General features: G+C 37.2%; 1 non-coding gene across 1 annotated transcript; it reads left to right on the forward strand.

The window, feature by feature from the left end:
• Positions 1 to 994,530: 994,530 nt before the first annotated feature.
• Positions 994,531 to 994,646, forward strand: LOC138990281 (U5 spliceosomal RNA). Its single transcript, XR_011466397.1, has one exon. It is a non-coding gene; the product is annotated as a U5 spliceosomal RNA (small nuclear RNA).
• Positions 994,647 to 1,153,433: the final 158,787 nt, after the last annotated feature.

Genomic DNA, 1,153,433 nt, shown 5'->3' on the forward strand with positions numbered 1-1,153,433 from the left:
GACTCATTGGAAAAGAACCTGATGCTGGGAAAGATTGAAGGCAGGAGGAGAAGGGGATGACAGAGAATGAGATGGTTGGATGGCATCACCAGCTCAATGAACATGAGTTTGAGCAAACTCCGGGAGTTGGTGATGGACAGGAAAGCCTGGCATTTTACAGTCTGTAGGGTCACGAAGAGTTGAACATGACTGAGAGACTGAACTGAACTGAACTGACCTGAGTGACCACACCATCATGGTTATCCAGGTCATTACAAGCTTCTTTGTATAGTTCTTCTGTGTTTTCTTGCCACTTCTTTGTAATATCTTCTGTTTCTTTTAGGTCTTTACTGGTTCTGTCCCTTACTGTGCCCATTTTTGCATGAAATATTTCCTTGAAGAGATCTCTAGTATTTCCCATTCCATTATTTTCCTCTATTTCTTTGCATTGTTCATTTAAGAAGGCCTTCTTATCTCTTTTCTATTTTCTGGAACTCTGCATTCAGTTGGATGTATATTTCCCTTCCTCCCTTGCCTTTTGTATCTCTTCTTTTCTCAGCTATTTATAAAGCCTCCTCAGACAACTAGTTGGCCATCTTGCATTACTTTTTCTATGGGTTGGTTTTGGTCACTGCCTCCTATATATTGTTACAAACCTCCATTCATGGTTCTTCAAGCCCTCTATCTAAAATATCTAACCCCCTGTATTTGTTCATCACCTCCACTGTATAATCATAAGGGATTTGATTTAGATCATACCTGAATGATTTAATGGCTTTCCCTACTTTCTTCAATTTAAGCCTGAATTTTGCAATAGGAGCTCATGATCTAAGCCACAGTCAGCTCCAAGTCTTATTTTTATTGACTACATAGAGCTTCTCCATCTTTGCCTGCAAAGAATATAATAAATCTGATTTCCGTGTTGATCATGTAATGATATCCATATGTAGAGTTGTCTCTTGGGTTATTGGAACACAGTGTTTTCTATGACCAGTGTATTCTCTTGACAAAACTCTGTTAGCCTTCGCCCTGCTTCATTTTGTACTCCAAAGCCAAGCTTGCCTGTTATTCTGGGTATCTCTTGATTTCCTACTTTTGCATTCCAATCCCCTATGATGTTAAGGGCATCATTTTCTGGTATTAGTTCTAGAAGCTGTTGTAAGTCTTCATAGAACCGGTAAACTTCATCTTTTTTGGCATCAGTGTTTGGGGGATAGACTTAGATTACTGTGATATTGAGTGGTTTGCCTTGGAAATGAACAGAGATCATTCAGTTGTTTTTGACATTGCACCCAAGTACTGCATTTGGACTCTTGTTGGCTGTGAGGGCTGCTCCATTTCTTGTAAGGGACTCTTGCAAACAGTAGTAGATATAATCATCATTTGAATTAAAGTCAACCATTCCTCTCCATCTTAGTTCACTGATTCCTAAGATGTCTATGTTCACTGTTACCATCCCCTGCTTGACCACATCCAATTTACCTTGATTCATGGACCTAACATTCCAGGTTTCTATGCAATATTGTTTTTATGCAATATTGCATTGGATTTTACTTTCTCCAACTGACACATCTACAACTGAGCACTATTTCTGCTTTGGCCCAGCCACTTCATCCTTTTTGGAGCTGTTAGTAATTGCCCTCTGCCTTTCCCCAATAGCATATTGGATACCTTCTGACCTGGGCATTCATCTTTCAGTGCCATAACTTTTTGCCTTTTCATACTGTCCATGGGGTTCTGCAGTCAAGAATAGTGGAACGCTGCCATTTCCTCCTCGAGTGGGCCATGTTTTATTAGTACTCTTCACTATGACCTGTCAGTTTTGCATGGCATGGTGCATGGCATGGCTCATAGCTTCAGTGAGTTACGCAGGGCCCTTAACCCTGACAAGGCTATGATCCAAGAAAAGGATATCCACAGATACAGGAAGAAATCAGATTTTTTATATAAAAAGTTCTTAAGTGTATCCAATGCTCTGCGGTTCCTTAAATGGGAAGGAATTCTAAAAGAGAGGGATATATGTATTCCTATGGCTGACTCACTTTGCTGTACACATGTAACATCTGCATAATGCATATAACACAACATTATAAAGCAATCATACTCCACTAAACACTTAAAAAACAAAAGTGCTTTAGGTAAGTTTGAAGGATAAAGAGAACTGTTACCTCTTTCATGACCAGAAACATTTTGCATGCATAAAAGACCAAAAAAAGAAAAATGACTTCTACATTCAGGCTTTTGTTCCTTCCTGGTTGTCCCAGATACCTGGAGAGTGATGACCAGGTTTTCTGAGGGTGTTATGAGTTCACAGAGTACACTTTTGAAAACAGCTGGGCACAGACTCCCAAGATTGCTGGTTAGCATTCTAAAGCCCAACCATGATTTCTCCCTTAAGCACCATGTGAAACTGGTTTATATCATACATCAAGACTTGTCTAGACATAACGAATCAAGAGGTTTCAGCTTTCTAAAAAATTGTCTACTTTCTGGTTTTCATGTAAGTCGGAAGTTGGTGCCTAGAGGAAGGATGCGTTTGAACACTGTTACACTGTGAGGGCACTGGGGCGTCTCTGAGGCTTGTGGTGTGTATGCCAAGGCAGTGGTGGGGAGGTTGTTTTCCTCTGGATCAACTCTTCTTTTTGATGGGAGTAGTTTTGGACCATCATCATTGAGTATCAGCTTGAAGAAAGACTTGACGGTGATCCCCCTTTTTAAGAGGATTGCGTTTTGTCATATAATTATATAGCTATTTGAGCCATATTGCTTCACAAATTGGTGGGGAAGGGAAATGTGTATTTGTATGAGTGGATGGAATAAATAAAACTTGCAATTTTTTTATGTTCTTCTCCTCATTCTCAAATTTTCTAATTTATTCCTAGGAATATGAATAGAATTATTTTCCCCATTTTTTCTTTTTTTTTTCCTTCCTTTTCTTTGTATAAACACCTTTTGAGCAGTTTGAAATATGATAACAAATTTGAGAGTTGAAAACTCAGCATTTAATATCTTGTCTAGTCTCAGAAACTAGGTCAGAATCCAGATCTTTTGTCTAATCCCCTCTTTTTGCTATAAGCAATCAAGGGCGTTGAGCTGTGAAGTTCATAGTCATACTGACTGAGTCACTGCTAGAGTTGGAGTCAGCTTTGAGTCTCTTGTCTTCCAGTTGGTGCTACTCAAACTTGCCAAATAATGAACTCAAATATCACGTAACAATTTAAAAATTTTCTGTTGTAATACAATCCTTGAGTGTGTGCTGAGTCACTTCAGTCATGCCTGTCTCTTTGCAACCCTATGGACTATAGCCTACCAGCCTCCTCTGACCATGTGATACTTCAGGAAAGAATACTGGAGTGAGTTGCCCTGCCCTCCTTCAGGGGATCTTCCTGACCCAGGAATCAAACCCACGTCTTCTGTGGCTCCTGCTTTACTGGTGGATTTGTTACCTCTGGGCCACAAGAGAAACCCAGTACAGTCCTTAGGATAATTAAAAGGATAACTTTTCAAAGCTTAATATTTGCAACTCACTAAATTATGCTTCTGTGCTTTATAGTATATGTGGTTGTTCCCTAGCATCAAAAGTAAATTACTTATTTTGATCATTCATCCTATAATTTACCACTTGAGTGTGGATTACTTTAAGTCAACAGGCATAGTCAATTCGTTCTTGTTTTATAGCCAAGTCTTTAGAATATAAAATTCATCGTTTTCCATGATATGACTGTTATGGCCAAGACAACCCTGTTGGTTGACACAGTGAAAATGTGGCTATGGAAAATGTCTAGGGTGCACAATTTTTTAAAATGTATACTTTGTCCCTTTATGCCATCACTGAGATTCAGCCAGATTCATGGCTCCAAGAGCAACAGATCCAGTAATTTCTTACCTTCACAGGTCACTGAGTTTTATGATGACCTCAAAAACAAAGAAAGACTGTCCTCGAGATAGTCTAGATGTATGAATATACTATGTTAGAAATTTCCATATTTTCTACTGCAGTGTCCTTCTTATTAGAGAAGAAATGAAATGAGCCTCCTTGTCATACACACATATACCTATGGATTAAATGATGCCCTAACATTTCACATTTCATACTTTTTTATGTGTGAAATGAATTTGTGTTGTGTTTTTGTGAATGCAGATAACACTCTAAATATGTATGAAAATATCCATACGCAATTTTTTTTTCATTTGTAAATCTAAACAGTCTGTTAACTTTTCAATTTTCCTGATTTATAGTAGAAAATGATTGCAGGTCTCCTTAAAATCACTTGGCTTGGCTCTTCTTTTATGAGTAGTTTTCCTAACAGCTATTGTTGCTTGAGCCACTAAAAGTTAATTTTGTGGATAAATCTTTATTTTCCTTGGTATTGCATACAAACAATCAAGTAATCATTAAAATAAAATGGATATGAATTTAGAATTTTTGACCATCTGCTAGCTATTATTCGTGATTGTGTGTGTTAGTCACTCAGTTGTACCCAATTCTTTGTGACCTCATGGACTATAGCACACCAGGCTCCTCTGTCCATGGAATTCTCCAAGAATACTGGAGTGGGTTGCCATTCCCTTCTCCACGGGATGTCCCCCACCCAGGAATTGAACCCCAGTCTTCTGCCTTGTAAGCAGAATCTTTATTATCTGAACCATCAAAGGTATGTATATCAGGTTCTAAAAAAGACCAAAAACACACAAATAAGAAGCTGGCCTGGCAGTTGATGGGTGTGGGAAGAGAGGCAACTCAGAGGAGGGGCTGTACAATGTGAAATCTTTTAAATCAGTTTCAGGTACAGATACACTCCATGGAAACCTGCAACAACATCACACAGACTGAAGCTGTCCCTGAGGAAATGAGGGGAGGATTGTACCTAGCACAAGATTTATCTCAGCCTAGGCTGAGAGATGGGAATTTCCTCCTTCTCAGGTGGTAACATGACCTGGTCTTCCCCTGTGAGTCAGTGACCTCCTGCTAGGAGACCACTGACCATTGAACCAATATCCCTAATATCTTACATTCCAAACCGAGACTTCAGAATATATTTTCTCATGGCAACAAAATTCTGATTACATATCTATGCATTTATCATCTTTCTAGTCAGCTATCTTTCCTTATTTTGTTGAAAAATGATATGCAATTATTTTCGAAGCTAAATACTTGGTCTAAAGCTACATATATGTGTGAGTGTGTATAACTTAGATTCTTGTATTAACTTTGAAAAGTGTTTGATGTAATGCAGTTACATTTTTAGCAAGACATAATGACCACCATCATTATGGGGCACTGAAATACAATAAATTGACAATTTAGGGTAATGAAAGCCCAGGGAATTTTTGATGATTGCCTTAGCTTTGGGGAGATCATTTTCACTCTTTATGTGCTGAATCATTTTCTTCAAGCTCTTTTTCCACCAACTCAAATATGTGCTTAAACTTCAGTGTAAACAGTTTATGTTGTGTACGAAGAAGAATCTGTTAGAATTCTCAACATTATATCTATAGCAATAACAACAAATGCTTAGATAGCAGTATATGCCAGACACAGATTTCTTTACCTAAATTAACCCTTTCAATTGTGACAACTCTATGAAGTAAGTAGTATTGTCATCCTCATTTTACTGGAGAGGAAACTGATGCAAAGAAAGGTGAAATCACTAGCCCGCGTCTCTACAGCTTGTAAGCATAAAGCCTGGATAAGAATTGAGGCAAGTCAATTCAGAGTCTGCTCTTAACCAATTTGTTAATGGCTAATAAAGTGCTTTGCCTTTGATTCCTGTAGCAGTTCTCTTTGACAAGTACATGTATCTTATTTCTTCAATATGTAGATAAGGGTACCAGGGCTTGGGGACATTTAACGATGTGCTCATCATCACTCTCCCAGTCAAAGGAAGAACTGAGACCCAGGTAACGCATTGCCAACAGCAGAGAGTCATTTAGCTTTGATGTAACATAAAAACACATTTACAAAAGATGGTTGAATTAATCCACTCAGCTCTGAGTCAGAATAAATAATATACTCCTTTTTTTTTATATGCTTTGTAGAGTTTGAAAAATTCATTTTTAGAAATAACAGATTCTTTTCTGTGAATCTAGTAACAAGGTTAAGGTTGGGAGATAAGTGGTGGTATGGATGAGTATTAAGTATACTTACAACCCTGGGATTATTCCTTCCAATTAGCACATTCCCACTTTCCCCTACTTTGCTCCAATATAAATAAGTGAATGACCTCCTATTTCTTGCATTCTTTCAGTTTATTTATATATTTCAGGGTCAAATTTGAAGTTAACCTCATTGCTACACTACTATTTAGTATGCTTGATCATACTATTATTATTATTATTTTGCCTTAATTGTACTTGACTAGTTCTTGACGACATGTAGTTACAGGATGTGGACATAGGACCTTGCACTGGTACTGACTGCATTCTTTCTGTGGATTTGTCTTCATTTCTAAGCTTACACCTGCTTTTTAAAATTCTGATGGAGAATTACCTTAAGAATAGCTTGAGGTTAAAACCATGCACACCAGTCATGATAAGTAAAGCATTTACTTTCAACATCAAAATCATTATTGCCCCTCACAATATAAATTTGCCATGAGCTCCATGCTTTGTTACCTGTGAAGACTACCAAGAAAGTTTAGCATGCAGTCCCTTTAGGACTAAAGTGAATAGATGTATCAGTGAATGTTTCCACATTAACCCTTTTTTTCAATAGACTAATATTCTTCAGCAGATGGTACAGTGCAGTTTATTGTATCCTTAAAAATGTAGAAAGGAAAAAGTAATAATTGATATAATGATTTTTTGTTGTCCCGTCTTTCATTATTAGCTATCCTGTACTGAGTACATGCTTATGCAGTAGAAAGTAGATCAGAAGGTCTCATTTGCAAAAACATGGAGAAGTCTTGAGGGTACCATGGTAAGCAAAATAAGTCAGAGAGAGATAAATACCGTATGATCTCACTTATGTGTAGAAACTCAAAAGCAAAGAGATTGGTAGCTCCCAGAGGCTGGTGAGTGAGGGCTTGTAAAATTGGGGAAGGTGGTTAGAAGGTAAAAGCTTCTTATAAGACAAATAAGTCCTGGTGATGTAACATACAGCATGGTTATTATTGTTAAATATATTTGACAGCACTTTACTGTATATTTGAAAGTTTCAAGAGAAAATATCTTAAAAGTTTTTATCACAAGAAGAATATTATAACTATGTGAGGTAATGCTAACTAAATTTATGATAATCATTTCACAATATATATACTTTTCAAATCATTATGGGCTTCCCCAAACTAATACAATGTCATATATCAATTATATCTCAATAAAACAATATAAAATAAAACAGTCAAAAGTATAAAAGCAGAGACTAGAATGGTGGTTGCTGGGTGCAGAGGGAGGTGCGATGGGGAGGTGTTGGTTAAAGGGCACAAAGCTTCATTTAGGCAAGATGAATGCTTTCTGGATCTAAAGTACAGCACGGTCATGAGAATTAACAGTTCTGCACTGTATACTTGAACTTTGTTAAGAAGATGGATCTTGCATTAATGAAGTGAATTCTAATCTTTTATTCTCCCTCCCTCACTTATTACTAGACAAAATGGTGACAAAACCACATTTGAACTACCTTACAGATAGTGTAGTTTTTGCAAGTGTAATGTTTCCAATGTAGATGTTTCCAATATAGATAAGTCAGAGTAGCTCTCTAAAGAGTCTTAAAAATCATCTTAGAAGAACCCATTACGATGCTTAGGTTTACTAACCAGCTATCAAAAATGCTAATGTGCAGGAAGACCAGGGAAGGCAACTTTAATTAATAAAATTTGATGCATTAAAGGAAGTGATGCCATTTTGATGAATTTTTAAAATATAGCTCACATTCAGCAGTTTTTATTATTTAAGAGTAAGCTTGCTTTCTCTTAAAATTGACACTTCTACTGAGACTTTTCAGGTTCTTTCCGGGAGAGAAAGACTAAAGAAGTTAATAAACATTAAAATGAAAGGTGGATTTTGCTATTCTATCACTGCCAGAAAGCTTCCACACAAGGAAATGCTCTGCATGTATTATAAACCTATACAGATAGGCTATATAATCACGGAAAAGTGAGAAAAGAACAGAACTCAGAAATGGGGGAATGAAATTAACGCTTTTAAACTGGGAAAATTAGTGTGATCCTTTGTTGGGTCTGCACTAAACAATTAAAAAAATTGCATTAACATAGCAGCCAACTGTATAGCTGCCTGCAAGTAAAGCAATATTGCTGGATTGACCAGGTTACCGTATCATCATTCTGTGCATAGTATCTCAGACTTAGTTTTCCAGAGAGGAAACCGTAAAAACATAACAGTAATTCAAATCAAGATGGGGATCCATTTTCACTTCACTTGTAATAAGATTTATATTAATTCAGCTCTTTGTTTGCTATCAAACTAATCTTAAAGAGGATCACTTACAGGTGTTTGAATGTAAACCCACACTCCACATACTGAGGCTTGCAATAACAAACCCGACATCTGGTCTTATCACTGGGTAAAGTAAATATGAGAGCTTTAGCTTTTGAAATGAAATGCTGTGGCTGGCTCTGAATTCATATATTGCCCACAGGTCATCACAGCTTCATTTGTGCCCCGTGGCAGCGACAGAGTGGCAGCGACAGAGTGGCAGCTCTCTAGGGAAATGGACACTTGGCTTAATGCTTTCTTTCTGGCCTTCCTGGGCTCCCAAATGCTTTAATATTATTTAAAAATTGTCAAAGCTGCCTGCTAATGGGCAAGAGATATACTTCAGACTTAAACTGACAAACTTCAGTTGTGGCCACAAGGAGTGGTTGCAGTGAGGAATGGCAAAACAATAATGTATGTAGCTGGATTCCCTAACTCTGTTGCTGTGGACTGCAGACAGTTTGAAAAGCAAACCAAAACAAAACAGGTTTTGTTTCACACACCATAAAGTAACATCCTTTGGATACCAGATAGTAGATTTTGCAGGAGTCAGATGCAGGGAAAAGTCCTTAAATACTTAACATTTCAACCTAAATCATAAAGACTGGGCAGGATACTGAGATACTTTTACACTCGTGTGTTTTTTTTTTTTTCCTTCTTACAATCCTCCTCCCCTTCTTTTGTTCATTTTTCATTCTCTTTTCTGATAAGCAAAGTCACAGTTCAGATGCAGCAGAGTCTAAATCATCTAAAGCAAATCAGACCAGAAATGGGCTGATAATGAGGGGAAAAAAAAGTGTGCTTGCTTCTTACAGGTGAATCATCAGTGCAACAACGGAGTCTGAAGATTCTATTAGCATTACAGAAGCTGTCAGGAAGCAATTTTCTCTCAAAGAGTTTTACTCTAGTAATATAGAACCTTGATTATTAATTGAGATTGGTGTAGCTGAAGCTTGGCATGATGATTTTTGCCCTTTTTTTGTTTTTTAGTCTGTTTTCTCCAAAGACCTTTTGCATTAGTTACTGTATGTACAATTTCTGTTTCCAGATCTTATATAATGGAATTCTCTTTCGTTTGATCATTCAACAAATATTTATGCAGAACCTACTATGTCAGGCACTAAACTGCTTGCTGGGAACAGATTTGATTCTAATTGCCTTCACCGAGCATGCATTCATTTTCTATATTTACTCTAAATATGCTATGTACAACTATTCAAAAACACATTTCCATTGAGTGTCCAGTGTGGCTTCCAACTTGTTAGTATGTCATTTAATAAGTGCTCAACTTTTTCTTTCTTATAAAGTACTGTTTAAAAGTAATTTGTTTGAGATTTTGATATTTAATAAATTAAATGATTTTATAAATTTTGTAGACTATTTAGATACTTAGTATGTATTTGGCGTATAATTTAACTGACATATCACATGTTTGTATTTAAATGAAGTACAAACCAATACTATTCTTCCAGTTCTATTTTTCCAGAGTGGAAAAATGAGTTTCAGCTCTCTGGAGCTACATAGAAAATCAGTTTCACAATCCCTCTGACTGTCAGCAGTTTGCAGAAGGACAAGGAGCAAGGTTGCCACTCTGAGCTCCATCCACATTGAATTGTGCATGATTGATAACTGTCTTTTTGTTAATTTAATGGAAGCGGACAGCAGGAAAGGAGGGAGGAGTGGAAAAATGAGTGTATTGACTTAGTGAAGGAAAGAAGGCAACAGGAAAATGGTTTTAAATTTCCTATTGTCTTGATCATTATGTGGTCCCTGACCGTTCTGGACACATTTTGATGAGCTTTCATTTGTACATTTCCTATGATGTGTCAACATTTAGGGAATGAATTCAGATCAAGTTTTTCTGATGCTAAATTGGACACAGCATTATTTGCTTTGAATGAAAGTGAGAGGGTATGACAGGACTGAAGTTACCCAGAGATGTCTCAGATGTCTTCTTAAGAGCTAATATAATTATTAGGAGCAAGGACCCAGTGAGAGTCTTCTCCAGCTTTTTAAATTCAGTGAGAGAAAAGGAGGAATCTCTCAAATGAAAAAAACTAGGATGAAGTAGCCTGCTGTAGACTCTTGTCACTATGAGTGTGGACACACAGCTGGATGTTCACAAACCCAACACAGAGGCACACCTTTCTTCCTTCCAAGCTAGTTATTTTTGTGGTGAGGCTCTGTGGTGAATAGCTGTTGACTCTGCCATGTCAGGTTCCATTCTTCTTTCTTAAGTCAGAACCTGACTTCCGGTTGGAAATTTCCTCCCATTTCAGTGATGCTGTATTTTCTTCTCCCAAGCCAGCACCATCTGTGGGCAAACAATTCAGGCTGAGCCAATCTATACACTCTATCCCCGCCGGAGATAATGGTTCTGGGATAAACATATGCCTCAAGTCTGGCCAATAAGACTTAATTCTGGGATTTTCTTTTGAGCTCAAAATAGACTTGTTTTTCCTAATAAAATTCTTAGGATGATATAAACAAAGAGCTACTAGGAACCCAACCATAGACAGAAGTAACAAGAGAACAAGACCCTTCAGAGAAAAGAAGAGCAGGGAAAGAGAGTAGTATTTGAACTTTGATGACACTGTTGGAGACCCTGGATCAAGCTATGCCTGAAGCCAGATACCACTGAACATTTTGTCATGTGAGCCAAATAATTCTTATTATTCTTAAAATGAGTTGAATTTTATTTTCTTGTAATAGAAATATTCTTACTCTATCCCCAGAAATCGTATTATCTTCTCTTTAGATCATTTTCCTTCCTTGTCTCCCAATTGCTTTTGGGAAATCAGTGTGGAATTCTTTTAGTTTCTTACTTACATTCAATAAGCATGTCTCCAAAATGGCCTTCATCCCTCAAGAAAATAAAGTATTGCCAAAGGAAATTAAACTTCACAGGAAGAGGAAGCTGAGTATGCAAAATATCTGACATTTTTCAATTAACTTAAGGCAAAATTACCTTTTATCTTACCTTATGTGATATATAGAGAGGGCGAAGCTCTTTGGGGGTATTTGAGGAACATCTATGCATACTTATATCTTACAGTAGCTTTTGCTCTTTCCCTCCTTTTGGTCATGCTTTCATCACCTCTTGAGTGAGTGAGTGAAAGTCACTGTCATGTCCATCTCTTTGTGACCCCATGGACTATACAGTCCATGGAATTCTCCAGGCCAGAATATTGGAATGGGTAGCCTTTCTTTTCCCCAGGGGATCCTCTCAACTCAGGGATTGAATCCAGGGCTCAACTGGTAGATTCTTTATCAGCTGAGCCACAAGGGAAGCCCAAGAGTACTGGGGTGGGTAGCCTGTCCCTTCTCCAGTGGATCTTCCCGACCCAGGAATCAAACCAGGGTCTCCTGCATTGCAGGCAGATTCTTTACCAGTTGAACTATCAGGGAAGCCCCTCATCACCTCTTATATATATGAAATTTCTTATTAGACATCCTTGCCTCAGATTCAGTATGTACACATCAAAACCAATTATCCTTCCTTCAAACATAATACTCCTCCTCTTTTCTCAATTTTAGTTTGTGCCTCCGTCATTCAGCCCTGCACACAGTGTGGGATATGGGGGAGTTGAGTTTAAGAACTTCTAATCCCATTCTCTGTCTTAATCACCTCAGGCTGCTATAAAAAAATACCAAAGGCTAACTAGCTTAGGCAACAGACATTTGTTTTTCATAGGGATCTCTCTTTTTCAGGCTTGCAGATGACCACTCTCACTGTGTCCTCATGTGATGGAGACAGAGAGGGAGGGAGAGAGAGAGAGAGAGAGCACACTCCTCTTATAATGGCACTAGCCCCAACATGGGGTACCACCTTCTTGACCTCTTCTGAACACAATTGCCTCCCAATAGCTCTATCTCCAAATACCAACACACTGAAATTTTGGGAGAACACAAACATTCAAGTGATGACACCTTCCCACACACATATCAAAAGTAATCCATGTACCATCTTATGCTTGCATGAATCGATCTGTTCAACTCCATCTCTACTACCATTTCTTTTACTCTAGTCCTCATCATCTCCTACCTCAATAATCATGATAAAGTCCAATTTGTTCTCATCATTGGTTATGTTTCATGAAAATTTGTTCCCCAGATTAAAGGCATTGTAATCTATCAAGAATGCAAATCTAACCATGTCAGTTCTCTGCATAAAATTTTCAGTGTATTTCATATATTTATTTATATAACAGACCTACATAGCTTGATCTGCATATGCCTGTGCAATTTCTTGTGGTGCCATTTCATCATTTCTATGTCATGCCCTGACAGTCATGAGGCACTTATTCAGAGGCACTTAGACAGACAGACACACACACACACATTTCTGTTTTTCATATCAGTGATTACAGAATGCAGTTCTGCTGGAACCCCATTCTTCATCACAATCATTTTGTTAATCCATTGACCTCTCAAAAATCAGGGAGAGGTTCTTTCTGGGTTTCCATAATTCTTCATGTGCACTGCATTCGCTCTACTTCTCACTCTCTGTATTAGAGTAATAGAATTTTATTTGCTGTGTAACTATTTTCACCACTAGATTCCTTGCTCCTTGAAGACAGAATTCACGTCTCACTTTAGTTTTTATCGTGTGCTTGGTATATTATCCAACACTGAGTAAGAGCTTGCTGAAAGTACCCTAATCCTTAAGTGTCTTTAAAACTCAGTAATTTATTACATAAATTAATTGCATATGTAATCACTCATTTGATGTGTTTGAACTGTGGTGTTGGAGAAGATTCTTGAGAGTCCCTCAGACTGCAAGGAGATCCAATCAGTCCATCCTAAAGGAAATCAGTCCTGAATATTCATTGGAAGGACTGATGTTGAAGCTGAAACTCCAATACTTTGGCCACCTGATGTGAAGAGCTGACTCATTGGAAAAGAGTCTGATGCTGGGAAGGATTGAGGGCAGGAGGAGAAGGGGATGGCAGAGGATGAGATGGTTAGATAGCATCACTGACTCAATGAACATGAGTTTGAGCATACTCCGGGAGTTGTTGATGGACAGGGTTGCCTGGCATGCTGCAGTCCATGGGGTCACAGAGTCGGACACAACAAAGCGACTGAACTGAATTGAACTGAATCACTCATTTAGTTTTTCTTTTTAATTGTTGAGCTTATTTGACTTTAAATGAATCTTAAGAAAACAAATATTAAGCAGAAGTATGAGGGAAGAGTGTTTGACCTTTAAACTGAAACATTACTTCAACACTTTGTAAATATGAACTGTAAACAAAATACCATAACTGCAAGGTACAAATGAGTAAAAGAAAAGAAAGAATGGAACAGATATTAAGCAGCTAAGACAAAATGTGATGGTAAAAAGCTTATTAAAGATTGTTGATATAGCCCAGAGAACTGTGCATCTAGGATAGAAAAGAACTTTTGAGTTCTATGAGATTTCTGTTTACAATGACACAACTTTGTTAAACTGCTACCAGGCTTTACCTTCAAATAGCATTTTTCACAGCAAAAGCATATTTTGAACAGGAACTTCTCTATTATCGTCATTATATTCCTTTCCCCATCAAATCTAAAATAGTTTTATAAAGTCATGCAATTATATTGGGATGGAAGAGAAAGGTGGGTACATACATGAATTCTTGAGTCAGATCAGTCCTGAGTCTTAGCACTTTTATCAATCTCAGACAATTCTAAGTTTTAGCAAAACAATATTTTCTCATGTACAAGCCTGTGTAATAATAACATATATTTCTTAGAGTGGTTACAGAATTAATGATATCATGAAGGTAAAGTGCTTAATGTGATCCATGGTGCATTCAGTTCAGTTCAGTTCAGTTGCTCCTTTGTGTCCAACTCTTTGCGACCCATGGACTGCAGCATGCAGGCTTCCCTGTCCATCACCAACTCCCAGAGCTTACTCAAGCTCATGTCCATCAAGTTGGTGATGCCATCCAACCATCTCATCCTTTGTCATCCCCTTCTCCAGCTTCAATCTTTCCCAGTATCAGGGTCTTTTCCAATGAGTCAATTCTTTGCATCAGGTGGCCAAAGTATTGGAATTTCAGCTTTAGCATCAATCCTTCTAATGAATATTCAGGACTGATTTCCTTTAGGGTGGACTGGTTGCATCTCCTTGCAGTCCAAGGGACTCTCAAGAGTCTTCTCCAACACCACAGTTCAAAAGCATCATTTTTGGCCTTCAGCTTTCTTTATAGTCCAACTCTCACATCCATACATGACTACTGGAAAAACCATAGGTTTGACTAGACAGACTTTGTTGGCAAAGTAATGTCTTTACTTTACAATATACTGTCTAGGTTGGTCATAGCTTTTCTACCAAGGAGCAAACATCTTTTATTTTCATGGTTGCAGTCACCATCTGCAGTGATTTTTGAGCCCAAGAAAATAAAGTCAGTCACTGTTTCTACTATTTCCCCATCTATTTGCCATGAAATGAGGGACCAGATGCCATGATCTTAGTTTTCTGATTGTTGAGCTTTAAGCCAAGGTTTTCATTCTCCTCTTTCACTTTCATCAAGAGGCTTTTTAGTTCTTTGCTTTCTGTAATAAGGCTGATGTCACCTGAGGTTATGGCATATCTGAGGTTACTGATATGTCTCCCAACAAACTTGATTTCAGCTTGTGCTCCCTCCAGCCCAGCGTTTCTCATGATGTACTCTGCATATAAGTTAAACAAACAGGGTGACAATATACAGCCTTAACGCACTCCTTTCCCCATGTGGAACCAGTCTGTCGTTCCATGTCCAGTTCTAACTGTTGCCTCTTGACCTGCATACAGATTTCTCAGCAGGCAGGTCAGGTGGTCTGGCATTCCCCTCTCTTTAGGAATTTTCCACAGTTTGTTGTAATCCACACAGTCAAAGGCTTTGGCGTAGACAGTAAAACAGAAGTAGATGTTTTTCTGGGACTCTCTTGCTTTTTTGATGATCCATTGGATGTTGGCATTTTGATCTCTGGTTCCTCTGCCTTTTCTAAAGCTAGCTTGAACATTGGTAGTTCACAGTTCACGTACTGTTGAAGCCTGGCTAGGAGAATTTTGAGCATTACTTACTAGAGTGTGAGATGAGTGCAGTTGTACAGTAGTTTGAGCATCTTTGGTTTTGTCCTTCTATGGGATTGGAATGAAAATTGACCTTTTCCAGTCCTCTGGCCCCTGCTGAGCTTTCCAAATTTGCTGGCATATTGAGTGCGGCACTTTCACAGCATCATCTTTTAGGATTTGAAATGGCTCAACTGGAATTCCATCACCTCCACTAGCTTTGTTCGTAGTGATGCTTCCTAAGGTCAACTTGACTTTGCATTCCAGGATGTCTGGCTCTAGGTGAGTGATCACACCATCGTGATTATCTGGGTCATGAAGATCTCTTTTTGTATAGTTCTTCTGTGTATTCTTGCCACCTCTTCTTAATATCTTCTGCTTCTGTTGGTTGCATATGATTTCTGTCCTTTATCGAGCCCATCTTTACATGAGATGTTCCCTTGGGATCTCTAATTTTCTTGACAAGATCTATAGTCTTTCCCATTCTATTGTTTTCCTCTGTTTCTTTGCACTGATCACCAAGGAAGGCTTTCTTATCTCTCCTTGCTATTCTCTGGAACTCTGCATTCAAATGGTTATATCTTTCCTTTTCTCCTTTGCCTTTAGCTTCTCTTCTTTTCACAACTATTTGTAAGGGCTCCTCAGACAACCATTTTGCCTTTTTGTATTTCTTTTTCTTGGGGATGGTCTTGCTCCCTGTCTCCTATACAATGTCATGAACCTCTGTCCATAGTTTTTCAGGCACTCTGTCTATCAGATCTAATCTCTTGAATCTATTTGTCTCTTCCACCGTATAGTCATAAGGGATCTGATTTAGGCCATACCTGAATGGTCTACTGGTTTTCCCTACTTTTTTCAATTTAAGTCTGAATTTGGCAATATGGACTTCATGATCTGAGCCACAGTCAGCTCCTGGTCTTGTTTTTGCTGACTGTATAGAGCTTCTCCATCTTTGGCTGCAAAGAATTTATCATTGGTGCATTATCAGTATAATTATCAATACAGTCAGTGGTGCATTATCAATTCTTTATTATTTCTAATAAGTCACATGGTAAATGTCAAAAAATGTTGGCAACCAAGTTAAAGAGATTTCTTTACTGTATGATTTATTGGGCCTTAATAAATCAATGTGCACATTGAATTGCTAAATGGTAACGGGTTTTGTAGTATTTTCCAGGCTTATATGACAATGGTTCCATTTTATTATAGAAGACATCATGGCACTACTCTTTCATGCCACTCACTTAAGTAAGTGTTGCTTTAGGTGAACATTATTAAACTAAAATAGAATAAAAAATTGAGAAAGCCTAAAGGAGTCCAGGCAAGGAAGGCGAAAGTAAGAAACAATGGTATAGTTACTAGCTTAGAACAAATAGATTTGTTAATAAACTTCTATACTATTCTAACACACTGGCTGTCTTTACCCTAAAGCCAACTAAAGTATTGAAGTTCTAAGGCTCACCACAAAATTCCCATCATAGTTATAGTCATTCTCTGCAGGAATTACGGATAGACATTGAATCATGAAGATATCAAAACTGGAAAATTTTTTTGAGGGAAATAGTTTTTTAAACAGTTTTTTGCAATGCAATTTTTAAGAAATACTGTTTCACTCATCTCTATTAGCTTTATCACTTTAAAATTTTAACTTTTTCTTAGGACCTATTGATGCTATAAGGAAAGGATTGATTGTCTCTAAAGTGTATTAGAATAACCTGAGAGACATAATGAAATGTTGGCACAAAATCATATACCAATGAATTGCTTTTATTTACTAGCGCTATGACTTAGATAATGCTCAACTTGCCCCTTTATTTTCTATGATTCACATAATTTATAAAGCTTTATCAAAGGACAAGACTGAAGCAGAGGATACTGGCTACTGAGTTGCAATTTAGCAATCATATAACAAAAGAGTTTGATAGGAATATATGACTAGTTATTTTTCTGAACCCCATTATTTGAGAGCAAATTATATTGTGAGAGTTCTTAAAACTAGAATTATGCAAAATTATTAATATGTGCTACAACTACTTCTTTACCCCTTTTAGGATTAAACAGGTAAGGGCTGTCTAATGGGCTGCTCAATTTCACTATTTAGCAAACATTTATGGAGCAAAGTACAGTTTTAGGGGTTGTGAGTGATGATTCATCAATCAGTAAGACTCATAAAAATAAGAAAACAGCAAAAATCTATGTTAACACAAATTATGGTAGAATATAAGAATGATATTTGTATGGTATTACATAAAAGAAAATGCCCATGTATTAAGAAGAATCATTGGGTAAGAAGAATAATGTAGAATTCAATGGGTAGTTGAAGAATGGAAAAGACCTTGAAACATGGAGCCAGTGGAGAAGCTTCTCCAAGCAGAAAGAAAATCTGGTTATGTTAAATTGTGTACTCTAGCGAGAGAAAGGTAGTTTTGTCAAAATTACAGTTTTTTGAATTTAGGTTTTAATAAAAAGATATTTTAAGAAATACCAAAAATGATAAGGGTGTGTTTCATACTATAAATCCAGCAGTAGTAGTACCAAAGAGTGGCTTGTGAGGTTTATGATCTTGGTTTCCATCACTTCTCTCAAATTAAGTGCAACTATAGCTTTCAGATAAATGCTGTAGTCCTGCTCTCAATTCATTTCCAGCCCTTTTTATACATACATTTTGAAGTAAATACTGAATACCAGTCTACTTTCTAACAGTAACATATGAAGTTTCAAGTAATGATGAGAATAGCTACTTGTAGAAATTATTTAAGTATTTCAGAAATACCCAGAATAGAAAGGAGCTGTAAGCTGTGAATCCTTCTATGGCTTCCTGTCTGCTGCTTAGAAATTCAGGTGAGCCCAGTGCCTGCTCCTTCTGTGCTCCCACACTTTCTGGTTAGTACCTGTCAGGCCATTTTGAGATGATTTGGCATTTTGTTTAATTTGAGAACAATGAGCTCCTCAAAATTAGGAGACTGTCTTATTTTTCTTTACACTTTAGGTGGCACTTTATGTTTAATGATTAGGAGTTGATCTGTAAATGCCTTATAAACAGAAGGGAGTTTATGCATGTGTGAAATTATAATATGTAAATTTAAGGATGTCTTCTCATGCTATATTTGGAAACCTACCACATTAAGGGATTTTCATCTCTTACTTCATTTAATCCTCAACAAATTCATGATGTAACTACTTTCATTATTCACAATGCTCAAGTTCACTGTCCCAGTGACAGAACAAGAATGCAAGCTCAAGACTCGGACTCTAGAACTCCAGTTTAGAAATCCTTTCTCTGAGTTCCTCCCAGACACTTAAACTTTGAATACTTCCAGAGATGGCGAGCTCTCCCCGCTACAGAACATTGTTAGGTATTATTGTTTGCGCACACACAGGCTTCCGTGTCACTGGCTCCTCATGACCACCATTCACCCCTATGTACAAAAAAGAAAGAAAGGAAAAAAAAAAGAAATAACTCTATGCTACAAAACAGCCATTCTAAGTCTATCTTCTGCAAGTTTTCTTTTCTTGAGAAGAAGCATTTCTGGTTTCATCAATGTCATTTTATGCATCATAGTCTTTAAAGGCACAGGTTGGTATTTTTTAATGATGTCGTACACTTGTGCAGGAACACATGGCTGGTTTCATACTTTTTATTAAATGCAAAGCTATCAGTCTAGAATCTTATTCCATTGTCCCCCACTGATGTCTAAGCTTATAAGAGTTTACAAATTTAATTTATTTAAAAAGTACATAATAAATTTGAGCTTAAAGAGTTGTTAAAAACAAATGACTTCACAGGTGGCTCAATGGTAAAGTATGCGCCTGCCAGTGCAGGAGAGATGAATTCCATCCCTCAGTTGGGAAAATCCCCTGGAGAAGGAAATGGCTACCCACTCCAGTATTCTTGCCTAAGAAATCCTATGGACAGAGGAGTCTGGCAGGCTACAGTTCATAGGGTTGCAGAAGAGTAGGACACAACTTAGTGACTAACCGACAACAAAAACAAATGACACAATTTATCTGAATAAATTTTGAAAATAAAATGCATATATTTGCTGAATTATTAATACTTCCTAAAATTCATTTATTACAATTTCATAAATTTATTTATGAAAGCTTCTTTGATTTATTTTTCATAGCTGTTTGCTTTTTTAGTTTGTTTACTTTAAGTTTTAACTTTTTGGTAGAGTATTTTTTTTCTAAGATTATTCTGTTTCTTTCAAAAAATGGATTAAGCTATTGAGGGCAGGACAGACCCAATAATTTGTGTTATACATCTAAATGACTTAATTATAAAATATATAACTTGGAGGATAACCAAGACTTGAAATATCGTTGCCAAGTATGACAAAACACTCAAACAAAGACACTTTTCCCACCACAACAGAGTTTTCAACTGATAGTTGGATGTATTAATTTGTTACTTATGTAGTAATAACTCAGGTATTTCCTGATCTAATGTCTAGTTAAGCCCTTGCAGACAAGACTTAATTTTTAAAAAATGTCTTTATTATTATGATGTGCATTAGACCTCTCTCTCTTTCTTTTTAAAACCACTGAGAGTTTAGTTAAGATGCGTGTGGTACTTTGTGACAATTGAAATGAATAGAGAACTTATGAGTGCATACCTTATGACAAATGTATAACCAGATTTGTCTTCCATAACCGAGTCTATTGTATTCTCTAGTAATACAATATTGCTTTCAACAGAAGTATGCATCATGGTATAAATCTAATATGGTCCATTGGTTTAGCAGCATTTGACAATCCTTGATATTTCTCTGAAAGATTCTCCATGACACTGAATTAAGACAAATGGTTTTTCTCAGATATAGCAAACTTTACCATTTTATGCTTTATTTCTGATGGAGTTAAAGATAACTCAAATAATTTGAAGCTCAAAAAGCATGCTCAGCTCTGAAGGAAGTCTTCATGTTAAGTGCTAACTTAAAATCTCTATCAACATTAGTGAGAAGTCTTTCTCAGATTACTTCCTGCTCATTTAAGTATAGGAAAAAATAATATTTTAAATAAGATAGGTTTTAATTCCTCCTACATGTTATTCATTCCTAGACTTTCCTTATGGATCACTGGAAACAGATTGCTGAAAAGAAACTTGAGATCAATGATGATATATTATAATTTTCCAGGTGATTCTAAAGCAGTTATTTTTTTTAATATATTAATTCCTGTAGGATATTTTTTCATTCTCAGAAGAAACATTTCATTTTTATGTTATTTTCAAATCTGATTTTTAAAAAAGCAATTCTTTAAAGGAAATGTCCTCTAACGTGTCATAATCATGTTTTGGAATTCATCACATTTGATGGGCAATGGTATAAACCGTGCCTCAAAGATGTTCTGCCATTAAAGTGATTTTTCTTAAAACCTATCAAAGAGGAGGCACAGCAACCCACCTTCCAGCTTGCACTGAAGTAGCAAATGCTGACAAGCTAGTTAATAATTCAAAAGTCTTTTTGGTGGATTGTGTCTATCCCTAAGTTTCAGTTTTATAGAAATGTTCAAATATATTACTTGCAGTTCTTTGCAATTTTATTTTTTTAGAATTTTGTATTCCCTCTTATCATAAAACAGACTGCTTTTGAAACTCATAGCAAACACTTCTGCTAAAGCACCTCTGTTATTTTTACTTCACTCTGCATAAATGTTTTCTCATAGCATCCAAGAAATAGACATCTTAGCTAGAATGAGATAAAGCCTATTGCCCCAAAGGAAGATATATCTTTAATATTTTTCCTTTGAGGTAAAGAACCCATGTGATTTATTTCATAACTGGAACCATAATTTCTGTCTGTGATTTTGATCAAACTATTTAGCCTCTTTATCTCAATAGTCTTCATTTTTAGTTGAAAGTGAAGTTTAGATGGAAAAAAATAAAGGCATGAAAATGAGAAAAATTTTTTATTAACACAAACACAAGAGTTAATTTTTGAACAGTGTTAACAGTCCAGGTTGGGGCTTATTCATGGAAATTATCAAAATAGAAATTTCTTCAGCTACAAAATAGAAGTAATCATAGGGTTATACAAGTATTAATTGAGACATGAATAGTTAAGCAGGTCACATTAAGTGGGTCTTCAATTTCTCTTCATCTGACTTTAGTGTTTTTTTTTTTTTTAATGTTAGCACTTTGTGGGTTTGCAAGTGTTGTTATTTTAACTCAAAGATGCTAATGAATTAAAGGTTAACATTTTTCTTCTCATTTCTTATTCCCACCCAATACATTCTAAATTTCCGGAAATCAGATTTTTGTGTTTTCAAGGCAAAAATATTAATTAAAAAGACAGTGTTTTCTTTTTTTCTTCACTTTGAGTAGGGCTGAAAAAAAGTAGTCTAAAGAACACAGTAAATATTTTATTTCAGAAACCAAAAGTAATATCCTTAGAAATGCGAGCCAGAAGCAAAAGAATATGCACACTGAGAAACACAAAGGTTTTAAATCAACTATTAGAAGGAATTCTGGGTATTCAATTGGATTATTTTAAACTGAGTATTTCAGAGAATCTGAGAAGCTTATTCTAATTAGATGTTACTTATCTTTGATTTCTTGAATCTTAAACTTTGTGATTCGGTTCTTTTCAGTTTCATGCTAAAACAATTTAAGAAATTGGTCAGTTAAGAGATAAAGGACTTATATATTGACATCAACCAGCCACAAGAGGGAAGTCTTGGCTACATTAGAAGTAGTGTACATATAGGGAGGGGTCCAGTTTTGCAGAAAAACAGGAATAAAAACAAACAAAAGAGGAAAAAGCATTTTATCTTATACTTTTTGTTTATTTATTTTTGGTATATCTAGATGCTGTACCAACAAGAGAAAAATTACTTGTATGTTTGGTACATTATTAGACTTTACAAGTACTTTTGTCATACAATGTGTTTTCCTTAAAACTTAAATCACATGTTCTCTGTGAAAGTCACTATAAATCTACTAATATATATATATATATGCATATATGATTACTCACACATCTATATTTTATTCATACAATATAATTCATAAGAGTAATTATTGCTTAGTTTTCTGAGCTGTACCCGTTAGTTCTCTCTGTTATGCATTAGTGGCATCCTTGGAATGCATTCTGACTGTATTTTATCCTTCTTGAGGATCCTATGTGTATAATTATGGGATTTAGAATCTCATGCATATGTTGGCCAAGAAATAAATGAAAAGGATAAAGCATTTCTTAATAAGATCAGCTATTAAACGATTTGGAAATTGACAGTGAAGAAAGTTCTGAAATAGATACTGGAGTCTGGAACGGTATGTTTTAACTGAAGGGTGTTTGGTTGGAAATTTTTGTTTGGATTCACTGTTGGAGTGTTTCTGTTTGAATTCATGACCACTCACCAAATAGTCAGCCTAATTACACATGGTGTAATTAGACAATACAATCATCATGTTATCTACAGAACAGAATGTTCTAGTGATTTGTGGCAGGGCATGGAAACAGAATTCTTAAATCCCAACTTCTGCTTTTAAGAATTTTAACTAATGACATACACAATAAGTATAAAATATTGTGAATGCTTCTGCTCTATTATCTTAAAAAGTTTGTGATTTTGTTCTTTAGCTTTTCATTGAAAAAAATAGTGAAGTTCTGTGAAAACTTGAAATACTTCCACTCATACAGAAAAAAAAACAAAACAACAATACTAACAAGACTTTTAAAACACATAGAATACATGCAAATTATGCTGTTTCTCTTTCTATCTGTAATCATCACTATACCCATTACAATTTGTATGCTTTGACATTGCAGCTATATATAAAAAATTAATAAGTTATTTTCTTCAGTTATTTAAGAATAATTCATTTTAGTCTAATTCTAGCAACTAGTTCAAGTTGGTTAGTGACCTGGTGGTAATGCAAATTAATAAATGCTATGTCTTTGCTTAGGTTTAACTTCATATTTAAGTGCATCTCTATACTCTTAACTGAAAATTGTAAGATTATATCATTTAATGTTGAGTAAAATCATTATATCATTTGAAATAGAAAAAATATACAACATATTGGATGTAATATAATAATCACAAATGCTGAAGTCCTGTTTTGGCTAATATGTCAATATTGACATTTTTTTCAGGTGCACAGTTTAATAAACTGTGAAGTGTGTACATTTTATTGGCATTGAGCTCATCAATTCCCACTTTGAATGGAGTCAATTCTACTCTCAGATTTTTTTTTTCTTTTTTTTGGCATACAATTAGCCATCATTCATGTTCTGAAGAACTTTTAGTGGCAGGATAGATAGAGTCTGTTATGTTTTCCTTCTATTAGGATGGATCACTTACAAATAATCCTGCTGTGATTAGGCATTTATTTTACAGTGCAAAATCTATATGGGGATCATTCTTGACATGTCTCTGGAGTTCATTTTCATCATCAATCAAGAAATACAGAGGTGAAGAAGAACATCTAGAGAGGACAAGAATGTCTAAGCATAGTCAAACAGGCCTCCCAGAGAAAAATGCTTTTATGAAAGATATGTTGTTTCTTAAACTGTATATGGAATATCAAGCCCACACATGGCATTTTCCTTTTTGTCTTAGCCCTATTAAAGTCAAGCCATATTTAATGGTGGAACAAGATTCAGTATTAATAAAAGACATATTACAGACACATTACTAATTTAGAATTTAAGGTAAGCAGTGTTTCAGCTGCCAGCATATGGTTGCATGAAGAATTAGTAAGCAGAATGAAGGCTGTTCAATTTCCAAGTCACTATTCCAATTATTGGGGATTAATACTGTCTTATTTTCACCTTGTTTTCTGAGTGTATTGAATAAATGTGCATTTGTTGAAACTTCAATAAATTATTATTCTGAGAGAGATGTATGTTTCCTTATCAAACAGAAATCAAGCCCTCTTTATTGGAGTGTTATATAATGTGTATTTTAATATTGTACACAAGTATTTTAATAATTTTATTATAAAGCAAACAATTATTAAGAGTTTAAATAGCATGAGTTTAATGATTATTTTTCCATCAACACATTTGGTATAGCACAGAACAAGTTTTTTTGTTACTATCTATGAACTGAGCTTGTTTTCCTTCCAAAGTATCATCAATGGTTTTTGATCCCTTTTACAGACTTCTATAGGAAATTAAATATTTCCATCATCTTCAATAAAGTGGTCATTAATTTATGAAAATAACATTCTGCACTTAAAAATCAAGCTGCAGCTTCACAGTCACAGACAAACATCTTTTAGCTAAGGATTACGTAAAGTTCCAAACCATAGCATTCTTCCCATTTTACAAGGTTACCACATATGCCTAATAAATGAGTGTACTAGCAACAGCATTAGGGTAATCCTCATATATTAGTGAAATGAATGTTTAATGGATAAATTAACATAAAATTTCCAGAAATATTTACTATTACATTATTCTAGTGCTTTATAGATCTGAATGATCTATCAACAAATTTAGGGTGTCTAAACTTTGCATCCTGATTAGACTTGTAAAGTAGTTTCTAGGCAACATGAGGAAGGAGAAATTTATTGGTCTCGGGTTGTTTCTCCCACTTAACTGATGTCTGTTTATGTCCTTATGAGACACATGTTGTCACATCATAATAAATTCAACACATCAGAGGTAGGTCAAAAGGAAGAGAAATTTTGATTAATTTTTAAAAAATCTATTATCCTCCTAACCCTTTTTCTGATTTGGTTAGTCTACCCACAAACTCAGATTTGGGTAAAAAGACTAAAAGAGTTGTGAGAATTGGATCATAAAGAAGGTTGAATGTCAAAGAATTGATGCTTTTGAATTGTGGTGCTCGAGAGGACTTTTGAGAGTTTCTTGAACATCGAAGAGTTTAAACCAGTCAATCCTAAAGGAAATCAATTCTGAATATTCATTGGAAGGACTGATGCTGAAGCTGAAACTCCAATACTTGGATTACCTGATGCAAAGAGCTGACTCATTGGAAGAGACTCTGATGCTGGGAAAGATTGAAGGCAGGAGGAGAAGGGGACAACAGAGAATGAGATGGTTGGATGGCATCACTGACTCAATGATCTTGAGTTTGAGGAAACTCTAGGAGACAGAGAAGGATAGAGAAGCCCAGAATGCTGCAGCCTGTGTGGTCGCAAATAGTTGGACACAACTTGGTAACTGAACATCAACAATAGCTGACTAGAAGCTTTCCCTGATTTCTGGCAGATATAGTTGAATATTTGATCTTTATTCAACCAATGATATGTTCTTGTGTTAAATTCAAATTAGCCAGTGTTGTTTCTATTATTAATATTTGAAACCATAAAACCTGGCCTATATCAATTTATTTAGATTCTATCATTGTCATCCTCTAACCCAGAATGAGAATAAATGAGGCACCATTAAATGCTGTGCCTTGACAAAGGGAGCAACCCAGGACTGTCATGGGCAAACTGTTCACCCTTCTTAAACTTAGATACTTTAACTATAAGCTACATCGATTTAAAAGACTGCCTTCCTGGAAGAATTTGGGTTTTACCTTGTGTCTTTAATTTGAAAGGCATCTGATACTTGAGGAAATTAATCTGTAATGGTGCAATTACCAGGATTATTTTAGAGCAGATCTCTTATAAACTCCCTTAAAACACATGCAGAAGAAGTCTTAAATGATGCATCAGGTTCTCTCTGGAGGAAGGGAAATTTCAAAGAGAACCCTTCTTCTCTTCAGAGATAAAGAAGCTGTGCTCTTGCTGTTAATCACCATATTTCCAGGGTGACAGAACAGTGTTTCCTGAGGGTTTCTTCATCACCTGGCTGCAAAAGTGATCATCTGATGAATAGGTAATTATGGATTGAACTAGGAATCTTGCCGGGATGTAAATGTCTAGTAACCACAGAGTGCTTGCATTGTAACTAATGAATAGTCCCATGCCTAATATAACCCAACCTAATTACCCATAAAGCTTTGGGTAATTTTCACTTGACCCTAAACTTTGTACATTTAGCTGCTTCTCTACCCAATACTGAATGATAACTCAACAAGAGAGTAGTGAGCATGAAAAGGTTGTTCCCTCTGCAATATATCATTACAGTACATAGTATTTTAATCAGAGGAAATCAGTGGTTTTAGTAAGGTCTCATTCATTACCTAATCATCAGTTGTCATTTGGAGAAGAGCCAGCCCAAGAAAGACAACTTCAAATAGTTTTGCCATTTGTCTCTTTTGCTAATGTTCATCAATTCTTTTGTGTTAGCATCCACTGTAGAGAAAAAGGGTATCGGGGCCACTGTAATGCATGAAGGAAGCTAAGAACTGAGTCTCACTGGGGTGAAATGCCTTACTCACCTCTGCATCTCCAGTGCCTGGTAGCTCACCTGAAGCATAGGATATGTCTCAATTAATATTTGCAACTTATTTACTTTTACTCAATATTTACTTATTCACAAGATTTGAGATTGTTCCAGACCAATACCAGGGGTGATATCTAAGCACTGATATATGCTGTGGAGGTTGTTTTTAAATGTTTAATTTTCTGATAGAAATGTACACATTATAGAATAGCAGATTCTGAGAGTAACTTTAATAAGCAATAATAGAAAAATTTTCAACAGAACAGCTGCTTTACAGCTGTGTTATCTAACATGCAATATAAATGAAACTTTCACAATATGCCCTCGCTCGCAATTCAGACACCATGTTAAACCCAAACCAAGATGAGAAAGGAAAAGAAGTACATCAAACTGTGATCATCAGGAATATGTAGAACATGTATGACACTAGGGATCGTTGATCTACAAAAGTGATGAAGTTAATAAGAGGGCAAGTGAGGAGTTTGAGAGGGAGGCCTCTGAGATGAGAAAGAAATCCTTTATATATACTTAGGTTTGGGGAAGAAGTAAACATATCCTTGATACACTTCTGGGGAAATTTGAGATCAGCACCTGTGATGTGGCTATCACTGAGGTCCTAGTACTTAATGTCTTTGTTAAAAACCTTCTTAAAGCACAGTTCGGAGATCTATCCTGATTATGCTGAGGATGGTGGCGTATGTGAAATTTCTACCTAAACATGTGGTCAGACCTGTGCCTGTGAAAATATTCTTCCTTTCACACACAGTGTTAGTGTTTTCTTTCTTTAATATATTGTACTTACTCCCTCCATATGCCCAGAGGAGATACGAGGACATGAATAAAGATGTCAGTAACTACATTGAGGAAATGGTCTACAGTGGAAAGTCAGATGCATTTTGTGCCAGTTTTTGGTTGGAATGGTGACAAGTTGCTGGGATCCAACCTTTAAAATGCTTGGAACAGGAATACAAAATCATCCGCACTGTTTCTGGAACTATATTGCTTTAAAAATTAGATTCTATCCTGCCACAACCTCATGCAATTTAAGAACTAATCTGCCCTTCCAGGATGACTATGAGACTGGTGCTATTGGTGCGGTAATGGGAGTCAGATTAGGATCTTCTAGGACCAGGGAGGGTAGAGCATCTTTGTTCCATTCAGTGTTAGAACTGAAGAAAAGTCTATCAGTGTGAATTTAGATTCTAAATGAAGCTCTGCATGGTAATGAGGTGGATGTCCAAGTGATTAATTGGATTCACGGTCGTGTACTGTAGTACGTGGCTGGTGGAGGGAATAACAACTCCCATGGCGGGTGCTGGCTTTAGCAGTCCTCATCCTGAACCACCCAGGCCTGACTCTTGCTGACCAGGCACCAATGCTGAACTGTTACCTCTCTCATAATGCTGGAAACTTTCTGGGATTTAAGTGGAAGACTGATCTCCATGTTGATAAAAAGATAGCATCTTTAAATCTGATGATATTGTCCTCATCAATGGGTGTCAGGCAACTTCCTGTATGTAGAGATAATCTCCAGCTAGTCTTTCTAGGATGTTTGCTAAGCTTGAGACTAACTTTAGCTTTAAGGTTTTTTTTATTTTTTTTTCTTGAAATTTATGAAAAGGCTATTGAATCTCCTCAGAAGATTCTGAAGAATGATTGCTAATTCCAAAACATGGAAAACATTTTGGGAGGAAAGGCTTTGGAGATTACTCTATTTTATGTTTATGGCTGTACACAGAAGAACTTTACAAAAAAGATCTTCATGACCCAGATAATCATGATGGTGTGATCACTCACCTAGAGCCAGACATCCTGGAATGGGAAGGCAAGTGGGCCTTAGGAAGTATTGCTATGAACAAAGCTAGTGGAGGTGATGGAATTCCAGTTGAGCTATTCCAAATCCTGAAAGATGATGCTGTGAAAGTGCTGCACTCAATATGCCAGCAAATTTGGAACACTCAGCAGTGGCCACAGGACTGGAAAAGGTCAGTTTTCATTCCAATCCCAAAGAAAGGCAATGCCAAAGAATGTTCAAACTACTGCACATTTGTACTTATCTCACATGCTAGTAAAGTAATGCTCAAAATTCTCCAAGCCAGGCTTCAGCAATTCATGAACCATGAACTTCCAGATGTTCAAGCTGGTTTTGGAAAAGGTAGAGGAACCAGACATCAAATTGCCAACATCCACTGGGTCATCAAAAAAGCAAGAGAGTTCCAGAAAAACATCTATTTCTGCTTTATTGACTATGCCAAAGCCTTTGACTCTGTGGATCGCAATAAACTGTGGAACATTCTGAAAGGGATGGGAATACCAGACCACCTGACCTGCCTCTTGAGGAACCTGTATGCAGGTCAGGAAGCAACAGTTAGAACTGGACATGGAACAACAGACCGGTTCCAAGTATGAAAAGGAGTACGTCAAGGCTGTATATTGTCACCCTGCTTATTTAACTTATTTGCAGAGTACATTATGAGAAAAGCTGGACTGGATGAAGCACAAGCTGGAATCAAGATTGCCTGGAGAAATATCAATAACGCTAACACCTCAGATATGTAGATAACACCACCTTTATGGCAGAAAGTGAAGAAGAACTAAAGAGCCTCCTCATGAAAGTAAAAGAGGAGATAGAAAAAGTTGGTTTAAAGCTCAACATTCAGCAAACTAAGATCATGGCATCCAGTTCCATCACTTCATGGGAAATAGGTGGGGAAGCAGTGTCAGACTTTATTTTTGGGGGCTCCAAAATCACTGCAGATGGTGATTGCAGCCATGAAATTAAAAGATGCTTACTCCTTGGAAGGAAAGTTATGACCAACCTAGACAGCATATTAAAAAGCAGAGACATTACTTTGTCAACCAAGGCCCATCTAGTCAAGGCTATGGTTTTTCCAGTAGTCATGTCTGAATGTGAGAGTTGCACTATAAAGAAAGCTGAGAGCAGAAGAACTGATGATTTTGAACTGTGGTGTTGGAAAAGACTCTTGAGAATCCCTTGAACTGCAAGGAGATCCAACCAGTCCATGCTAAAGGAAATCAGTCCTGAATGTTCATTGGAAGAACTGATGTTGAAGCTGAAACTCCAATATTTTGGCTACCTGATGCAAAGAGCTGACTCATTTGAAAAGACCCTGATGTTGGAAAACATTGAAGGCAGGAGGAGAAGGGGACAACAGAGGATGAGATTGTTGGATGGCATCACTGATCCAATGGACGTGAGTTTGAGCAAGCTCCAGGAGCTGGTGATGCACAGGGAGGCCTGGCGTGCTGCAGTCCATGGGGTCACACAGAGTCAGACATGACTGAGCGACTGCCCTGAACTGATGATGTGAATGACAACAACAAAAAAAAGGTTGAAGGTGTTCTGATTGTATGCTTATTTAGTAACTTTTGTATAAAGCGTTTAATATTTTCATCCACATTATAGGGAATGAAGTATAACACCACACAAGAAATATCACAAGTTGTGTTTGCTGCCACTTTTTGTAGAGAAAGTGAGCTAAAGAGACAGTGATTTAATAGCCAGGAGGCTGAATTACTCTCCTACATCTGGAGTTGCTCTCTGAGGGTCAGGGTTGTGGTCTGTGGATAAGGTAAGGAACAGGGGAAGAGAAAGAAAAACCACGTACAACTGTCTGTGTTATAAATGCTCTAATGGCAAATAGGAAACATTTGTCCCTAAGGACTTGCAATCTGACACCTGTCAAGAACACTAAAGTCTTTTTTAAGAATAAAATGGGGCTAAATTGACTGCTTGTCTTGAAGATTCCTGAAGGGAAGAAGAGAATAAAAATATGGCTTAAGTCACTTTGGTATAACTTGCTGAGTGTAGAGCCCTAGAGGCTGTTGTACCATCTTTTTAAATGAAATTAAACGGTCCCTTGAGTTTAATAGGAGTTAAAAAAATGACAAGAATGTCGGGATTTTTTGGATAGAATTCCTATGGATTATTTAAATAGTATTTAAACAGAACATTTTTTCTAGTAAAAACAGCTGAAAGCAGGAAAGCAAAAAAAAAACAACAAAACATACAAACAAACAAACATATATCAATGAAAATTGAAAGAGGAAACAGGGGAAACAGGATAAGCTTGAGATAATACAGTATGATGACTTAGGAAACAAAGAGGAAAGTGTTTTATTTATTCATATAACACATTTTAAATGAATTCCTTCAAGTGCTGACAATGCTGATAAATACGGAGAGATACTTGTGTGAGAAAAAATAAAGGCACATATAGTCAGGCAGTGGAAATGAATAGTGATTAAAGAATCACAAAAAAATGGAAAAGTCCATCTCTAACAATGGCTCCAAAAGGATAGTGACTAGGTATCACATACAAGGGAAGTGTTGGTCTGATCTGGAAGGTCAAGGGAGACATCCTTGAGGAATGATGGTGAAGAATGGGTCTAATTTCAAAGTTATGCTGAACTGGGTGAAGAACTAGAGGAAGGTGACTGAAGCTTAAACTATAAGATGTAGTAAACTCTACATACAAAATTTTTGAACCCAAGATTATGTCAACCAAGAATAGCTGATTGAAAGCTGACATTTTTGTTCATAGAACAGTTTTATTGTTTTACATATTTTTGCCAGTGCTGGAGCTGACTGAATTCTTGTGAAAAGTGAAGGTGATGTTTAATAAAGGCTCAAATGCATGAGACCTTGATCTTGGTTTTGCACTGACCTTATGGATGTGGTTGGGCAAAATGATGGAAAGCAAATAGATGAATATAGTTCTTGATCTCTGGAATTTTAAAATACAACCATTAAATGCCATTGACATAAGAAAATATGTGTCATATTTTCACCAAATAAAATGTAGAGTTACAGTTTTTTTTTTTTTTAAAGACTGCTAGTGGGGTGAAATGAAGTCATTTAGTCATGTCTGACTTTTTGTGACCCCATGGACTATAGCCCCCCCGGCTCCTCCATCCACGGGATTTTCCAGGCAATAGTACTGGAGTGGGTTGCCATTTCCATCTCTAGGGGATCTTTCTGACTCAGGAATTGAACCCGGGTCTCCCTCATTGTAGACAGACACTAAGTTTGGAATAAACAAAATGGTTCAATTACTTCCTTTGACACTGTCTTTGAAAATAACTTGAAAATTCTGATTGACTAGACTAAAACAAGGATACAATTGAAAATAAAAACTGGTAACTGAACAAAATTGAGACAGGACCACTAATTCTTCTGTGTTACATTTTACATAATAGTGCAAGCCACTATACTCTCATTTGTACAACTCAAAAATATAACATTACTCTGTACTCTTAATTTTCAGTCTTTTGGTCGTAAAAGGAAACTGCTTCTTAGTTGGTACTCTCATACTTCACCCCTCTGCTTGTAACTTTCAGTAGTTGCCTGTCTAGCTTTCTTAGTGAGGCACTTGTGCGCTACTAGAACTTGAACTTTGCCTGCCTTTTCACATTTATAGCTTCACCGCCTGGAACATATGGTTCCTCAGGTTGCTGGCAGAGGAAGAGAGGATGTGGGGAATGAGCACCTATTTCATTTTCCTAGCACCACAGGTGACATACCGCTTCCTCTCATATCCTATAGATGAAAGATAAATCACAAAACTCTTCTAGATGCACTGCTGAGATCAGCAAAACATTTCATTTTACTAGGCCCACAGCTACACTACACTTCCCAGTCTAGCAATATCTCTGGTGAGATGAAATGGGTTAGTAAAGATATATTTCTCTAGCCCAGTATCAAAGTTTTAGTTTACACTGAAAAATGACTTTCCAGGAATGGGAATATTTATGTTTGCATGATGAACATATTTTCTCCCTATTAACAAGCAATATATAATATAGTATCAAGCCTGATGTAGAAAACTCCATTATGATTAAGGAATTGAAGAAAAGGAAATGGATTAATGAAATGCTTACTAGTAGAACTAAGATAACTTGATAACTCAAATGGGGATGATTTTGCCAGTAGGGCTAGAGATCTGAAGTCTATTGGAAAAGAATCTCTGTTGAACAGAGCCTCAAGGTCTCACAAGCTATACTTTCCTTTATTCTTTATTAACTTCCTTATTCTCTGCTTTCTTACAGAACAATCCCACCCTATACAGTGCTGTGATATAGTCCTTCTTGAAATATACTAGTGCCTTTGGTTACGTTACAGCAAAATTTTCCTCATCAACTCTTTTGAAGATAATTATGTACATACATAATTATGTGTTTGTTTTAGGGGTCAAGTCTCCAAATACTGTCTACTGTTTCTCATTTCCAAAGTTTTAGAAATTCTACTCTATGGACTCCATATAGTACAAGGCCAAACAGAAAATGTTTACTGCCAAGATAAGGGCTACCATTCATTGTATGCAAATCTGTTCAGAGAATGCATGTAATATCAAAGCCTTACTGGCACCCACAAATCATGCTACCTATTTTGCTCTATTCCAGACACATGCACAGAGAACTCTTTGTCATCTATGGAAAAAGGAAACAAAAAGTAATATTGAATTCAATTAGTGTTGGAAGAGTTTTCTGCACACACACACACACACACACACAAAAGGACCGAAAAGAAAACAAAGAGAGACTAAATATATTGACAGACAGATATTACCCACAAATGCTATTAAGAAAAAAAAAAAACAACAAAAAAAAGGGCAAAGAATTATTTCTAAACAAAATACACATAAAATTGGACCACTAATTACCAAGATGGATTGTGTATTCTCAGAAGAGCTAGCAATGATCATTAGAAACCAGCATAGGTTCACTAAGAATAAGTGTTAGTCACTCAGTCATGTCCTAGTCCTTGAGACCCCATGGACTGTAGCTCACCAGGCTCCTCTGTCCATGGGATTTTCCAGGCAAGAGTACTGGACTAGGTAGCTATTCCCTTCTCCACGGGATCTACCCCACCCAGGAACCAAACCTTGGTCTCCTGAATTGTGGGCAGGTTCTTTACTGTCTTTTAAATAACTTTTTGGGGGCAGAGGGATCAAGTAAATATGATGGGGAAACATTCAATTTTATTACCATTTTTGACAGCTTCTCAGATTATTTTTGTAGACAAGACAAAGGTATACCTGTGGCGGATTCATTTCGATATTTGGCAAAACTAATACAATATTGTAAAGTTTAAAAATAAAATAAAATTTTAAAAAAAAAAAAAAAAGAATGTATGTTAGAGATAGCATATTAGATGAATTTTAAATTGACGTAGTTGGTTAAACATTCATGCTAAAGAATGATGGAAAGAAGTTTCTCTTAGACTCTGTCTTCAATTCTATTCTAATCAATGTTTTAATTAATTACTGGAAAGAAGATATGTGAGGCAGAGTTTATTCAGTTTACTGATTGAACCAAAAACTAATTCAGAGAATTAAATATTTATTAGGTACCTACTATGTTTCTGGCATTGTGCAAGAAGAAAAAAAACTAATAGTATGTGAAGACTACCAAGGAATTTTAATTTATTATAAATTCAATTTAAATATGAGTGGTTGTTAAAACCAGAAAATACAACCTGAGCTTGCTTGAATAAAATGCATTCAAAACAAAGGAAAAAAAAAATGGACTGTGGTTTCAGACTATTTGATGTTTTATATGGTCTCCACTACAACTTAGCTGTGTGACATTGTACAGGTTAATTTTCCTAAGCCTCAGTTTTCTTTCTCTAAAACGGTCAATATCTTTCTCATGTTTATTTGTAAGAAGTAGTGAAATGCACAATGTAAGGTATTAAACGTCATTGTGGAAAAAGATTATGACCCAGCTTATGTCTGCTAAGTCGACTCTGCGATTCTATGGACCGTAGCCCACCAGGGTCCTCTGTCCGTGGGATTCTTCAGGCAAGAATACTGAAATGGGTTGCCATTTCCTACTCCAGGGGATCCTCCAGGAATGAAACGGGCGTACTTAGGTCTCTTGCACCAGCAGGCGGGTTCTTTACCACTAATGCCACCTGGGAAGCCATTGCTCAGTAAATAGCTTCAATCATTCTTAGTTCACTGTACAGATCGAGAGACACACACACTGCATCAGGAGACATGAAGCTTGGGTCTCTGTCTTAAGTCTTCCTACCACTGACAATGACACTTTTAATCTATTTCTAAGTGATCATTCTTCAATTTTGGTATTTCATTTTATTAAGAGTTTTGAAAAAATGGAATCCAGTCAGAGAAGAGGAACTGAGATGGCAACAGATCTAGAAACCATGCCATGAAAGAAGGATTTTGAAATGTTCAAATTAATTAATTAACGCCTTGCTTTGTTCCACACAAAGTTATAAGTTGCTGACAAAAATGCCTACAGTGCAATAGGATAAAAATAGCTAAAGCAGTGGAGGCAAAGAAGAAAGAATATTATGAAACAGGGATTACTAAATGAATCACAGTTGCATTAAAAGATGAAGCAGGGAATATTTAAGAGCAGGACAGCACACAGTTGTCACTAGAAATTGCTTCCTTCACTCTGCCCGTTACCTCCTAACATTCCAACTCACTTACCCAAATGCCTCTGCACTGATAATCCTTTTACCCCATTGAGATATCTCATCCTTTTACCCCACAGCTTACAACCTGTCAGCCTTGTCTCTTCATTTCCTTGTTCTCTAGTTTAGATGGTGTAGTGTTAGTCTAAATATAATTGCTCACTCCTTTCGCTGTCAGTCATACTCTGAAGCCAAACGGAAACCCTGGATAAACCACAGTATTTGTCTTAGCCTACAGCCACACTGACCAGCCACACTTGAAATCAATCATCATTGAGTCTGCTATGTTTTCTTTATCAGCTTGATATTTCTGCTTAACTGTTTCATTCCTTCTCATATATTACTAAGGTCTCTCGCCCTTTCCTTACTCCTGATTTACCCTCACTTCACTGAGGGGATCTCACAGTCGCTCTCTCTCCATCACTCAGTCCATAGAGCTGTCTGCCCCTGAAGCACCATTGTCTGCTGCAGTCAAGTAAAGATGAAGGAATGAACTGACCTCTTATTAAAGTCCAATGTCTTCACATGTGCTCTTGGTTCTGTCCCTTTCCATCATCTCAAGGAATTCATGCCTGTGGCTATGATTTTTTTCTAGTATGTCATAAATCTCTTTCCTAATATTGATTATTTCCATCAAGATGAAACAAGCTTTGGTGCCTCACATTCTTTAAACATCCTCCACAGATGCGTGACACTTTCCAGGAATTTTCCTATTTCTTCTCTCCTTTTCAATAAGCTTCAATTTGCTAAAGAGAGGCACACGCACCTCTTTGACTGCAACTCATGTACTACCTTTCTTGGTCCAGATTCTTCCTTCACTGACTATTTCAAAATCTCTAAGAGTCTCTCATGTTACCAAATTTCATAAATACTATTCTTCTCTAACTCACTTGGTGTCTCAACAGCATTTGGTGGATGTGACAAATCACTCTATTTTGGAAAGACTTAATAATTCCTGTTATATCATTTTAATGCATTCACCTCTTTCTCAAAATGGATTCTTTTCAGTCCTCTTCACTGGCATTGCTCCTTACTAAATTCCTGGTGGACTGATGTTGTGCAGGGCTCAATATTGGGTTCTCACTTTCCTGTCTATATATGTTTTTGCTAAGAAATTATATTCATATCTATACCTTTAAATGGCATTTATATTGTAATAATTCACAAATTTATATTTCCAGCATGGATATTACCCTTGAACTTCAGTCATATGTCCTGTTGTCTACCTGACATCCATTTAAACATTTCAGAGCAAAACAAAAACTTATTGGGCCCAACTTTGAATTCTCCATTTCCACTCACCATAAAAAGCCTGTACTTATGCCACTCTTTCAGGAAATGGCACACCAAGGTTACTCTTTATTCTGTCCTTAATCTCAAATTTTATTCTACTCCATTGGCAATTCCAGCTGATTCCATTCTCATATTAGATTTTTCATATGGCCACAATCTTCATGGCTCTTGTCCTAGGGCACGTCCCCATATTGTTTCCCATGATTACCTCAAAGGTCTCTTAGCGCTTTCTTCTCCTTCCACCCCATAGAGTAGGCAGAGTGACCTTTCACATGTGCACACCACACCTTTGTCTACAGTCTTACAGTTGACTCATTGCTTTCAGAACTCATTGCTATTAACTGTTCAACAGTCTTCAGCTCACACTGACTTCCTTTCAATTTTTGACATACATCATGTTCTTTTTTTCCCTTTAGCTTTTTGATCATATTATCACTACACTTGATCCATTCTTACTTTATTCAAAATCTCTCATATTTTGTTAATTATCATATTTTTCAAACTTTGGTATAAATTCTGTCTCCTTACAAGAGGGCTTTTAAACACAGTATCTATTTCAGTCTCTATCTGTCCACTCCTCTTCTATCATAATATATAATCAGTTCCATCCATTGCATTTATCTCAATCTCTAATTCTTTGTTGTGTTAAAAACATTAAAAATAGGTTTCTTTTTTTAATGTAAGTTCTACACAGAACTTATATGTCTTTTTAGTGCTGTGTTCCCAGAATCTAATAATGATTGGAGATGAAAACCTATTTGATAAATGAATAAATGAGTGAATTCATTCACAGTGCTTCAGGAGAGAATAGGCTTTGCTGTAGTTACAAACAACAACCACACGTCGGTGACTAACAACGCAAAGGCTTATTTCTTGTTCATGTTGTAATTTTTCTTGATATGGTTTTTATTGCAAGAGCTTTACTAACATAGACACCCCCACAGCAAAGTGAAAGGAGACCTGGAAAAATGTGAATTACAATTGCTTCTTGAGGTTTCTGCTTACAAGCAATATATTCAATTCCATGCACATTTTATTGGCCAAACTAAGTCAAATATGTGTTTCAAAGTTAGATCCTACAGGTAAGGGGGAAGTAAGGTCAGCATCCCAGAGACAGACTGTGGATATTTTCAACAAGTATACAGTTTATTATAGGTACCACTGATCATCCACAGGCAGAAGTTGCCCACAAAACTTAGTAAAGAACTCTAAAGTGAGATCTAGATTCAACAAGAAAATTGTTTTGAATTACATGATCACGGTATGGAGGAGTGACAGCCCTATACCCCAGTGATGTGCTGACATTTTCAATCTCTGACATACATGTAATTTTATTGTTGTACACCATTGAAAGAATGTCATGTGGAAAAGGAACTGAGCTGAAATAACAGATCAGAATTGAGTTTTTAATGACAGGAAAATTTAGTTAAGCATGAATTACTTAGTTAAGGTAAAAACACTCTATATTTATATCTGTTTAAAAATGATATAACGCTTTGTAAAAAAAAAAAAAAAAAAAGTGAGCATTTTTAAAATCACAAAAAGTATTCACAAGGTAGCTGCATGTCAGGCCATCAACTAAGGTATAAATATCTACTCTGAGTGTTGAGTAACTCTTTATTTGCCTCTAAGTTCAAAAGTCTGTGAGTTCATCACCTAATACAAAGGACCCTGGGCACTTTCTGTCAGTGTGGATTCTAGTGTGATCTTGTTATGCCATCCACAAAGAAAGCATATTGAATTATATAATCATCAAGGGTCTTTTATGCTTAAAATTTGAGATTTTTCTTTTATATCAGTATCTATTGAATATCTACTCTCTACAAAATTTTGTGTCAGGTCCTAATAGTATCTAATAGGTCTTAAAAACTGTGAATAGAAATTATAACTTCAAAAACAACTGAGGGAAGAAGATATTATATATGAGCCATGAGAAAGGATGTGTTAAGAACACCAGAGCTGGTGCAGTGAATGAGAAGTTCTATTGAGGATGCAGCTAGAGATGGCACAAAATATGGCCTTTGAAAAACAGCCCTTGAAAAATTTTGTTAGACCAAGGAGGAAGAAGGGGAAGACAGAGTATTCCAGAAATTATTAAACTTTCGGTTCAAGATGATAGACTAAGTGCAAAGTTTTTTCTCATCTCCAAACTTTACTGAAAGACAACAAAGGTACTAGACACAGGTTAATTTGTAATTCTGGAAAGCACAGTGAAGGACCATAAAGCCAAAGTAATTTTAAGTTTTTTTTTGAGGATAGAAAGTAGTTGGGATATGACTGAAAAAATCCAATGAGTGAGAAATACCACCTGGAACACAGGTAGGAAAGTGTCATGGCCAAGGTGACAGCCATTCTTGTCTTTAGTTTTGTGACTCCAGTTTAGTACTTTTTTATCTTTTCCATCTCACTGTGTTCATCCATTCTTCTCCTGAGTTCCTGAAAATCCTTATGACCATTACTTTGAACTGTTTATCAGGTAAATTACTAATCTCCATTTCATTACTTTTTCCCCTTAAGACTTTATCCTTTACTTTTGTTCCAAACATATTTTCCTGTTTCATCATTTTGCTTGACTGTGTGTCAGTTTCTGTACATTAGACAAAATAGCCACTTCTCCCAGTCTTGAAGAAGCAGCTTCCTGTAGGAGATGAAACGCGTTGTTCAACCCACCCTAGGTCTTGGTTGCCTCTTAAACCTCTGTGGTTGTCCAAACAGCTTACTCTATTCTTAATGACTCCCAGTAGTTGAGTCTGTGCCAAGACCTGTGAGTGTCTCAAATGGGAGAATCTCAGGAAACATATAGATTCAGGCTAATTGGAACCTGGACCCTCAGGGAGTAGCTTTTAGAGTATGCAAATATATACCGTATGTGGGACCATGTAATCTCCACTGGCTACCAGTGCCAAGGAGATTTAGAGTGTCCCCTGGCTGGTCATCAAAATCTTGGGGCTGCTGCATAAGCTCTTGTCTGTGAGATTCTGGTGAGCTGGGGTGAGGCAGAGGGACAGTGCTTAGATGGTGTGCAGTGGCTTACAGGCCCCAAGAGCAGGTGTATAGTCCTTTGTGAAGTGAAAATGAAAGTCGCTCGGTCCTGTCCGATTCTTTGCAACCCCATGGACCGTACAGTCCATGGAATTCTCCAGGCCAGAATACTGTAGGGGGTAACCTTTCCCTTCTCCAGGGAATCTTCCCAACCCGGGGATCGAACCCAGTCTCCCACATTGCAGGTGGATTCTTTACCAGCTGAGCCACAAGAGAAGACCTTTAGATGTGATATAGATATAGGTCTTTAGATGTAAGCAAAACCTGAAGTCTGTCTCTCACGCTGAAGCTTTAGAGCAAGCAAATAGGCTTTTTCCACAGAATGACAGGGAGTGTATTTTAGTCAGCTGCGGTCTGTACAGTGCCCCGAGGTGGCTGACTGCTAAGAACTATCAATATTTTTCTGATTGCTACAGTCCCATGGGCCCCTGGTTGCCAGAGCTAGCTGATCAAGGGGCACCTGCTGGGTCGGTGCTGCAAAAACCCATGGCACCAGAAGTAAGAACCAAGACGCTAGACATGGATAAAATCTTCCTTGCAAAGGGTACTGGCACCAAGGAGCATGGCGGAAGGAGAGCACAGAAATGTCCCTGCAAGCCTCCATGTTCCAACAGCTCCCCAGCAGGCCCCCAAATATGTGTCAAACAAGATGCCTGCCCCTCAGGCTGACACGCTGAGACAAAGTCTCGGCACAGGTGCCCCTCAACAGACTGCCTCTCTACTTGGGATGGGTGATTCCAAACACGTGAACCCTAAAGAGCCGTTTCTAAGGTTGGATCGCAACAACTCCATGGACCTCATGGGCAAGAGCCCTAACAGATTTTCACATTTAGATGTATTGGCGGTTCATCGCTCAGATACAGATCTTTAAATGTGGGGATGCCCAGTGTGGTGCTCAAACCCTTCACTCCTCATGGAAAAGCTCGGGATTTTGAGTCTTCTCCTAACTGTGTTTCACTGAGCTAGGGTGGGGTTTATGGTAAAACTGGGTTCCAGCCTCTTCTACACTGTATCCATGTGGGGTTTCTATCTCTCCAAGTGCAATTTTCAGAGGAAGTTGTTATATCTGTAGCTGTGCATTCAGTGTGTTTGTGGGAGGAAGTGCAGGGTCCTCTTACATGAACATCATGAGTTGGAACCCCGTTTTTCTCATAAAGAAGCTGATCAGAAGGACTGCCTAGAGATATCTCCCAGCACTGGAAACCTTAAGTGATACGACCCTTGAATTGATTATATTTACATGTAACAAATGTTGACAGTCTACCTATGAAACTAAAAGCCATTGTTAGAATTCTGCCAACAGTAATGCAAAAGAGAATTATGATTCTGAAAGACATGAAAAAATTTTGATAAAAGATATGCTGAAGCTTTTCATAGAAGATATGCTTTTGAATATATATTTTAAAATCTAAGAGCAAGTCATACAAAGGGACAAGAAGATACATAAATTTCAAGTTAGAAAGGAAGACCAAAAAGACTAACAATAAAACTACAGTACACCATGAAAAGAGAGACTCTCAGGTTCAGGAAAGTAACTTTGTGGATGAATATTTCTTAATTAGATTTGTATGTGGAGAAGGAAATGAGAATCCACTCCATTATTCCTGCTTGGAAAAATCCCATGGATTGATGAACCTGGCAGGCCACAGTTCATGGGGTCACAAAGAGTCAGATAGGATTGAACAACTGAGCACAGATGTGTACATAAAATAAAATATACAAAAAAAAAAAGCTAAAAATAAGAGATTGACAAAGATAAATGTGTCAAGTTCAAACAAATCGACAAAAGTGTAAATTTTTATATCAAGCAAAGCAAAAATAAGACAGAGTTTTGAATGGGAAATATGCTCGCTCTCTGTCTCTATATGCATGAAAGTGAAAGTGAAAGCATTAGTTGCTCAGTCCTCTCTGATTATTTGAGACTCCGTGGTCTGACCATGGGATTCTCCAGGCAAGAATACTGGAGGGGGTTGCTATTCCCTTCTCCAGGGGATCTTCCCAACCCAAGGATCAAACCTGGGTCTCCTGCATGTAGGCAGATGCTTTACCATCTGAGCTAACAAGGAAGCCCATATATAAATACAACTATATTAATAATCTGAAGAAACTCAAAACCCAGAACTTCTCCTAAGGAACAAAGAGTTTGAACCCCACAACTGGGGTTCAACTTTTAAGACCTACACCAGACAGAAAAACCCTCAAAGCATCCAACTTTGAAAATTCAACAGGGCTCTTGCCCAGGAGAGCTTCTGGGTTGTTCTGATCTGAGGTGAAAAATGGCTGTTTAGGAGTCACATGCTTGGATTCATCCACCCAAACATCCAGCACAAAAGTAGCCTACTGAGGGGTTCCTGAGCTCTATGTTTGGTTGTCCTGGAGTATCAGTCTGAGGAGCGCGCATCTGACTTAACAGATATCTGGGGACCTGCTGGAGAGCCATCTGAAAATGAAGGCTGGTAGAGACAGAGGCACAGACTGAAACAGAGCAGGAAAGAGACAGAGAGATCAGAATAACAAATTAAATAGCGTAAGTGAATCTGCTCTGTTTCTTATCAACGAAAATATTTCCATTTCTTCTCATATCACATGTTACCAGAGTAAATATTTTTGTGTTACTTAGATGTTGTTTACTGCTACGTCATGTCTTGCTCTTTGTGATCCCATGGACTGCAACACACCAGGCTTCCTTGTCCTTCGCTATCTCTCTTTTTTTTTAATTTATTTATTTTAATTGAGGCTAATTACTTTACAATATTGTATTGGTTTTGCCATACATCAACATGAATCCACCATGGGTGTACACGTGTTCCCAATCCTGAAGCCCTCTCCCACCTACCTCCCCATATCATCCCTCTGGGTCATCCCAGCGCTATCTCTTGGAGTTTGCTCAAACTCATGTCCATTGAGTCAGTGATTCCATCCAACCATCTCATGCTCTGTTGTCCCCTTCTCCTCCTGCCTTCAATCTTACCCTGCATCTGGGTTTTTCCCAATGAGTTGGCTCTTTGCATTGGGTGGCCAAAATATTGGAGCTTCAGCTTCAGCTGTCAGTCCTTCCAATGAATATTCAGGGTTGATTTCCTTTAGGATTGACTGGTTTGATCTCCTGGCTGTCCAGGAGACGCTTAAAAGTCTTTTCCAACACCTTAATTTAAAAGCATCAATTCTTCAGCAGTCAGCCTTTTTTATGATCCAACTCTCACATCCATACATGACTATGGGAAAAATCATAGCTTTGACTATACAGCTTTCTGTCTGCAAAGTGATGCCTCTGCTTTGTAATACACTGTCTAGGTTTGGTATAGCTTTTCTTTGAATGAGCAAGCATCTTTTAATTTTGTGGCTGCAGTCACTGTTTTCAGTGATTTTGGGACCCAAGAAAATAAAATCTGCCACTGTTTACTTAGATACACATTTTAAAAAATAAAAGTTGCCCTTTAGATGCAAATCAATGACTTCATTCTGTATTGTTCAAAAGTTCCATTAGTCTGTTCCAGTAGGGTTCTACAGGTCACCAAACTAAAACATTCTTAAAGAATTTTCAAACAATACTAATTCTTATAATTTTTTGTGTTATACATTAATGCTAGATTCAAAACCATGGGTAAAATATCATATAACTATATGTGTTTATATGTGCTTTTGAACCCACACTAGAACTTTTCAAATAATTTGCAACTTAAAAAAGTGATCATTAAAAAATATAGTCACAAAGAAAACCATAAATCATAAGTTGATTTTGTAAATCACTTTTGTTACATTTTATAATCATTGTATAATAGAAAAATAAATGACTATCAAATCAATAAGAAAAGGGTAAGTGCTATCTTGACTCTGAAATATGAATGTGGGAGTTTAAATAACAATGTTTTAAGAAATAGTTAAGACAGAAAAGTAAAGCAGATACTGCTGCTGCTGCTGCTGCTAAGTCGCTTCAGTCGTGTCCGACTCTGTGCGACCCCATAGACGGCAGCCCACCAGGCTCCCCCGTCCCTGGGATTCTCCAGGCAAAAACACCGGAGTGGGTTGCCATTTCCTTCTCCAATGCATGAAACTGAAAAGTGAAAGGGAAGTCGCTCAGTCGTGTCCGACTCTAGCGACCCCATGGACTGCAGCCCACCAGGCTCCTCCATCCATGGGATTTTCCAGGCAAAAGTACTGGAGTGGGGTGCCATTGCCTTCTCCGAAATTAGAGGTTGTTAAAAATGGTTTCTGGTATATAAATTTCAAAATTAATGGAAGATGATATTTAGAGCAAACTGAAAAGTTATGACCAACCTAGATACATATTGAAAAGCAGAGACATTACTTTGCCAACAAAGGTCTGTCTAGTCAAGGCTATGGTTTTTCCAGTGGTCATGTGTGGATGTGAGAGTTAGACTGTGAAGAAAGCTGAGCGCCAAAGAATTGATGCTTTTGAACTGTGGTGTTGGAGAAGACTCCTGAGATTCCCTTGGACTGCAAGGAGACCCAACCAGTCCAATCTGAAGGAGATCAGCCCTGGGATTTCTTTGGAAGAAATGATGCTAAAGCTGAAACTCCAGTACTTTGGCCACCTCGTGTGAAGAGTTGACTCATTGGAAAAGACTCTGATGCTGGGAGGGATTGAGGGCAGGAGGAGAAGGGGACGACAGAGGATGAGATGGCTGGATGGCATCACCGACTTCATGGACGTGAGTCTTGAGTGAACTCCAGGAGCTGGTGATGGACAGGGAGGCCTGGCGTGCTATGATTCATGGGGTTGCAAAGAGTCAGACACGACTGAGTGAGTGAACTGAACTGAACTGATACTACTTAAACATATTTATGAGATAATATAAAACATTTCAAATAATATCTGCTATTTTTACTTAGCCACACATTTTTTAAAAATAAAAAATAACATTTATCTTATTAACAAAAGTGATTTACAATACTGATTTATGATTTACAGTTTTCTTCATGACTATATATTTATAAAATAAATAAAATAATTTTCAAGTTCATGAAGACAGAAAACATAATGGCAAGAAATTTATTGGAGAAAAGAGCTAGTGCAGTGGCCAAAAGGTGGCTGATGATTAAAATAAGTCAGTGCGTCTGTGGCACAGAAATCATGGAGGAAGGGAAAGTCTAAGACATAAGATTGGGGGCCAGTTGAATGAAGCCTCTTTAAGGCTAAGATATTGAGTTTGAATTTTTTCTCAGAGAACTGGTAGACATTGCAGAGTTCTAATCAGTAAAATGCTGAATTAATTCCAATGAAGCAAGAAGATCAATTGGGAGGCAACTGCAGTCTTTAAGAAGAGAAGAAATGAGGGAGGCCCTGGAGTAATGTGCCAACAGTGAAATAGAAAATAAGTGGTTAGATTCAAAGTTTATTTTGGAGCTGAAGTTAAGAGCAACTTGCAATGAATCAGATGAGGGCTGGGGGTGAGGAAGGGTTAAATTAAATAAGACTAAGGTAGGGAAGGTTTTTGGAAAGACACCTCTTTTTGGTTTTGATATCTTTATGCTACCTAGTATTTATAGAAGTTGAAATGTCAACTAGATTTTGAAAATATTAGTCTAGAATATGGTGAATTGATAAGAATAGGAGGAACATAAAGCTATAGTAGATATTTAATACATATTGATAAATGAGTTTGTAGATACATTTCTTCATAATGATCACAGATAAAGGAAAATACCTTTCAATTTCTAGGAAAACAGCTTGAAGTATGTGCTATGTGGTCTGTTGTATGATAACTGGTCTTTCAATGGTTTTGACACAAGGATTCCTCTACTCCTGGGTTTCTGTCTGACAGGATAATACTTACTAGAAGTCCAATTTGAATGCGAAACAAAGTGCTGCTGTAGCTGGGCAAATCTCTAACATTCTGAGTTAGAGCTGTGATAAAATTTAAATTGGAGAACACTGCTTAAGCCAGGAGAACAAAACAAGACTTGTGTTTCCATCTCCTTTCCTTGAATCTAAAATGAGTGGGATTGTGTCCAGGTCCTTTGCAGCTCACTGGTAAGAATCTGCCTGCAGTGTAGGAATCCCAGGAGATGCAGGTTTAATCCCTGGGTCAGGAAGATCCCCCAGAGGAGGGCATGGTAACCCACTCCAGTATTCTTTCCTGGAGAATCCCATGGACAGAGGAGCCTGGTGGGCTACAGTCCATGGAGTTGCAGAGTCAGGCACGACTGAGGCAACTTAGCATGCATGTACCCCATTGTTAGTCATAAGAAAGATGGAGAGGAAGAGGGGAAGATAGGGACAGGGGTTTAAAAAGTACAAACTGCTACATATAAAATAAGCGAGAAAAGTACATTGGACAGCTCAGGGAACACAGCTAACTTTTATAACAATTTGAAAGGAATATTATCTACTCAACTTTTGAATCACTGTGTTGTACACTTGAAACTAATATTGTAAATAACTATACCTTAATAAACTAGAAAAAAATAAAGCGTGAGAAGAAGATGGTCAAAACAGAGCCACTGTCTGGATAGAAAACTTGCTTGGATGTAATCTGAACGCTATAATCTGAAAACTGCATTTGGCTTGTGATTTCTAAAGTGTTAGTAAAACAGGCTCCCAACTAATGTCTCAGGCACTGACCACTCCCCTCAGGAATGACTCCTGCCTTGGGAGGAAAAAGGAAAGGAAGTGAGTAGACATTTGAAAATAAAGGGAGATGGGCCTGATGAGACACCTTCTCTTGCAGGTAGAATCTTAAAAAGCTGTTTTTCTGGTTCTATGATAAAAGGGCAAAGGAAGAATCAAAGGGATTAAAACACAACCAATTCCAAGTAAAATCCTAGGAAATACTTTTTAAAGCAATGTATAATTAACTTGTCAAATGCTTTACCTTACACATTATTCAAGCAAACAGCTTAGAAATATTCTATCGACAATAGAATATAAACTGTTTTATTGAATAGGACTACTTGTAACTATACTTTCAATGTTCTACCTGTATTATGCATTTTCTGTTGTGACATACAAGGAATGTGAATAGCATTTGTAGTTACATTAGCATAGATAGCATTACAAAGATTATCAATCCCTATTTTTTATGACATACATTTGTTATCATCTTTTATGAAGATAAAACTATACTTCTTGATGAAAGTGATGAAGACAATTTTATGGAACACTCATTTGGGGTAGGAGAGAGGTAGAGGAGGTAAGCAAAGGAAATATATTTCTGACCAATAAGGGATTCTTTCTCCATTCATGATTCTCATTTTTGATAATCTTAGAAGATGCTTCAAAATGAAATCCAAAGTACAAAATAACTGACATAAATCTTTTTAGGGCAAAAAGGTAGATATTGAATAGAATCTTATACATACAAACACTCTCATATAAATAATTCTCTTCATATAATGCAAATGTCTCCTTTTGACCTGCCTATTGCATTTCAGTCTCGTTTTATATTTGTTGTATACCTAATGTATCAGTCAAAGTATGCTACTTAAGGCTCTCCCAATCTAGCCACTCTGCACACAATATTTTTGAATATGCCTCTTAAGAATAGCTTGTAGAAGCTTAAAATTGCCATACTTACCCCTCTCATTACCTACATGCTGCATTTTATTTGACTGCATCCTGCTTGTTCAGGAGGATCCAAAGCTGAGATGTCATTCTCTGGGGATGTCTCCCCAGGTCTCTCTAGTCTCTGTTCTTTGCAGGCTGTATTCTCTCAATTATTCTAAGCATCACACTACAGGGCTACCTTGAGTTTGCCTGTCTTTCTCCTCCAGTCAGCTGCTTTGAGTGGGGAAGGTATGTTCTAGATCCTGATATTCCTGTGCTGGGGGAGTTTGTAATTTCCTTGGTTCTGTCTCACCGCAGCAAAAAATTGAAATGCCAGATGAACAAGTGTTACAGCTCAGTTTTATTTGACAAGCAAAGGAAAATACCTCCTTGAGGTGTGAGGGTGGGCTGACCCAAAAGATGCGAAGAGAAGAGAGGCCTGAGGCTCAATTCTGGCTCCTCCTTTTATATGCTTTTTTTCCCTCCCCCTGAGCCTGTCCTGTGTAAATTGAGCTAGCCAGGAGGGCTGTTTGTTTCACCTGAGGTCCTCACCCTGGTCCTGGGACCTTCCTTTGTTCCATTTTCATGGGCTTGTCCCTTCTTTGTCATTTAGCCACCACCATTCTGGACTCCTTTTTCCTATTGTAACTACCTAACACCTGGAAACTGACACAGTGTTGGTCGTATGGTAAGTACTCAGGAAATATTATTAAATAAATTAATATATGGATAAACAATGCTATTTTGGGAAAACTATCTTAAGGAAAGTAAATTTTTTTCTAACTTTTCTAATTTTTTCTAACTAGAAAGATGATATGCAGAAATCTGTTTGTAATAAAAAGAATTAGAGTGAAAGACAAGAAATAATATCTATTTCCATATTCAGTAAGATGTATAAAACTCTTCATATATATGAATTCAAATATTTGTAGAAAGGATTATTTTTTGATATTATCTAGATAGACAGTTTATTGTTTATTTGGAAGTGAATGTTTTTTCATATTATTTGCTTCCTAATCATATTAGGAAAAATCAAAGCATTCATTGAAAAAGGTCCACTATCCCCTAGATAAAGCAATCTTTGCATACAGCAGATGCAAATATCAAACAAAACTGTATACATCATTTCATGTCAATTACCATTCAACTTACGAAGCAACTCCTTTTGCTGTTACTTTTATTATACTGATGGTCATTTTTTCCTCACTGGGTTTCTAGAACAAGACACACAATTATTACTCTAATTGATACTCTCTGTCTCCATACACACACACACACACAAATCAGTCAAAAATTGTATATTCTGTTTACAGTTGCTTGTCCATTCTATGTAGTCTCTTTTCTATGTACACACTTTCCTATTTGCTACATCTCTACAATAGAATTGCTGTATATGGCTGTGACAGTTTCTATTGCTAGTAGTACCCTTTCGGCCAACAACTGGCCAGGCTACCTTAAGTTAGTCATCGCAACCTTCTGATATCTTCACGTTTCCGTCTATACAATAGAGTTAGAAGTAATATAGGAAGACAATTATATAAATTACATTATTGTTACATTATATAGATGTACTACATTTTAACAACATTAAAGCAGCAATGGTCATTGCCCATTGATATGTCTTCAACTATTTTGTGCAATTTGTTAGTGAGAACAGACAGCATCACCAAAAATTAGCTTCTTTCTTGCTTCTGCCTAGTATGAGATGACAGGAGTATACATATACATCTTTCCCTTCTTTTATATATTTATTTCCTTTCTATTTTTTAAATACAAAGAGTTTATTTACTATTTTTTTCTTAGCACATCTGCATTAAGCTCAAAACAAGGTCTAAAGCTATGTACTTGATTTCCCTTTTTTATTCAAGGAAAAGGATTCCTGAAATGCGAGCTACATTTATTTTCCAAATTATTCTGATTATTATGTATTCTTTCTTCTTACATAAATATATGTAAAAATAAATTTAAAATTTATTTATTTTGGCTTATTAAAAACACTAAACCTGGGAAGGAATGTTAGCCAAGATAAATGTTCAATTTGTTCTTCAGCTGATTACTGAATAACTTGAAATGACTTTGGCTTTTTATTTATTCATTTTTTTTAGGTATGCAGTGAACACATGATTTAAAAAGATTGGAAACCAAATAAATCGATGTTTTGGCAAAGACAAAAATTTTAATGGCACACTATGCACATAATTATAATTATCTTTTAACCCACTGTTTATGGGTAGGTATAATCTCAACACAAGTGTGAATGAAACAAACATCTCTGAATTGCTCTGGGCAGATTTGTTTTACTTTATTTATTTATTTATTCTATGTTTTTCTAGCTAGTAAAAATATATTGTGTCAGCAGGTGTCTGTAGGACTTACAAAGGAAGCCCTCACTTGTACCCTGTGAACCTAGGGTGGGCGTCAAGCGCTCCTGAATCTACTAGGGCTCATGGGCTAAAGAGGAAGCTTCTACTTCTAAGCTGTCTAAACCCACAGGTTCTTGGGAGACCTTTTAAAAATGACTCTGAAGTAATTAAACTGCACTTTCAGTAATCTGTAAATGCAGTTTAGATACTCATCCTTTCAATATAAGCACTGTTTGTCAGGCCTGAGAGTTGGCAGTTTTCTCTGTGAATGTCCAGTGCTAATCAATGAATTATCTGAGCTTCAGCTATGTTCTCATTATATGAACACAGACTACTTGAGTGAAATTAGTTCTTTTCACTATTTTTTATCAATAGTGTCAAGAATATTTCTAATGAGTACGTTTCCAGTCACACAAATAGTAGCACCCAAATCAATAAGCATCATGCAATTTGAATATTGAATTCACCCTTTGAAATGGCCTTAGAAACTTAGCTTATTGATGTGGGAAAGCTTTAATTGCAATTGTCATTAGAAGAACACAAAATCCAAATGTCAAAAGCTCCTTTGAAATTGGGAGAGCAATGAAGTTAAAATAGCCATGGTCATCAAAGTGATGAGTTCAGGAAATTCCAGGAAGTCATAAGAGTCCTTTGAAAAGCCAAGAGCAGTTGGGTCAACATTAGCATACACTGTGTGAATAAAGGACTGCTTTTATTCACTGTTATGTTTCATTTTTTTAAATGTAAAGATATATTTCTATTAAAGTGCCAAGATGATAATGCTTAAGAACGTTTGAATGGCTTCTCTAATATGCAAGATTAAAAACAGTTAACAGAGCTAAGTAGGCAGTTTAAGAGTCTAGATGTGAGGCTAGGAAGTCAGGGGTGAGGCTATCAAATACATACATAAATCATGAACTTCTGTGTCTGCAGGTTTCATAGCACTAAAGAGCTTAAATCTGTGATAAAAAACGGGCAATGGAATAATGGCATAATTTAAATCGCTGAGGAGTATAACTTTGCATTCAGGTGGTTAGACTGGATTTGTGTAGATGGTGGACGGGAAAGAATTAGGTGATAAAATTTCAACCTGAACTTTTAAAATTGATTGTCACTCTGAAGATTCATACATTGTTTTTATTATAATCACTTTCACATAGTGGAGGCTCAATAAATATTAAGGAAATTGTTTACAATAATGGTGTGAGGAGAGGGAGAAAATTCCTTTTATTCTTTTAGGTTCTTAACTGAGAATCCTGTGATAAAAGATAGATTAATTAGTAAAAAAAGAAATACATTAATATGTTTATATGGGAGAAACTCAGGAATAAGTAAACTCTAAGAGGTGGCTAGAACCTGAACTCAACTATAATCTTTAAAGCATAGAAAAGTGCAGAGGAGGCGAGTCCTGGGATGATTATCAAAAATAGTTCAGTAACAAGGAAAAGACTTGAGTCTATGCCTTCTCCACTGATAGAAATTGCTCATGACTTAGAGTCATCCTTCTCTTCCAGGTACAGTGAGAGTTGTTGTTTAGTCACTAAGTCGTGTCTGACTCTTTTGTGACCCCATGTTCTGTTGCCTGCCAGGCTCCTCTGTTCATGGAATTTTCCAGAGAAGAATACTTGGAGTGGGTTATCATTTCCTTCTCCCGGGGATCATTCTGACAGTAGAAATCAAACCCCCTTCTCCTGCATTAGCAGGCAGATTCTTTACCATTGAGCCACCAGGGAAGCCCAAGATGGAGAAATTCTTTATAAATGTAAATTTCCATTAGAAAAGGGTAGCTTACTGTTCCCAGAGCTTCTGTTTCTACTGTTTTTCAAAATAATAAGACCAAAACAATCCTTAAGCCAAAGAGCCACGTTTTGCAGAAGCATATAATCTCCTGCAATAGCACAATCACAATAACAAGAATACTACTAATACTTGATGAGTATTATGACAAGCTGAGGCTTTGTTCTAAAATTTCCTTGTATGCCAACCTATGTGATTTCAACAAAATTATAAAGCAGATTTATTACTTTCCATGCTTTAAAGATGAAGAATTTAGTGAATTTAAAATACAAAGTTAAAATGTGATGGAGGTCTGTATAGCTCATCCTTATTCTCCAAGATCCTCCTGTGAAATTTAAAGTAATTTTATGTATGTATTTATTTTATAATCACTACTGTAAATTACTAACTTCAGATTCAGACAATTGAGCTGTCTTTGTTTTCTATTAGTAGTTTTAATTCCAATCATTTTTACATTGCTTAATCACTATAGCTGCCAGATGCAACTGGGTAGGGTTTCTTTTTGTTTTTTTAAACTACATTTGTTAGTATAACTTCTCCTTTTTTTCTGGTCGCATCTTTTTTTTTAATTAATTTATTTTTTGTTGAAGGATAATTGCTTTACAGAATTTTGCTGTTTTCCATCAAACCTCAACATGAATCAGCCATAGGTCTCATTTTTGATGACCACTTATTCATAAAAATCATCTAGAAAACAAGGACAACTTCACCTCTCTTTTACAAATTTGGTGCATTCACAGAGGAAATTTATATAATGCTTATTTCATGTATAGCAAGAAAGGGAGAAAAAGATGAGGATTTGCCCTCAACGATAAAGCAGCACAAGTACAAGCTGTATATGTACAGCAAACAAAAGAGACATAATACATTCAAGTAGGAGCTAACCGAATTGCATTCAACTCCCAGAACGTGTTGTCAATTTTTTTAGTGATTAAAAAGTTGCTATATCAGAAGGATGATGATGTTGTAAAATAAAATTTATATTTTGTGATAAGATTAGAAAAATTAAAAATAAAATATGTTCTCTGCCATTTGGCCTCCACTGTTAACATACTGTTGAAGCTCGGCTTGGACCAGTTAGAACCACACATGGAACAATGGACTGGTTCTAAATTGGGAAAGGAGTGTGTCAAGGCAGTATATTGCACCCTGCTTATTTAACTTATATGCAGAAATCATGCTAAATGCTGGCCTGATTGAAGCACAAGCTGGAATCAAGTTTGCCAGGAGAATATCAATAACCTCAGATACGAGGATGATACCACCGTTAAGGCAGAAAGTGAAGAGGAACCAAAGAGTCCTTTGATGAAAGTGAAAGAGGAGAGTGAAAAAGCTGGCTTAAAACTCAACATTCAAAAAACTAAGATCATGGCATCTGGTCCCATCACTTCATGGCAAATAGATGGGGAAACAATGGAAACAGTGACAGACTTTATTTTCTTGAGCTCCAAAATCACTGCAGATGGTAACTGCAGTCTTGCAATTAAAAGATGCTTATTTCTTAGAAGAAAAGTTATGACCAACCTAGACAGCATATTAAAAAGTATAGACATTACTTTGCTGAAAAAGTCTGTCTAGTCAAAGCTATGGTTTTCCGGTAGTCATGTATGGATGTGCGAGTTGGACTATAAAAAAAATCTGAGCACCAAAGAATTGATGCTTTTGAACTGTGATGTTGGAGAAGACTCTTGAGAGTCCCTTGGACTGCAAGGAGATCCAATGGTCCTGAATATTCATTGGAAGGACTGATGCTGAAGCTGAAACTCCAATACTTTGGCCACCTGATGCAAAGAACTGCTGCTGCTGCTGCTAAGTTGCTTCAGTCATGTCTGACTCTGTGTGACCCCACAGATGGCAGCCCACCAGGCTCCCCCGTCCCTGGGAGTCTCCAGGCAAGAACACTGGAGTGGTTTACCATTTCCTTCTCCAATGCATGAAAGTGAAAAGTGAAAGTGAAGTCGCTCAGTTGTATCCGACTCTTCATGACCCCAGGGACTGTAGCCTACCAGGCTGCTCTGTCCATGGGATTTTCCAGGCAAGAGTACTGGAGTGGGGTGCCATTGCCTTCTCCGGATGCAAAGCACTGACTCACTGGAAAAGACCCTGGTGCTGGGAAAGATTGAAGGTGGGAGGAGAAGGGGATGACGGAGGATGATATGGTTGGATGGTATCACCAGCTTGATGGACATGAGTTTGAGCAAGCTCTGGGAGTTGGTGATGGACAGGGAAACCTGGAATGCTGCAGTCCATGGGGTTGTAATGAGTCAGACATGACTGAGAAGAAAGTGAACTGAACTGAACTCCCTCTACTGTGTATTGTGTATCTGGCATTATGCCTCAACCAAACCTCCCTGACAGCAGAAACACATGCTCAGTCATAAAAAGCCACATTCTCATAGGATCAACAAGACAATTCCTTGGAAGACGACATTCCTTCCTGCTCTTGTAAGGGGGTCACCATGGCCCACCACTTTGTACTTGCAGATCTGGATTGTATAAACTACTAAAAATATGTCATGTACAGCTGTCTGTCTCAAAAAACTTATATAACTGTGCTTTGCCTTCTAATGGCAACCCACTTCCAGTATTTTCCAGTATTCTTGCCTGGAAAAACCCATGGAGAGAGGAGGCTGGTGGTCTACAGTTCAGGGAGTCACCAAGAGTCAGATATGACTAAGTGACTGAGCACCTGTGCTGTCTTTTAATAAGTGGAACAAGTCTTAGAACTTTCTCAGATGTTGTTCCTGGGTTATAAACCTCAATTTGACTCAAATAAAAATTTTCACTTCTTTCTTAGGTTGATTATTTTGTTGACAGTGTTATACACTGGTCAAGGTACTAAGCAGTAATTAATACTCGGTTATCTAAATTGAGACTCACTTTATTTTGAGTGCAACAATAAAATCTGGACAGGTTATCAGCATTTAAAGTAAAGCAGCAACACTTGAGACTATTTACCTTCTGACATAGCCATAGTTTATACTCAACATTAATTGCTAATATTTGTCATTTCACAGTTTATTGATTGGTTGTACTTTGTTGCTTGTTAAGACATGAGTTGTCAAGTATTTGCCAATAAACTCAGCTAAAAAGAAATTCCCTCGGGAAATTGCAGAAAATGTGGCTCACAATTATAAAGCTGGGTCTCATTATCTAAAAAGTGGGTCTGTGATTTCTAATGACTTTATTCTCCTATGTTGTATTGCTTTCTAAAGAGATTCTATATGCAGTTCTTTGTAATGGAATGTAATCAGTAAGTAACTTAACCTTTCTGTTATTTTTTCACTACAAGTTATTCTTCATTGTTTAATCTGACTGTTTCCTTGTGGCATTAATTCAGTGTTTTTCCCTTCAGTGAGCATTTATTAAGGGTTCACTATGAGTGTGGAAGTGTCTGCCAGGCTTTCTATCGTTTTATTTATTTATTTTTATCAGGTGTGCAGCCCTCAGTTCAGTTCAGCCACTCAGTCCCATCTGACTCTTTGCCACACTGTGGATGGCTCCCTGTTTGTCGCCAACTCGTGGAGATTGCTCAAGCTCATGTCCACTGACCCAGTGATGCCATCCAATCATCTAATCCTCTGTTGTTCTCTTTACCTCCTCTCTTCAATATTTCTCAGTATCAGGGTCTTTTCTAATGAGTCATTTCTCATCAGGTGGCCAAAGTACCAAAGCTTCAGCTTCAGCATCAGTCCTTCCAATGAATATTTAGGACTGATTTCCTTTAGGATGGACTGGCTGGATCTCCTTGAAGTCCAAGGGTCTCTCAAGTGTCTTCTCCAACACCACAGTTCAAAGGCATCAATTCTTCAGCATCAGTTTTCTTTATGGTCTGACTCTCACATCCATACATTATTACTGGAAAAACTATAGCTTTGACTAGATGGACTTTGTTGGCAAAGTAATGTGTCTGCTTTTTAATATGCTGTCTAGGTTGGTCATAGCTTTTCTTCCAAGGAACAAGCGTCTTTTAATTTCATGGCCACAGCCACCATCTGCAATGGTTTTGGAGCCCAAGAAAATAAAGTCTCCCACTGTTTCCATTGTTTCCACATCTGTTGCCATGAAGTGATGGGACCAGATGCCATGATCTTTGTTTTTTTAATATTTTTTTAAGCCAGCTTTTTCACTCTCTTCTTTCACTTTCATCAAAAGACTCTTTAGTTCCTCTTTGCTTTCTGCCATATGGGTGGTGTCATCTATGTATTTGAGATTATTGATATTTCTTCCTGCAATCTTGATTCCAGTTTGTGCTTCGTCCATCCCAGCCTTTCCCATCATGGGAAATGCTGTATATAAGTTAAATAAGTTAAATTATTAAGTTAATTATATATAAGTTAAATAAGTTATTTAAATATAGGTTAAATAAGCAGGGTGACAGTATAGAGATTTATGTACTCTTTTCCCAATTTGGAACCAGTCCATTGTTCCATGTCTAATTTAAACTTGTTTTTGACCTGCATACATGTTTCTCAGGAGGCAGGTGAGGTTTAGTATTCTCATCTCTAAGGATTTTCCACAGTTTGTTTTGATCCACACAGTCAAAGGCTTTAGCATAGTCAATGGAGCAAAAGTAAATGTTTTTCTGGAATTCTCTTGCTTTTTCTGCAAAATATTAGTTTCTCTTTGTACCATAAATCCTTCTTTTTCTTTGTATTATGAATTAATAATTGCATGGTAATGAAAGTCCACATATCCTTAACATTTCTTGCATCTCCACTATTGACTATCTAAAATGTTACTTCTAAGATGCAAATAATTTAGATTTAAGTACGTTTCTTTCCATAAATGAACCTTGGATTTGATCCCTTTATACTGTATATTGCTTCTCTTCTGTCAGCCTAAGAAATTCAAGTCTTCCAGTTCATTCAGTATCACTAAGCCTTTTTTTTCCTGAACATCTTCTAATTTGATTCAATATCTCATCACTCTCCATCTCAACTCATCAAACTCCTTCACTATGTTCCCTGGACTAATATTGATAGCAAAATCCTCTATTGTACAGTTTGCTAGGGTTATCATAGCAAGCAACCCAGATTGGTGACTTAAACAACAGAAATGTTTTTTGTAATTCTTGAGGCTGGAACTCTGAGATCAAGGTACTGGCAAGGTTGGTTTCCTATGAAGAAAATGGCTTGTAGTTGGCCATTTTCTCACTTGTGTCTTCACATGATCTTCTATCTGTAACTCTCTGTGTCCAAATTTCCTTTTCTTATGAGGACACCAGTCACGGTCAATTAGGGCCCAGCACAATCATCATTTTAAAGTGAAGTGCCTATTTAAAACTATATCTTAAAATATGGTCACATTCTGAGGTGCTAAGTTTTAGGACATCAATCTGTAAAACTGCTGGGGAACACAGCTTATCCCATAACACCTATATATACAATTTCTTCTCTAAGCATTATATTTTGGAGAAGGCATTGGCACCCCACTCCAGCACTCTTGCCTGGAGAATCCCAGGGATGGGGGAGCCTAGCGGGCTGCTGTCTATGGGGTCGCACAGAGTCAGACACGACTGAAGTGACTTAGCAGCAGCAGCAGCAGCAGCAGCAGCAGCAGCAGCAAGCATTATATTTAGCTCTTTCTGTGGTTTGAATCAAGCTTTCTCCTAAGGTCACTGCTTCCCCACAGGCATTTCTTTATTTTTAGTAGTTTTGGTACATAGGTGTATGTGCACACAACAGCATCTGGAAGTGAAATAGTTATCTTCCTTCCCATGGTTATAGCCTATACTTTATTATTATCAAAACTGTAACACTTTTAATATTGTGATTTTGCATAGTATACTCTTTGACAGCCCACTCTAAGACTGTGGTGTGTGTGCTGTCGCTTCAGTCATGTCCAACTCTTTGCACAATTCTGAACTGTAGCCTGCAAAGCTCCTTCTGTCCCTGGGATTCTCTAGGCAAGAATACTTGAGTGGGTTGCCATGCCCTTCTCCAGGGAATCTTCCTGACCTAGGTCTCTTATGTCTCCTGCATTTGCAGGTGAGTTCTTTACCACTAGTACTACCTGGGAAGCCCACTCTAAGACTCACACCTCTGCTGTTTCTCAATCAATTCTGATTATCAGATTGACCCTATAATTTTCCCACTACCTATACACCCTGTCTTAGCTCTTCCCTTTTCAACTCAGTTTGTGATTTCCTCTCTTTCTGCTTACTAACCTGGCAAAATCCCAGTCCTATTAAACCCAAAGGTTTTCTGACTACTCATGGGTATTTGAGAAATTAATAAGCCTGGAGACATAATCTACTGTGGTAGAGGTGTTATTTAAATTAAAGGGCTTAATTTGAGGTGACGCTTGTAACAGGCTTCCGTGGTTGCTCAAATGGTAGGGAATCTGCCTGCAATGCAGGAGACCTGAGTTCAATACCTGGGTCAGGAAGATTCTCTGGAGAAGAGAATGTCAGCCCACTTCAGTATTCTTGCCTGGAGAATCCCATGGACAGAGGAGCCTGGCAGGCTATGGTCCATGGGGTAGCAAAGAGTTAGACCCGACTGAGCGACTTTCACTTTCACTTTCTTTAGAGCGTGGAGCCGTGGGATCTGGACATAGAGGATAATCTCCATCTTCTTTTATTGATTCCAACTGAACAAGCAATACAACTTATGGGAACTTTTTGTAGTGCAATTAAGATTAGATAATGGAGACTATATAGGTTGTTTTTTTTTTTTTTTGTATAACAAAGTATTAAAGATATGGAGCCTGGTGGGCTACAGTCCACGGGGTCCCAAGGAGTCGGACATGACTGAATGAGCAACTTAAGAGGCTTACCGTCTTCTTGTGTACATAGCCCAACTAGACTCTGAGCTTTCTAAATGGAATTTCCTTCCTTCCTTTACTTCTTCCCTTTCCTGTATCTAAGATCTTCCAGCTATCCAGGAAAAAACACAGATGCACAGAAAAGCAAACATACAAACAAAAAAACATGGAGATTAGAATAATTGATCATCTGTGCTTAAGTGGCTAAGTCAAGGCAAGAATGAGGAATTGGAGGAAGGCACTGCCTCATTCACTGAATATTTATGGAACTGCTACCACATTCTAGACAGCATTCTGTTGCTGGAGATACACTGGCAAACCACAGAGTATTTGCTCTATAGGAGTTAACACATGTTAGACAATTTAGAAAGTGGTAATTTCTCTGATGGGAAGTGTCTAAGTTTTGAGCCTCCCTCCCCCTCTGATCCCATCGCTCCAGGTCATCCCTAAACCCCAGGCTGGGCTCTCATTGGTATGTAACAGCTTCCCACTAGTTTTCTGTTTTACACATGATAGAGTATCTGTGTCAGTGCTACCCTCTTCTTCCCCCAATATGTCCACATGTCCATTCTCTACAGTTGCATCTCCATTCTTTCTCTGCAAATAAGTTCATCAGTAACATTTTTCTAGATTCCATTTTTATGTGTGTATATACAATATTTGTTTTTTCTCTTTCTTACTTACTTAACTCTCTGTAACAAGTTCTATGTTCATCCACCACATTAGAATTGACTCAAATTAATTCCTTTTTATGACTGAGTAACCTTTCTCACATGCTAGTAAAATAATACTCAAAGTTCTCCAAGCCACACTTCAGCAATACTGGAGAGTACCATGAACTTCCAGATGTTCAAGCTGGTTTTAGAAAAGGAGGCAAACCAAAGATCAAATTGGCAACATCTGCTGGATTATCAAAAAAGCAAGAGAGTTCCAGAAAAGCATCTATTTCTGCTTTATTGACTATGCCAAACCCTTTGACTGTGTTGATCATAATATACTGTGGAAAATTCTGAAAGAGATGGGAATACCAGACCACCTGAGCTGCCTCTTGAGAAACCTGTATGCAGGTCAGGAAGCAACAGTTAGAACTGGACATGGAACAACAGACTGGTTCCAAATAGGAAAAGGAGTACATCAAGGCTGTATATTGTCACCCTGCTTATTTAACTTCTATGCAGAGTACATCATGAGAAATGCTGGACTGGAAGAAGCACCAGCTGGAATCAAGATTGCTGGAAGAAATATGAATGACCCCAGATGACACCACCCTTATAGCAGAAAGTGAAGAGGAACTAAAAAGCCTCTTGATGAAAGTGAAAGAGGAGAGTGAAAAAGTTGGCTTAAAGCTCAACATTCAGAAAACTAAGATCATGGCATCTGGTCCCATCACTTCATGGGAAATAGATGGAGAAACAGTGGAAACAGTGTTTATTTTTTGGGGCTCCAAAATCACTGCAGATGGTGAATGCAGCCATGAAATTAAAAGACGCTTACTCCTTGGAAGGAAAGTTATGACCAACCTAGATAGCATATTCAAAAGCAGAGACATTACTTTGCCAACAAAGGTCCGTCTAGTAGAGGCTATGGTTTTTCCAGTGGTCGTGTATGGATGTGAGAGTTGGACTGTGAAGAAAGCTGAGCACCAAAGAATTGATGCTTTTGAAGTGTGGTGTTGGAGAAGACTCTTGAGAGTCCTTTGGACTGCAGTGAGGTCCAACTAGTCCATCCTAAAGAAGATCAGTCATGGGTGTTCATTGGAAGGACTGATGCTATAGTTGAAACTCCAGTACTTTGGCCACCTCGTGCGAACAGTTGACTCATTGGAAAAGAACCTGATGCTGGGAGGAGTTCTGGGCAGGAGGAGAAGGGGACGACAGAGGATGAGATGGCTGGATGACATCACCGACTTGATGGATGTGAGTTTGAGTGAACTCCGGGAGTTGGTGATGGACAGGGAGGCCTGGCATGCTGCGATTCATGGGGTCGCAGAGTCGGACACGACTGAGCAACTGAGCTGAACTGAACTGAATCTTGGTTACTTTAAGTTAATTGAAAGTTCAGTAAGCATTTTTTCTGACCATAGAGTTATAAGGTTAGATATCAAACACATGGAGTGGGGGATGGTAAAAAACATAAACACATGGAGAGTAAATAATATGCTTCTAAATAGCCAAAAGGTCATTGAAGGAATAAAAAAAATATCTTGAAACAAATGACAATTGAAACAAGATGACTCAAAACCAGTGGGATGTAGTAAAAGCGGTGGCAAGAGAGACGTTTATAGCAATACACATCTACCTCAAGAAATAAGCAAAGCATCAAATAAACAATCTTACAAATAAACTAATCTTACACCTAAAGCAACTAGGAAAAAAGAAAAAGAAAAATACCAAAGTTAGTGGATAGAAAGAAATCATAAAGATCAGAGCAGAAATAAATTTACAAAAGTGATAGAAACAATAGCAAAGATCAGTAAAACCAAAAGCTGGTTCTTTGAGAAAATAAATGAAAGTGACAAACCTTTAGCTAGACTCATCAAGAAAAAAGGGAGAAGACTGAAATCTATACAATTAGCAGTGAAAAAGAAGTTAGAGCAGACACCGCAGAAAATAAAGGATCTTAAAAGACTGCTACAAGGAACTACACGCCAATAAACTGAACAACCTGCAAGAAATGGACAAGTTCTTAGAAAAGTATAGCCTTCCAAAACTGAACCAGGAAGAAACATAAAATATGAACAGACTAATCACAAGCACCGAAATAGAAACTGCAGTCAAAAACCTTCCAGTAAGCAAAAGTCGAGTCAGATGGCTTCACAGGCAAATTCTACCAAAAGTTTAGAGACGAGCTGTCCCACTCAAACTCTTCCTATCCCGCTCAAACTCTTCCAAACTCACCTATCCCGCTCAAACTCTTCCAAAAAGTTGCAGAGGAAGGAAAACTTCCAAAATCATTTTACAAAGCCACCATCAGCCAAAACCCAAATCCTCAACAAAATCTTAGCAAACAGACACCAACAACATATTAAAATGATCATACACTTATGACTACATCGAGTTTATCCTGGGGATGCAAGGATTCTTCAATATGCTCAAATGAATCAATGTGATACATTGTATTAACAATTTGAAAGATAAAAACCATATGATTATCTCAACAGATGCAGAGAAAGCTTTCAACAAAATTAAACACCCATTTATGATGTACAAAAAAAAAAACCTCCAGAAAATTGGTATTCAAGGAACCTACCACAACATAACAAAGGCCATATTTGACAAACCCACAGCAAACACTATTCTCACTGGGAGTGTTCATTTTGATAGAGTTACTAGGATACCTTTCTGAGAAGAAGATGACTTCACAGAGACCTGAATGCTGCTGCTGCTGCCGCTAAGTCACTTCAGTCGTGTCCGACTCTGTGTGACCCCATAGACGGCAGTCCACCAGGCTCCCCCATCCCTGGGATTCTCTAGGCAAGAACACTGGAGTGGGTTGCCATTTCTTTCTCCAGTGCATGAAAGTGAAAAGTCAAAGTGAAGTCGCTCAGTCGTGTCTGACCCTCAGTGACCCCATGGACTGCAGCCTTCGAGGCTCCTCTGTCCATGGGATGAGGAGTCATCTATTTAAACTTCAGAGGAAAGAAGTTGATGAATATGAGGACCAAGCAATTTGTACTTTGTGAAGTGCCTGTGCAGTCCATTCAAGGGGCTTCCCTGGTATCTCAGCTGCAATGCATGAGATCCCAATTTGATTCCTGGGTTGGAAAGATCCCCTGGAGAGGGGATAGGCTACCCACTCCAGTATTCTTGGGCTTCCCTTGTGGCTCAAATGGTAAAGAATCTACCTGCAATATGGGAGACCTGGGTTTGATCCTTGGGTTGGAAAGATCCCCTGGAGGAGGGCATGACAACCTGCTCCAGTATTCTTGCCTGGAGAATCCCCATGGACAGAGGAGCCTGGCGGTCTACAGTCTAAGGTGTCACAAAGGGTTGGGCATGACTGAGCTACTAAGCACAGCACACACAATCCATTGAAGAGGCAAAGTGTAGGAGAGAGACTGTATCACAGATCATGGAGGCTGTTTGAGGCTTTGGCAAAGAGTTTGGAGTATGACTAGAAGCTAACAGATGGCTTTTAGAGGGGAAAAATATGATTCATATAAAAAACAATCTGGCCTCCGTGTGACAAATAAATAACAAGGAGACACTAATGATTGTAGGGAGACAAATTAGAAGGCTATCATGGCAGTTCAGTGAGAGAAGATGACAGTTTTGTTCTAAAGTGGTAATGGTTAAGTTGTATAACAAGAAGTATTTTTGGATTGACTGGATTGTAGGGGGAAAAAAAGGAAAAGAAAGAATTGAGAGAGGAAGTGCATGGAGTTTGGGGAAGTGGGTCTCCCTGAGAGCTCAATATGAGTCGCCATGTGGGCTACCATAGAAGGATCCAGTCCTACTTGTATCTTGAAAATCAGAAGCAAAGGCAGATGTTGATGTGATAAGATGAAGTAGGTACTCCTGAGTGGATTTCATAAAAAGTATAATAGTCTGAGCCCTAAATAAATACTTCCTTTACATATCCTTCTGGATTCTATGCAGGAAAGTCCTTTTTGATAACTGACTATGCAGTCTGATATTAAGGGCTTCCCTAGTGGCTCAGGCGGTAAAGAATCCACCTGCAATGTAGGAGACCTGGGTTCGGTCCCTCGGTCTGGAAGATCTCTAGAGAAGGGAATGGTTATCCACTCCGGGATTCTTGCCTGGAACATTCCATTGACAGAAGAGCCCGGTGGACTATAGTTCACTGGGTAGCAAACAGTCAAACATGACTGAGTGCCTAACACTTTTCACTTTTTCTGATATTAAAGGCCAGGGGGTTACTTTAACAGAACATTTGTTTGAATTGGTGAAATGTCAATGAGTGGGACCATGATCACTATAATATTTTAGTCATGACATGGATATCATGTCATACGTGTTCCTTTATGATATCTGTCAAGACTGCAGAAACTTGATTGAAATCAGTGAACTGATTAAGTCTTATTCCAACTTGGATGGGGATAAAGCACTGTTTAAAGTCCCCATACCGGGACTCTGGGTTAATGTACATTATCAAATAGAAGTAAGATGACATAGGTAGTCAATTTTCAATTGGTTCCACTTGTCAGGCTCATGATAGAAAAGAGATTTTTTGGAATTAAGTTTATACAACATTGACTTCTCTGATTTCCTGCATTGAAGAAATGATAGGGAAAATTGAAGTAGGGGATATATACTAGGAATCCATGGTTCTTTCTTCATCAATGGGATATGATAACAATGAGAACAGAGTGAGTGTAGCTGCTGGTATGCAAGACATTCAAGGAGGATCACTCTATCAAAGGGTTTAAGGACAAGAGACAATAAATGCTAACAAGTGAAATTATATTGAATTCTCAAGTTTACCACTATTCAGGGCACTATTCAAAAAATCTAGAAAGATTATTATGTAGTAGGAATTTCAGTCACTAAACACACAGCTGGAATCCAGATGTTCTTGCAGTCTTGTAGAGAGATAGCAGTTTTCAGTATTGGCTTTAAAGAATATTACCAGGTACCTAGTTTTAAGGATGATAACAAGATACTCTTTATCTGTCATGGACTATTTTAAAATTTTATTATTATTTTTGAAGTTTGAATACTTTTTCTTAGCCTGTCTATAAATCTCATCACCTTTCAGGGATGTTGATAGAAAAGTACTTAGGAGTGAGGAGTGCTGGGAGAAGTCGTAAGGTTGATATAATCATTTTTGAAAGGAATTTATAAGAACATGAGAAATGGCTCTTTAAAGTTTTAACCACAGTGAGAAAACAGTGCTGAGGCTCATTTCTAACTGTAGATTATGGTGTAGTTCACAAGTCTCTGAAGTAATTTATCGAACAGGAGTTAGGTAGGAGTTTTACTAAGCAGACATTCTGAATTCTTCTGAAATAACTAGCAAATGCTTCTGAATTTAATTTACTAACTCCAACAAACATTAATACCTGTCTGAAAAGACTGGAGACAGAATGATACCAGAAGGCTGGTGGGAACAAAAGAAACTCAGAATTTTCAATAGTTGTAGACAGTTTGACAGAGAGCTGGGATACACCACGCATTAAACTAGTATTGAGATGGGCTGTCCCAGACACTTTCAAGAGCTTGGTGGGTAGGATTTGAAGTGTTGACTAAGATGATTGCACTAAATGTTCCCTTATCAACCTCAGATTGGACATATTACTGGGTGGTAAATCTTGGTGACTGTCATCAGTATTTGTTGTTTTTTGGGAATGAGCAGAGAATATACATGCTATTGGCCCTGCTGTCAGTAAGTGGATACCTTTATAGGTATTGTTAGAGAACTTGAGGTATTGTTGGCTCTCTGGAAAGGCAAAGAGGATAATAGGCTAAACAAGTGACCGCAGCCCGGCTTGTGGAACCAAAGCCCTTCAGTGGCATTCTTCTATGCCTTAAGGAGACTGAGGCAAAAGAGGGGAAACAGCCCTCTGTATCAGTTTGGAGGCACAGGTAGTAGAGGGCGGGAAGAGGTAGGTCCTTCAAGTAAGGATATGACCTTTCTGAGATGCAAGACAATCGTTATGTCTTGAGAATTATAGGTTATTATCAGGAGTTAATGAGATATTGTATAAAACAGTGATTTTCGAACTGGGATGGCTTTTCCCCTGTATCACAAACTGGGCAATTGTCAATGCCTGGAGACATTTTTAGAATAATTTAACTAATGTGTATTGAAGTATAGGTGATTTAGAATGTTATATTAGTTTTGTTTTAGAGAAATCAGTTAACCATTTACATATATCCATTCTTTTTTAGATTCTTTTCCCAGGTGGGTCATTACAGAATATGGAGTAGAGTTATCTGTGCTACACAGTACGCTTTTATTAGTTACATATTTTAAGTATGCATGTGTGCGAAGTCACTTCTGTCACGTTTGACTCTGCAACACTACGAACGGTAGCCCTGCCAGGCTCCTCTGCCCTTGGGATTCTACAGGCAAGAATACTAGTGTGAGTTGCCATGCCCTTCTCCAGGGGATCTTCCTGACTCAGGAATTGAACCCACATCCCTATGTCTCCTGTATTGGCAGATAAGTCATTTACCACTAACGCCATCTGTAGAGTAGTGTACATATATCAATCCCAATCTCCCAGTTTATCCCTCCCCCACATCTCCCTTGGTAACCAAAACTTTGTTTTCTACATCTGTGACTCTATTTCTGTTTTGTAAATAAGTTCATTTGTACAATGTTTTTTTATATTACACATATAATTGATATCATGTGATATTTGACTTTGCCTGACTTCATTTCAAATGATGACTTCTAGGTTCATCCATGTCCCTGCCAACGACATTATTGTGTTCTTTTTTATGGCTGAATAATATTACATGCATCTTTTCAAATTATGCTTTTCTCTGGGTATATGCCCAAGAGTGGGATTGCAGGATCATATGGGAGCTCTATTTTTAGATTTTTAAAGAACTTCAATACTGTTCTCCACAGTGGCATATCCATTGACATTCCTACCAACAGTGTAGGAGGGTTACCTTTTCTCCACACCCTCTCCAGCATTTACTGTCTGTAGAATTTTTGATGATGATCATTCTAATTCGTGTGGTATGATATCTTTTTGTAGATTTTATTTGCATTTATCTGATGTATAATGATATTGAACATCTTTCTGTGGGCTTCTTTGTCATCTATTTGTTCTCTGGATAAATTAGAGATGTTTCTTTGTGGTCATTGGTATCTGGTAGGCAGATGTCAGAGATGCTGCTAAACATCCTATGGTGCACAGACCAGAGCCCTCCACCTCCGGGAACACGTTCAGTAGTGCCAAGGTTGAGAAGCTTTATAAATATTGCAGTGTCCTGTAAACTGGTTATGAAGACAACTGGCTCCACCTTAAACATATCTCCCAAATAAAATCCTATAATGAAATACATGGTGATGAGGTAATGGGAGCGACCATATTCTAAAGCTCTTAGAATGTCTGTCTTTTGCCTCAAATGAGAAGATTATTTCTATCTACCAATGCAGGCAGCAGAAAACACTACCTAATCAGATCAGATCAGATCAGATCAGTTGCTCAGTCATGTCCGACTCTTTGCAACCCCATGTCCATCACCAACTCCCAGAGTTCACTCAGACTCACGTCCATTGAGTCAGTGATGCCATCCAGCCATCTCATCCTCTGGTGTCCCCTTCTCCTCCTGCCCCCAATCCCTCCCAGCATCAGAATCTTTTCCAATGAGTCAACTCTTCACATGAGGTGGCCAAAGTACTGGAGTTTCAGCTTTAGCATCATTCCTTCCAAAGAAATCCCAGGGCTGATCTCCTTCAGAATGGACTGGTTGGATCTCCTTGCAGTCCAAGGGACTCTCAAGAGTCTTCTCCAACACCACAGTTCAAAAGCATCCATTCTTCGGCACTCAGCCTTCTTCACAGTCCAACTCTCACATCCATACATGACCACAGGAAAAACCATAGCCTTGACTAGACGAACCTTTGTTGGCAAAATAATGTCTCTGCTTTTGAATATGCTATCTAGGTTGGTCATAACTTTCCTTCCAAGGAGTAAGCGCCTTTTAGTTTCATGGCTGCATTCACCATCTGCAGTGATTTTGGAGCCCCCCAAAATAAAGTCTGACACTGTTTCCACTGTTTCCCCATCTATTTCCCATGAAGTGATGGGACCAGATGCCATGATCTTCGTTTTCTGAATGTTGAGTTTTAAGCCAACTTTTTCCCTGTCTTTCACTTTCATCAAGAGGCTTTTTAGTTCCTCTTCACTTTCTGCCATAAGGGTGGTGTAATCTGCATATCTGAGGGTTACTGATATTTCTCCCGGCAATCTTGATTCCAACTTGTGTTTCTTCCAGTCCAGCGTTTCTCATGATGTACTCTGCATAGAAGTTAAATAAACAGGGTGACAATATACAACCTTGACGATCTCCTTTTCCTATTTGGAACCAGTCTGTTGTTCCATGTCCAGTTCTAACTGTTGCTTCCTGACCTGCATACAAATTTCTCAAGAGGCAGATCAGGTGGTCTGGTATTCCCATCTCTTTTAGAATTTTCCACAGTTTGTTTTGATCCACACAGTCAAAGGGTTTGGCATAGTCAATAAAGCAGAAATAGATGTTTTTCTGGAACTCTCTTGCTTTTTCCATGATCCAACTTTGGCAATTTGATCTCAGGTTCCTCTGCCTTTTCTAAAACCAGCTTGAACATCAGGAAGTTCATGGTTCACATTTTGCTGAAGCCTGGCTTGGAGAATTTTGAGCATTACTTTACTAGCATGTGAGATGAGTGCAATTGTGTGGTAGTTTGAACATTCTTTGGCATTGCCTTTCTTTGGGATTGGAATGAAAACTGACCTTTTCCAGTCCTGTGGCCACTGCTGAGTTTTCCAAATGTGCTGGCATATTGAGTGCAGCACTTTAACAGCATCATCTTTCAGGATTTGAAATAGCTCAACTGGAATTCCATCACCTCCACTAGCTTTGTTCATAGTGATGCTTTCTAAGGCCCACTTGACTTCACATTCCAGGAAGTGAAGGTCAGGAAGGACGGCGGTGAGGAGATACTCCTCATCCAAGGTAAGGAGCAATGGCTGCATTTTGCTGGAGCAGCCATGAAGAGATACCCCACACCCAAGGTAAGAGAAACCCAAGTAAGATGGTAGGTGTTGCAAGAGGGCATCAGAGGGCAAACACACTGAAACCATACTCACAGAAAACTAGTCAATCTAATCACACTAGGACCACAGCCTTGTCTAACTCAATGAAACTAAGCCATGCCCGTGGGGCAACCCAAGATGGGCGGGTCATGGTGGAGAGATTTGACAGAATGTGGTCCACTGGAGAAGGGAATGGCAAACCACTTCAATATTCTTGCCTTGAGAACCCCATGAACAGTATGAAAAGGCAAAATGATAGGATACTGAAAGAGAAACTCCCCAGGTCAGTGGGTACTCAGTATGCTACTGGAGATCAGTGGAGAAATAACTCCAGAAAGAATGAAGGATGCAGCCAAAGCAAAAACACTACCTAATAGGTATAGTTAAAGGCAAGAAAGACTAGATAAACCCTGTAAATATTGTTTTAGAACTGTATAGTCAAAGTATATGCAATATCTTTGTAGCTATGGATCATTTAACTCATTATTATGCACATCTGTTTCATATTTGACAAAATAATGAATAACTTTCTCCAAGGTTGGCCTAACTTTTAAACAGAAAGCTAGCAACCATTGAGTCCTCTGTACCCTGGACATTGTGAATATTCTCTGCTAGATCTAAGGGTTGATGGTGAAGGCACATAATCATTTTCTTATTAGATCATTTCAGTCAGTTTCAAAGTCAGGTCTCTTATTTTTTAATGGCAACACTAAACAAAATCTGTCACACATTTCTCCAACAAATTCTTATACAAACTTTGTAAGCGTCACATGTTTCATTTACTTTAATTATGTGGTGTTCATCTTTCTGGGAAAGGTATACAAAGATTTTCCGGGAGTTCACTTGAGTACCAGAGTTTAATCTGATAATTTTATGTTTTCATTTCCCCCCCAAGGTACAGGAAGCAATATTAAATATATGGTGTGGGTTTAGGAGACCTTGTTCTTCAAAGCAGATTTTAGCAAAGGATTTCCTAGTCTCCCCACCTAGAATAAAAAGGCCTCTACTTTGGAGATGGCTATTGTGAGTTTTTGTGGGTTTTGTGGGTTCATGTTGGGTGCTTAAAACCATTCAGAGCAATTGAGATGTTTTGCTATATGGCCACAGAGGGTACTGTCAGTAACCTACACAATAAGGGCAGTGAGTAGCCCATGTCTTCTCTAAGAGGCTGGAGATATTTGTCAGAACCTTACTAGATAGGCTAGAAACATTCCATCCAGAATGGAACCCCCTAAAATAATATGGATAACTATGAATAGTTTTTCAAGATGGTGATGCCTGGTTTCTTAGCCCATTTGCTGAAGTTTGGGTGAAGTTCTAAATGATGCTACACTTACACTTTGAGTTAGGATAATGTCTTGGATGGGAGTGAAGTGTGGCACTCCATACGGAGCTGAACACAAGGATCATATTGGTTGGTGGATGCTTTAGCTCTGGGAAAGAATGTTAATGTGGCACCACTTAGATGCAGAGCTAGGAGCCTTAGAATTGCAAAGGCCTTCAAGTTACTGTCACTTAGCAGACTACTGGAAGAGGGTTCTGTTTTTGATAATTGTTAAGTAAGAGCCTGCCAAATGATGAAGTGCAGCTGGGTTTGGGCTGTGCTTATTAGAAGAGTGTATCACCAAAACTACTTTCTGGTGAAAGATGGGGAGAAGGTAAACTTACAGTGTTGCATTTTTCTGGTCCAAAAGGAAAACATCTCTAGCTCTTGGTGAGAATAGAGTGCTGGTGGGACAGTGAAGACAGAGGGCCCTTCAGACCAAACTATGGAGTGGTAATGGCAATTTGGAGAAGGAAATTTCTTGCCTGGAAAATTCCATGGAAGAAGGGCTACAGTCCTCAGGGTAACAAAGAGGGGGACACGACTGAGTGACTTCACTTTCTTTCTTTCTTTTGTGGAGTGGTAACATGATTTTTTTTAGCCATTAATGTCTACCTTGCTCATTATCCATTAAGGAGAAGATGAAAGGAACCAGGCAGGAAAGAAGAGCCAACCCCAACACCCTGGATCCACAGCAGCAGGGGATGAAGACTATGCATGGTTGACTTGAGGAGCTGGACCCAAAGCAAAATTGCATGTCCAAGAGGAGAGACAGCAGGAGTAATGGCAAGCAGCTTGGTTTGAAACATGTGTAGTAGATAACATTTCTTAATGCTTTGTGTTTAATTAGTTGGAGATCTGAAGGGTGGCAGGGAGGGGATCCAGAAGTGAAACTGTTCCTTCTTGCCTTCCAATGAGAGAGGACACATTTTGGAGGTAGAGATGATAAGTTTAGCTTTAATCATATATATATATTTTTTTTTTTTGATAATTGAGAAGCAATTTATTAGCATTTCACTTTTCTATCATATCTAAATAAAAATGCCTAAAAGACATTGGAAAACACACTTCTGAATATTAAGAGAAAAATCTGGGATCCATCTATGCTAAAAATGAGGATGGAAGCCTTGGGGATATATGCTTTTCTACGGAGATTGCAAGGAGTGTGGACTTAAAACAAAGTAGATGACCTGGTAACACTGGCGTTTTAAGGCTAGATAAAGGAGAGAAACCTGAACATGAACTAGGAAAAGGATTCAGATGCACAGAAACAAGAAAAACAGACTCCACAGTCATGAGCGTCCAAGAAAAAATCTAAGGCATAAGGAGCACTAGTGTCAAATGCGACTTCAAGGTCAAGTAAGGTAAAGACTATGTCCACTTGATCTAGCAAAATTAATATTAACTTTGATAAGAGAAAGTTCAGTAGATTGGTAAAGATTAAGGTCAGATTTCTGAATGTCAAGTAAGGAAGAGGGAACAGTGTGTATACATGAGTTTCAAAAGGCTGTAAAGGGCAGGGGAGAAATAAGGAATCATTGAGAAAAACATGGGGTAGATAGAGAGTAATTGAGTTTGGGAGATGAGTTTGTATGCTCAGTGTTCTTGAGGGAATGGGCAGTAAACACAGCATACTGAAGACACAAAAGAGACTATAATATTTATTAAGTTGATAAAGGATACAAATAAAATAAATCAGGTTGTCATACTTAGTAAAAAAAGTAAAACAAAATGTCAGGGTGTCCAAAAAAATTTGGATTTCAGATAAACAATAAATACAATTTTTGGTATAAGTATATATCAAATAATTCCAGAGACTTAGTTATACTAAAAGAAAAATCATCTGAAATTCAAATTTAATTGGGAATCCTATATTTTATCCAGCAACTCTTAGAGATACCAATCACAGGTGAAAGGTTAGCTATATTAAAATACATATTTTCCATTATGATGAGATGTGGATTAAGTTTAAGTCTCATAGCAGGAAGTTTTCACTGAATTCCTTTCAGCAATTTCTGTTTCCTCTGCGAAGTGAAAAATAGACCACTGGCTAGGAGAGAGGCATAGTGGCAGTATTATAGATTTGAAGGAGATGTAGAAGGTTTGAAATAACTGCTGGGGAGAATAGGAGAAGAAATTGATTAGGAAAGCAGGATTATTTTCAGGCACATTGAGAGCTTAGTTGACATCAGGGACCTTGAATTGATAAAGGTACCAATTCATGCAGGTGAGTGTCACTAATCTGCTGAGGAGAGCCAATAGGCAAATGGAGCTGTCAATACTGAGAAGAAGGTGATGGACGTGCTGGAACAGTAATCCAAGGTGGATAGTGAGGGGGCAGTTCAAAGAGTGGACAAGGAAATAGAGGAATCGAAAGATGAGGAGGGTATGAAGACAGCAAGCAAAGAAGTAAGAATCACTGAATAACTAACTGAGCTAACTGGGAGCTGTGATAGGAAATGGAATGTTAGAATCTTAGAGGTTAAAGTTCTAAGTTCTGAGTAATGATAAATTCTAGCTGGGACCATGAAAAAAAGAGACTGAAGAGGATATGAGGTGACACTTACTAGAGATGGAAAGGTAAAAACCAAAGGCATTATAAATTTTTTTTTTTTTAAGAGCATACAGAAAGCGTCTCATAGTCCTCAGGCAAATGATATGGGTAAATGAACAATGCATTCACTAGTGCCCTGCTAGTTGCTCTAACAGAAAAGCATCCAGAACTTCATGGCTTAACATAAACAAATATTTATGCATATACACGATACTAACCCAGTCATCACCTGAGTTCCTTCCAGCTATGGCTCTATTATCATCTTACCAGGCAGTTTCCAAGGCTTCCTTGGAGTGATCTCTATTGCAGTCAGAAAGAAAGGGATGGTCCTTTGGAAGAGTCAACAGGAGGTTTTGAACGGTTTGGTTTGAAGGCAACACTCAATGCTTTTCCTACATGAATTGACCTGAATGCAGCCACGTGGTCACACAACTGCAAGGGCTGTAAGGACCTGTGACCATGAACAAGACGGAAAGGTAGATGAACAGGCAGCCTGCCTCAGACAGCTTCTACCTGTGAGTGTTTCCAGGCTAGCAGTATCTTCAGAGAAGAATGCTTTTACTTAAGGAGAGATGTTAAACACATAATTCAGTGAAACCAGAGGTCTGAGGGAAAGGTGAGGGAGGGAGAAGCCCTGTGAGGCCAGGTTAAGGAAGAGGACAGACGGTGATGGGATGGCACAGGCTCCTGGAGGTACTCACATCCTGCCTGAGGATCAGCCCCTTGGATTTGCTAATGGGGCTTTTGGAGGACTCAGTCTCTGCTCCCTTGGTCCTGAGCAGTGTTTCCAGGAGCATAGAGGATGCTGGGCAGAGGGTCTGGGGTCAGACCCTTGAGGCGCTGTGGCGCTGGATCCCCAGTGTGGCGGCCTGGGTCTGTGCCTCTGAGGCACCTTCACCCACTCCACCATACAGTCCATCACCCCAAATCTTTTGTTAAGCATTCTGCTGTGCTCTGTTACATTAAACTCAATTTCACATAATGGCTTGCGGTGCTGTTCTCCTTTCTCAAGCTATATATCCTTGGAGATGAAAGTCACTCAGTCGTGTCTGACTCTTTGCAACCCCATGGGGTACAGTCCATGGAGTTCTCCAGGCAAGAATACTGGAGGGGGTAGCCTTTCCCTTCTCCAGGGGATCTTCCCAACCCAGGGATCAAACCCAGGTCTCCCACATTGCAGACGGATTCTTTACCAGCTGAGCCACAAGGGAAGCCTTATATATCCTTTAGAAACCTAAGATTATGTGGGTATATCATCTGATTAAATGTGATTAAATGTGATATTTGTGACTACTTCTATGAAAAATGGACATCCAGCCCACTTGGAGTTAGAAATGTGACTTTCTGTTATAATTTTGCTCCAATGGAAAATAAGAAGCTAGTATCATTATTCCAAATTACAATTACTTTTCTAGGAATATTTAATCTGCAATATATATTTAAGACTATCTTTAGAGGATAATATGTTAATATACTATTAAAAAGAAGATAAAATTTAACTTGATATAAAACAAGTTAGTAGTAGTAGTACTTGTTTATGTTCTTACTTGAATGAGAAAAATTTTCTCAAGTTTAAATTTTTTTGAACAGGAAACACTTCAAGACTCATGTGGTATACTCACTATATTTTGAAATTAAATAACACCATAAATTTTTTAAATAAATTAAGAAATACAACCATTTATTAATTCATATGCTTTCTCTTCAGTCACTGGGTTATTACTATGCATATGATGCTGTCCACATGCAAGGTTCTTTAAGCCTTTATTTATAATCAAGTTAAGGAAAATGAAGAACTAGAGAACAATAGCAAAGTATTAGTCAAAAACAAATCAAAAATAAAAAACAGTGTTTACTCATATCACACAGGCACACATTTTCTGAAGTTTGGATGAATAATAACCAAAAATTCATTCTAACAAACATACATTTTCAACTTCTACCTCCATTTCCTTCTCCCAATCTCTTCTCAAACTTCTATGTCTTGGTTTTACCAACTAAAATGTAATTGGCTTAAGTAGACTCAGACTGAATTTGAATCTTTCCTTCTTTGTAGCAGCTGATGGCCATAATCATCACCTATTCTGTATATTGTGGTTCCATAAATAATATTTAGAGAATGGAACTGAGATAAAGAGAAAAGGCATGCCTATGTCTCCAATAAGATCTGCACTTCCATTAAACCAATGGATATTTTTCAAAATCTAATTTTAAAAGGACTAAGAGAATAGAAATTGAAGGGAAAAGAAAGATTATATACAGTGCAAAAGAAGTAAAGTAGTGAATTATTTATATATTAAAAGAATAAAATGAATATTGTTCTTGTAAGACACAGAAAGAAAAGATCAATCTTAAAAGAAAGACAAGTTGAGACTGATCTTCTGTCTGCCTCTGTTCAATTGACTTTAAACCAGTACAAATCAGAATGATTAGAAGAAGCTAAGAAGCTAAAGCCCCTTTTTAGTTGGCTTGCAGTACACATAATACTGTCAGTGAATCATGTAAACAGCTGAGGAAGCACATCTACTATGTTAGAAGGCCACAAGAATCAGAACTGTCTGGGAACAATAAATCACTAAGCAGAGCTAAGGCAGCAAGAAGCGAACAGGATTCGGGGTGTCATTTACACGGAAACACCAATACTGCAGTTGAGGGGAGAGAGAGAGAAAGAGGCAGGGGGAGAGAGAATGTACAACAACAGTTGATTATAAGTAAACAAAATTAAATCTAGGACATTCAAAGGAATGAGGGAAACAGTGTATCATGAATGGCTTGATAAAAGAGTATGCTTTGTTTTCATACAGATTTCAGTGGTAATTTCTATTTTCATTGAGTGTATAAATGACACAGGCTAGAGCTTTGCATTTAAATATTTAAAGGAAGACTTATAATTTTTTTTTTAAATCCAAGTGCTATTACTGAATGTGAGAAAGAACCTCCTAGAAGAAAAGAAGTAGCTTCATAAGCAGCCCATGGCTAGAATTTTTTTTCAAAGCTTGTGCTTCATCTTTGAAATGCATGTGAAATGTTACAGAAACATTTAGTCTCTTTTTATAATGCACAAAGTTGTGCATTATAGCTGGTAGCTGGTAGCATCCTTTTTGGGAAGAGCCTGGACAAAGAAAGGGAAGTTGTGAATTTTATTCTTGATTCTGCTTTTAACAAAAAATTCACCTTGATAAACTCAGTTACTTCAAACTCTCTTAACTTCAGTTTCTTCATCAACAAAATGAGATCATTCATCTCTTCTCAGACAAACTACACCATGTGAGAAAGAGTTGTACCAAAGGTTGTAGGGACTTGTAGCAAGTCTCAAAATATGTCACTTTTACATGGTGATCATTTTAAGCTAAAGGCAATTGAGATCCTTCAGCTGCCCCTCCATTAACTAGCTAAAATAATTTAAACCAGGGATTTTTCCCAAGAAAGAGTTATTGCCAGAGATACATATTATCTAAGTGGTCCCATCTTTATTGCAAGTCCAAAAGCTAGTTATCAAACATTTGTTCTTCTTTTTGTCCTGTGAATGATCATTCTGTCCTTGAAAGCCCCAGGTTCCCACCCCATTGTTTGGCTTAGAATGACTTCTGTACCTCATTTTGCCCTACTGTCTTTAAACCTCTCATTTACATGAAGTTCCCAAACATGAAAAATTGTTCAATATTCTCCTGTTAATCTGTCTCATGTCAGTTTAATTCTTCAACCAGTCAGAAGGACCTTGAAGTATAGAGGAAAGTTTTCCTTGCTGACAAGGTCAAATGAGATCAACTATATTAAAGGAAGGATATTTCAGAACATGCTGCTGCTATGAAGATCCATATTTCTCCCACAGGTATGTACATATTATAAGTTGTAAATAAAATGAATGGATATACAGTTATAACCTTAATGAGTTTGGCAAAATTACTAAAGTTTACTAGACCAAGGAAGTCCATGCTGCAAAGTGGTCATCTTGTGGGGTTTTCCAGGTTAGCTAAAATACCCAAACAACAAAAACAGCAAAGTAGACCCTATACTTTAGTGCTTATTTAGAATCAGACATGCTTAATTTGAATGATAATGTAACTTCTATGAGACACGTAACTTCAGGCAAAATAATCCTCTAAACCTTGATTTTCTCATAGGTAGAACAGAATTATAAGCAGTCTATACTGGGCTCCTTCTTTGCAGTCAACACTGGTAAATTATTCAGTAAATGTAAACTTTTATTATAGCTCAGCAATTTCAGGTCGCAGTTAAGGCATGAAATGGAAAAACATACTTACTCCTGGCTAAACTGTATTTATTTGTTCTTGTGGTGTGTGTGTGAGCATTCAATTGAGTCCATCTCTTCACAATCCCGTGGACTGCAGCCTGTCAGGCTCCTCTGTCCATGGACTATTCCAGGCAAGAATATTGGAGTGTGTTGCAATTTCTTCCCCAGGGGATCTTCCCAACCAAGCAATCGAACCTGCATCTCAGATGTCACCCGAATTACAGGCAGATTCTTTACCCATGGAGTGATAACATAAAATTCACAGTCTTATCCATTTGGTTTCCCTCGTTGCTCAGATGGTAAAGAATCTGCCTGCAAGGCAGGATCCCCGGGTTCGATCCCTGGATCAGGAAGATCCCCTGGAGAAGGGCATGGTAACTCACTCCAGTATCCTTGCCTGGAGAATTCCATGGACAGAGGAGCCTGGCGGGCTACAGTCCATGGGGTGGCAAACAGTCGGACCTGACTGAGCGAGTAACACTTTCACTTCACTTTCATACCAAGAAATAGAATGGCTATATGGTAGTTTTATTTACTTATTTTTGAGCAAACTGTTTTTCATAGTGGCTTCACCATGTTACATCAAGTTCAGAAGAGTTCTAATTTCTTTACATCCTTGCCAGCATTTGTTATTTTCTGCCTTTTGTTGTTGTTGTTGTTGTTGTCTAATAGTGTTCATCTTAAGAGGTATGAGGTGATGACTTTTTTGGTTTGCATTTCCCTGATAATTTGTGTATCATTTCCTATGCCTATTGATAATTTGTATATCTTCTTCGGAAAAATGCACCTCTTTGTCCATTTAAAAATCAGGCGATTGATTGATTTTTGTTTTTAAACTGCAAAAATTCTTTAATATTCTAGCTATGAACCATTACTAAAAGTCTGTTAAATTCACACTTGTTAAGTTGAGAACAGGGTGAAAGATGGCAAGGAGTGGTTCAAAAACAGACCACAAGGTAAAATGAAATAGAGAATTTTATTACACATATGTCCTGGGGGAAGTAACTCACATTTCTTAAAGGGACACATTGAGAGGTCAAAGGAAAATGTAAACAGAAAGATAAGATTTTTGATGAGGTGTGACCAATATGGCAGAGTAGGAAGACCTAGAGCTTCCTCCTCCCATGAACACATCAAAATTTCATCTGTTTCCAGAGAAAGTACTGATGACTGATGAGAATGACCTAAATACTAGCCAAAAAGAGTCTCTACTCTAAAGAAAGAACCACAGTGAGACAGATAGGAAGGGCAAAGACATGGGAGAGTTAAGAGCCATATCCCCAGATGGACAACCTACAAAGGAGAGGATAACTACAAAGTTATAACTGCAGAGGTTCTCCTGAAGCAGTGAGGGATCCAAGTCCCATATCTAGCTTCTCAACCCAGGAGCCCTACATCAGGAAGACATCTGGCTTTGAAGGCCAGCAGGGATTGCTTACTTTCAGAGGAGACAGAAGGCTGTTGGGAAATAGAGAGTCCACCCTTAGAAGGCTCACACAAAATCTCATGAACTTTGAGACACAGGACAAAAATAGTAATTTGAAAGGAGCCTGTGTCAGATCAACTTGCTGATCTTGCAAAGCCACCCAGAAAGACAAGAAGCAGTTGGAGCTCACACTGGAGACATATGTCCTAACAGCAACCATTTCTGAGTCCTTGTCTTATTAAAAGGAAACTGGTGCAGGCAAGAACCTTTTTAAAATCCTAAAGTCTAAAATCCTCTAGCTTGTAAGCACCAGCACCTGATGCTGGACATCAGTCCTGAAAATCCAGAGGCCAAGCAGCTAGCTGGGCCGGGACTCAGCCCACTCATCAGCAAGCCAGTACTAGTTCTAGGACCACTTGGTCCCTGGCCCTGCTCACTATCAGGCTGACACCAGATCCAAGGCACTCTGTGCCCCTCAGCCAGTTGCCCCAGGATTTTGCCCAACTCACCAGCAGGCTGACAACAACTTTGGGATACCCTCAGTGTTTCAGCCATGGAAGGAACTGACCTGTTTACAGCAGGTTGACACTAGATCTAGGACCCACAGGCCTAAAACTAGGTAACTCCAAAGCTGGCCACACCCACCAGTGGCCAGCAGCCTCCACATAAAGCAGGGCCTCAGAACTAACCTGACCAGGGGCCAGCCAAGCATACCAGATCACCAAGAGTAATCAGCTCCTACAACAAAAGGACCCATGCAGCTTACACAGAGGGAAACCCTAGAGAATATAGCTCTAGGTGGCCTGAGGGCAGTGCATTGTTGGGACATAAAGGATATGTCCCAACATACAAAGACCACTTCTACTACAAAAGACCACTTTTTTCATATTGGGAAACATAGCAACCCTACCAGATATGTAGAAATTAAAAACAACAAAAATGGCAAAATGAAGTGACAGAGGAATACGTTCCAAAGGAAGGAAAAAGAAAATAAAAAAGAAGCACAAGTGAAGTGGAGAAGCTGAGAAGAGTTTAAGGTAGTGATCATAAAGATGTTTAAAGAACTGAGAAGAAGAAAGGATGAACATAGTTTAACAGAGTTAGTAACTATAACGGATAACCAAACAAAGCAGAAAAATATAATAACTGAAATTAAAAAAATATACTGGAAGAGATCAACAGTAGATTAGGTAATACAGAGGCATGGATCAGAGAACTGAAAGAAAAAGTGAGAGAAATTACTCAAGCTGAACAGAAACACATTTTAAGAATGAGGACAGTTTAAGAAATCTCCGAGACAGCATCAAATATACTAATGTTTGCATGGTAGGGATCCCAGAAGGAGAAAAGAAAGAGAAAGTGAGAGAGAACATATTTGATAACATAATATCTGAAAACATCCTTAACCTGGGAAAGGAAACAGACATGCAGTTCTAGGAAGTACAGAGAATCCAGAGCAGGATCAACTCCAACAGGCCTAAACAGACACATTGTAACTAAAATGGCAAAAATTGAAGATAAAGAAAGTATATTAAAGCCAGCAAGGGAAAAACAACAAGTTTCAAAGACAGAGGCTCCCGGAAGTCTATCACTGACTTTTCAGTAGAAACTCTACGGACCAGAAAACAGTGACATAATATATTTAATGTTATGACAGGGAAAAAGCTTACAACCAAGAATATTCTACCTGGAAGGATTTAAAGGAATAATAATCAAAAAGTTTTATGGACAAGTAAAAAATAAAAGAGTTCACTAAACCAGTTTTACAGGAAGTATTAAAGGGATTGTCCTAAGTTAAAAAGAAAAGAGACTGAAATCAGAAATATCAAAATCACAAAAGGAAAAAAAAAATCCCACTGGTAACAGCAAATAAACAGAAAAGATAGTGAATTGATCATTTATAATGCTAGTAGAAGATTAAAACAAATAAGTGGTAAAATCATTTATAAACAGAGTAAGAAGTTAAGGGATACACAAAACAAAAGATGTAAAATTCAAAGTCAAAAACAGTAAATGTGATGGGAGGTAAAAATGTAGGATTGTTCAAATGTGTTTGAATTTAAGACATCAACAACTTAAAATAATTGCATGTGTATTTACATATAGATAGTGATATACAAACTCAGGTAACCACAAACCAAGAATCTATAATAGATACACAGATACACAAAAGAAAGAAATTCAAAAATAACACTACAGTCATCAAATGACAAGGGGCAATAGCCCCAGAAGAAGGAAGTAAAAGACTAAAAAACAAAAACCTAAAAGCAATGAGCACAATGACAATAAGTACACAGTTATCAATAATCAATTTAAATGCAAGTAGACTAAATGGTCTAATCAAATGACATAGAGTGGCTGAATGGATACAAAAATAAAATTCATTTATGCTGCCTACAAAAGACTCACTTCAGATCTAAAGATACACACATACATTGAAAATGAGAGGACAAATAAAGGCATTCTGTGCAGGAAATCAAAAGAAAGCTGGGGCAGCAATACTTCCATCGTGCAAAGTCAAACAAAAACTGCAACAAGAGACATATGAACATTATGTAGTGATCAAGGGATCAACCCAAGGGGAATATGGGTTATTCTTATATGGCCGTTGTAAACTTATTGCACTATGCACCCAATATATTAGCACCTACATACATAAATAGCAACATATCTAAAGGGAGAAATTGACTGTAACACAATAATAGTAGGGAACTTTAACACTCCATTTATATAAATGGAAAGAAAATACAGACAGAAAGTCAACAAGGAAACACTGGTCTTAAAGCCATGGTCCCCAGTTTTTTGGCATCAGGGACTGGTTTCATGAAAGACAATTTTTCCATGGACCAGGATGGGGGAGAGGGGTGGTTTCAGGATGATTTAAGCGAATTGCATTTAGAGAGTGGTTGTAAATATGCTTAACTAAAGTCTTGATAATTTTTATCAGATGTATCCATTGCAATTATTTTCTCCATTTCATAGGTTGCTTTTTCACTCTGTTGAGTGTTTTCCTTCTGTGCAAGTTAAGTTTGACATAGTTTTGTTTTCGCTACCTATGTTTTTGTTGTCATATACAAGAAATATTTGCCAAATGCCGTGTAATGAAGCTTTTCTCCTGTTTTCTTCCAGAATTTTGTGTCTTTAAACTTTATATGTCTTTAATGTTGGCTTAAAACTCAACATTCAGAAAACTAAGATCATGGCATCTGGTCTCATCACTTCATGGAAAGTAGATGGGGAAACAATGGAAACAGTGACAGATTTCATTTTCTTCGGCTCCAAAATCACTGCAGATGGTGACTGCAGCCACAAAATTAAAAGACCATTACTCCTTGGAAGAGAAGTTATGACCAACGTAGACAGCATATTAAAAAGCAGAAACACTACTTTGCCAACAAAGGTCCATCTAGTCAAAGCTAAGGTTTTTCCAGTAGTCATGTATGGATGTGAGAGTTGAACTGTGAAGAAAGCTGAGCACCAAAGAATTGATGCTTTTGAACTGTGGTGTTGGAGAAGACTCTTGAGAGTCCCTTGGACTGCAAGGAGATCCAACCAATTCATCCTAAAGGAGATCAGTCCTGAATATTCATTGGAAGAACTGATGCTGAAGCTAAAACTCAAATACTTTGTCCACCTGATGCAAAGAACTCACTCGTTTGAAAAGAACCTGATGATGGGAAAGATTGAGGGCAAGAGGAGAAGGGGACAACAGAGGATGAGATAGTTGGATGGCATCACCGACTCAAGGGACGTGAGTTTGAGTAAACTCTTGGAGTTGGTGATGGACAGGGAGGCCTGGTGTGGTGCAGTCCATGGGATCACAAAGAGTCAGATATGACTGAGCGACTGAACTAAACCTATTTTGAGTTAAATTGTGTTGTAGTGTAAGGCAATGGTTCAGCTTCTTTATTTTTCATGTGGATATTCAGTTTCCCAATATCATTTGTTGAAGATATGGTTCTTTCCCCATTAAGTGGTCTTGATACCCTTGTTGAAGATTATCAGATCACATATGCAAGGATTTATTTCTGGTCTCTATTCTGCTCCATTGGTCTCTCTCTATAAATGTTTTTATTCCAAAACCATACCATTTTGATTACCATAGTTTTGTAATATGTTTTAAAAGCAGGAAGTGTTAGACTTCCATCTTTGTTTTCCTTTCTCAAGATTGTCTTGATTACATAAATCTTTCAACCTACAATATGAATTTTAGATTTTTTTCTATTTATTTAAAAATGACACAGATTTTAATAACTGCTCTATTGAATCTATTTATTGTTTTGGTGGCATTTAACAATATTAAGTTTTGCAATTCATGAACAATATTTTTTTCATTTATTCTTAATTTAAGACCCACATTACAAATGACACTTATCTACTTTGAGAGATTTCAGACCTCTTGTTTAGTGAAACAAATGTACAAATTTCATATTAAGTTTAGAGACTTTTCTTGACTTTCAAATATTATTTCAAAATATAGTTGTCACTTTATATATAGTTGTTACTTTATTCAACAAGTTCAACTGCATGATATAAGATGACTCACTCTGTCCTGAGATTTCTTTCTAGTAGATCTTTGCTTTTTTATCCAGTGGATGTTCTCAACTCCTTTCTCCCTTGTAGGTGAACTCCCATTACGAGACCAAAGAGGGTGAGTGTTCATTTCCCTAGGACCCATGACAGCAAGGCCTCTGGAAATGTACTCAGTGTTAGTTAAAAAGGTACAAAATGTGGGAATTCTAGGAAAATTTTCTTCCTGTATAAACTATTTCTTCCTAAGAGAAGAAAAGTTCCCTTCCTTCCAACTTTTACATGTTGCCATATGAAAATGTGATTCTTGGAGCTCTGAAGTCTTTCTGCAAAGAACTGGAACAGAACCTCTCATATTGCATTGATAAATTAATCATACCTAGAGTCACACAACTCTCAACTTCTTGCAGTGTGAAATATGTTGATGCATTTTTGTGTGTTTGTAAGTCCATGAGTGGAGAAGGCAATGGCACCCCACTCCAGTACTTTTGCCTGGAAAATCCCATGGATGGTGGAGCCTGGTAGGCTGCAGTTCATGGGGTTGCTAGAGTCGGACACGACTGAGCGACTTCACTTTCACTTTCCACTTTCCTGCATTGGAGAAAGAAATGGCAACCCACTCCAGTGTTCTTGCCTGGAGAATCCCAGGGACGGGGGAGCCTGGTGGGCTGCCGTCTATGGGGTCTCACAGAGTCAGACACGACTGAAGTGACTTAGCAGCAGCAGCAGCAGCAGCAGCAAGTCCACAAGACAAGCAAAACTATTTTAAATGATACAGTTCCACTACCTCATTGTTAGCGTAACATATGCTTAAGAGTGAGATCGCTGTGCTCCTAAGCAAGTTTTCTAATCTCAATGTACTTTAGTTTCTCATCCATGAAATATGGATAATAATATTTATTATATAGGTTTGTTATAGGGATTCAATTAAACAAAATTTATGAAGCATTTATCCTGGTATGCATGAAGGGTTGTACAAACCTGAGATGAGCTGGTGTTTTCTTTAATATTTATGTTGTTGACACTCCTTTTCTCCCTGAGATAATTTTTCTATTTTTGCTATCTCCTATTGCTCTTTACCAATTTCCTCTTAAACATATATCAGTCTTTCATCTCCAATACTCCATGTCAAGATCACCAGTGATGTCCACATTGTTGATCATTTCTTATTTTATTTAACATACCAGAAGCATTAAACTGTCAATCCTCTTCCCTAAAACACTTTCTTCATTTGACTTGCAGATAATTACACTCATTTTGCTTGTCTTCTACCCTTCCAGTTATTTCTTCTGCTTCTATGGTTCATTCCTCTTCATCACTTCTGAAACCTCCTTTCCGATCACTTCTATCACCGAAACAAACAAACAAAAACTTTCTCCTGTCACAGTACTCCTCATTTCAGTAAATGGAAGCTCCATAAGCCAAATTTTTAGGCAAAGATATCTGGATTTAACCTAGACTCTACTTTCTCTCAAATTCTAAACTCAATCAGCACTAATTGACTCTGCCTTCAATGAATTCCCACCAACTACAAGACTTCTCAACAAAGTGGCCAAAGTGATCTTACTAATAAGTGAAGCCATGTTCAATATTTTAACTCTTCTATTGCCAATCAGGATTAAAGTCAAAATCCCTAGACTAATCTATATTCTGCTTACCCACAGCTTCTCACTCTTACCTTTGACTCCTCACTCCACCAGTACTCTAGTCTCTGTTCCTTAGTTGTATTAGGCATGATTTCTTTTCAGAGCCGTCTTTTAAGTAGCTACAGAGGTGACTTCCCATTTCACTTAACTTTTTACTCAAATGATACACTTTGAGTGAAGTCTTCCTTATATGAAAACATCTCTCTTCCTCAAAATCTCATATTTATTTTCTATGTTGTATAGTGTGTTTTTTTCTCCATGGTACTCAACAGCATTTCATATACTAGGTAATTTGTTTATTTTCTCGGCTATGTTTTTGTATTCTTTCTTAAAAATAAGTTCTGTGAGACACAAAGTTCGTTTTGCTTTGTTCACTGTTGCATCCTTAGCAAATGAGACACTTCTTTTCCACAGTGTGTGCATGCATGCTTAGTCACTTCAGTCATGTCCAACTCTGGTGACCCTATGGATTGTGGCCCGCCAGGCTCCTCTGTCCATGGGATCCTTCAGGCAAGAATACTGGAGTGGGTTGCATGCCCTCCTCCAGGGGATCTTCCCGACTCAGGGATCAAACCCACATCTCTTATGTCTCCTGTGTTGGCAGGTGTGTTGTTTTTTTTTTTCTAAATCACTAGCACCTTGCCTGGAAAATCCCAGGGACAGGGGAGCCTGGTGGGCTGCCATCTATGGGGTCACACAGAGTCGGACATGACTGAAGTGACTTAGCAGCAGCAGCAGCAGCAGCACCACCTGGAAAGCCCTATATAGTGTATACTTAATATAAAAATATTTGTTTGGTGAATGTATTGAGGCAAGGAGAGGGGTATTTTAATCTGTTACTTGCGATGTAAATGAAATCCAATCCCCTATTTCACATAGCTATGACATTTTCAAACAACACCATTAAATGTTCTTATGGATGCAGAAATTTAGGGGGATTATTATTGAGTTATGTCATGCTCAATGTCATGTGATTTTAATTTCGATACAATAAAAATTAGAAACTTTATTACTCAGAATTCTTCAGGATAAAAACTTGGGTTTAAATGAAACAGATTGTGTATGCTAGTTTTCTATTCAGAAATAATAGCTTCATTTGGTTAATTCAGTTAGTAGAAACTATGAAGTTTCTAAACAGTATGTAATAACCAATCAATCACTAAAAGTTTATATACCCAAACAATGTGGAGAAACAGTGCTCTGTTTGGCCAACCCTACCTAGTAGAAGTACACTGCCTGATTTATGGGCTTCCCTGGTGTCTCACATGTTAAAAATATCTGCCTGCAACGAAGATCTGTGTTTGATCCCTGGGTAGGGAAGATACTATGAAGAAAGGAATGGCAACACATTCCAGTATTCTTGCCTGAAAAAGTCCCACGGACAGAGGAGCCTGGTGGGCCACAGCCATGGATTTGCAGAGTGAGGAGTGGGTGGAAAATCGGGTCCCATTTAGCCCTGCTGAAACTGGGGTTGTGGGGTGTGTGTACTAGGTATATTAGGCTACCCTTTGCCTGGAGTGAGAAGGCTTTTCATGATGCTTACTTTCGTCAAGGCCTTTTGGCAGACTTGGGATGCCAGTTTCTGTAGCGCTCTGTCAGAGATATACAAAAGGCAATAAGGTCCCCCAGGAATTCAATACCATGCCATTCTTCCAGCTCTGAGGTTCCTAGGAAGTTTGCCTTCTTCTTTCTACTTTACAGCGTTTTCCTATGCTTATTTATTGTGCTATATACAGGGATTTGGGTTTTAGTAAAAGAGAGGAATGGGTTCACTCCATCTTGGCTGGAATCTAGAGCTTTATTTTATTGTTTTGTTTATTTAGTATCTTAGTCTGAGAGAAATCAATCTGCTAAAGAGTATAATTTCAATTAAATATGAAACATTTATTTTTATCATACAATCTTACTATGAAATGTCTTTAGCAATCAAGTGAATCAGAAGTTGTTTATATGCTAATTGATATCATTTTATAAAAACAAAAAAAGTCATAGGTTTTCTGATACTCCAAAGAAATCTGCATTTCTCCTGGTAACCAGATCTCAACCCCAGCTTCCTTCCTTAGAACTCTAGGCGAATGAAATAATTCTTAATTATATCCATTATAAACCTTTGGAAAGGGCTTATATAAAGGGTTTATGAAATATATTCAAATGTTCAGCATTCATTTTATTTGTATTATATCTTCTGTCCATTTTTACAAAAGCAAATTTCTATCACTAGCCCTTTTAAGCTGAGTTGCTTCTTAGGAAAAGAGATATGTGGAAAGTAAAGGGTGGTAAGAGTTTTTAAATTGGGATTTTTTTTTTCTCCAAAGTTCTTTCCATTGGGGAAATTGAAATTTAATGATATAACTTTACATTCTCACTTTATTTTGAAATAAAAATGAATGCTCACCAAGGACATGAAGCTTTTGAACATGCTTTTTTTTCAGGATAAAAATGAGAAGAAACTTTGAGGCTATTTTATTCATAAATAAATTAGAATTACAATTCATACTTTTCATCTAACTACATGAATACTTAGTTTTTACAGTAAAGGATTAGAAACATTTCTAACTCATGTAATATCTATAGTTAAATGCTAAATGTTTGAAAGATCCATATATACATAAATATGAAAAAAGCATATTAAAATTCAGTGAGTAAGTCATGATAACATCCCATAAAATCAAAGAGTGGAGTCAGGGACTAAATTATTAAATACAGGACATGATGGTAAGAAAATTCATCAAATTACTAAGATTTGAAAGCCTAACTGAAAGCTGAAAATGTAATACTTATATGAATTACAGACTATATTGAAAAGAGCAAGTATCTTTGTGCTAATGCCCAGAGAAATACCAAATGAACTCCTTGACCTGCACATTTACATGACTTTGTATTAGCACATTTGCAGTGTCCAGAATATTAATGTACTAGAGATCAGTGTGGTGTCTTAAAACATGAATATATAATTTAAGTACTAAAGCTTTTATATGATTTTGGTAAACAGCTTATATCATTCTGGTAAACATTCTGGATTTTCTAAGGCAATTTTTATTTCAAATACTCTGTTCAATGTTGTTCCAACCAAGTGTTATGTATTTTAGCACAGAAAAATGTTCTCTCTACATTTTTATTTCCTTTAGTTTTTGTAGTATTCCTGTCTCTACAAAATCTTTGGGTGTCATTCACAAAAAAGGTATATTTTTGCAATATCTGCTTCCAGACATTGAAATTCCCTTCCCAAACACTGCATTTTAACCCCACTAGTACAAACAAAACCTGAAATTCATCAGAACCCAAACTATCACAATCTAGACTATGGTATGTATTTAAAACAAAAATCTTTTCTATGAGTATGATTATTCATTTTAGAATGCTATTTCTTTCTCTCCATTTCAGAGAGGATTATTTTAGAGGATTATGAAATCATTTTAGTGGGCCCTGCTCGGCATTAAAAAAAAAATAAAATAATAGAAGCAAGTATAGAATAGTGTGGAAAAAAATATATATACATATATACCAGAGTTCACTGCACATGGTAAGAGAAATATAATTAGACAAGAATGTATTTAGTTTATCAATGTATTTGCTTGTTATTTAATTATATTATGTACTGTGCTGTCAATTAAAAGCCGTTTTCCTATAAGACATGTTAGATATGTTAAACTAATGTCCATTAGGCACTTGATATGCGTCATATACTCCACTAAATACTTTATATGCATTTCTCTTACTTAATCCTGACCGGAATCTCATGGTCAGGATTAGTAATAATAATACCTATTACTATTTTGAAACTTTCCAAGCTAGAGCTTAGTGAAGTGAAGATAACCAAGTTTATAAGGCTAATAGATGGTAGAGACAGGTTTCAAACCCACAGGAAGACTGTAAGTTCCATGTTATGTATTACTTTGCCCTCTGTGTATCATAGCAATTTGTAAATAGGTGAATGCACACACTCATGCAGACGCATTTACCCTATGGCATAAATCATTTTGTGAGTGAATGAAAACAGTCTGGGACATAAGACTTTTACTCCCGGGGGAAACAATGAGGCTTCACTGGATTGCAGTGTGTCATAATATGGATTCAGTCAGTGTCGACCAATGGAAAGTGTCTAGAGTTGAAATTTACTAGTGTTTAATTCAATATTATTTTTTATTGATAAAAATAATATCTAGCACCTAATATGTATATAATAATTTACCAGAAACTTTGGGGCAGTGGAAAACATAAGCAAAAAATATTTCTTGTATGAGTACAATTTCTTATTTCAAAGAAGTTTGAAGAAACATAACCAGAAAAATGTGCATGAAAATATCAATAATATGATTTTCATTTTGTGTGAATTTTATTCTATAAATGTAATGAGTTATCAAAAGAAATATTAGGTACTTCACATAGACTCAGCATTACCACTGAGCTTTCAACAACTGGTAGACTCAGCATCCATAAGAGAGTGAAGGTTCAAGACTTTCTCTTTATTTCCTGGGTACCAATCAGGCCTTCTAGTTTCTCCTTCAACCTTAGTGAAAGGGATTCAGGAGCTGGAGCAATACTCTGGAGTCAGATTTAAATTGATTAAAAAACCAAAAAGAAAAAGCTTTTGGTTTTTTATAAACAATGGTATTCCATCCACATCAGAGTTTTTTTTTAATTTTTTTATTTTTTTATTTTTAAACTTTACATAATTGTATTAGTTTTGCCAAATATCAAAATGAATCCACCACAGGTCAGAGTTTTTGAACAAAAATTTTTATTTGCCATTTAAGGCAATTCAACTCAAACTGTTAAACTCCTTGGATAAGTAGAATCCTCAACACAGATTTATTTTAGCCACTGAAACTGGAGACAACTACTTTGTAAACTATTGTGAAGAAGCAAATGTAGATACTGAAGTCATCGTTGATTGGAGATTTTCTAGTGGAGTGGGGACTCTGAGTTTGAAAGATTGTACAGAATGAATAAAAGCATTATAGTGAGTCCTGTGTAGCACCTAAGCACAGTTCACCCACAGAGGCAGGCAGCACAGACAGCTCTTTGCGTACGACAGAAATGAGGATGTACCAGAAATGAGCCCTAGGTATTAAAGCAGTGTGTCAATGTTGGTCACAAAACACTGCTCAGTGATGACTTACTGGGAGTCTGAGAGCTGTGGCTTCCGGGGCTATTTGCTTTCTCAGGGCCAGGAGTCATATTTCAGTAGCTCTATATAGTAGAATGCCTTACAACAAATTCAAGCCCATACTATTACCTGACAAACACTTTCTAGACACATAGTGGAAGGAAGTGTGTGTTAATTTTGAGACTGATGACTTTAGGAAAATGGGTATTGGACCAGGTAGCTTTCGAAAGTGTAATGTGGGAGACCCATTTAGAATGGATTTCAGCAGGCATATGGGTGTGGTACTGCTACACTCAGTGGCCCTAACCTTGCAGAGGCTACCACCAACCCATGCCTCCACTTGGAGACTCCTGGACACTCACAGGCAAGTCTGGGGCAGTCTCTTGTGGGGTCACTGCTCCTTTCTCTTGGGTCCTGGTGCACACAAGGCTCTGTTTATGCCCTCCAAGAGTCTATTTCCCAGTCATGTGTAAGTTCTGGTAGCTGTATAGTGGGGTTAATGGTGACCTCCTCCAAGAGGGCTTATGCCATACCCAGGTCTGCTGCACCCTGAGCCCCTGTCCTTGTGGCAGTTCACTGTTGAGCTGTACCTCCACAAGAGATGCTCAAACACAGTTCTGTCTCAGTCTCTGTGGGGTCCCAGGGTCCTGTGGACACAAGGTTTGTTTGAGCCTTCTAGGCATCTCTGGTGGGAATGGGGTTTGATTCTAAACTTGAATTCACCCCTCCTACTGTCTTGCTGGGGCTTCTCCTTTGTCTTTGAGCATAGGGGATCTCCTCACAGCTGCTCCAGCACCTGCCATCTTAATGAGGTTTCTCTTTTGAAGGAGGTTACCATTATCTTCCTTACCTCCACCATAGTCTGGCCCCAGGTAAACAGCAGGGAGGGAACACAGATCCACCCATCAACAGAAAATTGGATTACAGATATACTGAGCATGGCCCTGCCCATCAGAACAAGACCCAGTATCCCCCTCAGTCAGTCTCTCAAATCAGGAAGCTTCCATAAGCCTCTTATCCTTCTCCATCAGAGGCAGATAGACTGAAAACCATAGTCACAGAAAACTAACCAATCTGATCACATGGCCCACAACCTTGTTTAACTCAATGAAGCTATGACCCATGCTGTGTTAGGCCACCCAAGAAGGATGGATCTTTGGTGGAGAGTTCTGACAGAATGTGGTCCACTGGAAAGGGAATGGCAAACCACTTCAGTATTCTTGCCTTGAGAACACCATGAACACTATGAAAAGGCAAAAAGATAGGACACTGAAAGATGAACTCCCCAGGTCAGTAGGTGCCCAAATATTCTACTGGAGATCAGTGGAGAAGTAACTCCAAAAAGAATGAAGAGATGGAGCCAAAGCAAAAACAACACCCAGTTATGGGTGTGACTGGTGATGGAAGCAAGGTCCGATGCTATAAAAAGCAATATTGCATAGGAATCTGGAATGTTATGTCCATGAATCAAGGCAAATTGGAAGTGGTCAAAAAGGAGATGCCAAGAATGAACGTTGACATTCTAGGAATCAGCAAACTAAAATGGACTGGAATGGATGAATTTAACTCAGATGATCATTATATCTACTACTGTGGCAAGAATCCCTTAGAAGAAATGGAGTAGCCATCATAGTCAACAAAAGAGTCCAAAATGCAGTACTTGGATACAATCTCAAAAGCAACAGAATGATCTCTGTTTGTATCCAAGGCAAGCCATTCAATATCACGGTAATCCAAGTCTATGCCCTGACCAGTAATGCTGAAGAAGCTGAAGTTGAATGGTTCTATGAAGACCTACAAGACCTTCTAGAACTAACACCCTCAAAAGATGTCCTTTTCAATATAGGGGACTGGAATGCAAAAGTAGGAACTCAAGAAACACCTGGAGGAACAGGCAAATTTGGCCTTGGAGTACAAAATGAAGCAGGGCAAAGATTAGTAGTTTGCACTGGGCATAGAAAACACCCTCTTCCAACAACACAAGAAAAGACTCTATACATGGATATCACTAGATAGTAACACCGAAATCAGATTGATTATATTCTTTGTAGCCAAAGGTGGAGAAGCTCTATACAGTCAGCAAAAATAAGACTGGGAACTGACTGTGGCTCAGATCATAAACTCCTTATTGCCAAATTCAGACTTAAATTGAAGAAAGTGGGGAAAACCACTAGACTATTCAGGTATGACCTAAATCAAATCCCTTATAATTATACAGTGGAAGTGAGAAATAGATTTAAGGGACTAGATCTGATAGAAAGACTGTCTGAAGAGCTATGGATGGAGGTTTGTGACATTGTACAGGAGACAGGGATCAAGACTATCCCCAAGAAAAAGAAATGCAAAAAGGCAAAATAGTTATCTGAGGAGGCCTTACAAATAGCTGAGAAAAGAAGAGAAGTGAAAAGTACAGAAGAAAAGGAAAGATATACCCATTTGAATGCAGAGTTCAAAAGAATAGCAAGGGGAAATAAGAAAACCTTCCTCGGTGATCAGTGCAAAGAAATAGAGGAAAATAATAGAATGGAAAAGACTAGAGATCTCTTCAAGAAAATTAGAGATACCAAGGGAAAATTTCATGCAAAGATGGGCTCAATAAAGGACAGAAATGGTATGGACCTAACAGAAGCAGAAGATATTAAGAAGAGGTGGCAAGAATACACAGAAGAACTGTGCAAAAAAGATCTTCATGACACAGATAATCACAACGGTATGATCACTGACCTAAAGCCAGACATCCTGAAATGTGAAGTCAAGTGGACCTTAGGAAGCATCACTATGAACAAAGCTAGTGGAGGTGATGATATTCCAGTTGAGCTATTTCAAATCGTAAAATATGATGTTGTAAAAGTGTTGCACTCAATATGCCAGCACATCTGGAAAACTCAGCAGTGGCCACAGGACTGGAAAAGGTCAGTTTTCATTTCAATCCCAAAGAAAGGCAATGCCAAAGAGTGCTCAAACTACTGCACAATTGCACTCATCTCACACGCTAGCAAAGTAATGCTCAAAATTCTCCAAGCCAGGCTTCAGCAATACATGAACTGTGAACTTCCAGATGTTCAAGCTGGTTTTAGAAAAGGCAGAGGAACCAGAGATCAAATTGCCAACATCCACTGGATCATGGAAAAAGCAAGAGAGAATTCCAAAAAAACATGTTTCTACTTTATTGGAAATGCCAAAGCCTTTGACTGTGTGGATCACAACAACCTGTGGAAAATTCTGAAAGAGATGGGAGTATCAGACCACCTGACCTGCCTCTTGAGAAATCTGTATGCAGGTCAGGAAGCAACAGTTAGAACTGGACACAGAATAACAGACTGATTCCAAATAGGAAAGGAGTACGTCAAGTCTGTAGATTTTCACCCTGCTTATTTAACTTATATGAAGAGTACATCATGAGAAATGCTGGACTGGATGAAACACAAGCTGGAATCAAGATTGCTGGGAGAAATATCAATAACCTCAGATATGCAGATGACAACCACCCTTATAACCTAAAGGACAGAAGAACTAAAGAGCGTCTTGATGAAAGTGAAAGAGGAGAGTGAAAAAGTTAAAAGTAAGATCATGGCATCTGGTCCCATAACTTCATGGCAAACAGATGGGAAAACAAGGAAACTTGTCAGACTTTATTTTTTTGGGTTCCAAAATCATTGCAGATGGTGATTGCAGCCATGAAATAAAAAGGCACTTACTCCTTGGAAGAAAAGTTACGACCACCTAGACAACATATTAAAGAGCAGAGACGTTACTTTGCCAACAGAGGTCCATCTAGTCAAGGTTATGGTTTTTCCAGTAGTCATGTATGTGAGAGATGTGAGAGTTCAACTATAAAGAATGCTGAGCGCCGAAGATTTGATGCTTTTGAACTGTGGTGTTGAAAAAGATTCTTGAGAGTCCCTTGGACTGCAAGGAGATCCAACCAGTCCATCCTAAAGGAAATCAGTCCTGAATATTCATTGGAAGGACTGATGCTGAAGCTGAAACTCCAGTACTTTGGCCACTTGATGAGAAGAAATGACTCATTTGAAAAGACCCTGATGCTCAGAAAGAATGAAGGCAGGAGGAGCAGGGGATGACAGAGGATAAGATGGTTGGATGATATCACCGACTCAATGAGCATGAGTTTGAGCAAGCTCTGGGAGTTGGTGATGGGAAGGGAGGTCTGGTGTGCTGCCTTCCATGGGGTTCCATGGCGGCAGACACGACTGAGCGACTGAACTGAAAGGTGTGGTTATGCTGCTACAAGCCAGACTTGACTGAACATTCTAATCTCTTCAGAATTGGTGAGACTGATGAGAGAAATGAGAGATGGAATACTGTTGGTTTTCCTATCTGAGGGAGACCAGGAAATTATTGTTTTATTATTGTATTCCAGCTAAGGTTGCAGAAAGCTCATTTCACCTGTGAAAAGTCCTGACCTAGCTACAGTCCAAGATTAATCGATACTTAGACCTTCTCAACTCTACTTTGCAAGAAAGCAGAGGATGAATGTCTACTGCAATTCTGTTCATGTTCTTACAACTTCTCCACACTTCTAGCACCAGTGCCATCACAAATCATAGTTCTCTGAAATCTCTCTTCTTTCCCATATGCGTATTAGTGGGAAAACCTTTTTTTGTTTCCAGTTCCTGACTGTCCTGGCTCCTGTGTAGTTTGCTGCTTCAGTACCATAAAAAGACCTTCTCTGCTCTGTCCATTGCTGTTTCAGGGAGTCTTTAGTGGGAGAAGCTGCCTGTGCCTTGAATCCATCCTCCGCTGGAAACCTTTTGCTTCAAATCTGGTTGTTGCCCTCTGAAAGCGCCCCAACACCTGTGCTCGGGACTGGACTTTGATTTTCCTTTGCTTCGTGTTTGTTAGGGAGCCCTGCGTCTCTGACTTGCACCTCTGCTCTGACAGAACCTCCAGCTTTCCCTTTGCCACAGGGCAAAGTAGGATTAATAAGGTCTAAGTATTTGGGGACAAACAAGGCAGAAATATTGGCAAGTTGTTTGTGAAAACCTGTGTGTGTCCAGTAACCACCATCCAAATCACTTGATTTATTATTTAACAATTTACCATAAAAGCAGAGAAGCTTGTGTAGATCCTATTTCTTTAAATTCAGAAAGTCTTAATTCCTATGAAATATTCTTCCATTCTGAAGGCTGCAGTTAGTGTTGTGATGGGACTCTGCCTTGTCAACTTTAGAGCGTAGGGAACATTTCCAGAAATAAGACAGACTTCCTGGCTGTGTCTCTTGTTTATGAAATATTTTATACATTGACATTTAGAAATTTCTATTTACTTGCTCTCAGATGGTCATATATCACGTAAAAGAAAATTAGAAACGATTACAACTTTCCCAAGTCAGGGAAAATTCAATATCTAGCACATTGTGCATTTTTCCTATGCACCATTTAAAAAATACATTTCTAAATTCCAATTGCCTTTCTAACTCTACCACTAGTAATGATGATGGACTTAGTGATTTTCCAGCATAACTTTGAGTGTAATCCAACTCAGCCATTTGCCCTTACGTTCTGACGTTTTGTAACAGAAATACAGGTGATGTAAATTGCCATACAATGGAGTCATATTGTATGGGTATCTCTTCTTTTAGGTAGATTTTTTTTAGGATTCTAATTAAGAAAAAAATTCACAGTAAGAAATTATAAAAGTAAAAATGAGCAAGTGAAAAGTATATAAAGTGCTTGAAATGGGCTAGACATTGTAGATTTTTTTTTTAAGAATGAATTAAAAGAAATTATGATCAATTCTAATGAAGCAGGGCTCTGCTAATACATCAAACACATTATATAAGGTAGACATTGAACTTCTGAAGCTTGTGTTAACATTCTGCTGTTCAGCTTTATCAAGTCAGGGAACAAAGGGAGAAATGTGCTGTAGAAGAACTGTAATACGATAAGACCGTCATCAGTGAGAGATTTCACCTGTCAACCCTCCACCAAAGTGACAGAGGTTTTAATACAGTAATTATTTGGACAAGATATGGCCCTTATTTCAAAACTCCATTTCATATTTAGTCATATACCTTTTGTGGATAGAGACAGCGGTTGGCTTGGCACTGTCTCAGTAATGTATCTTGAATCCTTTTGTTTGTGGTTTGTAGCAAGAGCCCGTTGTCATTTCTGTAGCATACTGAGACAAGGCAAAGCCTTGCCATTTTTTCCTTACTAAAGGAAGTACAGTAGTATGATGCTGGTTTAAAAAATCTTATTTGTGAGAATAGATCAAACTTTATTTAACTTTTCTGCCAGCTCCTGTAACATCATTTTTTTTTTCACTCTCAGTATATGATTTTGCCATTGTTTTCCTAGACTAATTTTTTTAAAGGTAGCTCTGTGAATATTTATGTATTTGTTCAATATATATTCACTAGTAATCTACTATGTGCCAGCCACTGGTCTTTGTATCTAATTAAATATAAATACCAGAAAAGAATCTGTTACGTGGCTCCATTAATGTTGATTAGAAAAATCCCTTTACGCTGTGGGCAAGAGTGAAACAAAGGAAAGTCACTTCTTGAGAAACAATTTAGTTTTTTGGAGAACCACTGGGAAATTTACTTTGTTTCTGATAAATAATAATTTAAATTATAGGAAGCAAAACCAACCAAATTTTACCATGTTTCTTGTAACATGTGGCATTACAAGAACTAATCATCCTAACAACCTCTAGAAAATACCCTTTCAAGGGTTTTATAGAGTTGTCAAAACTATCTTTCTGAGTTTGACTTTGGCTCACTTGTGGATACCTGTGCTCTAAGATTTATCTCACAGCCGCACAGCTCTGAAGCAGACCACGTTATGATGATCCATTATTATTGGAAGGGCGTGTGAGATTTTATATCATATAAGCATTTCATTGCTGAAACTTAATTCTATAAATTCCTCATTCATTATTTGAAGGTCATAACAAAGAAATTACAATTTTACCCTTTCTCTCTCAAAATATGAATAATTAATTTATTATATTGGAGTCATAGTCTTGAGTGCCTTTCAAGAAAGGAGTTTCCATTTTATTTTATCTATTTTTGCTTTGTTTATGCCAACAAATTCATCTGCTTGTCTATTACCGTCTCTCCAATTAAATCCTGTATGCATTAAGGGAACATAAGGACAGCCCGATTAGTAAAAAATAAAGCAAGAGTAAATAGTTTAAATATAAATACAGTAAGAACTAATATTTAAATAACAAGTAACATGCCATGAACTCCTAAGTGGTTGACTTTGATACCCAGTTAGGTTCTTAAGTCTTGACTTCTTGCTTTTTTCACTATGGATCTCCTTGATTCTAAGTTTTAAATATCAGGATCTACATGTATGTAGTTTTCTTTGTGTCGCCCTGCACATTCATCTTACTTTATTGCAATTTTTCTCGTTATGTGTCTTTTTCAATCTGTTGTGGGCTTCCCGAAGGCATGAGTATGTCTATTGTGCTACTACTGTGTCCTTTGTATTTAGCATACTGCCTGGCAGACAGGAAGCCTTAAAAATAATGTGCAGAAAGAACAAATTAATACTTAGAAATGATGGCTATTTTCTCATGGATAATAAGGATTATTATGGCAAGGATTATTATTACTCTCTCACCAACTTAAACATACATATTTCTCCCTGAAGTTTCAAGTCCCTAGGAGAAAAGATTAAAAACTTTTTTTTCCCCTTGGGGCAGAAAGTGGAAATTAACAACAACAAAAAAATGGATATATGAAGTATTATTAAATGTATTTTAAAAATATAATCATTTGGTTATGAAATCAGTGACCAAAGAAAATGTAGCCCATACTAGTTGTTCTTGAGATCATGCATGTTTAATTTAAAATTATTTGAATTAAACACTTGAATAAAATAATTAGATATTAATTTGGATAATTATCAGCAAATTATGATTGCATGTGCTCTGAAGAATTCTTCTAGGAAAAATGACAAGATATCATAAGAGACAGACACAGAGTGAGATAGAATAAAAATAAGAGAATTTTATTTTTTATGAAGCATTTTTCAGTTTATTAATCACATTCCAAACATTTTCTCATCTTATCTTCACAAAAGCTCTGTGGTGAAGTGGGACTCATTATTCTCATTTTACAGAAACTGGGTCTCAAAAAACTTAAGGACTCAATTTGTAGCAACAAAAGCTGATGAGTGGAGGAATCAGGGCTCAAGCTCATTTCTGCTATTTTCAAATTCCATTGTTTTTCTATCAAGAGGTCTTATGTTTCAGGGTAAATATTCTGCAGAGGATCTAGTAGACAGAGTCAATTGCTCATTTTCAGAAAACTGGGGGAAAAAAAGATTAAAAAATTTAGAATCTACCCTAAACATAGTACCACACTGTTTAATCTGGCTCTCTCTAAGCTATCACTAGCAGCAGTTTATACTTCTTTAATTCATCACTTTTACCATTTCCCTGCTTTAAATAGATGCCTATCTTTGACACATTTCTCTACTTTCACACAAACATTTTAAAAATTGACTTTAAGAATTTTCAAACACTGATTTCATTTCTTCACACCTTTTGTGATGTCTTCTCTTGTCTTGAACCCCACATTCAAACCTAAGTTGGGGATTCCTTCTCGTGTTGGCAGAATATCTCATATGGATTTCCAGTGTGTACTTACCAATTACACTTTAATTGTATGCATGTATTTCCACTTAACTCTGAGATCTTACAATTGAGTTTATTGAAGCATTAAACAAATAATGTGCATAGGAGGGACTGTGCTAAATATTGAAAATACAAAGTTAAGAGCAACCACTTTCTTATCTTTGATGAAATTAAACTTAGTAGGAGAAAGCATGCACACAAATTGGTTATCCAATACAATGTGTGCATGAGGATCATCAACGTACCCTGTGAACAGGGTCTAGGAATACTGGTGTCTCAATGTGAATGCCGAACTGTCAGTTACTTCCTATACTAAGAATTCTAAATCCCTGTTTAGTGAAATCAAAATACACTTTTTTTTTTTCCCATGAAAGTCAAGGTAGATGCATTGATTGGCTGTAGAAGTAGCCAGATCATGGAAGGTTATTTTATTTTATTTTTTAATTAATTTTTAATTTATTGAAGCATAATGGATTTACAATGTTGTATTAGTCTTTGCAGTAAAGTGAATAAGCTATACCTAGCTGGGATTAACATATACACACTACTGTATATAAAGTAGATAATCAACAAGGACCTACTGTATAGCACAGGGAACTCTACTCAATAAATGTCTGTAATAATCTATGTGAGAAAAGACTCTGAAAAAAAATATATATGTATATGTATAACTAAAACATTTTGCTGTATATTGGAAACTAGCAAAATATTGTAAATCAACTATACTCCAATATAAAATAAAAATTAAAACAAAATTCCATCTAGCTGGACATTCCCATTGTTGGCCAGTGTAGACCTAGCTGAACAGCAATTATAGGGAAATATTATTAGGTGTATTACATTGTATCAATACAATATTTTATATTTTTATAAAATATTGATTAAATATAAATATATTAATCTCCAAAAATGATGAATTGTTAAATGGAATGCAAGACTCATATTTTCCAAAAGAATTTGCAAAAGTGATTCTGATATAAGTCAAGTTTAAGAATCAATGCATGGGTACTCTGCAAATTACTTTCAGTTGGTAAATCACAGTTCCAATTAGATTGTAGTCATAGCCTTCTATTAAGGGAAGCTGTAAGAATACAGGAAGTTTTGAGAGCTGAAACTTTGAGAAGCCTCAGAAACGTGATGTTCCAAACCTCCATGAACAGCTGCTAGGGAGTCTCTAGTCAGCTCGCTAGGACCTTATGCCTAGCCACAGGGAAGTGCAGCTTAGAACAGCTATTATCACACATGGAGGCCCCTGAGAAAGTTGGCAGCATCCCACGAGCATGAATAAACATCACAGAGATGCCATCGCATAAACAGGCATAAGCATTTGTGAGCACAGCGGTAGGTCTGCCTGTCCACACTTATCTTGGTGATTACAATAATTATTCTCATCTTCCCTTCTTGGCCATCCCTTTTTACAGTGATAATCACTCCCACATTGCCCTGTAACATCTCTGAACTAGACCTAATCCCTATTCATTTTCCACCTCTGGAACATGAGCTCTGTGACTATACATTCTTGACTATATACTAGATGAATTCCTCCACGTTTTTTGCCTTAATTAAAACTTGAAGATATTGTTTCCTTGCAATTCTCTCAAGGAGAGGATCTTTTCTTCTTTTACAACTTCATGAATCTCTGGGTGCGAGGGTGTAGAATATTATTTCCTTTTTCATTATCACCATTTTTCTCTATTGTTTCCTCTTGTTTCTCCTTTCTTGCCCACCTAGAATATATGATATGTTATTTCAATTATCCTGTTAGAAGGAGGATATCCTTTTTTTTTCTTCTTATAGCACTAGCAAACTCAAACATGGATGAGCTCTGATATTTCAACCTCAATAACTTCACCTCAATAGCTAAACATTGACGGGGAACAGGGCAGCACTCAGCTGCTTTGTTTCAATTAAATTACTGTCCTTGGAATTTCTTTACTTCAATTTTCTAGTGAGCTTGCTTTCCAACTCTTACAGATGGTTTCATTCTTCCCCCTGCTACAACTCTAGTCTCCCGTATGCACCTCCTCTTTACCTCACAGCAGAGGACCTCATGCCAATCAAGGCATGTTTTTACCTGGATTTCTTCAACAGCCTATGGAGTAGTACCTTTGATTTCATACTCACTGCCCTCAGCTCAAGTTTCTGTTTGTTTTAAAAATGTCCTTTGGATTATGTTATTCAACTGCTTAAAATCCGTCAAGGGCTTCCCACTGTACTCAGAATACAATCTGAACTTCTTTGTATACTCTTCTAGGGGATGAATATCTGGACCTCCCTTCTTCAAAGTCATGGCTCTATGGATACTCTGGTGCTATATTCACTTTTTCGAATATGCCAAGTGTTGTCTAGCCTTGAGGGGTGTTTTTCTCTGCCTAAGATGCTTACCAACTATCAACACATGACTAGATTTTTCTCTTCCTTTACATCTCAGAAAATGTGTCCTTTTCAGCCAGGATTTCCTTAACCATACTGTACCTAAGTAATCCTTGATTCTTCAGTTCCCAATATAAGCCTTATGTTTGTTTACTTCCTACATAATATAGGAAAAAAAGGACCATACAACCATAATACAGACATAATGAAGTCATACTTATTTCCTGTTCTTTGACCAGCCCCTTTCTTGCTCCTTTACAGATATGCAAGGGGAGAGAGCTGCTAAATTCTTAGCTCCTGGTGGAGTGGCAGATTATTTATCTACATTTTGACTGTACTTATCACATTATGGCAAGGTTTTAATATATGAACTGAATTTTAGAGTCTAAATTTTATGCTTTCTTAAATTTATCTCCCCCACTATAGTGGAACAGAGCTAATAAGGACAAAGACCACTTAACTTTCTTTCAATATTTCTGCGTTGTATGTATTCAGTCACTCAGTCGTGTCCAACTCTTTGTGACCCCATGAACTCTAGCCCACCAGTCTCCTTCTTTACCAGTAAGAATGCTGGAGTGGGCTACCATTTCCATCTCCAATGTGTTCTGTACCCAGTAATAAATACATATATATATATATTCCACAGAATATCCAACTTCACTTCAAGAATATTTAAAGTAGAGCATTTATATGTATACACATACTTTTCTTGGAGAAGGCAATGGCACCCCACTCCAGTACTTTTGCCTAGAAAATCCCATGGACGGAGGAGCCTGGTAGGCTGCAGTCCATGGGGTCACTAGAGTCTGATACGACTGAGCGACTTCACTTTCACTTTTCACTTTCATGCATTGGAGAAGGACATGGCAACCCACTCCAGCGTTCTTGCCTGGAGAATCCTGGGTACGGGGGAGCCTGGTGGGCAGAGACGGACATGACTGAAGCGACTTAGCAGCAGCATATTCTTTTCTACTTGAATTCAAAAATTTTTTAATTTTTCAGAAAACTAAATTTGAAATTTTCAATGACACTTAGTCTCTTTCATCATTTTTCCTTCTTAAAGTTTCAGATTTAGAAATCAAATTCCCAAGCATCAGAGGGATGGTACGGGGAGGGAGGAGGGAGGAGGGTTCAGGATGGGGAACACGTGTATACCTGTGGAGGATTCATGTTGATATATGGCAAAACCAATACAATATTGTAAAGTTAAAAAAAAAAATCAAATTCCAAAACTTAGACTTGAACAGACTACTCTATGCCTCAATTATTCTATAAGCCAACTGTTACTTAAGTAGATTGAGCAAAACTCTGTTTCTATAACATGTTAGTATTATAGAGGAAAAAAAAAAAACTGTCCAAGTTAATGTAACAAATGCTGGTTTTAAAAAAAAGTATGCCACCACAGAAATTCACAAATTAACATAAGAAGATGTCTTGACAATTGCATTTGGTATACCTATATATCCTTGAAATCCTTATATTTTAGACTGCTGTTTCATAGTGCTAATATCTAAAATATGTGGTATTCATAATAGATTGAATATATTCATAGTAGATTAATAGATTGATATCTTTGCCAGTATTTCAAAGTATTTAATTTCTTGAAGTTTTGATGGAGAACAGCAATTACTTATTTTCTAGTTTAATTCTGGCTCTGGATATTTTCAATTGAAAAAGATTTGGTTGCTTCCATGTCCTGGCTATTATAAACAGTGCTGCAATTAACAACAACAACAAAAAGATTTGGGTTACCATTTTTAGAATATCCAGTTGCAGTAGAATAAAAGGATTCCATACCTTGATTGCTGTGGGCTATTTCTTGAACCCTTACCACCACCCTACAGAGACATATGGCTCTGTCTGTGCTAATTTCTTGTTATGGCTTGGAAGAGCCTAGCAGAGCACTCCGACCTGGTTATGTCAGCCCCATCAGTCACCCATCAGCTCCAACTTGCTTAGCTGATAGACTCTCACAAGGTACCCATCTTCACTTCCTCTACAGCTAGAATGCAAAAATAGCTAGTTCTACTGTATTATCTGCTTCATTTTCATCTTTCCAACAATTTCTATTATTCATACTAACTCTACTTTCCATCTCCAGATAAAAAGGTTAATATAAATGAAGAGAAGGCAATTTCTTCTCATTATCTCATAAACAAAAATCATGCTTTTTGAAGACAAAAGAAGATTTATAGTCTATGAGTAAGGTGTGTGTGTGTGTGTGTGTGTGTGTGCTTAGTCATTCAGTCATGTCCAGTGTTTTGCGACCCAGTGTAGCCCACGAGTGTAGCCCACTAGTGTAACCCACGAATATAGCCCACGAGTGTAGCCCATGAGTGTAGCCCACGAGTGTAGCCCACGAGGCTCCTCTGTCCATTTGTAGTATAGTGCTTATTCCTAGGATATAAGAATTTAATAATCTCACAGACAGATTGTTCTAAACAAAGTGGTATTGAATAGGTTTTATATGCATATTTGGTTGAGTAAAATTTGATTGAAAGTATACATTTGCTTCATTTTATATATTTTATAATTACATAACCTTTAAAATATTTTATAATTATATAACCTTTAAAATACTTTATAATTTATCTTATTTTGAAATTGTCTATCCTAGCTATTTTTAAATGTTCACATGTATGTATGTGTATAGTAATGTCCATATTTAATATAATTTGTGTATATATTTTTCAGTGTAGAGCAGGGGTCCCCAACTTCTGGACCACAAATCGGTACCTTCTGTTAGATCAGCAGTAGCATTAGATTAGAAGTAAAGTGTACAACAACTGTAATGCACTTGAATTACCTGGACCCCCGCTCCTGGTCCACGGAAAAATTGTCTTCCATCAAACTGGTCCCTGGTGCCAAAAAGAGTGGGGGGCCACTGGCTTAAAGGAATACAAAGTTACCAGAAAACAGACAGAAAATCACATGGTTGCTTTAATTTCAACTGCTATTAGCTCTATACCATTTGAAAACCCATCAAGAAACGGAATAGCATAGTGTAAGCATGTGGGTTTGTAATTATTGCATCCTTTTGTAAGCTATCACATTGATAAAATTATTGATGCCTTGAGTTAATTATAATTTTTATAACAAGATGATTGATGTAAAATTGTCGAGCTTAAAGAATAATAAAACAATTGAATAACATGTACACTACTGATACTGAGAAGCCTCTGTATTCTCCTTCCCAATGTATTTCTTGCACCCTTGCACCCAGGCATTCTCCAGCATAAATAGTGTTTTTATTATTTCCCAAATGCAAATCAAGCTGAGATACAACTTGCTTTTTCAAACCATTTTTAGCTTGTGTAATTTAAACATGTTAATGTGTGTCATTCTAGTTCTGTAACATTTATTCCATGAAGCTTGTTATGATTTTTACTTATCCATTTCACTGTTAATGGATTTTAGAATATTCTATGTTTTTTTCCTTTATTTTTCTTTTCTTCTGTCCCTTCCATACTGTCATCCTTTTTTCTATATTTCCTCTTTCTTTTTCCTATTTTAAGCAATATTAATACAAATATTTCTGTATCTATTTCTTGGCACATGCATGTGAGTGGAATTGTTGATTCATCAGGTATGCAGATATCTCAATGCATTTATTGCAATATTGAATTGTTTTCAAAGAATATTGTTTGCATTTATGCTACTACCAACAGAATATGAAAAATTCTAGATGAAAATTCCTGTGTTCTGCATCTTTTCTAAAGTTGGGTGTGCTTTTAAAAAAAAATTTTTTTTGCCAATATTGGGAACCTAATTATATCTCATTGTGGTTTTACTTTGTATACTCCTGTTCACAAATGAGTTGATCATATTTTCAAAAACTTGAAGGCCATTTATTTTGCTCAAAGAATGTCAAGACTACTGCCCTTTTTTCTTTTGTCTTTATCCTACTATAGGAGTTCTTTATTCTTTATAATAATCTTTCATATATATCTTGCAAAAGTATCACAGTTTGTGGCTTTTCTTTTCAGTGTCCCTTTTCTCTAATTTTTAATCAGTTGAGCTCTCAATTTAACTTAAGCTTTATCAATTTTTTTTTTGTGATTTATACTTTCAAGTCTTGGAAATAATTTTATATTCTGTTATTATATGGTTTCCTTATATCATATTTGGTAATTAAATTTTGAGAATGGTATAAGGTAGGCCAGCAATATGCCAGCAAATTTGGAAAACTCAGCAGTGGCCACAAGACTGGAAAAGGTCAGTTTTCATTCTAATTCCAAAGAAAGGCAATGCCAAAGAATGTTCAAACTACTGCACAATTGTACTCATCTCACAAGCTAGTAAAGTAATGCTCAAAATTCTCCAAGCCAGGCTTCAGCAATACATGAACTGTGAACTTCCAGATGTTCAAGCTGGTTTTAGAAAAGGCAGAGGAACCAGAGATCAAATTGCCAACATCCACTGGATCATGGAAAAAGCAAGAGAGTTCCAGAAAAACATCTATTTCTGCTTTATTGACTATGCCAAAGCCTTTGACTGTGTGGATCACAATAAACTGTGGAACATTCTGAAAGAGATGGGAATACCAGCCCACCTGAGCTGCCTCTTGAGAAACCTATATGCAGGTCAGGAAGCAACAGTTAGAACTGGACATGGAACAACAGACTGGTTCCAAATAGGAAAAGGAGTTCATCAAGGCTGTATATTGTCATCCTGCTTATTTAACTTCTATGCAGAGTACATCATGAGAAATGCTGGGCTGGAAGAAGCACAAGCTGGAATCAAGATTGCTGGGAGAAATATCAATAACCTCAGATATACAGATGACACCACCCTTATGGCAGAAAGTGAAGAGGAACTCAAAAGCCTCTTGATGAAAATGAAAGAGGAGAGTGAAAAAGCTGGCTTAAAGCTCAACATTCAGAAAACGAAGATCATGGCATCTGGTCCCATCACTTCATGGGAAATAGATGGGGAAACAGTGGAAACAGTGTCAGACTTTATTTTTTGGGCTCCAAAATCACTGCAGATGGTGACTGCAGCCGTGAAATTAAAAGATGCTTACTCCTTGGAAGAAAAATTATGACCAACCTAGATAGCATATTCAAAAGCAGAGACATTACTTTGCCAACAAAGGTCTATCTAGTCAAGGCTATGGTTTTTCCTGTGGTCATGTATGGATGTGAAAGTTGGACTGTGAAGAAAGCCTAGCGCCAAAGAAGTGATGCTTTTGAACTGTGGTGTTGGAAAAGACTCTTGAGAGTCCCTTGGACTGCAAGGAAATCCAGCCAGTCCATTCTAACGGAGATCAGCCCTGGGATTTCTTTGGAAGGAATGATGCTAAAGCTGAAACTCCAGTACTTTGGCCACCTTATGCCAAGAGTTGACTCACTGGAAAAGACTGATCCTGGGAGCGATTGCGCGCAGGAGGAAAAGGGGACAACAGAGGATGAGATGGCTGGATGGCATGAGTCTGAGTGAACTCCAGAAGTTGCTGATGGACAGGGAGGTCTGGCATGCTGTGATTCATGGGGTAGCAAAGAGTCAGACATGACTGAGTGACTGAACTGAACTGACAAGGTAGACATTATAGTTCTTCTCATGTGAATAGCCTGCTTTTCCAACAGCAGTTGGATAGCCCATTCTTCAACAGTGATCTGTAATGTATTTTGTCTACCCCATTTCTTGGTCTTTTTTGTACCAAATATGACTGGCTTTACTATGCTGACTCATATAAATCTTACTATTAATTCAAGTTTGTCCAATGTGTTTTTCTTTTTCATAGGGCTCTTGGTTATATTTGCCTTTTTTTATTTTTCTGCTATTAACATTTAGAATTAACATGTCAAGTTATCCCAAACCAAAAAATAAACCACAAAACAAATATAAATATTATTGGAATAAGAAATTCATTGAATCTATTAACATATTTGAGAAGGAGTGATATATTACCATTTATGTATTATTTAAGGTTTTTCAATAATACTTTATATCTGAATTGAAGATTTTTATAGAATCTTTATCAAATACTTAATTTTTTAATGGAATTATTCAGGGTTTATTTTTCTACTTTATTTATAAGCATAGGTTCATTTTGTTTAACTTCTGCTAAATTTGTGGTATAAAATTAAAATATTTTATTTACTGTTTGATCTCTGCTACATCTATAAATATAGATCTTTTTGCATTCTTTAATGCTCTTCTGCACTCTTTCATTCTTTCTCTCCTTCCCTTCTTTTCTCTCTCTTTGTCCCTCTCTCTTGCATGCACACACACACACACACACACACTTTTGCAATTCTCTTTCTGTATTAATCTTGGCATAGATTTGACAATTCTATTAGACTTTTACAACTCAAGTGCTTTGTTAAATTTGTTTTGTTATAATATTAAGTCATAATTTACTAATTACTTCTCACATTTTTTCATTTCTGTGTTTTTATTTTGTTGTCCTTTAATATCTGTTAGATGATTTAATTACTTGATTTGTATTTTTTCTTTTAATTACCAAAAGGTTCTAAGTGTAACATTGATTCTTAGCTGAATCTCAAAATTATGATATAGTTTTTAAAATTTTTCATTCCTAATTAAAATAAAAATCTGTAGAATGCTTTTCTTAACCCACAAATTCTTTTGAATTGTAACATAACCTGATGACTTTCTCTGTTTGTTATTTTCTCAGTCTGAATTACTTTTGAACTAAGAATATGATCTGCAGTAAACACATCTATTTAATTTTTTTTGTTTTCTGGCCAAAATATTCCATCTTTTATATCTTTGAGAAGAACGTTCATTCCCCAATATTATGCAATGTTCTATTTGCATACATTTTTTAAAGCTTCTTAATTGTGTTACTCAAATCTCTATTATTCTAACTGATTTATTTTTTGATCTGATTTATAGTTTACTGACAGAGGTTTATAAATTTGTGGATTGGATTTGTCCATTTTTCCCTATTTCATCAGTTTTTCTTCATCATTGTTAAAGCTATATTGTTCATTTTAAAGAGATTTGAAGTATTGTGTCTTTTTTATAACGAGTATTTTATGACTACTTCGTTGCAACAATATCTTCCAACCCTTATGTCTCTCTCACAGTGTGACTTTGACACTCCCTCCTTTGAAGGTATGTGTTTGTTCCCTCCTCCTGAATTTGGGAAATCTGTGGTTAAGGAGGAAGTAGTAATAATACTATGTGCCTTCCAAGACTAGTTTATAAAGGCAGTGATACTTCCTCTTGTCTGCCGTGCTGTGAGGAACACCAAGGAGACCATGTAACTGAAGAATGTGAGGAGACCACGTGGAGGTCAGGTCTAAGGTGGTAGCTGGTGAATAGCAAGTCTTGGAAGAAAGGCTCTTCCAGACGATTCTTACCCTTTACATTGGATCAGCCCCAGACTTTCAAAATTTCCAACCAGGGGCCCAGATGTTAAGACTCAGAAGCAGGCTGTCCTGTGCACTGTTTGGATTACTGACCCACAGAATATAAAAATAAAATGTTTAAGTCAATATTGAGGGAGTGATTTATTTTGCTTGAATGGAGTAGTCAGACTCATCTGATCACAATTAGTCACATCAGCACTCCTTTGATTATTATTTCTGTGATATGTCACTTAAGATTTAGTACAGTTGTATGTAACTAAAGACCCAAAGTGAACTGCAAGATTTCTTTTTTGTCCTACAAAAATGAACTCTGGAGATAAGCAACCCCAAACTGAAATGACAGAGTCACAGTTACCATGAAACTGCGCCATATCTCTTTCTCTTACTCCGTGTTTATCACGATGCTCTAATTTTCACCTTCACCTCATATCCACACCCCAGGCGGCAGAAAGGGGAAATGAGAGGAGTGCAGAATGAGTCTTCCTCCCAACTGAGGGGGTCTTGAGTCAAGAGTTTTCCTCGAAGCCACCACTTAAGCTTCATTGGTTACACTTTACTGAAAGGGAGCAGGGAAAATGCAGTTCTAAGACTGACAAACTGCCATTCGGAAGAAAATCAGCATTCAGTTAGTAAGACAAACCGAAAAAAAACTATTTAAAGTATTCCCTACTAGCATTTTCTGTTACAAGTGGCATATCTGTTACTTTTATTATAATAAAAGTAATAGCTTTACTATTCTAGATTGCCTCTCATGAATGGCACATAGCTGCAGTTTTTGCAATTGAGGGACCATTTTGGCATATTATTAATATATTAATATTTATTGTGATTAGATTCCTATCTAATAAACTTATTTTGTTTATTAATGTGAATCTCTCAAACTTTAACAAGTATAGAGATTTATTAGGGACTGATATCAGGGACTAGTAATCCATATTTTTATATTACTCTGAAAAATTGAAAAGACTCTGGAATAATTCTTGCCTGGAGAATTCAATGGACAGAGGAGCCTGGCAGGCTACTTTTTTTTTTTTTGGTCCATGGAATCAAAAAGAGCGGAACATGACTGATTGACTTAATGCTTTACTTGTTATGTGCTATTTCCCTGCATTTATTTCTCTTGTTTTAAGATCTCACAAACTATAAAATGCTAATGCTGACTTAGATTTATATCCAAGCCTATCACTTCTTTCCCCTCAGTATTCTTTCTTACGCTTCAGATTTTATTTAGAGATAATTTTTCTTATTCCTGAAACGCATCTTTTTGGAGCTTCTTCATATTGTTTCCATGTTTTGCAAACTCTGTTTTGATTAATACATATAAATAACATATCATATATATATATTTGAGAAAACATGAAATTTTGGCTAACAAATTTTCTTTCATTTTGATTCCACTTGACTAAGTATGAATAGAATGCTAGATTTCTAATTAATAGATATGCAACAAGAAGCAAAGATTTACTGTAGAGCATAGTGAACTATAATCAATATCTTGAAATAAGCTATAATGAAAAACAATTTCACAAATATTTATATGTATATGTATAACTAAATCACCTCATTGTGCTTCTGAAACATTGTAAGTCAACTATACTTCAATAGAATATATACATTAAGAAAAGTATATATATTTTTTTCATTCTTAAAATATGATTTCATGAGGTAAATAATAAAATTATTTTTCTCCTCATTTTACAGTAATTATTTCATTATTTTCTGACACCTTTTTAATGTTTATTTATGGTTTTTGTTCTTGGTGTGGTTGGCTAAAGAAATGACTGTCTTTCTACTTTTTCTTTATTCATTCAATATTTTTTTTCAGCAACCATGTACCAATTACTGTTCTAGGTTCTGAAGATATAATGGTAAACAAAACATTACTGACCTCATGAAATTTAGAGATTTGTCAAAAGAAAAGAAAAGTGATACAATTATAGAAAGAGATGTGATATGTACAATATTAAGATTTCTATAGTAGCATTTGCTGCTAAGTCACTTCAGTCGTGTCCGACTCTGTGTGACCCCATAGACGACAGCCCACCAGGCTCCCCCGTCCCTGGAATTCTCCAGGCAAGAACACTGGAGTGGGTTGCCATTTCCTTCTCCAATACATGAAAGTGAAAAGGGAAAGTGAAGCTGCTCAGTAGTGTCCGACTCTTGTGACCCCATGGACTGCAGCCCACCAGGCTCCTCCATCCATGGGATTTCCCAGGCAAGCGTACTGGAGTGGGGTGCCATTGCCTTCTCTATGCCTCTTGAGAAATTTGTATGCAGGTCAGGAAGCAACAGTTATAACTGGACATGGAACAACAGACTGGTTCCAAATAGGAAAAGGAGTTCGTCGAGGCTGTATATTGTCACCCTGTTTATTTAACTTATATGCAGAGTACATCATGAGAAAAGCTGGACTGGAAGAAACACAAGCTGGAATCAAGATTGCCGGGAGAAATATCAATAACCTCAGATATGCAGATGACACCACCCTTATGGCAGAAAGTGAAGAGGAACTAAAAAGCCTCTTGATGAAAGTGAAAGTGGAGAGTGAAAAAGTTGGCTTAAAGCTCAACATTCAGAAAATGAAGATCATGGCATCCGGTCCCATCACTTCATGGGAAATATATCGGGAAACAGTGGAAACAGTGTCAGACTTTATTTTTCTGGGCTCCAAAATCACTACGGATGGTGACTGCAGCCATGAAATTAAAAGACGCTTACTCCTTGGAAGAAAAATTATGACCAACCTAGATAGCATATTCAAAAGCAGAGACATTACTTTGCCAACAAAGGTTCGTCTAGTCAAGGCTATGGTTTTTCCTTTGGTCATGTATGGATGTGAGAGTTGGACTGTGAAGAAGGCTGAGTGCTGAAGAATTGATGCTTTTGAAGTGTGGTGTTGGAGAAGACTCTTGAGAGTCCCTTGGACTGCAAGGAGATCCAACCAGTCCATTCTGAAGGAGATCAGCCCTGGGATTTCTTTGGAAGGACTGATGCTAAAGCTGAAACTCCAGTACTTTGGCCACCTCATGTGAAGAGTTGACTCACTGGAAAAGACTCTGATGCTGGGAGGGATTGGGGGCAGGAGGAGAAGGGGACGACAGAGGATGAGATGGCTGGATGGCATCACTGACTCGATGGATGTGAGTCTGAATGAACTCCAGGAGTTGGTGATGGACAGGGAGGCCTGGCGTGCTGTGATTCATGGGGTCACAAAGAGTCGGACATGACTGAGTGACTGATCTGATCTGATCTGATTCTCTGATGATCTAGGATTTTTCTGTCTCTCAATGTCTTAGATGTAACTTATCTATATATAAGCTCAATAAACAATGATAAATAATTAGCTTCTTGATGAGGAATAACTATAAAGGCCAATGCCTTTTTAATTTTAACTTTGACACTAATATATATAGTAATGACAAAGTCATCTTTTGACAAGATTATTTAAAAATAGTTCAGAGGGTAATGTAATTTTTGAAAACTGCAATGTTACAAATTTAAACCCAAAGCTTATCTTTTTTTTTTCCTTTTTAAAAATTTTTATTTATTTTTTTAAATTTTTTAAATTTAATTTTATTTTTAAGCTTTACAATATTGTGTTAGTTTTGCCAAATATTGAAATGAATCCACCACAGGTATACATGTGTTCCCCATCCTGAACCCTCCTCCCTCCTCCCTCCCCATACCCTCCCTCTGGGTTGTCCCAGTGCACTAGCCCCAAGCATCCAGTATCGTGCATCGAACCTGGACTGGCAACTCGTTTCATACATGATATTATACATGTTTCAATGCCATTCTCCCAAATCTTCCCGCCCTCTCCCTCTCCCACAGAGTCCATAAGACTGTTCTATACATCAGTGTCTCTTTTGCTGTCTCGTACACAGGGTTATTGTTACCATCTTTCTAAATTCCATATATATGCGTTAGTATACTGTATTGGTGTTTTTCCTTCTGGCTTACTTCACTCTGTATAATAGGCTCCAGTTTCATCCACCTCATTAGAACTGATTCAATGTAATACACCACATTAACAAATTGAAAAATAAAAACCAAAGCTTATCTTAAAGGTTCTGATCAAATGCTGGCAATTTTTGTTTCTAAAAGAACCCAAAAACTGGCTGGTGATGTTGGAAATAAAGAAGTATCATAGGTAGAGAGGCACTCCAACAGGCAGGCATAGTGACTATTATAAACCTGGTGTCTGTCTTAAATGGGTTCTTTTTATGATAGTTTCAAAAGAACGACCTCTACTTAATCTAAGAAAGAGGGATATATTTTAAGCAAATGAGACAAAGACAGAAATAAAAATACAACCAGTCCTCACTACATTCAAAACAGAAGCACAGAGAGAACTGTTGGCACGGAATGCCATTCTCTCAAAGGCAGACTCTGCTTCTTATTTTATTTTTCTTCTTCTCTTTTTCTCCTCTATTCCTCATCTCCTGTGGATGTCCACATGTTTCTTGCATCTATTTTATTCACCTCTTTTTGCATTTAGGTTTTCTTGGTTGCTTTTCTCCTCTATATCCCAAGATAATCACCCAGGTTCTGCCACATTGTGACAGCTTAGGGTGCATTATTTTTGCCTCAACTGGAAGTGCAAATGTTGTCTTCACTTCATAGTCAATTATTCCTGAAAAGGGAGATCTGTTTGGCTCTGCTTACATTGTTGAACTAGGTCACTACCCTATTCATTGGGCAGAATATGGATGGATTTTCGTTGATCAGATTTCCATACCTATCTAATCATTTGAAGCCAGGGTTTCAGGAAATCCTATGATATATAACTCAACAAAGGAAATAGAGGGTCTTCCTAAAAATACATGCAATGTATTATGTGTCACATGTATGTTTCATTATCAGTTACTCTCTGAGATTAAAAGTTCAATAATAGATTTCAAAATTCTTATCCATACACCTACTACTCACTGGGAAAACAATTTCAGTGTTCTTCATTTGTAAAGAAAAATTTTGTTAAGAAGAATAGAATGAAGATTGAAAGTTGCTAGTCTGTCTCTCACCAAATATTTTTGACCTGTTAATGAGAAGACAGATAATAATGCTTTTAAATTCATGAATATAGTTTAAATAAACTTTTCACTTTAGAATAGCTATAGATTTACAAAATTATTGCAAATATAACACAGAGTTCATGTATGCGCCATATCACAGTTTCTCCATTATTAATATTTTTCTTTAGTTAGTAAGGTTAATTTCTCACAGTTGAGGCAATATTGATACATTAGTATTAACTAAAAGTCATATTCTTATTTCTTCAGCTTTTCCCTTTGTCAGTCCCAATATCTCAACAAAGATAACACATTATTTTAATAGTGATGTCTGCTTATGCTGCTCTTGGTTGTGCTTGTTTCCCCTTTTGCTGTTGTCTTCTACCTTAAAAATGTTTTCCATTTTTTTATTTGTTTCAAAATATTTACTGACAGAGCTCCAGAAAGTGATTTGTAAATATGCAACAAGACTAGAAGCTTAATTAATTCTGTAGCTTAAAGGAAGTAAGAAATCATATATAAAGTGTAATAATATCCACAAAAATAAACCATACTTTTAAAAATGATTGACATCTAAAGCCTGATGATACTAATATTCTTACTGAAATTATTTTACTTTGCACATGTATTCATGGTTTTATTTATGAAATAAATTATTGCTACATTAACAAGTACTTAAGCATTATAAAAGATACAAGTCACATTTGTTTAAAGTCCTTTCATAATTTTAAATTAATTATCTAAAAAAACTATCATTTTATTAGTCAATACTTGATATTGCAGGCATGTCAGTATAATTATTAATGCCAGCCCGTTCAACTAGCTCATTTACTTCAGTTATGCACGATTCTGTGTGACATTTAAAAAAGAACACTATTTTCATCACGATACAATCACTTTTCTGAAGATCAACAAAAGATATATTTCTTATAATTCTGTTACTTATTGTTTCCCTGATGAAATTCATAGAGCCAGATGGTAATGGAAAATATAACAGTAGAAATCTATTTAATTGGTATCTTAATTTATTTCCTTTCTACCCCACAAGAATCTATATTTTATTTCTTTCACTACTGCTGCTGCTGCTAAGTCACTTCAGTCGTGTCCGACTCTGTGTGACCCCATAGACAGCAGCCACCAGGCTCCCCCATCCCTGGGATTCTCCAGCCAAGAACACTGGAGTGGGTTGCCATTTCCTTCTCCAATGCAGGAAAGTGGAAAGGGAAAGTGAAAAGGGAAAGTGAAGTCGCTCAGTCGTGTCCACCTCTTAGCGACCCCATGGACTGCAGCCCACCAGGCTCCTCCATCCACGAAATTTTTCAGGCAAAGTACTGGAGTGGGGTGCCAGTGCCTTCTCCGTTCTTTCACTTCTAGAAGGCAGGAAATGCAATATTTTACATTTTATATTTTTATACTCATTTCTCGTTTGAATCTTGAAATATTTGGTACTGTAAGTAAAGTTAATATAAATGCAACATCAGCAGGGTTCACCCACCTTTGAATATAAGTGAGGGGGAAATAACTTCTGATACATAGATATTAATAACTCTTAACTGCATTTGCAAAACATAAGACTTGCATTTTTCTTCCTGCAAAGTCCCTCCATTCTCTTTTACTATCGGCTTTTTGATAAAGTCCAATCTTAAAATGTCATAGGGGCAGAATGCAATTTTGATGCTAACATATTAAATGTGCTCATTATTTGATTGATTTTTCTTAGCTTATACATTCCATCTGCTTTTCCATTTGCACTTTTAAAATTTAAACATATGCATATAATGCCTACTATGTGCTTGCCTTTTCTTTATATGGGATGGTTTTAGTGTTGAATCCTAAATTACTATTTTGGCTTTACAAATTTTATATCTATGTAACAACTGACAAATAATGAGCAAATAAGAAATAGACAAGATAATCTCAAAAAGTGATGGTTGCTATGATGAAAAAAAAGTATGGTTACCTGACAAAGAATAATTTGTTGCTACTTCAGGGACATGTAAGTGGAGATTCCATGATGAGAGGAAGCCAAGCATGTGAAGAACCAGGGGAGCAAAGTTCCAACTAAAATGAAAGGGAAGAGAAGAAGCTTAGTGAACTGGAGGATTTCCAAAGAAATATGTGCATGTAAGGCACTAAACGGAGAAGGCAATGGCACCCTACTCCAGTACTCTTGCCTGGAAAATCCCATGGAAGGAGGAGCCTGGAAGGCTGCAGTCCATGGGGTCGCTAAGAATCGGGCATGACTGAGCGACTTCACTTTCACTTTTCACTTTCATGCATTGGAGAAGGAAATGGCAACCCACTCCAGTGTTCTTGCCTGGAGAATCCCAGGGACAGAGAAGCCTGGTGGGCTGCCGTCTATGGGGTCGCACAGAGTCAGACACGACTGAAGTGACTTAGCAGCAGCAGCAGCAGCAAGGCACTAAAGGAAGGAAAGAGTTTCTCTTGAAGCAGTTTGAGGAAGCCTTAGTAAGGTCAAAAAGCTTCACTTTCAAAAAAATGAAGCAATAATAATTCCTATATAAAGGCAATTGTGTTGATTAATATCAAGCAACTTTTCTAAGTTCCAACCATTGTTATTGTTCAGTCACTCAGTTGTGTCCTATTCTTTGCAATCCCATGGACTGCAGCATGCCAGGTTTCCCTATTCTTCAGTATCTCCTGGAGTTATTTCAAACTGTTATCCATTGTTTCTGTGATAACATCCAACCATCTCATCTTTTGTCATTCCCTTCTCCTGCTCTCAATCTTTCCCAGCATCATGGTCTTTTCCAATGAGTCAGCTCTTCGCATTAGGTGGCCAATGTCAGCTTCAGCCATCAGTTCTTCCAATGAGTATTCAAGGTTGTTTCCTTTAGGATTGACTAGTTTGGTCTCCTTGCAGTTCAAGAGACTCTCAAGAGTCTTCTCCAACACTATAGGTCAAAAGCATCAATTCTTTGGCATTCAGTGTTCTTTATGGTCCAACTTTCACATCCATCCATGACTATTGGAAACTATATGAACGCTTGCTGGCAAAGTGATGTCTCTGCATTTTAATACACTATCTAGGTTTGTCATAGCTTTTCTTATCATTTGCAGTGATTCTGGAGTCCAAGAAAGTAAAGTCTGTCACTGTTTCCCCATCTATTTGCCATGAAGTGATGGGACTGGATGCCATGATCTTAGTTTATTGAATGTGGGTTTTCTGCCAGCTTTTTCAGTCTTCTCTTTCCCCTCTTTCAAGATGCTCTTTAGTTCTTCTTCATTTTCTGCTATTCCCATCTCTTTAAGAATTTTCTGGGTTTCCCTTGTGGTTCAGCTGGTAAAGAACCCATCTGGAATGCGGGAGACCTGGATTCTATCCCTGGGTTGGGAAGATCACCTGGGGAAAGGAAAGCTACCCACTCCAGTATTCTGGCCTGAAGAATTCCATGGACTATATAGTCTATGGGGGTCACAAAAAGTTGGACATGACTAAGCAACTTTCACTTTCACTAAGAATTTTCTTTTTTAAAAAATATAAATGCATTTATTTTAATTGGAGGCTAATTAATTTACAATATTGTAGTGGTTTTGCCATACATTGACATGAATCCAACATGGGTGTACATGTGTTCCCCATCCTGAACCCCCCCTCCCACCTTCATTAAGAATTTTCATCAACTTGTTGTGATCCACACAGTCAAAAGTTTTGGGGTAGTCAATGAAACAGAAGTAGTTGTTTTTATGGAATTCCCTTGCTTTTTCTATGATCTGAAGGATGTTGGCAATTTGATCTCTGGTTCTTCTACCTTTTCTAAATTCAGCTTGTTCCTCTGGAAGTTCTCCATTCATGTACTGTTGAAGCCTAACTCTAAGAATTTTGAGCATTGCTTTGCTAGCATGTGGAATGAGTGCTATTTATGGTAGTTTGAATGTTCTTTGGCATTGCCCTTCTTTGGGATTGGAATTAAGGCTGAACTTTTCCAGTCCTGTGACCACTGATGAGTTTTTCAAATTTGCTGGCATATTGAGTGCAGCACTTTAACAGCATCATCTTTTAAGAATTGAAACAGCTCAGCTAGAATTCCATCACTTCCATTAGTTTTGTTCATAGTAATGTTTCCCAAGGCCCTCTTGACTTAACACTCCAGGATGTCTTGCTCAAGGTGAGTGACCACACCATCATGGTCATCTAGGTCATTAAGACATTTTTTGGTACAATTCTGTGTATTCTTGCCACTTCTTAACATCTTCTGCTTCTGTACCATTTCTGTCCTTCATTGTGACCATCTTCGCACGAAATGTTCCCTTGATATCTTTAATTTTCTTCAAGAGATCTCTAGTCTTTCTCATACTATTTTGCTCCCTCAATTTCTTTGCATTGATCACTGAGGAAGGCTTTCTTATCCCTCCTCACTATTCTATGTAACTCTGCATTCAGATGGGTATATCTTTCCTTTTCTCCTTTGCCTTTCACGTCTCTTCTTTTCTCAGCTATTTGTAGGGCCTCCTCAGATAACCATTTACCTTGTTGCATTTCTTTTTCTTGGAAGTGGTTTTGATCATCACCTCCTGCACAATGTTATGGAATTCTGTCTGTAGTTCTTCAGGCACTCTGTCTATCAGAACGAATCTCTTGAATCTATTTATCACTTCCACTTTATAATCATAAGTGATTTGATTTTTTGGCGTACTTGTTCTCCCAAGTCTGAATTTTGCCATAGGGAGCTCATGATTGAGCCACAATCAGCTGCTGGTTTTATTTTTGCTCCACTGTTAGAGCTTGTTTATCTTCTGCTGCAAAGAATGTAATCAGTCTGATTTTGGTATTGACCATCTGCCTATGTTCATGTGTAAATCAATTGTAGCAATTAATATCAAGCAAATTTTCTAAGTTCCAACCGTACTTAGATTTTAGCTTTTCTCCAACCTAATGTATTCTTTTAAAGTCTTTCCTCTGAAGATCTCCTCTTTCACTTTCTTCTTCTTTCCCTCTAGGAAATTCCTACTCATCTTCCAGGGCAAACTGGTGCTCTCCCTTCTCTGGGGAAGTACTCTTGACATCCTCAGGCTATATGCTCTCAGAGCACTCTGGGAACATCCTTTTTATGGAACTCATTGCACTGTAATCTGCCTGCCCCCATTATGAGTTTGTCAATGAAGGGGACTTCCCTCATTCCTTTTTTGCATCCTTTTACTCCTCACTACAATGACCTTACAGAATTGAAAATATTTATAAATGTTCATTGAGTGGGCTTCCCAGGTAGCACCAGTGTTAAAGACATGCCTGCCAATACAAGAGTCACAAGAGATGCAGGTTAAATCCATGGATTGGGAAGATCCCTTGGAGGAGAGCATGGTAACCCACTCCAGCATTTTTGCCTGGAGAATCCCATGGACCAAGGAGCCTGGTGGGTTACAGTCCATAGGGTCACAAAGAGTCAGACATGACTGAAGTGACTCAGCACGCAGACACAAGTTGAATATATAAAGAATACACTAACAATCAAAGTAACTTAAAAAATGCTTTTAAAGAAATGTTTAATATTTATTTGAGATAAAAAAAAATGTCAAAAAAAGGCATGACATTGTACAGAAGAAATATGACTCTGAAGAAATTGATACCAATGAAGTAACAATGCATATTGGTTATATTCTGATAAGGTTTATGGAGAAAGATATAGAAAGGTGATCATCAATTACTCTTAATTGGCCACAGAGTAAACTTTGGCCAATGTATATCCAAATATTTTAGTCAATTACTGCTCATATTGCTTTGTGGGAAGAAAAGAAGAACACTGAAAAGTTTTACTAGGTATTTTTTTGAGACAAACCTGAAAACACACATTGCAAAGTAGGCACTAAGCCACTTGATGGCTAGGATTTCAGTATTTTTCCAGGTTGATACCGCTTATTGTTGTGGAGCAGTGTCAGGAGGTTGGTTGATCTTTGACATTTTGGTGACAACATTACCATCAAATGCTAATGTCAGCTTAAACTGAAGAAGCTAAAAAGAAATTCTAAAAGGAAATGAACATTGTTTCCACATGTTTAGAGACACGGCGGATATTCATAATGTTAGTGACACACGTCAGATATATATATTTAAATTTATCTTGACTATTTCCTGAAAGTAAAGGGCCCAATTGCTGATGCTCCCATGATCTCTTGATTGCTTTGAGAGATAAAACCTACTTAAATGACAAGGAATTTGTTTAAAATCACTCTATACTTTTAAACAAAGATAGATTTTGTGAATCAACAAAATACAAGTGAAACTTTCAGATAACTGTGTCTACAATTTTAGCTATCGGCCAAAACTGGAAGCTATAATTAGCTTTACAATATAAAATATTTACAAGGAAAATACCTATTGTAAATGAAATGGTAATATTTCTTGCAAACAGACACTGGAGACTATTAATATACATCCAATAGCCTTAAGCCCTATAGGAGCAAGAGCTTAAAGTTTTGAATAGTGAGCGGAGGTTATCCCATTGCCTACAAATATCCATTTTTTTTTTCAAACACAGAAACTCAAAAAATGTGTGGCCTATTCTAAAGTGCTATAATTAGCTCTTACTTCTGAAAGTAAGTGCAGGTGAATGTTGCTTTGAGAGTGATACAATGGTATTTTACACTGACTCAGTTACCTCTTTTTAGGACCTGCAGTTCAGTTCAATTCAGTTCAGTCACTCAGTCATGTCCAACTTTTTGTGACCCCATGAATCACAGCACACCAGGCCTCCCTGTCCATCACCAACTCCCGGAGTTCATCCAAACTCATGTGCATCGAGTTGGTGATGCCATCCAGCCATCTCATCCTTTGTCGTCCCCTTCTCCTCCTGCCTCCAACCCCTCCCAGCATCAGGGTCTTTTCCAATGAGTCAACTCTTTGAATGAGGTGGCCAAAGTACTAGAGTTTCGCCTCAGCATCAGTCCTTCCAATGAGCACCCAAGACTGATCTGCTTTAGGAAGGACTGGTTGGATCTTCTTGCAATCCAAGGGAATCTCAAGAGTCTTCTCCAACAGCAGAGCTCAAAACCATCAATTCTTCAGCACTCAGCTTTCTTCACAGTCCAACTCTCACATCCATACATGACCATTGGAAAAAACATAGCCTTGACTAGATGGACCTTTGTTGGCAAAGTGATTCTCTGCTTTGTAATATGCTGTCTAGGTTGGTCATAACTTTCCTTCCAAGGAGTAAGCGTCTTTTAATTTCATGGCTGCAATCACCATCTGCAGTGATTTTGGAGCCCAGGAAAATAAAGTCTGACACTGTTTCCACTGTTTCCCCATCTATTTCCCATGAAGTGATGGGACCGGGTGCCATAATCTTCGTTTTCTCAATGGTGAAGAATCTGCCTGCAATACTGGAGACCCAGGTTTGATCCCTGTGTTGAGAAGATCCCCTGGTGAATGGAATGGCTGCCAACTCCCATATTCTTGTCTGGAGAATTCCATGGACAGAGGAGCCTGGAAGGCTACAGTTTATGGGGGTGCAAAGAGTCAAACATGACTGAGTGACTAACACTAATTAGCTAACTAAAGTCAACAAAATCTTTCCATCCTATAAGGATGGAAATTAAGAGTTTTTGTAAGGTACAGAAATACAAGGAAGAAGGAAGTATTCGTATTCATTCATAATCCCACTAGGTAGAGACAATAGCTGTGTACATTTTTAAATGTGTAAAGACAGTATTTAATCAGTGCATAATATTTTATTGAATAGTTGAATCATAATATTTTAGTTTTATTTTTTATGTTGTTTCCAAATTTATATTGATTAAAATCACAATATTATCTTTATGTTTAAAATTTTAAATCATTTCTTAAAATAATTTCTAAGATGGTTTTTAAGACACAGTTTAAATTTTTTTATAAAAGGTACTACTTTGGTTTCCACAGAAATTCTCTAAAATTATACTTCACTGAATGATTACTAGTGTCATAAACTCTTATGAGACTGAATATCATGAAATTTCACTGTTCCTGCAGTATATAAATAAAAGATTCTTCATTGTTTCCATTACCATTAACAATTTTTGATCAATAGTGAGATTGAATATTTCATAATATATACATTAAGCATTTGTTTTCCCCTGTTGTGAAATGATTTTTCTTTATCTAATGGATTTTAGTGTTTTTGTTATCAATTGTATGATTGGCTTTATATTTTTGGTAAGATCTCTTGCACAATCACTAATTTCCTTGTATAGATTGATGCAAAACCTTTGTTTTGTTCTTGGAAATTTTCACCTATTCTATATGAAAATAAAAATATTTGTGATCCTTTATATAATTATTTGTGCTCCACTTCAGAGCCGCAATTTGGGGGATCACAAATATATGCGGTAGAGTCTCACCTCTCATGCAGCGTTTGAGATGTTATGTACGATCTCAACTAATATTTTTTTCAAAGATATTCCTAATTAATCACACCCCTAGTCACACTAGTCAGTCCTAAAGGAAATCAACCCTGACTATTCATTGGAAGGACTGATGTTGAAGCTGAAGATCCAGTCTTTTGGCCACCTGATGGGAAGAGCTGATTCATTCATTGGAAAAGACCCTGATGCTGGGAAAGATTGAGGGCAAGAGGAGAAGGGGACGACAGAGGATGAGATGGTTAGATGGCAACACTGACTTGATGGACATGAGTTTGAGTAAGCTCTGGGAGATAGGGAAGGGCAGAGAAGCCTGGCGTGCTGCAGTCCATGGGGTTGCAAAGAGTCAGACACAACTTAGCGACTGAACAACAGTAACTCATTTTTTTGTTTCCATTTTCAGGATCTTTTCCTTTTAATGAAATATTTCATGTTCCTGTTTTGTGCTTGTTTTTAAAGTCATATTCTTTGAATATGTAGTCTGTTTTCTGCATTGTGGACTCATCAATTTCTTCATAGGACAGTGAGAAGTTAGTTTAAGTGATTCCTTGAGTTATACATTTAAGATGTTCTGTGATTTGCCTTTTAAAGGATAAAAGCTAATTCTTTTATTATCATTCAGCATTAAGTAAAACAGTAGTATGTGCAATAAACACTTAATTATAACATAAAATAATAGCTACTGATTAATAATAGCTATTGTTGCTCATTTTATTTTTTTAGTGAATTTATTTTTAATTTAAGGATAATTGCCTTATAATATTTTGTTGATTCCTGCCATACATCATGATTCATCATGTTGATGAATCAACCACAGATATACGTATTTCTCCTCTCCCTTGGGCCTGCCTCCCACATCCCACCCTATCCTACCCCGCAAAGGTTGTCACAGAGCACCAGTGTGAACTCCCTGAGTCATACAGCAAATTCCCGTTGGCTATCTAGTCTGCTGCTGCTAAGTCACTTCAGTCGTGTCCGACTCTGTGCGACCCCATAAACGGCAGCCTACCAGGCTCCTCCATCCCCGGGATTCTCCAGGCAAGAGTACTGGAGTGGGTTGCCATTTCCTTCTCCTACATATGGTGATATATAAGTTTCTATGTAACTCTCTCAGTTTGTCCACCCTCTCCTTTCCTACTGTGTCTGTCCTGTTTCTGCATCTCCATTGCTGCCCTGCAAATAGGTTCATAAGTACCATCTTTCTAGATTCCATAAAAATATGTTAATATATATTTGTTTTTCTCTTTCTGACTTGCTTCACTGTACAATGGGTTCTAAGTTCATTCACCTCATTAGAAATGATTCAAGTGCTTTCCTTTTTATGGCTGAGCAATAGAAAGTGAAAGTGAAGTTGCTCAGTCGTGTCCAACTCTTTGCGACACTGTGGACTGTAGCCTACCAGGCTTCCCCGTCCATGGGATTGTCCAGGAAAGAATACTGGAGTGAGTTGCCATTTCCTTCTCCAGGGGATCTTCCCAACCCAGGGATCGAACCTGGGTCTCCTACATTGGAGGCAGATGCTTTAACCTCTGAGCCATAATTCCATTGTATATATGTACCATACCTTTTTTAGGCTTTCATCTGTCAATGGCCATCTAGATTGCTTCATATCCTAGCTATTGTAAATAGTCCTACAATGAACATTGGGGTACACATGTCTTTTACAATTATGCATTATATGCCTAGTAATAGGATTGTTGCATCACACGATAGGTTTATTCTTTTCTTTAAAGGAATCTCCACACTGTCCTCCCTAGTGATTGTATCAATTTACATTCCCATCAACAGTTCAAGAGGGTTCCCTCTTCTCCACACCCTCTCTGGCATTTATTATTTGTAGGTTTTTTCAATGATAGCCTTTCTGACCAGTGTGAGGTGATATCTCATGGTATTTTTGACCCACATTTCTCTAATAATGAACAATGTTGATCATCTTTTCATGTGTTTAGTAGCCATCTGTATGTATTCTTTGGAGAAATATCTGTTTAGGTCTTCTGCCCACTTTTTTACTGGGTTGTTTATTTTTCTGAAAATGAGTTGCATGAAGTGTAATATACTTTGGAAATTAACCCTTTGTCAATTGTTTCATTTGCTATTATTTTCTCCCATTCTAAGGGTTGTCTTTTCATCTTGTTTATAGTTTCCTTTGTTATACAAAAATCTTTTAAGTTTAATTAGGTCTTATTTCTTTATTCTTTGCTTTTATTTTCATTTCTAGGAGGTGGGTCATAGAGATCTTGCTGTGATTTGTGTCATAGAGCGTTTTGCCTCTCAAAAGTTTTCTTCTCAAATACTTTGTACTCAGTAGGTATTCAATAAATAGTTTTCAATTTGGTAGAATAACCAGGAAATTTATTTTGTTAGAGTGCTAATATTAAATGCAAAAGTAAAAGTTAATCTGAAATGTGAATCAGAGGTTAGGAAGAAGTACGTTTTAAAACACTGAAACTACTTACTTTAAAGGTAACTGGATTATGGAATAGTGCAAATCTAGCTTTTTTATTTGTTTTAATCTTGACTGAAAATATAAAGCATCCTTTGTTAATTTTATCTTCAGAATTTTCTGTAATTACTACATCCACAGAGGGTAGTCTCATTTAGTTTGGGAGTCTTGGGTGAAACATCTATTTAGAAATCTCAGCAGTGTTCCACATTGTGCCTTTACCTACTTATTTGTTGTTCAGTCGTTAAATCACGTCTGACTCTTTGTGGCCTCATTAACTGCAGCACACCAGGTTTCTCTGTCCTTTACTATCACACAGGGTTTGCTCAAACTCATGTCCATTGAGTCAGTGATGCCATCCAACCATCTTATCCTCTTTCATCCCCTTGTCTTGCTCTCACTCTTTCCCCAGGATCAGGGTCTTTTCCAGTGATTCAGCTCTTCACATTAGATGGCCAAAGTATTGCAGTGTCAGCTTCAGCATCAGCTTTCCAATGATTATTTGGGGTTGATTTCCTTTAGGATCTACTAATTTGATCTATTTGCTGTCTAAGGGCCTCTCAAGAGTCTTCTCCAACACCACAGTTCAAAAGCATCAATTTTTTGCACCCCAGCCTTCTTTTTTTCATACATGACTACAGGAAAAACCATAGGTTTGACTATATGGACCTTTGTCAGCAAAGTGATGTCTCTATTTTTTTAATATGCTGTCTAGGTTTGTCAGAGCTTTTCTTCAAAGGAACAAGGGTCTTTTAATTGAGTTGGAATCAACACTGCCATGAGAAATATCAACAATCTCAGATATGCAGATGATGCCACTCATTTGAGGAATGGCTCTAACTGTTATCCCAGGTACATTATGCTTTTGCTTTGCTCTGTAATGTTTCAGCCAAATTTATTTATTTAAAATCTCTGCCACTTTTTTTCCTGGCTTTCAAAATTAATATATACTGAGCTGGGGCATATAAAACATAGTCAGAAAAAGAGAAATATTTTTCAATGTGTTTTCTTTTTCTTCATATGCATTCTCTAAATCAAATTCAATGATGAAGATTTTTCTTAATGTGTAGGAGGATTCTAAGATAAACACAGAGCTTTTAAAATTGATTCATAACTTGTCAGAGTAGAAGGATATAAAATCTTCTTTAAAAATTAATGAAGTATAACTACATTTTTATTGTATTTTAAAACTAGGTAATTTGCCTTTTGTGGGTATAAATATAACTCATATTAGAAATACTTCTGAAAATACAATATTAATTGTTATCATTGGATATGATTATATCTAGATACACATATTATAAATTGCATTTTATAGACTTTATAGCTATAATTTATACACAATATTAAAAGCCTTATTGGTTTTTTAAGTTAACAGAAATTGGTTGCTTTTATTCTACAGACATATTTTAGATGGTTATAATATGTATTACATGTGTATGAATGTGGACAAATAGACACACAAAGGCATATTGTCCTACTAATAAATATAAGTACGTCTCCATTTTGAAGGTATGTAAGATATTCCTTGCTTGCCTATGAACCTATTACATACAGTTTGGCAAAAAATAATAATTGAAAACCTGGAACTAAAGATCAAGTTTCTTAAAGCTGAGATCAAGAGATTTAAAATAATCACCTTCATATAATTATTTCATTGTTTTACTTTAATAGCTCTAATCCCTGGAGAAGGGAAAGACTACCCAGTCCAGTATTCTGGCCTGGAGAATTCCATGGTCTATATAGTCCATAGCGTTGCAAAGAGTTGGACTTGACTGAGCAAATTTCACTAACTCAATGGCTGGATAGACAAGATGATGTGGATTTCTGCCTTACCTACTGCAATATCAGTGTGGCTGATCAAGCAAAGGCAGCCAATAAATATATATTGAGTGGCAAAATGAATGCATAAATATAGTATATATACATGTATCTGTACACATGAAAATCGAAGCTTGAGACTAAACTAGATTTCTAGCTGCAACAAGAAGACATTGTGTCATTGTTAATTAAGGTAACATTTGGAAAGCAAAAACACTTTACCTTTTACTGACAAACATTTATGATTGATGAAAACTAAGCAATTTACTTCAAATGATTCAGATGTAAAAATTGGAATAACAGAATTGAATGGGCTTCTCCTTTATCCTGTGAATGAGGCTTAATTCCATCTTTATCGAGTCAAGAGCAGCATATATCTCAGTTATTCTTTGTCTTTTGCTCCTACCTTAGCTGCCCCTTCTGGAGGCATCTGTCACACTCTATTCAGTTCACTCTGCATTCTGTTAGCGCTCTGAGCTAGCTGTAGGGTATCTGCTTAGGAGCAACTAGAGTACTCCCGGTAGGAACAAGTTACAAGCAGGAAAGAATAAGCAATACTACCCATGGAGGTACTGACTTCCAACAATTTTGCAGAAGTGTGAAGACTTTCAGTAGAAAATAAAACATCCCATGCTGAGTCTGGCTCCAAGCCTCCCCCAAGAACTTTCCACTTAGACAATCTTTTTTATCCTGTGAGCTTAGTGTTCTTTCTGAAGGAGTTTAAGTTTCATATTAACAAATTGTCTTAATTATTTTTAACCAAACTGTTAACTACCTGCAGTGAGTGTAGAAAAAGCTCCCAACAAGTTTTAGTTTTTCTTTCCAGAGGAAATTAAACAAAGCTGTTGACAATTGAATATGGTTTCCTCTGGGAAGGAGCCTGGATTCCTCTCCCTAAGAGAGACTGAACAGCCAGTTGGGCAGCTTACAGGAAAAACTATAAAGGATATGAGCTTGCCCATAGTGACAGGGTTTATTTATTATGAAAGACATCTGTCTGTTATTTTGCTTGAATTTCTAATGTGGTAATCATCAAACAGTGTCAACAAGGTATGTTAATTTCAGTGTGTTCCTTCGAACTCCACAGAGCATATAGATGTGAATATTTTACTACAAAGGACACAAGTCAAAGAAAATGAATCTGATGGATTTCATTTTGCCCACTGGTATGGAAGTACTCATTTAAACGGTATTCACTCTTCTAAATAGAAAAATGTTGAGAAGTTTAAAATTATAAAATATTACATCCATTGGTGTTGACTATATAAGAATCATATTCTTATTAAAATGCAAAAATACATATATTAGCACCATTCATTCCATATGATGATTTTAGGAACATGAGGCTCATTCATTTTTCATCATCATGTTGATGGTATTAAATATGATTTTGTTTTATTATACTGAGCACATTTGTACACATAACCATAATTTTCTATTATCCTATGACGTAATGGTAGTTGTTTTAGTCTGCTGTGGAAATTGATATCCTTATTTTGTTAATTGAAATCAGTTTGGAATATTTCCAGGTGCTGTCTCTCTAGGACAGATGCTTCTAGGCAGTTGAGTTAAGAGATACATATGGCTGACCAGTATGGCTTCATGCTCCTTTCAGTTTGACTTACCCTTAGACAGGTTTCTTCCTGACTCTTCCTTTTCTTAGGATATTGACCTCAGACATCTTGAAATTAGAAATTCTTTCTCTCCCCTTTGAGATATAAACTTTTTCCCAACTTCCTGACCATTTTATAGCCCAGGGTTATATTTTACAAGGACCAGGAGCCATCCTTTTGAAATGTAATCATGTAATCATTGAGGAAGATAGAGCTCATCTCTCTGTTTCTGTGGAATGGGAGTAGGGAACCTAATTTCAATAGAATAATTGAAAATCAGCTAACATGGAGAAGCTAGTCATGGATCACCTAACATTAAAAATCCTCTTGACTTTTGTTTCAGAGGGGTTATGTTCAATCTCTCTCCCTTATTGTAATAGTCTTAAATAAATTCTCCTTGGCTTTTTAACTCCATTTGGTGCATTTTTTTTCTTTTTTTTTTAGGACATGGAAATTTTAGAGAGACAAATTATGAGTATTACATAGAATGTAAAAATTATGGTGAGTGGTTTGCACATGGGAAACTAACTTACCAAATCTTTACAGTATTGGATAATAATAATGACAATACCACAGTTACATCACTTTTCTTCACTTAAGAATCCTGTATTCTTCACTAAATTTTAAAATGGGGCATTGATAAGGTTTCTATGATCTAGAGGCAAAACAAATTCAATAGATCTAGAAAGCGTAATACTTTTTTCTTTTTCTTTTTTTAAAATTTATTTTATTTTATTTTTTAACTTTACAATATTGTATTGGTTTTGCCAAATATCAGAATCCACCACAGATACACACGTGTTCCCCATCCGGAACACTCCTCCCTCCTCCCTCCCCATATCATCCCTCTGGGTCATCCCAGTGCACCAGCCCCAAGCATCCTGTATCGTGCATCAGTTCTAATGAGGTGGATGAAACTGGAGCCTATTTTACAGAATGAAGTAAGCCAGAAAGAAAAACACCAATACAGTATCTTTTTCTTTTAAAAATCAACAACATCTTAGAAATTTCATCATTAGACAAAGACAATAAGCCTTGAATGACTGCTATGATGTCACTTTAGCATCTCATGTTAAATGTGCACTCTCCTGGTCCTGATACTTAGACTAGAATACATAGTCTGCAAGCATTCTGTTGGTGGAATGCTTGTTTAAGGCTCTCCGTCTAGTCTGTATACTGCTGACTGTGTCATTCCTTGACAGAACTCTATGGTTTTGAATTTTCTAGAATTAACACAAGACGCTTTGGATCATTTCTTTATCCCCTTATTGTCCTTTCAATTTGCTCCTTTTGGAAATGATTTGTGCTTGCCAAGTTACTTTCTGATTCCCCTGGGGCTTGTTTGCAATCCTATTTTGCTTTATATTTAGATATTTTTAGCAAATAACATTATTCAGTGCTGTGGCCCGTGGTGTCATATGCATGCAGACAGCACTCAGATATTCTTTCCAGTCCCTGCAGACCTATGAAGTGGCTTGATGTTTGCATAATTGTCTGTGTGATATTCAGGCATGGATGTCTTCAAATTTCCCTGAATTTAGTACAGATAAAATTGGGTTGCTACTGGTTGGTTCTCTAGTATAAATATTTAAAATATAAACCATGCTGGTAACCTTAAAGAGGTGATTTTCTTTGCTTTAAAAATCACAGTTTTGACTTTTGGTTTACTATAAACTTGTGTGTATATTTGTGTGCATGTATGTGTGTACGCGTGTATGTGTGTTTTACTAGCCATATGATTTCATTTTTGTACCAACCAAGTACACACTTGTCACATAAAGATTTTCTGATTCTGGAAGCATTTCTGTCACAATTTACAAGCACTGACCTCTACCTGCCAGTTTGCAATCTGATTCTAATAGATCACAAGTTCTTCTACACCCTGTTCTTCAGCCAGGAAATCTATTCTTTTATGCATGAGAACTTTAAAATTACTGTTGATTTGTAAGGTTCAAAAAAAAAACTTATTTGTTTGATTTAGCCTTTTAAATATTTATTGTATCTTATTTTATATTAAGTCTGCATAGCACTGTGGATGGACACACGAAGGACACTCATAAATGTAAATTGAGTAGATTGATAGGCCATCTGAAGTGTTTGCAGGAAGTACCATTTTACAATGAGAAGGACTATTAATGAGTCCATGGTGATTCTGAGTTTTGAATAAATGTATACCTATCCTATCTTCCTACCAGGCAGTCAAGGAGTGTACAACATTTTGGATACTGCATTAAATAAATGGAGTAGAATAAAATTCCTATGAAATGGTCTCAATTCATTAATCTGGTAAAGTTTAGGTATCACTTTAACTAAAAGGGTATTTTGGATGATAACTGGTGCTTTCTTCCAGCCCTTTAAAGAAATGGGGCTTTACATTCCTGTTCGATAGCCTGAAAAAGTTGAATTAGTTGAGTCTGCATTAAATATAAAAAATTCATTTAATTGATAGACCAGAACATAGAAACATCTGAAAGTAATGCCTGCCTTGCCAAATACATTTATGAGATTTCTGAATCTGATCAAGCTTTCCTGCTATGAGTTGAGACTGTAAATACATGTGTTGGTTAGAAATGGCTACCACAACTTGTAGGAAATGGGGTCACAAATGATGTGCAGAGTTCTTATACACAGGGCATTCCAAGCTTGGCTTCTGGAGTTACTGACTCATCAAAAAAGTCTGGGCATGTCTGCTGTCTCCCAAGAGGAGCCTTCTGACCCTGGGATGCTACTATTTTAACTAAGCTAAAAGAGCAGCCTACAAAGGAAGAATGCACGCGTGCTAAGTCACTTGTGTTTGTCTCTCTGTGACCCTATGGACCGTAGACTTCCAGGCTCCTCTATCCATGGGATTCTCCAGGTGAGAATGCTGGAGTGGGCTGCCATTTCCTTCTCCAGGGAATCTTCCTAACCCAAGGACTGAACCCACATCTCTTACGTCTCCTGCATTGGTAAGTGGGTTTTTACCCCTGCTGCCACCTGGGAAACCAAAAATAAGAATATAAAATGGTAATTAACAAAGCTTTAAATTATATTTTTCATGGTGCAAAGACGACTAGACCTCAGTATAGTAGTACTTTGGGTTGCGGTCTGCATTTCCTTTGAGATAAACTAGAATACATGATCTTGCCTGGAGAATCCCAGGGACGGGGAGCCTGGTGGGCTGCCGTCTATGGGGTCGCACAGAGTCGGACATGACTGAAGCGACTTAGCAGCAGCAGCAGCAGAATACATGAACCTTAGTCCCCAAGGGGAGCATTGGTAAGGATGGTCAGAACAATCGTTACATCTCAAGTGCGCAAAGGATGCTACCTAGGAGCAGTTGTATACACTGGGTTTAAAATTTACTGAGATGTATCTTGTTGCATTATTTCCAAGTATTACATACACTGTGTGATACCCCCTGGCATTTGCTTTGTAGAAATAATACATTTCAGGGTACGTTTTTCCATTTTATCCCTCTCCTTCTTCATCCTTTAGTATTTCAAAGTGTCATTCTTTCACCCTTACCGGAGTCACCTGTGAATTGTATAATATTCTTCCCTTCCATTTATTTTCTATGGCTGCTGAATGGTTCAGAAACGAGTGAAGGGCTTTCCTGCTGGCCGGCTCACACAGACTCTGTTATCCTTGTCATGGTTTTTGCCACAGGTCAGGATTCTCTGAGAAATTCCTTTAATTGTAGCAGAACAATAATGTGCTATGGACCTTAATTATTCAGGTTGTTTTATATTCTACGGAATTGTATACTGGATGACTGAGATGTTACCAAATACATTTTTAAGTTTACAAATGAAAGGAAACTAAAATCAAGAGGAGCTAAGCTACTTGTCCAGCTGGTAGGAAGTGGGAGAAAAAAATATTTTTTTTTCCCAAGTCATGCTCTCTCCACTGAACTAGCAGTCAAACCTCTCAGTATAGGTTAGAAGGGAAACTGATACCTTGATAGCAGAATATTCATAATGCATCTCTCATACAAAGTGTGGAAATGGGATAGAGATTTGGACTCATATGATTCTGGGGACTGATAGTTTTATAAATGTCTCTCCAACTTTGATCAGTCCTCAGGTCCCCAAAACCCACATATAATTAGGTATATATGAATTTGTATATATATATATATGCTTTCCAGGTGGCACTAGTGATAAAGAATCTTCCTGCCAATGCAGAAGAAATGAGGCGTGAGTTTGATTCTTGGGTTGGAAAGATCTCCTGGAGGAGTGATCCCCTGGAGTGGCAAACCACTCCAGTATTCTTAACTGGAGAATCCCATAGGCAGAGAAGCCTGGCAGGCTACAGTCAATAGGGTTGCAAGGAGTCGGACACGACTGAAGTGACTTAGCAAGCACACGTGTATACACACACACACACACACACACACACACATTTGTTGTAGTTCAGTTGCTCAGTCTTGTCAGATTCTTTGCGACCCCATGGACTGTAGCACGCCAGGCTTCCCTGTACTTCACCAACTCTTTGAGTTTACTCAAACTCAGGTCCATTGAGTTTATGATTCCATCCAATCATCTCATCCTGTCATTCCCTTCTCCTCCCGCCTTCAATCTTTCCCAGCATCAGGGTCTTTTTAAATGAGTCAGTTCTTCACATCCGGTGGCCAAAGTATTGAAGCTTCAGCTTTAGCATCAGTCCTTCCAGTGAATACTCAGGACTGATTTCCTTCGGGATTGACTGATTTGAACTCCTTGCTGTCCAAGGGAATCTCAAAAGTCTTCTCCAACACCACAGTTTGAAAGCATGAATTCTTCAGCATTCAGCCTCCTTTATGGTCCAGGTTTCCTACCCGTACATAACTACTGGAAAAACCATAGCTACAACTATACAGAACTTTTCGTACTTAAAAATTCTCTTTATATTTATTTTCTATTGGAGTTTAATTGCTTTGCAATATTGTGTTAGTCTTGCTGTACAACAGCATGAATCAGCCATCAGTTCAGTTCAGTCGCTCAGTCGTGTCTGACTCTTCATGACCCCATGAATCGCAGCACGCCAGGCCTCCCTGTCCATCACCAACTCCCGGAGTTCACTCAGATTCACGTCCATCGAGTCAGTGATGCCATCCAGCCATCCCATCTTCTGTCGTCACCTTCTCCTCCTGCCCCCAGTCCCTCCGAGCATCAGTCTTTTCCAATGAGTCAACTCTTCTCATGAGGTGGCCAAAATATTGGAGTTTCAATTTCAGCATCATTCCCTCCAAAGATATCCCAGGGCTGATCTCCTTCAGAATGGACTGGCTGGATCTCCTTGCAGTCCAAGGGACTCTCAAGAGTCTTCTCCAACACCACAGTTCAAAAGCATCAATTGATCGGCGCTCAGCCTTCTTCACAGTCCAACTCTCACATCCACACATGACCACAGGAAAAACCATAGCCTTGACTAGATGGACCTTTGTTGGCAAAGTAATGTCTCTGCTTTTGAATATGCTATCTAGGTTGGTCATAACTTTCCTTCCAAGGAGTAAGCGTCTTTTAATTTCATGGCTGCAGTCACCATCTGCAGTGATTTTGGAGCCCAGAAAAATAAAGTCTGACACTGTTTCCATTGTTTCCCCATCTATTTCCCCTGAAGTGATGGGACCAGAGGCCATGATCTTCATTTTCCGAATGTTGAACTTTAAGCCAACTTTTTCACTCTCCACTTTTACTTTCATCAAGAGACTTTTTAGTTCATCTTCACTTTCTGCCATAAGGGTGGTGTAATCTGCATATCTGAGGTTATTGATATTTCTCCCGGCAATCTTGATTCCAGCTTGTGTTTCTTCCAGTCCAGCTTTCCTCATGATGTACTCTGCATATAAGTTAAATAAGCAGGGTGACAATATACAGCCTTGATGTACTCCTTTTCCTATTTGGAACCAGTCTGTTGTTCCATGTCCAGTTCTAACTGTTGCCTCCTGACCTGCATACAGATATCTCAAGAGGCAGGTCAGGTGGTCTGGTATTCCCATCTCTTTCAGAATTTTCCACAGTTTATTGTGATCCACACAGTCAAAGGCTTTGGCATAGTCAATAAAGCAGAAATAGATGTTTTTCTGGAACTCTCTTGCTTTTTCCTTGATCCAGCGGATGTTGGCAATTTGATCTCTGGTTCCTCTGCCTTTTCTAAAACCAGCTTGAACATCAGGAAGTTCACAGTTCACGTATTGCAGAAGCCTTCCTTGGAGAATTTTGAGCATTACTTTACTAGCGTGTGAGATGAGTGCAATTGTGCAGTAGTTTGAGCATTCTTTGGCATTGCTTTTCTTTGGGATTGGAATGAAAACTGACTTTTTCCAGTCTTGTGGCCACTGCTCAGTTTTCCAAATTTGCTGGCATATTGAGTGCAGCACTTTCACAGCATCATCTTTCAGGATTTGAAATAGCTCAACTGGAATTCCATCACCTCCACTAGCTTTGTTCATAGTGATGCTTTCTAAGGCCCATTTAACTTCACATTCCAGGATCTCTGGCTCTAGGTGAGTGATCACACCATCGTGATTATCTGAGTCATGAAGATCTTTTTTGTACAGTTCTTCTGTGTATTCTTGCCACCTCTTCTTGATATCTTCTGCTTCTGTTAGGTCCATACCATTTTTGTCCTTTATTGACCCATTTTTGCATGAAATGTTCCCTTGATACCTCTAATTTTCTTGAAGAGATCTCTAGTCTTTCCCATTCTGTTGTTTTCCTCTATTTCTTTGCACTGATCACTGAGGAAGGCTTTCTTATCTGTTCTTGCTAGTCTTTGGAACTCTGCATTCAGATGCTTATATCTTTCCTTTTCTCCTTTGCTTTTCACTTCTCTTCTTTTCACAGCTATTTGTAAGGCCTCCCCAGACAGCCATTTTGCTTTTTTGCATTTCTTTTCTATCAAGGGCCTAGATCTGATAGATAGAATGCCTGATGAACTGTGGAAGTGATAATCAGCCATATGTGTACATATATCTACTGCCTCTTAAGCCTCCCTCCCTCCCTCCAACCCACTCCTCTAGATCTGCCCCTCAATACCACCAGGATAAAGTAAATAATTGTTATTATGGTCCATGGGTCTTTCACAAACTTGTCCCTCTCTATATGCGTCTCTCAATACTGCCATCCTCATATTGTAACCTTCTACCAGTGCACTATCTGCTTCTCCTGGTTTCCATATTCTGCTTTGGAGTCTTTTTACAAGTTTCCCCAGTTTGAAGTTTCCTTATTTTCTCCTTCAACTGGATAACCCCTAATCCCACTAAATCCTAGTTTCGGTTCAGTTCAGTTGCATACTCATGGCTGACTCTCTGTGACCCCATGGACTGCAGCACACCAGACTTCCCCGTCTATCACCAACTCCCGGAGCTTGCTCAAACTCATGTCCAGGAAGTCGGTGATGCCATCCACCAATCTCATTCTCTGTTATCCTCTTCTCCTCTTGCCTTCAATCTTTTCCAGCATCAGGGCCTTTTCCAATGAGTCAGGTCTTTGCATTAGGTGGCCAAAGTATTGGAGTTTCAGCTCAGCTTAGTTTAGGCATTGCATTATCCTGAGTGGCCATTCTGATTCCCCATAGTTGGGTCAGGTTCCTGTATTTGCCACACATTATAACTGTCTTTTTACCTATTTGATTTTAAGCTTCTTGAAGAGAAAGATCCTTGTCTTTTTCACCAATGTGCCCTTAGTTACATTACAATGTACGTGTATACAACAGATGGCTCAGTGAACAGATGGCTCAGTGATAAAGAATCTGCCTGACAAGGCAGGAAATGTAGGAGACGTGGGTTTGATTCCCAGATTGGGAAGATCCCCTGGAGTAGTAAATGACAACCCACTCCAGTATTCTTGCCTGGAAAATTCCATGGACAAAGGAGCCTTGATAGGCTATCATCCATGGGAGTGCACAGTGTCAGACACTCCTGAGTGATGGAGCACTACATGTACATATAACAGATACTCATTATATGTTTTAAGGTAATTGTAAAGATAAAAATGAAAGACTCCAAACAGCAAATGTACCAATGAAATCCACAGAAACCTTTAAACTCTTAGGGATCTTATAATTTGGTCCCACCTCTGGGGAAAGTTTTCAGAATATGACCCTACTTAGTAAATAAAGCACCTCATGGAAGTTATGGTTCCCACTACGATAATACTGGCTAGGCCTTTAACTTAGAAGAACTCAACTTTCTAGGGTATAAAACAAGAGAGTGCATCATTATCTTCATTCTATAGTTACTATCCAAGGCCCATTGGACGGCAACAGGGTTCTCAGGGCTCATCTCAATGTCTACGTGCCGCAGCTACTCTGGGAGACAGTGACAGACACGGAGCCTGGAGTGCTGCAGTCCCTGGGGTCACAAAGAGTCGGACACATCTTAGTGACTGAGTGACCAAAGTAACGTGTTCACAAAGCAGGTCACGAGATGCGCACATGAATGTACACAAATAATCTGGGATATGGAGGTATAGGAAATCAAGACAAAGAGTGTGAAAGATGTTTTAAAGCTCTGGAACGGCATCAAGAACCGGCTAAGGCCAAGTGAAGTTATGGTTCACTTCATTACACACAGTATCAGATGACACTTTGAAAGTCTAGAAGTCTTTAGGCTGGGTGCACCTTTTCCTGCTTCACTTTCTGTGAAGGTTAAAAAGCAGTTATGAGAAGCTTTGAGATTGTAGAAAATAAATAGAAATAAAGAGAGAAAGGAAAAATGGAAGGAAGGAAAGAGGGAAGGGCGGGAGGGAGGCAGAGAAGAAGGAAAGCAAATTTACTTCTCAGTTTAGCCACTTATAAGGGCCCCAAATGGCCTTTTATGTTGGGCTCCAATCTTACAAATGCTCTGTCAGAGTTCTGTGATGGGATAATTTACCTCACCCAAATTAAGAAATGCTTTAATATCATTTAAATGCACATAGAGGAAAACCAATTTGAAAGTACCCTTTATGTGGTATTTCAAGCTAGCAGATACCCAAACTTGCTGTCACATTACTGATCCATTAAGGGACTATGGCATTTAAAGTTGTTCATTCAGAAAATTATGATTTGAAGCAGGAAATGAATGAATTATTACATTATCATCAAAAGAAAATATTATACATGGAAACAAAGAATCCTGGGGAAAAGCCAAAGCATCTGGGTCATTTTTTTCTTTTATTATTAATAAAGGTGAAAAGAAATTTTGACATAGAAGGTAGTTCCCCATATTAAAATTAGTCAGAAAGGAAGAAAGAACACATCAAAACAAAAATTTCCTATTAGAAAAAACCTGACCCCTAAATTCTTCATTTTGGAACCGTGGGGGGTGGGTGGGTGCGTGCCCACCCCTCGTGTTAATCTGGAAGCACCCTCCCAGCACCCTTTGCATCTCCCCTTATCCAGCCAGCCGGTCTGTGCATATTTAATACCGCTTTCATTTTCATGCCTGTGAACAAGCCCGTAGTAGCAGCACATCTGGGAGCAGGATGTCTTATGCATATGCAATGTTTACCTGAAGACGAAAGTTTTGATGAACACTTGGCAAACAAATATTCCTCTCATTGGAATACAATTTGTGAATTTTTCAGCAGTTTCATGAAAAACTGAAAACTACTTGAGAGGAATAAATGAGCAATTTCACACAACTCTAGTTTGCTTCCTCTTGTTTCCTGTTTTGCTCTGTTATGCATGGTGGAGAATCTTCTAAAAAATGCCTTATATTACTGACCCAGCACTTTCTGAAAGTGGTTTTGTCATCCTTCAAGTCCTTAAAGAATAGATGAAAGTAAAAATCTGAACGTGTTTGCATTGAGAAAAATGAAAGTTGAAAGGCACAAGAAGAGTTAGGAACACAGACGGCGGCTACTGATAGACATTCAACATCTAATGAACGTTTCAAAATGGAGCTGCAATGAAAAGAAATGGTCTACTTTAGCAGAAAAAGAAGAATATTAGAAAATAATTCCTAGAAGAAATAGAGCAGATTTAGAGTTACTAAAATGTAGAAAGGAGGATTATAGCCTGGAATCCATAACTGAATTGGTAAAGGCATTACTTGATATAATATTTCATCTAATATTGAAAAATGAAAATACATTATGTCCTCATGAAATTTAGGTATATATTCACAATTCAATGGCAAATAGACTTGAGCACAACCTGATGAATTGTTCTCTTTCAAAAGACTGTGTTTAGATTAAATTTTTATCTTTTCTTCTGTGGAGTAAGAACAGTATTTTCCAGTTTCTTGGAAGTTAACTTTTATTTCTTCCCTCAAACATCAAAGATGCTACCCTGTTGAAAGGAATCACTGGTGATGAACCACAGGACAGGGCTCTGACTATGAGTAAAATGGTAAAAGAAGGATTTTTTACATACTCCAATGTTTTAGGCCATCATTTATTCTTTCTAAATGGTGACTCAGGGTATGATATCAGGGTATGATCATTTATTTGTACTCATATTCTATGTCAAAATCCACATGTAGCAATACCCTTCCAAAACAGTTGTGCAAATCAGAATGCACTGTGATTTGGAAAAGAAAATCTCCAATCTTTCTCAGTAAGAAAAGAGGGGGAAAAGTACTCAGACACCATCACAACAGAAGTCCTTGTCTTCATTTTCTGGTCTCAATTACAGAGAAAGAAAATAGTCAAATTAAAAAGATGATATGGTAACATAAGAGATTAATATGATATTCTATTGAAAAATTCTTAATTTTAGGTCATGGCATAGACTATTAGGAGGAAGTCTAATGACTAGAATGTGACTTGATTCTGGTTCAGTTCACTTTAGTTCAGTCGCTCAGTCGTGTCTGACTCTTTGCAACCCCATGAACCACAGCACACCAGGCCTCCCTGTCCATCACCAACTTCCAGAGTCCACCCAAACCCATGTCCATTGTATCAGTGATCTTCTATCATCCCCTTCTCCTCCTGCCCTCAATCTTTCCCAGCATCAGGGTCTTTTCCAATGAGTCAGCTCTTTGCATCAGGTGGCCAAAATGTTGGAGTTTCAGCTTCAACATCAGTCTTTCCAATTAACACCCAGGACTGATCTCCTTTAGGATGGACTAATTGGATCTCCTTGCAGTCCAAGGGACTCTCAAGAGTCTTCTCCAACACAACAGTTCAAAAGCATCAATTCTTCGGCACTCATTTTTCTTTATAGTCCAATTCTCACATCCATACATGACCACTGGAAAGACCATAGCCTTGTTGACAAAGTAATGTCTCTGCTTTTTAATATGCTGTCTGGGTTGGTCATAACTTTCCTTCCAAGGAGTAAGCGTCTTTTAATTTCATGGCTGCAGTCACCATCTGTAGTGATTTTGGAGCCCAAAAAAATAAAGTCTGACACTGTTTCCAGTTTCCCCATCTATTTTCCATAAAGTGATGGGACCGGATGCCATGATCTTAGTTTTCTCAATGTTGAGCTTTAAGCCAACTTTTTCACTCTCCTCTTTCACTTTCATCAAGAGGCTTTTTAGTTCCTCTTCACTTTCTGCCATAAGGGTGGTATCATCTGCATATATGAGGTTATTGATACTTCTCCCAGCAATCTTGATTCCAACTTGTGTTTCTTCCAGTCCAGTGTTTCTCATGATGTACTCTGCATATAAGTTAAATAAACAGGGGGACAATATACAGCCTTGACGTACTCCTTTTCCTATTTGGAACCAGTCTGTTGTTCCATGTCCAGTTCTAACTGTTACTTCCTGACCTGCATACAGATATCTCAAGAGGCAGGTCAAGTGGTCTGGTATTCCCATTTCTTTCAGAATGTTCCACAGTTTATTGTGATCCACACAGTCAAAGGCTTTGGCATAGTCAATAAAGCAGAAATAGATGTTTTTCTGGAACGCTCTTGCTTTTTCGATGTTCCAGCGGATGTTGACAATTTGATCTCTGGTTCCTCTGCCTTTTCTAAAACCAGATTGAACACCTGGAAATTCACAGTTCACATATTGCTGAAGCCTGGCTTGGAGAATTTTGAGAATTACTTTACTAGCATGTGAGATGAGTGCAACTGTGCAGTAGTTTGAACATTCTTTGGCATTGCCTTTCTTTGGGAGTGTTACATTAGTCTTATTCAAAATTTGCTAAAATTCTGAGTTAAAACATTTGGCTGAGTCATTTGACTTGATTTTTGAAATGACCTTCACCAAATTTGATAAAATATATCTATCAACAAAGAAACTAATGACTTATAATGTAAAAGACACTAATGGAATTTTACTTGTTTCTTCACTTATATTTAACCATTCAAATTGTTTTAAGTTATTATAAAACACTGGTTGTGGTGAAGACGAAATATTGGGGCACTTTTATAAAATATTTTTAATGTATTGGATATATTCTATGGCTCTTTGTAAACCCTTAATAATATAATGATCCTTTCAACCCTGCATTCAGGTCTTAATTTTATAGACAAACAGACAAAGAAATGATCTCTAGTTCCTTAAGTTCCAAAATTTACTAGAGACATGATGAAGGAGCCTGTATTTTACAAATGTAGCAACTGTCAAGAATCTTTTTAGGTCACTATATTATCCTTCGGCAAAGATCAATAGAAGTCATTTATTGTGCTTTTTGTGGGTGGGATTAGAAGGGAGACCACTGATGGGCATAATTCAAATCACATACTGTGTGGCTAAGTATTGGGGAGTGAGCAGAACAGTCAAAGTGGCAGCCTGCAAAAGTTCTTTAGATTCATTTGAAAGGAGAATGGCAGAATCAGGCATTCTACAAGACTGGACTGTCTCTGTAGACATTTTAATGGCTCTCATGGTAAATATAAATTCACATACACTATCTACATGTTTGAATGATCTAAGTAACTTATATATAAAGCATCTGTACCATGGCACCTCCTAAAGTCTCCTAAAATCTTGACAATATAATGAAATTTGGTGAGCAACAGTGTTTGAAAGTTTCAGAGAGGCCAAGAAGGATACAGTATTCTAAAATTCCGTAAACAGTGACAGTTGAGAGATATAATTTCTTCAGTGTAAGAGACATAATTCCTGCATTAAAAAAATATAATGATCCTTTCCATGGCTTGCTAGAAAATAGGTTTTATATGCTTAATAAAAATCAGTTGTTCATATCTTAGGTTAGAGTTAATGCAATCATTATGATACATGAGCCAAGTATAATCACAGAGTAGGCTCTCAAACACATAAGTCTGTTACAAGGTACTCAAGAAAAAGGCTTAAGTTGAATTAAATGAATAACTATACACATTTATGTGATATTATATAACAAATCATATATAATACAATTAATTTTTGTTGACACTTGCTATTTGCCAGGCAAAATGCTGACACTGCAAATATTACATCTGAGAGAGATGTTATTACTTCTTTTCTCCAGAGAAGAAATCCCAGAATCACATATTTCACGTTACTAAAAGTCCTCCTAACCTACAGTTTACTTTGTTTAGTTCTGACCAACCTTCTTCTTGACATTGAACTTGTTTGCTAGTCAACCTCACTTTTTAAAGGTGTGTTTATATTTTACATGCACATGAAAGCATATTTAGTCTTTATTGGTATGTTATCGCAATGATAATATATGCCTGCTAAAAACTGCTAAGGTACATCTGAAAACAAATTGACAGGAAGAAAAGTGTCAGATAATTTAGCTTGCTACCTATTGGAGATTACATAGCTCAAAGACCCAAGAGTGGCAGGCAACTAATTAAAGTAGAAAACAGCTAATAGAAGACTTTCAGGCCCTTAATACACCAAAGAGAAGGCATGGCACCATAAAATAGACGGAGCATAAACAGCTATTTGCAGTACATTTCATACAAAGGAAAAATGAAACACAAGGAGACCCATCAGGGAGTCTCATTGTGCAAGAAAACGCTGTTAGTGGAGACAGTTGAGCCCTGAGCAGAGTGCTGTGTTGCAACAAAGCTCCATGGGAACTCGTGGAGAAACAGCTGCCCCCTGAAGACTGAAATGCAAAAACAATGGGCTGGACATTTGCTGACAACAGAAATCCCACAGATCATTGTACGAATAGCACCACTGGGCCAAATGATTAACCCTGAAGTCATCCATGGTCCCTTTTGCTGTGTCCTCCAAGTGGCCTTCTCTGTAGCTGTTTAATTAAACAATGTAAATTGAGAACACTGTAAAGGAGTCGAATGTGTCTCAGTGCTTCATAGGAAAGAAGTTGTGATGTGTTTTCATAATCATTCTTACTGGAATCAGAAAAAAATTAATTGCCTCCTCTAGGTAATTACAAAACAGACACCTGTTAAAAAATAATCCTATGATTTCCAACTACTAAGCAACATGTAACCAAGGTTTGCTGATAGACAGCTAGTATGGTTTATTTTTCTGGATGTAATTTAATGCAAAGAATGGTGAAGTTATGGGAAAAGTGTTTAAATGACCAGATAACTATTGCTCCTTGACATCTTCATTAACTGTCCCCATATCTGACAACTACTGAGGATAGGCATCAGTTTTATATTTATCAGCCTTTCCAGATAAAACTTGCATGCAAAATTTCACAAGAGAAAAGTGAATTTTGAATGACTTTGGGACAAGGAAAATTTTATCATCCTAAATATTTTGCTTGCTCTTGTAGCACACTAGATTTAAAAAAAGCCACCCCCCACTCCCCCCCCCCCAATACCCCCTACTCTGCCCTCCAACACCCCACACCCTGCCAAAGCAAAGTATATGCTTTTCAAAACACTATGAATAATATGTCAGAATTCATTAGGAAGAATAATCTCAAGATGGCTTACCTTATAGCTCAGCTAGTAAAGAATCCTCCTGCAACACAGGAGACTCCGGTTCAATTCCTGGGTTGAGAAGATCTACTGGAGCAGGAATAGGCTACGCACACCTGTATTCTTGGGCTTCCCTTGTGGTTCAGCTGGTAAAGAATCCACCTGCAATGCGGGAAACCTGGGTTTGATCCCTGGGTTGGGAAGATCCCCCGGAGAAGGGAAAGGCTACTCATTCCAGTATTCTGGCCTGGATAATTCCATGGACTGTATAGACAATGCGGTCACAAAGAGTCCGACATGACTGAGTAACTTTCACTTTCACTTTTCAATCTCAAGATATATACAAACACACCTGTCGTAGGGAGTAATTGTGGGCTTCCCAAGTGATTCAGTGGTAAAGAATCTGACAGTCAATGCAAGAGATGGGAGATATAGGTTTGATCCCTGGGCTGGGAAGATTCCCTGGAGTAGGAAATTACAACCCTTTCCAGTGTTCTTGCCTGTGAAATTCCAGGAACAGAGGAGCTTGGCAGGCTACAGTCCATGGGGTCTCCAAGAGTCAGAAAAGACTGAGCATGCATTCATGAAGGGAGTAGTGTACCCCAACACACCCAAGTCATAATCCCTGCATCCTATGAGTCCTACCTTAGGCGAAAGAGACTTTGACAATTTGATTAAAGTGTTATTGCTCAGTTGGATCTGACTCTTTTGCAATCTCATGGACTAGAGCCTTCCAGGCTCCTCTGTTCATGGAATTCTCCAGGCATGAATACTGGCATCGGTTGCCACTTCGTTCTCCAGGGGATCTTCCCCATCCAGGGATCAAACCTGTTTCTCCTGCGTTGGTAGGCAGATTTTTTACCAAGCCACCTGGGAAACCCTCTGTTAGATAGTAATAAACTCCCTCAGCTTTTGTTTATCTTGGAGAGTTTTGATTTCTCCTTTACCTTTAAAGGAGAGTTTTGCCTGATACAGCATCCTTGGTTGACAAAAAGCCTTGGGAAGCTTTCTGGCTCAGATGAGCAACTCAGCCGTCACACTCACACAGTGTGTTCGGTTCCCGTTGTGTTGAGGAAGAGGTGTTTATAACTAGCAGATGTGGTGACAACTCAAAGAGAAAGGTGGTGCCCCAGTTCCCTTTATTCGGGCCTGGTGGGCAGGGCTCTTAGGCCAGAGTCCTTGGGGGTGATACCTTCAGATTTCTGTCATTGGTTTCCACCCCGGACAGCCCTGGTGACAGCGCAGACCTCAGGTGATAGTCAAAATAAGCTCGAAGAATCAAAATGAGCAATGGAAATTCTTTGAGTTTTACTGTGTAAAAACCTCTAAGAAAGCTATCAACAGCCTGCAACATCCGTGTGTACCACCAACTGCGGTGCGCTGCGGGGCTCTGACCACCGCCTTGAGGCTGAGAGGCCAGAGCTGGCTCCCTTGGCAGCGCCCACGGCATCCAGAGCATCAGCGGCTGGTCCTTTCTCTCGCTTCCACCCAGAGGCGGGAGCCTGGGCATGAGAGGCTGTCCACCAGTCACTCAGCACGGTGCCACATGGGCAAGCAGCCTCGGGGGACGCTGTAAATGCGCCGACGCTCCTGCAGGAATCATCTTGGTATCACAGCAGCCTGGGTGCTATGGCTTCCCAACTGCTCCCTGGAGCTCTCAGACAGGGGTCCTCATCTGTAGTTTTCACTAACTCCATGTCTCCTGAGGGAAAGGGGGCGGCTTCCTAGTTTGCCGTCTTGCCGACATCACACTCCTACGGGCTCAGTTTAATATTTCTGAAATAGGGATGACTTTTTTCATGATGTCTTCTAATTAACTATTTCTTTTCCCTTTTGTGAGTGTGTAAAATAACATTATATCTTAAAACAAGACTGATTTAAATGTGATGAAATACAGAAAATTTATGAGTTTAATTAAAAAAATCTCAACCCCTTTATCTGTAAAATGGAGACAAGATAAGAACAAAGTTCATAAGGTTCCTGAGAGTTCCCTGCACTCAGCTACCAAGAAACACATGTCTGCTTTTCCCTTCCCTCTGTCTCTAGTCTTCAGGGGAAAAAGCATACAAACTAATAAATGAGCTCTCTCAATCACCTCCTGTATTAGATAGCAAGTCCTCTGAACAATTAGAAAATATTGAAAAAGAGATCTTCCATAAATTACTAGAACTACAGGCATTTCCAGGATCTTTCACTTGGGACCTTGTGATCCCAGCAAATCACGGGTTCAAGTGGCCTCTCTCTCTCGTGGGTGTGGCTCTTGCCCTAGCTCCAAATTCAGCCTCTTGAAATAACCTTTAGTTTTTCTCTCCTCCCTATATGACCAATAATTCACCAATTTTTATTAAAACATCTCCAGCGTTTGTTCCTTCTTTCTCTTTCGACTGCCACTATTTAAGCCCAGCATCATATACTGAATTATCGCAATAGCTTCCTGATTAGTTTTTCTCTCCAGGCTTTCCCTTCCGATCATTCCCGCATCCAATGACATAGCACCGTTTCTGAATTACCCTTTTCATCATCCTATTTCTCAACTCAAAAAGTTCCTCTGGGTTGTCCTTGTGGGATAAAATACAAATTCTTCAGCTTGGCATGAAATCTCTTCCACCACCTGACACTGTCCTCTCATTCGACAAATATTTATTGAGAGCTGACTGTGCGGTTAGCATTCTGTCTCTTGTAACTCCATACACCCTGCAGATTTTCACGTTCTGGCTGGAGATTTTTTTTTAAATATTCCAGGTAAATTAAGTAACAGAGCCAGATAACCATTTAGGAATTACTATAAGACTGTATATGTTATTGTGTGCTTGTATGTGTGTGTGTGTGTACTTTATATAAATATGTTTTAGAAATATATATTGAAGCAGTAATAGTATGTTTTACGCTGCATTGCAGTTACTACAGTTTATAATGCACATATACATGTGTTTTATTTTAATCCATCTGAACAATTATAAATAGTAATGAATTGATGCTGAAGAGAGAAGGAATTTTATGAGAGAAATAATATATTTTTGCACTGTAATCTCAAAAGCTAAATATAAATATGGCAGGTTTGGAGGTTGTTATTTTGTCTGTTAAAGCAAGTGTTATGCAGGAATTGTTTTCCACTGTGACAGCTATAAATTTTATAGTATGTATCCAACATACTTCACTAGTTATTTTGACTGGAGCAATTTTATGAATTTGTATATTTCCTCTTCCTGGTCACATGGAAAATCTCTAAATCTATATTATCTCGTCTCTCTTGCAGGTAGGTTGGGCCGTGTGACTGAGTTTTGGCTAAAGTATGTACATGGAAGTAAGCCTAGGCCATTTTGGATTCATCCTTTTTACTTCCACCTTTCTCAAGGGTGTCTTTGGAAGCACCCTGTTTCTTATGATTTAGCTACCAATATGTAGGATTATCCAACTTGCTTTAGACTTTGCATGTGTAAGAAATAAACTGTATTTAAGTAAATCACTGAAATTTTTAGAGTTTTCCATAACTGCAGCATCCTGCCTAATGCAGGCATATTCTGTACCCAATGTAAATTCTAGTACTAGTTGTAACAATGTCACTTTCTTTAGTCTCAGTAAAGTATGTTAGAAAACAAGAAAGAATAGCATTAAAACAAAGTCAACTTTGTATCAACACTAACTATATATGTGTATGTACACGTGCTGCGCTGTATTTAGTCACTTAGTCATGTCTGACTCTCTGAACATCATGGACTGTAGCCCCACCAGGCTCCTCTGTCCTTGGGATTCTCCAGGCAAGAATACTGGAGTGGGTTGCCTTGCCCTCCTCCAGAGGATCTTCCCAAACCAGGGACTGAACCCAGGTCTCCTGCATTGCAGGAGGATACTTTACTGCCTGAACCACCAGGGAAGCCTGTTTATATACATATGGTTGTGTCTATATACACTGATTTGTGTATTTATATAGTTACACATTTATCCACGTATGCACATGTGCTAAGTCGCTTCAGTCATATCCAACTGCTCCTCTGTCCATGGGATTCTCCAGGCAAGAATACTGGAGTGGGTTGTCATTTCCTTCTCCAAGGGATCTTCCTGACGCAGAGATCGAACTGCCTCCCTTATGTCTCTTGCATTGGCTGGGGGGTTCTTCACCTCTAGCTCCACCTGGGAAGCCCATTCTATCTACATCACTATGCAAATACATATATGTAGATATATGTAAATTTTCAAGCACATATATTCAATATAGGTACAAAAAGAAATCATGTACAAATTTCAAAGCCATTATTATCCATAAATACACCAAATTCACTACTTGCTATATACTTTAGTTACATTCAATTCTTTCAGTCCTTAACGATCTCCCTAAGAAGCATGTTCTCACATGAAACAATTTTACAATGAGAAAGCAGGCAAAGAGAGGGTACATGATTAGTATTAGCATCATTAGAGACACATTACTTGGGACGCACCATGAAAGTAGGGCCTGGGATACGAATGAAGATGCTGGTCATCAATGTCTTCCTGGAAAGCTCTCTCTGTGGCTGACTGGCCCCTCACCCTCTGTATCTCAGATTTCCCCAGCCACACAGTTACCACCCTCCTCACATCCTCTATTTCTAGGACAGTGTGTTTGTTTGTTTATTACCTTTCTCCTTTTATCAAGACCTAATATTTATAGGGCAGATGCCTTAGATGTGCTGGTTACTCTTCCTTAACACAGTGACTGAAACATAGTATGTTCTCAATAAATACCGTTTAATTGAATGAATGGATGAGTGAACAAATTAATACTGTATTTTGGCATGGAGTTATTAAGGTGATTTAAGCTTTATAGCCCTGTGAATTGGGAGGAACTGGAGCGAATTCTTGACACATGCAGAGCTTTCTTCTTTACAGATACCAACGTCAGTGTGGAGATTACCCAAACTTTATCACACAAAAGTATTAAAGTTAGTAGACCTCTTTGGAGCCCTGGAGGCAGAAAGTAACATAAAACACTTTCTGAAGGTGGAATTATTATCCTTACTTACTGATGAAGAAACAGAGGCTCAGAGAATTTCAGTGACTTCTACAAAATCTCGGAACTGTTTGTGGATTTGAAGCCAGGCAGTCTATTATATAGCTTAGAACTCATCTTCTATTAGCACAAAATGGACACTCTATAATGATGATGGTTAATGACAGTGGCTTCATGGAGGTGAGAAAGGATTTGACCAGCTCATGAAGCATTCACACAACTTCCCTCCTTCATCAAATCTTTCCTGCTCCCCCTAAAACTTTTCTCAAAGTTATTGTCGTGGGGCTCCTCTTCTCATATTTATTATTTTATATATTCTCACAGATTCACTTGCTTCTGATGTTAGTCTAGCTTTCATATCCTTCAAATGTGTCCCCTTTTTACATTTCACTAGTATATCCTGAAATAGGCTTTCACAGCTTCTCACTTCTAGTCCATGTTTTGCAAATGACCCCTTTGCCAGTCTTAGTCAATGCTGAAAATTTAGGGCAATTTAAAGTTCCTAAAGTATGATTGCAATGATCAGTTCAAAATCCTTGGATCTTTCCAAAATCTACAGGTAAAGTCCACACACAAATCATATTAATTCTGATATGTTAAGCCCTCTACCTCTAGTTCCTGTCCATCTCCTTTCTCACAGCTTTTATCCACATACAACTTTCTCACACTAGGCTACTCTCTGAGCCATCTGCATGCCATTTTGAATAATGAAAACATTGCTAAAATTTACTTAAACCATCTTACTTCTGTGTATCACTCTTCTTTATCAAGGATCAACTCAGGAACTCTTTCCTAGATCCCTATTTACTGGCCTCTCCCTTCCCCACACAACACTTCAAACCACCACTTGTGAATGGCCTTCTGTAAGGATTTGCACCATCTATGTAGGCTATGTTTTTTACATTTAACATTCCATTCCTGTTATTGGCACGTGGATCTCTTTCCCTTCTCTAAAGGATATGTTTTTCAATTCATTCTCATATTTCCTAGAGTACCTGCTGCTGCTGCTGCTAAGTTGCTTCAGTTGTGTCCGACTCTGTGTGACCCCATGGACTGCAGCCTACCAGGCTTCTCTGTCCATGGGATTCTCCAGGCAAGAACACTGGAGTGGGTTGCCATTTCCTTCTCCACCTAGAGTACCTATTAAAGGACTATTTCTGAGCAATTATGGAGTAACCAAAATAGCTTACATTTCATGCTTTAGATTAACCAGGGGTTTTTAATGGAAGGAATATTTTGACTTAAGCAAATAAACAAAAATGGTAAAATTGATCTGGAATGCAATGCTTTCCTGCATGCATGCTCAGTTGCTTCAGTTGTGTCCGACTTATTACAACCCTATGGACTGTAGCCCGCCGGGCTACTTTGTCCATGGGATTCTCCAGGCAAGAATACTGGTGTGGTTTGCCATGCCCTTCTCCAGGGGATCTTCCTGACCCAAGGATTGAACCCTGGTGTCCTGCATCTCTTGCACTGCAGGTGGATTCTTTACCTCTGAGTCACCAGGGAAGTCCTTGGAATGTAATACCTAAATATAAATATATTTTAAGTGGAGAACACCCAGGAGTAAAAGTATATTGTATGATTTAAAGGTGTCAATGAGTAATACAAAAAAGCAGGTAATCAATCATAATTTCAAATGACTTCTAAACACATATTAATATTTACTAAAAACAAATCTTATCTTTAAAGTAATCCTTGAAGAAATTGTAGGACACATTTTTCTAACTAAAGGGCTTTCTATTATTAGGCTATTATACTCTTCTATAATATAATGCCAATTATAGAATCATTTGCATAGCATAGTGATTAATTTTAGTGTTATCCTTACAAGTGAATAAGTTGTGTCTTATTATATAATGAGTTGCTTGATAGTTTTTTTTTTACATACCTAACTTGTAAAGGGTTCATAATTAATTTACATAACAGAAAGTTTTAAATGTCTATTTAATTTTAAAATAGTTCAGACTTGAATGCACTCTTTAATGTATATTTAACTCTAAACTGATGATCTTTAACTCTATATCAGTCCAAATATAGTACATTTGTCACACTCCAAAAGGTGAAATATTTGCACAGATATTCCCTATACTAAGAGATGGATGTTCTTCCATGTGATAAAACAGCCCATAACATATAGATTAAAATATGTTTTTTAATCTATATTAAAAATATCTACCTGTTTTTGAATCATATATATGACGGCCATTCTTCAGTAAAGCAGCATTGCTATCAAGCACCATTTCAGGGAATCATAGACTTTTACGTAGTCTTTTCCCAAAAAGTAGAAGACATTTCCTGCACAGTAGGAGACACTTCAGCCTTTGCTACAGCTTATTCATACTCCCAACTGTGTTCTTTCTCTCCTCTCAATATAGAGAGATGTAAATGTGCTCGAATTCTCCATAACTGCCCTGTGTTCATGTAGATTTCCGGCCTCCTTGTGGAGAGCTGCCATTCTGGTGTCTGTGTTGACAAGAGCTCACACAAATTACAAATGTAAATGAGAACATTTCATGACCAAATTCAACACAGCTTGCCTGTTTCATCCCCCAGATGGAAAAGAATCAGCCATTCGAACCAGTGCTTTTGGTAGTATCAACACAATTAATGAAGGTGCCCTAATTTTAGGCACCATTGGCCAGCAAAATTTTGTGTTTTACCTGGTTAAACAGAATCGCATACTATAAGTTTACTTTTTATGCCTAATAAAAATTAATCTTTGAGTCAATCTTCCTAAAGGTATATAAAATAATATAGGATGAGGCACATATTTTTAGAAAGAGAATAAAACACAAATATGCCACATAGACTTTTTTTGAGAGGGTGAGGGATTAGAGCTGGCCGTGGTTGCTCTAATTTTGTCTGTTCTTTGGCAAATAAACAAAGCCTAAATGTATACAGAAATCTCTCTTTGCTGAGCAATTTCGCTGCAGCCTATAATTGCACCACTATTAGTGATAAATTCTGATTTACAGCTTAATTGGCCAGAAGTGAATATAGCCTCAAGGTCATTGCAATAAAGATAGCAGGAACTTTAGGGAGGTACATAAGTTAGCCTAGAGATTGTCTGGTGCAGCTGGCGGAGAAGATCTGTTTAAAATATTAGAATACTACATAGGGTCATATTGTGTAGTGCTGACTCCATACATATAACACAAAAGGTCAATTTGAAGTGCTCACAGAGGTTCCACAATAAAATATTTCACATTTAACAACAAGCGTCTGGTGATTTTTTTCCTACAAAGAAAACCAATAATTATATGGTGTCCAAAGGGACTAAAAATGGACCAATTAAAGCTTCCCAGAAAGTTAAGTTTTAAAGGAAATGCAGCAGAAAATTGGTGAAAATAGAAACAAGAATTTTAGTCACCTAGTATTGTAATATAGAACTGATGCATTTGAGAGAGCTTGTTATTTCTCTATAAAAATAAGAGAAAGTCCAGGATATTGCAAGTGATTCTGAATATGATAGAAGCAATAACAAAGGTATTCACAAGTAAGCTTGAAGGATACTATTTCCTAAAGTACAACAAAATATATGGAAGGTACTTTTGCTTTCACAAGAAAACAGATCAAAGAGGGGAGATCTCATTGATCAATGGGCAATTGATTTTTAACTGATATTCAAGTCATGAGAATTTGAGACATGATTTAAAAAAGAACATCATGTGAAACTGCATCAGACTAACAGTAGGATGAGACTAGTCCGCAGAGACATGAGCAAAGTGAGAGAGTATAAGCATTTCAACTGTCTACAATTTAAGAAATACCCAGAAAGCTAACAAAACCTCTACTATTAATAGTATTGCCTGTCACCAGGGACTCTAGTATATTTGCTTTCTTAAAAAGGACATTAAAACATCTTTAACAGTATCTAAAACTAATTATTGCTACTGTGTTAAATATGCATTTGCACTAATAATACAGTCTCCATTTAATAAAGTGTAGGCACAAAAATAGGTTCATTTCATTGGTTTCACATAGTTGAATTCCCTTCAGTTGTACAAAAAGGAAGGAAAAGCCTTTAAGGGAGAAAACACATACACACACACACACACAAAAACGAGGACTTTGAGCAAAAGCTATATTAAATACTGACATTTTTATTGGTGGGTGTGGACAATTGGGGATGGGACATTCTGATAAGAGCTTCCAGGAAATGAAGCATTTGCTCCATGGGCATGAATGCATTCTAAGAATGGTGTGTCACAGGAGAGGGAAAGGAAGGAACCATCCAGAAAGTGGATCTCTGGATACATTGCTGATTTGAATTTCTTTGCTTCATGTACAGATTTTGTCCTCCCTTGAGATAAACTATAGTCACAAGATACATACATACAGCTTATAAATTAGGAATTTATAGCGATTGTTAGATTTGTGTTTTTCTCTCCTAGAGCTCTTTTTTACCATGAGAAGTAGCCACTAGAGGCTCAAGAGAGCCAAGAAATTCTATCATAAATAAATCCACAGGCAGGCAAGGGCCCATTGATGACAAATACCTGGAAGATGTATGGGCAGCCAGCTGCAGTCACCTCTGCTCAGACACCTCTGAAACCAGGAGCCCAGACCCTGGAAGCAGGGAGACTCCATAGGTCCCTGTCATCAGCTCATGTCTGCCTTTGGAGGAGAATACAACTTGAGGAGGAAATTGTATAAAAAAATAAAACTAGCACATAAAAGTGAAAAGGGGAAGAATTAAAGATTAGTCTAATAAGACATCTCAAAGGCAGAAAATTATGGAAGTTAGGAAAATCTTATATTAGATTATGAGTATATTAGATTATGAGATAAGTGGTCAAATAAAAGATAGGGAGAGTGAAGGAGGATAAAGGGACAGGTGATTACTTATTAAAATAAACCTATTTGCCTGGTATATGGGATTTTTATAGTGCTAGACTGACTCAGAGGTGACATGGGGGGTGATAAAAGAATAAAGAGTTGCAAAAGTGTATCATGTTTCATGATACCCATATGGATTTCCACACCATTTTCACTTCTCAGAAATTGAATGGAGGTTCATACAGTGAGAACACTCCTAATTATATGAATTTAAATGAGGGTGCTAAAATGCACCAGCTGTGTGACATTGATGCAGGCACTTAATCTCTTTGAGTCTTATTTCCTCCACTATAATATGGAATTCATTATACCTGTGAAATTATATTATTTCAAGGTCTCTTCTCATTCTAAATTCCTGTGGCTCCAAACATTTTCTCCCCTAATTGACTATTTTTTAAAAAATGGGCATATCGACTATCCTTATCTTCTAAGTTATCCTTTCCTGAGAGGCTTGGACTTATGGTGGCAAGAGCAGTGCTAAGCACAAGAGAGAAGTGCATGCTTTTATTTCCTGATTTTCTTTATCTGCACACCCGAGCACAGTACCTGGGTCTAATGAGTTCTCAACTTTCTCCCCCATGGAAATATACTCATTGAGAAGTACAATGTACTAATTTGTTCATCAAACATTTATTACATGTCTGTGTTTTTGGATAGGGGGGGCAAAGACAAAACTTTCAGAGCACAGATGGAAGAAATTAATTAAGTCTAGATTTATGCAGGTTTATATAAAGAGAAGGGAGTGACAAGGCATTCAAATATGGTAAATTACACTAAATACTGAATGTTGAGTGTGTTGAAACTGACCACATAAAGATATGGAGAAAGAACATTCTAACACATTCTGAGAAGTAGAGAGGAGAATTCAGATTTGTGCTTTAGATCAATTGTTATGGTAATACGGAGAAAAGAGAAAGTATAATGCTGAGACAGGAGATCAGATAAAGGTTGTTTTGCAAATTACAGTGACTACACATAAAACAGCTGAAACATGGTAGGGATTAGTCTCTAAACCCCAGAAAGCTAAGGACTCTATGGCCTTTAGCACATTTTATTTCTGGTATATAGCACAGAACCTGGCCCACAGTAGTCACTGACAAAATGGCTATTAAATAATACATATAATACCTGTAGCACAGTATTGAGCAAGTATCCAGCTTTGGTTTCTTCTTGACCTGATTCATGTTGGTCTAAGATGATTAAAGAAAACAGAGAGGAGGATATGAGTTGTAGGCAGGAAGTAGATATTTTAGATAGGGGCCTAGAGAAAGCTCTGGAATGCTGTTATTTCAAGGGATTGAAGGATGTAGCCCTGTGGATGTGGAGTGTGAAGCACAGGAAATCATTCCAGGTAGAAGGGACTCTACTGGGAAGGACTGAGAGAGAACATGTCAGGTGTCTCTGAAAAATGGCAATTAGACTATCCTTCCAGATCCTAGGGCATGAGGCATGTGAGACAGGCACTTCAGAGAACGTGTTATTAGGGGAGACCTGGGTTTCAAGTAAAAAGGTAAAAAGGTAGGGTGAATTTTCATATAAGTGATGAGGATAAAGGTTATTCGGCTTATGCTTCACTTTGAGTTTCAGAGGGCACAGGGAGACAAGGCAGACAAGACAGGCAGAACAAGCACTGTTAAATCCTGTGAAGATTACTTAAGTCTTAGACGGTCTTGCTGCTGCTAAGTCGCTTCAGTCGTGTCCGACTCTGTGCAACTCCATAGACGGCAGCCCACCAGGCTCCCCCGTCCCTGGGATCCTCCAGGCAAGAATACTGGAGTGGGTTGCCAATTCCTTCTCCAATGCATGAAAGTGAAAAGTGAAAATGAAGTCACTCAGTCGTGTCCGACTCCTAGCGACCCCGTGGACTGCAGCCCACCAGGCTCCTCTGTCCATGGGATTTTCCAGGCAAGAGTACTGGAGTGGGGTGCCATTGCCTTCTCCGCTTAGAGGGTCTTAGAGGGTAAGTAATGATCATGATCCAAAAGTCCAAGATAGTGGCAACCAAGATAGCAGGAGTCTGGGCTGGGATGAGCCTACCATTCACTGTCATATTCAGCTACTAATGGAGAGTCTGCAATAGTTGAGACTAAGCCTTGCCTCTTTGTCAGCATTTCAGCTAAAACCGCTACAACAGTATGGAGGTTGCACTGTGTAAAAACCAGTTTAAAAAAAAAAAAAGGAAAGTACACAATAGTCACCAAATCAAGTGTGGCCTAGATTTAAAGAAATGGTATGACCAAAACTGCCATGTTTGGTGGGGGCCAGAGCTAACAAAATTTATCTAGAATAGGGAATTCAGAATCAGAAGAAATTTAGTACAAGCCAGCCAAGCTACAGCTTAGGTTCTCAGAAGAGGACTGAGCTTGCAAAGATGAGACTGTTGCTGCATGTCTTGTAAAAGTAATTTCTATTGGGAACCTAGGTCAATTTCAGATAAGTATTTATAATAAACTGCAAGGGTATTACTATCATCGTCCAATATTCTGAATATTTACTGAGAAATATGTTTTAAATACCAATCAAAAATTATTTTATTAGAAGATTAAAAAATTAATTTTTGGAATAAATTTAGTTTTTGTCTCACAGTCAAAACTATCTGTTTTGTTTTGGGAATTGAACACTATCCAGTATGAACTAAGCCTTAGACATCTGATTTGAAAGCTTGATTTCTCAAATTATTTTCTCTCCCAGAATATTCTCATTCTATAAGGCTCAAAGATGCTCATTTCCTATTTTTTGTTCTTTAAAAGAATGGGACTATCTCATTCCACAATGTGTGAAGGTTATCTTAGAAATTAGTACTTTTTTGCTTTTGTTTTTTTGTTTTTTTGTTTTTTTTTTTTTATTTTTTTATTTTGCTTAAATTACATCTATTTTTTTGGTAAGCAGTTCAAGCTTGATGAGCAGAATATAAAGCTGGACCTCAAAAAAGCTGCTACAATTATATAATAAAATAAAACAAAAATAATTCTCTAGAAAAGGTTGATTCCTGTTTAAAATGAGTTGATCATATATATGTATATATTCATGTATTTTAGTTGCCTTTGAATAGCATAAACTTTGCAACCTACTGAATGGGAAACTATCTCCTTGATTTTAAAACTGTGGTCTTAATATCGTGCTACCGTCTGCTGAATGGATGAGGACAAATCTGTTGGTAGACTGGAGTTTATCAATCCTTTGTTTAAAGTTCTTTATATGCTATCCGTCTTTGTCTCTAGATTTAAAGCTAGTGGGTTGAGGAAAGAAATGAGCTGAATAGGTGATTACTGCATTTTCATTTAACATCAGCATTGACTAGGCTTTTAGTTTGAGTCAGGCACTCTACTAGCTACTTTTCATACATTACTTCAAACAATCATCAAGCCAAGGGATTCTGACTAGAGTCTCCCTTCTTGTTTGCTAGACTTTGTTTCCTCAATTCCATTCTCTCACATACTATCAAGGCCCGCCATAGCCACAAAACACCCGTGACTTATAAAATTGACATTTTTCTTTATACAGATTAATTTTTCAAAATTGTATCTTTCACATAAACAAGGATGTCAATAAAATCATTTTTATGTATTAATGTGATTCTTGAGAATAAATGTTAAAATAAATTGAAGGGGATCTTTAAAATAATTAATTTTATAAGTACATTTAGATTACTAAACCATTATTTAATAAAATATGTGTCTCCATCACTTAAAATTGCCTTGTGTATTACCAGTGTCACATATGCCACAATTTGAGAGATACAGCTGTTATGTTTTCTTGTTTCACACACTAGCAAAGTAATGCTCAAAGTTCTCCAAGCCAGGCTTCAACAGTATGTGAACCGAGAACTTCCAGATGTTTAATCTGGATTTAGAAAAGGCAGATGAACCAGAGATCAAATTGTCGACATCTGTTGGATCATAGAATAACATCTGCTTCATTGTGTATGCTAAAGCCTTTGATTGTGTGGATCACAACAAACTGTGGAAAATTCTTCAAGAGATGGGAATACCAGATACCTTACCTGCCTCATGAGAAATCGGTATGCAGGTCAAAAAGTAACAGTTAGAACCAGACATGGAAAAAGAGACTGGTTCCAAATTGGGAAAGGAGTACGTGAAGGCTATATACTGCCACCCTGCTTGTTTAACTTCTGTGCAGAGAACATCATGTAAAATGCAAGTCTGGATGAAGCACAAGCTGGAATCAAGATTTCTGGGAGAAATATCAATATCTTCAGATATGCAGATGACACCATCCTTGTGGCAGAAAACAAAGAGGAACTGAAGAGCCTCTTGATGAAAGTGAAAGAGGAGAGTGAAAAAGCTGGCTTAAAACTCAACATTCAAAAAACTAAGATCATGGCATCTGGTCCCATCACTTCATGGCAAATAGATAGGGAAACAGTGGAAACAGTGACAGACTTTATTTTCTGAGGCTCCAAAATCACTGCAGATGGTGACTTCAGCCATGAAATTAAGACGCTTTCTCCTTGGAAGAAAATCAGTGAAAACCTAGACAGCATATTGGAGAAAAGAGACATCATTTTGCTGACATAAGTCCATATAGTTAAACTATTGTTTTTCCAGTAGTTACGTATGGATGTGAGAATTGGACCATAAAGAAAGCTGAGCACCAAAGAATCGATGCTTTTGAACTGCGGCATTGGAGAAGACTCTTAAGAGTCCCTTGGACTGCAAGGAGATCAAACCAGTTAGTCCTAAAGGAAATCCTTCCTGAATATTCTTTGGAAGGGCTGATGCTGAGGCTAAAGCTCAATAATTTGGCCACGTGATGTGAAGAACTGACTCATTAGAAAAGACCGCATGATGCTGAGAAAGATTGAAGGCAGGAGAAGAAGGGGACAACAGAGGATGAGATGGATGGCATTGCCAACTCAATCAGAGAAGGCAATGGCACCCCACTCCAGTACTCTTGCCTGGAAAATCCCATGGACAGAGTAGCCTGGAAGGCTGCAGTCCATGGGGTCACTGAAGGTCGGACACAACTGAGCGACTTCACTTTCACTTTTCACTTTCATGCATTGGAGAAGGAAATGGCAACCCACTCCAGTGTTCTTGCCTGGAGAATCCCAGGGATGGGGGAGCCTGGTAGGTTGCTGTCTATGGGGTCTCACAGAGTCGGACACGACTGAAGCGACTTAGCAACAGCAGCAGCAGCCAACTCAGTGGACATAAATTTGAGTAAACTCTAGGAGATGATGAAGGACAGGGAGGCCTGGCATTCTGCAGTCCATGGGGTCACAAAGAATCACGAGTGAGTGACTGAACACCAAAATGCTTTCTCCCAACACAAGGGTATAAGTTTGGGCCATGGGACAGAAGATGTGTACTATGTATCCATTTTTTTTTCTTTTTTTTTTAAATTTTATTTTATTTTTAAAACTTTACATAATTGTATTAGTTTTGTCAAATATCAAAATGAATCCATCACAGGTATACATGTGTTCCCCATCCTGAACCCTCCTCCCTCCTCCCTCCTCCCTCCCCATACCATCCCTCTGGGTCGTCCCAGTGCACTAGCCCCAAGCATTCAGTACCGTGCATCAAACCTGGACTGGCATCTCGTTTCATACATGATATTTTACATGCTTCAATGCCATTCTCCCAAATCTTCCCTATGTATCCATTTTTACAGTAGATTCCAAAACCATCTGAATCACAGAGGACACTCAAAATGATCTAGGGTATTGAAAAATATTAAAACATTTGTTTGCTCATGTTTTTTTCATTGTTTTCAATCTCAATATTTTTGAGTTTGATATTGTATATAATATATAAATAGGGTTACCTTTAATTTATAAATACATACTACTGAAGGTAAAAACTATTTTACTGATGGAGTAAAAACATGATTTTAGTCTTTTACTTAGTACCTAGAGATGTCCATTTTGTAACTCAACCCTAGCTTCATAGCTTTTGCTTGAAGGAGAATTGGGATGAACATTAATAGTCATCTATTTGTTGTCCTTTGGGAAAAAAATGCTATAGTCTTTAGTACTAGTAGAAATAAAGCCTTTCCATATAAACACAAAACTCAGTTTTTATTCAAGTATTTTCTTGCATATCATGTAATCCTAAAGAAAGAAAACAAAATCATGATTCAGAATTTTGAAATTTTGAAATTTCATAAGCATGGGAAACATAAATATTTGTTATAATGTATTTTGATCATAAACACTGATTTGACCTAAACTTGTTTAAGAAAAAAAACTGACTTGAACTGATATGAGGATTGTTTTTTTCTTTATGACATTTAGTATGAATATATATGTTTGCTACAGAAATATTTGGCTATGAAGCCCTGTCTCAGGTCCTACTTAATATTCTGCATATTATCTTCCTAAAACTGTAACAATTTGGAACTCCAAGACAGTTGTCTTCAAGGATATCAGAAAAAAGACTCTGGACCTATAGATCAATGTTGTATGTAATTTGTTAAGGTTGCATCATAGGACACTCTAGAAAATGCTCATTCATTTTGAATGAGCCCCAATTTATTATTATTATAGGACCCCAATTTATTAGAGTTTCACATATTACTTTCCAAGAGGTTTTAGAAATGCAAGCATTTGAATAGGTGGCTATTTGAACAGGTAGGAGGTAGATGAGCCCCTGGGGTGGACAGCTGGTGTTTTGTCAAAAGGAGTGAAGCTTTTTTCTCACCCAGACACTCCAAGGACAAAGCTGGTGGCAGAAGCTGAGCACCGCTAAAGTAAAGGGATAAGAGGACCACTCCTGAGGTCACAGAGAACTTCTGCACATGCCCAGGAAGGCTCCACGGGGGTCTGAAAGGGCGGGAGTGCCCCCAGATAGTAAGTGGAGAGAGCCCCACAGGCCTCTGAACTGGGGTGCCTCTTAGCAAAGAGTTGCATACACCTATTGGGGAGGTCAGGTGTGGGGAAGAAAGGGAATAGTTCACCAGAGGTAAACAAAGACCTGGGTGAACTATCCTATACAAGGGATTTAAATCACCTCTTTGCTGCACTCCTCCTCATTTGGAAGGACACCCGCACTCTTTCTCTGAGTGTGTGTGTTTCCTCCTAGCTTCAGTCTTAAACACACTGTTCCTTGTGTGCTCCCTCACTTGTGCTGTGTCTCTAATAATAGACTTTGTACCTGTTTTTGCAACTTTTACCTTCTTAAAACACTCTTGCTTTCAAATGGGGTAATAACCCCGGGAACTTAGCTTCTAGACTCTAACCCCTGGTGGTGTAGCAGCTGGGATTCCTGGTTTTCATCCTTTGAAAGTGACACTATTAGTCTCTCAGTCTTGTCCGACTCTTTGTGACCCATGGACTTTCCCAGGCAAGAACACTGGAGTGGGTTGGCATTCCCTTCTCCAGGGGATCTTCTGAACACAAGGATAGAACTGAGGTCTCCTACATTGCAGGCAGATTCTTTCCCAACAGAGCCACAAGTTATCCAGGCTACCCAGGTTAAATTCCTGTGCAGGGAACTAAGACCTCTCTTCAGGACGTTTCACTGCTATCTCTCTGACATTGGTCGTATCAACTAACATGTGAGGAGTTCTCTAAACCTGGCATTTTGTGATTCTCTGAAATATTAACAAAATTATATATGTATATATATTTAACCCAGAAACATACACACATATGTATGTGTGTGTGTTTAAGCAAGTATATTTTGATTATCTGTCAATTTGAATTAGCCTTATACACTTCTTTTCCAAAAATGATTTTTCCTAATGTTTTGATTTGATAAATAACAATATGTATTACACAGCTCCATTAACTTTTTTTTAATGAAAATATGTTGAGCAAATCAGGAGATGGAATTGACCAATACATAGAGGTTAGCTTAGATATTTAAGCTGCATTTTTGATTCATGGTTTTAACTGACATGAGTTCATTTTATATATACATGAGGTTGTATTGCCAATGCTGGCAGATTTTACTGAGGCAAGGGAGCTAAAATAACAAGTTCATAGATTAGTCTCAGAAGACAAATGAAAACTATCAGAGAAATATGCTACTTAAGTCACTACTGAGGGATAACTTAAAAAAAAAAGATGACATGACATATAATGGTGGTTATCACTACGATGAAAAAATTTGTAGAGTCAGGCAGATTTTATGCTAAGAATGGTAATATAATTATATAAAAAAATGATGACAGTTCTCTGTGTACACGCTGACCTCACCACTGAGACTATTAAGAAGAGAAGTTCAAGTGAATGTTAGTGCATGGAATGATGGACAAAGAGAAGAAAAGTAATAACACTGCCATTCTTAAATATTTTAATATGAATAAAAATTTACCAGAGGGTATAAACTCTTTGGGATTAGGGAGTCTATGCCTTGAAAAGCATATGAATGCATATTCATAGAACCACCAAGAGCCACCCAGTAAAACTCTTCTCAAATATAAGCTAAAGGATTCATGCTTACAGCTGATGTACGCACCAATATATGTAAAGAAAACCATGACCCTTGAAACTGATTCCTGCTTGAGGTTACTTTTGGACACTTTCTGCAAGTCATGTGAGGAAAGTATCTATAATTACTTTCTGGCTAGAAGTGTCAGGAAGGTCACTTTAAAGATATTGGTCTAAGTTCTCATAATTTGTTCATAAATTCACAATGTACCTTCTTATATACATATTCATGTACTTTACTGCTGTGTCTGTGTATGACTCCTCTAGACTCCTCAGGTCCACTCTGGCTCATAGTCACAATCAAGCAGATGGCCTTAATACCTCAGTTGTAAAGTGACTTACATAAACATTGAGATTTCCTCTCTTTCATTGACACAATTTAAGTGACAGCTAAATGTTCAGTTGCATCTGTACATATATTTCATTAAACATCTGTGGACACGTTTGGGGATAAAGGCCAGTGCTACGCTATCGAACGTAAGGAATCAGTGACTATGGACGAGAATGAACCAATGGAAATTCAGAAATGAGAAAGTAAATTGAACAGAGACTTTGCCAGGCGCTGGGGTGGGGGAAACGGAGACATGTTGTTCAAAGGGTACAGTGTTTTAGTTATCACATGCAGGCATTCTGAGGATAAAGTGTACATCATAGCAACTGTAGTTAATAGTACTGTATTATATACTAGAAGTTTACGTAAAGAGTAGATGAGTTCTCATAAAAAGCAAACTGAAAAATAACAATATGAGGTGGTAGATGTGTTAATTTCATTTAATTTCGTCGTGGTAATCACTTCACCATATATATATATAGTGAAAAGTGAAAGTGTTAGTCATTCAGTCATGTCCAACTCTTTGCACCCTCATAGACTGTAACCCTGGAGAAGGCAATGGCACCCCACTCCAGTACTCTTGCCTGGAAAATCCCATGGACAGAGGAGCTTGGTAGGCTGCAGTCCGTGGGGTCTCTAGGAGTCGGACACGACTGAGCGACTTCACTTTCACCTTTCACTTTCATGCATGGGAGAAGGAAATGGCAACCCACTCCAATGTTCTTGCCTGGAGAGTCCCAGGGACGGGGGAACCTGGTGGGCTGCCATCTATGGGGTCGCACAGAGTTGGCCACGACTGAAATGACTTAGCAGCAGCAGCATCAGACTGTAACCCACCAGGCTACTCTGTTCATGGGATTCTCCAGGCAAGAATACTGGAGTGGATTGCCTTGCCCTTCTCCAGGGGATCTTCCTGATTCAGAGACTGAATCTGAGTCTCCCACATTTCAAGCAGATTCTTTACCATCTGAGCCACCAGGGAAGCCCAAAGAAAATCCTGTATATGTGTATGTGTGTGTGTGTGTGTGTGTGTGTGTATATATATATATATAATCATTGCAATGTACACTTTAAATGCATACAGTTTTGTTCGATTATACTTCAGAAAAATTCAAGGAAGAAAATTGGAGAGAGTCTCTGACATCAGAAATGTGATTTTTTTAATGCATTTTGTCGATGTTGCTTCTAGCTTTGTGGAAGTGTGGCTCCACTGGTATTCATAACCATGTTTACAAACGAGCAACTCTGGTCCTTAATTGCTTTGCAGTTTGCCATAAGCAGTGAAGGCTTTAGTAGACAAGGCACTGGGAAACATGCTATGGTGTAGTTTGCTTTTTATTACAACTTTCCTTTGATTAAATTCATTTTACTATTGATACAGTTAATGGGACTAATGCTTTTGATAATTAGTGTAAATTGCTCACTTTTTAGAATTACATATCTTTAAAAAATCATAATAAATAAATAAAGGAATTACTTTGGGTAGCCAAGGTCCATTTAGTAAATGGCAATAAAGTGATTTTATAGGATACTGCTGCTGCTGCTGCTGCTAAGTCGCTTCAGTCGTGTCCGACTCTGTGCGACCCCATAGATGGCAGCCCACCAGGCTCCCCCATCCCTGGAATTCTCTAAGCAAGGATACTGGAGTGGGTTGCCATTTCCTTCTCCAATGCATGAAAGTGAAAAGTGAAAGTGAAAAGTGAAAGAGTCATGTCAGACTCTTCACGACCCCAGGGAGTGCAGCCTACCAAGCTCCTCTGTCCATGGGATTTTCCAGGCAAGAATACTGGAGTGGGGTGCCATTGCCTTCTCCGTTATAGTATACTAAAATAGTCTAATGTAAATAAAAAAGTTACCTTCTTTAATTTTCCCACATTGAAACAGTGTATGCTATATTTGCATACTTACCAATGTTATGAAGAAAAACAATTACTATAGGTTCCATGAGCTACACTACCACACAAATTTATGTGCCAAAAACATTTCTCATACTGATGAAAAATTATTAAACTGGAAAGCTTTAATCATATCCTATATGGCTAAGGAAAATAAACTGTTACTAAGTATAATATGAATTTATTTTTTAAATAAATAAATAATTTTAGATTTGCAGAAAGATTCCCTTGTAGTTCAGTCAGTAAAGAAACTGCCTGCAGTACAGGAGACCCTGGTTCAATCCCTGGGTTGGGAAGATCCCCTGGAGAAGAAAATGGTGACTCATTCTAGTATCTTTTCCTGGAACATCTCATGGACACAGGAGCCTGGTGGGCTGTAGTCCGTGGTGTTGCAAAGAGTCGGGCACAGCTGAGCGACTAACACTTATTTACTTACTTACAGATAGTATAGAGAATTTCTATACAGCTGGTAACCGTTTCCCACTGCTCTTAACATTTAACATCAGTATGGTTTATTTGTCATGATGAATGAAAAATTATAAATACAGTGTTATTCACAGTCCATAACTTATTTGTATTTCCTTCATTTTTACCTAATGTCATTTTGGGTCCTAAGATTCCATCCAGGATACCACACCATATCATATTTAGTCATCATCAGACTCCTCTTGTAAAAGTTCCTGAGTTTATTCCTTAATTTTCTGGCTGTTAAAGAACTTATTTATATTCACAAATGGTTGTTCTAAATATGAGCACCCTATTGATTTCTACATTTTTATGATGATGTGAGATAAGAATAATTTAAATCTAAAAGTGTGCATACAAAAGCTAATATAAACACAATGCACGCATATTTATTTCTGGCTTTGTAAATCCTTTGAAGACAATGTGTATTAATAACTCGTACTTGGTTTGGGCACACTTTGGTGTCTTCAGTCTTTTCAGTGGAACATCTGGAGAATACATGTGGAGAATATTTTTTGATAATTATTCTAACATTGCTACTTCAGATTTCATTAAGTGTGTTTTCTGGACAATTATCAGAAATTTTCACTGTAAGTCACATTTTAGAAATTGGTACTTAATACAAAAAACCCCTAGCTTTACATTAGTCCTTCCAACTCCAGAATATTGGTACAAAGACCTTTATTATAGCTTGCTGTCTATAAGTTAGAGTTCAATTCAGAATTTTAATTAGATGGTAGAGCATTTGAGATAGAATTTCAGTTAAGATATTCAACAAACACCATTAATTATATTGAAAAACCAAGGAAAATTTCAGATTAAAAAGATCTGAGAAAGGATCAAATAAGAGAGCTTAGGGAAAACCTAGACTAATTATACTATATATTTGTAGAGAAAAAAGGAAGATATTTAACAGCTATGGTGAGAAAGAGTAGATCATACAAAAAGCAAACATTAGATTAACATCAGATTTTTCAATGTCAGTACTGGATTCAAGAAAGCCTTAAGATGACATTTATAAAATGTTGAAAAAAAGCATAGAACACCAGTTCAAGATCCAGATGAACTCTTATTTAAATATTCAATTTAGCTCAGTTCAGCCCCTCAGTCGAGTCCGACTCTTTGCAATCCCATGGACTGCAGCATGCCAGGCCTCCCTGTCCGTCACCAACTCCCGGAGTTTACCCAGACTCATGTCCCTTGAGTCGGTGGTGCCATCCAACTATCTCACCCTCTGTCGTCCCCTTCTCCTACCTTCAATCTGAAGAGATGATAAAAATATACTTAGGAAATATTTGCAAAAATATATAATGTCTCAGAAGGGTTATTACACAAATATCTTCAATAAAAAATGTTTGGAAAATGACTTAAAAACAGACACACTCAAGAGATGCTGCTAGATTTACTTTGGAAAAACACAATCAAATATATTTATCATAATATTTAAATAAATAAGTAAATATTGCTAAAATAAATTTATATTTTGTCCTCAAATCTATGGCTGCCTGTGTGCACATATATAAATATAAACAAAAAATATATATATATATAATCAAAAGAAAAAGAAAAAATAAATATATTCATAAGAAGCCTCAAATGAAAATCTACTAATATTCATAAAATTGACAAGATGGGCTCGTATTGTAGAAGAGAAAACACCAACAGAGGGGAGAGTATGCTATAAAGTTCTTGATTGAGGGAGGTTTGGGCATAATTTTAGAAGAATAGGAAGAAATTTTTCAAAACTTTTTTTAAAATTGAAGGATAATTGCTTCACAATATTGTGCTGACTTTTGCAATACAATGAGAAAGGGATTCAAGTAGACATATGTCCCTTCCCCCCGAACCTCTCTCCCACCGCCCCTTTGTCCCACACTTCTAGGTTGTCACGGAGTACCAAGGTGAGCCCCCTGTCTTATACAGCAACTTCCCATTAGCTACCTATTTTACATATGGTAATGTGCATTTTTCCGTGCTGCTTTCTCAAATTGTCCCACCCTCTCCTTCCACCACTGGGTCCACAAGTCTCTTCTCTATGCCTGTGTCTCTATTCCTGCCCTGCAAATGGATTCATCAGCAATATTTTTCTAGATTCCACATATATGCCTTAATATGCAATATTTATTTTTCTCTTTCTGACTTCCCTCACTCTGTATAACAGACTCTATATTCACTCACCTCACCCGAACTGACTTAAATTTGTTCTTTGTAATGGCTGAGTGCTTTCTGAAATATATGTACCACAACTTCCTTATGCATTCATCTGTCAGTGGACATCCAGTTTGCTTCCATGTTCTAGCTATTGTGAACAATGCTGCTATGAACATTGACGTACATGTGTTGTTTTCAATTATAGTTTTTCTGAGATATATGCCCAGTAGTGGGATATGGTAGTTTTATTCTTAGTTTTTTTTAAGGAATCTCTATATGATTCTCTATAGTGGCTGTATCAATTTATATTCCTACAAACAGGGCAAGAAACTTCCCTTTTACCCACATCATCTGATAGTATTCATTTGTAGATATTTTGATGTTGAGCATTCTGACTGGTGTGAGATGACACTTCATTGTAGTTTTGATTTGCATTTCTCTGATAATAAGCAATGTTGAGCATCTTTTCATGTGTTTGTTGGCCAACTGTAGGGGCTTTCCTGATAGCTCAGTTAGCAAAGAATCCACTTGCAATGCCGGAGACCCCAGTTTGATTCCTGAGTCAGGAAGACCCACTGGAGAAAAGATAGTCTACCCACTCCTGTATTACTGAGCTTTCCTTTTGGTGCAGTTGGTACTGTAATGTGGGAGACCTGGGTTTGATCCCTGGGTTGGGATGATCCCCTGGAAAAGGGACAGGCTACCCACTCCGGTATTCTGGCCTAGAGAATTCCGTAGACTGTATAGTCAATGGGGTCACAAAGAGTTGGACACGACTAAGTGACTTTCACTTTCACTTTTCAAAGATTGCTTTGGCTATTTGGGGTCTTTTGTGTTTCCATACAAATTGTGAAATCTTTGGTTCTAGTTCTTTGAAAAACGCCTCTGGTGATTTGATAGGGATTGCATTGTATCTGTAGATTTCTTTGGGTAGAATACTAATTTCCACAATATTAATTCTTCCAATCTAGAACATGATATATATCTCCATCTGTTTGTGTCTTTGATTTTGATTTCTTTTATCAGTGTCATAGTTTTCTGTATACCAATGTTTAGTTTCCTTAGGTAGTTTATTCCTAAGTATTTTATTCTTTTTAATGTAATCATGAATGGGATTGTTTCCTTAATTTCTCTTTTAGATTTTTCATAGTGTGTAGAAAAGCAAGGGATTTTTGCTTGTTATTTTTCTATCTGGCAACTTTACTAAATTCATTGATTAGCCCTAGTAATTATCTAGTGGCATCTTTAGGATTTTCTATGTATAGTATCATGTCATCTGCAAACAGTGAGAGTTGTACTCCTTTTCCAAACTAGATTCCTTTTATTTTATTTTTGTTCTTCTCTGATTGCTGTGGCTAAGAATTTCAAAGCTGTATTGAAGGACAGCAGTGAAAGTGGGCACTCTTGTCTTGTTCCTGATCTTGGTGGAAATACTTTTAACTGTTTAGAATAATGTTTGCTGTGTGGTTGTCATATATGGTCTCTATTATGTTGATGTAGGTTCCTTGCATTCCCATTTTCTGGAGAATTTTTATCATAAATGAGTGTTTCATTTTGTTAAATGCTTTCTCAGGATCTACTAAGATGATGATATGGTTTTATCTTTCAATTTGTTAGTATGGTCTATCACCTTGATTGATTTCCATATATTGAAAAATCCTTGCATCCCCAAGATGAGCTCCACTTGATCATGCTGTATAAACCTTTTAATGTGTTGCTGGATTCTGTTTGCTAGTATTTGCTGAAGATTCTTTGATCTATGATCATCAGTGATATTGGTCTGTGATTTTATTTTTTGTGATATCTTTGGCTTTGTAATCAGGGTGATGGTGGCCTCACAAAATGAGCTTGGGAGTGTTCCCCCTTTATTTTTAAAATGATGAAACTAAATTCCATATATATGAGGAAAATATTTAAATAAAAAACTAGGCTAGAAATAAATATATATATATACACACATTTTGAATAAAATTAAAAAAGTAAACTCACCAGTTAAAAACAAAGTAGACAGATTTATTACAAAAATACTTTTAAAACATAATAAAATACTCCTAAAGATATAAAAGTAAAAGTTTTGAAAAAAAATATTAGATATGATATATATTAGTTATGAAGAACCTGGTTTAGCAATATTAATATTAAATAAAATAGACCTTAAGACAATAATGTGCTTTTAAGAATGAAGAGGTTTATTTGCCTTTTGGGACAAAGCATGATCAAGTGGACTTTATTCCGGGAATCCAAGGTTGGTTCAACATTTCAAAATCAATCCATATAATTTGCTATATTAACAGATGAAGGAAAAGAACTGGGAAAAACTAAACATGCTGTTTAAAGTAAGAAGAGAATGGACCTTCCTCAGTACAACCTCTAACTAACAGACTAATCAAAGGAAAAAGAATTCATGCTTTCCCCTAAAACCAGGAATAAAATTCAGATAGAATAATAAAAGTCTTCAAGATAGGAAAACATGATTGTGTACCTTAAAAATCCACAGAAGCATAAATATTGGAAATGAAAATAATAGAATTCTCTGTATTTGAAAACAACCTCATCATAGACATAGAATATGCCAAGCATTTTACAAGAAGTTACTAGAACCAAGAAGTAAATTTAGCACAGTCACAGAATTCAAGATCAATGTGAAAAAGTCAATTACAAATCTCCAAATTACCAAAATAAAAACTGGATGATGAATTTTTAAAATACCATTTACACTAGCATAAAAAGATACAAAAGGATTTTGGAATAACTATAAAATAAAATATACAGGATTTATATAATTATAACTAAAAAACATTGTAAATAAAATTAAATAGAAATGGTCAATCATTCTCAGAGATTAGAAGATTCAGTGTTATAAGATGTCAATATTTCCCTCAATTGATCAATAATTTCCATGCAATCTTTATACAAATTTCAGCAGGCTCTTTTCAAGAAAGAAGTAATTCTAAAATTTATATGGAAGCATCAAGAACAATTCTATGTCCAAGGTAGAAAAAGGAGACACAAACATAAAGAACAGATTTTTGGACTCAGTGGGAGGAGAGGGTGGGATGATTTGAAAGAACAGCATGGAAGCATATACATTACCATATGTAAAATAGATTGCCAGTGTGAGTTTTATGCATGCTGCAGGGCACCCAAAGCTGGTGGTCTGTGACAGCCTGAAGGACTGGGGGGTGGGGGAGATGGAGGCGGGAGGGGGGTTCAGAAGGGAGAGCACACATATATGCCTATGGCTGATTCTTATTGATGAATGACAAAAACCATCACAATAGTGCAAAGTGATTATCCTCCAATTAAAAAAAAAATAGAGAACTTAAGCAGTCTTAAAAAAAGACAAACGTGCAGTAATTGCACTGCCTGCAATTCAGATTTAAATTAATCTACATTATTCAAAGAATGTGATTGACCTAGAATAGGCAGAGAGATCAATGGAACAGAATATAGGTTCTAGGTCTGTCTAAATTTAAAATGATAATTAAATAAAGTGAAAGATTAGTTGTCTCAGTGTCATTTCAAGAACTTATTAGGTGGTGTGGCTAGTGACTACCCTATCAAGCAGTATAGATAAAGTACATTTCATTATCACAGAAAGTTCTTTTGAATTATGCTGTTCCTATTAGACATACTCATGTATGGTCAATTTGATTTTTGATAAGGACATTAGGTTAACTCAAGAGAATTGGATATTTTTAACGATTAGTATTGTTAGAACAACTGGATAACTCCATTAGCCAAAAGAAATAAAACCTCAAAACTCAATACCTATTTCATTCTGTACACAAACATCTGGATTGTAGGTCTGCACTTAAAACTCAGAGCCATAAAACTCTAAGAAGAAAACAGGAGATAAGAACTTTGTATTTTGGGGGTTAAGAAATGACATGCTTGGGCAGAAAAATCACTAAGAAGAAAAACATTTTCATGAAGGAAGCTCCATAAAGTTAAAATTCCAGAGGGTGAGATGTATGGAGAGAGTAGCATGGAAACTTATATTACTGTATGTAAAACAGATAGCCAATGAGAAACTGCTATATGAATCAGAGAAATCAAACAGGGGCTCTGTGACAGTCTAGAAGGGTGGGATGGGGAGGGAGGTGGGAGGGAGGTTTGAGAGGGAGGGGACATGGTGTACCTATGGTTGATTCTTATTGATGCTGGACAGAAAATAACAAAATTCTGTAAAGCAGTTATCCTTCAGTTAAAAAATAAAGTGGTGGAAAAAAATTAACATTTCCCTTTCATTAAAGTGCACTATTAAGAAAATAAATGCAAGCCACAACATGGGAAAATTTTTTGCAATAAATGGATCTATCAGCAGTCTTGTTTTCAGAATATATATGGAAATAAAAACATCCAAACTGAAAAACTCAACAATCAGGTGAGAAACAATAAAAATTGTCAAAAGACTTAAAAAGACACTTCAAATCACCAGTAAGCACTCAGAAAAAAGCTGTCACCAATGCTGCACAGTAAAAGCACTCTGCACCACACAGAGAATAGAACGGCTACATCTATCAGTAAAAAAGACTGGTAAAACCACATGAGGGCAAGATACGAAGCAACTGAAAGTTCTGTACATTACTGGTGGTGACGCACTCATCTCACATGCTGGCAAAGTAATGTTTAAAATTCTCCAAGCTAGGGTTCAGTACGCGAACCGAGAAGTTCCAGTTGTTTAAGCTGGATTTAGAAAAGGCAGAGGGAACAGAGATCAAAGTGCCAAAATCGTTCAGATTATAGAAAAAAAAGAGAGAGAGAGAACTCCAGAAAAACATCTGCTTTGTTGAATACGCTAAAGTCTCCAACTGTGTGGATCAAATAAACTGTGGAGAATTCTTCAAGAGATGGGAATACCAGACCTCCTTATCGACCTCCTAAGAAATTTGTATACAAGTTAAGAAGCAACAGTTAGAAACAGACATGGAACAACTGACTGGTTTCACATTGGGAAAGGAGTACATCAAGGCTGTATAGTGTCACCTTGCTTATTTAACTTATATTCAGCGTACATTATGAGAAATGCCAGTTGATGAAGCACTGGCTGGAATCAAGATTGCAGGGACAACTATCAATAACCTCAGATATGCAGATGACACCACCCTTAAGGCAGAAAGTGAAGAAGAACTAAAGAGCCTCTTGATGAAAGTGAAAGAGGAGCGTGAAAAAGTTGGCTTAAAGCTCAACATTCAGAAAACTAAGATCATGGCATCTGGTCCCATCACTTCATGGCAAATAGTTGGGGAAACAATGGAAACAGTGAGAGACTTTATATTCTTGAGCTCCAAAATCACTGAAGATGATGACTGCAGTCATGAAATTAAAAGACTCTCCCTCCTTGGAAGAAAAGCTATGACCAAACTAGGTAGCATATTAAAAGACAGAGACACTACTTTGCCGACAAATGTCCATCTAATCAAAGCTATGGTTTTACTATTAGTCATGTATGCATATGAGAGTTGGACTATAAAGCCAGCAGAGCACTGAAAAATTGATGCTTTTGAATCATGGTGTTGGAGAAGGCTCTTGGACAGCAAGGAGACCAAAACAGTCAATCCTAAAGGAAATCAGTCCTGAATATTCATTGGAAGGACTGATGCTGAAGCTGAAACTCCAATACTTTGGCCACCTCATGCGAAAAACTGACTCCTTGGAAAAGTCCCTGATTTGGGGAAAGATTGAAGGCAGGAGAAGGGGACGACAGAGGATGAGATGGTTGGATGGCATCACCAACTCGATGGACATGAGTTTGAGTAAACTCCGGAAGTTGGTGATGGACAGGGAGGCCTGGCATGCTGTGGTTCATGGAGTCACAAAGAGTTGCACATGACTGAGTGTCTGAACTGAACTGACTGGTGGTGAAGTGAAGTGGTTAAATCAGTTTGAGAATTATTTGGCAGCTTCTCACAAATTTAAATATACATCAACCTCATTACGCACCAACTTCATTCCACAAGAAATGAAAATGTATGTCAATAAAAAGACTTGTAAAATATTGTTTAAAAACTGTCTTATTCATAATAGCCCAAACTTAAAACCATCCATATGGCCATCAGCAAGAGAATGGATAACCAAATAGTGATATATCCAAAAAATGAAATATTACATATTCATTTTTCTCATCTGTTCAGAAGGAATATACTCTTTATACACATATTCTCACAATTATGCTCCCTCATTCTTTGTAATAGTTGTGAAAGTGAAAGTGTTAGTTGCTCAGTTGTGTCTGACTCTTTTCTATCTCAATGACTGTAGCCTGCAAGGCTCTTCAGTTCTTGAAATTCTCCAGGCAAAAATACTGGAGTGGGTTGACATTTCCTACATGAGAGAATCCTCCAAACCCGGGTATCAAACCTGGGTCTCCTGCATTGCAGACAGTTTCTTTCCCATCTGCGCCACTAGAGAAGATCTTGTAATAGTTACTGAAACTTATTCTTTACATAACAGGCCTGCTAACTAATTTTATTGAATTTTTTACTTAAAGTATATCAAAATGCAAAGAGTTTTTGAAAACAATGTTTTCATATAAATATTCTCTGCTAACAGTTTCTATAAGTTTTTCTGTCACAGTTAGATTGAAACATTTTGTGGTTAATCACACTACCCAACTGCTCCCCACTTGCAGCTTATAGGCGTAAGCAACTTTGAGAGATTTCCCATGAAAACCCATTGCTGTCCCACTTCCTTCCCTTGAATTTCTCAGTATCCCATAATACAGTGTCTGCACTTACAGCCTGTAAAATGTTCATCTTGCTATCCTGGGTACGGATTCTGACCTCATTGTATGCCACTATCCATTGCTATTCTATAGATAAGACAGTCAGTACACAACCATATGAACTTAGGAAAGAACTTAGGAAAGAACATGAATGAATCTGCAAAGGCTGGTAACTTTTGGAGTGAGACACATGTGCAGGTATAACGCATCAGAAGGGGAGAAACAAAGAGTAAGAAAAGCAAATTTTTTAAATATAATTGTCTGGAAAAGTTGTGGGGAAGTTTTTTAAAAATTAATTTTATTGGCATATAATTGATTTACAGTATTATGCTAGTTTTGCTCTATAGCAAGGATAGTGAAAGGATAGTATAGTGAATAATATATATATATATATATATATTTTTCAGATTAAGGATGTATATATTCCACCAGGAGAGTTTCTCTGTATGCATGCATGCTCAGTCATGTCCAAATCTTTGCAACACCAGAGACTATAGCCCACCAGGCTCCTCTGTCCATGGAATTCTCCAGGCAAGAATACTGGAATAAGTTGCCATTTCCTCTTGCAGGTAATCTTCTTGACCTAGGGATCGAACCCACGTCTCTTGTGTCACCTACATCGGCAGGCAGATTCTTTACCCTGAGCCACCTGGGAAGCCCATGAAAAGAGCAGGCTAAAGGAACTTCTTCAGCTTGATCCTTAGCAAAACAGATGTAGAGATACCTGGAATTCAACTTGTAGCCGGGAGCTGCTGCTGCTGCCAAGTCACTTCAGTCGTGTCTGACTCTGAGCGACCCCATAGACGGCAGCCCACCAGGCTCCCCCGTCCCTGGGATTCTCCAGGCAAGAACACTGGAGTCGGTTGCCATTTCCTTCTCCAATGCATGAAAGTGAAAAGTGAAAGTGAAGTCGTGTCCCTCTTAGCGACCCCATGGACCACAGCCTACCAGGCTCCTCCATCCATGGGATTTTCCAGGCAAGAGTACTGGAGTGGGGTGCCATTAAACCCAGCTAATCCACAACTGAAGACAAAGCAACATAGTTGAGTCTAGCCTAAATCAGGCAAGTCACAACCTGTAGATCATGCACAGGTTATTTATTTCAAACCACTGAAGTTAGCTGTTGTTTATGTGGCATTGATGTGACAATAGCTGACTGCTACATCCTCAAAGACATTGTCTACTCAAAATACTCCATATTTCTCCTGTTTCCTTCATTTGTTCTGATGATGAAATACTGCAGTGCATGTATATATATATATATATATAATAATAAAATATCCATTTGAACCAGTTTTTTACCTTAACTTCAGATACAACCTTTCAGGGCTGCTACAGACCTAGGATCTTCATGAAACGCCCTTCTCTTTTCCTATTGTGTTAGTCATTCTTTCTGTGTCTTCTAATTTATTATAGAACACTGACATCAAGTTCATGATATTTAGCTTTCCTATATTTCTATCCTCATCTTTGGACAAATAGTATTTGTGCTAATGATCTAATCTGAGACTGCCTTCTCATTTCTATGAATTCTGTTCATCTGTTAATCCAAGTTAGAGATATCTTCACGGATGTTATTGTCACTGAAACTGTGCCACATTTTAAATCTCAAGCCCTAAAATTGACATTTCAGATCATCCTTTCTCCATTCCTAAGTCTGTATGTCATGACAATTTGCTCATTCAAATAGTATCCATGTATTGTTTTTGCAAAGTGTTAAATGAGATTAAATTTAATATGAGTGTGTACTCACTACGCTCTTTTTGTCTATTTCTAATCCACTCCCCTAACTTGTACCTGAAAACTGAATCTTGTGCTTTGAGTCTTTGTGCTCAGCAAATAACAATATTCTTTAAGGTGCTATACCCTAAACACATAAGATATTAACTTTGCTACAGTAACTTTGCATCACTCCCTAAAAATAATGGTATTTCAACATTGCTTCACAATGCCTCACATAAAATAGATGCTCAATAAATATTTATTGAAAGATTGTTGACACAGCCAAGGAATAACTCCAAAGGAAGAGTTTTTGATATTGTGACTAAACATTAAATCTTTTAAATTATTTAAAAGGGAAAATAATACCCACTTTCATAAATTCTACATATAACTCTGACTTCCAAATGTTGCTTTGGAAATAAAATATCTCTTCTACTGTTTGATGGTCATAGAAATAAAGTTTTACTTCCAGTACTCCGTTTCGGACAGAATTTAGAGTAAGAGGGAGAATTACAGCTCTAGAAGAACTGGTTATAATCATGCAAGCTTATTAAAAGGGGCACGATGACCTGTTCACTGACTTCGTTGTTCCCATCAGTGACCTTTGAGTAAATTCAAAATAGCAGAATATTTTTTTCTACATTTCTGAACTGTCCTTTTTATCGCTAAGTCATGGAAATCCTACAAAAACACCACAGTGTATATAAAGAGGATTCTTGGATGACAAGGAGAGCCATTTATTTCCAGTGAATAAGCCAATCACAAGATCAAAATAATCTTTTTCCCACTGGACTCAGTACCAGTTTTATTGGCAGTATGACACTCTGACAGAGAAGAGAGGTGAAGTCTTTCTACTACATTTGCTGAATTAAGCTGGATGGGAGAAACGGAAAGGCAGAGAAATTATAATCAAATGCTCTATGAAAAATATTCAATATGACCGTGACAGATTCAGTTAAGTGAAACAAATAAGATAATTAATTATCATTTTTAATAACTTGCCTTCAATTACTCTTTTGAGAATAGACACAATGGATAAACTCTTCTGAAATAAATTAGCAGTAAAGTCACCTGGCAAATGGAAACATACATTTGAACAATCTTTGTTCTATATCGTAAGACCACAGACTTTTATTGTAAGTTTCTTGTGAGAACTTGAGTAAGTAGAAGATTTTTGTCACTTACATATTTTGGTATTTTACGATTTTATTTTAGTCAGCAATTTTATCATTGTAGGTTTATGTGTTTAAGCTCCATATTTCATCTTTGCTCATTTTAAAAATAGCACATCTATGCATAAAATCTGCATTATTCTCATATATACATAGCTATGAAAGAGCACATTATGCAGTGGAAACATAATTGCCCCTTTAGAATCTTGATGAAAATTCAGAAGGAACTTATCTGTGTTGAAATGTTCTAGAATATATACACCCTTTCTTGACTGCTTGCTCATCACCTCCTTCAGCATTTATCCGGCCTCTCCCATGAATTTCTACACTTACATATTATATATATCCTTGTGTTACATATTACATACATCCTTGTGTTACATATTCACAAACTTTAGGCTTGCACCTGAAAGACTACAGAATCTTTTTTTCTAGTCTCTGCTGTGCTTAACACAGAGCTGGACAACTTCTTCATCTTCATACAGGACTTACTGATAATATTCTTATGCAGAGAACTGCAAAATGTTTGAAATTTGAGTGCTGGAAATGTATCTTTACTAAATAATTTCACAGCCAATTCAAGCTGCCAATGTCAGAGTAATATCACTATGACCTTATTTAATCAATTCAGTTAAAATATCCAGGATAAAACTCAAACACACCAGATTCTGTCGATCGGTTCCTTTTCAATTTTCTTCTTGAAACCATGGCATCGTGTAGACATAAATTATTTGTGTTTCTCTTGTGCATTCCTATTATACCTTTGGCTCAGCATTACATGAATATATGCATTCTTGTGTTCAAATCAGATTTATAACTGGGAAATACATTTGCAGAAAATTATACCTTCACTTCTTCAGCATTAAAAAAGTGTGAAAGAAAGAGCTATAAATTGCCATTTGAAGTAGTAAAAAAAAAAAAAGATAACTTAGTTCTGACTATATAACAATCTGTGACAATAACAATATTACTGTCTGTAAGAAAGGTTCCCAATGGCAAGGTACAATTTCTCACTCCAAATTCTACTCCTGGGGAAAGCTAAAAACTATTAACTTGAGACAATTTTTCACTTAAGCTATATAGGAAAAACAATAAGTCTATTACCATTTGTGTTAGACTTATAAATTCAAATTTCTTTTGCTGGTTTTGGCTGAATGTGAAGGTAGTGAACATACAACCTTAGTAGGAAAAGCTGTAGTTACAGTTTCACAGGTCTTTAACTTTGTGAAACTGTGAGTGAAATAAACATGGTCATTATAAAACAGTTTGAAAATGCATAAAATTTAGAAGGAAAATATAAAGAATCACATTTCTATTGTTTTTTTTCACTTAATTTATAATAATTTGTATAATACTCAAGTTCTTCTAGGTGTCACATGAATAAATAATGTCCCATTATATAGATGCAGTGAATCTCATTAAAATTTTCTCTTATTTTTGTACATTTTAATTATTTACAAACTGTGATATTAAAAACACTGATATAGTAAAGAAATAATTCAATATTTAGAGATGTAGTTGTGCCTTTAATTTGTGAAATATATTTTATCTATTTTTCTAAGTCAATATTCTGCATTTATTCAGAGAATTACATAGTGTTAGAGATTATAGTTTCCTTTTTTTCTCCTCTCACTCTTAAACACCGTAAACTGTTTTAGCTAATTCCTTGCTGATGTTGTTAACCACCATATCTCAGCTTAATGTAATTGCTTTTCTCCTTAACTTTTCAGTTTGAGGCATTAACAAGTGACTTTACACACTGGAGGATGACGACTTAGTTTATATTTCTCTCTCCATCTCCACCTCACACACGCACCCGTGTTGCCTGACTCATCCTCCCTATATGTGTACAGCATGTTAGTAATTTCATGATTAAGGACATACACTTTTATAGAGCTACATTTGTATGTAACCTACTTTTTACCCCTGGAAGCATGTCAAACTTTTGTCCAGCCTCAGTTTTCTGAAATTTCAAAATAATGTGCCTTGGTGGTGATATACTTTTTCTAGTTTGTGGAGTAATGTGTGCCCTTTGTAAACACACATGCACCAGCTCTGGAAAATGTTCTTGTTTTGGTTGGTAATTCCTTTCTTTCCTTTTACTCAGTTCTCTCTCTTTCTGGAACTCTTTATTGGCTCCTTTTTTTTTTTTCCTTTTCTCTTCCCTTCTTTCTTTTGCACTTCTGTTCTCTCTTGAACTCTGTCTTCTGGGAGATTTTCTCAACTCTATTTTCCAAAACATTTTATTAAATTTTAATTTTTAATTTTCAATAGACCTATTCCTGTTCTCCTTTTCAGTAAAGTTATTTCCTTCTTATTTCCTGCTATTACCTCTCTCTGAAATACAATTTTATTTACCACAAATATGTCTATTTCCTTTCATTGTCTTCTGTGTTTAGTGTAGAGGATTCTGTGGCCTGTGGCTTAGATTTGCTTCTTGAGGGCTTGCCTGAGGGTGATTTGATGCCCTTGTATCTTTTCTACAAGAAAAAATAAAAAGTATGACTTGTTTACCCCAAAGTGCAAGAAGTGAGGCAGTTGGGAGAAGCATACTGGTGGCTTCCTCTTTCATTAAGTGCATCTTTTCTTCATTCTTAATTCTACCTGATACATGCATTTAAATAACTTCTGTTTAGTGGTTTTCTTTCTTTTCTTTTTTTTTAAAGAGAAAATGTTCAGCTTTTTCCTGGAGAGTGAGCTGTTACATAATGAGAGAGGATTGTGGGATTACTTAGAGTTGAGGTGGGGTTATGGAGAGGGAATGGACCTAGCAGCTTCTTAAATACTTTCCAACCAGTTAGTTCTCCTTATTGTAAAGCCTTTCCTTTCTACTCATCTGGATGCACCCATTATTGAGGACTTGAGGAACTTGGTAGCAAAAGTGATATTAGAGCTCAGCCTTTCACATAATCAGCTTTAACTGAGTTTTCTCCAGTCTCCTAAATCTTTCATCTGTGAATTTCCACAGTGTTGCTCTTTATCTTACTTTACCTCTCTCCTTCTCCTTGAGGCATTTTTACTTATTAAAAAAACTCTTTCTATTTTCTCTAAGCAAAATTAATGCCCATGTCCTCTATCTCTACCAAGAAGTCAAATTTCAAAACTATGAATACTTGTGCCAATGTATTTCCAGAAATGGTGTATTAATTTAAATCCTTACTAATGGTACATAAGAGCTGTTATTACTTATTTCCGAATATCTTTGCCAGCTAATGCAAATTTTTTCTCAATATTGCCAGTTTGATAGTAACAGAAATGGCATAATTTAAAACAAGAACAATAAACAAAAGAATGAGGGTGACTGAAGACCAGACATATTTGGTAACTCTGAGTAAGTCACAGATGATCCACAGACATTGATATGACTATAGCTGATTAGACTTCTGCTTCATTGCATGCTTTCGTGAAGAAGAAATCCATGGACAGAATAAGAGAGTCTTGCAAAGTGAATGGGGAAAATGATACCATAATTATACTGTATTGTAGTGTTAGTAATAGCTACAATATTGTCACCAGAATCATACTGTATATATTTATATACATTTTGACTCTAGACCCGAAATGCTTAGTATGATACAATTACAGAATGTGCATCACTGTGACTATAGTTAAAAAAAAAACAAAACTATATTTCATATCTAGTGGCTAAGATGGTAAAGAATTTGCCAGCAATGCAAAAAACCTATATTTGATGCCTGGGTAGGGAAGATTCCCTGGAGAAGGGAATGGCAACCCACTTCAGTATTCTTGCCTGGAGAATGCCATGGACAGAGGGGCCTGATGGGTTACAGTACCTGGAGTCTCAAAATGCTGTACATGATCGGGCAATTAACACTTTCACTTTTTTCATTTTCAAGAGAGTGAATCTTAAAAATTTTCATCCCAAGGAAAAAAATCTATAATTCTATGAGGTGATGGATATTAACTAAATTTATTATGGTATTTGTTACACAATATATGCATATAACAAACCAACATGCTGTACATCTAAAACAAATATTTAAGTCAATAAAAATGGAAAAGTAGGCTTCTGTTTCAAGATGGCCAATAGAAGGATATGTGCTCATTTCCTGCTGCAAGAGCAACAAAATTGCAATGAGCTGCTGAACAATCATCAACAGGAGGATGCTGGAACTCACCAAAAAAAGATACCCCAAAGACAAAGAAGCCTCAGTGAGACAGTAGGGGGAAAATCACAATAAAATCAAATTCCATACCCGCTGGGTGGGTGATCCAAAATAATTCCAAAGAGGTTCTCCCTCTGTTGTGAGGTTCTGAACCCCACGTCAGGGTTCCCAGCCTGGGGATCTGGCAAAGGGATTAGGAACCCCAAGGAGTTTGTCTCTGAAGGCCAGTGGGATTTGATTAAAAGACTTCCACAGGACTGAGGGAAACAGAGACTCCAACCTTGGAGGGCAAAAACAAAAACCTTGCACACCTCAAGACTCAGAGGAAAGGAGCAGTGATCCTTTCCTGCTGAATCAAAATGACTTGCTAGTGCCGGAGGGTCTCCTGTGCAGGCATGGATCAGCAGAGGCTTACCACAGGGACATGGACACCGACAGGATCAGGCCGGGAAGACCCCCCACCCCTCCTTGGTGTAAACCCTCTTGGAGTTCACCCTTAACCCTATCATGGAGCCCCTAGACCCCAGGGCTGGGTCATCTCCAGCTAAACAAATACCATGGAGGGAGTGCAGCCCCACCCATTGGCAGACAACTGAATTATAAGCTTTATTGGGCGAGGCCCAATAAAGAAAAGACACTGAAAGATGAACTCCCCATGTCAGTAGGTGCCCAATATGCTATTGGAGATCAGTGGAGAAATAACTCCAGAAAGAATGAAGGGATGGAGCCAAAGCAAAAACAACACCCAGTTGTGGATGTGACTGGTGATAGAAGCAAGGTCTGATGCTGTAAACAGCAATATTGCATAGGAACCTGGAATGTTAGGTCCATGAATCAAGGCAAATTGAAAGTGGTCAAACAGGAGATGACAAGACTGAACATTGACATTCTAGGAATCAGAAAACTAAGATGGACTAGAATGCATGAATTTAACTCAAATGACCATTATATCTACTACTGTGGACAAGACCCCCTTAGAAGAAATGGAGTAGCCATCATAGTCAACAAAAGAGTCCAAAATGCAGTACTTGGATGCAATCTCAAAAACGACAGAATGATCTCAGTTCGTTTCCAAGGCAAGCCATTCAATATCATGGTAATCCAAGTCTATGCCCCAACTAGTAATGCTGCAGAAGCTGAAGCTGAATGGTTCTATGAAGACCTACAAGACCTTTTAGAACTAACACCCAAAAAAGATATCCTTTTCATTATAGGGGACTGGAATACAAAAGTAGGAAATGAAGAAACGCCTGGAGTAACAGGCAAATTTGGCCTTGGAGTACAGAATGAAGCAGGGCAAAGGCTAATAGAGTTCTGCCAGAGAAAACACTGGTCATAGCAAACACCCTCTTCCAACAACACAAGAGAAGACTCTACACATGGACATCACCAGATGGTTGACACCAAAATCAGATTGATTATATTCTTTTCAACCAAAGATGGAGAAGCTCTATACAGTCAGCAAAAACAAGACCGGGAGCTGACTGTGGCTCAGATCATGAACTCCTTATTGCCAAATTCAGACTGAAATTGAAGAAAGTGGAGAAAATCACTAGGCCATCCAGGTATGAAAATCAAATCCCTTATGACTATACAGTGGAAGTGAGAAATCGATTTAAGGGACTAGATCTGCTAGACAGAGTGCCTGATGAGATATAGACAGAGGTTCATGACATTGTAAAGGAGACAGGAATCAAGAACATCCCCAAGAAAAAGAAATGCAAAAAAACAAAATGGCTGTCTGAGGAGACCTTACAAATAGCTGTGAAAAGAAGGGAATAGAAAAGCAAAGGAGAAAAGGAAAGATATACCCATTTGAATGCAGAGGTCCAAAGAATAGCCAGAAGAAATAAGAAAGACTTCCTCAGGGATCAATGCAAAGAAATAGAAAAAAACAACAGAATGGGAAAGACAAGAGATCTCTTCAAGAAAATTAGAGATACCAAGGGAATATTTCATGCAAAGATGGGCTCAATAAAGGACAGAAATTGTATGGACCTAATAGAAGCAGAAGATATTAAGAAGAGGTGGCAAAAATATGCAGAAGAACTGTACAAAAAGGATCTTCACCACCCAGATAATCACGATGGTGTGATCACTGACCTAGAGCCATACATCCTGGAATGTGAAGTCAAGTGGGCCTTAGGAAGCATCACTATGAACAAAGCTAGTGGAGGTGATAGAATTCCAGTTGAGCTATTTCAAATCCTAAAAGATGATGCTGTGAAAGCACTGCATTAAATACGTGAGCAAATTTGGAAAACACAGCAGTGGCCACAGAACTGGAAAAGGTCAAATTTCATTCCAATCCCAAAGAAAGGCAATGCCAAAGAATGCTCAAACTACCACACAATTGCACTCATCTCACATGTTAGGAAAATAGTGCTGAAAATTCTCCAAGCCAGGCTTCAGCAATAAGCAAACCATGAAATTCCAGATGTTCAAGCTGCATTTAGAAAAGTCAGAGGAACCAGAGATCAAATTGCCAACATCCGCTGGATCATCGAAAAAGCAAGTGTTTCAGAAAGACATCTTTTTCTGCTTTATTGACTATGCCAAAGCCTTTGACTGTGTGGATCACAATAAACTGTGGAAAATTCTGAAAGAGATGGGAATACCAGACCACCTGACCTGCCTCTTGAGAAACCTATATGCAGGTCAGGAAGCAACAATTAGAACTGGACATGGAACAACAGACTGGTTCCAAATAGGAAAAGGAGTATGTCAAGGCTGTATATTATCACCGTGCTTATTTAACTTATATGCAGAGTACATCACGAGAAACGTTGGGCTGGAAGAAGCACAAGCGGGAACCAAGATTGCTGGGAGAAATATCAATAACCTCAGATATGAAGATGACAGAAAGTGAAGATGAACTAAAAAGCCTCTGATGAAAGTGAAAGAGGAGAGTGAAAAGGTTGGCTTAAAGCTCAACATTCAGAAAACTGAGATCATGGCATCCGGTCCCATCACTTCATGGGAAATAGATGGGGAAACAATGGAAACAGTGGCTGACTTTATTTTTCTGGGCTCCAAGATCACTGCATATAGTGATTGCAGCCATGAAATTAAAAGACACTTACTCCTTGGAAGGAAAGTTATGACCAACCTAGACAGCGTATTAAAAAGCAGAGACATTACTTTGCCAACGAAGGTCCGTCTACTCAAGGCTATGGTTTTTCCAGTGGTCATGTATGTATGTGAGAGTTGGACTATAAAGAAAGCTGAGCACCGAAGAATTTCTGCTTTTGAACTGTCATGTTGGAGAAGACTCTTGAGAGTCCCTTGGACTGCAAGGAGATCCAACCAGTAAAGGAGAGCAATCTTGGGTGTTCATTGGAAGGACTGATGTTGAAGCTGAAACTCCAATACTTTGGCCACCTGATGTGAAGAACTGACTCATTTGAAAAGACCCTGATGCTGGGAAAGATTGAGGGCAGAAGGAGAAGGGGACGACAGAGGATGAGATGGTTGGATGGCAACACTGACTCGATGGACATGAGTTTGAGTAAACTCTGGGTTGGTGATGCACAGGGAGGCCTGGTGTTCTGTGGTTCATGCGTTCCCAAAGAGTGGGACAAGACTGAATTACTGAACTGAACTGAATTTTGCAAGGTTGCCCACCAGAGAAAGGTTCAGTGTTACCCATCACCAACCCCTCCCATCAAGAAATTTACACAAGCCTCTTAGCCTCCTCCATCAGAGAGCAGACAGAAGAAACAAGAAGAACCACAGTAGCACAGCAGCTAAGACAATAAGTGTATTACAGAAACTTAATCAGCATGAAAAAGCAGAAAGTTATTTCCCAGATAACAGACAAGACAAAATCCCAGAAATAAAGGGGAGATAGGCAATCTTCCAGGAAAAGAACTCAAAATAATGACAGTGAAGTTGATCAAGGATCTCTGGAAAACAATAGATAGGGGGAAAGAAATATTTACCAACATTCGGTCCCTACAGGAATTAATGAACAAGCAAGCAGAGATGAATAATACATGAGAAAGAATCAATAGCAGAATAATTGAGACAGAACAGCAGATAAATGATCTGAAGGACAGATTGGTGGAAATCACCAGCATAGTACAGAATATAGAAAAAGAATGCGAAGAGATGAAAACGGTCTAGGACTCATCTGGGACAACATTAAAGGCACCAACATTCACACTATAGGGATGCCGGAAGGAGAAGAGAGAAAGAAAGGACCTGAGAAAATATTTCAGGAGATAATAGCTGAAAACTTCCCTAAAATAGGAAGGTAAATAGTCAATTAAGGATGCACAGGGAGTCCCTGGAAGCATAAACCCAAGCAGTAACTCACCGAGACACATAGTAATCAAACTGGCAAAAATAAACACAGAGATAAAATATTAAAAGCAACACATTTAAAATAATTTAAAATATTAAATAACATACAAGAGAACTCCTATCAGGCAACCAGCTGATTTCTCAATAGTAACTCTACAAATGAAAAGGGAATGGCACAATATATTTTAAGTTATGAAAAGGAAGAACCTACAACCAAGAATATGCTACCCAGCAAGACTCTCCTTCAGATTTGATGGAGATACTAAAAGCTTTCCAGACAAGCAAAAGTTAAGAGAACTCAGCACCACCAAACCAGCCTCACAACAAAAGCTAAAAGAACTTCTCTAGGCAAGAAACAGAAGAGAAGACCTACAGAAAATAAACCCAAAGCAATTAAGAAATGGTAATAGGAAAGTGAAAGTCACTCAGTCATGCCTGCAGGTTTCCTCTGTCCATGAAATTCTCCAGGCAAGAATACTGGAGTGAGTGGCCGTTTCCTCTTCCAGAGGATCTTCCCAACCCAAGGATTGAACCCAGGTCTCCCACATTGCAGGCAGATTCTTTACTATCTGAGCCATCAGGGAAGCCCTGTTGATATGTATAGAATCATACATATCAATAATTATTTTAAATGTAAATGGATTAAATACACCAACCAAAAGACATAGACTGGCTGGGTGGATGAAAACATGTTGCATATATGTACTTCCACTTACCACATCACTCTACTTGACCCCCAAATTGTATTTAGCTGTTTTATATTGTTAAGTTAATCATGTTTCCATTATGGCTTGCAATTTTAATAATATTTTATTTTTTGCCTGGCTATTGGTTGTGAAAACTGATAAACATCTTTCACTATTTTGATTATGAAACTATTGCATAATACCATTGGATCATGATAGGTTAACAGAAAAATAATAGAATTTCATATCATCAAAACTATCATTTAATAGAAAAACCTGTAATCACTTTTTAAATTCCAGATGCATATCAGAATTAGCTTGAATATTTTTTAAAAAATATTAAAATATTAACTTGAGCTCCAGATATGTTTCTAATGAGCAGTCATGTTTAAAAACAAAAACTGGGCTAGATGATAATCATTAACTTTCATTTACTTGGTTTAACTCTTAAATTCATATTTAGTGTTCCCAGTTCATTTAGTTTATGCTTTCCAATTTCTCCACCTCTTTTTTTTAATGTTCTTTCTCAAGCCTTTATCAAGTGTAGTAGAACAACTTTTGTGTACATATATATATAGTATGCATAATGTGTATATTTTAGAAAAATTATGAATTATTGCCTAACTAAAAAATTAATGACATTTGGGCCAAATCACTGGAAAAGACCCTGATGCTGGGAAAGACAGAGAGTAAAAGGAGATCAGGGCAACAGAGGATGAGATGGTTAGACAGGATCACTGACTCAGTGAACATGAATCTGAGCAAACTCCAGAAGATATAGAAGGACAGGGAAGCCTAGCTTGCTGCAACCCATGGGGTCATAAAGAGTCAGACAAAACTTAGTGACTGAACAAAAAAAAGAACAAGTTGAACACACTAGAGAATGGAAAATTAGGAAATAAAAATTAAAATATATTAACAACAGGAGTAGGAAATCATTGACTATTAGCTACTTACCACAACACTGTCAGTTTTACTATTTCGGTTGCATGAAATACAAAAGGAAATCTGTTTATTTATATTAGCTTTTCCTGAAGACCATTCCATTAGGTAGTTTATTTGAATGACATACCTAGATAAAATAATCTGTGTTGAAAACATTGAGGAAATATGGCACAGAATATATCTGTGAATTTTAGACAATTTGAGACTAGTATAGTCTTGAGACCATGTACATTAGACTTAATTGAATTCCTACAGTAAGGATAATTGTATTAAATTGGCTGCTAAAAACATTCATTAATATCAATTCTAATGAAAAATCAAAACCTTTGAAGCATATTTTGGAAATGCTGCTTTGATAGATTTATCTCAGTCTCAGTTCAATCACTCAAGTTGTATCCAACTATATGCACTTCCATGGACTGCAACACGCCAGGCTTCCTTGTCCACCACCAACTCCTGGAGCTTCTCAAACTGATGTCCACTGAGTCGGTGATGTCATCCAACTATCTCATCCTCTGCCATCCCCTTCTCCTCCTGCCTTCAGTCTTTCCTAAATTCAGGGTCATTTCCAATGAGTCAGTTCTTCACATCAGTGGCCAAAGTATTGAAGTTTTAGCATCAGTCCTTCCAATGAATATTCAGGACTGATTTCCTTTAGGATGGATTGGTTAGATCTCCCTGCAGTCCAAGGGACTCTCAAGGGTCTTCTCCAACACCACAGTTCAAAAGCATCAATTAATTCTTTGGCGCTCAGCTTTCTTCACAGTCCAACTCTCACATCCATACATGACCACTGGAAAAACCATAGATGTGACTAGGCAGACCTTTGTCAGCAGAGTAATGACTCTGCTTTTTAATATGCTGTCTAGGTTGGTCATAACTTCACTTCCAAGAGGCAAGCGACTTTAATTACATAGCTGCAATCATCATCTGCAGTGATTTTGGAGCCCAAGAAAATAAAATCTGCCACTGTTTCCATTCTTTCAACACCTATTTGCCATGAAGTGATGGAACAGGATACTATGATTTTTTTTTGTTTGTTTTTAATTTAATTTTATTTTTAAACTTTACATAATTGTATTAGTTTTGCCAAATATAAAAATGAATCTGCCACAGGTATACATGTGTTCCCCATCCTGAACCCTCCTCCCTCCTCCCTCCCCATACCATCCCTCTGGGTCGTCCCAGTGCACTAGCCCCAAGCATCCAGTATCGTGCATCGAACCTGGACTGGCATCTTGTTTCATACATGATATTTTACATGTTTCAATGCCATTCTCCCAAATCTTCCCTCCCTCTCCCTCTCCCACAGAGTCCATAAGACTGTTCTATACATCAGTGACTGATTTTAGTTTTCTGAATGTTGAGTTTTAAGCCAATGTTTTCACTGTCCTCTTTCACCTTCATCAAGAGGCTCTTTAGTTCTTTTTTGCTTTCTGTTGTAAGTGTGGTGTCATCTGCGTATCTGAGGTTATTGATATTTCTCCTGGCAATCTTGATTTCAGCTTGTGCTTCATCCAGCCTGGAATTTCACATGATGTACTCTGTATATAAGTTAAATAAGCAGGGTGACAATATACAGCCTGGACATACTCCTTTTCCTATTTGGAACCAGTCTGTTGTTCCATGTCCAGTTCTAACTGTTGCTTCCTGACCTGCATACAGTTTTCTCAGGAGATAGTTCAGGTGTTCTTGTATTCCCATCTCTTCCACAATTTTCCACAGTTTATTGTGATCCACACAGTTGAAAGGCTTTGGTGTAATCAATACAGCAGTAGTATATGTTTTTTGGAAATCTGTCACTTTTTCCATGATGCAATGGATGTTAGCAATTTGATCTCTGGTTCCTCTGCCTTTTCTAAATCCAGCTTGAACATCTGGAAGTTTTTGGTTCACATACTATTGAAGCCTGGTTTGGAGAATTTTGAGCACTACTTTGCTAGAGTGTGAGATGAGTGAAATTGTGTGGTAGTTTGAACATTCTTTGGCATTGCCTTTGTTTGGGACTGGAATGAAAACTGACCTTTTTTTCCAATCCTTCAGCCACTGCTGGGTTTTCCAAATTTGCTGGCATATTGAGTGCAGCACTTTCACAGCATCATCTTTTAGGATTTGAAATACCTCAACTGGAATTCCATCATTTCCACTAGCTTTGTTCATAGTGATGCTTCCTAAGGCCCTCTTGACTTTGCATTCCAGGATGTCTGGCTGTAGGTGAGTGATCAAACCATCATGGTTATCTGATTTCACTAGATTTCACCTAGTGACATATACAATAAACCCATACATATACATAATCACATTTTTCTGCTTAATAAACTCTTTTGAATGAAACAAGTAGAGTGAAGTTTAAAAAACTGGAAAATGATGAAATTTTTAAAAATCACTAAGAGTACAGTTTAAGATGTTTCTTTTATGGTATGTTTTTATTTTGCAGTATTAGGTACACTTACTAAATTCATTGCTAATTTCAAGATTAAAGAGAAAATCCAATAAATAGCAATTATTTTAGAATACTGAGGAGAGCAGTTATTTTTAATTTTGGAAATGGTATTTGAAAGTTTAACTGCTGCTGTAACAGTTATAATTGTCATAGTAATTACAAGTGTATCATATACACAATCCATATACCTACTTGAAATACTTCAGAAATTGGCTTCCTAACCCTACATATTTTTTTAATCAAAATAGCAGTGAAGCTACTAGTCAAGATAGTTTGATTGAACATTTCTAAATAATGAACAGACCTTCCATTATGAGAGAAGAAAACTACTTGTGAATGTGAATGACATTCTTTCATTATGAGAAGAAAACTCTGAGGAAAAAGTACTCAGTCTTACAAGAAATAATATATTCCAAATAATTGCAATGCATTTTCTATTCAACATAGTTCAGATTTTAGAAATTTTGAGAAAAAGGAGGAAAAAATGCTTACTTAAAACTATGGTGAAGTTTAAGAAAAATATTTATACAATAAAGGATTAAATAGTCATCTTCATTGTATATTTAGATTATAATTACAGACAAGATATACCATTCCTCATTAGAATGGCAAACTTAATTGAAATTGGAAAAATAAAAAAGACATGGATACAATCAAAGTCATCCAAATCAAATCAAATAAAGGCCATGAGAAGAGATGGGAGTTCTTTTACACTAAAAGCATAGTAGTATAATTTGTAACTAAATAGGAGATCAAAAGGGAATTACACATTCAGTTAGGGACTAATGGGACTGAGCCAAATGATGGTTCATTGTATTATCCGCTTAAGAATATTGTTCCAGAGAGAGAATAACAGAACAAAAGTTGCATTTTTAAAGTGAAAGAAAGCTGCATTTTGAAGGTTCATAACTAATATCACTTGGCATAGAAGTAGTTAAAGACACATTTAGAAAAATGGTGATGAACCAAATATTTGAATTCGTGTGTAATTACGGTTATTCCAATACAAACATCATGTTTTCAAATTAGTGAGACTTTCCAATTTGACAGCAAATTAATTTTATATTTTCTTAGGAGGAAATTTAAATTTAAAGCATATATTTTTAAGGTGTTTTTGTTATTTTCAATTTATATAATATGAATCAATGCTTCAAGATGTTCAGCCATGTTTCAGTCATTCACATCACTCCAAACCATGGCCAATTTCTTCTCTGTTTACATCTGATTGTGTTGCAGGTATTCAATTCTATCCTAAAGTGATATTTTGTTGGATATTTTCCCAATCTACTGTGATATTAAGCCAGGCAAGTCATACAAATGACTGGCAACAACTGAAATTGGCATGTATTCTAAATGCTTATGAAATTCACTCGAAGGGCCTAACAATTTTCAAACCATTAACTCAAGTGTTCCTCCATGAAGAAAATCAGAAGATGATCTCTAAGGCTGTAGCAACAAAACAAAAACATCAAATTATTTAGCAAATTTAGATTTTATTTGCTTCTTACTTTGTTTCTATTTCTTGATTGTATTCCGTGGAGTAAAAGATCATGGAATATCCAAAGAATTACTCCATTTTGAGACACTTAAAAAATGCTTTTTCAGAAATTTTCAAAGTGTATATCAACCTTAGGCTGTGTATAGTCTCAGATCAGTTTGATTTTTATATTATCATTTACTGACTTGACTCTAAAATATCAAAAGTTGAGGATTTCATTATGCATATCAATCTCTGATGGTCTGAATTGAATTGAGTAATCAATGCACACCTTCAGAGAAAAAGAGCTTGGGTTTATAACTGATCTTTATTTCCACTATAATTCTCAAAAATTAGGCTCCTTGAAAACACTCAAAACATGATTTTTCTCTCCTTACTCATTTAAAAAAAATATTAGTGAATCAGGAACACAATCTTCACATGGAATAATAAAAATAATTGTGGTAAAATGATCCTATTGTTATAGTTTAATTAAGCTGTGTATTATCAATGAGCTTCCCAGGTGGCACAGTTGTAAAGAATCCATCTGTCAACACAGGAGACTCAGGAGAAGCATGTTTGATTCCTGGGTCAATAAGATCCCCTGGAGAAGGAAATGGCAACTCAATCCAGTATTCTTGCCCAGAAAATTCCATGGACAGAGGAGCCTGGCAGGCTACAGTCCACGGTGTTGCAAAGAGTTGGACATGACTCAGCAACTGAACATACACACATTATCAATAATTTAGGTGAGGTTTATAAGTAGTGTAGTGTTTATATAACTTCTTTTAATTAATAATTACAAAGTAGGTGCACATACCATATTGTGTGAAAAAACTCATAAATCATTAGTATTATCAATTCTACAGTTAAACTATTTAAATTTATTAGCAGCAAAACACTTACATATGTATTACGTTTTTATTTATTGGATGCTCAGTATGTGCCCGACTGTGCAAGGCATAGAAGATACAAAAGTAAACAAAACAGGTATCCCTTACAGAGATTATATTTTAATCAAGGAGATGGGAAATATACAAATATGATTGTATTGACATAGAACAAATGAATAATTCATCTAGTAATTTGTTCCTAAGCTTGGCAAACATTAACCTATGGATTGTAAATGACTGTGTTATGATTTCAAAGGATCCTTGGTAGGCAACCTAATGTTAAATGTCTACAAATATGGCCAACAAGGTTTTGATCATGCAAAGGTAATTTTTTATCTCTTGAAGCCATGCTGCTGCTGCTGCTGATGCTAAGTTGTTTCAGTCGTGTCCGACTTTGTGCGACCCCATATACGGCAGCCCACCAGGCTGCCCCTTCCCTGGGATTCTCCAAGCAAGAACGTTGGAGTGGGTTGCCATTTCCTTCTCCAATGCATGAAAGTAAAAATTGAAAGGGAAGTCGCTCAGTCGTGTCCGACTCTTAGCGACCCCATGGACTGCAGCCTACCAGGCTCCTCCGTCCATGGGGTTTTCCAGGCAAGAGTACTGGAGTGGGGTGTCATTGCCTTCTCCCTTGAAGCGCTAGTCATGTCTAAAATTTTGTTTTGTAAGTGATTAATGAGAAATACTATGAAGAGGGTCATTATATATTACATGGCATTTATTGAAAGTATTTGTAAGTGGAGACTACTCTAAATACCAAACCAATCAAAAGCATGCTTAGGCCTTTCAATTCTCTTAGCAGCCTTACAATTCTCTTAGCAGCCTTACAAACTCTTGCAAATTCTTATAAACAGGTAAGAATTATGAGGGATAGAAAGTTGGAATAATTTACCTAAAATTGTATAACTGTTGAGACTAGGTATATATGATTAAATATATTGTAAATAGTATATTTCATTCTTTGTTTATTACTAGAATTAGGAATCTATTGAAAGTATACAAGTATAGGAGGGAAATTCAATACTGCAAGGGTATAAAAAGTAAAGTAAATAGGTCAGGGAAAATGTGACTTAAAGTTTAAATTTTCTTCAAAGTAACTGGAAAACATGAAAATGATTTTATAAAGAGATATATCTAAATGATAAATATAGGAAAACAGAGTTACTGGTGAATGCCCAGAAACTATCAAATACAGAATTCACAAATAGGTTAGGGGAAGAAAAAAATTAGCTTGTTACAGATTCATAACTTTGAAGCCTCTTTATGAAAGAATGGAGGACTTGGAATGGAAGCAAAAACAAAACTTCAAAGAGGATGTGGCCCACACAAAAGTCAGTGTTAACGTTTTTAATGATATAATTTGGGGCATTTGTATTGTGGATAATATTTGTTAAAAATTGTATGGAATGTGTCATGGCATTTATTTTCTGCCTAACAGGGGAATCCAATTACTGTTAGGACTCAGTCTGGAATGCATTACTACTGCCTCAAAGCAAACCGGATGCCTCAGCCCTCTTATTACCACAGTGGTGACTGAGCAAAATGCTGATCAGCCAGGATGCAGAGGCAAGGAGCCAGGGAACAAAGAATACACGTTAGAAAGGGACGAAAATGTACCAGCAACTGTTAAGTAAAGAGAGTACATTTCTTAGTAGTTTGGCACATGTTTTGAGCACATGTTTGTAAATGATATTTTCTTAGTAATGAAACTGAGTGCATCTTCAGACGCACCAATAGGAAGGTAATATACCTTTAACTCAGTCTAGTTTTAGAGCTAAATTCGATATTTTGGGGTTTCCCTGGTGACTCAGTGGTAAAGAATCTGCCTGCCGATACAGGAGCCGTGTTCAGTCCCTGGGGCAGGATGATCCCCAGAGAAGGAAATGGCAACCCACTCTGGTATCCTTGGCTGGGAAATCCCATGGACAGAAAAGGCTGGTGAATCATAGTCCTTGGCATCGGCAAAAGAACCGGACAGGACTTCACAACTGAACAGCAGCAATAACCAGTATTTTCATTTGCATAGCCTCAGGAAATGTGACAAGTATTCAGCTAGGTATTGAAAATAAATTAGAAACTAAAGGCTGAGCTTGGGTCCTCAAACAGTGCAGAAGAGAGATAATTAAAGTATGTTGGCTAGGGTATCTGCTTCTGACCTTAATAAGTAGTTGGTATTAAACTAAATTTTATTAACTATGACAAAGCCTTTGACTATGTCAATCACAATAAACTGTGGAAAATTCTTCAAGATATAGGAATACCAGACCACTTGACCTGCCTCCTGAGAAATCTGTATGTAGGTCAGGAAGCAACAGTCAGAACTGGACATGGAACAACAGACTGGTTCCAAACAGGGAAAGGAGTACATCAAGGCTGTATATTGTCACCCTGCTTATTTAACTTACATAAAGAGTACATCATGAGAAATGCTGGGCTGGAGGAAGCACAAGCTGGAATCAAGATTGCAGGGAGAAATATCAATAACCTCAGATATGCAGATGACACCACCCTTATGGCAGAAAGTGAAGAGGAACTAAAGAGTCTCTTGATGAAACTGAAAGAAGAGAGTGAAAAACATGGCTTAAAACTCAGCATTCAGAAAACTAAAATCATGGCATCCAGTCCCATCACTTCATGGCAAATAGATGGGGAAATAGTGGAAACAGTGGCAGACTTTATTTTTTGGGCTCCAAAATCACTGCAGATGGTGACTGCAGCCATGAAATTAAAAGATGCTTGCTCCTTGGAAGGAAAGTTACGACCAATCTAGATAACACATTAAATAGCACAGACTTTGTGGACAAAGGTCCATCTAGTCAAAGGTATGGTTTTTCCAGTAGACATGTATGGATGTGAGAGTTGGACTATAAAGAAAGCTGAGCACTGAAGAATTGATGCTTTTGAACTGTGGTGTTGGAAAAGACTCTTGAGAGTCCTTTGGACTGCAAGGAGATCCAACCAGTCCATCCTAAAGGAAATCAGTCCTGAATATTCATTGGAAGGACTGATGCCAAAGCTGAAACTCCAATACTTTGGCTACCCTGACACTGGTGACTCATTTGAAAAGACTGTGATGCTGGGAAAGATTGAAGGTGGGAGGAGAAGGGGATGACAGAGGATGAGATGGTTGGATGGCATCACCAACTCAATGGACATGAGTGTGAGCAATCTCTGGGAGTTGGTGATGGACAGGGAAGCCAGGCGTGCTGCAGTCCATGGGGTTGCAAAGAGTCGGCCGTGACTGAGTGACTGAACTGAACTGAGAACAATTAAAAAATATATATATATATGTATGTGGATATTGGAAAAAAAGCAGCATAATCCTGTGTCCTATATGGAAAAAAATATTTTTTTTCTGTCTTTGTTGCTGTTGTTGTTAATCTGGAAGTATTTACTGTATCTCCAACCCAGAAAAAGACTCCAATCAGAGATTTATCGTCTTGTTGAGCAGACAGAGAAACAATTCAGGAAAGTTGAGGTAGTTGAAATTTGAGTTGCAGTGCAATTAAATTTGTATGAGAATCTTTTTAATCCTAGTTTTAACTCTTTAAGCTACTGCTGCTAAGTTGCTTCAGTCGTGTCCGACTCTGTGCAACCCCATAGATGGCAGCCCACCAGGCTCCCCCATCCCTGGGATTCTCCAGGCAAGAACACTGGAGTGGGTTGCCATTTCCTTCTCCAATGCATGAAAGGGAAAAGTGAAAGTGAAGTCGCTCAGTCGTGTCCAACTCTTCACAACCCCATGGTCTGCAGCCTACCAGGCTCCTCCATCCATGGGATTTTCCAGGCAAAAGTACTGGAGTGGGGTGCCATTGCCTTCTCCACTTTAAGCTACAGATACATAGAATGATAGGGAATGAATTCAGGCTAATAACTACTAGCAGGAAAGGATTAATTACCAAGAAACTATAACCTGAAGAATTCTTAGATCTCATGGGATTACAAGAATTCATGACATGAATAATCAGTGTATAAAGACTCCATCGAATATAAATAGCATTCAGTAGAAAGTTCAGCAAGGCCATACTGTAGGTGTATGGCTAAACAAGTCATAGAGCAAAAGATACTTTATATTCATCCTCACAAAGTTCAAATGATTAAATGTATTAAATGTTTGCCAAAACAAAATTCAACACTCTTTTATAAAGAAGGATACAAAACCCAACAGTTAACAATGTTTATAATCCCTATTATATCATATACATTTCTAGACATGTGAATAGGCAGCAGTTTATATCCCATAACCAGAAGGAAAAGTCATTCAGTAGAATGAAAGCCCATAAATGACAGGAGTTATACAATAAGAATATTCTGACTTAGAAACAGTTATATTACATGCACAAATATGTGTGTATATATATGTATATGATTAGTCCATTTGTTTTAATTATATATGAATCTTATGAAGACTATAAGAAAGAGCTAAATTGAAATTCTATGTCTGAAAACACAAAATACGAATTAGAACTTCACTTTATTGCTTGAAAATAATTAGATACTGCAAAAATTATCAAACTAATGAATTTGAACAAAGAACACCAGAAACTATCCAAAATTAAAATATAAATTGCAAAATGGCAAAAGGCAGAAAGCCCAGAATCTTAGTGGTCTATAGAACAATATCAAATAATTCATGATTGATTTAGTGAGAATACCAGAAAGAGAGGATATGGAAGAAGGAGCAGAAAATTTTTTGAATGTACAAAAATATTTCAGACTTCATGAAAATCTGAAATGGGCATATTCAAAATAATCAATATGCATGCATGTGAGCTCAGTCCTGTCTGACTCTTTGCGTACCCAAGGACTGTAGCTTGCCTGGCTCCTTTGTTCACGGGATTTTTTTTCAGCAAGAATACTGAAGTGGGTTACCATTTCCTCCTCCAGGGGATCTACCCAATCCAGGGATCAATCCCTTGTCTCCTGCATTGTATCCCACATTGGCAGGCAGCTTCGTTACTGCCAAGCCACCTGGGAAACCCCACTTAACCAAGATAAACACAAAGAAAATAACAAGATGCACTACAGAAAAATTTCTGAAAAATGACAAAGAGAAATCCTATTTAAAAAACAATCAGAAGGGAGAAGAGGACTAAAAGCCACATTCGTGTAAAAAGGAACAACTATCACAATGATGTTCTATTTTTGATTTTAAAAAGCAGTGCAAGGCACATGAAAATGAAATAGCATTCCTCAAAGTATTAAATGAAAAATATATTAAACTAGGCTGTGTATCTTACTAAATTTACTTCAAAAGTGAAGGAAAATTAAGCAATTTTTTTATTATATACTATTCCTAAGAGGATCTGTTGACAGCATATCTACACTACAGAATTTGCTAAAGAGTTTTCTCCAGGCAGAAAGAAAACAATTGGAAATGGAATCTAAGATGTGGACATAGAGAAAATAGTCCAGTAACATAGAGGCAAAGGAAACATAATTTTTTTTCTCATTTCTAAAATTCATTCTAAAAATTTGGAACTTAAAGAAAAATAATAGCATACTAATGGGTTTATAATATATATTGAAAATATATGACAATTATAACATAAAGGACAGGAGGGGGAATGAACTCATGCAATTTTAGGAGATGCACATTATAGATGAAAAAGATTAATATTATTTGACATTAGAATGTGTATATAACACGTTGTTATATACAATTGTTATATACATTGTCATATACATTGTTGTTATATACTGTTGTTAACAACAGTTATATGTTGTACGTTCTAGAGAAATTAATAAAATGACAAAGGAAAGAAATATTAATGAGTCAATAGAAGAAATAAGATGGAACACTAAAACAATTCTTGTGTAACAAAATTGGATGGAAAAAGTAATATAGAATATTAGGAAGTATAATAAAATAATTAGTGTGATGATATATTTCAACCAAATCATATCACTAATTATAACTGATTCAATACTCCAATTAAAAGACAAAGGTTGTTCAGTTCAGTTCAGTCACTCAATCATCTCTGACTCTTTGCGACCCCATGGACTGCAGCACAGCAGGGCTCCCTGTCCATCAGCAACTCCCAGAGCTTACTCAAGCTCATGTCCCTCAAGTCAGTGATGCCATTCAAACATCATCCTCTGTCACCCTCTTCTCCTCCTGCGTCCAATCTTTCCAATCATCAGGGTCTTTCTTATGAGCCAGTTCTTTGTGTGAGGTGGCCAAAGTATTGGAGTTTCAGCTTCAGTATCAGTCTTTCCAATGAATATTCAGGACCGATTTCCTTTAGAATGGACTGGTTGGATCTCCTTGCTGTCCAAGGGACTCTTAAGAGTCTTCTCCAACACCACAGTTCAAAAGAATTAATTCTATGGGGCTCAGCTGTCTTTATAGTTGAAATCTCACATCTATATACGACTAGTGGGAAAACCATAGCTTTAACTATATGGACCTTTGTTGGCAAAATTATGTCTCTGCTTTTTAATAATCTAGGTTGGTAATAACTTTCTTTCAGGGAGTAAGCGCCTTTTAATTTCATGGCTGCAGTCACCATCTGCACTGATTTTGGAGCCCCCAAAATAAAGTCTGCCACTCTTTCCACAGTTTCCCTCTTTATTTGCCATGAAGTGATGGGACCAGATGCCATGATCTTCATTTTTTGAATGTTGAGTTTTAAGCCAATGTTTCTCTCTCCTCTTTTACTTTCATCAAGAGGCTCTTTAGTTCCTCTTCCCTTTCTGTCATAAGGGTGGTGTCATCTGCATATCTGAGGATATTGATATTCCTCCCAGAAATCTTGATTCCAGCTTGTGCTTTATCCAGCCCAGCATTTCTCATGATGTGCTTTGCATATAAGTTAAATAAGCATGGTGATAATATACAGCCTTGACATATACCTTTTCCTATTTGAAACCAGTCCATTGTTTCATGTCCAGTTCTTACTGTTGCTTCCTGACCTGCATACAGGTTTCTCAGAAGGTAGGTCAGGTGGTCTGGTATTCCCATCTCTCAAAGAGTTTTCCACAGTTTGTTGTGATCCACACAGTCAAAGTCTTTACTGTAGTCCATAAAGCAGAAGTAGATTTTTTTTTCTGGAATTTTCTGGGTTTTTTTTTTGATCCAACAGATATTGACAATTTGATCTATGATTCTTCTGCCTTTTCTAAATCCAGCTTGAATATCTGGAAGTTCTCAGTTCACGTATTGTTGAAGCCTGGTTTGGAGAATTTTGAGCATTACTTTGCTATTGTGTGACATGCGTGCAATTGTGTGGTAATTTGAGCATTCTTTGGCATTGCCTTTCTTGGAAATGGAATGAAAGCTGACCTTTTCCAGTCCTGGGGTCACTTCTGAGTTTTCAAAATTTGTTGGCATAGTTAGTGTAGCACTTTCACAGCATCATCTTTAGGATTTGACATAGCTCGACTGGAAATCTATCCCCTCTACTAACTTTGTTCAGTGATGCTTCCTAAGGCCCACTTGAGTTTGCCCTCCAGGATGTCTGACTCTAGGTGAGTGATCACACCATCGTGGTTATCAGGGTCATGAAGATGTTTTTTGTATAGTTCTTCTGTGTATTCTTGCCACTTCTTAATATATTCTGCTTCTGTTAGGTTCATACCATTTCTGGCCTTTACTGTGCCCATCTTTGCATGAAATGTTACATTTGTATCTCTAATTTTCTTGAAGAGATCTCTAGTCTTTCCCATTCTATTGTTTTCCTCTCTCCTTGCTTTTCTTTGGAACTCTGCATTCATATAGATAAGAATTGTTAGATTGGATTAAAAACATGATAATGTGTGTTCCATCTACAAAAAAAAGTTATACCATTCTAAGAAACACAGAGTGTTTATATCAATGACAGGCAAAGGAAACATTCTCTGAAACCTAGAGGAAAATGTAAAGCAACTACTCTAAATAAAAATAGTGCTTAATATTCAATCATCTTCCATATAAGGTGTTAATACCTCTCTCCCTATATTACAGCCAAAAAGTTTGCCACTCCTAATATATAAACATATTTCTAAATTTCAAACCATCACTACTTTAGTGATATTTGTACAGTTCTTTAATTAGTACAAGAGTTTCACTGATCACTTTTGCCTACCTTTCCAGCCCTATCTTTCATTTTTTTTTTCTCACAGGCGCCTTAACTATGGCTACACTGAGTGACTTGCAGCTACCCAAAGGCAAATACAACATATTTAATCAAATATCTCAGTATTTCTATGTTTATTTTCTAGAATGTACATTCCCACTTCTACCCATTGATATTTCTTACAAATCCTTAGTATATTTAGCTCCAATATTACTTATTTCATGAAGCTTTCCATTATGCCTTCATCTTAGGTTAGGTTTCCCTTTCATGAGTTTCTAAAATGACCCCCCTCTTTGAACGTGTTGACTACTCCAGCTTCATTTCCGAAATGCGTATCTTGGGCTACAGTAAAAGAACTCCTTGAGAAGAGAAATCTTGCTTTTTGCCTCTACTATTTTAACACCTAAACTCAATAAACAGTACAGATAGATGACAGTATTACAGATTTTATGGAAGCTAGGATATTAGATTCCAACATTTTTATTTCAGCACTGGTACATTACTTTGCAGGCTACACATTACTAAAATTGAAGACTTTTGTTGTTGTTTCTTTACAGTTAGCAGGAAATGTTTACAGTACTCAGCTTAACCACATTTCCATACTCCCCCATTCTATCTAAAAACAATGTTAACCTTCATGAAGCTTCAGCAATTTTCAGGTCACTCTCACTTAGAAATATAACAAGGCAAGATATGAAGAAGAGTTTTCATATTCTAAGAATAGAGAAACTTACTCTTAAAATATATCATTCCCTTTTTCCATGTGAGAGTTGATTTCTTGAAATGAAACATTTTAAATAAAAATTATTGTAATGCAAATAACTGGATTACCAAGTTTTTTTTTTCCATTCATTGTTACTATGTATTGAATTTTCATGGTAGCAAATTCATTCAGTAATTATTTGAGAGTTTACCATTTGTCACGTGCTATACTGTATGCTGAGAATTTAACAGTGGACACAGACAAGGAGAAAAGGCAAGCATTAGATAAAGTATTATGTAATATTAATATATTCATGTTGTTGTTGTTTAGTTGCTAAGTCCTATTCAACTCTTTTGAGACACCATGCACTGCAGACCACCAGGCTCACGTGTCCATGGAATTCCCTAGGCCAGAATACTGGAGTGGATTGCCGTTTCCTTCTCCAGGGGATCATCCCGGCCCAGCGATCACACCCATGTCTTCTGTGCTGGCAGGTGGGTTCTTTACCACTGCACCTTCTGGGCAGCCCCACCGTAGTCATGATATGTGTTAAAAACAAAGCCTGGTGGATGCTGCCTGTGGTTGTTTTAGGAATGCATTGCTGGTTAACAAAATGAGAAGAAATACAAAAAGTTAGACACTAGGTAGCAGATATGAGCTTGTCCTTAGTGTTCACTGAAATTTGTTTTTCATTCAGTAATTTTCTCAGTTATAATAAACTCCTATCATTTTTAAAATTTGATGTTTTACCTATTCATTACATTTTTAGCACCACAGAAGGCTTTCCCCCAGAAAAAGAAATATATATATATGTGTGTGTGTGTGTACACACGCATGTGTGTATATTTCCCCCAAGAAATACTTATATTTCTCCAGAATATAAGTGTTTCAACACTGTCCCTTAATTTTTAGGATCACTTAAATTTGGTGAAATGGATTTCTATGTTGAAGAAAAACTTCAAAGGAAACCTATAAAATTTAGAACTTCTTGGATAAATTCATGGTGACAACTCATAGGAAGGAACAGTAGAGAACTTAAGAAACTATCCCACCCTCAGTAAGGAAGGGACTAAGTGAATAAAATTAGGGTATTATCATAAGAATAGATTTAAATTTAATTTTCTTGCTGTCACAACTATAGTTGATTTTTTTCATAATTATTTCATATTATTCATGGGAATAATTTCTGGGTCTAAGCCTGGCCATGAAAAATGGCTTCAGATAAATTCCACAACTTCTACAGAAGGGTTTATGGAAAAGACTTTATTGGATAAGATGTGATCCCCATCGTCCCATGAGAAGTAAGAGCTTGGGACTCTTAGATTCTTAATGTGTGTCTGAATTCCAATATGGAAATTCTGATTTTTTATCTCACTTTTTATAGGTAGAAGATCTATGGAAAATTACCCTTCTTAATAGAGAATGAACAGGCTACTGGATGCCCATTCTGCAATTGGGAATATACAAGGTTACTATAAAAAGAAATTTTGGAGAACTGGCTGTCTGAAAGTGTGTGGTACCCACCATTTCCAAGTTAAACCTACTCTGGTCAGCCAAGTCTATATATGTTTCCAGTTTTCTACTTTACCCTACAGCAAAGCTCACTTCTTATACTAAATAATGCATACACTCTTAACACAAAGAATTATCTAAAACAAAGCTTATTTGATCTCTTACATTCCTCTTAGATATGAACTTTAGCCAGTTTAGAAGTTACTCTTTTTACTGAGGAAGATTAGTTCCTTTAAGTCCCAGCTAGTCAATAATTAAGTGATCTCCTAAGGTCATTTTTGGAAATTCCTTCTTATTTCACTACTCTTAGATATGTAAAAAAGTAATTCATTTTGAACTTGCCAAACTGCAAACATTTAGGAAAAATGTAGGGAATTTTCAAAATGAGTTATTCAATGACAAAGAGAATGAACTGTTCCCTGAATGGATAAAAAAATCCTCTGATGAAGTAGAATAAATCTTTAAAACTAATTAATATAAAAAATAAAGAATTTCTCTCTTTTCTGTATTAGTCAATTTAACTAACAGAACATGTTAAACAAATTTATGTCTTGAATGTGAAACCATGCAATGAGTGTGCCCAGCCATCTGAAATATGTCTTAAGTGGACAAATAAAATTAGCTATGTTGTTGCTGAATACTGATGCTAAGCACTATTTTTCCAGTAAATGTCTTTCTACTAAAATTTCTTTTAGAGTTTAACAGATATCGTTTTACTCATGAGAAAACAAACAATATTATATTTTCTTAAGACTTACTGCCTTGTACCACACTAGCAACTAAAACAATTAACTGTCATTTATCTTTATCCTTAACAAAAATAAGTTACGGTTTAAGCCAGATAAAGAACAGAGATTCTAGATCTCCAGGGAATGTGCACATAACCCAGCATCTTCAGTAGAATATGTTGGCTTTTTATTTTTCCCATCAAATCTCAAGTGCCTCTGAGTGCTCAAAAGTAATGAGGAATAAGCCTGTCTCATTTTCCCCATGGCATCTACTGTTCAGATGGTGATATAATCTTTTGAACTTAAATTCTTTATTATTATCAACACCTTCTTAAACTATTTTTTTCTTTTTTTTTTAAATTTTATTTTATTTTTAAACTTTACAAATTGTATCAACACCTTCTTAAACTATTAAATATTTTTTGGCAATAAACAAGATGTCACTTAATAACCTTAAAAATTTACTTATTTATTTTTGTCACCAAAATAAATTACATAAGTAATTTGAACTCTGCTTAACTCAGTGACTCTTTTATGAAGTTTGATGGCAATATGATTACTTAGAATATTCTCAAGAATTTTAGATGTCAAACTTGGAATACGTTTTCTTTACTTACATAACAAACTCCAAATATAATTTTCAGTGCACTTTGAGGTTGATGTAGGGTTCTGATTTAAATAAAACATAAAGTGCCTCAATAAACAATTTAAATAGGTATCATTAACCCTGATTAAAACTGGTTAAATCAAAACAGTCAAATTGCTTTCTGCCCTGATTTATGTGGCTATTCACTGACAGAAGCAGGGCAGAAATCAAATGTCTGATTCTGAAATCAGTCTGTTGTCAGATGACAACTGGGTGAGTTGCAATGATTTCATTTAAATAACTCACAGAAATGATGAGTTCATTGGACATATGTGGCCTCTTGTACCTATGACAATAAGATGCCAGTATTCTCCATTCAGGAAAGGAGTGACCTGATTCAACTGTGCTAGGCAAAATGCCATGGCAACAGCTGGCTTCTCCCTCTCACAATGATTTTACAAGCCTGCTGGAAGGCCATCAGCTACAGGCCTTTCCCCCTTCTTTGTTCAAACTCTTTCTATTACTGCAAGTGAGTATCAGATGTTCTTCAGAATATGATAAAGAGGGAAGGTGGCATCTGCAGGTGTAGTGTTTCCTCCCATTAGCAGGAGAAAGGGAGAGGAAACGGAGCTGGCAGAACAAACCGGTAGCAAATAATAAAAGAATTCTGGTGAAACTGATAAAAGTTAAAAAGTTCTGGTTGTATTAAGTGAATAAAAGATTTATAACAGATGAAAATTAAATTTAGCAAGGATAGTAGCACTGAAAAATGGTGTATGAATAATCAGAAAATGAAGCAAATAATGATTGGAGGGAAGGCTAAGTAGAAAAAAAATCAGTAGGAAAAAGAGACAAAGGAATAATTCTTATTCAATCCTCTTTCAGTAAAGCTATTAAAAACTAAGTAAAAATAGCCTTTTGTACACCAATATAGATCAAAGGAGGGCTTCCCTGACTCAGAGGTTAAAGCGTTTGCTGCAATGTGGGAGACCGGGGTTCGATCCCCAGATCGGGAAGATTCCCCTGGAGAAGGAAATGGCAAGCCACTCCAGTATTCTTGCTTGGAAAATTTCCATGGATGGAGTAGCCTGGTAAGCTATAGTCCATGGGCTCACAAAGAATCACACATGACTGAGCAACTTTCACTCTTTTCTTTTGAAAAATTTACAAAAACATTTAGTTGGAAGACAAATGGAAAATGTAAATTATTTTAAGCATAAGGTAGCTGAAACTTGACTTAGGAATATTTTGTTAAACTTGATACCATGAATTATACAGTAGTTAAAATATTGTCTCATTGACACAATAGGTAAATCAATGATATACTTCATTGTTCTTAAATTTATACATTAGCATTAATGTATGATTTATTATGGTACATAGCAAAACATTTCAAAAGATTTTAAGTCTCTTGTGTGATTGACCCATTTTTCAGAATTATGAGATTTATCTGTCAATTGTATTTAAAATTTCATTATTTAAATATTGATAATGTATGGAAAAATAGCTTCCATAAACCTTCAAGTTTATTCAATATTTACCTTAGTATTTAGTCATATAAGACACTAGAAACTTTCTAGACTTCCTAGTCATTAATAAAAGATGAGTAAAGAATCTCACACTCAGAATTGCTTTATTAGTAGTATTTTACTGTGTGTGTATTTACACCAAAGTAAATTAATCTCTTTTAAACTAAGATTCACAGTTTTCATCTCTTTTGTCTACATTACCTTGCATGGGTCTTTATGCCTAGTAAACACTAAATAAATATAAATAAATTGTTGAAAATTAAAATGAATTTGTCTGTAGGGCTTTAATTTTGCCTTATACGGACATGTTAGTTATTTAGTCCAATTATTATGATGTTTCATATATTTATTCCAATGTTGCTGCCACAAGACTACAAATGTTACTGTCAGTGACTTTTTAAACCTCAGAAGTTTCTCTGACTCATGTCTTCATCAACAATAAAAGAAGTTAAGGTCAATTATTAATTAATTAATAATTTTAATGTTTCCATTAGATGTTTGTGTCTTCTTAAGGATAAATTGTACACTGATGGACATCTTAGGGAATTGTGTGGTCTGGCTGGTCTCATGTGACTTTAATAGTGACACCAGTTCCTCTGAGGAGCTGACATCTTCTAGGACAACCTTGTCAAGCTCTGTCCTGGAATGACAATCGGTTCAGCAACAGCAAGTATGTGATCATGACCTCCACCTAAAGAACAGATGTCCCTGTCCTCCTTTAGTTATGGGAGAAATAATACTCTCATCATATGACAACTTATGTCATGATTTACTGGAAGCGTGACATCTATTACAGATTTTTACATCGGATACCTATTGTTAAAATCGACACTAATATCACATAAAAAAGGAACAAGCAGTAAACAATCAGGAGAACCAGGGGGGAGTATGAGCAAGAAAAAGAGATAAAGAAATAAAAAGGAACATATCCACATTGTTATTTTTTGTAAGTTGAAAGTCTTTTTACTTGGACATTATTCTTCAGGAAAAATAAGTGCAGTTCAGTTCAGTTCAGTCACTCAGTCGTGTCCAACTCTTTGCGACCCCATGAATCACAGCACTCCAGGCCTCCCTGTCCATCACCAACTCCCGGAGTTCACTCAAACCCACGTCCATTCAGCTGGTGATGCCATCCACCCATCTCATCTTCTGTTGTCCCCTTTTCCTCCTGTCCCCAATTCCTCCCAGCATCAGAGTCTTTTCCAATGAGTCAACTCTTCACATGAGGTGGCCAAAGTACTGGAGTTTCAGTTTTAGCATCATTCCTTCCAAGGAACACCCAGGGCTGATCTCCTTTAGAATGGACTGGTTGGATCTCCTTGCAGTCCAGGGGACTCTCAAGAGTCTTCTCCAACATCACAGTTCAAAAGCATCGATTCTTCGGCATTCAGCTTTCTTCACAGTCCATCTCTCACATCCATACATGACCACAGGAAAAACCATAGCCTTGACTAGACGGACCTTTGTTGGCAAAGTAATGTTTCTGCTTTTCAATACGCTATCTAGGTTGGTCATAACTTTCCTTCCAAGGAGTAAGCGTCTTTTAATTTCATGGCTGCAGTCACCATCTGCAGTGATTTTGTAGCCCCCCAAAATAAGGCGTCATATGGTTTCCACTGTTTCCCCATCTATTTCCCATGAAGTGATGGGACCAGATGCCATGATCTCAGTTTTTTGAATGTTGAGCTTTAAGCCAACTTTTTCACTCTCCTCTTTTACTTTCATCAAGAAGCTTTTTAGTTCCTCTTCACTTTCTGCCATAAGGGTGGTGTCATCTGCATATCTGAAGTTAGAGGTTATTTAAAAAATATACTCTCTTGATGTACCCACAGGCACCATGGTAGTTATGAGGCTAACCATAGAAAATCAAAAAGTGGGTGGTGGCCCCGTTTCTGGAAATCCTTTCATCTTCTGTAAAATCATTAAAATAATCCTCCCACTCATTAACCTATGAAATACCCAGCCCAAAGACACTGACCATGCCATATTTCAGAGTCTCTTGTCTTCTGAGATGGCCCGTACTATGTCTGTAGAGTGTGTTTCCCTCTAAATAAATCCACTTCTTAGGCATCTATCTTTATTTCTTAAAATTTGGCTATATAAATAATATTTGTGTTTCCTTGCCCAAGCAAATTCATACAGTTTTGTTGGGCTCTTTTCAGTAATGGATTGTACTATGTTTTCCAGTTTCCTAACCTAGAAATAGCTGTTTGTAAGAAGCTCCTACATATTTTTCTCTGGTTTTCTCTTGGTAATCTGTGCAAGTTAATCTACAACCTTTTCTATTTCTAAAAGCTTCATTTACTTTCAAATAGCAACTTTTTAAATATGTTTCAACTTTCTAATGTATTTACCAAGACAGAGTTGTAAGTGTTTTTGAGCACTACTTCTTGATCCAATCTCAGTAATTCCTACTTAAATAAGCTTTTTATATTCTTAATAAGGGACTTTCCCAGGTGATATTAGTGGTAATGAACCCACTTGCTAATGGAGGATACAGAAGAGACAGGGGTTCAGTTCCTGGGTCAGGAAGATCCCCTGGAGGAGGGCATGAATCCATTCCAGTATTCTTGCCCAGAGAATCCCATGACAGAAGAGCCTGGAGGGCAACAGGCATGACTTAGCATTCACACACATTCTTAACAAACTTATAATGTTTACTAAAGTAGCCCTTGCAAAATAAAACACATCAAAACTGTTTGCTTCAATTGTCCTTTATTACATTTACTATGTGTGTATGTATGGGATACACGTGTATGTGTGTGACTTTCACAATGTCTAGGATGAACTAGCTGAAAAAATACAGATACAGATATCTGCTAAGGTCATGCAATGGTGAAATCTGTAACCTGATAAAGGAGACTTATGTGGTTCTTTCACCAGCACACTTCAGATTTTCCTCTTTCTTAAATGCTCCAATTATTAATAATAAAACCAGCTATTTTGTCTATCATACACTGAATTCCATAATATTTTGAAATTACCCTAATTTTACCCTAAAATTCATAGCACAGCACATGGTAAACAAGTATTTGAATACATTCTTAATTATATTGGATATATGAAAGTCTATATTTTTCCACACAAAATCACTTTGTTTGATTAGCTACTATTAAAAATGTTATGAAAGATGTATATTATCATATGTGAAATAGATCACCAAGTTCAAGTTCAATGCATGAGACAGAGTACTCAAAGCCACTGCACTGGGACAGCACAGATGGATGGAGTGCGGAGGCGGGGGGAAGGGTGGCAGGGGGGAAGTGGGAGGGGGATTTGGGACAGGGGGACACATGTACACCCATGGCTGACTTATGTCAATGTATGGCAAAAACCACCACAATATTGTAAAGTAATTAGCCTCCAGCTATAATAAATAAATAAAAATTAAAACAAAAAAAGTTATGCTTCATTCAGTCTTTCATCAGTACTTATTGAACACTTCCTACATGCACTTTTGTTGTGTATTATTAAGACTTCCACATAGATGACATTTATTATTATATTTATTACCATACTGTATACAATATAATAAATCATTATTGACGTTTATATTGCTCTAAGCTTCTCTTCCTCTTAAATTTAGTGCTGCTATATATTTAGATCTGATTGAAAATCTGTGATGGTTGTTGCACAATAGAAGTTGAGTAGATGTGATTCTTTGGCATCTACAAATGTACAGAAAGAAAAAGAGCAACAGAGAAAACAGCGACATGAGAAAAAATTCATCAGTTATATTTATCAACATGAATATGCTAGGTATATTCATAGTCAATCAGGAGAGAATGACAAGAAAATACTTTTTAAAATAAGTGAAAATTGAGATAATTATTATTATCCTTAGTCCTGTGGATAAACGAAAGTGATAAACTCATAAAGTTATTACAGATGATACTTGTGATTCTGAGTCCTGTAATTTTCATTTACCATAGATATGATGTAGCTTCCTTCCTAGTTATTTGTAAGATTTTCTCTCTAGATTCTTTCAGTATTTGTTTTTAAAATCTTATAGGATAAATAAATAATTTAGTTTAAGATAGAGTTACCTGACCAAAAGAGACAAAAAAGTGTTTCTGCTGGTTCTCTTTTTATTGGATTCCATGAAATGTGATTTTAAATAAGCTTTTATATATGATTGACTTTTATTTGCTGTTAAAATTAGCTTTTGGACTGCTATATTCATTTTTACCAAATAATTTAAAAAGAATCAAAGACTCTAGAAATGCTCCTATTTATACACATATTAGGAAATCATCCCTGAACATTCATTGGAAGGACTGATGCTGAAGCTGAAGCTCCAATACTTTGGCCACCTGATGCAAAGAGCTGACTTAGTGGAAAATACCTTGATTCTGGGAAAGATTGAGGGAAGGAGGAGAAGGGGATGACAGAGGATGAGATGATTATATGGCATCACCAACCCAATGGACATGAGTTTGGCTAGGCTCCGGGAGTTGGTGATGGACAGGGAGGCCTGGCGTGCTGCAGTCCATGGCGTCACAAAAAGTCTGACTTCAAAAAATGACTGAGTGACTGAACTGAACTGATTAGAATAAAATCCTTATTTATATAGGTGTAAATGATAGATTGGCTAACTGAAACTATATGAGTATGCATTAGTTTTGTCCAAAGGAGATAAAGGAGACTATGATTCATGCCTCAGAGAACAAATATGTGAAACAAGTAGAGAAATTTTGACAAAAATCTGAGAAACTGTGTTTGGAAAGTGGTGGTTGGGAAAACAATAAGAAAATAGTAATTTTTATATCTAGCTAATGAACATTTACAATTTCTGCCAATTAAGACAAGATCCAGGCCAATCAATATACAGCTATCACTGTATAGGTAGTTTGACCAAACTTAGAATACACATGATTTATATAATAAATAACCTTTCATAGTCTGCTTCTCAAAATGAAAAAGAAGCATGTTATTTCTTTTCTCCATCTTGTGGCTAATCTAGTTTTTTAACCTCCTTTCTTCTCTCAGACTGAGTTATGTTTGACTGGATCATTGCCCATTTTGTGAGGTAATTTCTCAATGTACATTCTGAGGTCTCCTTGACTTATTTTTGGAGAGCAATTTTATTATTTAGGATTGCTCTCTGCACTGCCTGCATGGAAGCCTTGTGTGTCTGCTATCCATTTTGACATTCAATAATACATCCCAAGTTTTCCTTCCCCCTTCCCTCCTTCTTTCCCTTTTTACTTCCTTCCTCCCATGCTGGCTCTTCCTACTGCTACTAGTTTGATACAATTGTTCCAGGTATTAAAGATAGTATGTTGACCCTCCAAATTAGTTTACAACAATTTTGAATAAAATTTTACTATTTTTCTTGGTGACAATTAGCCAATCAGAAATTGCAATATTGTGGTGTTCATAAACCATAAACTTTATGCACTATCCTTACTCTATTCATGGCAAAAGAAAGTTGCTTTAAAATTCAGATTATTAGTACAATTAATATAGGCACCTGTATGCTACTGCTAAGTCACTTCAGTCATGTCCAACTCTGTACGACCCCAGAGATGGCAGCCCACCAGGCTCCCCCGTCCCTGGGATTCTCCAGGCAAGAACACTGGAGTGGGTTGCCATTTCCTTCTCCAGTGCATGAAAGTGAAAAGTGAAAGTGAAATCGCTCAGTGTGTCCACCTCTTAGCGACCCCATGGACTGCAATCTACTAGGCTCCTCCATCCATGGGATTTTCCAGGCAAGAGTACTGGAGTGGGGTGCCATTGCCTTCTCCACCTGTATATTATTACCTAAAAAAACCTGCTATTAATGATACAATTAATGAAGGAATTTCAGAGATTACCTGATGTAAATTTCTTTTTCAGTAAGCAAAGATTTGGAGATTCAGAGATTACACAAAGAAAACAACTGAAGAATTTGCAGACCATAAATAAAACTCAGCTCATCATTCTTTTAAATCAATAATTTTTAATTACAAATAAGCCTAATGATATATTTATATTTTTGTTTGGCATACATGATTAGCAGTAATAGCCAGCAACATGTGTTTGCATATGACTAATATAAAGTTGTCAATTAGTTTCTTTTGAATTAAATAACAAAAATGTTTCAATATATACTATTAACTATATTTCCATAGATCATATTTTGTGGAATAGGAATTGGAAAACTAAGACTGAAAATGAATTGTCAAAGCTTACTTAGCTACTAATTACAAAAGTCTAATTTTGAATCTGAATATTTCTGATCTTCTGAATCATTACACTTTGGATCAGAATTTGAAAATATCATAGCTGTGTTTTTCATAATGTAAAATAGAATGACATTCAAAATAAATTTCATACTTTGAATTTTATCATAGCTGATTCAATCTGTGAAAGCTCGTCTGGAATGGAAATATATGTCATCTAATACAAAAGAATTTATTATCTGATAATCTTTGGATTAGATTTTCTAGTCTTTTTAGCATTATCACCACAGAATAACATAAAAACATTTATTTAGATACCAGCTAGAAGAAATAATGGAATTAAAGAGACAGTAGGATCCATTTTATGACTTATTTATTGAAGTCACATTTTGCAAAAGATGAATAATTTTAGATGAAGAAAGATATAATCAATTGGAACTGAGTTCTAGACATCAGTGTTCAATATTAATATGAGAAATAACATATTAATCATTCAACAGTTGCTGCTTAACCCATACTAAGTAATTTACGGCAAAGGTGAAAGAGGAGAAATGACTCAAAACTGCAATTGTAACCTACAATAAATATTGAGCAAATATTACATTCTGTCCTTTTCATCCTTTCTTTAGTAGGCTATACTCTCTATGGTAGCTAGTTTTGGTGGTAAATAATTTTTACCTATTATCTAAATCTCTTTCTAGTTTTTCTCTGCAATTAATGGTATTTTACACACACACACACACACATATACACATATACAGAAAGGACCAAATGACCAAGTGATGATACATTATAAATTGAAAATATGATGTTTTCATTGAAAATAACAAATAAAACTCTAAAATAGATAATAGAATGATCTGCAAAGAATATTATTTCAAACAAACAAAGAAGCAAGGCAGTTGAGAGTGCTAGTGTACAACAGGTGTTAAAATGGCAGGGCTGAAGTCATGCATACATTCTCTATGTTTGAACACTGCATGTCTCTAAAATTATATCTAGGAGACCATTGTAGTGTTTGTCCTTGGGGAGGAAAGAAGATGGGACCAGGATGTTAAGAATGAACTGATTTTTTTCCTTTATTTATTTGGCTGAACTGGGTCTGTTGTGGCACTCAGGCTCTTCCGTGGCAGAATGTGGGATCTAGCTCCCTGACCAGGGATTGAACCCAGGACCCTGCACTGGGAGCAGGCAGTCTTAGCCATTGGACCACCAGGGATGTCTCTGATTTTTCTTTATAGGATCTTTGAGCTGTTGGAATTCTTTATGCCATGGACATATATTTATATTAAAAAATAAAATGCAGATTGTTTATGATCCTTATAAAAGCTTGTTTTGTGCAATATCAGGCTATCAAAGTTCTTAAGTGTTTTCTGATATTATGTCAATTGAAAATGCTATGGGAGCAAAACATACATTTTTAAAAAAATCCTTTAAGTTCTGAATTATTTATAATATTTTCATTTAAGCATGCTTTACAATGGAGAGTCAGGTTAACATGCAATATTATTATAGCAATAAAATATAATTTTAAAACATAGCTTATAAGAATCATTTTAATTTTACTGAAGCTTCTTGGCATTTTTTTTTTATTCAATTTCAGGGCAAATTTCTCTTAGTGTTTAAAATGGAAATTTGGATGCCAGTTTTCATTTTGGACATCCATCAGAAGGAAGAAAGAAGACAATATTACAGAAAGGAGAAGAATACAATAAAGATTTGAAAACAATTTTATTATTCAGTTCAGTACCGTCACTCAGTCGTGTATGACTCTTTGCAACCCCATGGACTGAGGCACGCTAGGCCTTGAGGTCCAAAGCAACTCCCGGAGTTTATTCAAACTTATGTCCATTGAGTCGGTGATGCCATCCAACCATCTCATCCTCTGTCGTCCCCTTCTCCTGCCTTTAATCTTTCCCAGCATCAGGGTCTTTTCAAATGAATCAGTTCTTCACATCAGGTAGCCAAAATATTGGAATTTCAGCTTCAGCATCAGTCCTTTCAATGAACATTCAGGATTGATTTCCTTTAGGATTGACTAATTTGATTTCCTTACTGTCCAAGGGACTCTCAAGAGTCTTATCCAGCACCACCATTCTTGGAGACTGATAAAGCATTAAATGAATTTGAGATTGCCCTTGAGAGAATGTCCTAATCTCTGTGGCTGTGTCACTTAGCTCTCTTTAGTCCTATTTAAGTAATTGTATTTGTTTCTAACTGCCATTGTAATAAATTACTACAAACTTACAGACTTAACCAAAGCAAGTTTATTTTTTTACAGTTTGAAGGTCAGAAGTCTAAAATCAGTCTCGCTTTGACAGGCTGGTTCCTTCTGGTGTTTCTGGCAGGAAAAATCGTTGCCCACCTTTTTAGGCTCCTACAGAGTCACCTGCACTAGTTGGACCCTTTTCTCACATCGTTTTCTCAGTCTCCCTCTAATGTTTCTCTTCACGTTTATGACTTTTTGTGAATCTCTCTTATAAGAACTCCTGTGTTTACACTGGGTCTATTGTTTTTGTTGTTGTTCGGTCACTCAGTCGTGTCTGACTCTTTGCTATCCCACAGACTGAAGCCCACGAGACTCCTCTGTCCGTGGGATTTTCCAAGCAAGAATATACTGGAGTGGATTGCCATTGTCTTCTCCAGGGGATATTTCTGACCCCGGAATTGAACCCATGTCTCTTGCAGCTCCTACACTGGCAGGTGGATTCTTTACCATCCTGAATAATCTCCTCATCTCAAAATTACTCAGTCAGATCTACAAAGTTCTGTTTGCCACATAAAGAAATGTAGGTTGAAGGGATCAGCAATGGACATCTTTGTGGAGTCACTGATCAGTCTATCACGTAGCCTATAAAGAAGGTTCCTGGAAAATATCTCAGCATAGGCAGGTCCACAGTTTCTCTTCTTCTTAGATAGGAGACATGAGAAACCATAGCCCTCAAGTTATTTTTTAAATAATTCTGCTATCGGTTATTATGCTATTAGCTCATAATACAATTCTGGATTTTAGCTCATTATGTAATTTTGGCTTTCATTTTAGTGGCTTAGAGGACTTATATCTTGAGAAGGTGGCAACGGGTAATAAACTGCCTTATTACCTCCTTAAGTCACAACCACCATTTTTATGATAATTTAAACTTTCATAATCTATTTTTTATAAATTCCACTGAGTATGTAACAAGGTCCAAATTTAATGCTTCCTGTAGCCATCAACTATATTAAGAATCTTGGGACAGTGCAGACATGTGGCCTTTAGCATTCACGGTACCTCCAAACGACTCCTCCTCGTGAGCATGAACTGTTCATCACCCATTCTCTTCTGTCCTATCTTATCAGAAAGTTCAGATCCAGAGAAAGAGCTCATATTTTTATTATTACACATCAAACATAAATAGATTGTAATGTAGCATGTGCTAATATCTTTTTAAATGCTGCTGTATATTGATAAGCAATAACAATTTCTCACTTTGTTTAAATATTTATTAAAGATAATTAAAGACTTTTCATTTTCATACATAAATCAGTTCAAGAACATCTGTGAAATAGGGAAAATGTCTTCATATATGTCTCTTTTACATACATGTTTGGGTGTTAATTTGGCGCTAATTTGAAAGTCAATCTTTCAGTGAATAAATTTTTCTCATGTATGCTTACTGTTGAAACACATATATCTGAAATTTTTTTAATGAATTCTGCTTTTAATAATTTCTTGATATTTCCTTTGTAATATATTTTGTTATATAATCTCTGCGTGTCCTATTGTATTATTTTTTCTTTGAATTTTTTTCTTTTAAATATGTATTGTTATGTTTTCTCTCCAAAGAGATATATGTGTGCATAATATATAGCTTAATAATTTTCCTATCAGTATTATTAGTTGTGTCACTTCTGCTCAGTTGCTCAGTTGTTTCCAACCCTCTGCAGCCCCTTAGACTGTAGTCTGCCAGGCCTCTCCGTGGGATTTTCCAGGCAGGAATACTGGGTTGTGTTGCCATCCCCTGACTCAGGGGTGGAACCCACGTCTCTTGCATCCCCTGCTTTGGCAGCCAGTTTCTTTAGCACTAGCACCACCTGGGAAGCCTCGTAAGGTTAAAAATATTCTTGAAACTAATTTCCTCCAGGTTTAATGACAGCTTTTATCATGTGTATATATGTACGTATACACAGGTACAACTGTCTGTGTATATATGTATATAATTATTAAAATAAATTACTGCTGAAGCCAAAGGACACAAGTTAAATAAAACCAGACTATGAAAGAAATTTCATATGGAAATTTAGCTTTTAGAAATTTGAAACTATATAAGATGTTAAAGAAAAATATTAACAAATATTTACATAATTGCTACCATAAACTGAAAGCTAAATACAATTCTATATTTTGTCTTTGATACCAAAAACATTACAGTAATTCTGAAAGTTCAGTTTTAATAACTCTGAGGACTATTGACTTGTAATCTTGAGAATATGAATGTTTGTCAAAAGAAATTGCTTGTTAGAATGCTTGTTGAGTAAATCATTTCTTCACTTCAGCATATAAATTATGCTTGTCATTAACCTGTTGACTGTAGTTACACTGATTTAGTTGTGAAAACAGAGTGAAGATTATTGAAGAAAGAAATATATCTGAAATCATTACTCTTTGCAAGATATATTTTGCGATTAAAATAAACTTTAGAACACAATGTAAAAATACCATTCTTCCACACTACTATAACTCTGTAATGATGATGAAGCAATTCTCACATGTGGTTTTGTTCCAACTCTACCCCCCAGGTCCTATTGCCCAGGTCCTGCATCCACCTTTCCATTTATATGAATGCTAGTACTAGTTTTCTATTGTTTCCATAACAAACTACCACAAACTTGGTAAGACACAAACTTGGTGTCTTATAAAAGCAACATAAATTTATTACCTTACATTTCTGTAGGCTAGAAATCTAACAATGGTTTTTGTGGGAGAAAGTCAAATTATTGTCAGGGCTGCATTCTTTTCTGGAAGCTTCAGAAGAGGAGGCATTTCCTTGCCCCTTCTGGTTCTAGAGGCCACTCACACATCCGGCCTCCTCCCGCTTCCTCTGTCCTCAAGGTCAGCATCCTTGTGTCTCTCTCCACTATCACATCCTTACTCTGACCACAGCCAGGAAGGGTGCTCTGATGGGACCCACTTGGATAATCCACAAAAATGGCCCCATCTAAAGTCCTTTAGCTTAATCACATTTGCCAAATCTTTTTTATTTTTGCTGTTTAATCACAAATTCATCTCCATTTAATACATTTATTCATCAATGACAAGTTTAACATGGACAGTTACTTTTCAGAGGCTCCAAAGGCAATGAGAAAGTAAGAAGTGTTCATTATAATCACTAGATTTTTATTAGGAAATATTCTTACAAAATGTGTTGGTTAAATTTCCAGTAGTCGTGTACGGATGTGAGTTGGACTATAAAGACATCTGAGTGCTGTCGCAGAATTGATGCTTTTGAAATGTGGTGTTGGAGAAGACTTTTTAGAGTCCCTTTGATTGCAAGGAGATCCAACCAGTCCATCCTAAAGGAGATCAGTCCTGGGTGTTCATTGGAAGGACTGATGCTGAAGCTGAAACTCCAATACTTTGGCCACCTGATGCAAAGAACTGACTCTTTGGAAAATCTTTCCCTGAGGCTGGGAAAGATTGAAGTCAGGAGGAGAAGGGGACGATGGAGAATGAGATGGTTGGGTGGCATCACTGACTCAGTGGACATGAGCTTGAGCAAGCTCTGGAAGTTGGTGATAGACAGGGAAGCCTGAAGTGCTGCAGTTCATAGGGTTGCAAGGAGTTGGACAAGACTGAGCTACTTAACTGAACTGAAAGTTTGATAAGTGACAGCTCAGTCTCTAAAGAATAAATTACAAACATTTTAGATTAGAGAGCAGAGAAAAATCTCTCTTGATCTGTCTACCACATTAACATTACTTTGCACTTGTCCCTGCACTCCAGGTTTATGGAACTGGATAAAACTCCTCAAATCTGCGTCACCATTGTACCTGGGGGGAAAGGCTTTGTCTGTTCTGTACATGCCCCAGCTGATTTCTCCCACTAGTTTAATTTGGTGCATGTAGAGCCACTGTATAAGGAAAGGACACCCAATTGCTCTTTGTACCATATGATCACGGTATAATGATCCAGAAATGGATACCTGTTGCAAGAATGAGGTAGCCTTGTGTGAAAGGATTTAACCTTAGGAGCAAGTGTAATGAATATACCAATCAGTCTAATTCCTTCTGCAATCAGATTTCAAGAATGCAATGACTGTTGGCCACTCAGTTGCAAAGATACTCCAGTAGATTGCCAATGCAAATGTGAATGTAAAACAAATTGTTCAGTCATGAGTGAGAGAGAGATAATTGTCAATCTTCAGATAATTCCATTAGTTCCTCATAATTACTATTATTGGGTGCATGCGTGTTAAGTGGCTTCAGCAGTGTCCAACTCTTTGTGACCCAATGGGCCATAGCTTGCCATGCTTCTGTGTTCATGGGATTCTCCAGGCAAGAATACTGGGACGGTTGCCTTGCCTTCCTCCAGGGGATCTTCCTGACCCAGGGATGGGACCCCTGTCTCTTATGTCTCCTCCATCAGTAGGTAGGTTCTTTACCACTAGTGCCACCTGGGAAGTTCATTGTTAAAATTCCTGATCTCTGATTAGGCTACACCAGTGGTTCTCACACTTTTCAGCCTCAAGTTAACTTCATACTCTCAGGTTATTAATGATCCCAAAGGCCTTTAGTCATAGGGATTATATCAATATTTACTGCATTAGAAAATCAAATTGGGAAAATTTTAAATGCTAATATTTTAATGAGATGTGACTGACATACTATAAAATTCATGCTTTTAAAGATTAGTTCACCATTCAGAAGTCCTGCATCTTTACCCTAGAGGTGAGACATTACCCATGTCGACCAACTCGCCCTTCTGCACTGTAACAGGGCTGGCAGTGAGCTTGATGCATGCAGTGTGCTGAGCTGGAAGGAACACCAGCCTCGGAGCTGAGATAGATGTCTTCAAGTCCCAGCTCATCTTAGCCCAGTGACCTTGATGGGATGACCTTGAGAGACATGTGCTCAGAACAACAAAGTATGTGGGATGAATTGAGGACCAGGGCTCAAGGTCCTTGCCAACTCTGACGTGCTATCGTTCTTTGATTTTATGTACACATATATATTTTTTCTGTTTGTTAAGAACTAACTCAAGAATATTTCCTTTAGCTAATTTAAAAAGAAAAAAAATATTTTATTTAATAAACAAGTTTGTGGCCAAATGCTGTGCTGAGGAGACAATCATCTTATACCTTTATAATTTTTCTTCCTGCTTCTGAGTGCCATCCAATGATGCCGATAGGCTTATTGTGTTGGGTTTTTGCTTGCGGGTCTGGTTTGATTGCCTTGGTTTGTCACACAGAGGAAGTTATCTTGGCAGCTGCCTCTTGTAAGTGAACTCCTGGAGAAAGCGAGTTTGCCTTTCAATAAACGATATCACCCCTCCCCCCCAAAAAATAAATAAAGATTATAGTTCAATTATATTTAATATTTTCACAAGGTTGTGCAACCAGCAACAGTATCTAATCCCAGAACATTTTCATCACTTCCTAACGAAACTCTGAACTCATTAGCATCCCTCACCATTCCCTCTCCCCCAGCCACTGCTGCTGCTGCTGCTAAGTCGCTTCAGTCATGTCCGACTCTGTGTGGCCCCATAGATAGCAGCCCAACAGGCTCCCCTGTCCCTGGGATTCTCCAGGCAAAAACACTGGAGTGGGTTGCCATTTCCTTCTCCAATGCATGAAAGTGAAAAGGGAAAGTGAAGTGGCTCAGTCGTGCCTGACCCTCAGCGACCCCATGGAGTGCCTGCAGCCTTCCAGTCTCCTCCGTCCATGGGATTTTCTGGCAACCACTAATCTTTCTATCTCTATAGGTTTGCATAAACAGGACATTTCATAACAATGGAACCATATTAAAGGTTAATATATAAGTTTATTTTAAAAGAACAAAATCTTATAGCATGATTCTTATAAGGTTTCCAAAATTCTAATTTGTGCCTGAAATCTCAAATTTCATCATTGAAATACAAACTGTCCATAAAAATGACAGGCTTACATCATTCATTTTTTAGAAAATATTTGTGGATATCCTAACTAGGGATAACCACATAGGTTTTTCATCTGTTGTTCATGTAAGTACAACTGGTGTTTTATTTAAAAAATAATAAATAAATACTGGCTAGTTCATCTCTCATTTTAAACATTCTCATGAGTGCTTTGCTTTATCTTCAGATAATCACAGGACCTGAGTATGCAGCAGAAATGCTCTAGAGATACCCCTCATTTTATCAGTAGAATATTAATTAGTCACACATTTAAGTCGAGATATAGTAATATGAATGACTTTTTTACTTCATTGTTTTACTGTGAATATGTGGCAGTGAAGATACTATAACTGCTAGTGAAGTTTGATATCATTGCCTTGATTCATGCAAAGGTACCAGCAATTTTACCCCTTGTTGGTTTTACACCATCAGTGCAATACCTACACAGAGAAAATAGCAAATATCTTGGTGCTATTATAAAAATAGTTTCAACACATACCAAACACCCCTCAAGCCTAAAAAAGTTTTGAAGTTTCCCAGAAGACTATGAACTCACCTAAAAAGCACATTCTTTTTACATCTGTGACTCTATTCCTGTTTTGTAAATAGATTCATTTGTACATCTTTTTAGATTCCATGTATTAGTGATAGCATATGGTATTTGTCTTTTTCTGATTTACTTCAGCACATTCTTTTTAAATAATAATATCTAACTCAAGCAAAGTAACTAGCTTATCTTATTTGAATGATAATTCTCTGTCTAACGTTTTTCTCCAACTGCTTTCTGCAAAATTTCTCTTTGTTCAGCTGGTAAGAAGGCCTCACTCAAGAGGGATTCCTGTTCTGTCACCTTTTTCTATAAGCTGAGCTAATTTTAGGGGTTTACATTTCGCATTTGGGAATAGAACTTTGCAATATTCTTTAGCAAATGATTAGGCAGTGTTTTAAAACTCAGAGCACAGAGAAAACTCAACTTCAACTCTTTTGAGATCTGCCATTACCAAAGAAATACCAGTAATACAGCCTGGTTAGCATGCTTGCGAGTCGGCTGTGAGGTGCTTGTGACACACGCCACTTCAGAAATTCAAGGAAGAGCTACATGATGTTTGAGCCTGCTGTTAAATTACACAGACTGCCACTTTAAAAAAGGGAGTTTCATATCACTGCATGCTTTGTCAAGGGTGTCGTTGGACGGCGAAGCTTAAATATCCCTTTTAGCTGAAGAATTATACAGAACATAATCCTTTAGAATGAAATATCCGTGTACATCCTGATAAATTATTTTCTCATATGTTGTGCTCAAATATCTAATCCTTTAGAACATATTTCTAAAAAGACTTTATTGTACTGTGATGTATAAAATGAATGCATCATCTCCAGCTAATAATATTTTTGCTTCTATAAATTTCTTCACAAATTTCTGATATGGGTAGTAGAAACGACATTCAAAGTTTTAGTTTGAATGTCAAAATACAGAGAGTCAATTGCTAAGATGAATTATTCAACTCAATTTAGTAACTTTATTGCCGACACTCTGCTATCAAAAAACAATAAATATTATAGTTGGAAAATACATTTTGCACTATGTCTCACACATCTAAAAATACCACATATGAAAAATTTTAAATCTGCTATTTAAATAATATCAATTTTCTTTAATAGTATAAGAAATGTTAATATTTTATTAATAGAATTACTGATGGTCCCGCAGGAAAAAAATAACTTAGATAAAACTATGACGTTTATTTACAAATTTTTGAATGCCTAGGGAAAATGTAACCTCCTTTAGCAATTCAAATATACACCTTTGTATGCTATAGAGACATGTGTACTTTTTAAAAAGAATAAACAGGATTAGTTTATAAGCTATGAGATACACACACACACACACACACACAAAGAGTCTATACCCTGAATGTGCTTACTTTGGTAATGCTCATTAAATCCGTTAGTTTTAAATTTCTTGCTTCACAGACTGTCAAGCTGTTCAATGTTTGCTCACAAATATATGATGAACACTTACTATATTTAAGACTCTGTGCTAGGTAATCTCAGGTTTCAAATATATAAAAGCTGAAGTGTCTCTTATACAGGAAGGTAAAGAAAATAGCATCATATATTGCATCATCCATTAAACCCTCATGCATTGTGCAAAGATTAAGAGGTTTTAAATTGTCTGCTCTGATTTTCATGGGTGAGCCTGATTTGTCTAGGAGTCAGAGTAAATTTAACTCTCTTACTATGATAATTGTTTCAGGAACCCAGACCCAAGTCAATCAGTAAATGACATCCCCAAGGGCATTAGGGTGGTTCCACCAGGTATAATTCAGGAAGCAGTTTGATTGTAAGGGGAGGGAGTATCCTCCTTCTCCCTGGATATGAATGATGAAGAATGCACTTGTGGTTGATTGATGCTTGTGGCTATTTGCGAAGCCAGCGTAGTACTGAAGCTGAATCACAGGATAGGCAGAGACTTGAAAATCATAAAGCGCCAGAGCCAAAGGATGAAAACAAAAATGTGGCCCTACCCTACTATTGAATTTTAGAAACAAATCAATAAATTCTTATTTTTGTTAGTTTTTTTCAAGTTGCACTAAAACATCAAAAGACAAGGATGCTTGAAAGAGATGAGTTCAGACTGAAGAAATGCAGTGGAAAAAGAGATCAAATGAGAGTTCTTACTTGTTAATTCAGGGTTGCAAATTCAAATGCTTCAGGGCCAAATCAGGAAACTTACACTAGTGAAGCAAATCAGGCAAAGATGAATATTGTATGCATCAATACAATAAAATACAACATCAATACAAAATATTTTTACTTTTTATTTACTTTTGCCATGCTAATGTAAGTCCAGTGTTAGTATTCTATTTTCAGAAGTTTTAGAAGATTAAATAAGATGTTGTATAGAAAATGCTTCTCACCATGTCTTTTTTTTTCTTGATTGCACCGAGTCTTTGCTGCTGCGTGCAGACTTTCTCTAATTATGGTGGGGTTCCTCTTCCTTGAGATGTACAGACTTCTCATTGCGGTGGTGTCTCTCGTGAAACACAGGCTCTAGAGTACATGCCCAGCAGTTGTGACACATGGGCTTAATTGCTCTGCAGCGTGTGGGATCTTCCTTGACCAGGGATTGAACCCCTGTCCCCTGCATTGGCAGGAGGACTTTCAACCACTGGATGACCAGGAGAGTTACTCTGTGTTCATGCATGCTCAATCATTCAGTCACGTCCAATTCTTTGCAACTCCATGGACAGTAGTCTGCCAGGCTCCTCAGTCAATGGGATATTCCAGGCAAGACGACTGGAGTGGGTTGTCATTTTCTCCTCCAGGGGATCTTCTCAAATCAGGTGTCAAACCCATGTCTCCTGCCTCTCTTGCATTGGAAGGCAGATTCTTTACCACCTGCTGCCATGTCATATTGACACAAAACAATAAATAAGTGGCAACATTATTTAGGAGAATGATGGCAAGGTGTGCAACATTTGGTACATTTTAGCTCACTTCTTGTATTCTTAATTCTTGATAAGGGGTATATGACAAGCTCACCTCTTGTATTCTTAATTTTTTGATAAGAGATATATGACAAAGGGACAGGTGGATACAGGACTGCAGAACAGGTAAGTGACAGGTAAATAAAGTTAACCTTCGAAAACTAAAGAATAGGTGAAGGGTCAGAAGTGGAGTGATTGAAATGTGCATTTGAATACAAAGGATAGCAAAAAAACAAAGAAATAGTGATATTAACATCAAAATAAAGAGGAAAATATCGATAGACAAATATTTATTAGCCAAATATAGTAGTAATTAATTCAATGTCTCTGAATGTAGACAGTTTAAATCCAAACTCTATCATGTAATACCTGTGCAAACTTAGCCAAGTTAATTCACCTGAGTTTCATGGGTATTTTTTTTTTTAAATCTTCAATTTGGGGATATTAATCACAACTCTTTCACAAGGTTTGTATATGGTTACAAGAGATGCAGGTACTATTAAACATGTAGTTCAGTGTCTAGAAGAGAGTAGGTGCCCAACAAACATGATTAAATTTATTGTTATTTATTTAGTGAGAAGTAAAGAAGAACTAGTAAAAAGAATGAGCAGAAACAAAGGAGGCATAGTTAAAAGAAAATTGAGATAATAAAATTACACAATGAAAGAAGGTGCAGGTTTCACAGAGTAGTAGAAAATTGATAGTTGAAGAAAAGGTCAAGGCTAAAAAAATGCAGAGAATGAGTAATTGTCCTTTCTAACTCATCAGAGACTTACAGAACATTTCTGCTGAAGGTTCAGTTCTCAGTTTAGAGGGGAAGAGGAAGGTGCATAGTAGGGAATTAAGAAATGTGTCAGTTCTAAGGTTACCTCCATAGAATGTAAATGATTATTTGAAATCAGCAACAAAGGCAAAGGAAAATATATAGAGAGAAATAATGGAGGAGGGGAAACATTTTAAAAAGATCAGAGGATTTGGGACAGCTATAAACTGAGACCATGGGGTTCATAGTTCACGATACTAATCTTCACTATACATTATAACATTTGGCCTATGTTTGAACATGGAGTATGTGGTGCATTTTTAATTATACAAAAGTCTTGGAAGAGTTGCTTTGGGAATAAGTGATGGTGTTGTCAGGAGATGATTAAAGGAGAAGGGGGTGGCAGAGGCTGAGATGTTTAGATAGCATCACTGGCTCAATGGACATGTGTCTGAGTAAACCCCAGAAGACAGTAGAGGACAGAGAAGCCTGGTGCCCTAATCCATGGGGTCACAAAGGGTTGGCTATGACTTAGTGACTGAATAACATCAAACAGGGATACAGCAGTTGATATATCAGTGACAGTATATCCATTTAATCAAATTCAAGATTCTACTCTAGGAAGTATTGTTTGAGTGAGAGCAGGAGACCTAAGTGTTGAAAATTGCCTAGTATTTAATATTGGTATTGGGAGAACATTTGAGTTTCAAAGAAAATGACTAATTTTCTGGAGACATCAGAGTTGGCCGTGCTGAACATGAGGTTCAAACAAGTTAGAGAAGCACATGAATGCTAAGGGACTAGACATTTTAAAAAGGGAAGTACTAATAAATGTAGAAGTGAAAAATACCAAATTATAGGGTTTTTAAAATCAAATTAGAGGTTTAATAGTTGTGAGAAATGCATAGAAATAACAAATATTAGAAGAACTGCACTCTCATGTCACTTAGTATTGTGGTAGGATATTTGCAAAATGGTCCAGTCCCCACGTCTCCATTTATATACATCCATTACAATGTGACTTTACTGTACTCTCATCAAGAAGTGGTACCTCCTATCCTGCTCTTTGTATTTAAGCTGTCCTTGTGATTTGCATTAGTCCAGAGAATGTAGCAAAAATGACAATGTGCAAGGTCTAAGCTTAGGTCTTGAGTAACTTTGCCTCCTCTCATTTTGTCTCTTGTCTGTGTGCCTTTACCATAATGAGTTTCTCTGACCTCTTAGAAGATTGCAAGTACAGAACAGGCTTGTCAACCCAGCGATCTAGTGGAGGCACAAGATACGTGATGAATGCCAGTCAAGATAAATATAGTTACTGAGTCAACCTGCCACTGAACACAGACACATAGGTCCACCTCAACAAGTGGTTCAGAGCAATAGAGCCATTCAGCCGATTCAGAGATTAAGGACCAAAGTTATGTCTGCCACTAAGCATTGTGAATTCTTATTAAACAACACAGTTGTGATAATAAATGATGTGCTATTTTTTATAGAGACTATACTGGGAGGGATTGGGGGCAAGAGGAGAAGGGGACGACAGAGGATGAGATGGCTGGATGGCATCACTGACTCGATGGACTTGAGTCTGGGTGAACTCCGGGAGTTGGTGATGGACAGGGAGGCCTTGTGTGCTGCGATTCATGGGGTTGCAAAGAGTTGGACACGACTGAGCAACTGATCTGATCTGATCTGATTCTTGCAATGTATTTCATTTGAAATACTTGTTTGCCATTTTCTGTGGGCACTTTGGTGTATCAGATTCCTTATTAAATTATATTTCTCCAAATGAATGTAAGATGTGGTACAACCATTTCAGAGTATAATAGAATAATCTCTTTCTATAAATATATTACTATTGATGCATTTAAGATTCGCTCAGCCATTTGGCAACAATTTTATGCTGGTGAGATTTCCACAGGGAAAAAGAAAAGCTGGCCTGTGTCTCTAAGGTATGAGCTGCTATTCTTCAGCTTCTGCTTTAATTAAAGAATAAACTTGCACGATATGTTGAAAGGCTTAACGTGAGCTTTTTAAATAGATACTATATTTAGAATCAGAAAGACCTGGGCCTAAGTTTCAGCTCTAACACATAATCTTTGTATAACCCCAGTCAAGTTTATTTTTTAGCTTCAGTTTTCTCAACTGTGAAATGATTGAAGTATAGCTAGCCTCAGTTCAGTTCAGTTCAGTTCAGTCACTCAGTCGTGTCTGACTTTTTGCAACCCCATGAATCACAGCATGCCAGGCATCCCTGTATCAGACAAAAACTAAGCACTAAATCAATATATGGTAAGTATAATATTGTTAATGATCCATTGCAAAGCCTTCAGTAATTTGGGTATTATATTCCCAATTTAATTTTTTTCTCTATACTACAATCTCTCCCCAAACACAAGTACACACACACACACACACACACACAGTCACACCTTAAATATATATATTTGAAATTCAGTTTTAAATGTTTGTTTTAAAATTTAGAATATATTTGGTGCTAAATGAATTTATATTAATATTATTTATATTTGTCATTTTTTACTTCTGAGAAAATTAAGGCTCATAAAGCACCAAACATCCAGCAAAATAACAAAGTAAAACTTGCTGCAAAGAGGTCACCTGGAGAGAGGTATAAATAGACCTAGGAATGAGGATAGAACACAAAAAGTTTGGAGATCTGACTCTAACCTCTAACCTCTAGAAAATTAGAAGAGAAAATTGGATAAGTGGATGATTCATAATATCTGTAAGATAAAAGCAAACATATTTTCCCAAGTTCCTTCTAAAGAGGACACTGTAAACTGACAGAACAAATGTCTCAGTCATATCTTCTGTTAAACTCAGATTTAAATTCCACAGGACTATTTCTTATATGTACTCAGTATAGGGCTAATGAAATTACACCAAATCACAGTTTAATCAAACTAGTCTTATGGAGCACCAATATAATAGAATTTGGATATACAGCTATCTGATAAGCTGAATAAAATCATAGGATTATGGAATCTAGAGAGCTAGGTAGATCATATAACCTTCAGGAAATCCTGCCTAAATATTATTTTCTCTAAAATGAACTTTGGATTTGGGGACAGTAATGATTTTAGTATTATTCATCCTGACAAAAGTCTAGAGTACAGATCAACTATCTTGGCAGCTAACTATTAAATGGTAAGCTTATTAAAGGAGCCCAAATTGATATTGAGTTATCAAAACTGAAGAAGCAATTGAAGACATATTCCAATACATAAAGCCACCCCAATACTCTCAAGATCAACACAGGGCACAACTTCTGGCAGGGTTAATAATCTCCTTAGTTATTTATTTTGAGTCCAGATAGTTCTTAGGCAGATGATACACTATTTTTGAAGATGTCAGTTGTTCATACAAAATAAAGAATGTAACACTTCAGGATCATTTGAATGTTAGTTTATAAAATGGAAAAAACAATAGTATATTTATCATTCCCTTGATCTCACTAATAAATGATTTTTTAAATTTTTATTTATAAATCTTCTTTGTTCCCATTTTCTTCCATTTCTCTTCTTTTTATCAAAAGATGTACATCGTGTCTATGTCTGTGTGGCTCCTTGCCAAGTTCTAGAGCTTGCATTGTGAGACAGACAACGGCTGTGTTAACAGACACGTAGAAGGCACACTGACGGCAGGAGGACGATGTCAAACACCTCTATACCTCTACAGACAGGCAGTTCTTTCTCTGGAACTATTCTCTCCGATCCCACAACTTTCCTTCCTTTGTTTCATTTCTGACGTTTCCCTTCCACAGTCAATAATGCTGGGCCTCTCCCTAACCTGAGCTTTGCATAAGATGCCTCCTAGATCTTTTAATCAGTTCAATCAATGCATCTTATAAATCAAATTATGTTTACAAAATATTTACACATTTATAACCTCTTAGTTCTGCTAGGTCTACGGTAGAAGCAAAGGCTGTAGTTGCTTCTTCAGTCACAGTCCATCATCTCAACCAGATGGTTTATTCTGCTTATGTCAAGGTAGGAAAATCTTATTTAATAGTCCTTGGGGGGTGTGAGAAATTAAGGCAATTTCATAACAGAAATGCTGGATGTGCTATAGCTCAGGTTGTAAAATGTTTTTCTGTGCAAAATCTACTTGACCTGCAGCTGCTCAGCTGCTTTTTGCATGCACACGAATCCAGCTGCAGTTTTATAATGTTGTCTGTTCATTCAGAAAAATATGACTATCAAATTCTCAAGTATTTGCCAAGACAGGAAGTATGGGTGTGGGGGAGAACTAATTTGTCTCTGACATATAAAATTAAAAGCAAAAACAAATAAATAGCAGATTATTTTTCCACCTTAACATCTTCATGTTTATTTGTAACATAGATCAAATTGCTTTTTTGATAGTCAGCTCTTAGTTTATAAGGAAACATTGAATTACTCAAACATTCTTTAAGTGTTTGAATACCAATGTTTGGATGTATATTATGAAAATACTTTGTCTCTTTCTATTTACCTAATGCAGGAATGAATTAATGTGCATGAAGGCAAAATGCAAGTCAAGCGTGCTTAATTTGAGCTAAAGCATCATGAGTTTATATTAAAGTTTATTATTTTTTACATTGTAATTAAGCACTTGTCCCAAAGGCAGAGTCACATTCCATAAGGACCTTCTGGCAAATATTCATTATCCTATAACAATTCATTATTCTATAATAGTCATCCTATTATTAAAATTTTGCAAGTGACAAAAAATCCATTGCAAACTGATTGAAGGATGCCTATCTGTCTAATCTATATCTATCATCTGTCTATCATCTATCTAACCTATCATGATAAAACAAAACAGTATATTTTCTGGGGCTTTATCCTTGCCCCAGACCACATTTACTGAAAGTGAAATCATAGATATTTTCTGAACAGGGACATAAATGCTGAGGATATTTGAGAAACTGAATAAAGTATTCCTACTAGTCTGCACCAGCATGGCATGAAGTTTAACATAATAGCAGCTAGCTGCTAGGAACAATGCACAGATCTGTTTTGTTCATGGGTTAACACATATTTATTCTTACTGTCTCTAATCCCAGAAGAGAATTGCATTTTAGGAGGATCCTCAAGTATCTAGCATATTGCTGTATTTGACTCAAATTAAAATTTAACCTTTTTGATAAGTTCTGTTAAAATATAAAATTTAAAACATAGAGATGCAGCATATATAGTATATTATTAATAAGACTAAAGGAAATTTATGGAAAATGTCTGAATAATTAGCCAAGAATTTAACATAAATACATGCCAATGCCAAACACTGATGTGAAATCTGAAAAATATCCTGTGAAATTTTCCTTTTTATTATGTTAATGACCTGGATCAATTGAAACTTTAAATGTATGAAGATTTAATTTTTAAGGCAAAATACATAAGAAGAGCCATGCAGATTTGGAAGTAATATGTAGATTAAATTGGGAGAAGTTAGATTCTTTTTTAAGGGAAAGATCTTATCAAGAAATTATCATAACCGCTAAGCAGAGTTAGCCTAGATTTTAGGATCTGGGTATGATGGGAGTGATCACATTCCAGTTTGCAAAAGATGACTGCAGCTTAGGCCTACTGTTCTGGCATCACACCCTGTCTTGTTTTGAATTGTCCCAGACTTTTGTTTTGTTTCTTGGTAATATAATTTTATTAATAATTGCATTAAACTACAGAGAAGGCAATGGCACCCCACTCCAGTACTCTTACCTGGAAAATCCCATGGATGGAGAAGCCTGGTAGGCTGCAGTCCATGGGGTCGCACAGAGTCGGACACGACTGAAGTGACTTAGCAGCAGCAGCATTAAACTAAGCTTAGATTTGATGGTTTGTTTGATCCCAATTTGTATTTATACTTTTTGCCATACTGTCTCTTAGTATGGTGTTACAAGTTTGTGCAATTAAAAGCACTCTCTGATAAAATCTGAAAGACAGTTGGTTATGATCGACATTTCCTTTTCCAACCCTTATCAGATATAACATGATTAACACTCTTCTATCAAAAAAAGCTCACCGGGTGCTGTTTAAGTGTCCCTCCACACTGAACGGTAGGAAGAGTTTCTTTCCTCTTTCAATTTTACCAATGTACTGCCCCTAGTGGCCACATGGTGCAACAGCTTGCCGTTCCCGGGGCCCATGGAGTGGCCCACCAGGTACAAGAACACTTTAGGTCTCCATTTAACAGGATAGATTTTAACATGAAAAACATATGGGAAACGTGTACGGAATAAAGGCTGAGTAGTCTTGCCATAGAGAATATAGAGAATAGTGTGAATGCTTTTGCTAGAGTAAATTTTAAAAGGAAAATCATTCAACTAACATCTATTTATTTTTTTTATTTTTTAATTTGCAGTATATGCTGTAAAGAGCAATATTGAATAGGAACCTGGAATGTCAGGTCCATGAATCAAGGCAAATTGGAAGTGGTCAAACAGGAGATGGCAAGAGTGAACGTCAACATTCCAGGAATCAGCGAACTAAAATGAACTGGAATGGGTGAATTTAACTCAGATGACCATTATATCTACTACTGCAGGCAGGAATCCCTTAGAAGAAATGGATTAGCCATCATGGTCAACGAAAGAGTCCAAAATGCAGTACTTGGATGCAATCTCAAAAACGACAGAATGATCTCTGTTCATTTCCAAGGCAAACCATTCAATATCATGGTAATCCAAGCCTATGCCCCTATCAGTAACGGAAGTTGAATGGTTCTATGAAGACCTACAAGATCTTTTAGAACTAACACCCAAAAAAGATGTCCTTTTCATATAGGGGACTGGAATGCAAAAGTAGGAAGTCAAGAAACACCTGGAGTAACAGGCAAATTTGGCCTTGGAATATGGAATGAAGCATGGCAAAGGATAATAGAGTTTTGCCAAGAGAACGCACTAGTCATAGCAAACACCCTCTTCCACCAACAAAAGAGAAGACTCTACACATGGACATCACCAGATGGTCAAAACTGAAATCAGATTGATTATATTCTTTGCAGCCAAAGATGGAGAAGCTCTATACAGTCAGCAATAAGAAGACCAGGAGCTGACTGTGGCTCAGATCATGAACTCCTTATTACCAAATTCAAGACTTAAATTGAAGAAAGTAGGGAAAACCACTAGACCATTTATGTATGACCTAAATCAAATCCCTTATGATTATACAGTGGAAGTGAGAAATAGATTTAAGGGATTAGATCTGATAGACAGAGTGTCTGATGAACTATGGACGGAGGTTCATCACACTGTACAGGAGACAGGGATCAAGACCATCCCCATGGAAAGAAATGCAAAAAAGCAAAATGGCTGTCTGGGGAGGCCTTACAAATTGCTGTGAAAAGAAGAGAAGTAAAAAGCGAAGGAGAAAAGGAAAGATATAAACATCTGAATGCAGAGTTCCAAAGAATAGCAAGGAGAGATAAGAAAGCCTTTTTCAGTGATCAATGCAAAGAAATAAAGGAAAACAACAGAATGGGAAAGACTAGAGATCTCTTCAAGAAAATCAGAGATACCAAGGGAAAATTTCACGCAAAGATGGGCTCGATAAAGGACAGAAATGGTATGGACCTAACAGAAGCAGAAGATATTAAGAAGAGATGGCAAGAATACACAGAAAAACTGTACAAAAAAGAGCTTCACGACTCAGATAATCACGATGGTGTGATCACTCACCTAGAGGTGGACATCCTGGAATGTGAAGTCAAGTGGGCCTTAGAAAGCATCACTATGAACAAAGCTAGTGGAGGTGATGGAATTCCAGTTGAGCTATTTCAATTCTAAAAGATGATGTTGTGAAAGTGCTGTACTCAATATGCCAGCAAATTTGGAAAACTCAGCAGTGGCCACAGGACTGGAAAAGGTCAGTTTTCATTCCAATCCCAAAGAAAGGCAATGCCAAATAATGTTCAAACTTCTCACAAATGCACTCATCTCATATGCTAGTAAAGTAATGCTCAAAATTCTCCCAAGCCAGGCTTCAGCAATTTGTGAAGCATGAACTTTCAGATGTTCAAGCTGGTTTTAGAAAAGGCAGAGGAACCAGAGATCAAAATGCCAACATTTGCTGGATCATCAAAAAAGGAAGGGAGTTCCAGAAAAACATATATTTCTGCTTTATTGACTATGCCAAAGCCTTTGACTGTGTGGATCACAATAAACTGGAAAATTCTGAAAGAGATGGGAATACCAGACCACCTGACTTGCCTCTTGAGGAACCTGTATGCAGGTCAGGAAGCAACAGTTAGAACTGGACATGGAACAACAGACTTGTTCCAAATAGGAAAAGGAGTACATCAAGGCTGTGTATTGTCACCCTGCTTATTTAACTTATACGTAGAGTACATCATGAGAAACACTGGACTGGAAGAAGCACAAGCTGGAAGCAAGATTGCTGGAAGAAATATCAATAACCTCAGTTATGCAGATTACACCACCCTATGGCAGAAAGTGAAGAGGAACTAAAAAGCCTCTTGATGAAAGTCAAAAAGGAGAGTGGAAAAGTTGGCTTAAAACTCAACATTCAGATAATTAAGATCATGGCATCAGGTCCCATCACTTCATGGGAAATAGATGGGGAAACAGTGGAAACAGTGTCAGACTTTATTTTTGGGGGCTCCAAAATCACTGCAGATGGTGATTGCAGCCATGAAATTAGAAGACGCTTACTCCTTGGAAAGAAAGTTATGACCAATTGGATAGCATATTAAAAAGCAGAGATATTATTTTGCCAACAACGGTCCGGCTAGTCAAGGCTATGGTTTTTCCAGTGGTCATGTAGGGATGTGAGAATTGGACTGTGAAGAAAGCTGAGTGCTGAAGAATTGATGCTTTTGAACTATGGTTTTGGAGAAGACTCTTGAGTGTCCCTTGGACTACAAGGAGGTCCAACCAGTCCATCCTAAAGGAGATCAGTTCTGGGTGTTCATTGGAAGGACTGATGCTAAAGCTGAAACTCCAGTACTTTGGCCACCTCATATGAAGAGTTGACTTATTTGAAAAGACCCTGATGCTGGGAGGGATTGGGGGCAGGAGGAGAAGGGGATGACAGAGGATGAGATGGCTGGATGGCATCACCCACTCGATGGACATAAGTTTGGGTTAACTCAGGGAGTTGGTGATGGACAGGGAGGTCTGGCGTGCTGCAGTTCATGGGGTCGCAAAGAGTTGGACATGACTGAGTGACTGAACTGAACTGAACTGATATCCTTTTGGCAAAAACTAGATCACAGAAATAAAGCTTGTATATTAAAAGCATAATTTCCACCCTATTGTCTCATTCACAAAAGAAATTTGAAGATGGATGTATAACTTGCCCAAAATATTTTTGTGTCCATGACCACATGAAAACCAGGAGACACAGATCTACTGCATCAGAGTCAACATCTGCTTCAATAATTTGCCATTACTTTAAAGACTGCTCACTGATAATGGTTTAATACATGAACTGTAAATGATATATTAGCATATTCTGAAGGATAACTTTACATTTGGATCAAATAATGTTTCTTCTGTATTATTTCCACTTATTTTTTAGTGAAAGTATTTTTTTTAACAAACAAAATCTACCCAGATGCTGAACTTACAAACTCACTTACGTTTTTTTTTCTCAAATTTTCTTCTGTATGTAGAAAAAGTGAACTGATAGCTGTTCATGTGTTAGCTACATTAGAACATGAAAACTTTCATGGACAATTAGATGATGGACAGTTATATGTGTCATCAGAAACTTCAAAGAGCAAAATAAACTAATTCTGGTAATGATTCATTTTTCTCTCTTCCAATTCAAGGGATCAACTTTTTGATGTTTTTTGTGTTTAAAAGGTGAAACATCTGAATTAATATAATTGCTTTTTAAAATTAATTTAAAAAGTTTATCAGTGAAAATAAATGCATTTTTAAGATAAAAATACAAATACCAATTTAAGTAGAATGAAGCAGAGGGATATAAAACTGTCCTAATAATTTAAGAAAGTTTTGAAGCATAAATGTACTTTGAATTGCCTTTGGTACAATTATCTAAAAAAAAAAAAAAAAAACAGTGCTAATCCACAAGTCAAGTAAAAATTGAGGTTGTGAAATGTATAATATTCTATATTTTAGTTGCATTTTGTTAAAAATAAAATTTAATTAAAATAGTCAATAAATGGGACACTAAAATCTTTGTTTTTGAAACTTTAGTGAATTTCACATATTGAAATATGTTTGAAACTGAAAGACACTGAAATTTATCCCTATAAATTAAAGGAGGAAAACTCCTTAAATTTTGCTACTGCAATTGGAGTATAAAAGTTAACTCTGAATTTTAGAGTGTCACCTGCAATATCTTGACTTGTAGAAGAAATCTTTTTATGGAGCTTATTTTTAATTGGATACATTTATATTCATTGCTAAAATGGAATGAAATTGAAGTCTATGTTTTTTGTATTATTTAAATTTAGGGAAATAAAGCAATTATAAGTGAAGACAATTATTCTGTGAGCATTTTCTTATACAATACTTATAAAAGAAAGATATTCTAAATAGAAGCAAAGGGTTACTCTCTTGAAAAATCTTTGGTCTGAAATATTTACACATTTAAATATTAAAAATATAAAGAATTGAGAACATTCCCTGTTTTGAAGAATTTGATTTGATCTTATCAGGTGTCGCAACACTTTCAGAGAGAGTTTTATCTATTAAAAATAATGTGTCCTAGAGAGAAGAATCATTTGAAAATTGGAGTAATTCATTTCAAATTTAGTAATTATAACATGAAATTTTGAAAATGATTATGAAAAATCTTAAAAAGTCATATTAAAAACAAATTCCTCACAAAATGTACATATCATTGTCATTGACACAGACATAGCTAAGCCAGTGTAGATTTGTACAAACCCTAAATATATATGAAACCCATTCGACTTATATAATTTTTAAAATTTCACCTAAATCAAACCACTGACAATTTTTGCATTGTATTTAATTTAAAAATTGTAGAAATCACTTTTTCTCTGAAAATAAAATAAGGCAATTTTATAGATTCACCAATATTCTTGAAAATTGGTAAATATTTCAAAAAACATATATATATTGGATAAGGAAATGGCAACCCACTCCAGTGTTCTTGCCTGGAGAATCCCAGGGACGGCGGAGCCTGGTGGGCTGCCGTCTATGGGGTCGCACAGAGTCGGACACTCACTGTTGTGCTCACAAATGTCTGGTTTATTCTGTCAAAAAGTAAATCAGTAAAACCAGGTTTTTTTGCTGATTTCTGTAATATAAGCCAGAGCACGTAGAGCTTTTGCTTAGCCTAGGTTTATCCAGGATTAGATTTCAAAACAGCCAGATGAATGTCTATCAGACAGTTATCCAAAAATGCTTTTCCTTAGTGGATATTCATATACATAACATTCCCTGACGAGTATCTGAAGCAAAACTAGCCCATGTTGCCAATTAAAAGGGAGGTAGTTAAGTTAGGGAGAGACCATCTTGAGTGAGCCGATGAGGGAAACAGATTTATGAAGAGGATGCTCCAGCTCTATTCAGAGGTAGTATAGATACATGCATTTTTTTTTTCTAATTTGAAAACAAGCATGAGGATACTTGAAGAATTAGTATCAGAGAAGAATTAGGATCAGAGAATTAAAGAAACTGGGTTTAACTTGAGCAAACCTCTACATTTACTTTGCACCAAATTTATTAGAGGCAGTCTTTCAAGTGATTTACTGACGCATATCTACATGGAGATCACCCAGCCTAAATTTGAAGGAAGAAAGCAGGTGAAGCACTCACTTTCAAAATTTCATGGTTACACTAGATTTCCCACTCAACTTATAGCTAAATTTCTTCTTGTTTATATTTCCCCATCAGGTGCCAGAACTTTACAGGATTGAGAGAGCTGTTTAGAGAGTGAAGTATGGTGTGCTAGAGTATTAATACTAGCCTCCATAATGTACTGCAGTTTATTTATGATTCTGAAGGAAGTTAAACAATTTTAAAGAGAACTATTTTTCAGACTTAACCTGAAATTCATTCAAACATTCAATAAATTTTGTGGTTTAGTTGCTAAGTTGTATCCAACTCTTATGACCGCATGGACTGCAGCCTGCCAGGCTCCTCTGTACATGGGATTCTCCAGGTAAGAATACTGGGGTGGTTTGCCAGTTCCTTCTCCAAGGATCTTCCCTGTCCAGGAATCGAACCCGGGTCTCTTTGTTGCAGGAAGATTCTTTACCAACTGAGTTAGGAGGGAAGGCCAATAAGTATTTACTGAGTTCATTTATTTTGTGTGTGAAAATATGTATATATATATGTGTGTGTGTGTGTGTGTGTGTGTGTGTGTTAGGAGCTGCAGATAAGCTGTTGTTTTACCCCTTTGATCCCTTTGTCAGATTATCAAGATTGACTGCATGATGGGAGAGATTTTTTTGACAATACTGAACGTAGAAATCATCCTCTTCCTGTTGAAGTTATTGTGTATACATAACTGCTCATCCTGGAAGTGTAAATGGCAAAAAGATAATTCATTTCCAATAATTTCACAAGAGTAATGATTGTTCTGCAAGGGTACACATTAGCAGAGTGTGAAAAGCGAGAAAGCGCTAGTAGCTCATTCACGTCCGACTCTTGGCGACCCTGTGGACCGTAGCCTGCCAGGCTCCTCTGTTCATGGATTCTCCAAGGCAAAAATTCTGGAATGGGTTGGCATTTCCTTCTCCAGGATATTCCAGACCTAGGGATCGAACCCAGATCTTCCTGTATTGTGGGTGGATTCTTTACTATCTGAATCACCAGGGAAGCTCATAGCAGAAAGTGGCATTCATAAAATGGTGTATTTTGTGCTATATATGAACAATAAGGGGAGAATAGCTTATGACTTTAGAAACAACGTTGACTCCAAAAGTATTCTTCCAGTTCAGTTCAGTTGCTCAGTCATATCCGACTCTTTGCGACCCCATGAATTGCAGCAGGCCAGGCCTCCCTGTCCATCACCAACTCCCAGAGTTCACCCAAACTTATGTCCATCGAGTCGGTGATGCCATCCAGCTGTCTTATCCTCTTTCGTCTCCTTCTCCTCCTGGCCCCAACCCCTCCCAGCATCAGAGTCTTTTCCAATGAGTCAACTCTTCGCATGAGGTGGCCAAAATATTGGAGTTTCAGCTTTAGCATCAGTCCTTCCAAAGAACACCTAAGACTTAAGTATAAGCAATTATGAACAAACTGAGAGCTTTCAGAGGTTTTTAAATGGATGTTATTGCAAAATCAGTAAATGACATGGAAATAAGATACATAATATAGGCAACTATATTCAATATCTTGTAACAACCTATGATGGAAAAGAACTAAAATACATACACATATATATATGTATGACTGAATCACTTTTTGCTGTATACACCTGAAATTAATAAAATATTGTAAATAATAATACTTCAAGAAAATTATATTAAAAAAGAAGATACAGCAAGAAGCAGCAACAGATAAGATCAAAACCATGTTAGAGATATTTCCATATAGTGACATTTCCTTTATTCTCATTAGGCATAGTGAGGAGCATAATACTGGGATAATATTCTCTTTGATCTCTCCCTCGGGATGTACATATACCTGTATCCATGTCTCTACCTTTCGACCATCATTCAGTATCACTGCTGCTGCTGCTGTCACTTCAGTCGTGTCAGACTCTGTGCGACCCCGTAGACGGCAGCCCACCAGGCTCCCCCGTCCCTGGGATTCTCCAGGCAAGAACACTGGAGTGGGTTGCCATTTCCTTCTCCAGTGCATGAAAGTGAAAAGTGAGTGAAGTCACTCAGTCGTGTCCGACTCCTAGCGACCCCAGGGACTGTAGCCTGCCAGGCTCCTCCGTCCATGGGATTCTCCAGGCAAGAGCACTGGAGTGGGGTGCCATTGCCCTCTTCGCATTCACTATCAGCATGAGGTATAATTTCTGATCCCATTTAAAGAGTACAATTTAAGGAGTCTGACAAATGTATATCTCTATGAGATCATCACTTAAATGAAGCCCCAAATATTTATGTATCTGTGTCTTTACCTGGCTATTTATTGTATATATTATGTTATATATATACACATTTATTTCTCTCTATGTACATTTATATAAATATGTATATATGTATATATACATGTATGTGTGTGTATATAATATATATATAATCATACAGAATTTTCATCTTGGTATGGTTTCTTTCATTCTGCACAGTGATTTTTAGATTCATTCAGTTTGCAGGATATAGCAGTAGTTTCTAGTTATTGTCTACTAATCATTGCATTGATACATTTATTATTTACCATTCACCTATTGTTGGACATATGGATCATTTACTATTTTTGGCTATTGTAAATAAAACAATTATGGACATTTATGTACAATTTTTTGTGTAGACATATGACAGCCCAATAAAAATGAGCAAAATTTTGGGGCAGATATTACACAGACTAGCCATACACCCAAGAAAAGATGCTTAATATAATTTGTCACTAAGAGAATGCAAGAAAAATCCTCAGTTAGATATCAATACATATCAATTAGAGTGGTTACAATTTTAAATTGCTAAAATTACCAAGGTCTGGTAAAATATTGGGGAGCTGGAATATTTACAAACTGCTAGTAAGAATACAAAATTCTGAAACTGCCTGTAAAATTGATCAAAAGTTCCTAAAATAATTAAAAAACACACTTATCATATAACTCAGCTTTATCTCTCCCAGCTATTTAGTCAAGAGAAATAGAATTTTATTTTATTTTTTATTTTTTTTTACTTGTTTTTTGTGTTTTAAAAGCAGCATATTGAGTATAGATCTGACCACTGTTATTCTGACTACACGACATTGAGAAGGTTGGTTAACCATCCTGAGTTTCAATTTTTCATTATTAAAATTTGAAAACAAATAGGATACATCCACAAAAACCACTGAAAAGTATTAGAATATATCAATACTCAGTAAATAGTAGTTATTTTCTTACATATGTTAATTGTTTATTTGATTCTACAATGTTCAACGCATAGAGTGTATTTATTCTTTCTAAATTATTTACTGAAGTTTAAACCTCTAAAAGAATTTTTAAGTGAAAAAATATCAGCCAAGTGTATCTAACCTGGGAAACAGTAAAGATTCTGGAGGATCAGGAAAGAAGTTAATCATACAAAGTGTTGTCCAGCTACTGTCCTGCAGATACAAGACACAAGGTGGACTGGAAAGAAGGCAAGAACACCACAGGCAGGTGGGGACCGTGTACCTCTTGAAGTTTCTTCATTAACTCTGTTGTGACCTTTGTTATTTGCAGATAATTCACTTTCACTTTTCACTTTCACGCATTGGAGAAGGAAATGGCAACCACTCCAGTGTTCTTGCCTGGAGAATCCCAGGGATGGAAGAGCCTGGTGGGCTGCAGTCTATGGGGTCGCAGAGTTGGACACGACTGAAGCGATGCAGCAGCAGCATTATCCATGGTGAAGGAAATGGCACCCCACTCCAGTACTCTTGCCTGGAGACTCCCATGGACAGAGGAGCCTGGTAGGCTGCAGTCCATGGGTCACTAAGGGTCTGACAGGACTGAGCGACTTCATTTTCACTTTTCACTTTCACGAATGGCAACCCACTCCAGTGTTCTTGCCTGGAGAATCCCAAGGATGGGGGAGCCTGGTGGGCTGCTGTCTATGGGGTCGCACAGAGTTGGACATGACTGAAGTGACTTATTAGCAGCACCACCAGCAGCAGCAGCATTATCCATGTTCAAAATTCTGTAACTCTTCTGACTGTTGGTAAATATATCAGTAATTTTTTATTTGCATGAATTCTCAGTTATGTCCAACTCTTTGCAACCCCATGGACTGGAGCCCACCAGGCTCCACTATCCATGGAATTCTCCAGGCAAGAATATTGGAGTGGGTTGCCATTTCCTCCTCCAAGGAATATTCCCTACCCAGGGATCAAACCCGATTCTCCTGCATCTCCTGCATTGGTAGATGAATTCTTTACTACTAGCACAACTTGGGAAACCCTAACTCAACTGGCTAATGATTGAGTAACTAGGGAGTTTTTTTTTTTTTTTTTTTTTTTTTAGTCCAAACAGAGGGACCATCATGAGCTGCATGTCCTCACTTTGAGCTCAAAGAAACAGGCTATGAGAAAATCATGAGCACACTACTAACTAATCAGTTCAGTTCAATCGCTCAATTGTGTCCAGCTATTTGCGACCCCACAGACTGCAGCATCCCAGACTTCCCAGTCCATCACCAACTCCTGGAGATTGCTCAGACTCATGTCCATCATGTTAGCGATGCCATCCAACCATCTCATTCTCTGTCGTCCCCTTCTTCTCCTTCCCTCAATCTTTCCCAGGATCACGATCTTTTCCAAGGAGTCAGTTCTTCACATCAAGTGGCCAAACTATTGGAGTTTCAGCTTCAGCATCAGACCTTCCAATGAATATTCAGGACTGATCTTTAGAATTGACTAGTTGGATCTCCTTGCAGTTCAAGGGATTTACACTGACTCCAAGTATGCCTTTCTGGTGCTACATGCACATGCGGCTGTTTGGAAAGAAAGGGGCCACTTGACCACCCGAGGGTCCCCAATCAAATATGGTGATCAGATTCTTCGACTCTTGGAGGCAGTCCATCTGCCCACTGAGGTTTCAGTCTCCCACTGTAAAGGACACCAAAAAGGGAACACGGAAGTGGCACGAGGGAACCAAGCAGCTGATCAGGCAGCTAGGAGAGCAGTATTACAGAACCATGACCTAATAGGGATTGCCACCTTAGTTCCACAGACTAATTTGCCAGAAACTCCTTCATATACTGAAGGTGAGACTCTTAAAGCTAAGAGCAAGGGCTTTCAAGAAGATCATATGGGGTGGTTCCAAAAGGAGGGACTCCTTTTTCTGCCTGGAAACCTTCAATGGAAGTTGGTTAACTCCTTACATGCCACTACTTATTTAGGAGAAAAGGCCCTCCAAAGATTACTAGAAAGGTCCTTCAGAGGAACAGGCCTCCAAACAACTATAAGACAGGTGGTCTCCTCTTGTCCCACTTGCCAATTAAACAACCCCCAGGGAGCTCGAAGACCCCAGCTGGCCCAGCCCATCCAACGATGTGGGGCCTACCCAGGAGAGGACTGGCAGATGGACTTCACCCAGAAGCCAGCTTCTCAAGGGTATAAATACCTATTAGTTATGATAGATACATTCACAGGATGGATTGAAGGCTATCCCACCCGGACTGAGAAGGCTGAGGAGGTGGTAAAAAAACTGCTCCATGAAATCATTCCAAGATTTGGTCTGCTCAGGTCATACAAAGTGACAATGGGACACCATTTACTTCTAAGGTCACCCAAAGAGTCTCGAAAGCATTGGACATTACTTATTATCTCCATTGTGCCTGGAGGCCTCAATCTTCAGGAAAAGTAGAAAGAGCCAACCAATTCTTAAAATCAGCGATAAAAAAGATAACCCAGGAGACCTCCCTGGGATGGAAGGAGGCTTTACCAATAGCTCTCCTCTGCACCTGCATTGCCCCTAAGGAACAGGTTGGTCTTAGTCCTTATGAGATGCTATATGGGAGACCTTTTGCTTATGTCAATGACCATCTCCCTAGATCCAGAGGTTCAGACCCTCCAGTCTTATACCATGGCCATTGGGCAATTCCAACAGGATATATGCTTGTGGGGTATGAACCAGGACCCAAAAGATTCTAAAGAGTCACCACTATATGCTCCAGGAACTCGAGTCCTAATTAAAGTCTGGAAAGATGGGTCCCCAAAGGCTCAACTCCAGCCCACATGGAAGGGCCCCTACCCTGTAATACTTTCTACCCCCACAGCAGTCAAGGACATGACTCCTGGATTCACTACTCACGAGTCAAGCCATGGAAGAAAACAGAAGAGAACACTCAATACACCTGTGAGCCCCTGGGAGATATCAGATACCTATTCAGAACTACCAATGATTGTCATTCTAATGAACACCCCAAAAATATGGTTTCTGGGGATAAGATTTCTCAGGATAACTCTAAGGAGCCAACACAGCTTGACAGAGACTGTACTTCTGATCCCTGAACAAGGAGGGACTTGAGCCATCCTGGCAATGTGAATTTAAAATTGACTAATGTCCCTGCTAGTCCTTGTTATGCTATATTGATGATGCTTATGCTTATTCCATGTACTGTCAATTGTCTAACCTGTTTTGTCTCTGTCCAGGTCAACCAGCTAAACATGCAGTGCCAGTTCAACAAAGATATAAAACTACAGCTGACCACAGAAAATATCATACACCCTTGGACACCGCTATAAGGACTCTGAGGATTGAGACTAGCAAGAGGGGGAGGCCCAATACCCCTCGCCATCCCAGTTCAGCAGGAAGTAGCCAGAAAGACCTCGACGCCCCTATTCCCAAAGAATTGGGCCTCCCATCTCTTGAGGGGGGAATGTTAGGTAGGTAGAATAGGGAAAAGGAGTCCAAAATGGCGGTGGCTAAAAGACAAGGAAGGTCAAAGGAAGGTCCGAGGACCAGAGTGAAGACTTCAGGCAGAATAAACAGCACTCCTGGCTAAGCCCAATTTGCATAGGGCAGGCCCAGGTGGAGGAAAAAACATATAAAAGGAGGAGCCAAAGAGCTTTCTCACTGACTCTCTCTCCCACATGCATGCGCGCGCGCACTCTCTGTCTCTGTCTCTGTCTCTCTCTCTCTCCCTCCCCATGCATTCCTCCACCCTCTTCTCTTCGAGTCTTGGATTCTTCTGCTATCTTCTAAATAAAATGGAGCTGTAACACTGAAAAAAAAAAAAAAAAAAAAGAGTCTTCTGCAACACTATAGTTCAAATGTATAAATTATTCAGTGCTCAGATTTCTTTATGATACAACTCTTACATCCATACATAACTACTGGAAAAACCATAGCTTTGACTAGACGGACCTTTGTCAGAAAAGATGTCTCTGCTTTTTTAATATGCTGTCTAGGTTTGCCATAGCTCTTCTTCCAAGGAGCAACAAACATCTCTTAATTTCATGGCTGCAGTCACCATCTGCAGTGATTTTGGAGCCCAAGAAAATAGTCTGTCACTGTTTCCATTGTTTCCCCATCTATTTGCTATGAAACGATAGGACCAGATGTCATGATCTTAGGTTTTGAATGTTGAGTTTTAAGCCAGCTTTTTCACTCTCCTCTTTCACTTTCATCAAGAGACTCTCTAGTTCTTCTTCACTTTCTGCCAGAAAGGTGGTGTCACCTGTGTATCTGAGGTTATTAATATTTCTCCCTGCAATCTTGATTCCAAGTTGTGTTTCATCCAGCCTGGCATTTCGATGATGTACTCTGCCTATAAGTTAAATAAGCAGAGTGACAGTATACAGCCTTGACGAACTCCATTCCCAATTTGGAACCAGTCTGTTTTTCCATGTCCGGTTCTAACTGTTGCTTCTTAACCTGCATACAGATTTCTTAGCAGGCAGGTAAGGTGGTCTGGTATTCCCATCTCTTTAAGAATTTTCTACCTTTTTTTTTTTTTTTTTCTGGAACTCTTCTGCTTTTTCTATGATCCAACGGATGTTGGCAATGTGATTTCTGGTTCTCTGCCTTTTCTAAATCCAGCTTGAACATCTGGAAGTTCATGGTTCACATACTGTTGAAGTCTGGCTTGGAGAATTTTGAGCACTATGGATGTGAGAGTTGGACTGTGAAGAAAGCTGAGCACCAAAGAATTGATGCTTTTGAACTGTGGTGATGGAGAAGACTCTTGAGAGTCCCTTGGACTACAAGGAGATCCAACCAGTCCATTCTAAAGGAAATCAGTCCTGGGTGTTTATTGGAAGGAGTGATGTTAAAGCTGAAACTCCAATACTTTGGCCATCTCATTCGAAGAGTTGACTCATTGGAAAAGACTCTGATGCTGGGAGGGATTGGGGGCAGGAGGAGAAGGGGACAACAGAGGATGATATAGCTGGATGGCATCACTGACTCGATGGACATGGGTTTGGGTGAACTCCGGGAGTTGGGACAGGGAGGCCTGGTGTGCTGCAATTCATGGGGTCACAAAGAGTAGGACATGACTGAGTGACTGAACTGAGCTTGCTAGTGTGTGAGATTAGTGAAATTGTGTGGTAGTTTGAACATTCTTTGGCATTGCTCTTCTTTGGGATTTAAATGAAAAATGACCTTTTCCGTTCCTGTGGCCACTGCTGAGTTTTCCAAATTTCCTGGCATTTTGAGGGCAGCACTTTCACAGCATCATCTTTTAGGATTTGAAATAGGTCAACTGGAATTCTATCATCTTCATTAGCTTTGTTTGTGGAGATGCTTCCTAAGGCCCATTTGACTTTGCATTCCAGGGTGTTGGCTCTAGGTGAGTGATCACATCATTGCAGTTATCAGGGTCATGAAGATCTTTTTTTGTATAGTTCTTCTGTGTATTCTTGCCACATCTTCTTAATATCCTCTGTTTCTGTTAGATCCATACCATTTATGTCCTTTATTGTGCTCATCTTTGAAGTGGTATTGGAGAAGACTCTTGAGAGTCCTTTGGACTGCAAGGAGATCCAACCAGTCCATCCTAAAAGAAATCAGTCCTGAGTATTTATTGAAAGGACTGATGTTGAAGCTAAAGCTCCAATACTTTGGCCACCTGATGAGAAGGGCTGACTCATTTGAAAAGACCCTGATGCTAGGAAAAGACTGAAGGTGGGAGAAGAAGGGGACAGCAGAGGATGAGATGGTTGGATGGCATCACCGACTCAATAGACATGAGTTTGAGTAAACTCTGGGAGTTGGTGATGTATAGGGAGGCCTGGCGTTTAGTCCATGGGGTTGCAAAGAGTCAGACGCAACTGAGTGACTAAACTGACTGACTTGCATGAAATGTTCCTTTGGTATCTGTAATTTTGTTGAAGAGATCTCTAGTCTTTCCCATTCTACTGTTTTCCTCTATTTCTTTGCATTGATCACTGGAGTTGAGATTTTAATATTCTTTTTTCTTAGAATATTTGGGGATCATATCAATGAAAAGGAGGTTTCCAGAGAAGCACTTAGACATGCAAGATGTGTGTCTGAGAATGGTCTTATGGGTTGAGGGTGTGAGGCAGTGAAGTTTTAATTCACACTAGAGCAACATGGAGTAGCCTGGTTGCAGTGGAAACTTTACATAATTGAGGAGTACAGAAGTGCGGCAAGATAAGTGATGGGCAGAGGGTTTAGGGGATAACATTGACACTTCACATCTAAGAGGCCATTGAACATTTTTCTTAAGGTTGCAGCCTGATCAAAGACGTGTGTAAGAAAGAATAAATCTGCAGTCAGGTGAACATCGAGCATCTGGAGGGATCATAGGCACCATGAGAATATCTAGGTGACTTTGGTGATAATCTAGGATCAATACTAATCTTTTAATTCAATACTTTTCACTCTCCCCCTGTTTTGTGGCCTTTCAAAGTCTTAGCTGTAAAATAATCCTTATTCCCCTGACTTGGCACTAAACTTGGCCTACTATGCAAGAGCTGGATTATCACAAAATATGAGTTCAGACCCATTAACCTTAGAGGAACATCAAAAACTAAGGGCATATTGTGCTTTTTAGAAGGAACAAAATGTGTAAATACAGAGAATTACCAGCAGCTGTCATTTGAAAAGGAAGCTCTTTCTCTTGTTGTGTTGTGTCCCCTGAGAAGCCTTTGAAGGTCATGTTGTTAAAAGTGCTCAAATAATACTTGTGTCAGCTAATTAAATCTGTCATAACAAACATCTTCTGTTTTGCCTGATGCTTTCTCTTAATTCTGTTTTTACTCAGTTAAATAATAAATATAGTAAAAACCATATAAGCAAACAAACAATAATAATAAACATCCTCAACTCTCAGGGTCAAATTTACCAAATGCTGCCAAATAACCCTTTAAGTGTTTCCCTGCATGTGCTAATTTAAAGGGAAGCGTTTATTGAACTCTTTCACATTTTCAGTCATTTTATACTTATTAATAAGCCATCAGGGAGAATAGTTTAAAAGTAATGTCTTCATTCTGGGTTCTTTTTACCAACCAGACTATTACTGAGAATTATATGGTTTTTAAAGCATCTTATAAAAATTAAGAAAAAGTGATGAAGAGACACTTTTCTTTAAAGAATTCTTACAGAGATGAAACTTGTGTTTTGGAGTAGTTATCCAGATGAGAGCTCTGTGCTCTTAATTTATTCTTAAGCAATTTAGAATTTCCAGTTACCTCAGAATAGACTCTAGAAAATAGTGGCTTGTTTGAAGTGGTTGCAATTACACAGATGATGGTCACAATCTGAAGTTGCTCTAAGAACGCACTACTACTCAGTCCTAAGTGATGTTAACCTTCTGCTATAGCAATTCGTCTCAAAGAAAGTTTTACTACCACCATCAAAACAGTGTTCGGAAAATAAACTCATAAACCAGGTGCTCCCTCTCCTTGGAGGTCCGTATGCCTTTACCAATAAATTTTGAGTTGGTCTTCTCTGATGGAATATCTTTGCCACTTCACCTTTGCTAACTTTCTCATTTTAATCTATCATCGTTTAGTTCTTCAACTTTTCACACTGATTTCAAATAATGCCTTAACTTAGTTTTCAAAGAATTCAATCCTAATTTAAAAAGGAAAAAAAAAAAAAAAAGAAAGCTAATCTGAAATGAAAACCCTCAGGTGGTATGAAGCCAATGTCTCCATCACCGTCTCTTAATTCTTCCTCCTGATCCTTTTCTTCCACAGGGTGGAATATTAAATACAGAATACTAAGGACACTGTGGACAGGACAGGAGGGTCTATCTTCCTGCTGAGGAGAGATCTCTGTTTGGTGACTGTTATTATAGTAATTTTTTACTAATCTTGTTTCCCAATAGTGCAGTTTAGCAAACAGAGCAAGAATTGACGCAAGAATTTCAAGAATCTTGGATGTATTAACAAAACATAGGTTTCTGGCTCTACGCTTTTCCTCCCCAATAACTTTACAAAACTGAGCTTCAGGGTATAATTGCCTTGATACTGGTCAAGATCATCCTTGAACCCACGTATTTCTAATTTGGTTCTTTACTACCACTAATCCAGCTCACCTCACATGCCCACTCTGATACCATTCCTCTCTCTCTTAAGCTAGCAGTAATAATTAGCTGATAACTCGTAAATCTAGTGTGCACTGTGAACCTGAAACTGGTTTATTCAATTTAATGCAACTTTGTATCATTTCGGGGGAAGGCAGAAAGTATATTGCCTTCTACAGGTCTCATTATTATATATGACTGAAAATACAAATGATATTTATATTGTAAACATTTTAATTCTAATGTGTGTGAGTTGGAGATATATACTTAATTATATGTAATAATACTCTTGGAGAAGGAAATGGCACCCCACTCCAGTACACTTGCCTGGAAAATCCCATGGATGGAGGAGCCTGGTGGGCTGCAGTCCATGGGGTCGCTAGGAGTCGGACACGACTGAGCGACTTCACTTTATCTTTTCACTTGCATGCATTGGAGAAGGAAATGGCACCCCACTCCAGTGTTCTTGCCTGGAGAATCCCAGGGACGGGGGAGCCTGGTGTGCTGCCATCTCTGGGGTCGCACAGAGTCGGACATGACTGAAGTTACTTAGCAATAATACTCTGATGTTACAAGTTAGATGTGAGAAGATTGAATGTAAGTTGGTTAATAAGTCAGTGCTTTAAAATTAGAAAACTTTGTTTACAATTCTCTTTATTATAGAAGCTGTTACATAATTTACTTAAGCATCAGAAATCATACTTTTAAAAATCAGTTTCTAAATTAAACTGACGATGAAAATAGGGGTACCCAATCATGAGATTACCCATGTTAGTTTGTATCTCTGAAGTTATTTTTTCCTTGTTTCAGCTCTTGCTTTTAATTTCATCGGTTGTGATTTCAATTGCTCATTGGAAATGGCATAAACAGTTTACAATAGAATTTGAAAAACAATAGCTGCATGTATTGGAGAAGGCAATGGCAACCCACTCCAGTACTCTTGCCTGGAAAATCCCATGGACGGAGGAGCCTGGTAGGCTGGTGTTCATGGGATCGCCAGGAGTCGGACATGACTGAGAGACTTCACTTTTCACTTTTCACTTCCAACTGCATTGGAGAAGGAAATGGCAACCCACTCCAGTATTCTTGCCTGGAAAATCCCAGGGACAGGGGAGCCTGGTGGGCTGCCATCTATGGGGTTGCACAGAGTCGGACACGACTGAAGCGACTTAGCAGCAGCAGCAGCAGCAGCAGCAGCTGCATGTATATATATAACTGAGTAACTGCTATATACTGGGAACTGAGACAACACTGTTAATCAGTTATACTCCAATAATGAATTAAAAAATTTAGGGAAAGAACTTAGAGTCACTATACAAAGTGTTTTTAAAAATTGAAATATTTTAATAAAATGAGAAAATGTCCAAAGCTGAATAAGTAGATAACTGTATGATCAGCACAATCATATGCATATATTTAGTATATCTATAGGAAAATCCTGTTAAATTGTATATACACCATTAAGAATGGTTACTTCTAGGTTGGTAGGAAAGACCAGTTAACTTTATTTTCTATTTTATAAACTTTTATATTCTCCAAATTTTTACAGTGAGCTACTACTCAGTTACTATATGGAAGATATTATCTTCATTTTAAATGAAATGTGACATCCATAGCAATCTCACACATAGTAGGTATTACAAAAATATCAAATTTCTTTGTACTCAAATAGCATCAAAGAAATGAGGGAAGATTTATTTTGTTACTAATAAAAAGTTATTTGAATTGCCTAGAAAGCAATTGCACTAGAATATCTTACTGCCCTGGCTAAGAAGAAGAACATAAAACTTAGAGACAGGGGTTAGCCCTTGGCATGAAGAGCCTTCACAGGAGAAAGTTAAAATGACTCATTGATGCACTGGGGTCTAATTAAGCAAGTGAAGCATGAGGGTGATATCATCAAAAATTGTTCTAACGGTAGGGAAGCGATTATGGAAACTATTGCAATGGTCAAGTTCACTCATAATGAACACATGAATAAGAAACTGCATTAGCCACTGAAAGCAAAGTTTCGTCTGAGTTATGTTTTTTTTTCAGGGATAACAAGCAAAGTCAATGCCTATTCCCATTTGCTTTTTGGAAGAAAAGTGAAAGATTAAGGTCTCAAATGACCATAAAATTCCAAATAAAATCAGGCAAATAACATAGTCAAGGCCATACAGACAAACTGAGATTTCAAAAATCACTTAAGTAATCATTTTGGCTTCACCAAAATTGCATTTGTCTTTAACTTTGACACATCCCTCTTCTCGGGCTTCTGACCTTTGGGGCTTTCCTATTTCCTGATGACCCATCTCACTAATACACTAGTGGAATGTAGTGATCAGAGGTGTCTTTGGCAGAATATCACTCCATTTATTCATGGCTCTATTATTCACTCATTTATTCAATACGTATTTGTGGAGCTTTCTTTTTAAAAGATTTTTGGAGTGCCTTAAAGCTGCTAAGAGGTGTCTTAAATGCTAGAGATATAAAAGGTAATTAAAGTAGAAAAATTTCCACTTTCCTGAAACCCTTATTCTACAAGGAAAGATAGAAAATTAATAACCCAGTTGGGCTGGGATGATGGGCTGCACATTTAACTCACATTGTGAGAAAACTCTAAGGAAAACTCAGTGTTGTCCTAGGGTCGGCTTCATACTGCTTCCCTGCCGGACTCAGGGGTGCTGCTGGGTTTTCAGTTCAGTCTTTCCCTCTGGGTGTAGGCAAGGTTTCTGGGGTGGTGATGTTTTCCCTCAGCTACCTTAGCTCCTCTCAGTTCTCACGGGCTGTGGACCCCAGCCACCATCCCTCCTGTCCATCTTGCTCAGGGACCTGGGGGAATCCAGCCTCTGCTGCGGGTTGCTCTCTGTCCCATGCTGAGCCGCCAGCAGACTGCCAGTTTCACTTAGGTGACTTTTCATTAGGCTAAACTTCAGGGCCTCTGCCATCAGGCTAGACTGTCAAATTTATTATGCTATGTCCTGATTTGGACGGGGCTGTTGAGGGAGAAAATGTCAAGAGAAGAGATCTTAGTTACACTATTTGCTATTTTAAAAGCAAGAAGCTCAATAAAATAAAGCTGAAAATTTCTCCTAAGTTAATCAACAACTTTAAAGAAATCCAAAATAAAATTAAGGTAATTTGAACTTCAAAACCTGAGTCTAAAGTTCATATGGAGAAATAAGTAAGCAAGATTATTCATAAAATTTTTGTAAATGAAGAATAATATTGAAATTCTAAACACATATTATAAAATTATGCTTTCCAAAATTCTGTAATGCCAGTGCATAAATTAACAGATTATTTAAGAAGAAGAGAAAATATATAAATACATCCAAATACAAACAAATTTAATGTAATGTTGGAGTTTCAGTTTTCTTTTTTTTTTTTTTATCTAATTTTATTTTATTTTATTTTTTTTTTTTTTTATTTTTTAAGAAGAAGAGAAAATATATAAATACATCCAAATACATATACAAATTTAATGAACGATAAAGTTGGAGTTTCAGTTTTCTAATAAATGACATTTCAACAATTGTGTAGACCCATGGAAAACACAGAAATTAGAATCCTGTCTCACACTATTACTCCAGGGAAAATTCCACATAAGTTAACTATTTAAACATAAAAATAAAACCCACAAGAATCCTAGATGATACCATTAGAACTGATTCAAAATATTTAAAAAAAATATGTGTAGGTGTAGACAGCTTTCTTATTTCATCTGCTGATGGACATCAAAACTTAGAACTCATGAACATAAAAGAAAAAAGTTTTTTAAGGAATCTCCACAAAACATTCCCACCAACAATATCCAGCATTTTTTATTTGTAGATTTTTCGCAGCCATTCTGACTGGTGTGAAATGGTACCTCATAGTGGTTTTGATTTGCATTTTCTGATAAAGAGTGATGTTGAACATCTTTTCAAGTGTTTGTTAGCCATCTGTATGTCTTCTTTGGAGAAATGTCTATTTAGATCTTTGGCCCATTTTTTGATTGGGTCATTTTTTCTGGAAGAAAACATATAAATACATCCAAATACATATCAAATTTAATGATAAATATTCAGTTTTCTAAAAAATGACATTTCAACTCCTATCCATAGGACTAATATGTCTCAACTCCAGGGAAAACCACATAAGTTAACTATTTAACTAATGAAAAAGAAATACTTGGAAAAATATTAAAAAAAAATAAATAAACAACAAAACTTAGAACTCATAAAAGAAAAAAAAAATTATCATCACATAAAATTATACTTACACAGGTTTGATCCTAAAATTAATCTGAAAAAAAAAAATCACATTAAATAGCCATGAAAAATTAAAACTAATTATTATTTTTTTTACTTATTTAATTGATAAAAATGGGCAAAAAACATATTGATACACAGGTTTTTTGTATGTGGATTAGAAATTTATTATTATTTTTTTATATTTTATTGATAAAAATGAAAATATATTGATCAGTTTTTGGTGATTAGAAATTTATATATATAATATATATATAAATATATATATATATTGCACAAAACTTAGCTAAATTGAGTTATATATTTCTCCTGAATACTTCTGTTTAATCCTGGCCTATTTTCCTAAAATATCCCATATTAATTTGCTAACCTATTTGAGCTTTATTTTTGCCTTCCTGCCTATTCTCCATCAAATAAATTTTCCCTGTTTTCTGAACTCTTTATGAAATGCTGATGCATCCTCTATTTTCAACTATATATGAAATAGTCAAACTATACTGTAAGTATCATGAAATTTGGACCACATTTTACTCTTTATTAAGCCCAGTGCCTGAACTTTTTATTTATTAATAGTAAAGATATCTGTAATAGTATTAGATTTTACAGTTTCTACAGATTTCAAATGTTTTTTCACTTGGTACCACAACAACTTCCAGGGCTAAGTATCTCTATTTACTTTATTCTAGATGGTGACAGCAGGCCTGAAATTAAAAGACAATTGCCCCTTGGAAGGAAAGCTATGACAAACCTAGACAGAGTATCAAAAAGCAAAGACATCACTTTGCCAACAATACTGTATGGTCAAACCTATGGATTTTCCAGTATTTGTGTACAGATGTGAGAGCTGGACCATAAAGAAAGCTGAGCACTGAAGAATTGATGCTTTTGAATTGTGATGCTGGAGAAGACTCTTGAAATTCTTGAGATTCCCTCAGACTGCAAGGAGATCAAAACAGTGATTCCTAAAGGAAATCATTCCTGAATATTCACTGGAAAGACTATTGCTGAAGCTGAAGCTCCAATACTTTGGCCACCTTATGTGAAGAGACAACTCATTGGAAAAGACCCTCATGCTGGGGAAGATTGAGGGCAGGAGGAGAAGTGGGTGACAGAGGATAAGAAGGTTGGATGGCATCACTAACTCAATGGACATGAGTTTGAGCAAGCTCTGGGAGATAGTGAAGGACATGGAAGCCTGGTGTGCTGCAGTTCGTAGGGTCTCAAAGAGTCAGACACAACTTAGCAACTGAACAACAACTGAATAAAAATTGATTCAAGTTATGACTACATATTGACCAGGTAGGACGTACAGCATAGGAGTTTTAATTCAGAGGACTTAGATAGATAGCTAATTAGATGGATGGATGAAATGGTAGATAGATATAGATGATAATAGACAAATGGTTATGGAAATATCAATTCTGGCTCTTCCACATACTGATCATGTGAGATTTAGCAATTAGTTTTCTGAAGTTGTCTTACCTCTAACATGGAAACGAGAAGGAAACCCTACCTGAGGGTTTCTGGGAATTTAAATTTAAAAAATGAAAATAAAACATTTGACAAAACCAGTCCCATAAAAACTGCTCAACTACTGTGACTATATTTGATTTTCAATAATGCAGCTTTTGTTAGCTAGATTTATGTTTCTAGAAAGTTTCATTCTGATTCAGCTCCTTTGTAGGTGACTCAAAATTTTGGCAGTTGGTCATTTTTGGTGATATATTGATGACAAATTCAATAATTGAAATATATTTAGTACTTTACTAGTGTACTTTTCTCATATATAATCCTATCAAAGAACTAGTAATCTGATAAAATGGGAGTTGGCATTGAAGGATTTTATTATTCACTGTTACTCCAATATCATCTCTTCAGGCCTGTTCCTGGTTACATTGTATATAATGCTTGAATGATACTTTGCTTGATTAGTGTCTATTCTTTTTTTTTTTTCCTAAAGCTTTGTTAAAACGTTTGTTCTATAGCAGTATGAATTTCTCTTTTCTTTTTGGTTTTGTACACAATCTAATCTTGTTCATCCATACAATTTAATTCTCTTAATTACCAGATATTCTTGTCAAAAGTCCCAAACCCTATGAAATAGTAGATCATCAATTCCTATTGTGGAGAGACTAGCTACATGAAGTAGCTTTAATTCAGAAGTCAGTTTCTGTTGATGTGAAAGGGAATGTTCCTTCATCTTTTTCAGCTACTAAATTATGATGGATATATACACAAATACTAGCAAGAACAATATTAAATGTGAAAATTTGGATACAGGAAATAATTTTATTTCACTAATATTTTCCTCTTTTTAATTAGGAATAATAAAAACTAAAATTATACTATTAAAACAATTTTAGCAATAATTTAATTTTGATTTACTGCATAATTATAGCAATAATGTTTTCTACTTTCAGAATGATTTTCTTCCTCATCTGGAAATGAAATTAATAATTTCATATTCACAGTAGCTTATATAAAACCCTATGGGAAAAAAAAAGTTTAAAAATAAAATAAATTCAAATTTTTAGAATAGCATGTTGCTACTTAACTAAGAGAGATTTTCCGTCTTCCATCATAGATTAATCAGACCTGAAGAAAGAGCAAATTATTAACAAAGCTATGGAATTTAAAATATATCTTAATAAAAACAAATTTTCTAAGCCAGTGTTTTGAAAAGCACAGGCAAGATGATAGAACTTGGTTCTGACAGTAAATTGTAAATTTACAGTAAATTGTATGATTAAATTGAATTATCCGAATAGATTCACTTCTCCAGCAAAATACTTTTGAATGTTTACTCTGTATGAGAATACTGTCTTATGAGTAAAGGATACTGTGATAAACTGAAGTCTATTTTGGTTAAAAACTTCTATTTATGTAATATATAATTGCTAACATATTTAATTTATACTTTATAGCTATATCTTCTTTTTTATATATAATTTATTGGTATATTTAGGGTTTCCCAGGTGGCATTAGTAGTAAAGAATCCACTTACCAATGTAGACACATTGGTAGACATTCAAGAAGAAGGAGAAGCTTCAACAAAATGGCAGAATCGGTGCAATCAGGTTAAAATCAAATCCCATACTTTCTGGGTGGAAAACTCACAAAATGGAGAACAATAATACCCAAGAAGCTCTCACACTGTCGCGAATGTTCTAGGCCCCACATCAGACTTCCCAACCCAGGGATCTGGCAAAGTGCCTGGGGATTCCCCAGAGACCTGACTTTGAAGGATAGCAGGATTTGATTACAGAGCTTCCACAAGATGATGAAACAGAGACACTTGGAGGGCACAAACAAAACCTTGTGTGCACAAGGACCCAGGGAAAAGGAGACGTGACCCACAAGTGACTGAGCCAGACTTGCCTGTGAGTTTGTGGGTGCCCTGTGGATGTGAGGGTTGGCAGCAGCCTGCAGAGGGGACAAAGGCGCTGGCAGGAGCAGTCCTGGGAGGCACATGTTGGCATGAGCTCTTTTGGAGGGCCCCTTGGTCTCTTACGGCCAAACAGCTAACAGAGAGAGAGCAGAGACCCACCCGTCAACAGAAAATTGGATTAAAGGTTTACTGAGCACGGCCCTGCCCACTAGGGCAAGATCAGGTTTTCCCAGAATCCTTCAGCTGATACAAGCCTCTTATGCTCATCCATCAGAGGACAGAAAGAAGAAGCAAGAACTACAATCCCACAGCCTCTAGAATGAAAAACCACAACCACAGAAAGCTAACAAAAATGATCGCATGTATCACAGCCTTGTGTACTTCAGTGAAACTATGAGCTATGCTGTGAGGACCACCCAAGATGGATGAGTCATGGTGAAGTGCTCTGACAGAACTTGCTCTACTGGAGAAGAGAGTGGCAAATCATTTCAGTATCTTTGCCTCAAGAACCGCATGAGCAACATGAAAATGCAAAAATATGTAACACCAGAAGATGAATCCCCAAGTTCGGTAGGTGTCCAATATGCTATTTGGGAAAGAGAACCAAAGTGCAAATGATACTCAGCTGTGGATGTATCTTTTGTTGACAATAAAGTCTGATGCTGTAAAGAACAATATAACATGGAGACCTGGAATGTCAAGTCCATGAATCAAGGAAAATGGGATATGGTCAAGCAGGATATGACAAGAGTGAACATCAACATCTCAGGAATCAGTGGAACAAAATGGATAAGAATGAGAAAATTTAATTCAGAAGACCATTATATCCAATGCTGTGGGCAATAATACCTTAGAAGAAGTGGAGGAGCCCTCATTGTCAGTGAAAGACTTTGAAGTGCAATACTTGGGTGCAGTCTCAAAAACTACAGAATGACCTTGGTTCACTTCCAAGTCAACCCATTCAACATCACAGTAATCCAAGTCTATGTCCAAACCATTAATGTCAAAGAAGCTGAACAATTCTTGAAGATCTACAAGACTCTCTAGAACTAACATCAAAAAAGATGTTCTTTTCATCATAGGTAATTGGAATGCAAAAGTAGAAAGTCAAGATATACCTGGAATAACAGGTAAGTTTGACCTTATAATACAAAATGAAGCAGGGCAAAAGCTAACAGAATTTTGTCACAAGAACATACTGGTCTTAGCAAATAACTTCTTTGAACAATACAAGACTCTACATATGGACATCACCAAAAGATCAATATCAAAATCAGACTGGTTATATTCTTTGTAGCCAAAGATGGAGAAGCTCTATAATGTCAGAAAAAAAACAAGGTCTGGAGCTTACTGTGACTCAGGTCATCACATCTATATTGCAAAATTCAGGCTTAAATTGAAGAAAGTAGGGAAAACTATTAGATCATTCAGGTATTATCTAAATCAAATCCCTTATGATTATATAGTGGAGATGATGAATGGATCAAGGGATTAGATTTGGTAGACAGAATGCCTGAAAAAATATGAATAGAGATTCATAACATTGTACAGGAGGTGGTGACTAAAACCATCCCAAAGAAAAATAGATGCTAGAAGGCAAAATGGTTATCTGGTGAGGCCTTACAAATAGCAGAGGAAAGAAGAGAAAAAAAAAGGCAAAGGAGAAAGGAAAAATATACCCAACTGAACTCAGAGTTACAGAGAAGAGCAAGGAGAGATAAGAAAGTCTTTTTAAGTAAAATAATGCAAAGAAATAGAGGGAAACAATAGAATGGGAAAGACTAGAGATCTCATCAGGAAAATTGAAGATACTACAGGAAAATTCCTTTCAAAGATGGGCACAATATGGGGAACACATGTATACCTGTGGCGGATTCATTTTGATATTTGGCAAAACTAATACAATTATGTAAAGTTTAAAAATAAAATAAAATTAGAAAAAAAAAAAAGATGGGCACAATAAAGAACAGAAACAGCAAGGACCTAACAGAGGCAGACACGATTAAGAAGAGGTATCAAGAACACACAGAAGAACTATTAAAAAAAAAAAAAAAAGATCTTAATCATGGGGATAACCACAATGGTGTGGTCACTCACCTAGACCCATACATCCTGGGCCTTAGGAAGCATTAGTACAAAGTTAGTGGAGGTGATGGAAATGCAGCTAAGCTATTTGAAATCCTAAAAGATGATGCTCTTAATGTGCTGCTGCACTCACTATGCCACCAAATTTGGAAAACACAGCAATGATGATCAGACTGGAAAAGTTCAGTTTTCATTTCAATCTCAAAGAAGGGCAATGCCAAGAAATGTTCAAACTACTGTACAAGTGTGCTCATTTCACATGTTAGCAGGGTAATGCTCAAAATCATATAAGCTGGGCTTCAACAGTATGTGAACTAAGAACATCCAGATGTACAAGCTGGATTTAGAAAAGGCAGTGGGAACAGAGATCAAATTGCCTACATCCATTGGATCATAGAAAAAGGAAGGGAATTCCAGGGGTAGAAAAATCTACTTCTGCTTCACAGACTATGCTAAAGCCTATGATTTTGTGGATCAAAGCATATTGTGGAAAATTCTTAAAGTTATGGGAATACCAGACCACCTTACCTATCTCCTGAGAAACCTGTATGAAGGTCAAGAAGCAACTAGAACCAGACATGGAATAATGGACTGGGTCAAAGTTGGGTAAGGAGTATAACAACACTGTATATTGTCACCCTACTTATTTAACTTATATGCAGAGTACATTATGTGGAATGCCATACTGGATGAATCATTAGCTGGAATCAAGTTTGCTGGGAGAAATATCAACAACCTCAGATATGTAGATGACATTATCCTTATGACAGAAGGTGAAGAGGAACTTGATGAGGGTAAAAAAGGAGAGTGAAAAAGCTGACTTAAAACTCATCATTTGATAACCTAAGATCATGGCATCTGGTCCCACCACTGCATGGTGACTGAAGCCATGAAATTAAAAGATGCTTGCTCCTTGGAAGAAAAGCTATGACAATGCTAGACAGAGTACTAAAAATCAGAACTTTACCAACAAAGTTCCTTGCATTCAAAGCTGTGGTTTTTCCAGCAGTCATGTACAGATGTGAGAATTGAACCATATACAAGGCTGAGCACCAAAATAATTGATGCTTTCAAACTGTAGCACTAGAGAAGACTCTTGAGAGGCTTTTGGACAGCAAGATCAAAACAGTCAATCCTAAAGGAAATCAGCCCTGAATATTCACTGGAAAGACTAACGCTGAAGCTGAAGCTCCAATATTGTTGCCACCTGATGTGAAGTGCTGACTCTTTGGAATAAAACCCTGATACTGGGAAAGACTGAAGGCAGGAGAAGGGGATGACAGAGGATGAGACGGTTGAATGACATCATCAACTCAATGGACATGAAGTTGAGCAAACTCTGGGAGACAGTGAAAGACAGGGAAGCTTGGCATGCTGCAGTCCGAGAGGCTGTCAGCATGTCAGGCTGACTTGGGCCTGATTTAATGACCAAACAACAACAACAATTTGTTTATTTTATTTTATTTGGTTTTGCTATATCTTTGGTTGTCCTATTGCTCTGTCTGGGCTTTCTCTATTTGCAGGGAGCAGGGACTAATTGATTTGTGGTCTGAAGGTTTCGCCTTGCAGTAGCTTGTCTTGCTGGGGAGTATATGCCCTGGAGAGCATAGGCTTCAATAGTTGATGCAAGCAGGCTCAGTAATCGTGGCACCCCAGCTCTGATGTTCTGAGGCATGTTAGAATCCTTCTGGACCAGAGACTGAGCCCGCGTCTCCTGCATTTGCAGTTAGATACTGTTCCACTGTGCCACCAGGGAAGTCCTAGAAGTATATCTTCTTGTTAAAACTAGTTCAATGATTAAGTGTGTAATGTAATTCAAGCAATGATCCCTGTAGTTCACTTCAGTTGACTCATTCAGTTGTGTCAGACTGGTTGTGACCCAATGGGCTGCAGCACACCAGGCTTCCCTGTCCATCACCAAAACTCAGAACTTGCTCAAATTTATGTCCATTAAGTCAATGCTGTCATCCAACCTTTGCATCCTCGGTTGTCCCCTTCTCCTCCTGCCTTCAATCTTTCCCAGCATCAGGATCTTTTCTAATGAATCAGTTTTTGCATGAGGTGGCCAAAGTACTGGAGCTTCAGCTTCAGCATCAGTCCTTCCAATGAATATTCAGGACTGATTTCCTTTAGGATGGACTGATTTGATCTCTTTGCAGTCCAAGGGACTCTCAAACGTCCTCTCCAAAGAAACAGTTCAAAAGCATCAGTTCTTTGGCACTCAGCTTTCTTCACAGTCCAACTCTCAAATCCATACATGATAACTGGAAAAACCATAGCTTTGAATACATGGACCTCTGTTGGTAAAAGTTTCTCTGCTTTCTATTATGCTCTCTTGGTTGGTCATAACTTTTCTTTTGAGGAACAAGTGTCTTTTAATTTCATGTCTGCAGTCTCCATCTCAGTGATTTTGGAGCCCAAGAAAATAAAGTCTGCCATTGTTTCTGCTGTTTCGCCATCTATTTGCCATGAAGTGAAAGAACCAGATTCCATGACCTTAGTTTTTTGAAGGTTGAGTTTTAAGCCAGCTTTTTCACTCTCCTCTTTCACTTTGTTCAAGAGGCTCTTCAGTTTCTTTTCACTTTATGCTATAGGGCGGTTGTCATCTTGATATCTGAGGTTATTGATAGTTCTCCTGGAAATCTTGATTCCAGTTTGTGCTTCAATCAGTTCAGCATTTCATATGATGTACTCTGCATATAAGTTAAATAAGCAAGGTGACAATAGCCTTGACATATCTCTTTCTCAATTTGGAACCAGTCTGTTGTTCCAAGTCCAGTTCTAGCTGTTGTTTCTTGACCTTCAAACAGATTTCTGAAGAGGCAGTTTAGGTGGTCTGGTATTCCCGTCTCTATAAGATAGTTTTCCACAGTTTGTTGTGATCCACTCAGTCAAAGGCTTTTGCGTAGTCAATGAAGCAAAAGTAGATGTTTTTGTGGAATTCTCTTGCTTTTTCCATGATACAACAGATGTTGGCAATGTGATCTCTGGTTCCTCTGCCTTTTCTAAATCCAGTTTGAACATCTGGAAGTTCCTAGTTCGTGTACTATTGAAAACTATCTTGGAGAATTTTGAGCATTACTTTTCTAGCATGTGAGATGAGTGCATTTGTGCAGTAGTTTGAACATTATTTGACATCACCCTTCTTTGGGATTGGAATGAAAACTGACCTTTTCCAGTCCTGTGGCCACTGTTGAGTTTTCCAAATTTTCTGGCATTTTGAGCACAGCATTTTCACAGCATCATCATTTAGGATTTGAAATAGCTCAGCTGGAATTTCATCACCTTCACTAACTTTGTTCATAGTGATGCTTCCTAAGACCCACTTGAGTTCACACTCCAGGATGTCTGACTCTGTGTGAGTGATCACACCATCGTGGTTATCTCAGTCATTAAGATATCTTTTGTATAGTTCTTCTGTATATTCTTGCCACCTCTTCTTAATATCTTCTGCTTCCATTAGATCCCTACCCTTTCTGTCCTTTATTGAGCCAATCTTTGCATGAAATATCCCCTTGGTATCTCTAATTTTCTTGAAGAGATCTCTAGTCTTTCCCATGCAATTGTTTCCCTCTATTTCTTTGAATTAATCACTGAGGAAGGCTTTCTTATCTCTCCTTGCTATTCTTTGAAACTCTGCATTCAGACGGATATATCTTTCCTTTTTTCCTTTGTCTATCACTTCTCTGCTTTTCTCAGCTATTTATAAGACCTTCTCAGACAACCTCTTTCACATTTTTTCTTCTCGAGGATGATTTTGATCACCACCTCTTGTTCAAAGTTACTAACTTCCATCCACAGTTTATCAGGCACTATATCCAATCTAAGGCCTCGAATCTATTTGTCACTTCCACTGTAAAATCGTAAGGGATTTGATTTAGATCATACCTGAGTGGTGTAGTGGTTTTCCTACTTTCTTCAATTTAAGTCTGAATTTGGCAATAAGTTCATGATCTGAGTCATAATCAGCTCCTGATCTTGTTTTTCTGACTGTATAGAGTTTTTCCATCTTAAGCTTCAAAGAATATAATTGATCTGATTTTGGTATTGACCATCTCATGATGTCCATGTGTAGGCTCTTCTCTTGTGTTGAAGAGGGTGTTTGCTATTACCAGTGCATTGTCTTGGCAAAACTCTGTTAGACTGTGCCCTACTTCGTTTTGTACACTACAGGCAAACTTGCCTGTTATTCCAGGTATCTCTTGACTTGCTACTTTTGCATTCCAGTTCTCTATGATGAAAAGGATATCTTTTTTTTTTGACGCTAGTTCTAGAAAGCCTTGTAGGTCTTCTTAGAACAGTTCAACCTTCAGCTTCTTTGGCATTAGCGGTCGGGGCATAGACTTGGATTACTGTGATATTGAATGGTTTGCCTTGGAATCGAACAGAGGTCATTCTGGCCTTTGAGACTGAACCCAGATACTGCATTTTGGACACTTTTGTTGACTATGAAAAAGTGAAAGAAAAGTGAAGTCACTCAGTCGTGTCCGACTCTTTGCGACCCCATGGACTGCAACCTACCAGGCTCCTCCATCCATGGGATTTTCCAGGCAAGAGTACTGGAGTGGGCTGCCATTTCCTTCTCCAGGGGATCTTCTCAACCCAGGGATCGAACCCAGGTCTCCTACATTGCAGACAGACACTGGATTGTCTGGGCCATCAGGGAAGCCCACTGTGAGGGCTACGTCATTTCTTCTAAGGGATTCTTGCCCACAGTAGTAGATATAATGGTCATCTGAATTAAATTTGCCATTCTGGTCCATTTTAATTCACTGATTCCTAAAATATCAATGTTCAGTCTTGCCATCTCCTGTTTTATCACCCTCAATTTACCCTGTTTCATGGACTTAACATTCCATGTTCTTGCGCGATATTATTCTTTACAGCATCAGATTTTACTTCCATCATCAGTCACATCCACAACTGGGCACTGTTTTCTCTTTGGGTCATCCTCTTCATTCTTTCTGGAGCTACTTTTCCACTCTTCTCTAGTAGCATATTTGGCATCTACCAACCTGGGGAGTTCATCTTTCAGTGTTATATCTTTTGGCCTTTTCATACTGTTAATGGTGTTCTCAAGGCAAGAATACTGAAGTAGTTTGCCATTCCCTTCTCCAGTGGACCATGTTTTGTAAGAACTTTCTACCATGACCCATCTATCTTGGGTGGCCCTGCACTGCATGGATCATATGTTCATTGAATTAAATAAGGCTGTGATCCAAGTGATCAGTTTGGTTAGTTTTCTGTAATTGTGGTTTCCATTCTATCTGCCCTCTGATGGTTAAGGATAAGAGGTTTGTGGAATCTTCCTGATGGGAGGATCTGGCTGTGGGGGAATCTGGGTCTTGTTCTGATGGGCAGAGCCATGCTCAGTACATTTTTAATCCAATTTTCTGTTGATGGGTGGTGCTGTGTTCCCTCCCTGTAGATTGGTTTGAGGCCAAACTATGATCCGGATAACTGGGTAATGGCGACCTCCTTCAAAAGTGTTTATGCCAGGACTGTTGTATTCAGTGCCCCTGACCCCATGGCAGCCACTGTTGATCCAGGCCTCCACTGGAGACTCTTGGACCCTCACAGGAAAGTCTGGCTATGTCTCTTGTGGGGTCACTGATTCTTCCTCCTGGGTCCAGGTGGGCACACAGCTTTATTTGAGCCCTCCACGCATTTCTGGTGGGTATTGTGTTTGATTCTAAATGCAATTTTGTCACTCCTACCATCTTGTTGGGGCCTGTCCTTTGCCCCTGCATATGGGGTATCTTTTTGTTGGTGGGATCCAACATTATCCTGTCAATGATTGTTCAGTGATTAGTTACAATTTTTGAGTTCTCACAGGAGAAGATGAGCACATGTCCTTCTATTCTGCCATTTGAGTCACATCACTTAAATGAAAACTTCTTCAGCTTGTCAGTTCTTCAGTCCAGCAGTTCAGTTGCTCAGCCGTGTCCAACTCTTTGTGACCCCATGGACTGTAGCACATCAGGCTTCCCTGTTCATCACCAATTCCCAGAGCTTGTTAAAACTCATGTCCATTGAGTCATTGATACCATCCAACCATCTCATCCTCTGTCATCCCCTTCTCCTCCCACCTTCAATATGCTCTTTTCCAATGAGTCAGTTCTTCACATCAGGTGGCCAAAGTACTTTAGCTTCAACTTCAGCATCAGTCCTCCAATGAATAGTCAGGACTGATTTCCTTTAGGATTGACTGGTTTGATCTCCTTGTAGTCCAAGGGACTCTAAAGAGTCTTCTCCAACAGCACAATTCAAAAGCATTAATTTTGAGATACACAATATTGCTTTACTGATTTAAGATGACAAAAATGTTGTTTAGTGTGATTAGATAATATAGTCTATTTTGCTTAGTTAATCAGAGGAGAATCTTGCATTCTGTGTTAAATTATATAAATGGCTTCATTTGCAATAGCTAATTCATAGATGGATAAAGGGGATTATGATTTACTCATAATTTTTTTTTCAGATAAGATGTGAACCAACATGAACCAATATAGTAGGGTTCATGCTTGCATACTCTAGTCAAATTTCTGGAAGAACAAAATACCCAAAAGGATGTAGCTTATTATAACTCCTATGATTCTCTTAGTATCCATACAGTCTCTTTTTGTTCTTATGGCTCTAGCTATACCTTACCCTACTTTCTTTCCAAAAGAATATCTTGGAAGATGTCATTTCTATCCTTGAAAGATTGTAAGGCAAGTTATATAACCTGTACTGAGGCTACTTTCTCCTTTGCTCTGTGAACCAGACATGTCAGTTAAATTTGAATTTCAGATAAACAACTAAATTTTTTAATATAAATTTATCCCATACATTACAGTAAAGCAAATAGATCTGAAATTCAAATTGTACTGGGCATATTGCATTTATCTGAGAATCCCAGTTCCGCGGATGCATATAAGAAGTAGAAGTTGACTGCCTATTGGCTAGAATGCCAGATGGAGGTAGTTGCTTGCTGACAGATTGCAGCAGACTTCTGCTGAAGCTTCAGCTGATACCCCTTTTGACAACTCCCAAATAACTGTACTGGAATTGGACTGCATGGCATCCATTCAATCAAAAGTGATAGAAAAATTGATCTTATGCATATATCAAAATGTACCAACAATGGAACCAGCAAGAAGGTTAAATTGTGAGAAAATTTAACAAAAGTTTGTGGGGGAAAAACTTGAGCATGATATGGGTCAACTTACTCATGAGAACTTGGGGCCATCACCTGGGGATATCAGTCATGGGCCATAAATCAGAAATAATAAACAACAAGCCTGTGACTCTTAATCAAATGTGGTAAGCAATAAATAATCAGAGATGCATCTGTAGCTGTTGACCATGCATACTAAGAAAGAAAATTTTATTCCCTAGTAGTGTCAGATAGGGGCTTGCCAGTAGACATGCCAGAGGCAAATTTCTTTCTTCTATTTTTACCACCCTCACCTCCCCAGCAACTCTCAGAAAATTCTCAAACATAATAAGGATTACCAAGACACATACTCCTGCTTATCTCTCAGGTTTGGAAAACAGAGTTTTAATTTTCACTAGTGAACAGTAATACTAGTTGAAATATTTCTTTATCTAAGCATCTTGGAATTGTACCAAAGCTGAATGATGTTGGGTGAAGAAGGGTAGACAAATTAGGCCCGGTCTTCCTTGTTTGATTATATCCTTAGAGGCAGAGGACTTGGGTTTCCAGAATGAGAACCACAGGCAATCTTCTTCACTTTCACTTTCTCATTTTTTTGTTTTGTGGTTGCTTAGCTGCTCAGTCCTGTCTGACTCTTTGTGACCCTTTGACTGTAGCCCACCAGGCTATTCTGCCCATAGGATTTTTCAGGCAAGAATGCTGGTGTGGGTTGCCGTTTTCCTCCTCCGGGGGATCTTCCTGACCTGGGGGATGAATCCCCACATCCTGCACTGCAGGCAGATTCTTTATCCTCTGAACCACTCTCTTAAAGCAATTTACTTCCTTTCGGGACCTGCCCATCTAGTATTCCTGCTTCCAGTTCCAAGCACCCTTTCTTGAAAGAGTATCAAAATCATTGGTCCCTTCTTTTTGCCAGCAAACTTTACCAGTTTTGCAATGCTTTCTCTTCTGCATGGCTTCCCTGATAGCTCAGTTGGTGAAGATTCCACCTGCAATGCAGAAGACCCCGGTTCAATTCCTGGGTCGGGAAAATCCACAGGAGAAGGGATAGGCTACTCACTCCAGTATTCTGGCCTGGAGAATTCCATGGACTGAATAGTCCATGGGGTCACAAAGAGTCCAATACGACTGAGAGACTTTCACTTTTCTCTTCTGCATAGTTTTTTTGCTCTACTTATGATGCAGAAAGGTGAACTCTATTTCTAAGGATAGCATCAGAGAGGAAAAACAGGGGAGAAAAATAACAGTATTATCTCAAATAACATAAATGCCTAGTTCACCTCTTTACTTTGAACATGAATTGATGTTTATACTCTGCATTTCATCCCCAAGTAACAAAAGTTTCTGCCAAACAAATACCTATTTAGCAAGGAGATTCATGTGAAACAGACTTTCTGAGAGGAGCAAATCCTGTAGATTATGTTCTAAGCGAGCTTTTACTAGCAGAAAAGCAAAGATCAAGAAGTGGATTCATTTCCTTCAAGGTGTCACATCTTCTTATTACTGAGAGCCAAGGGAAATATGAATGCATTTTAGTTCCAGTCATTTAATTTTGCTTTAATTCCAAAATGTCGTATTCTTTTTCAGAAGGCAAGTGTGTGATAAATTATAAACTCAAATTATGTATTAACATGTGCGGGACACTCTGGGGTTAGAATAGAGATAGTAATAAGTTTGAATAATTTCTTGATTTGGGTCTAAAAACATGATGAGTTTGGAAATTAAAAATAAAAACCCAAACTGTATATCAATGACAGCATAGTTATTGATGCACACACTTGTAGTTCTCAGATTTTACTTACAAGCAATAAGTTGTTACAATGTGACTTAAAATACAATCATTTATTTTAGAGTTATTACTATAATATTAATGCTATATATTTTAATTTATAGTTTGTATTAATTATAGAAGTTGATTTTGCTGCTGAAATAAATTCATGTTGAACCATTATTATACAAAATACAAGTAAGTGCTGGAACATGTGTTCAGAAAAGAATAAGAATATTAGATTTATTATAGATTTCAAAATGGCTGTTTTAATTGATCATGGCATTGCTATCATAAAATGTCAACTACCTCTCACACTAGCCTTTAATAGAGGAAGAATGTGACAAGACTCTTAGAGGCTGTGGTATCTGGTGATTAAAATTTAGGATACTGGTTTTGGAGAGATGAGGGTTGAAATACCTGCCAGGTCAGGGATTTAACTGTGTAATCTTATAGATATAATATTTACTTTTTGTAAGTCTTTGCTTCTGCATATGTAAAATTTGATGATAATGATATTACACATTGAATAAATACTATATTTTAGGATTTCAAATGAGGATTAAATAAAACAATATGCTAAGTGCCTCTATTGAAGCCCAAATGCGATAAGCACTGACCAAATAATTTTACCATCACAGGTCTAAATTTACCTGTGCAATTGCATACATGAAAAAATTTTTTTCATTTATTTCACCTTTTTCTAAGTAGTTTAAAAGTGTGCATTCTAAGATTTTTCTCTTAAAGCATTTGTCTAGCCTTGTAGGTGGAGGGGCTTCTTAATTCACTCAAACCTTAATGCTTCCATTTTCAGCTGTTCTTTTAAATAATTTCTGGATTTGAATTAGTTCCTTTTCTATCACAAATGCATCATTGTTGTTCATTTTTACCTTATGTCTGTCAAACCTAGAATATCCAGTAGAAATGTCCTTGATGATGGAAAGCTGCTAGATTTTTATTGTCCAATATGCTGGCCACTAATCATATTTCAATGTTTGACTTTGAATTAATTTAATTCAATGAGATTTGAAATGTAGTTCCTCAGTGATGCCAGCCACATTTCAAGTGTTCGATAGTCACATGTAACTCTTGTCTACCATTTTGGATGGCACAGCGACAACTGGGCCAATTGTCTCCAGTTTCTCTACAATCAAATCTATTCTTCAGAGTAGTCCTAGTTTAATATTAATAGTGAATACTTCTGATTACATTATTCCCATATTCAGTCTCTTTGGGAATAACTTAGTATCAAATATAGAAGGGAATTTTATTATCATGTATCCATCAATTAATATTCTAATACTTTGCCTTCCAACTAATATTTTCCTATCTTCTTCCAAGGATATCAGTGAAGAACTTTCCTGAAGACAAATGTAGCTTTGCTGAAATTAACAAAGTTTGTCTATAAAATTCACCTAATTTGCCAGTCTAGCAACTCTATCAAAAAAGAAGTTATTCTTTGTGAGCCCATGCTGGCTCCTAATGATCATTGCTTTTTCTCTCAAATGCTCTCAAAACATCTGTTTAATAACTACTAGAAATTCACTAAGTCCTCTCATGTCAAGCCAAGGAATTTTACTTTTATCCTATGCACAACAGGCAAAAGTTAGTGTTTTTATTTTCATGTCTAATTCTCATTTAAACAAGTTCTTAAAATTAGGGATTATACTTGTTTGTACCTGAGCGACTTCACTTTTCACTTTCATGCATTGGAGAAGGAAATGGCAACCCACTCCAGTGTTCTTGTCTGGAGAATCCCAGGGACGGGGGAGCCTGGTGGGCTGCTGTCTATGGGGTCACACAGAGTCGGACATGACTAAAGCGACTTAGCAGCAGCAGCATACCAGAAATGCCTAAATTACAGTATTCAATAAGTATTAGACTAATAGAAAGTAATGACAATAACTGAATATTTTGAGTAGGTGAGTTTAATAATTAAGCATTTACTTATGAAGAATTAGTTTGTATAAAGGATTGAGTGGAGATGGGGAATAAGCAGAGATGGGGGATAAGATTTGTTAAAGGCCCACTGACAATTTTCAGTTAAGAAAAGATGAATACCTGAATTAAATGAGGGAATTATAGGGATAAATGGGAAGAATAAATGACAGATAGGTAGATACATACATACACAGATGTATGTGTGCACATGACTGATCAAGCAAGAGAAACGCAGAGGTCTACAATGACATTCAAGTTCTGGGATTAGCTGTCTTTATTTTTTCGTGTGTGTGGTATTCAATGTAATAAAGTCCCTCAAATGACTAATGGTATAATACACCAGGAGATTATTCCTCACTCATAAAATGGAATTCTGGGGGGCAGTTCTCTCCAACACAATCATACAGATACTTAAACTGAGAGAGATTTTCCTAATTTCCAATTTCTAGCAATCAAACTGATCTCAAGTTTCCTTCCAACTTAAAGAAAATTAGAATAAAAGAGCATATATTAAAGATGTCTCTGGTCATATATATAAATAGAATATATTACTTCCTCTCCCATTACATCTATTGGAGCTCAGTCCTATGGACACATATAAGACCAAGGGAGGGAAAAACATATATTTTAACTGTGTTCTAATAATGAAGAGATACAAAGGGAACATTTCATGCAAACACAGGCACAGTAAAGGACAGAAATGGTATAGACCTAACAGAAGAAGAAGATATTAAGAAGCGGTGCCAGAATAGAGAGAAACTGTACAAAAATGGTCTTAATGACCTGGATAACTATGCTGGTGGGATCACTCACCTAAAGTCAGATATCCTGTACTATGAAATCAAGTGGGCTTTATGAAGCATCACTACAAACAAAGCTAGTGGAGGTGATAGGATTCTAGCTGAGCTATTTCAAATCCTAAAAGATGGTTCTGTTAAAATACTACACTCAACATACCAGCAAATTTGGAAAACTCAGCAGTGGCCACAGGACTGGAAAAGGTCAGTTTTCATTCCAGTCCAAAGAAGGGCAATGACAAAGAATGCTCAAACTATTGCATAATTGTCTTATTTCACACGCTAGCCAGGTAATGCTCAAAATCCTTCAAGCTAAGCTTCAACAGTGTGTGAACCAAGAACTTCCAGATGTACAAGCTGGATTTACAAAAGGCAGAGGAACCAGAGAACAAATTGTTAATATCCACTGGATCATAGAAATAGCAAGAGAATTCCAGAAAAACATTTACTTCTGCTTCATTGACTGTGCTAAAGCCTTTGACTGTGTGGATCACAGCAAACTGTAGAAAATTCTTAAAGAGATGGGGATAGCAGATCACCTTACTTGCCTCCTGAGAAATCTGCATCAAGAGGCAACAGTTAGAACTGGACCTGGAACAACAGTGGTTCAAAATTTGAAAAGGAGTATGTTAAGGCTATATATTGTCACCCTGCTTATTTAACTTACATGCAGAGTGAAAGGGAAAAGTCAGTCAGTCGTGTCCAACTTTTTGTGACCCCATGGACAATACAATCCATGGAATTCTCTAGGCCAGAATACCAGAGTGGGTAGCCTTTCCCTTTTCCAGGGGATCTTCCCAACCCAAGGATTGAACCCAGGTTTCCTCCATTGCAGGCAGATTCTTTACCAGTTGAGCCACCAGGGAAGCCCAAGAATACTGGAGTGGGTAGCCTAACCCTTCTCTAGGAGATCTTCCCAATCCAGGAATGGAACCGGGGTCTCCTGCATTGCAGGCAGATTCTTTACCAACTGAGCTGTGAGGGAAGCCCTTATATGCAGAGTACATCATTCAAAATGCTGGGCTGAATGAAGCTCAAACTAGAATCAAGATTGCGGGTAGAAATATCAATAACCTCAGATATGCAGATGACACCAACCTTATGGCAGAAAGAGCATTAAAGCATTAAAGAGCCTCTTGATGAAGGTGAAAGAGGCGAGTGAAAAGTTGGCTTAAAACTCAACATTCAAAAAATGAAGATCATGGCATCTGGTCCCATCATTTCATGGCAAATAGACGGGGAAACAATGGAAAGTGACAGATTTTATTTTTTGGGGGGCTCCAAAATCACTGCAGATGGTGACTGCAGCCATGAAATTAAAAGACACTTGCTCCTTGAAAGAAAAGCTATGATAATCCTTGACAGCATATTAAAAAGCAGAGGGATCACTTGTATATATATTCAAACTATGGTTTTTCTAGTAGTCATTTGTGGATGTGAGAGTTGGACCATGAAGAAGGCTGAGCACCAGATAATTGATGCTTTTGAACTGTGGTGTTGGAAAAGACTCTTGAGAGTCCCTTGGACTGCAGGGAGATTAAATCAGTCCATCCTAAAGGAAATCAAGTCTGAATATTCACAGGAAGGATTGCTACTGAAGCTCCAATATTTTGCCACCTGATGCGAAGGGCCAGCTCATTGGAAAAGTCCCTGATTCTGGGAAAGATTGAGGGCAGGAAGTAATGGGGACTACAGAGGATGAAATGGCTGGATAGCATCATCGATTTAATGGACATGAGTTTGAGCAAACATCAGGAGATAGTGAAGGACAGAGAAGCCTGGCATGCTTCAGTCCATGGAATTACAAAGATTTGGACATGACTGAGTGACTGAAAAACAACAACAAATAATTAAGGGAGAACTATGAATTTAGGTGAGTGCCTTTCATTAACATGACCACAAGAATGGAAGGAGGGCTAATCAAAGAAATTGTTATAGGGTTATTAGTTCATTTTGGATTATAAACTTGAGATACCATTTAAATATGCTCATATAATCCATTAAGGAGACAGAAATACAATGACTGAGTCCAAGTGAGAGGTTTGCTTTGAGTTGCAGATTTAGAAATTGCTGCTTTACAGCTGCTTGATGTTAGGAAGTATCTCTTTCAATAAGAGTGTGAACTGAAACTGGAGTAGATGAAAAGAGAAAAATAGAGGAAAGAAGAAAAAGCCAATGGTTGAAATTTAGAGTGAGAAAAAAGCTAATTATGTGTAATCAGAAAGAACTATACAGAGAAGAAAAATAGGGAAAAATATCATGACTGTTAAGAGACACAGATTATAGATAATAGTGCTGAAAATGAGGAGTGGATTTCAATTTCAAATACCATAGAGAGATTAGTCAGATTGGGATGAAAGTATATTGCATGCTTTTGTCAATAATGAGACCCTAATGCTTTAGCAAACAAATTTCAATTATATTGTGAAGGAAAAGTCAGACTAAAATGTTAATTATCAGACAAAGGAGATAGTTTTTAGTCAGAGAATGAGAGAAGGGGAAACACTCATTTTGTTGCTGTAGCGATAAATAAAGCATCTTAAGTAATTTTACACATTGAAAAAAGTAATTAAGGGTGAAAATAATTTAGATACAGGTCCAGAGATATGGAATAAGAAGTATGAATAGGAGGATAATTCTTATATAAGAAAATGGGTCTGTCTTCCTTTAAATAGTCATGAAAAGATAAAAGATGAAAATCATCATCTCTATCAACCTGAGATATAATTTGTTTGGTTTTTAAACCTGAATTGACTTAAAATAGTTTGAAATATATCTAATAATTAGTTAGATTTAATAGTTACACCATAGTTACCAATCATTCATTATTTTTGTCAATAACATCTGACAGTAGTTATGTACTATAAACTTACATGTTAATAGTGAGCTAAGTTTTTTTTAAGGATCAAAAGAAATAAAAACCATAGAAAATGCTTCAATTAACATGGTATAGAGTTACAGTTAGATATATATTAAACAGTGATGTAAAGATTGCTATAAGAATGTCAACATTAATGTGAGTTTGATCATTATTTTTGTTAATATTTATATTAACAAAATATATATGCTTACTAGGATTCATGTTATTGAATCTTTCAACCACCCCATATCGAGACTGCTCTTATATTTATCCTGTTCATTCAAATCCAATTATACTCACAGTAGTAAAGAGAAAACTAGCTAATTGTTGAGTGTGAAACTTAGAAGTTCTCACTTTTTATAGTTACCTAGGATAAACAACATAATGAGTTTGATCCTCTCCACCCCAGGGTGCGTGAACTTAAACTTGGGGAGAAGGATTTTTAGAATCATAATAGGTTAGATATCTTCATGACTGTCTTGTTTAACTGTATTTCCCCAAAGTTTGGAGTTCAGTGAAAGAGTTTGAGGTTAAATGCAAAAAATAAATTCAGCTTGTTTCCTGACTTCGTATCAAAAAACTAAGACATAATGATTTTGGGGCACAGAGGGATGATGGAAATTGTATTTTCTCTATGCCCCCTGCTGGAAACTGATGAAGATGAGACCTGGACTCGAAGAAGTGAGCAAAACTACATGGGATGCACAATAATTATCATTATTAAATTGTATAAACCCTGCCTCTAGCTTCCTTTATTTTTCTACCTTCTCCTCATAGGCTGATCTCCACTTTTTCTTCACATATATTAAAGAATATTACAGCTATCTGGACTTTTAGACTTTGGAGCTCCTATAATTCAACTTTTCACCCCAAGCAAGAATTATATCTATAATATTCATATAATGAATGATCATTGATGCAGGATGATGGCCAATCACGTTCTCCATTTTCCTGCATGCCCTCAGAAATAACATGTTGCCATGGTTTTATATTTGTGACGAGGATATATCTCTAAGACAGGAAAGAAAATCTAACTTCCTAAAAAAATTTTTTTTTTTGCTATGTTTTAAAAATAAGCAAAAACAGAACACATTACCTCGAGGGACCAAATTTCCACCTGAGAGTTATGATTGCTAAAGGAGCTTAGAGTTCTAATCTCCTGGTAAATTTACTACTCAAGTCACTTTGATTTCAGGATTGGTGGATTCTTAAAATCTTAATTTCTGCAGTTTTAGTATTACAAAATCAGTAAATACTTTAGTTTTCAGATCTGAGCAAGAATTTAATGTCAGGTAAGCAAATGTACAAATATGCACCCCAGCTCTTCCCTATGTTAGAAACCAATAACCAAGTCAACACAATGTTTATTTTTTAATCATGATTAAGTGATTAGAAAATTCTAACCAAAAACTTGGATTACATAGTTTTAAGAATTCACAAAAATATTAATTTCTTATTTTACCAAGAAAAAAATTTACCAAATTTGGTTTGATTTCAGACATTATTTATGGTTGGATGGAATCACTGACTCAGTGGACATGAGTTTAGAGTAAACTCCAGGAGTTGGTGATGGACAGGGAGGCCTGGCATGCTGTCGTCCATGGGGTCTCAAAGAGTCAGACATGGCTGAGTTACTGAACTGAACTGAACTAAATATTAAACTTTCTTTTTAGTAATCAAACAAGTAACCTGTGAAAAAACTGACAAATCTTTAGTTTAAAATGAATTCAGTAGCTATGACTGATAGTAAACCTAAAAGATACAAACAAAATCATATACATGGTTTCATGATATGCTTTGATATTTTATTTATAATTCATTGATTTATGTTCATAGTTAAAACATAATGTGCATGAAATATTTACTCATAGATATATAGGAGCTTCCCAGATGGCTAGTGGTAAAGAATCTGCCTGCCAAAGCAGGGGACACAGGAGAAATGGGTTTGATTCCTAATCTGAGAAGATCTACTAGAGAAGGAAATGGAAACTCCAGTATTCTTGCCTGGAAAATGCCCTGGACAGAGGAGACTGGTGGTTCATAGTCCATGGGGTCGCAAAGAGTCAGAGAAAACTGAAAGACTGAGCATGCGTGCATACATAGTTATATATTTATAGGATGAAATGAAAGTAAGATTCCAATGTCTACCAAAATATTTTTTAAATGATTTTTGGACATATTACAATGGAAAATCTAATGCAAAACTCATAACATAAAAGATAAAACTTTTTACTCCCTTGTTTACTTGCATAAAAAAGAACAATGTAGTAGTAAGAAGAAAGTTATACAAATATATTTCACTTATTAGCAGTTAATATTTCAAAGAAATAAAACTCCCTGTATTTGAAATGACTGTTAAAAATGGGACAGTTTGAAAGAGAAGATAATTCTTGGTTAATGTAGACCAATATGTCAAGATCACTAGCTATAACACCGTGTGTTTCTATGTGATTCCTCCCTTTAACCAGACTCTTTCTGACTTCCAGTCTTCCTAAAGCTCTGGTCTATTTTCCCTTAACCCCCAGTATTTCTCCTATTTCTTCAAGTCCACTTCACTCCATACCAAAAACTGAGCCTTTTGAGAGGTCAGTGCTACTCTGAGCCATTCAGACAATTCCCTCCAAATATAACTTCCTACTTGCAATTCAGCTTCAAAACATACCATTTTCTGTATTTGTGGATATCAAGTACCAGAATTCACAATTAAAAGTTACTAGATGATAAGAGGCTCTGTTGGGAAGCTATGAGGATGATAATACAGCCAACACAGAATATTTGACAAGACCAGACCAAAGAAAACACACTAGACGATGAAGTTTCATGACAGCTGAGTTTTGCAAGGCATTCCAATGAAAAGTACATAACAAATTTAAGGGCTTTTAAATTGTATCTGAAAGAAGAATAAAGGGATAGGTATACTACCAGCAGCTGATGATTGATTGTTGATAAGTGACAAAAGAAGGCAGAACCACTCAACTCTATTTTACTTGTCTTCTCTGTCATTGTGAGTGATCTACGAACTAAAAAGGAGAGAATGAACCTTGTTGAGAAGGATTTAAGTTCAAAGTGGGTGAAAAGATTCTAATAGTCTCTCTGAATAAGTTCAGCTCTTCTGGCTCAGATGAAATATATCCAAAACCAATGATGTAGCTTGCCCATAATACAGTCAGTCCATTGTAACTAACATCTGACATTTTAAAGAGCAGAAAAAGAGTCAAAATACTAGTGAATGTTTCTCAAAATAATAACAATGGTTTATTATATAGGATGAGAGGAAGATAAATAGGCTAACATAGTGATGAATTAGTGAGCTTAGTGTTAATCTCAGACCAAATTTAGGACAAATTTTTAAAGACTGATTTATAAAAAGTAACAATTATTCAAGACCAGCATGGAATCACTGAAAATGAAATACAACAAAATGACTTTTCTAATCTTCTTTTAGGACACTGAATGCATCTTGATTGGGTGTGCCTGGCAAAAATAAAATTTTTTAAAATTCTTTAATTTTTCCTTTTGGCCATCTATGTCTGTTTTCAGTTGCCCATATATATACATGTAAAAATATAAATAGCAGTACTTATTTAACTTTAATGATAAAAATTGTGTGTTCAAGCACTTAGCAGAGGGCTGCCATTCCTTCGGATGGAAGCTACATGAAAATGGAGAACACATGCTTTTGCTTTAAGTGTTCCACAGCAGGAAGCTTATTGTAGGTAGCAAATTAATACCTTTTAAATTAGGAGTTTAAAATTCTTGAACAAATATTTGCAAGAAATTAGAGGATATATGTTTACTCATGTAGATGACACATTTTGGCCAACATGCAACATTACTTGACAGGAAGAATATGATCTTTGAAGTGAAAACAAACAGAAAATTAGATTCTAAGGTTGGGCTCCACCATGAATGAGTCCTGTGAACTTGAACACTTTACTGAAATACTGAGAGCCTCAAGGTTTTACCTTTTAGGTGATGAATTATTCAGTGAATAGGTGATTCAGTTCAATTCAGTCATTCAGTCATGTCCTACTCTTTGTGACCCTATGGACTGCAGCACTCCAGGCTTCCCTGTCCATCACCAACTCCCAGATCTTGCTCAAACTCATGTCCATTGAGTTGGTGATACCATCCAACCATCTCATCCTCTGTCATCCCCTTCTCCTTCCGCCTTCAACCTTTCCCAACATCAGGGTTTTTCCAAGGAGTCAGTTCTTTGCATCAGGTGGCCAAAGTATTAGAGTTTCAGGTTCAGCATCAGTCCTTCCAATGAATATTCAGGACTGATTCCTTTAAAATGGACTGGTTGGATCTCCTCGCAGGGCAAGGGGATCTCAAGAGTCTTCTCCAACATCACAGTTCAAAAGCATCAATTCTTCGGTGGTCAGCTTTCTTAACGGTCCAACTCTCACATCCATACATGACTACTGGAAAAACCATAGTTTTGAGTAGATGGACCTTTGGTTGGAAAAGTAATGTCTCTGCTTTTTAATATGCTGTCTAGGTTGTTCATGACTTTTCTTCCAAGGAGCAGGCTTCTTTGAATTTCATGCCTGCAGTCACCATCCACAGTGATTTTGGAGCCCCCCAAAATAAAGTCTGCCACTGTTTCCACTGTCTCCACATCTCTTTGCTATGAAGTGATGGGACCAGATGCCATGATCTTAGTTTTCTGAGTGTTGAGCCTCAAGCTAATGGTTTCACTCTCTTCTTTCACTTTCATCAAGAGGCTCTTTAGTTCTTCTTCACTTTCTGTCATAAGAGTGGTGTCATCTGCATATCTGAGGTTATTGATATTTCCCCCAGCAATCTTGAAGCTTGTGCTTCATCCAGCCCAGCATTTCTCATGATGTACTCTGCATAGAAGTTAAATAAGCAGGGTGACAATATACAGCCTTGATGTACTCCTTTCCCTATTTGAAACCAGTTTGTTGTTCCATGTCCAGTTCTGTTGCTTCCTGACCTGAATACAGATTTCTCAAGAGACAGGTCAGGTGGTCTGGTATTCCCATCTCTTTCAGAATTTTCCACAGTTTGTTGTGGTCCACACAGTCTAAGGCTTTGGCATAGTCAATAAAGCAGAAATAGATGTTTTTCTGGAACTCTCTTGCTTTTTCAATGATCCAGGAGATGTTGGCAATTTGATCTCTGGTTCCTTTGCCTTTTCTAAAGTCAGCTTGAACATCTAGAAGTTCATGGTTCACATATTGCTGAAGCCTGGCTTGGAGAATTTTGAGCATTATTTTACTAGTGTGTGAGATGAGTGCAATTGCATTTTAGTTTGAGCATTCTTTGGTATTGCCTTTCTTTGGGATTGGAATGAAAACTGACTTTTTCCAGTCCTGTGGCCACTGTTGAGTTTTCCATATTTGCTGGCATATTGAGCACAGCACTTTCACAGCATCATCTTTCAGGATTTGAAATAGCTCAACTAGAATTCCATCCCCTCCACTAGCTTTGTTCGGAGTGATGCTTTCTAAGTCCAACTTGACTGCATTCAAGGATATGTGGCTCAAGGTTAGTGATCACACCATCATGATTATCTGGGTCATGAAGATCTTTTTTGTATAGTTTTTATATTCTTCCCACCTCTTCTTAATATCTTCACCTTCTGTTAGGTCCATACCATATCCATACACTATACCTGTTAGTTCCATAACATATACACACAGCACATAGCATATACTAACCATATGTTAGTGTAACTGAAAATTTTACCAAAAAAGGAAATACAATATAAAAATTGTTATAAAAGCAAACCGAAAAGTTAACGCTGATTCAAAGCAATGATGGTAAGTTAAAGTCTCCTATATTCCACTTCCTATAATATTGCCTATTTATTTTTCAGGGTTTTTATCTATATTTTGTCAGTATGACTCAACATCTTACCTCAAAAAACTGATGTCAGTTTGTCCATTGATTTACGAAATTATTTTTGGCAGTAGAAGAGTGTATGTTTACATAAAATTAATTGCATCATACTAAAGTCAAGTGAAAGCACTGTGAGAATTTCTATAATTGAGGAGAACACTTTTTTCTTAATCAAGTAATTCTTAAATATTGGCTGGAAACGCTTCACTTGCAAGTAAGCTTTGTTAAGTATGTACATTGAGTATATTAAATAATAATAAAATCCCCAGTGATATCAAAACTACTTTAAGGACATGGCTTGAACTGATAAAGCTGGGAAATTTTAAGTTGTCATGGAAATCAAACATTTATAGCAGTTCCTAACCATGAAGAACACCCTCTGAAGTCATGGTGACATTTTCTACTTAAAGCACTGTAGAATTGAGACATTCAACAGGTCCAGGCAGTGCATTGAATCCACAAAGAAGGCAGAGGCTTTATGTGTCTGGCTACAGTGGGTTAGTTGAAAGTTGATGTGCCATTATGAATTCAGAATTCTTCAGGCATTGCCACTTTACGTGGCATTGTTGACATGTGTATTGGAGAGAAATCCACGTTTAAAAGTGAAGTCATTTACAAATAGCCAGCCTTCAGTCTCTGTCTCCCAGTCTGTCTCAGCTGCCACTGTGAGTGTATCACCCCCTGCTTCAGCCACTACAAGGAGCCCACTACAGAATCAAGGCTGCAGTTACTGTCCATAAAACTGTCTTAATTTTTAATATCAGAGCACAAAAATAGCAATAATAACTATGTGCAATTACTCTCAGAAAAGAAAGGTACCCCTAAGTAATTATTAATTTTGGTGAGCACAAGTATTATAAACATCAGTAGTTGACTTTTGTTTTGTATAAATCATGTAGTTGAGTGGCTTACAATCTCCCAATTATAACATGGGATCCTATGACAATTTTTTACTATTATAACTCACCTAGGAAATTTTTTTTCCTGCATTCTAAATTAATAAAAGCTTTCTAAAACACACACTTAATTAAGTTAGCTAATTAATCAGGAATTTATCAAGTGTCTCTTATAATTTAAAGATATATTAGATATAATATACATGAGTTTATAATCTAATTGGCAAGATAAGTTAATGAAATAATTAAACCATAGCACTTAGGTTAAAATGTTATGTTTCCTTACCAAATGGGAGAAAAAAGTTGATATGTGTATATATCAGATCAGATCAGATCAGATCAGTTGCTCAGTCGTGTCCGACTCTTTGCGATCCCATGAATCGCAGCACGCCAGGCCTCCCTGTCCATCAGTAACTCCTGGAGTTCACTGAGACTCACGTCCATCGAATCAGTGATGCCATCCAGCCATCTCATCCTCTGTTGTCCCCTTCTTCTCCTGCCCCCAATCCCTCCCAGCATCAGAGTCTTTTCCAATGAGTCAACTCTTCGCATGAGGTGGCCAAAGTACTGGAGTTTCAGCTTTAGCATCATTCCTTCCAAAGAAATGCCAGGGCTGATCTCCTTCAGAATGGACTGGTTGGATCTCCTTGCAGTCCAAGGGACTCTCAAGAGTCTTCTCCAACACCACACTTCAAAAGCATCAATTCTTTGGCGCTCAGCCTTCTTCACAGTCCAACTCTCACATCCATACATGACCACAGGAAAAACCATAGCCTTGACTAGATGAACCTTTGTTGGCAAAGTAGTATCCTATCTAGGTTGGTCATAACTTTCCTTCCAAGGAGTAAGCGTCTTTTAATTTCATGGCTGCAGTCACCATCTGTAGTGATTTTGGAGCCCAGAAAAATAAAGTCTGACACTGTTTCCACTGTTTCACCATCTATTTCCCATGAAGTGGTGGGACCGGATGCCATGATCTTCGTTTTCTGAATGTTGAGCTTTAAGCCAATATATAACCAGACATAAACCATAAATGTGATTGCTAGACTTGACAAGATGCAGCAATATCCACTTATGCTGGTTCATGCCTGAAAAAGTAACTTGGTTGAGAGAAGCTTGGCATGTCTCTAATACCTGTGAAGTCCTGCGCAAAAAGACTGAAAGTCTTAGAAACACCTATGAAGTAGTCACGTCTTCAGATTCATAATCAAAACTTTGGAAAAGAATGAGGACATAGAGTGGATTATTTTATTCTTATGCAAGAGTACAAATGTCCAGTTCTTTCGTCTGTGATGACCAAAAAGTAGTCTCTTGGCAGGAGATAGATGGAACTCATGAAGACTAGGGAAACAAATCCACTGTCAGAATTGCCAGGGTAATTAGAATTATTCAAATTGGTATATAGCTCAGTTGGGAAAGAATCTGCTTGCATTCAGGTGATCCCGGTTTGATTCCTGGGTTGGAAAGATCTGCTGGAGAAGGGATAGGCTACCCACCCCAGTATTCTTGGTCCTCCCTTGTGGCTCTGCTGGTAAATAATCTGCCTGCAATTCAGGACACCTGGATTTGATCCCTGGTTTGGAAAGATCCCCTGGAGAAGAGAACAGATACCCACTCCAGTATTCTGGCCTAGAGAATTCCAAGTACTGTATATAGTCCATGGGATCACAAAGAGTCGAACATGACTGACCAACTTTCACTTTCGCTTTCATATGTGGAAAGAAGAAAAGATATTCATTTGAAATTTGATGTTCAACATATTAAACATACAAATATACATGTAGTTATGCACGTGCATGCATAAAGACCACACTGAAGGAGCATCTAGCAATTCTTAAAAGTAAAAGATGATGTTGTTGGACTTAGCTTCATTCGTCCATGTACAGTTAGGCCAAACAAACTGAAACATCAGAGTTTAGAGCAGGGAGAGCAAGGGTCACGGAAGGCGAATGGGACAGCTTATGCTCAAAAGATCTCAACTCTTAGATAGGTTTCCAGGGGAACTTGGAGCTAGAGAGTTGCACAATTCTTTGATTGATTGATGGTGAGGAAGCAGGGCAGTGTCACAGGGGTTAACATTGTCAATCCTCAGACTCCAGACTGTCTGTAAGTTACATGGTTATATAGTTAACTTCTACCATTTTGTAGGGGTCTTGGTATCTGCAAAACGGCTCAGGAATGTACATCTAATACTTTGACTTCTGTCCTTAAGAAAGCATTAGAGATTCTGTGCCTGCCATATGGCTGATTTACCGATTATATTTTGCCTGTTCTCCTGGCCCAACTGCCACTTTTGTCACTACATGTTTAAATTTTTTCAATCATTAATTCTTGAACTACGCATTTGTGATTCAGGGGAGGCCTAGGAGACTATAGCTTTTCTACAAACAAGAGGCAGGCAGAGGACGTGGAAGGAGGTGTCTTTCCTGGGAAGGCTCCATCAGGTCCTGCCTGGTTACAATGGAAGGACTTACATTATATTTTAACTTGAGGTATATATTGTTGTTGTTCAGTTGCTCAGTTGTGTCTGACTCTTTGTGACCCCATGAACTGCACCACACCAGGCTTCCCTATCCTTCACCATCTCCCGGAGCTTACTCAGACTCACATCCATTGGTGATGCCATCCAGCCAACCCATTCTCTGTAGTCCCCTTCTCCTGCCTTCAATCTTTCCCAGCATCAGGGTCTTTTCCAACGAGCTGACTCTTCACATCAGGTCGCCAAAGTATTGGAGCTTCAGCTTCAGCATCAGTCCTTCCAATGAATATTCAGGGTTGATTTCCTTTAGAATTGAGTAGTTTGATCTCCTTTGCAGTCCAAAGGACCTCAAGAGTCTTCTCCAACACCACAGTTTGAAAGAATCAGTTCTTCAGTGCTCAGCCTTTTCTTATGGTCCAACTCTTACATCTGTAAATGACTACTCGAAAAACCACAGCTTTGACTATCTGGACCTTTGTTGGGAAAGTATGCCTCTGCTTTTTAATATGCTGTCTAGGTTTATCATAGCTTTTTTTCCAAAGAGCAGGCATCTTTGAATTTCATGGCTGCTGTCACCATCTGCAGTGAGTTTGGAGCCCCCCAAAAATAGAGTCTGTCACTGTTTCCATTGTTTCCCCATCTATTTGCCATTAAGTGATGGGACCAGTTGCCATGTTCTCAATTTTTGAATGTTAAGATTTAAGTCAGTTTTTTTTTTCACTCTCCTCTTTCACCTTCATCAAGAGACTCTTTAGTTCCTCTTTTTTCAGAAGGGTGGTATCATCTGCATATCTGAGAATATTGATATTTCTTCTGGCAATCTTGAATCCAGCTTGTGCTTCACACAGCCCAATGTTTTGCTTGATGTACTCTGCATAGAAGTTAAATAAGGTGGACAATATACAGCCTTGATGTATATATACTCCTTTCCCAATTTTGAACCAGTCTGTTGTTCTATGTCTGCTTCTAACTGTTGCTTCTTGATCTGCATACTGGTTTTTCAGGAGGCAGGTAAAGTGACTATATGTAGTCTATGTGTCTGAAGTTCATATAATATATTAAGAAGAGTTAGGTTTATTATGGTATGCTTTCCTAGACATTAACATGACTTGGCAGAGCAGAGCAGTGTGCAAAGAGCAGTGGATATTAGGGGCTGAACATTTATGACTCCCTAAAACTTGTATGTTGAAGCCCCAACCCTCTGTATGATGATATTTGGAGTTGTGAGCTTTGGGAGATGATTAATTTTGGATGAGGTAATGAGCATGGGGTTCTTATGATGGGGTGCTAATCTTATGATGGGATTAGCACCCTTATAAGGAGAAGCACCAGGGAGCTTTTTCCACCTCCAACATATGAGAACACAGGGAGAAGGTGATCACGTACCAGGCAGGAAGAGTGATCTCACCAGGACCTGAGCATTCTGGCAGCCAGATCTCAGACTTCCAGCCATCAAAACCATGAGAAAAAAATTTCTGTTGTTTATGCCACCCAATCTAATATTTTCTTATGGCAGCTCAAGATTACTATTATTTAAAAGAAAGGAATAACAGAAGACATATTGCTAACATTTATAATTTTATGCCTTGTTTTTATACAGGTTATACAAAGCAAAGTAGAAAGCTTTTGAATAAAGGTCAAAATAAAAAAAAATAAACTAAATTAATATCATTGTGGATTAACACTTAAAATCTGGCTGTTAAGAAGTACAACATAAATACAAAATAAATATGCTTTGAAAGAATATTTGTGATATATATTCAAATCAAATGAAGATTATTATGGATAAAAATTCATAAGAGATTTTGAAATTAACACAAAACCATCTGTATAGAAATATTGGAGGACTTAAACTCTGTGAACATCTGTTATAAATCTAATGCTACTAAAAGGATGGCAGGTAATAAATTTGTTATTTACCTTGTTGGCATTTTCATCTTACATGGGAAAGCAAATGGGCAATTCCTGGATTTCATTCAAATAAGGGAAGAAAATTGGCTGGGGATGTGAGTGTGATGGAAATGTTTCAATTAAAGAGACTATGCCTATTTAGAATTTAGGACGGTGAGGATAGAATTACTTAGTAGATTCAAAGACATACTCTTGACTTCAAAAAAAGCTTAAAAACATAACTGTGAACCATGGCCCCATCTGTAACTCTAAAGTATATATTTATCGAGAGTGTTGAAAGACTCTGAAATAAATTCTGTATAACCGTAATACAGAAAAAAAGCAGGAAACAGCAAATGGATCCTATGTGACAGTTTGGGGAAATCTGTAATACGCTCAAATGTACAAACGTTTTCCAATTTGAAAGGTAAGGCATAAAACTTGAATAAAGGCAAACAGAAACCAAAACATTCTAAGAATAGAATTAAAGCACTTAAATCCAGAAATAGGTTGAGTTAATGAGAAAAGTGCTATAATTTATTATTAGAATGAGTAGACGTTAATGAGGTAACTGTTATCTTTTAGAGAGAAAAGTATGATCTTCGTGGACGGCAAAACGAAGGCGGAATGTTTAGTTCCCAAATAGTTTGCCTTGTTCTGTAGAACTGGTCTTTACCAATTCTTTTCTAACAATCTTTTTAAAACATGAATAATTTGAGTTACAAGTTAGGAGTTGTCTCAGGATTTTCCAGAAGAAGACACTGAGATAGATGGTAGTATAAAAATAATTTCTTAGAAAGTGTTCACAGTGAAAGGAGAGGAAACAGGAAAATGCCTCAGGCAAGGGAGCGCTTAGTTTCCAAAGGCTGCTGTAACAGAGTGCCACACTGAGTGGCTTAAACAACAAAAATGCATTGTCTCAGTTCTGGATAGTAGACAGGTGAGATCAAAGTGCTGGCAGAGTTGATTTCTTCTGAGAACTGTGAGGGAATTTCTGTTCCACACCCTCCTCCTAGCTTCTGGTAGTTTACTGGCCATCTTGGACTTTCCTTTGTTGTAGATTTATAACTCAGCCCCTGCCCCCATGTTCACATGGGCTTCTCCCTGTGTGTCTTTATTCCCTCTTCTCATCCGGACACCAGTCATATTTGATCAAGGCCCAACATGAATGACCTCATTTTACCTTTCCCACTTCAGACTCCTCCATCCATGGGATTTTCCAGGCAAGAGTGCTGGAGTGGATTGCCATTTCCTTCTCCAGGGGATCTTCCCGACCCAGGAATCAAACCCGGGTCTCCTGCATTGCAGGCAGATGCTTTACTGTCTGAGCCACCAGGGACTGAATATAAATAGGTAATCATGACCTATTTCAAAATAAAATCACATTTTGAGGTAATAAGAAATAAGACTACAACATATCTATATTTCTGAGGGACAAAATTCATGAAATTACTTAATTTTGAAGGTGATATGTCAAGCAAAGTCCCTTCTAATATAACTTGTGCTCAATCCCAAGGAAGCTCTGCCGACGTTGTAACCTACACCTCAGAGTTGTCTTATCAGGAGTAAGGAAGTGGGTGTGTTCATTCCATTGGCCCATCATTCTTTGGTTAATGGGTAGGTACCCTATGTGGATGCAACTTCCAGGTACTTCCCAGCATACACCTAGTACTCTAATGGTAAAAGTCTAATGATGGACTGCAGGAACTGGGTCTGAGGGTTGACAGCATGTACATGTGAAAATAGTAAGGGGATTTTAGAGACTATGAGCAGACCATTGACAATGACTGCCACACACACACACACACACAGTTCATCATTTAAATTGTTTTAAGTCCCCAGAACTGGAAGAATTACATTATAAGATGGTTAAATATACGCTGTCATTTTAATCACAAAACCATGGTAGTAATCTTTGAGAAACATGCAGTATTTTCCAGTATTGGTGATGAGCACACATGTTCTGTTTTCAAAAAGGAAATGTAACTTTCTGGTAAAATCAATGGTCACAATTATTCCACATGAATTCATCACAAACAACATGAAGAAATAAAATAATTTCTTTTTAAATAGATCTATAGATTACATTTTAGGGAGATTTTAGGTGGCTTCCTGATGGAATAGCTTCACTGGTATCCTTTAATCGATATTCCCATTAGCTATGTAGTGCACAACTTATGTGGTCATTTCCAATGGCCATATGTATATGGATCCATATAAGAATATAACGACTTCAGGAGTACATTAGATAAAGTGAAAAATGAAAGTGAAGTTGCTTAGTCATGTCTGATTCTTTGCGACTCCATGGATTGTAGCCCACAGAATTTTCCAGGTAAGGGTACTGGAATGGGTTGCCATTTCCTTCTCCAGGGGTTCTTCCCAACCCAGGGATCAAAACCATAAAGGTGTTAATTGTCTCATGAAGACAACAGAGGCTTAGCTGAATTCATAAATGATTGAGTTGAATGTTAATTAACAGAGTTGTGAAAGATTAAGAGATAACCAATAGTGTTCAAATGGATTGGTTTCTACATTTTTTCCCCAAAATGTTATCAGTTACTTGGATAAACACATTTTACCAATTTTTGAAATGTATCCATTCATTGTATTAAAAAACAGTTTGTTGAACACCTACCATATGTCACAGGCTACTAAAGGTGAGAAACACAGGTAAAAGGTCATGGTTCTTTTCTAAAGATGTTTGCTGTCTGACTGAAAATCTGTCAGATAATAAACATAATACTACTATAGAACAAGATGGCAGAGGAGTAGGTGGATGCGGACTACATCTCTCTCCACGGATACATCAGGAATACACCTTCAGACACAGAAGTGCATGCAGAACACCAGCTGAGAGCAGACACGAGTACCTGAGCAACAGAAAAGAATATATAGAACCATGCAAAACTCGGTAGGATGAAGGAACTAGGGGGAAAAACAGGAGTGTTAGTAGGACTGCACCTGCAGGTGGGGAACTGAAGCAGGCATTCGATCCCCACAGTGGGGCAGTTGTCTGGGTCAGAGGAGAAACATTTAAGACAGAGAGTGAAACAGCTGATCCGTGGCAGCCTAAATGGAGTGAGAATCAGACAGTCCTTACCTCAGCCATACATACCCCGCACAGGGACACAGGTCCCCTAGAAGGTGCAGGGGCTGGGAGCTGGAGCACAGGGATTGTGGAGCAATCCTAGGGTGGGAGCTGCTGTTGACTGCAGAGAGATGAACTAAAGGGATCTGAGGGAGGAGACTGTGGAGGGCATGACCTGTGGAGGAAAGCCAGGCAACCATGGAAGCAAGGGATACTGCTGAGTCATGTGTAAGGACTGGAGCCATCACCATAGCCTCTCTTTCCCCACACACCAGCATTGGCAGCTGAACAACAGAGAGGCTGGCCCAAGTAGGACCCCAGCCAGGGGACCCCTCTATGTTACTGATGTGTGGAAAACAGAGAAGGATCCCAGGCAAGGGAGCTCTCCCAGTGCCTGAACAGGTAGAGCTACAAAGAAAGACTAGCCCAAGAGGCTGTCTGACCATGAGCTTCACAGGTGAATTCTATCAATAATTGAGAGAAGAGCTAATGCCTATCCTTCTAAAACTCTTTCAGAAAATTTCAGAGGAAGGAATACTTTCAAACTCATTCTATGAGGCCACCATCACCCTGATAACAAAACCAGACAAAGACAACACACAAAAAAAAAACTACAGGTCAATATCACTGATGAACATAGATGCAAAAATCCCCAACAAAATTTCAGCAAACAGAATTCAATAACATATTAGAAAGCTTATACACCATGATCAAGATGGCCTTATTCCAGGGATGCAAGGCTTCTTCAATATATGCGAATCAATCAATGTGATACACCATATTAAAAAATTGAAAGATAAAAATCATGTGATAATCTCAATAGATGTAGAAAAAGCCTTTGACAAAATTCAGCACCCATTTATTATTAAAACTCTTCAAAATGGGCATAGAAGAATCCTGCTCAATATAGTAAGGGCCATATATGAGAAGCCCATAGCAAACATTATTCTCAATGGTGAGAAACTGAAAGCATTCCTCCTAAGATCAGGAACAAGACAAGGGTGTCCACTTTCACCCCTATTATTCAACATAGTTTTGGAAGTCCTAGTTATATCAATAGAGAAGAAAAAGAAATAAAAGGAATCCAAATCAGAAAAGAAGAAAACAGTAAAACACTCACTGTTTGCAGATGACATGATATGATTCATAGAAAACCCTAAAGATACTATCAGAAAATTACTAGAGCTACTCAGTGAATTTAGCAGAGTCACAACACACTAACAGTGAAAATCAGAAAGAGAAATTAAAGAGCCAATCCCATTCACCATTGCAACAAAAAGAATAAAATATCTAGGAACAAACTTACCTAAGGAGACAAAAGAACTATACACAGAAAATTATAAAACACTGATGAAAGAAATCAAACATGACATAAACAGATGGAGAGATATCCCATGTTCCTGGATAGGAGGAATCAATATTGTGAAACTGACTATACTACCAAATGCAATCTACAGATTCAACGCAATCTCTATCAAGTTACCAATGGCATTTTTCACCAAACTAGAACAAAAATTTCACAAATCATATGGTAGCACAGAAGACCCCAAATAGCTAAGGTAGTCTTGATAAAGAAGAATGGAGCTGAAGGAATCAACCTTCCTGATTTCAGATTGTACTGCAAAGCTACAGTCATCAAGACAGTATTGTACTGTCACAAAAAGAGAAATATAGACCAATGGAACAAGATAGAAAGCCCAGAAGTAAACCCATGCACCTATGGATACCTTATTTTTGACAAAGAATGCAAGAATATACAATGGGGCAAAGACAACCTCTGCAATAAGTGGTGCTGGGAAAACTGGACAGCTACATGTAAAAGAATGAAATTAGAACCCTTCCTAACAACATATGCAAAGATAAACTCAAAATGGATTAAAGACCTAAATATAAGACCAGAAGCTATAAAACTCCAGAGGAAAACATAGGCAGAACACCCAATGACATAAATCAAAGCAAGATCTTCTATGACCCACCTCCTAGAGTAATGGAAATAAAAACAAAAGTAAACAAATGGGATCTGATTAAACTTAAAAGCTTTTGCACCTCAAGGGAAATTATAAGCAAGGTGAGAAGACAACCCTCAGAATGGGAGAAAATAATAGCAAATGAAACAGCTGACAAAGGATTAATTTCCAAAATATACAAGCAGCTCGTAGAACTCAATACTAGAAAAACAAACAACCCAATCCAAAAGTGAGAAAAAGACCTAAACAGACATTTCTCCAAAGAAGACATACAGATGGCTAACAAACACATGAAAAGATGCTCAACATCACTCATTATCAGAGAAATGCAAATCAAAACTACAATGAGATATCACCTCACACTGGTCAGAATGGCCCTCATGAAAAAGTCTACAAACAATAAATGCTGGAGAGGGTGTGAAGAAAAGGGAACCCTCTTGCACTGTTGGTGAGAATGTAAGCTGATACAGCCATTTTGGAAGATGGCATGGAGATTCCTTAAAAATCTAGGAATAAAACCACCATATGACCCAGCAATTCCACTCCTAGGCAAAAACCCTGAGGAAACCAAAATTGAAAAAATACATGTATCCCATTGTTCATAGCAGCACTATTTACAATAACTAGATATGGAAGCAACCTATATGTCCATCGAGAGATGAATAGATAAAGAAGTTGTGGCACATATATACAATGGAATATTACTCAGCCATAAAAAGGAACACATTTGAGTCAGTCCTAATGAGGTGAATGAACCTATTATACAGAGTGAAGCAAGTCAGAAAGAAAAAACAAATATCATTTTCTAATGCATACATACGGAATCTAGAAAGATGGTACCGAAGAATTTATTTGCAGGTCAGCAATGGAGAATCAGACATAGAGAACAGATTTATGGACATGGAGAGAGGGGAGGAGAGGGTGAGATGTATGGAGAGAGTAACATGGAAACATATGTAAAAATAGATAGCCAACAGGAATTTGCTGTATGTCTCAGGGAACTCAAACAGGGGCTCTGTATTAACCTAGAGGGGTGGGATGGGGAAGGAGATGGGATGGAGTTTCAAGAGTGAAGGGATATGTGTATACCTACGGCTGATTCATGTTGAGGTCTTACAGAAAACAACAAAATTTTGTAAAGACATTATCCTTAAATTAAGAAATAAATAAAAAACATAATACTAATATATTTTCCCACCTATATGTAAAACCCTGTGTGTGACAGACATTGTAATCAGTAATGCTGCTAAAAGGAGTTTATAATTTCTCTCCTTTACTTTCCCATGGAGAAGTACGCTAATTTTTATGGTGAGGTCCAAAGACATTCATTGAATATGATACATTTCTAGAAAACCAAACATTAATGTTAGGGAGGATGCTGTTGTCTAATTCAATGTCCCTTCTGCCTTTTTTCGCTTTTCTTTTTTAAGAATATTATGTTCTATGTATTTGGAGCTGTAAGAACAGTCCAAAACTGTTAAGGGGTCCTGGTTTAGGAAGATTTAGGGCAGTCAACCTTGGCCAGCTTCTCCTTCATGGTTGGTCTACTCTACCAAAGTCAGGTTTTTCCTTTTCATAAAGTTCAGGGATATGGAATTTGAGTTTAGTATTTAAAGGAGCTGAGCAATATAAGTGTTGTATTTGGGCTCACATTTAAGTATCAAGCCTACCACTGATATAATCAAAAGCAACCTATTTTATTCACCATGATTTCATATTGAGTTTAGAGCAACATTCCTCTATGTAAAGTGTTCCTTTCCCTGATTTTCTTGTTCTCCAAGTATCTTCTACAGAATTAAATGATGGATTTCTTAGATTGGATTTTCTGGAAACAGATTCTAAGATAAGAAATTTTTATGTGAGGAAGTTTCATTAAGGAATGGTCTTGTGAGATACAACCATAAGGAAGTGAGCACTCTGGATTGGGTAGCAGAAATTGACCTTCACTGTAGTGGCAACTGAAAACTTAGTTGTTATTACACAAAATTTTGGATTTGGCAGAAATTTTATAGTTGCAACTATTTGACTAACGGGGGTGGGCCTCGTTTCTCTGTATAAAACGGTCCTTGCCTGTGGCAGCTCCTGGGCTATAGCGTTCCTTGTGACCAAGGGCAATCCTCAGTGAGGGCACAGCTATGAGCTATCAGCATTAATACCCCCACAAGTCTATTGTGTATAGACTTTGAAAGGAGGTTAGAGTAGAATGCTACAGCACCCGTCACAACTGACTTAAGATGTTGAAAAACAAGCAGGGGTGAGGGAAGGGACAGAGTAGAGGAAACTTATTCCAGATAATTCCATAGACACAAGATATATGCAACTGAAACACAATGGCTGTTTTTGTAGAAGATGTAACACAGTAGATAAAAGGGATGATAAAGAAAAAAAATAATGTAAGACACAGTAGAGTCCAAAAGCAAGGGATTGATGTGACTAGAAAAGTCAGACATTCATAGTGGAATCATAGAGAACCATCTATCGGGACGTTAAAGATTGCTCCCCATGGAGCTCAGTGCAAATAATAAAACTTTTAGAAAACTAATTCCCTATGCTCTTTATTTTTTACTTTCTACTCCTAGTAGAACTCATTATAGATCATTGAGATTTCACAAACTAAAAAAATCAAAAAGTTCAAGTACAATAAGATATTTATCCAGCTTTATCTTTTTTCTATAGGGGAAAATATGCTAACCTACAGTTGTTTTTGCTAGTAACAAACTACAGAAATTCATTGTAAAGCACATTTCAAATACAGCTGTGGTATCTCCATGCTACCTAGCTCCTAAAGTTTAAAATCTGGACAGTGTGTTCCTTTCTTTGTTAAAATTTTGTTTTTCTGGAGCAGTTTTATGTTTACAGCTAAATCGAGAGGAGGATACAGAGACTTCCATATACCATTTACCCCCTCTCATGTGGTTTTCCACATTATCAGTAACTGCCATCACAATGGTGTACATATTAACACTGATGAATACGTTTTGACACATCATTGTCATCTAGAGTCCATAGTTTGTGGCAGGTTACTCTTAGTGTTGTGTATTCTACATTTGGACAAGCGTGTAATGATATGCATCCACAGTTATAGTAGCAGGCAGAATAGTTTTCACTGTCCTAAAATCTGGGCTCTTTCATCCTTTCCTCCTCCCTAATCCATGGCAAACATTATTATTATTATTTTTTTTTTTACTATATCTGTAGTGTTGCTTTTCCCAGATATCATAATGTTGGAATCATGCAATCTGTAGTCTTTTTAGATTGGCTGCTTTCACTTAGTAATAAGTCTTTAAGCTTTCTCCATGTCTTGATGTGGCCTGATAGCTGCTTTGTTTTCAGTGCTATATAATATTCCACTGTTTGGATGTACCATTGCCAAATTTAGACTTAAATTGAAGAAAGTAGGGAAAACCACTAGACCATTCAGGTATGACCTAAATCAAATCCCTTATGATTATACAGTGGAAGTGAGAAATAGATTTAAGGGCCTAGATCTGATAGATAGACTGCCTGATGAACTATGGAATGAGATTCGTGACATTGTACAGGAGACAGGGATCAAGATCAATCCCATAGAAAAGAAATGCAAAAAAGCAAAATGGCTGTCTGGGGAGGCCTTACAAATAGCTGTGAAAAGAAGAGAAGCGAAAAGCAAAGGAGAAAAGGAAAGATATAAACATCTGAATGCAGAGTTCCAAAGAATAGCAAGGAGAGATAAGAAAGCCTTCTTCAGCAATCAGTGCAAAGAAATAGAGGAAAACAACAGAATGGGAAAGACTAGAGATCTCTTCAAGAAAATCAGAGATACCAAAGGAACATTTCATGCAAAGACGGGCTCGATAAAAGACAGAAATGGTATGGACCTAACAGAAGCAGAGGATATTAAAAAGAGGTGGCAAGAATACACAGAAGAACTGTATGAAAAAGATCTTCATGACCTAGATAATCACGATGGTGTGATCACTGACCTAGAGCCAGACATCCTGGAGTGTGAAGTCAAGTGGGCCTTAGAAAGCATCACTACAAACAAAGCTAGTGGAGGTGATGGAATTCCAGTTGAGCTATTCCAAATCCTGAAAGATGATGCTGTGAAAGTGCTGCACTCAATATGACAGCAAATTTGGAAAACTCAGCAGTGGCCACAGGAATGGAAAAGGCCAGTTTTCATTCCAATCCCAAAGAAAGGCAATGCCAAAGAATGCTCAAACTACCGCGTAATTGCACTCATCTCACACTCTAGTAAAGTAATGCTCAAAATTCTCCAAGCCAGGCTTCAGCAATATGTGAAACCGTGAACTTCCTGATGTACAAGCTGATTTTAGAAAAAAAACAGAGGAACCAGGGACCAAATTGCCAACATCTGCTGGATCATGGAAAAAGCAAGAGAGTTCCAGAAAAACATCTATTTCTGCTTTATTGACTATGCCAAAGCCTTTGACTGTGTGGATCACAATAAACTGTGGAAAATTCTGAAAGAGATGGGAATACCAGACCACCTGACCTGCCTCTTGAGAAATTTGTACGCAGGTCAGGAAGCAACGGTTAGAACTGGACATAGAACAACAGACTGGTTCCAAATAGGAAAAGGAGTACGTCGAGGCTGTATATTATCACCCTGCTTATTTAACTTATATGCAGAGTACATCGTGAGAAACGCTGGGCTGGAAGAAGCACAAGTTGGAATCAAGATTGCCGAGAGAAATATCAATAACCTCAGATATGCAGATGACACCACCCTTATGGCAGAAAGTGAAGAGGAACTAAAAAACCTCTTGATGAAAGTGAAAGTGGAGAGTGAAAAAGTTGGCTTAAACCTCAACATTCAGAAAAAGAAGATCATGGCATCGGGTCCCATCACTTCATGGCAAATAGATGGGGAAACAGTGGAAACAATGTCAGACTTTATTTTTCTGGGCTCCAAAATCACTGCAGATGGTGACAGCAGCCATGAAATTAAAAGACGCTTCCTCCTTGGAAAGAAAGTTATGACCAACCTAGATAGCATATTCAAAAGCAGGGACATTACTTTGTCAACAAAGGTCTGTCTAGTCAAGGCTATTGTTTTTTCCTGTGGTCATGTATGGATGTGAGAGTTGGACTGTGAAGAAGGCTGAGTGCCGAAGAATTGATGCTTTTGAAGTGTGGTGTTGGAGAAGACTCTTGAGAGTGCCTTGGACTGCCAGGAGACCCAACCAGTTCATTCTGAAGGAGATCAGCCCTGGGATTTTTGGAAGGAATGATGCTAAAACTGAAACTCCAGTACTTTGGCCACCTCATGCGAAGAGTTGACTCATTGGAAAAGACTCTGATGCTGGGAGGGATTGGGGGCAAGAGGAGAAAGGGACGACAGAGGATGAGATGGCTGGATGGCATCACTGACTCGATGGACGTGAGTCTCAGTGAACTCTGGGAGTTAGTGTTGGACAAAGAGGCCTGGTGTGCTGCGATTCATGGGGTCACAAAGAGTTGGACATGACGAGCGACTGATCTGATCTGATCTGGATGTACCATAGTTTATTTATCCATTTACCTACTGAAAGACATCTGGTTTGCCTCCAAGTTTTAACAATTATGAATAAAGCTTCTATAAATATTCATGTATTGCTTTGTGTCAACATAAGTTTTCAACTTCATTGTGTAACCACCAAATGGTACAATTGTTGTATCATATGGTAAAAGTATGTTTAGTCTGGCAAAAAAACAAACAAACAAGCAAACACACTAGACTGTCTTTCAAAGTACCTATAGCATTTTGCATGCCCATCAGTAGTGGATAATCCTCCACATCCTCATTATAATTTGGTGTTATCAGTGTTCTAGTTTATTAAATTGAAGTATTGGGCTTCCCTGGTAGCTCAGTTGGTAAAGAATATGCCTGCAATGCAGGAAACCCCAGTTTGATTCCTGGGTTAGGAAGATCCCCTGGAGAAGGGAAAGGCTACCCACTCCAGTATTCTGGCCTGGGGAATTCCCAGAGAATTTGCCTGGGTTGCAAAAAGTCAGAAATGACTGAGTGACTCTCACTTGCATGGTTGATTTATAATATTATATTAGTTTTATGTATACAACATAGTAATTCGTTCTTTTTATAGATTATACTGCATTAAAATTATTATAAATAATAGCCATAAACCCCCATGTTGTACAACGTATCTTTGTTGTTCATCTATTTTATACACAGCAGTTTGTATAGATTTTGGGAGTTGTGTAGTGATATCTCGCTATTTTAACTTGCATTTCCTTGATGGTATATGATGTGGAGTAACTCTCAACTGCTTATTTGCCAGTTTTATATCTCCTTTGATGAGGAGTCTGTTTAGGTCTTTGATTCATTTTTAACTGGATTGCTTGTTTTCTTATTATTTAATTTAAAGAGTTCTTTTCATATTTTGGATAACAGTCCTTACCATATGTGTCTTTTGCAAACACTTTCCCCCATGTCTGTAGCTTATATTCTTATTCTCTTGACATTGTCTTTTACAGGCCAGGAATTTATCATTTTAATGTAGTTCATTATATCATATCTCTTTCATGGATTGTGCTTTTGGTGTTGTATCTAAAAAGTCATCACTGTATACAAGGTCATTGAAGTCCTTTATTATCTTGGAGTTTTTTTGTTTTGTGTTTTACATTTAGGTCTCTGATCTATTTTGAGTTAGTTTTGCTATGAGTATAAAATCTATGTCTAGATTATTATTTTTTGCATGTTCATGCTCAGTTGTTCTATCACCTTATGCTGAAAAAACTATCTTTGCTCTGAGAGCCCCCCCTTTTTTTTTCTAGTATGGGTAAGAAAGATGTACATACAGTATTTGGTGCTCTGTTATGTTATGTCTTCAACATGACATTAGAAGGACATACTGCTTCCAGTACGTGCATTCAATTTGTCCTTTATAAATAGTTTATATCAAAAACTGAAGTGTACAAGGAAATAATGTGGTAATTCTTGCCATTTTATGCAAATCTTTTGGATTTTGACTCTATCTCTAATCTTAATTAATCTACTTCTGTGTGAACCTTATACTTAAACAACTTAATTGATTTTAACATCCTGAACCGTGGTGGACTGTGTTCTTTATAAATTAACATATAGAAGTACAAGCATACTGTGTCTGATTTTATTTTGTCATGCTGTGTGCACCTAGGAATATTCATGCTTTCATGAAATTTGATGAACAAGTGGTCAAAAAATGGCTCCTGCTCACTATCAGAAAGCATTTTAAATGTGCAATTATATAACCCACACTTCTTTTTATAAAAGGTGATGAGATTGTTTTTTCAAAAAATACATAGATATGTATTTAATCATATAATAGACATCTGAGTAAGTCCATAAATAAGGAAGTGGTCAATGACTGGAACAGTCAGCATAATTTATTTCAGAATCCAGGATACTGAAATAGAAATTTCCTCCCCTGGGTTCTAGTTTCTGACTCTCTTTTTGCTTGATGAGCCCTTTAGTTAAATTTTCTAGCAGCAGTATGCCATGAGAGGGTAGAAAAGGGGATCAACATGTCCAGTGAACTTACAGATAGAAAGGTTTCATGTTCAAAAGCTCCCTTATTGCTGACTAATTCCAGAAGATTTTGGTGTACCATTGATGTATATTTCAATTATTGAGATTTAAGAGCAAAGATATAATCATGTAATTCATAAGCATGAGAGTACTGATTTCTGTTCAAATTCATTTAGTAATTAAAAAATATATATAAAATACCAGTATACTTGTTACAAAAGCATTTTAAGTGTAATAGTGTCATTAAATTTCAAGTGTTACCAAATCCCGTATGACAGCTACTGTGGAGTCACTAGGTACCAAGTCAGAAAAAAATAAAAATAGTCTTCAAGCACAAAATTTCAAAGTTCTACAAAACCATAATAGGAGCAAGAAGTTAAACCTAGGAATCTTAAGGATGAAAAGTATAATATTAATGTTTGTGTCTTTGTTTTTGCTTTTCCAATTAACTTAAGATGGATGTATCTATTTATAAGAGAACTGAAAAGTATTCATTTGATATTTAAGACAAGGAATCTTTCCTTGACAAAGCAGAGTCTTCAATATTATAACTATAAAATTAAATTGTTAGAATTCCAATGCAATTGAAGTTACAATTGCAAGACTTATACTATTTTTTTTTTCAGTAATAATGTGTGAAGGTAAGTCCACAGCAGGCAACCTGAAGAAAATAATGTGAAGAATCATATTCATTTTCAAAAGTGTCTGAATGTCCTGCTGCTATCTATAAATCTGATTTTTTTGTCAATAATATAACTGATGGTAGTAAGTCCAAACTGTGACCAAAGGTTTCAAGCCACAGCTGACTTTAATTTGCCAACTGATTAATTGGCTTGGGTGAAGTAAGGAAATTCAATCTTTTCTATCTTTATTAAATTGTAGTAGCAGAGGGACCACTTCTTAGTGGAGCAACTGTAGCAATGAACTGAACTTGGAGAAACTAGCTTATAGTGTTTCTCTGCCTTTAACTTGGTCCAACTGCCTGAAAAGGAAAAAAAAAAAAAAGAAATACTTTTCTTGATTGAAATTTCTTATGAAATCAGGAACTGAACTAGCTGAGCTTAGTTTTTCGGCACTGATACTGTATGCATTTTTTTTTTTTTTCCTTTGTAGAAGGACAAAAGTGGTGAGAGGTTAATCTTCAGAATGAAATATCTAAGGTTATAAATTCTGAAAGAAATTTTATTGGGAAGCACCTCAAGTATATTAAGATTAGGAAAAGTAAAAGTCTCTCAGCTGTGTCCGACTCGTTGAGAACACATGGGCTATACAGTGTTCGTGGGATTCTCCAGGCCAGAATACTGGAGTGGGTAGACTTTCCCTTCTCAGGGGATCTTCTCAACCCAGGGATCAAACCCAGCTCTTAGCATTGATGGTGGATTCTTTACCAACTTGAGCCACCAGGGAAACCCAAGAATACTGGAGTGGGTAGCCTATCACTTCTCCAGCAGATCTTCCGGGACCGGGGTCTCCTGCATTGCAGGAGGATTCTTTACTAGCTGAGCTACCAGGGAAGCCCTAAGATTAGGAAAAGGAAGGCATTTTTAATATCAGAGCAAATTGATTTTAATAAGTGGAGGAAGCTGTGTATGTGATGAAATTCCCTCCTGGGGAATGAAGTTGGGACTCATAGCAGCCATCCATTCTGAGTTGGTAACTAGAAATATTGTGTGTAAATTCAGGAAATCTAGTAGGCATTCCATGGTACTCTTTCCTAGCTCCAGCCCTTAGGAGAACAGAACAATTCCTGTCCTAGTGTTCATTTGATATCTTTGCATCTCTCTAGAGAATCCTAAAATAACTTGAATAGGTTTCATTTACTTGCATTTCAGTTAAAAGTCTCATGGAACTGGATTGGAGAACAAATGTATAAGGGCCAAGAGGCTTAGGAAGAGTCTTGTTGAAAACCAGCTTTAAGGTACAAGTAATAAAGACGTAACTCATTTGAAAAGACCCTGATGCTGGGAAAGATTGAGGGCAGGAGGAGAAGGGGACAACAGAGGATGAGATGGCTGGATGGCATCACTGATACAATGGACATGAGTTCAGGTAAACTCTGGGATTTGGTGATGGGCAGGGAGGCCTGGTGTGCTGTGGTTCATGGGGTCACAAAGAGTGGGGCACGACTGAGTGACTGAACTGAACTGAACTGAACTGAATAAAGAGGAGCCTGGAAAGGACATACAATAAATGATCAGAGAGGCAGAAAAAAAAAAAAAAAGGAATGTTGGGATCATGGAAGCTCTGGCAGTGCAATGTCCACATCCCAATTGCTGCAGTGTTCCCACCTTGTTTTTTATATAGAAATTTAATCCTCAATAGTGGGAAATTGTCATCCAAATCCAGCTACAATGCATATTCCCTATCAGTTTTTTAACAATCATATTTCTGTCCTGAAGCCCCTTACAGAGAAACCCTTAAGCTACCATGTCAAAAAAAAAAATGAAGGCAAAGAATGCTTTGCTTGGAAAGGGAGCAAGTGATAATGTTGTCAAATACTGTTGAAAGATGACTAAGAAGATTATTAACATCATCTTCTTGATTTAGTATCATGGAGGCAAAGGCAGTTTGGATTGAGTATTCGATGAAGAGAGAGAGCTCAGGTTTGGAAAATTTGGGATCAAAAAGTGAGTGATCAGTGATTGGAAGGGGTAACACACCAAGTTTGTAAAGAAGAAAAGTTGATAGGGATAAAGACAAAAAGAAAGAAAGAAAGAAAAGAAATGGAGGAATTGTATTTATAAGTGACAAAGCCTAATTTAATCCTGAATAATACAATAGAGGAACAAATTTAAGGTCACAAAGGAGAGACATATGTCATAGAGAAGGCAAGGTTCAGAGAATGGGGTCCAGACCACTTCTGGGGATTTCATAATTAAATCAGTTTCCCAGTTCAGAGTTGGAGATCAAAATCCAAGTTGGCTGTTTTCAAATTCCATTTTCACCCCATACAACTCCCATTTGGGGAAGCCTTTTCTGACATCTCAATTTCTAGTAGCTCCTTCAGTTGTCATTTTTGTTATGAAAGCCCTCTTTACATTTACCTGTCTTATGCTTGCCATGAGCTATATAAACAATTAACCTGATGAGTGTTTTTGTTAAGAAATTTATGTTTAAATTCTGATTCTATGAAAACTAAATGTTCATTGGTTTCTTAAAGGTTGACATGTTTTAGTGTCCTATCTGTCAGGCCCTTTAACATTAGAGATATATTCTGAAGTAGCCCAAGATCACTGAGGTACAGCCATTTATTTGTGTCTCAGTACAAGGTACATTCTTGGCTTCATTTCTTCAGGGAGCTTAACAATGTAATTTATTGTTTACTTGTATAAATCTGAGCTAGAACTTTTAGAAACAATCTTATGGTATTTAAAGTGCTACTAGGAATTAAATGGGGCTTCCCTTGTGGCTCAGCTGGTAAAGAATCTGCCTGCAATGCAGGAGACTGGGGTTCAATCCCTGGGTTGGCAAGATACCCTGGAGAAGGGAAAGGTTACCCACTCTAGTATTCTGGCCTGGAGAAGTCCATGGGGTCACAAAGCGTCGGACAAGACTGAGCAACTTTCACTGGAGGAAATAAATGAGAGCCTTGCTGAGTAGGGTATTCTTGACCATACGTAGGTTTTTCCTTTTAATTGCTTGAAATAGGTCATGCCATCCCCTTCTGGACTGCAGTTTCTGCCGACAAATCAGCTGATAAGCTTATGTGGATTCCCTTGTATATTATTTGTTGCTTTCTTCCTGCTGTTTTTAATATTTTTGCTTTGTCTTTAATTTTTGTCAGTTTAAATAATACACATCTTGAGGTGTTCCTCCTTGGGCTCATCATTCATAGGGCTCTCTGTGCTTCCTGGACTTGGGTGAGAGAACTTTCTTTCTCATGTTAGGGAAGTATTAGGCTATAATATCTTCAAATATTTTCTCAGGCCCTTTATCTTTCTCTTTCTCTTCCTTTTAGGAACCGCTAAAATATTGATGCACTTAATGTTGTCTCACAGTTCTCTGAGTCTGTCCTTTCTTTTCATCCTTTCTCCTTTATTCTGTGCCATAACCGTGATCTCCACCATTGTACCTTCCGGCTCAGTCATCTGCTCTTCTGCCTCATTTATACTGCTATTGATCCCTTCTAGTATAGTTTGCTTTTCAATTGTTCTATTTCTCATCTTTTTGTTTGTTCTTTAAACCATCTCAGTCTTTGTGGAACATTTCTTGGATCATCTCTGCCTGTGCCTCCATTCTTTTTTTGAGATGTTGGTTCATCTTTACTAGAGTTACTCTGAGTTATTTTTTATTTTTCAGGTAGATTGCCTATCTCCACTACATTTAGTCGTTCTGAGTTTTTATCTTCTTCTTTTGAAACCTATTTTTCCACCTTCTCATTTTCTCTTTCTGTCTTTAAGGTCACCCTTCTATATCCTGCAGGTGTCTTTTTGCTTCTTGTGTCTGACCCCTGGTGGGTGAGTTTGATCTGGTGGCTTGTGCACATTTCTCTGACTTTTTTAATCACTAGGATGTTGCCAAATAAATTATTACTCTATTTAAAAAGAAGAAATATAGTGGTTCTCTATCAATCAGGGTAGATTCATATATACTGCATTAAGAAGAAGTTCTAAAATCTTAGTAACATATTACAATGAAAATGCTTCTTACTCAATAAACATGCCCACTGAGGTTCACTCAGGGTTCTACTTCACATCTCTTCAATCTGTGACTTGGACTTGACCTAACAGTTTTATCCCCCAAAATGTAACTCCATTCTTGTAAACTGCTAGACTCCTAGGCAGAGGGGAAGAAAGCTCTGACAGGTTTTTTTCCCAGCCATTACATGCTCTGTCCTCTTCACCACTGATTTGACTTGATAATCACATGCACACCCTTCTTCTACTGCTCCTCCAAATCCAAAGTCAGTGCACATAGAAAGTGCAATCTTACCTTATATATGGAAAGTGCAAGGCTGGAAATATTTGACAAATAACACTAATGATGAATTTAACAATGAATTAATAATGAATTTGAACACATTAAAATACAAACTCAATCATTTTTAAAGATTTCATGTCCCAAAAGGTAAACATGCAAACATAAACATGCACATATTTTTGCATTTATGTCTATCTTAAATAGGCTTCATTAGCATTTTCTTATATTTGGGGGCATAAAGATCAGTTGACACAATTTGTTCTATAATGTTCTTTAATACTTTTCAGTTTATTTCTGTTACTTGTAATTTCTACAAATCTCTCATATTTTCTCTGATAAAGTATTAAACTGTTAAATCTGATTATGTTTGATAAAATATAACTGAATTTGTCTATAAATATTAAACATTCCTAAGTGTGACATTATTTTCTCTACCAATTTGTTGATTAAATTAGTATGAGAGAATAGGTTGTAATTAGATGTTGGTATCATTAATATGTATGGCTGTTTCTTCCTCTTTTATTCTTCACATTTGTCTATATATTTGAAGGTAAACTTGGTTTTTTGGCTGTATGTTAAATACTGCTGGGGCTTCCCTGGTGGCTCAGATGGTAATGAATCCACCTGCAATGCAGGAGACTCAGGTTGGATCCCTGGATCAGGAAGATCCCTTGAAGAAGGAAATGGCAACCCACTGCAGTACTCTTGCCTGGAGAATTCCATGGACAGAGGAACCTGGTGGGCTATAGTTCATGGGGTCACAATGAGCTGGACATGACTGAGCCACTAATACTTTCACTGTCTTAGATATAGCTGTTCTCCTTTCATGTTTGATTCTGTCCTATATTTTTAGATTTGACTTAAATGTTCTATGGGATTTTTAGGGAGATGGATGAGTTTAAAACTTCTGAAAAAAGGAAGTTAAGTGTAGAAAACACTGTCAGTGTTTATCAAGGCTAATCTACATATTCAAATTATCTGAGGTGATGCATTTTAACACCTGAATATATGTGTTTGCGTGTGTGTGTGTATATATGTATATATATATATATATACATATACATATATACTCTTACATTTTCTTTTAAGTTCTTGTTTAACAATTTAAAATATTCAGTGGGTTGAATGATATAGAATAGTATATACATCTTTTCTATGAGTATTTAAGAGCACTTTACAATATGTGAAACAATTATGCTAATATATGTACTAATATATTTAGAGTAATTAGATGCTCTGAAAAGAAAAGAGAACTTCTGGTATATGTTAATGCATTAGCTTTGCACTGATATATGCTTCAAATTCCAGTTTCTTTTATTCTTTTTTCTTTTTAACAATAATATATTGCAAATGACTTACATACATTTAAGAAAAGTATTTTAAAACAAAATTGGAAATATTTAGTTTTTAGAATGCTTTTGTGCAAAACTATGGGAGAAGGCAATGGCACCCCACTCCAGTACTGTTGCCTGGAAAATCCCATGGATGAAGGAGCCTGGTAGGCTGCAGTCCATGGGGTCGCTCAGAGTCCGACATGACTGAGCAACTTCACTTTCACTTTCCACTTTCATGCATTGGAGAAGGAAATGGCAACCCACTCCAGTGTTCTTGCCTGGAGAATCCCATGGATGGAGAAGCCTGGTAGGCTGCAGTCCATGGGGTCGCTCAGAGTCGGACACGACTGAAGCAACTTAGTAGTAGTAGTAGTAGTAGGGCACACTTGCTATTAAGAAGTTTATCCCAAGTTTGCATTTCGGTTAGTGTCTATAAAAGAAATATTTGGTATATGCCATGTTCACTTTGGAACTATGTATTTGATTTATTTGGCTTCCCAGGTGGCTCAGTGGGTAAAGAATCCATCTGCTATGCAGGAGACAGAGGCAACGCAGCTTTGATCCCTGGGTCAGGAAGATCCCCTGAAAGAAGACATGGCAACCCACTCCAGTATTCTTGCCTGGAAAATCCCATGGACAGAGGAGCCTGGCAAACTATGGTCCCTAGGGTCACAAAGAGTTGGACATGACTGAAGCAACTGAGCATATGCACATTTGATTTATTACCAGAAATACACTGACTTTTCTAAAATTACCAATTATCCAAAACCCACAATAGCATATGTGGGTTAGATTATTGTTTAGTTTTTTTGTTTGTTTATTTAGTTATTATTGTTTAGTTTTGTGGTGTATTAGTTAAAGCTTCCAGCATCAGACATAATGATAACCTAGCCCCATCATCTTCAAATACTTGCAACTGGATAGGAAATTACTTATCCATTGTGAGGTCCAATTTATACATTTGGAGAAGAGAGATAACAGAGTTGTTGGGAGGAATAAATGTCATTAGTGAGATAATGTATGTAAGTACAATGTCTTGTCTACGTTAGACCAGAGTAAACATTAGCTCCCATTCTTACTATATGGTAGAAATGAAGAGCAGACTAATACAAAATACATATTACAAATTCCTAAAACTGTCTAGAGTTGTATACAATTTATATTTGCATTTATAATGATTAGCTTGAAACTCTGGAATATGGGATACTACTTTTTGTATCACCTGTCAGATTAATTTATATTCAATATAATTTAGTGCCCTTATGTACTTTTCCTATGTTGTAATTCTCAGGAAATATGTAACAACTGATTGCCATCAATGGTGCACATTCTAGAGTGACTGTATAATTTAGTCAAAATAACAACTAAATTAATGATGCTCAGGAAATGGCTTAATGTTTTCACTTTCTTTTCTGAAAACTGAAGAAAATAATACATGCTGCATTAGGTAGGATTTATTTCAGTTCAAATGACATAATCCCAACTCAAAGCAGCTTTAAAAAAGTGATCTAGTAAAGATTTGGGATAGCTGACTGAATCAAATAGAAAAGCTGTGGGAACCAGGAGTCATCTACCACCTCAAAGGAAAGACACCAAAGACACAACGCCATTTAAATCTCTCCACTCAATGGTCTTATTGTGGCTTTTTCTTTTCTTTTTTTTTTTTTTTTAGCTGCATATGATTTTCTCCAAAGAAAGAAAGGACCATAAACTAAGGATTATATCATCAACCCTCACAAAGTTCATAACTGAGATTTCTACTCCTCAGGTTAGAATAACATCCTCAGGGAATGAATCAGACTGGTATGAGTTACATGCCCAGTGCTTGGCCAAACACTATACTTATAAAGTAGTTATAATGCCACTTAGGTCACCCAGTGTGACCCATAGAGGCCCAACCAATACTACCAAACCCCAAAGAAGCTTCATATTATGAGACTGGGGAGCTGGTTTCTCCAGCATCTGCTCCAAAGGACCAGGTAACTCCAAAATACTATAAATTAGATTTAACCACTGCCACCAACACTACAGGGGCAGAACCATAGCAAGAAATTTTGGCTAATGAGAAGTAGCAGATGGGGAGAAGACTTTCCCTCCCTTCCTGTTTCCCAAAGACTACTCTCTCTAAACTCTGCCCAGTGTTAACTCTTATCAACAAATGGACACGACTGAAGCATCAGCCAGTTCCATTAAACGTCACCTTGGATGCTGCCATCCTATCTGCCATGCTAAACTTGCCCCTTACTGTCACTGCCCTGGTTAAATACTTCTCAATAAAGAATGAGTGTTTATGCTTTGATGCAGACTCTGTTTTCTAGTCAAATAGACACTAAGACATAACTCATTTTATTGTACTTTGCCTTATTTCACTTTTTAGATTTTGTATTTTTTAGGTATAAATTGGAGGTTTATGGAAACCCCATGCCAAACAATTCTATCAATGCCATTTTTCCAACAGCAATCACTCATGTGTCTTTGGGTCACAGCTTGGGCAATTCTCACAGTATTTTAAGCTTTTTAATGAATGTTATATTTGTTATGACAATTTGTAATCATTGATCTCTGATGTTATAATTCAATTGCTTGGGGTATCCCAAACTAAGCACATATAAGAGGTTTATATTAAGTAGCATATGTTCGGTATGTTCTGACTTCTTCATTGACCAATCTTTCCTTCATTTCTCTCTTTTTCTTCAGGCCTCATTTTACCAAATAGTTGGCCAAGTTATGAATGCAAAAAAAAAAAAAAGTTATTGAAGTAAATTAAAAGTGGTACTTTAGTTAACACATAACAGATAAGGAAGTGAAACAGCCTTATTGCTAATACAGGCAAAGTTTTAATGGTCAGGAGAGAAAATCAAACCACCCATGGCATTCCCTATGATGCTTTTGAACTGTGGTGTTGGAGAAGACTCTTGAGAGTCCCTTGGAATATAAGATCAAGCCAGTCAATTATAAAGGAAATCAGTCCTGAATATTCATTGAAAGGACTGATGCCAAAGCTGAAACTCCAATACTACGGCCATCTGATGCAAATAACTGACTCATTGGAAAATACCCTGATGCTGGAAAACAGTGAAGGCAGGAGGAAAAGAGGACGGCAGAGGATGAAATGGTTGGATGGCATCATCAGCTCGATGAACAAGAGTTTGAGCAAGCTCTGGGAGTTGATGATGGACAGGAAAGCCTAGCGTGCTGCAGTCCATGGGATCACAAAGAGTCAGACACGACTGAGCAACTGAACTGAACTGATGGCATTCCCCTAAATCAAAGCCAGATCCAGATTAAGGCCCCAACTCTCTTCAATTATATGAAGACTGAGAGAGGTGAGGACATTGCAGATGAAAAGTTTGAAGCTGGCAGAGGTTGGTTCACGAGGTGAAAAGAAAGAAGTGATCTCCACAATGTAAAAGTGCAATATAAAGCCGCAGGTTCTAATGTGGAAGCTGCAGCAAGCTATCTAGAAGATGTAGCTAAGATAATAAAGTGACTACACTAAATAACAGATTTTCAATGGAGACAAACCAGTCTTATATTAGGACTTTCATAGCCAGAAAAAAAAGTCAATGCCTGGCTTTAAAGCTTCAAAGCCAAACTAACACTGTTATTCAGGGCTAATACAGATGGTGACTTTAAGTCAAAGCCCGTGCTCATTTCCATTCTTAAAATCCTAGGGCCCTTAAGAATTACGCTAAATCTATCTTGTCTGTGCTCTGTAAATGGAACAACAAAGCTTGGATGACAGCACATCTGTTTACAACATAGTTACTGAATATTTTAAGCCCACCCACTACTACTGCTCAGGAAAAAAAAAAAAAAAAAAAGATTCCTTTCAAAAGATTACTGCTTATTGACAATGTACCTCATCACCCAAGGCTCTGATGGAGATGAGCAATGAGATTAATGTTGTTTTCATGCCTGCTAACCCCACATTTATTCTGCAGCCAATGGATCAGAGTAATTTTGACTTTCAAGTCTCATTATTTAAGAAATACATTTTGTAAGGCTATAGCTGCCATAGATAGTGATTCCTCTGATGGATCTGGGCAAATTAAATTGAAAATTTTTTGGAAAGACGTCACTATTCTAGATGCCATTAAGAACATTTGTGACTCATGGAGAGAGATCAAAATGTCAACATTAACAGGAGTTTGGAAGAAGTTGATTTCAATGCTTATACGAGTGGCCTTGAAAAGTTCAAGACTTAAGTGGAAGAAGTAATTGCAGATGTGGTGCAAATAGCAAGAGAGCAAGAGTTAGAAGTGGAGTCTGAAGATGTGACTGCATTACTGCCATCTAATGATAAAACTTTGGTGGATGAGAAGCTGCTTCTTACTGATAAGCAAAGAAAAGGGTTTCTTTTCTTAGATGGAAACTACTCTTGGTAAACATGCCCTGAAAAATCTTGAAGTGACAACAGTGGATGCAGAATATTACATATATTACATAAAATTGGTTGATAAGCTTGAAAGAATTTATACGAATGTAAACTGCTATCAAATATGTATGCCTCAGATTCATGATTCATGGAAGGAAACATCAATCAATGTGCCAAACTTCATTGTCTTGTTTTAAGAAATTGCCACAGCCACTTCAACCTTTCTCAACCACCCTGAGCAATCAGCAGCCATTATCATAGAGACAAGACTTTCCATTAGCGAAAAGATTACAACTTTCTGAAGGTTCACATGATTGTTAGTGATTTTTAGCAATAAAGTATATTTTAATTAAGGTATCTACTTTTTTTAGACACAATGCTGTTGCACTCTCAATATACTACAGTTTAAATGTGACTCTTATATGCAGTGGCAGAGAAAAATTCATGTGACTCACTTTATTGAATTATCTGTTATATTGTGGTGATCTGGAACTGAACCTATAATAGTTCTGAGGTATGTCTATGTATTACTTACTTACTTATTTTTATTGCTTTTAATGTAATCTCTGTGAGATTAGACTTTTTTTAATCCTCACTTCACTACTGTATCTGCAATGCTAAAATTTCCTAACATATGCCAGTACAAATTAATGTACTTCATTAGGTTTCATGATGTCAGGAAGGTTACCACAAAAAAAATATACAAAAGAAGACTTTTCTTGTGGTATAACAATGGTGGGCAAAAAGCAGGTCTCAATAATGCTCCAGTAGTATTGGAAAAATATGATTGATTTTATCTTTAAACAGCCATTTACTGTCTACTGTATGCCAGGTACTGAAAGGTGCTGAAGGTATAGTGAAACAAGGTCTATTTTTGCCTTTAAAGACATATAGTCCAGCGTAGAGATTCATAGCTTCATAGTTGCCTTAAGATTCTCAGGATAAAAGAACACAATATAACTGCTTCATTTTTCATGGGAAAATAAATCGATGTTGTTTATGTATGATTTCTATCCTACTGATCACCCTCCACCCAGTTTCAAAGAGAGAGCTGGTCACCAGGATTGGATGGTCCACTCCAAAGAAAGGACTTTGTTTAGACCACTGTGAGTGTTGAAATGTGGCAGCAGGGTAAGGTGGAGTAGAAATACAATTCAGCTTTCTCCTCCCTCCTAGTATTTATCTCTCCCTTTCCATCTGACAACAAGGGAAAATAAACAAAGGCAACGGCATCTGTTGCTCCTGCTGCTTTGAATTAAGCTCGACTCAGTTTAATCAGTTTACCCCCACCAAATCCATTGCTGTACCTTTCCATTTATTAATTTTACCCTCTCTTTGACAGTCCTGTTGGTCAAGCTTACTAATTTTTTAAAAGACAAATAAATAAATAGAGAGACTTTAAAATTAAAAAGTCAAAAGTGTTTAGCATCCTTTGATTCTGTTGTATAGATGCACATAAGCATGAAGCTTTTAAAATACAAATTTCCATATTTGTGTCTATATGTAAAGTACAATAATAAGCCTCTGATATTAAAAGCAAGGGATTGCCTGGAGATTTGTTTTAAATGATAGGCTTTTGAAGCTTTAGTAATGGTTGTAGGGCGTTTCTCCTTGATAAGGAGATGGGATGTAAGAGAGATTACTAAATGATTTTGAGTTCAGGGAATGCACTGGTTTTTATGCAGGTCTTGATATGCTTGAGCACACAAATACATCTCATAAATCTAAGTTCCCCAGAACTCAAGGGTAATGCATTTCCTCCTGAATTCCTGTACTGATCAGCAAAACACACACACACACACACACACACACACACACAAACTCACTCTTAAAGAGCAGGCCCAACACAGAGAAAAAGGTGTAATTCTTCATATACCAATTCAAAGACATGAGAGAATTAGAGAAATTTCTTCTCATAAAATTGTCTGTAGGTATCTGAAATCTGTTCACATCACTGTAGACCAACATTACAGCTGTAAAATGTTTAGAAAGTTGGTCTCTCTTTTGAAGTACTTAATTAAAAGTTTGTTTGATAAGAAAGGTGCTATGCAATTACACTTGCTGACCACATTAATATTTAAATGAGAACAGGCAACATCAAGATATTTAGAATAAGTTTAAGAGAATATTCTAGCAAGGCTCTGACAAAGAAAGAGCATTTAGGATATGTGCTTACAAAGTTCATATGCTAATTTTCAGTTACACTTATAAGAATATAGCTAGCAAACATTGCCCCTCAAAAGATGTTATAAATTTTAACCCATGGTTTCAAGAACTTCGCGTTCAAATAATATGTTTTGATCATTAGTGAACATAAATTTTAACAAGTTAAAGGTTAAAACACACTACTGTTATAACTACCCATTTTCAGTAAATAGGCATTAAAAAAATTTTTGTTTACTTGCTACTGTTTTTTATAGCAGCAAACAGTTGTGTTTTGCTTCAACAACAGTTGTAAAGTGTCTTGTGCTGATACTTGGTAAAAATGGAAATATCAACACTGTTTATGTAGAATTTTCAAACCATAAATCAGTCAAAGGAACGTTCTGTTCTGTAGTTGACCTGTTAAGTATGAATGGGCTTTTCTGATTGGTGTGACATTTCCTTGCCATTGTCAAATAACAGAGACAATAATACCCATTTAAAAGTAAAGCAGAATGAAATGTTCATCATTTTTGTCAAATACAGAACAAATGATCCTTGTAAGAATAAAGCACTCTGCTACTCTCCAAATTGTCCAACGTTCAAGTGCGCATTTACCACAAGTCATTAAAGTAATTTGCTTAAGAGTGATTTTTTTGTGTACTAGTGATTTTTTTGACTTTTTATTAAAAATGTGAAGTATGTTATTCTTCAAATTGAAACTCTCTTGGTAATAAATCAAAGTCACTAAATATTTTTTAAAATTGACTCCCCTTCTGAATTCCTTCTTGTTCTGAATCTCTTCCATGTTACAGACTCACAGAATAAAAGAGAACTGAAATGTGTTGAATGCCTACTATGTGGCAGACGTTTCATTGTTTCATTGAGTATCATTGTCTAATTTAGCCCTGCTATCAGTGCTGCTGTATCGTTCAGTTCAGTTCAGTTGCTCAGTCGTATCCGACTCTGCAACCCCATGAATAGCAGCACACCAGGCCTCCCTGTCCATCACCATCTCCCAGAGTTCCCTCAAACTTACATCCTTTGAGTCGGTGATGCCATCCAGCCATCTCATCCTCTATCGTCCCCTTCTCCTCCTGCCCCCAATCCCTCCCAGCATCAGGATCTTTTCCAATGAGTCAACTCTTCACATGAGGTGGCCAAAGTACTGGAGTTTCAGCTTTAGCATCATTCCTTCCAAAGAACACCCAGGGCTGATCTCCTTCAGAATGGACTGGTTGGATCTCCTTGCAGTCCAAGGGACTCTAAAGAGTCTTCTCCAACACCATAGTTCAAAAGCATCAATTCTTTGGCCCTCAGCTTTCTTCACAGTCCAACTCTCACATCCATACATGACCACTGGAAAAACAATAGCCTTGACTAGATGGACCTTTGTCGGCAAAGTAATGTCTCTGCTTTTGAATATGCTATCTAGGTTGGTCATAACTTTCCTTCCAAGGAGTAAGCGTCTTTTAATTTCATGGCTACAGTCACCATCTGCAGTGATTTTGGAGCCCCAAAAAATAAAGTCTGACATTGTTTCCACTGTTTCCCCATCTATTTGCCATGAAGTGATGGGACCAGATGCCATGATCTCTCACTTAATAATGGAGGAAACTGAGTCTGAGTGAGATGTGGGAACTTGCAAATGCTCTATGGCTAACTTGCTCCCTTACTCCCGGTGTACAGGGAGCAGAGTCTATATATTACTTACTTCTGTTTTGCTGGGAACAAGCACTAGTTCTGACACCTTGAAATAAGGGCCTAGCTGTTGTTCAGTCACTAAGCCGTGTCCAACTCTCTGCGACCCCATGGACTGCAGCACACCAGGCCTCCCTGTCCTTCACCATCTCCTGGAGTTTGCTCAAACTCGTGTCCATTGAGTCAGTGATGCCACCCAACCATCTCATCCTCTATCATCCCTTTCTCCTCCTGCCTTCAATCTTTCCCAGCTAAAAACTGAGGCTTACATAGGCTCATGACTAAACAGTGCTTCCCAATCATGTAGCTTTTGTCTAGTCAAGCAACCCCTCTCCAATATGAAATGGAGATGGAAATCCATCTGGAATCCGTGTAAGGTGAGCATGCTGTGCATGTGTCTGTCACAAAGCAAACATGCCATGAAGAGTATTCATTATTTTTATGCTATTTCGTATTTATTTGTCAAACTCTACTGAGAATCTATGAAAGCATTTCTGCTGTTCACAGACAATCAAAAGATTGGAACAAATGAAAAAGTTCTTGAATGATGCTAACTTCTAGGTTAGCAAAGATTTGAGTCACAGTTTAAAGTGGCAGATTATGAAACTGAAACAAAAACTTCAAAAATGTCCTGTTTTCCTCAGTTTGGTGATATTCATTTCCAGTTTGAATACAGTAACAACACAGGTTCAGATAAGATAAAAAAGCAAACACAGCAGATGAACACTTTCTTTCACCCTTATGATGGTATATGTCTAACAAGAAATTTCCTAAATTCTTTTAATAGGAATATTTAGTGTCTGAATATGTATGAATAATTTACTGGAAATTGAGAACAAATCTGACAAAAATGGGGTTGTCTTCAGAAATAAAATATGTATATATACTTATACGTATAATTAAAATATATAAAAATAAAGATGCATTTATGGTAAACCATTTCTGGTGTGCTTCTAGATTTGAGTTAATTTGTCGACTTTTACTTTTTAGACTAGAAATCATATTTTAGCCTAATTTCAAACTGACTTTGATAATTAATTACATTTTCTTTGTGCTTCTTTAATTCCCTGAAACAGGTTGTACTTTTGGTGTTTTTGTTCAGCTAACTCTTATAGTTTTCTCTTTGCTGAAAAAATAAATACATCATGTTTTGGAGAATTACATGTATTCCAAAAACTTGTAAGTATATGTTTTACTCAATATTTCTTCATATGTTAGAAAGATATGTGAAATATATTTGTAAATCATATAAGATAAAAACGTGTAGAACAGTTTGTATGCTCAGTTGCTCAGTTGTGTACAACTCTTAGCAATCCATGGATGGCAGCCCTCCAGGTTCCTGTGTCAATGGGATTTTCCAGGCAAGAATACTGCAGTGGGTTTCCATTGCCTTCTCCAGGAGATCTTCCTCAACCAGGGGTCAAATCCACATCTCTTACATCTCCTGCTTTGGTAGATGGATTTTTTTTTTTTTTTGCCACTGAAACACCTGGGAAGCTCCAATAATATTTATTTATGCAATAAAAGGCAATGGTAAGAATGCTAGAAGTGACTCTATTCAATAAAAAATGTGGAAAAAAGTATAGTGAACAGTAGAATTTCTTTTTTAAGTAGTTCTCTCTTAGAACTTTCTCTCTTCTACCTTATTTGGAAGGAACACAGCAATAAATGCACAAGTGGTTATCAGGGATTATACTTGAATGGACATACGTTTTATGTTGCAGTTAATGTACGTTAGGTCCAATATTTCCTATATTCATAATAAAGTGCAATGATAATCAATGTAAATATTTGAAAACTCTGAGGCAATGTAAGTATCAAGCTGAAGGATATTTTTGTCATTCAAATTTTGAAAATTATCTAGTACTTATATGAAAAAAATTCTTAGAATACCTCATTTACATCTGTGTATTATTTCACAAGTCATTCTGAAAGACTAACTTGTACTTAGTATAGTTGAACTAGGTTTCTGTAATTCCTTTTGGTGAGAAGAATGAAAAAATGTCCATTAAATGGGATAATCAAATTCCTACAAATCCACATCAGTACTCACTTCAGTATTCTTAAAATATAATTGGTTGAAGTGACTTTCAGATAAATCCCAGACTAGGTCAATTCCTGTGGTCTGAGGAAGGGAAAGTGAATGAGTGAGAAACACCAGGTAACAAGTAGAACAGCAAAGCCAGTTTAGCAGAAAGGAGACAAGAGGAATATCTAGTTTTCAGAATATATTGTTTTTATTGTTTTAAAATATTTACTGTGAAAAATATCAAACACACAAGTGTAATAAACCTGTTCTCTCCATAACCTAGGTGAGGCAACTCACCATGTTTTACCACTTTATCCTTGCCTCATCTATTTCATTTTTGGTACAATTGTCAAGAATTCCAAAGCAACTTCAAGACCATACACCATTGCAACATACATCTTAAGATTTATATCTCTCCCCAAAATGTAAATAGTTTTTTAAATATTAATAAGACCAAATTTTAAATCTAACAAAATTGATACTTTCCTGTAGTTACCTAATATCCTACCATGTTTAAAACTGTTTATACAAATCAGAATCTAAAACAAGTCCTTAAATTGCATTTTATTTTTATGCCTCTTTTTTTTTTAAATTAACTGTCCTCTTCTTATGTGTCATTAACTTGTTGGATAATTTGCTCCAGTTATTGGAAGGATGACCTGTATTGAAAGTACTAGTCACTCAGTTGTGTCTGACTCTTTGTGACCCCAAAGACTATAGCCTGCCAGGCTCCTCTGTCCATGGAATTCTCCAGACAAGAATACTGGAGTGGACTGCCATTCCCTTCTCCAGGGGGCATTCCCAACTCAGGAACTGAACCCGGGTCTCCTGCATTGCAGACATATTCTTTACTGTCTGAGCCACCAGGAACAATGTCCTAGTTTCTGATTTTAACCTGCTTTTTCATCGTCTCATTTAGCTTCTTCCTACATTTCCTGGAGGGTAGCTGTAAAGATTTAAATAGACTCACTTTCAACTTTCTTTACCTAACAATATTTATTAGTAACCGTAAATATGCTATGCTACATTACATTAGGCACCATATACTATCTTATTGTCCTGCTTTTAGTGATGCTGAGAGTGAACAGTAGGTAAAACAGTAGGGGGCAAAACAGTAGGTATTCTGTACTTTCATTGTAAATTTGCCCATCAATCCTTTATCTAATGGTTTTATTCACTAATGTACTTTGCCTGAAACACTTGTTTCACATTTACTAGCTGAGTTTATTCTTTCCATAAAGAATTACTTTTCCTATTCTGGTTTACCTAAATGGTTATGCTGAAATATAGTTTGCACAGAAAATATAAATTAAATACTGACTTCTTTCCTTTGCCTTACCCTTTCATCTCTTTTAAAAAGTGTCATTGTGAAATTAGAGGGGTTTTTTAATTGTAGTTATTGTTCTTTCCAATGATCAAATCCTTCCATATTTGACCATTGGAAGTCTCTGTAGGCTCTTATGTCATCTTTATCGTCACTCTATTTATTATTTTCCTGGCTTTATTATGGCATATTGACATTTAGCAAACTACATATATTTACAGTGCACAATTGAAAAAGTTTCAACATGTGTAGATCCATGTAAGCATATGTCAATCTAGAATATGAACATAATCATCATTCCCCAAGGTTCATTGCCCCTGCAAGTGGAACTCTCCCTCCAGAGTAGAGCTGCCAGGAGCCCCAGCCCCGCCCGAGCCCCTTGGGCACACGTGTGTGTGTGTGTGTGTGTGTGTGTGTGTGCTCAGTCCCTCAGTCGTGTTTGACTGTTTGTGACCCCATGGACTGTAGCCCACTAAGCTCCTTTGTCCATGGAATTTTCCAGGCAAGAATAATGGAGTGAGCTGCTATTTTCTCCTCCAGGGGATCTTCCTGACCCAGGAACTGAACCCACATCTCCCACATCTCAAAAATTTGCAAGAGGATTCTTTACCCCCTGGGAAGCCCTGTGATGGTAGTTTTGCCTTTCCTTTTTTTTTTTTTTGAGAGTTTGTGTTAAGTAGAATCATATAGTGCATAGTCTTTTCTGTACTTACCATGTTGGTTGTGAACTCTGTTTTTGTGTGTTGATATTTCTTATTACTGAGTAGTTTTCCATGTGGAAGATATATCACATTTCTTTATCTATCTGCTGGCCAATGGGCATTTCGAACATTTCAGTTTATGGTTACTACAGAAATAGCTGCTGAGAATACTTGTGTACAACATATGATTTGGACAAGCTCTTGGGGTAAATACCTAGAAGTGGAATTACTAGTTTTTTGGTAGATGTGTCTTTAGTTTTTTCAAAAATTCTCAAATTGTTTTCCAAAGTGATTGAACAATTTTACATACTGCCAATTCTCCAAGCCAGGCTTCAGCAATACATGAACAGTGAACTTCCTGATGTTCAAGCTGGTTTTAGAAAAGGAAGAGGAACCAGAGATCAAATTGCCAACCTCCGCTGGATCATGGAAAAAGCAAGAGAGTTCCAGAAAAACATCTATTTCTGCTTTATTGACTATGCCAAAGCCTTTGACTGTGTGGATCACAATACACTGTGGAAAATTCTGAAAGAGATGGGAATACCAGACCACCAGACCTGCCTCTTGAGAAATCTGTATGCACATCAGGAAGCAACAGTTGGAACGGGACATGGAACAACAGACTGGTTCCAAATAGGAAAAGGAGTACATCAAGGCTATATATTATCACCCTGTTTATTTAACTTATATGCAGAGTACATCATGAGAAACGCTGGGCTAGAAGAAGCACAAGCTGGAATCAAGATTGCTGGGAGAAATATCAATAACCTCAGATATGCAGATGACATCACCCTTATGGCAGAAAGTGAAGAGGAACTAAAGAGCCTCTTGATAAAAGTGAAAGAGGAGAGTGCAAAAGTTGGCTTAAAGCTCAACATTCAGAAAACAAAGATCAAGGCATCCGCTCCCATCACTTCATGGGAAATAGATGGGGAAACAGTGTAAACAGTGTCAGACTTTATTTTTTGAGGCTCCAAAATCACTGCAGATGGTGACTGCAGCCATGAAATTAAAAGACGCTTACTCCTTGGAAGGAAAGTTATGACCAACCTAGATAGCATATTCAAAAGCAGAGACATTACTTTGCCAACAAAGGTCCGTCTAGTCAAGGCTATGGTTTTTCCTGTGGTCATGTATGGATGTGAGAGTTGGACTGTGAAGAAGGCTGAGCGCCGATCAATTGATGCTTTTGAACTCTGGTTTTGGAGAAGACTCTTGAGATTCCCTTGGACTGCAAGGAGATCCAACCAGTCCATTCTGAAGGAGATCAGCCCTGGGATTTCTTTGGAGGGAATGATGCTGAAATTTAAACTCCAGTACTTTGGCCACCTCATGTGAAGAGTTGACTCATTGGAAAAGACTCTCATGCTGGGAGGGATTGGGGGCAAGAGGAGAAGGGGACGACAGAGGATGAGATGGCTGGATGGCATCACTGACTCGATGGACATGAGTCTGAGTGAACTCCAGGAGTTGGTGAGGGACAGGGAGGCCTGGCGTGCTGCGATTCATGGGGTTGCAAAGAGTCGGACACGACTGAGCGACTGAACTGAACTGAACTGAATGTACGCTTTACAATTCCTCAGCATCCTTGCAAATATTTGGTATAGTCAGAAGTTTTCATTTTAGACATTCTAATAAATGTATAGTACATCATTGTGATTTTCATTTGCAATTCCTAATGACTAATGCTTTTAAACATTTTTATGTTAGTGCTTTTTAGCCATTTGTGTATCTTTGTCTATAAAGTGTCTGTTCAAGTCTTCACTTCATTTTTTATTGTCTTGCTGGTTTTCCTATTATTGTGTTTTGAGAATTATTTAAATTATGACTATAAAAACTTTGCCAGGCACTTAGACATTGAAAATACTTTTTGCCAAATATTTTGGTAGCCTTTTCATTCTCTTAAAAACATCCTTCTAAGAACAGGTTTTTTTTTTTCCCATGAATTCCAATTATTTGTTCCCTCATGGGTCATGCTTTTGATATTATATCTGAGAATTATCTATCTTGATTTCCTAATCAAGATAGACAATTTTTTCCTATATTTTATTCTTTTTATTCTACAGGTTTCATAACATTAGATGTTTATGTCTGTTTTATCCATTTTAAATTAATGTTTTTTATTTGTTGCATACTATGAATTCAGTTCAGTTCAGTTCAGTCCCTCAGTTGTGTCCGACTCTTTGAGACCTCATGGACTGCAGCACACCAAGCCTCCCTGTCCACCACTAACTCCCAGAGTCTACCCAAACTCATGTCCACTGAACTTGGTGGTGCCATCCAACCATCTCATCCTCTGTCGTCCCCTTCTCCTCCCACCTTCAATCTTTCCCAGCATCAGGGGCTTTTCAAATGAGTCAGCTCTTCACATCAGGTGGCCAGCTTCAACATCAGTCCTTCCAGTGAATATTCAGGACTGATTTCCTTTAGGATGGACTGGTTGGATCTCCTTGCAGTCCAAGGGACTGTCAAAAGTCTTCTCCAACACCACAGTTCAAAAGCATCAATTCTTCCGCACTCAGCTTTTGGATTACAGTTCTTTTTTGCATATGAACAGGGACCTTCCACTATCATTTGTCAAAAAGGTACCCTTTCTCTGCTGACTAAACTTCATATCTCTGTTGAAAATCAGTTTTTAATATATGTGTGACTCTGTTTCTAACTTGCTATTCTGTTCCATTTATCTACTGTATACCAGTACCACATTGCCTTGATGACAGTAACTTTACTGCAAGTCTTGAAATTGCACAGGGCTAGTTTTTCAAATTTATCATTTTTGTTTTCAATATTGTTTTGATGTCTTAGGTCTTTTGCATTTCTCTCTCTCTCTCTCTATATATATATATATATATAAATATAAATATATATAATAGACTCACTTTGCTACTTTTTATTTTTAAAAGTACCTGCTGAAATTTCAATTGGCAAGACACCAAATCTATAGATTGATTTGGGCTAAATTTATTTCTTAATTATATTGTATCTTCTTTTCATGACATGGTCTATTTCTTCATTTATTAAGAATTCTGAATTCAGCAATATTTCATATATAACAGTGTACAGGCCTTTTGCATATTAGCTTTTAGATTTTTCTGTATGTATTTCATATTTTTGATGCAGTAAAAAATAGAACTTTTATTTAGTTTTGTTTGTTGTTGTAGTGATAATCATTTCACTGTTGAGTTTGTATTCTGTAAAATTGTTAAACTTTCTTTTTAGTTTTGGTAACTATTATAGATTCCAACAGCTTTCTAAACAGTATTACTACTTCTTTTCTATTCTGGATGCCATTTTTTTTTTTCATTTTGCTTATATTATTGTGCTGAGTGTAGACTTTACTACAATATTGAATAGAGTGGTGAGATTTTGGTATATTGTTTCTGATCTTTTGAAGTATGTGTTATTCAGTCTTTCACCATTAAGTAGGATGCTAGCCTTAAAATTTTGTAAATACTTTTTATGAGGTTTAGGAGTTTTATCAGGAATAGACATTGTCAAATGTTTTGGGGACAAATTTTGATCTCATGTTATTTTTGCAAATAAAAAATTATTAATGTGTAAATAAAATGTTTGCATACTATCCTGTGCCTTGCTTTTTTTTTTTTTAATTAAATCATATATCCACATGACTGAGAGAATTATCATTCTTTTAAAAAACAACTGAATGTTATCTAATATGTGATTGTATTAATACATCAGTTTCCTATTGATAGAATTATGGATTGTTTCTACTTTTTCATATTACTAAAAATATTATTATGAATAACATTCTGTAAATCAATTTGTCAGGATATCTTTGGAAAAATTCTTGCAAGTAAGACTGATGACTCAACTGGTAATATAACATTTATAGGTATCACATTTCCACCAACAATACAGAAGAATGAAAGTTTATCCTTTTGTTTGTGGTATCTTATAAATTTTTTCCCCAATTTGTTATACTTATTCCAAATTTACATTTCTTATGGTGCCTTCTGCTATAAAATTAAATTTATCTTTTTTTCATTGTCTTTATATTCTGAAGGATATTTGATAGAAATATTTTCCTTGTTATGAGGTTAAAAGAAATGCATCCTTTTTTTCTTCATAGATCCTTGCACTGTTATTATTACTATTATTATCTTTTACATTTATGTGTCCCACTCCTTAGGAATTTGTCTTGTTTATATATGATATATCTTTAGTTGCTGCTTTTATGGGTAACCTATGACTTAAAAGCAGACTCTTGAGAGTCTGTGTTAGTAGCAGCTTATATACAACTACTATGAAATGACATTTTAAAACTGTTCATGAGGTTCTCAAGGCAAGAATACCAAAGTGGTTTGCCATTCTCTTCTTCCCAAGAAAAAGAAATGCAAAAGAGCAAAATGGCTGTCTGAGGAGGCATTATAATTAGCTGTGAAAAGAAAAAAAGTGAAAAGCAAAGGAAAAAAGAAAAGATATATCCATTTGAATGCAGAGTTCCAAAGAATAGAAAGGAGAGGTAAGAAAGCCTTCTCTGTGAGCAGTACAAATAAATAGAGGGAAATAATACAAGGGGAAAGACTAGAGATCTCTTCAAGAAAATTAGAGATACCAAGGGAACATTTCATGCAAACATGGGCACAATAAAGGAAAGAAATGGTATGGACCTAACAGAAGCCAAAGATATTAAGAAGTGACAAGAATACACAGAAGAACTATACAAAAAAAATCTTCATGATGCAGACAATCACAATGGTATGATCACTCACTTCAAGCCAGATATCTTGGAATGCAAAGCCAGGTGAGCCTTAGGAAACTTCACTATGAACAAAGCTAGTAGAGGTGATGGAATTCCAGTTGAGCTATTTCAAATCCTAAAAGAGGATGCTGTAAAAGTGCTGCACTCAATATGTGAGCAAATTTAGAAAACTCAGCAGTGGCCACAGGATTGCAAAAGGTCAGCTTTCATTCTAATCCCAAAGAAAGGCAATGCCAAAGAATGCTCAAACTACTGCACAATTGTACTCATTTCATATGCTAGCAAAGTAATGCTCAAAACGCCCTAAGCCAGGCTTCAATAGTATACAAACAGTGAACTTTTAGATGTTCAAGCTGGATTTAGAAAAGGCAGAGGAACCAGGGACTAAATTGCTAACATCCACTGGATCATCGAAAAAGCAAGAGAGTTCCAGAAGAACATCTATTTCTGCTTTATTAACTATGCCAAAGCCTTTGACTATGTGGTTCACAATAAACTGGAAAATTCTGGAAGAGCAGGTCAGGAAGCAACAGTTAGAACTGGACATGGAACAACAGACTGGTTCCAAATAGGAAAAGGAGTACATCAAGCCTGTATATTGTAACGCTGCTTATTTAACTTCTATGCAGAGTACATCATGAGAAACGCTGGGCTGGAAGAAGCACAAGCTGGAATCAAGATTGCCAGGAGAAATATCAGTAACCTTAGATATGTATTTGACACCTCCCTTATGGCAGAAAAAAAGAAAAACTAATGAGCCTCTTGATGAAAGTGAAAGAAGAGAGTGAAAAAGTAGGCTTAAAGCTCAACATTCAGAAAACTAAGATCCTGGCTTCTGGTGCCGTCACTTCATGGTAAATAAGTAAACAGTGGAAACAGTGGCAGACTATTTTTTGGGCTCCAAAATCACTGCAGATGGTGATTGCAGCCATGAAATTAAAAGACACTTACTCCTTGAAAGGAAAGTTATGACCAAACTAGATAGCATATTAAAAAGCAGAGAAATTACTTTGCCAACAGAGGTCCATTTAGTCAAAGCTATGGTTTTTCCAATAGTCATATATGGATATGAGATTTGGACTATAAAGAAAGCTGAGCGCCAAAGAATTGATGCTTTTGAACCGTGGTGTTGGAGAAGACTTTTGAGAGTCCCTTGGACTGCAAGGAGATTCAACCAGTCCATTCTGAAGGAGATCTGCCCTGGGATTTCTTTGGAAGGAATGATGCTAAAGCTGAAACTCCAATACTTTGGCCACCTGATGCAAAGAACCGACTCATTGGAAAAGAACATGATGCTGGGAAAGATTGAAGGTGGGAGAAGGGGACAGAACAGGCTGAGATGATTGGATGGCATCACTGACTCAATGCACAAGTGTTTGAGTAAACTCTGGGAGTTGGTGATGGACAGGGAGGCCTGGAGTGCTGCAGGCCATGGTGTAGCAAAGAGTCAGACACGACTGAGTGACTGAACTCAACTGAAAATCCATGGTGCCTGGCTTCAGGACCTAATGAAGCTCGGTCTCTGATGTCTCTTCGCATAAATTAAGTTAGAGACACAGTGCTGGGTAAGAAGTGGATTTGTTCAGATTCAGAGAGAAGCACACTCCACAGGGTGTGGGCCATCACAGAGGGCAAGTGCTAGGGCCATGGAATGTGGTGTGGCTAGGTTTAGCAGCTGGATAAATTCATATGCTAATGAGTGGGAGGATCACCCAAACCACTGGGGAATCACACACTCCTCTGCCTTTTGATAGTGACTTGGAACTGTCCTGTCACCTCTGGGTATGTCATTTAGCTTACAGACTGGGGATCAAGGTTTAGTTGAATTTGACTTGTCATCTTGGACCCATTTGATTTTAATTGGTTTATATTATGCCCTTGTGCTATGTCATTCTTTCAAAAGTTGTCCCCTGCCCACTTCCCTCCTGTTTCATGCTCTTTTCATGAGCTCCATCCAGGCTCACAATGTTGCCTCTACAATCTTCTGGAGGGAAAACCAGAAAATAGTTGGCCCTTGGGAGGGAAATAGCCTCTATTACTGTGGAATAGCCACTCTCTCTAGATATTCAGGCCTTCACCTTCCATGTTTCCTACAACATGTGCAACATCCACATCTCTCAGTGGACCCACTAGGGTGGGAGACAGGCACACAGTGCCTGCTAGAAGATCTGTTGGCATCCCTTCAAAGGCAATTGGGCTTCCAGGGATAATGTTTGCCACTTTGGGAGTTAGCCCTGCAGGCCTTTTCGGCCCAAACCCTTAGCACCCTTCTCCTAAAGTTACAAACATACCCTCGGATCAAATCTCCACTCCACGTTTATGGAATATCTGGTCTGTTGCCTCTTATCAATTTGTTCTTAAGCCACTTACTAAGTCCTGCCACCAGGACCCTGCCCCCTAGTAGGCAACATTGCTCCACCCTGCTTATTATTAAAATACTCCAATGCCCCTAACAGAGCCAGATAGTTCAGTTCAGTTCAGTTCAGTTCAGTCGCTCAGTCGTGTCCGACTCTTTGCGACCCCATGAATCACAGCACGGCAGGCCTCCCTGTCCATCACCAACTCCCTGAGTTCACTCAGACTCATGTCCATCCAGTCAGTGATGCCATCCAGCCATCTCATTCTCTGTTGTCACCTTCTCCTCCTGCCCCCAATCCCTCCCAGCATCAGAGTCTTTTCCAATGAGTGAACTCTTCACATGAGGTGGCCAAAGTACTGGAGTTTCAGTTTCAGTATCATTCCCTCCAAAGAAGTCCCAGGGCTGATCTTCAGAATGGACTGGTTGGATCTCCTTGCAGTCCAAGGGACTCTCAAGAGTTTTCTCCAACATTACAGTTCAAAAGCATCAATTCTTTGGCGCTTGGCTTTCTTCACAGTCCAACTCTCACAACCATACATGACCACAGGAAAAACCATAGCCTTGACTAGACGGACCTTTGTCAACAAAGTAATGTCTCTGCTCTTGAATATGCTATCTAGGTTGGTCATAACTTTCCTTCCAAGGAGTAAGCATCTTTTAATTTCATGGCTGCAGTCACCATCTGCAGTGATTTTGGAGCCCAAAAAGATAAAGTCTGACACTGTTTCCACTGTTTCCTCATCTATTTCCCATGAAGTGATGGAACGGGATGCCATGATCTTCTTTTTCTGAATGTTGAGCTTTAAGCCAACTTTTTTACTCTCCTCTTTCACTTTCATCAAGAGGCTTTTGAGTTCCTCTTCACTTTCTGCCATAAGGGTGATGTCATCTGCATATCTGAGGTTATTGATATTTCCCCCGGCAATCTTGATTCCAGCTTGTGCTTCTTCCAGCCCAGCGTTTCTCATGATGTACTCTGCATATAAATTAAATAAGCAGGGTGATAATATACAGCCTTGACGTACTCCTTTTCCTATTTGGAACTAGTCTGTTGCTCCATGTCCAGTTCTAACTGTTGCTTCCTGACTTGCATACAGATTTCTCAAGAGGCAGGTCAGGTGGTCTGGTATTCCCATCTCTTTCAGAATTTTCCACAGTGTATTGTGATCCACACAGTCAAAGGCTTTGGCAGATAACCCAACAGGGCCAGATAACCCACTCCTTTGTCATTACTTCTGTTATTGCCTAAAGTGGGTCTCTGACAATGAAATGTTTACCATTAGAAACACCGTAAGCTGCTCTTATGGAGGACTAGGGAAGGAAATCAGTGACTTACATTCCTTTAGAGCAGTAAGAGGATAAGCCTCATGGCTGTTTCACCGGGTTCCCAGTCTCAGGGATTGGATTGCTTTACATCATGCTATCTATTTCCATTTGCGGTGAACAAATTGGCAATGAGTTAAGATTACAGCCCTTTAATCCTACCCAGCACTGGTTACGCTGGAGACCTTGGGGAAGTCCAACTCCAGTCCAGGGGTTCCAGGAAGTTGACCTGCCTCGACCTGCCTAGGGACTCGGTCCCTGGGAGGTTGTCACACCTCAACCTGCTCAGGGATCCACCAGTCCAGGGGTCCCAGGAGGTCAACCTGCCTGGACCTGCCTAGGGATCTGGTCCTCGAATGGTTGTCATGCTTCAACTTGTTCAGAGATCCACCAGTCCAGGGGTCCCAGGAGGTGGACATGGCTTGACCTGCTGAGGGACCCAATTCTCAGGAGGCTGACCTGCCTCGACCTGCCCAGGTATTTGATCTTCAGGAGGCTATCACGCCTCAGCCTGCCTAGGGATCTGCACCCTGACCCAGGGACATATGGCTCTTAGGTTGCGTCAGTACTGGGTAGGATAACCTTCAGAAAGACTCACCCCAAAGGAAGCCCACCCATGGAAATAGAAGGAAGCCTATTACCTGTGCCACTGTGCCTGGTCTCAGCAATAACTCAGGAGCTCAATGAGAACTCCATTGCCTTTCTGGAAAGGCTAAAAGAGGCCCTCTAAAAGTTTACCAGTCTGGACTTAGACTCTTATGAGGGACAGGTGATTTTAAAGGACAAATTCCTGTCCCAGTGTGCATCCAGCATCAGGATAAAATTACAGCAGTTACAGAAACAGGACCCCGCTGCCTCTTTAGATGAGGTGGTTCAGACAGCCACCAATACCTTTTATAACAGAGAACAGGAGAAGGAGGCCAAGGCCAAGGAGAGGGAGAAAAGGAAAGAGACAAGGCATGCCCAGATGCTGGCCACCGTGCAGTGAAGCCTTATGGCAAACCCCGAGTCCTTGAAGGACAAGGCACGAGGCAAATGCCTAATCTGTAGACAGGTGAGGCATTGGGCCATAGTATCCAAACCATGATAAGTTTCCTAAAACAGCTTGCCACAAATGCCATCAATTGGGACATTGGGCAGCACTCTGCCCTGGGGACCCAAGAGCCTCAAGGTCAAGCGCCAAGCCTTCCCTCATGGTGGTTAACAGGACTGAAGCAGCTCACTCCAGCCAACCCACCTGTCACAGATAACCATCACGGGGCTGGAGCCAAAGGTGCAACTGGATGCGGCAGGTAGGTTCAAGAATTTCTTGGTTGACATGGGGGCTACCTACTCTGTCCTGACCTCCTACTACAGAGCCTACTCCTCCCAGACTTGTACCATTTTGGGTATTACAGGAAAAACAATTATTAAAAGACTCACTCAAGCACTTCTTTGTTACTGGGAAGGACAAATATTTTCCCACCAGTTTCTGGCTGTCCCTGAGTGCCCTACTCCCTTATTGGGAAAAGATATACTAACTAAATTGGGGACCACCCTTGTGAGGGGAAGCTTTTCAGCCCCTAGAGCACTATAGCTCCTGGTTACTACTGAAGAACCCATTACACCTTCTCCAATAGAGAGGGACCAAAAACTATGGGAGGACAAAATTAACCCCCACGTGTGGGACCAGGGGACTCCTGGACAAGCCCACCAAGCTGAACCAGTATTGTCCTCCAAGATCACAGTCGGTTTCCTAAACAGGAACAATATCCCCTCAGAAGAGAGGCTCAGGAGGAACTACAGCCTCTAAGAAATAAATTCCTTGCCTGTTGGCTATTCAGTTCAGTTCAGTCGCTCAGTTGTGTCCAACTTTTTGTGACCCCATCAATCGCAGCACGCCAGGCCTCCCTGTCCATCACCAACTCTTGGACTTAACCCAAACTCATGTCCATCAAGTCAGTGATGCCATCCAGCCATCTCATCCTCTGTCGTCCCCTTCTCCTCCTGCCCCCAATCTCTCCCAGCATCAGGGTCTTTTCCAATGAGTTAACTCTTTGCATGAGGTGTCCAAAGTATTAGAGTTTCAGCTTTAGCATCAGTTTTTCCAATAAACACCCAGGACTGATCTCCTTTAGAATAGATTGGTTGAATCTCCTTGCAGTCCAAGGGAATCTCCAGAGTCTTCTCCAACACCACAGTTCAAAAGCATCAATTCTTCGGCGCTCAGCCTTCTTCACAGTTCAACTCTCACATCCATACATGAGCACTGGAAAAATCATAGCCTTGACTAGACAGACCTTTGTTGGCAAAGTAATGTCTCTGCTTTTTAATATGCTATCTAGGTTAGTCATAACTTTCCTTCCAAGGAGTAAGCGTCTTTTAATTTCATGGCTGCAATCACTACCTGCAGTGATTCTGGAGCCCCCCAAAATAAAGTCTGACACTGTTTCCACTGTTTCCCCATCTATTTACCATGAAGTGATGGGACTAGATGCCATGATCTTCGTTTTCTGAATGTTGAGCTTTAAGCCAACTTTTTCACTCTCCACTTTCACTTTCATCAAGAGGCTTTTGAGTTCCTCTTCACTTTCTGCCATAAGGGTGGTGTCATGGCCCCCACCAATTCACTGTGTAACACTCCGATCCTCCCTTTAAAGAAAAAGGGTAGAACCTGGTGAAAGGTTCAAGATCTCCAGATCATAAATGAAGCTGTAGTCCCCCTCAATCCCACAGTACCCAACCCCTATGTAATCTTGGCAGAAATCTTGCCCAGTGCCAAGTGGTTTATAGTCTTGGATCTCAAAGATGCATTCTTTTGCATATCACTGGCTAAAGAATCCAAAAATCTTTTTGCCTTGGAGTGAGAGGCTCCAGGAGAAAAACACAAACAGATGTTTGGACAGTATTACCTGGATAGTATCACCAAATGTCAGTATTACCTGAGGTAATACTTGGAGAGTATTACCTCAGGGGCTCAGAGATAGTCCCCACCTGTTGGTCAGGCTCCTAGCCAGGATCTCCTAGATCTGGACCTAGGACCTAATGGGAAAGTATTACAATACATAGATGACTTACTAATCTGCTCTCCAGATGAGAAAAATGCCCAACAATATGCAATTTAAGTTATAAACTTTTTGGCAGAAAGGGGATATAAAGCCTCCCGTGCTAAGGCACATATGATTGAGACAAAGGTCATTTACCTGTGAGTTCAGATTACACACAGGTCCAGAAGACTGTCCTCTGATCTGTACAAGTAATCCTCCATTTGCCCTCCCCCATGACTTGAAAACAGTTGCAAGCTTTCCTGGGGCTAACTGGGTATTGTAGAATCTGGGTACCCAACTATGGTCTAATTGCCCACCCCTTATATGAAAGCTTGAAGGGATGGGATGACTCAATCCCTCTGATGTCAGGAAATCCTCAAAAGAAGGCAGAGACTACACTAAAACAAACCTTAACTCAAGCACCTGCCTTGAAGTTGCCAGACACAGAAAAACATTCCAACTTTATGTCCACGAAAAAGAAGGAATAGCCTTGGGAGTGTTAACTCAAAAGTTGGGACCTGAGCCCCAGCCTGTAGCTTACTTATCCAAGAGCCTCAACCCAACCATGCGAGGCTGGCCTCCCTGCCTCCAAAATCTTGCAGCTGTTGCAATCCTAATAGAAGATGATTTAAAACTCTCTTTTGGGGGCAAACCAACCACCAACTGAAACAACTCCCAAATGGGAGAGGCTATTTATATATGTCTGATCAAAGAATCCTCATATATCAAGTAGTGCTGATGGAAAATCAAGGCCTGACTATACCCTCTTGTGAGGTTCTTAACTTATGGCCACCCTTCTGCCTACCCCAAGGGCTCTCTCTCTCCTTTTACTATTGCCTAGAAACCTTGGACCACTGGACAAAATCCCGAGAGGGATTGTCAGAAGATCCTCTGACCAATCCTGAGGAAATCTGGTACATTGATGCAAGCAGCTTTGTCTTGGATGGAAAAAGAAGAGCTGGATATTCAGTTCAGTTCAGTCGCTCAGTCGTGTCTGACTCTTTGCAACCCCCTCAATCCCAGGACACCAGGCCTCCCTGTCCATCACCAACTCCCAGACTTAACCCAAACTCATGTCCATTGAGTCAGTGATGCCATCCAGCCATCTCATCCTCTGTCGTCCCCTTCTCCTCCTGCCCCCAATCCCTCCCAGCATCAGGGTCTTTTCCAGTGAGTCAACTCTTCACATCAGGTGGCCAAAGTATTGAAGTTTCAGCTTTGGCATCAGTCCTTCCAATGAACATCCAGGACTGGTCTCTTTAAGGATGGACTGGTTGGCTCTCCTTGCAGTCCAAGGGACTGTCAAGAGTCTTCTCCAGCACCACAGCTCAAAGGTATCAAGTCTTCGGCACTCAGCTTTCTTCACAGTCCAACTCTCACATCCATACATGATCACTGGAAAAACCATAACCTTGACAAGACGGACCTTTGTTGGCAAAGTAATGTCTCTGCTTTTGAATATGCTGTTTAGGTTGGTCATAACTTTCCTTCCAAGGAGGAAGCGTCTTTTAATTTCATAGCTGCAATCACCAGTGATTTTGCAGCCCCCAGAAATAAAGTCTTCCACTGTTTCCCCATCTATTTCCCATGAAGTGATGGGGCCAGATGCCACAATCTTCGTTTTCTGAATGTTGAACTTTAAGCCAACTTTTTTACTCTCCTCTTTCACTTTCATCAAGAGGCTTTTTAGTTTCTCTTCACTTTCTGCCATAAGGGTGGTGTCATCTGCATATCTGAGGTTATTGATATTTCTCCCAGCAATCTTGATTCCAGTTTGTGCTTCTTCCAGCCCAGCGTTTCTCATGATGTACTCTGCATAGAAGTTAAATAAGTAGGGTGACAATATAAAGCCTTGATATACTCCTTTTCCTATTTGGAACTAGTCTGTTGTTCCATGTCCAGTTCTAATTGTTGCTTCCTGACCTGCATATAGGTTTCTCAAGAGGCAGGTCAGGTGGTCTGGTATTCCCATCTCTTTCAGAATTTTCCACAGTTTGTTGTGATCCACACAGTCAAAGGCTTTGGCATAGTCAGTAGTCTCCAATTTTGAGATCATAGAGGCTAAATCTTTGCCACCATGTACTTCAGCCCAATTAGCTGAGCTCATAGCCCTGACTCAAGCTTTAGAGCTGGGACAAGAAAAAAGAGTAGCCATTTACACTGACTCCAAGTATGCACTTCTGGTGCTACATGCGCATGTTGCTATTTGGAAAGAAAGGGCCCACTTGACCACCCGAGGGTCCCCAATCAAATATGGTGATCAAATCCTTAGACTCTTGCAGACAGTTCATTTGCCCGTTGAGGTTTCAGTCTACTACTGTAAAGGACACCAAAAAGGGAGCACGGAAGTGGCACAAGGGAACCAAGCAGCTGATCAGGCAGCTATAAGAGCAGCATTACAGAAGAATGACCTAATAGGGGTTGCCACCTTATGTCCACAGACTGATTTGCCAGAAACTCCTTCATATACTGAAGGTGAGACTCTTAAAGCTAAGAGTGAGGGCTTTCAAGAAGATCCTATGGAGCCTTGGAACTTCCAATGGAAGTTGGTTAACTCCTTTCATGCCACCACTCATTTAGGGGAGAAGGCCCTCCAAAGATTACTAGAAAGGTCCTTCATAGGAATAGGCCTCCAAATGACTATAAGGCAAGTGGTCTCCTCTTGTCAGTTAAACAACCCCCAAGGAGCTCGAAGACCCCAGCTGGCCCAGCCCATCCGACAACGTGGGACCTATCCAGGAGAGGACTGGCAGATGGACTTCACCCAGATGCCAGTTTCTCAAGGGTATAAATACTTATTAGTCATGATAGATACATTCACAGGATGGACTGAAGGCTTTCCCACCAGGACTGAGGTGGCTGAAGAAGTGGTTAAAAAAAAAAAAAAAAGCTGCTCCATGCAATCATTCTGAGATTTGGTCTGCCCAGGTCATTGCATAGTAACAATGGGGCATCATTTATTTCTAAGGTCACCCAGTGAAAGTTTGAAAGTCGCTCAGTCATATCTGATTTTTGCAACCCCATGGACGACACAATCCATGGAAATCTCTATGTTAGAATAACGGAGTGGGTAGCCTATCCCTTCTCCAGTGAATCTTTCTGACCCAGGGATCGAACCAGGGTCTCCTGCATTGTAGGTGGATTCTTTACCAGCTGAGCTACCAGGGAAGCCATTTAATAAGCATTTTAAAATATAAAGTGACACTATGAAGCAGTGTGACATGTTTCCTCTGTTACTTTTAAACTGGACTAGAAGGTAGTCCCCAGGATTCCAATAATGCTGTGGAAATATTACCATTTTAATTTACAACCAGGATAAAGTGCATTCAGCGAGGAGCCAAGGGATCTAAGTTCTAGTTGCCATCTTGCACCAAGTGATCCTGAATACTCTCAACTTCTGAAGTCAGAAGCCTCATCACAAAATGAAAGGGGCTGAATCAGGCCATCCTAACTATCCTTTCCAGCTCTGTACTTTGTAATTCTGTGAAATCAGAGTAACATGTCCCAAGCTCTTTGGGATCAGGGATTTGAGAACCTAAGTTCCATGTCCAGTACTTTTAACCTTCATACTTCTTCTTTAAGTCCTGTTCTTATTAAATACATTTTCACATTCTGTGTATTTAAGTATATTTTAACAGTCTTTCCATCATTAACAATAAAAACATTTTTTTTTTTCAAGAACACACTTTTCATTTCTTGCTTTTATTTTTTTTTTTTTCAACTTGCTTTTTCAATTTCTCCAATATCTCTTCTGGAGGTGTGCAGGCCAAAAGCTTCACCACTTTTTCACGAGATTTACTGCCCTTATGCAAAACAACATCACTCTTCCTGAGTTCTAAGATTTTGGAAAGACAGCAGCACAGCTCCACATTGGCCTCTCCCTCTATCGGAGGCCCTTTGATGTCTACACTCACGTCTGTCACGGCGTTTTGTTTGGAACCAGCTTTGTCATGGATGGCCATGGTGAAACCGCCTTTAGGATAAACTGCCTCAGGACCTAAGGTAGGAAGTGGTCACCGAAGGGGTCTCTAAAACATTGAGCATTACTTATTATCTCCATTGTGCCTGGAGGCTTCAGTTTTCAGGAAAAGTAGAAAGAGAAAACCAATTCTTAAAATCAGTTATAAAAAAGATAACCCAGAAGTCCTTCCTGGGATGGAAGGAGGCTTTACCAATAGCTCTCCTCCATACCCGTATTGCCCCTAAGGAACAGTTTGGCCTTAGTCCTTATGAGATGCTATATGGGAGACCTTTTGTTTATGTCAATGACATCTTCCTAGATCCAGAGGCTCAGAGCCTCCAGTCTTAAACCATGGCCATTGGGCAATTCCAAAGGGATATATGCTTGTAGGGTGTCAACCAGGACCCAAAAGATTCTAAAGAGTCACCACTATATGCTCCAGGGACTCAAGTCCTATTTAAAATCTGTAAAGATGGGTCCCCAAAGTTTCAACTCCAGCCTACGTGGAAGGGCACCTACCCTGTAATACTTTCTACCCCTATAACAGTCAAGGTTTCAGAACATGACTGCTGAATTCACTACTCATGAGTCAAGCCATGGAAGAAAACAGAAGAGGATACTCAATACACCTGTGAGCCCCTGGGAGATCTCAGATATCTCTTCAGTACTACAAATGAGTGCCATTCTAATGAACACCCCCAAAATCTGGTTTCTGGAGATAAGATTTCTCAGGGCAGCTCTCAAGAGCCAACACAGTTTGGCAGGGGTTGTACTCCAAAACATACAGGAGATGGATCTCCTGATCCCTGAAAAAGGAGGGACATGAGCCATCTTGAATGAGACGTGTTATTTCTGGGTAAATACCTCCAGCTAAGTTAAAGAAAGTCTCACAATCCTCAAGAAAAACATTCAGACCCTACAGAATCTCAAAGAATGAGCTGGAGAGTTCTGGGGTGGCTACAATCTCTCTCTGTGGGATCCTCCTGGTGATGGGAAATTTGGAGTTGGCCAATGCCCCTACTTCCCATGTCCCATCACTTCATAGGAAATAGATGGGGAAACAGTGGAAACAGTGTCAGACTTTGTTTTTTTGGGCTCCAAAATCACTGCAGATGGTGACTGCAGCCATGAAATTAAAAGACGCTTACTCCTTGGAAGGAAAGTTATGACCAACCTAGATAGCATATTCAAAAGCAGAGACATTACTTTGCCAACAAAGGTCTGTCTAGTCAAGGCTATGGTTTTTCCAGTGGTCATGTATAGATGTGAGAGTTGGACTTTGAAGAAAGCTGAACGCTGAAGAATTGACGCTTTTGAACTGTGGTGCTGGAGAAGACTCTTGCGAGTCCTTGGACTGCAAGGAAATCCAACAAATCCATCCTAAAGGAGACCAGTCCTGGGTGTTCATTGGAAGGACTGATGCTGAAGCTGAAACTCCAATACTTTGGCTATCTCACGTTAAGAGTTGACTCATTGGAAAAAACTGTGATGCTGGGAGGGATTGGGGGCAGGAGGAGAAGGGGACGATACAGGATGAGATGGCTGGATGTCATCACTGACTCAGTGGACATGAGTTAAGTCCGGGAGTTGGTGATGGACAAGGAGGCCTGGCATGCTGTTGTTCATGGGGTCACAAAGAGTCAGATATGACTGAGAGACTGAACTGAACTGAACTGAACTGACTAATGCCCCTACTAGTCTCTGTCATCACCATATTGATGCTGCTTAGGATTGCTCCATGTATTACCAATTGTCTAACCTGTTTTGTCTCTGCCCAAGTCAACAAGCTACAACATGCAGTGCCAATTCAACAAGGATATATAAAACTACAGCCAACCACAGAAAATATCAGTCACCGTTAGATGGACACTGCTATAAAGACTCTGAGGCTTGAGACTAGCAAGAGGGGAGGCCCAATGCCCCTTGCCATCCCAGTTCAGCAGGAAGTAGCCAGAGAGACCTTGACGCCCCTATTACCAAAGATTGGGCCTCCAGTCTCTTGAGGGGGAAATGTTAGGTGGTTAGAATAGGAAAAAAGGAGTCCAAAATGACCGTGGCTTAAAGACAAGGAAGGGAGAAGCCCGCGAAAATAGAACAAAGGAAGGTACGAGGACCAGAGTGAGGATCTCAGGTGAAACAAACAGCACCCCTGGCTAGCCCAATTTACACAGGCCAGGCCCAGGGGGAGAAGAAAAAAACATATAAAAAGAGGAGCCAAAATTGGGCCGGGGGCTTCTCTTCCCTTTGTGTCTTTTGTTTCGGCATGCTCTCATGCCTCAAGGATGTATTTTCCCTTACTTTCTAAATAAAACTGAGCTGTAACACCGAGCTGTAGCACTGGTCCATTTGAAGGCTATAACATTGGCCCACCGCTTCAAATTTTTGTTTCGATAAGACAGAACTGAAGAAATTACAAACTCCTCCGACACTGGGATCCTGGGCTGATAGATCCTTGAGCAGGCTGAGGTGCGACAACTTCCTGGGGACCAGATCCCTAGGCAGGTCAAGGCAGGTTGACCTCCTGGGACTCTTGGACTCAAGTTGGGCATCCCCAAGGTCTCCAGCATGACCAGTGCTGGGTAGGATTAAGGGGTTGTAATCTTAATTCATTGCCAGTTTGTTCACTGCAGATGGGAATAGATATCATGATGTAAAGCAATCCAAGCCTGTGCCCTGAGACTGGGAACCTGGTGAAACAGCCATAAGCCTTATCCTCTTACTGCTCTAAGGGAAGGTAAGTCACTAATTTTCTTCCTTAATCCTCCATCTGAGCCTCCTGGTGGCTCAGATGCTAAAGCGTCTGACTACAATGTGGAATATCCATGTTAGATTCTTGGATTGTGAAGGTCCCCTGGAGAAGGAAATGGCAACCCACTCCTTGCTTGGAAAATTGCTTGGATAGAAGAACCTGGCAGGCTACCGTCCATGGGGTCACAAAGGGTCAGACACGACTGTACATCTAAATTTTCACTTTTTCAGTCCTCTATAAGAGCAGATTAGTGTTTCCAATGTTAAACATTTCATTGTCACAGACCCACTTAAGGTAATAACAGAAGTAATGACAAAGGAGTGAATTGTCTGGTCTTGATAGGGACATTAAGAGTACTTTAATAACAGGCTGGGTGGAGCGATGTTGCCTAGAAGGGGCAGGGTCCTGGTTGCAGGAGTTAGTAAGTGGTTAAGAACAAATTGATAAGAGGCAATAGATCAAATGTTCCATAAAAGTGGAGTGAAGATTTGATCTGGGGGTATGTTTGTAACTTGAGAAGAAAAGTGATAAGGGTTTGGGCTCAAATGGCCTGCAGGGCTAACTCCCAAAGTGTCAATCATTATCCTTGGAAGCCCAATTGCCTTTGAAGGTATGCCAACAGATCTTCTGGCAGGCACTGTGTGCCTGTGTCCCACCCTAGTGGGTCCACTGAGAGATGCGGATGTTGCACATATTGCAGGAAATATGGAAGATGAAGGTCTGAATATCTAGAGGGAGTGGCTATTACACAGTATTTTCTGGTTGTCCCTCCAGAAGATTGTAGAGGCAACATTGTGGGCCTGGATGGAGTTCAGGAAAAGAGCACGAAACAGGAAGGAAGTGGGTAGGGGCAACTTTTGAAAGAATAACAGCACAAAAGCATGATATAAACCAAGTAAAATCAAATGAGTCCAAAATGACAAGTCAAATTCAACTAAACCTTGATCCCCAGTCTGTAAGCTAAATGACATACCCAGAGGTGGCAAGACAGTTCCAAGTCACTAACAAAAGACAGGAGTGTGTGGTTCCCCAGTGGTTTGGGTGATCCTCCCACTCATTAGCATATGAATTTATCCAGCTGCTAAACCTAGCCACACCACATTCCATGGCCCTAGCACCTGCCCTCTGTGATGGCTCACACCCTGTGGAGTGTGCTTCTCTCTGAATCTGAACAAATCCACTTCTTACCCATCACTATGTCTCTAACTTAATATTTGTGATGAGACATCAGAGACCGAGTTTCATTAGGTCCTGAAGCCAGGCACCATGTGTTTTAGCTGGGCTCAAGTTCCAGGAGAGAGGAGCTGAAGGACAGGAGGAAAAAACAGTGGGAAAAATGTGCCAAGGAATCCCCTTCATAACCTGCTGGAAAATCGCTAAATACCTGACCTATGCTCACAGTTTTCATTGGCCTGATCCTTGGCACAAAGAAGATTAAGGAAAGAAGAACCCCCACCAGCTTAGGTAACAGCTACTAGAGTGCAGAGGATAGTGGAGCCTTTGAGACACACTGAGGAGTAGCTTCTCCAGAGTCCCTCAGTTGCACCCACTGCTGCTAGCCTATTCACGGGGTGTTCAAGGAAACAAGAAATGAGAGATTGTAAAGGAATTAAGATTTGTTAGGCATATGTCCTTCCAGCCATAGGAGAGTTACCTTCCTACCTTAACAAGAGGTCTTCTGGAATCTTAGACTGAGCCTCGTGAGCTTTCTGCTGAGTTTGTTTTTCACTGTTCCTGGTTTCCAGTACGCTGGGTTTCTTGTCACTTCACCTGTGGTGGGTTATTTTCAGCTTCCACCATGGGAGTGTTCCCTGAATTGAGCTTCTGATGCTTGGCCTCTTCCTTATGGGGGCCACACCGTGGTGGTGGTTTCAGCCAGTTTAAGTTTGAGAAATGGCACCATAGATGTTGGGGTAGTGTGTTATTTCCTCAGTTCTGTCTCGTTATAACAAAAATTGGAAACGACGGACAGACCAGCCTTACAGCCCTTAGATGGACCAATGTTACACCTCTGTGTTACAGCTCAGTTTTATTTAGAAAGTAAAGGGAAGGCAATGGCAACCCACTCCAGTACTCTTGCCTGGAAAATCCCATGAACGGAGGAGCCTGGTAGGCTGCAGTCCACTGGGTCACAAAGAGTCAGACATTACTGAGCGACCTCAGTTTCACTTTTCACTTTCATGCATTGGAGAAGGAAATGGCAACACACTCCAGTGGTCTTGCCTGGAGAATCCCAGGGATGGTGGAGCCTGGTGGGCTACAGTCTATGGGGCTGCACAGATTTGGACACAACTGAAGTGACTTAGCAGCAGCGGCAGCAAAGGGAAATACATCCTTGACACGTGAGAGAATGCTGACCCAAAAGATGTGAAGAGAGGCCCCAGCCCAATTTTGGCTCCTCTTTTTATGTTTTTTCCCCTCCACCTAGGCCGGCCCTGTGTCAATTGGGCTAGCCAGGGGTGCTGTTTGTTTTACCTGAGGTCCTCACTCTGGTCTTCAGACTTTTGTTTGTTCTATTTTAGTAGGCTTTTCCCTTCTTTGTCTTTTACCCACCATCATTTTGGACTCCTTTTCTCTATTCTAACTACCTAACACATTTTAGAGATTGATCATATATTTGAGAATGATGCATCAGTTCAGTTCAGTCGTTCAGTTGTGTCCAACTGTTTGTGACCCATGAATCGAAGCACACCAGGCCTCCCTGTCCATCACCAACTCTCGGAGTACAACTAAACGCATGTCCATTCCAGACGGTGATGCCATCCAGTCATCTAATCCTCTGTAGTTTACTTCTCCTCCTGCCCCCAATCCCTCCCACCATCAGGGTCTTTTCCAATGAGTCAACTCTTCGCATGAGGTGACCAAAGTATTGGAGTTTCAGCTTTGGCATCAGTCCTTCCAATGTATATTCAAGACTGATCTCCTTTAGGATGGACTGATTGGATCTCCTTGCAGTCCAAGGGACTCTCACGAGTCTTCTCCAACACCACAGTTCAAAAGCATCAATTCTTTGGCGCTCAGCTTTCTTCACACTCTCACATCCATACATGACCACTGGAAAAACCATAGCCTTGACTAGATGGACCTTTGTTGGCAAAGTAATGTCTCTGCTTTTTAACATCCTATCTAGGTTGGTCATAACTTTCCTTCCAAGGAGTAAGCGTCTGTTAATTTCATGGCTGCAATCACCATCTGCAGTGATTTTGGAGCCCCCAAAAATAAAGTCTGACACTGTTTCCACTGTTTCCTCATCTATTTCCCACGAAATGATGGGACCATATGCCATGATCTTCGTTTTCTGAATGTTGAGCTTTAAGCCAACTTTTTCACTCTCCTCTTTCACTTTCATCAAGAGGCTTTTGAGTTCCTCTTCACTTTCTGCCATAAGGGTGGTGTCATCTGCATATCTGAGGTAATTGATATTTCTCCTGGCAATCTTGATTCCAGCTTGTGCTTCTTCCAGCCCAGCGTTTCTCATGATGTACTCTGCATTTAAGTTAAATAAGCAGGGTGACAATATACAGCCTTGACGTACTCCTTTACCTATTTGGAACCAGTCTGTTGTTCCATGGTCAGTTCTAACTTGCATACAGGTTTCTCAAGAGGCAGGTCAGGTGGTCTGGTATTCCTATGTCTTTCAGAATTTTCCACAGTGTATTGTGATCCACACAGTCAAAGGCTTTGGCATAGTCAATAAAGCAGAAATAGATGTTTTTCTGGAACTCTCTTGCTTTTTCCATGATCCAGAGGATGTTGGCAATTTGATCTCTGGTTCCTCTGCCTTTTCTAAATGCAGCTTGAACATCTGGAAGTTCATGGTTCACTTATTGCTGAAGCCTGGCTTGGAAAATTTTGAGCACTACTTTCCTAAAGTGTGAGATGAGTGCAACTGTGCGGTAGTTTGAGCATTCTTTGGCATTGCCTTTCTTTGGGATTGGAATGAAATCTGACCTTTTCCAGTCCTGTGGCCACTGCTCAGTTATCCAAATCTGCTGGCATATTGAGTGCAGCACTTTCACAGCATCATCTTTCAGGATTTGAAATAGCTCAACTGGAATTTCATCACCTCCACTAGCTTTGTTCGTAGTGATGCTTTCTAAGGCCCACTTGACTTCACATTCCAGGATGTATGGCTCTAGGTCAGTGATCACACCATCATGATTATCTGGGTCGTGAAAATCTTTTTTGTACAGTTCTTCTGTGTATTCTTGCCACCTCTTAATATCTTCTGCTTCTGTTAGGTGCATAGCATTTCTATCCTTTATCGAGCCCATCTTTGCATGAAATGTTCCCTTGGTATCTCTAATTTTCTTAAAGAGATCCCTAGTCTTTCCCATTCTGTTGTTTTCCTCTATTTCTTTGCATTGATCACTGAGGAAGGCTTTCTTATCTCTCCTTGCTATTCTTTGGAACTCTGCATTCAGATGCTTATATCTTTCCTTTTCTCCTTTGTTTTTCGCTTCTCTTCTTTTCACAGCTATTTGTAAGCCCTCCTCAGACAGCCATTTTGCTTTTTTGCATTTCTTTTCCATGGGGATGGTCTTGATCCCTGTCTCCTTTACAATGTCATGAACCTCCATCCATAGTTCATCAGGCACTCTGTCTATCAGATCTAGTCTCTTAAATTTATTTTTCACTTTCACTGTATAATCATAAGGGATTTGATTTAGGTCATACCTGAATGGTCTTCAATTTAAATCTTTCTTCAATTTAAGTCTGAATTTGGCAATAAGGGGTTCATGATCTGAGCCACAGTCAGCTCCCGGTCTTGTTTTTGCTGACTGTATAGAGCTTCTCCATCTTTGGCTGCAAAGAATATAATCAGTCTGAATACGGTGTTGACCATCTGGTGATGTCCATGTGTAGAGTCTTCGCTTGTGTTGTTGCAAGAGGGTGTTTGCTATTACCAGTGCGTTCTCTTGTTAAAACTCTATTAGCCTTTGCCCTGCTTCATTTCGTAGTCCAAGACCAAATTTGCCTGTTACTCCAGGTGTTTCTTGACTTCCCACTTTTGCATTCCAGTCCCCTATAATAAAAAGGACATTTTTGGGGGGTGTTAGTTCTAAAAGGTCTTTAGGTCTTCATAGAACCGTTCAACTTCAGCTTCTTCAGAGTTATTGGTTGGGGCATAGGCTTGGATTACTGTCATATATGGTTTGCCTTGGAAACGAACAGAGATCTTTCTGTTGTTTTTGAGATTGCATCCAAGTACTGCATTTCGGACTCTTTTGTTGACCATGATGACTACTCCATTTCTTCTCTGAGATTCCTGCCCACAGTAGTAGATATAAGGGTCATCTGAGTGAAATTCACCCATTCCAGTCCATTTTAGTTCACTGATTCCTAGAATGTCGACGTTCACTCTTGCCATCTCCTGTTTGACCACTTCCAATTTGCCTTGATTCATGGACCTGACATTCCAGGTTCCTATGCAATATTGCTCTTTACAGCATCGGACCTTGCTTCTATCACCAGTCACATCCACAGCTGGGTATTGTTTTTGCTTTGGCTTCATCCCTTCATTCTTTCTGGAGTTATTTCTCCACTGATCGCCAGTAGCATATTGGGCATCTACCGACCTTGGAAGTTCCTCTTTCAGTATCCTATCATTTTGCCTTTTCATACTGTTCATGGGGTTCTCAAGGCAAGAATACTGAAGTGGTTTGCCATTCCCTTCTCCAGTGGACCACATTCTGTAAGACCTCTCCACCATGACCCTCCCATCTTGGGTGGCCCCACAGGGCATGGCTTAGTTTCATTGAGTTAGACAAGGCCATGGTCCGTGTGATCAGAGTGGCTAGTTTTCTGTGATTATGGTTCAATGTGTCTGCCCTCTGATGCCCTCTTGCAACACCTACCGACTTATTTGGGTTTCTCTTACCTTGGGTGTGAGGTATCTCTTCACAGCTGCTCCAGCAAAGTGCAGCCACTGCTCCCTACCTTGGATGTGGGATTGCTCCTCTCAGCTGCCGCCCTGACCTGGGGTATTGGGTAGCTCCTCTCGGCCGCCGTCCCTGACCTCCAGCATAGGGTAGCTCCTCAACCCTTGTTTTAGAGGTAGGATGTATAAGTATTTATAATTTTTTCAATTAGAAACTTGGAGGTACTTTCTAGATATACATTTTAATGCAGATTGTTTGACTTTTTAGAATGAGATTAAGACTGGTTTACTGGAGGTAAGCAGGAGATAACAGTCCGTGTTTTTACTTACAATGTATATATATACATATTTTTTTCTGTTATTAAAAACACTAGGAATGGCTTTAACAAACTATAGAGACCTATGCCTAGATATTTTACATTTGAGAGTGAGAGTTGAATTGAGACAAGTGAGACCCATGTGTATCATAAATTGAGCTCTGCATCTCTGAAGCAAGGTTGAGAAACACTTGAGTAACAGTTTAGTAATTATTTTTGTAATGACACAGGGCCAGAAGAGCCCACTAGAGGCTATGTTTTCCAACCCTCTGACTTCAGTAAGAATGAACTTAAATAATTTCAAATAGATAGTCATTTCTACTCCTAAAATATATCCAGGAAATGAGAATCTTTCCTTTGGTTAGCTAGTTCCACTATCTCACAGTTGTGCCAATATGTACTATTAAGAGGCCTAAGTGCACACGTTATTACACAATAGGCTATAATTGTGCTTTTGAGACTGCTACACAATATCCAATCTATGATTATTTAGGGAGTTTGCATTCACCCGTTATTGATGCAACAGCCCTTAATAGTGCCTTTGTTGTCAGAGGGGTTGTGTTGCTTAATATCCCCAGCACTATTTGAAACAATTTCTTAGAACATCTCAAACAGTGGCAAGATTTCAGATATTTATGTGCAAATATTATCATCTACAATTAAAATTGAATATATACAGTATGTAGTTAGGTAAAAACTTCAATCTTGTGGAATATTTTTAAAGACCATTCCAACTGAACAGGAAGATTCAATTTAACCAGAGCCTGAAATAAAGAAACACTGAGGCCACAATGTGAGAAACACTGGTTAGTTAGGATGCCTTTAAATGTTGTATGTCAAGAACTTAACAAAAAACAGAAAAGTACATTTTCTTTTGTATTATTCACTAGTTCTTTTTATTGAAATAAAATTGAGATACAACCCTTCATGAGTTTAAGTGGTACATATAGTTCTTCAGGTAACAAACTTTAGCTAAGTAAAGCACGGTTTTGTCTGTTTTCCATTATATTTCACCAAGGCCAAAATATGATAGAAGATCAGGGGTGAAAATTCAGTAAAAAAAAAAAAAAAGAAAAGAAATCTTTGCTACCATATATTGTTTTGCATGAAGAAAGTTAACAGGTTAATGAAACAAAGGGAATTGGTAGTAGATATTTCAGAACTTAGCTTGCTAAGAAAATTCCTCTGAATATCATATTTAATTTATAGATTTTCTTTTAAATTTTGAATTCCTCTGTCCAAAAATGTTTTTCTGTCCAAACTTTTTCCCCTGTCCAAAAAGTTTATTTTTTTGGACACAGGCTAGTGGTCACTGATGCTTTTTGGTATGACATAAAAATATCTAGAAGACAGTATTAACAAGACATGTAGTGTCAGAAAGGACAGACAGTCTTAATAGCAACAAAGTAGAAATAAAAGAAGCAAAGGAAATAAATGACTGGAAAAGAAAATTAGAGAAAGAAACAGAGAGACAGATAAATAGCCTCATTTTGTAATTTGGTAAAGGTGGTTAGGAAATAATCCTAAAATTAAAGTCTTATTTATAGTTATTTAAGTTCTTTGACACCTGAGACTTATTGCTAACACATGCAATTTTCTTTTTCCTGAGTGAATCATAAGGTAAATACATTTTTTTTTAGCTTAGTCAAAATTTTGCTCTACGTTTTTGTCTAAACTTTCAAGTTTTTTGTTTTTTTTTTTAGTTTTTAGAGGCCCAAGTTTAATTAGCTTTTTCTTTTCTTCCTTTATAATCTCTTCTACAGTTAGAAGCACATAAAACCACAAAGTAAGATAATGAACAATAAGTGAAATAATTAATATAACGATGAATTTCATTTTCATTTGTATTTCTCTCCACTTCTCACTGGAGAATTAAGAACTTGAAGTTCCCAAGGGTGAAATTCTCCAGTTGCAGTTATTTTGAACATGTCATGGTGCTCAAAGCTTTTGTAAAACTTGAGCCTTTGCAAATATAATTCAAAACCTCCCTTTAAACCCTTTTAAAATAATTTTTAAAGTATTTATAAAATGAGTTGCAAGCTTCCACATTCATGAGGATGGAGTAGATGTACATTTCCACATACCTCCTGGTAAGTATAATCAAAAACACTGGCATTTTTGAAAAGAAGAATAAAAAGACTCTTAAAGATGTTGAGAAGAAAGATTAGCTAGGAAACCTGGGATGCAAGGAATGACATGGTGTTGCCTTCCCTGGGTATATTTCAGACATGAAGATAAAGGAGCCAGCAATTCAGAAATCAGAACAGATGCAGAAAACAAGAACAGAATTCTGCTAACTCTAGCCTAAGCATCAGGAAAAGGTGGCCTTTCAAGATAGAAAGCTTTAGACAATAACTTCTCTACTCCATTTAAATATCACAGGAAAAACACTATGGTCCTTCATCCAACCATGCCAGCAAAAGCCAGATAAGGAACATGGACTTCCACCTTCTTGAGCTATAAGCAAGGTACTCCAGGTCCCCCTCGTCAGAGAAGGTAAAGTAGGGAGCAAGGGCACCATGAGCATCAAGAGGATAAGTCCTAGCTCCATCTCTCTCCCCCATGCTCCCATGGTGTGAGTGGAGACTTTGTGGAGGCTGGACTTCTACCCCTACTTGGCAGTGATGAGTTGGCATCTTTGCTCCCACTGGTGTGAAGTCAAAGGAGACCTACTGGAGAGTGGGAACATTTACTACCTGCACCCTGTGACCCTCACACAGTATCAGTGGAGGCAGTGTGGGTGGGATGGGGGATGGTTACTAAGGCACTTCCTCTCTTCATGTTCAACTGAGGAAGGTATCACTGGAGGAGTAATTAAAGCTAAAACTCCCTCCCATGCCCGATAGTTATGAGGAGAACCCACACCTTGGTGTCAATGGACTTCTAGTATTACCGAGAAGTGATGAAGTAGAGCCCCTCCTCTTTCTCCTACCTAAGTGGTCTCAAAGAAAGCCAGTTTGAACAGAAAGTTTATATAAGACACAAGTTTAATGATATGATAACCCTAATATCCAGATTTCAGCTGATGATCTCTTGTTATACTGAGAACTAGGAAGATCTCAAACTGAGTGAAAAAGGAAAATCAATAGATGCCAACACTGAGACGACAGAGATGTTAGATCATCTGACAAAAATCTTAAAAAGCCTGAATGAGCAATTATAAGTGCACTTACAGAAAATGAAAAATAGCAGGAAGACTCAGCAAAGAAATGGAAGTCTCATCAAAGAATTGGGAGATATAAAGGAGTACTAGTGGGACATTTTAGGACTGAGAAACACAAAACTGAAATAAAAAGCTCAAAGATGACCTCAGCAGCATACTGAAGAACTGAAAGTGATCCTCTGGACTAGTAGTTAGAAGAAAGTGAAGTCTCTCAATCGTGTCCAACTCTTTGCGACCCCATGGACGTAGCCTGCCAGGTTCCTCTGTTCGTGGGACTTTCCAGGCAAAAATACTGGACTGGGTTGTCATTTCCTTCTCCAGGGGATCTTCCCAACAGTCTGAGCCACCGAGGAATCCCTAGTCCAGGAAATGATCCTCTGGACTAGTCAGTCAGTCAGTCAGTCAGTTCAGTCGCTCAATCGTGTCCGACTCTTCTCAACCCCATGAATCGCAGCACGCCAGGCCTCCTGTCCATCACCAACTCCCGGAATTAACTCAGACTCATGTCCATCGAGTCAGTGATGCCATCCAGCCATCTCATCCTCTGTCGTCCCCTTCTCCTCCTGCCCCCAATCTCTCCCAGCATCAGAGTCTCAACTCTTCGCATGAGGTGTCCAAAGTATTGGAGTTTCAGCTTTAGCATCATTCCTTCCAATGAACATCCAGGAATGAGCTCCTTCAGAATGGACTGGTTGGATCTCCTTGCAGTCCAAGGGACTCTCAACAGTCTTCTCCAACACTACAGTTCAAAAGCATCAATTCTTCGGTACTCAGCTTTCTTCACAGTCCAACTCTCACATCCATACATGACCACTGGAAAAACCATAGCCTCGACTAGAGAAATTAAAAGTATGCAATTTGTACAATACAGAGAATGTAGACTGAAATGGTTGGAGATTTAGGAATCTGTGGGACTATAGCTAAAGAGCAAATGTTCATGTCATCAGAGTTTTGGAAAGAAAGAACATGCTCTTGGTGAATTTGTGTGATCTGTAATTGTAGATCATAAAACCACCTTTGGAGGAATTGCTTTGTTTGTAAGAGTTCTGTGCATCCAATTTGAAAGTATGTCCCTATAGATAAATTTTTCATTTTATTCTAATAGTACCCCAGAAGAATCACAGGATAGTTTTTTTAAGTCCTCTTTTCTTTCAAATTTACAAATAGCATACCATAAAGTCCCATGAGACATAGTACAGTTTACTTTTTTCTCTCTAAATAGAACTCAAATAAATTTTCCAGTTACTTCCTTACAATATTGAGCACAAAACTACTGTCTTTTTGAGATTAATGACTTTTTAAATTTACTAAAATAAAAGAAACTAAGGAAACTACCTATAAAAATAGCCAACCAATTTTGGGAAAAAACTTAAAAATGAATAAAGAGACTTACCATATAGTATAACTTGTTATAAATCCATAACAATAAAGGTATTATAAAACTGGCATAAGAACAGTGAGATCAATGAAATAAAGGTGAAAGTGAAACAGCAACCTCAATGACACTTAAACTGTATTAGAATAAGATGAGAATGGCCGTTCAGTCAAGAAAAGAGTTGACTAACCTATAAATGGTAGCATGGCAACACATTAGCATTTTGAGGAATACCAAAATAAATCTCAGATCAATTAATTTTTTTATATAAGTTACTAAAGCCAAAAATAATATACAATGTGAAGGGGAAGTCACATGACTTCATAGAGAGGATGCTAGTGTAGGAATAATTCTTAACATGGAGAACTCAAAGGAACCAGCTTTTAGATATCTAACTTTTTTTATTTGAAACAATTTTTAGGGAACTGACACATTGCAAAAAGTAGTGCATTGTATTTATTTCTGTCTATTAGCTTCCATAAATGATAATGTCATATAAATAAAGTACAGTAACAGGACCAAAACTAAGCAGTTAATATTGACACACTACTAGTGGCAAACTTACTGACTTTATTCAAATTGTGCCAATCATTCCATTAAGGCCCCCTTGCTGGTTCAGAATCCAATCCAGGTTCTCACTTTGTGTTTAGTTGTTGTCTTGTTAGTTTCATCAGTCTGGAAAAGTTCTTCAATCTTTCTTTGTTTCTCAAGACCTTGGGACTTTTGAAGAGGACTGATCAGGTATTTTATAGAATCTTTCTCAATTTGAACTTGTCATATTTTCTCACATTTAGATTGAAATTATATATTTTTGGCAAGAATATTTAAAAAATGATGCGTTCTCAGTAACTCTTATTAGGAGGCATGCATGCATGTGTGCTAAGTTGCTTCAGTCATGTCCGAATCTCTGCGACCCTATGGACTGTAGCCCAATAGGCTCCTCTGTCCATCAGGTTCTCCAGGCAAGAATACTGGAGTGGGTTGCCATGACCCCTTCCAGGGGATCTTCAAGAGGCACATGATAGCAAAAGGCTTCACTACTGGTGATCAGTGATGTTGCTTTGATATCTGGTTAATGAGATGGATGCCAAATTCGTTAACTGTAAATTCGATACTATTTCTCTTTTAGTTAATAAGCATCTTGTGAGAAGGTACTTTGAAACATTACAAATAAAATATTCTTTCTCTTTGTACTATTTTCTATTAATTTTAGTAACCATTGGTGATTTTTGTCTACGAGTTTTATCATTTTATCCTCCAAATGTTAATTTTCTATTTTCATTATGCTTTCTACATTCATTAATTAGAAATTCTACTTTAAGAAAAAGCCATATATTTTCTTCATTTATTAAACTGTTCAATTATTTATAGCAAGTGTTTATTTAGGCTCCTGGATACTTTTTTTTTTTTTGCATTGAGTTATAGCTGACTTGGAGGAGGAAATGGCAACCCACTCCAGTATTCTTGCCTGGAGAAATCCCATGGACAGAGAAGTCTGGCAGGCTGTAGTCCGTGGAGTTGCAAAGAGTCGAACACAACTGAGCAACTAAGCACATAGCTGATATATGTCATAACAATGTTGTGAGTTTCAGGTGAACAGCAAATGACTCAGTGGCTCAGTGGGTAAAGAATCCACCTAATAATGTAGGAGACATATCAGGTTCAATCCCTGCATGGGGAAGATTCCCTGGAGAAGGAAATGGCAATCCATTTCAGTAGTCTTGCCTAGGAAATCTAGCGGACAGAGGAGCCTGATAAGCTACAGTTCATGTGGTTGCAAGAGTCGGATATGACTTAGCAACTAAACAACATACATATATATGTATTCATTACATATGTAATAAATATATACATTATATATTCAAACTCACTCCCATCCAGGTTGTCACATAACACTGAGCAGAGTTCCATGAGCTATACAGTAGGTCTTAGCTTGTTATCCATTTTAAATACAGCAGTGTGTGCATGCCCCTCCCAAACTCCCTAAGTACCCCTTCTCTCCATCCTTCCTCCAGCAACTGTAAGTTTGTTCTCTGTGAGACTGCTTCTGTTTTGTAAATAAGTTCAACTGTATCATTTAAGGGATGTCATATGATATTTCTTGTTCTGTACAATTTACTTCACTCAGTATGACAATCTCTAGGTCATCTATGTTGCTGCAAATGGCATTGTTTAATTCTTTTTGATGGCTGAGCAATATTCCATTATATGTATATATAAATACCATTATATTATATACTATATTAAATATAAATTTCATTATATATATATATATATGCCATATCTTCTTTGTCTACTCCTTCGTTGATGGACACATAGGTTTCTTCATGAATACTTTTTTTATATTGTGATTTGTAATTCAGTACTTAATTATCTTGATGTTCAAATTGCACCAATTTTACCTATTGGCATTTCCTTCAAATTAGCTGTTGCAAGATTGTTGCAATTTACTAGATGAGCATAAAAACTATTTATACATTAGGAAGTTTAAGAAATAAATGAAAGTTTTAAGACAAATGATAAAAATTGTTCAACAATAATGAAAAAAAAATAGTAACTTCAGTGTAAGTGTTCTCACAAATAAAATGATAATTGGAACCAATAAATTGTACAAAACACTCAAAATAAAAAAGTATCCAAAATTTAACATGTCATATAATTATAAACTGTCATTTTTTAATAATAAAAGAAATTCACAGTATAATGTAACTTTTAAACACTTAATTTGGACAGGGTTTTCAGAAAGACAAGTATCTGTTTTCAAGATTTATGGAACTAAATGCTAGCTGACAATAATCGTGGGAGTATAAACTGGTAGTTTTTGGATATAAACAAGGTAATGGATATATAATGCTTATATTAGTATGTGTCTGGGAATATCTTCACAGGAAATGATCACAAGATTATGTAAAACCCAAGGCAAAATGATTTTTACCCTAATTTATTAACAAATATTGAACAAAAGTCAAAAGTTCAACCAAGTGAGAATGAGTGTATGTGTGTGCATATACACATACACATACATATACGGCTTCCCAGATGGTGTTAGTGGTAAAGAATCCACCTGCCAGTGCAGGAGATGCAAGAGGTGCAGGTTCAATCCCTGAGTCGGGAAGATACCCTGGAGTAGGAAATGGCAACCCATTCCTATTCTTGCCCAGAATATCTCATGGATAGAGGAGTCTGGTGGGCTACAGTCCAAAGGGTCATAAAGAGTTGGACATGACTGAGAACATGCACACACACACACACAATCTACATACATATATTTATATACATATCACACATACATCTATATCTATATAGATATAGATAGATGGATATAGATAGATAGATATATCTATAAACATCTATAGATATATAGATATATTGATATATCTATAGAGATATCTATATAAATATATCTATATAGATATCTATATATAATCTCATATACATATGTATCTATATATATTTATCTGTATATATGCTCATATATATAGATCTATATAGATATATCTATAGATATATATCTATAGATATATGCTTATCTATATCTATATCTATATCTATATATGCTCAGTCATGTCCGACTCTTTGTGACCCCATAGACTATACAGTCTATGGAATTCTCCAAGCCAGAATACTGGAGTGGGTAGCCTTTCCCTTCTCCAGGGGATCTTCCCCACCCAGGGATAGAACCCAGGTCTCCTGCATTGCAGGCAGATTCTTTACCAGCTGAGCCATAGGGAAGCCCAAGAATACTTGAGTGGGTAGCCTATCCTTTCTCCAGCAGAGCTTCCCAACCCAGTAATCCAACTGGGGTCTTGTGAGCTATCAGGGAAGCCCTATATATAGTTTTTAAATAGATACAAACACACAAACACAATAGCACATTAAACTCATTTTTGATTGATCAAAACATTTTTTTATCTATATTGCTTTATCTGTAGAATGAAATCATGGTAATGGGAAGGTTTACCTATACCATGGTACTGAGATTTTCATAAAAAATATAGCTTCACATGATTGACAAAAATTTTTTCTAAGTAAAGATAAGCATGTATAATTTTTTTTAAGGAGGACTTTTTTCCTTTGGTGAGTGTGACATACCCTTGTACAATCAAAACTGAATTTTGATTGAAGATGACTGGATTATATATAACTCTATGGACCAATTTAAAGAATTTTGCTGTTGAGTTGGAAATCTACCTACAAAACCTTCTGCTATTAATTATGTTGGAGTCTAACCCACACCAGGAAATGACTCACTTGTCTTAGAAGCCCACATTTTGATATTAATAAATGTCTGCAGTAGGCACTTGGCTGGGTGGTGGCAAAATCATAAAAATGTGCTTCTCTTCTCTTATGATCCTTGATGCCTTTTCTCCGTGTTAGGGCTCTCACCTCCTTCTCTCATCCTCATGCTACAAATGTTATCTGTAATCAGGAGTGAAAGGATGGATGCACACTGCAGGCTGTCACCTGAGTGATTGCAGCATTAAGACAGGATAATAATACTTGGGAGTATTCAGGATTAAAGAAATGTCCTGTAATGTTTTTCTTTCAAAATATAAATATAGTATAAAAAAATCAGTAATGCATGAAATTTTCTTTACCTTCAGTCATAATGTCCATTTCTAAGGTCATCTGAGGTGAACTGTTTAATTCAGCCAATCTTTCTGCCTTCTATCTCCGGTAGACCATTTGGCGATGTAATTCTCAAGACTGTCATGTTCAGCAATTGGACTGGACAGAGCCTTATTAGAGAAAGGCTTTTCCCTGATTAATCACAATCAGTTCCCATGTTCTGAAGAGCACTGGAAATCTGTGGAACTAGTTTTCAGAGACACTCAAGTCAGATGTTCTTATCAGAAGTGGTACTTTTTGAACCCACAAATTACAACCTGAAATTCATTGTATTACTGTTTCATGAAACCACTTTTTTGTGCTATAAATTGTAAAGCATATGAAGCTTATATGGCTTTTTTCTATTTACATTCTGAATAGAATAATATTCTTAATTTTATAGAACTTATGTCTCTATAGCTTATATACTAGTGTGCTAGATTTTTCTAAATAAAACATTTCCTTGGCTAATAAAACTACAAGTTGTATTATAAAGCTTTAGTGAAAGTGACTTTAATTTAGAATTATTTAATAAGCCACAATCGGAGAAGGCAATGAAAACCCACTCCAGTACTCTTGCCTGGAAAATCTCATGGATGGAGGAGCCTGGTAGGCTGCAGTCCATGGGGGTCGCGAAGAGTAGGTCATGACTGAGCGACTTCACTTTCACTTTTCACTTTGATGCATTGGAGAAGGAAATGGCAACCCACTCCAGTGTTCTCGCCTGGAGAATCCCAGGGACGGGGCAGCCTGGTTGGCTGCCATCTATGGGGTCGCACAGAGTCGGACACGACTGAAGTGACTTAGCAGCAGCATCAATAAGCCACAATATTACTGAAAAATCAACTTTTAAATATTATCTTGAGATGAATCTATGATATAAATTTGATATAATGTCAGTCCAGTTTGGGATTGACATGTGCACACTACTATACTCAAAATAGATAACCAAAAAGGACCTACTGTATATCAGAGGGACTCTGCTGTCATATCCTATGTGGGAAAATAATTTGAAAAAGAGTGGGGGAAAATAAAATGAAAAAAGTCCAATTATTGTAACGACCACTCCCCGTCATTCCAAAATATCACTCAAGGTCAGTTATAATATCAGTCTTTGAAAGACACAAGGAATTAGATACCTGACAATCACACTGATTTCTATAATATAAGCACAGATGCAACTCAGTGTTTATGCCACACATGGAAGATAGAAAATATATGATCACATGATGTTCTGTAATATTGACTTTGGTGTCTCTCATTGGTCAAATTAAAAAAAAATACATGTATATACATATGTAACTCTTGAGAACAAGACATGTTTTTAATTAGATTGTATTGTCAGTTTATGTGTTTTTATATCAATTTTTTTTAGACTGTACTAAAACATATGACTAAATAACTAAAATTATAAATAGACATATAAGTGAAAAGTTTCTATTCCAGTCTTGTCTATATATGCCTTGCCTTTCCTAAATTTAATATTGTTGATTTCCTGGAGACTCTTTGCATTGATACATGAGGAAATATATATCAAAATATTTTCACCTGTTTTATTATGTAATAATGTACTTCAAACATCCTTTTGTTCATGTTGCTGTTCACTAAAAAATATACACTGGGCATTTTCTACACATAAAGAGATTTATGACTTTGTATGTTTGTATGACTTCTTAATATTCTGTTATATTGACAGATAAATAAGTGTGAATAAAATTGGTGTTCAGTTTTTGGATTTCTAGACTTTTTAAATTCTTTGGTTTCAAAAACACTGCTACTCTGAGTTAAACTGTATGTAAATGCTTTTGTTTGTGTGTGAGTATATCTGTAGGATAAATACTTAGAAATAAAATTGTTTGTTCAAATGTATATATATATTTGAAATTTTGGTAGGCATTGCCAACATTGTATAAGAGTAAATACCAAATTCACTCCTGCTCCCAAGAGAGTTTAAGAAGTCTTGCTTCTCTATGGTGTCTCTTCCTAAAGTTTTCACTGATATTTTAAAACTTCCCAGTCATAGAGAGATTTGGGAGGAAATATAAGATCAGATGATAGGGATATATGGTTGGTATTTGAGCTTCTTGGTTTAATGTTGTTTGGATTTATTCTCAAAACTTGGTTTGCCTTGTTGGAAATGTGTCAGCTTCCCTGAGGGTTTATAACTTGAACCAGGCAGAAAACAACGAACTAAAGAGCCTCTTGATGAGGGTGAAAGGGGAGTGTGAAAAAGCGGGCTTAAAACTCAACATTCAGAAACTTAGAATCATGGCATCTGAGTCCATCACTTCTTGACACATGGAAAGGGAAAAATTGGAAACAGTGACAGATTTTATTTTCTTGGGCTCCAAAAGCGCTGTGGACAGTGACTGCAGTCATGAAATTAAAAGACGCTTGCTCCTTGGAAAGAAAGCTATGACAAATCTAGACAGTATATTAAAAAGCAGAGACATTACTTGGCTGATAAAGGTTCGTATAGGCAAAGCTATGGTTTTCCGAGGAATCATGGACTTACGTGAGAGTTAGATCACAAAAACGGCTGAAAGTGAAAGTTGCTCAGTCGCATCCAACTCTTTGCGACCCCGTGGACTGTATAGTCCATGGAATTCTCCAGGCCAGAATATTGGAGCGGGTAGCCTATCCATTCTCCAGAGGATCTTCCCGACCCAGGAATCAAACCAGGGTCTCCTTCATTGCTGGCGGATTATTTACCAACTGTGAGGGAAGGCTGAGGGCTGAGGAATTGACGCTTTTGAATTGTGGTACTGGAGAACTCTGCAGAGTCCCTTGACTGCAAGGAAATATAACCAGCAAATCCTAAAGAAAATCAACTCTGAATATTTATTGGAAGGACTGTTTCTGAAGCTGAAGCTCCAATACTTTGGCCACCTGATGCGAAGAGTTACCTCATTGGAAAAGACCCTGTTGCTGGGAAAGATTGAAGGTAGGAGGAGAAGGGGACGACCGAGGATGAGATGATTGAATGGCATCACAGACTCAATGGACACGAGTTTGAGTAAGCTCCGGAAGGTAGTGAGGGAAAGGGAAGCCTGGCGTGCTGCAGTCTATGGGTCTGCAAGAGTCAGACACGATTTAGTGACTGAACAACAATGTAACAGAAAAAGCAAATCCAAGTATAGTTGTAGAGATGCAAGTTTCAGTGATCTGAAGTAAGTTTTTTCATCTGGCAGTGCTCTTATTTTTCTCTTCCCTCGTGTATCACAGGGATAAGACACTTTGCAATTAGTAACGGTGCTTTTCTACAGCAGTCTCATATATAGGAGGACAATACATATTCTCACCGGGCAAACATCAAAATATTAGTGGAAGGAGATGGCAAAGGATACAAACAATTTTCTCCACTAGGAGTTCTTTCCTTATCCTGTGAAGATATGTGACTAGTTGAGTATGATTATAACACTCTGTGAAACTTTTTTTTTTTTTTTTTTAATATAGCCATTTATCTACATAAGCCTGGAACACAGCTGGTCAGTGTAAGCAAAAGTATGCTGGAAAACCTGACAGAAATATGTTAGTGCAGTTACTAACACTGGGAACATCAATCAGTGTAAGAGAAAAATAAAGAAATGCAAGTTTGATAAAAATGGGAGGGTTTTTTTTTCACTGAATCTTCTTCATTGTTTAGAATTATGTCTCCCACATGGAAGTTAGTGCCTACTAGTATTATTAAATTAATGCTTTTTTGTAATGTTATACAGTACAGTAGAAATCAAAGACTTTTTAAATGATACTGAAATGTGTTCTAATTCTGGATCAACAATTTTCTAGGTGTCCCTAAGTAGGATACTTTAATTCTCTGGGTCTCAGTAGTTCATCTCTAAGAAGAAAAATGTACTAGTAGCTATAACATAGAGTATTCGTGTGTGTGTGCATATTAAGTCACTTCAGTCATGTCTGACTCTTTGCCACCCTATGGACTGTCATCCACCAGGCTCGTCTGTCCATGGGATTCTCCAGGCAAGAATACTGGAGTGGGTTGCCATGCCCTCCTCTAGGAGGTATTCCTGATCCAGGGATTGAACCCACATCTCTTATGTCTCAAGCATTGTCAGGTGGATTTTTTACCTTCTGAGCCACCAGGGAAGCCCTGAGTATTCACAATTATAGAAATAAAACTTCATCCTGTAGTATCCTGATGTTACAATCTCTTGAGGTTAAAGAATCACACATTATCTCAAAGCAAAAACTTCTAGACCAATGAAATTTTTCAGAGCTTCATTTTTTGACAGAAAAAAATGAACGGTGAGAGTGAGCTTCCTGCCCTGGTGCACCAAACAGCTCCATCCACAATCATATTAATATAATCAAGTAAAAAAAAATAAGAAAAAAAATAAGTATTTTTGTTTGTTTTGTTTTGTTTGTTTGTAAAATAGTTGATTGATTTTTTTTATTCCCTGGGGTGATTGTTACAGTCTAGGCATTGCTTCTATAGTAATACAGCTTTAACTGGGTTGGTACAAGTAAAAAACCCAAAGGTTTTTACTATGTTTAACCTTCTAAGGTCTCCCTGTTTTCACACACTGTAAATAATTCTCTGGTATACTCAGACCCCAGAGTATACTGACTGAGGTTTATTTTAGGAAAGAATCTGGATTTTCCTAGAAGTACAAAGATGGTTTTACAAAACCTTACCTTATCTCTTAAATAAATATCATGCATTTTTAGCCTTATTCTCATGTCCCAAGACTAAAGAAATTAAATATCAAAATTATATTTAACTGACATTAAGGCTTATTGAAGCATATCAGCAAATGGTAGCACATTTGTTTAACTATCGTAGCTATCATCTTTAAAAATCACATATAAGGCTATGAACCTAAAATATAGTACCAGTTATAATTAAAATTTTCTCTAAATTTATATATTTAGTATTATTTAGAATTTAATATTTGCATCCTAATTTTCTCTATTTAATTATATATTATATGTTCAATGAAGCTGTATACAAATTGGTAAGAAGACACATAGGAAATAATATTTAAAAAGTGACTTAGAAAACAGCAAACATTTAACTTTAAAACTGACTAGCTCTGATAAATAGGTGTGTGTGCTTGAAAAACCTTAGTAGTAAGAAGAAGAAGGATAAGAATTGCTTTTGCGTTTAAGATTATCTTTATTTCAAGATGCCTGCATTTTGCCCTTGTAAGACAAAGATAATGCATTTAATTATGCTGGCATTGAAATAATCATATATTTAAAAGAATGTATTCAGAAAATCTCATGATTCAATGTCTTGTGTGTCTTCCTTGGTGTACAGAAAAGCAGAATTTTCATTAAATTTTATAAAAAGAGGATTTTCTAGATATAAAAATGTAAATATGCACAAATTTACCTATGGTCCATGATCTCTATTTGAGATTCTCAAGTGCTTTCAGAACCCATTTCTAATTTTAAGTATATGTATCACTAGTGTCTCAGTACTTTAAACAAACAAACAAACAAACTTCAGCTTCTGTGTTCCTGGCTGTATGACAAAGAAAACCTTTCTTTTTTTTGGATTTCCTCTTGGTGTGCACTTAATCAAATTAACTTCTAGCAGAAAAAGTGATGTAGACATACAAAGATCAAAGGAAAATGTTTAACTGTAAAGTACCTACACGTACCTTGGAAAAGGATTACCACCCTTTAGATTAAGCGTGGAAGTGTTTTCTTCTCATATATCCATTTTAAATCCCCCATGTAATTTTCATACCATATCAAGAAGATACTATGGAAACATAGTCATAAAACTGTCTCCTAGGTTCTGATTTTCTTTAGGTAGTAGCCATTATGTTGTATTAGATAGTTTAGGAAATGGTAAAACACATGAATAAGTTCTATATTATAGATTATATGATAGATTTATAAGATATCATGTGATTATTCCTTACTTTTGTTTTGACAAAATTAACTGATGTAGTCCCAATATTTGGGAGACCAGGAAATACTATGAGTTTGTGTTTTGGGCCAAACTTATTACTGACAACTTTCAGTTTAGTTCAGTCACTCAGTCATGTCCAATTCTTCGTGACCCTTGTCCATCACCAACTCCCAGAGTTTACCCAAAATCATCTCCATTGAGTCAGTAATGCCATCCAACCATCCCATCCTCTGTCATCCCCTTCTCCTCCAGCCTTCAATCTTTGCCAGCATCAGGGTCTTTTCCAATGAGTAAGTTCTTTGCATCAGGTGGCCAAAGTATTGGAGTTTCAGCTTCAACATCAGTCCTTCCAAAGAATATTCAGGACTGATTTTCTTTAGGATTGACTGGTTGGATCTTCTCCAACATCACAGTTCAAAAGCATCAATTCTTTGGCACTCAGCTTTCTTTGTAGTCCAACTCACATCCGTACATGACTACAGGAAAAACTATAGTTTTGACTGGATAGACTTTGTTGGCAAAGTTATGTTTTCGCTTTACAATATACTGTCTAGGTTCATCATAGGTTTTCTTTCAAGGAGCAAGTGACAGCTTTAGAGTTGCTCTTATTTTCATGCAAATGTGTAATGATGGTGATATTTTCTTCCTGGTCAGATGTCCACATTCTCAATCTACTTCTACTATTGACGCTAATTGGCAAGTCTTTTGACATTCACAGCCAGGAGGCAAAAGATTGCTGGACACATGTATTACATATAGATTAGTGTTAAAGCACTGAGCTGGTACTACCATTGCATTTACTTTTACTATGTTTCAAGAGTTGCAAACAGTCAGACATGACTAAGGGATCCAAACTTGAGAAACTTTGATGTTTCAAGAAGGAAGGATCCAGAACTTCTATCAATTTAAAGTTATTCAAAGGTATTATATTCTAAATTAAATTTACCATTTGTTGGATTATCTGTGTAACTACCAGACCTAAGAGTGTCAAGATGAATTTTCCACAATTCCATCACTATCATAAACATTATACAAAGTTTCAAATCTTTTCTGGCATACAATTAAGTACCATTTTTATTCATTTACACAAGATATGCTAGCAGCATGACCCTCATTCCTTGACACAAATTCCTAAGTGAGTAGGTCATATTGGCACAAACTCTCAATGCTGTGGGCAGTTTTAAGAACCACACAGGTAAATTGTCTCCACAGGTTTGGACTTAATTTTCTAAGAATTAAGAAATGAAACACATATTCAGGAACAAAGTCCTGTAGAGTATGATAGCTGGAAATCTAGACAGATCTAGATATCCTTTTGAATTCTACTCTAGTCACTTAAAGCTGCATGCACTGCAGCAAGTAATTTAACTCTGTAAAAGCCTTACTTTGAGAATCTGTATAGTGAAGGTAATGCTACCTAATGATTTTTTTTTTTCTAGAGACTACATAAAATAGCCAGAGAATAGTATGTAAAACATCAGAAGTGATTAATATAATACAGTCAAAATTGTTAATTATGAAAAAAGGGGAAATACATATTGTGCACCATCCTTTTCCTTCAATATTTTATGGCTTGCAATACTTAACTGTGATGGCTTGGAAACTGATGGCTGGAGTTAAGCAATCAATAAACAACCCATTGACCCAGTTCTCTTAAGAAATGGAGAACTGTAATAAATTTTTTTTTTCTTTTGGCTGTTGAATTCTTTATCGTGGCTTTCATATTACTTTCTATTTTTTTTTGTATTTTATTGATGTGTAGTTATTTACAATACTGTGATAATTCCTGCTGTATAGAAAAGTGATTTAGTTAAAAAGTAAATAGTTTTTCATATTGCTTTCCATTATGGTTTATAACAGGATATTGAATATAGTCCCCTGTGCTATACAGTAAGACTTTGTTGTTTATCCATCCTATATTTACTACTTTACATCTGCTAATCTCAAACTCCCATGTCTTCCCTCTCCTACCCCATCTCCACTTGGCAGGCACAAGTCTGTTCTCTACATCTGAGAGTCTATTTCTGTTTTGTAAATAAATTCATTTTGTCATATTTGATTCCACATATAAGTGATAACATATAGTATTTGTCTTTCTTTCTTAATTACTTTGTTTAGTGTCATAATCTCTAGATTCATCCATGTGGTTGCAATGGCATTATTTCATTTCATCTTTTTTATGGCTTAGTAATATTCCATCGTGGTATGGATCTTCTTTATCCATGCATCTGTTGATGGACATCTAGATTGTTTCCATATCTTTCCTACTGTATAAATAGTGCCACTATAAACATAGGGGTATTTGTATTTTTTTGAATTTTAGTTTTGTCTGGTATATGCGTTGGAATGGGATTGCTGGATCATGTGGTAACTTCAATGTTTAGCCTCTTGATAAAGGTGCAACAGGAGTGTGGAAAAGCTGATTTGAAACTCAATATTCAAAAAAAAAGAAAAGATCATGGCATCTTGGTCCATCACTTCATGACACATAGAAGGGGAAAAATTGGAAATGGTAACAGATCTATTTTAATTTTGGGGGTCTCCAAAATCACCGCAGACCGTGACTGCAGTCATGAAATTAAAAGATACTTGTTCCTTGGAAGGAAAGTTATGACAAACCTAGACAGCATATTAAAAAGCAGAGACATCACTTTGCAAAAAAAAGGTCCGTATAGTCAAACCTATGGTTTTCCCAGAAGCAATGTACAAATGTGTACATTGTACAGAGCCATAAACAAGGCTTAGGGCTAAAGAACTGATGCTTTCAAATTGCAATACTGAAGAAGATTCTTGAGAGTCCTTTGGACTGCAAGGAGATCAAACCAGTCAATCCTCAAGGAAATTAACCCTGAATATTCATTGTACAGGAAACAGGGATCAAGAGCATCCCCAAGAAAAAGAAATGCAAAAAAAAAGCAAAATGGCTATCTGAAGAGACTTAACGAATAGCTGTGAAAGAAGAGAAGCCAGAAACAAAGGAGAAAAGGAAAGATATACCCACTTGAATGCAGAGTTACAAAGAATAGCAAGGAGAGATAAGAAAGCCTTCCTCAAGGATCAGTGCAAAGAAAACAATAGAATGGGAAAGACTGGAGATCTCTTCAAGAAAATTCGAGATACCAAGGGAACGTTTCATGCAAAGACGGGCACAATAAAGGACAGAAATGGTGGAGACCTAACAGAAACAGAAGATATTAAGAAAAGGTGGCAAGAATACACAGAAGAACTGTATAAAAAAGATCTTCAGACCCAGATAATCATGATGGTGTGATTACTTACCTAGAGCCAGATATCCTGGAATGTGAAGTCAAGTGGACCTTAGGAAGCATCACTATGAACAAAGCTAGTGGAGATGATGGAATTCCAGTTGAGCTATTTCAACTCCTAAAAGGTGATGCTGTGAATGTGCTGCACTAGATACATCAGCAAATTTGGAAAACTCAGCAGTGGCCACAGAACTAGAAAAGGTCAGTTTTCATTCTAATCCCAAAGAAAGGTGATGCCAAAGAATGCTCAAACTACAACACAATTGCACTCATCTCACACACTGGTAAAGTAATGCTCAAAATTCTGCAAGCCAGGCTTCAGCAATACGTGGACCGTGAACTTCCAGATGTTCAAGCTGATTTTAGAAAAGGCAGATGAACCAGGGACCAAATTGCCAACCTCCGCTGGATCATGGAAAAAGCAAGAGAGTTCCAGAAAAGCATCTATTTCTGCTTTATTGACTATACCAAAGCCTTTGACTGTGTGGATCAAAATAAACTGTGGCAAATTCTGAAAGAGATGGGAATACCAGACCACCTGATCTGCCTCTTGAGAAATCTGTATGCAGGTCAGGAAGCAACAGTTAGAACTGGCCATGGAACAACAGACTGGTTCCAAATAGGAAAAGGAGTACGTCAAGGCTGTATATTGTCACCCTGCTTATTTAACTTCAGAATTCATCATGAAAAATGCGGGGCTGTTGGAAGCAAAAGCTGGAATCCAGATTGCCGGGAGAAATATGAATAACCTCACATATGCAGATGACACCACCCTAAGGCAGAAAGTGAAAAAAACTAAAGAGCCTCTTGATGAAAGTGAAAGAGGAGAGTGAAAAAGTTGGCTTAAAGCTCAACTTTCAGAAAACTAAGATCATGGCATTCGGTCCCATCACTTCATGGGAAATAGATGGGGAAACAGTGCCTGACTTTATTTTTTGGGCTCCAAAATCACTGCAGATGGTGATTGCAGCCATGAAATTAAAAGATGCTTACTCCTTGGAAGGAAAGTTATGACCAACCTAGATAGCATATTCAAAAGCAGAGACGTTACTTTACCAACAAAGGTCTGTCTCTTCAAGGCTGTGATTTTTTCAGTAGTCATGTATGGATGTGAGAGTTTGACTATAAAGACAGCTGAGCACCAAAGAATTGATCCTTTTGAACTATGGTGTTGAAGAAGACTCTTGAGAGTCCCTTGAACTGCAAGGAGATCCAACCAGTCCATCCTAGAGGCAGTCGGTCCTGTGTGTTCATTGGAAGGACTGATGTTGAAGCTGAAACTCCATTACTTTGGCTACCTGATGCGAAGAGCTGACTCTTTGGAAAGACCCTAATGCTGTGAAAGACTGAGGGCAGGAGGAGAAGGGGACGACAGAGGATTAGATGGTTGGATGGCATCACTGACTCAATGGAGATGAGTTTGAGTAAACTCTGGGAGTTGGTAATTGACAGGGAGGCCTGGTGTGCTGTGGTCCATTGGGTTGCAAAGAGTCAGATGTGACTGAGCGACTGAACTGAACTGAACTGATTCATTGGACGGAGTGTTGCTGAAGCTCCAATACTTTGACCACCTGATGTGAAAGAGTGAGGGCAGGAAGAGAAGAGGGCAACATAGGATGAGATGGTTAGATAGCATTAGCAAGTCAATGGACATGAATTTGAACAAGTTATGGGAGATGGTGCAGGACAGAGGAGCCTGGCATGCTGCAGTCCATGGGGTCACAGAGAGTCAGACATGGCCTAGTGAGTGAACAACAAAAATATATGATTAAAAAGGTCTGTAATATAATTAATGTTCAGAAAATGATATCAAAATACAGCCTTTATATATGTATATTTTTTCCCTTAATGATTTTTATGTACACTTGCTTATGTCATGTAATGATGTTTGACAGTAATGAATTGACTTAATACCATGCAACTGTCAATGAATTTTAATAGCATTTCTCATTTATTATATATTTATTGGAATTCTGGTAAAAAAAAATAGAACATAAGAACAATAAAACAGTAGACAAGTACAAACTGGTCAACAGTACCATCTCACTGGAATGCAGATGAATGGAACAGAAGTGGAAAAAATTAGATGAGTTTACATTACTAGTACATAATATATGATTTAATGGTAATAGACCTAACACATTTTCAACATGTCTTGGCCTTTAACTCATGATTCCTACATATTTTGAATGTCAGCAATCAGGAACTAATGAATATTAGGGCAGGCACCTCAAGGAATTTGATTGACAAAGATGTGCTTCCAAAAAGAGTCATATTGATTTAATTTTAAATAGCTGCCAAGTTGTTTAGTATCATTCAAGTCTTGGTAGCTTTATTTCTACAGGCTTATGATGTAGTGTATTTATAGCATACCAAAATTGCCTCACATTTATCAGAAAATCTTTTTAAATTTCAAGAATGACATCTGGGGAAGCTACAAGAGAAAACACTTAAAAATGTTTCTTATACAGTCTTATAAATGTATTCTATTAAGATGGAGAATGATCCCTCTAAAAATCAGTGTTGCCTGTTTTAATCTGAATTTTCACTGTTGCTTATTTCATATCTTACTTTTCTTCACATTATCCTGTTTATTAGCAGACAGAATTATATTGATGTATGATTTGTTAAAAAGGGAAGAATAAATCTTTCAGGGTGTGGGATTTTTTAATAGTTGGGACATGCAATTGGGAACAAGATTGTTTCAACATAAGAACTAGACCTTGAGCAGCTGTGCTGACCATACTTAAGTAATGAGATTATACCATTTTCTCCCATGAATAATCCTAATATTATCAGCTGGAAATATAAAATTAACCATAGGTTCATAATTTATTTTCTCTTTTTTTTTAGATACTTGGGAAAGAAAAAGATGACCCACTCAAAATCATTTAGTAGACAATCCCCTGGAATATACATAGTATTATTTACTGCAGAAAGATAATAAAGAATTCTTATCTTTCATGAGGATAATTCTCATCTCTGTATAATGTAAAGGAATTTACAGTTTATGGATTTATAAATCATGGACCACTGGAAAATATATTTTGTAATTAATAGAGTATAAAAAAGAGATGTTTCATAACTGAATGAGTCCCTCCCATCCAACAGTGCTCCACATGCACTGCTTATATTCACATCTCAAATCTGCCCCAGAATTTTTCCAAATGTCAGAAAGAGATAACAATTGGGAAATTGTATTAAATCTCTTTGGGGGAAAAATTCTTGGCCTGAGTGTTGTTGTTCTTTATCTTTGAATTATTATTGCTCTTGTTGCTGTTCAGTCGCTTAGTCATGTCCAACTCTTTGTGACCTCTTGCACCATAGCATGCCAGGCTCCTCTGTCCCGCACTATCTCCCATTGTTTGCTCAAATTCCTCTGAGTCAGTGATGACATCTAACAATTTCATCCTCTGCCACTGCCTTCTCCTATTGCCTTCAATCTTTCCCAGAATCAGGACCTTTTCCAATGAGTTGCTCTTAGCTCTTCTCGCCTTTGAATCATTAAATGAATTCAATTATATATGTGTGGGCATGTGCTAAGTTGCTTCGGTCATGTCCGACTTTTTGCAATCCCATAGACCATAGCCCACCAGGCTCTTCTGTCCATGGGATTCTGCATGCAGGAATGTTGGAGTGGGTTGCTATTTCCTTCTCCTTCAATTATACATAAGATCTATCATTGTGTTGAAAATGATTCAACAATTTGATCATTTTAATTATTTTACCAGTTAACATGATCTCTCCTCTTCCTAATAATTCACAAAATTTATTTTGCTTACCTGATTCTACCTGTTATTTTATTGATTCAGTTCAAGTCTGCTTGCTATTTTATATTGGCTACATGTTGGTGAATATGCAGATTTTGTTTTACCATCTGCATTGATAGCTCTTTAACCTGAAGGTAAGCATATAGTAGGTGCTCAAATATGACATAGACAACTGATATAAATTTTCAAAGGTGGATAAGGTCACTTATGAAAATCTCTTATAAAAATGAATCAAATGACATGAACTGCATAAGTACATATTGGTAAGAAATATGATGAATTATATAAGTATAGCAAATTTGACATTCTTAAATCTGAGGGGAAGGGAAGATTGATAATTCTGAGGGGAGCAGACCTTCTTCTTCATAATAAGGAAAAAGGTCATAACAGTGGTTAAACTGACCTAGTTAAATCAAATCTCCCAATCTTAATTTTGCTTTGGGTAACAAGTTGGAAGCATTAGTTAGAGTTTACACAAAAACTACTTTGGAAAACCTAAAAGGAGAGCAAGTTGACAGAAGAAAGCAAATTAATAAACAGTAACTAAGACATCCTATCTGATTTTATTGTGTATAGGCATAAACAATTCCAAATGTTCTAAAAATTCTTTGAAAATATGATATCATTATAACAAGTTAAATCCAAAATTGTAATCCTGTGTAGTAAATGTGTGTTCAAATTTATTCTGATAAGTATACATGGGAAGGTTTTACCAAACTAAACTTTAAAAAACAGTATTTGATAAAATAATCTATCAAAACATTACCTATCAGTTCTGGTTTCCTTGGTGTGTATGCCCAGAATTGATAGGTAATGTTTTGATAGATTATTTTTATCAAATACTGTCTTTTAAAGTTTAGTTTGGTAAAAACTTCCCATGTATACTTATTAGAATAAATTTGAACACACATTTACTACACAGGATTACAATTTTGGATTTAACTTGTTATAATGATATCATAGATGAATGGATAAGAAAGCTGTGGTACATATACACAATGGAGTATTACTCAGCCATTAAAAAGAATACATTTGAATCAGTTCTAATGAGGTGGATGAAACTGGAGCCTATTATACAGAGTGAAGTAAGCCAGAAAGAAAAACAGCAATACAGTGTACTAACGCATATATATGGAATTTAGAAAGATGATAAAGACAACCCTGTATGCGAGACAGCAAAAGAGACACAGATGTATAGAACAGTCTTTTGGACTCTGAGGGAGTTGAGGCGGGGGATGATTTGGGAGAATGGCATTAAAACATGTATAATACCATATAAGAAATGAATTGCCAGTCCAGGTTTGATGCATGATACAGGAAGCTTGGGGCTGGTGCACTGGGATGACCCAGAGGGATGGTATGGGGAGGGAGGTGGGAGGGGGGGTTCAGGATGGGGAACACGTGTACACCCGTGGTGAATGCATGTTGATGTATGGCAAAACCAATACAATATTGTAAAGTAAAATAAATAAATAAATAAATAATAAAATTACTATTAAAAAGAAAAAAAATATTACCTATTTTTATCAATTATTACACTGAATGATAAAGCTTCTCTTGTGTGTAATCTTCTGTCCTACATCACCAGTTTTCTAGTAACATCTTTTAGCTATTTATTCTTTACATAGCAAAGAGTACCCTTTATGTGCAATGGTTGCTCTATACATGCTTTAAGAATAGGGGAACATGAGACATTTACTTTGTGTGACTTTATATTAATACCTGATAAATGAGTTATCACATTAAAACTATGTGGCATATTTAATTTAGAATCTAAACATTGTAAATTTATATTTTTAGATCACTGTTTCTAAAAGATTAATCTATTTGTTGTTAATTGTGAGAAGGGTTTGGAGCACTTATAAGTTTAAGAAATTTAAGTATTTGTCATCACTACATTTTCAGAATATTTAACATGCTAATATATGTTAAGAATGATATAGGACTGTAATATGAGTTAATTTACAACCTTATGTATCTTAGGAAATCATTAAAGCTCTTGTTATCTAGAAAACAATTTTGAAAATTCTAGTTCAATTGTGGTTTATACACTGTTTTAAATAGTTTCTTTATAGAATGTATGCAGAATGAATATTTCTTTACAGCAGTGTTTTTAAAAAATGGCAATTCTGAGGATGGGTGAGAGGAGGTAGTGGAGTCTAAACTTTACTATGACAATGGAAAAGTATTTACAGTAGAAACCCAATTAAAAACTGATTATCATAAGGACAAGGAGTTACAAGAAAACCTCTTTTTCTTTTTACATCCCAGAGGATCTATTGATTACCATGCAATTATCAATTATCCAAAAATTTATGAAACTTAGCTCTAAAACTTGTTACTATCTAGTCTTGGAGTTTCCAGTCTTGGAGGTACTGTTGAGTTATAAACAATCATTTTATGTAAACTTTTAATCTCTCTGTATAACTGAGACTTTGACTTTTTTTTTCACCGCATGCTCTTTATTTTGGGTTTCCCTCGTGGCTCAGATGGTAAATAATCCACCTGAAACATGGGAGAACTGGGTTCAATCCTTGAGTTGGGAAGATCCCCTGGAGAAGGGAACAGCTACCCACTCCAGTATTCTGACCTGGAGAATTCACAGTTGTCAAAATTTGGAAGCAACTAAGATGCCCCTTCAGTAGGTAAATGAATAAACTGTGGTATATCCAAAAAATGGAATACTATTCAGTGTAAAAGCAAATTAATTATCAAGTCCAAGACATGTAGAAGAAAGCTTAAATGCATATTACTAAGTGAAATAAGCCAATCTGAACAGGCCATATAGTGTATACTTCTGACTCATGGACATTCTGGAAAAGGCAGACCATGGAAATGGTAAAAAGAACTGGCTGCCGTGGCTTAGTGGGGAGATGGGATGAATATGCAGAGCACAGAGGAGTCTTAGGGCTGTGAAACTATTTTGCTTGGTACCATCATGGTGGATACATGTCATTATACAATTGTCTAGACACACAAAGTGCACAACATCAAGAGTTGTAGACTATGAACTCTAGGTGATGATAATGTATTGACATTGGTTCATAAATTATAGAAAATATACCACTGCTGGGGGATATTGATAATAAGGCATAGGTGTGAGCAGTACTGAGCAACCCTGAATATTAAACAGTACAGCACATTCTAAAAGGTTTTATGAATTTTAAAAAAGTGAATATTTTAAAAGAATCATGAAAAATTTTAACAAAAATTTAGTTCTTGGGGCAACATTGGCTAAAACATTGTGTCAAGAGAGAGAAAGCAGAGACTTATTAGACTCTCTGTACATCAGACATGTTCATAACTACATAGGTTTGTCATAAAAATTTTAGCTTACCAATTCCTGGAGAAACTAGTACATGTCATAAAATTCAGCTTTTACTATTTGTATATGATTAGTTAAATATTTCATAATATACATTGTATCTTAAAATGTGTCAAGTTTTGTGTTTATCAGAATGCTCTTCTTCCAAAGAATGATTATCCTAGTAAATGTAACACAATTAGAAACCAATTTGAAAAGTCATGGAGAGGATGGAGGCTCTCAGAAACAAGTTTGTCTTTGGGCTTCCCTCATAGTTGTTGGTAAAGAATCCGCCTGCAATGCAGGAGACCCTGGTTGATTCCTCTGTCGGAAAGATCCCCTGTAGAAAGGACAGGCTATTCACTCCAGTTTTCTTGGGCTTTCCTTGTGGCTCAGCTGGTAAAGAGTCCTCCTGCAGTGTGGGAGACCTGGGTTCAATCCCTGGTTTGGGAAGACACCCTGGAGAAGGGAAAGACTACCCACTCCAGTATTCTGGCCTGGAGAATTCCATGACTGTGTAGTCCGTGGGGTTGCCAAGTGTCAGACATGACTGAGTGACTTTCACTTTCACTTGCATAATGAAAATTCTCATGAGGCTGTCCGAGGTTTCTGGGTCTTGTGTTCCTGACTATATACTCTGAAACCTGCTTTGTTTCAACTCTCCAAATTGTACTTTCCTTCTGATTGTCCTATTGGGTCCACTTTCTGCTTCAGGAGGAGATTCTCTACTAAGCACTAATCTTTCTTTTAACATCCTTTTAGTTCAAGAAACTATCTCTGTGGGAAATAACATATACTCAAAGGAGATGGTTCTTGGATTAGTAACTTGCAGATGGAGCATGAGAAAGAAAGTAGGAAAAAGTAATAAAATTAAAAGAATTTTTAAGTGCATGATTGGAATCGGTACTACATTCACTGGCTGCTTCTCTTTTTATTGATGTTATTTATCAAAAGCTGTTCAGAAACACAGGGCTTAGAGTTTTACTTTAATACATCTTAAAACTTGAATATTGTGATTTTCAATGTATTGTTCAGATGAACAGAAGTCAGATGCTCGATAGACTTCATCTGACACTGAGTCATCACTTCAGTTCCTTTCATGAGCTTACTTAATATTTCTAGGCTGTGTCCTTCTCTGGCTTACATGGTTCTCATTAAAATATACACCATCCTGTATCAACACACAGAGAGAATTTTTTTAGTGGAGCCTAAGCTAGAAGTTAAATTTTACTTTTTTGCATGAAGACTATCTTAAGAAATAAACAATGACAACTCTGGTCAGTTCTTATAATTCACTTGCTACTTTGAGTTGCAAGTGGACTGAAGACTGTTTTGGTTGAGTCTTTCAACTATACTCTGAATTTCCTGAATTTAAATGGGAGAAAATCTATTCCAGTTCCTAGAGTAAACCCAAATGACCTAAGCCAATTAGTGCATTCCATAATGTACTACATCAGATGTAGAACTAAGGCAATTTAATTCCTAACTTTTGAAAGAGCTATTGTTGAGGTAGAAGCTTTGATCTTTTCTATAGGATTAGTGTATAGAAGCATGTTGCCATGGAAGAACTTCTTGTTTATATGATGTAATTTTTTTTTATTGTTTAAAGTTTATATATATATATGTATATATATATTTCAAAAGCACTCTCATTGATAGAGAAGGGTATAATATCAACTTATATTTGTTTTCTTTTAAAGTCAAAAGATGCCTCTAAATCTTGGTAGAACAGTAACTTACACTCTGTTACTAAGTGAAAGTGAAAGTGTTAGTTTCTCAGTCGTGTCTGTCTCTTTGCAACCCCATGGACTGTAGCCCACCAGGCTCCTCTGTCCATGGAATTCTCCAGGCAAGAATACTGGAGTGGGTAGCCATTTCCTTCTTCAGGGGATCTTCCCAATACAAGGACCAAACCCAGATCTCCTGCATTGCTGGCAGATTCTTTACCATTTGAGCCATCAGAGAAGCCCTCTGTTACTAAACATTTGATTAATTCAAAAGTATCAAGTAAGTGCCATTATTATTTACATTTATTTATTTTCTTCTTGCTTAAAAAAAAAAGTGTAAAGCTAATACATTTAAATGTTCATCTTTTCTTTTAAGAAGATGACCACTGATGAAATGACATTCCTCAAGGAAGAAACATTCAGATTCTTTTGGAATTCTATATTCAGAGATATAGAATCTGAATATTTTTATTTTCTATTAAAGTGTAGTTGATTTACAACGTTGTGTTAATTTCAGGAGTAAAGGAAAAAGATTCAGTTATGTATACACATATCCATTCTTTTCAGATTTTTTTCCTGTATAGATTAATATAGATTATTTAGTAGATTTCCCTGTGCTATACATTAGGTCTTTGTTATTTTATATGTTCATGTCAAATTTTAGTTTATACCTCTCCCACACCTTTTCCATTTGGTAACCATAAGTTTGTTTTCAAAGTCAATGAGTGTGTTTTGTAAATAAGTCCTCTTGTCTCATATGTTATATTCTACATATACATGACATATGATATTTATCACTTCATATGATGATCTCTAGGTCTATCAATGTTGCTGCAGATGGCATTATTTCACTATTTTTATGGCTGATTAGTATTCTATCATATATATGTACCACATCTTCTTTCTCCATTCTTCTCTCCATGGGAATTTATATTGCTTCCGTGTCTTGGCTATTATAGATAGTACTTCAGTAAGCATTGGCATGTATGTGTATTTTTGAATTATGGTTTTCCCTGGATATATGCCCAGGAGGAGGATTGTTGGATCATATAATAGTTTTATTTTTAGCTTTTCAAAGAAGCTCATATTATTACCCATAGTGATTTTAACAATTTACATTCTCAAAAGCAGAGTAGGAGGGTTCTCTTTCCTCCACACCCTTTCCAGCATTTGTTGTTTGGAGAGTTTTTGATGATGATCATTCTGACCAGGCTATATTTCTTTTCAATATTGCTGCTTTATCAATATACTCTCAGCATTATATGATACATTTCTACTAAATTGCATTATCCTTTTCAAATAAGTATAGCCTACTAGTCAGAAAATTTGACATTTTTACTTAAAGTGGACATAAAATTCTTATTTGCCTGACATGGCAAATTCTATAATTCTATAATGAATTATATATAAGTTCTATATTATAAACTTTAACAATCAATTCTGAAAATTTTATAGTGAATTTGTAGTATCTGGATTAAAATTTGTCCAATTTATTAGTGCTATAGTAATCTTTCAATAGAAGAAATAGAGTAGCCCTCATAATCAAAAACAGAGTCTGAAATACAGTACTTGGGTGCAACCTCAAAAGTGGCAGAATGATCTCAGTTCATTTCCAGGACGAGCCATTCAGCATCACAGTAATCCAAGTGTATGCCCCGACCACCAATGCCAAAGAAGCTATAGTTGATCAATTATATGAAGACCTTGAAGACCTCCTAGAACTAACACCTAAAAAAAGATGTCCTATTCATCATCAGAAATTGGAATGTAAAAGTAGGAAGTCAAGATATACCTGGAGTGACAGGCAAGTTTGACCTTGGAGAACAAATGAAGCAGGGCAAAGGCTAACTGAATTCTGCCAAAAGAATCACTAGTGTTCTTGCCTGGAGAATCCCACGGATGGGGGAGCTTTGTGGGCTGCCGTCTATGGGGTTGCACAGAGTTGGACACGACTGAAGTGACTTAGCAGCAGCAGCAGTTATAGCAAATATCCTTTTCAACAACATAAGGACAACTTTACACATGGACATCACCAAGTGGTCAATACTGAAATCAAATTGATTACACTCTTTGTAGCCACAGATGGGAAAGCGGTATATAGTCAGCAAAAACAAGACCTGGAGCTGACTTTGGCTCAGATCATCAGTTTCTCATAGCAAAATTCAGGATTAAACTAAAGAAAACTTGGAAAAGCAATAGGCCAGCCAGGTATGACTTAAATCAAACCCCATATGAATTCTTAATAGAAGTAATGAATATATTCAAGGGACTAGATATAGTTAACAATGTGCATAGAGGTCTGTAATATTGTACAGAAGGTGGCAAATAAAACCATCTGAAAGAAAAAGAAAAGCAAGAAGGTGAAGTACTTTTCTGAGGAGGCTTTACAAATAGCAAAAGAATGAAGAGAAGCAAAAAGCAAGGGAGAGAGGGAAAGGTATATCCAATTATACACAGAGTTCCAAAGAATAGATATGAGAAACAAGAAGGCCTTCTTCAGTGAACAGTGCTTAATAATAGAAGAAAACAACAAAACAGGAAAGACTAGAGATCTCTTCAGGAGAATCGGAAAGCTCAAAGGAGCATTCCACCCAAAGATGGGCACAATAAAGGATAAAAATGGGAAAGACCTTGTAGACAATGAAGAGATCAAGAAGAGATGAAAGAATACATGGAAGAACTGTATAAAAAAGATCTTAATGAACCTGATTATTATGATCGTGTGGTTAGTCACCCAGAACCAGACATTCTGGAGTGTGAAGTCAAAGTGAAAGTGAAGTCATGCAGTCGTGTCTGACTCTTTGCGACCCTGTGGACTGTAGCCTACCAGGCTCTTCCGTCCATGAGATTCTCCAGGCAAGAATACTGGAGTGGGTTGCCATTTCCTTCTCCAGGGAATCTTCCCGACCCAGGGATTGAACCCGGGTCTCCCTCATTGGAGGCAGATGCTTTAACCTCCGAGCCACCAGAGAAGTCAAGCACAGCTGTTAGTAAAGCTAATGGATGCAATGAAATTCCAGCAGAATTATTCAAATCCCTAAAGGATGATGCCACCAAGGTGTTGCATTCATTATGTCAGCAGATCTGGAAGAGCCATCAGTGCCACAAGACTGGAAAAGGTCAATCCTCATTGCAATCCTCAAGAAGGGTAGTACCAAAGAATATGCTAACCATCAGACAATTGCACTCATCTCCCATGCTAGTAAGATCATGTTTAAAATCTTATGTGCTAGGCTTCAGCATTATGTGAACAAAGAAATTCCAGATGTCCAATCTGGGTTTAGAAAAGTAAGAGGAACTAGAGATCAAATTGCCAACATTTGCTGGATTATAAAGTAAGGGGATTTCACAAAAATATTTATCTCTGGTTCATCAGCTATGCTAAAGCCTTTGACTATGTAGATCATGACAAACTTGGAAAGCTCTTAGAGAGATGAGAAACCATACTTTCTTACTTATCTCCTGAGAAACCTGTATGTGGTAAGAAGCAACAGTTAGAACCCTGTATGGAACAACCGATTGGTTGAAGATAGAGAAAGGAGTATGACAGGGCTGTCTGCTGTCCCTCTGTTTGTTTAAACTATATGCTGAGCACATCATGAGAAATACTGGGCTGGATGAATTACAAACTAAAATGAAGGTAGGTGGGAAAAGCATCAACAATCTCAGATATGTGAATTATACCACTCTAAAGGAAGAAGGCAAAGAGGAACTAAAGAGCCTCTTGATGAGGGTGAAGGAGGAGAGTGGAAGAGACGACTTAAGACTAAATATTAAAAAAAAAATGGCATCTGGCCCCATTCTTGCATGACAAATAGAAAGAGAAAAAGTAGAAGTAGTTGCAGATTTCCTCTTCTTAGACTCCAAAATCACTGCACATGGTGACTGTAGCCATGAAATCTGAAGATGACTGCTTCTTGGCGGGCAAGCGATGACAAACCTAGACACTATGTTGAAAAGCAGAGACATTACTCTGCCGACAAAGGTCCGTAGAGTCAAGGTTGTGGTCTTCCCAGTGGTCATGTACATTTGTGAGAGCTGGGCTGTAAAGAAGGCAGAACATCAAAGAACTGATGCCTTCAAACTGTTGCTGGAGAAGACTCCTTAAAGTCCCTTAGGCAGCAAGGATATCAAACCAGTCAGTCTTACAGATCAACACAGAATATTCACTGGAAGGACTGATGCTGAAGCTGAAGCTCCAGTATTTTAAACGTCTGATATGAACAGGCAACTTATTGGAAAAACATCCCTGATGCTGGGAAAGATTGAGGGCAGAAGGAGAAGAGAGCTTCAGAGGTTGAAATGGCTGAATGGCATTACTGATGCAATGAGCATGAAATTGGTCAAACTCTGGGAGATGGTGAGGGACAGGGAGGCCTGGCGTGCTGCAGTTCATGGGGCTGCAAAGAGTCAGACATGACTGGATAACTGAACAGCACAACAATCCATTTCTAATGCTTTAGGAATTTCTTTTTTCACAAGAGTAAGTATTAGGGCAAAACAAAATGTTACTTGAGAATATAATTGTATATTCAAATGTAGGTATCATAATCAAGTAAAAGTACACTATTTTGGGTGTCTGGAAACCTATATGTGGGGACAGAAAGTTGGATGCCAACTCCATTGAATGTCAGTTTAAAAGTAGTCAACTGATTGCCTTCTTATAATTGTGTTCTTAAATGTTTTTCTAAGGGAAATTTCTATTGTGTTGACATTATCTTGACTCTAAGTGTATCCCAAAAGACAAATTTTCTATTTCATATTCTGGGGTATAAAGGCATTAAGTTGAAATGTTGGGTTGGGAGTGATTGTTGAGTAGCTGGCTCAAGCAACTGGAAGCAGTGCAAGAACTGGAGATAACATGAAACTCTTTCAGGAGAGTTCTGAGCAGGTTCTGTGGAACCCCATCACAGTTGTCAATGTGATAGGATACTCAGGAACTTTAGTCAGCAACAAGTGAAGTAGCCTTATTATGCTAACAGTGTTCTAGAGGTTTCCCCACCTTTAAAAAAGAACAAAATTCTGGTCTTATATAATTCTGGGCACCTAGGACAGTGTGTATTAATGTGTGTGTGTGTGTATGCATGAGTGTCTGCTTCTGTGCATTTCTGTGTGTGTATTTGCTAATCCCATATATAATGAAGCATGCTATTTTTTACTTTATAAAATTCACGTTTGTATTTAATTATATAAAGCAAAATATACTTGAAATACCCTATGAATATAATAAATTTGCCTCCAAATTTTTCTGTCCTATGGATACAAGAGTATACTTTTACTTGGATACTTAAATGATAATTTCTTTTGGTATTTATGTAGTTTTGAGTATTATAATATAATAAACAACATCTCAATAATACCTATAATACTTTAACACACACACACATTTTTGCACATTCCTACTTAGGTTTCTAGGAAAAATTCCTAGAAGTGATTTCTCTATTAAAGGTATAATGAATTTTATGGTTTTCTGCTGGGAGCGAGCTCTGCCGTGGCAAAGCTCACGAGGAAGGAGGCTTGGCATACACAAAGGCGGGATCAAGCCTCAGGAGTTCCCCTGGAAATTCTCGAGCACCTACCCCCCAAACCAGAGTTTGCCTACTTTCTGCTTGTGCTTTCACCTACACCTCTGACTTTATGGGGGGCTGTCCCCCACTACCTCTCTCTGAAAAAAGAGTTAGCTTACAGCTCCAGTTAATAATTCCTGAGTGTGACAGTGTTTCAACCTACAAACTCCTTTGGAAATCCTCTAGCCTGCCTGAATAGGTTTTTCCCGCCACATGTGATTGTTCAGAGCCTCCCAACTGTGAGAGGCATGAGATGTTCTAAACTGTCTAAACACAGATTCCTTTGAGCAGTTAAAAGATTGATTATAAATTGTACTGGTGAAGGGATTTTCACTTGTTGGGCCAATGTTTGCTGCTAAGTTTCCATATCCCTTACCTGCTGTGTCCCTGGCAGTGTATTGATTAATATAATTGGTGTAAGTAGTAGCTTTAATGTTTGTAACCTTGGACCCTTGAGTTAATTCTTTTTCTTGTTATAGCCCACCACACCTTTGCTCTGTAGGAATGCAACTTTATCTAATGCTTTTGGAGGGTGACTCCTGACCAGTCAATTTTAGAGAAAAATAAGTTTTCTGAAGAAAGGATCTTAAAATGTTAACAGGCCTCTGGGCCAGAAGATGATGCAAATCACCTAAGCTTTTGCATATGATAAGTTTGCAGGAAGAAAGCCTGGCTTGCTGCACGACTCCACCCCTTCCCCCATTATCCTCTATGCATAACTTAAGGTATAAAAACTACTTTGGAAAATAAAGTGTGGGCCTTGTTCACCGAAACTTGGTCTCCCCATGTCGTTCTTTCTCTCACCTTCTGGCTGAATTATTCAGCCTCTTTTCTCCACTGAATTTCCTCACTGAGCTATCCTTATTTCAGCCTCTTTTCTCCACTGAATTTCCTCACTGAGCTATCCTTCTTCTATTACTCTTTATATCCTTAATTAAAGTTTAATTAAGCAGTTGTTTCCTGATCCTCACCGACGCCGTCCCCGCTTCGAATTCCCTGGATCCACCAGGGCTGGACTCCGGCAGTTTTCATTATAAATGGTCAAATAACCTCTAAAGAATTTGAACTAATTTATGTTTATGGCAGTTGCATAGTAGGGTGTCTGTTTATTGTGCTTGTTTGTAGTTTTAACCACAGACATTTTCCAACTTCAGGTATAAAAGTATATCCTTTTTTATCTGTCCCTACTTGGTTAGCAGTTGGGATGAACATTTTTATTTTTAAAAGTGATTTTATTGTTCCCAGACTTTCCCACAAGCCAGAGTAAATACTCCTTTCCTCAATACCATTGCCCACTGAAAGGCCAAAAACACATGGCATCTATTTTTGTAGCTTAGGAATGTCATGGGGATATTTCAAAAGGGGAGTATATAATTAGATACAAAATGGTTTCTAAGTAAAGAGTAGACCTCCCTGATGGGCTACCCATGGATACATTGCAAGGTAATACTGAGGGATGGCATTAGATAACAAGGATCTTGACTTTACCACCAAAGCTTCCTTAGTTCTTCTTACTAACAATCATGATGTGTGAACTTGAGCATAGTTTCATGTTATCTGTTATCTGACCCACTTTTGAACTGATCCACTTCTGTCCACGTAGCCCCTCAGGTCATCATTCCCTGTATGCCCCCATCAGATTTTCTTTAATGTTATGCTTACATCCTCTCCCTATAGCACAGATGATCCTTCTCTATTAGATTTAGATAATTTTTATCATTCTCTTTGCAGTTTAATATAACAGTAACTCTCTTGCTCTCAGATCCAATTTAGATGTAAAACAAAAAAGACTAATGATATTTTTGCTCTTTCTGTTTCCACTATAGGAATCCATGAAATAATCTGCCTCTGATTAAGTAGAAAAAAAAGTCATAATGAGGAAATGAATAAAATATAATTGCAAAATATGTATTTTCTATTTACCTCAGTACAGTCTTTTTTGGAGAAGGCAATGGCATCCCACTCCAGTTCTCTTGCCTGGAAAATCCCATGGATGGAGGAGCCTGCTAGGCTGCAGTCCATGGGGTCGCTAAGTCAGACATGACTGAGAGACTTCACTTTCACTTTTCACTTTCATGCATTGGAGAAGGAAATGGCAACCCACCCCAGTGTTCTTGCCTGGAGATTCCCAGGGATGGCGGAGCCAGGTGGGCTGCCGTCTATGGGGTGGCACAGAGTCGGATACAACTGAAGCGACTTGGCAGCAGCAGCAGCACACTTTTTTTTACTTCATACATCTTCTTTTGAGAAATCTCTCTTCATCTTTGTCTTTATTTTTTTTTAATATTAGAGAAAAGTAAGATAGCTTTAAAGAGTCATTAGTAGATTTTTTACTTGGAGCCCTCATTTTTCCTTTTTGTTGCTGATTATCTGCTCTTCAAAAAAAGAAATTTTCACAATAAGTTCAAAATCTCCTGTTGCTTAGAAATTTCCCTCATTACTTCTGTTATCAGTTAAGGCTGGATCATAAACAGAACCCCTTAAGAGTTCTGACAATATCATCATTTATTCAGAGATGTTTCAAACACAAGTGTAAAAAAAAAAAAAATGGTAAATGTAATTGTTTGGGTCAGTACAGTACAAAATTTATCTTTTGAAATGATTCCAAACTTTAAATTATATTTTACTCTATAAATTTTAAATTTTTATAGAAACAGTGAATCCTTTAGATTGCCTTAAACCTTTCAAAACTGCAAATATTTCAAGGTTTCTTTCAAGCATTTAGGAGGCCTATTAGACCCAGGATTTGACTTTACTCCTGGGTTCTCATCTGAAATAGACATAGGAAGCCGTTACGGTAATTTGTATTCAGATAATTTGTAAATTTCTTCATTGATGAGAAACAGAGATACAAAACCTTGTAAATGAATATCTTAAGATAAAAAATACAATACCAGCACAAACAAAAAGTGTAAGAAAAAACAAATGTAGATTTAAATTAACTTTTTGAATTTGTGACTATAGGCCATACTCCAATTAATAAAAACCTTAAGGAAATAGCCCCTTCATGGATCTGTTTCATTGACTACGCTGAAGCCTTTGACTATGTAGATCATAACACTGAAACATTCTTAAAGAGATGGGAATACCAGAAAACCTTACCTGTCTCTTGAGAAACTCATATGCCAGTCAAGAAGCAACAGTTAGAAACCTGTATGGAACAACTGACTGGTTCTGGGCAGATGGTGACTGCAGCCATGAATTTAGAATTAAGAAGATGATTGCTTCTTGGCAAGAAAGCTATGACACCCTAGACAGAGTGTTAAAAAGCAAAGACATCACTTTGCCAACAAAGGTCCATATAGTCAAGTCTGCAGTCTCTCCATTAGTCAGGTATGGATGTGAGAGCTGGACCATAAAGAAGGCGGAGAGCTGAAAAATTGATGCTTTCTAGCTGTGAGGCTGAGGAAGACTTTTGAGAGTCCCATGGACAGCAAGGAGATGAAACCAATCAATCTAAAGGAAATCAACCCTGAATTCTTACTGGAAGGACTGGTGCTTAAGCTGAAGTTCTAATACTTTGGTCACCTGATTCAAACAATCAACTCATTTGAAAAACCCTGATGCTGGGAAAGGTAGAAAACAAAAGGAGAGGAGAGTGAGGATGAGATGACTGGAAGGCATTACTGATGCAATGGACATGAACTGGGGCAAACTCTGGGAGATGGTGAAGGACAGGGAGGCCTGGTGTGCTGCGGTCCATGGAGTGGTATAGAGTCAGTCGTGACTGGGAGAATGAACAACAAAACAACAAGGAGAAAGGCAGTAAAGTGGCACAAAAATAGTTTCTGTGGACAGAATTGATGAGGTTGGATTGATAGTTTTAATGATCACAAAATTTTCTGTGCCATGTTGGTACATCCCCAAATCAAGTGATAGTTATATGATTATGAGAATGCATCTACATTGATTACATTTTTTTTTCCACTTTGCATCCACATGTTTTCAGTAGTATTGACAAATCTTCCAATTTTTCTAGGACATATAATAAGAGTTCCCACAGAGCAAGGGAAAATAGGAAAATCATAAGAAAGCAAAGGAAATGTGTATTATAATTTTCATTTTAACAAGTGGTCTCATTTTGTTCACATTGTACATTATTCCATAAATTCATAAGAAAAGAGATCTGAGAGAATGCTCGTCCAGTTTTGTTTACTTTGATAGAATATAATGATGAAGGACATGAACAGTATCTTATTACATACTCTATCATTTGTTAATAGGATTGTTTTCTGTGGATAGAAGATGCTAAATAAATTTGTGTTTTTGCATAAATCATCAATGTATTTTTGATAAATCTATTTAAGGAAAAAAGTCAATTGAGTTTGAGTAGATTGATATTTTAATTTGATCAAATATTTGTCCAAATAACTCATGCATACCAAATGTTGAAGATCATAATTACACTTTAAAATTCCTTAGTAATAGTATTTTAACTGATCTTTTACTTAGTTTTATACATAGAATTACTTTATTCTATATCTACAAAAAGAAAATAAACTTCAGATTTAGTAGTTCTTATAACAGATTTTCTTAATCCCCAGAAAGAATCACTCTAATCCATTTTTTTTCCTCCAAAATTTCTCCTCTTTCCAATCACCTGTCCTTTTATTTTGCAGACATATAAGATGTATGGTTTACAGCTTAGCTGCACTGAACTGATTGTGTGATGAGACTGGAAGACATAAAGATGCCTTGGCAGTTACCTTATGGAAATTTGAAGAAAGTCAACGATGCACAGACACACAGGGAGATGATTCTGAGAATCACAAAGAGAGCAATTTCAAGAGTAATAATGCTAAAATCAGTACTGTTGACATTACTACAACCATACAATACTCATTTATTTTGAGCACCTGTGTCCATACTGGTTGTAGAACATAAGGCAGGGGCTAAAATAATTTTGTGCTTAGCAGGAATCAAATGTTAATATGATTAAAAATAAAGTATTATTTAAAAAAACAGCTTACTGTAAGAATATGAATGTTTATTCATAGAAGTAAAAATTAAGGTAACAGAGGATAGATGTGGACTGTTGCAATACATATGAAAGAAGGGATTAGATAACAAGTCACGCTTTTCATTATGACTTTAAAATCAACATTTTTAAAGGATGTATTGAGCTTCTGATAAAGTGTGATTTAAAACATGCAAAAATGAATATATACTGCTGCTGCTGCTGCTGCTAAGTCGCTTCAGCCGTGTCCGACTCTGTGCTACCCCATAGATGGCAGTCAACCAGGCTCCCCTGTCCCTGGGATTCCCCAGGCAAGAACACTGGAGTGGGTTGCCATTTCCTTCTCCAATGCATGAAAGTGAAAAGTGAAAGTCAAGTCGATCAGTCTTGTCTGACTCTTAGCGACCCCAGGGACTGCAGCCTACCAGGCTCCTCCATCCATGGGATTTTCCAGGCAAGAGTACTGGAGTGGGGTGCCATTGCCTTCTCTGGAATATATACTAGAGACGTAAAATTCCATTGCACAAAATTTATGTGGTATTTTTTGGGTGTATGCAATAAGACCACTTAACAAGAGATCTACCTTCTTAACAAATTTTGAAGTGGGGACTATTATTTTCTGGTGTACATACTGTGTTGTACAACAGATACTTAGAATGTATTCATCTAGCATAACTGAAATTTTATGCACAATGAACAACATCTCTGATGGTATCAGAGGTGTCTGCATGTGTCCAAACTCATCAAATTGTGTACATTAAATATGTACAATACTTTGTACACCAGTTTGCATCAATAAAGCTGCTGCTGCTAAGTTGCTTCAGTTGTGTCTGACTCTGTGTGACTCTATGGACAGCAGGCCAAGGCTCCTCTGTCCACAGGATTCTCTAGGCAAGAATACTGAAGTGGGTTGCCATTTCCTTCTCTGATAAAGCTGCTACACACACGTATATAATTTTGTAATAATATTTTGTATAGACTACATACGTGCATGTATATGACGTTTGCATACATAGTGGCTGTCTTTGCTCTGTCCATAGGCAGGGTCTGGTTAAAGTTGGTTAAGGACAGAAATGGTATGGACCTAACAGAAGCAGAAGATATTTAGAAGTAGCAAAAATACACGGAAGAACTATACAGAAAAGATTTTCCTGACCCAGATAACCATGATGGTGTGATCACTCATTTAGAGCCACAGATCTTGGAATGCAGTCATGTGGGCCTTAGGAAGCATCATGATGAACAAAGCTAGTGGAGGTGATGGGATTCCAGTTGAGCTATTTCAAATCCTAAAAGATGATGCTGTGAAAGTGCTGCATTCAATATGCCAGAAAATTTGTAAAACTCAGCAGTGACCTCAGGACTGGAAAAGGTCAGTTTTCATTCCAATCCCAAAGAAGGGCTATGCCAAAGAATGTTCAAAGTCCCACACAATTTCACTCATCTCACACGTTAAGAAAGTAAAGCTCAAAATGCCCCAACCCAGGCTTCAAGAGTACACGAACTGTGAAGTTCCAGATGTTCAAGCTGGATTTAGAAAAAGCAGAGGAACCAGAGATCAAATTGACAACATCCATTGGATCATAGAAAAAGCAGCAGAATTCCAGAAAAAAAAAACAACCATCTATTCTGCTTTATTGATGTTGCCAAAATCATTGACTGTGTAGGTCAAAATAAACTGTGGAAAATTCTTCAAAAGATGGAAATACCAGACCACCATACCTGCCTGCTAAGAAATCTGTATGCAGGTCAAGAAGCAACAGATAGAACTGGACATGAAACATCAGACTGGTTCCATATGCAGAGTACATCAACCAAAATGCCAGGCTGGGTGAAGCACAAGCTAGAATCAAGATTGCCAGGAGAAATATCAATAACCTCAGATATGCAGATGATACCACCCTTATGGCAGAAAGCAAAGAAGAACTAAAGAGCCTCTTGATGAAAGTGAAAGAGGAGAGTGAAAAAGTTGGCTTAAAACTCAACATTCAAAATGTAAGATCATGGCATCTGGTCCCATCACTCCATGGCAAATAGACGGAGAAATAATACAAATAGTAACAGACTTTATTTTCTTGGTTTCCAAAATCACTGCAGATGGTGACTGCAGTCATGAAATTAAAAGGCGCTTGGTCCTTGGAAGAAAAGCTATGAGCAACCTAGACAGCATATTAAAAAGCAGAGACATTACTTTGCTGACAAAGGTCTGTCTAGTCAAAGCTATGGTTTTTCCAGTGGTCATGTGTGCATGTGAGAGTTGGACTATAAAGAAAGCTGAGTGCAAAGAATTGATGCTTTTGAACTGTGGTGTTGGAGAAAACTCTTGTGACTCCCTTGACCTGCAAGGAGATCCAACCAATCAGTCCTGAAGGAAATCAGTCCTGAATATGCATTGGAAGGACTGATGCTGAAGCTGAAACTCCAATACTTTGGCCACCTAATGTGAATAACTGAATCTTTGGAAAAGACCCTGATGCTGGTTAAGATTGAAAGCAGGAGGAGAAGGGGAGGACAGAAGATGAGATGGTTGGATGGCATCACCAACTCGATGGACATGAGTTTGAGCAAGCTCTGGGAGTTGGTGATGGAGAAGGAAACCTGGCGTGTGGCAGTCCATGGGGTTACAAAGTGTTGGGCATGACTGAGTGACTGAACTGAACTGAAGGAGACCCTTCAATGTCAGACTCCAGGGTTGGGGTACCAAATATATGACACCATACCCTTACTTCCAAGGAAGGATCTTTAGTTATGTGATCTCCAATCTCCTCTTCTGTAGCCCCGGCTAGGGATGAAGGTTTCTACCTTCTTGCTGTTTCTCCCTTCCTACCTGACTTCCTATAGATCTTTCTTTACAACCTTGGTTGCACAGCCCTTTTCTGCCAGTCTCCAGTTTGTTTTCAGTGAGAATTGCTCAACATGTAGGGTATTTGTTTTTGGGGTGATGAGCTCAGCATCCTACTACTCTGTCATCTTGATTTCCCTCAGTGTAATCCCCTTTTGGAATAATGACAGCATTAAAGGCAATGAACAGGGTGTAATCCAAGCAGAATCAAGAAATCAGTTTAGCCATGGAAAACAGTGGAACAAATTGAGGGCTGGTTACTTTCCAAAAAGAAATGGAAGGGGAACTGAATAACTCCTGCATGGGAGAAAATGCCCTCAAGGTACATTTCCAGAATTATCTGGTACATTAGATCACAATTATTCCTGGTCATTCTTTTCAGTTTTGTTTTACCTGACCTTGTTCATCTATGCTCTCAGTGATCCTTAGCTAACTAAGCCCTTTTTAATCATCAAGACAGCTTCATAGATGAAATTTTCTCTGGCTTCCTCAGGCAAAATAAGCACATCTTACTTTCATATTTTTGCAGTATGTTTCTTGTATTTCTGTTTAGAGTTTCTATAATTCTGTATGACATTTGAGTTAGTTATGTTTGGTTCCTTCCACTAAATATTAAACTCCTTAAGACAAAGACATATTTTAACAGAAAATTTTATTCTCATAATGCCAAGAATAGTTGATTACAAGAAGTAGACATTATCACATAGTTAATTGAAATAGAAGACAATAAAAGTGAACAAATGCAGAATTGTATAATGAAGGAATTCATAAAGACTAAGAATGCTGATTCATAGCATAAAGATAATTCTGTGGAAAATAACAATTAAAATGCATGTGATAATATCACAAACATAATACTGGGCATGAGAATCCAGCATCTCATACTGTATGATCCTATTCTCTGAGGTTAGAATTCATGATATTAGCACCTCTTGGGAGACAATGACTAAAAGAAAGCAACAGGGGCTTCTGGTATATCAGAATTTTCTGATACTTTATTTGATGCTGATTAAATAAAAGTGTTCTAGTTGTAAAATTAATTGAGCTGTAGACTTTGATTTGTTTGCTTTTCTGTTTGTATATTACACTTTGATGAAAAGCTCTGATTCAAAGTGTAGGTTTGTCCAAAGTTTTGTTGGGAAATCACACATGAAAGCAGTGATGAAAGTGCTATGATATGATTCTGGGAAGACTCTTAGTGAAAGTGTCAATTCAAAATATAAGAGACATGGAAATAGTGAAAGATGTACGATTGGGAAATATCATGCATTTGTTATTTTTGTTTGCATTTTCTAGTGTTAGAAGGGTTTTGGAATGTCAGAAGCTGGTGACTTTCTCAGACCTACTACAAGGCATCTGCACCATATTTTGCAATTAATACAATGGGTTATCTTTGAATAACATCACAACATAATAGGATCCAGGTAATGAAAAGATACTGGTTAACCTTCTTTACTATGCCTTGAAATAAACTCAAAGTCTCTTAGAATTATGCAGATAGAAATTAAAAATAAAGCAAAAATGAAAGAAAGAAAGAAAAAGTTTGTCACAAAAATTGGATTTTGTGTCTATATGCGGGCATGGACAGTGCATTACCAGTAACATTTGTCACATTCAGTCCATCAGACCAAACAGCACACCACATGGGAGCTGTACACAGTATTTAAACTTATTTGCAATATACTAGAATTCAATTTTATTATCTCCATCTGTTGTTATTTTTTTTTTAATTTCTGATTTACAGTTTAAAACTATACAAATGCCATTGTGCATGTTTTCTAAATGACCAGTATAACATGTGTGTTAAAATCTCAACTCTTGGCAAGAAAAGAGTAAGTCCAACTGCCTTGATTTGAACTTTCCCTCTATTTGAATAATTTTTTAAAAATAGGTGAGTTTTACATGTTTTGCTCTAAACTCACAACTCACCCCTGATTGCTTATGCTTGAAGTGAAATTGTATTTCTAAAGAACTAAATACTTCTCTAGCTACCTCCCCAGTGCATAGTTATTCTACTTCTGTTTTCCTGAAATCAGGAGGTCACTAAAATGAAAGTTGGCAATTTCTGAACATGGGGCTCATAATAAGATTTGCTTTGTTTTATGAATAAGTTTTTATATAATTGCCCAGTTATTTTAAATGAGTTTTCCAAAAACTGGGTCTAAATGTTGGCCTTTGATAGCCTGGCTAATGTGGCATTTGCAGAAGAGGTATACAGTCACTTTCTGTACTATGGCACCTAAAAATGCTGTAAGTAAGGGTGTAATGAGTTTTCATCCACAAATGATTCAGATATACTGTGGACTGTTGAGATAAATTAGTTAAATTTCATTCCTCTGAAATGAGTATTTCTGGATACACTGTGCATTTTTTATCAGAACTTTTGATGACATAACAGGGATTGATGGATGGGACCAACTAATGATAATTATTTGCCAATCTAAATTTTGAAGATCTACTTGGAATCCATCTTCATATTTTAGTATAAAAATAATGAAGACAGAATTGTTCCAGTTACCTTGAAATATAAAGAGGAGAAGTGACGAAAAACATATTTAAATTTTTTCAAGTTGTATTAGTGTTTAGTTTATGACACTACTTCAGTTCAGTTCAATTGCTCAGTTGTTTCTGACTCTTTGCAACCTCATGGACTACAGCATGCCAGGCTTCCCTGTCCATCACCAATTCCTGGAGATTACTCAAACTCAGGTCCATAGAGTCGGTGAGGCCATTGAACCAGCTCATCTTCTGTTGTCCCCTTCTTCTCCTGCCTTCAATCTTTCCCAGCACCAGGGTCTTTTCAAATAAGTCAGTTCTTCACATCAGGTGGCCAAAGTATTGGAGCTTCAGCTTCAGCATAAGTCCTTCCAATCAATATTCAGGAATGATTTCCTTTAGGATGGACTGGTTGGATCTTCTTGCAGTCCAATGGACTCTCAAGAGTTTTCTCCAACACCACAGTTCAAAAACATCAATTCATCAGAGCTCAGCTTTCTTTATAGTTCAACTCTCACATCCATACGTGACCGCTGGAAAAACCATAGCTTTGACTAGATGGACCTTTGTTGGCAAAGTAATGTCTCCACTTTTTAATATGCTGTCAGGGTTAATCATAACTTTTGTCCCAAAGAAAAATGTCTTTTAATTTCATGGCTGCAGTCACCATCTGCAGTGATTTTGGAGCCCAAGAAAATAAAATCTGCCACTGTTTCCCCATCTATTTCCCCTGAAGTGATGGGACTAGATGCCTTGATCTTAGTTTTCTGAATGTTGAGCTTTAAGCCAACTTTTTCACTCTCCTCTTTCACTTTCATCAACAGTCTCTTTAGTTCTTCTTTACTTTCTGCCATAGGGGTGGTGTCATCTGCGTATCTGAGGTTATTGATATTTCTCCCTGCAGCGTTGATTCCTGTTTGTCCTTCCTCCAGCCCAGCATTTCTCATGATGTACTCTGCATATAAGTTAAATAAGCAGGGTGACAATACACAGACTTGACATACTCCTTTCCCTATTTGGAACCAGTCTGTTATTCCATGTCCAGTTCCAACTGTTGCTTCCTGACCAGCATATAGGTTTCTCAAGAGGAGGGTCAGGTGGTCTGGTGTTTTCATCTATTGAAGAATTATCCACAGTTTGTTTTGATTTACACAGTCAAAGACTTTGGTGTAGTAAATAAAACAGAAGTAGATGTTTTCTGGAACTCTCTTGCTTTTTTGATGATCCAACAGATGTTTGAAATTTGATCCCTGGTTCTGCCTTTTCTAAATTCAGGTTGAACATCTGAAAGTTCACAGTTCATGTATTCTTGAAGCCTGGCTTGTGGAATTTTGAGCATTACTTTGCTAAGGTGTGAGATGAGTGCAATTGCGTGGTAGTTTGAGCATTCTTTGGCATTGCCTTTCCTTGGGATTGGAATGAAAACTGACCTCTTCTAGTCCTGTGGCCACTGCTAAGTTTTCCAAATTTGCTGGCATATTGAGTGCAACACTTTCAGAGCATCATCTTTTAGGATTTGAAATAGCTCAACTGGAATTCCATTACCTCCACTACCTTTGTTTGTGGTGATGCTTCCTATGGCCCACTTGACTTCACATTCCAGGATGTGTGGCTCTAGGTGAGTGATCACACCATCATGGTTATCTGGATTATGAAGATCTTATTTTGTATAGTTCTGTGTATTCTTGCCACCTCTTGTGAATATCGTCTACCTCTGTTAGGTCCACACAATTTCTGTTCTTTATTGTGCCTATGTTTGCATGAAATGTTCCTTTGGTATCTGTAATTTTCTTGAAGAGATCTCTAGTCTTTCCCATTCTATTGTTTTCCTCTATTTCTTTGTGCTTCTTACTGAGGATGCCTTTCTTATCTCTCCTTGCTATTGTTTAGAACTCTGCATCCAGATGCTTATATCTTTCCTTTTCTCCATTACCTTTCACTTCTCTTCTTTTCTCAGCTATTTGTATGGCCTCCCCAGATAAACATTTTGCCTTTTTGCATTTCTTTTTTTTAGAGATGGTCTTGGTCACTGGTTCCTGTACAATGTCACAAACCTCCATCCATAGGAGGCACATTATTCAGGCACTCTGTCTATCAGATCTAGTCCCTTGAGTCTATTTGTCATTTCCACTCTGTAATCATAAGGGATTTGATTTAGGTCATACCTGAATGGTCTAGCAGTTTCCCCTACTTTCTTCAAATTAAGTCTAACTTTGGCAACAAAGAGTTCATGATCTGAGCCACAGTCAGCTCCACTCTTGTTTTTGCTGACTGAATAGAGCTTTTCCATCTTTCACTGCAAAGAATATAATCAATCTGATTTTCGTACTGACCATCAGGTGATGTTCATGTGTAGAGTCTTCTCTTGTGCTGTTGGAAGATGGTGTTTGCTATGACCATTTTGTTCTCCTGGCAAAACTCTGTTAGCCTTTTCCCTGGATCATTTTATACTCCAAAGCCAAATTTGCCTATTACTCCAGGTATTTCTTGGCTTACTACTTTTGCATCCCTGTCCCCTATTGTGAAAATGACGTCTTTTTTGGGTGTTAGTTCTAAAAGGTTTTGTAGGTCTTCACAGAACCATTCAATTTCAGCTTCTTCAGCATTACTGGTTGGGGCATAAACTTGGATTGATATTGAATAGTTTGCCTTGGAAATGAACAGAGATGATTCTGTCATTTTTGAGATTGCCCCCAAAAACTGCATTTTGGACTCTTTTGTCAACTACGAGGACTACGTTGTTTCTTCTGAGAGATTCTTGCCCACAGTGGTAGATATAATGGTCATCTGAATTAAATTCACCCATTCCAGTCCATTTTGGTTCACTGATTCCTAAAATGTCAATGTTCACTCTTGCCATCTCCTGTTTGACCACTTCCAATTTGCCTTGATTAATTGACCGAACCTTCCAGATTCCTATGGAACATTGCTCTTTACAGCATTGGACTTTACTTCCATTACCAGTCACATCCACAACAAGGTGCTGTTTTTGCTTTGGCTCTGTCTCTTCATTCTTTCCGGAGTTATTTCTCTGTTGATCTCCAGTAACATATTGGGCACCTACTGACCTGGGAAGTTCATCTTTCTGTGTCCTATCTTTTTACATTTTCATACTGTTCATGGGGTTCTCAAGGCAAGAATACTGAAGTGGTTTGCCATGATACTACTTGGGGGTTATCAAAGTTTTCTGTAAAGAACCATAAATTGATTTTAAATTAGGCTTTGCAGGCCTTGTAGGGTCTATCATTAACAATTCATTCCACTTTAGTGGTACAAAGGCAGTCATAGGAATTCATTAATGAAGGAACCTGACTGTGCTCCAATAAATCTATACTAAAACAAGGAGTGGGCTGCATTTGGCTCACTAGCAAGTTTGTGGACCAGTACTAGTAGAAAAATGAAACAATTAGTGTGAAATGTATTGAAGTTTTTTCTGTTCCTCTGCTTAGCTACCCATCTCTGCTCTTCTTCATTATTTATTTCACATCCAAGTTTCCTAAAAAACAAACAAACAGACAAAAAATTCGTATGCAGGGCCCTTTTCTAATGAGTATGTTATCTGTGCAGTCACTTTGGACCCTACAGATTTCATGCTCTGGTGCTGTCATCTTACAGTTTTTAATGTTTCTGAACAAGGGTTACAGCATTTCCATCTTGCTCATGGCCCTGAAAATTATGCACATTATCACACCCAAGCCTGCATATGACACTCAATATCTGTGTTTTACAGGTATGCACAAATATGGTGACATTTACAAGGTGCTGTTATACTGTGTTGAGTAAATGATGGATATAGTCTGTGAATGCCAGACAGAGCATTTGTGTTGCCAGATAAGTCCATAAACAAAATAAGTAACACTTCTGAAGACAAAAAAGTCAATCATGAGAGAAAAAGCTTATTTTGAGGACTTAAGACAGTGACTTCACTATTCTACAAGAAGCATTGTTTTAGTTGTTAATCTTTACAAGTTTTATGAGTGGTTATTTTTTATATTCATCTCTTTTAAGGAAAAGAAGAGACGGTTTACCACTTTTTCTTACAGCAGTCAAAGAAATTTATACTGTTGGGAGCTGTGTGTTGTACTAGATCCGTGGCTTTAAATTTGGATGCACATTAGAATCCCCTGTACAAGTTTTAAAGCATGAAAACCTGAGCTCCACTCCCAGAAATATTTATTAGATGGCCTGGGGTTTGGAGTGTACATCAGATTTTTAGCCTCTTCCCACTAATTCACAAAGGTTGAAAATAATTGCAAGTGATTCATTCTTGAAGGGTCCTGAGCAGGAAGGAAGAAGATCTCAAATCTTTCACGCAGCTTTATATCAACATTGATTATACTTTTAGATTACCTGCTCTTAGAACAGTTACATTATTTTTATTCTTTAGTCTATTACACCTATTGGAAAATGTTTACCTTTTCATCTCTCTCAAACTATTTTCTTACAGGAACAACATGTGACAAGTAATTTGAATTGTCAGAAGTGAATAAGAGGCTTTAGATTTTAAGGAACACGTGAACTGTTACTGAACAAGCAATCTGAAAGTCCCTGCTTTAGCTATTCAGTTCCAGGAGATCATGTTCCACCTAAAGAACTTGGGTGCATTGTTGCATCATCACATGATTACAGATTTTCTGTGTAGACCAACAGTAATTTCCTGGCTCAGTAAAATTTGCCAGACCATGATTTCTCATGCAAATTTGTGAATTCTTGCAAATTGGTCCTGACAGTCTTCCAGAAATGCCCTGCCCCCTTAACTTCTAATATTTCCACAAGTCATAATTTAAGCTCCTGATCACCACCTTGAGATGTTTAGCCATTTTCATTGTAACACTTTGAAGAAGGAAAATTTTTTTCTTCTTCTTGAAGATGAATAAAAAGAGTCAAAGATGATCCAGAAATCTTTTGGTGCTATTTAATAATCAGCAGCAGAGCCAAAGACTTACAAAAAATCTAGGATTTCTAGCTTCTGGTATAAAGTACTACAGACCAGATCATTTCTGCTTCTCTTTAGTAATAGAACACTAAAGTCAGACATCTGTTAAATATTATGTGACAAATTTTCATATAAGTACTCTTTGGTTTATTAGGAACATCTTTAATACTAACATTTCATAGTGCAATGTGAAAGAAATACAGTGAAATATATATTTTATGATATAAATTTTCAATTATTTTTTTATCATTTTTACTGGAGATAATGAATAGAAAGAATATATTGCTTATAAAGCATGGAGATCATGGCTTATTCTGAAACAAAATAACAGTAGAAATTTATTAACTCAGGGGTAAAGACTCCACCTGAAATGTAGGAGATGCAGGAGATGCAGGTTCATTCCCTGGGTCTGGAAGATCCCTGGAGGAGGGCATGCCAATTCACTCCAGTATTCTTGCCTGGAGAATCCCATGGACAGAGGAGCCTGGCAGGCTACAGTCCATAGGGTCACACAGAGTTGGATATGACTGAAGTGATTTAGCACACGTGTGTGTGTGTTTGTGTGTGTGTGTGTGTGTGTGTGTTATATCTACATCTATATATATATATATATATATATATATATATATATATATATGTGTGTGTGTGTGTGCCGTATTTGCTATTTTGAAAGGCAATCTTACCTACTTTTGGGAGTCAAGAAGCTGGAATTTAAGAAGAAAAACTTCTGCTTTTTAGGAAGAAACTCACTGAATTCCTATTCATCAGTATCGCATTCTAGAGCCCATTGAAGACCTTACATTGATTTAGACTTGCAATGTGCATCTTATTTTATGAGATCAACAGGGGCCAATATCAGCTACACCACATACTCTGTGTGAAGAAATTATTTGAGGTGTTCTAACTTCTCTGCTTTTCTTTACCACTGACCCTCTCAACAAAAGCTCCAATTGACTGAATGGAGATTATTTAAGTGAAATGCCACTTGCTGTTAAGGCAAGCATATTGCATCAAATTAATAGTCTCTTCTTTTTTAAAGTAAACTTGTGAAGTGAACCCAACGATGGCATGGTAATTTTACACAGTTGGCTCTTCCTGACTCCTTCCCAGACTCTCTTAAGACATGCTGGAGGACAATTGCTTTTTATATATGAAATTAAAGTCATATAAGAGAGAGATTCTGTCCTTACATATATTTATTATATCTCAATCCTCTGATGAAAGTGTACAAAAAAGGGCAAAAACTTTATCAATAATCTTTTTCTTAAGAAAAAGAAAATGTCATTGGAAGAAGACATTTCTTTCTTTCTTTAATCTTCAGGCAACCTTTCTTTAGCTTTCTGGGAACAGTTTTTTTCCAATCCCATGAGCCTTTGTTTTCTTCCAAGGAACTGAATATCTGACCTCACTTGACCACAAAAAAGCACTCAGAGTCATCTCCAAGACATTAGCTGGGTGTACCCAAGGCAAGGGCTCTCTTCATTTCAGAATTCTCCCAATAAGAGTCCATGTAAATCTGGAGCTGCCTGCCACTGGCCATGGTTGCCATTTCTAGGAATGAACGTTGCACAGAGGAGCTAGAGTTGAAATTCAGACAAAATATATCTTGACTAATATACAAACTACAAACACAATTCCATGGTTATAGTGAGTAGTGTCTTGAATCATCATGCTTATTTTTATTATTTTTTGCATTTCAAGTATAGAGAAATAAATATGTGTAACTATGGGGTTAAACTGGGCTTCCTAGGTGATACAGTAGTAAAGAATCCACCTGTCAGTGTAGGAGATGCAAGAGATTCAGGTTTGATCCCTGGGTTGGGAAGCTCCCCTAGAGTGGGAAATGGCAACCTACTTCAGTATTCTTGTATGGAAATTCCATACAATTTTCTAGAGGAGCCTGATGGGCTACAATCCATGTGGTCTCTAAGAGTTAGACACAGTAAGTAACTGAACACACATAAGAGGCTAAATCTTGCTAGTATTGCATTGATATTATCAATATACTTTGGAACAATAACTACATATACAGGGATATACAATGAGCACTCTTTCTAATTTCATTTCCTAGACTACAGAAATATCTGGGCATACAAATGTACTTCCTTGTGTTGGGTGGCATAAGTTTGATTTAATCAAAATGGTGGGCAGAGAACAATGAATGGGTGAGCTAAGTTCAATAAGTAAAATTTCAACTCATAGATTAGTATCAAAAGTAAAGAAAGGGTGGAATAATTTATATCTGGACGCTGCTTTTGTTTAGCACATTGTATATTTAGGGGCTTCCTTGGTGGCTCAGACAGTAAAGGATCTTCCTGCAATGTGGGAGACCCAGGTTTGATCCCCTGGAGAAAGGAATGGCTACCCACTTCAGTATTCCTGCCTGGAGAATTCCATGGACAGAGGAGCCTGGCAGGCTACAATCCATGGAGTACCAAAGAGTCAGACATGACTGAGTGTCTAATACTCACTTTTAATTCATGACATTAAATTAGGTTTTGCCGAATACCAGTTTCACTTTAAAATAATTTAATAAATGTCCAATGCCTGTAGTGCACTTGCTGATTGGATAAATTCCTGGAGTTAGAACAAAAGGACAAAAAAAGACCCTCACCCCAGTCTAATAAGGAAGACAGGCACTAATCAAATAATCATTTACTATTTGAGTATAAATTAGACTGAAAAAGCTTTTAAGTTTAATTAGGCCCCTTTTGTTTATTTTTCTCTTTACTTTTATTATGCTTGGAAATGAATCAAAAAAGATATTGCTGTAATTTATGTCAGAGAGGAGTCTGCCCCTGTTTTCCTCCAAGAGTTTTACACTATTTTGGCCTTACATTTAGGTCCTTGGTTCATTTGAGTTTATTTTTGTGTACAGTGCTAGAAAATACTTTACATGTAGCTGTCCAATTTTCTCAGCACCACTTGTTGAAGAGACTTTTCTGCACTCTACATTCTTATCTCCTTTGATATAGAGTAGGTAACCAAAGGTGCATGGGCTTATCTCTGGACTTTCTATACTGTTCCATTGATCTATATTTCTGTTTTTGTGCCAGCACCATACTTTTTTGATTATTGTAGCATCATAATATAATCTGAGATCAGGGAACCTGACTCTTCCAGCCTCATTTTTCTTTCTCAAAGTTCCCTTGGCTATTCAGAGTCTTTTGTGTCTCCATAAAAATTTGCAAAATTGTTTGTTCTAATTCTGTGAAAACTGCTATTGGTAACTTGATAGGGATTGAATTGAATTTATAGATTGCTTTGGGTAGTATAGACATTATTAACAAAAAAGATTCTTACAACCCAAGAACATGGTATATCTCATCTGTTTGCATCATTTTTGATTTCTTTCATTAGCGTCTTATAGTTTTCTGAGTAAAGGTCTTTTGCCTCTTTAGGTAGGTTTATTCCTAGGTATTTTATTCTTGGAAGCCATCAATGAAATGAAAATAAAACCCACAGAATGGGAGAAAATATTTGCAAGAAGTGATCAACAAGGGATTAGTCTCCAAAATATACAGTTCATTCAGCCCGATAGTAAAAAAAAAAAAAAAAAAAGAAAAAAAAAGGATCTTATAAAAAATGAATGGGAGATCTAAATAGACATTTCTCCAACGAAGACATTCAAATGGCCAAGAGGCACATGAAAAGATGCTCACATCACTAATTATTAGAGAAATTCACATCATAACATGTGAGTTGTCACCTCACATGTGTTAGAACAGCTATCATCAAATATCTACAAATAATGAATGCCAGGGAGAGTTTGGAGAAAAGGAAGCCTTCCCACAATGTTCCTTGGGATGTAAATTGTCACAACCACAATGGAGAATGGTATGCAGGTTCCTTATATAAACTAAAATTAGAGCCACTATATAATCCAACAATGCCACTCTTGGACATATATCCAGAGTGCCGGAGTCCAGCTCCAGCAGCCAGGGATTCAACCTGAAGAGATGGACGGTGTCAGCGATGATGATGTGGCCTCTGACTCATAGTACGGAGCTACATTGGCAGACAATGACGTAGCCTCTGACTTATAGTACAGGACTACATGTTTAGTTCAAGCTTCAGGTTCTCTTTTATACTTTGACAAAAGCATTAGGTCAGAGGTTTTAGTTTCCCACACCCAGATTTACTGTACTTGTGATTACATTGTAACTCACCCTACATTCCTCAGTTTATTTCTTATCTTTCTAAATCCTGTTTGCCCCTAGCATCTTAAGATCATTATCTCCTAAAAAGGCTTCCAGCCATTCTTAATTAAACCTAAACCTTAAACTCAGCACTTCTTTTGCCATGAACATTCCCTTCATAAACAGGTCTCAGATAATAATCCTTCCCATGGCCTGGAACATTCTTTGTAAAGATCCTTGAACAGATTATTTTCTGGGCACAACTGCAAAAGGCTTTGTGCTTTCTTATGTTTCTCTCAAGAACGATAAGCACCTTAACATTCTTTCCAGTCAACTCAACCAAAGAAAGGAAAGAACAAGTCAGAATCACAAGGCCTAACTCCTTCATCCTGGGGCCGTGCCTGCAAGATGAGGAGAGGGGGTTGGGGCCGTGCCTCCATTTTGTCAGTAATGCCTCCCAACACCAGAGAAAATCATAATTCAAATGGAAAAATGTACCCCAGTGTTCATTTCATTACTATATACAATAACCAGGACATAGAAGCAATTTAAATGTCTATTGATAGAGGAATGGAAACAGATGTGGTACATACACCCAACAGAATATTACTCAGCCATAAAAAAGAATGAAAAATGTCATTTGCAGCAACATGGATGAACATAGAAATTGTCATTCTGAGTGAAATTAGTCAGATAAAGACAAATATCATATAATATCCCTTGTATATGGAATGTAAAGAAACGGTACAAGTGAAAGTATTTACAAAGTAGAAGTTGAGTCACAGATGTAGAAAACGAATGTGGTATAAACTGAAAGATTTGGATTGATATATACATACTACTATGTATAAAATAGATAACTAATAAGAATCTACTTAATAGTGCAGGGAACTGTATTCATTACTTTGTAATGACCTATATGAGAATAGAATCTAAAACAAGAGTAAATACATGTGTGTGTATAACTGACTAACTTTGCTGTATAGCAGAAACTAACACAGCATTGTAAATCAACTCTACTCCAGTGAAAAATTAATTTAATAAAAGCATAATAGACTGTGGTCATGGAGTTGCTATGATTGCCTATAGAAAGGGTCTGGACTTTAGCTGGTAGATGGGAAAATGGTAGGGAAAGATCCTTGATATGATTCTTGGGAGCTCTTTTCTTTTTGAATATGAATCCTGTTTTTTTTTTTTTTTCTTTTCTTTAACTTTCCTCATACCATGGCGCTGCATTGTGTTCAACTATGAATCATTGACAGCATCTATATAAAGCAATAGGTAAAGAATTATTAGTATATTTCTGTTCATGATATCATTATAATAGAGACAAAAACACTAGAGCATGTGGTGTTACCATAAAATCTATTTGCTGATCAACTATGCAAAATATTGAATGAAGAAAGTAAAAGTATTAAAAATGGTAAATGAAATATACACAATTACTCAAGTGTTCCTTTTTATAAATATTCGAAATGAAATGCAAATACATTTATAAACAAGAAAATCAAACAACTTTGCATATATAGCAGTTTTTCTCTTTTCTTCCTTTTTTTTTTTTTTTCTCTGCTAAAAATTAGTCTATTTTCCTCGTTTAGAGGGGAGATGTACAAAAGCAGCAATCATGAGCTTTAACTACACTTTTACAGTTTTAGCAAAATTGTACTAGAATCCAGGGGTCCTAAATAGTATCTTTCCTATTAATGCATACAATCTCATAAGTTAGTCATACAAAATTAAAAATTCTTTCATTTCTTTGAATATACATGTCTAGAGATAAAATTTGCAAGTGTTTGTTTACAACTGGGGATAATGATCAGAAAAATTGGTGTGCTTTTAAATAATTTTAAGCTTTATTATTGATTTTATTAATATAGCTATTGATACTTCCAAATTTGCTGAAAATGATCTTAGTTAAGTCTATGCCCATGTATAGAATATCTAAGCTTAGAAAATGATGCTGGGAAAGATTAAAGGCAGGAGGAGAGGGGGACGACAGAGGATGAGACGGTTGGATGGCATCATGGACTCGATGGGCATAAGTTTGAGCAAGCCGCAAGAGTTGATGATGGACAGAGAAGTTGGCGGGCTGCAGTCCATGGGGTCTCAAAGAGTCAGACCTGAATGAGTGACTGAATTGAACTGAAGCCTAGAAAATAGAAATTGAGTGAATTTAAGAAATATTAAAGTTAGGAAAGAAAAATATAATTCTATTTCAGCTACATTTTCACCTATTATTATCTGTCCCAAATATTCTACAGAGGCCCCAGCAGTGCAGGTGAATTGATTTTATGGAATACTTGCCTAGTTGGAAGATGATGGTCACACTACAAATCACATAATTAATGTCAAATTTGTGGTGCACTTTTGTAAAATATTTTTATTTGTGTGAATATAAATACATTTTTCTTCTCTTCTTCATTTTATCTTTCTGTGCTTTAAGTCTTTTGCCAAAATTGATTTTTTTTCTTGCTCTTTTTCTTTTAAAGATTTCTGTTATCAAAACCAAACACAAAGAATTTTCCCTTTCTCCTGAGAAAATTAGTTATTGCCCAAGATTATGAAAAGCTCTCCTGTTTGAGACAGGTTTAATTTTTGCTTATTTGTTTATTTAGGTCTTTCTAGGAGAAGTGGTAAGGCATTGTGATAAGAACATGAGTATCTAAGTCCGACAGGACTCTGCCATAGGCATAGGCATTGATATAGTCGCATCAGCCATTGGTATCACTCATGCGTTTCCCAGTATGGGCCATTCTAAGGACCATGCTCCTCTTGTCTGATTGCCATGGAGCCATTCACCATCAAGTTAAAGTTCCTAGAATGGTGACAGATATGTGTTCAATAAAGCAGTCTTCATTAAACATTCATAATTATCACTTTTGAACGTCTCAGAACATCTCTACAAGCTTTTATGTTTTCAAGACGTTTAATATATCAAAGAGTGAGAATTTACTTTAAAAGATTATAAAAAGACTATGTCATCCCTTAGCTTTAAATTTGACATTGGTTTTTAAATAATGCATCAAAAATACCTTTATAATTGTTAGCTATTAAAGAGCTTGCTTTAGAAAGATAGTAATCAAATGACTTTGATAAGAAATGACACAAATCTTTTCAGGTATAACTTGGCCCTTTTAATGATACTCCTGATGGTCTACGTACTTATATATTAATTTTTATGCCCGTGAATCTTTAAAAATACATTTTATCATCCATAGGGTAAGGCAAAGTAATATGGAGCCATTCTGATGATTTTACAACTGCTGTTAAAAAAGATTTCTAAAAAAAATGAAAAATCCTACATTTTAATTTACTTAAAGTACAATTTTGACTCTTACCTTGAGGATCTCCTAATGCATTATAAATACTCCTGTTTACATACCACACACAAGTACAGGATTTTAGATAGGTGGAAAAAATTACACAAGTGTATTAACTCTTTCTGCACCCAATATGCACTACTGCCCTGCAAGGGTGAATGGGAGTCTGAGTTCTTGGCAGGGAGTAAATTAAACACTTGGAACATCTTCATCTAATAATCTCATGAATCCTAATAATATTCCTTATGAGGGAGATGAGAAGTTGTATTAATCCCACTTGTAGTACAAGAAAAATGAGGCCTGAAGTTGTTACAGAATTTCAGTACATGGATCAAGAAATATGTTGATCTACCACAGTATGGTCTATACTATTATATCATTGCACATGTGTTATAATTACTTTGTACATGTAGAATTACAATTGGGGCCTCTTCAAATGAAATTTATATCCTTTTGCTCTGTCCTTTATATCTTTTTATATATCAATAAGCACCAAGTCCCCAAAGCCTTTTCCAAGGCTTATATTTTGCATTTGTCTGAGTACAGAGGCTTTCTTATTTGTGGAAATGGCTATGTTACAATTTCCCAGGAGACAGCCCAATTCTCACAGAAGATCAAATATTTTAATCCTGAGCACTACTCAGCCTCCCTTTAAAATATCAATATTGTGAAAGGTAATGGAACCATCATTTAAGTAGTTCTGTAAGTAGAAGTAGTACTGTCATTTATAGACTGTTGTGAGAAGACATTTTTTTAGAGATTCAGAAATAAGGAAGACAAAGAATCTTGGCTATGGAAAGTTTGCTTATGGAACTCTAATCAGCAAAGCACTAAGTAATGGAGAATGCATGCTGTGATTAAATGGGAAAAATATTAAACAGAAACAATATAATTTTGAACCGCCATGCCATTTACATCCATATATAGTCCCTAAGGTTTTAATCCTTTCTGAAGGTAAATGTATTAGTGGAGCCTCTATTAGATCATGGAAAAAGAAGTTAAACTATTAGACTTTACAAAATTTTAATTACAGTCTTATCTTTGACATTTTTGAGAAAATATTTGGAATAAACAACTTGATCTGTGTTTGATTTGTACACAGTTATGGCTTTCATGTTCTATGCATTCACACCTTTCTAAGAAGAGGTACATTGAACATTTTGGAATGGAGAATTTCACGAAAATGCATAGAATTTACCATGTTCCAATGGATAGTTAGTTGCCTTTCCATTCTCTCCAGAGACCACCATTAGTTCGAAGAATCTGGAAATTATATTATCTAGTGTGGCATTTCCCAGCTTCTGGTCACATTTCCTGAGAGCTCTTCAGTTTCTGTAAGATATTTTTTAAAATTCTGTAAGAAATTTAAGAAAATGAAGAGTGGCCATGAGAAGAATTAACAACAGACTAGTGTCACACACAGAAATGACTTCAGAAAAAAAAAAAAAAGGAGTATATATATTTGTAGCATGTATGTGAAATAATTAAATTGATGTGAAGTAGGCACCCCACTCCAGTACTCTTGCCTGGAAAATCCCATAGACAGCGGAGTCTGGTAGGATGCAGTCCATGGGGTCGCTAAGAGTCGGACATGACTGAGCCACTTCCCGTTCACTTTTCACTTTCACGCATTGGAGAAGGCAATGGCAACCCACTCCAGTATTCTTGCCTGGAGAATCCCAGGGACGGGGGAGCCTGGTGGGCTTCCATCTATGGTGTCGCACAGAGTCGGACACGACTGAAGTGACTTAGCAGTAGCAGCAGTGCATAATAGTGATTACCTCTGGGAAGGGACAAAGAGGATATAGGGTGATGATTAAGCAGGCCATTGACTTCTTTCCTAATGTATCATTTCCTTAGAGTAAAAGCCAATACAAATAGTTAATGGCTAATTCTAAAGTATGACGATATGAATACAATTTTGTTATATTAACATTTTGTGCTTTCTGTATCTAAAGAAAATCATTAAAAAGTAAATTTTAAAAATAATTTCTGGGAAGGAAGTAGGAAACAAAGACAAAAAGCATGGTTGGAACTGTAATTTTGAAGCCTGATTAATACTTTTTCTATGACTATGAGAAACATTCTGATCACTTGTGCCTGTTTCTTCACCCATTAAGTGGCAAAATAAATATCACTCAGCATTGCTTCAAATAATCAATGAAAAAATGTCTGAAGAGCATTTATCACTCTACCTTCCAATTGACAAGCGCTCATTGAATTATTTATATTTTTGTTATAAAGTAGAGGCATGTTTACTATTTAGAAATTATCCATATACTGATTCAATAATGTTGCTACAGTGTATATTTCCATGAATATATATGCCTAATAATTCTCAGGTGATAGTTTATATTAAATTGAATGGACTTTCTATTTAAGTATGCAAGCATTTATGTTTACATGAGTATGTAATATAAATTCTAGATAATTTAAAGCAGAATATGCAAAGAATATGTAGAAAATAAAGAATAGTTACTATTAAAAAATTTTTAATTTGGATTCCAAAGAAGTCAAAAAGAAGATATGAATGTGCATTCAGATAGCACTAGTAGGTGATTTATGGGAAAAAATTGAAAAGTATGAAGAAAAGAACTCAACTTATTTGATAGCTGTAATAATCTACTGTTAAGAATACATGTTCAAATTGGATTGGAAACTTTGGAATTTATGTGTTTTTCCCCCTAAATTCTTCCTATTCACTTTGTTATTTTCCTTACTTTCTGGTTTAATCATTTATTATTTAGAGGTGTAAGTCTCCTTTTTTCTGTCACAAATTTCTAGAGGGGAAAAAAAAAAGAGGAGTTTTATAGTAACAGCCTCAAGATAATTCCATTCTTCCACTTATTTATATGTAAAAAATATCTGAAATAGATAAAAACTTATTTCTTTGCTCTAAGAATCATTGAATTGGTGCTCAGTGAATAATCATCATAATAAATGGGATTACTAGATTTCTTGCAAAGTTGCTGCACTCTAGTTTCAGCATTGTTAGTGAAAGTGAAAGTCGCTCAGTCCTGTCCAACTCTTTGCAACCCCATGGACTACACAGTCCATGGGATTCTCCGGGCCACAATACTGGAGTGAGTAACTTTTCTTTCTCGAGGGGATCTTCCTAACCCAGGGATCAAACCCAGGTCTTCCACATTGTAGGCAGATTCTTGACCAGCTGAGCCACCAGGGAAGCCCTCAATATTGTTAGACCATGTGTATATATTGCCCCATGTGATATTGCAGCTAATTTAAGAAAGCCACAATGTGGCTAAGCTAGTAAAGATTCTGCCTGAAATGCGGGAGACCTGGGTTCGATCCCTGAGTTGGGAAGATCTCCTAGAGAAGGGAAAGGCTACCCACTCCAGTATTCTGGCCTGGAGAATTCCACGGTGTATATAGTCCATGGGGTCGCAAAGAGTTAGACAGGACTGAGCGATTTTCACTTTCACTGTAAGAAAGCCACAAGTGTCTTCTACAGAAAGAAATACAGGTGGCCCTAGTGGTAAAGAATCCACCTGCTGAGACATTTAGAAACTCCAGTTCTTCCCTGATAGGGAAGTTCCCTTGGAGAAGGGCATGGCAACCCACTCTAGTATTCTTGCCTAAAGAATTCCAAACAGAGGATGCTGGCAGGTTACAGTCCATAGCGTCAGACATGACTTATGGACTTAGCATATAGCTAAGCATATGGCTTAGCATATAGCACACACATGAATTCTGAGCACTATGTCACAAATAAATCCCTTATAAACTTTTTTTCCTATTTTTATAAACTTCACTTCAATATATTGTGTCCTTTTCTCCTTCTTTTGAATGTTTTGGGTCTTTTTTGTTTGTTTCTTTCAGAACCATCAATTTTGTTTTGGGGACTCGTTTTTCTTCTTTTTCTTCAATTTTATTATCAGTAGGAACCATCTCTGTGCCAATTTTGTTTATGATGCTATCTTACAAACCCTTACACTCTTTCTAACCCATATCATTCTCTGGTCTTTTTAAAGTTTCATTTCTGTTATAAGATCACTGCAGTATCTTACAGCTGAATATAAAATGAAGGCAGAAGTAATAAGACATTGCCACATTGTTCTTCTTATGACATGAAAAACAGTATTAAACATGTCCCAAATTATCCTATTCTGTCAGCTTGCCATGTGAAAAATTGTGAATAAGAAATGTATTGATATTTTATTATATTAGAAAGTTCTGCTATGTCTTTGATTGTCAACTTTATCAAATTCAACAATCTTTTAATAACACATATAAAATGAGTTTTTAAAATATCTGCAATAAAAATAATGGATAATAAAATCTACCTCAAAACATGTACTTTTAAAAATCAATACAATGCCCTAAAAGTGTGACAGAGAAATGAAAGAAATGCAGAAGATAGTACATATTTCAATACGCCAATACACAAATATGACCTTACTACAAGATAAAAGAGCCAGTTTGTGCATTGAATTTCTGACAGCTACAAGTGCAAACTGATAGAGACAAATTTGTAATGATTCAAATACACAAGTATTATATGATTAGGTCTTATCTTCTGAATTTATGAATAATTCTTAAAAAAAGTTTCAAACCAAATATGGCTAGTCTTTTCTAGATTTACATGGTTTTTGCATTCCCAGTAAATTTAGTGTATACAAGTCATAGAAAAAAATATTGTGTTTATGCATACAATGGTTAGATTTAAGGTTCAGTTAATTATAGACAGAGTTTTAGTTTAAGAAAATATTGTGTGATGTTAGAGTGTTGTTTGGGATGTAGGAACATTCTTCACTATGTAGGACTGTTGTACTCAGGTCATTCTCTGCTAAGTGCCGTTAGTGTCTCCCAATCCTCGTGACAACAAAAATTTCACAATATTACAATAATACATTTTGGAACACATTGAAAAGTGATTCTCAATGGAAAACTTATGCTAAAGAGCCATCAATGTTGAAATATCCTAATAGGTCTGTAAGAAAACTTTTATAGTTTCTATGAGTATTAGTAGAATGTCATCATGAGATTATAATTCCATTCATTTATATTTCTTCTTCATTTCCCAACTGGTGATTGAGTGTTTTCTACATAATGAATAGAGACAACAATGGGAACAATAATACCCCCCTCATTGTTTGTTTAAGGACTTAAAAAAATTCAATATTGCTTTTATTTATTTATTTTTTTTTGTAGCATGGAAACACAAATTAGGCTTTCAACTACACAGCTTTAATATATATATATATAGTTTCTTCAGTTCTGGGAATACTGCTTTTCTATATAACCCTTCCATGTTTTATAGGTAGTGTCTTTTGTAATATGCATAATTAAATGAGAGTCTAAGATATTCTCAGGTTCACCAGCATGAGTCATGAAGCGTAATTAGGTGTGCATCTTATCGCTGCAAATGTGAATCTTTGAAAGAACTTGTGGTTCAGCCAAGAGGGGATTTATAAATACTCATAGAAATATGGTCACATAGAGGCATAACCATCAAGGAAACTGAAAGTTTGGCAGTACTCCTCAGAGACATCTCAGTAGAGTGACTAAGGACAATCATGATGCAAACAGTTAAAAAGAGAATGGATGGTGACAAAGAGGAGGTAGCATCCGATGTTGCTAATTGTTTGAAGACAGTTGAAAAGGATGGTAACAAAGCAGACAATAACTTGTCAGGTAACTGTTTTGATTTACATAACATTTTTTTTGTGTGCAGAAATTGATACATTTTTGTGAATTAACATTCTCTGGAGATGTAAAAAATTGCAGTATTAGACTGATTAAAGGCAACAATAGGAAAGAAAATCTACAATTAACAATATTGAAAATTAATTACATATATCTTTATTACATATATTAATATTTTATCTCTGGAAAGGTCAAGATTAAAAATCTAAGGCTGACTTATTTTAATATTATTGATAAAATATTTTGCTCTGTCTTCAAAAATGGAAAGAAATTTTAAAAAGACTTCTTTATTCCAAGTTTTTAAATGAAAATATATTAGTTTGTACAAAAATAATGTCTCAGACAGCATAATTCATTTTATCTTCTTATACCTATGCACAGAGGCAGAACATTAATATATTTAGACCTTTTGATTGGAGACTTAACATTTACACTGGCATAAAACATTAATACTATCATCCAAGCATGAAAATTCCAAATTAGCAGAAACCAACACTGCTATTCAGGCCAAGTGGGAGTTACTATGAGAAATGAAAACAATTCTATAAAACATGGGTTAGTAGGATATTAGGAATCTAGATTTAAGCTTTATTTTTCACACATGGTAAGACAAGGCATTAATCCACTTACTATCTCTGCTTTGAATTATTTTCCTTCTTTCATATGAATATGATATTCAGTCACTTCAGTAGCTCAGTCATATCTGTCTCTTTGTGAACCTCATGGACTGCAGCACAACAGGCTTCCCTGTCCATTACCAATTCCTGGACCATGCTCAAACTCATGTCTGTCGAGTCGGTGATGCCATCCAGACATCTTATCCTCTGTCATTCCCTTCTCCTCCTGCCTTCAATCTTTCCCAGCATCAGGGTCTTTTCCAGTGAGTCAGTTCTTTGCATCAGGTGGCCAAAGTAACTCTCATATGTATACATGACTACTGGAAAAACCACAGTTTTGACTAGATGCACCTTTGTCAGCAACATAATGTCTCTGCTTTTTATATGCTGTCTAGGTTGGTCACGACTTAGTGACTAAACCACCACTAGGTTGGTCACAGCTTTTCTTCCAAGGAGCAAGCGTCTTTTAATTTCATGGCTGCAGTCACCATCTGCAGTGATTTGGGAGCCCAAGAAAATAACGTATATTACTGTTTACATTGTTTCCCCATCTATTTGGCATGAAGTGATGGCAGCAGTGGCCATAGAACTAGAAAAGGTCAGTTTTCATTCCGATCCCTAAGAAAGGCAATGCCAAAGAATGCTCAAACTACGGCACAATTGCACTCATCTCACATGCTGGTAATGTAATGCTCAAAATTCTCCAAGCCAGGCTTCAGCAATATGTGATCCATGAACTTCCAGATGTTCAAGCTGATTTTAGAAAAGACAGAGGAACCAGAGATCAATCTGCCAACATCCACTGGATCATGGAAAAAGCAAGAGAGTTCCAGAAAAATATCTATTTCTGCTTTATTGACTATGCCAGAGCCTTTGATTGTGTGGATCACAATAAACTGTGGAAAATTCTTCAAGAGATGGGAATACCAGACCACCTGACCTGCCTCTTGAGAAACCTGTATGCAGGTCAGGAAGCAACAGTTAGAACTGGACATGGAACAGACTGTTTCCAAATAGATAAAGGAGTACATCAAGGCTGTATATTGTCACCCTGCTTATTTACCTTATATGCAGAGTACATCATGAGAAACGCTGGGCTGGTGAAAGCACAAGCTGGAATCAAGATTGCCAGGAGAAATATCAATAACCTCAGATATGCAGATGACACCACCCTTATGGCAGAAAGTGAAGAAGAACTAAACAGCCTCTTGATGAAAGTGAAAGAGGAGAGTGAAAAAGTTGGTTTAAAGCTCAACATTCAAAAAACTAAGATCATGGCATCTGGTCCTGTCACTTCATGGCAAATATATTGGGGAAAAGTGAAAACAGTGGCTGACTCTATTTCTTGAGCTCCAAAATCACTGCAGATGGTGATTGCAGCTATGAAATTAAAAGATGCTTGCTCCTTGGAAGGAAGGTTATGACCAACCTAGACAGCATATTCAAAGCAGAGACATTACTTTGTCAACAAGGGTCCATCTAGTCAAGGCTATGGTTTTTCTGGTAGTCATGTATGGATGTGAGAGTTGGACTATAAAGAAAGCTGAGCACTGAAGAATTGATGCTTTTGAACTGTGGTGTTGGAGAAGACTCTTGAGAGTCCCTTGAACTCCAAGGAGATCCAACCAGTCCATCCTAAAGGAGACCAGTACTGGGTGTTCTTTGGAAGGACTGATGTTGAAGCTGAAACTCCAATACTTTGGCCAGTTGATGCAAAGAGCTGAATCATTTGAAAAGACCCTGATACTGGGAAAGATTGAGGGCAGGAGGAAAAGGGGACGACAGAAGATGAGGTGGTTGGATGGCATCACCGACTCAATGGACATGGGTTTTGGTGAACTCCGGGACTTGGTGATGAACAGGGAGGCCTGGCTTGCTGCGGTTCATGGAATCACAAAGAGTTTGACATGACTGAGCAACTGAACTGGAACTGGAACTGGATGGCATAGTTTTCTGAATGTTGAATTTTAAGCCAGCTTTTTCACTCTCCTCTTTCACTTTCCTCAAGAGGCTCCTTAGTTCCTCTTCACTTTCTACCATAAGGGTCGAGTCATCTGCATATCTGACATTATTGATATTTCTCCCAACAATCTTGATTTTACCTTGTGCTTCATCCAGTCCAGCATTTCTCATGATGTACTCTATAATTTAAATAAGCAGGGTGACAGGATACAGCACTGAAGTTCTCCTTTCCCAGTTTGGAACCAGTCTGTTGTTCCATGTCCAGTTCTAACTGTTGCTTCTTAACCTGCATATAGGTTTCTCAGGAGGCAGGTAAGGTGGTCTGTTTTCCCATCTCTTTAAGAATTTCACACTTTGTTGTGACAAAAACAGTTAGTACCTGCTAATGATGCCAGTCTCTGGATCCATACACTTCAACTTCAAATCTAGCTCTGCTGAGTCACAAATTACTCCCAAATTATCTGCTTTGGTTTCCTCATCTTTAAATGGGATAGCAACTGTTTTGCCCTCCTAGAGATGATATCCCTGACACAGGAGAAATAGTCTGTGAATGTGAGCAATTTTGTTAAAAATGAAAAACTTGATTAAAAGTCCAAAATCATTAATGATAGTCTACAAAAATGCATGAAAATGTAGAAACTACTATATATTAATAAATTAAAATACTATAATGTAAAAATCAATAGTAAATATATAAATTAGTTTTCTCCAAAGTTGATAAGCAATGAATGTCATTTTGCTATATTTGAGCACCTTTTTCCTTTTTTGTATATCAATTTCAGCAATTGTAATCAGCAACAACCTAAACAGAATTTTTGTGGTCATGTATCTTCAACAACATATATTATTTATATTCATTTCACGCATTGGAAATTCACCCATTAGATTTTGTGTTTGCAATTCTTTCTATCGTTGTGTACTCTTAGAAAACTAATGAATAGCCCAAGTGCCTTTGCTCTCTAAACTTTAGCTTGTGATGATGAAATTGCTACTGAGCCAGGCATCTAGTCCACAGGAAGGGAAAGCACTAATGAAAATTAGCATTCCAAAAGGATCTTCTGCAGCTGTCATCATAAAAAGAAACTGATTAGTGGTTTGGACAGTGCTAACTCTGTAAATTATCAAACAAAATACTGCAGAAACATCCATTTACGTATATGAAAATTACAATTTGAACATCACACATACAGCACATTAATCAACTTCATTCTTTGATTTTATGGGTAATGAGGCTTTGCAGAAAGGTAAATAGGCAGCTAAATAAAGTTGCTTTGGCAAAATGAATTAAATATATTCATACTTAAAAAATAAAGAAATGTGCTAAGAGGTGTTTGAATAAAGAAAACATCCTCCTGGTCACTTATTTCTGTTTTCAGTTCCTACTTTGACTTTTATCCCTTCTGGCTTCTTAATTTTTTGTCTTCTAAGCATTTTGAGTGTCTCATAATCACCAGATATGTAATGTTAACTGTGATTTTTAGAAATTTATTAACATATTCTACCATGTTTTATTTGTTATCAAACAATATAAACTTAATTAAAATATACTGGCTTCCTATAAGCTACTCGGATAGTTGTGGTAGGGCTGTAGCAATAACTATTTCCTGTGATGGAAATGGTATAATTTTTTTCTAACTTTCCCTGTATTATATGTAATAATTTAATATAAAAGAAAACTTCTCCTCTCATGGAATGGTATTCCTGGGCAGTGGAACTAATGCTGACTATGACTAAGTTTGCAGTTCAGGCAGTTCATGTGAAAATGGCTCAGAAAGACAAGCCAAGCCTTCCCATAATGAAAGATCATTATTGCTTTAAGCATTTATTGAGTGCAACTAGGTACTAGAGATAGAGCTGTGGAAAATTTTTAAATGATTAAAAAATTTTAAATAAGTGACACTAGCTTGTCTTTATGAAAAACCATGGAGAATTGAGAATCCAAGTGTCAGTGGATGTGTTAGAGGATTTTACATCAAATAGGAAAACAATCCGTAATGCAATTTTTTGTCTGGGGAAACTTTTGTATTGTAGTGAGTTACAGAGTGACGCGTCAGTCTTTATGCCTTATGTGTCAATTGCCTACATTATAATATGACAATTACTTGAGAGTCTCACTATTTTTGGTTCATGTTTTCCAATTTACCTCAGCCTTTATAATTATAGCCCCATAATTACTATTGTTGCTTAACTAAATTATTCAGGATCTAATTCTGTCAACTCTTCACTCAGATTTTCAAATATCTTCCCTCCAGCATCATTTTAGAAAAATTCAAAAGAATCAAGAAGTGGCATGTGTATTTTGTATAAAACAATACCCTTCTAGTGTTTGCTGTTACTGACAATGTTCATTGTCACATAAATTTTTCGAAAATACATAAGATACATAGTAAAATTAAGATTGACAATGTTGGTAGTCCAGTTTGAAGAAACTGATTAACATGGGTTTGGATAAAGTAAACTCAGTATGGGCAAAATAATTTAAATTTTTGGAGAAGTATATTGACAACTTTATGGGTGACCAGGAACATTATTTTAACTTGTGAGACATCAATTTCATATTTTTCATGCTTGATAATTTTTAGTTTGATGTATACAACAATTTTGATATTAGTCATACTAAATTTATGCATTAACCATAGCAGCTAAATTCCCACACTCAAAAGGAAAATAACAACAGGTTAGCAATACTTATTTTATCCTTTTAGCCAATACTGTTTCTTATGTGAAAAATTGTCTTCAGCCTCATCAACTTATCTGAAGATACACAGGCATAGAATTAAATAATAAATATATGCTTGGATCTTTTACATCTTTCTGAGTAATGTATTTCTTTGAAAAGATATATGCATATAGGAAACATAAAAAAAAAATCTTGCTGACTTGTACTAATGCCTACCAATTTCTAATAAGTTTTTCTTCAAAGCTTCTGTCTTTAAAATAATTTGAAAATACTTTTGTCTGTCATACCATTAATCAATGATGTTTTGGCTAGCAACTTCATATATTGTAGACTCTATTCCAACTTGATGTCCTAAAATTAAACCTTGTTAACATCAAAGTGAATAGACTACTAGGTGATGGTTCCTTCCATGATCAATATTACATACACATTTTCACACAGAAAAAAAAAAAATTCTAAAGTATCCTTTCATCATATAGTTCTATAAAAGAATATATTTTTTAGCATATCTTTACATAATAATTACTTTATTCTATGTAATAGCAATTTTCTATTACTAACATTGTTTTCTGAATGTTGAGCTTTAAGCCAACTTTTTCACTCTCCTCTTTCACTTTCATCAAGAGGCTTTTTAGTTCCTCTTCACTTTCTACCATAAGGGTGATGTCATCTGCATATCTGAGATTATTGGTATTTCTCCCGGCAATCTTGATTCCAGCTTGTGCTTCTTCCAGCCCAGAGTTTCTCACGATGTACTCTGTATACAAGTTAAATAAGCAGGGTTGACAATATACATCCTTGATGTACTCCTTTTCCTATTTGGAATCAGTCTGTTGTTCCATGGCCAGTTCAAACTGTTACTTCCTGACCTGCATACAGGTTTCTCAAGAGGCAGATCAGGTGGTCTGGTATTCCCATCTCTTGAAGAATTTTCCACAGTTTATTGTGAGCCACACAATCAAAGGCTTTGGTGTAATCAGTAAAGCAGAAATAGATGTTTTTCTGGAACTCTCTTGCTTTTTCAATGATCCAGCGGATGTTGGCAATTTGATCTCTGGTTCCTCTGCCTTTTCTAAACCAGCTTGAACATCTGGAAGTTCACGGTTCACATATTGATGAAGCCTTGGCTTAAACCTCAACATTCAGAAAACTAAGATCATGGCATCTGGTCCCATCACTTCATGGGAAATAGATGGGGAAACAGTGGAAACAGTTTCAAACTTTATTTTTGGGGGCTCCAAAATCACTGCAGATGGTAATTGCAGCCATGAAATTAAAAGACGCTTACTCCTTGGAAGGAAAGTTATGACCAACCTAGATAGCATAGTAAAAAGCAGAGACATTACTTTGCCAACAAAGGTCCAGACGTCTAGTCAAGGCTATGGTTTTTCCAGTAGTCATGTATGGATGTGAGAGTTGGACTGTGAGCACCAAAGAATTGATGCTTTTGAACTGTGGTATTGGAGAAGACTCTTGAGAGTCCCTTGGACTGCAAGGAGATCCAACCAGTCCATTCTGAAGGAGATCAGCCCTGGGTGTTCTTTGGAAGGAATGATGCTAAAGCTGAAACTCCAGTACTTTGACCACCTCATGGGAAGAGTTGACTCCTTGGAAAAGACTCTGATACTGGGAGGGATTGGGGACAGGAGGAAAAGGGGACAACAGAGGATGAAATGGCTGGATGGCATCACCAACTCGATGGACATGAGTTTGAGTGAACTCCGGGAGTTGGTGATGAACAGGAAGGCCTGGCATGCTGCAATTCATGGGGTCGCAAAGAGTCGGACACGACTGAGCGACTGAACTGAACTGAATTGAACTGCGTGTTGCTATAATGAGAATACAGTGACTTTAAGAAATAGTGCTCCATGGAGTGATGAAGATCTAGAAGACATTTAGTTAGTGAAAAGACCTTGATATAGGTGTTGTGGTCCTCTCTGATTTGCCTTTCTTCCTTTAACAGTGAAGATGTAAGAAATTTGGAAAGTTGAAAATTAAATTTATCTGTGTATAATTGCTGAACACTCTTAGAAGCCAAATAGGGACCTATATTACAAATGTGAAGTTATTATTCTGCCTGTGTTTCTTACCTTTTGTTGCTATTCACCCCTTAAGTAATGTCCAACTCTGTGACCCTGTGGACTGTAGCACACCAGGCTTCCTTGTCTTTCACCATCTCCCAGAGTTTACTCAAACTCATGTCCATTGAGTCAGTGATGGGATTCAACCATCTCATCCTCTGTCATCCCCTTGTCCTCCTGCCTTCAACCTTCCCTGGCATCAGGGTTTTTCCAATGAGTTAGTTCTTTGCATCAGGTGGCTAAAGTATTGGAGCTTCAGCAGCAGTTCTTCCAACGGACATTCAGGGTTGATTTCTTTTAGGAAGAACTGGTTTGATCTCCTTTCAGTCTGAAGGACTCCCAAGAGTCTTCTGCAATACCACAGTTCAAAAGCATCAATTCTTTGGTTCTCAGGCCTCTTTATGTTCAAATTTTACAACTGTAAACCATACCTTTGACTAGACAGACCTTTGTTGGCAAAGTAATGTCTCTGCTTTTTAACACGACATCTAGGTTTGTCATAGTTTTTCTTCCAAGGGGCAAGTGTCTTTTAATTTCATGGCTTCAGTCACTGTCTGCAGTGATTTTGGGGTCTAATAAAATAAAACATAATAAAATGAAATTTGTCACTGTTTCCACATTTCCTCCCTTCTATTTGCCATGAAGTGACAGGACTGGATGCCATGATCTTAGTTTTTTGGATGTTGAGCTTTAAGCCAGCTTTTTCACTCTCCTTTTTCACCTTCATCAAAAGGCTCATTAGTTCCTCTTTGCTTTCTGCCATAAGAGTGGTGTCATCTGCATATCTGAGGTATTGGTATTTCTCCCAGGAATGTTGATTCCAGCTTGACTTTCATCCAGTCCAATATTTACCATGATATACTCTGCATATAAGTTAAATCAGCCAAGTGACAATATACAGCCTGGTCATACTCATTTTCCAATTTTGAACCAATCCATTTTTCAATCTCTAGTCCTAGCTGTTGCTTCTTGACCTGCATACACGATTCTCAGGAGGCAGGTAAGGTGGCCTGGTATTCCCATCTCTTTAACAATTTCCCACAGTTGGTTGTGATTGACATAGTCAAAGGCTTTAGTGTAGTAAATGAAGCAGAAGTAGGTGTTTTTCTGGGATTCCCTTGCTTTTTCTATGATACAGTGGATGTTGACAATTTGATCTTTTGTTCCTCTGCCTTTTCTAAATCCAACTTGTATGTCTGAAAGCTTCTTGCCTTCATGGTGGGGAAATGTTTCCTGAACCCTCTGAAGTGTTTTCACCTCTACTAACCTCATCCCTAGAAGTACGTTCCCCCTCAAAGAAAATGTTTTCCATATTTAAGATATTTCAAATTAAACATTGAATTTTTCTGAGTGAAACATATGATGTAGGAGGAACTATTAATCTGTAGAATAACCTGAATACATTATGTTTTAAAAAGCTTGTTTTATGAAGTCTTTGACAAACATTTGCAATACTATTCCCTTTTTTTTTTTTTTTAATATAATGTATATTTCAGCTTCTCAAGTATTTGCCACTTGTCTTACTGTCTTCCTTGGCTTTAGCTTGTACAATTTGTATCAATCAATTTTGCTTAAATTATGGTACAGTAGAAATCAAATCCTAAATCTCAATAACCTTTCATTATAACTTCCTCATCAGATTTTGTCTGGCTGGCTTTTATCTCCATGACTGGACCCAGGTTACAGGCATATTCCCTATCTGGAACATTATTAATCTCATGGAAGATGGAAATAAGAGCAACATGAAGCCAAGTAATATTTCTGAAAATTTGGTTGAAAGTGGCTCCCATCACTTCTGATCATGATTATTGAACAAAGCAAGAAACTGTGAAAGTCTAATAATGTTCATGGATGATATAATGACTCTAGAGGGAAAGGAAGTGAATAATTTTATTAGGAATGTACTTTACCACAGTAAATTAATAATAAATAACCTACCAAAAATATCAAAATTTAATTATCCAAAAGCTACATAAGAATAAGAACCTGTAGAATTTCCCCCTTCCAGGTGGCACCAGTGGTAAAGAAACCCCTGCCAATGCAGGAGACTTAAGAGACACAGGTCCAGACCTTGGGCTGTGAAGATTCCCTGGAAGAGGGTATGGCAACCCACTCCACATTCTTACCTGAATAATCCCATCAACAGAGAAGCTTGGCAGGCTACAGTCCGCAGGGTCTCTCAGAATGGTATACGACTAAGCAAATTAGCACACTCACAATTTACCACAAATTAAAAATAAATGACAAAGAAAAAAATGTCAAAAACATAATTGTCTAAGACCTACATGAAAATAGGGTCCTGTAGAATTTTCCCCCATTTTCATTTTAGTTCAGTTGCTCAGATATGTCCGACTCTTTGAAACCCCGTGGACTGCAGCACACCCGGCTTCCCTGTCCATCACCAACTCCCGGAGTTCACTGAGACTCACGTCCATCGAGTCAGTGATGCCATCCAGCCATCTCATCCTCTGTCGTCCCCTTCTCCTCCTGCCCCCAATCCCTCCCAGCATCAGGGTCTTTTCCAATGAGTCAACTCTTCGCATGAGGTGGCCAAAGTACTGGAGTTTCAGCTTTAGCATCATTCCTTCCAAAGAAATCCCAGGGCTGATCTCCTTCAGAATGGACTGGTTGGAACTCCTTGCATTCCAAGGGACTCTCAAGAGTCTTCTCCAACACCACAGTTCAAAAGCATCAATTCTTTGGCTCTCAGCTTCTTCACAGTCCAACTCTCACATCCATACATAACCACAGTAAAAACCATAGCCTTGACTAGATGGACCTTTATTGGCAAAGTAATGTATCTGCTTTTGAATATGCTATCTAGGTTGGTCATAACTTTCCTTCCAAGGAGTATGCATCTTTTAATTTCATGTCTGCAGTCACCGTCTGCAATGATTTTGAGCCCCCCAAAATAAAGTTTGACACTGTTTCCCCATCTGTTTCCCATGGAGTGATGGGACCATACACCATGATCTTCGTTTTCTGAATGTTGAGCTTTAAGCCAACTTTTTCACTCTCCTCTTTCACTTTCATCAAAAGGCTTTTCATTTCCTTTTCACTTTCTGCCATAAGGGTGGTGTCATCTGCATATCTGAGGTTATTGATATTTCTCCTGGCAATCTTGATTCCAGCTTGTGCTTCTTCCAGCCCAGCATTTCTCATGATGTACTCTACATAGAAGTTAAGTGAGCAGGGTGACAATATACAGCCTTGACGTACTCCTTTTCCTATTTTGAACCAGTCTGTTTTTCCATGGCCAGTTCTAACTGTTGCTTCCTGACCTGCATATAGGTTTCTCAAGAGGCAGGTCAGGTGGTCTGGTATTCCCATCTCTTACAGAATTTTCCACAGTTTATTGTGATCCACAAAGTCAAAGACTTTGGCATAGTCAATAAAGCAGAAATAGATGTTTTTCTGGAACTCTCTTGCGTTTTTGATGTTCCAGTGGATGTTGGCAATTTGATCTTTGGTTCCTCTGCCTTTTCTAAAACCAGCTTGAACCTCTGAAAATTCACAGTTCATGTATTGCTGAAGCCTGGCTTGGAGAATTTTAAGCATTACTTTACTAGCATGTGAAATGAGTGCAATTGTGTGGTAGTTTGAGCATTCTTTGGCATTGCCTTTCTTTGGGATTGGAATGAAAACTGACCTTTTTCAGTCCTGTGGCCACTGCTGAGTTTTCCAAATTTGCTGGCATATTGAGTGTAGCACTTTCACAGCATCATCTTTCAGGATTTGAAATAGCTCAACTGGAATTCCATCACCTCCACTAGCTTTGTTCATAGTGATGCTTTCTAAGGCCCACTTGACTTCACATTATAGGATGTCTGGCTCTAGGTCAGTGATCACACCATCGTGATTATCTTGGTCGTGAAGATCTTTTTTGTACAGTTCTTCTGTGTATTCTTGCCAACTCTTCTTAATATCTTCTTGCTCTGTTAGGTCCATACCATTTCTGTCCATTATCGAGCCCATCTTTGCATGAAATGTTCCCTTGGTATCTCTAATTTTCTTGAAGAGATCTCTTGTCTTTCCCAATCTTTTGTTTTCCTCTATTTCTTTGCATTGATCACTGAGGAAGGCTTTCTTATCTCTCCTTGCTATTCTTTGGAACTCTGCATTTAGATGTTTATATCTTTCCTTTTCTCCTTTGCTTTTCACTCCTCTTCTTTTCACAGCTATTTGTAAGGCCTCCCCAGACAGCCATTTTCCTTTTTACATTTCTTTTCGATGGGGATGGTCTTGATCCCTGTCTCATGTACAATGTCACAAACCTCAGTCCATAGTTCATCAGGCGTTCTGTCTATCAGATCTAGTCCCTTGAATCTATTTCTCACTTCCACTGTATAATCATAAGGGATTTGAATTAGGTCATACCTGAATGGTCTAGTGGTTTTCCCTACTTTCTTTAATTTCAGTCTGAATTTGGCAATAAGGAGTTCATGATCTGAGCCACAGTCAGCTCCTGGTCTTGTTTTTGTTGACTGTAAAGAGCTTCTCCATCTTTGGCTGCAAAGAATATAATCAATCTGATTTCGGTGTTGACCATCTGGTGATGTCCATGTGTAGAGTCTTCTCTTGTGTTGTTGGAAGAGGGTGTTTGTTATGACCAGTGCATTTTCTTGACAAAACTCTATTAGTCTTTGCCCTGCTTCATTCCATATTCCAAGGCCAAATTTGCCTGTTACTCCAGTTGTTTCTTGACTTCCCACTTTTGCATTCCAGTCCCCTATAATGAAAAGGACATCTTTTTTGGGTGTTAGTTCTAAAAGGTCTTGTAGGTCTTCATAGAACCGTTCAACTTCAGCTTCTTCAGCATTACTGGTTGGGGCATAGGCTTGAATTACTGTGATATTGAATGATTTGCCTTGGAAATGAACAGAGATCATTCTGTTGTTTTTGAGATTGCATCCAAGTACTGCATTTTGGACTCTTTTGTTGACCATGATGGCTACTCCATTCTTCTAAGGGATTCCTGTCTGCAGTAGTAGATATAATGGTCATCTGAGTGAAATTCACCCATTCTAGTCCATTTTAGTTCGCTGGTTCCTAGAATCAGCGAGCCTCTCTTAACAGCTATCAAATATACAAAACAGTATTGTTAGCTATAGTCATCATGTGTATGCTATAGCCTCAGAAATTATTTCTTATATAACTGCAAGTTTATACTTTTTGATTACCTTTACCCAGTTTCCCCAACCTCTGACCCACACCTTTGGCAACCACAAAATCTTATCTCTATTAGTCTGGTTTTATCAGATTTCACATATAAGTGGTATCATACAGTATTTGGCTTTGTCTGACTTATTTTATTTACATAACGCCCTCAAAGGCCATTCATATAATTTCTAATTGCAGAATTTCCTTACTTTCGTGTATAAATAAGATGCTGTACATATATATGTATGAGTATATACTATATTTTCTGTATCTTTTCATCAGTCATTAGAAATTTAGGTTGTGGCTGTGTCTTGACTATTGTAAATAATACTGCAATAAACAGAAGTGCATATATCTCTTTGAGATAATAATTTAATACCTTTGTATCTATAGTCAGAAATGAAATTTTTAGATCATATGCTAATTTTACTTTTACTTTTTTGAGAAAGTTCCATACAATTTCCTTATTGGATATGTTAGTCACTCAGTCATCTCTAACTGTTTATGACCCCATGGACTGTAGACCGCCAGTCTTCTCTGTCCATTGAACTCTCCAGGCAAGAATACTGGAATGGGTAGCCATTCCCTTTTCCAGGGAAACTTCCCAACTCAGGTACTGAACCTGAGTCTCCTGCATTGCAGGAAGATCCTTTACTGTCTGAACCACCAGGAAACCCCAAACTGGATATGCCAATTTACATTCCATTTTTTCTAAATTTTCACCTGCACTTATTGTCACTTATCTTTTTGATGATCATCATTCTATTAGATATGAGATGATATATCTCACTGTGGTTTTGACTTGCATTTCCCTAATGATTAGTGATATTAACCACCTTTTCATGTACCTGCTAGCTATTTGAATATCCTCTTTGGAGAAATGTCTATTTGTGTCTTTGTTCTTTTTAAAATTGAACTATTTGCTTTTTGTTCCTGAGTTGTATAAGTTTCTTATATGTATAAGAACTTATATATATATAGGATACTAACCCCTCATCAGAATATATTTTGCAAACCACTTCTCCCTTTCATAGGCAAATTGCCTTTTCATTTTAATGACTGTTTCTTTGCAGAAGCTTCTAGCTTGATAAAACTTGTTTATCTTGTACCAATTGTTTATCTTTTATTTTGTTAATTGTTATTTAGGTGTCTTAAAATATTGTCAAAATCTAAGTCAAGAAGTTTTTATTATCCCCACTTTTTATTCTATTAGTAGTATGGCTTCATTTCTTACATTTGAGTTTTTAATCAGTTTAGAATTAATTTTTGTGAAGTAAGATGGGGGTCTAATTTCATTCTATGCATGTAAATATTTCATTTTCCCAGCACCATATATTGAAGAGATTATCTTTCCTCCTTTGAGTATTCTTTGCTTTCTTTTCATATGTCAGTTGACTATGCATGAGTTTATTTCTGGGCTCTTTTTCTGTGTGTGTCTGTGTGTCTGTTTTAACACCATATGGTTTTGGTTATTATATAACTTTGTAGTACAGTTTGAAATGAGAAATTGTGATGCCTCCAGTTTAGTTCTTCCTACTCAGGATAATTTTAGCTATTCATGGTCTTTTGTGGTTCCATATAAATTTTAGGATTGGTTTTACTACTTTTGCCAAAAATAAAAATAGCAGTGGAGTCATAAGGACTCCGTAAGGACTCGACTCCATAAGGTTTTGAGTTGTATGAACATTTTAACAATATTAACTATTTTAATCCATAACCATAGGTTAACTTTCCACATACTTGTATTTTTTAGAATTTCTTCATTAACATCGTATACTTTTTAGTATAAAGATCTTCCACCTCCTTGTTTAACTTTTTTTATACATTAATATTTTCTTATTTGATGATGCCAAATGAGGCTTTCATTTATTTTTCAAATAACTTATTGTTAGTGTATGGTGGCTCAGATGGTAAAGTGTCTGCCTGCAATGCAGAAGACGCAGGTTCGATCCCTAGGTTGGGAAGATCCCCTGGAGAAGGAAATGGCAACCCACTCCAGTATTCTTGCCTGGAAAATTCCATGGATGGAGGAGCCTGGTAGGCTACATCCATGGGGTTGCAAAGAGTTGGATACTACTGAGCAACTTCACTTATAAAAACACTAACTATTTGTGTATGTTGATTTTGTATCCTGCACCTTTACCGAATTTATTGACTAGTTTCAACAGATGTTTTGTGCAATCTTAAGAATTTTCTCTATATAAAATCATGTCACCTACAAATAGAAACTATTTTTTTTCCTACTTCGTCTCCAATTCTGATGATTTTTATTTCTTTTCTTGCCTGACTACTTTGGTTAGGACTTTTGGAACTATGTTGAATAGGAATAGTGAGAGTGAGCACCCTTATCTTATTTTTGATTGTATGAGAAAAACTTTCAACCTTTCAGCAATGAATATAATGTTAACTGTGGTCATCATATACGACCTTTGTTATGTTGAGGTATTATGTAGTTTGCATTGTGAATGCATGCTGAATCTTCTCAAATATTTTTTCTGTTTCTATTGAGATGTTCACATACTTCTTATTTTTTGTTAGATTAATATGATGCATTGTGATTTATTTGCATATATTGAACAATTCTTGCATTCTGAGAACAAATTCTGCATGATCATGGGGTACAATCATTTTAATATGTTGCAAATTGTGATTTACTAGTATTTCAGAAGGTTTGACAATAATTTTTCTTTAAGCATTTGGTAAAATTCACCAATAAACATATGTGTTTCTGGGCTTATTTTTATTGGAAGTTTTTTGATTACTGATTCCATCTTGTTACTAGTTATTAGTCTATTCAGTTTTTGTTTTGTTTTTCTACTGATTCAGTCTTGGAAGTTTGCATGTTTCCAGGAATTTATCTTTTTTTTTTTTTCTTTTTTTCAGGTTTGTTCTTGTATAATTGTTCATAGTAGTCTCATGGTTTTGTGTGTTTGTTTGCTATTAGTTTTTATATCTCTTCTTTCATATACAATTTTATTTATTTGAGTTCTTTCCCTTTTATTCTTGGTTAGTCTAGCTAAAGTCTGACAATCTTGTTTATCTTTACAAATAATTAACTCTTTATTTTTTTAATCTTCTGTACTGTTTTCCTTATCCCTTTAATTTACTTCTGCTCTCTTTATTATTTCCTTCCTTCTACTAACTTTGAGCTTAATTTGCTTTTCTTTTTATAGCTGCTTTAGTTATAAAGTTAGGTTGTTTACTTGACATTTTTCTACTTTCCTGATGTTTGCATTTGTAGCTATAAATTACTCTATTTGAATATCTCTTGCTATAATTTCTAAGTTTTGATATGTTTTGTTTCCATTATATTTTGTCTCAAGTTACTTTTTTCTGTTTTAATTTCTTCTTTGATTTGTTAGTTTTTCAGAAGTGTGTTTAATTTCCATGTGTTTGTGTGTTTTTGATATTTTCTCCTAGAAAATATCCCACATGTACTTGAGAAGAATATGTATTCTGCCATTGTTGAAATTGCTCTGTATGTGTTTCTTAGGTTCACGTGATTTTAGCTATTGTTCAAATCCACTGTTTTCTTATTCTTTCTCTGTCTGGATGACCTCTCCATTGTTGAGAGTGGTATATTACATTCCCCAGCCATTATTGTATTGCTGATTACTTCTTTTGGTTTTGTTAGTATTTGCTGTATATATTTAGATGAATAGATAGTGGGTGCACAAATATTTACAATTCTTATATCTTCTTGATGAATTGATGACTTTATCATTATATAATGAACTTTTTCTTCTTTTGATCATTTGTAGCTTGAAACATATAATACCTGAAATTAAGGATACCTACTTATGCTTTCTTTCATTTATCATTTGCTTAAAATATCTTTTTTACATGTCTTCACTTTCAGTCTATGTGTATCCTTAAAACTAAAGTGAGTCTATTTTAGGCAACATATCATAATACCTTGTTTTTTATACACCCATGGCACCCCACTCCAGTACTCTTGCCTGGAGAATCCCATGGATGGAGGAGCTTTGTGGGCTGCAGTCCATGGGGTCGTGAAGAGTTGGACACAACTGAGCGACTTGACTTTCACTTTTCACTTTCATGCATTGGAGAAGGAAATGGCAATCCACTCCAGTGTTCTTGCCTAGAGGATCCCAGGGACCGGGGAGCCTGGTTGGCTGCCGTCTATGGGGTCGCACAGAGTCAGACAGGACTGAAGCAACTTAGCAGCAGCAGCAGCAGTAGCAGCAGCAGCCATTCTGTCTTTTAGTTTTTTATTTTTTTGGTTTGAGACTAAAAGAGTTTGTTGCAGCGTTGTATTTAAGAATAAACAAAATGAAAACTTTAAACAACTTAAATATGCATAAACAGCTTATATACATTACAGTACTTCCATGTTGGAAACTCTAATTTGCTTACATTTAAAATAATTGTTGATAGAGAAAGACTTACAAATGTTATTTTAGTTATTGTTTTCTGATGCTTCGTAGATTCATTTTGCTTTGTAGATCTTATATTGCTGTCTTCTTTGATGATTTAATAACTTTTGAAGAGATATGTTTTGACTTTATCATAATTTATTTGTGTATCTATTCCATGTTTTCCTTGTGTTTACCATAAAATTTATGAAAATATCTTATATTTTTAACACTTTTTAAGGCTGATAGGCTATGGTTTTTCCTGTGGTCATGTATGGATGTGAGAGTTGGACTGTGAAGAAGGCTGAGTGCCAAAGAATTAATGCTTTTGAACTGTGGTGTTGGAGAAGACTCTTGAGAGTCCCTTGGACTGCAAGGAGATCCAACCAGTCCATTCTGAAGGAGATCAGCCCTGGGATTTCTTTGGAAGGAATGATTCTAAAGCTGAAACTCCAGTACTTTGGCCGCCTCAGGCAAAGAGTTGACTCATTGGAAAAGACTCTGATGCTGGGAGGGATTGGGGGCAGGAGAAGAAGGGGATGACAGAGGATGAGATGGTTGGATGGCATCACTGACTCGATGGACGTGAGTCTCAGTGAATTCCCGGAGTTGGTGATGGACAGGGAGGCCTGGCGTGCTGCGATTCATGGGATCGCAAAGAGTCGGACACGACTGAGCAACTGATCTGATGTGATCTGAACAATGTCAGTAGCATTCTTAGACTTTACACTTTTACTTCTCTCTTGGTTACATTTTGGTTGTTGATATTGCAGCATGCATATTTTTATATAGTGTATCCAATAATAAATTATTATAATTATAATTATTTAAAATTGCTTTCTTATTTTTTTTAACTTTTAAACTATAACCTTTAGTGAATTATGCTTCACTGCTTTTATGAGATTGGAGAAACTTACTTTGACTATATACTCACCCATACCAGTGAGTTTTACACCTGCATTTGTCTGTTTTTATACTCTAAAGTAGCATTTTTATGATCACTTGATGAATTCTCTTTAATATTTCTTGTAAGGCAGATTGAGTGATGATGCAGTCCCTTGGCATTTCATTCTAAGGGAAATTATTTTGCCTCCATCTCTGAAGGACCACTTTGCTGAGTATAGTATTCTTGGTTGACAGATTTTTTTCTTCTTCTTTTTCTTCTTCTTCTTCTCCTTCAGTATTTGTAATATACTAGTCCATTTTCTCCTGATCTGAAAAGTTTTCTACTAGAGTCTTATGGTGTTTCCCTTGTTTGTGACATGTTACTTTTCTCTTGCTCCTGATAAAATTTCCCTTTTGATTTTGGCTTCTTAGTTTAATTATAATGTGCCTCAATGCAGTTTTTTTTTGTGTGTTCAATCTACTTAGTATTTTTCAGCCTCATGAATATGGATGTCATTTTCTTAGCTCAAGTTTGGGAAGGTTTCAGCTATCATTGCTTGGCACCTGCTTTCTGTCCTCTTTTACTCATCTTCTTCTATGATTCTTATAAATATTGTTTGTTTTCACAATACCTATACATTCTTTAGGCTTGCTTCACTCTTTTTAATTCTGATTCTTTTTGGCTCCTCTGACAGATGATTTTAACGTCTTAACTTTATTACTGTGAGTCTTCCTTCTACTTGATTGAGTTGGCTGTTGAAGTCTCTGTTAAATCCTTCTAGTCACCCATTGTATTCTTCAGGTTTATGATTTCTGATTGTATTTTGATAGTTTCTATTTCTTTGTTGAACTTCTCATTTTGTACATGTATTGTTTCCTTGTTTCTTCAGTTTTCTGCTTGTGTTCTTGTAGCTCATTAAACTACTTTAAAAGAACTACTTTGAATTCTTTGTGAGAGAGTTCATAGAGTTTGTTTTTTTTTTTAGAAGCACTTATTAGAACTTTATGTTTCATTTGTTGAAGTCATGTCTGCCTGATTTTTTTGATTCACAGTTCTTTTTATTGATGCCTGCACATATGAATAGGTGGTCTCTTCTCCCAGATTTTACATGTTTGCTTTGAGAAAAACAGTCCATCCATTGCTAGTCAGATCAACTTGGGGTTCTGGATGCGTCTGTTGATAACACCCTTGGGCATATGCTCACTTTTGGGGTATAAATTAAGTAAGACTACTCCTTATCTGAAATAATTGGGGTGATGCTGCTGTCTAGATATAGCTGGATGGGATGACTAGTTTGGCTCCTTTTCAAGTGTGGTGGTAGGATGTGCTCCACAGTAATCCGGATTCCCTGGTCTGTTTTCCTAGTCAGGTAAGATGGAATATTATACTCAGCAGTTGGCAGGACTATAGATTAGCTTCCCTTCCTGGGAGGGGATGGAAAAAATAGGTCTCAAGGCCAATACAGCTCATTGTTTAAAGATCCAAATTGTGCAGAATGGTGCACCATGCACCGAATTTCCTGTCCAGATGGGGCCACTGGCTTTGCTCTGAATACGGGAAAGTCTTGGATAGGTCTCACTAGGCAAGTGCCACTCAATAGAGGCTATAGGATGGGGTATGTATCTTTCTATATGTCCTAATTAGGTTTCTTTGTTTGTCAAGATTAACATTTTATTCAACAGTGGGCAAGGGTACAAATTAGCTTTCTTGTCCTGGCAGGGCCTCAGAATAGACCTCAAGGCTGGCAAGGCTCATTGTTTGGGAAACAAATCAAGTGGAACTGTGCATCAAACTCCTTGGCCAGATGGGACTATCAGTTTATCTCTGCATGTGGGGATAGCCACTAGGATGGCCCTCTGCTTTAGTTCTGCTGGCTATTTCATTTTTTTCAGGTGCTCTGTCCAGGTTTCTTTATTGGATATGGTTGGAGGCTATATCCAGCAGCAGACAAGATTATGAATTATCTCCCTTGTTTGTATGGGGTAGCAGAACAGACCCCCAGACTGGCAAGCTCATTTTGGAGGGTCTTGAATGAGACAGAACTATGCACAAATCTTCTTGCTAACTTGGCTCTGCACAGGGGTACAGCCACAGGACAGGCTCTCCACTGCTGGGCTACACAGATTCTTATATTCTGTGGTCAGATTTCCCAATTGGGTAGGGCAGGGGCCTATACTCAGCAATAGGTAGATATGTGAATTAGCTTCCCTGCCTAGGCAGGATGACAGAAAATGTTTCAGGGCTTGTGAGGCTCATTGCTTGAGGTTCTGAATCAGACAGAACTGTGCACAGAGTTTCTTGATTAAATAGGGCCACAATCTTTACTCTGAAGATAAATATCACTGACAACCCAGGCTCATGACTTGGATGCTACTGCATTATGCAACTTCCCAGGAGCTTCAGCAGGCTCCCATTTGGGTGGAGCTAGGTGCTTTACTCAGAACCAGGCATGACTATTTCTTGCCCAGACTGGATAGAATAAGCCCCAAGGTCAGCAAGGTTTATTGTTCAGGGTCCTGAATAAGGCAGTATTGTGCCCCAAGTTTTTTTGAAGAACAGGGCTACCATCTTGGCTCTGAAGACAGACAAATCCACTGGTTGAACCACTAGGGTGTTCCTTCACAGAGGAGCTCAGTCTGCCAAGATATAAGTCCAGATATAAGCTCTAAACCCACTCACCTTCTCTGTCACAACCAGCTCTCCATTGGTCAATCCCACATATTCACCCTGCAATTCATATAAGGTGAGATCCAAGTGAGCATCCCTTTTGCCCACTGGAGTAACTGTAGGCCCAGGAGTTCTTCTCTGTGTGGTGCTGTGCTAACAGTTAGGGTCAGTATGTAGCAACTCCTTTGCTCTGCTAATGCAGTTCATCTCAGTCTTTGGCCCAGTGTGTACATCAGCTTCTGTGTTTTAGGATTTTCACAATGACATAATGTCTATACATAATTGCTAGTTGGTTTTCTTATGAGGGGGACTGAATTGGGAATAACCCATATCACTATCTTCCTAATGTCACTCCGGAAGTTTAGTGGGATTGTAAGAATGTTAAACACTCATTCTGAAATTCTGTTCCTTGACAGAAGCTGGTTCTATGGCTTCCTAGAGTTTTCAACAGTAGTAACATTATTGAGGTTAAGCAATTTGAATTGTGCTTTATTGAGTTCAATCTGGTGACTATGTCTGCTCTTAACCAGAAGGAAATAGCGTTACCTCTCTTTGGATGGTTTCAGTCAGTGTCTTGGTCATTTTTTTATAAAGTGTAAAACATATAACATTTTCTTCTTGGATAACCTAGTTCATTTATTTAATGGATTATGACCAATTCAAAACACAGTAACTGCCAATTATTAAGAACATACATCATTGTGTGTAAGGCTTGTTATAGTGTCACACTGAAAAATTTTATATCTCACACTAAAATAACTTTATCTCACAGAGCTCATCAAAAGCACAGGCTTGCCTTCTTGGACTAGGGATTCTTTTCACTGTTCAAAAGTTCAAGTCAACAAAAGCAAGTCTCCTTACATCTTCTCTGCTAAAATATGTCTCAGCAGGTGGTCTCCATTTGAGCTACAAGGCACCTGTTTCAAGGGACTCCTCCATGTCTATGGATACTGGCTCCAGGGTTAAGCCTGAGTGCAAGATGTGTTTGTTGTCATTGCCACTTATCTGATTTAACTAATTAACTCAGCAGGCGAGATAAGTTTTTTAAGTTTAATGTTATTGCAAAGCACCTTGAGATACTTCAGCATGACAAGATGACATAAAAGTTAGTGTGTGCATGCCTCTACTTCCTCTCAGAGTTAGGCACCCTGGTGATTTAGACAAATGCATTGGTTGTTCAAATGGAAACTAAATACTAAAAGTCATGGCGAGAAAAAAGACTGAATTCTAATATGATGTTTCCAATTTGTTAGAAACATAAAGAAATGGGGAACTCATTTATAATTCCTATGGATTCTTGCAATCAGATGGAAATTATTGAGATGTGGAATAAATTCCTGAGATAATGATATTATCTTAATGTTTAATGATACTAGAATTCTTATTCCACATCATCTATTTTTATATAAATTATATGAAACATTTTTAGCTATCCTTTGTATAGGATAAATGTTATAAAGCTTCTTTCACATAATTCCTTTTAAATCTCTTGCAACTGTTATATTATCATTATCTGTATGTGACAAAAATAAATAGTATTCTAAAAATTAAATAAAATTATCCAAATATATAGAAATTAGAAAAAAAATCATTTTGGGTAATAAGACTCAGATATTCCTTTAAATAGTGTTGCTTATATGGATTATTTTAATAATTAAAATTGTGTACTTTTGTAACAAGTAAATGGTCTTCAAAGCAAATACTATGTCTATAAAAATCACACTACTCTATGTCTTGGTTGAAATGTTTTGGGGGCAGCAGAAAACATAAATAATAGTAAAGCATATTTGTACTATATGCTTTTATCTTTTATAAAAATGATTAAAATACATGTGTAAGTACTCTTAATATGTATGGAATATTGGTAGAAATGGTGCTTGTTTTGTACCATAGTATTCTTAGTAGGCTTCAGTGTTATGTGAACCAAGAACTTCCAGATGTGCAAGCTGGGTTTAGAAAAGGAATAGGAACCAGAGATCAAATCGCCAACATTCACTGTATCACCAAGAAAGCTAGGGAATTTCAGAAAAACATCTACCTCTGTTTCATCAACTACGCCAAAACCTTTGACTGTGTGGATCATAGTAAACTGTGGAAAGCTGTTAAAGAGATGGGAATACCAGACCCTCTAACCTGTCTCCTGAGAAACCTGTATGTGGATCAAGAAGCAATAGTCAGAACCCTGTATGGAACAACTGATTACGACAGGACTATCTGTAGTCATTCTGTTTGTTTAATTTACATGTTGAGCACATCAAGAGAAATGCTGGGCTAGATGAGTTACAAGCTGGAATAAAGATAGGTGGAAGAAATATCAGCAACCTCAGATACATGGATGATACCACTCCAATTGTAGAATTGAATAGGCACTTAACTCTGCCAACAAAGGTCCATAGAGTCAAGATTATGGTCTTCCCAGTGGTCTCATTTGGTTGTGAGAGCTGGACTGTAAAGAAGGCAGAGCACCAGATAATCAATGCCTTTGAACTCTTGTGCTGGAGAAGACTCTGATGCTGCAGAGTCCATTGGACAGAAAGATCAAACCCATCAATCTTAAGGGAAATGAACTTGGAGTACTCATTGGAAGGACTGATACTGAAGCTGAAACTTCAGTATTTTGGTCATCTGATATGAACAGCTGACTCATTGGAAATATCCCTGATGCTGAGAAAACTGCAAAAATCTAGAAAACCTCTCTCTAGTAGACAGATGGAGTTTTAAAATAACACAATGCAATCATAACAGTTCTTGTTCCATCACCTTTGCTATATAATGTAGCTTAATCAAGAATATTCTATAATATTCACAAAGTCTACTCACACTCAAGAGGAGTTAAATTCAGTTCAGTCGCTAGAAGTTTGCTAATTGATATTCATTATTTTAATGAATCATTATTGTCCTTACCTCCCTTAAATTTTAAACATGGTTTACTTACATATTTTTAAATATATTTATAACAGCTATTATAAAATTACTTTTTGCAAAGTTCAGGATTAAGCCTTTCAGATATACTCTATGACTTCTTTTTTTTCCCCCGAGTATGGATCATATTTTCATGTTTATTTCATGTCATAATTTCTAGTAAAAGTTAGGTATTGTAACAAATATCTACTGATTTTTTTTTTCTCTTAGTGCTTGTAATTGATGCTTTTGAGTGTTTATCTGCTTGTTCAGTAACCTGTCTGGCATAAATCTGTGATATCTATTCTTCTGGCAGTGTGTAACTTCTAATGTCTCCATTCAGGCTCTTTTAAACACTAGAAAATCTTTACTTTTGGATTTCTAGATGTTACCTTGTGTCAATATGGCTTAATGGTAAGCAAATAATTGGCCAGAGGTTGGAAGCAAGCACCATGCCCAAGTAAAATCTCCACCTTTCAAAAATAGATATATGTGGGTTTGGGAACACATTCAAAATCAGTATATTTAAAACTCTTCCTCAACTCTTACTTTCAACAAGATTCCCCAGGTCTGCTTTGCATGTGCACAAGTCCTCATATTCAGGCAGATATATGTATAAAGGGCCCTCTTCAATCTTTACTGAGCTTGTGCACCTTCTTGAGCATGTATGCATTCTTCCAGGCTGACAAACATATGTGGGAACTTATTAAACTTATCTCCCTCTTAAAACTCTTTACTACTCCACCAGTCTTCTGCTTGCCATAACCATGGTCATAACTTTAAGCTAGCTACATTGGCCAACCTATACTTCTGACATTTAGATCACTCTTGCACATGACAACATCCATGATAGAAAGGCTTTTCTTCCCCCCATTCTAAATCAACTCAACTCCCTCCAGAAACAAATATGCTGGAATTTTATTATTGTTGTTTTTGTAGGAGTAAGATTTGTGGTTTAAATTTGTATATATTTATCTATTATATATAATATATACTGCATATATAAATATATGTATACATATAACATACCTATATATATGCATATCTATAGTAAATATAAAGAGCAAATGGGTTGTAAATAAGATAAAATTTTAACAAGGGTTAAATGTGGATGATGGATATACTGGTGATTATAATATTGTACTTTTCAACATTGTTTTTTCATGTAAACTTAGAAAAATTATATTTAAGTTACTTAGATTTTAACCATATTCTTGTTTGGATGAGGAATAGAGAATAATTGGCTATTGGATGAATAATAACAGTAAGTTTCTGTTTTGGTAGGCAACTCTGGTAATGGCACTTTATTATATTTACAAATTACAAACAATGACTTAAATTATTGTTCAGAGCTTTTGCAGTTTATTAGCTACTTTGAGAAAAAAAGAAAAGAAAACCCTACTTCTAGTAAATTTAATGAGAGGTTCATATATAGTGACAGCATGGCATTTCAAAAACTACTACAAAGTTATTTCTAGCCTTTCATATAAGCATTTTTTTCTCTTCCTTTATTATATACTATTTAAAATATATTAGCAGTATCATTTAGAGTTCCTTGGATCAGAAAAATTTCTCCTATAATTTAACCTCAACACTGAATCAAAATCCCTTCTAAGGTTTTTAATTTTTATTTTATAGCCTTGAACACACGTGACATGAGAACTATGCTCTTAACAGATTTTTAAGTGTGACAAACAGTATTGCTAACAATAGACACAGTGTTTTAGAGTATATCTTTAGAACAATATTCAATTCAGTTTAGTTCAATCAGTCCTGTCCAACTCTTCGTTACTCCATGGGCTGCAGCACGTCAGTCTTCCCCGTCCATTACCAACCCCCAGATCTTGCTCAACCTCATGTCCATCGAGTTGGTGATGCCATCCAACCATCTTATCCTCTGTCGTCCCTTTCTCTTCCTCCCTTCAATCTTTCCCAGCATCAGTGTCTTTTCAAATGACCAGTTCTTTGCATCAAGGGGCCAAAGTATTGGAGTTTCAGCTTCAGTATCAGTCCTTCCAATGAATATACAGGACTGATTTTCTTTAGGATTGATGGGTTTGATCTCCTTGCAGTCCAAGGGACTCTCAAGGTTCTTCTCCAACACCACAGTTCAAAAGCATCAGTTCTTTGGAGCTCAGCTTTCTTTATGATCCAGCTCTCACATCCATAGCTGACTACTAGAAAAATCATAGCTCTGACTAGATGGACCTTTGTTGGCAAACTAATGTATCTGATATTTAATAAACTGTCTAGGTTGTCATAGCTTTTCTTTCAAGGAAAAAGCATCTTTAATTTCATGGCTACAGTCACCATCTGCAGTGACTTGGGAGCCCAAGAAAATAAAGTTTTTCACTGTTTCCACTGTTTCCCCATTTATTTGCGGAAGTGATGGGACCAGATGCCATGACCTTAGTTTTTTGAAAGTTGAGTTTTAAGTCAAAATTTTCACTCTCCTCCTATACTTTCATCAACAGGTTCTTTATTTTTTCTTTGCTTTCTGCCATAAGGGTAGTGTCATCTGTATATCTGAGGTTATTTTTATTTCTCCCAGTAATCTTGATTCCAGCTTGTGCTTCATCCAGCCTGGCATTTCACATGATGTGCTCTGCATATAAATTAAATAAGCAGGGTGACAATATACAGCCTTGACGTACTCCTTTCCCAATTTGGAACCACTCAGTTGTTCCATGTCCAGTTCTAACTGTTGCTCCTTGACTTGCATACAGATTTCTCAGGAGGCAGGTAAAGTGATCTGGTATTCTCATAATTTTAAGAATTTTCCGCATTTTGCTGAGATCCACACAGTCACAGGCTTTGGCATAGTTAATAAAGTAGAAGTAGAAAATGTTCCAGTTTCATTCTTTTACAAGTGGTTGACCACTTTTCCCAGCACAACTTGTTAAAGAGATTGTCTTTTCTCCATTGTATATTCTCACCTCCTTTGTCAAAGATAAGATGTTCATAGGTGCATGGGTTTATCTCTGGGCTTTCAATTTTTGTTCCATTGATCTATATTTCTGTCTTTGTGCCAGTACCATACTATCTTGATGACTGTGGCTTTGTAGTACAGCCTGAAGTCAGGCAGGTTGATTCCTCCACTTCCATTCTTCTTTCTCAAGATTGCTTTGGCTATTCAAAGTTTTTTGTATTTCCATACAAATTGTGAAATTATTTGTTCTAGCTCTGTGAAAAATACCGTTGGTAGCTTGATAGGGATTGCATTGAATCTATAGATTGCTTTGGGTAGTATACTCATTTTCACTATATTGATTCTTCCAATCCATGAACATGGTATATTTCTCCATCTATTAGTGTCCTCTTTGATTTCTTTTACCAGTGTTTTATAGTTTTCTACATATATGACTTTAGTTTCTTTAGGTAGATATATTCCTAAGTATTTTATTATTTTCATTGCAATGGTGAATGGGATTGTTTCCTTAATTTCTCTTTCTATTTTCTCATTATTAGTGTATAGTAATGCAAGGGATTTCTGTGTGTTGACAGGTCAACCACTTGTAAAAGAATGCAACTGGAACACTTTCTAACACCATACACAAAAATAAACTCAAAATGGATCAAAGATCTAAACATAAGACCAGAAACTATAAAACTCCTAGAGGAGAACATAGGCAAAACTCTCTTCGACATAAATCACAGCAGGATCCTCTATGACCCACCTCCCAGAATATTGGAAATAAAAGCAAAAATAAACAAATGGAATTTAATTAAAATTAAAAGTTTCTGCACAACAAAAGAAACTATAAGAAAGGTGAAAAGACAGCCTTCAGAATGGGAGAACATAATAGCAAATGAAGCAACTGACAAACAACTGATCTCAAAAATATATAAGCAACTCCTGCAGCTCAATTCCAGAAAAATAAATGACCTAATCAAAAAATGGGCCAAAGAACTAAATAGACATTTCTCCAAAGAAGACATATAGATGGCTAACAAACACATAAAAAGATGCTCAATATCACTCATTATCAGAGCAATGCAAATCAAAACCACAATGAGGTACCATTTCACACCAGTCAGAATGGCTGCAATCCAAAAGTCTACAAGCAATAAATGCTGGAGACAGTGTGGACAAAAGGGAACCCTCTTACACTGTTGGTGGGAATGCAAACTAGTACAGCCACTATGGAGAACAGTGTGGAGATTCCTTAAAAATTGGAAACAGAATGCCATATGACCCAGCAATCCCACTGCTGGGCATACACACCGAGGAAACCAGATTTGAAAGAGACACGTGTACCCCAATGTTCATTGCAGCACTGTTTATAATAGCCAGGACATGGAAGAAACCTAGATGTCCATCAGCAGATGAATGGATAAGAAAGCCATGGTACATATACACAATGGAGTATTACTCAGCCATTAAAAAGAATGCATTTGAATCGGTTCTAATGAGGTGGTTGAAACTGGAGCCGATTATACAGCGTGAAGTAAGCCAGAAAGAAAAACACCAATACAGTATACTAACGCATATATATGGAATTTAGAAAGATGGTAATGATAACTATGTATGTGAGACAGCAAAAGAGACACAAATGTATAGAACAGTCTTTTGGACTCTGTGGGAGAGGGGGTGGGGATGATTTGGGAGAATGGCATTGAAACATATAGTATCATATAAGAAACGAATTGCCAGTCCAGGTTTGATGCAGGATGCAGGATGCAGGATGCAGGATGCTTGGGGCTGGTGCACTGGGATGACCCAGAGGGATGGTATGGGGAGGGAGGTCGGAGGGGAGTTCAGGATTGGGAACACATGTACACCCGTCGCGGATTCATGTTGATGTATGTCAAAACCAATACAATATTGTAAAGTAATTAGCCTCTAATTAAAATAAATAAATAAATAAATAAAAATAAAGTAGAAGTAGATTTTTTTTGGAACTCTCTTGCTTTTTTGATGATCCAGAGAATGTTGGAAATTTGATCTCTGGTTCCTCTGTCTTTTATAAATCTTGCTTGCATATTTGGAAGTTCATAGTTCACATCCTGTTGAAGCCTGGCTTGGAAAATTTTGAGCATTACTTTACTAGTGTGTGAGATGAGTGCAATTGTGAGGTAGTTTGAACATTCTTTGGCATTGTGTTTCTTTGGGATTGGAATGGAAACTGACATTTTCCAGTCCTGTGGCCACTGCTGGGATTTCCAAATTTGCTGGTATATTGAGTGAAGCACTTTCAAAACCTTATCTTTTAGGATTTGAAATAACTCAGCTGGAATTCCCATCACTTCCACTAGCTTTGTTTCTTAGTGATACTTCCTAAGGCCTATTTTACTGCATGTTCCAGGAAGTCTGGCTGTAGGTGAGTGGTCACCCCATTGTGGTTATCTGGGTGATGAAGATCTTTTCTGTATAATTCTACTATATATTCTTGCCACCTCTTCTCAATATCTTCTGCTTCTGTTAGGTCCATACCATTTCTGTCCTTTATTGTGCCCATCTTTGCCTGAAGTTTCCTGTTGTATCTCTGATTTTCTTTAAGACATCTCTAGTTTTTCCCTTTCTATTGCTTTCCTTTATTTCTTTCATTTGATCACTGAAGAAGGCTTCTTATCTCTCCTTGCTATTCTTTAGAACTCTGCATTCAAATAGATACATCTTTCCTTTTCTTCTTTGCCTTTCCCTTCTCTTCTTTTCTTGGCTATTTGTAAGGCCTCTTCAGAAAACCATTTTGCCAGTTTACATTTCTTTTTCTTTGGGATGGTCTTGATCTCTGCCTCCTGTACAATGTCAAAAACCTCCATCCATAGTTCTTCAGGTATTCTGTCTATCAGATCTAATCACTTGAATCTACTTGTCACTTCCACTGTATAATCACAAGGGATTTGATTTAGGTCATACCTGAATGGTCTAATGGTTTTCCCTATTTACTTCTATTTAAGTCCAATTTGGCAATTAGGAGTTCATGATCTGAGCCACAGTCAGCTCCCAGTCTTGTTTTTTGCTGACTATATAGAGCTTTCTATCTTTGGCTGCAAAGAATATAAGCAGTCTGATTTTAGTATTGACCCTCTGGTGATGTTCATGTGTAGAGTCCTCTCTTATGTTGTGGGAAGAAGGTGTTTACTATGACCAGTGGATTCTTTTGGCAAAACTCTGTTAGCCTTTTCCCTGCTTAATTTCATACTCCAAGGCCAAATTTGCCTGTTACTCCAGGTATCTCTTAACTTCCTATTTTTGCATTCCTGTCCCCATGATGAAAAGGGCATCTTTTTCAGGTGCTAGTTCTAGAAGGTCTTGTAGGTCGTCATAGAATCATTCAGCTTCAGCTTCTTCAGCATTAATGGTTGGGACATAGACTTGGATTACCATGATATTGAATGGCTTACCTTGGAAACGAACAGAGATGATTCTGTTGTTTTTGAGATTGCACCCAACCGCTGGGTTTTGGACTCTTTTGTTGACTATGATTGACTACTCCATTTCTTCTAAGGGATTCCTGCCCACAGTGATAGATATAATGGTCATCTGAGTTAAATTCACCCATTCCAGTCCATTTTAATTCACTGATTCCTAAAATGTCATTGTTCACTCTTGCCATCTCCTGTTTGACCACTTGCAATTTACCTTGATTCCCAGACCTAACATTCCAGGTTCCTATGCAGTATTGTTCTTACAGTATCAAACCTCACTTCCATCACTAGTCACATCAATAACTGTGCATTGTTTCCACTTGGTTTCATGTATTCTTTCTTTCTGGAGTTATTTCTCCACTCTTCTCCAGTAGCATATTGGGCACCTACTCACCTAGGGAGTTTATCTTTCAGTATTATCTTTTTGCCTTTTCATACTGTTCATGGGATTCTCAAGGCAAGAATACTGATGTGGTTTGCCATTCCCTTCTCCAATGGACCACATTTTGTCAGAACTCTCCACTTTGAGCCATCCATCTTTGGTGGCCCAACATGGCATGGCTCATAGCTTAATTGAGTTAGACAAGGCTGTGTCCATATGGTCAGCTTGATTAGTTTTCTGTGTGAAATTAGATTGTGGTTTTCTTTCTGCCTGCCCTCTGATGGATAAGGATAAGAGGCATATGGAAGCTTCCTGATGGGATAGACTGACTGAGGGGGAATCTGGGTCTTGTTCTGATGGGTGGGGCCATGCTCAGTAAATCTTTAATCCAATTTTCTGTTGATGGGTGGGGCTCCCTGTTTGACCTAAGAACAAACTGTGGTGGAGGTAGTGAAGATAATGGCGACCTCCTTCAAAAGATCTCATGCACTAGTTGCCACACTCAGTGCCCCAGACCCTGCAGCAGGCCACTGCTGACATAAGCTTCCACCCAAGACTCCTGGACACTCAAAGACAAGTCTGGGTCAGTCTCTTGTGGAGTCACTGCTCCTTTTTCCTGCCTCCTGGTGCTCACAAGGTTTTGTTTGTGCCCTCCAATAGTCTGTTTTCTCAGTCCTGTGTAAGTTCTGTAATCAAATCCCATTGGCTTCTAAAGTCAAATTCACTGGGGATTCTCAGTCCCTTTGCCAGATCTCCAGGTTGGGAAATCTGCTGTGGGTCCTAGAACTTTCTTAACAGTGCAATAATTTATTTGATATAGTTGTTCTGCAGTTTTTAGGTCATCTGCTCAGTGGCTCTATGATGGGGTAAATGGTGACCTCCTCCAAGAGGGCTCATGCCACAGGCTGTTTGAGACCCAGGTCTGCTGCACCCAGAGTCCCTGCCCTACAGCAGGTCACCTGTACCTCCGCAGGAGACATTCAAACACTCAAAGTCAGGTCTGGCTCAGTCTCTGTGGGGTCTCTGGGTCCTGGTGTGCACAAGGTTTTGTTTGAGCCCTCCGAGCATCTCTGGTGGGTATGAAGTTTGATTCTAAATGCAATTTCACCCCTCCTACCATCTTCCTGGAGGGAAGGAGGTATCTTTTTTTGGTGGGATCCAACATTCTCCTGTCAATGGTTGTTCAGCTGAGAGTTGCAGTTTTGGAGTTTTGCAGGAGAAGATGAGCGCACGTCCTTCCACTCTTCCATCTTGCTTCTATCTTGCTCCCTGGAACAAAGTATTCATCTTGAATAACACTCCTTTGTCCCAGCTTCCTATCCCCTGGTAACCACCATTCTACTTTCTGTTTCTATGACTTTTTCTATTTTATATACCTCTTTAAATCAAATCAAACAATATTCATACTTCTGTGACTGGATTATTTCACTTAGCATAATGTCAACAAGGTTCATCCATGTTGTTACAAACTGCAGCATTTCTTCCTTTTAAAAAGCGAATAGTGTCCCATTGTTTGTATATAGCACATTTTCTTTATCTATTCATCCATCTCTAGGCATTTAGCTTGTTTCTACATCTTATCTGTTATAAAGAGTGCTGCAACAAAATAAGAGTACCAATATCTTCTTAAGATTTTGACTTCTACTCTTTTGGAGAAATATCCAGAATTGGGGTTTCTGGATCAAAAACAGTTATAAAATCATATGAAATCACAGAGGACTTTGGATAGCCAAGCAACCTTGAGAAAGAAGAACAAAACTAAAGGCTTTATACTTTCTGTTTTCAAAACATACTATAAAGCTACAGTAATTAAGTCAGTGTGGCACTGGTGATAAAGAATCTGCTTGCCAACGCAGGAGACAAAAAGATATGGGTTCCCTGGGTTGGGAAGATCCCCTGGAGAAGGAAATGGCAACCCCCTCCAGTATTCTTGCTGGAGTATCCCACAGAGAGAGGAACCTGGAAGGCTGCAGTCCATAGAGTCGCATAGAGTCAGATACAACTGAAGCTACTTAGCACATGCAGCACAGTATTGATATAAAGATAGATATACCAAAAAAAAAAAAAAAAAAGAACAAATATAAAACCCAGAAATAAACCAATGCATTACAGTTGACTGATATTCAACAAGGGTGTCACAAATGCTCAATGGGAAAGGATATGTTCTTCAAAAAAGGTTCTTGGGAAAACTGAATAATCACATGAAAAGAATGAAATTCGATCCTAATCTTACTCCACTCAAAAATCAACTTGAGAGTAAATATAAGACTCAAAACAGTAAAACTCTTAGATAAATATATATGGGAAAAACTCTTTGACATTGGCTTTGCCAAACATGTTTTGGATATGATATAGAAAGCACAAATCACCAGAGGAAACTTCACCAAATGAAAAAGATTCTACATATCAAAAGAAACAATTAAGAAAAATGAAAAGGCAAGCAATGAAATGGGAGAAGATATTTCTAATCCATATTCTGATAAAGAGTTAATGTTCCAACTACATAAGGAACTCTTACAACTCAATAGGGAAAAATAAGCAAATAATTCAATTAAAAATGAATAAGTGACATGAATATATATCTTTAAGTTCATTAGGCCTGTTAGAATAGCCATTATCAAGGGGACAGGAGAGAACAAGTGCTGGTATGGATGTTGGGAAAAGGACATCTTTGTGCATTGTTGATGGAAATGTAAAGTAGAGTCACTAAGGAAAATAATATGAATTTTCCTCAATAAGTAATAAAATAAAGCTACAATATAATCCAGCAATCCAATATCTGGGTATATATACCCCAAAAAGAAATAACTACTCCAAGAGATATCTGTGCTGCTGTATTCATTACAGTATTGTTCACAATAGCCAAGATGTGGAAACAACCCAAGTGCCCAATTATTTCAGAATGAATAAAGAAAGCATATTTTATGCATGTGAAACCCTTAAATAATGCAGGCATTGAGGGCACTCACTTCCCTGCCCAATTTAAAAATCTGTATCTTTTAGGATGACTTTAAAGTCATCCTTCAGTACCCATAGTTATGCATCTGGAGATTCAACCAACCACAGATCTTGTGGTAGTACTGTAGTATTTATTTATTTATTTTAGAATCCACTGATAAGTGGATCTATGCAGTTCAAATCTGTGTTGTTCAAAGTGAACCATATATATAATTTATATTTATATAAAATGTATATTTAATGTATATAATATATGTATGTGTGTGTGTGCATGCTCAGTTGCTCAGCTGTGTCTGACTCTTTGTGACCCCATGGACTGTAGCCTGCTAGGATCCTCTGTCCATGGGATTATCCCAGCAAGAAAACTGGAATGGGTTGCCATTTCCTCCTCCAGGGGATCTTCCCAACCCAGGGTTCAAATATGTATCCACTGCATTGGTAGGGGCACTTTTCACCACTGAGCCACCTGGGAAGTCCAGTAATGTAATATACATAGCAACATATAATGGATATTTATCATTCAACTATAAAAATAAGGAAATTCTGCATTTGTAAGCTAAATAAGTCATAGAGACTGCATTCTGAAATAACGTATGATCTCACTTTTATGTGGAATCTGAAAAAAAAAAATCCAAAGATTTCAAACAAAGAGTAGTGGATAAATTTGCAGTTTCAGGATAAACAATTTCTGGGGGTGTAATATATAATGTTACCGAGGAGCCTGGTGGGCTACAGTACATAAGATCACAAAAAGTTGGACACACTGAAGCAATTGACCACACATGCTCACAATGTAAAATGTGGAGGCTATCATTAACAGTCTTGTCTTACACAGTTGGTTGTTGCTAAGACAGTGGATGTTAAATATTCTCACCACAAGTGAAAAAAAAAAGGTTTATTATATGAAATAATGGATATATTAACTAATATTATTGTGGTAATAATTTCCCAACATATACATGAACCATGTCATCACACTGTGCTGCTTAATTTTATACATATTATATGTCAATTATATCTCAATAAAGGTGAAAAAATAGGCTAAGAGCTTGAACAGATGTTTCTCCATGCTGCTGCTAAGTCACTTCAGTCGTGTCCGACTCTGTATGACCCCAGAGACGGCAGCCCACCAGGCTCCCCTGTCCTTGGGATTCTCCAGGCGAGAATACTGGAGTGGGTTGCCATTTCCTTCTCCAATGCATAAAAGTGAAAGTGAAGTTGCTCAGTCGTGTCCGACTCTTAGCGACCCCATGGACTGCAGCCCACCAGGCTCCTCTGTCCACGGGATTTTCCAGGCAAGAGTACTGGAGTGGGGTGCCATTACCTTCTCCGATGTTTCTCCATAGAGGATATACAAATTGCAATAGATATATTAAAAATTTCTAAACGTCACTAATGATCAGGTCAGTGAAAAACAAACTATAATGAGATATCACTTCATACATGTATTGATGACTATTGTCAAAAAATAAAAGGCATATATATGAGTCAATATATGATATTTATTTTTGCATTCTGACTTCATTTGGTATCACAGTCTCTAGGTTCGTCCACCTCACTACAACTGACTCAATGTTTTTTATTTTTTTTATGTCCTTCACCAAATGAAAAAAATATGACTTATTTTTATTTTTTAATTTATATTTTAATTGAGGAAAATTGCTTTGCAATGTGTTGGTTTTTGCCATACAACAAGCAAATCAATCATAATTATATATATATTATATAGTATATATATCCTCTCCTCTTGAGTTTCCTTTCCCTTCCCCATCCCACTCCTCTAGGTCATCACAGAGCACCAGGCTGGGCTCCCCGTGTCATAAAGCAACTTCCCACTAGCTATCTATATTACACAAGGTATTATATACATGTCAATGCTGTTTTCTTAACTTGTCCTTCCCTTTCCTTCCCCCAGTGTGTCTACAAGTCCATTCTCTACATCTGCATCTCCATTCCCTCCCTGCAAATAGGTTTGTTAGTGCCATTTTTTCAACCCAGATAATCACAGTGGTGTGATCACTCACCTAGAGCCAGACATTCTAGAATGTGAAGTCAAGTAAGCCTTAGAAAGCATCGCTATGAACAAAGCTAGTGGAGGTGATGGAATTCCGATTGAGCTATTTCAAATCGTGAAGGATGATGCTGTAAAAGTGCTACACTCAATATGCCAGCAAATTTGGAAAACTCAGCAGTGGCCACTAGACTGGAAAAGGTCAGTTTTCATTCCAATCCCAAAGAAAGGCAATGCCAAAAAAAGCTCAAATTAGCGCACAATTGCACTCATCTCACACGCTAGCAAAGTAATGCACAAAATTCTCCAAGCCAGGCTTCAGCAATATGTGAACCGTGAACTTCCACATGATCAAGCTGGTTTTAGAAAAGGCAAAGGAACCAGAGACCAAAGTGCCAACTTCCGATGAATCATGGAAAAAGCAAAAGAGTTCCAGAAAACATCTATTTCTGCTTTCTTGACTATGCCAAAGCCTTTGACTTTGTGGGTCACAATAAACTGGAAAATTCTGAAAGAGATGGGAATACCAGACCCACCTGACCTGTCTCTTGAGAAACCTGTATGCAGGTCAGAAAGCAACAGTTAGAACTGGACATAGAACAACAGACTGGTTCCAAATAGGAAAAGGAGTACGTCAAGGCTGTATACTATCACCCTGATTATTTAACTTATATACAGACTGCATCATGAGAAACGCTGGGCTGGAAGAAGCACAAGCTGGAATCAGGATTGCTGGCAGAAATATTAGTAACCTCAGATATGCAGATGACACCACCCTTATGGCAGAAAGTGAAGAGGAACTAAAAAGCCTCTTGATGAAAGTGAAAGAGGAGAGTGGAAAAGTTGGCTTAAAGCTAAACATTCAGAAAACTAAGATCATGGCATCCAGCCCCAACACTTCATGGCAGATAGATGGGGAAACAGTGGAAACAGTGTCAGACTTTATTTTTTGGGGCTCCAAAATCATTGCAGATGGTGATTGCAGCCATGAAATTAAAAGACGCTTACTCCTTGGAAGGAAAGTTATGACCAACCTAGACAGCATATTAAAAAGCAGATATATTACTTTGCCAACAAAGGTCCATCTAGTCAAGGCTATGATTTTCCCAGTGGTCATGTATGGATGTGAGAGTTGGACTGTGAAGAAAGCTGAGCACTGAAGAATTGATGCTTTTGAACTGTGGCATTGGAGAAGACTGTTGAGAGTCCCCTGGACTACAAGGAGATCCAACCAGTCTATCCTAAAGGAGATCAGTCCTGGGTGTTCATTGGAAGGACTGATGCTAAAGCTGAAACTCCAGTACTTTGGCCACCTGATGTGAAGAGTTGACTCATTGGAAAAGACTCTGATGCTGGGAGGGATTGGGGGCAGGAGGAGAAGGGGACGACAGAGGATGAAATGGCTGGATGGCATCACCGACTCAATGGACATGAGTTTGGGTAATGGACATGACATCCAGGAGTTGTTGATGGACAGGGAGGCCTGACATACTGCGATTCATGGAGTCGCAAAGAGTTGGACATGACTGAGTGACTGAAATTAACTAAATTGAACTCAGTTCACTGAGTGCTGTTTTTTAGATTCCATATATATGCGTTAATATATGATATTTGTTTTTCTCTTTCTGACTTACTTCACTCTGTATAACAGGCTCTACGTTGATTCATCTCACTACAGCTGACTCAAATTGTTCCATTTTAACTGATATTCCATTGTATATATATCCCGCATGTTCTTTATCCATTCATCTGTCAATGGACATCTAGGCTGCTTCTCCACATGTGGAATATTCATGTGGAGAAAGTGGAACTTCAGTACCCCGTTGGTGGGAATGTAAATTGGTGTTGCCACTATGGAAAGCAGTATGGAAAGCCTTCAAAACATTATAAATAGAGCTACCATATAATTCTTTTCTCTTTTTGCTGCTGATAAATACATCTTTTCTAGAGTGCACTTGCTAACATTTTAATGATTAGTAATTATTTTCTACTCCTGGATTTTTTACACTAAATTGGTCAATTTAAAAATGCCTTGGATTAATAGGGAAATTGAATGACTATTTATTATTTTACTCTCCAATTAACCATAGTAAGGACATAAGACTGATTTGCTATTTTTGGACAGAGATCATATGCTATTGAATTAATCTGCACAAGAATTTAGTATCAAGAATTTTGAGCCAAACTCTCAATTTGCAAGTGAATCTTTGCAATAGTATAATATTTCCAAAATACCAACTCTTTCACTGATAATATAGTTTCTGACTCCTCGTATGGTATGCTTCCTTCTATAATTAAAGGTGTTATCTTATGAAAATATTATTATGTAAGCTTAATTTTCATATACGTTTGTGAAAAAAAGTATTAAAAATAAATGTTTACAAAAGGACTTTGATTTAATTAAAACAAATTTGAGCAAGTAATAATGTAATACTAGTAATTAAAATGTATGCTTATTGAATTTCCTATGCAACTACATAAATACTACAAAACTGATGGTCAGATCAGAGCCAGTTGGAGAGCTCTAGGAAAATGTCTTAAAACAATTAGGATTACAATTAAAACAGAAATATATTTGGCATGAAGGAAGTAGAGGACCTTTCAAGTAAATCAAAATAGCAGCAACTTTTCAGAGCTATTAGATTTCAAATTAAGAATGGATTTGAGAAGATGGGAAAATCATTATTTTCTAGGAATATCCACAAGTGCTCACTCCTTTTCTACAATGGAAATACACACATTTCTCCTATTATATGAATAAGAGATTTAGAGATGTGTCATGCTTGGTTCAGAATATCCCTTCATTCTATAGAAGATCTGAGAAAAGACTCTATTTCATTTTTGTTGGAATACAATTACAATCAGAGTTTAATGTGCAACATGGTTTCACATGGACCACAGTTGTTTTTTAACAGTATTGTTTTTGTGCTTGGATGTGGTCAAAATATTGATAACCTCAGATATGCAGATGACATCACCCTTCTGGCAGAAAGTGAAGAACTAAAGAGCCTCTTGATGAAAGTGAAAGAGGAGAGTTAAAAAGTTGGCTTAAAGCTCAACATTCAGAAAACGAAGATCATGGCATCCGGTCCCATCACTTCATGAGAAATAGATGGGGAAACAGTGGCTGATTTTATTTTTCTGGGCTTCAAAATCACTGCAGATGGTGACTGCAGCCATGAAATTAAAAGACGCTTGCTCCTTAGAAGGAAACTTATGACCAACCTAGACAGCATATTAAAAGAAAGACATTACTTTGTCAACAAAGGTTCGTCTTGTCAAGGCTATGTTTTTTCCAGTAGTCATGTATGGATGTGAGAGTTGGATTATAAAGAAAGCTGAATGCCAAAGAACTGATGCTTTTGAATTGTTGTGTTGGAGAAGACTCTTGAGAGTCCCTTGGACTGCAAGGAGATCCAACTAGTCCCTCCTAAAGGAAATCAGTCCTGGGGGTTCATTGGAAGGACTGATGTTCAAGCTGAAACTCCAATACTTTGGCCACCTAATGAGAAGAGCTGACTCATTGGAAAAGACCCTGATGCTGGGGAAGATTGAGGGCAGGAGGAGAAGGGGACGATAGAGGATGAGATGGTTGGATGGCATCACCAACTCGATGGACATGGGTTTGGGTGGACTCCAGGAGTTGGTGATGGACAGTGAGGCCTGGTGTGCTGTGGTCCATGGGGTTGCAAAGAGTCAGATACGACTGAGTGACTGAACTGAACTGAACTGAATAGTCCTGAAATTCAACCTGTTTCAGAATCTCCCTAAAACCTTGCTTGACACAGTTACCTTGATCTTCCATGGGGTGGCCCAGGAAATACTCCTTTACTTCCATAATAATATATATAATAATATATATAATATAATAAGCTCTGCCATACACTTCGGAGAAGGCAGTGGCACCCCACTGCAGTACTCTTGCCTGGAAAATCCCATGGATGGAGGAGCCTGGATGGCTGCAGTCCATGGGGTCGCTGAGGATCGGACGTGACTGAATGACTTCACTTTCACGCATTGGAGAAGGAAATGACAACCACTCCAGTGTTCTTGCCTGGAGAATCCTAGGGATGGGGGAGCCTGGTGGGCTGCCATATATGGGGTCACACAGAGTCGGACACGACTGAAGTGACTTAGCAGCAGCAGCCATACACTTCAGAATATTGTATGTAAATAATAATACCTGTCTCTATGCCCATCACCCCCATGTAAATCCTCACAAGAAGTGTTTGTTTATATCTGTATACCTAGTGTTGACCTATAGCATTGAAATGTGTCTGATCTATTCAACAACCTTATTTTATGACTGTTAATGCCAGGGACTTCTTATGAGAATAACATAATTTAACTTTGACTTCTACTATTTAGGGGCTTCCCTGCTGGCTCAGAGGGTAAAGTGTCTGCCTACAATGCGGGAGACCCGGGTTTGATCCCTGGGTCAGGAAGATCCCTTGGAGAAGGAAATGGCAACCCACTAATCCCATGGTCTGTGTTTTTGCTTCTGCTAATCTCTGATTTCAAAATTAGAAGACCCAAAGTAAAAATCAAACTTTGGCAAGATAATTAATTATTGAAACTTAGTTTCCTCACCTATAATATGAGGTAAGAACTCCTATGTCAAAATGTTATTTTGAGGATTAAATCACTTAATATAAAGGTAAATTAAAAATACTAGTAAGCAGATAATCATCAGGAATTGTTATGGGCCAAACATTTGTATCCTCCTTAGATGCATATGTTGATTGATACCCTAACCCCACAACATCATGGTATTTGGAGGTGAGGCCTTTGGATATAGTTAGGTGTAGATGAATTCAGGAGGATGATCAGATCAGATCAGTCACTCAGTCGTGTCCGACTCTTTGCGACCCCATGAATCACAGCACTCCAGGCCTCCCTGTCCATCACCAACTCCCAGAGTTCACTCAGAGTCATGTCCATCGAGTTAGTGATGCCATCCAGCCATCTCATTCTCTGTCGTCCCCTTCTCCTCCTGCCCCCAATCCCTCCCAGCATCAGAGTCTTTTCCAGTGAGTCAACTCTTCTCATGAGGTGGCCAAAGTACTGGAGTTTCAGCTTTAGCATCAGTCTTCCAAAGAAATCCCAGGGCTGATCTCCTTTAGAATGGACTGGTTGGATCTCCTTGCAGTCCAAGGGACTCTCAAGAGTCTTCTCCAACACCACAGTTCAAAAGCATCACTTCTTTGGCTCTCAGCCTTCTTCACAGTCCAACTCTCACATCCATAGATGACCACAGGAAAAACCATAGCCTTGATTAGACGAAACTTTGTTGGCAAAGTAATGTCTCTGCTTTTCAATATGCTATCTAGGTTGGTCATAACTTTCCTTCCAAGGAGTAAACGTCTTTTAATTTCATGGCTGCAGTCACCATCTGCAGTGATTTTGGAGCCCAGAAAAATAAAGTCTGACACTGTTTCCACTGTTTCCTCATCTATTTCCCATGAAGTGATGGGACCATACACCATGATCTTCATTTTCTGAATATTGAGCTTTAAGCCAACATTTCCACTGTCCACTTTCACCTTCATCAAGAGTCTTGTTCCTCTTCACTTTCTGCTATAAGAGTGGTGTCATCTGCATATTTAAGGTTATTGATATTTCTCCCAGCAATCTTGATTCCAGCTTGTGTTTCTTCCAGTCCAGGGTTTCTCATGATGTAGTCTGCATATAAGTTAAATAAACAGGGTGACAATATACAGCCTTGACGTACTCCTTTACCTATTTGGAACCAGTCTGTTGTTCCATGTCCAGTTCTAACTGTTGCTTCCTGACCTGCATCCACAGTTTATTGTGATCCACACAGTCAAATGCTTTGGTATAGTCAATATAACAGAAATAGATGTTTTTCTGGAGGATGAGATCCTAATAATAGGCTAACTGCCCTTTTAAGAAGAGACCAGAAATCTAGTCCTTTCACTTCATTCTATGAGGTCACAGTAAGAAGACAGCTTCCTGCAAGCCAAGAAGGGACTAAATCAGCCTGCACTCTGATCTTGGGGATCCAGCCTCCAGAACTGTGAGAAATCAATGTCTACAGTTTAAGGCACCCAGTTTACGATATTGTTACAGAAGCCATTAACAGGTAACGTTTATCTGGCATACTACCTGTCCACTTCTGTGACACTTCTCCACATTATAAAGTGTTTATATTAAAGTATCTATTTATTGCTTTAGCTGTATTTCTTTGCTTAGTCTTGCAACACTGCTTTCATTGCTTTTGTTTTTAGTCTTTACTACCAGAAAGGACAGATGTTTTACATATATATATAAGAATATTTACTTCTTAATACATACAAAATTTATCATTTTAATCTCATTAAGTTGCTTTAAAATAAGGTGTCTTTCTTAGAGCATAAAGTAAATAGCAGTAACAAAGTGTCCCTTAAGTGATTTTTTCTTAATTTAAAACGCAGATTTCAAAGTATCCCATTGCATAATATGCAGTGGGAAACAAAAACAACTGATTGACAGGCAAAAACGTGTATTTTATTCAGGAAAAAAAAATCTTCCAAAGGCTCCATTCTTTTTTTTTTTTTTTCATTCTGTTGTTGTGGTTGCCTAGAAACCAGGACTAGGCTCATGATTTAAGGGAGTGCAGTTTTATGTCTTTTTCCCTCTAATGCAGAAAGAACACTGCACTAAATATCACTCAAAATTAACACCATTTCATTAGAACTTACTGACACTTCCCTCTGGGTGGTTGTACAGGCAGACCTGCTGCTGGCTATCTTTAAAACTAAGGACACAGATGTTTGTTAACTGGCCAGCAGTGGGTAGCCAGTTTTCTGCCCTCTTCTAAACCAGAGTTGACCCTCTTCTATTTTTCAGGCCCCCAGTCTCCAAAGTTTTGTGCCTTGCAAATCTGCAAGTTACAAACTGTTTTGCAACTTTCTTTACAACCACAGCCTTATGGGTTGGACTGTTGCAAATTATTTTTAAAACAGTGTCTCTAGTAACAAAGAAAAATGGCAAGGACTACACAGTGAAAGGTGAATATCATTCCATTTATCTTTTCCTATGTACCTGACTTCTTATCAAAGTATAACTAAAGGTACACTGTTCAGAAAACTCAAGTCCAAATGTGCTGGTTATGAAGAGCTAAACATAATAACATTGATAACAATTCTATAGAGGACGTGCTATTTGGATTCATGTGAAGGACACGTGATCTGTCATTTAGTTCTATTGTGTTCAAGTGCTTTTTCTTCCTGTTTCAGATGATGCCAGAGATTAAATTTAACCAGGCTTTAGCTCTGTCCCCAAGGAAAGAATGATTTGTGTTTGAAATGATCTGCTGGTACTGAGGAACTGGAATGGTCCAGCTTTGAATTGCTAGTTACAAAGGTGTGTTTCAAATCAAATGGGACTTGATAAAGCCATTTGACAAAGAGAGATTAGCATTAAATCCGAATGTAAACAGCTTAGGCAAAGAGTAAGACAATGGAGGGCAGAGGGAAGCTGATTAGTAATTCAGATTTTATCTTGGCTGAAAAGAGACTGATAGCTAGAGTCCTGGCAATCTTCACCTTGTGTTGACCATCTGTACTGTGAGTTCCCCAGCAGAGAACCAGCTCATTTGGGGACAGGAGAGCAGAAGGGCATAGCTTCTCATAGGAGAGAGAAACCAAAAGCCACGCTAAACGCCATCAATTAAAAGGCATTAGTCCTGTGGGAGCTGCCCATTAAGAGTGTTGAGCATGCACAGATGCTGTTGCTGAGTGCATGACACCAGTAATTAGGTATCACAAGTGGGAGGACTTCACACACTATTTAGCAAAAACACTGCACTGTTTTTGCATAAACTTTTGCAGTAACTTTAATTGCAGTGAATTTTGCCAATGTTGGTCAAAAGAAATATCTCCATTTTATAACAGCCAGGACTGTTGCTTTCTAATTAGGTTTAAAACACATCACAAAATAGATGAGATTACCAAAGAGAAGAGTGGCAAAAAAGAGTACTGTGCTATTGTAAGTGCATTAGTTATGATAAATGTCTATCCTCAGTCCAGAAAAATTAAAGCCCAATTTATTCTTATACATTTTCATGTTCTTTGTCATTGCTGACTGATGGCTTGTCTTTTGAGTGCATCTTTAACGCTTTAAAAATAAATAAAACAGAACTTGAATCTGCATCTCAATTGCTGCAGTGCATTTTTAGCACTACTATAATATGTTCAAGAAATTTTTTTTTCATTTAAGAAACTGATTCCTTTTCTCATTTTTAGTATCTCCCTCTCAAATTCTCTTTCTCCCTCTAATATAGTGTTGTGGTGTTGTTGTTGTTTTTACAAAATTCAGAGGAAAAAAGATAAAATTATTCTAATTGATACAGAATCTATGGAATCTATAAAAATGGGTTATTGAGAATAGGCCTTCTGTGGACTAACCTCATTTTTCTGAGAAGCATCACACATACAAAAGACCCTTTTCTTCCTTCCCTGATGTCTCAGGGAAAAGGTAATGAAAGGGTAGAATCCTCATCCTATTCCTGAAATCAGGGCTGTATAAATACAAATCTGACCATCCTAAACAGGACACTCCAAACCTCTCAAGGGAGTAGGACGTGTAGTATGCAGATTACCAGAGACGGCAGAGTTCATTCAGGCATCCCCGATGCTTCCTTCCTGCTTCCCACGCGTCTCTGTAAGAGTACGTTACCCTCATTAGAACAATCTGTACAAGCCCCTAGGTCTCTTCGGAAGAGCATCACAGTAAGGGAACAGAAATCAATGGCAAAAGCTTCAAGAAGACAATCAGGCAGTCCCTAGGACAGTGAGGAGGCAGGAAAATAACAGCTTGTAAAGCTTGACAAGCTCGAGTCAGATGCAGCTTCAGGACTCCTGTTGCTTGGTGTCTGCATCCTGAAATAAGAACATTGTTCTTAAGGGATGGCCAGGGCCCTGCTGTCTTCATTTAGGATGCATAAAGCTGCCCAAGGTAGAGGCCCAGGGTGATTTAGAGAGTACATTTCTTATAGAAATGAAAACCAGACCTTTGGGAAGACTAAATATAAAATAAAATAAAATACCTCAGAATCTGCAGGTGTATGTGCATGTAGAAGTGAGTGCATGTCTGAGTCTGTGTATTGGGACCCATTGATGAGCTGGGTGTAATCAATAATCTAGCAGCCTTGCACAGAGCTATTTAGCTACTAGTCTAGGAAAAGAAAAAGAAAGTGGACTGTGCAGGCAAGAGATAAGTACAGCCCGTGATTTTATTTTTTTATCTATTTTATTTTTTTATCTATTTTATTTTTTTATCTATTGTTTTCCAAACTAAAATTATCTTGCTTTTAAAAATTGCATTTCAAATTTTATGTACTTTGAGTCCTTTTCAGAAATTAAGATTAAAAACTTTTCTAATATATATAGTGTATATTACTTTGCATATATATATAAACATTTCTAATATATATATAGCATGAATGAATATATATTACTATATGTTGCATAATATGTATTAATAGATATATATTCAAAAACATGAAATGCAGTCTACAAATTCCTAATTCAATAATAAAAGACTGCAAATGATGTTCCAAAGTTTCCTTCTGCAAGTTATGAGTACAGAACAGAAATTGAAGTGCAACCTAATTGCTTTGAATACAAACATATTATTTAATTGACTTGGTATTTGTCTAATGATTAGTCTTCTCACCAGTTGAAAGAAGCTATCAACACTAAAGAAATAAAAGTATTTCTGATCCTATGAGGCACAAGTTACTAAAACTATTCCCTCTTGGGAGGAAAGTGCTTGTCCATATGAGGTAAATTATCTCTCCAAGGGAGCCAAATAATCATAATGCTTTTCAGAGGCCAAGTAATAATTCAGAGACAAGTAAAATTTTTTCATGGCAAATATGAGTTTAGGATGTTGATAGATTCCCCCAAGCCTTTCACACTAGAAATGTAGCAAATGGTCCAATAATTTGATATTTCTAAACAGAAATGAGTTTACCCAACATGTAGCTGGTTATTAGAGATCATAACAGTCTTGGTGATAGGCATTTGCTGGCTCTGTAGGTGTGCACAAAGAGAGGCTTACTGACAGCATTTAAAATTTTAAAACCTAATATATTAGGATATGAACTACTCAACATCATGTATGCACATGCATACACACTCTGATCATTGAGTAATTGCACACATGTCATACACAGCCACTCCCTCTCAAGGGCACAGCTAAAAACTCTCCCATCATTTAGTCAGAAGTGTTGCCACTTGTCATCAAATATCTTTCTTTCTTTTCTGTCATGGAGCTAACTACAGTGGATGCTGAGGTGATAATAGAAGAATATTTGGTTTTCCAGCTTCTTTCTTAGGGTTATTTATTATTGGATCAATCTCACTGTCAGGCCTTCCAAATACATTTACAGATCATTATAAGACAGGGAGGGCTGGCATGCTGCGATTCATGGGGTCGCAGAGTTGGACAAGACTGAGCGACTGAACTGACTGAATCGATAGGGCTGATGGGCAGTTAAGTCAGTGGGCAGTGGGTACCTCAAATGGTCACTGAGTTTTCTCAGCCAGGACATTTGGTTTCAGTGCGGTCAGTGAAAAAGAAAACATAGCTGAGTCTTCAGTAAAACTTAAGACACAGTCTTCCTTCAAAATTATACTTTGATTGAAATGAAAATGTTTAAAGCCAAAAAAGCCAAATATATAGGAGAGAAAATAGTCCATGTTCTCAAGTAAAGAAAATATATCAATTTATCACATACTGTTTATTCTTCTGGTTTGACTTCTATTTTTTATAAAAGTTAAAGAATTTATAGACATTTTTCAAAGCAACCTGAGAAATTATTGCAAATTCATCTTGGGCACTGGCCCTGAATGTAAAATAAAATTAAAAAAAAAAAAAAGGAAATGTATTTAAATGAGTAGTAGCAGAGAAGGCAATGGCACCCCACTCCAGTACTCTTGCCTGGAAAATCCCATGGGTGGAGGAGCCTGGCAAGCTGCAGTCCATGGGATCGCTAAGAGTCTGGACACTACTGAGCAACTTCACTTTCACTTTTCACTTTCATGCATTGGAGAAGGAAATGGCAACCCACTCCAGTGTTCTTGCCTGGAGAACCCCAGGGACAGGGGAGCCTGGTGGGCTGCCGTCTATGGGGTCGCACAGAGTCGGACATGACTGAAGTGACTTAGCAGCAGCAGCAGCAGCAGCAGCAGCAGCCAGCAAATGCATGATTTTTATATTAAAACTTTAGAAATTCTATAACATCATTATGAATTATTATAGAGTTTTTCTTTCTTACTAATTAATTTATTTATGCCTAATTTATTCATCCTTAATTATCTTCTTTTGCAGGTCCTTGTATAAGAGGATTGAAAACTTAGGAAACTTACCCTCTTTATTGGACAAATAGTTAAAATCAGAAGAAATCAATAAATTTTAGAGTATTGAAGAGATTGTGAAATTTTTCCTTAAAGCTTCTTAGCAGATCATCATGTTATATCACATTTATAGTTTCATCCTGATTTACTATGCTATACTTCCACTAATTTGGGGAATATGAGCTCACCATCAACTTCATCTTATTTTCTCATCCTCTCCAAATAGCATTTTCTTGTAATTCAAAAAATCTCTTAAAATGTTAATAGTTCAAAATGTTCTGGAATAAACTCTTTTTTGATAAAATGGCACAAATGATCATCCAGAATAATAAACTTGTAAGAATCATCAGGAAAAAAAAATGAAAGAGTAATGAACATGCATATATTACCAAATATTTAGAAAGTATTGCAAAGTTTTAATAATTGAGAGTGTGGTGGTCCTGGTATTGTGACACAGGTAATTATAAAACTAATGTAGAACAGTTGAAGCATTTAAATTTAACAGAAAATGGTAGTAACTTAATAAATGATGTAAATATGGTGGTTGTGAAAGTTGCTCAGTGGTGTCCAACTCTTTGTGACCCCATGGACTGTCCTTGGAATTCTCCAGGCCAGAATACTAGAGTGGATAGCCATTCCTTCTCCAGGGGATCTTCCCAACCCAGGAATCAAACCCTGGTCTCCTGCATTGCAGGTGGATTCTTTACCAGTTGAGCCACAAGAGAAGCCCAAGAATACTGAAGTGGGTAGCCTATCCCTTCTCCAGCAGATCTTCCCGACCCAGGAATCGAATCGGCATCTCCTGCATTGCAGGTGGATTCTTTACCAACTGAGCTATGGTGGTTAGCCATTTATATAAACAATTCAGCCAGTTTCTTCACCTTACTTTTCATAGGTTTATAAAAAGCCATGTGATTCAATGATATAGAGGTAATTTCAGTTCAGTCGCTCAGTTGTGTCCGATTCTTTGCAACCCCATGAATCGCAGCACGCCAGGGCACCCTGTCCATCACCAACTCCTGGAGTTCACTCAAACTCATGTCCATCAACTCAGTGATGCCATCCAGCCATCTCATCCTCTGTCGTCCCCTTCTCCTCCTGCCCCCAATCCCTCCCAGCATCAGAGTCTTTTCCAATGAGACAACTCTTCTCATGAGGTGGCCAAAGTATTGGAGTTTCAGCTTTAGCATCATTCCTTCTTAAAGAAATCCCAGGACTGATCTCCTTCAGAATGGACTGGTTGGATCTCCTTGCAGTCCAAGGAGTCTCAAGAGTCTTCTCCAACACCACAGTTCAAAAGCATCAATTCCTCAGCTCTCAGCCTTCTTCACAGTCCAACTCTCACATCCATACACGACCACTGGAAAAACCATAGCTTTGACTAGACGGAACTTTGTTGGCAAAAAAATGTCTCTACTTTTGAATGCTGTCTAGGTTGGTCATAACTTTCCTTCCAAGGAGTAAGCATCTTTTAATTTCATGGCTGCTATCACTATCTACAGTGATTTTGGAGACCCCCCCAAAAAAGTCTGACACTGTTTTCACTGTTTCCCCATCTATTTCTCATGAAGTGATGGGACCAGATGCCATGATCTTAGTTTTCTGAATGTTGAGCTTTAGGCCTACTTTTTCACTCTCCTCTTTCAGTTTCATCAAGAGGCTCTTAAGTTCTTCACTTTCTGCCGTAAGGGTGGTGTCATCTGTGTATCTGAGATTATTGAGATTTCTCCCACCAATCTTGATTCTAGCTTGTGCTTCTTCCAGCCCAGCGTTTCTCATGATGTACTCTGCATATAAGTTAAATAAGCAGGGTGACTATATATAGCCTTGACGTATGCCTTTTCCTATTTTGAACCAGTCTGTTGTTTCATGTCCAGTTCTAACTGTTGCTTCCTGACCTACATACAGGTTTCTCAAGAGGCAGGTCAGGTGGTCTTGTATTCCCATATCTTTCAGAATTTTCCACAGTTTATTGTGATCCACAGAGTCAAAGGCTTTGGCATAGTCAAGAAAACAGAAATAGATGTTTCTCTGGAACTCTCTTATTTTTTCATGATTCAGCGGAAATTGGCAATTTGATCTCTGGTTACTCTGCGTTTTCTAAGACCAGCTTGAACATGTGGAAGTTCACGGTTCACGTATCACTGAAGCCTGGCTTGGAGAATTTTGTGCATTACTTTGCTAGCGTGTGAGATGAGTGCAATTGTGTGGTAGTTTGAGCATTCTTTGGCATTTCCTTTCTTTGGGATTGGAATGAAAACTGACTTTTCCAGTCCTGTGGCCACTGCTGAGTTTTCCAAATTTGCTGGCATATTGAGTGTAGCACTTTCACAGCATCATCTTTCAGGATTTGAAATAGCTCCACTGGAATTCCATCACCTCCACTAGCTTTGTTCATAGTGATGCTTCCTAAGGACCACTTGACTTCACATTCCAGGATCTCTGGCTCTAGGTGAGTGATAACATCATCATGATTATCTGGGTCATGAAGATCTTTTTTGTACAGTTCTTCTGTGTATTCTTGCCACCTTTTCTTAATATCTTCTGCTTCTGTTAGGTCCCCACCACTTCTGTCCTTTATTGAGCCCATCTTTGCATGAAATGTCCCCTTGGTATCTCTGATTTTCTTGAAGAGATCTCTAGTCTTTTCCATTCTATTGTTTTCCTCTATTTCTTTGCACTGATCACTGAGGAAGGCTTCTTATCTCTCCTTGCTATTCTTTGGAACTCTGCATTCAAATGGGTATATCTTTCCTTTTCTCCTTTGCTTTTCGCTTCTCTTCTTTTCACAGCTATTTGTAAGGCCTCCTCAGACAGCCATTTTGCTTTTTTGCATTTCTTTTTCTTGGGGATGGTCTTGATTCCTGTCTCCTGTACAATGTCACGAACCTCCATCCATAGTTCATCAGGCACTCTTATATATATATTTCCTCTTTTAGAAAACCATCAAACATTTATTTTAAAATAAGTTAAGCATTGATAAACTATTTTGGCTTTGACCTGTCTGAGAAGTTCTTTATCTTTCTTTGTGTTCTAAATAATAGTCTTGTTGGATAGAGTGTCCTAGGTTTCAGGTTTTGCCTTTCAACCCTGAATATATCATGCTACTCTCTTCTGGCCTGCAGTTTCTACAAAGAAGTTAGCTAATAGACTCATTTGAATTTCCTTATATATAATTCTGTTTTTTTCTTGTGGCCTTTAGAATTCTATCTTTATTTTCTTTTTTTTTATTAATTTATTACTAAAAAAATTAAAAAAATTATACATGTGTTCCCCATCCTGAACCCTCCTCCCTCCTCCCTCCCCATACCATCCCTCTGGGTCATCCCAGTGCACCAGCCCCAAGCATCCAGCATCGTGCATTGAACCTGGACTGGCATCTCGTTTCATACATGACATTTCACATGTTTCAATGCCATTCTCCCAAATCTTCCCACCCTCTCCCTCTCCCACAGAGTCCATAAGCCTGTTCTATACATCAGTTCTATACATCAGAATTCTATCTTTATTTTCAACTTTTGCTGTTTTACTTATCATATGTGTGATATGGGTTTGTATGGATTCATCTTTTTGGGGTTCTCTGTTACTTCTACTCATCAATATCTATTTCCTTCTTCAGATGCGGGATGTTTTCAGTCATAACTTTTCTCAAATATATTTCAATCCCTCATTCTCCCCTTTCTACTTCTGAGACATCTCGTATGAGAATGTTGAAACATAAGGTTACCCTAGAGATCTCTAAAACTCTTTTCACTTTTTAAATGTGTTTGTCTGTCCACTGTTCTGATTGGTTGGTTTCCATTATCTTCTAGATTTCTTATGCTTTCTTGTGTATCATTTTATCTGTAATTCATTCCCTCTAGTGTGTTTTTTTTAATAATTTCAGCTATTGATTCATTAATTTCTAATAAAGTCTTTTTAATATTTTCTATTTCCTTCTTAAAATGTTCATGGTGTACCTCTATTATTTGCCTTAACTCAGTTAACATTTTTTTTAAATTATTGCTAATGCTTTGAATTCTTCATCTGATAAATTGTTTATGTCTGTTTTATCATTTATTTTTTCATGGCTTTTCTTTTGTTCTTTTGATTGAGAGCAATTTCTCTGCCTTTTCATTTTGCTTAACTTTCTCTGCCTGTATGAATTAGGTGAAACAGTTACCTCTTGCAGTCTTGAAGGACTGCTCTTATGTGGGAGCATCTTATGTGGGAGACTGTGCATGCCCAGTGCTTTTGGTTGGAGGGCTTGATTTGATGTGGACGTAAGTCACATCCTCAGGATGTGGTAGAAGCTACTATCTTGGTAAGAGGTGGGGCTGGAGATAGAGGAGCTAGAGCTGAAGCCTGGGATAACACAAATTTCCTCTCTTCTCAGTGGCTGTCACCACCCTAATGGTGGTTGGATGTGATCCCAGATTGTGAGCAGAAACTCTGGGACTGGGCCTAAGCTGACTCTATTCAAGTATAAGCTTTCTCCTCCCCACACTGGGACCATTTGCTCCAGAGGAGGGGAGAGCAGGATCAAGTAGATCTCCTGTGGGATCTCACCTATGTCAGCCTGCAGACAGAGGTTAATACTCTGCCTGGGCAGTACCTACAACTATTTCCCTTCTCCACTCAGGTGCAGCCTCCCTTGCAAGTCCCCTTTGCTTCTTACAGAAAACAACTGCTTCCAGCCTCTGATACCCTACCCAGTTATGGAGCCACACCACAGAGCAGGTGAACTGTCTCTGTGTATCGGGGCTCAGTGGTCAGCTGCAGTGGAGCAGCCACTGTCTGAGATTTGGGCTGCTTCCTACGCACTGCTTTAGTCAGGGCCAGCAGTGGCCATTGCCATTCATCTCAGCTCCAAGCTGGGGCTAGGTCTCCTGTATGTCCCACAGTTGAGACTTATTTTGGGTTGCAACTCCCTAGATCCAGTGTGGTGCTGTGACACGGAGTGAGAAATGTTGGAGCGCTCACTTGTCACTGGCTGGGGCATGCTGGAGGGGGTTGCAAGAAACATGGCAACTGGCAACCCTAGAGTACCCTCTACCCACTCTCCTTTGGGAACAAGTCAGCACATGCATGCTCTTCACAAGCACAGTCCAGTTTCCCACAGTTCTCCCATTAGTTCCCATGATCCTCCAACCAGCCAAAGGGGCTCATCCCGTCTGTGTTAGTACTCAGTCTATGGCTCCCACTGCTCACTCTCCAAGGTGGATGTCTGCACATGTATTCTCTTTTTTCCTCTGGGTCCCCTCCCTAGGGCACAGGTCCCAACTCAATCACTTCCCTTCCCATCCTACATGATTGCATAAGTATCTCCTCATAGCCTTGGTTGTACAGCAGTCATCCTGCCAGTTTCTAGCTATGTGTCAGCTATGTTCCAGCTGTTTCCATCACCCGTTTCAGTGATGACTGTTTCACATGGAGATGTATTTTTGATGTACTTTTGGAAGGAACGTGAGCTCCACGTCCACTTACTCTGCCATCTAGATAATAATTCTGAATCTTTTCAAGTAATTTCAAGCTATGGAACATATCTATTCACTCAGTAAATTTGATTTACCCCTTTTGAATATGAAGATATCCAGAGATGCTGGAAATATGCCTCTGAAAGTCCACCAAATCTATTAAAAAAAGAAAAAAAGAATAGTTCATTATAGAAACATTATATCACATGCAATATGTTCTAAAGATTGACTTAATTGTTCTAATTATTTTAAATTATTTTTAAATACAATTTTTAAAAATTAATTGTGCTTTTTAATGAAAATTACATATTATTTATTAGAATGTCTCAAATGACAGCTTACTCATTGAAGAGAGTCAACTGCTCAGAGTTTGCAACACATATGTTATTTAATCATTTTCTTTTTAATTAATTTTGGTTATATTAATCTCCTGTTATTTCAAATGAATGTCTGAATTTCCATTTCAAGTAAGCTTTCAAATGATAATGCATTTGTTAAATAATCTCAAGCAATTTGTAAAATTTATCTATAGATGACTCTTGTATATCCATAGTAGCTTATTAATCATATAAACATAATAGCTACCTTTAGACAAGATGAGAAACCTTGCCTTGGTTGTCTATTTTTAGCCAACACAATGACTTAATTAAATCACTCTATAGTTCATTCAATTGACTGACTTGATGTAGAACATATACAGTTGAAATAATGAACAGATAGGCTGAGGCCAAAGTAAACATTGGGGATGTTTGTGTGAATGCATGTGCCTGTATAAATGTGTGTTGAGTACATGTCTTCATATATGTGTATAGTCTGTATCAACACAATTATGAAAAAATTTACTGGAAAAGATATATGTTCCTGTACTGATTTATTTCAAGATTCCACCCTATGATTAGTCATATATTCTCTTAGTGATTCATGATATGATAAAAGATTGATATTTATCCCCACTGCAATTTTTCAGAAATGTTATGTACTAATATAAAATGTCTTGTTACCCATCAAGGTTTGAATGTCACCTCAACCTGTTTCTGGCTGAAAGACAGTACTTAAAATCCCACTACCAGTGATTCATTATTTGAGTTAACAGCTTTCTCCTGTTAAAATAAGAACACCCTTGTGGAAGAGAAACATGCTTTACAGTATCCAGCTATTAATAAAATGGATAAAAATATCTTTGATTTCTATATAATATCCAAAAGGTCAGTTTATCAATATTCTAAACTTATAGCAAGTAATAATGGAAGACAGTGTTTATAGTTTTTGTAAGAGAGAGGCTAGAAAATCACAGAAATGGGTGGAAAATTGACATGAATGGGGCATGGAAGTAAGAGGGTGAGATTACTTGGAGGCAATGTTTAAGGGGAACAAGGGTCAAGGTTGGTGGGTGGCAGTCAGGTGTATAGTCCAGACAGCTAGAAAAACAGGTTATAAAGCTGGAGGAGAGAATGCCAAAAGCCACAGTAGCATATTTATTTAATCTAGTACTATCTTTGCAAGACTGCATACCATGATACTTAGGGAAGGAATAAACATAATTATTAATATTATTTATATTCTGCTACTCTCCCTGAGAAATTGGTAGATTTGCAAATGTCTTCTAGCAGGAAAACATAACCATTAGAAAAGCTAATTAAAGTCTGAGATTTTATTTGGCTTGAAACCTTCACAGGTGTCAATCTTTCTTAATTAGGAATACAGTGAAAAAAAGCATCCATATTACTCTAAGCCATTTCATGCACTGTGAAATTGCTTTTTCTTCTCAAGAAAATGTGAAGTTATTTCTTTTTCTTAACACATATTCCAGACATTTTAAATGTATATTTCCTCGAAGAGCTGCAAAATCCACAGCAGATTTCCTTGAAGTGTTTTCAGTTTTATAAATAAGTAGACAAATAAAAAGGCAAACCTATATTTGTGTGTAAATATGTTTAAGGAAAGTTTGTATAAGGATAGATTTAATATTCATGACATATATATAGGAATCACCTATGTGAATATATTTAATATATACATGTAATGTGCACACAATTTTTTTTTTTCGTTGAAATATCACTTGTTTTTGTTGTTTCTCTAAGGAGCTAAGATTACTTTATGAATATCTAGTTAATCTTCAGTATTTCTTCAAGGTAAGCACCATTAATTTCATACTTTTTATGTTAAGGAAAGAAAATCATCAAATATATAATAACAGCGCAAGCTCTTTATCGTCAACCAAAAAAAGGACACTTTTACACAGTGAACATACAAAGTTCACAAATAACATAATGTGATACACACATTTGTTATGTGTGTGTGTTTGTATATATAGACTGACTTTTAGCACTGAAATACGTCTGTATTTTCAAATATAAATTTGTTGACAAGGTCTTTAAAATTATTGAACATTAGAGATTAACCCCATTTTTGTGATACCATTCCTATTTTCTGTTATGTATGTAACCGTCTCTTGGAATTTTCTGTTCTTTGTTCTGAATCAAAGGGGAAAAGTCAAATTGGTGAAGAATTCTCAGTGGGCAATGAAACTTTACAGCATGTGTCTGGAAGTTTGCAAAATTAGTCTGTAATCCAGTAAGATTATAGTTATGGACAGAAGCCAGCCATTGGTTTTGAATTAAAGACAGTGCAAGCAGAAAAGATAACCTTAGGTCAGAAGTCTGGCAGAAGCAGGAAGAATTTCTCATGAGCCTTGTCTTCCCCAACAGCCTGTGCTCCCTACTCCCTGTAGGTTCCACCTGAAACTATGTCATTCTAAGCCTTTATAACTCCATTAGGAAGAAAATCACAGTCTGGTGAGAGATTAGTGAGGAGTACATAGATTTTGTAGTGACAAACAAAAATCTGAATTTTTTACTACCACTTGCCAGTGGAGAAATACTACATAAATTATTTGGATTCTTGCCTGCAATACCAAGATGATAATATTTACTTCATATGGTCACTATGGAAATTTGATACTATAATTCACATGAAATACTTAGCACATAACAAGTTCTGAAGAGATGTTATTTTTCTCCCTGATTCCTGCAGAAGAGAAGAGGAGGAAAACCAGTTTTTCATCAAATGAACTGGACAATAGAATATGGATGAGGGAAAATGATTAAGCAGCAGGCAAATACAAAATAAGAAATGCTATGAGTGAATGTATGAGACTGGGTAAGTCACTTCAACTTTTGCAGTCACAATTCTCGGGTTGCATTGAAAATTTCTTCTACCACTAATCCAGTGAGTCTGGAATTTGTGAAGATAGATGGGCAAGAGAGAAGAAGGAAATGAAAGATGTTTGTTAAACTCCTTCCAAGTGAGAAACAAAGTGCTAGTTATTTTATTCACAATAATTATTGATATATTTAACAATATTTCAAGTATATTCAATGACTTGTGTAGTCACATGTCTGGAAGGTATGAGGGCTGAGATTATAAATCCAAAGCTCTCAATTTCTAAGAAGGTGGCTTTTCTTAGGGGCATGCAGCAGCTTCATCAGGAAAGATTTTCAAAATGTACCTGTCAATGCTATACACAAAATGCTTAATTTTTCATTCTTTGAGGTGGGAAGCTTGATATAGAAAATGTATTTAAAGATGACCCCTTCTGACTCTGATACTTCAATATTCATCTAAGACAAGCAAATATAAATGATAAGGCAAATTAGGAATATTGGGTGGTAATCTGGAAGGTCAGAGGGTTGAATTGGCTCAGTCCTAGTTAGTGGCTGGGAGGTAGCAAAGAATAGTGTTCTGATGAGACAACATAAAAATAAATTGATCAATATATTTTATATGCATAATCATGAGCACCAGTCAGGTATATTCCTAGTTATAAGGCCAACAACCCATAGTTTAGAAGAAACTATAAAATTTCATTTATATTTTTAATATTGATGACTTTAGTTAAGCAGAATAAATTAAAATTAAAAAGCATTACTTTAAAATATTTAGATAGTGAATTTAAAGAGCTATACAACATTATATTTATGACAGCTTGCTTTCTCATTTTAACTTTAGTATGCAGAATCCCTGGATCAATTGACATTTGTTTATTCAATTAACAAAAATTAGAAGTCAATCAGGTAGATAAATATGAATTTGCCTGTGGATATAGACTGAAATGTGAGACCAGGAAGGTGACAAGTTTCATCCTGTGTGCAAACTTGATTAATTATTGATGGCTCTGGAGCAGTCAGCTAAGGAATAATTCTGGGACACCTTGGCCAAGCTGGAGTGCAATGATTGGTTCGTAATGTCTATTCAAGCAAGTAAAAGTTGGTGGTTTGTTTTATTTAAAACCTCGTCTAAACTCTTACTTTTATAACTTGACTTATATGTATGTATGTAAGTAAAGTTTTCTATGTCAAATGAAGAAAGTGATCAATACAGATATAATATCACTTGCCCTCTGCATTTTGGATGAGGAAAAGGTGTATTATGTGACCAATATCTCACATGATAATGAGGAAAGCAAATAAAGATCCTATTCAGATCTGATGAAGTATGCAAAATTAAGAGCAAAACAAACAGCAGTTAATAGAGCACTGATGCTTACATGAAGGCCAGGAAATGATGATAATGGTGATGAAGACTACTACCAACAATTACTGAGATATTTCTATCTGCCAGCCACTGAATTAAGAAGATTTAAATAAACTGAAAATCATTTTATTTAATACTTACAGGGACTTCTTGAGTTACTGACAAGTATGCTCATTTTTCAGGTGAAGAAACTGAGATTTTGAAAGTTTAAGTTAGTTGTCTAAGGTTCACATTATATTTAAATAACTTGTTCAAATTTGAAAACAGAGCCCAGCTCCAAATCTCTTATTTATTTAGAATTCTATTTAGATCAGAAAATTCAGTGTTCAAAAGTTTAAGTTGTCATTTAGATAAAATATTGCAGAGTTTTAGATAGGATATGGATTCATAGTTTGGTTCTGGCATATATTAGCTTTGTCATTGTGAAGCTGGCCAACTTTTTAAGTCTCCTGACTCTTCAATAATAAGAAGGGTACAAAAATATCCATCTTATGAGGATGTAATAAAAATTACATGAAATGAAATTGTTGAAAGCATGTAGCATAATCCCTTATATTTAATAAACACTGACAAAAGCAATACAAATTTTAGCATAATTGTACAATTGATTAAGTATAATTTGTCATAACCCAGCTAGCTTAAATCATAACCTACCAGATGAAACTAGTGGTGACCATAATTTTCTTTACACAGCCCTCCTTTTTAAACCCTTAATGACTTTAACTGAATGTATAAAGACCTTTAAAACTGGTCTTCAGTCTCTTGATCTCAGAATTCAACAAGACTTTTTTTTAAGTGTTCATAATCGAAAATTTCTATGAATTTTGATGAAAAACATCAGTTTTCTACTTTTTATTAAATAATAAAGATTTATTTTCAATATAATGGCTAGCATATTTATCTTGCTTATTTTTTATATCTGGTTGATTGAATCACAATTTATTTACTAAAACCTGTCCTGATTACAGATCTACTCAAAATTATATTGCATTGAAAAATTAAGAGATATCATCATTAATACTGACCTCCCTGAAGACACAACATACCAAGGTGTTCCTAGCATACTGGGTCAAATGTGTCTTTGCTAGTATCTGTAATGCACAACTTCTTATGCTTATTTATGAATACTTCTTGGACTGATGTTTCTGTTGATGTCTTTGCTAGGAAATGGCATGCTATTTCTATCAGGAAACTGTTTCAGTTGCTACTTATCAATAGCTGAATTACAAATTGATTCTCCATCTAACCCTAGGTAATAAAAGGGTGTCCTTATGCAGCCCCTTTAATGAAAGATTTCTAGTGAGCAATTAATAATGTGATTTTCAAGAAGATAATTGACTGTAGTCTAGCAGATGGAATTTACAATTTTTTCTGTCCTACTTATGTTTGACTTGGCCGGACATCTTGGTTAGTATTAATATAACTCCTCAGGGTTTTTTAACATATTGTAATATAATCTATATTCTATATTTTAAATGTAGGTTTTTTCTTTTTTTGAAAGTGCCAGTACATAAAAAGAGTGAATGTTAGACTAAACCATAGTGATAAAAATGACAACAGCAAGAAATGCTACCTATATAAGCAATGTACTCAACTTTGCTCTTCACTGATGTGTTTGGGTCTGCGATGTAAAATCTAGGTGTGTGTGTGTGTGTGTGTGTATGTGTGTGTATGTGTGTCTTGGAACATTCAGAGTAGTATCATTTGGAGGTACTGAGGAGTAACTATAGTGACAGAAAGGTGCAGAGTAAGAGCTTCTTCTCAGTCTCTAAAATGCCTGCACATGTACAAACATCAGCAAAACATGGTGCAAATATATGGTTACAGCAAAATAGCATTAAAATAAAGACAAGGATATAAAACTTTTCATGTATTTGTTTTCGCTGTGTCTGCATTACTAAGTAACTGAAAGGAGAAAAGAATGAAGGTGTAGAGAAATCAGCTACTATGTATAAGACAACAGAGATATCAGCAAATCACATTAATCCTGACACGGTCACGTGACTGTGTCTTCTGAACCAAAACACAAATTGCATCAACAGACTCAGATTCTTCCCCTAAGCATCCTAGCCCCACAGGGGACAGAGGGATCCTAACCTTTCTCATCAAGCTTTGAGATTGAATTTTCCAAGATGTTCATGTTCCTCCAATCAGAATTTCTTTTTTTCTATTCTATGCTAAAGCACTCTTATCATATGCATATTATTGGACTTAATGTAAATGTCTTATTAAATTGTAAAATTTAAAAAGTTGCTTTTTTACAATTTTCCACGAATTTTTCACCTTTATAGGCAAATAAACTGAGGTTTTGACCTAGAATTTATTTAAAAATATCCAATGAAAGAGCTTATCAAAGCCCCATTATTTATTAGAATATTCTAAATATCCTGAATTTCCAAATGGTTGATTTCCCACTTTGAGCAAAACTGTATGTCTGTTTTTACTTTTTTTTTCTTATATTTTTCATGCAGAAATTGGTACCTTGGTTAGATATAACAAAATTCTCATTTGCCTCATGATTTTATAAGATATTTGCAAAGTGAAAATTTCCCTTTAAGTTGTTAATGGGTAAATCCAAAGAAAGACAAAGCAATTTAGTAACATTGTTACAATCAGATAAAAATTTGCCTCTGATTCAATCCCTTCAAGCATTCAGTTGAATCTCCATATATTACCTTCTAACTGCTATTTTATTTTATTTACTTATACCTCAGTTTATTCCAGAAAGAGTTTTCAATGGCATTCAATCTTGTGAATCCTAAATTGTATAAACAGAAAATTTAGTTTGCCCCTGTACCTCTCTTAGACTATCTGAAAAGAAAAGGGAAAATAAGAGAGAAGCTTCTATGAAGTAAAATTTATCTGTATTGCTCTTTTTCTGTCTCATAGTTGCAGATCTTTTTTACATAGCCCTTAAGTCACCCCCTTGGAGAAGGAAATGGCACCCCACTCTAGTGTTCTTGCCTGGAGAATCCCATGGATGGAGGAGTCTGGTGGGTTAGTCCATGGGGTCGCAAAGAGTCAGACATGACTGAGCAACTTCACTTTCACTTTAAGTCACCCAGCCTCCCAAACAAGGTGGTTTGCTCTCAGCAGAGACAAAAATAAATCTTTTTTGAGTAAGATAAAAACCTAGGAAAGCCTCTAAAACCCATGGGGATTATGATTTCTCAAGATAATGTAAGCATGATCATCACAGATAATGTACTAAATATCTGTAACTAACTTCGGAGAACGTTACTTTTTTAAGTTATTAACTTTAGAGAACGGGTTGAGATGATGAGAAATACTGTAAATCAGATTATAATTTGATTTGCATAGGTAAGAAATAAAATATAGTGGTCAAAGCTGAAAAGTTAAATAATAAAGAAACAAAATATAAATATGTGATATTATTCATATTGATTAGCTAATAAATGCTTCCTGATGAAACAAAGAATTAAGTGTATGACCATTCCTATCTTCACTAGACTTCAAGACTCAATAACTCAAAGCTCCAACAGGGCAAGGACTGTGTTTACCTTGTTGAAAATCCCAGCCTTAATTGCTCATCCTACCCCAGGCATCTATCTAGTTCTCAAGAAACGTCTTGTAAGTGGATTAATCAACACATTCCTCACCCACTTTCCCTCTTTTTTCTTCTATTTATGTATATTTTTGCATATTATCTAACTTCTAGGAGCTCATTTTTTTAAATCAATACCTTCCCGCTGACTGATATTGCTAAGGATTGCTGGAAATCATTAACCAATTGTGAATTGGGGTCACTACCAACTCTTAGTCTTTAACTTAAACTGGAAAGCCTTTGCAACATCCCCATTGAACTTCCTTCCCACTGAGGCTATTTCAAATTCTAGTGATCTTCCTCCAGCTCTTCAGATCCCTAATAGCCCTCACTATCAAAAGGTGACTTCTCCCCCTTCTTTATGGGACAAAATAAACACCAACATATACAAACTTCAATATCTCGACAACCATGAGCATTGTTGTTTCCATTCTATCTCAATCTATTCTATCATGATAGAATTCCAAAGCAAAACAAGAAAAGCAGAAAACATCAACTAAACATTTTCTGACATCATTTTCCCCTTGTCGAGTTATCAATCTTTCATAGATAAGCTTCTTGAAGTAATCATTAAATTTATTTGTTTCATTTACCTTTCCTTTACTTCCTGGCCATTGAAGTACTCTCCTTAACCTTTCAAAGAAATTCTAGTCGAAGAGATTTTTTTGACTTAACCTTGACTTCTCCGCTATCTTTGGTTTCACTAGCAGGGGATTTTTTTTCCCTTGAGACACTTTTTATATTTTATTTTAGTGACTATATGCATTACAGCTTATCTTCCTATTTTCCTGATGTCTCATGTTAATCATATATTTATATTATATATAACATATATTTATATTATATATACATACATATATATACATATGTATATATAGGCTTCCCAGGTGGAGCTAGTTGTAAAAAACCTATTTGCCAAAGCAGGAGGCACAAGAGACTTGGGTTTGACCCCTGAATCTGGAAGATCCCTTGGAGGAGGGCATGGCAACCCATTTCAGTGTTCTTGCCTGGAGAATCCCATGGAGAGAGGAGTCTGGCGGGCTTCAGACCATGAGGCTACAAAGAGTCAGACAAGACTGAAGTGACTTAGCATCACACATGCAGCATGCATGCAGCATGCATGCACACATACACACACATAATTTCACTTACATTTGTATTTGATGTCCCCTGATCACTAGATATACTTAGTGAATGCCCATAGTCATGTCTTCATCTATTACTTGCGCGTTGATCATCCCAAGATCCATCTTGAACTGCAAGAAAACATTCTTTGCCCCCAAACTGATTTGCTCAGATGTCTCACATTACCTTAGCCTCAAATGTTGAAAAGCAGCTCCCCTTTGCACTCTAAACTTGCACCTTTTTGTCTCTATTTTCATTTGATAGCAGTATACAAATAAGAAACCAGGGGCGATCTTGAGTCTTCCTGGTTCCATATTTCCCTTGTCCAGCCAACAAATCACTTTGATTCTACCTACAAACTACCACTTGAGTTATGAATATAACTAGTTTTAATATTCTCACTGTTGCCACCTTAATTTCAGCCCTGACCTTGTCTTGTTTGGATTCCTGTAACAGCCTCCTGGCTGGATTCCTTCTTTCTAGTTTGACTTTCCTCTAATCCATTATTTACACCTGCTGCCAGAGTGCGCTTTCTAAAATGCAAATCTAATCATGTCTTTTCCTTGCTCCAAAATCTTATAATGACTCCCATAGCTTTCACGATAAAGTCCAAACTCCTTAGCACAGAAATATAAGGTATTTTATGACTCTTGAGAGATATTGGTATTTTAAGACTCTTGAGAGTTCCTTGGACTGCAAGGAGATCAAACCACTCTATCCTAAAGGAAATCAGTACTGAATATTCATTGGAAGGGTGGATGCTGAAGCTGAAACTCCAATACTTTGGCCACCTGATGTGAAGAAATGACTCATTGGAAAAGACCCTGATGCTGGGAAAGATTGAAGTCAGGAGAAGGGGATGACAGAAGGTGAGATGGTTAGATGGCATCACCAACTCTATGGATATGAGTTTGAATAAGCTCTGGGGGTCAGCGATGGACAGAGAGGCCCGGCGTGCTGCAGTCCATGGGATCGCAGAGTCAGACACGACTGAGCGACTGAACTAAACTTTTTCTCCCTGACTGTCTTGTATTGAACAAAGGCCGTTCACAAGAAGGGTCCCCCCTGCTCCAGCCTTTGCCTATCTATGACTTGACGGTTCCCCACCACTCAATTTCCAAGTAGTTTTCATTCATCTTTCAGAATCCAGTTTAGGGCATCCCTCATCCGAGAAGGCAAGTTGTCTTGATTCCAGTCCAGTTTAGAATAATTTCCTTCTTTCTTTTCTTTTTTTTTCCTTCTTTCTTTTCATTGTATAATGCTTAGCAAGCTGTTGAATCATATCATATTTCTGGGACATATTTTTACTACTTGAAGACAAGATGTGAAATGTATAGAATATAGCTTATTTTTCTCTCTTGTATCCTATACATATTTAATGAAAAAAGAAAGAAAAAACTCCAGACAAGTCTGGTAACTACATTTACATATCTGTTAGGGAGCCAAAGGAGACATTCAAAGGAAACATTCCTAGCTCTAACAGTTACCAGTTGTGAGACTTCAGATAGCTACAGAATTTCCTGAAACTGCAGTTATTTCATAGAAATAGCCCATCATTCCTAACACATAATGGAAGCTAAAATGAGGTAATTCAGAGGAAGCTCTTATGACTGTGCTTTAAAAAATGCTGACTCACAATCCTCACCATCCAGTGGTTACATGGGCAGATATGTTTGGCCATAGTGGTTGGTAAGTACAGATGGACATAGTTTTCTGATATAAAGACAAACTTCACAAAAGTTTTACGTTCCCTATAATCAAACAGCTGCCTTGTGAAAGTAGTGCAAATGTACAGTAAGGGAGACAAAAAGTGTCACAGTGTATCAAAAATAAGAGATTTTAATGGACAGGAATTCAGTGTGATTTAAAATGTGGTATGGTGAATAGAAAAGGAAATTATGACTTAAAGGAATATCAGATCTAGAAAAAGCAATGATAGTTCAAGTTATACCATGCTTATCAACCTATACTGGAATTTGCAATCCACTCTGAATTTAAGTGAGAGGAGAGGAAAAACATGTGGATGATAAAAATTTCAAAAACCATTGAGGTGAAAAATGCTGAAAGGGAACTGGGAGAGTTCAGCGTGGATGGAGGAAGGCCACAGGTGAAAATTACAGCTGTTTCCAAAAATTGTAATGTGATGTGTGACCTTAGGGGATGGGATTTTAGTTCTGGCTTACTGATTTATAAGCAATGTGAGCTTGAAGAAATATCAAACATCCCTAAATTTAAATTTCCTCACTTGTAAAAGGGGAAAAGAATAACTGTTTTTTTACTTTCTTGGGAAGGTGGAATTAGATAATATATCTAAAGTTGTTATCTTGGTGACTAGCATTTAAAGAATGGCAAAGTTTGAAAATTATTTCTAACAAGAACTTTTCAGCTTATTCTCCATTAAACTATAAAATCTCCATCAAAAGAGAGATACCGGTTTTACATAAGGTAGTGTTTTCCAATTGCTGGAGGTGAGAGTGCTGACTTTGCTGTTATAACTCAATAATTACTTCTTCAGGGAAGCCTTCTTTCAAATATCAGTTCCCTGTGCTTTTCCTTTATAGCATTTTAACTCAGTTGTTGTCTCTTATTTATGAAGCACATCTCTGCCGTTTAGGTATAATCTTCCATGAAGAAAGGATTATTCATACTTCATTTTACTATTGTTTTCCCAGAATCTTACACGTGAAGGTTTGAAACAGGGTTAATTTTTAAGTAGTATTTCTTGAAACACTGAACAAAGGGTGCGTGAGGAAATTAATACACTCATATTCAAGTAATATTTCTTGACTTAATGAATGACTGAGGTGAATGTCAAAGCTATTGTAGAGAGGATTTAAGAATTTGCGAGTGGTTAGACAAATTACTTGCTCAATTCTTTCTAACACCAAGATTCATTTAAACTTGAGTGAGCTGCTATCCTTAGAAATTTCCAATAAGGTTTGCTCTACATCCATCAGAAATAATTTAGAAAAGAGTCCTTCACTGCTTAAAAGGTTGGATTAGGTGGTCTTAAGTCCCCTTCCAACACTGACATCCAGTGAATTATTTCATGATTACTTTAGCCATGAATTGAAAAAAAAAAAAAAATTCTACAAAATGCAGGAAGAGCTACCAACAAAGAGTAAGCATGTTCACAGGTTTAAATGAAGATCTGAAATAAATGTCTCTCTCTCTTTCTCAAGTGGTTTGATTAATTTTAGTTCTGAGATACAATAATTATTGTGATAGCTTTTGCTGTATAAAGACTGGCATCTTAGGAAGTTGATCATCTAAGTAAATTACCATTTCAGAAATGATAAATTAAATCTACTAAAATTTTTCATTAAGTCAGAAATAAGAGGTAGCTGTACCTGGTCACTTTCTACTTGCAGTTAATGTAGGACAAGCTCAGTAAAGTTGATGCAAACTTCTTGAGCCTTGCTACAATTTTGAAATAATCCCAGAAGGGGGATGTTTTAAGTAGATGACTTTTGTTCTCAAGACTTTTGGTCTCTACCTCTCCCATTCTCCCCTCATGCTTCAGGAAACTGGCATTTCTAAATAAATGACTTTATGCTATCAAGAAAATATCATACATGCTGATTCCCTAGTTCTTATGTTTCCTGAAGCTGAAATCTGTGCTGCATGTAAGCAGAAAAATATTTTAAAAAAGAGAGTCTGTGCATATAAATTAAGTGGAAGTAAACAATTCAGCTGTCACAGAAAAGTTTAATGTATGATTACAGAGATATCCTGTGAAATCCAGGACTCACATTCATGAGTTAGGCTGTACACTTTTCTCCAACTTGAAATTATTGACTTTTGAGGCTGGATAACTCATTGCTGTGGGGGACTGCCCTGTACGTTGTAGGCTGCTCAGCAGTATCCTCAGCCTCTTCCCATTAGATGCCAGTAGCATCTCCTCCCCTCAGTTACGACAGTCAAAGCTGACTCTAGTCTCCATAGATGCTTCCCAGAAGACAACGTCGCTCCCAGTTGAGAACCACTGTTTTAGAGGAATGGAAAGAATTCCCCAGTCTAGGATAGTTCCCAGCATTAAAGCTGTAACAACATTAAGGACTATCTCTGATACAAGCAAGGAAGTGTCCTAGGTCTAGTCTCCCACTCTGAAGCCCAGTGGTTGAAAGTAACTCCACTTAATTTCTCAAGGGAACCAGATCCAAATATCAAATTATAAAGAAACACTATGAGTTTTGATAACAATTCCCTTTTCTGACACCATCCTCCCCACCAAAGGCAAAATCAGCTTGTTTGTATTTAAGTATGGTATACTTTACAGTTTTAAGTCAGAACATTCGTAACAATTTTTATAAAGTTCTTATTTTTTCCCATGCCAACAAGAAAATGTGAAAGTTAATAGAATACAATGGTCCAGTTTCTTTCTGACTAGGGTTCTCTGGAGTATGTGTGTGGTTATGTGTGCATGTGTGTGTGTGTGTGTTTATTTAGTGTAATTTTGAAAATGAAAATGGTACCCACTAACTTCCTTTTTTTTATTTCTAACCTATTACAACCAAGTGTTTGCTTCGGGTTTCTCTCATGAGGTAGTGAGTGGATTAGGGGAAGATTTAATACATTCGTTGCATAGCACTTGTATTTGCTTATGTCAGATAACAAAGGAAAGGTTTCCTAAAGGTAGTTGGTAAAGGTCCCGTGTCAAAAAAGCTCCACTATAAACATTCTGCAGTTTAATTTCACATGCTACTCTATTCCATATGTGCTTTATTACTCTTTCAAGGAGTTCAATACCAGACATGAATTCTCTGCAAAAGGCTAACCAGTAAGGAAAATAAAACTGACAAACAAAAGCACTGAAGCCTTAAACAATCAGAAAAAGTTTAGACTCTTCTTATTTTTAGTGAGATTTGTAAACAACTTCAGATTTTTCCATACTCAGCCTCCTTTGAGGTTTGTGTCTTCCTTACATAATTATTCTTATAAAATTCTGTTTATGTTATTCTTTTATATATCCAAGATGACCTTGACTGATACCAAAAAAAGAATGTTGTTTAATGAATGTTTGTTATGCTTACTATTGGGGAAGAGAAAATTCCCAGGGATGCATAGACCATAATCAGTATAAATTGGGCTTCCCAGGTGGCTCAATGGTAAATAATCTCCTGCCAATGCAGGAGATGCAGGTTTGATCCCTGAGTCTGAAAGATCCCCTAGAGGAGGAAATGGCAACCCACTCCAGTATTCTTTCCTGGAAGATTACACGAACAGATGAGCCTGGGGGGCTACAGTCCATATGATCGCAAAGAGACATGACTGAGCATGCATGCCCACAGTGTAGATTATATACCTTGTAGGTGATTTGGTACATAAAACAGGCGATTTATATTTTATAATTACTTCTTTACAATAAAATTTGTTTTGTTTTTATGGAAAAAGTGAAAGTTTTAGTTACTCAGTCGAGTCGTGTCTGACTCTTTGTGACCCCATGGACCGTGTAGCCCACCAGGCTCCTCTGTCCATGGAATTCTCCAGGCAAGAATACTAGAGTAAGTAGCCATTCCCTTCTCCAGGGGATCTTCCTGACCCGGGAATTGAACCCAGGTCTCCTGCATTGCAGGTGGACTCTACTTTCTAAGCCACCAAGGAAGCCCTTCATAGAGGACATATTCAAATTATATTTTTCTCTGATCCATGTACCTATTTGGCAACTCAGAAGGAAAATCAGATGGAAAATCCTGCAGCACTTCTGTGTTGTGACCTGGTGCCCCTAGCAATTGACCCTCTTGAATGTAAGAGGCAAAGCAACACATTTTGTGAATTCTTCTTGCTCGGATTATTGGTTCAGCCTTTCTCTGCAAAGTTCAATGAGGTTCATTAGCTTATCTGAAGAGAATGGAACCAGTCCTTTCGAGACAGCTCCTCTCTGTGACTTTTCTAATTAAACCCCTTCCATCAGATGAAGAGCTGCCCTTTTTACTTGACAAACATTTGTTCTAATTTGGCCTTGCTTGATTTTTCAGTGCTTTTAAGTCCCTCTCCCCCTCTCTATACCCATCAGCATCTGTTAGTCAGAAGATCACTCTGGCTGACATTTACCCTGAATGTGCTTGCTTATTAAAATATTTCAATGTTAGACAAGCTTATCAGTTGAAAAATACAATATAGTTCCTGGACACTGGTGGAGCTCAATTTAAAGAAGGATTTTGTTGTATAGATGCATATTTCTTATTTTTTATGAGGTAAGATTAAATGTATTCACTCATACACATAGAGTCTATGGGAAGCAGAGAAATAATATATTTCGTAATACAAACTGCAACCTCTCCTTCCATTTGATCTTACTTGGAAGAGTTATAAGTTGTCTAGGTAAACATAGGAAGTAAGCCTATGATTAAAAGGAAAATAACCTAAAGCAAAAGGACAGATCTTATTTGAAACTAAAACTAAATAATCAGGATGGCATCTGACCAACCTGAAAGGAGTTGAAAACTTTAAACTGAATTAAAAGTTAAAAAAACATTCAAATTCCCAGCATTTTCTGCAAATCTCAAAAATACTAGCAAAAGTACCCAGATATCTGGGTGACCTCTGGCTAATTCTTCAGGAAGACTCTTCTTCATAGACAAAATGATAGTATGTAGAGTTAAGTGCTTACCTAGGAGCAAGTGAACAGCTGGGGCTTTGGGTGTTCACCCTGGACTTCAGAAAGATATACTCTGTCAGTGACAAGCCTTGCTACATTCAGTTTATTCTCCTATTTTCTTTAACACTATCCAGTGCTATTAGCTTGCCAGCCATGTAGTCTGTAAGTAATAGGTTGCAATAGCAGCTGAAATTGACAAGTGCTTAGCCCAGAGCATGGAGTGAATGTAATTCATAGGGTTCCCGAGTTAATTTCCAATACCTATTTCATCAAGTCACACTGATAGATGGCTGCCAGCATCTTTTGGTTTTATCTGTAAATCCCTATGTCTTTTACTGCCATCATCTCATTTTTTTAATACATTCCGTCCCTTGCATTTGTTCCTCCCCATTTCCATAACTTCAAATGGAGCTTCTCTCTAGACACATCAGTCATTTAGGTTAGAGGCCCTTGCAGCTAAATGCAAGACCTTCAAATGTTATTGAAGTGTATTTTTCCATGTGGCCCTGTTTAAAGTGATGTTTCTTTAGGGACTACAGGGTGAAATATGAAGTTATCTGGGAGAGTAAATCTGAGATGTTGGACAGATGGTGAAGCATCAGTGCATCCACAGAAATGCATTTCATTTTTATACAGGGGACACTCTCAATCAATTTTGGCTTGAGAAAACAGTTGCTGGTATTGCATCAGTGATTTTCTTTTATTTTTCTTTAACAGATCAATAGTGAAGCTTAGAATTCTCTAATATATTTTAGGTAAATTCTTTAAATAAATGTGGAGCAAATATAAAATGGGAAAATTTCTTAAAGATTAAGAATTTATTGAAAATGGAACATAGGTTACCACTGAAAGATCACATGGAACGATTGTTGGTAAAATGTAAAACTCTGTTACTCTATAGGATGGGAATTTTCATTTCTCACCTAAAATGTGCTGTGGGAACAACATACCTTTTCTAAAGTTCTTATTTAAACTTGGTAAAATGACTTTTTTCACTGACGTTCCAAAGCTTCCATTTACACTGCATACATTTGACAGCCTTTAAATTACCCATCTCAATCTTCTTCTATTTCCTTGAGTCCTACTCCAGCTGCCACAATCCTCAAGGCACTGGTTACATCTAGCATTTGCAAAAGAACATTTAGAATATTAGATATCTTATCTATTGTGAAACAGCTACTTAAAATTTTTCAAATGAGAATCCAACAATATTTTGGTGTGTGCCATTCATTTATGGTCAATGTCCCAGACAATGTCTTCTGTGCTATGGTTATGATTTACCACTTAACAAACGCTTGATAGATTAAGCTAAAACTGATTTCCTCAGTCAATAGAAAATATAAACAAACTTGGAAAAATACATCAAATATATGTATATATATGTATATATATATGGAGTGTATGTAAAATTCAGAATCATTTGAATTATTCAAACATCCATTCATATCACTACAATTATGTAGTCTCCACAATTGTATGAAAAATGTGCTAAAGTGCTATTTCTAAAATTTAAGAAAGACTAATTCTTTATGACTCGTTGCTCTGTACTTTGGGAATTCCAGTGAAATCTGTCTACAAGGAGAAACATTGCTTTGGTGACAGTATTGGGTACTAGAGGGGATAACTTAATGATGCAGTTGCTAGAGCACAGGTTGGTAAATTTTTTCTGTGAAAGGCCAGATAGCAAGCATTTTCATCTTTGTGGGCCATGTGGTCCCTAATCCAGCTACCCAACTCTGCTGCTTAAAGCCCAAAAGCAGCCATAAGCAATTCATAAACCAGTGGGCATGACTGTATTCCAGTTAGACTCTTGAGAGTCCCTTGGACTGCAAGGAGATCCAATCAGTCCATTCTGAAGGAGATAAGCCCTGGGGTTTCTTTGGAAGGAATGATGCTAAAGCTAAAACTCCAGTACTTTGGCCACCTCATGTGAAGGGTTGACTCATTGGAAAAGACTCTGATGCTGCGAGGGACTAGGGGCAGGAGGAGAAGGGATGAGACGGATGAGATGGCTGGACGGCATCACTGACTCGATGGATGTGAGTCTGAGTGAACTGCGGGAGTTGGTGATGGACAGGGAGGCCTGGCATGCTGCGATTCGCAAAGAGTCAGACATGACTGAGTAACTGAACTGAATTGAACTGAATATAAGTAGAGGAGTGAGTGTTATAGTCTGAGTGTTTGTGTTCCCCCAAACTTCAGTGTTGAAATCCTAATGCCTGATGTGATGGTATGAGAAAAAAGGGCCTTTGGTAGGTGCTCACATGGTGAAGGTGGAGCCTTTATAATGGGATTAGGGCTCTTAAAGAAGAAATCCCACAGGGCGCCCTAGCCCCATGAGGATACAGCAACCCATAGGCAGTCAAAAGAGAGGAACTTTGCCAGAATGTGAGCATGCTGGTGCTATCAGCTTGGAGTTACCAGTCTTCAGAAATGTAAGAAATAGATTTCTGTTGTTTAGCCACCCAATCCATGGCATTTTGTGGTAACAGCTCAAACAAACTAAGATTGAGGATTTCCTACACACTGCTTTAGAATTCAGGTGGAATCACACATACCGAGATTTGAAGCTTAACTTTCTCATTTACTAGTGTAAATGAGACTTGTGTGATTTATGGAAAATTCCCTCACACTTATCAGCTTCTTCCTCTGTACTATGAAGATAAAAATAACACCCAGGATGTAGAGTTTTTAAATGAGAAAGTATCTTAATGTCTGTAATATGTTGTTAGTGGTCATAAGTGAAAGACATTGATGCCAGATGAGGGTAGTGACCATCTACTTCGGGGACATTGAAGATCCAGGGAAGAAAGAATGGTTCAGAATGACACATGCAGAGGGAACCATTTGGATTTGCTAAGGATAGTCCTGGGAGCCAAGCAAAAAGATCTCCACAAAAGTCAGCAGCTCCTATTTAATGATTTTAGAATTCTGTAATGAGAGACCCGTGGAACTCAACATTGATGGGAAGAATATTGCAATACTTCACTCATTCAGAGTAATTGAGGTGGAATCCTTTCTGGATCATTGCAAAGTCTGAATTATATGATGCTTTTTATAGAAAGAGGTTTTGTTGTTTTTCAGTACATACAACAATTGGCAAAACATCCAAGAAAGTATTGCCAAGTAGACTTCCTGCTGGCATGTTTAAGTGGAAAACTGAGATTCATTTAAAATTAGCATAGCATTATGTGTGTATGAAAATGGCCCAAATAAAGTTCCTGAAATCAGTTTGTTTTCTTAGGCTAGTTAGATATTCTCCATAGTTTATTATATGACAAAAATAAACAAAAACAGGCAGTTTTTAATCTTTGTGCTTCCTCAGTGGGATTCTTTTCCCTGCACATTTAACTTGTTTTGACTTGAACTAATAGCTAAAACATGTCCTTGGAATCCCAGCATTTCTCAGGCAGCTCTTGCCTTATTGGCACGTGGAATTCCTTCCCATAATTCAAAATAGACTGGCAAGCCATTTTGAACGGAGACCTACTTCTTGCTAAGTGTGAGTGTTCATAATAATTGCAAGCAAGTATTGTGTTAAGAGTTTAATAGAGTGTATATCTCAAACCTTATATAAATCATTATAGATAGCTGTTCTTGTCATTCCTCTTTCTAGTTTGTAATATCTTTTTACAGGCATTCAATTTTAAAGGAATTATTCTAGGTAAAATTTGACCTTCTTATGGCCCAGATTGGTGCTAGATTTTTTTCCTTCAAGCTCGTTAAAAGCTTTAAATAAATGGAGACTCCATTCAGTACATATTCATTTAGTCAATAAAATTTTGCTGAGTCACTATCGTGCCACTAGGGGCCAGGTATGGAGAATGTAAGAATGGCTACATATTTTTATTTTCGGTGGGGTTTTCCTTGAAGGCATGGGCTGTGTCATTTTAAGCCTTGGGGACCTCTCTGGAGCCACTTTAACTAGAAGGTTGGAATACTCCTCTAACAACTTCTGCTCAATGATCCCTACCTTCACTGTTGCTAATTTTCTCCCTGTATCCCACCAAAATGAAAATCTAGGTTGACTGTTCTTGTGTGAGGATGAAACTATCCTTCTAGTCATCACTACTATAGCAAATAAACCAGCTTCCTTGGCACCCTAACTCTGTGGTCCTTGGTTATTAGTTTTCTCCTTTCTTCTTTGGTCATTACACTTAAAAATATTCTTATCATAATTTTTTGTCTCATTGTAGGCCATACTGTCTTGCATCTAATTCTATATTTCTCTTTTATGGTGGCCACTTTTCACTTATGTCTGCCTCCTGAAGTAAACAGTTTTTTTGACCCAGCTTTATTTGCCAACAAAGGTCCGTCTAGTCAAGGCTATGGTTTTTCCAGTGGTCATGTATGGATGTTGTTTTCATTCTCCTATTGCACATCCTCATGAGACAGATGTTACAGTTGCATTTTACTTTCTCTTGGTTCAAGTTTAGAGAAAGAAAGCAAACACCTCTTCAAGGTACTCCAACAAAATCCCTGGGATAGGCAGTAAAGGGGCCATTTTAACAGTAAACTGTACGGCCAGAGTAAAGGAATGCACTGCCCTACCTAAGCCTAAGCTGCCTTCCATTCAAATACTCCACTTGAAAACTGGAGCTATGTGTTGACAAACAGAGATCACAGGCTCTTAACAGCAATAAATGGGTGACTGGATACTAATGTTAGACCACAGACAATAGACAGCCACTAGGAGAAAACTGATTGCAAATTCATGAATTATTTCATACCCTGATCATTAAAGATAACTGAGTAGCAATCATTGACAGGAGAATGCTGGATCCCACCAAAAAAAGATACCCCACCTCCAAGGGAAAAGGAGAAGCCCCATCAAGATGGTAGGAGGGGCAAAATCACATTTAGAATCAAACCCTGTACCCTCCAGAGATGCTTGGAGGGCTCAAAATCTTGTGTGCATCAGGACTCACCACACAGACTGAGCCAGACCTGCCTTGAGTGTTTGAACATCTCCTGTGGAGGTACAGGTCAGCAGTGGCCTGCTGCAGGGGCAGGGACTCTGGGTGCAGCAGACCTGGGTCTCACACAGCCTGTGGCATGAGCCCTCTTGGAGGAGGTCACCATTTACCCCACCATAGAGCCTCCAGGACTTATACAGGACTGGGGCAAAAGAAAGTTGAAGGGCAGAAATAAAACCTTGTGTGCACCAGGACCCAGGAGAACGGAGCAGTGACCCCACAAGAGACTGACCTAGACTTGCCTGTGAGTGTCCAGAGGTCTCGGGTGGAAGCTTGGGTCAGCGGTGGCCTGCTGCAGGGTCGGAGGCACTGAGTACAGCAGTGCATGCACAGGACTTTAGAAGGAGGACTCAATCATCTTCATTACCTCCACCATAGTTTGGTCTCAGGTCAAACAACAGGGAGGGAACACAGCCCCACCCATCAACAGAAAATTGGATTAAAGATTTACTGAGCATGGCTCTGCCCATCGGAACAAGACCCAGATTCCCCCTCAGTCACTCCTTCCAATCAGGAAGTTTCCATATGCTTCTTATACTTATCCATCAGGGGGCAGAGAGAATGAAAACCACAATCACAGAAAGCTAGTCAAACTGATCACATGGACCACAGCCTTGTCTAACTCAATGAAACTATGAACCATGCCGTGTAGTGCCACCCAAGACGGACAGGTCATGGTGGAGAGTTCTGACAAAATGAGGTCCACTGGAGAAGGGGCTGCAAACCACTTCAGTATTCTTGCCTTGAGAACATCATGAATAGTATGAAAAGGCAAAAAGATATGACACTGAAAGATGAACTCCCCAGGTCAGTAGATGCCCAATATGCTACTGGAGAACAGTGAAGAAATAATTCCAGAAAGAAAAAAGAGATGGAGCCTAAGCCAAAATAATGCCCAGTTGTTGATGTATGTTGGTGATGGAAGTAAAGTCTGATGTCATAAAGAACAATATTGCATACAACCCTGGAATGTTAAGTCCACAAATCAAGTTAAATTGAAAGTGGTCAAAGAGGAGATGGCAAGAGTGAACATCAATATTTTAGGAATCAGTGAACTAAAACGGACTGGAATGGGTGAATTTAACTCAGATGACCATTATATCTACTACCGTGGGTGAGAATCCCTTAGAAGAAATGGAGTAGCCATCATAGTCAACAAAAGAGTTGGAAATGCAGTACTTCTGGAGACAATCTCAAAAACGAAAGAATCATCTCTGTTCCTTTGCAAGGCAAATCATTCAATATGAGAGAATCAAGTCTATGCCCCAAACATTAATGCTGAGGAAGATGAAGTTGAATGGTTCTCTGAAGACCTACAAGACCTTCTAGAACTAACACACACACACACACACACACACACACAAAGTTGTCCTTTTCTTTAAAGGGTACTGGAATGCAAAAGTAGGAAGTCAAGAGATACCTGGAGTAACAGGCAAATTTGGCCTTGAAGTACAAAATGAAGCAGGGAGAAAACAAACAGAGATTTGCCAAGAGAATGTACCGGTCATAGCAAACACCCTCTTCCAACAACACAAGAGATGACTCTACACTTGGAAACAACCAGATGGTCCATACTGAAATCAGATTGATTATATTCTTTGCAGCCAAAGATGGAGAAGCTCTATACAGTCAGCAAAATCAAGACTGGGAGATAACTGTGGCTCAGATCATGTACTCCTAATTGCCAAATTCAGATTTAAATTGAAGAAAGTAGGAAAACCACTAGATCATTCATGTGTGACCTAAATCAAATTCCTTAGGATTATACTGTGGAAGTGACATGTAGATTCAAGGGATTAGATTTGATAGAGTGCCTGAAGAGTTATGGATGGAGGTTTGTGACATTGTACAGGAGGCAGTGATCAAGAACATCGCCAAGAAAAAGAAACGCAAAAAGGCAAAATGTTTGTCTGAGGAGGCCTTACAAATAGCTGAGAAAAGCAGAGAAGCTGAAGACAAAGGAATAAAGGAAAGATATACTTATTGGAATGCAGAGTTCCAAAGAATAGCAAAGAGATAAGAAAGCCTTCTTCAGTGATCAGTGCAAAGAAATAGAGGAAAACAATAGAATGGGAAAGACTAGAGATCTCTTCAAGAAATCAGAGATACCAAAGGAACATTTCATGCAAAGGTGGGCACAATAAAGGACAGATGTGGTATGGACTGAACAGAAGCAGAAGATATTAAGAGGGGCAACAATACATAGAACTATAAAAAAAAAAAAATCTTCATAACCTAGATAACCATGACAGTGTGATCACCCACCTAGAGTCAGACATCCTGGAATGCAAAGTCAAGTGGGCATTAAGAAGCATCACTATGAACAATGCTGGTGATGGAATTCCAGATGAGCTATTTCAAACCCTGAAAGATGATGCTGTGAAAGTGCTGCACTCAATATGCCAGCAAATTTGGAAAAGTCAACAGTGGCCACAGGACTGGAAAAGATCAGTTTTCATTCCAATCTCAAAGAAAGGCAATGCCAAAGAATGCTCAAACTACCACACAATTGCACTCATCTCACACACTAGCAAAGTAATGCTCAAAATTCTCCAAGTCAGGCTTCAGAATGTGGACTGGACACAGGACGTGAGCACAGGATGTGAACTGTATATTTCCAGATGTTCAAGCTGGATTTAGAAAAGGCAGAGGAACAAGAGATCAAATTGCCAACATCTGTTGGATCATTGAAAAAGCATGAAAGTTCCAGTAAACATCTACTTCTGCTTTACTGACTACACCAAAGCCTTTGACTGTGTGGATCACAACAGACTGTGGAAAATTCTTCAAGAGATGGGAATACCAGATCACCTGACCTTCCTATTGAGAAATCTGTATGCAGAACAGGAAGCAACAGTTAGAAATGGACATGGAACAACAGACTGGCTCCAAATAGGAAAAGGAGTACATCAAGGCTATATATTGTCACCTTGTTTATTTAACTTCTATGCAGAGTACATCATGAGAAACGCTGCATTGGACGAAGCACAAGTTGGAATCAAGATTGCCGGGAGACATATCAATAACCTCAGATATGCAGATGACACCACCCTTATGGCAGAAAGTGAAGAAGAACTAAAGAGCCTCTTGATGGAGCTGAATGAGGAGAGTTTAAAAACTGGCTTAAAGCTTGACATTCAGAAAACTAAAACAATGGCATCCGGTCTCATCACTTCACAGCAAATAGATGGGGAAATAATGGAAACAGTAACAGACTTTATTTTGGGGGGTTCCAAAAATCACTGCCTATCGTGACTACAGCCATGAAATTAAAAGACATTTGCTCATTGGAAGGTAAGCTATGACCAACCTAGACAGTGTATTGAAAAGTAAAGACATTTCTTTGCCAACAAAGGTCTGTCTAGTCAAAGCTTTGGTTTTTCCAGTAGCCCTGTTGATGTGAGAGTTGGACTACAAAGAAAGCTGAGGGCCGAAGAATTGATCCTTTCGAACTGTGATACTGAAGAAGAACCTTGAGAGTCCCCTGGACTGCAAGGAGGTCTAACTGGTCAATCGTAAAGAAATCAGTCTTGAATATTCATTGGAAGGACTGATGCTGAAGCTGAAACTCCAAACTTTGGCTACCTGATGTGAAGAACTGACTCATTTGAAAAGACCCTGATGCTGGGAAATATTGAAGGTAGGAGGAGAAGGGGGTGACAGAGGATGAGATGGTTGGATTGCATCACTGACTCGATGGACAGGACTTTGAGCAAGCTCTGGGAGTTGGTGATGTACAGGAAATCTTGTCATGCTGCAGTCAATGGGTCACAGAGTCAGACACGACTGAGTGACTGAACTGTACTGAGCGTTTTTGTTTTTTTTTTAATTAATTAGTTTTTTATGGGAGGATAATTGCTTTACAGAATTTTTTTTTTCAAACCTCAACATAAATTAGCCATAGGTATACATATATCCCTTCATTCTTAAAACTCCCTCCCATGTCCGTCCCCATCCCACCCCTCTAGGTTGATACAGAGCACCTGTTTGAGTTTCTTGAACCATATAGCAAATTCCCCTTGGCTATCTATTTTACACATGGTAATGTAGCCATACACAAAGGTACACGCTAAATGGATCAAAGACCTAAATGTCAGACCACAAAATATGAACTGAACTTTAGCACATCACTTAACCTCCCTAGTCCTTAGTATTTTCTTTTTGGAAATATGATTAAACACAATTGGTGACAGCATTGTCTTAGGTAATAAAACCACATACATGAAAAAAACACTATGTAGGATGAATTTACGAATTTATTATTATTAGTGGTAGTAGTATAATTTATGCCAAGATGATTGAAATAATTAAATTTCAGAAATGGAAAGAAGACCCAACCAGCAGAATTTTCCTGAGGTACTGGTAATTTAACACTTAGACAAGTGGTGAGGTTTAGATCCAAAGAGTTTTAGTTTGAAGGACATTGACAATATAGTATGGAGAAAGGCATGAACTCAGAGTAAAATAGATAAGAAAGTACAGGGCAAGGCCATGTGGTAAAAATTTTGGAACTTGCTTTCAGAAGATCAACACAGAATCATGAGAGAAAGTAATCTACTAAGCAGACTTTATCTTTTAAGACTCAGTGCATTGAAACATGTATAATATCATGTATGAAACGAGTCGCCAGTCCAGGTTCGATGCACGATACTGGATGTTTGGGGCTGGTGCACTGGGATGACCCAGAGGGAGGGTATGGGGAGGGAGGAGGGAGGAGGGTTCAGGATGGGGAACACAGGTATACCTGTGGCAGATTCATTTTGATATTTGGCAAAACTAATACAATATTGTAAAGTTAAAAAAAAAAAATTAAAAAAAAATAAAAAGACTCAGGGCAGGTATCGTGCCTCTCCACTGTCTCTATCTGTAGTTGGGATATGTCTTATTGTTTGCTCTGTTTTTTCCACACCTATCTATCTCTCATCTCTCTCTAATCATTAGCTTGGACTGGCATAAGAGATTACGACATTTTGGGTGGCTTAAACAATAGACATGTGTCTTCTCTGTCTGGAGGCTAGAAGTGCAAGACCAAAGTGCTGTCAGTGCTGGCTTCTGGGAGGCCTCTCTTGCTGGGTTGCATATGGCCACCTCGATGCTATGTCCTCACATGGCCTTTCCTCTGTGTGTGTGATGAAAGAGAGGTCTTTGGTGTCCATTCCTCTTCTTATAAGGACACTGGCCCTATTAGATTTAGGCTCACACTTACAACTTTTTCTGCTGCTGCTAAGTCACTTCAGCCGTGTCCAACTCTGTGTGACCCTGTAGATGGCAGCCCACCAGGCTCCCCTGTCCCTGGGTTTCTCCAGGCAAGAACACAACTTCATTTAACCTTAAATGCATTCTTAAAGGTGCTACCTCCAAATAGAGTCACACTGGGGTTTAAGGTTTCAATATAGGAATTTTTGTGGGGCAGGGTTAGGGGGCATGAACAGTTTAGTCCCTGCCACTATCTAGTATCTGTCTCTTTTCTCCCTGTAGTTCTTAAAACTACTTTGTAATTGATTGCTATTCTCCTATTTTCCTTAAGTGTATTGACCTTATCTAACTCTTTTTATATTTTTAACTCATAGTATATTTCTTGGTATGCTGTGGTGTTCAATTAAAAAAAAAAGCTGGTTGGTTCCTTGACTTGAATTGATAATACATAAAAAGCTAACCACAGAATTGTTTCACTTTTGTCTACTAGCGTGAGAACTGATATTGGCCTTGCTGACATACCTAACCACCCTTCTCTGTTATCAGGCTCCTTCAATATCTCATTCAATAAACTTGATGGATTATAATATTTCCCCTGGGAAATCACACTCTGTCTTCCATTAGAATCTGAAAGTATTTTAAAACATAACATATAATTTTGCCTCTTTCTGGCATAATTCTTCACATTTTGTAGAGGTAGAAAGAAGTAAAATTATTAAAAAATATATAAAATAAATTTATTCAGTAAAATTGTGTGTTTCAAAGATCTCTCTCACACACATACACACACATTTTAACCTACCTAGAATTTTTCAGACAGGAATTCCAAATTAGAAGCGTCAGATTCAAATAAGCAAAATTCTGAAGCACTGAATGAGTAGGCAATCACATTCTGGTAATCTTTTAAGCATCTGATACTTGTGAAGTGTAGTACTATGTTAATCACTTTTCACATTGTGAATTGCTCTTTTCGTTAGACAGTAAATTTAGAGACTTTTTTTCCCCTAACCCCCCAAATAGTTTAAATTTCTTTCAAGGAAGCAATGAAATCATACTTAAAGACTTATACCGATATTTGGTTTGTCAACATTGAGTTAAGCCGCTAGATTATCTAACCCTTTAGATTTCTGTTTGTTAGAAGGGTATGTGCAACCCACTTTTAAACATATGCAACCAGAATACTTTGGAGGTTAATTACATTAAAAAAAATCTGCAAATTGCTTGGGGTTGGAGGCTATATAAATATAGCTGTCATTCTTTTCCTAGGACCTGACCACACTCCTTTTAAAAGCAAAAGATTTTCATCTTGTTTTCCAGAAGCATGACCTGTGTTAGCAGTCATGGTGCTTTATAGCATTGATGCAGCTGCCTACTGAACTGTTCAGAGCACCTTTCGATCTGGAAACTTTGATTACATTTTATGATCACTCTCCTAAGGTCAAAGAATTTGATTTGCATCCATCAGGCAAGTAGAAAGAAAAAAAAAAAAACTTTCTGAAGCATTATCACCAGCTTATCTTAGGTGAATTCTTCCAATAACGTGCTTCATACACATTCAGATTTTCATTACTTTGAATGTAGATGTTTTGTGTTAATATTTTTAGAACTAACAGACGTAAAATCATGAACTTTGTAGAACCTAGAATTAATACAGAATTTCAATGTTACACGGCTTTAGGTCTTGGAGAGCCATTGACATTTTGAAATGTTTCAGAAAGCAGAAGTACTTGTTTGATAAAACCATGTAGCCACACATCAGACAAGCATTATGTAAAGGGCATAGAGCTTGGTGGAGACAATATAATTTAGGCTGCAGATGCTGTGCTAACTTCCTCCTAAGATTTGGAGAATCATTTCTGGAGCCATACCAGAAGCTGTCTACTAAGCCACATGTGAGAAAACTTAAAACAAATTAAGTCTTGGAACCACTTAAATCTAATGCTCTTCACTAACTCTATTAGACCCGAATGGAGAAATATTTGCTATTCGAAGCCTACCACAGATATAATAAAAACTGGAAAGCTATGAAAGTCAAAAGGTATCAAGCCCTGCTTGCAACTTGACAAAGAAACAAACAGGAGAGGGTCAGCAGCTATTTCATGCCCTAGGAGACAGAGAAAAGATGGAATTTAATGTATGAAGGATGGCTGTTCACAAAGTTTCATTTGACTTGATGCAACTCGATGTCAAATTGTGGCAAGAGTAAAGAATGTCAGAAAAGCTGAATTTTATCGAATGGTTTATGTAGTCTCTTTACAAGGTCACCTTAAGTTTCTCTACAGAATTACCAAGATTTCCTATTTTGTCAGAATACCATTACCACCTCTTGCAACATCTATAACATTTTTTTTTCCAGAAACAATTTTCTTGGGAGTATTTATGCCACAGACCTCCATATTTAATAAAGATGGCTCAGTAAACTTCAAGGCATTTCCCAACCCTTCATTTTGGTTGGCTTATTCTACAGTTAATTGGCAATCAATCTCTGTCAAGGTAAGCAATTTGATCTACCTTAATGGAGTAGCAAGTTCAGTTGGGAAGTGATAAAAACTCATTTCATTTTAATATGACCTACACTGCAGGTATTGTATGGGTTAGCACAGACATTCTGTTTGTTTTTATGATACAGAGAAAGAAACGCCCAGACTTATCATAAATGTTCTGATACTATATTTACATATAAAATGTAAATAGCATGGTATATAATTACATATTAATTAAAAATCATTGGTCAAGCATTTATTGATGCCTAGAACCATGCTATAATGTGGTGAGTGTCTGGGATTTTAACAGATGAAAAGGCTATGCTTACTTGTCAATCAATTCAGAAGTCTCCATAGGAAAACAAAGGGGACAATGCTCTGGGATTGGTAATGGCCAAGACAACTTGAGAGTCTGGACAGACAGCAAAACTAGCTGCTGTGGCATAGTTATGACCCCTGAAACGTAACCAAACATACCCACTTCCTCCATACTGCGACTTAATTGATTTTGTTACAGGAATCAGTTTCTTCACGTTGCATGAGAGGAAACTGTGTAGGTGACAGTCAAGAGAACATAAATATAGCCCAAGTGCAGCCTGAAAGGATAAGAAAAGAATGATAATCAAAAGACTTCTGTGACTTCTCCACTCTTCTGGCAGTTAAGGTTCCAAGCTTCCACTGCAGGGTCACCAGTTCAACGCCTGGTCTGGGAGCTAAGATCACACGTGCCGCGTGACGCAGAAAAAAAGAGAGAGAAAGAAAAGAAATATTTGCCTCGACATAGAGTTGTTCCAAAATAAAAGACGTGAGAGGCAAAAGTCATGAAGAGATTGGTTAGTGTGAAATATGCAGCTCTGCTGCTGCTGCTGCTAAGTCGCTTCAGTCGTGTCTGAGTCTGTGCGACCCCATAGATGGCAGCTCTGAGTGGGTGTTAAATATCGAATTCTAGAGAAAATCCTATTATAACACATTGTGAGTTGAATTACTAGGGATGAAATATCTACATAGTCAATAAACAAAGTAACTTATGGATATCATGTATGCACGTCACTTAAAGACTCCTGTTTGGTATATGTGTATGTATGTACTTCATAGCCAGGAAGAATGACTAGGTATCTAGTGATTTATGCAGTGCCAAAAATTATAGTTGCATTTTTGTTTTCTTCTTATGCTCTTGGTAATTATTGTGATGCATTTAACGTATTAATATTGAGTCCATGATCAGGAATACAATCTATACCTTATTTATTTATTTAGAAAATTTAATGCTAGTTGAATTATTAAATGTAAATGACTCTCAGAAAGGCATAGAGTCATTTGGTTATATTGGGTTGTGTGTGTGTGTGTGTGTATGAGAGGGAGAGAGATGGAAAGAGTTTGTGTGCTGTGCTTGTGTTTGTATTCATATCATTTGAGGTTAATAGCAGGTAACAATCCCAAGTGTTTGCATTTGTGTAATTTTAGAATATTTAGAAACAGATCAAGCAATCAAATTAAATTATCTCTGTCAGAACAACTAACATACAAGACTGTAGACTTTGCATTTTGGATTAGTTTTATTGAAACAATAGTTAGGGTCCTGAGACTTTGTACATGTTCAGCTTCATAAATTGGCTTAGCAAATCAATGGCATAAATTATTAATTTTACAATTTTTCCAGTCAACCAGTGATTCTTCATCTGTGTTTTGCTACATGCAAATCCTCAATAAATTGTTTAATTCCAGTGTAAGAGGATTCTTGTATATGCATAAAATGCAGGAGACTAGCTCTTTAAACTGAGTTAAATAACTTTATTTTGTTTTATTGAAATACTTTTGTAAACAACAAAACATGTTTTCCTTCTTCAAACTCACTCCAGAAAAACAATTTAGCTTTTTGACTTTTTAAATTCTGTACCTTAAAATTATTTTATATTAAATAACATATGAAAGTATATAGCATATCATATATAATAAATTAGAAGGTATTCCTATTATTTGATTTTCCTATTTTAATTATTATTTCTAGCTTCATCAATAACTATCCCTCCAATTTTGTATACTCACAAGAATAAACTTAGTCCTGATTTATTTTTTCCTGTATGGCTCTTTTCTTAGCAAGTCTTACCAGTATTGTGTGGAACACTTTTTCCATTTCCTTTTGTTCGCATTATCAAAATCACTGGTTAAACTCTAACTGCAGCAGGTGTATGCATTTCCCCTATCCTTTCAGAATATTTAACACAGAGTCCTTTATAACTTTCATCCTTGTATTAAGGTTCTCTAGAGAAACAGAACCAACAGGAGATTTGTTGAGAGGAATTGGCTCATACAATTATGAAAGCTGAGATTTCTCACAAACTGGCTGTCAATAAGGTGGAGATTTAGGAAGACCAGTAATGTTAATTCAGTTCAAGGGTGGAGATGTGAGAACCAGAAGCCTGGCATGCTGCAGTCCACAAAGTCTCAAAGAATTGGACACAACTTAGCTACTGAAAAAGAACAGAAAGTGGAGAGTCAGGAGGACTGGCGGTGCTAATTCAGTTCAAGTGTGAACACCTAAGAACCAGGGGAGCTGATGATTTAAGCCCCAATTTGAGGGTCAGAGAAGATAGAATAATATGTCTCAGCTTTCCTCCTTCTGCCTTTTGTTCAATCCAGGTCCTCAATGATAGAATGATGCCTACCCACACCCTGCGGTGTGCAATCTGCTTTATTGAATCCATCAATTAGAATTACCCTTAAAGACAATGTACAGAAACAGTGTTTAATCTGAGCATCTATCACCCACTCAACAACATAAAATTAACCATCAAAAACATATCTGCTTTTTAACATTTTACCCAGGTTTCCCCTTAAGTATGAATTTCAAATTTCCTCTTATGACTCTTGTTGAATAGCTTATCATAATCCATAAATTGTAAGTGACGATTTTTCCATGAAGCACTCCCTGCCTTGAATGAAATTCAGTTCAGTTTAGTCAGTTCAGTCACTCAGTCATATCCGACTCTTTGCGACTCCCATGAATTACAGCATGCCAGGCCTCCCTGTCCATCACCAACTCCTGGAGTTCACTCAATCTCACGAGCATCGAGTCGGTGATGCCATCCAGCCATCTCATCCTCTGTTGTTCCCTTCTCCTCCTGCCCCCAATCCCTCCCAGCATCAGAGTCTTTTCCAATGAGTCAACTCTTCGCATGAGGTGGCCAAAGTACTGGAGTTTCAGCTTTAACATCATTCCTTCCAAAGAACACCTAGGGCTGATCTCCATTAGAATGGACTGGTTGGATCTCCTTGCAGTCCAAGGGACTCTCAAGAGTCTTCTCCAACACCACAGTTCAAAACCATCAAGTCTTCGGCGCTCAGCTTTCTTCACAGTCCAACTTTCACATCCATACATGACCACTGGAAAAACCATAGCCTTGACTAGATGGACCTTTGTTGACAAAGTAATGTCTCTGCTTCTCAATATGCTATCTAGGTTGGTCATAACTTTCCTTCCAAGAAGTAAACATCTTTTAATTTCATGGCTGCAGTCACCATCTGCAGTGATTTTGGAGCCCCCCCGCCAAAAAAAGTCTGACACTGTTTTCACTGTTTCCCCATCTATTTCCCATGAAGTGATAGGACCAGATGCCATGATCTCAGTTTTCTGAATGTTGAGCTTTAAGCCAACTTTTTCACTCTCCTCTTTCACTTTCATCAAAAGGCTTTTCAGTTCCTTTTCACTTTCTGCCATAAGGGTGGTGTCATCTGCATATCTGAGGTAATTGATATTTCTTTTGGCAATCTTGATTCCAGTTTGTGCTTCTTCCAGCCCAGCATTTCTCATGATGTACTCTACATAGAAGTTAAATAAGCAGGGTGACAGTATACAGCCTTGACATATTCCTTTTCCTATTTGGAACCAGTCTGTTGCTCCATGTCCAGTTCTAACTGTTGCTTCCTGACCTGCATATAGGTTTCTCAAGAGGCAGGTCAGGGGGTCTGGTAATCCCATCTCTTTCAGAATTTTCCACAGTTTATTGAGATCCACAAAGTTAAAGGCTTTGGCATAGTCAGTAAAGCAGAAATAGATGTTTTTCTGGAACTCTTTTGCTTTTTTCGATGATCCAGCGGATGTTGGAAATTTGATCTCTGGTTCCTCTGCCTTTTCTAAAACCAGCTTGAACATCTGGACGTTCACAGCTCATGTATTTCTGAAGCCTGGCTTGGAGAATTTTGAGCATTACTTTCCTAGCATGTGAGATGAGTGCAATTGTGCGGTAATTTGAGCGTTCTTTGGCATTGCCTTTCTTTTGGATTGGAATGAAAACTGACCTTTTCCAGTCCTGTGGCCACTGCTGAGTTTTCCAAAGTTGCTGGCATATTGAGCGTAGCACTTTCACAGCATCATCTTTCAGGATTTGAAATAGTTCAACTGGAATTCTATCATCTCCACTAGCTTTGTTCATAGTGATGCTTTCTAAAGCCCACTTGACTTCACATTCCAGGATGTCTGGCTCTAGATGAGTGATCACACCATTGTGATATCTTGGTCATGAAGATCTTTTTTTGTACATTTCTTCTGTGTATTCTTGCCACCTCTTCTTAATATCTTCTGCTTCTGTTAGGTCCATACCATTTCTGTCCATTATCGAGCTCACCTTTACATGAAATATTCCCTTGGTAATCCTAATTTTCTTGAAGAGATCTCTAGTCTTTCCCATTCTGTTGTTTTCCTCTATTTCTTTGCATTGATCGCTGAGGAAGGCTTTCTTATCTCTCTTTGCTATTCTTTGAAACTCTGCATTCAGATGCTTATATCTTTCCTTGTCTCCTTTGCTTTTCACTTCTCTTCTTTTCACAGCTATTTGTAAGGCCTTCCCAGAAAGCCATTTTGCTTTTTTGCATTTCTTTTTCATGGGGATGGTCTTGATCCCTGTCTCCTGTATAGTGTCACGAACCTCATTCCATACTTCATCAAGCACTCTATCTATCAGATCTAGCCCCTTATATCTATTTCTCACTTCTACTGTATAATCATAAGGGATTTGATTTAGGTCATACATGAATGGTCTAGTGGTCTTCCCTACTTTCTTCAATTTAAGTCTGAATTTGGTAATAAGGAGCTCATGATCTGAGCCACAGTCAGCTCCGGGTCTTGTTTTTGCTGACTGTATAGAGCTTCTCCATCTTTGGCTGCAAAGAATATAATCAATCTGTTTTTGGTGTTGACCATCTGGTAATGTCCATGTGTAGAGTCTTCTCTTGTGTTGTTGGAAGAAGGTGTTTGCTATGACCAGTGTGTTCACTTGACAAAACTCTATTAGTCTTTGTCCTGCTTCATTCCGTATTCCAAGGCCAAATTTGCCTGTTACTTCAGGTGTTTCTTGACTTCCTACTTTTGCATTCCAGTCCCCTATAACGAAAAGGACATCTTTTTTGAGTGTTAGTTCTCAAAGGTCTTGTAGGTCTTCATAGAACTGTTCAACTTCAGCTTCTTCAGCATTACTGGTTGGGGCATAGACTTGGATTTTGAATGGTTTGCCTTGGAAACGAACAGACATCATTCTGTCATTTCCAAGATTGCATCCATGTACTGCATTTCGGACTCTTTTGTTGACCATGATGGCTACTCCATTTCTTCTCTGAGATTCCTGCCCACGGTAGTAGATATAATGGTCATCTGAGTGAAATTCACCCATTCCTGTCCATTTTAGTTCACTGATTCCTAGAATGTTGACGTTCACTCTTGCCATCTCCTGTTTGACCACTTCCAATTTGCCTTGATTCATGGACCTAACATTCCAGGTTCCTATGCAATATTGCTCTTTACAGCATCGGACCTTGCTTCTATCACCAGTCACATCCACAACTGGGTATTGTTTTTGCTTTGGTTCCATCTCTTCATTCTTTCTAGAGTTATTTTTCCACTGATCTCCAGAAGCATATTGGGCACCTACTGACCTGGGGAGTTCCTCTTTCAGTATCCTATCATTTTGCCTTTTCATACTGTTCATGGGCTTCTTAAGGCAAGAATACTGAAGTGGTTTGCCATTCCCTTCTCCAGTGGACCACATTCTGTCAGACCTCTCCATCATGACCCACCCATCTTGGTTGGCCCCACAGGGCATGGCTTAGTTTCATTGAGTTAGACGAGGCTGTGGTCCTAGTGTGATTAGACTGACTAGTTTTCTGTGAGTATGGTTTCAGTGTGTCTGCCCTCTGATGCCCTCTTGCAACACCTACCGTCTTACTTGGGTTTCTCTTACCTTGGACGTGGGGTATCTCTTCATGGCTGCTCCAGCAAAGTGCAGCTGCTGCTCCTTAACTTGGATGAGGGGTATCTCTTCACTGCCACCCCTCCTGACCTTGAATGTGGAGTAGCTCCTCTAGGTCCTCCTGTGCCCGTGCAGCCACCACTCCTTGGACGTGGAGCAGCTCCTCTCTGCCACCGCCCCTGGCCTCGGGCATGGGGTAGCTCCTCCCGGCTGCCACCCCTGACCTCCTACTTGGGGTAACTCCTCTTGGCCACCGTCCCTCGGGCACAGGGTCCCAATTAGGTGTTACTAATTCTGTCTGTGTAAATATATATATGTATGTGCGTGTGTGTGTGTGTGTGTGTGTACTGTTCACAGATGACATGATACTATGCATAGAAAATTCTAAAAAGAAACACAAAAATATATATATTAGAGTTTGTCAATGAATTTGGGGTAAAGTTGCAGGATACAAAATTACTGTACAGAAATCTGCTGTGCTTCTATAAACTACCAGAAAGAGATATTAGGAAAGCATTCTCATTCACAGTCTCACTAAAATAATAAAATATGTGGAGATAACTCTGATTAAGGATGTAAAAGACCTATGTTCAAAAAATTATAAGATACTGATGAAAGAAATTGAAGATGGCACAAGCAGATGAAAAGATATACGGTGTTCATAAATTGAAATGATTAATATCGTTAAATTGACCAGATTTACAGACTCAGCACTATCTCTAGCAAATTAACAGTGGCATTTTTTTTCCCCACAGAACTGGAACAATGATTCTCAAATTTGTATGAAAACAAAAGAACTCAAAAGGCCAAAATGATTTTGGGAAAGAAGAAAAAGATTGATGGTATAATGCTCCCTGATTTCAAACTCTACTACAAAGCTAGAGTAATAAAAACAATACACTTCTGAAACCAACACAGACACATAGATTAATAGAATTAAATAGGGAGTGTAGAAATAAACCTAAACTTATACAGGTAATTAATCTCTGACAAAAGAGGCAAAAATATACATTCGGATCCATCTAGTACTCTTGCCTAGAAGATCCCATGGACGGAGGAGCCTGGTGCAGGTTACTGTCCATGGGGTCGCAAAGAGTCGGACACGACTGAGCGATTTCACTTCACTTCAGTGGAAACTATGTTTTTTCCAGTAGACATGCATGGATGTGAGAGTTGGACTATAAAGAAAGCTGAGCACCAAAGAATTGATGCTTTTGAACTGTGGTGCTGGAAAAGACTCTTGAGAGTCCCTTGGACTGCAAGGAGATCCAACCAGTCCATGGTAAAGGAAATCAGTCCTGAATATCCACTAGGGCTGAGGCTGAAGCTGAAACTTCAATCCTTTGGCCACCTGATGTGAAGAACTGACTCAATGGAAAAGACCATGATGCTGGGAAAGATTGAATGCAGGAGGAGAAGGGGATGACAGAGGATGAGATGGTTGGATGGCATCACTGACTTGATGGACATGAATTTGAGTAAGCTCTGCGAGTTGGTGAAGGACAGGGAAGCCTGGCGTGCTGCAGTCCATGGGGTCACAAAGAATCAGACATGACTAAGTGACTGAACTGACTGACTGAACCTCTTCAATAAATAGCATTCAGAAAACTAGATAGCTACTTGCAAAAGAATCTGATTGAACTTTTTTTCTCATACCATATATACAAATAAATCCAAAATGGATTACTTAAATGTAAGTTTTGAAATCATGAAACTTCTGGAAGAAAGTGTACACTTTTATGCCCTTTGACACTGATCTTTGCAATATTTTTTTTATATGTCTCCTCATGAAAGGGAAACAAACAAAAATAAACAAATGGACTATAGCAACTTTAAAAAGATTTGCACATTGAGAGAAACTATCAACAAAACAAACTATACTTACTGAATGGGAGAAGATATTTGCAAATGAAATATCTGATAAGGGGCTAATATCCAAAAAACACGAAAACTCATACAGTTCAACATCAAAGAAACAAACAGTTTGATTACAGAATGGAAAGAATACTTGAATAGACATTTATCCAATGAAGACATTTAGACGGCCAGTAGACACAGGAAAAGATGTTCAATGTTGCTAATCATCAGCGAAATGCAAATTCCAACCACAAAGAGACGTCACCTCACGCCTGTCAAAGTGGCTATTATAAAAAAGACCACAAATAACAAATGTTGGTGACAATGTGGTGAAAAAAGATGTGCTGTTGATTATAATGTAAATTGATACAATCACAATGGAAAGCAATATCTAGCTTCCTCAAAATACTGAAAATAGATCAAATGAGCAACTCCAGTCCTGGGTATATATCTAAAGAAAACATAAACACTAATTCAAAAAGATATATGCATCTCAATGTTTAGTGCAGTATTAAATAAAATAACTAAGTTACACACTACATATTTTTCATCCACTCACATGCTGATGGATGCTTAGATTGCTTCCATATCTTAACTATTATAAATAATGCTGCATAAATATATATATATATATACATGTTTGTGTATATTTGTATATACATTATATACATATATATATATATATATATATATATATATATATCTCCAAAAGTACTGCAGATGGTGACTGCAGCCATGAAATTAAAAAGACGCTTACTCTTTGGAGGGAAAGTTATGACCAACCTAGATAGCATATTGAAAAGCAGAGACATTATTTGCCAACAAAGGTCCGTCTAGTCAAGGCTATGGTTTATTCAGTGGTCATGTATGGATGTGAGAGTTGGACTTGGACTGTAAAGAATTGATGCTTTTGAACTGTGGTGTTGGAGAAGACTCATGAGAGTCCCTTGGACTGCAAGGAAATCCAACCAGTCCATTCTGAAGGAGATCAACCCTGGGATTTCTTTGGAAGGAATGATGCTAAAGCTGAAACTCCAGTACTTTGGCCACCTCATGCGAAGAGTTGACTCATTGGAAAAGACTCTGATGCTGGGAGGGATTGGGGGCAGGAGGAGAAGGGATGAGATGGATGAGATGGCTGGATGGCATCACGGACTCGATGGACGTGAGTTTGAGTGAACTCCGGGAGATGGTGATGGACAGGGAGGCCTGGCGTGCTGCAATTCATGGGGTCACAAAGAGTCGGACATGACTGAGCGACTGAACTGAACTGATGTGTGTGTGTGTATATATATATATACTGTATATGTATATATATATATATACAGTCTTCCCTGTTGCCTCAGTCAGTAAAGCATCTGAAGTAAAGTGAAAGTTGCTCATTTGTGACCCCATGGACTATACAGTCCATGGAAATCTCTCGGCCAGAATACTGGAGTGGGTAGCCATTCCGTTCTCCAAGGAATCTTCCCAACCCAGGGATTGAACCTAGGTCTCCTGCATTGCAGGTGAACTCTTTACTGTCTGAGCCACCAGGAAAGCCCAAAGACTCTTCCTGCAATGCAGGAGACCAGTATTTTTGCCTGGAATATTGCATAGACAGAGTAGGTTGGAGGGCTAAAGTCCATGGGATCACAATAGTCAGATACAGCTTAGTGACTAAACCACCACAAGTACATATATATACACACACAATGGAATATTACTCAGTCACAGAAAAGAAATTTTAACTATGTGTGACAACAGAGATGGACTTAGAGCATATTTTGTTAAGTGAGCTAAGTCAGAGAAAGGCAGATAATGTATGATTTCACTTGTATGTGGACTCTAAAAACAAAACAAATGAATATAACTAATCAGAAATAAAGCCACAGATACAGAGAAAGACAGAGGGGAAAGGAATGAAGGGAGGCAATGTATATTTGAAGGAGATTAAAAGGTATAACATTTCAGATACAAAAGGAATGAGTCATAGATATGAAACGTACAATATGGGGAATATAGTCAAGGATTATATAATGTCTTAGCATGACCAAAAAAAAAAAAAAAATTTCCTTACTGCTTTGTAGTTTTTATTCTCATGAGGGAAGCTATTTAGACAATAATTACTGACAATAAGTAATGTATAAATTAAAAAAATAAGGCTCTGATAAATACTATAAGAGAAATACTTAAGATATTGTGTAAATATAAATCTCCTACAGACTGTGTGTCTAGGTAGGGAAGCCCCCTGAGACATTGAACTTGGAGCTGATATTTGCAAAGTTCAAGAGTCAGTCACTCAGAGGTCCTTAAAACATGATCTAGGAAGGGAACATGGCAAGGGCAAAGACCCTGAGGTGGGGACAATTTTGAGACTTAGAAGACCTGCATGTTATGGGATTATAGCAAAAATGGGTAAGAAAGCATCACAAAGAATCAGAAATAGGAAGAGTTCAGTAGTGTAGGCTCTTCTAGGCCCTGGGACAAAGTTTGGATTTTATTCTAGTGCAACAATAAATGGAGTAATAGGTTGATGTGCATTTCCCAAAGATCATGCTGTTTGTTTCTGTATAGGAACAGGTATACCATGTAGACTTCTACTTCATTCCTTAACAAAAGCTAGCACCATGCAAATTGTGTCACCTCACATTTTCTATATAAAAGGACAGAAGAAACAAGAGAAAGGAGGGAGGTCAGAAGAGAAGCTTTTTCCAAAATAGAGTTAAGTATACACACTTTTAAATCATTTTATAATCTTTTGTAAAGGATAAACATCAATTTTACAGAAGGAAATAGCATCAGTATTGCTAATATTCATCACTATATTTTAATCACTTATTGTGCTAAGTCTCTTCAGTTGTGTCCGACTCTTTGCAATCCTATGGACTGTAACCTGCCAGACTTCTCTGTCCATGGGATTCTCCAGGCAAGAATACTGGAGTGGGCTGCCATGCCTTTCTCCAGGAGATCTTCCTGACTCAGGGATTGAATTTGCATCTCTTATGCCTCCTGCATGGGCAGGCAGATTCTTTACCACTAGCGCCACCTGGGAAGCCAACGGGTTTTATCCTGAAGCAAGAATAAAGCAGCCTTTGGGTAAGGAAGTACTCACTGCACTTCCTAGAACAGCATCTGGTTGGCATATGCTATCATCTCACCATAAAAATCTAGTACTGCAGTGTTCATAACAGCCTTAGATGTTGTGATAATATTAGTAGTTTCTTTTCTAAGACCAAGGTTCTGTATTTCAGGGCCTACTCTCATCCTCCTTGAGTCATCGTGGTTGCCAAGAAGTTGAGAGGTAGAAATGTGGTCTCAGTGGTAGATGAGCCAAAGACTGCACAGCCCACCTGTTCAGTGGTCCATGGAACCCTCAGAGCAGCTGAGTAACTTACCTGCACTCTACCTAAGGACTCATTTTCTCAGTTTAAAAATTATTTTGCAAGACATATTTAATATATCTATGATTTCTTAACTATTTTTTGTGTGCCAGGTAATGTGCTAATTATTTCTATAATATTATCTTAATTTTCAAAATAATCCTATGATATGGGTATTACTAACACAATTTAAAACATTAAAGGAAGAAAGAAATCAAATTTTCACCCAAAGTGATAGTTTGCAAATATTACAACAATTAAAATCCAGATCATGTTGGTAAGCAGAGATCTCTTGACTCCAAAGATCATCCTCTACAGTAATATATTATCCTTTTATGATAGCTAAAACACTTTATTTCAAACAATTGCAATAGATGATTTTGTGTATATATATATATGTGTGTGTGTGTGTGTGTGCATCATATTTATTTATAACATATATATTTATATAGAAATATGGTTTTGTCCTCATTTAATCACTAAGTCATATTCCATTCTTTCATAATCCCATGAACTGTAACCCACTGGGCTTCTCTACCAAAGGGGATTTTCCAGGTAAGTATACTGGAGTGGGTTGCCATTTCCCTGCCCTCCAAGAGATCTTCCTGACTCAAAGACCAAATCAGGTGGATTCTTTACTACTGAGCCACTAGGGAAGCCCAATATAGAAATATATGTGCATATAAATGAATATATTTAAATTTTTGGTGTGATTTTAAATATCGAAGCTACTTGCCACTTAAACAATCTCAATTTTATTTCTTTCAGATAGACCCTTAGGATAGTTGTTAAAAATTTTAGTTTAGGTAAGCTTAATATGTTAAGGTAGTTTCAGATAAAATTAAGTGTAAGTAATATTTATAATAATTACTCATACTTTGCCATAGATCATTTTTCATCTTAAATATCCCATAGGTGTGCCATACCCCACTCTAAGAATGCTGCCCTAGGGAAGAAATGTGTGGATTCTTGATATCATTTATCCCATAAAATTTAGTCTTCATTCACTTAATTGACTTACTAATACAAAATTATAAAGTTATATGACTTTGAATGCCTAATTCAACTCACAATGAAATCCCTATGTTGCCAAGATGTAGGAAAAAATGACTAAATCCTGTGTCACACACTTGGTGTGATTACCAGACGTACATCAACTGTGTGAAATGAAAGAGGTTCCTTCAAGTACTGGATTCTCAATTGTGACCTCTGCTCTCTACAAATTCTTCGTGGGAGGATGATGTCACTTGATGACCCTCCCTTTTTTTTTGTCTCCAATCTTACACAGATCAGCATTCTTTCCCCATGTATATTTACTTTCATCTACACTCATGTGAAAAGTAGAAAGTTAAAGTGAATAAAAAAATAAACCTTTTCAGCCACACTACATTCCATGAGCCAGATATCGTTCTTGCAAATTCCTTTCAATGGACAATGTTGATGTATAATATCAGGTAGTAAACAGAGCTTTCTTTAAGTATCTCTGTGGGTGATATTTCTTTAAAAAAATCATTCACATCTCACACTTCTAAGAGATGAGGCAAACTTTCTCCTAGGACAAGTGAGCAAGTTAATGAGGATGAAAACGGTAGCTGAAGAAGAAGATGGACAATCTGACACCTGTCGCTTTCATCTTGCTGTAATCTCAAGTTTGTACTCGCCCATGGGGAAATTACAAGGGAATAGCAATAAACCACTACCTGCTGACAAAGCAGAATGCTTTGTGAAGGCATTCCAACTTATTGACAAATACATGGCAAAGTGTTTAATTTATCAGAGTAAATCGTAGTTCATTTCTCATTCGAGGGTCAGTCTGACTACTTGTCTAGATCTGAAGATGCATATCAAGATCAAACTGTATAAAAGCAACAGATAGAGTTAATAGTTGATATTTACATAGTTCATATTAATATATACATATGATTTACATATTATTTATAGAGAACTTTTATTTTATTTTTTCATAATTAAAATCTAGCCTAAATCTTATACAATTTCACCTGCAGGAAGAAAGGAGAACCATGAGAATTTAAGAGCAACATTGATGTTTGTATATATAAAGGATTTCCTTTGTCTGTTTCCTATTTTTCTTAGGTTAAGGCTAGCTCCTAAGCTTATTCCTATCCTAAGAAAAGTGTTTTAAGTAAGTTTTGTTCTGTCCCTCTTCCTCTTGTGTTACCACAACATTATAATTCCAAGGTATTTAATTGATGTAGAATGTAAGGAAAGATAGGAACGTGTTATGATTTCAATTAAAGTGTAATACCTCTTTATCTTACTTTCATATATTTTTATTTAGGAATATAATATCAGGATCCAAGAGAATTCAACTATAACATTTCCCAAGAAGTAAGGCAACTTCTGGTGTTTTTGGAGCCTTTTCCTCTTTCTACCCAGGTTCACTTTGGATTCTATGAGGCCAACAAGAGTATCTAATTTCTTTCAATTGCTTCTCAAGTTTCACATAGTTACAGAAAAATATTTGCTTTCTATGTACTTAAATGTACCAATTAATAAATATTTCAGTTCAGGCAACTCTTTTAAAGATTAACCTGTTTTCTAGGAAATAGACAATATCCTGGAAGTACTAAGATGAATAAGAAGTCTCCTTATGATAAAATGCTTAAAATCCAGTAAGGAAGTTGGACACAAAAATATGAATTGAAAACATGGGGTTTTGTGGGGTACAAAATCTATTTATAATCTAAAAGATGTCAGAAAATTATGTAGTGAAACAGTGATGTTTGATCTATGTTTTTGATGATGAGTAACTGTCCATTTCTGCTTTGTTGGGTCCATACCATTTCTGTCCTTATTGAGACCATAGTTGCATGAAATATTCCCTGGGTATCTATAATTTCCTTGAAGAGATCTCTAGACTTTCCGTTACTGCAAAATTCAGACTTAATTTGAAGAAAGTAGGGGAAACCACTAGATCATGCAGACATGATCTAAATCAAATCCCTTATGATTATACAGTAGAAGTGACAAATGATTCAAGGGATTAGATCTGATAGAGTGCCTGAAGAACTATGGACGGAGGTTTGTGACATTGTACTGGAGGCAGTGATCAAGACCATCCCCAAGAAAAAGAAATGAAAAAAGGCTAAATGGTTGTCTGAGGAGGCCTTCCAAATAGCTGAGAAAAGAAGCTAAAGGCAAAGGAGAAAAGGAAAGATAAACCATTTGAATGCAGAGTTCCAAAGAATAGCAAGGAGAGATAAGAAAGCCTTTCTCAGTGATCAATGCAAAGAAATAGAGGAAAACAACAGAATGGGGAAGACTAGAGATCTCTTCAAGAAGATTAGAGATACCAAGGGAACATTTCCTGAATATTCATTGGAAGGACTGATGCTGAAGCTGAAACTCCAATACTTTGGCCACCTGATGTGAAGAACTGACTCATTGTAAAAGACCCTGATGTTGGGAAATATTGAAGGCAGGAAGAGAAGGGGACAACAAAGGATGAGATAGTTGCATGACATCATTGACTCAATGGGCACGAGTGAATAAACTCTGGGAGTTGGTGATGGACAGGGAAGCCTGGCATGCTGCAGTCTATGGGGTCACAAAGAGTCAGACATGAGCGACTGAACTGAACTGAGCTGTCCACTGGGCAATTTGGAAATAATTAGAGTGTGTGTGTTGGGGCCATGTGTGAGGTATGAATCAGGCACAGGTGCCTGGAACAGTCTGTCCCAGTGGGGAATCTGTAAGGGATGGGCAAAGTAAAGGGATGTAAGCAAAGAGGAATTTGAGGCCATAGGATAGGGGCCACATTAAGGAGAGCCTCCTGTGTCATACAGAGGACTTTTTAGTAGTCCTGTAGTAAACAGGGAATCATTAAAGGGTTTTAATCAGTGGCAAACATGATTAGATTTGCATTTTAGAAAAATCAATCTGGCAGTAAAAGCCAGGTGCATTGTGCAAGACTGGAGGCAAAAACTATTTAGGAGCATATTATTATAAATCAGGCTGTGGTGAGGGTCTGCACAAGGGTAATAGCAGTAGCAATTAGAAAGGAAAGACCAGATACAAGGCAAGTTAAGAAAGTACAGTTGAGAGAAACTGACAATTGATTTGTCTCCAATACAGTGGCAGGAATGATAGACACAATGGAGGAGTTAATCATTCAGTTTATGGGCTTGAAGATTCATGGGGGAAATTTGGAAACCAGACATCTAGTATAAAGGCAGGTGTTGAAGAATTAAACGTGGTTAAGATGACTCAGAAATCTTTTTGACTAGAGAGAAAAGCCCAAAGATAAAAATACAGGGAAGACAAACCAATACATAAAGAAGAAGCACAGGAATTGGAGCCAGCAAAGAAAACTGAGAAAACATGGTTAGTAAAAACTGAAAGGACCTTGGAAAAAGTAATATTATAAAAGGCAGTGGAGGAAAAGTTTCCAGAGAATAGCTCATTCAGCAGAAATGCTGAAATGCCTTGTAGTGGTGAAGAGGAGGACTAAGAAGGTTCTTTGGATTGGAGATTGTAGATGGCTGTCACTCTTTGCAAAAAGTAGACTCAATGAAATAAGGGCATGGCCTGGGATGGCAATGGATGAGCATAATGGACAAGACTGGTATCATGTTATAGTGGAATGTTTTAGTGGGAATTGAAAAATATAATTAAGGAAGGATGTATACAGAGGCCACATGTGGTGCTGGTATAAAAATAACAGCAACTTATAAGTTTTTACAGAATGAGACAAGAAATGAGTTGAGAGAGAGAGGTTAAGAAAACACTAATCATTGGAGACTATAAATAGTGTTCTTAAGAATAAAGCAGTAGATTATGTTGATATTTTGCAAATGTTTAATTTCATTTTTTATGAAAAACACCTAGATAAGAAGTAAATTTGAGATTGAGGATTTTTGTTTTTCCTTAAATGAAATAATATAAAGAAAACATTCCGGTAAAAGGACACCTTAAGTGGGTGCAGATTCAATTATGTCTGACTATTTACAACCCCATAAACTGTAGCCCACCAGACTCCTCCATGTAATTTTCCAGGCAAGAATACTGGAGTGGGTTGCATTTCCTTCTCCAGGGCATCTTCCTGAGCGAGGGAAGCACAAATTGCTATTAAAAAAAAAAAAAAATCTGTACTCTATTTGTAGAAATTATAATACAAAAGTCATGAATGGGACTTCTTTTTGGTAGATTTCTAAAACCCATTTATTTGCATGCAGGATGTCATTGATCTAACAAATTTACGCATACAGATTCTTCATACTGGGTGTGTCATGTCATTTTATGATCATCTATTGCTTGAAGGGAAAGTGTGAAACTAATTACAGTTCTGAAAAGCATAAATATTGAATGTCCTGCTATCATAAGATTGTAGAACTGCTAGTCTCCTTACTAGATTATGTGAACATGAAAGGTTGTTGCTGAATCATGCAAAGACGCTGGGATTCTTGGCATCCAGAGGAGAAGAATTCAATTCAGGGCCAGAGACAAGGCTTGATCGCTCAGAGCTTTTGTGTAATAAAGTTTTATTAAAGTATAAAGGAGCTAGAGAAAGCTTCTGACGTAGACATCAGAAGTGGGTAGAAAGATTACCCACTTGCTAGTGTTAGCAATGGAGTTATGTACTCTCCAATGAATCCAAAAAATGTCTGGAGGTTGTAAAGATCTCATCAGACCTACTCCCATAATTTACATTTAAAGATAACAGGATTAGCTAGAAGGTTTAGTCCAGAGACTGCCTTCAGGCAGGATACATTATTGTTATATAATCCTTGTAAAGATCAGACCTACTCCCATAATTTACATTTTAAGATAACAGGATTAGCCAGAAGGTTTAATCCAGAGACTGTCCTCAGGCGGGATACATAATCCTAAGGAACATAGAGGGAAAAAAAAAGTTGTCCTTATTCCAGACCCTTCTCTCCTTGGGGACCCCTAGACTTCTTATCAACCTGCCTAGGAAATGACTCTCTCAAACAGTGAGTTAGTTTATCCTAAAATTATTTAATCCACATTCATTAATTCTATCCCCTCAGTGAGCAATAACAGTCATTTGTAAAATTTTCTGAGTGGAGTTTGTGAAGGGAGGACAAACTGTGCAGTGAAACTTGGAAAGATAACTGATCCATGCAGGGATTAAACCTGTGGCCTTGGTTTTATTAAAATTTGTCCCAAACAATCATGCTAAGCAGCCTAAGGCATCAAAGCTAATATAGCATTGGTGGCTAATAAACAATATCAAATGAAAACATGCAGACATCCCTAGTCTGAAATAAGATTTTCAAATTAAAAAAAAAGTGATAATAATAAATTAAAGAAACTCTAGAATTTAACTTTTACTCTCCAAGCAATGATTGAGTTTAAAGAAGCTTATTCGTGAATGTTACCTGAGGTTATTTCTGGTTGCAGATTAGTACATGTGTATGGCATTTGAATACTCATGATGAGGATAGTAATGATAGCAGTTCATTAACTTCACTAACGTATGAAAATGGTATGAGTTGGAAATGGTATCAAAACTTAGGCAAGATGAGAATTAGGCTGAATCAAAACTTAGGCTGCAGTTTTAGAGGAGCCCCACACTTCTGGAGGTTTACTTCTAGGAACACCACCAACTTCTCAAAACAAAGATTGTAGAAAGATGACCTCTGGCCTCTGGCAGGGGAAGGGAAAAGTAGATATTGTGAACTATACCTATAATTTTTCTGTAACAGATGTATATTCTCCAGAAGGGGCAGGGTGAATAACAGAGCCTTTCCCACCTGGAGAAGCTTATCCCTCCCAAAAGAGTCCCTTCCAGACTTCCTATATTTCTTAAATGTAGGAAGAAGACTGTACTAATGGAGAAATGTGTTCTGAGGCACAGATCACTCAAGGCTGAGATTTAATCGTAAAATTAAAGAATATGCTCAGTCACTCAGCTGGATCTGACTTTTTGTGACCCTATGGACTGTAGGCCACCAGACTCCTCCATCCACGTGGTTTTTTCAAGCAAGAATACTGGAGTGGAGCCAATTTCCTCCTCCAGGGGATTTTACCATCCCAGGGATTAAACTCACATTTCCTGCATCTCCTGCATTGGCAGACAGATTCTTTATCACTGAGCCACATAAGAAGCCCAAGATTAAACAATACTTTTTCCCCAATCCTAAGTAACAAACTAAATGGACTGGTATAAACATAGAGGATTGCAGGTGATAAAAACAGGAATAACTAGACAAGCCCAAAGATGAGAGATGAGATTAAAAAAAAAAGAACACTGATGCTTTTGAAACATACAGCTATAGCAAACACTAACCACAACCCAATTTCTAGCTGGATCAGTATGAATCTTCACACCCCACTTATCTTAGTCCCTACGGTGCTATGCCCAACTTTCAACAAATAATTACAAGCTATGGCATAAAGGCAAGAAAAAAACAGTCTTAAGAGGCAAAGCAGGCCATAGAATTAGACTCAGATATGACACTGATGTTGAAATTATCTGATAAAATTTTAAAAATAACTATGATTTATATTATTAGTCATATATATGACTAATGAAAGTGTGAACAATATGTGTGAATAGATGAGTAATGTAAACAGAGAGATAGAAACTCTAAGAAAGACTCAAAAGGATATGCTAGAAATAATAATAAAAACCCTAACTATACTGAAGAATACTTCTGATGGGTTTATATGTAGCAGGGACATAGTTGAGGAAGAAACAAGTAAGTGAGTTGGAAGATAATCAATCACAATTTCCCAAATTGAAACACAAAGAGGAAAAAAAGGAAATGAACATTAAGAACTGTATGGTAGTTTTAGAGATATAGCACATTTGTATTTGGAACTTCAGGACAAGAAGAAAGAACAAAAGAGAAGACATATTTGAAGTAATGATTTCTGTGAACTCTCCAAATTTAATGACAGATCCAGCAAGTTCAGGGAACACAAACCAGTATAAATTCCAAAATAAATAAATGAACCACAAACAAACAAAAATCCAACATTACCTTGGTATACCACGTTCAAGGTGCAGAAAACCAAAGGCAGAAAATAAATCTTGAAGCCATTCTGTAAGGCCATCCTAATTTCAACACCAGGAAAAACAAACAGACAAAAAACACCTGTGGACAAATATCTCCCATGGACGTCAATGTAAAAATCCTCAAAAATGTTAGCAAATCAAATCCAACAATGTATGAAAGTTTTATACACTACAATGAAGTGAGATTCATCGCAGATGTACAAGCATGCCTCAAGATTCGAAAATCAATGTACTCACCATATCAACAGATGAAAGATGAAAACCTGTACATCAGTTAATGAATGAAAAACATTTGATGAACTCCAGTGCACATTATAATAAAAACTTATCTCAGAAAACTAGGAATAGAGGGATTCTTCCTCAGATTGACAAACAGCACCTACAAGAAACCTATAAACTAACATATTTATACAAGATGTGATGTGCGCGTGTGCTCAGTCGTGTTCGACCGTTTGCCACCCCATGGATTGTAGCCTGCCAGGCTCCTCTGTCCTTGAGATTTCCCAGGCAAGAATACTGGAATGGGCTGTTATTTCCTTCTCCAGGGAATCTTCCTGATCTAAGGATCTAATTCACATGACTTGAGTCACCTGCATTGGCAGGTGGATTCTTTACCACTAGCGCCACCTGGGAAGCCCCTTATACAAGATAAGGAACTGAATGTTTTCTCCCTAAACCTGGGCACAAGGCCAACTGTCCTTTCTCAGCACTTCTATTCAGTCAACATAATGGAAGTCCTAGCTAAGCAATAAGACCAGAAAAATGAATAAAATGTATATGTATTGGGAAAGAAGATATGAAACCTTTTGTTCACAGATGACATGACAGTCTATTTAAAAAAAAAAAAAAAGTGTTGCTGAAAACTTTTGAGACTAGCAAGTGAGTATGTTGTGTTTACAGGATAGAAGTTAAAAACATGCCAATTGTTTTCCTAAAATAAAAGCAATGAATAAGTAGACTTCAAAATTACACCACCATAAAATTGAAATACTTTTGAAATACTTACATGTAAGTATAACATAATATGAACAAAATTTATATGTCAAAAATTTAAAAACTCTGATAAAAAAATGTTAAAATCTCTTAATTGGCATCTGCATATATTTGTCTATGTGTGTATGTGTGACATGTCCTTTCCGATCTCTTGCTCATTTTTATTGGATCTTTTCATTTTCTTATTGCTGAATTTTACAAACATTTTTGGTGCATTTTGCTTATAAGTTCTTTATCAGGTATATGTTTTTAAATATTTTCTTTGTATGTGAACTGCTCTTTGATTTTACTAACAGTATCTTTCTCAGGGCAGAAATTGTTAATCTTAATAAAGTCTAATATCAACAGCATTGTACCTAAAATCTCATACCAAATCCAAGATCATCCATCTATCTATCTACCATATTTTCTTTATCCATGGAAATCTACTTGGCTTCCATGTTTTGGCTATTATAAATAATGTTTATATGAACAACAAGGTACATGCATCTTTTCTAGTTATAGCTTTCTCAGAATATATGTCCAGAAGTGGGATTGCTGGATCATGCGGTAGCCTACTCAGTGGACATGAATGTGAGCAAACTCCAGGAGATAGTGAAAGACAGGGAAGGCTGGAGTGCTGCAGACTCTATTTAGAGACTAAACAACAACAACAATAGCTCTATTTTTAGCTTTTTAAGGAGCCTTCAACTGTTCTCCATAATGGAAGCACCAATTTACATTCCTACCAACAATGTAAAAGGGTTCCCTTTTCTCCACACCCTCTCAAACATTTATTGTTTGTAGACTTTCGATGAGGGCCATTCTGGCCAGTGCGAGTTGAAATTTCCTTGTGGCCTTAATTTGCATTTTTCTAATAATTAGCAATGTGAAGCATCTTTCCATGTGCCTGTTGGCCATTTGTATGTCTGCCTTGGGGGAAAAAAATGTCTATTTAGATCTTCTACTCATTTTTTTTTTTTTTTTTTATATCAAGCTGTATGAGCTGTTCATATATTTTGGAAATTAATTCCTTATTGGTCTCATTTTTTGCACATATTATCTCCCATTCTGTAGGTTGTCTTATTTTGTTTATAGTTCCTTTGCTGGGCTTCTCTTGTGGCTCAACTGGTAAAGAATCTACTTGCAATATGGGAGACCTGAGTTCGATCCCTGGGTTGGGAAGATCCCCTGGAGAAAGGAAAGGCTACCCACTCCAGTATTCTCACCTGGAGAATTCCATGGACTGTATAGTTCACAGGGTAGCAAAGAGTCTGACATGACTGAGAGACTTTCACTTGTCACTTGTTGCTGTGCTAAAGCTTTTAAGTTTAATTAGGTCACATTTGTTTATTTTTGTTCCCATTACTATAGGAGACAAATCTAAAAAAATATTGTGATTTATGTCAAAGAGTGTGCCTCTAGCCATAATATGTTTTCCTCTAGGAGTTTTACATTATCAAGTCTTACATTTAGGTCTTTAACTGACTTTAGTTTCATTTTTGTATGTGATGTTAAAGAATGTTCTAATTTCATTTGTTTATATGTAGCTGTCCCAGTTACCAATTATTGAAGAGACTGTCTTTTTTCTGGGCTTCCAGGTGGCAAAGAATCCGCCTTCCAGGAGACATAAGAGATGTGGGTTCCATCCCTGGGTCGAGAAGATCCCCTCAAGAAGGGCATGGAAACCCACTCCAATATTGTTACCTGGAGAATTCCATGGACAGAGGAGTCTGATGGGCTACAATTCATAGGGTCGCAAAGAGTTGGACAAAACTTAGTATGCACATCCCATTGTATAATCTTGCTTTCTCAGCATAGATTAATTGACCATAAGTCTGTGGGTTTATGTCTGGGCCTTCTGTTCTCTTTCACTGATCTATGTGTATATTTCGTGCCAGTATCATACTGTTTTAATGACTAGTTTTGCAGTATAATCTGCAGTCAGTGACTGTAATCTCTCCAACTTTGTTCTTTCTTGGTTTTATTTTGGCTATTCAGGGTCTTTTGTGTTTCCATAAAAATTGTAAATTTTTTGTTCTAGTTTTATGAAAATTTTCATTGGTAATTTGAAAGGGATTGCATTGAGTCTGTAGATTGCCCAGGGTAGTATGATCATTTTAACAATATTGATCCTTCCAATTCAAGAACATAGTATACCTTTCCATCAGTTTGTGTGGTCTTCAATTTATTCCAACAGCATTTTACAGTTTTTGAAATATAGTCCTTTTGCCTCCTTAGGTAATTTTATTCCTAGGTATTTTATTATTTTTGATGCAATGGTAAATGAGATCATGCTCTTAATCTCTCTTTCTGATACTTCATTGTTAGTGTATAGAAATGGAACAGATTTCTATATATAAATTTTTATCCTGAAACTTTACCAAAGGTATGGATGAGCTGTAGTAGTTTTTTGTCATACCTTTAGTATTTTCTATGTATATTATCATGCCATTTACAAACAGTGATTTTTACTTCTTCCTTTCCAACTTGGATGATTCTTCTTCTCTGATCACTGTAGATAGGACTTTAAAACCTATATTGAATAAAAGTGGCAAAAATGGGCTTCCTTTTCTTGTTCCTGATTGTAGAAGAAATGCTTTTCACTGTTGAGCATGACAGTAGCTGTAGGTTTATCATATATGGACTTTATTATGTTGAGGTATGTTTCTGGATGGCTGGCTATGGGGTCAGGGGACCCAGGTGGTGAGCAGGGTAGTTCCTGACATGGCTGGTTGAGGGGTCCAGGGTATCTCAAATCTGGGGTCTGCTCACTGGTGAGTGGGCCCAGATCTCAGATTCACTGGATGAGGGCATCAAGCTTTCCTGGAGCTGCTGTCTGTCTCCTGGTGGGCTGGGGCTAGGGTCCAGGGCACCTTGGGGGTAGTGCTGACCCACTAGTGAGCACAGCCAGGTCCTGAAATCTCTGGCTGCTGTACCCAGGGCATCCTGGAGCTGGTCTGGTGTTGTCTTAGTGATGTGTGAGGCTGGATCCTTGGTCTGCTCTCTGAGGTGCCCAAGGCATCTCACAGCTGGTGCCAGCCTGCTTGTGGATGTACTGGGTCTTGACATGTGCAGGCTGAGGGTCTGTGATGCTCCCAAGACTGGTGTCCACTTGCTACTAAGTAGGACAAATTTACTGTGCTCATTCCAGCCCACTGGTGGGTGGTCTGGTTCAGAGGTCTGAGTTGTGAAGAATTGGTTGTCAACTTGCTTGTTGGGAGGGTTGGGACCCAGGTGTTCCCAGGATCAGCGCCAGTTCTCTGGTGGGTGGAACTGGATCTCAGCATCTCTGACTAAGAACCATAGTGGTCCCGGAGTTGGTGTTGACTTGTTAGTAGGTGGAGCCAAGACCCAAGTGTCCTGGGGCTGGTGCTTATCAACTGGTGGATGAAGACAGATAATGCTAGCGACTGGTGAGATGAGCTTTCTCAGCATCTCCAAGTGCTGAGGCCTGAGGTCAGAGACTTGTGGATGTACATTGGTGGCTGGGGCTGGGTCACAGGGCTTCTGATGGGTGGAGAGAGTCTGCGGGCAGTCATGGCATCAGGGATTTCTAAGGCAGCTGGTGCGCTAGTGGGTGGTTGGGTCCTGGGGTGGCTGTCTGAAAGGGCTGGTGTGACCTGGGGCTGGGGCTAGCTCATCGGGGGTTGGTAATCTCTCTATGCTATGCTAACAGTCTGCAGGGAGGACCCCATAGCGGCACTTGACAGCTCAGGTACCCTTATGACAGAATGCGTTTCCCAAAGTGGCCACCATGAGCGTCTGTGTTCACCGGGTGGATTCCAGTTTCATCCTTCTTCTCGGAAGCCTCTCCAAGATGAGCAGATGGGTCAGGCCCAGTCTCATTTTGAATCCCTGCTTCTGCTCTGGGTTTGGAGCATGTCAAGTTTCCTGGGCATTTTTTAAGAGAGCAGTCTCTCTTTCCCACAGCCTTCCGGCTCTCCCAAAATTAAACCTCCTGGCTTCAAAGCCAACATTACAGGAGCTCCTCCTTCCCACACAGAACCTCTGGACAGAGGGCTCCAGTGTGAGGTGCACTCCTCGCTTCTTGAAAAGATACTCTCCCATGTGTGGGTTGCCCACACAGGAATGTTGTTCTTTACCATCCCATGTCTCTATTCCTCCTGTGCTTCTCAGTGTGGAAGATCGTTTCCAGCAGTCTTCAGGTCTTTCTTATCAATAGCTTCTCTGTATTCTGCTTAAATTTTGGTAAGTCTGTGGGATGAAGTGAGTTCAGGGTCTTCCTACCCTCCTTCGAAAATGTAACATTCAAAATATATTATATTATATTATAATAATCTTAATAATGTTAACATTGGAAATGCTTTTTAAGCGCTAGTGTACAAAACATCGGGTACTATAGTGAGAAATAAAGATAGATTTCCTTTAAAAGAATAAACAGTGCAAATCACTAATTATAAATACAAATACTAAATATTTTTCTAGTAAAAAAACAGAATTTCTAGGTAAATGCTTTGTGACTACATAGAAAAGAAAGCCATGAGCACAAGAAATATGATCATTCTAAGAACAATCTGTGCTAAATTGAAATTATTAATTTTTAGATACAGATGATGATCAAAATATATTTAAATATCACTTTCTTAAAGAGATGGAAATACCAGACCACCTTACTTCCACCCTGAGAAACCTGTATGCAGGTCAAGAAGCAATGGTTAGAACAGGACATGGAACAACGGACTCATTCAAAATTGAGAAAAGAGTGTGTCCAGGCTGTATATTGTCACCTTGTTTATTTAACTTATATGCAAAGTGTGAAATGCCAGGCTGGATGAAACCCAAGCTGAAATCAAGATCGCTGGGAGAAATATCAATAATCTTAGATATGCAGATGACACCACCCTTCTGGTAGAAAATGAAGAGGAACTAAAGTGCCTTTTGATGAAGGTGAAAGAGTAAAGAGAAAAAGCTGGCTTAAAACTCAACATTCAAAAAATGAGGTTCATGCATCTGGCCCCATCACTTCATGGCATATAGATGGGAAAAGAAAAGACACTTTGAAAGACTTTATTTTCTTGGGGTCCAAAATCACTGTGGATGATGACGGCAGCCATGAAATTAAAAGACGCTTGATCCTTGGAAGAAAAGCTATGACAAACCTAGACAGTGTATTAAAAACAGAAACATTACTTTGCTGACAAAGGTCCATCTAGTCAAAGCTGTGGTTTTTCCAATAGTCATATATGGGTGTGAGAGTTGAACCATCAAGAAGACTGAGTGGCAAAGAATTGATGCTTTCAAACTGTGGTGTTGGAGAAGACTCTTGAGAGTCCCTTGGACTGTAAGGAGATCACACTGTCACTCCTAAAGGAAATCAACCCTGAATATACATTGGAAGGACTGATGCTGAAGCTGAACCTCCAATACTTTGGCCACCTGATGCAAAAAACTGAATCATTAGAAAAGACTCTGACGCTGGGAAAGATTGAAGGCAGGAGGAGAAGGGGATGACAGAGGATGAGATGGTTGGATGACATCACCAACTCAATGGACATGAGTTTGAGCGAGCTCTGGAAGATGGTGAAGGACAGGGAAGCCTGGCACGCTGCAGTCCATGAGGTCAAAAAGAGTCAGACATGACTGAGTGACTGAAATAAAAAGAAAAGCTGAGTGATGATGTTATATTTTATGAATTGCATTAAAATTAGAGTGAATCTTAGCAATGAAGAGTCTGCTGAGAGAGTTTTATGAGAAGCAATTGAAGGGATTGGATTTCTTATCTAGGATTTAAATACAAGAATTAGATTATGCATTAGACTTTTTTGATAGAGTTATTACTGTTTTTTAATGGAAGGGAGAAGGAAGTTGTACTCTACATAACCTTATTAGGTCAAGTAGGAAAATACAGTTCCAGCTAAAACAAAAAACTTTTAGTTGAACAAAAATTCAAAAGTCATGTGATGAGTTTATGTCATTGGACACATTATAGCAAAAGCTATCAAGATAGTTTTTCAACATTGTTTCATATAGTTTCTTGTCTTTAAAAGATATTAACACAATAGCTTCTAAGTTTCCTTTCAAATCTAACACATGCCCAACTTGGACATAAAGTCAGTAAAATACATACAAAACGTGTGTCCAAACATGTACAATTTGACAGATAAAATTTTAAATACACTGACTAGTGAGTGGAGTAAAGTGGAAGTGGATATTTGTCAGGAAACAAAGGACACAGTTTGGTGCAGATATAAAGGATGTGTTGATAGCATGCTACAGAGCCTGATGACTGAATTTAAAGAGGAACTTTCCCTAAGCTTTACCCTGGAAAATGTACACAGGTAACTGTGGGATTTGTTAATACATATATAATTAAATAAATGTAGTGATAAGGAGTGGAGAAGGAAATGGCAACCCACTCCAGTGTTCTTGCCTGGAGAATCCCAGGGACGGGGGAGCCTGGTGGGCTGCCGTGTCTGGGGTCGCACAGAGTCAGACACGACTGAAGTGACTTAGCAGCAGTGATAAGGAGTGATGGAAGAGACAGACATTAGAATATATTTGCTAAATTAACTCTTCTTGTGCACAAAATGAGAGGAGAAGTCAATGTAAGTTTATTGGGGCAATTTGATAGGAGGCAGCAGGAACATGCTCCACTCACAAAGATCCCTTGGAGGAGGGCACAGCAACTCAATCCGGTATTCTTGCTTGAGAATCTCGTGGATAGAGGAGCCTGATGGGCTACAGTCCATGCGGTTGCAAAGAGTTGGACACGACTGAAGTGACTTAGCACAGCACGCAACAAGAACTTTAAAATGGGAACAGAGATTATCTTGAAGAGGAAGAAGGTATTGTGGTCTTTTTCTTCTTCATATATTAAAAATGTTTTCCAAATATCCTATAGAACAGTCTTTTGTACTTGTGGGAGAGGGAGAGGGTGGGATGATTTGGGAGAATGGCATTGAAATATGTATAATATCATATAATAAATGAGTCACCAGTCCAGGTTCGATACATGATACTGGATGCTTGGGGCTGGTGCACTGGGACGACCCAGAGGGATGGTAAGGGGAGGGAGGAGGGAGGAGGGTTCAGGATGGGGAACACATGTATACCTGTGGCAGATTCATTTTGATATATGGCAAAACCAATACAATATTGTAAAGTTAAATAAAATAAAGTTAAAAAAAAAAAACAAATATCCTGTGGATATATTACTTTTACATGCTAAATAAAAATGGTAAAGTAGTTTTGCAAATATAAGAATGAAGAAATTGAAATTACAGTGTAAATTCTTCTGTTAGTGAAAGCCAAGCTATTTGTTCATCTCCAAACCTTATGCAGAGGTAGATCACTAAGCAGTGATTGTTTAATAATGACTCCTCTGAAAACAACATTTTTCTTATGTGAAGAGCCACGTGGAGCTCTTACTGACACTTGGGGTCCTTCTAGTAGCCTGGGTTCAGAAAGGAAATGTTGAAGTAGCAGTTGTTCAGTTGACAGTAGCATTGCAGAATGGCTCCTACTGAAGACTATATAATTGGCCGAACTTAGTTGCATGAGAAGCTTTTCAGTTTACAGCTGTGTGCCGATGCTCTTCTGCTGGATAGAAAATGAATGCCAGGTATGGTAAAGTTACCAAGCAACCCCCTACCTTGTCAGGAGAAGGTAATGTTTCAGGACATTTTCACTCCCCTCTCTTGGTTCTTTGCTTCAGGGAGGGGTGCCCCTTTTATTTCAGTATTCTTTCTATTGTCACCTTTTCTGTCTTGCTCCTGCTCTTCTCCAAGTGTCCATTTTTCTTTCTTTCCATATCCACACTCTCCTCTCATCTTTCTAAATGGCATTATGAAAAGCACCAATGCAGAGCAAAATAACTTTGGATATGCAGATGGGTCCCTAACTAATAAGTTACACTTTTACTAATTTTAGTAAAAGCTTCAGAACATGTTAATCTCTCTGGGGCATCTGACCTTCCACTGATCTCCGGGGTTGCCATAGATCAGCAGACTAGCACCTTTCCGATGCTGGGCATTCGTTCCAAGGGCATTCCGAGATAAAGAATCTTTAGTAAGATGAATCCATCATTCTTTAGTAAGATGAATACTGTTGGTCTTAAAGAGAAAAGAGTTTAAAGTTTCTAGCTCATTCCCTTTCTCCTCCAATTATCACAATACCCATCACCACCACACTTTACCACCACCAAAGAAAAGTGCTAATTGGATGGATCAAAGGACACTAATTAGATGAGTTTGTTGTGGTGTATCATTAGCTGGAGGGTAGTCTATACTGGGGAAGAGATAGCTTTTTTCCTTTGGAACTTTTTAATACAGGCAAAGTGATAAAGTGGCTTGGGCTTCTCCTCATTTCTCAAAAACTCTCTCTTTCATCTCACACTAAGTGTCTGTCTCTGGGTCCTTTTCACTGTCTCTCTCCTTTTCTCTTCAGTGAATCTGGAGAAATGTGACATAACCCATTCCTTTGTGTGTGCGAGAGCAACCAGGGTAGATTTTTTTGAAGGTCACTGCCATGTACATTGCCCCATTCTTAAAAATCTTTGTTAGAGGACTAGACACATTTCCCTAAACAGCAGGAAAAGTTCTTTGCTTTCTGAGGACTGATATGATCTAGGGCTGCCTTTCCTTGATGCTGGAAGAGGAGTCTGAACATGGATGTGAAAGGTGAAAGCTGAAAGGGCAGGCTATTCTGCAGCTACACTCTCAACTTAAGGTATCTTGTGTTGAAGCAAAAAGAAATTTCTCTTCTTCCCAGTATAGCTCATTAAATTTTCACACTTGGGTTTGGAGCCCATCTTAATAATAATATGACTCTTTTGAACTGCTAAGAGGAAGGGCTAACTGGTACCTGATAAGATTCAGGAATTTTTCTGTTCCCTCTTGCCTAAAACCCCACTTACATCATTCTATCAATGCCTATAACAAACTCTATGCTCACTCCTTTCCTCCTCTGTATCCTCACTAAAGTCTCTAGACTGTAACTTCTGTTACATCTGAACCAATTGGAAAAAAAAAAAAAAGAGATTTCCCTTCAGTAAAAAGATTTGTATCCTCTGATGCATTATAAATATTATAATAAACCTGAAACTTGAGTTAACCAAAATTGTTACACAGTCAGCTTTTTAGGAAAAAAGTCAAATGACCCAAAAAAGGCATAATAAACCAAGTTAATATCAGGGCTTTGGTAAAAATGCAATTTCCAGAGTTTTACTTATACTCACTAGAGTTGCTGTCTGATCTATGCCCATAAAATGAGGATTGATGTTTAGAATGATGTCCCTGAGGCATTGAGGATTCTGAATCATGAAAGATTCAATTACCTTCAATAAACTGAACTTAACTATCTCAAGGAAGGTGATGAATACAAATTAGAAATATCATCAACAAGCAGTGCTGAAACACAGAAGTTTTTTGATTAAGTATCAAGTAACTAGCATTTCTGATTTATTAGAAACTATATTCTCTACATAGCCTAGAAAACTGAAATTTTCTATGTGCATTTCACTGTGGTTCAGCACACTGTGGTTCAGCACCAATTATATTTATACCATCAAATAAGTAACCATAGGTAACAAATGACTACCCAAATACCCCAAATATTTTGAGTTAATCCTACTCCATCTCCTTTGCCACACTATCTTTGACCTGGTTCCCAAATTAGTCTTTTTGCTTCTTCTTCTCCATATTAATCACTTGTACCACAGATATTATTTTTAACTGAATTAACTGCTTTTAACTTATTTTAGAAACATCTATAAAGCACTGTGTAATCTGATTTTATCTTCTTATTGAAATTCAGTTAATGTCACTCTCTCCCTTCTCACTCTGGTACTGACAAATAGGATAACTCAGCTTCTTCAAACTATCCTTCAAAGGGAATGTAGAAATGGATCCTTGTATAGATGAGGACGGAGAAGGCAATGGCACCCCACTCCAGTACTCTTGCCTGGAAAATCCCATGGATGGAGGAGCCTGGAAGGCTGCAGTCCATGGGGTCGCTGAGGGTTGGACAAGACTGAGCGACTTCACTTTCACTTTTCACTTTCATGCATTGGAGAAGGAAATGGCAACCCACTCCAGTGTTCTTGCCTGAAGAATCCCAGGGACGGGGGAGCCTGGTGGGCTGCCGTCTATGGGGTCGCACAGAGTTGGACACGACTGAAGTGACTTAGCATAGCATATAGCATAGATGAGGACATAATATATAATGCTGTTTCCAGTCAGGAGCACTGTGATTCATTGCTCAATAATACTGACACAAATGGATAGGTGTTTGGAAGAAAACAAAATTAGGTTCTATCCTAGAGAATATACATCACAAATTCCAGGTTAATTAAATATTTATGTGTAAAAATAATAATTATAACACTATAATGTAAAAAAAAAAAACTATCAGTGTAAAAATAATAGGCATAACAATGTAGGAAAACTTAGTTGAATAAATGTAAAATCAGGTAGGGAAACTCCAAAACCCATATTCAAATATGAAAACTGAATTTGCATGGAGAAAGTCCCGTAAATTAAGTTAATTGAGAAAAATCAGATTTATGGAAAATATTGGCAATATGGAGCATGGAAAATATAAGAACTACTTAAAGTTTGATAATATGGAAATTAACAATATAAAAGGAGCAATGACGAAAAAATATATTAACAAAACAGGCATTTCACAGAAGAGCAAACCCAAATTGCAGAAAATTATGAAGAGATAGTCAAGTTTAATGGTCATCAAGAAAGTAAAATTAAAGTCACCTCATGGTATCACGTTTACTTATCAAACAGACAGAATCTTAAGTCTAAAAGTGTTTATCTGTGTCACCACCAGTGATGCAGATGAGAGAGTACTTTCTTCATTGCTGCTTGAATATGAGTTTTTGCATCCTTTTTAGAAAACAGCTAGGTAACAACTACCAATAAAATAATAAAAATTGTTTGACTATGCAACCAAATGAGGGCAATTTTCCCCACAAGGAACTTTAACCCAGCTCTAAAATGTATATGCACACATGCCTGCTTGCAAGCACTCATACGATTTCAGAAGTTTTTTTATAGTGGCAAAATCCTGAAAAATGAATATATGTGCTATGTATATAAGAAATTAAATATGGAATAAAACGTATTAAATTATGGTCAGGGGAAGAGATAATGGGAAGAGAAAAGGCAAAAATGAAAAAATGAAACAAAATGGCAAAAAGACTGATTTAAAAATTATTCATACAGGTGTTTATGTGAAAGGACAAGAGGTTTTTGTTTTTAATGAATAAAACTAGAATTCTTCAGAATCAAAAGAAAAATTTCTGAAAGCAAAATATATTGTCAGTATTATCAAATAATATACCTAAAATTAGTGTATTTTTATGTAAATTCTTTTCTTGAGAAAGGTAGTTTCAAAAGAAATAACCTTTACCTGGTAATGTGTACCATGCAGAACTTGCTCCCCTGGCATCTCCAGGCCGGAACTCTTTCCTGCTTTGTGTGGCTGGCTCTCTTCCCTCCAAACACCCTTTTTTAAGTGATCACACAATCCCACTTTTCTTTTTTCTTTTCTTCTTAGTGCTTAGCACATTAATCATCTATATATTTATCACTTTTCCTCTCTACCAGAGAAGAAAGTTCTGTGAACCTCATCTGTCTTATCCATTATGGAACGTCTTTTCATAGCACCATGATTGTACAAAATAGGTCCTCTGCTGATGTTTGTCAAATTAAGGAATAAACATTTTAAATCCCTTTTTGTGTCTTCAGATCCCTTGTTACCCATTCAACTATGAGGCAGAGTATAAGTGTTACTTTGAAAGAGAGAGACAGAATGCATTTTATTCACACTACATGCCAACCACTGGACTAGTCAGTGCCTTATAAATTTTGTCTCATTTAATGTCTTCTATGAACCATACCATGACCCCCATATGTGATGGCAAAATATGATTAACTAACTATTTTCATTTTATAGGTGAGTTTACTGATAATAGTTGAGGTGAAATAATTTACCCTAAGACCATAGTCATAGTAGTTGACACAGTGAAGACTGAAATCCAGGTCATTAATAACCACATCAAGTGTGCTGTATGGTATTTTACACTTCTTCAAATCCTACAATTCATTTTAGAGTGTGAAATTTCATTAAAGTTATCTTGAACCCTAGATGGATCCAAGCTTTTAGAAGTTAGTGTTATTATTTTTCTATTAACATAATCATGGTCAATTTACCTAACTTGTCTAATTCTCATTTTTCATGTTGATAGACTTGATAGTAATAGTATCCACCTCATAAGATTATTTTGAAGATTATTAAAATAGTTAATGCTGCTGAAAAGTGAAAGTCACTCAGTTATTTCTGACTCTCTGTGACCCCATGGGCTATACAGTCCATGAAATTCTCCAGGTCAGAATACTGGAGTGGGTAGCCTTTCTCTTCTCTAAGGGATTGAACCCAGGTCTTCCACATTGCAGGTGGATTCTTTACCAGCTGAGTCACAAGGGAAGCCCAAGAATACTGGAGTAGGTAGCCTATCCCTTCTCCAGGGGATCTTCCCAACCCAGGAATCAAAACGGGGTCTCCTGAATTGCAGGAGAATTCTTTACCAACTGCTGAGAATGCATCTATTTTGAAGAAGTGTTCAAAAAATACTAACAATGAAGTACTTATCTTAAAATTATGAGTGACTTCTGAAACTCAGAAAAATAAATGACCTGTGAACACAGGATCAAAAAAAGGTGAAGAAAAGGACTTGGATTCCTTCTATCTTACTATAAGCCTATGTTTTCCCCCGTTGCTTCACACAAAGTTACCCTTTGAGGGGAATGCATTACTTCATTAGTACAGTATTTGGATGGTCAAACATGAGGTTCACCTCTGAATCAGAGCATGGCTTCTAAAGTCTGTTTTCACTTGCCAGTAAAGGAAGCTTCTGAAATAGGTACTGCTTCTGTGTTGAACAGAATTTTTGTACTTAAAATAGTGAATTCTTAATAACAGTGACTATGGAAGTAATATATCCTAAGTATGCCCTAGGATACTTCACTAGTATCAAGTCTGTCAGAGGTAATTCTGCTTCACAAGGGTCCCTGGTGTAGAGTCTGTGTGCAGTGATTGGCAATGGTAGGTATTAAGAACCTGGGGTTATGCGGCTCTTGATCACGGCTGCTCTAAACAAGGGCTGACAATCTGGGCTGTTTGACCATGTGCAGGCAGAGGGCTGAGGAGAGCATCTGGGCCTTGATGACTCATGTTCACCAAAGTTCAAGACATTTGCTACTCATTTTTCTTTCAATCAAGGATCCAAAACATGTTCTCCTTTAAAAAAACATAACTGCAATGCATGTGTGTCTGCTAATTCCTCATGTCCGACTCTTTGCAACCCCATGGGCAGTAGTGCAGCAGACTCCTCTGTCATATACTTTATGTTCTTCTTAGCTGGTTCCCCTTAAAGTCATGGTAATGCACAGAAGTCGGAACATTATCTTGTTCATGAAATCTTAGGAAGCTTTACTAACCTATTGAAATTGTCTGACATCTTGAGAGCAGGCAAATGCAAAACGTGGCTCTCAGGAGACCTTTAATCAACACCATAATAATCTGTACTTTGGTTTGTTTAGCTGGAACTGTCTCCCACATAATCTTGTTGTGGTTTATTGTTGTTCAGTTGCTGAACCATTTCAGATTCTTTGTGACGTCATGGGCTGCAGCACACCAGGTTCACCTTCCCTGTCCCCAAAACAATCTCCATGTCTCCAAATGATATCAAGGTCCTAATCCTCAGAAACTATGAACACATTGCCTTACAGGGTCAAAAGGACCTTGAGCACATGATTAAGAATCTTGAGAAGGAGGATGTTATTCTGAATTATGTCTGTGGGCCAAATGTAATCACAAATATTCTTATGAGAGGGAGGCAAGATGATCAAAGTCAGAAAAAATAGATACAAAGATGAAACTAGCAATTGTAATGATGCCCTTTACAGATGGAAGGGATGACCACTATCCAAGGAGTGCAGGCAGACTGAAGACTGGAAAGTTAAAAATAATAAAAAGATTTCTACCCCCAAAGCCTCCAGGGGAACATAGCCCTGATGACTCCTTGATTTTTCTGACCCAAGAAGAGTGAACAAAAATAATTTGTGTTAAGTTACTAAGTTGGTGGTGATTTTTTACAGCAGCAATAGGAAATAATACAGATATACTGATGTAAATAATGCATTCAACAGTGACATTATCACCAAATGTGTGAGTAATGAATCTACAAATAGGCCATCCTTCCCATTATAGATGGTTCTCATTCAGGAAATTTATCTTTTCCATGTAGGAAAGCCTATAAAATTTTTGAAAGCCTATAATATTGTGTCTATATATCAGTAAACATGTTTTTAATGGCAAGCAATAGAAAACTCTAGTTTATTAGATCCAATATTAAAATGAATTTAAAAAATATGCTGGTCTCATGGAAACCAAGAAAGAGCTTTAAAATCAAGCACCCGGAAAACAGGAGCCAAGGCTGGTCTGGGGAACTCTACAACAGGCATTTCCAGGGTAAACAAGAGGGCTCAAGTGAGCATGATCTGGGCTCCAGCAACTCTAAGGATCTATGTCTTAACATTTATCAAAATGTTAAAACTCCTGATTGACACAGATTAGACCAAATATCCCTGTTCTGAATCTGCCAGTCATGGTCAGGGAAAAAAGGCCACAGAGTAACAATGTGGAGGCGGGAGGACCACCTCTGTGCGCTGCAGCCAATCCTAGAGGAGGAGGATCCATGCAAGATAAACCTGACCCTGAGAGCTGACCACTTCCGGTTCTTGTGACAGCATGGCTATTGCTGGATTCATTTGTTCCTTTCCTGAGGCCCAGGAAAGAAAGATGAAAAGGTGGAGAAAATCCTCCAGGTTTAGCTTAATCACGAAAGATAGAAAAGGTAGAGAAAAACATTCAGATTTAGCTTAATTAAAAAAGATAATGCATACTATGACTTGGTAGATAAATAAGAAAACAATGGCTGTTAGTTGAAAAACACTCCTTAGGACATTAAACATTAAGAAATAAATATAAATATAATTAAAAGGGAAATAAGAAAGAAAAGTAATAGACAGGCCTCAGATATTCATCACTGAATCTATATGTCCAGAAAGTTTATCTCAATAACATTAATGTTGTCTTCTTTTTAAAGGCAAACCCAGCCCACTGAGGTAAGAAAAACTGGGTTAGAAGCCTCTCTCCACTGTTAACCAGATGTGGACTTAACGGTACAATTAGTTGTTTAACCTACAATGCCTCAATTTCTTTGGATGTCAAACAAGGATAATAATACTGTGAAGCATTATTAGAATTAGAAGTCATATGTGAAAGTAAGCTTTCAATAAATATTAGGTGTACTTTCCCTTCCCTCAGCATAAACTGGAGCAAGTCAGAGTGTGCGTGTGGTAAAAAGCATGGATGCTTATTATGAAAGAGGGGAAATTTTCCTTGAAAGACGAGTCTGTTCGTAAACCTCTCTGTTTCTAGTACACATCACAGATCACTTTTCCAAAAATATATTTAAGCTCATAAATAATTTATATACACGAGGAATGTATGTGTTTATCTGTGGAGCTGCCTGCTTTAGAAGTCACTCTGGCATTTCATAACCTATTTAACTATGCCCTTTATAGTTACTATCTTGCACTTTTATCTTTCTAAGGAGATAACTTACAGAAACACACGCAATGCAAGTGGCTATGGTGGCAGCCCTGGAGAAATGGATTTAAAGTAAGACTGATGGAGGGATGGAGCAGAGTAAATGGAAGAGGAGCAGTATTTGCAATAGCTGGTGTCCTCTGTGTGGTCAGTTTGTGGTAATTACACAGATTATCTTCAGAGGATAAACTTTTATGTGGGAGGCCTCGGCCCAGCAGGGGCAGGGCAGTGCAATGGTTGGGGGTCGGGGCGGGGCTCTGGAGGTCACAAGGCTGCTGCCGCCGCTAAGTCGCTTCAGTCGTGTCCGACTCTCTGTGACCCCATAGAAGGCAGCCCACCAGGCTCCTCCGTCCCTGGGATTCTCCAGGCAAGAACACTGGAGTGGGTTGCCATTTCCTTCTCCAATGCATGAAAGTGAAAAGTGAAAGTGAAGTCGCTCAGTCCCGACCCCATGGACTGCAGCCCACCAGGGTCCTCGGTCCATGGGATTTTCCATACAAGAGTACTGGAGTGGGGAGCCATTGTCTTCTCTGGAGAAAGGCTGCCTGGTTGCAAATCTCTGATGCTGTTTTCTAGCTGTATGATGTTGAAGAATCTCTGGGTGTGCCTTTTCTTTTTGGTAAAAGATCATAGTTCCTTCTTTGTAGATTGATTTATGATGATTAAGAGTAAGCATTCTAGGCACTTAGATAGCATATGATATGCTGCATAACTCCTTGCTTTATAAAGTGACAAAAATGTTGATAATTATTAAGATTTCATCTTACTGCATAATTTAGCATTCCTGTCTATTTTAGGCAACTAACAGTTCTACTGTTAGTTCTACTGCAAAAAATGGGCAGTCTGGATTCATTTCTTTCTTCCTTGTGTCCAGTCCAATTGCTAAAGAATAGTAGATGTTCATTATGAACTTTCTTGCACTGAATTTAGATTATTAGAATCACTAACCAAGTGAAACACGGGAACAGGCAGTCAAAAATCTTATCCAGCTCAGGCACCAACACCAGTTCCCACACATATAAACAGAAAGCATTCTAACTTTCTTGTAGTCTTTAAATGAGGATTTTTAGCCTGTGTGTAAAAGACTCAGCACGATCTTTAGTTGTTGTATTATTATTTTTGAAATACTAGACATCCTGTAAGATGGAGTGAGGCTAAACAATGATGGGCTAATTCTAACTAAGAAGATAAACTCAAAATCCTTCACACTGCTACACAGACAGATTTTGTCTGGTGTGTGAGTATGCTGGTATCATATATATTTGTACCCCTTGCTTCTGCACTGACCTCTCTTTACTGGCAGTGACAGTCTCAACCTTTGTTGCTGCCCTGAAGACCAACTTTATCCTGTGATATAAAATGAAACTTATCTGCATATCTCTTTTGCTGAAATGAACTCCATGAGAGATTTAGGGACCTTCTTCTATGCTTTTTTGTCTCTTGTCCTTGTTGTATCTGAGCTCAGTTGTATCCGATTCTTTGTGACCCCATGGAGTGTAGGCTCCTCTGTCCATGGGATTTCCCAGGTGAGAATACTGGAGTGGGTTGCCCATTTCCTTTTCCACTGGTACCCATTAGCCTATCAAATAGATGTGAAAATTACCTTAACTCAGTAAGTCAAAAATAATTAAAGAAGTGGTGATGGTGGTCTAGTCACTAAGTCGTGTCTGACTCTTGGGACCCCATGGACCTGGGGACATAGCCCACCAAGCTCCTCTGTCCATGGGATTCTCCAGGCAAGAATACTGGAGTGGGTTGCCATTTCCTTCCCCAGGAATCAAAACAAATAGAAAAAAAAAAGTAAAAATAGGTTTTATAGTAAAAACCAAGTTAAATATTTTAAAAAATTACTTGATATCCCTTCTTATTTCATCAGAGTAGCTAAGTAAACACATATAAGACATTAGAGATTGTGAAATGTATGCTTTGTATGCTCCCTATAGAATTCAGGGAATTCTGTAAAATCAAGTAGATACGTCTTGTTTTAAAGCAGAATGTCAGGAATGTCAAGAATAAACAACATACTGTTTCTTTAAAAACGAAAAAAAAAAAGAAAACCTAGTTTCAAGGCTGAAGAAATTTATACATGTACTTATAACTAACTGATAGCAATAAACTTACTCTCAAGGTTCTGAGCAGTCAGCAAACCAGTTGGTAGAGACAGAAGGTAATACAAATTGACATTCCCGTAGCAATCTCAGTGTACAAATAATTTGGCATATACATTATCCATAATAGTATTTGTTTCCAACTTTGAAGTTAATTTTTATAAAGAATGCATTTAATTTTAGTGCAAAATTGTGTGTATTAATTAAATATAAATGCCAATGTCATATTTCTTTTGTAATAATAATTCAGTGCTCAGTATAGGCTTGGAGAAGCTAGAGCAATATTTTACTGAGATGGTTTCTTTAGAGGATGATACATTAATATCCTTTTAATATCTCAAATTTGGTCTCCAGTTTTCATGAATTCTAAGTTTTGCATAGCAGACAAAAATCATTTATGTTATCCTCCTTTGTCATCACACTTCTTTTCCCGAGTCTTCCTTGCTTTCTTCATCCGCCCACCCTCCCTCCCTCTCTTCTTTTCCTTTTTTCAATCCTTCAGTTCTTCCTTTTTTTCCTTCACTTAACAGCTGCTATAAGCAAGCATTGCTCAAGGGTCCCAGGGATATACAATTAATACCTAGTCCTTGACCTTAAGAAGCTTGTACACAAGAAATGATAACTTAGTTTTCGTTTCAGACATATTCTGACTATAAAGTAATAACAGGACTAAAAACTAGCAAACATTTCTGTTGTTTAACTTTTCCCTGCCATTCCTCCAGCTTCTTAAACCTAGCTGTTCCTCCTCTGGATGTCATTCTGACTGATTTTAATGAGTTACTTCCTATAACTGCTCTGAGTTACTTTTTTTTTTTTCTCTAATATTTTCCTGGATTAGTTTCCTGGGGCTGTTGGAATCAAGGACTACAAACTGAGTGAATTACAATAACATAAATCTATTCTTTCAAAGTTCTAGAGGCTAGAAGCCCAAAATAAAGGCTCCAGCAGAGCCATGCTCCCTCTGAGACTCTGCTGAACTCCTTCCTCACCTCTGCTTAACCTCCAGTGGTGGCATTAATCTTTGCTGCTCTAATGCATCACTCTTTAAGCTCTGCCTCTATTGCCAAACGGTGTTTTCTTCCCAGGCCTAACTCTCCTTTTCTTATAAGGGTTCTTGTCATAATGGATTAAGGGCCCATCTTTCTCAAGTATAATTTCATCTTTACTTAATTCATTTTATTTGCAATGAAGATTTCCAAATAAAGTTGCATTCTGAGGTTCTAGGATTAGAAATTCAATACACCTTTCCAGGAAACACAGTTCAGCCTGTAACAGTTGTGGATGGAGACCAAAGCTGAAAAGTGCTATCAAAAATACTTGCTAATAAAGAGTCCTTGAGGTAGTGGATGACTGTCCGGAGACTACATGTTTGATTCCACAACAGGGACTTGGAAGCACCATTCAGTTCTCTCTGGATTGAATCTGTTCCCACTCTGAAGACTGTTATTATCATAAATAAAGGTACTTAGTTTATACATTTTCCTTATCTTATATTTTCTGCTATTAAGAAAAATATATTTACTTGCCTTGGCCTCAACATGCCAATATTACCTCTAGAGCTACTTTGATTTCACTCAGAATACAGAAATGTAGAGACAGAGGAGATGTCATCCAGCCGTTACCCCAGTACAGAAAACTCTTACACAATATTTTAGTTTTATAATCACTCCATATCTAGCTGTACCCTCTCAGTAGTTGGAAAGCCGTGGTTGAAACAGAGAGGATGTAGTGTATACTGAGTGTTGTATGCATGGCAGTGTATCGTACAAGACTATTTCACCCCTACACATCTTTAGGAGGGAGTCCTCATGACCCCCATTTCTGAGATGAGAAAAGAGTCTGAACTAGTTTAATTCGTTATGTGTCATAACTTGTAAGGGGCAGAACTATGAACTGAAAGAATGAAACATACATCTACTTGCCTGCAAAGCCCTACTCTTTTCCCAATATTCACTACCTTTCAAATAACAGAAACATACACAACCATAAAAAAAAGCTATAAATGTAACAGTGGAGACAGGTGAGTTTCAAAAATAAAAATAATATAGGTGTACAGTATAGACTGTGTTTGAATTTTCCTACATATTATATAAGTTAATGCCAAGAAGGAGAAAAAGTTGCCTTATGTATGTCTCAGTATAAAAGGTACGCATGATTATTTAATAATAATGTGTATTTTAAAATATTATTTAATCATATATTTTCACAAAGATTAATCATTTAAAAATTAGAGACCTGGGCAGTAATCCTTCTACTTTCTGAGTTATAAAAATTCATGTGGATAACTTTAGTAAAGGCAGTCCAAAAAATCCAGCCTAAACCAGAATTTCTCTGTCTCTCCTATGCTTCTGCAGTAAAGAATATAAAGTAAAAGCTTTGTAATCTTTGTACCTAATTCATATGACTGCAGATTCTACTAACAAGGTGTGATATTTTTAATCTTTCCACCTAATTAATATTCATTTTTGAAAAGTGGAAATCAGCTTACTTATTTTAAATAAAAATAAAGGGTACTGCTGTTTGTAACTAATTGCTAATTGAGCAATTACTTTATCATGTGGCACTGGTAAAAACCATTACTTAAGGTTTTCAGCAACTTCTGATTTTAACTTAATGATCATTTGAATCAAAATTATTTAGTAAATTAAACATTTCTTTACCAGGGACTCTTTATACTTCAAGTAATTTCTAATTATGCTACCTAATGAAGTAATTATATCATTAGTTAGAAATATGCCAGTGTAGTAAGTCTTTTTTAAAAGAATAGTAAAGTGTGGTGATGTTGTGTTCCATAAAAAGAAACTATAAAAAATATAAGCCATTAAAAATGCTTGCCAAAATGTGTGTTTACTTCTAGCCCGTGGAGAGGGAATTCACAAAAGTCTTGCCCTTAGCTTTGGTTAGTACTGATTCATGGTAGATTAACCAGAAGGTTAAATGGGATCAAATACTCAGTCTTCACTCCCTCACTCTCATTTTCAATTTCCCATCCTTGCGCTGCAGGTACCTTGAAGAATCTGAGTTAGAATCAATTGGCCTAGGCACGCAGTCTGATCTATTAGGTCTTCTACCAGAAACTTTTGGAAATTGTCAGATCATTGGTGCAAGGGCTCAAAATTCTCCCAGTGCTCATCAAACCTGACTTCAGTGCCAAGAAAACTATTTCTACTTTGCTAGAGCTCTTCCTAATTAGCAAAACTTTCCAGCAAATAGAAATATGCCCTGGCAAACTGCACTTATGAAGCACTGAACAATAGGCATCTGAAAATGGAGAGACCGTTCAGCTAATTTCCTCTGCTAAAGAAAATGTTGTATTAGCTGCACAGAAAATTGGCTACCGCCACTCCTCCTAGTCCCTGTCCTATAAATACTGCCAGTTCATCGGCCAGAGCTGAATGAGAAGCCCCCATCATTTCTGCTCTCACTTGTTCTTTTTCCAATATCATTATTACGTAGAAGTGCTGGGATGTGCAATAGACTTGGCAAAGGAATTCTTGGATTGTGTGTACCCGTTAGCCACAACTCACTTTTGTAAATTTAGAAATGTTTTTGTGTTTGGACTTATGTCTTCTATTTACCTACTAAAAATTTGTATGTTCACTTTTATCAAGAAAAACCTTTGGTTATAGATCCCCAAATATTGTAACACCTGAAGATCCTCTTGATGAAAGTGAAAAAGGAGAGTGAAAAAGTTGGCTTAAAACTCTACATTCAGAAAACTAAGATCATGGCATCTGGTCCCATCACTTCATGGCAAATAGATGGGGAAACAGTAGAAATAGTGACAGACTTTATTTTCTTGGGCTCCAAAATCACTGCAGATGGTGACTGCAGGCATGAAATGAAAAGAAGTTTACCCCTTGGAAGAAAAGTTATGACCAACCTAGACAGCATATTAAAAAGCAAAGACATTACTTTGCCAACAAAGGTCTATCTAGTCAAGGCTATGGTTTTTCCACTAGTCATGTATGGATGTGAGAGTTGGACTGTGAAGGCTGAGCGCTAAAGAATTGATGCTTTTGAACTGTGGTGTTGGAGAAGACTCTTGAGAGTCCCTTGGACTGCAAGGAGATCCAACCAGTCCATCCTAAAGGAAATCAGTCCTGAATATTCATTGGAAGAACTGATTCTGATGCTGAAGCTCCAATACTTTGGCCACCTGATGAGAAGAACCAATTCATTAGAAAAGACCCTGATGCTGGGAAAGATTGAAAGCAGGAGGAAAAGGGGATGACAGAGGATGAGATGGTTGGATGACATCACTAATTCAATGGACATGAGTTTGTGTAAATTCTGGGAGTTGACGATGGGCAGGGACGCCTGGCGTGCGGCAGTCCATTGGGTTACAAAGAGTCAGACATAACTGAGCAACTGAACTAAACTGGACATTATGCATTATGCACTTCTCTAAAAGGTGAAGAAAATCCAAGGACAAGCTGTATTCTCATTAATTTTTCCCAGTAAAGGTAAAAACATCATGAGTAAACAGACAATAATGTCCTATTTGCCAAGTATCGTATAAAGAGATTCTGGAGATCAAAGCTCCATGTCTTTGATATGTGCTAGGATGAAGACTTTACTGTCTTTAGTAAATAAAGTGAATAAACCCTGTTGTCTGATCAGCTATCCAACTGAAGTGATCTTCAGGTTGCTTTCATAAAATTTGATTTTGTACTGATGCTTTTCAGTCACTTATGACTTATATTTAAAATCATTTGATTTAAATGATGAAGCTTTTTCATTTGGCAATTATTGACAGCACAAGCCAACTTTTGCTTTTTATTTGACTCTACCATGTTTAAATCAATTAATTAATTCAAAAGTATGTACTAACATGCCCAAACTGTTCCAGCCAGTGAATATATATTCTGGTCTCCAAAGAGATCACATTTCTCTTCTCAATCTAGTGAAAAGAAACTGTCAAGGATACAACTAGGTACACGTTGGAGGATCACCACCAGGACTTCTAAGTGAATACTACACAACGGAATCCTGTGAGAAATTGTCTGCAGGTAGGGACTGGTTTACCTATCGTGTTCAGGAAAGGTAAATGCTGCACTCTCACCTGAAAATGGCAGCAGCCATTCAAAGGTCTGAGAGAAGCATTAAAAACTAATACAATATTGTAAAGTTTAAAAATAAAATTAAATTAAAAAAAATAAAATAAAATTAAAAAAAAAAAAAAAAAAAAACAAGGGAAAAGCAATTGCAGTGATCTTGAGGCAAAATTGGCCTTGCCAGTTTCAAGGTGATGATAGAGAAGATGCTTAGCTAAGGCCAAGTGAGTGAAGAACAGAGGAATGATGAAGTGGGGAGGCAGAAAGGGCATGTGGAACAGGTACAAACATAGGTTATTCCTGAGATAACAGTACAGACTCTACCTTCTGTTAGGTTAAAAAAATAAACTAAATTACCTTTGGCAAAGGACTTTTCTTTTGGCTTATGAACCTCCCAGACCAGTTACTTTAAATCCATGTACTGCTAACACATGAAAAAGACATTCTTATCCTTCATTCTTGAGAGTTAGCTCAAGGAAAAAATTAAATTAAAAAAGACCATTCTGAGTGCTGGAGATTGATGTCTGTGTGTCAGAAGAATGAGAGCCCCATGCAAAGCCTGCAGCAGGCTGGCCGACCTGGACGCAGAAGTCTACCCAGCAGATGACGTCAAGAGCTGGGATCCTGCAGTCTCATGTGGGTGCTTATATGTTGGCCACAAGACCTGTAGGTATGTTCTGAAGTTTGCTAGGGACATAAGTGTGTTTTAATTGTAGTTGCCCCCAAAGTGGGAGTAAACACGGTAGCAAAAATTCACTTATTTGGACATCGATGTAAAAGAGACAAGTGAAAATTTGACTAGGTTGAATTTCTGTGCTTCTTTTTAGGGGAGAAAACAAACAAACAAACTACCTTTCTTATGCTTTTACTTCTTTCCCCCTGTTTCGTGTATGACAGTTGAACCAAATACTGAGAAAGAAACAGATTTTTCTTTTCTTTAAGAAACTTTAGTGATGGATTCTTAGAGCATTTCAATGATATATTAAGATCAGATATTAATCTACTGATTGATATTTTTAAGACTCATACTAAGAAATGATAGGAAATAACCAAAAACTGCTTTTTTTTTTTTTTTTTTTTTTGCATTTTGGGGGAGCCACTTCAAACATTTCCAGATAAGTTCTCCAGTATAGTGTAGGCTCATCTCTGTAGTAACTTCAGAGAGACTCTTCATCATTAGCTAACTGTCTTTTCTTTCTATTATGATTTCTCACTGCTGCTCCACAGCAATACTGGGGGAAAAAAGGCTGAAACCGCTCTTAACTCTGGAATGCAGACAAAGAGAAGGCTGCCACTTTGCTGCTCGACTCCCAACTCAATCTGCCAATTTGCAGAAGTAGGTTACCAGTATTATTGCTAATGATGAGATCAGAAGATACTGAAGCTGCTCTCACTCCAGCAAGCAATAGCTATCCCCTTGTCATGGATGTGGTTTTCTTGAATTTTTCTAAAGGATCAAGCTGTTAGTACTACTGCTAAATGTTAATATCAGAGAAGAAGTTTTCAAAACTGTGGGGTACATTCCTTCTCTACTTGCCAAAAAGGAGGGGTTCCACTCATCTACAAAAAAAAAAAAAAGAAAAGAAATCAGGGTAAATGGGGAGACAGTCCAGAGTGAACAAAGCCTTGGACTGGTGGAAACAATGTTTGCAAAACATTGGAGATACTTCTATACCAAGAAAAGCCAAAGCCGTGATAACTCCAGAGATGTAAAAGGTCTCCTGCTGTGGCCCTGTGCTTTCCTTGTAGAAAACCTGAAATTACAGGAGAAAGCAGGTCACCCAGATTGCATAAACTGGTAGGAGGAGGGAATCATCCATATTTTATTATCTGAATTAACTACAGTAGTTTTTTGGGTTTTTTTTTCCCTAACTTGTCTGAGAAGTGTAACTGTACACTGAAAGCTCCATTTTTGTTCATGAAGCCATCTCAATCAAGTAATTAAACAGAAGCTAAGGAACTGTAATATAAGAAAGACAATTCCTGCAATGTCCAGTGTCACTGGAGAAACTTCAGTTGCAAACTGAGCTGAGGGATTGGTGTGAGGCCTGGCTTTCATCTACTTTTAAAGAACAGGCAGGAACAGAAATATGTTCTACCCTTGTGATGTTTATCAGTAGCAAAATAATTTTGAGTACCTCTAACCATAGTAAGAATACTTATATATTGAAGTCTCACTGTTTCCAAAATGGCCCTTGTTAGGGACCAAGCAAGAAACAAAACAACCATTCCAGTCAGGGGGAAAGAGATAGGTAGATAATAAATATATAGTACACTTGAAAATGATAAGGCCTATTAAATAAACACACAGCACTGATTAGTGTTGGGATAAGGATCTGAGGGGTAGAGACAAGAATTAGACATTGTAACTAGAGTGGCCAGTAGGGTGAAGACCACATTCTCAGAAACTCTCTCTAAGGTGCTAGGTGATTGCTGTAAATGAGAAACCTCTAGAGGTTCTGGTTTACTCCCCTGGGATGGAAAAGCCAGAATGATGATGAATAAGAGGAAGTCACTCTTGCTCAATGGAAATAGAATAGGACTGGAAAGGAGTGTTTCAGGCTGGATTCTACCAGCAAGGGGAACACATGAGCACGGTGACCCTACGACGTGGGCATCCTTGGTCAATTGCTTTGGTCTCTCTCTCACCCCGACACACACACACACTGGAAGACACATCTTTATCAGAAAATGCTCTCTCTGAAAATTGAAAAAAAAAAAAGTACTAAAAGAAATAGATCAAAGAAAGAAACTGCTAATGGACTGGCTGGCTCTGGGCTTCAAGCCTAAGTCCTTTTCAAGCTTGTAGAGCTGCAGCAAAAGAAAAAAAAAAAAAAAGACCAATTGAATCAGAAGGAATTGTTATCAGCTAAGTTTTCAAAAAAAGGAACACATTCATTTGACAGTTGAAGAATGAAAATTGAACTATTGATGTCATTTGTTTGTGAAAATACTACACACAAAAGATTTGATTGACTTGTTCACTTTGGGTGATATCCCAAAGTAACACTTGTCACAAACATATGCCAGTTTTTAAATTTAATACTTTCAATTTTGCAAAGAAATCCAACAGATGCTTAATTAATGTTAGAAATTGACTTCTACATGCTTTACAATAAGTCTCTTTTTTTTAGCTTTTGAGGTATAATTGACAGTATTGTTACATGTTAAAAGTGCATGTCCAGGTGATTTGATAAACATACATTGTGAAAGAATTCCTCCATCAAGCTAACTGACATAACCATTACCTCACATACTTATGTTTTCTTTCTTTTTCATGAGAACACTTACATTTCATTATTTTAGCCAATTTTAAGTATACAACATAGTGTTATCAACTATAAGCATCATGCTATATATTAGATTATTGAATTGTATTCATTTTATAACTGAAAGTTTGTATCCTTTTAGTAAACTCTATCTTTTCTATCCTCTAATCCCGGACAACCACTATTCTACTCTCAATTTCTATGAGTTTGACTATTTTTTAGATTCTTCCTATAAGTGAGACATGCAGTACTTTTCTTTCTCTGTTGGCTTATTTCACGCGGCATAATGCCATCCAGTTTCATTCATGTTGTCTCAAATATCAGGGTTTCTTCTTTTCAAGACTGCATAATATCCCATTATATATACTTATATATATATATATATATATATACACACACCAGTTCAGTTCAGTTCAGTTCACTTCAGTCGCTCAGTCGTGTCCGACTCTTTGTGACCCCATGAATCGCAGCACGCCAGGCCTCCCTGTCCATCACCAACTCCCGGAGTTCACTCAGACTCACATCCATCGAGTCGGTGATGCCATCCAGCCATCTCATCCACACACACACACACACATAGACATTTCCCATGTGTCTCAGCAGTAAAGAATCAGCCTACAATGCAGGAGGCATAAGAGATGTGAGTTTGATCCCTGGGTTTGAAAGAGCCCCTGGATGAGGGCATGGCAACCCATTCCAGTATTCTTGCCTGGAGAATCCCATGGACAGAGGAACCTGGTGGGCTACAGTCCATAGGGTTGCTACAAGAGTTGGACTAGACTGAAGCGGTTTAGCATGTATGCATATATGTGTATATATATACACACATTTATGCATTTAACCCTCTATGGATATTATTTTCACATCTTGGCTATCGTGAATAATGGATTACACATATTTCCTCAAGGAGATTCTGATTTCATTCCCCTGTATTAACCAGAAGTGGGATTGGTAGATTGTATTATTAACTCTACTTTTAATTTTCTGAGGATTCTCCATACTGTTTTGCACAGTGGCTGCAATTTGTATTTTTACCAATAGTCCACAAAGGTTCCCATTTCTCCAAACCCTCACCAACACTAATCTCTTGTCTGTTTGATAACAGTCATTCTGACAGGCATGAGGTAATATCTCATTGTGATTTGTTTCTGTTTGTTTTTGGTCTTTCAGGTGTCTTGATTCCCTAATCAGGGATCGGACCTAAGGCCCCTGCAGTGGAAGCCAGGAGTCCTAATCACTAAACCACCAGGTAAGTCTGTTCATTGTGGATTTACTTTGCATTTCTGTGTCGATTAGAGATGTTGAACAACTTTTCATGTACCTATAGACAACTTACATGTCTTCTTTGGGAAAATGTTTATTCAGTTCTTATGGTCCATGCTGTACATACACTGTTACATACAGAGTTACACATAACAAACCCACTTAAGAGAAGCCCAGAAACTAGCTGAATAGTTCCTACACTTCAGGTGACTGAGAAAATATCAACAGTGAAATAGGAAGGAAAGGCTGAGACACAACTACCCTAATCCCTCCCACAGCCCCCAGCCCCAGCCAAGAACGTACCCATAGCATTGTGAGAAATCCCAGCTCCCATCTTATCCCCAGAATTTATGTATTTTTCATAGGCATCCATAAAAGATAATACCAAATCTGAATCCCTTAACTTTTGTATTCAGCTGCCTCCTGGACTATTCACCTCTGTTTAGAAACAACAGGCAAATCAAATCCAATATGTCTCAAACTTAGCTCCTAAAATCCCTATTTTTGTGAATGATCCTACCCATTCACAATCCCCAGTCCCCAGTCATATTAGAAACCCCCTCTCTTTTAATCCATATCTAGACAATCATTATATTCTAAACATTTCAGCAGCATATTCCCCAATATCCATCCCCTTTGGTATAACTATAATTTAGAACCTCATCAACTCTTGACTGAACCATTTTTTAGGACTCCTAAGTAGTCTTCCATTGAAAACATAGTTCCTTTAAGAACAAACCACATGCTAAGTATCATGTAACAAAATGAAAGAGAGTTCCAACTGCCAAGGAACTGCAATCTGAGAAATAGTGAATATGATAGACAAAAGAAAGAGGTCAGTTCAGTTCAGTTCAGCCACTCAGTCGTTGCACTCTTTGCAACCCCATGGACTGCAGCATACCAGGCTTCCCTGTCCATCATCAATTCCCGGACCTTACTCAAACTCATGTCCATAGAGTTGGTGACACCACCCAACCATCTTGGCCTCTGTCATCCCCTTCTCCCTCTGCCTTTAATCTTTCCCAGAATCAGGGTCTTTTCCAATGAGTCAGTTCTTTGAATCAGGTGGCCAAAATATTGGAGTTTTAGCTTCAGCATCAGTTCTTCCAATGAATATTCAGGATTGATTTCCTTTAGGATGGACTGGTGGGATCTCCTTGCAGTCCAAGAGACTCTCAAGAGTCTTCTCCAACACCACAGTTCAAAAGCATCAATTCTTTGGTGCTCAGCTTTCTTTATAGTCCAACTCTCAACATCCATACATGACTACTGAAAAAACCACAGCTTTGACTAGATGGACATTTGTTGGCAAAGTAATGTGTCTGCTTTTTAACATGCTGTCTAGGTTGGTCATAGCTTTTCTTCCAATGAGCAAGTGTCTTTTAATTTCCTGGTTGCAGTCACCATCTGCAGTGATTTGGGAGCCTCAAAAAACAAAGCCTCTCAATGTTTCCATTGTTTCCCCATTTATTTGCCATGAAGTGATGGGACCAGATGCCATGATCTTAGCTTTCTGAATGTTGAGTTTTAAGCCAACTTTTTCTCTCTCCTCCCTCACTTTCATCAAGAGGCTCTTTAGTTCTTCACTTTCTGCCATAAGGGAGGTGTCATCTGCATATCTGAGGTTACTGATATTTCTCCTGGCAATCTTGATTCCAGCTTGTGATTCACCCAGCCCTGTATTTCTCATAACGTACTCAGCATATAAATTAAATAAGCAGGGTGACAATATACAGCCTTGATGTACTCTTTTCCCAGTTTGGAACAAGTCTGTTGTTCCATGTCCAGTTCTAACTATTGCTTCTTGACTTGCATACACATTTCTCAGGAGGCAGGTAGGGTAGTCTGGTATTCCCATCTCTTTAAGAATTTTCCAGTTTGTTGTGATCCACACAGTCAAAGGCTTTGGCATAGTCAATAAAGCAGATGTTTTTCTGGAACTCTGTTGCTTTTTTGATGATCCAATAGATGTTGGCAATTTGATCTCTGGTTCCTCTGCCTTTTCTAAATCCAGTTTCAACATCTGGAAGCTCTCCATTCATGCATTGTTAAAGCCTAACTAGGAGAATTTTGAGCATTACTTTATTAGCGTGTGAGATGAGTACAATTGTGAGGTAGTTTGAACATTCTTTGGCATTGCCTTTCTTTGGGATTGGAATGAAAACTGACCTTTTCTGGTCCTGGGGCCACTGCTGAGTTTTCCAAATTTGCTGGCATATTGAGTGCAGCACTTTCACAGCATCATCTTTTAGGATTTGAAATATCTCAGCTGAGATTCCATAATCTCCACTAGTTGTTTTTGTTTTTTTTTTTTTTTAATAGTGATGCTTTCTAAGGCCCACTTGACCTGGCATTCCAGGATGTTTGGCTCTAGGTGAGTGATCATACCATCATGATTATCTGGGTCATGAAGATCTTTTTTGTACAGTTCTTCTGTGTATTCTTGCCAACCTCTTCTTAATATTTTCTGTTTCTGTTAGGTCCATACAGTTTCTGTCCTTTATTGTGCTCATATTTGCATGAAATATTCCCTTGGTATCTCTAACTTTCTTGAAGAAATCTCTAGTCTTTCTCATTCTACTGTTTTCCTTTATTTCTTTTCATTAATCACTGAGGAAGGCTTTCTTATCTCTCCTTGCTATGGGTATATCTTTCCTTTTCTCCTTTGGCTTTTGCTTCTTTTCTTTTCTCATTTATTTGTAAGGCCTGCTCAGACAACCATCTTATCATTTTGCATTTCTTTTTCTTGGGGATGGTTTTCATCACAATCTCCTGTACAATGTTATGAATCTCCATCCATAGTTATTCAGGTACTGTGTCTATCAGATCTAATCCTTTGATCTATTTGTCATTTCATTGTATAATTGTAAGTGATTTAAGTTATACCTGAATGGTCTAGTAGTTTTCCATACTTTCTTTAATTTAAGTCTGAATTTTGCAATAAGCACTTCATGATCTGAGCCACAGTCAGATCACAGTCTTGTTTTTGCTGACTGTATAGTGCTTCTCCATCTTTGGCTGCAAAGAAGATAATCAATCTTATTTCAGTATTGACCATCTGGTGATGTCCATGTGTACAGTCGTCTCTTGTTTTGTTAGAAGAGGGTGTTTGTTATGACCAGTGCATTTTCTCGATAACACTGTTAGCCTTTGCCCTGCTGCATTCTATACTCCAAGGCCAATCTTGCTTGGTACTCCAGGTATCTTTTGACTTCCTACTTTTGCATTCCAATCTCCTATGATGAAAAGCACATATTTTTTGGGTGTAAATCCTAGAAGGTCTTGTAGATCTTCATAGAACCATTCAATTTCTGCCTCTTCAACATTACTGGTTGTGGCATAGAGTGGTATTAATGGTTTGCCTTGGAAACGAGGAGAGATCATTCTGTCATTTTTGAGATTGCACCCAAGTACTGCATTTCAAACTCCTTTGTTGATTATGAAGGCTACTCCATTTCTTCTAAGGGATTCTTGCCCACAGTAGTAAATATAATGATAATCTGAATTAAATTCACCCATTCCAGTCCATGTTAGCTCACTGATCCTAAAATGTTGATATTCACTCTTGCCATCTCTTGTTTGACCACTTCCAATTTACCTTGATTCATTAACCTAACATTACAGGTGTGGTGTTGGAGAAGACTCTTGAGAGTCCCTTGGACTGCAAGGAGATCCAACCAGTCCATTCTGAAGGAGATCAGCCCTGGGATTTCTTTGGAAGGAATGATGCTAAAGCTGAAACTCCAGTACTTTGGCCACCTCATGCGAAGAGTTGACCCATTGGAAAAGACTCTGATGTTGGGAGGGATTGGGGCGGGAGGAGAAGGGGATGACAGAGGATGAGATGGCTGGATGGCATCACTAACTCGATGGATGTGAGTCTGAGTGAACTCCGGGAGTTGGTGATGGACAGGGAGGCCTGGCGTGCTGCAATTCATGGGGTCGCAAAGAGTCGGACACGACTGAGCGACTGAACTGAACTGAACTGAACTGATGCAATATTGTTCTTTACAGCATCAAATTTTACTTCCATCACAGTCACATCCACAACTGAGCATTTTTTTTTCCTTTGGCTCCATCTCTTCATTTTTTCTGGAGCTATTTCTCCACTCCTCTTCATTAGCATATTGGACTCCTACTCACCTTGGGAGTTCATCTTTCAATGTCATATCTTATTGCTTTTTCATACTGTTCATGGGTTTCTCAAGGCAAGAATACTGAAGTGGTTTACCATACCCTTCTCCAGTGGATCATGTTTAGTAGATTGTCATATGGCAATAATGGGAAAAAGGGCACATTTTTCAATTAGAAAAATGTCATGGAGTTGCTGGCTCATTAAAAAACAAAAACAACAAAAAAAAGAATAAACAGAAGAAAAAAATTGTTGACATATATTTTAACCCAAAATTATAGAATGCTGTGTGAAAATGATACTGGTGGGATGTAGTTAGAGGGTCAAAGTACACATACAGGTTAGCTCCTGAACTCTACATATTAGACCATCATGGATGATCATGAACTAGCACCCAAGTCAAAAACAGAGACAGAATTAGTTACATAACAGAGCCATTTTTGACTTTTCCTAAGAGAACATGCCTGGACACAGATAAAGAAGTGGGTAATACCAGTGTGTAAGAATCTCTGCTAGGAGTAAGCATTCATTGTACTCCTCAGCAGGTAGTCTCGATAAATCCATTGTTACATTATTAAAAGAGGATCATTAAAAGGTCATTGAAAGGGACTAATGACCTTTCAACATTATCAGAGAATCAGTATCAAATATCAAATCAATATATCAAGTACTGAGGTTTCTTTCTCTGTGATTTATTCAATTCTCACAAGGCATTATCTTTCCTCTCTTTAGTGAGGTTTAAAAAGCATTATTTTCTTAACAAATATAGGTATGTAGTGTATGTAGTGTTAGGAAGAAAGGAGACTGAGAAGAAAATTACTCAGACTATATAAATCAGCCTAGAATAATTCTAGCTGAAATATTTATAAAATTATTTTAAAAAATTATTGACGGGGACCAGCCTCGGCTGATCCAGGGTATTCGAAGGAGAGACGGCATAGGCGACCTATTTATTTAAATATTTATCAAAGATATAAAGAGTAATAGAATAAGGATAGCTCAGTGAGGAAATTCAATGGAGAAAAGAGGCTGAAATAAGGATAGCTCAGTGAGGAAATTCAGTGGAGAAAAGAGGCTGAATAATTCAGCCAGAAGGTGAGAGAAAGAACGACATAGGGAGACCAAGTTTCGGTGAACAAGGCCCGTACTTTATTTTCCAAAGTAGTTTTTATACCTTAAGTTGTGCATTGAGGATAATGGGGGAAGGGGTGGAGTCATGAAAGGACAGCAGTTCCTGGTCCTAATCTAAGCCAGGCTTTCAAACTTATCATGTGCAAAAGTTCAGGTGAATTACATCATCTTCTGGCCAGGAGGCCTTTTAACATTTTAAGAAACTTATCTTTCTCTAAAGGTGATTATTCCAAAGTCAGGCACCAGCCTCCAAAAAAGCATTGGACAAAGCTGCATTCCTATAGGGCAAAGGTGAGGTGGGCTCAATCAAGAAAAGACTTAACTCAAGGTTCCAAGGTTACAAACATTAAGGCTGCTACTTACATTTCTATACACCCATTATATCAATCAATACACTGCCAAGGACACAGTAGGTAAGGAGTATGGAGACTTAGCAGCAAACATTGGCCCAATAAGTGAAAAACCCTTCACCAATACAATTTCTAACCAATCTTTTAACTGCTCAAAAGAATCTGTGTTTAGACAGTTTAGAACATCTCCTGCCTCTCACAGTTGGGAGGCTCTGAACAATCACATGTGGCTGGAAAAACCTATTCAGGCAGGCTAGAGGATTTCCAAAGGAGTTTGTAGGTTGAAACACTGTCACACCCAGGAATTATTAACTGGAGCTGTAAGCTAACTCTTTTTTTAGACAGAGGTAGTGGGGTCAGCCCCCCGTAAAGTCAGAGGTGTAGGTGAAAGCACAAAGCAGAAAGTAGGCAGACTCTGGTTTTGGGGGTAGATGCTCGAGAATTTCCAGGGGGACTCCTGAGGCTCGATCCCGCCTTTGCGTATGCCGAGCCTCCTTCCTCATGACCTTTGTCATGGGCGGAGTTCCTCTCGCTGGCTCCCAGCAGTGATATAATTCTAGTTGAGCTATTCCAGATCCTGAAAGATGATGCTATGGAAAGTGCTGCACTCAATATGCAATATGCACTCAATATGCAATATGCTGGCTCCTGGCAAATTATTATCTGTATTAGATAGCTGAGTTAACTTCTTTATTGCTCTCATTGATACAAACTATTGCAATTAAAATGGCAATTTTAAGTTATGATAAAAATACTATTTTTATTTAGTAGTTACATTTTTTACTTTTTCTATTTTAGTTGGGAAAAAAAAACTCTCAAAATATTAGGTGATTGACTTATTCCTTTCAATAATAGGGTAAGCAAACAATTAAACATGAAGGAGTTTATAAATAGAGGTTAAGGAAAATGTATTCCTTACCAATTAAGAAAATAGAAAGATCAAAGGAGAAGAATTTTAACACTGTGGGCTTGGAAGTGTAAGTTATAAAAACTTAAATAAAAGGAGAATAATGCAGTGAAAAGAATTGGATTACAACAGTTGGGTGTGTTTATTGCCCACAGCGGCCCAATCTCTTCCAAGCACAGTAATTGTGGGTAATTGAGAGGTAACCTTTGGGGGCAATGATATGAAAAACTTACACTGTTTGATGGCTTTTCCATTTTCTTTTCATATCAATACCTTCATTAGATATCACTGTTGTAGTAAATTTACCAGATTAGAAAATAAAAGCTGTGTTAATGATTAAACCTATGGTTGTAACCCAATCTAAGTCAGTAATTAATATTGTACAGTTACTTTTCTCATTGTGTTTAAAAATTTCTCCTAGTCTTTTGTTACATAGTTGTGAACATAATAGACATGCATGTATATGCATATGTAGGCATGGGCTTCCCAGGAGGCTCAGACAGTAAAGCATCTGCCTGCAATGCTGGAGACCTGGATTTGATCCCTGGGTCGGGAAGATCCCCTGAAGAAGGAAATGGCAACCCACTGCAGTATTCTTTCCTGGAGGAATATTTATAAAATTATAAATAACCTGCCAGAGGAGCCTGGCAGGTTTCAGTCCATGGGTTGCAAAGAGTTGGACACAACTGAGGGACTACCACATATGTATGTAGGAATATACCTATGTATTCTCATATGTTTATAAGAATATATGCATACGTGTTGATTTTTAACTTAATGTATTTATGCATTTCTTTTATCTTCAAATCCATCCTTCTCATGGCCTGGCTTATGTTTTAAGTTTATACCAAGGTTTCCTTAACGTAGTCCCTCTCTTTAGAGTTTAGTTTAGTTTATTTTCATGTTTTACATTTATTTAGTTAGCTCAGTAGTTCAGTAATGTCCAACTCTTTGCAACCCATGAACTTATAAATGCCTATGTCTTCCCAGGTAGCTCAGCTGGTAAAGAATATGCCTGCAATGCAGGAGTCCCCGGTTTGATTCCTGGGTCAGGAAGTTCCCCTGCAGAAGGGATAAGCTACCCATTCCAGTATTCTTGGGTATCCCTGGTGGCTCAGATGGTAAAGAATCCACCTGCAATGTGGGAGACCTGGGTTCAGCTCCTGGATGGGAAGATCCCTTGGAAGAAGGCACGACAACCCATTCCAGTATTCTTGTGTGGAGAATCCCCATGGACAGAGGAGCCTGGCGGACTACAGTCTGTGGGGTTGCAAAGAGTCAGACACAACTGAGAGACTAAGCACAGCACATGTAATACAAGATTTTGCTACTTTTGGATTATTCACTAGGGTCATTTATAGAATCAAAAATAATTTTCAAAACTATTAATGTTTTATTATTTTTTTCACATAGCCAGTATGCTTCCCCATAGGTTGTGTGTAGCAGTTTATATTCTTTACAGTAATATATGTGAGCATGCTTTAAATATGAATTTAAATATCTTTTTTTACCATATATTGATTTTAATTTTTTAATCTTTGCTGGCAAAAAAGTGCATTTTGAAAGAAAAATAATGTATATCCAGAGTATCATAGAATTAGGTGAAATTCAAAACCATATCTATACTTTCAACCTATTTAGAAATTGCACAATAATGATTAATGACTCTTTGAAAACCCAAGACATCACAAAATCCTGAAATATTATTTATATTTTCAGTTAAGAACTAAAACTTGATTTATTTGTAACCTTATTATAAAAGAAATCTCAAGTGATTTAATTGGATTATACTAAGGATAATGTAAAAGAATATTTCTCTCAAAAAAGAAAAATAAAATAAATTTCAAAGGAAAAGTTATATATTACCTGAAATATCTCCATAGAAAGAATCCATCATTCTAGGTGAATGGTTTATATTTGCAGTAGTAACTGATTATAATTTCACAGTTTGTTCACTTCCTAATTGCCTATTCTTAGTAAATACCTTATCAAACTCCAATTACATAGACTAGGAAACCAAGTACTATCTAAGAATATAAAATATTAACTCGGGAAAAAAATTGAAGATAATCTGTTGTGACCTGAGTTCATATCAACAGCTCAGGTTATTAAAATCAGTTAGATCAAAATTAGGATATAAAAATAGGAAATGATAAAACTCATTAAAGGGCAAAAATGTTCTCCCCTGAAAGGTAGCATCCGGCAAAGATAACATGAGATTTTTGTGCCAATTATCTGTGGTTGCTACATCAGTTCCAAACATTGTGCACAATGTAAGTCACTTGCAGTCAAAAATCAATTTCTTTAAGGGATCTCTGGAATGAATCCAAATTCAATTTGAAAATTAAAGATTGCATGGTCGTGGAAACCCTAGGCATTGAAGAGTGGTGGAAGCAACCAGTGTTATATTGATGGCTTGACCCATACTGCAAAGGCAACATTCAAGTCATATTTCTACAAGATGCGAACACTGATCCCCAGGAAAAGGTTCTTGTAGACAAAATAAAAGTGTGTTGGGTAACTACTTATGTTTCTTTTTCTCTGACTGCTCTTTCTCCAAGAGCAGGTGAATAATGATAGATATTTTCTCTCAGTCCTTCTCTGGAGACTAGACTTTTTAAAAAAAAATTCAAACCAATGAAACATATACAACTGAAAATTGTCCAAAAGAGAAACATCAATTGTGTTTTAATAGCATACTAAGTGTGCTTTTTCTCTATTTGGAGCTTATTACATAGACTATAATGAGCCATAGAATTTCTGTGACCAAAACATTATCTATATCTATATATACAAGTTTGTTGGTGAATATGAATAGTATGTTTATTTGTGTTTGTCCACATTTATAATAATCCAAAATGATATTAGTAGTTATATCTAGTTTGAGACATTATATGTAATTGTATATATAAACAATATATAACACATATATGTCTGTATACACATAATTATCTTCAGTTCTCCAAGGTGTCAAAATGTACACATATTTTCCCTTTACTTATATATACACACAGTTTAAAGAAAGAATCAACCAGCTGTGCATGTAATAATTTTTATTTATTTAATTTAGATATATTTTTATAGATAAATATTAAAATGTGCAAACCTGTCTCTACTCTGAGACTTTACCTTGAAATAGAATACTGACTTATGATTATTGCTTTTCTTGAATACCTGGAAACTCAATCAAAACTCAACAAACACTTGCAACTCCATGATTCTATGACAAGAAAAATAAATCAATGTTGGTGTTTTACAGACTGTACTCTGAGTATAACTATACAACTAAATTCTTCTGTTCCAATAGTGTACAAGAAAGGTCCTAGTTCTATTGTTGTAGAAAGTGGAATCTTGGCATCAGATTAAAAACCATGTATTAATCAAGTAATGGTAGCAATCTAACAGATGGAACAAAAGGAATTGAATAATTGAATAGAGAATGGAGCTACAACTCAAAAACTTGAATTACACTCAAGCAATGTTTTTACTTCTTGTTAAGATTATGTATTAAATGTAACCCCCATATTGGTTCATGATTAAACCACAGATTTCGAAGTAAGGATTATTTGTTGATCTGTTTGTGAAGTGTGCATGTGTGTGTGTGTGTGTGTATGCTATTATTTCAAATCAATGGAAATCAATCTATTTCAATCCTTGCTTAAGGAGACTCTATTTCTCTATTTTTGCTCCTTAATAGAGTACCTGAGAATTCAAAAAATGTTTAAGTGAAATAAAATTTTAGGGCTCGAATTTTCTCAGAATTTTGATGTCTTAGAATAGTTTTCCTATTCATTTGTCATAATACCTACCTGTTTATCATTAGAGATCCTTTGCTTTGGGACTGATATTACCCTCTTCAGGAGGATTCTTTTAATAAGATACAATCTAAGTAATATGAAAATCCACCATGTAATGAAAGAGATTTTTCAGCCTAATTAGTATTGATTATAGGTACCATCAGATGAATAAAATATTGGAATTAGTGTAGAATCACAGAGAGTTGAGGTATTCTAGTTTACAAATTTGCATAGGGTCAGCCTATGCACTTGAGTAAATTAAGAAGATACTTTATATAATTTGCCAACAGATTTCTGACATATTTAGTTAAACCTGTGTGACATTGTTGATTTTTACGTCTCTGGTAAGAAGGCAAAATAGGCCTACTACTTGACACCCCAATTTTATTATATTACAAATTTTCACTTACCTACTGCTGAAAGTACATATCATCTTTTCTTTCTTATTTGTATTCTTAATTACTCATTTTTAATCTTTTGGTATACAATTTATCATCATGGATAATTCTCATACCAAGTTAATGCATATTTATCCTTAATTATTCACAACCTCTTTTTGAATTATTTTTCAGGACACCATCCCCTCCTATGAATCGAAAATGTAGTACAGTGAATAATAAGTTATGGACACTCTGCAAACCCTGTCATTTTATATCATATGAACAAGAGTTAAAGGGATGGTCTTTCTTAGAAATTTTATCCCAGTTAATGTGATACCACCATTTCAAATGTCAGTAGAATCGTCACCCATTTTCCTCAGGCCTTTGAGAACATCACATCGACCGTTTTCTCTCTGAAATAAAGAACTCTATCATGACATCGTCCCGTCATCTCATTATACATGCCACTGCTGTTCCTGCATCTGGTGGATCTTAATATAAAGTCAATGGGAGCCATAGGAGATTCAAAATTTTTATAAGAACACAAAGGTGATAAATGAGTATAGAGATTAAAGATAAAACAGAAATACCTAGAAAATATCTAGACTGAAAATGTTTTATAAGCAGACCTGGTAGATAAACCCTTCCTAAAGCAATAGCTACTATACGTCCAAAACTGGGCTAAATGATCATTTGTTAGCAACCAACACATATCTTTTCCTGTTCAGCTATATATGCTCTTCTGAAAATGGGGTGTTCACATTCCCTACACAAGCACAGATTTCAACTACATTACTTATTTTCTAATTTCATCCTTAAATACAGTTTTCCTGCATTTAAGGACACTAAAGAATTTCTATGTGGATCTAAGTAATATCAGTACAGAAAAAAGTAGAAGATTCAAAGCTACAAAATGGTTAAGAGAAAGAAGCTCTGTGTTAAATTGTGCTTTTAGGGTTAAGACTAATTATTTCAATATTGATTGAGATATATTTCTTACATGTGTACTACTTATAAAGTTGATGACTATATAACACATTTGTTGTTATAATAAAATTCAAATTACTTTGTTCAAGAAAGAGTCATGCATAATAAATCCTTTGCCCCTGGTACAGAGTAGAGAGGGAATTCCCAGTTCGTTATGCTATCAATTCTCCAATTTTATTATTTCTTATTCTTCTCAGTAGTTTCCAATTTAGGTTATACATATTTTTCTGTATTTTCCTTATATGCTTCTTCTTTGCTCCCTCAGTGTGAGAATTTGTGAAGTACCCTCAAGGTACATATCCACCTTTAGATATTCAACGGAATTTCATTATGTTTGTAGATTTCACTCTAGAAATAATAAAAGCTGAATCTTGCAGTGGAGCAATAAACCTGGTGTGCTTAGAGGTATGACTGTGAGGACTCTTATTTCACCTGTCTTAAACAGGTACTGTTTTCAACCCTAAGCTACCAAATTTAAATTCTAAATGTTATGGGGTGGAGAGGCAGAGTTACTCCGAACAGAAACTAAGTGTCTGTATTTGGCACAACAAAAGCATATTTATATGTCATTGTTGAAGAAAAAGTGCCTCAAGTAGAAATACATTCATCATTTCACACTTTTACCCAGCAACCTGCAAACACTTTCTTTCTATAAATGTTATACTCAGTCAAATGGCAGGGTATTGGCACTTGGCTCTGGGTTTTTAACTGTGGCAACTGTGCAGCTGAAAACTTTCTGGTAGGCAAAACATCCCTTCTCAGTACTTCAGATAAACAGTAGCAACAGTATTTGACATGTTTAATTGCCAGAAGTAACCAATTTTTCTTTGCATGTGGAGACCAATAAGAAAGAACATATGCATTTTCTTATTATAAGTGTCATTTATATTCAAAAACCATAAATAATCACATGGAGCACTTTGTAAGCACCAGTGGAAAAGTTAGATCAATAGCATGGAGGCTTGGAGTCTATCAGCCACTTTCTAATGGGAGAGAGAAGCTTATATATATATATCAGATCAGTTGCTCAGTTGTGTCCAACTCTTTGTGACCCCATGAATCGCAGCACGCCAGGCCTCCCTGTCCATCACCAACTCCCGGTGTTCACTCAGACTCACGTACATCAAGTCAGCGATGCCATCCAGCCATCTCATCCTCTGTCGTCCCCTTCTCCTCTTGCCCCCAATCCCTCCCAGCATCAGAGTCTTTTCCAATGAGTCAACTCTTTGCATGAGGTGGCCAAAGTACTGGAGTTTCAGCTTTAGCATCATTCCTTCCAAAGAAATCCCAGGGCTGATCTCCTTCAGAATGGACTGGTTGGATCTCCGTGCAGTCCAAGGGACTCTCAAGAGTCTTCTCCAACACTACAGTTCAAAAGCATCAATTCTTCAGCACTCAGCCTTCTTCACAGTCCAACTCTCACATCCATACATGACCACAGGAAAAACCATAGCCTTGACTAGACGAACCTTTGTTGGCAAAATAATGTCTCTGCTTTTGAATATGCTATCTAGGTTGGTCATAACTTTCCTTCCAAGGAGTAAGCATCTTTTAATTTCATGGCTGCAGTCACCAACTGCAGTGATTTTGGAGTCCAGAAAAATAAAGTCTGACACTGTTTCCACTGTTTCCCCATCTATTTCCCATGAAGTGATGGGACTGGATGCCATGATCTTCATTTTCTGAATGTTGAGCTTTAAACCAACTTTTTCACTCTCCACTTTCACTGTCATCAAGAGGCTTTTTAGTTCCTCTTCACTTTCTGCCATAAGGGTGGTGTCATCTGCATATCTGAGGTTATTGATATTTCTCCCATCAATCTTGATTCCAGTTTGTGTTTCTTCCAGTCCAGCGTTTCTCATGATGTACTCTGCATATAAGTTAAATAAACAGGGTGACAATATACAGCCTTGATGAACTCCTTTTCCTATTTGGAACCTGTCTGTTGTTCTATGTCCAGTTCTAACTGTTGCTTCCTGACCTGCATACAAATTTCTCAAGAGGCAGATCAGGTGGTCTGGTATTCCCATCTCTTTCAGAATTTTCCACAGTTTCTTGTGATCCTCACAGTCAAAGGCTTTGGAATAGTCAATAAAGCAGAAATAGATATTTTTTCTGGAACTCTCTTGCTTTTTCCATGATCCAGCGGATGTTGGCAATTTGATCTCTGGTTCCTCTGCCTTTTCTAAAACCAGCTTGAACATCAGGAGGTTCACGGTTCACATCTTGCTGAAGCCTGGCTTGGAGAATTTTGAGCATTACTTTACTAGCATGTGAGATGAGTGCAATTGTGCGGTAGTTTGAGCATTCTTTGGAATTGCCTTTTGGGGATTGGAATGAAAACTGACCTTTTCCAGTCCTGTGGCCACTGCTGAGTTTTCCAAATTTGCTGGCATATTGAGTGCAGCCCTTTGCCTGCATCATATTTCAGGATGGAATAGCTCAACTGGAATTCCATCACCTCCACTAGCTTTATTTGTAGTGATGTTTTCTAAGGCCCACTTGACTTCACATTCCAGGATGTCTGGCTCTAGGTCAGTGATCACACCATCATGATTATCTGGGTTGTGAAGATCTTTTTTGTACAGTTTTGTGTATTCTTGCCATCTCTTCTTAGTATCTTCTGCTTCTGTTAGGTCCATACCATTTCTGTCCTTTATCAAGTTCATCTTTGCATGAAATGTTCCTTTGGTATCTCTGATTTTCTTGAAGAGATCCCTAGTCTTTCCCATTCTGTTGTTTTCCTCTATTTCTTTGCATTGATTAGTGAAGAAGGCTTTCTTATCTCTTGTTGCTATTCTTTGGAACTCTGCATTCAGATGTTTATATCTTTCCTTGTCTCCTTTGCTTTTCGCTTTTCTTCTTTTCACAGCTATTTGTGAGGCCTCCCCAGACAGCCATTTTGCTTTTTTGCATTTCTTTTCTATGGGAATGGTCTTGATCCCTGTCTCCTGTACAGTGTCACGAACCTCATTCCATAGCTCATCAGGCACTCTATCTGTCAGATCTAGGCCCTTCCTTAAATCTATTTCTCACTTCCACTGTATAATCATAAGGGATTTTATTTAGGTCATACCTGAATGGTCTAGTGGTTTTCCCTGCTTTCTTCAATTTAAGTCTGAATTTGGCAATAAGGAGTTCATGGTCTGAGCCACAGTCAGCTCCTGGTCTTGTTTTTGCTGACTGTATAGAGCTTCTCCATCTTTGGCTGCAAAGAATATAATCAATCTGATTTTGGTGTTGACCATCTGTGATGTCCATGTATAGAGTCTTCTCTTGTGTTGTTGGAAGAGGGTGTTTATTATGAACAGTGCATTTTCTTGTATATATATATATATTTCTTATATATATACATATAAGCTTGTATATATATATACATTTATTTATAAACATATATATATAAGAAATATATAAAAGAAATATGTATATAAGAAATATATAAAAGAAATATATATATTAGATATATATATATACAAGAAAATGCACTGGTCAAACAAACAAATACATATATATATAAGCTTATATATATATAAGAAATATAAAAAAAAATATATAAGAAATATATATATATGTACAAGAAAATGCACTGTTAAGCAAACAAATACATATAGATACATACACATATATGTATATATATACACACACACACAAGAAAATGCACTGGTCAAACAAATACATATATATATATACACATATGTATACATTTCTTATATATATATATAAGCTTCACAGGGATGCTTATAAATGTATATATATATATAAGCTTATATATATGTAAGAAATATATAAAAGAAATGTATATATATAAGAAATGTATATATAAGAAATATATATATATATATATATACACACACAAGAAAATGCACTGGTCAAACAAATACATATATATATATATACACATATATATATACTTATATGTATATGCACATATATACATATATATATATATATACATATATATATATACATATATATAACATTTCTTATATATATATATATAAGCTTCACAGGAAGCTTATAGATGTATATATATAAGCTTATATATATGTAAGAAATATATAAAAGAAATATATATATATAAGAAATGTATATATAAAAATATATATATATATAAAAATATATATATATACAAGAAAATGCACTGGTCAAAGAAATACATATATATATATATACTTATATATATATACACATATATATACATATATATACACATATATATATATATTTCTTATATATATATAAGCTTACATATATATATATATAAGCTTCACAGGGAGATGATAGTTTTTCCTTAAAGCAGTATAGCTACATGCAGGAAAGGCAGAGAGATGAGAAGGGCTTTTCTGGTAAGGGATGGTATGGAGTGGCAACTCTGAAGGAGTTCTGCTTTGGTATTCTCTCAGAATTCCTTGGTATTCCTTTACTCCTTCCAAACAGTAAGAGTAGTAGGTAGACAAATTGCCAAAACAGGAGTTTTTCGGGAATAATGTCATGGCACTGGCATTTTAACAGAATTTCTTTTACTGCAATCCATTGAAGACTGTAAAGAGAGCTGACAAAATATTTTAGATAAACAACATAATTTACTGAAAACAGTCTTTGAAATATGTTCTAATTCTTCTTTGAGTTATATATGGATGTAACAGTATGTAAATAATACATGATACTATATGTAAAATATATAATAAAAACATACTTTATTCATATTGAAGGGAATCTCTAATTATACGTTGACCGTGGGCTCAAAAAGAAAGTGGGCTGTCTTGTTTCCTTTCTTGGTTTTTTATTCTTGACTCAAGAATTTATCTGGCAAATGAGAAAAGTTTGCAACATACATAAAGGCAAGAAAAATAAGATTGCTAATCTTGATCAAAAATCTTTTTTTTTTTTTTTTAATCCTCTAAAAAGAAAGCAGAGAAAGTATGGAAATAGAATTTCTACTATAGTCTGGAAAAAGAAAACAGAAAATTCTTCTTCTCTTACATGAAAATTTGGTGGCCATTCTTAAGTCCTTTTCCTTTTTTCAGAAGGAGAGTCTGTCAATTGGATATTGAATTCAATTCTGCAGTTCTTATGAGTTTACTATATCTGTTTATGTGGACTTGCAATTGCACGCTCATAACAATGTTGTGAATCCTGGAATATAATGAAACCAGATCAAAAGAGTTTGGCTCAAAACAAACAATCCCAGAATCTCATCATTTCAAGCATTTCTTCTGAATAATTTTCACACACATAGCAACGGAAGAAAAGAGGTCATTTTCTACATTTACTATATGAAGCATCTTGTGTTGCTGATCCAAATACACAGCATAACTTTCTCAGTACTTAAGGTAAAAATATATACAGCACTATGTATATTTGAAACTAGCTTACAAACTGATTTTTTGTGTGTTACCCCTTGCCACTTTATGTGTTGAGAAATGTGCAGCTAATGGATAATATTTCTTTAACCAAATATTGATTTTATCTACATGGTCAATTTGTAATATTATAATGTATATCCTAAATTACCCATGATCTCTGATATCTCATTAACAAAATAAAACTGTAATAATGCTTTGGCCATGTGCTGTATTTGTGCGTGAATGCTTGCTCCATTGTGATTGACTCTTTGCTACCCCATGGACTACAGCCTGCCAGGTTCCACTGAGCATGGAATTTTCCAGGCTAGAATAACTGGAGTGGGATGCCATTTCCTACTCCAGGGGATCTTCTTGATCCAAAGATGAAACAGCATCTTCTGAGTGTACTGCATTGGCAGGCGGATTCCTTACCAATGCACCACCTGGGAAGTTTACCATCACTCAAGTTAAGTAGTGGAGAAGGTAATGGCACCCACTCCAGGACTCTCGCCTGGAAAATCCCATGGACGGAGGAGCCTGGTAGGCTGCAGTCCATGGGGTCGCTAGGGGTCGGACACAACTTCACTTTCACTTTCATGCATTGGAGAAGGAAATGGCAACCCACTCCAGTGTTCTTGCCTGGAGAATCCCAGGGACGGGGGAGCCTGGTGGGCTGCTGTCTACGGGATGGCACAGAGTCAGACATGATGACTGAAGCTACTTAGCAGCAGCAGCAGCAGCAAGTTAAGTAGTAAGCACACTAATTTATTTTAAGAAATGAATATATATAGTTGAATCATATATATTAACCCTATTTCCTAGTAATACTTTTATTAATTTTTATTGGAGTACAGTTGCTTTACAACACTGTATTAGCTTCTGCTATTACTGTAAAGTGAATCAGCTCTATGGATACATGTATTCCCTCTGTTTTTGGATTTCTTTCCCATTCTGGTCACCACAGAACACAGTGTAGAGTTCCCTGTGATATACAGTAAGTCTTCATTAATTATCTATTTTATGCATAATAGTGTATATATGTCAATCCCAAATCTCCCAGTTCACCCCTCCTTCTTCTCCCCTTGGTATCCATACGTTTGTTTTCTGCATCCATTTCTCTATTTCTGCTTTGCAAATAAGTTCATCTGTAGAATTTTTTGAGACTCCACTTATAAATGATATACAATATTTGTTTTTCTCTTTCTGACTTACTTCATTCTATATGACAGTCTCTAGGCCCATCCACATTTCTGTAAATAGCACAATTTTGTTCATTTTTATGGCTCAATAACATTCCACTATATATATGCACCCCATCTTCTTTATCCATTTCTCTGTCAATGAACATTTTAGACTTCTTTCATGTCCTGGCTTTTTGCAAATAGTGCTGCCATGAACATTGGGGTGCATGTATCTTTTTGAGTTATGGTTTTATCTGGATGCAGATCCAGGAGTGGGATTGCTGGGTCATATTGTAGTTCTATTTTTAAATAAGCTCTGTAATTGTTCTCCATAATAGCTGTATCAGTTTACATTCCACCAGCAGTGTAAGAGGACTCCCTTTTCTCCATACTTTCTCTAACACTTATTATTTGTAGATTTTTTTTAGAATAATCATTCTGACCAGTGCAGTTTTGATTTGTTGTTTGTTCTTATTGTTTAGTCACTAAGTTGTGTTTGACTCCACCAGCCCACGGACTGTAGCCCACCAGGCTCCTCTGTCCATGGTATTCCCCAGGTAAGAATAATGGAGAGGCTTGCCATTTCCTTTTCCAGGAGATCTTCCTGATCCAGGGATTGAAACTATGTCCCCTTCTTGGCAGGTCTATTCCTTACAACTGTGCCACCTAGGAAGATTTGCATTTCTTCAATAATTCATGATGTTGAGAATCTTTTCAAGTGTTTATTGGCCATCTGGACATCTTCTTTGGAGAAATGCCTATTCACTTCTTCCAATCATTTCTTGATTATATTGTTTGTTTGTTTTGATATTGAGCTGTATAAGCTGTTGTATATTTTGGAGATTAATCCTGTGTCAGATGCTTCATTTACAAACATTTTCTCCCATTCTGAGGACTGTCTTTTCATATGATGGTTTCCTTGCTGTGCAAAAGCTCTTAAGTTTTATTAGGTACCACTTGTTTATTTTTGTTTTTATTTTCATTACTCTATGAGGTAAATAAAAAAGGATCTTGCTGTGATTTATGTCAAAGAGTATTCCACTTATGCTTTCCTCACATAATTTTATAGTGTCCAGCCTTACATTTAGATCTTTAATCCACTTTGAGGATTTTCTTTTTTTTTTTTTTGGTGTGTGTGTGTATGATAGTACGGAGTATTCTAAATTCATTCTTTTGCATGTACCTGTCCAGTTTTCCCAGCAATACTTATTGAAGAGAATCACTCTCCTTTGTATATTTTTGTCTTCTTTGCTGGACTATACGATATTGAAAATAACATCTAACTGTAAGATAATGAAGAATAGAGCAGGGAGAAACTATGGAGGAAATCAAAAAAGTATATTGGATTTCTCCTTAGTACAAATAGAAATCAGAAAGAAAACTTCATTAATTCATTATGTTAGCTCAGTCAGTAAAGAATCTGCCTGCAAAAAAACCAAGAAATCTGGTTCAATTCCTGGGCTGGAAAGATCCACTGGAGACAGGATAGGCTATCCGCTCCAGTACACTTGGGCTTCCCTTGTGGCTCAGCTGGTAAAGAATCCTCCTGCAATACGGGAGACCTCATTTCAATCCTGAGTTGGGAAGATCCCCTGGAGAAGGGAAAAGCTACCCACTCAAGTATTCTGGCTTGGAGAATTCCATGGACTGTATAGTCCATGGGGTCCCAAAGAGCTGGACATCGCTGAGCAAATTTCACTTTCACTTTCATGTTGTTAATTTACAAACATAAGTCAACAGGCATTTCTTTTAAGAAACTTCTCATTTTGGAAAAAAAATTAAAATGTTTGATTTACAGAAAATTTTCAAGGAATTTACAGCGATATTTGGCAGAGTTTTCACTCAGTTTACATTGTCTCTAAAGTTATCATCTTTCGCTGTTGGACTTGCCAAAATTAAGAAACCAATATTAGTGCATTATATTAACTAACCTCCAGAATTTATTCAAATTTCACCAGTTTTTCCGTTAATGTATATACACACTTTTCTGTTTCAGGATTGATACTGCATTCAGTTATTATGTCTCTTGAGAATCTGCCGGTCTGTGAGAGTTTCTCAGCTTTTCCTTGACTTTTGTAGTTACCTTGACAGTTTTGAAGAGTGCTGGTCAAGAACATCCCTCACATTTGGTTTGTCTGTCATTTAATGATTCAGAATGTAGATATCATACCACAGAGACGAAGCAACCTCCTCATCACATCGAATCAGGACATCCACATGGCATCCCTGAGGATGTAACTCCATCACTCGGTTAAGATAGTATCTTCTGGATTTGTACTATTTTTTTTTCTTTTCTTACTCTACTTTCTTGGCAATGAGTCACTAAGTCCTGCCAGTGTTCAAGGCCCGGAGTGAGGGTGGGCGGGTGGATGTCTATATAAGCCATTTCATACTGTGGGAAATGTCTGCATAAATCATTGGGATTCTTCTGTCAGAAAAATTTGTCTAGTGTTTTCCTTATATATTGATGTATTAATTGATTTATTATTAATTTATATCAATATGAACTCCTGGATATTTATTTTCTATCTTGACTTATGAACTAATACTATAATATTAATTTCGTTGTTCAATGTGTCCCAGCTCTGGCCAATGAGAAGTCCTTCTGATTAGCTCTGGTGTCTCTTTGACAGGTCTCTATTCTCTAATTTTGAACACTCCTTTACTTTCTTGTGCAATGACTTGTCCCAGAACCATTTTACATTCTCCATATCCAAACCCTAGAATTAGCCATTTTCCAAGGACTCCTAGTGCCTCTGGCCAATCCATATTTAATAATTAAGTTACTCTAAAACTTATGAAAATGTAAAGAATTTCCTTTTCTATATATATCCAAATGAGCACGCATTACCTTGTATTTATCTGGCATTGACTCACAAGTGGTTCAGCTATTGATATTTAACTATTTTCTGAAAGTAGTTGCCTCAACTGTATTTTTAGATTTATTTTGAACATTTGCACCTCAAAACATCTATTTCTGCTTTATTGACTATGCCAAAGCCTTTGACTGTGTGGATCACAATAAACTGTGGAAAATTCTTCAAGAGATGGCAATACCAGACCACCTGATCTGCCTCTTGAGAAATTTGTATGCAGGTCAGGAAATAACAGTTAGAACTGGACATGGAACAACAGACTGGTTCCAAATAGGAAAAGGAGTACGTCAAGGCTGTGTATTGTCACCCTGTATATTTAACTTATATGCAGAGTACATCATGAGAAATGCTGGACTGGAAGAAACACAAGCTGGAATCAAGGTTGCCGGGAGAAATATCAATAACCTCAGATATGCAGATGACACCACCCTTATGGCAGAAAGTGAAGAGGAACTCAAAAGCCTCTTGATGAAAGTGAAAGTGGAGAGTGAAAAAGTTGACTTAAAGCTCAACATTCAGAAAATGAAGATCATGGCATCCGGTCCCATCACTTCATGGGAAATAGATGGGGAAACAGTGTCAGACTTTATTTTTCTGGACTCCAAAATCACTGCAGATGGTGACTGCAGCCATGAAATTAAAAGATGCTTACTCCTTGGAAGGAAAGTTATGACCAACCTAGATAGCATATTCAAAAGCAGAGATGTTACTTTGCCAACAAAGGTCCGTCTAGTCAAGGCTATGGTTTTTCCTGTGGTCATGAATGGATGTGAGAGTTGGACTGTGGAGAAGGCTGAGCACCAAAGAATTGATGCTTTTGAACTGTGGCATTGGAGAAGACTCTTGAGAGTCCCTTGGACTGCAAGGAGATCCAACCAGTCCATTCTGAAGGAGATCAGCACTGGGATTTCTTTGGAAGGAATGATGCTAAAGCTAAAACTCTAGTACGTTGGCCATCTCATGTGAAGAGTTGGCTCATTGGAAAAGACTCTGATGCTGGGAGGGATTGGGGGCAGGAGGAGAAGGGGACGCCAGAGGATGAGATGGCTGGATGGCATCACTGACTCAATGGACGTGAGTCTGAGTGAACTCTGGGAGTTGGTGATGGACAGGGAGGCCTGGCGTGCTGTGATTCATGGGGTTGCAAAGAGTCGGACACGACTGAGCGACTGATCTGATTTGATCTGATATTTGCCTTGGTACCTAAGAACTGACACAAAGGCTTTCTTTGGCAATTTTAAAGCTAGATTTATATTTAAATCAAATATTCTTCATTATTTCACTTTCTAACATAGTTCTCTCAGGTGGCTTATTGGGAAGACGTTATTTCTGTAAATATTTTTGTTTCCATAACCTTTGTAGAAAAACATACAATCAGTTCAGTTCAAACTCATGTCCATCGAGTCGGTGATGCCATCCAGCCATTTCATCCTCTGTCATCCCCCCCTTCTTCTACTGCCCCCAATCCCTTCCAGCATCAGAGTCTTTTCCAATGAGTCAACTCTTCGCATGAGGTGGCCAAAGTATTGGAGTTTCAGCTTTAGCATCATTCCTTCCAAAAAACACCCAGGACTGATCTCCTTTAGAATGGACTGGTTGGATCTCCTTGCAGTCCAAGAGACTCTCAAGAGTCTTCTCCAACACCACAGTTCAAAAGCATCAATTCTTCAGTGCTCAGCTTTCTTCACAGTCCAACTTTCACATCCATACATGACCACTGGAAAATCCATAGCCTTAAGTAGATGAACCTTTGTTGGCAAAGTAATGTCTCTGCTTTTGAATATGCTATCTAGGCTGGTCATAACTTTTCTTCCAAGGAGTAAGCGTCTTTTAATTTCATGGCTGCAATTACCATCTGCAGTGATTTTGGAGCCCAAAAAATACAATAAAAGCACATAAAATCATCTTATGATTAATGCATGTTCTGTGGCTTCAATATTTCATGCAGAAATGAGCACCATGCCTCATGACTGGATGGTGATGTTCTTTATGACTCAGTTTATTTCTCTTGCATTTTCTTTCAAGACTGTATAAAAGAAAGTCTGAAAAAATGCATGTAGATGATTCATACTGATTAGATAGAAGAGAGTTCAGTGAACAGCCTCATACTCTAGAAATTTATATCCACGTTTATATTTAAATTTTCCTTCTGATGAAGCAAGCCTAGTAACAATATTACATTATTAAGTTTATATTTCATGCAATATAAAAAACCTTTTATGCAAATATTACTAATTGTCTCAGTAAATATATCTGTGTCTGCCTCACAAAAACAAGTATTCCTTTATGTTGGTATTTTCTTTGTACATAAAAGCTTATTAAATAAATAATAAATAATTTTTGAAATGATCAAGATAAGGTTATTATGGCTAATTATTTCTGTTGTTTAGTCACTAAGTTATATTCAACATTTTGTGACCTCATGGACTACAGCATGCCAGCCTTCCGTGTCCTTCAGTATCTCGCAGATTTGCTCAAATTCGTGTCCATTGAGTCTGTGATGTTATCAAACCATCTCATCTTCTGCCAACCCCTTCACCATTTGCCTTCAATCTTTTCCAGCATCAGGATTTTTCCAGTAGAGTTGGCTCTTTGCATTGGATGGCCAACGTATCGGAGTCTCAGCTTTACCATCAGTCCTTCCAATGAATATTCAGGGTTGATTTCCATTAGGATTGACTGGCTAGTTATTTGTGAATGTTAAGTATATTTTAGCCATTATTAACTCATTTAAAAGCTACTAAATTTCACCATGTGAAAATAAAATGAGAACATACACATCTAACGCACACAATATATAATACATACCTAAAGCATCTATATTTTTCCATGTCCCAAAGTGCACATATAGCTTTCAGTCACAAGCATTATTTCCTGTATATTGCAGTGAAAATATTGGCTTGGCATTTGGAAATAATAATTACTTTTAGGGAATAGCGAAAACATACTTGGAAAAAAAAATAGGTTAGAAGAGAAATGCACACTGCCATGTAATTCTACAAATAGTTTGGAAAACACAGGTACATGAACACTGGCTCCAGCTGAAGGCACCCTGATGCAGATGCTTTCACAGACAGTTCTTTTCTCCTTCTGACCCTCATAAGCAGCACCAGTGTAAACTGCTTTCTGGTGTTCAAAAACTCAACTATGTGTGATTCTGTGAAGTTCTGGAAATGTATCTACTATGCACAGCAGATTGAAGCTAGAGAAGATTGCTCCATACGAACTCCTAGAGCCTTTTGAAACTTTGGGAGAACACAATAATTTAGAAGGCTTTATAATTTGGGGGCTGCTGAGAGTATTCAGTAACATTTTGTGTTGATGTTTTTGTCTCTGAAACTGGGATTCCACTAGAAATAAAGATATTTTCTACATGCAGTCCCCAGGGCAAAATAAACCTGAACAGGACCTCTCCATGGCCAAAACTCAGTTTCTCAGATCTGGCTTATTTTATTTTATTTTTTTAATTAAATGATATAAGAGAGGTGTGGAAGAGGATGGAATAGATTTGCAGAAAATTATCAACAGGCCAGATATTTTCTGTAGTCTATTGTCTTTTCCCTATCTGGCATAAGAATACTTGCCTAGATGATTTAATTACCCTTGGAAAGCACATAAATGGGATTTAATTTTTAATTCTATCTATTTTCCTCCACATTCAATTAGTATGATGATAATAACCAAAATATATCTATGGCCAGTTAAGACAAAAAGACCTCTGTGTAAACATTATCCTGAGCAGATGAGCTGATTTGTAACAAACTCTTTAGAGTGTGTGTCCAGTGTGTGTTCTATGTGATCTCTGCCCATGACAAGCAAAGATTTAGAAAGACAGCATCCCCCTGGGTCCCTTGGTGCAAACTCTAGAGATTAGAATTAATGGAGCCAATAAGCTTCAATCACTGTTAGTAGGACAAGCCCTCCTAGGGTCCAGAAGAAGGACCTTGTTCCTAGGCAACCCGTCCCAACTGAAGTGTAAGCAGTGTCCTTACAGGTAGACAAAGTAGAATGAAGTAGACAAGTAGAATACAGTTCACTTATCTAGATACTGGTACCCAGTGAGTCCTTGGTGTATATGTGTGTGTGTTTGGGACTAATGAAGTAGCGAAGTATGGAGGAATGAAGATGTGTTGGACTTGCTTTTATTATTTCAACAACAAGATAGTTTGTGAACATTCTTATCTGCTGAGGTGCCTAAAAGTCTTCCTTTTACTATTAACTAAAACCATGGGGAAAACAAAGTTAAATATGGAAGAAAAAAGTTTTTATTTTATAAGGAGAAAGAAAGAACTGCTGAGGATTTTCAAAGTAACCAGGCACTCTTTCAAGACAGGAAATTTAAGAAAATTTAATTCTTGTTCTTGTCTGAACAACAAAGACATTTGAAGACTTAGAGAACAGTTACCATTTTAGGAGGAGGAAAATCAGAGTGAACCTAGAGCTCCTTTCACACTTCAGTTCACCCCGGGAGAAGTGATGGGTGAAATAAAATCCCTGGCCTCCCACCAAGATTCCCACTTCGGGGTTGAATTTCCATATGAAAGGATTTTATGTTATCCTTTGTGCTCTGACTTCAAGTTATGGGTGAACACACTCTTTATGTCATTCTTAATATTAGCTGACATGTTCTTCATCTACCTAACAGCCACCTCACCTGCAGAAACCTTGATTGAACTGTAAATGATCTTTCATATATATTTTTTTTACTCCACAAGTTATAACTATTGCAGGAACTCCTTAGTTTGTGAGCATTTGATTTTAAACAGCTTCTCCAACAGAAAATTCTAGGATAAAAAACTCAACAGCCGCTATAGACAGACAAAAAGAAAACAGCCTGAATCATTGAGGTCAAAGGGCGACAAGCTTGAACAACGTCTCTTTGGATTACCGTCTTTATCCCTTGTCAGAACTAAGCATTGGACAAGATATACAAGCCTATTTTGGAACATTCTTATTATCACTGAAGCAGTCACGTATTTATATATCTTATAAAATAATATGAGAGACTTTTGATCTGAACTATATTAGGTACATACAATATGCAATGAAGAAACTAGGCAGTTTGCATATTTAAGCTTATCTAAATGTTTTCTCCAATAATAATCATTGGCATGCTTTAACAAAACAGTATTAAGCATTAGTAATACTTAGATGATCCATTTCTCATAAGTGCATTTTGTCTATGTACCTGAATATTCTTCACTGAGCTAGTTAATCTCTCTCTTTCTCTTTCTCTCTTTCACACACCACACACACACACCACATTTCAAAGAAATTACTGCGTATTTGCATCTGCCTTTATTTCCTTGCCATTAATTTCTGACAATTTCTTAAGAATAATCTGTGTATAGGTTTTTATCAAAAGCTGGACAAGTTTCTTTCTTAACTATGCAGACACTCAACAGGGTTCCTCTATCATTAAACAACTTGTAGAGGATATTAATGAGTGTGAAGTGTTGCACAGATGCCATCAAACAAAGTGACCAGAAAGCAGGAAACAATAGAAATGATAGAAGGGAAGCAGCCAAGGAGAACACTTACTTAGACAAATGAGGAGGCTAAAAGTCACAGCCAGGAAAACAGATGAGTAGGCAGAGAAAGAAACAAAGAGCAAGAATACAAAAACACAGGCCACAGAGGCATGTCTGAGTAATGGTGGCCAGCTGCATATTTTGAAGACACAACAGAAGGGAGAATTTTATACAAAACTTTGAAATAGCTTCAAATGATTGTCAGCACAGAAATCAGAAACAGATTTATGAGCATCTTTAGCACCAATAGCAAACATTTAAGGAAAACATATTATACATTGGACATGGTGCTGGTTATGATTTCAAAATGCACTTGTCTCCACCTTCTTCAATAAAAATATATGATCCAGGCTACCAAAGAGCAATGACTTATATTCTAATTTAATATGCTTAGCCAGAAAGCAAAAGCAGTTTCTAACTCAGATTGAAACAGAAGCAAAACTCCAGTTTCACAAGAAGTAACTATGTATTTGAAAGCACTTTGGTGAAACTCAAAAGGAAATGGACTCTCCATCATTAGAAGCATGTAATTATCAACTGAATGAATCCTTGGCAGAGAAGTCACAGAGGTTTAAAAATAATAGTAATATTAATGATGGCTTCCATTTTCAAATTTCAAGCATTGTGATTAGAACAGCTGAGCTTGAAGTGCTGTACAATCTGGAGAATCTAATATTGTACATGAAGGAAGCTTGTCATTCTTTTGTAAACAAGTGACAAGCATTGTGATAGATCATTTGCATATATTTTATAATTTACTATTCACAACACTGCTTCCAGGTAGTTATTTCTGAGTCATTTCACCAAAGGAAAAATAGAAGCTTGGCTCAGAGAAGTCAAATGATTTGCCCAAGTGCACACAATAGTTATTGTCAGAGTCAGATGTTTTCTGATCTCTCTGTGGTCTATTTAGGCCATGGCACATGGTTATGGCCTCCTTGGGTGAAGTGTTTGACTTCCGGCTTTTGTCATCTCTCTTCCTACTGCGGAAATGTTTCTAATTCCTTTATAACTTTACACCTCACAGTCATTTGTTCATCTGGGTGTTGGGAACTCAGGTTTATCCGTGCACATTAACGTGCTGGAAATTCTCATTCAATTCACAGTCTGCACATTTCTGCCTTCTTTCTTGAATTATTAGTATTCTGGCTAAATTTAATCACATCCCTCTTAATCGGCTGAGTTCTCCCAGCCATCCAAAATGATTTTCTGGAACGGATGTGTTTGTACAATTGCTTTCCCACAGATTGGAATATTTACTTTTTAGAGTTCTTTCAATTAACATCTGCACATGAACATCATTGTTCCTTCCATATTGATTTTATTTCTATTGCTTTATTACTTCAAAAAAAAAAAAGAAAAAACTTGGTACGATATATCTGAGTTTTGGAACGTGACTTCAATCATGGCTATATACCACAAAATTCTTTTTAAGGGTTTAACATGATAGGATCAGAGGGTGAGAGTGAAATGATTACCTCATTTGGGATTATCTGGTGAGAACCGTAGACTATTTTGTAGCAGCCTCTTATTCTGTAATCTCTAATGGCAAAATCTTGTTTATCGAGAAGAAGTCTGTGAGCAGCTGCAAACAATTTGCCTTTATTGATTTTACTGCTAAGTCTGACTGACTGCTTCACCAGGGCTCCAAACTGCCTTGTCAGGACCACGCCCCCTCTCTTGAGCTTTTCCCATCTAGTGCAGAAGAAGTCATCCACTATCTCTCCAATCTCTATCAAAGCCTAGAGATCAATTAATTACTCACTTCCTTTATCAAAAGACATCTCGTCAGCAGTTGCAATGGGTAAAATAGGATAGAATATTAGCCTTAATTACACTTAGACTTGAAGAAAGCCCGAATTCTTAAAGAAGACACACACACAAAGAGATTATAGATTGCAACAGATTAAAGAGACATAATCAGTTTCAATGTGTGAATATTATATGCATCTTGATTTCAAAACAAACAAATTGAAACAAATTTTGAGACAATAGGGGAATTGAAACTTTAACTACATTTGATATTAAGGCATTTTTATTTTAGCTCTGAGAATGATATATAGAACATGTAATTTTGTTAAAGTCCTAATTTTTTAGAGATATATTCTGAATTTTTTACAGATTAAATGACAGGATGGCTGAAATTTATTTTCTAATAATCCATTGCTGGAGAGAAAAATTAGGGGTTGAATTTAGAACCATGAAATTGTTTAAAGAGCCTCTTGATGAGGGTGAAATAAGAGAGTAAAAAAGCTGACTTGAAACTAAGCATTAAAAAACTAAGATCATAGCATCCAGTCCCATCACCCTATGGCAAATAAAAGGGGAAAAGTGGAAGTGGAAGAAGTAACAGATTTTATTTTCTTGGATTCCAAGATCACTGTGGACAGTGATTTTAGCCATGGAATTTAAAGATGCTCGCTCTTGGGAAGGAAAGCTATGACAAAACTGAACAGCATACTAAAGAGCAGAGACATCACTTTACTGACTAAGGTCCATGTAATCAAAACTATGGTTTTTCCAGTAGTTATGTGCACGAAGATTGAGAGAGGAAATAGAGTTTAACCACCAGTGTGGAGCTCCCCTCCTTGCCAGCCTCGACCACCACCACATAGTAATTACCCATAGGGAGGTTGGAAACTCACAGATGTGACAATTTGTGGATAGATGAAATATTTACCCCAGACCCTGTCTGGAACCTCGGAAAAAATTAATCATTGTGGAATGTTCTATGCTAACATGGAATCACTGCAATAGAGAAAAAAAATGTTAGCAGTGCATGGGTTGCTAAAAAAGATCCAGAGATAAGTCTCCTTCACCATTAAATTTTCTTCCCAGGTATAGACGAGATCTGCAAATACCCACAGTAGAGTTAAGTATGAGATGAAAAGCAGTAAAGAATTAAAGAATATTAAAAAATGGTGGTGGTGGGATAAATGGGGTTGGTGGCCTGAGGAAGTGATCATGGCCTGAAGAAGTGGTCATGGCAGAAAAAGAGGCTTCCCAGAAACCACAGCCAGAGACCACCTGATGCGAAGAGCCCACTCATTGGAAAAGACCCTGATGCTGGGAAAGATTGAAGAAAATAGGAGAAGAGGGCGACAGTGGATGAGATGGTTGGATGGCATCACCGACTCAATGGACATGAGTTTGAGCAAACTCCAAGATATAGTTACGGACAGGGAAACCTGGCAGGCTGCAGTCCTTGGGATAGCAGAGATGGACATGACTGAGCCACTGAACAACAACAACAAAATCACTTACCTAACAAGTGGCAGAGCCATGATCCTATATTCCCCTCTACTATTGCCATATTTGAAGTATGTGGTCATCTGATTACTGTTTGGATTCTTTCTCTATTTTATAATTAATATTATTGAAGGTGTTTTCAAACAAATACTACATGAACCAGTTTTCTCCCAAGGAATCTTGGTTAATAACTGAAACTTCATTTTTCAAAATCTATAGAATTCATATCCAGTTTGTTTTCAGTTTTCATTACTAATGATGTCTTTGTATTATAATTTACCTGTGAAGAATTTTCATAAATTTTCTCATTTGCTTTTAATGCTTATATTTTCTAATGTGAACTGATTTGATTCTCTAGTTGCTAATTCCTTAGCATTTTTATTAAAGAGAAATACTGATCAACAAAACAAACCACATTGATTGAGTATTGGATAGCTTTCTGAATTAAAAAATCTTCAATTATCTACAGAAGATATCAATTATTCTGAGCCTCAGTTTTTCATCTGAGCAAGAAGGAAATTGACTTTCAAAAGACCTCATGCATAATGATATCCTATGGAGGAAAAAGTTTCCTGATGTTTCTCAGACTTTTCAAGTCCAATGACACATCAAGGATTTTTCACACTGCTATTTCTTTTATTTCTATCTAATTCATATATTCATATCCATGTATATATTATATATCCATATACTCAATCATATATCCATATAAGTTTCTATGTTATCTGTATATCTATATCAGTCCTTTCCTTCAGGTATGTCTTCAGACATTTCATTATCAGTGAGAACATGTTTGAATATACTGCACAAAAATAGTACATTTTTTTCTCTCTCTTTATATTGCCTAATTTTTGTTTTTAGCACTAACACTTGTCAAAACAAAAATTGCACTGGACAAAAATCATGCTGGCAAAAATGAATGTTTTCAAAGCTATTACTTTAGGGGAGAAGCCAGAACTCAGGTTGAACTCAACTGCTCTGAAACAAAGGATGGAGTGCTTATTAAACACTAGAGTGAGGATAGTCTTGGCCCTCTGTGTTGGCTAATTGGCCTGACCCACAAGAAAAATCAACTTCTTGTGTCGTCATGACATAAAGTCATTTCACAACTCGGAGCAAAATGCCCTCCAAATGTAGTCTCCTACCCTCCCAGGAAACTGGAAGATATAGCTGTCACCTCTCTTCATATTTACTATTTTAAAGACGGTCCATATGTCCTTGAGAAAGACATTCTGGGTTGTAAAACTGAGAAGAGACTTTTTAAAGATTTACATCTCAGAGGAGGAGAGGAAATTTACAGTGTTGTTCTGTTCTAAAGTAAATGCTCTAAGAAAAGGGAGGTGAGGTAGGTAGGAAGGATAGAATCAGGAGGAAATCTGTCTGGAGTTTAGTTATGCTGCATGAAACTTCTTGGTCAACCTTCATATTGAGAAGTCAAGGGAAAATCTGTACACTTTTCTTTGTGTATGTTTAACATTTTCAATAAACACATATGATAGATTGCATCCCCTGCAAGATATCTTGGAGGCAGGGGAGCTGCTGACATTTCTGTACCCCCTCATTGTTTTATGTAAGACCAGGAATATTGTTCAACCACCCACAAGAAAACTTAAATTTGAACATTTTCAAAAGTGATGTACATTAAACTATTTTAACAACAAAATTTGAAATGACCTAATATTTTTAAAAAGTGTCTGCATATTATAAATCAGTTGAAAATAGGACACTAGCTTTATAGTGAAAAAGAGTATTCTTAATTTGTATTAAGTAGTGAAAAGTTATCCTGAATCAAATCTGCTGTGAATTTTCCCATAAAATTAATTGTTCCTTTCAGACATGGTTCATATTTTAGCTTTTGTACTTTTGTCAGTTTGGGGAGATTGCTCTTAATTTTTTGTTTTCAGGATCTATTCATATGAGGTAATTCTTTCCTCCAGGTAACTAGTTTTGTTCTGTTTAAAAACATGCTTCTTTTTAATGTATTCACACCAAGGTTTTCCATACTATGAATACTATACATTTGATAGTCCTATTTTTCAAAGCAATTAATCAATTGGTTTTTCTGTTCAAAACCATCAACAAGTCAGAATTTTCTCTGAGAATTTGCATTCATTTAGAAAATCTTTTGAGAGTGAAGCACGTTTTCTTAGATCATTACGTCTTTCAAAAAATAAACCCCAATAATAAAAGATGATAAGGTACATTTGTAAACATTCACTGTATTCTACAAAAAGACTTAGTTGTCTTTTCATGTTATTTTTCTTTAATTCTCACAGCAACCCAAGGTCAGATGCCCAAGGACACCTGGCCAGTAATTGCTAAAGCTGGAAATGAAACTTGGACACTAAAGCTACTGCTTTTGCCTTTTTTTTTTTTTTTTCCCTTGCCTATAACCTGTTAGTGACACTCTTGTATATTATAACATTTGTGGACTTCAGTGTAGTTCATGATATTACTCAAATACTTAAATGATTATATGACCCAGGCTGCAGAAAACATTTTACATATATATAATTATACCTCTGAAAAATGTTAGATAATAGAAAGTTTAAGTAATCCTTAAAGTGAATTGATTAGAGAAGCAAACATTGATTACCCCCTATAAAGTGAATATAATCTAATTAGGAGAATATGCTAATCAGCTATACATAGCTATTCTATATAATTGATGCTTTTGAACTGTGGTGTTGGAAAAGACTCTTGAGAGTCCTTGGACTGCAAGGAGATCCAACCAATCCATCCTAAAGGAGATCAGTCCTGGGTATTCAGTGGAAGGACTAATGTTGAAGCTGAAACTCCAATATTTTGGCCATCTGATGCAAAGAGTTGACTCATTGGAAAAGACCCTGATTCTGGGAAAGATTGAGGGCAGGAGGAGAAGGGGATGACAGAGGATGAGATGGTTGGATGGCATCACCAACTCAATGGACATGGGTTTGGGTGAACTCTGGGAGTTGGTGATGGACAGGGAGGCCTGGTGTGTTGCGGTTCACAGGGTTGCAAAGAGTCAGACATGACCGAGTGACTGAACTGAACTGATATTCTAATAGAGCTATTCTATATTCCATATATAGTATCTTGATTAAGTATTGAATGGAAAAAATTATAAGAATATATTTTCTTGTGAAATATTTTGGCACCTTAATTTGTACCAAGCCATTCTTACTAAGTGACCACAGACTATATACAAGTTGTGAAAACACATCTTTTCCTGGATCATGATACTGATCTTCAACTTTTCCATGTAAGGAAAGATGTTTCCATCTGTACGTAAGTCATATCAAAGGGACTAGTGCCAGTTAAAGTTCTGATCAATAACTTAAGGTGGAGAAAAGGGAGCTATTTTCCTTTGATGAAGTATCGCCGAACAGAACACAGATAAAGGGAACTTATAAAAACAGAGAGAAGAAGGAGAATCTAACATGGCAAGCTCCTGGATAAGATTATGAGCGTGCTTTTACCCAAAGAACATAACATTTTAAAAGCTTTTATTTAGAAACCTGGATATTTCAGGTAGTATTTTCAGTCTCCACACTAGTATTTTGACATGCTTGTGGAGCTTTAGAAGTTGCCAATGCTTGGACCCGAAAGGCTGGACCTTAAATTTCTAAGTGACTAGAAAACTGAAACAGGCCTCGCAAATGAGTGGGATGGACAGGATAAGCCTTCGTGAGTTAATGAAGGCTTCTCTGCAGGGACTGTGATGTGTGGTGAACCTGAGAAGCCAGCATGGAAGTGAAGCAGCTGAAGACGGCCATGAAAAGAAGATCCCTAAGATCACGGTGTCCATTCCCACCACCTCATGGCTAATAGAAAGGGAAAAATGGGAAGCAGTGACAGATTTCACCTCCTTTGTCTGCAAAATCACTTCAGACAGTGACTGCAGCCACAAAATTAAGGCATTTGCTCTTGGGAAGGAAAGCTATGGCAAACCTAGACAGCATATTAAAAAGCAGAGATGTCATTTTCTGACAAAGCTCTGTACAGTCAAAGCTTTGATTTTTCCAATAGTCACAGGTAGATGTGAGAGTTGGACCATAAAAAAGGCTGAGCACTGAAGAACTGATGCTTTTGAATTGTGATGTTGGAGAAGACGCTTGAGAGTCCGTTGTACTGCAAGGAGATCCAACCAGTCAATCCTAAAGGAAATCAGTCAAACATTAGCTCTTATGATTGAAGATAGATGAGAGATCTAGAAATGTCAAAACAACTTCAACACCAAACGAAAGTTTCATGCTAAGGTAGTTCACACCTACAAAATCATCTCTTCATTCATCATTCAGACAGAAATAGGAAGACAGCCCTTTTTCTAATCTTGATGAAGATTAGAGTTCAAGAAAACTCTTTTAGACACTGTGATATATCTTCATACAAAGGTTCACTGGAATTAGATGCAATGATAGTCTAGTTTTTGCATCAGTTATTTCCTAAGTGAGACCTGAGGGGTAAAATCTGCTGTAATTGGTAGAACCAGAGTCTCAACTGGAGTCTTAGAGTGGTAAGGGCTGCTCCTCCAAAACAGTGTTGGTCAACTGTGCTCACCAGGGTCTTAGACATCGATTACCCAATTATGATAGCACTTGTAAAATATGTCTATCTAATTTATAAATTTGAATGCTGCTCACTTTATTAATGAAAAACTGCCTCTAATACTGCTCATGCTAATTAATGAACTTATTATGAAGGTGCAGTTAAGGTTAGTTGAAGCAGTTGTACTGATCACTTCCAGAGTGTGAGTGCCTTATTACTGTTTTTCAAATGTGAACTAACCACCACAGATTGCTGATTTCATGTTTGAGTGCTTCAAAACAAAACAAAACAAACAAACAAACAAAAACAGTGTCCCTTAAGACAGAGAGCTTAAAGTTAGTAGCCAACAATACATAAATATTAAGTTGTCTGTGCTGAAAATATTAAAATTAATTATAGGCAATGTAACAGGTAGTATATCTGTTAGGATGCAAGAAGATTTGGCTCACTTGTAGTCATGAGAAATGAAGCAAGAATTCCATTGCTGAAGCTATTACTTTCTCATTTCCTCTATGAGATTGTGGTCTGTTCATATTGCTTTTTATTCAGTGAGGGCTTTGAGACTGCAAGGAGTTGCTTTTGGCACATATTATAAAGGCAGACAAGGACACTTCTCTTTTAATAGTAATAATAAACCAAATCAGAGTTTATTCAAACTTCTAATGCCAAATGGTTTCCCCCCAATATTTCTCATTCAAAAACACACACCTCTATCAGTTCAGTTCACTTCAGTCGCTCAGTCATGTCTGACTCTTTGTGACCCCATGGACTGCAGCACGCCAGGCCAGCCTGTCCATCACCAACTGCCAGAGTTTACCCAGAACTGACTCGTGTCCACTGAGTCAGTGATGCCATACAAACATCTCATCCTCAGTTGTCCCCTTCTCCTCTTGCCTTCAATCTTTCCCAGCATCAGGGTCTTTTCAAATGAGTCAGTTCTTCTCATCAGGTGGCGAAAGTATTGGAGTTTCAACATCAGTCCTTCCAGTGAACACTCAGGACTGTTCTCCCTAAGGATGGACTGGTTGGATCTCCTTGCAGTCCAACAGACTCAAAAAGCTTCTCCATCACCATAGTTCAAAAGTATAAATTCTACGGCGATCAGCTTTCTTCACAGTCAAACTCTCACATCCATACATGACTACCGGAAAAACCATAGCCTTGACTAGATGGACCTTTGTTGGCAAAGTAATGTCTCTGCTTTTTAATATGCTGTCTAGATTGGTCATAACTTTTCTTCCTAGGAGTAAGCGTCTTTTAATTTCATGGCTGCAGACACCATCTGCAGTGATTTTGGAGCCTCAAAAAATAAAGTCTGACACTGTTTCCACTGTCTCCCCATCTATTTCCCATGAAGTGATGGGACAAGATGCCATGATCTTAGTTTTCTGAATGTTGAGCTTTAAACCAACTTTTTCACTCTCCTCTTTCACTTTCATCAAGAGGCTCTTTAGTTCTCCTTCACTTTCTGCCATAAGGGTGGTGTCATCTACATATCTGAGGCTTTTGATATTTCTCTGGGCAATTTTGATTCCAGCTTTTGCTTCATCCAGCCTGGCATTTCACATGATATTTTCTGTATAAATAAGCAGAGTGACATTATACAGCCTTGACATACTCCTTTCTCAAACTGAACCAGTTCATTGTTCCATGTCTGATTCTAACAGTTGCTTCTTGACCTGCATGCAGGTTTCTCAGGAGACAGGTAAGGTGGTCTGGTATTCCCATCTCTTTAAGAATTTTCCACATTTTGTTGTGATCCACACGTCAAAGGCTTTAGCATATTCAATGAAGCAGAAGCAGATATTTTTAAAATAGATATTTGAAAGTGGTGTTTTTATAATTTATAATGAAAGCAAGGTAAATAATACTTGCAATACTGAAATAAATGATAAGAATTGGAAGAAGTTTAGTATTGTGCAGAAAACTTCATTTTTAAATCAAGAGACTGGACTTATATTTGAGATGTACTGATTACATGAACGTAGGTTGTTCAACCGGAGAAGGCAATGGCAACCCACTCCAGTACTCTTGCCTGGAAAATCTTATGGATGGAGGAGCCTGGTAGGCTGCTGTCCATGGGGTCGCTAAGAGTTGGACACGACTGAGCGACTTCACTTTCACTTTTCACTTTCATGCATTGGAGAAGGAAATGGCAACCCACTCCAGTGTTCTTGCCTGGAGAATCCCAGGGACGGCGGAGCCTGGTGGGCTGCCGTCTATGGGGTCACACAGAGTTGGACACGACTGAAGCGACTTAGCAGCAGCAGGTTGTTCAACACCATAAAATGTCACCAGTGATAATATTTTCTATATTATATGGACACTTGAATGAACAAGACACATATACCTAATGGAGCAGAGAGCCTAGTACAGTGATCATACAATATTAATTTGGTTGCTTTTGTTGATGTTATTCGTGATAGTAATAGAGATGTTCTCCTTAACCTTCTGGCCTTCATTTTCCCTAATGATGGATTATTCATCCAAATTAATTATTTTAAACCATTTTAGTACTGTCTGAATAATCCAAGACTTCTGTCAATTACATATGTGTATTTTCCTCTCCTGATGTTTTTCATTTAAAATTTTGAAAAATGATTAAATGATCTTGCCAAGACTCCTTTTTTCCCTAATAAATAGTGAAGAATCAAGGATGGAGAATTAACTCAAGATATTAGAAAATGAATATGTATTATTATTATGGATCATAGAAAAAGATTGACTTCAAAAATTCTAGCCATCAGAGTACTATCAAATGTGTTATCCAACATGAATGGACCTAGAGATTAATAATACACTTTGCACTTGTTAAAGTAAAAAGTTATAAAATTATTTTTATTTAGTAAGTACTAAAAATAATAACTCGCACATAATGAGTATTTTCTATGAGCTAATCACTTCTATATGATTTTTTACATGTATGAACTTTAATTCTCATAATGATGTTATAATTATGCTCATTTAAATGAAATAAAATAAAATACTTATTAATAAAATTAATAAGAATATTCAGGATTTACTTGCAAAAAGAAGAGAAAACTCTTACAGTCATAGAAGGTAAATAAAGAATTAAATACACAGAAAGACACATTGTCCTTTAGAGAATAACTTTATATTTTACTCTTCTTAAACATTTTTCAATTTGATGTTTCTTTACAAACACAAATCAGCTGTTTCCAAATTCCACATAAAAATTTATATTTGAAAAAGAAAAATAGAAAATTAATGAGAATATGTAATCTCAGTTTTCTTTTTTCAAATTTAAATTTTTACATGGAATGTGGATTTGGCTTCCTCAGTGGCTCAGTGGTAAAGAATCTGCCTGCAATTCAGGAGATGCAGGAGATGTGGGTTCAATTCCCAGGTCAGGAAGATCCCCTGGAGGAGGGCTTGGCAACCCACTCCAGTATTCTTGCCTGGAGAATTCCATGGACAGAGGGCCTGGCAGGCTACCGTCTATGGGGTTGCAAAGAGTCGGACATGACTGAAACGATTGAGCACATACAAAATACTATTCTATCCTGTCAGCCACTAAAATGCTCTCTTCAAGCTGAGATAATTAGGATTTACCATTTAAATTGAGAAATAGATTAATAATACAAAACAGAAACACCAAATTTATGTGTGCATCTATCTATAAAGTTTTTATGTATCGTGATTATAAGGTTTCAAGTCCAAATCTTGGGACATTGGCTAACTATTTGGGAAATAAATAAATAAAACTAGATTCATATTAGTGTCACTAAAACAAATTATTTGTGAAAAAAGTTGGACTAGAATAAAAGAAATGCTGTCGGTCTATCATCAAATGCAGCCATCAACAGAGTCTTTTAAATAAATGTGAAGTATATAACTTTAAAAATAAGATGCAAGCAGCCAGAAATGATAAAGGAAAGGATTGATGATAAATATGACTCATAATAAATTTTAAGCTGGAAAATAATTCATAAACTACATCAAAAGATAAATAGGACTAGATGCATGCAGCATAAATGATGGATGAAAGCCTAATTTCCTTATCATAAGAGTATTTTTAAATCAGTAAGAAAGTGATCTAAATGACCAAAATATAGAAGAAAAAGAGACATAGCACGAAGATGCTGTTCACTATAATAAATAAAAACAAAGATAAATGACTTTTAAACATATGGAGGAGGAGCCTGGTAAGCTGCAGTCCAGGGGGTCGCTAAGAGTCAGACACGACTGAGCGACTTCACTTTCACTTTTTACTCTCATGCTTTGGAGAAGGAAATGGCAACCCACTCCAGTGTTCTTGCCTGGAGAATCCCAGGGACGGGGAAGCCTGGTGGGCTGCCGTCTATGGGGTTGCACAGAGTCAGACATGACTGAAGCGACTTAGCAGCAGCAGCAGCAGCAAACATATGAAAACATAATCTTGCACATAATTAAATGCAAATTAAACAAATAATGAGATACCATTTTTCACTTTCCATATTGGCACAGATCAAAAATAGGTGACAATGTTGTGTAGGTGAGGGGATGAGGAAACAAGTCACTTCATATACTATCTAGGAGAGTGGAAACAGGTAAAAGCTCTTTAAAAGTAATGCAAAAATTTGACAATTCAAACACACACATTCACTTACTAGGTATTGCATTTCTAAGATTGAATTTTGCAGATATGTAAAGGTGCATATGCTGATGTAAACTACTGCACCGTGACAATAAAAGACTAGATAAAATAAATTCTAGCAATATCAAGTTAATGTAGTAATTAAGAACATACATTGACAGATTTATGCAGTTATTGACAAGACAGACATAATAGATTTACATATACATTGAAAAATAATCTTCAAGGTATATTTTTATTAATGTTCCTGTGTGTGTTATGCTTTAAGATCTGTAAGCACATGTGAACACACAGCATACACATTTATATTGTGTAAGTGTGAATATTTCTGAGAGAATGCATAATAAGTATATCCATATTAGTGGTAGCCTCTAAATATGGGATGTCGAGATCTGCAGGGTGAAGGTAGGAAGGATATTGATCTTTTACACTATTTCATTTTGTATTGTTTCAAGCTTTATCATGTTTTTACCATTTCACTATCCATTTCTTGTCTATTTTGATGAAGAAATATATTACTGAAGAATAATGAAACATGTTGAGCAAAAGTTAAGACGTAAAACACACACAACTTACAAACCAATCTCACCACCCTTTTTGGTTGTAAATAGTAAACCTTTCTCCATGGGTTTGATAAGCACAGTTTAAAATTTTTGCTTTCCATGGAAAAAATGCTTGAGAGCAAAGAGATCATGGGCTTTGAAGTACAACACTCACTGTACAAATCACAGTTCTGTAAAAATTATGCAATCTCAGAAAATAATATTTAGCCCTCATCCTCACTGCATCCTGTTTGGTTATCTAAAATAAGGTTTTAATTTTCTTTAACGTACACTTGAAATGAAATGAATTAAATTCTGTCAAGTTCTTAGCACTTTTTTAAATCCTCAACGATTCTCCATGGTTCTTGGATATCAAAAGTCCTTGACTCACATGAAAGTCCCTTTGCTTTGCAGTTCACATGTTTTTCGTTCTCTAACATGGTGTTAATATTGCAAACAATATAGACTTGTTCCTGGACTCAATCCAAACCAGAAGAGACAATTCAATTTTGCTAAATTGTGGTTAGCTACTGTAGTCCTAACCATTTCTTCCATGGACACGGGGGAAAATAAAACAAATAACAACAACAAAAACTCTAAATAGGCCAATGTTTGTCTGGATCACATCCTCATTTTTCATATCAAGAGCTGGAAAGATTTTTCTCTCTAGGAATGCCTCTCTTCTTTAGTCATTTATCCCTTTAAACAACAGACTGCTTCGATTTTACTTTGCTGAAAATATTTAAGCTAACTCATTACTTACTGGTGCTGCTATGCTACTGTTTCAGAAGTTGACCTCTGAACAAATAAAGCTAAATTTTATCAGGAGAAGGTAACACTGGGAAGGTAGCAAATACTAACATGGCAGAATCAGATAGTGTCAAGGAACCATTTCTAGGTTTTGGAATAAAACCCCAACCACTAGAACTTGCATACATACAGATAAAATTGAGGTGTAGGTTAGCAGTTATATATGTCAAGAAGATAGGAATTTTACATATCAAAAAAGCCCTATATGATTCAACATCTAAATATAGGTCCATGAAAGGGCACTCTCCCTACAGGTGGCATTAAAAGATATTTTAGCAGGACCCATAGTGGTGATTGAAACTGAATTAAAATCTTAATTGAAGCTGAGTCCTCAGCATACTGTAAAGTATACGTGGGGGGAATGGAATTTTAAGGAAAAGTTTCAGCTGAGATCATAAGAAACTGAAGGAAATTTGAACTGAAGACTTTTATTTACATCTTAGAGAAGGCCGCTAATGACCTCAAAAGCTTTCCATACCTTAATCCTGAAAAATGTGAATCTTATATTAAAAGGCAAAAAAGGCTTTGCAGATACAGCTTCAAAATAGGGAAATTATACTGATTATCAGAATGTATCTGAAGTGATAATATAAAGCTTAAAACAGAGAATTGAATCAACCTGCTGTAAAAGACAGATGCATCAGAAGAGGGAGGCAAAAGAGATGCCACAGACGGGCAAGCCAGAGAAGCTGCAAGTCTGAGAAGGATTCTGAGTGAGCTCTAAGGCTGAGATGTACGGGTCCGCATGCAAATGCAGAGCAAGGCTCTTCGGGGAGTCAAGAAGTCCCTTATCTGACAACAAAGCAGTGGATTTAGTCATACGAAAAATGGTTCTGCCAAGAACGAGTGAATTTAGAAGCAGGTTCTCAGCTTCCATAATGCAGAAGGCTGTCTTGTTGAGTTCAGTTCTGTGTGGCCCCCATAGAGACCCAAACTAGTGATGCCAAGTCCAGACTTCAAACTCACAGAAACTGTAAAAGAACAAATGGGTACGGCTGGACTGCTAAATGAGGGACAATCTATTTCAGCTGTATTAGAAAATTAATACACATTCCTTCTAAGTTAGATTATATCTGCTCCCTGGAGAAGCTAAATAATGCCATTCTAAATCAGAGAATTGGTTAGATGTTTATGGAAAACCCAGAGTATGGAACCCATGGATTACAGCTGATTAAAGTGAAAATGAAAGTCACTCAGTCGTGTCCAACTCTTTGTGACCCCATGGACTATACAGTCCATGGAATTCTCCAGGCCAGAATACTGGAGTGGGTAGCTTTTCCCTTCTCCAGGGGATCTTCCCGGCCCAGGAATCGAAGTGTGGTCTCCTGCATTGCAGGTGGATTCTTTACCAACTGAGCTATCAGGGAAGCGGACAGGTGATTAAAAGCACAATTATAATGAGAGATTTTAACAGACTTCAATCACATAAGCACAAGTAAATGTGATTGAAGCCTAATTAAAATCTCTCATTCTCATTCCCTCCACACCCATTTTTGTTGTTCAGTTGCTCAGTCATGTTCGACTCTTTGCAACCTCATGAACTGCACCAAGCCAGGCTTCCTTGCCTTTCACTACTTCCCAGAATTTGCTCAAACTAATTTCCATTGAGTCAACAATACCATACAACCATCTCATCCTCTGTCACCCCTTTCTTCTCCTGCCATCAATCTTTCCCCATATCAGGGTCTTTTCTAATAAATCAGCTCTTCACATCAGGTGGCCAAAATATTGGAGCTTCAGCTTCAGCATCAGTCCTTCCAATGAATATTCAGAATTATTTCCTTTAATATTTACTGGTTTGACCTCCTTGCTGTCCAAGGAAGGCTTCAGCACCACAGTTCAAAAAAAGCAATTCTTCAGTGCTCAGCTTTCTTTAAGGTCCAGTTCTCACATCTATACACGACTGCTGGAAAAACAAAAGCTTTGACTTTACAGACCTTTGTCAGCAAAGTGATGTCTCTGCCTTTTAATATGCTGTTTAAGTTTGTCATAGCTTTTCACAAATTGTAAGGGGCCGAAGTATCACCAAAGTGCTTGTTACAAATTCAAGTTTCTATTCCCTGTTCCCAAAATTTTGCTTTCAGGTGGTCAAGTCTTATAATGTGGGTACAGACTGATATTTATCACATCTTTGTGTGGGTATGTGTGCATTTAACAGGCATTCAATGAGTGGCCACAGTTCAAATCCTTGTGCTGGGTTATAGAATGATAAATGCTGGTAGAATGCCTAGCTTCAGGGAGGGTCTATCCAAAGAAAAGCTAATTAGGTACATGAAATATTATAAACCAGAGAAGGTCAGTGGTAAGAAGTTAAGCTGACATTTAATGTTGGTTCAAATTACCCCAAGTGCAGAGGGAGAGCTAGAACCATTGGGAAGAATTCACATAAGCAAAGCAGACAAATGTAGAGCACTCATTGCATTCTGTGTATGTTCTGTCTGTCTCTAGCTCCTCCTGGATGCCTGCCTATATAACTTCCATGAAGCAGTCAGGATTAGAACAAGAGCTTTGCTTGTGGCATGGATTCCTATTCCTCCATAAAGTCTTTTTGTCTTCCTCTCTGGGTCTTACTATTGACTTTGGGTTATCTTACTAGTTCTAAAGTTCTTCAGTTGTATCTATCTATGTAATATCCACTTTGGTTTTGTTTTAAACTACCAGGACCAGGATTATGAATGTAATCTTTTTAATACTTTTATTTATTTTTAATGTATTTTTGGCTGTGCTAGGTCTTTGTTTTGTTGCTGTGCGGGCTTTCTCTGGTTGCGGCGAGTGGGGGCTTCTCCCTAGTTGCAGTGGCTGATCCTCATTATGGAGGCATCTCTGTTGCTGAGCATTGGCTCGAGGGCACGCAGGCTTTAGTAGCCGCACACGTGGGCTCAGTCGTTGTGGCTCACTGGCTGTGGAGCAGAGGTCAATAGTCATGGCGCACATGCTTAGTTGCTCTGTGGCATGTGGGATCTTTCAGGATCAGGGATCGAAGCCTAATGTCTCCTGCATTAGCAGGTGGATTCTTTACCACTGAGCCTCCAGGGAAGCCCATGAATGTGACTTTTGAAGACAGAAAAAAAGCATTTGGAAAAGAAGAAAGCAAAGAAACACTATTAAATTTTTGTTTAGCTACAGTTGCTAACATGATTCTTTAAAAATATAACCAGAAGGTGATGGGCAGACCATGATGATTTTATGTGTATATGTTATCAAACTGTAAGAAATTTATTTTCAAATTTATTATTTAAATTATTTTACATTTCCTATTATTTAAGTTAACATTGGAATAAGTTATTCCATCTTCTCATTTTTTTTCCATCTGCATCTATGCAAATTCAATAGTTATCCTCCTTTCTCTCATTGACATTTTTTTTTCTGGGAACCTGGTAAGAAAGTTCACTTGATTAACAAATGATGTCAGGCTTCACTATTCAGTCCAACTCACAGTTGCAGCCTCAACTTGGGTGACACAGGCACCTTGCTCATTGCATGAATCACTGCTCTTACATTTTCTTTTCATTGCATACACCAGTCTTACAGGAAAACATAATAATCCATTTAAACACATTGACAAGAGTATTCAGGTTGTTTCAGTGTTATCTTTTCCTTTGCAGTGACCTGCAGATGTCTTTTTATTCTGGTACTCTCCACATTTTGAGTAGGGATAAGAAAATGCATTTACAGTGGCCAACCAAGAGCTTTTCTGCATTGGTTGATTCTGATTTTTGAGCTAAGCACAGAACTCCAGGGATTCAATTGTATATATTCATGCAATATCGTTTAAAGCTCATATTGGAAATGCAAAGGTTTGCTGAACATCAATAGCTGTAAGAAAAGCTAAATAGCATAAATTATATTTCAGTAAATTATGTGTAGGTTTGAAATCAAGTTAAAATAACCCGTTGAAATAATAGTAGTAAGTTAAAAACACTCACTTATAGAGAAAAGGCCATTTTCTTAGCCTACAATGTATACAAGTTTCTTCCAAGTTGAAAATTCCAGTATTAACTCTAACTTTCCATCTTTGAGAATAAAAGTCACTTCATATAATTTATTCTTGTATTCCATTGGGTTCCTGTATTTTTAATGCTGAAATTCACTTTTCTTTACTACTTCACTATATTTCCCTATTACAGATTTCATTTTCAGATGTCTGCATATCTAGTTTGCAAGAAGATTGTATGGAGTCTCAATATTCAATTTATATGTAATAATAACACCATTTGTATCAAATGCCATTTTATTTTGTGGACTTTTTTCTTTTCTTCATTTTTGAAAGACACAATGAAAATCAATTCCATTTCAGAGGGCCAATCATTTTGAAGAATATCTTTTTTATTCCTATAATGGAAAATGCCTGCTTAATAATGCTTTAAATATTTTAGATTTTAGACATTTGCCTTGTTGAGTGTTAGACAATACCCTGCTGCTGCCATAATCTTTAATTCTAATTTCAAATTATTTGGTTTTATACTTTAAAAAATTGAACTATAAAACTATTTTTCTTTGCTTATCATTGTATTAATTTATGCTCATAGATATGCTATAAGATGTTACATCTAGGTTTTTGTTATTATTGTTATTTTGGTTTTTTATTTTTTTAATTTTTTAGAATCATACATCACTCAAACATCTAAGCAATGAGCACTTTTGTACTCCCTTTATAGACAGAGTGTAATTTGTCTCTGATTGTTGGGTGGATATAATGGGAGGGTACAGCCTACAAATTAAATTGAACTTATCCTACCTTTTGGAAATACAGATTATCATTGTATACAGGTATTATTTTCTTCAGTGCTCAAAATTCTCTATGCTAGGTTCCAACAGTATGTGAACCAGAACTTACAGACATACAAGCTGGATTTAGAAAAGGCAGAGGAACCAGAGATTATTTTGAAAAAATCTGTTGGATCACAGAAAAAGCAAGAGAATTCCAGAAAAAAACATCTACTTCTGATTCATTGACTATGCTATAGCCCTTGACTGTGTTTGCTTCAGTTCACTCGTTCAGTTGTGTCCAACTCTGTGACTCCATGGATGGCAGCATGCCAGGACTCCCTGTCCATCATCAACTCCTGAGGTTGCTCAAACTCATGTCCATTGATTCGGTGATGCCATCCAACCACACCTCACACTCTGTCATCCCCTTCTCCTCCTGCCTTCATTTCCAGCATCAGGGTCTTTTCCATTGAGTCAGTTCTTCATATCAGGTGGCCAATATTGGGGATTCAGCTTCAGCATCAGTCCTTTCAATGAATGGTCAGAGTTGATATCCTTTAGGATTGACTAGTTTGATCTCCTTGCTGTCCAAGGGATTCTCCAGAGTCTTCTCCAACATCACAGTTCAAAAGCATCATTTCTTCCATGCTCAGCTTTCTTTATGGTCCAACACCCATAATCACATGTGACTACTGGAAAAAGCATATCTTTGATTACATAGAACTTTGTCAGCAAGTAATGTCTCTGCTTTTTAACATGCTGTCTATGCTTATCATAGCTTTTCTTCCAAGGAGGAAGCGTCTTTTAATTTCATGACTTCAGTCACCATGCGCAGTGATTTTGGAGACCAAGAAAATAAAGTCTGCCACTGTTTCCATTGTTTCCACATCTATTTGAGAGAAGCGACTGTGTGGATTGCAAGAAAACTGTAGAAAATTCTTCAACAGAAGAGAATACCAGACCACCTTATTTGCCTCCTGAGAAAACTGTATGCAGGTCAAAAAGCAAGAGTTAGGTGAAAAGACAGCCTTCAGAATGGGAGAAAATAATAGCAAATGAAGCAACTGACAAACAACTAATCTCAAAAATATACAAGCAACTCCTTCAGCTCAACTCCAGAAAAATAAATGACCCAATCAAAAAATGGGCCAAAGAACTAAATAGACATTTCTCCAAAGAAGACACACAGAGGGCTAACAAACACATGAAAAGATGCTCAACATCACTCATTATCAGAGAAATGCAAATCAAAACCACTATGAGGTACCATTTCACACCAGTCAGAATGGCTGCGATCCAAAAGTCTACAAATAATAAATGCTGGAGAGGGTGTGGAGAAAAGGGAACCCTCTTACACTGTTGGTGGGAATGCAAACTAGTACAGCCACTATGGAGAACAGTGTGGAGATTCCTTAAAAAACTGGAAATAGAACTGCCTTATGATCCAGCAACCCCACTGCTGGGCATACACACTGAGGAAACCAGAAGGGAAAGAGACACGTGTACCCCAATGTTCATTGCAGCACTGTTTATAATAGCCAGGACATGGAAGCAACCTAGATGTCCATCAGCAGATGAATGGATAAGAAAGTAGTGGTACATATACACAATGGAGTATTACTCAGCCATTAAAAAGAATACATTTGAATCAGTTCTAATGAGGTGGATGAAACTGGAGCCTATTATACAGAGTGAAGTAAGCCAGAAAGAAAAACACCAATACAGTATACTAACGCATATATATGGAATTTAGAAAGATGGTAACAATAACCCTGTGTACGAGACAGCAAAAGAGACACTGATGTATAGAACAGTCTTATGGACTCTGTGGGAGAGGGAGAGGGTGGGAAAATTCAGGAGAATGGCATTGAAACATGTAAAATATCATGTATGAAACGAGATGCCAGTCCAGGTTCGATGCACGATACTGGATGCTTGGGGCTAGAGCACTGGGACGACCCAGAGGGATGGTATGGGGAGGGAGGAGGGAGGAGGGTTCAGGATGGGGAACACATGTATACCTGTGGCGGATTCATTTAGATATTTGGCAAAACTAATACAATTATGTAAAGTTTAAAAATAAAATAAAATTTAAAAAAAAAAAGAAAAAAAAAAAAGAAGCAAGAGTTAGAACCAGATATAGAACAATGGACTGGTACAAAATTTGGGAAAGAATACCACAAGGCTGTATATTGTCACCTTGCTTATTTTAGGTATATATAGAGTACATCATGCAAAATGCCAGACTGGATGAAGCACAAGCTGGAATCAAGATGCCAGGAGAAATATCAGTAACCTCAGATATGCAGATGACATCACCCTTATATCAGAAAGCAAAGAGGAACTAAAGAGCTTCTTGGTGAAAGTGAAAGAGGAGAGTGAAAAAGTTGGCTTAAAACAGTATTAAAAAAACTAAGATCATGGTATCCATTCCCATCACTTGATTGCAAATAGTTGGGGAAACAATAGAAACAGTGACAGACTGTATTTTCCTGGGCTCTAAAATGAATGCAGATGGTGACTTGCAGCCATGAAACTCAAAGATGCTTGCTCCTTGGAAGAAAAGCTATGACAAACCTAGACAGCTTATTAAAAAGCACAGACATTACTTTGCTGACAAAAGTTCATCTAGTGAAAGGTATGGTTTCTCCAGTAGTCATGTATGGATATGAGAGCTGGACCATAAAGAAAGCTGAACACTGAAGAAATTATGTTTTTGAATTGTGGTATTGGAAAAGACTCTTGAGAGTCCCTTGGACTGCAGGTGATCAAACCAGTCAATCTTAAAGGAAATCAGTCCTGAATACTATTGGAAGGACTGATGCTGAAGCTGAAACTCCAATACTTTGGCCACCTGATGCGAAGAGCTGACTCATTAGAAAAGACCCTGATGTTGGGAAATATTGAATGAAGGAGGAGAAGGGGATGACAGAGGATGAGATGGTTGGATAGCATCATCAACTGAATGGACATGGGTTTGAGCAAGCTCCGGGGGAAGGTGAAGGACAGGGAAGCCTAGTGTGCTGCAGTCCATGGGGTCACAAAGTGCTGGACACTTCTGAGTGACTAAACAATTATTTTCTTCTTACATTTTGTATTCTTACTTTGTTTTAAAGTGAAAGTGAACTCACTCAGTCGTGTCTGACTATTTGTGGCCCCATGGACTGTAGCCCATCAGGCTCCTCCATCCATGGATTTCTCCAGGCAAGACTACTGGAGTGGGTTGCCATTTCCTTCTCCAGGGGATCTTCCCGACCCAGGGATCGAACCTGGGTCTCCCTTATTGTAGGCAAATGCTTTACCATCTGAGCCACCAGGGAAGTTTGTTTTACATCAGTTTAAATGACTCAAAATCAAAATCCTGTTCTGACATTAATGTTTAAAGATGCTTTACAAAGCATGTTGAAGTGAATAGAAAGACATGACATCGAGAGTAAGTTCTGCATTTCCCTCATTCTGCGTTCTGTATTTCCCAAAAAGGAAGAAAACAGCATGAAGTGTTTGAAATTCTCAACAGATTTGCCATGCTGTCATGGTAAAAGAGGATGAAAACTTATCCTGTTTTAGAGAGAATATACCTGTTAACCAGTGTATAAAAATAATTCTGATTTCAAATGGGTACTTACTCACATTTTAAGGACATCTGTTTAGAATTAAGAATGAGATAGTTGGTAAGGAATCTGCCTGCAATGCTGGAGATCCCAGTTCTATTCCTGGATTGGGAAGATCTGCTGGGGCAGGGATAGGCTACCCACTCCAGTATTCTTGGGCTTCCCTCGTGGCTCAGCTGGTAAAGAAATCATCTCCAATGCGGGAGACCTGGATTCAATCTCTGGGTTGGGAAGATCCCCTGGAAAAGGGAAAGGCCACCCACTCCAGTATTCTGGTCTAGAGAATTCCATGGACTACATAGCCTAAAGGCTGCAAATAATTGGACACGAATGAGTAATTTTCACTTTCACTTTTCACCATTTCCAATATTGTTCCCAACAGAAAAATGCATCAAAGTCAAAACATCTATATGTTACCCACATCACGGCAGAATGAAAAGCATGGTCATAGAAGGCAGGATGTTCAGATGTGATGCAAACTCACATATCAGACATTTCTAACAGATAGCAGAATATTTCAAAGTGCCCTTCTCAAAGCTGATGAAAAATATAAACTACGGCCACCTAAGACAACGGTACACATTAATTTGACATACACGAGATAGGGAAAAAAGCAACTCTACATTTATATTTTATAAACAATATCTTTGGGAGAACCACATCCTTGATGTCCATACTTTTAGGCTAAAAGAAACATTTGCTGATTTACATAAACTGCCCTGGTGGCTCAGATGGTAAAGAATCTGCTTGCAATGCAGGAGATCCAGGTACAATCCCTGGATGGAAAAGAGCCCCTGGAAAGGGAATGAGTGTCCTCTCCAGTATTCTTGCCTGGAGAATTCCATGGACACAGGAGCCTGGCGGGCTACAGTCCGTTGGGTCGCAAAGAGCCAGGCACAACTGAGGAAATAACACACACCCTTCAGAACTGTCTAAAGAACAAATGATAATCCCACACTCTGGCATTTTATCTTCTGTTGACAAAGTTTATAAACTAGCCAGATAAATAAATTTTATTCTTTTCTCTTTCCAGCCTACCAAAGTAGTCAAAAGGGGTTAGTGCAAGACAACCAACATAAATATGAGAATCTTTGTAAGCTAGGTATGAGGTTTTTTCACAATATATCAACTTTTCACTTATCAAAGGAATAATAAAGGAGAGGGTCATGATTATTCTCCTCACTTTGAAGTTAAGAAAATGGAATTATCATAAATTATGTAACTTGACTAAGATTAGAGGTTGGTAATGAGCAGAGTCAGAATTCACTTTAAGCCTCCTGAGACCATTACAACACCCTGGTTTGTCTAGTAAAATAGAAAAATGAGATTTCTGAAAACCTCTTAGTTCAGTTTAGTCATTCAGACATGTCTGACTCTTTGTGACCCCAGGGACTGTACCACGCCAGGCTTACCTGTCCATTACCCACTACCAGAGCTTGCTCAAACTCATGTCCATCAATTTGGTGATGCCATCCAACCATCTCATCCTCTGTCATCCCCTTCTTCTCCTTCCTTGTCTTTCCCAACATCAGGGTCTTTTTCAATGAATCAGTTCTTCTCATCAGGTGGCCAAAGTATTGGAGATTAAGCTTCAGCATCAGTCCTTCCAATGAATATTCAGGACTGATCTCATTTAGGATAGACTCGTTTGATCTCCTTGCAGTCCAAGGAACTCTTAAGAGTCTTCTCCAATACCACAGTTCAAAAACATCAATTCTGCAGTGTTCAGTTTTCTTTATGGTCCAGCTCTCACATCCATACCTGACTACTGGAAGCACCATAGCTTTGACTGGATGGACATTTGTTGGTAAAGTAGTGTCTGTGCTTTTTAATAAGCTGTCTAGGTTTGTCATAGCCTTTCTTCCAAGGAGCAAGCATCTTTGAATTTCATAGCTGCAAGTCATCATCTGCAGTAATTTTGGAGCCCCCCAAAATAAAGCCTGTCACTGTTTCCATTGTTTCCCCATCTATTTGCAATGAAGTGATGGGAATGGATACCATGATCTTAATTTTCTGAATGTTGAGTTTTAAGCCAGCTTTTTTACTCTCCTCTTTCACCTTCATCAAGAGGCTCTTTAGTTTCTCTTTGCTTTCTCCCATAATGTGGTATCATCTTCATATCTGAGGTTATTGATATTTATCCTTGCAATCTTGATTCCAGCTTGTGCTTCATCCAGTCTGGCATTTCACACGATGTATTAGAGCTTCCCTGGTGGCTCAGATGGTAAAGCGTCTGCCTGCAATGTGGGAGACCCGGGTTCGATTCCTGGGTCGGAAGATCCCCTGCAGAAGGAAATGGCAACCCACTCCAGCACTCTTGCCTGGAAAATCCCATGGACGGAGGGGCCTGATAGGCTATGGTCCATGGGGTTGCAAAGAGTTGGACACGACTGAGCGACTTCACTTTCACTTTCATTCTATATATACCTAAAATAAGCAAGGTTACAATATACAGCCTTGTGGTACTCCTTTCCCAATTTTGTACCAGTCCATTGTTCCATGGCACCCCACTCCAGTACTCTTGCCTGGAAAATCCCATGGACGGAGGAGCCTGGAAGGCTGCAGTCCTTGGGGTCGCTGAGGGTTGGACAGGACTGAGCGACTTCACTTTCACTTTTCACTTTCATGTATTGGAGAAGGAAATGGCAACCCACTCCAGTGTTCTTGCTTGGAGAATCCCAGGGACGGGGGAGCCTGGTGGGCTGCCGTCTATGGGGTTGCACAGAGTCGGACACGACTGAAGTGACTTAGCAGATCGTTCCATGTCTGGTTCTAACTCTTGCTTCTTGACCTGCATACAGGGTTCTCAGGAGGCAGGTCAGGTGATCTGGTATTCTGATCTCTTTAAGAATGTTCCACAGTTTGTAGTGATCCACACAGTCAAAGTCTTTAGTGTAGTCAGTAAAGCAGAAGTAGATGTTTTTCTGGAATTCTCTTGGTTTTTCAATGATCCAACAAATGTTGACCATTTGATTTCTGGTTCCTCTGCCTTTTCTAAGTTCACCTTGAACGTCTGGTAGTTCTTGGTTCATGTTTTGTTGAAGCCTAGCTTGAAGAATTTAGAGCATTACTTTGCTTGCATGTGAGATGAGTGCAATTGTGCAGTAACTTGAACATTCTTTGACATTGCCTTTCTTTGGGTTTGTAATGAAAACTGACCTTTTCCAGTCCTGTGGCCACTGCTGAGTTCTCCAAATTTGCTGGAATTGAGTGCTGCACTTTCACAGCATCATCTTTTGGGATTTGAAATAACTCAGCTGGAATTCCATCACCTCCACTAGTTTGTTTCATAGTGATGCTTCCTAAGGTCCACTTGACCTCAAAAACTTCTACGTTATAAAATTTGGGAACATAGATGCTTTTCTTCGTATGGACCTCATTAAGATTAACCAAGTATTATTTCACCATGTGGCAAGAATTCTGTCTTATAGGTTAATACTGGATACTTACATTAAAAGAGCATCTCCTTTACACCTTATGTAATAAAACATCAGCTGCCTCTGATATTTGTAAAATCAGAATACATGGTGATCCCAATGGGTTAAGACTCTTAGCATATAAGGAAAGAAGCATCTATATCTTCCTTAAATTATGTAACTATTTTTTAACCTCTAAACATTGGCCAATTAGAATTGTGAGTGAACAAAGGGAAACTATTTCTTTTTCATCTGCATAACTTGTGTGTTCCAGGCTAACCAGCATTTTGTGTTGTTGTTTTCATTGCTAATAAGCAAGCGAATGGCTGGAATGTTAACTTTTCTTGAAAGGGAAAAAGATGTCTCAGTAAGAAAAAACAACCTTAAGTCTTATAGTTCTATTTTGTTAAGGTTAATCTGTCTATTGCCTCTTCTCTCTGGGTAAATTTTATTCTCTAGTTCTTTGTCGTTCTTGAAATTAGGATTTGGTTTATTTATACCTAATGCTAGAGATGCCACAGCAATAGCTCAGCAAAGTGCTAGAGCAAACAAGGCATGCTCTTCTCTGGCTTATATCAATGGATGGTTTGACTCAGGCCGTCACTACTGTGACATTAGTGACCACTTAACCAGCCTCTCGAGGACTGAGCCTGTATTGTTCCTTCAGGCTCTAGAGTGATGGCTTGCATTCAAAATAGCCTGTCCTATTAATTGGATATGACCCAAAGGATTCCTCTATTGTGGAAAGAGTGAAATTTTGTCTTAATGTTAGACTTTTGATTCTCAACTATTTGCATAAACAGGGATGGCTCTAGGAAATAGCTAATGAGCATGTGGATGCAGTCATCAGAATGTTTTCTAAATTCTCTTCACAGACTTAGAAATCACATACTACCCAATTAAAGAAGTGCATGAAACGTGGCCCATAGACAAATTCCCCATCTCAGGTGGCATCTCGTTTGCTCAGACCTTATTATTGGGAAGGAAACACCCAAGAGAAAAAGAGACTAAGGGGTGAACTGCTCAGTAGTCTTGTCATGTACCTCATGCTACACATTCATTAGAGCAGCAGATTTTTTAAAGCTGAACATGTAGACTGCTACTCACTGGTAGATACTGGTTAGTGAATGAGGATCTTTGCAGTCTCTGAAGTGGTTTGAGCAATGAACAACTCCAGTGGCCTAAATGATTACAGACAAAGTGGAAGCTTCTGGATTCAACCTCATATCTATGATCATTTGGATTTTTTTACTTTATGTCATCAAAGCCTGGGAAATAATTTTTGTGAGCATTTGTTGAGACGTCTGAATTCTCCAGACATGTTGTGACCTCTGAAATTAAAAATGACTGTGCAAGGTCTCCAGCAATATTTAGGGCAAATTTGTGTTTAGAATGCTGATTATAAAATGGTTCTGGGTATTTTCATCATCTCTAAAAGCCCCTTGCAATACCAGATAATATCATCTTATGGGAATTTGCCTGTATGCTCTATTAATATTTTCCTTTGTTTCCCATAACTTTGAGTTCCTTTATAAATGGGAAATGAAGACAAGGATTTATTATTCAAGATCTCCTCATCTTACTGGAGATTTCAATGATTCTATTTTACTGACCTCTTTCTTTTACTGTTCATGCTAAGCTGACAAAAAAATTTAAATGACATTAATTACACGAAATTATGTGTACATACATTAATATATATATATAATTTTATATATATATTCTTTTACTTTTCATTCTAAGCTGAGAAAAAAAATTTAAATGACATTAATTACATGAAATTATGTGTACACACATTAATATATATATTAATTATATATTAATGTGTGTACACATAATTTCATGTAATTAATATATGTACACATAATTTCATGTTATATACTTAATCTAATATTAATCAAGATTTAGTGTCACTATATACAATTTAGTATTGTGCATATATATATATATATATGCGGAGAAGGCAATGGCACCCCACTCCAGTACTCTTACCTGGAAAATCCCATGGATGGAGGAGGCTGGAAGGCTGCAGTCCATGGGGTCCCTGAGGGTCGGACATGACTGAGGGACTTCACTTCCACTTTTCACTTTCATGCATTGGTGAAGGAAATGGCAACCCACTCCAGTGTTCTTGCTTGGAGAATCCCAGGGACGGCAGAGCCTGGTGGGCTGCCGTCTATGGGGTTGCACAGAGTCGGACACGACTGAAGTGACTTAGCAGCAGCAGCAGCACATATATATGCACAGCTTCCCAGGTGTCACTAGTGGCAAAAAACCCACCTGCCAATGCAGGAGACATAAGAGATTTGGTTTCAATCCCTGGGTCAGGAGGATTCCCTAGAGGACAGCATGGCAACCCACTCAGGTATTCTGCCTTCTTGCCTGAAGAATCTGATGGACAGAGGAGCTTGGCAGGCGACAGTTTATAGGATCTCAAAGAGTCAGACACAAGTGAGGCGACTTAGCACACATGCACACACACACATATATATATATATATATACACACACACATAAAATTCAGGTCTGGTATAACCATTTATATTGCTTCCCCTCAACTGAACTAAACTATATTGATTGTTTAATAAGGTATTTAATAATTGGTAGATCAGAGCAATCATAATGCTTATCTGCAAACATTAAGCAGTATGACTTCCCTGGTGTGAAATAGCTGATCACACACCTAGGATACAACCAAGGAGTAATTAAATTTAAGGAATTTGTAAACAATCATTATCATAAGAAATTATTAATATTTATGCAACATCACTAAATCTTGATTAATATTAGATTAAGAAAAAAAGCAAAACATTAACGATCCTTAGTGGTGCATCCTTTACCAAAAGGGATAAAAGTAATAGGTATGGCAAATGTCAATTAGACTAGAATCTAAGAACCTGAGTTCTAGTACCTTCACTGGTACTACTTGCCCTGAGAATGTCAGCATGTAATTTACCCACTGTGGGTTTGGTTTCCTTCAGTTCAATTCAGCTCAGTTGCTCAGTCATGTCCTACTCTTTGCGACCCCATGAATCGCAGCACGCCAGGCCTCCTTGTCCATCACCAAATCCCAGAGTTCACTCAAACTCATGTCCATGAGTCGCTGATGCCATCCAGCAATCTCATCCTCTGTTGTCCCCTTCTCCTCCTGCCCCAATCCCTTCTACTATCAAGGTTTTTTCCAATGAGTCAACTCTTCACATCAGGTGGCCAAAGTATTGGAGTTTCAGCTTTAGCAGCAGTCCTTCCAATGAACACCCAGGACTGATTTTCTTTAGAATGGACTGGTTGGGTCTCCTTGCAGTCCAAGGGACTCTCAAGAGTCTTCTCTGACAACAAAGTTCAAAATCATCTGTTCTTCGGTGCTCAGCTTTCTTCACAGTCCAACTCTCACATCCATACATGACCACAGGAAAAACCATAGCCTTGACTAGATGGATATGTATTGGCAAAGTAATGTCTCTGCTTTTTAATATGCGCTCTAGGTTGGTCATAGCTTTTCTTCCAAGGATCAAGCGTCTTTTAATTTCATGGCTGCAATTACCATCTACAGTGATTTTGGAGCCCCCCAAAATAAAGTCTGACACTGTTTCCACTGTTTCCCCATCTATTTCCCATGAAGTGATGGGACCGGATGCCATGATCTTCGTTTTCTGAATGTTGAGCTTTAAGCCAACTTTTTCACTCTCCTCATTCACTTTCATCAAGAGGCTTTTTACTTCCTCTTCACTTTCTGCCGTAAGGGTGGTGTCATCTGCATATCTGAGTTTATTGATATTTCTCCCAGCAATCTTGATTACAGCTTGTGCTTCTTCCAGCCCAGCCTTTCTCATGATGTACTCTGCATATAAGTTAAATAAGCAGGGTGACAATATACAGCCTTGACGTACTCCTTTTCCTATTTGGAAACAGTCTATTGTTCCATGTCCATTCTAACTGTTACTTCCTGACCTGCATATAGCTTTCTCAGGAGGCAGGTCAGGTGGTCTGGTATTCCCATCTCTTGAAGAATCTTCCACAGTTTATTGTGATCCACACAGTCAAAGGCTTTGGCATAGTCAATAAAGCAGAAATAGATGGTCTTCTGGAACTCTCTTGCTTTTTTGATGATCCAGTGAAGTTGGCAATTTGATCTCTGGTTCCTCTGCCTTTTCAAAAACCAGCTTGAACATCAGGAAGTTCATGGTTCACATACTGCTGAAGCCTGGCTTGGAGAATTTTGAGCATCACTTTACTAGCATATGAGATGAGTGCAATTGTGCTGTAGTTTAAGCATTCTTTGGCATTGCCTTTCTTTGGGATTGGACTGAAAACTGACCTTTTCCAGTCCTGTGGCCACTGCTGAGTTTTCCAAATTTGCTGGCATATTGAGTGTAGCACTTTCACAGCATCATCTTTCTGGATTTGAAAGAGCTCAACTGGAATTCCATCAACTCCACTAGCTTTGTTTGTAGTGATGCTTTCTAAGGCCCACTTGACTTCACGTTCCAGGATGTCTGGCTCTAGGTGAGTGATCACACCATCGTGATTATGTGGGTCATGAAGATCTTTTTTGTACAGTTCTTCTGTATATGCTTGCCACCTCTTCTTAATATCTACTGCTTCTGTTAGGTCCATACCATTTCTTTCCTTTATCAAGCCCAACTTTGCATGAAATGTTCCCTTGGTATCTCGAATTTTCTTGAAGAGATCTCTAGTCTTTCTCATTCTGTTGCTTTCCTCTATTTCTTTGCATTGATTGCTGAGAAAGTCTTTCTTATCTTTCCTCCTGAGGTCAGGGGTGGCGGCCAAGAGGAGCTACCACATGTCCAAGGTCAGGGGAGGCAGCTGAGAGGAGCAACCCCACAGCCAAGGATCAGAGGCTGCATGGGTGCAGGAGGGCTGAGAGGAGCTACTCCACGTTCAAGGTCAGGAGGGGCGGCTGTGAGGAGATACCTCTCATTCAAGGTAAGGAGCAGCAGCTGCTCTTTGCTGGAGCAGCTATGAAGAGATACCCCACGTCCAAGGTAAGAGAAATCCAAATAAGACCATAGGTGTTGTGAGAGGGCATCAGAGGGCAGACACACTGAAACCATAATCACAGAAAACTAGCCAATCTGATTACACAGACCACAGCCTTGTCTAACTCAGTGAAACTAAGCCATGCCATGTGGGGCCGCCCAAGACGGGATGGTCATGGAGGAGAGGTCTGAAAGAATGTGGTCCACTGGAGAAGGAAATGACAAACCACTTCAATATCCTGGTTTCCTTACTGGAGTTAAAATAGAGCAGCTATATATGTGCTGCTTTTATAGCTGGTGGCATCTTAGATATGAATCTCTCTTGTCACCACTTAAAAATTCTGCATAAAATAAAAAAAAAAAACAACTACATTCTGATTGAAGTAACAAGACAAAGGGAATGCATAAATGCTGACATAGTGGAGAGTTTGTTGGTAATCAAAGATGTACAGGAAACTGTGGAGCTAGAGCACCCTGTGCAGGAAGTGAGAAAGTGTTTTAGAGTATAGTTCTGAGGGACAAAGCAGCAGATCCCAGAAGGAAATTACAAAAATATGTTCTCAAAGATCAGTTACCCATCCTGAATTGCAAATGTCAGAGGGCCAAGATGTAACAGGAAACTTTCTGCCCAGGAAAGGAAGAGAATGAAGACTTGTAAAGTATGTTTCTGGTAGGGTTTCAGTGGAAGAGATTGGGGAGGAGTCCTGGGATGGAAAACCTAGAAGTTTTAGGAAAATGACACATCTTAATTGTGTATCAATTGTTCTGGAGTCCACCAAATATTGGTTAAAGGAGTCATTGGGAAATTGGGCTGCACATATAGGCAAGGAGGGCTTCCTAAACCTATTTGTCTTCAAAAGACAAGATGAAAACCAATAGAGGCTCCATGTTTTAATAAGACATTTGTTCATCCAGGCAACAGAAGAGGTAGCCTTTGGGATAAGAGAAACTAGAGGACAGTCTTGGATGCCATCGCCCTCGCCTCCAGCCCAAAAGAAAAAAAAAAAAAAAAAATGAAAGCAAATAATGGATTTGGTTCAAAAGTAACTAAAAGGGATACTCTACTAAATACTCTACTAAAAATTGTGGACAAGTGCAGAAAAACTTATGGAGAGAGGAAACACTCTTCTCAGTAAATATATTGTTGCATATTAGAAGAAAAATTTAACGAGGATTCCACCATGAGTTATACATAGCGAAGAGAAAGACAAAACTCAATACAACAACTCAGGCAAGATATGGCCTGAACTGGAGAGAAACAGGATATGAAAACTGACAAATTGTGACCTAGCAAAATTTAGGAAAGAAAATGAAGGAAAATACTCTTAAGAACTTTGAAATGCCTGAAGTCCAAGAGAGGAGATGAGGTGGCATAAAGTGGAAAATATGGAAGATAGAAATGAGGAACCCCTCCCAAACACACACATACAGGTGCGCACACACGCGCGCACACACTCACACACACAAGCACACACACGCACATGCACACACACATTCAAGAAGCAAAGGAAGAATTAGAAAACAAGAGTTAGAAGACAGTGAAAGGAGAATGTTTCACACCAATGAAGCAGAATAAATCATTCAAAATGTAATAATAAGAGGAAGGCTTGCATATGCATAGTGGAAGTTCCACTGTTCACCAGTGCAAACAAAATACAATAATTAATGTTAAGATATATTCTAGTAAATGTATTGGAATTTTAAAATAAATATGCTGTTAGTAAAGGCAAAAAATCAATTCACGTGTTAAAAAAACAAAAAAGAACTTTTCCTCAAGTGACTCTACCCAGTTATTCAACTCCAAAAGACACTGGGCTCAAAATATTCCTAAGAAGATAAAGGTTGAGCAAAAAAGTTTATATCCAACCAAGGTCTTTCAATTATAAAAGCTATAGACAAATATTTTTTTTTTCCTCAAAGAATCTCCTGAGGAATCTAACAGAATGAATCCAACCTGACAAGAGTTCTTGGTTGAAAATTTAGCCAAAGCCACAAGAACAAGCATTAAATATCTTGAACAATAAAACTAAATTCTAAAGGAAAATATAGGCCAGAGTGGCAAGATACAGTAAAACCATTGTTGAACAAGTAAAAATAATTGAGAAGAGTGTGAGGGGAAATACTGAGAACTCACATAATGCCTCCTGTGTTACAGCCATGAGCCAAAACATTATACCATAAATCTGACAAATCAATTAGTCGAAGCAGAATTATTTTGGGGTTTCACAGATGGCTCAGACAATAAAGAATTTGCCTGCAGTACAGGAGACCTGGCTTGAACCCTGGGTTGGGAAGATCCCCTGCAGAAGGGAAAAGCTACTCCAGTATTCTTGCCTGGAGAATCCCATGGGCAGGGGAGTCTGGTGGGCTATGGTCCATGGGGTTGCAAAGAGTCAGAGACTAAGCAATTAACAGTTTCACACTTTCAGAAGTATATTTAATTATACAAAACAGAACACTAAGAAAGAGTGTACCACAAATCAAATGTTTGAATATAAAAAAATGATAGGAAAAAAAGAGAGAAACAGTAGAAAAATATTATTATTTTTTCATAGGATTAAACTAATATGTACTCTATACAGAAATACAGAACTAAGGCATGATATAAAGGTAATCTCTGGAATAATCATTGAAACTTTGTAAATATTTTTAAGAAGCTGCAAATAGAACAGAGCAAATATATTCAAAAGGAAAAACGCTACAAACATAAACATAAAATAACCAGCTAAAATTAAAATCAGACATATTCCTCTTATCAATACATGTAAATGATAACTTTCTATTAAAAGAAATGAGAAAACACTTCAGCTTATATTGTGAAGCAAAATCTGAAGCTATAAAGCATAAAAGTGATCCATTGAAAAACGGTTATATAAATCTTGAAAAGGTTGAACAAAGTTGTTTCAGGAACATGCTTCCAGCTAAAAAGCAACAACAATGACAAATAAAAGCACTTTATAATATACAATGAAGAAAATAATTATGAAAATCTATATATCAAATTACATGGCAGCAACTTGGTCAAACATGAAATACAGGAGGCAAAAGGAAAAATAACAAGAATTATGACTTTAATAAATCTCTCTAATTTCAAAATAGATTATACAGGACAAAATAAACTAGAATATATAAAAGGTTACTACTATAATTTATAAAGATAGCTGGTTTAATCTATATTGACTTCAGTATCCTATAAATAAGGAGTGCACCTTCTTTTTTGGAACTCCATGAGATATGCATGTTAAATAGATTCTGTATATATATATTGTGTGTGTGTGTGAGTGTATATATATAGAGAGAGATTTTAAAGAATTGTCTCATACAGTGGCTGAGGTTGACAAGAACAAAATCTGCAGCAAAGACAGAAAGGCTGTAGACCTAGGATGAGAAGATCTTTCAGCTTGAGTCCAAAGACATCAGAGGCAGAATTATTTCTCCCTTGGGGGATTCGGGGCTTCCTTGGTAGCTCAAATGGTAAAGAATCTGTCTACAGTGTAGGAGACCCAGTTTCGATCAGGAAGATCCCCTGGAGAAAGGATTGGCAACCCACTCCAGGAGAGTCCCTTGGACAGAGGAGCCCAGCAGGCTACAGTCCATAGGGTCACAAGAGTCAGATGATGGGGGATTGGGTCTGTTTTGTCTTAAGGCCTTCAAGTGATTGGATGAAGCCCACACATATTATAAAGAGGAATCTCAAAGTCTAGTTTTTTAAATGTGAATCTCATCTAAAACTATCAGTACCTCACAGCAAAATGTAGACCAGTGTTTGACCAAATATCTGAAAACTATGGCCTAACCAAGTTGACACATAAAACTATTAAATTTAGATATGTGTGTATGTGCTTGTGCATATGTGTGTGAAGTATGACATAAATGTTTTTTTCAGTGTTACAAACTTTGGAGTAAAATCATCTACTGATGTTACATTATCTCATAAAAATATGTACTTCAGAATATACTTGGAGACATCTCTGTTGTTAAATGTGACGGCATCCATTCCTATCTTTCCAGAATATTTCCTCTCCTTCCTCCTTTCAGTTTTAGAACAATTGCACCACCAAATTTATTTTCTTGAACTTTTTTATTTTATATTGGGGTATAGCCAATTAACAACTTTGTGATACTTTCAGGTGAACGGTAAAGGAACTCAGCATGCATATACATGTACCCACCTCCCCCAAACTCCCCTCACTTCCAGACTGCCACATAATGTTGAGCAGAGTTCCATGTGTTATACAGTAGATCCTTGTTGGTTATCCATTTTAAATACAGCAGTGTGGACATGTCCATCACACACTCCCTAAATATCACTTCCCCCTATCCTTTCCCTCTGCAATCATAAGTTCATTCTCTAAGACCAACAAGTTTAAATAGGTACACTACACTCAAATTGACACTTTTGAACAATGGTGTTGGAGAAGACTCCTGAGAGTCCCTTGGACTGCAAGGAGATTCAACCAGTCAATCCTAAAGGAAATAAGTCCTAAATATTCGTTGGATGGACTGATGCTGAAGCTGAAACTCCAATACTTTGGCCAACTGATGTGAAGAACTGACTCACTGGAAAAGACCCTGATGTTGGGAAAGGTTGAGGGCAAAAGAAGAAAGGAATGGCAGAGAATCAGATGGTTAGATGGCATCGCCAACTCAATGGACATTAATTTGAGCAAACCCTAGGAGATGGTGAAGGACAGGGAAGCCTGCAATACTGTAGTCCATGGGATCACAAAGAGTCAGACATGACTTAGCAACTCAACAACAACAATGGCTCAGATCAGATCAGTCGCTCAGTCTTGTCCAACTCTTTGAGACCCCATGAATCACAGCACGCCAGGCCTCCCTGTCCATCACCAACTCCCGGAGTTCACTCAGACTCACGTCCATCGAGTCAGTGATGCCATCCAGCCATCTCATCCTCTGTCATCCCCTTCTCCTCTTGCCCCCAATCCCTCCCAGCATCAGAGTCTTTTCGAATGAGTCAACTCTTCACATGAGGTGGCCAAAGTACTGGAGTTTCAGCTTTAGCATCAGTCCTTCCAAAGAAATCCCAGGGCTGATCTCCTTCAGAATGGACTGGTTGGATCTCCTTGCAGTCCAAGGGACTCTCAAGAGTCTTCTCCAACACCACAGTTCAAAAGCATCAAGTCTTCAGTGCTCAGCCTTCTTCACAGTCTAACTCTCACATCCATACATGACCACAGGAAAAACCATAGCCTTGACTAGACGAACCTTTGTTGGCAAAGTAATGTCTCTGCTTTTGAATATGCTATCTAGGTTGGTCATAACTTTCCTTCCAAGGAGTAAGCGTCTTTTAATTTCATGGCTGCAGTCACCATCTGCAGTGATTTTGGAGCCCAGAAAAATAAAGTCTGACACTGTCTCCACTGTTTCCCCATCTATTTCCCATGAAGTGATGGGACTGGATGCCATGATCTTCGTTTTCTGAATGTTGAGCTTTAAGCCAACTTTTTCACTTTCCACTTTCACTTTCATCAAGAGGCTTTTTAGTTCCTCTTCACTTTCTGCCATAAGGGTGGTGTCATCTGCACATCTGAGGTTATTGATATTTCTCCCGGCAATCTTGATTCCAGCTTGTGTTTCTTCCAGTCCAGCGTTTCTCATGATGTACTCTGCACAGAAGTTAAATAAACAAGGTGACAATATACAGCCTCGACGAACTCCTTTTCCTATTTGGAACCAGTCTGTTGTTCCATGTCCAGTTCTAACTGTTGCTTCCTGACCTGCATACAAATTTCTCAAGAGGCAGATCAGGTGGTCTGGTATTCCCATCTCTTTCAGAATTTCCCACAGTTTATTGTGATCCATACAGTCAAAGGCTTTGGCATAGTCAATAAAGCAGAAATAGATGCTTTTCTGGAACTCTCTTGCTTTTTCCATGATCCAGTGGATGTTCACTTAAACACCTAAATTGTACAGTAACCCTTGTAAACATTTATCTTGAGGTCATTGAATTTTGTGAACTAGATACAAATGAAAAGAGTGCATGCACCTTCCAGTCTGCATCTTTAAAAATGCAGTTACTTACTGTTCCTGCGCTCTCTTCCTACTGTCCACAGACTGGATACCAGAATTGAGAGAGACCCAACTAGAAACAGAAACTACAGTTGAAGATGGAGCAAAATAAATTGGGGAGACTGGGGTCTCCAGATAACCTCTTACTACCCAATTATTCCACTCTCCTCTAGATCAACCAGATGTTTATATAGGATATGAGTAAGTTCTGGTCTCTTTACTCTGACATCTGCAGTCTCTTTACTACTCTATCATAGTATTTATTCCAGTAATAAAAGTATCAGTCAAGTTCAGTCTCTTAGTTGTGTCTGACTCTTTGCAACCCTATGAACTGTAGCACGCCAGGCTTCCCTGTCTTTCACCAACTCTTGTAGCTTGCTTCAACTCATGTCCACTGAGTTGGTGATGCCATCCAACCATCTCATCCTCTGTCATTCTCCTCTCCTCTAGACTTCAATCTTTCCTAGCATCAGGGTCTTTTCCAGTGAGTCAGTTCTTCATATCAGGTGGGCAAAGTGTTGGAGCTTCAGCTTCAGCATCAATCCTTTCAATGAATATTGAAGACTGATTTCATTTAGGATGGACTGGTTGTGTCTCCTTACAGTCCAAGGGACTCTCAAGAGTCTTCTCTAACACTGCAGTTCAAAAGCATCAGTTCTTTGGTGCTCAGCTTTCTTTATGGTCCAACTCTTACATCCATACATGACTACTGGAAAAAACATACCTTTCACCAGACGGACATTTGTTAGCAAAGCAATGTCTCTGCTTTTTAATACCCTGTCATAGCTTTTGTCATAGCTTTTCTTCCAAGGATCAAGCGTCTTTTAATTTCATGGCTATATTTTACCAACATTTTTATTTTACAGGTAACTCTTTGTTGCATATGTCATACTTTTTCGATATGTTTGATATTTAATAAACTTTTTAAAATACATAAATTACTTCATGAAAAGATTGCATCCATTTGTGTTGCCACCTTGTGTTTATAATAATAGCAACACCATTGAAACCTAATTCCATGAGACTTCTTTATGACCTGAGAGAGGTCACAGGTATTTTTCTTTTTGTTTAATTGGCTCTATTCATGCCACTTCTTTCCCTTAACTCTTAGAATTATCAGAAACTATCACAGAAGTTGAGAAGGCTGGGAAAGAGAATCTGAATTTGGTTTTCCTTTGGGGCTTAGAAGAAAACAATCATCTTCATTACATGGTACTTTTCACTTTTAACCTGACTTTCAGTAATTAGAACCTCTAATCACATCAATTAAAAAGGCTACATTAAGATGAATGACATTTGGAAGGGAAAGTATTAAGGAAAATTTATTTTAGATTTTGCTTTGACTTAGAATGTTACTTACTGTTGACTCTGTTCAAATGGCCCTCTGTGTGAGGCTCTGATTACACTGTTCACTCCATTTCAGATGAAGGGAAATTCAAAGCCCATTTGCAGCTTTTATCCTCAAGCCCTCCACAGTTGTTTGGACAATATTATTATTGCAAAATATGCTATGCTGAGAAAATATAACTTAGTCCTATTTTAATTTTGCTTACATGAATATTTGTCATAAGCTTTTGAAAGTGAAAGTGAAAGTCGCTCAGTCATGTCTGACTCTTTGTGATCCCAAGGACTATACAGTCCATGGAATTCTCCAGGCCAGAATACTGGAGTGGGTAGCCTTTCCCTTCTCCAGGGGATCTTCCCAACCCAGGGATCAGACTCAGGTCTCCCACATTGCAGGTGGATTCTTTACCAGCTGAGCCACAAGGGAGGAGACCAAGACTTCTGACAGTCACACCCCCACCAATGTAACAATGACTCACGTGTAAAGATGAATCTCAGGCAAGCTCTGATTACAGCATCTCCTGGCTGGCGGCTTGTAGAGCTCCAAGGCTGCTTTCCCTTGGCCTGTGTTGCTCTCAAGGGTCCAGCAGGTTCCCAGACATTTGCTCAAGCCCAGACTGTCACAACTGAGGCAATTAATGTGGTAATGAGAATCTGGCATCCAAAATGTTATTTCCTGCAGGACTTGTCATTTTTTAAGAGTGTATTAGGAGCAAAAAAAAAAAAAAAAACCTGCTTTGTCTCTTTCCAACCTCGAATTGTTGGCCCCTGAAAATCTCACACATTAGAGGCATACCAGAGAAAGAGACCAAAAAATAGGGGCAGAGGGAAGCACTTGAAGTTTCCAAGATGGAAGACAAGCTGATGAAAGTGTGGTGCTACTGAGAAAAGAGGTCAAAAGAATGTTAAATATAATTGTTTCCTCTACTGCTGAAGTTTACAAGCTATTTCTTTAATGTAGATTATCTCTAAGTTTCAACGCGTGTCTATGGGAGACTGAACTTACTCCCGGGAATCAGAAGGTCACACCTTTTCTCTACACATGAAATTGTATCATCACATTGAAGAAGAGTGCACAAGCCTGAAAACAGATCTTTGGCAAATTTCTGACACAAACTTACAGTTTTCCAGGCATCTATGACTCTGCAACTGAACTCGATTTTAAGATAGAGAAGTGTTTCATTAAATTGTGAGGTGAGAAAAGTTGTGGAAGATTCACTCCTATGAAATTTCCCAAAGCAAAACTGCAGAATAAGTCTTTCCTCTGATGGGGTTTCAGTGCCATGTGTAATAATTATCCTGTGAAACAAATACAGCAAACTCATCAATGTGCTACACTGTTTAATTAGTAAATCAACTAAACACTGAAAATCAGGAAAAAAATTGATAATGCTTTGGAGAGTTAACTTAATTCAGGCCATTTTCATCCATTTATAGCCTTTAGAATATTTCATAATGAAACCTAGAGTATCTGTGTCAGGTTTAATAGTCTAAGATACTTAAGTCGCAGGTTCTCCAAAAGTGGACGGTCATTCTCGTTCACAGGTGTCTTCCCACTGTGGCCCAGTTTCAGGAAAGTGGTGGTTTGTGAGTGGAGCTTCATAACTGAGATGCAATGGCTATGCAGATGGTTCATGTTCCCAAATCTGTGTCTTTTTTCCAGCTTTACAGCCTAAGAAGTTTGCCATAATGCAGCTGTTTCATACCTCCATATATTTTCACAGAGATGGAACCATTGTCTTTTATGTAAAAATCTGTTTTCTCCATACCTATGGCTTAGCATAGCTCAGCATCTTTTACTCTCCACATCCCCTAATTTCTTACACAAATGGGCCTACAAGGAATAAAGTACAACCATTTGAAAATAAATTTTCTATACTGTTCATAAAAATATAATTAAATTAATATGATGTTGAAAGGAAGAGAGAGAAGGATGTGAGCTAACGAAAAGGAAACTCCTGGGCCTGTCTCCCTGCTTCTAACATGTTGATTGTCTTTGGGGAGCAGCCCCGATAAAAAAAAAAAAAAAAGAAAGAAAGAAAGGAAGAGAGAAAAAGGGCAGAAATATAGGATGAGGTGACTTGAAATAGCGTTTTGGTAATCTTTGCTGTTCAGTTGCTCAGTCGTGTCCAACTCTTTGAGACCCCACGGACTGCAGCACGTCAGGCTTCCCTGTCCTTCACTAACTCCCGGAGGTTGCTCAAACTCATGTTATCTCCTGCTTCCTGAGCTCAAAATGCAGGTCTACCAAAAGAGAGAGAGAGAGAGAGTCAGAAGGGAACTCTACCACAGTGTAGGAACTAATCTTAGAAGGCACACTGCAACTTCCCCCGCATTTGTTAGAAGTGAGTTTTAAGGCCAACCCATACTGGGAAGAGGATAAATGCCACAAAAAAGTAGGAGGAGTTGTCAAAGAATTAGCAGACTTGTCTTAAAACCAAAATAGAGTAAATGAAAATTAAAATGTCATTTATTTTTGATTTTAACATTAATAAACACAATAACAATATCTATAATTTTTTCAAGTGCTTAATACATGTCAGGCATACTAAGGTATCCTCTGCAATATATCTTCTAAAGTAGCTACATTATTTTCCTCAGTTTAAAGATGAAGACTGACATTCAGGGAGGTTCATAGTGTGCCCATGGTCTTACTACTAATAGGGCTGAGAGAGAATTTCTACCAGGACCTTCATACCCCAGAGGACTTTCTCTTCAGCAGTACCCTCTACACATTACACCAACTTTCATATTCTTTAACTCGATATTCTACATAATACTAATGCATAAGGCAGGCATCCTACATAATTTTGCTTGTTTTTTGTTTATATCATTTTACATCTTTCTACTTTACAAATTAAATGAATTGAATGAAAGTACTTTTATAGATATGAGAGATGTGTCACTGCTGTTTGTGAATTCATGACATGCTCTTAGAGACAGCATTGGATAGTAAAAGAAATTAACTTGCAAAACCACTATTAATTTATGTTGACACAAAGTGAGACTGAAAATAAGGAGGTACTTGTAGCTGATAGGTAACACCTGGAAAAACCGCTGAGTGGTTCTCTCCTAATGGGAACATTCTGAAGTATTGTGTGATAGATGATGGTATTGTCCACTATTATTACCTTTTCTTCAGCAGGAGTTATTAAAAAAGCCTCTGAGCCAAGTTGCTTAAATCATCAATAACATTCATGTAAACACCGACCACAGTATAACCAAATATATCACCCTGGAGAAACATGGCAACTGACTCAGAGCAGTGTATTAAACTAGTCATGAATATATCTTGCATACTAATGTAAGAATCAAGTTTACCATATACCAGTCCTAGAGGTTTGAAATGATAGGTATGTGTATGATGATGAAGTGTCGTGTTAATGCACTTAAACACTAATAACAGATAATAAGAAAGATCAATCAATGCACTTAAGCAATTGTTAAGTATTCTTGATTTTTACTGGTTCATGATATTTTTTCAAGCTATAGAAATTTAACAAAAGTTTGTAAATCTCATAATAAAGAACTATTCACAGTCAATTTTATCTATACTTAAAGGATTTGATAATGTGAATATGAAAAACATACATTACACATTTTTGTCTAATTTTATATTAACTACATTACCTTTCTCACATACTTTAGTCTTTAAGTATTATCACATTCACAGTGAAATTGGAAAATTACCTGGACCTTCAATTCATTGATATTTAAAGATAAAGGTGTTAAGCTTTGGTTATTAAAACATGAGTTCTTAAAAATTAGATTGACTCTTGTCATGAATGAGGGATTTTAAGCTAAGAATTCAATGTATCTTCAATGTATAAACCAGTCTTCATTGCTCAGTATGTGTAATACTTAGGGCAAGTCTCTAAATCACTTAGTGGCTCAAGTTCACATTCAAAGATTATACTGTTAGAGTATTTCAAATGTACTTTTCCTTATACATGATATGCATGATTGTATTTGAATCCTGGAGGAGGAAGAAACAGTATAAGTCTGTAAGTTGGGAAATGACACATACTCAGTGCGTGTGACTTATCACAGAGCTCGTTAATAAAACATTTCCCGCACGTCATTCTCCCCCCACCAACAAATGTCTGCTGAACTTCAATCTGGATTTCTGTTTATTAAATCATTTCCATTAATGGAAATCAGAAGCAAAATAGCGGGAACTGTTCCTCAGCACAGCAAGATTACATGTCTTTTACTTTGTCAAATATTCCAAGAGGAAAATTAAGGATCTGTGTATTTTTGGTACCACTCTGGCAGGGGTGATATGCAAGCCTACTTTGCAGCCATTCTTCTTCCACATAAAGTGAGACAAGACAAAAGGAACTCCTTTTTTTTTAAGATGCATTAGGATTAGAATTTGTCTACTGGGTTCTAATTACATGGAAGAAACGCCTTAAACTGTTCTTTATTCTTAAATACTCCACTATAAACAACCGTTTACTAAACATTATAAAACTAAGTTAGATACTTCACAAACTCAGGGTGAATACACCATTTTATTTTTTTTTTTTTCCTGGCTACTTCCTGTACACTGACATGTCTTACTACCATACACTTTACTTTTTGCAAGTCATACTCCTCACTCCAAAATTCTCCATAGACTCAGAGGTTTTATTTATTCTAATGGAAGTTAGAATTTTATGTCTGATGTCCAAATGTCTCTTTCTTCAATTTTGTCATTGTGATCTAAACTAACATCTTTTTCCTTTAAAACAGCATCCTGAATTACTCACCTTGAATTCTTCCTATCTGTTCAACACAAAACACCCATGATGGTAGTGACATAACACAAATCAGATCATATATTTCTGCTAAAAAGTTCCATGGCTTTTCATTGCACATACAAGAAAATTAAAACTTTAGTATGGGCACAAAGTTCTCACTTTATGACCCATGCCTGCTTGCATTTCTAATATCATTCCCTACTACTCTTTGCTGATGAGACCATGACTCAATAATACTAAGCTTCTACCTGTTCCTCCACGTCTGTATCTTTAGAACTTTTGAATTTACTGTTTATTCTTCCTAGAAACTTAGATCTAGGTTGTAGCTTCTTTATATCACTCAGTAAAATATACACACTTTCCACCCCCACTGGCCCAGTCATTTTCCACTATATCATTTTTTTCCTTTTTTAAAAATTTATTATTATTATATATTTTTTATTTACTTTACAATATTGTATTGGATTTGCCATACATCAACATGCATCCACCATTGGTGTACATGTGTTCCCCATCATGAATCCCCCTCCCTCCTCCCTCCCTCTACACACTGAAGAAACCAGAATTGAAAGAGACACATGTGCCCCAATGTTCATCGCAGCACTATTTATAATAGCCAGGACATGGAAGCAACCTAGATATCCATCAGCAGATGAATGGATAAGAAAGCTGTGGTACATATCCACATATCATTTATTTTTTTATATTATTTTGACAGTTACCATTAAGGGAAATTTCTTTCCTTTTATTTATTTATTCCATTATTGTTGTTGTTTAATAATATCTGACTCTGTAATCCCATGAACTGTAGCCCACCTGGCTTCTCTGTCTGTGGGATTTCCCAGGAAAGAAACTGGAGTGGGTTGCCGGTTCTTTCTACAGAAATCTTTCCAACCCAGGGATCGAAGCTGCATCTCCTGTTTGGGAGGCAGATTCTTTACCACCGAGCTACCTGGTAAGCTTTTATTCCCTTTTCTCCTCTGTCCTAATTACTAGAATCTAAGCTATTAAGAGTCAGTTTTCTAGATGGCTAAAATACAGGAAAATGTCTGGCACATAGCAGGCTTTTATTAAATGCCTGATAAGTAAATCTTAAATGAAGTTTTTTTCTACTGCTTTCTACTGCTGTTGCTTCAAGTTGTCATGAAGGTTAAATGTGACAGACCAGACAACTAGACCAAGGACTTCTGTTACAGGAAATAGCAAGAAAAGACCAAGAAATCCTCAAGAATCAAGATGCTGGAGGAGCAAAAGTTAGTTGAGGTGCTGATGTTATAAGAGGAATTTTCTCCTCAGAACTCACTAAAAATGCAGGAAACTAATCTAACCCTGGGCTGTAAAGCTGTCAAGCAGTCAGTTCAGTCACTCAGTCATGTCCGACTCATTGCTGCCCCATGGACCACAGCATCCCAGGCCTTCCTGTCCATCACCAACTCCCAGAGTTTACTCAAACCCATGTCCATTGAGTCGGTGATGCCATTCAACCATGGCATCCTTCTTCTCCTGCCTTCAATTTTTCCCAGCATAAGGGTCTTTTCAAATGAGTCAACTCTTTGTATCAGGTGACCAAAATATTGGAGTTTCAGCTTCAACATCAGTCCTTCCAATGAACATTCAGGACTGATTTCCTTTAGGATGGACTTGTTGGAACTCCTTGCAGTCCAAGGGACTCTCAAAAGTCTTCTCCAACACCACAGTTCAAAACCATCAATTCTTCTGAGCTCAGCTTTCTTCACAGTGCAATTGTCACATCCATACATGACCACTGGAAACACCATAGCCTTGACTAGACAGACCTTTGTTGGCAAAGTAATGTCTCTGTTTTTTAATATGCTCTCTAGGTTGGTCATAGCTTTTCTTCGAAGGATCAAGCCTCTTTTAATTTCATGGCTTCAGTCAACATCTGCAGTGATTTGGAGCCCAAGAAAATAAAGTCTGACACTGTTTACATTGTTTCCCCATCTATTTGCCATGATGTGATGGCAGCAGATGCCATGATCTTAGTTTTTTTGAATGTTGGGTTTTAAGCCAGTTTTTAAACTCTCTTCTTTCACTTTCATCAAGAAGTTCCTGCATATCTGATGCTACTGATATTTCTCCATGCAATCTTGATTCCAGCTTGTGCTTCATCCAGCCCGGCATTTTGCATGATGTACTCTGTATATAAGTTAAATGAGCAGTATTACAATATACAGCCTTGATGTACTCCTTTTCCAATTTGGAACCAGTCCGGTTCCATATGTTCTATGCTGGTTCTAACTGTTGCTTCTTGACCTGCATACTGATTTCTCAGGAGGCAGGTAAAGTAGTCTGGTATTCACATAGCTTTAAAAATTTCCCACAGTTTGTTGTGATCCATGCAGTCAAAGACTTTGGCATAGTCAATGAAGCAGAAGTAGATGTTTTTATGAGCTCTCTTGTTTTTTCTATGATCCAACAGATGTTGGCCATTTGATCTCTGGTTCCCCTGCCTTTTCAAAATGCACCTTGCACATCTGGAAGTCCTCAGTTCACATACTGTTGAAGCGTAGTGCAGATAATTTTGAGCATTACTTTGCTAGCATGTGAGATGAGCACAATTTTGCCATAGTTTGAGCATTCTTTGGCATTACCTTTCCTTGGGATTGGAATGAAAACTGACCTTTTCCAGTCCTGTGGCCACTGCTGAGTTTTCCAAATTTGCTGGCATATTGAGTGCAGCACTTTCACAGCATCATCTTTTAAGACTTGATATAGCTCAGCTGGACCTCCATAACCTCTTCTAACTTTGTTCATAGTGATGCTTCCTAAGGCCCACTTGACTTCAGACTCCAGGATGCCTGGCTCCAGGTGAATGATCACACCATCATGATTTCTAGGCCATTAGATCTTTTCAGTGTAGTTCCTCTGTGTATTCTTGTCACCTCTTCTTAATATCTTCTGCTTCTGTTAGTTCCATATCATTTCTCTCCTTTATTGTTCCCACCTTTTCGTGAAATGTCCCTTGATATCTCTAATTTTCTTGAAGAGATCTCTAATCTTTCCCATTCTATGGTTTTCCTCTATTTCTTTTCATTGATCACTGAAGAAGGCTTTCTTATACCTCTTTGCTATTCTTGGAATTCTGCATTCAGATGAATATATATTTCCTTTTTTCCTTTGCCTTTAGCTTCTCTTCTTTTCTCAGCTATTTGGAAAGCCTCCTCAGACAACTATTTTGTCTTTTTGCATTTCTTTTTCTTGGGGATGATCTTGATAACTGCCTCCTGTGATCAATGTCATAGTTCTTGAAAAACTCTCTGTCCATGGTTCTTCAGGCACTCTGTCTATCAGATCTAATTCCTTGAATCTATTTATCACTTCCACTGTATAATTGTAAGGGATTTGATTTAGGTCATACCCGAACGGCCTAGTGATTTTCCCTATTTTTTTCAATTTAAGTGTGAATTTTGCAATAAGGGGTTCACGATCTGAGCCACATTCAGCTCCTTGTCTTATTTTTGCTGATTGTATAGAGCTTCTCCATCTTTGGATACAAAGAATATAATCCATCTGATTTTAGTATTGACCATCTCTTGACATTTACATGTAAAGTTGTCTCTTTTGTCGTTGGAGGAGGGTTTTTTGCTATGACCAGGGCATTCTCTTCTCAAAACCTGTTAGCCTTGGCCCCGCTTTGTTTTGGACTCCAAGGCCAAACTTGCCTGTTATTCCTTGTATCTCTTGACTTCTTACTTTTTCATTCCAGTACCCTATGATGAGAAGGACACCTTTTTTGGTATTAGTTCTAGAACGTCTTGTAGAACCGATCAACTTCAGCTTCTTCTGCTTTAGTGGTTGGGGCATAGATTTGGATTATTGTGATATTGAATGGTTTGCCTGGAAATGAACAGAGAGCATTCTGTCATTTTTGAGACTGCACCCAAGTATTGCTCTTTGTTTACTATTAGGGCTACTCCTTTTCTTCTAAGGGATTCTTGCCCACAGTAGTAGATACAATGGTCATCTGAGTTAAATTCACCCATTCCAGTCCATTTTATTTCACTGATTCCTAAAATGTCGATGTTCATTCTTGCCATCTCCTGTTGGACCACTTCCAATTTACCTTGATTCATGGACCTAACTTTCCAGGTTCCTGTGTAATATTGTTACAGCATCAGACTTTTTATCACTAGTCACATCCACACCTGGGTGTTGTTTATGCTTTGGCTCCATCTCGTCATTCTTTCTGAAGTTATTTCCCCACTCTTCTCCAGTAGCATATTGGGTTGCTACTGACCTGGGGAGTTCATTTTTCACTTTCGTATCTTTTTGCCTTTTCATACTGTGAAACTGTATGATTGGATATTGACTATGTGCACATGCTTAACCAAAATTTTCATTTTTTATTCTGACTAGATAAAACTTTGCCTCACAGGCCTCTTTTGACTAGCTCTCTTAGTCATCATACCATTTCATGTTAATTATTCTTTACCACTCACAGTGTGTGAGTGTGTACATTATTTTAAAGGAGACAATTTATCTTTCTGCTAAGATTTGCACCAGATGTGGCTTACATCTTCAAAAGGATTCTATTCCCTTCTTGAATGTCTAGCAAATAACCCTCATCATTTGATTTTCTGGCCAAACATCTCTGATTTCTGTGAATACAAATACAGGTGATTTCTGTGAATACAAATACAGCTCTAAGCCACCAGAAACAGCACACAGCAGTAATAATAACTGCAGTTAAAAACAAATAACACTTGTGGAGTATTTACTATATCCTTGAAACTGTGTGGAACATTTAAGCATTATGAAGTGATATTACTATCCAATATTATAAATGGATAAATTTTGCATACCAGCCAAAGTAATGTGTTTGAAAATTGGAAAACTTACCATGTAATTTTCCAGCTTAGAACTCTTAGATAGTGTTTGACTGTTCTTGGAATGAAGGGAAAACTCCCTTAGTGCAGCTCTAAAGGCCCTACAAGACCCCTCTCTCCCCCCAGCCTCATCTTACATCCTGGCTCTCCCCATTTTCTGTATTCCAGCCACGTTGACCTCCTTTATAGTTAGCATGTTTCCTCAAAACCAAAGGAAATTTGCACAGGCTCTACTCTCCTTGGAAACTTTATTCTTGCTCTCTTCTCTTAACTTTATGATTGCTTGTTTGAATATTTGACTAACATCTGTCCCTCTCCACTTCTTCTTCTTCTTCATTATGAAAGCATTTTTAAAACACCTGGGAGTTTGGAGATAGAAGGTAGAAGGACATGCAAACCTATTTCATTCTCACCCCCACCCTTGCCCCAACAGCTCCCAATGAATCATATCTTTTACTAGTCATTGCTAGTGATGATTTTTGCAGCCATTTCCTTTGGATTTGTAATCAATAAATTGTTCTGAAGTAGTACTGTCCAGTTCTGAGCCTAACATGTAAGAATGCCTGTTAATTTTACATTTATCCTTCTATCCATGGTGGAAGCCATCTACCATGTAAGAAGTCCTAGTAAACTTAGGCTACACTTTATAAATCCAATCTAGACCCATAGAGACATGTATATATGAAGAAAAAGCAAGATTCTTGCCTGTGTAGCCCAAGCAGACCTTCCATTTATCAAATATGAAGGAGAAATCAAAAGCTTTACAGACAAGCAAAAGCTCAGAGAATTCAGCACCACCAAACTAGCTCTCCAACAAATGCTAAAGGATCTTCTCTAGACAGGAAACACAAAAAGGGTATATAAACTCAAACCCAAAACAATAAAGTAAATGGCAATGGGATCATACTTATCAATAATTACCTTAAATGTAAATGGGTTGAATGCCCCAATCAAAAGACAAAGACTGGCTGAATGGATACAAAAACAAGACCCATATATATGTTGTCTACAAGAGACCCACCTCAAAACAAGGGACACATACAGACTGAAAGTGAAGGGCTGGAAAAAGATATTCCATGCAAATAGAGACCAAAAGAAAGCAGGTAGCAATACTCATATCAGATAATACAGACTTTAAAACAAAGGCTGTGAAAAGAGACAAAGAAGGACACTACATAATGATCAAAGGATCAATCCAAGAAGAAGATATAACAATTATAAATATACATGCACCCAACATAGGAGCACCGCAGTATGTAAGACAAATGCTAACTAGTACGAAAGGGGAAATTAACAATAACACAATAATAGTGGGAGACTTTAATATCCTACTCACACCTATGGATAGATCCCCTAAACAGCAAATTTACAAGGAAACACAAACTTTGAATGATGCAATAGACCAGTTAGACCTAATTGATATCTATAGGACATTTCACCCCAAAACAATGAATTTCAACTTTTTTTCAAGAGCACACGGAACCTTCTCCAGGATAGATCACATCCTGGGCCATAAATCTAGCTTTGGTAAATTCAAAAAAATTGAAATCATTCCAAGCATCTTTTCTGACCACAATGCAGTAAGATTAGGTTTCAATTACAGGAGAAAAACTAATAAAAATTCCAACATATGAAGGCTGAACAACACACTGTTGAATAACCAACAAATCACAGAAGAAATTAAAAAAAGATATCAAAATATACATAGAAATGAATGAAAATGAAAACACAACAACCCAAAACCTATGGGATACTGTAAAAGCAGTGCTAAGGGGAAGGTTCATAGCAATACAGGCATACCTCAACAAACAAGAAAAAAGTCAAATAAATAACCTAACTCTATACCTAAAGCAACTAGAAAAGGAAGAAATGAAGAATCCCAGGGTTAGTGGAAGGAAATCTTAAAAATTAGGGCAGAAATAAATGCAAAGAAACAAAAGAGGCCATAGCAAAAATCAACAAAGCCAAAAGCTGGTTCTTTGAGAGGATAAATAAAATTGATAAACCATTATCCAGACTCATCAAGAAACAAAGGGAGAAAAATCAAATAATAAAATTAGAAATGAAAATGGAGAGATCACAATAGACAACACAGAAATACAAAGGATCATAAGAGGCTACTATCAGCATTTACATGCCAATAAAATGGACAACTTGAAAGAAATGGACAAATTCTTAGAAAAGTACAACTTTCCAAAACTGGACCAGGAAGAAATAGAAAATCTTAACAGACCCATCACAAGCACAGAAATTGAAATTGTAATCAGAAATCTTCCAGCAAACAAAAGCCCAGGTCCAGAAGGCTTCAGAGCTGAATTCTACAAAAAACTGAGAAGAGTTAATGCCTATCCTACTCAAAGTCTTCCAGAAAATTGCAGAGGAAGGTAAACTTCCAAACTCATTCTATGAGGCCACCATCACCCTAATACCAAAACCTGACAAAGATGCCACAAAAAAAGAAAACTACAGACCAATATCATTGATGAACATAGATGCAAAAATCCTTAACAAAATTCTAGCGAACAGAATCCAACAACACAAAAAGATCATATATCATGACCAAGTGGGCTTTATCCCAGGGATGCAAGGATTCTTCAATATCCACAAAGCAATCAACTTAATACACCCCATTAACAAATTGAAAAATAAAAACCATATGATTATCTCAATAGGTGCAGAGAAAGTCTTTGACAAAATGCAACATCCGTTTATGATAAAAACTCTCCAGAAAGCAGGAATGGAAGGAACATACCTCAACATAATAAAAGCTATATATGACAAACCCACAGCAAACATTATCTCAATGGTGAAAAATTGAAAGCATTTCCTCTAAAGTCAGGAACAAGACAAGGGTGCCACTTTCACCACTACTATTCAACATAGTTTTGGAAGTTTTGGCCACAGCAATCAGAGCAGAAAAAGAAATAAAAGGAATCCAAATTGGAAAAGAAGAAGGAAAACTCTTACTATTTGCAGATGACATGATCCTCTATGTAGAAAACCCTAAAGACTCCATCAGAAAACTACTAGAGCTAATCAATGAATATAGTAAACTTGCAGGATATAAAATCAACACACAGAAATCCCTTGCATTCCTATACACTAATAATGAGAAAATAGAAAGTGAAGTTAAGGAAACAATTCCATTCACCATTGCAATGAAAAGAATAAAATACTTAGGAATATACCTACCTAAAGAAACAAAAGACCTATATCTAGAAGACTAAAAAACACTGATGAAAGAAATCAAAGAGGACATTAATAGATGGAGAAATATATCGTGTTCATGGATCGGAAGAATCAATATACTGGAAATGAGTATACTACCCAAAGCAATCTATAGATTCAATGCAATCCCTATTAAACTACCAACGGTATTTTTCACAGAGCTAGAACAAATAATTTCACAATTTGTATGGAAATACAAAAAGCCTCGAATAGCCAAAGCAATTTTGAGAAAGAAGAAAGGAACTGGAGGAATCAACCTGCCTGACTTCAGGCTCTATTAGAAAGCCACAGTCATCAAGACAGTATGGTACTGGCACAAAGACAGAAATATAGATCAATGGAACAAAACAGAAAGCCCAGAGATAAATCCATGCACCTATGGACACCTTATCTTTGACAAAGGAGGCAAGAATATACAATGGAGGAAAGACAATCTCTTTAACAAGTGGTGCTGGGAAAACTGGTCAACCACTTGTAAAAGAATGAAACTAGAACACTTTCTAACACCATACACAAAAGTAAACTCAAAATGGATTAAGATCTAAACATAAGACCACAAACTATAAAACTCCTAGAGGAGAACATAGGCAAAACACTCTCTGACATACATCACAGCAGAATCCTCTATGACCCACATCCAAGAATATTGGAAATGAAAACAAAAGTAAACAAATGGGACTTAATTAAAATAAAAGCTTCTGCACAACAAAGGAAACTACAAGCAAGGTGAAAAGACAGCCTTCAGAATGGGAGAAAATAATAGCAAATGAAGCAACTGACAAACAACTCATCTCAAAAATATACAAGCAACTCCTGCAGCTCAATTCCAGAAAAACAAATGACCCAATCAAAAAGTGGGCCAAAGAACTAAATAGACATTTCTCCAAAGAAGACATACAGATTGCTAACAAACACATGAAAAGATGCTCAACATCACTCATTATCAGAGCAAATCAAAACCACAATGAGGTACCATTTCATGCCAGTCAGAATGGCTGCTATCCAAAAGTCTACAAGCAATAAATGCTGGAGAGGGTGTGGAGAAAAGGGAACCCTCTTACACTGTTGGTGGGAATGCAAACTAGTACAGCCATTGTGGAGAACAGGGTGGAGATTCCTTAAAAAACTGGAAATAGAACTGCCTTATGACCCAGCAATCCCACTGCTGGGCATACACACTGAGGAAACCAGAAGGGAAAGAGACACGTGTACCCCAATGTTCATCGCAGCACTGTTTATAATAGCCAGGACATGGAAGCAGCCTAGATGTCCATCAGCAGATGAATGGATAAGAAAGCAGTGGTACATATACACAATGGAGTATTACTCAGCCATTAAAAAGAATGCATTTGAATCAGTTCTAATGAGGTGGATGAAACTGGAGCCTATTATACAGAGTGAAGGAAGCCAGAAAGAAAAACACCAATACAGTATACTAATGCATATATATGGAATTTAGAAAGATGGTAATGATAACCCTGTAAGCGAGACAGCAAAAGAGACATAGATGTATAGAACAGTCTTTTGGACTCTGTGGGAGAGGGAGAGGGTGGGATGATTTGGGAGAATGGCATTGAGACATGTATAATATCATATATGAAATGAATCACCAGTCCAGGTTCAATGCAGGATACAGGATGCTTGGGGCTGGTGCACTGGGATGACCCAGAGGGATGGTATAGGGAGGGTTGTGGGAGGGGGGGTTCAGGATTGGAATACATGTACACCCGTGGCAGAGTCATGTTGATGTATTGCAAAACCAATACCATATTGTAAAGTAATTAGCCTCCAATTAAAATAAATACATTTATATTAAAAAAAGATAGGCAGTTATAGAACCATCACTCCATGCTGTTTATGCACACATTTCATAAAGCTTTTAAAATTAATTTACTCACCTGATGCAAAGAGCTGACTCATTAGAAAAGACACCGATGCTAGAAAAGATTGAAGGCAGAAGGAGAAGGGGATGACAGAGAATTAGATGGCTGGATGGTCATTAGTTTGAGCAAGCTCTGGGAGATGGAGATGTACAGGGAGCCTGGCATGCTGCAGTCCATGGGGTTTCAGAGTCCGACACGACTGAGCAACAACAGACACAACAACACAATTTGAAAAATTGAATTTGAAAGTATTGGTTTAAATTGGATAATTTAAATTAAAATATTTATGAATAGCTATGGATTTCAGATTATAAACTCAATTTTGTATAAAATGTAACTTCATTTTCAGTGTCTGAAATTAATTTTCTGTTATGAGCCTCCTTCCTTGGGATGAGAGAATTTGAGCACTTCCAGTTCAGTTTCCATTCTACCCTTTATTCTGAGTTATTCTAGGATTCCTTAGAAAATCATATAGTCCCATAGAAAATCATGAAATCCCATTTTATGGGAATTTCCAGCAGTCACTCTTGTGTTCTTCATGTGCTAAGGATGCTTCAAATATGACTCTCAATGTTAGTATAATATATAGAGAAGCTATCTAGCAAAAGCTACCTTCTTTGGAATCAGTTGTCTTCAGATGCAGATTTTGCCATTTCATTAGCTGTATAACTTTGCGCGTGCATGCATGCTAAGTTGATTCCGTTGTGTCCGACTCTTTGCAACCCCACGGACTGTGCCCTGCCAGGTTCCTCTGCCCATGGAATTTTCCAGGCAAGAATACTGGAGTAGATGATAGCCAGTTCCTTCTCCAGGGCATCTTCCAGACCCAGGGATCAAACCTGGGTGTCCCACATTGAAGGCAGATTCTTTATCATCTGAGCCACCAGGGAAGCCCCATAACTTTAAGCACATCATGCAAACTTTTTGAACTCACTGTCTTAGTGGAAAAGGGGGATTAATCATACAACTCTCTTCTAAAGACAGTTGAAATGATAAATATAAAATACATGTGAGAAATGTATCATCTAGGCATGAGTATAGTAAATTCCTCATGTGTATTAGCCATTGTGCTTCAGGAAGAGTTTCCATTTACAAACTATGCATACATCGATAGTGTCTCCACAGAGTTCTGCCCAGCGAGGTGAAAGGAATTAGTCTCCTCCATATCACAGTGGAATGCAGACACTTATGGTTGGAATTATTGTATGCTTCCTCTTTTTTCTACCTTTCTGGGAGAAAATAAAGGCAGATTTCCAATTAAACCACACCAGGAATGTTTAAGGCCAAATGTAATCACCAGAGTTGGAACTCTACCAGGAAACCTGGGAAAAAAGAAAGAAAAAATGGTAAGCTTCTATTGTAAAGGGACTCTAAACGGAACACTGATTTAGTTTCAGTTCAGTTCAGTTCAGTCGCTCAGTCGTGTCCGACTGTTTGTGACCCCATGAATCGCCGCACGCCAGGCCTCCCTGTCCATCACCAGCTCCCGGAGTTCACCCAAACCCATGTCCATTGTTTCGGAGATGTCATCCAACCATCTCATCCTCTGTCGTCCCCTTCTCCTCCTGCCCCCAATCCCTCCCAGCATCAGAGTCTTTTCCAATGAGTCAGCTCTTCGCATGAGGTGGCCAAAGTATTGATTTAGTTTATTTAAATTCAATTCAAAAGAATCTTTATCTATTAGATATCAACCACCTTGATATATTCTACAATGCATAAATGATAGAATGAAACAAAGTGCAGAGTCATTGTTGTCTTTTGGGGAAATAATGCATGTTCATAAAACATATACTAACCATCTTGATAAGTAGCTACATGGAACACTTACCATGTACAGAATGCTATTTTCCTTGTTTTCTTGTATTTAAACTTCACAAAATACCTATGAAATGGGAAAACTGGGGCACCAAGTGCTTTAGTGATTATTTTAGGTTCTCTGGTGGCTCAGACAGTAAAGAATCCGTAGCCAATCAGGGGACTCAGGTTCAATCCCCAAGTCAAGAAGGTTCTCTGGAGAAAGGAATGACTACCCACTCCAGTATTCTTGCCTGGAGAATTCCATGAACAGAGGAGCCTGATGGGCTACAGTCCATGGGGTCGCAAAGAGTTGGACACGACTGAACAAATAATACCTTCATTAACACTTTAGGTTCATGTACCTAGAAAGTGATAAAATTGAGATTTGACTGAGAATCCAAGAGTATTCTCTCTTTGCCAGTACACTGTGTTGCTAACTTTATAACTGATCTAAACAAAAAATAAAAGCAAACTTATGCTATATATCTCTGTATTAAAATACAGAGAAGGAAAAGTTCCAACCCAGATGGGAATTACAAAAAAAAGGCATTGAAATATATTTCCATTTGAGGAGAGTTTGAAAGATATAAAGGCAGGTATATAGACAGGTTCAAAACATTAGTAAAAGTATTTTAGGTAAGGGAGAGAATAGATGAGCATGGTTATGGAAGACAGAAAGTATAGGTTATGTCAGGAGACAAATGAAGTTGCAACTTTAGGAAAAGTTTGAATTAAACAGGTGACATAGAAGGGAATGATTTTACAAATAGAAAAGTGAGCCATAAAAGATCTATGTCTGAAGACTTGTTTTCTGTAGGTAATGGGTGGTAGATTGCAACAGAGGATTTGTCAAATATAGAATTAATTCCCTCAATCATTTTCCCCCTATAAAGAAAGACCATAAAAGGTAATGATAACACATTTTTGAAAGATATCAGAATTCTTTCTTCACATAAAATATCTTGTAGAAATATTGTAAAGCATAGAACTACTCCCATTGAAAAGAGTAAGAAGGGGAAGGAGACATAAATCTATCCATCTGGCTAACCCTCCTTTTTCTGTTTGTTCTCTGAACACAAGTGGTCTGTGAAATGTATCTGAAAAAGGATAAAATTTAATCTGTGCCCAGGATGCCACCAAAATATCAGTTCTTTTTATATTTGCCTTTCCTTCCATTTCATCTGATTTTACATTCTTTTTTTTTTTTTTTTTTACTTTTGAATGAATCACTATAGGCTATGGTCACTTAATTGCAATCATAGGCAAAAACTATTTGGGAAAGGTCCTGATCCATTGGCCCCTCAATGTTGACTATTGATGCACCATGTTAAATGCTACTGTTGCTAAATTAGAAGAGATATTTTTCCTATAATCTGCTCAGTTCTTCAATGTAAAGGTGCTTTTGCAGCATAAATTTGTACTGGCTTACAAGACATACTGCCAATGATGTCAGTCAAGCCTAAAATTTCTGATTTTCCTAAGATCAGATTTGTATAGACAGAATGGTCTTGTCAGATTAACTTAGATTTTCTGGAACTGATTTAATATGGCTACTTCTTGCAAAAATGGTCTTAATAACATTTATTCATTCATTAAACTTACATTTTCTGAAGGCTCACCTTGGGTATGAATTTGTGTAAGACACCGGAGCATGATGATATGGTTTTGGTGTTCTCTGACCTCTAGAATCCCATCTTGGAAACCTTAGCTATGCTGTATACATACTAGGGAGAAAAAGACCCCAGTACTTCAAAATCAGTCAATGCTGCTAACTGAAGTAGTTTTGAATATCTGGATGAATTGCACATGCTTGATATGGCAGCAGCAATTCATATCCATTTTGAAGCTAGACCATGGTAAACTACACTGACAGTCTTCCCTTATTTGGCTTACTTTTCTGAGATGCTAAAGATGTGGCCTGAATACTGAGTTATCTAAAAATGATGCTGTTAAAAAAAAAAACCCTGCAATTTCTAAACATTTCGTAATGACTAAAGTTCCACATAATCCTTAAATGCTATTAATATTAAATACTTTATGTAGAATCATTCAAAATTGCTGTAAATATTTAGACATCAAAGAAAGAGTATAAAGTCAATAAATTGACTTCTCTCATTTTTCAATCAGAAAATAATTTCCCAACCTCTGTATTCTGTAGAAGAATCAAATTTAAAGAATTATAATAGTCTTTGAACCAAAATGAGTGAGTAATTAGAACATTCACATTTTCTAAGGAAGAAAAGAACTAGTTCTGCACAAGGAATTTCATAATCATATTATATTTGAGAAGGATAACAGGTTGTTTTTAAACGGATTGCTGTCATCCCAAATCACCATTGATACTAATTCAAATAAGAGGCTCCTAGTGTTGTGAAATTAAAACACAATTGAAATATGTCCTCTAAATTGCACCCACCAAGGTACATCACTGGTCAGTTCATATACAAGTGCGTGTTCCATGAACAAAGTAAAAATTCTAAAATACCTGATGAATGCTCATATTGATAACCTTTTCCCATTTTCCTTATTTTCTTTTATGTATTAAATTTTAACAAAATAGGAGAACAAAGGTTTCTTATTTCCTCATATACTGTTGAACTACAAAATACTATCACCAGAACTATTTAAAAAATGATTTATTTTTCCATTCATTTATCAAGAAGTGGGCTAAATCTTATGTGTTAGGAATGAAATAAAACACTAGATAATAGTAATACAAGCAACTAAGGTAAGAGGTCATTTGAAGTATTTATAAGTCAGCAGGTCACTGTGACAACTGAAACTGTTGGGTCAACCCACAAATGGGCCATGCCATTGAGCAGATAGATTCAGTGAACATATAAGAGTACTGTTAGGTGGTCCTTTTGCTCAGATGGTAGACATTCACTATATATTATGCATGGAATTGACTTGAATAAAACATACAAGCAACCTCTTCCAGAGTAATTTAACATAAAAATAGTACTTTATAAAACAAAAGCAGCTGTTGCCCAGAGGGCCTGTCACGTATTGCTATTTCCTTCTTGGCTTCATTACTAGAATTTCATACTGATATTTCTCGTCTATTTTTAAAAGTTCTATAAAATAGTTAATGTTTCATGTGTTGTTTCAAGAAAAGCTTTAATGAAATCTATCAATTTATTTTGCATAGAGAGGTATGGATTATTGAGAATAATTTAATTCAAATTTTGATTTTGCCTTTTAAAAATTCTGGGTTATTGGCAAATTAGTTACATAGAGTCTTTTGTTTTCTGTTTTCTTATGCCTTTGAACAGTAAAGGAAACAACCAATAGAGTGAAAAGGCAACCTGAGAATGGGTGAAATTATTTGAAAATCATTTATCAGGTTAATTTCCAAAATATATAAGGAACTGTTACAACTCAACAGCAAAAAAATCAAACAAGACAAACCAAGACAGACAAAAAAGGTTAACAATCCAATTTAAAAATGGGCTAAAGATTTGAATAGACATTTCTCCAACCTTTGTATTCTGTTGGAAATGCAAAATAGTGCAGCTGCTATGGAAAACAGCATGGAGATTCCACAAAAAAATTAAAAATAGAACTACCATATGATTTAGCAATTTCACTCCAGTATATTTTTGCAAAATATTTCAAATCAAGATCTCAAGGGTTATTCACACTTCACTCTTCATTACTGTGTACAGTTCACAATAGCCAAGATGCAGAAATTGTCCATCAATGGATGAAGAAATAAGGAAAAATGTAAAATAGATATACAAAATAAGAAACTATTCAGATTTTTAAAAAAGAAAAAGAAAATCCTGAAATATGTGAAAATGCAGGAAATTTTGAGGACACTATGCTGAGTAAAATAAACCAGTCACAGGGGGACAAATATTGATAATTCCATTTATGCACTGAAATAATCACACTCATAGAATCAGAAAGTGAAATTTTGGTTGTCAAGAGTTGTGTTGTACTGTGCTCAGTGGTGTCTGACTCTTTGTGACCCTGTGGACTGCAGCCCGTCAGGCTCCTCGGTCCATGGGAGTCTCCAGGCAAGACTACTGGAGTGGGTTGCACTGCCCTCCTCCAGGGGATCTTCCCAGCCCAGGGACTGAACCCAGGTTTCTCGCATCGCAAGCAGATTCTTTACCATCTGAGCCACAAGGAAAGCCCTGTCAGGGGTTAGGGGTAGGGAAAAGTGAAGAGTTGCTCATAAGTGGTCATAAAGTCTCAATTACACAAGATAAATAAATCCTAGAGGTCTACTGCAAGAAATTGTGCCTATAGCTAACATATTATATCATACACTTAAAATTTTGTTGAGAGAGTAGATCTCATGTTTAGTGTTTTCATCACAATAAAACAACATTTAAACAAATAAGACAACTAAAAATGTTAATAAATCATATGTTAAATTATTTAAAAGATTTTTGAGCTACATTAATGAAAAAAGATAAATATTTTGAAAATTGTAAAACACTAGGGAAGCTTCTAAATTTGTATTTGGCAATGTAGCTCAGTTACGAGAGGCATGGGCTTTGGTCTCATATCATAGTAAGCTGGGGTGCCAAGGTGTGTGTGTTAACAGAAATGTGACAACTTAATACCGCTGAGCTTCAGTTTTTTCAACTATAAAATGGGAAAAGTAATATCTACCTCACTGAGTTATTCTCACATTGTAGTGATAATGCACACAGAGCTTTTAGCAAAAAAGAGAGGCAAAAGCCCTCAAAAATGATAATTTTTGCTTCTCTATTTATATTAGTTTCATCACTATTATTTTATCATTAAGGACAAAATTAACCAGGATGATATTTCTAAAATGTCAAGTGATAAGTTAAAATAAAAAATCCAATTCTGTTGAACTTGTGTTTCTCACTAGCGAAAAAGAATATACTCTATTGTTGAGGGACATTTAAACATTTTGTCTTCAACTGAAAATCAGTTGAGCCCTGCCAGGCACCCAGCCTGAGGACCTCACGTCAAAAACTCTATGAATATTTCAAACACATCTTACCTGCATTTTCTCCTCTTTCACTTCTTTGAGTAATGTTTATTAGTGTCCAATGAACTATTTATAATGGAAGTTAGAATGATTAAAATTCTCAGTTTATGTCCAGGATAGAGGAACTGACAAAAGAAGTGGTGACAAAAGAAGTGGTGGTGTTCTCCAGATTGATAAGGATGAAGCACGTGGTGCGAGAGGATGGAACACGTGCAGTCAGAGCATACTAAGGGTGGGCAGATGGGGAGATGGTTGGAAATACTGGTGGAAGTGTTCCTATCTGTAGCACCCTATTAAAAGTAAAGATTACTTAGTTAAAGGACAAGTAACTTGAAATTCAATTAAGGATATTTGCAGGTTTATCTTTCTGTTTGCTTACTAAAGAAGGTAAATGGTTTCACAACACAAGAGAATACTCTATACATGGACATCACCAGATGGTCAACACCGAAATCACATTGATTATATTCTTTGCAGCCAAAGATGGAGAAGCTCTATACAGTCAGCAAAAACAAGACCAGGAGCTGACTGGCTCAGACCATGAACTCCTTATTGCCAAATTCAGACTGAAATTGAAGAAAGTAGGGGAAACCACTAGACCATTCAGGCATGACATAAATCAAATCCCTTATGATTATACAGTGGAAGTGAGAAATAGATTTAAGGGCCTAGATCTGACAGATAGAGTGCCTGATGAGCTATGGAATGAGGTTCGTGACACTGTACAGGAGACAGGGATCAAGACCATTCCCATAGAAAAGAAATGCAAAAAAGCAAAATGGCTGTCTGGGGAGGCCTTACAAATAGCTGTGAAAAGAAGAGAAGCGAAAAGCAAAGGAAAAAAGGAAAGATATAAACATCTGAATGCAGAGTTCCAAAGAATAGCAAGAGATAAGAAAGCCTTCTTTAGCGATCAATGCAAAGAAATAGAGGAAAACAAGAGAATGGGAAAGACTAGGGATCTCTTCAAGAAAATCAGAGATACCAAAGGAACATTTCATGCAAAGATGAGCTCGATAAAGGACAGAAATGGTATGGACCTAACAGAAGCAGAAGATATTAAGAAGAGATGGCAAGAATACACAGAAGAACTGTACAAAAAAGATCTTCACGACCAAGATAATTACGATGGTGTGATCACTGACCTAGAGTCAGACATCCTGGAATGTGAAGTCAAGTGGGCCTTAGAAAGCATCACTATGAACAAAGCTAGTGGAGGTGATGGAGTTCCAGTTGAGCTATTCCAAATCCTGAAAGATGATGCAGTGAAAGGGCTGCACTCAATATGCCAGCAAATTTGGAAAACTCAGCAGTGGCCACAAGACTGGAAAAGGTCAGTTTTCATTCTAATCCCAAAGAAAGGCAATGCCAAAGAATGCTCAAACTACCACACATTTGCACTCATCTCACACGCTAGTAAAGTAATGCTCAAAATTCTCCAAGCCAGGCTTCAGCAATATGTGAACCATGAACTTCCTGATGTTCAAGCTGGTTTTAGAAAAGGCAGAGGAACCAGGAATCAAATTGCCAACATCCACTGGATCATGGAAAAAGCAAGAGAGTTCCAGAAAAGCATCTATTTCTACTTTATTGACTATGCCAAAGCCTTTGACTGTGTGGATCACAACAAACTGTGGAAAATTCTGAAAGAGATGGGAATACCAGACCACTTGATCTGCCTCTTGAGAAATTTGTATGCAGGTCAGGAAGCAACAGTTAGAACTGGACATGGAACAACAGACTGGTTCCAAATAGGAAAAGGAGTATGTCAAGGCTGTATCTTGTCACCCTGTTTATTTAACTTCTATGCAGAGTACATCATGAGAAACGCTGGACTGGAAGAAACACAAGCTGGAATCAAGATTGCCGGGAGAAATATCAATAACCTCAGATATGCAGATGACACCACCCTTATGGCAGAAAGTGAAGAGGAACTCAAAAGCCTCTTGATGAAAGTGGAGAGTGGAAAAGTTGGCTTAAAGCTCAACATTCAGAAAACGAAGATCATGGCATCCAGTCCCACCACTTCATGGGAAATAGATGGGGAAACAGTGGAAACAGTGTCAGACTTTATTTTTTGGCTCCAAAATCACTGCAGATGGTGACTGCAGCCATGAAATTAAAAGACACTTACTGCTTGAAAGGAAAATTATGACCAACTTAGATAGCATATTCAAAAGCAGAGATGTTACTTTGCCAACAAAGGTTCGTCTAGTTAAGGCTATGGTTTTTCCTGTGGTCATGTATGGATGTGAGAGTTGGACTGTGAAGAAGGCTGAGTGCCGAAGAATTGATGCTTTTGAACTGTGGTGTTGGAGAAGACTCTTGCGAGTCCCTTGGACTGCAAGGAGATCCAACCAGTCCATTGTGAAGGAGATCAGCCCTGGGATTTCTTTGGAAGGAATGATGCTAAAGCTGAAACTCCAGTACTTTGGCCACCTCATGTGAAGAGTTGACTCATTGGAAAAGACTTTGATGCTGGGAGGGATTGGGGGCAGGTGGAGAAGGGGACAACAGAGGATAAGATGTCTGGATGGCATCACTGACTCGATAGACGTGAGTCTCAGTGAATTCCAGGAGTTGGTGATGGACAGGAGGCCTGGCGTGCTGCGATTCATGGGGTCGCAAAGAGTCAGACACGACTGAGCGCCTGATCTGATCTGATACATAGCAAAATGCAAATGAGAGATTGACCTTAGGTGTGCCTTTTAGAAATTCATCTCTAAGACCAGGATAACACTTCTTCATAGCTTCCATCCTCTAAATTCAATCCTCATGATATAGTCCTTTCTACCAAGAGACTGAATAGACAAGCCTGAACAAACCTGTGGCCAGTCCAAGAAGGCACAGGAATTTGAGTGCAAGCAGTGGACTTCTCTCTGCCATGAGCAAGAGGATCTCCACCTGTGTAGAGATCCTAGAAGACCAATCTTCTATACCACTTTAAGGAACCTGGGAAGGTGAACTGAGTTTTAAAAAGCCACTATTGAATTCTGACTTCATAGTTTGGATTATGTCATTTAAACTAGAAGTGTGTCTAGCATACATTTGGTATGTTTCCAAATTGTTCTTGACAACATAACAATAATAGCAATTGGTCATGATAAAGGAAATGAATAGAGTTTATATTTAGCCTCATAAAAGTTTTCTCTTGTGGAGCTATATTTCATGAACTATATTTCCTGTATTTATGTTTAAGACAGTGAATGTTATGTGATTATGTGTTAGTCACTCAGTCATGGTCTGACTCTTTGTGACCCCATGAACTGTAGCCCACCAGGCTCCTCTGTCTATGGAATTCTCCAGGCAAGAATACTGGAGTGGGTAGCCATTTCCTTCTCCAGGATCTTCCCGACCCAGGGATGGAACTCAAGTCTCCTGCACTGTAGGTGGATTTTTTACTATCTGAGTCACCAGGGAAGCCATTATCTGATTATAGTGCTCCCTAAAATTCTGCAAGTCAGGCTGAGCTCCATCATCAGCATTTCCCCCCTAGATTTTAAGAGGCACAGACACTTGTAATTTAGTCCCTGATCAAAAAGATTTATATGACTTAAATATCAATGAGATATTTTATTTATATTTTGACTTTTTCTATAAGAAATAACCTCTTAAGGGAAATTTTTCTGTAAAAGGAAAATTATTTATGTCAAATTCTGTAGAAAATTAGATAGAAATATTAAGACAGCATCACTGACTCAATGGACATGAATTTGAGCAAACCCCAGGAGACAGTGGAGGGCTTAGGAGACTGGCATGCTTCAGTCCATTGGGTTGCAAACAGTCGGACACGACTTAGCAAATGAACAACAATAACAACTATTGTAGAAAGTATATTCAGTTTATAGACCTGATCTAGTGGTTGCAAGATGCATATTAGACTGAATAAAAATTATGTGAGATAAAAGATATTTAACAACACTAATACAAGGCAAAAAGAAAAAGTAGCATACACTGGATGTTTGATTTGAGCCAGAAACCTTGCTATGCACTTTGTGGCTATTCTACCTTAGTCCTTTAAATGGCAGACAATATAGGCACCATGTTGTAGATACAGAAGCAGAAATGTGACAGCAAACGAATAATGAATTGTAAAGTCAGAATCCAACCTCACAACTCTCTGGCTCCAAACGCGTTGCTCTTTGTATTGATATTACTCACTCTTCTAGAAAGTTAAATATGAACAAGAATACATGTAACACTAAACTCAATAAACACATTAAAGGATTATATCCCTTTTTTAAAAACAATAGGTTAATTTTACATCTGATATCTTACTGATGACAAATTTATATTTCTCCTTTACTACATGGTGATGTTATAAGTTACCATTTCTAGTGTCTTGCTGCTAATAGGAACAATGTGACAACTATGTGACTCTGGTACTGATCTATCTAGTTCTGAATTGAAATTTCTTTGGAAAAAATTTCTAAGTTTAGAAAGCATATTAAGCCAATGTGTTCATAGATACTTTTCTGCCTTGAGTAATTTTGCAATGCTGCTGCTGCTGCTGCTAAGTCACTTCAGTCATGTCCAGCTCTGTGCGACCCCGTAGACGGCAGCCCACCAAGCTCCCCCATCCCTGGGATTCTCTAGGCAAGAACAATGGAGTGGGTTGCCATTTCCTTTTCCAATGCATGAAAGTGAAAAGTCAAAGTGAAGTCGCTCAGTCATGTCTGACTCTTCACGACCCCATGGACTGCAGCCCACCAGGCTCCTCTGTCCATGGGATTTTTCCAGGCAAGAGTAATAGTAGAAAACAAATCAGAATGGCAGATTTAAGGGGCTAATGCTAAGATAGTAAGACCCTGCAAGTAAAGAAAAATTGTTTATGGAATGAAGAAATCTACTGAGAATATTTAGACCATACGTCAAATATGAGAATTTTGCCAGAGAACTAATATTATTTACAGAATTGAGAACTCAGGGTGGTAAATTAACTTTTATAATGTGTTCATTTATTAAAAGATTATCCATAAAATGCACTGCTATTGAACATGCCTCTTAAAAGCAAGTTTTATTTAACTGCATTTCTAATATTTTAAAGAGCTTTATTGCATTAGTCTCTGATATCAGTACTTATTAAAACCATGTGTATTTATTACTTACTTTTTAGTTTGTTTCCCACACGGGAGTTTTCAAGTATTTTTATAAATAGAAAGTATGCTGTTTTATTTTATTTTTTGTTATTTAAAAGTCTTTCTAAAACTACTGTGTACACATTATGTACTTGGAATTTCAATAAGTTATTACAAAGAAAATATCTCAAGTAAAATTTTAGGCATATTTGCATTTTAATTCTGGAGAATGTTTTCCAATGAAATATGTTAAACTAACCTATGATAACCTGTTAAAATTAGACCAATTTAACCATTATTTGAATGCTGGCTGAATTTTAGAGATGTCTTCTTATATATGTCAAATAATTTTTACTTGCTCATTTAAGATTTAAAAGTATTTATTGTGTCTACTGGATGTTAGGTACTAGAGATCATTTGGTAAGCAAATTGGCATGTCTCCTCCATTTTTAGAGTTTACAGTCTAGTGATAAATAAAGACCTAAACCAAATTAATAAAAAAAATCACTCAATTACAAGTTTTGATAAGTGTATTGGAGCTCTGAGAATGGTAAACAATGAAACATGACAATATGGAATGTCAGAAAAATACTCTATAAAAAATAAAAATTTTACTCAGTATTAAATGATAAGTAGGCATTTAGGAATCATTATAGTTTAAATAGAACTTACACTGTGGCTATAATGGACCAAATTTTGGAGAAGGAATTTTCTTTCCAAGAATAACTGGAAACATTGATTGAAATATCAAAACAAAAGAAGCAAAAGAAATTAAAAACAAAAACAAAACACCAAAATATATTCTGGAAGTACTAGGGAGCTACAAAGACACCCAGATCTTGGGGGCCATGATCCTAGAGAGATGAGACTGCTCACTGAGATGAAACTGATACTTGCTTATTTATAGATAGCGTGATGCCTATAGACTGAGAGTCTTGACCAAGTTTTCTGTAGTAGAGTTTTCAGTATCACCAGTCAGAGTCCTGGGACACACAATTTGGATTTCAGGGGAAGAATGGACATTTTTATGCCCTAGGATGTTAGAAGAGAACCCTGACTTGCTAACTCCTAGGATGGGGTATGATGTAACTAGAAAAGATGACAGTGTCCAAACACCCCCATCAGAGAGAGGATTAAGATACAAGGTGATCTGCCTTTATTCTAACTCTTTGTCAAAAGCAAAATTACATTCTCTGTGGAGAACATACGATTGTACCGAGCATCAAAAATTTCCTTATGTATTTTAGAGCATTCAGTCAAAAATGATTGATAAACAAAACCAGGAGGAAAGAGACAATTGACATAGGCCCATGGAAGACTCAGCCATCCAAGGGTTCAGACGCTATCTTTACACTGATGTGAGTGCTCAGTTGCCAAGTCCTGTCTGACTCTTTGCAACCCCATGCACTGTAACCTGCTTGGCTCCTCTGTCTATGGGATTTCCCAAGCAAGAATACTGGAGTGAATTGTCATTTCTTCCTCCAGGGGATCTTCTCAACCCAAGGATAGAACCCACATCTCCCATGTCTCCTGCATTGGCAGGTAGATTCTTTACCACTGACCCACCTAACTGTGATTAATATCCTCAAGAAAATGGATGACAAGATAGAGAATATCATCACAGATCAGTAATAGAAAATAATAATGAAATGGAAATGCTATAATCGAATGATATAAAAATTGTCACTAGGATTGCAGTAAATGAATTTAGTAATAGATTATACACTGATGTTGAAAGGATTAGTAAACAGAAGATGTCAGAATAAAATATATTAAACCACAGAAATACAAATATAAATTGACAAAAGAGATGCAAAAGGTGAAAATTTTTCTCAAAATACATGAACATACATATGAATATATATATGAATATATGAAGAACAGTATTAAGAAGAACATATGTATATGAAGAATATATCCATATTAAAAAATTCAAAAAAATTGGACAAAAATCAGCTGGAAGTAATATAAATATTTTCATATTTCAGAAAGAGGTTTTTAAGCAAAAAAACCCTGCAACTTGGGCTAATGGACAGGTCTTAAAAGTTTACAATAAACAGTGAGATATAACTACTCTAGCATGTTATTTACATTTCAAAGTAGGATTAAAATCTAAAACTTTGGAAACATTGTTTGATTTATTTCCCTCTCCCAATATAAATAGACATTTATTTACGTTCCAGAAGATGAAAATCCAGGCACCTCCCGTTTTTGTTCTCAAAGAGGAAGTGTTTTACATTAAGGTGATGTGCTGTGTGCTTTGCTAAATTGCTTCAGTCATGTCTGACTCTTTGTGGCCCTATGGACTCTAGTCCTCCAGGCTCCTCTGCCTATCGGGTTCTCCAAGCAGGAACACTGGAGTGGGTTGCATGCACTCCTCCAAGGTATCTTCCCAACCCCAGGGATCAAACCTGCATCTTATGACACCCGCACTGGTAGGCACGTTCTCTACCACTAGTGCCACCTGGGAAGCTCCACATTAGGGAGATCAGATTCCTTTCATCTCTCAGAAGAGGACAGTAGAAGCTGGAAAGCATACATGCAAACTACGTGAGGTTTCTAACTTCAGTGTTCCTTTCCTGTGACCTTAGAAATCCTCTTTAATCTTGAAGAGACAGTACCACTCCCATTTTCACTATCTTGCTATTCACAGAAGCTAAGATGTGGAAACAAATGCCCACGAACAAAAGTGAAAGTGAAGTTGCTCAGTCGTGTCTGGCTCTTTGCGACCCCACGGACTTGCAGCCTGCCAGGCTCCTCCATCCATGGAATTTTCCAGGCGAAATACTGGAGTGGGTTGCCATTTCCTCTTCCAGGGAATATTCAAGTAAGATGAATAACTTCCAGAGATCTGCTGCACAACATTGTACTTTTAGTCAAGAATAATGCATTGTGTATTTGAAATTTTTGGAGCATACATCTTATATTAGGTGACCTTATTACAATAAAATTAAGAAAGCTAAATAAACAAGCAAATAAATAAATAAATCTTTCCCTCAAAAAAGTAAAATAAACAAATAAAAATAAAATAAAAGCCCTTGATGTACAAGCAGATTTGTCTGCCTGGATTTGCATTGTTGTAGAAAAATACAGCAATGAATATTGCTTCAGTTATTGTTGGAAGTAATAAGAATTCTTTTCTGTTCTAGAAACCTCATATTTACTTTCAGAATAGTATGAATAAATGTATATATTAAAAAGTTACTAAAATCTTTCTTCAAAAAAATTATAAAAGGGGATGTTCAGTCACTCAGTCCTGTCCAACTCTTTGCAACACCACGAACTGCAGCATGCCAGGCCTCCCTGTCCATCACCAACTCCAGGATTCACCCAAATTCATGTCCATCGAGTCGTTAATGCCATCCAGCCATCTCATCCTCTGTCGTCCCCTTCTCCTCCTGCCCCCAATCCTTCCCAGCATCAGAGTCTTTTCCAATGAGTCAACTCTTCGCATGAGGTGGCCAAAGTACTGGACTTTCAGCTTTAGCATCAATCCTTCCAAAGAACACCCAGGATTGACGTCCTTTAGAATGGACTGGTTGGATCTCCTTGCAGTCCAAGGGACTCTCAAGAGTCTTCTCCAACACCACAGTTCAAAAGCATCAGTTCTTAGGTGCTCAGCTTTCTTCACAGTCCAACTTTCACATCCATACATGACCACTGAAAAAAACCATAGGCTTGACTAGACGGGCATTTGTTGGCAAAGTAATGTCTCTGCTTTTCAATATGCTATCTAGGTTGGTCATAACTTTTCTTCCAAGGAGTGTCTTTTAATTTCATGGCTGCAGTCACCATCTGCAGTGATTTTGGAGCCCCCAAAAATAAAGTCTGACACTGTTTCCACTGTTTCCTCATCTATTTCCCATGAAGTGATGGGACCAGATGCCATGATCTTCGTTTTCTGAATATTGAGCTTTAAGACAACGTTTCCACTCTCTTCTTTCACTTTCATCAAGAGCCTTTTTAATTCCTCTTCACTTTCTGCCAAAAGGGTGGTGTCATCTGCATATCTGAGGTTATGATATTTCTCCCAGCAATCTTGATTCCAGCTTGTGCTTCTTCCAGCCCAGTGTTTCTCATGATGTACTCTGCATATAAGTTAATAAGCAGGGTAACAAGATACAGCCTTGACATACTCCTTTTCCTATTTGGAACCAGTCTGTTGTTCCATGTCCAGTTCTAACTGTTGCTTCCTGACCTGCATATAGGTTTCTCAAGAGGCAGATCAGGTGGTCTGGTATTCCCATCTCTTTCAAAATTTCCCACAGTTTATTGTGATCCACACAGTACAAAGGACTAATAAACACATGAAATGTTCTCAGCCTCCTTAAGCAAAAGGGGATGAAACTTTAAACTACAATGAGGATAACCAACGTGGTGAAAGTCAAAAAAACTGATAACAAAGGTCCTGATGAGGTTACAGAATAAATGAAATACTCAAAAAAATTTGTTTGGCAGTACCTACTCAAGTATTTAGTGTAATTTAAGAATGTTTGTTATAGGCCTATTAAAAAAAGAAATAAATGTACACACACAAATGGTTATTTGTCATGTCCAAAATAACCCTAGTCTAGAATAGAAAACTGTATGTCGGAGAGTGTTTTGCCATATATATGGAATTTAGAAAGATGGTAACAATAACCCTGTGTACGAGACAGCAAAAGAGACACTGATGTATAAATCAGTCTTATGGACTCTGTGGGAGAGGGAGAGGGTGGGGAGATTTGGGACAATGGCATTGAAACATGTATAATATCATGTATGAAACAAGTCGCCAGTCCAGGTTCGATGCACGATACTGGATGCTTGGGGCTGGTGCACTGGGATGACCCAGAGGGAGGGTATGGGGAGGGAGGAGGGTTCAGGATGGGGAACACAGGTATACCTGTGGCAGATTCATTTCGATATTTGGCAAAACTAATACAATATTGTAAATTTTAAAAATAAAATTAAAAAAAAGAAACTTTATGCTAAATGAAAGAAGCCAGAAAATAAATAAATAAATAAATAAAATTAGTTCCAGAACTATAAGCTAAATAAAATACTGTAAAAAGTGTAAAAAAAAGAAAACTGTAGTGCCTTTACATACCACAAAAAATGCCCATAAATATGCAAGAGATGTAAACAAAAATGGCTCTTGCAACATTTAGATCAGATCAGATCAGATCAGTCGCTCAGTCATGTCCAACTCTTTGCAAACCCATGAATCGCAGCACACCAGGCCTCCCTGTCCATCACCAACTCCCGGAGTTCACTGAGACTCATGTCCATTGAGTTGGTGATGCCATGCAGCCATCTCATCCTCTGTCGTCCCCTTCTCCTCCTGCCCCCAATCCATCCCAGCATCAGAGTCTTTTCCAATGAGTCAACTCTTCGCATGAGGTGGCCAAAGTACTGGAGTTTCAGCTTTAGCATCAATCCTTCCAAAGAAATCCCAGGGCTGATCTCCTTCAGAATGGACTGGTTGGATCTCCTTGCAGTCCAAGGGACTCTCAAGAATCTTCTCCAACACCACAGTTCAAAAGCATCAATTCTTCGGTGCTCAGCCTTCTTCACAGTCCAAATCTCATATCCATTCCTGACCACAGGAAAAACCATAGCCTTGACCAGATGAACCTTTGTTGGCAAAGTAATGTCTCTGCTTTTGAATATGCTATCTAGGTTGGTCATAACTTTCCTTCCAAGGAGTAAGCCTCTTTTAATTTCATGGCTGCAGTCACCATCTGCAGTGATTTTGGAGCCAAAAAAATAAAGTCTGACACTGTTTCCACTGTTTCCCCATGTATTTCCCATGAAGTGATGGGGCCAGATGCTATGATCTTCGTTTTCTGAATGTTGAGCTTTAAGCCAACTTTTTCACTCTCCACTTTCACTTTCATCAAGAGGCTTTTGAGTTCCTCTTCACTTTCTGCCATGAGGATGGTTTCATCTGCATATCTGAGGTTATGATATTTCTCCCGGCAATCTTGATTCCAGCTTGTGTTTCTTCCAGTCCAGCGTTTCTCACGATGTACTCTGCATAGAAGTTAAATAAACAGGGTGACAAGATACAGCCTTGACATACTCCTTTTCCTATTTGGAACCAGTCTGTTGTTCCATGTCCAGTTCTAACTGTTGCTTCCTGACCTGCATACAAATTTCTCAAGAGGCAGATCAGATGGTCTGGTATTCCCATATCTTGAAGAATTTCCCACAGTTTATTGTGATCCACACAGTCAAAGGCTTTGGCATAGTCAATAAAGTAGAAAAAATGTTTTTCTGGAACTCTCTTGCTTTTTCCATGATCCAGCAGATGTTGGCAATTTGATCTCTGGTTCCTCTGCCTTTTCTAAAACCAGCTTGAACATCAGGAAGTTCATGGTTCACATATTGCTGAAGCCTGGCTTGGAGAATTTTGAGCATTACTTTACTAGCATGTGAGATGACTGCAATTGTGCAGTAGTTTGAGCATTCTTTGGCATTGCCTTTCTTTGGGATTAGAATGAAAACTGACCTTTTCCAGTCCTGTGGCTACTGCTGAGTTTTCCAAATGTGGTGGCATATTGAGTGCAGCACTTTCACAGCATCATCTTTCAGGATTTGGAATAGCTCAACTGGAATTCCATCACCTCCACTAGCTTTGTTCGTAGTGATGCTTTCTAAGGCTCACTTGACTTCACATTCCAGGATGTCTGACTCTAGGTCAGTGACCACAGCATCGTGATTATCTGGGTCGTGAAGATCTTTTTAGTACAGTTTTTCTGTGTATTCTTACCATCTCTTCTTAATGTCTTCTGCTTCTGTTAGGTCCATACCATTTCTGTCCATTATCGAGCTCATCTTTGCATGAAATTTTCCTTTGGTATCTCTGATTTTCTTGAAGAGATCCCTAGTCTTTCCCATTCTGTTGTTTTCCTCTATTTCTTTGCATTGATCGCTGAAGAAGGCTTTCTTATCTCTTCTTGCTATTCTTTGAAATTCTGCATTCAGATGTTTATATCTTTCCTTTTCTCCTTTGCTTTTCACTTCTCTTCTTTTCACAGCTATTTGTAAGTCCTCCCCAGAGAGCCATTTTGCTTTTTTGCATTTCTTTTCCATGGGGATGGTCTTGATCCCTGTCTCCTCTACAATGTCACGAACCTCATTCCCATAGTTCATCAGGGACTCTATCTATCAGATCTAGGCCCTTAAATCTATTTCTCACTTCCACTGTATAATCATAAGGGATTTGATTTAGGTAATACCTGAATGCTGGAGAAGGGAATGGCAAACGACTTCAGTATTCTTGCCTTGAGAACCCCATGAACAGTAAGAAAAGGCAAAATAAGATACTGAATGAGAAACTCCCCAGGTCAGTAGGTGCCCAATATGCTACTGGAGATCAGTGGAGAAATAACTCCAGAAAGAATGAAGGGATGGAGCCAAAGCAAAAAGAATACCCAGCTGTGGATGTGACTGGTGATAGAAGCAAGGTCCAATGCTGTAAACAGCAATATTGCATAGGAACCTGGAATGTCAGGTCCATGAATCAAGGCAAATTGGAAGTGGTCAAACAAGAGATGGCAAGAGTGAATGTCGACATTCTAGGAATCAGCGAACTGAAATGGACTGGAATGGGTGAATTTTACTCAGATGACCATTATATCTACTACTGCTGGCAGGAATCCCTTAGAAGAAATGGAGTGGCCATCATGGTCAACAAAAGAGTCCAAAATGCAGTACTTGGATGTAATCTCAAAAATGACAGAATGATCTCTGTTCGTTTCCAAGGCAAACCATTCAATATCACAGTAATCCAAGTTTATGCCCCAACCAGTAACGCTGAAGAAGCTGAAGTTGAATGGTTCTATGAAGACCTACAAGACCTTTTAGAACTAACACCCAAAAAAGATGTCCTTTTCATTATAGGGGACTGGAATGAAAAAGTAGAAAGTCAAGAAACACCTGGAGTGACAGGCAAATCTGGCCTTGGAATACGGGATGAAGCAGGGCAAAGACTAATAGAGTTTTGCCAAGAAAATGCACTGGTCATAACAAACACCTTTTCCAACAACACAAGAAGACTCTATACATGGACATCACCAGATGGTCATCACCGAAATCAGATTGATTATATTCTTTGCAGCCAAAGATAGAGAAGCTCTATACAGTCAGCAAAAACAAGACCAGGAGCTGACTGTGGCTCAGACCATGAACTCCTTATTGCCAAATTCAGACTTAAATTGAAGAAAGTAGGGAAAACCACTAGACCATTCAGGTATGACCTAAATCAAATCCCTTGCAACATTTCTTATTTATAATCATTCCCAAATTGTAATAACTTAAATATCCGTTAAAAATACACCAGGTACATACTGGTTTTGTCATATAATGGAAAAGTATATAGAAATGAAAATTGTGGACTAATACACACAATTTTGTGCTTGTGTCTAGAAAACACAATGTTCATCAAAAAAAAAAAAATGGCACCATTCACAGGATTTTATTTGCATGAATTTCAGAAATAAGCAAAACTAATTATAGATGAAAGAAGTCAGGCAAATGCTAACCTTTGGTGAGCCAAGAGATACTACGTTAGTAAGTAAGAGTGAAAAGATTGATTCTAAACCATATTTATTTACTTGATTACACTGTTGTTTTTGTTTTTTTTAATTTTGTGACAGTCTATGCATATGATTTTGCCCTAATGAGTGTTAGTTATACTTCACTTTTAAAGCACTTTATTTAGAGAAAGCATAATTTGGAATGTCTAAATCTTACATTTTAGATAAAGATATTTTATTTGCAGCAACAAAAATGGACCGAGAGATTATTATACTAAGTGAAGTAAATCAAAGACAAATATCATGATATAACATATATGTGGAATTAAATGAATGGTATAAACAAACTTATTTACAAAGAAGAAATAGACTCACAGACATTGAAAAAAACATGGTTACCAAAGTGGAAAATAGGGAGAGAGATAAATTAGAATTTTAGGATTAACAGATACAGGTTATTATACATGACATAGATAATCAAGGATATACTTCATAGAACAGGAAATTATATTCAATATGTTGTGATAACCTAAAATGGAAAAGAATCCAAATATATGTATATAATATTATAATATATTATTGTATATTATATGTTATAATATTTTTAGAGTTTATTATAATATTCATATATATTATATGACAGATATATCATATACATATAATATATAAATTATATATCATATAAACTCTATAAAATATATAATATATAATATGATATATATATAATTCTTATATATGTGATACACTGCATATATTTCCACATATATTATATAATATCATATAAAATATTATGATATAATATAATTATATTATTAAATATTATATGATATATTAGAATATATAATAATATAATATATATAATAATAATAATAAAATGAAATATATAATATAATAAATATTTTAATAAAATATAATATCATATAATATGCAATATATTATATATTTATAAAATTTTAAAATTTATAAAATATATATTTTATAAAACATAGTATTTCAAATATATTTTATATATAACATTTAAATAAAATTTAATAAAATTAAAAATATTTAAATAAAAGTTAGTATATAATATACACTTAATTTTCATATATAAATTTTAATATTATATACAATGTATTTTATAAATAAATATAATATATTATGTATGTTATATGTGAATATTATTATATTATTAAATATCATGTATAATATATTATATGAATATTATGCTAAGTCACTTCAGTCATGTCCAACTCTGTGCGACCCCATAGATGGCAGCCCACCAGGCTCCCCTGTCCCTGGGATTCTCCAGGCAAGAACACTGGAGTGGGTTGCCATTTCCTTCTCCAATGCATAAGAGTCAAAAGTGAAAGTGAAGTCGCTCAGTCTTGTCTGACTCTTAGCAACCCCGTGGACTGCAGCCTACCAGGTTCCTCTGCCCATGGGATTTTCCAGGCAATAGTACTGGATTGGGTGCCATTGCCTTCTCCATATGAATATTATATATTATATAGTACATATGTTAATATATATAAATTGTTATTTTAAAATATACTATATTATTATGTGTAATTAATTTTAGTATATAATATATATGAAATTAATTATATAATTAGTATATTATATTAATAAATCTATTTTAATATGTATTTTAATATGTGTATCATATAATATGTATGGCATGTGATATTATATATCATATTATATTATTACTGTATTATTTCACTTTATTAGATAAATTAATATGTAATATTTTTAATTTACATAAATTATTATATATTAATATATTATGAATATAAATTGATATATATTATTAAAATAATAAATATAAAAATATATAATATAATATTAAAATGTAAAAGTTATATATAATAAAGTATATCATATAATTATATATACACAGTAACAATATATATTTTTATTTAATTATTGCATATTATTAAATATTATATATAATTATATTTTATATTTATAATATATATTATAAATATATTAAGTATTACATTACATAACATTATACATTGTTAATATATAATATATTAATATATTATTTTATGTAATTTAATATATTTTATATAATCATATGTATATTATATTTTTATAATTGTTATTATAGATTAAATAATATATATGAATATTTATGATATACATTTATATACATATAAATTATATATATACATTTGCTGTATGCTTGAAACTAACACAACATTGGAAGTGAACTATGCTTCAATTAAAAAAATAAGATTTAAAATTTAGACTATTTTACCTCTTTTTTATTGGAAGGAAAATAAGGTGTCCTCCAGGTTCCTCATCTTTAACGAGTTTAAACATTTAAATTAAAAGTCAACACTATTGACTATTATATTCCAAAAATGAAAGTCTTCTTTTGAACAGTTTTTTAAATGTATTTGTAAACAGTTTATGCCAATTTAATCTTTAACTTTTGGTATGTGAACAATATGAAGGACTGTCAAATATTTCCTAGAAGCAGAGAAAGATGCAGAAGGGCAAGTGGCTTTTGGTTATGAATCTCATGCTCTATTTTCACATATCTTTAGCCTTTTGTTACAATTGGTTTTCTTGCATATCTTCTTTTTGAGAATATACATGTATATCTCAAATTATATTTCTTATAGGATTCTAAGTTCAAATGTTAAGAAATAGAAGACCTTTAATAGAACTACTGGAATGAGTTCCATGTATGTGAGATAGTTCTCTTATATTGACTCAGTTAATCTGCTTCAAATCTCTCCTCTAATAAGTGTTAAAATAAGAATTCTAACACAGTTTGTCCAGCTCTGAAATCCATACAAATATCACTGTGTTGCCTCTAAATTCATTTAATTTTCAGGATGAAACTCATCAATTCCAAATATGAAACTTTTTATAGACTTTTACAACAGTGGGTCTCATTTTAGGATACACTGCAGCTCATACTTATTGTTTCGTCACTCAGTCACTCAGTCGTGTCTGATTCTTTTGCAACCCCATGAACTGTAGCCCACCAAGCTCCCCTATCCATGGGATTTCCCAGGCAAGGATAATGGAGTGAGTTGCCATTTCCTTCTCCAGGGAATCTTCCTGATCCAGGGATTGAGCCCACATGTCCTGCACTGGGAGGCAGATTCTTTATTGCTGAGCCATCAGGGAAGCCATGCAACTCTTTTTAGTCTGTATCAAAATAGATAAGTAGAAATAGCTCCTACTACCACAATATGTGATATGATAAGGACTGACACAGGGAAAACAGCTGTGAAGATCTCCTGAATAGTACCCTTCCAGTCATGTAACATGCAAGGAAAAAAGAGTTCAGCAAACTTTTCTTGAGCAACCTAAGTGTGCTGCTCTTACTCTAAGTAATATGCATATCCAGATAAAGGAGAATGAATAACCTAGACATTCCCTGCTTGGGGCACTTTATGTAGCTCTTTTTGATATGTATTTCTTCCTAAATCCATTAAAGAGTAACTCTTCAACCAGGGCAAGGTTGTGATTGGTTTTCATGAAGATAAGGCAGGGTTTGTAATTAAATTTCACCAGAGAACCACTAACTTGCCCTAGGGAAAAAAATAAAAGAGCTGACATCCCTGCCTTGAGAATATAATAGAAGGGTCAGAACACAAATTCCTTCTTGATAGAATGGTGTATGGAAGGTTCCTTACTGGAGCTTTGTTTAAGACATTTTCTTTTGCAGACATCACCAATCTTTTAGCAATGTCAGCTCTGTTCCTAGATTCCATCAAGTCATTGAAGTTTTTGATCTTACAAAAACAAGACCAATGATGTGGCTATTGTTTAGATCTTTTTTTTAAGAGAGTAAAAGGATATGTAAATCCCTTTGACAATATTCTTTATTAAAGCTGTGGACCTTATATTTCAGTGTAATTTAAAAAATCAAGGTGCCAGTAAGGAATGGCACTTCCAAATTTGATGGACTCTAAATCTTAATGTGAATGTGAACGTGAAGTCGCTCAGTCGTGTCTGACTCTTTGCGACCTCATAGACTGTAGCCTACCAGGCTCCTCTGTCCATGGGATTTTCCAGGCAATAGTACTGGAGTGTATTGCCATTTCCTTCTCCAAGGGATCTTCCCAACCCAGGGATTGAACCTGGGTCTCCTGCATCGTAGACAGACGCTTTACTGTCTGAGCCACCAGGGAAGTCTAACTCTTGAGGGAAGTGCAATGACATAGTGAAGATGGAAGACAGCTGTCTTAGTTTATTCCAGCTGCTTTAACAGATGCAGACTGAGTTTTGCTACTTATAAACAATAAACATTTATTTCCTATAGTTCTGGAAGTTGGAAATTCAAGGTCAAGGGGTCAGTAGAATCCTGTCTAGTGAGGACTTTCTGGTTCATGGTCAGTCATCTTTTGCTGTGTCCTCACATGGCAGAAAAGGGTAATGTTGCAGAAACCAGTACTCGAGAAACCGAGTACCACACTTGGAGAGTTGGAGAACTCAGGTTTATTACGCTGGTGGGCCCAAAGGAATTAACACTCCAAGCTCTGAGCCCTGAACAAAGGGCTTACAGAGTTTTTATAGACAGACTCTGGTGGGCAACACTAGCTATTAATAGGCTGGTTTTAACTAAGGGGTTTTGTGCACCCAGTAACAGTGGTCAAGATGGGGAGGGGGATGTCTGACCTGGACAAGCACAATGAAGCAGTTTGCAGGGGCTGGGCGATTGCAAGGAGCAGGACAAGGTGAGTGAGATAAACTCCAGTTCCTAGTATTGCAAGTCCCCACCTTCTGAGACTACCTGACCTACGTGATCTAGACTTTGCAGGGGGCAAGCTGAGTCACAGAGGCAGAAGGAGAAGGAGGTTAAGTAAAATCTTAAATTTTTGTCTTCATTCTCCCCTCTTGATGCTTCTATCACTCGTTGTAGAAAGCAACATCTCATGTTTTTGGTAGGACATTCAGAGCTCTCCGTCCTTTAGGGGGCTACATTGAACTGTTATCACTTGTAACTTTATGGATTCAATCCAAGAGGTTATGAACTGCGTAACAGCATTGAGAACACAAGGGCCAAACAAGAAGGCTGCAAAGAGCATGAAGAGAGGACCTGTTCAAGGGAGAAGCCACGATGCCCAGCTCCAGATATTTTTCCAGTTACCCCAGGAATTAGCTAATTTTTCTCTCCTTTCTATGATTTGTTCCCTTAGCTGTTGGGCCGTGTCCCTGGCCATTCCTGATTGGTTTACATAACAGCAGCATTTTCATTCAAGAAGAGGCAGAATCCTCCCTTTTCAGCTATCAGTAGGTCTAGCCCTTTCCTGTTCTGTAAAACCACCTCAGCCAGGGAGTCGAATTGGTCCTGTAAGGCCACTAAAGAGTTGGCCACTCTCTCAGTGTCGTCTATGAAGTCTTTGAATAGTGTATGGTAAAAGGTGGTTGATGAAGCAATTCCTCCTATTCCCATACCTATCTCAGCCATGATTCTCAGACCAACTACTAGGGGCATAAACTGGATGGCTCTTTTTGACCACATATGTGCTGTGAGAGGTACAGTGAGAGTCTGGTTGTTAGGGAAAATATTCATCTGGGGAGTGAGGAAGGCTAAGGTGCAGAGATCCATCTAATTGACAGGTAAACATAAGTAAGCATCTGCCCTGCAAAGAAAAGGCCTTGATGGGGGCAGCACCATCCGTTACAGTTGCTGCTGCTAAGTCACTTCAGTCATGTCCGACTCTGTGCGACCCCATATACAGCAGCCCACCAGGCTCCCCCATCCCTTCCGTTACAGCACAGGACACCAAAAGGCTGCACACAGCCTGCATGTAGCAGATAACTGAACACTAACAAAAAGTTTCCTCCCCAGCTTTGAGTTGTCACAGCTGTAGCAATTGAGCCTGTTGTGAAGGGGGGTCAGCCATACTGTGGAGCAGTTTAGTTAGTAGGGAGAATTGCTCATAGCAATCAGGAATAGAGTCCAGGGTTGACAATGGAAATCCATTGCTTTTTTGATAGCCGGATCCTCAAGCTTCTTCTGTGCATTGACCAGCCAGCTGCCACAGTGTGGCTGGAGCGAGGCTGAAGAATCCTCAAGCTTCTGCCCTGCATGGACTAGTCAGCTTCCAGAATGACTAGAGCAGGGTTCAGCATCCTTCGAAGGTGAAGGTCGTTGTTTTTGGAACCAGGCCTTGAGGGGGTTTTAGGGGTCCTGAACTTCCTTCCAGGTGTCCTCATTACAGGAAGCTGCTGCCTTCTTGACTCTGGTGTGCTGAATCCAAGGGATGATACCTATAACTCTTAACAGCAGTAGGGGTTGCCAGGAAAACCATGTGAGGGCCTGTCCAAACTGGCTGAAGTGGTTCCTTTTTCCATACCTCATCTCCTGGCTGACAGGGATGAACCCAATTGCCTGGTGAAATGGGTATCCTTTTTCAGGTTTCCCTGGCAATATGGCAGAAGACTGTTCCCAGGGCCTGGAGGTGTCAGGACATTCCAGGTCAGCTAGTAATTGGTGGCCTCCCTTGAGCTTTTTATCACTGGGGTGGTCTCCAATATAAGATCTCAAAGGGAGAATAGCCTAAGGACCCAGGGTACATTTATGGAGGGAGGTGAGAGTCCACAGAATGATAAGGCAGCTTGTCCTAGCAGTGTCTGTGTGTTGGCTGGAGGATATTCTTGTCATACTTCTACTTGGAGAAACAAACTTAACAAGAAAGTTAAAGATATATGGCCCAAATATTAATAGAAGTAGGAAAGCTGCTGAGGCACCAGCTAGGAGGACCAGGTCCAGACACTGGTTCGTGACATTAGTGTAATGGCACCCCACTCCAGTACTCTTGCCTGGAAAATCCCATGGATGGAGGAGCCTGGTGGGCTACAGTCCATGGGGTCACTAAGAGTCGGACATGACTGAGTGACTTCACTTTCACTTTTCACTTTAATGCATTGGAGAAGGAAATGGCAATCCACTCCAGTGTTCTTGCCTTGAGAATCCCAGGGACAGGGGAGCCTGGTGGTCTGCCATCTATGGGGTCGCACAGAGTCTGACATGACTGAAGCAACTTAGCAGCAGCAGCAGCAGCAGCAGCAACAGGTATGAGAAGATGCAAGAATTTGGATTCATAAAAATCTTTACCTGAAAACATCTGACGGCCTGTTTTTCTGGGTTTTCCCAGAGCTCAGAGTGCCTTATTTTTGTCTCCACCCTGAACTCCTTTCAAGGGAGTGTTGAAGGTCAGCATCTTATAATGGTCATGTGTTAATCTTTGTAGAGGCAGCTGGCAAGGACCAACTTCCAGTCAGCAGGGCCATTTCAGTTATATTTGACCATGTTTGGGGGCATTTCATGGCCACTGTGTTCCACGGTGCTGGGAAGGCTCACTCCCAGGCCTAACAAGATTCCATTGACAGGCCACTCAACATGTTGTCACTGGACCAGGCCTTGCAAGGGGCAAAAGTCTTAATAGTCGCTAGTAAGACTAGTATGACTAGCCACTAGTCTTACCTGTCTTACTAGCCTCTTGGTCCAGGAAAATATTTTCTCTTGTTGCTTCTTCCAACATCTAGAGTTACATTATTACAATTATTGATCTCATACAGAACTATCAGCATTTTATTGCAGGTTCAGTCACACATTTGGTAATATAAGAAATAATATTCTAAAGCAAGCTACATAGAGTATAATATAGCTAGTAGTTATTAGTATGGAAAAGGCAATGGCAATCCACTCCAGTGTTCTTGCCAGGAGAATCCCAGGGACTGGAGGAGCCTGGTGGGCTGCCATCTATGGGGTTGCATAGAGTCGGACATCACTGAAGTGACTTAGCAGCAGCAGCAGCAGTTATTAGTAAGGTCACAAGCAAGAATTTAAGAACTTTCATTGGGTATAGCCTGATATACCCCAGGTCACCTGACTCAATTAAATGATTATAGCCAAGTGTTAATCTCCTGGTTGTACATCATGGAGCATCTGACCTTTATACAAAGATTGGTTACTGAGATAAGCTTTGGAAACAATCTTATAGAGTGTCCTTTTTAATAACTTAATTACACATTTTAGCAATAAAACATAACAAAGATCTATCTCAGAGGTGAATCTTAGTAAGCACAGACCTTAATTAAAACTATAACTTAATATTTAGTGAAACATAATTTTTTCTTTTCTTTTTTTCTGGGGGAGAACTCATTGTGAGGGCATTAACACTGTAGCCAGGGAAGGCTTTAACCTGTCAAATAAAAATGAGGTCCGTCAGGGAGCCAGGAAAAGCCAAGCGGCCGTCTTGGATCTTCCATAGCCCTGACTCTTTGATTTTTAGCTGTTGTCTATTTATTTTTAATTTCCTGATTTAATAGAAGACTATCGCCATGTTTTAAGGACATCAAGATAGCAAAAGTCTAACCATGAGGGGTTATTTTTTGTAGAAGCAAAATGAGTTTTGTCTACATATACCATAATCTTAAATAATGTTTATTTACTTTACCAAAGTAACAACAAGATTTTAAAAACAAATATAAATAACTTAAAGGCAAAGAAATTTATAATCTGTTATTGAAAGCTGCATTTTAAGAAAATTTTGTTATCTTTAGAGAGAGAAGACCAAATTCCAGTCTGGTACAAGCTTACTGTTAATAGCAAACTTTGTTTATCTGTTTAATCTTAGAGAGTCCTTTCCCTAAATCTTGAAGAACTAGCAGTATTCTTCTAAAGGCATGAGAGTAAAACCATAGAAGGCATGTTTAAAATCTGATTCTATTGCAATTGACAAAGAAACCTGGTCATAACACTTTAATAACTAGAATTATAATTGACCATATTTTATCAGGGCATATCAGATCTATATGAATTTCACATAATTTTAGAATATCTATATTAGTAACATCAACAATACAGTATAACCTGAAAAGATTTTTCACCCCTTTAACAGTACTTCCCATGTAATTTAACAAGTCCAATAAACTCAGGTAGCTTAACAGCTCTTTGAGATGTCTCAGGGGCCCTCTAAAGCATTCCAAAGTTGACTAGAAGTCAAGTTATTTAGGAAGTTTTGTCAATAAATATCAAAAGGGTTTATAACAGTCAAGTAGGATCATATAAGTTACTGTGAAATAATAGTTATTTACTTAGCCAAAGTTAACAAAAGATTTCAAAGGTAAATATAGAACAGATCAACTAAGAGGTAAAAAAAAAAAAAACTTAAATTTATTATTAAAAACAGTTCAACATCTGAAGAAAGTATGTCTTCTTAACAGAGAGAAAGGCCAAATTTAAGTTTTTGCACCAGCTTACTTTAAACTCAGTTAGTTAAACTTAATTAAATTATTTTAAACTTAGACAGTCCTAGCCATGCACAAAACTTTTTCAGGGTCCACCTTCCACAAACCTTTTAATCATTTTCTGTAACAGTCACCTGTAAGCAGACCTACTTTCTTTTCCCTTTATAAAATGTAATTTTATTTTTTATATCTTCTTTATTAAAAGCATACATCCTATTTTCTTATTAGATTAGCAAACAAACATTAATACTAGATATTTAATATTGAACATTTCCCAGTTCTCTTGAATCTGAAATTTGTTTAGGTTAATTTTTCTTGTATTTAGAATTGTTTGATTTGTAAGGACTTATTTTTCTCTAGGTCAATTAAATTAGAAACTCATTTACAACTTCAACAATATTATCATAAAAAAGACTTCCCTGGTGGCTCAGAGGGTAAAGCATCTGCCTGCAATGCAGGAGACCCGGGTTCAATCCCTGGGTCGGGAAGATCTCCAGGAGAAGGAAATGGCAATCCACTCCAGTATTCTTGCTTGGAAAGTTCCAAGGATGGAGTAGCCTGCTACAGTCCATGGGGTCGCAAAGAGTCAGACACGACTGAGCGACTTCACTCACTTCAGTCACTTTTCTTTAGGCCAATTAAATTAGAAACTCATTTACAACTTCAACATATTATCATAAAAAAGACATATACTGAGACATACATAAATCCAGAGAGATTGACAGATTGACAGATTGACAGATCTTATAGTTTTCTGTTTGAGATTTAAAATATTTCTTGACTCATTTTTTTTCTTCACTTGAAGTTCTAATTTGCCCAAGGCTGAGGTCTCAGACAAAGCTGGCTGTGTATTTCAAGGACACGGAAAGGGTTAACGTCAAGCTTTTCCCTGGACAGGTCTTTTTAACAAGTTAGTTGTTTTTAATTGCATATGCCAAAAGAATTGGTTTTATAGTTTCCAAAAAGAAAAATTTCTCTCACTCCATTCAGTCAGCAATCACGCACTCACAATCATTCAGAGGCTATCAGGATGCCTCCCTTCTCCCAAGTCCCCAGGTTTCCTTAACTGTTGCTCCCTTCCTGGGAGCCCCACGGAGGTTATCATTCACGATGCCTCCCTTCTTCCCGAGTCCCCAGGTCTCCCTATCTGAGGCTCCCTTCCTGGGAGCCCAGGGAAGTGATCAGGCTCCTCTTCTACCCACCGGGGTAGGTTCCTGCCTGGAGACCAGCCCCAGGGCCTTACCTTATCCTGTGGCCACTCCTGGTGAGTTGGTCCATCCCTCCAATGAGTCCAGCTGGGGCTCGGCCATCAGGAGAGTCGGAACACGGGTCTGAAAGAGAACCTGGAATACCATCAGCTGGCGCACCTCCTTGTTCCTCTGGGGGTTCCTTCACTCCAGCCGGGCAGAGCCACCAGTCTGGGGGCTCAAGGGGCCAGCGTAATTGGAATCTCATTGGGTCCTCCAGAAATGTTGCAGAAACCAGTACTTGGGAAACCAAGCACCACACTGGGTGGGCGCAGAGGAGTTAACACTCCAAGCTCTGAGGCCTGAACAAAGGGCTTACAGAGTTTTTATAGACAGGCTACAGTGGGCAACACTAGGTGTTAATAGTCTGGTTTTAACTAAGGGGTTTCACCTGTGGGAACAGTGATCAAAATGGGGAGGGGGATGTCTGCCCAGGACAGGAATGATGAAGCAGTTTGCAGGGGCTGGGCGATTGCAAAGAGCAGGACAAGGGTGAGTGAGATCAACTTCAGTTCCTAGTATTGCAAGTCCCCACTTTCTGAGACCACATGTCCTATGTGATCTAAACTTTGCAAGGGGCAAGCTGAGTTACAGAGGCAGAAGGAGAAGGAGATTATGTAAAATTTTAACTTTTCCTCTTCAGTAAGACATCTTTCTGGATCCTCTAAAGACACTAATCCCATTAAGGACTTCCTAGGTGGTGATCTTCAGGACTAAGATAATCACAATGGTGTGATCACTCACCTAGAGCCAGATCCTAGAATGTGAAGTCAAGTGGGCCTTAGAAAGCATCACTACAAACAAAGCTAGTGGAGGTGATGGAATTCCAGTTGAGCTCTTTCAAACTCTGAAAGATGATGCTGTGAAAGTGCTACACTCAATATGCCAGCAAATTTGGAAAACTCAGCAGTGGCCACAGGACTGGAAAAGGTCAGTTTTCATTCCAATCCCAAAGAAAGGAAATGCCAAAGAATGCTCAAACTACCACACAATTTCACTCATCTCACATGCTAGTAAAGAAATGCTCAAAATTCTCCAAGCCAGGCTTCAGCAATAGGTGAACTGTGAACTTCCAGATATTCAAGCTGGTTTTAGAAAAGTCAGAGGAACCAGAGATCAAATTGCCAACATCTGCTGGATCATCAAAAAAGCAAGAGAGTTCCAGAAAAACATCTATTTCTGCTTTATTAACTATGCCAAAGCCTTTGGCTGTGTGGATCACAATAAACCGTGGAACATTCTGAAAGAGATGGGAATATCAGACCACCTGACCTGCCTCTTGAGAAACCTATATGCAGGTCAGGAAGCAACAGTTAGAACTGGACATGGAACAACAGACTGGTTCCAAATAGGAAAAGGAGTATGTCAAGGCTGTATATTGTCACCCTGCTTATTTAACTTATATGATTTAACTTATATGATTTAACTTACATGCAGAGTACATCATGAGAAACGCTGGGTTGGAAGAAGCACAATATCAATAACCTCAGATATGCAGATGACACCACCCTTATGGCAGAAAGTGAAGAGGAACTAAAAACCCTCTTGATGAAAGTGAAAGTGGAGAGTGAAAAAGTTGGCTTAAAGCTCAACATTCGGAAAAGGAAGATCATGGCATCTGGTCCCATCACTTCATGGGAAATAAATGGGGAAACAGTGGAAACAGTGTCAGACTTTATTTTTTGGGGGCTCCAAAATCACTGCAGATGATGACTGCAGCCATGAAATTAAAATACACTTACTCCTTGGAAGGAAAGTTATGACCAACCTAGACAGCATATTAAAAAGCAGAGATATTACTTTCCCAAGAAAGGTCCATCTAGCCAAGACTATTGTTTTTCCTGTGGTCATGTATGGATGTGAGAGGTGGACTGTGAAGAAAGCTGAGCACCGAAGAATTGATGCTTTTGAACTGTGGTGTTGGAGGACTCTTGAGAGTCCCTTGGACTGCAAGGAAATCCAACCAGTCCATTCTAAAGGAGATCAGTCCTAGGTGTTCTTTGGAAGGACTTATGCTAAAGCTGAAACTCCAGTACTTTGGCCACCTCACGAAAAGAGTTGACTCATTGGAAAAGACTCTGATGCTGAGGGATTGGGGGCAGGAGGAGAAGGGGATGACAGAGGATGAAATGGCTGGATGGCATCATAGACTCTATGGATGTGAGTCTGAGTGAACTCCAGTAGTTGGTGATGGATAGGGAGGCCTGGTGTGCTGCAATTCATGGGGTCACTAAGAGTCAGACACGACTGAGTGACTGAACTGAACTGAGGTGGTACAGTGGTAAAGAATCTGCCTGCTAATGTGGGAGACACAAGAGACACAGGTTCAATCCCTGGGTCAGGAGGATACTCAGGAGCAGGAAATGGCAACCCTTCTCAGTGTTCTTGCTTGGAAAATTCTAGACAGAGGAGCCTGGCAGGCTACAGTACATGGGATCCAAAAGAATTAGACACAACTGAGCAGGAATGCAACATGTTGTCCCTTAAAGAGGATTTTTCTCTCATTGCATATTCACTTCACAAGCCCCCACTCCCTAATACAGTCTATTTGGGGGTTAAGAATTTCAAGTCATGAATTTGAGAGGAGATTCAAATATTCACACCATAGCATCACATCTTCAGGTTGTTCTCAAATCAGGAAATGATTCCATGAAACAGAAGGCAGAATAAAGGTTTGTTGTTATTGTTGAGTCACTAAATCATGTCAGATTCAGACTCCAACTCCCGTGAACTGAACCACATTAGGCTCCTCTGTCCTTCACTATCTTCCAGAGTTTGCTCAAATTCATGTCCATTGTGTTGGTGATGCTATCTAACCATCTCATCCTCTGCAGCCTCTTTCTCCTTTTGCCATCAATCTTTCCCTGCATCAGGGTCTTTTCCAATGCTCTTGGCATCAGGAGGCTAACATATTGGAGCTTCAGCTTCAGTAATAGTCCTTCCAATGAATATTTAGGGTTGATTTCCTTTAGAATTGACTGGTTTGATCTCCTTGCAGTCCAAGGTGCTCTCAAGAGTCTTCTTCAGCACCACGATTTGAAAGCATCAATTCTTCCGTGGTCAGCCTTCTTTATAGTCCAACTCTCACATCCTTACATGACTACTGGAAAAAACATAGCTTTGACTATCCATGCCTTTTTTAGCAAAGTGATGTCTCTGCTTTTTAATATGCTATCTAGGTTTGTCATAGTTTTCTTACAAGAAGCAAATGTCTTTTAATTTCATGGTTGCAGTCACCATCTGCAGTAATTTTGGAGTCGAGTAATATTAAATAAAATCTGTCACTGCTTCCACATTTCCCCTTTCTATTTGCCATGAAGTGATGTGACCAGATGTCATGACCTTAGTTTTTTGAATGTTTAATTTCTAACCAGCTTTTTCACTCTCTTCTTTCACTCTCATCGAGATACAGCATGAAGATACATAGGATCCAATGGGGGGGAGTCAGAGCCCCTTAGCTTAACACAAGAGGAGTCAAGTCTTGTTGATTGAGCTTTGTCCTCACAAGTGTCCCTCCCCACCCACCCCCCAAAAAAAAGATGTTGAAGTCCTACAGACTCTTACCTATAAATATGAGCTTATTTGAAAATAGGGTCTTTATAAATGTAATCAAGATGAGGTAGTATTCAACTAAGTTTTGCCCTAATCCTATATGATTGGTGGTCCTTATAAAAAGAAGAAAAAGAGACACAGACACATAGAGAGGAGGTGGCAAATGTGATCATAGTGGCAGCAATAGTAAAGTGGCCAAAGAACACCAAGAATTGAAAGGCATCACTAGAAGATAGCAAGAGACAGGGAAGAATTCTAACCATTCTCAGAGAAAATCTAGTCCTGACTAAACTGTCAGCAGGGCCATATTTCAGGCTTTCAGCCTCTAAAACTGTAAGACCGATATATTTCTATTGTTTTATCCACTCAGTTTATGGTACTTTGCTAAGGGTGTCAAATGAGATCTACATTGTATAATCCAGGTCATCAGCATAGACAGACACCATACAAAGGGCAACCCATACAAAAGTGGTATATGAAACACATTTTAAATACTGCCATCAGCTGATACTCCAACAAAATTTCATATGGTAATAGGCCTCTGTAACAAATCACTGTTTTTGGCCCAGAGGGTGTAGACCCAAAAAACACCTGCAAAAAGTGAAAGCGAAATCCAGAATGGGTACATGTTCCACCACTAAGAATTTTCATGCATTTCTTTCAGTAGTATAGAAAAACTAGAAATTAATAATAAATTATCATTTTCACATCATTTACAGTATACTACATGTATAAATGCCTTAGTTGCTTTTATGGTAAAGTGTATATCAGGCTTCTTTTTTAGTTATATGGGTTTAGACACTATCTAGAGTAAAAACAATATAGTTATATTACAATATGTTAAGGAATAGAAACTTTCCAAGTATTAAAAAAAAATGTCTGCACAAATTGTGTAGCCAATTTGTGTGTTGCTAAGATTTTACAGTCGATAATATGGGTGAACTGATGTAAATAGCAGGCTGTAGAGAATATTTCTTGGCAATTTTTTTTTTTTTTTTTTTTTGCATTTCAGTGTTTCATATTACACTATATATTAGTTCTGCTTCTAGAAAATGTAGAAGCAGAACACATTCACAAGTGCAAAATATATAAAGCTAACTCATGGAATTAAATGGACAAAATAGAATTCTGTGTTATTCTGTAGGTGCAGTGAAAATTAGGACTCAGTAAATACGGAGAACTTAAAGAAAGCTTCACATCTTTAAATTTTCACAATTTTCTACTCAAGAATGTGAGTGTACTAAGTCACTTCAGTTGTGTGTGACTCTTGGTGATTCCGTGGACTGTAGCCCTCCAGGTCCTCTGTCCACAGGAATTTTAAGGCAAGAATACTGGAGTGGGTTGTCATGACCTCCTCCAGGGGATTTTCCCTACCCAGAGATCAAACCAGCATCCCTATGTCTCCTGCACTGGCAGGTGGATCTTTTCCATTTGGGAAGCCCCACTCAAGAATGACATTTGCTAATTAAAACTGACATTGCTCATATATTCATCAGCCTGATTAGGTCTATACCATGTAAAAGTAGGTTATGAGTAGATTGATTACTAATCCACCACTAAGAAGAAACTGAAGAGATATTTGCCCTTCTTCTCCCTGACATATTTAATGTAGGCAAATTGTGGAATGTAACCATATATTGTACACACAGATAACTATATCAATTAATTAACTTTGAAAAGTTTTTTATTATGGTTACTGGTTTCCCTGATGGCTCAGACAATGAAGAATCCACCTGCAATGCAGGGGGTTCAGTCCCTGAGTCAAGAAGACCCCCTGGAGTAGGAAATGCCTACCCACTCCAGTATTCTTGCCTGGAGAATTCCATGGACAGAGGAGCATGACAAGCTACAGTCCATGGGGTTGCAAAGAGTGGGACACGACTGGCCTACTAACACTTTCACTTTCCTTTCACTTTAAGTAGACAAATGTGCTCACTGTTTTTAAAGTTAACAATGGAGTACTAAAATATGTAAGATTTTGCCATTGATTATTTTCCTTTTTTCTAATTCCCTAATCCACTTGACTCAAAAGTAAAATGATCATCAAAGAACCACGGAGTACCCCCAAGGACTTAGCAATATACTACATGTTTGATCATTGAAAACTATAAAGAATATGCTTAGTTTTCATTCTATTGAAATGTTGAGTGGTCCGTTAGGCAGAAACAAGTAATTTGTCCATCAGAATCATCCATGCTAAGTAATCACCCTTGGCAGTTTATATGTTGAACATGAGAGCACTCGTGAAAATATATGCACTGGATGATTGGAAGCTGACTTCTCTGTTATTCCAAAAGTCTACTCTTCAGTAAAGAGCTGTAGGTCAACCTTAAATTACTTGTTGTGCTATATGTAGCATAGGCTTTAAATAATTCTGACCCTCATTATATCTACAGAAAGGTATCTCAAGGGTTTTGATTTATAGCATGAAGCTACTAAAACCCTATATAACATGTCACTAATCTGAAATTTGAATTGTTAAAGAAAGAGGCTATAAAGACATTAGTGATATTTACAAAATTTGAAAATTCTAATTCGCATAGTAATGAATAATTACATAGAAACAAATCCATAATATACCCTTTACTTTATCATATCTTATGTAACTAAAAGCAACTTGATGTTTAGTTATACTAATGAGTGAGATTTCACCTGAAAATAAAATAACTAGACTTAATGATAGCCTTTATGCATCTTCCTGACTAAATTTTTCTAGTATTTATAACTGTAAATATTAATAAACCTATACAATTAATAAAACACTTTTATAGTTATATTAAATAATTTATAATAATACACGAATTCAATCTATACTTAAATTGGAATTAAAAATTCCAATTAATACAAAAATATTCCAATTCCATAAAAGTGAATGCTACATATTAAAATATAAGTAAATACTAACTAAATACTAAAAGTGAATAATTTATATTGAGTTTAGCACATTCCTCACAAAGGATACTGCTGTTGACCCTATTAACAATAGCTGTTATTGTAATGAATATTTTCCTCTATGTTTGAAAACACTTCAAAGACAGAGATTAGTATGACATAGATAAATTGTAAAAGAAATATATATGTTTAAAAAGGGGGAAAACAAGTTAAGGAATGAAAATGAATATAAAACCAAAACAAAGTAAAGGTCAGTTTAGTGAAATAGATGAGCACTTTGTTGCATGTGATTTGAATTAAAAAAAAAAAAAGGCAGGAAAATTTGACTTGTAGTTATTTGGGGAGAGGTTAATAATTAGTTGTTCTGTTTGTCTCTTCAAACAAAATCAAATATTAAATAGACTGACATTGAATTCATTTATAGATCTATATATCACGGCTCTATATAAGCCTCTAATTTATATATATTTAATATATGTTACAAAATCTCAAATTATTGTTATTAAGATCATAATTAATCACATCTTTCCATGGCTACGTAAAGAAAGGAAAATGAGTTAAATGAGGGAAACACTTGAGCTCTTATGCCACTAATTAGTGATTGTCTTTATTGATTAAATATATGTAGCTATTTTAAACTATTATTTTATAAACACAAGAATCATTTCTTCAAGCACTAATTCATTTACTTATTTATTTATTCAATAAAGAAACCTACTGATTATTGAGTATTTCCATGTGTCATACAGTTGGAATGCAAGCTCGTTGAGGGAAAGAATTTTTGTTTTGTAACCTTAGAAAAGTGTCAGACACATGCAAGTATTTGATAGATATGTGTTGTTAGTGAATGAATGCTAGAATCCTAGGTGCTAGGATGTAATGATGAATAGATCATATAATGATGAATAGATCATATACAGTGGGCTTCCTGGGTATCACAGATACAAGAGATGCAGGTTCGATCTCTGGGTCAGGACAATCTCCTGGAGTAAGAAATGACAACCCGTTCTAGAATATTTGCATGGAAAATTCCATGGACAGAGGAGCCTGGAGACCCATGCAGTTGCAAAGTGTTAGATACAACTTAACACACACACACACACACACATCATACAGCACAGCCAATGGCTTTCCAGTGTTTCTAATGCCATGAGTGAAGTTAACAGCTGTTTGAAATTACTGTTATGTGTTATTGCAAAGTTCATAGCCATCACCCAAAAGCACAGAATATGTTTGTTCATCAATTTTAAAAATAAAAGAAACTAGATGGAAAATGCTAAATATCAGGGACAAGAAAATGGAATTGCAAGAATGATCAGATTTTAAATGAGTGGTTTCTTTCCAAGAAGTCCCTTAATGTCTATGCAAAAATAAATGGATCTCCAGGGCTCCTGCCCTCTTTTTATACTGCCTCTGCATTAACAAGGCATCTCTACACAAATATGCAGGTATGGGCAATTTAAGAAAAATCTTAACTGTAAAAATGGAGTTAAGGACAGATTAGCTGTTTATTCACCCCAAAAAAGATCCTCTAGGGAAAGATCAGGAATGATTCAATATCCCAGAAGAAAATTCAATGTTAAGTATATCAGCTGTTTAAAGGTATTCTAGTAATCAGATACTAGATACACAGTTTAGTGTGTTTATTCAAAACTTAGAAGGAATTGTGGAGAAATTCAAAATAGTCAATTACATTAAAATATAGAACACATAAAATCAAAGAAACGGGAAGGTTTTTTATTTTTTTAATGAAGTGTCAAGGAGGTGGTAATTACAAGCAAGTGTTTTATAATGATTATGTTGCAGACTATGTGCTGTGCTTAGTCGTTCAGCTGTGTCCAACTCTTTGTGACCCCATGGACTGTAGCCTGCCAGATTTCTCTGTCCATGAGGATTCTCCAGGGAAGAATACTGGAGTCGGCCGACATGCCCTCCTCCAGGGGGTCTTCCCAACCCAGGGATCGAATCCAGGTCTCCCACACTGCAGGCAGATTCTTTACCAACTGAGCCACCAGAGAAGCCCATTGCAGATTATTGGAAGAAGTAATTGTCTATTTCTATGAAAGAAAATAAAAAAAAAAAGAGGCAGAGATACAATATGCATTACAATTAATTTATTAAGCCTTTAAAAAAATCTTCATAGGGAAGGTTTTAAAACATTTAGAAGTGACTTATTTTGAAAAGTGACAACATCCCGTTGAAGGATACTTGTGAATCATATACATTTTCTTCTTCCAGGTATGTATATAATTTTCCCCAAATAGAGGAAAAGACCTGCTGAATCACCATAGATCCTTTCTAAACTTTACCATCTTAATCCTCCCACCATTAATTAATTACCCTCAATTAACTAAATACACTCACTGTTTCTCTTTTACTTATTCTACTGTGTATGTTGTTGAATACTATATGTTTGGTAAGTTGCTTCAATATTTAAATGAAATAGTAAGCAGTAGTATCAGTATCGGAGAACGCAACGGCACCCCACTCCAGTACTCTTGCCTAGAAAATCCCATGGATGGAGGAGCCTGGTGGGCTGCAGTCCATGGGGTCGCTAAGAGTCGGACATGACTGAGTGACTTCACTTTCACTTTTCACTTTTCACTTTCATGCATTGGAGAAGGAAATGGCAACCCACTCCAGTGTTCTTGCCTTGAGAATCCCAGGGACAGGGGAGCCTGGTGGGCTGCCTTCTATGGGGTCGCACAGAGTCGGAAACGACTGAAGCGACTTAGCAGCAGCAGCAGCAGTATCAGTATAGTAACTCATGTAGGATACCCAGGAATTGAGTAGTATTAAAATGGATCATTAGAACACATACATTTTGAATTTCCATTTTAAAATTCTTTATTTCTGAAGTCTGTTGCTGTAGTTTAGTCACTAAGTTGCACTCCACTCTTTGCGACCCCCTGGACTGTAACACGCTATGCATCTCTGTCCATGGGATTTCCAGGCAAGAATACTAGTGCGGGTTTCCACTTCCTTCTCCAGGGAAGTTTCCCGATCCAGGAATTGAACTTGTGTCTCTTGCATTGGCAGGAGGATTCTTTACCACAGAGTCACCTGGGAAGCCCTTCTAGGTTTTGGGATAATTTATTGGCTTTTAAATACTAATCATAAGAATTAAAAGTCAATTTAGATTTTAAAATGAGTAATTCTTAGTCTCTGATTCCATAGTTATGTTCAGATAACATATATGGAGGAACATTTTAGGAAAGTATGCTGGACAGCATTGTGGGCAAAGAAGGAAACAGACCCACACAGAGCATTAATGATTTGCATGTTAATTGAGCTGTTTGAGAGCTCTCCTTCAAAGTTGCAAATCAGAGAAAGGTATATAGATCATCTAGATTCTTACTAAATGAAAAGAAGATGTGATATGAAAACATGAGGGTAGAGATGTGTAAGCAGGTTTCCTATGATTAATCATCCAAAGTAAACTTTATTATTTAAGAGCTATTGGAAAATAAAGAAGTTGATTGTTTTCCCCTAACAATGTGGATTAGATTTACATGGTGTCATAAATATTGACAGCATTATGTTAGTCAAGCATTCTGATTTGTCTTGCTTCCTGAGAATTCCATAAAAATGAAGATTGTATAAACATTTTTAGGGTGAATGCTCCAAGAGTTTGAAATAACGGGACCAGTGACTCTATGACTATTAAGTTGTTTTCATGCTGTTAAATCCTTTGCCTAAGGGTGGGAACTGAGGTACACAAGGTTGTTTCACCACCTCTTACTACAACTCTTTCCCCCACAATTTATAAAATTAATAGTTTGGACTATTTTTTCACCTTCTGTAAAGGATAAGGCTAATGCATGAATATGTTAAATGCTTTTTTTTTTTTTTTTTTAGAATTCTAGCTAAAACTGTGAAGCTGAAGACAATAGGAATTGAATACACACCCTTCCTAAAAATAGTTTTTCAAATAAATCCATGCCAGTATTTATGTAACGAGTAACTGCTGCTGCTGCTGCTAAGTCACTTCAGTCATGTCCGACTCTGTGCAACCCCAGAGATGGCAGCCCACCAGGCTCCCCCGTCCCTGGGATTCTCCAGGCAAGAACACTGGAGTGGGTTGCCATTTCCTTCTCCAATGCATGAAAGTGAAAAGTGAAAGTGAAGTCGCTCAGTCATGTCCGACCCTCAGCGACCCCATGGACTGCAGCCTTCCAGGCTCCTCCATCCATGGGATTTTCCAAGCAAGAGTACTGGAGTGGGGTGCCATTGCCTTCTCCAGTAACGACTAGCACAACTGGTCAAAAATCCAATTTCAGAAGAATTATATGATGGAATTAAAAGAGATCCTTTCAAGCGAATTTTTAGAGTAGAGATGGGGATTTCTTGAAGGAGGGTAAGGCTGACCTCTCCCTGCCTGTCAGGATTTTGACTATCCCATGGCATTGCAACTCCAAAGTTTTGCAGCAGACAATCCTTATAGCAGACTGATGTGGGCTCAGTAGGGATTGGCAAACAGGTGAACATAGAAACTGATGCCTGCTCTCTTTTGCTAGAAGTTTAAGACAGGGGTGTGGCTGAAGAAATCAAGACAAAAGTGCTATGAGGGAGATAGAAATTTTCCCACTTGCTGAGGCAAAGATGCGTGAGATCTTGTGGAACTATCAAAGCCATCAACTTATCTTGAGATTTTTTTGACTGTACACGACAAGTAATATAGGAAATAAGAAAATTCACCTTAGAGTCAGAAGGAGAGTGGAAGTTAGAAGGCAAAAGGGAAGTGCTTCTCCTGTGAGGGAGAGAGTTATTGTAGTATGATTACAACTGAGGGTGGATCTCTGCAGTCCACAAAGGCGCCCATAGAAGAACCAGATTTTGGATGCAGCATGATATCAGTTATTATCAGCTAACATGAAATTAGAAACAGTCCTAAATGTATAAATACTTAAATACACTTGGTTCTAATCCACCAGTTAGTTATTTTTAACCATGGTCTATGCTCATTTCTTGGCTTCCCTGGTGACTGAAACAGTAAAGAATCCGTGTGTAATGCAGAATACCTGGATTCAATCCCTGGGTCTAGAAGATCCCCTGGAGAAGGGAATGGCAACCAACTCCAGTATTCTTGCCTGGAGAATCCTATGAACAGAGGAGCCTGTTGGGCTATACTCCATGGAGTCGCAAAGAGTTGGACATGTTTGAGCAACTAACACTATACTATATACTCATTTCCAAATTATATATTTTAGAAAGAACTATAGAAAACCATGCTTCATAACTGACAATGGAAAAAATATGGTGATGGGAAAGAGATCGACAGATAATGGAAGGAGGGATGTGATTAATGTACTCAGATATTTAAAGTATTCTTATATGGAAGATAGATCATTTTCTAAGTTCAAAACAATGAGTAAAAGATAAATGGGTGAAGATTTTGGATGACTATAAATAAGATATCTAGTAGGAAAAAAATGTCTGTTAAGGAATAACCTGTCACACACAAAAATTTTTTTCCTATCACTGGAATTATTCAAACCAAAATTAAATTGTCATGGATGGAATTGGAAGAATGTAATTGACCACATGAACTTTAAAACATTTATGTTAGTTTTCCAAGGATGTTCTAGCTTTCTTTTCATTTTCAAAAGGATTCTTATAATAAAATAAAAATACGGCCACAGTATTCAAAAGATTCTTTCCAAATCTAAAAGTCCGTGAATCTATTTTTTGAATAAAGTTATTCACTCTCTTTGAATTTCATTTTTCCTTTCATACTTGTTAGCATTTGTCTTACATATTGTGGTGCTCCCGTGTTGGGTGCACATATATTTATAATTGTTATATCTTCTTCTTGGATTGATCCTTTGATCATTATGTAGTGACCATCTTTGTCTCTTTTCACAGCCTTTGTTTTAAAGTCTATTTTATCTGATATGGGTATTGCTACTCCTGCTTTCTTTTGGTCCCTATTTACATGGAAAATTTTTTCCAGCCCTTCACTTTCAGTCTGTATGTGTCCCCTGTTTTGAGGTGGGTCTGCTTGTAGACAACATATGTAGGGGTCTTGTTTTTGTATCCATTCAGCCAGTCTTTGTCTTTTGGTTGGGGTATTCAACCCATATACGTTTAAGGTAATTATTGATAAGTATGATCCCGTTGCCATTTACTTTATTGTTTTGGGTTCGAGTTTATACACTGTTTTTGTGTTTCCTGTCTAGAGAATATCCTTTAGTATTTGTTGGAGAGCTGGTTTGGTGGTGCTGAATTCTCTCAGCTTTTACTTGTATGTAAAGCTTTTGATTTCTCCTTCATATTTGAATGAGATCCTTGCTGGGTACAATAATCTGGGCTGTAGGTTATTTTCTTTCATCACTTTAAGTATGTCTTGCCATTCCCTCCTGGCTTGAAGAGTTTCTATTGAAAGATCAGCTGTTATCCTTATGGGAATTCCCTTGTGTGTTATTTGTTGTTTTTCCCTTGCTGCTTTTAACATTTGTTCTTTGTGTTTGATCTTTGTTAATTTGATTAATATGTGTCTTGGGGTGTTTTGCCTTGGATTTATCCTGTTTGGGACTCTCTGGGTTTCTTGGACTTGGGTGATTATTTCCTTCCCCATTTTAGGGAAGTTTTCAACTATTATCTCTTCAAGTATTTTCTCATGGTCTTTCTTTTTGTCTTCTTCTTCTGGGACCCCTATGATTCAAATGTTGTAGCGTTTAATATTGTCCTGGAGGTCTCTGAGATTATCCTCATTTCTTTTAATTCGTTTTTCTTTTATCCTCTCTGATTCATTTATTTCTACCATCTATCTTCTAATTCACTAATCCTATCTTCTGCCTCTGTTATTCTACTATTTGTTGCCTCCAGAGTGTTTTTAATTTCATTTATTGCATTATTCATTATATATTGACTCTCTTTTACTCTTTTAGGTCCTTGTTAAACCTTTCTTGCATCTTCTCATTCTTTGTCTCCAGGCTATTTATCTGTGATTCCATTTTGATTTCAAGATTTTGGATCAATTTCACTATCATTATTTGGAATTCTTTATCAGGTAGATTCCCTATCTCTTCCTCTTTAGTTTGGTTTGGTGGGCATTTATCCTGTTCCTTTATCTGCTGGGTATTCCTCTGTCTCTTCATCTTGTTTAAATTGCTGAGTTTGGGGTGTCCTTTCTGTATTCTGGCAGTTTGTGGAGTTCTCTTTATTGTGGTGTTTCCTCACTGTGTGTGGGAATAACACAATAATAGTGGGAGACTTTAATACCCCACTCACACCTATGGATAGATCAACTAAACAGAAAATTAACAAGGAAACACAAACGTTAAACGATACAATAGACCAGTTAGACCTAATTGATATCTATAGGACATTTCATCCCAAAACAATGAATTTCATCTTTTTCTCAGGCACACATGGAACCTTCTCCAGGATAGATCACATCCTGGGCCATAAATCTAGCCTTGGTAAATTAAAAAAAATAGAAATCATTCCAAGCATCTTTTCTGACCACAATGCAGTAAGATTAGATCTCAATTACAGGAGAAAAACTATTAAAAATTCCAACATATGGAGGCTGAACAACACGCTGCTGAATAACCAACAAATCACAGAAGAAATCAAAAAAGAAATAAAAATTTGCATAGAAACGAATGAAAATGAAAACAAAACAACCCAAAACCTATGGGACACTTTAAAAGTAGCGCTAAGGGGAAAGTTCATAGCAATACAGGCATACCTCAAGAAACAAGAAAAAAGTCAAATAAATAACCTAACCCTACACCTAAAGCAACTAGAAAAGGAAGAAATGAAGAACCCCAGGGTTAGTAGAAGGAAAGAAATCTTAAAAATTAGGGCAGAAATAAATGCAAAAGAAACAAAAGAGACCATAGCAAAAATCAACAAAGCCAAAAGCTGGTTCTTTGAAAGGATAAGTAAGATTGACAAACCATTAGCCAGACTCATCAAGAAACAAAGGGAGAAAAATCAAGTCAATAAAGTTAGAAATGAAAATGGAGAGATCACAACAGACAACACAGAAATACAAAGGATCATAAGAGACTACTATCAACAATTATATGCCAATAAAATGGACAACGTGGAAGAAATGGACAAATTCTTAGAAAAGTACAACTTTCCAAAACTCAACCAGGAAGAAATAGAAAATCTTAACAGACCCATCACAAGCACGGAAATTGAAACTGTAATAAAAAATCTTCCAGCAAACAAAAGCCCAGGTCCAGACGGCTTCACAGCTGAATTCTACCAAAAATTTAGAGAAGAGCTAACACCTATCCTGCTCAAACTCTTCCAGAAAATTGCAGAGGAAGGTAAACTTCCAAATTCATTCTATGAGGCCACCATCACCCTAATACCAAAACCTGACAAAGATCTCACAAAAAAAGAAAACTACAGGCCAATATCACTGATGAACATAGATGCAAAAATCCTAAACAAAATTCTAGCAATCAGAATCCAACAACACATTAAAAAGATCATACACCATGACCAAGTGGGCTTTATCCCAGGGATGCAAGGATTCTTCAATATCCACAAATCAATCAATGTGATACACCACATTAACAAATTGAAAAATAAAAACCATATGATTATCTCAATAGATGCAGAGAAAGCCTTTGACAAAATTCAACATCCATTTATGATAAGAACTCTCCAGAAAGCAGGAATAGAAGGAACATACCTCAACATAATAAAAGCTATATATGACAAACCCACAGCAAACATTATCCTCAATGGTGAAAAATTGAAAGCATTTCCTCTAAAGTCAGGAACAAGACAAGGGTGCCCACTTTCACCATTACTATTCAACATAGTTTTGGAAGTTTTGGCCACAGCAATCAGAGCAGAAAAAGAAATAAAAGGAATCAACTCTCACTATTTGCAGATGACATGATCCTCTACATAGAAAACCCTAAAGATTCCACCAGAAAATTACTAGAAATAATCAATGACTATAGTAAAGTTGCAGGATATAAAATCAACACACAGAAATCCCTTGCATTCCTATACACTAATAATGAGAAAACAGAAAGAGAAATTAAGGAAACAATTCCATTCACCATTGCAACGAAAAGAATAAAATACTTAGGAATATACCTACCTAAAGAAACTAAAGACCTATATATAGAAAACTATAAAACACTGGTGAAAGAAATCAAACAGGACACTAATAGATGGAGAAATATACCATGTTCATGGATTGGAAGAATCAATATATTGAAAATGAGTATACTACCCAAAGCAATTTATAGATTCAATGCAATCCCTATCAAGCTACCAACGGTATTCTTCACAGAGCTAGAACAAATAATTTCACAATTTGTATGGAAATACAAAAAAAACCTCGAATAGCCAAAGCGATCTTGAGAAAGAAGAATGGAACTGGAGGAATCAACCTACCTGACTTCAGGCTCTATTACAAAGCCACAGTTATCAAGACAGTATGGTACTGGCACAAAGACAGAAATATTGATCAATGGAACAAAACAGAAAGCCCGGAGATAAATCCACGCACATATGGACACCTTATCTTTGACAAAGGAGGCAAGAATATACAATGGATTAAAGACAATCTCTTTAACAAGTGGTGCTGGGAAAACTGGTCAACCACTTGTAAAAGAATGAAACTAGACCACTTTCTAACACCATACACAAAAATAAACTCAAAATGGATTAAAGATCTCAGTGTAAGACCAGAAACTATAAAACTCCTAGAGGAGAACATAGGCAAAACACTCTCTGACACACATCACAGCAGGATCCTCTATGACCCACCTCCCAGAATATTGGAAATAAAAGCAAAAATAAACAAATGGGACCTAATTAAACTTAAAAGCTTCTGCACAACAAAGGAAACTATTAGCAAGGTGAAAATACAGCCTTCAGAATGGGAGAAAATAATAGCAAATGAAGCAACTGACAAGCAACTAATCTCAAAAATATACAAGCAACTCCTACAGCTCAACTCCAGAAAAATAAACGACCCAATCAAAAAGTGGGCCAAAGAACTAAACAGACATTTCTCCAAAGAAGACATACAGATGGCTAACAAACACATGAAAAGATGCTCAACATCACTCATTATCAGAGAAATGCAAATCAAAACCACTATGAGGTACCATTTCACGCCAGTCAGAATGGCTGCAATCCAAAAGTCTACAAGCAATAAATGCTGGAGAGGGTGTGGAGAAAAGGGAACTCTCTTACACTGTTGGTGGGAATGCAAACTAGTACAGCCACTATGGAGAACAGTGTGGAGATTCCTTAAAAAACTGGAAATAGAACTGCCTTATGATCCAGCAATCCCACTGCTGGGCATACACACTGAGGAAACCAGAAGGGAAAGAGACACGTGTACCCCAATGTTCATCACAGCACTGTTTATAATAGCCAGGACATGGAAGCAACCTAGATGTCCATCAGCAGATGAATGGATAAGAAAGCGGTGGTACATATACACAATGGAGTATTACTCAGCCATTAAAAAGAATACATTTGAATCAGTTCTAATGAGATGGGTGAAACTGGAGCCTATTGTACAGAGTGAAGTAAGCCAGAAAGAAAAACACCAATACAGTATACTGACGCATATATATGGAATTTAGAAAGATGGTAACAATGACCGTGTGTATGAGACAGTAAAAGAGACACTGATGTATAGATCAGTCTTATGGACTCTGTGGGAGAGGGAGAGGGTGGGGAGATTTGGGAGAATGGCATTGAAACATGTATAATATCATGTATGAAATGAGTTGCCAGTCCAGGTTCGATGCACGATACTGGATGCTTGGGGCTGGTGCACTGGGACGACCCAGAGGGAGGGTATGGGGAGGGAGGAGGGAAGGAGGGTTCAGGATGGGGAACACAGGTATACCTGTGGCAGATTTATTTCAATATTTGGCAAAAAACTAATACAAAGTTTGTAAAGTTTAAAATAAAAAAAAAAAAAAAAATTCATTTTTTTTCACATACAAAAAGAGGATAGTATATACCTAGATTCCTTTTTAGATTATTTTAAAACTAAAACAGATAGCATATTAAGAAAGAATCTTAAAATATCACATGTTTTAGAAACTTATAGTTTTGCAACTATTAGTTTTGCTATTTAATCATCTCATAAAAAAGGTTTAAATTAGCAAATTTCATATATTTCCTGCAGCTGAATGATTTGCAAAATATCAATGCATCATGAGTAAGAATTTTGGGACCCTCTCTCTCAATTAATAACATATATATTTATATTTGTATTATTCACCTGTGGCCAAGAAGTTTAACAAGGCAAATCTAGTATTCTATAGTGATTGCTGCTGCTGCTGCTGCTTTGTCGCTTCAGCCGTATCCAACTCTTTGCTACCCCATGGACTGCAGCCTACCAGACTCCTCTGTCCATGGGATTTTCCAGGCAAGAGTACTGGAGCTGGGTGCCATTGCCTTCTCTGGATAGTGATTGAGACAGTGTCAAACCATATACACTGGGATGATTCTCTTCAAACTACCAATTGAAAAACACTGAGTTTACATTAACCAAAGATGAAGAGAGCTAGATTTCATTTCATTTGCTTAATATTTGTGCAGTTTTCCTTGAGCTTTCTAAGTGACAAGAGAGCTGCAATACTAGATTAACAGAAGAAACTATTCTGATCTCAGATTACCATTTTATCCATTATGTGATCATTTCTTGTTTTAAAATGTAAAGACTATTCAACTCTATCTTAACCACACCACTTTTCTTATCTGATAAGAGTTAAGTACTTCTGTCATCAATCTGTAGAAACAATGAAAGTGAAAGTGAAGGCAGAATAGAGCAGACATTAATATTCTTGAGTCTAAAAAACTATTGTTCAAACAATAGTTGGGACACTATTGTTCCAACATTGTATACCTTTTTGACTCAGAATTGTACTGATTTGGGATTAAGATGTTCAAAGAATATATTTCTTGGTCAATTTATAGGAAAAAAAAAAACATTTAAACTAGTTGCAAAAGTTTATCTACAAAAATTAGTTTAATTTTTTTTTAATTTTGCTTTATGAACACTTTAAAAGTTTCACCATATACATCAACTAACCTTTTAGAAACAAATTTATTTCTCTTGTACATAATATATCTTCCCTAAATAGTTTGATATTTCCCTGAGAATAAGATCTATGTGTAAACCTCTCAACACATTTACATTTTCTAAATGAATATTAAAACAATGAATGAAGATGAATGAAGAGTGAGTGCAAATTAGAAATTTAGGAAAATCTGGGAAAAAAATCAGTCTTAGCTTCATAAGAGTTGTCCGTGGCTTTAAATTATATAGGGGCTACCATGGTTGCTCAGATGGTAAAGCGTCTGCCTGCAATGTGGAAGACCCAGATTTGATCCCTGTGTCGGGAAGATCCCCTGGAGAAGGAAATGGCACCCCACTCCAGTATTCTTGCCTGGAAAATTACATGGATGGAGGAGTGTGGTAGGCTACAATCCATGGGGTTGCAAAGAGTGGGACACGACTGAGCAACTTCACTTTCTTTAAATTATGCTGTATCATAATTAAGTATGAGAGTTATGGCATTATTCTAGTAATAAGCATTCACAAAACCATCTGAAATTATTTGTCTTTAAAAATAGACATAATTCACTTTTCAGCTTAGCCTTTTTTTTGCGGAGACATTTTTGTTGTAATAAAAACTGAGATGACTCACCTGACCTTAGAGAAATAGCTTCTTATGCTGTGTTTAACGAAGTAAGTTTTAAATGGGAAATGAAAAAATAGGCAGGTGGATATAAGGCAATGGCAAAAGGCATTAAAAGGCAGGGCCAGTTTATAGACTGCCCTTCCTCTGAAAATATGAGATTAAAGATAAGTTTGAAAAAGAAGGACATTTCAGTAGAAGCACCAGCACTATTTCAGTGTCTCTTAGCCACTGAAATTATTTAACAGGAGGGAAATACTAATTAAGATTTTACTGCCACCAAACAGTATTTACTGTAGTTGAACGGGATGAGTTTTAAAGCTGCTTGATCTCATTTCCTTGTTAAGATCTTCATACAGAAATCTCAGATTTAATCAGACTCAGATCCCTTGCTTACCCCTCCCCTTAATAGAGAAGAAACACATTGGGTGCATCATGATCTCAAGAGATTATTAATCTCTAAAAAATCTTCTTGCCCTCCCACAACCTCCCAGCCTATGACAACAATTATGATGGCTTCTGCAGAGTAGTATCGCTGTTAAAAATGGCAATAAAAATGATGGAATTAAATTATCTTTCCTATGTATAAATGCAACACTTATTTCCATGCTCTTTGGACAGCATCCATTCTTTTCTAGCAGACATGGCTATGCATCATTCCTAAATATACTGTAAATCTTCTAATAATTAATAACTGCTAGAGCTCAGTACCTTAAAAATGAATTTATATGAATTATGAATCACCTGTAACTGAATTCATTTCTCCCTTTCTTCAGCTATAAATCCAAAAGGAAAGGGAGCTGTTGTCAACTGTGTGTATAATTTAAAAATGTTTTTCTCTTTCAAATATTTTGGTTGTTTGGATTGGCTTTATTTCTTATTGGGTTAGTTTCTCAGAACCATCATTTGACTCCCATTTTCAAGAGGTTGTATTTTTTTTTTTATTTTCTGTCTTTCAGGCATAGTTTTTTTATTTCAAATGTGATTTTCCTTTTATTATGAAATTGGTGCAGTTTATTTGGTAAAAAAAAATTTGAATAATCAAAATACATACATTTTATATATAACTATCATGTAGCTTTTGCTTTATATCCATGTAGAGTATTATCTACATGAATAAATACATATCTACATCTGTATTGTTATCAGTATCAATATAGACAGATAGGTTGGTGGGGATTACCACACATTGTATTTTAACTGATATATATTTTTTAAATTAAAACATATCCTTCACACTATTGCAAGTTGAATGATGTAAGCACTGTATTGTCCACTTCATTTCTATTTAAAGACTTCAGACTCATTTATTGAATAGGTAATTTAGGTAAACAAAATCATAATTCATTCCACAGGTTTTTATTTTTGCTTTTTTAGTCAATGGAAAAGGGACTAGTGATATACCAAATTAATACATTTTGTACAGTTTCTAACTTATATATTCCTACATTTTCATTGATATTTATTCCTTATTCTGTTCCTATATTCCTCTTCGTATTAGCTACAATTTTCAACTTGTGGAGAAAGCTGGGGTTCAGAAAGATTTAGCAGCTTATCCAAAGTCACCTGGTAATCAACTACAAGATTTATTGTTGTCTGATTTCAGAGTTAAGAGGTAGGTTCTAGTAGTTCGCATAGTTTATAAACAGACAAAATTATGAGTGAGGTAATGAGTGGATGAGCTTTAGAAGATCTCAGATAAAAAAGCAGTGTTGCTAAAGTTACTCTAAATTTACCAAGAATCTGTAACTTGGCTTCTCTCTGGCTCAACTTTATAGTGAAGAAAGTCTTCTGTGAGTAATAACTATAAAGTTTAATTCTCAAGTGAATTTATATACTGAAACATACTATTTAAAAACTGTACATCTGTGTCTCTTTTTTGTCTCACATACAGGGTTATCATTACCATCTTTCTAAATTGCATATATATGCATTAGTATACTGTATTGGTGTTTTTCTCTCTGGCTTACTTTACTCTGTATAATCGGCTCCAGTTTCATCCACCTCATGAGAACTGATTCAAATGTATTGATGTATGGCAAAACCAATACAATATTGTAAAGTAATTAGCCTCCAATTAAAAAAATAAAATAAAATAAAAAACTGTACAATTAATTTGTTATTATCTACCCAAATTCTCTTCAACTTTACTTTGACAAACTAGAAACTAAGATCAAAAGTTTTCAGTGATGTTGTTTCCAAGGTTTCCCAGATAATGTGTGTGTAAGTATGGAATCACCTTTACAATATTTGAAATCTATTAAAAACACACACACACACACAAAAAAAAAAAAATTAAAAGAAAGGAAGAAAGCCATTGATTTACTCTGTCTCCTGTATTTGGCTCAGCCACTTGAAGATATGTACTGCAGAGCGGTCATATGAACATGAAAAATATTTTCATTTTTATCACAAATCTGGAGTGTAGAATACTGGGAAGAAGAGGAAGGGTAAGGCGTGTTTGTGTTGGGGGCAGGGGTGCTGTTTCAAATAGCAGTTACCAAAACATTTAATACATTGAGTAACTTCTTAATATAGAAATGATGGCCCTTTATCTGAAAAATATTCACTTTCTGCTTTATTATTCCAAATTCTTGAATGTGTTGAATTTTTTTTTCTATGTTAAATGTGTCAGTGGGAGAGACTATTAAAGATTAAATATCACTTAACCTTAATTGAAATCTCAAGCTTTTTTTTTCTTACCAGTATGTTATAATACAAGGCAGGGGTCAGACAGGAGGAAAATAGGACCCCTGCTGCAGAATTTAGCAGAAAGTAGATCAGAAGCTTCTGGTCAAAGATAAATATCATAGTATGATGGCAGTTTTCAATTTTTAACTTTGCTGTACTATACATAGATATATTAGAACCTTTGCAAGTACCTTATTGGGCTTCCCTGGTGGCTCAGCAATAAAAGCAGTAAAGAATCTCCCTGCAATGCAGGAGACTCAAGAGACATGGGTTCATTTCCTGGGTCGAGAAGATCCCCTGGATGAGGGTATGGTAATTCACCCAAGTATTCTTACCTGGAGAATCCCTTGGACAGAGAAGCCTGGTGGGCTACAGTCCATAGTGTTGCACAGCGTCGGACATGACTGAAGAGAATTTGCAAGCACACGAGCACCACAGTAACAACAAAACTCTGATACTGAAAATATTGAAGTGTTTGTATTGGGAGCAAGAAAGAGATGTCAATATGAGGAGACAGCATTCTAGGCTTTAAGCAGAAGCTGAGCATCAGGCCCACAGGCACATTGGGCAGCAGTAATTTTACAGAGAGGAAGACATAGGACGCATCCCCATGGCCAGAAGCTAGGCCAAAAGGTGCACACAGGGAGCTGGCCGGGCCTGAAGTGGCCTCTGCCACACTGAAGAAAGGCGTGCATGTTTCCCTAATAGACCATCCTGGAGAAGGAACACCATTTTGCTTGGGGGCTTACCTTACTTAACACAATACATGCAGTCCCAGAGGAAGTGAATTTAGCTCAGTTTTGTCAGAGAAAACTTTTTAGCGATACATGGAGGGATTCACCACTTTTAAGCAACTACTTCTAAAACAAGGTCAGGCAGAAGGATCAAGCTTCATCAGACAAGTAAGAAATACCCAGCAAGGAACTTCCTAGAATAGTGAATATAACTGAAACTAAACCCCAGAAAGTTCAGGTTCAGAAGGAGTTCTAACAGAGAGAGAGTACCAAACACTGCTAATGTACAGGTTTATTACAAAATTACTGATTAGTAGTATTTTCAGACTTGGAAAGAAGGTGCTTATCTGCAGCAAAATTTATTGCCTTAAAACTGTTCTTTTTTTGTGTGTGTGTTTTTATTTTAAATACATACACTGGGGTTTACACCTTAAAAAGGAATCATAAAATTTTTGGTACAGGTATTAAAAACAATGTAAGATTAACAGCGAAACAAAGCAGGACCTGTGGGACTCCTAGACACAAAAGCCTTTGTGTGTCCTTTTCCTAGGATTCCAAAGGGCAGGTTGAAACAGCTGCTAATCAGAGAAGGGAAACGATGCAGATACAAGGGAGGAGCAGAGGAGAAACACTAGTACAGCCTTGGGAGGAGATCCTGGTGCTCCCTGAAGGGATACATGTAACAAAATCTTTGAGCTGTTCTGCAGAACTAAAACTTCATCAAATAGAAGATGCTAACTACTAGATGAAACGCTCATCGTTCCAGAGAAGGTCACAGTTTACCCATCATCACCTGATGCCAGATGATCTCTGGATTGGAAAAAATGAGTGCACGGGACACACTCTAATTGTTATCAGCAGCCCCATTCACTTTATTATAAAACTCCTCCTGAATGCCCAGCACTGGGACACATGGTTTTGAAGGCAATTAGCCCACTGTGGCTCCCTTTACCTGGCAAAGCAATAAAGCTATTCTTTTCTACTTCACCCAAAACTCTGCCTCTAAGATTTAATTTGGAGTTGGAGTAACAGAAGATGGATCTGGCTTCATTACTTTCACTAATTTGGCGTGGAGTTCTGATGCATTCCTAGCTATATAACTGCATAAAATAATTAATTGCATGGTAACCTAATCAGAAATTGGAATAAAGTTAACATACTACATAAAGTCAGGGGCTGGTCAAAATGATCAGTTAATCTGTTAAAGTATGGTCCAGCTCTGAAGTCATAATACCTGAAAAATTGTTCCAATTTGCATGCTCTTAATTTAGCATAACTTTGTTTGAGACATAAGCAACCATGTGAAAACAGTAATAAGTGAGTATACCACAGTATAACTGTCAAACTAATTCCCAGGATCTCAGAAGTGACCTTATTAGGAAATAGGGACCTTACAGATGTAATCAAGTTAAGAAGAAATAGCCCGGGCTCTAATTTAATATGACTGATCTTTTAGAAAGAGACTCTGAGACCCAATCACATGAGAGGAGAACACCATGTAATAATAGAGGCTGAGACCCAAGTGTTGCAGTTGCAAGCCAAGGGACACCAAAATTACAAGCAAACCAAACCCACCAAAGGAGAAAGACAAGAAAGAACCCTTCACTATGGATTTCAGACATGACTAGAGACACTGGGGCTTATTTTGAACTGCTGGCCTCCAGATCTGTGAGACAGTAGATTCAGTGGTTTAAGCCATAGAGCTTGTGGTACTTTGTTATAAAAGCCCTAGGAAATGAGTATACCTGCCTTCTAAATATCCATCTCATTAAATAATACTGTTAACTGTTAAGTCACTTCAGTTGTGTCCGACTCTGTTCAACCCCATGGATGGCAGCCCACCAGGCTCCCCCGTCCCTGGGATTCTCCAGGTAAGAACACTGGAGTGGGTTGCCATTTCCTTCTCCAATGCATGAAAGTGAAAAGTGAAAGTGAAGTCACTCAGTCCTGTCTGACTCTTAGCGACCCCATGGACTGCAGCCTACCAGACTCCTTCATCCATGGGGTTTCCAGGCAAGAGTACTGGAGTGGGGTGCCATTGCCTTCTCCTATTAAATAATAGGATAATGGTAAATTTGCAAATAATTCAGTAATATTCAACCTCATTAACTATGTATTTTTGGATACAATTTACACACAAATAGAACAGTGATGTTGGAACCATTTATGAATGGTTCTGAAATTGTGAAAAATTCTGAAATTCTGAAATTGATGAAAAATTCTGAAATTGATGAGTGAAATTAGTGTGATATTGACCAGCACTCAACAGACTTCAAGGCTAGTGTCAAGACAATTTAGAATTAAAAAAAAAAATGTGAAATGTGTCTTTACCTTAAAATATCATGATTTCTTCATTTTGAGTGCTGGTTCTTCATTTATAGTGCAGTTATTCATTTGCACCACTTGAGTCCTTATCCACCCTTAGATATGATGGATATGAGAAAGGAACAGGATTGCATGTGTGACTGGGAAATAGGCAACTGTAGCAGGTTCTATTTACAACAAAGTACTTTTAAATTTGTATATGTGTTATGACACTTTTGTGGTCAACAGACAGTAAAATTCCTCAAGAAAAATAGGTCTCTTTTGATTTATGTTAAGATACTAATAACAGCTCACCAGAACAGGGCTGTTTTCTCAGTTTTGATTTAGACCTTGTTTGGACCTTTAGAGAAAACACAGATGAAAGGCAGCATAAGAAATAAACTGAAAATCCCATTTAGCAAATCTACTCCCTTCCATTAGCCATTGTTCACCTATTTTTCTTTGACTTAGACAAATTCAAGATTTCCAGTTCTGAGCCTTCAGAGATCCTGCAGTGTCTGAAGAAAAAAATAAGAATGGAATTTAGATTGCTCTAATTCTCAGAGTTGCGAAGAAAATAATAAATAAGATAACATCAAATCTGAACTACAAAATAAGGAAAAATATACTTGTTTAAAATTTCAAATCCCAAAGATAACATATGGAGAAGGCAATGGCACCCCACTGCAGTACTCTTGCTTGGAAAATCCCATGGACAGAGGAGCCTGGTAGGCTGCAGTCCATGGCGTCGCTAAGAGTCAGACACGACCGAGAGACTTCACTTTCACTTTTCACTTTCATGCACTGGAGAAGGAAATGGCAACCCACTCCAGTGTTCTTGCCTGGAGAATCTCGGGGACAGGGGAGCCTGGTGGGCTGCCGTCTATGGGGTCGCACAGAGTCGGACACGACTGAAGCGACTTAGCAGCAGCAGCAGCAACATATAATGTCGGATTCTGTCTTACTGGGGAACTGATATAAAATGTGTGACTATAAAAATGTTGGTGGATTAAACCTTGCTCATTTTCTTGCCATGTTAACTCTGGATAGTTTTGATCATATTCACTTTGATCAAAATTTATACAAAATATACCCTTTAGAGCCCTAAGAATCTTTGGTTTATTTTAATTGGGTAAACAATAAGTGTATCTTGAATCAATTCAGGAAATGTATTTTTAAAAAGTGGATTATAAGTAGCACATAAATAATTTATTGGATAAGGGGAGATTATGTTTATGGCTGGATTTTTTAAAAATTCATTTTTAATTGAAGGATAATTGCTTTACAGTATTGCATCAGTTTCTACTAAACATCAGCACGAAGGAGCCATAGGTTTAGCCATGTCCCTTCCCACTTGAACATCCCTCTCACGTCCCTCCCCAACCCACCCATATAGATTGTTAAATAAGCCTTAAAATAATTTATCAACAAGGTTTAGAGAAATTAGATATAAGAACCACATCTGTCTCTTACCTTCAGCTTTAGTTCTGGAGGCATATAGCAGAGGTTTAAAAGCAGGGACTTTCAAAACCATCAGGCAGATCAGCTCTATCATTCATTAACTGACCTTGAGCAAATCCAATCTATATTGACCAATCCAATCTATATTAATCCAATCTAAACAAGATAATACACATAAAGTGTATCTCATAGTAAGCCCTTGATATTATAGTTATTATATTATTATGAAAATGACAGCCATATATATACAGAGTGCAAAAGCTCTCTAACATTGGGAGAATGATGCTGACCCACACTACTGATTCTTCTATTCCTTTTATAGAAATATCAAAAGTAATAATCATTGTATAGCATATAGTACTTGACAGCAATGGGCATTTTCTCAACATTTGACATATATTAACTAATTGAATCCTTATAACTGTTTTATGTGGTAGCTGTTATTATTACTTATTTCTTATCAATGGAAAACTGAAGCACAGAGAGGCTTAGAAACTTGCATAAGGATACAGAGCAGAGCTGAATGTTGCTGTTGAGTAAGTCTGGTCATAACCAGAATCTGCGGTCATAACCATAAGCCACAGTCTTGTTAAAATGTCTATCACTCTGTGGATTTCTAAGAGATACACTTTGTTACTCATTCATTTGATGTGAAGGCTTTTATCAAGTTTAATTCCATACTTATATTCTTCTCTCCACTAGCTAATGCACTTGTGTCTTAATGGTATTTAACCAATGTACATCAGAGAGTTTGACCTTCAGTCAACTCAAAGAAAATATTTGTCCACAAATCTGACTTTTAGCTTCACTCTAAAAGCCTTTGTATTCACAGGAAATAGCTGAAAGAAGACACAAGAGTATGGCAGGAATGCTTATACAAGGGAGCCCTTAAAGTTTAAATGTCTCTGCCTCTAACAAAGAGAAGTCAGTGATTATAATTCACAAAAGGAAGTTGGTTGGCAACTGGGTTTTCATAGTAAAACTCAGGGTCAGACCACAAGCTCACAGAGGGAAAAATTATATAGAAAGGAGGAAGAACATTTTTCACCATATCATTTCCTGCATAGAGAGCTTTCCTACGAGATTTATGCAGAGTCATATCTGTAGCAAGAAGAAAAGGGTGCTCTGTCCTTACATTCAAAGCCAAAGGAAGACTGAAGAGTAGAATAGCAACAAAAACTGTATCTTCTTATAGTCTTGTATGAAAAGGAAGTGAAAATGTTTCTGATGCTCCCATTAAATGTAGTAAACTTTTAGGAAAATAATTACATTGAAAACACTTCTATAGGCTTAAAGAAATAATACAATTCTCAGTTTCATTAAAATTTCAGGAGGTTTAAATGCATCCACATTTTCTAGTTTTATAATTCAAAATTTTCAAACAAGCGTGACATGGATAGGTCTTTTAACCAGTATTTTACTGTAGTCATCCAAAATAAATTCAATTCTCTTAGAAAAAAAACAAAAACAAAACCCTTGAGCTTGTCCAGAGTATTTACTTGAATGGATGGTTTTTACATAACTGTTTACTCTCAAAATGTTATAATATCACTATATTTTCCTTTATAGTGTATGCATATCCATTGTAAAAATTCAAACAGCTTTTAATAATATGAAGAAATAATAGCTGAATTCCTATGACTCTATTTAAAACCCTATTAACATATTTATACACTACACATTGCCATTATTCATCATTATAAAGTCACATTCTTCTTATACATATAATCACATGTTGTAGACTCAAAAATTCTTAACAACAACGACATTAGCATCATAATTTTTAAACAATTACATACAGGTGGAACTTGAAGTTGCCTTTTAGATTTCTCCTATTATAAACAAGGCTGCAAATATTATAAATATATCTTTTCACATGTTTCCAATTACTCCTTTTGGATACATGCTTATAAATAAAAATAGTATATTAAAGACCATTCATATTTTAAACTTTTTAATACATAGTTCAGAATTACATTTCAAAAATGCAACATGTTTTCCCCAATAGCATAGGAGAATGTCACTTTTCAAATATCCTCATCAATGTACTGGAAATAGCCAAGGGACGCTCTTTTACCCACTGTTTATGTTTATTAATAAGAATTTTCCATAGACACTTTGGACTCTTGACCAACTCCCTACTCTGTCTCACAGAGATGTGAATTCAATTTGAAGCTAACAGTCACTGGGCCATCTTTCTTGATGAAGAGAAGATAATGTGGGGGCGAAGGGATCTTTTTATAGTTTGTACTGTCAATTACTTAAACTAGAATTGCATTTCTCAGAATCCTCTTTCCTGTACATTCCAGGCTACAGTTGTCCAACAGAAAATTTAGGTGAGATTTTAAAACTAAATTCAGAATCGATTTCCTACTTAAGATCATGCAGTTGGAGGCCATGCCAGTGCTCACAGAAGTACCTCTTATTGACTTTTACTTCATGACCAGCTCTCTTCCAAGTTATTGGCCTTTCTGAGTGAGACAGTCATCACACTTTCACAGAATATCAGAATATTTAGTTGCACAACCACAGAAGAAACACTTTCTTTGCTAGCACCCCTTAATGGTCCCACATTATTGGCTAGACATACGTGGTTTCTCAGATCTGTTGGTTGGTAACTTCTCTGATACTCCTCCATTTTAGACTTTCATCTTCTCGGCATTTTCAACAGTTGAGTGATGTTTGATTTCTATAATAGATCCCTTGACTGATAACTCATCTGATAACTCTTCCCTGCTAAACCTTGCTTGATTCTTTCTCTCTCCACATAGATCAGTGAGAGACAGTAACTTGGGTAAATGCTGGTACTCTGAAAAATCCAACTTCCCTTCTCAGGAGTTGAACATTGAGTCAGCAAACCCATTTTGGTTCTCACACTAAGGTGTGTTCACCAGGCAGTTCTTTGTCTGTAACAAACATGACATTTTTCTCCATCTGTGGACTTGTCAATCTCAGTTGCTAAGACTGAGTATGAGATAATAGGTGTGCTATCAATTGCCCTCTTCTTAACCACTTCAAGAGATGTCATGATTAACTGCTTTTTCATTTTACTGATATAATAAGCAAAATACATGATCATGACTTTAGGGTTTAGATTTACTTAAAGATTAATGAGATCGGATATTCTTTTCATTTGTTGACTCAGTATTTACAGTCTGATTTATCCTAAATGTTGGTTCAGGCTTTATAGCTAGTGTTTACATATTAATTTTCTTATGTATTTGACAATAACATTTGCTAAATATTTATCATTTTGATAAATTTCTTGATTGTTTTATGGAAAATAAATAGAAAATAAATAGTAAAATGACAGACATAAGAAATCTCTACACCACACAGGGCACTGTTAAAAAATTAAAATTCATTATCACAGCTTGGAAGAGAATATTTGCAAATCATATACCTTATAATAAGTCTTTGATAAAGAACATATAGCCAGAAGATTAAACAAAATATTACTCAATAATAAAAAAAACAAATATCCAGTTTCACCAGTGAAAATAGTTCAACAGAGGAGATATATGAATGATCAATAAACACATGACTTCATGCTTGACATTATTTCACATTAGAGAAAGGTAAATTTAAACCAAAATGAGATACCACTTCACACCTACAATTCTACTGGTGAGAATGTGGATAAATTAGAATCTCATACACTATTGGTAGAAATGCAAAATAATGCAGTCACTTTGAAAGAAATTTGACAGTTTCTTAAAAAGTTAATGTACATTTATCATGTAATACAGCAATGTTACTTCTGTGTATCTATCTAAGATAAAGAAAAACATATGGCCACACAAGACACATATGTGATGTTCATAGCAACATTATTCAAAATAGCCAAAAAAAAAAGTATAAGCAACCCAATTTTTAATATCAGATAAATAGCTAAACAAAATGGGGTATATTGAACATTTAAATACTATTAATCAGTAAAAAAAAAAAACTAGTCAATCTAATCACACTAGGACCACAGCCTTGTCTAACTCAATGAAACTAAGCTATGCCCGTGGGGCAACCCAAGATGGGTGGGTCATGGTGGAGAGATCTGACAGAATGTGGTCCACTGGAGAAGGGAAAGGCAAACCACTTCAGTATTCTTGCCTTGAGAACCCCATGAACAGTATGAAAAGGCAAAATGATAGGATACTGAAAGAGAAACTCCCCAGGTCAATAGGTACCCAATATGCTATGAGATGGCTGGATGGCATCACTGACTCAATGGACGTGAGTCTCAGTGAACTCTGGGAGTTGGTGATGGACAGGGAGGCCTGGCGTGCTGCGATTCATGGGGTCGCAAAGAGTCGGACACAACTGAGCGACTGATCTGATCTGATCTGATCTGAATCAGTAAAAATATAAAATATTAATATGCACTCAAACATGAATAAGTTTTGAAGCAACATGATGTTACAGAAATCAGATATTATATAATTCCATTTCTATGAAATATCCACAAAAGACAAATCTATAAAATCAGAAAGCAAATTAATGATTGCAAAGGGCTAGAAGTGAGAATTGTAATTGAAAATGGACATTGAGGTTTTAGAAATGCTCCAAATTGCATTATGTTGGTGAGTACACAACTGAAACTTTACAAAAAAAACTTCAAGTCAATTGAAAATATTCAATTGAAAAATTCAATTCATTTGAATATTTAACACTTAAAATGAGTGAATTGTATCATAAAAATTATACTTCAAAAAATTATACCCCCATAAAGCTAATTAAAAATAGATGGATCAAAAATTCAAAAAGTTAATGTTATCTTTTTGGGTTTGATTGTTATAAACATATTGATTTTTACCTATGAAATAAAGATTTATGAAATGATTAGATGATTTGCCTAAAAACACTAAAAAGAAAGGTTCAATGAATAAATCTTGCTAATATATTGAGGACTTAATTCCCAGAGAACATGAAATGAAATGAGTATATCATTATCAAGTACTAAAATATTTAACTGCTTTTCAAATATTTTGAAATAAATTATAAAGCATTAAATAATTTTAATAAAAACTCTTGTATTGAAACAAAGATCACTTTATTAAAATAAATTTCAACATTTAAAAAAATGAATCCACATGAGAAATCATGATTATTTTAGATAAAGACCACTCACACTGTAAGTACAGTACCAAATTTAAACTTTCTTTGAAACTTACTTTTCAAATTGCAAAGTTCTGCACAGTCTAGGTCTTAAGCTTGGTCAGAAAGTGAAAACATGTGTCTCTGGGGATGTAAACATCCCTTACAGATCTTGCTTCAGCTCGTTTCCTAATAGAGATCCAGGGGAAAACAAGCAAGTCTAAAGAAGGAATAGAAGATGTGGAAGCCAAAGAGAGAAGATCAAAGTACTTTCTTCATTTCTGTATTTATTTTAAATCAAGAATTATCTTGAGAAACAGCAGAGGAACCTGAATAACAGGAGCTGTAGGAATACATTGGAAATAATACAAAATAAATACAGTTATAATAGACATCAGAGATTTCAGCATTTGTGCTATCCAGTTTTCTGTTGTCTTCTCAGGTTTTCTTTTTTTGTGTAGTTTTGAAATAGAGTTATTTATAGACATGTTCCTCTGTTTCTCATTCAAATTCATTCTTATCTTTTCTCTATTGTTCAAAAGATGACAAATACAATTTCTACTATGATTTCCTACAACACTTTTATGGGCATCAATGTGGCCTGATCTTCACAACAAGATGTGATGTAAGTGAGCAGCCATACTTATTCTCATTTTCTACATGTGAAAAGAAAGAGAGGTCATTTACCAGTTAATGTCATACACCTGACAATTTATAAAGTTAAAACTTGAAACCAGGTCTTAAGAACCCAGGAATTAAAATGCAGTAATTTTGTTTCATTGTTTGAACTTTTCTTCACAAAAAGTAAGGATTTATCTTCATTTCAAAATTTTGTGACCACCTATGTGGTTAATCTACATAACTGGGCACAAATGGCTCAGAACAAAGTCAACCATGACTTTCACTGAAACTAACTGAGGATTATTTTAGAAAATGAAGTAATTGCTTTATATAGAAGTCTTCAATTGTTTCTGATATAAAGTTAAAATGTATCAATATCTACCACTGAATTAAGATTTTGAGGTGTTAGACATTTTATCTAAAAAATTTCCTTATTTTTCTATTTATTGAACACATACAAGAAAAAATATATAGTAAATAAATGTTCAAATTTCCAGTACCCTCAGAATTCTGCAAGTTAGCACTTAATTTTTATGTTTTTCTTAATTTATTTTAAATTTAAAAGGAACCCAACATTTATTTTCTTTAAAAAAATCAGTAAGAACTTATTCTACATTAAAATCCATTTTATTAACCCCAATTCCAGTGCTATAGCCACACATTCCAACACATGGACTTAAACAATATTTCTTCCCTCAGTTTCTGTGGCTGACTTATTACCTAAACTTTAAACAAAGGAGGACATTGCCACTCTGTGTTGATTTTACTGAACTCAAACCCAAAGGGTCATAGTGAGTAGTATAGCTGATTTGTTTAAATAGAAAGTATATTATGCATCCAGAAAGCATCATAAGTATCATCAGAAAATTTAAGAGAATACGTTTTTCTTACTGAGATGAGTTTCACCCATCAGACTGAACGTACTGTCAAGGTTAAATCTTTTATTTTCAATGATTCCAATTATTTTGAATACCAAATGTTTAATTATCTAAAGGAGGAAATTAATAAGCTCCATTCAACAAATCAAAAATCCCCATCAGTTTCTGCAGCATGCAAATCTTTCTTTGTGTTATAAATGAGCACTCTCCATAGACTACTTTTTTTCACCTCTTTTCATTTTTAACCTAAAGTGTCAAGAGGATGGACATTGTACATTAAGTCAATGGATTTTCCAATCTAGTTTTGCTTTTTCATTTGAGCTTCATTTGTCTGAGCTCACAAAGAACGTGGGGAATGAATTCACAGTTTATCTCACTGCACAACGAAAATAGTATTTTATTCTTTTGAAGAGGAATTTTATTTTCCAAATGTCCTTCTTAACCATCGTAGAAACTGATTTCTAGGATCTGCTTTGTCACTCACTAGTTCTGAGATGTCTTTCAATCATTTGTAAAAGGGGACTATTCTAATTAAATTCTCTCCTATCTTGAAAGTATTTAATACTATATAATTATTCTAAAGCAAATATATTCTGGATAGAGAGTGATCCTCATGACACACTAAAAGGTCTTGATGAATCCCCCCAAAAGTTGTCCTAAGAATAAAGTCTCGGAAATTCCTGAAATCTCTTTTAATCCTGATTTCCTTACAAGTGGTGTTTCTTGTTGCTGTTCAGTCGCCCAGTCCTGTCCGACTCTTTAAGACCCCATAGACAAGGAACCATGCCAGGCTCCCCTTTCTCTCACCATCTCCTGGACTTTGTGCAAGTTCATGTTCATTGCATAGGTGATACCATTCAGTTGTCTCCTCCTCTGACCCCCTCAATCTTTCCCAGAATCAGGGGCTTTTCTAATTAGTAGTCTGTTCATATCACATGACTAAAATACTAGAGCTTCAGCTTCAGAATCGGTCCTTAGAGTGAATATTCAGGGTTGATCTCCCTTAAAATTGACTGGTTGGATCTCATTTCTGTCCAAAGGACTTTCAGGAGTCTTTTCCAACTACAGTTTGAAAGCATCATTTATTTGGCATTCTACCTTTTTTACAGTCCAGGTCTCACAACCATATGTGACCACTGGGAAGACCATAGCCTTGGCTATACGGACCTTTGTCAGCAAAGTAATGTCTCTGCTTTTCAACACACTGTCTAGGTTTGTCATTGTCTTTCTGCCAAGAAGCAATCATCTTCTGATTTCATGTCTATAGTCAACATCTTCAATGATTTCGGAGTCCAACTAGAGGAAATCTGTCACCACTTCCACCTTTTCCGCTTCATTTATTATGAAGTAATGGAACCAGATGCCATGAACTTAGTTTTTTTTAATATTATTTTTAACCCAGCACTTTCACTCTCCTCCTTCATCCTCATCAAAAGGCTCTTTAGTTCCTTTCTCTTTCTGTCATTAGAGTGGTACCATCCTCATATCTGAAGTTGGAGATGTTTTTCTCACCTATCTTGATTCCAGTTTATAACTCATCCAGCCTGGCATTTCTCATGATGTGTTTAGTGTGTAGGTTAAACAAACAGGTGACAGCAGACAGCTCTGTTTATTGTACTCCTTTCTTGATCTTGAACCAATTAGTTGTTTCATACAGTGTTCTAACTGTTGCATCTTTACCTGCATAAAGGTTTCTCAGGAGACAGGTAAGATGGTCTGGTATTCCCATCTCTCTAAGAGCTTTCCACAGTTTGTCATGATCTACACAGTCAAAGGTTTTAGTGTACTTGATGAAACAGAGATAGATGTTTTACTGAAGTTCCCTTGCTTTCTCTATAATGCAGCAAAATGTTGGCAATTTGATCTCTAGTTCCTCTTCCTTTTCTAAACCCAGCTTGGACATCTGGAAGCTCTTGGTTCACATAATGCAAACCAAGATAAATGGAGTTTATCTTATAATAAAAGTTAAAATGTGTCAAATCATTTATATCTGAGTTCCATTTATATCAAACATGATTTTTTTAACATGATTTTCTTTTTTCATTATTTTACTAGAGAAGATGATTTCAACCTTAAAGAGTACCTTGCTGGGTAGAAAAAAGAAAAAAGTAAAAATAAGATTAGACTACAGATAGGAAAAAGAGCTCTTGTACAATTTTGGCACAAACACATTTCTCAATTAACATTTCTTAGCATTTGTTTTTCAAAATACAAGAGAGACATTAGAATACAACAGAATACATTATGAAACATCATGTTTAGAAATTTAACTAAAAATTAAACCTATAAACATTGTTTCTCAATTTCTTCCTACGATAGTTAGCTGTGGGTTTCAATGTATTGTTTTATTCTCCATGAACCACAAAGAATAGTATATACCCCAAAGCATAAGGTTCACTTCCCTCTGTCTTTATCTATGCTTTGCATACAACAAATGTTATTAAGAGTCATAAAATTATATAGCCATGGTCTCAGGCTCAGTGACCTCCCATGAAAGTGAATTCAACAGATTGCCTTTATGGAGCATAGAACATTTTTTTTTTTCTTCAAATTTGCAAGAGTTAGCCTTCTATTTGAACTAATCTGTTGTAGTTAAATTCAAATCTGTATATTGGCACTTAGTCCAGATAATAGAAAATTCAGTAGTCATTCTATATAATTCTGAGAACAGAATTTGATTCAGAGGTAATCAGGAATGATTTGCTGAATGATAGGAAAAAAGTATCTTATTATTTATAAAAAATTAGAAATGTTGGATGCAGATATGCTAAATTGAATCTTTTCTTTCTTATCTAGGCAGCTGTGTTTCTCACAATATGAAAAAAATGAGTATTATTTTTCTTTTCATACCACTTTTGTGACCTGAATAAGAAAAGATATTCAATGGGGAAACTCCTAGTCAAACACTCATCTCTTAATAGACTGCCTTCCAGTACTTGAGGCTTTGGTGTACTAGCAGATATTTAGTTGGGAAAGATAGAGAGTAAGTGATGTTTAATAAACTCTATGCAACTGTGCAAACTGAAAAAGACCCGAAGGGAATGTTAGTCATCCTCTCTGAATTGCACCTAGATCAGTAGTACTCACTACTGTGACATGAATGTTTGCGAGCTGTGTCACAGGAATATACCACAAATAATATACAACCGAAGTGTGAGAATGTTAATTTAAATAAAATAACAGCAAATTCATTCTTGATTATCCCTATGGTATTTTCTTCACTTGCTCTTAGAAACACCAGGTCCTGAGCTAGAGGAAATAGAGAAACTTGGATTCTGTAACTTTAAAAAAAACTCTTCTATATTATTATGTCATTACTGAATATTTGCAATTAACTTCTTTTTAAACATTTAAAGTCCAGTAGAGTTTGGTTTGCATATGAATTAGAACTATGCCAAACAATCTTCTCATCACTACAGCAACAAGTGTCCTCACTATACAGATTGCTAAACTGATATGGTGCCCAAAACTGTCACATTAATCTCTCACCTTCATATAGTTTTTCCACAACTATATTCTGAATCTGTGAAGTAAACAGTCATTGGCTATGGGCCCTCTGCTTGCACTTTTATCAAGATTTTTGAAATAGGGTTAAAGATATTAGATGAGATTGGTATATGAATCATTGTAATAGAGAAAATGAGAGTCCCCTGGCAATTCTTCTCCTGGATGTCCAATCCACGGCAGTAAGAGAAGGAGGTTGTGTATAATCCATAGAGCTCCTGGTTATAACAATATCAATAACATTTAACAGTAATAGAATAACGGCTCCCAGTGTCAGTCATTTTTTCTGACATTACTCGTGGAGATTGAAAAAGATGAACAAAGAGTATATTCAGTTTCTCTTCTGAAGGATCTTTTTTGCCAACTTGAAGGCATTAGATCACCATTATGTGGGCTATTTAGAAGAAAGTTGATTAAAATTCAAACATATTGACTCCATAAGAGTAGAAAGCTAAAGTGTACATTAATCTCATTATAACTATTATCTAGATTACTGATAAAAAATATTTGTCAAAGATAATCTCAAGCACTTATATCACCTCCCTACAAATTTCCTTATTGGAATATATTTCCAATGCGCCTTAATATGATTAAACTTACACACAATAAGAGCATAATTTTGAAACTGAATTTAGAATTTCTCTGTATCAGGTTTTTCCCGTGATTTTATTTCAAATAAAACCCAGCAATTAACCATTAAAAATTCGACTGTGTATTTTATTTAGCTAGACTCAAATTCTGTATTTGTAAGTAGCATGTACCCTGCTACTGCTGCTGCTGCTAAGTCGCTTCAGTCGTGTCCGATTCTGTGCGACCCCATAGACCCAAGGCTCTGCCGTCCCTGGGATTCTCCAGGCAAGAACACTGGAGTGGGTTGCCATTTCCTTCTCCAATGTGTGAAAGTGAAAAGTGAAAGTGAAGTCGCTCAGTCGTGTCGGACTCTTCGCGACTCCATGGACTGAAGCCTACCAGGCTCCTCCGTCCATGGGATTTTCTAGGCAAGAGTACTGGAGTGACTTGCCATTGCCTTCTCCGACTTGCATCTCTCTAAATACAGTATCAATTCAATAACATTCAATGACATCATACTTCATAGGTGTTACCAGATGGAAGTGTTATATCCCAGTAAGGTTGATTAATCATTTCGTATAAATATCTCCTGATATGGCAGGAGGAAGTATTTCTGTAAAACAGCTTTGTTGGATACTTCATCACCTTTGGATACAGCACAAAGTTCATTTCTGAGTCCAGAAGGCATGATAATAAAATTAAATAGTAGAAAACAGATATTTTTACAACTGCATTCTGTTTACAGGTTTAAGCTGGTTATATTGTTTTGTTACCAGTTGCTAGACGTGAATATAAAATTTGATATTGAGTTTCCTAGCTGTCAAAGAGAAAAAAGAACAAAGGAAAAAAGCAAAGGAAGAATAACAATTTGTGAGAAAAAGCAATGACTTTCTCTTCTTCTATCCCAGAAGGATATGTATATAGAGGATTTTATTTGTCATCATTGTCAAAAGCCTTTTTTTTTTTTTTTTTTAAACATCCTTAGATAAACCCAAAGGCTTACTATTGCAACTCAACTTAGAGAAAGTGATTCTGTGAGGGGCTAAATCGATATGATATGATCGTATCTATCAATTGTGACTATTTGGCTAGTCTTTTTTTTTTAAGCATCAATTTTATTTAATTTATTTTTAATTAATTAACTAATTAATTTTTGAGGCTAATTACTTTACAATATTGTATTGGTTTTGCCATACAATGACAAGAATCCACCAGGGGTGTACATGTGTTCCCCATCTTGAACCCCCACTCCCACTTCCCTCCCCATCCCATACCTCTGGGTCATCCCAGTGCACCAGTGCCGAGCACCCTGTATCAAGATTCAAACCTGGACTGGGAATCTGTTTCACACATGATAATACACATGTTTCAATGCTATTCTCCCAAACCATCCCACCCTCGCCCTCTCCCACAAAGTCCAAAAGATTGTTCTATACATCTGTGTCTCTTTTGCTCTCTCGCATACAGGGTTATTGTTACCATCTTTCTAAATTCCATATATATGCGTTAGTATACTGTATTGGTGTTTTTCTTTCTGGCTTACTTCCCTCTGTATAATAGGCTCTAGTTTCATCCACCTCATTAGAACTGATTCAAATGTATTCTTTTTAATGGCTGAGTAATACTGCATTGTGTATATGTACTACAGCTTTCTTATCCATTCGTCTGCTCATGGACATTTAGGTTGCTTCCATGTCCTGGGTATTATAAACAGTGCTGTGATGAACATTGGGGTACACGTGTCTCTTTCAATTCTGTTTTCCTCAGTGTGTATACCCAGCAGTGGGATTGCTGGGTCATATGGCAGTTCTATTTACAGTTTTTTCAAGCAATCTCCACACTGTTCTCCATAGCGTCTGTACTAGTTTGCATTCCCACTCAGTGTAAGAGGGTTGCCTTTTCTCCACACCCTCTCCAGCACTTATTGCTTGTAGACTTTTGGATCGCAGCCATTCTGACTGGTGTGAAATGGTAACTCATTTTGGTTTTGATTTGCATTTCTCTAATAATGAGTGATGTTGAGCATCTTTTCAAGTGTTTGTTAGCCATCTGTATGTCTTCTTTGGAGACATGTCTGTTTAGTTCTTTGGCCCACTTTTTGATTGGGTCATTTATTTTTCTGGAATTGAGCTGCAGGAGTTGCTTGTATATTTTTGAGATTAGTTGTTTGTCAGTTGCTTCATTTGCTATTATTTTCTCCCATTCTGAAGGCTGTTTTTTCACCTTGCTTATAGTTTCCTTTGTTGTGCAAAAGCTTTTAATTTTAATTAAGTCCCATTTGTTTATTTTTGCTTTTATTTCCAATATTCTAGGAGGTGGGTCATAGAGGATCCTGCTTTGATTTATGTCAGAGAGTGTTTTGCCTATGTTCTCCTCTAGGGGTTTTATAGTTTATATCTTTAATCCATTTTGAGTTTATTTTTGTGTATGGTGTTAGAAAGTGTTCTAGTTTCATTTTTTTTTACAAGTCATTGACCAGTTTTCCCAGCACCACTTATTAAAGAGATTGTCTTTGCTTCATTGTATAGTCTTGCTTCCTTTGTCGAAGAAAAGTGTCCATAGATGCATGGATTCATCTCTGGTCTTTCTATTTTGTTCCATTGATCTATATTTCTGTCTTTGTGCCAGTACCATACTGTCTTGATGACTATGGTTTTGTAGTAGAGCCTGAAGTCAGGCAGGTTGATTCCTCCAGTTTCATTCTTCTTTCTCAAGATTGCTTTGTCTATTCAAGGTTTTTTTGTTTTTCCATACAAATTGTGAAATTATTTGTTCTAGTTCTGTGGAAAATACCATTGGTAGCTTGATAGGGATTGCACTGAATCTATAGATTGCTTTGGGTAGTATACTCATTTTCACTATATTGATTCTTCTGATCCATGAACACGGTATATTTCTCCATCTATTTGTGTCCTTTTTGATTTCTTTCACCAGTGTTTTATAGTTTTCTATATATAGGTCTTTTGGTTCTTTAGGTAGATATATTCCTAAGTATTGTATTATTTTCTTTGCAATGGTGAATGGAATTGTTTCCTTAATTTCTTTTTCTGTTTTCTCATTGGTAGTGTATAGGAATGCAGGTGATTTTTATGTGTTGATTTTATATCCTGCAACTTTACTATATTCATTAATCAGCTATAGTAATTTTTCTGGTAGAGTCTTGAGGGTTTTCTGTGTATAGGATCATGTCATCTGCAAACAGTGAGAGTTTTACTTCTTCTTTTCCAATCTGGATTCTTTTATTTCTTTTTCTGCTCTGATTGCTGTGGCCAAAACTTCCAAAACTATGTTGAATAGTAGTGGTGAGAGTGGGCACCCTTGTCTTGTTCCTGACTTTAGGGGAAATGCTTTCAATTTTTCACCATTCAGATAATGTTTGCTGTGGGTTTGTCATATATAGCTTTTATTATGTTGAGGTATGTTCCTTCTATTCCTGCTTTCTGGAGGGTTTTTATCATAAATGGATGTTGAATTTTTCAAAGGCTTTCTCTGGATCTATTGAGATAATCATATGGTTTTTATTTTCAATTTGTTAATGTGGGGTATTATGTTGATTGATTTATGAATATTGAAGGATCCTTGCATCCCTGGGATAAAGCCCACTTGGTCATGATGCATGATCTTTTTAATGTGTTGTTGGATTCTGTTTGCTAGAATTTTGTTAAGGATTTTTGCATCTATATTCATCAGTGATATTGGCAAGCAGTTTTCTCTTTTGTGGCATCTGTTTCAGGTTTTGGTATTAGGGTGATGGTGGCCCCATAGAATGAGTTTGGAAGTTTACCTTCCTCTGCAATTTTCTGGAAGAGTTTGAGTAGGATAGGTGTTAGCTCTTCTCTAAATTTTTGGTAGAATTCAGCTGTAAAGCCATCTGGTCCTGGGCTTTTGTTTGCTGGAAGATTTCTGATTACAGTTTCAATTTCCATGCCTAAGATGGGTCTATTAAGATTTTCCATTTCTTCCTGGTTCAGTTTTGGAAAGTTGTACTTTTCTAAGAATTTGTCCATTTCTTCCAAGTTGTCCATTTTATTGGCATATAGTTGCTGATAGTAGTCACATGATTCTTTGTATTTCTGCATTGTCTGTTGTGATCTCTCCACTTTCATTTCTAATTTTGTTGATTTGATTTTTCTCCCTTTGTTTCTTGATGAGTCTGGCTAATGGTTTGTCAATTTTATTTAACTTCTCAAAGAACTAGCTTTTGGCTTTGTTGATTTTTGCTGTGGTCTCTTTTTTTCTTTTGCATTTATTTCTGCCCTGATTTTTAGGATTTCTTTCCTTCTACTAACCTTGGGATTCTTAATTTCTTCCTTTTCTAGCTGCTTTAGGTATAGAGTTAGGTTATTTATTTGACCTTTTTCTTGTTTTTTTTTTTTTTTTTTTTGTGGTAAGCCTATATGGCTATGAACCTTCCCCTTAGCACTGCTTTTACAGTGTCCCATAGGTTTTGGGTTGTTGTGTTTTCATTTTCATTCATTTCTATGCATATTTTGATTTCTTTTTTGATTTCTTCTGTGGTTTGTCGGTTATTCAGCCGCGTGTTATTCAGCTTCCATATGTTGGCATTTTTATTAGTTTTTCTCCTGTAATTGACATCTAATCTTACTGCATTGTGGTCAGAAAAGATGCTTGGAATGATTTCAATTTTTTTGAATTTACCAAGGCTAGATTTATGGCCCAGGATGTGATCCTTCCTGGAGGTTCCATGTGCACTTGAGAAAAAGGTGAAATTCATTGTATTGGGGTGAAATATCCTAGAGATATCAATTAGGTCTAGCTGGTCCATTGTGTCATTTAAAGTTTGTGTTTCCTTGTTAATTTGCTGTTTAGTTGATCTATCCACAGGTTTGAGTAGGATATTAAAGTTTCCCACTAATATTGTGTTATTGTTAATTTTCCCTTTCATACTTGTTAGCATTTGTCTTACATATTGTGGTGCTCCTATATTGGATTCATATATATTGATAATTGTTATATCTTCTTCTTGGATTGATCCTTTGATCATTATGTAGTGTCTTTCTTTGTCTCTTTTCACAGCTTTTGTTTTAAAGTTTATTTTATCTTATATGAGTATTGCTACTCCTGCTTTCTTTTGGTCTCTATTTGCGTGGAATATCTTTTTACAGCCCTTCACTTTCAGTCTGTATGTGTCGCTTGTTTTGAGATGGGTCTCTTATAGACAACATATATATGGGGTCTTGTTTTTGTATCCATTCAGCCAGTCTTTGTCTTTTGGTTGGGGCATTCAACCCATTTACATTTAAGGTAATTATTAATAAGTATGATCCCATTGCCATTTACTTTATTGTTTTGGGTTCGAGTTTATACACCCTTTTTGTGTTTCCTGTCTAGAGAAGATCCTGTAGCATTTGTTGGAGAGCTGGTTTGGTGGTGCTGAATTCTCTCAGCTTTTGCTTGTCTGTAAAGCTTTTGATTTCTCCTTCATATTTGAATGAGATCCTTGCTGGGTACAGTAATCTGGGCCATAGGTTATTTTCTTTCATCACTTTAAGTATGTCCTGCCCTTCCCTCCTGGCCTGAAGAGTTTCTATTGAAAGATCAGCTGTTATCCTTATGGGAATCCCCTTGTGTGTTATTTGTTGTTTTTCCCTTGCTGCTTTTAATATTTGTTCTTTGTGTTTGATCTTTGTCAAGTTGATTAATATATGTCTTGGGGTGTTTTGCCTTGGGTTTATCCTGTTTGGGACTCTCTGGGTTTCTTGGACTTGGGTGACTATTTCCTTCCCCATTTTAGGGAAGTTTTCAAATATTATCTCCTCAAGGATTTTCTCATGGCCTTTCTTTCTGTCTTCTTCTTCTGGGACTCCTATGATTCGAATGTTGGGGCGTTTAACATTGTCCCAGAGGTCTCTGAGATTGATCTCATTTCTTTTAATTCTTTTTTCCTCTCTGTTTCATTTATTTCTAGCATTCTGTCTTCTGCTTCACAAATCCTATCTTCTGCTTCCATTATTCTACTGTTGTTTCCCTCCAGAGTGTTTTTGATCTCATTTATTGAATTATTCATTATATATTGACTCTTTTTTATTTCTTCTAGGTCCTTGTTAAACATTTCTTGCATCTTTTTGATCCTTTTCTCCAGGCTATTTATCTGTAACTCAATTTTGTTTTCAAGATTTTGGATCATTTTCACTGTCATTATTTGGAATTCTTTATCAGGTAGATTCCCTATCTCTTCCTCTTTTGTTGGGTTTGGTGAGCATTTATCCTTTTCCTTTACCTACTGGGTATTTCTCTGCCTTTTCATCTTGTTTATATTGCTGTGTTTGGGGTGGCCTTTCCATATTCTGGCAGTTTGTGGTTCCTTTTTATTGTGGAGGTTCATCACCATGGGTGGGTTTGGACGTGTGGCTTGTCAAGGTTTCCTGGTTAGGGAAGCTTGTGTCGGTGTTCTGGTGGGTGGAGCTGGATTTCTTCTCTCTGGAGTTCACTAATGTGTCCAGTAATGAGTTCTGAGATGTCAGTGGGTTTGGAGTGACTTTGGGCAGCCTGTATATTGAAGCTCAGGGCTATGTTTCTGTGTTGTTGGAGAATCTGCATGGTATATCTTTCTCTGGAACTTGTTGGCCCTCGTGTGGTGCTTGGTTTCAGTGTATGGAGGCATTTGATGAGCTCCTATCCATTCATGTTCCCTGGAGTCAGGAGTTCTCTGGTGTTCTCAGGATTTGGACTTAAGCCTCCTGCCTCTGGTTTTCAGTCTTATTCTTACAGTAGCCTCAAGACTTCTCCATCTATACAGCACCAATGATAAACCATCTAGGTTAATGATGGAACATTTCTCCACAGTGAGGGACACATGGAGAGGTACACAGAGTTACATGAAGAAGAGAAAAGGGAGGAGGGATATAGAGGTGACTAGGAGGAGAAGAGGGGGAGTCAAAAAGGGAGAGAGCAAGCTACCCAGTAATCACTTCCCTATGTGCTGGCCACAGTCTGGATTCCTCAGAGATGTTCACGGAGTTACACAGAGAGGAGAAGAGGGAGGAAGGAGACAGAGGTGTCCAGGAGGAGAAAAGGGGGAATCAAAAGGAGAGAGACAGATGCAGCCAGTTATCATTTCCTAATTATTCTCCACAGGCCAGAACACACAAAGAGATTCACAGAGTTGGGTAGAGAAGAGAAGGGGGAGGGAGGAGATAGAGGCGACCTGATGGAGAACAAGGAGAATCCAAAGTGGGAGAGAGCAGTCAAGCCAGTAATCTCATTCCCAAGTAAAAATGGGTACTGAAGATTGGGTTCTTAAAGGTACAAAATTGATAACAAATACCAGAAAGCAAAGATTAAAAATTTAGAGTAGAGGTTAAAGTCTCAAAAATACAATATTAAAGAAAAAAAAGTCACAAAATTATATATATATATATATATGAAGTTTGCTTTAAAAAGAGTCTTTTTTTTTTTTTTTGCAAAGTATTAGGTTATAAAAATGAAAATTAAAGGGGTAATAGAGGACTTAAAATTTAAAAAAATAATTAAAAAATGATAATAGTAAACATATATCTAGGACTTTCTCTGGTGTTGTTGTGGGCAATTTGGGCTCAGTTCATTTTCAGATAGTTCCTTGATCTGGCTTACACTTCTCTAGATCTCTAGGCCCCTTCCTATGTAGTCAGTGCTAACTACAGGGTTTTAATCTGTTGTACCTATCATTTCCAAAGCGGTTCCCTCTGTTTTATTTTAGCTTCTTCTGTTTGCTGGCCTCTTCAGTGTCTAATTTCCGCCCTGACACAAAAGGGGCTGTTGGTGGTCACCTTTTTGTAGGCTTACTTGTTCAGTTGTGCTGTGGGGAGGGAGGAACACTGCAAACAAATATCACTGGTGTCTGTGGGGAGTGCTCTGTGTGTCTCAGCCATACTGGGTTTGCCCCCACTCATGGTGTGTGTGCTTTCCCAGGCTACACTTCTCAGGCTCTGGGTTGCTCTGCTGGAACTGTCTGAGGCAGGCCCTGGGTTGCGTGCACTTCCACGGTCTAAGCAGCTCAGGTTCAGGTTTTCAGGTACTCCACAAAGGCGCAGATTCAGGTGGGCCAGCATTTTGTGCCCTTCCCCGTTCCGAGCAGTTCAAGTGATAGGTGCTTGGCGAGTGCAGTCGCCCCCAGTTGGGGCTGCGACTTATCACCTCCCCTATCCTTGCCACTCAGTTTTCTGGGTGTACAACAGGCGAGCCTTCTTAGGTGTGCTGTGTGTCTCTCCTGGGGAGCTGATCTCTGGCTGCGACCCTCATGACAGATGTCGACCATCTGGAATCCAAAGGAGTCTTGGTTACCAACGAAGTCTGCTTGCAGTTTGGTAGGTGATGCCACTCTGGGGCCGTGATTGCCCCCTTCCAGCTCTGGCTGCCCTCGCCTACCTGTCTCTGGCAGAGGATGGGCCGGTATGCAGCCAGCTAGCTCTGCTTAGTCCTTTGTTCTGTGAGTGGGCCTGGCGGTGTCTTTGATTAGAGCTCTTCATGGGATAGCTATCCCACCATCTGGGTTGCTCTCTCTAGTTAGTTCCTTCAAATTGCCCTTGGGGCATTCAGGCCTGGTCCTTACTCTAAGCAATGCAGCCCCCACCTCCCTGCCCAGCCCCTGCTTGCTAGTGGTGGATGCAGGCGTCTGTGCTGTTTCTCTGCTGGGAGTTGCCTTTAGGCATGTAATCTGTGGATTTTAATTATTTATTTATTTTCCCTCCTGGTTATGTTGCCCTCTGAGGTTCCAGAGCTTGCCACAGACTCGCCAGTGAGAGTGTTCCCTGGTTTTTGGAAACTTCTCTCTTTTTTAAGACTCCCTTCCCAGGACGGATCTCTGTCCCTACCTCTTTTGCCTCTCTTTTTATCTTTTATATTTTTTCCTACCTCCTTTTAAAGACAATTGACTGCCTTTCTGGGTGCCTAATGTCCTCTGCCAGCATTCAAAAGTTGTTTTGTGGAATTTACTCAGCGTTCAAATGTTCTTTTGATGAATTTTCAGGGGGAGAAAGTGGTCTCCCCATCCTATTCCTCTTCCATCTTAGGACTACACCCCACCCTATTTAGCTTGTCTTTTAAATTATACATTTAAGATATAATTTTTTTTTCAGTTACATTCAAAGGGAACCAATAGCAGATTAAAAATGATTCTTTAACCAGGCCAGGAAAGTTGACTCCATCATTTGTTAGGATCAAATCCATGAGCATTGGATGTCAGATAAGAAGAAAAAGGTAGCAAATATTAATAAATTGATTTAGTAGAGGAAGAGGTAAACAGAAGCTAGAGGAAAATGGGGAAAGAAGATGACACTATTTTGAATATAAGAAATGGAATAACCAGATAAGAAAGAAAAAATTTAAAAAAAATCGCAAAAATCAAAAACAAAAAGACAAATTCTAGAGAGTTAAGGAAAGAATGTGAAATAGTCTTGTTTTAGGTAAGTTACTTTGTATTGAGTGCCATTTATAAAGTTAACGCAAGAAGCTGGAGGGGCAGACTAATTTGGCAGCCAAAATTAATGCTGATTAGTCATTTTGTATGAAAATCTCTGCCTTATATGGCAGGAGATAAAATCTATACAAAACAACTAAATTGGATATTTCATCAGACAGCTCTGTTTAGTGATTATCTCATTCTTCTTAGAACTGCCCATGGATATTTCATTAAGTCTCAAAATAGTTGCTTTCTGTTGGGTTCTTATTGTCAGAAGTCATAAATGCTATTTTTGATGCCATTATATTATCTTTCCAATTACCAGGAAGAAATAAAAACAAATGAAAAATGATAATTTGCCACTTGCGGACCATTAAACACAGACTAAACTGCATTCTGCAGTTTAGGACAGCAGCTGAGGCCATTATGGACTAGTTTTCTTTTATAAAATTGCCTTTTCTTCCTCACAGGCTTTGTGATACAGGTCATTCCACTTTTCTTGATTTTATTTTTTAGTAAAACCTACCTATTATTTACTAATATCCCTTGTATTTCTCACTGTCATTTATTTTTACATCCCTCAAAATGTAAAATTTTTTAAGTTGAAAATGTTATATAATTATTTACTTAAAAAATCTAGTTTTTTCAATTTAATGCTACTTATTTATTTTGCCTTTTTCAGTGTGATAGTTCAGTAAATACGTTTTCCAAGGCCTACCTTGTGCCAGGAACTGTGGATATAAGAAGTGGACATGTCACAATCTCTCCCATTGAGCAATTTATTTAGCAGGACATGTGAACAAGTGAAATATGGTTTCTGAGACACAGGACCAGCCCTTGGGTTGAACTGTGACACAGACTTTATTTAGGGCTAGAATAGTGCCTGGAGATGATATAGTTCTCTAGGGAGTGCAGAAGTTAAGTGATTCGCTGGAAACTATATAAGGTGTTTGTAAGTTTCTAATTGTTAAGAATAGAACAAATAATCTTCCCCATCCCACCAAGATTTTAGTTCCCTGGCCACGGATTGAGCTGGTTTCCCCTGCAGTGGAAGCATGGAACTCTAACCACTTGATTTCCAGGGAATTCCAAGAGTAAGATAAATTATTTTTTTTACCACAAAGTCATTATGCTTTCTACAGCTACATACAACAATTTGATTAAAACTTTGAAGAATCAAACAACCTTCTAGGATTCTAGCTCACACTCAGTTTCTTCTTCTTCTTCTTCTTCTTTTTTTTTTTTTTTTGTTCTGTTTCTCCCACCTCCATCTCTCTTACTTCCCTCTCTAAATATTTTCCTATATAATTGGTTAGTTAGTCCTTAAATAAACTATTAGGAGGGGGAACTTCAAAAAATCTGTAAAACACCAAAGAGTTATCTTGAAAAGTCAACTGATCCTTAAGATTACATCTTGATGGCTTAAGTTTAAATTAATCAGAAGAGTAAAGGTGAAGGGCCAGATTGGCATTCCCTTCTGCAACCGCTTCATTTTGTCAGTGCACAGAGCTCCAACTAATTGCAATAAGAGCTCCATGTTCAGAAGCAATGAATAGGGTGCAAGAAGCATATTAATTTTGCACAGGATTTCCCCAAGTTACATTTGTGTGTGTGTGTGTGTGTGTGTGTGTGTTTTAATTGAAGAGAGAAGTGCTTGGTTAGATAGTTCAAGACAGCTAAAGAACACCAAATGTAGCTGGGATCCCTAATTAATATGTGTTTTACAGAGAGGAACACTTGTAAGTTTGAAAGCATTGGGGAGTTTGATGTTATTTTTAAAATAAAAATTTAATTAAATTATTATTAATTGAACATACTGAAATTCCAATAAAGGATGCCTGTAAAGTACTCCTCAGGGTATGGAGTAGATCCACAGAGGTGTGGAGAAATATGCGAATTGAGCTGAGTATCTCATTAATTCTCACAACACCCTGTGAAGAAGATGGAAAGTATAATGTGTAAGTCCCAATTCACTGCAGTAAAATGACCTTGGAGGGAATGTGAAAACCTCTGATGTCTGGGGACTAAAAGAAGATTAACGTGATTTCTTCTCACCAACCTACTGCCTCTCCCCCTGTTCTACTGTGTGAATTAGGCAGAATTCTAAGTATGGTGAGTTCCTACACCCTATGGCAGAAGCAGATTTTTTTTTTTTTTTCCTGAGGCAGGTAGGAGGTAAGATACACCTTTTTTTGTTCTTATCAGAATAAACCATTCAACATAGCATTTATTATTATGTTAAGGCACTAAGTGTACCTTATTGTGGGTATCAAAATTAGTACATCTGCATTTCTTCTATGTCTTGCTGTCAATATGTCACACTTGTTATAATTCCAACAACAACAAAAAAATATACAAAGCACTGAACCTTTTTTAGTCCTTTCTTATTTAATGTAGTTTTCATTAAGATGCATGTCATGAATAGGTGAGTTTTCATGTAAGATCAATGACTGCTCAGCACTAAGCTAGATATCTTGGTGAAGATGGCTTATTTAATGTAGTTTTCATTAAGATGCATGTCATAAATAGGTGAGTTTTCACATAAGATCAATGGCTGCTCAGCACCAAGCTAGATATCTTGGTGAAGATGGGATACAAAAGAAATTACATTGCCTATAAGGGCTTCCCTGGTGGCTCAAACAGTAAAGAACTTGCCTTCAATGCAAGAGCCTTGGGTTTGATCCATGGGTGGGGAAGATTTCCTACAGAAGGAAATGGCTACCCACTACAGTATTCTTGCCTGGAGAATTCCATGGACAGAGGAGCCTGGCAGGCTATACATGGGATTGCAAAGAATCAGGCATGACTAAGCAACTAATACTTACTTATTTAAAGAGCCTCTTGATGAGGGTGAAAGAAGACAGTGAAAAAGTTGGCTTGAAACTCAGTATTAAAAAAAAAAAACTAAGATCATGGTATCTGGTCCCATCACTTCATGGCAAATAGAAGGGGAAAAAGTGGAAGCAATGACAGATTTTATTTTCTTGGGCTCAAAAATCACTGTGGACAATGACTACAGCAATGAATTTAAAAGACCCTGGCTCCTTGCAAGGAAAACTGTGACAAACCTAGTAGTGTATTAAAAAGCAGAGACGCAACTTTGCTGACAAAGGTGAATATAGTCGAAGCTATTGTTTTTCCAGTAGTCATGTATAGATATGGGAGTTGTACAATAAAAAAGACTGAGCAATAAAGAATTGATGCTTTCAAATTGTGGTGCTGAAGAAGACTCTAGAGTCACTTGGACTACAAGAAGACCAAAACATTTTGGTGACCTGATGTGAAGTGCTGACTTATTGACAAAGACCTTGATGCTGGGAAAGATTGGAGACAAAAGTAGAAGAGAGTAGCAGAGGATGAGATAGATAGCATTACTGACTCAGTGGACATGAATTTGAGTAAACTCCAGGAGATAGTGAAGGACAGGGGAGCCTGGAAAACTACAGTCCATAGAGTCCCAAAAAGTTGAACATGATTTAGTGATTCAACAATGATAGTTTTCAAATATGCATAAAGTTATCATTTCCCTTTCTTCTGAACTCTAAACTTCTAAAGAGTAGATTCAACCTCCTTTGTGTTTTCAGACTGGTCCCAAACCGGGAAAGGAGTATGTCAAGGTTGTTTATTGTCACCCTGTTTATTTAACTTATATGTAGGGTACATCATGAGAAATGCTGGACTGGATGAAGTACAAGCTGGAATCGAGATTGCTGGGAGAAATATCAATAACCTCAGATACACAGATGACACCACCCTTATGGCAGAAAAGGAAGAAGAACTAAAGAGCCTCCTCTTGATGAAAGTGAAAGAAGAGGGTGAAAAAGTTGACTTAAAACTCAACATTCAGAAAACTAAGATCATGACATCTGGTCCCATATTTCACAGCAAATGGAAAGGATGACAGACTTTATTTTTGGGGGCTCCAAAATCACTGCAGATGATGACTGCAGCCATGAAATTAAAAGATGCTTGGTCCTTAGAAGAAAAGTTATGACCAACCTAGATGGACTTTGCCACAAAGGTCAGTCTAGTCAAGGCTATGGTTTTTCCAGTAGTCATGTATGGATGTGAAAGTTGGACTATAAAGAAAGCTAAGTGCCAAAGAATTGATGCTTTTGGACTGTGTTGTTGGAGAAGACTCTTGAAAGTCCCTTGGACAGCATGGAGATCCACCCAGTACATCCTAAAGGAAATCAGTCCTGAATATCCATTGGAAGGACTGATTCTGAAGCTGAAACTCCAATACTTTGGCCACCTGATGCAAAGAACTGACTCATTGGACAAGACCCTGGTGAAAGGAAAGATTAAATGAGGGAGGAGAAGGGGATTACAGAGGATGAGATGGTTGGATGGCATCACTGACTCAATGGACATGAGTAAACTTTGGGAGTTGGTGATGGACAGGAGGCCTGGTGTGCTGTAGTCCATGGGGTCTCAAAGAGTCGAACACGACTAAGTGACTGAACTGAATCAAACTGATTGTTTTCTCTGGGAATCTTCCAAATCTATCATGGTGTTTATTGAATGGATAACTGAATATATTTTGTGGATTCTCTCTGTAATATTAATTACTTGTCACAGAAATACATTTTGTGAACTATTTAAAGCACTATAGAAAAGGAAATATAAAATATTTTTATTTTATGAACAAATTGCAATTTTGTTTTGTTTTAACTTATTTTTAATTGTAGGATAATTGATTTTCTATATTATATTGGTTTTTTGTTATACACCAACATGAATCAGGCATAAGCATACATAAATACCATCCTTCCTGAACCCCACTCTCCACCTCTCACCTCATCCCACCCTTCTAGATTGTCACAAAGCATAAAGAATATCTTCAAAAAGCTTGCAACTAACATCATACTTACGAGAAAAAGAGGATTCTTTCCTCTTAAGGTCAGGAACAAGGATGATCACTGTATTCCCTTTTATTCAACAATGTACTATTGGTTCTAGTCACAACAATTAGGCAATTCTCCTAACCTTTTATTTCACTCTCTTTCTCTCTCTCTCTTTCTTTCTTTCTTTTTTTTTTTTTTTAATATCTCTTCCAGGATCTTAATATAGGGCACTTTTACTTTGCACAAGTGAAATATTTGTATTTAAAACTTATTTCTTTTATATTAATTCAAAAGAATGGAAGTGGAATATTTGTCTTATACATAACTTACAATTATTTAGTGTGCCTACTTATAATTAATAGAATTCTGGAGTCATTTGGCCACCTCATGCGAAGAGTTGACTCATTGGAAAAGACTCTGATGCTGGGAGGGATTGGGAGCAGGAGGAGAAGGGGATGAAAGAGGATGAGATGGCTGGATGGTATCACCGACTCGATGCATATGAGTTTGGTTGAACTCTGGGAGTTGGTGATGGACAGGTAGGCCTGGCATGCTGCGATTCATGGGGTTGCAAACAGTTGGACATGACTGAGCGACTAAATTGAACTGACTGATTTTTGGCTTGGCCAAATAAAGTTCTGTATGTTTTATCATGAAATAACTGAATAAAATTTTTCCTTTCTGGTTATTTCCTTATATCTAGGCCAAAAGACATTACTCAGACTTAGTTGCTGTGATAATAATGTTTCAAAATTTTGTTGTTACATTCATTGAAATCTCATGCTCTTTTATTTCTCTATATTTATCTTTCATCATTCATTTTACAACACAATTTGTTCTTTCTTGGTTTTATCCATTTCCATCTCCAATGATAATATAAAAATACCTTACATGTGATTCAAAATATCTCTCTTGCACTTCAAGTACACCTTTAATTTTACCTTCTTCATCAGGATTTGTAAATTAATCAACTTAGTTCCAAATAAAAGCTTTCAGTGAAAAAGTTTCTATGTCTGTCTTGATTTTGTTAAAGAAGTTAGCTATTTCAAATAAAAACCAGAAAGATTTTGTTAATTATGATATTTATCATTATTTTTGCTTGGGTTATATTATTTTTAAAGTCAAAAAATACCTACCAACTCTATCTATTGGTATAATGTTGTAACATGTATTTCCTAGATATTTTGACAAGTGTGATATGTGAGAAAATTTCAGAAAAATGGGGGAGAATAATTGTCTCCAAACAGCCAGTGTGATATGATATTGAAGGTTATCTTCACACTGAGGGGTGATTTTTAGAATTTTCTTTGAAAGGAAATGTCATAACCTATAGTCCATTCTTATCTGCTTTAATAAAAAAAAAAGCAATGAATGTCACACCTCTTTGATATCTCTTATAAATTTTAAACATGTCAAAATTGCATACTATTATTCCCATAACATTTCCATGAAGTAAGAAAACCATAAATATCAGTATAGGAAACCATATAGAATAATCTGAAGCCTATACACTTTTATGTTATGTGACATTTTGCAAAATGTAATTTTTCTTTTTTCATGGGCATCATCTTTGGACTTACCTATTCTTGGTCTTTTCTTTTTTTTTAATTGTCTCATAAAGTGTTTGGTATGATGCTATAAAACTAAAAAAAAAATAGCAATACCGTTATTGTTGTTATAATCAGCATTATTTTATGTTAATAGTTACACTTTTCAAGTTCAGAAAACAAACATCTATCCACATCTATTCATAAATTTTCCAATGTATATTATCTAGACACTTGGTCAAGAAGCTATTTAGTAAAACATAATACAAAAAAGGAAAAATCGGTTCTTAAATCTCAGAATGATATCATATTAAAGGTTATCCATGAAGTTAGGAAAACATTTTTGAGGTTTTCTTGAATAAAAATACCATAATCTGTATGTCACATGAAAGGATATGGAGGCTAAGAAAAGATACATAAGACATAATTTAGTTTAAAAAAAAAAAGAAAAAGTACTGTATTTTGTAGAAGTTTGGGACTGAAATTCAACATAAAACAATTTTTCTTGCATTCTAAATTTAAATGGTTGAATGAATATGACAGTAAAAAAACACTGCTACTCACGATCTTTTTTAACTCACATCCTAGATTAATGAAAATAAAAACAAAAATAAACACATGAGACCTAAGTAAACTTAATAAGGGCTTCCCAGGTGGCACAGTTGTAAAGAATCTGCCTGCCAATGCAGGAGATGCAGAAGATGTGGGTTCAATGCCTGAGTCAGGAAGATTCCCTGGAAAAGGAAATGGCAGCCCACTCCAGTATTCTTGCCTGGGAAAGCCCATGGACAGAGGAGCCTGGCTGACTACAGTCCATCGAGTCACAAAGTGTCAGACATGACTGAGCACACAACCACAGATTGAGCTCAATATCAAATTAATTAATTAAAAATGGGCATATAACCTAAGTTTAGACATTTCTCTAAAGAAGACATACAGATGGCCAAAAGGTACACAAAAAGATGTTCAACATCATTAATATTTGAGAAATACAAATCAAAACTACAATAAATTATCACCTCACACTGGTCTGAGTGACCATCATCAATAAATCTACAAAAAATAGATGTTGGAGGGTGGAGAAAAGGACCCTCCAACATTGTAACCCTCTTATATTATTGTGGAAGTGTAAACTGATACAGCCACTATGGAGAACAGTATGGGGGTTCCTTAAAAAACTAAAAACAGAACTACTGTATGACCATGCAATCCCACTCCTGGGCATGTACCCAGTGAAAATTATAATTCAAAAAGACATATAATTCAATGTTCATTGCAGCACTGTGTACAATAGCCAGGATTTGGATGCAACCTAAATGTCCATCAGCAGAGGAATAGATATACAAGACGTGGCACACATATGCAGTAGACTTTTACTGTCTTAAAGAGAACAAAATTGTGTCATTTGCAGAGACATGGGTGTAGCTAGAGACTGTCATACAGAGTGAAGTAAGCCAGAAAGAAATAAACAAATACCATATATTAACACATATATGCGGAATTTAGAAAGATGGTAGAGAAGATCTTATTTGCAAAGCAGAAATAGAGACACACACATAGGGAACATACATATGGATACCAAGGGGAAATGGGGGGTGGGGTGAATTGGAAGAATGTGATTGACATATATACACTGCTATGTGTGAAATAGATTACTAATGAGAACCTACTGTATAGCACAGAAAAGTCCTTCGGTGCTGTGTGTTGGTCTAAATGGGAAGTAAATCCAGGAAAGAGAGGATATATGTATGTGTATGATTGATTCACTTTGCTATACAGCAGAATTGGTAGTGTGGAACAACTGTACTCCAATTAAAAAAAAATCAGTAAATAAACAAAAGTGGAAAAGAAAAAGTAACAGTCAACACCCAGCATACATTTATGGGTTGTCAACAACAGGGATTTCAGCAGGATCCTTTTTGCTTAAACAAATTAAGTTCAGTGAAACTGCTACAAACTCAAAGCTTTATCAGCAGCATTCTACCATGAAGCAAACAACATTTTACAGGACTGAAGTTCTTATTCAACTGAGATGTACTTATGGTCTCAAATTCTTGATTGCTTTAATAAAATAACCTAAAGAAAAACCTGAAATAAAATAAATAAAAAACACTATTGCTGTAGTTTGTACAGAATTACAATACAAATAATTAATCAATCAAATGGTTATTATATATCAATTAATTCAGTTCAGAATACTCTGTCTATGCAATAGCTATACTGACAGAAAACCAACTTTAGTAAATTAATTTTGCCTTTTAATATATTTGATAAAATCCTATACTTAAAAAAAAAACAGATTCTTATAAGTCTAAAATTAAAATTTTTTTAAGTGGAGGGGCTTCTGAAGATTCCTGGGGTGTAATGGAGTAAGGTTCTGAGAGGGAGGTGCAGTGGCAGGGCTTGATCTGGGAAGGTCTATCAACATCTGTCTCATCTCAACCACTGACAGAAAGAAAAACAAAGGGGGATTTGTTGTTCTTGTTGCAGATGATTCCTTGGAGTTATTTTTACTATCAACAAAGGCACAGACAGAATTTCCAAGATGGTGGAAGAATAAGATGAGATCACTTTCCTCCCCACAAATACATCAAAAAGTCATCTACATAAGAACAGCTCCTACAGAACGCCTTCAGAATGCTGGCAGAAAACATTCAACTTACAAGAGGGCAAACCAATCTCCTTAGAATGAGGTAAGGTAAAAGATAAAGTTTGTTTGTTTGTTTTTTTAAAGAGACAAAGGACTTCAGGATGGGTCTTGTGTCCTGGGGAGGGAGCTGTGAAGGAGGAAAAGTTTCTGCACTCTCAGAAACTCCCTCACAGGTCAGGACAGGTGGAAACTTTGGAACCTCAGAGGAAGTGTAACAGCGGGTACTCAGAAGGCAAAGCAGAATTCACCACAGAGATTGTTGCTGAATATCTCTTCCCACCTGAAAAGTGGCTCACATGCTCTCACCTGGGTCAGAGAGTGAGGGTGGGATGCTGGGGCTCAGGTTGGGGTGGGGTGCCAAGGCTTAGGTTTGAGTGTCAGACACCAGAGAGAAAATGGGGGCTGACTGCCATGAAGATACTTTGAAGGGACTAGTAAGACACATCTGAGGAAATCCAGAGAAAAGACTGGGTGTCCCAGAGAGGAAAGATATCTTTATCGCCAGAACACTCTAACTCTGCATGTTCGCAGACAGTGGCTGTGTGCCCCAGCAGCTGCCAAAGCTGGCAAAATTAGTAGGAGCACCAGCAGTAGCATTAGAAGTGACTGCAGTTTACAATCCCAGAGGGGGAAATGTAAGCCACTAGCCACTGCCAAGTCAGGCAAAGTGCCTGAGGCAGCAGACAAAATGTAGCTGCTGTGGTCCTGACCCCAGAGGTGGGAGCTGCCACCAGCCTGTGAGCAGGCACAGGTTACTGTCCACATTTTACTGGGACCCTAAGCAGCTTGGCTCGGAGAAGGCAATGGCACCCCGCTCCAGTACTCCTGCCTGGAAAATCCCATGGATGGAGCAGCCTGGTGGGCTGCAGTCCATGGGGTCGCTGAGGGTCGGACACGACTGAGCGACTTCACTTTCACTTTTCACTTTCATGCACTGGAGAAGGAAATGGCAACCCACTCCAGTGTTCTTGCCTGGAGAATCCCAGGGCCGGGGGAGCCTGGTGGGCTGCCATCTAAGGGGTCACACAGAGTCGGACACGACTGAAGTGACAGTAGTAGTAGTAGTAAGCAGTGTGGCTCTTCCTAGGGACTCACAACCAGAGGCCAGATCCTCTAGTAGAGTGCATGACCCACTTCAGACTGTAGCATTATCCATCAAGTCTCTACCACAGCAGGCACTTCCTTGTACATCCCAAATGTGGCTGTCATACCCTCCCTCTCCCCAGCCCAGTGAGCAAGTGAGCGCTAATAACCCTTGGCCTTTGCCTCTCTTGCTTAGGCAGGCAATGGACACCACAAGGCGGCCTACAAGAAGAGCTGGGCCCAAATCCAAAGCAAAACACCAGGGACTATCTGGCCAAAGAAGAGAAAGGTAATGATCTCCTGAAGCCAAAGGTGCAGTCAATTAAATCCCCACAGTTTGAGACTGTGGACTTTCGGGGTAACTGTGGCCTTTGAGAGCAAGTATAAGCTGGAGTAAGGCCAGATCTGACACTGAACTGACCCCTCACTGTCCACAACAGGTCCAGAGACCTTCCTAGAAATATTAGATGACTTTGGTGTGTATTTCTCTGGGTGTTCTGGGCTGTTGAGTGTTGTTTTCACCAAGTCTTGGAGCTTTGTCTTCTGTGCTGTTTGACCTGTGCAGTCTTGGTGCTATAGTATAGGTCAGGCCTGAACCTCAGAGGTGGAAGACCCAAGTTCAAATCTTTGAACCAGTAGAGAACTCTTGATCCCATGGAACATTAATCAGCAAGAGTTCTCCCAAAGGCCTCCATTTCAACACCAAAACCAAGCCCCACCCAGAGGTTAGCAAGCTCCAGTGCCAGATGCCCCATGCCAATTCTTCAGCAAAACAGGTGCACAACTCGGCACAATAGCAGATAGGCTGCCCAAAGCCATATGAAACCCAAAGACACCCCAAAACATACTGCTGGACATTGCACTGCCCTTCAGAGAGACAAGATCCAGCTTTATCCTCCAGAACACAGGCACACATCTCACCAACCAAGAAACTTTCACAAGGCACTGGTCCAACCAACTCATGGGGGGAAGACTCCACATTTAAGAGAAACTATGACCTTACACCTGAAGAATGGAAACCCTAAACACAGTAAATACAGCAAAATGAAAAGACAGAAATATGCAGAAGATGAAGGAACATGGGAAAACCCATGAGGCAAAACAAATGAAGAGGAAATAACAGTCTACCTGCAAAGGAATTTAGAGCAATGTTAGTAAAGATGATTTATTTTGAAAATCTTGAAAACAAAATGGAAGAACAGATAAATAGACTAGAGGCACAGATCAAGAAGATACTGGAAATGTGTAACCAGGACCTAGAATAATTAAGAATAGACCATGAACAATGGATAACACAGTAACTGAGATCAAAAACACCCTAGAGGAAACCAGTAGCAGAATAATTGAGGCAGAAAAATGTATAAGTGAGGTGGAAGATACGATGGTTGAAATAACTAAAGCAGAGTAGAATAAAGAAAAAGGAATAAAAAGAAATGAGGACAGTTTCAGAGACCTCTGGGACAATATTAAGTGTAAAAACATTCAAACCAGAGGGTCCAAGAAGAAGACAAAAGGAAAGGGTATGAGAAAATATTAGAGATTACAGTGGAAAAGTTACTGAACATGGGAAAAGTTTAGCCACCCAATTTTAGGAAGACAAGAGAGTTTCATACAGGATAAACCTAAGGAGAAATATGTCAAGACACATATTAATCAAACACTGTGGCTCAGATCATGACTCCTTACTGCCAAATTCAGAATGAAATTGAAGAAAGTGGAGAAAACCACTAGAGCAACCCCTTATGACTATACAGTGGAAGTCAGAAATAGATTTAAGGGACTGGATCTGACAGACAGAGTGCCTGATGAACTATGGACGGAGGTTCATGATATTGTATAGGAGACAGGAATCAAAATAATCCACAAGAAAAAGAAATGAAAAAAAGCAAAATGGCTGTCTGAGGAGGCCTTACAAATAGCTGTGAAAAGAAGGGAAGCAAAAAGCAAAGGAGAAAAGGAAAGATACACCAATTTGAATGCAGAGTTCCAAAGTATAACAAGGAGAGATAAGAAAGCCTTCCTCAGTGATCAATGCAGAGAAATAGAGGAAAACAACAGAATGGGAAAGACTAGAGATCTCTTCAAGAAAATTAGAAATAGCAAGGGAACACTTCATGCAAAGATGGGCACAAAAAAGGACAGAAATTGTAGGGACCTAACAGAAGCAGAGATATTAAGAAGAGGTGGCAAAAATACACAGAAGAACTGTGCAAAAAAGATCTTCACGACCCAAATAATCACGATGGTATGATCACTCACCTAGAGCCAGACATCCTGGAATGTGAAGTCAAGTGGGCCTTAGAAAGCATCACTACGAACAAAGCTAGTGGAGGTGATGGAATACCAGTTGAGCTATTTCAAATCCTGAAGGAAGATGCTGTGAAAGTGCTGCACTCAATATGCCAGCAAATCTGGAAAACTCAGCAGTGGCCACAGCACTGGAAAAGGTCAGTTTTCATTCCAATCCCAAAGAAAGGCAATGCCAAAGAATGCTCAAACTACCACACAATTGCACTCATCTCACACGCTAGTAAAGTAATGCTCAAAATTCTCCAAGCCAGGCTTCAGCAATATGTGAACCATGAACTTCCAGATGTTCAAGCTGGTTTTAGAAAAGGCAGAGGAACCAGAGATCAAATTGCCTATATCCGCTGGATCATGGAAAAAGGAAGAGAGTTCCAGAAAAACATCTATTTCTGCTTTATTGACTATGCCAAAGCCTTTGACTGTGTGGATCACAATAAACTATGGAAAATTCGAAAGAGATGGGAATACCAGACCACCTGACCTGACTCTTAAGAAATCTGTATGCAGGTCAGGAAGCAACAGTTATAACTGGACATGGAACAACAGATTGGTTCCAAATAGGAAAAGGAGTATGTCAAGGCTATATATTGTCACCTTGCTTATTTAACTTAAATACAGAGTGCATCATAAGAAACGCTGGGCTGGAAGAAGCACAAGGTGGAATCAATATTGCTGGGAAAATATCAATAACCTCAGATATACAGATGACAGCACCCTTATGGCAGAAAGTGAAGAAGAAGTAAAGAGCCTCTTGATGAAAGTGAAAGTGGAGAGTGAAAAAGTTGGCTTAAAGCTCAACATTCAGAAAACTAAGATCATAGCATCTGGCCCCATCACTTCATTGGAAATAGATCGGGAAACAGTGGAAATAGTGGCTGACTTTCTTTTTGGGGGCTCCAAAATCACTGCAGATGGTGATTGCAGCCATGAAATTAAGACACTTACTCTTTGGATGGAGAAGGAAACGGCAACCCACTCCAGTATCCTTTCCTGGAAAATCTCATGGACAGAGGAGCCTGGTGATCTGCAGTCCATGGGGTTACAAAGAGTCGGGAACGACTGAGCGACTAACACTAACACTAACTAACTACTCCTTGGAAGGAATTTTATGACCAACCTAGACAGCATATTAAAAAGCAGAGACATTATTTTGTCACCAAAGTCCGTCTAGTCAAGGCCATGGTTTTTCCTGTGGTCATGTATGGATGTGAGAGTTGGACTAGAGAGAAGGCTGAGCACTAGAGAATTGATGCTTTTTATCTGTGGTTTTGGTGAAGACTCTTGAGAGTCCCTTTAACTGCAAGGAGATCCATCCAGTCCATCATAAATGAGACCAGTCCTGGGTGTTCATTGGAAGGACTGATGTTGAAGCTGAAATGCCAATACTTTGGTCAACTGATGAGAAGAGCTGACTCATTGGAAAATACCCTGATGCTGGGAAAGACTGAGGGCAGGAGGAGAAGGGGACAACAGAGGATGAGATGGTTGGATGGCATCCCCAACTCGATGGACATGGGTTTGGGTGAACTCTGGGAGTTGGTGATGGACAGGGAGACCTGGTGTGCTGCGAGAAGGTTGCTCTGTGGTTGCAAAGAGTGGGACATGACTGAATGACTGAACTGAACTGAACAAAAATTAAACATTAAGGACAGATATTAAAAGCAGTAAGAGAAAAGCAATGAATAACATACATAGGGATCCCCATGAGGCTAACAGCTGATCCTTGAAGAGAAACTCTGCATGTCAGAAGGGAATGACAGGATATACTTAAAGAGATGAAAGGGAAATACAATCAAGATTACTCTATTTAACAAGAATCTCATTCAGATTTGAAGGAGAAAATGACCACCCTGACTGTAGCCCACAATGCTCCTCTGTCCAAGGGAATTTCTCGGCAAGAATGTTGGAGTGGGTTGCCATTTCCTTTTTCAGTAGCATCATTCATTTCAATAATTACCTTAAATGTGAATGGACTAAATTCTATAAACAAAATACATAGATTGACTGAATGGATACAAACACAAGACCCCTATATATGCTATCTACAAGAGACACTTCAGACCTACAGTTTGAAAGTGAGGCACTGGAAAAAGATATTTCATGCAAATGGAAATCAAAAGGAATTGGGAGTAGCTATACTCATATCAAATAAAATACACTTTTAAATAAAGACCTTTACTAAGAGACACAGAAAAACACTGCACAATGATGAAGGTTTCAATCCAATAAGAAGAAATAACAATTATAAGTATGTATGCACCCAACATGGAGAAGGAAATGGCAACCCACTCCAGTGTTCTTGCCTGGAGAATCCCAGGGATGGGGGAGCCTGGTGGGCTGCCGTCTATGGGATCGCACAGAGTCAGACACGACTGAAGTGACTTAGCAGCATGCACCCAACATAGGAGAACCTTAATACATAAGGCACATGCTAACAACCACTAAAGGGGAAATCAACAGTAACAAAGTAATAGGGAGAGACTTTAATACTCTACTCACACCAACAGATAGATCATACAGACGTAAGATTAATAAGGAAACACAAGCTTTAAATGATACATTGGACCATTGAACCTAATTTATATCTGCAGCACATTTCATCCAAAAACAGTAGATTGTGCTTTTTCCTTAAGTGTACACGGAACATTTTCCAGGATAGAACACATTTTGGGTCACAAATCAAGGCTTGGCATTTTTTGTTTTAATTGAAATGATTTCAAACATCTTTTCTGACCACAGTGTTATGAGGTTAGATATCAACTACAGGATTAATCTCTATACAAGCAACTCGTGCAGCTCAATACCAGAAAAACAAACAAGCCAATCAAAAAGTGGGCAGAAAACCTAAACAGGCATTTCTCCAAAAAAGACATATAGATGGCTAATAATCACATGAAAAGATGCTCAACATTGCTCATTATTAGAGAAATGAAAATCAAAACTATAATGATGTATCACCTCACATCAGTTAGATGTCTATCATCAAAAATCTGTAAAAAATTGATAGCATACAGTGAATGATTCTTATCTCCAAAGAAGAAGATTTAGCTTTGGGACCAGGGAGCAGCTTGATCACTGAAGAGCTTTTGTGTAGCAGAGTTTTATCAAAGTATGAAAAGACTTCTGAGAAAGCTGCTGACATAGACATCAGAAGGGGATGGAGAGTGCCCCACTCTCTAATCTTAGCAAAGCTGTACACACTTTTATCAGACCCACTCCCACAACATACATCTTAAGATAACAGGATTAGAACTAACCATAGAAAGATCTTACCAGACCCACTCCCACAGTACTCAAGTTTTAAGATGACAAGATTAGTCAGAAGGTTCTTGTTAAGGAGAAACATATCCTCAAGCAAGATACATTGTTATATTGACTAAGACAAAGCAAAAAAAAGTAGGGAAAAAATTGTCCTTTTCTCCTTGAGAGCCTCAGACCCCTTTCTCCTTCTCAAGGGCCCTGGGCTCCTTTTCTCCTCCTTGGGGACCCCAGACTTCTTAAAAGCTACCTAGGAACTGACTGTCTCAAAGTAAATGCTGAAGAGGATATGAAACAAAGAGAACAATCTTGCAGTGCTGGTGAGAATTTAAACTGATACAGCCACTGTGGAGAACAGAATAATAATTCCTTAAAAAATTAGGAATAAAGCTGTCATATGAACCAGTAATCCCAGTACTGGGCATATACCCCAAGGAAACTATAATTTAAAGAGACACATGTACCCCCACTGAAGCACTGTTTACAATAGCTAGGGCCTAGAAGCTATGTAGATGTCCACTGAAAGGAAAGTGGATACAGAATTGATGGTGTATATATATATATATATATATATATATATATATATATTTTTTCAATGAAATATTACTCGATCATAAAAAGGAACACATTTGAGTCAGTTTTAATGAGGTGGATGATCCTAAAGCCTATTATACAGAGTGAAGTAAGTCAGAAAGAGAAAAGCAAACATCGTGTATTAATGCATATGTATGGAATCTGGAAAGATATTACTGGTTAAGCTTTTTGCAGGGCAGCACTGGAGAAACAGACATATAGATGAAACTTGTAGACAAAGTGGAGGAAAAGAGAGAGAGGGATTAATTGAAAGGGTAATATCAAAACTTATACATTACCATATGTAAAATAGTTAGCCAGTGAGAATTTGCTGTATGATTCAGAGAGCTCAAATATCTGAACAACGCTGCAGAGGAACCTGGAATGTTAGGTCCATGAACCAAGATAAATTGGAAGTGGTCAAACAGAAGATGGCAAGAGTGAACATTGACATTTTAGGAATCAGAACTAAAATGGGTGGGGACGGGCAAATTTAAATTGGATGGCAATTATATATACTTCTAAGGGCAAGACCCTAGAAGAAATGGAGTAGCCCTTATAGTCAAAAGAAGAGTCTGAAATGCAATACTTGAGGGCAATCTCAAAAATGACAGAATGATCTTAATTTGTTTCCAAGGCAAACCATTCAGTAACACAGTAATCCTAGAACATGCTTCAAACAGTAATGCTGAAGAAGTTAAACAGTTCTGTGAAGATCTGCAAGATGTTTTAGAACTAGCATCCAAAGAAGATGTTCTTTTCATTAGAGGGGACTGGAATGAAAAATATGAAGTCAAGAGATACCTTGAGTAACAGGCAAGTTTGGTCTTGGAGTACAGAATGAAGCAGGGCAAAGGCTAGCCAAATTTTGCCAATAGAACACACTGGTCATAGCAAACACACTCTTCCAAAAACGTAAGAGATGACTCTACGCAAGGACAGTTTCAGATGGTCAATACTGAAATCAGATTGATTATACTCTTAGAAGCTGAAGATGGAGGAGCTCAATACGGTCAGCAAAAACAAGATTTGGAGCTGGCTATGGATCAGATCATGAACTCCTTATGCAAAGTTCAGACTTATATTGAAGAAAATAGGGAAAACCACTAGGCCATACAGGAAAGACCTAAATCAAATCTCTTATGATTAGACAGTGGAAATGACAAACACTTCCAAGACATTAGATCTTACAGACAGAGTGCCTGAAGAACTATGGATGGAGGTATGTGACATTGTACAGGAGGTGGTAATGAAAACTATCCCCAAGAAAAAGAAATGCAAGAAGGCAAAATGGTTTTCTGAGCAGGCCTTACAAATATCTGAGAAAAGAAGAGAAGTGAAAGGCAAAGGAGAAAAGGAAAAATATTCCCATCTAAGTGCAGAGTTTCCTAAGAATAGCCAAGGAGAAATTAAGAAAGCCTTCCTCAGTGATCAATGCAAAGAATCAGAGGAAAACTTTAGAATGGGAAAGACTAGAGATCTCTTCAAGAAAATTAGAGATACCAAGGGAACTTTTCATGCAAAGATAGATACAATAAAGGACAGAAACCATATGGACCTAACAGAAGCAGAAACTATTAAGAAGAGATGGCAAGAATACATGGAAGAACTATACAAAAGAGAGCCAGATAACCATGATGGTGTGATCACTCACCTAGAACATGATGTCCAGGAGTGTGAATTCAAATGGACCTTAGGAAGCATCACTATGAACAAAGTTAGTGGAGGTGATGGAATTCCAGTTGAGCTATTTTAAATCCTAAAAGATGAAGCACTTTGTTAAAGTGCTACACTCAGTATGTCAGCAAATTTGGGAAACCCAGCAGTGGCCACAGAACTGGGAAAGGTCAGTTTTCATTCCAATTCCAAAGAAAGGCAATTCCAAAGAATGTTCAAACTACCACACAATTGCACTCATTTCACATGTTAGCAAGGTCATGCTCAAAATCTTCCAAGCCAGGGATCAATAGTACAGGAATGAAGAACTTCCATATGTTCATGCTGGATTTAGAAAAGGCAGAGGAACCAGAGATCGAATTATGAACATCTATTGGATTTTAGGAATAGCAAGAGAATTCAGAAAAACATCTACCTCTGCTTCATTGACTATGCTGAAGCCTTTGACTGTGTGGATCACAACGAACTGTGAAAAATTCTTAAAGAGATGGGATTAATAGATCACCTTACCTGCCTTCTGAGAAACCTGTATGCAGGTCAGGAAGCAAGTTAGAACCGGACATGAACAGCAGGCTGGTTCAAAATTGGGAAAGGAATGTGTAATGGCTGTATATTGTCATCTTGTTTATCTAACTTATATGCAGAGTACATCATGATTATGTAATGCTGGCCTGAATGAAACACAAGCTGGAATCAAGATTACTGGGAGAAATATCAATAACCTCAGATATGCAGATGATGCCACCCTTATGGCAGAAAGCAAAGAGGAACTAAAGAGCCTCTTGATACATATGAAAGAGTAGCATGAAAAAGCTGACTTAAAACTCGACATTCAAAAAGCCAGGATCTTGGTATCAAGTCCTCCTACTTCGTGCATATATATGCTGAAACAATGGAAACAGTGAAAGCCTTTATTTTCTTGAGCTCTAAAGTCACTGAGGACAGTGACTGAAGCCATGAAATTAAAAGATGCTTGCTCCTTGGAAGAAAAGCTTTGACAAACATAGACAGCGCATTAAAAAGCAGAGTCATTACTTTGCTGACAAATGTCTGTATAGTCTAAACTATACTTTTTCCAGTAGTTATGTTTGGATGTGAAAGTTGGACCATAAAGAAGGCTGAATGCCAAAGAATTGATGCTTTTCAATTGTGGTGACTCTTGAGAGTCCCCTGTCCTGCAAGGAGATCAAACCAGTCAATCCTAAAGGAAATCAACCGTGAACATTCACTGGAGGGACTGATGCTGTTGCTGAGGCTACAATACTTTGGCTACCTGATATGAAGAACCAACTCATTGGAAAATACCCTGATGCTGGAAAAGATAGAAGGCAGGAGTGGAAGGGGATAACAGAGGATGAGATGTTTGGATGGCATCACCTATCAGTGGACATGAGTTTGACCAAGCTCCTGGAGTTGGTGAAGGACAGGGAAGCCGGGCATGCTGGATTCTCAAGGCTTTGGAGATGACTTAGTGACTGAACAACAACAACCTGGTCATTAAATGTTTTATTAATGGAAAAAGCTTAGATCTGTCAAAACTTTCCTGCCAATATTGAAATGAGTGTAATTTTATGCTTTTTCTATTAATATGATATACTGCATTCTTTTGGTTTTCATATGTGAGCCAATAAAAAAATTCTGCATTTGTGAGATAGTCCCACTTGGTCACATTCTATAATCCTTTTCATATATCACTAAATTTAGTGTGTTAGCATTTTGTTGGGAATTTTTGTATACATAATCATAACAAATATTGCTTTATAGTTTTCATTTTGGGGGATGTCTTTGGTAAGAGTCATGGACCCTGCTGTCTTACTGAGGTCCAGGATACTCTCTTCAAGAGACAACTTTCACTTTATTCTGTGGGTTTGTTTAAATACTAACATTCTACAATGATTAATTTAGTGGTCTTTTCCATGTTATTATTATTTTAGAGCACAAGTTAATTTACCCAGGTCTTTACTTACCATCTCAAAAGTCAGTTGCCTCCATTCTGTGTATTATTCTTCCAGTTCTCATTCTCTAGCTATCACTGGACCTGCATAGAACTGTTAAAACCATTTATATCACTCCTATCTTCTGAAAAGCTGCTGCCACTCCACTTCAGGCCTGGAATCGACATCATCTTTCATTAAAAATGTGTATGACATGAAAGTCAGAAACACTCGTGTGTCAGAGTAATAAATAGAAGCCAAAGATTTTCATTGCTTATTAATCTTTTCTTTTTTTGTTTTGCATTTCCCTTTGCTAACCTCCATACCTTGAAGGTCAGATTCACATATTCATATCCCTGAGAAGTGTGTTTCAATTTTCTAATCAGATAATCTCTCTCTCATTGTTTTGTTCAAATATTTACTGTATTTGTTGATATCTATTCCATCCTCCATACATTCATATTCTTAATCTGAAATTAGAATATTTCTAGGAACCAGCAAATTCTACAGGCCTGTGTTTTTTGCCCCAGTTTTGGAAATTTTCAGCCATTATTCCTTCAACATACACATGCACACACACACACATATCCTCTCCTTTTGGGACTCTGATGGCACAAATACTAATCTTTTATTATATTCCAATTTCTCTCTGAATCTCTGCTAATTATTTTTTTTCATCTATTTTCTCTTTATTAATTTAGATTGAGTAATTTCTATTGTGCTCTTCAAATTCACTGTTTTCCCCCTCTCTGTCCTCTCTTTTTGCTGTTACACACATCCACTGAGTTATTTTAATTTTATGATCACAATATTTAGTTCTAAAATGGCCATTTGGCTCATCTTTACACATTCTATTTCTTTACTTAGATTTTCTATTTTTTAATTTGCTTCAAACATGTTTGCAATATTTATTTATGCATTTGTTATAGGGCTTTAAAATTCTTATTTTATAATTCTAATATCTGAATCCTCTTGCTGTCTGATGGTTCTTTTTCCATCCAGTTTGAGATATTCCTGGTTCATGTTACAATGAGTTATAATCAATGAAACTTGAACAGTTTTCATACTGTAATACTCTGTATCTTCTTTAAGTTTTGTTCTTTTTTTTTTTTTTTTGCTGGCTTCTAGCATTGCCTGATAGGTAAAAGGTGGGAAGTGCTAACCTTGTTACTGCCAGTTAAGGTGAAAGTTTGGACTCAGCTTCCTTTGACACCTAGAAATGAGGCACTCTGTTGTGACAGCTGGGCTGCAGTATGAATTCAGACCCTACCATTGCCTAGTGGGACGCTATCTGCACGCTATCTTTAGCTGTGAGGGAGAGGGCAGGGGAGAGGGTCACCTCCTCACTGGTCCCACTAGACTCCGCTGACACTGGAGTCATGCTGCTGCTGGAGTCATGAAGCTTTCTATTCAAGCTGGATGAGTTGCTCCCCGCTCAATCTTCTCTAGCATCACCCTGGCAGTGAGTTGAATCATCTTGCTACAGCCTGGCAAGAGTGGAAGTCTAGGTTCAACACTTGGCCTTTGCTGGGATGCAGTTGCAACTTGGTCTGTGGTATTCACCCAGAAAAAAAGTGGTTAAAAGTCCCCTGTCTTGTTTAGCTGCCTCTTTCTTGGTCTTTTGGCCACAGACACAGGCTTTTGAGAGGATTATTGTTGACATCTGTTGGCATTTCCAGGCTGCCAGCTTCTTCATGATATAGTCATGAAGTTACACAAAAATCTAGGGAACTCATTACCATCATCCCTTGGATCTTGAGCTCCTTAGCTGGCCTGACTTAATCTCTCCAGCTTTCCGGGTAATCTTAAATTTGTTTTGCATATATTTTCTAGGCGTTTTAGCTTTTCTTGGTGAGAAGTACAGAGAAAAGTAGGTATAGCCTATGTTTCTAGATGGGAAAGTTATCTCAAGATCTGTCCATCAATATTTCCCTAACGTTTGCATAGTGACTCCCAGGTAATAAATTACTGACAAGTAATTGTTAAATGAATGATTTAATAGCAAAATTTTGTATTTGTTTATTTTGGAAATTCCTGGACTCAGTTCAACTCAATTCTGTTTCAGGAACACTTGAGGTTTTCAGAAAATAGAATCTCATTTGAATGGAGGTATCACTGAATTTATTTAGAAAAAAATATAATTGCTGTCACAATATTTTATTCAAATAAAATATTTGATGTGGGGGAAAAAAGCAATTTTCTGTTGTTGCTGGCATCATTTGCATTTGAAAATCCCCTAAAACATTTTACTCCTTAAACTTATTATTCTTTGTTGTACTGATTTACAGTTTCTAAATAATTTAAAGAATGTACTTTGTAATTAAGAACATTCTCATTCACATATGCAAATTCTAATGACTACTTGTTATGATCTTGCTATTTTTAATAGCATATGTACTGTTGGGCTGAAATTTCTCAAAGATCAGACCAATTTTAATAGCTCAGTGTTCTTTTTATAATTGTCTGAATCATTAATTTTTGTTTACCATTGGGTGAATGCTGGTTATTTTCTTTAATATTATGGTGTGTATAGGATATGACATAAACACTTAATGATGGAATGAACAGTTGTACTTTAGAGGCTCTATAGTCCTGAGAATCAAAAATGGAATTTATTTAAAAGAATTCTCCAGTGGAGATGCTTTGACAAGTAGGGCCTTGATTGTGGCATTATTTCATCCCTCAGCTCCTGTAACCAGTTTTAGACTAATCTAAACCTTTCAAATGTTATTCTTAGTGTTTCCATTGAACAAATCAATTAAACCAAGTTCAGTTAAGGTAACTTTGCTTTCAACAGAAATAATTTGCCAGAAAATAATGTGGTTACAGTGGTTATACTGAAATTAAGGCAACAAAAAATGCAATTATATATATTCAGGTGATTTTAAGACCAAATAAACATTGTTATAGGAGGACATCTATGAGACATCATTAATGATGTAGTAAAGAGTAACATACCAAATGGAACCACAGCCATTTTTCACTCTATAAATAGAGAAATAGAAGAACAAACACAATTTTTCTAACAATCTTAAAACAGTGGCATGAAAATTATTTGAAATTTTAAAATATGTTTAATAGATGTTACAGAGTTAGCACATTTATCCAGAGCTTTCAGTAGTCCTAAAGGTATTCCATCCCAATTTATAATAAGTGAAACTCAGAGAAGTTAAAGCAAATTTCCCCTGTCACCTTGATAATAAATGTTTCAATCTAGGCCTGAAGGCTTCAGGTCTCTTGAATTCCAGAGTTTGTGTTTCATTATTCATCATTCTTTGTCACATCTTAAAATTTGGAAGTCCTTATTGTTGATAATTGGAGAAGGCAATTGCACCCCACTCCAGTACTCTTGCCTGGAAAATCCCATGGACGGAGGAGCCTGGTAGACTGCAGTCTATGAGGTTGCTAAGAGCCAGACACGACTGAGCGACTTCACTTTGACTTTTCACTTCCATGTATTGGAGAAGGAAATGGCAACCCACTCCAGTATTCTTGCCTGGAGAATCCCGGAGACAGGGGAGCCTGGTGGGCTGCCGTCTATGGGGTCGCACAGAGTTGGACACGACTGAAGCGACTTAGCAGCAGCATTATTGATAATAATGATGCCTTTGCTCAGATTCTGGGTCATGATTTCTGTAAGTGATCTTAGTGCTCTGATCCCTCCCTTCACTAGCCAAAGGATACGCTAATATATTTCATCAACTCTAAGACGTCATCTACTGTGATAGACAAAGGTTTCAATGGGCCCTCAAGAAAAATATATACCCTGGCATTGAATTTATATACATCATTAATTGTGGGATATAGTCAGATTTCATAAATATCAGCATGTAAAAATATGTCTTGGAGTCAATAAAATATGATTGATGTCTGGCCTTATCACAACACTGTTTATCTATGCAATACTGTGCAGGGTAGTAGGGAGAGAGGAAGAGAAGGAGTTGCCAAAAGACCATTTACTTTGTCTGAGTAATTTCTCCAACAGAAGCAGATATTCAGAATGTTATGTTGACATGACAGCCAAGAAGATCATAATAAAAGAGTTTACTGGAAGAAGTGCCACCTTATGGTTATAAGAATTGTATCCTTGAGTCCTTACTTGAATGTTAGGTTTCTACTACGCATCTGCCTCTCTTCATTGATTCCATGCCTTTTGGGATGTCAACACTCTTACTGACAAATTAAAACATATACTCTTACAATAAAATTTCCCATTTGAGTAGAATCATATGAATTCCATCATCACACTTGAATTCTCATTTGATAAGAATGAATCACTGGAAATTTTCCTCCTTTGAAAATCAAAGTAGTATAATGTGACAAGAAGAGAATTTTAATGACACTTCCTTGGTCTACCTGCAACATACACGGTATATGGTCAGGCCACTCAAGATGGCCTTGAGAGAGCAAGCTGTTCTCTTGTTCTCAGTACACTTCCTGCTCGACCAGGGCCTGCTTCAGCTTCACCCTGCTTACTTGACTGACCTTTTTACATACTTACCCCTAGCACCAGCTAGTGATTGTTCTTAATAAAGAAACAGTGAGAGGAATACCCTCTGCAAGCTACTCTGGTAACCAAACAGCCAACCTGATGTAATTCCCACTGTAATTTGCAATTTCCTCCTTTCTGCCTGGAGTAAAGACTGCTGCTATGTCCTTCCCATCATTGGCCATACAGAGTGAAGTGTTGCTCCAGGACATTGCTTCAGACATGTAAGATTCCTCATTCATTAAACCACTGATGTCTTCATAACTAATGCTGGGCTCTCTCTTCAAGCTGGCAGATCTGTCGGGTGCAGCCCAAAACATGAACAGTACAGAGCAGAACAAACAGAGCTGCTATAGGGAAAACTGTAGTGTTCTTTTGGTTGCAAAATCCAGACCGTGAATTGTAAATATTTAGTCAGTATCCAATCATGTTATTGATGGGACTAAATACACTGTTTTCTATATTTTTTAAGACCAAATTAATCTTATAGAGGAAAACAACAGAATGGAAAAGACTAGAGATCTCTTCAAGAAAATTAGACATACCAAGGGACCATTTCATGCAAACGTGGGCTCAATAAAGGACAGAAATGGTATGGACCTAACAGAAGCAGTAATTGTTAAGAAGAGGTGGCAAGAATACACAGAAGAACTGTACAAAAAAAGATCTTCACGACCCAGATAATCGTGATGGTGTGATCACTCACCTAGAGCCAGACATCCTGGAATGTGAAGTCAAGTGGGCCTTAGAAAGCATCACAAAGAACAAAACTAGTGGAGGTGGTGGAATTCCAGTTGAGCTCTTTCAAATCCTGAAAGATGATGCTGTGAAAGTGCTGCACTCAATATGCCAGCAAATTTGGAAAACTCAGCAGTGGCCACAGGACTGGAAAAGGTCAGTTTTCATTCCAATCCCAAAGAAAGGCAATGCCAAAGAATGCTCAAACTACCACACAATTGCACTCATCTCACATGCTGGTAAAGTAATGCTCAAAATTCTCCAAGCCAGGCTTCAGCAATACATGAACCATGAACTTCCAGACATTCAAGCTGGTTTTAGAAAAGGCAGAGGAACCAGAGATCAAATTGCCAACATCTGCTGGATCATGGAAAAAGCAAAAAAGAGTTCCAGAAAAACATTTCTGCTTTACTGACTATGCCAAAGCCTTTGACTGTGTGGATCACAATCAACTGTGGAAAATTCTGAAAGAGATGGGAATACCAGACCACCTGACCTGCCTCTTGAGAAACCTATATGCAGGTCAGGAAACAACAGTTAGAACTGGACATGGGACAACAGACTGGTTCCAAATAGAAAAAGGAGTACGTCAAGGCTGTATATTGTCACCCTGCTTATTTAACTTCTATGCAGAGTACATCATGAGAAATGCTGGGCTGGAAGAAGCACAAGGTAGAATCAAGATTGCCGGGAGAAATATCAATAACCTCAGATATGCAGATGACACCACCCTTATGGCAGAAAGTGAAGAGGAACTCAAAAGCCTCTTGATGAAAGTGAAAGAGGAGAGGGAAAAAGTTGGCTTAAAGCTCAACATTCAGAAAACAAAGATCATGGCATCTGGCCCCATCACTTCATGGGAAATAGATGGGGAAACAGTGGAAACAGTGTCAGACTTTACTTTTTGGGCTACCACTGCAGATGGTGATTGAAGCCATGAAATTAAAAGACGCTTCCTCCTTGGAAGGTAAGTTATGACAAACCTAGATAGTATATTCAAAAGCAGAGACATTACTTTTGCCAACAAAGGTCCGTCTAGTCAAGGCTGTGGTTTTTCCAGTGGTCATGTATGGACGTGAGAGTTGGACTGTGAAGATAGCTGAGTGCAGAAGAATTGATGCTTTTGAACTGTGGTGTTGGAGAAGACTCTTGAGAGTCCCTTGGACTGCAAGGAGATCCTACCAGTCCATTCTGAAGGAGATCAGCCCTGGGATTTCTTTGGAAGGAATGATGCTAAAGCTGAAACTCCAGTACTTTGGCCACCTCATATGAAGAGTTGACTCATTGGAAAAGACTCTGATGCTGGGAGGGATTGGGGGCAGGAGGAGAAGGGGACGACAGAGGATGAGATGGCTGGATGGCATCACTGACTCGATGGACGTGAGTTTGAGTGAACTCTGGGAGATGGTGATGGACAGGGAGGCCTGAAGTGCTGCGATTCATGGGGTCACAAAGAGTTGGACACGACTGAGCCACTGAACTGAACTAAACTGAATCTTAATATGTTCAGTTATCATATAGTTAGTGTGAATAATGCCTTTGAGGATGTAGCAAAAGATGAAGAAGGCAGGATATGAATCAAGGTCTCCCTGACTCCAGATCTCTCATTCTTAAATGTGATGCTATATTTTCCCCTAGGATATTGTGCTTTCAAGATCTCTAAATTTGTCATGTAGGAATTAACATGTTCTAGGACATAGGGAAGACACAATGGTTGACATAGCATAATATAGGTTGGAACTTAACATTTCTGAGGCAGGGGCAAGCTACGTCCTTATTCAGATCCAAAAACCCATTTTCAACAGCAGCAAATGGAGAGCTATCTTCCAACAGTGATAAAAATAGTACATAATATGACTCTTTAGTATAGGCTATGTGTTATGCTCACTAAAATGTCAAATGATGGCATGAAGGTACTTGCGAGGATCCTCAGGTGTCCCTGGCTCTGGGCAAAGAAGCATTGGGCAGGAGGGTCTTTCACTGCTGACGCTTCTCACGCTAACCCCTGCCCTCAGTAATGGTGCCCCTTCTTGGCCTTGACGTCCTCTGACAGCAACCACTTCTCCTCCTTTCATTCCAGTCAAAGGCAGAGTAGCTCTGCTTTCCCTGAATTATCTACCAACCTCTTCCTATAATATCACTAATTATAGTTTTCTTTTGATTCCCCAAAGACTATTGTGACAGAGGTCCAAAAGCTGGGCACTGCTGTCTATCTCCTGAAATTGTAGCAACCTTAATTCTCCTAGATCCAGTGTGGACACTTTTGTTTATTAAGAAAAGGCTCATAAGCAGAGGAGAATGAAATGTCAAAAAAGACACAGGATATTCTTTTAATAATTATCTTTCTACCTTCTCACTTCTGAATCCTTGGGTTGAGAAGTCTCCCTGGATTAAGAAATGGCACCCCATTTCAGTATCATTGTCTGGAAAATCTCATGGGCAGAGTAGCCTGGTGGACTATAGTCCACGGGGCCACAAAGAATTAGACACAACTGAGCAACTGAGCAACTGAGCACCATTTCTCTAGTGAACGCTGAGTTTCCCAAATTATCTGCGATCCCATGTAGGTGTTTTGTGCCCTAATTCTTTCCAAAATGGGAGACATAAATAAAACTTCTAACTTGAATCTGATTGGAAATATATAATTAAATTTCTCCTGAATCATAACAGTGATTAAAGGTCCCATTATTTGGAGATATTCAAAAGATAAGATATGGATATCTTTGGGCATATCCTCTACCTTGAGAGGATTCAGACTCATAGGCCTAAGGTGAATATTCTACCCACTACTCCAAGTTATTATTATAATTCCTTCATCCTGACTATGGTTTGACTTCCCATTTTGCTCAAGAATAAGTCATTGATTTTTAACCAATGATAAAAGAAAGTCCCTACCACATTGTCTGACAGGTCTTAGCTAAACAGAATGTGGGATATATTTTACTTCAAATGTCCTCCTATACTAGTAGACCTTTCCATCAATTGTTTTTGAACAAAGACCACAGCAGCTGGGACATCATTTTCTGCCTCGGTCTATGAGGCCATTTGTTGTTGTTGTTGTTGTTGTTGTTCATAGAATTGCTAAAATTAAATCCAAGAGCTACTTAAGAAAGACAGTCTTCCCAGGTGGTCCCATGTTAAAGAATCCACCTGGAAATGCAGGAGAAGCAGGAGACCAGGGTTTAATCTCTGGGTTGGGAAGATCCCCTTGAGGAGGAAATGGCAACCCACTCCAGTATTCTTGCCTGGAAAACCTCATAAACAGAGGAACCTGGCAGGATGCAGTTCATGGGATTGCAAAAGAGTCAGAGCAAGTGACTCTGTGTTGCTCAGCAACACAACTGAGCAACTGAACATAGACTAAACTAAGGACAATTAATTTCCAAAGGATAAAATAAAGAGGAAAAGTCTAACTCAAGAGTAATATATACTTTTCTTCTCTCTCCATGGATGAGATGTTTACTATGTTCACAGTGGAACTGAATGAACTACAGTCTTTCCAGGAAAGATCTAGAGAAGAATTACATAATGTGAAATTAAAACAAAACATGTGAGGGGCAAGGGAAATGAATGAAGGTGGTCAAAAGGCACAAATTTGCAGTTATAAAATTAAATAATTCCTTGGGATGTAGTGTATGGCATGGTGACTGTAGTTAATAATACTATTAACATATTGTATATTTGAAAGTTGCTAAGAGAGGAAATCTTATAAGTTCTCATTGAAAGAAAAGGAAATTTGTAACGTGTACTGTATTAGTCACTCAGTTATGTCTGACTATTTAAGATCCCATGAATTGTAGCTGCCAGGATACTCTGTCCATGAAATTCTCCAGACAAGTATACTGGAGTGGGTAGCCATTCTCTTCTCCAGGGTATCTGCCCTACCCAGGGATCTAACCTGGGTGTCCTGCATTGCAGGCATACTCTTTATTGTCTGAGACACCAGAGAAGGCCATAACATGTGATGGTCGGTGTTAATTAGACTTGTTACAGGGACCATTCACAATACACAGAAATATCAAATTACTATTTTGTACATCTGAAGCTAACATAATGTTTTATATCAATTATACCTCAATTGAAAAAGCAGTATATTATTATTATGTGAGATAGTTCATTATTAATTCATGACATTGTACCCAAATCTCAGAGTCCAAATGTATCCTTCATGAGAGTTGCATGGAAAAGAAAATTCAAAATATTCAAAATGTGGAAATTATAGATATACCTGATGACATGTATTAGTACACTACTCTAAATTCTATGTTTCTTGTAATATGGAGTCACCAGTTCTCTATGTTAGACTTGAGGACTAAGAGTTATCAAATTTCAGTGGCTTTCAAGATAAAATTTAAAAAGGCTTTCTTACAAGTTAAAAGTATGGAGTTTTATCAATTGAAATGATATCACAAGTATTTTAGAAACTCTGCTCCTTTCTAGAAATGATTGGAAAAAGAAAGCATAATGAAATATTAGCCTATTTAGGTTAGTGTTTTTGGAAAAAAAACATGAACTAACACTTTAATGTACTAATTTCTTAAAAGGGCAACAGTTGATGTTGTCCTTGATGAAGAAAACCATACCATTCTTCTCAGTTTAAATAAACTTTAAACAGGCTTTTCCCAGACTTTAGGTCTCTGATTATCCTCTTTTTAGATTATTTAATTTAGAAAATTTATAATTGTGAATTTTTCCTCTGTCAGTTTGAGATACTCTAAAATACTTCTTGTCAGTTTTATAACGCAAGAATATTTTAAGGACCTGAGGGCCAGTCTTTGAAATATAACCAGCAAGGAAGGTAGCCTCCCCGTTTCTAATACTGATTCTGATAGGGGAAAGCCTAACTTATATGGATACCTCACTCCAAGTTGTAAAACTACATTTTGTCATGAAGATTCAAGAAAATTCATTTATCTTCTGGGTATAATCAATTAGCAAACAACGATGATCTAAACCCCACTCTCACCTCAGTTCTTAAAAACTCTTCTAGTTCTTAAATGGAGAAGGCAATGGCACCCCACTCCAGGACTCTTGCCTGGAAAATCCCATGGACGGAGGAGCCTGGTAGGCTGCAGTCCATGGGGTCGCGAAGAGTCAGACACGACTGAGCGACTTCACTTTCACTTTTCACTTTCATGCACTGGAGAAGGAAATGGCAACCCACTCCAGTGTTCTTGCCTGGAGAATCCCAGGGACGGCGGAGCCTGGTGGGCTGCTGTCTCTGGGGTCGCACAGAGTCGGACACGACTGAAGCGACTTAGCAGCAGCAGCAGCAGTTCTTAAAAAGTCTCAGTGGAGTGGAACACAGATGGATTTCTGACCGATCACAATGGTATTGAACAAAGTCTTCTTTGCATGCTTAATTAAATTTGCCTCATATGATTTTTTACTTTGATATCCTTACATAAGTTCTAGTTTTGCCAAAGATCCATGAAGTGAATTTGACATATAGTGGTATGTCACAGCATGGTCACTGCCCTAAAAAAAAAAAAGAAAAGAAAAGAAATTAATTAACTCAAGATGGTTTGTAGATCTAAATGTGAAATGCAAACTATAAAACTCCTAGAAGAAACTATAGGAGAAAACTTTGTAAACTGGATTTTGGTGATAGTTTTGTTTTATGGTATTGTTATCTTTTTGTTTGGTTTTTAAATAAAACACCAAAAGCTAGATTCATAAAAGAAAACAACTCTACAGTAAACTTTTATGACATCACAGAAGAAATATTTTAGCTGAAATAATTTAAAATCAAATACAAGATTTTTAAATTACATCTTAAAATGAATCAGTTTTATACACATAGAGATTAGGTAGAAAGGGTAAATTCTCAAAAAAAAAGTATGAAAAATTATCTCAGGTTTTCATATCTATCACATTTTTTAAGATTTTTGTCATTTAATTTCTGCTGCTCCCAAAGTAATAAATTCAAAAATTTACTAACATTTTGCTATGCAATATCACCATCTGCTAAAATTCAAGGAACTGACCCAAATACTTGGATGATAGAATTAGATGAATTCTATGCTCATATTCCCATAAATGGGTTGTTATTTCCTTCTCCAGAAGATCTTCCCAACACAGGGATCAAACCCAGGTCTCCTGCATTGTAGGCAGACACTTTACCATCTGAGCTACCAGGGAAGTCCTCTTTCTTTATTTTCTTTTAATGCTCATATTCTTAATGGTATCTCACATTTTAAAAGGCAACAACTTATATTAACTATTTTTTTAGACTTCTTTAATAGGTCTATATCCTTGCTCACTGCACCACACTTACTATCATTTTCCTTTCTTGAATATTATGAATTTTTCAGACATTAATTGTTTTCTGGTTATCAGTGGATATCACATTATTAAGGATGAAGTTTCTTTGTTTATACCTTAATAGAATCCTTAAACAAACAAAATGAATTTGTCATAAGGTACTAGGCTATCTAATCAAGATAAAGACAGAATTGTATATGGGCCTCAGAAGAAGATTGAGACAAAAGTGAAAAAAGCCTTTATATACCGGGTAGTTTCCACTCTCCATTCTCACTACTTTTGCTACCTTTTCTTTCACTCTGTTTCTATTTTTCATTCTCTTTCTCTCTGGACAGGTTTTTTTCTTTCTACCCCAGTCTACAAGTCAGAATCACAACACCATATCTCTGCAACCCTTCCAGACTCGGTTACGTCCTCTTGATTTTATAGCACTCATATGTCCCAACTCTTCCATAATTATTAACTTATTGCTTGCATTTTCCTGCAACCTCACTGAGGACTTCTGAGTTGTTTAATATATAAGATGGCTCATTTTCATAGTGGTAACCATAAATTTCAAATCAAAGCGTAGGATGCATGATGTGAGATTGTATATGAGAATGAACTTTGAAATTATGACAGTATTCCAAGGTCTGGTTGATTTGATCTAATACTATTTCACAATATTGAAGTGCTATTTATTTTTTCACTAATTACTAATCTTTCTCAGTGTTTTCTCTTAAGTCTCACATACTTGTTAGGGCAGTTTAAGTAATTTATTCTGCACTTAGTTTTTCTAAAATGCCACTGAGTGTTGGGCTTGCCCTGTCCTTCTATATCTGTGTTTATCATGTGCCTCTGTCCTGAAGCTGGATTGATCATTTCATTTTTGTTATTTACTACTGTGTTGAGTGTACCATTAACACTCAATCAATTACAGTAATAATGATACAGCTCATCATCATAATTATCTTTATTTCCTTGGGCAAATCCAGCAGGGAATGAGAAACTTCAGAGAATGCTTTGCTTTCTATAATACCCTCTAGCTTGTCCTCAGACATTTTATAAAATCCCTCTAGAATATATTTAACTTTCCTTTTTATCAAAACAATAAGTGAAAGGTGATTATTAAGAGATCACTCTTAAAAGCTTACAGGAAATGAGATAACATGGTTGAATGTCCCTTTGCAAACTCCTGAAATACATTCTGTCTTTATCATTTACATGATGTCATATTATTCTTTCATTTTACTTCCAAATAAGTTATTATCCCCTTAAGAGAAAGAAGGTTTGATCCCACTTCATAAAGCAATGACTGCCATTAACAGATTCTAAGTAAACAGTTACTGCAAATTTTCGGTAAAGATAATAATAGATTTTATGTTTATTAATTAACATATGAAAAAAACTTTTCCATTTATGAGCTCTGATAAACTGTGAGTTTCTAGGATCTTGTTGACTCCTCAACTATATAGACATTTCTTAATCATCTAGACATCCAGAGTAAATAACCCATGGGCTTATACAAAATGCACACATTAAAATTTTGAACAAAAAGCAAGCAAATATAAATTGAAGTTTAATTGTAATGAATTACATTTAGTTTTTGTGCAGTTTGTCTTATCCTCAACGCAAATGACTCCTTTAGGATAAACAGAGTTTTTCTTTTCAATATCTGTCCTATTCCTTGAGTTCTGTTCTCATGTTATACCACTGTTTGAAGCTCAAGCTCTTAGATTACACTGCCAGGCATACTATAATGTCCATAACTGAGACATTATTTTGCTGACAAAGGTCAGTATAGTTAAACCTATGGTTTTTTCAGTAGTCACATATGGATATGAGAGTTGGACCATAAAGAAAACTGAACACTGAAGAATTGGTGCTTTTGAATTGTGGCATTGGAGAAGGCTCTTGAGAGAGTCCTTGGACAACAAAGAAATTAGATCAGTCAGTCCTAAAGGAAATCAGTCCTGAGTATGCACTGGAAGCACTGATGCTGAAGCTGAAGCTCCAATACTTTGGCCACCTGATGCGAAGAACTGACTCCTTGGAAAAGATCCTGACACTGGTGTCAGGGGTGTGTGTAATTTCCTCGGTTCTGTCTTGCCACAGAAAAGATTTGAAAGGGTGGACAAGTATTACAGATCCATTACAGCTCAGAGGTTTATTTGGCAAACAAAGGCCAGCACACCATAGAGTCATGAGGGTGGGCTGATCCCAAAGGAGAGACCTCAGTCTACCTTAGCTTCCTATTTTTATATGTTTTGTCTCCTCCCCACTGAGCCTGCCCTATGAAAATTGGGCTAGCCAGGAAGGGGTCGTGTTTGTTTCACCTGAGGTTCTCACTCTGGTCCATGGATTTTCTTTGGTTCCATTATCAAGGGCTTTTCCCCTTCTTTGTCTTTTATCTACTGCCATTTTGGACTCCTTTTTCCTATTCTAACTACTTAACACTTGGAAAAATTGAAGGCAGGAGAAGAAGGGGACAACAGAGGATGAGATTGTTGGATGGCATCACTCACTATTAATAACTGGTCTAAACTTCCAGGCATATTTTGCATCTGGCTTATTAATGTCTTTTCTATTTCAAGATGTGTGCCAACATTTGGTCCATTTAATACCTATGTGGAGGACCTCTCTTACATATTAGCTTAGAAAGTACTTTGATCCTAAGCAAGTATTTACTATAGCACATGTGCTCAGTCATTCAGTTGTGTCTGACTATTTGAGACCCCATGGACTATATAACTCACCAGGCTCCTCTGTGGAATTTTCCAGACAAGAACACTGGAGCAGGTTGGCATTTCCTACTCCAGGGGATTTCCCAACTCAGGGATTAAACCCACATGTCTTGTATCTCCTGCATCAGCAGGTGGATTCTTAACCACTACATCACCTGGGAAGTCCTGCTATAGCACAGGGGACTATATTCAATATGTTATAATAACCTATAATGGAAAACAATTAGAGAAAATATATATGATATGAATAACTTTGTTGTGCACATGTAAATAATGCAATTTTGTAAATCAACTATACTTCAATGAAAAAAAAAAAAGTAATTTGATCCATTCAATTCCAGTAATTTTCCTCCTTGTATAATTAGCCCCTGACTTTTCATAGCCATATCTTGAGGGCTAATATCTTTCCACCTGATACATGTAAAATACTAATATCCCTTCCATCTCATGCTCTCAGGTCATTGATACTTGCTTTGTAACCTTCTAAAGCTCTTAATATTTTCATTTTTCCTTTATCACAAGGTCAAAGACCTTCTGGCTTTATCTATTTTAAGCACCACAGAATAAGGTCTTTGGAATTGCTCAGTTACTTTAAACATTTGTTTTTTAATTTGTTTACTCAAAATACCTAAACCTAGAATTATCTTCTTTTTCATTTAACTTTATCTGGAATATTTAATCTTAGAAATTTCTTAACTTTGTAAATATCTTATAAAAGGATGATGTTAACTTCAAGTTAAACTTTAGTGTCATTACACAGTACTCAATTTTTTTCTTGCTTGTTATTACAAACAACCTCCTTTCTGAAATTTCATAATTTTCTTACAATCTTTAGCCACCTTCCTACCTTCTACTTGCCTTCTAGTATTTTTTTGCCTTCTTCTATGTTAATAAATATAAAAACCTATGATATACCTAGGTAATACTTTGGAAATTCCCACTTAGGCTCTTATCTATTTCATACCCAACCACAATTCTTGCCCTCCAGTATTAAAGGCTAAGACTGCCATACTCTTAATCTTCATCTTATACTTGCTCAATGTCTTAGAGCTTGTTTCCTACCTTAGTAGTAGTAGTAGTAGTAGTGTGTTCTCAGTCATATCTGACTGTTTGCAACACTATGGACTGTAGTCCACCAGGCTCTTCTGTCCATGGGATTTTCCAGACAAGAATACTGGAGGGGGTTGCCATTTCCTCCTCCAGGGGATCCTCCCAACCCAGGGATCAAACCTGGGTCTCCTGCATTGCAGGCAGATTCTTTACCATTAGTGCCACTTGGGAAGCCCCTTCATAATTTAGCTCCCCACCAATTCTTATATACTCAAACTTTCATTCCCTAATGCTGAGAACTTCTTTTCAATTTCTACACAGAAGTACAAGAAAATAAAATTTCTAAATACAGCATTCCCCTGTGACTTTAGCTCAACTCATTTTCTTCCCTTTCAGTTCTATTTCTGAAAGAACAGTGATGAATCAGTCTATGTCTGTCTATCTGTTAACACACCATTATTGAAACCTTTCTGATGTCAGGCTCTGTCATCCCTACAGCTGGGGATGGTATGAAAAATATGATAGAGTTGATATGCCTGTTCCCATGGCACTTCAAGCTCTATTTGCTCACCTCCCATTCGATCTTCAACCTATGGTAATTATGATTCTACTTTAGCCATTTCACTGAACCAACTTTGCTCTTTACCTCTTTTTTTCTTGATCTCTATCAAAGCAAGTACACTTCTTTGGCATTTGTCTTCTTATGTATTTATCCTGTACTTTAAGGTATTGATCTTTTTACTTTTCTCCACTTCAGATATTTGTAACCTAAAACTTATCTTTTTCTGTTTCTGACTCTTTCTCTTAGTGTCTTTCATGGATCTTCTTTCTCAATCCACAACTTACAAAATTGTAAGTTGGCAGGCTTCAGGTTTCTAATACTTCCCGCATTCTCTTTTTATGGCTTCAACTATTATGAATAGCTAACATCAGACTGCTGTATTAAAAATGTTAAAAGTAAAGATACGCAAAACCTTGGGTATCCCCAGACTGTTTCAGATTCCTAATGATTTCAAATAAACTCATTATATTTTCTCATCTTCTTGATCTAAAGAAGATGTTGGCTGTTATTTATCAAATCTTGTTTATTTTTATTTCTAATTATCATTTGTGTGTTGCTTTCTCTCAACACATAACACAAATAGCCTATGCAAAGAGTTATTTGAGTTGTCTACAAAATGATATTTATATTGTCTCTTCAATGCTCTATACTTGTTAACAGAATATGCTGGTTAAAACTCGTGTTTGATACCTTGTTTAATGCTCTTATAACATACATGAATAGAGATAGACATCATTAATCAAACACAACTTATCTTAGGCCATAGTTTTTATCATTGTTTCTAAACAAAGTTCCAAGAGTAATCTTAGGGGGAAAAAAATATAAGAGATGGTTTAGGGCTTAATACTGAATGAAAGTGATAGCGCTAGTCCCTCAGTCGTGTCCAACTCTGCTACTCTATGCACTGTAGCCCGCTAGGCTCCTCGTTGAATTCTCCAGGCAAGAATACTGGAGTGGGTTACTATTCATTTCTCCAGGGGATCTTCTCAACCCAGGTATTGAACTCAGATCTCCTGCACTGCAGGCAGATTCTTTACTGCCTGAGCCACCAGGAAAGCCCTGATATTGAATAGTGATAGTGATAGTGAAGTCGCTCAGTCGTGTCCGACTCTTTGCGACCCCATGGACAGTAGCCAACCAATCTCTTCCGTCCATGGGATTTTCCAGGCAAGAGTATTGGAGTGGGTTGCCATTTCCTTCTCCATAGCAATATATAAATACAATATGCTCTCTTTTGGCATTCCTCTGAAGTCAAGTGGAAATCAGATTAGATACACTTATGCATTTGAACTGACCCTAAGGAAGCAATGGCCTTTATCCATTGTTTATGGACAAATAGAATAATTTCTGAGCAAAAATTAAGAGAATATTTATTATTCTGTTCCATAGTAGGTCCATATACCTTACTTGTTGCTTGGAGTAATTATTATAACCCTACAAAAATTAAGTGAACCAAGAATAACTTCTATTACTTTGCTCTGATTGCATCATTTGTGCAGCTTATCTAATAAATTCAAATCAATATTTTTTATTTACTGAAAACATGTATGCTACAAACCTGAAATTACTAATTAAGAAGAGTATTACATCATTTAAATTTTAACTTTATTTCAGAAAAAAAGACTCTGAATTGGGGTTGCATTAACAGTTCTCTATAACTAGACCATTTATACAAGCTATGTAGTCCTATTAGCTCACAAATGGGCACATGAAAAATGCTAATAGCCTAGAAAATCCACCACAAGGATAATATCTTGAACTTAAAATTTCTATCTGCAGTGAATTTTTGTGGCCAAGTTACAAAACACTCAATCTAAGGACTTATAATGGAAATGCAAAAAGACCTTTAAATTTAAGAGCAAGGAAAGATACTGCTGTCATATAAAAAGAATTCTTTTCCTACAAAAGGTGGAATACCTAAGTCATTGTTATGAAAAATACCTTCCTTCTTAGTTATATTCAATCTGCAAATCATAGACTCATTCTTGCTAGCAAAAAGTGACTTGGATTTGATTTTAATGTTGATTTTTTTTTCATGCTTTTCCTCATTCTGCATCTGTTCTGACTCTTCCTTTCAATCATTTCCTTTGTGATTGCTTAGCTTCATGCTTCCTATGTTTTGTTAGACTAAAATGTAATGTACTCACGGTTTATATTGGCAGGTCCATGCAGCTAGTCAGCTCTGAAGGTGGCTTTCATTTCAAATGGGCAAGGCAGGGGAGTGTTGTAGAGGGGAAAGGCAGACAGCAGAAAATGGAGGCAGAGGGGAAGAAAAACCCTATTTATATTTCTGAAGTGACTGATGTTCCTTTATGCACAAGTTATTCCAGAAGAGAATGCCTCTCTTCAGATAAGTACTAAGAGCTGTGCCATCTGCAAAGCAAGATACCTGTTTTAAAACACATAACTGGGATTATTTTTAATGGTGTAATACCTGTCTTCTATTTATTTATATTTGGTCAACTATCCTTTGATCTGCTGGCTTCATTAGTTCCCATTTCCTCTGCTTTTGGCTCATCTTGTATTCTGCTGTGCACTAGTAATGAATTGGTTTTGGAGAAGCATCTGTTCAGAAAATCTCTTCTATTTGAAGATTTTCACAGTGTGCCAAGTTGTTTGGTCATCATATTAACCAATGGAAAAAAAGAATTAGGTTTTACTCTACAGTTTTATTTTTTAATATAATAGATCTATAATAAAACTATAATAAATGACTCTCTATGCCCAGACAGAAAAATTTTATTTTCATTCCTCTCATTAAGAACCTTCTTAGATTTCCAGGGATTGCATGAGCAACAGAATACTAAATTCTGCCTGTATATGTGAGCAGTAATTATATATTCTGGGTTGCAGAAAGCACTTGACAGGGCTCTGAGGAAGTCTGTTCCTCATTTCATCATTTCATGCAGCCCTGGTCTTGCTGACTGCACAGAGCACTAATAGAACATGTTAATGGAGTTTATTCTGTCACAAATGCTGCCAGTTAAAAAGATGATTGCCATGTATGGAAAACCAGACTTTCTGACTTCTTCCTAAAGATGTATAGAAATATTAAATCTGTTATCTGCCATAGTGGAAATGAATAAATATTGACTTCCTAATATGAGTGCAGGTGGACTTTAGTATTTCAAAGTAGAAATTGCAGACTTTTTTGGACATCTATGATTGCAAAACCTATAGTAAATTATAGTTGCTTGATTTCTTTGTTAATGTATCAGACACCAATATGAGTGTGCATTTTTTTCCCCAGAAAGTCAAATTATCTTGAACAGAGAGATGAGAAACTCATATTTGATGAGCTGAATTTAAACCAAATTGTGCTGTTTAATAAGTAACTAGCAGCCTTGGATTGATGTTGATAAAGATGTAAAAACCAAATGTTGTTTCCCAAGCTGCAAAATTGCATGTTATTCATGCTAAAATATGAAGCTGATTATAAGATTCAATGGTAATCAGACTGAATTAATAGGAGTCCTTTAATAATCCTTCATTTTCTCAATAGTTCTGACAATTCAAGTAAATAAAAATTGAGAGCATATGACAGTTCAGAAAATGAATTTAGCATCTTACTTAGAGCCTAAAATATTTCTCCAACTGATCCATAAAACTACGTAATTAAAATATAATATTATGGACTTCAAGGCTTTTGAAAGAATATAGGTTTCCACAAGGTTTCTAACAGAATGGATTTAGAATGGATTCCCACTTACATGAATCTAATTTCCACTTACATGAATCTAATTTATAGTTGAAGCTAATCAAGAATGAAAGACATGTGTGGTTGTTGTCAGCATAGAACAAAATTCCTAATTGTGATGTGTACAATATATCACTATTTTAATTTAATGTTTCCCTAGATAAGGCCAAAGCCTTTGGCTTTCTTCCAGGTAAATAAAATCTAGTAGAAATTAGTGTTTCTGAAAATAAAGTCTTGAGTTCACAAAATTTTTTAAGTAATTTTTTACAGCATTTTAAAAATGCTTTTCTACTCAAACCTCCATGAGGTTAAAAAAGATTTTTTTGTTCATAAGTTACATAAATGTACTCCACTATGAAAATGTTTATACATTATATGTACAAATTTAAAGATGGAAATAGATTCATTATAAAGTTTATTGCTGAAAATTCAGCTTTAAAACTAGACCTTTTAAGATTTAGAAGCAGTAGTAATCATCCAAGAGAAGAAAGTAATTTCATGACCACAAATTTGGTGTTTTCTCATAACAACCTCAACATTCTAATTTGTGGGTTATACTTCTGTCTCCAACTCATGATAGATTAAATGTTATATTTGTCAATTTAGAGACCAGCATTTTAATAATTCATCTTTTGAATGAAGCATTCATTAAGGACAATGATAATGGATTTGCATTGGGAGGATATTTTACCTAGTAATACAGTCAAGAGGTCATTTTCTTCTACTTCTGGAGATGGTAGCTCATTCATCAAAAAAATCATCCTAACAAAAAGTGACTGTAAACACTAGATCTATCACAAAGTTATTCTTCAAACAGCACAGTAAAGCAGCCAAAATTTCTAGGATTTAAGGATGCAAAGAATTGAAGTTCCCAGAGAGAAAGGGAGCATATTGATTTGAGTTTTATACTATTTATCGCTTGTCTCTTGAATGTATTTATTGGTTCCTATGCTAAATATGTGAGAGGATAAGAAAGTAAGCAGAAAACAGTAGCTAAGAGAATAAAGTGGTGAACACAGCACTCATTATAGTCTTATAGAAGTAGGTTTAAAATTTGCCAAAGGATGTATATGTCTCCAGAAATATTTAATAAATGCCTAGATTTCAATCAAGTATTAACAGGGGAGCTGGGAGAAGGAGCAATGATTGAAAATTCAGAGGTAAAAGAAACCATGAAAACTGAAACAGAGATGCTCATGATAATGAAATTATAGGATACAGATTTAGAAATAACTATATAAATTCAAGAAAATAAATTAAAATGCAAAGGATTTTATTAATGATATGAAATCCATGAGAAATAATTAAGTGGAAATTCTAAAATTGAAAAAAAAAACAATGTAACGGAAATTAAGAACTAAAATTGACTTTATGTTAAGATAAGCACATGGAACTGCATAAACACTGAAGTGAAAAGATGACTTGTTGAGAGATTCTTATGGTTTGTGCAATGGGAGTGACTAATAGAAAAAAAGGGGAATATTTTTCAGGCAATATAAGACAATAGTTTCCAAAGAGAAAGCCATCAATCTACAGATGAAGATGCTTGATAAACCTCAAAATCTTCACATTAAAAACAAATCAAAAATAGGGAGACAATCTTGAAAGTAGCCAAAGGAAAAAGAAAACACAAAAACTTCAAAGGAATAAAAAAAAAAAAACCTGACAGCTGCGGTTTTCACAGAGGTGATGTTAAACAAAAGAAAACTGACAAACTTAGATTGCTTTAAAAAAAAATAAGCCAATACCCAAAATTAAATACCCAGCTAAAGTATATCTCCAAACATATAGAGACTGAACATAATTTCAAAGAAGCAAAAAAAAAAAAAAAATGATATTAGTTTACAGTTGCTTTTGCTTTCTTGCTGGATGGACTATCCAGAGCACAGCTCTAAGATGTAAGATTCAACGTGGAAAAGCTAACGTGTTTAGAATTTTGAGGGGGTGGGGATGAGTGCTTAGATAATATACTATGAGAAAAAGAGCTCTAAAGGTAGTCATAGAAGTACAATAGAGGTACACGTGAGTTTTGACTGACTGCTGCTGCTGCTAAGTCGCTTCAGTTGTGTCTGACTCTGTGTGACCCCATAGACAGCAGCCCATCAGGCTCCCCTGTCCCTGGGATTCTCCAGGCAAGAACACTGGAGTGGGTAGCCATTTCCTTCTCCAATGCACGAAAGTTAAAAGTGAAAGTGAAGTCGCTCAGTTGTGTCCTACTCTCAGCAACCACATGGACTGAAGCCTGCCAGGCTCCTCTGTCCATGGGATTCTCCAGGCAAGAGTACTGGAGTGGGGTGCCATTGCCTTCTCCATTTGACTGACTAATAAATTTCTTTTATGTAGACTGATATTCCTTAGGTCAGCCAAAGAATAATTGCCAGATAATGGAAGAATAGTGAGTCTATAAACCATATAATTTCCAGAACTGCCACCAAAGAGATATATGAGTTCCAACAAGCCTCAGAGGGGAACAAAAAAAAAGTTCAACAGTGATCCTGAAAAGGCCACAGTTTATAAGGAGAAACAAGCCCTATCTAGATAAGAGAACATTGGAGTGTCTCTTAACAAAGAGGGTCTCTTAACAAAGGCTTTAAAAGAAACCTCCAAAGAATCAGTCTAATCCACATGATAAGTAACTGCTATCCAGAGAAAACTCATACCTTTAAAGAAAACATAGAATCAAAACCATAAGCACAATATCTACCACACAAACAGCAATTAATAGACATGTAAAGACACAAGAAAAACAGATCTGAAACCAAGAGAAAAACCTGTTTACAAAAGTGTACCTAAAAAAAAATGTTAGGAATGGTGGAATTAGCACACGAATTTACTGGAAGAGCTATTGTAAATGTATTTAAATAAATTCACTGGTGGTGCAGTGGATAAGAATCCACCCACCAATGCAGGGGACCTGAGTCAATTGGAGCAACTGAACCTGATCGCTGTAACTACTGAGCCTGTGTGATGCTGAATCTGCTACAACTACTGAAGCCTGAGTGCCCAGAGACTGCTTCACAAGAGAAGCCACTGCATTGAGAAGCCTGTGTACCACAATGAAGAGGAGCCCCCACTAGCTGCAACTAGAGAAGGACCATGCAAAGCAATGAAGACCCAGCTCAGTCAAAAATAAAAATATTAAATGTATTTAAGAACCTACAAAAATAGACATAAGAGAAAAAAAATGGAAATATAAAAAACTGATTTGAATTATCTATAGATAAAAATTAAAATATCCTATATTAATGAACTTCTATACAAAATAGGTACTAAATAGAAAAGATCAATAAATTTAAAACCACAGCAATAGAAACTCTTCCAGCTGAAGCACAAAGAGAAAGAAAGCTGAAAATAAATGAATGAAGGCTTCGTGGTCTATAAAACTTTATCTAGTAAGTCAGAGCCCAAAGGAAATGGAGTGTGTGTTAGAAAATGTTAAAATGTAATAAATAAAATATTTCAGACTAGATGAAGATTAGTACTACATAAATCAAAGAGTCTCAACAATATTTAAGGAGAATAAGTACAAAAGAAACTATAACAAATCATTCCACAGACGTAATCTCTGTAAACCAGAAATAATTTTTAAAATGTCAAAAAAAAATCTAGAAAAAAGGAAAAGAAAAATTGCATACAGATAAACAAAGGGAAAATGATCACTATCTCATCAGAAATATTGTGTGCTAGAAGACAATGAAATAACATTTTAAAATGCTGAAAGAAAAACAACTTAGAATTGCATATCAAGAAAATACCTTCATATAAAAGAAACCATCACTTATATTAAAAACACTGTAAAAAATGAAGGCCAATAAAAGATAGCTTGGCAGAATGAGAAAAAAAAAAATCACAATAAAATTTTCACAAGAAATGTGAAAGAAAATTCTTCAATCCTGTACAAAAGAACTGAAAAAAAAAAAAAAAAAAAGCACAACAACAAAAACCCTAACAGATCTACACAAGGAACAAAATGCCTGAAGTTGGCAAATATGTTATTTTTTAAAGAATAATTGGCTTTTAAAGGAAAAACAATAGGAATGTAATATGAAATCTATACCCTAATAAATCTACAAATCTGAAATAATAGAAAGGATTAATAGGAAAATTAGTAGTGCATATTTTGGAGGATTTTACACAACAGTGTATAGTATCTTTTGAATGTAGACTATGATAAATTAAAAAAAGCACAAATTAGAAATCTTCAGTTCTGTTCGGTTCAGTCACTCAGTTGTGTCCGACTCTTTGCAACCCCATGAATCGCAGCACGCCAGGCCTCCCTGTCCATCACCAACTGCCGGAGTTCACTCAAACTCACGTCCATCGAGTCAGTGATGCCATCCAGCCATCTCGTCCTCTGTCGTCCCCTTCTCCTCCTGGCCCCAATCCGTCCCAGCATCAGAGTCTTTTCCAGTGAGTCAACTCTTCGCATGAGGTGGCCAAAGTACTAGAGTTTCAGCTTTAGCATCATTCCTTCCAAAGAACACCCAGAGCTGATCTCCTTTAAAATGGACTGGTTGGATTTCCTTGCAGTCCAAGGGACTCTCAAGAGTCTTCTCCAACACCACAGTTCAAAAGCATCAGTTCTTCAGTGCTCAGCTTTCTTCACAATCCAACTCTCACATCCGTACATGACTACTGGAAAAACCATAGCCTTGACTAGACGGACCTTTGTTGGCAAAGTAATGTCTCTGCTTTTGAATATGCTATCTAGGTTGGTCATAACTTTCCTTCCAAGGAGTAAGTGTCTTTTAATTTCATGGCTGCAATCACCATCTGCAGTGATTTTGGAGCTCAGAAAAATAAAGTCTTACGCTGTTTCCACTGTTTCCCCATCTATTTCCCATGAAGTGATGGGACCAGATGCCATGATCTTCGTTTTCTGAATATTGAGCTTTAAGCCAACTTTTTCACTCTCCTCTTTGACTTTCATCAAGAGGCTTTTGAGTTCCTCTTCACTTTCTGCCATAAGGGTGGTGTCATCTGCATATCTGAGGTTATTGATATTTCTCCTGGCAATCTTGATTCCAGCTTAGAGAAACTAATTAAAGAAAATTCATGATAAATACTGTAGAGGAGATAAACTGAAATATTAATAAAATCTAATAAAAGTCACAAGCTGGAGTGAAGATTGCCATATACCTGTACTTATTCCTTTTTTAATACTGTTTTACATTATGATGTAACCATGGGATACTGAATATAGTTCTCTCTGTGATTCTATGGACTGTAGCCCTCCAAGATCCTCTGTCCATGAGATTCTTCAGGCAAGAATACTGGAGTGTGTTGCCTGGCCCTTCTCCAGGGAATCTTCCTGACCTAGGACCTGAACCTGTATCTCATTATGTTTCTGGCATTGCAAGCGTGTTCTTTACCACTCTGACTTACTTGGTATGATAATCTCTAGATTCATCCATGTTGCTGCAATATTTTGTTCTTTTTACAGCTGAGTAGCATTCCTTCCATTGTATATATGTACCACAACTTCTATATCCATTCATCTATCAGTTAACATGTTGTTTGTTTCCAAATCTTGGCTACTGTGATTAGTGCTGTTATGAACATACAGATGTATGTGTCTTTTTGAATTAGAGTTTTTTTGGAGTACATGCCTAGGAGTGGGATGCTGGGTGCTGTGGTAGTTTTATTTTTAGTGTTCTGAGGAACCTCCATACTGTTCTCTATAGTGGCTGTGCTAACTTACCGACTCGTCAACACTGTAAGAGGGTTCTGTTTTCTCCACATCTCTTTCAAGTTTGTTATTTCTTGTATTTTTAATGATGGCCATTTGTCAGTCTAGATTTTTAAAGAGAGAAAGAGAGAGACAGAACTATATTCTCTCTTTTAAAAAAATTAATCTTCTTGTAATTCTATATGGTGACTGACTGGACTTATTGTGGTGGTCATTTTGTAATGTGTACAAGCATCACATTATTAGATTGCAAACATGAAGACCACAGGGGCTTCCCTGATGGCTTAAATGGTAAAGACTTTGTGCACAACATCAGAGACCTGGGTTTGATCTCTGGGTCAGGAAGATCGCCTGGAAAAAGGAATGGCAACCCACTCCAGTATTTTTGCCTTGAAAATTCCATGGACAGAGGAATCTGGTGGGCTACAGTCCATGGGGTTGCAAAGACAAATGAGCAACTAACACCACCCCACATGAAGCTAATTTAATGGTATGTCAATTATACATACATTTTAAAAGAGAAGAAAAATAAAAAGAAATAAACCTTAATACAAAGACAGAGACACATACAAAGTAGATGGGGAAAAGTATAAAATGACAATAATAGTTATAAGATAACTGGTGTAGTGACATTATATCAGGTAGCATACACTTAATAGAAAAAAAGACATTGAGAAACATTTGATAATTATAAATGTCATTTCCTTATAAAGATACACAATATTCTATGTGTATTAAATATTATATCTTCATAACACAGCTTCAAAAACACTTAAAGCAAAACTGAGAATGAAGATAAGACATTGACATATCCATAATTATAATTAGAGATTTAAAAATTCTCTCTGATAAATTTACTGAAAACTCAGAAAATCAGCATGACATATTGTAAAGCAATTATTCTTTAATTAAAAATAAATTTAAATAAATAAAATTTAAAATCTAGTGACACAAGACACTAAAACAATAGGATCAGTCATTTTGACCTAATTGATATCTATGGAATGCTTCTTTTCTAACGTGAAAAATGCCCAATGTTTTTCAAATGCACATAAAGTAGTTACCAAAGCAGCTCAAATTTTGGATCATAAAACATAGAAATCTGAAAATATACTTTTAAGTAATTTGTAGGTTTAAGAAGTCACAAAGAAAGCAATAAAACTTAAGTAAATAGTCAAATCATATTCACAGTTTAAAGGACTTAAAACTGTTATGCCAAATCTCTCAGTTTGATCTCCACAGAGTCAAAGCAATTTCAATAAAATTCCAGTAGACTTCCTTACAGAATGTGACAAACTTCTAGTTGAAATCACATGAAATATTAAATTACCTAAAATATATATATTTATATAAATTTATTAAACTCATAGGACATAATATTTAGTTTCAAGATTTCCTACTAAGTTATAGTGATCAAGGTCATAAGCAATTAGAATAAGGGCAAAATCATAATTTAATTAAACAGAAAAATAAAAATCCAGAAATAGTCTCTGCCACATATAGAAAAATAACTTATTGCATTTATGATTATATAACTACATGTAACTGTTTAGATATATATGTTAATTGATATTCAACAGAAGTGCCAAACAAATTATTTGAAAATTATTGCAAAATAATACTGGTAGAATAATTGAAAATGTGTATTAAAAAATCCTAGAATCCTACTTTACACTACATACAAATTTAAACTTAATATTCTTCATGCTATGTTAAGTCACTTCAGTCGTGTCCGACTCTGTGCGACCCCATAGACAGCAGCCCACCAGGCTCCCCCGTCCCTGGGATTCTCCAGGCAAGAACACTGGAGTGGGTTGCCATTTCCTCCTCCAATGCATGAAAGTGAAAAGTGAAAGTGAAGTCGCTCAGTCGTGTCCGACTCCTAGCGATCCCATGGACTGCAGCCTACCAGGCTCCTCCGTCCATGGGATTTTCCAGGCAAGAGTACTGGAGTGGGGTGCCGTTGCCTTCTCCAATATTCTTCATAGATCTGAATATAAAAACCAAAATAATAAACTTCTTAGAAAAAAATAAAGAAAGCCTATTTTTTTTTTAATTTGGGGCTAATGTACACTTCTTATAAAACAGAAAATTAAAAATATTAAAAAGTCACAAGACTCCATTAGGAAAAAGACAAAAGGAAAAGACCAGGAGAATTTATACTGACATCCATACATGTGTACACGCACACACACATATAATAATGTGTGTATATATGTATTATATATATTATATATATATAATGTGTATGTGTGTGTGTGTGTATTTCAGCTTCATTTTTAAGCTTTTTGAAAGCTCAGTTATTTGACCTAATTGGTCAGCTTCAAAGAAGAGATAGGTGGAACTTTACATTTTACATATTTCTATCACAAAAAAGTACAAGGTTAGCATGGTTTGTATGAACCTCTGTGTCACATTATTGTTAGAGATAAACCATAGCACCAGAATCCATTCTTCCTTGTTAGCACTAACCCAAATACATCACTACATATAGCTGTGTTGACTGAACATTTTTTTTAATATGGGAAAATATCTCCTTGTATCTTGTATTTAACCTAAGGATGATAAAGTAAATAAAATAGCAGTTGGAATATACATATATATTACATATGTATGTACATATATTACATATGTATGTACATACATTACATATGTATATACATATTGTATATGTATACATACGTTTTACGTACATATATTTCCCAAAAAAGAAGCTTATGAATTTTATTCCAAAAATATGTCAGTTATTGCAAAAGTATTTATCAAGGGAGAGAGAAAATTTTAGTGAAACCTAAAGGGTAGTAAATTTATAGTGAATATCCCTGTTGACTAATGACATTGGATATATACTCATTAATAAGCAAATGCTACATCTTTTTCTGTGAAATGTTTTAACATTTTACCAATTTTCATTGTTTCATTAATCATTTTAATATTAAGGTCTACATATATTTATACATTTTGATTATAAATCTTTTGATACAGATTAATGTATTTGGTAATCCAAGTCTATGCCCCAAACACTAATGATGAATATGATGTTGAATGCTTCTATGATAACCTGAAAAACCATCCAGAAGTAAAACAAAAAAAAGAATGTCCTTTTCATTATAGGGGACTGGAATGCAAAAGTATGAAGTCAAGAGATACCAGGAGTAACAGGCAAGTTTGGCCTTGGAGTACAAAATGAATCAGCACACAAGCTAAGAGAATTTTTTGAAGAGGCCACACTCATCGTAAAAAACGCCCTCTTCCAACAACACAAGAGAAGACTCTAAACATGGACAACTTGAGATGGTCAATATCGAAATCAAGATGTAAACATAAGACCAGAAACTATAAAACTCCCAGAGGAGAACACAGGCAAAACACTCTCTGATATACATCACAGCAGGATCCTCTATGACCCACCTCACAAAATATTGGAAATAAAAGCAAAAGTAAACAAATGGGATCTAATTAAAATTAAAAGCTTCTGCACAACAAAAGAAACTATAAGCAAGGTGAAAAGAGAGCCTTCAGAATGGGAGAAAATAATAGCAAATGAAGAAACTGACAAACAACTAATCTCAAAAATATACAAGCAACTCCTGCAGCTCAATTCCAGAAAAATAAATGACCCAATCAAAAAATGGGTCAAAGAACTAAATAGACATTTCTCCAAAGAAGACATACAGATTGCTAACAAACACATGAAAAGATGCTCAACATCACTCATTATCAGAGAAATGCAGATCAAAACCACAATGAGGTACCATTTCACGCCAGTCAGAACGGCTGCGATCCAAAAGTCTACAAGCAATAAGTCCTGAAGAGGGTGTGGAGAAAAGGCAACCCTCTTACACTGTTGGTGGGAATGCAAACTAGTACAGACACTATGGAGAACAGGGTGGAGATTCCTTGAAAAACTGGAAATAGAACTGCCATATGACCCAGCAATCCCACTGCTGGGCATACACACCGAGGAACCAGAATTGAAAGAGACACGTGTACCCCAATGTTCATTGCAGCACTGTTTATAATAGCCAGGACATGGAAGCAGCCTAGATGTCCATCAGCAGGTGAATGGATAAGAAAACTGTGGTACAGATACACAATGGAGTACTACTCAGCCACTAAAAAGAATACATTTGAATCAGTTCTAAAAAGGTGGATGAAACTGGAGCCTATTACACAGAGTGAAGTAAGCCAGAAAGAAAAACACCAATACAGTATACTAACGCATATATATGGAATTTAGAAAGATGGTAACGACAACCCTGTATGCAAGACAGCAAAAGAGACACAGATGTATAGAACAGTCTTTTGGAATCTGTGGGAGAGGGCGAGGGTGGGATGATTTGGGAGAACGGCATTAAAACATGTATAATATCATATAAAAATATAAAAATCAGATTGTTTATTTCATTGCAGCAGAATGGAGAAACTTTAAATGGTCACAAAAACAAGACCAGGAGCTGACTATGGCTCAGATCATGAACTCCTTACTGCAAAATTCAGACTTATATTGAAGAAAGTAGGGAAAACCACTAGTCTATTAAGGCATGATCTAAATCAAATCCTTTACAATTATATAGTGGAAGTGACAAATAGATTCAAGGGATTAGATCTGATAGACAAAGTGCCTGAAAATCTATGGATGGAAGTTCATAACATTGTAGAAGAGGCAGTGATCAAAACCATTCCCAAGAAAAAGAAATGTAAGAAGGGAAAAAGGTTATCTGAGGAAGCCTTACAAATAGCTGAGAAAAGAAGAGAAGCAAAAAGCAAAGGAGAAAATGAAAGATATATCCATCTGAATGCACAGTTCCAAAGAACAGAAGAGAGAGAGAAGAAACCCTTCCTAAGTGATCAATGAAAAGAAATAGAGGAAAACAATAGAATGGGAAAGACAAGATACCTCCTTGAGAAAAATACAGATACCAAGGGAACATCTAATGCAAAGATGGGCACAATAAAGGATAGAAAGGGTATGGACCTAACAGAAGAAAAATATATTAAGCAGAAGTGGCAAGAATACACAGAAGAAATATACAAAAAAAAAGTTTTTAATGATGCAGATAACCACAATGGTGTGTTTATTTACCTGAAGCCAGATATCCTGGAATGCAATGTCGTGGGCCTTGGGAAGCATCTATACAAACAAGGCAAATGGAAGTGAGGAATTCCACCTGAGCTATTTCAAATCCTAAAAGATGATGCTGTGAAAGTGCTGCACTCAATATGCCAGCAAATTTGGAAAACTCAACAGTGGCCACAGGACTGGAAAAGGTCAGTTTTGAATCCAATCCCAAAGAAAGGCAATGCCAAAGAATTAGCAAACTACCAGACAACTGCAATCATCTCAGATGCTCGCAAAGTAATGCTCAAAATTCTCCAAGCCAGTCTTTAACAGTATGTGAACCATGAACTTCCAGATGTTCAAGCTGGATATAGAAAAGGTAGAGGAACCAGAGATCAAACTGCCAGCATCCACTGGATCATAGAAAAGGCAAGAAAATTCCAGAAGAACATCTACTTCTGCTTCATTGACTAGGCTAAAGGTTTTGACTGTGTGGATCACAAAAACCTGTGGAAATAATCTTAAAGAGATGGGAATACCAGACCACCTTACCTCCATCATGAGATATTTGTATGCAGATCAAGAAACAACAGCTGGTACCCGACATGGAACAATGAACTGATTCCAAATTGGGAAAGGAGCATGTCAAGGGTGTATACTATCACTCTGGTTATTTAAGTTAAATGCAGAGCACATCATGCAAAATACCAGGTTGGATGAAGCACAAGCTGGAATCGAGATTGCCGGGAGAAATATCAATAACATCAGATATGCAGATGACATCACCCTTATGGTAGAAAGTGAAGAATAAGTAAAGAGCTTCTTGTTGAAAGTGAAAGAGTAGAGTGAAAAAGTTGGCTTAAAACTCAACATTCAGAAAACTAAGATCATGGTATCCAGTCCCATCACTTCATGGCAAATAGATGGGGAGAAAAAATGGAAACAGGGAGAGACCTTTATTTCGGCTCCAAAATCACAGCAGATGGTGACTGCAGCCACAAAATTAAAAGACGCTTGCTCCTTGGAAGGAAAGTTATGATCAACCTAAACAGCATATTAAAAAGCAGAGACATTACTTTGCCAACAAAGGTCCATCAAGTCAAAGCTATAGTTTTTACAGTAGTCATGTATGGATGTGAGAGTTGGGACTATAAAGAAAGCTGAGTGCTGAAGAAGTGATGTTTTAGAACTGTGGTGCTGGAGAAGACTCTTGAGAGTCCCTTGGACATCAAGGAGATCCAACCAGTCCATCCTAAAGGAAATAAGTCCTGAATATCCATTGGAAGGACTGATGCTGAAGCTGAAATTCCAATATTTTGGCCACCTGATGTGAAGAAGTGACTCTTTGAAAAGGCCCTGATGCTGGGAAAGATTGAAGGTGGGAGGAGAAGGGGACAACAGAGGATGAGATGGTTGGATGGCATCACTGACTCAATGGACATGAGTTTGAGTAAACTTCGGGAGTTGGTGTTGGACAGGGAGGCCTGGCATGCTGTGGTCCATGGGGTCACAAAGAGTCATACACGATTGAGTGACTGAACTGACTGAACTGAAGGATCACAAGGAGATGAAGATTGTAAAATTCAGAGATTCCCATAACTATGATATTACAATGTGAAGAGAAATCAAGATTCCAAATAGAAAAATTGGCGTTTCCCTTGTGGCTCAGTGTTAAAGAATCTGCCTGCCAATGCAGGGGTATGAGTTCAATCTCTGTGTTGGGAAGAACCCACTCCAGAATTCTTGCCTGGAAAATTCCACAGACAAAAGAGCCTGATGGGCCACAGTCCATGGGGTCGCAAAGAGTTGAATACAACTGATCCACTAAACAAGCATGCATAGAGAAGTTGATGCTGAAACTTTAAGGAATCTGTCACACGTACTAAATGACCCACGTTTGGACATCAGATTTACAGTAGGCAATTCAAATGTGTGCTCAACAGAATTATAACTCAGTTCTTACCATGAATTTTCAGTATTGATTGAAAGTTGTCCAATCAAAATGGTTAAATTTTCAAATTTCAAGAATTTGACATGCTTTTGAGTATCATTCAAACTGTAATTTTGCATCTTGTTCCATTTTATAAAAATATTTTTTACATGAGATCATCTAAAATAAGAATATAAAATAAGAGTATCCAAAGTTATGCAGTGGAAGTTGCTCCACTACAATATTCTAAGTTTAGAATTATGAGTGTATTTAGAAGGGTTGAATATTAATAATAGTATATCAAAACTATTTAATTATTTTTATAAAATATCCTATATTAATTCAAATCTGTTATCAAGTTTATTTCATTTATTTTTTATTTTTTTTCCAACTACAATTTTATTTTATTTTTAAACTTTACAAAATTGTATTAGTTTTGCCAAATATCAAAATGAATCCGCCACAGGTATACATGTGTTCCCCATCCTGAACCCTCCTCCCTCCTCCCTCCCCATACCATCCGTCTGGGTCGTCCCAGTGCTCTAGCCCAAGCATCCAGTATTGGGAATTCAACCTGGACTGGCAACTCGTTTCATACATGATATTATACATGTTTCAATGCCATTCTCCCAAATCTTCCCACCCTCTCCCTCTCCCACAGAGTCCATAAGACTGGTCTATACATCAGTGTTTCTTTTGCTGTCTCGTACACAGGGTTATTGTTACCATCTTTCTAAATTCCATATATATGTATTAGTATACTGTATTGGTGTTTTTCTTTCTGGCTTACTTCACTCTGTACAATAGGCTCCAGTTTCATCCACCTCATTAGAACTGATTCAATGTATTCTTTTTAATGGCTGAGTAATATTTCATTGTGTATATGTACCATGGCTTTCTTATCCATTCATCTGCTGTTGGGCATCTAGGTTGCTTCCATGTCCTGGCTATTATAAACAGTGCTGCGATGAACATTGCGGTACACGTGTCTCTTTCCCTTCTGGTTTCCTCAGTGTGTATGCCCAGCAGTGGGATTGCTGGATCATAAGGCAGTTCTTTGAATTTCTGTGTGTTCCAGACGGTGGAGAACACTTAGGGAACTGATTACTGGCTGGAAAACTATTTAATTATGAAGGAAAAGGTATTTGAATTCTTCTATTGATTTCAAAATCATGAGTGAGAAGATGCAAAAAATTGCATAAGTGTCTTCATAGGGCTTATGTTTTTCATTGTATGGTGTATATACACATTTCCAAAGGATGGGATTAGAATGTAGAAGATGATAAATTTCCACACTGATGATCATGAGGAAGCTACATTTCTTTGCCATGATGTTTTGAAATAAGATATCACTGAATATCATTTATGATTTTTTATCTAGAAAAATGTACATAGATGATAACAAAGAACAACAGCAGATTTGAAGATAAATGGAGGTATCTCAGTCTATTATATCTATTATCTATATTCATTGTGAAGTATTTCAATTAAATTTTATCCCACAAATAAAAGGAACCAAAAAAAAGTAGAAAATTTAATGCTGCAATTTACTGAAATCAATTTCTTTTTTTTAACTGATATTTTTAAGGTCAAATAAAGTTTTATACAGAAGCTAGTCATTTTATATGGTAATGACTTTCAGGAGGAGTAAATAATACTTGTGTGATTGTCATTGCTGAGGAGAACTGTTATCTAGCTCTTGTTAAAAGTGACTATTGCCAAGAATCAGAGCCAGGTTTCACCCATAAATTAAATTGATTGTCCTTTCTTTATTTACACAATTTCATATTTGAATAAGTAAATATACCTACATTGAAAAGCCACATACTGAATAACCAAGCAAGAATAGCATATTTTTCTTATAAAAATTTTGAATTCTTATTAATATTATAGTTACATTGACATTTAAAAAATAATTTAATTCTTGGAAACAGGTAAGTGGCCATCTACTTCTAACATATTACAATCCTCGAAGTTATATTTTTTCCCCTACATTAAATCATCTCAGCTATTTTAACTTTAAAACCATGTAAATGGCCACCTAACCTCAATACAATAATGAAAACTGTGTTTTTATGAAAATCCTTTTCAGATACATTGTTTTGAATCAGAAAAAAATTCATACCTTAAAAGCTGTGATATATATGTCAAACTTTGTGTTTTTATATTTAATACAATTCCTGTGGGTATATGAAAGCGAGACATTGGCTTTCTATAGGACTTTAGTAAAACTGGGTTTCACCATGTATGATTTATTACTTTTGATGGGAATTACATCTCGACGAATGTGGCATAAAGCCACTACAAGTTCGTTAAAGACAGCTGCTCTCCAGTTACTCTTCACTTTGGTGCTAATTTAATACAGAAAAGAAGGAAGATAAAATCGCAGTGAAACATTTCCCAGGGATCTATACTCTTCCTTAATGCTTCTTAAAAAATTATCCCTAAGGAAGTAACTGCCCTATTTTTTATGAAAACAAAGGACGCAATTTAATTTCTTATAACAAACTGTTATTGATGGAAACAGTCCAGCAAACAAAGGCAAAGGAGAGAAATATGTTTAATACTCATAAAGGCTACAAGGTCAAATTTATATAAAGACAATTGTACAAAGAAGGAGACCCACAGTTTTCTACTTACACAGTTTCAGGTCCCAAAAGAGATGTGCCATTTGCAATGATGCTCCCTGTCTATGGTGAGCATTTTGCAGACCATTCCTAGGTGGTCCCATTTTGCCTGTGTTCGATCTTTATAAAGGGTGCAGTTTCCCTAGTAATCTGGCTTTTAGTATAGAGCAGCCAGAAGTGAAGCGTGAGTCAGCTGTATCAGGGAACAGGAGTTTTTTTTTCCCCTGGGACTCCTCGTGTTCACATCTTATCAGGTAGCAAGCTAGTAACTGCAAACTACATAATCTTGTACCATTTGGTATTTCTAGGCATCCCCACACTCTGATCATCCCAGGATATTCCTAAGTTTCATGACATCCACACCCACTATTAGACAAGTCATTGATTCCTAGACATATTTGTTTAGCCCCTCAAAATAAGAAACAAGTAAAATACTCTTGACACTTTCTTTTAACTTTATTTTTTAAATTAAATTTTTATTGGATCATAGTTGATTTACAATGTTGTGTTAGGTTCTGCTGTACAAAAAAGTGAATCAGTTATGTGTATACATATGCATTCATGGTAAATTGCTTCAGTCGTGCCTGACTCTTTGGGACCCTATGGACTGTAGCCCACCAGGCTCCTCTGTCCATTGGATTCTCCAGGCAAGAATACTGAAGTGGGTTGCCATGCCCTCCTCCAGGGGGTCTTCCCAATCCAGGGACTGAACTTGGTCTCTTACGTCTCCTGCACCGGCCGGTGGGTTCTTTACTACTACCACCACCTGGAACACCACACATATGCATGTATCCACTTTTTTAGATTCTATTCCCATATAGGCCATTACAGAGTAATGAGAATAGAGTTCACTATGCTATAGAGTAGGTTCTTATCATTTGTCTGTTTTACTAGTTTGATTCTGCCAATCCCAATTTCCCAATTGATCTTCCTCCTTTTCCCCCCGCAGTAAGTTGTTTTCTACATCTCTGAGTCTATTACTGTTTTGTAAATAGGTTCATTTGTATCTTTTTTAAAGATTCCACATATAAGTGATATCACCTAGTATCTGTCTGTCTCTGCTTTACTTGACTTTATTTTAATGAGTCACATTTGAAATGGCTATACAGCGGTAAAGATATTTAAAAAAATAAGTCATCGTTATTTTTATAGTTTAGATAAAAAATAGATGATTAAAATCAGTATACCAAATTTCATCAAATGTACAATGCTATTACATGTAAGAATATGTAATTATTTTATTATGATTAAGAGGCCAACAATAGTGTTGACAATTTACCTGTAGTCTGATGTCAGAGATGTTAAGCTATAAAATGGATTCTTGACACAAAGGAAACAGTGTATCTTTAAAAAGGAACTTTAAAAATATTCTTTACCTGCAATCTATTACTATTATAATAGTAATAATAGTAACAATTTTCTATGTGATCTTAAAATTACACTTACCAATTAAACAAGTAGAAGGATTAATATTTACAACATGCAAAATACTACATTTAGAAAGGTTTGGAAGGTTTAGGAATTAATATTATGAGAAAAGTCTTTACAGAATCCTACAGGCCAAGCAAGGGTTGGAGGTTTTACTATTTCTGATGTTTTTCTACAAATTACAACATGCTTCACTGGGGCCCAATAAGAATGCAATGCTCTACTTCTGCCAAGTTTATAAATCTTTCATAGTGTAAGACAAATTAAAAGCAAAGTATTATCTTTAATAAGGAACTAATTATTGTGGAAAATGCTTATATGAAAGAGTTGAATAGTCTTCTTCACATTAATCCTCAGTTCAGTTCAGTCGCTCAGTCCTGTCTGACTCTTTGCGACCCCATGAATCGAAGCACACCAGGCCTCCCTGTCCATCACCAATTCCCGGAGTTCATTCAAGCTCATGTCCATCGAGTCGGTGATGCCATCCATCCATCTTATCCTCTGTCATCCCCTTCTCCTCCTGCCCCCAATCCCTCCCAACATCAGGGTCTTTTCCAATGAGTCAACTCTTCGCATGAGTTGGCCAAAGTACTGGAGTTTCAGCTTTAGCATCAGTCCTTCCAATGAACACTCAGGACTGATCTCCTTCAGAATGGACTGGTTGGATATCCTTGCAGTCCAAGGGACTCTCAAGAGTCTTCTCCAACACCATGATTTAAAAGCATCAATTCTTCGGCACTCAGCTTTCTTGACAGTCCAATTCTCACATCCATACATGACCACTGGAAAAACCATAGCCTTGACTAGATGGACCTTTGTTGGCAAAGTAATGTCTCTGCTTTTGAATATGCTATCTAGGTTGGTCATAACTTTCCTTCCAAGGAGTAAGCCTCTTTTAATTTCATGGCTGCAGTCACCATCTGCAGTGATTTTTGGAACCCCAAAAAGAAAGTCAGCCACTGTTTCCACTGTTTCACCATCTATCTGCCATGAAGTGATTGGACTGGATGCTATGATCTTAGTTTTCTGAATGTTGAGCTTTAAGCCAACTTTTTCACTCTCTTCTTTCACTTTCATCAAGAGGCTTTTGAGTTCCTCTTCACTTTCTGCCATAAGGGTGGTGTCATATGCATATCTGAGGTTATTAATATTTCTCCTGGGTATCTTGATTCCAGCTTGTGCTTCTTCCAACCCAGCATTTCTCATGATGTATTCTGCATATAAGTTAAATAAACAGGGTGACAATATACAGCCTTGACGTACTCCGTTTCCTATTTGGAAGCAGTCTGTTGTTCCAAGCAACAGTTCTAACTGTTGCTTCCTGACCTGCATACAGACTTCTCAAGAGGCAGGTTAGGTGGTCTGGTATTCTCATCTCTTTCAGAATTTTCCACAGTTTATTGTAATCCACACAGTCAAAGGCTTTGGAATAGTCAATAAAGCAGAAATAGATATTTTTCTGGAATTCTCTTGCTTTTTCCATGATCCAGCAGATGTTGGCAATTTGATCTCTGGTTCCTTTGCCTTTTCTATAACCAGCTTGAACATCAGGAAGTTCACGGTTCACATATTGCTGAAGCCTGGCTTGGAGAATTTTGAGCATTACTTTACCAGCATGTGAGATGAGTGCAATTGTGCTGTAGTTTGAGCATTCTTTGGCATTGCCTTTCTTTGGGATTGGAATGAAAACTGACCTTTTCCAGTGCTGTGGCCACTGCTGAGTTTTCCAAATGTGGTGGCATATTGAGTGCAGCACTTTCACAGCATCATCTTTCAGGATTTGAAATAGCTCAACTGGAATGCCATCACCTCCAACAGCTTTGTTCGTAGTGATGCTTTCTAAGGCCCACTTGACTTCACATTCCAGGATGTCTGGCTCTAGGTCAGTGATCACACCATTGTGATTATCTTGGTCGTGAAGATCTTTTTGTACAGTTCTTCTTTGTATTCTTGCCACATCTTCTTAATATATTCTGCTTCTGTTAGGTCCATAGCATTTCTGTCCTTTATTGAGCCCATCTTTTTATGAAATGTTCCCTTGGTATATCTAATTTTCTTGAAGAGATCTCTAGTCTATTCCATTCTGTTGTTTTCCTCTATTTCTTTGCATTGATCACTGAGGAAGGCTTTCTTATCTCTCCTTGCTATTCTTTAGAACTCTGCATTCAGATGCTTATATCTTTCCTTTTCTCCTTTGCTTTTAACTTCTCTTCTCCTCACAGCTATTTGTAAGGCCTCCTCAGACAGCCGTTTTGCTTTTTTGCATTTCTTTTCCATGGGGATGGTCTTGATCCCTGTCTCCTGTACAATGTCACAAACTTCCATCCATAGTTCATCCAGCATTCTATCTATCAGATCTAGTCCCTTGAATCTGTTTCTCACTTCCACTGTATAATCATAAGAAATTTTATTTAGGTCATACATGAATGGTCTAGTGGTTTTCCCCACTTTCTTCTATTTAAGTCTGAATTTGGCAATAAAGAATTCATGATCTGAGCCACAATCAGCTCCTGGTCTTGTTTTTGCTGAGTGTGTAGAGCTTCTCCATCTCTGGCTGCAAAGAATATAATCAGTCTGATTTCAGTGTTGACCATCTCCTGATGTCCGTGTTTAGAGTCTTCTCTTGTGTCCTTGGAAGAGGGTGTTTGCTATGACTAGCGAACTAAATTTTGTCTCTTGACAAAATTCTATTAGCCTTTGCCCTGCTTCATTCCATATTCCAAGGCCAAATTTGCTTGTTACCCCAGGTGTTTCTTGACTTCCTACTTTTGCATTCCAGTCTCCTATAATGAAAAGGACATCTTTTTTTGATGTTAGTCTAAAAGGTCTTGTAGGTCTTCATAGAACTGTTCAACTTTAGCTTCTTCAGCATTACTGGTTGGGGCATAGGCTTGGATTACTGTGATATTGAATGGTTTGCCTTGGAAAGGAACAGAGATCATTCTGTCGTTTTGAGATTGCATCCAAGTACTGCATTTGGACTCTTTTGTTGACTATGATGGCTACTCTATTTCTTCTAAGGGATTCCTGCCCACAGTAGTAGATATAATGGTCATCTGAGTTAAATTCACCCATTCCAGTCCATTTCAGTTCACTGATTCCTAGAATGTCAATGTTCACTCTTGCCATCTCCTGTTTGACCACTTCCAATTTGCCTTGTCATGAACCTAACATTCCAGGTTCCTATGCAATATTGCTCTTTATGGCATTGGACCTTGCTTCTATCACCAGTCACGTCCACAGCTGGGTATTCTTTTTGCTTTGGCTCCGTCACTTCATTCTTTCTGGAGTTATTTCTCCACTGATCTCCAGTAGCATATTGGGCACCTACCAACCTGGGGAGTTCCTCTTTCAGTATCCCATCATTTTGCCTTTTCATACTGTTCATGGGGTTCTCAAGGCAAGAATACTGAAGTGGTTTGCTATTCCCTTCTCCAGTGGACCACATTCTATCAGACCTCTCCACCATGACCCACCCATCTTGGGTGGCCTCACACGGCATGGCTGTTTCGTTGACTTAGACAAGGCTGTGGTCCATGTGATCACATTGACTAGGTTTCTGTGATTATGATTTCTGTGTGTCTGCCCTCTGATGCCCTCTCACAACACCTACCATCTCTCTTGGGTTTCTCTTACCTTGGGCATGGGGTATCTCTTCACGGCTGCTCCAGCTAAGTGCAGCTGCTGTTCCTTACCTTGGATGAGGGGTATCTCCTCTCAGCAACCCCTCCTGACCTTCAATGTGGAATAGGTCCTTTCGGCCATCCTGCACCCACACAGCCACCACTCCTTGGACGTGGGGTTGCTCCTCTAGGCACTTAGATTATTCAACCAACAGTGATGGGCTGGACTGAGAAGAAGCTAGACAAGCAGGAAAGGGTTCACTTTAAAGTGGCCTCTCTCAAGAAGAAAGAGAAAATAAAAGACTGATCTATATGTGACCAACTTCTCCTAAACTTGTTAATCACTTTAAATCAGTTCAATTTCTCAGGGAGGGGTTGGTGGAGGGATGAAAAGGAACTACATGTAATTCATCCATTACACTAATCGATGAATCTCTTTAGAAGGAAACAGGCAGAGAGTAAGAGAGCTGACTCCTATGCTAACAATTCAGAGTATGTCTAGATATAATCTTATATATGGGGATGTAGTGCATTATCAACCCTTCCTGGGTTAAGTACAAAGAAGAAAGGAAAAAGAAACCTTCAATCACCATAATGACTCAGACTCATGCATCTAAAATGTTTTAACTCATTCTTGATTAGTTGAAATGTGTGGAACTCTCATTAACTTTGGTTGTATCTTAGCATGGTGCAACTTTGGTCATTTTAAGAATGCAGAATCTTAAGAGGAGAAGGGAAAGGATGGTTTGTTATTCAGTCCCTCAGTCGTGTCCGACTCTTTGCGAGCCCATGGACCGCAGCACGCCAGGCTTCCCTGTCCTTCACCATCTCTTGGAGCTTGCTCAAACTCATGTCCACTGAATTTGTGATGCTGTCCAACCATCTCATCATCTGTCGTCCCCTTCTTCTCCTGCCTTCAAACTTTCCCAGCATCAGGGTCTTTTCTAATGAGTCTGCTCTTTGCAGCAAGTGGCTGCAAGTAAAGGATGGTATATAGCTATTATTTGGCAATGATAGGTGGGTTGTAGGGGTACAGGTGTTGATGGATGGGAAAATGTACCTAGGAAGAGATTTTCAGCACTCACAAGCATAGTGAATTTTAATTTAGTTTTAGTTCTAATATCTATAAATATCAGTAAGTTAAAAAGGTAGCCTGCTGTTTTTGTGGATTGTTTTTTTGTTTGTTTCAGATGAGACTTCTGGTAAAATGTAGCTCTAAAAACTTTTATAAATTTGAAACTGTGATTATTTATAATCTATTATCTTTTTTGTGTAGTTGATAATGTGAACACTTTGGAAAGTCACTAAACACTGCATTACAAGTTAACACAATATAATAGAATTTAGAGATGAAAGAAATATGCTGATTTTTAAATACTAAAGTAAGTTTTAACAATATGTTATCATAAGGACAATATAGGAATACAGGAAAATGCAGGACAGGAAAATTCATTGAACAGTAAACATATCATAAACTATCTAACCTCCCAGAAATTTACCCTATCAACATCTTGTAAACATAATTTCTGATATTTAGTATAAACACATGTTTGCAGGAGAGACTGATGTTATTTTAAGAAAAATAGACTATGTTATGCATGCTATTTTATAAAAAGTATTAATTTTAATAAAATTTAATGTTTATCACCACTGAAGTTTAAAGGAAGGAACTGTTGAAATTAAGTTAAATGTTTATTTACACACATACATATACTCAAAAATATGGTATTTTAAAAATGTTCCTCTAAAATTAACTCATGAAAATGGTGCCAATATCATCATGTCTTTTAACTTTATGTTTCAAATTAGACTGTAAAATTGTAGACTCCTTGGAAGATCCGCTGGAGAAGGGACAGGCTATCCACTCCAGTATTCTTGGGCTTCACTATGGCTCAGCTGATAAAGAATCTACCTGCAATGTGGGAGACCTGGGTTCGATCCCTGGGTTGGGAAGATCCCCTGGAGAAGGGAAAGGCTACCCATTCCAGTATTTTGGTCTGGAGAATTCCAGGTACTGTACAGTCCATGAGGTTGCAAAGAGTTGGACATAACTGACTGGCTTGCACTTCACTTGCTTTAAAAATAAGGAAATAATCATAGGCACATAATTACCCTTTCTGCTTTGTTAATTTGCATTCTATTCTCTTAAACATAATTTCAATAATTTTTGGTTATATTTTATAATTAAATTGTTTCAGTGGGTCATTTAAGAATCATTTAAACATAGCTTCTCCATTTCTGAGTTATTTAGACAATCTTTTTGGTGGCTGCATTATTTCGTTATTTCCCATTTCACTTCACCCAAAACCTTCCTTCCCTCAAAATTCCACTTTCACTTACCCCTGTCCTTTTTTTGTTTCCATTCTTTGTGCTTATGAATATTTAAAAATTTTCTTTACTATTTCCTTTGTTTATGAGCACAAGTGACCAATACATTTTCACCTCTAATTTGTGGCTGTATATTTTCGTGCCTTCTATCATTGTTTTATGAAATAATTTAATGTCATTCTAAATTTCTGCCCTGCCTACCTGTCTTTTTCTAAGCCCCTGAAATTCTGACTTTGACCAAAATGGTCATAATTATTTCATTACAAGTTTTGCTCCCCTATACCTTCCATAACCATGGTGCTCCTTCATGCCAGTGATCTCATGTCAATCAACTTCTGCCTGATGCCTTTGTCAATCACATTTGCTCTATTTTTGTGGCATTAAATGCCACTTTCATCCCTGTAGTGTCTTCAGTTCTAGCTTCTAATTTCCCTCTTACCTCTTCCAAATTGATTTTATCTCCTTCCTTTGTCTTATAATCACTTCCTTGAAACTTCATTTCTCTTATCTGAACTGTGAGCTTATTTTGAATGGTCATATTTTCTGTAAAACTTTGAGTCTAACACATCATACATGTTTGAAGTATCCCACTGGAATTTTCTTGTTCTTTCCAATAATTTATTACTGTTCTTCTAGGTCCTTTTGATTAAGATGTTTTTCTCATTTTTCAGTGTGCATATACATCTTATTGGTGAATTATTTTTAAAGGAGACAGTGACTTGATAAAGAATACACTAGGAATTGAGAGATAAAGAGTGAATGGTCCTGGGTCAGAAAATAGCATTGATTTGGGGTTTTTTGTCTTAGAGACTTTCTAATCAATGTAATTATTATTATTATTATTATTTTGCCCTTTACCCTAGGGGCATTGGGCCAACTAGGTTTTGTAATAAAGTTACAGGTCTTCCAACAACTCTCCTTTGAGCCTGTGCCCTAAGTGTTGGACTCTGCTGGATTATTCCAGCTGCAAGGCAAAATTATAGGAAAATAAAAGTTTGAGCACACATTTTCTTTTAGATTCTCTTTTCCAGTTCTACCATGGCAATCTGCTGGGCCATCACAGAGATGGGATCCAAACCTAATTCTGCTTGACTCATGCTGGGACAGAAATGGTATGGACCTAACAGAAGCAGAAGATATTAAGAAGAGATGGCAAGAATACATAGAAGAACTATACAAAAAAGATCTTCACGACCCAGATAATCACGATGGTGTGATCACTGACCTAGAGCCAGACATCCTGGAATGTGAAGTCAAGTGGGCCTTAGAAAGCATCACTACGAACAAAGCTAGTGGAGGTGATGGCATTCCAGTTGAGTTATTTCAAATCCTGAAAGATGATGCTGTGAAAGTGCTGCACTCAATATGGCACCACATTTGGAAAACTCAGCAGTGGCCACAGCACTGGAAAAGGTCAGTTTTCATTCCAATCCCAAAGAAAGGCAATGCCAAAGAATGCTCAAACTACTGCACAATTGCACTCATCTCACACGCTAGTAAAGTAATGCTCAAAATTCTCCAAGCCAGGCTTCAGCAATATGTGAACTGTGAACTTCCTGATGTTCAAGCTGGTTTTAGAAAAGGCAGAGGAACCAGAGATCAAATTGCCAACATCTGCTGGATCATGGAAAAAGCAAGAGAGTTCCAGAAAAGCATCTATTTCTACTTTATTGACTATGCCAAAGCCTTTGACTGTGTGGATCACAATAAACTGTGGAAACATTCTGAAAGAGATGGGAATACCAGACCACCTGATCTGCCTCTTGAGAAATTTGTATGCAGGTCAGGAAGCAACAGTTAGAACTGGACATGGAACAACAGACTGGTTCCAAATAGGAAAAGGAGTTCGTCAAAGCTGTATATTGTCACCCTGTTTATTTAACTTACATGCAGAGTACATCATGAGAAATGCTGGACTGGAAGAAACACAAGCCGGAATCAAGATTGCTGGGAGAAATATCAATAACTTCAGATATGCAGATGACACCACCCTTATGGCAGAAAGTGAAGAGGAACTCAAAAGCCTCTTGATGAAAGTGAAAGAAGAGAGTGAAAAAGTTGGCTTAAAGCTCAACATTCAGAAAATGAAGATCATGGCATCTGGTCCCATCACTTCATGAGAAATAGATGGGGAAACAGTGAAAACAGTGTCAGACTTTATTTTTCTGGGCTCCAAAATCACTGCAGATGGTGACTGCAGCCATGAAATTAAAAGAGGCTTACTCCTTGGAAGGAAAGTTATGACCAACCTAGATAGCATATTCAAAAGCAGAGACATTACTTTGCCAACAAAGGTCCATCTAGTCAAGGCTATGGTTTTTCCAGTGGTCATGTATGGATGTGAGAGTTGGACTGTGAAGAAAGCTGAGTGCCTAAGAATTGATGCTTTTGAATTGTGTTGTTGGAGAAGACTCTTGAGAGTCCCTTGGACTGCAAGGAGATCCAACCAGTCCATTCTGAAGGAGATCAGCCCTGGGATTTCTTTGGAAGGAATGATGCTAAAGCTGAAACTCCAGTACTTTGGCCACCTCATACGAAGAGTTGACTCATTGGAAAAGACTCTGATGCTGGGAGGGATTGGGGGCAGGAGGAGAAGGGGACGACAGAGGATGAGATGGCTGGATGACATCACTGACTCGATGGCCATGAGTCTGAGTGAACTCCGGGAGTTGGTGATGGACAGGGAGGCCTGGCATGCTGCAATTCATGGGCTTGCAAAGAGTCGGACACGACTGAGCGACTGATCTGATCTGATCTGATCTGATAAATCTTTTACCAATAGGCTTCAAAATTGTTTGAAAGTAAATCACACAACAAACCTCTGTTAACTAAAATATATTGGAATGTAATATTGTGGTAAATTACCTTTCAGTTTAATTGAAACAACAAGAAACACTTTGATTTCAAATGGAATATTTAAAACTCTTTTAAAACATCTTAGTCAACTTTCTTGGCCTTCATTGTACATCATGCAAACAGTAAATGTTTCCTTTTTGGATGATTGAAGGTTAGTTAGAATCTCTGTTAGTAATATTGAGATGGTACTCTCAATATTGTGCATAGTGGATGAGGGTGATTGTGCTCAAATATTAGAATATATTCTAAAAGTTTTCAATAGAAAAGTGAAAATGTTAATCACTCAGTCTTTCCTGACTCTTTGCAACCCCATGGCCTGAGGTCCACCAAGCTCCTCTGTCCATGAAATTCCCCAGGCTAGAATCTTGGAGTAGGTGGCCATGCCCTTCTCCAGGGGATTTTCCAGACTCAGGGATCAAACCCAGGTCTCCTGCATTGCGGGGAGTTTCCTTACCATCTAAGCCACCAGGGAAGCCCGAAATTTGCAATAACACATTATTAATTTGTAATATCATATTTTTTCAGTAAGAGCTATTTTCTATGAAAATTAGGCAAACTATTCATGCTTATATAAGAAATAAAACTTTTATGTAATGGTATAGATAGTATATAAAATTATATTATTTTAAAGTACATAAATAAATATGTAGTTCCATATATAACATATATTTATATAATGTGCATTTTTATAAGATATTACATGTAAAATTATATATATCATTTGATATTATATCTATTTATAATTTTATTTGTCATCTTTTATCAATGTGTTAATATAGTATATTTTATTTTCTCCTCCTCTTGTATTTTAAATTAACAAAGCAAGGCAGAAAGCTGAGCTCATCATGATAAGTATTGGCCAAAGCCTTATGAATACTAGATAAATACATATGATCAACTAAAATGAAACAAGGGACACATCTTCCATGCCATGCATTATATTAATGTACTTTGTAAAATAGCTAAATTATATTTCACAAAGGATGTTAAAGTTCCTTTTTGACATAAGGACTATTTGGATAAATTGTGAAAATTGAGTCAGTATTACTGTAGATTTTTCACTGCTAGGTATTGAGAAATTTCTGAAAATTTTACTTCATTTCTCATTTTCCTTCACATGTTTAACAACTTGTAAACACAACTTAAATGCACTCTGATATTTTGACAGAATTTCAACTGAAGTTTTCACATCCTATTCCTTGGTAAAGAGTCTTTATTCCCATGCACCTTAAGTTATTTGAGAGCTGGCAGGGAGTTAAAAAGGACCAATAAAAATATCTGAAAACTCCCTCTTGTTCTTATCTTTCAAAAGAAAAGCATGTGCTGAGTAGATGAATTAAAAGGAGATAGGGAAGCCCAGACTACAGTTTAACAGAAGCCATTGATCTTTACAAATTAGACTGACAACAGAGATCCATTAAAGTCCTCAGTATAATGAAAAAAATTCCTTTCCTTTGGCCTTTCTTTTATCTTTCTCTTCCTAATTCTGATTCACCTCTTCCATGCTCTCCTGTCCTTCACAAGAGACACTAAATGCTGATGAGGTAATGGCCGTTAGTTATAAACCTCTTTCAATCTCATTTGAGAAATGACTCTGATTCCAAACATTAATTTTTGGTACCTATCTGAATAACAATAAGCTTGCTATAGCGCTGATTATGCAGTGCAGAAGAAAAGAGGGGCTGCTCATTTTAATACAGCTTTACCAGTTCAATGAAACACATTATGAGTTAAACAGGATGCCCACAACATTTTTTACACCACTTAGCACAATACTTATCATTTATCACTTTCTGCTTCTCATTGTTTTCATTTATTTACTTGTATTTTTTTAATAAGGTAAGCTTCCTAAGATTAGTAACCAAGTTATTCCAGGCCTCCTCAACTCAAACAAGTCCAAGTAACAATGCCACTCATTTGCTTAGTCATTTGAGACCTAGTTTCTGTACACCTTAAGAAGGCAAGAATGCTTACTTACATATGCTGTTTGAATAAGTGGACTACCTAGAATAAGTAAGTAATAAAAATGGAGTAATAAATGTAATATAAGCTATAAAATGGAGAAAAGGCATGCATTGCAAAAATGCAACTTCATTCTGCAATTCCTAAAGACAAAGGAGGAAATCATTCTCTATCCTCTTCAACTACATATATACATATTTTTATCTATTGTAGCACTTATCTAACTGTGTTGTAATCCATCTTGTCTTCAAAATGAAACCACAAGGCTCTGAGAGGTGGAGGTTCTATCTCATTCATGTTTATATTCTCTGTGCCTATTTTAGGCCTTGATAAAAGAAAATGGTCTGCAATACACTTGTCACTTTGTGTTGCTGACTTATTTACAAACGTGACAACAATTAGACAAAAATATTTTGGAAAAGTAATATAGCAAATCATTCAGGCTGTGTCTCACTGGTCTGACCCTGTCACCAAAGAGGAAATCTAGTTTCAAGAATCAGAAGTGGGTTTATGGGCTGTGTGGCTGGTATGAAGCTCAGTCCCGTACAGTATCTCATTCTCCTGAGGTTGTTCACTGAGGCAGTTCACATAAGTGTACTCGGATCACATAAGCACATTTGAGTCAGCGTGTCCTTGGTTTGCCAGTTGCCTCATTCACTTATAAGTTATAATAATTTGAGGAAAACATTTAATCACTCTGATTTGGGCTTTCTCCATATATTAATAAAATTATAAAGCCTACTCCTCAATTGTGAGAAGGGGATCTTTACCAGAAAATGCACTTTGAACAGTTTGTATAATATCTGGCATATAATAAACATTCAGTTAATAGGAGCTTCTGCTGCTGCCAGCCAGACCTGGGTGAAAATTGCAATTCAAGGGTGAAGACTGTGGATCTGACCTTGCAATTACAGGAGAGGAGATCTGTAGTAATTAGATTAGAGGGTAAGGCAGTACAAGGCAGCACTTCATTCTCTTTTCAGGGCCAAGTTAATACTCTGGGGTTCATGAGTTTCCCCAAGGAATAGAACACTACAGATCTGCCCAGGAGGTGGGAGTTTGGGAAATGAATCCTACGCCACTGCAACCTTTCAAAGTTTGCTCTGAAATAAGTTATGTAATAACAGTTGAAAATTAAACCCTGATTTGTTTGTTTTTTTCTGGGAATTTTGGAATAGGATTAGAATATGCTGAGCTCTGAAGTCTTTTGTGTAATAGTATAGGACTTGTACTGCATTCACAAATCCTGTGGCCATTGACAGCTCTATACTTCTTTTTCTATAAAAGAAAACAGATATGTTGCAAGGTACTTCTTTGTATTTCTCTGTTTTTGGCTGAAATCCAGTAGGTGCTGTTGTGACTCCTCTCACTTCTCTAGGAGTCTAATTCAGATTTTTCCATCTCTGTTTCTTCCTGGAGACTGCACCCTGGGCAATTTGGGAAAGGATTTTCGCAGCTGTACGACTTTCATATTTCATCAACAACCTTTTCCAACCTCTGAGAAGACTGTTAAAAAGGTAGTTAATAATCAATACCAAATATTGACCAAAGTTTAATAAGAATTTAGGAAGTTATGTAGAACTGCTTACACATTATTCTTCTCTGATAATGTAAACTACTGAAGTATTTCCTTGAATTTGGCTTTTCTGTCTCTATGCTGGCCCTGAAAGGACAAAAAAAAAAAAAAAAGCCCAAAGTTGCTTCTATTCCATATCAAACATCTAAACACAAAGAGAAAATAAGTGCAGATGTTTCTATAACAACAAATTTCTGATTTCCAATTTGATATTGAGTCTAAAAGCATGTAGAAACAAGCTAAGCTTTTCTTTCAGATTTTAGCACAAATTAAGATGCTTGAATTTAGTTGGGATTTGGGATGGCCAATGGGAAGGATCTAACTTGATATTGTTAATGCAAAGGTTAGAGAAATGATTTAATTTGTAGTCAGTACTTATTCTTCATCTCCCAAAAGCCAGATAGTGAAATGATTTTTTAAATACCAGCGTCTAATTAGTTTCTAAGTATCTTCTCCCTAATATTCTCCTGCCAAATCAGAGTCTATATCACCCTTTTTTTCATGTAACTTCTGAACATTTACTGTTGTGTAGGCAGTTTCAAGGAAAAAAAATATTAGAGTGTTTGGAACAGGTTGTTATATGGTATTCTTTCTAATCTCACTTTTGGCTCAGAGTGAAGACAATAGAATTCCAAAGGAGTATAGCTGATGAAAATTTAAAAATAGGTGTCTGAAAATTAATTAGATGGTTCCTAAAGCGTTCACTCTAATAGAAGTTATAAAAATATTTCCAGAGGGTGGAGACTCTGGCACATTGGTAGTTGGAGATTTCCTTAGAGAGGTGTACTGTGCTGTTCTGTCTCCCATCCACCCCACCCCTCCAACATGTGGCCCTGGCTTTGAGATGGGTGGCAACGCAATGGACAGTGGTCTGAGTCAAACCTGACAAACGAGGAGTGTAAAGTGAGCTGTTAGAGACGAGCTGAGAAAAGGCGTCTGCTCTGCAAGCAGATGGCACTGTCAGAGTCTGCAAAGTATGAAGGTGTGTTCCCAGTGGCCACTTTCATGTCAAAAGCACCAACAATTCGGAATGAGCTTTACCTTATTGCTCAAGCAGAGAAAGGCGAAAGGAATCTCTGACAGGCACTGCAGTAAGGCCAAGGACTGTGCTGTTGGAGTCTGTATCAAAGGGATCAAGAGACTGAAAGCAGGTGGGACCAGTCATGGGGATGACTCTTTTCCCCACGAATCGACTGTAAACACCTGTGAGGCTGAAGGAACACAAGGTCGTCTGTAGCAGTAGAAGTTGCAACTTTTCTGACTCCCCTGACTTCTCCTGCTTGCTCTCTGCTCCCAAACCAAAGGGACCAACAGGCTGGGATAGCACCTGAGGGAGAAGCCGTAGGGACAGACCTCAGCTTAGTGCTATGCTCAGCCCTAGGCTTCCTGCATAGAACAGACTCTTGCCAGGGAAGAGGGCAAAGATTAAAGTCAATTGAATGAAACCATGCAGTGTCCATGGAGGACAGCTTGTTTATTGACTTAGCATGATCATAAAACTCTTTATTATCTGCAGTATGAATGGAAAAGTTATGGGCATGTCTGTGTTATCATCCAGAGACAGGAGGAAACTGACCTCTGAACAAACAAAAGGGAGATTAAAATAAACTTGCTTTATGATTACATCTAATGAGCCCCGCTTATACAATGTACTGTTTAAACCATCTATTGTTCTAACCAAAATAAATCATGCAATACCCTTTGGATTATTTATTTTTTAAAAAGATTATGTATACTGTGTATAATGACTGGCAATCTGTAGGTCATGCCAGGAGGTGGATAATCACAGACAAATTTCCTTTCCACTACAGTTTCAAAATACTGAGAAGAAAAACAGGATAAATTGTTAGTAACATATCACTGATGGCAACTACACTAAACTTATTTTATCAGAAAGGCTATGTACTATTTCTGTTGGTTTCATATTCCCTTCATTCTCTGGTCAGAAATTCTGGATGACATTGTTTTCATATAACTGCTTGAGACTGCAGTTTTTTGCACTATTTCAGGCATAATATATATATAATACCTGTTTTATTGTCATTCTAAATAAATACAGTCTCCTTAGAAGGTGAAAGTCAATTTTATTCTAGTGTTCATATGGTGTTTTCCCATTGAGATACTGTTTCATTCTACAGAGGGTGTAAGAATTGGCCAAGTTATTTTTAGGAATGGAGAACACATTTCTCCCAAGGTAATGGGACACCATGAGGCGTGCTCTTGCATATTGCTTCCTTTCCTAATTAAACGGAATGTGAGAGGGAAAGTAAGTTGACATTGTTAAAGTAAATGACCCAATGCTTTAGTAATGAAGACACATCTAGGCTGAAGTTTATTGTTTTAATTTTCATCGTGAGCAATTTCAGCCCTACCGGGTAAGTTGCTTCAAGTGTCCTGCCGTGTACTGTCTCCATTGTGCTAACAGTGAAGCCCACTGATCCTGTGAAAACAAAACTCTCTGTGACAAGTTGTACTTTGGAATGAAGTGGTTTATTTATATGTAAGGTAAATTAATATTGGACATTTATTAAATCTAGCTTTTAACAAGGTGTCGTAAGTGGGGTTCTTCAGAGGGCAGAGATATTGGGAGACTAAAAGTTGTGTAAATTATGCCCCATAAAAATATAGATGAGGCTCAGATGCTTTTGGATTAAATATCCATTACTGAATATTTACATAATGCATGTGAAAGTGCTTTTAAAATAAAAACTCTTTTTATATAGATGGAAACTATGGCCAGATTCTCCCAAATGATACCCTGTAGAATACTTCAAAGCAGTCTCTGTAGCCTTAGAGCAGAGAATTCTATCATTCCTACAAAGGAAGGAAAAGACTGATTACGTTACACAGTCCAAACCCACCCCATTCAAATCATTTTGGCAATCTAAACCAGTTCAAACCTTACTCAACTTTTAGTTGAGGGCCTAAATTTCTGTGATTTATAAATATATAATTCAAAAAAACAAAACAAAAAAAAAAAAAAAAAAAGACAAATTTTGAACTTCCATTCTCCTTCGAAAAGTATTACATACTCAACAGGTAAATTATATAGAATCATTTGACTGTAATAAACAGGAGTAGATCACTTTTTACTTTCATGATTGGAGAAGGAAATGGCAACCCACTCCAGTGTTCTTGCCTGGAGAATACGAGGGACAGGGGAGCCTGGTGGGCTGCCGTCTATGGGGTTACACAGAGTCGGACACGACTGAAGCGACTTAGCAGCAGCAGCAGAGAGTTGGATTTATATTCCAACTCTGCTATTTACTAGTTGTATGATCTTGGATTTCCCAATCTTGGGCTTCCCAGGGGGCACTAGTGGTAAAGAACCTGATCTCCTGGAAGAAGTCATGGCAATCCAGTCCAGTATTCTTGCCTGGAGAATCCCATGGACAGAGGAGCCTGCTGGGCTGCAGTCCATAGGGTCACACAGAGTCTGAAACAATTTAGCACACATGCATGATCTTGGACAAATCATTTTCAGTCTGTGCTTTATTGTTTTTATCAGTTTTTATGATAGTCTAACTTCTACCTTGAAGAATTTACTTAAGAATTAAATGAGATCATGCAAGCAACAATTCCAGGATTTGACATGACTGAATTACTTCCTCCTACAAAAATCATTAGTTTCATATTGAAGGCAGTTAACTCAATTACTTATGTTAATCTATGGAAATCTCTATGTAGAGAAATAAAAATAATGTGAATATAATTTTCACATAGTTTTGTGGTCTATTTTGATATTCTATGTTTCTAATATTTCACTATAGAATTTAGACATGAAAGGATATCCACATTTGGAATTGGGTGATTTAACTCCCTCATTTTACAGATAAAAATGTTCAGAGAGAGATAACAAATACAATTAAACATGTAATCCAACTAGTTAGTGGTAGAATTGGGACTACAGGTGAAATCTCTCTCTCTCTCTGTTTTTTTTCTTTTTTCTATTGGAGTGGGTAGCCATTCCCTTCTTCAGGGGATCTTCCCGACCCAGGGATTGTACCAGGTCTCCTGCATTGCAGACGGGTTCTTTACCATCTGAGCCACCAGGGAAGCACTGAATTCATAGTACTTCAAACAAAATGATCAAACTCCTGTTCAAAATGAAGATCTTGATTTCAAGTAGCTGGAAAAAATGCCCACTTTCACTCACTATGACAATTTCATTCTGTAGGTGTGCATCACAATCACTTGCACTTATTCAAAGTAGAATATCATTCTGGAATAATTCCAGTCAAAATTTTGACTTAGTTTAGTCTAACCTTTGCAGTATTTAGGACAGTTGTGGATTAACAAAACAAACATTACTGGCAGAGACCTAGAGTAGTGATTGGATAGCTTTACCACATAACAGATTGCATTGTTGACTTCAGGTGTTAGAAGAAGAGAAGGGCTGAGGGCCACTTTCGAGACTGAGCACATAGGAGCCATCTGAACTTAATAATATTGGCATATAACTTCCCTAGAGGCAAAGAAGTAATTAAAAGCTTTGTTGTAAAAGTCCATCTATTGTGACTCACAAGCAGGTGAAACTAGCATATGATAAGAGTGAGCAGAGATGCTGATAATAGCATAAGTAATGAAAAGTAAGAAGGGCTACTAATAATTTCTGCAACAACTGGAACTTAGATTTGCTTTGAATGTTCACACGGATAATAAATCAAAATATATCACCAGACTGAATAACTCACTACTTCCTTTTCGAAAGAAAATAAATAATGGTCATACATACAATGTACATTTAACCATGTTTCTTGTATCCCCAGCTATTTGTAAGGCCTCCCCAGACAGCCATTTTGCTTTTTTTGCATTTCTTATCTATGTGGATGCCCTTGATCCCTGTCTCCTGTACAATGTCACGAACCTCAGTCCATAGTTCGTCAGGCACTCTATCTATCAGATCTAGTCCGTTAAATCTATTTCTCACTTTCACTGTATAATCATAAGGGATTTGATTTTGGTCATACCTGAATGGTCTAGTGGTTTTCCCTACTTTCTTCAACTTAAGTCTGAATTTGGCAATAAGCAGTTCATGATCTGAGCCATAGTCAGCTCCTGGTCTTGTTTTCGCTGAGTGTATAGAGCTTCTCCATCTTTGGCTGCAAAGAATATAATCAATCTGATTTCAGTGTTGACCATCTGGTGATGTCCATGTGTAGAGTCTTCTCTTGTGTTGTTGGAAGAGGGTGTTTGCTATGACCAGTGCATTTTCTTGGCAAAACTCTATTAGTCTTTGCCCTGCTTCATCCCGTATTTCAAGGCCAAATTTGCCTGTTACTCCAGGTGTTTCTTGACTTCCTACTTTTTCATTCCAGTCCCCTAAAATGAAAAGGACATCTTTTTTGGGTGTTAGTTCTAAAAGGTCTTGTAGGTCTTCACAAAACCATTTAACTTCAGCTTTTTCAGTGTTACTGGTTGGGGCATAGACTTGGATTACTGTGATATTGAATGGTTTGCCTTGGAAACGAACAGACATCATTCTGTCATTTTTGAGATTGCATCCAAGTACTGCATTTCAAACTCTTTTCTTAACCATGATGGCTACTCCACTTCTTCTGAGGGATTCCTGCCTGTAGTAGTAGATGTAATGGTCATCTGAGTTAATTTCACCTATTCTAGTCCATTTTAGTTTGCTGATTGCTAGAATGTTGACATTCACTCTTGCCAGCTCTTGTTTGACCACTTCCAATTTGCCTTGATTCATGGACCTGACATTCCAAGTTCCTATGAAATATTGCTCTTTACAGCATTGGACCTTGCTTCTATCACCAGTCACATCCACAGCTGGGTATTGTTTTTGCTTTGGCTCCATCACTTCATTCTTTCTGGAGTTATTTCTCCACTGATCTCCAGTAGCATATTGGGCACCTACTGACCTGGGGAGTTCCTCTTTCAGTATGCTATCATTTTGCCTTTTCCTACTGTTCATGGGGTTCTCAAGGCAAGAATACTGAAGTGGTTTGCCATTCCCTTCTCCAGTGGACCACATCAAGCAAAGGAGAAAAGGAAAAAAAAAGATCTGAATTCAGAGATCTAAAGAATAGCAAAAAGAGATAAGAAAGACTTCCTCAGCAATCAATGTAAAGAAATAGAGGAAAACAACAGAATGGAAAGACTAGAGATCTCTTCAGAAAATTCGAGATACCAAGGGCACATTTCATAAAAAGATGGGCTCGATAAAGGACAGAAATGGTATGGACATAACAGAAGCAGAAGATATTAAGAAGAAGTGACAAGAATACACAGAAGAACTGTACAAAAAAGATCTTCACAACCCAGATAATCACGATGGTGTGATCACTCATCTAGAGCCAGACATCCTGGAATGTGAAGTCAACTGGGCCTTAGAAAGCATCACTACGAACAAAGCTGTTGGAGGTGATGGCATTCCAGTTGAGCTATTTCAAATCCTGAAAGATGATGCTGTGAAAGTGCTGCACTCCATGTGCCAGCACATTTGGAAAACTCAGCAGTGGCCACAGGACTGGAAAAGGTCAGTTTTCATTCCAATCCCAAAGAAAGGCAATGCCAAAGAATGCTCATACTACTGCACAATTGCACTCATTTCACACTCTAGTAAAGTAATGCTAAAGATTCTCCAAGCCAGGCTTCAGCAATACATGAACTGAATTCCTGAAGTTCAAGCTGGTTTTAGAAAAGGCAGAGGAACCAGAGATCAAATTGCCTACATCTGCTGGATCATTGAAAAAGCAAGACAGTTCCAGAAAAACATCTATTTCTGCTTTCTTGACTATTCCAAAGCCTTTGGCTGTGTGGATCACAATAAACTGTGGAAAATTCTGAAAGAGATAGGAATACCAGACCACCTTATCTGCCTCTTGAGAAATTTGTATGCAGGTCAGAAAGCAACAGTTAGAACTGGACATGGAACAACAGACTGGTTCCAAATAGGAAAAGGAGTACGTCAAGGCTGTATATTGTCACCCTGCTTATTTAGATTATATGCAGAGTACATCATGAGAAACGCTGGACTGGAAGAAACACAAGCTGGCATCAAGATTGCCAGGAGAAATATCAATAACCTCAGGTATGCAGATGACACCACCCTTATGGCAGAAAGTGAAGAGGAACTCAAAACCTCTTGATGAAAGTGAAAGTGGAGAGTGAAAAAGTTGAATTAAAGCTCAACATGCAGAAAACGAAGATCATGGCATCCGGTCCCATCACTTCATGGGAAATAGATGGGGAAACAGTGAAAACAGTGTCAGACTTTATTTGGGAGGGGCTCTAAAATCACTGCAGATGGTGACTGCAGCCATGAAATTAAAAGACACTTACTCCTTGGAAGGAAAGTTATGACCAACCTAGATAGCATATTCAAAAGCAGAGACATTACTTTGCCAACAAAGGTTCATTTAGTCAAGGCTATGGTTTTTCCTGTGGTCATGTATGGATGTGAGAGTTGGACTGTGAAGAAGGCTGAGCACCAAAAAATTGATGCTTTTGAACTGTGGTGTTGGAGAAGACTCTTGAGAGTCCCTTGGACTGCAAGGAGATCCAACCAGTCCATTCTGAAGGAGATCAGCCCTGGGATTTCTTTGGAAGGATTGATGCTAAAGCTGAAACTCCAGTACTTTGGCCACCTAATGTGAAGAGTTGACTCACTGGAAAAGACTCTGATGCTGGAAGGGACTGGGGGCAGGAGGAGAAGGGGATGACAGAGGATGAGATGGCTGGATGGCATCACCGACTCAGTCGCTCAGTTGTGTCCGACTCTTTGTGACCCCATGAATCGCAGCACGCCAGGCCTCCCTGTCCATCACCAACTCCCAGAGTTCACTCAGAATCACGTCCATTGAGTCGGTGATGCCATCCAGCCATCTCATCCTCTGTCATCCCCTTTTCCTCCTGCCCCCAATCCCTCCCAGCATCAGAGTCTTTTCCAGTGAGTCAACTCTTCACATGAGGTGGTCAAAGTACTGGAGTTTCAGCTTTAGCATCATTCCTTCCAAAGAATACCCAGGGCTGATCTCTTTTAGAATGGACTGGTTGGATCTCCGTGCAGTCCAAGGGACTCTTAAGAGGCTTCTCCAACACCACAGTTCAAAAGCATCAATTATTCAGCTCTCAGCTTTCTTCACAGTCCAACTCTCACATCCATACTGAGTCTAATTATCACCTTGCCACACGTTGCACTTTTCCACTTGCACATTCCTGCTCACACTGATCCACGTTTTAAAAGGCCATTTTGATCCTCATCTCAGCAGGCCCCAGCACCTACATCATGTTTATATGTTGAAGAGGACAACTTCTCTGATGGCACCAGGAAATAATCCTTTCTTCTGAGTAACCAGAGCACTAGTTATCTCTACCCCATTTCCTAAATTATGGTTTGTGATACAACACTACTCCTTTAAGATAATAAATGTTAGGAACAAATATCTAATAACTTTTGGAAACCTTAATATACATATGTTAAAATACATTCTTATCAACATTTCTCCAAGTCACGTTAGGTAGAATGCAGCTCTGATTGTGGAACTCATGCTGTACAAAGCATCTAAAGGAACTAGCATTTCACCACTTTGTGAGAAAACACTTGCTTATGGTAATTTTACAAGATAGATTTATAGCCTGAGTTATCCTTTTGTTTTTCCACATAGGTATTTTACTCTTGGAGCTGAACATGTTTCCTTCTTTGTTGATTTCTAGAATTTTTGTATTTCCATTACTGTTTTAACCTTATTCCTGGTACCATATTTCTGTTTTATTTTTATTTCCCTCTGTGTCATATGTACTATATCCACTTTTTTGTAAATGTACGCATATTTCTTAAAATGGAGGTCTCCAACATTTTTGGCACCAGAGACCGGTTTCATGGAAGGCTATTTTTCCACAGATGAGGGAGGGGAATGGCTTCAGGATTCAAGTGCATGACATTTGCTGTGCATTTTATTTCTATTATTATTATATCAGCTCGACCTCAGCTCATCAGGCATTTTGTTGTTATTTAGTCACTGATTTGTTTCTGACTCTGCTGTCCCATGAAGCAAGTCAGGCTTCCCTTTGCTTCACTATTTCCCCCTACCCCATACCCTGATACAATACTCTAGGCTACTGTGTTAATTTCCTATTATTGCTGTAACTAATTGGCACCAACTCAGTCACTTAAAACAGCACAATTTTATTATCTTAACATTCTGGAGGTCAAAATGGTCTCACTGAAATGTTAGCAGTGCAGTGGTCCTTTTCGACAGCTTTAGGAAGAATCCATTTTCTCTCTCTCTCTCTTTTTTTTTTTTTTTTAGATATGAATGTCTGCTCCTGCCCACACTCTCTGGCAAAATCCTTCCATCTTCAGAGCCAGCAGTGGTGTGCAAGTGCTCTCACCCTGACTCCACCTCTCCTGCCTCCCTTGTTCACATTATAAGGGCTGTTTGATTACATTAGGCTCACTGGATAACCCAAACTGATTTTCTCATCTCAAAGTCTTAATTTCATCTACATCCTTAATTCTCCTTTCCTTGTAATACAACATATTCATAATTTCTGGGTATAAGAATTTGAATATCTCTGTGGAAGGGCAAGGTGTCATTCATTTGCCTACAACAAACTGTTTTGAACTAAGTTATAACATACAATGTATAAAATAAGTCAAATGTATAAAAAATGAAAGAAATAAAAAATAAATAATAATTGAGATGTCACAAGCAGTGCATGATTTATCTTCTTACATAGATTATAAGTGGTTAGGCAAGTTGGTCTTAACTTCTCCTATTTCCCCTCAGTGCCTGAAACAGATTTTTATCTACAACCAATTTTCAGTAAACAATTTAAATAAATGCCAACTTACATAATTCTATCTCCACTATTCCTCAGACCGATATACACATATATTTGCAAACTACAATTTACATATTATTGTCTCCAGCTATTTAAATACTTTGATAAACGCCATATGTTTCTATGTAAATCCTGCTTTTTCCCTTATCTGTTTAGTATAATTTTTGATCCATCTAAGCTAAATGCTCTATTCTGTTCTAGCACTTATGAATTAAAGGTTGATTCATGTTCAAAAGCTATAATACTAGAATATTTTGAAAGGAAAAAAGTAAGGTTAGTGAAAGTGGGAGTCACTCAGTCGTGTCCAACTCTTTGGGACCCCATGGACTATACAGCCCATGGAATTCCCCAGGCCAGAATACTGGAGTGGGTAGCCTTTCCCTCCTCCAGGGTATCTTCCCAACCCAAGGATTGAACCCAGGTCCCCGGCATTGGAGGCAGATTCTTTACCAGCTGAACCACAAGGGAAGCCCAAGAGTACTCAAGTGGGTAGCCTATCCCTGCTCCAGGGGATCTTCCTGAGCCAGAATGGAACCAGGGTCTCCTGCACTGCAGGCAGATTTTTTCACCAACTGAGCTATGAGTGAAGGCCAGTGGTGATACTACAAATTGTGCTTTTTAAATATCACATAATGTGTTAATATTTGAAAGATCTGTTTAACTCAGTAAATCAACATTTTCCAAAAGATAATAGATTTTAAGAGTATGAAAAGTTTATGGATATGGCTTCAGATGCACCTTGCAACTAACCTTTAGGAAGCTACCTCTTGCCCAATTTTGGTGTAGCATCAGGAGAAAAGCCAAAATTATCAGAAAAGGCTATAAAATACTCCTATTTCTTCCAACTAAATATTGCCATGAGACAATATTCTTCATACAGGTCAACCAAAACAACGCATCACATCAAGCTGCATTCAGAAGCAGATGTAAAAAAAAAGCTGTCGTCTATTAAGACACACACAAAGAGAAGTCTGTAGCCTTTGTGAGACCGGGGTGGGAGGTGGCAACCTCTAGGGAAGAGCTGCCTTGGATGGAGGTAAGCCTTTGGAGGAGCACCAGGAGGGGCAGCAGGAAGGAGGACCGGGAGGCCTGGGTCTTCCCCACCTCTGCCCAGAGAGGGCTGCGCTGTGGGGAGACCAGAACATTCTTTGCCTGGAGGAGGCAGTGACCATGGACACTGATGTGGCCAAAATGCTTGGGAAGAGAGCTCTGTCTCCCCAGGATTCTCCCTTTTCCCAAGAAAGCAAGAGTAGTTGTTAAATTTTCTTTCTCAAGGATGTTAATGTGACCTGGGAAGAATATATAAAATATAAACAGCATTAGTCTATACTACATATGCTATATACTGTATCAGTTCAGTTCAGTTCAGTTACTATATACTATATAATGTTGTTTATTCACTGAGTTGTGTCTGACTCCTTTGTGACCACATGGACTCTTGCCTCCTAGGGTCCTCGGTCCATAGGATTTCTCAGGCAAGAATACTGGAGTGTGTTGTCCTTTCCTTCTTCAGAGTAACTTTCCAACCCAGTGATCAAATCCATGTCTCCTGCATTGGAAGGTGAATTCTTTACCACTGAGCCATATATACAAGATTCAGAAAACTAAGATCATAGAAGCTGGTCCCATCATTTCATGGCAAATAGATGGGGAAACAATGGAAACAGTGGCTGATGTTATTTTGGGGGGCTCCAAAATCACTGCAGATGGTGACTACCACCATTAAATTGCTCCCTAGAAGAAAAGTTATGACCAAGCTAGAAAGCATATTAAAAAGCAGAAACATTACTTTGCTGACAAAGGTCCATCTAATCAAGGCTATGGTTTTTCCAGTGGTCATGTATGGATGTGAGAGTTGGACTAGAAAGAAAGCTGAGTGCCGAAGAATTGATGCTTTTGAATTGTGGTGTTGGAAAAGACTCTTGAGAGTCCCTTAGAATGCAAGGAGAGCCAACCAGTCTATTCCAAAGAAAATCAGTCCTGAATATTCTTTGAAACGACTGATGCTGAAGCTGAAACTCCAATGCTTTGGCCACCTGATGTGAAGAACTGACTCATTGGAAAAGACCTTGATGCTGGAAAAGATTGAAGTAAGGAGGAGAAGGGGACAACAGAGGATGAGATAGCTGGATGGCATCACTGACTCGATGGACATGAGTTTGAGCAAGCTCCGGGAGTTGGTGATGGACAGGGAGGCCTGGTGTGCTGCAGTCCATGGAGTCACAAAGAGTCGGACATGAATAAGCGACTGAAATGAATTGAGGCATATACTATATAATATATATGCTGTTTATAATTAACTTTTGGAACTTAGTTCAATGATTTAGAATTTTTAGCTTAATTAAAGTAACAGGAATAGACTTAGTCCTTTATTGTTTTCCAATCTCCTGTACAAATTTGAGTAAAGAACAATAAATATTTATCATGACTTAGGATTTATATTCGGAGAAGGCAATGGCACCCCACTCCAGTACTCTTGCCTGGAAAATCCCATGGACGGAGGAGCCTGGTAGGCTGCAGTCCATGGGGTCGCTAAGAGTCAGACACGACTGAGCGACTTCACTTTCTCTTTTTACTTTCATGCATTGGAGAAGGAAATGGCAACCCACTCCAGTGTTCTTGCCTGGAGAATCCCAGGGATGGGGGAGCCTGGTGGGCTGCCGTCTATGGGGTCACACAGAGTCAGACACGACTGAAGTGACTTAGCATAGCATAGCATAAAATTTATATTTGCTGCTGTTATTCAGAAAATGTATAATGTTAATAAAAAATGAGAAAAGTTCAGTATCCTCTGTATTTATAACTGATTAAGAAACTCTATAGCATATTTCATTGGGAGAATGTGAAATAATCCCTTTAGAGCAGTGGTTTTCAAAGCTGAAAACCATAAGAATCTCTGAAAATCTCAGTGCCCCTCCCTGCCCTCCAAAAAAGATTAAGTTCAACTACCTGTTTTAGAGAATTGACAGACAGTTGCACAGGTAATTTAAAATGGACAAATCAGATATTAGCTTAACTGAGCACTGGTTCTTTGGTATCTTTTATTTAGTACTTGTGAAAGGGAACAAAATACAATTCTTAACTATTAAGTTAAAAAAAAAAAAACTCACTATCCAAGTTTACAGTTTAAACCAATGAGATCAAAGTGAAATTCTAATGCATGGACAGAGAAAGTTTCAAAAATTAATGGTCTTACCTTGGGGATTGATTTCCAGAAGCAAGTAACAATAAGAAATCTTTAGATAAATCTCCACTTACTAATTTATTCTCTAAATTAATCTTAGCAAGATTGCTCAATGTTTAAAATTCTGAACTTGCAACCATTCCCATCTGCAAAAGAGATTCACTTCTTCAGTGCTGATCCTTTTTTCCTTTTTGAATCATTCATCTTTACTTCAGAATCACACAGGAAGATTCAATCTAAAAATTCAACAATAGATTTCACATGATCTTATAATTTTATCAAGCTAATTAGAAGTTCTTAGTTTATGTATGAGTGTGTAACTACTGGGATTAATAATTGCAAAATCCAAAAGAAAGAATGAGTGTAGGTTTAGTTACAGATGGTAACATTTAAAATATGGAGATTTGTTAAGAACTCACATTACACGTAACACAGTTTTATGAGACAGGAGCTATTACTATTTTTTTTTTTTTCATTTTCTTTATTTTAGTGGATGCCTATTCTGAAAAAATGTAAGACTCTCCATAGGCCACACAGCTTCTACATCTAAAAATTTTGATTATGAACCAAGTCAGTCTAAATTCAGAACGTGTACCTTCACCCACCGTATCATAGAAAAACTTAAGTCATAACATTGTTAATTGACCATACCCCAATACAAAAATATTTTTGGTGTTAAGAAACAAAATGTAAAAAAAGAAAAAAAATTGTAATTGTAAGAAACTGAAATATAACCAAGCATTTTTGAGCAGTAGTGGCAACCCTTTCAGGAAGCAGTTTATTTTGTTTCTATGAAAAACTAAAAAGGCAGCCTTTACTAAACCAGCAGAGAAATACAATATTCCTCAAACATTAAGAGGCAGCTGCAGGAAGCATTTTGTAAACATATGGTATTTGTATAATTAATGTTTAAGTAGAGAATTAGCTTACAGTTACATAATTACAGTTAGAAAACCTGAAATTTCCCAAGCTGAATTCATAGTACCTCTTTTTTCTTCAAACCTATCTGTTCCTATATTTTTTCCCCAGTGCATACAACTAGAATATTGATTGCTCAATTCATCTTTGGAATATATTCTGCATGCTGCTGCTGCTGCTAAGTTGCTTCAGTCGTGTCCGACTCTTCGCGACCCCATGGACTGCAGCCTACCAGGCTCCTCCGCCCATGGGATTTTCCAGGCAAGAGTACTGGAGTGGGGTGCCATTGCCTTCTCCGATATTCTGCATAAGTTCTTTGTTTTCATCCAGGCTTCCCACATCCCATACTTTAGACATCTCTCCCTGCTTTAATTGCCACTACTTGGTTTAGACGTATGTCCATCTACACCTTCAACACTGTGATGGCTGCCTGCTTGCCCTATGGGTCCAGTACATTTTCCATTGTCCTGGCAGGTGGCCTCATCTAAAATGGAGATGTAATCATGTGGGTTTTGGTTTTTATTTTTGCTTAAAGTATTTCAATAAATTCTAGGTTAAAATACTAAAATAATCTTTGAGAAGAAATCTAATGTCCTTAAGAATAGCACTATTGTTTATAACCCAACTATGCTTTTTTAGTCTCATTCCAAATTTTAATTCTAATGCACTTCTTTACTTCTAATAATTAATTTTTGTGGCTCCTTTTATGAGGAAATCTTAGAAAACCTCTCATTCTCCTGGATATATCCTTTATATATTTTCTGGCAATTCATCTAAGTATTCCTTTTCTCAGGAGTTACTTATTCAAATTTCCAGCAACAATATAACCAACATCCAACATTATATATTTTCCTATGTGACAGCAAATTTTAAAATCAGCTGCCAACTAAATGTGATGCAATGGCAGAAAGAAGCAAATGTAAATGGAAAAAAGAGAAAAAAAAAGTGGAGTATTAACACTTAGACAAAATCTCTACTTTTCCATTCTATTGTTTTCCTCTATTTCTTTGCACTGATTACTGAGGAAGGCTTTCTTATCCCTCCTTGCTATTCTTTGGAGCTCTACATTCAAATGACTATATCTTTCCTTTTCTCCTTTGACTTTAGCTTCTCTTCTTTTCTCAGCTATTTGTAAGACCGCCTCAGACAACCATTTTTTATTCTTGCACTTTTTTTTCCCCTTGGGGATGAAGCTGTTAAAAGGGCTGCATTCAATACACGAGCAAATATGGAAAACTCAGCAGTGGCCACAGGACTGGAAAAGGTCAATTTTCATTCCAATCCTAAAGAAAGGCAATCCCAAAGAATGTTCAAACTACTGCACAGCTGCACTCATCTCACATGCTAGCAAAGTAATGCTCAAAATTCTCCAAGCCAGGCTTCAATAGTACGTGAACCATGAATTTCCAGATGTTCAAACTGGATTTAGAAAAGGCAGAGGAAGCAGCAATCAAATTGCCATCTATTGGATCACTGAAAAAGCAAGAGAGTTCCAGAAAAACATCTACTTCTGCTTTATTGACTACACCAAAGCCTTTGACTGTGTAGATCACAACAAATTGTAGAAAAGTCTTTAAGAGATGGGAATACCAGACCACCTTACCTGCCTCCTGAGAAATTTGTATGCAGGTCAAGAAGCAACAGTTAGAACTGGACATGGAACAATAGACTGGTTCCATTTTGGGAAAGGAGTATGTCAAGAGTGTATATTGTCACCCTGTTTATTTAACTTATATGCAGATTACATCATGCGAAATTCCCGGCTGGTTGAAACAAAAGCTGGAATTAAGATTGCCAGGGGGAGAAATATCAATAACCTCAGATATGCAGATGACACCACCCTTGTGGCAGAAAGTGAAGAGGAACTAATGAACCTTTTGATGAAAGTGAAGAAGGAAAGTGAAAAAGTTGAATTAAAACTCAACATTCAGAAAACTAAGATCATGGCAGCCTGCCACATCACTTCATTGCAAATAGATGGGTAAACAATGGAAACAGTGACAGACTTTACTTTCTTGAGCTCCAAAATCACTGCAGAGGGTGACTAAAGTCATGAATTTAAAAGATGCTTCCTCCTTGGAAGAAAAACTATGACCAACCTAGACAGCACAGTAAAAAGCAGAGATGTTCACTTTGCTGACAAAGGTCCATTTAGTCAAAGCTATTGTTTTTCCAGTAGTCTTATACGGATGTGAGAGTTGGACTATAAAGAAAGCTGAGCACCAAATAACTGATGCTTCTGAGCTGTGGTGTTGGAGAAGACTCTTGAGAGTCCCTTGGAATGCAAGGAGAGCCAACCAGTCAATCCTTAGGGAAATCAGTCGTGAATATTCATTGGAAGGACTGATGCTGAAGCTGAAACTCCAATACTTTGGCCACCAGTTGCGAAGAACTGACTCATTGGAGAAGACCCCAATGCTGAGAAAGATTGAAGGCTGAAAGAGAAGGGGACGACAGAGGATGAGATGGTTGGATGGCATCACAGACTTGATGGACATGAGTTTGAGCAAGCTCTGGGAGTTGGTGATAGACAGGGAGCCCTGGTGTGTTGCAGTCCATGGGGTCACAGAGTCGGACACTACTGAGCAACTCAACTGAACTTATCAGACAAAATATACTTCAAAGTAAAATATGTATGTCTGAGTCCCTTTGCTATTCACCTGAAACCATCACAACATTGTTTTTTAATCAGCTACATACCAAGAGAAAATAAGGTTTAAAAAAGATAAAAATCTGAAAAAAACTATGACAAGAAACAAAGACGGATATTATATAACAATGAAATAATTAAGTCAAGCAGAGCATAAAACACTTATGGAACATCTGAACACCTAAAGCAAATTTTAACAGGCATAGAAGGAAAAATAGGCAGTAGCATAATATAGTAAGTGACTTTAACACCAGTTTACATCAATGAATAGATCATGCAAACAGAAAATCAATAAGAAAGCATTAGCCTTAAACAATATATTTTGCCAAATGAACTTAATGGAGATATACAGAGCAATATGTTCAAAAACAGTAGAATGAGTTTTTTTTTTTTTTGAAATGGACTTGGAACATTCTCTAAAAGAGACCACATGCTAGTTCATAAAACAATTTTCAATAAATTTAAGAAGGTCAAAATCAAGTCAAGAATCTTTATTGACCACAGTGTTATGAAACTAGAAGTCAATTACAAGAAGAAAATTGGAAACAAATAAACAAACATGTGGAGGCTAAACCACATGCTGTTAAACAACTAATGGGTCAATGAAAAAAATCAAAGAAGAAACAAACAAATACCCTGGGAGACAAATGAGAATAGAAACAGTGTTACAAAATCTAGAGATGTGGCAGAAACAATTCTAAGGGAGAAGTTTATAATGACAATGACCTAGCTCCAGAAACAAAAATATCCCAAATAAGCAATTTAACATGACATCTACAGGAAGTAGAAACAGAAGAACAAAGCCTAAAGTTAGTATAAGAAATAATAAAGATCATAGAGCAAAAAAGAAACAATGAAAAAAAAAGTAATAAAAGATTAGTAAAATTAAGAGCTAATTGTTTGAAGATAATTTAAAAAAAGAAAAGAAAAGCTTTTAGCCAGACTTCAGAATATTAGAGATTATCCAAATGTATAAAATTGTGAATAAAAGAGAAGAAGTTATAACCAACAGGACAGAAATACAAAGATAAAAAGAGATCATTATGAACAATTATACACCAAAAAATTGGGCAGTTTATAGAAATGATTAAATTCCAAGAAACATGCCATCTTCTAAGGCTAAATCAGAAGGAAATAGAAAATCTGAATAGGCTGATTACAATTATTGAAATTGAATCAGTAATAAAAATCCCCAGAAATGAAAGTCAGGGGCAGATGGCTTCAAAGGTGAATTCTACCAAATATTTAAAGAGATAATATTTTTCCTGCTCAAAAAATTCTAAAAAAACTGGAGTGTTACTCCTACATTTGTTCTAGAAAGCCAATAATACTATAATACCAAAACCAGATCAAGACTAAAAGGAAAAAAAAAAAAGACAAGAAAATGACAGGCCGATATTCCTAATGAACATAAACATTTTCATGTCTTTAACAAAATACTAGCAAGCTAAATTCAACAATATATTAACAGGATCATACACCATAATCAAATAAGACTTATCCCAGAGATACAAAGATGCTTCAATATTCACAAATTAATCAACATAATACACTATATTAACAAAAATAAAGATTAACATCATATGATCATCTAGCAGATAAAGAAATAGCATTTGAAAAGATCTGGCACTTATTTATGGTCAAAACTTTTGAAAAAGTGGGCATAAAAGGAGCATATTTCAACTAATAAAGGCTGTATATTACAAACTCACAACTATCATTATGCCCTATGGAGAATGATGAAAGTTTTTCCAATAAGGTGAGGAGCAAGACAAGGCTGCCCAATCTTGTCACTTTTATTTACATAGTACAGAAAGTCCTAGTCACAACATTTAGAGAAGAAAAAGGAATGAAACTTATATAAATAGGAAAGGAAGAAGTAAAGATATTTCTATTTTTAGATGACATAGTAGCATATGTAGTAAACCATAGAAATTCTACAAAAAATATTAAAACTAATAAATAAATTTAGTAGTTTCAGAATGCAATATTAAGACACAAAAATCTATTGCATTTCTATATCCTAATTACAAAATATCAGAAAAAAATGAAGAAAACAATATCATTTACAATCCTCCCAAAGAAAAGAATACAATATGTAGGAATAAATTTAACCAAGAAGGTGAAAAACCTATATTCTGAATACTATAAGATGCTGATGAAAGAAACTGAAGACAGCACAAATAAAAGGAGGTATATTCAGTGCTCAAAGACTTGAAGAATTAACATTATTAAAATGCACATGCTACACAAAGCAATATACACATTCAATTCAATCCATATCAAAATGCCAGTGACATTTGTCATAAAACTAGAGGAAGAACTTCTAAAATGTGTATGGACACACAAAAGACCCTGAAGAATCAACACAATGAAAAAAAAAAAAAAATAGCTGGAAGTATTACATGTCTTGATTTTAAACTATACTACAAAACTACAGTAATAAAAACAATATGGTATTGGAACTAAGACACATAGATTAATGGAACAGAATTAGAGAGCTCAGAAATAAAACTCATGCTTATATAATAACTAAGGAGCTAATCAATGACAAGGAGTCAAGATTACAAAGTGGAGAAAAGACAGTCTTTTCAATAAACAGTGATGGGGACTTAAAAAAAGAACTACTTAATGGAAAAAGTGATTTGTAAATGATCTATTTGAAAAAAAAGATCAATACCCCAAATATATAAAGAACTCAACCAACTCAATATCAAAGAAAAAGAAAAAAAAATCTGATTAAAAAAACAAAAACTGGACAATCGCCTCAATAGACATTTTTCCAAAGAAGAGATGTCCAACAGACATTTTAAAATGTACTTAATATCACTAATTACCAGGGAAATGCAAATCAAAGTTAGAATGAGATAATACCTCTTACTTGTCAAAATGGCTATCAACAAAGTGACATCAAATGGAAATGTGGTCAGGTTGTGGAGAAAACGAAATGATTGCACACTGTTAGTGGGAATCTGTGTAGTCGCTATGGAAAAGGGCATGAGATTCCTCAAAAAATTAAGGGTCAGTAAACAGTTTGCAAAAAACAAAATTGATTTATAATATTCAATAAATTAAAAAAAAATGGTCTTCTCATTTTGTAACAGCTCCAACATGAGGAATCACCATTGGAAAATAAATTTTAATCATTACTGAATACCATCAACAACCAGAACCTTGAGTTAATAAATAGCTGTTTCCCGTGAACAGGATACAGTATATCCTAAGATTTGTGGTTTTCTAACTTTATACTGTGAACATGATTATACTAGCCCCCTCTCCACCCTCCAGATGTGTTCTGCTTCTACAAAATCCAGAGACTTATTGCTCTTCTTCATTCAAGCTTTAATCAGAAATTTATTCATATTTTTGCTAATATACAAGACCTTCTCAATTGATGGACAGGATTTTTCAGAAAGAATTTGAAAGTCATGCTAAGAATTATTTGAGCAGCATTGCAATGATTCTCACAGACCCTTTTGATTTGGAGCATGACTAATGCCAGTGACTGAATTATAAGGAGGGAGTTTTATTTCCCAGGCAAAAATCCCAAGAAAAAGCTTGAAAACTGTTTTGAAAGCAAAATAATATTTTAGTTTACTTAGCTTGAGTGAACACTAGGGATTACAGAGTAGTTGATATATAAACTTCAGAAAACTGGGCTGTAATCACATGGCTACATGTATCCATATGTGCCATAAAAGATATTAAGGCTTATAAATTAGCAGAGCAGCTGGCATATTAAGAGAAAAATTTTTAAAAATGAAAGCTTGAAAAAGAATAAAATGGAAAATTAGATGAGAAAGTGGTAGAAATTGAAGGAGAGAAAATCTAGAAAGAGAAATATGTTAAAAGATATTCAACATAGACAAAGAGGAGAGAGGAATAAATGTGATACATGAGAGTCCAATGACAAACGTCACTCTAACTTATGTTATTACTATTAAAATGTCAATATTGTTTTGATTTGTGCCAAGGAAATTAAAAAAAAACAAAAACAAAAACAGAAAAAAACAGACTCCTATTCTCACCATGCTGCTGCTGCTGCTAAGTCGCTTCAGTCATGTCTGACTCTGTGCGACCCCATAGACGGTAGCCCACCAGGCTCCCCGGTCCCTGGGATTCTCCAGGCAAGAACACTGGAGTGGGTTGCCATCTCCTTCTCCAATACATGAAAGTGAAAAGTGAAAGGGAAGTCGCTCAGTCGTGTCCGACTCTTTGTGACCCCATGGACTGCAGGCTACCAGGCTCCTTCATCTATGGGATTTTCCAGGCAAGAGTACTGGAGTGGGGTGCCATTGCCTTCTCCGTCTCACCATGTTAGTATATATAATTTCATGAGACTGATACCTTGGGAAAGCAGGGGGTTAGCGAGAGTAACAATATCACTTGGAAGAAGCAAAAGGAATTGGCAGGACAATGACAGTGAAAGCAATAAAGTAGTGCTGAAAGACCGTCAGAAAAACTTCATTCACCCGATTGTACAAAGTAACGGCGAGGACATAGTCGCTCCTGTTAAGGAGTCATTGTCAGAGAGAGACATGAAAGAACTAATGATTAACGTGATCAGCTGCATTGTATGTGTCTACAACGGGAAAGCACACACAAGGACAGATTACTCAGGAAATCAAGGAAGCACATGTTCGCTCAGGTTCCGGATGAAAGACTATCTTCAACACTGCAATATCCTGAGAACAAGGACGCGTGGTGAAAACAAAAGAATAAACACATACTATTTGACAACCAAGACTGAGAGAAGCAGTGCTGGAGGAAGAGTTGGGAATTTCTCTAACTCTCAGGGTTCACCAGAGAATTAACAGCTTCTCCTTCAAAACATATGAACCATATTCTTGCAGTCTTGAAATAACTAAAATTCATAAAAGTACATAAATCACAATTATGGCATAATTAAACAGGTTTCACTTCAGAAATTAAGTGAATCACTGGGCATCTACAATAAGCTAACAATTTCTGAGATTCGCAGTTTCTCATAAAAGTGGAACTTTAATAACAGAACAGAGGCAGAATGAAGACACTGTGTTGCTCTCTGAGTAATTGCTTTTGTTACTAATGGGAAAAAACTGTGCCCTGTTATCCTGAAGTAGCATTACAATATGTGGAAGTCTCTAACTAAATCAAAGAGGGATAGTTAGAGGATATACAGCTATTTGATATATAGACTTCTGGAACACCATTGTACCTGAGGAAGCCAATAAATAATATTCTGAAAGAAAGGTAAGGATATATATATATATATAATTAACTTACTGAAAAGATAAAATAACCAGTTCTTATAGTGCTGCACCTAAACTTTCAAGCATCCATCCATAAATATGAGGCAGAGTCTAGTTGTTTATGCAGGTGTCAGAGTTTCCTGAAGGATAGGTTGTAGTTATTAATAAATCATAGTATAAGGGAAGGAAGAGAAGGATATAATGAAATATCTAGGCTAAGTTGTATAGACACAGGAAGAACTCTCACCCACCTTGAAAAGTAAATAGCTCTGGAGAGCCATACGTGACCAAAGGAATTCACAATGTTCCTTACTCAGTACATAATTTTTGCACTTAACCTTGTATAGCTTGATCTATTCTGGTTCTGTGGGTCTTTTATTTATATTATACTGTGAGCTTAGCAAGAGTAAGAACTATGTCTTCTCCACTTTGCCATCTATCCCTCACAATACTTAGTGTCTTGCAGGGGCACAAGTAATATTATTGATAATTAAGCCATGCTGATATTACTTGACCTCACATGCTTCAGTAAATCATGACATTCTGCTTTTGCTATGTGTTTATGTCTTTTCTCAGAATTTTGTAACACTTTCAAGACTATCAGATGGTTTGGTTGACACTACATGTCTATTTCAGTTTATATGCAAGTATTTATATACAAAAGACTGACCACCATGCTTTTACTGGTGAAAAGGTGACCATAGGAGTTTTAAAATCACAAAGATTCTGGGGTCTAGTTATTTTGATGACTCTTAACATTTAGTAGATTTGGAAACATGATATGTGAAAGGCAAGGGATGCATTCCAAGTAATATATCAAAACACATAAATGAATTAAATAGTTGGAACTTTTTCATGAACAGCAGACTCAGCCTCAGTATACACTCAGTAGCAAATTTGGAAAAGCAGATGGTTTCACCTTTAAAAGAACTTTGGTGTTAAACAAACCGTCAGATTCCAGTTCTGCAGTTTATGAAGTAGGCAATATGGGTTGCATTAAATTTCTATAAATGTGTGAAAGGTATCTCATGAAAAATATCACACTTTGCTGTAAAGATTAAACAGGATGATGGTTGCAGGGTCTGTTTATGTTCCTAGTACATTGTTGTGTTCCATCACTGTCATTTCTGACTCTTTGCAACCCCATAGACTGTAGCATACCAAGGTTTTCTGTCCTTCGATATCTTCTGGAATTTGCTTAAGCTCATGTCCATTGAGTTGGTGCTGCCATCCAACCATCTCATCCTCTACCACCCCTTTTTCTCCTGCCCTCAATCTGTCCCCTCATCTGGATCTTTTCCAATGAGTCATCTCTTCATATCCAGTGGCCAAAGTATTGGAGCTTCAGCTACAGCATCAGTCCTTTCAATGAATATTCAGGACTGATTTCCTTTAGGATGGACTAGTTTGATTTCCTTGCAATCCAAGGGAGTCTCATGTATCTTCTCCAGCACCACAGAAAGCATCAATTCTTTGTCATTCAACCTCCTTATGGTCCAAATTTCACATCCACACATGGCTACTGGAAAAGTCATAGGTTTGGCTATACAGACTTCTGTCAGCAAAGTGATGTCTATGCTTCTTAATATGCTCTCTAGGTTTGCCATAGCTTTTGTTCCAAGGAGCAAGTGTCTTTTAATTTCATGGCTACAGTTACTGTCTGCAGTGACTTTGGAGCCCAATAAAATAGTCTGTCACTGTTTCCATTTTTCCCCCTCTATTTGCCATGAAGTGATGGGGCCAGACACCATGATCTTAGTTTTTTGAATGTTGAGTATTAAACCAGCTTTTTCACTCTCCTCTTTCACCCTCATCAAGAGATTCTTTAGTTTATCTTTGTTTTCTGCCATTAGAGTGCTATCACCTGCATATCTGAGGTTGTCATTTCTCCCGGTAATCTTAATTCCTAGTACACATGACTCACTATAAATGAGCTTCATTAATCACTAAGAAAACAGAAATATTGATTTTTTTTTCTACCAGAGCTGAGATATCTTAAGAAACTTTCATTTCTCAGTACATATTTCAAAATGAAACTAGTTTGACAGCTATAGAGATACTACAAATAAGGAAACAAAGAGTAGGTAGCATTAGTTAATTTGATAATTAACAGACAGTCTGGGAATGAAATTATCTAAAACTGGCAACAGATTCAAGTTTCTATATAGGAGACATCTGTGGCCTAGGAATGTGTAAACCTTGGTTTTCATTCTTACTCTCCCCATCTAGCTGTGTATCTCTTGTATATTTATTCACCTGTGATAATCAATGAAATAATAAAGCCCCCAGTTGCTTTGCAGTTTTAATATTAAACATCCTTAATAAGACCAGTTAGATAATGGAAGGGTCAGCATCAAAATTTCAAATTTTTGTGAAAGACAGAAAAGTAGCATTAAAAATATGAAATGTGGAGAGCAAGAAAAGGAACTGATTTGGAAGGGAGAATCTTGCTTTTTCTCATTTTTATCTGTAGGTTATGATTTTGATTTGATGGCATAAAACCAGAGTGAAGATGTTTAGGAGGCATTTGGGAGTATGGGCTTGACACTTCAGAGAGAAGACATATGACAGGAGTTGATTTGGAAGTCATCTGCCTAAAGGTGACAGTTGGTGCTTTGATAGTGAATGATATCACAGAGCATAGCACTTTTTTCAGAAAAGAAAAAAGCAGTCCAAGGACAGAACTTTTGCCAAGACTCGAGTACAGGTAGTGTCAAAGGAAGAAGAATCAGAAAAGTTGGTAGAGTTTTCAGTGAAGAATTTAATAAATGTATGTCAGGAATTTAAAAAAGAAAAAGAAAGAGGAGTTTCAAGGGGTAAAAAAAGGTAGTTCTTCCTATTTATATTTTCTAAGCTTTATTGAGGGATCAAAATGAACACACAGAGGTAGTATTAATAAGCCAATTACAATTAGGAAGATGGGTATGTTTTAGAGTATTAGGCATCCGTTTTTGATCCTAGCTTGGAAGTGACAGACCCACGATTCAAACGTAGCTGTTTCCAGTGTCAGGAATCATGTGCTCTTAGTTATTACTTTAATGAGATCAAGAAAGATAAAGACTCAGAAAAGTCTGTTGTATTTGATACGTGAAAGATGGTGTGTATCTTTCAAGAAGAGAAATCAAATTTCAAGGACCCAAGTGTGGCAGGTCTACACCTGATGAGCTGGAGACAGGAGAGAATGAGCTGGAGATAGGAGAGAAAATGTACTTCATCAAAAGAAGTAAGCTGGAGACAGGAGAGAATGAGCTGGAGACAGGAGAGAATGAGCTGGAGACAGGAGAGAATGAGCTGGAGACAGGAGAGAAAATGTACTTCATCAAGAGAAGTAATAAAGTGATATTTTCTAGCTAGTAAAGAAGTAAAAGGTAGAAACTTGAGAGAGTAACAAAATGAAAGGAAAATATATTGTTGTTATAGGGTGATCTTACCTAATGGTTTAGAAAGAGAAAAGTAGTGGAGAGGATACAATTAAAGAAATGTAAAAGAAGGCCATTTATATATGTAGAACTCTACTCTGGATTTAGGGTTTCCTTCAGTTTAGATCTTGGCTGTATCATTAATTAGCTTTTAGAGCTTAGAAATTTATTTCTTTAAGCCAGAGTTTCCTCACTGGTAAAACGTGTATAATAACCCTGTGTACAAGACAGCAAAAGAGACACCGATGTATAGATCAGTCTTATGGACTCTGTGGGAGAGGGAGAGGGTGGGGAGATTTGGGAGAATAGCATTGAAACATGTATAATATCATGTATGAAACGAGTCGCCAGTCCAGGTTCAATGCACGGTACTGGATGCTTGGTGCTGGCGCACTGGGACTACCCAGAGGGAGGGGAGGGGAGGGAGGAGGGAGGAGGGTTCAGGATGGGGAACGCAGGTATACCTGTGGCAGATTCATTTCGATATTTGGCAAAACTAATACAATATTTTAAAGTTTAAAAATAAAATAAAATTAAAAAAAAGAATCTAAAAAAATAAAATAAAAATAAAAAAATAAAATTCAAAAAAAAAAAAAAAATAGCTGAGGTTTAAATGAACAGAAACTACACAATTACTTTTTCCTCTGCTTATAATGCCCTTCCTCTTTTATGCCCTTCAAGTCTCCACAGAAATTTCCCTCCCAAAGAGGCTTTGCCTGGACTCCTACCTAAAATTTCATATTCCTTCATATGCTTTACATTACATATTTTCTTTCTGGCCTTAATTTTTTTTTGTTTTGTTTTATTTTTAGTGCATGTAATTAGGCAACCTACTGCTTTTTTACTTACCTTGTTTCTTGTCTTTCCACCCTACTGAAACATATGCTTCATGAAAGCATTGATTTACTTATGCTTTGTTCAGCGCACTTGATAGGTTTTTAATAAATAGTTATTAAATGAATGAATGAATGAAGATGGATATCAAAATCAGCAGCTCAATCTCCTAACAGGCTCTTTCTCAAGTAGAAGAATTGACAGACAATCTGAATAAGTCTTTGTCCTCTGAAAACTGTTTTAGAATCTCTCTTGAATATGACACCTGTGCTGTGCCATCAGTCAGCTCATTTCTAGATGATTCCCCTGTAGATGTTTCAGTGTAGTTAGGCTTCACTGTCTGTTCTTATAAAACAAGTGTTTAAATCATCCTTAATTCCCAAGTATACCTTTCTCTTTCTCTTCAGCTTATCTTCACACCCATTCTATTTCTTAGAACTTCAGATTATTTAGAGCCAAGAACTCCCTTCATGTCTGTTTTCTGGATAGTATCTCAATCAATAAGAAGGAAAGGACCGTGTATTTTTTGTGTGCATTTTAAAAATAACTCATCTTTTATGAGTCCTATGCATATTTCTATTGTTTATTTTCATATTTCCATGGATCTGGCATATTTCTAAATCAAAGCAGTTCACATAGACTTTCTTTTAGAAAGCAAGCAAAAAACATCTTTGGATGTAAAGAGAAAAAACTATGAATTGTGACTATAATTTCAGAGATCAATGACTTCTGTTAACCATAATTTCTAACTTTGGTATAACATTGATACATCACTGAGCTATCCTTTATTAAAACAAACTTGGTAAAATGCCTCAAATTCATAAAAGAAAATTAAATTTTTCATGGTGACACTAAAATGGGTGTTTTGTTTGCTTTAGTAAGAGTTGGGATAGGAAAGTAACTCTCTTAAAAATTTACTTTCTATTACAAGAGATGAAAAGCACATTCAAATTTAGGGTAAATGAGTATCAATATTATCAGCTTATTTTTTGAGCTATTGAAAAAGATATCACATATATTTCAGATCATAAGGTTTGTTTACCATTATGAGGTCACTTGCTTCTTTGCCCAGCTGGCTAGCTGTACAAAATTTATCTACAGTTCCTTAGAATTGTGTATATAACACTCTTATGAATCCTTTATCTTCCTCATTATCCTTTTCATACTTTTTCTTTCTCTTTTGTTCTATAAAAGCCAGCATCCCTTTAGTAGCATGGTTTCTCTCAAACAGATTCAATTTACTCTTAATTAATACATGTTCAAATTTCACCTCTGAAATAACAGATAATTTTCATTATTGTTGTCTGCTTTAAGTTCAGTTCACTTTCTTTTTGAAAATTTATTTCATTTTGATTCATTTAATATTTCAAATATCCAAGCTCTTTTAATTGTTATTTAAAGATAATTTAATGTATATACTTCCTAATCTCATTGCATTCAGCAAATATTTATTATTTACTCTACCATATGAATTGAGTTGGCTTCCCTGATGGCTCATATGGAGAAGAATCTGTCTGAAATATAGGAGACTGGGGTTCGATCCATGGGTTGGGAAGATCTCCTGGAATAGGGAATGGCTGCCACCTCCAGTGTTCTTCCCAGGAGAATTTCATGCTAAGGAGCCTGGTAGTCTATGATCCATGGGTCATAAGTAGCCAGATAGAACTGAGTGACTAACAGTTTCATGTTCCATAAATTGAATTATAAGTCCTATGCATTCTCTAAAGTAACTGAAATTGTATTTCTTTTATAAATATTTAACTAAATATCCCAACTTTTGCCCTACCTAAGCAAAAAGAGTATAGCAATTCTGTTAGTGCTGTCTCATGCTGCCCTACATTTTTTTATATTGCAAAATATTTACTTAGGATATTTGTATAGTCAATTTCTTGGATCTCATAAGTCACTGCCCTATATAAAAAGCATCTCCTGCCTCCATTTATCACTTTTGATAAGTATGATTATAGGAACATTGTGTAACTTTCTTTTTGTCAAAATTCTAGCTGAAAAACCTGATCTTTGATGGAGCAGTAAAGGGGGAGACTACTGCAGCAATGAAGAATTGAAAATACTGACATGTTATTTTAGATAACAGGACATAGACCAGTGTGGAAACATGTTCGTACCATGAGATCAGTTTTGATGGGAAGGAAACATGGGCCATGGTGAGAAGCTGAAAAGTCTAAAACATGCTTCACCATTTCTGAACTGTGTTGTCAAGCTGAAGTGGTTTATACTCCTTTTGTTTATATCACAAGTACAGACCTCAATAAATGGCTTTATCTTTTGTTGTTTGATTATATAATACTTTATATCCTTGAGCAGATCAGGGTGGCCAGGATTTAGAAGTTGCTGCTTCCAGTAATATGTCATGTAATTTTTTTTATATTCCTATAATTCATATCAAAGAGTCATCACTAAAACATGTTAGTTTACCTAACTAGTATAATTGATTAAACAGTGAGAATATATTGAAAGTGTTAATACATTAAAGACTTGAGTTGTCAGATATATTTATGTATTTCATAAATATTTATTGAGCATCTACTATATGTCAAATTAAGGACAGAAGTGGTATGGACCTAACAGAAGCAGATGTTAATAGGAGATGACAAGAATACACAGAAGAACTATACAAAAAAGATCTTCATGACCCAGATAACCACAATGGTGTGATCACTCACCTACAGCCAGACATCCTGGAATGTGAAGTCAAGTGGGCCTTAGAAAGCACCACTATGAACAAAGCTAGTGGAGGTGATGGAATTCCAGTTGAGCTATTTCAAATCCTCAAAGATGATGCTGTGAAAGTGCTTCACTCAATACGCCAGCAAATCTGGAAAACTCAGAAGTGCCCACAAGACTGGAACAGGTCAGTTTTCATTCCAACCCCAAAGAAAGGCAGTGCCAAAGAATGGTCCAACTACCACACAATTACACTCATCTCACACACTAGCAAAGAAGTTCTCAAAATTCTCCAGGCCAGGCTTCAACAGTACGTGAACCATAAATTTCCAATGTTCAAGGTGGTTTTAGAAAAGGCAGAGGAACCAGAGATCAAATTGCCAACATCCACTGGATCATCAAAAAAAGCAATAGAGTTCCAGAAAAACATCTACTTCTTCCTTATTGACTACACCAAAGCCTTTGACTGTGTGGATCACAATAAACTGTGGAACATTCTGAAAGAGATGGGAATACCAGACCATCTGACCTGCCTTTTGAGAAATCTGTATGTTGGTCAGGAAGCAACAGTCAGAACTAGACAAGAAACAACAGACTTGTCCCAAATAGGAAAAGGAGTACGTCAAGACTGTATATTGTCACCCTGCTTGTTTAACTTGTATGCAGAGTACATAATGAGAAACGCTGGGCTGGAAGAAGCACAAGCTGGAATCAAGATTGCCAAGAAAAAAATCAACAATCTCAGATATGCAGATGACACCACCCTTATGGCAGAAAGTGAAGAAGAACTAAAGAGCCTCTTGATGAAAGTGAAAGAGGAGAGTGAAAAAGTTGGCTTAAAGCTCAACATTCAGAAAACTAAGATCATAGCAACTGGTCCCATCACTTCATGGCAAATAGATGGGGAGATAATGGAAACAGTGACAGACTTCATTTTTCTGGGCTCCAAAATCACTGCAGATGGTGACTGTAGCCATGACATTAAAAGACACTTTCTCCTTGGAAGAAAAGCTATGACCCACCTAGACAGCATATTAAAAAGCAGAGATGTGTTTTGCCAAAAAAAGGTCTGTCTAGTCAAAGCTATTATTTTTCCAGTAGTCATGTATGGATATGAGAGTTGGACTATAAAGAAAGCTGAGTGCTGGAGAATTGATGCTTTTGAACTGTGGTGTTGGAGAAGACTCTTGAAACTCCCTTGGACTGTGAGGAGATCAAACCAGTCAATCCTAAAGGAAATCAATCCTGAATATTCATTGGGAGGACTGATGCTGAAACTGAAACTCCAATACTTTGGCTACCTGATGTGAAGAATTGACTCATTGCAAAAGACCCTGATGCTGGGAAAGATTGAAGGCAGAAGGAGAAGGGGACAACAGGGGATGAGATGGTTGGATGGCATCACCAACTCAATGGACATGAGTTTCAGTAAGCTCCGGGAGTTGGTAATGGACAGGGAGGTCTAGCGTGCTGAAGTCCTTGGGGTCACAAAGAGTCAGACACAACTGCATGCCTGAACTGAACCGAACTCTGTGTCAAAAACTGTTCAAGGCACTGGGGATTCAAAAGAGAAAAACATGACTGGATCCTCGTGCTTGTTACTCTTGTATGCCAGTAAAGGAGACAGAAAATAGAACAAAGAAAAACTGAAAAAAATCAGCTAATGATGAATAGTATGCAAATAATTAAAATAGGATGCAGTTCTGTCAAGTAACAGGGTGGCTCTTTTAGATTGGGTAGCCAGAAAATGTTTTGCTAAGGAGGTAACATGTCTGCCAAAATCTGAATAACAAAACCATTTGGCAAAGATCAAAGATTTTCTGGAGTGGATTCCAGGCAGTGGGGCCAGCTTGAACAAATGGCCCCAGGCATGAGCAAATTTGGCGTATGTGAGAAACAGAAAGAAAGTCAGTCTAGTTGGGAGTGAAGAGCAGTGTGAGATGAAATACTTGAGAAAAGTGGAAGCAATTCATGCATGACTTTGTAAGTCATGAGAAAAAATGAAATTTGATATTGCAGTTGAAAGTGTAGAAAGTGACATGATTTGATTGGGTGGCTGCTGTTCAGATAATGTATATGTTCATTTATTCAACAAATATGTATTGAGCATATTCTATGTACACTGTTCTAGATACAAGACCATATCAGTAAAGAAATTGTGCAATGACATCGGTCCTCTTTGAATTTGCTTTATATTGAGGAAATACATACAATAAACAATAAGCAGACAAATAAATTATACAGTATGTTGAGAAATTGTAAGAGAGAAAGAAATCATAGCACAGAGGAGGAATTGAGAAATGCTATGACAGAAGAAGGGTCAGTCATAATTTTAAATAGTAATCCAATACAGACAAAATTGAAAATTTGAACAAAGACTTGAGGGTAAAGGAAGGGGTTTGAGATTTTTTCATTTTATTGTATTATTTGTATTGTTGTGTGAATTGAAGTTAATCCCTTTCATGTTTTCACCTTGGTTTACTGTGTTTATCTCATGCTTGTAGCTTGAAAGTTGCCTTTAACCTCTGTACTTATCATCTCTATGTGTGTGTTACTCAGTTGTGCCCTGCTGCTGCTACTGCTGCTAAGTCGCTTCAGTCGTGTCTGACTCTGTGCGACGCTAGAGACGGCAGCCCATTAGGCTCCCCCGTCCCTGGGATTCTCCAGGCAAGAACACTGGAGTGGGTTGCCATTTCCTTCTCCAATGCATGAAAGTGAAAAGTGAAAGTCAAGTCGCTCAGTCGTGTCCAACTCCTAGCGACCCCATGGACTGCAGCCCACCAGGCTCCTCTGTTCATGGGAGTTTCCAGGCAAGAGTACTGGAGTGGGGTGCCATTGCCTTCTCCGTCAGTTGTGCCCAGGTCTTCACAAACCAATGGACTATATCCTGCCAGTCTCCTCTGTCCAGTAAAGAATACTGGAGGTGGCAGCCAATCCCTTCTTCAGGGGATCTTCCCAACCCAGGGATCAAACCCAGGTCTCTTGCATTGCAGGCAGATTCTTTACCATCTGAGCCACCATGGAAGCCCTATCATTTCTATACAGTATTCAAGTTTTATTTTGCTAACATTAAAAAGAAGTCCTGGATTAAAATAAATTTTAGGTGATGCTCCATAAAAATATATTTTTGCATTTTGTTTTTTTAGTTAGTTTTGCCATCACGTCTCACTATTATTCTTTAATTTCAAAGAGACATAATTATCAAAATAGCTAGAACAAAGTTGTGATGGTTAATTTTATGTGTCACCTTGGCTATACCATGGCACCTAGATGTCTGCTTAAACATTATTTCTAGCTGTTTCACTGAGATTTTTTTTTTAAAGGATTTTTAGGAGACAGATTAAAACAGGCTGAAGACAATCTTGAGTATAGAAAAGTTATAGATTTGGAGGTTCCTGAGAGCAATAGTATAGGTTGGAGCAGAGACGAAATAACATACAGAAACAAGACCAGAAGCAAACAAACTAAAAATAAAGGCAAACTGCCAAATAACTCTGTCTCCCTGATAGATTTTTTAAAAATTACATGAAGGAATTATAATGAGATGATTTATTCATGTTTTATTGATAAGTTCAATTTGGTAAAAAGCTATTATCACCAGCTTCACAGGCTGGTATGAATTTAGAAGTAAAACAGGGTTGCTGAAATTTTGTTTTTCTCTTAGAGGGCTGTGTTACAATTAATATAATGATGTAGTCTCCCAAACTAAGAAATTTAATAGGTGTGCTATTATGACTCACCCTTTATAGAAATTGGTAGAAAAAAATTCCAAAGAGTGGTGTGGAAAAAGACACACACAAATCTGCATGCCCATTTGAACCTCAGAATTGCTGAGGGCAGCTGGCAGTAGGACTGAAAGTGTTGGTATCTTAGGGCAAAATTAGTCAGATCTAGGCATATATTTCTGGTTTAGAAGATTAATTGAAAAACTCTTAGAAGGAGTAGAGCATTAGCAACTTAGCAGCAACTGAGCAGAGTGTCCAACCCTCTTAGAGGCATTGTGTCTGTTAGCTGGCATGCTCCCGAATCTCTGCTTTAGAAAAATAGCTCTTGCTTTTCATAATTGTGTGTCAATGCAAAATCAGGATGTCCCAGGAATCCCAGTGCTCCAGTCTTGTAAATAATATCTTCTAGACACTATATTTTGCACCCAGATGGGACATAAACATTGTTTGTGACACCAAAGAAGCTAAATTTTAAAGCTAAACATATGGGCATGGGAACCTAGGACTTGCTGAAGAAAATTGACATCCATTTGCATGCCTGCGCAAGTTCTATTTTACATCTGTATCTAATTCTTAGTGTCTTGCCCAAGTGAGTATATCTGAAATGTTGTTTTATTTTTAATGTGTAGTCTTAATGGATACAATAGACTAACAAAAATATTAATAATGCACTTTGTGACTGCTAATATGGATTTGAATAATCCAGAACTGGATAACTTTATATCTTAACTTGTGGGTTATGTTAAGAAACTCTTTTTCAACCTTTCCTACTCCCTCAGGATGAGACTATTTTCCCTCCCCTCAGAAAATAAACTATTAGCCTTTCTTTTTTTCCTTTCTCTCCTTTCATGTTTCTTGTTGCTACTATTCATTTTGCCTAGAATTGTTTTCTTATTATTGCATGTCACTTTCAATTCAGAATAACCCCTTGAAGACTCTGCTTTTTATGCTTCATGTCAGCCACAATGACCTAACATCGCTTTACATCCATATCTATACAACCTAAGTAGAATTGGAATTGACCATCAGATTCTGTGTATTCAGTTCATGGCAGCCTGTCACAAATGCCCTACAAATAAAGTGGCTTGTATTTCAAGAATTCTGCCAATCACATAAACCACAAATGTATCTTCCAGACACAGCTATTTGTAAAGCTGGTCGTGAGGGGGCATAGACTAGATCTTGATGACTATACATGGATACAAGCTCTCATTTTGAGAGGGAAAAGTGTGCAGTGCTCTATGAATCATTATTATTCATGACAGTAAGAATAGCACTACCATCTACTGATACAAAAGCAATAATGGCTCTGTTTTTTTTCCTTTACAACTTAAAGTGACTCATTCAATTCTCAGAATAGCTAATAAATACTTGTGAGATATGTTAATTTAGCCTACTGATAAAGCTGCTATATAAATGGACAATAATGAATAACAATATCAATATTATGTTAATGAATAATGAGCTACTATGCAAAAACTGTGACTTCAATCTTCAGTTTTAAAATTAAGATTAGAGTTTTGGGTTTATTTTCTTAAAAAAATAATGTAAAAAAGGGCAAAACTAAAACTTTGTTTTGTAGTCAAGTGCAAGGCATTAAAAATTGTATTTTCACACTTCAGAATTGGAGACAACTGCTATGGAAAATGGCATTAATATGATAATGATATGCTAAAGAGAATCTTTCATTCCTTGTTTCCTCTAGTTTAAGTGTACATGAACTTTTTTAGTTTTTCTCTCCATACTGTCTAGACAGTAGCTTCAACATCTTTTAAGGATGCAGTGATTCAGTGATCAGTATATTGTTCTAAATATCCTGGCAACCTAGACAAGCTCAATCTGATATAAGTTGTTTGAGTTCTCAGCAGAATCAAACATAAGAAAGACATTGCCAACAAGATTATCATCCCCAGAGGAAGAGAGAGAAAGAGGAGTGTAAAACCACTGGACTACACAGGATACTTGAATTCTTGCTATCAAAGAGGACCCTATTTTCAATTCCATGCTACCTTATCATTATCTCTTGCCTTTCTTCTCAAGTCATTTATACCCCAAGGATGTTCTGGAGCCTTCACTTTCCAGATATAGGCTCCTTGTCTTCTGTTTTTGTCCCTCTTCCTTCCATTCCTTAATTCCTTAAATTGATCCAGCTGATTCCTTTCCTAGGAACCCATATAGTCCTTCAGGAAGTAAAAGTGTAGAGAATATTATTAAACAAATACAGACTTGTCTTTGCCAAATGGAATGAAGAAAAAAGCAGGAAACTCTTACAAAAATGATATTGCTGTGTCACTCAAGATAACTCAGACATAATGGCAAAGAGTAAGAATTCTAAGGCTTAGAATATGTGGATCCAAATAACTCTACCAATTACTGTTTGAATGAACTTAGACAAATGTCCTAAAGTGTTTTCTGGTAAATAAAGCCAGGGATAGAACCCTGGTCTCCTTCATTGCAGGCAGATTCTTTACTGTCTGAGCCACTAGGAAAGCACCACATGAACTGCAGCACACAAGGCTTCCCTGTCCTTCACTATCTCCAAAGTTTGCTCAAACCCATATCCATTGAGTCAGTGATGCCATCCAACCATCTCATCCTCTGTCATCCCCTTCTCCTCCTGCCCTCAATCTTTCCCAGCATCAGTCTTTTCCAGAGTCAGCTCTTCACATGAGGTGGCCAAAGTATTCGAGCTTCAGATTCAGCATCAGTCCTTCAAATGAATATCCAGGGTTGATTTCCCTTAGAACTGATTGGCTTGATCTCCTTGTTGTCCAAGGGATTCTCAAGAGTCTTCTATAGCTGCTGCTGCTGCTGCTGCTAAGGTGCTTCAGTCATGTCCAACTCTGTGTGACCCCATAGATGGCAGCCCACTAGGCTCCCCCATCCCTGGGATTCTCCAGGCAAGAATACTGGAGTGGGTTGCCATTTCCTTCTCCAATGCATGCATGCATGCTAAGTTGCTTCAGTCATGTCCAACCCTGTGCGACCCTATGGACAGTGGCCTAACAGGCCTTTCTGTCCACAGGATTCTCTAGACAAGAATACTGGAATGAGTTGCCATTTCCTTCTCCATCTTCTATAGCACCACATTTCAAAAGCATCAATTCTTTAGATGCTCAGCCTTCTTTATGGTCCAACTTTCACATTTATAGATGATTGCTGGAAAACCATAGTTTGGATTATACAGACCTTTGTCAGTAAAGTGATGTCTCTGCTCTTTAATATTCTGTCTAGGTTCATCGTAACCTTTCCTCCAAGGAGCAGCTTCTTTTAATTTCATGGCTGCAGTCACCACCTGCAGTGATTTTGGACCCCAAGAAAATAAAGTCTGACACTGTTTCCACTTTTTCCCCATCTATTTGCCATGAAGTGATGGGACCGGATGCCATGATTTTAATTTTTTGAAGGTTGAGTATCAAGCCAGCTTTTTTACTCTCCTCTTTCAAACTCATCAAGAGGCTCTTTAGTTCCTCATTGCTTTCTGCCATTAGAGTAATATCTGCTCATCTGATGTTGTTGGTGTTTATCCTGTCTATCTTGATTCCAGCTTGTGATTCACCCAGACTGACATTTCAAATGATGTACTCTGCATGTAAGTTAAATAAACAGGGTGACAATATACAGCCTTGACACTAGTCCATTGTTCTATGTCTGGTTCTAAGTATTGCTACTTGCTGCATACAGGTTGTTATATATTATTAATGAATATAATAGTTGTATAAATGAATGAATATATGAATCCAAAATATAATAATGAATGTAATGATATATGGAAGTATGTCATCACATGACATATAATGAATGTGATAATAAACCTAATAATAATACCTAACTCATAAGACTATTGTACGATTTAGATAAATAATTACAGATTAAATCCCTAGTACACTGCTAAATGGGCTACCCAGGTGGCTTAGTGGTAAAAAACATCCACCTGCCAATGCAGAAGATGCAGGAAACATGGATTCAATCCCTGGATTGGGAAGAACCCTGGAGGAGGAAATGGCAACCCACTCAGTATTCTTGCCTGGAAAATCCCAAGGACAAAGGAGCCTGGCAAGCTACAACCCATGAGGTTGCAAAGAGTTGAACATGACCAAGTGACTGAGCACACATACACATTGTCTATCACATGGCAATTGCTCAATAAAAAAATTGCTGTCATTATTATTATTATTGTTAACTTGACCTGATTTCTGAATTTATTTTCTAACTGGCTAACAAATGGACTACTAAATCATTTCTGTTCATTAAAAGCTTAGTAGTTGAATTTGATGGCAACACAATATACTCAAATATACCCATTTTACTCAAAAAGTCACCTTTTCTGTTAGCATCTGTTCTCTAAATATATATACATATATATACTTACATTTATACTGAATATCTGTTATATTTATGATGAGATATTAAAGTATTATTTCTGTATGAAATAAACATATTAACTATTTTTAATTCTGAGTACATATTAGAGTCAAAGATGATTTTTTTTAATACAGATGACCAGGTCCTATCATCAAATATTCTGACTCAAGTCTATGGTCAACCTGGACATTTATAATTTTTTTTTTTTTTACCCTCTGTAGGTATTACCAGTGTACAGTTAGTGTTAAGAAAATGAATGAGTATAAAATTGGTAAAATGAGTATAAAATCTAAATTGTGAAAGTGATTTTATGAATTATCTAACTCAAGTATGTCTGCAATTAAGAGTTCAATTCTGCCTACCAATTGCATTCATCTCAAACACTAGCAAAGTAATGCTCAAAATTCTCCGAGCTAGGCTTCAACAGTATGTGAACCAAGAACTTCCAGATGTTCACCTGGATTCAGAAAAGGCAGAGGAACCAGAGATCAAATTGCCAACATTTGTTGAATCATTGAAAAAGCAAGAGAATTCCAGTAAAACATCTACTTCTGCTATATGACTGTGTCAAGCTTTTGACTGTGTGAATCACAACAAACTGTGGAAAATTCTTAAAGAGATGGGAATACCGGACCAGCTAACCTGCCTCCTGAGAAATCTGTATGCAGTTAGAACCAGACATGGAACAATGGAGTGGTTCTTAATTAGGAAAGGAGTACATTAAGGCTACATATTGTCACCCTATTTATTAACTATATGCAGATAATCACGATGGTGTGATCACTCACCTAGAGCCAGACATCCTGGAATGTGAAATCAAGTGGGCCTTAGAAAGCATCACTACGAACAAAGCTAGTGGAGGTGATGGAATTCCAGTTGAGCTATTTAAAATCCTAAAAGATGATGCTGTGAAAGTGCTGCACTCAATATGCCAGCAAATTTGGAAAACTCAGCAGTGGCCACAGGACTGGAAAAGATCAGTTTTCATTCCAATCTCAAAGAAAGGCAATGCCAAAGAATGCTCAAACTACCATACAATTGCACTCATCTCACACTCTAGTAAAGTAATGCTCAAAATTCTCCAAGCTAGGCTTCAGCAATATGTGAACCATGAACTTCCAGATGCTCAAGCTGGTTTTAGAAAAGGCAGAGAAACCACAGATCAAATTCCCAACATCTGCTGGATCATGGAAAAAACAAGAGAGTTTCAGAAAAACATCTATGTCTGCTTTGTTGACTATGCCAAAGCCTTTGACTGTGTGGATCACAATAAACTGTGGGAAATTCTGAAAAAGATGGGCATACCAGACCACCTGACCTGCCTCTTCAGAAAGCTATATGCAGGTCAGGAAGCAACAGTTAGAACTGGACATGGAATAACAGACTGGTTCCAAATAGAAAAAGGAGTATGTCAAGGCTGTATATTGTCACCCTGCTTATTTAACTCATATGCAGAGTACATCATGAGAAACACTGGACTGGAAGAAGCACAAGCTGGAGTCAAGATTTCCAGGAGAAATATCAATAACCTCAGATATGCAGATAACACCACCCTTATGGCAGAAAGGTGAAGAAGAACTAGAAGAACTCAAAAGCCTCTTGATGAAAGTGAAAGAGGAGAGTGAAAAAGTTGGCTTAAAGCTCAACATTCAGAAAACGAAGATCATGGCATCCGGTCCCATCACTTCATGGGAAATAGATGGGGAAACAGTGTCAGACTTTATTTTGGGGGGCTCCAAAATCACTGCAGATGGTGACTGCAGCCATGAAATTAAAAGACACTTGCTCCTAAGAAGAAAAGTTATGATCAACCTAGACAGCATATTAAAAAGCAGAGATATTACTTTGCTGACACATTTCTGTTTAGTGAAAGCTATGGTTTTTCCAGTAGTCATGTATGGATGTGAGAGTTGGTCTATAAAGAAAGTTGAGGCCCAAAGATGCTTTTGAACTGTGGTGTTGGAGAAGACTCTTGCGAGTCCCTTGGACTGCAAGGAGACCAAACCAGTCAATTCTAAAGGAAATCAGTGAAGATTGAAGACAGGAAGAGAAGGGGATTACAGAGGATGAGATGGTTGGATGGCATCACCAACTCGATGGACATTAGTTTGATTAAGCTCTGGGAGTTGGTGATGGACAGGGAAGCCTGGTATGCTGCAGTCCTTGGGTGTGCAAAAAATCAGACACGACTAAGCGACTTGAACTAAACTGAATTGAACTCTGCCTATCAGATTTTTTTTTTTTTCACAAGACTTAGCATCCCAGACCCTTTCTAGCAACACTTAACCATATAGCCCTTGTCTTTGTTCAGTTGAGCACTCAAACTTGAACACAGAGCAAGATGTTATCATCTGATATATTCTTTGTCTACTAAATCAGTCTGGAATATGTTAACTTTAAGGTTCCTACAACCTTATTTTATAATTCATATATCTTGGTGTAAGTAGCATAACTACTATATTATTATAATTACCCATCAGTGCATATAAAATTACCCTTAAAACAAACCAGCTTAAAAAAATATGTTATAAGTGGCATTATTATAAAATGACAAATATTATTGGATCACACAATTTCTGATGGTGAGAAATCTAATAGGGGAATTAAACTCTACCCTTTGAATGCAAGAATTTGTGCATATAATTTTAAAATCTCCACAGTACTGACACTGAATTAGTACAATTTCTCTTTTTGTACACAGCTGAGACAGTTTGTAATTCTTTATATCTATTTTTACAAGGTTATTGAAACCTTTCTTGATTCACATCTTAACTTATTCCCTTCCCTTCACAGCATTCTGTTACTTGAATATTTGAAACTCACACATTGTATACATTGTGTATATTTACCCAAGGTGTAAAGGAAACTCTTGAGACAGATCCAAGCATGGGACTGTGACATGGTAATGCAGTAGCCCTCTGCTGCTGCTGCTAAGTCACTTCAGTCGTGTCGGACTCTGTGCGACCCCATAGATGGCAGCCCACCAGGCTCCCGGTCCCTGGGATTCTCCAGGCAAGAACACTGGAGTGGGTTGCCATTTCCTTCTCCAATGCATGAAATTGAAAAGTGAAAGGGAAGTTGCTCGGTCGTGTCCGACTCTTAGCGACCCCATGAACTGCAGCCTTCCAGGCTCCTCCGTCCATGGGATTTTCCAAGCAAGAGTACTGGAGTGGGGTGCCATTGCCCTCCGGGACAACACTAATTCCCGGAGTGCAAGATGGATAAGCTTTTACAAGCTTATCCTATATTATCACATTATCTTCATATCAGGATATCATGTGAGACCCTGGTGAAGTATTGCTCAGATATACATATAATGTACTCACCAGGTTTTCCCTCAGCTCTGATTCAGAAGTGTCATAAAGGGGGAATCTTGGCTTACTCTTTTTCCTCAAAAAATGAATCATTATTTTTTGTCATATAAACATCTCTGGCAATCAGTTTTAAAATATGCCTTCCTCTATGATCAGTTTCAAATTTCTGGCATCTCTCCCATGTTCCAAGACTTTTCAGACACCTTCAAGATAACTTGTGCATTACTTTGAAATTCTGTTTAAAATTGAAACAGCATCTGAAGAAGAATCAATCCACTTAAAGCCAATGAATCTATTTTTTAAAGTATTACATATTTCTGTGTGTTTAGCAATTTCAGCACATTTTTTCTTAAATTTATTTTTCCATTTCTAAGAATTTTTCTTCCTTCCTAATCATCATTAAGTGATGAATTATTAAGTTGTTTCCCTCTGTTTAGTGTGAACATAGGTGCAAAAATCCTTAACAAAATTCTAGCAATCAGAATCCAACAACACATTAAAAAGATCATACACCATGACCAAGTGGGCTTTATCCCAGGGATGCAAGGAGTCTTCAATATCTGCAAATCAATGTAATACACCACATTAACAAATTGAAAAATAAAAACCATATGATTATCTCAATAGATGCAGAGAAAGCATTTGACAAAATTCAACACCCATTTATGATAAGAACTCTCCAGAAAGCAGGAATAGAAGGAACATACCTCAACATAATAAAAGCTATATATGACAAACCCACAGCAAACATTATCCTCAATGGTGAAAAATTGAACACATTTCCTCTAAAGTCAGGAACAAGACAAGGGTGCCCACTTTCACCATTACTATTCAACATAGTTTTGGAAGTTTTGGCCACAGCAATCAGAGCAGAAAAAGAAATAAAAGGAATCCAAATTGGAAAAGAAGAAGTAAAACTCTCACTATTTGCAGATGACATGATCCTCTACATAGAAAACCCTAGAGACTCCACTGGAAAATTACTAGAACTAATCAATGACTATAGTAAAGTTGCAGGAAATAAAATCAACACACAGAAATCCCTTGCATTCCTATACACTAATAATGAGAAAACTGAAAGAGAAATTAAGGAAACAATTCCATCCACCATTGCAACGGAAAGAATAAAATACTTAGGAATATATCTACCTAAAGAAACTAAAGACCTATATATAGGAAACTATAAAACACTGGTGAAAGAAATCAAAGAGGACACTAACAGATGGAGAAATATACCATGTTCATGGATTGGAAGAATCAATATAGTGAAATGAGTATACTACCCAAAGCAATTTATAGATTCAATGCAATCCCTATCAAGCTACCAACAGTATTCTTCACAGAGCTAGAACAAATAATTTCACAATTTGTATGGAAATACAAAAAACCTCGAATAGCCAAAGCGATCTTGAGAAAGAAGAATGGAACTGGAGGAATCAACCTACCTGACTTCAGGCTCTACTACAAAGCCACAGTTATCAAGACAGTATGGTACTGGCACAAAGACAGAAATATAGATCAATGGAACAAAATAGAAAGCCCAGAGATAAATCCACACACATATGGACACCTTATCTTTGACAAAGGAGGCAAGAATATACAATGGATTAAAGACAATCTCTTTAACAAGTGGTGCTGGGAAATCTGGTCAACCACTTGTAAAAGAATGAAACTAGAACACTTTCTAACACCATACACAAAAATAAACTCAAAATGGATTAAAGATCTAAACGTAAGACCAGAAACTAAAAAACTCCTAGAGGAGAACATAGGCAAAACACTTTCCGACATACATCACAGCAGGATCCTCTATGACCCACCTCCCAGAATATTGGAAATAAAAGCAAAAATAAACAAATAGGACCTAATTAACTTTAAAAGCTTCTGCACATCAAAGGAAACTATTAGCAAGGTGAAAAGACAGTCTTCAGAATGGGAGAAAATAATAGCAAATGAAGCAACTGACAAACAACTAATCTCAAAAATATACAAGCAACTCCTTCAGCTCAACTCCAGAAAAATAAATGACCCAATCAAAAAATGGGCCAAAGAACTAAATAGACATTTCTCCAAAGAAGACATACAGAGGGCTAACAAACACATAAAAAGATGCTCAACATTACTCATTATCAGAGAAATGCAAATCAAAACCACTATGAGGTACCATTTCACACCAGTCAGAATGGCTGCGATCCAAAAGTCTACAAATAATAAATGCTGGAGAGGGTGTGGAGAAAAGGGAACCCTCTTACACTGTTGGTGGGAATGCAAACTAGTACAGCCACTATGGAGAACAGTGTGGAGATTCCTTAAAAAACTGGAGATAGAACTGCCTTATGATCCAGCAATCCCACTGCTGGGCATACACACTGAGGAAACCAGAAGGGAAAGAGACACGTGTACCCCAATGTTCATCGCAGCACTGTTTATAATAGCCAGGACATGGAAGCAACCTAGATGTCCATCAGCAGATGAATGGATAAGAAAGCAGTGGTACATATACACAATGGAGTATTACTCAGCCATTAAAAAGAAAACATTTGAATCAGTTCTAATGAGGTGAATGAAACTGGAGCCTATTATACAGAGTGAAGTAAGCCAGAAGGAAAAACACCAATACAGTATACTAATGCATATATATGGAATTTAGAAAGATGGTAACAATAACCCTGTGTACGAGACAGCAAAAGAGACACTGATGTATAGAACAGTCTTATGGAATCTGTGGGAGAGGGAGAGGGTGGGAAGATTTGGGAGAATGGCATTGAAACATGTAAAATATGTATGAAACGAGATGCCAATCCAGGTTCGATGCACAATACTGGATGCTTGGGGCTAGTGCACTGGGACGACCCAGAGGCATGGTATTGGGACAGAGGAGGGAGGAAGGTTCAGGATGGGGAACACATGTATACCTGTGGCGGATTCATTTTGATATTTGGCAAAACTAATACAATTATGTAAAATTTAAAAAAAAATAAAATTAAAAAAGAATTATTAATTTGAAGCTAAACTAGCACAGAACTTTAAACAAGTAAAAATGATAATGCTTAACTTTCCACCATAATAATCATAATATTGCTTTCTACTGTAAGAGTATATCATCAGAACATCAAATCAAATAGGAAGTCTGATAATAAGGATTTTTTATCCAGAAAATAATTATAAAAAATATAAATAGGAATTTACTGTCTAGAATATAATTAAATTAAGATTTTATAGGAGGTGTAAACACATAATCCAGTCTATTTGAAAATTTGAAAGTTTCAACTTTCCTTAAAAGTTAGGCTCTAATTTCCCAAAGTAAAACCTGAAGTCTACTTTCCAAGAGAAAGCATCCTACATCAGTTTTATGAATATCTACTGAATGCAGTAAATTTACATCCTCTCATCATCCAGACATATCTGACAAAGGATGTCATTCTATAGATTGTTTCAAGGCCCTTTTTGATGCCTTTATCTTCTGCAAAATTCAGTATCAATGCACACACAAAAAAAATCAGCCAAACAAAAACCAAGATCACATGAATCCAAATGAAACAACACTAAAAAGGAGAAATTTAAATTTCAGCTGCATTGTCATCTCAAAAAGTACTGCAACATAGTCTAACATAGAAAAATACTTCATATTGTGTTATCTATTGAGACAGGTCAGAGACAGTGCAGATAGGCATTTTTCTCTGACAAATTTTATGTACTAATATTAAGTTCTGCAAATAATGTTTCATTAATTAAAAATTCAGTGATATACAGTAGCAAAAATTGAAAACCACTGTCTCCTTGATCTAGAGAAGTGTTTATTATTGTCTCTACTTTCTCCAAATATTGCTTTCTCAATCTGATTGTCTAGAAATCTAACAACTTTGAGTGCATTGAGTGTTGTTCCTGAATCAGGCACCATGGTTTGGAAAATTCCCAAGCAAGGAAGACTAAATAGAAAAATATTTATTAAAATTGCCCAGGAAATAGTTTTCACACACACACACAACAACCCATAATGGATGTCAATAAAGACTAATGAAAATGTAACACTGACTATACCAAGGGAGACATAATATTTCCTGGAAAGAAAATATATTTATTTACTAAAATATCTTTTGGGAATAATATTCAGAATAGCAACCACACATACACAAAACCACACAAAATTAAAAAACAGAAAAAGTAGGATTTAAACACTGAGTAAAACTTTCCTGAGAATAAATGAATTGTGAGTTGTTTTTTTATAGACCATATTGAAGTCCAGAATATGAAAAATAATTTAATTTGCTGCTCTTATGTTTAAAGTTTAAATTTGAATATAGAGTTATAGTGGCAGGAAGGGTTCATTTGCCCAAGAAACTGTTGATACTGAATGAACTGTCCTTGTCAAGTGCTCTCATTTAACATTCTGTGATTATTTATACCTACTCATTATTTTCTCTCTCCTCATTGAGGATTCTTGAGCACAGAGAAAAGTAGTGTTCAATAAAAAAAAGATGCTTGTTCTTTGGAAGAAATTTGTGACAAACCTAGACAGCATACCAAAAAGCAGAGACATGACTTTGCCAAAAAATGTCTGCCTTGTCAAGGCTATGGTTTTTCCAAATCATGTATGGATGTGAGAGGTGGACCATAAAGAAAGCTGAGCACTGAAGAATTGATGCCTTTGAACTGTGATGTTGTAGAAGACTCTTGAGAGTCCCTTGGACTGCAAAGGAGACCAAAACAGTCAATTTTAAAGGAAATCAGTTCTGAATATTCATTGCAAGGACTGATGCTGAAGTTGATGCTCCAATACTTTGGCACCTGTTGGGAAGAACTAACTCACTGGAAAAGACCCTGATGTTGGAAAAGATTGAAGGCAGGAGGAGAAGGAGACAACAGAGGATGAGATGGTTGGATGGCATCACCGATTTGATGGACATGAATTTGAGCAAGCTTGGGGAGTTGGTGATGGACAGGAAAGCATGGTGTGTTGGAGTCCATGGGGTTGCAAAGAATCAGACACGGCTGAGTGACTGAACTGAACTGAACTGAATAAAAGCCATCAATGAAAATATTTGTCAAGTGAGGTAATGAAAATAAACGTTATACACAACACAACTAATGCATACTTACTTTTTACTTAATTACTTAATGCATGGGTAGATTATTGGATATTTATTTCTAATGAATTTCCATTTATTTTCAGTAGATGGCAGAGGTAATTTTCATGATATTGAAAGTGTGGAAAATATGACACACAGGTAAAACTAAAGTTGGTACTTTAAGAAAATGTTGACAAAAAGGATTAAATAAAATTTAGAAAAAGACAAAGATATCTTTTTCATAAATAAACTAATGAAACACTTAAATTTATGTGGATAGTTGATAAAAATTACATGTTATTAGTAGCCAGATTAATTTGAGCTATGTTATTAGAGCTCAGATGGTAAAGAATCTGCCTGCAATGCTGGAGACCTGGGTTTGATCCCTGGATTTGATCCCTGGATTAGAAGGATCCCCTGGAGATGGAAATGGCAACCCTCTTATGTATGGAGGAGCCTGGTGAGCTACAGTCCAGGGGGTCACAAAGAGTTGGACACAACTAAGTGACTAACATTTGGTTTTTTCTTTTTTCTTTCTATTATCACCTGGGGAGATACCACATATCTAGGTCATGTCCAGAAATCAGGACTGCTCCAAGGATAATCCAGGCAAAAATCAAAGTTCTAGGCCAAGAAATGTTTGAGTAAAACTTTAGAGGTTATACTAAATATCAACATGGAACCTTTGTCCTTGTGACCTGACAGAGATGTTTTGGATGAGTTAGGTAGGCCTGTGATCTAATATCAGATTATCATCACAAGGAATGTAGAGATGACATCTCTTCCTAAAATATAGGAGGGGCCTGTATTCCTTTTTCTTATATAATCCCACTGAAGGATAAAAACAGATTTTGAAGGTACAATCTAAGATAGAATGTCTCAGTTCAGTTCAGTTCAGTTGCTCAGTCATATCCAACTCTTTGCAACCCCATGGACTGCAGCATGCCAGGCCTCCCTGTCAATCACCAACTCCGGGAGTTTACCCAAACTCACGTCCATGCAGTCAGTGATGCCATCCAACCATCACATCCTGTGATTTCCCCTTCTCCTCCCTCCTTCAATCTTTCCCGGCATCAGGGTCTTTTCCAGTGAGTCAGCCCTTCACATCAGGTGGCCAAAGTATTTGAGTTTCAGCTTCAGCTGAAATATTCCAATGAATATTCAGGATGGATTTCCTTTAGGATGGACTGATTGGATCTCCTTGCAGTCCAAGGGACTCTCAAGAGTCTTCTCCAACAGCACAGTTCAAAAGCATAAATTCTTCAGCGCTCAGCTTTATCGTCCAACTCTCACATCCATACATGACTACTGGAAAAACCGTAGCTTTGAGACATAGTATGTCTCAATCAGGTGTAATTTTTGTCTCACTAGAGGACAATTTGACAGTATTGGACAAAATGTTTGACTGTTACAGCTGCTGGGGTGATGCAGGTAGAAGGCAAAGATGCTGCTCAATATTTTATGATGCACAAGTCAAGCACCTACTCCCAGTGGCAAAGTATTTGGTCCAAAATGCCAGAAGTACTAAAGATGAGAAAACTTGCTCAAAGGTAAATGTCTGACAGAGCTAACTGTGTAAATTGCATGCATGTTAAGTTGTTTCAGTCGTGTTCAATTCTTTGTGACCCGATGGACCATGGTCCAACGTGGCTCCTCCGTCCATGGGATTTTTGAAGCAAAAATACCGGATTGGGTTTGTCATCCCCTCCTCCAGGGGATCTTCTGGACCCAGAGATGAAATCTGTGTTTCTTACATCTCCTGCATTGGCAGGCAGGTTCTTTACCACTAGAGCCACCTGGGAAGCCCAATTACATGGGTATATAACATATATTTATATAAACATACAAATAATAATATAGATAACGTTTCCTTATCTGCATATAAATATAGCTGCTTACTTTATAAGTGGTTTGACTCAAACTAGCTAAGTCTACTGCTCTATGAAGACATGGCTTTAAATGTGGTGTCCCTACACCTACAGCTGCACACTTGTTAAATTGTCATACTGCCAATGCCTTCTTTAGAAAAGAAAATAAAAATCTGTTTTTGACTTTTGGTTCCCTGCCAACAATATAATCTTGATTAAACTAACAGCTTCTTTTCTCTTCAAAATAAGACCCAGTGTTTCTATGCAGTTGAGAGTGAATCACCTTAGTCATCAAAAAATACTTATTATAAGCTCTTTAAAGTTAAAGCATAGTGTTAAATATATAGCAGCTTGCTGTCCCACCCACCTTGTTGTTAGTAAAGATAGAAAGACGTTTAAAAAGCAAGAGGCAATAAACACCACCTGTTTTTAAAGTACAGGGTTCCTGACATTTGCATTTCTGTTTGTATTTAAAGTCTGATATTCACACTGAGTTATGTTGGTATTTGAAAACAGAATGACTCTTAATACAGTGTAAAGAAAGAAATTGAATATTACTCATATATTTTCACATCTGCAAAATTAAACACCAAAATGTTAAAACTGGTTATCATTGAATGATAGAATTTTGCATGATTTAAACATGGCATTTTCAATAATTAATAAATGTTTTATTATACTAAATTAGCAGGGGTATTTTTTTTATAAAGCTTAATATATCCCATAAATTCAGATCATTTGGTTTATAAAATGAAAACTGATTATAGTATACACATTCAATCTGCTTCCTTGAGAAATACAAGGAATATTTCCCATACTGCCTATCACATATATACAAACTCGTTTTAAACATTTATGGCTACATTCCATTTATAGATACTCCAGATTTTGTTTGTCCCCTATTATTGGACATTTTTGTTGTTTACAATATTTTGCTCCAATATTTTTCAAAGAACATACTGATTATCCATATCTATATATCTTTGCATATTTTCTTGATAATTTCCTTAGGATAAATTCTTAAAGTACACAACCTAGTGAAACAAAGACACTTTTTAAAGTCTTCCAGCATATAGTGACAAATTGCCCCTAAAATGTTTACTGTTCAATTTTTGAGAAGGTCCACTTTTTCTTATCATTAAAACATATATGATTTTCATTCTTCAACTTACTAATGAAATGATTTCAATATATAGGTATACATATAATGCTCATTACTACCTACTCAAGGTTTTTATCCAAATGAAAAATAATGTGTGTATCTCCCAAGATATTGTAAAATTCAATGAGGATATGATTATGGGTTCAAAAAGCATAACCTTGACCACTATATCATCCTCCAGGTTCCTCTGGTTTTCTCATAATCTCATATCCTTTCTCATAATCCTTTCTTTACTCCTTTTCATCTGCTTTTGTATAAGATCTTAAGTGACATTCAGTATTGTAGAATATGACTTACAGATTTCAATGAATAGATATACTCTATGAAACAAAATATATACAGACATGATTCTACTTTCAAATGAAGATGACTAATAAATAATACAAGCTAAAGACATTATGAAAGTGAAAGTGAAGTCGCTCAGTCGTGTCCAACTCTTTGTGACCCCGTGGACTGTAGCCTAGCAGGCTCCTCAGTCCATGGGATTCTCCAGGGAATAATACTGGAGTGGGTTGCCATTTCCTTCTCCAGGGGATCTTCCCAACCCAGGGATTGAACCTGGGTCTCCCGCATTGCAGGCAGACACTTTAACCTCTGAGCCACCAGGGAAGCCCCAAAGACATTATGATCTGATATATGAAAAGTATGCCTTTCATTTGGGAGGAGGTGAAATATAATTCCCATTTATCTAAATCAATAATCAATGAAACATAAAGCAAAATTTCCTAAGCATAAAGACTAGAAGAAATAAAAATAAATGCACATTTCTAATAATAGATTCAAATATACTTCTATATTAATTGAAGGCAGCATTTTCCATTTCTTCATGTCTAAATATAGAGAAATGATAGATAAATAAGCAATATTTATGAATGTTCAAACTTTTAAGCTTAATTCCATAAATTATGCAATGTTTGGATCCTCTATTAGGCTAATTTACCAAATAGACTATGGCATTTTCATTTTTAGGTTATTGCTTAAACATTGTTTCAAACATACAACTTTTTCTAACACAGCTTGCTAAACTTTTATCATTTTATTCATCTCAGCACTTTTCTGGGGCTTTAAAAAATCTCTATGGTATTAAGTTCTCATTCTTTTCAAAAGGGCTATGGAGTTAATAGATATAGCGCAGGCAGCTGCGACGGGCGCTCCATAGCGTGGCCGAGAGGAGCCACCCCATGTCCGAGGTCAGGGGCAGAAGCCGGGAGGACCTCATGCCCGAAGGGCGGCGGCCAAGAGGAGTTACTAGTAGAAGTGATGGAATTCCAATTGAGCTATTCCAAATCCTGAAAGATGATGCTGTGAAAGTGATGCACTCAATATGCCAGTAAATTTGGAAAACTCAGCAGTGGCCACAGGACTGGAAAAGGTCAGTTTTCATTCCAATCCCAAAGAAAGGCAATGCCAAAGAATACTCAAACTACCACACAATTGCACTCATCTCACATGCTAGTAAAGTAATGCTCAAAATTCTCCAAGCCAGGCTTCAGCAATATGTGAACTGTGAACTTCCTGATGTTCAAGCTGGTTTTAGAAAAGGCAGAGGAACCAGAGATCAAATTGCCTACATCTGCTGGATCATAGAAAAAGCAAGAGAGTTCCAGAAAAACATCTATTTCTGCTTTCTTGACTATGCCAAAGCCTTTGACTGTGTGGATCATAATAAACTGTGGAAAATACTTCAAGAGATGGGAATACCAGACCACCTGATCTGCCTCTTGAGAAATTTGTATGCAGGTCAGGAAGCAACAGTGAGAACTGGACATGGAACAACAGACTGGTTCCAAATCGGGAAAGGAGTTCATCAAGGCTGTATACTGTCACCCTGTTTATTTAACTTATATGCAGAGTACATCATGAGAAACACTGGACTGGAAGAAACACAAGCTGGAATCAAGATTGCCGGGAGAAATATCAATAACCTCAGATATGCAGATGACACCACCCTTATGGCAGAAAGTGAAGAGGAACTCAAAAGCCTCTTGATGAAAGTGAAAGTGGAGAGTGAAAAAGTTGAATTAAAGCTCAACATTCAGAAAATGAAGATCATGGCATCTGGTCCCATCACTTCATGGGAAATAGATGGGGAAACAATGGAAACAGCGTCAGACTGTATTTTTCTGGGCTCCAAAATCACTGCAGATGGTGACTGCAGCCATGAAATTAAAAGATGCTTACTCTTTGGAAGGAAAGTTATGACCAACCTAGATAGCATATTCAAAAGCAGAGACATTACTTTGCCAACAAAGGTTCGTCTAGTCAAGGCTATGGTTTTTCCTGTGGTCATGTATGGATGTGAGAGTTGGACTGTGAAGAAGGCTGAGTGCCAAAGAATTGATGCTTTTGAACTGTGGTGTTGGAGAAGACTCTTGAGAGTCCCTTGGACTGCAAGGAGATCCAATCAGTCCATTCTGAAGGAGATCAGCCCTGGGATTTCTTTGGAAGGAGTGATGCTAAAGCTGAAACTCCAGTACTTTGGCCACCTCATGCGAAGAGTTGACTCATTGGAAAAGACTCTGATGCTGGGAGGGATTGGGGGCCAGAGGAGAAGGGGACGACAGAGGATGAAATGGCTGGATGGCATCACCAACTCAATGGACGTGAGTCTGAGTGAACTCCAGGAGTTTGTGATGGACAGGGAGGCCTGACGTGCTGCGATTCATGGGGTCACAAAGAGTTGGACACGACTGAGCGACTGATCTGATTTGATGGGCTTAATATCTGTATCATTTAAACCAGGCATACTTACACTCATCACCATATTTATAATCTGCTTTATTATTAATAAATTGATTTCACAGACTTTTTGGATAGCATCACTGGCTCAAAGGACATGAGTCTGAGCAGACTCCAAGAGATCGTGCAGAACAGGTAAGCCTGGCATGGTGTAGTCCAAGAGTTGGACATGGCTGAGCGATTGAACACCACCACCAAAATAGACTTCAATTAGACTTCACCAAATCATCAAAATATCCCTGATAGGCAAGTTTTTTTGCTCTATTATATTTTCCATCCACCAGACAAACTGAGATTAAAAGAGGTGCAATCATTTATCTAAGTTCACATGGTCTTTATTGTTGAAATTAGAATCATATATTCCTGCTTACATCTTATTCCATCCAATTTGCTTCTGTATACATGTAAAATGAACTCAATATTACAAATTTGTGTTACTGTTTCTACTTTGCATAACAGATTACATGTATGAGATAAACCAATTAACACAACTGCTTTTAGTGTTTAAATATGAGAATTAGTCCCATCATCTTTTCTTATCATTATTTTTCCTTCTAACAGTTTCTGCAAAACTAGAATAATAAGGGATGACACAAGCCACCTTATACACTCAACAGTCTTGTCATAATCATTTGACATGAAATTGATCTAATGAGTTGATGATCACTCCATTCCTTAGAGTCACTGTGAACCCAGAATCTACTGTTTTGTGGTTGACATCAATATGATTAATGGCATCAATATTATTCATTTCATTGATAAGATGTAAACAATTATCAGATTCAGTCAACTGAACAAAAAAACCAAAAATGTTAATATACATTTTTATCAACTAAACCAAACAACCAATTGAGTGACAGTATTAACTTTTCAAACAATTGCTTTGAAATCAAGTAGGACACAGATTAATTTGAGCTTATTTTACTTAGAAACCCTATGTACACATCTAATATAGGGACATTTTTTGGTGTAAACATTTTAGTACAAACATTTTATTTATATATAAAACATTTTTAGACATTTTAATCTTATGCAGTTCATATTTCTAGTGGCATTTTTTTTTCTCAGTGACAACATTCTAGTGCACAAAACAAATGTGTGTGGGGGGGTGGGGAGGGAGAGAGAAAGACAGAGAGAGAGAGGCAGAGAGAGAAAGAGTTGAGGCATGTTGATAATATTTTATATTTGAAGTAGAATGTAGATCAGATACCTATCACATTCATTTTTAAATATAATTACTTTAAAAGTTAATATAGTTTGTTAAATATATAAACATTTTTCCTAAAAAATTGAGCTAGTATTTTTGTCATAGTATTAGTTGCTTCTAAGACCATGGACAATACTTTAGAGCAAAAAACTTGGAGAACACACATATGAAGTGTCAATCATAGAAGAGAAATTTAGATTTTAAAGTCACACTGTACCTTTTCACAGATATTCATCTGCAAATGTACATGTAAATTCTATATTTTTTCTCTATTCACTAACTTTCAGAATGCAAGAAAACTCATCTGAGTGCAACTAGGGTAAAAATAGATAAAACAAACACTACAGAAATAAAAGAATTCTAATTAGGGAAAGGGTAAAGATGGTATTAAAAGCATTTGGATGTGCACAAAAATAGGACTGTTTTTAAATTAAAAAAAATATTCACATACACTTTAGCTAACCAGACATTTTACATGTCTTGTCATCTATAAATGCACTATCAATTTATCTGACTTACACTCATCAGCCCAATGCATTCATTTCCAACTTTATTGCTTTAAATTAGCCGTATAATCTAGTAATTCTGATTAGCTTTGTGGTAAACTTGCTTTTCTTCAGATAGGTCAAATGAAGGTTCACTCAGAGTTACCCACCAACCCACATCACCCCACCTTCTGTGACTCTATATTACATTATCTGTTGAATCCATTACAAGGAAGATAGGATAAGGATAAACTGTATCTTACACTTGCCTTGCTGAAAAATTCTCTGTTCCTAGAAAGACTGCCACAAGAGACTCAAAAAGTGGAGAATGAGTATGACTGACAATGCCACTTACCCACCTTAAGTACATGTTACTTCAAATACTTCATTTTAGTACCTTTTGATTTCATCTCCATTTATTAAAAAAAATAATAAAAAACAACTTAACTTTTCCAACACTGTCTTAAATATACCTAGCTGTGTTCTCAAAGTTCCACTGTTAATTTCAACACATATTTCAGAGGATAAAATGATTGATTACAACTTAAACCAAGATTACTCAACACAACTATTTGTCATTGTTTTAGTGCTTCTTTCTGATGGAATAAGTGATTGACAAATGCCAGCTACTATATAATTCACTTTGCTTCCCAGTGAGCACAAAGAGATACTAATGGTGAATAATTCATCTTATAAATTTTTATATTTCCTAGTTCACTAGTCATGGTACTAGTGTCAAAGACAAATAGGAATAGTGCTAAAATTTAAAAACAAATGCAATAGGGAATTCAGAAAAAAGTTTTCATGAAATTGTTATGTTCATTTTGAGATTCATGGAAAACTGATTTGTTCAAGAAGACTCACAAAAAACTAACAAAGTCCATGTTATGTTAAATCATTGAACTGTACTATTAATTTAAAGGAATTTTAAGCAAGATGAAACACTGAAATCAGATTGATTATATCCTTTGCAGCCAAAGATGGAGAAGCTCAATACAGTCAGAAAAAACAAGACTTGGAGCTGACTGTGGCTCAGATCATGAACTCCTTATTGCCAAATTCAGACTTAAATTGAAGAAAGTAGGGAAAACCACTAGACCATTCAGGTATGACCTAAATCAAATCCCTTACAATTATACAGTGGAAGTGAGAAATAGATTTAAGGGACTAGATCTGATAGAGTGCCTGATGAACTATGGATGGAGGTTAGTGACATTGTACAGGAAACAGAGAACAAGACAATCCCCAAGAAAAAGAAGTGCAAAAAAGCAAAATGGCTGTCTGAAGAGACCTTACAAATAGCTGTGAAAATAAGAGAAGTGAAAAGCAAAGGAGACAAGGAAAGATATTCCAATTTGAATGCAGAGTTCCAAAGAATAGCAAGGAAAGATAAGAAAGTCTTCCTCAGTGATCAATGCAAAGAAATAGAGGAAAGCAACAGAATGGGAAAGACTAGAGATCCCTTCAAGAAAATTAGGGTTACCAAGGGAACATTTCAGGCAAAGATGAACTCAATAAAAGACAGAAATGGTATGGACCTAAAAGAAGCAGAAGATATTAAAAACTGTTGGCACGAATACACAGAGGAACTGTACAAAAAAGATCTTCATGACCCAGATAATCACAATGGTGTGATCACTCACCTAGAGCCAGACATTCTGGAATGTGAAGTCAAGTGGGCCTTAGGAAGCATCACTACGAGCAAAGCTACTGGAGGTGATTGAATTCCAGTTGAGCTATTTAAAATCTAAAAGATGATGCTGTGAAAGTGCTGTGCTCAATATGCCAGCAAATTTGGAAAACTCAGCAGTAGCCACAGGACTGGAAAAGGTCAGATAGCATTCCAGTCCCAAAGAAAGGCAATGCCAAAGAATGCTCAAACAACCACACAGTTGCACTCATCTCACACGTTAGCAAAGTAATGCTCAAAATTCTCCAAGCCAGGATTTAGCTGATTTTAGAAAAGGCAGAGGAACCAGAGATCAAATTGCCAGCATCCACTGGATCATCAAAAAAACCAAGAAAGCTCCAGAAAAAAAAACATTTATTTCTGCTTTATTGGCTATGACAAAGGCTTTGACTGTGTGGATCACAATAAACTGTGGAAAATTGTTAAAGAAGTGGGAATACCAGACCACCTGACCTGCCTCTTGAGAAATCTATATGCAGGTCAGGAAGCAACAGAACTAAACATGGAACAACAGACTGGTTCCAAATAGGAAAAGGAGTACGTCAAGTCTGTATATTGTCACCCTGCTTATTTAACTTATATGCTGAGTACATCATGAGAAACGCTGGGCTGCAAGAAGCACAAGCTGGAATCAAGATTGCTGGGAGAAATATCAATAACCTCAGATATGCAGATGACACCACCCTTATGGCAGAAAGTGAAGAAGAAATAAATAGCCTGTTGATGAAAGTGAAAGAGGAGAGTGAAAACGTTGGTTTAAAGTTCAACATTCAGAAAACTAAGATCACGGCAACTGGCCCCATCACTTCATGGCAAATAGATGAGGACGTAATGGAAACAGTGACAGACTTTATATTTTGGGCTCCAAAATCACTGCAGATGGTGATTGAAGCCATGAAATTAAAAGATGCTTGTTCCTTGGAAGGAAAGTTATGACTAACCTAGACAGCATATTAAAAAGCAGAGACATTACTTTGCCAACAAAGGTCCGTCTAGTCAAGACTATGGTTTTTCCAGTATTCATGTGGATTTGAGAGTTTGACTATAAAGAAAGCTGTGTACCCTAGAATTGATGCTTTTGAACTGTGGTGTTGGAGAAGACTCTTGAGAGTCCCTTGGACTGCAAGGTGATCCAACCAGTCCATCCTAAAAAAGATCAGCCCTGAGTGTTCATTGGAAGGACTGATGTTGTAGCTGAAACTCCAATACTTTGGCTACTTGATGCAAAGAGCTGACTCGTTTGAAAAGATCCTGATTCTGGGAAAGATTGTAGGCATGAGGAGAAGGGGATGGTGTTGGATGATATCACCGACTCAATGGAGATACCTTTGAGTAGACTCTGGGAGTTGGTAATGGACAGGGAGGTCTGGCATGCTGCGGTCCATGGGGTCCTGAAGAGTCAGACACAACTGAGCAACTGAACTGAACTGAACTGATCCAGGTAAGTATTTAGATACATATTTCATACCTGAAATTAGAATATGAAGGATGACCTCATCCAAATAACCTTATGTGGGACAATACAGGTATTCAATATAACTCAATATAGTTTGCTGTTCCTGGAAACTAATTTGCTTGAAAAGTAAGTGTTGATCTTTGGATAATTCTTGTTGATGCATACTGAAGGCTAGAGAGTTAAACATTATATTTTAATGTACTGTCATGATAAATCTTGAAGAAAATATATTGATAATTTTAATATTTGGAAATGAGGTTAAGATACTGAGTGATTGGTAAGATTATTTATACATTGAATGCTATAGCTTTTTTAAAGAATGCACTTTTATTTGGAAAAAGCAACTTTCTTGACTTTGTTTGACTGGTCAATAAAGTACAGGTCTCGTGTATGTGCTTCAATGAAACACCATGAAAAATCAGGAAAAAAAATGACATTTTTGCATTTTAAAATCTTGAGCAATGTGACTGATGGTTTGGCTTTTCAGCACATACAATGAAGTAAATATTTCTCCAACAATTCAAAAAATGTCATTCCTGATAGTACTCCCTGATTTTATGTCTTTTTCTTTTCTGATTTTGATTTCCTCCAGTGTTGAGATACACTGAAACATTGGTGGTAAAAATGTCCTATTTTATACTTCTCAAGAACTATCAAATGTACCACACAAGAGTAAATGCTCATGTAAACTGTGATCCTCTGAAGATCTGAAGATCCTAGTTTATAATTGAAAAAAATCATAAACTATTATCTTTAGCTAATAATAATGACTCAGTATTAGGCCATCAGTTGTAACAAATAAACCACACTTAGGCAAGACATTAATAGTAGGGGAGGTTGTACACAGGACAAGAGGAAGTATATGAGAACTCTCGTCCTCATCGTTAAATATTTATTTAAATCTAAAACTGCTCTAAAAAGTAGAGATTTGTTCTTTAAAAAAATACAATATTTTGGTTTGAGAAAACATACTTTGAATATTATTTTTACTGTACATCACTACATAATATTTTTACAGTGTGTTATTATCATTCATTTTTAAACTGCTTTTGTGCTTTTTGGACTTCTCAAGTGACATTAGTGGTAAAGAACCCACCTGCCAATGCAGGAGACACAGGAGATGCCAATTCGATCCCTGGGTCGGGTAGACTCTATGGAGGAGAGCATGGCAAAATACTCCAGTATGCTTGCCTGGAGAATCCCATAGACAAATGAGCTTGGTGGGCTACAGTTCACAGGGTTGCAAAGAGTTTGACTGAATCGACTTAGCATGCATGCAAACCATCCATTTTTTAACTTATTTTTGTGCTTTTTAAATGTCAAGAGTGTGAAAAATTCATTAATTTCATTTGGGTTTCTAAACAACCTATTCATTTTTAATGGTTATATAATTTTTAATATAAAAGGTGTTCTTTGATTAATTTTTAAAAGCCATATTTTGAAAAATTAAGAAGATAATCACAAGAAAAGTTTTGTACTCATTTTTAAAAAAGTCATTTCTTTAAATATAGGCCCCATGCTTGTATATAGTTTTCTACATTGCTATCATATGCAAATACTGTATTAAGTAGAATTGATGCTGATATTTACAGAATGTTTGAATCTATTTCAACAACCCAGTGAGTGAAATGAGGAGTCAATGCAATCATCATAGAAGGTGAAGTCTCTGGATGAGGACAGTAAAGAACATTGCTTCAGATCTTCTCATTTGTGCCATGGCTTCTGGTCTCCTCCTTGGATATCTGGCTCTGCAGCCCAGATTGGCTTGCCTTGGTCCCCTACCTCCAGATATCTGAAGTGTTCTTAAAGAGCTCACACTGCCTCAGTAGGAATGTAGTAACAGCATTTCTGTTGCTTTTGTTATTATTTTTTTCCATTTTTCCTTATAATTCGGTTTGGTTTATCTATGAAATGCAAGGGCTATGGAATACTGCAACCCTTCTATGTAGCTATACTGAGACCTGTCATCAATACTAAGGATATGCAAACTCTGATTGATCATCAAAATCACTGAAATAGTTTTGAGGAAATATAAATACATATGTCTTATCCAATGCCAAATGAGTCAGTTTTTTCCAGAAGTGGGACCTAAACGCCCCTATTTTAATAAGTACCTATGTACTACAATAATTAGAAACCGTTGCCTGGGAATGTAATCAACCACAAGATAAGATCGTTGTGAATGTGTGTCTGTGTGTTTTTATGATTATTACCCTAAAACTCCATCTTGTTAGGCAATGTTCTCTTTTCTATGATTATTTCTTCTCTTCTAATATGAATATTTTCAGGGCAACTAATTGTTTTCCTAATCAGTTGATCTAGGCTTTATATTTTTTTGATATTTATACTTAGCTTGTTATTGATTTGTGATACTGCTATCTGGCTAAATAAACATACCAGTAAAAGTACAAACAGTCCTGTAGGTCATGTCTTCTAATCTTTATGGAGCCCACAGGACAAGCAGAGAAGTTTGACCTGAGAGGTCCTAGAGGAGTTGTTAGACTCAAGGCAAGTCATCCCCTTAAACTCATGCTTAATGTACATCACATTATGTTAAATACATTTACTAAATTTTACATTTAAAATAGGTCTGTATATTGCCAAATATTTTTATTTAATTAACCCAAGTGTAATGGAAACACAAAACTTCAAATATTTATATTTTCAGGAGCTGATGGTCAATATCTCATACAGCCTGAAATGGATTGAATAGTCATCGGGTTGAAGCAACCGAAAACATTTGCTTACTTAGCTTTTAAGAAAAAAAAAAAAAAAAGATGTGTTTTCATTAACATAGATTAAATTAATTCTAAAAATCTATAAACACACTAGATAAATATTTTATTATTTCTTTTGTTAAAATCCTTCTGCACTTCCCAATAAACATTCATATACTAATGGTGGCTTTCATGTTTAAGAAGGATATTCAATTATAAGCAGAAACTGAGCACTACATGCGGAAAAAGGAAAGAAAAAGCAAGTGCAGCAATCCAGTAAGTAACGGGCCACAAAACGCATAGGTGCCATGCATAATGGCCACGGGGTCAGCCACTCCAAGCCCTCCATTTGGATGAATAGAAGAAGCCAATTTCTCGCTGTTTCCCAAGGCGATCCCTTGCAGTGTACACGGAGCAATAGCTGTAAAATGGAATCCCGATAGACTTATTCAAACATGCAAATTAACAGCGTTGAAAAGCAACGTGCAGTAATCAGGTTACAGTCTTGTAACATCATCTGGGACACAATAGCTGTCTGTGTGTCCTGTAGACTGTTTGTGTTGGTAATAGCCACCACATGAGTAATTAAGCTCTTTAACCAAGTCAACCATTTAAGCTGTCCTACAAGTTAGGAGTGAAAAGCAAAGCTGAAACAAAGAGCAATACAAAGGATCCATTAGCCTTGAAAACACTGGTCTACCCAAAAACATACGTTCCCCCAAATGAGAGCACATTGTTGATCTCACCTGCACTTCAGATGTTTGCTTAATTAGAGCTCTACACACTGGAATAACTTAGATCCCAAATGTTTTAGTGTAACTAGAAATAGTAATTGGTGAGGATCTTTTTCTAATTAATTTTGTATTTTTAAATTCTTAAAAGATCTATTTAATACATAGCTTGCTTCCAAGCTTGGTCCATTTTTCTAACTGCATGATTAATGTTTAGATTTATAAGCTGATGTATGTACCCTGGCAATTTTTTCCCACAGATCATAAGGCTAGTGTTTCAGGAGTCTGTGATTCCCAGTATAATCATACACATGAGCTTTGGATAATCAGACTTAACCTGTTTTAACTTCTGGAGTATGTACTGGGATAGAATGGTGGAGTATTAATAACATTTTTTTTTTTTCAAATTGCCTGATACTACAAAAGATCACATTTAAAGTATCTGCAGTTGTTGTTCGATTTTGCTAAGTCATATCCAACTCTTTGTGACCCCATGAACTGCAGCACATCAGGCTTCCCTATTCTTCACTAACTCCTGGAGTTTGCTCAAATTCATGTCCATTGTGTCAGTGATGCCATCCAACTGTCTCATCCTCTGTTGCTTCCTTCTCCTCCTGACCTCAGTCTTTCCCAGCATCAGGGTCTTTTCCAATGAACCGGCTCTTTGCATCAGAAAGTATCTGTAATGTGCTCCTTTTCAAGAGAGGAGATTGTAGAACCCAATTTTCTAAATCATCCCTGATGTTAAAAAGATGTACTCTTGATTGCAATGGAAATAAATGAAGGACAGTTGCTTCAGTATTTGAGATCATTATTCTATTTATCCTCAGCCTTTATTCCTCAAGGATAAATAATTTAAAGCTCTTTAGTCTTTCTATATTGGAGAAGGCAATGGCACCCCACTCCAGTACTCTTGCCTGGCAAATCCCATGGACGGAGGAGCCTGGTAGCCTGCAGTCCATGGGGTCGCTAAGAGTCGGACATGACCGAGCGACTTCACTTTCACTCTTCACTTTCATGCATTAGAGAAGGAAATGGCAACCCGCTCCAGTGTTCTTGCCTGGAGAATCCCAGGGACGGGGGAGCCTGGTGGGCTGCCATCTCTGGGGTCGCACAGGGTCGGACACGACTGAAGTGACTTAGCAGTAGCAGTAGCAGTCTTTCTATATAAGTCTGTTTTTAAAGTACTTTATCTTTTTTGTGTATGTGAACCTTTTCTAATTTATTCATCTCTTGCAGCTGCATCGGTATTTTAGTCTGGCCTTTGCCACACAGTAATCCTGCCAGGTCACCATGGTCAATGTTCCCTCTAATTTTTTCCAGTCATGTATAGGTCGGGTGACAAGGAAGTTACTGAGAGGGTAGGGTCAGGTCGCAGTGTCAGTGAGGTTACTGAATCACCTGGATTTGATAGCTGGGACAAGAAAGTGGGCCAATAGAACCTCCCGAGGCTTCAAACCTGCTATAAATGATGTATGAGCCTTTCTTACAGTCACTTCAGAGTTACCCCCAAGGGAGTGAAACTTTACCAACTGTTGTATGGATGTCCAATTTAATAGTGACCCACAGATGTCAACCATCACAAAAATTTTTTACCTTATCCTTAACCTCACTATTAAACATTCAGCCTCCTGCTAGGTAGCCAGGAGTTTAGCTTTGAAGATTTGACTTGTAATACATAACAGTGGAGGACTTTTCAGGGTCTCCCTAGGGAAACAAGAGAATGCTCATTAATTTCGATTCCTCCAATGCCCTCTGCAGTGGTTTGACGGGTTCGGCTCAAAGTAAAAATTGTCATTTTTATATTATTTACTCAATTGCCTTGAACTTCAAGATCTACTATCTTCCCTTGTCAATATATAAAACAGTTAAACAAATGTCATTAAAGATTCCAGTTTTTATCTGAATATAGATCACCTAAAGTTATCTTATATTAAGGCATGAAAGGAAGCAGGATAGAGGTAAGTTTTTCAAAACCTATAAGTTTAAGAAATGTATATATGAGGGTTAATGGAGAAGAAAGGTAGCAAGATTCCAATAAGAAAGAAGCCAAAACAGCAGGTAAGAGGTAATCTGTGCCTAATTGAACCTTGGAAGTTGAGGGAAAGTCCTCATTTAGAAAATACGTTTTTTAGAAAGAAGGGGTACAAGACAATAATAGGGTAGATGTGTGGATTAAAGTGTATGAATGGATTGAAAATCAGGTTGAACACTATTGCATGAAACAAGAGATATTGTGCCACTAACCAAAAATAGTAAGAAGTAAGCATGTTAGAAGAAAGATGTTAGAACTAGTTAAGAGCATTTTGATACTGTGTCCCTAAAATTTCAGTAGGATCAACCAGAAACTTTGCAAAAAGTAACCCTTCCTATGAAATGAGAGAAATTATCTTTCAAAACATTTGCTATGTTTGCCATGGCCAAACAGTTCCTGGACAACCAATGTAGAACTTTGGTAATAACCCAATGAAATTGCATACTGTCACTAACTTGTAAACATTAATGTAGCCTGAAAAAGCACATAGATTCCCCCTTTAATAATATCAGCTAAAATTATGCAATGTATATTTATTTCTTTTGTCTAAACCACATATACTCAATAATACTGTCATATTAGTTAAGACTATGATGAATGTACTGGAAAAAAACAAAGTAAAGTTGTGTACGAAGAGATAAAGTGATTCAATAACAAGGGACTCTATGAGGGTCAGAGGTACTTCCCTTCACTGGGAAATAAAAGTCAAAATAATTGTGTAATAACAACTCTAAAGGCCTTGCTCAGCATTAGATTAAAACCTGCCATCCCACTTGACTCATTTTATAAGATAATTAAATTAGATTCAAACAATTGATCTAAACATTTTTGCATGAGAAGAATTGCATGTGCTCTTCTCTTTTGTTTCCAATTACTTTTAATGCATAATTTTATTTTTCTACATTATATCTAATTTCATTATAAACAAAAATTTAATCATACCTGTATCTTTCTACCAATGGGAGGGAAAGAAAAACTTTAAAATGAGATATTTTCTTTTAACAAAGCAATTTCAATCATCTTACCCAACACAGGACATCTTAATTAGAGCTGATGATAACATTATTTCACACTGAAAGCTAAAAGCTATGATCCTTATTACTGGGCAGCATGTTAGTTTCTAATAAAACCAAGATGATTTGAGAAAATTAAAACAAAATGTCAATGCAAAAAAGGCCAATGTTTGTTCTATAAGAAAAATATTAAAATTCTAATGACTAATAAATTGAGACATCTTATATAATTCCTTCATATTGGCCACCTATGCTTTGCATGAAATATTTATCATGCTCTTCTTCTCAGGTTCTTTAAATGCACTACAATAGAGCTTCACTAGATTTAATGGGAGAAAGAAAAATTTATTTCATGGAAATTATTTGATTAAGACATGTAGACCTGTGTTTTTTTTTTTTTCAAAAGTAACTGTTTTGATATCAAAGCAAATAGTCTCAAACACGGAAAACATAGTTTTTCTTTGAAAGAATAAAGAGAAGAAAGGTTGACGTTCTGATCCAGATGCATTACCATCCTTACTTCACCCAAGAGCCAAGCAAACTATTCAATGGGTCATTTCAAGAAAACCAGAGCCAATTAATATCATTTCTCTAGGGAAAATATAGTGAGTGTGGCTGTAAGAATGATCTGACTCCCATGATTTATTTTTTTCCATTTATTAAATGATCATTTCTTAAAAAAATAATATGTTCATATGTCTCAAGTCTTCTTCAGTGCTGTTACACATGCTGTGCTTTCTGGTTGAAACACATTTCTTCCTTCCTTGTTCACTTCAGTTCACTTAGCATGTGTTTATTGATATTTGCCAAGACTGTCACCTCCTTTCATAATCCTTCCTGGAGCCCTAGCTCTCTTGTGAGGTTATCATACTATCATCTATAGATTACTAGCATACTGATTACAACTATTATTATTATTTCCTCAGTTAAGTGTCATAGTTTTCTGTGAGTCTGTAGGAAGTAGCACATAAGTTTGTTGAGTAAAAAATAAACAATAAACGGAAAAGGTCAAATGACAAAATAAATTGAAATCACATTGTTGTGAAATACAGATATTGTTTCATTGAGGTTAATATATTTAATCTATTTCTTTTTAAATATTCAGAGCTGTCCTTTGAAACATTCTTACTAGTTTGTTGTTAAGAAATAATTTTGGGAATTTGCTCTCTAAAAAGCACTATTGTCTGCTTTTTACCCCATGCCTACAACATATATGAGATTGTATATAATGAAGGCTATCTAGCTTTCAATTTTTTAATGCAAGTTGAAAATCTCAAGAACAAGAAAGGTAAGACAGAGGTGTTGAGTTCAGCCCTGTTCTTTGGTTGGAAAGCATTAAGAGAATAATCACTTTTAATTCTAAATATAACACTAGGGCACCTAGAAATATATAATGAAAATAAATGTTTTAAACAAATAACTAAGAATTTTCATTATTAACATACAGAGATATGTTCTCATTTAAATGAATCATGATCACCACAATGATCATTTATGCATACTGGAACAAAAAGCAATCACAGAAATCAAACTGTGACAGATGTGACATTTTCTAGCAAAGCAGTGCAATGAACACTCAAGATGAGAAGTAAGAAAATATGTTCAATGGATCCAGAAGTGTGATCTTTGATATTTAACAAACATAGCAAACATGAACAGCCATGCAATTTCCCTAGTGAAAACCCTTAGGGCAACTGTTATTCACTCATTTTCCACACACTTGGCCAAAAATGTGGATTTATGTTTTCTCCAGGGATTTTTTGTGTGCTAACAGTATTTTATTTTTCTCTTTTTTTACACTAATTAATTCCATTTTTATATTCCTCCTGCCTTACCATTTACTCTCCTTTGCATTATCTATAATCTTCAGGATTATCTGATTAAAAAGCAATTGTGACATTTTATATCTTTCTTTTCTACATTCTTATGTGAACTTAGAAAAACAAATAAGGAGATATTTGCAAAAATAAATGAGATAATGATGTTTTATATATATATATATATATATATATATATATATATATATATATGTAGCTGATTACATGCTTATAATCAGTGCATCCATAAAAATACCAGCCAAATGGCTTCCCTGGCATCACAGTGATTATGATGCAGGGGGTGTGAGTCTGATCCATGGTTGGGGAGCTACAATCCCCTGTGCCTCAGGGGCCAACCCCACAAAACATAGAACAGAAGCAATATTGTAACAAATTCAATACAGACTTTAAAAAATCCTCCACATCAAAACACGTAAAAACAAATGCAAGGCATGGTTAGGTGTATTTGGTTGGTTTCAGTTGGTAAACATCCTTTTATCATATTTGCTGACACATTCTGCCTTCCTTGGAGTACCTCTTCCAAACTCTTTTTCTCCACAAGATCCAATCCACATTCATTTACTTTTCACTTGTCTCCCTTAATCTTAATGCTTCCTCCCAGAAATGGAGTTTCAAGAAATGTGGATAACTATATAATTTTTAGTGTTCAGTTAAGAATGAATGTACCCAAATATGCAAATCTTGCTTGAATTTTCTTGAGTGGATTAGTGTTAAAATATTAACATTCATATGCATCCCAGTCAGAAGACAAACATCATCATCATCATACAATTAAATCAGAAACTAAATAATAAATTTAATGTTATATAAAAAATAAACAAGTAACATTGTATTGGTAGATTACTTAAAAAAAAAAGTGATATAATGGAGAGACAAACATTTCTTAGATTAGTGTTAGACTGACTCTGTCTTTCCTACACTGAATGTTTACAATGCCAAATAAATGCTTCCCTTCACTGGAGGTCAGTTCTGAAACACTGTTTCTGGATCATTCAAAAGAGGCAGGACACTGCTCATGGTAATATTATTACCAAAGCAGTAAAATGCCTTTTTCTTTCATAGGATCTGATTTAAGGAAAGGCTATTTTCTTTAATGGTTGTGATACACAGCAATTCCTATATAGAAAAATAATGTTATCTAATTAATATTCTCTCTTCAAAAAGAATCCTATATCCTTCCCAAAGTTATTGAGCTAATGTGCTCATTCTTAATATTTATATGTTATCAGCATATATTTGGGAGAAGGCAATGGCACCCCACTCCAGTACTCTCGCCTGGAAAATCCCATGGACAAAGGAGCCTGGTGGGCTGTGGTCCATGGGGTTGCTAAGAGTCGGACACGACTGAGCTACTTCACTTTCACTTTTCACTTTCATGCATTGGAGAAGGAAATGGCAACCCACTCCAATGTTCTTGCGTGGAGAATCCCAGGGACGGCGGTGCCTGGTGGACTGCCATCTATAGGGTCGCATAGAGTCGGACATGACTGAAGCGACTTAGCAACAGCGACAGCAACAGCATATATTTATATTTCAATCACTTTTATTACTAATATTTTTCAAAATAGAGTTGTTAGTGTTTGAAGTTGTAGTTTATTATTGCAATATTTTACTGCCTTAATATTAAATATACATCTAGACTTCAATTCACTGAAAGAATTTCATTATATAATGCACTGTGAAAGTTTTTTACTATATCAGTAATCTATATGTGAAATAAATATCAAGAAAATTGCAGTAAGTTTGAAGGATGGCTGACTTTGTTTTCATCATCAGCATTGTAACTAGTTAAATGATGAGGAGTACTTATCAAAGCATGTCAGTTTCTCATTGACATCATACAGGCTGAGCAAGTAGCTGGGCAAAGCCTGAGATCAAAGTAAAAGAGTCAGAGTTACCCATCAATATCTCTACTGTGTTTATCTCCAATGTGTCTATCTCAGTAATACCTTTGTCCCTGGACAAAAAAAAAAAAAAAAAAAAATTAAAAAAAAGCAAACAAACTTCTGATGTTGTACTTTGAAGGAAATAGCAGAAAATCATGCATTAGAATAGCAACTGCCCCTACTCTACTATTTTCTCTTCACCCAGAATGAAAGTGAAAGTGAAGTTGCTCAGTGGTGTTGGACTCTTTGCCATCTCATGGACTATAGTTTACCAGGCTTCTCTGTCCATGGGATTTTCCAGGCAAGAGTACTGGAGTGGGTTGCCATTTCCTTCTCCAGGGGATCTTCCTGACCCAGGGATCGAACCCAGATTGCCTGCATTGCAGGCAGACGCTTTACCCTCTGAGCCACCAGGGAAGCCCTAAGTATTTACCTAGAATACTTTCTTATATTCACTCTTCCTCTCCTTTTTTTTTTGCTTTCATCTGGCAGAGAAGAACCATTCCCTTTTTACCTCCTAAAGTGTTCCAAATGGTGTTCTCTCATCCGTATATTTGTGTGTGTAAATCTTCCTCTTTTTCACTTATCCTTTCTGCCAAATAATCCTATTTCTTTCTGAATCAAAATAAGCTCATCACCACTTTTAACATAAATGATTTTTTTTGAACCTAATACTTTTTTCAGTCTCCACTCCTTTTTTTTCCTAAAAATTTTTTTTTTTTTTTTAATAGTTTTAATCTGCTATCTCCAAGTCATCATTATCTATTTACTCCTGAGTGTCTTGAAACTGGGGACTTCTTTGATGGCTCAGTGATAAAAATCCGCTTATAATGCAAAAGATGTGGATTTGATCTCTGTGTTGGGAAGATCCCCAGAGGAGGAAATGGCAACTCATTATATTATTCTTGCCTGAAAATTCCCACAAACAGAGGAATCTGGAGGGCTGCGGTCCAAAGGATTGCAAAGAGCTGGACATGTCTGAGAAACTGAGCACATACACATCTTGAAATTATCTTCTCTCAAAGTTGGCTAAGTTTGTTTTTAAAAATTATTCATACAGGTACATATTTATAATAGCAAACAATGCATGCATATAATTATTATCATACCAATAGTTTTAGTTCAGTCTTTTGAATTTTTTTCCCTTCAGCTTGCTGCCCCTATAATCTGTGTTACCATTCACTCTATATATTAATTCAAGTTGTTTCTCTATGGTCTTATAATAGACTCCCTCCCCATCTCTGTTTCTCTATTCACAAGAACACATACACAATTTAAACACATCTACATATACATTCAATGTTCTATTTAGTGAATGTTATCTTTAAAATTATTATTTTGAAAATTATACATTTCACTATCTCGGTTTATTCAGAGGAAAATTTCATAGGTAAATTTCTTGCATCTATATCTGTAATTCACTCCTATTAATACCCATACAGGATGTTATAATTTATGTACCCCCTGATTCATTTAATCTTTCCTCTACAGATGGTCGTTCACATGATTTCCTTTTTTTTTACACTACCAATCACACCGCATAAACATTATTGTACATATATCCTTAAGATTTGCTGTTTTTACTCTAAAAGATATCAAAATATTTAGTCACTCATGTGGTACTAATGGTAAGGAATACTTGTGTGAAACACCTTCATTTCTATGAATAGTTCTGCATGAATGGAATTGTTAGATCTCAGGGAAGTCACATTGGTAATTCTGGTAAATGCTTCCAAATTGCTTGCCACAAAGATATCAGTAATTCTTATTGCTTTCAAGAATCAAAGTTAATACGTTTTAGTAAGCATTTCTTCTCTCAGTTAGTGGTATCAGTTTTTACATTCTTTTTAGTCTGATATGCACTGTTGTTACATTGTTACTTTAATTTGCATTCTCATTACTAGTACTATTAAGGTTGTAATTTTCTATCTCCAACTTCCCTCTCTCCCCTCCCTTCTCTCTGTACCTTTTTTTCCTCTTCTCTTTTTTTGGCAACTTGAATTTACTTTTCTGAGGAAAATGTTAATGTTTTCCCCATTATAATATTTGGATATTTGATTTATCCTCTTATTGTAGTATCTTAGAAGTTTGGAGTAACACTACTCTTCGTCTCTGCCTTTAAATAGCTTTTTAAAATTTATTGAGCATCTAATGTCTCTCTTTGGAGTACTTTGCCATAGAATTTTAAAAATGTTATACAATTGATTAACATTTTAAAAATAAATTTTCAGTAATCTGCTTGAGCCGCTATAACAAAATACCATAATGACAGACATTTATTTTTCTCAATTCTGGAGCCTGGGAAGTCCAACTTGAGAGTGTTGGTAGACTGACTTCTCAGTGAAAGTCCTCTTCCTAGCCTGCAGATAGCCCTCTCTTCTCTGTGTCTTCATGGGGTAGAGAGAGAAAGAGAAAGCTGTAGCTTCTTCTTGCAAGGACAAGGATCTCATCCCAGGGCTCCATGGTCAAGACAGCTAAGCTCAATTACTCACCAGAGTGCCCACCTCCATATAGCATTATATTTGAGGTTAGGCCTTCAACATACAAATACATTCGGTTCATAGCATTCTGCCCTAGGTCCTCATAATGCTTGTCTTTTTCACGTGCAAAAGATATTCATACCCCCCACAAAGGCCCTCAAATCTTAACACATTCCAGCATCAGTTTAAAGTCTACAGTCCAAAGTCTTATCTCAGTTCAGTCACTCAGTGGTGTCCGACTCTTTGTGACCCCATGAATCGCAGCACGCAGGGCCTCCCTGTCCATCACCAACTCTCGGCATTCACTCAGACTCACGTCCATCGAGTCAGTGATGCCATCCAGACATCTCATCTTCTGTCGTCCCCTTCTCCTCCTGCCCCCAATCCCTCCCAGCATCAAAGGCTTTTCCAATGAGTCAACTCTTCGCATGAGGTGGCCAAAGGACTGGAGTTTCAGCTTTAGCATCAGTCCTTCCAAAGAAATCCCAGGGCTGATCTCCTTCAGAATGGACTGGTTGCATCTCCTTGCAGTCCAAGGGACTCTCAAGAGTCTTCTCCAACACCACAGTTCAAAAACATAAATTATTCAACGCTCAGCTTTCTTCACAGTCAAATTCTCACATCCATACATGACCACTGGAAAAACCATAGCCTTGACTAGACGGACTTTGTTGGCAAAGTAATGCCTCTGCTTTTCAATATGCTATCTAGCTTGGTCATAACTTTCCTTCCAAGGAGTAAGCGACTTTTAATTTCATGGCTGAAGTCACCATCTGCAGTGATTTTGGAGCCCAGAAAAATAAAGTCTGACACTTTATAGATGTTTCCCCATCTATTTCCCATGAAGTGATGGGAACAGATGCCATGAACTTCGTTTTCTGAATGTTGAGCTTTAAGCCAACTTTTTCACTCTCCACTTTCACTTTCATCCACAGGCTTTTTAGTTCTTCTTCACTTTCTGCCATAAGGGTGGTGTCATCTGCATATCTGAGGTTATTTATTTCTCCTGGCAATCTTGATTCCAGTTTGTGCTTCTTCCAGCCCAGCATTTCTCATGATGTACTCTGCATATAAGTTAAATAAGCAGCGTTACAATATACAGCCTTGATGTACTCCTTTTCCTATTTGGAGCCAGTCTGTTGTTCCATGTCCAGTTCTAACTGTTGCTTCCTGACCTGCATACCGGTTTCTCAAGAGGCAGATCAGGTGGTCTGGTATTCTCATCTCTTTCAGAATTATCCACAGTTTATTGTGATCCACACAGTCAAAGGCTTTGGCATAGTCAACAAAGCAGACATAGACGTTTTTTCTGGAACTCTCTTGCTTTTTCGATGATCCAGCAGATGTTGGCAGTTTGATTTCTGGTTCCTCTGCCTTTTCTAAAACCAGCTTGAACATCTGGAAGTTCACGGTTCACGTATTGCTGAAGTCTGGCTTGGAGAATTTTGAGCATTACTTTACTAGCGTGTGAGATGAGTGCAATTGTGTGGTAGTTTGAGCATTCTTTGGCATTGCCTTTCTTTGGGATTGGAATGAAAGCTGACCTTTTCCAGTCCTGTGGCCACTGCTGAGTTTTCCAAATGTGCTGGCATATTGAGTGCAGCACTTTCACAGCATCATCTTTCAGGATTTGAAATAGCTCAACTGGAATTCCATCACCTCCACTAGCTTTATATTTCTTGCTAAATTCATCCTTGTATATTACACATTTTTCCTAAGAATGGACTAAAGTAAAACACTAATTTTACAATTTTTCCTGTACCCATGTTTACCTCAAAATAAGTTATTGTTAAGTGTAGCAGCTTTTACTAATGTTTTTTGAGTTTTCTAGGTGTATGATTATGATATCCACAATTAAAACAACAAAAGCATTGTACATCCTCTTTTCCAATTTGTATACTGCCTCTCATTTTTTATCTTATTTAATTTTATTGAAATTAAATTGAAACATGATTTAAATAAAATGAAATTCTAATAATTCTTAATGATTCCATTAAAATTTCATCAAAATGTGATAACAATAATGCCTATATCTGTCCATCTCCTTTATTTAATTAATATGATTTTAGTGGTTTTCCAGGTTACAATAGTGTTCACTGTGTTTTTTGTAAACAGGCTTAATAATATTTAAGAAGTTTTTCACCTTCCCTTGAATCCAAAAAGCATATAAGCAACTTTAAGTCTATCCCATCTGTAGCCTATGAGGCTCCTCTGTCCATGGGATTTTCCAGGCAAGACTCCTGGAGTGGGTGCCATTCCCTTCTCCAGGAGATCTTCCCAACCCAGGGGTTGAACCCAGGCTTCCCACATTGTGGGCAGATTCTTTACTGTCTGAGCTACCAAGGAAGCCCCTTACGTCTACCAGTGAGAATCATCTTCATGACAATGAGATTCAGACATAGTTCATACAGCATTGACTTCTTATAGGGAGACTGATGTTAAAATGCAGTGAAATTCAATTTGGGCAGTGGTGGCAGAGGTGAACGTGCCACAGAGTCCTGCAGTATCTAAGATGCTTAGAGGCAGTGACAATGTAATCAAGGACTTCTAAGTTCCCACACTAGTAATAGTCATTTTGGACTGCTAAAACAAAGTAGCCCAGGCTCAGGAATGGAATTCAAAACAACAACAACAGAAATTGACTTCTCAGGTTTTGAAGCTGAAAGTCTGACTTTGGGGTGACAGCATGGTCAATGAGGGCCCTCTTCTGAGCTGCAGAATGTCTTCACATGATGGAAGAGTTTAGGGACCTCTCTAGGGTCTCCTTATAAGGGCACTAATACCATTCATAATAGCTTCATCCACATGACCTAGTCACTTCCCAAAGGTCCTGCATTTTAATAACATCAATTTGGATATTAGAATCTCAACATGTATATTTGAGGGGGACACACTCAGAGCATACCAAGTATAAACTGTATCCCTATGTCTCCAATCCAAACCATTTGAAAATTCTCACTTTTTGCAGGGTTCTTTGCATCCTTTCTTGTTATCAATTATTATGTTGCACAGAATTGTGATGTGTGAGCAACAAAATACTTCTGAGCCAGCTTAAATATATGCTAGAGAAGTATCTCTAGCTAGTTATGCTGGAGAGTATAGCTACACGGTCAAGAAACATGTCAACCACTGAGAGGACTTTCAACTTGAAAATTACATTGTCACTACAAACTCTGTCATGTGAACTCACCCCTCAAAAACAAATGAACAAAAGTAATTTTGTGCTATTTACAAACAACAACAATAACAAATAGACTAGTGTCTCTTTGTGTTAGTATTCAGTGTTCACACATGAGGAATCAACTTGCATTTTGCATTTGAGTTATAAACATTTCTCTCTGTAAATATGACCAAGTACTCACCAAACACCATATTTTTATTGATATCTATTTGATGATATAACTTCATTCAGCATCTAATAAGTCAAGTCAGATTTCAGATCTTAATGATATAAAACACAATATCATTAGAGTAATTAGCACTATTGTAAATTATAATTTAAGCACTCAGTTTTATGTTAGAGATAATCTTTAATGGACAGTTTCTACTATTAAAGAGACATAGAATACAGTGTTAAGGAAAAAAAAAACCACTAAAATAAAAATTAGGCAAGAAGTATCCACATATTCTATGTTGCCTGACTCATCTAATGCAGAAGCTGACCAAAATGATCTTGTCTTTCACTATTTTTTGAGGTGAGTTTTTGCATAACAATTTTCCATCACACTGTTTTAGCTAACAGTTAAAGGATATTATTGTACAGGCTGTGTTCAAAGACTGGAACAGGGGATGTTAAAATTTGTTGTAAAAACTTGAATTGTGTCCTCTAGAGTTTTGTATGTCTTCCCAGTAGGTGCCACTGGTAAGAATTAACCTACCAATGCAGGAGACATAAGAGATGAGGATTTGATCCCTGGGTCAGGAAGATCCCCTGGAGGAGGAAATGGCAACCCACTCTAGTATTCTTGCCTGGAGAACCCATGGACAGAGGAGCCTGGTGGGCTGCAGTCCATAGGGTTGCAAACAGTCAGACACTACTGAAGCAACTTAGCACACAAGCACACAGAGTTTTGTGAAGAGAGCACAGAGATCAGAGTGTGGTTCTATATATATAGAAAAATCTGGATGAGAAAGATAGACTGCTGCCACCTCTGATACCAAATTACACGGAAGGCTGAAACAAGCACCATCCAGACTCCAGGTTTTGTGGGATTTTCTATGGGCTGGAGAGGATGCCTGAGGAAATAGTAGTGTTAACTTGGATGCCCAGATATCTGGTTAAACATTATCTGGGTGTGTCTGTGAGAGCGTTTCTTGGGGGAGAGGGGAAACATTTGAAAGAACGAACTGAGTAAAGCAATCCTCCCTAATGTGGGTGGAATCAGCCTGAACAAAAGAAAAATGTGGAGTGAAGCAGGATTCTCTCTCTCTGTCTCTGCTTCTCTTTCTGTTTTCCTGGAGAACTCTGATTAAAGTAAGTCATCTTGACAAAAGCAGTCCAAGGGTCTTGCTTGCTGGGGTACCCTTCCACCAAAGCTGGGTTGGGTGAGAACAAGAGGCAGAGATAATAGATGTTTTTTTTTTTTTTGCCCCAAGAAATGATTACAGACAGGGTACTCCTCAGGGTTGGGGGAGGAAGAAATTTCCAAAGAATCCATAAATTGTCACTTTGAGTAGGGAAGTGAGCAGTTAATCTTTTAGAGACTAAGAAAGGAATTGGCCTTTTTGTCTGTCTAACTGCCTGCTTCCCTTGCCCCAGCGATAGAGACTCTGGAAGCTTTTGATAAACAGAAACAGGAAAGGGAGTTCACATGGAGATAGGCCTAACTATGTTCCCCTATGCACTGCCAAACTGTGGAACACTGTGTTAGACTCTGAGACAATGGGAAATACTTAAATTTGGCTAAGAAAGAGAAGTTTTGAAATTGATTCAGACTAGGCTTTCTCATATCTAAATATAAGTGTTTTATATCAAAAAGTGAGCTACAAAGATATGGGGGACATGATATATCGGCCAGAAACATATTTAAAAAGAGTATTACAGAAAATATAATATTATAAACAGTATTATAACATTGCTACCTGAATTCTGTTGAATCTACTCCACTCATATAAGTTCAACAAATGATTGATTTTTTTCTCCATTCCCTTTCAGAATACTTAATACAGGAAATAGTCACAAATTCATAAAAGCATATGCTCATGATCTCGGGGTTTGAAAACAGGACTCTGGAGACTACAAAGAAGGAAAAATGATGCACAGTCAGAATAACATAAAAGTGTGGTTCCTAAGAATCTTCAAAGCATAATTGTCCTCAGAGCTAGTTAATTTTGTTTTAGGATGAGGGTGAATAAATTGGAATTTCTTATCTATGTTTTTCTATTTTTGCATAAGAAGGTTTTTGAGCACAATTATAGCGTATTTTCTCCAAATAAGTGGTTAAGGTAAGTTCAGTTCAGTTCAGTGGCTCAGTCATGTCTGACTCTTTGCAACCCCATGGGCTACATGTCAGGCCTCCCTGTCCATCACCAACTCCCAGAGTTTACTCAAACTTATCTCCATTGAGTCGGTGATGCCATCCAACCATCTCATCCTCTGTCATCCCCTTCTCCTCCCACCTTCGATCTTTCCCAGCATTAGGGTCTTTTCAAACGAGTCAGCTCTTCACATCAGGTGGTCAAAAGATTGGAGTTTCAGCTTCAACATCAGTACTTCCATTGAAAACTCAGGACTGATTTCCTTTAAGATGGATCTCCTTGCAGTCCAAGGGACTCTCAAGAGTCTTCTCCAAAACCACAGTTCAAAAGCATCAATTCTTTGGCATTCAGCTTTCTTTATAGTCCAAATCTCACATCCACACATGATTACTGGAAAAACCATAGCCTTGACTAGACGAAGCTTTGTTGGAAAAGTAATGTCTCTGCTTTTTAATATGCTGTCTAGGTTGGTCCTAACTTTCCTTCCAAGGAGTAAGAATCTTTTAATTTCGTGTGTTCAGTTACAATCTGCAGTGATTTTGGAGCCTAGAAAAATAAAGTCTGCCACTGTTTCCATTATTTCCCCATCTATTTGCCATGAAGTGATGGTACCAGATGCCATGATCTTAAAGATAGTAGGAAAAGTGTGCTTCATTTGAAATTAGAGGAAAGCTAAAAATCAATGCCTCTTTTATGTAGGATCTTGAAATTTTACATGCAAGCATTTCTGGAATTACCAGCAAAGGGAAATATCAATCTCTGAATATAATATAAAAAATAATATTTTAAGCAATTTAGGAAACATGATGACCTTATATAAAAAAAATTGATTTCATTAATGAAATTTGAAAAGGAGTTTGATATACATATGTAGGTACAAATGCAGATATAGATGTGAATACATGCATTAGGGTATGCAGTCCTATCGTGGTGTGTACACATAATTTAGGTGCATAAAAGTTTGGTATTTGTACTATAAAGTAGTTCCTCTATAGTATTAAAGATTGTTACTATGTATTTAAAAAAAAATCTTTTCCGTTTTTCTCTAAAAGCTGAAATTTTGCTGAGAATCATTGGAAAATATTTTTTATTTTTTAATATAAATTTATTTATTTGAGTTGGAGGTTAATTAGTTTACAATATTGTATTGGTTTTGCCATACATCAACATGAATCTGCCATGGGTATACACGTGTTCCCCATCCTGAACCCCCCTCCCACCTGCCTCCCCATACCATCCCTCTGGGTCATCCCAATGAACCAGCCCCAAGCATCCTGTATCATGCATTGAACCTGGACTGGCAATTCATTTCATATATGATATTACACATGTTTCAGTGCCAGTCTGCCAAATCATCCCACCCTCTCTCTCTCCCACAGAGTCCAAAAGACTGCTCTATACATTTGTATCTCTTTTGCTGTCTCACATACAGGATTATCGTTACCATCTTTCTAAATTCCATATATATGCATTAGTATACTGTATTGGTGTTTTTCTTTCTGGCTTACTTCACTCTGTATAATAGGCTCCAGTTTCATCCACCTCATTAGAACTGATTCAAATGCATTCTTTTTAATGACTAATACTCCATTGTATATATGTATCACAGCTTATCCATTCATCTGCTGATGGACATCTAGGTTGCTTCCATGTCCTGGCTATTATAAACAGTGCTGTGATGAATATTGGGGTACACGTGTCTCTTTCAATTCTCATTTCCTCAGTGTGTAAGCCCAGTAGTGGGATTGCTGGGTCATAAGGCAGTTCTATTTACAGTTTTTAAAGGAATCTCCACACTGTTCTCTGTAGTGGTGGTACTAGTTTGCATTCCTACCAACAGTGTAAGAGGGTTCCCTTTTCTCCACACCCTCTCCAGCATTTATTGCTTGTAGACTTTTTGATAGCAGCCATTCTGACTGGCGTGAAATGGTACCTCATTGTGGTTTTGATTTGCATTTCTCTGATAATGAGTGATGTTGAGCATCTTTTCATGTGTTTGTTACCCATGTGTATGTCTTCTTTGGAGAAATGTCTGTTTAGTTCTTTCGCACTTTTTTTAATTGGGTCATTTATTTTTCTGGAATTGAGCTGCAGGAGTTGCTTGGATATTTTTGAGATTAGTTGTTTGTCAGTTGCTTCATTTGCTATCATTTTCTCCCATTCTGAAGGCTGCTTTTCACCTTGCTTAGAGTTTCCTTTGTTGTGCAGAAGCTTTTAAGTTTAATTAGGTCCCATTTGTTTATTTTTGCTTTTATTTCCGATATTCTGGGAGGTGGGTCATAGAGGATCCTGCTATGATTTATGTCGGAGAGTGTTTTGCCTATGTTCTCCTCTAGGAGTTTTATAGTTTCTGGTCTTACGTTTAGATCTTTAATCCATTTTGAGTTTATTTTTGTGTATGGTGTTAGAAAGTGTTCTAGTTTCATTCTCTTACAAGTCGTTGACCAGTTTTCCCAGCACCACTTGTTAAAGAGATTGTCTTTCCTCCATTGTATATTCTTGCCTCCTTTGTCAAAGATAAGGTGTCCATAGGTGTGTGGATTTATCTCTGGGCTTTCTATTTTGTTCCATTGATCTATATTTCTGTCTTTGTGCCAGTACCATACTGTTTTGATGACTGTGGCTTTGTAGTAGAGCCTGAAGTCAGGCAGGTTGATTCCTCCAGTTCCATTCTTCTTTCTCAAGATTGCTTTGGCTATTTGAGGTTTTTTGTATTTCCATACAAATTGTGAAATTATTTGTTCTAGCTCTGTGAAAAATACCGTTGGTAGCTTGATAGGGATTGCATTGAATCTGTAGATTGCTTTGGATAGTATACTCATTTTCATTATATTGATTCTTCCGATCCATGAACGTGGTATATTTCTCCATCTATTAGTGTCCTCTTTGATTTCTTTCATGAGTGTTTTATAGTTTTCTATATATAGGTCTTTAGTTTCTTTAGGTAGATATATTCCTAAGTATTTTATTCTTTTCGTTGCAATCGTGAATGGAATTGTTTCTTTAATTTCTCTTTCTATTTTCTCATTATTAGTGTATAGGAATGCAAGGGATTTCTGTGTGTTGATTTTATGTCCTGCAACTTCACTATATTCATTGATTAGTTCTAGTAATTTTCCAGTGGAGTCTTTAGGGTTTTCTATGTAGAGCATTATGTCATCTGCAAACAGTGAGAGTTTTACTTCTTTTCCAATTTGGATTCCTTTTATTTCTTTTTCTGCTCTCTTTGCTGTGGCCAAATTTTCCAAAACTATATTGAATAGTAGTGGTGAAAGTGGGCACCCTTGTCTTGTTCCTGACTTTAGGGGAATCCTTTCAATTTTTCACCATTGAGATAATGTTTGCTGTGGGTTTGTCATATATAGCTTTTATTATGTTGAGGAATGTTCCTTCTATTCCTGCTTTCTGGAGAGTTTTTTTATCATAAATGGATGTTGAATTTTGTCAAAGACTTTCTCTGCATCTATTAAGATAATGATATGGCTTTTATTTTTCAATTTGTTAATATGGTATATTACATTGATTGATTTGTGGATATTGAAGAATCCTTGTATCCCTGGGATAAAGCCCACTTGGTCATGGTGTATGATCTTTTTAATGTGTTGTTGGATTCTGATTGCTACAATTTTGTTAAGGATTTTTGCATCTATGTTCATCAGTGATATTGGCCTGCAGCTTTCTTTTTTTTATGTGGCATTTTTGTCTTGTTTTGGTATTAGGATCATAGTGGCCTAATAGAATGAGTTTGGAAGTTTACCTTCTGCAACTTTCTGGAAGAGTTTGAGTAGGACAGGTGTTAGCTCTTCTCTATTCTACCAAATTTTTGGTAGAATTCAGCTGTGAAGCTGTCTGTACCTGGACTTTTGTTTGCTGGAAGATTTCTGTTTACAGTTTCAATTTCTGTGCTTGTGATGGGTCTGTTAAGGTTTTCTATTTCTTCCTGGTTCAGTTTGGAAAGTTGTACTTTTCTAAGAATTTGTCCATTTCTTCCAAATTGTCCATTTTATTGGCATGTAATTGCTGATAGTCTCTTATGATCCTTTGTATTTCTGTGTTGTCTGTTGTGATCTCTCCAATTTCATTTTTAATTTAATTGATTTGATTTTTCTCCCTTTGTTTCTTGATGAGTCTGGCTAATGGTTTGCCAATTTTATTTATCCTTTCAAAGAACCAGCTTTTGGCTTTGTTGATTTTTGCTATGGTCTCTTTTGTTTCTTTTGCATTTATTTATACCTTAATTTTTAAGATTTCTTTCCTTCTACTAACCCTGGGGTTCTTCATTTCTTCCTTTTCTAATTGCTTTATGTGTAGAGTTAGGTTATTTATTTGACTTTTTTCTTGTTTCATGAGGTATGCCTGTATTGCTATGAACCTTCCCCTTAGCATTGCTTTTACAGTGTCCCACAGGTTTGGGGTTTTTGTGTTTTCATTTTCATTTGTTTCTATGCATATTTTGATTTCTTTTTTATTTCTTCTGTGATTTGTTGGTTATTGAGCAGCGTGTTGTTCAGCCTCCATACGTTGGGATTTTTAATAGTTTTTTTCTCCTGTAATTGAGATCTAATCTTATGGCATTGTGTCAGAAAAGATGCTTGGAACGATTTCAATTTTTTTGAATTTACCAAGGCTAGATTTGTGGCCCAGGATGTGATCTATCCTGGAGAAGGTTCCGTGTGCACTTGAGAAAAAGATGAAATTCATTGTTTTGGGGTGAAATGTCCTATAGATATCAATTAGGTCTAACTGGTCTATTGTATCATTTAAAATTTGTGTTTCCTTGTTAATATTCTGTTTAGTTGATTTATCCATAGGTGTGAGTGGGGTATTAAAGTCTCCCACTATTATTGTCTTCTTGTTAATTTCCCCTTTCATACTTGCTAGCATTTGTCTTACATATTGTGGTGCTCCTATGTTGGGTGCATATATATTTATAACTGTTATATCTTCTTGGATTGATCCTTTGATCATTATGTAGTGTCCTTTTTTGTCCCTTTTCACAGCCTTTGTTTTAAAGTCTATTTTATCTGATATGAGCATTGCTTCTCCTGCTTTCTTTTGGTCTCTATTTGTGTGGAATGTCTTTTTCCAGCCCTTCAATTTCAGTTTGTATGTGTCCCCTGTTTTGAGGTGGGTCTCATATATGGGGGGTCTTGTTTTTGTATCCATTCAGCCAGTCTTTTTCTTTTTGTTGGGGGCATTCAGCCCATTTACGTTTAACGTAATTATTGATAAGTATGATCTCATTGCCATTTATTTATTGTTTTGGGTTCGAGTTTATACACCCATGTTGTGTTTCCTGTCTAGAGAAGATCCCTTAGCATTTGTTGGAGAGCTGGTTTGGTGGTGCTGAATTCTCTGAGTTTTTGCTTTTGATTTCTCCTTCATATTTGAATGAGATCCTTGCTGGGTACAGTAATCTGGACTGTGGGTTATTTTCTTTCATCATTTTAAGTATGTCCTGTCCTTCCTTCCTGGCCTGAAGAGTTTCTATTGAAAGATCAGCTGTTATCCTTATGGGAATCCCCTTGTGTGTTATTTGTTTTTTTTCCCTTGCTGCTTTTAATATTTGTTCTTTGTGTTTGATCTTTGTAAATTTGATTAATATGTGTCTTGGGGTGTTTTGCCTTGGGTTTATCCTGTCTGGGACTCTCTGGGTTTCTTGGATTTGGGTGCTTATTTCCTTCCCCATTTTAGGGAATTTTTCAACTATTATCTCCTTAAGTATTTTCTCATGGTCTTTCTTTTTGTCTTCTTCTTCTGGGACTCCTATGATTCGAATGTTGTAGCATTTAACATTGTCCTGGAGGTCTCTGAGATTGTCCTCATTTCTTTTAATTCGTTTTTCTTTTTTCCTCTCTGATTCATTTATATCTACTATTCTATCTTCTACTTCACTAATCCTATCTTCTGCCTCCCTTATTCTACTATTTGTTGCCTCCAGAGTGTTTTTGATCTAATTTATTGCATTATTCATTATATACTGACTCTTTTTTATTTCCTCTAGGTCTTTGTTAAACCTTTCTTGCATCTTCTCAATCCTTGTCTCCAGGCTATTTATCTGTGATTCCATTTTGATTTCAAGATTTTGGATCATTTTCACTATCATTATTCAGAATTCTTCATCAGGTAGATTTCCTATCTCTTCCTCTTTTGTTTGGTTTGGTGGGCATGTATCCTGTTCCTTTACCTGCTGGTATTCCCCTGCCTCTTCATCCTGTTTATATTGCTGTGCTTGGGGTGGCCTTTCTGTATCTGGCAGTTTGTGGAGTTCTCTTTATTGTGGAGTTTCCTCGCTGTGGGTGGGGTTGTATGGGTGGCTCATCAAGTTTTCCTGGTTAGGGAAGCTTGTGTCGGTGTCCTGGTGGGTGGAGCTGGATTTCTTCTCTCTATAGTGCAATGAAGTGTCCAGGAATGAGTTATGAGATGTCAGTTGGTTTGGAGTGACTTTGGGTAGCCTGTATACTGAAGCTCAGGGCTGTGTTCCTGTGTTGGTGGAGAATTTGCGTGGTATGTCTTGCCCTGGAACTTGTCCTTTGGGTGGTGCTTGGTTTCAGCGTAGGTATGGAGGCATTTGATGAGCTCCTGTCGATTAACGTTTCCTGGAGTAAGGAGTTCTCTGGTTTTCTCAGGATTAGGACTTAAGCCTCCTGCTTCTGGTTTTCAGTCTTATTTTTACAGTAGCCTCAAGACTTCTCCATCTGTACAGCATTTTTGATAAAACCTCTAGGTTAAAGATAAAAAGTTTCTCCGCAGTGAGGGACACCCAGAGAGGTTCACAGAGTTACATGGAGAAGAGAAGAGGGAGGAGGGAGTTAGAGGTGACCTAAATGAGATGAGGTGGAATCAAAAGAGGAGAGAGCAAGCTAGCCAGTAATCACTTCCTTATTGTGCTCCACAGTCTGCACTGCTCAGAGATGTTCATGGAGTTATACAGAGAAGAGAAGAGGAAGGAAGGAGACAAAGGTGGCCAGGAGGATAAAGGTAGGAATCAAAAGGAGAGAGACAGATACAGCCAGTGATCTGTTCCCTAAGTGTTCTCCACCATCTGGAACACACAAAGAGATTCACAAAGTTGGGTAGAGAAGAGAAGGGGGAGGGAAGAGATAGAGGAGAGTCCAAAGGGGGAGAGGGCAGTCAAGACAGTAATCTCACTCCCGAGTAAAAATGAGTACTGAAGATGGGGTTCTTAAAAGTACAAAATTGATAACAAATACCAAAAAGCACAGATTGAAAAATCTAGAGTAGAGGTTAGATTTTCAAAAATACAATATTACAGAAAAGAAAAAAGTCACCAAAATTATAAAGAATATATATATATATATATATATATATATATATATATATATATAAAGTTTGCTTTTAAAATTAGGGTTGTTTTTTTTTTTTTTTTGTAAAGTAATAGTTCAGTTCAGCCACTCAGTCGTGTCCAACTCTTTGCGATCCCATGAATCACAGCACGCCAGGCCTCCCTGTCCATCACCAACTCCTGGAGTTCACCCAGACTCACGTCCATCCAGTCAGTGATGCCATCCAGCCATCTCATCCTCTGTCGTCCCCTTCTCCTCCTGCCCCCAATCCCTCCCAGCATCAGAGTCTTTTCCAATGAGTCAACTCTTCGCATGAGGTGGCCAAAGTACTGGAGTTTCAGCTTCAGCATCATTCCCTCCAAAGAAATCCCAGGGCTGATCTCCTTCAGAATGGACTGGTTAGATCTCCTTGCAGTCCAAGGGATGCTCAAGAGTCTTCTCCAACACCACAGTTCAAAAGCATCAATTCTTCAGCACTCAGGCTTCTTCACAGTCCAACTCTCACATCCATACATGACCACAGGAAAAACCAAAGCCTTGACTAGACGGACTTTGTTGGCAAAGTAATGCCTCTGCTTTTGAATATGCTATCTAGGTTGGTCATAACTTTCCTTCCAAGGAGTAAGTGTCTTTTAATTTCATGGCTGCAGTCACCATCTGCAGTGATTTTGGAGCCCCCCCAAAAATAAAGTCTGACACTGTTTCCAGCGTTTCCCCATCTATTTCCCATGATGTGATGGGACCGGATGCCATGATCTTTGTTTTCTGAATGTTGAGCTTTAAGCCAACTTTTTCACTCTCCACTTTCACTTTCATCAAGAGGCTTTTTAGTTCCTCTTCACTTTCTGCCATAAGGGTGGTAATAGGTTGTAAAAATGAAAATTAAAGGAGTAGTAGAGGACTTAGAAAAAATAAAGAATGATAGTAAAAATAGTAAATATGTATCTAGGACTTTCTCTGGTGTTGTTGTGGGCAGTGTGGGGTCAGTTCATTTCCAGATAGTTCCTTGGTCTGGCTTATATTTCTCAAGATCTATAGGCCCCTTTCTACATAGTCGGTACTAACTACAGGGTTTTAATCTATTGCACCTGTCACTTCCAAGGCGGTTCCCTCTGTTTTAGCTTCTGTTTGCTGGTCTCTTCAGTGTCTGATTTCTGCCCTGACACAAGGGGGCGGTGGTGGACACTTTTTTAGGCTCACTTGTTCAGTTGCACTGTAGGGAGGGATGCTGCAAACAAATAACACTGGGGTGTGCTCACAGTGTCTCAGCCACACTGGGCCTGCCCCCACTCACAACACGTGTGCCCTCCCTGCCCAGAAAGTACAACCCAAGTTGGGAGGGCAGAGGGGGTGGGGAGAGAACCCTCCCCGTGCCTGTGGCAAAGTGCAGGAGCCCCCACCCCCAAGCTAACCTGAGTCCAGCCCCTCTGGGGAAAAGAGGGGTACATGAACTCCCCCCTAATTCACAGGCACCTCCCTGTGGCCCGAGGCCCACACTACCCTCCAGCTGGCAGCCCTCACACGAGCCATTTTGCATAAAGTACAAGTGAAAAGGTCTGAAGGTAACATACTCCAGGTTATATACAGGGGCTCGATGGAGGGAGACTGTGCCCCACTTCCCTTCAGTCGCCCCCATCACAGGGAGGGAGCTGTCGGGGGAGGGGGTAGACAAGGGAGCAGGCCTCGTTTCGGCCCCAACTGGAAAGGACGAAATGGCTTTACTGGGGAGGAGGCAACCATCCTGCCCCCCCATTCCTGCCACCTAACATACTGTCCATGTCCTGAGGGGGGTACTGTGGGTCTGGGGTCTTCTCAGGAGCCCCTCACCTGCCTGTGGCAGCTGTGGAGGGACCAGAGGCGGGTGGTGAGGGTTGGGGGAGCCCCTCCCAGCCAGGCTGTCCAGGCCCCGGCTCTGGGGGGCTGCTCAGGCTCTATGTTGCTCTGCTGGGAACCATCCGAGGCTGGCCCTGGGCTGCATGCACCTCCCAGGCCTAAGCCAACTGTCCAGAACCCCAAGAAGTCTTAGTTAGCAAAGAAGCCTGCTTGCAGTTTGGCAGATAATGCCTCTCTGGGGCTGTGATTGTCCCATTCCGGCTCTGGCTGCCTGTCACCGGAGGGTATGGTCTGCAGCCAGCTAGCTCTGTTCAGTCCTTTGTTTGTGAGTGGACCTGATGGTGTCTTAGATTAAGGCTTTTCGAGTGGTAGCCATCCCACAGACTGGCTTACTAGCCCAAGTTAGTTCCCTCAGATTGCCCTCGGGGAATTCAGGCCTGGTCCTTACTTTAAGTAATGCAGCCTGCGCCTCCCTGCCCAGCCCCCGCTTGCTAGTGGCGGGTGCAGGCGTCTGTGCTGCTTCTCCGCTGGGGGAGTTACCATTGGGCACATAATCTGTGGGTTTTAATTATTTATTTATTTTCCCTCCCAGTTATGTTGCCCTCTGAGGCTCCAAGGCTCGCCACAGACTCGGCAGCTAAGGTGTTTCCTGGTGTTTGTAAACTTCTCTCTTTAAGATTCCCTTCCTGGAACGGAGCTCCATCCCTACCTCTTTTGTCTCTCTTTTTGTCTTTTATATTTTTTCCTACCTCCTTTTGAAGACAATGGGCTGCTTTTCTGGGTGCCTGATGTCCCTCTGCTGGCATTCAGAAGTTGTTTTGTGGAATTTACTCAGCATTTCAATGTTCTCTTGATGAATTTGTTGGGGAGAAAGTGGTCTCCCTGTCCTATTCCTCCGCCATCTTGGAAATTATTTTTTAAAGAAATTAGAGGAAAACTTAACATTACACAAATGTATATTTAGAGAATTTTTGATATAACATCATTAAAGCTCTGGTGTTAGGTTTTTTTTTTTTTAGTATAATGTCATTAATCAATTATTTTGTGCTTTCAGTGGATAACTTTCAGTGGATAACAATGATGTTCAGTTTCAAATATTCAAGATTTATTTAGTTGCATTAATTGATACATTTTCTTTTTGAGTTTTTCACCTAATTTCTCAATGACTTCTGTAAAGAAACCACATATAATTGAATATCTATATTTTAGAATCAAGAGATAAATATGCAATAAATTCTCAAAGACTATTTCACTGGGCTGTTGTAAACTCTTTTGTTACTTATATAATCAATAATTAAACAGTGGTTCTCAAACCTAATGGCATATTAAAGTATCTGAGTACTTTTTTAAAAAATGCATATGCCCAGTAGCCATCTTATGTAAATGGACCAGGAAAATGAATGTGTGAAAACCTCTCCAGGTGTTCTCACCTGTGGCCACTAAATTATACTAAAGCCACAAGATTTGTAGTTATTCTTACTAACAGCCATTAGTCTTTACATCTCACTCATCTATATAAAAAAAAAAAAAGTATACCTTGTGAAATAACTAATTTATCTGTTTTTGTTATAGACTTTAAATTATCCCTCAAAAGTGGTTTCCAGAATACTTGGAAAAATAGATTTAATGGATATTGGAATAAAGAAAGATAGTGTTACATGAAGCACTCTGATTTAGTTATGATTGCCTACAAAGAAGAGTTTTGAGAGTATTGGAAGTTGCATGATAATAAAACTGAGCAAAGGGGGAAAAAAGATTGAAGAATTATCTGAGATATGTCAGTGAAATTGACAGTAGTGAAGAAAGCAATGAATGAGAAAAAAATAGGGTGAAGGAAAAAGGAAATTCCTTCTAAACAATGTATTGGGTCCATAAAGTCAAGTTGCTCAGTCGTGTCTGACTCTTTGAGACCCCATGGACTGTAGCCTACCAGGTTTATCCATCCATGGGATTTTCCAGGCAAGAATACTGGAGTGGATTGCCACTGGGTCCATATCATATCTCAAATCCTACTTTGTAAAAAGTCTTGTAGCTTTCTGTTAAGAGTACGTGGGCCCCTAAACTTCCTTTGTGTGAAGGCTGGATTCTTCTTTATTTTGTGCATTCTCTGAACAAGAATCTCATTCCAAGATTCAATCAGAATGAATACACATATAAATACTATCTCCATTGTTGTTTCATACTGTCTTTTACTTATATAATTTTAGCTAACTATAAGCATTTTAATATTTTTGAAAGCTAAACTGAATATGATATTTAATTCTATTTAATTTGTGAGGAATCAGTAATCACCTGAAAATAAAAAAAAAAGTGTACATTATAAGAGATATTAAGTGTAATAAGAAAAAATAAGAAAACTAAAATATCGTGTACAAAATGTGTTTGATTGTGATTCCTTATAAGCGAAAAATGCCAAGGCCATGAGCTAGTTGGCTGCAGTGTGTTTAAGTTGTGATGTGATTGTACCTTAAAGCTTTGCTTAAAATATAATTGAACAGGCAGTGGGAAAACAGGAAATTGCCTGGGTTAGGTGTTGGCTGAGGCCATCAGAGGAGGCTAAAAGTATGAAAGTTCAACAAATTACTGAATAAAAGATACTATAGATGGTAAATATCTTTCCTTGAGAAAGCAGAATAGTTGCAACTATCATATAAATGATAAGATGAAGATATTAACATAGAATATAAATGTTCTCAAATCAATGAACTCATATGACTTCAATTAAAATATTTGTATTTTCCATGACACCAAGACTCCAGAGCTTATTTCTTCATGTCAACAAAGTTTGGTAAATTTATCCTCATTAAGGAAATAAAAAAGGCCTATCCAATAAAACAAAATATCTATCCCATGAATAAAGTTCATATAAAAATAACAAAGTGAAAAAACAGTGAACTTAAAATGCAGTGATATTTCAGTATTTTTCACATATAACAAACACAGAAATTGATAGAAATATACAATGGTGGGTTCATAGAGAAAAGTGTGCAAACAGTACAGAAACATCAAGAGTCCATCCAGTGTGACCAATACATAATCTAAGAAAGCAAAATTAAATAAACTGTAGCATATAATTTTATTTTTAAATATTCAAAATATTAATAATTTCTAATGCTGTGACTGAGAGAGAAAGGCTTAGGTATTAATAATGGAGACATTTGTGTGTGTATTTAAATACCAGTCTGTATGCTGCTGCTGCTGCTAAGTCCCTTCAGTCATGTCTGACTCTGTGAGACCCCATAGACGGCAGCCCACCAGCTTTCTCTGTCCCTGGGATTCTCCAGACAAGAACACTGGAGTGGGTTGCCATTTCCTTCTCCAATGTATGAAAGTGAAAAGTGAAAGTGAAGTCACTTAGTCGTGTCTGACTCTTTGCGACCCCATGGACTGTAGCCTACCAGGCTCCTCTATCCATGGGATTTTCCAGGCAAGAGTACTGGAGTGGGTTGCCATTGCCTCTTCTGCCAGTTTGTATATTTGATGTAATTTATGATATTTTTATAAAACTAAAATTTTCACTTTTATTAATGTCACTTTTTCATGCAATAATTTATATACAAGGTTTGCTCATCTCAACATAATTTACTACCTATGTTTTCTTAAACTACTTTCTTACCTATATATTTGTAAGGATTATGATATCTTAAATCTCCTGCCCCATCCAATAAACAAACTCTTTTTAAAACCTGAATTCAGGGACGAAAATCCTCTAATGTGGAAAAGGATTTTTTTAAATACCTGGAGGAAACAAATGAGCTTCTATCAAGAATAAAGGAATCAACTGATAGGTGTCAATAGATACTGACAACAGCATTTGCCAAGAAGAACAGTTCACTCCTGAACTTCTGCTATCCTGTATACACACCATAGGCAAGTGGGTCTTGACATTCCACAGCTGATGTTGTGAGTGACAGATGTGAGAACATAATTGGTCCTCATTCAAAATCATGAGCATGAGCTTGAAATATACACTTTAGAAGGCTCAGTTAATTTGCTAATGACTAGCTCTGCTTGATTGTTTGAACATAGTGAGCAAGAAAATTTATGGTATGTAGATCACAGAGGAAATCTAAGGTAAATTCTTTTTAATCACACACCTTGAAAAGCTGTTGCATTTATTTAAAAACTTTACATCCTGATGAGTCCAACTTTAACAAATGTGAACGTTATCCAATTCTAATAGCTTCACTAGAGTCAATCTTGGTAATATTAGAAAGTAGTTTTTTTTTTTTTTTCTTTTGGTGATCTTCTCTTCACTCTACAGTCTTTTTCTATTATTTCTTACAAGTTCTGGACAGTCTTACTCCATAGTATAACAATTTGATAAATTCATCCATGAAAATCAAAGCTATGGTTTTTCCAGTAGTCATGTACGGATGTGAGAGTTTGACCACAAAGAATAATGAGTGCTAAACAATTGGCACTTTCAAACTGTGGTGTTGGAGAAGACTCTTGAGAGACCCTTGGAGAGCAAGGAGATCAAACTAGTCAATCCTAATGGAAATCAACCCTGAATATTCATTGGAAGTACTGATACTGATGCTGAAGCTCAAATACTTTGGACAACTCTTTTGTGAAGAATTGACTCATTGGAAAGGACCCTGATGCTGGGAAAAATGGAAGGCCAGAGGAGACGGGGGTGATAGAGGATGAGATGGTTAGATGGCATCACTGACTCAATGGACATGAGTTTAAGCAAACTCAAGGAGATAGTGATGGACAGAAAAACCTGGCGTGCTTCAGTTCATGGGGTCATACATGACTTAGCAACTGAACAACAACAAACTCATCCACACAGGCTAAGTTATTAAGATCACCCTGTCATACTCTTACCTTCAGAAGCCATTATGTTAGGGAAAAAAAAAGTGTAGATGATTTCAACATATATGAATAATTTTCTAATTATAGAATTTAGGAATTTCAGGCCAGATATAAAGGAAATATTCTAAAACCACCCCCAAATCTCTCTTGATGCTTGTTTACTCCAACCCTGGCAAATCTCCTGTTTTCTAAATCAGTAAATAGTCATCATCACCCTTCCTGTTGTATAAGCCAGCTGTCTCAAAGTTGCCCTTGACATCTCTCAGCTATGTAAAATCCAATTCCAAGTTGTATTGGTATTTATTTCCCAAATATGACTCACCTAATTTCACTTCCATCCATATCCACTCTCTCCAACTTTGCCCAGGGTACATATTTTTCAATAGATTCCCTGAATATACACGTTCAGATGATTTACAAGAGCAAATGGACATCTTAAGCACAACTGGGAATTGTGTTTTGAAAGGGGGAAAAAAATGCAGACAGAAGATGAGCTGGTTCTTCAAATTCTGGTAATATAAAGATTTGTCAGTCTCCTTGGTGGTTGTATTCAGTGTGAGGCTGCTTTTTTTAATATGTCAAAGGGGAGAAATATTTCAGGCAATAATTTGATAAATCTAGTAAAACTGAGCTTTTTTATTTTGTGTCCGCCTAATTAAAGCATCAACTAATCTTAGTAGAGAAGTTTTTTAAAGCTAATTAAGTTTGGCTAAAGCCATCTAAGAGAATTTATGATCCACAAAGTATTAGTCTAGTAGCATGCAATTTGGTGGCATTTCTAACCGTTTTCCAAAGATCTTTTTACCCAAGTGATAAAGAAATGTTTCATTTAGTGTATTGCCCCCATCCCTGTGGCCAGCTGTAATAATCTCCAAAAATTTCGTGACCTAGTGCTGACTTTGGTTGAATAACTCATTTTAAGAATTGAAATTTGAATTGTTGGAGATTAATATTACTGAGTAAAATATTATATAACAGTATATTTTGGAATTGTGTGTGTGTGTGTTACTTTCTATTTTGATCCCCACAAGTGTGTGTTAGTCGTTCAGTCATTTCTGACTCTTTGTGACACTAGACTGTAACCCCCCAGGCTCCTCTGTCCATGGGATTCTTCAGGCAAGAAAACTGGGATGGGTTGCCATTCCCTTCTCCTGGGGATCTTCCCAACCTAGGGATTGAATCCAGGTCTCTTGCATTGCAGGCAGATTCTTTACCATCTGAGCCACCAGGGTAGTTTCATATTGATCCCCATAGCAGTTGTTTAGGTAGGTAAATTGATAGAAATTACTATAGTTACCAATTTATATGTGAAGAAATTAAGTCTTTGGGAAATTTCTTGACTTACTTTAGGTCTTAGAATATATGAGGAACATACCACTCAGAGGAAAATAAGGAGCTGAGTGAGCACACATGTGCTAACAAAACTTGATAGAGGCAATTCCTGGAGCTTAATGATTATGTAAAGGCTTTAAATAAATTCTCTGAACTAAATAAAATACATCTCAGCATGAACAAAACAAATCAGACTAGCCTCTATTATGCTCTACAGGATGAATTTTGAAATGCTTTTCTGCATATAGTTATTTTTGTTTTGTGGGTGTGAATATGTGTGTTTATGAATGGTAGAAGTTCCAGGTCTACTTGAGCAAACTTATATTTGCTCTTCTAACTCTCTTTTAACTTCTATTTTAAATAATTTGAGAATCTGTACTAATTTTATATTATCAAATGTCTACACTTTACACATTTTGGGTCAGCAAATACCATAATCAGTTTTTTGAACATATTGAACAACAATTTGAACAACAATTCAAAGAACATAAAAGTAGGCAGAACAAGAGTAGGTTAGGGCAGCATATCTTGTGAGAGCAGATGAACTGTGGTTTTGAGAAGACTCTTGAGAGTCCCTTGGACTGCAAGGAGATCCAACCAGTCCATCCTAAAGGAAGTCAGTCCTGAATATTCATTGGAAGGTCTGATGCTGAAGCTGAAATTCCAAAACTTTGGCCACCTGATGCGAAGAACTGACTCATTGGAAAAGACCTGATGCTGGGAAAGATTGAAGGAGGGAGGAGAAGGGACGACAGAGGATGAGATGGTTGTATGGTATCACCGACTCAATGAACATAAGTTTGGGTGGACTCTGGGAGTTGGTGATGGACAAGAAGGCCTGGCATGCTGCAGTCCATAGGATTGCAAAGAATCAGACAAGACTAAGTGACTGAACTGAAAGGATAACTATGATCAGTTGTTTTTAAAATCAGTTTAACTCAATTTGATAAAATATGTAAATTTTGTGCCAGGTTCCTTGAGGGTAAACAATGAATAAAATATAATTGATTCCTTAAGTAAATGTAATACACATGAAATACTGACATACAGTGAAATGGGCTAAACTCATTGCAGATGGTGACTGCAGCCATGAAATTAAAGGATGCTTACTTCTTGGAGGGAAAGTTATGACCAACCTAGATAGCATATTCAAAAGCAGAGACATTACTTTGCCAACAAAGGTCCGTCTAGTCAAGGCTATGGTTTTTCCAGTGGTCATGTATGGATGTGAGAGTTTGACTGTGAAGAAAGCTGAGCACTGAAGAATTTATGTTTTTGAACTGTGGTGTTGGAGAAGACTCTGGAGAGTCCCTTGGACTGCAAGGAGACCCAACCAGTCCATTCTGAAGATGATCAGCCCTGGGATTTCTTTGGAAGGACTGATGCTAAAGCTAAAACTCCAGTACATTGGTCACTTCATGCGAAGAGCTGACTCATTGGAAAAGACTCTGATGCTGGGAGGGATTGGGGGCAGGAGGAGAAGGGGACGACAGAGGATGAGATAGCTGGATGGCATCACTGACTTGATGTATGTGAGTCTGAGTGAACTCTGGGAGTTGGTGATGGACAGGGGGGCCTGGCGTGCTGCGATTCATGGGGTTGCAAAGAGTCAGACACGACTGAGCAACTGAACTGAACCGAAAGTTTAATGAAATGAAGAGAAATCAATTCTAATGGAGAAAGCAGTTAGTGGTGGAGTAGCTTTTGAATTTCACTGAAGGTTGCATTGAGAACTTTTGCAAGAAAAATAGATAAATGGATTCTAAATTAGGAAGTTGCAAGTCAATAATTATCCGGTCCCATCGCTTCATGGGAAATAGGTGGGTAAACAGTGGAAACAGTGTCAGACTTTATTTTTTTGGGCTCCAAAATCACTGCAGATGGTGACTGCAGCCATGAAATTAAAAGACGCTTACTCCTTGGAAGGAAAGTTATGACCAACCTAGATAGCATATTCAAAAGCAGAGACATTACTTTGCCAACAAAGTCCGTCTAGTCAAGGCTATGGTTTTTCCAGTGGTCATGTATGGATGTGAGCGGTTGACTGTGAAGAAGGCTGAGCACCAAAGAATTGATGCTTTTGAACTGTGGTGTTGGAGAAGACTCTTGAGAGTCCCTTGGACTGCAAGGAGATCCAACCAGTCCATTCTGAAGGAGATCAGCCCTGGGATTTCTTTGGAGGGAATGATGCTGAAGCTGAAACTCCAGTACTTTGGCCATCTCATGCGAAGAGCTGACTCATTGGAAAAGACTTTGATGCTGGGAGGGATTGGAGGCAGGAGGAGAAGGGGACGACAGAGGATGAGATGGCTGGATAGCATCACTGACTTGATGGACATGAGTCTGTGTGAACTCTGGGAGTTGGTGATGGACAGGGAGGCCTGGCGTGCTACTATTCATGGGGTTGCAGAGTCAGACACGACTGAGCGACTGAACTGAACTGACTGAAATAACATTAATTAGTTAAGTAATTACTTAAACCATAATAACATATTTATGGTTTAAATTTAGTATGTGTGGGGGAGTTTAGTAAAATATAAGACTGAAAAGAGCTGTATACAGATGATAAAGCCTTAAAGACAATGTCAAAAATTTACAATTTTTTCTCATGGTTAGGGTTCTGAGTGCATGCCAGCTCTGATTGACTGATAGTGACTGCCCAATTAATAGTACCAATCCCTGGTACTGAGAAGCATTCAGAGCATCAGGGTGAGCTTAGAGATGTGTTTGATCAGCAAAGTCATTCATAGGTAAAGGAGGGTGTCAACTGGAAACAAAAGGAGAAACGCACAATCTAAAAGTTGAGTGCTCGGTTGTATCCAACTCTTTGCGACCCCATGGACCATAGCTCAACAGGTTTCTGTGTCCATGGGATTCTGCAGGCAAGAATACTGCAATGGTTTGCCATGCCCTCCTCCAGGGGATCTTCCTGACCCAGGAATAGAACCCATTCCCTGTTTATCCTGCATCACAGGTGGATTCTTTACCACTGAGACCCCGGGGAAGTCCAAAATTGAGAGTTGTTTTATTTGGCCAACATTCTGAGGACTTCAAACTGGGGAGACTGGAGTCTTAGGTTGCTCCAAGGGACTGTTCCAAGAAGGCAAACAGAGGAGTTAGATATACAGGAGCTTTTTCAACAAAGACCAGGTAGCTGAAACATTAAAGATTACAGTTAACTAAAGAAAATCAGATATTTCTTAAGGAATTTAATATTTTTTTTTTGTATGAGAAGATGCCAGAGTCCGGCCTCAGTGAAATCATTCCCTTGATGTGTAACTCTGCTATCTATGGCCAGTATCCAGTGTTTTCTCATCCTGAGTCCCCTCAGCGTGCTGAGTTGGGAATAAATGCAATGGCTGAGGGTTTGGCAGTGGGCAGCCCATTTGTCTCCACCCTGAGTTGCCTCAAGGCTCACCATGTGATGGCTTGATGGCTGCAACGTCCTTTGTTTACTGATATGGCAGGCAGTATTTTTCATCCATAAGGGTTTGCAATGGAATTAGGCAGGAGACAAACATAAAACAAACATCCTACCACTTCCTTCAACCATGCTACATCAGATCTCCCTTCCAGGCTCTTTCTAACATCTCGATAAATCTTAGAGCTCTCCAGTAACTTTCTGTGGGGAGAGAGCAAATTGGCCAAGAGTGCATGTTCAGGGTCTCTCGCCCCACGTTTTATAAATAATGACTATGTAACAGCTGAGATCTCTGGTTCCTCTTCCTTTTCTAAAACCAGCTTGAACATCTGGAATTTCATGGTTCACGTATTGCTGAAGCCTGGCTTGGAGAATTTTGAGCATTACTTTACTAGCCTGTGAGCTGAGTTGATGGTTTTGAACTGTGGTGTTGGAGAAGACTCTTGAGAGTCCCTTGGACTGCAAGGAGATCCAACCAGTCCATTCTAAAGGAGATCAGTCTTGGATGTTCTTTGGAAGGACTGATGCTAAAGCTGAAACTCCAATACTTTGGCCACCTCATGAGAAGAGTTGACTCATTGGAAAAGACCCTGATGCTGGGAGGGATTGGGGGAAGAAGGAGAAGGGGATGACAGAGGATGAGATGGCTGGATGGCATCACTGACTGGATGGACATGAGTTTGGGTGAACTCCAGGAGTTGGTGATGGACAGGGATGCCTGGGGTGCTGCAATTCATGGGGTTGCAAAGAGTCGGACACGACTGAGCGACTGAACTGAAACTGAACTGAACAGCTGAGATAATTTGTAGCACTGCACGTGTGTGTCATGAGAGGTACTGGCTTGGTCACAGGCTACTTTATGTGGTACGCATATGTGTGCTCCACCTAGAAAGTGGAATTACTGCTGCCTCATGGCTATGTCTTCTGGGTCAGCTACAGGGGAGAGAATATAATGTGTCTGCTGCTACAGCGACTGCATCAGTCAGGAGAGAGTCTGTGTGATGGCTGCTGAGCCAGCCAGGAGAAAAGAAACATGTCTGCAGTTCTGATGGCTTCTCAAGTCTTCTTCCAGCCTCTTAGCTCACACTGTGCTCACACTGGGTTCAGCAAACAGTGAGGACATGTGAACAGAGAGACAACTGGAGCTGTGAGCCGGATCAATGATACACTTTCCATTATGAAAACTATAAAATTGTGCTCTAGTTCAGATTTTTTTAAACATCAAATCTAACCTGATTCACTTCAATTTCTAGCAAACAACATAATTACCTCTTTCTGTTACCTAATGGGCAAGTAGCTATGGATGGGTCTTGCCAAAATTGTTGAAACCAGGTAACTTTTCTGGCCCATAGTTTTTGGACCAGAGTAAATTGACATATTTTTGCATAAATGGATATAATATATAAATGCTAACCAAGAAAAGCCTTAACAACTTCAGTGTTAGCTTACCTAGAGAAACTTTGGCTAAATGTCTTATTTAAGTTTCATCAGCTGATATATTTATATATATATATATATATATATATATGTAACTCACACTGTTTTTTTCCAACTCCTCTTCATTCACTCCCCATGTTATGTCTTATGTGATTATCTCCCACACTAAAAGTTTCTTTAAGGACAGCAATTGTCTTTTTTTAATGTTAGATTATCAACCTCCCCACAGACACCCCCAAGTCCCAGTACTAGTAAAATGCTTTCCCTAAAATCTCTCTATAATATGTTACTTTTAGCACAAAAATGAAATCTGAAAATTTGCAAACCATCTGCAGAGGGTTTTGTTTTAGCTTCATTGCTTTTTGTCCTTGAAACATTTGAGGAATATACAGTATAACAAGTAGCTAATCATTATTAAATTGATGGGTATTCATTATAATCATTTTAATGTAGACATTACATGGTACTCTACATGCATGACCTTGTAAGTTAACTTCATTTTGTGGCCTTAAAATAATTACCAGAGAAACACTTTGGTATACACAAATTTCAACTCCTTTCCCATCAATTATACCCTTAATTGTAAAGATCCAAAAGGGAGATTGTAGTGGCTAAAACAGAGCCAATTTCTGGCACTTGTAACCTTCACTTAGCTAGGTTGTCTATAATCTTGAAGAATTCCTCAAAAGGTAGCAGACCTCTCCTTTAACTTAATCTATTTAATTGTCTAAATATCACTTGCCAAATATGGATAATTGTACTAAGGTTCTCAAATGCTATGGAGTGTTAGAAATGAACTCTTACTTTAGAACATTAACTTTCTTCTGCTATCTAATCATTTTCTTTTTTAAAAGAATACTTTTTAACTTACAGAAAATTTTGTATTGCAAATATCACTATTCAAAAACTAAAAAAAAATCATAAGATAATTGGCTAAAAGCAGACACTAAGCCTCTTAAATTAAAAAAAAATGCCTACAATAATAATGAGAACTCATATTATTCTATGCTTATTTTGTGCTGGGCATTTTAAGTACATGAGATGTGCTGTCTCATTAAATCCTCTAATAATCCTCTAACAAACTAATAATAAAGATTCTGTAATTCTCCCCATTTTACAGGTGTAATAATTCTTTGTAGCTCAGCACTTTAACAAAAATAATTGAGTTGATAAGCAATAGAATTGAACTATCAGTCTAGGTGGTCAAAAATAGACTTCTAAATTGCTATAAACAGACCTTTAATTTGTTATAAAGAAAAATAAGCATGTTGCTGGAAAATTATGCTTGGATTTACATTAGAATTAAGAGAAATGAATCTCACATGTGCTTTTTTTTTTTTTTAGCAAATGTTGTTTGTTATGTACAAACATATTATAATTACACATTGAAATAACATTGACCACAACATTTGTTACTCATTATTGACCTAGGGTGGTTCTTACTGTTGAATCAGAGATCATGGCCTTCCTTCTATAGGCCCCACTGGGCTCTTGTATTAATTCCATCAACATGGGAATTCAAGCTTCACAGGATCAGAGCACCCAGCCTTAAGTATGACTTTTCGCAGTGGTATGTTGCTGTGGCTACTTGCTAGAGAGTTGACTAGCTTGAAATTTGGCCATTACAGATTGTGGAACCTGGGATAGCACCTTTAAATTTCAAATAGCAGTAAAAGCCTGGGATTGGTGTATTAAACATCTTCATGTGTCCTCCGCTATATTATCATCCTGCAATTCAGTTCAGTTCAGTCTCTCAGTCGTGTCCGACTCTTTGCAACCCCATGAATCACAGCACGCCAGGCCTCCCTGTCCATCACCAACTCCCAGAGTTCACTCAGACTAACGGCCATCGAGTCAGTGATGCCATCCAGCCATCTCATCCTCTGTCGTCCCCTTCTCCTCCTGCCCCCAATCCCTCCCAGCATCAGAGTCTTTTCCAATGAGTCAACTCTTTGCATGAGGTGGCCAAAGTACTGGAGTTTCAGCTTTAGCATCAGTCCTTCCAAAGAAATCCCAGGGCTGATCTCCTTCAGAATGGACTGGTTGGATCTCCTTGCAGTCCAAGGGACTCTCAAGAGTCTTCTCCAACACCACAGTTCAAAAGCATCAATTCTTCGGCACTCAGCTTTCTTCACAGTCAAACTCTCACATCCATACATAACCACTGGAAAAACCATAGCCTTGACTAGACGGACCTTTGTTGGCAAAGTAATGCCTCTGCTTTTGAATATGCTATCTAGGTTGGTCATAACTTTCCTTCCAAGGATTAAGTGTCTTAATTTCATGGCTGCAGTCACGATCTGCAGTGATTTTGGAGCCCAAAAAAATAAAGTCTGACACTGTTTCCACTGTTTCCCCATTTATTTCCCATGAAGTGATGGGACCGGATGCCATGATCTTCGTTTTCTGAATGTTGAGCTTTAAGCCAACTTTTTCACTCTCCACTTTCACTTTCATCAAGAGGCTTTTGAGTTCCTCTTCACTTTCTGCCATAAGGGTGGTGTCATCTGCATATCTGAGGTTATTGATATTTCTCCCGGCAATCTTGATTCCAGCTTGTGCTTCTTCCAGCCCAGCATTTCTCATGATGTACTCTGCATATAAGTTAAATAAGCAGGGTGACAATATATAGCCTTGAGGTACTCCTTTTCCTATTTGGAACCAGTCTGTTGTTCCATGTCCAGTTCTAACTGTTGCTTCCTGATCTGCATACAGATTTCTCAAGAGGCAGGTCAGGTGGTCTGGTATTCCCATCTCTTTCAGAATTTTCCACAGTTTATTGTGATCCACACAGTCAAAGGCTTTGGCACAGTCAATAAAGCAGAAATAGATGTTTTTCTGGAACTCTTTTGATTTACTGAGTCTTTTTTTCTCTTCTTTATGATTATGCCTGTTCTGTTTTGCCTTCCTTACCACCTACAACTCTAGTTCATTTCTTCTCTCCCCATCATCTATGTATTCTCTATTTCTCTCCTCCACATCTATTATATACCAACAGTACTTATTACTTCAATAAATGAAAATAGTGGGACATAGCTTGTTCCATCTCTAGAAAAAGAGCTAAGTGTATATTTTAATAAATGCATCTCTTCCCCTTAATTGCTAAAATTCCATGAAACATTAGTCTTTGCAGTAGGAGTATAATCTTAAAATTACTCTGTGATAACTAAATAGTCATAATATTTCCAAAAATACTCGACACAAAATATTTTACAGTTATTTGTGTTATATGGTCAAAATCTTAAATGAATTCTAAAAGAATGCATACAAAAGATGCTAATATTGGTGTGATACTCTGTGTATGAGATACAGTTGTCTAATGCTGCATAAAAAAATCACAGCACTTTATTTTAAAAATATATTTTTAAAATTATTTTAAAAAATAATTTTTCATAGGTTCAGCAAGTCAGCAATTCTGACAGGGCAAGTAGGGCCTACTTGTTTGTCCTCCACGATGTTCAAGGTTTAGCTGGTTGATGTGAAGATTGGGAGCTGTACTCATTTGAAAGTTGGTTCACTCAACATCTGGTGGCCTATACTTACTGATGAGAGATCTCAGGTCTTCCCTACACAAACCTAACGGGCTCCTCGCTGTGGTGGGAGCCCTCTCTGAGCTTCTTCTTCACATGCATGCTACAAGAAGGTCTTGTAGGTCTTCTTGGAACTGGTCAGTTTCAGTTTCTTCAGCACTAGTGGTTGGGACTTAGAATTTGATTGCTGTGATGTTGAATAGTTTTCCCTGGAAATGGTTTGCCCCGGAAATGAACTTCTCCACAGGGAGTGTGAACATCCTGAAGTTTCACCAGCCTCAGAAGACACACAGCACTGGCTCCACCATCCCCTATGGTTGAGGCAGTCACAAGTCTTATCCATGTTCAAAAGGAGGGTAAAGAGAGTCCTTCTGTTGATGGGAAGTGCAAGGTTCTGGAGGGGCAGGTGAGACCAAAAATATCTCTATGTCATTTTTTTTTTTTAATACAATCTGTTTTCTGTTCTCCATTTTATATACAAACTATATACAACAAGTTGTTAACAGTGGTTTATTCTCTATATGGAGATGAATTTGAGCAAGCCCCGGGAGTTGTTGATGGACAGGGAGGCCTGGGGTACTGCAGTCCATGGGGTCTCAAAGAGTCAGACATGACTGAGTGACTGAACTGATTCTATTTATGGGAATTATGATTCAATTTCATTCTTTGTATTTTTTATTACACACGTCAAGTACTTTTTCAGAGATAATGAACAAGTATTACCTTTGTTAGAGAAAAAAGAGAAAATGAAGATGCCCCCTTGTATTCTTTAGGCTACAGGAAAAGAAAAAAACAAGAAAACAAAGCTTAGGATCCCGGATGAAGTCCTTACAACATTCCATTTCACTTTCATTGCTTCCTCTTTTGCCTTTATCTGGTGCTGTTGCTTGAGTAAACCTAGATTCCTTTGTAACCACTTGCCCATACGTTTCCACAGCATCTAAAGTGCACGTTACACTTGCTTGCCTCTGCATCCATCTCCAGGGAAGGGCGTGAGGAACAGTATTAAACAGACAAGCCAGCCCTTGATAAAGCCTATCTAGGCATTACAGAAAAAAAAAAAAAAAAGTAGACATTACTGAGAATAAATACATGAAAAAAATCAGATATATATTTTAAGCTATCTTTCCTTTATTCTTACTTAATTTCACTTTCAGACTTGGGATTTGTTTCTTTCAGAAATTGTTATGCCCTTAAAATTAGTGATGTCCATGCGAAGAGTCATCTCTTGTGTTGTTGGAAGAGGGTGCTTTCTGTGACCAGTGTGTTCTCTTGGCAGAGCTCTGCTATCCTTTGCCCTGCTCCAGTCTGTACTCCAAGGCCAAACTTGCCTGTTACTCCAGGCATCTCCCGACTTCCTACTTTTGCATTCCAGACCCCAATGAGAAAAAAGACATCTTTTTTTGATCCTAGTTATGGAAGATCTTGTAGGTCTTCATAGAACTGGTCAATTTCAGTTTCTTCAGCATTAGTGGTGGGGCATCACAGACTTGGATTACTGTGATGTGGAATGGTTTGCCTTGGAAATGAACAGAGATCATTCTGTCATCTTTGAGACTGCTCTCCAGTACTGTATTTTGGACCTTTTTGTTGACTATGAAGGCCATTCCACTTCTTCTAAGGGATTCTTGCCTTAGGAAAGTCAGTGATTATGCTTGTGACAAATAAGTTTCAAAGATGCAGTGTATCTCCCAATTTCTTTCTAGCTTGAAATTGATAATCTGATGATAAGAATGGCTCCAATTGATAGTATCTATATAGTGCTTTCCAGTTTGAAAAAAAAATTATATAGATATGCAATTGTGTTCAACAAACTTCCCTATTCATAGTGTAGAGTACTATTTTTTTGTCTTCAGAGACTCTGTCTTCAGAAACAGGCTTTAAAAGATTTGCTCAGGTTACAAGTAAAAGAACAATGAAGGCAGTCTACTTTCTTTCATGGTGCTAAAGGAGAAGGGATTATTTTAGATCTAAATTGACATTTTCTCTTTCTTCAAGACATAATAACTAGTGGTAAAGGCATAGAAGGTAGCATGTTTGGATATTATAGACATTTAATTCCAGGAATAAACACTTGAGAGTGTTCCTTATGGTATGTGTTATCAATGTGAAAAGGTCTTAGTTTTCCAGTCCTCTGCTTGAGTCAGTACTCAGAAAATGTGGAGTATGGATGCTTGTAACTATGTAACTGTTGCTTTCTCATACTCTTCCCTTTGGTACAAGGCAAAATAGCCTTTGCAGGGAAGGTTGACTCAGGTGATTACTGCTGGTGGAAACCCAAAGGTTGCAGTTGAACTACTGGCAGAGAGGGTGGTACTCTTGGATTGCTGATTAACCATAGTTATTATTAGGGTAGCTACTGCTTTAAAACTATTTCTAAGCTTCCCAGTTATTTTCAGGTTCCCTGTTCCCCTTCCCCTGCCCACTTGATTGGTTTTAAATTGCAACTGTTGACTACAGCTTTCTATAGCACTTACTCATGACTGCTCCAGCTTTCCACTTTCTCTTTCCATTCAAACAGCTAAATTGGAAGTGTATAGTGCTTGATTTATATTTAGATGTATTTTTTAAATGAAGAGTTAAAAGTTAAAAGTCTGCACAGCTGCAGGAAACATTATTGAAAGTCCTTTAAAACTATTATGTAGACTCACTCAAATGGCTGCTACAAATGCACATTAAAAAATTGGCCTTTTAGCTGTTAGTATTTCATTGGAGTTTGTACTATTTTCCTTTGCTATTGTCAGTATTTAATGGTAATCATTTAGTATCATAAAGCTAGGCATATTTCTTTATCTAACTATAATAATGGCACCTATGAAAAAATAAGTGAGGAAGGAAGGACATTTAAAAACATGGTAGAGGACTGAGATTAAGGATTGCATCAAAATTAGTTTGCAACAATATTGGAACAAACTGACTTAAACTACAAGTATGCTTATCATTCTAAAAAAGTAGAAATCTACGTTGAGTGCAGGATTCAGGATTAGTAGACATAGTGTCTCAGGGATGACCTAGTTTGTTTCAGTCTTTTAACACTGTCACCTTCAACATCAGCTTCCTGCAGGTCTGGTTCTCTCTGTGAAGGTGAAAACCTTTTTGGTATTTGCAAAGCTGCTGGGCTGCTTGTTTCCTTTCACATATTCAACAGGAGAGAAGGGAGTAAGATCAAGGACTGGGAGTAGGGGAAAGAGGGAAAGGTAGAAAAAGGGAGTTAGAGGAAGAGAGAGGAAAAAGAAAGTATGGAAGAAGGGAGGCAAGGAGGGTGGGATGGAGGGAGCACAGACAAGTTGGGATACAGGACAAGAGGGATCCTTTCACAAATCTGATAGACTGATTTCTCAAGGAGGGCATTGGTAATCATGTACAGACTGCCTCAGTGTAAGACTCTAACGCATATTGATGAGAATCATGCAAACCAAGACTGGAGTAGAGCATAACATCAGGACCTTTCCTGGAGCTGCACACTATCAGTATCCTCTGAGTCTCTTGGGGCGGGGGGCACTGGAGGAAATTGGGTCCCCTTAACAAGTTTAGATTCTTTCAAAAACAAAAACAAAAAACAGGGCAATCAATATTGCCTGCATGCCACAAATATTGCTATGGTGGTACCATATCAATATCAGTATAGATATTGCTATGGGTAAGCAGGATTAGAAATCAGGCAATGGACTTAGTCACATACAAAAGGACATAACCATTTTTTAAATACCCAGCTCCTGAATAATTTAGGAATATCTCACTAGAAACAATTCAACTAATTATTATAAAATAAGATATATTAAAATCACTAGCTTATTTAACATATATGCAGAGTACATCATGAGAAACGCTGGGTTGGATGAAGCACAAACTGGAGTCAAGATTGCCAGGAGAATACCAATAACCTCAGATATGCAGATGCCACCACCCTTATGGCAGAAAGCAAAGAAAAACTAAAGAGCATCTTGATGAAAGAGGAGAGTGAAAACATTGGCATAAAACTCAACATTCAGAAAACTAAGATCATGGCATCTGGTCCCATCACTTTATGGAAAATAGATGGGAAAACAGTGGAAACAGTAACAGACTTTATTTTTGGGGACTCCAAAATCACCGCAGATGGTGACTGCAGCCATGGAATTAAAAGATGTTTGCTCCTTGGAAGGAAAGTTATGACCAACCTAGACAGCATATTAAAAAGCAGACACATTATTTTGCCAACAAAGACCCATCTAGTCAAAGCTATGGTTTTTCCAGTAGTCCTGTATGGATGTGAGAGTTGAATGATAAAGAAGGCTGAGTGCCGAAGAATTGATGATTTTGAACTGTGGTGTTGGAGATGACTCTTGAGAGTCCCTTGGACAACGAAGAGATCCAACCAGTCCATCCTACAGGAAATCAGTCCTGAGTAGTCATTGGGAGGACTGATGCTGAAGCTGAAACTCCAATAATTTGGCCACCCAATGTGAAGAACTGGCTCACTTGAAAAGATCCTGATGCTGGGAAGGATTGAAGGCAGAAGGAGAAGGGGATGACAGGAGATGAGATGATTGGATGAAATCACCTACTCAGTGGAGTTTGGGTAAACTTTGGGAGTTGGTGATGGATGGGGAGGCCTGACGTGCTGCAGTCCATGGGTTGCAAAGGGTCGGACGTGACTGAGTAACTGAACTGAAAGTCACTAACACAAACACTTATTTATTTTTTTCTTTTATTTGAAAAACTTGGACTGCTATAATTTATTACTTACTTTCATTGAAAAAGAATATAAGAACATTTCCTTTTCCTCTAGGAAGGATTGCAGCATTCTTAGTTATTTCCTCTTTCCATTATATGAATATAGTTTCAATATTACCATGATAATTATGACACTAATGTATTATTCAGTTAATTTGCACTTGATAAATTCCTACATCAGAGTATAATATTGGGTATTCAGAAATTATAAAAATAATACAGAAAAGGATTTAGTCCTAAACTGTTTATGGTGTAATCAGAGATAAGATGTACATAAATAATTCTGGTGCAAGGTAGAAAAATCAGTGCAGAGAAGTGTAGATAGAAGGTAATGAGCTTCTTTCCCTTTAAAATGGCAATAATTTCCTGGGGGAATAGGACAAAATTGCAAAATCTATAACTCTCAATAACTTTATTTGCCTCTTCATTTTTCCCTTTAATCAGTTCATTTTTAAAGGCAGTTAATTCTTGAATAATGTCAGTTGCCATAGATGTGTAAATTATAATGATCTGTTGTCTATGTGTATGGATGTGTGTTCTTGTGCAAATGTCTGTGGCATGTGTATTACTTCTGTTATATTTCTGTGAGTGTTGTGTGTATGTGAGTGTGTGAACCAGTGTGTGGATAACTTGGAGATAGAAGTCTGTATTGTTCAACTGATGTGCTTGTTATGAGCCTCCTAGACTCTGTTAATGACATGGATCAGTGAAGCAGGCCCTTTTTTTGTTTGCAAATTACTAGTTGTCATATGGTTCCTCTTCCCCTACAAGGATTGCTTTCCTAAATAAATGCATAGTAATGAAAAGGAGAATATTCAACAATAATAAATCATCTTTATAGAAGAAATTTTGTGGCCTTTGTGTTCTTCATTCCTGAGGAATAGAAATATGATTAACATTTCCAGCTGAACCAGCATACAGTGTTAGGAGTGCTTAGATTATTAGCTTCTGAAAAATTTTGTAGAAAACACATTGGAAGACACTGCAATACTCTTTTGCAGTGATATTTGTGGTTTAGTAACAAAATATACAGTTTAAATGTCACTGAAGGAAAAATTATAATGTCATTATAATATTTTACATTCTCTAAATACTCAATTTTTCTTTTATATATTAAAGAGTACTTTCAGAGTAGTTTTAAGCTAAAAGCAAAAATGAGATGATACAGCAATTTCTTAAACATTCTCTGATTCTAAACACATGTAGCCCACTCCCTCTATCAATGTCCCTCACCAGAGTTGTACAGTTGTTACAATTATTGAACTTACACTGGCACAGTGTGATCAACCAAAATCTGTAGTTCATATTTGGGTTCATGCTTGGAAATACATTCTATAGGTGTGGACAAACATAGTTACAAGAATCCGTCATTATAGTCTCACACAGAGTATTTTCACTGCCTTAACAATCTTCTGGGCCCCACCTATTCATTCTTTAACCTACATCAACCTCTGGCAACCACTGCACAGTTTATTTTCTCCATAGACTTGCCTTTCCCAGAATGCCATATGGTAGAATTCATACAGTGTGTAACTTTTTCAGATTGGCTTATTTAACTTACTGATATGCACTTAAGTCCCTCCCATGTCTTTTCATGGCTTGATGGCTCATCTCTTTTTAGTGCTGAATACTATTCCATTGTCTAGATAGACAATAGTTCATTTATCCATTCATTTGCTGAAGGGCATCTTGGTTGCGTCTAAGTTTTGGCAATTATGAATAAAGCTGCTATAAACATCCATATGCAGGTTTTTGTGTGGACATAAGTTCTGAGCTATTTTAGGTAAATGCTGAGATGTGTAAATGCTGGATCGTATGGTAAGAGTATATTTAGTTTTGTAAGAATTTTCCTTCAAACTGTCTTCACAAGTGACTGTATAATCTTGCATTCCCATCAGCACTGAGTGAGACTGTCTGTGGCTCCACATCCTCCCCCTCACTGCTCTCAGGGCTCCAAACTTTGGCCGATTTGGTAGATATATAGTGAGATTGCATTGCTATTCCCCTAAGGACATATAATGTGAAACATCTTTGTATATGTTTATTTGCCATCTGTTATCTTTGGTGAGGAGTCAATTAAGCACTTTGGCTCATTTTTAGATTTTTCTCTTATTTTTGAGCTCTGTGAGTTCTTTGTCTATTTTCAGTAATAGTTAGCTATTAGATGTTTTTAAAAAATATTTTCTCCCAGTCTGTGGCTTGTCTCTTATTCTCTTGATGCTTTCTTTTGCAGAGCACAGTTTCTAATTTAAAGGAACTATGGTTTATCATTGTTTTCCTTCATAGATCATGACTTTGGTGCTGTATCTAAATAGTCATGTCCAAGGTCAGGTAGGCTTTTTCTATGCTCTCTTGGAGCTTTATAGTATTGGTTTGCATTTAGGTCTAGCATTCATTCTGAGTTAATTATTGGGAAGGGTATACACTCTGTGTCTAGATTCTTCTTCTTCTTTTTTGGTATCTGAGTGTTCAGTTATTTCAGCACCATTTGTTGAAAGACTATTTTCATTCCATTGTATTGCTTTTGTTCCTTTGTCAAATATCAGTTGACTATATTTGTTATTGCTGCTATTGTTCAGTCATGTCTAACTCTTTGTGACCTCATGGACTGCAGCACAGAAAACCTCCCTGTGTCTCTCCTGACTTTTGACCAAGTTCATGTCCATTGAATTGGTGATACCATCCAGCCATCTCATCCTCTGATGTCATCTTCTCCTTTTACCCTCAATCTTTCCCAGCATCAGGGACTTTTCCAATGAGTCAGCTGTTCACATCAGATGATCAAAATACTGGAGCTTCAACTTCAGCATCAGTCTTTGCAACAAATGTTCAGGGTTGATTTCCCTTAAATTTGACTGGTTTGATCTTGCTGTCCAAGGGACTCTCCGGAATCTTCTCCAGCACCACAATTTGAAGGTATCAATTTTATTTATATGGCTCTATTTCCAGATTCTGCATTTTATGCCATTGATCTATCTATCTGTTCTTTGGCCAATAACACACTCTCTTGCTTACTGTTGGTTTATTACTTGTTAAATATAGTTTTTCACCTCTTGATCAGTACATAAGCTCCTATCAAGTAATTCCTGAAGACTGGTGAATGTGGAATATTACATAGAGTCATCTAGAGAAGTAGCCAAAATGCTAAAATTCATAATGCAATGAGTCGCCACTTTAGTTTCAATATTGTAGTCTGTTTAATTATAAACTGTGAGGCATCATGCATTTAAATGTAAGTTTGATGACTTTTATAAACACATACTACATGTTTAATACCCTAATCATGATATGGAAAGTTCCCTCATGTCTTTTGCAGGCAGTCTACACACCCTTACCCATGACGCAGGTAACTATTGACATGATTTCTATCACTATGGATTTGTTTTGAGTGTTGCAGATTTTCAATACATGGAATCATACAGTATTTATATTTTTGTCTGACTTCTTTCACTCAGCATATTTTTTCAAGTATTCATCTGTGATTAGGTATTTATCAGTAGTTTGCTCTTTATTTTGGTGACTACTATACTCTTTGAATTAAGATAATAAAAGGTTTTTATCAATAAACAATGGACATTATTTTGTTTTCAATTTTTTATTCACAAATAAAGCTCCTATGAGCATTCCTGGTACTGACACCTTACCCAGGAATGAAACTGCTAGGCTATATTGTATACTTAAATTTATAAGAAATGATTTAATTATTTTCAGAAATGGTTATTTTATTTTATAATGTCAGTTTTATTTTTTAATCCATTCTAGTGGTCTTGACATTGAATCATACTACTGTTTTCATTGGCACTCCCTGATGGCTAATGATGCTGATTGTCTTCATGGGTATGTTGGTTATTTGTACATATTTTTTTTTGTCTTGGTGAAATATTGGTTCTTGGCTTTCTCATGATTCTTTTATCTCAAGTTGATTTATGTCTGTCCTCAGTCCAATAAAAGAACTTCTCAGTGTGTTTACATAAATACTGCTTTCATTATTTAAACAAATGTATACACTAATGGCTCAGATGATAAAGAATCTGCCCACAAAGCAGGATACCCCAGTTCAGTCCCTGGGTTGGGAAGATCCCCTGGAGAAGAGCATGGCAACCAATTCCAGTATTCTTGCCTAGAGTATTCCATGGACAGAAGAGCCTGGTGGGCTACAGTCCATGGGTTGAAAAGAGTCAGACATAACTGAGTAACTAACACTTTCACTTTCACATAAAATGTATGCATATATTGCATGTATATGTACTCAAGTATTCATCTTCATACGTGGTTCATAACCTGAGCAATACTGAAGAGTCAGTATAATTAAATAAAACTACTTGTTTCTTTGGGTGTAGTCTACAGTGTCCTAAACTGTAAACCTTGAAAAGAAAGGCACCTAGGAGAACATGCTATTAAATTTACTCATTCAACTGCTGAGATCACTGAGAATTGGATACAATAAGACTTGCCCCAAATCACACAGTATTAGCAGAACCAAAACTGTAAGTAATTTTGTAATGTGAACTGCTAGGTTCTATAATCAATGCATTGGTGTTTTGCTATTAAACATCATTTATAGTTTGCTTATTAATCATGTATATTAACTTCTGTCCCTATGACCAAAAGTTTCCAGATGTCAGGAATGGGCTTTTCACACTTTTTCCCCATGTTTTCATGAAACAGAATTAATCCCAGACACAGAAAAAGCACTCAGAGACAGAAAATGAGGATAATGGAATTTATGATCCTTCAAATAATGCATATTTCCCACATCATTCTTTCCCCTATTTGTTTCATATTCACACTGAAGGTGAAAAAAGTATATATCACAGCTTTATTACATATACTACCTTTTAATATATGTGAACACAGTTAAAAAAAGAGAGAGAGAGGAAAAAAGAAAAAGCACTCAGTAAAAACTTGAGCATTGGTTGTTGGATGCACATGAGAGCAAGCTGGCAAAGTCTTTCAGAATGATCAGTAGCAGCTGCAGTGCCTGCAGCAGAGGAGGACTCTTGCAGGAAGTCCTACCGCCAACCTGAGGCTACTTCCGCATTAGAGGTGGCTTCACTGGGGTCAGAATTGTGTCATGTGTTTAATCTCTCCTGCTTTTGTTTAGTGACAACCTTACTTAATTTCTAAGAGTATTATCCCTTCCACCAATATTTAAAATTTGTCCTCAGCTGTTCATCTTCCAAAGTGCACCCAAGTGTTGACTCAGGGATTTCCAGTAGCTGGATGGGGCTTTGCGCTCTTCCAGTCCCACAAAGACAACCTCTAGAGAAGAGTAAGTGAATGCAAACCTGTATCTCTTGTAGTATCCTCTAATGACCTCTTGAACCATGTACTGCAAGTGGAGATGGATATACTTTATTTGAGGAGGAAACATTTTGCATCCCAATTATTTATTTGTCTTTGTATTCTGGATGAGATTTAATTTTCTCAGTTGCATTTGACATTGTCTTTGACATCTTCATCAACTTCACATTCGCAGTCCCAATTCTAATGAGTCAAAAATGGTGAAATGCATGAAGGATGAGCTGGTTTTTATTTTACTCACACTTTTATTATTTATGTATTTATGGCTTATATTTGTTCTGATTTATTATTTCAGTAGCTGAAAGTCCTCAGGCTTCACCAGCCCATGGGTACAAATAAGGTCAATTTAATAAGATATCACTTTCGCATAAGTCCTTACCTATGGAAAGACAATATCTCAGATTCATATTTAGGGTTCTTTTTTGCTTGAAATGTCTGTATGTGTTTTCTCCCAGTTTCTTCTGTGTTATTGATTTCTGTCCTGTTGATCACTCTAGGCTCTCTTTTATGCTTGTTCTGCCAGGGTGCACTGTCACAGGTGATGCTGTGAAATACAATTTATATTTTATGGCAAGACACAAAAAATTTCAACAAAAAAATTCTTCTCTACCCTTTGAGCTCCTCTTTTCCTGCACTCTGCATTGAGTATCTGCATTATGCATTGACCAAACCTCTCCCAATACTTGCTCAACCATAAAGAACAACATTCTCCCAGCATCTTGACAACTCCTGGGAATTCCCTGGTCCAGTGGTTAGGACTTGGTGCCCTCACTGCCAGGGGCCTGTGTTCAATCCGTAACTGGGGACTTAAGATCCCGCAAGCTGCACTGCATTTCCCTCCCCGTCTCGCCAAAATAACAACAGCAACAATGCAGATAACTCCTTAAAAGATGACCCTCTTTTGATTTTGTAAGGGATCACATGGCCAACCGCTATGATGCTTACATCTGGAATATGTAAACTGTCAATAATACATAATTTGATGTACAGCCTTCTGTCTCAAGGAAAAGGAAACAGCAACCCACTCCGGTAATCTTGCCTGAAGAATTCCATGGACAGAGGAGCCTGGCAGGCTACAGTCCATGGGGTTGTAAAGAGTCAGGCATGACTGAGCAACTATCACTCACTTCTGTCTCAAAACATTTATATAAACTGTGTCTTGACTTCTAACTGCTAGAACAGTTCTCAGAGCTTTCTGAGATGATCTTTGAATCATCATCTTCAAATTTGGCTCAAATAAAATTTTCTTCTTTATTCCTAGATCACTGATTAATTTTCAATCAATACTATCCTGCCCGGAGTTCTCCACCAACTTTCACAATGGTTGTCACTGTAGTTATGATTAGTACTATCACAGCAGTGGGTAGAATAACACCTGAAGCTACTGAAGACCATAATTTGCTTCATTCTCCTCTTACAATCTGTGTAGTGGAATTGTCTCTTCTAATCTACTAGGAAATTATGGCAGAGATTCTCTCCTTAACCAAACTTCAGTCAGGCTCCTCTGAGTTATCAGCTCAACTGAGTTTCATCCTAGGGTGTCCTCTTCTGTCCTTGTAAGTCTAGTTTTAGCAAGAATCCTACTATGTCACTGCGAGAGAATCCTCCCAAACTTGGCATCTAGTTAAATTCCCCATCCTTCATCATTCCCCTATTGATATATGATAACCCTGACCTGGTAGATCAATTTAGCTAGAATCCCCTTACCACTTATGCCTCCACTCAATGACTTATTGGCTATAAATTCTCATTTTTCCTTGTATTTGGAGTTGAACTCAATTTCTCACTCTTATTGTGATAGTCCTAACATCTATCAACGTCATCCTGAATAAAGTCTTCCTTAACATTTCATTGTGTCAGAAATTTTTTTATTATTATATGACAGTTACACTTTCTGGTAGGTTTACTATGATGGTTTGGTGGTAGCTTTTTTAAGCACAGACCTTTCCTAAACAAGTCAACCCAGTTGAATTCTATCATCTCAAAAGAAACCAGAAAATTTACCATGATCATAAACATGCTCTAAATAACTCATGGAGCAATTGTAGTTCTCCTGATATGTGTATCTTAAAAGCTCTATTAAAAGGTTATATTTATCTTCTATATCTCAAATGCTGGCACAAAGCATTTACAAATTTCCATAAATAATTTCCTCCAATTTTAAGTAAGTCTCTAAGATGGAGCTCTAAAATTCTAAGATGGGAAGGATAATTCTATGATGAAGATCATATGCATGATAACACAAGCATATACCTGATTCTATGAAAACTAAAGTGCTATTATTGCATGCACATACATTAGAATAAACATGTCTATATATTCATATGTGATTTATATGCATTTGTGTGTATATGCAATAGTCCCATAGTCTTTCTAGAATCAATATGGGGAGGATATAGCCAACAAGTCACTGGGTGAAGGCATAAGTCTTAAGGGGATTCTAGCTAAAATGATCTACCAGGTCAGGGTGATCATATATCAACAGGGAAATGATGAAGGATGAGGAATTTAATTGATGCCAAGCTCCCCATCTTAGAATATCTAACATGATAATCTCTAAGATGGAACTTTAAAATTCTAAGATGGAGCTTTAAAATTCTAAGATGGGGATCTCTAAAATTCTAAGATGCGGAGGATAAAATTCTAAGATGCGGAGGATAAAATTCTAAGATGGGGAGAAATGTGCAGTATTGAACCACACTTCCCTACCAATGAATGCATGCACACAGGCAAACATGTGCATATGCCTAACTCTATGAAAACTAAAGTACTTTTGCATGCACATACATTACAATAAACAGGTTTATATATTCATATATGATTTATATGTATTTGACAGTAGGTGCTGGAGTGGCAGCTGCCCGGTTCTTGAGCAGCTGCTGTGCAGTGCTGGAGTGACTTTGAGAAGATACCCCATGTCCGGGGAAAAGGAGAAGCCAAGCAAGATGATAGGAGGGGTGAAATCGCATTTAGAATCAAATCCCATACCTGCCAGAGAGGCTCAGAGTGCTCAAACATACCTTGTGCACATCAGGAGACCCCTCAGAGACTGAGACAGAACGGTGTTTGAGTGTCTCCTGAGGAGGTACAGGTCAGCAGTGGACTGCCCATGGGCAGGGGTTCTGGGTGCAGTAGACCTGGGTATGGCATAAGCCTTCTTGGAGGAGGTCACCATTAATCCCATCATAGAGACACCAGAACTTACACAGGACTGGGGAAACAGACTCTTGGAGGGCACAAACAGAACTTTGTGTGCACCAGGACCCAGGAGAAAGGAGCAGTGACGCCACAAGAGACTGACCCAGACTTGCCCATGAGTGTCCAGGAGTCTCTGGCAGAGGTGTGAGTCAGCGGTGGCCTGCTGCAGGGTTGGGGCCACTGAGTGTAGCAGTGCTTGATGGGACCTTTTGAAGGAGGTCACCATTATCTTCATTAACTCTACCATAGTTAGGCCTCAAGTCAAATAACAGGGAGGGAACACAGCCCTGCCCTTGTAATCATCAACAGAAAGTTGGATTGAAGATTTACAGAGCCTGGGACTGCCCATCAAAAAAGACCCAGTTTCCCCCTCAGCCTCTTATCTTTCTACATCAGAGGCAGACAGACTGAAAACCACAGTCACAGAAAATTAATCAAACTGATCACATGGACCACGCCTTGTCTAACTCAATGAAACTATAAGCCATGCCATGTAGGGCCACCCAAGATGGATGGGTCATGGTGGATAATTCTGACAAAACGTGGTACACTGGAGAAGGGAATGGCAAGCCACTTCCATATTTTTAACTTGAGAATGCCATGTACCATATAAAGGAGCAAAAAGATAGGGCACTGAAAGATGAACTCCCCAGGTTAGTACAATCCCAATATGCTACTGAATATCAGTGGAGAAATAGCTCCAGAAATAATGAAGGGATGGAGCCAATGCAAAAACAACAACCAGCTGTGGATGTGACTGGTGATGGAAGTAAAGTCTGATGCTGTAAAGAACAATATTGCATAGGAACCTGGAATGTTAGGTCCATGAATCAAGGCAAATTGGAAGTGGTCAAACAGGAGATGGAAAGAGTGAACATCGACATTTTAGAAATCAGCAAACTAAAATGGAGTGGAATGAGTGAATTAACTCAGATGACCATTATATCTACTACTGTGGGCAAGAATCCCTTAGAAGAAATGGAATAGCCATCTTAGTCAACAAGAGTCCGAAATGCAGTACTTGGATGCAGTCTCAAAAATGACAGAATGATCTCTGTTCATTTCCAAGGCAAACCATTCAATATCACAGTAATCCAAGTTTATGCTCTGATCAGTAATGCTGAAGAAGCTGGAGTTGAACGGTTCTATGAAGACCTACAAGAACTTCTAAAACTAACACTCAAAAAAGATGTCCTTTTCCTTATAGGGGATCATGAGAAATGCTGGGCTGGAAGAAGCAGAAGCTGGAATCAAGAATGCCAAGAGAAATATCAATAACCTCAGATATGCAGACGACACCACCCTTATGGCAGAAGGTGAAGAGGAAGTAAAAATCCTCTTGATGAAAGTGAAAGAGGAGAGTTAAAAAGTTGGCTTAAAGCTCAACGTTGAGAAAACTAAGATCACAGCATCTGTTCCCATCACTTCATGGCAAATAGATGTGAAAACAATGGAACAGTGACAGGATTTATTCTTTTGGGGTTCAAAATCACTACAGATGCTGACTATAACCATGAAATTAAAAGATGCTTGCTCCTTGGAAGAAAAGTTATGACCAACCTAGACAGCAACTTAAAAAGCAGAGACATTAATTTGCCAACCAAAGTCAGCCTAGTCAAATCTATGGTTTTTCCAGTAGTCATGTATGGAAGTGAAAGTTGGACTATAAAGAAAGATAAGCACTGAAGAATTGATGCTTTTAAACTGTCGTGTTGGAGAAGACTCTTGAGAGTCCCTTGGATTGCAAGGAGATATAACCAGTCCATCCTAAACAAGATCAGTCCTGAGCATTCATTGGAAGCACTGATGCAGAAGCTGAAACTCCAATACTTTGGGCACCTGATGCGAAGAGCTGACTCATTTGAAAAGATCCTGATGCTGGGAAAGATTGAAGGTGGAAGGAGAAGGGGACAACAGAGGGTGTGATGGTTGGATGGCATCACTGACTCAATGGACATGAGTTTGAGTAAACTCCAGGAGTTGTTGATGGACAGCGAGGCCTGGCATGCTGCAGTCCCTGGATCACAAAGAGCAGGACACAACTGAGTGACTCAACTGAATTGAACTGTGCGCATATGCAATAGTCCTGTAGTCTTTCTAGAATCAATATTGGGTAGAGTATATAATATTTACTTGCATTACTGTATTCACATTCATTTCAGGAAGGAACTTACAAATAAACATTATTCAAAATAGTAAAGCATTTAAAATTACATTAAGGTAGAATCTGGTATTTTTGCAATCTTAATAGAGCAAGAAAGCAGCATGAAGTTAACAAAGGGCTTCACAGCAGGGAATTTATGCTGGTAAAGAAGCAATTCACACCTGTTATCTGCTGTGAATAGAATGAGACTCAGCACCATCTAAATACAATGCTATTTATTTTGGATTTTCTTTCATTAAAAAAAAAATGTCATTTTAAAGTTTTTATTTTCTTTCAATAATACTGCATGAATTAAATGAATCAGCATATGGAATAATATAAAAAGATGTCTAGACAAGGAAAAATGCAGGAAGAAATGCAAAGATGTAGAACAATGAACAAAATATGCCATTATATTCCAAAAAGAATTTAGTAAAAGAAAAGTCATGATCAAATTTTGATTAGAAAAAGTGCAGATTCACAATAGTTTACTGATTATATGTGAATATAATGAAATGTAGGAGACAGTCTCTTGCATTGTTAGAATTTGCTATTAAGTGAGTTAATGGTTAGATAAGACATAGCAGGTCCTCATCATCAAGAGAAGCACACATTGCTAAAAATAAGACTCCCGATGCTTATTTCATTAGTGAAAAAAGTCTTGGAACTCAACAAAGTAAATGTTTGTCCTAACAATATTTCATCTGCAGTGTTGAAGTAAAATTCTTTATCAATAAATGCACAGAGAAACTGCAAGAAAAGGAACCCAAAACTTCCGATTCTGTGCATTGACTGTCTTATGTGCCTCTTTGATATTTTCACTTGGGTATTTAGTTTTCTTTGAAGCATTACTCATAGTTGTTTAAAACTGAACAGTCATTATTCCCAAAGACCAAAAGTTCAATGAGCAATGTAGAGTGGATCTATGGAGATATAAGAGGAGAGACTGAGCACAGAAACAAATTGTTGAAAGATAAAGTGAGGTGTATGAACTTTTCAACGGTTTATTTAAACATTTATTGATTTGAATTAGGCAGTGTTAACCTGGAAGTGCTTAGAAGTGCTCCACCAATAGGAGTTCAGGGAGTAGCTGAGAAAAAAGAAGAAACAAGATAAGAAAGTTATTGATTGACTGTAGCTTAAAGCTGGCTATTTCTGATTAAAAGTTGGATATTTCTGACTGGTGTCCTTGGGTTTTGACTTTCTAACTTTGAATCACTTACAGGTTTGGATTTTGGATTGATTTCTTGGGCAACCAAGTTATTAGACCACCTCAGTCAAATGGCTTCTTTGTTTCATCAGTTTCACAATATTTAATCAGGCTCATGCATAAATGTGCATCCTTACTCATTCAGCAGTGTCTGACTCTCTGTGATCCTTTCAACTGTAGCCACCAGGCTCCTCTGTCCATGGGACTTTTCAGGCAAGAATACTGGAGTGGATTGTCATTTCCTCTTCCAGGGAAACTTCAACCCAGAGATTGAACCATCATCTCCTGTGTCTCCTGCATGGAAGGAAGATTCTTTACCTGTTGAGCTATCAGGGAAGCCCATTGTTACTGCTAAGTTGCTTCAGTCGTGTCTGACTCTGTGTGACCCCATAGACGGCAGCCCACCAGGCTCCCCTGTCCCTGGGATTCTCCAGGCAAGAACACTGGAGTGGGTTGTCATTTCCTTCTCCAATGCATGCAAGTGAAAAGTGAAAGTGAAGTCGCTCAGTCATGTCCAACTCTTTGCGACCCCATGGACTGCAACCTACCAGGCTCCTCCATCCATGGGATTTTCCAGGCAAGAGTACTGGAGTCGGGTGCCATTGCCTTCTCCGAGGGAAGCCCACAGCTTTCTTTAAAAGACATTTTACTTTTGACCTTATTTTCCCTGTTAGTCATGAAACAAAATGTATGATACAATGTGTTTCATGGTTAGTAGGCACAGTTCTTCACTCAGGAAGTCTCACCATAAGAACATCTACAGGGGAAGACAGGAGATGAGAAGGTAGGAGAGGTACAAAACAAAAAAGGTTGCTCACAACCCAGTTCTACAAGGATTGAATCATCAGCCACTGCAGTTGCTAACCAACAGAGTACCCTGAGAGGAATTTAGGATGAAAACAGGATGAGTTTGCACTGTGTTTTGGAAAATCAGGCCTCTTTGATAAATGTATATCTCAGATAGAATATTAATGAACCTAGATTTTTGCATCTTCTCATGTATAAGAAAAGCACTAAAATCATTAACTGAGAAATTTGTTTCTTGTGACCAATAGTAACCTATTATTGATTTGTACACTTGACTGCTCATATTCTTTAGCCAAAATCTTATGAATACTGACTAATTCCCAACCTTCACAGAGTAGTCCCCTTAGAACTATAGAGGGGCTGTTTCCTGGGCTACCATCCTCAGCAAGACTCTGAGTTTAAGCAAAACTTTAACTCATAGCTCTTATGTTGTATGGTTTTCTTTAAGTCAACGGTAGCATAGTGAGACGCTGTCTCCTTTTACAACAAGACTATTCAATTCCTGAGAATGAATGGGCCCCTCTCTCCTTCTTCAACACTAGCTGAGGCCTAGGAGAACCAAATAACTCTATCATAGTTTTCTAGATGATTCCTCCCTGTTGAAGTGTTCTGTGTTCACTTGAATAGTTTGCTTTTCCTGAAAGAGCATAATTTTCATCATTTTGTAGACTTAACTTTCTTGAACACGTAAGGTAGTTAGGATAGGAAAAATGAGTCCAGAATGGCGGTGGCTAAAAGACAAGGAAGGGAAAAATAGAACAAAGGAAGGTCCGAGGACCAGAGTAAGGACCTCAGGTAAAACAAACAGCACTCCTGGATAGCCAAGTTTACACAGGGCAGGCCTAGGGGGAGGAGAAAAAAAACATAAAAAAGAGGAGCCAAAATTGGGATGGAGGCCTCTCTTCTCTTCACGTCTTTTGGATTGGTGTGTCCTTAAGCCACCAACATGTATTTTCCTTTGCTTTCTAAATAAAACTGAGCTGTAACACAGAGCTGTAACACTAGTCTCTTTGAGGGCTGTAACACTGGTCCATTCGTAGCTTCAAATTTTTGTTGCAATGAGACAGAATGGAGGAAATTACACCCTCCCCTGCTAAACACATTCAAGAAAATCTGAACCCTTAACTAAGCACTGAAGGACAACATCAATAGACACCACCACTCTGCTTTTTCATTCCCCTCTTAGGAGTTCCTCCCACTGTCCCCTTGTCCTTATTTTGTCCGTATTTATTCTGTGCCCTTCACTTTTTCCCTAGTTCTGCATTGTGACTATGGACATTTCCACTCTGAAATGATTCCTCTCCCGAATGAAAAATATTTTATTTTCTGTAATACTATAACCAACTATTGCTGTTGACTGCTACATTAAATTATTTTAAATAAGGCTCAATATTACTATAGAAATGAAGGAAAACAGACACTGTGAAGATGAACATCATGACCAATATATGTCTTCAAATCACCATGAGTATTTTGTTCTAAACTTTAAACTCTTGTGTACTTTGAATATCTTTGTAGAATTTCTTTTATGTGAGTCTCTAAATTCTCAAACAATATAATAAAGATATCACTTCACTTCAGTTCAGTCGCTCAGTCGTGTCCGACTCTTTGTGACCCCGTGAATCACAGCACGCCAGGCCTCCCTGTCTGTCACCAACTCCCGGAACTCACTCAGACTCACGTCCATCAAGTCAGTGATGCCATCCAGCCATCTGATCCTCTGTTGTCCCCTTCTCCTCCTGCCCCCAATCCCTCCCAGCATCAGAGTCTTTTCCAATGAGTCAACTCTTCACATGAGGTGGCCAAAGGACTGGAGTTTCAGCTTAGCATCAGTCCTTCCAAAGAAATCCCAGGGCTGATCTCCTTCAGATGGACTGGTTGGATCTCCTTGCAGTCCAAGGGACTCTCAAGAGTCTTCTCCAACACCACAGTTCAAAAGCATCAATTCTTCGGAGCTCAGCTTTCTTCACAGTCCAACTCTCAAATCCATACATAACCACTGAAAAAACCATAGCCTTGACTAGACGGACCTTTGTTGGCAAAGTAATGTCTCTGCTTTTGAATATGCTATCTAGGTTGGTCATAACTTTTCTTCCAAGGAGTAAGTGTCTTTTAGTTTCATGACTGCAATCACCATCTACAGTGATTTTGGAGCCCAGAAAAGTAAAGTCTGACACTGTTTCCACTGTTTCCTCATCTATTTCCCATGAAAGGATGGGACCAGATGCCATGGTCTTCATTTTCTGAATGTTGAGCTTTAAGCTGACATTTTTACTCTCCTCTTTCACCTTAATCAAGAGGCTTTTTAGTTCCTCTTCATTTTCTGCTGTAAGGGTGGTATATTTGCATATCTGAGGTTATTGATATTTCTCCCAGCAGTCTTGATTCCAGCTTGTGCTTCTTCCAGCCCAGCGTTTCTCATGATGTACTCTGCATATAAGTTAAATAAGCAGGGTGACAATATACAGCTGTGACATACTCCTTTTCCTATTTGGAACCAGTCTGTTGTTCCATGTCCAGTTCTAACTGTTGCTTCCTGACGTGCATATAGGTTTCTCAAGAGGCAGGTCAGGTGGTCTGGTATTCCCATCTCTTTCAGAATTTTCCACAGTTTATTGAGATCCACACAGTCAAAGGCTTTGGCATAGTCAAGAAAGCAGAAATAGATGTTTTTTCTGGAACTCTCTTGCTTTTTCCATTCTCCAGCAGATGTTGGCAATTTGATCTCTGGTTCCTCTGCCTTTTCTAAAACCAGCTTGAACATCTGGAAATTCATGGTTCACATATTGCTGAAGCCTGGTTTGGAGAATTTTGAGCATTACTTTACTAGTGTGTGAGATGAGTGCATTTGTGCGGTAGTTTGAGCATTCTTTGGCATTGCCTTTCTTTGGGATTGGAATGAAAACTGACCTTTTCCAGTCCTGTGGCCACTGCTGAGTTTTCCAAATTTGCTGGCATATCGAGTGCAGCACTTTTACGGCATCATCTTTCAAGATTTGAAATAGCTCCACTGGAATTCCATCACCTCCACTAGCTTTGTTCGTAGTGATGCTTTCTAAGACCCACTTGACTTCACATTCCAGGATGTCTGCCTCTAGGTCAGTGATCATACCATCGTGATTATCTTGGTCATATAGATCTTTTTGTACAGTTCTTCTGTGTATTCTTGCCACCTCTTCTTAATATCTTCTGCTTCTGTTAGGTCCATACCATTTCTGTCCTTTATCGAGCCCAAATTTGCATGAAATGTTCCCTTGGTATCTCTAATTTTCTTGAAGAGATCTTTAGTCTTTCCCATTCTGTTGTTTTCCTCTATTTCTTTGCATTGATAACTGAGGAAGGCTTTCTTATCTCTTCTTGTTATTCTTTGGAATTCTGCATTCAGATGTTTATATCTTTCCTTGTCTCCTTTGCTTTTCCTTCTCCTCTTTTCACAGCTATTTCTAAGCCTTCTCAGACAGACATTTTGCTTTTTTGCATTTCTTTTCCATGGGGATGGCCTTGATCCCTGTCTCCTGTACAATGTCACGAACCTCTGTCCATAGTTCATCAGGCACCCTGTCTATCAGATCTAGTCCCTTAAATCTATTTCTCACTTCCACTGTATAATCATAAGGGATTTTATTTAGGTTCTACCTGAATGGTTTAGTGGTTTTCCCTACTTTCTTCAATTTAATTCTGAATTTGGCAATAAGAAGTTCATGATCTGAGCCACAGTCAGCTCCTGGTCTTGTTTTTGTTGACTGTATAGAGCTTCTCCATCTTTGGCTGCAAAAATATAATCAATCTAACTTTGGTTTTGACCATCTGGTGATGTCCATGTGTAGAGTCTTCTCTTGTGTTGTTGGAAGAGGTGTTTGCTATGACCAGTGTGTTCTCTTGGCAAAACTCTATTAGTCTTTGCCCTGCTTCATGCCATATTCCAAGGCCAAATTTGCCTGTTAATCCAGGTGTTTCTTGACCTCATTTTTTTGTATTCCTGTCCCCTATAATGCTAAGGACATCTTTTTTGGGTGTTAGTTCTAAAAGGTCTTGTAGGTCTTCAAAGAACTGTTCCACTTCAGCTTCTTTAGCATTAATGGTTGGGGCATAGACTTGGATTACTGTGATATTGAATGGTTTGCCTTGGAAACAGAGATCATTCTGTCATTTTTGAGATTGCATCCAAGTACTGCATTTCGGACTCTTTTGTTGACCATGATGGCTACTCCATTTCTTCTAAGGGATTCCTGCCCACAGTAGTAGATATAATGGTCATCTGAGTTAAATTCACCCATTCCAGTCCATTTTAGTTCACTGATTCCTAGAATGTCGACATTCACGCTTGCCATCCCTTGTTTGACCACTTCCAATTTGCCTTGATTCATGGACCTGATAATCCAGGTTCCTATGCAATATTGCTCTTTATAGCATCGGACCTTGCTTCTATCACCAGTCACATCCACAACTGGGTATTCTGTTCGCTTTGGCTCCATCGCTTCATTCTTTATGGAGTTATTTCTCCACTGATCTCCACTAGCATATTGGGCCCCTACTGACCTGAGGAGTTCCTCTTTCAGTATCCTATCATTTTGCCTTTTCATACTGTTCACGAGGTTCTCAAGGCAAGAATACTGAAGTGGTTTGCTATTCCCTTCTCCAGTGGACCACATTCTGTCAGATCTCTCCACCATGAGCTGCTCATCTTGAGTGACCCCACAGGACATGGCTTAGTTTCATTGAGTTAGACAAGGCTGTGGTCCTAGTGTGATTAGATTGACTAGTTTTCTGTGATTATGGTTTCAGTGTGTCTGCCCTCTGATGCCCTCTTGCAACACCTACTGTCTTACTTGGGTTTCTCTTACCTTGGACGTGGAGTATCTCTTCATGGCTGTTCCAGCAAAGCGCAGCCACTGCTTCTTACCTTGGACGAGGGTAAGGAGATAAATAAAGATATAGGACATCTCTATTTACCAGGAAATGAAGAATTTTTAAAGATGAGATACTTACACAACTAAAACTGGAACAATGCCAGGCAAAGTGGAAAAAAAAGAGACTAATATGTTACATAACGTGATATAGCAACAGTAAAATACAATCACCACATTTTTAGCACCTAGTAAGTACATATTTAAGCATTTTGTTGAATGGAAACTTCATGGAACTGAAGGCTGTTTCTAGTCGCAGCTTGTTATAGCCCTATAAAATGCCTATATAGTCCTTTAATTTTTAAGTTTATTTGATTAATGCTTTGGCCTTCATAGGTGGAACTAGTGGTGAAAAAAAAAAAAAAAAAAAACAAAGCAAATGCAGGTTCAGTTCATGGGTCAGGAAGATCTCCTGGAGGAAGAAGTGGCAACTGGGTCAAGAATTTTGTCTGGAAAATTTTATAGACAAAGGAGTCTGGTGGAGGTACATTCCAGGGGGCAGCAAAGAGTCCCACAAAACTGAGTGTGAATACAAACACACACAACTTCGGGGAGATAGTCTTTGGGGACTGATGGAGGAAGTTTAGTAAAATCCTTGCAAACCAGGTATAAGACACAATAGTTGAGGTAAACATGACTAACATTGACAATAAGTATGCAAAAGGTAAGTTATTGTTTAATCAATAATGTTTTTATGGTGCTTATGATAGCATTGTGGTAAAGAGTGGGACACTCTTTTTAGACTGCCTCTATTTAAATGTCTCTGCCACTCAGAACTTTAGTTTTATCTTTCTTTTTACATTTTTCCAGGTTTTTTGAGGTATAATGGAAAAATTAAAATGTACACATGTATACCTGTGGCGGATTCATTTTGATAATTGGCAAAACTAATACAATTATGTAAAGTTTAAAATAAAATAAAATTTTAAAAAAGTTAAAAAAAAAAAAACACATAGAGCAAAGTGCCAACGTCTGCTGGATCATGGAAAAAGCAAGAGAGTTCCAGAAAAACATCTATTTCTGGTTTAGACTATGCCAAAACCTATGACAGTGTGGATCACAATAAACTGTGGATAATTCTAAAATAGATGGGAATACCAGACCACCTGACCTGTCTCTTGAGAAATTTGTATGCAGGTCAGGAAGCAACAGTTAGAACTGGACACGGAACAACAGACTGGTTCCAAATAGGAAAAGGAGTATGTCAAGGCTGTATATTGTCACCTGGCTTATTTAACTTATATGCAGAGTACATCATGAGAAACGCTGTGCTGGAAGAGGCACAAGCTGGAATCAAGACTGCCAGGAGAAATATCAATAACCTCAGATATGCAGATGACACCACCCTTATTGCAGTAAGTACAGGAACTAAAAAGCCTCTTGATGAAAGTGAAAGGGGAGAGTGAAAAAGTTGGCTTAAAGCTCAACATTCAGAAAACAAAGATCATGGCATCTGGTCCCATCCCTTCATGGGAAATAGATGGGGAAACAGTGGAAACAGTGTCAGACTTTACTTTTCTGGGCTTCAAAATCACTGCAGATGGTGATTGCAGCCATGAAATTAAGACACTTACTCCTTGGAGGGAAAGTTATGACCAACCTAAATAGCATATTCAAAAGCAGAGACATTACTTTGACAACAAAGGTCCGTCTAGTGAAGGCTATGGTTCTTCCAGTGATCATGTATGGATGTGAGAGTTGGACTGTGAAGAAAGCTGAGCGCTGAAGAATTGATGCTTTTGAGCTGTGGTGTTGGAGAAGACTCTTGAGAGTCCCTTGGACTGCAAGGAGATCCAACCAGTCCATTCTAAAGGAGATCAGCCCTGGGATTTCTTTGGAAGGAAGAAGCTGAAACTCCAGTCCTTTGGCCACCTCATGCGAAGAGTTGACTCATTGGAAAAGACTCTGATGCTGGGAGGGATTGGAGGCAGGAGAAGGGGTCGACAGAGGATGAGATGGCTGGATGGCATCACCTACTCGACGGACGTGAGTTTGAGTAAACTCCGGGAGTTGGTGATGGACAGGAGGCCTGGCGTGCTGCAATTCATGGGATCACAAAGAGTCGGACATGACTGAGCGACTGAACTGAACTGATGTTATAGCTTGATATATCTATACATTGTGAAATAATTATCATAGTGAGGCCAATTAATACATTTATCATCTCATATATTTAATCTGTTTTTATGTATGTAGTAAGAGCAATTAAGAGTCGGACACGACTGAGCAATTTCACTTTCACTTTTCACTTTCATGCATTGGAGAAGGAAATGGCCACCTACTCCAGTGCTCTTGCCTGGAGAATCCCAGGGATGGGGGAGTCTGGTGGGCTGCCATTTATGGGGTCTCACAGGGTCGGACACAACTGAAGTGACTTAGCAGCAGTAGCAGCAGCAAGAACAATTAATATCTACCTTTTCAGCAAATTTCAAGTATATGCTACAGTATGTTAACCATCGTTAGTTAGTGTTAGTCGCTCTGTTATTTCTTACTCTTTGCGACTCCATGGACTCTAGCCCATCAGGCTCCCCTGTCCATGGAATTCTCCAGGCAAGGATACTGGTGTCGGTAGTCATTCCCTTCTCCATGGGATCTTCCTGATCCAAAGATTGAACCTGGGTCTCCTGCACTGCAGGCAGAGTCTTTACCATCTGAGCCAGGAGAGAAGCCCGTGTATCAACCATAGTCATGCTGTATATTGGGCTTCCCTTGTGGCACTAGTGGTAAAGAACTGCCTGCCAAAGGAGGAGAAATAAAAGATGCAGGTTTGATGCCTGGGTCAGGAAGACCCCCTGGAGGAAGTCATACAACCCACTCCAGTATTGTTGCCTGAAGAATACCATGGGGAGAGGAGCCTGGTGGGCTACAGTCCATAGTATCTCAAAGGGTTGGGGACAACTGAAGCAACAGTCTGCACATGCTGTATATTAGCTCTCTAGAAAATAGTCAACTTACAACTGAAAATACATAGCCTCTGATCTAAGTCTCTCTATTTTCCTCACCCTCAGCCCCAAGAAACCATCAATCAGCTCTCTTCTTCTATGAGCTCAACTCTTTTCAATTCCACATATAAGTGATATTGTACAGTATTTGTCTTTCTGTGACTGGTGTATTTCACAAAAGATAGTGTCTTCCAGGTTCTTCCATGTTATTACATGGTAGATTTCCTTCTCTTTTCTAGCTGAATATTATTTCACTATATACATAGTTTTTGCCTTCATTCATTTATCTGTTGACAGACAGGCTATTTCCATATATTGGCTACTGGAAACAATGCTACATTCACTTAAGAGTGCAGATATCTCTTTGAGATACTGATTTCATTTCCTTTGGATATAAACACAGAAGTGAGATTGATAGATCATATGGTAGTTGTATTTTAAGCTTTTTCAGAAACTTCACATTGTCTCTTATAATCACCGCAGCAATTTTCATTCCCAACAACAATGTATAATGCTTCCCTTTCTCTGTACCCTCATCACCACTTGTTATTTCTTCTTCTTCTTCTTTTTTTTTGATAATCACTCTAACAGTATGAAGTAAAGTCTCATTGTGATTTTTATTTACAGTTCCCTGAATTTTAGTGAAGTTGAGCAGATTTCCATGTATCTGTTGGCCATTTATACCTTTTATTGTCTATTCAGGTCCTGTTGTGGTCCTTTAATGGACCAGAACCTGGTGGTCCAGAGTTGACGATAAGAAAGTGAAGGAGAGAAAGAAGCTAATATTCCCTGGTTTATGCAGAGAACAAATAAAACCCTAGAACAGGGCTTGTACTGCTCACGAAGGCACAGGGCACCCTCTAGATGAGTCTTGAAAGCCCAGGCAGGAGAATGAGCTTGGTGGGTTTCTACACTAAAGAGAATTAGCCAGAGGGAGGGGGAGAGAGAGAGAAAGAAAGAAAGACATGGAGACCCAAGCTCTGATGGAGCAAAGGTGCTTTAATGATCTTTCTGTGAGTATATATAGGCTGTTATACAAGGAATTTCTTTTGACAATGATAAAGATCAGAAAACCAAACATACAGCAACTGTTACCAAGGGATTAACAATGGTCATAAGGTCAGGAGACAATTCATATCTCAAGAAAAAGGATTGAGACTAAGAAGTTTTGTCGTAAGGAGAATGTTTACTGAAGTAGATTCATGCTTGTCTCATCCTATGATCTCAGTCCTGGGAGCAGCTTGCCATTCCACTTGTTTCTGTTGCCAGAAACTGATAAGGAACAGAGGATTTATGAGAAACAGCACATAGGAATCCTCCTGTTAAACCTTCCCTGACAAGGTCCCTTACCAATTTTTCTTTTTTCTTAAATCTATTCATTTGTTATTGGGTTGTATGAGTCTTTATGCACTTTGAATATAAACCCCTCAACATTGTATATTGGAATATGACATGGATAATACATAAATAAGGATAGCCTGAGTACCTCCAATAAATCATTGCAACAAGGTCTATCAGGCTAAATTTAGCAGCTTTATATGTTCATGTGTGTATATACCTATTTTGTACCTTATATAATACAAAGTAAAATAACAGGAACGGAATAGAAAAGTTAAACCTAGAAAGACAAATCGAATAGTAAGGCAAACAAGTACATAAGAAATTCCAACAAAATTATGAAAGGTGAATAGTTGTTATAAAAGAAGAATCCACAGAGAAATGCAAATCAAAACCACCTTCACCATCTCACACTGGTCAGAATGGCTGCTATAAAAATGTCTATAAACAATAAATGCTGGAGAGGGTGTGGAGAAAAGGAAACCCTCTTATGCTATTGGTGGGAATGCAGACTAGTACAGCCACTAAGGAGAACAGTGTGGAGATTCCTTAGAAAACTAGAAATAGAATTGCCATATGACCCAGCAACCCCACTGCTGGGCATACACACCAAGGAAGCCAGAAATGAAAGAAACACATGTATCCCAGTGTTCATCACAGCACTGTTTACAATAGCCAGGACATGGAAGCAACCTAGATGTCCGTTGGCAGATGAATGGATAAGAAAGCTGTGGTACATATACACAATGAAATCAGTTCTAATAAGGTGGATGAAACTGGAGCCTATTATACAGAGTGAAGTAAGTCATAAGGAAAAAAACACCAATACAGTATATTAATGCATATATATGGAATTTAGAAAGATGGTAATGATGACCCTATATGTGAGACAACAAAAGAGACACAGATGTAAAGAACAGACTTTTGGACTTTGTGGGAGAAGGTGACGGTGGGATGATTTGAGAGAATAGCATTGAAACATGTATATTATCATATGTGAAATAGATCGCCAGTCCAGGTTCCATGCATGAGACAGGGTGCTCAGGGCTGGTGCACTGGGATGACCCTGAGGGATGGAATGGGAAGGGAGGTGTGAGGGGGGTTCAGAATGGGAAACACATGTACACCCATGGCTGACTCATGTCAATGTATGGCAAAAACCACTAAAAATGTTTTTAAAAATAAGTATGCAAAGTCTGTTCTCTATGTCTGCATCTCTATTGGTGCCCTGCAAATAGTTTCATCCCAGAGCCATTTTTCTAGATTCAATATATAGCATTAATATACAAAATTTGCTTTTCTCTTTCAACTTACTTCACTCTGTATAACAGGCTCTCAGTTCATTCACCTCACTAGAACTGACTTAAATGTGTTCCTTTTTATGGCTAAATAATATTTCATTGGGTATATGTACATAACTTCCTTGTCCATTCATCTGTTGATGAACATCTAGGCTGCTTCTCTGTCCTAGCTCTTGTAAATAGTGCTTCTATGAACATAGGGGCATGTGTGTCTTTTTAAATATGGTTTTATCAGGGTATATGTCCAGGAGTGGGTTTCTTGGGTCAAATGGTATTTTATTTCTAGTTTTCAAAGAATATCACATCAGGGAAAGGAAAAGGTAGGTAAATTGAAAAAGTAGCATTGATATATATATATATATACCTCCATGTGTAAAATAGATAACCAGTAGAAGCTGTTGTATAGGCACAAGAGCTCAACCTAGTGCTCTGTGACAACCTAAAGGTGTGGGATGGGTTGAGGGGAGGGGAGGTTGGGAGGAAGTTCAAGAGGGAGGGGAAATATGTATACTTACGGCTATTTCACACTGCTGTATTTCAGAAGTCAAAACAATTTTAAAAATCAATTATCCTCCCATTAAAAATTTTAAAAAGGTTTAAGTCTTTCATTATTGTTCCAATCACTCATTCATGTCCAAATTTTGCAGCCCAATGGACTGCATCACATTAGGCTTCCCTGTCCTTCACCATCTCCCAGAGCTTGCTCAAACTCATGTTCATCAAGTCGGTGATGCCAAGCAATCATCTCATCTTCTGTCATCCCCTTCTCCTCCTGCCTTCAATCTTTCCCAGCATGGGAGCCTCTTCTAATGAGTCAGTTCTTCACATCAGGGGGCCAAAGTATTGGAGTTTCATCCTTCCAATGAATATTCAGGACTGATCTCCTTTAGGATGGACTGGTTGGATCTCCTTGCAGTCCAAGGGACTCTCAAGAGTCTTCTCCAACACCACACTTCAAAAGCATCAATTCTTTGGTGCTCAGCTTTCTTTATAGTCCAACTCTCACATCCATACACGACTACTGGAAAAACCATAGCTTTGACTATACAGACCTTTGTCAGTAAAGTAATGTGTCTACTTTTTAATATGTTGTCTAGGTTGGTCATAGCTTTTCTTCCAAGGAGCAAGTGTATTTTAATTTCATGGCTGCAGTCACCATCTGCAGTGATTTTGGAGCCCAAGAAAATAAAGACTGTCACTGTTTCCATCATTTCTCCATCTATTTACCATGAAGTGATGGGACCAAATGCTGTGATCTTTGTTTTGTGAATGTTGAGTTTTAAACCAACTTTTTCACTTTCATCAAGAGGATCTTTAGTTCCTCTTCGCTTTCTGCCATAAGGGTGGTGTCATCTGCATATCTGAGGTTATTGATATTTCTCCTGGCAATCTTGATTCCAACTTGTACTTCATCAAGCATGGCATTCTGCATGATGCACTCTGCACATAAATTAAATAAGCAGGGTAACAATATACCACCTTGAAGTACTCCTTTCCTGATTAGGAACCAGTCTGTTGTTCCATGTCCAGTTCTACCTGTTGCTTCTTGACCTGCATACAGATTTCTCAGGAGGCAGATAAGGTGGGCTGGTATTCCCATCTCTTGAGAATTTTCCAGAGTTTTTTGTGATCCATACAGTCAAAAGCTTTGACATAGTCAGTAAAGCAGAAGCAGATGTTTTTCTGGAACTCTCTTGATTTTTCTATGATCCAAAGGACTTTTGTAATTTGATCTCTGGTTCCTCTGCCTTTTTAAAATCCAGCTTGAACATCTGGAAGTTTTTGGTTCACATACTGTTGAAGCCTGGCTTGGAGAATTTTGAGAATTACTTTGCTAGTGTGCCAGATGAGTGCAGTTGTTGGGAAGTTTGAACATTCTTTGGCATTGCCTTTCTTTGGGAATGGAATGAAAAGTGACTTTTTCCAGTCCTGTGGACTCTGTCCATGGGATGCTCTAAGTAACAATACTGCAGTGGATTGTCATGCCTTCCTCCAGGATCCTCCTGACCCAGGGATCAAAACCATACCTCCTACATCTCCTATAGTGCAGGCAGATTTTTTTTTTACTACGTGGCACCAGGAAGCCCAAACTGTTGTGGTAGGGGCGGGAAATATTTGCATCTGGAGGCATGTGTCTTTGCTAAGTCCCTTCAGCTGTGTCTGACTCATTGCAACCTAATGGACTGTAGCCTGCCATCTCCTCTGTCCATCCAATTCTTCAGATAAAATACTGGAGTTTGTTGCCATTTCCTCCTCTGTGGCATCTTCCCAACCCAGGGATCAAACCCATGTCTCTTATGCCTCGTGCATTGGCAGGTGGGTTCTTTACCTCTAGTGCTACCTGGGATTCCTGGTACAGTTAAAAATCAACTACCTGTGGAGGAAGGAAGAAAATGGCCTCTACCCATAGAGAATACATAAAAATCTTATTATCTCAGGATACTGCTGTGGAGAAAAGAAATAAACTGCTCTTGTAGGTGAATGGGAGGAGAGTTTGGGAGCAATTTGGTTCCCAGAGGGAAGGAACAGGTGGCTGATAAAACCATACATCTGAAGGGCAGACTCCCTGGGTTAACTGATAGTTATAAACCAGAATTGAAAGCCCTCAGCTCTTCTGACCCAGGAACAAATCATAAGCATTAGCATCAATGGTGCTGAATGTCCTGAAGACAGGGCATGACCAGGAAAGGGATCCCTTCAACTCAGAGGGACTGCTAAACTGATCAGTTCCTTTATCCCTGAGCTTTGACGCTCAGGAAACACAAACTCAGTTCTTTTTTTTTTTTTCTTTTCCTTTTCTTACCACTCTTTGCTCTGCATTATCTGTTATTGAGTAGTAGAAATCATTTTCATTACATTTGGTCTAATTATTCTTTATGGTGAGGAGTGAAATATATCTCAGTAATTCCATCATGGCTAGAAGTGGAAATCACATTAATATTGTTTTCTTGTGTAATTAGCTTTTGGGGAGGGTGCATGTGTGCTAAATTTGGTACTGACCTGCAAGTATGGGTCAGTATATTGCAGAAAAAAACATTCCTGGAGCCAGAGGGGATCCTAAAAACAGAACAAAAGTCATTTGGAAGTATATTGCTTCTCATGGAATTAGAAATTGAGGGACTCTTATTTGATCTCAGGGGTAGGATTAAATTCAACTTGGAGTAAATAACTATTATCTATTTATCTATTCATCTGTCTATTAATCATATATTTATGTCTATGTACCTACTATCTTCTATCTTGGCTTCCCAGATTAAGAGCCTTCTTGCCAATGCAGGAGATGTAAGAGATGTGAATTCAATCCCTGGGTCAGGAAGATGTCCTGGAGGAGGGCATGACAACCCACTCTAGTATTCTTGCTTGGAGAATTCTATGGAGATGGAAGCCTGGTGGACTATGGTCCATAGGGTTGCAAAGAGTTGGACACAACTGAAGCGATTTGGCATGCATGTACATCTACTGTCTATCTATCTATGTATCCATCCAACTATCTTTCTATTTGTATTTATATAGGGATTTAGCATATTATAAAATGACAAGCATATTGCACATATTAATATTTAATATTACACACTGAAAAAACTAAGGTAATATTACACATAAGTAAGAGTTCAAATAATTACAACAAAGATAACAAGATAGCTAAAAATTGAACTGTAATATAAAAGCTTAAGTCAATTCATGTAATATATAATAATGGCAATCTAGAATCTAAAAATATATAACAATTTAAGTAATCCAATTAATGCTCAGTTTTTCCCATAATGTCAAGTAGAAGTATGAGTTTGAGGCTTGAAATAACTAGATGATTGTCCAAATTTCTATTTCTTTTTCTTTTTTGGCATACTGATACCATCAAAGGTTTGAATTATTAGATTGCTATACAAGAACCTAAACCAGGGAGAAGTAGTTGCTTAAAATGCAATTTATTTACATCTATATTTATTTACATCTATTTACATCTATTTACAGCTATAAAGTAACTGCAGATCATATTTCCAGCATAATTCTTAAGGCCAGGTGATGTGAACAAAATCCAGGGCCAGCTTCATGGGCTTGTGACCTGTATATATTGTCACAAGGATCCGCATGTCAAAGTTTTGCCCAACTGTTACCATTTTAAAATTCTTAATAACTTTTGATAAATGTGTCCCATATTTTCAATTTTTCACTGATTCCCACAAATTATGTACCTCTTCTTTACTAAACAGGGCTTCTCAGGCTATTGAATTTGCTAAGACAAGCACACATTGCTGCATACCCTACAAATGGAAAATGTTCTAAATAGTGAATATGTGATTTTGTTTCAACAGTTGGGGTCCTGAGTCTCATAACTCATCAGATGTCAAAAATGGCAGATTAAACAAACATTCTGACTAAACTGAATAATTCAGTATTTTCCAGGGCCAGTCTTGTTAAAATTTGTTGATACATTTTGTGAAGCCTCACTGGAACACAACAGGGTTTACTTTAAAGCAGATGCTAATTTATATTTCAGCCACAATGTTTCCATTTGCTCAAACTAAAGTAAAAATGTTAATTGCAATTTATGTGGAAAATTTTATTGCTACTGTCCATTAGATTCATGGATGTTGACAGTACACAAGGATCAATCTGAGGCTTGTTACAGGATGAATACAAACAGAAGCTAAATGTAATTTAATCCCATCATGAAGATTGTCCACTGAAGCTAAAGAGAGATGGATGGCTAAGTATAAATATCTGGAATGGTAAGCAGTTGAGATGAATGGAAAACTCTTTTCTCACTAGTAGTAGAAATTAAATTCTATTTTTTGTTCACATATTATTTAAGTAATTATTTTTCTTTTCTTCATTCTATTTCATGATTTTTGATTTTCTCCACTAACATAGATCTCTTTTCTTTTATTTCAAGACTAATTTTCTTTTAAATAGAGTTCCATAAAAGTAATTATGTACATTTCATAACTTAGGATGATTTTCTAGGGATCTATGCTCAAATGTACTATTTGTGTTTTCTTTGATGGTAAGGAGAGGGAGACATTTGCCTGCAATATCCTAACATTTTTGCATATTTAATAATATTCATAGTCATCCCAAGAACGCAATTTAACAATTTTATATATGTTCTTGCTGGATGATTTTGCTGTCTGTATACCACTCTTTGGTGCACTGCTAAAGAGAATGTTCTTATTTAAACACTTGTTTGAAAACATATCTGAAACTTATTTAGCTGATAAGTTTCAGATAATTCACTTATTTTATTTGCTGATATCAACTGAGTACTCAACATAATCCCTGTGAAGATTTCATATATATGGTTCAATGTGACAGTATTATCAATGTTTTAGAAATGATACATTAATTTTGGGGAGATGACTTGTGTTTATATACCAGACAACTTAAGCAATTATTTAACCTTACAAAATTAGCAGTAGCAGAATAAAGACTTAGACTTGTGTCTGCTGTATTTCAAGCCTATGCCCTTTCTTTACTGTTATAAGAGAAGTGGAGATGGTTGGTCCATAATGAGCTAATTGGAATGCTATTGAGTTAAAGCCTCAAAGTGGTCAGCTTCAACATTTGGAGTCAGTAGAATGGAAACAAAATGAGTTTGCATCATAAAAAAAAGTTCATGGAATCAGAGTACTTCTAAATATAGTGTATATTGTCATGAAACTGTTCTTAATTGAATATGTTTGTTATGCGAGAAATGTCTATTTAAAAAATCTATCCATTTATCATCTAAAATTTTACTAGATATATACTGTCCAATGAATGATGTAACACAGTGTAGCTACAATCCAGTTCTCTTTGATAGTCATTATTAACTAATTTGGATATTTCTCACTCAATTATAGAAATGTTTGGTAAAATCTGAGGGCATACTATAATATAGAGGTTAAAATAGCATCCTCTTGGATTGAACCACCTGGGTTCAAACTCTTTCATTATTTGCAAGTTATTTGAGCAAGTAGTGTAATCTTGCTAAGCTTAGGTTTCCTTACCAAAAAAAAAAAAAAAAAAAAAAAAAAAGGCTTTCTAGTGGTAATTTTTGTGAGAATAAAAATGATGTAGTAAGAAGCTCTATTCTAAAACATAAGGTGAACTCAATATATTGGGTTGGTGAAAAGTTCATTTGGGTATTCTGTAACATCTTAAAGAAAAATCCAAATGAGCTTCTTGGCCAACCCAATATGTTAGCTATTATAATCAAAAGAGGCTTAAAATTCTTAAAATTTCTAATCATATTCTGCAAGTTTCAGTCCAGTTCAGTTCACTCAGTCGTGTCTGACTCTTTGCAACCTCATGGACTGCAGCAGGCCAGGCCTCCCTGTCCATCACCAACTCCTACAGCTTGCTCAAACTCATGTCCATTGAGTCGGGGATGCCATCCAACCATCTCATCCTCTGTTGTCCCCTTCTCCTCCCACCTTCAGTCTTTCCAAGCATCAGGGTCTTCTCCAGTGAGTCAGTTCTTTGCATCAAGTGACCAAAGGATTGGAGTTTCAGCTTCAGCATGAGTCCTTCCAATGAATATTCAGGACTGATTTCCTTTAGGATTGACTGGTTTGATTTCCTTGCAGTCCAAGGGACTCTTAAGAGTCTTCTCTAACACCACGTTGCCTGCAAGTTTAGACAACCAAAAAAGAGTTTAAGAAAACACCAAGTTTTCTGCAAGTTTAGACAACCGAAAAAGAGGTGGGATAAATTCCAATTGCAAAATTATTCCAAACCACCTGAAATAATCATAATAAATACAACTGAGTCACAAAAGTGTATAGATAGAAATCAAGTACAGTGGTGCAAGGTCAAGATACTTTTTACAATGAAATCTTGCATATAGAGAAATTATGTAGGTGTCAGAGGGCTAATGTATTTCATGTGCATTTTCTATGTGTCCTCTTCTCTGCCAAGGGCATTCTCAGAGTCAAAATATTAGTGTCAAAGCAAGAGTTCCACATCATTTAAGCGTAGACCTTAAATTACATGATATATTTACATAATATTCTAAATTTCCTTTACAGAACTACTAAAATATTGTAGTTTTAATAGAGTCCTGTGGATTAGGAAATGACAATCCACTCTGATATTCTTGCCTGGAGAATTCCATGAATGAAAGAACCTAGTGGGCTAAAGTCCATGGGTCTTAAGAGAGTTGGACTGACTTAGAGACTAAACAACAACAAATAGAATCCCTACTTGGCTCTTTGTTCCTTTTAAAGTCTCTAAAATTCTTTGGTATCAACTACTTAAAAAAAAAGATTTTTAAAAAAGAAATGAATTATTCATAGAGTAATTGTTTTTTAGTTTAATTACTTGTAATACTAAAAATGCATTATAATGTATAATTATATTTTCCAACATAATTACTAAGTATAATGACAATGTATGATTCTTTATGAGACTACCTGAAGAAAATTGAACTGCTCATGCATAATATTATAATAGTTAAACTTCGTTATTCCAAAGACTTATTACAATTTGTTGTTTTAAACAGATCATCTGATCATTTCACAAATGGGAAAAAAAAATGATTTTCTGTTTAGGGTGAGTGAGATAGCCCTTTGAAAAGGAAAAATATTAGAAATCTCAGTATCATGGTGTACTTCAAGCTCACGAGTTTTTATTGATACTATAAGATAGTATGATATAAGAGCAAAATTTAGTTTGTATTGAAAGACATAATATAAAAATTTTTGATGAAGTAAAACTTCCTTGTATGAATCAACTACACTAAATGAGAATGCAATAGCATGAAATTACATTCTTGCAGGCCAAGTTTGGAGTAGGAAATGGCAACCCACTCCAGTATCCTTGCCTAGAAAATCTCATGGACAGAGGAGCTAGGTAGGCTACAGCTCTAGAGGGCTCAAAGAGTAGGACTGTAGTCAGCACACACATACATAGGACCAAAGTACATGTTGGTGTTATGTAAATACTTTGAGAAAATGGTATCTCCTCATTTTGGTGGTTAAAAATTCTTCACTAAGTGATTGCTCCAGTAAATTCAACTACACCAAATTATGCAAAATCCTCCAGACTATTTTATGGTTAGTTAACAAGCTAGGAAATATGAGCAATTCCAATATTTATGAGGTTTATAATTAAGAAACAGTTTCTCTCACCTTAGAATTCAAAACAATATCATCTCAACAGTAATCCCAAATTCATATCTTCCATATAACACAGTTCAACTGTGTCTAAAGATGAATGGCTTTGAATAGCTTTATCTCATTTTTTCTACATAATAAAAGTACAAATTCAAAGATAATTCTAGTTTAATAGACAGTTTAAAATTGTCAACTTTATCACATGTGTGCCAGAGAGCTATTGAATTATTTGTTAAGGACGCTGTCCACAGCTGTATCAAATATGCAGTTTTCTGGGGTTTTTTATTTGTTTCCAAGGGGAAAAAAAAAAAAAACTCATTACAGATATATTAAAAGTACACAGTTAAAAGGAGGCTTGTGTAAATGGCTTGGAAAGAATCTCAGTCACATCATGCATGAAAAGCACAGAACACAGAAATAATCTAAAACCATCCATTATCTATTTATTTAGGCAAATCTATTTCCAGATTTATCTAAATGCCAAACTTGAACTTTTAAGATGATTTTTTTTTTTGTTTTAATCTTTGGTTTTGGGTTCAGTTCTTTCTGCTAGCATACAACAACAAAATATTTCATACACAATGGATATTGGTTTGCAGTAGTAACAATACCACTAAAATTTCTCTTCAAGAGAGGACTTTTGCTGATTATTTGAAATAATATACAAGCAGCATTGAAAAACCGAATGAGTTTCCATGAAGGACTGGTTGGAGATTTCACCCATAGAATTAAGGAATTGGCATGAAAATAATTCAGAAGGTGGTAAAATCTTCATATAAGATTGCTATTAGAGTAAAATGTTCTCATTGTTGTTGTTCACTCAGTCATGTCTGACTTTTGTGACCCCATGGACTACAGTAGGCCAGGCTTCCCTGTCCTTCATCATCTCCCCAAGCTTGCTCAAACTCAAATCCCTTGGCTCAGTGATACCATCCAATCATCTCATCCTCTGCCGTCCCCTTCTCCTCCTGTCTTCTATCTCCTTCTGCCTTCTATTAGCATCATGGTTTTGTACTGAAAGGCCAAATTTGTCTTCTACTCCAGGTATCTTTTAACGTCCTACTTTTGTATTTCAGTCCCACATGATGAAAAGGACTTTTTGGGTGTTAGTTCTAGAAGATCTTGTAGGTCTTCAGAGAACCATTCAACTTCAGCTGCTTCAGCATTACTGGTTGGGGCATAGACTTGGATTACTGTGATATTGAATGGTTTGCCTTAGAAAAGAACCAAGATCTTTCTTTCATTTTTTAGACTGCACACAAGTACTGCATTTCAGACTCTTTTGTTGACTATGAGGGCTACTTCATTTCTTCTAAGGGATTCGTGCCCACAGTAATAGATATAATGGTCATAAATATTCTCAAAATTAAACAAATGAAATACCTGTTTCTAAATGTGAGGTGAAATTAAAATCAGTTACTGAAAAATATGGTGATTACACTGACCAGAACTTAAAAAGAAAAAAGAGAAAACTGAAATAAAAAAAATAGATATGCAGAGAGATTTTTTTCAATCAACAAATTAATAGTTAATCAGGCTTATACTTCACAAATTTTGTTTTTCTTTTTAATATGTTTGTTTTAATACCTAGAGCTAAATATAACATCACAGAATATTATAATTTGGTAAAACTGTAGCTGATGTGTAGATAACTAAACAAGTTAATCTATATTTATTTATATCTATGAACTCGAATTAGGTTAATTTAATTCACAGAGTCGGAAGCAACTTAGCATGTGACACTTTTGGGTCTTTTCAGGTGGCGCCTGTGATAAAGAATCTGCCTGCCAATGCAAGAGATGTAACAGATATGGGTTTGATCCCTGTGTCAGGGATATCCCCAGAGAAGGGCATGACAATCCACTCCAGTATTCTTGCCTGGATAATCCCACGGACAGAGGAGCCTGGTGGGCTACAGTCCATGGTGTCACACAGAGTCAGACATGTCTGAAGTGAGTTAACATGTGAACTCGAATTACCTGGCTACCCAATGGTGAAGATAATTGAGTAAATACAATGTTGAGATTGTGTTTAGCTTCTATAAAATGTGATTAAGTGTTACATTAGACATTTAAGAAGTATGGCTGTGAAAGAACTCCCTGGAAGTATGCCTGGTGACAGATTAGAAGGGATCAAAGTTAATGGAGTAGTTGGAAATGATACTTACACAAGATGCAGGTTGCAAATGAAAGGAATATGTAAGAAAAAGATTATGTTAAGAAGTAAATGGGAAGAAAAGCCCTCAGTCAGGCACTGACGTTTTCATAGAATGTAAAAAGCAAAAAGAGTATTTAATAATGTACCTGTAGAATTAAGTGATTTTTCCCTCTGGGTACATTCAGATGTCATTAGTGTTTTCCAAACTAAGGATGTGAAATGTAGTATTTGGGAATTAATATAATTTGTTTTAAAATTCATGTTTCAAAATAAGTTGCATTTCAACAATTTAATATGCTATACCATGGATAAATTTGAGTTTGTCTGTACTTATTCATATAATCACTGACTCATCCTTGTCATATACCTTCCTATCTCTTCATATGTTCTAAGGTAGCAATGGTGCTTTCAATGGGCTGCTTGAAATCTAACCTATTTGGTGAAAGTGCTAATAATAGCTTGCCTGAGTAGCTATTAAGCTTATAAATATATTTGAATTAAAATAGTTATAAAACTGTTATATATTATTCACAGTAGAACTATTAGCTATAGTGTTAAAAAATTGAGAATAATAAGTAAAGATTAAAAGCAAAATTCCGTTTGCAATAGGTACTGCTGTGGATATTTTAAAGCTGCTTTTCTCTGTTAACTCAAAACACATGGAATAATGTTTGAATAAATAAAGCTTGAATAAACTTTGGAACTGTTCTTAATGAACTTTTCATACAAATGACATCAGTGAGCCTTGAGGAATATCTAACTCTGTTATAATTAAAGTTTAGTAAGAGTCAGAAAAGAGACTACCCAAATTGGTGAAATTCTGTATTCCTGTGTTTTCAAGATATTTTTGCCTCTTCAAAGAAACATGTTCCTCTATGCTAAGGTTTATTCAATATGATTTTTACTAGCAACATATTTCAACTGAAAGATATGTAATGACATATATTTTAAAGAAAAATACACTTCAGTCATTTCACTTCTCAAGTTGGCAGTGTCTGACTAACTCAGAGAGGAAAACCTTTAAAATAACATTAAGAAAAAATACATTCTCAGTCTTTATGGCAATTTTTCTATTCGTTTAAAAATATAACTCTGTATAAATACATGATACATATACATGATACTTGCCAGGAATAGCCACAAGGGAAAGGTAATTTCACTAAAATTATATATGGAGATTCTCAGAGGATAGAAAAATATCAAAGAATGAATAATAAATTGAAGTTTCTAAGAACTACAGTTTGATTAGTGGAGACCGTTTTAAAGTGCACTTATCCAAGCTGGGAGGGTTTGGGGGCAGGAGGAGAAGGCGACGACAGAGGATGAGATGGCTGGATGGCATCACCGACTCAATGGACATGAGTTTGAGTGAACTCCTGGGAGTTGGTGATGGACAGGGAGGCCTGGCGTGCTGCGATTCATAGGGTCGCAAAGAGCGACTGAGCGACTGAACTCATGACTCATGACTGAGCGACTGAACTGAACTTATCCAAGGTATGCACCACTATTTCTAACCATGACTTGATAGCTCAGAGATTACTGTTCACTTCAAATATGGAAGTTAATGTTTTAATAAAAGAAAACAAAAGCTTTATATAGTCCTAGAATATGGAGAAAATGGTCAAAGTGGTTTTATTTTATTCTCCCTTATGGATTTAATTGCAATTGAATCACTGTTGTTGCTTTTGAGCTTTCTTTTGTTTCTGGAAAGAAAAATCGTATATGTGACAATAAAGTTTGCAAAGGAAAGTTGTCCTGCATTTCCACATTATCACAGAGCAGGGCCCCCACCCCTGCTACTAAAAAACTGTCCAAAGCATGTTCTTTATCACTAGCGCCCCCTGAGAAGCCCAAAAGTGTCACACCTGGGCACAGTTCTTGAAGCGGGTTCCCATGGAAAAATAAAAATCTTCAATATGGAATGAGACTAAGAACATGGACCTTAATATTTTGTAACTAGGGGGCTAGAGGAAGGATTTAACTCTTTGGTGTTCCATGAGTATTAAGTTGGAAACTTCTTCAAGCAATATGCTTTCTCCTCCTTCCTGAATGGGTCTTAGGCCTGCTGTTTAACCAAGACAGTCTTAGAAGTCAGGCTGGCCAGTTCCACTGTATCTAATGGACAGCTTGTCACTATGGAAACATTTTGACCACCAGACATGCATTGCTTGCCTGAATTTCTAGTGTGTCTGATTTTAACCTTAGCTCTCCACCAGTAGAGAAGCCAAGCACTAAACTGCAAACACTTTCAGTAAAGCATGTTCTCCTTGCATTATTTCTTCCAAACCCCTTTTTTCAAGTCCAGAGCTAATTTCTAACATAATGATAGTGACCTCAGTTATCCTTCATCCAGACTGTGGACTTACCCATAATGAAGAGAATAGCAACCTTATATAAACTTTTGGCCCTTCCTAATAGTGGTGATGATTCTTTGTGAACTTCACAGAAATTAACAGATTATATTCTTCCAGGAAGAGAAGATCAGACTATTTCAACACAGGATCCCATGTATTTGCTGCACACAGGACAGTTACAGAAAGAAGAAAAACTGGATTTGCTTGTTCAAATCCAGATTTTTGAGGCAAGAATAGTTTTTATGAACTAGAAACATGATGAAATAAGGTTCCTATTTTTCATTCATTTAGTTCTGTATTTAGAAAGAGAATAGAGAAGTTCCAAAGCTGTTCATATTCACTTAATACCTTTAAGAGCTTGCAATTAACACCATTTTTGTTCACAAAGAAGGAAGGATTTTACTGTTAGTTTCTGTCTTAGAGTTTTAAATTAACATACTCTAAGTATTTCATTAAGTAGAATAATACTGGAAATTAATAAGCATGAATAGGCAAACATTTATTTTGAGAGTTCCTGGACTTTAAATGTCCTTGACTGCTGATTTTTCTTCTTTCATCTACCCTGGACTGTCTGCCTGCCATTTTCTCTGAGAAGAATTCTGCCATTTATCACAACAGCTGTAGACTGCTGTTATAGTGAAAAAAAAAAAAAAAAGAAAAGAAAAATCCAGGGTGACCTAATATAGATAAGGGGAAATACAGAAGAAATAAAGTGTTGGGGCTAGAGTTAGCCAAAAAATATTGAGAAAATTTTTCTTTTCTTTAAGAAAGTGAAGTGAAAGAAAAAGATTGGACAGCAAAGTTTACAAAGTGTCATTCTGAACTCTATACCCATCCACACTATATGCTGCTTAAATAATACAAGGAAAATTTGGCATTTCTCAAATTTTTGGGTTATGTTTGGACAAAGCAATCACTCTGGAGTTAGATTATGTGAATTTTAACTTTAAAATGTTTAAAAACTCAGGTAGCTGTTAAGTAGCTTCAGTCGTGTCCGACTCTGTGCAACCCCAGAGACGGCAGCCCAGCAGGCTCCCTCGTCCCTGGGATTCTCCAGGCAAGAACACTGGAGTGGGTTGCCATTTCCTTCTCCAAAAGACTCAGGTAAGCACATAGTATATTAACATGTGCATTTATTTCTTTTATCTCTCAGGATCCCATTCAATGATATTAAGTACATTTTCTCAAATGATATTAACCTGTAGGGAAGGAAATAGCAGCCCCATTCCAGTACTCATGCCTGAAAAATTCCATGGACAGAGCAGCCTGGTAGGCTACAGTCCATAGAGTTGCAAAGAATTGAACATGACTGAGAACACACAGCATAACCTTCAGGAATAAGGTAATGAAGAGAAGAGAAAAGAGAAACAACATAGCATGTTGGGGTGGCAGAAATGAATCTGGGAATCTAAGTTATGAGGATTATGGTGAGTTTGATTTTGTTAATGTTTCATGATACCCAACTGCATACATGATACCCAACTGAATTTTCAAAAGTAAGCTAACTTATGTTTTTAAAATTAGGCTAAAAGAAAATAATTGTGCATAGCAGATTAACTCAGAATTGATGTGAATAAATAAAATGAGTATAAAAAGGCTGCTATAAACATTTGTATACTTGTTATTAAAAAAAAACAAAATATGATTTTCAGTTCATTTCAGTTGCTCAGTCTTGTCCAACTCTTTGTGAACCCATGACTGCAGGACTCCAAGGTTCCCTGTCCTTCAACTCCCCAACCATGTCTAAATTCAGGTCCGTTGATTTGGTGATGCCATCCAACCATCTCATCCTCTGTTGTCCCCTTCTCCTCCTGCCTTCAGTTTTTACAAGCATCTGAGTCTCCTCCAGTGAGTCAGTTCTTTGCATCAGGTGGCCAAAATATTGGAGGTTCAGCTTCAGCATCAGTCCTTCCAATGAATATTCAGTACTGATTTCCTTTAGGACTGACAGTTTGATCTCCTTTCTGTCCTAGGGACTCTTGAGAGTTTTCTCCAACACCACAGTTCAAAAGCGTCAACTTTTTGGTGCTCAGCTTTCTATAGAGTCTAACTTTTACATCCATACACGACTACTGGAAAAACCATAGCTTTGACTATACAGACTTTTGTTAGTAAAGTAATATCTCTGCTTTTTAATATGTTGTTTAGGTTGGTCATAAGCTTTTCTTCCAAAAAGCAAGTGTATTTTAATTTCATGGCTGCAGTCACCATCTGCAGCAACACTAGAGCCAAAAAAAGTAAATTCTCTGATTGTTCCCATTGTTTCACCATCTATTTGTCATGAAGTGATGGGACCAGATGCCATGATCTTAGTTTTCTGAATGTTGAGTTTTTAAGCCAACTTTTTCACTCTCCTCTTTCACTTGCATCAAGGGACTCTCTAGTTCTTTGTTTCTTTCTGCCATAAGTGTGGTGTCATCTGCATATCTGAGGTTATTGATATTTCTCCTGGCAATCTTGATTCCAGCTCGTGCTTCATCCGGTCCAGAGTTTCCCATGATGTGCTCTGCATATAAGTTAAATAAGCACAGTGACAATATACAACCTTGATGTACTCCTTTCCCAATTTGGAACCAATCTATTGTTCAATGTACAGTTCTAACTGTTTCTTCTTGACCTACATACAGATTTCTCAAGAGGCAGGTCAGGTGGTCTGGTATTCCCATCTCTTGAAGAACTTTCCACAGTTTGTTGTGATCCACTCAGTCAAAGGATGTGATGCAGTCAATAAAGCAGAAGTAGATATTTTTCTGGAATTCTCTTGCATTTTTGATGATCCTATAGATGTTGGAAAATTGATCTCTGGTACCTCTGCCTTTTCTAAATCCAACTTGAATATCTGGAAATTCATGGTTCACATACTATTGAAGCCTGGCTTGGAGAATTTTGCACACTACTTTGCTAGCACGTGAGATGAGTGCAATTGTGCAGTAGTTTAAGCATTCTTTGGCATTGCCTTTCTTTGGGATTGGAATGAAAACTAAGCTTTTCTAGTCCTGTGGCCATTGATGATTTTTCCAAAAATGCTGGCATATTGAGTGGTGAGCTTTCACAGCATCATCTTTTAGGATTTGAAATAGCTCAACTGGAATTCCATAACCTCCATTTGCTTTGTTTGTAGTGATGCTTCCTATGGCCCACTTGACTTTGCATTCCAGGATGTCTGGCTCTAGGTGGGTGATCACAGCATCGTGATTATCTGCATCATTAAGATCTTTTTTCATAGTTCTGTGTATTCTTGCCACCTCTTATTAACATCTCTTGCTTCTGTTAGATCCATGCCATTTCTGTCCTTTATTGTGCTCATCTTTGCATGAAATGTTCCCTTGGTATCTCTAATTTCTTGACGAGATCTCTAGTCTTTCCCATTCTATTGTTTTCCTCTATTTCTTTGCATTGATCACTGAGGAAGTCTTTCTTATGCTATTCTTTGGAACTTTGCATTCAAATGGGTATGTCTTTCCTTGTCTCCTTTGCCTTAAGCTTCTCTTCTTTTCTTAGCTATTTGTATGGCCTTCTCAGACAACTATTTTGCTTTTTTGCATTTCCTTTCTTGGGAATGGTCTTGACCACTGCCTCCTCTACAATGTCATGAATCTCTGTCCATATTTCTTCAGGCACTCTATCAGATCTAATGTCTTGAATATATTTGTTACTTCCTCTGTATAATAGGGATTTGATTTAGGTCATACCTGAATGGTCTACTGGTTTTCCCTACTTTCTTCAATTTAAATCTGAATATGGCAATAAGTCGGAGAAGGCAATGGCACCCCACTCCAGTACTCTTGCCTGGAAAAGCCCATGAACAGAGGAGCCTGGTAGGCTGCAGTCCATGGGGTCGCTAAAAGTTGGACACGACTGAACGACTTCACTTTCACTTTTCACTTTCACATATTGGAGAAGGAAATGGCAATCCACTCCAGTGTTCTTGCCTGGAGAATCCCAGGGATGGGGAGCCTGGTGGGCTGCTGTCTATGGGGTCACACAGAGTCGGACACAACTGAAGCGACTTAGCTGCAGCAGCACAGCAGCAGCATGGCAATAAGTTCATGATCTGAGACACAGTCAGCTCCCTGTCTCATTTTGCTGACTGAATATAACTTCTCTATCTTCAGCTGCAAAGAATATAATCAAGCTAATTTAGTTATTGATCATCTGATGATGTCCATGTGTAGAGGCTTCTCTTTTGTTATTGGAATAGGTTGTTTTATGACTAATGTGTCTTCTTGGCAAAACTCTGTTAGCCATTTACCTGCTTTATTTTGTACTCCAAGGCCAAAATTGCCTGTTACTCCAGGTGTGTCTTGACTTCCTATTTTTGCATTCCAGTCCCCTATAATCAAAAGGGCATCTTTTTCGCTTGTTTGTTCTAGAAGATCTTGTAGGTCTTCATAGAACTATTTAACTTCAGCTTCCTCAGCATTGCTGATCGGGGCATAGACATGGATTACTGTGATATTGAATGGTTTGCCTTGGAAATGAACAGAGATCATTGTGTTGTTTTTGAGATTGCATCCCAGCACTGAATTTCAGAGTCTTTTGTTGACTATGAAGGCTGCTCCATTTCTGCTAAGGGATTCTTGCCCACAGTAGTCGATATAATGGTCATCTGAGTTAAATTCGCCCATTCTAGTCCATTTTAGTTCACTGATTCCTAGAATGTTGATGTTCACTCTTGCTATCTCTTGCCACTTCCAATTTACCTTGTTTCATGGACCTAACATTCCAGGGTCCTATGCAATATTATTCTTTACAGCATCAGACTTTACTTTCATCACCAACATACATCAACAACTGGGTGTTGCTTTTGCTTTAGCTCCATCTCTTCATTCTTTCTGGAGTTATTTCTCCCTCTTCTCCAGTGGCATATTGGGCAGCTAGTGACCTGAGGAGTTCATCTTTAAATGTCCTATCTTTTTGCCTTTTTATACTGTTCATGGCATTCTCAAGTTAAAAATACTGAAGTGGCTTGCCATTCCCTTCTCCAGTGGACCACATTTTGTCAGACCTCTCCACCATGACCCATCCATCTTGGGTGGCCCTATACAGCATGGCTCATACTTTTATTAAGTTAGATAAAGCTGTGGTCAATGTTATCAGATTGGTTAGTTTTCTGTGATTGTTGTTTTCATTCTATCTCCCCTCTGATGGATAAGGATAAGAGACTTGTGGAAGCTTCCTGATGGGGGAGACTGACTGAGGGGGAAACTGGGTCTTTTTGATGTGCACCGCCATGCTCAGTAAATCTTTAAACCAATTTTCTATTGTTGGGCCAGGCTGTGTTCCCTCCCTGTTGTTTGACCTGAGACCAAACTACGGTGGAGGTAATGAAGAAAACGGAGACCTCCTTCAAATGTTTCCATGCACACACTGCTGCACTCAGTGCCTTCAACCCTGCAGCAGGTCACCACCGACCTATGCCTCTGCTGGAAACTCCTGGACATCACAGGCAAGTCTGGGTCAGTCTCTTGTGGGGTCACTGCTCCTTTCTCCTGGGTCCTGGTGTGTACAAGGTTTTGTCTGTGCCCTCCAAGAATCTGTTTCCCCAGTCCTGTGTAAGTTCTGGTAGCTCTATGGTGGGGTAATGGTGACCTCCTGCAAGAGGGCTAATGCCACAACCAGGTCTGTGGCACCCAGGGACCCTGCCCCTGCAGCAGGTCACTGCTGACCCATACCTCTGCAGGAGACACTCAAACACTCAAAGGCAGGTCTGGCTCAGTCTCTGATGAGCATGAGGTTTTGTTTCAGCCCTCTGAGCATTTCTGGTGGGTATGGGGAGAAAAGGAAAGATATAAGCTTCTGAATGCAGAGTTCCAAAGAATAGCAAGAAGAGATAAGAAAGCCTTCCTCAGCGATCAATGCAAAGAAATAGAGGAAAACAACAGAATGGTAAAGACTAGAGATCTCTTCAAGAAAATTAGAGATACCAAGGGAACATTTCATGCAAAGATGGACTCAATAAAGGGCAGAAAAGGTATGGACCTAACAGAAGCAGAAGATATTAAGAAGAGGTGGCAAGAATACACAGAAGAACTGTACAAAAAAGATCTTCAAGACCCAGATAATCACGATGGTGTCATCACTGACCTAGAGCCAGACATCCTGGAATGTGAAGTCAAGTGGGCCTTAGAAAGCATCACTATGAAAAAAGTTAGTGGAGGTGATCGAATTCCAGTGGAGCTATTTCAAATCCTGGAAGAAGATGCTGTGAAAGTGCTGCAATCAATATGCCAGCAAATTTGGAAAACTCAGCAGTGGCCACAGGACTGGAAAAGGTCAGTTTTCATTCCAATCCCAAAGAAAGGCAATGCCAAAGAATGCTTAAACTACTGCACAATTGTACTCATCTCACACGCTAGCAAAGTAGTGTGCACAATTCTCCAAGCCAGGCTTCAGCAATACGTGAACCGTGAACCTCAGATATCCAAGCTGGTTTTAGAAAAGGCAGCAGAACCAAAGATCAAATTGCCAACATCCGCTGGATCATTGAAAAAGCAAGAGAGTTCCAGAGAAACATCTATTTCTGCTTTATTGACAATGCCAAAGCCTTTGATTGTGTGGATCACAATAAACTGTGGAAAATTCTGAAAGAGATAGGAATACCAGACCACCTGATCTGCCTCTTGAGAAATCTGTATGCAGGTCAGGAAGCAACAGTTAGAACTGGACATGGGACAACAGACTGGTTCCAAATAGGAAAAGAAGTACGTCAAGGCTGTATATTGTCACCCTGCTTATTTAGATTATATGCAGAGTACATCATGAGAAATGCTGGGCTGGAAGAAGCACAAGCTGGAATCAAGATTGCTGGGAGAAATATCAATAACCTCAGGTATGCAGATGACACCACCCTTATGGCAGAAAGTGAAGAGGAACTAAAAAGCCTCTTGATGAAGGTGAAACAGGAGAGTGAAAAAGTTGGCTTAAAACTCAACATTCAGAAAATGAAGATCATGGCATCTGGTCCCATCACTTCATGGAAATAGATGGGGAAACAGTGGAAACAGTGTCAGCCTTTATTTTGGGGGGCTCCAAAATCACTGCAGATGGTGATTTCAGCCATGAAATTAAAAGACGCTTACTCCTTGGAAGAAAAGTTATGACCAACCTAGATAGCATATTGAAAAGCAGAGACATTACTTTGCCAACAAAGGTCCATCTAGTCAAGGCTATGGTTTTTCCAGTGGTCGTGTGTGGATGTGAGAGTTGGACTGTGAAGAAAGCTGAGTGCCGAAGAATTGGTGCTTCTGAATTGTGGTGTTGGAGAAGACTCTTGAGAGTCCCTTGGAAGGCAAGGAGATCCAACCAGTCCATTCTGAAGGAGATCAGCCCTGGGATTTCTTTGGAAGGACTGATGCTAAAGGTGAAACTCCAGTACTTTGGCCACCTCATGCGAAGAGCTGACTCATTGTAAAAGACTCTGATGCTTGGAGGAATTGAGGGCAGGAGGAGAAGGGGACAATAGAGGATGAGATGGCTGGATGGCATCACTGACTGGATGGACATGAGTCTGGGTGAACTCTGGAAGTTGGTGATGGACAGGGAGGCCTGGTGTGCTGCGATTCATGGGGTCGCAAAGGGTCGGACGTGACTGAGCAACTGAACTGAACTGAACTGATGGGGTGATTCTAAACGTGATTTTGCCTCTTCCTACCATCTTGCTGTGGCTTCTACTTTGCCCTTGTACTTGGGGTATCTTTTTTTGGTAGGATCCAACATTCTCCTGTTGATGGTTGTTCAACAGTAAGCTATAATTTTGGAGTTCTTGCAGGAGAAGATGAGCACATGTCCTTCTACTCTGCCATCTTGTAGTCAAGATTTTCAGAATCCTAACATTGCTAATGGAGAAGACAATGGCACCCCACTTCAGTACTCTTGTCTGGAAAATCCCATGAATGGAGGAGCCTGGTAGGCTGCAGTCCATGGTGTCATTAAGAGTCAGACACGACTGAGCGACTTCACTTTCACTTTTCACTTTCTTGCATTGGAGAAGGAATTGGCAACCCACTCCAGTGTTCTTGACTGGAGAATCCCAGGGATGGGGCAGCCTGGTGGGCTGTTGTCTATGGGGTTTCACAGAGTCAGACACGACTGAAGTGACTTAGCAGCAACATTACTAAGGTTAGAAAAAAGTATTCCAATAAAAGAACAAAATGAAAGTGACTTTTAAATAATAGAAAGTGTAAACAAAAATATTTTCCTGATTTTATAAAATACTATATATTATAGAAAATTTCCTAAAATTTTTTTACATATTTAATTTATTGTCTTAATATGTGCTTTATCTTCTTGGTGTGGAAATTTTTTACACTTTAATTTTGAAAAACATAAGTAATAGCTGTTTTTATCTATTTTATATATTTCTGTATTAGCATAGTCACTTTTTCTTATTCTTCATCATTTTATATTACCATATAGGAAAAATTACAATGGAAACATCAATAGATACTAAATTATTAAACAGTATTTGAATGATGTTTTGAATAGTGCAGATTATAAATATGACTTGATCAAACAACGAATACAAAGGTCTAAGTCTTATTGAAGTCTCCTACCAAATCACCTAGGATATTTAAACAAAAACTTCAAATGGTTGTGGGATTTTATGAGGAAGTCCCTAATGGTTCAGATGGTAAAGAATCCACCAGCAATGCAGAAGACCTGGGTTAGATCCCTGGGTTGGGAAGATCCCCGTTGAGGAGGGAATGGCAACCCACTCAAATATTCTTGCCTAGAATCCCCATGGAGAGAGGAGCCTGGTGGGCTACAGCCCATGGGGTCCCAAAGAGTTGGACATGACTTACCAACTAAGCATCTTAAGAAAGTCAGTGCCTACATTTTAAAAGATGATTTACTCCTATAGCAATTGCAGTTTAAAGGATTTATTACTCATTTGTTTAAAGAAAATTAAATTTCCTACACTTTTCAAGTGATAAAGAAATCAATAAAAAAATAATGCTTAAACATGCAAACTCCAACTGCTTAGTTAGTACTATAGAAAACAACAAAAGACAAAGATACTAACAAGCTCTGTGAATTTTTAACATGAAATTGAGATCATATTTAAAAAGCTAGTCTAATAAATATTTTACTTTAAAAAATAAATAAACTTCAATTTTTTTCTCCATATGCTATTAATCACTAAACTGCATTCTAAATTTAAGAAATGTTATCTGAAAAAAAACATAGAATTTGATATGTTGCATCCTTAAACATTTATAAGAATGCCAGTAGTGTATATATCTCTGTTTTCTCACTCCAGCATTTGTATTGACTATGTATATTTTATTATTTTCAGTGTTGTTTTGTGAGTTCCTCTGTTTCTATAAACCATGTCTCTAAAGTATTTCAGGAATATGTATCTATTCTTTAATCATTTCTCCAAAGTATTTTCAGTCATGATTACTTACTCTACTTCATAAACAATTCTGTACTGTACTGATACTTCTATTTTGTATTTATCCTTCTTTCTTAAAGTTAGTTTCTGAGTATCCTTTATTTCTACCTAATCCTTGAAACCATGTATCTCTTTTGTGTGTAGCTTTTTAAAAACAAGATTATGCTTACTATAATTTACTTGAGAATATGGATAATTATTTATCTGAGATCACCCCATATTTCCTCAAGTAATTCTTTTTTCCTATATGTTCTAACTGTCTTCTGTGTTCATTTTCTCCTTTTCCCCATGCATCTATATCTATGCGGGCTTTCCTGGTGGCTCAGGCGATAAAGTGTCTGCCTGTAATGCAGAGACGTGGGTTCAATTCCTGGGTTGGGAAGATACCCTGGTGAAGGAAATGGCTGCTCACTCCAGTATTCTTGCCTGGGAAATTCCTTGGACTGAGGATCCTGGTAGAATACAGTCCACGGGGTTGCAATGAGTCAGACATAACCGACTGACTTCACCTTCTTTCTTTCCGATATCTATGTGTGTGTGTGTGTGACTGAGTACACACACACACACATGCTCATGTCCAACTCTTTGCCACCACATGGACTGTAGCCCACCAGGATCCTTTGTCCTTGGAATTCTCTAAGCAAGAATACTTGAACAGGTTGCCATTTCCTACTCCAGGGGATCTTTTCAACCCAGAGATAGAAAGTGTGTCTCTTTTCTGCATTGGTGGGCAGATTCTTTACCACTGAGCCCCCTGGAAGTCCCTATGCATAGTTTTCATGAATTGCTCTGTTGACTAGTATTTCACTTTAGATGGAACAAATAGGATATAAATTTTTACAAGTAAGCTGGTGCCATTAGCATTTCTAAGCTGTGGCTGTTGTCTCTCCATGTACCTTTGTGTGTGTGCATATATATGAACACACATAGTTGTCATCTCAGTTTTTCAAACAACCTATATTCTTCCTTTCATTACTACTGACCTTCCAGTTAGGATATTATAATCACTATATTCTTTTCCCTCTGCCCCACCTTCACCAAGCAGTATCTCAGAACAGAGGCTATAGTAAAGAATTAAGGCCATCTACTTGCAATCTGGAGAAGTATTTGCAGCTCTTTAATCATCTCTCTCCCACTTGGTGAAGGTGTCACAGTTTTGGAAAATATGTTTTATAATTCTGACTGTTTCTATTTTTCTTTAATATGAAGTTTTTCTTGTATTTCATTGTTTTTTCCTAAAATAATAAAAGTAGATTTAAAAAGCTTATATGATTTCTAGGGCTCCAAAGTCACTGTAGATGGTAATTGAAGCCATGAACTTAAAAGACACTTGCTCCTTAGGAGAAAAGCTGTAACAAACCTAGACAGCATATTAAAAAGCAAAGACATTGCTTTACCAGTAAAGGTTCACATAGTCAAAGCCATGGTTTTCTCAGGTGTCATGTCCAACTGTGAGAGCTGGACCATACATAAGGCTGAGCACCAAAGAATTGATGCTTTTGAACTGTGGAGAGTCCCTTGGACAGAAAGGAGATCCAACCGGTCAATCCTAAAGAAAATCAAACCTGAATATTCATTGGAAGGACTGATACTGAAGCTGAAACTCCCATGCTTTGGCCACCTGATGCAAAGAACCAACTCACTGGAAAAAACCCTGAAGCTAGGAAAGATTGAAGGCAAAAGGAGAAGAGGGCAGCAGAGGATGAAATGGTTAGATGGCATCACTAACTCAATGGACATGATTTTGAGCAAACTTTGGGAAATAGTGAAGGACAGGGAAGCCTGGCATGCTGCAGGCCATGAGATCACAAAGAGTTAGACATGACTTAGCCACTAAACCTCAACCTTGTTCCTTGCCTCAGCAATGAGAATTGAGTTCTTTCCAGAAACTCTGGTATTTCGCTTAGTTCACTACTCATTTTTTGAAAATAAAGTTCAAGGCAGACTGCAGCATCAAGATATCTTAGCAGTGGAAGGAGAAATTATTTCAGTGTTAGTAGTCCTGTCACAAAAGTAAGCAGTGTTTGTAAAACTGGTTTCTTGAAATCTAGGTTTTCAATAATGACTTTTAAGTTTGGACAAAATATTAATATGTGCACACTCTGAGTTATTTGATTATCTGATAACCAAATATTGGATCTGTGCTTTCATCCAATATTTTTATTTGTATTCATTATTCATGCCTAATTTTCAATGGCATAATGAAATAAAGTAGTGATCTTAATGTAACTGATGCTTTCTTGCCAACCAGAAGCTAAATGATACCTCTGCCAAACCATCTAATAATTCACAACTAACAAATATTGGTGTAACCAGTTTTCACTATTCATCTGAGTGGATTTTAGAAGTTATTAATGATTAGACTATTGATTTCAACTTTTATTAGTAAAAATGATTAATGTCACTTGCATATTTTCTTGTTAAAGTGAAAACAATGACAAACATTAAAACAGTGTATGTGCCCATAAATGTTGCATGTGTGTAGAACTGCCAGTATCCCTCTATGGTAATGCTCAAACTTTCCTTCAGCCTGATCTGAAAGTCTTCAAATATTTTGACCTTTTCATTTTTCTATCCCACCTATTTTTTTTTTTCCATTCCTACTTAAGCTTTTCTTTAGTTAAGAATGGTGTACTTAACTATGTATTCGATTTGTTTTTCTTTTTCCTTCCTCTTATCAATGTTTTCTATTTGCCTAAAATAAACCTTCCTCACCAAAACAAATAAAAATGAAAACTGCAAAAATTATGTCTAAACCCAACAGAGACACACTTTATGAATATATTTCTTCTTTCTTTGCTACCATTCAATCTCTGTGAAAGATTTTGAATGGCATCTGATTTGAATCACAAACACAAATATATAAGAGGATAGAGTGGGACAAATTCAAAGTGTAGTATTGACATACATACATTACCACGTGTAAAATAGCTAGCAGGAAGCCGCTGTATATCACAGGGAGCTCAGCCTGGTGCTCTGTGATGATGTAGAGGAGGTGGATGGGGATGGGAGAGAGGCACAAGAGAGAGGGTATATATGTGTACAGGCTCAGGTGGTAAAGAATCTGCCTGCAAGGCAGGTTCAATCTGTGGGTCATGAAGATCCCCTGGAGAAGGGAATGGCAGCTCACTCTAGTATTCTTGGGTGGAGAATTCCATGGACAGGGGAGCCTGGCAGACTACAGTCAATGGATGGCAAAGAGTCAGACATGAGTGGGCAACCAACACTTTCACACTTTTCACTACATAGTCAATTCATTTTGTTTTACAGCAGAAACTAACACAACAGTATAAAGCAATTATATTCCAGTTCAAAAAAAAAAAGTATTGGAGAAAATAAATGAATATCGTAAGTAAAAGAGAACAGGGGCCTTCATGGTATGCAAAAAATTAATAAATTAAACAGAAAGGAAAATAAAAATACAGCATGGTCTCTTAGCTTATAAAGTATTTATCCTAAAGTTCACTCACTTTAATTGATCTCACTCAAATAGGAGACAACTGACTTATAACTGTATGCATAATTAAGCTTATTGATTTAACAAGACTGGTTGTCTGGTTTCTTGCTCTTGACAGCAGATTAAAAGAAGCTTCTCTGATAGCTTAAAGCATTGAGCTATAACAAAGAAGTAAGAGATAAGAGAGGCGGAACACCAATTAGAAATAAATCTGTGTACTGCTCTTAAATAGCTTACAAACTCCTGAGGAAATCATTCTATAGACTCTGATACCAAAATTAATAATAATTAAGATATAAGTATGAAGTATTTATAACAATATTTTTAATGTCTTATTTAGAAGTATGTAAAAGACATAATAAATACAAAATTAGAAAACTGTACACTATTTGCTGCTAAGTTGCTTCAGTCGTGTCTGATTCTGTGTGACCCGCATAGATGGCAGCCCACCAGGCTCCCCTGTCCCTGGGATTCTCCAGGCAAGAACACTGGAGTGGGTTGCCATTTCCTTCTCCAATGCATGAAAGTGAAAAGTGAAAGTGAAGATGCTCAGTCGTGTCCGACTCTTAATGACCCCATGGACTGCAGCCTACCAGGCTCCTCCATCCATGGGATTTTCCAGGCAAGAGTACTGGAGTGGGGTGCCATTGCCTTCTCTGTACACTGTTTAGATAGATTATAATACAACCTAGAACAGTAATTTCTTCTTTATCATTTATAACACCTTATATGTTCTTGACTGCTTCAGAAATCAGATTATTCCCTCTTTGGAAAGTCAAAATTGATAAAAAAAAAATCATTCTCCATACTCATTTGAGCCTTGCTTGTCTCTACAAACTAATTGATCCTGCATCTTTTTTTCTTTTTTTTTTTTTATAAAACAACTCTGAATATATTTAATTTCTAAATGACAGCATTTTTAACTTTTAAATTAGTTATATCCAACTTAAGAAGTTTATTTCTTTAGTAGAGTTTATTAGTTTCTGTAACAATTATTCTATCTGCCTTCAATTGTTCCTATCAGATATTTCCCAGATTTATTTATTAATCTAGTTATTTTCTTCTGTATAAATTCTAGTGTTTAGGATCCTTTTCCAAAACATAACAAGATAATCTCAACATTACAGACCTCATCAGAAATAGCAGTAACACCCATTCATCTGATGAAGAGAGTTGTATAATGTAAACCTTATCTAGACTGACTTGTTTCTAGTCACTTAATTTTGTCAAGTGACATTTTTTTTTACTTCTTCACACAATTATGTTTTATATATTTTGATTTAGAGGATCAACTTTTTTGACAGAATCTATATTTTATTAATTTTTTAAGTACTTGGCATATAGTAGGAAGTTGAAAATATTGTTTGGGGAATGTGTGAAGAATATGTAAGTTCATTTTAGTCATCTCATTCCATTATTAATTTTTTATCTTGTCCGTGAAATTTTTAATGTAGTTTTCAAACGTTTAAAGTTTGTCATGTTCTCTCTGATCCTGAATTTGTGAAATTTATTTTTAATCAGAATTCAAGTCTACATTTGTTCTTAATTAAATTTTGTGAGATATCAAAATTATTTAAATTCTATAGAACCTTGATTTGTCATCAGTTTTATAAAAAGGACTTGCCAGGTGGTATACAGTAGTATACAGATTTTTTTTTCCATTACTATATTGATTACTGTTAAGTAAAAGTTGAAAATATTTGTTCATCGGGTACATAAATATCATCCTAAGTAGGTTGAAGATCCTTAAACACTGATATCAAGTTCTCCACTATATATATCTTAATCAGTCCATAAACATAGATTACTTAAGCTGAACTAAATTTAATTGTATGATTTGCAGGTGTGTGTTGCTAAGTCACTTCAGCTGTGTCTGACTTTGTTACCCACTGGTCTATAATCTGCCAGGCTCCTCTGCCCATGGGTTACTCCAGGTAAGAATACTGGAGTGGGTTGCCATGCCCTCCTCCAGGGAATCTTCCTGACCCAGGGATCGAACCCACGTCTCTTATATCCCCTGCATTGGCAAGCATCTTTACTACTAGAGACAACTGGGAAGCCCATGATTTGCACATTATGTATTTATTTTAGCAGAAGATTAATCACTTAACATATACCATATATTTAGGAATATATAACTGACATTCAAATAAGATGGATTATTTCATATAAAAGAGGAATAAAAAGGATAATAATTTATCCACTAATAGTTATAATTTTGGGGGGTGAAGATTACTTACTGAATTAATCTATGAAATTTCTATTCAGATTTATTTCTCAGAGCCTGAAAAAGCCTGGAAATTGTGAATAATTATTGGTACATATTTTCTGTTAAACTGGTATAGATTTAATAGACATTTTGTTCTAATACGTGGGTGAATGAATATATTACTATTTACTGGTAAGTAAAATTCTATAATTTACTTTAGTAAACATTACTTTCTATGTGAAAGATTTCTCTATACTCAACTTATTCTTGCTATAACGCCTTTCTTCTTAATCAAATCTGCACACTTACCTCTGGTGGAATGTTATTAATGCAATGCTTTGAGACTATTAACCAACATTTTAATACCTAACACTTAATGAAACTTTACTTTGAAAGACTACTGTAAATGTTGGTTCAGGCTTCAGACATAGAGAAAACAGACTTCAAATTGTCTTTTAAATACTCCACAGAAAAGGATTCCCTGAGATCAGAGGACATTAAAGGTTTCCTGGGACACTAAACAGACTCCAAATTGCTGTGCCCATGTTGTCTATTATCCCGCGGTCTCTCCATACCTGGGGGAGGAGCCAAGAACCAAGGAAGAAGGAAGTGAACACCTGGACCAGCAAACAGAGAACTGGAAACGGCAGAGCTGCTGATAACTGAATCGGAAACCCTTGAACCAGTCTGTATCTATTTTTAGGCTAATCTTCATATTCTGTGGAAGTCCTTTCTGTGCCTAACCTATAAATAAAGTAAAATTTCCATCTCCATACTCCATCTGGTTTCTTCCATCCACTATTAGAGAATAACACTCATAACAGCTTTTATTGTCTAGCCATCCACAATCTCCCTCAGTTTTTTTTTTTAATGTTGTAATTTTACAGAGTATCATTATTCAGACTAAGAAATGGCCCCCCATCCAGGAAGTCATGAATTACCTGCCATTTGTCAGAGTTCTAAGATCCTAGATACCTATAGCTGTATTCATAATCTGACTTTTCAAAAATCATCCATTAGGGAATAAAAGTACATTCAATTACACACACAAAAAGTATAAAAATCAATTTAACAAGATGACAAAGATACAATCAGATTATAAATTTTATAAAATGTGTAAATTTTCTATGAGATTTCATATTGAAGTATAGAATGCCTGTAAAGGAATATGTACTTGAGCCAGATATTAGAATTCAGACATAATTTCAATTGGAAGTGATTTGGAGTAAGGAAGGAACACTAATTATAATTCAGTTTTACCAGAGCCTAAGTTACATATAATGGACAATTATAAGACAAAACTAGAAAAGTTGGATTGTGATCACATAATAGCATTTTTAAAATTCTTGGTGGAGGAGTTCATAGTTAATTCCACAGGAAATTACCAAATATAAGGAGTGAGATTCTCTCAGAAAAATCCCCATAATACCAGGATCTGTTGTCCCACCCACAAAACAACTTAAGGATCCCATATCAGATCTAGGGTGTCAGGATATTTTCATTATGATTAAAAATTATCATATGGGAAGTTGGTAATCTGAGAGTAAATATGAAGTTTTGTATGTTGTTTAAAAGATAGAGGAAATCAAAAATAAATAAATGTTGATAAAGCATGTAGAGTGGTAGCAGGAAAGGAATATGACCAAAACATTCCAAAAGGACTATGGAAACTAAAGATTCAAAACAGAACCAGAGGTTAGTAATATGTAGAACTAATAAATAACAATATGAAAGCTCTCAAGGGGACTGAATTAAGAAAAGTGGGGAGGGAGGTTCTGAGGAAGATGGGGATAATTGATTTCCTCTCTGGTGGCCCCTTTCCCCTGACATCTATGTCAGGATCTCAGGTGAGCTGGGGGATAGAAAGTGAACAGAAACGCCAGGTGTCAGAGTTGTCAATTAAAGTAACAAGATAAAAATGAAAAAGTTAAGCCTTTGATCACTTATTGCTATGATATAAGCAAGGGACTGAAACAGAGGTAAATGCCAGGATGCCTGTTCCCTTTTCCCCATAGGGAAGGCATATCAGCTGGGGATAGGGTAGGCCAGTGGAGAATAGAGGATCCTCTCACTGTTGAGGGAACCCAGGACAAAAGGCTCTGGCAGTTTTCTGGATCCTAAAATGAAGTATTCATTGGAAGGATTGGTGTTAAAGCTGAAACTCCAGTGCTTCAGCTACCTGATGCAAGAGCCAACTCTTTGGTAAAGACATTGACACTGGGAAAGATTGAGGGCAGGAGAAGAAGGGTGTGACAGAGGATGAGATGGCTGGATGACATCATCAACTCAGTGGACATGAGTTTAAGCAAAACTAGGGGAAATGGTGAAGGACAGGGAAGCCTGGCATCCTGCAGTCTACGGGGTCACAAAGAGTTGGACGTGACTGAGCAACTGAACAACAGCAACAGAGGTGGAAGGAGGGAGATGCGGGAGAGCTAGAAGTGGGAAATTACTGGCTTCCAAGTCCGAGGATGAAAGTGTCTTTATCCCCCTGCCAGGCCAGCATGTTCATTGTAAGGAGGTTTCAGCAGAGGAGTCTGGAGAGGACTTCTGCTAAAGGTCTCAGATCAAGGGACCTTGCAATGAGGGTTCCTAGGAATAGGATATATGAAGTGCATGACTAGCCAGAGGCCTGAATCCTCAATCAAAACTCCTCCAAGAAACTAAAGCCTTGGTTGTGCACCGAGTCAGCTGTGGGAGAACAGCCTTCCTCAGGAGGTCTGCCAGTTAAATTCTCTGTAATCATGTATGATGTCTGAAAAATCACACCTACAGGTTAAAAATCAATCATACTGATTAAAAACTCCTCACTGTGCCATTCAATGAGGGAGAAAAAATACTTTGACCAAATTATTCAAGGTTAGGGCAACTCCACAGACTCTTTCAAGAACCTACTGTCTGCTGTTCTAATGGACCAGCCCAGCTACCCAATGATTTAGTTTCCTTCTTTAAACAACCACATAAACACACACACACACAACCCCACCCTCTTTCCCCCTGCCCTTTTCTTCCTCCCAGTTCTCAAACTACAGGGATTTTAATAGAAATGAGATGTCAATAAAACCACTTTTGAGAGAGACTTAAGCCTATTTTATGGAGAAGGAAATGGTAACCCATTCCAATGTTCTTGCCTGGAGAATCCCAGGGACAGGGGAGCCTGGTGGGCTGCCATCTATGGGGTCACAGAGTCAGAGACGACTGAAGTGACTTAGTAGCAGTAAGCCTATTTTAAGGTTTTATATCTCCTTGGTTTTCTTCTTTTTAAAACAAAGAAATATGAGGACCCTAATTAGTTGACCAGATTGCCTTTTGGGGCTGGTGCACTGGGATGACCCAGAGGGATGGTGTGGGGAGGGAGGAGGGAGGAGGGTTCAGGATGGGGAACACATGTATGCCTGTGGCAGATTCATTTTGATATTTGGCAAAACTAATACAATTATGTAAAGTTTAAAAATAAAATAAAATTTAAAAAAACAAAAAACAAAAAACAAAAAAAAAAAACAATAAGGGTTTTAATTAGGAAAAGATTTACCTTCAAAAAAAAAAAAAAAACAATCACCAACATTTTGTGTTATAACAAAATAGAAAAGAGTTTATCTTCTTGAATGAAAGTTTTTAATGTAGTTCTGAATGGATTGAAATAGAGAGACATTTAAAGTGCCTATCAATTAGGAGGCTACATTAGCAGTCAGGGATAGTTAAAAAAAGAGTTGAAATAAAGTTTCTTTAGTTGAAAGGAGAATGGACAAGAGCTGAAAAAAAAAATTGTATTAAAGGTCATTCAATAGGATTTGTGATCACAGGATGGTGTGATCACTCACCTAGAGCCAGATATCCTGGAATGTGAAGTCAAGTGGGCCTTAGAAAGCAACACTATGAACAAAGCAAGTGGAGGTGATGGAATTCCAGTTAAGCTATTTCAAATCCTGAAAGATGATGCTGTGAAAGTGCTGCACTCAATATGCCAGCACATTTGGAAACCTCAGCAGTGGCCACAGGACTGGAAAAGGTCAGTTTTCATTCCAATCCCGAAGAAAGGCAATGCCAAAGAATGCTAAAACTACTACACAATTGCACTCATCTCACACGCTAGTAAAGTAATGCTCAAAATTCTCCAAGCAAGGCTTCAGCAATACGTGAACCATGAATTTCCAGATGTTCAAGCTGGTTTTAGAAAAGGCAGAGGAACCAGAGACCAAAGTGCCAACATCCGCTGGATCATTGAAAAAGCAAGAGTTCCAGAAAAACATCTATTTCTGCTTGATTGACTATGCCAAAGTCTTTGACTGTATGGATCACAATAAACTGTGGAAAATTTTGAAAGAGCTGGGAATACCAGACCACCTGACCTACCTCTTGAGAAATTTGTATGCAGGTCAGGAAGCAACAGTTAGAACTGGACATGGAACAACAGACTGGTTCCAAATAGGAAAAGGAGTATGTCAAGGCTATATATTGTCACCCTGCTTATTCAACTTATATGCAGAGTACATCATGAGAAACGCTGGGTTGGAAGAAGCACAAGCTGGAATCAAGATTGCCAGGAGAAGTATCAATAACCTTAGATATGCAGATGACACCACCCTTATGGCAGAAAGTGAAGAAGAACTAAAAAGCCTCGATGAAGGTGAAAGAGGAGAGTGAAAAAGTTGGCTTAAAGCTCAATATTCAGAAAACGAAGATCATGGCATCTGGTCCCATCACTTCATGGGAAATAGATGGGGAAACAGTGGAAACAGTGTCAGACTTTATTTTTCTGGGCTCCAAAATCACTACAGATGGTGACTGCAGCCATGAAATTAAAAGACGCTTACTCCTTGGAAGGAAAGTTATGACCAACCTAGATAGCATATTGAAAAGCAGAGACATTACTTTGCCAACAAAGGTCCATCTAGTCAAGGCTATGGTTTTTCCTGTGGTCATGTATGGATGTGAGAGTTGGACTGTGAAGAAAGCTGAGCGCTGAAGAATTGATGCTTTTGAGCTGTGGTGTTGGAGAAGACTCTTGAGAGTCCCTTGGACTGCAAGGAGGTCCAACCAGTCCATTCTAAAGGAGATCAGCCCTGGGATTTCTTTGGAAGGACTGATGTTAAAGCTGAAACTCCAGTATTTTGGCTACCTCATGCGAAGAGTTGACTCATTGGAAAAGACTCTGATGCTGGGAGGGATTGGGGGCAGGAAGGGAAGGGGACGACAGAGGATGAGATGACTGGATGGCATCACTGACTGGATGGACGTGAGTCTGAGTGAACTCCAGGAGTTGGTGACAGACAGGGAGGCCTGGTGTGCTGAGATTCATGGGATCCCAAAGAGTCAGACAGGACTGAGAGACTGAACTGACTTGAATAGGATTTGCCACCCACTGGATATGAAGGAGCAGAGAGAAATGTTGCAAAAAGTAACTGAGAGAAATTACCCTGTCAACAAACAGAAAAACAGAAGTTTGCCTGAGGCCAGAGACTTTTTCTATTAAAATTTGCTTTATTTACAATATCATCTTAGTTTCAAGTATGCAAAGTAGTGATTTTTGTATATTATACTAATTTAAAGTTATTATAAAATATTGACTATATTCCCTGTACTACATAATACACCCCTGTATCTCATTTATTTTACAACTCATAGTTTATATCTCTTTATCCCCTACTATTATGTACCTTCTCTAATCCCCCCACTGTTAACTCTAAGTTTATTCTCTGTATCTGTGAGGTTGTTTCTGTTATATTCATTTAATTTTTTTATATTTTAGATTCTACATATAAATTAAATATATAGCATTTGCTTTTCTCTGTCTGCCTTACTTCCTTAAACATATTAATAAATCTTCCAGGTTCATCCATGTTGCAAATGGCAAAATTTCATACTTTCTTATGGCTTAATAATACCATGTTCTAAATGTAAACAATGCATTCTTTATCCATTCATCTTTTGATAGCCATTTAGGTTGCTTTCATGACTTGGAAATTGTAAATAAAATTACTACTAACATTAGTGTGCATGTATGTTTCCAAATTAGTGTTTTAATTTTCTTTAGACATATACTCAGAAGTGAAATTGATGGATCTCTTTTTTTGTTTTGTTTTGTTTTATTGAAGAAACTCTATATTGTTTTCCTGAGTGGTGATGCCAATTTACATCCCCACCAGTGGTGAACTAAGGTTCCTTTTTACCCATATCCTCACCAAGGTGATACCTCATTGTGGTTTTTACTTATATTTCTGTGGTTAGCAATGTTCAGCATCTTTTCATGTGTGTTTTGGCCATCTGCATGTCTTCCTTGGGAAAATGTCCATTCATGTCTTCTGCCCAGTTGAATCAGGTTGTTTGTGTTTTATATTGAATTTTATGAGGTGTTTATATATTTTTAAATATTAACTCTTATCAATCATGGAGTTTGCAAAATTTTTCTTCCATTTAGTAGGCTGTCTTTTGGTTTTGTCAGTGTTTTCTTTTCCTCTGCAAAAGCTTCTAAATTTAATTGGGCCCTGCTTGCTTATTTTTGCTTTTGGTTCTTTTGCATGAGAAGACAGATTTAAAGAAGTATTGTTAAAATTGATGTTAAAGAGTGTACTGGTTATGTTGTCTTTTAAAAGTTTTATGATTTCCAGTCTTACATTGGGTCATTATTCTATTTTGAGTTGATCTTGTATATGGTTTGAGAAAAGGTTCTAATTTCATTCTTTTACATGTACTTTTCTGTTTACTCAGAACCACTTATTGAAGAGACTGTCTTTTCCTTATTGCATATTCTTGCCTCCTTCATAATAGATTAATTGACCAAATGTATCTGCACTTATTACGGGGCTCTCTATTATGCTTCATTGATCACTGTGTTTGTTTTTGTACACATACCATCATGTTTTGATTACGGTAGCTTTGTACAATAATCCGTCTAAAGTAATGATACATTTAGCTGTGTTCTTTTTTTTTTTCCTCAGGTTTCTTCAGTTATTCAAGGTCCTTTGGGGTTTAATACAAATTTTAAAAATTATTTGGAGTTCAAAATAACCTCAGATATGCAGAGAACACTACCCTTATGCCAGAAAGTGAAGAGGAACTAAAGAACCTCTTGATGAAAGTGAAAAATGAGAGTGAAAAAGTTAAGTTAAAGCTGAACAGTCAAAAACTAAGCTCATGGCATCCAGTCCCATCATTTCATGGCAAATAGATGGGGAAACAATGGAAACAGTGACAGACTTTATTTTCTTGGGCTCCAAAATCACTGCATGGTGACTTGTAGCCATGAAATTAAAAGACACCTCCTCCTTGGAAGAAAAGCTATGACAAACCTAGACAACATATTAAAAAACAGAGACATTATTTTGCCAGCAAAGGTCTATCTAGTCAAATCTAGTAGTCAAATATGGATATGAGAGTTCGACAAAAAAGATAGCTGAGCACTGAAGAATTGATGCTATGGACTGTGGTGTTGGAGAAGACTCTTAAGGGTCCCTTGGACTGAAAGGAAATCCAACCAGTCAATCCTAAACAAAATCAGTCCTGAATATTCATTACAAGGACTTATGATAAGGCTGAAGCTCCAACACTTTGGCCACCTGATGCGAAGAGCTGACTCATTAGAAAAGAGCTTGATGCTGGGAAAGATTGAAGGAAGGATGAGAAGGGGACAACAGAGGATGAGATGGTTGGATGGCATCACTGACTCAGTGGATATGAGTTTAAGTAATCTCTGGAAGTTGGTGATGGACAGGGAAATCTGGTGTGTTGCAGTCCTTGGGGTCTAGGACACAGAAGGAGCCTTAACAAATTTAAGAGGACAGAAGTTATATCAAGCATCTATTTTGATTACAGCAGTATGACACTAGAAATAAATTATAAGAAATAGGAAAAACACAGACACATGAATACTAAAAATGAAAGAAAAAAAGCACAGCTAAAAAGCTTGATGTAACTTCTGTCCTTTTAAATTTGCTAAGTTTTTTTTGTGGCCTAGTTTTTGGTATAACCAGGAGAATGTATTCTTTTGTTCTGATATGTAATGTCCTATGGGCATCTATTAAGTCCAACTAAACTAATATGCCATGTAAGACCACAGTTTTTGGTTATATAATTCATTTCTATGTCTTTTATTATAGATTAAGTTTTGCTACCCCAGCTTTCTTTTTATTTCTATTTACATGGAATGTCTTTTTCTTTCCTCTCTCTTTTAGTCTGTCTGTGTCTTTGGCTCTGTCTGAAGTGTCTCTTATAGGGAGCATATAGAGCTGTCATTTTTTTTTTTTAATCTTATCAACCACTCTATGTCTTTTGATTGGAGTATTTAGTCTGCTGACATTTTATAACTTGTTTTAAAGTTGTTTATGTAGTTTTTATATATTCTTTTCTTCTTCTTCTTAGTCTCTCCCTTTGTGGTTTGACTATTCTCTTTACTGTTATGTTTGTGTTTTTTTCTCTCTAAGATTTATGCATCCATTATAGGTTTTTGATTTGTGGCTACCATGGGTCTCATATGTGTTACTCATATTTGCTCAGTCATGTCTGCCTCTTTGCAACCCCATGGACTGTAGCCCACCAGGCTCCTTGTCCATGGGCTATCCTAGTCAAGAATACCAGAGTGGATTGCCATTTCCTTCTCCAGGGGACCTTCCCAACCCAGAGACCAAACCTGTGTCTCTCACATTGGCATGAGGATTCTTTACCACTGAGCCACCTGGGAAGCCCTATACTTATACCTACTTGTTTTAAACTTAAAGACACATTTTTACCTGTTTTGTACTGGTAGCCACCACCTTGGTGTGAACTAGTGCAGGAGATGGAAGGGAAAACGCCAGAGTCAGGTGTGAGCCAGGGCTTCTCCTATGCTCAATGGCAGTTATCTTCTTATCAGGGGTGAGTTAGGGTTGCAAAAGGCTAGACCAGAAGGCTAAGGGGATAGGCTCCTCTCCTGTGTAATGATAGCTTCCTCTTTGGGGAAGTGACAAGGGTCTTACAGCTTATGCACTTTTGTACTGGATTCACTTTTTCCCTCACTAAGTGCTCTTTTCTTAATTACTGGGTTAGGTGCTAGAGGGGTTGATGTCACACTGCTGAGCTGAGTTCACACCTATAGACAATATCAGCTTCCATCCTGGACATAGTTTTTCTCATCCTAAAAACGGTGCTCATGTACTCTCTGGCAATGGCTGCCTCTGCAATAATCTGAGGCTGGGTCAGGTCTGAGCTGGTTCAATTTCCTCTAAATGTGTGCACTCTTTTTAGCAATGGCAACCTCTTCCATGGTGTGGATCAGCACCAAAACAAGGCAGGCTAGGAAAGGTATCTGGTATGGTCTGGGGTGTGCATTAATGTGGTCCCAGAAAACTGACCAGAGTCCCAGATAATTTTTTATCTGCAGTCCACACTGGGATCAGGAGAAAGCAAGGATGTCTAGATAGTCCTCAAGAGCAAAGTCCTGGTTTCTTACAGGCCTCTGGTAACCCATACTGGTTTTCAGGCCAACTAAGAAGACTCATCTTCCTGACATCAGACCCCTGGTCTAGGGTACCTAATATGTGGCTTGAATCTCTCACTCTTCACTGAGGGTCCTTGGGCCCATTGTATCCCCTTCCTTTTCTGGGTTCCCCACAAGGGGTGAGGTTCTTGATCATACTGTAGATCACAGCTCCTCCGTTCCTACCGGACTCTGTGTGAATCTTTCTTTACTGCCTAAGTCATAGAAGAGACTGGAGTCTCTAGGTTGTTTCTGGTGAGAGTTGCTCCACATGTAGTTGTGCAGTTTGGACGTGTTCATGGGGGAAGTGATCCCAGCATCCTCCTACTCTGTCTCTCCACTCTGACGTTTTTTAATTGTACATGCTAAATTTATGGCACTGGCAAGGTATCAATATGATATTCAGGATATTGTTAGAAGTTTCAGCTAATAAGAAAGTCAGAACTAAAAATAATTTAATAAACATTTAAACTAAAGTTTTGAACATAACATGAATTAAAGAAACATGAAAACAAAGGAAAGGGAACTCATTGTTTAAAAGATAAAGAGTACAGAAATCTTCATTTTTCCAAATTTAATATTAGACAATGAAATTCTTATCAAAATTTTAACCAGATTTTTTTAGACATAGGCATGATTATTATAAATGTTATATGATAAGACAAAAGACATTGCAAATCTAAAACAATATTGAAAAAAAGGAGTCAATTTGAAGGAATGAATCTCCTCAGTGTTATTATATAGCTATAATAATGAAGACTGTTGTATTGGAGAAGGAGTCAAACATAGATCAATTGAACAGAATACTTTAAAAAATACAGTTAAAACAGCAATAAGATATCACTACAAACCTATTAGAATGGCTAAAATAAACTTTAAAAATAGTGTTAACAACAAATGCTGAAAAGGATATTGAAAACTGTATCATGTATATATACCCTGATGGTAGGAATATAAAATAAAACAACTGCTTTGGAAAATAGTGTGGCAATTTTATATAAAGCCTAACATATAACTATAATACTATCCAGTAATTTCATTCTTTGGCATTTATTCCAAGAAAGTGAAAGTTTATATTAATATAAAAATTAATTGAAAGCCTCAGTCACAGAAAAATAACCAATCTGATCATATGGACCACAGTCTTGTCTAACTCAATGAAACTAAGCCATGCCATGTGAGGCCACCCAAGACAGATGGGTTATGGTGGAGAATTCTGACAAAATGTGGTCCACTGGAGAAAGGAATGGCAAACTACTTCAGTATTCCTGCCTTGAGAACGCCATGAACAATATGAAACGGCAAAAAGATAGGACACTGAAGATAAACTCCCCAGGTCAGTAGGTGTCCAACATGCTACTGGAGATCAGTGGAGAAATAACTCCAGAAAGAATGAAGAGAAAGAGCCAAAGTAAAAACAACACCCAGTTGTGGATATGACTGGTGATGGAAGCAAGGTCCGATGCTTAAAGTGCAATATTGCATAAGAACCTGGAATGTTAGGTCCATGAATCAAGGCAAATTAGAAGTGATCAAACAGGAGATGGCAAGAGTGAACATCAACATTTTAGGAGTCAGTGAACTAAAATGGACTGGAATGGGTGAATTTAATTCAGATGACCATGATATCTACTACTGTGGGGAAGAATCCCTTAGAAGAAATAGAGTAGCCATCATAGTCAACAAAGTGTCCAAAATGCAGTACTTGGATGCAATCTCATAAACGACAGAAAGATCTCTGTTCATTTCCAAGGCAAACCATTCAGTATCATGGTAATCCAAGTCTGTGCCCTGACCAGTAACACCAGCAGAAGATGAAGTTGAATGGTACTATGAAGACCTACAAGATCTCCTAGAACTAACACCCCCAAAATATTTCCTTTTCATCATAGGGGACTGGAATGAAAAAGTAGGAAGTCAAGAAACACCTGGAGTAACAGGTAAATTTGGCATTGGAGTACAGAATGAAGCAAGGCAAAGGCTAATAGAGTTTTGCCAGAAGAACACACTGGTCATAGCAAACACCCTCTTCCAACAACACAAGAGGAGACTTTACACATGGATATCACCAGATGGTCAATAACTAAATCAGATTGATTATATTCTTTGCAGCCAAAGATAGAGAAGCTCTATACAGTCAGCAAAAACAAGACCAGGAGCTGACTGTGGCTCAGATCATGAACTCCTTAATGCCAAATTCAGAATTAAATTGAAAAAAGTAAGGAAATCAACTAGACCATTCAGGTATGACCTAAATCAAATCCCTTATGATTATACAGTGAAAGTGATAAATAGATTCAAGGTATTAGATCTGAGAGAGAGTCCCTGAAGAACTATGGATGGAGGTTCATGACAGGAGGCAGGGATCAACAATCCCCAAGGAAAAGAAATGCACAAAGGCAAAATGATTGTTGGAGGAGACCTTACAAATAGCTGTGAAACAAAGAGAAGTGAAAGGCAAGAGAAAAGGAAAGAGTTCCAAACAATAGCAAGGAGAGGTAAGAAAGCCTTCCTCTGTGATCAATGCAAAGAAATAGAGGAAAACAATGGAATGGGAAATACTAGAGATCTCTTCAAGAAAATTAGAGATACAAAGGATCATTTCATACAAAGATGGGCTCACTAAAGGACAGAAATGGTATGGACCTAAGAGAAGAAGAAGAGATTAGAAGAGGTGACAAGAATACAAGGAAGAACTATAAACAAAAGGTCTTCACGACCCAGATAAAAACAATAGTGTGAGGACTCACCTAGAAACAGACATCGTGGAATGTGAAGTCAAGTGGATCGTAGAAAGCATCACTATGGACAAAGCTAGTGGAGGTGATGGAATTCCAGTTTGAGCTATTTCAAATCATAAAAAATGTTTCTGTGCAAGTGCTGCATTCAATATACCAGCAAGTTTGGAAAACTCAGCAGTGGCCACAGGACTGGAAAAGGTCAGTTTTCATTCCAATCACAAAGAAAGGAATTGCCAAAGAATGCTCAAACTACCACACAATCACACTCATTTCACGTGCTAGCAAAGTAATGTTCAAAATTCTCCAAGCCAGGCTTCAACAGTATGTGAACTGTGAACTTCCAGATGTTGAAGCTGGATTTAGAAAAGACAGAGGAGTCAGAGATAAAATTGCCAACATCCGTTGGATTATCAAAAAAAGCAAGAGAGTTCCAGAAAAACATCTACTTCTTCTTTATTGACTACACCAAAGCCTTTGACCGTGTGGATAACAACACTGTGGAAAATTCTTCAAGAGATGGAAATACCAGACCACCTGACCTGCCTCTTGAGAAATCTGTATGCAGGTCAGAAAGCAACAGTTAAAACTGTACATGGATCAATAGACTGGTTCCAAATTAGGAAAGGAGTACATCAAGGCTGTATATTGTCACCCTGTTTATTTAACTTATATGCAGAGTACATCATGAGAAACACTGGGCTGGATGAAGCACAAACTTGAGTCAAGATTGCTGGGAGAAATATCAATAACCTCAGATATGCAGATGACCACCCTTATGGCAGAAAGCAAAGAAGAACTAAAAAGCCTCTGTTGAAAGTGAAAGAAGAGAGTGAAAAAGTAGGCTTAAAACTCAACATAATATCATGTATGAAACGAGTCGCCAGTCCAGGTTCAATGCACGGTACTGGATGCTTGGGGCTGGTGAACTGGGACGACCCAGAAGGAGGGTAGGGGAGGGAGGAGGGAGGAGGGTTCAGGATGGGGAACGCGGGTATACCTGTGGCAGATTCATTTCGATATTTGGCAAAACTAATACAATATTGTAAAGTTTAAAAATAAAATAAAATTAAAAAAAAAAACACTCAACATTCAGAAAACTAAGATCATGGCATCAGGTCCCATCACTTCATGGAAAATATATGGGGAACCAATGGAAACAGTGAAAGACTTTTTTTTGGAGGGGGGTACTCCAATATCATGGCAGATGGTGACTGTAACCATGAAATTAAAAGATGCTTGCTCCTTGGAAGAAAAGCTATGACCAACCTAGACAGCACATTAAAAAGCAGAGACAGCAGTGGGATTGCTGGATCATAAGGCAGTTCTATTTCCAGTTTTTGGGTTTTTTTTTCTAATTTTATTTTATTTTTAAACTTTACATAATTGTATTAGTTTTGCCAAATATCAAAATGAATCCGCCACAGGTATACATGTGTTCCCCATCCTGAACCCCTCCTCCTCCTCCCCTCCCCATACCATCCTCTGGGTCGTCCCAGTGCACTAGCCCCAAGCATACAGTATCGTGCATCGAACCTGGACTGGCAACTTGTTTCTTACATGATATTTTACATGTTTCAATGCCATTCTCCCAAATCTTCCCACCCTCTCCCTCTCCCACAGAGTCCATAAGACTGTTCTATACATCAGTGTCTCTTTTGCTGTCTCGTACACCGGGTTATTGTTACCACCTTTCTAAATTCCATATATATGTGTTAGTATACTGTATTTATGTTTTTCCTTCTGGCTTACTTCACTCTGTATAATAGGCTCCAGTTACATCCACCTCATTAGAACTGATTCAAATGTATTCTTTTTAATGGCTGAGTAATACTCCATTGTGTATATGTACCACAGCTTTCTTATCCATTCATCTGCTGATGGACATCTAGGTTGCTTCCATTCCTGGCTATTATAAACAGTGCTGCAATGAACATTGGGGTACACGTGTCTCTTTCCCTTCTGGTTTCCTCAGTGTGCATGCCCAGCAGTGGGATTGCTGGATCATAAGGCAGTTCTATTTCCAGTTTTTTAAGGAATCTCCACACTGTTCTCCATAGTGGCTGTACTAGTTTGCATTCCCACCAACAGTGTAAGAGGGTTCCCTTTTCTCCACACCCTCTCCAGCATTTATTATTTGTAGACTTTTGGATCGCAGCCATTCTGACTGGTGTGAAATGGTACCTCATAGTGGTTTTGATTTGCATTTCTCTGATAATGAGTGATGTTGAGCATCTTTTCATGTGTCTGTTAGCCATCTGTATGTCTTCTTTGGAGAAATGTCTATTTAGTTCTTTGGCCCATTTTTTGATTGGGTCATTTATTTTTCTGAAGTTGAGCTGGAGGAGTTGCTTGTATATTTTTGAGATTAGTTGTTTGTCGGTTGTTTCATTTGCTATTATTTTCTCCCATTCTGAAGGCTGTCTTTTCACCTTGCTAATAGTTTCCTTTGATGTGCAGAAGCTTTTAAGGTTAATTAGGTCCCATTTGTTTATTTTTGCTTTTATTTCCAATATTCTGGGAGGTGGGTCATAGAGGATCCTGCTGTGATGTATGTCAGAGAGTGTTTTGCCTATGTTCTCCTCTAGGAGTTTTATAGTTTCTGTTCTTACATTGAGATCTTTAATCCATTTTGAGTTTATTTTTGTGTATGGTGTTAGAAAGTGGTCTAGTTTCATTCTTTTACAAGTGGTTGACCAGATTTCTCAGCACCACTTGTTAAAGAGATTGTCTTTAATCCATTGTATATTCTTGCCTCCTTTGTCAAAGATAAGGTGTCCATATGTGCGTGGATTTATCTCTGGGCTTTCTATTTTGTTCCATTGATCTATATTTCTGTCTTTGTGCCAGTACCATACTGTCTTGATAACTGTGGCTTTGTAGTAGAGCCTGAAGTCAGGTAGGTTGATTCCTCCAGTTCCATTCTTCTTTCTCAAGATCACTTTGGCTATTCAAGGTTTTCTGTATTTCCATACAAATTGTGAAATTATTTGTTCTAGCTCTGTGAAGAATACTGCTAGTAGCTTGATAGGGATTGCATTGAATCTATAAATTGCTTTGGGTAGTATACTCATTTTCACTATATTGATTCTTTTTTTAAGGACTCTCCACACTGTTCTCCATAGTGGCTGTACTAGATTGCATTCCCACCAACAGTGTAAGAGAGTTCCCTTTTCTCCACACCCTATCCAGCATTTATTGCTTGTAGACTTTTGGATCGCAGCCATTCTGACTGGCGTGAAATGGTACCTCATAGTGGTTTTGATTTGCATTTCTCTGATAATGAGTGATGTTGAGCATCTTTTCATGTGTTTGTTAGCCATCTGTATGTCTTCTTTGGATAAATGTCTATTTAGTTCTTTGGCCCATTTTTTGATTGGGTCATTTATTTTTCTGGAGTTGAGCTGTAGGAGTTGCTTGTATATTTTTGAGATTAGTTGTTTGTCCGTTGCTTCATTTGCTATTATTTTCTCCCATTCTGAAGGCTGCCTTTTCACCTTGCTAATAGTTTCCTTTGTTGAGCATACACACTGAGGAAACCAGAAGGGAAAGAGACACGTGTACCCCAATGTTCATCGCAGCACTGTTTATAATAGCCAGGACATGGAAGTAACCTAGATGTCCATCAGCAGATGAATGGATAAGAAAGCTGTGGTATATATACACAATGGAGTATTACTCAGCCATTAAAAAGAATACATTTGAATCAGTTCTAATGAGATGGATGAAACTGGAACCTATTATACAGAGTGAAGTAAGCCAGAAAGAAAAACACCAATACAGTATACTAATGCATATATATGGAATTTAGAAAGATGATAACAATAACCCTGTGTACGAGACAGCAAAAGAGACACCGATGTATAGATCAGTCTTATGGACTCTGTGGGAGAGGGAGAGGGTGGGGAGATTTGGGAGAATAGCATTGAAACATGTATAATATTATGTATGAAACGAGTCACCAGTCCAGGTTCGATGCACGGTACTGGATGCTTAGGGCTGGTGCACTGGGATGACCCAGAGGGAGGGGAGGGGAGGGAGGAGGGTGGAGGGTTCAGGATGGGGAACACGGGTATACCTGTGGCGGATTCATTTCAATACTTGGCAAAACTAATACAATATTGTAAAGTTTAAAAATAAAATAAAATTTAAAAAAAAAGCAGAGACATTATTTTGCCAACAATGGTCCGTCTAGTCAAAGCTATGGTTTTTCCACTAGTTATGTATGGGTGTGAGAGTTGGACTACAATGACAGCTGAGCACTGAAGAACTGATGCTTTTGAACTGTGGTGTTGGAGAAGACTCTTGAGAGTCCCTTGGAGTGAAAGGAGCTCTCGTCAGTCCATCCTAAAGGAAATCAATCCTGAATATTCATTGGAAGGATTGATGCTGAAGCTAAAACTCCAGTACTTTGGCCACCTGATGCCAAGAACTGACTCAATGGAAAAGACCCTGATGCTGGGACAGATTGAAGGCGAGAGGAGAAGGGGATGACAGAGTATGAGATGGATGGATCATCATCAACTCAATGGGCATGAGTTTGGGTAAACTCTGGGAGTTGGTAATGGACAGGGAGGCCTGGCATGCTGCATTCCATGGGGTAGCAAAGAGCTGGACATGAATGAGTGACTGAACTGAAGTGAACTATCACAATATCCCTAAACTGGAATGTTCTTTAGTGGGTGAGTGCTAAAGCAAACTGGCACATTGTAATGAACAATTGATATTTTTGACAACTTGGATGTGCCTCAAGGGGATTATACTGAATAAAGAAATCCAATATGAAAAAGCAGGCTACTTTTTGATCTACTTTATATAATTCTCAAAATTGCAAAATTATTGAAATGTAGAATAAATTAGTGCTTGCTAGATGTTAGAGGGAAAGGATGGAGAGACAAGTAGCTGTGGCTTTAAAAGGGTAGCCTGAGCAGTCCTTGTGATGGTAATACTCTATATCTTAATTTTCATAGTGGTTACAGTAATATACACATGAGATAAAATTTGCAGAAATGCAAATGATTATGAGAGTAAGATGAAAAATTACATGCCAAGGATTTGGATACCTTAAAAAAAAAATAGATGAACTTAGAAACATATAATCTACCAGGACAAAATCCGAAAGAAGTGGAAAATCTCAGCAGATTTACTACTGGTAAGAAGACTGACTCAGTAGCTAACAATTTCCCAATGATAACTGCTCAGGACTAGACGACTTCATGGGTGAATTCTATTATTGTATAGTATTTATACCAATGTATACCATGTATAGGAGAAGGCAATGGCAGAAGGAAATGGCTACCCATTCCAGTATTCTTGCCTGGAGAATCCCAGGGACGGGGGAGCCTCGTGGGCTGTCATCTATGGGGTCGCACAGAGTCGGACATGACTGAAGTGACTTAGCAGCAGCAGCAGCATATGATGTATAGAGGAGGGTGTGACAGCCCATTCCAATATTCTTTCCTAGAGATCCCCTTGGACAGAGGATCCTGAGGGACTACAAGACATAGGGTCTCACAGAGTCAGACATGAATGAAGCAACTTAGTAAACACACATATATACCATGTATAATACAAAACATGTAAAGTAGATTTAACATCAATCTTTCTCAAATTTTTCCAAAAGTCTGAAGAAGCATGAACATTTCCAAATTTATTTTGTGAAGCAGGTATTACCATACTATTGGAGACAGAAAAAAGACATAACAAGAAAAGAAAACTGTTGCCAATATCTCTGATAAATTTAGATGCAAAATCCTCAACAAAATACTGGAAAACTAAATTTACAGTGCATTGAAATAATCATGAGCTATTACCAAATGGAATTTGTCTCTGAGATAACAAGAATGGCTCAATATTAAAAAATTGATGGATGTGATATACCACATTAACAGAAAGAAGTATTAAAATCACATGATCACTGTAAAAGTTACAGAGAAGGCATTTGATAAAATTCAGTGCACTTTCATGATAAAAAATATTCAGTAAACTAGGAGGGAAGGACATTAACGTTTTGCTCAATGGTGAAAACTGAAGCATTGCCTCTAAGGTAATGCACCAAATATCTATTAACGGATAAATGCATAAAGAAATGTGGTATATACTTTCAATGGAATATTATCCCGTCATAAGAAAGAAGGGAATCTTGTCATATGCCTCAGAATTGCTATGCCTTGAGGACATTACACTAAGTGAAATAAGCAAGAAATATTATGATAAACTGCACCTATATGGATGGCACCCCACTCCAGAACTGTTGCCTGGAAAATCCCATGGACGGAGCAGCCTGGTAGGCTGCAGTCCATGGGGTCACTAAGAGTCGGACACGACTGAAGCAACTTAGCAGCAGCAACAGCACCTGTATGGTACATCTAATATATTAAAATTCAAAGGAATATAAAGTAGAATGTTGATTACTCAGGGCTGGAGTGTTGGGAAAATGAAAAGTTACTGCTCAAAGTGTATTGAATACCAGTAATTCAAGATGAAAAAGTTCTAGAAATTTGCTGTACAACATTGTAATGCATGATGCACTTATAAAATTAAGTATATATCATATTTTCTATAATAAAAAATAAAAACTTCATAGATACAGTATAGTATAAAATGATACAAAAACTTCTATTTATCATTAACCAGATTAGACAAATATATAGTTTTAATTTTTATAATTTTTTAGAGAAATACATTATTATTTTTTTGCACTTATTGTACAGCAAGGTAACTATAGCCTTATCAAAGGCAATTGTGATAGTTTCTGACATGTAAGGAATTTACACTTCCCATTGTCATTCCAAGAACCCATGGAAGTCAGAGACCAGAGTTTTATAATATCATAGCTCATCTTCATCCCAGTCTAAAGAAAATAATCACGTCAAAGTTTTTCGAAGACTCTTCTTTTCCTCCAAAGAGTTAATATTAGTTTTCAAGGAAGTTTTAGCATCTCAGATTTATTAACTGGGAGGTCATATTTTTTAAATACCTTATGATTATTCTTTAAATAATTTTAGGTTCACAGCAATATTAAGAGAAAAGTACAGAAATTTCCCATTTACCCCCTGGCCTCCAGACATACAGAGCCTCTCCCATTATAGACTACTCCCACAAAATAGTACATTTGCTACAATTGATGAACCTACATTAGTACATTATTATTATCCAAAGTCCATAGGTTATATTAGGATTCACTCTTGGTGTTGTGCACTATATGGGTTCAGATAAATGACATGTAACCACTGCTGTAGTATCATAGAGTATTTTCACTGCTCAAAAGATCCTCTCTGCCCTACCTCTTCATCTCTTTTTCATCCACATCCCTGACAACTACTGATCTTTTTACTGTCTCCAGAAAAGTGAAAGTGAAGTTGCTCAATTGTGTCCAGCTGTTTTCGACCCCATGGACTGTAGCCTACCAGGCTCCTCTGTCCATGGAATTCTCCAGAGTTTTGCATTTTCTAGAATGTTGTATATTTGGAATCATACAGTAAGTACATTTTCAAATTATTTTTATTAATATGCACCTTAGCTTTCTTCATGTTTTAGTCACTGTATATCTCATTTCTATTTAGTGTTGTATAATAGTCCATTGTCTTCATTTATCAGAGTTTGTCTGTTCACCTACTGAAGGACCTCTTGGTTGCTCCAAAAATGGGACAATTTTAAATAAAGCTGCTATAAACATTCCTGTGCAGGATTGTACATGGACAAAAACTTTCATCTCCTTTGGGTGAATACCAAGGAATTAGACTGCTATTAGACTGGTAAGGAATTAGACTTAATTTTGTAAGAGTATTAACTGAGAAACTGACAAACTGCCTTTCAAAATGGCTATACCATTTTCTATTCCCACCAACAAGGAATAGAGTTGCTGTTGCTCCAAATACTTTAGAGGGCCACTTTTGAATCCAAGCCTCAATTAAATAAAAAGTAAACTGTTAGGGTCATTCTCACTTTTTATCCCTTAAATTCCAAATCCAGGCTGTTTGTCTCACCCACTCTTATATTTAATTTTCTTGGGTCTAATATGTATAAATGACTTCCCAGGTGGCTTAGCAGCAAAGAATCCACCTACAATACAGAAGACACAAGACACGTGGATTTGATCCCTGGGTTGGGAAGATCCCCTGAAGAAGGAAATGACAACCCACTCCATATTCTTGCCTAGGAAGTCCCATAGACAGAGAATCATGGCAGGCTACAATTGATTGGGTCACAAAAGAGGCAACACAACTTAGCAACTAAACAATAACAACGATGCCTATAAAACTTATTTCCATACTAGAATCCTATTGAAATAAACTGTCAAGATCCTATAAGTTGTGGAATAATCTACCTCCTCCTAGAGCTGACATTGCAGGTTTCCTCTGAATAATGCTGAGATTAACCATCATGAGGGTCTTTGAGGCAATAAGTTTGTTCCTTTGCTCCTTGGATATAATACTATTGTATTTGTTTTCTTTGCTTTTAGGTACAACAATATGCCTCGAGCATATCTTGTATATTCATTGACTGGAGCTAGAATCAAATCATTCTCCAAAAAGATCTTAATTTATTTCATGGGAAATAATGTTTATAAGCCACAAGCTGGACCTCATATAGAATAATACAAGAATTATTAAATTATATCTTTTATCTAGCCTTTCCCAAACTTAGACAATTTTTATGGTAACAATTTCTTAAGAATAGCTACTGTAATTATAGAAGGCAGAACATCAGAAGTCTCTAGATTTCACTTGTATTTATGAAGCATCTATCCTGAAAATTTTCATACATTATTATATTCCCACTTTTAATATTTAATTTTGAAAGCAGTTTTAGGTTTACAGAAAAAGTGAGAAGCTAGAATAGAGAGTTTCCGTCTGTCCTGCATTCAGTTATTATTATTATTAGCATCTTACTTTAATATATTTTGGTACAATTATAAGCTAATGTTAATACCTCATTACTAACTGAAGCAATTATTTTACTTATATTCTTTTGGTTTTTACCTAATTTCATTTTTCTGTTCTGCAGTCCCAATCAGGATACCACATTACATTTAGTCATCATGTCTCCTTAGGCCCTTCTTTACTGTAGAAATTTCTCAGACTTTCCTCATTTTTGCTGACTTTAGCAGGTTTGAGGAGTAACAGTCAAGCATTTTGTAAGATGTTCCACTACTGGAATTTGGTTGATGTTTTTCTCTTGATAAAATTGAGGATACAGGTTTTAGGGAAGAAATCAACAAGATAAAGCACCATTTTCATCATACAGTATCATGGCTATGTACATGATTTTTGACAATGGATATTAAATAAGGGAGTGTTGTCAGGTTTTTTCACTGTAAAATCATTTTTATTTATCTCCCTCTTTTCTCTACTATATTCATTGGAAGTCTCTAAGTGAAAGGATCCTCTTCTCCTTGAGGGTGGAGTAGCAACATAAATGCGTGGAGGATTTATCTCTTCTCTCCCATCAATTAATTTATTCAACCTTAATTTTTATCACAATGAACTCATGGATATGTAGTTTATAATTTGGATTATAATCCAGTACCATATTTTTTATTTTGTTTCACACAACCTTCAGCTTTATCTATTGATAGCGATTCAGTTGAAGCATGTGCTCTTCTGACATACCTTCATCTACTTGTTTGTTTTTAGCACATTTTTACTTTATGGCACAACAAAATGTTGCACACTGTTGTATTATATATATTTATTGCCCCAGTCTAGAAATGGCCACTACTCCAAAGACTCCCTGTTCCTTTTGCTGGATAATGATATTAGAAACCAAGGTCTGGTTGCTAGTCGTGTCCATTGTCGTTGGATTGTCATTTACTTTAAGACTTCAGAGCTAGCAGAATACATCAATATATGACAAAGTATTTGTTATCTGATTGTGGAAATCTGTGTCTATGAGAGATAATTTAAATATTTCTGATTATTTTGGTTACAACTGACACAAATATTCCTTAAATTTTGGCACTCAATTTTGGTATGAAATAGCATTAAGTCAGCTTGATTGTATCATTCTAAACTTAGGCTGAGTTATTGCTGTTGTTCAGTCACTCAGTCATGTCTGACTCTGCGATCCCATGACTGCAGCACGCTAGACTTTCTTACTCTTCACCAACTCCCGGAGCTGAGTTGTTGCATAGTAATACTCATTCTAGCTTCATAAACTTCGGTCATAACCATCATTTTCAGTTTCTTGTTCTATAAGTCCTTTAGTGGGCTTTCCCCAAAACTGTAAAATTTGACTTGGCCAGAGAGATCTGCTTCAAAATGAGGTCTGCCTCAAAAAATCAAAGAATTTCACAAAAAAATTAGAGTCATAGTTTTATAGGTTTTTAAAAGTGAAATTGAAATGCAACTTTTCATGTTAAAATTTCTATTATTGTTTTTGTTTAATTGTTAACTGATTAATTACTATTTCCAAACCCCCCAAACAGCTATTAGAATCAGAAATGTTTAAAATTGTGCTTCTGATAATACCTATAAAAATATAACTTAAAATTGTTATTGATGAATTTCAGTGACCAGATTTGTTATATAATTTTCATGATGAATATTAGATTCTAAATTATCAAGAACTCCATTTCCTTTACATTAGAAATTGTAGAATTCTAGATTAGTGAATTACTACAGGTGTGTGTATGTGTTAAAAATAAGTTTTTGTTCGATATAGATGAATATACTATATAAGTTGAAAATGATAAGCAGTTCTTAAACTGTACTTTTTTTTGTACAGGTTAAATTAAAAGACAGGATGGTCTTGAATATCTACTTATGAGGCTACAAGGTCACTGAAATTATTTTAATCCAATATCCTTGAAATGTCTTCCTCATTCTTATAAGATGCATGTAGTACACACCCATTTAGCACTTGTGTGATAGACACATAATGATCGTGATCATCCATTTCAGATAATTCTTTGTAAGTTGTCAAATCTTGCTGAAAACGCATACCCTGGAGAAGTGGCTTTTTTTGCTTGCCTTGCACTTCACTGACTTTGATAGGGATTTACTAGAAATCGTAATTGTCTCTTCTGATCAACAATGAAGAGCACATTTCTTACTGCTCTGACTATGTCTGTGGGTTGATAAATGCTGTGAAATATGGTAGTATACCCATGTGAAGTTGGCTAATGTGAAAGGAACGTGAGCTAATGACTTACCAAGCTCTCCAGGGTGGCAGTAGATTGAATTTTTTGCCGACTTCTTTACTTCTTCATTTTGTCCTTGTCTGGAAAGGTTTTTAATTTTTCCAGCTCAATCAACAAAATAAGAACTGTATTTACCTAATGTATGATACATGGCTTTGCTGTAATGGGCCATTTCTGATTGCAAAAGGCAGTAACATTTGTTAAATGAGACTCTTGGATCCTGGAAAAAGTTAAAAAAATTTCCCTCAAACACCTCATCTCCTTCAAATGAATCATTTATATACTGATAAAAACTGTCTTAATGATTATCAAAACTAGGCCTAACACTTTACAAAACTGATACATGTACCAAATTATTTCATTAACTATCCAAAATCTCTAGAAAAAAATTTTATGACAGACCTGTCTTAAGTTAATTTAAAATAGTGGATTCCAAATATGGTACAGAATGATTCTTGTTTAATAGCATTATTTTTTTTCAAAGAAACATCTTCTGCAGAGTAAACATTTTTATGATAAGACTTTAGGTCTACTAATTAGCTTTAATTTGTAAATGTTCATAAGCTATAATTACTGATTAGTTCTAACCTCCTTTTTTCTTGTAAGTATACTCTTTAATCCCCATTCTCTCAGTAGGAATCCAAAATGCCAAAGTGATTTTTTTTTTTTCCCCCAAAGGCTTACTTTCATCAATAATACAATTAGGGATAAACCTCACAAATACCAGGAGTAACTTGCCTACTTATCCCTAGTCCATAATTATGTACACAGAGACAGAAGGCACATGCATAAAAATATAGAGAGAGATCTATGAATTTTTCCTTCTCTTTTTCTTTCTTCCTTTTTCTCTTTCCTTCCTTCCTTCCTTGTCCCTACAATGTCTATCTTTACTGTATATAAAATATGCAGATATTGTATGGCAATTCATAGTAAATACTAGTGTATTTTTTAAAGTAAAGCATATTCATTTTAATATACCAAAAGTCTAAATTACGTTTGCAATAAATATTATTTGACTTTCCTTGATTATAAAAGAATAGAAGGTGTTTCACTGCAACAAAAAGCTCTGCTATCAACTAAATCAAACACCAAAGATAATGTGACAGGTTGAAGTAAGCTTACATCAGAAACTATTTTAAGTTCCATAATATAAATGTGAGAACAATTTGTTACTATTACAGTAATTGTTTATGTCCTGAAATTCAAGTTCTCCTTTTCACTATAAAGGGAAAAGGCAGTCCAAGACCAGAAAAATAACCAATTTAATGCTTCTCTCTAGAGTGAATTCACTCTACTTACATTATCTAATTTAATCTTATAGCAGTCTATGAAGTAGAGAATATTATTGCCATTAACAGATGATAAAAATACATTTTGTAAAATTTAAATCAATAGTCTAAAAACACAGAAATAGCAAAAATGTGTTAAAAATCTTGTTAACACCATCTTTGACCACAATTATTATCTTGTTATAAATATTGTTGACTCTACTGTAAAAACAGGGGTGTAGTGATATAAAATATTCTGACTATTAAATAATGAAAGGTGCACAGAATTTTCTCAAGTAGTTACAAAACATGCTCGTTATTACTTTTTCTTTTACCAAAGTATTTTTATATTACATGCCTCAACTTTTTAATAGAAAAATATTAAAATAAGACCACACAGGATAGATACAATTACATTTCAATAGTAATATTCCATAATTCCTTATAAAAGCTCAATCAGTGATTATAATTATATTGCATTTTCTCCTTAACAGATCTGGGAGCTAAAGATTTGTGAGCTGGCAAGGAATGACTCTACTTTAAAGGCTGTGGTAGGAAACAAGTTGCCAGCCCAGGTTCGATGCATGATGCTGGATGCTTGGGGCTGGTGCACTGGGACGGCCCAGAGGGATGGTATGGGGAGGGAGGAGGGAGGAGGGTTCGGGATGGGGAACACATGTATACCTGTGGCGGATTCATTTTGATATTTGGCAAAACTAATACAATTATGTAAAGTTTAAAAATAAAATAAAATTGGAAGAATAAAAAAATAAATAAATAAAATGTGCTTCTTTCATGTCTTTCCAATGGTTAATACTCAATCAATTGTATAACTACATCTGGAGAAAGCATTGTTTTCTTTTTTATGTGGCAAGAGAGTAACTGCATTTTCTCTAATCAAAGAGAAATAAGAAAAATTTAAAGCCATTATTATTTAACATTTACATTATATTTTCCCCTAAGGTACATTTGCAATTTTTGTTACATAAAATTATATCAAATATAGAAACTACTATTAATAAACAGACACACACAATTCTTTTGAAAGAATTGCAAAATTTTTGTTTCTGTTTTGTTTTCAATAGGCCATGTTTTAAATAATATATTTGTTACATATAGCTGATTCAATACATTGTACAACAGAAAACTATATTTTAAAGCAATTATACTCCAATTTATAAAAAGGATATATTAGATTTCCAGTGTTGTCAAGTTGTGAAGTACAGAAAGTTTATATGGACCCCATACCTGATTTCCCTACTATGAATATCTTACACCAGAGTGTTACCTTTGTCATAACCCATGGACTTATATTATTAAGTTATTAAATAAAAGTTGAAACTGAAACAGTTAGGTACTCAGTCATGTCCAACTCTTTGAGACCCATGGACTGTAGCCCGCCAGGACCCTTTATCCATGGAATTCTCCAGGCAAGAATAATGGAGTGGGTAGCCATTCCTTCCTCCAATTATTAAATAAAATGCACAGTTTATTCAAATTATCAGTTTTTAGTTAACATCCTTTTTCTGTTATGGTATTCTTGAGGATACCATATTACTTTGAATCCTTATGTCTACTACTCTGATAATTTTGATTCTCCCTTAGCAAACTAACACTAAATTTATTTTCACACCCAAACAGAACCACTAGATGCAGATTATTTGCCAAAACAATTGCATCACATCTAGCAAGGCGATCCCCTAAGTTATTCTGATAGTTATGTATTTCAGCAGAGTTCTGTTTACATTATCACTTGTTGCTATAAATGAATAATGTTTAGCACAGTCTTAACACACTTGCATTAGCTTTACTAGAAAGTAAAATATTACATATATGAACAAATATGTCTTGGGTGTTGGCATGAAGTAAAAGGAAATTATATTATTATATGTATAAATTGGTAGATTGTTTTAGCATTTCAACATACAATTTATGAGGAGAAAATTTTGAAAAATAATATTTATTGATGGAAAAGATGGAACTTTCTATCAGTTAGGCTGTTTTGATCACTTTTTTCAGGTCATTGGTCCAGGTGATTGTCTTGCCTCCAACAATTAAGACTCACTTGAATATAGCATTTTATTTTTCTCAAGGGTTAATCTCTCTTGCTGAAAAAATTCAAGATATCCCACATTCAATGAATTATTTTGTTTGTTTCTTGTCATTTTGGATACTTTCTTTGTAATTGTTCTGTTCATAGGAATCCTAGTGACTAAAGAATATGTAATATTGTATGTTATGTCCAACTTGAGTGGACATCAGATTGGCAGTAAATGATGTTGTTAAACAAAAGTCATATCCTTTTGCTTTAAAACTCTGGTTTCTTTATTAAATATTCAGCATATTTGAATAAAATTGAAGTGAAGATCACAAATATATAATGACTAACAAGCATTTCTAATCCTCACATGCCACTGTAATTTTATAAATTAGATTAATTCTTTATAATCAGCCTGATTCCTTCCATCACCTATCTTTGAATCTCATCAAAGGTTCAGTAGTCCAGAGAAGATGAGAGTTCCCATTCAGATAAAGCAAGCTTTGAACAAGAAGTGAGGAAACTTGCTTGGAAGAGTGAAGACAGATGTATGGCTTTCTACTCTTTATTTACTTGTGGCCAGTTAAAATCTCTGTTCCCTCATATGTAAAGTGGACTTGATATATATCTTTGAAGGTATTAATAATTAGAAATTACATAATGCTTGTGAAGTACATTACTCTTTGATATGTGACAGAGATTTAAAATAACTATTATATTATTTTAGAATATATAAAAATAAACTTATTATAATAATACTATGGTGCTCTTACTATTTGGGGCTTCCCTGGTGGCTCAGCTGGTAAAGAATCCACCTGCAATGTGGGAAACCTGTGTTCAATTCCTGGGTTGGGAAGATCCCCGGGGGAAGGGAACGACTACCCACTCCAGTATTCTGGCCTGCAGAATTCCATGGACTATATAGTCCATGGGGTCACAAAGAGTTGTATATTACTGAGAAACAGACTTTAATATCAGCATGCACTAATTCAATGAATATTTACTAGGCACCTTCTAAATACCAGGTGCTGTTAAAAAGCAGAGACATTATTTTGTCAACAAAGGTCCATCTAGTCAAGGCTATGGTTTTTCCAGTGGTCATGTATGGATGTGAGAGTTGGACTATAAAGAAAGCTGAGCACTGAAGAATTGATGCTTTTGAACTGTGGTGTTGGAGAAGACTCTTGAGAGTCCCTTGGACTGCAAGGAGATCCAACCAGTCCATCCTAAAGGAGATCAGTCCTGGGTGTTCATTGGAAGGACTGATGCTAAAGCTGAAACTCCAGTACTTTGGCCACCTCATGCAGAGCTGACTCATTTGAAAAGACCCTGATGGTGGGAAAGATTGGGGGCAGGAGGAGAAGGGGACGACAGAGGATGAGATGGTTGGATGGCATCACTGACTCGATGGACATGGGTTTGGGTGAACTCCGGTAGTTGGTGATGGACAGGGAGGCCTGGCGTGCTGCGATTCACGGGGCCACAAAGAGTCGGACACGACTGAGCGGACTGAACTGAACTGAAGTTCTAGGAATTTACCAAATAACAAAACACAAAAATCTCTCTTTTTATGCGTTTGTGACCTAGCAAGAGCGAGATCAGAGTGAGCAATGGAAAGTGAGGGAGGACTGGGTTATACAGACAGTATATCAGTGGGAGGTAAATAGATACCACCATAATAGCACTATTGACAAAGGAGATAGAATATGCAATGGAGAAAAGATAATCTCTTCAATAAATGGTGCTGGGAAAACTGGAGAGCTACATGTAAAAGAATGAAATTAGAGCACTTCATAACACCATACACAAAGATAAACTCAAAATGCATTAAAGACCTAAATGTAAGATCAGAAACTATAAAACCCTTAGAGAAAAACATAGGCAGAACACTCTATGACATAAACTGTAGTACTATCCTCTTGACTCACCTCCTAAAGTAATGAAAATAAAAACAAAAAATTTTTAAAATGTGACCTAATTAAACTTAAAACCTTTTGCACAGCAAAGGAAACCATAAACAAGATGAAAAGACAACTTTCTGAGTAGGAGAAAACAATTGCAAATGAAGCAATTGACAAAGAATTAATCCCCAAAATATATAAGCAGTTCATGTAGCTCAGTATCAGAAAAGCAAACTCAATCAAAAACTGGACAGATGTTCTCCGAAGACCTAAACAGACAGTCTCCAAACAGGACATATAGATGGCCAACAATCACATGAAAAATGTTCAACATCACCAATTATTAATGAAATGAAACTCAAAACTACAATGAGTGTCACCTCACACTGGTCAGAATGGCCCATCATCAAAAAATCCACAAATACTAAATGCTGGAGAGGACATGAAGAAAAGGGAACACTTTTGCACAATTAATGTAAATGTAAATTTTTATAACCACTATGGAGAACAGAATAGAGATTTCCTTTAAAAAAAAAATAGCAACTAGGAATAAAATAAGAAATGACCCAGCAATCTCACTACTGGGCATATACCTGAGAAAACTGTAATTGAAAAGACACATGCACCCCAATGTTCATTGCAGCAATATTTACGATAGCTAGGACATGGAAGCAATGTAGATGTCCATCAACAAATGAATCAATAAAGAAGTTGTAGTACATATATACTATGGAATATTACTCAGCCATAAAAATGAATGAATTTGAGTCAGTTCTAGTGAGGTGGATGGATGTAGAGCCTGTTATGCAGAGTGAAATAAGTCAGAAAGAGAAAAATAAATATCATAATGCATATATATGGAATGTAGAAAATAATACTGATGAACCTGTTTGCAACGCAGATACAAAGACTCTGACATAGAGAACAGGCTTGTAGATCCAGTGCAGGAAGGAGGAGGTGGGACTAACTGAGAGAGTAGCATTGAAACTTATACAGTACCATGTGTAAAATAAATAGCTAGTGAAAAGTTGCTGTATAACACAGAGAGCTCAACCTAGTGCTCCATAACAACCTAGAGAGATGGGGGTGGGAGTGAAAGAGAGGTTCAGGAAGGGGACACATATGTATACAGACAGCTAAATAATGTTGTTGAATGCAAAAACCAACACAATATTGTAAAGTGATTATCCTCCAATTATTTTTTTTAATGTAAGTTGTCATATATATATAAAACAATTTTATATTTAAAAAATCAACCAGGGAAAAAGAATAGGAAATGCTTCAGTTCAGTTCACTTAGTCGTGTCCAACTCTTTTTGACTACATAGACTGCAGCACACCAGGCTTCCCTGTCCATCACCAACTCCCAGAGCTTACTCAAACTCATATCCATCAAGCTAGTGATACCATCCAACCATCTCATCCTCTGTCGTTTCCTTCTCCTCCTACCTTCAATCTTTCCCAGCATCAAGGTCTTTTCCATTGAGTCAGTTCTTCGCATCAAATGGCCGAAGTACTGGAGCTTTAGCTTCCGCAGCAGTCCTTCCAATGAATATTCAGGATTGATTTCCTTTAGGATGTACTGGCTGGATCTGCTTGCAGTCCAAGAGACTCTCAAAAATCTTCTCAAACACCATAGTTCAAAATCATCAATTCTTCGGTGCTCAGCTTTCTTTACAGTCCAACTCTCACATCCATATATGACTACTGGAAAAACTGTAGCTTTGAATAGATGGATGATTGTTGGCAAAATAGTCTCCATTTTTAATATGCTGTCTATGTTTGTCATAGCTTTTCTTCCAAGGAGCAAATGTCTTTTAATTTCATGGCTGCAGTCACCATCTGCAGTGATTTTGGAGCCCAAGTAAATAAAGTCTCTGTTTCCATTGTTCCTCCATCTATTTGCTATGCAGTGATGGGACCAGATGCCATGTTCATCTATTCGTTTTTTGAATGTTGAGTTTTAAGTCAGTTGTTTCACTCCTCTCCACTTTTATTGAGAGGTTCTTTAGTTCCTCTTCCATTTCTGCTATAGGGGTGGTGTCATCTGCATAACTGAGGTTACTGATATTTCACCCAGGGCTCTTGATTCCAGCTTGTGCTTCATTCAACCCAGCATTTTGCATGATGTACTATGCATATAAGTTAAATAAGCAGCATGACAATGTACAGCCTTGGCATACTCCTTTCCCAATTTGGAATCAGTCTGCTGTTCCATGTCCAATTCTAGCTGTTGCTTCTTAACCTGTAACAAATTTCTCAGGAGGCAGGTCAGGTGGTCTGGTATTCCCATCTGTTTCAGAATTTTCTCCAATTTATTGTGATCCACACAGTCAAATACTTTTGCATAGACAATAATGGAGAAGTAGATTTTTTCTGGAATTTGCTTGATTTTTCTATGATCCAATGGATGTTGAGAATTTGATCTCTGTTTCCTCTGCCTTTTCTAAATCCAGCTTGAATACCTGGGATTTCTTGGTCCATGTTCTATTGAAGCCTGGCTTGGAGAATTTTGAGCATTACTTTGCTAGTGTGTGAGATAAGTGCAATTGTGCAGTAGTTTGAAAATTATTTGTCATCGTCTTTCTTTGGGATTGGAATAAAAAATGAATTTTTCCAGTCTTGTGGTCTCTGCTGAGTTTTCCAAATTTGCTGGCATATTGAGTGCAGTACTTTCACAGCATTATCTTTTAGGATTTGAAATAGCTCATCTGGAATTGCATCACCTCCACTAACTTTGTTTGTAGTAGTACTTCCTAAGGCCCACTTGACTTCTCATTCCAGAATGTCTGGCTCTAGGTGAATGATTACATGACTGTGGTTATCTGTGTCATGAAGGTATTTTTTATATAGTTCTGTTTTTTTTTGCCACCTCTTCTTAATATCCTCTGCTTCTCTTAGGTCCATACTGTTTCTGTCCTTTATTGTGCCCATCTTTGCATGAAATGTTTCCTTGGTATCTCTAATTTTCTTGAAGAGATCTCTAGTCTTTCTTATTCCATTGTTTTCCTCTATTGCATTGCACTGATCACTGAGGAAGCCTTTCTTATCTCTCCTTGTTATTCTTTGGAATTCTGCATTCAGGTGGGTATATCTTTCCTTTTCTCCTCTGCCTTTCACTTCTCTCTCTCTCTTTTTTTTATTTTTTTTTTTGCAGCTATTTGTAAGGCCTCCTCATGTAAAGATTTTGCCTTTTTGCATTTCTTTTTCTTGGGGATGATTTTGATCACTGCCTGCTTTATGATGTCTTGAACCTTCCTCCACAGTTCTTCATATACTCTGTCTATCAGATTTAATCCTTTGAATCTATTGTAACTTCCACTGTATGTGTAAGGGATTTGATTTAGGTCATGCCTGAATGGTATGGTGGCTTTCCCTACTTTCTTCAATTTGAGTCTGTCACAGTCCCTGGTCAAGACAGCTCCCAGTCTTGTTTTTTGGTGATTGTAGAGAGATTCTCCATCTTTGGCTGCAAAGAATATAATCAATCTGGTTTCGGTATTGGCCATCTGGCAAAGTCCATATGTAGAGTGGCCCTACACAGCATGGCTCAGAGCTTCATTGAGTTAGACAAGACTGTGATCCATGTGACCAGTTGGGATAGTTTTCTGTGATTGTTGCTTTCATTCTATCTGCCCTCTGATGGATAAGGATAAGAGGCTTGTGGAAGCTTCCTGATGGGAGGGACTGGCTGTGGGGGAATCTGGGTCTTGCTCTGATGGGTGGTGCCATGCTCGGTAAATCTTTAATCTAATTTTCTGTGTATGGGTGGGACTGTGTTCCCTGGCTGTTGTTTTTCCTAAGTGCAAACTATGGTGAGTGTAATGGAAGTAATGGTGACCTCCTTCCAAAGGACTTATGCCAGCACGGTTGTATTCAGTGCCCCTGACACTGCAACAGGCCAATGTCAACCCATGCCTCAGCCCAAGACTCCTGGACACTCTAGGGCCAATCTGGCTCAGTCTCTTGCAGGGTCACTGCTCCTTTCTTGTGGGTCCTGGTGTGCACAAGGTTTTGTTTGTGCTTTCCAAGAGTCTGCTTCCCGAGTCCTGTAGAAATTCTGTGATTAAATCCCACTGGCCTCAAAAGTCAAATTCTCTGGGATGCCCAGGTTGGTAAACCCACTCAAGTATTCTTGCCTGGAGAATCCCAGGGACGGGGGAGCCTGGTGGGCTGTCATCTGTGGGGTCGCACAGAGTCAGACACGACTAAAGCGACTTAGCAGTAGCAGCAGGAAGTTGGTAAATCTGTTGTGGGCCCTAGAACTTTCATACAGTGTGAGAACTTCTTTGATATAATTGTTCTCCAGTTTGTGGGTTGTCTGCTTGGTGGCTCTATGGTGGGGTAATGGCAACCTACTCCAAGAACACTTGGAGTATGGCAATATATGCCACATATTGCCATGCCTCCCAGGTCTGCTGCAGCCAAAGCCCCTGTCCCCAGGGCAGGCCACTGCTGACCCATGCCTCTGCAGGAGACACTCAAAGGCAGGTCTGGCTATGTCTATAAGGGGGGTCTCTGGGCCCTGGGCAGACAAGGTTTTGTTTGAGCCCTTCCAGTGTCTTTGATGGGTATGGGTTTGATTCTAAACTTGATTCACCTTTCCTACCATCTTTTTTGGGCTTCTCATTTGTTTTTGGACGTGGGGTATCTTTTTTTGTGTGTGTGGGATCCAACATTCTTCTGTCAATGGTTATTCAGCAACGAGTTGCAATTTTGGAGTTATTGCAGGAGAAGATGAGCACATGTCCTTCTACTCTGTCATCTAACCATTAGGGTAATACTTGGTGAGAATCATATACAAATTTAAGAGAGCTATGAGGACGCACTGAGAAAGGCACTCCCTAACATTACAGTATATTCATGTACTAACACACACACACACACACACACACACACACACACCCCAAAAAACCTTAAGAATAAGTTAGTTGAAAGAATAGCAAAATGAATAATCTCACAGTCTACCAAGAAGCATCAATTTTAAAACTTTTGCCACATTTGCTTTCTTGTAACATTGTTTTTGCTTTGTTTGTTGATACAGGGTATCACAAAACATTGCATTATCTCTTGCTCTACTGAAGCATTTTAATCACTTAAAATAATAATTATTCATTATTTCACGTGACTCTGTTGGTCTGAGACCTGGGCAGATTCAACTGGTTTTTGCATTTGCTGTACATAGTTCTGGCTGAGTTCACTCATGACTGCATTCAGCTAAGAGTTAGCTGAGTCTGAGTTATCCAAAATGGACTCTCACCTCATAGGACCTTTCTCCATGTGGTCATCAATCACTTGGGAGTGCAGCCTGAACGTTCTTATAGTATAGTAGTTGGGATCCAAGAACAAAGGCTGAAGTTTCTTGGATGAGGAAACTGAAAGTCAAGCCAAAAGCCTTACCTGAAAATAGATACTGCTTTGTTTCTGCTTCAGTTGATTGTTCAGAGCAATTCATAAGGCCAGCTGAGTTCAGGGAAAGAGAATAGACTTTACTTCATGATGGAAGAAGAGGTGAAGAATTTGTGGCCATTTAAATTCTATTACATCAGAGATCAGCCATTTCAGTAAGTTGCAGCTTTGCTTTATCTAACTTTAATCTAGAACAGCAATGTTCTTTTTTTTTTTTTTCATTTTCAGTCAATGTATGTCAATCAGTTGTATTCATTAGTTTTTCTGATACTCAAATGATCTCACAATTGGCCAATAGGCTTTCCTTTGAATTCTATGTCCATTAAATATATATCGACTTCTAGGATCATTAAACACATAGTTAAATATACGCACACTAAAAGAAGATGTTCTGCACATGCCTTGCATTGTTTTTTAATTGCTTTTTAAAGCGTTTAACATGAGTAGTTTTTCACATTATGTGAATATTAGCTCATTTTTATTTATAGACAAAGGCAATGCCAAAGTTTTTATATGTATAGATATATTATTCTCTTCAGCTATTTCTTTTATTGACTAGATATTAATTTTAGTGTATTTATGATTAGACAAATGAAAAGTACAGTATTATAATTTCTCATCAATTTTATTTCTTAGAAACTTGGAAATTAATTATGTATTTAAATTATTTGTATGCTTGAGATAGCCTTATACAATGCATATCTTACTTCTGTGTGCTACATGGAAGATTTTGCTCTAATATAGCCACAATTAACTTTGAGCATTTAGTCTAAGAAGAATTAGAAGGTAATACTGATCAATTACTGCTGGTATATTGGCACATTTTTCAATAAATATTAAAAATAGTGGCATTTAACAGTAAAGATTATCATTTAATAATAAATACAGAAAAACTCACAAACTCAACCATCCACCTTTTTTGTTTGTATACCTATAAAGAATGAAGTACTAAAGTGCATCTTAATCTTCCAAATATATATCAAAATTATACAGTTATCTAAACATAATAAAGATGTCTTTTCACAGAAATGAAGATTTAAATGAAAGTAGGAAAAGCTATAACCAACCTAGATAGCATATTGAAAAGCAGAGACATTACTTTGCCAACAAAGGTCTGTCTAGTCAAGGTTATGGTTTTTCCTGTGGTCCTGTATGGATGTGAGAGTTGGACTGTGAAGAAAGCTGAGCGCCAAAGAGTTGATGCTTTTGAACTGTGGTGTTGGAGAAGACTTTTGAGAGTCCCTTGGACTGCAAGGAGATCCAACCAGTCCATCCTAAAGGAGATCAGCCCTAGGTGTTCTTTGGAAGGAATGATCCTAAAACTGTAACTCTGGTACTTTGGCCACCTCATGCGAAGAGCTGACTCATTGGAAAAGACTTTGATGCTGGGAGGGATTGGGGGCAGGAGGAGAAGGGGACTACAGAGGATGAGGTGGCTGAATGGCATAACTGACTCAATGGACGTGAGTTTGAGTGAACTCCTCCGGGAGATGGTGACGGACAGGGAGCCCTGGCTGCTGCGATTCATGGGGTCGCAAAGAGTTGGACATGACTGAGTGACTGAACTGAACTGAACTGAACTGAAAAGTAATTTAGCTCCTTTTTTCTTGTTGATTTTATGGAAAAAAAATTTTTTTTTTTTCCCCCAAATGAGCACTACTCATTTGATGGAGGATGTTGTAAAGCTTTCATTGATATAGTCCCTCAGGCACCCACTTTTAGACTGCAGGTAAGTACCAGGCATAGCAATCAAATCATCTAAGTGTACATCAAGATTACATTTAAAAGGATTGGACACCTAATGGTCAAGAACAGAAGGAAGAAAGAAAGAGGAAAGGAAAAGGAACCAAAAGGAACCAAGGGGAACCTACTATTTCCCTCACCTTACCTAAACTTTAGAGAGCCTCCTTCCGTACCCTAGGCCACTGACATCCCTCTTCTTAGAGTATTTTCTTTAGAAAAAAAAAAAAATAATGGTAAACCCTCCCTCTGCTCCTTTGAGGCTTAAATGTTTTAGAAGGCCTCTTGCCTGCTTTACTGTTCAGGACTCTCTAGGACCTGGGAACCATGTCTTTACCATGTAATCATCAAGGAGGATCTGACTATATCCCCCAGATTCTGTGGGAAGGTAGGAGCTTAACCTCCTTGGCTTCTTGATCCTATTTGTAAAACCAAGTCTTGTCAGGAAAGCAAGGCAAATTTACCTTTCTTTTGGGTAAGGCTGATTACCAAATGCAGAAGCCTAAGATCCTCCCATTGTGTTTTTAAACTCTCCAGCTTTTTGTTTCAGGGGAGATGATCCTTCTTCCTTATTACAGTAGCCTTGAATAAAGTCTGCCTAGTTTTTTAACACAGGCAGGTACAGTTTTTGCTTTGTCATTTGGAAGGAAATAGTAAAGAAGAGACAGAGAGAAAGAAAAATACATATTTTTTAACCATGAGAACAAATCTTCCTAAGTGTGACTTAAATTCTGAAGCAAAAAAGCAAAAAATTGATATACTTCAACACATAGGATTATTTTCTATCTCAATGAACAAACAAAAAAGCAAATGTAAGCAAAGATACAGATCAAATAAATGGGTGAAAAATTGCACTTCATATCACAGAGAAGGAAAATACCCCTAATGTAAAGAGAACACCTAAAAATAAAAAAGGCTTCTACATGGCAGAAGAATTGGCAAAAGGAACAATCACATCACACTAGAAAAACATTAAAACACTTATATATATGAGAAAATGATTGACTTTTCCTTAATAGCAGAAATGCAAAATAAAATTCCATTAATATACTTTTATAAAACTATTAATTTTTTAAGTGTCCAAATTTGGTAGCACTCTATTGTCTTTCTCTGTGTGTTTGTCTATATTTCCTTTGATACATTTTTTTGAGTATGTAAAATAAGCATAAATTATTAAAATAAAGACTGTGTAAAAAGATTATTATGAGGGTTCTCAATTCTGTCTCTGTCCCCCCCACCCTTCTCTCTTCTTACTTCCATTGTAATCACTTGCATTAATTTTTATACACCCTTCTAACTTTTCTTTTAACAAATATGTGTGTGTGTGTATTTATGTATAGATACATATGTGTATACATATATACACATCTTCCTCCCTCTATTTTGCATAAAAAGTAGCAAAATTATTTCTTACTCTGCACTTTTCACTTTGCAATCTTACCTGGAGATCACTCCAAGTCACTGTAGAGCCTTTTAAGGGTATGGAGTGTTTACATATGCTGAACCATGAATTTTTTAGCTATTCTAGCATTCAGATGCATTTGGATTATCTCCAATAATTTATAATTATTTTTGTATAATTACAAATTATACCACAATAAAAAATCAAATTCATGAGCTTTTTCATAATTTTGGCAAAGTTTCCTAGAAATGGACTTGCTGGGTCAACAGCTGTATTCATATATGATTTTTCTAGAATCTTCTAAGTTCCTCTCCATCAGGATTGTACTACGTTTCACTCTGACTGGCAATATACTGGAGAGCTTGTCTCCCTCATGGCCTCCACCAACATAGTATACTGTCAAACATTTGCGTTTGGGCCCATCTGTTAAATGCTGAGTTGTCATCTTTGAATAGTGTTATTTGCACTGCTCCTATTGTGAGTGAGATTGACTCCAAACGCTGCTCAACTTTCATACCAATTCTTAGATGAAGAATGCTTCTCATTCGCTGAGATAACAGACAAAAGAGAATGATACTTTCTCCCACTCCTAATGTCTTCTTATATCTGTGTTTATACACTATAGCTACACACTCTACCTTCAGATAATGCAGACAATGGCTTATTCTAATCTCAAAAGCAAGCAAACAAACAAACAAACAAAAAATCCCCTTCTTGGCCTTACTATCTCTTCTACATATATCTCTGCTTTTCTTCTTTACAAACTGATTTTCAAAAATTGTCCTCATTCCCTGCCTGCACATCCTCTCCCTCTTGTCTGTTCTTTGGACCTTATCTTGTCAATGTTCTCGCTGTCCTCCATGTTGCTAAATCCCAAAATCAATCTGAGGTTTTTCTTGTTTGATCTATCAGCAATTTTTGACATAATTGATCACACCCTTCTCCTTGGTCACTGTCTCTGCTTCCAAGACTGCACAACTTACTCACTTTCTTTTATACAATGCTATTTTTCCACTCCCTGGAATGATATATATATTCTTAATCAATTCCCTTAATTCTAGGGTTTTCTAAGCCTCAGTCTGAGAAAATCTTCCATTTTCTCCTGACTTTTGGAGATCTCATTCAGTTTTATGGCTTCCAAGACTAATTATGTGATGATTAGTTACCAAGAAAATCAATAAGCATGGTTAATAGATCCACAGACTCACTATCCATTACTAGCCTTTTGTCCTTGAAACAAATACTTTGTTTTTCAGCTTCTTCATTGTAAAATGTTGATAATTATTGTATCTTTTTTCATGGAAATCTTGTATGGGATAAATGACTCATAAGTAGAAAAAATAATTCCTGGCACATAATCAGTACAAAATAAACATCAATTCATACAAGTTACTATAGTTTTTGTGTTCCCTGGTGGCTCAGAGGATAAAGCACTTGCCTGCCATGTGGGAGACCTGGGTTCGATCCCTACGTTGGGAAGATCCCCTGGAGAAGGAAACAGCAACCCACTCCAGTATTCTTGCCTGGACAATCCCATGGACAGAGGAGCCTGGCGGGCTACAGTTCACGGGGTCACAAGGAGTCGGACACGACTGAGCGAGTTCACTCACTCATTCTCACTATAAGTTCAGGGTGATTCTCTCCTCCAATATGGCAGACTAGTGCATTTAGATGCTTATTGAACACCTACATGTGATTTGAAAAGCAGAGACATTACTTTGCCAACAAAGATCCGTCCAGTCAAGGCTATGGTTTTTCCAGTGGTCATGTATGGATGTGAGAGTTGGACTGTGAAGAAAGCTGAGCACCGAAGAATTGCTGCTTTTGAACTGTGGTGTTGGAGAAGACGGAGAAGGCAATGGAAAGCCACTCCAGTACTCTTGCCTAGAAAATCCCATGGATGGAGGAGCCTGGTGGGCTGCTGTCTATGGGGTCGCACAGAGTCAGACACAACTGAAGCGACTTAGCAGCAGCAGCAGTTGGAGAAGACTCTTGAGAGTCCCTTGGACTGCAAGGAGATACAACCAGTCCATTCTGAAGGAGATCAGCCCTGGGATTTCTTTGGAAGGAATGATGCTAAAGCTGAAACTCCAGTACTTTGGCCACCTCATGAGAAGAGTTGACTCATTGGAAAAGACTCTGATGCTGGGAGGGATTGGGAGCAGGAGGAGAAGGGGACGACAGAGGATGAGATGGCTGGATGGCATCACTGACTCGATGGATGTGAGTCTGAGTGAACTCCGGGAGTTGGCGATGGACAGCGAGGCCTGGCATGCTGTGATTCATCAGGTCGCAAAGAGTCTGACATGACTGAGCAACTGAACTGAACTGACATGTGATTAATTTATTAAGGATTTCAAAATTAATACATATAGAGTGCTCTTGATTTATGCCTCATACCTGTCCTAGCAGTCATCCCCCTTCTTCACAGAATTCCCTAAAAGGGAATTCTATTTTTCAGGTAAACAAGTCTTTCTCTCACATTCCAAATCTGGTAAGTCAGCAAATCCTTTCTGAATTTGCCTTGAAAATGAATCGACAATCTGACCATTTCTTAGCATCTCCATTGCTAGTACTCTATCTGGAGAGAGCTCACCTCTTACCCCTTGTTCCTCTTTAAAATATGTTTCCACGCAGCAGTCTAGAATATATATGATTGTTTCTTCCTCTGCTTAAAATGAGTTTCCAACTCAAAAAGTCAGTTTCATTGTCTTGGCTCAGAAGATTGCAGAGACTTTGCTATCACTTGCCTGATCCCTTTCACTCCTGACTCTGATTTCCCTCCTCCACCCTCCAGGCATTCTGTCTCAGGGTATTTTTTTCCTGTCAGTCTCACTGGCAAGCTCCTTCCATAGACATCCACATGGTCTGAGTTTCTCATCATCTTAAATTTCTTACTCAGACATCGGTTTAATGAAGAGGACTTCCTTCATTGTACAACTTAACATTGAGTTTCCTCCCTCTACCACCTCTGGACTTCTATCTCTGTTACTTGTTTTATGTCTTTCATTAGCACTTTTAACATATTATATATTTTACTGATTTTTCTCATTTATTTTAAGTCTTCTCTAACTAGAATGTAAATTCCATTGAGACTCTTAATTTTCCCTCCAAGTTTAAATCCTCAGTATCAGAACTGTGCCTGGCACAAGGATATTTTAAATATTAACTGAACAAATCAATTAAGTAGACCACTGATTGCAAAAAATCATAATTTTTGTAGACCTTTATGTATATGAAAGGCAATTTTCAGAAAAAGAACAAATAAAGGTATGCAGAGATTTTTCAAATTTAATAAATTAATAACATATGTTTAATATTTTACTTCTAAATCAACATTTAATACATTGAATTCATATTTAATGAATTTGTAGTCACATTTAATAAATTAATCAAATAGAAGAATATAAAAGGGTGCTTTCATTCTCTATATATACTATATATAATATGATTATATACATATTCTAACTATGTGTGTCAACTTACATATGTTTATGATAGAAAAAATAAAAAAATACTATATCAAAATAGCTCAAAAATATGTCAAAAAAATCCCTCCATATAGAAATCACTGTATCATTGTTGATATTTTAGCACATTTATAGGGGCTTCTATGCTGGCTTAGTCAGTAAAGAATCTACCTGCAATGTGGGAGACCCAGGTTCAATCCCTGGGTCGGGAAGATCCTCTGGAGAAGGGAATGGCAACCCACTTCAGTATTCTTGCCTGGAGAATGCCATGGACAAAGGAGCCTTGTGGGCTTCAGTCCAAGGGATCACAAAGAGTCGGACATGACTGCATGACTCACACACATACATACCCCTCCCCCACACACACATATATGGGAAATTTGAAACATAAATACATAAATCCTCAGTATAATTAGATATACCCCATTTTGACAGACATTATGCTGGATACTTGCCAAAAATTATTTCATATTTATCCATTTTTTACACAAAAAACTGTATTTTATTACCTTCTTTAGTATAGATGAGGCCACCTGATTATATCTGGCTAGTGAAATGTGAGCAGAAAAAATGAACTTCATATCCATGATGAAAAAGGAAAACGCCCTTCAGATTCCCTGCTTTGGGCTTTATGGAGTCAGTGCAGCCACAGAAGAAGCAGCCTGATCTCTGAGTCAGCATATAGAGACCAGAAACCCAGGAGTTGCCCAGAATGCTGTAAGGTCCAATAAATGAGAAATAAACATTATTTTATTAAGAATTGCAGATTGCTTGTTATTTCAGCAGAGTTTATTCCTTTATGATTAATACACCCATGATGATATTTTTCCCAATTGTCAGTTATTTTTCTACATAATTATCTTTTATTTTTATTATTTTTTTACTTTACAATATTGTATTGGTTTTGCCATACATCAACATGCATCCTCCATGGGTGTACACGTGTTCCCAATCCTGAACCCCTCTCCCACCTCCCTCCCCATACCATCCCTCTGGGTCATCCCAGTGCACCAGCCCCATGCTTCCTGTATCCTGCATCAAACCTGGACTGGCGATTCGTTTCTTATATGATATATACATGTTTTAATGCCGTTCTCCCAAATCATCTCCCCCCCCCCCCGCACAGAGCCCAAAAGAGTGCTCTATACATCTGTGTCTCTTTTGCTGTCTCGTATACAGGGTTGTCATTACCATCTTTCTAAATTCCATATATATGCATTAGTATACTGTATTGATGTTTTTCTTTCTGGCTTACTTCACTCTGTACAATAGGCTCCAGTTTCATCCACCTCATTAGAACTGATTCAAATTAGTTCTTTTTAGTGGCTGAGTAATACTCCATTGTGTATCTGTACCACAGTTTTCTTATCTGTTCATCTGCTGATGGACATCTAGGTTGCTTCTATGTTCTGGCTATTATAAACAGTGCTGTGATGAACATTGGGGTACACGTGTCTCTTTCCCTTCTGGTTTCCTCAGTGTGTATGCCCAGCAGTGGGATTGCTGGGTCATACGGCAGTTCTATTTCCAGTTTCTTAAGGAATCTCCACACTGTTCTCCATAGTGGCTGTACTAGTTTGCATTCCCACCAACAGTGTAAGAAGGTTCTCTTTTCTCCACATCCTCTCCAGCATTTATTGCTTTTAGACTTTTGGATCACAGCCATTCTGACTGGTGTGAAATGGTACCTCCTTAATTTTCACATATCATTCTCTCATAGATGCTTTAAAATCTAAAAGTTAATAAAGTCATAAAAACAAATGATGAAACTTACCAGCTTAAGCTTGTTTTGGGTTTGTGTAAGTTTGGTCTTATGCTAGAGAAGTTACTAGCTCTCATTCCTAATTCTCATTTATTGTCCATTGTATGAAATATACGTTGCATTCTCAGGTAGAATACAAATTTTTTAGTCCACCTCTCTATATGACCATAATGAGAAATCTCCTTGAATATGAAGTAGCTTTCTTAGTTCCATTTACAACTAAAGGAGAATACACTAATTTGGAGCAATCATTATTAATGGCTTATACCATCCACTTGCAATGAATGTACCTTAATTTTGAGGCAGATGTTTTCCAATGAAACAAGACTTTTCTAGAATTTTGGTACAAAATCAACAGAAGAAGGAGATGAAGTAAAAAGCCAAAGAAATATACTGGACCACGGCTAGAGTACTGATTTTGAAGCATGTAGAGTATGACAGAAATGTTAGCTTATCGAAACTGAATAAAGGAAACAATTGAGAAGAATGGGGGGAAAAGTATGATATATATACTCACACTTACATCTCTATCTCTCACTGGTGGAATTTGATTAATTCAAATAAATTATTAACTATTTTGGAATTAATATTGAGTTCCTGATTAGATCTTTTGATCAAGACACAGGCTTGAAAACTGGCTAAATTATGTATAATATGAGTCTCCTACTCTTTTTCCTCTATTAATGATTCAGACCAACTTTTGATTATCTATGCCTTTGTTTCATTTGTCTTGCTCAAAATAGTTTTGCAAATACATTTACAGTTTCCCAAATTGACATTAATTTTCTCTTTCTTTTCTCAAACTCACATTTTTTTTTATTTCAAATTATATCCATAGATAGAAAAAGAATCAGATAATTATCACTTGGAATTCTAAAATTCATTGCTACAAATCAGATGGTCTGATAATTGATTTGATCCTATGCTTACTGGTATAGTGAAAATAAGCTGCTTTCCAGTTTATCAAATGACACTGTTGAAGTTTTATATTTGTAGTTCTGTTTTTTACAGAGAAAATAGTTTGACATTACTAAAATTCAATTATAAAAAACTAAAACAAATCAAACGTGTCACACAGAGTTCAAACAAATTCAGTTTGCTTTGATAAATTTGATCTAAGTTTGATCAAATAAAAATGTGACACTACTTTGCCAGCGATCACAAAAATGTAAACGAGTTTTGTCTTCAGAAAATCTCTTGGAGATAGTTAAAAGATATCTTAGTGAAAACACAATTTATATTGTATCTTAATTTTATAGCCTAAAGGGAGAAGTTGACTATCAACATACAGATTATATGATTAACTATCTTCACTTCCAGAGTAGCTCAATATTTTCTTTCTCAAAGGAAGAAAGCATTCTTCTTACAGCCTCACCCTAGGAAGATGATGATAAACACTATTACACTTGCCAAAACATAACACGCATGTCTAGAGTTTTATCACACCTAGTAAACAAAACACAAAACAAATGAGAAACAAAAATGCAAATATGCGTCTACTAAGCCAGTATATGCATGCTGGTGTGAATGTGTTGGACATAACTTAGCAACTGAACACCAACAAAATCAATACTTAAACAAATACAAATAGATTAAACAGTTTAAAACTATTTCATTAGTAAAACTGGGAATAGTAAAAGAAAAAGTGATCCCGGTTTTTAGTAAGAATGTAGAAAAAATCTCAGGCAGGTAGTACAAGGGCAGCATTTTAGCTATTCAAAAATGTTGTGTTTGCATATAAGAAACATCATTATACACACGTATTGACTCAGAAATTCTACATAGAGAAATTTATTCTCAGAGGAAATAATTAAGTATTGTAGAAATATTCTGAAGCTAGGATGCTTAACAAAGTTGCTTATTATCAGAAATGTTTGAAAAAAACAAAATAGACAAACAAAAACCATGAATAAATAATCATTAAAATCTAAGAGAATATATTCATAAAATTCCTTACTTTATTAATGTTGCATTCTAAAAACATATTTTCTTCCTTGGAAAGATGTTCCTATTAAGTCAAAGAGCAAGTCATTATGCTATTATTCTTTGTATGGGATATGTGTGTGAAATATATATATATATATATATGTATGCACACAAAGAAATTGTATAACTATGAAGGTTATATCATCTATTATTGATAATGATTATCTCTGGTGTTTGCTTTATGAGTTATTTCAATGTTATTTTTGTTTTTTAGTGTTTATCTTGATTTTTTAAGAATTGCAGTTTAATTTGAGCCATTGCTCCAAGTCATCTTAATTACTCCATAGCTTAAATTCATGAAAATGCTACCATTTTCAATGTTTCTATTCCCTGTTGCATTAACAAAGAAAAAGATTATATAAAACATGATCACATTGGCTCTTCAAGGTATACCCAGAATTAGACATGGCCAAGGCAGGTCTCAGAGCCACTGCTAAGTTTAAAGGACATGGAGATCATCCTTTCTACCCTGCATTTGCCTGTAAGAATGAACACTGGAGCTATTGTGAACAGCATTAAGGACTCCCATACTGATAAGGTAAACAACAGAGACAGAGGAAGGCAGGCAATGAGATATTTTTATTACAGCAACTTTTGTTTTGTTTTCTAACATTCAGAAAACGAAGATCATGGCATCTGGTCCATCACTTCATGGGAAATGGATGGGAAACAGTGGAAACAGTGTCAGACTTTATATTTTTGGGCTCGAAAATCACTACAGATGGTGACTGCAGCCATGAAATTAAAAGACGCTTACTCCTTGGAAGAAAAGTTATGACCAACCTAGATAGCATATTGAAAAACAGAGACATTACTTTGCCAACAAAGGTCTGTCTAGTCAAGGCTATGTTTCCAGTGGTCATGTATGGATGCGAGAGTTGGACTGTGAAGAAGGCTGAGTGCCGAAGAACTGATGCTTTTGCTTTTTTTTATTTTTTTTTAAATTTTATTTTATTTTTAAACTTTACAGTATTAGTTTTGCCAAATATCGAAATGAATCTGCCACAGGTGTACATGTGTTCCCCATCCTGAACCCTCCTCCCTCCTCCCTCCCCATACCATCCCTCTGGGTCGTCCCAGTGCACCAGCCCCAAACATCCAGTATCGTGCACCGAACCTGGACTGGTGACTCGTTTCATGCATGATATTATACATGTTTCAATGCCATTCTCCCAAATCTCCCCACCCTCTCCCTCTCCCACAGAGTCCATAAGGCTGGTGCTTTTGAACTGTGGTGTTGGAGAAGACTCTTGAGAGTCCCTTGGACTGCAAGGAGATCCAACCAGTCCATTCTGAAGGAGATCAGCCCTGGGTGTTCTTTGGAAGAAATGATGCTAAAGCTGAAACTCCAGTACTTTGGCCACCTCATGCGAAGAGTTGACTCCTTGGAAAAGACTCTGATGCTGGGAGGGATTGGGGACAGGAGGAGAAGGGGATGACAGAGGATGAGATGGCTGGATGGCATCACTGACTCAATGGACCTGAGTCTCAGTGAACTCCGGGAGTTGGTGATGGACAGGGATGCCTGGTGTGCTGCGATTCATGGGGTCGCAAAGAGTCCGATATGACTGAGTGACTGAACTGAACTGAACCGAATTGATAGAAAATCATTCCTTGTGTGATAATTACAGTTCTCTCCCTGAAACTTGCTTTTTAATTAGTTAAATTTCTTGTCATGGCTTTTGAGACATCCAACACTACCTTGCTTGCAGTTTCATCTAAGAGAGAGAGAGAAAACTCATTGAAATTAAATCAAGAGAAAGTTTGTGAAACTATAACAGAAAACATTAAATTTGAATTCCATGACCTTAGTTTTATAAAGTTCAGCTTAATCTTTATTGCTTATATAGTTGCGATTATCCATTTTGCTTTGGTTTGCATTATAATTATATAATATATTTAATTGACAGTAAGGAATAAGGATAAAAATGCTGAGTATTTCTCTTGTTCTTGTCAGCCAAAGGCCTTTGATATATGATGGCTTCGACTTAAAGAAACAGAAAGCATACAAATAAAGGTTTCTCTTAGCTTCTTGATGAGAGCTGTCATCCCTGTGGAACTGCACAGAGGTTAGCAGTTTCCTATCAAACAATAGATTTTTTTTATGGGCTAGATAAATAATGTCTCTTTCAACATGGAAGGAGAGAGACTAAACTTTAGAAAGACACAAGGCATCTGGATGCATCAGAGGGAAAGTATTTCCCCAACAGAGAAGCTAGTGATTGAAGGAAAAAGGTGCTCATCTTCATTATATAGAAGCCAATGCAGCCAAGGTGAATAAAAGAACTCAAATGGCAACATAAGAACTCTACAAGGTAGAAAGTATTTGATGCACAGATATCAAAGGATAGAACAGTTAGGTCTGTGAATAAGAAGAAAAAGCACAGTTTAGTATATTTGTCAGCCATTAAAAAAGAATGCATTTGAGTAAGTTCTAATGAGGTGGATGAATCTATTATATAGAATGAAGCCTATTATATAGCCTATTATATAGAATGAAGCAAGTGAGAAAGAGAAAAACAAATGTCATATATTAATGCATATATATGGAATCTAGAAAGATAATGTTGGTGAACCTATTTTAAGGGCAGCAATGGAGACACAGCCATAGAGAACAGACTTGTGGTCACAGGGTGGGAAGGACAGAGTAGGAGGAATGGAGAGAGTAGCATTGAAACATATGCATTACCCTAGGTAAAACAGATAGCTTGTGGGAACTTGCTGTATGACGCAGAGAGTTCAAACCTGGTACTCTGTGACAACCTAGAAGGGTGAGATGGGGGTGGAGGTGGAAGGGGAGTTCAAAAGGGACAAGACATATGTATGCTTCTGGCTTATTCATGTTGATATACAGCAGAAACCAACACAATGTTGTTAAACAAGTATCCTCCAATCAAAAATAAATAATTGTTTTAAATGGAAAAAAAAAGAGAGATCAATTTCTTCTTGATTATTTGAGTAAATACTGCAAATTTAGAAATAGTAATAATAAATATGTAATCAACCACCTTCAAAGGGAGTGTATAAGAAGGCTATAACACATCTTACCAAAGACGATAGCTCTACAAAAGATGAGATCAACTTAGTCAGCAGACTCAATAACAAAACAGTAGGACCTCATGAAGTGGGCAAAAGAAACAGATTTGGCCCAAAGATAAGTATCTTTGGAGCTTACTTCAGTTCAGTTCAGTCACTCAGTCATGTCCAACTCTTTGCAACCCCATGGACCACAGCACGCCAGGTCTCCCTGTCTGTCACCAACTTCTGGAGTTTACTCAAACTCATGCCCATTGAGTTGGTGATGTCACCCAACCATCTCATCCTCTGTCGTCCCCTTCTCCTCCTGCCATCATTCTTTCCCAGCATCAGGGTCTTTTCAAATGAGTCAGCTCTTCGCATCAGGTATTGGAGTTTCAGCTTCAGCATCTGTCCTTCCAATGAACACCCAGGACTGATCTCCTTTAGGATGGACTGGTTGGATCTCTTTGCAGTTCAAGGGACTCTCAAGAGTCTTTGCCAACACCACAGTTCAAAAGCATCAATCCTTCAGCATTCAGCTTTCTTTACAGTCCAACTCTCACATCTATACATGACCACTGGAAAGCTTACTTAGACCTATAATTTATATTTATATATTTAATTTGACTACTCAGTATGATTTTATACATAAGTCCATAAATTAATCTAATAGGTTCCTTTTCTTTAAAAGTCCAAAGTTAGTAACTTACTTTAACATAGCTTTTATACAAAAAAAAATATGATCCTAGGGTAAGATCATCCTTAATGCCTAAATCTCTCCTATCCACCAAAGAAAGCTCAGAATTAAGTCCAAACTGAAGCAGTTTGACTTAACTTACATGAAATTCATTGTCATAAAGACATGCATGAGAAATATAGCTAATTTGAATTCCCTTTGGAAATGAATTCTTTTTCTGGTTAATTATTTGCCTCCTGGAAAGACTGCAGGCAGCTTTGAGTGCCATGTGGCTCCCACAGGGAAACATTTATTAGGGACAAGGACACAAGATGATAATGACATGCAGGCATCAGTCCTAGAAACGCAGTGTTTCAAATGCATGGTCTAATATGGCTGGCAGTAAAAATATAAATGTTTTTATGTAGAAAGAAAATTGGGAAAGTTAGACTATTTGATGTTACTAAAAAGAGTCACATGCTGGTATTGAGTAATATGGTGATTATGGTTAATATTATTATTAGGAATTATAATGCCATCTCAAATAGAAGAGTCATTCCAAATCCACCACTTGGAAAGACTGTATTTCGTCTAATTAGGAACTTTAGGGCTTTATTCACACAATAAAAACACATGAAATGCATGAACGAGACTGTTAATTATGATATATTTCAGCTTCTGAGAGACTTAAGCAGGAATGAGGACACCAAGGAAAGTGTTAAATTCAAATTAAGGTAATTAAGAGTTACAAAGGATTACTTATATTTGCACTTAAAGTTACAGTCTTCCAGTGCACAAATCCCTTCTTTGCAATATTACTTTATATTTCCTGGATTATTTTTAATTCTTGCTGGTCATGGTTACTAACAGAGTATAGCAAAGAACATATTTTCTAAAAACTGTTAGTAGAATGTTTAAAAAACAGTAAGGTGTTATGCTGAAAGACAGTAGAGTTAGCCTATATATATTCTCAATACCAAATTATTTTGCTAGTCTTAGGAAAAGCACAAACCATCACTGATAACTCTGTATTACTATTATGCAGTAGTAGTCAAAGAAATGACTTTTTTTACCAGCTACTTAGTGCACTCCAGTGTTTCTGAGTTGCTTGTGTCATACTATGGGGCAATTTTTTTTCCCCAACTATATGCCACTGGTGTAGAACAATATCATTGAATGATGCTCAGATATTGCTTTTTCTGGATTACAGGGTATGTAACCAGTAACCTCATAAACTGATGCCTTTGAATAACACTTTCAGAGATCTTCAGTAATTTCAATACTCAATATTGTGCTTTAAAAGAGATGTGTATTAGCCTTACTCCAGAGAACATTACAAAAATATATTTGTCAATGTCTGAGAGTTGAAATCCAGCACTGATTATTCATAATAATAGAATACTTATTCATGAGAAGACAAGGAGTCCAAAAGACATATTTTATCTAAAAGTATCTACATCCTTCAGTAGCTCTCTAAAGGAAATATGGAGACTTTTCTATTCTCAGCTTGCTCAAATAAACCCCACCCTCGCACTCCAAACTCTCAATTGCAAACCCAAAGAAAATATACAAATGGCAAATAATCAAATAAGATACTTAACATCAGCTGTTCTTAGGAGTTTTAAATTAAAGCAATGAGATATCACTGCACTACACACCTATTAGGAAGGTTAAAATCCAAAACACTGAATACACCAAATGCTGCGAGGTTGTAGAACAGCAGGAAGTCTCATCCATTGTTCTGGAAATGCAAAATGGTACAGACACTTTAAAATATAGTTTGCTATTTACAGAGTTGAACATACTATTGCCATATGATTCAGCAATCACATTCCTAAGTATTTGCTCAAATGAACTGAAAATGTGTCTACTCGGAATCATGCACACAAATAATTATAGTAACTTTATTCATAATTGGCCACATTCAGAAGCAACCAAGATGTCCTCCAATAGGTGAATGGATAAATAAAATGTGGAATAAAAAGACACAAAAAGACCCAAGAAAGCCATAGAAAGACACAGTGGAACCTTAAATGTATCAATATATCACTGTGACAGAAGTAAATCAAAAAAGGCTGCATGCTATATGATTCATATTATATGACTGTCAGAAAAGGAAAAGCTTCAGAGACAGTAAAAAGACCAGTGCTTGCCAGGGGTCTGAGAAGAGTGAAAGAGGAATGAATAAGCACAGAAGCTTTTTATGATGGTGAAACTATTCTTTATGATACTGCTAATATTTGCATATGTACCTTTATACTGTCATCAAAATCCATAAAATGTACCATACAAAATTGTACCCTATAACTAAGCTTGGACTTCATTTAATAAAACATTTTGATTCATCAATTGTGATAAATGTACCACATTAATGCAGGTTGTCAATAATAGGAGAAACTGTGAGGGAATGTGGGGTAGTTGGGAAAGCAGGGGGGTATCTGGGAACTCTGTAAATTTTCCCTAATTTTTCTATAAACCTAAAACTGTTCTAAAAAATAAAGTCATGCAATTTTAAAAATTCACTTTGAAGATTTTGAATGCCAGATGAAACTCTTAGGGAGATAAGAACAACAGGTTCTACAATCTAAATTCATTTCTGCTCCCGTGGGTAAGTCATTTCATCACTTTTCTCCTCAGTTTCAACCTGCAAATTGGAGTAATAATAGTACCTACCACATAATGTCTTTAAGAATTAAAACCAGAAAAGTGTTGGTAATAACTGATGAGTTTATTCTTTTTTGTACAATCCGCTTCCATGAGAGACTCTAAAAGCGAAGTAGAAGAAGAGGGTGGTATGATTGTGAGGAGAAACATGTCACAGATATGAGATTCTAAGGCCAGATGTACAATCCTGGTTTTAGAAGTCTCCACAGTGAAAAGGGCAAGATCAGTCATTGGTAAGCCTTGCCCTATAACTGGTTAATTTCCCACATGGATGTGTCTGTTTTGTTCATGCAGTGCCTATAAGGTCTATGAAGTCACTCAATTAATTTTGGGAAGACCATGATGTAATAGTAACTACTGGATTTACTCAGCACTTTTTTGTTCAGCCACACAGTTCTAAGAGCTTTACATCTTAATTTTTCATAAAAATTAGATAGGTGTGCCTATTCTTTTCATTTCATAGAAGTCTAACTGAGGATAGCTGATTTAATTTACTCATGGTTACACAACAAATAAGCAAAAACTGAAACTTGAACCTAAACAGCCTAATTCTAGTCTGAATTCTTTACCATTCATTATGTTGACACCTTTGTAATATTTTCATCCTATATATGCATTTTGTTGTTTCCTGTTCTATAAGATTTTAACCTTATTCTACAGCTTATTAATTTTGTGTCCTTAAGCAATTTTATTGGCTTCCATAGGGACAGTGATATTAACAACATCACAGAGTGTTGTAAGGATTAATGACCAAATATATGTAAAAGACTTTGAAAAGTACTTGAGATAGAGAAAGGACATAGTACATGTTATGTTTGTTATATTTTCATTATTATTCAATCATTTTGTCATTATCGCAACACACTTTTATTACCAAATATACCAATCAGATCAGATCAGATCAGTCGCTCAGTCGTGTCCGACTCTTTGCGACCCCATGAATCGCAGCACGCCAGGCCTCCCTGTCCATCACCAACTCCCGGAGTTCACTCAAACTCATGTCCATTGAGTTGGTGATGCCATCCAGCCATCTCATCCTGTTGTCCCCTTCTCCTCCTGCCCCCAGTCCCTCCCAGCATCAGGGTCTTTTCCAATGAGTCACCTCTTCACATGAGGTGGCCAAAGTATTGGAGTTTCAGCTTAAGCATCAGTCCTTCAAAAGAACACCCAGGACTGATCTCCTTTAGAATGGACTGGTTGGATCTCCTTGCAGTCCAAGGGACTCTCAAGAGTCTTCTCCAACACCACAGTTCAAAAGCATCAATTCTTCAGTGCTCAGCCTTCTTCACAGTCCAACTCTCACATCCATACGTGACCACAGGAAAAACCATAGCCTTGACTAGATGAACCTTTGTTGGCAAAGTAATGTCTCTGCTTTTGAATAGCAACCTTTAAATTTTTGTATCCTTATATATATCAAAATATTTATTTATTTGTGCACAGTATTTTATAATGTCTTATAGCCATTAACAATTTCTAATATAGATGGGACTAAGGATGAGATGGCTGGATGACCATCACCAACTTGATGCACATGAGTTTGGGTGACCTCCAGGAGTTGGTGATGGACAGGGAGGCCTGGCGTACTGCAATTCATAGGGTCACAAAAAGTCAGACATGACTGAGTGACTGAACTGAACTGAACTGAACTGAAAGATCATTAACACTATGGTTTTGAGTAGAGAAGTTCTATCATCAGAGAAGAATAAGTGATAACACTATATTTGGCATGGTGCCTGGTCCACAGTAGGCTCTTGATAAATATTTGATGAATTGGTAAGTAAATAGCACTCACTGCAACAGTGCTCTAGCAGAGAACAAACATAGGAAATGACAGTGCCAGCCCTAATACCATGGTTAACCACAAGCACAGGAGGAAGTTCAGCCCAACTAAACACATTTCATATAGTTAAATCTAAAGCACTTAGTAAATTCATTCATCTTGCAGAGATCAGACTCACAGAGAAGGTAAGATTTATTTTAAATCTGATAGATTAATAGAATATATTGAGGGGCAAGGTGCCCTATTCATTAAGCCATGTGCATCATAAGTAAGAGCATTACCATCTACTGCTAGAATTAGTATACTAAGTAATAATTAAATATCCATTTTTTAATATTATGATCTATTCAATATATTACATAAACTCAATGCAGATAAGTATAAATTTATACAAAATTTTACCCAACCACTGCTGCAGTTAGGGCTTCCCTGGTGGCTCAGATGGTAAAGAATCTGCCTGAAATGCAGGAGACCTGGGTTTGATTCCTGGGTTGGGAATATCCCTGGAGAAGGGACTGGCAACCTATTCCAGTATTCTTGCCTAGAGGATTCCTTGGACAGAAGAGCCTGGAAGGTTACAATACATGGGCCACAAAGAGTTGTACACGACTGAGCAACTAACATTTACTTACCTATTGAAGCAATAATGCTGCCTAACAGACCACCGCAAAATTCATCGGTTTAGAATGCTCTTCCATTTGCTAGATATTTCCTGATTCATGAATCATTGAATAAAGCCAATTAGACCTTCCAATTAAAAAAAAAAAAATCATTGGCTTAAACAACGCACCTTTGCTCTCTGGTTCCTCTGACTTGAGGCCAGTCATGGTTAAGCCCATCTATGCTGCATTCTACTCATGGTTCTACCTTCAAGATGTGAGTCAAACAGGTTTGGCTCCAAAGTCCATGTTAAATTTAAACTTGTTCTTATTTCCTTTCATCTCTCTTAGCACAGTGTCAATTAAAGAAATGCTTTTCATGGCAAATATCAGGAAGTCAAGAGGTCAATCCAAAGACTGTTTCTGTTAGAGCAAATAACTCGCTTTTGGCCAAATTCAGACAGTCAGGTGGCCCAGTGGTAAAGAATCCAGATGCCAATACAGGACATGCAGGTTCAATCCCTGGGTCAGGAAGATCCCATGAAAAAGGAAATGGCTACCCATTCCAATATTCATGCCTGGAAAATCTATGGACAGCAAAACCTTGCAGGCTACAGTCTATGAGGTCATAAAAGAGTCAAACATAACTTAGTGAAGACAACAACAAGTCAGTCATGTGGTCAAATTCAAGTACAATGGTGCTTTGAAATGTCCCCCACTCTCTCTCTTCAGTGCACCAGAAGAAGCACAATCTTTAATCCAATAACCATAAACGTACCTATATTGTCATTTTGAAGAATAAAAAAGAGACAGACTGTCAGTTCTTCCTTAGGAAAGAATGGTTGACTCTGAGTCAGCAATAATCAAAACATTCAGTCAACTGAGTAAGGAAAAAAAAAAAAAAAAAGAAAGTTTGGAGAAATTTGAGTCCCAGAATTAAACCAAATGTATTTCTCTAGGAAGCACATTTGAGACACTGCCCGCTTTGGGAGTAGAAACGTGTAAGAATTGTAACACGAGGTTCAAGTCAGGTAAAGAAAACCTGGACTAATAATTAGCTGGGCTCCAATATCAAGGCGACAAAATCCAGAACTTGAGATTCTTCTTAAACTAAAATGCGCACCCTTCTGTTAAATCACTCTTACCTATTATGACCAACCTAGACAGCATGTTAAAGGGCAGGGACATTACTTTGCCAACAAAGGTCTGTCTAGTCAAGGCTATGGTTTTTCCAGTGGTCATGTAGTCATATATGAATGTGAGAGTTGGACTATAAAGAAAGCTGAGCACTGAAGAATTGATGCTTTTGAACTGAGGTGTTGGCAAAGACTCTTGAGAGTGCCTTGGACTGCAAGGCGACCCAACCAGCCCATCCTAAAGGAAATCAGTCCTGAATGTTCATTGGAAGGACTGATGTTGAAGGCCACCTGATGCAAAGAACTGACTCATTTGAAAAGATCCTGATGCTGGGAAAGATTGAAGGCAGGAGGAGAAGGGGATGACAGACGATGAGATGGTTGGGTGGCATCACCAATTCAATGGACATGAGTTTGGGTGGAATCCAGGATTTGGTCATGGACAGGGAGGCCTGGCGTGCTGCAGTTCATGGGGTTGCAAAGAGTCGGACTTGACCAAGCAACTGAACTGACTGACTAACTGACCTATTTGAACATAATTTGTAATACCAAAGAGCACTGCTGTCTGTTTTGTAATGCTATAATTGTATTTCATGTGATAGGCAAAATTCTGAGATGACATACACCGATTTCTAATCTCCTCTTGTGTGTGGTGGAATCTATAACTTGCTTCTAGACATCTAAACATGACAAAGGTGAAGGGATTTTGATAATGTAATCAAAGACTCTAATTGGTTTACTTTCAGTGAATCAAATGGGAGATTATCTTAGGTGAGCCTCTCTTAATGAGCTCTTAATAGAGAGTCTAAAAGTCAGAGTCTGAAAGCAAAGCACCGGAGAGCCTTTCTCCCCCTCCTATCTCTTTCTTTCTATCTGTGTACGTGTGTTGTGTGTTTATGTGTCTCTGTCTGTATTTCCCTGCTAGCTTTGAAAAAGTAATATACTATGAGATCTAATGAATTCTGCCAACAACCTGAGGGTCGCAGTAGAGGTATCCTTCCCTAGGTGTGCCTTCAAATGAGAACACAGCTTGCCTGACACCTTATGGGCAGACCTGCTGAGAGCCTGAGCAGAGGACCCAGCCAGGCTATCCTCCTGACTCATGGAAACTGAGTAAAAACTGTGTGCTGTTTTAAGCTCCGGAGTTTGTGATAGTTTCTTGAACAGCAATATAATGGCATTTATATTGCATGAAAATAAAACAACATGGACAATATCACAAGTCAATAAATACTTACTAATAGTTTCCCAGTTGGTGCTCTTGGCAAAGAGCCTGCCTGCCTGCCTGACAATACAGGAGACGTAAGAGATGCCGGTTTGATCCCTGGGTCGGAAAGACCCCCTGGAGGAGGGCATGGCAACCCACTCCAGTATTCTTGCCTGGAGAATCTCATGGGCAGTGGAGGCCGGTGGGCTACAGTCCATGGGGTGGCAAAGAGTCAGACATGACTGAAGCAACTTAGCACAAAGTACAGCACACAGTGGATAGCTGATTAAAGAAACCGTTCATTCCATTAGAGGATCACACACATGAAAGGACACCCAAGTCCATGATTTCAGAGTAAAGCCTGGAGGATTCTTCTGTCCATCTGGTGACGCTACTTGATTGTTTCAAATGTGCAGTTTGTAAGATCATTTTACATATCAGTATTAATATGACTGCTGCTGCTGCTGTCAAGTCGCTTCAGTCGTGTCCGACTCTGTGTGACCCCATAGACGGCAGCCCACCAGGGTCCCGTCCCTGGGATTCTCCAGGCAAGAACGCTGGAGTGGGTTGCCATTTCCCGTCTCCAATGCATGAAAGTGAAAAATGAAAGTGAAGTCGCTCAGTCGTGTCCAACCCTCAGCGACCCCATGGACTGCAGCCTACCAGGCTCCTCTGTCCATGGGATTTTCCAGGCAAGAGTACTGGAGTGGGTTGCCATTGCCTTCTCCGAATATGACTACAGGTCCATATTAATACTCAAAATGACAAAAGGCAGAGGTTATCCTTTGCTTACTTGCAACTTTATTTCATTTGTATCGTTATCTTCAATAAGCACCTCTCTATACTGTTTATGTCAATATATATGTTGATATAATGTAAAAAAAATTATTTTAATGTACATCAGAAATTGTGAGAAGAAAGGTTGAAAAAGTTGAAGGGTTGCATATTATTATGTCTCCACCACCATCATCACCCCTCGCCCATAGTTCTAAATGTCATATCACTGATAAGATTTCCTGGGAAGCAGATGCCTGAGACAAAATATGGATCCAGGAAGATTCCTGTAGAGTGCTCTTGGGATAAAACACTTGTGGAGAAAGAGAGGAATCAGGATGGATGGAGTGGAAGAGGGTTGCCATGTAATGTCAACAGAAAACTTAACTGCTCCCATGGTAAGCTCTAAAGCTGAGGTGACACTTTACAGATGTCCTCATCTGAGACCAAGGATTTGACCCCTGTATCCCTTAGAGAGATCATTAATCAGATGCTAGCTATGCGGGGAAGACAGTCAGCTGAGAGCTGGCATCTTGTTGTAGCTGAAAGAGTGATTCTTCCATCCTAAAGTGTTGGAAGGAGCATAATCACCTTCATATCATTTAATATTTGATCATCCTTTAAATTAAGCTGAGAATGGTGAGTAGAAAGTAAATAAGTACCATTTTGTTTTCTAAAATAAGGACAAAACAGCTATTTTTCTTCTTTTCTTTTGTTTTTCCCATCGATAAAATGAGAATAATAGGAGATACGCCCCTGATTGACTTCATGGGTATGTTCTTTGGATTTAAAAAACAAAGAAAATAAAATGGCAAAACAAAAACAAAAGCAAAAACAAAAACCTCCTTTAATGGTCTTTGAAGAAGACAATAAATCTGAATTATGCTGAAGTTAACAATCATACATTGGTATTAAAAGGACATATTTTAAAATGGCAGACTTTAACTTCTTGGAAACCAATTTTCAACTGGAAATTAACTCCTTTGTGAGTCTAATTTCAGGATTCTAACTAAATCGGGGACAGTCCTGTGTTTTTGAATACACTTACTGATCTCTGGACGCAGAGTGAAAGAAAATGCAGTGGCAGCCAGGAAACGTCTAATGTGGCAGTCGCAGTGCAAGTGATTAGGAGCCTTGTCTTTCACCTTGAGCCTTACACTTCTGCCCTGCGAGGTTTAACACCTCACCTCCAGACTCAGTTAAGTCCCAAGTGCCTGTGAATTGACATCACAAACACACCTCCATATTTAACAAGGGAGAAAATAAGGAGGAACATGGGGAGGGGGTGGAAATGCGATAAGCAACTTTTGAATTCAGGTAGAAGAATGAGGAAAATCTTAATGAAATCATTTTAGGAGGTCATTAAGGAAAGAAACCAAACAAAACATGACTCTACTGTAACTGAAGATCAGGCCACCAGGGGAGAGCTCAGTTGTGTCCAGATACAGTACTATCATCCTTTACCTTAATGAACTCTGTACTGACAAGTCTTTTATGACAAATTTTGTGCTCTCAGCAACTTCAGATCTGTATGAGATTTGGAGCTCCGTTTAAAGCCGTATCTGGCCCTGTCATGCTTGTGTGACAAGTTCTCGCAGTCCTCATCTGGGTCACTAAATGGAGATCCCTTGATACAGAAAGCCGACAGCGCATCCATCTTGCTTTGCATGAAGGCGCCTCTGTCAGGCAAACTACATAACAATGTGAGCTTTATATGCTCTCCAGGAATGCAGCCATGAATTGGCTTCCAATAGCCGGAACAGAAGCAACTGGCAAGCGTCAGTTTAGAAGCGGGTTGTTCCCCTAACCTGGAAAAAGATAAAAATAAAAGCCAGCGATCACTCCAACCCTATACTATTCAATACTTCAAAGTTCTGTACACATTTTTGGTAAGGAAATGTTGTTTTCTCTAGTTTGAAATACAGGAAAAAAAATGGAAATAAAATAAATTATTTAAGAGTGGGTGGTAAAAATAGTTCATGTGTAGTCAATCACATTTTATTAACATTTTACTTCCACTGATTAAAGGGGGAAAAATTATTGCCAGCATTTAAAATGGAAAATATTTCATCTTAGAATTGTGACAGTCTTTGTGCAATGATGTGTCTTTTTTTTCCTCTAACTTTTCTATATTTGCTTTATTTGTAACATGGGTTATTCAATTTTCTCTAAAGCAATGTTTAAAAAACAAAATGAAACAAAGCCCTACAACCTCAGTGTTTTCTCAGAAGACCTGAAACATCTCACAGTAAGTGTAAAAGTTGAATCTCTAGGACTCCATAAAACATTCTGCATTTTTAATAAAAGTTATATTGCTCTAAGTAATTCCTAAATGGTATGTAAACCAAATTAAAGGTGACATTGTCATCTATACAACAAAATGACTTGTGCACATAATTTTTTTAAAAATTCATCATGAAGGTCTCAAAGTCTCATGTATTACTTCATCTTTATGGTACATAAGAGAAGTCGGAGAAACCTGCCTAGACCCTTATGGAACCTGGAAATAATAAACAGAGTACAAACCAGGTCTGTTCAACCACAGATGCTTATTAAAGATGAGCTTAAAATGGATTGTAATTTTACTGGGCTCAAATAGCAATAAAAAGAACAATAATTGAAAAAGATATAATGAAAAGCTGCATTGTATTATTACAAAAAAAAAAAAAAAGGAACCACTGTATCAAAAAGGACAGTGTTGCAATGTCTAAGACTTTGAAATGCCTTTTAGGAATAATGTCTTTGCCTCTAAGATTTTCTCCAACATATATTTTGTTATAATTCTTCCTGACCTCTTGCCCATTGAGCTGCTGGTATCTGCAGAGGAAATTTCATAGAAAGTATCCCCCTGAAAGGAAGGAACAACTTACTTTCGCACTTCATGGATATAAACTATATTGAAAACAATTTTATGTTGCTCATCAGCATTTAATACACCAAAATAAAATCCCACCTTTTACCTGCTTCTTAAAAGCAACAAAATTGAATTTCCTAACATGGCTTCTGATATCTATTTTGTTTAGATTAAATGTAGGTTAAAGTGTAATCTTTCTGTAATCTGATTACAGGTTGCAACAAATAGGATGGCTAGGGGCAGGACATGAAGTAGAAAATTCCAAATTGTTCTAAGTGTGTTCATATCTAGATGCTAAAACAGAGTCCCCAGTGGCTTCTGGTGCCAGCCTTGCACCTTCAAAACATACGGTGTCTCTGAGTGAACTCCTTCTGAACTCCACTTGTCAAAGTAATGGCAAAATAACAATATCATGTAAACAAAACAAGAGGCTGTACAGCTTCTATTGTTAGCATCATTAAAAATTAATAATGGCTGATTTAGATCAAATATTTAATGTGAAAATTCCATCCTTTGCAATGATTTCCCTCTAACACAGAGAGTTGTTTTTAAAATATTCTACAAGCAGTCATGTTTCTCTTTTGATAAACCATAGTTTATTCCCTTTGTCTTATGGTTATAGTTTTGTTTCACTTCACAGACCATTTTATCTACAGACATGAGATTTCTTTAAACATATCACATTAAGGCATAACAGAATGCTGCTGCTACTGCTGCTAAGTCGCGTCAGTCGTGTCTGACTCTGTGCGACCCCATAGACGGCAGCCCACCAGGCTTCCCCTTCCCTGGAATTCTCCAGGCAAGAACACTGGAGTGGGTTGCCATTTCCTTCTCCAATGCATGAAAGTGAAAAGTTAAAGTGAAATTGCTCAGTCGTGTCCGACTCTTAGCGACCCCATGGACTGCAGCCTACCAGGCTCCTCCGTCCATGGGATTTTCTAGGCAAAAATACTGGAGTGGGGTGCCATTGCCTTCTCCGATAACAGGATAATAACTCTTATAAAAACTAACAGTATTTCTCTACAAAGTATTAGGATCTGTTGGAAGTTATATATTAAAAATACTTAGATACATAAAATTGTTTGCACAAAACTCCTAATTGGATTCTGAAATATCAATAAAATCATATAAGATTTAGTTTAAATGTTGAAACAAGTGTTCTAAATAGATCTGTTAAAAAGCATATTGGAGATAACTGAAAAAGCCTAACTCTCACAGTTTAGTTTTGAGGTTGTCTTGCTTATAATGTGTTTTGCAGTACCCCAAGTTCATAGCCCTATTACTGATCCTATTTTCTGGAGAAATATTAAACTTTATCACTTCTGACAAATTGGAACAAGTGCTCCAAGTCAAGTTTTATGTATTCGACTCTAACTCCATTAAATATGGATACTTTATTCCTACTGTGCTATAAATGTCAGCAAAGTAAAATGTTAGAATCCTGGAGGAATTTGCAGTTTGACAATTGGAAAAAAAAAAAAAAAGTCTGTAGTAAGCAGCATGAAAATACAGTCGTGAAATCTGAGGTCATATGATTGTTGTTAAGACTGGGGTGATTTAGGAGCTTCCCAACAATTATCAGTATAGTCATGTGATTAGCCCTTGTGTCCTTTAGGCCAATAAAGAGAGAAAAATATAAGATACAAAGAAAAATTCTCAAATAAACACAAATTTTAGAAGTGATGGATACAGAACTGACACTGAAGCGATGATAGACTACACATGTTTTTTCTTAGAATATTATTATTTTTAACTGAATATATGCCTTTGCTTCACATTCTGTTCTCCACTGTTCCCCAGTCCATAAGTTATGCCCGGCTTTTTCCCCTTTTGTTTTTTGAACTTTCTATTTCCTCTCTTTGGAATTTTCTTCTTCTATCTTTACTCTGCGTTTCCATGGTAGATCAGTGGTAAAGAATCTGCCTGCCAATGCAGGAGACATGGGTTTAATCCCTAGAATGGGAAGATTCCCTAGAGAAGGAGGTGCAACCCACTCCAGTATTCTTGTCTGGTAAGTCCCATGGACAGAGGAGCCTGGTGGGCTATCATTCATGGGGTCACAAAAGAGTTGGACATGACTTAGCAGCTTAAACAACATTTATTCTGGCAAAATTGTGTTCTTTTTTCAGTTTAGACAAACCTGTAGCTAGAAAACAACTGATAGACCCACCTAAGGGTAAGGAAGGTGCCAACTCCTATACCCCTTTTCCTACCTGAACACTTTTGCATGGTGTCATTTGGGGACCCAGACACCATTGATCTTATCCATTGCTGTCATATTCTCCGCACACAGCACTGTGCCTGGCATGAGGCTGGTTCTTGACTGACTAAGTGCCACCCTATGAGTCTTGTTGTTGTTGTTCAGTCACTAAGTAGTGTCTGACTCTTGCCAACTTCATGGACTGCAGCACGCCAGGCTTCCCTGTCCTTCATCATCGCATGGAGTTTGCTCAAATTCATATCCATGGAGACAGCAATGCTATGTAACCATCTCATCCTCAATGCTGCTACAGTCCACATTTGATCACTCCTTCCTTTGTGCTACACTCTCTAGTCATTTGGAACCTCGTGTCAATGACCTGTGCTCTTTCTTATTTCTGGGTCTCAGGTGCTTTTGCCCAGAATTTCTTTCTATCTTTCATCTCTTGCCCCACTCATCTGGCTGGTTCTTACTACCCTTTGGGATCAACTCAGTTATCACTTTCTCTGGGAAGCCACTGAACCTACTGTTGACAAGGATGCTAGTCTCAGTGCCCTCTTGCTACCCTTAATCAAACATCATAAATATAATGCTATCTCCAGATCATCCAAAATTGCTGCCTCCCCAACTTGACTGAAATCATATTAGATCAGATCAGATCGGTTGCTCAGTCATGTCCGACTCTTTGCGACCCCATGAATCGCAGCACGCCAGGCCTCCCTGTCCATTGCCAGCTCCCGGAGTTCACTGAGACTCACGTCCATCGAGTCAGTGATGCCATCCAGCCATCTCATCCTCTGTCGTCCCCTTCTCCTCTTGCCCCCAATCCCTCCCAGCATCAGAGTCTTTTCCAATGAGTCAACTCTTCTCATGAGGTGGCCAAAGTACTGGAGTTTCAGCTTTAGCATCATTCCTTCCAAAGAAACCCCAGGGCTGATCTCCTTCAGAATGGACTGGTTGGCTGTCCTTGCAGTCCAAGGGACTCTCAAGAGTCTTCTCCAACACCACAGTTCAAAAGCATCAATTCTTCAGTGCTCAGCCTTCTTCACATTCCAACTCTCACATCCATACATGACCACAGGAAAAACCATAGCCTTGACTAGACGAACCTTTGTTGGCAAAGTAATGTCTCTGTTTTTGAATATGCTATCTAGGTTGGTCATAACTTTTCTTTCAAGGAGTAAGCGTCTTTTAATTTCATGGCTGCCGTCACCATCTGTAGTGATTTTGGAGCCCAGAAAAATAAAGTCTGACACTGTTTCCACTGTTTCCCCATCTATTTCCCATGAAATACTTAAGAGCAAAAGTTCTGACTCATTTTGCCCACTACTGTATTCCTTGCATAGAAAGCATTCAAATACTTAGAATAAGTTTGGCTGGATATCCTTGTCCAAATTTTACTTCTTATTGTATAAAATTGTATCTTTGGCAAATGAGTCAATATTTCTGAACTTTATTTTTCTTAATACTGTTGAAATGGGAACGATAATACCAGTGGGTCCATGAATAAGCATGTCCTCTCCCCTAACATCATGCTTCTTTGTGGATAGATTGCATCTGGGCTGGCAAGTCATCTCTCCCCATTCCTTACTCACTCATCCATGTGGAAAAAGCGAACTATCTGGATGATGAATGTAGGGTATGTTTATTTTTCTAGTCTTCTTACTGTTGTGTATTCTCCGGACTTCAGGAAGAGGCTGTGTGAGTAAATAAGGCTCTGTGCTTCACAGGTAAATGTAAGGCAGCCCCTTTAGTCCCAGTCCTAAATCTGCATTCACCAGTAAGCTTTATTCCTTGTAACAATAAAATGTTTTATCTTCAACTGTTTACCAATATCTGTGACAGCTTTTCAGGAAAGGAGAATATCACTGAATTAGGAGTACAGCACATTTGGGTAGAAGGGATAATACTTTTGAAAAACATGAATGTGCAAAGTTGAACAGGAGGGGCACATTCAGTATGCTGCAGACTAGAGATCATGTCTGCAAATCCCAAGTGGCTTACACATTAGGCAGAAATGGCTAGGCCTTTGCTCAGTCATGGATGCTGTGTCTTCTGTAGAGTGTGACTTTGGTTCCAACGCAGAAGCACACCCAGGCCTGAACAAGCCAATTCTTGGTACTGGTATCTAGCAGCAATTCTGATAGCTGGCCATGTGCAACCTGTCCTGGCTTGAAGTAGGCTTTGAGAAGTGCATCTCTGTTTCTCCCACATTTGCCCTCAGTGTCCCTCTGTGGACGACAGGTTCCGTGAGTGTATGCTATTGTTATTTCATTCCCTGCTTTGTCACCAGTTTTCACAAAGAGTACCAAGTATAAGTGAGTCAGAAAAAGTGTTTGTTGAGTGAATGAATGAATTTATCTGATTTATATGTCCAGCTCTGATTTTGTTCTAAACATTGGCAAAGATAAAGGATGTTATTTACTATATCCCTTCAAGTTCTATCATGTCATGGCATATTAGTATTCTGAAAGAATACTATTCAATAAAGCATTTCACTTTATATTAAACATTGCAAATCATTGCACAAATGTCCTAAATAAATGCTGTTTAATGACATTTTAAATTTACTATCTCTGTCCTTTTATTGTTTTTTTAGTGATTGATATATAATTGATACAACTGAGGTATAACTGATATATATGCATATCAGTTTTAGGTGTATGACATAATGGTTTTATATATATATGTGTTTTGAAATTATCGTTTCACAATAAGTTCAGTTAATATCTATCACTTCACGTAGTCACAATTTTTTTTCTTGGTGATGAGATCTTTTAAGATTGACTCTCTTTGTAACTGTCAAATATACAATAAAATATTATTAACCAGAGTCATCATGCTGTACATAAAATCCCAAGGACTTATTTATTTCCTTTTATTTTCTAAACAATTACTGCTTTTAATTCACATTATCTAATTTAAAAAGTGCCCGGTTTCCAAAGAACTAAACAGACATTTCTCCAAAGAAGACATACAGATGGCTAACACACACATGAAAAGATGCTCAACATCACTCATTATCAGAGAAATGCAAATCAAAACCACAATGAGGTACCACCTCACACCAGTCAGAATGGCTGCTATCAAAAAGTCTACAAACAATAAATGCTGGAGAGGTTGTGGAGAAAAGGGAACCCTCTTACACTGTTGGTGGGAATGCAAACTAGTACAGCCACTATGGAGAACGGTGTGGAGATTCCTTAAAAAACTGGAAATAGAACTGCCATATGACCCAGCAATCCCACTACTGGGCATATATACGGAGGAAACAAGAATTGAAAGAGACATGTGTACCCCAATGTTCATCGCAGCACTGTTTATAACAGCCAGGATATGGAAGCAACCTAGATGTCCATCAGCAGATGAATGGATAAGAAAGCTGTGGTACATATACACAATGGAATATTACTTAGCTATTAAAAAGAATGCATTTGAATCAGTTCTAATGAGGTGGATGAAACTGGAGCCTATTATACAGAGTGAAGTAAGTCAGAAAGAAAAACATCAATACAGAATACATATATATATATATGGAATTTAGAAAGATGGTAATGATAACCCTTTATGCAAGACAGCAAAAGAGACACAGATGTAAAGAACAAACTTTTGGACTCTATGAGAGAAGGTGAGGGTGGGCAGATCTGAGAGAATAGCACAGAAACAAATATATTACCATACGTGAAATAGATCACCAGTCCAGGTTCAGTACATGAGACAGGGTGCTCAGGGCTGGTCCACTGGGATGACCCAGAGGGAGAGGATGGGGAAGGAGGTGGGAGTGGGGTTCAGGATGGGGAACACATGTACACCCATGGCTGATTCATGTCAATGTATGGCAAAGCCACAATATTATAAAGTAATTAGCCTTCAATTAAAATAAATTAATTAATTAAAAAATAAATAAGCTAAAACACTTTAAAAAAAAGTGTCCGGTTTTGCTTTCCATTTTATTTCTCACAACCATAACACTTCTTACTCATTCATTATTATTTCCAAAAGAAAATAGTGGCCATGCTACATGAATAAAGATAGATTAAATTCAAATTGGAATTATTTTCTAGAAAAATCTATATAGAATATTTTTATATGAAAAGTTTGAAGCCAGTGGCTATAGTGAAATGTAAATTTGTCACTGACAGTCAAAATCAGCTCTGTTTTGCACTCAAAACACACCACACCTGCTGATCTTCTATTCTTTTTAAAAGGCATCAAAAATCTCATTGGATTCAGGCTTGACTTTTGGACCCTTTTTCAGAGGGAGATCATTCTGGAAAATCTAAGTTACCATGACCACGACCTTGCCTACCTATGACATCTTTTTTTAGGAAACTTAGAAGTTTTCAGTTACCTCTCATGCTTCATTCGTTTCTTAAATATCTCTCACTCACATTATCAAAATATATCTACAGACCCTGGGAAAACATGGCACAAAAAGTGTTAACTGCAGCAACTTTTTAAGAATCTTTAATCTGTAGATCAGGGCTTCCCTAGTGGCTCAAAGGTAAAGAACCCGCCTGCCAATGCAAGAGACATAAGAGATGCTGGTTGGATCCCTGTCGGGAAGATCCCCTGGAAGAAGAAATGACAACCCACTCTGATATTCTTGTCTAGAGAATCCCATGGACAGAGGAGCCTGGTGGGCTGTAGTCCATAGGGTCACAAAGAGTCAGACATGACTGAAGCGACTGAGCAGCTCACATGAAGTAGCTCCCAAGTTCTGTTCTAGAATGTAAACTCAGTCCTCATTTGAGAGGAAGCTGTATCACCATCAGAATCTTAATTCTTACAGCTGCCAGCACAGTGACTTTTACTTGCTGCTGCCAAGTCGCTTCAGTCGTGTCCGACTCTGTGCAACCCCATAGACGGCGGCCCACCAGGCTCCCCCGTCCCTGGGATTCTCCAGGCAAGAACACTGGACTGGGGTGCCATTTCCTTCTCCAATGCATGAAAGGGAAAAGTGAAAGTGAAGTCACTCAGTTGTGTCCGACTCTGCACCCCATGGTCTGCAGCCTACAGGCTCCTCCGTCCATGGGATTTTCCAGGCAAGGGTACTGGAGTGGGGTGGACTTTTACTTAGAATGTCCTAAAAATGATTACTGAATTGATAGAAATGGAATCTTAAATTCTATTGCCACCAATAAGGAAAAGATACACTGAGAATGAAGTTACAGGCAATTACTAATACTTTTAACTATATTCTCTATCTGATTTGATATAATATTTTCACTTAATTTGTTGTAATTGCAAATACTCTTTTCTAAATAAAATGCATTTGGTATTTTCAGTCTAATTCTATAAAGCTGCCTTTACAAAAGAGCAGAAGCAATTATTGGCATGATATTCTTTGCATTTTTAGCATCAACTTTAGATATTGCTTACCTCTACAAAAAGAAAAGGGCTGGCACCACATAAAAACTTACGCCTGCTGTCATAACTATTGTCATAGGTCCCTTTCTTTCTTCAAAATGGCAGCAGAAAAGCTGTATGCAGAACAGAATCCTGGAATGTGGGAGCTTGCCCAGGCACCCCATTGTCCTTTCTGTCAGACTAAAAATGAAACAGAGAGACAGCACAGGCAGTTGGCTAAAGATCTGACTGCCAAAAGTAATAAATAAAATGTTTAACGGTATGTCTTTTTCAAATGGGAATGTCCTGATAATCCACAAAAGAGACATATTAATTCCAACATACAGTGAACTGTGTAAAGTATCAGCAAATTTCCTGAGAGACGCGTAAATTCAGTTCTCAGATAACAAGTCTTAGAAAATACGTGAAAAGGTATGGTATCACAGGGAAAACTTGTCTTTGCTTCCAAAATGTACCCAGGGTTATTCCAAGTTTTTTTTTTTTTTTTTTGAAAATGTTCAGTTTATATTGTAGGATAGTTGTTTTTTTAAACTTATTTTTTATTGAAGGATAATTACTTTATGGAATTTTGTTGTTTTCTGTCAAACCTCAACATGAATCAGCCATAGGTATTTCAAATTTACCTTAGAAGGCTAATAGGAGTGATAAGATAAAGTGGAAGAAACACTGGTTTGCAAAACAAAAGAATCTGATTAGAATCCTGGTTCTGGCATTTCGTAAGTGGGAAATATTGTCTTGACACTTCACTCTCTAATCTTAACTTTTTAATTTGTAAAATGAAGATAATATTATTAAGCATACTGTATATAGGTTACAGCTATTAGAGATAGTCCTGATGTCTGAAATGTAGATATGCCAAATGATAGCTACTTCTGTTAATAATATTATTGCCATATATGTAAAATGTCAGCAGGAACAATAGCAAAAGACATAAATGTTCCGAAGTACAGCTCAAGGAAATAAACAGAGAGTTTAGGAAACCACTATAGTTCCCTCCAAGCTGAAAATATCACCATCTTGTTTCTTAGGTTCTCAGGGGCTCACTCCGGTGAGTGGATTTATGCCCTCAATATAAGAATTGACGTAAAAGAACAAACAAAAAACATGCAAATCAGAGAAGAATCCGCACCTTGGAAGGAGCTTGGAGCTTTTTTCCCTAATTATTTCTGATTTCTTATTCCCTGACATAATTACCCATTAGTGTCCATCTCACTAAGAAGCTACAGGGTCGTTATAATGAAGAAGAATGGCGGCTGTCCTCTCCGCTGTCCCATTTTTAATATGGGATAAAGATGACTATCTGTCTATACTTATTAGCATTTACCTTCAACAAATCACTCTGTAACATATTCTTTAATTCACTTTTTCTTTCTGCTAACACCTACCAGGTGTATTTCCATTATTCTTGCCTGGAGAATCCCATGGACAGAGGAGCCTGACAGGCTACAGTGCATGGGATCACAAGAGTCGGACACAACTTGGTGACTAAACCGCCACCACCAAGTATATGCTACATGCAAGATGCTGTATTTTATATCATCTTGGGTTTTGTTCTTAAGAAACCAGAAGGCTCACCTGAAAGAAGTGGGTGGGGGAGAAGCAACTTGTCCAGAACCAGATTAGGCTTCTGTAAAACAATATAAGAAAAAAAAAAGTGTTTTGGGGGAGGTCTACTAACACAAAAACTAAGCATATGATCTGCCTACATTTGATACAGATGGCTCAACTGGAATATATAAGCTAAATCAGAGCTTCTGATTCATACTTAAATTCCATTTTTGGTCAAAAAAGATGTGCAAAGCATAGAAAAGATTGTTAAAAAGAATAGATTTGAGAAAATGAAGAGAGAATCTATATGATTTCAAATCAATAAACCCAGATATGTTTCATAGCAAAGAACTGGGATTATTTGCAGAAGTGCCACAGAACCACTATGGGCATTATTTGTTAAACCTAGGAGAATAAGAGTCACCAGATGGTTGAAAGCTGTCAAATGTTCCTACTTGCAAAAAACTAAAATCTCAGGTACAGAGGTTTCAACAACTTGTTTGTAACTCTCTAGATGTAAAAAGATGACTATTAGCTAGCAACATATATTGACACAGAAAAGAACCCATCTCGCCCTTTTTCTTTCAAAATCCTACATTTAATAGCAATATTTTTGGTCAGTGAACCTGGGTTTTATCAAATGGTATGTCAGGAAGATCCCCTGGAGGAGGAAACAGCAACCCACCCCAGTATTCTTCCTGAAGAATACCATGGGCAGAGAGCCTGGCAGGCTAAGGCCATAGGGTTGTGAAGAGTCAGATACGACTAAAGTGCTTGAGCCTGCACACACAGACACTGACAAAAATCTCTGCAGTAAAACATTTTGAGGAGGTTTTAGTATTTTGAGTACAAACTACTGATTGTACAACTAGGTGATTTTAAATGTACATTGAGATGAGTTAATGAGAAAGTTTCTAAGTAGAGTCTGTAAGTTTGTGCCTTCCATCAAACTTGTCCAAAATGTTGAATAACATAAATTTGAAAGGGCTAATTAAATATTCCATATTAGAATCAGAATATCAAAATAGTCAACCAGAAAATTAAATCTAGTATAATAGAAATATTTGGATGACTCTAAATTAATGCATTTAGTGACATAAACCAAACTCCCCTGGTACTATATTATTAGGTGAAATTTCCCACTTAAAATAGATATTTCCTCCTGAATAATAATTAATTAACTCTTATTTTTAGTAGAGAAGATCATCCCTCTACAAATAATACTTGGATCCCTTTGATCTAAAGTTTCATAATGAAGTAAAAGTGATCATAAGTAAAAGCATCATAAAATGTACTAATGACATATAATCACTTATAAAATTGTCCCTAAACTACTATGTCCAGCATAACATTGATTTCTATATTAAACTAAGTTTCTTGTTGATTGTCAAATACTGTACAACTTGATTACACACTGAAATATATTGGAAATTTAATCTAAAATTAAACACAAATATTTTAAAAGATGTTAGATTTCACACACACACACACACACAAGATAAAATGAATGATGGCAAATGCTTGGATTGCATAGAAAACCTTCACAAATGATTATCAGAAAGTTAAAACCAATCAACTTTAAAGCAGCAACATTAAAAAAATAATAATAACATTCTGAATACTTCCAAAAAGAATGAGATTGGAGACTGGAGTAATTTATAGAGTGTACTACAGTGTTAGAAACCATCTTTTTCATGATCCTATTGCCAAAGTAATCCATAAATTTAAATATATCATGCTATGCTACTACAAATTTGTTAAAAAAATTACATACACACTCAAAATATACCATCACTTGATTCATTCTAAGTTAGCTCATAATTTCCAGTTTTAAATTTGATGACTGTCATGTAAAATGTCTATTCTGGTAATTTTATTTTAAAGATAAAATTAAAAAAAAAAACATTTATTTTTCACTCTTTACTACGATTTTTTTTTTTCTTTTTTGCGCTTTTCTAACACTAGCTATGCTTAGCAGTTATTTTGTCTGCTACCTACTGAGAAACATCATTCTGTTTTTCAACAGGTCAGACTTTTATATTTTATTACATGTCCATTCATTAATGTAATTCAAAAATATTTATTGGATTACTTCCATGGGGCAGACTTACTTGCAAAACCTGAGGTGGAGCACTAACTAAAATAGATACAAATCTCTCTCCTCATACATTTCATGTATTGAGTCAACATTTATTTTTTCCCCTTATTTTTAATTTTATATAATATAATTTATATAAATTATACATTTAAAATTTAGAAATAAATTTTAATTATTTATTTTATTGAGTCAGCATTTTAGTCAACACTTGATTCCCTTTATATCTCTATTCACTCTGCCTTTTGTAACAATACTTAAATCACCTCTGCAACATAAAACTTTTCATATATTTGAAAGCAGTTACCATGTTTCCCTTTAATCTTATTTTCTTACTGTTATAAATGCCCATTTAATTGTGCTTTGTCTGACATAGTTTTAAAACCCATCACCAACCATTGACTTCACTGGAGGTGACCATGATTTCTAGATAATTTCCCATCATTCTTTGCATCTTTCCTAGTGCTGTTCTATTGTCAGAGATGTTTTCCAAATGTAGCTTACCAAAAGTAAATTTGATAGATACACACCATGAACAATTAGAATAGAGAATAAATAGTATATTCCTTCTAAGATATTATCTGTAAAGGTTATTTTTTTTTCAGAGATATATCAGTACTTAGGGCCAAATTAAGATTTTCTTTATCTAATTCACCCACCATGGGTTAGCTGTAGATGTTGAAAGGCCAGTTATTTACAATCCTATATTTTTTTGAGTTGAAGTTTTTAGCACTGCAGCACATCATACTTATATCTCTTAAACTTCATGCTGTTGATTTCAGCCTATTGTTTTAGTCTTTGAAGGTGATGTTTATAGGCAATTCTAATAATATTTGTCCCAATAATATTTGTAATGTTCTCCAGTCTTGCATCATCTACAAATTTAATGATCAGATTTTGCCTTTTACCATCATATATAAAAATAATAATGATGAAACTGATACAAGAATAAGACCCTGTGGCACGCTGCTGGAGAGTGCTATTCCCAAATTGTTTGCATGAGGATGCTAAATCAGGTGTGAATTTTCCTTTCTCTGCCATTACACAATTTATATTCCACAAGTTTACAATCAAGCATTCATGAATGCATTTACAATACATTTCTGAAATTGGAATACACAGTAGTTAAAGTATGCTCACTAATTTCTCCCAGAAGAATTATGTACCTCCTTTCCCCGTGAGAGGCTTTATTTTTCTAGGCTCCAAAATCACTGCAGATGGTGACTGTGGCCATGAAATTAAAAGATGCTTGCTCTTTGGAAGAAAAGCTATGACCAACCTAGACAACATATTAAAAGGCAGAGACATTACTTTGCCAACAAAGGTCTGTCTAGTCAAAGCTATGGTTTTTCCAGTGGTCATATATGGATGTGAGAGTTGGACTATAAAGAAAGCTGAGCATCAAAGAATTTATGCTTTTGAACTGTGGTGTTACAGAAGATTCTTGAGAATCCTTTGGATTGAAAGGAGCTCAAACCAGTCCATCCTAAATGAAGTCAATCCTGAATATTCATTGGAAGGACTGATGCTGAAGCTTAAACTCCAATTCTTTGGCTGTCTGATACGAAGAACTGACTTGTTGGAAAAGACCCTGATGCTGGGAAAGATTGAAGGCGAGAGGAGAAAGGGATGACAGAGGATGAGATGGTTGGATGGCATCACTGACTCAATGGGCATGAGTTTGAGTAAACTCTGGGAGTTGGTGATGGACAGGGAAGCCTGACATGCTGCAGTCCATGGGGTCGCAAAGAATAGGACAGGACTGAGTAACTGAACTGACTTTCCCTGTGCACTTATCACACTTTTTATATACCTACAATATAATGCCTATTCAAATTATATTAGAGTCATTAGTTTGCACAGCAGGTCATGCAGTGGTGCTCAATATTTATTCGTTGAATGAATAAATGACTGGTAGGTGTTTGTGTTAACTTTTTAGTCGAGGACCCTAACAGAAAATGGCACAGGACTGTTGTACATACTGAATGACTGCAGGCAAACTTAAGGTCTTAGCTAGCAGGATTCAGTATATTAAGATCATCACATGATTATAAGTTGTACAGATGACAGGAATTGCTACTCACATTTAGAGCTAGTGAAACAGAGTAACTAAAACTTATGACTGCTCCAGGGTCTGTGACAAAGCAATTTAAAATAGTACTCACATGTCCTACTTTATAGAAATGTTCCACTCAAATCAGGGACACATCTGTCAAATCAGAACAACTGCTTGAGGCTATATCATGTTTTGCCAACGCAAATTAATGTAGCAATTTGAAATTAATGTTTTGTGTTACATGATTTCTTTTGTTTGCTAATTTTTAATAGTGGTATATGTGACTATTTTTATCACTAAATATTTACCATATATCAGCTATCAGTAGGTATTCTGCTGTGTATGCAAAACATTCTGTAAGCTCTATAAGAGGCATTAAATATAAGCTATTTAATTTGTTGTTTTTTTTCCATAGATGTACAAATATTTCTTCTCTCTCCTGGGAACTCACCATCAGTTTGGGGAAGATGCAAGTATGGGAAAATTAAATAGCCAAACAGGTACATGAGCAGTTTATAATTTAACAATAATGGCATTTTTACTTTCAATTAATTGATGCTTCAGCATATGTCCTGGAATATGAAGTCAAGTGGGCCTTAGAAAGCATCACTACAAACAAAGCTAGTGGAGGTGATGGAATTCCAGTTGAGCTATTTCAAATCCTGAAAGATGATGCTGTGAAAGTGCTACACTCTATATGCCAGCAAATTTGGAAAATTCAGCAGTGGCCACAGGACTGGAAAAGGTCAGTTATCATTCCAATCCCAAAGAAAAGCAATGCCAAAGAATGCTCAAACTACCACACAACGGCATTCATCTCACACACTAATAAAGTAATGCTCAAAATTCTCCAAGCAAGGCTTCAGCAATATGTGAACCGTGAACTTCCAGATGTTCAAGCTGGTTTTAGAAAAGCAGAGGAACCAGAGATCAAATTGCCAACATCCGCTGGATAATGGAAAAAGCAATAGAGTTTCCAGAAAAACATCTATTTCTGCTTTATTGACTATGCCAAAGCCTTTGACTGTGTGGATCACAATAAACTGGAAAATTCTGAAAGAGATGGGAATACCAGATCACCTGACCTGCCTCTTGAGAAATTTGTATGCAGGTCAGGAAGCAACAGTGAGAACTGGACATGGAACAACAGACTGGTTCCAAATAGGAAAAGGAGTACGTCAAGGCTGTATATTGTCACCCTGTTTATTTAACTTATATGCAGAGTACATCCTGAGAAACGCTGGGCTGGAAGAAGCACAAGCTGGAATCAAGATTGCCAGGAGAAATATCAGTAACCTCAGATATGCAGATGACACCACCCTTATGGCAGAAAGTGAAGAGGAACTAAAAAGCCTCCTGATGAAAGTCAAAGAGGAGAGTGAAAAAGTTGGCTTAAAGCAAAACGAAGATCATGGCATCCGGTCCCATCACTTCATGGGAAATAGATGGGGAAACAGCGGAAACAGTGTCAGACTTTACGTTTCTGGGCTCCAAAATCACTGCACATGGTGATTGCAGCCATGAAATTAAAAGACACTTACTCCTTGGAAGAAAAGTTATGACCAACCTAGATAGCATATTCAAAAGCAGAGATATTACTTTCCCAACAAAGGTCCATCTAGTCTAGGCTATGGTTTTTCCAGTGGTTATGTATGGATGTGAGAGTTGGACTATGAAGAAAGCTGAGCACTGAAGAATTGATGCTTTTGAACTGTGGTGTTGGAGAAGACTCTTGAGAGTCCCTTGGACTGCAAGGAGATCCAACCAGTCCATTCTAAAGGAGATCAGTCCTGGGTGTTCTTTTGAAGGACTGATGCTTAAGCTGAAACTCCAATACTTTGGCCACCTCATGTGAAGAGGTGACTCATTGGAAAAGACCCTGATGCTGGGAGGGACTGGGGGCAGGAGGAGAAGGGGACAACAGGATGAGATGGCTGGATGGCATCACCGACTCAATGGACATGAGTTTGAGTGAACTCCAGTAGTTGGTGATGGACAGGGAGGCCGGACATGCTGCAATTCATGGGGTCGCAAAGAGTCAGACACGACTGAGCAACTGAACTGAACTGAACTATATATTTGTTATGAAATTACTCCCCTGACCAAAACAGTGATGAATCCTGCACTCTTATCACTTTGCAACGTAACAGTAGCTACACTATAGACCTTGAAATAGGAGATATTTGGTCAGGTTGTTTGATCAGTAGACAATTCATAAGGATCTGCACTGCATCTTGAAATCTGAATAGTCACAGAATGGAGCTCAGTCCCACGCTAGAAAACAATTGGCTCTGCTTATGGAAGAAAAACAATGACAAAAATAAATGCTAGTTCTTAAAAGATACTATGATGGATTTTTTTCCTTCTTCTTTTGTTCAATCCTCCAGATAGATCAAATGGAAATGACAATGATATGGATTTCAATTGGGAGAGGCCAAAGTTTGTCTAAGAAGGATGAGGACAAAACTGTCTTCTGATTACATGAGTCTTAGCATCTTTTGAAAACATAAAATATTTATTGATCTATTACATGGAGAATTTTTTAAGTTCAAAACCTGAAGATCTCATTTATACCCTCTGAATCTAAATCTCAAACCTGTTGTGAAGACTAAAATAAAGCACGACTTAAAGAGAGAAAACTGTCATACTCCAGGCTTCCAACTCACCTAAAAAAGGCCACTGCAGTGCATTCTCAATGTGGCTTGCCATTCACTTTGCAAATTACAGGTCTTCCACTGAACTGATGATCCATCACTGCCATGACAACAGAAGTGCTGCCTTAGCGACACTCACTGCTGGCCAGAGAATGACACAGTGCTTAGAAATACTATAGTCGGAAGATTAGTGTAAATTCCAAGCAAAGCAACATAATGAATCACACTTTGGAAATGCAGTTGAAGTATGCCAATTTATTTGTGAAAAAATACATTCCAAAGTTTCATGTATTTAAATTTATCTATTTCATTGAGTTCAAAAGAGATGCATAATGACAAATAAACTTTAAACTTTTACTTAATAATTTTAAATGTGATGGTGCATCTCTTCTTATTTTTAATCAGAATTTAAAAATATATATAATAAGGATGAAGCACAGAAATTTCTCAATTTAAGCACCATAGTTTGAAAAACTTTTAATAAATGGCAATTTCTCTGGGTGAGAGATTAGAAACATTTTCCAACCATCATTACTTTATCATTTCAAAGATAAAATTTAAATTTTCTTGTGAATGTTCACATTTATCTTTTAAAATTATATTTGATAATTAATTATGCTAGCACTTTATGAAAAAATAAAGAGTTTTACAAGTATATTCTTGAGAAAAGAAAACCATTTAATGTGTACTTCTCTTAAAAAATCTATTACTTCATTTTAGTTTTGGGTTGCATAAATAAAAAGGAATATATGTGTGGTATATAAAATATGTAACCACCCTTAATTCCTTGAATTATCTATAAATGTCCAATTGTCACCATTTAAACATCTTAAAGTTGCCTGTAAGACTATAGTGAATAACTGGAAATGTGACTCAGCTTAAAATAATAGTGGATTTGGGGTTCCACTCTGGAGGAAGAGTTTTATTTTTCTATACTATTCATAGGAGCACTAATCTTACAATAGTTTATATTGCTGTTTCTTTAGTGTGCTTCTTTTTATTTTCTCAATCAGCTTAGAAAAAAAAACTATTATCTTTGTTCATTTGATTCCTTTATGGTGCTTAGAGCCTTGCTGAGCACATCATAAGCATTGAATATATACTAGTCAAATTCAATTGAAACTAATTGAGAATAGTTCCTCCTAGTTCACCGTTTACAGTGAATACTGCTTTGAGAATATGTGTTAGGTCTTAGTACAAAGTCCTTTGTTTCATTGGAATCACCCTATTAGGAAATACCTTAGTTCTTTGAATATAATCTCTCAGTTTGTCTGCCATACAATCCTCACCAATCATCAATGCAGCTAATATTTAGATACCTGCCTTCATGACTTTACACAAACTCTTTACGTTATCCGTTCTACATTAAAGATGATATGGTTAGAAACCTGTTAGAACATTATTTGTTTACCAGAGGCTTTAATCTTAATTTCTTCAGGCTCAAGAATGCATCAATGTAGATTATTTCAATAGTAATAATTTAGAATTTTCTCCAGAGAGGAATCAAGTTAGTTAATGAATAGAGATTCAGAAATGAGTAAAAAAGTTGTCTCAACTCTGAAGAGTTCATAGTAAATAAAATAAAGATGTTATATTTTAATTATAGATATATATATATATATATATGTACACAAATAGACATTCACACATTTTTACATATGTATATGCATACATATGTGTGTATATTTCTCAGGTTATAAAATATTAATGCAGTTCTTACATGTTAATAGTAGAAAACTGGACATTGCTCATGGTTGAATAATTACTTAGTGGCAGACCCAGGACTCCAACTCAGGTTGTCCTCTGTAACACTGACCACAGTATATCAGAAATCTCAAATCATGGGGAAAAAAAATTCTCATGGAGGGACAGTCTACAAAAATGTCCGAGCAACAACCCTCAAAACTGTTAATGTCGCTGAAAACAAGGTAAGTCTGAGAAACTTTCACAGCCAAAAAGATGTTAAGGAGGCGAGAACTAGAGGTAATGAAGTATCCTAGATAGGATCAGGAACAGACAAGAGACATTAGGGGAAAACTGAAGACATCTGAATGAAGTGTAGATTTCAGTTAATAATAATGTATCAATTATGGCTCATTAGTCATGATAAATGTACCATACTAAAGTAAAACCTTAATAATGGGGGAAACTGAGTGTGGGATATTTGGGAACACTCTCTGTACTTTCTTTACAGTAGTTCTCTATTCACAGAACCGAAGTAGAACAAGACTATTTTTTAAAATGTAAATTGCAGAATAATCTTTATAATATCATCCTATTTTTGTTAAAGAAAGCCAGTCTTATAAATACATATGTTACTCGTTCAGTCATGTCCAACTCTTTGTGACCCCATAGACTGTAGCCCACCAGGCTTCTCTGTCCATGGGATTCTCCAGGCAAGAATCCTGGAGTGGGTTGCCATTTCTTCTCCAGAGGATCTTCCTGATCCAGGGATCAAACCCTGGTCTCCTGCATTGCAGGCAGATTCTTTACTGTTTGAGATACAGGGAAGTCCTATAAACACATAATATCTATTATATACATACATATACATGTTTTGCTGTTATTGTTTTGGGAAAATGTGCAGAAAGAAAAAAAAATATAGCTATGAACATTGTCACAGACATTGACTACCTCAGGGAATGGAGGAAAGATATTTTAAAAGGAAATCAATCATTTTTCTTTACATATATAATTTTGGATTTACTGAGCCCTTTAGATATGCTTCTTTCCTGAGACAGAACTTTCCAAATTTCTTGAAGACTTGGATATTAATATTCCCTTTCCTTTCTGACAAAAGCAGTTGTCAAACAATATTCAACCTCTCCTCAAAGTACATGTGTTTCCATCATGCAAGTTGTTTTGGACACCAGTCTTGAAATATGAACTCATTGATTAGGTCTCAAAGCCGAACTTTTTACAAGTCCTATCAGTTTTCCATTTCAGGAAAAAAAAAAAAAAAAAAGCTTTTTACCTCTTTGCCTTTTTTAATTTGTTTGTTTGTTTTTCTCTTCCTTGTATAAAAATGATGGGCTTTAGAAATTTAAATTAAAACTCTTTTTGGCATTAGTTAAGGTAAAACAATAAACTGCATAACCTACATACAAAAATTTAACACTATCAACCAAAATAATATCTTTATCTAAAAGGTTTCCACTAAGTGTTTTGTTAGAAAATGTTTCTAATTTCCAACGGTAACTTAGAGCTCATCTTTCACAGAATGTTGAAGGGATGCTTGCATTACATCTTTTGATAAATGTCATCTTCTAGTCACACATAAAAAGAAAGTATTTTTACATGGTGGTATGTCAGAATTTTCATCCCTATTTAAGGATTTTTAAAAGATTACCGTAATAACATGTTGATATTCTCAATAGGTACAATCATCATATATTAGTCATATATATTATATATAAAATAAAATACATAGGATAAAGAAATTTGTTATAGGATTATACATTGCTTGAATAAACCAAATTCAAAGCAGAGAAGCTTTACAATATCTATACCAATTACTAAAAATACTACTTGAAACTCCCTATGAACATCTTTTTTTTAACATTTAGAAAATGTTTAAGATAAAGCAATGTTACTATAAAAACACACCAACAAATGAAAATTCATCCTTTTATCAATCAATATACTACTTAAGAATTCTCAGTAGTTATAATTTTCCCCTTTATATGCTATTTAGCCAAAAAAATTTCATAACTAAAGGAAAATTCTCTGTTGAAGAGAAAAAGTACTTTATCTGACATATTTTCAGGCTTTCAAGGAAGTAAAAAAGTTTTAGTGGTTCATAAGGCAGTTCTATTTCCAGTTTTTTAAGGAATCTCCACACTGTTCTCCATAGTGGCTGTACTAGTTTGCATTCCCACCAACAGTGTAAGAGGGTTCCCTTTTCTCCACACCCTCTCCAGCATTTATTATTTGTAGACTTTTGGGTCGCAGCCATTCTGACTGGTGTGAAATGGTACCTCATAGTGGTTTTGACTTGCATTTCTCTGATAATGAGTGATGTTGAGCATCTTTTCATGTGTTTGTTAGCCATCTGTATGTCTTCTTTGCTGGGCATACACACTGAGGAAACCAGAAGGGAAAGAGACACGTGTACCCCAATGTTCATCGCAGCACTGTTTATAATAACCAGGACATGGAAACAACCTAGATGTCCATCAGCAGATGAATGGATAAGAAAGCAGTGGTACATATACACAATGGAGTATTACTCAGCCATTAAAAAGAATACATTTGAATCAGTTCTAATGAGGTGGATGAAACTGGAGCCTATTATACAGAGTGAAGTAAGCCAGAAGGAAAAACATAAATACAGTATACTAACGCATATATATGGAATTTAGAAAGATGGTAACAATAACCCTGTGTACGAGACAGCAAAAGAGACACTGATGTATAGAACAGTCTAATGGACTCTGTGGGAGAGGGAGAGGGTGGGAAGATTTGGGAGAATGACATTGAAACATGTAAAATATCATGTAAGAAATGAGTTGCCAGTCCAGGTTCGATACACGATACTGGATGCTTGGGGCTAGTGCACTGGGACGACCCAGAGGGATGGTATGGGGGGAGGGAGGAGGAGGAGGGTCTAGGATGGGGAACACATGTATACCTGTGGCGGATTCATTTTGATATTTGGCAAAACTAATACAATTATGTAAAGTTTAAAAATAAAATAAAATAAAAGTTTTAGTGGTATAATTAAGAATTCAAATTATATTTTTAATAAAAGTAACTATTAAAATAGGAATAATTTAAATAGTAATAAATTTATTGATTACATGTATCATTTCTTGACTTATTTACAGTCGTTAGAATTAGGATATTCCTTAAAAGTACAAACACTCTGGGGATTGTTTTTAAGGATTTTCTAAGATTATAAGCATTCAAAAGCCAAATAATATAGAAAGAATAATGTCATAGGGAGAAAATGATAAGAAAAATGTGTAGCTTAAGAGCAGCCATTTAAAAACTATTATTATAAGACTTGGAACATCTCCATTTTTGTCATATACATATCAACTTCACTTTAATCAAACATCTGTGTAAGATGTTTGATTCAGTCATAGCTTATTTTTCTGAAAAAATTCCAATGAATACAATATCTGGTATGATATTAAATTATGTTTGCACAGGCACTCACATGATAATATTGCTCCTTTGATTAACCTCCAGGAAGTTATTTATCTTTTCAGAAGAACATTTTTTTTTTTTAATCAGATCATGAAATCAATATTGTCTCATCACCTGCCTCTTTTTTGTTTTAACTATTAAAGAACTCCGAGAAATTTTAATGGCCTTTTGCAATAACTATGAAATCTTATATTTAAGAAACATTTTCCAAATCATTCGGGACTGCCTATTTCACTTAAATGTCTATTAAGGGTATGTAAATGTCTTTTCTGTAATCATAAGAGATCTTTTTCTATCTCCCCTTTCCCTGTTTATAAGCTTCTTCTTTATTCATGATATTTTTTTGTTTTTCTTTTACTTTAATAGTGTCTTAAACTATGTCTTTCTTATGCCAATTTTCTAAAAATGTTGTCAATGCTAACCCTGCTTAGAATTTTCACAAGGGGGACTCTTGGTGATGATGTTTCAATATATCAAACTTTTCTTCCCTTGAAAAATGGCTCCCATTACTGTTTCTTTGCTCATTTAACAATATCAACAACATTCAAGTCAAAGACTCAAGCTAGAAACTTTGGATTTACTGCTTATTTGAGCAAAACTTTTTTGATTTTTGCTGTTATAATACTATACCATATTCATGAGATTGTTATATTTCAGGTACTCAGTTTTCATATAAAGTATTTCAATTATTTCTTAAATAATTTAGCTTCCTGTAATCTCTGTCTCGCCACCTTTACCCTCTACAATGAGTTATGATTTAAAACAGAGATGTAATCCTGATAATTTTATTTAAATCACTTAATTGTCTCCCCATGCGCCACTGGAATAAATACAAATATTTGCATAGCTTTTTCAGACTTTTCACAAATTATCACCACCCTGCATTTCTTACCATACTTTCTGTGCTCCATCATACTACTTTTCCTTCTTATCCTTTTAAGCACCCATTACTGTTCTGACTGACAAAGAACTACACTTTATTCAAGACCAAACAAATAAGAACATGAAAATAATTATAATTAATATAAATATTAAATATCTATTGATACGTTATCCTTGATCAGAACTTGTTATAAGTGTCTATGTATACAATTTTATTTAATATTCATAACAACTATGTTAGGTAAGTTGTTAGTAAAAGACAAAATCTTACTTAAAATCCAAAGTTGTTTTTCTTAAGTTCTGTGAACTTCTTAAAGCCTTGTATAGGCTTCAATTTCCTCACCTGTAAAACTGGGTCAATGACTGTAGCCTATTTCATAGGCTAGATGTGAAGCCTTCATGAGTTCATGTATGTGAAGCTTTTGGAATAGTGACCAGCACACAGAGAGCATGAACTAGCAGTGTCTGTTATTCACTAATATGCATTACTGTCTTACTCAAATTTCACTCCCTGTAATATGTTTATGACTATTTTACTTATAATAATTTTTTCTATATTCTTCCAGCATTTAAACTCACATTTTGTTTCCATCCAGTCATGTTGTATGGGGCTTCCTTGGCGACTCAGACAATAAACAGTCTGCCTGCAATGCAGGAGACCTGGGTTTGCTCCCTGGATCAAGAAGATCCCTGGAGAAGGGAATGGCAGACCACTCTAGTATTTTTGCCTGGAGAATTCCATGAACAGGGGAACCTGGTGGGCTACAGTCCACGGGATCACAGAGAGTCAGACAGAACTGAGCAACTAACATGCAAACAAGCAAATTGTATATATGCATTGTATATACATATGTGTGTGTGTGTGTATATATATATATATATATATATATATATATATATATATAAAATATGTGTCTGAATTTCCCAAAACCTGGTAACTATATTTTATTTCTAAAAATATTTATTTATATATTTATTTTCATAAAATACTCTGTCATTCAGTGCTTAATGAATGTATATACATAACTGTTGATTACTTACATTTCAATAGTTTAAGGAAGGAAAATGAAAAAAATCACAGTTAATAAAGAACTGTTGGTTTTTTAGTAAGACTCTGTTTAGAGTTGTCAGTTCATTCTTAAGGTCACTCAGTCTATCTTTCATCAGGCAGAATCCTGTGTATTTGACACATTCTTCAGAGCCCTTTATGATTTTTTGTTTTTGTCATCTGTGCTGCTTTCTGAATTCCAAACTTAACTTTTGTCAGCAGCATCTTCTTTCACAAAAGCTCACCTCCATTCTTTGTAGCAGCTGAGGTGAGGAAATGGCTCATCCCCGCTTTACCAACTTTAGCATATCTATTTGCACCCAAAAAATGGTCTTCCCTGATTCAGTTTTCTTAAAGGTTTTCTTTGAGCACCTTAAGACAAGTTCTCCTAAGGACAAGAGAGAGGAATATGAGTAGCACTTCCAGTTATTATATTTAAATGCCTTTCCCATTCTCCCAAATCAATTTGAGTGTTTTCCAGATAACTCAATTCTCTCTTTAATTTAACAGTGGAAACAGTGTCAGACTTTATTTTTCTGGGCTCCAAAATCACTACAGATGGTGACTGCAGCCATGAAATTAAAAGATGCTTACTCCTTGGAAGGAAAGTTATGACCAACCTAGATAGCATATTCAAAAACAGAGACATTACTTTGCCAACAAAGGTTCGTCTAGTCAAGGCTATGGTTTTTCCTGTGGTCATGTATGGATGTGAGAGTTGAACTGTGAAGAAGGCTGAGTGCTGAAGAATTGATGCTTTTGAACTGTGGTGTTGGAGAAGACTCTTGAGAGTCCCTTGGACTGCAAGGAGATCCAACCAGTCCATTCTGAAGGAGATCAGCCCTGGGATTTCTTTGGAAGGAATGATGCTAAAGCTAAAACTCCAGTACTTTGGCCACCTCATGCGAAGAGTTGATTCATTGGAAAAAACCCTGATGCTGGGAGGGACTGGGGGCAGGAGGAGAAGGGGACGACAGAGGATGAGATGGCTGGATGGCATCACTGACTCGATGGACGTGAGTCTGAGTGAACTCCGGTAGTTGGTGATGGACAGGGAGGCCTGGCATGCTGCAATTCACAGGGTCGCAAAGAGTCAGACACGACTGAGCTAATGATCTGATCTGATCTGATCTACTTCATAGAACTAACTTAACTAATTAACCTAACTAACCTACCATACATACCTACATACATCATTTTGCTTGGGTTTTAAATCTGACATTTCAGCCTGCAACCATGGACCCAAAGTAATTTTAGTCATATCTCTGTATGTAAACAGGATTACTAAAGACTCATTCTCATCATTCACAAGATGAGAATATGAATGCCAATAGTATAAATTACAATGACTCTAACACAGTTGTCAAAAACAGACTTTTGAACTCTGGGAGAAGGTGAGGGTAGGATGATTTGAGAGAACAGCATTGAAACATGTATATTACCATATGTAAAATAGGTAACCAGTGCAATTTCAATGCACGAAGCAGGGCACTCAAAGCCGGTGCTCTGGGACAACCCAGAGGGATGGGGTGGAGAGGAAGGTGGGAGGGGGTTCAGGATGGGGGACATATGTACACCCATTGCTGATTCATGCTGATGCATGGCAAAGACCATCACAATATTGTAATTAATCTCCAATTAAAATAATTAATTAATTTAAAAGAAAAAATAACAATGATTCTAATAGTATAAAACTAAAGTAGAAAGAACATAAATATTACATCAGTAATATATAGAAACATCAGGAATTTTTACTATATACAAAATATAATAACTGCTTCATTCATGCAAGCAGATCTTAAAAATATATGAGAATTTATTTACTCTAGTTTACCCTTATCTAGTAGACAGCTATAATTCAGCAACATATGAAACTATTACAAACACAGATTACAATTAAACAAGTAGAATACTGGACTACTTATTGAATTGATCTTTCAGTGGATTACAAGTTTTACAAATAACTTTCTTTTGAATTAAATCTTATTCTATTGAACCAGCTGTTTGGATATATCACTTGAACTGGATACTCAAATTATATGTTTCTTTATTTTGCCTTCTTCCATGTGATATTTCATTTACGTTATCTTAGAACATTTAAATTTTTTCTTAAATTGAAAATTCTTCTTAAAATTTGACCCCTTTCCATTTAAATTGTTAATGATGTCACATTACACCAACCAAATACAGGAATCTAAGTAATACAGTTGCATTTCAATATATGTCTAGTCTACTTGCATTCTATTATTGTTTCTTTAATTATTTTCACCAGTAAAATCAATGCTGGAGTCTCATATGACCTGAGAACATTTGTGATCTGCTAACAGCAGCTCTTCTCCAATCTTTTTGGATATGATTTCCTATCAGTTCAGTTCAGTTCAGTTCAGTCTCACAGTTGTGTCCAACTCCTCGCAACCCCATGGACTGCAACACAACAGGCCTCACTGTTCATCATCACTCCCAGAGCTTGCTCAAACTCATGTCCATTGAGTCAGTGATGCCATCCAACCATCTTAATCTCTTTCACTCCTTTTTCTTCCTGCCTTCAATCTTTCCCAACATCAGGGTCTTTGCCAATGAGTCAGCTCTTCACATCAGGTGGCCAAAGTATTGGAATTTCAGCTTCAACATCAGCCCTTCCAATGAATATTCAGGACTGATTTCCTGTAGGATGGACTGGTTGGATCTCCTTGATGTCCAAGGGACTCTTAAGAGTCTTCTCCAGCATCACAGTTCAAAAGCATGAATTCTTCAGTGCTCAGCTTTCTTTATAGTCCAACTCTCACATTCATACACGACTACTGGAAAAACCATAGCTTTGACTATACAGGCCTTTGTTGGAAAAGCAATGTCTCTGCTTTTTAATATACTGTCTAGGTTGGCCATAACTTTTCTTCCAAGGAGCAAGCGTCTTTTAATTTCATGGCTGTAGTCACCATCTGTGGTGATTTTGGAGCCCAAGAAAATTAAGTTTGTCACTGTTTCCATCATTTCCCCTTCTATTTGCCATGAAATGATGGGCCCAAATGCCATAATCTTAGTTTTTTGAATGTTGAGTTTTAAGCCAGCTTTTTCAGTCTCCTCTTTCACTTTCAGCAAGAGGCTCTTCAGTTCCTCTTCACTTTCTGCCATAAGGGTGGTGTCATCTGCATATCTGAGGTTATTGATATTTCTCCCAGAACTTTCTGTATATTACTGTAGAAAACATATTTTGTGGCAATCATGATCAGATACAGGTAAGACAGAATTGTTGTTTTTGTTCAGTTGCTAAATCAGTGTCCGAATGTGTGACTCCATGGACTGCAGCAATCCAGGCTTCCCTGTCCTTCACTATCTCTCAGAGTTTGCTCAGATTCATGTTCATCGAGTCAGTGATGCTCTATAACCATCTCATTTTCTGCTGCCCTATTCTTTTGTTTACAATCTTTCCCAGCATCAGGGGCTTTTTCAATTAGTTGGCTCTTTGCATCAGGTGGCCAAAGTACTGGAGCTTCAGTTTCAGCATTGGTCTTGCTGATGAATATTCAGCGTTGATTTCCTTTAGAACTGACTGGTTTGATTTCCTTGTAGAATCAGAGCAAGCTAAATGGAATCATATAAACTTCACTAAACAAAAAGATAGTATTGACTAATGATATTCAGTATTCTACCAAATAGAAGCATAGTTGGAGCATGTTCTCATTGATTCTATATTCATTATGAGTCTTCGTATTCTTAGAAGACAAGCTTTATTACTTAAAAGCAAATTAAAAATGAACAAACAAATAAGATCACAAATATGTTCATTATGTTTTCATATTAACAAAAATGTTTGCAAGATATTCCATGTAGATGTTCACTTAATATTAAGTGCCAAGTCATGACAATCTTCTAATAGTGATTTTTTAATTAGTTACAGAGCATTATTATGTCTATCATTTACTAACAAACATTGAAGTTATATCATCTTTTGTAAACCATGCCAGATCCTATAATTATTATAAATTATTCATCTCCTATATCCATCTACTTTATTGTTTTATATTAATAATAAAAAATTTATACATGAATGCTTAATTTTATCTTTCAGAATGGGATGACTACAAAAGAATTCTGACTAAAAGAGAATTCTCAGCTGTTTCCTTAAAAATATCTAAGCTTCAATGTCCAGCTAACCTAGACTTCTCAAACTAATGGGGAAAGTAAAGTAAGCATACAAAGATTGAAATGATAACCTAAAACAGGTATAAATAAAGAAATTAAAATTTGCAAAAACTTCTACTGACAATTTTATAAGTGTTTGGATATCTGAAGGTTTTCAGATAAGTCATTTTGATAAGTCAAAAATGACTTTCATAAAAAGTCATTTTTAAGGAAGCAGTTCATTTGAGAATGTATACATTGTAAATCAATGCGAATAGTGACACCTGCAAGAGATAATAAAGATTATTTGTAATATTATATGAAGAAAGTAGTGAAGAGCTTACCCTCTTACATTTATTTGCTTAATAGAATGATAATAATGTTTCTCTCTCTTGATCAGTATTTATCAAGAATAAAAAATAAAGTATCCTTAATCCTTTATAATGAATGCAAATCTTATAAAATGCAAATGATTAAATTCAGCATGCATTCAGAAACATGGGAATATAGTTATTGATATATACAAACTAATGCTATGTAATTTAAATATGATATGATATGAATTTAAATATAGCTTTTAATTATGTAGGTTGATACTTAATTAATTTATTTATATTTAGTTGCATATAAGAAAGTATGATACTTATTGTACCGTATTTTTCGGTTTACTCTGTGTTGTAAATGGGCTTTCCTGGTGACTCAGATGGTAAAGAATCTGCCTGCAACACAGGAGACCTGGATTCAGTCTCTGGTCAGGAAGATGCCCTGGAGAAGTAAATGGCAACCCACTCCAGTATTCTTGCCTAGAGAATTCCATGGACTAAGAAGCCTGGCAAGCTATGGTTCATGAGGTAGCCAAGAGTTTTATCTGTGTTATAAACAGATTGATCATCTTGGCATTTTGGTTCTAAAACCTAAGCCAAAATGGTGCAAGGACTGGAGATATAGCAAGAATCAGGCTGAGACAATAATCTACTTAACTCTTGATTGTGATTTGAAGAAAAGGAGCAGAAGGGCTCATAAAGCATCATACAGGGGCAAAAGCCTTTACAATGGACACAAGTTTTCCAGAGATGATGTAAAATCAACTGAAGAGGGATTCAATTTTGCACACTTTGGCAAAGAAAAAAAATAGAAACTTTTATAACTCTATTTCACCATTTACTTTTAAAAATCCAGACCAGAAGAACTGTAACTATTTTTTCCTTTCTTTAAAAGGCAGGTTGAATCAGTTCCTCTTCAATTGATTACTCTGGGGAATAGTTAAATCAATCTAAAATCTGATTTGTAGAAGTTCTTCATTGGCTCAGAAAAGTAACATTAAATGAGACTTGATTTCACAAAGTTTCCTTTTAAAAATTGTCACCTAGTAACAAATGAAAAGAAAAAAAATGAGTTTTTAATTTAGAAAATGAATACTGCTAAAAATCATGATTTGATAGAATAAATGCCAAAGGATTATAGACAAGGAAACAGTGATTTATTTATCCATCTACCATCTTTCCTGCCTGTTTCACATAGATTTAAGCACACGATGCTCTTCATATATAGAAAAAATATAGAAATGGAGAAAAAAGAAAGGAATGAAGTACAGATAAAATATGTGTGTACTTAGTTGTTCAGTCACTCCTGGCTCTCTGCGGCCCCATGGATTATAGCCCATCAGGCTCCTCTGTCCATGGAATTTTCTAGACAAGAATACTGGAGCAAGTTGTCATTTCCTGTTCCAGGGGATCTTTCCAACCCAGGGATCGAAACTTCATATCTTGCATCTCCTAAGTTGGCAGGCAGATTCTTTATCATTATCATCACCTGAGACACCCTAGATATAATATGGAATTTAGAAAGATAGCCCTGTATATGAGACAGCAAAAGAGACACTGATGTATAGAACAGTCTTTTGGACTCTGGGAGAGGGAGAGGGTGGGATGATTTGGGAGAATGGCATTGAAACATGTATAATATCATATATGAAATGAGTTGCCAGTCCAGGTTCAATGCACGATACTGGATGCTTGGGGCTGGTGCACTGGGACGACCCAGAGGGATGGTACGGGGAGGGAGGAGGGAAGAGGATTCAGGATGGGTAACACGTGTATACCTGTGGCGGATTCATGGTGATATATGCCAAAACCAATACAATATTATAAGTTAAAAATAAAATAAAATAAAAAAATAAAAATAAGAAAAAATGCTAATATATTAAAAAATATATAATCCATCTTTAATTTAGTTTCTATGTAACAGGTTTGGACATAGAGTTCACACATTTTTAAAAATCTGACATTTCTAAAAGAGCTGAAAATATTTATGTAATAGGAAATAATTTAATTTTTTTAAGATTCCTGCAAATGCACAGTGTAATTCCCTTCTCAACACAAGCAGAATTATAATTCTCTCTTCTTAATTTTTTCTTGTAATATTGTACTTAACATCCACAGTATAGGCTCTAGGGTTTCTAATGTCAACCCAAATGCTCAAAAATTTTCTTCAGACACTGACTCATCCTTCCCTATTTCTCTATAACTTAACATCTCTTTTATAAAAAACTGTCACCCTGTTTATTTAACTTATATGCAGAGTACATCATGAAAAACACTGGACTGGAAGAAACACAAGCTGGAATCAAGATTGCCAGGAGAAATATCAATAACCTCAGATATGCAGATGACACCACCCTTATGGCAAAAAGTGAAGAGGAACTCAAAAGCCTCTTGATGAAAATGAAAGTGGAGAGTGAAAAAGTTGTCTTAAAGCTCAACATTCAGAAAACGAAGATCATGGCATCCGGTCTCATCATTTCATGGGAAATGGATGGGGAAACAGTGGAAACAGTGTCAGACTTTATTTTTTTGGGCTCCAAAATCACTACAGATGGTGACTGCAGCCATGAAATTAAAAGACGCTTACTCCTTGGAAGGAAAGTTATGACCAACCTAGATAGCATATTCAAAAGCAGAGACATTACTTTGCCAACAAAGGTTCGTCTAGTCAAGGCTATGGTTTTCCCTGTGGTCATGTATGGATGTGAGAGTTGGACTGTGAAGAAGGCTGAGGGCCGAAGAATTGATGCTTTTGAACTGTGGTGTTGGAGAAGACTCTTGAGAGTCCCTTGGACTGCAAGGAGATCCAACCAGTCCATTATCAGGGAGATCAGCTCTGGGATTTCTTTGGAAGGAATGATGCTGAAGCTGAAACTCCAGTACTTTGACCACCTCGTGGGAAGAGTTGACTCCTTGGAAAAAACCCTGATGCTGGGAGGGATTGGGGGCAAGAGGAGAAGGGGACGACAAAGGATGAGATGGCTGGATGGCATCACCGACTCGTTGGGTGTGAGTCTGAGTGAACTCCGGGAGTTGGTGATGGACAGGGAGGCCTGGCGTGCTGTGATTCATGGGGTCACAAAGAGTCGGACACGACTGAGCAACTGATCTGATCTGATCTGATCTGATGTCCCTAGAAAGTCCCTTGGACTGCAAGAAGATTCAACCAGTCCATCCTAAAGGAGATCAGCCCTGAGTGTTCATTGGAAGGACTAATGTTGAAGCTGAAACTCCAATACTTTGGCCACCTGATGTGAAGACTTTCAAATGTGACTCATTTGAAAAGACCCTGATGCTGGGAAAGATTGAAGGCAGGAGGAGAAGGGGATGACAGCAGATGAGATGGTTGGATGGCTGACGGCACCACTGACTCAATGGACATAGTTTGGGTAAACTCCAGGAGTTGGTGATGGACACGGAGACCTCGCGTGCTGAGGTTCATGGGGTTGCAAAGAGTCAGACACGACTGAGCAACTGAACTGAATGGATATCTATTGAAAATCACAATGGTCTGGTATCTCTCAATCCTTAACACTTATGTTATCCTGATTATGCACTCTAAGTACCTAGGAATTTAGCAAAATCTAGGTTTTGTATAACAGAGAAAGAGATTTTGTGAACAATGTTACTGTGTTAATTTTTCCTATTTATACTCACAACAGAGAGCCTATGTGTGTATACTTGATACTATCAATTAGCAAGATCAAGTATCATGTTCAGTTCAGTTCAGTATCTTGTAGTGAGTCACATAAACCTTAAAGATGGGCAAAATAAAGGCATTAGTGCCATTTCTGTTTTACTGACCTACAATACAGACTTGTCCTCAGTGAAGTTTTTTGCTTTGATTCCCATACTTAGTTATTAGCTAGTTATATTGAGTTTATTTTAAAAATTACAGTATTAATTACCATGGAACATTTTCTTGTTTGATAACTACTGGTGGACTTCAGTCCATGGAGTCACAAAGTGTTGATCATGACTGAACAACTAAGGAGAGCACAGCATTGCATCTGTATACTTCTATCGTATAACACATATGAGCAAATCCTGTAGAACTTGAACAGTAATGTAATGATTTTCCTAAGATGCTAATTTATAACATAATAACATTTGTAAGCAAAATAAAATTACTTATATTTAATTATCATATTTATACGAATAAATATGTAACAAATTATTTAGAAAGGTTAGCACTAGATGACAGCTGACATCAATATTTGTGGATCTTACTGGGATGAGTGGTCAAGTGAGATTTTCATTAATATTTGTGGTCTGTTATAAATATATAATGGTAAGTTGCTTCAGTCGTGTCCGACTCTGTGCAACCCCATAGATGGCAGCCCATTAGGCTCCCCCGTCCCTGGGATTCTCCAGGCAAGAACATTGGAGCGGGTTGCCATTTCCTTTCTCCAATGCATGAAAGTGAAAAGTGAAAGTGAAGTCATTCAGTCGTGTCCGACTCTTAGTGACCCCATGGACTGCAGCCTACCAGGCTCCTCCATCCATGGGATTTTCCAGGCAAGAGTACTGGAGTGGGGTGCCATTGCCTTCTCCAATAAACATATAATAGATATATGAAAGTGAAAGTCGCTTAGTCAGGTCTGACTCTCTTCGACCCTATGGACTGTAGCTCACCAAGCTCCTCTGTCCACGGAGTTCTCCAGGCAAGAATACTGGAGTGGGAAGTTGTTCAGTTAGGCCCGACTATTTGTAACCCAGTGGACTATAGCCTGCTGGGCTCCTCTGTCTATGGGATTTTCCAGGCAAGAATACTGGAGTGGGTAGCCATTCCATTCTCCAGGTGGTCTTCCCAACCCAGGGGTTGAACCCAGGCCTCCTGCATTGCAGGTGGATTCTTTACCACCTGAGCCACCAGGGAAGCCCAAGAGTACTGGAGTGGGTAGTCTATCCCTTCTCTGGTGGATCTTCCTGACCCAGGAATCAACTGGGATCTACACTGCAGATGATTCTATACCAGCTGATCTATCAGAAAAGCTCATAACAAAGCCCATAAATATATATATATATATATATATATATATATATGTGCAATAACAACATATATGATTGGCTATTTATGTAAGAAAAAGGATGTTAATCTGACAGAGAACATCAGGTAATAAATACTTCCTCTCATTTCTCAGAGCAAGGTGCCAGACTACTTGTGGGAAATTTGCCCAGAGGTAAACCATACTGTGGGGCTTCCCAGGTGGCACCAGCAGTAAAGAACTCTCCTGCCAATGCAGGAGACATAAGAGATGCTGGTTCGATCCCTGGTGGGGGAGATCCCATGGAGGAGAGCGTCAAACCCTACTTCAGTATTCTTGCCTGGAGAATCACATGGACAGAACAGCCTGGTGGGCTACAGTCCACAGGGCTGCAATGAGTCGGCACAACTGCAGCAACTTAGCTTACGCTCACACAAACCAAACTACATTCTGTCAGCCTCATGTCTTCACCCTCCACTCCCTAGAAAGAGGTCGATGTGTTGTGCATTCCATTCCACACCACCCATCACAAAGCCAGAGTGGAAGCACCTCCTGCCTACTCAAATTCAATCACATAAAGAAGGCTTGAAAACAAATATTCAAAGAGCTTAGCTTTAATCTCTTACTCTTGAGGGACACACAAAGTGGTCTGTTTCAATGCCTGAAAAAGTCTAAGTGTGAGAAAGTATGACTGGTCAGTTCAGATGGCACAAGGTAAGTGGCTGCTTTTGGAATGGCCAATTAACCACTGTGTGGCCAAAGAATGTGTTAGGGTTTCTATGTCAGTGATAGACCTCATGAAAGAGAATTACTTATTTCTTCAGAGGGATCGTATTTGATAGGCTTTCTGAAGATGTCAGGTGATTTCAACAGAGATGCAAAATCAGAAACTAGGGCTAAGAGAGAAATTGTTAAATCTCAGGAATTCTCATGTCCTTAAGAGATCTGAAGAAATAAGGCTCTCCTAAGAACCCACGGACACACACATGAGAGGAAGAATCAGTGTGTGGATGGATCTCCCCTCGATGGGCAGTATGACCAGATTTACCCCATACTGAGGTAAACTCTTACTGTCATCATCTCTCCAGAGTCTTCCTGTATCAAAGTTGTGAGTGACTAAAATAGCATCTAGCAAATGTATGGGAGCCTAAAACAGCAACGAGAAGGTAATGGAGTGGGAATGAGAGAAGAAATCAACCATATGCTACTCTCCCGGAGCAGGTTTCTCAGCCTAATCTGAAGGAGGACAAAAATAAACCATACGACATTTTGGAACTTTGATATTATACTGGTTTGTGCACAAATAAAATATTCTTTTGCTATCTGTGACTAAAACAGCAATGAAATTTGTCTAAGATTTTATCCCATAGTGGCGAAATTGAATCCATAGAATAAATGTAATGAAACATTAGCAAGAAATACTAAACTGCTTTCTGCTTTCATTTTTCAGTGCAGTTCATTCAATAAATTGGTTACATGTAATTAAACATTTAGAAAAATATATGGAATGAAAAGAGCTTTCCTGGTGGCTCAGATGGTAAAGAATCTGCCTGCAATGAAGGAGACCTGGGTTCGATCCCTGGGTTGGGAAGATCTCCTGGAAAGTAAATGGCAGCCTACTCCAATATTCTTGGCTGGAGAATTCCATGGACAGAGGAGCCTGGCAGCCTATAGCCCACGGGGTCAGGAAGTGTTGGACATGACTGAAACAGCTTAGATAAGTACATAGAATAAAAGCATTATTTTTTTAATGTTTTCTAGGGAAATATCAGTGATATAAACATTCTATTATATAATCAGAAATTTAAAATAAAGCACAGTAAAAAAGAAAATAGAGAGACTGTATATCAGGAGAATGCAAAATTGGATCCAAATCTCTGTTCTAAAATAATGCACTTTTCTACAAATAAGGTTGATTACCTAGTATCTAAAAGAGTTTACTTATTCTAATTAATGTTAGGTAGCAAAACTATTAGGATTAAAAGTTCAGTTCTATACTCTGGTTTCTCTTCAGATCGTATAAATCTTTCGCCTTTTACTAAAGATTTCCGTGGAGAGGAACAACTCTGAGTCTAAAACCAATTTTTTGAGGCTTTGCTTCGGCAAAGCTATAAAAAAAAAAAAAAAAAAGGAAAAAAAAAAAAAGTTCAGTTCTTTCACGTGGATGGCATTTTAAAATGATACTATTGTGAGTAGAGTTCTGTAAGGAAAACTCGCAGAGTAAACAGTCTTAATATTTTTAATACTTGCTTAATATTTTACATAAAAGTTCAAAATATATTGATACATTGCCATAGTCTTATTCATTTCAGTTCAGTTCAGTCGCTCAGTTGTGTCCAACTCTTTGCAACCCCATGAACCGCAGCACGCCAGGCCTCCCTGTCCATCACCAACTCCGAGTCCACCCAAACTCATGTCCATTGAGTCAGTGATGCCATCCAACCATCTCAAGGTCGTCCCCTTCTCCTCCTGCCCTCAATCTTTCTCAGCATCAGGGTCTTTTCAAATGAGTCAGTTCTCCTCATCAGCTGGCCAAAATATCAGAATTTCAGCTTCAGCATCAGTCCTTCCAATGAACACCCAGGACTGATCTCCTTTAGGATGGACTGGTTAGATCTCCTTGCAGTCCAAGGGACTCTCAAGAGTCTTCTCCAACACCACAGTTCAAAAGCATTTAGTCTTACTATGTTTCCTAAATATTTAAACTCTCTAATATTTCAAAATTCTGCTTTTAGATATGTAAAAACATAGTTTGTTGTTGTTTCGTTACTAAGTTGTGTTCTACTCATTGGGACTCCATGAACTGCAGCACACCAGGCTCCCTTGTCTGTCACTATATCCTGGAGTTTGCTCAGATTCATGTGCCTTGAGTTGGTGATACTATCTAAACATCTCATCTTTTGCCTCCCTCTTCAACTAACAAATATTTTAAAAGTACTTGACCACAGCCTGCAGACATATTTACTTACTTTTTAAAAGCAAATATCTATTGACCTGACATTTCAACTAACTATGCATTTAAAGTTAAATTTCAATGATGGAACCATATGCATAGACTTTTGTGTGTGTGCTAAGTTGCTTGAGTTGTGTCCAGATCTTTGTGACCTTATAAACTGTAGACCACCAGGCTCCCCTATCCATGGGTTTCTGCAGTCAAGAATACTGGAGTGGGTTTCCATACCCTCCTCCAGGGGATCTTCCCAACCCAATGTTTGAACCCACATCTCCTGCAGCCCCTACATTGCAGGCATATTCTTCACCCCTGAGCCGCACCAGGTTCCTCTGTCCATGGGATTCTCCAGGCAAGAATATTGTCTGAGCTACCAAGGAAGCCCTTATATGCATAGACTTTTAAACTACATCAATTCATGAAAAATTTTAAAGCTTTAAAAATAATAGACAAATGTGCAACTACACTTAAGAAGCAAAGGAATTATATCCTTCTTATTTGAGAATTGCATATTTACATACTTTTAAAATTTTATTGTGCAGCAGATTTATGTATTCATTTATTAATTTATTCACTCCCTATTCATTTATTAATTTATTCACTTGTTTTAGTAGTGTGGATTCATTAATGTTTATTTTATATATTAGATTATAATCAGATATTACTTTATTAACGTTCTTGTTGAAGTTGTTCCAGCTTTGCTTTTAGCAGTTGGGTCATGTGTCCCTTTGACATTCTCAGTCATTGTTTTTTTAATTTATTTTTTCTTGCTGTTTGGTTTTCCTTGCCTATAGTAAATCCCTTTAGAGAGTACAGTGTAGAAGGAAAGAAAAAGAGTAACCCTACAGTGAAGAACTTGATAAACACTTCTTCAAGCCAGGTGATTAAGGTAAGCACCAGCAGTGATAAGTCATCTTGACACTGTTTACTATTGATAGGAAGAGAATGACACCTTGCCTCTCTGGTTTTCTGCTGCAAATCCATAATCCGAATCTAATCATGAGGAAATATCAGAAAGATACCAATGATATTTGATACTCTTGCAAAATAACTGAAAGTATCCTGAAAACTGGTAGGGTCATCACAACCAAGGAAAACGTAAGGAAGTACCACCATCAGAATCTATGGAGATATGGAGACTAAAGTGATTGGAATTATGGCAGGAATCCTGAAACAGAAAAAGGATATTAGGAAAAAATAAAATAGAATAAATTACGGAATTTAATAAATATAACAATACATCTGATTATTTTAATGTAGTTTAATTAATCATGTAAAATACATGAATGTATGATATTAATAATGAGGAAAATTGGTTTGAGGTATATGGCAATTCTGTCCTCACAACTTTTTAAAATATAAAAATGTTCTAAAATAAAAGGTTATTTAATAGAAACTATTAGAAGAATTACTGGTAATATAGGATATCAATATCTGACTAGATTCAAAGAAAGCATAATAGAAACTTTTCATTTATATTTAAACCTGGTGTCTCTGATGGTAAAGAAACTGTGCAATGTGGGAGATCTGAGTTCAATCCCTGAGTCGAGAAGATGCCTGGAGTAGGAAGTGGCAACCCATTCCATTACTCTTGCCTGAAGAATTCCATGGATGGAGGAGCTTGGTGGGCTAGAGTCAATGGGGTCATGAACAGTTGGACACAATTGAGAAACTAACACAGCATTTAATATTTACTATTAAATAAGATGCCCCAAGACAAATAAAGACTTAATTCTTTAAACTCTTTCAATCATTTTCCATAGGGAAAAAGATTATTCTAAAGGCAGAATAGCAAAATGAATATTAATAATGCATATAAATATTATTTAAATTACAATAAATCTTGGTGCCTAAAAATCTGTCATTAAAAGCAACATTTGGAGGAGGGAGCACTTTGCATACATTTAAATATTTGTAATGGATGTTTTTCAATACATGTATCACATGTGTGCGTGTGTGCCAAGTCACTTCAGTCGTGTCTGATTCTGTGCAACCCAGATTTTCCCCACCCAGGGATGGAATCTGCTTCTCTTAAGTCTCCTGTGTTGACAGGTGGGTTCTTTACCACTAGCACCACTTAGGAAGCCCAATATATCACATACTTCTAATTTTCTATCTAAATTTATTGTAGCATACTGTGGTTGTGGTTACAGAGATATATCCAAATTTATATTGCATAAGATGAGATGGTGAAACCCATTAATTCTCTGCCTATATGTTAGAATCATTTGGGGAACATGACAGTCCAACTGGGCTTCCCAGGTGGCACTAGTCATAAAGAACCACCTGCAAATGCAGGAGATATAAGAGACTCAGGTTCAATCCCTGGGTGGGGAAGATCCCCTGGAGGAGGGTATGGCAACTCACTCCAGTATTCTTGCCTGGAGATTTCCAAAGACAGAGGAGCCTGGCCAGCTATAGTCCATGGATCACAAAGGGTTGGACATGACTGAATGACTAACACACACACACACACAGTTATTTTAAGATATAGTCTCTTTTCACCCATTGTGAGGAGCACATAAATCAGAGTGCATATTGAGGAGCTGATGTAAAATGTTGTTCCCATACAGAATGTAAATTTCCTTGTGGTTTTTCATCATTGACTATCTTCTTAACTACCATAGTTTACAATGGTTACATTTATGTATAATCTCCATCTCTTATCAATATTAGTTCAGTATTAAAGATACTACTTTTATTTGTACTTACAAATGCTTCTAATGCTGTCGTCTCAGGTATTCTTAAAGGCTTCTGCCACTTGCTGTCTACTTAGTTTGTTCATAGGCTTATCTTCTATTTTCTTGTGTCTTCTGTCTCTCTGTCTCTCATCACTTTACAAGAATCTACAAAGTAGATTCAAAATTCTGATCTTTTTATAGGTACCAATAGGCAAACAGAAAATCCTTACACTGGTACTAAATGACCCAAACTCACTCAGAATACATTAAAAATTGATGCTGAATGCTTGCAGGTGGCTCAGCTGGTAAAGAATCCGCCTGCAATGAGGGAGACCTGGGTTTGATCCTTGGGATGGGAAGATCCCCTGGAGAAGGGAACGCTATCCACTCCAGTCTTCTGGCCTGGAGAAACCCATGGACAAAGAGTCAGACACCACTGAGTGACTTTCACTTTCACTTTCTTGCAACCTTGGCTAAATTTGCATGATTATTTCTGTGCTGCTTGGAAATAAGGTCCCCCATTCATTGTTGTTACTGTTGCTAATCTATTTGGTGTCAGAGACATTTGAGGCAGTGCCAAAAAGCTTGAACCTATTTGGTTCCTGGTATAACATAATAGATACTGGCTGTCTCACAGAATCTTATGAGATTAGTGTAATATTATAATATCTTCTGAATCTCTGTTCACAATTATATATTTTGCATATGACTTTTGTAAATAATTAAAAGTATAATAGCAAATCCCCTCCTTCATGGCAAGACATGAGCTGTTTGGAAGTCTGGAGAGAGTGGTAGTCAACCCCTTTAGGCCTGGGAGATCATATGTTTTGAATTTTCTGATTTGTCCTTAGAATGATGAAAGAAACCAGATGATTGTAGATTTTCTATGAAATCTTGGCAATAACATATAAATAAAAATAAATATAAATTAAGAGAAAGTGAAAATGAATTTGTAGACAAAATATTAAACATTATTTCACTTTTTAAGAGCTAAAGAAATGTGGAGTGGTAAAAGTACACATGGACATCACCAGATGATCAACACAGAAATCACATTGATTACATTCTTTGCATCCAAAGATGGAGAAGCTCTATACTGTCAACCAAAAAAGACCAGGAGCTGACTGTGGCTCAGATCATGAACTCCGTATTGCCAAATTCAGACTGAAATTGAAGAAAGTAGAGAAAACCACTAGACCATTCAGGTATGACCTAAATCAAATCCCTTATGGTTATACAGTGGAAATGAGAAATAGATTTAAGGGCCTAGATCTGATAGATAGAGGGCCTGATGAACTATGGACTGAGGTTCATGATATTGTACAGGAGACAGGGATTAAGACCATCCCCATGGAAAAGAAATGCAAAAAAGCAAAATGTCTGTCTGAGGAGGCCTTACAAATAGCTGTGAAAAGAAGAGAAGCAAAAAGCAAAGGAGAAAAAGGAAAGATATAAGCATCTGAATGCAGAATTCCAAAGAATAGGAAGAAGAGATAAGAAAGCCTTCCTCAGTGATCAGTGCAAAGAAATAGAGGAAAACAAGAGAATGGGAAAGACTAGAGATCTCTTCAAGGAAATTAGAGCTACCAAGGGAACATTTCATGCAAAGATGGGCTCGATAAAGGGCAGAAACGGTATGGACCTAACAGAAGCAGAAGATATTAAGAAGAGGTGGCAAGAATACACAGAAGAACTGTACAAAAAAGATCTTCATGACCCAATAATCATGATGGTGTGATCACTGACCTAGAGCCAGACATCCTGGAATGTGAAGTCAAGTGGGCCTTAGAAAGCATCACTACGAACAAAGCTAGTGGAGGTGATGGAATTCCAGTTGAACTATTTCAAATCCTGAAAGATGATGCTGTGAAAGTGCTACACTCAATATGCCAGCACATTTGGAAAACTCAGCAGTGGCCACAGGACTGGAAAAGGTCAGTTTTCCTTCCAATCCCAAAGAAAGGCAATGCCAAAGAATGCTCAGACTACCACACAATTGCACTCATCTTACACGCTAGTAAAGTAATGCTCAAAATTCTCCAAGCCAGGCTTCAGCAATATGTGAACCGTGAACTTCCTGATGTTCAAGCTGGTTTTAGGAAAGGCAGAGGAACCAGAGATCAAATTGCCAACATCTGCTGGATCATGGAAAAAGCAATAGAGTTCCAGAAAAACATCTATTTCTGCTTTCTTGACTATGCCAAAGCCTTTGACTGTGTGGATCACAATAAACTGTGGAAAATTCTGAAAGAGATGGGAATACCAGACCACCTGACCTGTCTCTTGAGAAACCTATATGCAGGTCATGAAGCAACAATTAGAACTGGACATGGAACAACAGACTGGTTCCAAATAGGAAAAGGAGTATGTCAAGGCTGTATATTGTCACCCTGTTTATTTAACTTGTATGCAGAGTACATCCTGAGAAACGCTGGGCTGGAAGAAACACAAGCTGGAATCAAGATTGCTGGGAGAAATATCAATAACCTCAGATATGCAGATGACACCACCCTTATGGCAGAAAGTGAAGAGGAACTCAAAAGCCTCTTGATGAAAGTGAAAGAGGAAAGTGAAAAAGTTGACTTAAAGCTCAACATTCAGAAAACGAAGATCATGGCATCTATTCCCATCACTTCATGGAAATAGATGGGGAAACAGTGGAAATAGTGTCAGACTTTATTTTTCTGGGCTCCAAAATCACTGCAGATGGTGATTGCAGCCATGAAATTAGAAGACACTTACTCTTTGGAAGAAAAGTTATGACCAACCTAGACATCATATTGAAAAGCAGAGACATTGCTTTGCCAACAAAGGTCCATCTAGTCATGGCTATGGTTTTTCCAATGGTCATGTATGGATGTGAGAGTTGGACTGTGAAGAAAGCTGAGCACCGAAGAATTGATGCTTTTGAACTGTGGTGTTGGAGAAGACTCTCGAGAGTCCTTTGGACTGCAAGGAAATCCAACCAGTCCATTCTGAAGATCAGCCCTGGGATTTCTTTGGAAGGAATGATGCTAAAGCTGAAACTCCAGTACTTTGGCCACCTCATGGGAAGAATTGACTCATTGGAAAAGACTCTGATGCTGGGAGGGATGGAGGCAGGAGGAGAAGGGGATGATAGAGGATGAGATGGCTGGATGGCATCACTGACTCGATGGACGTGAGTCTGAGTGAACTCCGGGAGTTGGTGATGGACAGGGAGGCCTGGTGTGCTGCGATTCATGGGGTTGCAAAGAGTCAGACATGACTGAGCAACTGAACTGAACTGAAAAGTACATAAACATACCTACTAAACTAAAAGAATTCACAGATCCTGCTTTCTGTGTGATGGATTCCAGAATATGTTTCCCTCAATTTTGTTCTATTAGAGTAAGGGCTATGCAAAAGTGTTCCTGAATATGTATGTATATCTGTGTTTTTGTGTGTATGTGTGTGTTTGGTCATAGCAATGGTGAATTTCATTTTTTTTACACACTAACTTTAGTCTGCTACTGCTAAGTCACTTCAGTTGTGTCCAACTCTGTGCGACCCCATAGACGGCAGCCCACCAGGGCCCCACTCCGTCCCTGGGATTCTCCAGGCAAGAACACTGGAGCGGGTTGCCATTTCCTTCTCCAATGAATGAAAGTGAAAAGTGAAAGTGAAGTCATTCAGTCGTGTCTGACTCTTAGCAACCCCATGGACTGCTAACAAATACTTTAAGATGTCATGTTAAAAAAAGATGTATCCTGTCTATGGATCTACATATAATTCTGCAGAGCAAAATGCACATGCACCATCAAAGATATGTATATAGCTGTATAATGAACCAGAGTTCATTTCTTATTTCTAGATTATGAAATATAAGAGCCATTTTTAATCAATTTAACAATAATATAACTTTTATTCTTATTTGAATTATTTCATACTCAACATTTATTAAATATATGCAAAAAATGCATATTAAAATTTTTGGTCATCTAGTATTTAGCGCTTGTCACAATGATTATGGAATTTTCAATGACTTTATAGCATAATGTAATAAAGTCAATCATCTCAGAAGAGTATAATTTTAGAGTTAGAATTTACCTGTAGTAGCAGATAGTCAATATTCTTTATTTAATGGTAAGGAAACTCTAAGAAGGTAAATAATTTGCCCAAGTATATATATCTGGAATAATTAAAATCACAAATAGCTCTTTGTTCTCATTTACTCACCAGCAAATATTCTTATTACATTTTTTCAGTTCTGATACTCTCTTTGCTCCTGCCGTTTTATCACATCTCTGACAATAAAACATTTACCCAAGCAGTAGATTTAGATTTATTTGAAGTGCATATACAAGTTCTCTTTAGAGAAATATTTTCTGTGTGAAGAATATTATTATCATCTTTAGTGTTTTTTTTCAAGCCTAAGTAATTCTAATGTCATCAACTATTTTTTAAATGCTATTTTATGATTCTTCAAATGTTGTCAATATTCCTTCTTCTCTGGAGAATTTTCTCTTAAAGACCTCCCTGTAACCTACATACTGTAATTTCTCATCTCAGAAGGACACCAAATTATCTAATAAAAGCTTTTACATAAATTACAATAGCAAACTAAAAATGCTGAAGTCACCAGCCATCATTTTGTTATTATCATAACCTTTGTGCTTAGTTATTAAGCCTTTATGCATCACCTTGATTTTCTCAGTTTTATAATCATCCTCACTTAGTTATCCTCAGCTAGTACACAAAATATCTAATTACTAATATAGAAATATAATAATCATTATTTATGAGCTGTTTCTTTTATTTCTTAAGTAAAATTTTTCTGTCTAAGCTAGATTATTTTCACATGCAGTTGGCAGTAAATCTCATGGGATGAGAATTTGGCACATAATTTTTATGCCATATAATTCTTTTACAAATGTGAACTTGTGTAGTATCTGAACTCACATTAAGATGGCATTGTTATTTAGCTTGTATGACTTTTACATTCTTTTTTCACTTTTTTCTTCCCCTTTTAGCTTACTTCAATGTGCTTTTCATTGTTCTTCATAATGATAAGCAGAATACTAAAGTACAAAACATTGTAAGTCACAAATTTGGGCTTGAAACAATTTAAATGTAAATTAAATATATGCACTTAAAATGCAGAAGAAACATTGGCTTACAGTGTGTAACATAACAGGGAGTAGTAATAATATATATAATATTTCTCCACTTTTACTTATGCCATATCAAGCCTGCTTTATTGTTGATGGTCTAGGATAAATCTTTTTCAAAGCAATTTTACTGTTTAGCATTTATATAAAAGGAAAAGTATGTATGCATCAATAGAGAAGTGTTAGGGTTTCATCAATAACTAGATAGGCGTGGGCACTTATTTGGTCATATTGTTTTAACTTACTCTTCTTTTACACCTACACTAGTGATTTCTGTGCTATTCGATTTCTCTGATCATTAGTTTCTCTTCTGTAATGTGAGAACTTCAGAATTTTGGTCTCTTAGCCAAACTGAGACTAACATTAAATAGTGCTATGAAATTGTTTGTATGTCTCTTTCACATTCTTTGAGATCTATTCCTCAAGTGTATTTTCTTTTTCTTTGGTATATTTATTGTCTCTTTCTTCTGAAGGCTTTCTGACATACACAGAAGACAGCATGGTTTTTCCAACAACCTCTAGCATTTCCAACAAAGACACTTTCTTTTTTCAACTTGAAAATTAGAATATGGACTTGCTCAAAAATATACCTGGTGATATACCTGGTGATACCAAAATAATTGTATACCTTAACAATATTTGTTTTCTTATTCATGTTTCCCAGAAAGTTTTATGGCAAGAGAATGAGAAGTAATGAGTGACTAAGGAAACAGTAGGTACAGTTCTTGTACTTAATTATGAATGGAATTATTTATGAATGGACTTACATAGGTTACTTCTTATAGCTGTCAAAATTCCAAATACTTAAAATAAATAGAAAAGGTTGTAAGAATTTTGGATCTCCACCAAAGTCTTGATTTTAGCAGTGCTTTAATTCCAATTAATTCCCAAGTAATATACTGATGTAAAAATATTCTTCTGTATAGAACTGATTTTGCACCAACCCACTGAGTAAAAACGGGTAATATTAGTAGTGTAAACTTTGTGTGTGTTTACAAGTAGTTTGTGTGTGTGTGTGTGTGTTGAATTGGGGAGCACTTCCTGCAGAATCAGTCACAACCAGGGGCATTCACCTTTCTAATATCACATATGTAAAATTGACATGGGCAAATATATTTGTGTTGGCACCCATTGATAGCTTAAAAGCCTATAGTACAAAGCTAAATTTATCAAAACAGTATGGTACTGGCATAAAGGGCTTCCCTTGTGGCTCAGTTGGTAAAAAATCTGCCTGTGGTGCAGGAAACCTGGATTCGATCCTTGGGTTGGGAAGATCCCCTGGAGAAGGAAATGGCAACCCACTCCAGTATACTTACCTGGAAAATCTCATGGACAGAGGAGTCTGGTGGGCTGCAGTCCATGGAGTCACAGTCAGGCATGACTGAGCGACTAACACTTACTTACTTACTTACTTACTGGCATAAAAGGAGATACATAGGTTGATGGAACAAAATAAAGAGCTAGAAAATTGATCCTCGTGCATACAGACAACTAATATTTGACAAGAAAGCCATGTGTACCAAATGGGGAAAGATAATCTCTTCAACACATGTTGTTGAAAAAAATTGGTTAATCATTCATAAAATAATTAAATTAGACCCTACTTATATCACATAAAAATGAACTTGAATTAAAGTAAAGACTTAAGGCCCAAAATTGTAAACCTCCTAGAAGAAAGCATAGGTAAAAAACCTTCCTGACATTGGCCTTGGCAAAATTTTTAAAATATGACACCAAAAACAAAAACAGCAAAAATCCATGTCAACAAGTGGGACGATATAAAATTGGAAAGCTTCTGCACAACAAAGAAAACCATTGACAGAATAAAAAGGCAATCTACAGAATGGGAGAAAATACTTTGCAAATTATAAACCTGATAAGGAGTTAATACCTAAAATATATGTGTTAGTTGCTCATTGTGTCTGACTCTTTGCAATCCCATGGACTGTAGTGGAGTAGACTCCTCTGTCCATGAGATTCTCCAGGCAAGAATACTGGAGTGGGCTACCATGCCTTTCTCCAGGGAATCTTCCTGACCCGGGATCAAATCCAGGTCTCCTGCATTGCAGGCAGATACTTTACAATCTGAGCCACATGTGACACACAAAATATATAGGAAACTCATATTATTCAGGCTTAAAAGCAAAACAATCTATTTTCTCCTTAGCCTTGCTAGCACTTATTGTTTGTAGATTTTTTTGGTGGTGGCCATTCTGACTGGTGTGGGGTGATACCTCATTGTAGTTTTGATTTTCAGTTATATAGTAATTGATGATGTTGAGTATGTTTTCAAGTGAAACTTGGCCATCTGGATGCATTCTTTAGAGAAATGTCTATTTAGATCTTCTGTCCATTTTTTGATTGGGTTGTTTGTGTGTTTGTTTTTTATTGAGCTGCATAAACTGTATATTTTAGAGATATGCTCCTTGGTGGTCACTTCATTGGCAAATATTTTCTCCCATTCTTTGGGCTGTCTTTTCATTTTGTTTATGGTTTCCTTCACTGTGCATGATCTTTAAAATTTAATTAGGTCTAACTAATTTATTTATTTTTGTTTTTATTTTCATTAGTAGATCAAAAAAAGATCTTGCTGTGATTTATGTTAGAGAATGTTCTTCCTATGCTCTTTTTCTGAGTTTTATAGTAACCAATCTTAAATTTACTTTTTAAACCATTTTGAGTTTGTGTGTGTGTGTGTGTGTGTGTATGTTGTTAGGGAGTGTTCTAATTTCACTCTTTACCTGTAGCTGCCCAGTCTTTCCAGCATCACTTATAGAGGAGACTGTGTTTTCTCTGTTATATATTCTTGCCTCCTTTGTCAAGGATTGACCATGATTTTGTGAGTTTATCTCTGGTCTTCCTATCTTATTCCATTGATGTACATTTCTGTTTTTGCACCAGTACCATACTATTTTGATTACTGTAGCTATGAAGTATAGACTGAGATCAGGCAGCCTGGTTCCTTTAGCTCTTTTTTTTTTTTTTTCTTATGACATGAAAGCAAGCTAAATGTTCATTAACAGAGAAATGAGTAAAGAAGATGTGGTACATACATGTAATGGAGTATTATTCAGTCATAAAAAAGAATGAAAATATCCTGTTTGTAGCAACATGGACTGATCCAGGGATTGTCATAGTGAGTGAAGTAATTGAGAATGACAACTATCATTTGATATCACTTCTATTTGTAATCTAAAAAGAAATGACACAGACAAATCTATTTATAGAACAGAAATAGAATCACAGATGTAGAAAATAAACTTACAGTTACCAAGGGGAAATGGGGGATGGATAAATTGGGAGAATGGGATTAATATATACATACTGCTAGACATAAGATAGACAACAGATAAGTACCTACTCTATAGCACTGGAAATACTCTCCTGTAATGATCTATATAGGAAGGTCTTTGTTTTTGTTGTTTAGAATACTAATTGGTGCCAGACTCTTTGTAACCCCATGAATTGTAGCTCACGAGGTTCCTCTGTCCATGGGATTTCCCAGGTAGGAACACTGGAGTGGATTGCCATTTCTTTCTCCAGGGGATCTCCCCAGCCCAGGGATCAAAGCCAAATCTGCTTGGCAGGAGGATTCTTTAGAATAGAATCTAAAAAATAGTGTATGTATATATTTTTATAACTGATTCACTTTGCTGTACAGCAGAAACTAACACAGTTTTGTAAATCAACTCTCCTCTAATAAAAATTAATTTTAAAAATGCAATTTAAAAATGGACAGAGAAACTGAATACACATTTTTTTTTAGAAGAAGGAATCCAAATGGCCAACAAGTACCTAAAAAATGCTCATTAATTATTTGTTGTTGTTTAGTTACTCAAGCATGTCTGATTCTTTTGTGGCCCCATGAACTGTAGCCTGTCAGGTTCCTCTGTCCATGTGATTTCCCAGGCAAGAATACTGGAGTGGATTGCCATTTCCTTCTCCAAGGGATCTTCCTGATCTAGGGATCCAACCCACATCTCCTGCATTGACAGGTGGATTCTTTACCACTGAGCCACCAGGGAAGCTCTCATCAGATATTAGGGAAATACAAATCAAATCATAAAGAGACAGCAATCACACCTGTTAATATGACTATTGTTAAAAAGACAAGAGATTACAAGCATTGGCAAAGATGTGGATGAAAGGCAACCCTGTGCATTGTTCATCAAAAATCTGTGTAACTACTCTGTGAAACATAATTTAGCTTCTCAAAAAAAATCAAAAGTGGAACAACTATTCTATTCATTTATGCATATATATGCAAAATAAATTAAATCAGGATATTAAAGACATTTCTAGAACCCCATGTTCAATACAACATTGTTTACATTAGCCAGGAAATATGAAAAGAACCTAATTGCCCATCTACAGATGAATGGATAAAGAAGATATAAGATACATACAAACACAAACATATACACACACATACACACATATACACAATGGAATATTATTCAGCCATGGGAAAGAAGGAAATCTTGTTTTGAAACAACATGGGTGGGCCTTGAAAGCATTATACTGAATGACATAAATCAGACAGAGGAAGATAATTACTGAATGATATTGCTTAAATGTAGAATCTGAATACAGCCAAATACATAGAAAGCAAGACTAGAAATGGGTTAGCCTGGGACTGGGGAATCCAGAAAATGGGAAGATTACACTGAAAGGATACAAACTGTCAGCTATAAGGTAAATAAGTTCTGGGGAATGAATGGACCTCACGGTAAGAGTTAAAATTACATTATGTGTGTTTATATTATTATATTTGAAATGTATTATGCACTTAAAAAGTTGCTAAGTGAGAAGATCTCAAATGTTCTGTAGTAAATATTTGAAAGTGGCTAACAAAAAAAGAAAGTGGCTAACAGAGTACCTATTAAGTATTCTGACTGACCATAAAAACATAAGTGATAATCATGTGAGGTAAATAAGATGTTAACAAATTCAGCTTAGAAATAATTTCATCATACATGTTTAAATCATGTAATAAATCTAAAATTTACATATTTCATGTTAATTATATCTCAATAAAACTGGAAAAAATTTAAAACTATATATAACTTTTTTTTCATCCTACTAGGAGACAAAGGGAAAAAGTTGGCTCCAGAATTTGTGGAACAATTTTGGCAAGGTTTTATAGCTGATTATGGATATGGAGTTTACTATCTTAGCAATATTAAATAGGGATAGACAAAAAGTTGTGAGGAAAATGGATGAATGGTGCAAGATTAAAATGTATGTAAAACCTTTTTTGGAGTAGATCAAGCAGACAAATTTGTACTAAAATACAACAGATTTGATTGAGTTTCCCATAACAGAGGGATAACAAGGATAACCATTCACCCAGATTCAGACATTCTGGACTGTAAAGTCAAGTGGGCTTCAGGAAGTGATGTTATCAATAAAGCTAGTGGAGGTGATGAAATTCCAGGATAACTATTTTAAATCCTAAAAGATGATGCTATTAAGGTGCTGCACTCAATATGTCAGGAAATTTGGAAAAACAGCAGTGGCCACACGACTGGAAAAGATCAGTGTTCATCTCAATTGCCAAGAAGGGCAGTACTAGAGAATATGCAAACTACTGGACATTTGCACTCATATACAATGTTAGTAAGGCTGTGCTCAAAATCTTCCAAGCCAGGCTTCACTACTACATGAACCAAGAACTTCCAGATGTTCAAACTGGGTTTAGAAAGGGCAGAGGAACCAGAGATCAAATTGCCAGTATTTGCTATATAAAGAAAGTCAAGGAATTCAAGAAAGAAAAAAATCCATATCTGTTTCATTGGCTATGCTAAAACCTTTGACTGTGTGAATCATAACAAACTGTGCAAAACTTTTATAGAGACGGAAATACCAGATTATCTAACTGTCTGCTGAGAAACCTGTATTTGGGTCAAGAAGCAACAGTTAGAACATTGTATGGAATAACTGACTGGTTCAAGATTGGAAAAGGAGTCTGATAAAGCTGTTTATTGTCATCCTGTTTATTTAACTTAAACACAGAGCACACGATGAGAAATGCCAGGCTGGATGAGTTACAAGCTGGAATCAAGATTGCCAAGAGAAATATCAAGAAGTTCAGATATGTGAATGATACCACTTTATATGTAGAAAGCAAAGAAGAACTAAAGAACCTCTTGATGAGGGTGAAAAAAAAATTGCCTTATAACTCAATATTGAAAAACAAAACAAACAAACAAAAAACTAAAATCATGGCATCCAGTCCCATAACTTCATGTTAAATAGCAGGAGAAAAGTTGGAAGTGGTGACAGATCTTCTTCTTGAGCTCTAAAATCACTGCTGATGTTGACTGAAACCATAAAATTAGAGGATGATTGCTTCTTGGCAGGAGAGCTATGACAAACCTAGATGGCATGTTAAAAAGCAAAGACATTACTTTTCTGACAAAGGTCAGCATAGTTAAGGCTATGGTCTCTCCATGGATGTGAGACCTGGACCATAAAGAAAGCAGGACACCCAAGAATTGATGCTTTAAAACTGTGTTGCTCAAGAAGACTCTTGAGAGTCCCTTGGACCACAAGGTGATCAAAGCAGTCAATCTTAAAGGAAATCAACCCTAAATACAATACTCATTGGAAGCACTGATGCTGAAGCTCCAGTACTTCGGTCATCTGTTGTGAAGAGCCAACTCAATGGAAAAGACCCTGATGCTAGGAAAGATTGAAGGCAGAAGGAGAAGAGGGTGACAGAGGATGAAATGATTGGATGGAATCACTTATTCAATAGACATGAACTTGGGCAAACTCCAGGAGATGGTGATAGATGGGGAAGCCTGTCATGTTGCCATCCACAGAGTTGCAAATAGCTGGACATGATTTGGTGATTGAACAACAACAAATAATAAGGGGCTGTCAATCAAGATGGTAAAGAAAAATGTGGAACTCACCTATCCCACAATCACTTCAGACATACATCTCAATGTATGGCATCCAGTCCCATCACTTCATGGTAAATAGCAGGAGAAAAGTTGGAAGCAGTGACAGATATCCTCTTCTTGAGCTCTAAAATCACTGCTGATGTTGACTGAAACCATAAAATTAGAGAATGATTGCTTCTTGGCAGGCGAGCAATTCTCAGGAGCAATTCTCACTGAAAACTGACTGCAAACTGGCAGCAAGACTCATATACAACCAAATCTGTAAGAAAGGTCCACATGAAACTGGATAAGAACAGAAGACAATCATGTTCGGGCCAGTGCCCAAGGGAGAATACTCAGAGGAAAAGGAGAATACATTGGCAGAGATCTGCCATGAGAGGTGAGCAATTTGAACCACATATTGGGCACCACAAGTCTGGGAGCCTTTTTGACTGGTTGGAAGGTCACTGGGATTAATAGGGGAGCTGTGGTAAGCCTGGACTCCACTTCTGAGGAGCATGCAAACACTGACTTGTCCCCAAGTCAGGGCAGAGAGAAGATTGGGATACTCCAGTCTAAGATTTCCCACAACTGTTTCCATGCATGTCCCAGCATGGGCCAGGCAAACATTCCAGTCCTGTTTATTTGACTTCATAGTCCCCTACTGTGAAGAACAACAGCTGCCATGAAGGGGTGAAAGTTCAGCCATGGAACTCAGAGATGACTTTGATCTGAGACCACATCTGGGCATGGCAACATCAGCTGTAGCTGATGCTTGCATGTGTACCTCATTACTGGAAATCCTGACTTCTGATAGTGCTCTGACTGCCACAGCCCATCCCCCATGCATGCCTAGAGCCTACATGAGCATGGCTTTCCTTAATATGTGGTTTCACAATAAGTGGGTGGGTGAGGCAGATAAAAATGATCAGCTCTTAGGGACAAAGGAGACTCAGATACAGGGAAGCAGCTATTTCTGGTGGTCACACAGGTAGTGTATCAAAGACTGGATTTCTGTCTGTACACAGCCTGCTGAGATCACAAGACTCTTTTTGGCCAAGTACTGCTTCTCCCCAGAGTGTGGATATTAATGCTTGGAGAGGGGAGATCAAATACTTAAAAGGAACAGAGCCAGCTTGGACCCAACCCTCAGGGTCCCAAGATTAAACCGAAGAGACACACACCAAGGCATATAATAATTAAAATGACAAATTTAAAGACAAAGAAATAATTCTAAATGCAGCAAGAGAAAAACAGTTATGTACAAAAGAACTAACACTAGACTACCACCTGATTTTTCTGAAGAAAGTTTACAGGGAAGGAGGAAGTGGCATAATATATTCAAAATGCTGAAAGGGAAAAATCCTGAAACCTAGAATACTTTATTTAGTAAGAGTATCATTTAGAATTGAAAGGGAGATAAAGAACTCCTCAAACAAGCAAAAACTAAAAGAGTTCATCAATATTTAATCTACCATAAAAGAAATGTTAAAAGGTCTTCTCTAAGTGGAAACGAAAGAGCTAAAACAAGAAGTCAATATCTATAGGAAAGGGAAAATTCCAGTAGGAATGGAAAATATATAGTAAGGGTTGAAGATCAACCACTTAAATAAACTTAAATAAAAAATTAATTTTTAAATAAAAATTAAAAAACAAAACTTGAAAAACAACTATAAGTAAAATTAACAGCTAAGTGATTATGTAAAATGGACATCAAAAATAAGAAATGCATGGGAGGGAAATGAAAATTTTAGATTTTTTACATTGTGTATAAGTTTAAATGACTATTAGTTGAAAACAAATACATATAGTTAATTATATGTTAACATAAGTGAACCTCATGGTAACCACAAATCAGAAATCTAAAACTAAGAGACAAAAGCTAAAAAGAAAATGACACAAGCATCCTCTAAAGAAAGCCATCAAACCACAAGGCAAGAAACAAAAAGAAATGAACAGAAAACTACAAAAAACAAAGTAATAACATGACAATAAGCACATACCCATCAATAGTTAAAGGCCAATCTGTATGCTGCTTACAAGAGTCTCATATCACAGATAAAGACATACACAGAGAAAGGAAGAGGATGGAAAAAAGAGTTTGTGCAAATGGAAATGACAAGAAAGCAAGGATAGCAATACTCATAATGTGAAATATAGATAGAAGGAACATACCTCAACATAATAAAAGCTATATATGACAAACCCACAGCAAACATTATCCTCAATGGTGAAAAATTGAAAGCATTTCCTCTAAAGTCAGGAACAAGACAAGGGTGCCCACTTTCACCATTACTATTCAACATAGTTTTGGAAGTTTTGGCCACAGCAATCAGAGCAGAAAAAGAAATAAAAGGAATCCAAATTGGAAAAGAAGAAGTAAAACTCTCACTATTTGCAGATGACATGATCCTCTACATAGAAAACCCTAAAGACTCCACCAGAAAATTACTAGAACTAATCAATGATTATAGTAAAGTTGCAGGATATAAAATCAACACACAGAAATCCCTTGCATTCCTATACACTAATAATGAGAAAACAGAAAGAGAAATTAAGGAAACAATTCCATTCACCATTGCAACAAAAAAAGAATAAAATACTTAGGAATATATCTACCTAAAGAAACTAAAGACCTATATATAGAAAACTATAAAACACTGGTGAAAGAAATCAAAGAGGACACTAATAGATGGAGAAATATACCATGTTCATGGATTGGAAGAATCAATATAGTGAAAATGAGTATACTACCCAAAGCAATTTATAGATTCAATGCAATCCCTATCAAGCTACCAATAGTATTATTCACAGAGCTAGAACAAATAATTTCACAATTTGTATGGAAATACAAAAAACCTCGAATAGCCAAAGCGATCTTGAGAAAGAAGAATGGAACTGGAGGAACCAACCTACCTGACTTCAGGCTCTACTACAAAGCCACAGTTATCAAGACAGTATGGTACTGGCACAAAGACAGAAATATAGATTAATGGAACAAAATAGAAAGCCCAGAGATAAATCCACGCACATATGGACACCTTATCTTTGACAAAGGAGGCAAGAATATACAATGGATTAAAGACAGTCTCTTTAACAAGTGGTGCTGGGAAATCTGGTCAACCACTTGTAAAAGAATGAAACTAGAACACTTTCTAACACCATATACAAAAATAAACTCAAAATGGATTAAAGATCTCAACGTAAGACCAGAAACTATAAAACTCCTAGAGGAGAACATAGGCAAAACGCTCTCTGACATACATCACAGCAGGATCCTCTATGATCCACCTCCCAGAATATTGGAAATAAAAGTAAAAATAAACAAATGGGACCTAATTAAACTTAAAAGCTTCTGCACATCAAAGGAAACTATTAGCAAGGTGAAAAGACAGCCTTCAGAATGGGAGAAAATAATAGCAAATGAAGCAACCGACAAACAACTAATCTCAAAAATATACAAGCAACTCCTACAGCTCAACTCCAGAAAAATAAATGACCCAATCAAAAAATGGGCCAAAGATCTAAATAGACATTTCTCCAAAGAAGACATACAGATGGCTAACAAACACATGAAAAGATGCTCAACATCACTCATTATCAGAGAAATGCAAATCAAAACCACTATGAGGTACCATTTCACACCAGTCAGAATGGCTGCGATCCAAAAGTCTACAAATAATAAATGCTGGAGAGGGTGTGGAGAAAAGGGAACCCTCTTACACTGTTGGTGGGAATGCAAACTAGTACAGCCACTATGGAGAACAGTGTGGAGATTCCTTAAAAAACTGGAAATAGAACTGCCTTATGATCCAGCAATCCCACTGCTGGGCATACACACTGAGGAAACCAGAAGGGAAAGAGACATGTGTACCCCAATGTTCATCGCAGCACTGTTTATAATAGCCAGGACGTGGAAGCAACCTAGATGTCCATCGGCAGATGAATGGATAAGAAAGCAGTGGTACATATACACAATGGAGTATTACTCAGCCATTAAAAAGAATTCATTTGAATGAGTTCTAATGAGGTGGATGAAACTGGAGCCTATTATACAGAGTGAAGTAAGCCAGAAGGACAAACACCAATACAGTATACTAACGCATATATATGGAATTTAGAAAGATGGTAACGATGACCCTGTATACGAGACAGCAAAAGAGACACTGATGTATAGAACAGTCTTATGGACTCTGTGGGAGAGGGAGAGGGTGGGAAGATTTGGGAGAATGGCATTGAAACATGTGAAACGTCATGTATGAAACGAGATGCCAGTCCAGGTTCGATGCACGATGCTGGATGCTTGGGGCTGGTGCACTGGGATGACCCAGAGGGATGGTGTGGGGAGGGAGGAGGGAGGAGGATTCAGGAAGGGGAACACATGTATACTAATTAAATAATTTTCTATTAAAGAAAAAAATAAAAAAAATAAAAAAATAAAATCAAGTGTATAGCAAAAAACAAAGAAGGGTATTACATAATGACAAAAGGGTCAATACAAGAAGAGAACATCATACTCAATAACATGTATGTATCCAATACAGGTACATCTAAATATACAAAGCAAATATTAATAAGCATAAAGGGAGAAATTGACAATAATGCAATAATAGTAGGGAATTTTTAACATCCTAGTTACATCAATGGAAAGATCACCCAGAAAGAAAAATCAATATGACAGTCAGATCAGATCAGATCAGTCACTCAGTCGTGTCCGACTCTTTGCAACGCCGTGAATCACAGCACGCCAGGCCTCCCTGTCCCTCACCAACTCCCGGAGTTCACTCAGACTCACGTCCATCGAGTCATTGATGCCATCCAGCCATCTCATCCTCTGTTGTCCCCTTCTCCTCCTGCCCCCATCCCTCTCAGCATCAGAGTCTTTTCCAAGGAGTCAACTCTTTGCATGAGGTGGCCAAAGTACTGGAGTTTCAGCTTTAGCATCATTCCTTCTTTAATGACACAATAAATCACTTGAAAAAATAGATGTTTATATGACATCCCATTGAAAAAAAATGATACTTTTTTTTGTTTGTTTCTGATGTACATGGAATCTTCTCCAGGATAGACTACATTCTTGGCCACAAAACAAGTCTCAACAAATGTAAGAGAATAGAAAGAAATGAAGCAATATTTTTGGTCACAGTGGAATGAAACTAAAAATCAATTACATAAAAATGTTAAAAGCATAAACAGATGGTAAATAAACAACTACTAAAAAAATGAGAGAAAGGAGATAAGAAAGTTAACTCAGGATGAGTGAAACCGGGAAAAGAATTTTCCAAAATCTATGTGACACAGCCAAAGCTGTTTAAGCTTATAGTGATACAAGTCTTTAACATTAGAAAAGTCTCAGTAAACAAACTAATGTACCATCTAAACAAATTATACAAAAAATAACAAAGTACAAAGTCAGAAAAAGAAAGTAAATAATAAAGGTCAGTGTGTGCTGCCTGTGTGTGTGTGTGTGTGTTTGTGTGTGTTTGTAGCACGCTCAGTTGTGTCTAACTCTTTGTGACCCCATGGACTGTAACCTTCCAGGCTTCTTTGTCCATGGAATTTTATAGGCAAGAATAGTGGAGCAGGTTGCCATTTCCTACTTCAAGGGATTTTTCTGACCCAGGGATTGAACTTGCATTTCTTGCATCTCCTCTATTGGCAGGTGGATTTTCTACCACTTTACCATCTGGGAAATTTAAAGATCGGAGAGGAAATGAATAAAACAGATACAAAAAGAGAGAGAAAGATAAGGATCAATGAAACCAAGAGCTGATTTTGGAAAAGATAAACCAAATTTATGAAAATTTAGCAAGCCTTATCAGGAAGATAAGAGAGAGGACCCAAATAAAATAAAAAATGAGAGAGAATAAGAACTTATATCATAAAGATACAAACGTAGAAAACATAAGAATACTATAAAAATTTATATGCCAACAAATTAGACAACAGTTCTACAAAACCTGGCATGACTGAATCGGGATGAAACAGACAATCTGAACAGACAAATCACTAGTAGTATAATTAAATTCTTAATGCAAACTCTCCCAGCAAACAGAATTCCAGAGTCAGATGACTTCTTAGGGGAATTCTCCTAAACACATAAAGAAGAGCTAATACTTATTTTCCTCAAATTATTCCCCAAAATTGAAGAGAAAGGTGCATTCCCAAATTCATCTATTATGCCCCCTTAACCTGAAACAAAAATTAGACAATGAGAGTAAAATAATAATAATATTAATTACAGATGCTTATTTTTAATGACTATTGATGAAAAAATATTCAACAAAATACTAGCTAACCAATTTCAACAATATATTGAAAGTATCACATAACTTAATTGAATGGGATTTATTCCAGGGATAATAGGGTGGTTCCATATTCACAAATCAATTACTGTGATAACCCACATTAACAAAAGGAAGGATAAAAATCACATGTCCATCTCCATAGATGCAGAAAATGCCTCTATGATTTGGATTTGACACAATTCAATGTCTATTTATAATAAAACTGAATCAATGGGTACAGGTGAAAATATCTCAACATAAGTCCATTTACAAAAACCCCACAGATAACATCACACTGAACTTTGAAAAGTTGAAAGCCTTTCCTTAAAGTCAGGAATAAGATAAGAATACCCACACTCTCCACTTCAATTTGATATAGTATTGAAAATCTTATCACAGTCATTTGAGAAGAAAAAGAAGAAAAGGCATCCACTTTGGAGGTGAAGAAGTAAAACAGTTACAGTTTGCAAAAACCATGATACCATATAGAGAAAACCCAAAAGTCTTCACCAAAATGCTTGTTATTGTAGTTGTTCAGTCACTAAGTCATGTCCAACTTTCTGTGACCCCATGAACTGCATCACTCAAGGCTTCTCTGTCCTTCACTATCTTCTGAAGTTTGCTCAAATTCATGTCTATTGAGTCAGTGATACCCACTGACTATCTCATGCTCTGTTGTCCCTTTCCCCTCTTGCCCTCAATCTTTCCCAGCATCAAGGTCTTTTCAGTGAGTAAGCTCTTCATATCAGGTGACCAAAGTATTGGAGCTTCAGCTTCAGCATCAGTCCTTTCAATGAACATTCAGGGTTGATTTTCTTTAGGATTGACTGGTTTGAACTCCTTGCTGTCCAAGGGACTCTCAAGAGTCTTCTCCAGCACCACAGTTTGAAAGCATCAAGTCTTGAGAGTGTGGCCTTCTTTATGGTCCAATTCTCACATCCATACGTGGCTACTGGGAAAAAAAAAAAAAAAACAAACTTTTACTACACCTTTGTTGGCAAAGTGATTTTTTTTAATACACTATCTGAATTTGTCATAAGCTTTTCTTTCAAGGACAAAGAGTCTTTAAATTTCATCTGCAGTGGAACCCAAGAAAATAAAATGTGTCACTGTTCCCACTTTTTCCTCATCTATTTGCTATGAAGTGATGGGACCAGATGCCATGTTTTTTGTTTCTTTAAAGTTGAGTTATAAGCCAGCTTTTTCACTCATCTCTTTCACCCTCATCAAGAGGTTCTTTAGTTTCTCTTCACTTTCTGTCTTTAAAATGGTATCATCTGCATACCTGACGTTGTTGATATTTATCCCAGCAATCTTGATTCCAGTTTGTGAGTCATCCATCCTGGCATTTTTCATGATGTACTCTGCATAGAAGATAAATAAGGAGGGTGACAATATACAGCCTTGATGTACTCCTTTTTCGATTTTGAACCACCACCAAGTTATTAGAACTAATAAATGAATTCACTAAAGTTGTAAGATGCAAGAATAATATATAGATATCTCTTGTTTTTCTGGGCTTCCCAAGTGGTGCTAGTGGTAAAGAATAGTGCAGGAAAAATAAGAAACAAGAATTTGACCCCTGGGTAGGGAAGATCCCGTGGAGGAGAGCAGATCAACTCACTTCAGTGTTGTGGCCTGAGGAATTAATAATAATTTAATAATTTATTTAATACATAATAATTTAATAAAAATTATTATTTCTGTATAGAAAAGCAATACATGTGTGCCAAATCATTTTAGTAGTGTCTGACTCTGAGATTCCATGGACCATAGCCTGCCAGCCTGGAATGCATGTCTTGCTTTTCTATACAGAAATAATAACTTATTAGGAAGAGAAAGCCAAAAAGAAAATCCCATTTAAAATTTCATCAAGAATGAGGTACATAAGAATTGACTTAGCCAAGAAGTTAGAAAACCTATGCTCTGAAAACTGTAAAACAATGGTGAAGGAAATTGAAAGTAAAAATAAATAGAAAGATACTCTCTATTCTTTGATTGGAATAATTAATATTATTATAATATCCATACTACTCAAAGAAATCCACAGATTTAATGCAATTTCTATCAAAATAATCATGATGTTTTTCACAGAACTGAAGCAAATATTCCTAAAATTCATACATAACTACAAAAGACCTGGAATTCCCAAATTAATCATCTAAGCTGCTACCTTAGGAAACTACACAGAGAAGAGCAGATTAAATTCCAAAAAAGCAAAACAACAAAAAATGAAATAACAAAAATTAAAACACATATTGATGGCATTGAAAATAGAAAACATACAGAGAAAACCAAACAAGTCAAGAAGATCAACAAAGTCAATAACTCTCCCAGATTAACTAAAGCTAAAAAAAGCTCATAAAAATTCCAATGTCAGAAATCAGTGGCTACCACAATAACTCACAAAGACTTTAAATAATAATAAGGAATACTATGTGCCACTCTATGTCTACAAATTTGATAACATAGATGCAATGGACTGATTCCATGAAAGACACACTTCTCCAAATTTCACAGAAGAACTAGATAATGTGATGAGATATATGCAAAATAAAAATTGAATCAGCAATTAATATTCAAAACATGAAACACCAGGCTCAGATAGCCTCACTGGTGCATTCTATCAAATATTACAGAAGTAATTATATACATTTTCTACAATATCCTTCAGAAAATAATGCAGAGGGACTATTTTTTAACTTATTCTATGAAATCAGTACTGCTCTAATACCATAACCAGACTAAGACATTATAAGAAAACTACAGACCAATATCTATCATAAATCTAGATGCAAAAATTCACAACAAAATATAAAACTTATCAAATAATGTGTACAAAGGATTATACACCATGACAAGTGGGATTTATCTCAGGTATGTGAGGTTGGTTTAATATTCAAAAATAATTTAATGTAATCCATTGCATCAAGATTCTATGGAATAGCAATCATATGATCATATAAGTAAAGATAGAAAAGCATTTGACAAAACACAAATTCCACTTATTATAAAAACTCTCAGTAAACTAAGAAGAGATGGGAATTTTTTCAACTTGATAAAGAATACTGACCAACATCATACAGCTAACTATTACTTAATATTGAAAACTTTCAAGTCATTAACACCAAGTACAATGCATGGAAGTCTTTTCTCACTGTTACTTTTTATCATACCCGAAGTCCCAACTAATGCAGTAAGAAAAATAAATAAAGCTAAGCTGATTAGGAAGGAATAAATAAAATTCTCTATGTTCTCAATTCATGATCAATATAGAAAATCCAAAAACTGGCTTCCTTTGTGGCTCAAATGGTAAAGAGTCCACCTGCAATAGTAGGAGACCTGGGTTTGATCCCTGGATTGGGAATATCCCCTGGAGGAAGGCATGACCAGTATTCTTGCCTGGAGAATCCCCATGGACACAGTCCCATGGGATTGTAAATTGTAGGACACAACTGAGCAAGTAAGCATAGCACACATGGAAAAGAAGAGAGGTAAATTTTTTTTAATTTATTATTAAGGATAAATCTATTTATTAATTTTGAGAAGAATCTAAAAAATTCCAGAATTGAATTCAAAGCAAAATAAAATTCTGACTGTATTTACCAATGCAAGCTTTCTTACCTGGACAATTTTGTCAACTATGAAATTTATTTGGAGAGAAAGACAAAGTTGTTTCACCACAGCAATTGATAAGGTAAATCCCTATTATCCTTTTACAGAGAACTTTTTGTGTTTGTGTGGGTATATGTTTGCCTGTGTGTGTGTTTGTGTATGTTCTTTTTATAGCCAGTTTCTATTAGAGGTTAAGTAAAAATATCTCTCATGTCTATGGGCTTCATTATTTCTGTAATTGAACATTTGTGATGAAATTTATGAATGCAATTGATGTAAAATTCTAATATTCAATAGATTTCTGTATCTTCAAAGTATGTTTACAGTTCATAAGAATAATTCAAAATGACTATTTTATATTTATAGTGTTTCTCAGACCATAAACCTGCATGTCAGGACATCACCCTTAAATTGTCCCACTTTCATACCCTACATCCAATGTATCACATGCTCATTTCCAGTATACCTGAAAAGCATGACTCTCATCATTATTTTTCTTTATTCTCCACTGTCCATTTCCAAAGACAAATGCTCATCTCTTTCTCAATTTTTTTTGTTATTATTAAAATAAGTACAGAAAGTCCTTTCTCACTCTTTCAATCCTATTTTACACTGCATAAGAAATTATCTTTAATAACAACAAAATTTCATGTTAACTCCCCTGCTTAAAAATATCAATGATACTTCATTGTTTTTAAGAAAATGTTTAAACTTCTATCATAAGTTATAAAGTCTGGCATCTTTGTCTTCTAGATTGGCTCACATTTTTTATGTCTTTTTTTTTAAAAGAACTTGTTGGGTTAGAAACTTTGCTTTTAAAAGCCCTCTGCACATTTTCTTCTTTCTAACAAAAGAACGAAAATGAACATAATCATCACTTGTGTACCACATACTCATTTTTCAGATTATATAGTACATATTATCTTGAATGTCTATCCACAGTGCCTAAAATCTGCATTGCATTTTTTATAGCACCTATCACATTGTTTTAATTTCTTGTAAATTTTTCAATATCACTTATTACACCATAAACTCTAACAGGGAAGAAATTTCATAATCAGTTCCCACACAATGTTTTACACAGGAAATGCACTAAATAAGTTTACAGTAAGAAAGAAACAAAGAAGAGAAAGCTAATTTTTACTTTTAATAGCTGTATGGATGAAATATCTTAATACCCGATATCTTCAGGACTTTTTCATATAAAATCTAAGCTGGCTTCTCAGAATTCATAGTCTACTTAATAATCATATACTTGATAGCTTATCTTAAATCCATATTAAGAGCTGACAGAATATATCTGATGCTGTGGAGAACTGTTTATGAGCTGAGACTTTCTAGGTCAACTGAATCTTGGTCTTTTTATTTTAAATATTTTAGAGTATAAATAACTCCATTAGCTCTTCAGTTTTGCCCTGTAGAAAATAAAAGCAAATTCAATGTCTGGATTTTCTCCCAAAAGTGTGTGTTCTTCTTGTTGTTCATTTGTGAGGTTGTGTCTGACTCTCTGTAAACCCAATGACCACAGCATGCCAGGCACCCCTGTCCTTCAGTATCTCCCAAAGTTTGCTCAAATTCATGTCCATTGAGTCAGTGATGCTATTTAATCATTTCATCTTCTGCTGCTCCTTTCTCCTTTGTCTCTGATCTTTCCCACCATCAAGGCATTTGCCAGTGAGGTGGCTATTCACTTCAGGTGGCCAAAGTATTAGAGTTTCAGCTTCAGCATCAGCCCTTCCAAAGAATACCACGGTTGGTTTCCTTTAGGATTGATTGGTTAGATCTCCTAGGAGCCAAAGGGGTTCTCAAGAGTTTTCTCCAGCACCACAATTTGAAAGCATCAATATTTTGGTGCTCAGACTGTTCCGTGGGCTAGTTCTCACATTCATACATGACTACTGGAAAAATCATAGCTTTTATTATAAGGACCTTTGTCAGCAAAGAAATGACTTTTCTTTTTAATTTGCTAAGTTTGGCATAGCTTTTCTTCAGAGGGGCAAGCTTCTTTTCATTTCATGGTTGCAGTCACTGTTCTGTCCCACAGTGATTTTGGAAACCAAGAAAATAAAATCTGTCACTGATTCCATGTTTTCCCTTTCTATTTGCCATGAAATGATGGAACCAAATGCCATGATCTTAATTTTTTTAATGTTGAGTTTTAAGCCAGTGTTTTCATTCTCAACTTTTTGAATGTTGAGCTTTGAAATACAGTCAAAGGATTTAGCATAGGTCAATGAAGCTTTATTGACTATGCTAAAGCCTTTGACTGTGCAGATCACAATAAACTGTGGAAAATTCTGAAAGAGATGGGAATATCAGACCACCTGACCTGCCTCTTGAGAAACCTATATGCAGGTCAGGAAGCAAAAATTAGAACTAGACATGGAACAACATACTGGTTCCAAATAGGAAAAGGCATACGTCAAGGCTGTATATTGTCACCCTGCTTATTTAACTTATATGCAGAGTACATCATGAGAAACGCTGGGCTGGAAGAAGCACAAGCTGGAATCAAGATTGCCAGGAGAAATATCAATAACCTCTGATATGCAGATGACACCACCCTTATGGCAGAAAGTGAAGAGGAACTGAAAAGCCTCTTGATGAAAGTGAAAGAGGAGAGTGAAAAAGTTAGCTTAAAGCTCAACATTCATAAACTAAGATCATGGCATCTGGTCCCATCACTTCATGGCAGATAGATGGGGAAACAGTGGAAACAGTGTCAGACTTTATTTTCTGGGCTCCAAAATCACTGCAGATGGTGATTGCAGCCATGAAATTAAAAGACGCTTACTCCTTGGAAGAAAAGTTATGACCAACCTAGATAGCATATTGAAAAGCAGAGATATTACTTTGCCAACAAAGGTCTGTCTAGTGAAGGCTATGGTTTTTCCTGTGGTCATGTATGGATGTGAGAGTTGGACTGTGAAGAAGGCTGAGTGCCAAGAATTGATGCTTTTGAACTGTGGTGTTGGAGAAGACTCTTGAGTCCCTTGGACTGCAAGGAGATCCAACCAGTCCATCCAAAAGGAGATCAGTCCTGAGTGTTCTTTGGAAGGAATGATGCTAAAGCTGAAACCCCAATACTTTGGCCACCTCATGCGAAGAATTGACTCATTGGAAAAGACCCTGATGCTGGGAGGGATTGAGGGCATGAGGAGAAGGGGATGACAGAGGATGAGATGGCTGTATGGCATCACCCACTCAATGGACATGAGTTTGAGTGAACTCTGGGAGTTGGTGATGGACAGGGAGGCCTGGCGTGCTGTGATTCATGGGGTTACAAAGAGTCAGACATGACTGGGTGACTGGACTGAACTGAACTGAACTGAACTGAATCAAGCAAAAGTAGATATTTTTTCTGGAATTCCCTACCTTTCTCTATGATCCAACAAATATTGGCAATTTGGTCTCTGGTTCCTTTGCCTTTCTAGATCTAGCTTGCACATCTGGAGTTTCTCAGTTTACATATTGATGAAGCCTAGCTTGAAGGATTTTGAGTATAACCTTCCCTGCATGAGAAATAAGCATCAACTTTGAGGATTTTAAAAAGCTCAACTGGAGTTCCATCACCTCCACTAGCTTTGTTCATAGTTATGCTTCCTATGGCACAGTTGACTTTACACTCTAGGATGTTTGGCAGTAGGTGAGTTACCATACCACACCATCATTGTCATCCAGGTTATAGGACATTTCATGTCTGTTATTTGTGTGTCCTTGACACCTCTTCTTAATTTATCTGTTTCTGCTAGGTTCTTACCATTTATGTCCTCTTTCATGCCCATCCTTAAATGAAAGTTTCCCTTGGTATCTCCAATTTTCTTGAAGAGATCTCTAATCTTTCCCATTCTATTATTTTCCTCTTTTTCTTTGCATTATTCATTTAAGGAGGCTGTCATATCTCTCTTTGCTATTCTTTGGAACTCTGAATTTAGTTGGGTATATCATTTACTTTCTCCCTTGCCTTTCTTCTCTCCTTTTCTCAGCTATTTTTAAAGTCTCCTCAAACAGTCACTTTGCTTTCTTGCATTTCTTTTCCTTAGGATGTTTTGGTTATTGCCTCCTATACAAAATTATGAACCTCCATGCATAGTTCTTTTGGAGAAGGCCATGGCACCCAACTCCAGTACTCTTGCCTGGAAAATCCCATGTTCGGAGGAGCCTGGTAGGCTTCCGTCCATGGGGTCGCTAAGAGTCGGACACGACTGAGTGACTTCACTTTCACTTTCCACTTTCATGCACTGGAGAAGGCAATGGCAACCCACTCCAGTGTTCTTGCCTGGAGAATCCCAGGGACGGGGGAGCCTGGTGGGCTGCCATCTATGGGGTTGCACAGAGTCGGAAATGACTGAAGTGACTTAGCAGCATGCATAGTTCTTTAGGCGTTCTGTACCAGATCCAATCCTTTGAATTTATTCATCACCCCCAACTGTATAATCACAGGGATTTGATTTAGATCATATCTGAATGGCTTAGTGGTTTTCCCTATTTTCTTCAATGTAAGCTTGCATTTTGCAATGAAGAGCTCATGATCATAAACACAGTCAGCTCCAGGTCTTGGTCTTGTTCTGCTGACTGCATTTATCTGCTCCAAATTCAACTACAAGCAACATAATTAATCTGATTTCTGTATTGACCAACTGATGACATCCATTGGTAGAGTCATCTTTTGTGTTTTTGGAAAAAGGTATTTGCTGTGACCAGGGTGTTCTCTTGGCAAAACTCTGTTAGCCTTTGACTTGCTTCATTTTGTACTCCAAGGCCAAATTTGCCTGTTGCTCCAGGTATGTCTTGACTTCCTACTTTGCATTCTAATTCCCTATGATGAAAAGGACATTATTTTGGTTGCTGGTTCCAAAAGGTCTTGTAGGTCTTCATAGAAGCAATAAACTTCAACTTCTTTGGCATCAGTGATTGGGGCATAGACTGGAATACTGTGATGTTGAATGGTTTGTCTTGGAAACAAAGATAATTCTGTAGTTTCGGAGATTGCACCCGAGTACTGCATTTTGGACTCTTTTTGAGTAGGAGGGCTACTCCATTTCTTCTAAGGGATTCTTACTCAAAGTAGTAAATATGATAGTCATCTAAATTCAATTCACCCATTCCCATTAATTTTATTTCACTGATTCCTAAAGAAGAGGAAAAGTTAAAATTTACAATAACTTTCTGCTCATTCTGCTTCTGTAACTTGGTTTGCTCCTTGCAAATTCTGGATCACATAGGACACATCAGTTAAGTTCAGTTCAGTCGCTCAGTCGTGTCCAACTCTCTGAGACCCCATGAACCACAGCACGCCAGGCCTCCCTGTCCATCACCAACTCCTGGAGTCCACACAAACCCATGTCCATTGAGTTGGTGGTGCCATCCAGCCATCTTATCCTCTGTCGTCCCCTTCTCCTCCTGCTCCCTATCTCTTCCAACATCAGAGTCTTTTCCAATGAGTCAACTCTTCCCATGAGGTGGCCAAAGTACTAGAGTTTCAGCTTCAGCATCATTCCTTCCAAAGAACACCCAGGACCGATCTCCTTTAGGATGCACTGGTTGGATCTCCTTGCACTCCAAGGGACTTTCAAGAGTCTTCTCCAACACCACAGTTCAAAAGCATCAATTCTTTGGTGCTCAGCTTTCTTTGCAGTCCAACTCTCACATCCATACATGACCACTGGAAAAACCATAGCCTTGACTAGACAGGCTTTTGTTGGCAAAGTAATGTCTCTGCTTTTTAGTATGCTGTCTAGGTTGGTCATAACTTTCCTTCCAAGGAGTAAGCGTCTTTTAATTTCATTGCTGCGATCAGCATCTGCAGTGATCTTGGAGCCCAAAAAAATAAAGTCTGACACTGTTTCCACTGTTTCCCCATCTATTTCCCATGAAGTGGTGGGACCAGATGCCATGATATTAGTTTTCTGAATGTTGAGCTTTAAGCTAACTTTTTCACTCACCTCTTTCACTTTCATCAAGAGGCTCTTTAGTTCTTCACTTTCTGCCACAAGGGTGGTGTCATCTGCATATCTGAGGCTATTGATATTTCTCCCTGCAATCTTTATTCTAGCTTGTGCATCTTCCAGCCCAGCATTTCTCATGATGTACTCTGCATATAAGTTAAATAAGCAGGGTGACAATATACATAGTCTCAAAAAAATGGAGACTTACAACAATGCCAAGAACTGAAGCTTATCTCACTCAAACTTGCCCTTCTTTTGCAATTACCTATCCCCTATAATCCTGCTTAGCCATGCCTATCTGTGTAAAGGTCAGACATTCCCCCAACCCCTATCTTAATTGCTGTTCCTGTGTGCACAATAACCCTAGTTTAAATCAACCTATTAACAGTTAGTGCCACCCACTATAGTCTGATGTCATGCACTGTCTATAAAAGCTTTGTAATCTCTTTGTTTGGGGCTTAGAGCTTGGAGTGTTATCTCCTCTGGGCCTGCCGGTGTAATAAACATAAGTTCTCCAACTTTCTGATTGCTTCTTGGCTTCTCACTTACTTGGTTTCCACAACTCTAAGATCTCGAGGTTCACTCTTACCATCTCCTGCTTGACCATGTTCAATTAACCTTCATTCATGAACTTAACTGCATGGATCTATGCAGTATTGTTCCTAACAGCATGGGACTTTACTTTCACCACCAGACACATCCATAAATGAGCATCAGTTCCACTTGGATCCAACCACTTCATTCTTTTTGGAGCCTTTATAATTGCCTTCCATTCTTCCTCAGTAGCATACTGGACACCTTCCAACCTGGGAGGCTTATCTTCAGGTGTCATATATATTTGCCTTTTCACACTGTTCATGGGGTTCTTGCTGCAAGAATGCTGGAGTGATTTGCATTCCCTCCTCCAGTGGACCACATTTTGTTAGAACTCTTCACTATGACCTGTCTATCTTGGGTGGCCTTTGTGAAATGAAATATTTCCTGTTCTAGGCTCTATTCATAAACAAGCCTTTTCCAAATTCAAGTTTCTGAGCCCAGGTTAAACAGAGCCAACTATTTGGAAGCCATCAGCTACTTCCCCCAGTAAGTGCTGAGGACATGGTGGGATGTGAGGACTGGCCAGCCACCACATTGTCATCTCTTATAGCAAACAAGGAATTAGTATGTAAGAAATAAAGAAAAGAGGATTGGCCCCAGGTAGCTAGAGGCATATGAAAGAAATTATTTCAGGAAGCTGGGACACTTGCATCTTCCCATATAGAAGACTGCTAAATCTCTTCATGTGAGAGATTTAATTTTCTCTGAATTAACATCAGTCTTTTCATATTCAGATTACTTGCCCCTCGCTGCAAACTTGTATATAACCTGGCTCCTTCCCTGCCTCCTTGGAGTCAGCTCTCTTGGGTCAACTGACAGACTGTCTCCTGGGCTCAAGTCCTAACATTCCCATGGAATAAAACCTAACTATCAACTTTTAGGTTGCACATTGCTTTAGTCAACACCCTGCATAGCATGGCTCATAGTTTCATTGAGTTACACAAAGCTCTTCACCATGACAATGCTGTGATCCATGAAAGAGTGAAAGTGTGTGTTCTTTCCTTTGTTTCTCTCTTCCAAAAGAGGTTGAATTTCAATCTTGACATTACTAAATAATGTCATGTATATAAAAGAGACTTTCAGTGCATTTCAAAATTATATGTAACTCTACATGAGCATCCCACTATGTGTACTACTAACAGATTTTATGAGCCATGTAAATTCTCTTCAGCTATGGTAGCATATTACTGTGAATTCTCCTATCTCTGACAAATTGAGATCTAAAGATTTAAGAGGCTGTGGTTCTGCTATGCATGTTTCTGCATTAGGTGATAGTAACACATTTTCTCCATAGTAAAAATAAAGAAATGATTGCTGCTTTTATTTCTTTTTTTCTTCATTCTTAAATCAGTGAAATGTTAGTAATTCAAACTTGGATGTTTTATTTTTATGACTAAATCATACATAGTTGAATTTATAAATTTTTGAAACTAGCTGAAATTTCTGATTAGATTATTCCCAGTAAAAAAAGAAAGAAACCAACTACTTTATCCATAGAAAACACTACTCTTCTCCCAAAATATGTTCAGTTGTTGTATTCCATATTTAAAATATTGATAGAGCTATTTGGTTGCATTAGTCTTGATCTTAGAACAGAGTGTAAATTGAATACAATTGTTTTAACTCACTATGTCCTCATGTTAATCTCCTGTTTTGTCTTTTTGAAATATTTAAACTTCCTTTCCTAGCAGTAATAGAAATATATTGCTTTAGGTCATCTTTTTTCCCCTTCATTAAACCTTAATATCCTTCTCTTCTATCTCTATTTACCACTGGGCTTACTAATAGTAAAGATAATAAATATGTTACTTTATTTAACATCCTAGTTTGCTAGGCCTTTCATTATAGCATAATGAGTTGTGGGGTTTATAAGAAAGCAAATATGTTCATTGTAAAAGAAGTTTATGAATGCATAGGAAAAAATGAAGCAGTGTTTCCTGAGGAAATCACTGTATCTAAAATTAACCACTTATGACAAATTGGTAGACAAGAAAATATCTCAGAAAATGCAAGAATCGTTGCCTCTGCCATGTTCAAAATATGCCAGCTTTTAAATTCAACAGATCCAATGATAAGGGTTCGTCATAGCCTTATGTAATTTCAACTTGAATTTATAATACTTTTGAAATATTGCAACATAAAAAGCTATAGTGCCACAATTGTGTTTTCTGCCAAGAATTGCTTTTAGCGTGTGATTAACCTCCTAAATGATAACATATTTCCAAAGGTTGTCTTAGGAGGTCACCCTTTGGGTACAGCAAGTAGGGTATAATGGCTGACATTATTTACCAGCTACTACTGCTGCTCTTTGTTTGTCACATAATGGTCTCTCATTTTGTCATTTCTGTAACTGGTGATCATTAGCATACAGGTTTACAGTACTTCATGCACAGTAAAAGGGGAAAGAGCAAGTGAGTAAAACTAATTTACTTATAAAATGGCAACTTGAGGAAATGTGTTTCCAAAAAATGACATTTCCTTGAACTCATCTTTTCATAAGTTCCATTTTTAAGGGCCTTTAGAAAGAGACCTCAGTTTTCCAGTAAAATTACTAGAGTGGTAAATGCTCCATCAGATAGGTTTTCTTCAATCCTCTACTTAAGAACTTGAAAATAAGTATAATAATCACAGAAATAACATGTTGCTATTAAATTTTCACCACAGTTCTTTCTAAGAGCTGTGGGATCACAGTGACTGTATTCCTAAAAAAAATCCCTTGTGGAACACTATATATTTATAAACACTTATTATGGTTTTATGGCTCCTGAAGAGGATGAAAAATCTAAACTTATTTACTAGTTTCCCTGGCAAAGTTATGTTAATTGCAAGATTTCTCAGGTTAAATGACAGGTGCCTTATTAATATTGATAGGTCATCTTTGTTAATGATTTTTCCAAAATGTTTTCACATTATCAATTTTGTTAGAATGATATTTTTCCTTTCAAATGGTTTTACCCCAACTTATAAAGAGAGAACACTATGTGGTAAGGAAATTGTATTGATTTTTTTCTGTGAACCACATTGACTACCAAATTCATCAAAGATGGTAGAAGCGTGATGGTTTTAACAATAGTATTTTATAGAAGGTACCTGGTTCTATCAGAACATATGCAAATATCTGCTGACTCTCATAAATGACTTAATTGAAGTCTTAAGAGCTCTGACCTCCTTTGAAGAAGAGCTACATAAACACAAGGCAATCAACACCAGCACTGGGAAATTACATATGAGCTAATTCAGGGCTCCATTAAATAGGGCTGAGATGAGGTCACCTGGGCAATATTTGGCATGGTTTTTAATTATTCCCTTCTGCATTTTCTGGTCATGCCATACTTTGACAGAGCTACTGTATTTTTCTTGAACATTTTCAGTCATGTGATGATTTAATCTTTTATATCCATATTTAATTCTAATAAACAATATGTTTAACTGTCAAATTTTGTCACTTTTTTTTTGCAATATAGTAACTATTGAGGTTGAATCTTCAAAGAGTAGCTATTATTTATTGCTATTTCTCTTATTTTTATTATAGTAACCTATGTGATAGGTTGAGATGGGGTCAGATATTATGCAAAGGGCCTAGAAATCTCTCTTAATATCTCTATTAAATCTATTCAACTATGAGACTTTAACATCCTCTTAGCCTTCACCTACATATCTTTAAAATGGTAATAGAAATAAGTCCCTTGTTTCTCATAAGTAGTGACAAAATTACATATAACATTGAAAGTAATTTTATAATGGAATAAAGCTGCCATAAACATTCATGTACTGGTTTTTGTGTGAACATGTATTTTTATTTCTCTGAGATAAATGAGCATAAGTGCTAAGTTGTATGATAGTTATTACATGTGTGCTTTTTTTTTTTTTTTGAAGGAACTGCCAAGCAGTTTTTGAGCAAAGCTGTACCATCTTACATTTCTATCAACAACATATAAGTAATTTATTTTCTCTAAATCTTCATTAGATTTTGGTATTGTGGTTATTCTTTTCTTTTAGTTATTCCTACAGGTATATGGTGGTTTTAATGTACATTTTCTTAAACACTAATTGATTTTCTTAATCACTAATTAATTTGAATAGCTTTTCCTGTACTTATTTGGCATATGTATTTCCTTTTTAGGCTTCCCTGATATTTCAGCTGGTGAAGAATCCGCCTGCAATGCAGGAGATCCTGGTTGAATTCATGGGTCAGGAAGATTCCCCCAGAGAAGGGAAAGGCTACCCAACCAGAATTATTGGGCTGCAATGCAGGAGACCTGGGTTCGATCCCTGGGTTGGGAAGATCTCCTGGAGGAGGACATGACAGCCCATTTCCAATATTCTTTCCTGGAAAGTTCCCATAGACATAGGAGCCTTGGGGCTCAAAGAGTCGGACACAATGGAGCAACTAAGCACAGCACAACACATTTCATTTTTAGTGAAATGTCTGCTAATATCTTTCATGATTTTTCTAAATGGGTTTTTTTCTTTCTTACTGTTGAATTTGAGAGTTCTTTATTTTTTCTAAATTTTGCAATATTTCCTGTTAATTTGTGATTGTCTCAACAGATTCATTCACCAAGCAAAAGGTTTTAATCTTGATGAAGTTCAATTTATCTTTTTTTCTCTTTTTTTCTTATGAATCACATTTGATGTCAAGTGTAAGAACTCTTTGTCTCATTCCGGTTTCCAAAGTTTTGCTCCTATTTTTTTTCTAGAAGTTTTGTAATTTTATATTTGTGACCAACTCTATGATTAGCTTTGGATTAGTTTTTATATATGGTGTGAGATTTATGTAAAAGCTTATTTTTTGCCTATTAGTGTCTAATTACTTCAGAACTATTTTTTTTAAAAGGTTAGTCTTCTTGAATTGAATTACTTTTGCTCCTTTGTTTAAAATTAATTGGACACATTTGTGTTGATTTATTTCTAAATTTTGCATTCTACTCCATTGATTTAAGTCTGTTCTTCTGTTAGCACAACACTGCCCTGAATACTGACTGCATCTATATAATATCCTTCAACACCAGGAAAAATTGTTCCTCTATTTTATTATTTTTTAAAATTATTTTAGCTATTCTAGGATATTTTTTATTCCTATATAAATCTTAGAAATAGCTTGAATATATCTGTAAATATTTTGATAGAATTTTGAAAATTGATACCTTTGCAATGTTGAGTCTTCCAATCCATAAACACTATATCTATTCAATTACTATTGAATATATCTTTTCTAGTTTCTTTCATCAATATTTTAATCATAATACATAATCCTGTACATGTTTCTCAGTTTTATGTTGATTCATTTAACTTTATTTGGAATAATTATTAATAGAATTGAATTTTGATTTCAGTTTCCACTTATTGTCAGAAAAAAAATGATTATTATGTGTTGTTTTTATATCTCATCATATCACTGAAATCACTTCTTATTTTTAGGAGTTTTGGTAGATTCTGACACAGTTTCTTCAAAGAAAATTATTTCATCTTCAAACGAAAGTAACTTTATTTCTCCTCTTTACCTTATTGCAGTTTTATAGGGAAAGTGTCTAGTCTCCACCCATCAAATATGATTGCAGTTATGGATACTTTGTAGATAGTCTTTATCAAGCTGAAGATGTCCACCTCTATCTCTAATGTAATATTTTTGTTTTCTTCGTCAATGATTTTACTGATCAGTTGATATTATATGGTTTTCTTCTTTAGTCTCTTTATACGGAAGATATTATTGATGGAATTATTGAGCCAGAACTGTATACTGGTAATAAATTTCACTTATCATGGACTACTATTATTGTTACATATTGGTGGATTAAATTTGCTAATATTTGTTGAAGATTTTTGCATGAAGTCTATTAGACATATTGGCCTATAATTTTCTTTTCCATGGTTTCCCTTAATTATTTTGATATCAAGGTAATACTGGTCTCATGAATTTGGTTGGGAAGTGTTTCCTCTTTTTATATTTTCTGAAAGACATTGTATAAAATTTATGTTAATTTTTTTTCCATATTCAGCAAAATTCTACAGTAAAACCACCTGATCCTTGATATTCCTTTTTCAGTAGTTTTTTGTTTCTTTTTTTTTTTTAATTGCACTTTATATTTGTTTACTGGTTATATGACTTCTCAGGTTATTTGTTTCCTTTTGTCTTAGAGTTTGTAGCTTGAGTGTCTTAAGAATTAGTTCTTTTATTTCAAGGTGTTTAGTAGAAGTGTCAAATTATTATAAACTCAAAATGGATTAAAGATCTCAACTTAAGACCAGAAACTATAAAACTCTTAGAGGAGAACATAGGCAAAACACTCTGACATAAATTACAGCAGGATCCTCTATGACCCACCACCAAGAATATTGGAAATAAAAGCAAAAATAAACAAATGGGATCTAATTAAAATTAAAAGCTTCTGCACAACAAAAGAAACTATAAGCAAGGTGAAAAGACAGCCTTCAGAATGGGAGAAAATAATAGCAAATGAAGCAACTGACAACTAATCTCAAAAATATACAAGCACCTCCTGCAGTTCAATTCCAGAAAAATAAATGGCCCAATCAAAAAATGGGCCAAAGAACTAAATAGACATTTCTCCAAAGAAGACATACAGATGGCTGACAAACACATGAAAAGATGCTCAACATCACTTATTATCAGAGAAATGCAAATAAAAACCACAATGAGGTACCATTTCACGCCAGTCAGAATGGCTGCGATCCAAAAGTCTACAAGCAATAAATGCTGGAGAGGGTGTGGAGAAAAGGGAACCTTCTTACACTGTTAGTGGGAATGCAAACTAGTACAGCCACTATGGAGAACAGTGTGGAGATTCCTTAAAAAACTGGGAAATAGAACTGCCATATGACCCAGCAATCCCACTGCTGGGCATACACACCAAGGAAACCAGAATTAAAAGAGACACGTGTACCCCAATGTTCATCGCAGCACTGTTTATAATAGTCAGGATATGGAAGCAACCTAGATGTCCATCAGCAGATGAATGGATAAGAAAGCTGTGGTACATATACACAATGGAGTATTACTCAGCCATTAAAAAGAATGCATTTGAATCAGTTCTAATGAGGTGGATAAAACTGGAGCTGATTTTACAGAGTGAAGTAAGCCAGAAAAAAAAACACCAATACAGTATACTAACGCATATATATGGAATTTAGAAAGATGGTAACGATAAGCCTGTATGCGAGACAGCAAAAGAGACACAGATGTATAGAACAGTCTTTTGGACTCTGTTGGGGGGAGGGGGATGATTTGGGAGAATGGCATTGAAACATATATAATATCAAATAAGAAATGAATTGCCAGTTCAGGTTTGATGCAGGATACAGGAAGCTTGAGGCTGGTGCACTTGGATGACCCAGAAGGATGGTATGGGGAGGGAAGTGGAAGGAGGGGTTCAGGATTGGGAACATGTGTACACCCATGGCAGATTCATGTTGATGTATGGAAAAACCAATACAATATTGTAAAGTAAAAAAAAAATTATTATAAACATTTATTATCATTTTAAATCAGCATGTTTTATAGTGATACCTTTTGTTTCATTTTTTTATAGCGGTAATCATATTTTTTCTCTTTTATTTTGTCAGTTTTACCAGAATTTTATTAAGTTAAAAAACATACTTTCAAAGAACCAGATTTTGCATTAATTAGTTTTCTCTATTTTTTGTTTCTATATTCAGTTACATACTTTCTACTTTTTGGGTTTATCTTGCTCTTCTTTCTTTAGTTTCTTGAGGTTCAAAGGTAGATTATTGAATTTTTCCTAATTTCTAATGCAAGCATTTAGTGCTATAAATTTTCCATTCAGCACTGTTTTAGCAATTCTCCTCAAATTTTAATATGATGTATTTTTATTTTCACTCAGTTCTATACATTTTTAAATTTACTTTGAGATTCTTTCTTTGTCCCATGGGTCAATTATAAGTGTGCTTTATTTTCAAGGTTTAGGGATTTTCCTATTTTCTAGTATCAATTTTCAGTTCAATCCCTTTTGTTCTGGGAACATATTGCACATAATTTAAATTCTTTTAAAATTTTATAGTTCTTTTCTCACAAGTTATTATCTGTCTTGTTAAATGTTTTATAGGCCTTTGGGAAAAAATGTGTATTCTGCCATTGTTGGGTAGATAGTGAAGTCACTCAGTCATGTCTGACTCTTTGCAACCCCATGGACTGTAGCCTACCATCATGCTCCTCTGTCCATGGGATTCTCCAGGCAAGAATACTGGAGTGGGTTGCCATTTCTTTCTCCAGGAGATCTTCCCACCCAGGGATTGAACCCAGGTCTCCTGCATTGCAGGCAGACGGTTTACCATCTGAGCCACCAGGGAAGCTCAGATTGTTCTATAAATATCAAATATTAATAGATTCCTTTAGCTAATGGTGTTGTAGAATTCTACATCCTTCCTGGTTTTCTTGTAGTAGTTATATTAACCACTAAGAGTAGGTTTTGAAGTACTAACTATGGATGTTGATTTGTGTATTCCCTACTTTGTTTCCAGTAGTATTTTCTAATGCATTTTGCAAATCTATTTTTAGTGCATGCTCATTTAGAATTGTATCTTCTTGCTGCACTGACTCTTTTACTATTATATGATATCCCTTATGACTCTCTTTGCTCTGAAATATATTTATTTTATATTAATCTAGCCAGTCATGGTTTTAAAATATTTGTTTACTGTATATTTAGTTGTCCTTTTACTTTCAACTAATCTATGTTGCTAAGTTTGAAGTGAATTTCTTATATACAACTGTTTTTTTAATTCAACTTGAAAGTCTTTGCTTTTTCATTGGTGTATTTAAGCCATTTACATTTAAATAATTACTGATATGTTAGAGTTTAAGTCTGTCATTTTTTATATAATATTTGTTTTTTTCCTCTGCTTATTTTTTTTTCGTATATGTTGCCTTCCTCTTGGTTGCTTGAACTGTTTGTTTATTTCCATTTAGGTCCCTTTATTCTCTCGACTTTTATATATAATTGTAACAACTGTTTGTTTCTTATCCTTACATTGAGCATTATATCTTAACTTATTAAAAGTTTTGCTCCCACCATAAAATATGATTAAAGAAACCCAATAGTTGAAAAATTGCCTGTTATGTTTTATTTCTAATTTTACTCATTGTGATGTGTTTCTTTCCTTTGTGAAAGTTCTACACTTCTTTGGTTATCCTTCCTTTTCTCTGTAGAGAGTTTCCTATGGCTATTTTTAAATGAAAGGTCTGCTTACTGCAAATTTTATTTTAATTCTTTCTTGAAGAATATTTTTTCAGGATACATAATTCTGAATTGATATCTCTTCTTCCAGCATTTGACAATGTTGTTCTGCTTCTTCTGGCCTCAGTTATTTTAGGCGATATACTGACTGTCTGGTGTTTCTCCAAAGGTATTGTACCACTTCTTTCTGGATATTTGCATGAATTTTTTGTCCTTAATGGTAATAATTATGATATACTTTGGTGAGAATTTTTAAACTTATCCAACTTAGCATTGCAAAGTTTACTGAATATATAGTAACTAAATGTCTTTCATTGAATTTGGGAAGTTTCACCCATTTTTAAAGATAATTTTATTTTAATTTTGGTTGTGCTGGGTCTTGTTGCATGGGCTTTTCTCTAGTTGCAGTGATGAAGGGAAGGGCTACTCTTCATTTCAATATACAGGCTTCTCATTGCAGCGGCTTCTCTTGTTGCAGAACATAGACTCTAGGACCCTTGGCTCTACAGCACAGGCTCAATAGTTGCAGTGCATGGGATCTTCCCGGATCAGAGATAAAAAACGTGTTTCCTGCATTGGCAGGCAGATTTTCACCACTTAGCCACCAGGTAAGCCTCTCATTCATTTTTTAAAATATTTTACTTTATTCCTATTGTCTTTCCTGCTGACGTTCTAATGATATGAATGTTACATAGTTTGCTTTTCCACAAATTCCTGAGGCTGATTTTCTAAAATCTATTCTCTGTTTTTTAGAGCAAGTAAATTCTATTAATCTGTTGTTAAAACTCTGATTTTATCCTTTTCATCTCCACTCCAGTGTCACATTTACCCAGTAAATTTTATTTCAGTTATGTTAACTTTTGTGTCTGTAATTTTCTTTTAGTCATTTTTTAACTTCAACATCTTTCCTGAGATTTTTAAAAATCATTTTACTTAAGTCTTTCTTGTAATGTTGTTTAAGTCATGATAAGGCAATTCCAACATCTGACTCATCTCAGCATTGGCATCAGTTGACTGTCTTTCCTCATTTAATTTTTTTTTTTTTTTTCTGATTCTGGATATGATGAATGACCTTTTATTCCATCATGAACATTTTGAATATTATGTCAGTACATATTTGACTGTATTCTATGCAAGATAAGCAGATAAATTCTGATCCCTTTTGTGAGGTATATTCCCCATGACTATTTAATTTTCAGAGCTCTGACAATATTATTCTGTCCTGCTTCCTTCTTCAGTTGCTACTGATGTTCCTGCTCAAACTCTGCCAGTGTCTCCTTCTAAGGCAGGAGTTACTTTCCAAGCTGTCTATTGTTGGTGGGGAAATCTTCTATGTATGAAGGAGATAGGGTGGGGTAGCAGATATGGCAGGGAAGAGATAGACTAGGTTTTTGTGTCCTTGTGCTACTACATAGAAGGTCAAGACACCCGGGGCTCTTCTGCTGCTTTTCCTGTGGGTAGATCTGCTTGGTCACTGGTGTCTCAGGTTTGGAGCAGACTGGTTCAGGACATTAAATCCTTGAAGCTGCTGCTGCAAGTGAATTAACCAATGTGTTAGATGTGGAGCAAGCCTTGGCCTTTGTGTTTCCTGATTCTCTGAGCAGAGAAAGTACTTTATGGTTTATTTATATATTTTTATTCCAATGGATGTATTCAGGTTATAGAAGTCTCCAGTGACCACCATATTTAGGAAATAAAAATAAAACTCAAGGAACTATTTTCTTGCTCCTTAAGGATTAATATTCCTAGCCCATCCTTTTTTATAGCTTTCAAAATACTTTTATCATTGTCTTTTGAATTATTTCTGGGGCATTTAGTTGTAATTATAAAAGCATGCTAAGTCACTTCAGTTGTGACAGATTCTTTGTGACCCTACGGACTGTAGCCATCCAGGCTCTTCTATCCACGGGATTCTCCAGGCAAGAATACTAGTGTGGATTGCCAGGGGATCTTCCCAACCCAGGGATCGAACCCTAGTCTCTTTACAGCTCCTGTATTCCAGGTGATTCTTTACCACTAGCACCACCTGGGAAATGCAATTAAAAGTGAGGATCAGGGAAAAGTGAGTCTATACCATGGTGATCCAGTGCTGGAACATTCACGTGCTTTGGTAAATAAAATTTTATTGGAACATAGCTTACTTGTTTCACATTTGTCATGGCTGTTTTAGCACGAAAATGACAGAACTGAGAAGTTGCAAAAAAAAGTCCACAGAGCCTGAAAAGTCAGAAATATTTACTATCCTGCTTTTAGACACAGGGAAAAAAAAAAAAAAATGCTGACCTCCATTTTGAGTATGCCACTGTGAAGAAAGGAGCTATGACAAATTTAATTCTCCAAATAACTGAAAAGAATAATTATTTGATGTTGGATATGGTGACAATCTGACATGGAAAGATAAATCACTGACTGGAGCATTAAAGAAATAGTTGCATGCTTGTTTACTATGGAATAAATCCCTAAGTCATCTCATGGTCTTCATTAATACTCACATTTCTTACTTTACAAAAAAATATTTTTTAAGTAAAAAATTACTATAAATTAAAATTATACACACTCAAACATGCGATATACCAATTAAAAAATAACTACAGCTAGTTCATTTACCATTGTCTTTATTAATTGATAAATAATAATAAATAATTAAATTTTATTATCACTGAAATTTCTTCTAAAAAAGAAATTTTGTGGGTCAATACATTGATAAGCTTCTTAGAGTGATGACATTGTGGATAATAGAGAACATTTGATGAAAAGGACAAATTTTTTTTTTTTATGTCTAAGGGGCTTCCCTGCTGGCTCAGTGGTAAAGAATCCAATGTAGGAGATGCAAGTTCCATCCCTGGTTTGGGGAGATCCCATGGAGAAGAAAATGGCAACCCACTGCAGTATACTTGCTTGGGAAATCCCACAGACAGAGGAACTTACTGGGCTACAGTCCACGGGGATGAAAAAGAGTTGGACACCACTTAATGACTAAATAACTATAACAACATGCTAGACAAGGCAGATCTGGTTTGGAATAATAAATCTAAGTGAATATGAATTTATAAAGTAAACTTTTATGAAAAAAGTTATTTTTATGTAAATTTCCAGTTATAGAGTTGATTTGCATAAAGGACTACATTTTCTTTTTTTTTTTTATTTCAGTAGCCTCGATTTTTAATTAAAAGTACTGCCACAAGCACCACTTGGATGACTCTGTGAAATCAAAGCTTTTAAGATTATCTTGTGAGCCAATGTAGGAAAATCAATGACTAAAAGTGGGCATTGGGACATGATGTCTAAAACAAATCATATAAGGTTAATTTGGTACTAAGCAATTTGGAAGATATAAAATGATCATAGATTTCTATGAAATAATTTAGGGTGCCAGTTTAGTGAGAAAATGGAAAGACAACAGAATACAATCAGAAAAATGAAAAGAAAAAGAACAAGAACCATGAATTAAAATGAAAGAGAAAAAATAGCAGAGAGTGAAATAAAAATGTATTTATATGGTAGAGTTTACCATAATGGACTATGCTAATTTTTTGTGAGTGTTAGAAACTTTGTTTTTGTTTTGTTTTTTGTTTTTTTGCATGTTTTTCATAATAGCTAAAATGATCTTTTCAGGTAGCTTGCTACTTTTTTCTCAGTAACTAAAATTTATTTTCACCTTTCAGACAGGGGAACAGAAAAGAGAATTCCAGTAGCTGATCAAGGAATATGTAATGGCAAAGATTCACACACAAGAGCTTTTCACACAAAGAATGTTTTCTCTCCTTAACAGAGAAGTATTCACATATACTTGTATGCATGCTAAGTCACTTCAGTTCTGTCCGACTCTTTGTGACCCTATGAACTATAGCCAGCCAGGCTCCTCTGTCCATGGGATTCTCTAGGCCAGAATACTGGAGAGGGGTGCCTTTTCCTTCTCCAGGGAATTTTCTTGATCCAGGGATTGAACCTGAGTCTCTTACATCACCTGCATGGGCAAGCAGGTTCTTTACCACTTGTGCCACCTTGGAAGCCCCAAATATGTAATACTTTTTAGTTGTATAGTACTAGTAAAGCGTCTGACTACAATGCAGGAGGCCCAGGTTCGATCCCTGGGTTGGGAAGATCCTCTGGAGAAGGAAATGTCAACCCACTCCAGTACTCTTGCCTGGAAAATTCCATGTACGAGGAAGCTTGTTAGGCTACAGTCCATGGTGGCACAAAGAGTCAGACACGACTGAGCGACTTCACTTTCACAATTCAAGGACTTCCCTGGTGGTAAAGAACTTGCCCCACAATGCAGGAGACATGGGTTCGATCCCTGGATGGGGAAGATCCCTGGAAAAACAAATGGCAACCTACTACCATATTCTTGTGTGGGAAATCGCATGGACAGAGGATCCTGGCAGGCTACAGTCCATGGGGGTCGCAAAAGAATCAGATGACTTAGTGACTAAGCAACATCAAGTACTATTCCACATGGCCATAAAATCTGTGAGTAAGCATGGCTTGAGGAGTAAAGTATCCAATCTAAATGAAAAGAGGAAAATATTGCCTTTTGAGAAGAACCAAGCCTTTTCTCAGACATCTTTTTTTTTAAATTTAAAAATAAACTTGCAAAATTATTTAAGTAGTCCATGCTTATTGAAGAAAAAATTTCAGAAAAAAGATAACAATAAATTGATATTACATTACTTAGAGATAGTGACTGTTAATTGTATATGTGTGTATCCAATTTATTCCCAGTATGTATATATACATACACTGTAATAAATTTAAAATATATATATATATATACTTCTGCTACTTCTTTTAAAGCTGATATTTTTGTTTTTCAACAATAAACTTGACAATATTTCCTTGTAAATAATAATACTTCCAAAACATAATTATTAAAGGTTCAAAGTACTTAATAATAAATTATTCACCAACATTGTATTAATGATATTTAAGCTTTTTCAGAAACTACAATTAATAAAACCCAAGAAGACCTTCTATCTTCGAACTTAAGAGATCCAAGAAAGGAAGCCATCAAGGTGACTATAATCTGTACTATCTAATGAATGAGCACAGTTAACTTTTCAACTTAATTATATATACATATTGCGTGCTAAATAATGTAAGATATATTTATACTACATATATAAATTTCTTGTCCTGACACGTTATGGGAAATGATAGGATGTTTACCTGAGATAGTTAAGGGCTTCCCTGGTGGCTCAGATGGTAAAGAATCTGCCTGCAATGCGGGAGACCTGGGTTGGATCCCTGGGTTGGGAAAATCCCCTGGAAAAGGGAATGACTACCCACTCCTGTATTCTTGCCAGGAGAATTCCATGGACAGAGGAGCCTGGTGGGCTATAGTCCATGGTGTCATGAAGAGTTGGACAGAACTGAGCAACTAACCCTTTCACCTTCAACTTTTGAGATAGTTAAAAATAAGAAGTGCATGTTTAATATGAATTTAAAAAATGAAATTTTGCTAATAAAATAATATTAAAAAGAAATGTCTTCCTGTTCCTTTTTTCCCTTTTTTTATTTCTGCTTCTCCTTTTCTCTGTTTTTCTCTCTTCAGCATATTCTCTTGCCAAGATCCACAGCCCCACATCACGGTTTATATGCTGTAGTTGAAATGTATTTGGACATACTTCAGTAGAAATTTGAGAGAGGGTGAAATAATTTTGAAACAAATCATATGACTATTCAAACAACATTTTTTTCAAAGGTACATTTGTTATTTCAGATCATTGACTCTGTGCTTAAAGTGTAATGATTATTCAACTGCTGATAGACAGCTTCATCCATTGGCCTGCATTTAATACTAATTATTTATTCTAGTTATCATTTCTCACCTCGCTAACTTATTTTCCATGATATGAAGCTATAACTATTCCCTTCCATGTATTTCAGCTCCTTTTCCCTTCATTTCCTATGTTCTACTATATAAGTAAGTGCTTCCTCAGTGGCTCAGTGGATAAAGAATCCACCTGCAATGCATGACATGCAGGAGACAAAGGTTAGATCCCTGGGTTGGGAAGATCCCTTGAAGAAGGAAATGACAACCCACTCCAGTATTATTGACTGGAGAATCCCATAGACGGAGGAATCTCACGGGCTACAGTCCATGGGTTGCAAAGGCTACAGTCCATGGGTTGCACTTCACAATTGAAGTGATTGAGCATGCCCTATATAAGCAAAACCCTTACTCTGATATAAACCAATTATTCTCCTCTCTGGACTTGTATTCAATATCTAACTTTGTTGGGTAAACTGAATAATGGCTACATGTGTTTTTATTCATGATTCCATACTCAACACTGCATTGAAATTCTACAAAGATTCCAAAATAAGTCAACTGTTTAATACCCAAGATAATAATTTCAGACTTCATCTCCTTCATCTCCTCTCAACTGATAGTTTTATGTGATATTCTCCTGAGAACAAAGAGAATAAATGGATGAACTTTTATCTTAATTCCACCACCACACTTGTCATCATCATGTCCTGAATTCTCTACCAAGTTTCCAGCTCCAAGGAGAACAATGAGCTGCTCCATCATATTTTGATCCTTAAAGATGTTTAAAGTATACAATGTGATGGTCTGATATACCTATACATTGTGATTTCCCACTGAGATAATGAGCACATCCATCATCTCAAATAGTTCCCTTTTCACATATGTATGAGAAGATTAAACTTCTGTGCTCTTAGCAAACTGCAATTACACCATACATGTGATTTTGGACTAGGCTAAAATCTGAGCATTACTGTTAATATAACATGATATTTATGTCTTAGGGGCTTTGTTTGTCCTTTTCCACAACAGGCACTTCCCTCTTCTGGCTCTTGGTGTGTTTCTTAGGGTCCAGTATGTGTTGCTAAATCTAAACGAGACTCCATTCCTGTAAAATATGATTAAATCACTTATTTATTGTATTATCTATCACTCTCCCTCAAATACAAACTGTGGAATGGCAGGGCCTTGTCAGTCTCATTTAGTACTCTAATTATACCAATAATACAACGTCTGACACAAAGTAAGAACTCAGTAAATGTGTAAGATGAGTTTATTCATGGAGGGAATCTGTAAATAGTCATTTGATTAGTTGATAATTCTATAAAACCTACCAAATTATCTGACATTTATTTTCAATTGAAAAGAAACATCTTCCATTTCCCTCAGAATGACAAAAAAATAAACTTCACTAATGTAAAATAAATGTGTTTTAATGAAATATTTTCTCAATTATCAAATTAATCAATGTTTCGATTCAGTCATCAGTGTTAGCACTGAGCCATGTGTCATTGGTTACAAAACTATCTTCAAATTAACATTGCAATTAGTTAGGAAAGAATATATTTGTGCTATTCTCTTTCTACATATATATGTATTTTTATATATGTGTTTATATTGTCACATATAAAAGACTCTGATGCTGGGAGGGATTGGGGGCAGGAGGAGAAGGGGATGACGGGGGATGAGATGGCTAGATGGTATCACTGACTCGATGGACATGAGTCTGAGTGAACTCCGGGAGTTGGTGATGGACAGGGAGGTCTGGCGTGCTGTGATTCATGGGGTCCCAAAGAGTCGGACATGACTGAGCAACTGAACTGAACTGATATCATATAAAAATTATATACATATATATATATATATATATAAAACCACTATTTTAAGATGCTATCATCACTTTGGCTTCAGATAATTTAAAAATGTTGCTGGATGATAACAAAAAAATTAATTAATGGGTATTACTTTAACCAGGAGATGATTCACAGAGTATGTACAACTTAAACTAGTGGAAATATAGGCCCAGAGGCAACACATTTGGTATGAATTGTATGTCTAACTTTAAGTTGAAAGAGAGAAATGTGTCTGCAACTACCTTAATCAAACCTTATCTGGGGAAATACATATGTAGTTCTTGACTTAGAGTCCTCTGGGCTCTTGATCTAATTTCTCAGCTTCTAAATGGCGTTAATGACGCCGTGAGTTTTCCTACAGAAAGACGGTGCCAGCACATTGTGATCCATATGCTGTCCCCACAGTTCTGCTGAAGTTATTTTCATTACTGTCACTAGTCATCTCCATCTTACCAAATCCAAGTGACACCTTTTAGTTTTATTTTATTCAACCTCTTAGTAGCCTTTGACATCATAAACCACTCCCAATATTAGATTTTGCTTGTTTGTCATGTGCCTTTGGTTTCTCTTTAACAATTTTATTTACAAACAGTTCATTTCTTGGATAATTTCACCTCAAGTTTCTGACTCGGTTTCTATGGTCTTCATTACCCTTAGCAATTGTACCGGCAGTCACAGATTCTATTATAATATCTATTCTGATAAACTGGCATAGCGTTTGTACAACTTGGAGCAGACTGCTGAGGTGCAGAACAATACTATCAGTTGTCTCCTAGACATAATCACATGGAGGCATTAGAGGAACATCTAACTCAACATCTCTAATAAGAACTTCTCATGTTCATCACTGTTATGGAAGGGATGGTGTCCCCCTCTTTTTTTTTTTTGTTGGTGTTGGCACCCTAACACCCAGTATAACATGCTTTATTTGGAGATAGGATTTTTAAAGAGGTAAGCAAGCTAAATGGAGGATTAGGCTAAACCCTTAAATAATTTAATTGGGTCCTTGTGAGGAGGAAAGCTTTAAAGGTAGAAATGCACACAGAGAACATCATGCAAAGATGAAGGTAGAGATCAGAGTGATATTTTAACAAGCCCAGGACCCCAAGTATTGGCAGAAAACTGCCACAGACTGGGAGAAAGACACAGAATAGATTCATGACCCTCACAGAGAACCAGTCCTGCTGACACCTTGCTTTCAAACTTACAGTCTCCACAACTTTTTTTTTTTTTTTTCCGAGTTCTGTTTACTTATTGACCAGAACAGACAATGCATTTCTGTTGTTTGAGCCATAGTTTGCAATACATGATTAAAGCAGTCCTAGCAAACTAATACAATCTCCAAGCTCAGTAGGTATTTGGGCAAAAGTTTTGAATACACATTTCACCAAAATAGGTAGACAGATAACTAACACATATGTGGTGCTGTACTCTACATCACCTGCTGCTTGAAAATGCAAATTTAAACTGATATTCAGTGCTGCTGCTGCTGCTGCTGCTAAGTCGCTTCAGTCGTGTCCGACTCTGTGCGACCCCAGAGACGGCAGCCCACAAGGCTCCCCCGTCGCTGGGATTCTCCAGGCAAGAACACTGGAGTGGGTTGCCATTTCCTTCTCCAGTGCATGAGAGTGAAAAGTGAAAGTGAAGTCTCTCAATCTTGTCCAACTCTTAATGACCCCATGGACTGCAGCCCACCAGGCTCCTCCATCCATGGGGTTTTCCAGGCAAGAGTACTGGAGTGGGGTGACATCGCCTTCTACTAAAACTGCAGGGCACTGATATGCAGAGTACATCATGTGAAATGCTGGGCTGGATGACTCATAAGCTGGAATCAAGATTGCCAGGAGAAATATCAACAGCCTGAGATATGCAGATGATACCACTTTATTGGCAGAAAGTGAAAAGGAACTAAAGAGCCTCTTGATGTAGGTGAAAGAAGAAAGTGAAAAAGCTGGCTTAAAGCTTAACATTCAAAAAGTGAAGATCATGGCATTTAGTCACATCACTTCTTGGCAAATAGATGAGGGAAAAATGGAAACAGTGACAGATTTCATTTTCTTTGGGCTTCAAAATCACTGTGGGCAGTGACTGCAGCCATGAAATTAGAAGATTACTGCTTCTTGGCAGGAAAGCTATGACAAACCTAGACAGTGTGCTGAAAAGCAAAGACATCACATTGCTGACAAAGGTCTGCATAGTCAAAGCTGTGGTTTTTACAGTAGCCATGTATAGATGTAAGAGTTAGAACATAAAGAAGGCTGAGCATCGAATAATTGATGCTTTCGAACTGTGGTGTTGGAGAAAATTCTTGAGAGTCCCTTGGACAGCAAGGAGATCAAACCAGTCAACCCTTTCCTTTAGGAAATCAACCCTGAATATCCACTGCAAGGGCTGATGCTGAAGCTGAAGCTCCAATACTTTGGCCACATGATACAAACAGCTGACTCACTGGAAAAGACTCTGATGCTGGGAAAGATTGAGCACAAGAGAAGAAAGGAACAACAACAGAGGATGAGATGGTTGGACGGCATCAGTGACTCAATGAACATGAGTTTTAGAAAACTCAGGGAGATACGAAGGACAGAGAAGCTGGGCATATCATGGTTCATGGGGTCACAAAGAGTTGGACACAACTTGGGGATTGAACAACAACTAAAACTGCAACAAATCAAATAAATATAAAAGTAATAAACCTCTGAGAATACCAAGTACTGCTAGAGGATAAGAGCAAATGAAACTCTCATACATTCCTCTAAAAGTCTAATTCTCCGGAGGCTCTATGAAAAGATCTACTCCTTGCCTTGTCCAGCTTCTAGTGGCTGTTAGCATCAAGTGGCTTCCGGTCATACCTCTCTCTATTCCATCTTTGCATAGACTTCTCTGTGTTTCTGACAACACCCCCTCTGCCTTCTCCTGTAAGAATGTATGTTACTGCTTTTATATGCTTGTGACCACACATATAATATAGAATAAGCATGGGAATGTGCATGCTAAGTCGCATCCAACTAGGCAACCCCACAGAATGTAGCACCCCAGTCTCCTCTGTCCATGGGATTATCTAGACAAAAATACTGGAGTCAGTTATGGCTTCCTCCTCTAAGGGAATCTTCAAAGATCAGAGGAACCAGAGATCAAATTCCCAAAATCCATTGGATCATCAAAAAAGCAAGAGAATACATGAAAAGGCATCTACTTCTGCTTTATTGATTACACCAAAGCCTTTGACTGTGTAGATCACAACAAACTGAAAAATTCTTCAAGAGATGGGAATACCAGATCACCTTATCTGCCTCCTGAGAAATCTATATGCAGGTCAAGAAGCAGCATTTAGGACATGGAACAACAGATTGGTTCCAATTTGGGAAAAAAGTATGTCAAGACTATATATCATCACCCTGCTTATTCAACTTATAGGCAGAATGCATCATGTGAAGTGCAGGGCTGGTTGAAACACAAGCTGGAATCAAGATTGCCAGGGAAAATATCAATAATCTCAGATATGCAGAAGACACCACCCTTATGGCAGAAAGTGAAGAGGAACTAAAGAGTCTCTTGATGAAAGTGAAAGAGGAGAGTGAAAAAGCTGGCTTAAAACACAGCATTCAGAAAACTAAGATCATGGCATCTGGTTCCATCACTTTATGGCAAATAGTTGGGGAAACAATGGAAACAGTGAGAAAGTTTTGTGGGGAGTGGGCTCCAAATTCACTACAGATGGTAATTGCAGCCATGAAATTAAAAGACACCACCTGTGGTGCTTCTCAGAAGAAAAGCTATAACCAACGTAGACAGCATATTAAAAAGAAGAAGCGTTACTTTGCCAAAAAAGGTCCATCTAGTCAAAGTTGTGGTTTTTCCAGTAGTCATGTATGGATGTGAGAGTTGGACTACAAAGAAAGCATGCTTTTGAACTGTGGTGTCAGGGAAGATTCTTGAGAGTCCCTTGGACTGCAAGGAGATCCAGCCAGTCAATCCTAAGGTAAATCAGTCCTGAATATTCATTGGAAGGACTCATACTGAAGCTAAAGCTCCAATTCTTCGGCCACCTGATGCAAAGAACTGAATCCTTGGAAAAGAGCCTGATGCTGGGAAAGATTGAATGTAGGCGGAGAAGGGGATGACAGAGGATGAGATGGTTGGATGGCATCACCAAATCAATGCACATGAGTTTGAGCAAGCTCTGGGAATTGGTGATGGACAGGGAAGTCTGTCACGCTGCAGTCCATGGGGTTGCATAGAATTGGACATGACTGAGCAACTGAACTGACTGCAGTGAATGGAATCTTCCCAAACAAGAGTTCATACTGACTTCTCTTGCAGCTCTTATATTGCAGGCAGATTCTTTACCACTTCACTATCTGGGAAGTCCCAAGCATAAGCACCTTTCATTATTATTATTTTGCCTGTAAGGTATGTTCCAATTGTTAAGATACAGACATACCTTTTGGAAGTCATCATTTAGCCATCCACATTAGACAAACAGCAAAAGTCCTGATCTAGATGAAATAAGCAAGTTATAAAGAGTACATTTTCCTTCTAAGTGATTGTATTGTATTATAGTTGATCTACAATATGTTGTGTTAGTTTCCAAAGTACAGCAAAATGATTAGCAAAATGATTATATATATATATATATATATATATATATATATACATATATTCATTATTTTTCAGATTCTTTTCTCATATAGGTTATCACAGCATACTGAGTAGAGTTCCCTGTGCTATACAGTAGATCCTGTTTGGTTACATATTCTATAGACATTAGTGTATGTATGTTAATCCCAAGCTCCCAATTTATCCCTCCATCATGTTTCACCTTTTGTAACCATATATTTTTTTTTTTGATATCTGTAATTCTGTTTCTGTTTCGTAAAGAAGAGTACATTATTTTATTTCCATAACTTTTTAGTGGCAGAGCTATAGCAATAGACAGCAGCTCAGTGGTTTCTAGAGACAGGAAGTGGATGGTGTGAGGAGGGAGAGGTGCACTGACTGCAAAGAAATATGAGGAAACATTTCAGGAGGATGATATTCTATACCATAATGGCGATAAGAAGTAAAAGGCTGTACACGTTTGTCAAAATTCAACAAAATGTTTACTTAAAATTGATCAATTTTTTACTGTGTGATTTTGCCTAATTTTAAAAATCAAAATGTGGCAACATTTTGAAATTTTTCTTTTATGAAAGTTTCTGTTTACTTCCTATTCCTAATTTGTTCTATTAATAGCTTAGCCTCTGTGCTTATCAGTAATGGAAATACTGGACTTTATTTCACAAGTTTTCTACTAAAGCTGACTTTTTAAAATATAAGAATGCAACAACATAAAAACTGTAACAATGTGTGGTACCTTATTACTGAAATAGAGTCATGTTTTCTTAAGGGAAAAGAGAGAAAATAATGGGACTATTTATTTATAAATATTGCCTTAAGCGGAGGTGGTAAGAAAACAGAGAAGAACTATACAAAAAAAAAAGTTCTTCATGACCCAGATAACTATGATCATGTGAAAACTCACCTAGAGCCAGACATCCCGAATGCGAAGTCAAGTGGCCCTTAGAAAGCATCACTATGAACAAAGCTAGTGGAGGTGATGGAATTCCAGTTGAGCTATTTCAAATCCTAAAAGATAATGCTGTGAAAGTGCTGCACTCAATACGCCAGCAAATTTGGAAACCTCAGCAGTGGCCACAGGACTGGAAAAGGTCAGTTTTCATTGCAATCCCAAAGAAAGGCAATGCCAAAGAATGCTCAAACTCCCGCACAATTGCACTCATCTCACATGCTAGCAAAGTAAGGCTCAAAATTCTCCAAGCCAGGCTTCAACAGTATGTGACCTGTGAACTTCCAGATGTTAAAGCTGGATTTAGAAAAGGCAGAGGAACCAGAGATCAAATTGCCAACATCTGCTGGATCATTGAAAAAGCAAGAGAGTTCCATGAAAAACATCTACTTTGGCTTTATTGACTAGGCCAGCCTTTGACTGTGTGGATCACAACAAACTGTGGAAAATTCTTAGATAGAAATATCAGACCACCTGACCTGCCTCCTGAGAAATCTGTATGCAGGTCAAGAAGCAACAGTTAGAACTGGACATGGAACAACAGACTGGTTCCAAATTGGGAAAGGAACACGTCAAGGCTGTATATTGTCACCCTGCTTATTTCACTTAAATGCAGACTACATCATGAGAAATGCCAGGCTGGATGAAGCACAAGCTGGGATAAAGATTGCCAGGAGAAATATCAATAACCTCAGATACATACATGACACAACACTTATGGCAGAAAGAGAAGAACTAAAGAGCCTCTTGATGAAAGTGAAAGAGGAGAGTAAAAAAAATTGGCTTAAAATTCAGTATTGAGAAAACTAAGACCATGGCATCTGGTCCCATCACTTCATGGCAAATAGATGGGGAAACAATGCAAACAGTGAGAGACTTTATTATCTTGGGCTCCAAAATCACTGCAGATGGTGACTGCAGCCATGAAATTAAAAGACACTTTCTCTTTGGAAGGAAATCTATGACCAACCTAAACAGCATATGAAAAAGCAGAGATATACTGTATCAAAAAAGATCTGTCTAGTCAAAGCTATGGTTTTTCCAGTAGTAATCTGTGGATGTGAGATTTGGACTATAAAGAAAGCTGAGCACCAAAGAATTGATGCTTTTGAACTGTGGTGTTGGAGAAGATTATTGAGAGTCCCTTGGACTGCAAGGAGATCCAACCAGTCCATCCTAAAGGAAATCAGTCCTGGATATTCACTGGAAGGACTGATGCTGATGCTGAAACTCCAATACTTTGGCTACCTGATGTGAAGAACTGACTCATTTGTAAAGACCCTGATGCTGGAAAAGGCTGATTGCAGGATGAGAAGGGGATGACAGAGGATGAGATGGTTGGATGGCCTCACCAACACGAGGGACATGCATTTGAGTAAACTCTGGGAGTTGGTGATGGACAGGGAAGCCTGGCGTACATGGGGTCACAGAAAGTTGGACACAACTGAGCAACTGAACTGAACTGAACTGGAACTGAAATATTGACTGCTGTTTAGTTTTTTTTTGCTTTTTAGTTAGAAGGCTGATGTTTGGAATGAATAGGGAAAGGGCAAGAATATAAGGGATCTGGAAACAGCAGAGATAATTAACAACCCTAGCAAATGGTGAGAAAGGTCCTCAACCATCTCAAGATGGTCTTTCAAATTTTCTTGAAGTTTTTGATAGAAAGATACAATAAATATACTTTTCAAAAGTAAAGGAGATTATGTAATAAAATAACCTAAGAAGGAGATGATAGTATATAATGGAATAAAGCAGAATGAAATATTAATATTATCAATACATGAGATAAGTAAAAACATTTAGTCAATAAAATGTTTTTTACTCAGTCGTGTCCAAGTCTTTTTGATCCCATGGACTGTAACCCACCAGTATCCTCTGTCCATGGAATTCTCCAGGCAAGAATGCTGGAGTGGGTTGCTGTTCCCTTCTCCAAAGGATCTTCCTGACCAGGGATGGAACCCAGGTTTCCTGCACTGCAGACAGATTCTTTACTGCCTGAGCCAAAAGGAAAGACATAGTCAATAAAATCTAGATTAAATACAAAAGGATAGATACATGAAAATATTTAGTTAAAGTAACTTTAGAAAACAAATAATACAAACAACTAAATATGCAAATTCAGTTAATGTCATACTAAAAAAGTGCAATTTTTGTTCTTGTTCAAAGTTTTTTGTTTTGTTTATTTCTCATCTGCTGCTGCTGCTGCTGCTAAGTTGCTCCAGTCGTTTCCGACTCTGTGCGACCCAATGGACGGCAGCCCACCAGGCTCCCCTGTCCCTGGGATTTCCCAGGCAAGAACACTGGAGTGGGTTGCCATTTCACTCTCCAACACATGAAAGTGAAAAGTGACAGTGAAGTCGTTCAGTCATGTCCAACCCTTAGCGACCCCATGGACTGCAGCCCTCCAGTCTCCTCCATCCATGGGATTCTCCAGGCAAGAGCACTGGAGTGGGGTGCCATTGTGTTTCTCATCAATTACTCTTTAATTACTATTGTTTCATACAAGGATACCTAATTGCATGCTTTCCATCATATCCCAGGGACATACATCTACACTCTTCCCTTTTGTCCTCTTCCTTCCTCCATCTTCCTCTTTCTTTCTTGTTCCTTATTCTTTCCTTTCATTCCTCCAGCTGTCTATTCTCCAAATATGTCATTTCAATCTCCTCCTTGACCAGGTTCATTCCTATTCATTCCTTAAGCCTCAGATCCAGTTTAATTTTCAGGACTAACCCTGGATTTGTTGTGTTGTTGTGTTAGTTGTTCAGTTGTGTCTGACTCTTTGTGACCCCATGGACTGTAGCCCACCAGGCTCCTCTGTCCATGGAATTCTCCAGTCAAGAATACTGGCATAGGTAGCCATTCTCTTCTCCAGAGGATATTCCCAACCCAGGGATCAAACCTGGGTCTCTTGTATTGTAGGCAGATTGCTTACTATCTGAGCCACCAGGGAAGCCCCAACCCTGAGTTTAGATCTTCTATTTGTCCTTGTCTTCCTAGGTTATCCCACTCCTTGCTAATGTAAAGTGTACCATTTAGCTTCCTCAGAAGCACCTATAATCATCTCTTCACTAACAACTATCATTTATAGTTGTCTGTTCTCTCACTTGCCTCCCACAAGTCTATGGGCTCCTTGTCTTTAACACTTCTTTATTCATCTTGTTGAGTTATCAGTAAACACAGTGCTGGTATATGTAGAGGCAGTCAGTAAAATTTATTTAATGAATAAAAATACCTAGGGTAAAAGGTGTTTCTAAACCAAAGTGAGCAAGGATGATCCACTGACTTGAATTTAGGAACCCAGGATTCACGGTGAGGCATCTAGGGAATAGCTTTTAGAAAACCTGTTGGAAATCTGAGTTGTCTTGGCAGATGTCTCAACAAAAGTTATTGAGCATTTAGTAGGTATAGAGGACTCTAGTAAGTCCTGGACTCTAGTAAGAATATGCTTACTCTACTTAGACCTTCAAATAATTGCCTTTAGCAATAAATATTTAAAATTTTTTAAAAAGAGAGGAAAAGACCCATTTTTAGAATATGTTTACTTTCATAATCTATTTTGGTTCAGAAGATGCTAACTCATTTGGATAAGGATAGATATTTTCTAAATTTTCAAAAGATTATAAATTATAAATGTATTGTTAGAATAGAACTCTTAAGCACATTATTTATTTTAAATTCCCTTTGCTTACTTTCTATACTCATTAATATGATCAACTACTTCATCTTACTTCACCTCTGGAGAACAAATACTGAATAGTGTTACAAACTCTGTTACCAACTTTGTAACAGTTGTAACTACAAAATAGTGTTACAAACTGTTACAGACAGTAACACTGTCTGTAAAGAAGTTTGTAATCAGTGATTTACTTGGAGAAGGATGTTTTAAGTACACATTTATGGAAATATTCATAGGATAAAATTTGGTATTTTATGATACACGTATTTTAATTTTTATTTTCCTAATGTGTATTGCATATTGGAATTCACAGCTTGAAATCTTCTTCACATCATAAACTCCTTACATTGCCCAAAGCAACAAAAATCCATGCAGGAAAAGGGATCAATTGATTCATATAGTTAACTCATATAATAATAAACAAAATTAATAGCATTAAAAACCTGGAATTAATGCAACAATAACTAGATAAAGAAATAAAATTTAAATATATTGATTTTTTGTCATTAAGAAAATGAGTCATAGTGCTGCAATTTTAAGCTATATATATCTATAAATTAAAGTATATGTATATGGCACCCCACTCCAATATTCTTGCCTGGAAAATCCCATGGACGGAGGAGCCTGGTAGGCTGCAGTCCATGGGGTCGCTAAGAGTTGGACATGACTGAGCGACTTCCCTTTCACTTTTCACTTTCATGCATTGGAGAAGGAAATGACAACCCACTCCAGTGTTCTTGACTGGAGAGTCCCAGGGACAGGGGAGCATGGTGGGCTGCCGTCTATGGGGTCACGCAGAGTCGGACACGACTGAAGCGACTTAGCAAATACCTATATATACAATGTATGCTTATAAAATATATGGATTACATTTAAACATTTTTAATTTGAGAAAATCCAACTAAAGAAATGTGCAAGGCAATGCAATTTAATTAATTGGCCCAATAAATATTTACTCTGTATTTAATTCATATCAGATATTCTTCTAGTTTCTTCAGAAATGAAAATCAGGGTTGATGATGTCCCTGTATTTACACAGTGCATATTTTAATAAAGTACCTATAATCATAAAGTCAAATAATTTTATTATGGCTGGAAATATTGCTATTGAATATTTATCTATCTCATTCTTTGTACCTGTCACTTTGGCTTTCTGCTTGTTATTATATTATCACATTTTTGCAATTTTCTAAAGTTCATTTTTAGAGGCTGCTTCTTCCTTAACATCTCTTTAATCTTCTGTGTACATTTATATTCAATTTTAAAGTAGTTTTAGTTTAGACTGGATATATGATCTTTTACTGTTTGTGTGACTATTTGAATACATACAAAGGAGTAACCACATTATCACATTCAAGTCTACTTATTAGGCATGTAATAATAATGGTACAAGTCACATAGGGCTGATCTTTTATTTCAATAATGATTAGTTCCATCCCATCGGTCAGCTAGTTATAGTACAGTATCTTTATTCATTCATTTATTATTTAAGAATTGGACTTCAGCTAAGGGCTACTCCATGTGCTAGACAAGGGAATAAAAAGCTGATCAGATTACATACAGGTGTATCATCAAGGAGCTCACAGAGTAGTAGAGAAGATGAAAGGTAATCTAAAAGCAAAAGCAAATACATGAGTGTAAACATGATCTCAACTGAATCTTCTAATCATGGGCATAAGCTTCTGAGTAAATCTTAGAACTCACTGTAGATCCTGAGAAAGTGTTTCTCACGAATGTCTTGCTTTTCAGTAATCACTTTGTTAATAACTGGATAATCTATATTAAAATTTTAAAAACAGCTCTGTCTTCTTAAAATTATTTTTCAGGTATACCAGAAAAGAACTGGCCCTTCCTGAATTAATTTGGCCTATATTTGTATGTCTTTTTTTTTTTTTCTTCAGAATATGAAATCACATGCTTTATTTTTTTTTCTTTTTTATTTTTCATTTGCTGTTTATTTTAAAGTTTAGTTTAAAGGAAACATTTTATTTTATTTTATTTTTTTGTGAAAAAAGTCTGAATTTTCAGAGTTGCAATGATACAACAATTTAAATTCACCAGTTTTAAGCGTTATGATGTATACATTATTAAGCACATTCTTGAGCTTCCCTGGTGGCTCAGCTGGTAAAGAATCCTCCTCAATGCAGGAGACTTGGATTCCATCCCTGGGTTGGGAAGATCCCCTGTAGAAGGGTAAGGCTACCCACTCCAGTATTCTGGCCTGCAGAATTCCATGGACTATATAGTCCATGGGATCACAGAATCGGACATGACTAAGTGACTTTCATGTCACTTTCATGCACTTTTTAATTGGGTAATGATTAATTAATTAAGATACAAGAGTGAAGATATGAGTATTAACTTCCATACTTCTTATTCCACTTTTCACCCTCTGCCCACTACCGACTGAAAACAAAAAAATTTTCTCTTTAATATTAGTGAGATTCCCAATTAGATCCTAAGACATTCTTGAAAGAATGATCCTAATTTTTACTTTCTTTGTGGTAGCAGTGATATCTATTAAAACTTCTGTTAACTTTTGCTGCTTCAGTTATGCCTGACTGATCGTTCATGATTTAAAAATATTATACATGATTTCTATATATACATATCTTAAAGGTATTTCTATAATAGTAACTGTTTCAAACATTTTATAATTGAAAGCATTATTTAGCATATTTAAAGCATTTTGTGAATATTTTAAGAATCTATAGGCGTTTTATTTCATCTCTTAGTTTGACTAAGTGAAGAAAATGATTTGATTTATAATAGTCACAGGATACAGATGAGCTTCTCTGAGACCTCAGATGGTAAAGAATCTGCCTGCAATGCAGGAGGCCTGGGTTCAATCCTTGGATCTGGAAGATGCCCTGGAGAAGGGGATGGCTACCCACTCCAGTGTTCTTGCCTGGAGAATTCCATGGACAGAGGAGCCTGGTGGCCTACAGTCCATGGGGTTGCAAAGAGTCAGACACAACTGAGCAGCTAACACTAGGATACAGATGGTAAAGTGATGGAAAATCAAATGCATTCTAGTTCTGAGGACAAATGCTCGCTTAGCTTTATACATCTATAGAATCAATAACCCTGACATATGATGTTTAGATTAGGCTTGCTGCATTTGGTTATGAATTATCTTTGTAGAGTTAGTATGTGGAAGCTAAAAGTTGAATACTGGAAACCTAATTCATTTCTTTCAAAAGCATGCAGCTTCCACCACTTTGCTTCATCCATGAAGATCAAACTGTTATCTGTCTACTGAAAATGTGATCAATTCTCTAGTCTGCTTATGTTTTTCCCTCATTTCTTTATGTAGCTGAATCATTATCAGTGATATTTAATAGATTATAAGAAGGTGTGTTGATATATGGCAAAACCAATACAATATTGTAAAGTTAAAAAATAAAATAAAGGTCATCATATTTAGTCTACTATCTTCAACTTATCAAATTGCTAAAATGCTCATTTTTTCCCATTTCCTTTAAAAGAACACACATAGAGCAATCATTTGGACTTCCCTGGTGGCTCAGGGGTAAAGAATCCACCTGTGATGCTGGAGACACAGAAATGTGGGTTTGATCCCTGGGTCAGGAAGATCCCCTGGAATAGGAAATGGCAACCCACTCTAGTACTCTTGCCTGGAGAATGCCATGGACAGAGGAGCTTGGTGGGCTACAGTCCATGGGGTCACAAAGAGTTGCACATGACTAAGCACACACACACACACACACACATGTTTATTTTATTGTATAAATGTATGCATGTCATAGTGTCATATGTACTACTTTTTATTTTTCATGAATTTTACTCTTGATTTTCTATGATTCTTTTCTCCCCTTTTTTGTATTTCTCTACAGATTATTCACTCCCATAGTCCCATAGTCAACATGTACACACAAATATAATTCATTTGGCATATTTTGTTCTTCATCTTTCTCTATGATTGCATAATTATACATTATACATGTGTAAATGAGTGACTGAAAATCTCTAAGTCATGTCCAACTCTTTGTTATCCCATGGACTGTAGCCCACCTGGCTCCTCTGTCTATGGAATTATCCAGGCAAGAACACTGGAGAAAAAAAGAAAAGAATACTGGAGTGGGTTGCCATTTTCTTCTCCAGGAAATCTTTTTAACAACCCAGGTATTGAACCTGAGTCTTCTACATTGCAGGCAGACTCTTTACCATCTGAGACACCAGGGAAGCCCAATTTGTGAATATCCCTGTGTAAATATATATACCTATGTGAATTTACATAAGCATATATAATAAATATTTATATATGATTATGCACACATGTATTGAACAGGATTTATTGTAATTGCTTTATAAAAGTGGAATTGTCCACATTTGTCTTCATTTTTAATTCAGTTGTAACCTATGCCATTATTTCAAAACACAAAGTATTTTTTCCAATTCACTTTTATTCATACACAATATTCTAATATGTGGTTATACCATAATGCTGTAATTTAAACAATTATTACCTTATTAATAGAAATCCACTTTATTTCATGATTCTCTGGAACTTCAAATAATGTTATTACAGCCTATTTGCTTCCTGTCTTTACCAACTGGCACTTTTGTGTCTGTGAGACAGATTATCAAGAATGGGGCTGGTTGGTTAACCAGATGTGTCCATATATATTTCCCCAATACTTTGCTAAAATGATGTAACAATTTACATTTGAAGAGTGATATATGAAAATATATTGGTACACATATACTTTTCTATCAAAAATATTAAAAGAGGTTTTAATTTTTGTTAATCTGATTCCTATAATCTGGTAGCTTGCTGTTACTTTCCTTTGCACTACCCTAAATGGTAATGAGTTTAAGCATCTTTTCATGAGAATTCATTTTTCTATGAATTGCCTCTTTAGATACTTTGTGCATTTTTTAATATTTAATAACTTCTTGTCACTTATCAAGTACTATTATAGAGATAACCCTATCATCACCATTGCACATATTTTAATAATTTATTGTCTGTGTGGTCTGTTCATACTATTTTATTCCCATGTTCATATTTTTAAATCAGATATGCCTATCTTTTTTTTTTCGCTTCTGATTTTTCAGTCTTGGTGAGGAAATCCTCCCCAATACCTTTGTCACTCATGCTGCTTCTGTTTTTTTTTTCTTTCTAATTTCATTCACATTTGAGAATTTAATTTGTGTGTAATTCAGTTTCATAGGTAGTGAAACTATTAGTACAATCATTTTCTTCTCAATGAATATAAATTTGTATACTTTCTAACTGACTTGGATATATTACTAAAAATATATTGAGCTCTCTAAATTTCTTATCTTTTATTTTTTCTTGATTGGCCAATATAATTTCTGGATTTAATCTATATTCTGATGCTGGGAAGGAAAAATGCTCTTAACTATTTTTACTTGGCTTTACCAGGGACATTTATTCTTACATAATAATACTAAAATAATGTTATTCAATTAAAATAAATAGAAACTCTGCTGGGACTTTAACTGGAATAGCTTAAGTTAATATACTAGTTTTATAAGAACTGATTTTTTAATATTACTGTGTTTATATATAAGAACATAAATATTATTTACATTACCCAGACTTCAATTTACATCTTAAACTATGTTGATTTTATTCTTTTATTATAAGATTTTCTGTTTAAAACATTACCATTTTTATGTGATAGACATTATATCTTTTACTTCTGTGCATATTGCTAAAATGGAGAAAAGCATTTGTTACAGTGCTCAATTAACATCTAGTCATAATAAAAAACATTCATTTATAATTCTAGTTTCTATTTAAATGAACAATCATAATAACAAAGGGACATTTATTTTCTCTTTTTGTGATTGTTCCATTTTTAATATCTCTACTGATTCACAAGAATGTTCAAGTAAAGTAATAATGATGAAGAAAATTTCTGTCTAGATATTGAAATTTGTTGAATTTTTAAAATTTTCACTATATTTTATTTCTATTGCATTTTACCTAGAATTTTATTAGCATTTGTTTGTTGGCATATTTTAGCATATACTTTCAATCATCAGTAAAATCATATGTTTGTTTTTCTTTATAAAATGGTTGATATAATAAATTATTGTAGCAGACTTCCTGATATTAATTTTATCTTACCTTCAAAAAGCAAATTATACTTACCGATTAACTTAATAGTGCATTATTCTCATTTTGAATCTTTCATGAAATCAAATATTAAATAATTTATTATCTATTCATAAAATTACCTAATTTGTTTATGAATAATATTTTATCTATAGGGTTTTTTCATTGCTTCTCTACTAATAATGCAGTTATGCCATTTTAATGGAATGAATCAGGTTTGATTTTTAAATTTAAATGTCTCAAACATAATCTAATAAAGTAGATTAATTGAAATAATTGTTCTTTAAAGAATTTAAAGTTTAATTTTAATCACATTTGTTGGTCCCTGTACTTTTTTAAAGGTATATCTTTAACAACTTTATAAATATTTGAGATCCTTGTTAATTTTTCAACATCTTTTTGGATCAGTTCAGTTCAGTTCAGTTGTTCAGTTGTGTCTGACTCTTTGCAACCCCATGAATTGCAGCACGCCAGACCTCTCTGTACCTTACCAACTCCCAGAGTTCACTCAGACTCACGTCCATCGAGTCAGTGATGCCATCCAGCCATCTCATCCTCTGTCATCCCCTTCTCCTCCTGCCCCCGATCCCTCCCAGCATCAGAGTCTTTTCCAATGAGTCAAGTCTTTGCATGAGGTGGCCAAAGTACTGGAGTTTCAGCTTCAGCATCATTCTTTCCAAAGAAATCCCAGGGCTGATCTCCTTCAGAATGGACTGGTTGGCTGTCCTTGCAGTCCAAGGGACTCTCAAGAGTCTTCTCCAACACCACAGTTTGGATAGGTTTTTTTTTAAACTAAGTTTTTCTGTGAATATAGAATTTTCAAATAGCCTTTTAAAATATTTAGCATACATTTGTGTAATATAGGGACTTAATAGTCTTATAATTGCCTCTGATCTGTGATGATATACCTTTTCTATTTGACATTTCTCTGTCTTCAGTTCAGTCGCTCAGTCATGTCCGACTCTTTGCGACCCCATGGACTGCAGCACAACAGACTTTCCTGTCCACCACCAAATCCCGGAGCTTGCTCAAATTCATGTCCATCATCAGTAATGCCATGCAACCATATCACCCTCTGTCATCCCCTTTCCCTCCTACCTTCAGTCTTTCCCAGCATCAGGGTCTTTTCTAAGGAGTCAGTTCTTGTCTGGAGAATCCCAGGGACGGAGGAGCCTGGGGGGGCTGCCATCTACGGGGTCCCACAGAGTCCGACATGACTGAAGCGTCTTAGCAGCAGCATATAAATTAAGCAAAAGTGAAAGTGAAAGTGAAGTCGCTCAGTCGTGTCCGACTCTTTGCACCCCCGCGCTGTAGCCTACCAGGCTCCTCCGTCCATGGGATTCTCCAGGCAAGAGTACTGGAGTGGGTTGCCATTTCCTTCTCCAGCGGATCTTCCCAACCCAGAGATTGAACCCGGGTCTCCCACATTGGAGGCAAACACTTTAACCTCTGAGCCACCAAGGAATAGAATAACATATACAGCCTTTATGTACTCCTTTCCCAATTTGGAACCAGTCCATTGTTCCACGTCTGGTTCTACCTGTTGCTTCCTGATCTACATGCAGGTTTCTCGGGAGGCGGGTAAGGTGATCCGGTATTCCCATTTCTTGCAGAATTTTCCACAATTTGTTGTGATCCACATAGTCAAAGTCTTTAGTGTAGAAAATAAAGCAGAAGTAGTAGGCTGCAGTCCATGGCGTCCCTAGGAGTCGGACACGACTGAGCAACTTCACTTTCACTTTTCACTTTCGTGCATTGGAGAAGGAAATGGCAACCCACTCCAGTGTTCTTGCCTGGAGAATCCCAGCGACCGGGAGCCTGTTGGGCTGCCGTCTATGGGGTCACACAGAGTCGGACACGACTGAAGTGAATTAGCAACAGCAGCAGCAGCAGCAGATGTTTTTCTGGAACTCTCTTGCTTTTTCTAAGATCCAACAGATACTGGCAATTTGATCACAGATTTCTCTGCCTTTTCTAAATCCAGCTTGAACATCTGGAATTTCTCAGTTCACATACTGTTGAAACCTAGCTTGGAGATTTTTGAGCATTACTTTGCTAGCGTGTGAGATGAGAGCAATTGTGTGGTAATCTGAAGCTTCTTCGTCATTGCCTTTCTTTGGGATCCGAATAACAACTGATCTTTCCAGTCCTGTGGCCTCTGCAGAGTTTTCCAAATTTGTTGGCATATTGAATGCAACACTTTCACAGCAGCATCTTTTAGGACTTGAAATAACTCAGCTGGAATTCCATCACCTCCACTAGCTTTGTTCATGGTGATTCTTCCTGAAGCCCACTTGAATTCACATTCAAGGATGTCTGGCTCTAGATGAATGATCACAGCATCATGGTTATCTAGGTAACGACCTTTTTTGTACAGTTCTTTTGTGTATTCTTGCCACGTCTTCTTAATACCTTCTGCTTTTGTTAGGTCCATATTGTTTCTGTCCTTTATTGTGCCCATCTTTGCATGAAATGTTACCATTGTATGTCTAATTTCTTGAAGGGATCTCTAGTCTTTCCCATTCAATTGTTTTCCTCTATTTTTTTGCATTAATCCCCAAGGAAGGCTTTCTTATCTCTTCTTGCTCTTCTATGGAACTCTGCATTCAGTTGAATATATCTGTCCTTGTCTCCTTTGCCTTTAGCTTTTCTTCTTTTCTCAGTTATTTGGAAGGCCTTCTCAGACAACTATTTTGCCTTTTTGCATTCCTTTTTCTTGGGAATGGTCTTGATCTCTGCCTCCTATGAAGTCTCACGAACCTCCATCCATAGTTCTGTCACTCTGTCTATCAGATCTAATCCCTTGAATCTATTTGTCACTTCCACTGTAAAATCGTGAGGGATATAATTTAGGTCCCACCTGAATAGTCTAGCGCTTTTCCCTACTTTCTTCAATTTACATCTGAATTTGGCAATAAGGAAGTTCATGATCTGAGCCACAGTCAGCTCCCATTCTTGTTTTTGCTAACTGTAGAGAGCTTCTCCATCCTCGACTGAAAAGAATGAAATCAACTTGATTTCAGTATTGACTATCTGGTAATGTCTGTGTCTAGGGTCTTCTCTTGTGTTGTTGGAAGAGGGTGTTTGCTATGACCAGTGCATTCTCTTGGCAAAACTCTGTTAGCCTTTGCCCTGCTTCATTTTGTACTCCAAGGCCAAACTTGCCTGTTACTCCAGATATCTTTTGACTTTCTGCTTTACTTCTGTCTCTTATCCCTTTAATTATTTAGACTACTAATCAGCAAATATGTATTAAATGTGTACCTTTGCTCTCAACATATTTTACACCAGTGCTATTAAATGGAACTGTCTGTGATGAAGATAGTCTGTAATATCCTGTCCATTATCTCAGCACTAGTCACATATGGCTATTGAACACTTGAAATGTGACAGTCTAACTGAGGAACTAAATTTTCTATTTTAATTAATTTAAATTTAAATAGCTACGTGTGGCTAGTGACTAGTTTACTCAATCTTACAGTTTACATCTGAGGAATTTAGTAGTGAAAAAAATAGACAAAGTATCCATAGTCCTGAAATTGTTAATAAAATAAAATCATATTTTTCTTATGAATAAATTAAAAAGTTGATATACACCTGATCAGATGTTGACATGTAAAGAAACAAAATAGAGTAAAGTGGAAAAATTTTAGCAAAAAAGGAAGAAATAGTATTTTTGTTTGTCTGTTTTTGTTTTTTTCAAGAGATTATTTAGGGATTCCTGTTTTAAAAAGTGATGTGTGATCAGACACCTAAAAGAAGTGAGAATGCAAACCATGGAAGAGTGTGTCCTGGACAGAATAAGAAATGAGTGTCGGGAATTCCCTAGCAGTCCAGTGGTTAGAACTCTGTGCTTTCACTGCCAAGGGCCCAGGCTTTAATCTCTGATGGGGAAACTAAGATCCTGCAAGCTGCACAGAGCAACACCACCCACCCCGCCCACCCACCCCCCAAAAAAGAAAGAAAATGAAAAAAAAAAAAGAATGCAAAAATATACAGGTGGAATTACACCCGTGCACAAGAGGAAAAGAATAGCTCTGTAATTTTGGGGACTATTTTGAGAAGAATAAATGTTAACTCTTCTCTAAATTTTTGTTGAACACACTTGTGAAGCCTGGATATTTTGCTGTGAGTTTTGTTGTTGCTGTTGTTGTTAGTTTTCACTGACTTGGCTTCACTGATAATTAGTTTTTCATATTTTCTATTTTTTTTTTCCTAGTTCAGTCTTTGGATGTGTACATTTCTAGTAATTTGTCTTTTTCTTCTAGATTTTCCATTTTACCAGCTTATAGCTGTTTGTATTATCAATAATCTCTTCTGATCCTTTATATTTCTGTGGTGTCAGATGTAACTCCTCTTTTTTCATTTCTCATTCTATTTACTTGGATCCTTTCTTTTTTTTCCTTGATGAATCTGACTATCAATTGTGTCTATGTTTTTAAAGGACCAGCTCCACATTTTACTGATCTTTTCAATTTTTTTGTGTGCTCAGTCACTTCAGTTGTGTCTGACTTTTTGTGATCCCATGGACTGTAGCCTGCCAGGCTCCTCTGTCCATGGGATTCTCCAGGCAGTAATCTTGGAGCGGGTTGCCATTTCCTTCTCCAGGGGATCTTCCTGACCCAAGGATCACACCTGCATCTCTTACCTCTCCTGCACTGGCAGGCAGTTATTTACCACTAGCACCACCTGCAGTCTTTATTTAATTTCTTTCTGTTTTTATCTTTATGATTATTTTCCTTCCACTAACTCTGGGTTTTGTTTGTTCTCTTTTTTCTATGTTTTTATTTTTTTTAATGTAAAGTTATTTATCTGAAATTTTTCTTCTTTTCTGAGGGATAGTATTCTTTTAAATGTGTAGATTAGGCATACCATGTGAAAGAGAAGAATCAGATGTTCCAAAAGGATGGGAATTGACTGCAAGAATGTAGCTGATGCTAATGAAATGGGGACAGATGCAACAGGAACAAATTTTAGGTAAGGCTCAGGATTAGGAGATAACGTGGCAAATAATCTAGACAGAGTTATTAATTAAACAGTGTTTTCTCAATGAAAATGGTAGTCATTTTCTGTTAAATGGCAGTGAGCAGTAAAATTGTATAAATCTACTGATGTTTGAACATTAAATGAAGTCAAATTCTAAATTCAGGTTATTTTGAATACAGAAATTCTCGCTTTCACAAATGCTTAACAGAATATTCAAAAGTCATGGAGGCTGAAAAAATAATTTCGTTTGAGTGGACCTGTCATGTACATTGTAATACACTTAGTAGCTCTCTGTATTGCATAGACAGAAAGGTACATATTCATGCAGAACAAATTAAGATGAGCCAAGTTAACCGCTGAGAGCCAATGTTAAGCACATTTAAAATTTATGTATGTTGAATCTTATTGGGATGCTTATTTCCCCACAGATCTAAATCCAGTGTATATTAATATAATTTAAAGGAAGGATATTTAATGTCATAATTTAAAATTCAGAAATAATTATTGTAAGTTATCATTAGAAACAAAAACATGCACATTTTGAGATATATATTAAACTTTCAATTTATCATTTTGAATAGTCAAGAGTTATTTACGTAATTGCATTCTTAAGACACTAGTGGAAGTGGAAGTGAAAAGAGGTTGTACATTGTGTATGCTTTGGGTATGTCATTTATAATTGAGTGCAATGTATTGGAAATAATGCTTAGCATTCATATTCTGAATTACATATATCTTAAAATTTTATTTTGTATCTCAATCTCTTTCCCAGTGAATGAATATTAACTTTTAAATGTTTGGATAAAATTATAAAAAATAAGAGGTTAAAGGGGAGAATAATAAATAATTTTTAAATGTTGTGTTTCAGTTTAAAACACATCAAAGTGCTTATTTTCACCAACTATTAATGGGTACAATGATTACAGAAAAAATTTAGAAAACCCCTACTGTTGTTATATGTTTTTCTATGGAGAAATAATTTAAGGTAATTTTTAAAATACTGTGAATGTATCATCTTTGTACTAGATAAAACATGGGAGTTGAGATATCTATAAGTCAGAAACAATATATGCTTAATAAAATGTCTAAATATGGCAAATAAGAAACCTCCTGATAATCAACTTGTAACAAAAACTAGAAAAAAAATCACAGAATTGTCATTGCTCTACTTGAGAGAAATTCCAAAGGAAAAAAGCATTGTGAATGCATTAGAAAGGAAAGCTATTCAAATGTAGCTCAACAAAAATGCAGTAGTCAAGTTATAAACAGATAATATAAAAGACAACTGTTTACTTGTATTTATTAGAAAGCACAAAATAGTCAATAGGAAGCCAAAAAGTTACAAATATATACATTATTCTCTGAGAGTAATGGTGTGAATTATAACAGGTTTATGTGTGTTTCTGAATTTAGTAAATCAGTTTAACAGATCTTAAGATAATTTTTTAAAGTATTATTTCTAACTTTTCCATTTCATGTTTTTGAAAACAGGGCACATCTTCCATTATAATAAATGCTCAGGTTTAATAATGCTGACTATATAATGAAAAAAATGTTATTCTATTAATATCCAATATATTCTTATTACTAGCTATGGCATGCAAAGCTTGGCCTGTACTTCTTAAATATACTATTCATCTTACTATCTAGTAGTATGAGAAAATGTAATAGATTGAAATTACTTTGCATGATTATCGTGATGACCTGCCTTTAAAAAAATATCATATCTGCTTCTATGTAATTAGCCATCTTTGCAACTCAGCATCTCTTATTTCCTTTTCTTCTAGAATAGGCTCAAATAGATCTTTCTGCTTTAACTTTTATATCAATCCACTCTTTATGAAACATAAAAGCTGATCTTTTAGAAGTTAATAGATCAGTTTGTAAGGAATTTAACTTCATCTAAATTGGAGTAACAAGAAACAGATTTACCCTTCTGCTTGAAAAGCACTCCACTGCCCACCCATCCCCTCAAAGCATACACCCAAAATAACACATGAAAAGGTGGTTTTCAAAACAGTGGAAATTTGGCAATACAGTGATCCTTGAGCAAAGAAAAAGAAACAAAATAAGTCCTATGTTTTCCCCAGCTCAATGTCCTAAGACATTTTTCAAGATTTATGCAGACAGGAAGAACTGACTTGGAGCCCAGAGGACTTCTTAAACGAAGGAGACAAAATTAAGAGCTGAGAAGAGCAATGGAGTTAGATTTCAGAGGACAGAGATGAGAGAGTCAAGAGCTACATTGCTAAAAATAGAAGAAGAAAACAAACAAACAACAACAACAACAAAAAAAACACAGCATTATCAGTAAATATAGATGAGGAAACTGCGTGAAGCCAAAGAAAGAAATATCCAAAATGATTAGAAGAAACAGGACACTGTGCCTGGAGTTATGTATGTTCCCACTAGTCAGACTGAAGGAAACACAATTCACAGGACCTGGGCTGAGCCTAGGACCACTTAACAAATCATAAAATCTCACTCACTAAACACTGTCCAAGTAGCTAACTGCATCCTAGAACAAAGCTCAAGATTTATAGGACTATAAAGATATCCAACACTCACTTAGGTAAAATTCACAGTGTCTGATTTTCAGTGAAGAAGCACCAGGCATACAATGAGGAAGTCCACAAAACCTGTGTCCATGATGGAGGAACCCCTTGCTCAGCATCCCGCCTTCCCGGTGGACCTTACCTAAATTGTTATGATGACCTCACTTGGAGAAGTGGCCTTGGAAGAGTATGAGAGATCTCTGCAAGACCTTCCCACTACATCTGTTGTCTCTGTTTAACTGCTGTGTGTTTACATGCATATATACATACATACGCTGGACTGGAAGAAGCACAAGCTGGAATCAAGATTGCCGGGAGAAATATCAATAACCTCGGATATGCAGATGACGCCACCCTTACGGCAGAAAGTGAAGAGGAACTAAAAAGCCTCTTGATGAAAGTGAAAATGGAGAGTGAAAAAGTTGGCTTAAAGCTCAACATTCAGAAAATGAAGATCATAGCATCCGCTCCCATCACTTCATGGGAAATAGATGGGGAAACAGTGGAAACAGTGTCAGACTTTATTTTTCTGGGCTCCAAAATCACTACAGATGATGACTGCAGCCATGAAATTAAAAGACACTTACTCCTTGGAAGGAAAGTTATGATCAACCTAGATAGCATATTCAAAAGCAGAGACATTACTTTGCCAACAAAGTTTCGTCTAGTCAAGACTATGGTTTTTTCTGTGGTCATGTACGGATATGAGAAGAAGGCTGAGCGCTGAAGAATTGATGCTTTTGAACTGTGGTGTTGGAGCAGACTCTTGAGAGTCCCTTGGACTGCAAGGAGATCCAACCAGTCCATTCTGAAGGAGATCAGCCCTGGGATTACTTTGGAAGGAATGATGCTAAAGCTGAAACTCCAGTCCTTTGGCCACCTCATGGGAAGAGTTGACTCATTGGAAAAGACTCTGATGCTGGGAAGGATTGGGGGCAGGAGCAGAAGGGGACGGCAGAGGATGAGATGGCTGGATGGCATCACTGACTCGATGGACGGGAGTCTGGGTGAACTTCGGGAGTTGGTGATGGACAGGGAGGCCTGGCATGCTGCGATTCATGGGGTCGCAAAGATTCGGACATGACTGAGCTACTGAACTGAACTGATACATACATACCTACTGGTAAGGAGAAAGGTGTATATTTAAAAACTATCTCAGAAAAACCACATATTAATATCTCTATACCAAAGGTAATGCAAAAGTCTGCAAGATTCTGTTTTTGTTGTTGTTCAGTCTCTAAGTTGTGTCTGACTCTTTGTGACCTCATGGACTGCAGGACACCTGGCTTCCCTGTCCTCGTTATCTCTAAGAGTTTACTCAAACTCATGTCCATTAAGTCAGTGATGCTATCCAGCCATTTCATTCTCTGTTATCCTCTTTCTCCTGTCTTCAATCATTCCCAGCATCAGATTATTTTCCAGTGAGTGGGCTCTTCACATCAGGTGGCTTCAGCTTCCACGCCAGTCCTTCCAATGAATATTCAGGGTTGATTTCCTTTCAGATTGAAAGGTTTGCTCTGTTTGCTGTCCAAGGGATGCTCAAGAGTCTTCTCCAGCACCACATTTCAAAAGAATCTATTCTGTTTTTATATCAGTATACATATTGAAAGTATATGAGAAAATAGATTCTGAAACTGTTAAGCCAAGGAAGAAGAAATATAACTTAACAGACATTTATCTTCAGTGGATTTGTTTTCTATGTTAGTTAACTAAAACCAGTACCCAAATTATCACTTTGTTAAATAAGTTTAAGACATTAGAAATTTCTTATAAATGTAAAAGAATTAATCCAAAATATTCACAGGTTGGAACATAAAATATATATTATGTCAATCCCATAACTGGGTAACCCCAAAATTTAGAGTAAAATGCATCCACCAAGACATTGCAAAACATATTGATGAAAAAGTCTGCTTATCTCTGAGAAGAAAAGTAGTTGTTCTCTGTAGGCAAGGGATATGCTGCTATTTCAAAATCTCTGGTTTCAATGAGGATGATTGACTTTCTTATACCAGGGATATTAGGTGTAGGCACTTTTCTGGACAGTAGATAATCAGATGATTTGATAACTTTTAATAAGGAGAAATACTCTGCATGGTCTCATATTGTGTCCATTGGCAAAATTAATAAAATACTCTCAGTTCTGCATATAAAAGGAAAGAAATAAGGAATGAAGGAAGGGAGGGAGGAAGGAGAAAAGGGAAGCCGTTTATGCAAAAGTCAAGTCAGTCACAGCCTTTCATTGAATCCCAAGGTTGAGTCAAATCACAAACGCAGAGTCCCTCGAAGAGAGGAGAAGCCATAGACTTTTGAGGAAGGATCATGTAATAACAGTAACAGCACAAGAACCATGGGCCCTCCTCCTAATCTTTTTTATTTTATTTTATTTTTAAACTTTACAATATTGTGTTAGTTTTGCCAAATATCGAAATGAATCCACCACAGGTATACATGTGTTCCCCATCCTCAACCCTCCTCCCTCCCTATACCATCCCTCTGGGTTGTCCCAGTGCACCAGCCCCAAGCATCAGTATTGTGCATCGAACCTGGACTGGCAACTCATTTCATACATGATATTATACATGTTTCAATGCCATTCTCCCAAATCTTCCCACCCTCTCCCTCTCCCACAGAGTCCATAAGACTGTTCTATACATCAGTGTCTCTTTTGCTGTCTCGTACACAGGGTTATTGTTACCATCTTTCTAAATTCCATATATGTGTGTTAGTATACTGTATTGGTGTTTTTCTTTCTGGCTTACTTCACTCTGTATAATAGGCTCCTCCTAATCTTAAACTTCCCCAAAGGACGCTGCGGCATTCAGTGGGTAAGTGCCTAGAGAATCGGCCTTTAACTTTCTTTGGAAAGAAGCTTTAGTATAAACTTTGGGTAGCCAAGGGGGCGGACCATGTCTTATGGATAAACAGCTCAGGATCTATTGCAGTCTTCTAGTAAACATCTAAGTATATATATATATATACACACACACACACACACATATATATATATATATATACACAAACACATATATTCAAAGTTAATAGCTATAAATACATACTTTAACTTGCTCCTAGGGAAGAGTAAATTTGAAAGTTAAATTTTATTGTCTTATAAATGATTTTCAGTAAAGTAGTTCTGTAACTGATGACTATAGTGGCGATTTCTTGGCTGAGAAAAGGGTGGCTTCTTTAACTTTCAATGTTGGCATTATTCTAGAACCAGCAGCTATAGTGACTTCTTTTCAAGACCACTTCAGATCATGGTAGAAAAAGCTGATTCCTTGGTGGTCTATTCCATGTATGACTCTGGAAGTCGTCTTTAATGCTCATCTTAACATTTTTTCAAACTATGTTAACATTTTTTCAAATATGTTAGAGCTTCCCAAGTGATAGGAAAAGATAGGAAAAGACCACACTGATCTGCTCCTGTATTCCCTGAAAATATTTTAAAAAGTAATGTATCCCTTATACTTTTCAGCTGACAGCTAACATATTTCATGGGAAGGTAGAGTTGTCAAACTATATACTTCCTGGTGTCATGTAAATATTGAAATTTTAAAACTGTTACATCATTCTTTTAAGAATATTCGGTGTAATTTAAATATATATGAATTTGAGACTCATCATCTATTTACAAAGATAAATGAATGCATCATTTAGTTAAGAAATGTGTTAGTGCTGCTATATGTAATGTGCGCACTACATTACTAGTATATGGATAGAAATGGGTTAGTGCAAACTCAGTCGTGTCCAACTCTCTGCAACTCCGTGGACTGTAGCCCTCTGGGCTCTTCTGTCCATGGACTTTTCCAGGCAAGAATACTGGAGTGAGTTGCCATTTCCATTTCAGGGGATCTTTCCAACCCAAGGATTGAACTCTCATCTCTTGTGTATCCTGAACTGGCAGGTAGATTCTTTACTACTGTGCTACTTGGGCAGCCCACACATTATTATGGATGCTTTAATATTGATTGGTGTCATTCACTAGGCCTTAGTTCAGGCCTGAGGGTGAAGTAGGTCAGAGTCCCTGAGGCAGGGACTTGAGTGTTCCATGAGGTGTGAAGACCTGTGATCCATATGAGACCTAATGCAAGCCATTTAATTAAATGTCATAGATCCCCTTCTGCTAAAACTAGTTAGAATACTTTTGTGGTTTTTTGTTTGTTTGTTTGTTTTTATCTGACAAGTTATCAACACCGTGACAGTTCCTAGAACATCCCTGTATTAACATGGCTGCTCCAGAAACTAGGTAAGAGGACTATGTGGTATTGCTTTCTTAGGGAACATGGGCTTCAGGGGCAGAATGTAGGAAGAAGGAGGCAAGGAAGGTGAGAGTGAGCGTTCCCTACAAATTGAGCGTTGGAAAAATAAATGCCCAATCAAAAAATGGGCCAAAGAACAAGCTAGTCTACAACAAGTGGGACTGATTTCCTGATCCTATGGGGCAATCTCCAATAAACAATTTTAACCAAGTTCTAGTGCAATGCATAATGAGGGGAAAAATGGAGAGAAATTTACTCATTAGCTGCTATTTCCAATGGTGAAAGTTCTGGCCCAGTAAGGTTAAATTCCCTGCTCTTATAAGTTATACATTTGTGAGCCTTGAGGAGGGTCTAGTGGCTCCAAAAGAGAAGCCATGGGTTGGAAGCAAGGCACATGGCAGGAGAATGAGATGGGGCACATTCAGATGATGCCTGCAAAAGGTCAATCAAAACCCATGCAGATGTTATCCACACAGGGGTAGTTTGGAACAAAACACAGATGAAGCTAAAAGAAGTTGAAATGATGTGTTAAGGACCCCCTTTTTACATGGAAACTTCACTTAGCTTTTCAGTTTTAATGAATTACACTTCCCTTAACTCTTACTAATTTTTCCTCATGCTTTGTGATTCATCTTAAATGTTACTCTTAGAGAATTCTTCCATGGCTCTCCCTCTTTCTTCAGGGTGAAGACTAGTTGTTAATATAGCTTGTCTCACCATTGTGTCTATTCCTCTAATGAGCAGATGTCAGGATTTGTATTAATATGTGCATTTGTACAAATATTTAATATGTCTCTTCAGGTTTTATTATCCATGAGAATAGTGGTAATTTTCCTTTAATAATACATCCTCTACACCAAGAACTGCATATAAAATTTAATAGGTGCTATCAAAGAATGTGTGTGAAATTATTAAATGAGTTATCTTTGCAATGACTACATCTTTATCCCAACCTTCTAAACAGAAGCAAAAGTGAAAGTGAAAGTTGGTCAGTCGTATCCAACTCTTTGGGATCCCATAGACTGTATAGTCCATGGAATTCTCCAGGCCAGAATACTGGAGTGGGTAGCCTTTCCCTTCTCCAGGGCATCTTCCCAACCCAGGGATCGAACCCAGGTTTCCCACATTGTGGGTGGATTATTTACCAGCTGAGCCACAGGGGTAACCCAAGAATACTGGAGAGGGTAGCCTATTCCTTCTCCAGCAAATCTTCCTGACCCAAGATCTCCTGGAATCGAACCAAGGTCTCCTGCATTACAGGTGGGTTTTTTACCAACTGAGTTATCAGGGGAGCCCAAGAGAAGCAAGGATGAGTGTGAAATGTATTTATGTATGATACATTGAATATCATTACTCCCTGGACAGTTTCAGGACAATATGCTGTAGAATTAAGGTATGAATGAACAGGTTCATGGTTTATAAGAAAATCTGACAATCATATAGGACATTTTGTTATCTTTTGAATTTTGTTTTTCCCTCACAAGCATCCAAAGGCTATCAGTATGTCAATAAATATTATGGTAATAAAAATAATTTTGTTTTAAAACCTTTTGTCAAAGGTCATTGTTGATACCCTTTCAAGTTCAAAGAATAGAACTAACATAATGCATATAACCAACTCATATGAGAGAATAAAAATGCTAATTTATTTTCATTTCAATAGTAACTATTATTAGAATTAATTTTTTCACTGTAGGCTTCCCCAGTGGCTCAAGAAACAATCCACCTGCAATACAGGATACACAAAGATGGCAGTTCAATCCTGGGTCAGGAAGATACTCTGGAGGAGGAAATGGAAACTCAGTTCAATATTCTTTCTTAGAAAATTATACAAACTGAGGAGCCTGGTGGGCTATAGTCAGTGGGATTGCAATGAGTTTGACATGATTGAGCGATTGAGTATTAGAGATACCAAGGAAATATTTCATGCAAAGATGGGCTCGATAAAGAATAGAAATGGTATGGACCTAACAGAAGCAGAAGATAATAAGAAGAGGTGGCAAGAATACACAGAAGAACTGTACAAAAAAGATCTTCATGACCCAGATAATCACGATGGTGTGATCACTGACCTAGAGCCAGAGATCCTGGAATATGAAGTCAACTGGGCCTTAGAAAGCATTACTATGGATAAAGCTAGTGGAGGTGATGGAATTCCAGTTGAGCTATTTCAAATCCTGAAAGATGATGCTATGAAAGTGATGCACTCAATATGCCAGCACATTTGGAAAGCTCAGCAGTGGCCACAGGACTGGAAAAGGTCAGTTTTCATTCCAATCCCAAAGAAAGGCAATGCCAAAGAATGCTCAAACTACTGCACAATTGCACTCATCTCACACGCTAGTAAAGTAATGCTCAAAATTCTCCAAGCCAGGCTTCAGGAATAGGTGAACCATGAACTTCCAGATGTTCAAGCTGGTTTTAGAAAAGGCAGAGGAGCCAGAGATCAAATTTCCAACATCCACTGGATCAGAGAAAAAGCAAGAGGGCCCCAGAAAAACATCTATTTCTGCTTTATTGATTATACCAAAGCCTTTGACTGTGTGGGTCACAATAAACTGTGGAAAATTCTGAAAGAGATGGGAATACCAGACAACCTGACCTGCCTCTTGAGAAACCTGTATGCAGGTCAGGAAGCAACAGTAAGAACTGGACATGGAACAACGGACTGGTTCCAAATAGGAAAAGGAGTACATCAAGGCTGTATATTGTCACCCTGCTTATTTAACTCATATGCAAAGTACACCATGAGAAACACTGGGCTGGAGGAAGCACAAGCTGAAATCAAGATTGTCAGGAGAAATATCAGTAACCTTAGATATGCAGACGACACCACCCTTATGGCAGAAAGTGAAGAGAAACTAAAAAGCTTGATGGAAGTGAAAGTGGAGAGTGAAAAAGTTGGCTTAAAGCTCAACGTTCAGAAAACGAAGATCATGGTATCCGGTCCCATAACTTCATGGGAAGTAGATGGGGAAACAGTGGAAACAGTGGCTGACTTCATTTTTGGGGGCTCCCAAATCACTGTAGATGGTGATTGCAGCCATGAAATTAAAAGACGCTTACTCCTTGGAAGGAAAGTTATGCCCAACCTAGACAGCTTATTTAAAAGCAGAAACATTACTTTGTCAACAAAGGTCCACCTAGTCAAGGCTATGGTTTTTCCAGTGGTCATGTGTGGATGTAAGAGTTGGACTGTGAAGAAAGCTGAGCACTGAAGAATTGGTGCTTTTGAACTGTGGTGTTGGAGAAGACGCTTGAGAGTCCCTAGGATTGCAAGAATATCCAACTAGTCCATCCTAAAGGAGATCATCCCTGGGTGTTCATTGGAAGGACTGATGTTGAAGCTGAAACTCAATACTTTAGCCACCTCATGTGAAGAGTTGACTCATTGGAAAAGACCCTAATGCTGGGAAGGATTGGGGTCAGGAGGAGAAGGGGATGACAGAGGATGAGATGGTTGGATGGCATCACCAACTCGATGGACATGGATTTGTGTAGACTCCGGGAGTTGGTGTTGGACAGAGAGGCCTGGTGTGCTGTGATTCATTGTGTCACATAGAGTTGGACATGACTGAGCGACTGATTGAACTGAACTGAACGATTGGGCACACATGCTGGCTCAGCTGGTAGAGCATGGGGCATAGGACTTAACTGTAGCTGAAATAATCGCAAAATAATCCTTACTATCACTAAATAAATCTTAAAGTTGTAAATATTATGCATAAATGATATGGAGAAAACATTATAGAGTATTTGTGACGTCTGTATGTACAGTTATCAGAGTCTGAGTTGGTATCCTGGTTGTAGTTATTTCACTTTAATCAGTTTTATCAGTCTCTTTCATCATATTTTTTTTCATAAAGAAAACTGGCATCATTGCCATATATCAAGGCTCCTAAGATGCTATATGGTTTAAGTATCATTACAGTATTATGTGTACCCATTAGCAAAGAAAAAACCTCAACAATTACACAAGGCCATTCCATTAATTATAACATAAATATTTGACCTGAGAGAAGTTAAAATGTAAAAGAAAGAGAAAACATAATTAATTGACTGAAATTTGATGAAATGGGCTTTTTTGAAAAGTAAATGAGGTAAAAGTACAATTTTTAATACCAGCCTGATATATTAGAGATCAATTATACTAGCAATACAAAACTCTGGAAATCTGCTATCTTTAAAATAGGTGAGAAATAATACAACTCATCTAAAGTTATTGTTATTATTCTATATCATATTTTTTTCAAAAGTTTTCTTTATAATTGTGTGTAGCAATCACTGGCATAAATGCTTTGTTTTGGATCATTTAATTTCTTTTGTCCTTTCCAATTCATTTCATTTGATTTCAAAATTCTACTGTAGCGCTTTTGACTTAACAATAAAGGGAAATAGAAAATGACTAAACTGAAAACATTCTCTAAATAGGTTTGCAATCCAAAAGTGTCTGTCTTAGTTTGATGTATAAGTTTATTCATTTTGTTGAAACATTCTTGCATGTTTAAATAGATGCTCATACTCTATTTTGCTTGTCATTTATACTTCTAACTATGTGTCATATTTGTCAAATACTTTCAGGATTCAGTCATGAGACACAATCTTATTTTGATAATCACATGTACATTTTCTATATATATACATTTTTGAAAATCAGTCAGAATCTAAATTAAAAAAAAAAACTACTCACTATAAATAATTTTGTGAAGTCCTATTATTGTAGTTATCTAGTTTTCTAAATCAAATAGTTTTTAACTCATTGTAACAGCATAAGCTGATAGACCTACCTACATTACAATAAATCACTTTTGTGTTATAGATATTTTTTGAAATATATGAAATGTCTGAATATAACACTTTCTCAACTAGCAATAAAACAAGATAGATCTCTGGTTCCTTTATATACTCAAAAAGAATAACCTTAGTTGCCAAAACTAATAACTAGTTTTACTTTTACTGATGTTACACTTTATATTTGCTTAGACACTTTCATGCCATAGGTCAATTTTTAATCATCCCCTTCTACTTTTTATTTATGTCTTCTCTAATGGTAAAAAATGAACAAAAAATTAAGCATGTTATTAAAACAAAATGTTGCCGAATAGTGTATATATGTAATAGTAAGAGTTTTCCATTAACAATGACAAAAATATATTACCAACCACCATTAGAAAAATGCTAGCCTCTATTAAAATTTTTAATTGCTTCATATTCATACACTTAAGGAAATAATGAGAGCTTCAGTAAACTCATGAGTAATGATATCAATATGACAAAGCACTGTGAAATGAATGAATTACCTATTTGGAAAATATTTGCCAGTATTATTAGCTATAGTCATAGCAAAATGTGCTGATACATATATATATATAAACACATACTTCATCAGTCCAGTTCAGTTCAGTCGCTCAGTCGTGTCCGACTTTTTGCGGCCCCATTAATCGCAGCACGCCAGGCCTCCCTGTCCATCACCAACTCCCAGATTTCACCCAGACTCACGTCCATCGAGTCAGTGATGCCATCCAGCCATCTCATCCTCTGCTGTCCCCTTCTCCTCCTGCCCAATCCCTCCCAGCATCAGAGTCTTTTCCAATGAGTCAACTCTTCGCATGAGGTGGCCAAAGGACTGGAGTTTCAGCTTTAGCATCATTTCTTCCAAAGAAATCCCAGGGCTGATCTCCTTCAGAATGGACTGGTTGGATCTCCTTGCAGTCCAAAGGACTCTCAAGAGTCTTCTCCAACACTTGCTAAAACATCCACATAAATAAGCAAAAATCAGGAATTATCAAAAAAGAAATATTCGATATGTGCCCTTTTTAAATGTGGAATAGTTGGTAATGCCATAATAAAATATTGTCTTCAAGCTTCAACTATCCTTTTCTTCCTAGATGACAACACTCCATTTATATATATATTTTTTAGCTGAGCACACTAACTTTTTAAATAAAAGTTGTGCCTCCCAGTCCCACTTATAACTAGGAATGGACAAATGACTACTGTGAGTTAATTTGAGCAGATATGATTAAGGGACATCAAAGAATGGGGGTATATTTTTCCTCACTTTTTCTCCTTCCTGTGTATAGATTGTAGAGTTGGAGATGGAAAAATCCTTATGGACTTACATGCTGCCTATGGAGTGTATGTAAGATATGACATCCTGGGTCGCTAATACTGGACCCACATCAGCTATGGAATATTTTGAATCTGGGGATAGAATAAACTGTGTTTTTTTTTTCCTCCCTGTGAGGCATATTTTTTTAGGTTTTCTTTCACTCACAGCTTCTCCTAATATTGACAGAGAGGTCTTTTGTTCTTTTGATGTTACAGACAAAATTTATTTTTTAACTGGACAATTAGAATTGTTTGAAGTATATTGTCTTTTGTTCAATTTTCTATCCCAACATTTTTTTGTTCTTTGAAATCTGTAATCTACTCGGTTTTGCCTAGGATATAGAAAGCTGCCAAGAGTATTGTTCCTATTGTGAAAGCAAACCAACCGAAAACAAACAAACAAACAAAAACAAGTAGAAATACAAAATTGTAATTTGTATTGTACCTATAAAAGAACTGAAGTTTCAGGCAACTAAATGGCCTGAAATTTAAGGCAAAATGGATAACTCCAGTTAGAGATACAGTGTGAACACAGGCTTACCAGTGGCAGAGCACAGGTGGAAAAGACACTGGGAATTGTGTAATGGAGCAAAAAATAAAATAAAATAAATAACGATATGCTTTTTTAGTGAATAGCTAAAGTGTGGGACATGAAATTGAGCAAACTCAGGGAAATAGTAGAGGACAGAGTAGCCTGGCATGTTGCAGTCTATAGGGTCACAGAATCAGATACAATTTAGCAACAGAACAACAACAAAAGTGTGGGTAGGCATGACAGGGACAGAGATTGTATGGAATAGAAGTCAATAGCAGAGTTATCTCTAAATATTATGAAATTAAATAATACAGTTGTAAAAATCAAGGTCCAAAGGAAAAGTCACACAATAAATGAGAAAATATTTTTGAAATAGAAATCAATTAAGTCTGAAAGTGAAAGTTATTGAGTCCTGTTGGACTCTTTGTGATACCATGGACTTTGTGATACCATGTGATACCATGGAGCCCAACAGTCTCCTCTGTCCATGGTATTATCCAGGCAAGAATACTGGAATGGGTTGCCATTTCCTTCTCCAGGGGATCTTCCAGACTCAGGGATTGAATCTGGGTTTCCTGAATTGCAGGCAGATTCTTGACTGTTTGAACCACCGTATAACAATTTGTGGAATACAATTGAAACAATGTTTAGAGAGATATTTACAGCATTAAATACTTAGAAAAGAAAATAAGTCTTAAATCAATGACCTAATTTTCTACTTTTAGACCTTAGAAAAATAAGAGCTAAGTACACCCAAACCAATGGGAAAGAAGTGAATAATGAAAATAAGAACAGTATTCAATGAATTGAGGCAAGAAAGCAATGGAGAAATTTAATAAAACTGAAAACTAGTTATTTTTTAGAACAGCTTTATCGAGATATAACTGATATACAATAAACTGCACAAGATTAGTGTAGACAATTGCATAACCTTTGATATAGGTATACACCTGGTGAAATCATCACCACAGTCAAAATACTGAGTATATCCCTCACTCCTAAGAGTATTGTAGCCATTTGTTATCCCTCACTTCTGCCCATCATGCTTCCACTTTACTATAGTTCCAGGAAACAACTGAGTCCCTTTTTAACCCTATAAAATTGTATATATTCTATAGAGATTGGAAGTCAAGAAACACCTGGAGTAACAGGCAAATTTGGCCTTGGAATACGGAATGAAGCAGGGCAAAGAGTAATAGAGTTTTGCCAAGAAAATGCACTCACTGGTCATAACAAACACCCTCTTCCAACAACACAAGAGAAGACTCTACACATGGACATCACCAGATGGTCAACACCAAAATCAGATTGACTACAGTCTTTGCAGCCAAAGATGGAGAAGCTCTATACAGTCAACAAAAACAAGACCAGGAGCTGACTGTGGCTCAGATCATGAACTCCTTATTACCAAAATCAGACTTAAATTGAAGAAAATAGGGAAAACCACTAGACCATTGAGGTATGACCTAAATCAAATTCCTTATGATTATACAGTGGAAGTGAGAAATAGATTTAAGAGACTAGATCTGATAGATAGAATGCCTGATGAACTATGAAATGAGGTTCATGATATTGTACAGGAGACAGGGATCAAGACCATCCCCATGGAAAAGAAATGCAAAAAAGCAAAATGGCTGTCTGGGGAGGCCCTACAAATAGCTGTGAAAAGAAGAGAAGTGAAAGCAAAAGAGAAAAGGAAAGATACAAGCATCTGAATGCAGAGTTCCAAAGAATAGCAAGAAGAGATAACAAAGTCTTCCTTGGCAATCAATGCAAAGAAATAGAGGAAAACAATGGAATGGGAAAGACTAGAGATCTCTTCAAGAAAATTAGAGATACCAAAGGAACATTTCATGCAAAGATGGGCTTGAAAAAGAACAGAAATGGTATGGACCTAACAGAAGCAGAAGATAATAAGAGGAGGTGGCAGGAATACATAGAAGAACTGTACAAAAAAGATCTTCATGACCCAGATAATCATGATGGTGTGATCACTGACCTAGAGCCAGACATCCTGGAATGTGAAGTCAAGTGGGCCTTAGAAAGCATCACTACAAACAAAGCTAGTGGAGGTGATGGAATTCCAGTTGAGCTATTTCAAATCCTGAAAGATGATGCTGTGAAAGTGATGCACTCAATATGCCAGCACATTTGGAAAACTCAGCAGTGGCCACAGGACTGGAAAAGGTTGGTTTTCATTCCAATCCCAAAGAAAGGCAATGCCAAAGAATGCTCAAACTACCACACAATTGCAATCATCTCACACGCTAGTCAAGTAATGCTCAAAATTCTCCAAGCCAGGCTTCAGCAATATGTGAACCGTGAACTTGCAGATATTCAAGCTGGTTTTAGAAAAGGCAGAGGAACCAGAGATCAAATTGCCAACATCCACTGGATCATGGAAAAAGCAAGAGAGTTCCAGAAAAACATCTATTTCTGCTTTATTGACTATGCCAAAGCCTTTGACTGTATGGATCACAATAAACTGTGGAAAATTTTGAAAGAGATGGGAACACTAGACCACCTGACCTGCCTCTTGAAAAATCTGTATGCAGGTCAGGAAGCAACACTAAGAACTGAACATGGAACAATAGACTGGTTCCAAATAGGAAAAGGAGTACGTCAAGGTTGTATATTGTCACCCTGTTTATTTAACTTATATGTAGAGTACATCATGAGAAATGCTGGGCTGGAAGAAGCACAAGCTGGAATCAATATTGCTGGAAGAAATATCAATAACCTCAGATATGCAGATGACACCACCCTTATGGCAGAAAGTGAAGAGGAACTCAAAAGCCTCTTGATGAAAGTGAAAGTGGAGAGTGAAAAAGTTGGCTTAAAGCTCAACATTCAGAAAACGAAGATCATGGCATCTGGTCCCATCACTTCATGGGAAATAGATGGGAAAACAGTGGAAACCGTGTCAGACTTTATTTTTCTGGGCTCCAAAATCACTACAGATGGTGACTGCAGCCATGAAATTAAAAGAGGCTTACTCCTTGGAAGGAAAGTTATGACCAACCTAGATAGCATATTCAAAAGCAGAGACATTACTTTGCCAACAAAGATCCATCTAGTCAAGGCTATGGTTTTTCCTGTGGTCATGTATGGATGTGAGAGTTGGACTGTGAAGAAGGCTGAGCACTGAAGAACTGATGCTTTTGGAGAAGACTCTTGAGAGTCTCTTGGATTGCAAGGAGATCCAACCAGTCCATTCTGAAGGAGATCAGCCCTGGAATTTCTTTTGAAGGAATGATGCTGAAGCTGAAACTCCAGTACTTTGGCCACCCCATGCAAAGAGTTGACTCACTGGAAAAGACCCTGATGCTGGGAGGGATTGGGGGCAGGAGGAGAAGGGGATGACAGAGGACGAGATGGCTGGATGGCATCACTGACTCGATGGACATGAGTCTGAGTTAATTCCGGGAGTTGGTGATGGACAGGGAGGCCTGGCGTGCTGCGATTCATGGGGTTGCAAAGAGTCGGACATGACTGAGTGACTGAACTGAACTGAACTGACTCAAAGAATATATATTCTTGTGTATGTGGTGTGTATATTTGGTCTGACCTGTTTCATACAATATAGTTATTTGGAGGTTCATCTATATTATTGTTTTAGTTCCTTTATTTCCTTGCTGATTAATATTCCATCATAAGTATATAACTCAACTTGTTTATCCATTCAGTGTTGACAGGCATTTTGGTTGTTTCCCAGCTTTTGACTATTAATAAACTACTATGAGCATTAATGTGTATGTAATATGCATTTATTTCTCTTGGGTAAATGCCATGAGGAAAATAACTGGGTCATATGCTACAAATATGTCTAACTTTTTAAGTAATTTCCAAAATATTCTCTAAGTGATTCCACTATCTTGCATTCCACCTGCAGTATTTGAGAGTTCTAGTCACAAAACATCTTCATCAATTTAGTAAGACCAGTTTTATTAATTGTAAACATTCTGATTTGAGTGCAATAGCATCAGATTTAAGATTATTTTACACTTTTCCTAGTGACTAATAAAATGATGTGAGAAATGTGGCCTCCTCTTCTATTTATAAGTGCTTATTTGCCATTGACATATTTTTTATGATGAGATGTCATAAATTTTTGACCTTTTTCAAATTAGTTTTTTTCTTTTATTATTGTTGAGCTTTGATATTTCCTTAGTTTGGGTAAAATCCTTTATCAAATATGGGATTTATAGATAATTTATCTGAGTCTATAGTCTATATTTTAATTTTCTTAATAGTACCTCTTAAAGGATAATAGTTTTTAATTTTGTTGAAGTTCAACTTATTTAATTTTAAGGTTTTTACTTTTGGGACTATATGATTATTCACATTAAAGTTAATGTAAAATCTCTAAAATGTTATCATTTTTTTTCTCTGAGTTTTAATATTCACAGACAAGCACATATAGGGGAAGACTTCCATTTTTATGGCATATGTTATCATTCAACATCTTTAATCCCACTAGAATCTCTGAGCCATTACACCACCATTCTTTTTTTAACTCATATCTTTTTCCCCAATCATGTCTCCAACCAACCAACCCACAAATATTACCAAACCAAGGTCCAACTTTCCAATAAAAATACCTTTCCTAAATCAAATCTGATATGAATATATTCTTTCTGCTGAAAAACTTCCCTTCCCCTCCCAGATTGCTTAAAAGCTAAGGTTGAAACTTCAAGTATTGAATATAAAATGTCGTAAAAGCTATACTTCTCTCTGGAAGAGGATAGTGTGGACTAACTCATTTAATATGCATTCCACACTTCTAATGTGTAAGTAAGTAACTCTTCTTTATTGCATGGTCTCTAAAACTCTCAGAATCTGAATTCTGGATTGTAGTTCAGTTTTTCAATTTGTATGCATCCATTTGCTATTTGAAAGGTAGAAGAGAGATGAATAACATTTTCTGACTGCTGCTGGCAATCAAAATCTCAGAGAAGTGATAATCAAGAAGCAGTTGTGATAATGTCTTGCAGGATTTAGCCACCATCTTCATGAGTATGACAATTGCAGTTATTATTTCAATCAAATATTATTTTCATATGGATTATCAAGCAATCCATTTTCATATGGTTTAACAAACAATTGTTGATTAATACAATGGTGGGGGAAGTGAGTCTCAATCTCTGCATTGCAGCTATATTAAAATGGTTGTTTTTATACTCAAGCAATTTAAAAGTAGACTTGACTCACTTTCCTCATCTTTTCATTTTTGCTTGCACCTTATTTTCTGTGTAATAAATTTGTTTTATTTTAAAATACCTTAGGAAAACTTTATTTACTGCAGCAGCTATGTATCAGAAATTGGGACAGACATGGATTATCTGATTTTACTGAATGTGTGGGTAGTGAAACCAATCTTGGAATCACTGGAAAATGAAATACTGGTAGTCTATGGCACAAGTAGCCAAACAGTTATGGAATTAACCAATAGTGGTCACCTGCCATAAAGTGCTGGTTAAAGACAAAATTTGGCATGCCTCATGTCTACTTCAAAGGTTGTTATGGGGAAATAAGGAATATAAATACTCTGGTTTATTCTACTGCTCTTGAGTACATAGGAGAAATGAAAGAAAGAAAGAAAAAAGACAACTTCAGGGTTTTACAGTTTTGATTCAAGATATGTTCAAAGTAACTTCTGTGATTCCCCAGAATCACTTCTCACTTCACCATGTATTTAATGTATCTAAAAATAAGGTGTGAAGTATGACTTTACAAATTGCTGAATTCCCATATTGGTGGAAGTCTCTCTTGGTATTTATTTATTTATTTTTTGGTGAAATTTATTCACTGGTTGAAAAGAAAATGAATCTGAGAATTCTATTTGAGGTGAGGGCTTTGAAATAACAAGCCCACCTAGCTTTCCTGGCCAGAGGAACACCTTCTAACACTTTCTGATGTGACAAGATCTGTCTTGTATAGAAGTCATGAACTGGTAAATTTGAGATAATTTTCTTGAAAAATGTTACAGATTCTCACACTCCACCCTATACCCTATTCATATCTCCAAACGTAACTAAAGTTAAAAGCCAGATTGTGACCCAGTGAGACAAGAATTACATCTAAACAGGAGAAGACATAAATCAAAAGAGTTGTAAGATTTTGCCGATTTATATCCACATAAAGTTGGTAATGGAGTCTAAGGATTCTAGAGGATGAAAAAACACATCTTCAAATTGATATTAACTTGCTAACCCAAAACTCTGGGTTTAATATCAGAGCATAAGTAGATGAAAGGGACAATATACTTTTAGTTCAATCAGTTGACTAAAACTGGATTCAACTTTGGTTGACATTGAATGAAGCTAAAGTAGTAGAAGGAATTGATAAAATGTAGAAAAAAGAATCCCAAATTCTAGAAAGAAAAGAATGTACAAATGAATCAAGAAAAGCATTGAGGAACACATAGATAACAAAAAGAATGTACAACTTATGACTCATTCACTACTGTGTTTCTCAAGAAAAGCATTGAGGAACACATAGATAACAAGAATATAAATAGCTTTGTAAAGAACTGTTCTTCTCTATAGGCCACTGGTGAAGATAAAGGGTACTGGCATTACACATAACTAATTCACCTCATTGCCCAGTGGTAACTAACACAACATTGTTAAGTAACTATACTCCATTGAAAATAAACAAGTAAAGTTGATGAAAGACTCTCAAAATAGTACATCTTTCATAGAAAAATCTAATCCCTAAGCCATAGACAAGGTTGCTACAGCTACCTTAAAAGAAGAATCAAATCCGAAATTGCATCTACATTGAATTTTGATGATGTCTAATTCATTATGTTATTATAGCACTGAAAATTATGGATTCTTTGTGATTCAAACATCTGAGAAATCTCTGCATGGTAAGCAAGAGGCTGAATTCAACTCTATGTAATAATTATGGCCTTATACTCAATTACAGTCAATTACAGATATGATCCAGATCATAGATTCTAATCTTATCAGGTTAGAGAAAGTTGGGGGCTTTTGAAGAAGAACCCTGTGATACTGATATGAATATGTGTTTGCCTTTTCCAAAATGGCATTCAGATATTTTCTAGGATAGGTGTATACTGAGAAGAGAGAGCAAACTATCTTTGGAAAGATTCTTGGATACATTCTCATTAATTCCAGTCTATAAGAAATCAAATGTCACTGGGGTCCACCTCTGGGAATCAAGTGGAAGAGTAATTCAAGTCTGGCTTCATCTTACTGTAGAACAAGAGTCCATCCAGTATATATGCTCCAGTCTCTGACTGAAGAGTTGGAATATTTGTGCATTAATTTTTGGCCTTTTAATTGAGGTAATTAAGAGCAAAGAGTAATATGGGGACCTCTGAGGTTGCATTTGTGTGCCAAAACAGTGATACAAAATAGGAAATGATATATCAGTGTCAAATGAAATTTGTCATATTATATATTCTAAATAACTCACTCATTTGGTTGATGCAAAGACAGAGAGTACTTAAGAAATGAATATCAATGGACTACATTGAATTATTCAAATGATTAATCCTACCACAGATGATATTCTAGATGTGATTTTTAAACTGGAGTAATTTGACTTTGCTGCCAGTACCCAATATATGTCTATTTACCTATAATTGGTTACCATTCCCCTATGGCAATAAGGCAAAAAACAATAATGGTTGATCTCCACCATGTAGCAACTGAAGTACACCTTCAACATGTTACTTTAGGGTTATATTAGCAGCTTGACCTTATGCCCATTTATTTTTGAGTAAGAACAATTGGGTATCATAAATGCTTTGACAAGATACAAGCACATTAGAGAATAAAAAATGTAAGTAAATATTTAAGGACTTGCATTTCAGTGAATTTTGTAGTTTGCAGTATAGTCTAGAAAAGGTTCAAATAGCCCTTCCAGGGAGAAACAAAATTTCACCTCTTGATCTTACTACCACTTAAAGAATTCCTAAGATTCTGAATATTGAAGACAATATATCACACTTTGGTATCTTGCTCTGATTCATTCACTGAGTCAGCCATAATAGCTAAAGTAAAAGAAAGCAGTTCATCTAAGCTATAGAACAATAATGGTTGGAGCACATTCTATGTAGAATCTATCAATAATGATAAACATTTGCAGAAGTATCTCTGTATATAAATGTTTATATAAAACACTTGCTATCTATATATATCAGATCAGATCAGTCGCTCAGTCGTGTCTGACTCTGAGACCCCATGAATCGCAGCATGCCTGGCCTCCCTGTCCAGCACCAACTCCCGGAGTTCACTCAGACTCAAGTCCATCAAGACAATGATGCCATCCAGCCATCTCATCCTCTGTTGTCCCCTTCTCCTCTTGTCCCCAATCCCTCCCAGCATCAGAGTCTTTTCCAATGAGTCAACTCTTTGCATGAGGTGGCCAAAGGACTGGAGTTTCAGCTTTAACATCAGTCCTTCCAAAGAAATCCCAGGGCTGATCTCCTTCAGAATGGACTGGTTGGATCTCCTTGCAGTCCAAGGGACTCTCAAGAGTCTTCTCCAACACCACAGTTCAAAAGCATCAATTCTTTGGCGCTCAGCCTTCTTCACAGTCCAACTTTCACATCCATACATGACCACAGGAAAAACCATAACCTTGACTAGACGAACTGTTGTTGGCAAAGTAATATCTCTGCTTTTGAATATGCTATCTAGGTTGGTCATAACTTTCCTTCCAAGGAGTAAGTGTCTTTTAATTTCATGGCTGTAATCATCATCTGTAGTGATTTTGGAGCCCAAAAAAATAAAGTCTGACACTGTTTCCACTGTTTTCCCATCTATTTCCCATGAAGTGATGGGACCAGATGCCATGATCTTCGTTTTCTGAATGTTGAGCTTCAAGCCAACTTTTTCACTCTCCACTTTCACTTTCATCAAGAGGCTTTTGAGTTCCTCTTCACTTTCTGCCATAAGGGTGGTGTCATCTGCATATCATCATCAATTATTTTAAGAAATATAAATATTGGTCACTTTTCTTTACTAGCCCCATTATTTAATGTAAAATGTAATTTGAAAATTGTCTTTATAATTTTGTAGTCTTATAAGGGAGCAAGTAGAAATTTGATTGATCCATAAGAGGAATGAATAGAATATGGGGTTTACATGATGACTGACAGGATTCTGAGTATTTCTTATGATGAACAAAATGAATGAGTCATTACTTATAAAATGAATGGTTTTATAATGATGCAGATATATTGTTACTATCTTACTACTGCTATTCTTTAGGAGTAAAAGTATGTGTGAAAGTATAAATTAAGATATTGAATACTCAAAGAAATGGTGTTTGGAGAATATGATCCATTTTTTTCAATTTTTTTTCTCTAGAGTGCCTTGCCCTCACATACTTAAAAGACATTGTAAATTAGACGCCACAAGGTAAATGAATTTCAGTGATATTTGGTAGATAAAGTCAAGTGCATCCTCCTATTGCTCTTTCAGCTGGCAATAGAAGTTGTAAGGAGATTCCTATTAAAAGGAAATATCAAGGATTGGATACAGCAATGTAGTAGCTGATTTATGAGAATGAAAGGCCATGGCTGGAGTAGCAGCTTCTTTATTTTTGAAGAAGAGCTTCAGTAAAATAGTTTGCTCTGGACAGACTACTCATTCAGCCATCTCAATGAATTTGTAAACTCCTAATTTCTTGTATTAGATCCTTTCTCTTTAAATGCTTGAAGAGGATAGTATTTCTTACAACTGTCTCTTCTCTTCAACTCTGCCTTTACCTACACCTCATGATTCAAGTACTAGACTATTAAAGATGCATTTCTCTGTGGCTCAGGTTTTAGCACGTATCATTCTAAATGCCTCAATGTCCCTCTTAATCATATAGAAAATATGTTCTCACTTTTAAATCAAATAACATTATTTTTGTGTGTGAAAACATTCTTGAAGAATGCTCTTTGCTTTTTGATGTTATTTTACATATTTAGTCAGCTTTTATCATCTAGTTCTGTCATTATTAGTTTAACTTTCTTTGCCTATGTAACATTTTAAATTTATTGACAAAAAGAAATGCCCATGCTAGTTTTAATGTGTGAATATCTAGCACAGCTCCTACATGGCACATAATTGCCCCACATTCAGTATTTTCTTTCTATGGGTACCTAAAAGGATGTTTATAAGTTTTAAACATTATTTATACTTTTATCTTTGGGCTTCTTCAATGGCTCAGCAAGTAAAGAATCTTACTGCAAGACAGGAGTCACAGAAGATGAGGGTTCCATCCCTAAGGCAGGAAGATCCTGGGGAGAAGGGAATGGCAACCCACTTCAGTATTCTTGCCTGAGAAATCCTATAGACAGAGGAGCCTGGCAGGCTACAGTCCGAAATTTTGCAGTTAGACATGACTGAGCAAATAAGCATACATATTATTAGCTTAACTATTCTTAAAATATTTACTATATTATACTTCTTTATTATTTGCTTCTTATAGTAATACCTTATGTAAGCAGTTTTGTGTGTCACCTAGAATTAGAAATTAATGGATTGAGAAAAATACTTTATATGAGAATACATTTCTAATTCCAGTTAGTTCAAATGACCAGAGTGCATTAAGTGGTAAGGGTTAAGGGTGTTAGTTGTTTTGAAAATAGTGTTGGGGGAGTGTGTAATTTCCTTGGTTCTGTCTTGCTGCAGCAAAAATTTGAAGTGGTGGACCAGTGTCACAGTTCGGTTGCAACTCAGATTAAATGGAGGTCCAGTGCCCCAGCTTGGTTACAGCTCAGTTTTATTTGGCAAGCAAAGGAAAATACATCCTCGAGCTGTGAGGGCAGATCAACCCCAAAGAAGAGAAGGGCTCAATTTTGGCTCCTCTTTTTATATGTTTTTTCTCCTCTCCCCTGAGCCTGCTGTATGTAAATTGAGATAGCCAAGAGGGCTGTTTCAAATGAGGTTCTCACTCCAGTCCTCGGACCTTCCTTTGTTCTATTTCTGAGAGCTCTTTCCTTCTATGTCTTTAGCCACCGCCATTCTGGATTCCTTTTTCCTCTTCTAACTACCTAAAATTTCCCCCTCAAGAAATGAGAGGCCCAATTCTTTGATAAAAGGGGCGTTGAGGTCTCTCTGGCTGCTTCTTGCTGAGCTGGGATGGCAAGGGTTATTGACCCTCCCCCTCTTGCTAGTCTCAGGCCTCAGAGTTCTTATAGAGGTGTCCATCTAAGGGTGAGTGATATTTTCCACTCTCAGCTGTAGTTTTACATAACCTTGTTGAACTGGCACTGCATGTTGTAGCTTGTTGACCTAGGCAGAGACAAAAATGGGTTAGACAACTGATAATACATGGAGGAGTCATAAGCAGCATCAATATGCTGATAACAGGGATTAATAGGGGCATTAGCCAAGTCCAAAATCCCCTTTGCCAGGAGAAGGATCACCCAAAGAGAGATTGTAGCCAACCCGAGAACTCTCCAGCTCATTCTTTGAGATCCTGTAGGATTTGAATGTTTTTCTTAAGAACTGTGAGACTTTCTTTAACTTAGCTGGAGGTATTTACCCAGAAACAACAGGTCTTATTCAACGTGGCTCAAGTCCCTCCTTGTCAGAGATTAGGAGATCTATCTCCTGTCTATTTTGGAGTACAACCCTTGCCAAGCTGTGTTAACTCTTGAGAGCTGTCCTGAGAAATCTTATCCCCAGAATTTTTTTTTTTTTCCTACTACAATGGCAGTCATTTCTAGTCCTGAATAGTTATCTGAGATCTCCCAGGGCCTCACAGGTATATTGAGTGTCCTCTTCTGTTTTCTTCCATGCTTGACTCTTGAGGAGTGAATCTGGGAGTTGTGCCGTGGTACTTTGACTGTTCTTGGGGTAGAACGTATTACAGGGTAGGGGCTCTTCCATGTGAGCGGGAGTTGAGCCTTTGGGGACACATCTTTCCAGAATTTAATTAGGACTTGAGCCTCTGCAGCATATAGTGGTGGCTCTTTAGTATCTTTTGGGTCCTGGTTGACACCCCACAAGTATATATGCTGTTGGAATTGCCCAATGGCCATAGTATAAGACTGGAGGGTCTGAACCTCTGAATCTAGGAAGAGGTCATTGCCATAAACAAAAGGTCTCCCATATAGCATCTCATAAGGACTAAAACCAACTTGTTCCTTAGGGGCAATACAGGTACAGAAGAGAGCTATTGGTAAAGCCTCCTTCCATCTCAGGGAGGTCTCCTGAGTTATTTTATTTATTTTTTTTATTACTAATTGTAAGAATTGTTTGGTTCTTTTCACTTTTCCTAAAGACTGAGGTCTCCAGGCACAATGGAGATAATAAGTAATGCCCAGTACTTTAGAGAGCCCTTGGGTGACCTTAGAAGTAAATGATGTCCTATTGTCACTTTTTAATGACCTGGGAAGACCAAATCTCAGAATGATTTCATGGAGCAGTTTTTTTTTTTTTACCACCTCCTCAGCCCTCTCAGTCCGGGTGGTAAAGCCTTCAATCCATCCTGTTAATGTATTTATTGTGACTAATAGGTATTTATACCCTTGAAAAACTGGCATCTGGGTGAAGTCCATCTGCTAGTCCTCTCCTGGGTAGGTCCCATGTTGTTGGATGGACTGGGCCAGTTGGGGTCTTTGAGTTCCTTGGTGCAAGTGGGACAAGAGGAGGCCACCTGCCTTATAGTCATTTGGGGGCCTGTTCCTGTGAAGGACCTTTGTAGTAATTTTTGGAGGGCCTTCTCCCCTAAATGAGTAGTGGCATGTGGGAGTCCCTCCTTTTTAACTACCCCATATGATCCTCTTGAAAGCCCTCACTATTAGAGGCAAAAGTGAAAGAGGGGGTAGGCAGGAGGGTGGCTGAGTTGAGAACCTCACAAGGGGATATAGTGAGGCCTGGATTTTCCATCAGCACTACTTGATATCTGAGGATCCTTTGATCAGACATCCATAAATGGCCTCTCCCATTCAGGAGTTGCTTCACTTGCTGACTGGTAAAAATAGTTAGTTTGCACCCAAGAGTGAGATTTAAAGCATCTTCTATCAGGACTGCAATAGCTGCAAGATTTTGAAGACAGGAAAAGATCTCTTCCCAATAAGGGAGTAGGACACTCAGGGACCACCAGAAACTGGTGGGAAAATATTTGTCCATCCCAGAAACAAAGTTCTCAGGTGAATCTTTTTGTAATTTTTTTTTTTCCTGTAGTAGCCAAAATGGCATAGTCTTGGATAGAAAAGGCTCTGGAGCAGGAGATCAGGACAAAGTAGTAGCCCCTGTGTCAACCAAGAAATTCTGCCTTCCTGCCACATCCAGTTTCACCTGCATGATGGTTATCTGTGACAGGTGGGTTGGCTGGAGCCGGCCACTTCAGTCCTGTTGAACCATCATGAGGGAAGGCTTGATACTTGACCTTGAGGGTCTTGGGTCCTGAGAGCAGAGTGCCACCCAATGTCCCAATTAATGGCATTTATAGCAAGCCATTTTATGCCGAGGTCCAGACCCGGCTGATCCAGGGTATTCGAAGGGGAGACAGCTTCGGCGATCAGGAAACAATAGCTTTAATTAAATATTAATTAGGGATATAAAGAGTAATAGAATAAGATAGCTCAGTAAGAAAATTCAGTGGAGAAAAGAGGCTGAGTAGCTTGGTTTACACGGGAAACCAATAAAACTTCAAGACAAGAAGCTTGCACCATTTACGTAGGCCACAGGCATCCCTCCGTTCTTCCGAAGGAGAGGAGACACTGAGGCCTCCCCGGTCAGATCTTAGAAGCCCAGGCAAAGTTAGTAAGGTTGGCGGGCTCTGCACTCCAGATGGAGACTCAGCCAGAGTTTGAGACAGAGAGAGACATGGGGAGACGAGTATTTCGAGGAACTGATCCCAATTCTTTATTTTCAAGAGTCTGTTTTTATACACTGAGATGTTATACAAAAGTCACGCAGGGACAGTAGTCCTGACTTTTATTAAAGTCAGGTGCTTCAAAAAATGTATACAGGGGTCTTAAGGGTGTTACATCATCTTCTGGCCAGGGGGGCCTGCTGACAATTTATGACCCTCTCCTTGTGACAGTGGTCAGTCAACACTTATTTCTCCAGGGGTGATTATTCTTAAAACAGACACCACCCAAATAAAGTTACATTCCTATAGGGTGAGGGCGTAGTGGGTTTTAGTTAAGTAAAGAATTTACTTAGCCTAAGGTCTAACGTGATTTATATCAAAGGTTAGTACTTATTTCTTCTATATATTCATTTATGTGTATAAGGGCAGGGGATGTGGAGACTTAGCAGTAAACATTGGCTTAACAAATGAAAAACCCTTCACCAATACAATTTCTAATCAGCCCACTATACTTATACTAATAGTTTTCTAACTTCTCTAAAGAACCTGTTTTTAGAAGGTTTAGAGCATGTCATGCCTCTCACGGTTGGGAGGCTGTGAGCAATCACATGTGGCCGGACAAGCCTGTCAGGCAGGCTAGAGAACCTTCAGAGGAGTTTGTAAGTTTGGAACACTCCTGTCACGCCCAGGAATTATTATTAACTGGAGCTCTAAGTTAACTCCTTCTCTGAAAGAGGTGGTGGGGGACAGCCCCCCGTAAAGTCAGAGGTGTAGGTGAGAGCACAAAGTAGTAAAGTAGGCAGGCTCTGGTTATGGGGGTAGATGCGTGAGAATTTCCAGGGGGACTCCTGAGGCTCAATGCCGCCTTTGCGTATTTTGAGCCTCCTTCCTCATGACTTTTGCCACAGGTGGAGGTCCTCCTGCCGGCTCCCCGTAATTTTAGGAGACTTGCCACTGTTTGGACGCTCTGGCCCAGTGTCCTACCTGTATACAGATTAGGCATTTACCCATGCCTTCTCCTTTAAGGACTCAGGCTTTGATATAGGGCTTCCCTGGAGGGCAGCCAACATTTGGGCATGCCTTGTTTCTTTCTTTTTCTCCCTTTCCTGGGCCTTGGCCTCCCTGTCCTGTTCTCTGTTATAAAAGGTATTGGTGACTATCTGGACCATCTCATTTAAAGAGGCAGCAGGGTCCTGCTGCTGTAGGTGTTGTAACTTTATCCTTATGTCTAATTCACATTGGAACAGGAATTTTTTCTTTAAAATCACCTGTCCCTTGTAAGAGTCTAAGTCCAGATTGGTAAACTTTTTGAGGGCCTCTTTTAGATTTTCCAAAAAGGCAATGGGGTTCTCATTGGACTCTTAAGTTATTGCTGAGACTAGGCACAGTCCCACAACTAATAGGCTTCCTTCTATTTCCATGGTTGGACTTCCTTAGGAGTGAGTCTTTGTGAAGCTTATCCAATCCAGTACTGTTGCAACCTGAGAGCCAGGTATCCCTGGGTCAGGGTGCAGATCCGCAGGCAGGCTGAGGCATAACATCCTCCTAGAGATTGAATTCCAAGGCAAGTCAAGGCATATCGGCCTCCTGATAATTGTGTCCTTGGGCAGGTCAAGGCATGTTGACCTCCTGGGACCCCTGGACTTGCATATCTCCAAGCAGGTTTAGGTTTAGGTCCTTCCCAAGGACCAAATCCCTAGGCAGGTGAAGGCAGGTCGATCTCCTGGGACCTCCGGCCTGGAGTAAGATGTTCCCAAGGTCTCCAGTGTGACCAGTGCTGGGTAGGATTAATGGGTTGTAATTTTAAATCATTGCTGGTTTGTCAACAGTGGATGGGAATAAATACCATGATGTAAAGCAATCCGAGCCATGCCCTGAGACTGGGAGCCTTGTGAAATAGCCAGAGGTTTATCCTCTTATTGCTCTGAGGAAATGTAAGTCACTGATTTCCTCCCCTAGTCCTCCATAAGAGCAGCTTAGGGTGTCTCCCATGGTAAACATTTCATTGTCAGAGACCCACTTTAGGTAATAACAGAAGTAATGACAAAGGAGTGGGTTATCTGGTCCTGTTAGGGACATTAAGAGTGTTTTAGTAATAAGCAGTGTGAAGCAATGTTGCCTACAGAGGAGGCAGGGTCCTGGTTGTAGGAGTTAGTAAGTGGCTTAAGAACAGATCGATAAGAGGCAATAGGCCAGATATTCCATAAAAGTGAAGTGGAGATATGATAGGGGCTATGTTTTTAACTTTAGGAGAAGGGTGGTAAGGGTTTTGGCCCAAATGGCCTGCAGGGCTAACTCCCAAAGTGGCAAACATTGTCCCTTGAAGCCCAGTTACCCTTGAAGGGATGCCAACAGATGGACTTGTAGCAGGCACTGTGTGCCTGTCTCCCGCCCTACCAGGTTCACTGAGAGATGCTGTTGTTGCACATGTTGTAGGAAACATGGTAGATGAAGGCCTGAATATCTAGAGGGAGTGGCTATTATACAGCATTTCCCCCGCCCCAAGGGCAAGCTATTTTCTGGTTATCCCTCCAGAAGATTATAGAGGCAACATTGTGGGTCAGGATGGGGCTCAGGAAAGAGCATGAAACAGGAGGGAAGGGGGCAGAGCACAACTTTTGAAAGAATGACATAGAGCAAGGGCATAACATAAACTGGTTAAAATCAAATGGGTCCAAGATGACAAATCAAATTCAACTAAACCTTGATCCTCAATCTTCAAGCTCAATGATACACCCAGAGACTCCTTGACAGTTCCAAGGTACTATCAAAAGACCAAGAAGTGAGTGGTCCCCAGTTGGAATGATCCTTGTACCCATTATCATAGGAAATCACCCAGCCCATAAAAAACTAACCGAACCACATTCCATGGCCCACACCCTGTGGAGCGTGTGTCTCTCTGAATCCGAACAAATCTACCTCTTACCTATCACTGTGTCTCTCCGTTATTTATTTATTTATTTTTGCAATGAGACATCAAGAACCTGAGGTTCATTAGGTCCTGAAATCAGGTCAAAACCTAGTTTTGAAACCTAGGTTCAAAACCAAAGGCAGCAGGGTTAGGAGTGAGTCACTTTGGCCAGGCTCAAGTCCCAGTCATATATGACTGAGTAACTAAGCATAGCACAGAGTCTCTGCCACATGGGTTTGAGTCCCAATCTTGGGTAAAGAGATGCAAATACAACTTTCAGAAATGTGAAGGTGATGATCTGCTGAATACTTTGTAAGCAGTGGCATAGATGGAGAGAGGAGCTGAAGGATAGGAGGAAAAAGCAGTGGGAAAAATGTGCTGAGGAATTCCCTTCATAACCTGCTGGAAAATCTGCTAAATGCCTGACCTATGCTCACAGTTTTCATTGGCCTGATCCTTGGCACAAAGAAGATTAATACCAGAAGAACCTTCCCCTGCTTTGGCAACGGCTACTAAAGTGCAGCAGATAGTGGAGCCTTCAGGATGTAAGGGAGTAACCCCTGCCAGAGATCCCCAGTTGCACCCACCACGGCTCACCTGTTCACAGGGGATTTGACAAAACAAGAAATGAGAGATTATAAAGTAATTAAGATTTTGTTAGCCATATGTCCTTCCAGCCATAGGAGCAAGGACCTCCTACCTTAACCAGAGGTCTCCTGGAATCTGAGACTGAGCTGCATAAGCTTTATGCCAAGTTTGCTTTTGCTGTCCCAGTTTCCAGAACGCTGGGCTTCTTGTCACTTCTACTGTGCTGGGTTTCCTTCGAATTCAGTTTCTACCATGTGAGCTTTTGCCGAGTTGGAGTTGGGCTTCTCCTGTGCTTGGCCTTCACTTCACAGAGATGAGCCAAGGTTGTTTCAGCCAGGTTAAATCCAAGAAATGGCACCAGATATGTCAGAGGAGTTTGTAATTTCCTCGGCAAAAATTTGAGGTGGCTGCTACTGCTAAGTCACTTCAGTCGTGTCCGACTCTGTGCGACCCCATAGACGGCAGCCCACCAGGCTCCCTCATCCCTGGGATTCTCCAGGTAAGAACACTGGAGTGGGTTGCCATTTCCTTCTCCAATGCATGAAAGTGAAAAGTGAAAGTGAAGTCGCTCAGTAGTGTCCGACTCCTAGCGACCCCATGGACTGCAGCCTACCAGGCTCCTCTGTCCATGGGATTTTCTAGGCAAGAGTCCTGGAGTGGGGTGCCATTGCCTTCTTCCATTTGAGGTGGCAGACCAGTGATATAGCTCGGTTACAGCTCAGGTTAAATGGTGGACCAGTATTACAGCTTATTTACAACTCAGTTTTATTTGGCAAGCAAAGGAAAATACATCCTCGAGATGAGAGGGTCAGCCAACCCAAAAGAAGAGAAGGGCTCAATTTTGCCTCCTCTTTTGATATGCTTTTTCTCCTCCCCCTGAGCCTGCCCTATGTTAATTGGGCTGGCCAGGAGAGCTGTTTGTTTCACCTGAGGTTCTCACTTTGGTCCTTGGACCTTCCTTTGTTCTATTTTTGAGGGCTTTTTCCTTCTTTGTCTTTTAGCCACCAGCATTCTGGACTCCTTTTTCTTATTCTAGCTACCTAACAATAGGAAGAAACTAGAGTATTCTCAGTTTTAAATTTACAGGTAGGGAGGAGTCATTCAAATTTGGATTGGTTATTTTCTGCCAAAAACCAGTGTGGTTTTAAAGTCCTCTCCCACCAAAGCCACAGATGTCATTTCTGGAGGAGCACAGGAAATGTTGACAGACATATTGTAAAACCTGGGCAAGAGCCACAACTCCAGCATGTTCACAGGTGTATGGAAAAACAAGTCTATAAAGGAAAGAATTGGAACAACAAGCTTTTACTTAATGGAGAGTCTGTGCCTCAGGGACCCTAAATTGACTAATTGCAGGCATACTTTGATTCATTTCTCACCCTGGGGCTGTTGAGTGGGGCTTGCCGAAGAGGTAATTTTTCCTTCTTGCTGTCAGAAGGAAAAGTTGTTGGATTTCTTCCTTTCAGTGAAGATTTGTAGGTCAAGAAAGGTAAATTCCAGAAGACTAAGTACCAAATGGCCAATTCAAATGTCATGCCAAAGGGATCACAGTAGCAACAAATGGGAAGCAAATACTGAGAACTAAAATGCAAAGCCAGAGTAGGTTTTGAGAACAAAGAAATATTAGAACATGGAACACTTGGGCAGGTCACAAAAAATAAGTGTCATTGTGGATGAACAAAGCAGAAGATGCGATCAATCATTAAGGGAATTAAGAATTTTGAAAGATTAAAGCTTGTATGGTGAAAGGAAATGACCTATCTGCCTTGGATTACTAACATAGGAACAGGAGTGCAAACTCCCTTAAGAAAAGACCCTGAGGAGAATCAATGCTGAAGGAATTCGCTGAAAATTTTCTGTCTAAAGTATGCTAAGTATATGGCATAGTGATTGAAAACAAACAAACAAACAAAAAAAAGCCCATAGGGTCAGCTCTACGTGCTTTCAAATTCTGTATTTGCTCTGTGAACTTTGTCAGGGTTTTTAACCAGTCTAAGACTCTGTTTCCTTTTCTAGAAACTGTACTAACACAATTAGCCTCTGAATATTGGTTCTACTTGCTGAATGTAAGCAGAATGTGTATCAATGTATATTTATAATTCATCCCACATTGTCAGTTCAGATATTGCATCTATTTATTTTTGTTATTGTATAAGTTTTTAAGTTAATAAAACTCTATCAAGTGAAGTTAAGGTGAAGTATTTTAATTGGGTGTACATTGCATTACAATTTCTTTACCCATGTGTGGAAAACCAGGCTAATACTATCTTTTACAAAATGATTCCTATAACTATTCTTGTTTTGAGGTGCCCTTCATTACTTCAGGCATTGACCATCAAGTGACTATACTCTTGATCTATGTAAAACTAAATATTTATATAGTAGTGAAATATAAACCTCTCATTACAGAGTCAGAGAAAATTTAATCCCCATTAAATTGAGTTGCCAGTTCAATTGATGGTCCTTTGAATCATATTTACTCAAGGAGTAAGGGTAAGCTTTTCTAAGGCCAAGTATTTTCTTGTTAATTAAACTTAAATTGTAGCATTAGAATCTATAAGAGAGCTGGAGTCATGTAGAAAAAGGTCCCTGGTAAGTTTAATGTTTGCTCAAACTCAAGATGAGCCAGATTTTTGGCTTTAACAAAATGTAACCAGTCAGGAATATCCAATAAAGTAAGTGGATAACCAACCACATTCATGAAGAGTAATGGCATATTGATTAATCAGTTTTAGAATCTATTTTTTTCTTTTCTCTCTTTTTTTTAGGTTGCAGTCAAAGGGATGTGCTGGAAAATCAATGATAAACTGAGAGTCAAATAAAGAAAATCTTTAGTATTTCCATTGCTTCTAGAAGGCACTTGAAAGTTTAATGCCCATCAGAGGCCCCATCAAGATGTTTTGATACTATCAGAGAAGTTGATCAAAATGTAAGTAAAGATAATACCAAAAATATTATCTTAAATTTAAAGAAATTTAAATACATAAATTTCTATATAATAAACTACTTGCAACTTGCATTCTAGTATTTTTTCAAGGTCAATGTGATATTAGAGTGTTGCAGAAACCTGTAATCAAGAAACCAAGCAGCACTGGGATAGTTGGAGAACTCAGGTTTATTACAAAGGTGGGCCCAGAGGATTTAACACTCCAAGCTCTGAGCTCTGAACAAAGCAGTCATAAAGATTTTATAAAGAGTGCATGACAGCAGACTATAGTGGGCAAGGCTGTTAATAAACTGGTTTAAACTGGGGGTTTCACTAGCGTAGGAACAATGGTTAGGACAGGGCGAGGGAATGCCTGAACTTTACACAGACAAGCATGGTTAAACAGGATTAAAGGGGTTGATAATTGCAAAAGCAGGGAGAGGGTGAGTTAGATAAGCTTTATTTTCTAGCATTACTGTAAAGCTCTATTTTCTCAAGACTACTTGACTTTGTAAGGAGCAGTTACAGAATTACAGAAGCAGAATAAGCATGAAGTTACTGTAAGCTTTAACTTTTCCTCTTCAATAGTATGTACAAAACTTTGGCTCAGTTCAGTTCAGTTCAGTTGCTCAGTAGTGTCCTACTTTTTGTGATCCCATGAATCTCAGCACACAAGGCCTCCCTGTCCATCACCACCTCCAGTAATCTACTCAAATCCATGTCCATCCAGTCAGTGATGTCATCCAACCATCTCATCCTCTGTCATCCCCTTCTCCTCCTGCCTCCAATCCCTTCCAGCATCAGAGTCTTTTCCAATGAGTCAAATCTTCTCATGAGGTGGCCAAAGTATTGGAGTTTCAGCTTCAACATCATTCCTTCCAATGAACACCCAGGACTGATCTCCTTTAGGATGCACTGGTTGGATCTCCTTGCAGTCCAAGGGACTCTCAAGAGTCTTCTCCAACACTACAGTTCAAAAGCATCAATTCTTCAGTGCTCAGCTTTCTTCACAGTCCAACTCTCACATCCATACATGACCACAGGAAAAACCATAGCCTTGACTAGACGAACCTTTGTTGGCAAAGTAATGTCTCCGTTTTTAAATATGCTATCTAGGTTGGTCATAACTTTCCTTCCAAGGAGTAAGCCTCTTTTAATTTCATGGCTGCAATCACCATCTGCAGTGATTTTGGAGCCCCAAAAAATAAAGTCTGACACTGTTTCCACTGTTTTCCCATCTATTTCCCATGAAGTGATGGGACCAGATGCCATGATCTTTGTTTTCTGAATGTTGAGATTTAAGCCAACATTTTCACTCTCCTTCTTCACTTTCATCAAAGGGCTTTTTAGTCCCTCTTCATTTTATGCCATAAGGCTGTTGTCAACTGCATATCTGAGGTTATTGATATTTCTCCCAGCAATCCTAATTCCAGCTTGTGCTTCTTCCAACCCAGCATTTCCCATGATATACTCTGTATATGACTTAAATAAGCACAATGAAAATATACAGCATTGACGTATTCCTTTTCCTATTTGGAAACAGTCTGTTGTTCCATGTCCAGTTCTAATTGTTGCTTCCTGACCTGTATACAGGTTTCTCAAGAGAGAGGTCAGATGGTCTGGTATTCTCAGCTCTTTCAGAATTTTCCACAGTTTATTGTGATCCACATAGTCAAAGGCTTTGGCATAGTGAATAAAGCAGAAATAGATGTTTTTCTGGAACTCGCTTGCTTTTTCCATGATCCAGCGGATGTTGGCAATTTGATCTCTGGTTCCTCTGCCTTTTCTAAATCCAGCTTGAACATATGGTGGTTCACGTATTGCTGAAGCCTGGCTTGGAGAATTTTGAGCATTACTTTACTAGTGTGTGAGATGAGTGCAATTGTGTGGTAGTTTGAACATTCTTTGGCATTGCCTTTCTTTGAGATTGGAATGAAAATTGACCTTTTCCAGTCCTGTGGCCACTGCTGAGTTTTCCAAATGTGCTGGCATATTGAGTGCAGCACTTTCACAGCATCATCTTTCAGGATTTGAAAGAGCTCAACTGGAATTCCATCACCTCCACTAGCTTTGTTCGTAGTGATGCTTTCTAAGGCCCACTTGACTTCACATTCCAGAATGTCTGGCTCTAGGTGAGTGATCACCATCATGAATATCTGGGTCTTGAAGATATTTTTTCTACAGTTCTTCTGTGTATTCTTGCCACCTCTTCTTAACATCTTCCGCTTCTGTTAGGTCCATACCATTTCTGTTCTTTATCAAGCCCATCTTTACATGAAATGTTCCCTTGGTATCTCTAATTATCTTGAAGAGATCTCTCGTCTTTCCCATCCTGTTGTTTTCCTCTATTTCTTTGCATTCATCGCTGAGGATGGCTGTCTTATCTCTCATTGCTATTCTTTGGAACTCTGCATTCAAATGGGAATATCTTTCCTTATCATCTTTCTTTTCACTTCTCTTCTTTTCACAGCTATTTGTAAGGCCTTCTCAGACAACCATTTTGCCCTTTTGTATTTCTTTTCCATGGGGACGGTCTTAATTTCTGTCTCCTGTACAATGTCACAAACCTCCATCCATAGTTCATCAGGCACTCTCTCTATCAGATCTAGTCCCTTAAATCTTTTTTTCACTTCCACTGTATAATCATAAGGGGTTTGATTTAGGTCATACCTGAATGGTCTAGTGCTTTTCTCTACTTTCTTCAATTTAAGGGTGAATTTGGCAATAAGGAGTTCATGATCAGATCACAGTCAGCTCCCGGTCTTGTTTTGCCTACTGTATAGAGCTTCTGCATCTTTGGCTGCAAAGAATATAATAAATCTGATTTCTATGTTGACCATCTGGTGATGTCCATGTGTAGAGTCTTCTCTTGTGTTGTTGGAAGAGGGTGTTTGCTATGACCAGTTCGTTCTCTTGGCAGAATTCTATTAACCTTTGCCCTGCTTCATTCTGTACTCCAAGGCCAAATTTGTCTGTTACTCCAGGTGTTTCTTGACTTCCTACCTTTGCATTCCAGTCCCCTATAATGAAAAGGACATCTTTTTTGGGTGTTAGTTCTAAAAGGTCTTGCAGGTCTTCATGGAACCGTTCAATGTCAGCTTCTTCAGCGTTACTGGTTGGGGCAAAAGCTTGGATTACCGTGATATTGAATGGTTAGACTTGGAAAAAAACAAAGATGATTCTGTCATTTTTGAGACTTCATTCAAGTACTACATTTCAGACTCTTTTGTTGACTGTGATGGCTACTCCATTTCTTCTAAGGGATTACTGCCCAGAGTACTAAATATAATGGCCATCTGATTTAAATTCACGCATTCCAGTCCATCTTAGTTCGCTGATTCCTAGAATGTCAAAGTTCACTCTTGCCATCTCCTGTTTGACCACTTCCAAATTGCCTTGATTCATGGACCTAACATTCCAGGTTCCTATGCAATATTGCTCTTTACAGCATCGGACCTTGCTTCTATCACCATTCACATCCATAACTGGGCATTATTTTTGCTTTGGCTCCATTCTTTCTGGAGTTATTTCTCCACTGATCTCCAATAGCATATTGGGCACCTACCAACCTGTGGAGTTCATCTTTCAGTGTCCTATCTCTTTGCCTTCTCATACTGTTCATGGAGGTCTCAAGGCAAGAATACTGAAGTGGTTTGCCATTCCTTTCTCCAGTGGACCACTTTCTGTCAGATCTCTCCACCATGACCCATCTGTCTTGGGTGGCCCCACATGACATGGCTTAGTTTCCTTGAGTTAGAGAAGGCTGTGGTCCATGTGATCAGATTGGCTAGTTTTCTATGATTATGGTTTCAATGTGTCTGCCGTCTGATGCCCTCTTGCAATACCTACAGTCTTACTTGGGTTTCTCTTACCTTGGACATGGGGTCTCTCTTCACTGCATTTCCAGCAAAGCGCAGCCACTGCTCCTTACCTTGGATGACAGGTACCTCCTCATGCCCTACCAGACATATATTTATACATAATGCATTTGAATATACATATATGTGTTTTTGTGCATGTACACATAAATTTATATAACATTTAAAGAAATATAATTGTGGTGTCCCAAAGACAAAATGAAAAAAAAAAAAAAAAAGAAAGAAAGAAAAAGCAAGTAGGGCCTTGGAAGCAGGAACTGAAAAACCCACACCCTTATAATTCATTTCCCTTCCCTATGTATAATCTGTCACCCCTCCAGCACAATAGGGAGAAGGTATTTTCCTTTCTCTTCCCCTACTCAGTATATGTGACTGAGTATATGTGACTCTGGAGAAGGAAATGGCAACCCACTCCAGTGTTCTTGCCTGGAGAATCCCATGGACAGAGAAGCCTGGTAGGCTGCAGTCCATGGGGTCGCACAGAGTCGGACACGACTGAGGCGACTTGGCAATACGTGACTCATCCAATCAGCAAATGACCCACAAGACCCCTATCCCACTCCTTATACCCTGGGTGTAAAAATGAACTAAGGACCCCTGTTCATTGTTGGCCCTCCCTTGATACAGCCCACTGTTCTAACAGTATCTCCCACTATAATAAGCTTCATTTCCCTCTCATTCTGTCTCATGTCTGGAAATTCTTTTCCAACCCATGAACAGACCATGACAATAATTTTTAGTTTTTTCAATATATTATCTCAACTTAGGAAGAGTTTTTACTCAATGTGTCAAAATACATGTATATCATATAGCATAGAATCTAGTTCTAAATCCAACATTTATTAATGTTAGTATTGCAGACAAATATCTGTGTTTATTATTGCTGTCAAAACATCTGTGCAAACACTAAATATCTGTATATATGTATGCAGATAAGTAAAAAATTTGCCTTAAAGAATACATAAACATGGTTTTAAAATTTTTAAGACCATTTCATTCCATTTCAACTGAATATTGAAAAATATGGAGAAAAGCATTTCCTTCATTTAAATTTGTAAGGTAATAAAAAAAAATCTTTTCAACTTTTGAGAAAATAAAATCTAAAGAGAAAAGGGACAATGCCAAAGGGGGGAAAAAAAATAACTGTCTACTTCTTAGCTAACAATTTCTTTGAGCAGAGCAAACTTTTTTTTTTTTTTTTTTTTTTTTTGCCACTACATGCTACCTGAATGAGATATCTTGAGAAAGATTGAGTTCCAAGAATGTTATAAGAATTGACTTCTTAAGATGGCACCAGAATGACTATCCTTTATCAGTTCTCCTGCCCCTTTAGATGGAGAAGGCAATGGCACCCAACTCCAGTACTCTTGCCTGGAAAATCCCATGGACAGAGGAGCCTGGCGGGCTGCAGTCCATGGGGTCGCTAAGAGTCGGACACAACTGAGTGACTTCACTTTCACTTTTCACTTTCATGCATTGAAGAAGGAAATGGCAACCCACTCCAGTGATCTTGCTTGGAGAATCCCAGGGACGGGGGAGCCTGGTGGGCTGCTGTCTACGGGGTCGAACAGAGTCGGACACGACTGAAGCGACTTAGCAGCAGCCCCTTGAGATAGACCTCTTTTACTAAAGACCTTTCTAGCCTGTCCCATGTCAAAGTAAAATGACCCATCACAAAGCCAAAAAAATGGGAGGTGACTAGTATACTATATAAAATCAGGAGCCAACCTTCTGTAACCTTGACTGACAGCCCCCTTCTCTCTAGAAACAAGAAATGAGCTTGTAATAAGAATTTGTGCTGATTAGAGAAGATGAGTTTTCTTCACCATTTCTTAATGTAATCATTATTATTTCACTTTTAAAAACCTATTAATAATTCTCTATAATACACCAATTGAAAAATCATTTCATAATTCTAGAAATTGAATTACAAAAGCACTCACATCGTCCCTTTCTAAGCTGATGTCAAAGAAAAATTTCTCTGACAAGGAAGATTTATTTAAGACTATTGCAATGTGGATCAAGATTATTGCAGTAGGAAAGAGATACTGAACTTAATTTCTCTGAAAAAAAAAAAGCAGGAAAATTTTAAGGGCTATAGTTATCTTGTAGAATCATGTTTAAAGTAGATGACTAAAAGAAAGCTGCTAACACAGGGGGCCCAGCCTTGCACAAGGTGATGACCTAGCGGGGCTAGAGGGGTAGAATGGGTGAGGGGAGGGGAGGTCATAAGAAAACAAGAGAGGATACATATACATGTATCGATATATACATATCTCAGTTCAGTCGCTCAGTTGTGTCTAACTCTTTGCGACCCCATGAATCACAGGATGCCAGGCCTCCCTGTCCAACATCAACTCCCGGAGTCTACCCAAACCCAAACATCGAGTTGGTAATGCCATCCAGCCATCTCATCCTCTATCATCCCCTTCTCCTCCTGTCCCCAATCCCTCCCAGCATCAGGGTCTTTACCAATGAGTCAATTCTTCGCATGAGGTGGTCAAAGTATTGGAGTTTCAGCTTCAGCATCAGCCTTCCAATGAACACCCAGGACTAATCTCCTTTAGGATGGATTGCTTGGATCTCCTTGCAGTCCAAGGGACTCCCAAGAGTCTTCTCCAACACCACAGTTAAAAGCATCAATTCTTCAGTGCTCAGCTTTCTTCACAGTCCAACTCTCACATCCATACATGACCACTGGAAAAACCATAGCCTTGACTAGACAGACCTTTGTTGGTAAAGTAATGTCTCTGTTTTTTAATATGCTGTCTAGGTTGGTCATAACTTTCCTTCCAAGGAGTAAGTGTCTTAATTTCATGGCTGAAATCACAATGAATCTTTGCATGAAATGTTCCCTTGGTATCTCTAATTTTCTTGTAGAGACCTCTAGTCTTTCACATTCTGTTGTTTTCCTCTATTTCTTTCCATTGATCACTGAGGAAGGCTTTCTTATTTCTCCTTGCTATTCTTTGGAACTCTGCATTCAAATGGGAATATCTTTCTTTTTTCCTTTGCTTTTCACTTTTCTTCTTTTCACAGCTATTTGTAAGCCCTCCTTAGACAGCCATTTTGCTTTTTCACATTTCTTTTCTATGGGGATGGTCTTGATCCCTGTCTCCTGTACAATGTCACAAATTATAACTGATTCATATAGATGCATGGCAGAGATCACCACAATATTGTAGAGCAATTATCCTCCAATTAAAAAAAATGCAGGAGGTAGGTTAATGTCTGTAATGAGACCACTTGTGTTTACTAATTGGAGCTTGCTAAAGTTAGATTCCTACACTTCCACTGAGCCTGAGATAGGGACTCCATCTTTCCTGATGATTGTATTTCAAAGAGATGACTCCTAGATGCTTGAAAAACTGGTGAGAAACTGGCTTGTAAAACTAGTGATAAGCTGGGAGAACATTTACATCTCAAGTGAGCAGAATAAGAATTTATGATTAAAGTTTTTCTAAAATAAAACAAAAAGAAGATCAGGGGCCTATAGTCAGGAATAAACCTGTCTAAATTTTACTGAAGCTGAATTAAGCAAAATCCATCTTGGTCACTGGCATGTACATGAGATAACAATCTTTAAACCAGAGTTGGTTAAGATGCCACATCAAGATTATAAATGATTCCATAGCATAGGTAATGGTTCAAGCCATAGCATAAGTAATACTTTGAAAAGGCTAAAACAAATTGAGTAATAAGGAGAAACCACAAGCCTTCCACACAGAATGAATTATTTACCTATCTACCTACCTACCTATCTACCGATTTAGCTTCACATCCCCCTTCTCTCCCCCAGCACACAGTTTCAGCACACTTGATTCTTCTTTAGACTCTTCATCATATCCTTTCCACTCCTAATCTGCACCCTAGATGTCAAAATACAAATATAGCATATAACATGGACATATTGTTGTAAATAAAACAGATATTTGTGTCAAAGTTGTAGTTAAATAGAAATGCTCTTTATTATTGTTATAGGACATTGGTACAAACTCCATATAATTTCAGTCAATATCAATTAAAAAAGAAATGTGTGAATAATAGGTTTTTTTTTTTGTAGGTTACTCAAAGTCATATGGAAAAGGAACAGAGAAAATGTGAAAATAATTATGTTAGTCAAATAAATTAAGGAATTCACAGTTGGTTTTTTTTTTCTGAAATTTGCTGGTAATTAAGGATAATTTTTGTTTTCAATTTTCTTTTAGTTAATTAGAAAATTATTGTAATTTGCCAATTCATTTGCAAATTTATGTTTCTTGTGTAAACATAAATTAACTCTAAGTTGTAAATGGAGTCAGTGAAACAAAATTTACAAAAACTTTGTCATCAACACTGTTTATCAAGTGAGAGTAACAGCTGTCAAAGATGATGTGCTTCAAATGTCACCCAAGAACCTAAAAAGAACTGTGGCCTTGTAAAGATCCTGGGATGACTGACACATCATGTGAGGACGTGGTGAGTGCAGCAGGTGTCATCTACAAGAAGCTGAACCTTACAGACATTAAGGAACATTATCAGCAGCTTATGGAGTAAATGCCACATAAGCTGCTCTCTGAATGAGACTTACCCTAACACATCAGTAAAAAAGGAAAATAATGTAATGTAAAACTGTGTATTGATATAGATCATTTCCTTGAAAAGCTCTTAAATCCTTAACAGATTCTGAGCTCATCAATTCTTAAATTCCAATGAAGTAAGAATTACAGAAGCACATAAACCTCAAAATAATTATTGAGTGATCCAAGAAAGACAATTTTCTAGAGGTTTTCTACGTTATGAATAATTATGTGATCTTGATAAGGGGATTATGTTTGTTAGAAAAAAAGCTCAATCTCCAGAGAATTTGTAAACATAGTGTATAGGGATTTATTCTATTTTACTATACAAATTTTCTTAAGATACCTTAAATCTTATTGAGCTCTGTAGTAAATAAGTAAAGACAAGATCAGGAATGGGGCATTATTACATTCAGGTGGAATTCATGATAATTCATATATAAATGATAGCATGAGTCTACCAGACACCCTGACTAGGAGTAATTATTTTCCAAAATATTCATCTAATTGACATGTAATGCTGCTTATCTATCTGATTTGTCTTTTCTGTATTTTCATGTTTCTCCAGTGCTAACATCATTATCTTGGATGACATCACCGACGTGATGGATATGAGTTTGTATAGGCTCCGGGAGTTGGTGATGGACAGGGAAGCATGGCATGCTGCAGTTCATGGGGTCGCAAAGAGTCGAACACAACTGAGCAACTGAACCGAACCAAACTGAACATCACTGTCACAGTTGAGACCCACTCAGCAACCCACATCCAATAATCAGGGTTTCTACCATCCCCAGAATGCAAAAATTTGAGACAGCAAGGATTTTGATCTGTTTGTCCACTGATTAATACCAAAGTACTAGAATAATGCTTGATCTGTCAAAAGTTAGTAGAAGAATGAAGGAATGGAGGAGTGAACAAATAATAAATGAAATGTTGTCCTTACATTTTTGTCTTGCACTTCTGCAACACATTCTACATCTAGTTTCTTCATTGTATTCCCATATCACACACCTAAGTTGGTCTTTAAGTAATTCTTTTTTCTCATTTTATTTTTATTAAAATGCTCTCTCATAATCTTTTGCATGTAAAAATCTCATCCAACTTATAAGATCAGAACTGAAAATCCAAATAAAGCACAACACCTTACACTGTAGCCCTTAAGCACCACTTTTTCCTGCCAACTTTCATTTGAATTTATTATTATTCCACCAAATAATTTTAAGTAATGATTTAGTAATATTAAATTGCTTATGTCATAGACTATGCTCATAAAAAGTAGGTTTCCAAAACACCATGAAAGAAAAAAAATTATGCAGCACCAAAAATCCTGCCATTATGAAATCACCTTTATTAATATATAATAATAATTTACTTATATAGATAAACAGATATATTTTTAAGTAGGAAAAAAGCATAAGAAAGGGAAAGAAGGGAAAAGAAATGGACACATAGTTCATTTTTGAAATATTATCTTAATTTTGCAATTTTAATTAATTTAAATTTTACAATTATTATAATTTCTATTTTAATTGTTCTGATTTTGGCAAAAATCATTCTATTTAATCTTTTAATGTAAACAAATAAGTACCAGTAAACTGCAAGGTAATTGGAAATTTTGCTGAAATATAAGCATCTTATCATAGCTAAGTATATTAATTCCTAACACTTCACTGTGAAACAGAGCGAAAACAACTCAAGTCCCTGTGACTTAAACATATTTGTTCTACACAAAACAATATTCTTTCAATAATAGGGATGTTACAAAATACAAAAAATATATTTTTCTGGTTTCCCTCCACTCAATCATGATTTATCTTTTGTGAAGAACCCTGTAACTGTGCCTTTGTTTTCATATGACTTTTAATTGTTCATACATGGATGGATAGATGAATGGATATATGAGTAGGTGGGTGGAAGAATATCTCTCACACTACTACCACTGCTTCTATACTTTAGAATTTATTTATTTTTAATATTGATATGTTCATTGTATATTTATATGATTATTTATTAAAAAATGCCTCAATGTAACTGAAGGCAGAAAACATCTGTCTTCTGCTTTAGTGCAAGCTCAGTCACTCAGTCGTGTTCGATACTTTGCAACTCTTTGGACTATAGCCTGCCAGGCTCCTCTGTCTATGCGACTTCTTAGGCAAGAATACTGGAGTGGGTTGCTATTTCCTCCTGCAGAGGATCTTTCCCATCCAGGGATTCAACCCACATCTCCTGCATCTCCTGCATTGGCAGGTGGATTCTTTGTGGAGCCATCAGGGAAGCCACTCATTGCTTTTGTACATAAATGATATCTAGACAGGATTTATCACCTGAGGATCATGCTCTCCTCAAAAAAAACTTTTTACTACCTTCAGATATTGCATTGATATGCTGAATTTGAAGCCCAGCTTATGCAAAAAATATATGCAATGGCAAAAACTCATCAACAAACTGGAAACAATGATGGGATACTAAGAGTACAGGATAAGTAGGTGTAGAAATAATCACAGGATACGTAGGGAACTTGCTTTATCTGCATTCACTAGCATCTAGGTGCCTGAATATTAAAGTAATTCAGGAGTATATAGTATTCAAGAGGACCTTTGAAGAAGGCAGAGACCAACTCTAAGTTTCTCCTTTTTTTTTTTTTCACAAATTACACATATTTTCTTCAGCAAATATATTGGTTACTCCAAATATTTTCTAATTATACATATGAAATCTGAGCAGATCATTTACTATAAACTCACTATGATAAAATAAAAATAAAACAAAAGACAACACTGCTGCTGCTGCTGCTAAGTCGCTTCAGTTGTGTTCGACTCTGCAACCCCACAAGTAATTTTTTTTTTATCAATATGCAAGCACCAAATTACTACCTACAATTTCTGTATTGGAAAGAATTAATGAACTACTCTTTATTTCAGTGAGAAAAATACATCATGATAGACTGGTAATATCTGTCATTGTAGTAAGTACTGTGTATTTACCAACCTTATGTTGGAAGGTAGTACATATGAATCAAACATGTTCATTCGAATGTATCCCATAATACCATTTTGACACTATGTCTTCTTTTGCTCATTTATTTTTCTAAACTAAAGACTAGGAGTATGTTGTCATGCTATAGTTATGACATTGCCCAAAAGGCAGCACATATAGGGTAATATTTCAGTTCAGTTCAGTCACTCAGTCGTGTCTGACTCTGCGACCCCATGAACTGCAGCACGCCAGGCCTCCCTGTCCATCACCAATGTCCGGAGTTCCCCAGACTCATGATAGGGTAACATTTACTGTAACATATAAAACAAGAATTGGTTCGATATAACACCAAATAAATTTGCACTAATTAATTCTGACCTTCTTAATTACTGTTTAACATTTTTCTCTTTTAGTCATTTTATTTCCTCCATGTTTCCTTTCTAACATACATTTTTATGCTAGTAGTGAAATAACTTCAGTGTGTCTCCTTTGTGAAGTCTGTGACATCATGACATTAATTTTTCACAGCTTTCAAGGGGTAGAGTAGCAAGTGTTCTTTTCAAGGTTTTGGTCAAAAGAAGCAAATGGTTTGTCAACAGAAGCACAGTATAGAAAAGAGCTTTCAGGAATTCTTGTTGACCTAGGTGTCCGACTAAATCAGTTGGCTACTCTCTTGCTTTTTCTATGATCCAGCGGATGTTGGCAATTTGATCTCTGATTCCTCTGTCTTTTCTAAAACCAGCTTGAACATCAGGAAGTTCACGGTTCACATATTGCTGAAGCCTGGCTTGGAGAATTTTGAGCATTACTTTACTAGTGTGTGAGATGAGTGCAATTGTGCAGTAGTTTGAGCATTCTTTGGCATTGCCTTTCTTTGGGATTGGAATGAAAACTGACCTTTTCCAGTCCTGTGGCCACTGCTGAGTTTTCAAATGTGCTGGCATATTGAGTGCATCACTTTCACAGCATCACCTTTCAGGATTTGAAATAGCTCAACTAGAATTCCATCACCTCCACTAGCTTTGTTCATAGTGCTGCTTTCTAAGGCCCACTTGACTTCACATTTCAGCATGTCTGGATCTAGGTCAGTGATCACACCATCGTGATTATCTGGGTTGTGAAGATCTTTTATGTGTTCTTCTGTGTATTCTTGCCATCTCTTCTTAATATCTTCTGCTTCTGTTAGGTCCATACCATTTCTGTCCTTTACTGAGCTCATCTTTGCATGAAATGTTCCTTTGGTATCTCTGATTTTCTTGAAGAGATCCCTAGTCTTTCCCATTCTGTTGTTTTCCTCTATTTCTTTGCATTGATCACTGAAGAAGGCTTTCTTACCTCTTCTTGCTATTCTTTGGAACTCTGCATTCAGATGTTTATATCTTTCCTTTTCTCCTTTGCTTTGACTGTGTGGATCACAATAAACTGTGGAAAATTCTTCAAGAGATGGGAATACCAGACCACCTGATATGCCTCTTGAGAAATTTGTATGCAGGTCAGGAAGCAACAGTTAGAACTGGACATGAAACAACAGACTGGTTCCAAACAGGAAAAGGAGTCTGTCAAGGCTGTATATTGTCACCCTGTTTATTTAACTTATATGCAGAGTACATCATGAGAAACCCTGGACTGGAAGAAACACAAGCTGGAATCAAGATTGCCGGGAGAAATATCAATAACCTCAGATATACAGATGACACCACCCTTATGGCAGAAAGTGAAGAGGAACTCAAAAGCCTCTTGATGAAAGTGAAAGTGGAGAGTGAAAAAGTTGACTTAAAGCTCAACATTCAGAAAACGAAGATCATGGCATCTGGTCCCATCACTTCATGGGAAATAGATGGGGAAACAGTGGAAACAGTGTCAGACTTTATTTTTCTGGGCTCCAAAATCACTACAGATGGTGACTGCAGCCATGAAATTAAAAGACACTTACTCCTTGGAAGGAAAGTTATGACCAACCTAGGTAGCACATTCAAAAGCAGAGACGTTACTTTGCCAACAAAGGTTCGTCTAGTCAAGGCTATGATTTTTCCTGTGGTCATGTATGGATGTGAGAGTTGGACTGTGAAGAAGGCTGAGCACTGAAGAATTGATGCTTTTGAACTGTGGTGTTGGAGAAGACTCTTGAGAGTCCCTTAGATTGCAAGGAGATCCAACCAGTCCATTCTGAAGGAGATCAGCCCTGGGATTTCTTTTGAAGGAATGATGCTGAAGCTGAAACTCCAGTACTTTGGCCACCTGATGTGAAGAGTTGACTCATTGGAAAAGACTCTGATGCTGGGAGGGATTGGGGGCAAGAGGAGAAGGGGACGACAGAGGATGAGATGGCTGGATGGCATCACTGACTCGATGGATGTGAGTCTGAGTGAACTCCGGGAGTTGGAGAGGGACAGGGAGGCCTTGCGTGCTGCGATTCATGGGGTCGCGAAGAGTCGGACACGACTGAGCGACTGATCTGATCTGATCTGAAAAGTTAGCTAGGAGCATAAATTTTCGCTCCCGAAGGAGAATTTAGGCACATGACATCATTAACAACAAAATTAATATCCATTAGCTATTTTGTATTTTATAACAATTGCTCTGTTCCTCTATGTCTGATATAATCATCATGTTCTGTACTCAAGAACATTTAGAATTTAAGAATTAAAACATATTATTCGAGCTTTCGAGCTTTAAGTAAAAGGCAGAATATTAATTTGCATAATATGAATCCCCAAATATAACTACTCTCTGAATATTTGTTCTACCTCATTATGAAGCTTAGTATAATCTGAGTCAGCTATAATATACCTTTCGGATTGTGGACCTCTTAATTAGAAGGCTATATTGTCATATCAGATCCCATACATTCATTTCACCAATTGCCAGGACAGTGAGTGTTGTTGCTTTATAATTGTGCCTGATTGATTATATTATTGTTGCGGTACATCCTGTGATGTTTTACCTTTAAATCTTAGACTCAGAATGAAAGCTATGGGATTACAATACAGGTGAATTAGAGGTTAGACACAATTTTCTGAAACAGATTCACAATAGAAGAGTAAGTTCCTTTTTTTTTTTTGAGTGGATTGAGCATTTCTTTATTTCTCAAAAAAACAACTGAAAATTAGGACAATACATTTCTTATGGAGTTTAAATGGAACTTGCTTCGTTAGATCACTTTTTGAAGTCCTTTAAAAATAAATAAGTCAGCTATGTGTCTGTATCTCCTACTAGTAACAAAAAGGATTCAGCTGGGGAGTCAGATATAACTCTATAGTTAAAAACAGTGTTAACTATACTTTTCATTTAACTGTCTTTAGACCCAGAGCTACTAACTACGTATCTCCAAAAAGGGCTTCTTCTATCCTTAATACTATTATTATCCATTTACCACTTTGCTTAAAATCTGCCTCAGCACAGCATTGAACCTTCTCTTACCACGTTTTCCTACTCTTAGAGTGATTATCTATTATCCTTTCAATTACCTTTTAATCAATTTTATCAATTTCTTTTACCTTCATACATATTTAGAAATTTGATAATTTTATATAATAATTTTTAGTAACTCTTCACAGTATCCAGTCTTGAAAACAACTCTTTCCATGTCAATTACTTATAGTAATTTTTATTTGATAAGGCTTGTACTTTCAGCTTACATTGATACTCATAGTATCTTCTGTAATGCTCAACAAATAAAAAAATATAAATTTGATGATGTAATTTAAATTTTATTTTGGAAAAGAAAGCATATATACCTCAAACAGGAGTTAACTACTTACCAAGACTAAAAATGATTTGTCAAAATGAGTACTGATTAATATAGATTCAAAACAGTTTGAAATGCTTTAACAGAGAATTTACATGGAAACTGAAGGTCAGGTAAATAAAATCATGAGGCTTGAAATATGAAAGGAAGGAGATGGATAAAAAACACAACACTATATATATTTCAGGCTGCTGGACACTGGCTAGAAGGTTGGAATTGTAACTAAAACCCATATAATTTGGGAGAAAGGAAGTATAATAGTTATTAGAGTATAATTCTTATAGTTAACCATGGATTCTTAAGTATTTTTAAAGGAAAATCAGGGAGGCAGTACAGAAAAGAAATGCGGTGATAAATATGTTTCAAAAATAAAATAATTCTCAAAAAATCAGAGACTAAATATAGTTTTGACAGGCAACATGATGAGATGTCCAAAAACACAAACTTAGGGGCCACAGTGAGGCACACAGATTCTAGATACAGACAGCCTGGCGTCAAATGCCACATTTGCTACTGAGCATGTTCCTTCAACTCTTTGACTACAGTCCTTGTTTCTATTATTCGGGAAGCCATCTCAGATATATTAGGAGTACCAGCTAAATAATTATAGAAGATTTATAATAGTCCTCCCCAAATCATAAACTAGAATTATTTGTAGATAGATGATGGATAGATAGAATCACAGATAATTCACAAGTTTTGAGCCTAAAGTTTTTATTAGGTAGGAACATGTTTTGTTATGGGAGATAGAGTAGTAGATTGCAAATAGTGTTCCAAGTTCTTCCTGTTTTATGATGTCTTATTTTTGAAATGACCATGAAATTTATTTTGACCATTTTGTCATTAGCGAATATAAGACAATCAGAGATCTCAGAAATATATGTGCTCTGACACTTGCTCTTGTGCTGTACTTACAATCCTCTCTGTGTGTGTGTGTGTGTGTGTGTGTGTGTGTGCTCAGTCATGTCTGACTCTTTATGACACCTTAGACTGTAGCCCACCAGGCTCTTCTGTCCATGGAATCTTACAGGCAGGAATACTGGAATGGGTGTCCACTTCCTCCTCCAGGGTATCTTTCCAAGCGAGGAACTGAACCCATGTCTCTAGAGTCTTCTGCACTGGCAGGTGGATATTTCACCACTGCACCACCTGTGAAGCCCCGTAATTCTGAGACTTCTAGTCTAAGAAACCTGAGCTATTGTTCCAGAGTGAGACAAACCACTCAGAATAGAACTAAAGCTGCCTGAGAGACAACTTGCCAACCAACAGAAAAGCCCATCTTAAACATTTAACCACTGGACCATTATCAGCTAACCAAAAATACATGAAAGTAGCCAGTACTATTCAATCCAGCCCAGATGTGAAAACACCCCTATCTTTGCAACCCTCACCCAGAAAATGAGTAAAGCCATTACATTTTGTAATGTTTTGCTACGTAAAAGCGAACTGATAAGGAACTGGTACTCGGAGGTGAGGTAACGCTACTGCTGCTGCTAAGTCGCATCAGTCGTGTCCGACTCTGTGCGACCCCAGAGGCGGCAGCCCACCAGGCTCCCCCGTCCCTGGGATTCTCCAGGCAAGAACACTGGAGTGGGTTGCCATTTCCTTCTCCAGTGCATGAAGGTGAAAGTGAAGTCACTCAGTCGTGTCCAACTCTTCGTGACCCCATGGACTGAAGCCTACCAGGCTCCTCTGTCCATGGGATTTTCCAGGCAAAAGTACTGGAGTGGGGTGCCATTGCCTTCTCCGAGAGGTGAGATAATACCACAACATAAATGTAAAGTATGTCACACTGACTTTGTGACTGGGTATATGCAAAAGATAGAAAAACGGTGAGGGAGATATAAGTGAAGGCATGAACAATAGATCTAGCACTGAAGAGAAGGGAAGGAAAGCCTCAGGTTGATAGAAAAGCAAGCATAGGATGAGAAAGATGACAAAGGCCTGGTGAACTAATAGGTATGCATGGAGTAGGAAGCCAGAGATCCCTCAGAGAGTTGTGTCCGGAAAGTATAAATACAACTGATGAATTATCAAAATAGCTTTCATCTTAGAAGTAGTATTGTTAGTCACATAGTCATGTCTGATTCTTTGCAACCCCATGGACTATAGCCCAACAGGCTCCTCTGTCCATGGAGTTCTTCAACCAAGAATACTGGAGTGGCCACGCCCTTCCCCAGGGGATCTTCCCGACCCAAGTATCAAACCCAGGTCTCTCTTCTTTTCAGGCAGGTACTTTACCGTCTGATCCACCAGGGAAACACAGCTTTCATCATAAGTCAGTTTAAGTGAAGATACATTGTTTGGAGCTTTGGAGGAGCTTAGAAAGAATACCAAGTGCGAAATAATAATGAAAAAAATATAAGAAAGGCAATACTGGATCAAATTAAAATTTTGAAGTTATATAACAAGTGAAATAAGCTGATAATTGGCTCACAGGACACAATATGTATATAAACATTGTAATTAAACATTGAGTATGATTTTAATAAAATTTGTAAGATAGTGCACTAATAGGATAAAAGATTCTAAATGTAAATCAGCTAGTATTCTTATTTACAATCATAGAGTCAATATACATTGTCAAAACTGATGAATGTACATATTAAAGCACATAACAAATTGTAATAGCTTGACATTAATATAAGAGTATGGAAATAAATAACAGATGAAACAACTGAAACACTCTTTTCCACTTAGAAATGAGTTAGAGTAAAAGAACTTTGGGCACATTAAAGACCATTTTTACTTGCATATATTTATTTGTTAAATAAAATAAGCATAATCAACTTTTGGCTATGATGAACTGAATTTTGTCCCCCAAAATACATGTGTTGAGGTCCTAACCCCCAATTTGATAGCAGTTGGATATAGGGTCTTGGAAGGAAATTAGGTTTGGCTGCAGTCATGAGGCTGAGACTCTCATGATGAGATTATCACTCATAAGATGGGACACAAGAGTACCTTCTTTCTCTGCCATGTGAGGACATACTAAGCAGGCAACTGGCTACAAGCCAGTGAAGGGCAGTAGAATACAACCACCAAGAATGGACCACTTTGGCACATGGATTATTTCAAGCTGAAAACAAGCAGGGCCCAGAAGACTTAGGAAGAGTTTTTTTATTCCTCCTTAACTGCCTAAAGAACTTAGATAAGGGGCTTATACCAGGGAGACAGCTATTACCAGAGATAAATTTTTATTAAAAAACAGTCTAATCTCCATGGTATGGCAAACATTTGTTTAGCAAATATTTGCTTTTCTCACCTTCCCATATATTACCTTTCTCCCTTTAAAAGAGGCAGACCCTTAGCCCCTCTCTTTAGATGTAGATGGCACATAAACTCCAATTATCTGACTGCCAAGGAATCTCATAATTTTGTGGGACTTCATATATATATAATTAATTATTTTCTGCCGCTAATCTGTCTTATGTCAATTTAATTATCAGACAAGCCAAAGAAATTAGAAGAGAGGAAAGGGGAAAATGTTTCTTCTCTTACACCAGGAAAAGTGTTCTTAACAAAAACCACCATGTTTGCACCCTGATCTCAATACAAGGAAGTAACATAGGGCACAGGGAGTATAGCCAATATTTTACACTTTATAGAGCATGCAATTTATAAAAATACTGAATCATTGTATCATATACCTTAATCTAAAATAATCTTACAAGTCAACTATACTTCAATAAAAAACTAATAATGCAAAAAGAAAGATACTTGCTAATCTGTAAGAGGCATTAAGAAAAGTCAAGAAGAGGTAGAGATTTTGAGAATTTTGAGTGAAGAGGCTTAGAGATGTTGGTCATTTCATAAGTCCAAAGCATTGTATCTTGACTTCTTCAGAGACAGACACTAAAACAAATTTGGGGGTGCAAGATAATTTGGGGGTGCAAGTAAATATCAGAGGAGGGGTCCTTCCCTGGTGGTCCAGTGGCTAAGACTCCACTCTCCACATACAGAAGGCCTGGATTTGATACCTGGTCAGGGAATTATATCCCATGTGCTGCAACTAAGGGTTCACATGCTGCAGTTAAATATCCTGCCTGTGACATCTAAGACCTGGCACAGCCAAATAAATAATTGACTAAACATTTTTAAAAAATTGTATGAGAGGAGATAGTAAAAAATGCAATACAGTCTGAGCAAAACAACAGTCAGCCCAGAAAGAAGTTCTTGAGTAAGAGATGATTGTTATTAATATTCAACCTCAAACCAAAATAGTTGGATCTCTACTCTTGCATTTCTTAGTGAATGTGGGCTGCTGTGGGGAGGGTGTAACCTTAAGTTTGCTGAGTCTTTGAAGGTAAAGCAGACACTGAGCTGATCTCTAGGAGGTGTTAACTGCTGATTCTCCCCATGCCTGGGAAGCAAGTCCTTCCTTGGAGGGTATATAAGAAATGCATCTAGAAGTTTAGTCAGAAGATCCACGGCCACTACTATTTCAGTTCACCTGGAGCCCTTAGTTGAAACTAATTTTATCCCTACTGCACTATCCATTCTAGTTTTCTGCTTGAGAACTTAGCATGGGATGTAACTCAAACCTGCACCTTGTGCAAGCCTGACCTCCTCTTGATCAGCATGTCCTTTTCAGTATGGGTTGATTGTATCCAACCATCTGTAACACAACTGAGAAAGGAGCTACCAAGAAGCGAACAGGTGGATTATCTCCATTATACATCTTGGCCCCTTACCTCCTCTTGGTGTTCAGGATTAATATCACTGTTAATAAAGTAACTTCACTTATTGATTGCTAGTCCACGAACAACAAGGAAACCAAAGTACTGTATTGGCAGTGGGCAACTGTAGTTTATAATTCAATGATATTCTTGTTGGATCTCCTAGAACAAGACCACAAACACTGCAGAGGCCAAATTGGGTCACTGAGTATGATCATTCTTTCCACTGCTTTGTCCCAGACATATGTATTCATCTTACTGAGAACATAAAGCCCCCCAAAATCCTTTGATACAATACATATACTATACCCAGTAGGATAGCACCACATTCTCAGAGTATTGTGTCCATTTGGCACTTCAGTTGTGCCTTTAACAAATTATCCCAATCTTGTCTCAAGCCAGCATGATAAACCAGTGATGTGTAATCTAACCAGTGGCTCCAAGTTCATGAGCCTACTCTTGCATGGCTATTAATTAAGAAGTGGATCTCCTAGTCCAATGCGATATTATGTGGAACCTCATGCTTGTAGATCAAATGCTCAGTAAGACCCAAGATAATGCTGCTAACTGAGGACAGGGCCTGGAGTCAGGACAGGGAAATCCACATGTGGAATATGTATCTATCCTTCTGAGAAGAAACCTCTGGTCTTTTCCAGATGCAAGAGACCCAAAGCAGCAGCTTACCATCAAATAAATGTTTGATTTTTTTTTTTTTTTTCAAGAAATCATGCCATGTCAAGAACTTAACATAATTCCCCAAGCCTAACAGTCTGAGAAGACAGCAGCTAGGTCAATTTGTGATTTGAGTCTGTGCTTGGCCTCCATTTATGTATTTATGGCCACTTCACATCTGTACCCATCTTGCCAGTCATGGGCACAAAGATAAAATCTGGCTGGCACAAACTGACTGGGCCATTTGCTGTATATTTGCCCTTATGGTGGGTAAAAATCTTCAGAGTTCTTGTCCAATTTCACATGTACACCCATAAACCTCCACTTCAAGTCTCCTTATCCTGAGTTTCTTGTCTTTTTCCTTTTGGGTTCTTGATCAGCTTTTCAAGTCATTTTCCCACTGCCTTTGAATCTGTATATATTGTAATTTGGGGCCACTTATTTTTTCCAAAAAATAAAAATAAAAGGATTTTCCATCATAATTGTCTAAAAATGTACTTCTAGTGAAACTATATTGAAATAGTCATACATGATTGTTCTAAACCTACATATTGAATTGACCTGTCTATAAACCAAGATAGGGCATAATAATCTTTATTCTGGTCATGGGTCATTTTCATCTGGTCATAGGCCTGAACAGATGGAAGTGGAATGATATAATAGTGGGTCCAGGCTACTTATGCACCTTGCTTAAGGCTCCTGATCAAACTAGGACTTAATCTTACATAGAAAGCTTCCATCATACACTGGACTGTATATGTACTTTCTCAACCTTATGTTTTATGGATCTGAGAGGACCACATTCGTGATAATCAAGGCCCAGTAGCATAAATATAGGGCTTCCCTGGTGGCACAGATAGTAAAGAATCCAGCTTCAATACAGGAGACCCAGGTTCAATTCCTGGATCAGGAAGATCCCCTGAAGGAAGGAATGGCAACTCACTCCAGTATTCTCCAGATTCTGGAGAATCCCAAGGACAGAGGAGCCTGGCAGGCTACAATCCATGAGTTTGCAAAGAGTCGGACAGGACTGAGTGACTTAGCACACATGGTACAAATGGTTTTCTTTTTCTAAAAAATGTATGACATTCCACTACAGATGGAATAGCCTTGCTTTAGGGTAATTCTCCCACTAGTAACTTTGTTCAGAATCCATGAATTGTGGTTCTCTCACTAGTTTGTCAAAAGCTCTACACAGCATCATTTCTCACCACTGATACTTCAAAAATCACTGGGTCTGCCAGATTATATGGCTCAAGTATATTGGCATGAAGTACATAAACTTCCAGATATTTCTCCAGCAAGGAGAGGTTTTGAGGGTATCAGCAAAGAATTGCAATTTATAGTCTGCAAACACAGCCAGCTATGTGAAAATTACCCCATGGCAAGGGAAGGAGAATGCTTTTATAAAGAGGAAAGGGAAACTGAGAGAGCAATGGTAAATAACCCTGGAGAAGGAAATGGCAACCCACTCCAGTATTCTTGCCTGGAAATTCCCATGGAGAGAGAAGCCTGGTGGGCTACAGTCCATGGGGTCGCAAGAAGTGGAACACAACTTAGTGACTGAGCACACATGATAAATTAGAAGTATATGGTCTTTTATTGGCTGAGTTCTTGTCAGGAAAGAAGAGGAATTTTTCTCCTGCTGGGTTCTGGTATATTGGCAGAGTGTGAGAGCTCCCTGTTATGATCTCCCAACTCTACATAAATAACATTTTGGTTTATTAATTTTTATAAGTGGTAAAGTGACTTATAGGGGCTTTCCTTGTGACTCATATAATAAAGAATCTCCTGCAATGCAGGAGACCCAGGTTTGGTTCTTGGGTTGGGGAAGATCCCCTGGAGAAGAGAATAGCTACCCACTGCATTATTCTTTCCCGGAGAATTCCATGGACAGAGGGGTCTAGAAGCTACAGTGCATGGGCTCACAAAGGGTCACAGATGACTGAGTGGTGACTAACACTTTCACTTTCTTTCAAAGTGGCTTATACCATACTTTGAGCCTGATGCAAAATATTTTTCTGCTCTGGGCCTCATTTGAAGCTGGCAGATTTTTATGTCACCTAGCATATTGGGTAGATGGAACCTACTGGTTCTAAAATCTGAAGAGGCACACCTAATGTTATGCTTTGTTCTTTGGTTTAGGAACTATGAGATTTAATAATTATCTCTTAATTTAAAGGAGATGGTGTGGCAGCCCCAAGATCACCACTTAAATAGTTATGGATGTGACACACCCCTGAATTATTTCTTACCCTTAGAATGCTTGGGTTTCATCAAGTTCTCTGGACTACTACTAGTCTCCCTTTTCTTATTCAGTCCAAGGAATATAATTGACATAATGAATCAATGTAATATTTAATCTAAGACTGTCAAGATAGTCCAGATGTTTTTCATCTGTATTGTGAAAGATGAGAGAAATTGCACAGCCCTGGACTAACTGCAACTATATATTATTGTCCTTTCTTTGGGAATAAAAACTTATTTTAACACATTTCTGATTAGGATAGAAAAGAAAGCCTCCATTGAATAAATGGCTTCATGCTTTGTATCTGGGACCTTACTCAACTGCTCTAGGATACATACCCTATCTGTCACAGTGTTTGGGACTGGAGCTACTATAGGATGAGCTTAAGGTAGTCGATACTTTGCCTCTAGAATCCATTTGGTTTTGCAGGAACAGGAGATAAATCAAATCAAGTTATGATGAGTCCACTATCCCTGCATATATCCCTAAGATTGGTATTAATCTGCACCATTTTTTACAAAATATAATATTGTTTTGGGGGGTATTCCATGTTGATAGTCTTTCTTATTAACATTGTTAAAGAAAGCTAATGACATAAAAATCAAAAATATTACACTAAACCACAAAAACAAATGTTGGTTTGATAAATCCTTACCAAAAATGATTTAAAAAGAGAAAAACACATATCAATAATAAGAATAAAAAGGAACACCACTATAAAGACTATAGGTGTTAAATTCACAATAGAATAGGCTTAACAATTATTTGCCTAATAATATTGAAAAATTAAAGGAAATGGACACATTTCTTACAATAATTGCTTACCAATATAGACTCAAGAAGAGATATAAAATCTGACTAGTCCTATGTCCCTTTGAGACAGGAAGAAGGAGATAAGGCACAACTGTTAAAGAATGTACAGAGGGACACAGCTATTTGAGAAAAAAGATAGGATAAAACTGACTGGAACCAGCTGAAACCAAGAGGGTATCCAACATGGTCTGGTCATTGACATTTAGCTCATTATGCCTTCATTAGAATACCAAAGAATACACTCCCCTTCATGCCATGACAATTCCAGGGCTGAACATAAAAGGCCAAAATGTGGGCAATGGCCTAACTCCTAGAAACCCCTTCCCCTTAACAAGAATATTCCTCCTACTCATTAACATGTGAAAATGTCATTGTTGTTGTTCAGTTATCCAGTCATGTTCAACTCTTAGCGACCCCGTGGACTGCAGCATTCCAGGCCTCCCTGTCCCACGCCATCTCCCAGAGTGTGCCCAAGATTATGTTCATGGCATCGGTGATGTCTGCCCAGCCATCGCATCCTCTGATGCCGTCTTCTCCTTCTGCCCTTGATCTTTCCCGGCATCAGGAACTTTTCCAATGAGTCATCTGTCTGCATCAGATGACCTAAATTCTGGAGCTTCAGCATCAGTTCTTCCAGTGAATATTCAGAGTTGATCTCCTCATGAGAAACCCTGGGCTGGAGGAAGCACAAGCTGAAATCAAGATTGCTGGGAGAAATATAAATAACCTCAGATATGCAGATGACACCACCCTTATGGCAGAAAGTGAAGAGGAACTCAAAAGCCTCTTGATGAAAGTGAAAGAGGAGAGTGAAAAAGTTGACTTAAAGCTCAACATTCAGAAAATGAAGATCATGGCAGCTGGTCCCATCACTTCATGGGAAATAGATGGGGAAACAGTGGAAACAGTGTCAGACTTTACTTTTCTGGGCTCCAAAATCACTGCAGATGGTGACTGCAGCCATGAAATTAAAAGACTCTTACTCCTTGGAAGAAAAGTTATGACCAATATAGCATATTGAAAAGCAGAGACATTACTTTGCCAACAAAAGTCCGTCTAGTCAAGGCTATGGTTTTTCCAGTAGTCTTGTATGGATGCGAGAGTTGGACTGTGAAGAAGGCTGAGCAACGAAGAATTGATGCTTTTGAACTGTGGGGTTGGAGAAGACTCTTGAGAGTCCCTTGAACTGCAAGAAGATCCAACCAGTCCATTCTAGAGGAGATCAGCCCTGGGTGTTCTTTTGAAGTAATGATGCTAAAGCTGAAACTCGAGTACTTTGGCCACCTCATGCGAAGAGTTGACTCATTGGAAAAGACTCTGATGCTGGGAGGGATTGGGGACAGGAGGAGAAGGGGATGACAGAGGATGAGATGGCTGGATGGCATCACTGACTCGATGGACGTGAGTCTGAGTGAACTCCGGGAGTTGGTGATGGACAGGGAGGCCTTGCGTGCTGCAATTCATGGGGTCGCAAAGAGTCGGACACGACTGAGCAACTGAACTGAACTGAACTGAAGATCTCCTTGCTGTCCAAATGACTTTCAGCAGTCTTCTCCAGCACCACGGTTTGAAGGCATCAATTCTTTGGCGTTCTGTCTTCTTTATGGTCCAGCTCTCACAACCTTACATGCCCACTGGGAAGACCATAGCCTTGGTTCTATGGACTTTTGTTGGAAGAGTAATGTCTCTGCTTTTCAACACACTGTCTAGGTTTGTCATTACTTTCCTGCCAAGAAACAATCGTCTTCTGATTTCACAGCTGCAGTCACCCTCTGCAGTGATTTTGGAGACCAAGAAGAGGAAATATATCACTACTTTCACCTTTTCTCCTTCTATTTGTCATGCAGTAATGGGGCCAGATGCCATGATCTTATTATTATTATGTCTTAATACTTAGTCTTAAGCTGTATCTTTCATTCTCCACCTTCACCCTCATCAAGAGGCTCTTTAGTTCCTCTTCTCCTTCTGGCATTAGAGTAGCATCATCCACATATCTGAGGTTGTTGATGTTTCTCTGGCCACTTGTTACTCATCCAGCCAAGCATTTCTCATGATGTGCACATATGAAACTACCCAGCCCATAAAACTAATAAACCAATACCTTGGGGGCAGCTCTCACCATCTGAGATGTCTGCATTTTGCTGATGGACTGTGTATCTCTCTAACTAAACTGTCTTACTTTACTTTGGCTTGCTCTTGATTTTTCCTCTGTACAAAACACAGGATCCTGATTGGAATCCCAGGATGAATGTTAAGTTATAAGTCAGCTTTTTCATTCTCTTCTCTCATTTTCCTAACAGGCTCTTCAGTTCTTCTTCACTTTCTGAAGTTCCCAGAAGGCAAACTCCAGATAGTTTTCACCAAAATATAATAAATAATATTCTTAAGTAATTATTCTAGAATATATAAAAAGATAAAATAATACATGAAGGTAAGTAATGAGATAGTCATCAACTTGATTCCACATCTGATAAAGACATTAAAATAAATAAGATTCATCCTTAGCAAACTAAAGATGCAAAAAAGATGCAAAAACTATAAAGAAAGATTCAAAAAACCTAAATAAAATATTAGCAAATAAGATATAACAGTACATTGAAAAGATAAAATATTGTAATATCTTAGATTCATTTGAAGATTACATTGGCTTATTTAATTAATATTATTAAAAAGTTGAGAATTTCTTTAACTTGATAAGTCATATCTTAACATATGCAAATATCACTCTTTAATAGTGAAGCAATGATAGTTTTCTCCCTTAACTTATGAATGTGAATGGCCATTTTGATACAATATGATTGTTTAAGCAGAAAATCAAAATAACATAAGAAAAACTGTTAGAAAAAGTAGCTGAAATGGAGAATTTTATTACATACAAAACTAATATAATGAATGCCAATTTTATTTCTACATACTAGCAACAAACAGAATATTTAATAAATAATATGCATCAAATATCTAGAAGTTAATGTAACAAAGGATTTCAAGATCTTTATTTATTAGTATTCACAATATAATAAAGATGTTAAACCCCTTAAATTCATATATATATATATATATATTCACTGCACAACTGGTCAGTATCTGAGCAATATTTTGCAAAAGAATTCTTAATTTATATGGAATTGTAATGCTCAAGAACAGATAAGAGTATCTTGAGAGAGAGTATCAAATTTGGAGAATGTGCTCTATCACTTATCTGGATTTATCATAACACCAATTATATAAGTAACAGGGTAACAAGGAAGAAATATATAAAACTATAACAAAATAGAGCCCTGAAATAGAAATGCTATATGCATTTGTTACCAAGTTTTTGATATACAACACTACAATGCACTGACAAAAGGATGACTGTTGAAGTTTGGTATTGATGTGGGAAAAAATACTTGTGACTTTTCTCCATATATGCAAATACCAATTACACATGGATTAAGAACATAAAGTTCAAATGTAAAACAATAAATCATCAAGAAGTTAATATAGGACATTTAAAAAATGATTTTGACTTTGGTAAAGATTTCTTAACACTAAAAGTACAAGTTATAAATGCATAACTCAACAAAAAGATTACCTTAAAAAAAATAGGAAGAATAATCAATGTTAAAGTAGAGCAACTGAAACTTTCATACCCTGCTGGTGGGTATACAAATTACATCAGACACTTTGAAAAGCTAAATGGGTATGTGACCTCAGCCCATGAATTCCACTTCTCTATATTCACATGATAGGAATGAATATATCTGAGCCTCCAAAGACAAAATTTTTTGTTTATAACAGTGGTATTTGTAATCATTCCAAATTATGTTTTACTCAACTATTCATTAACTGTAAAATAAACAAAGCAATTATGGTATGTTTACAAAATGGAATACTTTGCTGAGAAGGAAATGAATGAACTGTTTTAGCAACAACTCCCAAGAATATCACATAGTGTTGGCTAGTGAAAGATAGGCCCAAAGCAGTGAATATGCAAGTCAATGCATAAAGATCAATAATAGGCAAGCAGTTTATGACAACAGAATTCAGAGAGTAATTAGCTATTGTAGGATGTATTTTAACAGTACAGCAGCATAAAGGCTTCTGATGTCTATTTAATATTCTGTGTTCTTAGTCTTGTTAGTGGTTATGTGAATGTAGCAAATTTATAAAAAGAAAGATATACCAGACAGCATGCTTCTAATTTGTATGCTTTTTCTCATTAATTGCCCTTCAATAAAAAGCAACTTAGAAAAAACTAACATAAAAAGAATTTAGGGCTATAATTATTAGATTTAAAAATCAATTTTAGCTCAATAAATAAAATTCTAATGCAGACCTGCTTAATTGACTGAATCCTTGAAGGAAAAATCACTAATAAGATTGATCTCATTCTTTCACCTTGATGTGACTATACTTTTTTAGAGATGGTCATTTTCAAGATGTTTTTCCTCTGCCCTCCATTCTCTCACCATTTACTTGTGAAGTTCCCTAAGTTACTCATGGTGTACCTTTTGAAGGCAATAATAATCAAACATAATTTTTCATTATCTTTCATGTGAACTTATTTTCTCTATGATTTTCTATGATCTCCTTTATCCTGGAGCTGGTTGTAGGATGGTGATTTATTGCTATTTGTTTCAGTTGAGGATGAAGAATAAGTCTGTCATCAGGATTTGGGGGTTAGAATAAAAACCACATTTATTAACTGAGACCACTCTACTGGGATTTGGAACATAAGCTTGGTTAATAATCAAAGATTTAGATCTTCTTTCAGCCATGGTCCAGCAAGTGTACATCTCCTTCACATTTTCACTAGGTCAGTGAGTGGCTAGACCACAGACTTACCCAGGGATCTCTCAGTCCATTGTTGAAAATACCATCAAAGGGTGTCACAAACCAACAGAATATCCCTTAACAATTTATTCATGCTACAAGGATGAACTCTGATACATGCATTCTTGGATCAGAGTAGAACAGATGAGGCCTATATTAACATCTATGAGGTAGCATCAAGAGTGTCCTAAACCAACATTACTTGTGTTAGTACATTTTTTCATGCCAGAAAATATTCTACAATTCTAATGATTAATCAATATTGGAAATACAAGCTGATCTTATGGTAATAAATGAACACTGAAAAGGTATTGTCCCTTAATTCCCTGTCAATACCCTCATAGGTCCGTCTGTCAATAACCTCAGATATGCAGATGACACCACCCTTATGGCAGAAAGTGAAGAAGAACTAAAGAGCCTCTTAAAAGTGAAAGAGGAGAGTGAAAAAGTTGGCTTAAAGTTCAACATTCAGAAAACTAAGATCATGGCATCTGGTCCCATCACCTCATGACAAATAGATGGGGAAACAGTGGAAACAGTGGCTGACTTTATTTTTCTGGGCTCCAAAATCACTGTAGATGGTAATTGCAGCCATGAAACTAAAAGACACTTACTCCTTGGAAGGAAAGTTATGACCAACCTAGATAGCATATTCAAAAGCAGAGATATTACTTTGCCAACAAAGGTCCATCTAGTCAAGGCTATAGTTTTTCTAGTAGTCATGTACGGATGTGAGAGTTGGACTATAAAGAAAGCTGAGCACCAAAGAATTAATGCTTTTGAACTGTGGGGTTGGAGAAAACTCTTGAAAGTCCCTTGGACTGCAAGGAGATCCACCCAGTCCATCCTAAAGGAGATCAGTCCTGGGTGTTCATTGGAAGGACTGATGTTGAAGCTGAAACTCCAATACTTTGGCTACCTGATGTGAAGAGCTGACTTGTTGGAAAAGACCCTGATGCTGGGAAAAATTGGGGGCAGGAGGAGAAGGGGACAACAGAGGATGAGATGGTTGGATGGCATCACCGACTCAATGGACATGGGTTTGGGTGGACTCCGGGAGTTGGTGTTGGACAGGGAGGTCTGGCATACTGCAGTTCATGGGGTCGCAAAGAGTGGGACATGACTGAGGGACTGAACTGAACTGAACTACATAGGTATAAAGGCATAGAAAACAAATGCTCAAAATGTAATCTATAACAATATGAAAAAAGTGAAAGTGTTAGTCACTCAGTTGTGTCTGACTTTTGGCAACCCTATGGCCTGTAAGCCCACTAGCATCCTCTGTCCGTGAAGTTCTCCAGGCAAGAAAACTGGAATGGGTAGCCATTCTAGTGCTCTTCAATTGTTTGCCTGTGACGCTTAGATAAACAGATGTTAGGAACAGGAAAGAAATGGAATGAGTCCTTCCCTGGCACTAGAGCCCACCATAGAGTAAAAACAAAGGATCAATACCATGGCGTAATTAAGAAGACATTCAGGTCAAAAACTTACACAGCTCTGTGGAACTGCACAACTGTCTGTGATGTGATATGGTTATTGTCTGACCATTTATCTGCCTCCTTCTGGTGGCCTGCTATGTGAACATCATAAAGACAGTGGTAGAAAAGAGAAAACACCCAAATGGAGTCAGTTATGCAAAGCCCCACATCAACAAAGCAAGGCTTAATATCTAACCTAACTACAGTTTCAGTTTCCTTCACTCATGTAACCTTTAACCAGTCTAGCTGGAATTACCTGGTCAGCGTTAGTGAGGTAATCATCCCCTAAAACCTCCTTTGTCCCTTTGAGGAAGGTGACTTAGCCTTAAAAAAAATCCACTTTTTCCTAATAAACGTTTATGTACCCTATTTCCACCTTTAAAAACTTCTCCTTTTCTACAACTCTTTGGAACTCCTTTTTATTTGGTAGGTGGGGTGCTTTGTGATTTATAAATTATTGAATAAAGCCAATTAGATCTTTTCATTTATTTAGCTGAATTTGCTTTGCTCATTTTTTAACAGCAGCAAGCAAGCATATGGTGAGAAGGTTAAGTTCAGCCCTGAAAAGAGAATACAGGTTGTGTGAGGTTCTTGGGCATGCACAACTTAGGCAGGAAAACAAACAAATCAATATATGTTTTGTCTGTTGTAAATGTTCACCTTCCTAAGAGTGAAATTTTGTTATATTTGAATGTCTTTATGTAAGGTCCAATAAGTCTGTCATTGTTTACAGGAATTTGGTCAAGAAGGATCCAAGTTTTCCATATTTCAAAGAGAAAAACAATTCTCAAATAGCAAATCACATCAGAATAAATATTATGAGATGCACAATATGACTAGGCAAAATACAATATGACTAGACTGTATACTCTTCAGAGCAAAAATATTCTGATCTGTTTAATGATCTTTTCCTCCAGAATTAGCTGGCCTGTCCTTTGACCCAAAGTTCAAATACTCCCTTAGGACAGTCAGTGTATGTTGCTTCATGTGGAATTTCATCCAGCAATGCAGTCACCTTTCATGCAGTCTACAAGGTCTTAGGAGCGTGGTACTGGATACATAATGTTATCAACTGCTTCAGATCCATTAGCCTTTGGGACCTGTCAGTTCTTCACCACCATGGATCACTGTGCTCCTCTTGACCCTCTCTGCCCCTCTTCTAATCACCATAAGTTCAACTTATCCCCACATTTTCCTGTGTAAGCTCATTCAAATAGAAATAGCAGCTGAATAATTGACCTCTTAAATCCAAATATAATGCTGGTTCACATATATATTGTCACACCCTTCATTTCTCCTTATGTACTTTGGCAACTGTTTAGAAAGGAGGTTCCTCGACACATAGCTTATATGTATTAAATGTTTTAATTAATGTGAATAATATTTGAGAGCACACATATATGAGTAATTAAAATTAATAAATTCAGTTAAATACATCTTTGTGCTTGCCACCCTCCATCAACACTTAGGTGTTAGTGTTGATACAAGGGAGCTGTATCAACTCCCTTGATACAGCAAATAGGATCCTTAGCCTGGAGATCAACTAAGGAGAAGAAAAAGCTTAAGACTCATGTAGCCAGAATTTTTAGAACATTTTCTACTTTTATCTATAGGAAGGGTCCTGGCAAAAGTCTCTGGCAGCAGGATATTTTAGACCCCAGTGAAATTTCTATAAGATCCCTAAAATGTGAGAGAGATTCTGCTGTCAGTTCTGTGTCAGTAAAATCTATGACATTACCACTAATTTTAACACTGTTCCACACAATATTAAGGCAGTGACCTAAGAGCAGTTTGTTATTCTGTTGCTCAGTCATGTCTGACTCTTTTTGATCCCAAGAACTGCAGCATGCCAGTCATCCCTGTCCTTCACTATCTCCTGGAGCTTGCTCAAACTCATGTTCATTGAGTCAGTGATGCTATCCAACAATCTCATCCTCTGCTACCCACCCCCCAACCCCACCTTTTTCCTCCTACCCTCAGTCTTTCCCAGTATCAAAGTCTTTTCCACTGAGTTGACACTTCCCATCAGGTCGCCAGAGTATTGCAGCTTCAACATCAGTCCTTCCAATGAATATTCAGGATTGATTTCCTTTAGGATGAACTGATTTGATCTCCTTGCTGTCCAAGGGAATGTCTAGAGTCTTCAATACCACAGTTGAAAAGCATAATTTCCTTGGCACTCAACCTTTTTTATGGTCCAATCTCACATCCATACATGACTACTGGAAAAATCATAGCTTTGATTATACAGACCTTTGTCAGCAAAGTGATGTTTCTGCTTTTTAATACTCTGTTTAGGTTTCTTATAGCTTTTCTTCCAAGGAGCAAGCATCTTTTAGTTTTATGGCTGCAGTCATCATCCACAGAGATTTTGGAACCCAAGAAAATAAAGTCTGTCATGTTTCCATTGTTTCCTCATCTATTTGCCTTGAAGTGATGGGACTAGATGCCATGATCTTAGTTTTCAGAATGTTGAACTTTAAGCCAATTTTTTCACACTCCCCTTTCAACTTCATCAAAAGGCTATTTATTTCTTCTTCACTTTCTGCCATAAGGGTGGTGTCATATGCATGTCTGAGGTATTGATATTTCTCCTATCAATCTTGATTCCAGCTTGTGCTTCATGAAATATCTATAAGTTTTTTCCTATTTATTTCCTTTTTTTTGTTTGTAGTGCAATATTGTATTTTATAAGAAGCATACTTGATCATCCAGATGACCAAAATATATTTCTCATATATTTTAGGTCTTTATCCAAGATTCCTGGTTCATGGCTCCCAAAACCCTTAACTCCCCTTAATGATGAGAGCAATGAGAGCATCTTTTGTCGTAATATTTGGTCTCCAGTTCTCAGTTGACATAATTTCAGAGTCATAAAGGTGAAATGAGTGTTTTGCTATTCGCAGTAATACCCTTCGCATCACAACTGAGTTTATGTTAATGAGGTGACTATTGGTATGGGGGCTGGTTTCCAAGGCAACCAACTAGAATAGAAGATTTTAACTTTCAGTCTCACCTCTAGTTATGGGGAGGGGAGAGGACCAGGACAGTGGATCAGTCACTACTGGCCAATGATGTAGTTACACTGCCTACATAATTATCTTTATAAAAACGCAAAGGAGAAGGTTACAAGCGCTTCTAAGTTAGGAAATCAGACCCCTTCAATGTTCCACCGTACTGGGCCACAAACTCCATGAGGACAGATGCTTCTTTGTTTGGTTCCTCACCTATTTATCTCTTCATCTGGCTGTTGATTTGTATCCTTTAATATCCGTAGTAATAATCCAGCAATCTTTCAAGTGTATGGGTTCTCTGAGTTCTGTGAGCTGCTCTACCAAATCAATAAACCCAAAAAGAGGGTCATGGAAACCTCTGGTGTATAGCTGGTACCTCAGAAGTGAAGGTAATGAGCTGGGCTTCAAATCGGAGGGTGATTTTGTGGGAAGGAACTGAGCCTTCTACAGCGGCATCTGATGCTGTCTCTAGGTAGTTAGAGTCAGACTGAGCTGAATTGTAAGACCCCTCAGTGCGGTCCTGAGTATAGTCTGGTGGTATGTGGACAATCCCCACACATATGTTCAATTGTTTATCAGAACCACTAATGCATAATAATATGTTCCATCTTCTTGTTCTTTAATTGCTCTGACTACAGTGGTGGGAGATGATGTGCTGTATGGTAAATAACACAAGATACAGAGTTTAAAACATTAATGTCTATACTTATAAATCTTCTTATCCTCAAGGAATGGCAGTCTATCTAAAATAAAACTGTAATACTTGTTCTGTTGAAAATTTGGCATTTATGATAATCAGATGACATGAAGCAATTTATGTGTCAGTGTATTTAGAATTGAAAAAGTGTCCAAAATGTAATGAAATGTTATTAATATTATGCATAATCACTAGTATCTTGGAATAACAACTTTAAAAAAATTAAAAAATGGTAGAATTTATCAGCCAGATAGTATAAGTCTCATAAAATAGTTTGATATGAGTCATTTTCAAAAAAATAAATCTTAAAAGAATAATAAAGACCTGTAAGATAAATTAACTTTTCAATATATATATCATTAGTTAGATGATGTCATTAGTTAGTATTCCTAGTGACAGGAGTCAATTCTAGATGACTTAAACCAACAAGGAATTTTTTATAAGGAATGGGAGAAAGATTGGGGAAGCTGGCAGAATTAAGCAGTCGAAACTTGAGGACTCTTAAAATATAAATATATATATATATGTGTGTGTGTGTGTGTGTGTGTGTGTGTGCGCGCGCGTGTGTGTGAATGAGAACTAAGAGTTTACCTTGCCTAGTCTCCGCCTCTGTCATCACCTCTTCTGTCCCCTACAGTGTCCTTACCGATCACAACTCTGTTATCAACTGGTCACCTGGCAGCGATGGGCTGTCTCTAGTGATGCGTAGAAGGAAGACTTTGCCACCTGTGTTTCGGAGGTAAAAGTTTAAAGGGAAATAGAAAATACTCTCTTATCGAGACTACACTCAGTGGAAGAGAGGCAATTCCCTTTAAAGAAATCAGGTATTATTAGGAAAGATTAGTGCCAGGAAGCCCCACGCTAATGAAGGAACCCTTTAGAAAGTCATTATTTTCCCTGGTCTGCACATGGGAATAAAATTTCCATTGAAGGGATGTTGTAAACTTGAACTTCATTAATAAGCATTCCATGTCAGTGTTCTAATTTGAAGTTCATTTACTCTTTGTGTATGTTTCTTCCCCTTTAAAGCTACAATAATTTATTATTGAGAATAAGCTAAACATGTTCTCATCTGAAAGATGAATAGCTTGCCTACTGCTTATCAGCTAAAACCAGTTTGTGGAAAATATTCAAGAAGCTTTGGAAGTCTATTTTATTTTCTAAAGAACAATATCTCAGCCCCTGTATTCTACTTACTGGAGAACTAATCACACCAATATTCTCCATTAGTTTCAAAGTCATATGTACTATTTCTCCTTATTTTTTGTCATGAAAAAATTATTAGCTCCCTGAAATTTTCAGTGCTTTTATTTTTTTCCACTTTGACTATTTCTTTGGACAGTTAAATAACTACATTTCTAAACATAAATATTGATGGTTTTTCTTTATTTTGGGGGATGAAGATTAAACCAGAGATAGGGTCAACTATATCAAGGATATACTGTTATTTTCAAGATGTACTTACTAAATAAATAAGAAGATCAATTACTTTTCATTATACTGACTCTGATTATGATAGAAATTGTAGGTATTATAAAAAATGTAGATTAGCTAAAACAATAACTAATAGTTTGTTCAGGGAAATGACTCAGAAACATCAGATAATAGGGAATAAAATAGGTCTTCTAGAATTAAAATTTTCTATGTAAATTCATATTCAATAGAGGAAAGACAAAATGACTTAGGATTTAAGAGACCAAATACTTCACACTTTCAGATTTAGAAATAATAAAAATTACTGATTTCATGGGATAACTTGATTTTCTTCAAACTGCAAGCCTTTTTCCAATGAAAAACTTGATCCAAAAACCTCACTTAGAAGTTTTTAATCCCATTCTGCAAACATTTTGAGAATTTGGAAAAAGCAAGCACCCTCTACTCCTGCTTCCTGTCTCAAATCTGTTCTTTGGGCTGCTTTTCAAATCTTCTAAACACCAAGAGTGTTGAATTCTTCAAGTAATGTGTTTATCAAGTAAGGTTGCTATTTTTTTTTGCAATGATGCCAGCACATTCTTAGGCTGTTGAAGACAATTTATAATATGAAGTTTTAATGTGTTAATCAGGGAAGGATTGCATTCATAACACTTTGGTATGGTCTATAGAAAAATTCAGTATGCTTTTCAAACACTTCAATGTTAAATACAGTAATTTTTCACATATTATATATTACATGTGAGAAAATTTTGCTATTAATGTTTATAGGAATGTTCATTTTTTCATGTTACTCTAAAAAAAGTCATGAAAGAAACATACTTTGTTATGTGTCCTAAGAATCATTTTTGTGGACTGGGAAATACCTTCATTATTTGTTTGAAAAACAAACAAGAAATAATTGACAACATGTCACCGGCTTAAAAAAAACTAACAGTGAAGCAAAACATCAAATTAAAAATAACCAGAAAACAGAATAAAAATGTACACAGAAATCATTACTTAAAAGTATGTTACCTTCATTAATGAGCAGAAAACACTTATATTAATAAGTAAAGGAGATACAGTAATAGAAAAATATAAACTATCTTCTGGAAACAGGTTTTAAAATTAGTTTTAGTGCACTGTAAAGTTTTGTATGTGGAAGTTATATTTTTGAATTTCAAGATATTGGGAATACTTCTTAATGAAATGGCTATTGATTAAAGTGTTCTATTTTCTGTTTTTACTACTCCATTATTTTTCTATTTTTCATTTTAATATATTTCATTTTATCATAGTAAATGAAAATACTTTTTAAAAATAAAAATGCCATGGAAAATAGCATAATAATCCTTCTATAATATACTTTTTTTCTGAAAAGAACCTCACTGTTCTCTAGAAACTGGCAATCATTCCCATCTCTTACCAGAACATATTCCAATTTTTCTAATATGTTATGTTACTTGCTAATGTATCCAAGATCTTAGGCAGAAGTTTCTGCATCATCTTAACTCCATCTGCTCTATTCTTGCCATGTTTGGCAAGAGTTTTTAAATACTCAATTTAACTAACAAAAAATTATTACTCTGCCATACTATTGATATTTGAATATTTTAGCTTCAAAAGGAAACATTTTCATTCATATACTAAAGAGGCAACTTGCTTTGCCTTCTAGTAATTTCCCGTGATTTTAGAAAAGAAAGTTTTTTCTTAAAATATTTCTGCCAAGTCTTTTGTATTCTCATTTGAGAAATTAAAACCTTAAAAAATGCTGGTGTTAACCTAATAGCTCACTCTTTGGCCAAAAGCCAGTAGGGTAAAAATCATTTCTCTGCTGTCACTGATCCTCTTGCATAGCATTTAGTTTTTCTGATACTGAAGAACAGGTCTCCATTAAGAAATATATTCCATTTTCACATCATAACTGAAGGTTAGCATCATTAATGTGAGAAAAAATGCTGCCAGACTCCAGCTTGACACTGGGTCAAGTACTGTAGCTCATTTTCTGAAACACTTCCCATCTAGGTGATTCGTCTTTTTCTCACAACAATGATCTAAAATATCACCATCTAGACTAAAAAAGCCACTAGAAAATGGAAAATTTGATCATTCAAAAATAAAAATGAGCATTTTACTTTGTCTACTGGAAAAGTATACTACCCTTGCCTTTAAAAAAGAAATTAAACAAAAAGAAAAATTTTCATATTTTCTAATGTTTTTCAATCATTTCTTAAAGTGATAGCAAATGGAATGTAGCTCTTCTGTGCCATTCTTACAAGCAATTCTTAGAAATACTGTTTTCATGTCAAGTCCTGGTTATTTCACTAATGTTATTTAAGATATAACTCAATATTTATGGAATAGCTCACATTTAATTTAAAATTAATTATTTTATATGTTTGCTTATTAATATGTTACCAATTAGAAGTAAATATGACTATTTTGATTTTATCAGAATCTGTTTGCCCCTAGTCACCATCAGATTTTTTATAAAAATAAGTTAGGCAGTTACATGGGAGGACTAGTGAATACACTTGTGAATCACCTCAAAAAATTAGCTGGTATATCAATTAAAAAAATAAATAAAAATACACTGGCTACTCAGATAGGATTTTAAAACTTTTTAATATGATATTATATGTTGATGTATGGCAAAACCAATACAATATTATAAAGTAAAAAATAATAATAAAAATTTTTAAAAAGCAAAAAAAATTAAAAAAATAAAACTTTTCGTAATCAAAACTGTCAAATATATTATTTTAAAGTAAGTATATCATAAATTATATTCTTACACATAAGAACTTGTGTACTTATGAACTTAAGAACTTGTGAACTTTTCAAAACTTGGAATTTTTTAATATTTGAAAATATTTTCATTAAAAAATCGTGTCATTACATTATCATAGAAATTAGTTAATTGAAGATACTGAGTTATAACATTACAGGGCTACCAGTTTATTCTATTCAAATGTAAATACAGAATTCTGTTCATATCTTGATTATGCATTTGATTATAAAGTATTTAAAATAAAAAAGAATTTCCTTACAAAAATTTGACTTAATGGGTACCCACAGTTAACCAACTGCAAGGTTACAAGGCAGTCCTCCACACTGCCAAGTCAGCCCAAGATTTCTAATACCAGCTGCAGATTACTAGTTTCCCAAACTTCCCTCAGGGAAAGACTCACTGATCACATGGAAAGCAATTATCCTCATAGTTATGTTTATTACAAGTATAGGATACAAATTAGAAGCTGCTGAAGGAAAAGACACAGGGCAGTATGGGAAAACCAAACTGGTCACTCTTTCCCTGTGGAGTCACAGACTATTATATCATCCCCACTACAGCATCACAAACTCACAGAGGACTGCCAACCAGGGAAGCTCACCTGGACTGCAGTGCTCAGAGTGTTCATTAGGATTCATAATATTAGCATGATTGATTGAGTTGCTGCTCACTGTGTTGAATTCCATCTCCTGTCCCTTCTTTCCTCCAGAGGTCTGAATGATATTGTGTGACCTCCAGGTCTCATCACAAGTCACCTTATTGGCATAAATTATCATTTAATTCTATATTATACAGCATAAATAATCAGGATAATTCTATGTGTTTACCATGAATGACAAGACATTGCTCTTCTTTGGGAAATGCCAAGGGTTTGGAATTAGACAGGGATGAAGCCCAGACTTCTTTTTGGACTATGCCACATCCTAAAAACATGACAGGACAATAGTTTGATAGTATTCCTTACCTACACAACAGAGTAGAGAATTACAACAATTTGCCACTTGATTTAAGCCTAAATGAGCACTTTTTGCAAGAAATTAATCAATAAAAACCTATAATTCTATATAAAGTATTGAGTTATATATATATGTATACTTTAGTTTAATAACATTAAATTGACTCAGTATTAAAGGTTTTAAAATAAGAGCACAACAGAAAAAATCATTGATGAAACTGATTATAGCATCTATTTTTCTCACTTTTCCTTTATTTTATAGATTCAGAGTTAAGAATTTGATTCACCTTTAAGAAAGCAATATTTACTCGTGTGACATTAAACAATCACAGCTCTCTTTATTTGATGGAAAGAAAGGGTAAAAAATTAGTTTCAAAATCCATACATGCATGAACAAGTGATAAGTACAAAGAGGATGAAGAAATCCCACCAGCAGATTGGCAATCAGGCAGTGCACAGTGTTGTAAATATGGATGGTTTACAAGATCCTATTTTCCATATGTAAGTCCTAATTTATTTGATTTTTTCCAAATGATTTACATTACTATAGCTTTACCCCAAAATAATCCCAATATATAGAATCAAGTATAATAAATGCACTCCAATAATATTTTGGCATAAATTTCATATGTCTCACATGCAGTATTTTGTCTTCTGTGAATGTCTCTGTGTGCTTTTTAGGGCAAGTCAACCTGCAAATTTCATCACAGATAGAAAACTAAAGTTTATTGAAGAGCTATCTGATTTTTGTATTAAATACAAGAACACTAACACTTGATGTGAAGATAGCAAATGAGATGCAGATTAGAAATTCTGCTCAAACAAATTCAATGTGTTCTTCTTTATCTGCACATCAGCGCTGTTGCCTTCAGAAGTAACAACACTCCTATTTCCATGTTAAGTCAGGATTGCATGTTCATTGAAGTCAGGGGTTCTTTTTAATGACATGCATTTGTCATTAAATTCATGTAATGACATGAACTCATACAAACATCTGTATGAGTTCACGATGAACACGGTTTGTAAAATGTGTCATAAAAGATAGTTCTCATGTCACTGCATTGTTTTATACCTTGCCTCCTGAGTTCATGTAATCAGGGAGGTCAAGGAAATAAAGGAGATTTAAACAGAGATGAAAGATGTCTAGGTGTGATAGATCTATGAAAGGAAAATCAATGGTATTTATTGTATTTAGATTAACATGTAAAGCCAGAATTTTAAGAAATTATTCATATTGTATTTACTAATATTTCTTAAGAAGAGAAAAAAATGGGGAATAATTTCCTACAAAGTACTGACCAATATTTGCCTCAAAATGTTGACCAATAAAATAAAATGTTTTATCAACTAGAAATAAGAACAATTAAATTTTAGAAACCCCATGATGTGATAGATTCAAAGTTGAGTATTTGAGTCTTTTTTATAAGTAGTCTTATATATATAGTGATGGTCACCTGCTTTTAGTATGTTGTCTAAAACTAGCTACGTGGTCACTAGAAGAAATCAGATTTTTTCCCTTCTGAGGAACAGGTTTACCTGTGGCTGTTGTTTTCTTTTAGAATCCATAGGATAAGAAGCACACAGCAAATGATTTTGATGTTTTACTTGGGGTTTTACACTCAGATATTATAATAAATACACAGAAAGGGTAAACATTATGATCATACAAAAATTGTTGATATTTTTAAACTTGTCAAGTGTTATATATAAGGAGCTAAATAACAAGAAAATAAACTATCTCAAGGAAAAAGAAATGAAAAAAGGCAAAGGGGTTGTCTGAGGAGAACAACAAATAGCTGAGGAAAGAAAAGAAATGAAAGGCAAGGGTGAAAGGGAAAGATATACCCAACTGAAAGCATTGCAGAGAAGAGGGAGGAGAAATAAGAAGGACTTTTTAAAAGGGCAATGCAAAGAAATAGAGGAAAACAATAGAATCAGAAAGACTAGAGATCTTATCAAGAAAATTGGAGGTATCAAAGTAACATTTCATGCAAGGAAGGTCACAATAAAAGACAGAAATGGCACGGGCCTAACAGAAGCAGAAGATATTAAGAAGAGGTGGCAAGAATACACAGAACTATACAAAACAGTTTTAATAGCCCAGATAACGACAATGGGGTGATTATTCACCTAGAGCCAGACATCCTGGAGTGTGGAGTCACGGGGGCCTTAGAAAGAATTACTAGGAGCAAAGCAAGTAGCGGTGAAGGAATTTCAGCTGGGCTGTTTAAAACCCTGAAAGATGCTACTGCTGAAGTGTTGAACTCAATATGTCAGCAAATTTAGAAAACTAGGTGGTGGCCACAGGACTGGAAAAGTTTATTTTTCATTCCAATCCCAAAGAAGGGCAATGCTAAAGAACATTCAAACTACCATACAATTGTGCTCATTTTAGATGCTAGTAAGGTTATGCTCTTAAAGAGATGGTAATATAAGATCAACTTACCTGTCTCCTGGGAAACCTGTGTGCAGATCAAGAAGCAGCAGTTAGAACCAAACATGGAACAACTGACTGGTTCCAAATTGGAAAAAGAGTCCAAAAAGTTTGTACATTACCATCCTGCTTATTTAACTGATATGCAGAATGCATCATGTAAAATGTCTGGCTGTATGAATCACAAGCTGGAATCAAGATTGCCAGGGGAAACATCAATAATTTCATGTATGCAGGTGATACCACTCTAACAGCAGAAAGTAAGGAGGAACTAAAAAGCCTCTATATGGGGGTGAAAGAGGAGAATGGAAAAGCTAGCTTGACACTCAACATTCAAAAAAACTAAGATCACAGCATCCAGTCCCATCACTTCATAGCAAACTGTAGGGGGAAAAATGACGGTAGTGGAAAAGGAAATGGCAACCCACTCCAGTATTCTTGCCTGGAGAATCCCAGAGACAGAAAAACCTGATGGGCTGCCATCTATGGGGTCACACAGAGTCGGACACGACTGACACGACTTAGCAGCAGCAGCAGTGGCAGATTTTACTTTCTTGGGCTCCAAAAACAATGTGGATAGTGACAGCAGCCATGGAATTAAAAGATACTTGCTCTCTGGAAGGAAAAGCTATGACAAACCTAGACATATTATTAAAAAGCAGAGACCTCACTTTGCTAACAAAGGTTCATATAGTCAAAGCTATGTTTTTCCAGTAGTCATGTATGGATGTGAGATTTGGATTATACAGAAGACAGCATTGAAGAATTGACAGTTTTGAAATGTGGTATTGGAGAAGATTCTTAAGAGTCCCTTGGACTGAAAGGTGATCAAACTGGTCAACCTTTCATCAATGGAAGGACTGATGCTGCAGCTGAAGCTTCAATACTTTGGCCTTCTGATGTGCAGAACTGATTCATTGGAAAAGACTCTGATGTTTTTAAAGATTGAAGGCAAAAGGAGATGAGGGCAACAGAGGATGAGATGGTTAGATAGCATCACTGACTCAATGTATATAACTGAGCAAACTCCAGGAAATAGTGAAAGACAGAGGAGCCTGCCCTACTGCAGTCCATGGAATCACAAAAAGTCAGACAAGCAAGTGAACAACAAGAATAAAATATTAAGAGAATAATGACACTTATCAGGAGAGTACAAGAACAATTCTATGTCATATAAATTTAGAGAGTACAAATAACTATAGCAAAGAACCAAGGGGTAAGTAAATCTGCTTTGGTTAAGTGGAGATGGTGACCCATGGCTTTAAGTAAATACAAAAAAAAGGAAAATTAATAATTATAGGCATAAATAACAGGAGGCTATGAGAAAATCAACCTGCTTCACCAGATGTAATGGATATCTTTAAACACATATTTTGATTATGGGTTAGTCATACACTTGATCATAACTGCATACTAAGAAAGCAAAATGGATATTTAGTATGAGAATTTTTAGGTAATTTTACTGATAAAACATTAAAAAAATAGAAGAATAAAGACTAATGGCAATTGTTATAAATTTATAAGGGGTAAGGATAAATGCAGCTCATAAGGTGATGCTTTGTTTTATTGAACACATGGACATTATAGGGATATAAATTCAATTACTCAATTATTGGATGATTTTTGTTCATTTTTACTTAGCAATTAATTGAAAATTATGCCTTTGAAGGGTTCAGTGTGGAGTCCTATTTTTTTTCAATACATTTTTATTTTATTTTATTTTTTTAATTTAATTTTATTTTTAAACTTTACATAATTGTATTAGTTTTGCCAAATATCAAAATGAATCCACCACAGGTATACATGTGTTCCCCATCCTGAACCCTCCTCCCTTCTCCCACCCCATACCATCCCTCTGGGTCATCCCAGTGCACTAGCCCCAAGCATCCAGTATCGTGCATCGAACCTGGACTGGCAACTCGTTTCATACATGATATTTTACATGTTTCAATCTCTCATCCGTTCTTTGCGTCCATAATTTCTTGCAGAGGTATCATCATGAAGGTCCAAAAATGGCTGGAATACACCTGATATGGGCTTCCCTCATGGCTCAGATGGTGAAGAATCTGCAGGCGATGAAGGAGACCCAGGTTCAATCCCTGGGTTGGGATGATCCCATGGAGAAGGGAGTGGAAATCCACTCTAGTACTCTTGCTGGAGAATCCCAAGGACAGAAGAGCCTGGTGGGCTACAGTACATGGGGTCACAAAGAGTCAGACATGACTGAGTGACTAATACACACACACACGATTCAGTGCTGGTATGTTTAGTCATTTAAAGTGTAGGTTTAACCATCAGGAAAGGCTCTTGGCTCACCCATTGCCTTACATGAACAGGAAGGATTAGTCTGCTCAGATAAAACCAGCTATCATAACAACACAAGCACACAGGTGGGGAATGGGAAAAGGACATGTGCCTAAGAAAGTCAATCAACCTTCAATGGTCTTGCCCTAACAATTATGAACTATGGAATAAAGAATGCCAGACACATGTAGACCAGATTGAAAAGATTGCCCACCCAGTATGTGCAATGTGACATGTCTTTTCTATGGACTTAAGACAGGTCCAAATCATAGTCTCCTCTTCCTAATCTATTCATAGACACAGATGCAGATTACGAAGTTTAGAATCATTTTTTTCCCTTGCATAGCTTTCTCAAAGAACTGTATCTTGATGCCTAGTAGTAAAAGATATAAAAATACTGAGGTAGCTTTCTTCTTCCCCTTGTTCTGTGTGTGTTCACTCAGTTTCTCAGTCGTGTTCAACTCTTTGTGACCCCATGGGCCATTAGGTAGCTTGTCAGGCTCCTCTGTCCATGAAATAGTCCAGGCAAGGAAACTGGAGTGGGTTGCCATTTCCTAATCCAGGGGATCTTTCCAATCCAGGGATTGAACCCACATTGCTTGCATCTTCTGCATAGGCAAATGGATTCTTTAACCACTGTGCCACCTGGGAAGCCCACTCCTTACGCCATGTCTCTTTTAATATTATACTTAAATGCCTACTGGTTCTTAGTACCATAAAATCTTTTATTTCCATCATATGATTCAGAATGGTACTAACAATCAGTAGGTATTTAAGTCAAATATTAAAAGAGACATCAAGTAGAAGAAAACTACCTAAATATTACAAGCTGTCCCAACGTAGGACAGTTTTCTGGGGAAAGTCTATCATCCATTGTATCCACTTGTATATGTACCACCTCAGGACTTCTGGTATAAGCTAGAATCATAGAGTCAAGTGGCCACATTGTATGTACCCAGCACCACATATAGAATTATGCAGGCAGTGAAGCTAAAACAAGATTTAACATACACGGAGCAAGAAGCTTGTTTATGGAAAATCCTTCTAATAATCACCAAAAAACTTACAAGCAGATTGTTTGAATACCAGTGAAAGCAGAACTTCTCTTCTATCATGAATAAACTCAATAACGTGGTATATATAAATAAAAATGTACCATACACAAAATAAAAGTTTAATATATTTCTGGACCATTAATAGGAATTATTTCGACACCAAAAAGCAAATCATAAGAAAAAGTTTCAGATAATAATAAAAGCATACATTCAAAGACTTGGAATAGAAACAATGAATAAGCTCTTGAATTATAAGATAATGCAATTAATAAAAATTGTAGCATATAAACATATTGAAAAATAATTTTAATTGAAATATTTCAATTTCTCCCTAAATAATAAAATAAATGTACATAATGTAGAATTCATAGTATATTTCTAAATACAAAGTAATTGATTTAAAGTGTATATGCTTTTGCAAAAAATTTAAAAGTTTTACTTACAAACGTGATTTAAATATGATTCATACTATGAAATATCAATGATTCTGATGATAATATAATAAAATAAAATAAGATTAAGAAAAACTAAAGTTGGCTTCTAACTCTTATGATTAAGATTAAAATTTGGGTTAGTATTCCATGCATAGAATTTGTGTTAAAAATGTTAACAAGGAAAATGTTGGCAAAGTAAAATGTTAACAAAGGTCAAAGTTAGTTCTGAAGGAAAGCAATTTGTCTGGAAATGATTTGTGGATGAAGTCAGTCAGTTCAGTCACTTAGTGGTGTCTGACTATTTGCCACCCCACGGACTGCAACACGCCAGGCCTCCCTGTCTATCACCAACTCCCGGAGTTTACTGAAACTCATGCCCACTGAGTCGTTGATGCCACCCAACCACCTCATCTTCTGTAGTGGATGAGGTTTATGATATTAAATAGTTTGATCTTAACTAGTGTATATTGTTTAGATGGTGGGGAGCCTTGGACCATTGTTGAAGAAGATAGTCAAATAACTGTTGCTAACAATTTTATAACATTTTTATTACTGAAGACAATATATGTGGCTAAATGAAAATCTGATATGAATATTAGAAAACAAATTCACATTTTTGGATGACTGAGCACAATGCATTAATTCCAGGATCATTTTCCAACATTATATTCTATGGTTGAAATTTACTTATGCAAATGGCATATAAAACTGTTTAAGATATTCTAATTTTTATTATTATCATGATTTAAGAGCAAAACATGTTTATGGTCATTTATAAAAACAGAAATTTTCTTTTGGTAGTTAAAAACCATATGCCTTACAAAGAGTATTAATATTTATAATGTGTTAAGAACTAAAGTTAAACCAATTTTTCCAATATTTCTGTGGTAAGATGACATTATTTTTATATTCACTGGTACCTTTTTAGATTTTAAAAGAAATTCTGAACTGTTTATATATATATATTTATATTTTATATATTTATTTATATATATATATATATATATATCGTTAGTCAGCAATAATTTGATTTTTTGTTTTTGACAAATCCTTCTTTAGTGACACTTTTCAACAGAGTTTGAGATTTGGAGACTTAGAAAGTTTGCCTTATAAAAATATGATTATGCTAACAAAAGTAAACTTAAGGATAGTCATCAAATTTTAAAGTTCAACTTCTGATTCCACATCACAGATGCATTAACAGAATAATGATATGCTCATCCATGTTTACATCTATGTGTTCATGTGTGTTATAAGAGACAGGTACTATAGTCTTAAAAATAAAATACAATTTTGTTAACACTGTATAATGGGCAACCTTTACAATGTCATTCCCAAAATGATAAAGTTGACAAAAATTTCATGTTATAGCCTTTTGAAAAGTACTGTTAACCCAAATATAGCGTTCAATTCTTTATTGCATGTTTTCCTGCTATGTTGCTCATTGAAGATCACACAGCCCTCCTGAAACAGCAAACATTTAGTTGGTGGGAAATTTCTTGCCTGTCTAATTTGTAACAGAGAACATTCAATATGAATTCCGTGTATAATTTGACTAGCAGCTTCATCAAGAAAACCTTTTAAGATTCTCTGAACTTGAAAAATAATAATTCAATAAATACTAAATTCCCTCCTATGTGTGAAGCACTGTGATAGTGATAGGGTATTCAAACTGTCTGCTTGTACGTTTTTGGCCTGATTATTAGGAGGATTTTTCATAAACAAGCTTCTTGCACCATACATGTCAAACCTTGTTTTAGCTACACTATCCACATTGCTCTATATGTGGTGCTGGGTGCATACAATATGGCCCCTTGCTTCTATGATTCTGGCTTATATCAGAAGTCCTGAGGTAGTACGTACATAGTACAAGTTGGTACAATGGATGATAGACGTTTTCCCAGAAAACTGTCCTACATTAGGGTAGCTTGTATTACCTTAGGTTATAAGATCATATCTGTCTCTTTAAAGCCTAGTTAAGTGTATTTCCAACTAACCTTCCCTTAGAAAGATTTCAGTAATACCCACATACTTTTCATGATCACAAGGGAAAATGTGATGAAGCTGAAGTACAGCAATTCAGTAGACTTGACTGATTAAAATTACAAGGGTTACACAAATGTATAATCATGAATATATTACAACATTTATTCTTACCATCTTGCCTAGGAGCCTTGGAAAAGGCACACTGGTTCCCTAAACTTGAAGAATATCTTGATGGTCTCTTGTATTTCAGGCTGCATGGTAAATCCACTGGGTATGTTCTATCTCCAACTGGAGGGGGGTTGGGGTGTCTTATTTATTTATTTATTGATACATTAGCTTTCTCCTTCTTCCTGTCTGTATATTCCTAACAACATGACTTAACATTCAACTCAAAGCATATGACATTTATTCACAAGAGGGTGGAGTAGAAGGATAAGACCTCATCTTCTCCTGTGAGAACTCCAAAATTACAAGTTGCTGCTTAACAACCATTGACAGGAGAATGTTGGGTCCCACCAAAAAAAAGATACCCTACATCCAAGGGCAAAGGAGAAGCCCCAGAAAGATGGTAGGAGAGGTGAAATCATGTTTAGAATCAAACTCCATACCTGCCAGAGATGCTTAGAGGGCTCAAACAAAACCTTGTGCACACCAGGAGACCCCACAGATATTAAACTAGACCTGGCTTTGAGTGTTTGAGTGTCTCCTGAGGAGGTACGGGTCAGCAGTGGCCTGCCACAGGGGCAGGGGCTCTGGGTGCAATAGACCTGGGTATGGCATAAGCCGTCTTAGAGGAGGTCACTATTAACCACACCACAGAGCCACCAGAACTTACACAGGACTGGGGAAACAAACTCTTGGAGGGGACAAACAGAAACTTGTGTGCACCAGGACCCAGGAGAAAAGAGTATTGGACCCACAAGAGACGGACACAGACATATCTGTGAGTGTCCAGGAGTCTCCAGTGGAGGCCTGGGTCAGCAGTGGCCTGCTGCAGGTCGAGGTCACTGAGTGCTGCAGGTGTGCATGGGACCTTTTGAAGGAGGTCGCCGTTTTCTTCATTACTTTCACCATAGTTTGGTCTCAGGTCAAACAACACGGAAGAAACACAGTCCCATCCATTAACAAAAAAAAATTGGATTAAAGATTTACTGAAGATGGCCCCACCAATCAGAACAAGACCCAGTTTCCCCCACAGTCAGGAAGCTTCCATAAGCCTCTTATCCTTCTCCATCAGAGGGCACACAGAATAAAACCAAAATCACAGAAAACTAACCAATCTAATCATATGAACCACAGCCTTGCCTAACTCAATGAAACAATGAGCTATGCCATGTAGGGCCACCCAAGATGGACGGGTCATGGTGGAGAGTACTGACAAAATGTGGCCCACTGGAGAAGGGAATGGCAAACCACTTCAGTATTCTTATCTTGAGAACCCCATGAACAGTATGAAAAGGCAAAAAGATAGGACACTTAAAGATGAACTCCCGAGGTTAGTAGGTGCCTAATGTGCTATTGGAGAAGAGTGGAGAAATAACTCCAAAAAGAATGAAGAGACAAAACCAAAACAAAAATGATGCCCCGCTGTGGATGTGACTTGTGATGGAAGTAACATCCCAAGCTGTAAAAAAACAATACTGCATAGGAACCTGGAATGTTAAGTCCATGAATCAAGGCAAACTGGAAGTGGTCAAACAGGAGATGGCAAGAGTGAATAATGACATTTTAGGAATCAGTGAATTAAAATGGACTGGAATGGGTGAATTTAATTCTGATGACCATTATATCTCCTACTGTGGACAAGAATCCCTTAGAAGAAATGGAGTAGCCCTCATAGTCAACAAAAGAGTCTGAAATGCAGTTTTTGGGTGCAGTCTCAAAAATGACAGAATGATCCCTGTTCATTTGCAAAGCACACTATAAAGTATTACAGTAATTCAAGTCTATGTCCCAACCACAAATGCTGATTCTAGAAGCTGAAGTTGAACATCTACAAGACCTTCTAGAAGCAACACCCAAAAAAGATGTCCTAATCATTATAGGGGACTGGAATGCAAAAGTACAAAGTTAGGAAATAACTGGAGTAACAGGCAAATTTGGCCATGGAGTACAAAATGAAGCAGGGCAAAGACTAACAGAGTTTTGCAAAGAGAACACACTGGTTATAGCAAACACCCTCTTCCAACAACACAAGGGAGGACTCTGCACATGGACATCGCCACATGGTCAATATTGAAATCAAATTGATTATATTCTTTGCACCTGAAGAAGGTGAAGTTCTTTGCAGTCAGCAAAAACAAGATGGGGAGCTGACTGTGGCTTATGAACTCCTTATTGCCAAAATCAATCTTAAATGTAAGAAAGTAAGGAAAACCACTAGATCATTCAGGTATGACATAAATTAAATCCCTTATGATTCTACAGTGGAAGTGACAAATAGATTCAAGGGATTAGATCTGATAGAGTGTCTGATAACTTTGGATGGAGATTTGTGACATTGTACAGGAGGCAGGGATCAAGACCATACCCCCCCCCCCAAAAAAAAAAAGAAATACAAAAAGGCAAAATGGTTGTCTGCAGAGCCCTTACAAATAGCTGGGAAAACAAGGGAAGCTAAAGGCAAAGGAGAAAAGAAAAGATATACCCATTTGAATGCAGAGTTCCAAAGAATAACAGGGAGAGATAAGAAAGCCTTCCTCAGTGATCAGTGCAAAGAAATAGAGGAAGACAATAGAATGAGAAAGACTAGAGATACCAAGGGAACATTTCATGCAAAGATGGGCACAATAAAAGACAGAAAAGGTATGGACCTAGCAGAAGCAGAAGTTATTAACAAGAGGTGGCAAGAATTCACTGAAGCACAATACAAAAAAAGTTCTTAATGACCCAGATAACCACAATGATGTGATCACTCACCTAGAGCCAGACATCCTGGAATGCAAAGCCTAGTGGGCTTTAGGAAGCATCACTGCAAACAAAGCTAGTGGAGATGATGGAATTCCACTGAACTATTACAAATCCTAAAAGACAATGCTGTGAAAGTTCTGCACTCAATATACCAGCAAATTTGGAAAACTCGGCAGTGGCCACAGGACTGGAATAGGTCAGTTTTCATTTCAATCTCAAAGCAAAGCAAAGCAAAGCCAAAGAAGTTCAAACTACCCAACATTTGCACTTATCTCAAATGCTAGCAAAGTAATGCTCAAAATTCTCCAAGCCAGGCTTCAACAGTACATGAACTGTGAACTTCCAGATGTTCAAGCTGAATATAGAAAGGGCAAAAGAATGAGAGATAAATGGCCAACATTGGTTGGATCATAAAAAAAGCAAAAGCTCCAGGAAAACACCTACTTCTATCTACTTCTATTTTATTGACTATGCAAAAGACTGACTGTTTGGATCATAACAAAATGTGGAAAATTCCTCAAGAAATGGGACTATCACACCACCTTATTTTCATCCTGAGAAATCTGTATGCAGGTCAAGAAACAACAGTTAGAAGTGGACATGGAACAACCGGTTGGTTCCAAATTGGGAGAGGAGTACAATATATATATATATATATGTATATGTATATTATATATATATATATTTATAATATAAAGTCAAGGCTTTATATTGTCACCTGCTTATTTAACTTAAATGCAGAGTACATCATGAAAAATGCTAGGCTGGATGAAGCACAAGCTGGTTTCAAGAGGAAGTTCAGTTCAGTCACTCACTTATGTCCAATTTTTGTGACACCATGGACTGCTATACACCATGCTTTCTTGTCCACCACCAACTCCTGGAGATTACTCAAACCCATATCCATCGAGTCGGTGATGCCATCCAACCATCTCATCCTCTATCATTCCCTTTTCCTCCCTCCTTCAATCTTTCACAGCATCAGGGTCTTTTCCAATGAGTCAGTTCTTCCCATCAGGTGGCCAAAGTATTGGAGTTTCAGCTTCAGCATCAGTCCTTCCAATGAATATTCAGGACTGATTTCCTTTTGGATGGACTGGCTGGATCTCCTTGTAATCCAAGGGACTCTGAAGAGTCTTCTCCAACACCACAGTTCAGAAGCATCAGTTCTTTGTTGGTCAGCTTTCTTTATAGTTCAACTCTCACATCCATATGTGACTACTGGAAAAACCATAGCTTTGACTAGATGGACCATTTTTGGCAAACTAATGTCTCTGCTTTTTAGTATGCACTCTAGGTTTGTCACAGCTTTTCTTCCATGGAGCAAGCGTCTTTTAATTTCATGGCTGCAATAACCATCTGCAGTGATTTTGGAGCCCCCCAAAATAAAGTCTCTAGGTTTCCGTTGTTTCCCTGTCTATTTGCCATGAAGTGATGGGACCAGATCCTGGCAATCTTGATTCCAGCTTGTGCTTCATTCAGCCCAGCATTTTGCATGATGTACTCTGCATATAAGTTAAATAAGCAGGGTGACAATATACAGCCTTGGCATACTCCTTTCCCGATTTGGAACCAATCTGTTGTTTCATTTTCAATTCTAACTGTTGTTTCTTGACTGCATACAGATTTCTCAGGAGGAAGGTAAAGTGGTCTGATTTTCCCATTTCTTGAGGAATTTTCTGATATCAAGATTCCAGGGAGAAATATCAATAACCTCAAATACACAGATGATACCACCCTTATGGCAGAAAGCAAAGAAGAACTAAAGAGCCTATTGTTGAAAGTGAAAGAGGAGAGTGAAAATGTTGGCTTAAAACTCGACATTCAGAAAACTAAGATTAGGCATCTTTTCTCATCACTTCATGGCAAATAGATGGGAAACAATGAAAACAGTGAGAGACTGTCTTTTGGGGCTCCAAAATCACTGTAGATGGTGACTGCAGCCATGAAATTAAAAGACGCTTACTCCTTGGAAGAAAAGTTATGACCAACCTATACAGCGTATTAAAAAGCAGAGACATTATTTTGCCAACAAAGGTCTGTCCAATCAAAACTGGTTTTTCCAGTAATCATGTATGGATGTGAGAGTTGGACTATAAAGAAAGCTGAGCACCGAAGAACGATACTTTTGAATTGTGGTGTTGGAGAAGACTCTTGAGAGTCTCTTGGATTGCAAGGAGATCAAACCAGTCCATCCTAAAGGAAATCAATCGTGAATATTCATTGGAAAGACTGATGCTCAAGCTGAAGCTCTAATACTTTGGCCACCTGATAGGAAGAACTGACTCATTGGGAAAGACCCTGATGCTGGGAAAGATTGAAGGCCTGAGCAGAAGGGGACGACAGAGGATGAGATAGTTGGATGGCTTCACTAACTCAATGAACATGAGCTTGAGTAAGCTCCATGAGTTGGTGGTGGACAGGGAAGTCTGGGGTGCTTCAGTCCATGGGGTCACAAATAGTTGGATATCATGAGCGACTGAAGTGATCCACATTTAGAGGCATTTATTATAGCATTTCCTATAAATTTAGTTTGAAATGATGCAGGCCAATTTGTTTTTCTATTGTCTTATGTAATGCAATACCAAGCAGTCCCCTTTGTATTGCCTTATGATTTATTTTATCATCCAGATAAATGACAGCAAGTAAATATCTTCAAGTCAGTTAGTACTTGGAGCCTTTATCATAACCAAGAGAGTAAGGTAAATATCAGAAATAAACTAGGGAATTGTCCAAACTTAGAATGAGAGGAAAGAAATAATACATTTTCCTAAATGTTTTGATTGTTAGTCTGAAAAACTCTATTATCAAAGACACAGAGACAATAAACATTCTGTCTTCCATCACAAGGCAGTGAAGACCTTTTCTGCCCTTAAGTTGATAATTCTGGCATTCTCTTCAGTATTCCCTGGAATGAGTCAGCATTAAGGCTGATTAAGCCAGTTGTTTAAATTAAACTGTGCTTGTCAAAATAAATGAGTTACCTACCAACAAAAGAATCCGAGTTTATTTTTCCTCATTCTTTTTGTTTTCTTTCTTTTCATAGCTATTTATTAAGGAGTGGTGATTAGTAGCCTCAACATATATATCAGTAACCAGTAATTAGATGGATGGTGATAAGAATGCGTACCAATAATTATTATATGAGAAAAGATAATGCATATGCTATCTATTTTCTCCACATACTAAACAAAAAAGAAATGCTTTCCACAAACAAAGAATATTTTTGATACATTTTTAAACTTTGAAAATAACTGGGTGTCTCAGCAGAGGCAAGAATGTCTTGTTTTGCGGAGATAACATGGCATGGTGGAAGGAGCACTGTGTACTCCAAGGTAAAGACAATGGTTGTCTTCAGGGCAGCAGGGCAGGGCAAGTGTGAGATCTTGTTTTAACAAGACTACAAGCTCTATGAATTTTCCCAGTCAATTAAATTTCTAGACTTCAATCTCTTAGAAAATATAAGTGAGAAACACTTTCACTGCACAATGTATTTTATAAAAGGAAAAGTCCACTGCTTATGTTTAATATTATTTTTAATTCATTTCATCCATCTGCTTAATGAGAACTACACTCACTATTACCACTCCTGAGGAAGGGTAGTCTGACTTTGTGAATAATTACTATTTCATGTTAGGTGGTTTACCTTTAAGCTTGAGAGAGCAGCATGTACATTTTATGAGTTTCATCCTAGTTCTTCAGTCTTTGGATTTTTTTTTGACAATTTCCCTGAAAATGAAAAGATGCCAATAAAAGAATCCTCAGTCTCTGAAAAATGTAATGGCCCATGGAATAATAAATGTGACTCCATGTCTGATGATTCTCAGGAAAAGGAGATAAGGAAAAAGTCAGGGATTCAGTTTATTAAGGGCATATTAAATGTTCTTTTAAAGTTAATTTTGTTATTCTCTGAGAACTTACGTATTGCCTACTTTATTAAGTTGTTAGAAAAAATTACTTCCAATCAATGGCCAAGTTATCTATTTTTCCAATTAGCAATTCAAAGTCTAAAGAATAAAATAAATTATTTTTTCCTATCGAGTAGTATCCATATTTCTTTAAAACTTTACTTTCTTCACAAACCACTGAAAGCCAGCAGTATTCCATCAATTGCAAGCTGAATTTTTAATTATAAATTATGTTAACATTAATTAGCATTTCTATGTGCTGTCCCCTCTGCTTAACTACTTCACAAACAATATATTACTTTGTTCTTGTTCAGTTCCTCAATCATGTCCGACTCTTTGTGACCCTGTGGACTGCAGCACACAAGGTTTTCCTGAGCTTGCTCAAACTCATGTCCATCGAGTCGGCCATCCAACCATCTCATTCTCCAACATCCCCTCTCCTCCTGCCTTCAATCTTTTCCATCATCACAGTCTTTTCTGATGAGTTGGCTCTTCGCATCAGGTGGCCAAAGTACTGGAGCTTCAGATTCAGCATCAGTTCTCTAAAGACTATTCAGGACTGATTTCCTTTAGGATGGACTGGTTTGATCTCCTTGCAGTCCAAGGAACTCTCAAGTCTTATCCAACATCACAATGAAAAAACGTCAGTTCTTCAGGATTCAGCCTTCTTCACAGTCCAACCTTCATATCCATACATGAGCTTTGACTATACGGATCTTTGTTGGCAAAATAACATCTTTAATTTTTTATACACTATCTAGGTTTGTCATAGATTTTCTTCCAAGGAGTAACTGTCTTAATTTCATGACTACAGTCACCATCTGCAGTAATTTTGGAGCCCCCAAGAATGAAGTCTGTCACTGTTTCCACTGTTCTCCCATTTGTTTGCGATGAAGTGATGGGAGTGGATGCCTGTTCTTAGTATTTTGAATGATGAGTTTTAAGTCAGGTTTTTCAATCTCCTCTTTCACCTTCATCAAGAGACTCTTTAGTTCTTCTTTGTTTTTTTGTCATAAGGGTGGTGCCATCTGTGTATCTGCATTATTGATATTTCTCCCAGCAATCTTGATTATAGCTTGTGCTTCAGCCAGTGTGACATTTCACATTATGTACTTGGTACATAAGTTAAATAAACAGGGTGACACTATACAGCCTGAGGTACTCCTTTCCCAATTTAAACCAGTCTATTTTGCCATGTCTGGTTCTAACTTTGCTTCTTGACTTGCATGCAACTTTCTCATGAGGCAGGTAAGATGGTCTGGTATTCTCATCTCTTGAAGGATTTTCTACAGTTTCTTTTGATCCACACATTCAAAGACTTTAGTGTTGTCAATGAAGTAGAAGTAGATGCTTTGCTGGAATCCATTGCTTTTTCTATGATGCAACAGATGTTGGCAATTTTATCTCTGGTTTCTGTGCCTTTTCTATATCCAGCTTGACCATCTGGTAGTTCTCAGTTCACATACTGCTGAAGCCTAGCTTGGGGAATATTGAGCATTCCTTTGCTAGCGTGTGAATGGAGCACAATTGTATGGTAGTTTGAACATTCTTTGGCATTGCCTTTCTTTGGGATTGGAATTAAAACTGACCTTTCCCAGTCCTGTGGCCACTGCTGAGTTTTGCAGACTTACTGGCATTTAATGCAGTACTTTCACACCATCATCTTTTAGGATTTGAAATAGTTCAACTGGACTTCCATCACCTCCACTAGTTTTGTTCATAGTTATGCTTCCTAAGACCCACTTGACCTCCCACTCCAGGACGTCTGGCCTAGGTGAGTGATCACAGCATTGTGATTATCTGAGTCGTTAAGATCTTTATTGTATAGCTCTTCTGTGTATTCTTGCTACCTCTTGCTAATATCTTCTGCTTCTGTTGGGTCCGTATACTTTCTGTGCTTTATTGTGACCATCTTTGCATGAAATGTTCCCTTGGTATCTCTAACTTTCTTGAAGGGATCACTAATCTTTCCCATTCTATTGTTTTCCTCTATTTCTTTGCATTGATCATTGAGGAAGGCATTCTTATCGCTCCTGCTATTCTTTGGAAGTCTGCATTCAGTTGGGTATATCTTTCCTTTTGTAAGGGATTTGATTTAGGTCATATTTGAATGTCAGTTGTTTTCTTTCCTTTCTTCAACTTAAGTCTGAAGTTTTCAAAT

The sequence above is a fragment of the Bos mutus genome, chromosome 12, assembly GCF_027580195.1.
Source record: "Bos mutus isolate GX-2022 chromosome 12, NWIPB_WYAK_1.1, whole genome shotgun sequence".
In the NCBI taxonomy this organism is placed as follows: domain Eukaryota; kingdom Metazoa; phylum Chordata; class Mammalia; order Artiodactyla; family Bovidae; genus Bos; species Bos mutus.